Source organism: Mirounga angustirostris, unplaced genomic scaffold, assembly GCF_029215605.1.
Source record: "Mirounga angustirostris isolate CCGP_5_RB_7025 unplaced genomic scaffold, mMirAng1.0.hap1 SCAF_2, whole genome shotgun sequence".
NCBI classification, from domain to species: Eukaryota; Metazoa; Chordata; class Mammalia; order Carnivora; family Phocidae; genus Mirounga; species Mirounga angustirostris.
Window position 1 is genome coordinate 35,094,925 of NW_026991710.1, and position 1,153,433 is coordinate 36,248,357.

Consider the following 1,153,433-nt stretch of genomic DNA (forward strand, 5'->3'; position numbering starts at 1 on the left):
TGCTTCTACTTCTCTTCAGTCATCCACAGTTAAGTCACTTGCATTTATTTAATGTCTCATGCTCTCAAAATAGGCTTCCAAGATCTCTTTTTTTTTCCTGACACTGTCATATTATGAGGGAGACAGAAAAGTCATATTTTTGGCTACACATGAGAGCAGAACAAGGCTGAGAGTCTATTGGTGGATTCCAGGGGAATGGACACCTAGTGATACTGCAATTAGAATGCCCATTCAACGTCTGTCCGTCCAACTATCCATCCATCCATCCATCCATTATACGTTTACTGAGTGTCAGGCATGGTATTTTTGTCTGGAGATACGTAGATAAACAAAACACAAGCCCCTAGATCAGGAGCTCACAGTCTCGTAGGGAAGAAGGGAAGACAGCTGTGTAAGCAAATATAGCCATCTCCATCTCCCAAATTTAATTTTTTAAAAAAAGTGCTGGATTGCCTATTTTCAGTAGGAGAATCAAAGCTCTTTTGTTTTAAATTGGAAAAATAATAATGTGTCCCTACCCCACCCAAAAATCCCAATCAGTTTCTCCAAGAATCTTTCAAAAACACTTGAAAATACCTATACTACTATCCAGTAAAAATTTCTGGTTTAATAGAAAACATCTTAAACACCAGTCACTTAATTTATAGCACTTACTCTACTTCTCATGGTTTTGCGCAGTAGACAATGATACTGAAGAGCACTAGGTAGGTCATGTTTTAGTTTTATATATAGAACACATGCTTCGGTGAGAACTTACCCTCAGTGCATCCCATTCTGACTGTGGCCATTGGTCCCCTGAACATAGTATTTCTTCAGATTTAAAAGATATCATGCCATGACCAACAGACACATGAAAAGATGCTCAACATCACTTATCATCAGGGAAATGCAACTCATAACTACAATGAATTATCACCTCACACTTGAATGTGTGAATTTAGCCACAGAATGGCTAAAATCAGCAACACAAAAAACAACAGGTGTTGGCGAGGATATGGAGAAAGGGGAACGCTCTTACACTGTTGATGGGAATGCAAGCAGCCATTCTGGAAAACAGTATGGAGATTCCTCAAAAAGGTAAAAATAGAACTACCCTATGATCCAGCAATTGCACTACTAGGTATTTACCCAAAGAATACAAAAACATTAATTCAAAGGGATATATGCATCCTGATGTTTATAGCAGCATTATCTACAATAACCAAATTATGGAAACAGTTCAAGTGTCCATCAACTGATGAATGGATAAAGATGAAGTGGTATATATATCCAAGGGAATATTACTCAGCCATAAAAAAGAATGAAATCTTGCCATTTGTAACAATGTGGATGAAGCTAGGAAGTATTATGCTAAGTGAAATAAGTCAGCCAGAGAAAGACAAATACCCATATGATTTCATGCATATGTGGAATTAAGAAACAAAAGGAACAATCATAGGGGAAAAAAGAGAGAGGCAAATCAAGAAACAGACTCTTAATTATAGAGAAAGAACAGATGGTCACCAGATGGGAGGTGGGTAGGAGATGGGCAAAATAGGTGATGGGGATCCAGGAGGGCACTTGTGATGAGCACTGGGTGATGCATGGAAGTGTTAGATCACTGTACTGTACACCTAAAACTAATATTACCCTGTATGTTAACTAACTGGAATTTAAATAAAAACTTAAAAAAAATAAAAGATATCATGCCATGTCTAGTGAAGCTTTCCAGAACCAACAACACTGTTAACATTTCTTTTTGCATTTTCTCATGCATAGAAAAAATAGTATGCTCAGTAAGTAGATGGGGATGCATGCATGGCCAAACATGGGTCCCTTGTGTGTTTACCTCTTTGAGCACACGTTGTCACTTCTAATGTGTGGACTTTCCCAGGCATATTACATTTATCTGCTTTCTCTAATACATCTTTGGTGACATTTTTTTCTTAAGGTTGTGAGATATGTGAAAACAATAATAGACAATACAGAACAACGGAAGCTTGCAATAAGGTCATTTTGGGAGAACAGCTGACATGTGACCACAGGGCACTCTACTCCCTCTTGCCCACATTTGCATGCAACCTACATAGGCAGATTTATTGTGATGGGTTTCTGATTTGGATAGAGACTGTTGGGTGACAATTTTTGCAATTCACTACAGCAAATGTTCATGCGATGAGTCCTCAGATAATAAGGGACACCCATAATTTCAGGAGGGATGGGGATAAGGTAATGCAGTCACACAGAAGAGAATGGTGAACTCTGCCAGAGAAGGTCAGGGAATTCCGAGAAGGGAAGCAGGACCAAGGAAAAACTGCAGGATGATGGCTCAGCAGAGAGGCCAGGTAGAGAGACCAAGTGGAGGGCATTTTAGGCAAAGTTAGAGAGACCAAAAAGCCCAAACAAACAAAAAACAACCCCATGATATTGTGTTCAGGGAACTGAAAGTATTTTCATATTGCTCAAGTGTAAGGCGCAAGGGACAATGAGACTGGAGAAGGAGGCATCAGCCTGAATAGGGACGGCCTTGTTTGGAATTTATTCTGGAAGACATGGACCATGTCTGAACGCCTTTAAGCAAGAGGGCGTTAGCACCACGTTAGAAGTTTCGAAAAGTACTCCAGAAACAAAGCAGAAGCAGTTTCTGAGGACAGAGACCTGTAACCAGAGATGATGAGGACCAGAGCAAGGGCCATTGCAGGGGCGACAATAAGAGGAGGTCTGCGGAGAGGCCTGAGAAATGGAATTGATGGAAGTTAGTGATCTCTGTGATGGAGAGAGGTCAGCACTTTGTGTCTCCACGCCATACATTAGGAAATTAAGATTGGGGCTTGTGTCTTTTCCATTTAGTGTCTCTCAAACCTTATACAGTCGCTGGCAGCCACCCAACACATGGTAAATGGATAAATTCCATTGTTCGGTCAACACATCTTCGGCGAGGTGCTAAGTGAATGAATCAAGTAATGAAGCCCTGAATGAATTAATAAATGACTCTTTTCTTGGTAGGGTCTGATGGTCTCCCATAGCATTCTGGCTTCTCTTTTTAATTTCTACCCCCTCCCCATCATATGGACAGCAGAAATCTCACTTGGAATATCATAATATCCTCCTAACTGGTCCTGCAGCCTCTCCTCTCCTGCCAAAAGTCCCAAAGCGGAACCCATCTTGAAGTAGGAATCTCCTGATTTTCATTCTAGGATTTTCTTGACCTCAACTGAGCCCAGGCTCTCAACTTTTTTCATCGTTTCTCTCTCCCCAGTGGAAATAATGATCCTTATTCATCCACCTCACACAGAGTTGGACAGATTGATTATTTAATGTGCAAAAATTGCTTAGAGGATGAAAAGTGGTGATTATTATTATTATTATGTTGTCCAGGAGAAATTCTCTGCCTTTTAAAGGGAGTCCCAGAATGGTCACTGACGTTGCATTTGAATGCTCTGCATCTCACAGGTGGAATATTTATTTACCAATAAAGAAAATTATCTCCACATAGAATAGCGCCCTGAAGCTCATTCATCTATTTCCAGAAGACGTGACCAAATTACTCACATGGAATGTAACTGGGGCAGCTTGGTTAAGGTTGATGTCTAGGCCTTTGTCAGTGAGGGGTTTGTCAGGCACTGATGACTTGGCTTTGCCTTTTGTCAGCCACATGTCACCTCAAATGCTACTGACAGCCTAAATCATAGACAGGGCATCAGATCAAGCGATCTCTCTCTCTCTATTTTTCTTCCAGAACACTTTGAACTTAGAACCTTTCACCTTGGCCGGAAGTGAATAATGGTTTCCCAGGGGCATCCTTTTTCATTTGTTTGTGTCTCTCCTGAGGTGAATGCATTTATGCGTTCACCTCAGAAATTTTGGTATTGAATAACAAAAACAAAAACAAAAAATTTTGATTTTTTTTTTTTTTTTTAGTTTGGGGCCTGATGTAAAGTCAGGGAAAGTTGTAAGAAAAGTTTAAATTGCATTCTAAATAATGGGAGGGGGGAACCCTTAATTCAAAGTCTGTGAATGTAGAATTGATGCTGGTGGCTTGATATTCCAAGCTTGATTTGCTGCTAGTTTTCTTTAGCAACTTGGGCTTTTAGTGTGATTTATGCCTAAACTTTTAGAGTGAAATTTATGAACTGCATTAAGTGCTAAGGAAGAAGCATAAAAATCAGTAATTTGAGAGTCTGGAGCAGTAGAGGGCTGTGTACAAATAGGCTAAATGGAAATAATAGACTAATAGATGTGTCGGAGAAAAGCAAATGGCTTTCTGACATCAAGGAACCAGAGCTTTGGGAAATTCTTTAATTATCATCTAATTGGCTGGATGAGATAGTGTTGCTAAAGATACATGAAATCCAAGAAGTGCCATCTTAAAATGAAGCAAGTTTGGGTAGAGACGTGGTGAACGGAGGTCAGAGTTTCATGAATGTGGTCAGTTGGACAAGAGTTGAGAATCAGAGGTGTCCCATTTCAGGACTTTGCCCAGCAGGTGGCAGAAGTGGGACTTCAAGACCAGGCGTGTTGGGCGGCGGGGCCACCATCTGCCTTCTAAACGCTGCCCCTGTGACCGCTGCCGGTATTCTGGCTGGGTGGGTCTGGCTGAGCAGGCATCTGGAGCCACTTTCCTGAATGATGCGTGTTATGTGCATGGCTGGAACAGCCCTTGGTGGGGCTGGTCATTCTGTACCTTTGTTCTTGCCTTTTCCCTGTCGTGGGCCAGGCTCCTCTTTCTCCCAATGTCATTTCCCAAGTTTCCTCTGCCCGCCATGTTGTCCCTTTCGCGTGGCTATGTTCTTTTCCTCCGGCCTTTTCTCTTTATTGGAAAGCAGTTGCTGTGGACACTCTGACCTCTACACTCTGCTCTCCAGATGTGCTAATTGACTGAGCAGGGATGGGGGGGGTGAGGTTAGTGTGCTGAACTAGAAGTTTAATGTCTACCCTCTCATGACCTTATGTGAGAGAGACCATTTTCTCTTTTGATTGATGAAGAAACTGAGGCTCAGAGAGAATAAGGAGCTTGCCTACAGTCCACAATAAGTTGGGGAGCCCCAACGTACTCTTTTCCCCTCAGCATGTCTTATTACTCTTGACCCTTCCATCCATTCCTGGCATAATGGACATCCAGGATCTCAGGAAAGGATTGTTACAGAAACTGTATGGGCATCTCAGTGTAGAAAAACTTGATGACTCCGGGCAAGGTGAAGCCCTTTCCCCAGTCCTCCAGGCTAGATAGAGATTCTCTGTGTTGGTGAATTAGTCAGGAGTCTCCAGAGAAATAGAACCAATAGGATATATAGAGAGATCTACAGATAGAGAACTATTATAGGAGTTGGTTCATGTGATTATGGAGGCTGAGAAGTCCCATGATTTGCAGTCTGCAAGCTGGAGGCCCATCACAGTGAGTGATGCAGCTCCAGTCCACGCCCTGAAGCCTGAAAACCAGGGTAGCCGATGGTAGAAGTTCCGAGTCTGAGTCTGAAGGCCCAAGAACCAGTAGCTCTAATGTCCAAGGGCCGAAGAAGATGGATGTCTCAGCTCAAACAGAGAGAGCAAATTCATTCGTCCTTCACCTTTTTGTTCTATTTAGGCCTTTGATGGATTGGATAATGTCCACTTTCATTGCTGAGGGCAACCTTCTCTACTCAGTCCACTTATTTCAATGCTATCTCTTCAGGAGACAGTCTCACGGAACACATCCCGGAATAATGTTTTACCAGCTGGCTGGGCATCCCTTAGCCCAGGCAGGTGGACATATAAATTCACCATTGCGGTTGGGGTAGGGAGAGTTGGAGAAGAGGAAGTGAGGAGACCCGGGGCGGGGGGGGGGGTGGGGAGGCTCAGAAAAGAAGGATCTCATGCCTCATCCTCCAGCTGGGCTGGGGGTCAGGAGCAGGGGAAAATAAGAGTCCAGCTACTAGTTTTGGGGGTGCAGTCCAAGTGCAGAGCCATCTGTGAGCCCCTCTTTGGTGGGGATGAGACCCTGAGGAGCATGGCTGCGGTATGCTTGGCAGCCAGCTGGGCCCGGGGCAGCCTCACCGAATTCCCCCACACTCAGCAGCAGAGTGGGCCCCCACACTCAGGAGAGGCACAGGCCGCACAGGGGTGAGACCAGAGGAGGGAGACTTGGGGAATACGGAGGATGCTTGGCAGTGACTGTGAAGAGTGATGCAGCTGAAAACTGCTAGGAACGGGAGGTCTCAGGGGCTGTGCCAGAGAGTAGAGGTAACGATCAAGGCCACGGGCTGCCGGGCTTGCAGGTGCCACCTGGGAGAAACAAGAAAAGAACCATAATTGACTCAGATCATGTTTCTGCCTCCTGGTGGAAAGGGGGGCTCATTACAGAAATGAAGCTGAATGAGGGAAACTAAAGGTTACTGTTTGCTGTTTGTGGACTGGGATCTGGACCCACAAGCAGCATCGAACCCAGAGTTTTCTGGCTCCCCAAACTGCTCATTTCACCACACCAAGAGAAAGCAGCATCCCCAGATCTAGGATTGGACACAATCTGAAGCAGCTGCTATCTCTGAATTATCTAGATGTCTCATGTTATTATTTTTTATATATTGAACAGTTCAAACCAAGTCAACTCAAGGTTCATTTTCCCCACATCATTTCCCCTCAATTTAATGAGATTTTACTCAGCATTTTATTAAGGTGAATCACTAGGGATCTCTCTTCAAATATTTTCAGTGTGCTATACAGAATAGGGCACTCTCTGTAAGTAAAAAACAACATTTTTTCCCATGATGACATGAATGACTTCAAGATAACACATGGTATCTAGTCACACCATACATTAGGGCTTCTCACATGTGAGTTATTCATCTTTTTGAAGTGGACTTTTACACTTTGGTGTTACCCAATCGTTCTCAATCCTCAGCAGTATATTCAAGAAGGAGAAAGAGTTCCAAGGGCATTTATATCAAGATTTTATTGGTGTATGACCCCTCCCCCCATAGTTGTTCAAGGCAACATTTCCAGGATTTCCTCAGTGTTTGTTTTAAGAAGTGACAGGACTTGCCCAGAGTCATGCGGGGTGCTAGTGGCCTGGTTGGTGTTAATTGGTCCCCTGCCAAGGTTAGTTTGACCTCAGAATAAGGACAGTGAGGCTGCCGGTCGTGTAGGGGTTGTAGAGATTCACCATCTGGGTGATAATGGTTCTCGCTGGCAGGGGAATGAGGACAGTACACACCAAGGGTTTGTGAATTTCTGGTTGAATTCCTCCACCGGGGTTGAGCTGGCCTCAGCTCTGGGGTCACCCTAGCAGAGGGGAGAAGCATGTTTCCAATGGTTAATAATGCTCTCTAAACTTCAGCCTGTCCAGCTTTTACTCTGATCGTAGCACCGGCTTTGGCCCCGAGTTCTAAACCGCATGCATAAAAAGAGAAACTGAAAATGGACCTAAACTTTGCATGTATATCCCAAGAAATTGATGCTCTCTCCAAAACTTCCTTCGTACGAGAGCAGCTTTGATGTACATGCAATAGAGACAAAATCCCTCTAGAGGGCACTCACAGCTCCTCCATGAGCTGAACTCACACAACCGCAGTTTGTCAGAAATGGCCCGCTCTTGGCATGGGAACAAAATCTATTTATATAAACAGATGAATATGGATATGTAGATTTTTTTTTCATCAGCAAATAATACCTCTTTGTCTGTTTTGGATCGGCATCAGTGAAAATGATGCACATGTGGGAAAGTAAAATATGGAGGATTTCCTTTTTTTCTTCTGTGAATAATAGTGAACCCTCACCTCTAGGGGAGTTTGCTGTAGTTCACCGCTGTGTCATATTTATAATTATCAGGAGAGGAAGGGAAATTAAAGGATTCAACTGCCTGACTGCTGCAGTTGAGCTGTTGGCCCCGGGGACATGCCGGGAACTTCATGTTTTGGCAGAGCTCTGTGGAAATCTTCAGGAATGGCCATTTGACCTCTCGTTCGGCCACCTGAGGAAGTCAGCTGTGGTTAGATTAGATGGACCATAACTGGCTTTTGCGTTATTGAAGCACGTTCTGGGTACACATTTCTCCCTGTTTCGAAAAGCATGTGTTTAACTTGGATCAGATCAGCGTAGAGAGAAGTCAGTCACCGGCTGGGTGGGTGGATGGCCCAGAAGAAGGTTGCTTCCCAAGACCTGCTTGGTTTTTCAGCTGATCAGTGACAGTGTCCTTCTCGGCCCCTCTGTCCTGCCCCATCCTCCCCTTCCTGCCTGGGGGCAAGGAGAGGGTTGAGTCCTTGTTGGCCTGCAGTATAATTTGCAAAGGAAGTGCTAGTCTGGATGATTCCAGGGGGTCTTTTCTACCCTTAGGGTCTGTGAGCCAGGAATTTGGGAATTCTGAAGTGAGGAGCACGTAAAAATGAGTCCGTGTGACTCCACCATGGTGAATGGTGTAACTGTTTCCCTGCTTCTAGTCATGTCCCTCCAAGAAGCATTCTCTACTCTCTTTAAAAATGTGTATGGGAAGAAATCAGAGAGGTAGACAAACCATGGGAGACTCTGGACTCTGGGGAAACAAACTGAGGGTTACAGAAGGGAGGGGGGTAGAAGAATGGGGTAACAGGGTGACGGGTATTAAGGAGGGCACATGTTGTGGTGAGCACTGGGTGTTATACACACTAATGAATCATTGAACACTACACCAAAAACTAATGATGTTCGCCTCCCCCTCTGATTGCCCCCCCCAAAATAACAAAAAAACAAAACTAATGATGTACTGTATGCTGGCTAGCTGAAAATAATAAAAATAAATAAATAAATGTGTATCAGACCACAGTTTTCTTTTCTGCCTAAAATTCGTCAGAGGCTCCATGTTGCCTTCCTGTAAAAATCCAAACTCTTCAGCGCACACCATTTACAAGGCTCTTCATGATATGTCTGTCCTACAAGCTCGGCCCTTCCTCCCTCCCTCCTGAATGACATGTAGTCCTCCAGGGCATCCTCGCTCTCACTCCTGGGCCCATGCTATCACCTGGAACGTACCCTCCACAGACTTCTTTTTGTGGCTGGTGTTTTTCATGCTTTAGGTCTCACCTTAGGTGTTTCCTCCTCTAAGAAGCCTTACCTAACTCTCAAAGATGGGGTTGGATGCCCTTTCTTATGTTCCCTTGCATTCAGTTCTATCCTTAACCCTGTAGACATAGGGTTTGCCCTCAGAAGCTGAAAGGGTTTCCTTGAGGATGCCTGGGAATGCTATCTAAATATTCATGTCCAGGGGTGCCTGGCTGGCTCAGTCAATTGAATGTCCGACTCTTGATTTCGACTCAGGTCATGATCTCAGGGTCCTGGGATCGAGCCCCGCATTGGGCTCTGTGCTCAGTTGGGACTGTGCTTGAGATTCTCTCTCCCTCTCCCCTTCCTCCACACCACCCACTCTCTCTCTCTAAAATAATAAATAAATAAATCTTAAAAAAATATTCAAGTCCATCTAGACCAAAGTTCAGAAAGTCTTCTTATCTACCTGAGAACCCAAACTATATGCCCTCACAAATAGCCTGGGCACTAAGAACTGGAACCATATTTCCTGCTCACGTTAACATGACTTTGTATTATGCCCCTGTCTTCATTAGCCTGACTTTATTTTTCCAGAAGTCTCCTGTCCAGGCAAATGTTTAACACAGGATCTGCCCAAAAGGTCCTTCCCAACTCCTTAGTGGAAATCATCAACATTTTGTGCCCTAAGAGTCTTTGAATCTCTTGCCTCAAAATTCTCACCTTGCCATTTCCCTCAATTCTGGACTGCTGTATCATGATCCTTACCCAGTTCTAACAAGTTCTCTCCTTTGGAAGACCCATCTCAAATCAAATGTCTAATTCTCAATAAATTCTTACCTCATTTATTCCCTTGGAAACACTGCCAAACCTTTGCAAGGTGATCACCCTTGTTCACCTCTTGTGTGGTGATGAACTCAGCTTTGTCTTATCAACAGGTTTTGTGGGAAATGTTCGGGGAGCCAGCTTTTGACATACTTCTGCTAGTTGCTTGCCCCTTAAGAAAGCATAATGAGCTCTATGGAGCTTCCAAAAAGCAGTTTTCCTGGATTTGGGTGTGTGAGTCCTGAACCTAGAGCTCCCAAGGGGTGGCTCAGGAAATAATGTTTGGTAAAGCAAAGGGTTCCGTGGGTCTCTGTCACTTTCAGAAGCTTGTTCTCTACTCATTCACTCACTTACTGGACCCATATCTTTTTCCAATATCATAGTCAGGAATTTTAGTAAGAGACATGAATTCATCCAATTGCTTTATTGAAAATATGGGGTAGGGGTGCCTGGGTGGCCTAGTCGGTTAAGCGTCTGCCTTTGGCTCAGGTCATGATCCCAGGGTCCTTGGATCAGGCTCTCATCAGGCTCTCCCTGCATCGGGCTCTCCCCGCTCATTGGGGAGCCTGCTTCTCCCTCTCCTGCTCCCCCTTGTGCTCTCTCTCTCCCCCTCTCTCTGTCAAATACATAATAAAATCTTTTTTTATCTTTCTTATTTTTTTTATTTTTTTTAAAGATTTTATTTATTTATTTGACAGAGAGAGACACAGCGAGAGAGGGAACACAAGCAGGGGGAGTGGGAGAGGGGGAAACAGGCTTCCCGCTGAGCAGGGAGCCCGATGCGGGGCTCAATCCCAGGACCCTGGGATCATGACCTGAGCCGAAGGCAGACGCTCAACGACTGAGCCACCCAGGCGCCCCTACATAATAAAATCTTTAGAAAAAAAAGGAGAAAATATGGGGCAAAGGGATCTCTTGAAAACCAAAATCAAGAAATATAGCCTTAGGGACCTGAAAAATTACTGAAGAGGCATTCAGGCCACATCTCACTCCCTGTGACCACGTGGTCTTTGGATTTTTCTTCTCTTGGTGCATATGTTCCATCCTTCCTCCACCCCCTTTTAGTTCTGGGGCAATTGCTGGGAGCTTTATCTTGCCATGATGCTGACTTTGGCTCTGACCCTACATGACTTCAGGGGACCAGCATCTACTGCAGTCTGTCTCTCCTCTCCGTGTTTTTGGTTCATATTCATGAGAACCTCTGATTAGTCATTGACCATCTAGTAGAGGCTGGCTGGAAAGGGATTGGGTCCAAAAATATCTGAACAGGGGGGCGCCTGGGTGGCTCAGTCGTTAAGCGCCTGCCGTCGGCTCAGCTCATGATCCCAGGGTCCTGGGATCGAGCCCCGCATCGGGCTCCCTCCTCGGCGGGAAGCCTGCTTCTCCCTCTCCCACTCCCCCTGCTTGTGTTCCCTCTCTCGCTGTGCCTCTCTCTGTCAAATAAATAAAATCTTTAAAAAAAAAATATCTGAACAGGGGTTTAGGGTCACCTCACCTTTCACCCTTAAGGCAAGGGTTGCAGGAAGCAGTGAATTATGAAAGTTTTATGGTTTGGTAGTCAAATTTGCTTGTGTAACAGACATTCTACCTGTCGAAATATATGAATGTGGTTGTGTTCTCCTCACCCCTTGCATGGGACCTTCCCCAGAAGCACTGTAGCAGAAATCCAAAAATAAAGAATCAGTGTTCAGCTCTGACTTTAAAACAGGGTCTTAAATTTCAAAATGAAAGAATAGTCTTGAAAGGCAGCCTTCGGTGAGAGAAACAAAGGATTTGTCAATTCCAACAGCTCTTTTTACATGTCAAGAATAGAAAGGGGAATGCATTGGAATTGGTGCCCTGAACAGAGTTTTATGTTCAACCATAGACAGAAACTACTCAGGATATGCTGTAAGGAAAAAACCCTTACCAGCATTTGGGGGCAGGGAGAAAACGAGGGACTTGAGAAAAGTGAGGGAGAAGTTTGAGATCACAGGGAGGGTCCTGGCTCCCCTCCCCAGGAGAGGGACAAGGAAGAGGCAAGGGGTGTAAAGTCCAGAGAGGAATATGGGATCCCACCTTAGCAGGGCTTATCCCTTGTATCTCAGGGACAGCACAGAAGTTGCCAGATCCTTAGGGAAGTGCTGTGTTTAGCACGGAGCTGGAGCCTCATGGAACCACTTTGAAATAGTTCGGTAAAGCAAAGGATCTGAAAATGGCTGAGAAGCCAGGGGAAATGTCCAGGCTCTCTGTAAGGCCTTGGAAGCTGGGGCAGAGGGAAGAATGAAAAGAGGAGTCAGGGACGCCTGGGTGGCTCGGTCACCTAAGCATCTGCCTTCGGCTCAGGTCATGATCCCAGGGTCCTCGGATGGAGTCCCACATCGGGCTCCCTGCTGAGCAGGAAGCCTGCTTCTCCCTCTGCCGGCTGCTCCCCCTACTTGTGCTGTCTGTCTCTCTCAAATAAAAAAAAAGTCTTAAAAAAAACAAACAAGAATAGTGGATTCAGAATGCGACCGCAGCTGTGGGGGGTCACATGGTGCTCAAGATGCCAGCTGGGACTTGCTCTGCCTCTGTGAAAACCCGAGTGGGACCCACAGAGGCAGAGCCGGCTGGCCACATGACAGCGGGGGCCAGCAGGGGCCATGGGGACAGGATCTATATGAGCTTCCCCGGGCACTCACGAGGGACCTTTTGGAGAAGGGAAATGGCCCTGGAGGAAATTCGATCTTTGAATCAAGTGAACATTTATTCGGAGAAGACGGATTTAGACCAGAAGGTCTGTTTTAAATTAGAAGAGATTGAGTTATCTTTAATTTGCAAGTTTAACTTTCTCTTTACAGTTAACAGGAATGGGGCTAAAGATCGTGATGTGAACAGTTCTAGCGACAAAATAGCTTTTGTAAAAAATACCTGAATCACTGTATATAAACTTAGCTCTAATCACGGTGTTGGGTGTACTAAACCCAGATCCATTCACCCATCATTATTTCAGTTATATAATGCGATAGGCAAGGAGTGTGTGTTTAACTTATTTGTTCCATCAGTATTTGTTGAACAAGTATTATTTATGAGTTATAGGGGTGCAGCATGGAATGAGGCAGGTGTGATCCCTAACTCAAACAACTGGATAATCTTTGGAGTAGAAGGAGGGGCGGGCCATTTTTCTGTCTGACTGTTTTGTCCTTGTTGTTCACTGTGGTCTGTGGCCACTCGCAGGTTTTTTTCTGCCCACACTATCTCATAAGTTAGTACAATTTATGTATTGGGCAATGTGGGCCGGCACGGAGTTAAAACTCCCGATTTCAAATTCATTCCCTTTTCTCAAAGTTTCCCAACACTGACTGCTTTCTGAATCATTCCACCATGTATTACATGTATTTGTTGATTGGTCATTAATTATATACACAGCAGATATTTATTCTGTTCCACATTATAGGCATTCTCTTAGTTGCCCCAGATGCAAAGATAGATGAGGCTCTTCCTGCCTTCAGTTGTTGACTGTCTATTTGGGGATATGAATAAATCAGTAGCCACCGACATGGAATGCAGCGAACTCTGCCTGAGTTGTGTGGTGGGGAGAAGGCAGGTCTGCTATGTATGTTGTGCAGGGTGAGCACTGCACAAGGGTGCCAGGTCAGGGAGACAGAGATCCGGCCTATGGGTTCTGGTGCAGGGCTGCATACACCGGGAGAAGGGTTGCATTTTTATCCATACAAGCTGCCATTTGCTCGCCAAGTACTGTGGCCCTCCATCCACTGGACTGTGGTTATCAGAGGAAGGAAAACTCCTTCGAATTTGCCCGAGGGTGCTGTAAAATTGATCAAGCAGTCATGAGAGAAGAGGAGGGGGGATATTTAAACTGAGTTTAAAAGACTGGATAGAAATTGCCCCAAAGGCAGACGTAAAGGTGAGGTCTCTAGGCGGAGGGAGCAGCATGGCAGACATACTGGGGAGGGAGAGCCCATGGCGTGTTTGAAGAACAACAATCAGTTCGGGAGACTTCTGGGCTATTAGAACACAAGGACGGAAGGAGGCCAATCATGGGGGCAGGTGTGCAGCGAAGTTCACCATGTGTCCTGCAGCTCGGGGAGCCTTTGAAGGATCTTAAGTATCACCTCCAGATCAGGGATTCAGCGTGGATCCATCTTTCCTCACCAGGTGGCCCTTCTGTGCCCCACCAGCTTCCCTGTGTCCCCGACCTCTCCTCTTTTTTCCTGCCGGGGCCACACACTTTGGGATTTGATTATTGTCTGCCTTGTTTCCACCCGTCCACTTGTGGTGAAATCTTCTCCCTTGATCTCTCACCTCGCAGAATGCTTTGTGACAACACAACCAGTGCCTTCTACTCCTCAAGAAAATCTCTCTGTTAGCAGCCTTTCTCAGGGTGTGCTATCCGTGTCATCTGTGGTAAGTGAGGTGATTTTAAGTAGCATGCTAACAAATGTTTGTCTTGGGATATATTTATTTTATAGTATTCTAAGTTTTAGAAATACATTTATTTTCATGTGTAATAAGGAAAAACTACCACAGGCAAATCAACTTCATGGTTTCACTGATGTGTCTGTTTAGGATGAGGCTAAAACAAAGTCTAAGTTAAAGAATGAGTCGATTGATTGATTTTAAAGATTTTATTTATTTATTTGAGAGAGGGAGCACGAGGCGGGGAGGGGCAGGGGGAGAGGGAGAAGCAGACTCTCTGCTGGGCCACAGGGCTCAATCCCAGGACCCAGAGACCATGACCTGAGCCGAAGGCAGATGCTTCACCGACTGAGCCACCCAGGCACCCCTGGAATGAATCAATTTAAAGGAAACTTATTCTGGGGGCGCGCGGACATGGGAAACATCGTCGAGGTGGTGTGCACATGACGTATTTGAGACCTAGCTCGGGGTTATACCTGCCAGTGACGGCTTCACAAATAGCTCTTGGGAAATGGACTTATGTTAATTAGGTGAGCACTACGTATTCGGGATGGTTTGCCTAATAGGTCGCAGTCAGGATAGGAACTTGGAAGGAAGAAGGCAGGGTCGAGAAAGGGAAGGGAGGAGGGAGGAGGAGAAGGGTAGGGAAGAGCAAGGCCAGTGGTGGGCCTCACAGCCTGAAGACGTTTCAGGGGTCCCCTCTGCTGGGGTGAGGGATAGCAAGAAGGGCTCAGGATCGTGTGTTGTAAGGGGATCAACAGGTGGCCAGGAAAAGGTGGTGTTTCCTTCCTCACCAATGAGAAGGTCACCCAGGGCAAGGAAGTGGAGTTGTATGTTCATCTGGTGGTTTTGCCCACATCCAGCTCTGCTCTGATGGCGTGTTGTGTCCTCAGCGGGGACTGTTCCCTTGTCCCCTGCAACACACCCAGTAGTGTCGACCCATCCATCGCCCCGCTCTTCCCTGTGATGAGCGTATCTCTTCTTCCATTCACTTGTCCATTCGTTTCCATTTATGAAACACCTTTTACGTCCCAGATTCTGAATTCACTGTCACCGTCCGGCGTGCATCTGTTTTAGTGCAAACTCTTTCCTCATTCTCCTTACACTCCCCACTCCGCTGCCTTCACTTCCCTGACTGACCCATGCCGCCTTTCATCTCAGGGCCTTTACAAAACTCCTCTCATCCCCCGCTCTTCTGTCTGAGCGAATTCCTACTCACCCTTCAGCTGAAGAATCCTTCCCTGATCCTCAAAGACTGTCTTTGGCCCTTGAGGCAATTTAAACCTAAGGCTGCAGAGTTTTTGGCACTCGTCCCACAGAGAGGTGGGGACCGTGTCACCTCCCAGGGGAGTTTGGGTGCTCTTCTGACTGCTTCAACTGCTAGAATATGGTAGAAGTGAAATTGTGTGGCTTCTAAAACTAGGTCATAAAAGGTCATGCGACTCCCATCTTACCTGCTGGAACACTTGCTCTCGGAGCCCCGAGCTGCCGTGTGAGAAGCCAAGGACCCAAGGCCTCCATGCTGAGAAGCCACGGGTGGGTGCTTCCGTGGACAGGCTCGGCTGGGCCCAGCCTTCTAGCCAGCTCTGCAGAAGTGCCAGACATGTGACTGGGCTGTCATGTACCCTCCAGACCAGCCCACGCACCGAATGTGTCCCCGTGAGTCCTCCACTGATGCTGTGATTAACAGTTGTGCAACAGACCCCTGTCTGCATGGGTGACCCACAAAACCATAAGCTATAATAAATGGTTGTCATTTCAAGCCACTGTGTTCTGCAGGCCATAGATCTCTGCAACCACGCTTTCTATCGCTGCTTCCACAGCATTCTATTTTGTCCCCTCTGTAGAGGCAGATGGCACTGAGGTTTAATTTCCTAATATCTACCTGTCTGACCCAGTAGAAAATATCAGGGTAGGTAATGGTTTTGCTGACCATTATATTTCAAATATCTAGCATCAGTTCTGCAAAAAAATATGGGCAAATTATTTTTGAAAATTTGGGTTGAATTGAGTTAAATGGAAGGGAACAAAGCTGATTGCAGGTAAGGTGTCCATACAACTGTGTTTGCCTGGGACCTACTGCCCTAACGTTAATTAATTTTTTTTGCCCTAATGTTAATTATTGATAAAATCCTCTTTCACTCTAAAATTTAAAGGATAAATTATACAGACATCCTAATTAGAGGGGTCTATGTGGGACCAGGGAAGTTTCCTGACCATTATCCATAAGGTTCATTAAAGTTTGGATTTGGCTCTGGTTGGATAAGAATGTTGGGTTTTTATTTTTATTTTTTAAAGATTATTTATTTATTTATTTATTTATTTATTTAAAGCGTGTGTGGGGGGAGGGGCAGAGGGAGAGGGAGAGGGCGAGAGAGAATCTCAAGCACTGAGCGCAAGCCCGACACAGGGCTTGGCCCGACACGGGGCTTGATCTCATGACCCCGAGGGCATGATCTGAGCCAAAACCAAGAGCCGGCCACTCAACAGACTGAGCCACCCAGGTGCCCTAATAATGTTGGAATTTTAGATGGAACTTTGAAGAGGGACTGTTTTTACCCCCATTGCCACTATATTTTGACTATGTGCTCTATAATTAGATGTTGAAAATGCTAATGCATATTAATACTTGATTGATTTGATTACCCATCCTAATTACACTTTGATAGTTTTTGATAAATATATTGATTCATCTTATTTACTTCACAGAATTCTTTGTATAACTATGCTTTGATAATATCTGATTACATCTTAATATTTGATTGTTTTGAGTAGCTCTTATTTTAACCATTGGGAAGTTGGATCATATTAGCTAAGAGGTACCTGACCAGTAGTTATAAACAAATGTTGCAGTAAAACATGCCTGGGTGTGATATTCCCTGCTACTTACCACTGTGTGACATTTGGTTGGTCACTTAACCTCTCTGGCCTTTAGTTTCTTCATCTGTAAAATGGAAATAATAATCAAAGTTACTCAGAAGGGTGCCAGGTAGATAATATATATTAATAGGGTATCCTGGCTGGGTGCTAACTGACTAGGTAATTCTAATGTGTAGGGGATATTCCCTACTCCCACCCACCTATCTATCTGCATCTGCATGAGCTGATATGGATTAAGGCTTTCTGTTGTTGATGTTGTTTCAGGATGGGGTTCAGGGAGAGAGGATGAGGAGTTTGGGGTAGGGTGCTGGTGAGGGGAGAAGAGAGGAGAAGAATAAAGGGGATGGTGTGGCGTGGTCTCCATCCCCCTATTCAGTCCACAGGGCACAGGTGTTCACATAAAGAGGGCTGGGAAAGGGCGAGCGGGGTGGAGATCCATGCCTGGCCATGGGGCTGCAATGGTTCCAGGGAGGGCTAGCTGTCTTGTCTAATTCACAAGAAGGGTCCTAAGAGCTACTCAGAGGAGCCATATGAGCCAGGGCCTTGTGCCCACTGGTTTGAGATTCAGTAGAAAGAGAGCAAACAGGCGAAGGACCTGTGTGCATGGAAGACATTATGTAACTCTGGCACAAGAAGAGCTGTTTTAGGGTCCAGGAAAATATCTCTCAATCTACCTCCCAATGCTGAAGCATTCTGCCCTGCATCCCAGGGTTCCTGCTGGAAGAGGGCTGAGCCTGGCAGATCAGTGTTCTTCAAGCTCAGAGTCATTGGTGAGTATGTGTACGGGGGGGAGGGGAACGTGGAATGTGTGTGTGTGTGTCTGTGTGTGTGTGTGTGTAGGGAGGAGTGCCCTTTAATTACTGTAATAGCTAGAAATCATAGGCTCCAGGGACTCTGCCAACACCTTACATACGTCATTACTTTTAATGGTCACAACAACCATGTGACAATAACCAGTGGTGCTTTTTTTAAGATTCCAGTATAATTAGGGGCTCCTGGGTGGCTCAGTCGGTTAAGCGTCTGCTTTCAGCTCAGGTCATGATCCCAGGGTCCTGGGATCAAGCCTCGCATCGGGCTCCTTGCTCAGTGGGGAGCCTGCTTCTTTCTCTCCCTCTGTCTGCCACTCCCCTTGCTTGTTCGCTCACATGCTCTCTTTTTCTCTCTCTCTCTGTCAAATAAATAAATAAAATCTTTTTAAAAATTTATTTATTTGAGAACGAGAAAGCACGAATGGGGAGGAGAGGGAGAAGCAGGCTCTCCAGTGAGCAGGGAGCCCAACGCCGGACTCGATCTCAGGACCCTGAGATCACAACCCGAGCCGAAGGTTGACACCCAACCGACTGAGCCACCCAGTGCCCTAAATAAATAAAATCTTTAAAAAAAAAAAAGATTCCAGTATAATTAACATACAGTGTTATATTTGTTTCAGGTGTACGATATTGTGATTTCAACAATTCTACACATCTCAGTGCTCATCAAGATAAGTGTATTCTTAATCATCTACGTATTTCCCCCATCCCCCTACCTCCCCTCTGGTAACCATCAGTTTGTTCTGCAAAATTAAGAGTCTGTTTTTTTGTTTGTCTCTTTTTTTCTTTGTTCATTTGTTTTTTGCTTAAAGTCCACATGTGAGTGAAATCATCTGGTTATTTGTCTTTCTTTGACTGACTTATCAGCATTATACTCTCTAGGTCCATCTATGTGTTGCAAATGGCAAGATTTCATTCTTTTTTATGGCTGAGTAATATTCCATCTCTCTCACACACACACACACACACACACACGCATCTTCTTTATCCATTTATCTATTGATGGACACCTGGGTTGCTTTCATAATTTGGCTACTGTAAATAATGCTGCAATACACGTGGGGTACATGTATCTTTGCGAATGAACAACTGTTAGTACTTTCATCTTCCTCATTTTCCAGTGGGAAACCGAAGCAAAGAAGGATTAGGTAACTTCCCCCAGTGTGACAGAGTGGCTGGCAGATCCAGGATTTGAATCCAGGCCTTGAGGTGCCAGAGCCAATGCTCTTGGCCATCATCCCGTTACCTTCTCAACAGAGACACTGGCGCATTTCCTGAGGACAGGTGAGCCTCCTCCCCCTGCACTTGGGGTCCCTGGAATGGGGAGAAGCGTGAGCCTCCTCCCCTGCACTTGGGGTCCCTGGAATGGGGAGAAGCTGAATTCCAGCATAAGCCTGTGAACCGCAAACTCACTGAGATCTGGCCATCCCTCTTAATCTCTTCCCCCAGCCCAGGGACACTCTGCACTTGCCCAGGACCTGGCCCATGCTTAGAACTCAGTCCAGGGGTGTGTTTTTAGTGTTATGGATGATTGGCTTTGCAGCCCCTTTCTTCATTACTACTTTTAGTGATGAAAACAGGGAAACCCCCTTAAGCAAACCAGCCCCCCTTTCACCTCATGTTGAGCCTGTCCTTTCCTCTGATCAGGCTGAGGTCTACAGGGCACTGGAAAGAGACCCCGGAGTGGGTGATTGGCATTGGGCATCGGAGAAGGCCGTTGGCTGCCCATTGCATGAAGTCACTGGCTGCTTTCCAGAAGATCCGGAGGCCCTGGGAACGTGCAAAGCAATGACCAGACACAGTGCAGGTGCACGGGGCACCGGAAGGACCACCCCAGTGCTTCAAGGACACTTTTACAGAATCCCATATGCATAACCACAAAGAAGCCAGCACCTATTTTCTCTTCCTCCACGAAAAACCAATTTTCCCATGTCCCTCGCATTGAGATGTTACCTTTCTTTTCCATTATTCTATTTTATAACTTTTTGAGTATAGCATAGTGTTATTTTTAATGTTCAGTATTTTCAAAATTAAAATGTTACTTTTTTCTTATATAGGATGTTAAAAATTTTTTTGTCATGCATGGATTTAAAGGGGGGAAAAAAACCCTTGAAGGGAATATTGTAAAATGCGGGTGATGTGATTATGGGTTATTTTAATTTTCTTCTCTAGCCTTCTCGGTAAGCATGTTCTGCTTTTATAATATGAGAGGAAGTGGATTTTGTTTATATGTGTGGGTGGCTTTTTTTTGTTGTTTTTTTTGAGATTAGCTGTCTGTTCCAGTGCAGTTTTGTTCTATCTAGTGCAGGCAACTTTTATTTCGAGTAGTAATGAGGTTTTTTGTTTCTACTTCATTTTACTCCCTGAAATTCCTCCACGACAGACCTGTGCAGCTGAGAGGGAGGTAAGTTAATGACCAAGAGCACAGACCCAGCCAATGTCTCATCGGAGAGGGGAACGGAAGGAACTTTGGACCGGGAGTCTGGAGGGTGAGTTCTGGTCCAATGCCACCAAACATCGAGTGCCTCAGTCTCCTTGCGTGGTCTGCTGCCCCTTCCAGAGTAGCCTTCAGTGACTCTTTGATGCCTTCTGGAAATCATTGGGGAAACAGGGTGACAATTAGCCTGCAGCTCACTTTGTTGGGTTCTAACAATTTAATTACCTGAAGATCCTGGTAGTTCAAACTAAGCGTAAGAATGGCTCTTTCCACTTCTGAGTAAAGGCAGAAAGTTCCAGTAGTGGCAATCTGACAAGATTTCCTGGAATTGGTAGTGGAGCTATGATATATTTGAGGCAGTGAAGGGCACGGATGGGATATGGAGGAAGGAGGACAGTCTAGCACTTACGGGCAAAGGCGTAGAGGCGGAAGCAAGCCCATCATGGGCGGATGATGAATGGGAGACCAAAAGGCAAAACCACAAAAAGAAAGCTTGACGTGTCCCCAGCTGTGGAAAGCACAAAGTCTTGGGTGTCTCTCTTCTCATTCGTGGTGCCCTGCAGTAGCCATCCAATAGCACCCTCCATATATTCTGTGACAGTTAACCAATCACTTCTGTTTTTCTTTAATTTAGCTGTTAGTTTAAAGTAAATATTGATGTTTTCTAAGATATAAAACCAGTCACTCATCACAATGCCTTTCAACAAAACCAAATAGTTTGGTGCCCTCGATTTACAGAGGTTTCTCCTAATTGGATAAAACGATGAGGTCTGGGCTTTCTCATTTGCCTGATTAATTACTGCCCTAAAACCCTTGAAAACAGACATGGTCTGCAAGTGGTATCTGTTGTTTAATCGAGGACAGATGTTTTTGGGCCTGGAGAGTTACTCTTAAGTGAATCATTGAACTGTATGTTTTAAAAGCGACTGTCCCATGCCAGCAAAACAAAAACAAAAAAACCAATTTTTACCAATATTCAAATTATGGTCATTGTAAATGTGGTTTGTCCTAAATCCACCAGCACCAAGAAGCAACACCAAGGTAATGGTAGTAAATGGCATCGCCATCCCACCAGGGGTCTAGGCTAAAACCCAGCAGTTTCCCACAACTTTTTCTTACCTGGGCTTCCCTCCCGGTCCCTGCTGTGTCCCAAGTTCTGTGGTCAAGCTCACCGCCTAAGTATCTCTCCAGCTGTCTCCTTTTGTCTATTCCTACCATCATTGCCCAAGTTAGAGCAACTGTATCCGTTGATCCTGGGAGGAAACTAAATTCACCCCAGATGGTTTGAATAAACACTGTTCTGGGCGTGTGGTCAAGGCTAGGGGAACACACAAGGGCGATGAGGCCCCCAGAGAGCAGGGATACCGGTGTGCATGTACCACTCCTAGGCTGGGGACCATGGAAGCCACTGTGTTCCCAAAGCCCGAGAGAGAGTGGGGGGGGGAGGCTGCTTTGTCAGGGAGGGGATGTGGCAGAGAGCTGGGGCTGTGGAGTGCCATGATGGGGGGTGGGGAGGTAAATACCTTCAACTCCTCCTCCCGTCCTCCAGTCCAGTTACACCTCCTCTTGGCCAACCCCAACTGAAGCCCAGTGGCGAGGGAGCCCCAGAGAAGCAGTCGTCAGGGGCCAGGCTTCTCGAGCACAAAGCAGGGCAGAGACAGGTGCAGAGTGCGGAGCTGGAGGCTCGAATGAAGGGTCACCAGCACAGTAGCCAGCGCCCCACTCTTGAGCTCCTGTGACAGCCTCTTCAAGGGGCCCTCCTGCTTGCAGGCTTCTTCTCCTCTCCTAATGGCTCTCCAGAAAGTGACAAGAATAGCTTCTGAAGGCAGAAATCACTGAGTCGCTCCCGTGCTTGCGGCCCTCCAGTGACTCCCCCTGGCTCTCAGGATAACATTAAGAGTCCCCACCATGGTGCCACGGACGGAAGGGAATGTTTGTGCCTCCCCCCACCCATTCAAATGTTGAAACCTATCCCCGGGTGATGGTGGTTAGAAGTGGGCCTTTGGGAGGCGATCAGACCACGAGGGTGGAGCCCTCGTGCCTGGGCTAAGTGCCTCTGTCAGAAATCTCCCTCTTCCTCCTGTGTGTGTCCCCTTTACTCTCACACTGCCACCACACTCAAAACCCCTGACACCAGATGTGTGTTTCTCCCACACCCAACAATTCTGCGGCACCAGCTGGGTGTCCTGCAATTCAGCTCAATTCTGATGCCTAACCCTCACCCTAACCCTGACCCGGAGGTAGCATCCGTTCCCACAGGTTAAGGGTTCAGTCTTAAGGGACTGCCTCTCCCCGCATCCCCCCACCCCACCCCCCAGACACCAGTCGTCAGCCCAGGTTGTTAACTGTACTTCTGACTGCTTGTTGTAAATCAAGGTTCCCACCCCCTCCTTCCTTGGGTCTGATTAATTTGCTAGACTAGCTCACAGAGCTCAGAGAAACATTTTCCTTATTAGATCACTGGTTTAGTATGAACGGATGTTAACACCAGGACAGACAGATGTAAGAGTCGAGTAAGCTTTGTGGGAAAGGGCGCATAGCCCCCCTCTTGCCCGAGCTCATCACTCTCTGAAACTCCAGGTCTTCGGCCACACAGAAGCTCTCCAAACCCTGTCCTTTTTGGGTTGTTATGGAAGCTTCATTACCTAGGCACAATTGATTAAGTCATTGGCCATTGGTGATTGAATTCAACCTCCAGCCCCTCTCCCTTCCCCGAGGTTGGGGTGGGACTAAAAGTACCAACTCTCTAACCACATGGTTGGTTCCCTTGGTGACCAACCCCCACCTTTAGGTTACATACGGGTTTTCCAAAAGTCACCTCATAATGAAAGACACTCTGTGACTTTGTCACTTAGGAAATTCCAAGGGCTTTCCAAACTCTGTGCCAGGACCTGGGATGAAGACAAATATGTATTTCTTCTTATTAATCACCATATCAAAATGCCCTCATATGGGAGGCCCCTGAGAGTTCACTGTCTCCTTCTACCATGTGAGGACATAGTGAAAAGAGTCTTCTATGAACTAGGAAGCAGGCTTTCACCAGGCCCCGAATCTGCTGCTACCTTAATCTTGAACTTAACCTTCATAATTATAAGAAATAAATTCCTGTTTATAAGCCACCCAGTGTGAAATATTCTGTTAGAGTAGCTTGAATGGATTAATATACACAGCTTACAATGTCCTGTGAGGCACTTTTTTATTTACGTCCCTACCCCCTCTCACTGTATGCAGTTCTGAGACCATGAAATGTTCTCTCTCAACACCCAGCCTTTGTCTACACTGCCCTCTCCTATGATAGTCTTTGATTCCATTGTGCCTTACTCTCCATGGCTCAATTCTGTTCCAGTTGTTTTGTTTGTTTGTTTGTTTGTTTTTCCAGACTATCCAGGGTTCTTCCTACTTTTTTTGAGTTTTTAAAAATAGACCTTATTTTTTAGAAGAGGTTTAGGTTTGCAGAAAACTTGAACAGGAAGTTCAGAAAGTTCTCCATCGACTTCCTTTCTACTCCCTTCCAGTTTCACCCATTAGTAACATCTTATACTAGCATGGTACATTTGTTACCATTGATCAACCAATATTGGTATGTTATTATAAACTAAAGTCCATAGTTTACATTAGGGTTCACTTTTATGTTGTATATTCTAGGTTTTGACAAATGCATGATGTCATGTACCCACCATTACAGTATTGCACAGAATAGTTTCACTGCCCTAAAAATCCCCTATGCTCCACCTTTTCCTCCCTCCTTCTCTCCCCCTGAACCTCTGGCACTCCTGGTCTTTATACCGTCTCCGTAAGTTTTGCTTTTACCAGAACATCATCTAGCTGGAGTCATGCAGTATGCAGACTTTGCAGGTTGGCTGCTTTCATTTAATGATTTGCATGTAAGTTTCCTGCATGTTTCTTTGTGGCTTGATAGCTTATTTCATTATAGGGGCTGTACCACAGTCTGCTTAGCCATTCACATAAGGAAGGACATCTTGGTTGCTCCCAAGTTTGGACAATTATGGAAAAAGCTGCTGTAAACATCTGTATACAAATTTTTGTGTGGCTATCACTTATTTGGATAAACACCAAGGAGTGTGATAGCTAGATTATCCAGTAGGGCTATGTTCAGCTTTATAAGAAGTTGGCAAACTGTTTCCCAAAGTGGCTGTGCCATTTTGCATTCCCACCAACAATGAAAGAGAATTCCTATTGCTCCACATCCTCACCAGCATTTGGTGTTGTCAGCGTTTTGGTTTTTATTCATTATGATGGGTGTGTAGTGGTATCTTATTATGGTTTTAATTTGCATTTCCTTAATGACAAATGATCTTGAGCATTTTTGCATATGCTTATTTGCTATTTCTGCTCCTGTTTGAATTGTCAGCTTCTTTGGTGCCTCCTGCAGGAAGGCTTCTTTCCTCCATTGTGTGTTCGCCTTCACTGTATAACAAGCCACTCTACAACTCAGCAGCTTCAAACAGCAAACATGCACTTGCGGGTCATGTGGGGTTCAGCTGATTTAGGCTGGGTCGGGCTGGGTGGTTGTGCGTCAGGTCGCAGTGGCTAGAGCTGTTCTGCTTTCCCCTGTAGCCTTATGCATCTGCTGGAGCGGCTCTGCTCCACGTTTCACAACTGCTTTTGGACTAGTGGTAAAGCCAGCATATATTTTCATGGCAAAGGCAGAGGTATAAGAAGGTGAGTGGAAATGTGTGAAATTTCTTAGAGCCTAGGTTCACTGGTATATAGCCAAAGGAAATCACATGGCCAAGCCCAAAGTCAAAAGCCAGGATAAGGCCCTAGCAAGGGTAAGGATGCATGGGGGAGGAGTAAAGAATTGGGAAACCATTGGGACACACGTACCACAGTCTACCCTTTTGGTCAGAATTACTCACTTTCCTCCAACATGTAAAATATCCTTAGCCCTATTCCAGAGCTTCAGAGTGTCATTCAATCACGACATTGCTCAAGATCAAGATGTCAATCTAGATTTGGTCCAGACATACCAGAGACTTATAGACAAATATGACAAGTTATCTTCTATACCTCTCATGGACCCAACTCACAGAGGTGGGAAAACGGGATGAAAATAATGAAAATAAATACCTCTATTTGAAACACTTCTATTTCTGCCCACATCTTACTGGCCATATCAAGTCACATGATCAAGTCCAAAGTCAAAGGGCACCCATAATGAAGCCATGGCAAGGGAGAGAGAAAGAATTGGGGACAATACTTGAGCCCAATGCAAATGGCAGTGGAAGAACGGTTGTCCTTCATTTCTATCATCTCTCTTGTCACTCTGAAAAGGGCTTGAGAAAATATGTCCTTTATGGCATCTGAGCAAATTTCTCAGAATGCTTCCAACCTGGAGAAAGTTGGGGGCTCACAGGTCATTTTACATTTCACACAGTTGCAGTCCTTTTTTGGTCAAGGCTAGAAGTGCTTTTGCCAATAATACTCTCAAAAAACCTTTCTGAGTTTACAAATAAAAACAAGCAACAGGGGCACCCAGGTGGCCCAGTCAGCTAAGTGTCCTACTCTTGATCTCAGCTCAGGTCTTTATCTCAGGGTCATGAGTTCAAGGTTAGTCCTACCCCAAAAAACAAAACAGAACAAGCAACAAACAAAAAAGTGGAAAGGAAGCACGCTTTCTCTTAGAAAGGTGAGGTTTATCTTTGGTAATAAGTTTTCTCAAATGACTAAATAAAAGAAAAATGTTGAAGATATGGTCAAAAAGACCAACTAAGATTTTATTCCATGAATATTTCCTTATGCATCGTTTTAGGGGTTTCAGTAATTCAAGGTTTGGACCAAAAATATATTTAATAAACTAATTTATAACAAATATTATCTTAGTAGTAGTATGTTGAAGTTGATATTTTAATTTCCCCCAGATCTTCCTGAAAATGTCAGATTAAACAAGGTGAAAACATTTATGTAGTTAGTATAATTTGTATAATTAGTGGTTAACATATAAGTCCAAGAAAGTCTCTTTAGAAGATGTCACAAGCACTGAGAAAATGAAGGACTAATGTCTGGGTATAAGCTTTATGCAAGTCTGATGGTTCCTAATTGTTTTCATTTAAGAAAATTGCAATAGGATTTAATTGGGCTTTCAGTTGATAGAACTTTTACATTTAGCTTTGATAAATGCTTACTCTGTGATTTTAGCATTTATCGCAGAAGTTCAAAGCATTGAATGACATGGCTCCAACCAAATTCCTTCCAGTCCCATTAAATTTCATTTAGGGGCACAATTTCTCAGTACATAGATCTGTTATAAACAAGAAAATAAAAGAAATATAATGGGTAAAACATCCTTATGAGTTTTTTAAATGTATTTTGTTTTAGTCTGCCCATGTGTCAAAATTCATCTGGGACATGCTTCTCTATCCCCGTCACTGTTTTTCTCTCTGTCTGTCTGTCTCTCTCCATAGTTGCTGTCAATCCGGGCACATTGGGCTGTTGTGGGATGAGGCCTTTACATCTTCTAGGAACCAGGTGGTCTGGCTGAGAGGACCTCCTCATAGACCAGGGTGACTCAAACATGCAGCATCAGCATCACCTGGGAGCCTGTTCAAACTACAAGTTCTTGGGCCCCTCACAGATCTCTTTCCTCAGAATCTCAAGGGGTGGGGCCAAAGTATCTGTGCGAGCAAGCCCTCCAGGTGATTCTGAAACATGTGTTAACGTTTGAGAACACTGTACTGGCTGCCACCTTGTTTCTTTGAGGGTTTGGTTATGACCTCGAGGACTTGGCCTCACTGGCAGTGCCCAGGATAGGTCTTGGTTTCTAAGCCCTATCTTGCTGGCCATACCCTTGACTTGATCTTTGTCTCCAGGCTGTATCTTATTTGAGAATCTTTTACTGGCTGGAAAGTCTGGGAATAAAAAATAATCTTATCTCCCAAACCAGGTGGTTCTAGAGTCTCTGTGTGCCCTCTAAATTCTGCTGACAACCTGACCAGGTCTTCCCTGAGTAGATACAGCAGAAAGCAACCAGCTTCCAGTTGTGATCTCCTGGCAGTCTTGCCCAGGTCTCGGGCTCATTAGATACATGTTCTATCTTCCAAATTAACTCCAGTGTAACCAACCATTCCAAAAATTCGTGAGTGGCTTAACACAATAATTATTTATTATTGCTCACATGCCCATGGGTTGACTGAGGTTCAGCTGATAGGCTGGGTCCGCTGGGTGGCTCTCTCTCTTTCTGTAGGCAGATGGAAGTAGGTAGGTAATGCTTCTTAAGTCCTGGGTTTTCAACTGCCATACTATCATTTCTACCCACATGCCACTGGCCAAAGCAAGTCACATGGTCCAACCCAAAGCCAAGGGCAACTGTGACGAAATCATGACAAGAGAACAAATACAGGGAAGGGTAAGGAGCTGCGGACAGTACTCCAATCTGGCACCCCCCCCCCCAGGATAAAAGTGGGAATCTCTCCTATGTGCTGCCATAACTTAAAGAATTTATCCTTTCAGAGCCTTTGTGTGATTGTTTTTTGTTTCCTTCTACCACCAATTAGACTAAGTTCCAGAAGAGCAGGGGTCATGTCACCATTATGCTTTTAGAGCCCAGACAGTGCCTGGCACATAGTAAATGCTCAGTAAGTACTTGTGGACCAAGCAAATGACTAGATAAATGGATGAGTGTTTTCCTGCTGGGCAGCTGGCCAAGTGAGATCTGCAGGGACTGAGAACGAAGTGCTGATTTGGAACCTTGTCTGGCCATTTAATTTGAACCTTCAAGATTGTCATCAGTATGTCTTCTTAGGAAAATAAAAGCTTACCTTTGCGTTTGAACTTCAGAGGAGTAAAGTGATGCTTGGCATTTGGGAGACACCACGGACCAAAAAAGGGTAATAAAAAGAAAAAAAATGGAAGCAAAGGGAAATTGTTGAGTGGGAAGAGCTGATGAAATACCTGTGTGGGTTTTCATGCTGCTTTCTCTCTTTTTCTCGAACTTTTTCTTTCAGAAAGGATGAGTGGAGGAGTTCTAAATAGTTGTCCCTGGGGTGCGCAGCCTGTCACTGCCTGTGTTTGTAGTCAGAGCCAAGAATCAATGGGGGAGGAGGCTCTTGGTGTAGCCAAACCGCCCTGTGAAATCTTTTTGGGGGGCTGTGTGACCATCTTGGGGAGCCATGTGGGACGGACTGATGTCTCCTGAACCCGTTCACGCCATCCTTCTGTCTGGTGGGGGGCTGCAGATAACGGGGGCAACATGGCAAAATCTCTCCCCTTCCTGACCCACTCTTCTCCCCTCTACTCTGGCACACTTTTTTTTAGCCTTGCAAACATGTTGCAGTGCTTGTGGCTGAAAGGAGAGAGAAATATTTAAATTCCACCTGACTTTAAGGTTGTTGAAAGGAGGATGACTCCCTCTCTCTGGACAGCCTAAACCTTCTCTACTTTCCCAGACAGCCCTTTACTTTGGCTAAGTCTCATGATTTTACTCATGTTGTGTCACCCCTACACGCCGGCCCTTATTGCCCACGTTCAAGGGGCCTCACCCCGTCCAGCCTGCATGCAGGGAAGCATCCTAAGGAGCACAGGCAAGGGGAGGACACTCATGGGGATTCAGACGCCAGCTACTTACTAAAGGTGTCACCTGGGGGGATATTTAACCTCTCTGAGCTTTCATTTTCTCATTTATAAACTGGGGAGAAGCAGAGTGTTGTTGGGGATGGGGGGCGGTTTAGACACAGGGTATAGAGCACAGAAGATGCTCAGTGACATGTAAATATTGAGGTTATAGGGTGTGTTAATTAACTTCATGGTGGGAAGCCATTCACAATGTGTACCTATATCAAATCATCATCATATTGTACAGGTTAAGGATCTTACGATTTTATTTGTCAATTATACCTCAGTTAGTCAGGGGGAGGGAAGTGCTCAGTGTACAACTTATTAAAAAAGAGACCCATTTAAGGGCTTCACCTTCTTCAGACTTCTCAGGCAGAATTGTTCTCTCTCTCTCTCTTTTTTTTTTAAGATTTTATTTATTTATTTGAGAGAGTGAAAGAGAGAGAGAGCATAAGTAGGCAGAGGGAGAAGCAGGCTCCCCGTGGAGCAGGGAGCCTGACGCGGGTCTTGATCCCAGGACCCTGGGATCATGACCTGAGCTGAGGGCAGATGCTTAGCCAGCCAGGCACTCTAGAATTTGCTCTCGTGTATGATCTTCTGTTATTCTATGGATTTATTCTTGCTTGCCCCACCAAATTAAATTCCACAGTGAATAGAAATCATTTATTTTATTTCTTTTGTATCCCTTATAGTGTTTGGTGTATGGTAGGTGTTGATTAACTATATAATGCACCAAGATTAAATCTCTGTTTTAAAAATCCTACCTATTTTATCTTACTTATTTATTTTATTTTTTAAAAACTTACCTATTTTAAATGTTGTACAAAATGTTCTATTTTGTGTTCAGTTTCCAGGTATTTGAGGATACAGGATAGAGTTTCAAAGATCTCTTTTAAGATGCCTTACAGTGACATGTGACATCGGGATTAAGAAAAATATTTAAGGAGCCTGGGATTCTGACAGAGTTTGTTTACTCAACACATTTTTTAAAAAAGATTTTGTTTATTTATTTGACAGAGAGACACAGTGAGAGAGGGAACACAAGCAGGGGGAATGGGAGAGGGAGAAGCAGGCTTCCCGCCGAGCAGGGAGCCCGATTGGGATCACAACCTGAGCCGAAGGCAGACGCTTAATGACTGAGCCATCCAGGCACGCCTATTTGACACATTTTTATTGAATGCCTACTGTATGCCAGGCTGGCTGTGCCAGGTACTGAAACCTGATGAACAAGACAGAAAAATAAAAATCAAGCAAACAGGCAAAAACCACTCTGCCTACATGGAGCCCCATGTTCTAGTGGTTACTCGTATTGGAAGATAGCACAACATCTCTTGGACTTGAATTGAGAAAGAAGCACTGAGAGATCGAGTTTCTGAAAGTAAAAGATTTTTAAATCTAGACTTATTTGACTACCCCTCGGGTCTTTGCATGGTATCGTGTATGATAATGCAGGCACAGGAGGGATGGGGTTTAAGAAAGCCTTGAGTGCTCTGTTGGTGGGGATGTACAAAGGTGTAGCTACTGTGGAAAAACACTATGGTAGTCCATCAAAAAATTAAACAGAATTGCTGTATGAGTCAGCCATTCTGCTTCTGGATATATGACCAAGAGAATTGAAAGCAAGGACTTGAACAGACATTTGCACACTGCTGTTCATAGCAGTATTGTTCACCGTAACCGGAAGGTGGAAGCAATTCTAATGTCTATCGATGACGAATCAACCACGAATGAATGGATGAACGAAATGTGGCATACATGGTCAATGGAATATTATTTAACCTTTGTAAGGAAGGTAATTCTGACACTGGCTACCACATGGATGAACCTGGAGGATATTATTCTAAGTGAAATGAACCAGGCACAAGAAGACAAATACATATGATTATTCTCATATGAGGTACTTAGAGTCATCAAATTCATGGAAACAGAAAGCAGAATGGTGGTTTGCCAAGGGCTGAGAGGGAGAGAAGAATGGGGGGTTATCATTTACTGGGTACCAGGTTTTTGCTGGGAAGGAGGAAAAGAATTCTGGAGATGGATGGTGGTGATGGTTGCACAATAATGTGAATGTATTTAATGCCATAGAATTGTACACTTAGAAATGGTTAAAATAGTCAATTTTAGGCTCTGTGTTTTACCACAATTAAAAAAAAAAAAACAACCAAACATCTTGAGGAAGAGCTCTGGGAGATAGGTCCTTTAAACCGGGAATTCTGGGGGTAGTAATCTGCCCTTTTCTTTCCCCTGTGCATGAGCGGCTCAGGTCGTATGCAGATCTGGGGTCACGCCTGAGAAGATTCATTCTGGGCCCTGGTGATTGCTGTCAAACTTAATTTGAAGAAATTCTTTGCCTCGCAACCTATGCCCATTCACAAGCGGAAATGGGTTTTCTTTTCCCTCCTGAATTTCAGCACCGTTGGAACCAGTTCTCGGTTTGTAGACTCCCATCTCCACAGTGGAGCAGTGTTCAAGGTGGGAGGGTGATGAGAAGGAGTTAATCTAAGGCAGTGACCTTTTTCTGCAAAAGTGTAGAAAGGCTCATTTGCCACCTGCTTGGGATAAGGCTTCCCAGGGGCTCCACACAGGGGCCCCAGAACCTACCCCCCCATCCCAGGCAGTCCCTGAAACCATAGCTTCCAAGGCCACCGGGCTTTGAGTCTCTTGAGTTTTCCCTCAGGATAAGATGCACTTTGTGGGGCTTAGAATGAGGGGGTGCTTGGGAGGAGCCAAACCCTTGGAATATCGCAGCAGTGTTGAGAGATTTGAATTGACTGCTTGACCCACAGAAGAGGCAGGCTTCACCTGGGCTGCATTTCACGAGGCTGAGAAGGTTGGTGAAAGAGCTTCTGCTTTTGTGGATGCCAATTCCAGACTACGCCCTTGAGGACTCTCTAGGACTGAAGAGAGTTCTTGACAACAGATTGACATACTCCAAGAGTTAAAAGATACATTACTGTAGCCACTTGTCCCAGGTCGAGTGCTTTATAAATGTTACCCTGTATAATCCTCCTAACTTTTATGAGGTATCATTGCAGACATGAGGAAGCTGAGGCACAGAGAGGTTCAGTAACTTGCTGAAGGTGACCCAGCCTGTAAGAAATGGAGCCAGGCAACCGGGTGTCAAATCTATCTCTAGCTCTGTCTGTAGAAGACGTGCAACCTTTGGTGCCATCTGACATGTCTGCTAGGCTTTATAGAGCAGCCACAGCTTGAGCACTGGAGACTCGTTCTAAGTCTTCCTTCTGAGAAGAGGGGAGCCAGCACATTCTAAATTGGGTCAGCCTTTGGGGGAGCAAACACCTAAGCTTCTTGGAGTCAATCAATTGTATCTGCAGGGACGCGTGGTGTGGAGACAAGCACAAACCTGAAACACCATACCCCAGATGGCAAATCCATGATGAATGCCCATGAAAGAGACCATCTGCTCAAAGGGATTCCTCTTTTTTTTTTTTTTTTTTTGCAGGAGTGGAATGATCTGATGGAAAGAACAAAGTTTTAGAGACAGAGGTCCGGCTGTGTGACCTTGAGTAAGTCACTTTATCTTCATGAGCCTAGTTTCCTTACTGCAAACTGGAGCCAATACTACCTTCTCATAGGGTGTTTATATGGAATGAATGAGATAATATAGGGCTGGTGGGATGATCAGTCAGTGGGGAGAGGTGACATTCCTAGAGGATGTCCAGGATGGAGGTTGGGAATCTGGCGCTGTGCTCTGGGATGGGAACCCCGTAAGAGCAGGAGATGCGTTTCCTAGCTGGGTGGAGCACCTGAAAGATCAGGGACTTGGGAGTCAGCCCCTTCTGGGTTCAGCTCCTAGCTCTGTTGCCTGCCGGCTCTGTGACCTTGGAAAACCACCCAAGTTTTCTAAATTCAGTTTTCTCATTAATACAATCAGCATATTGATACACATCTTCAGGACTGTCAGTTTTTATAAAATAATAAATGTAGAGGGCGTTAAAAAATGCTGCTTGTCCCCCAATCCCCTAGTTTATAGCTTCATCTGTAAAACAGCAGTGATAATATCCATTTCTGAAGGTTTATAGCAGAAAAACATCATCCCAGTGTTTATTGCACCTGTAATGGTAATTTTTCGCCGTAAACCTTGTCAAATCACCATAACTGCAAAAGGAGGGACGGAATCATGGTGACTGGACCTCATTCGGGAGGCACTCTAGTAGCCAGACAAGGGGGAAATTCTTCAATTTCTCTTCTGTCAAAGTCATTCCTGTGTGTCACTGGTGCATGTCTAACCTTTGTGTTGGGATTTGGGGACCTGGATTTTGGGGAGGACAGAGCTGAGGAAGTCTTTCTTCTCTTCTTTCCCTTCTTTCTGTCTATAAAATCACGTCTTGACATCATCCTCCAGTTGTGACCCAACAGTGGGGCACTTTCGTTCCAATAATAGAGGGAATCTCTAGTGAGTCCATGAATGGGCTTTAAGTGGGGTGCTTGGACCCCTGAAACTATTTTACATTTCTTCCGTTAGAGGGGCCAGAGCATTCGTGAAGCTCCACGATACCCCCACCCCCCCTCAAATGTTAGGAAACTCTGATGGGAGAGGAGATGGATGCAGAAATGCTACCACATTTGGGAACTAAACACAATCTATTTGTGAAGGGATGGGAGGCAGATTTCATTCTAACTTTTCCCACTCTCTTTAACACAGAAGTTGTAGCAGTAAAAAAGATCTAAATCTTTTGTGCAGTTTCTTTCCCCCCAAGTATTTATTTTTGCCCACAGGGGAGGAAGTCCTGTGTCTTTGCCCAGTGGACCCCCATCTCTGGATCTGCCCGCAGGTAAACTCACGTTTCCTAGAAGGTGTTTGTCCTTGAAACCCTTACCTCAGTGATGAATGTTGTCATGAAGAGTCCACAGCCACAAAGAAGCACCCCGGGACTCTGAGTTCTTGAGGTCTCCCTGCCTCTGTGAGATGGGTACTGGTTAGTGACTCTGGGTGGCTGTTAACTTCCCTGTGAACTACTGCAAAAGCCTTGCCCAACACGTACAAACTCCAGATGCCAGAAATCTAGTTGCGTCACTTACAGAGATTTCTTCTAAGTCAGCTTCTCGGGGGTCCTAATTTGTGGCTTTTAAAGTCATTTGGCCCGAAACAAGCATCATAGACCTAATGGCCCTTTTTCGCATTTGTTTTCCATAAATCCAGTCCAGCTTAGGTGAACCTCGACTTGGACTGGAAAGAGAATTTGTTTAGTTATGCTGGGCTGTAGGCACTAAATTGGGCCATGTTGTCACTTCTCTTTGGTAATATAAACAAGCGTACAGACTGCTCAGCTCTTGTCAGGGACTGTAATCGGTCAAGTCTGCTTGCTGAGCTATAACTCAGAAGGAAAAAGTCCGATAACTTAGTCTGAGCTTCACCTTCCATGAGCCATCAGTTCATACATCACCCGTGACATAAAAAGGGCTTCATTCCCACTCGAGTGAGCCCCAGAAGGGTTTTCCTGGTGTTAAGTTCTTAAAAATAGCATCTGTGCTTAGGACATTATTCTCCAAAATTTTACACAAGTGCCAATGATTCTACTAAATCAGCCTCGCAGCCTAATTCCTCAGGGTTCCTTCTGTTTATTTAGGCCAGAGTGAATATTGAGGAAAGTCATATTTTGCAGGTCAATATTTTATTGCTCCATCCAGCCTACAAGGTGTTCTACATCTTGAACACTGGTCAACAGAGGCTCTGAGGATATAGGTTCACCTGCTGGTCATTTAGAACAGCAATCACTCAGCACATATTTACTGAACATCTACTCTGTGCCAGGCACAGGCTCTGACACATGGACTAAAGGGGAGAAGAGGATGAGGGAGCTCTGGGTCTTCTGCAACACATATTCATATGGAGACGATAAACCAAGTACCTGAAATAATTACCGATCGATCGCAGGACTGTGAAGGAACTAACTAGGATGATGTAATATAAAATAATGAAGATGGGGATAATCAGGGAAGGTGTCTCTGAGACAAGACATTCCAGCTGACCCTGCAGGAGGAGAAGAGATCCGCTGGGCTTGAGGGAGAAGGGAGCCAGCAAAGGACCCTTTCCTCAGCTCAGTATTGCAGGACCGCAACCGCTCAGGGCTTCTTGCTAGAAACCCGAACTTCTGTCTCACTGAAAATATTGCTTGAAACCAGCTAGTTGTGATGTTTGGAGATTCAAAACATTATCCTGAGTACTGGAGCTTTTTTCGAGAAGAATCCCCTTCCGCCGACCCCCTGCTGGAGACTGGGGGTTGTTCTGCCTGCAGGAAGAGTGAACCTAGATCACCCCCCTGCCTGGTTCACCACAGTCCTGGGAGAACACCAAGAACGAACTTTGTTGATCCACAGGCTCCCAGTGGAGAAATTACTTCCTGGTTGTAAATTAGTCACCGGGGGGAGTTGGTTTTCCTTCCAGAGGTCAGGCGTGCTATTTAGCACCATGATTCCCAACTTAGGGAGAACCAACCGGGATGCCCTAATGTCGTGTTAGAGTTCATGATTACCTCATTCTCTGAAAGTGCTATGAGGCTTGTGCTTGTTTTGAACATTTAACTGGATATAAAATTCATTTCACTTTGAGGAGTTTTGAGAAATTGATGAAACCCCAGATGTTGCAAAACCGTTGCTAGGGATTGAATAATGAATGTAATGATCTGTTCAGGACTCTGAACCAGAAAGAAGAATAGCTAGTTTCTTAAGATGCGTATGTAGCTCAGGAAGGGAGGTAATCTAATGATCTGAAATAATGTAAACTTGGAAGAAAAAAAAGTGTGAGGTTTATATATCCATTTGAGTACAATGGTGGGTGATGTGCCTTAGCTTTGGGAAGTACCCACAGTTCCTGGGATCACACCACCACCCACGGAGAAATCCCGGAGCTGCTCTCCTCTGATGGCCACGGTGACGCTGGACCCCATTCTTCCTTCCACGGCCCTGGAGACTCTCCCACTCCTTCGTGAAGCCCATCACAACATGCCCTGAGAGATGCTCGGTGAAATTTTTTACTTACTCACTGTTATGGGTTGAATTGCATTCCCTAAATGTTTGAAGTCTTAATTCCCAGTGCTTGTGAATATGACCTTATTTAGAAAATAGGATTTTTACAAATGATCGATCAAGTTAAGGTCATCGGTTAGGCCCTAATCCAATGTGACTGTGTCCTTATGAGAAGGGGAAATTTGGGCAGAGAGACATGCACAGAGTGATCACAATGTGAGGATACAGGGAGAATGCCATTCACAAGCCAAGAAATACCTGAGGCCACCAGAGGCTGGGTGATGGGCATTAAGGAGGGCACTTGATGTAATGAGCACTGGGTGTTATATGCAACTGATGAACCACTAAATTCTACCCCTGAAACTAACAATATAGTATATGTTAACTAAATTGAATTTAAATTAAAAAATAAAAATAAATAAATAAAAGTGATATTGCCATGGGGGAAAAAAAAAGAAGAAACTGGGTGAGAGGCTTGGGGCAGATTCTCTCCCACAGCCCTTAGAAGGAGCCAACATGGCCGATGCCTTAATTTCGGACTTCCAGCCTCCAGAACTCTAAAACAATACATTGCTGTTGGTTAAGCCATTCAGTATTGTGTTACTTTAGCCCTGGGAAACTAATACACTTACCATGGGTTTTCTCAATACAAAGTAAACACATACACGATACAAGAAACTTCTCAGGCCCTTTGGCTTCTGAGGGGCCCAGAACTCAAAAGTCTTTGTCATTCCTGCCATCATGGTCATTGTCACTATTTATTCTGAGCCAAGCCCTGTATTAAATGCTTTATTTCCAGTATTTAATTTATTCCTTAAAAGGGTATCAATATATCCACTTTACAGGAGGGTACTCTGAGATCACTCATCTGATCAGTGATGGGACTTGGGTCTTAACTACTATAGAGGGGGGCCCAGGACCTGGCTTACGGGCCTCTGAAGGACTGGGAGTAATTATTCATACTAAAATACACTTCCTTATGTGTAGAGGAGTCTTTGGTGGTGGCCTAGGAATCCATCCACCAAAGACACGATCATGTTTTTGAGAAAATATGTTCTGGATTTCATATAATTGACTTGCTAATGAATCTTTGAAACATGTTCCTTAGTTGTTTAGAAGTTACCCGGATCACTAAATTGAAGTATTGCTTTACTTACAACAGTTATCCAGAAGTTTTAAAAATATGCAGAGGTGTGCTATGTTTTTTGCTAAATAATGTCAGCAGATTTAAAATATATCTTTTCCTGCTGGATGAAGCGAAGTGCTAACGGGCTATTTGATTATGGCTTAGCAGGATGGGGGGCGGGAGGTGACAAATGCCTTATGTTTTGGCACAGGTGCTGACTTTTACAAATTAAAAATAGGGATGACAAGAGAGAAATCCTCAAAAAATCAAATAACCAGCCTTTTGAGACTGATGAAGATGGCCCTCTCCATTCCTTTTTCTCCCCATGAATATTTGATTCAAAATAAGGAGCATAATCATGATATATAAATATACAGAATTAGTTTTTTCTAACTTAAAAACCCCATATATGGAATTACTGCAGAAAATTATAATCACAAGGTTGGCATATACTTTGATTATTATAAAAGTTACATAATAGATAATCAAAAGAGACATAATCTAATTTTCTTGGTCAACATATTTTCTGTGGTACTGTATTAATCAGATCTTAGTCACATACAAGTGTGAGAAGCTTATGTCAAACTGGCTTAAAAAGGGGACAGTGAGGGATTAATCAAGTCACCTAATTGAAAAGTCTAGTGCAATTTCTATTGCTTAGTAAGGATAGATTTATGGACCTAGAACATAGCCAGTCTCACCCGTTGCTAATAAATATGTGGCGTGAATGTAAATCTAAATTTCATAGTTCTCTGTACATTACCTTTGGATTGTAACAGTTTGAAATTACCCAATGTCAGCAGAAGAATGGCAGCATGAAGATACACTGTCCACATTGTGTAATTTTTTTTATTACCACTAATGTGTTGGTTGATTTTGAATGCCAGAAGAGATATTTTTTAAATTTGAAAAAATTAAAATTTGCTCATAATGTTTATTTTATCTTTAGATGTTAAGAAGAATGGAAAATGGACACAAAGTTAACTGGATCACTCTAACCCTTCCAAATAAAATATATATGATATCCCCAGATAGTGCTTGACCTTCATCGTGTGCCTGAAAATGGCCAGCTTTGATGGAGTTGTGTTTGAACTGCACAGTTCTTTGCAGGCATTTATCAGGCCTCTTGGACTCTTGTGAGTAAGGGAATGTTTTTATCAGTCCTACCTTTTAGACTTCTGAATGTCCCATTAAGGTGATATGGGTATGTCCCTACAGTTTGAGATGAGGCATAGCTTCCATGCTCTGGATTAAAAGGTGGATAGGTATGAGTTAATAGGTACTTTTGCTGTTTGATGGCAGAGAAATGTCTTTGTCAGGTGAAGATATTTTTCTTGTTTCAGAATCATGGAACTTGAGAGAGCCAAATTCTACAGACTCCATGTGACAAATATTGTGGTCAGGGCTGAAGAAAACTTCACTGGTTGGTTAGGAGACAGTGGGTTGCCACGGAAAGAGCACAGGAATGACAATCTGGGTTTTAGTTCCTATTCTGACATCATCTTGGAGGCTTTTCTGGAAGGATGGTGATGCCGTTCACCAGGGCAGAAGGTATAGGAGGAGGAACAGGAGCGAGTTACACAGTCCCACACCCAAACTTCCATCTCATTTCTATTTGCGGTTGGAGTTGTGTTTCTGGATTGTCACAGCACTAAGATACTTTATCAATCCCTTCAGAAGTGGTAGGAACAAAACTCTCTCCCTCTCATATTGTGCTCAGTCAGGTGGTAACCAGAGGAGAGCTGCTTGGGTCCCAAAGTGTTACTACTCCCTCAATAATTACGGTCCCACAGACCAATAACACTGGTGTGAATGCCCATTTGTGGGTGGCTGTGGTGGGTTTCAGTATCAGCTTATTCAGAGGCCTCCAATCACTTAGGCTGTGGCATTCTGAGTGAGGTTTTCAGAATAGAAACCACATGGTATGTTCTAATAATCAGGTCTCTGTAGGACTGAGACCAGTTTATTGTTTTGCATTTTCCTGCTCATGAGGACAGGGATTTAGAATCTGAATTCATTTTCCACCAGGAAGCTCAACAATGCTTAGGAAATCTGTGTAGGCACATAAATATATGTTAAGAAAAAATGTTGTCCATCTTCATTCACCATCAAGCAACCGAGTCCCTAGTGAAAATGGTCAAATTGTAAGAGATAATTCCCCAATCCACTGTGGGGACCACCATTGGCCCAAAGTCCAGCAAAAATATCCTCTTACATTTGTTTTCAGCCTCAGAAAGCCCTCAAATTTGGCAAATAAAAATTCTGATGAGAAGGGTCAGTAGACTCCTACGGGAGAAGAGGCCCCTTCAACGCAGTGTGGTTTTCCAGGTTTTCTCATCCGACTGTCTACTCGCTTGCCCTGGTTGAACACATCCTACAGCATTTTGTGGAGTCAACAGTGATTATAATGCCATGAAAGTTCAAGCTGGATTGACAGAGTAAAGACAGAGACATCACAGTCTTCAACAGGACACAGGGAGTTAATGAGAGGCATATGCCAAGACCAGGAATGTCGCTTCTCACTGAAAAGATCGCACAAATCTCTCTTATTTCTTCTCTCTAGAACATTAAGTATGATGGTGACCAGGGCTGTAACCCGTGTGTGGGTTTTTTGTTGTTGTTGCTGCTGTTCTTTTTTCTATTCTTGTTTCATGACCCTATTACATTTCTAAAGGGTGCTCAGTAAACAAAGTCCCAGGGTGGCAGAAGAATACAGTTGCAATCCCATTTACAGACGGAAGCCAGGAGTTGGAGCCCTAACTACCACGTGGTAACTGTGTGACTTTGAGCAAGTCATCGAACTCTGTCCCCCAAAGGAGGGTGATGGTTTCAAACATCCCATGTGGCGGTTGTATCAAATGAGGTGATGGATGAGAAAGGGCTTTGTACAATGGAAAACACTGAACAAATACTATTTGCTACTACTGGTCAATTCAGCGGGGAAATGGTTCTATGCACTTGACTCCCATTGGCTTTCTCCGTCCCTCCTTTGGGATAACTAACTTCTAGGAGCCCCAGCAAGATGTGCCCCAGTGTAGAAATAATCTCACCATCGCCTACCATAGGAACACTAGGGAAGCACTCGGGCCCTCGAGGACACATTTGTAGTAACATTTCTGGGCTTTCTATCAAGTTGAGAACTCATGTCAAAAGGCCTATGCTTGACCAAACTATTTTTTTTCTCATTCTTCGCAGCACCTAAAAAGGATCATATAGTCCTAATTAGGCCTAGGGAGGCCCACAAAAGAAATGTGTTTCCAAGAGCTTTGGATTTATGAACTAAAAACTGTAGGCTACTGTGTATTTTAATATATGCAGAGAGACAATTAAGTTAACTTTAGGTATGGTTTTGGAAAACAGTGTGGGCAGCATTCAGCTGAGCATATAGCCGTTCTCTGTCAAAAACCAAACTGGAATGACATTTTTGGAATCCACTCACTCTGTTAAAAGCAACCAACCATCTGAAAACACTCAATGAATTGGAATAAAGTTGTATAAAGTTTTGTGATCCTCAGGAGAGGAACAAAAATTTGGAAGAAGGTTCAGCTGCTAAACTGCAGGAACAGACAATCCACAAAGAAGGGAGTTAAATGGACTACGATGTGTGAAAGAACGTTCACCCTCACTGAACAAAGACATGTCAGTTGAAAAAACAACAAAATGCCTTTAACAGAGATAAAAATAAGTTCCAGTACTCAGTGTCTGCCAGGTTCTGTAAAAACAGGCACTCTTGTATCCTGTGGGTGTGAATGTAAATTAGTACGATCTTTTTGGATTGCAATTTGGCAAGATCCGAAGTGAAACTTTAACTTCCTAACCCTGCTTCAAGAAATTTGTTCTCAGAAATTTATAGATTGAAAAAAATTATGAATGAAGGTGTTCACTGCAGTCTTATTCAGAATAAGGAAACTGGATAAACCACATTGGAAAAAGCCAAATGTCCAATAATAGGGGAATGGTTAAATTACATAGGGGTAGAACCATCTGCTTTGGACTGCATGCTTGTATTCCACTGGATTCTTAGGTTGAAACCCTAGCCCCAGTAGGATGGTATTAGGAGGTGGGGCTCTGGGGAGTTAATTAGGTCATGACGGTGGAGTCCCTTTGATGGGATTAGGGCCCTTGTTAGAGAGGAGGAGAGTTAGCTCTCTCTCTCTCTCTACCACATGAGGATACAAGGTGAAGACATGAGCCTAGAAACCGGGAAGAAGGCCTTCGTCAGAACCCAGCCATATGGGGATCTTGATCTTGGAATCCCAAACTCCAGAACTGTGAGAAATACATGTTTGTTGTTTAAGCCACTGCACCCCAGTCTATGGTATTCTGTTATAGCAGCCCAAATAGACTAAGACACCATCCATACATAAAATGTTAGGCAGTCTTTAAATTTTATTATTTTGACATTCACTTGATAACATGGGGAATATTGGTTGATAATATTCACTATAATACAGAAAGATTAAAAACCTGCATGCAGTGTGCAATGCCTATCTGGGAACTCTATGTATAAAAAGAAGAATAAAAGAGAATATAATAAAACATTAACAGGAGTTTCCACTGTTAGAGGAGGTCATGCATGGCTTCCATCTTTTATCTTTATATATTTTTCAAATTATATATAATTAGCATAGGTAAATTGTTATTTTTCATAGTCAATAAAAGTGCTATATTAAATAGAGTAAATATTTGGTGTCCTCTCAAAACTGTCAGATGAGCTAGCTTGAATTGAAAATGGAGGCCCCACCTGCCCAGCAAAGAAGGTCAGCCCGATCTCTGCCTGTTTCTCTGAGAAGGATTCCAGCTGGATCAGGAGATGTGTCATCGCAGTGAATACACAGGACTTTTAGTTCTGTTAGCCATCAAAATCCTATTGAGTAAGTAGAACAAGAATTAAAAAGGAAGAGAGTGAAAAAAAACCCTTATAATTTTCTATTCTTTTTCAGGATTTTCCCCCCTCCCCTTCACTGTAAATTCTGTTAAGTTTTATCTTTACATTCTGCCCAATTGATATTCTGAAGACAAAGATAAAGAGAGTTAGGCATTTAGAACTTTCTTGACAAAGTTAATTAAAATGGCCTGGGAAAGACATAACTGAGATTTCTTTTTATCTAAGATGGAGATGAAAAACCCATGTGTTTCTAGGGTTTAATTGCACATTTGTGAACCTATTGTTTCTGGTTTTGCTGACAAAAAAAAAAAAGAGCTTTCTCCTTTAGACCAAGTAGAAGATGATTCAAATCTTGTCCAGTTCCCCCGGAAAATAGGCTAGAAATCACAATGCAGAATCAAGAAGAAAAGAGCTGGTTGCCAGTGGTGCTGGATGTTTCCTGCTTGTCCCTTTATGTGTACTTTGCAGCCCTCACCCTGTTCTCTGTCCAGGAGGACTGGCCTTTCTGGACTGGATCGCCGGCCCATGCCCTGGGAATTCCAGTTGGGTTTGGCCAATGAGGCAGGAGAAGGGAAAAGACCTTGCAGTATTTACCCCCCTGGCTCACAGCCACTTCTGACAGCTATCGCTCTCTTTCGGGTTCCAATGGCTACTTTCTTGCTCTCCCCTCTAAGAAGTAGGTCATAGCAACTTCCAGTTGGTTCTAGCCCGTGGGTGTTTTACCATCACTTGTTGGTTTCCCTTAAACTTGCCTGAGCATTTGTAAATACTGCCTTTATCCAATTCTCTTTTATCTCCTTTTTTGAATTTGCCATCTCTTTCCTGCCAGAATGCTGAGCTTTAAATTATCTCCTGAGACACTGCAGCTTCATTCTGTGTCATGATTATCCATGAGGATATTCTTTTTTTCTTTTTAAGATTTTATTTATTTATTTATTTGAGAGAGAGAGTGGGAGTGGGAGGGAGAGGAAGAGAGAATCTGAAGCAGATTCTGTGCTGAGTGCAGAGCCTGATGTGGGGCTCGATCCCACAACCATGAAATCATGACCTGAGCCAAAACTAAGACTCAGATGCTTACCCGACTGAGCCACCCAAGTACCCCTCCATGAGAATATTCTGATAGCACATTTGACAAGCCTGCTTTTCATAATTATATGGTTAGTAGAAGAGTTTGTGAACATTTCACACTGTGACAATGGTCGGCCTCAAGCCCTCTGGATTTAAAATAATGGATCTTAGCAACTGGGTTTCACAAAACACTGGTGAGTCAAAACAGAGGTATGCTGGAGTAATTTATTAGTAATAATGGAGAACTAAGTTTTGTGTATTAAACAAATAATAAGAGTAGACATGTTATTTTAAAAATTGCGCCTTTTTTTTTTTTTTAAGATTTTATTTATTTTTTTGACAGAGACACAGCTAGAGAGGGAACACAGCAGGGGGAGTGGGAGAGGGAGAAGCAGGCTTTTCGCGGAGCAGGGAGCCTGATATGGGGCTCGATCCCAGGACTCCAGGATCATGACCTGAGCCGAAGGCAGACGCTTAACGACTGAGCCACCCAGGCGCCCCAAATTGCGCCATTTTTATTCACAGACATTCCAGTATGCTTTCTCAAGGCGCAGGGAAAGGAGACAGAAAGGGCCAGCAAATGTACATGACGTTGCCTGTATCCTTATCTACTACATGCCAGTCCATAGGAATGACCCTGGGAATATGCCCCTTATCTTACGTGTAGGGGTAAAAAAAAGATGGGAAACTATTGTTGGATCCCATAGCAACTCATTAAGGAATTCCTTCGACTCAGTAGCTCTACTGTTTGTCATCCAACTTTTTCATCAGTTTGTGTTGTATAAAGTCACCAGCATTTTAATTATTATTCACCAATAAGCACCTTAGATGCATTACCTTATTTAATCCTCATACCTGTTCACATCTTACCAGGTAAGAGCTCACCAATGGGCTGAAAGGGACATGGGCTTTGAAGCACATGGCTTACCTTGACCAAGGAGCTCTGGTCTGGGTCTCTTGGTACAAATGTGAGCGGGGTGAAACTCAGCACTGCTTCCTGCCAAGGCTGTGACTAACAGATCTCAAATGGTGAATAGAACAAAAAAATTCAAATCTCTTTGTCTGGTCAATTTCATTCAATTAAACTGCTAGATCTGGCGGATACTGAGATGAATGAAATATAGTTCTGCCCTCCAGGAATCTGAAGCCTTGTTAGTAGACAGAGATATAAACAAATAAGAGAGAGCTGTGATAAAATGTGATTCAAATGCTAATAGAAGTATGTGTAAAATTTAATAGGAAAACAAACGAGGGAGCGATTACATGTTTGGGATGTAGAGGAGTGTCATGAAAAATTATGTAACAAAGGTGACGGTTAAGCTTGACCTTGAAGGGTGTGTAGGAGTTCAGCAGTGAAACTGGTAGAGAAAGGGGTGAAAGTGCCCAGCAAGGGTCTTCCTTCTCATTCCTGCCAAAGGCTCAGAGTCTCCAATTGCCTTAGGTCTCCAGTTGTTTTTTCAACATTGGATTTCCTATGACTTGTCTAGATTTCTCACTCAGTCCTCTTTGGGTCTAAGGAATTAGAGTACCATTGAAAGAGAAACTTTGGGAGAATGGAGAGCTGGCTGGTCTGGAGTAAAATCTAGCCATTGATCTTGGTCTCAGTAGGACCGTGTACCAACCTGAGAAAACCATCTAGAGACCCCAAGTCTGAAATCTGACCAAAATGGACAGTGTGAGATGTGAACCAGAATTCACAGGGCCTGCCTTTCACTTTGTTTTACAGATAGTCTTGGAGACAACTATCTATCAGAGACTCCTGTGGCCACATGGAGTTTGGATCATGAAAGTATTAGGGAAATATTAAGAAAGGAGAATTTATAGAAGGGATTTATCAACTCAGTACTATTACTCATGAGTATACTGTATTATATCAGACCCAGAAGAGGAAAGAGGATTTAGAAGATTGTCCAAGACGTCATGAAAATTGATAGAGTTTACTTGACTGAGAAAAGCAGACGAGTTAAATCTAGTTTTAGATTTTTAAATATATGAGAGCCCTGCAACTCTTATCTTTGCCCCCAGGCAGATGTGAATTCTCTCTTGCTAAGACCTGAAGGCCTTATTCACCACTGTCTTATGTCATCTTGTCTTAAACCCTAGACCTACTATTGTTTCTTGTTCTCCCAACGTAGTCGATGGACGTACTCTCAAATCATGCCAGTGAGACTAATGGACTGGCAAAGGGAAATGAAGAGTGGAGGAGAAGAATATGTCACTCTTTATTTAGAACCCAAAATCAACTGCCTGGATCAGCTTGGCTTCAAAAAGTAACAGGATGTAACAACAAAAAAAGACATAACACTTAGACATAAATGTGCAGATTTTATAAGGGGGAAAAAAACAACTTTAAAACACTCTTGAAAGACATAAAAGTAAACTTGAACAAATGGGAAGAAATCCCTGTTCTTGGATAGGATGACTCGTATCCTAAGTGTCATAGATACCAGGTCTTCCTAAGTTAATATGATCCCAACAAAAATACCAGTAAAGCCTTTTTCTGGAACCATGCAAGTTAATAATAAAGTTCATACAGAAAAACAAAACAAGACATGCAAGAGTAGTTGAGAAAACACTGGGGGGAAGAGAGCCTACCAGATATTACAATGTACTTTATTATAAAGCCTCTGAAATTAAAACAGCGTGACACTGGCACATAGGTAGATAATCAGACTATTGGAATAGGATAGAAAGTCAAGGAATAGACCCAAATATATGTGGAAATATAACACATGATAAAGGTAGTATCTCCAATGACTAGGGCAAAAATGGACTTTTTAATAAATGTCGTAAGGACCACGGGTTAGCGGTATACAAGAATAAACTCCAGATGGATGAAGAATGAACCCCCCCACCTCCAGTTTTAGGAGAAAATATGGGTAACTGTCTCTATAATGTAGGTATGAGGAGATCCTTTCTAAATGTAACTCAAAACTCAGATGCAACAAAAGAAAAGACTGATAATTTAAACTGCCTATAAATAAATATACTTGCATGGTAAAATTTAAAAAAGGTCATGACAAAGTCATAAGATAATTGGGAGAAAACATTTGGGGCATATATCACAGTTAGAGGGCCAATCCTCCTAATATATGAAAAGTAACCAGATGTGGGAGGTGAGAATGCTTCTCCAGGTTTTTCCTGGCTTACTGGGGAGGCTTCAACCTGGGTTTTCTATAGAGGTCCCAGTAATGAGTTTGCTGTTGGGTTGATCTGATTTAACATTTCATGGTTACTTTGTTGTTATTTTTACTAACTTGTACTTTCACTCCCTGGGACCTGCTTGATTTATAAGTGCTTTCTCAGATCACATTCTGTGCTGGGCTCTGCACCTGGTGTTTTTCCTGGGCCAGCAGTGATGATTGGTTTGCTGGGCTCTCCATTCGCTGAGGGTTCCTAGTGAGATCCACCCCTGTGTGGGTGGTAGGAGGCTCAGGGAAAGGCGTTCGATTGAGAGGATCTTTTAGCAGAGATGAATACCCTCCAAAATATACTTAGTTTACAGTCTTGGGGATTTCCAGGTGTTATTAGACACAGAGGTCCCTTTCTTGTGTCCCAACAGTAATGGATATGTTTTCAAAGGAGGAGGGTAAAATAAATAAGTTTAGGTTATACATATCTAAATCAAATCTTCATTTCCATTGTTGTTACTTGAGTAATCATAGTTGAATGCACACAATCTAAATTTCACTGTCATTGAGGTAATTAAAGTGTCACGGATGGACAGCAGGAAGATAATGGTATTCTGGAATGAGAATGTTCTGGAAAATTAAAGGAATTGTGCCCAAACTGCCCCACCCCCACCCGCTCAAGATGCCGAGGAACAACTTGAACCAGAGATTCATGTTCACATCAGGACGGACAAATGCATTTCCTGGAAGTGTAATCTTGTAGATCTTTGGTCTAGATTCTGAGCTAGACCCACAACTGACCTGCTAATAAGACTACAATAGCAATTTGCATTAGTAGAAGCTTTCTTTTCTTCATTTGTTTGTTTTGTTTTGTTTTTTAGAGAGGGAGAAAGGGTGGAGGGTGGGGCTTGGGGAAGGGCAGAGGGAGAGGGAGAGAGAAAATCTTAGGTAGGCTCCTTGCCCAGCGGAGAGCCGGATGTGGGGCTTGATCTCTCAACCCTGAGATCATGACCTGAGCCGAAATCAAGAGCTGTACACTTAACCGACTGAGCCACCCAGGGACCCCAATGGCTTTCTGTTTTCGAGAGCATTTTCACATCATTGATCTCATTTGATCTTCATGTGGCAGGGGCAGATAAACTGTCTCCATTTTGCAGGTGGGATCACTGAGGCTGAGAAAGGCTAAGAGATGTGAAGAGACAGCCCAATGGATGACTCTGGATTAAGAATCAGGGCACCTAAGATGGATTCCAACTTGGCCATTCACCACCTGTGGTGTCCTGAGCAGCTCGGTTATATGGTTTCTGAGCCCCCACTCCAGCTTCAATTAAATGAGAGGTTTGTAAGAGATGGTCCTTGAGGGCCCTCCCAGGGTTACTGTTGCAGGATTTTATCACTTGCTGGACTTCACCAGGAGCTGGTTAGTGGATGTGAAACAGTACATGACACCTCTGAGCTGCAAAGTTCTCCCCTTTCCTTTTACCCCACAAGTGCAGAACCAAGAACCCACTTGGGATGGGGGTAAGCTTTTTCCTTCTCAGACTACAGATGGAAGGCATAAGGGCTCCTGCATGATTACAGGAAATTTTTAAAGTTTATTTTATTTTCTTGTAATTTTTCAATGCCACCTATGTATTTTTTATTAATATTTTCTGGCTTTATTGTGCTTACTTCGGCAGCACATATACTAAAATTGGAATGATAAGGAGAAGGTTAGCCTGGCTCCTGCACAAGGTTGGCATGCAAACATTTTCTGGCTTTATTGAAGTACAATTTGCATACCATAAAATCCATCCATTGCAAGCATATAATTCAATGCTTCTTAGTAAATTTATGGACTTGTGCAACCGTCACCATAATCCAGGTTTGGAACTTCTCTTTTATCTTAAAACATTCCTTTATGCTTACTTACATCAGTCTCTACTCCCTTCTCCAGGCCCAGGCAACCCCTGATATGCCTTCTGTATCTATAAATTTGCCTTTTCTGGACAGTTCACATAAATAGAATCATTCCCTATGTAGCCTTTTCCATCTGGCTTGTTTAACTTAGCATCATGTTTTTAAGGTTCATCTACGTTGTAGTACATGTCCGTATTTCATTCCTTTTTTATGGCTGAATAATATTCCATGGTATGGGTATACCATATTTTGTTTATCTGGCCATTGGTTGGATAGTTGGGTTGTTTTCACATTTTCACTATGATGGGTAATGTTGCCATGGACCTTTGTGGATGAGTCTTTGTTTTTTGTTTTGTTTTGTTTGTTTTTAAAGATTTTATTTATTTATTTGACAGAGAGACAGCGAGAGAGGGAACACAAGCAGGGGGAGTGGAAGAGGGAGAAGCAGGCTTCCCACGGAGCAGGGAGCCCAATGTGGGGCTCGATCCCAGGACCCTGGGATCATGACCTGAGCTGAAGGCAGATGCTTAACGACTGAGCCACCCAGGCACCCTGTGGATGAGTCTTTGTGTGGACATATGTTTTTTATTTCACTTGGGTAAATTCCTTGGAGTAGAAATGCAGGTTTGTTTTCTCAAGTTTTTATGCAGTACTTGAACCTCTACTTTTAATCTTTATACTTGAATAAAAGATTCATAGAAAATGTCTGGGAGAGTAAATGTGTAAGTAGTTTTAATAGGCTTTCTTAATGCCTGGTAGCTATTATGAAAGTGTAATCTGTCTTGAAGTAACATAATCATACAGACTAGCAGTTGTGGTGGTTTGTGCCCTTCTGAAATTTATTGAAGCCTGCACCCCCAGGACCTCAGAATGTGACTGTATTTGGAGATAGGGCCTTTAGAGAGGTGATTAAGTTTAAATAAGGTAATCAGGGTGGGACCCTAATCCAATATGATTGGTGTCCTTCTAAGAAGAGGAAGAGCCCCCAGGGGAGCCTGCGCATAGAGCAAAGACCAAGTGAGGACACAGCGAGAATGGGGCCATCTTTGAGACAAAGAGAGAGGCCTCCAGAGAAACCAACCCTGCCCTCACCTTGATCTTGGACTTCCAGCCTTCAGAACTGTGAGAAAATAAATTTCTGTTGCTTAAGCCCCCCAGTCTGTGGTACTTTGTTATGGCGGCCACAAACGAATACATGTGCCTATACTTAAAGAAATTTGCTTTCCAATGCCTTTGGGAGGCTGTTTCTGTCATACCAATTCCCTCACACACAGTATTCTCTAGTGAAACCAAACACTCTGTTGTCTTTTGTGTACTCCTTCCACAGCCAGCTTTTATTCTGTAAAATCATGTGGGGGGGCTCTTCCTTGCCTTCCTCTAGGTCATGGTCACATCTCCAGTTGCTCCCCAGGCAGCCCAAAGCCACCTCCTCTGTGAACACTTCCTCCCATTTGGAAGCAGTTCTCCTCAGAAGGCCCCTCTATTTCATGCTGTATTTCTATCGCATGCACTCTATCTACCCTGTCTGCCAACTGTTGTGTACATTCTATCCCTTGTGCTAGAGTAAAAGCTCCTTGTGGGCAGGGAACTGGTGTTTGCATTTACTGTCCTTCTGACCTTAGCTCTGGCTCAATGTCTGACACAGGCAGAATTGTTTTAATTAATTAAGCCTGATAACTCCAACTACCAAAATGTTTATGAAGTTTCAGAAATTTGTGAATACCTAAAATATTGGCTAGTGAAGTATGAGTAGAACAAGACAGGCTACAAATGTGGGAATAGCAAAGCGCATATGTTGGAATCTCTGCTAGTGACCTTCCGCCAAGTCACGCACCCGCACCAAACCTCAACTGCCTTATTGCCGAGAGAAAGGATTGATCTAGTGAAGGTCTGGTTTTTTTTTTTTCTTTTTAAAGATTTTATTTATTTGGGGGAGAGAGAGAGAGAGCATGAGCAGAGGGAGGGGCAGAGGGAGAGGGAGAGACAGGCTCCCAGCTGAGCAAGGAACCCAACGTGGGGCTTGATCCCAGGACCCTGAGATTATGACCTGAGCCAAAAGCAGATGCTTAGCCCACTGAGCCACCCAGGTGCTCCACAAAGGCCTGTTTTATGGTGAACATTTTATACCCCTCCAGCTCTTGGTGAATTCTTCAGGATTCCTCTCTTTGAAGTGCCTCCCTGGTTATGTGGCTGGCTGAAGAAGTTCAAGGTCTACATTACACTGCGACTCAATTAAAATGAACTTAAAGTGAGTTTTGAGTTTCTGTTTTCCGTGTAGAACTTTTCCAACTATATCGAATTTAGAACTGTTAGTTATTACCTTTTGGAGGCCCAAACCCTGAAGAGGGAAAGAAGGTAAAGGAACCTATATCACCCTCCTTTTGACAATGGACAATTGAAAGAAATACACACACACACACACACACACAACTAGCTTGGGACTTCAGAGCATCATGTTCAAATCAGACCCCACCAGGAAAATAGTTTGTGTGGGAATTACACCATAAAATAGAATAAAACACAAAAATTCCCCAAATGATAAGAGAAGAAGAGCTTGTGGGGTAAACAGCCCCAGAAGGGGCAAATCCTTCTGTGCAAATTGCCTCTGACTTCCTTGGCCTAACTTTTCACATCTCCCTTGTGTTTCTTTAACTTCTTCCTTCACTCTCCCTACTCCACGGTCTCCAAGGATTTGTAGATCTTTATTTCTTTAGGCTGAGTGCAGACAAAAATTCTTTCCTTTTCCTTCCTTCACTCAGCAAATTTTGGAGATAAATAAAAAACTAAGAGAAAGGGTGGGGAGGTGGAGGAAGGAAGTACCACAGGGGTGAGTATTCAGTGCAGGGTCTCTGATCCCAAGGCAATTACATTCCTACCCTCGGCTGGCCAGCCCCACTGCCAAGCCCATGGACCCATGACCTTTTTCTCCCTTCTCCTGTCTTCTGCTGGTCTGTAACCACGAGTCTACACCATCTCCCTGCTTAAGAATGAATCCTCCTAATTACCCTGTGCCATCAGTGGCAAAGGAAGACCAATTATGTGGCCTTTTGGAAGTTCCCGGATCCTCAGGAATCTTCCACCAATTTTTTTTTTCTTTTGCTTCTTGAGCACTGATAATTGATGCCACTAAAACTCAATCTCTTTCAGTTCTTTCTCAGCTCCACATCTAGTGTAGATGTTCTAGTCTGCAAATGGTGGGAGAGCGCAGATTTCCAGCCATGGTAGTCATGGCAAGACATGATTTCCTTTCTCCCTTGCCCTGTCTCTGATGGGAAGGGTCTCTCTGGTAGAGTAATGAGTGTGGGACTTCTTTTAGTAAAATAGTGGATTGAGGTTAAAATAAATAGATAGCCAGTATCAGGTGGAAAAAAAAAATTGACTTGCTTGGAAGAAAATGCTAGTGGTTTTCCCAGTTTTCCAAGTGTCTCCGGATCCCTCTCAGGCCTTCTAAATCAGAAACTCTGGGGATACAACAATCTGTGTTTTAATAAGCCCTCCAGATGATTCCGACACATGCTTTGAGCCACGGGGTTACACAATATCCAGTCTCCAATTCTTCTCTTTTTTCATAATAGTAAAACACTCAGAGCAGCAATGTGCCCAGATCAGGGGTAACATTTCTTATCATCCTTGCATATAGAATTGGCCATGAGATGCAAACAGTAGTCATTGGGTGAGGCTTCTGGGAGATCTCATTAAAGGGGGCTGCCTCCACTGGCAGGAATACCCTTGCTGCCTTTGGCGCCCCCCCTTCTTTGTACTTTTTGCCAACAGCCATCTTGGACCATGAGGTGACCGTGAAAATGGAAGTGACCAACTAGGGATAATGGAACAGAGAGATTGAAGGAGCAGTGGCCCCTGGTAGCGAGGTGTTGCCATATCAGCTTTGGACTGCTCTCATTCATCTTTAGAAGAGAAAGAGAAATTATCGTGTTTAAGCCATGTGGGTTATCTGTTATAAGCAGTTGAATCCAATCCTAATACATTTTGTGTTATTTTGAATTACATTTGTATTAGTCCTCTGAAAAAAATATTAAGAGCTAAAAGTCTTCTCCAGCAACACAGGGTAAAGAAGGGATATTATTCTCCAGGATGAGGCATGGACCTTGGAAGAAAGGATTCGGAGGAGAAAAGATGGAACAGACACTGGGGAAATAAAAGGAGGTGGGGTAGGAGTCATTCTCAGATGCTCACCCAAGATGGGCTCTTCACGGACTGATAATTGACTTCATAAATAGAAGGATTATTTCTCACCATCCTCTGGACTGTATATTTTGCATGCTTATAATGAGAAATTCCTCCCAGTAAAGGATGATACTTACAAATATAACTTAAGGGTCATACACTTTTAGAATATCTGAGTTTTCTTGTGCTCCTCTTATCATACGCTTCTACGCTGGAGATTGTGACAGGAATATAAAGATGAATGTTGTAAAGTCTTTGCCTTGGAGATACTCAAGATATAAAAAAAAAAATACAGAAGTTCAGTAAGAGGAAAGTCATTGTCTTTTGTAGCTGTTCAGAGACATCGCCTCAAGAATATTTAATGTTAATTTTATTTTTTATCCTGGGCTAAAGCAGTGCCCTATCTTGCCAAGGTTGGCACAATGCTTCCGGGGTTTTGCCTGCATAGGTTGGGGGTCATTATATAAGGGTGGTTACCAAACGTGGCTAGCTTTGAGCCCTCCATATTGGACACCTGATTCAATTTGAGATCCAAGTTAACTCCCTTCATTAAGAAAATAATTCAGGGATTGCTTCACTCTGTCCTTCTAAGTGTTCCTTGGGGTGACTTCCTCTGGACTTGGCCTTAGAAATAGCCCACCCAACCCACTTGGCTGGTGCACCCTCCTTAGAGGTCTCCCTGAACAGAATTCAGAATCAATGTAGCAAAGGGCTTCTCAGAACAGTTTGGCACACCAGGCCTCTCTGGAGAGGGTGGTCACTCATTCATTTGTTCATTCACTAAAGGCATGTTTATTGAGTGCCTATTATGCACCAGGTGTTCTCCCTAGAGCACTGAATTCAACTGGCAAGTCCCAGCCCTTCCCTTGGAGCTCAGTGTCAGAGCCAGCAAACAGACCAAAAGAAAACCAAGGACAAACAGTAAACTCAAGGAACTGAAAATAAATGAGACAATTACAAATTGTGACATGAGCCAAGAAGGAAACAAATAGGATCCTGATAGAGAAAACCCAGGTTGGGGGCACAGACCATTGATGGCTGTCAGGAAGGCTTCTCACAGGAGGCAAAATTTGAACTAAAGCCTAAAGATTGAGAAGAAGGCCTCCAAGCTGGACACCAGTGGTGAGGTTTCCAGGTGGCAGGAACAGCATGCTCAAAGGCAGGGAAAGTGTTGTCAAATCCCAGTAAGTGGAAGAAAGCCAGTGAGGTGGGACTTCGGGGAATGCTTTGCTCCCTTGTGCCTTGGGGGCCCGCAGGATTAAACAGTGCCTTCAATTGTCTGAGGGTCAGGAGTTGGGACCAGTGTCTCTTTCTCTCCCTACCTGTACTTTTTCCTTTGCATTTTGTTTCAGGTACACTTACTAAAAATCATGAAAGCATTTGCACGTGCACACAGAGGGACATAAAGGATGAAAAGAAAATGAGAGATGAGGAGAGAAGGAGGGAAAGAATAACTGGAAGTGGAGGGACATAGGGCTTCTCTGTCTTAGAGAAACCACAAAACACAGCCCTTTGAAGGTACACTCAAAGTTTCAAATCTTATTTTATTTTCTTAAAGCCCAGTTTGTAAAGTAGGCAATTAAAGTATTCAAATTAAAAAGCCAAGGTAAATCACAATTATGAGCCCTTAATAATCTACTTAGATCCCCCCCCCCCCGCAAAATGTGCAATTGCATTTCATGTCAACTTCCACTGAAATCAGAGCAACAAAATTATTTTCCATGGAATGAAGGCAGGGAGGGGTCTTGTCACAAAATGTCCCCTCAGCCAGAGTTCTGAGAAGATCACGAATGGGACAGTATGATTATTCATACGGGCATAAGTTCAGAGAGGAGTTTTCAAATGAATTACAACAGTGGAAGAAAAGACAAGCCACAGGAAAAGGGTATCTATTACTCTGAGCAGGGCAAGATGTCAGTCATGTGATTTGTCAAATCTGTAAGCAGACAGCACAGGTCTTCATTGGAGATTACACGGGGGGTGGGGGGGCAGCTCAGATTGGCAGGGACAGGGGGAAAGGCCATATAGGGCAGGGGAGGATTTCACCCAGGTCAGGAGGAAAGAGTGGAGGGGGATGGGGTGTGGGGGGGTAGGGCTTTCCAATCCTCTCCGGCTACTGACCAACCAGATGCACATATAGGGGAGAGAAATCGTGAGCTTTCCCTTTCCCTGACCAATCAATCTTGTGGTTGAAGGCATTAGATAGTTGGGCTCAGGAAGGATCAGCGTAGTCCGTTGAGCATCAAAGCTTCCCCAGCTTCTGTCTCTATGTGCCGTTTCACCAGCAATAAATTAGAATTTGGCCATCGGAATCCAGTCACCTAATACATTTCAAGACCACCTTGGCTTAATTTCCAAATTGCCCTTAAATCAAACCAAATTCTCAAAAAGCTGCCAACTTAGGCTGTGCTGTCTTCTGTTTTAATTAAACTCATCCAATTAAATTTCTCATCACTGTAGAGCATGTGTTCTGGGAATCAGATTTAATTTGATTTATTAAAATAATGAATCTGCTTTTGAGTGAAATTGTTATCTGTTTCATTTTAAATTATTATTACAAATTATATCTGCTTCATCTCTTTGTCAGTAGATGGTTCGCTTTGAGGTCTGACCAGGAGAAGGCTTTTCCCTTCATTTTTTCCTCAGAAGGAAAGGCTATGTAGCACCCTGCTCCAGCTTCCTCGGAGGAAGCCTGAATGCAGGCCAAGGTAAGAAGCGAAGCGGCGGATGCAAGGGCAGGGATGGTGGAGGAGAGCCAAATAGACCTAAGGGACTCTGGGGGGAGGAAGAGAGTGAGGGAAACCAGCGAGGAGGACCAAGGTTAAACTCAAGGGAAACAGGAGACAACTCTTCCACCGTCTTCTGAATTTTGTGTTTAGTGTGAGTGTCTCATAGTAAGATTTTTTGTCCACGAATGAACTAGACCCTCCCAGCCTTCCAGCCATTAGGCTGACACTGGTCATACGCCAACTCCTAGAGCTGGGGCGGGGGGGGGGGGGGGGGTGTCTATTGTCAGGTCAACCCATCGCTTCCCTCCATGTGTTGGCCTCCTCTCCTCCTTCATTTGGCCCTTTTTAGCTCAGCAGCTCCAGGGGGAAGAAGCTTCACTCTCTCAATATCCATGTTATAATCTCGGGGAAGGATTCTGATTGGCCTTCCTTGGGTAATCCAGAAACGATAGCTCCCAGAGTCCACTGACCCCAGTGAGGAAACTGGTCTGGCTAGTATGGAAGGTTGTGGGGAATAAAGTGGGCTGTACCACTCAGCACCAGCCCGTGGAGGCTAAGGAGTGTTAGCTGTCAATGGTGCGCCACCGGAAGCCATGGGGAGAGAAAGAGGGAGGCCCTGAGGAAACAATACCAAGGGAGCTCATTTTGTAGAAGTATTTAGGTTTTATTAGAGGGAGAGATAATTGGAGGTCCATATGCAACAAATGAACCTGGACCCATACTTCTCACTTAATACAAACATTAACTCAAAATGGATCATAGACCTAAATGTAAAACCTAAAACTGTAAAACTGCCAGAAGAAAACATAGACCTTGCATTGTACAAAGATTTCTTAGCTATAACACCAAAAACAAGATCCATAAAAGAAAAAATTGGGGGACAAGAAGAGCAGCATGTTTTTCTTTCGTTGTGTTTTGTTCCTTCTCATTATGAATAATTTGATACAGTCCTCACCTTCAAGTTTGATGGAGCTATCTGTTCTTGGAGAGCAGAAATGGCATTGATCATCACTGTATCTTCAGGGCCTGGTACCAAAAAGGGCACATCATAGACATGCACTAAATCGGGTTAAATACATGAATAAGTGAAATGTGGGATGATCACAGGATAGCCACGAGGAAATTCTCTAAACAGAAACATGAATCAGAATTCAGATGAGAGAACTGAACAGAGCGATAATGGGATCATTTAGGATAGAGGTGATGGGAAAGGCTGCAGGAGGCCATGCCTTCCCAAGGGAGGAGTTTGGGCACAGAGCAGAGAAGGCCCTTGGGGTGGTCTAGTATTAGAGGATGGGAGGATTAAGGGGGGTGGTCTGTGGAGGAGACAGATTGAAGAGGGAGGAGGGGAGTTTGGACCATGGAGGGTCATGCCAACCAAGGGAGGAAGAGTTTTCAAAGAGTGAAGGGTCAGTTGTATCAGCTGCAGAAGAGAGGTCAAAAAGAATGAGATTGGGGGAAGAAACGTAGAATTTCTTTCAAAAGGACGTCATTGGTGAACTTAGAGATGCTTTCTACCACGTGTAAAATTTTCATTAATATCCAATAGAAAACATATCAAAATAGCTGAGACAAGAGAGAAATTAATAAACTGTAGAGGCAGGTGTCTGTCGAGTTAAGGCACCAAACATAACTGAGAGCAAACTTTGGTCTTTAGTGTCATTGTCAAGAAAATGTCATATGAAACTCAATGTGCAACCATCATTTTAAAAATAGAAACCATCAGACACTGTCACCTCCCTCAAATACTTTGTATTTTTTTTTCTTTTTTCATTCTTTTCCCCTTGGGAACAAAGAAAGTAGCTACAGAGAACTCTAGCAGAGAAAATATATGCTTCCATCTAAGCTAAGTATTGGGAGGAAGAGGCCATCTAGACTAGGTTAACAGTGTATTAATTCACAGCAGTAACAGCCTTCACTAATAAGAAGTGGATATCAAGAAAAGTCTCTGACTTGAACTAGCGCTCAGATGACAAGTTGAGAGTGCAGTACACAACTTGTTAGTAAAAGTGAACTTGGGGTTCCACTTTAAAGGAGGATTATTTATTTTGGTAATTAACCAAAGAGTGCTTATGGAGTGCAAGGGATTAACTTATTTGATAGAGAGTAAAAAGCCAATTAATTTCGCCGAGCTTTGTGATAGATGCTAAAGGAAGGATAAGAAAGCCCTCTGTTTGCAGGCAAACTGCTCCCAAACTGTCTTAGTGAGTGGCTAACTTCAGATTTACAGCCAGAAGACTCTGAGAAAGGACTCTGTTGAAACAACAGTAAGAATTTGTACGGGCCTAATAAATACCGTAGGGAGAAAGGAGTTAGAAATAGTAATAGGTTAAAGTTCAATTGTAACAAAATTATTAGTAACTTAATAGTAATAGAGAGGGAAACAAAACAGTAACTCCTTAAAAAGGATTGACCAGAGTATCCCAAAAGAGCAATATAACATGCCCATTTGTTTTTTGGTTTCTTATCGTTATAAATGATGGACTATCAAAGCAATAGCAAACCCATTAATCAAGACTGTAAACAATTAAAATCTTTTTCCAGATCCGGGAAAGCATCAGAATGATCAAGACAGTGCCAAAAAAAGGAACATAAATTTCGGCCAGCTCTTTGGATCTGGTAAGTGTTTAGGCTACCCAGCCAAAAAGTCAGAGAGCAAAAAGTCTAAACTAAGCTGATAACAACTGATCATTAATTAGAACTGAAGCCAACTATCTCAGTCTAGAGAAATATCTTGGCTACTCAGCTAAGGGCCAGAAAGCCAAAGGTCCAAGTTGGGTTCATGATAATTAATCATAGGCAAAGCCACTGCCCAGAAAAACCCCTATTAACGAAGGGGCGCTTTTGAGAAGAAGCAGCCCTAAGGGAAACTGGCAGGGACAGTCCTGCATAGAGTGAGGCTAGGGGACCCCGTCCACTCTGCTCACAGGCTCCACTTAAGGCTGAACCCCTGGAATTAATAATCATGTCTAACAAATTCTAGCATTAAAAGACAAACTGAGCAGCTGATAACTCATCTTCACTGCAAAGATCTTTTTTTTTGAAGTGAGATTCAAATCTTTGAACTGCATTGAAATAGGAGGAAGGTACAGGTAGGAGAGCAAGGGAGCAATAACGGACATTATTTATATCAAAGGTGTCCAAAGGGAAATTAAATGTCGATAGCACCAAAAGTCAGTCACCAAATGGAAATATGCAAAAATGACAGTGTATGAGTGTGTGTAGGGGGGCCGCTGTGTAAGCTTAGCTTAGAGGGGATTTAAGAATTGGATGTCATTTATAAGTTCATGCATGCTGATGTTTAAATTCATTTCTGCACCTGTAAGAAAGCATTTTTCCTACAAGTACCTTTTCATGCACACATTCACTTTCCTTATAATATATTTCGTGGTTTCTCAACTGCACGTTATTTTCACATTTTAATATCTCTGGAGTCAGAATGTATCTTACAGTCAATGACATGTGACAACTTAATTGGAACTGTTTTCACTTATTGGTACCCGGACAATGACATTTCTTACAACTGATGCCATTTAGATGTGATGTAGTTCACAGCTTGCAATGCTTGGTCCCCATGCAGCGGATGGGTGATGTGGCCACACATACCCCACTTCCTGCTGCAGAGGAGGACCCCAACCCTTACTCTTGAGTCTGAGATACAGAAGTCTGCGGGCTGCCTGAGGGTCACTGATGCATGCACAGCTAAGCAGTTCCAAGAAAGGTGTGCATGTGTCTAATACAGAGGGAACAGGGACGTTCTGGGTGTGCTCTGGGATCTTTGCACACAATGCAATTTGTGGGCTCGCCCGCTTATTCTGTACGGAGCACAGGTTGTTCCTGGGAACATAGGAGGTGTTGGGCTGCACTTGGATCGTTCCCTCCCACTATACAATGATATTGTGCTAAGGACTCATTCAAGCCTCAATAACACCATAAAGTTGGCATTGTAGTATCCTCCCCATTTCACAGATGAGGAAATTGAAGCTCCAACAGGGTGGGTAACCTGCCAAAGATCATACTGCTCATAACTGTGGAGGTCAGTACTTGAACGCAGGTCCATGTGGCAGCCCATGCGCTTGACCATTATATCACGCTGACTCTACCAAGACAGTCTTTGGCCAAGAAATCGTGTTGGTGATTTATAAGGACTGTGTAAGAGAGGAGGAGGGACATGAGAATGGCGAAAATTGATTTTAAGCAGGAAGAGTAGGTACAAATAAGGAAAGCACTCGCCCTCAAGCTTTGATTCCATCTCTAATTGCGTGTTTTCATTCCACGAAGGTGGCTTTGTGAATGGTGCGGCTGGTGGTGCTGAACACAATGTTTCTAGATCCAGGTATTCAGACCCCAGGAAGCTAAATAAGTAAGCTGTTAGTCCCTGGGATTCAGACGGCGTGGAAAAGTACCACTTTTCTACCACTAAAAGATACAAGTTTTATTCCTGGAAAAGTTGATTAAAATTCTCAGTGTCTTAATTGTCCAAAGAAGGAATCACTCAAACACTATATTCAAATCTGGGCTCTACACGTGGATGTATGTGGAGCCTCTGTGTGTGTGTGTGTGCGCGTGCACGTGCGAGTGGGTTCAGAGATACATACCATTTCAAGAGCTATAAAATATAATTACTTGGGTAAGCTTTAAACATGTGTGATATTTCACAAATACCACTCTGATATATCTAGGTCATGTTTACATATTTTAAGACACATTAGGGTAATTTCCACTGGAAAAAAATGTGTATTTTTCCCCAATTCTATGCAAATGGTAATTTTGAATGTGTAAGTACATTTTTGGTTAAAGAGAACATCACTGTCACTTAATATATTACTGGAGATATACACAGATGTTGTTTATGTTTGTGCTTTATGTAAATTGCCTTTCAGTGGAGAAGAAATGTATACATAAGATTTAAACTTGCTATGTTTTACATATTCAGTTTGTGTACTTTGTTTATATTCCCAGAAAGCAAATATAGGAAAGCAATTGAAACCAGCATATTGCATCAAGCTTTCTGCAAGTTTTAAATGAAATGTCCTGAAATTGTTAACCTTTACAAATGCTGAGAAATGACAATTCAGGAAGAGTGTGTCTTCTGCTGCACTCCACGTAAACCAGTTTCAGTGGTTAACTGGTCTTTTCACTGTTCCCTGAATGCGGTCATTCCCACCATCAATTCTTTGTTCACGGTATCTCTTCAGATCCCATTTCTTTTTTTAAAAGTCTTTTTAAGTAATCTCTATGCCCAATGTGGGACATGAACTTAAAATCCCAAGATCAAGAGTTGCATGCTCTACCCACTAAGCCAGCCAGGGGCTCCCAGAGAGTGTCACTCTTAACATCAGTCAAGAACTGGTGAGAGGGAGAAGCAGGAATGCCCACTCCTCAACAGATGCTGGAGGCAGCCAAAGAAACATCCCCCCCAGCTTCTAGAAGGAGCTAGTCTAAGGGCTGGCTAGCTGCACAAGAGCTGAGGTGCTAATCTTTAAAGAGTACTAAAATGGCGCCTGGGAGGCTCAGTTGGTTAAGCATCCAACTCTGGATTTTGGCTCAGGTCATGATCTCAGGGATTGAGCCCTGCATCGGGCTCTGCACTCATCAGGGAGTTGGCTTGAAGATTTTCTCTCTCCCCTTCCCCCTGCCCCCACGCTCGCTTGCGCTCTCTCTCTCAAACAAATAAATAAATCTTTTTTTTTTAAATAAAAGGTACTAAAATATCAGAGGGAAAAAAAAATCAGAAATAAGTTGCCAAATAACTCAGGTTTCCAAATAGGACTTTATACCTAACTAGAAAAATCTAAATTTATTCTCTTCCTTCAGAAGCAGATACTTCTCTAGACTAGAAATAACGGAACACTCTGCTGATCCTGTCTAACCCAGCCAAATCAATATAAGAGAAGCACTTAAAGGGCACCAGATGCTTAGCCCATCACCCACATGACACAGATTGACTTGCCTCTTCCTCAGAGATAGAAGCAAGGTCCTCCGCCACCAGCGCTTCCCCATTTCTCGCTCTCTCTCTCTTTTTTTTTTGTTCTGTGAAGAGTCTATATGGTTATGCAATGGTTAAGAGTACAGACATCGGGGCGCCTGGGTGGCTCAGTTGTTAAGCGTCTGCCTTCGGCTCAGGTCATGATCCAGGGTCCTGGGATCGAGCCCCATATCGGGCTCCCTGCTCAGCCGGAAGCTTGCTTCTCCCTCCCCCCCTCCCCCCTGCTTGTGTTCCCTCTCTCGCTGTCTCTCTCTCTGTCAAATAAATAAATAAAATCTTAAAAAAAAAAAAAAGAGTACAGACATCACGGGCACCTGGGTGGCTCAGTTGGTTAAGCTCCAACTCTTGATTTCGGCTCATGTCATGATCACAGGGTTGTGAGACTGAGCCCTGCGTTGGGCTCTGCACTCAGCCAGAGTCGGCTTGGGATTCTCTCCGTTTCTCTCTGCTCTTTCTCTTTCTCAAATATATATATATAATGCTTTCAGATGTCAGAAGCCACACTGCCTGAGCTGAAATCCCAGCTCTGCCACTTACTAGCTTTGTGGCCTTGGGCAATTTACTTGGTCTCTCTGTGCCTCAGTTTTTTTCTAAGACTACTTGCTAATATGCTTACTGTGAGGGTTAACTGAATAAAAAGATGTCAAACACTTAGACTCTGCCTTGCACATAAAGATGCTATGTGTTAATTACTATTATTGTTGATATCTCTACCTCCAGGATAGAACTCGGGGGAAGGGGGGCAAGCATCCATTTAGATAGGAAGTGTTTAAAGATCTTTCATTTGCTTCCAACATTTAGTGGATTTTTATTCAAATTAGTATTTTTCACAGTACTTGCTTTCAAGGATTTTATGATCTTATAAACTCATCGTAAAAAATAATGGAAAATAAAAAGCACAATATAATCTGGTGCCAAAAACAGGACAAGAGAAAAGACGCACTGTGTTCTTAGGATCAGAGTAATGCGACTCCGTGTTATATCAATGACATATATGAAATAGTAAGTTTTATTAAAAATTGTCTCAGAAGAGTATTTCATGACATGGAAGAATATTCATAGTTTATGGTTTAGAGTAACAAGTTTTGAAACAGAATGTATGGCAAGATCCAATCTGAGTTTTAAAATGAATAGAAATAGATTTTTAAAAGACTGGATGGACAATGTCAAAAGGCTTATAGCAATTATCTTGGATGATATTCTTTCTTGTTGGTACTTAAGCTATTTTTCAACATTTTTTAAATTGGCATGATGTTACTTCTAAATCAGAGGGGAATATCATCAATAAATGTATTATTCTTTTGAAAAGGGATCTTAGAGCTGTCTTATTTTAATGCCTTTCACCTGTGGCAATATTGTTCTCCCACCCACCCCAGGATACTGGCAAGTACTGGTGGGGATGTCATATTGACTGGGATCCCTATTGGTATTTAGGGCCAGGGATGCTAAGTGTATTAGAGTCCTTCACATCAAAACATTATCCCACCCAAAATGCCAAGGCAGCCCTATTGACAAAATTGCATCTAGCCCATTTATTTTGCAGTCAAGGACACTGAGGTCCTGAGAAGTAAGGTGCCCAAAGTAACAAAGCATGTTAGTTCTAAGTCAAAACAAAGGTCTAGCTCCTCTGGTTTGCAGTTCAGAGCTTTTTCCATTTTCCTACTTCATGGAAAAGGTGGGATTTGAGATGGGTTAGAAGAATGGGTAAGGTAGTATAGTAGGCTGAATAATGGCCACCCAAAGATCTCAGGTCTGAAAACCTGGAACCTGCAAATATTCTCCTATACCCTTTAAAGATCAGCACTTCAGCTGTTGCGCAGCTAGCCAGCCCTTAGACTAGCTCCTTCTAGAAGCTGGGGAGGGGGGTGTTTCTTTGGCTGCCTCCAGCATCTGTTGAGGAGTGGGCATTCCTGCTTCTCCCTCTCACCAGTTGTTGACTGATGTTAAGAGTGACACACTCTGGGGGCACCTGGGTGGCTTAGTGGGTAAAGCATGCAACTCTTGATCTTGGGATTGTAAGTTCAAGTCCCATGTTGGGCATAGAGATTAGAAAGAAGAAGCAGAAAGAAGAAGAAGGAGACGAAGAAGAAGAAGAAGAAGAAGGAGGAGAAGGAGAAGGAGAAGGAGAAGGAGAAGGAGAAGGAGAAGGAGAAGGAGAAGGAGAAGGAGAAGGAGAAGGAGAAGGAGAAGGAGAAGAAGAAGAAGAAGAAGAAGAAGAAGAAGAAGAAGAAGAAGAAGAAGAAGAAGAAGAAGGGCGCATGGGTGGCTCAGATGTTTGAGTGTCTGCCTTTGGCTCGGGTCACGATCCTGGGGTCCTGGAATTGGGTCCCGCGTTGGGCTCCCTGTTCCTTGGGGAGCCTGCTTCTCCCTCTGCCTCTCTCTCTCTCTCTCTCTATCTCTGTCTGTCATGAATAAATAAATAAAATCTTAAAAAAAAAAAAAAGAGTGACACTCTCCAAACTAGGGAAATGGATGGTGGATTGTCAGGCCAAATATTACTTAAATGCCAATAAAATGCTTCAAAATGGGAATAATTTTAAAAATGTTATTTGTGTTGTTAAAATGTCATTCATGAATAATTATTCCTTCAGTGATGGCATGGTTCTTTGTTTTCAGAGGCCACATTAAATAAGCAGATGAACAAAAGATCTCTAGCATCTCTTTTGGCTTCTTTCTTAGAATTTCCGTCTCTGCTTACATTGCCCATCTGTTCTTGCATGAAGTCTACTTTATCCATTAGAGCCCTTAGCGTATTAATCAAAGTTGTTTTCAATTCCTAGTCATAATTCCAGTATTTCTGCTATGACTGGTTTTCATGCTTGCTCTGTCTTTTCACCTTGTATTTGTTGCCTTTTGGTACGCCTTGTAATTTTTTCTTGATGGATGGGCCAAAAGGAACTGCTGTAAATAGGCTTTCAGCAAGGTGTGGTGAGGTGTGGGGGAGGGGAAGTATTTTTCAATCCGCTGAGGAGATCTCAACTTTTCCTGACTGTGAACTTCATGAGTCTCCCTCAGTTGTTGTTTCTTTAGATGGGACAAGATGGCTGGAGTTGGCTGGCATCAAATATTTCCCTTTCTCAGGTCAGTTAGGCTCTGGTTACCTAGTTTCCACTGAGGGGGGCTTGTTAAGGAGGACAGAGTACTGTGGCCTTCTTCAAAATGGTTCCTTTTCTCCTCCCCCCCACCCCACCAGAAGTCCAAGGGAATTTTTCTCTGATATTCGTTGTGGGAGTCTGGTTGAGCTCCAGGAGGTCACAATATTGTGGAGGTCTCCCCATCACTGGGTGTCCCTGGAGTTTTTAACTCGCAGACGTGGCTCCCCTGAGCTTCCAGCAATTTGCCAATCACAGTTCCGGTGTTCCCACCCAGCCCTCAGCCCTTCCTCCTACAGTGGTTCCCCCTCAGGAGTCTGCTGTGTTAGCCTCAACTCCCTATATATGCCTTTGGTTTCTCCTGTCCCAGGGGCAACATTTTGCTGTGTTTCCCCCTCTCTATGGGCCCACAAAGGGTTGTTGATTTTTGAGTCTGTCCAATTTTTACTTGTTGTTACCAGAGAGTGGCTACTTCCAAGCTCCTTACAAATGGGACCAGAAAGTGTAAGTCTCTAGAGGAACAAGAGAAACATTTCAAGTTCTGTCCTCATGGAGCTTATTCCCTAGAGGGAAAGCTGGACAAATACCAAACAAACATAGGCTGGCCTCTCAGGGAGTGATGATGGCTATTAGGAAGAAAACTAAAGTGGTGGCAAGAAGACAGGGAGAATTAGGGGTGAGAGGAGGAGGGTGGCTATTTGGATAGGATGGCGGGTGATCTGTGAGCAGAGCCTGGAATGAAGCAAGCCACAGAGATATCTGAGGAGGACCTGCAGGCTGTGGGAAGCTCCTGAGCGTGAGGTGATTGGAAAAGGCAGTTGGACTAGAAAGGCACGGGCTCGGAACAGAACCATTAGACGAGACTGGAGGTAGAGACAGGAGCCCGATCCTCTAGGAGCTGAGCATGCAGTAAAGGGGAGGACAGGAAGACAGTGATGGATTTTGAGTAAGGAAGAGATAATGACTTGATTTTCATTTTTTATACACTTGTTGTAGTGCCCTGTGGAGGATAGACTGTGGGAGGGGTTGGCGGCGGGGCGGGGGGGTGGGGGGTGGGGGGTGGGGGGCTGGAGAGCACCACAGCACAGTGATGATGGAGGCTTGACTGGGGGACAGTGGAAGGGGCCAAACATGGTCAAATTCTGAAAATAATATTAAAAGTAGATTTGATGGAATGGTTGTGGAGTGTGAGAGAAAGAGGGAAATCAAAGAAGACTTCTAGTTTTTCACCCCTCAAGAGCAGGTACAGTGCGGAGGGATGCCAAAACAAAATCAAATACTGAATTTGGTTTGCCTGTTAGGTATCTAAGTAAAATGTTGAATTAGCTTCTGGATATATCAGTCAGGGGAGAGTTCCATGCTGCAAATCTAATTTGGGGCATATAGATGTGATTTACATCCATGAAATAAACATAATCATCCAGAGCTGTGCTTTCCAATATGGTAGCTACTAATGACCATATGTAGCTATTGAGCACTTGAAACATAGCTAGCAGGACTGAGGAATTGAATTTTATTTAACGTTAATCAATTTAAATGTAAATGTAAAGGCTGACACATGATTCAGTTATTGGAAAACTTTAAGTGTATTTGGAAAACATAGGTATAGTTTTCAACTGCAAATATTATAAAAATCAGGCATTTCCTATGAAATGGAAACCAGGCATTTCCTATGAAAATGTAGCATCTGAATTAAGATGTATGGTAAGTGTAAAATATATACCATATTTCAAAGACCTGGTACCCCAAATGTAAAATAACTCATTAATAGTTTTAATATTGGTTACATGTTGAAATGATAATACTTTAGATATATTGACATAAGTGTGCCATGAAAATTAATTTCACCTATTTCTTTTGCCTTTTTCAAAATGTGGCTCCTAGAAGACCAAACATTATATATGTGGCTTGCATAACATTTCTATTGGATAGTGTTTAGCTAGTAAAAAAGGAAGTATCTGAGGACTGAACCCTTGGGGTACCCTACTATTTAGAGATTTTGGAAAGAGAGATAATCCTATGAAGAAGCCTCAAAAAAAGCAGCCTCATAGGGAGACCAACCAGGAGAGTGCGGTGTTCTAGAAACCAGGTGAAAAAAAATGTGTTAAGAAAGTGGAAGCAAACAACTGTGTCAGAGGCTGCTGAGAGGTTAGGTATAAGGTAGACTGAGAAGTGGCCATTGTATTTAGCAACATAGAGATTGTCAGTGAACTTGATGGTTTCAGTGTGTGCGTGTGTGTGTGTGCGCGCGCGAAGGGGGCACAAAAGGCTGATTGAGGTAGATTATAAAAAAAGTCAATTATAGACTACTCCTTTCAGGGGAACAGAATAATAGAGGTGTTGGGGAATAGGGGTTTAAGGGAAGGGGTTTTTTAATCTAATGGGAAATACATTATTATACTAGATTTTTATTCTCTATTAAGCTTTTGACCTAATAAATCATCTTGCAAATATCCATTAGCTAGTAGGATGATTCTAAATTTATTTAATCAGAGTTAAGGAATGCTAAGAATTTCAAATTAATACCCGTGTCTTACTTGGCCCATGAAATCATTGTGTACAAAGAGGTCTAGGATTACCAAATATCTTTCTAGCATTACTAAAATGACTAACACAATGGATTGTACGCAGTTCCCTAAAATATAAAACTGTGACATCATTTGTGTTGCAGTAGAAGGGTGTGTGGAATTCTAGGACTTTAGAATAGAACACAGGTTCCAAACTTGTATTACATTTTGATTGATCATCATCTCTTATTTTAATTCCCATAGTAATTCGTGTAGATTTGGGCATAATCAGTGCTTAGTATAATTGAATGAATGAGTGAAGATAATCTCAGCATCCTGAAATACTAAAGAGACTAGCAATACCCAAGAATTCACCAACAGATGGCACCATTCAATTCTTAATTTCAAGTGCTAGATGGCAGGGGGGGAATGGAATCCCCGGGAATATATTTTGCTACTTCAAATTTCATAATTGAATTATTAAAGCATATTCCCACATATTTATTTACTGCAAATGTCTATGTTCCTACTCTAAATTGATCCTTTCTTTAGCTCAGATCTCGAAAGATAAGGAAATGAGATTGACTTGTAGATAAGAGAGAAAATCTCTATAGGTTATCACTATCAAAATGTTTGTGAACACTAAGAAGTCAAGTTCTGCTAATCCATTTCCCCTAAGAGATTAATATCCTCCGATGGCAGTAAAACCAAGGACGTTTTGCCTGCATCTAGGGCACTGGAAGAACACTCCAGAGAACAGATGTTGCATTTTGCAGTTCCACTGTGCTTGGCCCGAAAGTGACAAGGACTAAACACACCCTGTGCTTTAGAAATGCAAAACAAAACAAACAAAACCCGCTCCCATATGGTCTGCACATCCAAAGTGTAAAACAGTCAAGTGCCGTATGTAAACAGTGTTCCCACCGTGACCCCTGATTACTTTTATTTTCTGCAGAATCGGTTGTCATTTTCATAATTTCCTAGGCTCCTTATTTCACCTGCAGGCCTGAGAAGTGAAGGGTTATATTCTAAGACAACCGAGTTGTGAGGAGCCAGGCCTGGCAGCTCGGGTGAGTGTGGAGCCCTGGTCACACACAAGACAGATAGACAATAGCAGCTAGACACTCCTCGCAGCGTCATTTACCTAAAATCTGAGAAGAGTGGCTACGGCCACAATTCTATTTTTAGACTTTATCAAGAAGTCTCATTCTCAGATAAATGCGACTGGCCAAAGGTAGGAAAGCAGGTGCCTTCAAACTGAGCGGGTCTTGCTATTGTGGAGCAAGACAGCAGATGCCCATGGTGCCCAGCATGCCCAGCTCTCTAAGGAGGGAGCTCTGTGAGCCTGGTGGCTAAGGTTTCAGGAGGAGCCTCTCTGGGCTAACCTGGACCTCCCTGGAAGATCAGTAAGATCCACCCAGGTTCTGGTATATTTGATGGCCCATACCTTGCCAAGAGGGGTATCACTACGTTTCCTGAGAATAACACCACTATGAACTTACAAAATGTATATGCATAAATGACTAAATCTTTAAATGACACATCAGTTACTTTTCTCCATGTTTCCTTCCACCTGAGCACTCCTCGATTGCCTTCGTGGGTTTCTTTATCCTTAATCAACGCTGACCCCAGGGCTTGGCAACTCCTTCCCTGACTCGATTACCACCCGGAGGATGAAGGGTGAACATTGCAGACCTCTTTGAGCTCCTGACTCCTCCCTCTGCCTTCTGAACCTCTCTACCTGAATGTCCCATTAGTATCTCAAACACAATAGTGGGGGAAGAAAACACCTCATTATTCTCTTCCCAAACCTGCTAACCTTAGGCATTCATCGTGTGTGTGTGTGAAAGTTTTTCAGTATAATATTTGATACTTAAATAAAAACATGACTTAATGTAAGTTATGAAGCAGAATTATAAAACAGATATTTATGAAACCTTCATGTAACTGAGGAATTAGCATTCCACCACCATCATTGCATCTGTGTAGAACTTTATTGTCTCAACCTTCTGAGGCCTGCTCTTAGTCTATTCATTTCCCATTGCTGCTACAACAAACTGGCACAAATTTAGTAGCTTAAAACAACATAAATCTATTACCTACAGGTGGGGAGATCAGAAGTGTAAAATGGGTCAGCAGGGCTGTATGCCTTCTGGGGGCTCCAGGGAAAAAGCTGTTCCCTTGCCTTTTCCAGCTTTTCGAGGCTGCCTGCCTGCCTTGGTTCATTGCTCCTTCCTCCATCTTCAAGTTACCGCAGAGTAACGTCTTCAGATCTCTGTCTCTGTCTGACCTTGGCTTCCATCATCACATCTCTTCTCTGACAATCTTGCCTCTCTCTTTAAGGACCCCTGTGATTGCTGTGGATCCACCATATAATCCAGGATAATCTTCCCCTCTCGAGATCTTTAATTTACTTGCATCTTTTGCCATGCAAGGTATCATATTCACAGCTTCTGGGGATTAGGACATGGGCATCTTTGGGGGGGCATTATTTTGCGTATTACATGTAGGTAACCACTATTCTTGTGTTATTTCTTTAAGATGACATTACCAAATTTGTGCATATCCCTAGAATTTTTAAATTAAGTTTTGTTTGGTTTTGAAGATCATAAAAAGTATTCATAGTCTTCAATTTTTTAATTTAATGTTGTGATTCTAAGATCCACCTATGTTACGTGTAATTCATTTATTTATATAGCTTTATAATGAATTCTGTTAATATCCTTAAAATATTTATCCATTCTACAGTTGATGAAAATAGTGCTGCTATGAACAGCCTTGGTTACTGGAACAAGAATGTGCATGGGTTTCTTGAGTATCCTATCTCAGAGTGGAATTTCTGAATTATAGAGTACATTATAGGGTATGTTAAAAATAGCTGCAGTTTACTTTTGAACTTAATTTACATTTCCACCATGTATCAGTGCTACCATTTCTCCGTATCTTTGTTATGCAGGCAATGTGGCGGGTATGAAAGAACATTTCATTATTGTTTCAATTTGAATCTTTCTAATTACTTATAAGAGAGAATATCATGGGGTGCCTGGGTGGCTCAGTCGTTAAGCATCTACCTTCAGCTGGGGTCATGATCCCAGGATCCTGGGATTGAGCCCCACATCGGGCTCTCTCCTTGGTGGGAAGCCTGCTTCTCCCTCTCCCCTCCCCCTGTTTGTGTTCCCTCTCTCGCTGTGTCTCTGTCAATAAATAAATAAAATCTTTTTTTAAAAAAAGGGTGAATATCATTTCATATGCTTTTGGCCGATTGTCAACTCTCTTCTGAGAAAGGCTCCTTCGTGAAATGTGTTCATTTTTCCACTTGTAGGACTTCTTTATATATTGTGTAGATTAATCCCTCGTTCATTGATTGTATTTCCAATAAATTCTGCCAGGTTATAGCTTGTCTTTTTTTCCCCCTACCTTCTTTATGGTGTTGGTGATAACACAAAGGATGAGCTGCTCAAATCAGACTCTCAGAAATGAGAAGTCTCACACAGTGTTAGACTTTTTTTTTAAGCTTTATTAATAATTTAAAGGATGCAAGTAATTTTGTAATAGGTGAAGCAGGGGGAGGTCTGGGACCATTAATATCATTCTTTAGATCCTTTCTAGGCAATGTGTGAGATTCACATCACTTGAACGCAAGGAGGTCATTTTGAAAATGTCTCCATCTGTGCATCATCAATCCATAGATCTCAAGTTTGTTTACCATGATCAATTTTAGACAATCAGATATATCCTGCTAAAAGCATTCCATGAATAAAGATCTTTCCATTCACAAATTCCATTAATTTATTTGCCAAGGTGTCTACCATTAGTATGTTTACAAGGAGATTAGACTGTGTTCTTTCTTTCCTGGTGTCATTGCTCCTCATTCCCTAACTGGAGAGAGTGAATTACAGACCTGCTGTTTAACCATTTATTTCCAAGTGTCTTTATTAATGTGTATGGTGTGAGGTAAAGATCCAGTGCATTTTTTATATGGATAACCAGTAACAATCTCAGTAACATTTATTGAATTTCATGAAATTTTTTTCATAGACTGTAATTTATATGAGATTCAAGTCTTTGGAATATGTGGTAATTGGAGATTTAATTTATGAATTAGTATGTGGTCAAGTTTTGAAATATTCTGTATGTGTTGGGGAAGATTGTGTAATGTGTAACTGTTAGAGAAAGGGTTCTATAACTGCCTAATAATTCAAGCTGGTTAATAGTGTAGTTTTCAAATTTTTACTTTGTAAATTTTCACAAAGATTTATTGTGTTCTTGACTTATGGACAATTAAAGTAGATGTGTTAAAATCTCCCAATATTTTATCTGCCAATATTCTTCTGTAGTTCTTCTCTATGCATGTGAAGGTTTCATTATTGAGTGTATACAAAGTTTAGAATTATCCTGTATCACTGGTGAACTTATAATGTATTGACCCTCCCATTTCCTAATAATGCTTTTGTCTCTAAGTTTTTCTTGTCTGATAGTAATATAACTATGCCAACCTTTTCAAAGTTAATATTTGTCTGGCCTTTAAAAAAAAATCTTTTTGTTTTCAACATTTCTAAGTCCTTATGTTTTAAGTGTGTCTCTTGTAAAGAGCCTATAATTAGTTTTTTTTTTTTTTTGTCTCCCAGGGGGGAAGAAAAACAAACTTTCATTGTTTTAGTCAGTTTATATTTATTGTGATTACTGACATATGTGAACTTGTTTTTATCATTAATTTTTTCTCCCTTTCTTTTAGAAGTTGATGACATCTTGTGTTTATTTTTATTTACTTCATTTTTTCCCAACACTGGATTGAAAGTATGGATGCTTCTATTCTTTAGCCAGTACATTTGAAATATTACTCATATTTAACAAGTATGACTAACTAGGGATTAAGTTCATGTCTTAGCCTTTTTTCTGAACAATACAATTATTTTAGGACATTTTAATTTCAGTCACTCGATTTTTCTCTTTCTGGAAATGTCTTGTTTTTCCTTATTCTTGAAATATAGTTTTTTTGCTGGCTATACAACTCTAGATTAATTGGCATTTTTCTCAGTATCTTTGAGATTTTATTTTACTGTCTTTTGGCTTCCAATGTTGCTCTTGAGAAGTTGGTTGTAAGTCTAATTGTCTTTTCTTTTTTGTAGGTAATTTGCCTTTTCTCACTGCCTGCTTTTAAGCTTTTCTCTTTTTCTTTGGTGTTCTGCAGTACCATTACTATGTGTGTAGGTGTGGATTTCTTTTTATTTGTTCTGTTTGGTACATGTCATGCTTTCTGTATATGTGGACTTACATCTTCCATTGTCTTTCTGGAAAACTCTCAGCTTTTATATCTTTAAAAATTGTTTCTCCTTCATTATGGCTAGCATTTCATTCTGGGACTCAAAATAGGTGTATGTAAGACCTCTTGGTATATTTTAAAATCTCTTACTCCTTTGTTCATATTCATAGCTCTCTGTGTTTCACTCTAAAAATGTTTTGAAATACATCTTTCAGTTTACTAGTTCTCTCTCTCTTCACTTGTGTCTGATCTACTGTTTAACACATCCATTGTATTTTATGTATGATAATTTTTACCGTAAAAAAGTTGTATTTGATGATTTCTTAAGTCTAGCTGGCAATTTTAATAGATGCTACTCTCCTTAATTGCTTATTTTTTTAACTCCATCTTCTTTCTTTTGAACCCAACATACATATTTTTAAAATATTGTTTCTGATAATTCCAAATTCTGAAGGCTTAGGGCGTCTAAATGTATATTTGATTGTGTCTGATGACTCTCACTTATGGCATTTCCCCCCATAATGTTTAATTTTGATTGTGAGTTCATATTTGTTTGAAGGCAGTTTTCTGATAAGATATGCATTTGCTTCTTGTAGTTACTGGGGGATCTCAAGTACCTGGGACAACTTGATCCTTCCAGTTTTTTCCAGCCTAACATGAGAGGTTCCAGTTCAGCTCACGTGCCTTGCAACTAACCCAAAGCTTGGACTCAGCAAGACAGGGCTTGAGGGCAAATTTTGACTCTGCTCCAGAGGCCAATCATTTTCAACCCGTAGCATTTAGTGTGAGTTGAATATCACACAAGTGTGAATGAAAGAAATCTCCAAAGTCAATTTTGGAATAATTGTATATTCCAATTTTATCATTATAATTATATAATTGGAATATTATAGGATTCCAAAGGAGTATAAGGAGTATAATCAATATACTCCTGGAAAAAACTGTTTTTAATTGCAGAAAGAAATGTCCAAGGATGAAAGCTTAATTCACTTGTGATCTTTGGCATCTGAGCTTTTTAATTAAAAAAAAAAAAGAAACTGTGCAATGACATTCACTCCAATACTAAGAAGTTTAGACTGTCAGCTAGGCTAAGGTGTGCATAATGTTCAGGGTGTAGGGGCTGCTTGAGAAGCCTAATTCTCTAGCTTTCTGCAAATCTGCCAAGTGACTATGGGGGCCTGGGCTCCCCAGGAAGAAGTTAATCAATATATTAAATCTCAAACTATGTTGGGGGAATTGAGTGAAAATGAAAATCTACTGAGAAAATGAATCAACCCAAATTTTTGTATCACATAAAAAAAACAACCAAATGATTAATTAAATAGTTCTCTATTGTTTTCATTGTACAGCAGTCTTATAGTACATAGACCACCCAGCAGATGGATTTAGACTCTGGAGTCGGTGAGAACATTGGACAAGTTTCTTAAATTTGGAGTCTTCCCATAGGGTTGATGTTAACACGTGTCAGACACTCACCATAGCACCTGACACAAAGTAGCAACTTAAAAATTATTCACAAAGACCCTCCACAATAAATTCATAAAATGAATTGTCATTTTGTGACCTGTATTCAGGGATTTTCTTTTATTTTTTTTAGCCTAGAGGAACAAATTAACTCAAAGCAAATAAGTTCATGTTTTTGATACAAAAAAGTGATCACAAAGTTAACTTTAATGAATCCAATGTTCACTAATAATCACCATTGTATATGAAGTTCGCCTAAACAGTGTTTCTTGTGTGAATAAGTTATTTTTCCTTCTTATAATGAAACCTCTAAGGTTTAGCTATACCATCAAGATGTTAGGATATTTTCATTCAATTAACTTAAATGATGTAATGTGAAAATGAATGATAGCCAGAAGGCTGATGCCAGTGTAATTCTGGTGAGAAATTATATTTCACACATTGGTTTATTTAGTTAGAATCTTCTTTGGGTAATAAAAATCGTGTTACATAGAAATTAGTTGTATCTAACCTCACACATACTGTCATAAATGACTCTGGCAAATCCTATACTCTGAGTGACAGTGACAAATCTCCCAGAAGGCAATTTTACAGTAAAATAGGGCTATCCCAGACCCAGTCAGGATGAGGTGTTCTTTGTAGCTGAATGTTCCAAATACTTATTTAAAATAACAAAACATTGAACATTTCAACTATTTGGATTGGAACATTTTCTAATTATATCATACACTTCTTTTTTTTTTTAAATTCTTATTTATTTGAGAGAGAGAGAAGCAAGCATAAGTGGGGGAGGGGGCCGGCAGAGGGAGAAGGAGAAGCAGACTCCCCACTGAGCAGGGAGCTGGATGTAGTGCTTGATCCCAGGACCCTGGGATCATGACCTGAGCCAAAGGCAGACACTTAACTGACTGAGTCACCCAGGCGTTTCCCCTTATTTTTTTCTTGAACAGATTTTATATGGATTATGATGTAAACTTTTCTTAATGACCCATGATGCATCCTTGTGGCCTGGATGTTAAGGAATCAGACCTAGATCTTGGTATTTGAATTATTCCTTCACTCCTCGGTTCACTTTTTATCTTATGAATTTGCCAAAAGCCCTAGGCATAATAATTCTAATGACCTGTGACAAGACATTGTTCTGGCAGGAATAACATCTAGATCAGCAAAGATGGTGGTTTCAGCAGAATGATCTCAATCTTGCAAGATCTTTCTCCTCTTGCCATTTATGCGGTGTCCACCATGATCTGACCTCTGTCATCCAAAGTGGAGCCAGGAAAGGAATTCAGAGGACTGGTGAGGAGGCATCAAGAACTGTGACCCTGTCTTCAACCATTTCTGTGGCTCAGTTGACTGTATTTTGCAAATCTGGGAGGATGTCACTCGAAATGTGCAGATCATATACTCATTGTTTAGTGCAGGTTTGTGATAGCATTTCTCCTAAGTGCCAACAAGTAGGGAGGGAGCTGGTAAAGTCAGTAAGTTAAAACTGGGCCTTGGTTGCTGCCATTGCTACCTTAACTTGCCTCATAAATGGGAAGAAAGAGGAAATTAAAATACCTAAATTTAAAAAGGGTATCTAGGATAAAGGTTGTCAGAATATGGCTGGTGGGCCAAATCCAGCCCACTCCCTGTTGCATATGGCCCACAACTAAGAATGGCCTTTACCTTTTTAAATGGTTGAAAAAAATCAAAAGAAGGATATTTTGTGACAAGTGAAAATTGCATGAAATTCAAATTCCAGTGCCCTTAAATAAAATTTTTTTTGGAACACAGCCATGCCCATTCACTTATGTTCATCTATGGCTGTTTTTGTGCTACAACGTCAGAGTTGAATAGTTATGACAGAGACTATGCAAACTGCAAAGACTATAATATTTACTATCTGGCTTTTTTACAAAAAGGTTGCTGGCTGCTGGTCTAGAAAAATAAATTTTCTTTGTCTTCTGCCTAGAAAATTCTTTTTTTGAACTGAGAAGTAGAGCTATTTCCGTGCTTACAAAGCTTATAAGCCCACCCACTCTTACAAATAATGGTGAGGAATTCTCCCAAAATCTCATGGTGGGAATACCAAGGATGTATGTGTATGTGCATGTTTACGTGTACAGACACTGTAAGTACTTAAAAGACCCAAATGTACTTCAAGTTGACCACCACATGTAATGATAATTATGAACATAAATTATTCTTATAAAAGGAGAATAAATATTAAATTACGTCAATAATTTAAACGAGAGATCTTAATTTTTGTAACTTTCCCCCTAACCAGGCAAGGGCATCCATTTGTATCAAGGCGTTCAGAATTTATTAAAACAAGAAAAAAAGAGAAAGAAAAGGTAATGCCCAGGTTTAGACTACCAAAATGTGATTTTTTTTAAGTCCCTAAAAAGACAAGGGCTTTGAAAATCTTGAGGATATTTTAAATTCCTTAAGCTCTCCTTTACTTATTAAGACCTATGCCTGTGCAATGTCAGGCTTGTGACAAGTCGTTGGTAGAAAGAATTCAGTAAATGATTTAAGGGAAGACTCTGACCCATGGGGAAAAGGAAAGCATGCCCCCAGGGGAGTGTGGGTAACACAGGGATACCCATTTAAGAAAAGCAATTGGTTTCCTGTCTCACATTTAGGTCTTTGATCCATTTTGAGTCTATTTTCGTGTGTGGTGTAAGAAAGTGGTCCAGTTTCATTCTTCTACATGTGGCTGTACAGTTTTCCCAACACCATTTGTTGAAGAGCCTGTCTTTTTTCCATTGGATATTCTTTCTTGCTTTTTCGAAGATTAGTTGACTGTAGAGTTGAAGGTCCATTTCTGGGTTCTCTCTTCTGTTCCATTGATCTATGTGTCTGTATTTGTGCCAGTACCATACTGTCTTGATGATTGTAATACAGCTTGAAGAATTGTGATACCTCCAGCTTTGGTTTTCTTTTCCAACATTACTCTGGCTATTTGGGGTCTTTTCTGATTCCACACAAATTTTAGGATTATTTGTTCCAGCTCTGTGAAAAATGCTGATGGTATTTTGATAAGGATTGCATTGAATGTTTAGATTGCTTTGGGTAGCATAGACATTTTAACAACATTTGTTCTTCCAATGCATGAACATGGAATGTTTTTCCATTGTTTTGTGTCTTCCTCAATTTCTTTCATAAGTGTTCTATAATTTTCAGAGTACAAATCTTTTACCTCTTTGGTTAGGTTTATTCCTAGGTATCTTATGGTTTTGGGTGTGACTGTAAATGGGAATCATCAAAATCCTAGAGGAGAACACAGGCAGCAATCTCTTCAACCTCAGCCACAGCAATTTCTTGCTAGACACGTCTCCAAAGGCAAAGCAAACAAAAGCAAAAATGAACCATTGGGACTTCATCAGGATAAAAAGCTTTTGCACAGCAAAGAAAACAATAAACAAAACTAAAAGGCAACCTACAGAATGGGAGAAGATTATCACAAGATAAAGGGCTAGTATCCAAAATCCATAAAGAACTTGTCAAACTCGGGGGCGCCTGGGTGGCTCAGTCGTTAAGCGTCTGCCTTCGGCTCAGGTCATGATCCCGAGGTTCTGGAATCGAGCCCTGCGTCGGGTTCCCTGCTCGGTGGGAAGCCTGCTTCTCCCTCTCCCACTCCCCCTGCTTGTGTTCCCTCTCTCGCTGTGTCTCTCTCTGTCAAATAAATAAAATCTTAAAAAAAAAAAACTTATCAAACTCAATACTAAAAAACCAAAAAATCCAGTCAAGAAATGGGCAGAAGACATGAACAGACATTTCTCCAAAGATATACATATGGCCAAAAGACACATGAAAAACTGCTCAACATCACTCAGTATCGGGGAAATACAAATCAAAACCACAATGAGATATCACTTCACACCAGTCGGAATGGCTAAAATTAACAACTCAAAAAACAACAGATGGTGAGGGTGTGGAGAGAGGGAAACCCTCTTATACTCTTGGTGGGAATGCAAACTGGTGCAGCCACTCTGGAAAACAGTATGGAGGTTCCTCAAAAAGTTAAAGATAGAGCTACCCTATGGACCCAACAATTGCACTATTAGGTATTTATCCAAAGGATACAAACATAGTGATTCGTAGGGGCACATGCACCCCAATGTTTATAGCAGCAATGTCCACAATAGTCAAACTATGGAAAGAGCCCAGATGTCTATTGACAGAGGAATGGATAAAGAAGATGTGGTGTATATACAATGGAATATTACTCAGCCATCAAAAAGAATGAAATCTTGCCATTTATAATGATGTGGTTGGAACTAGAGGGTATTATGCTAAGTGAAATAAGTCAGTGAGAGAAAGACAAATATCATTTGATATCACTCATATGTGGAATTTAAGAAACAAAACAGATGAACATAGGGGAAGGGAAGGAAAAATACAACAAAAACAGAGAGGGAGACAAACCATAAGAGATTCTTAACTCTAGGTAACAAACTGAGGGTTGCTGGAGGGGAGGTGGGTGGTGGGATGGGATAATTGGGTGATGGGCATTAAGGAGGGCACTTGATGTAATGAGCATTGGGTGTTATATGCAACTGATGAATCACTAAATTCTACCCCTGAAACTAATAATACACTCTATGTTAACTAAGTTGAATTTAAATAAAAAAAATTTTAAAAAGAAGCAATTGGTGAGACAAGTGTGTTCTGGTTACTCCTTTTCAAGCCTATTTGGGACTCTTGGGGGAGAGAATCATGAAGTGTGGTCTTGCTCCAGGGTGAGGAAGCCAGTTAAAATGGCAGTGAGGGGTAGACAGAGAGATTGAGTTAGCATTCTGGAACCTCTCTTGGCTCCTGTGTACTGTGGAAGGATCTAAAAGGTTCCTCATGCTGCATGGGGTAACATGGAAAATAGCCAATGTGCTGTCTGGACGGTTGCCATGTTGAGGGGGATTTACCCCATAGTGAAAGACCAGGGATCAACTGCTCAAGACAAGCTAGACCTGAGCTGGGGTCCAGGGAAGGGTATTCACAGTAAAATATTCACTGGTGAGAGCCAAGATGGGGCCTGGGAGGGGAGGGTAATGGGCCTTTTCCAAGAGTAGAGAAAAATCCACATGCTTGCCAACCACAGACTTCTTCAATGGACTTATTCCAGAAATCAGGTCAGACCAGCAGCCCTGCGACAGGTAACAGTGAGGATCTGGAGACCAGTGTATGCATTCTAGACTCTCTCTCTCCCGCCGTCACAAGCTGAGGTAAGCTGTTTCTCTTCTTCACCCCTTAGGCCAAGAGAGGACCAGGGGGCAAAACAGCCCTGATGAAGAAATGAACTTCAACTAATTGAATAAATAACTCAAAGGAAGCAGCTTAAACTAGCCTAATACATCTTTGACTATTTTAATTCCATTCATGACTCACACCCATCCTTCCCCCATATGCACACCTAGGAAGGTCAGTTATGGAAAATGGGCAGCTACTTTTTCTAGAACACGTTCTTTTTTAAAACATAGGAATAGTAATGTGCTAAGTATTTTGACCCTTTTTGCTCCATTCAACGTATTCAACGTTGTGATTGCAGTTTTGTTCTAAGCTTGACTTTCAAATGTTTTGATCATGCCCTTCAGTAAAAAAAGTTATTTCATACCACTATCCAGAACATATATACTTACACATATATCTGAAATAAAATGTCATCAAATCAAACTTACATTATTTTTGTGATGTATTCTCTACTTTGTATCCTATTCTATCTTTAAATAAATACCATTCATGCATGTATCAGTAAATTAATTTCATGACCCACTCAATGTGTTCTGATTCACAACCTAAAATATACTGTCCTGAAGTCCTAATGAGGTGAATAAAACATTTGCTTTTTCATAGTATAGCTCCCGATGCTATGCTTTTGTATCATCCTATTTTGATAACCTTACCAACCAACCTCTCCTCTCCACTTTCAGGCAACATTTATTAAAGTTGCTTCCATAACATTTACTGTAGCAGTCAGATTTGCTTTCAGTTATATGTGATCAGAACCTAACCCAAATTGGCTTAAGCCAAAAGTGAATGATCATCTCATGTAACAGGGAAGACCAGGATAGTGTGAGCTTCAAGCACAGCGGGATCCAGGGACTCCAACATCTTGGGTCTCTCTTATTCTTCTCTTGCCTCTGTGAGATGACTTTCTTCTCAGTTAGGCTTACTCTGCAAGGCAGGGATTATGTCTTTGACTGCCTCAAGCAAACATCTCCAAAGTTCACAATTGAGAATGAAGGGATGCTCTCCTCAGATCTCATGGAAGGACTCTAATTGGCCACGCTTGAGTCATGTGCATCCCCCTGAACCAATCACAAAGTCCGGAGAGATAAGGAATTCTGATTGCATCACTAAGATCTGCTGTCCAACCCTTGGCCAGGAGTGGAGCTCCATGACTGACAGTCCGTCCAGGTCCACATGGAATGGGGGAAAGTGGGGTACTATTATTAGAATGAGGGGAGGAATTCTGCTCAGGCCAAGAGAAATATCCTGGGAGATAGGAAGATATAGAAAGACAGGCCCTTGCATTTATTCTGAATCTTTTGCATAAGATTTATCTTATTTGTATTCCTTATAAGATAGCAAACAGTTTCTTCAAAAGTGAATTTTTATTTAAGTTAGTTTAATATTTTTATAATGATAAATCATTTTTGTGGAAGTAGGTTTTCCCCACCATTTGTTTGTGCTACATATAATGTGACCAATTCATTTGAATATGACCATCTGATTTCTACATTTTTGTTAGATATAAAATTGAATTGAACTTTATTCAGAACTGTTCTTTTGGCATTTAAAAAAGTAAGACTTTTCCTTACCCACGATAAGACTTTTGTGATATCTGGGTATAATGAACATTCTCTGTTTTGTTTTTGTTTTAATCTAGTTGAAATGTTTTTTTCTAGCCTTTCCCCCACATTTTATGAAACCATTTTGTCAGAATTTCTAATGTAACAGAAATGCTACATGAGATGTAGTTATTGGTAGAGAAAATAGTAAAAGTGTTGCTATAATTGCTCTCACAATTTTGAATTTAAAACTTGACAAGTTTTTTTTTAATGATTTCTTGGTATTAAGTTTCCATACAATAATCTAGTACTTCTATTTTCAAGAAATTTAAAGAGATTGGATCTGCATATTTTCCCCTCAGAGTGTGAGTTTTTAAAACTACCTTTTTTTCTTCCTTAAAAAAAGTACTGAAGACCATATTTTATTAATTATATAGATATCAGCAACAGAAAATAATAACATATGCCACATAGAAATCTTCAAAATTCCTCAAATACTTACTAAGCAGGAATTTGTATACACAATCTACTCTGTAGGTGTGTTCTAAACCACCCTTGTGCATTTTTTTTTTAAATTTCCAGACACTTGTTTTTCAAATTTGCTTCTAATCTTCATAAGACTAAACTTGTACTCATGTGGTAATTTTCTGAAAGGGAATTTGTTATAGGTTAACTTGATTTAGTAAAAATAAAAAATAAATATAAACATTTTTATTTACACCAAAAATATCAGAGATAGGCTGATTAGTCATTATAAAACTTACCATGGGATTCTTCTAAGTAGCCAATCAACAGAAGGTATATTAATTTATATAGATAGGTAGATAAGTAGCTAGGTAGCTAGCTAGCTTTGGGTGATTGAAACATGCTCATATTATGAAAAAAATCATTGCTAACAAAGACAAATACTACACGTTTATAATAAAAGTTAATTTAAAAAAGGCCCTGTGTGGGGGCATAAAGCACTCTTATTTTATCTAAACATTTTTAATGTTTTATGGGACTTAGCATATTTTATCTATTTTTATTTCTTATTAGTTTCATGGGTAGAATTCAGTGATTCATCAGTTGCATATAACACCCAGTGCTCAGTCCATCAAGTGCCCTCCTTAATGCCCATCACCCCATTACCCCATCTCCCCCCACCCCCTCCCCTCTAGCAACCCCGTTTGTTTCCTACAGTCCAGCGTCTCATGGTTTGCCTCCCTCCCAATTTTCACCTTATTTTTCCTTCGCTTCCCCTATGTTCATCTGTTTTGTTTCTTAAATTCCACATGAGTGAAATCATATGGTATTCGTCTTTCTCTGACTGACTCATTTCACTTAGCGTAATGCCCTCTAGTTGCATCCACGTCATTCATGAAGCACTCTTACCAATAAACTACATTTAGTCCCATACTTTGTGATTTTTTTATGCCTTCTTAGGGAGAGGGTGTATGTGTGTTGGTGGGCAGGGCACATGTAGGTAAGGAGATTGTTTCCTGCATTGCCCATCTTCAAGAGAGCTAAGGTTGCCAAATAGATAAGTTCTAAATGGAAAATGCCACTAAATAATGGCACATAAACTAAAGAGTTACTGACTCCTAGTTTTTTTATATGCTACATTGGACGAGCCATGCAGACAGCTACAAACGGGGTCTGTATTTCAAGCCCAGTTCAAGGGGAGAAGCCAAAGAAAAATGCTAAGGGTGAATTTTCTTCTTATCCTTGATTACAGAAAGTGTTTTAAAGAAGTAGAAAATAAAGTGATTGTACAGAATGAACGGTTGGATAAAATCAGGTGGTGGAGTAGGCAAAGCAGAAAGAACTTACTTTCTTTACAGTTCCGAGGATAGGGTGAGGGACACATGAGCGCTAGATATTAGACACTGATATTTACAAAGATAACACCGTTGACCCATTTGCTGTAGGAGTGTTATGACGCTGAGCTCATTTTCCAAGCTGCATATTTGACTGTATCTGTTAGAACCAAGTGCTCTGGCTGATGCCCTCAAATAACTCATAGCAGGTGTTTGCAAGCCAAGGTCAAGTGTGTGTTCTGTATTCCTGAGACAGAGGAAACTTAGTTGACCCACAGGGTGGAAATTAGGACCTTTGCCTCATCAGGCCCTCGTGTCACCAGCAGATCTAACTAGATACAGGCTATTTGAAAAGGAGAAAATTTAAAATAAAAGGTAACTTTGACAGCAACCATATAGTAGCTTTCCAAAGAATTCCATATGATTTACAAACTTTAAGTGTAAATTAAAAAATTTTTAAACATTTTATGTGGTTGGTAAAGGTGAGAAGGGGAGTAAGAAGACAGAAACAAGACAGAAACATTCTGTGTTTCTTTGTCCTCTAAAACCCGTTCCCCCCACCAAAAGAGCACGTGGTGCAGTGTAGCAACTTCCCATGTTTCCAGGGCTGATTCCCTTTCTGAGCTGCTCTAAGCCCTGCTGAAAGCCAGCTCCTTGGGGAGCCCCAGGAATTGGGGCTGGCCTCCCTTCACTCTGCAAGCACTCAGAAGGAAATGCCCCTTACTGAGAAAGGGGTGGCGCTGGGGGGAACCCATCTACTGTCGAGGAAGTTTCAATTAAATACGGATGCCAATTAATTTAATTTATATTTCTGCATGAAAAATGTCATTCCATTATACCTACACTGGAAGGATGCCAGGAGCCCAAGTTAGTAAATTACATCTCTACTGACATAATATGGAATCACAGACTAATCGGATGCTTATTAAATGCCCACCTGTGCTTGGGGCTGCACCTTGTGGAAATCCAGCTGGAATAGAGTCTGTCCAGCAGGGCCTATCCCTCCACTGTGATCGTCTGACACCCACCCTCATCCCCCACTGCTCCTAGCTTTGGGGCACGTCTCAGGAGAGCAACTCTAAAAGTGAATAATCAATATTCAATTGCCAGTGGTTATGAATGGGCACATTGAAGAATAAGGGAATGAATGATGGAGCACTGTAAATAATCCACTTAAATTCATCAGGGCACAGGCCCATTCTGGTGAGCAGGAAACTTGCCATGATTATTTGACTATAGATTCAAACCAGCTGGTGGTGGGTAATACCTACTGTTTCTGAGGCCCCGAGCTTCAGACTGCGATGTGTTCTATTTTGAATTCTTACAGTAATCTTTCAAGAGAAGGGTTATTCTCTCCCATTCCCCTCATTTTAGAGACATGATAGCTGAGATTCAGTAAGCTGAAGAAAGGACCTTGCTCAAGGCCATGGGATCAGAAAGAAGGCACACTCAGAAACCCAGACTCGTCTGACTCAAAGCTAGAATATTCTTTCTACTGTGCTGGCTGATTTTCTCCACATCATAGCTTTCTTCTCTTGGACAAGTGTCCTCACTGCCTCCACGGAGGACGGAGTATGGCTGGTGACTGCTGTATGCTGTCCATACCGATACCCCAGACAGTTCTTGATGAGCTACATTTACAGTTAAATTACAGAGGTTGACTCTTACAAATCCCCCCTGCCCTGGAAGCTCGCCCTGCCCTCCGCTGGTCACTCCCAGATACTCACTTGCTGCAGTTCTTTATAGTAGTGAGATGGATGTCACTCACTTGTCACAAGTTCTCAACCAGTCATCTATTGTTTACAGTTATTTACTCAACATTTACTGAGCACTCACTATGTACCAGGTGCTCTGTTAGGTTCCAGGATATAATCATGAAAAAGGAGGCCAAACTAATGGGGAAGACACGTGCCCTATCACGGAATTACAGTGAGGTGTGGTAGGGGCTATGACATCCCTAAGGGAACACGTTCCTTTTGTCATTTATTCCATCACTCACTTATTCCCTCTGGACAATTTACTGAGCCCCCAGGACGAGCGGGGCAAGAGGCCCGCTCTAACAGGTGTGAGCTGGGTCAAGAATAGACGCGGAGGCTGCCAGCCAGGTCTGCCCCGCCCCTTCCTGCTCCTCCCCTTCCCATCTCGGCCTCCATCTTGCACTGCAGGGGCCCTCTTGTGTAAGGGTTAGCTTACCTTAGCCTGGTTTACAAGTTTTTAACCACCTGGTCCTAGGGCCACTTGATGACCAGGAAATGGCTTCTGCAAACCCTAGAAGCAAAAGCTTGAGTCTGTTTGAGGAGGGACTGCTGGTGTCTTAAGGCCCAGAGAGTGGTGTAGAAAGTGAGGAAATGGGCTTTGGTTGGGTCCCTTTGGCTCCATTTATTCCTTGCCCTGTGGGTGGGGACAAGGGTAGAGGAGGACCAGAGGGGCACAGAGGATGGCCCTCAGACCAGCAGCCTTGGCGTTACCTGGGAGCTTGTTGGAAATGCAGAATCTCTGGCCCCTCCATAGACCTTGGGACTCAAAACTTGCATTTTAACAAGGTCCCCAGGTGATTTCTATGCACCTTATGGTTCGAGAAACACTCTAAGGGCACTGTGTCTAATCCCCTCTTTATAAATGAAGACTCTAAGGCTGGCTAATGCATAGGGCAGTTGGAAGGGCCAGCTGGGGGCTGGGCTGCTGGGGGCTGGGAGTAGGCTTCTGGGCACCTTGCTATTCTCTAGCGGTGGACAAGTGCCAAAACAAATTTGAGGAAGAATACCTTTCCAGTAACTCAGATTGACAGGGTCCTGGAATAAGAGATTTATAGTGAGTGATTCAAGGAAGAAAATTCCATTAAGTCTTCTGCAAAGTTAGTGATAAGAAATCACTCCAGAAAGGAACTTGAGAGAGGGTTGAGAAAATTTTTGTTTTCTATTTTATTTCCGGATCCAATGCAAATGATCCGGAGGGGATTTCCAAAGCCAAAGTGAATTGTCCTTATTATTAATTAATGAATTTATTCATTTATTTTCACTTCTACATTTCTTTGGCTTTTTCTCCTCCTTTTCTTAGTACATTTTGATTCCAGTCCTTTCTGATGCATTCATTTTGCCTTCTTTTTCTTTACTTCTCTGCTTTTACTTTTCTCAAATCTTTCACTCTGCTCCAAAGACTTTAAGACAAGGAGAAGGAAACAAGACAAAGTTTAAAAGTGGTCCAGTGGTAGTTTCATGCTGCTATTGATTCTTATCAATTAAAAATTAAAAGAAAAACTTGTGTATGTAGTTTTTCTTCATACATAAAAAATAGAAAGAATTGCATTTTGATTGTACAAGTACCCTCAGTGCAGCCAAAATGATTAACATATTACCAGTTATGTTCCAGTTGCTTCTGTTCCATCTTCCATTTCCATTTCTCCCCTACCCTCTCTTTTTTCTCTTTCCTCCCTCCCTTCCTTCCTTTTCCTTCCTTCCTTCCTTCCTTCTTCCTCTCCCTCCCTTTCTCCCCCCTTCCTCACTCTCTTTCTCTCCCTCCCTCTTTCACTCTTTCTTTCTCTTTTGCTGGTGTTTATTAAAGCAAATCCCAGACATCATATCGTTTAACTCATTTCCTATAGAATTTCCTGGAGGCAGAGCCACATGAGAATGTAGGCTGAGGAAATGATCCCTTATGACTGTGTTATTCACCAAAATATGGAATTTGTGTTACTGAGATAAGGAAAAATATAGAATTTCCAAAACCTCCACATAATACCCCAGATGGTATAGATTTTATTTTCCATCTCCATGTCTTCCCCTAGAGTCTTCTCAGGGGGGTCTATAAGAACTTTTTAATCTTCCTTTACTATTAAAGTAATAACAGAATAATAGGGGTGCCTGGGTGGCTCAGTTGGTTAAGTGACTGCCTTCCGCTCAGGTCACGATCCCGGAGTCCCAGGATGGAGTCCCAGGATTGAGTCCCAGGATTGAGTCCTGCATCGGGCTCCCTGCTCGGCGGGGAGTCTGCTTCTCCCTCTGACCCTATCCCCTCTTGTGCTCTCTCTTTCACTCTCTCTCTCTCAAATAAATAAAATAAAATCTTTAAAGTAATAACAGAATAATAGAAAATTTGGATGTTTATAAACCTAAAAAGAAATGCATATTCTTTTCCTATTCACAAAGAGCATCCTGAGGACATCACTTCTGCAGTTAAAATTTGTCAGTGTAAATTCGAGGAGCTCTCCTATGACAAAGAACCACATTTCCCCGGCACCCCCCCCCCCCCGCCGTGGGCACACCCCCTGAGCTGATTGTTGTAATGGTTTAACGAACGGCACCTGGATCTAGATAAGAAAGCATGACACACAGTTCCTCTATGTTCACACACATCAGATCTATGGAGTATCAGGTAATTCGAAGGTTTGGTTATTTTCCCCTGGTAAACATCCAACTAAATTCGAGTAAAATGCCCTCTAAATAAGTCAAATAGACAGGGGCTTTGAATGAAGGAATTAATTATAGTTGGTGTCCTAAGGAAAAGAATCCCACTGTGGCATGGAGAATGTAATTAATGGGAGGTAAGTGCCAACAAATCACTCCTTAAAATATTAATGCTATCAAAGAACAGCTGGATAATGAGAGAAACTTGACCCTTGGGGGACTAGCAAATGTTGCTGTTGCAGAACTTTTTGCAGTTGTGATGTAATGGAATTCCTTTAAATTTAACAAAAATAATATAAGGAGGTGTGGTTCTGGGAAAGTTATTAGCAGTAAACATGTCTTTGTAGTTTTATCATCTTATGATCACTAGAGCTCACTTTTGCAATGGCTCGAAATGACCTTTTCCCTTAATTGCTCAGAATATATACAATCCAAACAACACTCCTAAAAAACAACTTTAAAAAAACTTTAAGTTTGGCAAGAACTTTTTTTTTTTTGCAAATAAAAACATAGTATCCAAGAAATTTTTTGCAATAACAATTTTTCCGTATGCTTAAGTCAAGAAAAACTGTACCATTGTTTGTGGATAAAAGCCAGAACTTAATTTGGTTTTACTTAATAGCTTATTATTGTCCCTAGAAATATCTATTTCTAAGAGAGCAAGAAAGCTAAATATTTATACAGTCCTACTTACCATCTGAAATGTTGAGCATTATTTTTACGTTTTCATAACTAAATGCTAATCCTAATATTTAAAAGCAGAAGTCAGAAGTGATTCTTTACTTGGAATATATTTTAACTTGGATTTAAGAAGAGAAACCGTTTTATTCGAAGTTAAAAAAAAAAAAAAAAAAGCTCTGAACCGACTGGGGACCACGGGGAAGCTGCGGGCGTGGTAAATGCTTTTGACCGCACCCTTTTTATTGCTGGTGCACAGCAAACTTTTGTCTCCTTGTTTCACTCAACTTGCCAACATCTAAATCAGTGACACGGGCATTCAGACCGTTTGACAAATAGGTTGAGAGACGTGGAACATATTCACACACACCAGCAAACGATGAGAGGAAGTTCAGGATGCAGTAAAAATAAATGCCTGAGTTTAGCCTAGGTTTCACATAACACCAGTTTCATAAGGCACTTACGCCGCTAAAGGAGCGGTGCCCCTGAAAATAGCACACAGGGGACACATCATTTAAATAAATGTGTTTCTTTGCCCGAACAGAAGTTCAGATCGGCTCAATTATCATTAATTTTGTTCCTTTATTTCCTTTGTGGGCGTGAACGAAGTCGTGCTCTTTGAGGGTTTTCGAGCTGCCCTCGGCTGGTGGAGGTGACCGGCGATTCTTCACCCGGCGGCACGCAGGTTGGGGGGGGGGGGGTGCATGTGTGTGTCTCTTGGCGAAAACGTGCCGTTCCTCCTAGAAGTGGAAACTTTCAGGTGGAGAACTAAGTGCAAATGTTGGCGGCCCCTTAAAATCATGTTCGGAACCCTTAGAGCAGGTGTCGCAGGGTCGAGTCCGGAACTGTGCACCAGGCGACACGAGATTCGACAAACCTCAGTGGTCGCGCGCGCCTTTTCTTACGGTCGTACAAAGCACTCGCGCGCCTCCACCCGCGGGCCAACGCGCGTGGATGGCCGAGGACATTCGGCAGCCGTCGCCCTCGCTCTGCGGAGATCTCTGGGCGGCGTGGGCGGGGGGCGGGAGCCTGCTCCCCGCAGGCCTAGAGTCCATTCCCGGGAGAGCGCGGTGGGGGGGGGGGGCGGGAATGGCGGAGAGGGGGGCGCGCGAACCCGAGAACCTCGGGGACGGCAGCTCGCGCCGTGCCCGCGGTGATTAGCTCCAGCGGCGCGACCCGGGAGGGCGGACTCATTCTGCACCCTCGCTGTCTCCCCCTCCCTCTTCCTTTTTAAAGGACGCCTTGCAGGCAGAGCTGTCAGCTACCCCGAGGCCGTTTGTACTCGGCCGCGGCCAGGCTGACTCCGGCTCCGGAGGCAGACAGGGGCGGGGGTGGAGGGGCCGCGCGTCCCCGCGCGCCCGCACGTGGGGATCTCAAATTCTTCCGCCTTCGGGCTCCGCTCGGGACCCGGCGACGGCCACGAGGAGGGGCGCTGTGCGGCGCGGGGGTCGCCTGCCCGGGACGCGATGGCTCCCTTGAGGAGCGGGGCGGGAGGCGGCCGAGGGCTCGGCGCGCCCTTCGCGCCCGCCGCAGTATGAGACCGGCGAAGGGCGGCAGCAGCCTCCCCAGCAGCAGCCTCCGCCGGCGCCTCCCGCGGGCCCTCGCCCCCTCGCCCCCGCGCACCATGCAGACCCCCGGCCTGCGGAGCCCGCGGCGCAGCCCCTGCCGCCTCCCCGGCCCCTGCTAGCCCGCGCGAGGGGGGGGGGGGGCTCGGCCGCCCGAGCCGCGCCCCGGGGAGGGAGGCGGCACCGCGCCGCTCCGCGCTTCGCTCTCCCGCGGCGTCCCCTCCCGGCCGGCCCGGGCGCCCAGCGGCGATGGGGGCGCTGCTGGCGCTCTGGCTCCTCCTGGGCTGGCTGCGCTGGAGCCCGGCGGGCGCCCAGCAGTCCGGAGAATACTGCCACGGCTGGGTGGACGTGCAGGGCAACTACCACGAGGGCTTCCAGTGCCCGGAGGACTTCGACACGCTGGACGCCACCATCTGCTGCGGCTCCTGCGCGCTGCGCTACTGCTGCGCGGCGGCCGACGCCAGGCTGGAGCAGGGAAGCTGCACCAACGACCGCGGCGAGCTGGAGCCCCCAGGCATCACCGCGCGTAAGTGCGGGCCCCGGCCCCCGCCCGGCGTCTGCGCTCGGTGGGGCGGCCAGGTGGGGGCATCGAGGCGGAGCGGCGGTCGCGCTTCGGGTCAGGCGCCCCAGTGCCCTTGCACTCCCGATTCCCGCCACACGCGGTCTCCGCGGGGCAGCCCCAGGAAAGTTTGCAGGGCTTGCACCCGGAGGCCCCGGGCGAGACAGCTGGAGCTCGCGGGAGCGCGGGAGGTGAGGGGAAGAGCTACGGGGACGGCGCCAGGTCGGGTTGCGGTTTTCCAGGGCGGTGGGGGCGCCCCATGGCGCGTCCTGGTCGCTCCAGGAGTTTCGGGGATTGCCGGCGGCCAGAGACCGCAACTCTTGGGGCGCGCTCATCTGCAGCCCCGCAGGGCCCAGGAACTTGAGCCACGTTCACCGCCCCCCCCCCCTTTTGGTGGATCTTTGGTAGCGTTCCTAAGCCTCTGCCTCGTTCTCCCGACTTCCTTTCATTTCTCTGCATCGAATTACCCTCTCCGGCCCACCCCCTATTGTCACGCCTTTCAGAAATGCCCAGGTCCTCGAGGTGGAGATTCAGAAACCAGGGTCGCAGGGGCTGTCCGCCCCCTATTCTCGTGTCGGAAAACACGGGTCAAATTTCCGCTCACTTCAGAGCGGAGTAAAGCATGACCCCAGCAGAGGAACTTTACACCTAAAAAAAAAAAAAAGAAAGAAAGAAGGAAAAGAAAAAGCTTTCCACCTGAACGGGAAGTCAGGGAAACCGGTTAGAGCTCGAGGCGATGGTTTTACCGCCGGGAAACCGGGGGAGCGGGCGGAGCTTAGAGCCGGTGACACCCCAGAACTCCACAGCGGAGGTCTGAAGCGGGCAAGAGAAGGTCCGCGGGAAAGAGAATTCATGGTGCCCAGAGTCCCCCCTCCGCCCCAGCGCCACTCGCCAAGAGAGTAATAACCCGGAGGAAAGGGGAGCCTGCTCTGCCTTAGAGCTCCATTACACTCTCGAGGAATTTAACTTTGAGCGTCAAAACTCCCAATCTGGGGGATTGGCGAAGTGGTTTCTGGAAAAGATGCTCAGGGGAAAGCAGGGAACTCTAGGCGGTCCTCGCTTGTTACAAAAAGATACAGACGCTTTCCCCTGGCTTACTCCACTCACCCTGGGGGACCCGGTTGCTCTGCAGAGTGTTAAGTGTCGACGCGCAGTCTGCAGCGGGGATTCCTTCCTGGGCCTCCCCGAATCCGGTTTGTTGCGGGGGCCGGGAAGGGCAGCAGGAGAGGGGTTCGGCCCCGCACTCACTGAGGCGGGATCGGCAGAGCTCTCAGGGACCTTGGCTTGTGGCTCTGCCCCTTGCCAGCTGTGTAACTTGGGCAAGTTACTTACCTGCTCTGGGCCCCGTCTCAACTCTAAAATGGGTATATTGTTCTCAGAGGAGTTGGATTGTGGATTGAGTGAGAGTGTATGAATGCTTAGCACAGTGCCCCCGAATAAGTGGTTAGTCAGTCGCTTTCCCCTCGCCTTGTGCTACTAAACATGGCAGAGTGGATGGGAGACTGAAGAGCTTACACCCAGGAACCTACAGAACCTCCGGGTTGATAGTTACCTGTCAATCACTGCTTGTGTGTCTTTGGGAGGGTCAAAAACAAGTATGTTTCCACATCTGGAAAACAGAGCTGACCATGTCCACCTTACAAGAGTCTCCACGGAACGTGAATCGGATAATAAGAAAGAGCCAGGCACACTGTAAGGCTTTGGTTAAAGCAAGTTTTCTTTCTTTGGCCTCTGAGCTGGAGGTTGTATCCGGAGGTGGCTCTATCAGACAGGGGAGACCCTTGGAGTGTCCCCGGGGGGGGGGGGGGATTTTATGTCTGCCTTGCACAGAGAGAAGGAAATGGGCTTGCTCTGTCTGAGGGATGCTCTCACAGAAAGCCACCAACACTAAGAACTGTCTCATGACCTGAGGTTTGGCCTGACCTTCCCAGAGTTTGGGTGGCAGTTGAGGGGCAGAGGTGTGGCAGCTGGAGTGGGCATCCCAAGTCGTTTCTGGGAAGAAGTATCCAGAGATGACAATTTCCGATGCAGTCAAGACACAGTTAATTGGGACCCACTATGGATTTCTTTATACCATTCTTTCCTTAGTCTTATAATGGGGGTCTCCCTTTTGGCCTGGTTCTCTTTGCTTAGATTGGAGATTCTTGGATGGGAGAAGAATTTTTAGCCTCAGGGATGGGCCAGAGCCCTAAGTGCCCCACCATGATAAAACTACCCAAAACCTGGATTTAAATCTGGAGTCGAAGTGACCAAACCACTCACCCTTCCCCTCCCTTCAGAGCTTGAACAGGAGGGTAGATTCTGTTCCTTCTGATTTCCAGATGTGCAATCCAATGGCTAATTGCTAACAGAGGCTCCGGTATCAGTTTGCTTCCTTCCCCCGCTAGGAGCAAGAGTATTCAGTCATCTCAGTTCGCACTTCAGAGATTCCCAGTAACAAGCTCCCAGAGCCTGGGCTGACAAGGGTGGTCCTACTGAGCCGCTTACCTCCCATCGTGAGCTGCCTGGAGTTTGGGAGACTCTTGTCCAAACACCTGTGTCTGTTTTTACCTTTTAGAGCCCGTCTATGTTCCCTTCCTCATCGTTGGCTCCATCTTCATTGCCTTCATCATCCTGGGCTCCTTAGTGGCTATTTATTGCTGCACCTGCTTGAGACCCAAGGAGCCCTCACAGCAGCCGATCCGCTTCTCACTCCGCAGCTACCAGACAGAGACCCTGCCCATGATCTTGACTTCCACGAGCCTCAGGGCACCTTCCAGGCAGTCCAGCACAGCCACCAGCTCCAGCTCCACCGGGGGCTCCATCCGCAGATTCTCCTTTGCCAGAGCAGAGCCAGGCTGCCTGGTGCCCTCATCGCCCCCACCTTACACCACAGGCCACCCAATCCACCTGACGCAGCCATCCGGTTTCCTGGTGTCACCCCAGTACTTCGCTTACCCACTCCAGCAGGAGCCCCCGCTGCCTGGCAAGAGCTGTCCGGACTTCAGTTCCAGTTGACAAGCCACAGCGATAGTACGCCTGGAAGACAGGTGGAGGGCTGTCGCCATTGCCCCAAGGACTTCCGGGGGAATTTGCCTTGAACCCCGCAATGTCCTGGAGGAATGTGCTAGGAAAACACGGCGCCATCTTAGTCCTGGGCTTCCCGGCTCCAATCACAGGATGGGTGTGTTACAGAATTGCTTTCTGGCTTTGAAAACATGGTGATTATTACATTTCAGTTTATGCTACTTTTATTCCAAATACGCAGCAGTTCAACTTTAAAGTTGCAAATTGGCTGAAGATGTGTAATTGGACAGCTCAGCTATACTGTTTAGAAAAGGACTACGCGTTCTTTTTTCATTCTAAGTTGTTCAGTGAGTCATAATACAAATCTGTACATCAACAAGCAAAGAAAAACACCTGGATGGTAATTATTGAAGGTTCTTTTTAAAAAAATTAACAACTCAGCAACCTGAGGGGACAGTTGAACAACCTATTTATGATTCGGGGAGCAACCTAACCATGAATAACATTAGCATTGTGAGAACAGTTACTTTTTAAATTAATAACTAAATTTTGTTTAAAATATAAGAGCTTTTTCGGAATACAAGATTTCAATAACCACATGAGGAGTTTAAGGTTTTAAATATTTACTCAGATATTCATTGTAACACAGATCTTATGTAAAAGCATTTCCCCCACCCACCTGAGGGAATATTTATTGCAGACTTTTTGTTCAACAACATTTAGTGTTTAAAGAAAGTTGGACAGTTGAGTCTTAAAACCTTTATTTGTAAAATGAGTTATGTACAAATGTAAAGATTTGTAACTTAATGTATTTACCCCATTGACAGTACTAATTATTTAGTAGTCACACTGAAATTTTTTATATTAATAACTATGGAGTTCAGAGTCCAGCTCTTGGTTACAGTCACCCAATATTACGTATATTAAGTGCCACTGAATTCCATGTCTGAGGATTATACATTTGGGCATATATCCTGCTGGGTTAGAATAAATAAAATATGTTTTTGTGAAACCGATTTGAAATTTTACATCAAAGCGCTTCATTTTATCTTCTTAATGATACTCTATTCAATAAAAGGAAATGTCTTTACTTAGCACTTCATAGTTTGAAATTAAAAAAAAAATCCTACATTGATTTTGAATTGCATCAAAAAGCGCTTTTCTGCAACCCGGCTTGTGAAAAGCAGCGAAGGAAGTGAATTTTTATAGATTGAAAAGTCGGGACATTTCTCCTAGGAATCTGGATTTCTGGCTTCTTGGGACACCGGGAAGATGCGGCATGGAGGGGCCTGTCCTGCCATGGGATCAGGCCGGCCCTTTTCAGACCAGGCGCTTGCCATTTACCAGCCTCCTGCCGGGTCTTCCCAGCTTGGCCCCATTCCCTCCATTTTGTAACATACCTCGCCCCTGTGGGTGTTGTTTGGGAACCCAGGTTTATATGAATTCATGCTACCATATGTCACCCTCAATAGCTCCTTTCATTTTGTAGTTTTTAGAAAATACAATCCACTTTTACAGATCTATTTTATTTTTTAAGTAAGCTCTAAGCCCAACTTGGGGCTTGAATTCAGGACCCTGAGATCAAGAGTCACATGCTCTACCGACTGAGCCGGCCAGGTGTCCCTCAGTAGTCCTTTTAAAATAGGGCTACTTAGAGGTAGAGTTCTGATCTAAGGGACTTGCCATGTGGCCTTGCCACTTTGCTTTCCAGCCGAGGAAGCAAGTTTGAAGATACTGTGCCTCGGCCCAGTCTGATGGCAGAGGAGCTGTGACTTCTAGTGCCCTGCTTTCTCCCATGACTAAAATGGTGACCTCAGCTATCCCATACTCACCAAGACAAGACATGAAAGCAAGAAAGGGAGGGAGGGAGGAAAGAAGGGAAAGAGGAAAGGCTTCGCAGTAAAAGGATACACGTTTGTGAGCATGCTCCAGAGCACATGCCTGTCATTAGCTTGGTTTTATTCATGTTTGTTACATACTGCTCCTTTGATATTTTTAAAGTTAACCTCTACTGGGCTCTTATGAGCCAAAAACTATTCTAAATACATATTTTTAAAGATTTATTTATTTATTTTAGAGAGTGAGAGAACATGGTGGGGAGGGACAGAGGAGAGGGAGAGTCTTAAGCAGACTCTGTGGGGGCTGAGCTCGGAGGCTGACGTGGGGCTCGATCTCAAGACCCTGAGACCATGACTGAGCTGAAAACAAGAGTTGGATGCTTAACTGACTGTGTCACCCAGGCGTCCAAAACTATTGTAAATATTTACATGCACTAACTCATTTTATCCTCCAAACAACTGCAAGCAGGGAAGCATTTCAATTCCTATCTTACAGACTTGGAGGAGTGAAGTAACTTGCCCAGGGTCCCAGAGCTAGTCAATACCAGAGCTATGTGCAAAGCCAGATTCAAACAGCGAGGGGACACCTGCGTTGAGGTTTTGACGTTTCTGTGCCACGAAGTCCAGTAGGGAGTAAAGCATGAAGCCCAGTTCCTCTCTCTAAAGCAGTGATTGTTGGAACGCCTGGGTGGCTCAGTCGGTTAAGTGTCTGTCTTCAGCTCAGGTCATGATCCCAGGGTCCTGGGATCGAGTCCCGCATCGGGCTCCTTGTTCTGCGGGAAGCCTGCATATCCCTCTGCCTCTGCCTCTCTCTCTCTCTCTCTCATGAATAAATAAATAAAATCTTAAAAATAAATAAATAAATAAAGCAGTGATTGTCAACTCTATTGGGCCCAGTGAGCTCTCCTTAGAATAAACATTTTGTGCCATCCCTTTATCCTAAAATGAAAATTATAAGGTACTATTACTCCATACAGATACGATTTTTAAAAAAAATCAATGCAATGTTGTTGTGGCAAATAGAAAGGAGAAAGAAAAGGAAAATAATTTATTTCAAAATGTAAAAGCTTCAGGGGCACCTGGGTGGCTCAGATGGTTACGTGTCTGCCTTCAGTTCGGGTCATGATCTCCAGGTCCTGGGATCTAGTCCCATGTGGGGCTCCCTGCTCAGTGGGGAGTCTGCTTCTCCCTCGCCCTCTGCCTCTCCCCTGTTTGTGCTCTCCCTGTCTCTGTCTCTCTCAAATGAATAAATAAAATCTTTAAAAAAATATGTAGACCTAATAAAGGTCTTCAGTAGACCTAACAAAGGTCTCAGATTCAGACCTCCATGCAGAATCACTGAGATGTGATGGTTCCAAACCCAGACTGATGCAGGTTTGCTAGGCTGCCAACTCATCCATCCTAACTGCATTGCGGCTGTTAATGTGATTTTTTTCCAAACAAAGCAAGGTCTGAGCTCCTTTTGGTATTCACAGTAGTTATATATCTGGAAAATTCAGTGTATTTTAAAGCAGTGCAAAAGATACTTTACAGGTAAAATAGGATTAGGGGTTTCCACCTAAAGGAAAGGTGGGACATTCCAAAGTCATGCTGATGGTCATCAAGTCTTTGTTGGGTGGACCATCCTATACCTTGTAGGATCTCTTTTAAAACTGAGTCCTATTCCAATGGATACCTACGGCACACCCGTCCCCGTACCCCAACACTGTGGGGACACAGGTGGCCCTACACAATTCCACAATGTCCTCTAGAGGGTGGAATGGCCTCCACTGAAAATCATCTGGTTTGTCAGACTTCTCTAGTGGCTGTACTTTCATTTGCTATCCCTTTGGGAAGCAGTTCCGTTAGGCAAAATAATGCTAAGGAATTCAGAAAGCTCACAAACTTTCTGCAAACCTCCCTTCCTTAGCAGCGTGCTCCAGTTAATCAAGTTAATGGGCAATAAGTTGTTTAAAATTAGGGAGACACTGTGTCCTCATTGTAACATGGCTTCAGTGACACTGAATCAAATCATAGCCCCACCTACTTGTTGACATACTGTGCATGTCTTTGGACTTCTCTCTGAAAGATATGTAGCTAATGTTGCTTACAAACGCAGGGTAATTGGGCCATCCTGCAGCAGATTTCCAGAAAGTGGCCATTCAGCAAGTGTTTATTGGACACCACCTAAGGGAGGCACTGTGCTAGGGGTTGGGAGTATCAAGATGAATAAAATGCAGGTCTGATTCAAAAAGCCTCTGTGTTCATGGACTCAGGCATCGCTGCAAGTCCTTGTGATAAGGTGTTATAGATGCTCTATGAGAGAAGCACATTATCTTTCCTGCTTTCCAGAGGAGTTCAGTCATGTAGGGGAAAATGAACCCAAAAACCAACACTTTGAATTCATTCTGGTAACTGCAATGATAGGGGACATATAGAGTGCCTTGGCAACACCTCACTCATCTGGAGGGGATGAGATTGGACCCGAGCCTCCGGATGAATGGGACGTGAGTGAGAAAGACTGGGTGGGGGAGGGAGAAACCAGTGCTGGGAATGAGGGGAAGAGCGTATTAAGCAAAGTAAAGAACTGGTAGAAAGGCAGAGACACACCCACGGCATAAATGAACAAGGAACATTCTGGAAACTAGACGAAGAATTCAAGAGTGAGGGTGGAGAGATGGGCAGGGTCAGTATCCGAGATCTTGAAAACCATGGTGGTAGGCTATACACCAAATGCAAGGGAGAACCTTGAAGGCTTCCATGAGGGAAAGCAGCTTGATCACATCTCCATTTTAGAAAGTTTAGAGAGCAAGGGTCACGTCAAATCACCTGAATTTTCCAAAGAGAGGCTTGCCACAACTTGCCACAACATCAAAATACAGCGGAAATTTGGCTGATTAATGCTTTATTACTTTCACAAAGAATTTGAGTCCTAACATCCTAAAATCACCATTATTTTGAAGAACGGAAGTTCTACACTTGGAAAGGTACTTATGCAAATAATGGGTGCCATTTACTAGGCACTGTGTGTCCCGAGTGCTTTATGAATTATAACATTTAATCTCCACAAGCCTGAAGTAGGGGTTTTCATCATGCCTGTTTTGCAGATGAAGAAGTCAAAGCAGAAAGGTTAAATGCTGTGCCCAAGTTCAGACACTAATAGCAGAGCCAAGATTCGAACTCCGGCGGGCTGTTTTGAAATTCTACATTCTTTAGGACATATAACTTACTACATGCTCCCTCCCCAGTAGAATGAACTTTCTAGAATTTCTAGAAGGCCTAATTGTCTCAGGAAAAAAACAGTCAACCTGCTTTTCAGAAAATCTTCTGGGGAAAACGTGTTAAATTGTACACATCCTATAGATATGATATCCTATAGAATAGAGGACATTGTAACAGTCAGATTTTGTGCTATATTATGAATCACAGCATATAAAGCATGAATAGAAATATTAGATGACAAACATTTCTCCCTTTGCACATGAGAAACTCAGGAGACCATGTGACCTAGCAGGGATTTTGAAGTCATAGTGTCTGGGTTAATTTTCTAGCTCTGTCACTTATTATAAGCTGAATGACTTTGGGCCACTTATCTTCACTGTGTCTCAGTTTTCTCATTTGTAAAATGGAGATATTAATGGCACCTTATTGCATAGGGTTGTCTTGAGAAGTTAAGAAGTTAGAGTCACCGTCTCCAAAAACTTGCATTCTAGTGGAGAGAGAGCTGTGTAGTAGGTTAACGATAAATAGAAAGCAGATGATCTACCCTAGAACAGAAACAAAAGGCTAAGTATTGTGGGAGGTTAGATGTAACTGTTGATTGGAGTGCGGGGAACAGAGAAAATGGCCCCATGGTTTGATGGAATGAGTCCAAGAAAATCCATGGCCCAATTTGATACCTGGCCAACTTCTCCTTGTTGCCAGGAGTAGAGCACTCTCCCACCCTTTGGGTATTCATGACCTGTACATTTATTATCTGCTTTAGAAAAATGTATTTAATACAGTTGCATTAGAATTATTCATTATAAAGCCAACACTTTTAATTGTCCAAATGAATAGATTATTCCCTCTTATTTTCCCCACCTATTTATTTTTTCTTGTGCTATTATTAGTTATGTCATATAATGGAGAATTGGCCAGATTGATTTAAATCCATAAGAAATTTTCTAAAATGAAGTTGGCTTCAAAGGAAAAAAAATTTTCTAAAACAAGATAACCAAAAAGTTCCTGAAAGCATATGCAATCACTATTAGAAATCTGATTCATTTCATTGGGTTGGGATCAATTTACCTTTGCATAACCTAAAAAACTTATTTAGTACACATTCAGGAAAAACAAGAATTTAAAGATGTATTAAACTATTAAGGGGACAAACTGTTGACATATTTTGACATGTAGATGGCTATTTTAAAATTGCAATTAAACAGTTATTAAAGCGATTATTCTGACAGAGGATTCTTATTTGAAATGCTAGATACATAGTTTGCATTTGAAATAAAAACAATGGGAAAACATAATATTATCCAATAATTTTTACTAGCCTATTAGTGAAATTATCCAGGTTAGGAAGATCTTTCTTCATTAAAATGCGTGGCTCTGTGTTGCCAAAATGGAAGCTGAGATTAGAGATGCCATAAGCATACAAAAAACATTCAATGGGGATGACATACTGAATTTATGAGAATGTATTTCAAGTTTGCTGCTTCCTTTAGCATTTAGGTAATATTAGAAGGCATCTGAAACCACGGGGTCAGTGTAAACACAGTGCTTACGCTTCAAGGGGGAGTGGAGATGAACGTGCAAATCATTTAATATAATCCACAGGAAACTTCTGTACGCCTTGTTTTGCTGTGGTTTTGCTTGGGAGACCCACACCCAATCAGTGTCCCCGGGAAGACTTTGGAAAAGGACCTGGGGCCCCAGACACCTAAGTACACACCGCCCCTCGCTAGGAAACCCAGGGGCTTCTCAAACTGCTCGCCCAGTGCCTCTCGGTGAACTAATCCGATCTAGCAGTTTATGAAACTGCAGCTTCAGTTGCTTCTCTTTTGCCAATTGATGCTTATTTTTTGATAAGGCCGTTGGCCTCATTTCCAGTGTTTCGTGTGCTTTTGTCTCACATGGCAATTTTAATATCTTTTTGGTTACTTCCTTCAAATGTTACTGGCTACATTTGGCCACTTTGTCATGAACTTAAAAAAATTTGGTGGGTTTAGAGAACTTAGGAAATCCATCCGACGGGAAAGGATGGAGCCAGGAATTAGTGGCTGCCTTGCCGGCTGATTTAAATATGTAATGGGGACAATCCTGGGAGGCTTTTCTGACTGAAGAATCAAAATACAGGAATTTTATTTAAAATTTTTTTTTTTTTTGTCAGGCGGGGGACTCAAATTAATTAACCACGCCTCTCACCGAGCTAGACTCCATGAAGGGCTATTTTCTGTATCACCTGGGTGGTCAACAAAATGTTAAAATGCTATGAAGTGGATACACCTTCTTAGACTATAATTACAGTGGCTTTGAAGGTTTTATAAAGCAACCTAGTTTCTAAAACTAGCAATTAAAACTGCAACAATTTATGTAATGGTACAGTTTATTTCATTTTTAATAACAATGAGAGGACAAAATGTTTAAAATTTGCAGTTTAAAACATGCACATTCACCAAAGGCCAATGACACATAACACTGCAGAGAATTGAATATTACTCAACTTTAATAACTATTTATAAAACACAGTGCATTGAACATTGAGAAAAACAAACCTGAGAAAACTATAATCACAGATTCAATACTCTCCACTCATGCAGCTTCACGATTTCGACAGCAGTTTCAGCAGAAATGGATTTTCATGGAGCTGGAAACACTATTTTATCTTTAATGCAAACTTCAATTTTCCATAGTAGCTGCCTTCCAAGGCTGCCTTTTTTTTTTCAAACTTAATAAACTTGAAAATGTGAAAAATGAAGCTTGAAGTAGCTAAACAAACAGCAAACAGTATTTACTGCATTTATGGCTTCTATTCTAGAACCATGAAACATAAAAATATTTATTATTTTTTAATATTCTGCTCACGTTTTTGCAAGAGCAGATTTACCTATGGAAAGTTGCTGTTAATTCAAAGTAAGCATGTATGAAATCTAGCTTTCTTCCTACTTACGGGAGATTTATTTGCTGAGAAGTTTTGTGAGCTTTATTAAGAAAAGTTCTTAAAAGCAAGCTAAACAAAAGTTGCAATTAAATTTGTTCAAATTTGTTTGTAAAATACTTATTAAAAAAAAGTGGTACAGAGAACCAATTAATTTGTCCACTGAATATTAAACTCCAGGTAGGCCATGGTAGAATTTTATAAGGCAGAAATAAACATCAAGATTTACAGCAATAGCCATGCATTGGCCTAAGCCTCTTTAAATATTAATTCATGCAAACCATAAACCTATCAAAAACACAGCTGCTTTCATACAGAAAATAAGTCAAGATGAAAAATGGAAAACATTTATTTCCTTTCCTTCAAAGTTTAACTTACATTCCATTTTAATAGCCACTGAAGGTTAATTAAAATGCAGCAAAGTATAACTAAGACTCACAAGTGACTTCAGTTATTTTAACGTGAGAAAAATCAGATTATATCTCTTAAAGAAGCATTATAGAAATGTTCATCATTAAAAAGCATTTATTAGGCACCAAACTGCATGGTATTACATGAATTTACAAAAAGAATTCCACAGATCTGGTCCACTTGATGTTAATGGGGTGGGCGTTTTCTTGGTAAGTTTTATAAATGGTTATTCATAAGATTATATATAGACTTATTTGGTAAGTTTTAGAACCAAGAACTGTCATAGGGCAACTGCACAAAAATATACACTGATGATCATTTAGCATGGTAATAAGTAGGACATTGTTACAAATAATTTAAAAACTACAAATATACAATCTATTACTTTCAGATTAGCATTCATTTCCTGAAAGAACATTTTAAACAAGTCGTAAGTGATGTACAGGGCACACAATGCAGAACAAATGATCATGTGAGGCTATTTGTTATTTAGAATGCTAAATTGCAAAATTAAAATATAAAACCTAATAATCAGAATAAATGTAGATTTCTGGAATTCACTTTTCCCCCTGAAAATTAAGAGGAATTACTGAATCCATTTAATGACCATGTAATTCACGTAAATGAATAACATTATTGAATAAGAATACATGTTCACCTGGCTTGATTAGAAAAAGGTTTTCCACTAACTTTGCAACACTGCTGAATCAGACTCACTGTCAGACTCTGAATGGGATGTGGGAGGGTGGGCAGCACATAGATCATTTTCAATTTCCTACATTCCTGAGAAACACCCTTCTCCTACTAACAATTTCTGCCAAATAGCATCTTTCTGGGTGTGAGCCACCAATATATTTTTATAGGTATATATAAAACATTTGGAAAGTTCATGCACAATATCACTGTGTACTATTCAACATTAAAGAAGCAACTCCCAGCTTTTCAATGTTAAATGAATGAGGATTTTTCTGCCGTAAGTAGTATTTTCTGAATTGTAAACATTGTAAAGCGACGCTGTTAGCATTTGTCCGAGTCCCTAACAAGGGACTTTTTAATTGAAGAGGATGTGTCCTTTATTTCAGAAAATAAATGTTAAAAGTCACTTCAGCTGTTTTAATCCTGGTAAAACTCTTACCCCCACCCCGCCCCCGCCATCCTTTGGAAGGTTAAAAAATTGGAGGGTTTTCTCTAACACTATAAAGTCACTGTGATTGCAATGCTGTGTTTTAAGTTTTACCAAGGAGGTCACTCCCTGCTGCCCAACCCCCCTCTCTCACCCAAGAAGCAAAGGAATTGACTTAATAATTCAAAAATAGGACTATGGGACAAAAAAGACCTAAATTAGCCATATTTCAGACCATGGTCTCATGCATTAACCATGGGTATTCTACCCATGTTGAAGAGCTCCATAGAAATAATCCATGTTCTAAGATAAAAATAAAACTTATAGTTTTTTTTTAAGCCAGAAGATTCAGTTCTATTATATTCATCATATTTTGATGTTAAAATTTGGGGGAAGGATGCCACTGATGAGGTGGAGGCCAAGGGAAGCAGCTCTTGTCTGTGACCATGATAAAGTGTTTCTCCGGAGGGATGTACCTCATTCTTGTGTTTTGATTTGTGTGGTCTGACCTCGATTCTCGCCACGGGGAGGCCCAGGAAAGCTGTTTCGAATATCCCTTCGGTAGACAAAATCTGTGACCTTCAGAGTTTTGAAGACGGTCTCAGACTCTTACACCTGTGGTCTTTCTAGGTGTTTCAGTTGGCAATTTTCTTCATCTGAACCCCCAAACAGGAATGGTCTAGGAAGTGAACTGTGTCAACTCCTTACCCCCTTTAGAATTATGTATGTGTGATAACCTCTCTTGTTTCTAGAAAATGGGGGAGGCATACTTGTAAATAAACAACTAAAAATATAGACAAGGAAATGACATATCACCTAATTTTAAACCTAGATGAAGGAAAAGGGTAAAAAGAATATGAAATTATTCAACTCAAGGAGTGACTTGGAAAATCACCTCTCCTCACAATTATAGTTGACTTTTTTTTTTTTTTTCTTTTTAAAGAGGAAGTTCTACCTATTTTGCTGGTAAGTCCACTTAAAGGCAAACAGGCTTCTGAATAAAAGGCAAAAAGTTAGTTTCAATCTCTGAAGTGTATCTGAAAACTCGAATTCCTTTTTATTTATTTTTTGAAACGAAAGCATTATTTTATAAAGAGTATAGAAAACTGGTTGCGGTTTTTAAACAGCCCCTTCACCATTTATTGTTGGTAGCAAAATAGGCATTTTTCAGGAGATGGCTTGGAAATGCTGAAAAAAATTAAACTGAACATACATTTAAAAACATAGTAACAAAATCTACTTGTGATGAAGAGTGTCTCTGACCATAAAGTTATAGGCTTGAGTAAAATAGGTGTTTTTAAAATGGGGAATATGTGCCACTTATTTGTCCCGATTAGCAGCATGTGACTAATTTGGGGAAGCTGCTTGACTAGCGAGCTGTGAAGTAATTCTCAGGGCTAAGTACAGGGGTGGTCACCAGAACACGGGGTGTGCTATGTGTGCAGCAGGCATCTCTAGCACGGACTAGTAGACAGATCCCAGACACAGGACAAAAGCCGAGCCTATGTACATTACAAAAGCCCATGCAGTTATCCAGCGCGGTATTCCAAACATCTCCACGCAAACACTGGGGAGCTCACATAAATATCTAAGCATATTTTTCTTGAGAGAGAAAACGTTAAAAGGGCAGCACTCAGTCTTCAGCAGAAGCCAGATTTTTAGAAAAATCTAAACGATGAGGACCGATCATCAGAGATGACGGAGACATACATACAGTTTAGAAATCAGTATCATAATGACAGAGTCACATTGCCACGTATGTCCTCCAACGTTAACAAGTAAACAAGACAAACAAGAAAGAAGCACGTGTAAGGCCAAAGGTGCAACATCACGGATTTTAGTAGCAAATGCCTTGAAATACTCGTTTTTGCAAATCACTCTTACATTTGAAAAGTCAAGCATGCAGATCTTACAGCAGAGCTGGAGGTAAACTTTCTCTTAACTTTCTGGGCAAATGACTACTGCATGAGAAATACACTTACTGAATGTCTTTGGCAAACATTTATCAAGACAATTTTTGACACAAACACTTGTTAATGTCTTGTTTAGAAATTTTGCTCAGAAGGTGAGTCAGTTCCTAGAGAAGAGTGCTGGTTTTTTTCAGCATATTCTGAAATTTAAGTCTGGATATCAAGAGTCCCTATAAATTACTACCACTTTGGAGTTTTTTCATGGTTGGTTGCCTTGTGGTATATATCCAATAAATTGATAGTCAGTTACAGCCCCAGAGTAATGGCTTAAGACCACTGACCTATTCTCAGTTTAAGAAAGCATTCTGGCAAGGTGACAAGGTCATTTTCAATTTCTGCTTACAAAGACTTAGCAAATACTTTAAAAAATCTGAAAGAGATGGTGTTACGGTAGAGTTGCACAGTGCTTCTGTCTGTAATATACACGAATCTGACGGTCAATCAATGAGATGAGCTCAGATCCACTCTCCCCTCCTGGGACCAGACTGGAATTGGTCAGCAGATCCGGTAAGACCTGGGAGCTCTCCTTAGAGCCCTAGCAGCCCTTGCCTCGCAGCCCCCGTCCCGTCACCACTCGTCGGGTCTCTGCTTTGTGGTATCGTATGCTCGAATCACCTCAGACTGTGACACGATTCCATTCTCGTCTTGTGAGAAAGCATACCCGTCTGTAAGTTAAAGATAAAACATATATGATCACTGTGAGGTCACTGGGAATCTCTGTTATTCTGAGTGTGAAGGACTCATTTTCTAACTTGGGGAACTCCTATGCCCCTCCTGCCTTCAAAAGCCTGCACAAAGACATGAATTTTTTACGTTCCGAAAAGATGTGGACTCAACTGCACCATGAAGAGTGGGCTGACTGCAGGCTGTCAGCTGAGATTCTATGAACTCTGCCCCTGGATGAATGAGCAGGTGCTCTCAACCCCCCCTCGGTTCTCCTCATGGCATCTCAAATCCAAGCCATCCAATTTTTGCTTCCTGGCTACTGGCGGGGGTGGGGGGCTAGGGGGGTGGGGGTGTCTAGTCTAGTGGGCACATACACTTCCATCCAGATCGGGTGGATGAGAGAGAAGGAAGAATAAAAATGAGAAGGAGGCAGAGATAAACACCCGGACTGCCAGTGCTGGAAAAGTGGTCTCCTTCCTTGGGACGGCATTGTCCTTGGCTCTCGGCATCTACAAATAAACTCACTCATGCCCCAGCATGGTTGGGGATAAGCAACGACCCCCAAGGGGGTCACATCTTTAGAAAAGGCCTCTTGAAGTATAAAAGGCAAAAGCATTAAACATGAGTATATATAAATGAAAATAAATTATATGTGGAACAACATGAAACAAAAGATATATTACTAACACAAATACATTTACTACAGGGCTTTATATATTATATTCTTTTTCAGATCCTTGAAATGTTAAGAGGGCCTGATACCTAATAATTTCTTACAACTCTAAATATTCATAAATATTTTTGAAGGGGGAAATATATGTTTCACTGTGCTGTTTGAAAGCTGAAAAAGCCCTTGCAAAGTTATTCAAGTAGAAAAGATAACAATACAGAGGAGCTTTTAAGAGTTAAGATTTATTTCCCTAGTTCTTTTTAAGATTTAAAGAAGCAAGGGGCATGTGGAAATATTATTTCTTCAAGTGAAAGCAGCAAGATTTTAAAATGCTTTGTCTTGTCTGCTCTAAGTGAGATAGTTGGGTCAAAGGTTTCTCTAATCAGTGGTTATTTATGTAACATGTTGCAAAGAAGCAAATTGGCTTTAGGTATTAATTTTAAATAGTTAAATATTCCTGAAGTCAAAATGCCACTCTCATACATGCTAGGACGTAACGGCAGGGAATTTATTTACGGATCGGAACTCAGGTACTTACGGAGCAGGTTTTGTTGCAATGATTCAGACCGGTACAAGTTCACGTGGTTCTTCTTAAAGACGTTCTTGAGCAGTTGCGCCCTCTCCGTGAGGCTGCCGAGCAGGTGCAAATGTGTGAAATGAATTATCAACTCGGCAGAGACCCCAGTGTGCCCACAGGACCACCAGAGAGAGTTAGACTTAAACAAAAGATTGCTTGAGAAGTCTGCAGCCCAGGGATTCTTTTTACCCCATTTTCTCAGATGGCAAATGAGATTTAAAGTATTTAGATACTCTCGAGGCCAGTTTTTCCCATAGCTGAGGGGAGTTTTGTTCCCAATAATCCAGCCAAAAGATTTCCCACCCCCCAGTTATATTTAAGTCAAATGGGGATACAGACCCTGTACAATATGGTTAACAAAAAATACAAAGTCTGCCAGTAGTGTTATTAACTTCTAAAATCTTGGTTGACTTACTGGGTGCATTCTAAGCATGGCATTTTTAGAATTACAAGAATTATTACTATATATCTTTTTCCACTTCGTACCTATTATGGTGTAAAATAATGTATTTTTTAGTTATGTAAAGAAATCCTCAAAATTACACAAAGAAGAAATTTCATAGATTTTTTAACTAGAAAAGTTCCATTACCACTCAAATATGGTATGAAATGTGTTTCTTAATTTCATTAAAAAGAAACCTATTTTCAGAAAATACTAGGTAAAATGACAAGGAGAAATATTTATTTTTCAATAAACGTTTAGAATAATCTCCACAGAAACAAATCCATGTAATTTGTAACTTCTAAAAGCACACTGCAAGAAATAATGCATCTGTTTTTTTCCACTGCACGTAGAATGGTGTCTCCCACAGTAGGAAGCCAATTATTTGTCAAATAAATGAATTCAAGCAATAATTGTGAAATGCACTTTAAACATCACCAGTCCTCCCAATCATGCCATGTCTCCAGTGGTTGACTTCTAAAATTTTGCTTTGATATCAAAGAACATAATAAGCATAGAGAGCTAATAAGAAATCCACATGTGTTATAGCAAATGTTTATGCAGTTTTGTTTTATCACTGGAATGGACTCAGTTGAAAAATTTCCATCTTGTGTTTTTCCCACTATAAAAGTTTTAGTTAAATTGTCCTAAGTTATGTCAGTTCTATATTTTGCCAATTTTTTTGAAAGCCTGAAATGGAACAATTTTTATCATATACAAAAAATAAAAATAAAAGGATCATCTGCAGAATGAACGCGGAATTACACAAACATTCAGGTTTTTGCCGAAGCAAAATATTTAGAAATGTTGACATTTGTACTTATCTTCTACACACATTTTTCCAAGTCTAAGGATGTTAACTGGTACTTATTAGACATACTTCATTGTCACTGAGAATTAGCTACATTAAGGCAACAAAGCTAATTAATCTAAACCTCCAGTGGTTTTGCAAATAGTTGTAAAACTTGTTTTTGCCAGTGAAATAAACAGATACGGGGAGTGAGAAGGGGCCATTTTTAGAGTCACTTTTCTTACTCTATTCTTAAAATGATCTAACATTACAGACCTGGGGACCCCGAGGAACACTAAAATCTGTAACTGCTTTGAGGAATTCGGCAGCTTTAGCAGCAGGTGGTCTGATTTTGTTAGCAGAGCATTGCGGATGGGGTGCTGGGAAGTCTCTGGTGTTTAAGATGGAAATGACTACAGACATCTAGGGGACAGCAATGTATCATTATGTAGCTTCTTCTTCTCCAGATACATTTTTCAGGTTTCAGGCTGGCCTTCCTAAACGCATAGTACTTTAATATTATAACATTCAATGTTAAGAAGGCAGATGTGAGAATTTTATCTTTCATGTTATGAAACTTCCATGTATAAGATAATGCAGTTTTGTTTTGTAATGGTTCATATGAGGCTACACTTTTACTCAGCTGTCACATCAAGTTCATGTCTAGTGTTCAAAAAACAAAGCGCAATAAGAAACTGTCTTGGGAAAGGAGTGCAGTGCTGGGGATAGAGCATGGACTTTGGAGTCTTAACTTTAATTCTGAGTCTGCTACTTATTAGCTGGGTTGCCTCAGGCAAAACCCTTCTTGGTCCTCTCATCTACAGGAAGAGGATAATCCCTAACCCTCAGGCCAACAGTGGGATTCAGGGGGAATTGCACGGCTTCTACCATAGTGACTGGCACTTAGGAAGCACTCAAAGAATGCTAGTCCTTCCCACCGTTACCACTCCCCCAGCTCGCAAGGAACTGATCATACAAAAAATCAACTAGGACAGAGATCATCACAAAACATGAGATAACTTTGTGAGGATCCGTTCTGATGCCTTGGCTTAGAGTCAACATCAGCTCCACGCAAAATGTCTCTTGCTACATATGAGTTTTAACTTACAATGCCCCCCACTCCACTTCCCTAGTAGGAAGACTACTAGGTTTCTGTTGTTTTTTTCCTGAGCTACGCTGAACCTCTTGCTTTAGTTCTTACAGGGCAGAGTCCCTCCTGGGAAATATAAATGCCACTCACAGGAAGGTGCTTAATAAATAGTAAGTGATGATGATTTGTATTTCTCTAGTCTTATCCTACCTTTTGGGAACTACTCATCATTTCAAAATTACGTGGTTCTATGTCCTTGATGTTTACAGGTAACTGCGGTTACTATCAAGTCACATTATACAGTATATTGGGAACATGTTCATATTAACAGACATGTTAAAAGTTCAGTTTTTCTTGAATAGCTTAGCACTGTGAGAGGAAGAAAAAGACTTCTCGTTAGAACCCCATCTTAATCACAACTCTTAGTCAGTAGTGTTAATTTTGTGTGGTCTTTCATTTACATACGAATCTACGCAAGTTCTAAATTCTCATTCAGTGCAATTATGCAAGTACCACTTAAATATTGTTACCTTATTTCCAAGCCCACTAAAATGTTTCAACTTAGATATTTGGTAGAGGTGAGGTGTTTTAATGTTTTAAAATAATAATTAATTGTATTAATTATTTATAGTTATTTAATAATTACATTATTAATAATTTAAAATAATTGATTTTAATGTTTTAAAGTAATAATTCATTTAGAAACACTAAGTATAGGTAGAAACCCATTTACTGTCCTGAAACATATTGTCTGAAGGTATTTTCAGTTATTTTTGAAGAGTGGTAAATTTGCAGTTGTCTTTATGGTGGGTTCGCAAGCTATTTTGGTGGATTAATTTAAATGGATCTCCAGAAAGTAAAGAACCATCCATACGTGGGATGTTTTAGTGTAGGGCATGGGACAGACGTCCTGGATGAGGTAGCCATGGTGGGGAGATAAACAGTGACTACAACAGGCCTGATCTCTGCTCTGGAGGAGACAGCACTTCATCGTTCCGTCACTTTTCTTCACAAATGCTGGACAGAACAGTTATCACAGTGTTGAGAGAAGGTCAGGGCAAAACACTGCCTACATGCTCCTATCTCAAACCTGTACCCGGAGTCATATGTAACACTGATATAAATCCAGTGTGAACACTGAGAAACAGAGTTTCTTTTCTGTTAGTTTTGGGGCAATGTTAAAATTGCTATTTTTAAAGATAAATAATACAGAGGACGGCTCAGAGAAGCCACTGTTCCTGTCCAGATGGTCAAATTATCTGATATCTATCCTTCCATGCTCTCTTCTTTAAAGCTAATGGTAGAGTGATGGACACATTCATGAGGAATGACCTGAAGATCCCAGGGCAAAGTTCTATTTAGCAATGGCTGCTGATATGCTTGCTTATGTCTACAGTGAGATATAAAAAATTATGAATCTCATCCTATTTGCCTGTCTATAAGATGCACTGGGAAGCACTCACGAAAGATACCCAAAGGTAACTGCCCTGCCTCCCAGGAGCCCAGTGTCTACAATTCCTTATTTTAAAGTACTGGGTTCTTGAATCCACATTTGTTTTTGTTATTTTGTTTTAGAAAAGGTAAGATGTTACACAAAATTTATAGATGTCATGCCCCCCCCAATGAGATCTGAGAGGCCCATATTCCAAAACATTTATATTTATGCTATAAAGTATATAAATATTTATCCTATAGAAAAAAATAAACACTATTAATGCCTTTATATATACAGAACAAATGGTTTAGGTTTTTTTCCAGCAAATGTTTGCCATAAACCTAGGGGAAAAAACTAAATTTCAAAGTTTTTTTGCATTTTGGAATTGTAGATGCTACGCTCCTTAGCGCTGGAGCCTATGCACAAAACAGTAACAGCAAAATCAGGGTTTCATACCATATAAGGTGCTTTCTTTTTTTTTAATTTAAATTCAATTAGCCAACATATAGTATATCATAGAGGAAGTGTTCAGTAATTTGTCAGTTGCGTATCACACCCAGTGCTGTGATGTGATGAGCATTGGGTGTTACATAAGTTGTTTTCTTAACCAAAAATAGTAAGCCATAGCTACACAGTGGTCAGAGGTAGGGCTCGCATTTATTGTCCCAATATCTTAGACTTAAATTGATTCCTACCATAACCCAAGGTTCAAGAGCAATATACTGTACTTAGATGATGAAATACCCCGACCCCCAAATTTCAATGTAAAATTGGGATATCTAATTCACTAGATAATATGGTAAGTGATATACTATTTCTTTTTTTTTTTTTTTTAAAGATTTTATTTATTTATTTGACAGAGAGAGATAGGGAGAGCAGGAACACAAGCAGGGGGAGTGAGAGAGGGAGAAACAGGCTTCCTGCTGATCAGGGAGCCGGATACGGGGCTCGATTCCAGGACCCCGGGATCATGACCTGAGCCGAAGGCAGTCGCTTAACCAACTGAGCCACCCAGGTGCCCAGATTTTATTTATTTATTTGACAGAGAGAGACACAGCTAGAGAGGGGACACGAGCAGGGGGAGGGGGAGAGGGAGAAGCAGGCTTCCTGCAGAGCAGGGAGCCCAATGTGGGGCTCGATCCCAGGACGCTGGGATCATGACCTGAGCCGAAGGCAGACGCTTAACGACTGAGCCACCCAGGCGCCCTGTGATATACTATTTCTACTAAAAAAAGACTGTTTTAACCAAAATGTTTTAGTTTTGAACATAAGTAAACATGAGAAATAAGTGATTATAAATGCTAATCTGGACACAGTGCTTAGAAGTTACAGTTTCTCTGAGGCAGTTTCCCTTTATGTAGAGCGCAACTTCATAGTAGTGCTCAGTGGACATTGAAAAAAATGGGGGATGATCAATTTACAAGACTGCATTGTTCTAACTATGGTGAGGAAGTAAACCACTGTGACTTTGGACATGACTCGTTTGGGAAGTGTAATGTATATAATTCTATGTTCTTATGTATCATATTTGTATTTAACTACCCAGGGGTCAGTCATCTCTTTACCACCCACTTCTCAGCCATCCTTTCGCCCATTCATTCACTCCCTCACTCATTCATTCATTCATTCATTCATTCCTCAGTTCATTCTCTGGACCTTTCAATCACCCATTGGACAAATCTTTATCTGGTGCTACTGTGTTCCTGGGTCTGTGCTAGGTGTTGGGTTTCAGTTAAGACTAAAAAGGAGGCCTCTCCTTCAAGGCACTCAATCTAGTAGGGGAAACAAACACACGGGATGAACAAATACATCACAATACAATGTAATAAATGTAACGATAGAAGCATAAAGTGCTCAGACAGTAGGGTAGGAATTAATTTTATCTCAGAAAAGGTAATTGCACCTGAGTTGAGTTTTGAAAACTAGGAATTGGACTGCCCCATCTATAGGAGGGTATCAGCTTCTTGGCAAGGGAACAGCACATGCAAAGATTGGGAGGTATAAAATAACATGGTATTTTGGAACTAAAATGAATCGGATATTGCTTGAATACACAGAAATCACAATTTCTTCCTCTTTGAAAATGTAGATAAGATTAGCTAACTTTTTTGAAATTTTACATCAATCTCATTCTCCAAGTTTCCTAAAATAACCCTGGCAGTGGGGTTCCTGGCTGGCTCAACTGGTAGAGCATGCAACCCTTGATCTTGGGGTTGTGAGTTCGAGCCCCACATTGGGTGTAGAGATTACTTAAAAATAAAGTCTTGAAAAAAAAATAATTCTGGCAGTAAAATCAATCTGACAATTCCTAATTGCTCTAGAATGTCATTTTTTAGCATGAAGACATTTCCAACCAGTTGCTATTTTTCTTCCTTCACAGATCCCTTCTTTTCCCTCCCCCTCTAGCCATCATCCAGCAGGAAGGCACTGTGGTCACCATCCTTCTGGTAACCACGGGCAGCAACAGCAACATGGGGTATGTGTTATACCATGGGTTTTCGTCTGTGGCCTTCAGCTAACAGCTAACTCATTTCTGAGTTCTTGCTATTTTAGGCAAATGAGGTGGCTGCAGGAAATTTATCTGATGCATTTTCTATGGAAAAGTTTGTCATTTATGGTGGAATCCACTTTATTCCTTTTAGGCTCTCTGACTCTCTCTTTTTTTTTTTTTTCTAAGTAATCTCTACACCCAACGTAGAGTTCAAACTCACAACCCGGATATCAAGAGCTGCATGCTCTACCTACTGAGCCAGCCAGGGGCTCCTCTGACTTATTATTATTTTAAGATTTATTTATTTATTTATTTTAGAGCGTGCGAGTGAGTGAGAGCAGGGGGAGGGAGAGAGGGAGAAGGCGAAGCAGACTCCCTCCTGAACAGGGAGCCCTGATGCTGGACTTGATTTCATGACCTTGAGATCATGACCTGAGCTGAAATCAAGAGTCGGATGCTTAACTGACTGAGCCACCCAGGCGCCCCTCTGACTTATTTTTTTTTTTAATCGCAGGGGCTACCTACATTACAGAATCTTTAGGACCAAGAGGTCACCACATCAAAACCTCACCTTGGCTTTATGAGTTGTTGAAGTCACCTATGTACTACAAACCAGGAAAGCTAAATATCACAGGCAGGGGCCTAACATAAGAATGATGAACATACTTAGAAATATAAGGAATTGACTCCTAAGGGTAGTAATAGTATGGTCTTTCCCTAATAGTAGTTAGTAAACAGTTTTATTCACAATTTTGTGAGCTAGGATCCAAGCACATCCTTTTTACTGCTAGAGTGAAAGAGAAAAGATTAAGAGAGGGACACTTGGGCCAAACAAGGGACCAGATGTAGATGTTTAGATGAAGGGACACAGATGAGGGGAAGGTGGAGGGAGAAGGATACTCATAACTCTGAAAGTTGTTATTTCCATCCTACACACAGGGACACGGACAGAGGGAGGTCAAGAACTTTGTCAGGATGGTATAGGCTGTTTTTGCTGTTATCTCCCATTCTTGAAAAGCAGGAAAAGGAGGGAGAACAGTGAATGGTAAGGAGCAGCGGCTCCAGAAGTCCCTGCTTTGTGACTTCTGACCGAGAACTTACTCTAAGTCCCAGTTTCCTCATCAGGAACGAATGGGGTGACTCATCTGCCCAGGACTGTTTCGGGGATCCCACATGACAGCATATATGGCGCGACTGGTGCAGTGCCTAGCATGTAGTGAGCGCTCGGGGAAATCAGAGGGGGAGACGAACCATGAGAGATGATGGACTCTGAGAAACAAACTGAGGGTTCTAGAGGGGAGGAGGGTGGGGGGGGATGGGTCAGCCTGGTGATGGGTATTAAAGAGGGCACGTTCTGCATGGAGAACTGCGTGTTATACGCAAACAATGAATCATGGAACACTGCATCAAAAACTAATGATGTATGGTGATTAACACAGCATAATAAAATAAAATTAAAAAAAAAAGGAGAAGGAAGGGAAAAATGAAGGGGGGGAATTGGAGGGAGAGATGAACCATGAGAGACTATGGACTCCGAGAAACAAACTGAGGGTTCTAGAGGGGAGGGGGTGGGAGGATGGGTTGGCCTGGTGATGGGTATTAAAGAGGGCACGTTCTGCATGGAGCACTGGCTGTTATACACAAACAATGAATCATGGAACACTACCTCAAAAACTAATGATGTAATGTATGGGGATTAACATAATAAAAAAATAAAAATTAAAAAAAAATAAATAAAATAGGCCATCGACACTGCTAGCTCCGTAACATGATAAATATAAGTTTTACCACTTATTTCTAACCCTAGTAAAACATAAAGTTCACTTGGGAGAGAACATGTTCCGTGTGTATCTTACCTTTTTCCAAGCACAACTGCACCTGGGTCTTGAGATTTTGCCTCCAGCTCCTGAACTTCATCTACTAATGTTTTAAAAGCGGTCCTCTTGATACTGGGGGGGAGGAAAAAAAAGGATTTGCATGTAAATCTTCATGTGAAGATGTAACCCTTTACAAAACTGGTTTATTATCGTGCTGCTAGGTACAATAGTAACCAGAGTATAAGCGATCTTTTTCAATAGAATCTATGAAATTACAGTAATTTTGAGCATTACGTATTTACAGAAACAAGTCTTAAAAGGAATAGTTTAGTTTTATAATAGTAAAACTCTCATAGTTATTAAATAAGCATCATATAATTAACTTTAATGATATCTTTTTTTGTGGGAAGAGGTAACATTTTAAAACTGACAATCCTTGAGAAAAATTAGTAAAGTTTTAGTTTCCTTCATTCTATATTGCATATAGGCTTTTTTTTTTTTTTAAAGATTTTATTTATTTATTTGACAGAGAGACACAGCGAGAGAGGGAACACAAGCAGGGGGAGTGAGAGAGGGAGAAGCAGGCTTCCCGCAGAGCAGGGAGCCCGATGCGGGGCTCGATCCCAGGACCCTGGGATCATGAACTGAGCTGAAGGCAGACACTTAATGACTGAGACACCCAGGCACCCCTTGCATATAGGCTTTAAAACAGGCAGGCAAAAACCTTTTTTCCCTCATAACTATTGTTCATTAATAAAATATATATGTGTTTTGAGATAACATTATTTTCTTCTACCTTGAATGGATTTTTCAAGCTGATTTCTAAAAATGTACTAATATTAATTGAAACTACTTGCTTTACTTCTCATTCTATCTTTAAACTAATTTCCTAATTCCTCAATCACTCATTTCTTTATCTACATATGCAGAATTAATATTGATAATTCCCACTTTGCAAACTGTACGTCTTGACCTGATGCTATAACTGGAGAAATCTGAGGATTAGTATAAATCTATATTTTTATGTAAATAACCGAGTACTATACTTACACCTTGTACACCACATCAAGAAGCAAAGATGCCACAGGGATAAATAACAGGCCCATCCAGAAGACGCCAGAACTAAACAACATGGCAGCCTGAGTAAATGATCAGAAACAACATTGCTTTAACAACCAAGACATACATCATTCATGTTTAGTTTTTATATGATTTTAAGTAAAATAATTTAAAAAAATTCTGCAAGAGGATATACAGTAACTTTAAATCCAAACTTGTGCACAATTTGGAATTAAAAGCCAAATGTGTTAAAACATCTCTTTACCACATCTATTCCCCCCCCTTAAGCAGCTAATATAGCAAGGTTTTTATCACGTACCAAATCTTTTCATACTTTTATGTGAGATTTTTATTACTGTGGTCAATACGTGGAGTAATAAAGTTTGACCTTCTTTTATAACTTAGAATATCAAAATCAATCTTTTGGAGCAAATTTCAAATATACTCTGGCTTACATTCTCTTATAACATGTAAAATAAATCCTAGTTAGAAACTAAATTTACTATTCTTGGCAAATAAAAATTAACTTTTGTAAAATATTACATTATATTAAAAATTATCCACATAAACCATGATACAGTATAATCAAATTAAGATATCTATGATATTAGGCAGCATAATCTTAATTTTTGTTCAAAGATTTTCATAACTCGTATCGGTATGTCCTGTTACTGTAAAAGTCAAACCAAATATCTAGTGTGTAAAACCCAAATAACAGTGTATTAAAAATAATTTTAATCATTCCTTTGTATTAACTCACTATATCAGAACCTTTTGGGTTGCAAAGAAAATGATTCTATGGTTAAAAAATTAATAAGTCTATTAGCTGTTTGCAATTAGAATAAAAATCCCTCTGTATGTAATTAGATACACAGAGTGTAAAAGGAATATGTCATACAATAAAACCAAAAGAAATATTTTGTTTCACTTTGAGGCTATTTGTTTATCACAGTAAATTTGCAGCACCTGTTTAAGTGCATGAATATATTGGTATAACTCCATTAAAAAGCATCCAACTAACGCAAGCACATTTACACTCCGCTCAAAATCACAAGGATTTTTTTTTTTTTAAACCAGGTGTGGTTCAGGAATTAAAAATGACCTAGAGTTTAATTCTTACGGGCCAATGCACAATTACACATTAACGGTCCTAACCAGTCAATCCTTACCTAATATAAAGATTACTAATTTTAAATTAAGTTTGAGATTACCTATTCATTTTAACTCTCAACTGAAGACCAGGAACTGCTGCTGTTTAGTTTTCTTTTTTTTTTTTGGCATTAACATGGGCTCATGATATAGACTGTCAGTTCAAGGATGCTATGGTCTTTTTTCCCCCCTATATAGGATTAAATAGCTCTGAGCATGTTTAAAATAAAAACATGCTATTATAAAAGAATTTCAGAAAATAAATGTGGCCACGTGGATTCAGTGAAATAGCACCTATATTCTAGACACCAACAGGACGAAAAATATTCACATAAAAGTCACTTTATTTTATAAGCAAAACATGATCTTCAACATGTTTGCTGACATCCTCAATAGTGAAAACCAACAATTACTATGTAATAGGACATGTCTATCAAATCCGTGGGTTTTGTTTAGATTGAAGGAAGCTTTTTAGTGAGGTAACAACTGCAAAAAACACACACAAAAAACCCCACAGCCACACAAAAAAACCTAACCACATTTCTTTTTCCTTCTGGGGGGAAAAGGTAGATAGGATTCTAGAGCCTGCAACTGAAAATGCCTCATTTGCTTGGCTTGATTTTAATCTATTTTAATTTAGGGGCAAAAGCAGCAAGATTTATGCTTGCCTTTACCACCTTGTATTAAAAGTCGCTGGTGGAAAAGGCAAACGTGGCGGTGGAGACTCCGGGCTGCTAATTCTGACCATTGTGATGTTAACTATGAATGGGGAACAAGGGGCGCCCACTATTCAGTCCACCAGCCTTTGGCTTTAGAAATGAACAACATGAATTGAGGGGAAAAAACTTTTTCTGCGTCATATCTGAAAGCCTGTCAGATTTTTTTTTTTTTTCTTTTGCAGAGTTAATCCAAACCTAAAAGATTTAAAGCCGACACTCGCCTTAGAGACAGAGTCTCTTTGTATTTTTTGGATGAAGAGGGGGGAGAAAAAATAAAATCCCACAGAGGTATTTCCTTCCTTTCTGTACGAGAAAGCTCCCCCTCCGTCTGGGGAGACCGCTTGTGTCTCTGACTTTTCACAGCTCGCCACTCGCAGGCAGGTCGGCTGCGCAGAGGCGCCCGATCCCCGCAGACAATGAGGGGGCGGGTCGCAGGCGCAGGCGGCTCGGGGCTGGGCGCGGGCTCCCTCCGCGAGCGGCTTGTAAATTGCTCCGAACGCGGGAGACCGGCGGGCCGTGCCAAGCGCGCCCCCGCCCCTCCTCGAGGCCCCGTGAAACCAAAAGGAATCTGCCACAAAGGGGCCCCCGGGGGGCCTGAGAAAGGCTCAGCCGAAGCTGCGCCAGAGCCGGGGAAGTGGGCGGCACAGGCCTGCGCGCGAAACAAGCCCCCGCTTGTCCCCCCCTCCGCACGGCCGCGCCGGCTCGCCGGCCCAGCCCGCCGGCTTCCGCAGTGACTCCGGCGGCCGCAAAACGCGGGCTGCGCGGGAATGACGGATGGTTCGCAAACTTCCGCGTGAACTTGCCGCGTGACCTTCGGAGAGAAGCGCCGGCGTCGGTGCCCCTTAGCCAGGCCGGGGGCTGGGCTGGCTAAGAGGGGCTTCCCTTCTGGCCCACGGGAGGGGTCCCTTAGCACCTAGTTGGCACACCAGGGAGAAACACTTCTTCCCCATCAGGGGCCCCCAGTTCAGTCTTGTAGGGGAGAGACTTTAAAAGTGCTACCTGTCTACACAACTTCAGCGATGTGGTTCTTCGCCCTCACCCCGCCTTCTAAACAATAAATGTCTGACTGGTGCGCTAGGACTCCTACTCTCGGGTACAGTGCAGAGGCCGTCTCAAAGGGAAGGGCCTGTGGGGCGTCCTCGGACGATCTCCTGGGCCCTGATTGGAGCAGGACCGACGATCAGCAGCCCTCGGTAGTCCCGGCACTGCCCTCCCGCCCTCGCTCTCAGACTCCTCGGGAAGGAACTCGGCGTCTCTGCTCCCTCAGCTGCAAAGCGGGCTCTAAGGATTTTTGAGCCCCACGGTGTTTGCAGAGTGGCTGCTTTTATTATTGGCACCGATTAACACCCGTTCCCTTCTTCATTTAATTTTCAAATTTCTTAAAATACCTAGGTCTTTCGTTCTTCCCAGGGATCCCTCCTATGAGCTTCAAGGAAGAAAATTTTTGTCGCCGTAAGTCAGTTTGTAAATGTCATGGTTTTCATCACATTAATGTCACAATATGTGCTCATCTTAAGACTGAAACCGACCAAGATAACCGGCCACTAATAAGCTGCCGTTCATCTCGATTTGTTAATTTAGGAACTGGAGACAAATTATCTTTTTCATAAAAGTTATTAAGACTGTCAGGGCATAATAATTTAGGAAGGGAAAATTATTCAGAAAACAGTGCTGTAAATCTTGTTTAGTTGTTTTGCAGAGGGGAGGGCGGACACCAAGATAAATTAATATAAATTCTAGGGAGGTGAAGAGTTCATGTCCATAATTAACAAAAAAACAAGGAGTGATTATTAAGTGTCTAGATAAAGCTTTATAAAAGGACTTTCCAAGCTTAAGAACAGTAAAAACAAAAAACAAAAAACAAAACAAAACAAAAACTGTAAGAAGAAATGCTTTAAAGTACAGATTGATAAAAATGTCTAAGTTCTACATGTTCTAAAAGAACATAACTAAAAAGCAAATGATAAACAAGAAACTGGGGGAATAAATGACTGTTGCAAATATATGAAATTCTGCATTAATACCTGATTATAAAGATAGACCATTTATCTTCATAAGAATAGCAAAGGTCCCAGTAAATAGGCAAAAGACCAGAGAGGGTATTCACAAAAGCAGCAGTAAGTAATCAATAACACGGAAAAGTGCTGCACCTCTGTGGCATCATAGAAACCCTACAAATTAGATCAGATTTAAACAATTCACTATCACAGTCGGTGTGGGAGAAACAGCTCTTTGTAATAATTTATATTCCCACTGGCAATGTACTTGCCTTTGGGAAAGGTATTTGGCAATGTGCAGCAAGGACATAAAAAAATTCCTGTTAATTTGATAATTCAGTTTCTGGAACTATGTGTTGAAATTTGGGACAGCTTTTGCATATAGGTTAGTATCCCATGAAACTGTTCTGTGGTTACTAGTCCTGAGAGTCCAACCCCCAGAAAGCATGTTATGGCCCAAGGCTTAGTGAAGGCAGAAATATACCACAGCAGCACCCTCTCAAAGAGTCACACTGCAAAGTAGCATATCTGAGGCTTGGAGAAATCACTGTAAAGTACCCTACTGAACAGGTACTTATTTATTTATGAATTGTTTTATATAAGTAATCTCTACACCCAACACGGGGCTGGAACTCATGACCCTGAGATCAAGAGTCACAAGCTCTTCGGACTGAGCCAGCCAAGCACCCCAAACAGTTTTTTAAATCAAGGTTTCTAAATGTATTTATCCACATGGAACACTTTTGCCACATTCCGCTTACTAACACATCCCCTGGAACTAATTCTGGGGAATGCAAATATTCAATGTGGGTTCTTTTAAATAGGAAAACATCAGTGAAAACGAACAGGACACCATGCGGCGGGATATGGAGACGTACAGCCATATGAGAGCATATTATCCAAGCTGTTCAAGACGCTGTTCACAGACTGTAATTATTAGAAAACGGACTGTCTAAAAGAGCCCTAAATAAAGGGAAAGGGAAAATATCCTAGTATTCTGTCAGGAGGCTTCTGTTATTGTGTAAACACACTCCCTGGGAAGACTGGTGGTTTCTATTGTCTATATGGGGATCAGTCACAATCTCTCCCTGTGGCTTACATCTCTTGCCTGTACGTCAAACAGACTGTCCAGCTCTGAACTCGAACGTCGCACAGGTACTTTGAACTTAATACATCTCAAATTGGACACACGCTGTTTTCCCCCCAAACCTGCTCTACCGTTGTGCCAACTATCTAGGGATTGGCTTCATCACCAACTGTGTAAGACACAAAAGTGGGCTCTATTTTGGTCTCTTTATACCCCCAGGTTCTGTTGTGCTTAGTATCTTCGGACCTATCTGCTTTTTGCCAACCCTGCGGTCATGATCCTAGTCCAGAAACGTACCCATCGTTCTAACAGCCTGCAAGCTAGACTTACGGACTCCTGTGTTGCTCTGTTTCTAGCCCTGTCTCCACACTGCAGCCAGGGGGATACATCCAAAGTGCAAATTAGATTTCAGCAGTTCTTGGATTAAACCCATTCCATGACTTCCTACCACCCTGAGGATAGAGTACAAAATCCTTAATAGGACTTCAAGTCCTCGCCTACCTGACTTCTGCTGGCTTCCCACGTGCCATCTCTTAAGCCAGCCCCCATCTCTAGCTACACATGTGTGTTTCAGTTCTTGGAAGGTGCCCATGCTCACTCTCATCCTTGGGCCGTTCCATCTCTGACCCTGTTTGTTTAATTTTCACATCAGATGGCACCTCCTTCCTTAGACTTGGGTGAGCTGATCCTACTTTGGGCTTCCATTTTGGTGGCACCTAGCACCCATTTCCTAGTTGCTCCTTTGTCTTCCATTTAGACCATAATCTCTATAAGAGGAAGAAATATATCGTGATGAGTTCTCACAACCCAAGTTCTTAACCACCAAGCACGTGCTCAGTAAATTACTGTTTACTAAGAAAGTTCTTACAACCCAGTGTTTGGAGAGATTGAAAGTCGAAAACACCAGAGCCTTGGGACTCTGCTCCTGAGATGTGGCGATGACACTTGGCTTGGTTTTCTTATGTTCTGGCATGGAGTTATCCTGGGAACAGGTATAACTAGGTGTTTATGTGATCTGGAGAGGTGGGAGAAAAGGTTGATGCAGCTCCTTAACCATCCTTTTTCAACACAGGTTGTCTTTTCTGTTAAAAAAGCGGAGCAACAGGGGCACTTGGCTGGCTCAGTAAGTAGAGCATATGACCCTTGATCTTGGGGTTGGGGGTTCGAGCCCCATGTTGGGTACAGAGATTACTTAAAATTAAATCTTAAAACAAACAAACAAACAAACAAAGCTGAGCAACATGGATTAAAAGCAAGGTATGTTAAACTACCCCTCCCCCATCTGAACCAACAGAAATATTTCAGTGAATCAGGAAAGTATTATAACTGGAAATGACATAATTTTGGGGGGAGTTGGGAAAGGATATAGAATGGGCAGGAAGAGAAGGAAGGTCTCCCACCAACATTAATGAAGACTTTTATTAGCTATATGAATACTTTGCAATGTCAAATAAAAAGAATATATTATCCATCTCAACAAGCACAAACTTTATCCTTCTAGCTGCTCTGGCCAGAAAGCTTACAAGTCATCCTTGCTTCCCCTTTTTCTCCCAAACTGCACATCCAGTCTTCGGCAAATCCAATCTGCTCTACTTAAAAACAAAATCCACATCAATGTTCAGAGCAGTATTATTCACAACAACTAAAAGGTGGAAATATCAATAGATAAATGGATAAGTGAAATGTGGATAAATAGATAAATGGATACATGAAATAGATAAATGGATAAACTACATACAATGGGATATCAGCCTAAAAAAAAAAAAAGAAATTTGGACACATGCTATAACAGATGAACCCTGCTAAATGAAATAAGCTAAATGAAATAAACCAGACACAAAAGGACAAATATTCTATGATTCCATGTATATGTGGTACCTAGAATAGGCAAATTCAGAGACAGAAAGTAGGACAGTGGTTGCGAGGGGCTGGGGGGAGAAGGGAATGGGGAGTAATTGTTTAATACATATGGAGTTTCAGTTTGGGATGATGGGAAAGTTCTGGAGATGGATGGTGGCGATGGTTGCACAACACTGTGAATGCACTTAATACCACTGAACTGTACACTTAAAAGTGTTTAAAATGGTAAATAGTAAATTACATACATCCTATCAAATAAAACATGTTTAAAAAATTAAAAGGATTCTAAGAACAAAATCCTCCTCCCCCCAAATCCAGACTCTACCCACTTCATAGCCCTTCCACCCTGGCCTAAGTTCCCACCATGTCTTCTGATCTCTGCTCAAGGTCACGTTTCCAGGGATGCCTTCCATGACCACCCCACTTCAAGTAGCGCCCCACTCCCATGTTAGTACTTTCTATGCTCTTTCCTACGCTACAGTTCTCCATGGCACCTACTACCATCTAGCATGCTACAGAACAGACTTAGATTTGTGTCCCTCTCTTTCGCCTGTTCCTTCCCTCCAGAATATAAGGGCAGGGGTTTTCTCTTTTGTTCACTGCTGTATCCCCAGCAACTAGCATAGTCGTTTGACATACAACTGCTGAGAGAATAAATTATTTAATCCAAGTTAAGTGTACAAAATAAGGGTAAAAAAAGACTGGACTAATATGTTAACAGTGATTACCTTTGGATAGTGGGGTAGTGCTGTTTCTCTCCTTTTTCCTCTATTTTCCAAAGTGTATTTAATGACTCTAAGCTACTCACATAAATCAAAATTATGAATTTTACCTTAAAAAGCAGAAATATCATCAATTTTCACTGATACGAGAAACATTCAAGATAGTTATAATAAAGCCACTATTTTCAGTCAGACCCTAACCTCTCTTTCCACATTTAGGATTATTTTCCTAGGCTCAGTTACAATCATGCAGAGGAGATGTATTTTCTTTTTCTTTTTCCCCAGATGGTTCTCTAATTGGGAAGAATGGACAACTCAATAGTGATCCTCTCGTTCAGGAACATGGTATGTTTATTTATTCAACTTGTTTTCTTATATTTCTCTCATTTGTCGAATTTTCTAGCTTTCTTCTTACTAACCCTATACGTAACTGGCTAAAGTCTCTCTTGTTGTTGCTGTGAATGGGGCCTTTCATTTTCTTTGTGTAGGAGGGCTTATTTTTGAAGATTTAGGGCTTTTCCAAGGGAGTTAACAAGTTTTGGGGAAAAAAAATCCAAACACTTATTATATACAGCTTATATATCCCATTATGTGCTTCTTAGGACTTGGTCAGTAGGGTGTCAGACCCAAGAGTGTAATTGTTCTTCCTGGCCATGGCGCCTTTGAAATATCTTGGTAGAGCAACCCTGCCTATGCGGGGATCCTCACATCTCATGACCTCCCACTTCTTTTTTTAAAGCCATTTGCCAAGTTATGAGCTCACTTAATGCCTCTTGCCTCCTCCTCTGTCTCAGTTAATCTTTCTGTGGTCCCCTGGAAGCATCGTCTTCATGAAATAATTTTCATAAAAAAAAAATCAGTGCTCAACTTCAGGTTTTCAGGTACAGTTTCTTTTCATACAGATTTTCTGGGTCTTTCCAACCACACTGTGGCTCTCTTGTCCCTCCCGTGCCTCAGTGCTTTGTCTCTGCCCTGTCAGCTGGACACTTCTTGGGAAAAGGCAGACTCTGTGTCACTCTGCTCCACTTGCACTCCCATGTCATCGAACCTGTTACTCATGTGAGTTCCCTTTGTCAGTCCCTACTCTCAGGGGGCTGGGAGAGCTGATGCCCTGCACCTGAGGTACAAGGATACCTTTTGGTACCTTGAAAGCTGAAACCCACAACTTTAACACCTATATTTTTATGGCAAAGTATAAATTTTATATAAACAGAATAGTATTTGGTATATCAAAACCGTGCCTTTTCCTGGCAACAACACAACCACCGAAGTACGAGAACTTCATATCGGCTCATCAAAATCAACGCTGCTTTCAGACAATACAGTGCTACTTGAATTTCAACTTGCAAACGTTTCTGAAAGTGTCTTGGTGTCCAAGGCCTGGGAATACCAGGGTGTGACATTACCAGGGTCTCTAAGTTGTGTGAGCCTTTCTCAGAGGCTCGAGTCTTTCTGTCTCAATTGTGGTACCTGGGTATGGGGCTGAATTTGGAGGTTCCTAAGTATCACTGGGCCAGCACTAAGTGGTGCTGTACTTCAACCAGAGACAAATCCCAAGCTCACAGAAACTTTGGCTTGAAGACATGAACTTCCACTGAAATCCTTCAGGGGCTACACATCTTGGGGGGTCAAGCTCAAAACTTCTCTCTGATAAAACCCAAAGACAGAGGAACACATATGCCAAGTTCTATGTTCTGGTGTTTATCACTGAGAAAGGTCTTCGATGTCTTATTTTAGCTGAAAAAAACTCTTGCAAATTTTCAACTATATCATATTATAGTCATGTCAAAACTTAAAATGTTTTTCATCCCTTACTAGTTTATTATTAGCACTGATTTATCATGTCCTCTGACCCAAATCTTTATTCTATGGTCTCAGGTACTTTCTAGAATACTATATATTTCATAATGAAAAGCCATCTGTGACCTAGTCTTGGCTTAACTTTTCAGTTCTAGCTCCAACCATTACCCACCACGGCCACCCCAAACTCCTTCTTTGCTTGGGCTGTTTTCTACTTGGAAAGTCCTTCTCCCACTTGCCTTCTGGGATAGCTTGGGGAACAACAGTACCAAGAAACTATCCAAACTATAGCCTGGGGGTTGAGGGCCCCCTCCTCTGCTAGCCCCTATGCATCCTGGTCACAATAATTAGCATCCTCCATTATAATTATCTGTTGACCTGTTGTTTTATCCATAAGACTCAACCTCCTCAGGAAGACTCTTTTTTCACCTTATGATCCACTGACACCCAGGATAGGTCTTAACATACAGGCACTCTGTAAATCTCAGTTGTACTGAGCTGCTTGGGCTCCTCTACAGGATGGTTTATTAGTTTCTCCATAAAAACAGACAGGGCAGAACACCCAGAAAATAACTCAGAAGAAGGGTGTTTCGAATAAACTCCAGTTACGTTCGCAATTATTCCCAGAAGCTCCTGATTACTCAGAGACAAAGAAAAACCTTGGCTTGGCCTATTCCAAATAAACAAACAAAAATCTTAGAAAATATGCAAATTGTTCCAAACCATAGAAAAAATATGCAAATTAGATACCAGCTCATAGCCTTTATGTGCTTTTTGCCCCCCATGGACATTTCTGGATGGTGGTGAGGGGCTGAAGCGGGCACAATCACTCTGAGGGACTCAGAACCGATAGTCAATCTAGCTGTATGATGCAAGGAACAGCCTCTGCATCTCCACCCTCTGGCAAAGTGAGGAATGAGAAAAGAAATGATTAAGAAAGATGTTCAGAGGAAAGGGACGATGAGTTAGTGAGTTGGGACCTGAAGTGATAAGTTAACTTTTTTTTTTTTTAAAAAAGAAAGTAAAATTTCTCTATATACCAATATATACCGAGAACTGAACATGAAAAATCATCTTTCTAAAAAGCAACTCAGAGCGCCAGGATATGTGTGGCTCTGAAATTTTATTTTCTAGGGATCTAGTTCCCAGAATAGTGAAAATAATTAAGAACAGAATTTGTTTTATTTTAATCTTCCTTATTGTGCTATTTAAAAAACTTAAAAGTGGAAAAATTAGGGCTGAATTAGTAACCAAATATTCTTTTTATTACAAGAAATATAATTTAAGAATGTTATGATGTTCCCGGATGAGTTGTGTAAGATAGGGTACATCAATTCAGTGCTCAACCTGTTCACTTCTTCTATCATTCCTGCAGTTTTTTAGAATTTTGTGATTGCTCTTTATTTTACAAACCATCTCAGAAAGCATCAGTTGTTTGATTACTAGTAATTCAATCAGTGAAGCGTACTGACCTATATCTCAGATTGTAGAAAGTTATTTTAAAAAATTTTAAATTTATTTTCCAGCTTTATTGAGATATAATTGACACATAACATTATGTAAGTTTAAGGTGTACAATGTGTTGATTTGATACATTTATAAATTGTAAAATGAGTACCACCAGAGAATTAGTTAACGCCTCTATCCTGTCACATAATTACCATCTCTTTTAGGAAATTATTTTTAAAAAACTCAAAAAATCACTTAGCTATAAGAAAGACCTATAAAGGCTGTTAAATGGCTTATGTTGAAAAATTACTTTCATGGCAAAAACTTCCAGTTGTTCCCCTATATATACCCCCCACCCCTTCTTAGATACAAACACTTGATTCTTGGCTGGACATTTTGTCTTCTAGCTCAGACTATATTGCCCTGGCTCTCTTGTTGCAGCTATGTGTGGCCATGTTACTAGTTCTTGGCCAATGAGATCTAAGTGGAAATGTGGTGGGCAATGTCTAGGAGAGAGCGTTAAAGAGAAAGGGTTAACCTTTCTTATTCCCTTTCTTGTTGGCTGGAATGTTGGTAAAATGGCTAGAGCAGAAGCAGCCACTTTGGATTATGAGGTTGGCAGTGCAGCAAATAGCAGAAACCTGGTTCTTAAGGACTGTGCAAGCTGCCACACCAGCCTTGGACCATCTGCCATCACCAACTTCTTTTACATGAGAGAGAAACAAATTACTATCATTTAATCCACAATCACTTTTTTTTTAAGCATCAAAAAATATGCCTAAAAATAACTTGGAAATGATATGTGCTAGGAAGCCTAAGTGATAACATGGAACAAAGTAGCTTTTGACCACTCACTGACGGTATCTTTATTTTACTCTAACACAGAATGCAAGAATTGTGTTCAATTATGAGCTTTGTGGAAGCAGATCACATAGTGACATCTGTGGTTTCTTTTACGGGCCTTTCTGATGGAATCCCTGGCATGTAACTCAGAAACAAGCTGTGCCGGTCTTGTGAGCGAGAATGCTAAGCTTGCGGGGGTGATCTGCCCTCTGCCCAACTCACGGAGTCCTCACAGCCCTCTTTTCCGCCCTCTCTGCTCCAGCATTCCTGCCTCGGAGCACAGGCACCTGCTGGTCTTTCAGTCCTGAAATGCTCTTCTGCACACACCCATCATTTGGAGTTTCATCTTAATCATTCCTTCTTCAAAAAGATCTTCCCGGGGCAGCCATTGTCGTTCTGCCACATATCATAGCACCCTGTTTTCTTCCTGTCACGTTGTGAAATTACCTTTAGTCATTCAACCTTTAGTCATCTGTTAACTGATTTAGTGATTGTTTCTCCCTCCCATTCCCTGGTCCCCTCAACCCACATGCTAATGGGGATCTGGCCTCATTAACCCATTATCTAGACATGGCGTCTGGCACCCAATAAGCACTCAGCACATATTTATGGAATGGATGAATGCAAGAATGCATTGACTCTAGAGAACAGGCAAAGCTCTGCCATACTGACAGCAGGCTCTGTTCAATTTCCTATGGTTTGCTCGTGGCCGTGGCACTTCGGGTCCGCCCTATCACCTCTTATGTTTATGACATCAGCATCCCATCTTTAGCAATGAGATCTTTAAGGGCAAGGACTGATTCCATTCATCTCTGCATCCTCTACTGCCCAACACTGAGCCTGGCATATGTTAGACACTCAGTATATATTTGCTCTGCGCTGTCATTAAAGCTGCTGTGTTTATAGAAAGCCAGCTCTCACACCGACTCTAAAGACAGCTACAACTTTAAAATGTCCTGATTTGCCATTACAGTTGTCATATCCACATCTCTCTCTGTTTCTTAGTGTTTTTTTTTTTTTTTTTAAGATTTTATTTATTTGAGAGAGAGAGAGAGCACAAGCAGGGGGAGCAGCAGGCAGAGGGAGAAGCAGGCTCCCCGCCGAGCAGGGAGCCTGACATGGGGCTCGATCCCAGGACCCTGGGATCATGACCTGAGCCAAAGGCAGACGCTTAACAGACTAAGCCACCCAGGTGCCCCTGTTTCTTAGTGTTTCTACAGGCTTCTCTTTACAGAATGGGCCTGGAAGTGGCTATGCAGCCACCGGTCTTCAGCACCGTGAAAGTCTGGCCTGTCTCATTTACGGTCAGGGGCATGAGGCCTGTCAACCAACAGCGTGTTTTGCTGGATGGACTCCCAACTGTTGGCTCGTTGAAGAACATCTGACAGACTTCAGGGTCGCTCTTCCTTCTAGGCTACTTGGCTAAGCACAGTCATCTTGGATGAAACTCCGTTGTATCATAACACTGCCCTACCCCGTCGGCCAGGGCTGGTCTTGTGACCAATCAATTACTACAAGCTATCTAGGTGATTAAAAGTTGATAGATGAATAAAGACTATTTTAACCAGGAAACTCCTCATACGTAATTTATTGTGTTGGTCAGGTGGGCAATGGCACAATTTAGGAAAATCGTATCACTAATGTAGTTTATTAATGCCTTTCCTATAGGGGTGACACCAAAGAGTTCAACAAAGATTTTTATTGTTTTTCAGAGAGACTTTACAAACCTCAGTCAAGAGATCTGAAATTCTGTAAAACATATGCTTGTTCCTTAACTTCAATTTCCTTCGGTAGTTTTATAGATCCCTTAGGCCAGGGAGAGCAGAACCAGATGGTGCTTCGGAGCACTTTGCAGGGCATGTCTGCAAAGCCATGATAAATTTAAAAGTTTTGCCGATACTAAGCTTCTGGTATTAATCGTGATATGGAATGATCCTTGATGTATGTAGCTTGCTTTTTAGTTTTTAATCTGGTGTACTAATCATACTGGTTAAAATATTTTCTTCTGGAAATTAAAAAAAAAACCCAAACCAAACCCAGTAACATCATCTAGACAAGTCAGAAAAGCAGGCTAGCAAATGTTTATATAACATAGCACTTCTCCCCAGGGTCTACCTTACCCCATAAATTGTTGTACTGGTGTGAAAAAACACAAGTCAGGTCTGAAAAAAAAAAAAAAGTCCTTCTCTTAAATCACAACCATATTTATGAGAGGAAGACAGCGACATATTTAAAGTCGCAGCCAAGCCTGTCGCACTGTTTTCTTTTTCTTTTTCCTCTCTTCAGTAATTTCTTATTGTTGCATGTTCTACACCTTTGTATAATCCACTGCCCACCCCTCCCCCCATGTCAGCATTCCCTCGTAACAGTTAAATATGTCAATAATTCCTGTTACTGGGATACTTGTTAATCATTATCATGGAATCATTATTCTGGACAGAGATGCAGAATTACTGTAATGGAAACAAAGTGCAAAGCTATAGGAAGGAATGTTCCCAAATGGCAACACCCTGCCCACCAACTGAGAGCCACCCAATCCGGCTGTAGCTGGAGTCACTGAAGACTGCATTCAACTCTGAGATATTTGGGGAACAGATTTTTGGAACTTCGTGCACGCAGAATGTGCTGAAGTAAGGGATAAAGAAACGATGGTGTGAGAAGAACCCTCGATCAGTGGGAAATGAGTATAGCTCCTGAGGATTGCTGACGATAGAAATAATTCGTAGAGACAACAGGCTGCTTAGTGTACCAACTGGATGCAAGTACTTTGATGGGTGCCACTGACACGAAAAATGCATCTCACATCTTTAAGGCCGACGAGGCTGGGAGGAAACGCCTCTGTGGAGAGGGATGAGAAAAGGAAGAGAAGAAATGTAGAAGGCACAGAGGACAGTGTATAAGGAGGTTGAGGGCACAGACTCTGGGATCCAGTCTCAGCTCACTCACAAGCTGTGTGACCTTGAGAACAGTGTGTAAGCACTCTGTGCCTGTGAAATGTACAATTCACCGTGTTGTAGTGAATGCTCGCAGTGAAGGCGAGGAACGTGCTATACCGGTGACTGGCCTTCAGAAAATGAGGCCCTATTATTATCCGAGTGGAAACTGGGCATTCTCCAATGATAATGGGGTGATTGGGTTTTCATTTTCATAAGTAGTTTTTTAATGAGCTGGGTATTATTTACCCTAATATTGCTGTTAAGAAGAGACAAGTGGCCAAGATATGGAGTGAGATGGAATTTCTATAAATATGTTAGGGAGTTAGGCAGGTATTGAAAAGGGGGAATTAAAAAGCTGGGTGCTTCTGAAAAGAGATGGGAACGTGTCTGTACCTGGCTCACTTAGGGAAACTGATCAGGGCTATGGGTATCCGGGGAATAGCAGCTAAATCAGGGACATTGATGGACTGCAGGAAGGAAAGAAAAAAAAAAAAACAATTTCCCACCTGGGGGTAAAGAATAGCAAGGGCCCCAAAGAGAAGATATTTAGATCCTTAGGATGTTAGAGGAAACCAATGGATTTGAAAAGAAGACCTGGGATGAATTCTCCGGGCCACTTGCTCTCACTTTGCCTACCACAAAGGTTTATCATATGGATTTAAATAAAACAAGAACGCTGGAAATCACACACAGTGCCTGGAGGACATGGTGTGTGCACAATAAATGTTGGTTCCCTTACCGTCCCCTCTCAATGTTGCAAGGATTTTCTTTGAACACGTTGAGAGAAATCGCTCTGTCTTCAGATGGGGCTACAAAGATGACCTAAGAATGTAAATTGGAAAGGACGAGAAAATCCTGACCTATGTGTGAATATGCGTCCAGCTGAATATAGAAGCATGAGGCCTGCACCTGTAAGTTGCCTAATTTGTGTACAGTTGGCACCCTGAGATCCCGTTAACTAGAGCAAAATAGTCTGTGCCCTTGCGACATTTCAGATGTTCCTCGGGAGGGAACAGAGTGAAGAGAAGCGCACAGAGATCTGCATCTTAGGAGCTGGAAGGCAGCCTTTGAGGTGCAGATGATAGATTCTGCCGAAGGGTTACCAGTGGCCACCTGGCACAGAAACGGGTGGTTAAATGAGCCCAGCATCCTGTTCTGCCACTAGACATCACGACCTGTTGGCTCTCTAGATGTTAGAAAGATGCTCTATTTGAGCCGAATTCGACCTCTGCGTCTTCTCTGTGTCTGTTTTCTCATCTGTAAACTGGTTATAATAACAAGTTAGCTGTGAGGATCCAGTGCATTGAGGACAAGCACATCCTGACGAAGTTCACGGACAACGCGATGGGGTCTGCCTTGTATTCTTTTCCTCTCCCTCCTCCCATTCAGGTTGCAGGCAAATCCTATCTGCTCAGCCTTTAAGGGGGATTCAGAATCTGCCCACTTCCACCAGTGCCGTCCGCCTGGCCCATGCCACCATGATCTCTTGTTTGGGTTACTGGGATAACCTCTTAAATGTATGTTTATACCACGACAGCCATGGTCCTGCCCCGAAAACCTAAGTCAGATCCTAACACCTCCCTCTCAAGTCCCTCCAATGGCTCTTGATCTGAGCAGAAGCAAAAGCCACAAGGCTGTGTGGGGAGCATGACTTGAAAGCTTGGCTCTCGGTCCCCTTGCCTGCTGTAATTTTCTTTATATACTTCTATCTGTCTATATATTTCACTTAATTATTTTGTCTTCTTCCACTAGAAAAGTAGGCTGAGAAGTACACGAGTTTTTGTCTATTTTATTCACTAACGAATCCACAGTGTCTAGAACAGTGCCTGACACATTGAAGAATGTCAACAAATAGTTGGTGAATTGAATGAACGACTGCATATAAAGTACTTAGAGAAGTTCCGGGATACGGTGTTTAATACACATTAGGTATTAAGGGTGGTATTATTTCTCCCAGATCTTGGTTGCCTTTTTGAAGAACTTCTCTGTCTTGTTGATGACACACAGTGTATCGCCCTCCAAAATACCACCTGAACCAGGATGGGGGAGCAGGGTTGCTGTTTTCAGTCTTACTCCATCTCTAATAATTCTGTTCTGTCCTGTAGGCCCTTATTAAGCTTTTAGGCAACTAAAACATACATCCGTATTTAATTGATTGTTTTGTTTTAGGAGGAGTTGCTGCCACATTAATACAGGAAGGAACCGGAGTCCTAGGGTACAGAGTTGGGATCAGACACTGAGACTCAGCAGTGGTTGTGAGAGAAAGTTACTACACACCACAGCACAAATCCTGTGGAGTAGCCTTAAATCCTGGGGGCTGCCCTGGGCCATGTTTCATTATGTGGATTACATAAAACATGTCAAGTTGAGGAAGGCTAATATTTCTACTGACACTGATATTATTTATAGTAATATATTACTATATGTAACACTCAGTAATATATGTAATATATAATAGCATTTTGTTATGAAAGTTAACAGATGAGTAAGTAAATTTTATTCAAGATGGCTGGCCCATTTTATACACACACACAGATATAAATATTGGTACATGAAATGAAATTTTCATATATTTGCATGTTTGTATATATGCATGTATGTATGTATCTGGCTATACTCTTTTTTTAAAAAAAGATTTACTTATTTGAGAGAGAGCGCACAGGCAGGGAGAGGGGCCGAGGGAGAGGGACAAGCAGACTTGTGCTGAGTGTGGAGCCTGGCATGGGGCTCGAGCCCAGGACCCTGAGATGATGACCTGAGCTGAAACCAAGAGTCAGCCGCTCAACCCACACTGAGCTGCCCAAGTGCCCCTGTATCTGGCTATACTCTTGATTGAAATACAGAATTTCAAGCTTAGAAAAATGTAAACCTAAGGGTAGCTACTTCTTTCTGCGATTAACTGGATTATAGAACTAGTGACACTCTACACATAATAAAAATGTTCAAAAATTGAGTATTGCTACAAATATTTCCTGGGATCTATTACCCTAGGCCCAGGAAACAGTAAATGTAGACCATCTATCTCTGAAAATCTGAGTGGCATACTTGTTAAACCCTTTCTTGGGAGTTGTTATGAGGCTCATTTGCACACATACACATATATCGAAATGCTTTGTAAGCACTAAGTACTATATAAATTTAAAGTATTTTCTTTGAACAAATTCAACAGACTTACACTTTGGACAAGCTAGTCAAGGCTACAGGTAAAATAATCCATTCTTCATATTTTCAGTGGAGCCCCAGCTACTTAAACATTATATTCAAAGAATCAGTAGTAATAAAATAACAAGAAAAAGAACCCGTTAGCACTTCCCACTGTATATGAAGTGAAGAGAAACGTGATGGAGTACTGACATTCATTTCACTTTGAATTAAACACAGCATCACCGCAAGTCCCAAGAGATGATATTAAGTTTTGCGTTTGGGTAATACCAGGAATTCTACAGGCAAGGGTAGAATTATATTTGGTTGGCAAGAAGCCAATCAAACTTCACACTTGTTCTAGAAGTAGGTGGTCAAAAACTCTGTTCTTGTCATCAAAGCTGTTGGCTATAGTTGCTTAAGCTATCTGAATCTCAACATCTTTTGTGTCCCGCGTTTTGAAGCTAAAACATTAAGAAATGAGATAGAATGAGGTCTAGTGAAAATGATATTAAATTGAAATTAACCTCAGGGAAAAGCAGGTCCAATCAGACAGAGCACATCAAATAGGCACAAAGAATAGAATTGATTTTCCAAGTGGCATCTTCAGACACATAGGGTCTTCGATTTTATTTCTTCAGGGAAAAAGGGCTCAAACCAAGGTAAGGAGGAGGTGCATTCATAGCTTTCTCTCTGTTTTCCTCAAAATACATGCTGTAAATCTTCTCGAGTTCACAGTACATGATTCAAAAGCGCCCTTCACTTTTGGTGGAAGGAAGTCCTTGCTCCTTGATATGTCTGGTTTCGCTGTAATAGTATATAATGCCTCTCTCTAATAAATTTAACCACAAAACTTTTTGAAAATGTGTCTGCATTCTGCTAATTTATAAAAAGCAGGATGCTGTCAGATAAAATTTCACGAAAATGATCTATAAGCCAGACTGTCCAAAGTGAAAGGTACTCAGGCAGTACTTAGGGTTGCAACAAATCCATGGAAACCACTGGAAGGCTTTCCTGGGGCTGCAGGACAACAGTGTGCTGTAATGCAGCTCACATTTCCTTGATTTGCAAGTTACTGTGAGGTCACAGGAAATCCTGAAATGCTTTCCACATTTTCTTTTATACATTTTATGTCAAGTTTCCTGCAATTGAAATCATAAACCCTCCTACTGCTGGAATCTCTTCTGAAGGAAAGGAGATCTTGTGACACTCCCCCATGAACACCTAATAACTCAATTCCTACCAGTGTAACGAGAAACTGAAAGACAGGATTGAAAATGGACTGTGATAAGGCCAAAACGTCAGATGCCCTAACTCGTTCAAAATGAAAACCAAACCGGTATCATTTAAGACGATGCTAAAAAAGTGCATTTGATCCAGTGACAGCAGACTTTTCTTTAGAATAAGAGATAACAGAAGAAATGATAGACTGTCCCAAAGACAGAAGCTCGCCATTTCCCCGAATCTCTTCTCCAAAATGTATTTGTTGATTTACAGTCTAATTTTAAAATGGCACCTTATATACGGAGATTCTTAACATGATTCAAGCCCCTGACGACCATATTTTATGGTTTTTGCTCTGCTTTTGAAAGGATAAGTCAGATTTAAGTAAAATGTCCAAGTGTAAAATAGTCTCTCTCAAGATTTATCACTTGCAACTGAGGAATTTAAAAAATAGCTTTTAAATGGTCAAATACGGTTTTAATATAAATCCAAGCCGAATGATTAAGGCTCATTAATGAATACCAATTTTTCAGATTTGTTGGGTCATGAGTTATTAGGACACATTACCTCTCCTGACATATCAGGGGCCATCGGAACGGCGGGCCACAGAGATGAGTAGATGCCAAAAAACACCACCCAGAGCACGATGCTGCCCCAAATCGCTATGTGGCTGAACTGTGAAGGAAGGGAATGTGAGTCACAGACTTTTAGGGAGACTGAGTACACACATACACACTAATGAAGCTTTGTAAGTGCCCATATTAATTTTTTACTTCATCCATAAAATATTCTCTATAGGAATTTCTAATTTTTTTTTTTTTTTAAAGATTTTATTTATTTGCGAGAGAGAGAATGAGAGACAGAGAGCATGAGAGGGAGGAGGGTCAGAGGGAGAAGCAGACTCCCCGCCGAGCAGGGAGCCCGATGCGGGACTCGATCCCGGGACTCCAGGATCATGACCTGAGCCAAAGGCAGTCGCTTAACCAACTGAGCCACCCAGGTGCCCGTATAGGAATTTCTAAATAATGACATATGTGTGTTTTAACTGGATCTTTCATCAGCGCTGATGCTAATGTCTTCCCCAACCGCTAGGATGTTTGTGGTACTGGCATTTATAACTGTTCCCTCTCTACCTCCTCTGGGGGCCTCTCTCCCCTGACTCTCCTCTTTCTTTCTCCGCTACCATCTTTAACATCCTTTATTTCTGCTCTGTACGCTCTCTCCGGGAGAGGCGAGACCCCTGTGAGAATACGTGTGTCGGTGACCGTCCAATCCAGGTTTCTTGGGCCCATCTTTCCCCTGCACATCAAACTTTCATTTCCTTTTGTTTCTTGGGTCTCTCTACTTCAAAACTAACATTCTAAAATGGAACTTGTTTTATCCAGACTGGATATTTACAAATGTCCGAGGACAAATCTTTTGCTCATATCTCCAGTTTTCATATCATTTTCCAATGGGTTTTTGGCAGAATGCGTCTTGTGACACACTCTACCAAGAAAAGATTCTTAGTCAGGTTTGGAAGCCTCTCTCCTTCCTGGGATATTCACAATAATATATTAAAGGATCTGAAAATCCTGTGGTCAATAAACTTAGGTGAGTTTTTTTTTTACTCACTGTTTCCAAACTAGACAAACTAGAATTCCCAGTTCTTCCCCCTCCACCCAAGACCCCTCATGATTAACAACCGGTGGAACGAGGGTACAGGGATACAAAAGTTAGAATGAAGAACAGCGATGTTCGTGATAACACATAAGTAAATGTGACATGCCTCAGTTGTGGTTAGAGATGCTCTTACCCATGTCCAATATGAGGTCTCCAATCCAGCTTTCAAACACACGGTTATCACCACAAACTAAAACAGAATGGAAAATGTTATTTTATCTCATAAATGTGTTAGTTCAAATGGTTAAAAGGAGGTTTATAAAGACCAGGTATTACACTGTGAATGAGACTGTGGGACTGGTCGATTATTCGCAGCTTGCCTTGTATGTCCACCAAGCAAAGACACAGGTTGAATGAGCCGGGTGCCTGCCCATGACGGCCGTGACCGGTCAGGAGGGCCCATGAGCAGCATTCCACTGCCGCTCTCCTCCCCTGCACACGTCCATCCACGAGGCTTGTGTGGATTCACTTGTGAACGATGAATATATGTCTGCAGTAACTTGGATTTTCAAGCTTGCTTTAATTGTACATCATCTGTAAAACTGAAAGTCCCTACTTTCCGAATTTTCAAGATAACTTCTAAAAGTAATATAACTGGATATTTAGAAATCTAAACACTTACTCTGTAACTTGACTTACTTACAACCCTCCAGATCAGGATATAAAAGCTTGTTAATACCCTCCAGGATGTACACACCCATTGTCATCGCTGACCCTGCTATTAATTCTGAAGTAAGGGAACTAGGTTTAATGAACGGCCCTGGGTTTTACAGAGGGTGGCACAAGGGTTAACTGGACTTGCCCTGGAGTCAGACTATTCGTGCTCAAGGCTCCACCATTTATTAGGTGTTTTGGTTAAGGAACAAGGCAAGTGACTTGACATCTGTGTCTCAGCTCCTTCATCTGTAAACTGGGCCTGATAAAGACCACCTGCCTCAGAGGGCAGGTAGTATAAAACACCAAGAAGAGGGCATAGCACTGTAATCTGTTATTAGCTATGTATAATTAAAAATAAAAAAATTTAAAAAAATTTTTAAAGATTTTTATTTATTTGAGAGAGAAAGAGAATGAGAGAGAGAGAGAGAGAGAGCACAAGGAGGGGGGGAGGGTCAGAGGGAGAAGCAGACTCCCCACCAAGCAGGGAGCCTGATGTGGGACTCAATTCTGGGACTCCAGGATCATGACCTGAGCCGAAGGCAGTCGCTTAACCAACTGAGCCACCCAGGCGCCCTAAAAATAAAATTTTAAATACTGTTAGTAGTCAGTGGAATTCTGGACACTTCCAGTAGTTTGCGGTGGTGGAAGTGAGAAGCTGGCCTATATGTTCAGGTTTGCAAAGAGCATTAGCGCCTTCCCCACGGGGTCAGAAAGTCAGGCTCAGGTGAGTGAGGCATTTGGGCCTTCTCAGCAAGATCTCTAACAGTGATTTAGGATTAATATCAGTAGAAGTAAAACTCTTATGAAAATGTAAGTACTTGTTAATGAGCTATATAAAAAGTTCAAAACTAAGAGACATAGTTTGACATAAAATTAAAGAAAAACACCCTCCTGAGACCTGAGTATCTCAATGCGTCCCTGAGAGACATCCCTGCTCTATCCTCGGATTAATTTCCAAACTGACTCTACTGAGTACTTATTTCTGTTTTGCACTCGTGTTGTAGGAGACCAAGTCACCAGCCCTCCAAACATATTTTTCCTTCCTGTTACTACTTCCGTGGGTTGATGTCAATGGAGAGGAGACTTCCAGAAAATAACTTCATCCCTCTGTTACTGGATGGCTTCAATGGCTTATCATCATTCAGTAACGTAAACACTTGATATTTAAACATCGTGCTATGTTTTTTCTCCCAACTGAGTCAGCCACGCTGACAGCTGCTTAGTATTTGGGGCAGCCCATGGCCCTCATTCGGGGGACACAGAATTAGAAGAAGGAACATCAGCCTGAGAATTCAGTGCCAAAGGGTGTAGTAAGCTTACCAGACACCAACTACGTGACTTCAGGCGTTAGCATCCAGGTAGTGCTTTTTTCTAAGGGAAAAGTGGTTTTAAAACATCTTTTGGCCCTTTATGGCAGGAACAGGCTTGTACTCATGTGTGTGTCCTCTGTAAGTGTTTGGATACTGACTTAACACAGCGGGTTCCATGCCTTGTGTGAATGGAATGTCCCCAAAGAGTGATTTTTCTCCCATTTTAGTTCTCATGAGACTCTAGAATCATTACTGGTTAAACACCCAAGAACAGTATGATAATATTTGCCATAAATTCAGGAAAGCAAAAAAAAAAAAAAAAAAAAATAACAACAAGGGCAGTAAAATAAAAATGAAGAAAAAGAGACAAGGAAGAAAAAAAGGGGAAATGGGGGGGAGCTAAGAGGAAAGAGGGAATACTGAAAATAATAGCAACCAAAGTCCTATCAAGTCAGTGAGCTTAAGTGACATATTTATTAATAACCCAACATAAAATAATCTCTTAATAGTCGAAACATCTTATTTCATTTTTAAAGGGAAGTGCAAACAACCCTATGTTCAGAAATGCACACAGTTAAATTTGACAATAAAATGAGCACGTATGAAAGGATTGGATTTTATATACAAACTAGGCAAATGCTCTGTACTCACCGTGTAAACAAAGTTTCCCAACAGCAGATAATCGGAGGTTTTCCCATTTCCAAATACATTACCTGCATGACAAGAAGAGAGGCTTATTAGAAATGGAAATCAAAGAGATCCTTTCAGAATTCTTTCAAAGATAAAGCAATTTATAATTGTTGAACAAAAGAAGGGGAACCAAGTGTCACACCACAGAATCAAACTAGGCTAATTAAAAAAAATTATAAGAAGTTTCACAAAGTTGTTACAAATGTGGGTCACAAATTAAAAACAATTTTTCAATAGCCAACATGAAGGAGGAAACTTGACTTGTTAACCAATCCTCAGGATCCATGAGGTGGAAAAAAAAAAAATCAAACTAATTGTTCAAGGAAAGCCTAATTCTACAGGCATTGAAGACAGGAGAAAACATCCTGAACCTTAACAAAGAACTTTGTTAACAATATAGATGAGAATCTTAGGGAGCCTTCTTGCTTTCTCTCAATGAAGTTGTTGGCATCAGACCAAAAGGGATTCATAAATGCAAACCACAGAAGACTGAATGAAGAGCACCAATATGGTTCCAGGCATATGGCTCTTGGAAGGTTTGGCTGAATTTAGGCAGATATTTTATTTATTTATTTATTTTTTAAAAGATTTTATTTATTTATTTGAGACAGAGAGAATGAGAGAGAGCACATGAGAGGGGGGAGGGTTAGGCAGATATTTTAAAGTATTTTGTTACCCAGCAATGACTAACAACTGTGGGTTTAGATGAAGGGCATGGTAGCTAAAAAAAATCATGACTACTGATTAAAAAAAAAATAAAAAATTAAAAATAACTGAATAATTAAATCATTGGCACCATGGAATAATAGTAAGAAACCCCATACATATTTTATAAATAATATTTCCCCAAACAAAAAAGGTTAGTGAGAAAATTGGCCTTGTTTTATATTTTTATAATCTCTTTAATGTCTTGTTCAAGAGAAGGCAGCTGGATTCTCATATTCTGGTTGAAATATATGAGGGAAATTCAGCTTCACGGAGAGGAGTGTTTTAATAATCTTTTCTCATGAGTGTGGATATTCTTTGATACTACATCAAAACTCGACAAGTGGTTTCTTAGGGGTTAGTTATAGTGTGGAACCTGAAATTGTATTGTAAACTTACAGTACTCGATTACATTAAAGCCAGTGGCTCCCCTTGATGCTTTGGGTGGATCTTCAACTCATGCAGGATTCTGTAACCTCATGAAAGCAGCTGGTGCACCTCACAACTCGAATGGTCCACAGGGCATCTTGCCTGGTATGACTCTCACTGGAGTGCAGAAGGGCTTTCTGCTCACTTCTCATTGTGTCACACAGAATATTAATGAGCTGTGCACCAGGTTTCAAGATGTAATAAATGTCTTAGTTTTACAGCTTCTTCGAGGGCATTCTTAAGTGAGACTGGCTTTGGTTGTTGTTTCCTTAATGTGGGTGCATGGCAGGGAAGAATATCATGCCCACTAGTATAGTGGAACCACTATTTGTGCTAAGGTACCAGCAGTTTTACCCACCCTTGCGTGAAAAAGAAAAATAATGTCTGGATAGTACTACAAAAATTTTGAAATTTTGACATCAGGTACCCCAAAAAGGTCATCATGGGTATTTATAAAGGTGTCTACAGGCCGTACTTTGGGAACCGCCGAAGCGAGTGAATTAACGCATATTTAGCTGCACTTTCATATACTCTTATATTTCTTGTGTACCCCGTCCTTTCAAAAGCCAAAAAGACCCCCAAACCTCTCCTTATTTAAAAGTTAAAAACAAGGCAAAACCCCAACAAACCCCTCAACATTAGAAGGTTAAAATGTAATTTATGCCATATGCCATTCATGTCTTAAGAAGAGAAAGCACGTGTGCCCTGGACTTGGCTAGATCTGGGTTCTCCAGGCGGCACCGTTCATGAACTGCCTCCGCTGAAGGTGGCAGGCTTGGGCAGTCTCCCAGACAAAGGCCAAGAGAGCCCTAGGATCGGCTCTCCAGGAGCTGGAGTTACTTGGGAATTCCTTTCAAACCCTGTCACTTGTGAAGGCATTTTACGTGTTATTTGGCTTGAGATACTTTTGATATTAAATTTCCTTTTTCTATTTTTCTCTTGCTGTTGAAATAGCAAGAGATGGACATGCCTAGTCTTTCATACCTATATTGATTTTGCAATTTGAAAATAAACTTTACCTAGAGAAATTGTCTAAGCCCCTATATTATACAATATCCCGTGGCTTCGAAGAGTGGAAACAATCTAACTGTCCATCAACAGATGTGGGGATAACCAAAATGTGGTAAATCCATACAAGGGAATATCATTCATCCATAAGAATGAGTGAAGTACTGATTCATGCTGCAACATGAATGGACCAAGGCCGCATATTCCATGATTCCATTCTCCAGAATAGGCAAATCCACAGACAACGATTAGTGGTTGTCGGGGACTCGGGGTGAGGAGCAATGGGGAGTAATTGCTAATGGGTGTGTGGTTTCTTTATGGGGTGATGGAAATGTTCTGGCCTTGGATCGTGGTGAATTTGTACAATTCTCTGAATATACTAAGAAAAACCCACTGAACTGTACAATTTAAAAGGGTGAATTTTATGGCATGTGAATTATACCTCAAAAAAAAAAAAAAAACAAACCATTGTGGTTCTCCTGGCCTACTAGAGTCAATAGGCTGTAGTTCAGTTGGATTTTCTTACCACTCATTTCCATGGCTTAGAACATGAGAAGTATGCCGTGTACCGGCAGAGAAATTAATAAAGAAATGAGATGAAAATCTTTGATTAGGACACGAAGGGCCCTGCCCTCCCTGTAACACTCATCCCCTGCAGGCCCTGACAGATTCCTGAGCGCTGGCGACTAGCTAGGCACTGTTCTAAGCCCTGCAAATACAACCGTGAGCTACACTGACCATTCTCTGCTCTTTGGGAGCTTTGATTCTAACAGGGGAGAGAGACAATAAAAAATGAGCAAATATATCACACCCTGATTGGTGAAGATACCCTAGAGAAGATGAAGGATAATGAGGGGAAGCAACGGGAGCAGAGGAGGGCGGTGTTGGTGGCTCTCTGGGAGCACAGGCCTGAGGGAGTGAGGGGGAGAGCCAGCTGGACTAGAGGGGGAGGAGGGAGGAAGTGTAGGCAAGTAGCAGGCTGGATGGAGCATGGTGATGGGGGGGAGGTGATACGGGGGTGGGGGGTAGGGTGGGGGGGACATGGTGGAGCTCCCTCAGGTGGAAGGATTAACTACAGTGAGTGCTGTGCATTTTGTTCTAAACTTGACAGAGAGGCGCCTGGTCTGGTTTACGTTTTGCAAGGACCACCTTGCCTGTGGAGAACAGACTGCAGGTGGGCAAGGAGGGACGGACAGGACGTTCTTCTGTGGGCAGTCTTTAATGCCCAGCTGGCCAGGTAAGGCCTGTGCTTCTAAAAGACAGACAGATCCTCCGATGGAGTATGTGTCATGTTTTTATTTCCTGTCGTTTGGGAGCAGAGGTCCGGAGCAGCCGGCTGCCTTCCTGGGGATCTCAGGGTAAGGTCTGCTCGGGGGACACAGCATCCCAGGAAATCTCTTTTGTCGAGTGGCTACTTCATCATTTTTATGGGCATAGGAAATTCACCATGCTCCCCTCTCTCCAAACTGACAGAATAAAATTACTCCCTCAAAACAAGCTGAGGAAAAGCTTCCATTCCAAGATGAACATAAAAACATGAAAAAATCTCATTCAAAACATCAGCTCACGTATACTTGAAAACAAACATTTCTGATCAGGTTCAGTATAAAGAGCTTGGTGCAAGCCTCAAAGGTATAATAAATGGACTACATAAAATATTAGCCTGTTGTGTTCAAACTATACATCAACAGAGGGGGAAAAAAGAGTTCTAAAATTTAACTCTCTGCAAGTTTGGAAAACATGAGAAGTAGAGAAGAAAGGCTTTGCATATATTAAATCACTTTGCTCCCAAAGGAATAATAAAAATCTTTAAAGTGTGTACAGCTTTTGGATGCATGTATTTTAGGTTAAGGAAAACAGCATAAAATGAAAATCTGCTATAATTTTTAACCTATATTGACAATGAGTTATTTTTCTAAAACCGTAAAAAGTCATCTCTTAGCATTCATATCCTTTCTACTTACCATATTGAAGGGCTTTTAGTGGAAACCAAAACAGAATAACTGAGTGGAAGAGGCCATTTAAACAATGAACCCAGAAAACCTGAGGGAAAACAAAAATCCATGAGAACCATTTGCGATAAACTAGCTCTGTGAACTCTGACCTTTCTTTTTATCTGTGAGCTAGATTCACAAAACGTGTTTCTGTCGGGCCACCACTGTGAATTAATAGAACTGACAGACACTTTCTGCCTCTTAGACCTTCATGGGTCATTTATTTATTTTTATGTTTCTCAAAATGTTTTTTCAGCTTCACTGAAAATTTTTTCTGCTTTTTAAAAACTGAGTATTAAAAGTTTAAATTTCTGCCTGAAAAAGAAAATAATATTTAAAAGAAATGTAGGTGCTGCAATTCTTTAGGTGGGACTATTTTCATAATTCTCGAAGAACAGACTTTTGAAAAGACTGTAATTTGGTGAAATCCCTACTTTCTCTTTCCCATGTGCAGTAAAAGGGTACACTTTTCAATGGTGAGAATATAACGCATTCTCTCTTTCTCTCCCCCCACCCCTCCACACACACACACACACACACACACACACACAACATACCAAAAATAACAGGTATACCATTTAAGTCGTGTAATTCCTTAAAGCACCGTCGCTATTACTGAATTTGCAAAAGGCTTCCACAATTTTTAACACCTGTCAACATCGAACTTCCTACAATTATAACATCACTGAATAGTTATTACTTTTCTATATCTATTGTATTTTAAGAGCAAGGGACCATGTATCCCTGGTACTTTCTTTGTAGCAAGGATGTGAAAGATTAAGTTATAGAAAACCTGTTTAGAATTTCTATGGCCCTTTGAAGAGTTGCAGTTTTGTCATTTAAAAGTGCTTCTTGCAAGCAAAACTTACACTAAATAAAATTGGCATGTATTAATAGTTTTAAGCTGTTCAAACAACAGAAATTAAGTTGCCTGCCTCCCCAAATTTTCCACCGTGATCTCAATCTCCTTTGTTAGTTCACCCAGCCACACTGGATTGTATGATCCAATTTATGCTCCAATACGTTACACATTTGAACTTGTGTTACTCATTAACCTTTGTCTCTTCTCCTCACTATGTCATTACCACAAGTTTTTATTTGACAGAAAGCACAGGTGGGTGCAAGAAAAATTAGTTCTACTTTTCCATTTTCCTGACCGATACTTATTGTCACATGCTAATCCTTTAACCCCTGTCAGGACCTCAGAACCTCCGACCCTTTTTACCATAACAAACGTAATCATCATCATTCAGGGCAACAATGCTCCTACACTGGGGACCCACAGCGACTGCTGTGTATACAACTCTGCATTTTGTCGCCATTTGTCCCTGAATTTTAAAACACTTAGAAGGGATTTAATCAAAGGTTTTTCATAGAAATCATTAGAAAATCCACATACGCTATAAAAAAATGGTTGGCAACTTATGTATAAATATTCAAAGGACAGAAGAGTTGCAAAATCCATTTGAGCTGATCTGATGACTTTTCAAAATGCATGGGCTCTGCAGATAATGAAATACTTTGTAAACAACAAAAGAACAGCAAAGGACCCAAGGAATGATGCTTCCACGTTAAAACTACAGACTGCGTTTTCCTTGGCCACAAGACTGTCCAAGTTGCCATGCGCACAGGGTGTAAAAAGATGTGACTTTCCAGGAATAGCTTTGGATAATTCTATGAGGATCGATTTATGTTTATAAGCAAGAGTACCATGGCGAAGTTTGTGGCTGGGAAGTTAATTCTTGAGAGAGCATCGTGGAGCCTGAGCTATGGTAGACTGGATACTTGTGGCTGAGGTTGATACAACTGTCCAGGTCAGTGAGAATTACTGTTACTATGCCAGTAGGCCTGGAACTTTCTCAGCTCTCAAATCTCCTTTTCCGAAAAACACGAGTTCACAGTCCGCTGTATCTGTCCTGACTGTGTCTTACCATTCCTTGGAAAGACCCACCACAGATAACAAAAAACATTACAGCAAGGTGGTGATATTTAATACAAACTGGACATCATAAATTTCAAAAAAAAAATCCCAAAATAAAACATTAAAAAATAAAAGCATAGATATTGCATCCTGTAACTACTAATTGTTTTAAGAGACCATTAAAAATACTTCTCAGAACCAACGGTCTAAGACACTTCTCAGCTTTTTTTTTTTTTTTTTAATTAACCAAGTTCAGTTATTTAAAACAATGCGAACAAGTTGTGTGTGCACACCTGGACACACATGCACAGTGAGTTCAGGAAGACCTCGTCTCAGAAGACGAATAACATCCCGGCTATCAACCTGGCACTGTCATTTACAGCTTCGAGGCGCTGAAGCACCTGTCTGCTTTATTCTCTTGGTATACTGAGAATAAACATCATTTGAGAGCTTTGCAAATTAATAAACATTAAAAGTATCCTAACATTACGGTCCTAAATTCGAAGCACTGATTACATCTGATTATTAGAGACACGCTAATAAACATGCACTATATTAGATGGGAATAGTTCTGTGAAGGTGTATTATATTTGTTGCTTTTATTATAGTTTCAAAATGGCATCTGCCTTGCCTGGTATAAAATTAAATATTTTTTCTCTCTGAACAGAAACCTGAATGACTAACAAATGCCATTGGAAAGACTTCAGAATCTAAACTTGGAGGAAAATGAGATTTTTTTTTTTTGTTGGGATGAATGAATACCACGGACCCCAAGGGATGACAAATAGTCCATGATGTGTTATGTAGGATATAAACTTAGGATGTGATTTTAGATAAAATGTTAGATATTTTATCTTGTATTTAAAATTTTATGGCTTGGAAATACTGAGTATTATGACTAAATGAGTTACTGACCAGAGATTATAATGCAATCTAATATTCTAATAGGGTCAAAGTGATTTTGCAAAACAGAAAATTAACAAAGAATGATATATGCCCCTTCCCACCCCCCCACCACTTTACACATGTAAAGACAGACCCTGTGGGTCCTGGATGACTGACCCCTGCAAGGAGTGAGCCTTTCCCCACAACACTGCAAAGATAGAAAGTCTGAGGGCCAAAAGGACACTCGTGTCTGTCTTTCAGACCCAATTTACTGCTGCCTGGCAAATCCTAGTGAACTGTGGTTATGCATTAATTTTATAAGAAAACAAACAAATAAAAACCCTTCTGAGTCCACATCAGAACCTTTGGGAAAGATGACTTGCCACACTCAGAACCCTGGAGTTTGTTTCCATGGCTTTGGAAGACCAGATGCCCCATGGAATTAAAACAGTGAAGCGAGTCCCACTGCCCACCCCAAATGTGCCGGGCCAGTGTGTCCTACCTTGGTGTTGAAGTCCAGGGCATTCTGAGATGTTTTGTATAATTCAGGATACTTCAACATATTCTCTTTTCTGCATGATCTCTCAAATATTCCGAGAGTTAAAGGAGGCATTGCTGTAAACATCTAAAGGGCACACACTGGTCATTATTCCAAGCAGCCTAATGCAGGGTGAACCTTTATCTCAAAGTATTTAATAAAACAGGAATAATCAAATGTCTTAAACTTACCACATTATAAAGACCTATACACCATCTCTCAAAGAGGATCTGTCCAGAAAAGCCATTAACAAAGGCAAACCAGATCTAGGAAGAAAACAACCCCAAACCCCCCAAATTAGAACACAAAAAAGCATAAATGCATTGCTTAGAATCCAAAAACTCAACTGCTGCATAACAGCAGTATTAACATGGGATTTTCACAACTTTCTTGAAAATGGCATTTCTTTGTTTTGCTTTCTAATTTGAAGGGATGCTTTCAGAAGGTATTTGTTATTTAAGTCAGAATTAGTTTCAGTCAAAAAGGAATATTAATAGGCAATCATACATTTAAAAAATTAAATATAACCTTATTTTCTAAAAGGCAGTTTAGGGAATATATTTTGTCCTTATATTTTTAGAGCTTTAATTCCTTTTTAAAATATTTATCTCTTGGTAATTAAAGAGAGAAATATATCTTGGTAATTAAAGAGATAAATATCTCTTGGTAAAGAGATAAGCTGTTGTTTTGATTATATAAAATAACACATTTGTTTAGAAAATGAAATGATTTCCTCTAATAATATAATCACAGTTTTCTTCTGTGTTGGCTACATTCATATTGGTCATTTATATACACTCACAAAGTTACCTTACTGGAAACTTAGTTTATATAGTGTCCTGTCGTGCTCCTTTCCTCCTGAACATTATATAAAATAAGTTTTCTTAAGTTGTTACATATCCCTTAAAATGAAACTAGTAGATGTACATCCTCTATAGAGTGACTATAACTATTTTGGGATATTTAGTTTGCTTTCAGTTTTTGCCATTATACATAATTCTGAACAAAATATTCTTGCACAGAAATCCTATACATCTCTATTTTCTAAGGATGGATTATTTTTTTTTGTAAATAAAAGCTTTATTAAGGTATAATTGGTATACAAAAGACTGCACACAGGTAATGTATACAATTTGCTAAGTTTGGACATACATGTACACTGGTGAAACTGTCACCATAATGAAGGTAATATACATTATCCATCACCTCCAAAAATTTTCTTGTGGCCCCTCCTTTTTAAGGATAAATTCTTAGAAGTAGAATGAATGGGTTAAAGTTTATAAACTTTTAAAATATTTCTTGATAATTATAGCCATCTGAAAGTGAAATTTGAATTTATATATTAAAAATACTTGGTCACTTGAATTTATGCCTTGATTAAGCATAAATCTTCATGTAATAAAGCATAATGTTCTTCTTAAAAACAGCAGCCTTAACTTTGGATACAAAATGAAAGGCAATATAAAAAAAACTTTCTCTAACATGTTTAAGACAAATGGAAAATTAAAGTGAATATTAGTAAATCAATAATACATAGATTGCTTTTAGAAAAGCAGACCTAAAATGTAATTAAAAATCAAGTTGATTTGGAAGAGTAAAAAGTCTAGCCCGACAAGGAGATTACGTAAACACACAAAACCAAAGCAAAACAACAACAACAAAACCTGTTGCAGGAAAGCAGTCTTGACATGCCAGTCAAGTGAATTTTTGAATCAGAGTTGCAGGGACTTTGCTACACTTCACGTTTCATTTAACCTCATTATGGAAGCATGAATTGCTACAAATTCACCATTTATCAATATGTACCCAGACTGGCCTCCCTATGAAGAGCTTCTGTACCCACATTGATCTTTTTCCTTTTTATAGTGGAAAGGAATGATTGAACATATATAAAAACGAGTGTCTGCTTCATGAGATGGAAAAGAAAACAAAGCAGCATAGCACATGAAAAATAAGTCCAAATTGTGTTAGGGTTGTAACACACATTACCAACAACAATAACAGAAGCATAGGAATCAGAGTCAAATCTGAAATTCTTGCTTGCTTTGCTCCATCTATTTACAGAAAAAAACTGAACATTTGCCCTAGACTAGGAGTCAGGTCATTCATTTGTGCATGCTTTAAAAGAACTTAGCATGTTTATATGAAGTTAGGTTTATTCCTTAGAGTGGTGCTGCTGACTTTTTTTTTTTTTTTTAAGCTTAAGTAGACACAAGGTGACAAGACGGGCTTTAATGCTCTCTATTGTGTTTTCACATTTGGCCTTTTTCAGATGTGGATTATGTAAATACATATTTGTGATACTCTGGGTGATAGTAATATTCTCCCTGAAGGGGACTGTGACTTATTGCAGCAATACACACCAAGAACCTCTTCGAGATATCTTAGAGTATGATGGAAATATGTGGAATTTTTAAACACAAAGTTTCAAATTATGGCCTCATTAGTCTATGAAGACATGGTCCAATCACTGTTGGTTGGAAAAAAAGATGCATACCAAATTATCTAATGGATAGGACTTGGTTCTAAAGTTTATAGTCATACATGTACCTGCAATCATCAATGCTATCCAATGAGAAAATTATGTTAAATTTGTGTGTGAGTAAACATTTGTAAATGTGAATGGTCTCTTAGCTTTGTGAACAGAATCCTTCAATATCGTACCCTACACCTTTATACAAATATTTTGGCATTCAAGTTTACATATTTTAAAGGAGAAAGAGAAGGTCTTTGATAGTGAAGAAGTCTATGGAAAGGCTGATTTCAAGCTAGTCTGATTTGTAGTTAAAAGATTTCTAATATTAGATTTCTAATATTCTAAAAATATTTCTAATATTAGAAACATAGCCTGTACTAAATGAAACAACACCTAAATGACTATAAGCACATAAAAGCCCCTCCTTTGACTCAACCAGAAGCATGGATGCAGAAAGAAAATACCAGTCTTTCTGGGGAGGTATGGAGATTATTTAAATTCACAAGAAATCCATATTCCAGCACAATGTGCTCGCAAAGTATCACCTCTTTGACTTTAATCAAAGCTTCTGGAACTTAGAAACACTACACTGTTTTGGGATCTTAGCAGAAAACCTGGATGAGACCAATCATTTGAAAAGAAAAGGTCCTATTTTGCTAGGAAGGAGTCAGATTATTTCAGAGGAAAAAAATCCCTTTAGAAAAGAGTCAGTGATTTCAATGAACACCTAGGGCTGCTGCTGGGCGGCCACCACAAGTAAGGATTTTATCCTGCACCTGCCAAATCTGTGTGTGCGTGTTTGGCTGTAATTTATGGCAATGGAGGAGCTAGACAGTGACGTTCCTGCCGGCTACAGCAACGGGAAAAGCACTTGTTGCCGATAATCTATGAAACCCGTAGCATTCCAGGCCATTCCTTTATTAGCAAAGAAACTTCAGACCTGCCTCTCCTGGTATTATTTTCTGAGTTCCACGTCCCGGCAGAGGCGTGGCAGTTAAAGCTTCACAGACATTTTCCTCATGGAGCATTTCTGCATGTTAAACAGCAGCTTACAAACAGTCAATGAGTCCTCTGCTCCCACGCCTGATCAGCACAAAAAACTGAAAGGAGAGATTCGAGACTGGCAGTTGTCCTCACTAGAGACACCCAGCGATGTGTTCTCTGTCTATTCACTCATGGGAGTGACATGAGCCATTAACATCTGCAGAACTTGTTTTAGCTGGCAAACGTTGGGTATCTGGGAATTGATTTAAAAGGTCAATTCCTGTCCAAGACAGTTGAATTATATTCAAAATATATTTTTATAAAGTGCTAAAAGAAAAATACCTTAAAAAGGAGATTTCCCATAGAGTTTAGGACCTACTTCCTTTTCCATGCGTAAAGAATTTGATCAGTGCTAAATATCTCACGAAGAGGCTTTAAATTCAAAGCCAAGTGAAATTTAGGGCTAATCTACCACAAATCACATAACTCTGGATCTGAAACAGAGCATGCAGTTTTAGTCTTTCATGTGAGTTTAATATATTTTATTTCCCCCATTAGTACATAAGTTTTCATTGTTGATTGTCAAATAATCTAGGTTTTTAAAAAGCAACAAGTTGCGCACTCATTTCATTTCATAAAATTAAATTTTTTTAAGCAGATTTATTGCTGTCAGTGGCTTTAAACTTCTGGTATCTTCAAACGTATTTGTAAATAACTGTACAAACTGATACTCTTTTGAATATCAATGTTTGGGATGAGAAGAAAATACAATTAAGAAAAACTAGAACTATAGAGGGGATTGGGAATCAAAAATTATTATTTTAGAAAAGAACCACAAATTTACACATACAACAAAGAATGTATCTGTTTTTGGACCTTATAAGCTATTTTAGAAGTGCATTTTGCTTCAAAACACAGACTATTCCAGACAAAATTCAGCAGTAATGAACAATAAACTCATGGATTATCCTGTTTATGTCTCCAAGTACTTGATTATTTTACCTAATGGGTTGTAACCTAATTATAGCATTTTCGTGGACCAATAAATGAAACTGCCTGCATACTTTGAAATTAAGTTTCAAATTTTCCTAGCTTGTCTCATAAGAACTATGCTCAGTCAACATTTTAATAAGGAGATAAGCATTCTGACAGAGGCATAAAGAACGGCTGAACGAAACAGACAGCAGCTCCCAACTAACCATCAGTAGCGTAAATGTGAGATCCACGGATTTTCTCTTTGTTTATAGTGTTACTTCTCTAGTCTAAAGTACGAGATAGTCTTTCCGTTTGGCAAATGGTTAGTTGTGTCTCTCCTGACAGATGTGTAGGAAAAGCAGATCAGAGGGCAGGGTGGCATAAGCAGACGTGTGTGAGGGAGCCCTGGGCAGATTTACGAGGGTGTGGGCACGTCCCCAGGCAGGAGTGGAAGACGGAGGGTTTTCGTAACAAGCTACGGGGCCCTTATCCCCATGCTGTGTGGAGCAGCAAGGAGAGCAAGAAGCTGATAACACCTACTAGAGTTTAAGTATTACAAATACAGCTTCTGATGATAAAATGGCTGTATGTTTAAAAAAAAAAGGTAAATAATTTCTCTATCATGTGCTGGTTAATCATCTAGTTCAATTTATCCACAAGTGTTGTGCTGTCCAGTATGGTAGCCATGGGCTACATAGGGCTCCTGAACACCTGAAATGTGATTAGTCCAAATTGAGATGTGCTGTTAGTGTAAGATACACACCAGATTTTAAAGACTTAGTACGAAGAATGCAAAATATTGCATTCATAATTTTGTTAAAGTGATTACAGGTCGAAATGATAATTCTGAATATACTAAGATAAAGAAAATGTCATTTTAAAATTAAACCGGGCTTTAATTTTTACTTGTTGTTAATGTGGTTCCTAGAAAATTTAAAATGACACATATGGCTTATGTTATATTCTATTGGCAAGCTCCTGGAGGACAGGAACCATGCTTGATTTACTTTGTCGTTGCTGAACTAAGCCTGGTGTCTGGCACCCAGCAGGTGCTGCAAAAATGTTTATAAAACAGAATGCCGGGGCACCTGGGTGGCTCAGTCGATTGAGCATCTGCCTTCGGCTCAGGTCATGATCCCAGGGTTGTGGGATCGAGCCCCACACTGGGCTCCCTGTTCAGCAGGGACCCTGCTTCTCCCTCTGCCCCTCCCCCTGCTTGTGCTTGTGCTCTTTCTTGCTGTCAAATAAATAAAAATAAAAATCTTAAAAAAACCCAGAATGCCTCCTTTTAGAGGTGACATTCTTGACCTGGGTTAAGTTTTAATTTTAGTAATAATGTTCTATATGGTACCAGAAAAGGAATATAGAAATTTGTTGCCATACAGACATAGGAACTGAATGTTCTGATAATTTTTAGACAAATTCCTCATTATCTGAACTCTCGCTACCTACCAACCAACTCAGAAGCCAAACTGGTCTGGAAAGCAAGGCATACTTGTATATAGGTAAGTTTGAAACACAATACGTACTATGAGATGACCAATACGGGCAAAACTATGTGTGTATCCTTCCTGATTCTACCCCTTAGAATTGCTACCCTCAATTTTATGTCTGTCATTCCCTTAGTTTCTTTTTAGTTTTCCATGTGTGTATCCTTAAACAGTGTACTGCTTTCTCTAGTATGATCTTGAGCTTTATAAAAAAGGCTATGAAGTTTGTGCTCTTTTTTTTTTTTTTTTTTTTAAGATTTTATTTATTGGGTGCCTGGGTGGCTCAGCCGGTTAGGCATCTATCTTTGGCTCAGGTCATGATCCTAGAGTCCCGGGATCGAGCCCCACCTTGGGGGGGCGGTCCCTGCTCAGTAGAGAGCCTGTTTCTCCCTCTCCCCCCATGCTCATGCTTTCTCTCTCTTTCAAATTAATAAAACCTTTTATTTACTTATTTGACAGAGAGAGAGAGAAAGAGAGAGAGAGAGAGAGCACAACTTCGGGGAGGGGCAGAAGGAGAAGCAGGGTCCCCGCTGAGCAGGGAGCCGGACTCTGGGCTTGATCCCAGGACCCCGGGATCATGACCTGAGCTGAAGGTAGACACTTAACCAACTGAGCCACTCAGGTGCCCCAGTCTGTAGTCTCTTAAAAACTGAAAACATTACTTCATTAATTCTAATTCAACATATCTTACCAAAACAATGTAACATTTTTAGCCAGAAAATTTAAACATCCATCATTCCCTATGGCCAACAGACTTCAACATGTTTGGAAGTTATAAAACGTAGGCAAATGAAGGATTCACTAGAACAATGAGAACTTTTCTTTAAATATATATGCACCTGACAAGGATTTTAAGCTTAACCTGCGATTACCTCAATAATATAGAGGACTATATTCTTGTAGAAGCAGTACAAAATGCACTTGGAGACTCTGTTATAGTTCCAGGCACCATGCACCATCAATAAATTCTTCAAGTACTTGAACTAAAATAAAAGTAGAAAAGAATTAGTGTTTTTCTCTTCCTACTGTCAGCTGAGGACTCATGCTGTGTTCTGCAGAAATGCTGCTTTACCTGGGCTATGGAGTAATCGGAAGAATTGGCTGCCTGAAGGCCTTCATTGCCACTTATACCAACACCAACGTGTGCTGTCTGTATCATGCTGACGTCGTTGGCTCCATCACCGATTGCAAGCGTTATGACTTTGACTTGTTTCTTAACCATCTCAACAACTTCAGATTTTTGAAGAGGAGAAACCCTTAAACAGAACAAATTATCAATTACCTCTGCTTTCTGGGAAAAAAAAAAAAAAAAGGAATTTTGAAATGTCATTGTCTTGAAGGAGAAAAGCAGCAGAAGATCCAAAAGAAGAGTTCTGTGGAATACCATTATGGAAAAGTCTTAGGTTCGCAAACGCTCAGGTCTCCATTAACCTGGCTGCCGCTTTAAGGAAAAAGTCAAGTCTAAGACGCAAACCTCTAGGTGATAGGTAGAAGCCACAATGCCGTGTTAAATGCTATTTTACCAGAATGGTTGCATTAATTTGTTAAAGAAATAACACTGGAGTTTAGAAATTCCATTACTTCCTAACAAATAACATCGAAATTTCAGATTCTTCACTTGTGAATGAAAAAGGTCAGAATGGTAGTTTAAATACTATACGAATTAAATCCTATACGAATTAAATCCTATACTGTACCTGGAAGATAAAAGTTTTGAACCTCTGGAAGCAGTTGTTAGATAATTTACTAGATATACATTTAAAACAGCTTAGAACTCAAATTAACAGTAGGGAATTGGCTAACCTCTTGACCTGTGCTCAAATACCATGATGAATCAACCAAAATAAACGCCAAATGCCTGATTACATAGTCCACGTGTCTCCATTTTCTTCCAAAGTTACTAACGGCCAAGTGGAATCAAGCAACCTTTTTTTTTTTAATTTTTTTTTTTTTTAAAATTTGCGAGAGAGAATGAGAGAGAGCACGAGAGGGAGGAGGGTCAGAGGGAGAAGCAGACTCCCTGCCGAGCAGGGAGCCCGATGCGGGACTCGATCCCGGGACTCCAGGATCATGACCTGAGCTGAAGGCAGTCGCTTAACCAACTGAGCCACCCAGGCACCCTCAAGCAACCTTTTATACAGACGTGGATCAGGAACAGAGAACACCAGCATCTGTACTAAAATCATATTTGGTATTAACTTCGGATCAGTGTACCACAGACTTTTAAAAGCCACTCAAGAAATAAACCCCATGACAATGAGGGAAGGGTTCAAAGACAATACGCATCAGCGTCATCACTATATCATCCACAATTACTGCCAATTAAAAGAGGAAAACTAAACAGTGAACTGAGTCAGTGAACTATGAAAACAGTAATTAAATACGAAGAAACAACTAACACACACCATATTAGTGGTCAAGAAAAATAACTCATTTAATTCTTTATCAAGATGAAGTGGAATAGGTGTCTAATACATATCTGCTGGAACGTCTAGTAAGTCATTTATTACTCTACATAAGAAAGGAGACCATTACTCTGAAAGACGACATCTTGCAATTTTCCTGATTATTTCCTTAGGAATAATTCCTAGCACAGATAGGTAGCTTTAGGAGGCCTTTCTGCCCTTCTGAAAGCCTTCCATCAGGGCAGCCCGGTTTTCATTTCAAGTTTGAGAATCATTACATGAGACTGTGAGTTACTTGCAGAGTGAACCAGTCTCCTCATCTTTGTATTGCTGGTGCTGATCCAGAATAGGTACTCAATAAATGGTTGCTATATGAAAGAATTATGTTTAGGGCGCCTGGGTGGCTCAGTTGGTTAAGCGACTGCCTTCGGCTCAGGTCATGATCCTGGAGTCCCGGGATCAAGTCCCACGTCGGGCTCCCTGCTCGGCAGGGAGTCTGCTTCTCTCTCTGACCCTCCCCCCTCTCATGCTCTCTCTCTATCTCATTCTCTCTCTCAAATAAATAAATAAAATCTTTTTTTTTTTAAAAAGAAAGAATTATGTTTAATTCTTTCTTTGGATTTCCTTTCAGAATCTGGCAACAGCACAAAATGACCCAACTGTGAACACAGCAAGCGAATGGGTGTGAGTAGCAGCCATTATGGGCTTTTTCACGGTTGGCCCCCATTTTTCTTTGAAGCAATTTTCCTTTCATTTTCACATTTTATTTAATTTTTCTTACCAGGCTAATATAAATTGGTAAGCCTGCTGGCTCTAGGCCAATGTTTTAGACATGGACTAGAGGTGACATTTAGTAAATGTCAAAAAAGAATGCTCACCAAGAAATGATCTAAACAGCAAATGGGAAATGGACATGAAAAGAGAGAAGCATTTGAAAACATTCATCAAATTCCCTTCACAATTTAACAGGCTCACAATGTACATAATTGTGAAGTCACACCATGGGATTGATGGAGCTAGAAAACAGTGGTATTTTTTTTTTCATCGGCTGAATGTGTAATAAAGGAGAAATCTCTGCATGGTGAGTTAGTTAATAGTAGTGATTTAAAGCAACATCAGGAAAGAGCTGGACTCAACTCTGTTTTCTTTCTTCATGGCTATTACAACCAACCACTATTTTCTCTGCCTGACACTACAATTTTCAATGCCCCCAAATTAAAATTGGCTGAGGACTTCCACCAACTTTGTGTGGTTAACTCAGGTGTTAAAAACGGACTATTAATCCCCTTGGCAAGAACAATGCGTGTGTATGTGTGTGTGTGTGTGTGTTTTAAAGGTGATGCTACAGTGGGAGGCCTCCCCAAGGTTACACTGCAACTGTTACTAGCAGGAGCATCAATAAGCTAACAGCAGACAATGGGCTTGGAAGAAGATTCAAGAGACTGCGGAAGCCTTCGTATCTGATGTGTTTGACATAGCAGTTGGTTGCTTAAAAAAGATGTCTGATTTAAGTGGGGATTCATAAAAAGTAAAATATACATACATAAAACATTTAACTCATAAACATACAAACTTGTGCTATAGAGCAAAGAACCTACTTTGCACAGGGGTCGGCTTTTTGAGATTCTGCATATTTTTTTGTGGCAGAAGTCTCACTCATGAGGCGCAATCCATGGTTGGTTCCATTCAAGTGGAAATCAGAATATAATGATGCCTCCACCTCAGTTTATTGTTTTCTTACACTCTAGATTAAAAGCAATTTTTTAAAACAACTCAAATAGTCTCCCTAGAGCGTTATACCTAGTTTTCCTAGCAACAATTTTGACTGATGCTTAGTAAGCAAGCACCAAGTCAACTCATGAAAAGTGTTCTTCCAGCTCTGGGGGTGATGTGTTGTGGGCCCCAACAGCATGTCTTAGGGAGGGGAATGTGGTTCAAGGGGACTCAGGTTAGTCAAGCTGAAATCAGTTGAAAAGATCTATTGTTTTTACAGCAACCATTTAAAAAAATTTTCCTTGCTATAAGGGGGTGCCTGGGTGGCTCAGTCCTTAAGCAGCTGCCTTCAGCTCGGGTCATGATCTCAGGGTCCTGGGATTGAGTCCCGCATCAGGCTCCTTGCTCAGTGGGGAGTCTGCTTCTCCCTCTCCCCCTGCTCATGCTCTCTCTCTCTTTCTCTCAAATAAATAAAATCTTTGAAAAATATATTAATTTGGATTGCCCACCAAAATGTATCTTTTTTTATAAAGGTAGATATCTATTCCTATCTCTATATATGTATCTGAATTGAAAAGAAAATGAAAAGAAAGGACACATGGGGTCAGTAAGGGGTTTTGAGTGAAAGTGGGATCAGAGATGACCCGGAGGTTTCAAATGTGAGTGACAGAGAAAATAATGGTCTAAACGTTAATAGAAAAGGCAGGAAGGTTTATAGAGGAAAATTCTCAGGGAAGTTCTAGACCCTTGGAAGTTGAGAGAGCAGTGGGATATCCTAGCAGCATCATTAAGTATACTGAATGAAGAGTCAGAACTAAGCTTAGAAAAAAATGCAGAGCTGGGGATGTGCATTCAGGCCATTTACTCACTCATCAAGTGATCCTTTAGTACGTGATGAAATTTCTATGGAAGAATATAAAGAGGAGAAAGGAGAAGAAAGTACAAGATCTTAGGATCTTCCTTCTGCCCCTAAAAGTTATTAATTTAAGAACTTTTATTGAACTACTGTACCAGGAGTTGATATTATGAGCCTATATATAGGACAGTGGTCTCTCTATGGACTCTTGCTCCAAGGAGACATAAGTGGCAGAGAGAGACAGAAATCTCTCCTGCATGGCACAAGGTCCAGCTACATTTCTCTGTCTAGGGAGCCTTGCCTACAGGAATGGTGCACTCCCACCTGGCAAGCATGTCTACTTAAGAAGGCCTAGAGTGCTTCCCCTTTCTAGCTCTGCTCTTTTGTGACCTTGCTCTTAGAGTGGTAAGAGCTATGGCCTCCATCTCTTTCCATTCTTGGTATCTGATTGGAGCCCACATGGGCACTGACTCTCTTCCCTTTTCTTGTGACTCTGGGTGAGGAAGGACTGGAACTTCCTTAGGCTGTAAGGAAACCAGCTTGCCTTTCCTTTCATCTCTCTCTCCCTCCTGGGAATTCTCTCCTATGTGGATGGGTTTCACCAAAGACTTCTCTCTCCTCTTACAAATACCTAGTGGAAGATGAAACGAATGGTAGTGCTGGCTACTGACAGAAATGGAAATAAAATCCTGAAGATGCCAGGAGCTAAAGAAGTGTGGTAAATTTGAGGGTCACGCTTAGTAAAAATCTATGAGAAACCTTTGGGGGAAACATGAAGTAGTGGATACCTGTCAGAAGGTAAATGGTGTAGAAGGAAAGAGTGGTGTGCCAGGGGCCATAGATAAACACACAGGCAGGGAAAGCTTTTCAGCTGTACTGTTCACTCCCAGTGGTGCCTTGTGTGAGCCCAGGCTGACCAGTGTCAGGGAGGTGAGAGTGGGCTAGGTGGAGCAAAGGGGCTCCTCTCTCACTGTAACTGAAAACTTTGATGTAGGCATGGAGCTTGTGGAAACTCAGACTCCCCCAAATAACATCCTTGAAAGACTTCCCCAATTTCAGGAGTATCCCCAGTGCCCTAAAAATAAGACCCCAGGAAAATTCCCACTTCATATCTAGAAACAGGAAAGTTAGAGCTTTCTAGTCAACCTCAGGCCATGGAGCCAGGCAGTGACAGGTAACAATGACATGGGTGTGTTAACAAAGCCTTCAATGTTACCTTACCTAGGTAATTCCACCAAAATTTGGCTGCCTCTAACAAGAGCAATACTGGGCAAAAGAACAAGGGGAAAACAGGGATTCGTGAAGCTCAGACTGAGCCCTGTCTCCAACTCTACCTCAAGTTCGGATGTAGCTGTCACCTTTCTCCCAAAGGACTTTACTGCCATTAGGGAAAATAAGGAAAAATATCTCCCAGGGAAAACAAGAGAAGATCATGAGTACAAAAGAAATTACAATGACTTATAAGAAAGTAGAGTTAGTAAAAACAGATACAACAAGAATTTTTAAAAGATACAAACAAACAAACCAAAAAACCTTGGCAAGATTTGGGAAGATACTGAAAACATGAAACCAGAACAAGCAGTTATAATGAAGAACTGAAAATAAGTAATATAAAAATATAACTGCTACAATAAAAAGGCCAATAGTAAACTGAATAGTAATAATAGGGCCTGGAAGTTCAAATTAAAAAAACTGTCTCAATTAAATGTTTCATTTAATTAGGAAATTAAATGAAAATGAAAGATTGTAAGAAAAATGAAAAGAAATGGAAAAATATAGGTGTCTATTCATAATGGGAGTTCTAATAAGAGAATAAAGAGGGACAGAATGAAACAGAATAATTTTCTAGAATTAAAGAAAAACACGTTCTTCTATTAAAAAGGATTGCACAGTCCCAAGAAGAAATATAAGAAAAAGGTACTTACTCCTAGACACATTATGGTTAAAATAAGATTAAGAAAAATTTCTAAAGGTTTCTAGAGAGAAAAAGCAGATTACTTACAAAAGAAATAAGATCTGACTGAACTGGATGCATACACAAAATTACTTTAAAATCTTCAGTTCTTGTCTCCTTATGGAGGGGGGCAGAGAAAGAAAGACATACTGATACATACAGACATTAAGCAAAAATATGGTTATCAAAACCTTAGAAATAACCAGACATAGAATATAGATTGTAAAGCTTGCAAACCAGTAGAATATAATCTGATTTAGACAGTGGAAGGTAGGAGAAGAAACAAAAAAGCATAAATAAATTAAAAACTCAAAATAAGATCAAAGAAATGAGGCCAACATAGTAATAATTATAATAAATATAAATGGGTTAAATTCACTGACTGAAAGAGATTCTCAGATTAGATTAAAACAAAAAGATCCACCAATATATGTTGTCTAAGAGATGTACTTTAAAATAAGAACTAATAGAACACTTATTTGCTCACTATGTTTTAAGCTCTCTACTTGTTTTAATTCATTCAATTCTTAGAAGAACCCTAGAAGAGATAGGTTACTATTATTGTCATTTTGCAAATGAAGACATTGAGGCACAGAAAAATTATATAACTTAAGGCAAAAGAGCAAGTAAGTGGTGAAGCCAGGATTCAACCCTAAGCAGTGTGGATTTAGAGACAGTATTGAACATAAGGGTTTAGGAAAAAGAAAAAGACAAGGCACATACAAAACAAAGGAAAGCCAGGTTAGCATTATTAATATAAGAAAATAGAATTCAGGCCATAGGAAAAGCCATGATGTCAGAGAGAATCTTTATGTATGATTTCTCACCAGAAATATTCAATTAGGCCATATAAAAGAAAATTTGATAGATTTCTAAGAGTCACATAATTTTTAATAATAGCTACCAATGCACTGAATACACATATTAACCCATTTATTCCTCACAACTCTATAAGAGCAATTATTTTTTTCTGTTTATCCAACCATTTATTTGTAAACTGTTGAAATCAGCAAAATGAATGATAAAATACAAATGTATAAGCTGAGAAGTGTAAGACAGAAATCCTTTAAAAGAAATTCTGAAGAGTCCAGTTAAGAGCAATTATTATTTTATTTTTATTTTTAAAGATTTTATTTATTTGACAGAGAGAGACACAGTGAGAGAGGGAACACAAGCAGGGGGAATGGGAGAGGGAGAAGCAGGCTTCCTGCTGAGCAGGGAGCCCGATGCGGGGTTCGATCCCAGGACTCCGGGATCATGACCTGAGCCAAAGGCAGACGAAGAGCAATTATTTTTAACTCTGTTTCAAGAATGAAGAAACTAAAGCTGGAGATGTTAGACAACACACGGCTCAGCTAACAAGAAGAGGCAGGGCTTGGACTTAGATTCTGGAAAGTCTGGCCCCAGAGCCTGAGTGCTAAAGTATACAGTATCACAAGCAGAGAGAAAAGGGTAGATTGCTTAGTAAAATGGTACTGGGAGAATTTGCTATGTAGAAATGAGTAACATCAGATCCCTTCTTCCTAAGATATACAAAAATAATTGTCACATGGATTAAAGACCTATATGGAAAACAGAAAGCTGTGAAGTTAACAAAAGAAATGTCTGAGAATATCTTTATGAGTGGGAAGTTCTTACTAATTCAAAAAGCACAAAACATAAAGGGAACAATTGATGGAATCTGACTGTCTTAAGGTCTATGATGGCTCACAGCCACCCCCATCATTTACATTTTGTCTAGAGCTGTTTTCATGCTATAATGGCAGAGTTGAGTAGCTATGACAGAGACCGGATAGCCCAGAAAGCCTAAAATATTTACTATCTGGCCCTTTACAAAGAAAGTTTACCCACCTTTGCTCCATGAAATATTCCCTTCCTCTTGGAAAATGCTATCTGGAACCACCTCCTCTTTCATGCCTTAACTTAAAACTTGTTTTATATGCATTTCTTGTCTCTGTGTCTGTTCCCTTGGTAATATGCCTTTTGTTTTCCAAGATCATTTTCCCCTAGGATGCAGTCTCTCCCTTCTCTTGACTCCATGCCCTACAGCTGTTAAACAGTCATGGCTTACATCCTACCTGGTCTTGACTCTTAGAATTCTAGCCTGGCTTAAAATGCCAAGCCTTTAACTTGCCCTAAATGGGATGGCTCAGATGGGTTTATTAGAAAGAAGGTAATCACTAGAAATCTTATGGGTTCAAGGAGACCCAGTTACACCAAAGTAATTCTTCTTTCCTTTCCACACAGGTCAGAAGACAGACAGATTGAAGAAATGTTGTAGGTTACATATATCATGTCCTTAACAAACTGGAAAATGAAGTCCTTTATTCTATCACCATAGAACTGAAGGAGAACTGCACGTAATCTATTAGGTAGATTTGTTGTTGTTGTTTTTTTTTAAGATTTTATTTATTTGAGAGCGAGAGAATGAGAGAGAGAGCACATGAGATGGGAGAGGGTCAGAGGGAGAAGTAGACTCCCTGCTGAGCAGGGAGGCCCATGCGGGACTCGATCCAGGGACTCCAGGATCGTGACCTGAGCCGAAGGCAGTCGCTTAACCAACTGAGCCACCCAGGCGCTCATAGGTGGATTTGTTTTTGACTGAAGAATACGTTAGAGTGCTGACTTATTGATTTATGTAAAGCTTTAGGGAGGCCTTGCTGGGAAGCTGCAGAGTCTGTACTTAAAATTGCTGAACAGAAAAGCATCATCAAGAATTTGGACGTAGTTATGGAAGATATATACACTTATTCCAAGTTAGCAAGATAGAAAACAGAAAAAGACTGAAATGAATAAGATACCATTTAAGAGGCATGATCATGGAAATCAAGATAACAGTTACTCTTGGGAGGATAATAACGCTAAAGGGAGCACGAGGGGGCTTCTGAGGTGCTGGTCATGCTCAGGTACTTGACACAGGAGTGTATTCGTTTTATGAAAATTCACTAAGTTGCGTGCTTATACTTCATGTACTTTCCAGTACAGGTTAACTCTATTTTATTAGAATGATCTGATCTGCAATTCTAACTGGGGTGTGTGTGTGTGTGTGTGTGTGTGTGTGTTGGGTGATGGCAGTTTATCTAAACTGATCACATCTAAAACTATATAATGTTGAATTGCAGTGGAATTCTCAAGTGTTTAGATTTACCAATCTAAATTTTACTGTCAAATATGGACTTCCCTGGTGGGGACGTGTACATCCTAAGTGGCTAACAGGCTGTAACATGGCCTCACCGCTCCTTTAACATTATTCAGTAGAGAGAGGGCAGCAAATGAGACAGAGACAGGGCTGAACAGCTTATTATATTATGTGAAAGCAAAATATGGCCATTTTATGACGTTATAAAATTTACTCAGGGTGTCCTCTTTTAGCCATACATGTATGAAAGAAATATTCTCTCAACATTTCCAACATTTACTCATGTTTTCTTGGAAGCAAATATGGGGTTGACATTCGTTAACAGTTTGTATGTCTTCTCAAAGCCAAACATCTGCTTGGCATCCGACAGTGTTCACAAGCATTTTTCTTTAAAGGAATGTCTGTGGAGAATTTATGAGCTTCATTAGTGCTTTATAACTACCCTTTAAGTAGAACATTTATTTAGAGAAATCCTTAAAGTTTAAGACAATCCCAAAAGATTCGAGAAGTAGATCTGTCTTGACCCTTTACTTAATGCACTCATGCTATGACAGAAAGTATTCGAAGTGTCCCTTTAGACCTCTTTGAGGAGGACCCGTTGATCAGACCGAGGTGAAAGGTTTTGCCTGGAATGCCACTCCTGAGTGACGACACTCCACGAAGTCAAGTGTTTTTTTATTCACTATGGGGAAAATGGCCTAAAAGGGGGTTAAACTTTGATTAGAGATGTTGCAAGTAGGGAAAAATGCTTACTTCAATTTAACTTCTGCTTTTCAGAAGACATGAGTACATAAATTATGTACGAGAACGGTGATTACTAGACAGTCTAAAAGCTGGAGGCTCTAGGCCAATTTTCAACCAACTGTCACAGAACATAAGTTTCAAAATATGTTTAAACGAAACTGACAACTACAGAAAAAATGTAAAATTCTTTGAAATGCTGGGTTATGTGAACTGATGAGGATCTCAGAAACCACATGCTATTTAACACACAGCAATATTCCACTGCAACACTCCCACCCTCTTCTGGAGGGAATTTTAAAAGAGGTAGAACAGATGCTTCCCCAAATTAACCTGATCCAAGCAGTAGACAGACCCTTCCCAGCGGAGAGTGGCCCACAGAAGTAGGGTTTGTCCAGAAAGTGAAAGACCTAGGAGGGGGTCCTCTGGCCCAGAAACTTTCAAGCTGGAAGGAAATTACCAAGGAAGGGTGCGTGTGTGCATGGATCTCCCACCTTTCCGTGGCAGAGAAGCCCTACTCTTAGCTGCTTAGACATCCAGGCTCTGTGGAGGATTTGAATAATTGCTGTATGCCAAGCTCTTCATTTTATAGGCCATGAAAACCAAAGCTAGAGAAATTCCATTCGGTATCCAAAGTGCCAGAGAGGTAAAAATTTGAACAAGAATTTCATGAATCCTCAGATAAAATGCCACTTGCTGGAACAGTTCTTGATTTAAGCTGTGCCCATAAATCTCCACAAGTCTTGGAGCAAGCTTTTCCCTCTCCTACCTGTCCAAGAGTTTCAGGGGGTCTGTGAAGCCCCTAAAATGGTGCATTCAGTTTTACCTATTGGTGTGTATGTGTATTTTTTTTTGGAGGGGGGAATGATCCACAACTTTCATGCTCTTCAAAAGTATCTGATCACACCAATGATAACAATTGGTATACCTGAGCAAGGTAAAAGAAGGGCCACAAGGAGGTTATGTTTATAACCAGGAAAACTTATCAGAAACTCCTCTGACATTAGATGTGTATTTCCTATGAAACTACTCAGGCTGTACAGTAAGCGGGCACAGAGGTAAAAAACAGAAGCTGCACGGTATCTATAAAAATATACTTGCGGGGCTGATAAAGATAGAGTTCATCTTACTTGTTGGGTTTTCCCTCCTTAAAAAAAAAATAAATTACTTGAGGTATAACATGAAACCTTCCTTTTGTAAACCAAAACCAGACTCCAAAGCCCTGAATAATTTTGGAACGAGGGGATTATTTCTGTGTCTGAAGAGTCCCTTCAGAAAGCGGTGGGAAGAGACGTAGTGACTACGGAGAGAACAACGGTTTCTTTCAATTCAGCTGTGGGCTCTGGAGGGAAGAGGCTCATCTCTCTGATGGTGTCAGTTAGGCAAACACTGAAAACTGCCTTCCGCCCTTTATGCTGATCATGTCTGGGACCAAAGTGGCTGCCGGGATCCTGAAGATGGAACTATTATGGAGAGCCTCGTTACCCGTGACGGGAAGGCTTGCCCCTCCGGCTCCCACTCTGCTGTGGCAAAGAGAAGGCTGCAGCAGAGAGCAGACTCGGAATTATGTTCGCGTGAGGACGGACAAAAGATCGGAAAGTGGTCTGAAGGGCATACCCAGAAAGCCAGGCTGAACACAAACAAAGGTGTGAAACAGCACCGTAGTTTGAAGTAGTATTCAGTATTTATCTGGAGTGTCTGATCTACTGGAGTATAAAATAGAGAATTTCCTGGGGCTGGGAAGATGGTAATCCTCTGAGGAGCCTGGAGCGACAATTGCATTTAATGGTAAAGAAAGATACACAGAATTGCCCACTTATTCCTCACCAGTGACAGCAGCATTACCATGGAAATTATACTTCAAGGTCAGTAAGCTAAATGACAAGAAAATGGTCTGTGCCAGGAGTTTAAATGCCAAGAGGCGCCGGGCCAAGGAGGTGCACAGACATAACCCCGGCAAGTGGTACTGATGTAATTATGGGCTTAGAGGAATTCTCAACACCAGCCCGGAAGCTGGACCACAGTCCTTATGAGAAAAGAGAGAGTATGAAGGTAATTAGAGGAAAAAAGCTGAGGAAAGATACTTTACTTAAAAAACACCACCACCACCACCAACAAACCCTAAAATCTCTAAATAAAGCCCGGTGTCGGCATAGGGACCTTCGGGTCCTCGAACACACATAAAACCGGACAGAGGGAGGAAGGGGCCACACACATCTTTATAAGCTCAGTTTCCGAGCTGGGCTGCACGTGCGTGGCAGAGTGTGACTCCCTCCCAGGGGCCCGGGCCTGGAGGAACCCCGAGGTCCATGTGACTTGTGAGCGTCCAGAACAAGGATCTCGGGAGGGAATTTCACAAGCGCACAACATATTTTTTCTCCCTTGACATCGCTTTCTACTTCTTCTCTCCCTCTGCTATTGTTTAATTTTGTGGTTCCACTTTTTGAAGAATGGTGGGAGGTACTGTGTTAGGCAATGCTGTGAGAATGAGGCTCAGCTGCAGTTACTGCATTATGAAAATCGGCCTCCCACATCTTTCAAAGTAACTGTGATTCTACTTAAACGGAAAAAAAGAAAAGGAGACATGAAGGACAGCAGGCAGGAAGCCGCGCTCACCCTTGTATGTGCAGCATCTCTGTCCAGCACGCAGTAGGTCCCACGCAGGTGCTGACTCAGGGAACAGATCACTGTATCTAAGTAGCTCTGGATTCCATTTGGTTTTGAAACAGGAGCCAACCCTCACAGCACTTACTGTGCTTTTGAGCAAGCTTTTGTTGATCTTTGTGATCCCATTAGTGAAAGTGACTAAACAACCAGATCTGGCACACAATTATCCTAATGGAAGTGTGTCAGAGTTGAACATTCCTAAGACTTGGTCAAGAGATTAGCAAGGAATCAAGAAAAGTCCCTGGAAAAGCAGATTTTAAAAAAGCATATTGATGATATCAAAATGCAAATGAGATCATCAAGATAATTTCCAATTCTTTTTTCATGATTAAGCAGAGAGCCTGATTATTACTGATATTAAATATGTTGTACAGGGGTGCCTGGGTGGCTCAGTCGGTTAAGCGTCTGCCTTTGGCTCAGGTCATGATCCCAGGGTCCTGGGATCAAGTCCCGCATTGGGCTCCCTGCTCAGCGGGGAGCCTGCTTCTCCCTCTCCCTCTGCAGCTCCCTCTGCTTGTGTTCTCTCTGTAAAATAAATAAAATCTTTAAAAAAAAAAGTGTGTACAATAGGCTCTCCAAGAGCTCTATAGTAACGTTTATTAATACATACTACAGTGAAGAAAAATAAATGACTAAAATAATACGGTTCCTGGAATAAGCAATTTTTAATTCTGAGTATACAATTTTATAGGTTGAAATGATGCTTTATAAAAGGTAATTATTAAATTTGGTTTAAATTATATTTCACAAAGTATGTTCCAATGGAAATTTAGGAAATACCTACAAGGAATGGCTTATAAACGTGGAGACAAATTATATACAGGATATTTAAGTGAATAAGCCCAGACAAAAAGGGTTCAAAAAGCATAATATTCTTTTAGTAGTAAATATATTTTTTAAGATAATAATAAAAGCAAATAAAAAAATTTTAACAATAATGTTAAAAGAATAAATTCTGGGAAATTCTTCAGAAGCCCTGCTAAGATTTCATCTCCCTGGGGAGGGAGAAAGCTGCTGGAGATGTTACCAGCCGGTAAGATTCTTAGTAAGTTGACAGCAAAGAGGAAAATCCTTAGGTTTCACAGTGAAGACAGTGGGCAGAGTCATGAACACACTTGAAATTTTAGGAAGACCTAGTGTGAACAATTTCGACAAAGATACAGGGAAGATTCTTTGACGAGAAGTTCAGGGAGGACTAGAGCTAAATAGTTTATAAAAATGTAGTTCTATGGAGTAAGCCTGGATAACTTAAAACAGATTCTAATTTAGGAAATGGGGCAATATTACAAATTACAGGAAACAGGAATGTATAGTCAAGAAACAGTCTTCAGGAAAATGACTCAGCACCTCCCGCCATGTCATTCCCTAAAGTTAAGTCCTCCAAGCAGGAGCCAAGACTGATGTGCAGAAAACAGAACTGTTACAGAAAAAACCCTAGATGGAAATGAGGGAAATAACCCAATTGGAACACAGGAGATGGCAACAAACCTGCTGATTTGAATTATGAACAATAATTACTCATGATCAGTAGGACTCACCTAAAAAAAACTCTGCTACTAAATTGTATTCCATGTTGTGAACCTTGAGTCTTGAGTGAGTGAAATAATAACCTGACAGTGACAAATTCTGGATAGAATAACTTCAAGGAAGTTTACAAATTAAGAACTTAGGATCGAGGTGCTGTTTAGTGAAATCTGACAATATTAAGGAGAGCTTACCTGCAGCAAATTACAGCTTTGCATGACAAAGCTAAGTCCAGGAAATACTGTCTTACTCCAAAAGTTAAGGCGTACTTGAGGGTCTTCCCATCAATTATAAGAGCAAAATCATTCTCTTTTCGAAGAGCATCACCAAGGGTAGTGCAGTGGCGACTAAGAGTTTCCCTCGTTGCCTGTAAAATCAAACAAAAACACCCGCAACGTTTACTTCCATTTGTTCTACTAAGATGCCTTAAGGATGTTCAGCAACTACATTTAGTTATTCTTAGTGCTTTTATATTTTAAATTGCTTTCACATAATTCTACTCATTTTATTCTCACAAAAGTCCCTCAAAGGAGATTGGACAAATGTTATCAGAAAAAATAAATTACTCTATTAAACTCACACACCTGTGCCTACCAGGGCTGGGATTACAAATCACTGATTCCTCTGCGAGCTTTGCTCTTTATTCTAACCACACAATCACAATCCTGCAAGAATATTTTCAGTAAATTATCTTATTACAAAACAATAACATTGTCCTAATTTATGAACTAGTCAAAACTGTTTAGCCATGAATCCAGGGGAAAAGTTGAAGAATGTCATTTAAATAACTTATAGGTGTTTTTTCAGAATTCCTCAATGCTATTGCAACTTAATGCCCAGTAACCAAGAGAGGGACATGCAGTATTTGTAATCTCTTGCCACTTCATGAATTGGTTTCTATAAACTTCAATCATAATTTCATGATGCTGTACTTCAGTTGGGGATGGGGACACCTGGCTTGGTAATCTTGATGGATCAAATAGAAGAACCCCTTCCATCAATGAAGAGTTCACTTTCAGGCAAAATAAAAACATTCAGTATCAAGGAGAGCTTTGTTCACCTCAACTATACAGAAGGGTTGTATTTATCTCCCTCTATCAAGAACTGCTTTCCCAGTTCTTCAAAGGCAAAAAGTTGCAAGATATTTAGGTTTTCTCCCCAGATCCTGTAGACTCTTCCTATAACCTAATGGGGCCAGCTTTCTGTTTTACAAAAGCCCAAACACTGTGGAGAAACAGAACACTGGCTCTGCACAGGGAAACATAAGGAATGATTCCTCTCCTACTGGAGTTTTGTTCTGAATGCTAATATCTGAGTCTGCAGTTATTTATGTAATAGATACAAATATATATATATGTATATATATATTTATATAATAAAATATACCTATAATAAAAATACTTAATAATTTTTATTATATTCATGGGAGATATAATTATTGTTCCAATTTAAGAGTGTTACTTCAGTTGCATTCACGAAGAGGGAAGCAAAGGCAGAGGTAATTAAAATTTTTATTGGAGATTTTTGAAGGTGTTTCTGCATTCGTATTCAAATGTGGTTCACACTGTGTTCTGGAATTTCAGAATCCATTTATCAGAATAATAGAACCATGTTGTACCATAAAGTCAGCCTGCCCAAATTTCCTAATACTGGACCGTCGCTTAATGCCTCCCCTGGCCCCCATTACCCACAGTGACACTAAGGACCACCATATAGCAGCGTTCTTTGCAAAATTTTCTGTTTACACTTTACACTGGGAGGAAGGAGCTGTTTGAATTTATAGGCTTCACCCTCCTATTTCCTGCTAAAACATTTTGGCCCAAGAGCACTTAAGAAAAGAAGGGGAAAATGTCAGAAAAATTCTGCAAATGAAATCTACTAATGACAATTTACAGTAGATTACTCTAGATTGTCTTAAAAGCAAATTTGCAAAGATGAGATGAACAAACAAGTAAATGAATGAACTGATAAAAAAAAGGTAACATAAAATAAAATATTTAGCACATACCACATACCAGGCATGGCTCTTAGGGCCACACATACAATGCGTTTCAGTTAACACGTGTTACGACCCTATGCGGGAGGCATCACTGTGAGCCCCATTCTGCCGATGAGAAACAGGAGACAGGACTGAGGTTCCTTGCCCACGAACACTTGGCCACGAAGTGGTGAAATCAAACTCAGAACTAAATTTCTGTGCTAGCTTGTCTTTCTCCGCATAATCCAGGAAAAGTACCAGGCAGAGCAAATTATAAATGGAATGCCCACACCAGTCCCTCTGCTGTTTCCCTAGAGCCCTCATCATCTGTCTCTCATCTCGTCTTTACCGCCAACAGAGATTTCTCTTTATAAAACAAATTTAGAACACAAACCACGGCTCTTCTTGCTCTAAAATTTGTCTATGGCTTCCTACCATTTATACAAGAAAGCCCCAACTCTTTAGAACGGCAATTAAAGCTCTCCACAATCGAGGCCCAACTAATTCTCATTCATATTTCCCTTCACAATCTTGACCTCTTTCTGCCCTCTCTGGAATCCCCTTCCCTGCAGAGTTAGTCTACCACCTTCTAAACCAAGCTTACCCGCCAAGCCCTCCCAGACTCACTACATGCGGCCAAGCATAACTCACTCTAGGCCAGAAAGGCCCTCGGTTCGTCCAAGGGAGAGACCACGTCTGCCCCATTTCTCAGCAACAAACACAGTGCCCAAGATGACAAATGCTTGGGAATTATCAATGTATCGAATGAGAGCACAGATCAATTCTGAGTTCACCCTCCTGGTGGCTCTCCAATTCCCTGTCTGTTCTTACTTCTGATATGAGTGAGTGAATGACGGTGTGTGTGTGTGTGCGTGAGAGAGAGAGAGAGAGAGAGAGAGAGAGAGAGAGAACAAGACTGAAAGTCAAGGGACCTGTGAGCTGGGCAAGCTCCAGCATTAAGCGCACCCTTGGGACGTGGTCCTGTGCGCCCCACTCTCTCTCCTTTTGAAGGTGTTCTCTGACACCTTGAAATTGGTTGAGAACTCTTATTTGTAGCATCAGTACCCCTGGGTTTCCTTGGTGATTATCACAGGTCTTCGGCAAATCAGAAGGTGTTAGGAAATGTAACAGAGGTAACATTTCAGAAGGGAGGTCAAAAATGTCCCCTCGCCCCGTGAATTCTCCAGCCCACCCACCTAGAGTGCAAGGTAACAACAACAACAAAGCTGCAAACATTTTCTTATTTTAGTTTATAGCTTTCTTTTGTAAGTAGCTCTGTTGTTGACTGTGTGTTGCCAGTTACAAGTTATATTTTTCTCTTATTTATACTGCCAGCAGTATTTTAAAATTATTTTATTTATGAAGGTTTATTGCTTCTCCCCTAAGCCTAGAAGCCATACTTTATGGCCATATTGCATTGAAGCTTATCTCCTGTAGCTAGAAATAAATTTATTACTATATTAGCTGTTGCTCTGTTTTCTTTTTGGCTACCGAAGGGGGAAATGTTTAAACGTTTAAACTTAGTGACATGTGAAAGTGAAAATATATAAAGGAGAAGCTAAATCAGAAAAAGGATAAAAGACCATAGAGTAGAACAAAATAAAACTCTGTATCTCCTTATTCTACACAGTCTTATTTGTGAGCTGAAAGAGAAGGCGCATGTGTTGCCCTAATCAGAGACGGTCTGAAGTAAAGGCAACCTGGGGACCCAGACAGGCGAGGGGCAAGGCAGGGGTCCAGGTCCCTTACCAGGCAGCCATCCAGGTAAGGGAGGGAAAGTGGGGTTTGTTTGTGCCGTCCCTAACCTGCATCCCATGTGGACATTCCAGTCAATCATTCAGCTCAACTCTGCCTACCCACAGCCCTGCACGTAGCCAGTGCTCATTAGACGCTCTTAGCCCCTGGACCTCCTGCCATGTTTCCTGCCTTGCCAATTCACAGTTCAGGCCACGACCAACATTCGCCTCGGTTCTTAGTCTCCACAACACAGAAGGAAAAAACCACCTCACCATGTGGACAGGCCCTGTTCCAGCCCTCTTCTCTTGTATGGGTGCCCGTGACCACTGATCTGTACTCTCATCCACGCCTAGTGGATTCCAGTTTCCTACAGGCTGCTCCAGACCTTTTCTTCTCTCCAAGATTCCAAATTCAGCCCTTGTCACTTCAGCAAACATATACCTGCTTTACTGAGAATGTTTATACCGGGAAGAATTCCCTCAACTTTCCTCCCTCAACCTCAAAACTTCCCTTTACTTCTTTCTCCCTAATTCTTGAGGGAGGGGAAGAATGGAGAATTTTTTTTGCCTCTGTCTCCCCCACTTTTCTCTTGCATCTTCATTCTCCCCATTGTCATGATTTGTTTTTCCCTTTTAAGACTACACACTAACAACAGTGAACAAATAGACTAACATGGCTCTCTTTCTCCTGAGTCCTCCAGGTACAGGACTACCGCTATCTTTTGGATTTTCCACATACTTGTTTATACTTCTGCAACGGAGCATGATGTACAGTCACTTATCTGTTTCTCTCTCTCTTTCCCTTTGGGACTGAGGCCTCTGATGAAGAAATGAAATAAAAGTGTTGTAATGAGATAGCAAGCAAATTATAAATGATTGCAGAATACCTTGTGGGAAGTTACAATGCTTCTTGTGTGGTCATTTTGAGGACTGTTTTTGCTGACTATAAAACTGCTGTACATCTTGGATAGTCTTTTTTTTTTTTAAGATTTTATTTTTAAGTAGTCTCTACACCCAACGAGGGGCTCGAATTTACAACCCCAAGATTAAGAGTTGTATGCTTTGGGGCACCAGGGTGGCTCAGTTGGTTAAGCATCTGCCTTTGGCTCAGGTCATGATCCCACAGTCTTGGGATCAAGCCAGGTTACATAACAGTGGGCCAAATAAACAATATTTATTTGGTTTATAAGAAATAGCTTTAGAAAAGAAAAAGAAGGGCGCCTGGGTGGCTCAGTTGGTTAAGCGACTGCCTTCGGCTCAGGTCATGATCCTGGAGTCCCGGGATCGAGTCCCGCATCGGGCTCCCTGCTCGGCAGGGAGTCTGCTTCTCCCTCTGACCCTCCTCCCTCTCATGCTCTCTGTCTCTCATTCTCTCTGTCTCAAATAAATAAATAAAATCTTTAAAAAAAAAAAAAAAAAAAAGAAAAGAAAAAGATGCTTGGCAGATAATTAGGTCAGTAGAATTCCTCATAAAGATACCTCTGACCAGAAGCCCTTAAGATGGAGTTCTATTTTAATCTTTAGGGGTAGCCTGGCAAAATAGGTAACATGTTCATATAATATCCTGCAATAAAATAAAATAAAACAATAATCTTTTAAGAAATCAGAGACTTATAGCTTTATGGCAATATTTTTCATTGCTTTTACAGGACTTTTTTGATAAAAACCACACAGGGCATCCTAGACAATGAAATCGGACACAATTATATAGTGAAATAAATTGAAAGCCCTGATTTGTTTGGAAAGTATAGCAGGCAACATGTCACTTTCATTTTGACAAAAACCCTGCTTGGAATAGTCTGAAGAACCCAGAGGCCAGATGTGCAAAGAATAGGTTAGGCCACTTAAGAACTATGTTTTTGATGGCCCCAAGTGTCATGTTGCAGAAAGCACCTGCATAAAAATGGCCCTTTGCAGCTCCTAGCCTTTGCTTTTTTTCCCCCCTGATTCCTCTCAGAGATTTATAGTACAAGTAGTCTTACTTGAGAACATATCCAAGGAACACCCTCATAGAGAACGTGGAAGAATCCCTAAGGACAGGAAAATAAGAGCCTTTAGCCTCTGACTAGAAGACTAGTTAGCCAAGTCTAACCAGCAGAGACGAGGTAAAGATTACAGATAAGTAATCCAACATGTAACACCTAACGGTGGTGGCTTCCCTGCCTTGCTCCAGGCTGCAGTGACTTACAGTGACCGGATCACCTATCTCTACCCCAAACGGTCTCGTCGGCAAGGCTAAGCACAGATGGCAAGAGTTAAAGGAAAGAAGGATACTTATTTATTCCAAATTATATGTTGGTGTTTGGGTCTGAATACAAACAAGCACTGGGCATTTATATTTCTTCCTGGGAATCTGTTATAATAGGTGCAGGTCAAATGATAAACATCTGTTTTAAGGAAAATTCTAGTCCCAGAAAGGAAAAACTAATATATCAAGATTCTGAATTACCCTTTGACTTTCAGTTATTTAACAATGTATTTCATTGTTCTTGGATTTATTCTTTTCCTTCATGAGTTCATCACCAGTTAAGTGCAATAAGCATACAATTGGGGCTAATGATGAATCACTTTGGGGAGACGCACAACTCTCATCCTTGTCAGATGGACTGAAGTTTATGAAACCTCTACTTCTGACTTTAGCGTAAGTCCCACAGGTGTCTGTTTTCACTTACGTTCCGTAAAAAGGGCAAAATGCAACACAATGCTCCAGGAAGCTACCTGCAGGAATTTTGTGGAACAAAGATGGGGACTCTGCTAAAACAAGCTAACTCACTGGAGGCTGAGCCACTGTAAAATCGCTCTTCAGAACTTGTCAGCTGATGTGCAAAGTCACCAACCGATGCAGAGAAAGCAGGCATCAATGTACAACGTGCAAATGCGTGGCTGTATAAAAGCGGGCTGTTGAAGTTAGAAGTCAAGGGTGGCCATGAAGGTTCACACGACGCTTCTTGGCAGTGGTAATATTTGAAGCCAGATGAAGAAGCCACATCACAAAGAACTAAAGTCCCAGAAGCTAGGAGGCAACACTATGGTATCAGAATGGCCCTGCTCTGCCATTTATGGACATCTTTATTCAGACGGGTTACTTAACTTCTTGGAGTCAAAATTTTCTCATTCATAAGACTGGGTTAATGTCTGTTTTGTAGGGTTACTGTGGGCTAAATAACTCCTTTACTTGTGAGGCAAGTGCCCTGCCCAGCGCTTGGCTCAGAACTGACATCCAAGAAAGACTAGTTCTTTCCCATCTTCTGACATTAGGTTTAACAGAGGTACCCACATCTGATAAAGAAGGATCTGTAAAGTGTCAAATACTGTAAACAGTGGTACAATTCAAGTGGTACCATGGAGAGAATTTTAAGTTTCCTTTTGAAATCTCCCATTGGCAATTTATTTCAACCCACCTTTTGATTGTTAACACTCAACTCTACCAGCTACTTCTACTACATAAGAAGTATCTGGAAACCTGCCTTCCCTTCAACTCTAGAAAAGTTAGCATCATCTCTTCTCATACAGCATATAGTTGTTGGTACATGGTGGGAAGACACATATTTATATAACTAGACTAGACTGCTTTTCTTTCTCTCTTAATTTCTGTCTCCAAACTGACACAAGTCTTGAGTGGAAAATAACTTGAAAGTTATAAACTGGTTTGGTGTTTTTCTCTATTTTTTTTTATATAGATGACCACATCAATGTATATGTTAGACTTTAAGCTTCCACAAAGAATGTAAAATTATATATATGTAAAGTTACATGTGATAGCCTTGCACACGCAAACGAGCGCTTCATAAATACTAGGTTTAAAATCAGTAATGATAAAGAAAACACAGAGGCCATGTTTTGTTGGCATGTTCTTCAGATACAACACCATAACTTAACTTCACAGATACTGATTGTTTTTAATAGCAGAAAAATAAATATTCACTGGGTGTGTGTGTGTGTGTGTGTGTGAATATCTAACTTGCTTAAGGTCTACCTTTTGAAACCCATTATAAGTTAATTCAAAATGTCAAAAAAGAGGACATACATAAGAATCTTTAACACATATTTTACTAGCTGTTTTTGAGGTTTGTGGCCCCACCTCATCCTCATTTAAGCCATGAGGTATTTACAAATTTATGGTCCAATAACATTTCATTCTTTCTCTACTTTTACACTCCCCAAATGTTCACACCCTAAAATTACAAATTAACAGAACATTCCAAGGACATTCTTAATAATACATTATGACCATATCAAGTATGGACAATGTTAGCAAGTTCTTAAAAGAGTGAGTTATGACTCCCATTATAGCAATGTGGATAAACCGCTGGGTATTACTTGTTTTTCGACAATGTGTCATTGATTCAGTGGAACACTGACATTCCATGTGTGCCTGTGTAACACACATACCCACTCTTCCATCGGCTAGTGCAGGCGGCAGAAAGTTGTAAAAAATGTATGCCTGAGCGTAGAGAGAAACTACATTTATACATAATTGGTCCATTTAGTATTCATTCCAGTAGGATCACCAGCTTTCTTGGACATAGTTTTTGACGAAAAAGCTTTGGTGTTTTTAAACTCCCAGACTATACAAGAACATAACCTTAAAAAACATATTCATGTAGAACCAAACTAATATAGAGTAATTTTTCTAAAGTGGATAGGGCAGACAGAAGGTGAAATCATTAAAAACATATGGTCCAAGGGGTCCTCCCAAACAGCTTAGTGGAAGGCAGCCAAGGGAATGCATTTAATCAATACATATTGCTAAATATAATGAAGAGGGGAAAAAGACTAAAAAAAAAAAAAATTCCCATGCTTTGCTGATACATAGATATGGGCTTTCCAGGGTGGGAGTTACGTATAAAACACTGTAACTGAGGAAACAGTCCAATATCCCAGTAGGGTCATGCCATCAGAAAGGTCAAGGGTTACAAAATGGAGGAAGGTTAAGAAGAGGAAGCTGTAGTGCTGGATAAATTGCTCTTGGCCCCTGGGCAGAGGTTTGGGATGTGGGATTATGATAGGTTCCATCAGGCAAATAACTCCTCATGAGGCATCTAGTCTCACTTGGGCTACACTAGAGAGAGGCAGAGAAGTGTGGACTCTGGGTCCGAGGCTCTCTTTCAGTGTTGGGGTAGGGGCACGTAGCAAAAGAGAAACAAATCCAGAGAAAGGAAGGAAGAGTGAAGTAGGGGATATAATTATATAATTTAAGTAGTTTTGTGGATAAAGGCTTTTACCCAAGCTCTCATGGTAATTATTTTAAACCACCACAGAAAGCCTCCTAAACACTTATTTTGAGCTTGGTATTAAATATTCTCTGGTGGCGGCAGGGACCCAAACGCTGAGAAGAAGGAATTCTAGAGGAACTAGGTCGGCAGACGTCCAGTCTCTCAGACTGCCTTCGATTCCGCCAGGAAGAGCCTGCTCAGAATATATAGCTGTTTTTTTTTTTTTTGAAAATAATCAAATTACCAAATCAATGGTTTGGAGAACGTAAAAACCCGGGGCCTGTGAGAAACTGTTACCTCACAAAGAAAGCTAATGTTGGGCCCTTTTTCCTAATGCTTTGAATTAATTAGCGTTAGGAATGCAGAAGGCTGTATTTTCTCAGGGCAAATCCCAAATGCACGCCCTTTCCATTATTTCACATGGACATTCAATAAAATCTTACGTACAATTGTTGTAGTAGTAAAATGAAACGAATCCAATAAATGCAAGATGCCCAAACACCACCGTTTTCCAGAAGGGCATCCCTCTCTCAGCTGCTTGTGTAGTTCGTGGTGGTGAGTGGGAAAGGAGGGAGAGACGACGTAGAAAACGTGGGGGGTGCCTCCCAGAAAGCCTCCTTTTGTGACGGAGTCTCTGCTGCTACTGGAAAAGGTATGGTTATTTAAAAACAAAAAAGAAAAATGGATCGTTTTGGACTCAGAGTGACCTACGTCGAAGTTTAGGATTCTGCACTCGCCGGCTGCATCAACTCGAAGTCTCTATCTGCAAGCGAGACAAACAGCCCCAGCCCCAGGGGAGCAGAGACTCATGTACACACAAACGCCTGGCACACAGTAGGTTTCCTCTCAACTGCCGATTTGATGGCACGATGACTCATCAGGAGAAATGGGTGGCAGAGGTGCAAAAAAGCCACAAGGCATGGCTTGCTCTGCTCAGAAACGTCAACAAGCTCTGGGGAGAGGGCAGATAGACTGGCGAGGAAGCATTTATCTGTAATTCTAGGACTCAGGGGGCTCTTGGAGGAGTTCAGATGTTCAGCCAAGAAAAGAAGAAAGAAAAGAGAGAAGAGAGAGATAAAGAATATTCAGGCTTGCGGGTAGGAAGAATTTCTCAAAACAGAATTACTATGAATTTGTGAACAACTTCACTTAGGGTTCTGCACACCAGCCAAGATGACTGAATTTTGTTTAAGGAAAGGGGGCACATTGAGTTTTTATGAGACCAAACAATTGTGTTTGATGGAACCCTTTCAACCACATCCTTTGGCTTTGTGGCAGGCGGCATCTTAAATCAGAGGAAAAGAGAACAGATTATTTGTTCATACGCTATTTTCATTTTTTGTAACGTTTACTTTTTTTTTTTTTTTTTACACTAACTCATTTCTTCCACGTGGAACAAAGTTGGCTTTCTTCGCTGAGAGCTACTTGGAGTAAGTAGTGTGCTGGACACTATTTGAACAATCGTCCTGCTGTGGGACATTAGAAAAAACTAACTTTGCTTCTGATAGGGATATATTAACACCTGAAAAGTTAAACTAAGATCTTAACATTTTCAGGCCAAAAAGCTGAAACAGCTTTGCTAACGGTAAAAGAAAATTCACAGTCCCACAGCTCCCATGTTGGCAGTGGAGGCAAATTCAGTGAGGTTTAAAACCTGCCTGAACTATTTTTCAAAGCAATACAAAATGTATTGTAATGGACTCATGGGACACATCAAGACAAAACCTGAAGTGGCCCCACGTCTCTTTTCTCCCCCTCCTTTTCTGGAGTCAAGTCAATAACTTGCTTATTCTGGATTTCTTTCAGAGGCCATTCTACGGTGGCTGGTTCCCCAAACAGTGAGGTTTGTCTGCATAATGCATGTAAGTCGAGCTTAAAAGGATACAGATGACAACCTCACCATTTATGTCATGAATGCCCTGTGAGGGATATTTGAAGCTTACATGGTGTTAGAAAATCAAATTCAGCAAGAAGAAAAAAAAAAAGAACAATCCCATAAAGGGCTTTATTTTACCATGGTGTTGAAAAATATATACTTTCATGCTTGTTAGTATCAAATGCGGTTAACAATTCATTTTCTATAAAATACATCAGTGAGGGAAAACGTTAGTATCCATAATCAAACTTGGGCTGGCTTGGGGTCATATTCTCGAATTCAGCAGAGAAGTTTAAGTAATGAGAAGGGTGGCTGTTTAAAATCACCTCTTTAGAAAAAAGATATCACCTCTTACATTAGCTAGCAATGAGGACCACCCTCCTTGGGAATAATAATGTTAAAAGAAATAATAATGATGATGATTATAATAATGGTCAGTTTTTTTTTAAAAAGCTTACTACATGCTGGCTATTGTCTCTGAGTATTTAGAAGGTACTGTTTAGTTTAATCCTCACAATGTACTCCAGAGATAGATATTATTACTACTTTCGTTTTACAAGAGGAGCGGGCAGCTGAGGCCCAGAACAATCTATTTGCTTACACCCCGGAATCCAAGGACTTCAATACGTCCTCCAATGCCAGTTAGCACCAGAGGTCAAGTTAAAGTTTTAGAATGGGCATAACAGTATCTGCCTACTAATGTTTTTAGGTGTAAGTGTGATCATTCCTATGAAGTCCTTAGTCTGGTACCTAGTACAAAAAATAAGCACTTCATAAACATAAGCTAGTGTTTTCTTATGACTGTACAGCAATGCACAGAACCCTGCAGGGATAGTAGGGCTCTCTTTTCACAGAAAGTCAGAAAGCTGCATTTTCCTCTGGGATCCACTCCCTCCTTCCCATATATCAGGTGCTGACTCCTACAAATTAGGCTGAATGTGAATGTCTGTTACAGGAGAGACTACCTAGAAAAACTGCCCAGATGATCTGAAGGAAAGGTAGGCAGGGCTTCTCAGGAGTTAAACTTGTAAACCCTGGAAGCCTTTTGAGTTTGAGCAAAGGAAATTTATTTCTCCAAGCTCTCTACATACACACGTATTTAACCATGATTCCTGTTGATTCAATAAATATACAGTAAATATTTTTCTTCTCTGCCCTTTTTCTGTGTCCTAGGGAAACCAGACAGTAGAAAGGAGAAGGAAAAACAGTAAGAATGGATTTAAGATCCAGCCCTGCCTCTCAGGACAGATCCAACAACTCTCCACATAAAAGAGACCAAGGTTAAGGGCATATTCCACTATAATATAGAGACTCAGGAGGATTGTTCTGGCAGCCACAGAGTTAATGGCTTAAGAAATTATCGTCTCTTCTATCCACCCTCGACTTGACAGATGAGGATAGTGGAATCAGGATGTAGAGAGCTTTTCGTACATTTTGAAAGGCCTTAATTAGACACTGGTTGCTAAAGACAGACTGAGATTCCCTAGTTCTTAGCTCACATTTTTAGACTTTTCCAGTTTTAGCAGACAGATTTTGAACAAATCATGACAAACTAAAGATATGATGTTAGAAGAATCCCTCGGATCCAGGTCACTAAGTGGAAGGGGTTTCTGAGAAGTCTGTGGGCTACTTCCTAGGCATTGCTGAGGAATTACGGGAGAAGTGCCATATACCCTTCGAGCCAGAAATTTGAAATGCCTGCCTTTGCAGACCCTTAAGGAAATGTCTCCTACCAAGAACATAATCAGAACTAATAAAGTGGTTCAAGGTAGCACAATAAAAAAATTATACAAATTACCTAAATGATCAATTTATTACAAATATCTAATAGATTCTCATCAACTTTAGATGATTCTTAATGGTGCTTATCTATGAAATTCTTATTTTCTAAACTTGGAGAAAAACATGATCAAGCTTTCTAAGAAACTCTTTTGTGGACACTGTCAATACTAGACAATAGTTGGTAGGTGATTGGGTGTCAACAGCCTCTGTGTTCTGGACAGTATGTTAGCAGCGGATGTTACTCTTGCTATGAAGGAAGCCAGGAATGGGCAGAGGCAGAAATGCCAGTCAGATTTCCATATCAGATCTGTGCAGCAAGACTTTCATTCTGTATTCTCAACTGTGGTTTGGTTTTTTACGTTTACTTAAAGGTTTTAAACAATGCTGAACAGCCACTAATTTTTCAAGAAGGATAATTTTCTCAAAATGAGAAAATTTAGAAAGCCAAATAACGTTTCTTTTTGACATGAGCACAAAAATTTCTATTACTGTGATTGCCAGGAGAAAGGTTTTCCTATTTGGAAATTGAAGAGCCTCAAATAAAATATTTTACTTGGACAAGTTCAACATAAAAAAGAGAGATTCCGCTTTAAAATGTCAACAGTATTAGGAATATCTTGGTAGAAAATTTGCACAGTTCACAGCAATATGCATCACTTATGCAAAAGAAGATCTACACTTATATCCTGCTTAGAAAAAAATTAGAAGATGGGGAAATAATATATCTTTTGTAATGAAAATGACCATTACACAGAACAACTTGCAAGCTGCTAAATACTATTTTTCTACAAAATTTTATACCATCTCTTTCTTCTATGTGCCAGGCCCTATAGTAACCATACCAGTCCTCTGCCAAGGGTAACATTCTCCTCCCTTTATGGGCAGCAAAACTGGCTCAGAGAAGTTACCTAATTTCAATTTGCCCAGAGTCCCACATTCAGAATAGGGCAGAACTGTACCATTTCATGGAATAATTTGAGTACGCTCATTAAAACTGTCACTTGGTGAAACACACACACACAATCTATTTTCTATTACATTATTTCCTAAGATACTATGTTTCTACTAAGTTTATTACCTAAATGTTAATTATTTGTTTGTGCTGATGGAATGGCAATCCCGTATTTTATCATAATCAGTACAATTTGAACACAGAGGGTGCTTTTCTTTCCCATGACAATGAAAAATAAATAATGGTTTATCTACAGGCATTCTAGCCCATCTAATGATTTGCTTGAAATCTTAGCTGTGGATTTTATGACATAGGATCTGAAGGAGCTATGCAAAGTGATGTTTCCTTTCCTGCTGAGAAGCAAATGAGTGCACCACAGTGGGTCTGACCCCAAACAGCCAGATTTGTAAAGTCACCACTTAACTCCCTGGGAGAAAAACCTTCCCCAGACGGCAGCGAGAGAATGCATGGCAGTGCAGAGCTGGATAAATTAGCATTAATCCATTCAGCCAGGGTTTGCCTATGATCTTCCACATCATGCGGTCACTTGAATTGCTAAGGATCTTTCTAACTGCTCTTAAAATACCAGATAAGATCAATTACTGCTGAATTTACAACTGATACACAACTTTTTTTTTTTTTAAAGGGAAACCCTTAATTTATCATTACTCAGTGACTTAATTCTCAAATATTTCTGGAGTACTTACCATGTGGCGGGCAATCTGCTGGGCACTGATAGAGAATGGTTAACCAAAACAGACAGACATGCACCGTGCTTTCACCGAAATGGACTATTCCCTTGGGAGTCCTACCTGTGTTTGGTCCAGTAGAAATAGGTAATGCAGGGACCCTTTGGGTGTTTATCACTTATGAGTTACTGCCCTGAAACCTTCAAAATGAAAATAAATGCCCTTGTCTTAACAATCATGATGTAGTACACTGAATATTTTTGGCATTTCACTTTTCTTTTTTTCCCTTGAGATTACTATTTCTCTCACTCAATACTCAGAACACATACAGAACGTGTTTATCCCAATTGGAGGAAAATTATGAAACAGATGAAAACAAAAGAAGCATAGCTATCACACCCTCCACGAGATGAAAGCTTACACGCAGACAGAAAGGATCACGTGTCAGATGAAGCATGGCTTGTCATGTGTTTGTGTCAACGTCACAGGTCTTACTCCTGACCTCTTTCAAGCGTCGGAAAAAAGCATCTATTACCTGTAACCCATGTTGCTGACACAGGCCTAAACGTCTCAGGGACTAAGGGAATGCTCCCACGGAGGTTTCTTCAATGTTGTGAACAACTGCAACCCACTCCAGGGGTCACTGGTGCTCCCATTCTCTGTTACCTCCCTGTGATCCTGGTCCGTTGACTGTACCCCACGCCTCCCTGTTCTTCCACACTTGTCTGTGGACAGTTCCTTCTACACATCTTACCTCTTTGAGGAGGCTGATGAAGTTGTTTCCCTTGCCTGGGGAAGCGAATTCTCAAACCTGGCCCAGCATTCCCCAGTTGATCTGAGACCACCTTTCCAGGTTTAACCCGTCTGTCATTTCTTTCCAGTTTCCTCATAAACACTGTGCCATGACTAAATAATTAGGTAGCTCATCTATCCTATCACAGAGCAATTGCTATGGTAATATTGAGAAAAAAAAAGTATAAAGCAGTGTGGATAGAATGCTGTAATTTATGTTCAATAACAAAGTATGTGTGCATAGACATAGCAGAATATCTCTGGACAAACACTTGGAAACTGGAACTGGTGGCCGTTCCTAGGGAGATAAACTGGGTTGCTTGGGTGTAAGGATGGGAGATTCACTTTTTAACACTTGTACTTACCCCTTTCTGTAACTTGAATTTTACCTTATGTGCCTACATTTATTCAAACAAAGAATACTTAAAAAAATTATAACCTTGTGTTCAAGTTCAATGTTGCTCTTTCATGCCCCAAATATACCTTGAACTTACTTGCATAAACTTTCTGCTTCAAGTATTCCTCCATTACTCAACTTCTCACCTCTACCTAACTAAATGCCACTTACTTTAAATACTTCCCTAAGCTTCACAATATTTTCCATAGCAAGATAGCTACCTTATTTACGTATCTGTTTTGTACTGTTACTTGTATGCATTTTACTTCCCTATCATCTGTAAGCTTTTGAAGGGCAGGGCTATCACAGTTATAATTTTTCACAACATCGTAACTTGAATAAACCAAAAATTAACAATATGGGTGTAGGGAACAGAGACACTGTGAGCCAAAAGAGGCAGAGTCCACTGAGTGCTTGCTTAGTGGTGTGTTCTCGGGGCTAGCAGAGGCCTACTAGATGAATAAATAAAAAGGAAAGTCTTCCAACCACAGGCTAGGATTTTTTGTTTGTTTGTTTTTTTGGTTTGTGTTTTTAGGATTAAAGCATGGTTCACAGGGCACCTGGGTGGCTCAGTTGGTTAAGTGTCTGCCTTTGACTCAGGTCATGATCCCAGGGTCCTAGAACTGAGCCCCACACCAGGCTCCCTGCGCTCAGTGGGGAGCCTGCTTCTCCCTCTCCTTCTGCTGCTCCCCCTGCTTGTGCTCTCTCTGCCAAATAAATAAATAAATAAAATCTTAAAAGAAAATAAAGCATGGTTCACAAACTGTACTTATTACTAAAGATGTGAACAACTTTCATGGTTTCAAAATCATGCATTATTCTTTAGACTACACATTTCTCGAAGGTTTCACCAGAAAGGGAAAAGGATCACAAGGATTGTTTTGAGGACAGATAAGGAAGAGCTCATCATTCCAATTCAAAGATCAGAAGTCAAACACTTCTCAGATGTAATTTCTGTTCTCCACCTGACTTCTAAACATTTGCCTCTTCACCATTCCTTCTATGCACTTGGCCCCTCCACTTCGCCCACATCCTTACTAATAGGTTCTTCTCGGCTCTGCTCTTTGCGTCACTGTGACTATTTTAAGCAGTTGTATAGTCACTCCCCTGTTCTGTCTTCCACCTTAAGTTACAAATAGTCACCTTTACTTTAAAATCCTTACAGGTCATTTGACCTGCATATTTTTTTTTTTTTTTTTTGCTTAACTTCTATTTGACACTGTACACATAACAAATCTTTCCCTCTTTCCCAAATTTAACTTCATGTGATCACAGCCATGAATAAAGGACGTCCTAGGAATCTGTATTTCAGCCCAGAAGTTAGGACATTAAAAAAACAACATGACTTTCCTATAAGAAATGGTGAATTCATGCTGTTTAATAGGTTCTGCAGATTTTTAAAAAAATTTTTTGTTATGTTAATCACCATACATTACATCATTAGTTTTTGATGTAGTGTTCCATGATTCATTGTTTGTGCATAACACCCAGTGCTCCATGCAGAACGTGCCCTCTTTAATACCCATCACCAGGCTAACCCATCCCCCCACACCCCTCCCCTCTAGAACCCTCAGTTTGTTTTTCAGAGTCCATTGTCTCTCATGGTTCGTCTCCCCCTCCGATTTCCCCCCTTCACTCTTCCCCTCCTGCTATCTTCTTCTTTTTTTTTTCCTTAACATATATTGCATTGTTTCAGAGGTACAGATCTGTGATTCAACAGTCTTGCACAATTCACAGCGCTCACCATAGCACATACCCTCCCCAATGTCTATCACCCAGCCACCCCATCCCTCCCGCCCCCTGCAGATTTTTTTTTTAAAAGAAACAAAATATATATTAACCCTGGAAGCTAAAGCAGATATTAAATGTTTTATTTATTTATTTAAAAGATTTTATTTATTTATTTGACCGAGAGAAAAACAGCAAGAGAGGGAACACAAGCAGGGGGAGTAGGAGAGGGAGAAGCAGGCTTCCCACTGAGCAGGGAGCCCGATGTGGGGCTCGATCCCAGGACCCTGGGATCATGACCTGAGCCGAAGGCAGACGCTTAACGACTGAGCCACCCAGACGCCCCAGATATTAAATGTTTAATATACAAAATTCCCAGGTAGGGAGTGCCTGTGTGGCTCAGCTGGTTAAGCATCTGCCTTTGGTTTGGGTCATGATCCCAGAGATGGAGCCCCACATCGGGTTCCCTGGTCAGTGGGGAGTCTGTTTCTCCCTCTCCCTCTGTTCCTCCCCACCCCCTGTTTATGCTTTCTCTCTCTCTCAAATGAATAAATACAATCTTTAAAAAAGATTCCCAGGTAGATATGAACAAACCACAGTCACTCAGTAACCCCTTGACATAATGCTTTTGTAAAGCAGTTTTGTCTCACACCATCAAGCAAATCATTTAGCAACTTGTTTTAGCTGTCGTGGACACAAAGCTGGAATCTATTTACCTCAACATGGTTCAGAACAGTATACATTATGTTATAGCAGAACAAGAGTGAGAAGTATCTTTTAACCTAAGGAAGATCAAATATTTCCACAGCTATTTGGATATAAAATAAAATACTACAAGATGATTAAGTTATTAAAGGATTTTTTTTTTAAAGGATAATTTTACTTACATCAAGAGAGCCTTCATTTATAACAATCATTCCCATATTCTTCCTCAAAAGTTTGCAGGAGTGTCCTATGTCCAAACATAGAGTAGATTAATTGATATCATTCATTTCTCTAAAGAAAAGTAGTGAAGATGTTAAAGTGATAATACTATAAAAACATCTAAATTTTATTTTTAATCTATTTTATTAGATAAAATTAAGGTTTTATCTATTTTATTAGGACTTGATGACAGTCACCTGTTTCCAGGTTTGTAGGAAGTTAAAGAAATGCTCTCATTATTGGAGGGACACAAGGATAACATTTGGTGTGTTAAGGCTGTCTTGATAAACAAGTAGGGAAAGAGAAAGTGGTAATGATTCTCAATGTCCTGAAAACTAACAAATTTATATTGAATATCCTTCATGATGACCAACATGAGGAATAGAAGATAGGCTGATGGTTGTTTCTGGAGAAGGTGCAGGAGGGCTGTCAGACTATCTTTTGGACCACTGATCGCACCACCATCTCCCTGCCCCTGGACTGTGGTCATGTCCTCTATGGTCGTGTCCTTTCTTGCTTTGCCGTACCTGCTGCAGGGCAAAGTCACCCACTGGTTTAACCAACTCTGCCTCCTTGGACCCATCTGTGTATAGCTGAACATGGCTGGAGAAAACAAGCAAGCCCCACTGACTGGTGTTTAAAATATGACCATCACACGTAAACTAGTATCATCGATACTCCTTTTGTGAGCTCATTTGATACAATGGTTTTATATACCATCTAAACACTGACATTCTGGAACTCAGATCTCCCACTTAGAGCTCTTTCCTAAACTCCAGCCTCTCACATTCCAGCACCTGTGTAACAGCAGATGCTGAGGTACAAAACAGGCAACTCAAACTCAACAGATCCAAAAACAAGACTCTCTATCTCCTCCCAGAAAACCTGCTTCTCCTCAGTCTTCCACATTTTGGTTAATGGCAACTCCATCCTTCAGTCACTATGGCTAAAACTCCTTGGAGTTATGCCTGAGTCCTTTCTTTCTCTCATGCCCTACATCTAATCTATTGGCCAATCCTGTGGGCTCCATCTTTAAAATACATACCTGTTCCAACCATTTCTCACCAGCTTCACTGTTACCACCCAGGTTCAAGTCACCACCATGCCTCACCTGGATTAATGCGAGAGCCTCTTCACTGGTCTCCCTGCTTCCACACCGGCTTCCCTTCCAGTCCATTCTCAGCCAGCCTAGTGGCCAGACTGATTGTTTTCACAGGAAAGTCAGTCCACGTCTTTCCTCTGCTCAGAACCAGCCTGTGGTTTCCCACCTCACTCCGACTAAATGCAAAGCCCTCACAAGGGCCTGGGAGGCCTTTCCAACCTAGGCTCTGTTACACTGCTGGCCTTTTCTCCTACGCTCCCTCTTTGCATTTCTGTCCTTTCCAGAACAGAAGACAGCTTTCTCTAATCATCCAAATGACAAGCTCCCTCCCTCTTCTCTCTTAGGTTGTTTCTCAAACGTCACCATCTCAGTGAGTTCTTCTTGACCTCCTGATTTAAAACTGAATCCTTCTGTGCAATGCACCGTAACCATTTGCTGTATGAATGAATCTCACTATTTTATTCTAGGAAAAGGCCCCAAAGATTATGACCCAAGACTCTAAAAGTTAAATGTTACCAGAAACCACCACCATACTCTTCACAGGAACGGTCATAATGGCTACATGCCCTGAACTATTTTCAGGATCACTTAATTTTCTTCAGATATCACTCTTTGTCACCATATAGTCTCCCTCTATCTGTAGTCATGTTTTCTGTTCAGCATATTTGTCTTTCAGGTCTCCCAACTCTAAAGCATTTTGTATTCTTGTACATCTTCTTTCCATTTGTCTCTAACAACAGTGATAATTTTTATAATCAAAATTAACCGTTTGTGTAGCTTACAGATTTATACTTCTACTAGCTAGTGTCTTTTAAAAAATAATTTTCCTCTAGTACCAGCAATTTACTATAAATCTGTAGTTTTATATTTACAGAATGCTGTGATCACTAAACATTCTAAAAGGAATATTAGGTAAATGTTTCTTAATGATATTTGACAATGACTTTCTAAAAATGTGGTTTCATGTTGTAAACACCTCTGAATGGTTTCTTCAGCTTTGGGAGAGTTTTGGATGTAATTCATATCATGAATATCCAGAGGTTTATCTATGTCAGGGCTGACAGTGTTCAGGCAACCTACTATTACTGAACGTGGACGAAAAAAAAAGAGTGACCTTTTCTTGCATATAACTAGTATATAGTTATATGCGGCCTCACACCAAATACTAACGTCCTTCTCAATGAGACCTCTGTTATGGACTGAATTGTGTTCCCCCTGTTTTACACGTTGAAGCCCTAACCCACATAATTTGCAGATTGGGCCTTCAAGAAGTTAGAGTTACGTGAGGTCAGAAGGCGGGTTCCTGAACCAACAGTACTGGGGCCCTTGTAAGAAAAGGAGGAGACACCAGGAGCATGCATCTACAGAGGAGAGGCCAGCTGAGGACGCAGCGGGAAGGTGGCCACTGCAAGCCAGGAAGAGAAGCTTCGGGAAAAGCCAAACCTGCTGACACCTGATTTTGGACTTCCAGCTTCCAGAACTATGAGAAAATAAATTTCTGCTGTTGAACCCACACCATCTCTAGTATGTTGCTATGGCAGCATGAGCTACCTAATAAAATCTCTTTGTGAAAAATGAATTAACTGCAGGATGAATGAAAACTGGCAACCTTCTTACTTCCCATCCCAGAAATAACCTGTGTTCACATAAACTAGTGCTAATACACAAGTGTGCCCTAATCCCAACCTCCAGACGTTCACAGGCAACTGCAGAGATCTTATCTACATGTGTCAATTAGGGCTGGGAGGTGGGCGTAGGCAGAGATACAAAGGTAAGAGAGGGTTATTTTGCGGTTACAAGAGCTAAGGTTTGGCTGTATGCACAACCACTGCAAATGTTAAGGGGCACTGGGGCCATAAGTAAATAGAGAAGCCCAATAATATTACAAATATGGAAATCTTACAAAACCCAATCTTTCAGATCTTGAAATCCCTCAAATTTATCTTCCAAAACATGTCAGCATGTTAAAAAGCATCACAATTTAAAGCTTGAATGAGGTGAATTACCAATGTTAATGGCGGTTTCTTGCTTGTCCCCTGTAAGGATCCAGATTTTGATGTCTGCCTTCATGAGAGTTTCTATAGTTTCAGGCACTTGATCTTGTAATTTATCCTCAATGGCTGTAGCTCCAAGTAGCTGAAGATTCTGGGGAAAAGGAGTGGAAAAACTGTTAAGAAAAAAACCAGTTCAGATTCTTTAAGAATTGAACTGTATATGTCTTTCAATCAGAGACTAAATGGTAATACATAGACTTTGATATAAATTCCAACTATTCCATTGAGTTTTCTCTTAAGGATCCCGGACTTTGATCCAGTACTTTGGCATGAACTATGCTATCTTACTCCTCTCTATCTAGGTAGGGGACGGATTCTTACAAAAACAAAAATACAACAAAAAGCCATATAGAAGGAGGAAATCAAAAGGGAGTTAAAGAGGAGCGGGCAGCTACTGAAAAATAGCAAAGACAAAAACTATGGAAGTTGATCAGAGCAAAGAAGCAATCTTGCTGCCCTGTTTGAAAAAGAAAGAATAAATGCTTATTAAAAAAAGAAAGAATGCTGAGATAATTAAATTGTAATTTGATGTGTGTCATAAAGCGTACACATATCATACAACTCGAAATGCCGAGGGAGAGAGAAATAAACCAAGAGATAGCATCAGTGTCTGTAAGAAAGAACAGGCTGGGCACTTTTAACATGGCTCCATATTTATGTAGTGGAAGCCCAGAGTCCGTTAAAGATGGCATCTTTCATACAAGACTGAACACAATCAATATGCTCTGCAGGAAGCTCTTCTAATTGCTCACCAGGAAGAAGAATGGTTTCTGCTCTCATCTTCCTAAATGGAGGAAAAAGAGAACAACTTTTTGGTTGTTAGGGAAACCTGGCTCACCACATAGATGGAGGCAATGGTTCTTGGTCCTAAATACATAGGAATGCCCAGTGACAAACTAAGTCACAATCAACTGATTCTTGGATTTTTCCCTGTAACCTAACCACCAAGATGATCCACCCCAACATTTATCCTTCTAATCAAGTTTTTTTCCCTTCTTGCCTTCGTTTTTTATTTAAAACATCAGGCAAAGACCGTATAGATACAAGGGAAATCAAGTGCTAAGGAGAGTGTCCAAGTTGGTAATAACAAAGAAAGCATTCCATTTCCTCTCTTCCTTCTAACATTAAGTTCCATTTACTATTTGCCAAAGTGTAAGTCTAAAATTAGTCCTAAGTCTTGGTACGCATGGAAAATATATGCAAATACACATGAGTAAGTGAGAGAGAGTTTATGAATGTATTAGTTAGGAATGCTTTTGGCTATAATAGAAAAAAATCTAACGATGGCTTAAATAAAGATTTTGTTTTCCTTCCGTAAGTAGTATTGGGACAGGCAGTTGTGGGCATTAGATTCACTCTGCATGTCTCTCTCAACATCTCAAGGTGGCGGCCACAGCTGTAATTAGCACTGCCACACCTGAAGACAAAAGTAAGGGGTTAATGCCAACTGTACCCATCTCTTATTTGAAAGCAAAAGTATTTCTAAAAGTCCTTCACAGATTTTCAAATATGGCCATATTTCGTTATTGATATTTACATGACCATCCTTAACTATTAGTACTTAGCTTTTCCAGCCTCAGTAATGGGCAAGACAGAAGAGGGATGGGAATGGGTGTTAAATAAGCCTGCCAAGAGTCTCTATCACAGTGCTTACAGATGGGCATGTGTATGCATTAGTGTTTATATACACATGTGTTTATGTATGCATGTATGTTTATAGATACATACAACACATCCTCCGCTACTTTGCCTGGAGAAACTTGGCTCATCCTGCAAGGCCAAACTCAAAAGTTACTGCTTCTTTGAAGTTTTACTTCTAAAACATGTTTTCCCCCTCTGCAGCGCCCTGATAGAACTTTGCTCATCTTTAGACATCTTAATTTATCATATTCAGATTAACTATTTAAACGTACAACTGATAGCTTTGTTCAGGAGTAGGGACCATGTCTTGTTCATCTTTATACTACATCTCCAGAACACTGACAGTCAGCATTTAGTGTTTGTTGAGTTAGTGAAAGTGAGGGAATGACAAAAACAAAAAACAAAAAGTCCAAAATCTAAATGTTATAAAGTATTGCAGCAATCTAGACCATATTCTTTTCAGTATACTCCAAATAAGTTTTATAGCTATTAGATTCACTTGATGCATGACTTCTTAGTTTATAATACATAAGACAGGAAGGCAAATTCCCTTCTTTAAGGAGATAGTATTATTTTATTATCTTTAATGGGAAGCAGATTTGAAATCTATCATAACCTGATGAATAATTATCATCAAGAAGTTCAAGAATGAAAAGGAAGAACAGTTCAGCAACAAGTATGCCAACATCACAATTGCTGTATTTCAGCATTTAGACAATGATTCTATCCCCATTCGTTCAGCTACTTTTGGGGCATCTGCAGCTAAATCATCCTGGCCCCCATCCCAGGGAAGATCAGAATATAGCTGGTTCAAATGTCAAATATTCCACAGAAGGCATAAGGTTTTTTAATGATCACAAGGATCGTTCAGTAATACAAGCTCTCAAAATTTTCCAACCTAAAAATTTATTTTTTTTGCGATGTCTCACAAAACTCTGAGGTAAGTAGATAACGGGAGAGCCAAGATGTGAACACATTCACTAGAAATACATAAACAAGTATATTTGTGTATCTTGTAGCTCTAAGGGGAGAAATGAGCTCAGGAAGTATAAAGATATACATTACCATGCACAAATCTAGTAAAAATAAACTGACTGCATTGAAGCCATATTTGAAGGAAGGAAAGCACCTGGTTTGCACAAGTAAAAAAGAAATATTTTTTAAACCAGGTAAAAATAATATAAAGGACTAAAGAGGTAGGGCCAGTGACGTATATGCTCAAAGTCGACAAGCAGGCTAACTTGGGGAGTTTGGGTGACTATGATAACAGGAATTTCTAAAAAGGGTGATGAAACAGTTCTGAATATTCAGCAAAATTGCAGTGGGTCTATTTTGAAGCCTACAGAGGAAAAACTGTGTTCTCAAGCCTGCTAATCTTCCTTTTATCCTAAAAACTCCTTGGGTAGAGCACTTACTAATTTTAGTGGAAGGCTCTGCAGCCTCCTTTCCTTTGGCCCTGGTGTCATTATTGTGAGATTAAGATCTTGAGTGATAAGGCTGTTCTGCCCCTGGAAATTAATATCTTTAGCTACATAATGACCACTAGAAAAAAAATTTGAACTTTGCGTGTTTTCCTGATCATAATACAGGAGTGTTTAAGCCGTAATCAATTTCATCCCAAACATGTATTACTTTACACAGATGGCCACTAATGGGCACTATGGGAATTACATATTCAGCAAGTGTTGAAACGTGATAAAATTCCCATGGCATTTATGGAATTAAAAAAAAAAAACCTCAAACACTAATTTTACTTTCAAAATGTCACTATGCCAAAAGTTATAAAGGTTTCAGGTTGATGACTCTTCGACATAATGTAGATTTAATTATCATTGAAAAATCATGAAATAATATTTATTCACCTAGTAAAGCCCTCAAGCATCTTATTTTCTCTTTCAGATGTTCATAATGTATGCAGAATTTTTAAAAAGTCATAGAAATGTAAAATTTCTACCCTAGTAAAGATAAAAGGCTTCATGCAGTGTATTTAAAAACTATATGATAAAATGTATTATGATGGATTTAGAAATTATGTTTTTCCCAGTACATGTATATTTTGCTAAATAACAGAACCTCAAAATGACTTATTTCCATATTAGCAAATATTTGGTTAGTACTTAGATTATTTTGTATTTTTACAAAGTCTGTGATAATATTTCTAAATAATAAAAAGTATAATAATTAAACTCATATCAATTTGGGTTTCAGATTACAACATGGACTATTTGGCAGAAGTTTCTTTAAAGCAAAGAAAGAATGTCGGTAAGCAAAGTTTTCCTACTGGAATAAGTATGAGCAACATTTGGTAACCTCTATTTCAATATGAAATAAGACTGTGAGCGGGAAGATGAAGAAATATTTCCTTACTAGAGAAAATGTATCAAACACTGCCAAGTGCTTTACATTTATTAATTCAGTTAACAGGTTTGGGGAGGTTGAGTAAACTATCCAAGGTCAAACAGAGGTTCAGCTGAGCTACCATGGTAAGAACAAAACCCCAGGAATCAACAAACACCCAAAGACAGCAAATGAGAAGTAAAACTGATTAAACGAAAGTTAGAATTTTATTCAAATCATTTTTAGTTTTTAAATATTTGTTTCTGTTCTTCAGTCTTTGGTAGTAACTTTGTTTCTCTGAATCGGTTTCAGACTTGGTCCTGAGCCACTCCTGCGGAGTGCACCTATTTCCCCGTTTCCACCTACAGGCTCCGGAGGCACATCTGGGGACCGGCTCCTCTCCACACACACTGGCCTGCACCCATTCTTTCACAGATACACTCTGAGCAGGTAGTTCTTGGCAAAATGGTGGGATCGAACAATGAGTTCCTTCCTCTGGGCAATCTACATTTTTGAATGTACCAGTAGAGATTCTTCTTGGGATTCCCCCGAGCTTTCTGATTGTACCTCCTTTCCTTTTACTGGTGTCTGTTTCTCCTAGACCCCAGCTGCCTGGCTAGCATCAAGGCCCAAGTAAGTAGCCATGGGACCAGGAGCCTCGAGTGGTGGTTGTCAGTCACCTGAAGGGCTTAGGACACACACATCACTAGGCCCCAAACCCAGAATTTCTCGCTGAGTAGGTCTGAGGTGAGACCCGGAAATATGCACCGGTAATGGTGCTAAGGGCCTGAGGACCGAGCTCTAACAACCGCGTAGGTAGAGCAAGGTTGACAAAATGCTCCTGTAAGAGCACAGAGGGCAAGTATTTTAGGGTTTGAGGGCTGTGCATTCTCTGCTGCAACGACTTAAACCCTGCAAAATGGCATGAAAACAGCCAAAGACTGTGTAAACAACTGGTTGTAATTGTGTTCCAGTAAAACTTTATTTACAGAACCAGGCAGTGGGTGCATCTGGCCGTTGCGCCGGAGTTTGCAGGCCCCCCTCTGCAGAATGCCTGCCTGACTGCTCTGGGTATTTCCCTGTCCAAATCTTACCCTTCTTCTTTAGCACGGCCTCAGAATCCTCTGGACCCAGTTCTCTCTCCTTGCAATCCCCAACCACAGACAAAATCTCTTAAACGTAAGACAGGGCTACCATCAGAGAAAAATAGTGTTCTTCCCAAGTAATATTCCCATATGCTATACACGATCGTAAATGTAAACAAAGCATTTTTTTGTGGGTACAAAAGAGACACACAGGGAAGGGATCTCCTCTTCGGTCTGGATGGCTCCGAGATCCAGTCCAACAGGAGGTGACACTTGACCTTGAATCTTAAATGAAGAATTAAGACTTGGCCAAGGTGGGGAAAGGATGGGCAAAGGAATTCCGAACGAAGAAAGCACAAGTGTGAAGACAGAAGTATGCAAAAGCATATTGTGTTTGAGAAGCTGCCATTTAGACAAGATGGGAACAATACATGAAACGAGGTGTGGCAGTGATTTAAATGATGCTAATCTGGTAGGATTGCTCTAAGGATGAAATTGGACTAGTCGTCTCAAACTTAGAGTAGTAATTAGGAAAAAGATGAGGCTGGAAAAGCCAGGAGGGAATGGAAAAGGAAGGGTGTGTTTTGTGCAGGATTCCAAAGACAAAGGTTATGTGAGGAAGAGTTTTAGAAGAGGGATAGGATAAGACTTACATTCCAGAGAGATTACTGGCGGCTGACTAGGGACGGATTAGGAAGAACAGAGGCCTTAAGACCAGTTAAGAGGCTATGGCAGTTACCATCCTGTTTAGCTTGAAAATATGGTAACCCTGGACTCAGGATACGCTGATGGGTATGTGATCCTTAGTAATTTTATAGTGCTGACTCGCAAAGTTTGCCGGGCTCCTCTCTGTGCCACATTTCACTGGTCAGAATTCACCCTTGTGGTTTTTCTTCTCAATGTCTTCGAGCACATAACAATGGAGTTTTATTTAAAAAAGGAGAACCTTGTACTTCTTGCCTTTCAATGTATGTAGGGCTACAGAACACTAGGACTAAGAGCATTAAACCACTGGGATGGCTCATCTGCCTGCCTCTGGAGAAATCAGGCAACCGGTTCATCTTTCCAAGGCCAAGAAGGAGATTTTAACTTGGTGCTTTTTGAACCACGGAAAATCATACTTGAACTCTCACGCAGCCGAGGGCTTGCCAAATAAGGTCAGAATTCACACACCCAGCTGAAAGGAATCAGGATTTGAGAGGCGACTGGGTGTAGCCTGCAAAAACAACATCCATCTTCTCTGAGAGAGAAGAGAGCAATATCCAGTGTGGAAAGTCTACCCTGAAATGCTCATAGTAAGAGATCTATCAGGCCAGAAAGGAGACGCATGTGAACAAAGGGAAACTTAAAAATTTTAAATACGATTCTAAAGATGAGTTGAGGGAAAATCATGAAAAACAAACTTCTGTCCCCATTTTTAAGGAAAATTGGGTGCACAGAGGCCCCTTCGTTGGCTCTGTGGACATGTCCCAACCACACCAGTACCTCTCAAGTGCTGAGCTGGTGATTATGCAACCAACATGCTTGGTTACATTTTATCTCTCAAGTTTACAACACTTTATGTACATTCTTGCTTTCTTCTAAACCAAACCCACAGAATAACATACGGATTATTAACATGGGATTTGGAATTAAGGCAGAACTGGGATTTGAATCCCTGTTCTGCTGACCACTCGATATGTGTCCTTCAGCAAGTGGCTTTCCTAAGAATTTCCTAACCTGCAAGATAAGGTTAAAAATACGGACTAAGTAGGGTCGTTCTCAGAATGAAATTAGATCAGTCATCTCAAAACTTAAAAAAAAATTTTTTTTGAGTAGTATCATAGGAAAAAATGTTGAGTACTCACCTAGGACATTGCTATGTTTTTGTAAAACATGTTTGTCCTGTTAATATTAATAAATTATCTACTTTGCAGAATTCAAAAACAGAAATTATAAAAAAGCTGAGATAAAATATAAATAGAAACAGAAGCTATAACATTTTCCTGCTCACCCCAAAGGATCATCTTGTGTACCCCATTTTATAGGCCCTTGAACTAAGTAATCAGGGTAAAGAGGAGAAGACTTGGAGTTTAGTCAATGCCCCAAAGTGGCAGGTCCTAGTAGGTGAGCTGATAGACTGCAAATATTCTTAAGGAAACAGTAAAACAGGAAACAGCTGGAATTTTAAACCATGAAATCACTGGTACATGATGTAAATTTTCATTTAGTATGCTTCATTTTTTAGTACAAACAAAAGTGATATTTGCAGCTACTAAGAACAGAAGTGGTAGTTTTATCTGAAAAAGCATTACATTCTAATACAGAAGTTACTATGAACTTGGCAGTCATAAATGTTCAAGAGAAGTCCTGTTTTCCATTAAGTTTTATATTTTTCTAGTAATCCTCCAAACCACTCGTTGCCACATGTTGTGAAGGGTGCTAAACTGTTGCGTTTAGTCACACTGAGTGTAATGGTTGATATGTATTATGCCACATCAAAGCAGTCTTTAAAAAAACCTAGAAATGTCAGCCACATTTGAGGGAAGAGTAAAGGAAATAATGTAAAAAAGATCACTACACTTCATTGTCCTAGCTTAGTGACTCATCTCGGTGCCCGGGGCACTAAGTCCTGTCTGGAATGAACATTTTTCAGTTTACAAGTGCCCTGCCTATCTCCACCCACTAAAATTGAAGACAGGGATGTCTCTGTCCCTGTCCCCTGCTGCGCCTGAGAGCCCAGAACAGAGCCTGTCATGTGTTCAGACATGTGCTATTGAATCATTCCAACCATGTGCTTCCCACAGTCATGTATTAAATAACTTAGAAAACAAGTCTTTAAAATGGCTGGGTCTACATTTCTACAGAATGCATTCTTGAAAATTATTAGCTCTTTTCCCCAACATATCCCTAAATTAATCCCTAGTGACAAAACATGTGATATGAACATCCTCACTGTGGAGAAAGCATGGGCTGTATTAGTAATAGGGGCTAGGCTTTCATTAAGCAAGCACCTACTATAGAAACTTAGCTTCTGGATAAATTTTTAATTGAATCATTTATTCATTCATCATATATTTATTCACTAGTTAACACAGGGAAGATAGGCAGGTGCTGGAAATACAGTGATGAATACCATAAAAACAGTCCTTGCTCTCATGAAGCTTCAATTTAGTGGAGGCTCTACATTAATCAAAAATTACAAAATGTGTATGAAACATTGTTATCTGATTCAAAGGAGAGCTAGATTGTCAAAGCTACAGTTTTCTGATTACTCTTAAGTGCAGAAATGATCTTCTCTGACTCATAATCTATTAAAAATAGTGTATCAGGTAAGTTATCATTTTTTAAAACAGATGTTGTAACCTATGCCTAACAAGAAAAAAAAGAAAAAAGAGGAAAAACCAACCTGATCACTAGTGAAATCCTGCTTCAATCATTGCCCAATCTAGAGAGGTGTTAGATCTCACTCTGTTTTCTGTTACTGCTCAAGATAAATAATTTGCTTTCATAAACACTAGATGCAATTAGTAGGTAATTTGTGCAATGCTAAAGATATAACTGCGTTTTTCTATTGAAGCAAATAAATATAAAACGTTTTCAAAAACCTGTATTTACCATGAAGGCACACCTTCCTATTTCAGCCAATAATTTAATTATAAAATCTTCCCTGAAAAGATCAGAGCCCTCTCCGCTATTAATTTTCAAAGGAACCCAGCAGCAGAGTATGAATATGAGGCAAAAAAAAATTTGTTTTAGAAACACGTCAGAATAAATCTAAAGTGACAGATCAAAGAACAAGGTGAGAAATTTCAGAGAAACCACTGCTAATGAAGCATAAAGCTTCATAATTATTCTGTTACTTATCTGTAATTTTTCCTGACCAAATACAAATAAATTAATTATAAATTTTATTTTAAGAATCAGATTTTTAAAAATGCAGACCAACACTATTAAGTGGTCTCATAATCTAAAATTATGAGTCCAAATATATTAATTGTCTTTCAAAAGAACAAGTTTAAAGTAGGTAAAGCAGGTCAAGTACATGCTCTGAAAGACTGAGACAACTAAGTTTTCTGAAGTGGTGAGGAAGAGATGAAGAGGTGTTACCTTCCATAAAACCAAAAGCGATCCACAATTCCCCTTCCTAAACTGGGTCAAGACACCTCAAGTACCTGATAGGATTCTAATTAATCCCTTTTGCATTTTAACTATGTGAACCTTCTTGTTCCTGTATGATTTTGTCTTCCTAGGAATAAATACTGCCTCTTGGCCTATATTTAGTAACAGAAAAAAAGATATTTCAGGAACATCTTGAAACAGCTTATAGCATTAGAATTTTTTTCTTTTTAAATCCTGTAAGTTTACCATCTGAATGCAAGTGTTAGAGCTCAGACTGTCCCACCTGATAGCAGAGATGATGCTGTTATTTTATAGATGGATGTAGAAGTCCTAAATCCTCTCCTCTAACAATGACTATCAATAGGGAAAACAATATCCAGAGGACTTTTTCAAACCTCTCACATTTCCTTCTTTCCTTTAGTGCCCTGGAGGGTGAAAGGAGTACTTTCTAGTGCTCAGATTGCTGGGAAAGAAAAGTGACAAAGCAGTGTGCCAAGGAACCAATGTCATTATCTTGTTGGATGTTCTTGGTATATTTGGATATTTTTGCAGCTTATGCTAGGAGTTTATAACACCCAAAGGAATAAGGCTTTAACCAAATTTCAAAAACTGAATTACTTGTTTGAACAAACACTGGAGGGATAAGATAGAGAGTAAGGTTTAAAAGTACAACCTTCGTCATTTATAACATTTTACCTCTTTTGTAACATATTAAAAATATTTTTGTTTTCAGGAAAAACTACAAATCTTTCAAATTTTGAATGTCTTTTTTTAAAAGATTTTATTTATTTATTTGACAGAGAGAGAGAGAGACAGCAAGATAGGGAACACAAGCAAGGGGAGTGTGAGAGGGGAAGCAGGCTTCCCGCTGAGCAGGGAGCCCGATGTGGGGCTCGATCCCAGGACCCTGGGATCATGACCTGAGCCAAAAGCAGATGCTTAACGACTGAGTCACCCAGGCGCCCCAAATTTTGAATGTCTTTAATGTAACACTATCACTAACGTGTCAATGGCATTTCACATAATTAATTCAAATATGTTCAGAAACAATTTGTATAGGACCACAATGATGATCTGATCTTTCATTGAAAAGTGAAAAATATTGAAAATATATAGTATTCTGAGGAGCACATTTCCAAAAATTTTACACACAGATGGAATATTATATGGTTTTCAAACGGTGCTCAGTGGAACCCCAGAATTGTGAAAAAGCTCCTGATAGACCATGATGAGGGCAAGGTGCTGAGGCTGAGGGGAGAGCCAATGTGGGGCTTCTCCCTACCCCTCCACTCTTTAAACAGAGCAGTTTTGCTTTTATCTACTATATATATGATGATTCAGGCAATATTTTGTTTGGAAAATGGGTTTTGCTCTTAAAAAAAAGATTTAAAAACGACTCGGTTTAAAATTCACTATCTCATATGCGAAGTCCATTCTTACGGTCTGCATAAAAAAGATTCCAATCACATAAAAAAAGATTACATAATCAACATGTCTCATTTAAAGTAGCCAAAGAAGAAGTCAAAACGGTTGACCCCTAACTGTACGCAGCTAAATTTAAAGCCGGGGCAATGCACCAGCAGGATACGTGCTCTGACATGTTGAAACCTGCCTCAGTGGGATGGTTTTAATGGCAGTCACCCCCAATTCCTATGGAACACTATCCCCTGTTGATTTTAACAAAGAACGGAAGCTAAGACCAAGGAAGGAGTGATATCGTCCCGGCTCTAGATACATTAAAAACCCAACAGTCTTCCAACGATCGGGGTGGGAAAACCATTTGTCAGAAAAATAGCTCTCAGTGGCAGACTCTTCAGTATCATGTGCCTGTTCTTTTTCCCTAAAAAGACCTCTGATCTTTTGTATAGTAAATCAAAACCAAAAACAACCTCCTCCAACCACCCATCTCCTTTAACTGGTAAAATAACCTTTTGGGTTTCATTTTAAAAGTTACCACCTCTCTGAAGGCTTCCGTTGGACCAAGTTTGTGGGTCACCACTCTGGGTTCCTTTAGATTTCCTTACTTAAGGAATTTGTTCAGACCGTGATGCTCAGGGTCTCAGCTGAGTGTTCCTTGTTTGCTTGTGCTTCCCCAATACCTAACATCTATTAGAAGCCTAATTAAAGTTAATGAAATTAATACTTGAATGAAATTATGGTTTCAGAGGTAGGGATGGACACAGAAAACCAGTCCTTATTTGGAAGCTGGCTGAGCAAGGGAACCAATCCCTTCACCTTTCTGGCTTTCAGAATTTTTTCAGTAAAACTTAGAGACCATGGCTTATCAGAAAGTAAAAAGGAAATAGGTATAAATTCCTCTTTTCATTCATTTTAGGAAAGAGGCACTCAGAGGGAGACATCTGTATTTGTAAGCTAAAAATATACATGTAATGCCATTTCCCCAGGCAACTTAAATTTCAGTGTGACTCATGATCGCCATCTGCTGGAGAGAAGCTGACCATCTATTTCATTTAAAAGATGGAAGTCACAAGGTTTTTAATATCAGATACTGTGCGCACACACACACCTCCCCCCCCACAACTGTTAAACCTATAAAATATAATCTATATAAAAAATAAAATAAAATAAAAAAATATATAATCTATAAACTCTAGAGCGCTCAGAGTAAAAATGTTATTAGGCACATTTAAACATTCAACTCCAGAATTTTTGACAGTATGCTTCCTATAGAAACAAAATTTAATGTTTCAAATCCATTTTCAAATATTTGACTGTAACTTATTGTATATTAATTCTACCACATTACCATGGAGGGCAAAGGCTCCATTATCTTCAGGCTGTGTCCATAAGGAGACAGGAGAAAAGTTATTTCCAAATGGTAGTTTTTTGTTTTGTTTTAGTTCTCAAAAGAATAAGAAAGGCAACAGATTAAAAATCAATACTGTTAGTAGTTTAGGACAACAAGTAACTTTGGTCAGAGAGATTGGAAGAGATTATGGTCATGGCCTTATAAATAATAAAGTATTTTATTTTGCCACATAATGTCCCAAAGACATACTCATATATAAATACATCTGGAAAGAGAGAGAGAGAGAGACACTCAACAAGTTAACTGAGAGCGAGCTGTGTGTGTAATTCTACAACTGGGGGACGAGTATCAAGCTGGAAGATGTCATATATGCTATCACATGTCTTTGGGAAATAAGCAGGATACAAAAATAAGTTCAAACATAAGGAAGGTCTGAGAAACAAACCAGCTTCTAAAGTGATCACAGTCTATTGAGGAGACAGGAGAGGCAATATCTAGAGTCACATATGGCCACTGTATTCAGCAGAGAAAACCGCCTGCAGCTAGGGTGGGACATTCCCCAGTATTATACATACAGAGGGGACGGCACACGGGGAAGGGAGGCGCAACCACCTTTCAAGAAAGGAAGCACCAGGGAGTAAATTGCTTGAAAGAGAGGAAGGAGTTAAAAAAAAAAAAAAAAAAAAGTCAGCTTTTACTTATCTGCAGGCAGGATTCAGTAAGCTGAAGCTAACAGACAAACCTGCTCCTGTGCAGTATAAACACGAATAAAGTTAAGGAATTCTGCAATTAGGAAGTTATTTGATGGAAAGTGAAAGGTTAGAATGAAGATAACTTAAGTAGCCGGGAGCACGAACTCTGGAGCCAGAATGAGGATTCTGGCTACCCTCTTTTGAACTGTGTAATCTCAACCAAATTTTTTTTTTTAAAGATTTATTTATTTATTTGAGAGAGCGAGAATGAGAGAGAGCACATGAGAGGGGGGAGGGTCAGAGGGAGAAGCAGATTCCCCGCCGAGCAGGGAGCCCGATGCGGGACTCGATCCCGGGACTCCAGGATCATGACCGAGCCGAAGGCAGTCGCTTAATCAACTGAGCCACCCAGGTGCCCCTCAACCAAATTTCTTAACCTCTCTGTTTCCTTGGTGTCTTCATCTGTAAAACTGGAATGAACAATACCTAGCTCAAAGGGACGTTGTGAGGATTAAGTAGTTAATAGACTCAAGGGCTCCAAAGAGCACCTGGCACACAGTGAGTACTACACAAAAACGTTTGCTATTTTTAATTAAGGAAGCGAGATTTCTTGCTATTTATAAAGCATCAATAAGAGTGTATCCATCACTTTTTGGATGAATAGCCTTGGTTTCCTTATCTGTAAAATGAGAGTATTTTTAGTTGTGACGCAAATGAGGGATGTGTGTCTACACACACACACATTTATGTACACACACACACACACACACACACACACACACACTGGCTAGCCAGGGATAAGCACTGGGTTGTTCACTTATACATTTTTACCATTAGCTACAGAGTCACACAAGCTGTATTTTTATTATATTATTTTGTATTACACATGATACACCATGATCAACTCTATGCACACATGCATGCATATGTAACTTGTGTGCAAGTGTGTGGGGGGAGGGCACGCTTATCTTCAGTGACACAGATGCAACGGTAGACATCGGCAAGAAGCGGTTAGACTAGCCTAACTTTGATCCAAAATTATAAAAAGTAGGAAGATCTATACAAAGCAATTCTAGAGACTTTTCAGCAAAAGCCTTAACCAGTATTAAGATTTGTTAATGCTCGGACCAGAGGAGACTCAACAGTAAGAGGTGTGTCAAGATATTCTGATCTTTATTTATTGGCTCCTTGAAAAGACTGAAGTTTTCTGGAAACCAAGTTTTCTGTATGAGCAAAATGGTCTTTCACATACCTTTTCAATCAACTCATAACTCTCTTCGAGCTTCAGCAGCCGGTTCTGCACAGACGTGGATGCGCGCTGATAGACCGCTCGCCATTCCTCAAAGTCGCTCTCCGAAATCTCAGCCACAGCGAAACATAAAGTTCTTAACCCTGAAAGAAGGTAGCAGACATCCCCCCAACACCAAATAATATTTCATTCAGAAGTCTGACCCTTCCATTTTTATATAACTAAGTCTTGTTTTGAAAAGACCAATTCAATCCAAATAATATGGTTGACGTCTGATTCAGTTAGGACACAACCTCAGTGTAAAATGGGTATCAAAGCTCCCCTTACCTTCAGCTGGCCCCCTGATTTTGATTCCCAGCTCTTTCAATACAGCCTTTGTGCTTTTTCCAAAGTGATTTTTTCCCGACACCCTGATCTTATCAGGTTATTCTTTTGCTTGAAATCTTCCAATCGTTCATCCTCAGGATGAAGTCCAACTGCCAAAGGCTAGCTCACTCACCATGTACCACGTGTCTTCGACCTCCTTCCCTGCCATTTACCTCCTATATACCCAGGTCTCTGCACATGCTGGTCACTTTTTCTCCATTTCGCCCCCTCCAACTCTCTCCACTGTCTGCCTTGTGTCTACTTTAAGACTCGGTTCATGCCATTATCTCTGAAGAATTCTCCTCTCACTCAGACCCGAGGCAGAAATCCCGAAATGCTCATATGGTGTGAACGACAATGTTCCATATTGTTTTTCTTGTGGAGCTCCTCTGTTAGTGTATAGCTCCTGGAGGGGAGGGCCCTGAGTTCTTCAGTTCCATAGCTCCCGTACTGAGCACAGTGGCTGGCTTACAACAGAGGCTTCATAGACGCGTATGAAGAAAGAGAGGGACCCCAGTGGAATTTACTTGGAAAGCCATCTGCCTCTTACAGGGATATATGGTTGTGCTTATTACTGCTCTTCGTCACTGCAAATTTGTAGTATATTTAAGAAACAAAACAGAGGATCATAGGAGAAGAGAGGAAAAAATAAAACAAGATGAAATCAGAGAAGGAGACAAACCATTAAGAGACTTAATCATAGGAAACAAACTGAGGGTTGCTGGAGGGGAGGGGGTGGGGGGATGGGGTAATGGGGTGATGGACATTAAGGAGGGCACATGATGTAATGAGCACTGGGTATTATATAAGACTGATGAATCACTGACCTCTACCTCTGAAATTAATAACATTATATGTTAATTAATTGAATTTAAATTAAAAAAAAAGGAAATAGTAAAAAAAAAAAAAGTCTAAAAAAACTGAGGTATAGTGACAAAACAAAGGACTCATCAGAAACACCCTGGGAAAACAATCGAAGCTGATGTTTGAGGTGACCTACTCCCAGTGCTTGGTGCCTATCAATTTCATAATTCACTTGGAAGCAACCCTCAGCCAGAAAAAAATAGTGGATTGGAACAAAGAAGAAACAAAAGCATTTAGCAGCCAGGACAAATGCAGTTAATTAGGTTCCTGAGAAGACAACACCCTCACTCAAGGTCATTAACTCTCAGAGTAACTAGGTGCTAATGATCTCAAGCCAAATAAAATATGGCCAGGGAACATGTCAGAAACAAGCAGCAGAGAACATAAGACATAAAGTGCCCAGAGGACTCTATCTTCCAAGAAAGGAGTAGGGTTGTCTGTTGCCAGCTCACTGAGCACAGAACTTAAATCTTTGGGGCCATATCAGGACATGTTTTTCTCTTTTGGAAACTTGGCTGGAGACTTACTTAGGGTTAGCCATGGAGTCTAAGTGTTGTTCAGCCTAGGGCCAGAAAGAATAGGGTGGAGGTGAAGGCCAAGCCAACTCAGCTCTGTCTAAGAGCTGGAGTATCTTCATATCACAACGAGAGAAGACAAGGATGCTCCCTGAACCCTCCCTTACCATTAAAAGAACCAGTGCTGGACGCCAGCTAGGCTCTACCTGCCAAGCCCCACTGAAGATGAACGTAAGCATCTCCATGCTCTTGCACTTTTGGAGAACTGAGAGAAGGGTCTCTATGTCCTTGCTTTTCGAAGCCTAGTGCTTTTAAAAACAATCCTATCTTTTCGTCGCTTGGATGAAGAGGAAAAAGGATTTGATCAGAGGTCAGGCTTGCTGCCATTGGCAACAGTTCAAGCTGAGGCAGACAAGAGTGAAAATTTCGATGGGAGATTGATTGATTTTGATTTTTTTTTAAAAAAGATTTTGTTCATTTATTTGTCGGAGAGAGAGAGACAGAGAGCACAAGCAGGGGGAGCAGCAGAGGGAGAGGGAGAAGCAGGCTCGCCGCTGAGCAAGGAGTCCGATGCGGGGCCCGATCCCAGGACCCTCGGATCATGACCTGAGCCGAAGGCAGATGCCCTAGAAGGGAGATTTAGATACAGTTCCGGCTGCTTCTGTTAAGTTCAGAGATAAGACTCTACAAATTCTTGGAGTAATTGGCCCTACTGTTTAAGTACTCTCATGTCCTCCCATCTAATCTAGATCATCCCCCTAGACTGTTGAGCTGTACAGATCATATATTTCAGTAGGACAGAGAGACAGGACTCAGCCTGTTTACCGTGATTCCCAGGACTCACACAGAGCCTGTCCTTTGGTAAGGGCTTAAGAAATCTTGAGTTGAAACTACACTGAGTAACTATTTTAATAGTTATATAGGCTTATTTATTTCTTTTCCTCTTTCTTACTCAGATTAGAATATCCAGTTTTTTGGGTCCCTTTCCTCCTACACTGCTAGAAATACAGTGTATTTAAAGTGTGAATAGTACCCATTCCAAAAACTGAACAGATTTATACACCCTACACCCCCAAAACATAAAGTTTCTCAAAATTTTAACATAGGAAATCAATACAGAACTAATGGGAACAGCACATAGTATAACCTAAATTATCAGATAATTGTTATCTTGCTTTAGGAATTTCTAAGTAAAATAACAACAATCCTGCAAGACATTAGTAGTAGATGATTTCTTTTTATTGTAATCATGCTTTATTGCCATATTACACTCACCTTCTGTAGCAAACTGCTCTAAATGTTTTAGGGTAATTTCTTTGTATTTTGACGTCTCTGCCAGTCTATCATATATTACAGTGTCCTGGAAAACAAACAGAGGTAAATACACTTAAGCATTTTGGGTTTAATAACACTGATGTTGGCAACATTATGAGCAGCAAATTAGTATAAAAACAACCACTTTGAGCATTAGCTTTAAAGCACAAAATATTTTTTCTCTAATGACACTTTCCCTAATGACGCTAAGAAACAAGGTTTGAGTCCCCTATGTTCATCTTTCTCCTTTGTGAATAAACCTGGACTTACTCCAGCGTTACGCATCTCATATTCTACCAGCACTTCGCTTATCTTGCAAGATCTCCCCCACCCCTGAAGGTTTTTTTTGCAGGACACTGCAGGGAATAGGCACCCTATGAAGACATAGGTGCCATAGGGGAGAATGGTCCGGCACTCAAAAAGTTTGGGAAATGCTGGCTGAACAAAGCCTGCCTTGCGGTAATACTGCTCGGAGCCTTTAAAATGCTAATGTGCCCAGCAGATCTCTAAGAGGGCCATATGGTATATGCTCCAAACTCATTCACTATGGAGCCCGAGCTACAGGGAGATTAGGGCATCTGTATGGGACTGGTGCTCCCACAGAACAAACTTTGAGAAACACAGGTCCAAATGCACAGAGAGGGCTGGTGGGTATTACAGGGAGAATTTCGAACAAACCTAGCATTGCCGGTAGCCGAATATTTCGGATTGTTCACTTTAGCCTCTAAAAGCTCAATTCACTTAGTTTGTGAAATTCAATTACTGGATTATCTTTAAAGTCCCTTTCAGCCTGAACGTAGGCACCACTGACTTTTCTCTGATTTTTGCCCCTTTAGAAACTGCTTATTGTTCCTTTAGTTTATTCCTCGGCTTGGGTTTAATGTTTTAAGAATTTTAGTGTTTGGCCTCCATGGTTTTATTAGACTAGGAAAAAATAAATCATTTACCTGCAATTACTTTCTCAGTGGTATTACCCATTTTGGGGTCTCCAGTCTCAGGGCTGAGATTTGGAAGCAGACTAATGGAGTATGATTTAGAACCCTTGAGAGAAACAAGAACTTAGTGACCTCAGAACAGATGGAATATTCCAGGCCCCAATTATGAATTTCTTTTCATTTTTCAGTGGTGGAATGGGAAGGGGGGCAAAGCAAAAGGAAATGATAATTTCCCCTCTTGGCTCCTTTCTAGGAATGAAAGGTATAACTCATGAACTCTGTTTTTTTCCAGAGGCTAATGACATTTTCAATGAAATTAAAATAGGCCATTTTAAAACTAAGAAAATCTCTAAAAAAAATTAACATCATGAAAATAAAAGTGATAAGGGAGATTAAATTCTGCCATGTAGCCAAGTTTTCTAGTGGAAGAAACTGATGCTTGAAATAGAATTTTCTACTTTCTTTATAGTATCAAGGAAAGCAGGGGACAGAATGTGGCCTTCTACATGAATTAGACAGTATGTTTTTAAGTGACAGTCAATTGGCCAGGCTTACATGTGAGAAATAAATACATACAAATAACCTCTTCACCCAAAGTAACGGCTTCACATGGTTACGACCAAAAAAGGTTTCTTCACAGGAACTAAAGCATGTGTATCCCCTAAGATCAGACTTAGAGCCTACTGAGTCTACATTTGCAGGAAATCCTAACTGAATTTACTCATGTGGTGTCCCAGCCCTCAGCAAGGTGAGAGGGGAAATTGGGCATGAGGGGATGCTCCCCAGGTGGCGCATAGTCAATAAAGAGCCTAGGGCTTCACGATGAATAATTCATCTTAGGTCAATTTTCACTTGAAAAGTCGTTTTCCTATTCATCTTTTAGACTCAGGTTCCAATGCTGCTCCGTCCTCACCTACTGTGTCTTGCACGTGGCAGTTGTTCAAAAAATATGTATTACATGAATAAAAACCTGATGTAGTCCTCAGTCAGCCTGAGGACAATATTGTCAAATAAAGAAGGACTATACAGTGAAATGCAAGAGTCAATAGTAAGAAGGTAACAAATAGAAAAAAAGAGGTCTGACATAATTACTTATTTAAGCACTGCAATTTATACTGAAGTTATCTAGGTAATCTTGCTACAAATTAGGCAGTTGCCAGGAGGACTCTGATTTTGCTGTCAGGTTACCCAACAGGGGGAGACTGACCTGCCGCATGAAGCTTTGGCCTCTGTGATCTGGAACATTTGCTAAAATCATCAGACACATCTATATGTAAATGTAGAAGAATATTTTCTGTGTTTGTGTGATCCATTCGGATTTATCTGTACTCTGCTTATGATGTGGTGGTGAACTGCTAAACATAACTGATTTCAGATGTGGTCTTCTCGATGTGTGGCACAGAATTTTATGTAGGGGGCACTTAATTAGAAATTTTCAGTCACTTTAAGGTCCCTAAAGCATTGAGTGTAATAGTCAAGTTTCTAATTTTTCCTCTAGTATATAAGTATTGGGGGAGGGTTTTTATTTTCTTGAATAAATTAAGATTTTATTTGTGTAAATGTAACTTCTTAAATCGGCTACTATTGCAGATATAAACTGTGTATTGTATACTTTTCCTTTTTTTCATTTAAAAATTAGTAAAGCAAGGCAACCTCGCGGCAGAAAACCTGGAAAAAGGAGAAAAACAAATCATCCATATACACTCACACCACAGAGCCACCATCTCTCTGTGTTATGTTCTAGATGAACTCTTCCATACCATCGTCTAATTCACTAACTGCACCCCTGACTCTTCCACTCTGTTTAATTTAGAGTTTATTCCATTTTCTGATGTTTTCTCTTAAATCTATGATTTCCAATTTAGCTTACACATATCCCCATCCTCTCCATTTCTTTTTGATTAAAAATAGTAATTTTTTTTTTTTTTAATCATGTTGAACTAAGCATCCTTGGTCAGGCTTGTCTACACAAATGATTTCACCTGGAGTGAATTCATGTCCGGTTGTTTATGTGCTTGTACTCTTTGGAACGAGATTTCCTCATGTGTCTATCTTAGTTTTGCTTTCTCTGCTTGTGCATACCCCAATCTAGTGGTTTTATATACTCCCCCCAGCAGAGTTGGCATGAGTTTTTCTTAGTCTCTTCTCAGGATTAGGAAGCTCACCACCATCTCAGGCATCAAAGAGGGGAGGCTGGCTCCTATCCACATTTTACAGAAAGCACTATTTGCCTCCACCGTCTTACAGAAACCAAATTCCAACCACTGCTCCCTGATCCTGACCCCGGGCCTGGGACTCCTACCCCATTCAACTCAAGACCTCAGTTCAGTGTACCACGCTGATTTTCTATTCCTGTTTGGGGCTTCAAAGATATTTATCTTGTTTTTAAGCCTGGCTCTACCTTTCTGCTCTCTCTTTATACTGTATCCATCACTGTCATAGATTTGGAATAGAGGAGAAACATTAAAGTTTGAGCAGACTGTGTTGACTTGACTGGAAAGTATTAGCTGACTCTTAACTACTTAAGTCTTCTGTTGCACATGTCACTGTTGATTATTCACTCTACCAGGGAATCAACACTCCTCAGACTCTCTTCCCAATTCTGATCTCTCTTTTTAGATCCTCTACTCCTCACCCTTAGCCCTCCTCTCTTTTCATGTAATATTTCCTTCTTACAAGATCTCATCAATCCCCTGCTTTTACCTTCCAGCTACACTTTGTACCAGCATCCCAGGTTCCTTCCCCTGTGAAATCCAAGCATCTCTGCCTCTTGGCCCAGATGTAGCTCCCAACCCTCTATCATGGGAAGTGGTACCACTTCATCTACTCAGCCAAGTCCAAATTGGATAATAATCCTAGACCATGGTTTCCCTTATCACCCACATGTAATCAATTACTAAATCCTAAATCTCTGTCTTCTCAATCCTCTCTGCAACTGTCCTAGTTCAGATCCTCTTATCAACTCTTGGACGATAGTCAATAGCATCAACGGGAACTCCGTATGCATCTCCTTTCTGCCTTAAGTCATCTTCCCAAATGGCATCAGAACAATTCAGAAAAAAGTACAAGTTCTTGAGCATGAAAAAAACCCCATGACCTAAAGCATGTCCACCTTTCCAGCCTTGAATCTACTATTCTCTGCCAAACTACATGCAGTTCTCAAATGTACCTGGTTTTACATGTTTCTGCCTTTTTAGTATTCAACCACATTTCATAGCCAACTTGGTAGCGAGGGGAAACAATACAATAAGCAAGTTAATGTATGCAAACTACCTCCATGATTATTCAAAAAGGAAGTCCAATGTTTTTATTTTTTATTCAATGCTTTAACTCCCCAAACAAAGGTTCTAGATGGGAGATTACTCAAAACTAAGAAAAGAAGGATGTGAGTTGGGTGCAAACTGGACACATAACCATTTAAAGTAGAAGGTCTTAAAAGCTCTCTTTATTCCATTATCAATGAATGCTACCACTGGAATGTGGAAGAGCTTTACAATATACCTCAATATTGTATCCTAAACTTCTCTTTATATATATTTCCCTGACTCAGCTTAGTTCCTGACAAGTGTTGGGTCTTATCTTCCTTTCTCCAAAATCCAGTTGAGAGTCTGGTAGATAAAGTGCACACAATGAATAAATACTAGTTGTTTCAATCAACAACCAGAGGAATTCTAAAACTAAATTTATGAGACATCATGAAATAATTCTACCAAAATGCTTTAAAACCAAGGCATTCAAAAACTGCATTTCAATGCTTTAAAACCAAGGCACTGAAAAACATTTTCAACAAAAATTTAAGTAACAAGTTTGGTTTCCTCATAAGTGCAGTTTCTAAGTTTCATTTAATAAATCAAGGTTGTTGATTGTATTTAAATTTGGAAAGTTCCAGGCTGGTAAGTTACCTGACTAGTCCAAGTAGACTAGGTACCTGGAAAGGCTAATTCAGAAGGAAAATAATAATTGTTGGAACAAAAGCCTCCTTTTTTTTTTTTTCTATGAGTAGACTGGTCAGTAGACTCCTTATTTTTCCATGAGTGTAAACATATTTTATCTAGGAAAAATCACTTTGAATGACATATTACTCTTTCTGTCAATATAACCTGCCAATATACCAAAGCCAACCAATAGTCAGAAATTCTTTTATAATGAAAACAATGCAAGACAAATAGTAATGACCATATCATGAAATTATAGCAGTAATTGTGATCCATCCCCGCACCTCCCCCCATTTCTATAGTCTTTAAAAAATTACATTCAAACTGGTGTGGATCACTACATTTCTAATTTCAAAGCATTTTCTGATTTAATTGTCTTCTAATGTATTTTATAATATAAGCCTCAAATATTAAGTATCAAAATTGAATTCTATAAATAAACTAGGCCAAATTTTTTCAAAGCACCAAATTTACCCAGAAGGAATTCCACATTTCACCAGAAGAGGCTGAACGCTATTACTATAAAACACCAAGGAAAGTGGATGTCAGCAACTTTATGCTAAACATCTGTGTTACATTTCCATAGCAGAATGCTGAATGTATACATTATAAATCATCATAAATCAAAACTGTAAAAGACAAAAATAAAAACTTACAGCTCCTTTGCAGTAAAGTCGTAACTTCCCGGACGGAGTCCGAACAATCACTGACATTCTTTTTCTCGCGCTGAAAGAGGTTTTCCATAATGTGTCATCATACTGAGCATATGCATATATATGTTTGTCATGCCTCACATATTTTAATACTCACAGTGAAAAATAAATTTTACCAAATTATGAGCCCTATCCTTCCACAGATACAAACCATCCCCTGGGTGTGTGGTCTGGGTACCTTCGAGAGTTACATTCTGTTTTGTAAGGCACCAGGGTACCATCCACTGCCCTAAAGGAATAATTTACAAAATGGATCTTGGGAAACCTGCAGGAGTTAGGAGCCACCTGGGCAGAGGAGAGTTCTGGTTCAATGTTTTCAGATTTCAAAAATCTTTAAGTCAGTATCTAATAAGATGAATTGTATGTTATAGCTTTTAACGCAAACAGAAATAATAATCCATCGTTAAATACATACCCAAATCACACAGAAAGGCAAACACTAGCCCTTTAAAACTGACTTCAGCTTTCACAAACTGTTACTTCTCAATGATTTCTAGCAAGCCACAGGCAGCATGTAAAAAATCTATTCGCATTACCAAGCTAAGCTAATGAGCACAAACATTTTAACCTTGTGTTGGTGATATAAAAATGTTAGTTAAATATACAGCATCTGCAGAGACAGCAAGTAACAGTGAGTAGAACAAACTGGCACAGCCCTGCATAGGACGTGCCTCATTCGGAACCAAGTATGTATCAGCATTCTCTCCAGAAATGAGGGGGGGAAGAGACTTCTCTCAAGCGTCTGTATTTATTTGTTTTACCTTGCAACATTCTGCTAAAAACGAAAATGAGTCCAATATAAAGTAGCCAAGATATGGTGTCCTAGCATACAGTTAGGAGTTTCTTTCCAAGGCGTCTAGAAATATTCAGTCCTCTGTGTCTCCATCTCTAATCTCCACTGTGTGGGTTCCTCCGACGGCCATCCCTGCACTTCGGGAAGACATTTACCTGGGCCCTCTTCACAAGGACATTGCACATTCTATATTTTGTCTCAGCCCTTCTTGGTGCCTCTCTTACTCCAACTTTAATGAGATGGTCCCAAGCTCACGAACTTTCCTGCTCTTTTCTTCTCCTGGCAGAATGCCCAAATCCTGGGTAAATGGGAACCCTTTCTTCAGCATCAGAGTAGATGGATGGACTGGAGGAAAGTCGCCCTGCCACAGAGCTTAGGAAATCCATGATATGCTGTCACTTGCATGCTCCCTGCCGTCCTCTTTCTAATAAGCTCGCTCTCTCACCATCTGCAGGACTTGGAACACCTTCTCCATTCTCCAAGTCTTTAATGCACCCTCATCCTCTGGACCCTTGGAATTTTTGCAATTCACCTTATGGAAGCCTCAGACAAGAATTCTTATCCTTTCTGCCATTAACACCTACACATTCACACAATTCTCTGCTGGTCACCATCCTCTCTGCCTCTTTTCCTGACAACGGAGGGGGTGTTTCTTTTCCTCTCAGAGACCTTCCTTTCCCATGTGCTGTGAACCCCCTCTCTTTCTCAGTAACCTCACTCCTAAAGTTATGCTGCTCTCCCCTGAGTCTTCATTGTCCCCTTCTCGACAGGGTCTCTCTCATAAGTACTTAAACACGTTGGAGTCTCTCGCCTACAAAACTCAGCCCAAACAATCCACTCCCACCGAGCCTCATCCCCCTCACGACTCAACTCCAAACAACTGCTGCACACACCGACGATCTCTACTTACATCCCCTGTGTGCGCCCCCCACCCCCAGTGCATCCCCATCATTCCCACCTGGCTTCTCTCCTGACCCACCCACTGAACGGCTAAATCCAGCAAATACGGTCCACCTTTAGTTCACCTAACCTTGCTGTGGGTCTCTGACACAGATGACCACTGTCACCTCAAAAAAAAAGCCTCTTCTCTTGGCTCTGTGGTCTTATCCTCTCTTTATCCTCCACATCTCTAGCTACAAAGCAGTCTCTTTTGCTTCTTGTCCTTCTAATCAACCCTTAGAAGTTGGAGTTAGTCATAGTGCAATCCTCAGCCTTTCTTGTTTCCCTCACTCTATATTTCCAGGAGATCCAATTCATCTTTGTAGCTTTGATGACCATTTACAGGCCAACGACTACCACATTTATATCTCAGCCATAGGCATCTCTTTTGTGTTCCAGGCCCTCACATCCAGTGCCTACCTCTGACACCTCCATGTGTGTATCTCACGGGCATCTCAAACATAACAAATTCAAACATCTCATCCTGCACATCTATTCCTATCCCTGTATGTGCCATCTGGGTAAATGGTACCCCTACCCACCCAGCTGTTCACACCAGAGACTCCAACCCCTCCCTCTTTTCTTCTTCTAACTCCAATCCATCCCAAAGGCCCCCTGACATTCTTCCAAAAGGTATCTGGATTCTATCAACTTCACTTTCTTTGTGCTATCATCATCCTAGTCTAAACCACTAATGTTTTTTCCAGAATCTCTTTTAAGACCTCCATAGTCACTCTTCTCACTTTCATCCTTACGCCCACCCCCAACACTGCATCCTGAAAGACCCTAAACCCCTAACCTTGCTTTATTTTTCTTTGTGGTGCTTCAAGGGTGTGTGTTAATAAACAAACATACCCAAATGCTAATTGATATATTACTTATAATATTTTGCAGGTATAAAGCAAGTAGACTTAGGAAAAACAGCCACTTCGACATAAAAAAAAAAGGTGGGGGATACATTTTGGAAATACTCTATTACAGTTACTCATCAACTTCTCATGCATTTTCCCTTGAGCCTTGCAGTGCATACAAGAAAGGAAAATAGTGTTTAAATAATACATTAGACAGACCCCACTATTTTTGATATTAACCAATGGCATGTGGTCACTCCCACTTAAAAGGAAATGCCTTTTCTTTTTTTTTTTTTTCCAGTAAGTTACGTGTTTTTATTATTTTTTTAGTTTTTATGTAAATTCTAGTTAGTTAACATACAGTGTAATATTAGTTTCAGGTGTACAATTTAGTGATTCAGCATTTCCATGCATCACCCAGTGCTCATCACAAGTGCCCTCCTTAATCCCCATCGCCTGCTTAACCCATGCCCCCATCCACCTCCCCTCTGGTAACCATCAGTTTGTTCTTTATAGTTAAGAGTCTTTTTCTTGGTTTGCCTCTCTCTTTTCCCTATGATTGTTTGCTTTGTTTCTTAAATTCCACACGTGAGTGAAATCCTGTGGTATTTGTCTTTCTCTGACAGACTTATTTCGCTTAGCATAATACTCTAGCACTATCTTTGTCATTGCAAATGGCAATATCTCATTCTTTTTGATGGCTGAGTAATATTCCATTGTGCATATATACCACATCTTTATCCATTCATCAGCTGAGGTACATTTGGGCTCTTTCCATAATCTGCCTATTGTTGATGATGCTATAAACATCAGGGTGCGTGTGTCCCTTTGAATCCATATTTTTGTATCTCCTGGGTAAATACCTAGTAGTGCAGTTGCTGGATCATAGAGTAGTTCTATTTTTAACTTTTTGAGGAACCTTCATACTGCAGGAAATGCCTTTTCTAGTCAGTGTACAAGATTGTCTTATGTAGGAGAAAGTTCAAGAAGATAAGTGAACACTTATTTCCTTGAACAGCAGTGTTACTTCCTGCCTGTGGCCTGGCCCTAAGTGTCCTATTGTTAATGGTGATGCAATCTTTTTTTTTTAAAGATTTTATTTGTTTATTTGACAGAGAGAGACACAGCGAGAGAGGGAACACAAGTAGGGGGAGTGGGAGAGGGAGAACAAGGCTTCCTGCTGAGCAGGGGGCCCAATGCGGGGCTCGATCCCAGGATCCTGGGATCATGACCTGAGCCGAAGGCAGACGCTTAACGACTGAGCCACCCAGGCGCCCGATGGTGATGCAATCTTTAAAGACTATCCTGTCTGTTAATGGAGGCCTATTTGCCTTAAGAGCGTATTAGTTCAGAAACAACGTAGTCATGCAAAAATAAAAAGCCAAACTCCTAGACATATGGCTGATTATTCCTAGAAGGTCTCCACTATTTGACCTTAATAAAGTTAAGTAGGATAACCTCCTTGATTTCTGCTTTTTCCTACTAAATCGTAACTGGTTTTATACTGAACAGAGAGTTGGGTATGGTTTCTGAAATCCCAAAGATAGTTAGATACAATGAACACAGAATTAGACTGCTGGGTTCCTAACTCTTTATTCGGCTTCAGTACACATAAATCCTGCTGCCTCTAAGTGTAACGATGTTTCCAGATCACCAGCCCTAAGACTCCTGGTCCTATACCTCACAGTTGTGACGCATACCAGCTTTGTTAAAAAATAATTTTACACTGCCTCCAGGAGTCATGTCTGGCAATACTCTGAAGATAGGTGTTTATGATTTCTCAGCACCTATGACAATTACAAGCTATACTACAGATTTTAAATTAATATTTTTTCTAAACAAATTTAGTTAAAAAATAAAGCCTACTTTCTAGTTATTTAAAAGGGAAAAAAACCAAACATATGTAGAAATTTATCTTACAGATACAAATCACAGAGCAGATGTCTTACCTGGTGAATTCCAGAACATTGAGTAATTCATATCTTTCTTCTTGCCCCAGCTATGAAGGAAAGGAATACATGATTATACCATGTTGGAAGTATCTTTGGCTTCTTGGAATAAACCCTATGCATGAAGTTTTAATGTAAAAAATAACAAAAACAAAGCATCCCTTCTGAATATATCCTCTTTAAGTGAATTTATTAACTTTCAGGTTAAGAGGGAAGATGGAACATACACATTTAATTTCTGTCTTTCCCAAAGTCTCACTAAAACGATAGTAAACACTTTAAAAAGAAAGAAGCTTACAATGGCAGGGAAATAAGAAAAGAGACAATAGCACCAGAAATTTGGAAGCTAGAACACAGATGAGTGAGTGGGATCTTAGCAGATCCAAGAAGGCTGAATGCTATAGTGGTCATGGGAAAAGCTGAGAACCCACCTGATTTGTACCATATGATCCTTAAGTGGTTTAAGGATGTGAAAAAGCAGTTGGCTCTAGAATTGTGAGGTAAAAAAAGGGGCCTAAAATGGGGAGAACTGGGTAAGAGCCACTTGAAAAGAGCTCTCAGCACTGGCCCTTCCTTTGGTCTAGAAGAATCTTTTGTCTAGAATTGACTGGCACAGTTGAAGACATGGTATTGTTATCATATTCATATTAAATATATTAAACGCTGGGCCCCAATATCCCAACCAACTTAGCCAGACCTTTCCAGGCAGAAATGGGGAGTTACTCTCTGGGGAATTCAACAAGCTCAAGAGAAGCCTTAGAGGTACAGACGCCATGACTTCCCAAACGAATCCCCCCAGACCACCCTACAGTAGAGCTCAGTGTAGACAAATATTCCCCTCAGGCTCTGAACCGCCACATCTGCTTTCAAGTTCCTTCTTCTTAACCATGAGAGTACCAATGATTGACAGACATCCAAGGACACTAACATGGAACAGAGATATCCAAAACTGACAGACATCCAAGGACACTAACATGGAACAGAGATATCCAAAACCAACAGACAGAAGCAATTTGGAGGAAAAAGAATTCAAAAACAAAATTTCCCATGGACCAATGAAGTTTCAGTTTGGGTTTCCTGATGGGCACGAGGGGCTGGTGGGCGGGTCCTGGATGCCTCCGCAATTAGTTTCAACACCAGACTGAAGTGGTCTGTCACATGCGTCATATGTCGTGTTTTCTTTTCTACATTGGAACTGATTACTGTGGCTTCCTGGTGGCATAAAGCTTTTCTGCAGTGTTTTACACCCTTGGAAATATTGCTGCATAAGCCAGGATATGCTTTTTAAGGGGACCTATGAAAAAAATGTGTGAAACAATAAGACTGTTTATAATAATTCTTATGTTTTTATGATTACTACTTATACCCTGGTTGCTGCTCTTTGGTAGTTTGGGAGGAGACTGGCCTTATTATTCTGCATATTGCAATTTGTGTCAAAAATCTAGTAGAGCCTATCACACACCCCATATGCAAGGGCTACACTAATTAAATGCTGCTCTTTTCTCCTAAGTGGAAAATGAGAAACTTTGGAGAAGAACATCTGAGAGCTGATATTTAACTTTTGGTGAAGCATGCTTTTCCCAAAACTATAATCACTGCAAAACAACTGCAGTGATAGTTTGAGACAATTTTATATTCTGGTAAAAACTATAGTTTAACTAAAGGCTTGTAAATGCTTTTTAATTAAGTGCTTTGTTAAATGCCTGTAAAATTTTTTAAATGAAAATTTCAAAAAACGATCATTATTTCTCTCAGAGAATATGACATTCATGAAACAAGAACAGGATACTATTAAAAAGAAATACTGAAAGAACAAAACAAACTTCTCAAAACCAAAAACATGGGAGCAGAAATTAGAAACAAAAAACATGAATAGAAAGTTAAGAAGATAAAGCTGATGTAAACTTCCAAAAAGCAGAGCAAAAAGTCAAAGGCATGAAAAGCATTAGTGAAAAGCTAACGGTTAGTTCAAGAATTCTGAAGAGAGAGAACAGGGCAAAAAGAGGGAAGGAAAATGGAATTATTTAAGAAAAAATTTCCAGAACTGAATTTTCCAAATGGAAAAGGGTCCACCAGTGCTCAGTACAGTGGGTTAAAAATATTCCCACTAAGGCACACTGCCATGAAATATCCAAACTCTTGGGAGAAAGATCCTAGAACCTTCCAGAGTGTGGGAGAGTGGGTAGGGGCAAGGCACAAAAGATGTGGAATCAAAATAGCTTCTGATTTCTCAATGAGGTGTCCTGGAAACCAGAAAATAGTGGAAAAATTAAAATTACTAAGGAAAATAATTTCTATCCCTTAATTCTATATTCATCTGGACTATCAATTAAGTATAACAGTAGCATGGAAAACGTTTAGACTTGAAAGGACTACAAAATAAGTTACTCCCCATGTATCTTTTCCCAAAAAGCCACTAAAAAATGTATTCCACAGAAGTAAAAGAGTAAACCAAGAACATTCTTGTCATGGGATTTAGGAATTGAAGATCTAACACAGGATAGAAGTAAAGAAAGTTCTCAGGAAGATGATAAAGCAATTCCAGGATGACAACCATGAACAAAATGGTGACCCATCAACCAGTGCATCTCAGAGCCCAAGAGTCAGGAGCTGGACTTAATGAGGGCTATCACTACTGTGTCTTCTTCTTCCGGAATGACTGTTTAACCTGAAGAAACAAACATGAAATGTGTTCTGTCAAAACAGGGAAGGTCACTAGGAAAGAAGATTTGAGACACAGCAAATAGTCTCAAACAGAAGAAAATCAAAAGGGATTCCCAGTGTTGTAGAAACAGGCCTTAGAACAAAGACGGCATAGACCGAAAAGAATGGTGAACTTCTAGAGCCATGGATGGGCATGTCTCAAGGTAAGAACTGCCAACTGACAGATTACCTGGTGTGACTTAGAGTGTACTAAGAAGATACGGGAACAATCACTAATAGGTAGAAAGAAAATGAAGCAATTGAAAAAACAAAACAAAACAAGGTAAGGGACTTATCTTTAGGAAATAAAGGAAAAATTATCTTCAGGAAATAATTTATATTAGGAAACATAAAATTAAAGAAAGGAAAAAAATCCTGAATACAACAATGTTCAACTGTATACTTGTGCAGGCAAAATAACAAACGCTAAATCATGAGGCGCCTGGGTGGCTCAGTTGGTTGGGTGACTGCCTTTGGCTCAGGTCATGATCCTGGAGTCCCGGGATCAAGCCCCGCATCGGGCTCCCTTCTCAGCAAGGAGTCTGCTTCTCCCTCTGACCCTCCTTTCTCTCATGCTCTCTGTCTCTCATTCTCTCTCTCTCAAATAAATAAAATCTTAAAAAAAAAAATAAAAACAAAACAAAACAAAAAACACTAAATCATGATTTTTTTAGTGAAATGCAACTTATATACAAAAAGGACACAGACACTAAATGCACAGTTTGGTGGAAACTGTGTCGTTTACAAAACTGTGTAACCACCACCTTCATCGAGATGTAGAACATTCCCATCACCCCATAAATTCCTTTTGCTCTCCTCTAATCCATCTGCTCCCTAACCCTGGGACAACCACTGTTCTGAATTCTACTCCCATTATCACTTTTGTCTGCTCTCCAGAGGATGCACTCCTTTGTGTCTAGCTTTTTCTGCTCAACATAATGTTTTTGAGATTTATCCATGTTGTTGATGAATCCATAATTCCTTCCTCTTTATTGTTTCGATAGTACACTGTAAGTGTGTATCACAATTTGCTTACCCCTTCTCTTGCTGATGGATGTTTGGTTTGTTGCCAGGGTTTGACTACTCTAAATAAAGCTGCTGTGAACATTCCATGAGGTATCTGTTTGTGGACACAAGCTTTCATTTCTCCTGGGTAACTGAGTACAATTGCTGGGTCAGGTGCATGTTTACCTGTGTTAGAAAACTCTAAAAGGCTTTCCAAAGGGCTCATGCCATTTTACACATCAACTAACAACACATGGGTCCTCCACTAGTTCTATATTCTCATTAACATTTGGTGCTGCAATGTTTTTAATTTTAGTCTTTTTGGTGGGTATATAGCATCTCATTGTGATTTTAATTTGCATTTCACTGATGACTAATGATTTTTTTTTTCATGTGCTCAGTGGCCATTCATATATCTTCTTTTTCGAAATATTTGTTCAAGTCTTTTGCATATTTTAAAAATTAGGTCTGAATACTTGTTTCACTAAAAGCTGTAATGTAATTACAATAATATACAGTCACATAGTAATATATATTCCAGGAAGGGATAGTGAATCAAGAGAGAGAAATCCTCATTTAACATAACAGAAGACAAAGTCAGTAGATATGTTCAAATGGAAGAATCAAAACAGATATCATTCATCACATATGTTTTTGAAAATAGGACATTTATAAATGCCTGAAGAAAGAGATAAAGTGGCTTCTTCTGGGGTGGGGAACCTCTATTTTATTATGATCCTTTGATATTATTTTATCTTTGAAGTTATGCACATGTTATTACTTTGATGAAAAAGAGACTTAAAACTAAATAACTTACTGAATCTATAATCACTGAGTCCGGTGTTCTTCCAGTAAAAACAAAATTCAGTTGCTTAGCTGCTCTGACCAACGCTCCCTCATCTGTTTTAGGAAAAAAGGTGAAAGCAAATACATGGTGAGATAAAATAATTATCCCTAGTACAAAAGAAATACATTACTATGTTTTTCTATTGAATTTTAAAAGAATTAAAATTCTGTTTATTCTGGTCCCTGTTGAAATCCATTTCTTTTGAAATCATATGACAATGCCAAAGGAACGAGTAGACTCATCTTAAGGTTTTGAGACTCGTAGGGAACCAGGAATCATATTTGACTGTTAGTCAACACACCTAAGAAAGGAATTTAAATGTACCCTTGGTCCAGAATGTTCTATAAAAAAGTTTCTCAAAATAAATGCACAAGATTGTCTTATGTTTTATGCTTTTCCTCCTAAACCACTGACTGTAGAAAAATACGAATTGAGGATTCAATTTAAATGGATATAAATGCATGAAACTGTACACTTGCAACTAATGTAACACGTGTGTGTCAACTCTACTCAAATTAAAAAAAGAGAAACTTGGACAAAGGAAAAAGAAAAAAAAAGAAATGGATATAACTGAACTGATGTTTATTTTATTATATATTACTTTCATCACCATATTATATCAAACTTTCTAGTTGCTGAGGGTAGGGTGTGGGATAAGAAACATTCACATAGGGGCGCCTGGGTGGCTCAGATGGTTAAGTGTCTGCCTTCAGCTCAGGTCATGATCCCAGGGTCCTGGGATCGAGTCCCGCATCGGGCTCCTGGCTCGGCGGGGAGTCTGCTTCTCCCTCTCCCTCTGCCTCTCCCACTGCTCATGCTCTCTCTCTCTCTCTATCTCTGTGTCTCAAATGAATAAATAAAATCTTAAAAAAAAAAAAAAAGAAACATTCACATAGTGTCCATCCTAACAATATGAGATGTAACATTTCTTCTGCTTTTTAGGAATTTGGTACATTCTACAAGATCACAGGTGCAAGATACAGTTAAAACACTTAAAAACAAGGTTTTTTAAAGTATGTTCCTGTCCCTCTTTCCTAAAATCTTGCAATCATCAAATTGCCCAATTTTACAGTGAAAATAGGTTTAAAATTAAGCCTAGGCATTAAATATTGATAACCATGCCAATACATATTTTACGGCATCCCTTTCAAATGGTGAACTTTCTTCATCCTAATAAATACACAACAAGCTCCTTGATTATCATTTCCAGAAGAGGAAAGTGAAATGGTTATTTTCAAAGAAGGGAGGAGACCCTATTATGTGTATTAAGAAGTACTTTTTGTGTGAATTTTTAAATTCAAATTTACATGCAATTTATGACATATGCTAAAAATTATGTAGATAAGGTTATATATTTTAACATATATACTTAATTCCATTTTTTTCTAATCAGTAAATACATTTCTTCTAATTAGTAAATACATTTTTATTATCTAAAAAAAACATAACTTGGTTATTTTACTTTTTCAAATTAAACTGATTTTTTTCTAGACAACCTCAAATTTCAGAACAATTTTCCACTGGAAAAATACATTATAATTCCTTCCTTTGTACCTGGAGATGCTGCTTGATAAATAATCTTATCGCCTTCTCGCTCTGGTACTGCTGTGTGACAAACGGCCATCATTGTAAGAAATTCACATATTATAGGTGCAGTTGGCTGTAAGAAATAAACACATAATTCAACCCTTTTCATGTAAACATTTTGACAGTAATGACAGCAACATTACTTCATGTCTATTAAGACTATAGCTGTTAAGCATTGAAGGTGTGAGGTTATAGACAACAAAGAAGCCAATATCTGTTATGAAGAAAATATATTTTTAACTAAAATCATTCTTACACTCTTTCATTCATTTTCCAAACATTTACACAGAACAACTTGGTGTGTCAAATGAAAAGAGCACAGTGTAAAAAAGTAGATAGATCAAATCCTGTTCTCAGAAGATAGGAGAGAAATTCTAAAATGATCATTTATCTGGATCTAATTCCTGATTAGATTTAAACTTCTGGCATCTGATCTTACTGGGGTTCCACCATCTTGTATTGGGGTGATGATGGCAGGGGATTCCTCTGTAATGCTTTGTCCTTCCTCTCTCCACAAAGGACAACCTTAACCTGATACATGTTTTACTAAATAGAAAGATTTGGTTGAGCTATTGCTGTGTACAATGCAATGGATTCTTACAGCCTGAGGAAGACCTAAAAGTGGATCCTTTCTGCAAGGAACTTTGAGTTTATATGAGAAAACAAGCCAGATCTTTTTTTTTTTTTTTTTTTTCTTTTTAAGAACTCATGACCCTGAGATCAAGACCTGAGTTGAGATCAAGAGTCAGATACCCAACAGACTGAGCCACCCAGGTGCCCCAGAAGCCAGACCTTTTAAATTAAACATCTTGCTGTTTGGTTCCTGATGGAGGTAAATATTAAATAAAAAATATTCTTCTATGCTCTTAGGCTAAAACAAACAAACCAACCAACCGAAAAACAAATGAAGTGATTGGAAAGATAAATCACAGCATTATCTGAAAAATCTCTTTTCAGGTTAGTACAGTAGACAAAACAGACATGGTCCCCGCTGTGTGAAGCGTAACTTGTGGGGAAGACAGAACACAGATAAAGACACAAATATTTACTTATGGTGTGAAAGGACTATAAAGGAGAGAATGTGCAAACATCATGTGATGTATTTGGGCCACTCTGTGGTTATTCTCAAGAGAATGTGAGATTTAAGCTGAGGTTTTAGCCTCATGAAGAACTGAGCCAAGAACTTTGCATCAAGCAGGAATCAGGTAAGACTGAAAAGATCCTATAGAAGGAAAGAATGAGGTGTGTTTGAGAAAATAAAAGCCAGTATGGCCTGAGGAGAAAGAAAGGAAGAGTGGCTCAAGTGAGGTTGGTGACTTGGGCAGGGGCCTAACCATGTAACTCTGTAAGGTAAGAGGGAAGCCTGAGAAAGGTCTCATTTTTTTTTATTTTTATTTTTTAAAGATTTTACTTATTTATTTGAGAGACAGCACGGAAGTGGGGAGGGGCAGAGGGAGGAGAAGCAGGCTCTCTGCTGAGCAGGGAGCCAGACTCGGGGCTCAATCCCACGACCCTGGGATCATGACCCAAGCCGAAGGCAGATGCTCAACCAACTGAGCCACCCAGGCGCCCCCAGAGAAAGGTTTTAAACAGGGAAGTGAGGGGATTTGATGTCCATGTCCATCATTCCTGTTACCATGTGCAACAAGAACTGGAGGGGAACAAAGATGGATACAGGGAAACTGGCAAGGGCCCGCTAGCAGTCTGGACTAGGGAGGGAAAGTGAGCATGAAGTAAAGAAGACATTTAGGATATATTCCAGAAGTCACTATTGACAAGGGCTTGGCCATTCTAGAGAGCTAGAGATGGACCCTAAAGGAGGTATCCAAAGCAGCTCTTAAGTTCCTAGAAAGAGAATTAAAATAGGTGATGGAGCAATTTGAACCTGAGAACGCAGAGGGAAGAGGTGGTCTAGGTCTTGTGGATCCTGAACCTCATATTCTATAGAAGGCTGTCTTAAGAAGAAAGGATACAAAAAATACCTGTAAGAACACCTTGCTAGAACTCCACCCAGGGACACAGGTTAGTAAGTTACCTGTGCTCAAGGAGCTTTTATTGAGGTAATGAGTTCGAATTTAAGTTTTGACATATTGAGCTTGAAGTGATGATGAGAAAAGGTTCTGGGGTTAAAACTCTAGGAAGCCATACCATTTGATCTGATGGAATTTTAGTAAGTGTCAGTAACTTCATAAGTACAACGGTCACATTGGATGGAAATTTCCGGAGTTTTTTTTGTACAGATTGGGCACTGGCGTACCATTTTGAGCACGTAATTCATTTCCACAGATAGTCTGAAATGGTGAATAGTGAGCTGTTCTATACAAACAGAATTCTATTAATTATTTAATATAAGATACTTTGAAAAGACAGAATATTGATTAACAAGAATTTCAAAACTAAATTCCTAACAGCCATGAATTTGTGTGGGCCAAGTAAAAAGGATTTAACAATAACAGATTTTGGTAAGTATCAAAAATGATCACGAAACTAAAAAAAAATATATAAACATGGAAGATAATTGAGAGTTACTCATTAGCTTTCACTCATTAACAAAAAGATAATAGTTTTATGTTGCTTACATGATTATTTTGGAGGTTTTCCAGCAATGACGAATCACTAAATGTTTTTTCGTCTCCGAACTGTGAGCTCTGCCTGAAGGGGAAAATGGAGCAAACCTGGTTCATTTATATAAGCCACTGATCTATTTGTAACTTACTTTTTAAGTAAATCATTATGCCTGCAAACCTTTAATAGATTAAATATAATTTAGTCTGCATTTCTAGATAAGATGCCATAGATTTCATAACTGAACCATACATTATTTTTAAGCATTCTAAAATGTGATAGACTTCCGCAGTGTAATAAAAAAATAGTACTTTACAGCTCATTTTTCTGGAGTGGTGGAATTACATTGTAGCCACATGAAGCTTAAAAAGATTTTTAAAAAAGTAACAACACTGTTACTAGTAAAATACCTAGAGGTGAATTTCTATTTCCATAATTTTTTTCAAGTTTTTAGAATTTGAGAATAAAGTAATTATAAAAAAAAATTCTTTTACTTTAGCCTATGAGAAACCTTTATTTGTAGTGACTAACATTACATGATTATATGGAATATAAAAATATGAGCAATAAGCCTTATATATATTTTGTCAACATCTATCAATAAGAAATATCTGATATATTTATGTATATATCACATTTGTTCTGCACATATAAGAACAAATCATAAAAATGTATGGGATTTTTTGTGTTGGGGCTATCTTCAGATGAGCAAACACAACGTACGTCATATGAAATAAATGGAGTCAGAATTGCTTCTATAATCTAGCTATGACGAATCTCATGGTCATGCAATTTAATACCAAAATGTTGAGATTAAAAGGAAGAACATGGAACACGTAAGTGGGAATGTCAAACCCAAAGGGTGTACTTTGCAATGTTCAGTGAAAATGTATACATCTAAGCTTTTGTGCATAGAAGAAAATTCTAGAATTAATTCACCAAGGAAAAATAATGTGTCCAATACTAAATAGCTGTAGCCCAGAAAGCTTTTGATCATAATTTTTACAGTTACAGAGTATTATCAATACCAAAGTGCCAAATATCAAGAGTTTCATATTTTTAAAGCCAGCAGTTTGAAAGGAAGGAGAAATCACTGAAGAAAAAAAGAATCTGAAATAATTAAACATACACAGTATCAATGAAATATAACCAAAGAAGGAAGTTAGACCATTTATAATAAGATACATCTTTATTTACATGTAGTAGTTTGATCTATTAATTGAGGACTGTAAAACAGTACATCTTCATTAGCATGCAGTAGTTTTGAATTCTCAAAACATCCCTAGGAGGCAGAATAAACACGTTATTACTCTTCCTCTAGTTTTAAAGATGGAGGGAAAAATCCAAGATCTTTTAAATGACTTATCAATGGGAACTCAAAAAATTCGCATACATTTCTCCTCCAAATACTATCATTTCTTAAAAACAGTTTATTACTGGGGCTCCATAAAGTCTCCCTATTATTAAAATGTATTTATTAATGGTTCTTAGTTATACATTCCCTCTTATTTGTTAGATAGATTGAAATGTCAAGGAATAATCACAGTAACATCTTGCATGTGGAGGTCTATTTTCTTTCCAAAGAATTCCAGACTAAAAGCCTTCACAAATCTGAAGATATGTCTAATTAATCTCACCAGAAACCCTTTTATCTCATAAATCACAGTTACCATAATAGATATAACTTTCAAATGTATTTATAACAAATAACACTAGATATGCAACTGAAATCTTTACATGGACACAATCCACCCTCCATTTACCAATGAAGCTTCTACCATGAATAATGTTAAATAAGGACTCTTCACTCAGAAAGTGACTTCTTTTCCAAGATCATAAAAACCATAAGCAACTCATCTGCTAATCCACATAGCCTGGGTTGAATAACTCAGGCATGGAGCTTTTACCACTCCTCTCTAAAATCTTACAAAATGTTCACTTTTAGTAAATGTAAACAGATAAAATTAGGATGCTTGTGTCATTTCAAAATAAGAACCAACTGGATTAAAAGTGATCATTTAAAATCCGTTGACAAAATTATGAATTTGCAAACTGCGCAATAAGCTTTATATATATTTTATACAAATGCAAGCCAACACCAACATTTTGTTAGATTTTTCCATAGAAATTTTCAAGAGGCACTATGCACACAAAGAGACAAAAGAAATGATGGTGTTTTGCAAGAAGGGATAAGATAGGGAGGGTAACATTAAGGGTAAGGAGAACAAGGAGCAGGTAGTCCACAATACCATATAAATGGTAGCTTCTTGCTGGGTGATTTAAAAACTATGATACAGTGTAAATAATTATTTCCTGACTATACAAAAAAATGAAGAATCCCTATGGCATTAAAAATTAACAGAAAATTCAGAATGTATATAGTTTAATCAGTATTACCTATTTTCATACATGACAGTATGGGGACCTTGAAATTTTTTTAAATTCAAAATTCATGTCAACCAAGGAATCATTAGAAAAAAAGAAAAAAGAGTTGGATCCATACTTTTCACCTTAAACCAAATAAACTCCAGATGGATGTACAATTTAATAAAAATTAAGATATGGGAAAATTTAAAAAATAAGAGTGGAAAAAGCCTATGTATCACACATAATCCAGAAAACAAAACAAACAGATAAATCTGACTGTATACAGCTAAAACATTTCTGCATAGCAAAAAACTACTGCAAGCAAAATCAAAAGCCAAACAAAAACTGGGAAAAACTTTCCAATTCATATAATGAAGGTTAGTTTCCCTAAGACAGAAAGAACTCATAGAAAGCAATATGAAAAAGATCAACAATGCAGCCCAACAACGAGATGAGGAAATATGAGTGCCTTTAAATACAAACTTCAGTTTACCCAATAATGAGAGAAATGACTGCATCAATTTAGCAGAAATAAATTTGACAATTCTGTGCTGTTGTGATTATAAAAAAGATAAATCATACCATTGCTGAGTATGAAAATTGGCAAAACTTCTAAGAAGAACAACTAGGCAATTTCTACCAAAATTTAAAATGCATGTATCCCTTTGATCCAGTAATTCCAGTTCTAGGAATTTATACTAGCTATCTACCTGGTGCAAAATGTTGTATGCACAAATTCATTCTTTGCAGCACATTTTTAAAAAGATTTATTTATTTGCGAGAGAGTGAGAACACGCATGCGTCCGTGAGTGGAGGGAGGGGGCGAGGGAAGAGAATCTTGAGGCAGACTCCCTGCCGAGCACGGAGCCCAATGCGGGGCTTGATCTCAGGAGCCATGAGATCATGATCGAAGCCAAAACCAAGAGTCAGATGCTCAACTAACCGAGCCACCCAGGTGCCCCTGCAGCACACTTTTTTTTTTAAATAGCAAAAGATTAGAAATAACTCAAGTACTATGAAGGATGTTGCTTTAAAACATTGTGGTACATCCACATAGCAAATGCTATACAAAAAACAGGAAGCTCTTCTGATCTTGGGCTGATCTCAAAGACGCAGAGTGAAAAGAAAAGCTGGTACAAAACAGGGAGTACAGTATGCTTCACTTTCTGTAAATATAGGAGAGAAAACAAACACATGCATGTATATGTGTAGAACAGATCTGGAAGGATACATCTGAAATTGTTTACACTGCCTGCCTCTGGGAGGGGAGAGGAGTTCTCCAAGACGGGGAAGGGAGAAAAAACTTCCCCTCTTTACACCCTTGGAATTTGCAACATGCTAATGCATTATGAACTTAAATCAAATTTAAATTAAAAATTAAAGACAAGAAACAAAATCCGTGTCAGCCACCTGTAATAGATGCACAGCCTACACATAAAATAGATGTATACATTATGCACACACACATACTACACCCATGTTCACACTGGAAGGTAAAACTTAGTGGGGCTGTAAAGCACCATATTTTGAAAGGATCTGCACCTCCTGCTTTCAAATGATGCTATTGGTTGCAAATCAAAATCCCTTAGACGAAGATTTGATTTTTAGGAATGACTTTGTTATTCAGAGTCATGTCAAGTCCAAGAATATAAACAAGTGATCGAATTCAATAATATTTTAGACATCGGTTTTAACCAAAGACATCGGTTTTAACCAAAGACCTAAGACCTGCTTTTCTGTGTGGCTCAAAGTATTTCTGAAGGCAATTACAAAAGAGGTGTTCCAAAAACATTCTGTGAAATGGCTGCATCATTGAAATAAATAAATTAGCTGTCAACGTGACTACTTTGAAGACTAACATTAATTTGGATGCGTTAGATCTCATTATTATACAGTCACACCTGGAAGGATGTTTTCATGAGTCTAGCTGTTATAGGAGAAAAAATAAATACCACTCATTCCATACATAATTATAGACCAGGATGAAATGAGAAAATAAATAAGACCAGAAAATAGTACTATCCACTGATACTATGATAATACTAAAAACCACAGTGAAATGACTAAGCACGGAACACATTAAGGAAATCCTTTTTGGAGAATCATCATCACTAGCATTAACTTCAAAAAATATATCAGAACAGTATGGACTCTATATTAAATAGTTAAGAAAAACAAATATGTTATCTGGGATTGGCTTCAAAATAATGGTGAGGGAGAGGTATAGATGACATTGGATTTGGGTGCGTATTATGGAAGTAAGTGAAAGGGTAATCTGTCTACTTTTGTTTATGCTTGAAATTTCCCACAGTAAGCATTAGGAAAAGAAAAAAATGGCTATGGAAATATATAGCTGAAAACAATCACATCTTTTTTATTTATTTATTTTTTTATTATTTTTTAAAGATTTTCTTTTATTTATTTGTCAGAGGGACAGAGGGAGAGGGAAATAGAGAGAGAGAGGGAGAGCAAGCGCACAAGCAGGAGGAGTGGCAGGGCAGAGGGAGAAGAAGCAGGCTCCCCGCTGAGCAGGGAGCCTGATGCGGGACTCGATCCCAGGACTCTGGGATCGTGACCTGAGCAGAAGGCAGACGCTTAACCGACTGAGCCACCCAGGCGCCCCTGAAAACAATCACATCTTAAGGGCTACACGGATGCTGAGAATAAGCAGATCTTTTTTCCAATGGTAGATTTTTAATAGGAAAGAATGAATCTGTAAGGTTATATGTTAGCTTATGGGTACTTGGCAATAACAAGAAAACCATACCAATTTTGGAGTAAGTAGCTACTGGTTGGGGAATGATCTTATCTCTGTAAACTATTTTATACTAATATATTTAAGCGAGTAAAGCTACAACCATCATCCAATTATCTTTAATGTCAAGAGGGTATGTTTGAAAATACTCTCAAGAGAGTGTCACAGGTTTGCCTTCAAATTCCACTAAATATAAAATAATCTGTACACATTTAAGTGTTAAATATTATATGTTTTTTAATCTTGACATTTTTGTGGTGAATATGGTTCGGTAGGGCAGTAAAATGTATATAGGCTACAGGTTTTATGTATGGAATTTAATGAACTTCACACTGAAATGTGAAGCTGCTGACAGACAGGCATGAACTTTGATTTTGGATTTATACAATCATCTATACTCTCTAATTTATCCCTGAAGACCAGCACCATGAAGATGTGGTCATATGCCTACAGCATAGGATTCAACCAGTATCTCACTTTTTTTTTTTCCTTCTTCTTCTTTTTTTCTTTTCAGGATCACACTTTTGATCTTGGTTTCCTTGGCAAAATGAAATCAACTGGATGAGGGGCTCGGGGAGATGCCAGATGTATGAATGTGCAAAATTTTGCTCCCTGTGCTAACTTTTCTCAAGTCAGTTAAACTGTACCTGCTCTTGCTACCTTAACAAGAAAAAAAAAATGACTGAAATGGTAAAGGTATTTTGTGCTCTAAGCATATAAAGTTCTTTAAGATCTGTAGGACATAAAGTGACCAGCACCTACTTTATAATCTGGCTTTCATGTTTCCTGGTTGTTTACTTTGGGACAAGTTACTTGTTAGCTTCTTTGCCTAAATTTCACCAATTTTAATATGGTCATGTCAATCACAACTCTTCAAATATATCACGAGGATTGAGTGAGAGACACCAAAGCTAACACTCTCTGTGAGTATACTATGTCTAGACACTATTCTAAGCACTTTAAAAATGGAACTCACTCGGGGCACCTGGGTGGCACAGTTGGTTGAGCATGGGACTCTTGGTTTCAGCTCAGGTCGTGATCTCGGGGTTGTCAGGATCGCCCTGAGTTGGGCTCTGTGCTCAGCATGGAGCCTGCTTGAGAGTCTCTCTCCCTCTCCCTCTGCCTGCCCCGCCCCCTTGCTCACATGCACACACACTCTCTCAAATAAATAAATCTTAAAAAAATAATAAAAATAAAAACAGAACTCAATCTTCACAACCTCCCTATGATGTCCACATTCTACCAGGGGAGGACAGGCAGGCAGAGATTAGGTAACTTTTTCAAGGTCACAAGTAGGATCAGGATGTGAACTTGGGTAGTCAGAATCCAAAGTCTGCATCTTTGACCATGGCAGATGGCCAGGACAGAACAGAACAGAAGCTCAAGTAGTATTTTCCAAAAGGGTGTTTTACAAAGAGATCTTAACTAGATAATATAATATCCTCTCTTTCCAAAGGTGGTAGAAGTCACAAAACAATCTCTATAGAAAGTCGGATATTTTAAATGACCCAAGTAAATAAACAACGATTTTTTACATTTTCATTCACTCTTAATGAAAATATGCTAAAGGTAATTTCCTTCTCTTAATAAGAGTTCTCTTAGAAAAATCGTGTATTAATTCTATACTAATGAACAGTATTTACAATTAATAGAATTATATTAATGTTACAGAAAAAAATAAATAGTCACAAAATTTTACTACATTCTTGAAGGATTAAATAAAAGGGAATAGCTACTGCATTAAACTTGAATTATCCACCAGCAGTAAGAAGCTTTGGAATATTTTAAAAAACGCTAAAAATTATTCAGTTGTGTGTAGGTGTCGAAACTGGATGATGCTCCAAGCAATGAGCTTAAATGTGATGACTCATCAGTTACCACACGAATCAAACAGCTGCCTCTGTCATTATTATAGGTATGAGTTTTGCTGCAAATTGTTATCAAATCTCCACTTTATTGAAATAAAATTCAAGTTGAAAAATATTAAATGATGTTATTGGACTTCCATGCATATTGGAAATGTGGCCGAATCATAAAACACATGTATAACCTGAAAATAAAAATATAACCACTTTTAAAGCCATAATGTGTTCTATAGTTACCAGCATTAAAAGAATCTGTTTTCTGAAGTTTCATTGGCCACCAAATCATGATGAGTTAGAGAATATCAAAATAAACTTACACAGTTCTAAATCAAAATGTAAATCCATGGAGGGGGGATTTTAAGGGAAAACAAACAAACCCCCTCAAAAATATGGAAATTAAAATGCCATCTTTAATAATTCTATAATTATTTATATTCCAGTTAACTTTAGTCCTTGGTAGCATAGTCTTCCAACATTTGTTCCAGACATTTATTTTTAAAAATGTTCATTTTCTAGCCCCCGAATAGATTTACTAAACTAATGAAAAGAGATGTAAAGGAAATTTCCACTTCTGGGTAGGTTTCAGTAGCATCTTTTTGTGGCTCTGTAGAGTATATAAATTGCAGCAGAAGGTGGCAGTGCTGAGCTATAAAACATAAAACTTCTTGAGCTCTAACAAATCTTAGCTAGTTCACAGCCCAGGGACCCCAAGTTGATCATTACAGACTTTATTATAGATACATAATGTAAAACTCTAGCAAGCCTAACCATTAAACCTAATGTTTGTAAAATGACTAAAGGTTATGCAATAGGAAATCAAGGATATTCACTGGATTTCAAGAAATAGATTCTTTATAGCCCTTATCCTACCTGATCAATAATGCTTCCCCCCTCCAAAAGTAGTGAAATGTGTTTATCAAAGCAATAAAATGCAAACCTTTTAAAGGAATCAATGAGACAGAAAGGTCCATGCAGCTTACCATTCATCAGGAGAACAGCCATAATCCTCAGGTTCAGGGACATGGCTTCAGAAAGCAAGAGGAGGGGCAGAAAGAGAGGACAAAATCATCACAGAAACGCTGGAAACAAAAGCATGAATAAAGGAAGTACTGAAAGATGGATATTGAAAAAGTTAAGAAAATGAACTTTTAGTTGATTCTGAAAGAATGGCAGTTAGTATAGTAAGTAGAACACAATTTATGGTAACTGAGCAGGTTTACAAAATTATTCTATAACAGGATAGCCAACTTGCCTCTTGACCATGGAATTTACTCATTTTATTCCTAGAATTCAATATTCACTAAGAAATATTTTAACCTAGAGGTTTAAATACATGCTAAAACCAATGGAAAATTAATTACATATTATATCATCAGAATAAAGTGTTTTAATGAAACAAACATACTAATACCTAGGAACAAACTATCACTGACAAAATTTGCCAAGTACATTTTAGAAATAAATTTGACTACCATAGAGTAATGGGTCTTTAAACAAGTATATTAAAGTAAAAGTTAATTACATTTCTATAATTAAAAGGAACCACATTTTAAAAGATTAACTGATCCTCAAAATCTTTCACTTAAACTATAATCACTCATTGAGCCATTTGTTATCTCAAACAGAACACATTCATCAATAATTTTAATTTCATCCTTTAGCTCATTTGAGCAACGGGAAAAGTCTGACTGATGTATATAGCTTTTGTTTCAACGAGCCACTCATGTATTCAGTCAGAAGATACATGGCAGAGCAGATTTTCTTTTCTTTATGTATTTATTCTATTTTTCTTTTTATTGTTGAAGTTTTTTCCAGCTTTGTTGAGATATAATTGATGTATAACACTGCACAAGTTTAAGGTATACAATATGATGACTTGAAACACTTATATACTGTGATATGATTACCCCCACAGTGTGAGCTAACACCTCCATCTGTCACATAATTACCATTTTGTGTGTGTGTGTGTGTGTGTGTGTCTGGTGGGAAAATTTAAGATCTACTCTCTTAGCAGCCAGAAAAGCTTTTCTTATCTCTCATTTCTTTCACTATATATGACCGTTCAATATTTTTTCTTTAAATTTATTAGCGGGGCGCCTGGGTGGCTCAGACGGTTAAGCGTCTGCCTTCGGCTCAGGTCGTGATCCCAGGGTCCTGGGATCGAGTCCCACATTGGGTTCCCTGCTCCTTGGGAGCCTTCTTCTCCCTCTGCTTCTCTCTCTCTCTCTGTCTCTCATGAATAAATAAATATATAAAAAATAAATAAATAAATTTATTAGCTATCAATAGAGTTTAAAAAATGCAGAGTTCCATAATGTAAACGTAGAGTCATTCATTGTTTCTGACGGAGTTTTCAGTGAAGTCCTTTCACTCCCTCAGTGTCCATCCCACTCCCTCTAGCCTTCCACCAAACTGGCTATGACACAAGCCTCATCATTTGAAGGCACCTCTTCCACCTCCAAAGCATGAAACCACCTCCAGGACAGTATCCACTGTCTTTAGTCCCAATGAAGGCAGTCCCCTCTACTCACTATTCTCTCTTGTACCAAATGACTTTTGTTGATGCTTGAGAGGAAGGGCTAACCAAGCCACCTGTGGGCTGGACTCCCAGAAAAAATGATGACCTATTGCAAAACTCTGTAGAAACTGACTGCAGCCCAGCGCTGAAGGCAATCACTTCTGATCAACCTCAAGGCTTGGACTCTAGCCGCATGCCCCTCCCTCCCACCCCAGACTGTACCAGGGGAGGGCCAGTGCTACCCAAGCAAAAACACTGTGCTAAGGATCTGCTAAGTTGGACGGCAGTACCCGATCTCACATCAGGGGAGGGGCAAGTGTATCTCAAGTCATATAGCTTAAAAGACGCAAAGCTCAAGGCTCAGGGTCCCTTCTCCTGGGTCGGGTCCAGCCCTGGCAAATGCTATTCAGAATGTGATGAGCAGCAGGAGACCCACACACCTGTTACTGCACCTGTCTGCATGAGTTTCCCCAGGACTGCTGCTGGGGCAGCTCTGGTGTATATGTGCTCTCTGGTCATTTGCCTTTGTGTGCATGTCCATACTGCTGTATCTGCCTGGGAAGTTCTTCACTTAATCAAACCCATTCTTACGTCTCAGCTCAAGCATCACTTTCTTACAGAGCAGTCCCTGACCTGCCTGATTTGATCAAATCCCCATCACAGACTCACGTGGACCTCTGTACTGTGTTTTATCTTTGATTACTTAATTAACATCCATTAACCCCCAATTAGACTATAAATTTTAGGAGGGCAGAAACCATGTGAACTTTGCTGATCATTACAATCCCATCATTTAACAAAGTGCCACATACACAGAAGGAGATAAAAATATTTGTTGAAGCATATAAATAAACAAAAGAATGGTGTTTACCCAGCTCTTACCATGGTGGGCAGTAAGATAAATTTGTTGGTTATAATCTAGACCTCGGGGCTAAGTTTTATGGTAATTGTGAGGTTTCTTGTGATGAATCTCTTTTCAGTTTGAAGTACTGATCCTTTCAGCAAACATATTACTAAACAAAATATGGTCATGTTAAGTGGTTCATATATCATATTCATATATACATAGAGATTGCTTTTAAGAAAATTCATCTTTTACTTACAGGGAAAATGTCAATGAAATGTTTGATTAAATGACCAACACAACAAAAATCACTCTTTAGTTGGCTTACTAGAAATTTTTTTTTTTTTTAACTTTAGAGACTGTACTGTGTAAAGCTTTGCCCAGCTCATCACCTCATTCTAAATAAGGTCCAAATTACCAACAAAGATTACACTTAGGATTATAGCCTATTATATTTATTCACTGTATTGAGAGTCCTAGCCAGTGAACATAAAAGCCTCCTTACCCATTCCTGGTATTCCATTTACTTTGATAAAACTGACTCATTTCCTACAGGAAGGAATTTGCTGAAATGATACTTTAACAAATGTTTAACAGTAGAGTTTCTAGTTTGTAATAAGTTAAATTTACAAATGACATCAATTTACATTTAATCAAAGAAAGATCTAATGAAACAAACTAGTAAGTTTAAACACAGTAGTATCTCTGACAAAGTTGAACTCTACAAAATAATCATCGCTGCTAATTATGTACAAATCTTTATTTTGTTGCCCATTATGAATCCAATTTGGGCAATGGTTATGTGAAATGAGGGAGAAATTACCAAGATTGAATTTTGAAGCATTGTTTTAAATGTTAAATATTATCTTCTTACAAACCTAAGGAATACTAGGCAAAAATGAAGACACTTCAAGTCTTGTTCTCAAACCCATAAAAGCCAACAGAACTCACCTCTGACTCTACCTAGGGTAAAATTAGGCTTTATCTTACTTCTTAAAAAATGTTGAACAAGGATCAGTTCTGAATTTTTAACCCCAAAAGCATGTGTTAGTTTATGAAAATGTGGGGTGTTCTCCTTTATCCTGGTTTATCCTGGGGGGATAAACACCATGCTTTCTTCTGTTAGAGTTGAAGGTTCGTGTGCATAATAGTTCCCCATATTAAACAAGTGTTAACACTGCTACAGTGCAAATGGGGATTGCAAAACCCATGTTATTACCCTGTCTGGCTTCTGATAACCCAAGAGTGGCCAGAGGAAATTCCCACAGAAAGATGGTTGACAGTAATTACTTGTCTTGCTGAGTTTGGTGGAATTAACGAATAGTGGTGTGTCTCTTACTGTAAACACCTAAGCATCTGAAGTCTCCTGTATCAACAACTTCCTGTATCAACCACTCTCTACAATACAATGCTGACATTCCAAATGTCCATCAGGATGTTTGGGGGAGGGGATGTTGATATAAAATCAGGGTTAAGGATCCTAAATGCACATACACAACACTACATGATTACTGGAAGCAGTTTAACAACTCACTTCACTCAGCAAGGCTTCTGGTATTTTCAAAAACATGATATATCACCCAAGAAAGAAATGTATTTCTGTCTATATAGTTAAGATTTGCAAACAAAGGAACACCTTTTATTTCTAATAAAAGATGCTTTTATTTTTATTAATTTTATTTTATTATGTCACCGTACATTACATCATTAGTTTCTGATGTAGTGTTCCATGATTCATTGTTTGCGTATAATACCCAGTGCTCCATGCAGAAGGTGCCCTCTTTAATACCCATCACCGGGCTACCCCACCCCTCCATGCCCCTCTCCTCTAGAACCCTCAGTTTGTTTCTCAGAGTCCATAGTCTCTCATGTATGTTTTTTTTTATATCTAGAATTTTATACTTGGAAAACAACTTTAGAGATCATCTTATCTCACTATCCACATTTTAAGGAGTTTGGAATATTTGAAAGGAATTATTGATAGTTACATGGTAGACGAGTGACAAAGCCGAGGCTAGAGGTCATGTCTCATGGCTGCACCTCAATATTAAGAGATGTTATTTGCCCAAGAGGAAATTTGTTTTCCTGGAAACTTAATATAAATGATGACAGTTTTTAACGTTTAATACTACTTTAATATTTACCAATCTCAAACCCACCCTATCATATAATGGTTGTTAATGATAATATCACCAATAGATACAGAAAGAACACTATTCTTTAGAACTACTGCCCGGAAGTGTTTAAGGGCTTGTTGCAAGAAGAAGAAAAAAACTTGGAAAAATGCAGGAGAGAGGCTAGATCTCATTCTAGCTTTCTGTTCTGATTTCACAATCAATATTTGATCATTTGAAGGAACTTGCTTGTTCAATTGGAAACTGGCAAAATAAAAAAAGAATGTCAAGTATCAAACAGACCGCTCTCAAATTCACTTGTCAATGCAGAATTTCTGTAAAAACAATCTTCATAAATCTGTCAGCAAGTATAATACAACAAATGTTGTATTATATACAACAAATATATAATAAAAAGAATCACAATAGGCCTTTCCTTCTCTTGTGGTTGTCAAATACGCATGACGTCAAAAAGTGTGTCTGCATCACCCCCTCCACAGCAGCTAACCAAATTACTAGGCTGGTAGCTATTGGCGGGGAGGAGTAAGGACAGCCTTTTCTAGGGGAGGTGGGGGAGTTTCAGATAAAGAGGAAAGATGCAAAATGGCATGCAGCCCTGGAAACAGTAAGTGTGCTTCTTAAATTAACATCCCGTCTTGGCAAGTGTGAAAAAGCCATTCAATCAAATGTCTTTTCGGCTTCATTTACACACACAGTTTGAAGTCCATTTTAGTCACACTCTCTGCTAACCCAAAGAATAAGGATATCTGCCTCCATCTACTCTTTTGTAGACCCTTGTTGGAGTAACCATTTGCTTTTAGAATTTTTTACCAAATGGTTATTTATTTATAATTTTAATTAAGGCATTTTCAAAATTCAATACATTATTATTATACTCGCTTATGGTTTGGAGTGGGGAAGAGTACACACCAGAAAACCCAAATGCAAGTGCCCTTGCTTCAAAGGCTAAGGGATCAGTATTTCCCAGTCTCACTTACAGATAAAGATAGTTGGAAAATTTGATAATAGTCATGGTCAAGGTCACTCCAACCAAGGAAAGTTTCATCTTTTGATCACGTCCTTTTAGGAAATGTACAGATTAATTTTCTCACATTATCCTAAAAAGGTATTTCAAAAAGAAGGCTTTTGAACAATTTAGGTAAACATAACTCCAAAAAAGAAATAAAAGGGTTCTTAACAAGCATATTCTAAAGGACATCAGGAGCGTGATAAAAGTTTCTGAGGGTACTCGTTACAACCTAGATTTAAGAGTTTCGTGTTCCTACCTCCTTCCCACCATCAGAAATTTAGATTGCTCTGTGACTGCAAAGAGGAGAGATGGTATAAGAAAAAACAAACTAAAGGGATAACTATCAGAGAAACAACAGTATTTTAACTTGAAAACTGGACACTCTGTATGTTATTACAACATTGTACTCTAACTCTATGGCAATGTAGAGGGAACTGTATTTTTACTTCATGACCAGAGCCAGATAGAGACCTTTAGCAACTCTAAACTTGGAAATACTACTGGATAGAACCTCCACCTCATAGGTAATTCCAAATGAAAAACAACTTCAAACTATAACACAAAACATACATGTATGCTGCAGTCAAAACAGGGGCTTTTTATGTTAAAAAAAATTTCCCCTAATAAGAATTCTCAAAACACACCGAACTATTAGCATTTATTAAATGTGTGTTTCACATTCTAATTAAAGGGAAAAAAAAACTCACCCATAAGCAACTCCAGCTATGGTGCACTTCTTAAACTGCATTACATTGCAGGTCAGAGTGCCAGTTTTGTCAGAAAATATGTATTTTACCTAAAAAAAAAGTTTAAAATTTCTTGTTAAAATTTCAGAAGTCTTTTTATGCCAGTCTCTCACAGAGGGGGAAAATACCCCTTAAATAATTTATCAATCTTGTTATATTAATAGGGGCACAATGAATGCCATTAACTGATGATTTTCTTCACATTAAGGAATATTTTCAACTTTTTTTTATTTTAGTACTTTAGCAATGAATCATTTCATGTATGAACAGTAAAGACTATCAAGATGGTTAGAAAAACTGCAGCCACCCAGAAATCTGCCTTGACATAGTTGGAATTTCCACTAGAAAGTGCAACTACTGTTACTTAACATTTATGGAGCACTAAAACATCTACCGGGATTTCTCAACGTTAACAATTGCAGAATTAGTAATGGCTTGTGCAATCAACTTCATATAACATCTGCATTGGTAAGAAAAAGGATAATTCTGGCGGAAATGCTATTTTGAAAAGTAAAAGTTACCAAATGGCAAAAATACAGAATAAGAATTTTTCCTGAGCTAGTATGTAAATATGGATTACAAAGATACACATATATGTGAATACAGTGTAAATTATGAATCTAAAATTCCTGTTTGATTACTTTCATACTTGACTTACACAGCATCAGTGATCAAGTTAATTTTTTCTTCCTTTCTGGTCAAAAGCTATGAGCAATTTTAATACTGAGGGTTTATCACTCAAAAATAGCCAATACTTGACTAGTAACCAGATTATATACTGAAGGAAATCCCTTAGCGCAATACCTTATCTGAGAGCAAAAAAGGTTTTACATAATAAGGTTTTTAAAACTTAATTTACTAAAAATGATAATTACGTACTAACATGTATTTATGCTGATTATTCAAATAATGGAAAATTAGGAGCTGTCAATTCATATGAAGTTGCCACATATGGCAGAAATTACAATGAATCTGACTTCCGATTTAACGTATCAACAAGAAATTCGGTTTACCTGGCCAAGTTCCTCGTTCAGATTAGATGTTCGAGCCATAGCAGCAGTGTCTGTGGGTTCATAGTGCATGTCGAGATCCTTTTTTTTAAATAAAAGAAATTACTAAATGCAACTGGTAACAAGAGATTACTGAAATTTTATTTAACTAGTGAGCTATAATATGAAACCACTCTCATGTCTTGCCATCTTACACCATTTCAGTTGATTTCCCTGAAAAGTACTCGGTATAGAATATTATATTTCACAGTAAGGGTAGGACAGCATGGCAGTTAGAGCATATCTCTGCAATCAGGCAATCTTGATTTTTCCATAATTCTACCATTTTCTACATATGTGACCTGTGGTTAAGGATTAAATAAAATAATGTACGTGAAGTGCTTCCTCAAGTGTCTGACACAATATAAAGTATTTAATGTAGCTAAAGTAAGAGCAAGTAAACATTGCTCAAATAATTAAGATTTTAAACCCCTAGAAAAAGTACCGAAGAGATTCTATCTGGTTCTACTTTCTTGGCTCAAGTTCCTTCCACTGTATATACTTGAAAGCAGAAAGAGTGCACTTCTCAAAACCCAAACAAATATGTACCAATTTGTACCAATTTGTACTTGTTTTGTACCCAAACATTATGAGGCTTGACTATTAAGCCTATAAGAATTAGTATTTTCTATAGTACACCATTTTATTGGCAAGTCAGGGTTTACTGATTTTCACATGTCAAAGGAAAAGGACAAATCTGATCTTTCCCACATTTGCATTTCAGACTGATCAGCATCAGTTCTGAAGAAGGTTGTGGACTTGTAGGTGCCATGTTTTAAGAAGGATATTAAACAACTGAGCAATGTTCAGAGAGGAATGAGTGGAATGGGGAGTAAGTTGGAAATCAAGTCTAATAAGGAACAGAAAGAGATGAAGGAAGATGTGATAGAAGAATAGGCATAGTAGCCGAGGTCTTTTTTTTTTTAAAAGATTTATTTAGAGAGAGAGTGTACACGTGCGAGTGGGTGGGGAGGGAGAGAGAGAATCTCAAGCAGACTCCTCAATGAGCACGGAGCCCGATGCAGGGCTTGATCTCATGACCCACATGTGATCATGTGAGATCACAACCTGAACTGAAACCAAGAGTGGGATGCTTAACCAACTGAGCCACCCAGGCACCCCCAGCTGAGTTCTAATACTTTACAAGGCTATCATTCAGAAACACGATTAGACATTTTCATAAAAGATCAGGTAGAACCAGTATCAAAGGGGGGCAGTTATTAATCTCATTTCCACACACAGAAGAGCTGTCTGGTGAGTGAAGAACTGTCAGCAATGTTATAGAATCTCTGTACAATAGAAAGGTGGTTGAGAAGGATAAGCCTGCTGGGTTGCTCCAACACTCAAATTATGTCATTATTTGAAGCAAATATTATTTCTGAAAACCTAAGTAAAAAATAATAAAGTGACTGACTAGTTATTTGATTTTCAAAATGAGTCACCTTATGATTTCTTATTGTAAAGTGGGAAACCTCAAAAGGTTTTAATTTTATTTACACAAATTTTATTACATAATTTTTCAGCAACACATTTCCTGCATGAAATAAGCCACAACTGCAGCTCATTTCAGGTTTCTAAATTATACTGGTCTTCTACCAATGAATTAGGCAATTTTACAGCTGAGTTGGATCATTTCATGGGAAGGTAATGAGCAGTGGCAAAAGTATTACCGGTTATATTTTTAAAAATCCTAATATTGTTCACTTGAAAGACTTTTAAATAATTTAAAAAGATAACATCAAAAGATAATACCAAAATTTCCCAAAATAAAAGAAAAATTAAACTTTCTGGCAGATTAAGTCTGAAGGCTTATTTAATTTACATAAATTCATTAATTTTAACTTTGGTAAAATAAAACTAACAACACATTTTATAAACAAAATATTTAGGAAACAGATATCCAGCACATTTTTCCAAGATTAAAAAAAAATTTGAGAAGAAAAAAATTAAGCACAGCTGAATTTGTTTACAGGGGGTAAGAATAAACTACATAGGTATATAAAACATGACAGCCTAGTTGTTACAAGCAGTGAATACAGTATTATTTCTACAGTACTCAATTGTTTAGGAGGCTGTTTGCTATGTTGTGAGATTCCTTTGCTCTGTATTACCACCGTGAGATGCTGGTAAAGCATGTTTTACCATTCCTATCTAAAGGCCCAAGAAAATAAGTCTCAAAGAAGTCAGGTGGCTTGGCAAAGTTCACACAGCTAGTAAATATAGAACTACAACAATAATCCAGATATTTTAACTCCAAACCTCATGGTTCTCCTTTTCCCCAAGACACACTATATAACCCAAAATAGGTTTCCTTAACTGGAGACCTAGTTTCCCAGAATGTCTGGTCTGTAAACTTGTATGATTCTGAGATAAAGAGTTTTTGCTATTGATTTTTACATGTCAAATGAATTTGTTATAATTATATTAGAGTCAAAAATATTTTGAAATGTCATCTTGCAGTCAATAAAAGTTAAGGTATAATTAAGATTTTGTTTCTGAGAGATCAAAGGACATTAGGAGGAGGGGTGCCCGGCTGGTTCAGTTGGTGGAGTATGTGACTCTTGATCATGGGGTCATGAGTTCTAACCCCACACTGGGTGTAGAGATTACTTAAAAAAAATTTAAGATCTTTAAAAGACCCTATCCAAAAAAAAAAAAAGACAAAACATATATTTAGAATGATGAAAAACAATAATTCATATTTACCCAATTTATGAAGTATGCCTGGGTAAATTTCACCACTTCTAATGTAACCAACAAGCTGATAGGAATGAGATTGTTGAAAAGGATGATGAAGGTCAAGAAATTCAGTCCAAAATTATTAGCACCACCATCTGTTGGGGGAGGTGGGAAGAAAGTCATTTGTAGTTTTATAGATTTCATTTGCATTGACCAGAACTTGAGCATAACAAAAATTTTCCATATTACACAACATCTCTAGATAGTTTGGGAGGAATACTGTGCTGATAGCATATCCTTATTCTCAAATACATTCAGGATGGAGCAGCACTTTCCGTGTTCCGTATATTGTTAGTACTATTAAGAACTTCATAATGGTACTAACGAATGAAAGCACTGCTAAGTATTTCAAATCCTGTTCAAAACAGGAAGTTTAGAGGTATCGGGGACAGGATTGTGGGTTTATAAATGTAAACTCTCCACTGGGCAAAATCACTGTTATGTAAATTCTTAAAAAGCACTCCTGATTTAAAGCATGCCTTAAGAGCAATCAAACAAAACAGCAGCTAAACTAATCCAAACAGCAAAAACAATGTAGGGCTGTACCCTAGGTAAATTATACCCTTCCTCTTCAATAATGAAAAGAGATCGGCTATGGCAGACACACTGTAAAGTATCTGAAGAAACAAACTAATGGGAGTCCTAACAGTTCTAATGTTGAAACAGTAAATCAATGTAAAAAAAGTTGGAGTAGCCACAAACTAAATCAATATGATAAAAACTGAAAAAAATTAATTTTGCTACAAGGTTTACTAGAATTTGCTTTCACGCTTTTGGAAATTTAGTATTTATTGGTTAAGTACTCGGCATGAATTGCATGGAGCACTGGGTGTTATATGCAAACAATGAATCGTGGAACACTACATCAAAAACTAATGATGTAATGTATGGTGATTAACATAACAAAAAAAGGCAATGCAAACTTATTTTCCAGAAATATTCAGGGATGGTACATCCCCACAATAGTAAAAGGACAGATGGTCCAAAAAGAACCTATTTAATAGGACTTTCCCTAAGACAAGATGACCATTAATATGGAATTTACTGCATGTATGAAAGTACAGTAAATTTAAACATTTTACAAGCATGTGCTTTAAATATAATCAATCTGCTTTATTCACCAGGTAGCTATCTAACCACCTGTGTTAAAATATTTTAAAAGAATGAATAACATTAACAAAAATAATATTAATAAACTAACATTTTATACTACTCTAGAGTAATCATTATATATTTAAGGATTCTGAAATTTTAAAGACTAACAACATTTTACTTTCTTTTACTGGAAATTGCATTGAAAAATAAAATTAAATGCCCAGTTATTGTGGCAATAAGGTTTTCTTTTTAGGAATTATAGGAAATCCCATCAGCTGTGAAACAAATACATGTTTTAATGAAAGAAAAAATAAATACCATAGGCACTTTAATGCTTACAGTTTAGGTTGAGATACCAGTCCTTCCCAGAATGCCTCCGATTCCAAATGGCTGAGCCCACAGAACAGATAAGAGACATGGCAATTAAGATACAAAATAAAATCAAAATTTGTACATTTGTAATCCGTTCCACATTTGAGAGTTTAAGTGGTGGACTTGTTGAATTCTGTAAAAAGAAACAAGATGAGCAATAAAAAATGTGTACAAATCGATTTAGTAATGTATATTTGGTATTTTGATGAAGATGACAAAGTCAGTCACAACTCAAAATCTAGACATGGGTAGGCACCTGAAAATCATACAGAAAAAAACCCACAGATGTAATAAGCTGTCAAATGTTAATGACCTTCTTTTTTTTTTTTTTTCCTAAAGGCCACTATACCACCAAGCCTTTTTCTAGGATGTAAAACAATAATAAGAAGAGAAGGAAATAATATTCCTTTTAGAGACGTAACTTTCGCATTGTGGCAGGAAGATGAACAAGGCATTACTTGACTACTTAAGCAAAGAGGGTAGATGAGAGGCATTTAGCAGCTCAGCTCAGGAAGAGAGGCAGAGGAGGTGGCCTACGCACCCATAATCAGAGACCTGGAAGTTCCAAAGTATGCTTAAAGGATCTCTGGTTTCCAGATTTCTGGTGGCATTCAGTAACAGCAACAATCTAAGTAGTCCTGGCTATAAAGAATAACTGAAGTAAATTTCCTTAGCTGCATTAATGATAAAAACGATCATGCTACATCACTGCTAACCAAGGCATCCATAGGACAGAAAATTCAATGTCATCATAGATATAAAATAATGGTTTACAGAATTTATAGAATGGTTAAGGGTGGAATCATTATGGTTAGGGTAGAATCATTAATAGCAGTCCCATTTGCCTGTTGATAACATCTCCGTGACTTTACAGTTTACAAAGTTATCAGACCTTAAAGCAGATTTTCATTTAGTATCTTAAAATAGTTTTGCCCACCCATCTAACCCCTGAACACTCATGATATTATGACAGAGAAGAAGCATCCTCAGGCACGTGTAAACATTACAAGTGCTAAGACTAAAGCTGATTAGAAATGGCTTACCATAAAAATGCTACCAAAAAAGGTCAACATTTGGCTCACAAATTCTTCTTTTAATTTTTTTAAATTTTATTTGTTTTAAAGATTTCATTTATTTATTTGACAGAGAGAAGCAGCGAGAAAGGGAACACAGGCAGGGGGAGTGGGAGAGGGAGAAGCAGGCTTCCTGCCAAGCAGGGAGCTCGAGGTGGGGCTCCATCCCAGGACCCTGGGATCATGACCTGAGCTGAAGGCAGACACTTAACGACTGAGCCACCCAGGTGCCCCTCTTCTTTTAATTTTACGAAAAAATGAAAACAGTTCTAAAATTTGATCACTGTATTAAAATAAAATGATAAGACAAATACTTTAATGTAGAGCACTCATCATTGCATAGACAACTAGTATCTACCACTGCAATGGTGAGTAAATGTTGCCAGAGGACCAATACATAAAATCATTAAGAGTTCACGCACTGTTGATCTCTGATTAAACTTTCCCGTATTCTTGCATGCATGAGCCATTTTATGGCCCCAAACACTGAAGAACGAGATTCTGAATGTACAGAGTGGGGCTCTGGAATCTGTGACAGATGGTCTGCTATGTTTGGGACTACTGCATAGAGAGCTACAAATAGCGCATTTTCAAGAGAATAGGTCCACAAGGTTTTCATAGATAAAAAATCCCACCTGCATCAGCTTGGTGTCATGTCCAGTGTAGACAACTATTCCATGAACCCACTGTGTATTTCTCAACTGGGCGCCTCGAAGAAGAATCTGATCTGCTCCCAGGGGGACAGTGCTATGATAGATGATGTTGACATTAGAAACAACATTTTCCAAAATGCTTAAGAATTCTATGGCTACTACATAGTTCCAACGAAGGTTCTGCTACTAAAATAGCCCTTCTCACATTTACTTTATTTTTAGAAAAGAAGTAATTTTCCTACCAGTAAGAATAATTTTTTTTTACACAAGGACAGCTGGAGGGAAGCAGTTCGGTTGCTTCTCCCTAGCACCCAACCAGCCATTTCCTACAACTTCACAATCCAAGATAGTAGGCAATGTTTTGAAATTCAGAGGCTAATTTTCAAACCTATTTAAGACTTTTCCTGATTTAGCAAGTCTGTTTAGGTTTCTGAGATGTTTGGAAGTGGTGAGGTTAGGGGATCTGCTCCCCCTCCCACACCTAATTAAAAATAGCTTTGTGCATAATAAAGGCTCAAAAAAAAGACAAGGCAAGGTAAATACACAGATCTCATCATACATTTGCATTGCCATCCCCACCGTACAGACATAAGTCCTGTATTTAAAATCTCTAGGGTAATTTTTTGTATTTGAATTTCAATTCTCCAAGAACTGTGAATAAGTTTCTAATCAATGATAAGCATCTAACAAGTCTTAAACTTTCTTCTGAAATGACAGCAAATTGAGGATATCCGTTCCATATCATTTAAACCACATTTTTCATGAATAAAGGCCAAATTGGGTCTTTTGTTGGTTCTTGGTAAAACTACCCACTATGGTAATTTGTTGGTTGACACAACCTCACACAGAGATATCAGAATGGTACAAGTTATCACAGATAAAGTGGGATTCTTGATGGAAATGTACTATACGAGATGTAATAGCTCAAGGATTCCTATCACTATGTCTTCATTTTAGTATAAAAAAAAGCAAGAAAGAAATGTCAAATATAAAGAAAAATACATTAAAAAAAAAAAAAAACTTCTGGAGAAAGGAGGAAACCTCCTAAGAAAAGTCTCCAAAGAACATAGAACTTCTTGGCCAGTAGAGGCAAAGTGAGATTGAATCTTTCATTTCTGGGGGGCTCTTTATGGTCTGGTGGGTGTCTAAAGCTAGTAGTGGCTTGGGCCTTGGACCTTCTTTCAGGAGGGTCACTGGCTCAGGTGAAATCAACCCAGATGGGTGGGTAATAACAGCACCTGAAGGCCTCTACTCAAAGAAACCCTTAGGAAACAGTGTATGTCAATTTAGAAAAAGAATACAGCGTCTATAATTCTCATTCCTTCTGTAGAACAGCATGCCTTTCAGACCCATCTGGAAGGGAACCCCTCTTGTGTATATCTCAAGATTTGGGGTGTACTTCAGAGTTGGGAGGGGACCTTAGATCTACATTTCCAAGAAGTTCTTGGGAAGCTGCTAGATGATGTTCTGGGGTACATATGTGCCAACTGTCCCTCACGTATACAATGGGGTCTAATAGGACAACTGTCGCCTCAGCATTTGTGGTGTGGATTGATTGGAATTAGGTACAAACTCTTCAAAAGCAAAAAAAAAAAATACTACTTTTCAATTATAAGGACTCAATAGGAATTAGTTATTAGATTTCATCAGAATTGGAATTCCAAAAATTCTGGCATTAGACAATGACTCTCATCCTTAAAAATGGAATCAAAGCACACTAATTCCAAACAAAGGGGCTCCAGGAGCTCTGGGTAATCACTGTAAACGTCAAATGTGCTACAAATACAAAGGTATGTTTCCACCTTTCATATATTTTAAAGCATATTATATAAATTCTATCTGTACCCTAAATCTTGGCACGATCATACAAAGTTTCTTTTCCACTGTGTGGATTTGCTTGGCATTGATTTTGATGGGGAACTGATAAGAAATGGAACCTGGCCAGTTAGGAATGTCAGACTCTAGAAACATTACTCATATAAAGGGCCAACTCTATTATTAGTCTATAACCATATGTTCACTTTGTGAGGTCACTCTGTGCAAATTTTAGAACAATATATAATTACTTCACAAATTACAGGAAAGTTTTTGGTGGATCAGAATGACGATGACAGTTTAGGGTATATTTCAAATGTCCTTTAGAATCCAAATACTGTAATAATGCAGTTACAAAATAATGAAAGCACTGACAATCTCTCAGGCTGGTGGAAGGAACTAGTGCATTTAGCTGTCCACTACATCTACCTGGTAGGTAAGGTATATCATAAAGTAGAGGAGTCAGGGGGGGAAGGGAAGGGAGGAAGAAGAGGGAGATCGGAAAGACCCCACCCTTCCTGCCAAGTGTTACTCCCTTTTGCAACAAAGCTCCTCAGAAAATCTGTCTCACCCTGGTATTTTCAACCCTATCCACTATCTCAGATTTACTTCCTCAGGCTCCACTAGTTCTAACCAAGCTCAAGGATTTCTACTTGCTAAATCCAACTGTTAATTGTCAGCCTCACTGCACTTGACCAGCAGCAACATCTGACCCACTTTAGTCACTCCCTCTGCCATGGTAGAGTTTCCTCACTCTGTCTTGGCTGCCTTCCTACCAACCTGATTTTGGTTTCTTTGGCTGGTCCCTCCTCTTTTCTCAGCCTTAATGTTCCAGAGTCTTAGGACAGTCCTTGGGACTCCTCACCTTTCTATCCATACCCCTTCACCCTCAGTGATTTCATCTACTTCCATGGCTTTAATTATCTATGCCAACTATTCCCAAATCTGTCTCAGGACCCAGGCCTCTATCCCAAACTTCAGGCTTACGTATTCATCTGCCTCCCTGACACAAACTTATTAAGTCCAAAACTGAATTGCTGATATCCCCCCTAAACCCTCTAATGGATCCCCATTTCACTCAGAGCAACACCCTTCAATAGCCTTCAAAGCTTTGCATGGTCTTTCTTTTATTACTCTTTCTTGGTGACTCCACTCCAACCATGCTGGCCTCCATGAAATTCCATAACTACTCCAGGTGCTTTCCCACTTTAAGGTGATATAATAATCTAATAATTTGCACTATTCCTTCGGTCTCCCTTCAGATATGTGAACGGCTAACTTCCTTACTTCCTACTCACCTGGCTCAAATGTTACCTGCTGAATGAGGCTTACTTAACAATCCTAACTCAAAGTGATTCCCTCCCAAGGACTCCCAATCTGCCTTGTCCTGTGCTATTTTTTCCCCAAAGCATTTATCACTCTCTAATACAGTATAAAATTTTCTTATTCATCATTTTATGGTTTGTCTGTTTGCCCTTCCCTTACTGCAAGAAAGTAAGCTCACAAAGGCAGGTATTTATCTCTTTTGTTTGTTGCAGTCTCCTTAACACCTGTAACTAGCCTAGTCCACTAGGTGCTTAATACTGGTTCAATCAATGAAGGAAGAGGAAGGAAAGAGAAGTGGGAAGGGAAGAAGAGCAGGAATCAGGTGATGGCAAAGATAAATACAATTGATTAACATGGCCTAGAAAGGAGCATATGAAATGATACAGAGAAGAAGACAAGAAATTATCCAGTACAATGAACTCCTTGGGGGTAGAGTCTAAACTCCTCAAGGCACCTGTAGATCACAGGTAAGGACTCAAGCCATGGAGACTGCGGATAGGCCTATAACATAAGTATTCTGGCCAAAGAATAAGCCACTAAACAATGTGCCAGAAGCCTGGAATGTCCCTGAAAACATTCAATTGTCAGTTTGGCAGGAATCCTGAGGAAGTCTTTAGCTGTACCAAATGCATAGCGTTAAGAGCTAACATTTCTGCAAAAAGACTCTTGGTGGAAAGTAATATAGAAATGCTTAAGAAAGAGGCTTTGAGCGTTCAGAGTTAGAGCATGAGAAAAGAATATGTACCCAGGCTTGGAAAACACTCAGCAATACACTTGAGACACAGTGAGTTCTGTGTTTTTATGAAAATTTACCAATTTTACGTACCTATGTCCATCAAGCCTTATGTTTCCAACAAAATCGTACAGATGTCTGTTTGGACTTTCACACTCGATTCTGCCAGAAATTCTCATCAAACTGTCAATGTCTTTTATATCTGATGTTGCTGGTAAGCCCTGTTTAGAAATTTTTAAATAAGCAAAAGATTAAATGAGTTGCATGTGGGAGTGAGGGAGGGGGGATTCTGAATTCATCTAGGCCTTAAGATCTAAGAGATCCCACTATTTTATAAGCAAGTCTCCCCCCTTATACAATCTCTTTGCCAAATCTTAGTTAAGAGGATACCTTCCTCTCTGCTTGAACACAAGAGCAGGGCAGCTTTTGTGAAAGTTCGAAGACATATTTGAGACTATAAACTTGTCTGCAAAGATATTTTGAGGTCCTCAAAGAACTGTTTGCTTCCAAAAATAAAATTAATATTTAGCACTATATAGTCTGTCTGCTGGATCTCAAAAAAGGGAATGCAAAATAAACAGAATCTATGTCCAAAGAAGAGTCAGTATGTTTCTGTTCTTTCAGTCCACAGAGAAGGAAAACTCAGAAATGGTTCTTCCTCCTGGCCAACTAGATTCTACTAGCTGGAAGCGGACAGGCCCCTGTTTCCCAGGGCCCTCTGAGTTCAGGTGCTATGATGACCTATTTCTACCACATCCCAACCTTCCCACTGTTATTTCCATCATTCATTCACCTAGAACCCAAGAGAGTACATTTTTAAAAGTCCCTTTAAATGACTGTTGCTTTCTGTCAGGGATGGTATGTGAAGCAAATACAGAAATCTAAAACTATTCCCTGAGATTAGTGAGACTTTTAGAACAAGCAATGGAAACTCTGTCTTTTCAATATAGCAAAGCCAAACCATGATTTGGTCCAGGGGAATAGGGAAAATAAATAAGTGAACCCCTGTCAAGGCACTTAGAACTACTAGTATTATTATCAGGGTTGGCTATTACATCAAATATTAAAAATATTCCAAATAGTATCTAGATGATGGACCATAGTTAATCAGTCAAGTAAATTTGAGTCTTCCATTATACTTGACGTATCCTCATAGCGGCTCAATGAGAAAGTACTTGCAATTAGAGAGAATTACTTCAAGACAATAACAGAAAGAAAGCTCTTGATTCCATGTAATAAATCAGCAAACATTATATAAACCTGAATTAGATCTTACCTGCCTAATTTTCAGGTTTGTTTCACCATCTAAGTTGGATGTTTCAATGTAGCACATAGCCTGGGGCTCGCTGTTGTTTAAAATTGAAAAGCAAAAAGATTTAGTGGGGGAAGGAAAACATATTACTTATTTAAATGCTTAGACTCACTGAAGCCTTTTGTTCTAAACAAAGCTCTAGCTCGTCTAGTTTCTTGATGATTTTCATTCTAACTACTAAATGCTGGGAGGCAGAACCCATGCATGACAATCCATGGATCAGCTTTTCAACTAGAAGGACCAAAAAGCAATTTCCTGACAATCAGTACTGATCTTCAAGATAATGTAAATGATTAGATCTGTCATAGGATACTTAAATTGCTCATCCATATAGACACAACACAGACTGTATCTGAAATGTAAAGTAGGTTGTGTCCAGATTTATCTTCAGCTCAAAAATACCAAGTGAGATTTCATGCTTGTAGCCCATGTATAAATTAGTTAAGGAAAGTGTTTGATTAGAGAACTCCAGATTGCTGCTTCTGCAAACTTGCCTTTACTACCTTTTAAGAAAAGATGAATAGAATCCTACGAATCATAATATTTACATTTTAAGGCTACTTTAAAAAACTGTATGAACAGATTTTAAAATGAAAGTAGATAAACACTCTTCTCCCTCTGTTTTCTTTTTTCTGCTCCTGTTCTATTTCTTAAGGTCATTTCAGAGATTCTCCTGGGAGAAAATACTGAAACTAAAGCCAGCCAACTTGGCCATGTTGCTCCTTGACCTGAACCTAGAAGATCCAATTCATGAGGCCCCACCAGAGTGTTTTTGGGAAGTGTGGTGAGCAGCGGCTGGCGGCAGGGGTCTGTGTACCCTGGACTGTTTATGTCCTTCCCCTTCACAAACTGACTTTACATGCCCAGCAATTACAGACAGGTGAATTTGCCATCTACTTGTATAATCGGATCCTCGAGTATCAGAAGTGTTCTGGACTGATATCAATCTCATGAACACATGGTTATACAGTAAACCTAATTAACATCATATAAGTAACTCCAAATGTAATCTCAGATTAGCATATGTCTTCAAAGTTAGGAAGTATCTGTCAGTTCCAAACACCTGCAATCTTCTAATCAACTTTCAATTTGTACATGTGTAAAACAGATTAATCCCAAGTTTCAGAAATGGGCATGTAGCTTAGTTGTGTGGCCTGCAGATTTGTGAAAATTGCTGAAACATATGGTCATTGATCAAACGTTTTACAGATTCATTTTAAAGTCACTTGGCAAGTTCTTCAATTTAGTCTATGGACTTCTTTTTTTTTCCCCTCCCATAAAGGCTGATACTTTCTTCCCAACTGAAGAAGTTTTTTGGTATTTATATTTTCATTCTATCACTTATTCAACATTTTGCTCTTTATTACTATGACAATAGTAATCTGGCTCTGGTAACTGCTGCTAATTTGCAACTTACTCATGTATACATTTGAAACATAAATGGTTTATGAAATTATAAAACATATCTTCTGATAATATAGAAGCACAATGACAAGCAAATGCTAAGTGAACAATGCAGATTCTATATTTTGGCAGTAAAATGCATTAAAATACTACTGATCAATATATCCAAAGCCATTCTCGCATTAAAATGAGAATAACATTCTATTTTTTTTTTCCCCACAAAGCAATTCTTCTGTGACTTTAAGTGGCTAGGAAGTTAAGAAGTCAAATGGCTGACTTCTATTTGAAGTGGGGCCAATAAAAGGCATCCAAATTCAGAACATTCTTAATCCTTTAGGACAGCTGTTACTGAAGCAGTTTTTAATAGTGCTATGAAAAAGCAGCAAGAGGTTTTACATAAGGAGTCATGCTAGGTAATAAATATTTCAGCAAATTATGGTGACATCCAAAACGCAAACTACAATCAGAGAGGCAAGGCAGGCTTTTCGATTAGTAAGTGGAAAAATGAAACAAGATGCATATCACAATACAGACACTGGTAGACAGCTGAACTTTATCACAGTAACATGCACTTTGCCACTAGTTACAAGTGGGATAAGAACGGATCCCAAAGCATGCGGTACAAAATGTACAACATCCAGCTTTGTGCAGGGGGTCCTCTGTAAACCCTAGATAAGCCCAAATTACAGTCGTAATTGCTGAAGGGATTCTATAAGACTTACAGAAAATTTCAAATATAAGAATAAGACAAAATTTCTCAATAACTTCATTTCATGAAAAGCTTCACACTGTTCAAAACAGTATCCTGGAGAGGTATTATAATCAGCCTTAGTATTTAGGCGTGTTGTTAAATACGAATATATGTTAATGATGTATAGGAAATTAAAATCTACCTTTACAGTCATGCCTCATAGACTCCTATTGAAAACAATAGGAGCTGAATCTGCCCCCTTGAGGGACAGACAGCATTCAACACTGTATTCATAAAAGGCCTTTAAAATGTCTATCTCCAAGAAGTATAAAAAATTTTGAGTTTTAAAGGAAGAGACATTGAACGCAACCATCTTTGGGTGTAATTGTTCTCTGTTGTAGGGTGAGGATCCACATACACACATCCTGTACGACTCAGTGGTTCTAACCTTGAGGAAAGGCTGATGAGATCTGCTGGGAGATGTTCCCCATTGGTCACTTTCACTATTTCCCCTACTGCCACCTACAGGTCCCAGTTTAAAATAATTAAAACAGAAAAAAAATGAAAAACAGAAAAAAGAAAAACCAAACAAATGGACAAAAGAGACAGAAAGTTTGAAATTATTATAGAAAATAATACATGTTAATAAAAATGTCTAATGCCAATTTTTTCAAAATTTATTTTGATCAGGTCTAAAGGCCCAAGAAAACATGATATAGTGAAGGATTACTTGCTTTTAAGCCCAATTTTCAAAAGTTTATTCACAAGACTCTCTTACCAAATAAAAACATGATTTTATACAGAGAGCTACTTATTTTATAGATTTTCCTTTCTCCAATTCCTCACTCTCACGCCATCTACTCCTACCCAAGAAGGAAAGAATTGTGGAAACCATGTTTTAGGCTTTTGAGAAACCAACTATACTAGTCCTCCCTGCCCCCACCCATACACTAAAAAAAAGAAAAGTATTAGAAATTTTCTGATTCCAAAACATTTTCAAAGTTAATTGTATACATATCATTAACTTTAACACAAAGCTATAAAGATATGGATCTTAGGATGTTGGAAGGCATAATTGCAGCCTTTTGAGTTGTTCAATAATAACAAAGTCTTGGTGATGCATTGTCTTAGAAGGGTAAGCCTTTGAATCCAGGGAAAGTGTTCCAGAGGCTTATGAAACAGACATGCCAGGAACCTGTGTGGACCTGAATTAACAGCTTGAGTTATTTTACTCGGTTTTTATACTTTCTAAACTCATATATGTATTTGTTTGTTATAAACTAAAACCTCAGTTTCTTCATGTCAAAGTGAAAACCAATGAAACACACTAACTTTCAACAATGTTCATGCGTTAATTTCAAACTACCTCGAAGAGGGTGCACTATTAGTAATTAATAATTGAAAAATATTTGGAAATTAAAATATTACAAACTGTTGTTTATGCTTACTGTTAAACGGTGCTCACCTGCAGGTGAAAATCACCATGTCCTTATTTTGATAGTGGACAGTGTGGCATAATGAAGGTATTGGATTAGGGATTAAGTATCTCAACCTTGACCTAGTCATCAGCTAAAGTTAAATGGCAAAAAATAAGACTTAAAGTCAAGATTCCACTTTCTGTTAAATGAGGACAAAAGCTTCTACCTATTTGTTTGTTTGTTTGTTTTTGTTAAGAAGGCTCCATGACCAGTGTGGAGCCCAAAGCAGAGCTCAAACTCTCAACCCTGAGATCAAGACCTAAGCTGAGATCCTGGACGATTAACCAACTGAGTTACCCAGGCATCCCAAAACTTCTACCTATTTCATAAGCCTAATGTAGGTTCACAAGAGTAATGCAAAACCTTTTGAGAAAAAAACAAACAAACCTGAAAGGTGGTATTTTGCCAATGGGATAGAAATATGTAACTGTAGAGGCTTTATACTTTAAATGCTACTAAGTAACTAAATGCAATGAATCAGATAATCTTTTAAAAAATAATCATCTTTGGAGCAAGTTAATCTCTGTGGATTCTATATTAAGCTATAGAAACTATTGTGGCAACTGGCCAGCTCAGTAGGTGGAGTGTGCAACTCTTGATCTTGAGGTTGTGAGTTTGAGCCCCACTTTGGATGTAGAGATTACTTAAAAGTAAAATCTCAAAAAACAAAAAAAGATATAGACACTATTTTGATCTACCATATCTATAGCTACACTACAATATCTATAAGCCACCAGTGAATGTTTTTAATGTTGAGAAAATAACGCCTATAAAAATGTTCTAAATTTTAAGAAATTTGAGCATCAAGCTTTCTGGGAGTTTTTGGGGTTGGATAGAGGGAGATGAAAAATATTTTTTAAAACTTTTAGTTCAGAATTAAGTATAAAGTCAGGGCAATGTTGTCAACTATGTCCATACTTTTAAGCATATAAAAAATAAATACTGTAATGGTTCACATACATGATACTCTCTATGGTAAGTTATGTCTCTATGACAGGTTTAATCAGGAAAACATCATTACTTTCTTAAAGTGCTGGAGTGCTTCACTATCATTTTGAACTTTGTCATAGGACATTTAGATGATCAGTCATCTACTACTTTATCAACCTTTTACTTAGTACCACCAAGTGCACATCGTTCTGTTGGCTAGGCATTCTTAAAACTTAAAAGATGACTGAATTTAAATAAAAAAGAGAATCAGGAAATATTAGAGCTTGATCATTTACTCCATCTTCCTCATTTTAAAAGATGTGAAATCAAGACCTGAGATTAAGTACTTTGTTCAAAATCATGAAGCCAGGATTTCTGTCTTCTCCTGAGCAAAGCTTTCCTCATTTTAAAAGATGTGAAATCAAGACCTGAGATTAAGTACTTTGTTCAAAATCATGAAGCCTGGTTTTCTGTCTTCTCCTGAGCAAAGCTTTCTCTAGTACCTGATGTGAGACAATGATAGTAAGTTCACTGTTAAGGTCATCCTCACACAGCCATGTGTGGACCAGCACCTCTAGATATCTCTTATTGCTCAGTTAAGTTTCACTAACTTGTTATAAATCCAATCACTTTAAATAATGACCTGATTAAACAGATTTTGAAAAAAGGACACTGTCCATATTTATATGTGGATTTTACAAATAAAACTGTCCAAGGAAATGATGATAAACAACCTCTAAGATATTAAAAAAAAAAGTTTTTCTTAATTTATATGAGGACTAGTTTTAGTTTTTAAACCCCAAACCATTTTGAAAATCACATTCTTTAAAGGGTAACAGTGCCATATGTTCTGAATACTAATTCATGACTCTCTTAAAGGTGAATAAAACAAAAATTATCTAAAATTCTGTCTTAGAACTTAAAAGAGCAAAATAATTTTTTTTTTTGGTTGGAAGTGAATGGCATTTCAAAAGGTATGATGACAAAAAAAAGAAATCATTAATCCATTTTCTTGTACTAATGCACCATAAAGATCAAGGAACTTTGGAGGGATATGTGAATGCATCATAAAGAAATTTATCATGAACAAGGATTGCAAGATAAAATGAACAGAACCCAATCCATGTATTATATAATAGAAATGACAGGAAATCTTAGGAGTTAGTGGTCCACAGAAAAGTATCTGGACATATCCAGAGAGAGTAGACTTCTAACTGTAATTATAACTTTTGAATTACACAGTATAGGACCTATCACTTATTCTACATGGCAAACATGAAAGAGTCCATTAAGTCCAATCGATCTTTTTTAATGTTTCATTCAAAATCATTAGAGAGGTTTTAAATTCTTCGTTTATTCCTTATTTCCTTGGAGAAATCACAAGGTCAATGCAGGGTAGAGAAACCATCCTCTACACTGTTTGAGCATCAGTAGGTATCTCTACCTTGATGAGAGAAGTACAGTGTCAGCAGGTATATACTCTTTGCCTTTTATTATAACTATATCTCCAACATTTACCTGAAAGAAAACTGGGAATCGGTTAATTATCTGCATTGAAAGATCGTTACAAATATACAACCCACTGTATTTAAGCATAGAATACAGTAAAAAATGGCTACTGGAAAACAAAAACCACTTATCTACACAAAATGGCATAAAATTATCTAGGAGTGAGGCCAAGGATGGGGCAGTCCTTTAAGTTATGAACACTGTATCTTTGTTTTTATCAACTACATGACTTCTCTTAATAAATTCATCCATTTTATCCACTTAATCGACATCTCAACTTCTCAGATTCTCTCTCTATGACATAAAAATAAAAAGGAGGAATTTACCCAGTGCGATTTTTACCCTATTTAAGGAAATCTCAATGCAACCAGAAAAACCAACTTTCATACATATGATCATTACTCCTCATGATGACCTTATGAAATAGGTGTTAGTTATAATTCACAATTTAGGGAGGAAGAAATGAATCTTAGCTTCTAATTTATTTGCCTAAGATCACAGTGACTGGAAGAGCTTATACTCAAACCTCTGACTGTCTGCAAAGCCTGGTTGTGCATAAGTAAATATAGTAAAATAATACTGTATCTTAAATAAAAAAAAACAAAAAACAAAAATGCTTAATCTTTTCCTAGTTTTGCTACTTGGTAGCATTCTTGTGAGCATGGCCTAAAGACAAAGATACAATAAGGCCAGAAACTTTTTAGAAGCGATTCAAGTGATAGGCTTGTCACAGAGCTTTTAGCAAACAATATGACTCCAACTAAGTAACGACTTGACCCAGTTACACTGTAACCACTCCCATTATATCATGAAAGTGCCCTCTCTCTCAGTAGCCAAATAAATCTACATAAGTTTCAATACTTAATCAAGAGAAGAAAAGCCTTTTTTTGTTGTTGTTAGAGCCTTTTTGTTCTTTCCTCCCCTTACTCTTCCCTGAACCCCCAAATAACACTTTATTGGGGGGAAGGAGAGAACTGTCCCCTCAGTGGGAATCACAATAAAAAAATTATGTCAAAGGCAGCCCACTGTGGTCTACTTTAATACCTTGAGGAGGAACGTTGGGGAAGGTTGGAGGAAGTCTTCTAATCTATGGTCTGTATGTTGGTTATGGAAGCTCTGATTCCAAAGAGGTTTTAGCTGAAATCTGGATGATTTGAAACCGACAAATTTCCAGGGACCTTGGAATCAATCAATTCTCAAGTATAAGTAAAGTATAAATATAGCCAATGAGACATTAATATTGTTTAAATTTACCACTTTCATTACTGGGTTGAATATTATACTGAGTCTGGTTGCTTATTATAGAGTTTCTTGCTTACCGCCAACTTTTATTTCCTATTTATATAACAGCAGTTTCAATCTTTTGTCATACTTGGTACAACTATTTTCCATATGGTGCCTACTTATTTGTGGTAAATTTTGTTGTGTATTTGTTTTAAATTTTATATGATCAAATTCCAGAGACCTTGAGATCTTGCTCTTCTCCAAATATTTATTAAAGTCTTTATTCTATTTGTAGGCTTTTCAAAAACAATGTTTTAACATTTAACTTTAAGCCAGTTAGAATTTATTTTAGCATGGGATGTGACTTAGATATAAACTGCATTATTTCCTGCAACTGTGAATCTGTGATCCCAACATCATTTATTAAATAATTCTTTTTATCAATGATTTTCTTTCTTTTATCACATATTAAATGGGCTTTATTTCAGGGCATCCCAGTCCCCTTTCTTCCATTCTATTTTTACTCTATTCATCCATGTCTATTTTTGCAACAGATCCACACAATTTTAATAACTTTTGCTCTCTATTTTACTCATCCCTGCACACAGTTCATTTTTCCAAAATATTCTATTTTTTCAACTGTTTATTTTTGAAATTAAGATGTATAATGTAGTCAACTCTTGAGGAAAAACAGTAATTTCCCTGGGATTATATCAATACTTTGGAACAATTGATATTTTTAGTTTTTCTAGGAATAAGACATATTTGCCCACTTATATGAATCTTGAACACCTAAAGTTTTGATGTTTTCTTTACAAAGGTCATATACATATTTTAAATTTATTTGTAAGCATCTCACATGCCATGAGGAATGAGATCTCTCTTTCACTGTATTTTTCTAACTTGATATTGCCTGCAAAGAATGCTGTTAATTTCTGAATATCTATCTTGAATTCATCACTGAACCAACTTTTATTATTCTAGTTAATTAAGTATCTAATCCAAACTGTTAAGTAACATCAGCTCATTTTGGTTGGGTGACTTTTGGTAACACTTTAAATTTTATCCCTTTGCCTCTTAAAGTGGGATGCCCAGGTAAGGTGTGGCATTGATCTTCAAGACCACTGAGAATACTAAGATTATGGGTAATCATGGGCTGGTAATATTATTTGTCTGTGAAAAATTGGAAGAGTTACAGTAATCCACTCAATCTTGAAATAATGAAAAAAAAAGACATCAGGAAAATAGGATGTTCTAACAAGTTAATTTTAGAGTGAAGTTTTGGATGCTTATCTCCTGACTTTGCTTATTTTCTGAACAAGCACTCTGGGTAAGATGGTAAGAAAATGATACATCAATTTATTAGGATATGTGTTTATGCTAATTACCCAAACAAACCTACTCAATGAAACACATTTGTAATACAATTTATCATACTCGATTACATCCTACCAGTCTTCTAAAATGTTTAAATCCACAAGTCCCAAAGAAGAGCATAAAGGAAACTTTTTTTGAAACAGTTTTTTGAGCTTTCTCATTTTTTACCTTGCTTCTCAGAGAAGTGACTATGACAGAAATAAGGAAAGCACAATCAAGGTATTTTCCTCTTTGTTACTTTTATGTCAAAGACCAAAGAGAGAGAATAGCGAGTTTCCAAACATCCAGAAAGGGAGATGTCAATCTCTATTTGGCCAGTGATTTAAAATCAACAAAAATGCAATTAACTGAGAGGGAATCCTATTCCCTGCAGGGATACAAGGTAACTATGTACATCACAGGGTAGAATTAAGGGCATAGCCTTTAACCTGCTAGGAAATACTGGAGGGCAAGTACACTGACTGTGTCACACCTTGGAGGTTCCCAGCAATCTCAGAAAACAAAATCCCTCGGGGAGAGTGGCCTTGCCTCCAAAAGTCTCACCAAGTCACAAATATTCGCCTGTGAATGACCAGAGTTCATGGTCTTCCAGAACTAAGGGAGAACTAGTAACAATTGCTTACCTTTTGAAACTGAGGTCTGAAAAACACCTAGATAACACTTGAAATTATGACTCAGCTCACTAACCACGTTACACGTCCTGTGAGCATATTAATTTCTTGATATTATGAAAATGATTTCCCCGCTCATTAGAAAATGATGTTTAGTTAGTAAGCTTTTTTTTTTTTAAAGGAATTAGCAGGGTGTAGTCATAACACATGAATTTGAAATCAAATTTGCAAATGAAATATTAGAACTCTGATTTTTATTTTTACTTGGACAGTAGATGATTAAAGCAAAAAGTTTCAACACAAAACAGTTCACGGTTAATGAAAACAATACTCAAAATTATACTATGAAAAACAAAGAGTTCCAAATATTACTTTTTAAGTCTTTCTAGTAAATTGCAGAATTATTAAATGGAAGTGACTAATTGGAAGAATCCATGTATGTTTACAACATTAATTACTAAATAGCTTTCATATTAGAATTGACATTTGTTTATATTATATACAAAAATTACATCTATTAGAGTACACATCTATGCAATTCTTCTGGGACAAAATAAAAATCAATGCATACCTTTTCCCAGTGCACAATTTCCCAAGCACCATTTCTCAAAACTGGAAAGAGAAAAGGTGACATTTTTAACATTTTTACTACTTCCCAAAAGCCTGCTTCTGAGGAAACGATCATTTTAAGTGGATAGCCTCAAAAAAATTAACTTGCAGCAATTTTTACAGGTTTAAAAATTAATTATGACTGCAAAGATGTATAAAATTATACCAAGAATTAGAAACAACCTATGCACATTTTAGATCCCACAGTGAAACACTGCTCACAGAGGGCAATCTCATTGGTGCTACAAGGGCTTTCTTCAGTACATAGAAGAATTACAGGCCACAGCTGGAGAAGGAAGCCACAAAAATGATGTGAAAAGGAAGTGACAAGCTTAAAAAACATCTCAGAAGCCATAACAGTAGCAATGTTTAAAATAAAAAAAAAAAAAAGGATTTACAAGCACAGGAGAAATAGATTTCAAATTGGTTAGTAGTAACAACACACAAACAGATAAGGAATCTGCACCTTTAGTTTTAGGATAATGCAAAATTGCAGAAGTTTCCGTATTTGGTTTACAGAGAAGAAGTGAAAGAAGAGGATTACTATTAAATTACGATACAGGGGTCTTTTATTAGGGTTTCATTACTGTGCCACAGCAGCAGAGTTGCTCAGTCCACCTTTTTTCCCTTCCCTACTAGGGGTCTGTGGCATAATACTGAATATAACAAAAGACGCTAAAAGGTAAAATAAACAGTAAAGACAATAACGTGAGGTAGAAAGCACAGCACTTAGTACTTAAGAAAAGGAATAAGTCAAGTTTGGTCCACAAATTATCCTGACAGTAAATTTCATCGGGGCAAAACTAGTATTTGCTCTGGAAACAGCATGGTCCCTGGCACAAAGTAGCCACTCAGTAAATATTTGCAGGATGAATAATTTATAGGTATAAAACATTAGGTTCAGTTTCTTTTGATATTAGAAAAGTTGAAGCCTGAGCCCTCCGAAGTAAATTACAATGATAATTATCTCCAAAACGTTAAATAGCAAATCTAACATTAATGACATACCAACTGGTCTTGTGGTCAGTATTATAAATTATTTTAATGTAAATGCAATCTTTTTGTTTCAAAATTCTTGAACACAGGGCTGTCTTATTCATTTTCCCACAGAACCTCCATAGCAAAACTCCTAGCACCGAATACACTCCAGTGCTTGTTAACCAAATGAATAAGTGCAACAATGACTATCCTACAGTGAGTTTTGGTGAATCAACTTCATTAAGTTAAAAAAAAGAATAATTCCAAGTTGGAGCACTAACACTAAAATAGTTCCAATAAAATATCTCTACCTATAACTTTTACTTTAAAGTTTAGAATTTTTACAGTATCATACAGTTATGGGTCAAGGATCGGAACCATAGGCATCCAAAAGTGACCAGTATATTCTAATACACAAAACTCTAATCCCTGCAGAGTTTACCAAATGATCCCAGGAATAAACCTGCTCTTTGATGCTGTTCCCTGAGCATGAGAGGGTCAGGGCATGAGAAAAGAGTAAAAAGCCCTGGGTTTATAGATGTTGTCTGTCATTGCTTAGCAGTGTCTTCCTCAAAAGTAGCTGTTATAAAGAATAAATGAGAGCACTCTGCCCTTTAATGGCTTACCCCAGTAGCTATAATATATAAGTACTCAACAAAGACAGCTAGCCAAGTGCTGCTCTGATTGACCATAACCAAGATGAACTGATGCTGTAAATAATGGTGCTAAATTTTGCAGTACTTTAAATTAGAAGAATACTGTTCAATAGTAGCTACAGCCCTTCACTGCCATTTATTTTCTTCTGATTCTATCTCATATTAGTTAACACTCCCCCCAATTGCAACACTTAAGTTTTTAAAAACTCAGTGTCCACTATTTCTACAACCGAGATTTGGCATGAAAACGAAGACGTCAGCTTATCCGGAAAGCTCAGAAGGTCAGTCAATTCCCGCCTGTGCTTGGAGCAGAGAGGGGTGGCCGCCTCTTTCCAGGGGGCTCACTGTTTTATCACCACATTCATGGTTTCCTGCTGCTTCACTCCCAGTCTGCCTCCCTTATTTAGGGCAACTGTCTGGCTCACGCTTCCCAGGTTTTCTTTTGTTAATTGAGGCATAACAAATGGTACAGATCTTAAGTGTTTTGTCCAGTGAGTTTTGAAAATTGTAAACACTTGTGACTCCACCACTCACAACAAGATATAGAATTCCAGAAAGATCCCTCATGCTCCTTTAAAATCCATCCCTCCATCCTCAGAGGCAAATATAAATTAGTCACCATAGATTAGTCTTGCATTTCATATACACTGACTCATACCGTATGTATCTGAGATTCTGTTTGTAAGTGATGAATCACTAAATTCTACACCTGAAGCTAATATTACACTGTATGTTAACTGGAATTTAAATAAAAATTTGAGGGAAAAAAATACACATATTTCTCCTTAAAGTAAAAAAAAAAAAAAGACTTGACTTTTCTCAATTAAATTAACATGGTGCTATAGTAAATACATTTCTAGACTCTATTTATTTTATTGATCACTTTGCATATTGTCACATCAATATACACCATCTTGATTATTCTAACTTTATGGTAAGTTTTGAAATTAGGTAAGTCCTCCACTTCATACTTTTTAAATACTGTTTTGGCTATTCTAAGTTCTTTGCATTTCCATATAAATTTTAGAGTCAAATCATTAATTTTTGTGATTTGGGATTTTGATTTGGGGTGAGTCAATTCATGGACAAGCTGTATCTCTGTATTTATTTACATCTTCATTAACTTCTCTCAGATATATGTTTAACTTTCTCTCAAAACTTTCAGATTCCCATTTACAGTGGATGGGTCTTTCATTAGATTTATTTATTGATATTTGATAACTTTTTCTTATATTTTAAATGGTATTTTTACTCCATTCCCCACTGGTTATTGGTAGTATATAGAAATGGATTACACTTTCATACAATGACCTTGTCATCTTACAATTTTTTTTAATTCATTTATTAGTTTGGGTAGGGTTTTCTTGTTTTTGTAGCAATATACTTCCTAAGAAACTTAAATTCCTCTCATTAACGATGCTGTATTGTGATTTGGATTGGCTTTATTATGCTCATCTGCCTCACTGTTAATCTCTTTACTTTTTACACTCTTCTGCAAAAAAAATTTTTTTGAAAATCAGGAACAATTTTTTAAAGATTTTATTTTTTGAGAGACAGAGAGAGAAAACATGAGCAGGGGGAAGAGCAAAGGGAGAGAGAAGCAGACTCCCCACTGAGCAGGGAGCCTGATGTGGGGCTCGATCCCAGGACCCTGGGATCATGACCTGAGCCAAAGGCAGATGCTTAACTGACTGAGCCACCCAGGTGCTCCAGAAAATCAGGAATAATTTTTACTACTAAAAATGTCCTGTTGATTTTATGCCCCAAGCATCTCAAATTCTGCCAAATTGTATCTCCTCCACCGTCACCAATACCAGCACTTCTACTTCAAGCAACCATCATGTCCTAGCTAGCCTGACGACTAGTTTCTCACATTCACTCTTGATCTCTTTCACATTAATTTCTACAGTATAGCTGTAGTGACTATATATAATGATTTTACATATATGTATCAATCCACATATCCTTACACACATACACACACATATGCAAATTAGGTCATCCCTTGCTCAAAACTCTTCAACTGTCTCCTCTTGGCTCATAAAATAAATCCAAGCATCTAGAAGGCCCTTGATTAGCAGCTCCTGCCTACTCTCTACTATCACCTCCTGCCTCTGCCTCTGCCTCCTCCCCATGCCTTCTGTGTGAAAGCAACATGCTCTTTCCTGCCTCAAAATCCTCTGCATGTTTCCATGACTGGAACACTCTTTCCCTCCACCCTCACCTAGATAACTCCTACATAAACTCTGGATCTTCAGCTTTCAGGGGACATTTAGTGAAGCCCACTCCTTTCCCACTACCCTCAAGTCTAAATAAGCTTCCTGCACTTTTTCCTTCAGAGCACTTAAGGCAGTTTTACTATATATTTAGTTGAGAGACGATATGTAAGGGCCATCTTCTGCCCCAGACTGTAAGATCTGTGACAATGGGAACATTCTCTATTCTGTTCACTGCTCAGTTCCCAGTATTACAACACAGTGATGCAAAGGTGCTCAGTGAATTCTTGCTGGATGAAAAGCTGGATCTAATGGTGTGTTTGGGACCATATGAAGCCACAAGAACAGTTACATAGATTTACTCAAGATACAACCCTGTCTCCCAGTAGGTCCCATGTTAAGAAAAACATACACACAATGTTTTAAAAAAATAGCTATATAGAAAAACATGTTGGCAATTCCTCAAAAAGTTAAGCACCGAGCTACCATGACCCAGAAATTCCACAACTAAGTATATATCCGAGAGAACCAAAAACATATGTTCACAGGAGAACTTGTACACAAATATTTATTGTAGCATTATTCACAATAGCCAAAAAGTAGAAACCACCCAAATTCCATCAATTAATGAATGGTTAAATAAAATGAGGTACATCCAAATGATGGAATATTATTCAGTCATAAAAAGGAATGAAATGCTGATACATGCTACAACATGAATGAATCCTGAAGTTTAACTGAAAAGAACCAGACAAAAAAGGCCACACATCATGTGATCCCATTTGTATAAAATATCTGGAGTAGACAAATTCATAGATACAGAATGTAGATTAATGGATGTCAGGGGCTCGTGGAAGAGGGGTGTGGGGATTGAATGCTTACATATATGGGTCTCTTTGGGTTGATGAAAATGTTCTGGAATCAGTGATGATGGGTCTATAACTTTGAATACACGAAAAAACATTGAAATGTATACTTGAAAATAATGACTTTATAGCAAGTGAATTATAACTCAATAAAAACAGCTACATAAAAAGATGCCAATGAACTACTTAAACATTTGCTTAAAAATAGACTTCTCAGTTTTGTAAGTTCCTAAAATGATTCCAGTGGGAGCAGTTAGAAATGTTTATATAACCATCGGACACACTAACATGAATGTCCTATGATGTCAGCTCCAGGCCACCTCTTCTAGATCTGTAATCTCACTAGCTCTCCTAGGGGCACCTGGGTGGCTCAGTCAGTCAAGCTCCGGCCTCCTGTTCTCAGCTCAGGTCATGATCTCAGGGTCCTGGGATTGAGCCCCGCACCCCATGGTCTCTGCACTCAGTGGGGAGTCTGCTCGAGGATTCTCTCTCTCTGCTCCTCTCTCCACTTATGCTACGATAAATAAATCAATCTTAAAAAAATAATAAACTAGCCCTCCTTGAAATGCTGCCACTTTGCAGCTGTTTGTTAGTTCACATCTAAAAATAGCCTGAACCACTCTACTGGGTTTCCCTGAACAAGATGGAAGTGTCATAACAGGCTTCCCAAACTCAGCAGAGCACACCAGGGAGTCCTCGCTCCACTAACAAGGGTGGAAACCTGTGGTACTTTTCGCAGAACCATGGAAAACAATCCTTCAAATCTGCTTCATGTCTCCATTCTCCCTCCCTGCTGCTCCTTTCCCCTCAACTTTGCTCCCATCTTTTTTTTTTTTTTTAAGATTTTATTTACTTATGGGGCGCCTGGGTGGCTCAGTTGGTTGAGCGACTGCCTTCGGCTCAGGTCATGATCCCGGAGTCCTGGGATCGAGTCCCGCATCGGGCTCCCTGCTCAGCGGGGAGTCTGCTTCTCCCTCTGACCCTCTTCCCTCTCGTGCTGTCTCTCATTCTCTCTCTCAAATAAATAAATAAAATCTTTAAAAAAAAAAGATTTTATTTACTTATTTGACAGAGAGCGTGCGTGCATGCGTGCACAAGTAGGCAGAGTGGCAGCAGAGGGAGAAGCAGGCAGGGGCACAGGGAGCCTGATGTGGGGCTTGATCCTAGGATGCTTAGCCAACTGAGCCACCCAGGTGCCCCCATCTCTTCTTTCTGCACATTTGAACCGATCTACCTCCTTCCCCTAACTGACCTTCCTGCACTTCCCTCTCTCTCAATTCACCCACCCTCCTATATTATCTCCTAGGGACTCTCTGCCTCCACCCAAACATTTCCTGAAAATTCACTGTTGAGGCGATCCATGAGAAATGTGGCTTGCTGCAAAAATTTACAGGGCGAAGAAACTTTTATTTTTTATTATTTTTTAGAGATTTTATTTTTTATTTAGAGTGCGCATGAGCAAGGGGAGGAGCGGAGGGAGAGGGACAGAGAGAATCTCAAGCAGACTATATGCTGAGCCCTGAACCAGAGGTGGGGCTTAATCTCAGGACCTTGAGATCACGACCTGAGCTAAATCATGAGTCTGACACATGATTGAACCACCAGGTGCCCCTAAGAAACTTTTAAATACATAACAGTGGACAATGTTTTCTATCAAAAACAAAGTCAATGCATGTTTGTAACAAGCCAAATAGAGCTATATAACAGGAAAGCTGACATCCTCTCATCTCATGTCACTTTTTTTTTTAAAAAAGATTTTATTTATTTATTTGAGAGAGAGAGAGAGAGAGCATGAGCAGGGGGAGGGGCAGAGGGAGAGGGAGAAGCAGACTCCCCACTCAGTGGTGAACCCAACACAGGGCTCGATCCCAGGACCCTGAGATTATGACCTGAGCTGAAGTCAGATGTTCAACTGACTGAGGCACCCAGGAGCCCCTCATGGCACCTTCTTAATGTAAGGAATACTAACTGATGTGTCCTCACATACCTTTCTCTAGACAAACATGAACATACAGACTTTTGTTTTCTTTCCTCTAAAAATTTACTTCTCGACAGCCTGGTTTTCCTCTTAACATGTCATAGATGCTTTCAGGACAAAGCAGAGATGACCCAGTTTTGAAAAACCACCCACTATATAGACCATCCATTACAATGAGTCAGATAACTGAACAGTTTCATAAGACTCTATAGGATACATCCACAAAAAGCTTCATCAAAGTAGAGGATATAATACAGCAGGAAAAGGAAAGCACAGGGGTCTGAGAAACTTCCAGGCACATTTCCCCAGGACTGTTCCCCAGGAATTTCATCCCATTCACCTAGGATGTGTATTTTGAATCTCCACGGTATGTACGATAAATCTTAATTTCAAGGAAGCCTGGGGAAAAGTTTCCAAGGGGTCTTTTATAGCCCCAATTAGTCAAGGCAGACTATATAACAGGTTACACCAAGTAAGCCATCAATCTATACACATCCTTAAACTAAGTAGAGAAGCTGGTCTCGGGTGCCACCAGCAGAGTTTCAAACCCTTTTCAGTACATTATAAATCACCAGCTAGTCCATCTTGTTCTGCTCTTGGCCAGGTCCCAGAGATAAGCACAGAGCTATTCCAGTCCAGCTGTGAAACAACTGTTTTACACAAAAGCTATATCATAATGTATTCAACTATCTTCCGATTAATGGGAATTCTGACTTCCATTTTTTTTCTCCCACCTCAAACAACACTGGAATATATTTATATGACTGTATTCTATAGGACAGGATCCTAAAAGGGGCATTGCTGGCTCTAGGGCATTTGTATTTGAACTTTTATCAGATATAACCAGATTACTTCCCTAAGAACCACCTGCAGTCCATACTCTCACTAGCAATGTATGAAGTTCCACGGACTATAAACCCAAAGCACAAATTGTTATCAGTCATTTGACTTTCATCCATCAATGGGTATTGATTCATTCCAAAGGTTACAGTGGCCTGGACTAATTAAAGTGTAAATTACCTCTATGTCTCTACACTGAGTTAGGATCCTAACCAAGTAACAGTAACCTTTCTTTGAATGTACCACAGACTCTCACTGCTCAACTGGTGGTCCAGGGACCACCATCAGCATCACCTGAGGCTCGTAAGAACTGAGAATAGGTTTTTATCCTCTTCTGCCTCCTTTCCTTTGTTCTTGAAATATAAAACAAGAACCCAGAAATAAAGACTGGAAGCGCATGGCTTCTTCAAACTGGAGGCTAGACCCATCTTAGGATATAGGAAATAACAGAATTCTGGTGAAGTTAAAAATAAGCTCACAACATATAAAGGTTTCTGTGTACAAAATCAAGGCTTGAATACTGGCCAAGGATAAAAGTCAATCACATAACTCACAGTTGTTTTTACTTCGGAAATGGTTCCTAAACATCCAGCCATACAACAATTAAAATAAGCCATATCACATGTATTATGCTGGTGACTAAAATATCAACACAGTTATTTTTAATAACTGACCTCCTCTGACCCAGCTCCAACCAGGTTGAGAGGAAGCGAGAAATTATGCTGGGTCGTTTTCTGAGCTTTTAGCTTTCTTGAGCCAAAAAGTACACCTATTTCACACCTGTAGACTATTAGAGTTCAAGAGGTGTTCCGTAAAGATGATTAGGGATGCCTGGTGGAGGGGACTGAGAGTGAGCTATGGCAGAATTATGAGAATGGCCTGTCCTTTGGTGCTTTAACAGCTCTTTCTTTTAAATGCAAAACTCCTCTGTCTGCTGTTCCAGCCAAACACACCTGCTACAGTTTTCACCCAGCTAATTAGTCTGACAGTACGCAGAGGAGAGCTCAGACTTTGAACAAATACTTCAAATGTCACCTGTTTTTACTTAGCAGTATATACTTAACAGCTTTGTTGTAATGGGTTTCTTTTTTGAAATGAAAACATTCTGTTAGAGTCCCTTGGGAGTTCCCTAATCAAAGGCCCCGGAGAAACTGGCAGTCTCTCAGGACTCAATCAAACGTTGCACAGGGCCAGGTGCTCACTTAGAATCTAATACCGGCTTCTCAGAGAGAAGCTGTCACCACTGCAAATCACAGAGTCCACCATGGGGCTATTACTGAAAGAATCACTGGGGTGCCATTCCTGGGCAAGCATACCACATCTTGAAGTGGGTAACAAGAGGCAAGTTATCCAGAAGGATGATGGGCACTCCCGATGTCACAGAGGACAGAGAAACCACAGCAAAGGTGGTACACTCCAGTTCTTACCTGGTTGTAAGCATTGAAGGGGAGCTTTAGTGCACTGAGAAGGATAGGGCAGAGCTGAGACCATGGCTTTGAAGTTGGCAAAGAAAGAAAACCATCATACCATATTAAAGCATCAATTCATTCACTATGTAGACCCTTGCATCCTATAGAGAATTGTAAGGCAGAAACCTTTTGTGGCAAACACTGAGGTTGCACAAAACTCTCCTCTGTGAATTTACATATTAAAGTCAAGTTATGCACTGGGTGTTATACGCAAACAATGAATCATGGAACACGACATCAAAAACTAATGATGTACTGTATGGTGACTAACAATAAAAAAATAAATAAAAGTCAACTTAAACGATGATCTGCTTAGAGTCTACCAACAAAAAAGAAGGATGGAAATTTCTGAATTCCGCTCTTGTCCATATTCTTTATTTTTTTTTTAAAGATTTTATTTATTTGAGAGAGAGAGAATGAGAGACAGAGAGCATGAGAGGGAGGAGGGTCAGAGGGAGAAGCAGACCCCCTGCTGAGCAGGGAGCCCGAAGCGGGACTCGATCCAGGGACTCCAGGATCATGACCTGAGCCGAAGGCAGTCGCTTAACCAACTGAGCCACCCAGGCGCCCCTCTTGTCCATATTCTATATATGGCTTTTCAGTTAGTTGATACTACTTCCATCACCTCATTTATGAAACTTTTAACAATGCGCCAGCCTCACTAGAAGCATCTGCATCGCTGAGAGTTTCCTAAGAATGAACTTCTGACAGGGCGCCTGGGTGGCTCAGTCAGTTAAGCATCTACCTTTGGCTCTGGTCATGATCCTGGGGTTCTGGGATCGAGCCCCATGTCTGGCTCCCCACTCAGTCGGGAGTCCGCTTCTCCCTCTCCCTCTGTCCCCCCCCCCTCCGGCCCCTCACTCTTGCATTCTCTCTCTTGCTCTCTCTCAAATAAAGAAAATCTTTTTTTTTTAAGGTTTTTTTTTTTTTAAGATTTATTTATTTATTTGAGAGAGAGAGAATGAGAGAGAGCAAGCACAAGAGAGGGGGGAGGGTCAGAGGGAGAAGCAGACTCCCTGCCGAGCAGGGAGCCCGATGCGGGACTCAATCCCGGGACTCCAGGACCATGACCTGAGCCGAAGGCAGTCGCTTAACCAACTGAGCCACCCAGGCGCCCTCAAATAAAGAAAATCTTAAAAAAAAAAAAATAAAAAGAATGAAATCCTGGGGCCCTGGGGAGGCCTGTAGAAACTCTATGGGTGTGTCCAGGAAGCTGTTTTTGAATGAGTGACTTATAAAAACAAAAATATGGGTGAGATGACATGATCAGAGTACAAGGGTCAGCAATCCCCTTTTCTCAAAATGTTTTTCCTCAGTCCTGCCCCCAGAGTCATGAATCATTCGCTTTTTTCTTCACTGAATCGAATAATTCCTTGAAGGAAAGATCTCCCTGCACTGCCTCAGCAATCAGTCATTCCGCAATTCCTGAAACCGGGCTTTGGTTCCCTCGGCTCTGCTGGGGCTCTGTCGCTTAGAGCTGGAGCTCCTGTGAAGAATCGTGACTTCTTAAATGCTGGACATAGTGGGTGTCCCAGTCTAACTTGGCAGCATTTGGTGCTTGACGAGATTCTCTCTCCTTTGCCGAGTCCAGTTGGATCTGTCTGCTGTGCATTTTCCTTTGCCTGCCCATCATCACTGCTCTAGCCCCCTCCCTGGTTAATCCAAAGTCACTCTCTCTGCTCCTCACAACTCCCCCTCTCCACACAGCTGTCAAATTCTTCTTTCAGAAGTACAACTAGGAACACAGCCACACTCTTCACTAATTCCTTCCAACTTCTCTACTCTGGTTGTCAAAAGCCTCCAAAAAAGGACCCTAACTTGCCTTCCTATCCCTGCTTCCATTGCTCCGTGACAGGTATTTTACATTCTGGCCAAAATAGACTATTTGCTATTCCCAGGATACATTTCATGCCTTCTCACCTCCTCCTGAATCACTCACTGCTACCATCCCAATAGCTCTATTTCCTGAAAAGCCCACTCATCCTTCACGGACCTCAAAAAGGACATTTTGGAATTCCTACCTCTCTTGTTTGGCCCCTTCTAGCTGTTCTATCCTGCAACATAGTATTAGTGAGCATCTTCTCTCTCTGCCAGATCCTAATTTCATGGAGGAAAAGAATGCAGCCTGGTTTCTTTCTGCGTTTTCTGTACTGGGTCTTCCACAAGGTAGATGTTCATTGAGGACTTAAGTGAAATAACTAATGCTCAGAGTCACACCTGTTTTTCCTTTCTTACTTTAACAATGGCCCTAAATTTCCTCAGTGGGTTTCTGCTCCTCACTTTGCAACTTTTATTCATGGGACAAATGAAAGACAATCTGGGCTTCGATTTCCCCTCAAATAAATGCAGGCTCCGTCCAGAGCTACTGTTGAAAATACCAAACCAGTTAAATATATACAACCCTAAGATCTTTGCAATAATTTGAAAACATTAACAATCTTGTAAGTGTCTAAAAACATGATTTAGGCCATACAGGTGCTCAATTCTTAAGCCTAATGTTTAAGATCATGGAAACAGTACTCCCTAAGAACTATTTGATGACGCCCATGTGGCAGAGCATCTGTTCAGGCCTACAGGATGGATCCGATGTGGGGATACCTCTAGGGAGACACACAGGCAGTGCCCTGACTTTTTCAATACACAGGAAACTGGTGCTATCCCAAGTCCCTTAGCATGGAATGAAGTCCTCCAGAAGGATTCAGCCTTTAATAGGTCGTTTCAGGCTTACCATCCTCAAACAGTCCACCCAGGCCAACTCTACACCTTTCTCACAAAGGGCTTTAAGGGCGAACTGGTTTCTCATGGGAGAGAGGTAACTATGTGCCCCGCAGGGAAGCAGCCTCCTTACTGGCTATCAGTGACCACCACTTCACTTCCACTTCCAAGAAGGCTGAGGTAGCTCCAGTGCAGGAAGACAGAGCTAAAGATGAGATCTGGTATTTTTAGGTACATGTTTCGTTGCTGCTGTCCTTTTCTCAATTAAAACAGAGAAAAACAGCTTTATTAAAAACTGACTCTGATGTCTGCTATGTAATAAAGCAAGGTATGAAACAATCTAACTAGTAATTAATGGTGGTCCTCGTTCAACTATGGCATGAAAGCAGGTGACTGATGGGCTGCCAGGAACCACAGGTTATCTCCCATCTATTCTCACTGGTGGAATGTATACACATGATCCTTCAGGGAAGATCCAAACCTGGGATTTTTTTTAAAAAAAGCAAAGCTATTCCATTAGGGGGCATTTTTAACTTTAATTTTTAAGATCCTCAATATCTTTTATAGTCTGCACCTGAGCCCCATCTTTTCCCAGGCCTCTGCATTGTGATTTTATGTGAAACTACCATTCCACTTGAAATATTGGCACACTAGCCATAATAGCACACTTCATGAAAAAAATATAAATATATATTTATAATTTAAAAAGAGAACTGCTCAACCACTATCATAGATTCGACAGAGATTATCTTCAATTTACATATTACAATGATAATAATGAATTTACAATTTACAAATTCCTGCAGAGATAAATTTGGCAAAACAACCCAGATGAGGGAGAACAGGGAGAGACTGCCCCTAGTGTGTGTGTAGAAACATGGAGAGCGATATATCAAATACTCTGAGTTCAAATATTGAGGAAGAAATCAGAGAACATGAAGGTAAGTTTAGATGCAAAGAAAACCAGGGCATTCTGAATTTGGCAGTGCTCTGGAGCTTTGGGTAATGGAAGTGATAAGTAGACACAGTACCGTGTTCATAGGAGGCAAAGTGATGATATGATGACTTCAACAGAGAAGGTAAAGAGACAGCAAAAGCTTCCATCACATTAGCATTTTATCAGTGCTTGCAAAACAGTCTCAGATACAGTATTGTGAAAACACTGCCTTTCGTCTTGTTTACACCGCAGATGATGAATTTTCAAAAAGTCTCCTTTCATTTCTAGTCTCTTCTTGCTTTTTTGTCTGTACTCAAGTATCTATATGGAGAGTGATTCATTCACCCATACAGGCGTCTGGGCTAAGAGATTTGGGGAATACCAAGATGAGTATGAGGAATCACCTACCTAGTACACGCAAACCATCATATGAGAAAAACATGGGAGCCCAGAGAAGCAATCACAATTCATTGGGAGGAGTGAACCACAATACTCAAGGACTCACTCATACTCCCTGGACTTCTGACCATCAATTTGCTCTGCTCTCCCTCAGCAGGTAGGTCCTCAGAGAGCAACCTACAGTTTTACATTTGCCAGCCCACTGACCCATCTACCTAAGCAACTTCTATATCTCTAGGACAAGAAATGGCTTATTCCCATAAGTATTGATGATAGGCTCAAAATGTAAAGTTTATGAAGTCGTGAGTTAAGTCCCAAATCTATCACTTCATCTGGATTGGATTCATTAGTTCATGAAAATGAGGCATCAGATAGTCTACAGTCAAATGGATGAAAACATTGTAAATGAAATTATGAATTTATATTTTTGAAGTCATTAGAGAATGACAGAAAAAAGTCACTCTAGTGCTTCGATGTAAAATAAGGAGACAAAACACTCATTTCTGTAAGGAGAGAGGATTAATATTTGAATCTGACAGAAAGGTATCCTCTCACATATTACATGGTCTTGGTAAACATTTATAAAATGAAAATTTAAGTTAAATACTTCAAATGCCTGCCAAAAAATTATCTGTCAAAAATACCCCCCTTCCCACTCCTACACCCATTCTTGCCTCAATTCAGGAAAGCAAATTGAATTTCATTTTGGTCTACTGACAACAGATGGCTTTCATATGAAGCAATTTCAGTTATCTGACAGCAAACAGTATCCTACTCAAACATTTCTGTTATCTCCTATTAACTGCAAAACAAAAAGACAATCAACACTCAACGAGGCAAAGAAAAAAATACTATTCCCTCAGAAAATAAACTTAAGTATCAAACTAAAAGTCAGAATTTCTTGGATATAGAATTCTCAAGCTTTCTGCTGATTTAAATGGCTTTTATAGCTATTAAGCCCTAACGTTTTATTTTTGACATGAGTTTTATATACTATAGAAGCTTTCCCTCTCACTTGCCTGTTCTTCATTTTTAGCCATAGAGCTAATCCTGTTAATCCAGGATTAACTGATGAACCAAGAATGATAACCAAGAAAGAATATTTTCTCTAAAAAGGAGAGAAAAGTGAGTATTTGGGGAAGTAGGTAAGTTCCTGGAAAATTGGAGAACCGATCAGTACAAGGTATAGTAGCCTAAAATCATCATAGCTTATGATGGTTGCTCTTCAATCATACAATATTGATTTCTTGGGCCAAGGCTTGAAGATAAATAACTGCTAGTCCCTGAAGATAGCCCTTGCAAGATAGCTACAAGATACATCATGTATTGGAAAAACAGTTACGTATTTTTAGTTCAAAAGCTGTTACTGAATATTCTAAGCCACACAGCAACAAATGCAAATGTATTTTTGCATATTGTCCAAAACAGCAGTACCAGTAACATCTGGATTTTTTCTCCTTTCAATTCCTATGGTTGTCTCTTCCCATCCAAATTCCTAGTTCCTTTGTCCCCAGGCTACATATAACCTCTTACTCCATTCCACTCTGTTCTCCAACTTTAATCTGGATGGTCAACCTGTCTCTTTTTGGCTTGTAAACCTTCAACAGTTATTCAGTATACTCAAGAAAAGTTGGAATCTCCTTGGGTTGGCATGCAAGCCCTGGAAATTTTGACCTTGGCATTCCTTTTTAATCATGTGTTTGCTTCCCTTTGACATGAATCTCTTTTCTTCATCTGACACTCTGGTAATGGTTCAACAAGGCAATCCAGCAGCCTTCTTCATCTCTGTTCAAGATAACCTCTCTTCCCTCTTTCTCACTCAACACACATGTAAGGTCTTCCCATTTGGACACCTCTGCTCATTCAAAGTGTTCCCTAAGATTATAGATCGACCTCAAACTACCCCACAGTTTTCTCTCCTTCTTTTAGATCCATGTAGGACTTAACATAGGAACCATTATTTGCCACAAAAATCTAGAGACATTGAGACCATGTAATCCAAACCTTTCATTTTGATCCATACAAGATCATATCTTGCAGTTGTGCTTTTATATAGTTCCCATCTTATGCTTTCTCACATGTCCCATAATAAATAATGTTATCTCAGTAAATATTTTGTTAATTTATTAAGTGATACTTTAATAAATGCACCTTCCTCAAATGTATCAAAAATCAGCAGATAATCCTTTCAGTGGAGGGCATAAGCAGATGATCCCTTTGGAAGAAAAGCAGGGTATCTGGCAGGGTCCCATAAAAATCACAGCAGTATAAAAATACTGTTTTTAATTACCAGCTAATTTTGGCAGATATGGCTGATCCTCATCACATCAGGGAACTTCAGAGAGAGATGAGATTCCCAGATGGGGCAAGCTCAGGGATGGGATAAGATGTCTATTTCACATGTTCCTGGGTATTTTTTTTTTTTTTAATCTAAGAAGCATTATGGTCTATTTATGGTCTTGTGCTAAAGGTCGTTTTGGTTTTTGCTGTGTCAAAAAAAGACCCACAACAAAAGAGCCATGTCAAAATGCCACATGCTTCCCAGAAGCTGGCCTGGTTTTTGTTTTATTTCTGGACATATATCATCTGTGTGTACAGTAGAACACAAAGTGCTTCCAACATGCCTTTTAACAAGTAACATCACATCTGATTGTTTTCTATAAATCTTACCTAGAGTAACATCTATTGTTCACCAACAAAAGATGACATCTTGCAGCATTTAACATGTCTAAACAACTGCTGATTTCATGAACAGTATTTCAGAATACATTGCTATGAGGTATTTAAATGTATTAAAAATGTTATTTTTCAAAAGTATTACCACTGTAAATCATTCTAATATGAATTTAAGTGTCCATGCTAATAAATGCTACAAAAAAAAAAGTTTACCCTGGAACAAGAACTTAAGAGATACACAGTATTTCAATTGAATTACATTTAATTGAAGTGATTTGTATATATTACTATGAGTATATTTGATAGATATGAGAAATAAAATGTAAAAATCCTACCTTGTGTCTGTTTCTTGTTCACTGCATTATCAGCTTTATGTCGTTTCTAAAGTTTAAAAGCAAAAACAAGAACTGTGAAAAAATGGATGAGATTAATAAAACAAAGTAGCATCTACAACAAGAAAGATTTCTTTCAACTTATGTTTCCCAAGGCTTTTATCCTTTTATACCCTATATCAATTTTATAAGCATGCCGGGGTGTGGTGATAAGAAGAATCAGAGGGTAGGTAGGAATTTTAAAATTGAAAGCACAATCTATAGCATCTTCAAACAATAGTCCTCTTCTGGGAGCACAGCTGTACACTCCTCAGAAGGATCATATATTATTACACAGGTAAGATTAAAATTTTAATGTAATGGAAAAGGCTGATTTAGCTTTTTGCTTAAATAACTCACTTAAAAAAGAAGATGCCCAAGAGAATTATCTGTAAAAACTACCATTTAATAGTGGTACTGAAATATTTTCAGCTTCTTATGAAATTCATTATCTAATTAGGCTGAGTACATCCTCCATAATTTTTTTCTTCTTTTTTTTGCATTTGTAAATATTTTATTTATGAACATTTTTTTGTAGTTTTTATTATGTTATGTTAGTCACCATACAATACATCATTAGTTTTTGATGTAGTGATCCACGATCCATTGTTTTCGTGTAACACCCAGTGCTCCATGCAGTATGTGCCCTCCTTAATACCCATCACCGGGCTAATCAATCCCCCCTCCCCCCTCCCCTCTAGAACTCTGTTTGTTTCTCAGGTCCATAGTCCCTCATGGTTCATCTCTCCCTCCAATTCCCCCCGCCCATTTTTCCCTTCCTTCTCCTAATGTCCTCCATGTTATTCCTTATGTTCCACAAATAAGTGAAACCATATGATAATTGACTTTCTCTGCTTGACTTATTTCGCTTAGCATAATCTCGTCCAGTCCCATCCATGTTGATGTAAAAGTTGGGTATTCATCCTTTCTGATGGCTGAGTAGTATTCCATTGTAGATATGGACCACATCTTCTTTATCCATTCATCTGTTGAAGGGCATCTCGGCTCTTTCCACAGTTTGGCTATTGCGGACATTGCTGCTATGAACATTGGGGTGCATATGGCCCTTCTTTTCACTACATCTGTGTCTTTGGGATAAATACCCAGTAGTGCAATTGCTGGGTCATAGGGTAGCTCTATTTTTAAATTTTTGAGGAACCTCCACACTGTTTTCCAAAGTGGCTGTACCAACTTGCATTCCCACCAACAGTGTAAGAGGATTTCCCTTTCTCCACAACCTCTCCAACATTTGTTGTTTCTTTCCCTGTCCATTTTGGCCATTCTAACTGGTGTAAGGTGGTATCTCAGTGTGGTTTTGATTTGGATTTCCCTGATGGCTAATGATGATGAACACTTTTTCATGTGTCTGTTAGCCATTTGTATGTCTTCTTCAGAGAAGTGTCCATCTCTTCTGCCCACTTTTTGACTTGATTATTTGTTTTTTGGGTGTTGAGTTTGAGAAGTTCTTTATAGATCTTGGATACCAGCCCTTTATCTGTAGTGTCATTTGCAAATATCTTCTCCCATTCTGTGGGTTGCCTCTTTGTTTCGTTGACTATTTCCTTTGCTGTGCAGAAGCTTTTTATCTTGATGAAGTCCCAAAAGTTCATTTTTGCTTTTGTTTCACTAGCTTTTGGAGATGTATCTTGAAAGAAGTTGCTGTGGCCGATGTCAAAGAGGTTACTGCCTATGTTCTCCTCTAGGATTTTGATGGATTCCTGTCTCACATTGAGGTCTTTCATCCACTTTGAGTTTATCTTTGTGAGTCATCCTCCATAATTTAATGACATATTGATGTCTGTCAATGACTAGAACCAAACACATATACCATGTGCGTAAAGCCTCTTGCATCCACTGCTTCTCAGTGGTCCCTTCTCCACATCATGAACCACTGAATCACATGATGCTATTCTCCTTCCTACCAAAAGCACCAAAAAAATTAGATGCTAAACAGGTGAGTTAGCCTGAGTCTAGGTGGGTGAATATGAAGAGTCACATAAGCCGAAGTTTTAGAGCAGAGAGTAGAAGAAACGAAAGGTCAGAGGAAAGGTGAGAACTTGAGTGGCCAGGGGAAGCTATCTTGTCTACGGTTCAACTAGAGGTTTTCCATGGCTTCCGTCTAAACTTACAGCATCAAGTGTAACACATCAGCCTGCTGACTTTTGTAGAAAAGTGATGAGTATAACTAACTCTGAGCTCAAAAATTCTATCATTAAAGCTCAAGGTCAGATTTAGCTGCAGAGACCTGACCATAAGGTGGGTTAGAATGAATGTGAAACAAAGGAGTTCCTAATTTTTCCATTTGAGAAGAAATACGGTTTTTAGAATCACAGTGCAAATATGACCATACTCTCCAAGAGAAAATGCCAGAGTTGTGGATTAGCACTCCTCCCAAAACAGCAACACTCAGGAGTGTCCTAATAGCTGGCAGCGGGAACGCAGTTCCCACAAACAATCAGCCACTGAACTGCACAAAATGCAAAGAGAGCATTCAAAACGCCTCTGTGGAAGGCTTGTAGAAAATAATTCTTGCCACATCTATAAACAGGAACACATTACAATTCTTTCTCAGAGCAAAACACTAATAAAACGGTAAAAATGTAGACTTTCATTAGGCAAACTATTGCTTCCAAAAGTAAGCTTATGATTTACCAGATGTTCTTAATACATTTTTAAAGTTTAAACTTGTAGCACCAGTAGAGAATATTTTATAATTGATGAAACTCTCAAATACTTACTGTTTTTTATTGTTCATAAAGATCTTAAGAAAATTAGAAAGTAGCCCAAAATAAATTTGGGTTCAAAGTAATGGTCCAAAACAAATTTAGATATATGAAGGAGGTGCAAATATTTCCAAAACAATGGATATCTATGACAGACAATAGTTAGACTTCCAACTGAAGGAGACAAATAAAAGCTAATTAATGAAACATTCTACTTAAACAGGAAATTTAATCTTAGTGAGACCTAAGGAGATCCTGAACATTATTTTCCATCTACAGAGAATTCCTGTATAGGAGAATTCTTGTACAGCTCTTTCCTCAGTCTTCCCACCACAGAATAAATTCGGTTGCTTGTCAAGAAATAATTGTGTGGAATATACATAAGGATCTATCCAGATAGGTAGATTCTAATCTTAAAACCATAAAAAAAAAAAAAAAAAAGAGAAAAGCATCTCTGGATCCCAAACAGATTTTTATTCCTTCTAAAACAAACACTTCAGAAAACATTACTACAGCTATTCCATGAGTTCAAATACCTCCACTGTCCTATAGTGAGAATTCATTTCATATCACTGAGGGCTAGTGAATTACTTAATATTATCAATATTTAACTGACAGTGTATCAATAAACTGTACCGTATAAATAGTACCATGAACTTTAGAATACTGAAGTATGTAATGTGGACCACTCCCTCCTGGGAACCCTTCCTAAGTGGTTTTTATCTTATCATTGCCCAGGTGTTCCACCTGTACCTTGGTCCCTTCTTCATCTCCTATCTTGTGCTACAGTGATGGAATTCCTCAAGGCTTACTCCCTGGCCCTCTTCGCTTCTTACTCTATACTCTCTTCCCAGCTCAGCTCATCCATACCTGCAGTTTCACTTGTAACTGATACATAAATATATACTAGCCAAGACTCTCATCTGAGCTCCAGACAGTTATATCCAGTAGCCTCCTTGACATCTCCCTCTGGCAGTCTCAGAGGCATCTCCTGCTGTGTCCACAAGGCAATCTAGGACGTTAACCCCCAAGCCTTGGTCCTTGTTCTCAGACATGGAACCATACACCATCCACTTGCACAAACCAGGAACTTGAGGTCATCCTTAGCATCTTCTTCTCCTTCTCACTTCCACCCAATCCTTCTTCATTCAATAATATTTACAAAACACCATGAGCCAGGCCCTGTTACTATTGGTGAGGATACAACAATGAACAAGAGACAAAACTCTTGTTCTTTATGGAGCTTACATTCTAGTGGTCGGAGAGAGAATGTGAACAAAATAAGTAGGGCATGTAGCATGTTGGATGGTGAAAAGTCTTATCAATTCTACTCCTAAAAAGATATTGAATTCATTTCTCTATATTACTTTATCTGCAGTGCCACCTGGTCTAAGATCTCTTCATTTTTTTTTTTTTTATACCAGCTACTAGAATATTCTTCTAACTAGTGTACGCAAATCCTGTTTCCTTCCAATCCATTTTCTATATTTTAGTCAAAAAGATATTTGGATGATGATAGTACAGTTAACATTTATTCATCACTTACTAGAACTAGGTTCTATTCTAAGGACTTCAGTGCATCATTTAATTCTTAGCCAAAAGGCAAAATAGCTGGTGTGGTTACTTGATTAATGTCTGTCTCTTCTACTGGACTGCAAGCTCTAAACTGGCTACTTTTACTCACTAACCTCTTCCTTGTATTTGGTCTCTGAACACTGTGGACTTTAAAAAATTATCCTTTTTTTTTTTTTTAACGAATTAAGTTTATCAGAGTTTAAGTTAACACATGTATAGCAAAGAAGGCATGTGTTTCATGGTGAATATTATCAATTTAACAACTGATCTTGACCCTTACCATAAGAGTTGGCATCTGACAAGATGCAGTTTTTTTTTTTTAAACTAAAAGTTCTCCACCAATTTTAGAGTATTTTCAAGTAAGTGTTTATGTCATTTGCTACTTGCACATTAAAAACAAGAAATCGTATTATGTTAAGCTATGCAAAGCATCAAGAGTTAGAATGCACTGGGTGGAGGTAAGTCTTAGGTGTCTCCCCTGGAGGGAATTCTTACTGTTTTACTGTAACTGTTCAACAGAACATGAAAGAAGGCTTACTGGAAGATAAGCTGTGTTTTATTCACTGACATAAGAGTGGGAGACATAACTAGTCTTCACCAATATCTCATTTTCTTCTCTTTTCGTGGACACCGAGATTAACTTCCTTCTTGTCTTGTCACTAGTTCTAATATTAGACTGTAAGCAGAGGTGATGTGCTCCATTTCTGGACCACAAATTTCTGGACCTCCATTCTCTCCTTCTTCTGCTCTGGTGACCACCACTATTCCACATAGCAGACTCTCAATTCAGCTGCATCCCTGAGTGACTACATGAGCAATGGGGCCTGCTGCCCACCCTTCCTCCCAGATAAAAACCTGCAGTGTCTTTGAAAATGTGAAAAATAAACTTAGGTTTAAGCCACTGACATTTGGGACATGATTATTACTGCAGCAAAAGTTGAACATATCCTAATACCTATCCTAGTGAATTCTTGGCACCTAAGTACTGCTTCATATATTTTGATGAATGAATGGGCCAATACATGTATTCATTATAATTACTGATAAAGATACTCTTTGGGCAATCATCTAAACTATTTGACTTTTTTCCTTTTCTAGGGAGTAATTTTTCAAACTTTCTATCACCTATAAGTTGATATAAATGTCTTGTTAAACAATTCTTAACCTATTTTGTCAATTTCTTAACAATGATTTTATTGGAAAAGTACTCCACATAATACTATCACCCCACCCAACTATTACTACATCCTCCAGGAAGTACCTGATAAGCTGTTTTCTAGGAGTACCCAATTATTACATTGTGCCAATAAGAGTTCTGTTACAAAAAACAAACCAACAAACAAAAAAAACCCTCTTGGATATTTTCATAGAGAGGGGTACTAAAAACCATAGCTAGAGAGCTTATAGTATTGTTAGGGAAAAAGAAAAAAGGACAGGCAGCTTAGAGCAGTGATAATAACATGGAGCTCTGGAACCAAACTGCCTTGTTTTGAATTCTCACAGCCCCAGTTATTAACTGTGTGACCCTGGGCAAGTTACCTTGATCCTCTGTGCCTCCTCTCCCTTATCTGTAAAATGGGGATAATACCAGTAATCCTTTAGAGAGTGGCTATAAGACTTAATAAATGTAAAGGATATAAAACAAGTACATGGATCCCAGAAACTCAATAGATGTGATGAATACTATTGTTGGTGACTTGCCACAAAAACAGAACAAGAGCTGGATGAGAAGGAATCTGATCCCAACCATTTCTTGGACAAGTTTCATGATCTCTCTAAGCCCCAGCTTCCTTACCTTTAAAATGGGATTAATATCCAACTCGTAAAGTTATTGAAGAAATTAAATGGGAAAAGCATTTGCAAAAACAATAGCACAATGTCTAGTAAATAATATATGCTTCATCAAAACTATGTCAAAGAAAGAAAAGGGAGTACATAAGGCAAACAAAGAGACCAATTACAGTAAAGACCGATCCTTATGGATTGCTCGATCCAAGTACAATTTAAAGGATGGTGAGTCTGTGTGGAACAATATAGGTAAAAAGAGAGTCCCTTAAATTTTCAGCTTGTGGTCCCCATCAAGCATGTCATTTCCAATCAAGAGGACTGTGATGTTTTACACACACGCACATAGACATAAAACCTCTGTCTGTATTCTTAGACACTTGGATGCTTTTGAGACTGATGATCTAAATGGACACTTGACCCGTTTCAATTTGATTCTCTACAGAAATAATATAAATGTTTGTGCAACTTTAAATTGGAGCTTCCTAAAGAATGTCTCAGGCCTTCCTCGCCTTACCATCTGACTTGCCTAAGGCTCGACAGAAGGTCATCTTATATAGGCCAAGTATTTAAAGAGCAAAGGAAAAAAAAAATTGGCTTCCTCAACTAAGGTAGTTAAAATAATGGTAGAAGAGGAAAAAGAAAAGTCTGAATTTATTTTGGGGAACTTATTTTATGAACAGGAAATTGACTTCCCCTTTTCTCAGCTACTACAGATTAATACTACTTTCTTCCAATAAAATAAAAGGAAGCTTAAAACTACTAAAGATGAAAAGGAATCAACGGTATTTAATAAAGTGAAAACCGTGCATATGACTTAAACATAAAACATACATTCAAAGACCCTTTACACTGAGATAATTTGGAGGCTACTGTGTTTAACTTGAAATAATGTTCAAATGGAACATTGGGCATAATGTTCAAATATAGTTTTCTCTCCAAGCCAATTATTGCATTTAATTTCTTTCGCTACTAAACTACAAATGCAGAGAACACTCTGCCAAGCATTCTGTAACAGTAATCCTGTAGAAACTAAGAACGGTGGACTCCAGAGCATATTCTACATGTTTTTAAGTTGAATGGGCATTTTAAACAGCCTGTGTCAAGAATTAAAGAGAAACCAATATTTTAAAATATGCATATAAAATAAGGCACATTTATTTATGAAAAAAATTAAGTACTTACAATATCTTCTATGATCTCTTTGACGGCTGCCACAGCTAAAATAAATAAGAGAGGAACCAGTGTTGTATAGCGACCTGTTGGTGATACATCAGGTATTTGCTATTTGGGGGAAAAAAAAAATCCAGTGAGAACTAGCAAGTTTATAATATGTTTAAAAACAACCAAGTCTTAGTGCCTCTTAAAATACCCTTCAGTGATTTTACTACTGTGGCAGACTAACACTGAGTGAGGCAGTTTGCTCCTGTCTAGGAAGTGGCTAGAAGAGCATGTGAGCTGGCTTCATGACAAGCTGTTGTGTGTGTGAGACTAACACCTACAAAGGGGAGTTAGTTAAATATCATATAATCATTAAAAATGATATTCTAAAGACACACCGAAACACATGGGAAAATATCCACACATTATCACATGGTTAAAGCAGAATATAAAACATACGTGTTCTACGATCTTCTTTTTGTAAGCTAAATCAATAAACAATACACGGGAGGGGAAAGATGAGGAAGATATACACCCCGATGTCAAGAGCAGTTGCCTCTTAGTGGCGGAAAAGTGAGAGTTTTACTATTTTTTTATTTCTTCAATTTTTTTCTCTAATTATTTTTACTCTGAATGTATGTTTTTTAATAAAATGAAACTTTTTTCCCCCCGATTACTACTAACTCAAATACAAAAAAGAAACAAGTTTTAAAATGGAAATTCTTAACAAAAAAAAAAATTAAAAAAAAATAAAATGGAAATTCTTATAAGGTTCAGAATTGACTGTTACTGTTACTAAAATAAATTAATATTTAATTAATATTTGAAGAAAAAGTTCCATCCCCCCCTTACCATTAAATTTCATCCCTGCCATATCAAATTGACAGAATGTTTAAAATAAGCTGATAAAAATGATTAAAAAATAAATAAAAAATAAAATAAGCTGATAAAAATGAATCAAATTCATTCTGGAATTCTGACATTGCTTGTGGCAGGAACTGGAAATGTCCACCCAAACCAACTTGTCTCTCTGTGTTTAGCTAAAGCTTTGGAAGATTGGTCATGGGTTTAACAAAAACATTTATTAGTATCTGAACATTTGACTTTGAACTGAAGTTTTATGATGTGACTTTACCTGAAGCAGTGCAATAAAGAGAAAAAATGAGTTAGCAGCTCTTCTGAACTGAGAGTAGAGAAATCTTGGAAGGAATGTGATTATGTTGTATTTTGCAGTGCTAGAAAACAAAATGAAAAGTAGCATAAAACTTAATTACTCCATAATTAGCACCCACACTTACAAAATTCTATTATCATCACATAAAAAATTAGATGAACATTTGCCCTCTGTTTCAAATTGGGAGAATATTGCAAATGGTCATTAACCTAAATGAATATGAGTGAAAGGAACTGTCGAATTAAATAGTAAGAGTCTAATTTTCTTCACAATATCTTTTGTTCTCTTTGGCCAACCATCCTTTTTTTTAACACACTAGGAGTAGCTTACAAATCAATGATGGTGCATCAATAAAAAAATCTTACAAAAAAAATCAAATTTGAGCAAGACCGGGAACTTTAAACAGAGATGCCTACATAGGATAATTTCAGAAAAATGGGAAGTTTTCTAGGGTTCTGTTCAAATTTTCTCCGTAGTCCCTCTAGGAACTTGGCTAGGACTCCACACTGAACATACCAACTATGTCTGCAATCAGTAAGATATCAACACTTAGGTCTTGAAAACATCCAATCTTCTTTTATTTAAATAGAAAGAAGATTACATGAGTTGATAATTGTGAAGCTGGATGATGGGTACAAGGGAGTTCGTTGTGCTATTTACTTTTATGTTTAATGCTTTCCACAATAAAATCTTTTAAAAATTAAAAAAATAGGAGATTACAGGAATGCATACCACATTCCCCAAACTGAGAAAGTTACTCTAGAATGTGAAGTTGTAAATATGAATTGTAAATGGGCATTTCTCAAGTCCAGGAATTTTGCCACAGGAGAAACACTGGGCTAGCATAAGGGGTAAGGGAGTGTTCATGTTCACTCCATTCCAGAGGCCACTTAGTGAACAGTGCTTACAACAGTGATACTTTTTATACTATTGTTGGAAGGAAAATGTAACGGTGGAGTAATTCTCACAGCCCTCCATTCCTCAACACCATACTAAATTTTACAACTATCAAACGCCAATATTTAAAGACTATGTAACAAAAAGGAGTTCTTGGTGAAGAACTGCAAAGACCTCTTCTAAAATGTAAAAACTTGTTGGCCAAAAACAATAATTCATCCCTCTATTAACAGGTTTGAGACAAAGGTATGTATCCATAAGCAGCTTTCACTATCCAGACACTATAAATATAATTGGGAGAATATGGCTGTTTATCCTTTCTGCTCCTTCCAACTTCCAGATTCTTATTCCCATCTCTTTATTGGCCAGAAGATGGAGAAAAGAGCTGATTCATAGTGCCTCCAGTGAGCTTTCAAATAGTAACTGATTTAACTGAAAGCTCTCTGTAAGCATTTTTGTTTTGGCCAGAGAGGGGAGATGGCCTATTAGGTTCCGCTGTGATAGCTGGTCCCACAGAGATCTTTGGTAGGTCCTACCTGACATGATTATTGCAGAATTTTGTCAGCTGGGGCTGGTTGATGAATATAGTCCGTATTTCCTCCTGGTCAGCCAGTGAAGTCTTCTCTGAGACATCATCGGTCTTCTCATAACCTTAAAGAGAGACAGTCTTCTTATTCAGTAAGAAATCTTTCACGTTAGTATCCAGACAAAAACATACTTCATAACTACTTGGGGTTCTAAATTATGTTAAAAGCTGCATGCTTCCACCTGATTGATGTTCTTGCTTCTTTTATAGTAAAAGAAGGAAAATCCCCACATCTCCTATTTCTACTAAATTTGAAAGGCAGCATTTAATAGTCATGTAAAAACTGACCGTTTCAAAAACAGTAACATCATTTTGCAATATTTCATCATTCCCCCATAAATGTTCAACTTCTTTCCATTATGTAAGAATACATCTGAAAGTAACAAAAATTTTAAACTAGTTTCCATTACAGTTTTAGACAAAACTAAGAGAGGGGTAATTTAAAATATATTTTTAAAATGTAAGTATACACATTTAATACCTTTCTGGTGTTTCTTTTCTTTTCTTTTTTTTTTCTTTTTGGTGAAGACAGAAAGAAAGATACCCATTAAGGTTTAAATAGGCAACCACCATGCTGTGGTATGACCACAACTCACTGTGATAATCTTAATCTTTCCACTAATGGCAATTTATGAGTTTTAAATAATGACAACTGAGTTTTAAATTTCTTGAGACCACTTCAAATCATCTCAGGATCATTCTAACAATGCAACAGATTCTGCCAATTTCAATGGGGTAACATCTTGTCACCATATTGACAACACTTTTTAAAAACACAAGTTCCAGAAGAATGGGAAAAAAATGTAAACTGCTTATTTTACTGTCTAGTGAGAATTAAATGAGACTAGATTAAATCAGTTCTTACCCCTTTCCTAGAAAGCTATCAACAGTACTCTATATTAGATAGCCATTTTTCTTTTCTTCTTTATCTAGCCAAGCCAACTCTTCCCATAAAATCTGCTGACCTATTGAACATTTCTTCTGAAGTATTCTACAATGCTAAGTCAGTGATCCTTCTCTGTATTCCCACAGGCCTCTGCACTCCCCTTTCTCCCCTGCAAAACACTTATCAGACGGTTTTGTTACTGCCTGCTTATGAGTCTGTCTCTCCCTACCAGAATGGGAACTCCCTGAGGCCATAGATGCTGGGTTACTCATCTTCCTAACACCAGTACCAACAAACAGCAAGTACTCAATAAATGTTTGCTGAATAAATATCAAATGACAAAGGAGTGGTTATTTGGCTGTCCGTCCTCCCCCCCCCCCCAACTGAGGGCAAGTACATTTTTCTCCACCCATTGATAAGGGCACTAATGACAGCCAAATGCTGGTATCAAACTGTACAAGGAAAGCTTGTCTGTGGGGTTTTGTTGCTATATGAAACCAGAAAATCATTTAGGCTTTCTACAAAGGTGGGCAACTTGAGTATGGGGACCAGTGTAGTGTGTGCAGGGGAATTCACAGGGGGCAACAAAGGGCAAGGTAGAGACAGGGGAGATGTGCTGAAAAGCACACAGGCCAAATCTTGGAAGACCTCTCACACTTGTGCAGAAGTCTGGAAGGCATCCTCTGGTTGGCAGCAAGCCACTGAAAACTTTCCAAGTAGAGAGGCGCAGAGTGAGAATGGTCACTCTGAAGGCCACATCGCTCCAAATTAAGTACCATCATATCCATTTTACGGTTTTAGATACATTAGCAGCTTTGCCTACGGTCACATGGTGAATAGTTATCTTTCACTACACCACGTTTTAGATACAAACCTCCCCCCTAGTTTTATATAATCAAAATTTTATCTATGGATTGCTATAGATTGGATGTTTGTGTCTTCCCAAAATTCATATGTAAACATGTAATCCCCAAATTGGTGGTATTAGGAGGTAGGGCATTTGGAAGGTGATCAGGTCATGAAGGTGGAGCCCTCATAAACGGGACTAGTGTCCTCACAAAAGAGACCTAGAGAGATCCCTTGTCCCTTTCCCCATGTGAGGACACATTGAGAAGATGATCAATAACCAGGAAGTGAGCCCTCACCAGACAGTGACGCTGCTGGTGTCTTGTTCTTGGACCTCCCAGGCTCCAGAACTGTGAGTAGTACAGTTCTGTTGTTCATAAGCCACCCAGTCCATGGTATTGTTACAGCAGCCTGAACGGACTAAGATATGGAATATTAAAATAGAGGGAAATAAATTTTTTTTTTAAAGATTTTATTTATTTATTTGCGAGAGAGAACGAGAGACAGAGAGCACGAGGGGGAGGAGGGTCAGAGGGAGAAGCAGACCCCCCACTGAGCAGGGAGCCCGATGTGGGACTCGATCCCGGGACTCCAGGATCATGACCTGAGCCGAAGGCAGTCACTTAACCGACTGAGCCACCCAGGCGCCCAGAGGGAAATAAATTTTTAAAAAATTTCTTAAAAATCTTTTATGAGATTTTCCTTAATGACAGCACAAAAATCATAATGTCCTATTTCTGGCACCTCAACTGGACAGAGATCCTCAGGAAAAACCAGTTCTCTGCTCTGAAGCCCTCAGATTGTATTTACTTTATGTAGCGGGACTTTTGAGGGCATGGTCCTTGGATGTTCTTAGCTGAAGAGTTAGGTGTCACTCCATAGCCATTTATATTGGGGTCTCAAATGCTGCCAGATGGCACTGGACATCACATCTCCCCCTCACATATTAATTTATAGTCAAGAATATCTACGAAGCAAAAGAATCTCCGGGACAAAGGGATTGGAATCAACCCCTTCCCTTAAATGGGAGAGTAATTAAAACAATTCTAATGGACCAGTAGGGCCCTAACCAAGGTCTGAACATAAGGGACCTCTAAAGAAAAAACTCACCAAAATCGGAGTGGAGGGATGTCTAGACTGGTGACCTGTTCTCATCCAGTAGGGGGGCTGGATGGTTCTAAGCACAGAATATTGCAGATGCCACAAGCCTGCTTCATTCAGGCACTACAGAAAAAAGCCTTAGAAAGACAGTGCAGGTGAAGCTGAGCACATGGAGCAGAATCTTCGGAGCTCAGGCAGTGGGATGCCCTGAGCAGGTCTGATACTGGAGGAGGGAGGGAGATCTGCACCAAAAGCTGGGAGCCAGGCACTCAGCCAGTGGGAGCTGGTAGTCAGCCCTGCCCTGTCTCCCTCAGGACTCCAGGGAGCTCAGCTCCTCCATTAGCAGTAACAAAGAGACCCTGCAGGCACCTGAGGCCCACTCCCAGGATGCTGAAGGCTATATGTTGCAGGTACCACCTGGTGTATGCCCCCAAATGGCTATTTATTCCTAGCAGTAGGCAGTGAGCTAGAAGTGAGCAGGCACAGCAACCTCAGGAATATCTGAGTGAATGCACCTAGCCTCACTGGTCCTCAGGAATAATCCATGAAAGTATCTGGGAAAAAGACTGGCATTCTTACTAATTTGGAATGTGGAAGTTTGTTAACTATTCTAATTAGACCCTTCGGTGAACTCTTACATTGTAGAAACAAGCAGGTTGGTTCTGGACATATGGGTAACACATTAATCTACACTCCTTCAACATCTAATGAATTAACCCACTGGGAGATGACAAGTCTAACAGCATCGGGCTTGCACAGCCTGATGGACCCAATTCCACAACAGGGGTAGATGCACCTATAGAACCAAAATCTTCAGAGTCTGTTGGGATACCTTGGCAATGGGGCCATGATACTGAAAATCTGTTTGATGCAGTTCTTTTTCCTTCCACAAAGCTGAGAAGAGTGCTACCAGTGTTTAACTCCCTGACTCACCCTTTTCCTGACCATATCCATCTCCAAACTGCAACTCACATTTAATCTGGCAATGGGATTTGACCATCAAACCCTGCACACATAGGAACAGATCTGCCTCTCTTGCAGGTGGCTCTGTTCCTCCCATGAGTTGAGCTTACAAAGAAATAACAAAGCAAACCCATTTCCCTTATTTTCAAGTTCTTGGGGGGCATCTCTGTATAGCCCCAAGTACTCAATATGGCCCCAAGTACAGACATATGAAGTAATGATAGTGACACCAGATCCAAACTCCTTCATTTTGAATTTTCCAGGAAAATAATTCAAGCATTCATCCCAGTGTCCTCACTGCTCACTCAGGCATCTGACATCCACTAATGGCATCATTACTCTTCTTAAACTAAAAGTTCTACACAGCGAAGAACCTGGTGGACATAGTCCCACACCCAGCACTGTAAGGAAAAAAAATGAAGCAGGTCTCAATAATTCCTTCTGAACCACCTTAGCTTCTTTCGGTATTGTACTCTCCAATGTCCGTAATGTCTTAAAACCAGCCAGAAGCAAACCAGTCTCCTAAAATAAACTATTCTGCACTAGCTTTTATTGAAATGAATAAGGAGAAGACTTTTCCTTATTTATGCAAAATAGAATAGACAATGATTCAGTAATTCAGAATTCCAGATACTGTGAAAATTCCATATTTAGTGTTTGTAATATCTTATTATTTCCCCAGCAGAAAAGCATTTTTGTTTTCAAAAGCACTGTTGTTAACTATTTCAATTAATGATAAAGTTACTCAGTACTTAAATGATAAAATTACTTAGAACACACAGCAAACCAGGGATTTTTACCAGGCCAAATTCTTCATTCTTAGTTATAAAATGACCAAATGCTATTTCCAGGCTTCTGAAGGACCAAGAGTTTCAATACAGGGAAACAAAGAGTGACAGCATTTTTAGCTACTGAATGTCCTACAAGCAGATACTGCTTTGTATTACTAAAGAGGGATAGAGAAGCAACATCCTCCTGGCAGCCATTTTGGCTTCCAGCAATAGCTTTCCTACTCAAGGAAAGAGAAGATGCTGATGCGTCAGCATTCTGATCCTGGCCCTGAAGTGAACAAGTGCTCTTCTTCCCCCAACAGTGTTTCGTATTAAACTCACTTGGTGGTTGTGAGGCAAGCTCTGGTTTTTCCACTGATTACTTCTGTGACCCTGTGAAAACCACTACATTCCAGGGGGTGGGGTGGGGGGGTGGGTGTGTGTGGGGTGGGGAGGTGGTTGTTTCTCTTCCCTTGTAAAATGAGGAAGGTAAGCTAATCCTCTGAAGTTCTTTCTCAGCTCCCAAATCCTGTGAAATCAGTATTTGCTCCGCACCAGGAAGACAAAGGTCAATACATCATTTGTTTAGAAGAACAATGAAATTTGCAAAACAAAATAAGAATCTCCCTACTCTAGCCAGATGTTTCACAGCCACAGCTGCCTTCCCTAATCTGCCCCAGTACCCAGTTACACAGTCAAAGGGTGCTCCGTGTTTGAGAAGATCAGCGTGACGATAATCTGTTGCTAGCCGCTCCCTGGCACCCACCTATTGACCAGCGACGACTGGGTTAATGAGTATGTGGACATACAGTCTTTCTTCCTCTGACCAGATTCATGGTCACGTGCTTATAGGCACGCATTATAATGCAACAGAGAAGAAAAATGCTCAACAATTATTTAAGTGAAGGGCTCTGAGTCCTTTTCGTACAATTATAGCTGAAGTATCATCTTTGAAATGTTCTATTTCTCATCACAAATATCACGACCTAATCTGTCAGATTGTTCATTCATTCATTCAACATATTTCGACATAAGTGCCTATGTCCCAGGCATTTTTTTTTTTTTAAAGATTTTATTTATTTATTTAACAGAGGGAGAGAGAGAGACACAGCGAGAGAGGGAACACAAGCAGGGGGAGTGGGAGAGGGAGAAGCAGGGGGAGTGGGAGAGGGAGAAGCAGGCTTCCCGCAGAGCAGGGAGCCCGATGCGGGGCTTGATCCCAGGACCCCGGGATCATGACCTGAGCCGAAGGCAGACGCTTAATGACTGAGCCACCCAGGCGCCCCTGTCCCAGGCATTTTTTAAAAAGCTTCAGAAACAGCAGAAAATAAGATTAGGTCCCTTCTCTCAGCAACTTAGTTTCTAGAGGAGAGCAAGATAATTACAGATCACAGTAGGTGTGAAGAAATATAACAAGCGGTTGACAGAATGATTGACAGAACTCTCTGGGCTTCGGTTTCATCATTTCTATGACAGAGATGATAACAGTGTCTACTTCAAAGGGGGGGTTCACGAGGCCCCTGTGAGTTAATAAATGTAGAAAACAGTGCCTGGTGTGGAGTGAGAGCTCACTAAATGTTGGCTGGCCTGGCTGGTGCTGTTTTATACTGACGGGGGAGGGAAGGCCTCTCCGAGGACAGGCCGAGTTGGGACCTCAGTAAGGAATTAAAGAAGCGACAGTGTAAACCCAGCTGGGGAAAAGCAGGAACAAAGCCCTCGAGGTAAGAATCAGGTTGGCACTTCATGTACATGAGGATCGGTGACAGTGAACAGGGCATCACATAGGGAGAGGCAGGGCCAGATTGGGTAAGCAATAAGAAGCTTGAACTTAGATTCTTTATGAGCAGGAATCCACTGAAAAGTTTTAGGTGGGAAGATCATTTTGAGGCTACTGTGATCATCCAGGAAAGATGACAGGGCCTGGGTGAGACAGTGGTGACAGAGATGAAATGGATGTATTCATGATATTTTTTTGGAGGTGGTGCTGCCCTGACCCTCACAGTCTCCCCAGGCCAAGCATTTACCATTCCACCCATGTATGATGCCATAGTTACCTGCTATCTGATGCTACTCCAAGCCAAAGCCCAAGAATTGAGAGAAATTTAGGATTTTAAATGCAACAAATGATTAACCACTTAATAGAATTCTCTTTAGAGTCAACCAATCCTATCCTTAAAAATCATGCATCTTTTCTTTTTATAACATACCAATCGATGATACCGCAAACACAGGTACACCCAAGGAAGGCATTACAGAATTGTAACTGGGAACACAGACCACGCACAATGTGAGAGATACAGTTCAGGTCCATCAGTTGTGAGCTATGGCTGCCTTAGGCAAATGACTTAACTTTAGCTGTCTACCTTGTTTCACAGGCTTTTGTGGGGATTAAATGAAATAATGCATGTGCGTAAAGTATGCGGGACAGTGCCTGGCTCCTCATGCACATATACAAATTATAGCTATTATTTTTATTACTATGAGCAGAAAGGCAGACTGTGGGGAAAAGGAATAGGTTTTATGGTCAGACCTGTATACCCATTTGTACATAACACTGTCCAAATTATTTTATGTTCTGAGCCTTAGCATCCTCATGCATAAAATAGTTCTAAATGACATTATGTGAGCAATGTAGCACAGTATTTGTCACTCATACAATTCCTATCAGCCTGTCCTCTAGCCAGATATTATAAAGTTAATCTCCTCTTCAAAATACTTGAGATGGGGAAAACAAGTCTTAAAGACACTAATGTAGGTATTAATATTTTTTAAATTTTGGGATATTTAATTAAGGTTGTGACCAGTTAATACATCTAGACAGTAAAATAATGGACTTTACCTTACAATTTTATTAATTAATACAAAATCAGTAAATGTTTTCCCCTAAATTGTCATCTATGTGGGGGGTTATGCAACAGAAAAGCAGGGGTGGGTAGGTAGGAGGAAGAAGAGAACAAAATACAAAGTCATTCTGTTGCCTGGTAATATGGTTATAGAACCATTGAGTTTTTGCAGACTCAACTTTATTGCAATTATAAAGTAAGGCTAAAGCTAGAATCAGAGTATCTATTATATTATCTCCTAACACATTCAGGAGAGTCCAGTTGTTGTATATCCTTTTGCTCGGTGGCCTCCAATATTAGACATTAAAGAGGTCACAGTAATTGCTTATGGTTGACATAGAATGAGGTCATCAGACAAACAGTCATACCTGCAACAGTCATGGATTCTAATAAAAGATTAACTGGAAAACTAGCCAGAGACTTCAGAGCACAAACTACAGAACTTAGGTGTTATTAAAGTTGGGGGCTACTTATTAGGAAATCATGAGCATTTCCAAAATTTAAATAGGTTTTTATTTTGTTTTCTGAAAAAAATAGCAATTAAAAGTCCTCATGTAATAGGTTTTTTTTTGGCTCAAGTTTTTGGAACAAAGCAATCTTCAGCTAAATATAATTTACAGGTTTGTATTTATTTTGTTTTTAATGGTATCTTACTACATAAATAGTTTGTTTAATTAGAAATATAAAAGCAGTTATTAGAGCTACAAAAGAGATTCGAAATCCCATATCCTGCATTGTTGGAGCAGAACAGTGACTTCAAATGTTCAATTGTGAGCTGCTCAGAAAGGGTACAAAAGGAAGAAACCACCACTCTGGAAAACAATGAAATGGGTGCTTTAAAGGTTAAGACACTACATTTTCAAAGATGGCACTGAAGAAATCAAACACCTTTAAAAGTATGGAAATTAAATAGAAACTATTTAGCAATCTATCTCGAATTTCTAGCCCATGACTTCAATAGCCAGAAGGGAAATGAAATTTTCTATTGCATCAGTATACCTTCCTATACTGTGTTGATTTAGGCTCAGTGCAGTGGATATCCACTGCTCATTTCAGCTCAACATCTGCTTCTCCTGAAAAATCCTTTGGTTTTCTTTGGAGAACTCCCCTTTCCCAACTGTAGGCAGTCTTTAGGGACTGGCACATCAAGATACCATTCCCTTTTTGACTTAGAGGTCGGCACACGGTCCATGTGTAAACGAATCACAGTTAGTTTGCAGTTTGGACATATGAAAATGTTGAGCACAGATAAGACACCTGAACTTACCATCTATTAGTCAAGCTGCCTTGGATCATCCTTGACCCACCTGTAAAGCTTCTCATTTGATTCTGGGAACTATTTTACCTACTTAAAGAATATGATCAGCTTCCATATTATGGAATTTTAGCAGAGGCATTTCAGTCTTGCTTGAAGTTCTCTCCCAATGCCCACCTAATGTAGGATATTGACACCATACCTGCTCCAGGCCACCAATCACTAGCTGACTTTCCTGCTCTGCATGGAATGATGACCTGGAACCATAATGCAACTACCCTGCCCACAAAATCACCAAGCTGCCTAGAACCTTCCCCAACCGGCCCTACTTGCTAGATCAGATCTCCTCTGATGTTAACAGCTGCCTAACCAAGCCCTGAGTCCAGCATGTTCTGGGATAACTTTGGGTTGCCGCCCTAAGGAATTTGCACAACAGCCAAAAGCTTTCTACATCCCTAGCTTCCTCTTCTTTACCTTCTTGTTCATGCAAATGTGATGGTAGCTCGTTACCCTCAAGCCCAACTGAGTTATAACAAAATGTTGTAACAAAGGACATCCACTTACCCCAGTGATGAAAAGCATGGTTATTTGCTTCAAAAAATTGGTTGTTTTCATCTTACAGAATGGTTCACTTCTTTTTTTAAATAATTCTTCTCAAAACGATGAAGATAAGGAAACTACTTCTCATGGAGCACTGCTCATGGTCAGAGAGCCAGTGAGTACCATAGCCAGGACAATACATGGAAACTGATTAAAGTCCAACCTAGCTCTAAAGCTCTAACACTGATGGATGCATTCATTCATGCAACAATTAAGCTTGACCTGACTTCTAACTATTTCTCCTCTACCTGCCCTATTCCACCTCAATAGTTTTTCCAACCATAAATCTCTCCTACCCTCATGGCCTTGTTAGATGCTACTTCGATGTTAAAGCACCCTCCCTGACCATTACTCCTTGAAGTGTCACCTACAGATTTTTTAATAGATAGTGGTCTTTGGACCATTCCAATATTCATCTTTTGACCTATATACTTATACATAGCAACAGAGAATAAGAATAGATGTTAGAAATATACCTAACTTTTACACTGAGACAGGACAGGCATAAGGGCACATGTAAGTAACTGTCAGGTATGTTATTCTAATATGGGGAAGTAAAAAAGAACACTTCAGGAAAGTCTCTTGCATGTAATAAATGTTCACTAAATTTTCTATTTTACTATCAGGCATCCAAAAATTCTGGAAGTTCTGTGCCTATCCTGATACCCACCAATAAATTCTATCAGGACCTGTCATACAATACATGGTAAATGATATATTCCTGTAAGTGTCTTTGTGGGAACTGATCTAAAAATAAACAAATGTGCAACGACATAGACAGTATTTCTTATCTAGAACAGGAAAAAAATGGCTTATTACTTCCTGAACTCACGCTGAATTGCAGCAAGCTCCAAAAGTAGTACTATGAACTCTAAGTGGTGGACACTAAAAAAAGTATTCCTGACAGTAGGAAGGCAGGCTATCCTTAAGCAAGTATCACATGAAAATCTATGGCATGCCTAGTGTTGAACCTCACACATAGTAAGCACTCAATTTCCTTGGCCACCAGCCTTAGATACTAACCTAGAAAAATAATCATCTTGGGCATGCTTAATTGCTAAAATTATAATGAAAAATTTTATTAATGCCAAATCATGCTTAACAGGAAAGGAAGAAGAACAATAAAAGATGGAAGGAATTTAATGATCTCTCCTTGGGAATAGCCCATAGGTCATTTGGTCAGATAAAAGAAATAAATGGTATGTTCCCGATATAGATTTAAAAATTGGCACAGAGGGCGCCTGGGTGGCTCAGATGGTTAAGCATCTGCCTTCGGCTCAGGTCATGATCCCAGGGTCCTGGGATCGAGTCCCGCATTGGGCTCTCTGCTCCTTGGGAGCCTGCTTCTCCCTCTGCCTCTCTCTCTCTGTCTCTCATGAATAAATAAATAAAATCTTAAAAAAAAAAATTGGCACAGAAACAGACTGCACTAGCAATGAGGGGTTTCAACTGCCAGACATCTACCAGGCATCTCCCACAAGTCTCAATTAGCTAAAAGCACCATTGACTTGTCTTGGCATCAAATTCATCTCTGAGAAGATGCAGGAAACAAGATGAGTAATTGCTACTATGGACTGGGCTCTAATCAATGCAAAAGGGATAAAGTAGAAATGGAACTTGTAGAAAACATAACTGTCCCAAAGAACTTTTGACAGGCAAAAAGGGGAGTATCAGACCAAGCCAGACATGTATTCTAGACTCTGGAAGGACACATTTCAAGTTATCATCAAGACCCAAAAAGGGCAGAAGTCCAGAAGGCTGTCTAAAGCAACCCGGGGTGCCTCGGTGGCTCAGTTGGTTAAGCTTGTGCCTTTGGCTCAGGTCATGATCCCGGGATCCTGGGATCGAGCCCCACATCAGGCTCCCTGCTCAGCGGAGAGTCTGCTTCTTCCCCTTCCCTCCCTCTGCCCTGCCCCCTCCCCCCTCTGCCCCTCCTCCTACTTGTGCGCACTGCGTGCTCTCTCTCAAATAAACAAACAAACAAATAAATATTTTTAAAAAGGCAACACGCTGACTGACTGTGAAAGGTCCTGATGAGGGGGAAAGGGAGGCGTCTTCAAAGAGACCAGTGCTGCCACACAAGTAAAAGAAGATAAACAAGATCATGGAAAAGGTTGGAAATCGCCTCACATGTTCAAGGGCGAATAATAACAGATGCACAGACATCTGAGAATGAAGGTAAGGTGTTTCAAAAAAATGTCAGCGATGACTGAAATGTTTTCTTCCTTCCATTTGGGAGTACAAGGAACTGCTGGGATAGGTCTGCTGCCTGCAACTGACGGTATAATGTTAAGAGATAATAAAATAAAAACAGAACTTCTCAGCTCCTACTTCACGTCATTCTCTATCAAGGGTAATCAAGACTTTCTTAGAAAAGTTCAAACAAACATTAGTTGGTGGCACCAAAACACAAATGAAAGGAGGAGCTTGCTAAAAAAAGAAAAGCCATCACCTAGCTGCTCTAAATGAACTCCTATTTTGTAGCTTATCTGTGTCTTCATCTATACACACATACATACTTATAGACATGTATATATATATATATATTTTAAAGATTTTTATTTATTTATTTGACAGAGAGAGAGATAGCAAGAGCAGGAACACAAGCAGGAGGAGTGGGAGAGAGAGAAGCAGGCTTCCTGCGGAGCAAGGAGCCCGATGCAGGGCTTGATCCCAGGACCCTGGGATCATGACCTGAGCCGAAGGCAGACGCTTAACGACTGAGCCACCCAGGCGCCCCGACATGTATATATTTTTAAACCTACAGAACTGTGAGAACCTGCAGAATCATTAAGTGGATTGTCACTAATCACAGAAGAACCACCGTGAATGAGAGAGGTTCCAAAAGTTGGAGGTAAGAAACTGCTGTCCCAGTGTTCTGAACAGGAAATTAAAGGAATCCTGTACATTAGAAACTGTTTATGAACATAGTCTACAGAGGTCTTTCAGAGCTCACAAATTTATATAATGGGAACTACAATTTCTAAAGGATTTATGGTAAAAATCTGAAAATAACTCAAAGTTAAAAACTCTTCCCTTCAGCATTGAGAATTCAGTTAACATTGAATAGGACTTCACGGTCTTAAAAGTGGTGTTTCTCATAACACAGGTTATATAGTCAGAGATTTAAAAAAAAAAATTTCCCCTTTAAAAAAGATTTTTTGTATTACCTAAGTCGAAACAATACTGTTACTGGCTAATGCGTTTGGAGTCAATGCCAGTCAAAAATCAAGTGTAGATGATTAAAAGAATGGTTTAAAGGAAGGAGGTGATCATCAGGGACCAGCAAACCTCTACAGACTTTCTTTCCTTTTTTAAAATAGAGCCTTTAGGGGTGCCTGGGTGGCTCAGTTGGTTAAGCATCTGCCTAGCTCAGGTCATTATCTCGGGGTCCCAAGATCAAGCCCTGCATTGGGCTCCCTCCTCAGTGGGGAGTCTGTTTTTCCCTCTTCCTCTCCCCCTGCTTGTGGGTGTGCTCTCTCTCTCAAATAAATAAATGAAATCTTTAAAAAAAAAAAAAGATAAAATAGAGCCTTTAGCCTTGGATTTCAACAAGGCTTTTAGCTAAGCCCTATTCTTTTAAACAGAGACACGATTCCATAATTATGTAATGATGTGAATTCTTAACTAGTTGACCAACATCTGCAGACAGGGCTCACACTGGAGTTCCCTTTGCACCACCTCTCTCCCCCGCCTGCAAGCCCATGTGAAGGAGCTTACCCTGAGACACCCTTGGCTTCTGCCCCTCTAATCCTCTCCTGACCTGCTACTTTGGCCTGGGGTGCCAGGGTTAACACAGGGTACCTGACCAGCTGGGCCAATCTGATTCCCTTCTAGGAATGTGGTTTTGTGGTCCAGAGACATAGGCAGGCAGACTCAGCACTGAGCAGGGACCTTCACAGAGAATGGGGCTGGAGGGGGTCATAGTACCTTGAAGCCATATGCATGCCAAAGGTATGAAGTAGGAAATGAAATAGATTACAGAAGAGAAAAAAAAAAAAACAGGACAATATTGTGCAGAGTGAGTGACCCCAAAGGCTGAGTCTCATGAGTTTCTGCTGTGATACAAGAGGATCCCCTGGACAGATAAAATAAATACATAACTTAAAGAGGGCTCCGGAGCCAGAATGCCTGGATTCCAATGACAGGATAAGGACATCCAGGGCACCACGAATAAATGTACAGATGACATTAAAGACTCAGAATTCGAGAAGGTTTGGGGAGCCTGAATGAGTTGAAGATTCTATACTAAAACCTAAAACAAACAAACAAACACCCCAACTATGCAAATACAACATGGGGGACATTTGGCCCAGCGAAACGTGGATCAAATAAAAGGTTTCATTGCTTTTATTGCTTTCTTAGCAAGAGAGCACTTGCTAAGAATTCGACCTGGCTGAGAATGAAATGAGCTGTTTTACAAGGGGGCACGGTTCCCATCACTGAGAGGTATTCAAGCAGGAACTGGGTAACCAAAGCCTAAGTAGGCAGTGTCAGGGGCTGTGTTGTACTGTATGAGCTCTAAGTTCCCTCCAACTCTACAGTTCCACAAGGCTATCTTTTTAAAAAGATTAAAAAAAGACAATTATGAGGTCATCAGAGAACCACAAATACAGTGCCATGTGCAACCAAGTTTTAATCACTTTAGACATGGAGAAAAGCATTATTGAACTGATAAAGATCCTTGCAGGCTAGTTAACCCTACGGACTTCAGTAGCAATGCATTCATAGGAAGATATAACTGAATTATAGTTCTGAAAGAGCCGGCCCTTAAAACACACTAGGGAAAAAATACAAATAAACCACCAGGAAAATTATCTGAATTATTACAACTTCCATTTTTAGAGCTATTTATGCATCTTACAATGTAAAAATAGGTGAACACATGACTGGTTCCAACAGACTAGTTCTCATTTTATTTAAGGAAGCAGAAGCAGTCAAATAACATCATTTTGATGCTGTATTATTCGCAGGATGAGTCGGTGGAGTTTGACAGGCACCTGCTTCTTACTTCCATTGTGACTTTGTAAGAGAGAAATTATAATTCTCCTTTGTTTCTTAACAAGGTCTCAAGCATCAAAAACACCTAGTGAGGAACCTAAAGCCTACTTGCTAATTATGACTTTGGCAGAGAAGTAAGCAAGCACACACAGCAACATAAGCTGCCCACAAGCAAGACCATTTTACTCTATAGAACACTGCCCAGGATAAGAAAAGGGGTGACGTGCTCATCTGCCTGTTGAAGACAAACAGTGGCACAATCTGGCATGTAACATATCGAACAAGTCCACTGAACAAGGGCTGGAAACATGGGAAATCCATAAAGGAGCACCAGAGAACCCCCACCACATCCCAACATGACCTTAAGAATGGGTGTGACCTGGGGTTGGCTTCTCTGCCATAAGCACCGTGGGCAGTATTAAAGAACCCACCAAGACCTGGTTAGACAAGACAGGCTCAAAGATCTAGGAGTCACCTGCACTAAAGCAAAGTAAGGCACGGCTGGCTTCCTTCAGTATGTCAGGATGTGGCTAAAGAAGACGACAGAAACCTCCACTGAGCACATTAAACCAGGAGGTATGAATGACAGCTAGTGGGCTGCAAAGACGTAGATGACCCAGCACTGTGCTCAGTGACATTAAAGCAATGACACTTACACATGTGTGAGATTGCCATCAGCCCTACCCAACTCGCAGGTGGAAAAAGAATGATGCAAGGATGGGTTGCACAGATGCTTCAAGAACCTTCTAATACCCCAAATAAAAATCACCCACCGTAGAGGGAGCCTCTTAATTCAACGCTTGAGCCTCTACATGCTACCACCACTGATTAGAATCACAAACCCAGCCCTTCAGATCTGCTGGGACACGCTGGCCATTAGTGAGCAAAGTGAAGAAAACTCCATGATTTTAAAACCACTCCGACATGTTAAAATCTCAGCTTCCAAAAACTGAACAGCTTGATCTTAATTCCAGTCACTCACCAGACACAGATTCAAGTAACATTTGCTTAGCACCTACTCTATAGCAAGTGATTTCATTTAAGTTCACCATTCTGAAGGATGTTCCGGCAGCTTGGAACACCTCAAGAGCCAAGAGAACATGATGATGACAAGAAAGTTCTCCTCACCTCTGATTATGGAGTGAAAAGTCCTGCCAATAGAAATATCAATCCCAAACAGATTAAATCCAGATGTCTAATAGATTCCCAGATGTCTAAAATCCACTGCAATAGATAAGACATGAATAGTTATGTTTACTGAAGTTCTAAAGAATATTCAAAGAAGAGGAGGGAAATAGGAGATGGAAATCCTGATTTTAGAATAAATGTGATACTCTAAGAAACCAAAAAAAAAAAAATACACACGAACATACCTATTATGCACATGTGGACGTTCCCACTCTTTTCTAAGATGCAAGGATGTTTTCAGTCCTTCATGCCAGTGTTTTCTATCTCAGTAAATGGCACCGTCATTTTGGGCTCAGGGCCCAAAATTTTATTCATTCTCCACTCCTCTCTTTCTTTAATGCTCCACCATCCTATCCATGAATAAATCTGTTAGATCTACCTTCAGACTGTATCCTCTTCTTGTCGCCTCCCTGCTGCCTGGTAGTCCACACCACTATCACTACTCCTTGTTTCATCTCCTATCCTCGAGGTGAAATCAGAATCTCTGAGGGTGGGACTCAGGCATCAGTGTGGTTAAAGTTCCTTGGGAGAGTCCAGCATGCAGCTAGTCCACTCTTTACACAACAGGCGGATGATTTACTGGTGCGTATTAGTACCATTCTGCCAAAGGAAAATTGCGTCTCAGGTTATGTGTCTCGTCCAAGGCCACACAGCTTGGAAGAGCCAGAGGTCAGTTATCACTCCAGGCTAACTGGGAGCCCAAATGCCTCATTTCTTTTTCTCTTACATCAACTATTATAAGGTGATATTTTAAGATGCTGAGGAGAGTAGGGACAGCACTAAGGAAGTTATCGTCTCAAATTCTGTTGTTGTGCCACTGAAAACAAATGCACTCTACTTTTTAAGTGGCTACCATGTCAAATAATCTGGTACCAAATAGACTAAAAACACATGAAATATAAACAGTAAAGATGGTGACTCTAGTTTGAGTCAATAGGATTTTTAAGAAAGGACAATTCCAGCTGAACATATGGAAAAATGTCTGATATAAAGAAAACTATTATACAGACCTAAATCTTGGTATTCAGACTTAGTTAAAATTAAAACATGTAAGGGAGTAGTTCACCAACCATAAGGATAAATTCCACAGGAAAAGTCACTTAATAAGATCAAGGAAGATTCCACTTGGCATTTGGGAAAATTAAGAGAGCTTTTTTTTTTTTCCTTCTTTCTTAATTATATTCACTAAGAAGTCAACAAAAAGGCCAAGTCATGTAATGATTCTTCCATTGAACTTTAAACAAAAAGACAAGAATAAGTAGCCATCTGGGGTTAAATTGAGCCAACAATTCAGAACTTTCCCTCCCCTCCTAGGTTAAATTCTAGTTTTTAAAAAAGATTTCCATCTGTGGAGTACAAGTCACATTATCACCTAAAAAAAAAAAAAAAAAAAAAGTCAAGTCTAAATGAAGAAACAGTAAGGATAGAAGAGAATTATAAAATAAAAAACAATCACACAATGGTTGGACACAATGCATGGGCTCCAACGCACGTGGAGCTTGTTTTCTAATCCTCAGAGTTTGAAATAATCACATCCTGAAGCCAGACAATCAGTACCCGTGCATGTGGCCACAGAGAAACCTCACAGGCTAACTTAAGAGACTCAAAAATGAGTTTCATCTCAGCAACCAGAGAAAGCAGGTAAATTAGGACTTGTAGTAAGTTTTCATTTTCTGTACATTAACCTATAAAAAACTTCACATCATGGTGGGATAAATCAAAGAATACAAAAATACTAATCCAAAAGGATACATGTACCTCGATGTTTATAGCAGCATTTTCTACAATAGCCAAATTGTGGAAATAGCCCAAGTGTCCACCAACTGAAGATGCATAAAGAAGATGTGGTATATATACACAATGGAATATTACTCAGCCATAAAAAATGACATCTTGCCATTTGCAACGACACGAATGGAGCTAGAGAGTGTTATGCTAAGCAAAATAAGTCAGTCAGAGAAAGACAAATACCATATGATTTCACTCATATGTGGAATTTAAGAAACAAAACAAACAAGCCAAGGGAAAAAGAAAGAGAGGGGCAAACCAAGAAACAGACTCTTAACTATAGAGAACACACTGAGGGTTACCAGACGGCAGGTGCATGGGGGATGGGTTAAACAGGTGATGGGGATTAAGGAGTGCACTTGTGATGAACACCAGGAGCTGTATGGAAGTACTGAATCACTATATTGTACACCTGACACTGATATCACACTGTATGTTTACTGACAGGAATTTAAATAGAAATACAAAAAAAGGAAAAAATAATTATAAACTGGAGAAAATAAACCCCTTACCATAAAGTTATCACAGAGGTTTCAGAGATTTACCAAATCATTAAGGTATTTCTTCTAGGTGCAAATGATTACATATATAGGCTACAAATATAGGATGAATAAAGAGATTAATCACTATCATATACCAAAAGTAAGTAGGTTAGCAAAAAAACTAGTAAGGACACTGCAGAAAGGCTCAAATTCATCACACTCCCAGAGTAGATATAACACCGGCTAAAAATAAACTAAATGTGTTTACTCGTCATTTGGTTATATTAAGTGTTTAGGATTTTTTTTTTTTTAAGTGTTTAGGATTTCAAAGAAAGTCTTCAAAATCTAATAATCGAGTATCATCCTAGAAACTTTACCATTTCTGAGAAGGGTAAGCAAGAGGAGTATAATTAGACCCATGAGGTAACTGAGCAATAGACAAAGATTTACCAAAATATCCACATGCACTTGGTTTCTGGCTGACAACCTACATGGCTTTATATACCCTATTCCTCATCCTCTCTGCAAAGTAAAAAATTCAAAGATCCACACCAGTGTTTTCCAGCATTGCTGTACTTCAGAATTACCTGGGAGATATTAAGGATCAGTGCTTGGTCCAAACGCCCAATGGACCAGACTGATTCCATTGGTCTCGGATAGGTCCAGGTATCGGTATTATTTAGAAGTTCCCAATTTGATTCACTGTGCAACCCGGGTTGAGCACCACTGAGGTACACAACATGGCTATGAAACACTCGACATTACACAAGTCTCCCGTGCCTGACCACACTGGACACAATTAGCCCAAAAGATGGCAGACAGAATCATTCTTCTTTAGTGACAGGGTGATTCATACCACATCCTTAGAGTGCTAAGTCAGAGCTCCTTAAATATCTCCTATCTTTAAGGTTTGCAGGGCTAAGCCTACACTGACGTGAGGGAGAGATGTGGGGGAAAGATGGGCTGTAGATGCTGGAAGGGGACTTCTCCTATACCAAGTTGGATTTCTTTTAGGACCAGAGTTAAGCCCAGGGATCCAAGCCAATTACAGAAGCTAGTCTCGATTGGTGTCAGAATAAACCAACTCTCAGATTCACCCTCACATTCACTGTTTGCTTGCTTACCTCATGAAAGTCAATCTTGTATTCTAAATAGGTCTGGCCCACTAAAGTGGTTTCCTGGTCCAGAACAGAGGCTAGCTTTGGCCTTCTTAGTAATAGTCTCTGCCTAAACTGTCACCTGACTGGTGTGATCCCATTAAGTACAACCCCAGATAGATCAAGATCAGTCATCTTTAACGATGGCTCACACAAAATAATGAACAGAGGCTCAATTTAAAACAGACATTTCCTTTTGCCCAGTAGTTCTAAAGTCCACTTCGATCAACGGAAGTGATGGCAACATTGTATATAAAAGCACACTACTCGAAGTTGCCATCTATGTATACACGTTACATGTTAACATTTAAGTGGAAACTAATAGGTAAGGCAGGATGGTTTTTGCTTATTAACATATTAAAAAGAGAACTTTTTAAAAAATAAAAACAAAACAATAGCTCCAAAAGATGCCATGATGTACTTACATAAAACCTCTGAATTGTCACAAGGGCCATGTCAAAAGCAGTATCATTTAAGCACTAACAAGGTTTTATGAAGATATCCGTGACAGCCTGTTATTGTAAGGAAGGAAGCTGAAGGCTTAAATCTCTATTTAATAGAAAGGCATATCCACACATATATTTTTCATATGCTTCCTTTGAGCCATGATTTCCATTATGAAGTTGTACTCTGAAGAATGCTAGTAAATCCTAACATGTAAACACATGGTGGAGGGATAATTTACACCTATGCTGTCCGAAATGGCAGCCACTGGCCACATGCAGCAACTGAGAACGTAAAATGAAACTAGTCCAAATTGAGATGTGCTGTGAATATAAAATATGCGGCAGTTAGAAACATACTACAAAAAATGAATGCAAAGTATCTCATTATTAAATTTTATATCAACAATATGGTAAAATAGTATTTTGGATATATTGAAAGAATATATTATTAAAATTAATTTCACCAGTTTCTTTTCACTTTTTTAATGTGGCTACCAGAATATTTAAAACTACATATGTGTCTAGCATTTGCAGCCCACATTCTATTTCTCTTCGTGTTTATCTCAGATAGGAATGCCAATTGCATGTAAACAGTTTCACGGAATCATTAGTTAAATCCCGGATGGTCTAAATTCTGATCTATACTCCTAGCAGATGAGTAATAGCTCAGCTATTTTGTAAGGGATCCGATATGAAATCTTAAAAGTTGTATGTTGGATCCAAAGTTCAAAAATAAAAAATCCAAAATTCCAAAATTAAAGTCCACAATACTTCAGCAGATAAAAATGAACCAATCTTGCTGAAAAAATAGCATAATTGAAATATACCTGGTCAAGGCTAGTTAATTGAAAACCTCATTTAAAAATACTTTGTTTCACGACACACATTATAATTTTAAAACTTACAAAGATGAAAATTAACTGAAAAACTTTTTAAAAGGAAAGAATTCAGACTGATGGACAGTGTCAAAATCCAACACCTCAAATGCGCTAACAGTCAAAAAAGAACATATAATGTAGAAAGGATTCTATTCATAATATCTTCATAAAATTTAAATCATCTATGAAAAAATAATTAAAGTAGACAGGATTTAAGAAAACTCTACCCAGCACAGGAGAGAAATGCCAATAAATTGAGAAAGAAACTAAGTTTCAAAGCCTCAATATATGAAAGATGTCAATTCTTTCAATAAGTTCATAAACTTAATGTAATCCCAATAAATATCCCAACACATTTTTAAATTTGATTGAGTGATTCATTCACTGGTTCAAGTGGAAAAATAAACATGAAAAATAAACAAAAGAATCAGATAAAAGAGCAGTGAGAGTAGGAGAGCTAAGAGGATAACTCTTAATTGCAGTAATGGAATTTGATTCTAGGGGACAAAAAAGACCAAAATAGAGAGGGGAGGGCAGAGAAAGGGGGGAGAGACTGCTTCCAGAAATGACTCAACTGTATAGGTCAAATTAGTAAAAAGAAATACCTCAAAGCCATACAAGAAGAATATAGTATTATTAAATATATGATTATTATTTCAGGTGGATTACTGTTTGAGAAAAAATAAAATTAGATCCCTACCTACCTCACATCTCACAACAAAATATACCCCACAGAAATTGCCCACGTAACTAGATTTAAATTGAACCCTAAAAATACTGGAAGAAAAATGTAAGTGAAAAATTTCATTACCTTGAAATGAGAAATATGACATTAAAGCAGAAATTTTAATGAAAAAACCGAAAGATTACACATCATAAAAATTAACTTGGCTATAGAAAAGGGTCCAAAATGGCAATGTGGGAAGACCCTGAACTCACCTCCTCCATGGACACACTCAATCTACACCTACATATGGAACGATTCCTCCTGAAGACCTGAGAGACTGACTGAACAGCTTCCGCACAACAAATGATAGAGAAACTATATAGAAGGTGGCAGGAGAGATAGAGATGTGGTAACAACTGGGAGCCCCCACCTCCAATGCTGTGAATTGCAGTACTGAGGGACCGTAAGCAGATTCATCTGTCCCTGGGCATTGAAAAGAGCTGCCGTTTAGGAGAACAACTGGATCCACCAAGCACTCATGAAAGGACCTCCTTGAACTCTCTCTAGGTCGGTGGAGCTGGCAATCACCAGCCCTATTTATATTTCCCCCTCCATCTTGATAGTGCAGACAAGACGGGAGTCTGGGCACCCTGGCTGGCCGGCTGCCTCAGTGAGCATGGGCCACTAACCTCCTCCAGCCACAGTTTAAAAGAGCAATTAGAACATAAAGGAATAAGCCCCAGAAATGTGCTAACCCACAAGGGAGCTGTGCAATACTCTCCAGAGTCAGAGGGGCTGGGAAGTGCCACTGTTTATGTCCCCCCTCCACCTTATGAGGGCAGATAGAAGCAGGGTCTGGGAACCTTGGCTGGCCTGTTGCCTCAGCGAACCTGGGCCCCTGGCTGACACCAGCCCCAGCCATCCCACTGAAGTGGGCTCCAATGTGATACACACTGGGACACCCCTGGACAGCACCCACTACAACTCCAGCCATCTTGCCAAGGACACACAAAGGGGCAAAGCATCCCAGAACACTCCAGGTCCACACAACTCCAGCTCCTCACTAGGGCACCAGCTACGTGGAGCACTGCAGGACCCTTCAACCCACACCCACTTCAGCTCCAGCTGTCCCACCAGGGCCCTCCCTGTGCAGAGCACCCCGAGACCTCCCAGCCCACATCTGCCTTGGGCTCCAGCCATCCTGACAGGGGTCCCTCTGCACAGAGAACCCTTAGACCACTCTGACCCACACCCACATCAGCTCCAGTTACTCCACCAGAGCAGCCCCTGCATGGGATGCCCAGGATCCCTAGCCCACACCTTCTATAGCTCCAGTCAGCCAACCAAAGCCAGCAGGCACACCAAGTCTACACTGGGGACATCCCTGCAGAAGGCCATTCCCTCAACTTTATGAGAAGTAGTTGTTCTGCCTAATTCATAGAAACAAATACACAAAGTCAAACAAAATGAAGAGACAGAAATATGTTCCAAATGAAAGAACAAGACAAAACCTTAGGAAAAAAAAATTAAATGAAAAGGAGATAAGTGGGGCACCTGGGTGGCTCAGTGGGTTGAGCATCTGCCTTTGGCTCAGGTCATGATCCCAGGGTCCTGGGATTGAGCCCTGCATTGGGCTCCCTGCTCTGGAGGAGGCTGCTTATCTTTCTCCCTCTGCCTGTTACTCTCCCTGCTTGTGCTCTCTCGCTCTCAAATGAATAAAATCTTGACCAAAAAAAAAAAAAAGAGAGAGATAAGCAATCTGCCTGATAAAGAGTTCAAAAATGGTCATAAAGATACCACCAGAATGGAGAGATGAGTGGATGAACTCAGTAAGAACTTCAACAGAGAAAAAGAACCAATCAGAGTTGAAGAATACAATAACTGAAATGAAAAATACACCAGAGGGAATCATGAGTAGATTAGAGGATGCAGAAGAATAGATCGGTGATCTGGAAGACAGGGTAATGGGAAGCATATAAGCTGAACGGCAAAAAGAAAAAAAAAAGATTTAAAAAAATGAGGATAGGTTAAGGGATCTCTGAGACAACATCAAGTGTACTAATATTAACATTATAAGGGTCTCAGAAGGAGGAGAGAAAAGGGCAGAAAACTTACTTGAAGAGATAATAATTGAAAACTTCTCTAAACTGGGAAGGGAAACAGACATCTAGGCCCAAGGAAGTTCAGAAGGCCCCAAATAACATGAACCCAAGAAGGTCCACACCAAGACACATAACAATTAAAATGTCAAAGATTAAAGATAAAGAGAGAATCTTAAAAGCAGCAAGAGAGAGCCAACTAGTTAGGTAAAAGGGAAACCCCATAAGGTTATCAGCTGATTTTTTAGCAGAAACTTTGAAGGTCAGAAGAGGGTAGCAAGATATATTCAAAACGTTAAAAGGAAAAAAACCCTACAACCAAGAATACTCTACACAGCAAGGTTATCTATCATTCAGAACTGAAGGAGAGATGAAGAGTTTCCCAGACAAACAAAAGTTGAAGATCATCACCACTAAACTGGCCTTATAAGAAATATTAAAGGGACTCCTTTAAGTGGAAAAGTAAAGGCCATAATTTGAAGAAAATTATGAAAGGGAAAAATTTTGCAAATAAAAGCAAATACACAGTAAAAGTAGTAGAGCAATCACTTTTAAGGCCAGAATGAAGGTTAGAAGACAAAAGTAGTAAAATCAATTATATCTAAAAGATTAGTTAAGGGGATTCACAAAATAAAAAAGATGTAAAATATGACAACATATATATAAAACGTGGAGAGAGTAGTAAAAATGAAGTTCAGAATATGTTAAAACTTAAGTAACCATTAACTTAATATACTCTGCTATATACTTAGAATGTTACATATGAACCTTATGGTAACCAGAAACCAAAAACCTATGACAGATACACACACACAAAAAGAGAAAAGAAGCCAAACATAACACTAAAGAAAGTCATCCATCACAAGAAAAGAAAGCAAGAGAAGAAAGGAACAGAGAAAAACTACAAAGATGACTAGAAAACAATTAATAAAATGGCAATACGTACACATCTATCAATAATTTCTTTAAATGTAAATGGTCTATATGCTCTGATCAAAAGAAAAAGAGTGATGGAATGGACAAAAAAATTAGACCTCTATATAAGCTGCATACAAGAGACTCACTTCAGACCTAAAACACAAACAGACCAAAAATGAAGCGATGGGAAAGACAGTCCATGAAACTGGAAGAAAAAAAAAAGCCAGGGTAGCAATACTTATATCAGACAAAATAGACATTAAAATGAGAGTAACAAGAGACAAAGAAGAGCATACATAATAATAAAGGAAACAATCAAACAAGAGGATATAATAATTGTAAGTATCTATGTACCCAAAACAGGAACACCTAAATACATAAAGCAAATACTGACAGGTATAAAGGGAGAAATGGACAGTCATACAATAATAGTAGGGGACTTTAATAGCCCATTTACATCAATGGATAGATCATCCAGGCAGAAAATCAATAAGGAAACAATGGCTTTGAATGACACATTAGGACAGATAGACTTAACAGATATATATAGAACATTCCATTCATAAACAGAATATACATTCTTTGAAGTGCACATGGAACATTCTCTAAGACAGATAACATCTTAGGCCAAAAACAAGTCTCAGTAAACTTAAGAACACTGAAATCATATCAAGCATCTTTTCTGACTGCAACAGTATGAAACTAGAAATCAATTACGAGAAAAAAATTGGAAAAGAATGCAAACGCAGAGGATAAATAACATGCTACTAAATAACAAATATGTCAATGAAGAAATTGAAGAGAAAATTAAAAAAAATACATGGAGACAAATGAAAACACAAGAGTCCCAAATCTTTGGAATTCAGCAAAAGCGGTTGTAAGAGGGAAGTTTATAATGTTACAAGCTTACTTCAAGAAACAAGAAAAATTTCAAATAAACAATCTAACTTTATATCTAAAGAAATTAGAAAAAGAAGTAAAGCCCAAAGTTAGAAGAAAGGAAATAATAAAAATCAGAGTGGAAATAAATGAGTTTTTTCTATATTTTTACTATCTATTTCAAGGAAACAAAGAGATAGTTCTTTCAAAAGATAAACAAAATTGATAAACCTTTAGCCAGACTCAACAAGAGAGAGCTCAAATAAAATCAGAAATGAAAGAAAATAACCAACATCACTGAAATACAAAGAATAAGAGACTATTACAAAAAGATACATGCCAACAAACTGGACAACCTAGAAGAAATGGGTAAATTCCTAAAAACATAATCATCCAAAACTGAATCAGGAAGAAATAAAAATCTGAACAGACTTATTACGAATAACGAAATTGAATTGGTAATCAAAAAATCTCTTGACAAACAAAAATCTAGGACCTAAAGGATTCACAGGTGAATTCTACCAAATATTTAAAGAAGACTTAACACCTATTCTCAAACTATTCCAAAAAAATAGGAGAGAAAGGAAAGCTTCCAAATTCATTCTACAAGGCCTGCATTACCTTTACACCCAAACCAAAGACACTACAAAAAATGAAAACTGCAGGCCAATATCCCTGATGAACATATATGCAAAAATCTCAACAAAATATTCACAAACGACATTCAACAATACATTAAAAGAATCATTTGCTATGATTCAATGATATTTATCCCAGGCATGCCAGAATGCCTCAATACCCTTAAATCAATCAACATGATGCATATTAACAAAATGAAGGATAAAACCCATATCATCATCTCAAAAGATGCAGAAAAAGCATCTGAAAAAATTCAACATCCATTGATGATAAAAACTCTTAACAAAGTGGCTTTAGAAGGAACATACCTTAACATAATAAAAGCCATATATGACAAACCCACAGCTAACATCACACTCAATGGGGAAAAGTTGAAGGCTTTTCCTCTAAGATCAGGAACATCTTGCCATTTGAGACAATATGGATGAACCTACAGGGTATTATGCTAAGTGAAAAAAGCCAGAAAAAGACAACATATGATTTCACTTATATGTGGAATCTAATAAACAAATGAACAAAGAAACAAAAAACAGAAACAGACTCACAGGTACAGAGAACAAACCGATGGTTGTTGGAGGGGACGGGTGTGGGGGGGGTGCAGTGGGAGAATGGGCAAAATGGCTGAAGGGGAGTGGGAAATTCAGGCTTCCAGTTACGGAATAAATAAATCATAGGGATGAAAGGTACAGCATAGGGAATATAGTCAATTGTGTTGTAATGGAATTGTATGGTGACAGATGGTAGCTACAATTGTGGTGAGCAGAGCATAATAGAGAAGTTCGACCCACTATGATGTATACCTGAGATTAATTTAACATTCATTGTGTGTCAACTATTCTTCAAAAAATTTTAATTTTAAAAATGTTTATGAAAATTAGCATACACACTAGAAAATATAGAAGTTAAAAGGTAAATTATAAACAGAAAATAGTGTCTTTAACATGAGAAAATTAACATTCAATACAAAACAAATTTCATAAAGGAACATGAATAAACAATTCAGAAAAAAATTGAAAATCATTAAGCTTACCAAAATATATTCAACCTAATAACTAAAAGCAATGTAAACTTAGAGATTCATTTTTTGCATTGTACGTTTAAAAGGATGAAAAAAGTGGCAATCCAATGATGGAGAAGAGAGAAATAGGCACTCCTGTTCACTTTCAGTGGGTGTATAAACTGGTATAATCTTTCCAACAAGTTTGAAACATGTATCAACAGTCATTTAAAATGTACATACTTTTGATCCAGGAATCCCTTTTCTAGGGGCTTTTTACAAAGAAATAATCAGAAAAGTATACAGATATGTCTAAAACTGCTTATCCAAGAATTGTTTTTAAAAACCTTAAAATGATCTAAATGTCCTAAATGTCACAGAGGATTCCTTAGTAATTAATTATACACTAACATAAAAATGCTGAGCTTTCATAAAATTAATGATCTATGTATTCAACAAATAGTATTGAGCCCCTACTAAGTTCCAGGCTCAGCTCTAGGCAGAGGATATAAACAGTGAGAGTAGGCAAAAATTCTATCCTTCAGGCAGTTTACAAAAATCTGTATTTGATAGCCAAGGATGCCCATGAAATACTAAGTGGGGGGGAAAAAAAAGATTTAAAATTATGTAGAGTATGATCTCACTTCTCTTAATAAACTTATTTCTCCTCTCCTAGAAAATAGTTGGAAAGGATATATGCTAAAATGTTAACAGTAGTTATATTTGGATGGCATAGTTTGGGGTGATTTTTACTGTCTTTTTGACACCTTTTGCAGTATGTGTTTTTTCCAATGAGCAAGTGTTACACTTCTACAATCAAGAGAACAACATTAAGCTCTTCCATTCAAAGCAAAGTTCAGAGTTATCCACTCATCTGACAAACAAACACGAAGGGCCACTATGTCAGGCAAAGCTGTGAGGGCCGTGTACAGCAGTAAACAGATCACACTGTTCACATGCTTTGTTTTTTGTTTTTGTAAATTGCTCCCAATGTGGTGCTCAGGTTCCAGGAGGAGGGTGTCTTATAGGTCTGACTGTAAGGCATCTCTAGATCATCTTACCTCTAGATCACAAGATTCACTTATTCATTCAACAGCATCTGAGCTTCTACTACATTCCTGGCAATGTTCTCAGTGGGAGCCATGTATCAGTAAACAAAACAGACAAAAATCCCTACCTTTAGTTTAGAGGGTTTACAATCCACAGAATAATAGCTTTGAAAGATGTGGGCTCCAGCTAGTAATGAAGAATGAAACTGTTGCCTTTACAACATTTACCTTCTGAAATTCTGTGAATAGAAACCCAGGCAGCAAACATTTCACCAACTTCAAAAGTATACTCTGATCATGCAAACTTTCCTATGGTTGTAAAGTCGGCTCATGATTCAATTCTCACTGTTCTTGAAGTAATACGATGAAAACGTGAATAGGCTATAGACTAGAAAACCCTAACAATTTGGTTCTGCCACACTTAATATCTCCAGAATTATACTAAGCAAGATGACATGTATTGGGGATTCTCAAATATTAATTACGCAAAGGATCACTACACTCATATACCTTCTCTCTCACAATGCTATGTCAGTTATAAATCTTTAACCCATCTCCAGATTTCCTTTGGGATCTCCTTCATTCACACCTTTTTGTCCCATCACCCAAATTAGATGGCACACAGCAGATGAATAATACATGCTTGTTAAAGGAACAAATAATCTTAGTCATCTTTTACCTGGACAAATGAAACCTCCTCCCCCAAATTTCCCTTTAACAATTCTTACTAAAACTACTTGAATGCTCCTTTTGTTATCTTTTAATAAGACATAACATTCTGTAAAAATACAAACATTTTAAAGTTGTCATTTTTACAGATTAGTTTAAAAAAACAATACCTAAACTAAATTTATTACTTAGCACATGTTTTACACAATCAAATGGATGTCTTTCATTTTAGCATTATAATATTCAGCAGAAGAAAATGTAAACTTTTGGACACGTATGTGTACATTTCCTTAGTTTTGAACAACCTAATGCTTATTATTTTGTATATGAGCTCTAGAACATTCCTTTATTGCAAGCAAGAGCCTTATAACAATCTGAATACCTGATGGTGATTGTGTCTGTTAGCTGCCCACCCACCAGCCATTCTTCCTTTTTCCTTTAGTAATAAAACACTGAGTAATGTGCCCAGCTAGAAAACTCCATTTCCCAGCTTCCCTTGCAGAGGGAAGCCAAAGTAAAATTAGGATGAGTCTTTGTGTGGTACTTCCAGGTAAACCCTTTGGTCTCTCATCTTTCTGGGGTTTTTTTGTGGTTTTTTTTTTTTTCCTACCTGGAACTTTTCCATGATGGCTGGAATCCCAGCAACCACGTTATGACTTCATGGAAGATGTTGAAGCAGAAAGGCATAGAGACAATGTTCCTTCTGACTTTATGAATTGCGCAGAGCTGACCTGGACTGCCTACCTCCATACTAGTTTTACCAGAGTGACAAAATTTTGTGTAAGCCACCATAATTTTAGTCCCTGTTTTTAGCACTCCTAATGTTGTATTGAGAGACAATTTGATTTAGCTGGGGTAAAAACGAAGAAATTCAGAATTCTTAGCTTTCAGCTTTATCCTGTTTTGCTTTCTGGAAAATATGTCTACTATCAGGGTTTCAACTATGACCTCTGAACTCAAGATTCCCCTTTGATTTTGCCCACATCTAACCTCCAATTCTAAGTATCTTCAAAACACATCCCTTTGGATATCCCACAATTCCTACTTCTTATTGTATGGACCCTCCTTCTCAATTTCCTTATCTTAATAGATTTTCCCAAGCAGTTTTAAGACTAAAGCAGAGTTCCTCAAAATGTGTTTCACCTATACCAGAACATCCGAGCAAGTTCATTAAGAATGTAGATTCCCAGTCCTACTGCAGACCTACTGAAGAAAATCTTCATGAGTCTCCTAGGAAATTATAGTTTCAATGAGATACGTGAGATTTTGTAAACATTAAAATTCAAAATTACTGCTTGAAAACTTCCTTTCATTTTAATCCATTTATCTCCTGCCCTGTATTGCTATGTCCTATGGTGTGACCTTTGTGACCTCCTTTCCTACTATTCTCCCCTACACTGTTCCTTTAACCCTCCTGACTCTCTTGCCTTGGGGGCGTCTGCTGTGACTGTTCCCTCTGCCTGGAATACTCTTTCCCTAGATCCCAACAGGGCTAACTCCTTCACTTGGTCCATGGAAGGCCAACCTAACCAACCTACTTAAAGTTGCAATCCATCCACCAATTTTATGCATCTTATCTTCTTGTTCTATTTGCCATAGTACTTACTACATAACAAATTCTACAATTTGTCAATGTATTGTGTTTGTCTGGTCTCTTGCCCCTCTAAAATGTAAGCACCTCCAGAGCAGGGCTTTTTCTATTCTGTTCACCGATGTATCCCAAGTGTCAGGAATAGTACTTGTAGGAGCTCAACAGATATCTGCTGAATGAGCTTCTGTTTTACTTAGAAATAATCTCTGATTCCTCCCTTCCCATTCTCACTTTTCCACTCCAAAAATACTCCTGGCCTTTGTCATTACTAGACTTTTTTCTTTTCCTTTTTTTTTTTAATGACAGAGTCTGTCTACAGTGCCATTCTGTCCAAACCATCCAACATGCTTCCAGACGTATCTTCGAAAGACACTTCTTTGGGGATGTCGTTCCCCTATGATGATTTGGCTCCTAACTGGCCCTGTTAGATATCATGCACTGGCATCATGCTTGAATGAGAAATGGATTAGATCTTCAAATACTTGATTCTATATCCAAATGACTCATCTTGGCATTTGAAATGCCCTGTAATCTAGCAGGAATTTACCTATCCAAATTTATACCCTCTCTTTCCAAACTTCCCTCTGCTCCCGGCCAATTTCCTTAAGATCTCTCAAATAAGCCATGTTGACGTTCACTAGTTTTTCAATTGGTTACTCTCTACCTTCAATACCATCCCAACTATTGGAAAAAAAAAAAAAACACAGAAAAAGGCAGTATCCTTTGGATTCCTGCTACTCAGACCTGAAGTCCAGAGCCATCCAGGATTACCTGTGAGTTTGTCAGAAATGCAACAGCTGCAGCCCCACCCCAGACCTACTGATTTAGAATCTATACCTAACAAGATCCCCAGATGATCTGTGTGCACCTTAAAGTTTGGGAAGCACTCATCCCAAATTATTTCTCAATGAAGTGTTCGCTGAGCAGGCCTCATGCTCTATGTCCTGACTGCCAATGGGACCTATGTCTCCCATAGCAAGCACCATGTTCTATTAATAACATCCACTCTTAGACTATTTATTCATTATTTCACGGAAGTTCTTTAGCCGCAATTTGGATGTAAATAACTTGCACACAGGACAGCCACACATCTGGCCAATTTGGTTGCAGGGAAGAGAAACCCATTCAAGTCACTTCAAGGGAAAAAAAGAGCTTATTCTAACAGTACTTGGGAACAGGGACTAGCAAGCTCAGGGAGGATTTCCAAGGTCGAGCTACCCCTTCTCAGCATCTGTGTCTCTGCCCCATTCTCTCCACCATTCTCTCTCCTATTTTTCTCTGTTCACCATAGTTCCTGCTTCCTCACGTCAGCAGCATTCACAGGACCCATTAGAGCCAGCCATTCTCTCCTCTACTAGCCTATTCACCTCTGCCCCTTTCTGCTTCAATTTTCACCCTACGTCTCTAAGCTTAACTCTTCCCACAATAGAGATGATCACCATAGAGAACCTTTTTGAGCCAAACCACAAGGTTACAAGTGTCTGCACCACCTATGGATTGTCTACCCCTGAGTCATGAGCCGAGCCATGACTAGTCCTAGTCCATGACCGAGCCATGACTAGTCCTAGTCCAATCAGCCGAGCCAAAGGGGCTGCAGTTCAGAACAAGGCCCTTTAGGCAGCAGGAACTGTCAAAGGAGAATATTCCTTAGGAAAGAAAAGTGTGGGCAGGGTGGGCAGTGAGCCACATATCCAGCCCACAGTCATTATTTATGTTGCCCTCACCATAGTCCTGAGCAAAATACCAAGCACATAATAAACTGAAACCAACCAATATGGGAGGGAAGGGTCATTGCCTGACACTGTGCTGCATGCACAGGGAATACAAAGATTAAATAAAAAACAGTCCTTATTTCCCCAGAGCTCTACATCCAAATGTGTCACTGAACTAACTACGTGACCTTGGGCAAGCACCTCAACCACCTGGGCCACAATTCCTTCAATCATCAGATGAGACCACCTTCACTTACCTCCAGGAATGTTGTGAGAGTCCATAAGGCAATCTTTGAGAAAATGCTTTGAAAAATACACAGGACAACCAAAAACAATACTGTAGCCTTTTAATACTAATAAAATCCTCTCATATGCCACAGGTTTTGCATTGTTTTCTGGTCTTTTCTCTTTTCCTCATTTCCCACAATATATGATTCATCAACAGCTGCTATTTGAAAAAACAATCCCAATTATTACCACTATATTTTCATCACCTATATGGCTTACTCAGGTAGTGACTAGGAATAGTCATCCATTTCACTCAGAGGTATTAAAAAAAAAAAAAAAAGAATTTTTTACTGTGTACATTTCAAAAATAACACGACCCTTTATTCATCTTGTATCTAAAACTGTAATGTCTTATATACTTTTTTCATTACAGTACAAATAACAAGAAATATGTACTAAATTCCTGTGTAGGCACAGGTCAGTTGTGACTCTTGCCCAGACACCTACTCCGAGCAGTTTCCTTTAGTATTGCCTAAACGCTGTAATCAGTAAACCATAGATATTAGAACTCAATGCCCCCATATTTTTACATGAAGACTCTAAGGAGGAAAAACAATAAAATCGCTTGTCGCAAGCCCTGGAGTCCTATTCTCCTAACTGCTGTATCTTTTTTCTAAAACCACTTTCCCACCTGCCTCACATTAAAAGATGGGGTGGGGGAGCAGGGATGATGGGAAGATAGACTAGTTCTCAAAAACATGTTCCACTCTTTGCAGGATTCAAGTACTGGTTTATGGGACAGAAAAACAAGAAAAAGAAATCTCTAGATATGTACAATCTTGGCTTTGCCATAAGCAAAATCAAGAAATATTTACCGAGTGACCATCACTTGCCAGGAAGAATGCTGAGAACTCCTCAGATAAGCTGAAGAGGATGCTTCGGCCTCCAAAAGCTGACTTGCTATACCCTCGGACATCTGTTGCTCAGTGCTGCCAGGTGTAGCCATTCAACAGCTGGCCCTGGGTGGAGCAAAGAAAACAGCTTCCCCCTTGCTAAAAAGTCAGCTCAGGTGGCCAAAGTGAGGATCTCAGGTAAAAGGAAAAAAACCGAAATCTCGGATGGAAGCTGGGTAGAGATTCCACGGCAGGAAAGAGAATTGCAGAGACTGTACCGCCCAGAACCCGCTGAGCACCCAGCCCCAATTAAGGCTCCTCACGCTCTAAGAGACAAGGAGCTGTAGATCAAAGGATCCTGCATCTGGGAAAGGCACTCCCCTCCTCTGGGAGCCGTGGTGTGGGGGCTGCAAAAAGGTGGGTGCCGGAGGCGGGGGCGGCGGGCTGGGGATCTGTTCACAAGGGTGAAGAAGCCAAGCGGAGACGGGAAGGCTTGTGCGCTAGTGGGGAGGGCGGTGGGCAGGACGAGAGCGCTCGGTGACAGGAACCGAATGGTCACGCTGCGGTGTAAAGCAAGACTTGGGGCTCCGGCCGAGGACACCAATTCCGGGGTTCTAGAGCCGGGAAGGGGTCTGCAAGTGCACTGGAGGCGGCGCAGCGAGAAGGGTCCGCCAGGGACCAGGCGCGACCGCCAGACTTACCTAGGGGAAGAGGTGGGACGGGGCATCTTTTCCCTAATACACACACGGCCGACCCCAAGCTGGCCCCGAGCCACCCCCGTGCACGCTGGGCGCACAGCCCAGCGCTGCGGCGGCCACTCACCCTCCGCGCGGGAGCGGATTTCCGACACTGTCCTCCGCATGGTGGGCATCGCGGCGACCGCCGCAGGTGGAGCCTTAATCGGGACTCTGCACCTGTCACGGCGCCGCACAGGCTGGAGACCTGGCTGCGCCGCGCCGAGTGTTCAGCCGCCGCGCGGGCCCAGTCGCCCACCCAGGGCAGCGCCGCCGCCGGACTGCCCCCGCACGCCGGAGCGGGAGGAAGAGGGGCCGAAGGTGGCGGCGTCCGCAGAGCCAGGCGAGCTCTCCCTGCAGCCGCGGAGGGGGCGGCTCGGCGAGGGGAGGAGCTCGGGTGCCCGCGCCGGGGGAGGGGTCGCCGGGGCGCGCGCTCACTCGCTCCCGCGGCAGCGCGGCGGCGAAGTCGGGAGAGGGGCGGGGAGAGACCCGGGAGGACCTCCTCCTCCCCGCCTTGCTCCGGACCGTACCATTCCTGAGGGGGCAGGGTGGTCAGCTCCCAGCCTCCTCGTCCCCGCTGGGCGCCCTTGCTCCGCCTTGCAGCTTCGGCTCGTCCTGTCCTTTCTCAACACTGTTCTGACTCTCCTAAGTCTTGCCCAGAAAGGAAGGGGTGCTTTGGCGCCTGCATCTCCGCGTATCCCTTCCTGCTACCCTGTGGCTTGTAATAACAATGGAGTTGGCCGTGGTCTGGGAAGTGGTGTTGGGGCGGAGTGGGCAGGCGAGGGGCGAGAGAGGTTGGGACGCTAAGGGTTAAGTCCCAGCCCGGGCAATGGAAAGAACCCGCGAGTTCGCCGCCTGGGTGGAATTCTAGCCTCCCAGGGCGGCCACCAACCCCCGCCGCCTGAGCTGCACTTGCTCCATTGCCTGGCCCACGAGCAACAGGCTCTGAGGCCGGGCTTTCCCCGGAGCTGGTGCTCCTCCTGCCACTGGTGCCTGGGTGCGTCTGGACAGCCTGCGAGTGGGCCGGTGCGTCCCGCCAGTGCGTGCTCTGCAGCCCGACAAAGCTCGGGAATTGCAATAAATTCAACTATTGGGCCAGGTGGTTCGAAAATCACTTTTGTTTTGTTTTGGGTTTTTGCTTTTACTCAAACCTGCAGGAAGTTGGGTGCAGTAGTTGTACCTGAAAAGGGGGGGGGGGGAGTGTCCTAATATAAAATCCATAAATAAATACTAGATTTTAATTTCCTTCGTATCCTAGAGATCATCGTAACCTCATTACCTTTTATATACCGAGTTCTATGCTAACAAGTTATGGAAACAAGTAAGGTTTGTTTTTTTTTTTTATTGCTGATTTTATCATCGAGTTAGGATGTAAGGTTTTACGTAGATTCTGGTGAGCTGCTGAAATGGCAAGAAAGGAATAAATTAAGTTAGAAGCAGTTTCCTTCTTCCTTCATCTTGTGCTCTTCCTCCAGCACCCAGTGGAAGAGAGGCCTTACATGGAGGCCTTTTATATGAGCTGCTTTCAGATTCTGCAGGGAGAGATCTGGGGAGGTTTGACCACAGAGATAGTGACTATTCCCAAGCCTCAAGAAAAAATGAAATCTACTAATAGCATCTTATCTTCATTTGTGGTATTTCCTTTGCCTCCTGCAGGTAACATTTGCTAATCAGGGCCCTGCCCTACATTAATACTCCTGTCAGGTGGTCAATGCATATTTATGAAGAACCCACTCTATTTGGCTCTGATTCAGAGGCTGGATTTAGAACAAAGAAAATGTATTTCCAGTATTCATGGAACATCAGCAAGGGTAGAGCGGGGCTTAAGATAACTGTGTTCTAGTGATGGGCATGATTTGCAAGTATGTTCTTCTAAAAGTAAGAAATGAGCGTGCAGTCTTCTTAGGACAGTTATCACTGGCCATTTTTATTTCTTCCAGGTCCAGGACCTCCTGTATAAAGCAGGCGTCCTCTGACTTGCTGAATATGAGTCTGGAACAAAATTAAAAGGGTAAGTACAACATGGAGACAGTAAAAAACAACAAAAACAGTAACAACAGAAAAACAGCTTTAAAAGTTAGTGAACAGAAACTAGAGATAATGCTGTGCTTTTGTGATTAACGTTTTATGTGTAATTTTATATAAAGCCAGAGCCAGTTTTTATTCAAAATCAGTGCACAGCAGCATGCCAGTATTCGATTTAGGAACAATCACCTTTGTAATTCCTAACAAGCCCTCAAATGAAGCTCGGTTCTGCCTATTTACAAATAATAATTAACTGAAGGGAGTTCCAGAGATTACCTCTGTTTTTCATAATGGAGAGCAATCCATTTTATATGTTTCTCTCTGTGTGTGTGTGTGTGTGTGTGTGTCCCATTAACAAGCCATCAGCAAAATTGACAAGGTATGCCATTCATACAGGAAATGACAACTGCTTTTCGTAGACAGATCATTGCATGGTTATAGTCTGTAGCTCACTGTGTGTCCTCTCCCAGATTATTCTGTCACTTTATCCGTAATGGTAAGAGTATCCCAACTAACTCATTTCTGAAAAACCACTCATTCCTGATTGCTAGAAATCACACACATTTTTTTTAGGTCAGAAACCTGATTGACATAGAATATTGCACTAATCTGCATCTGCTTGATTTCAAAGCCGTCTCAGATAATTTCCTCGTCCATTGTTGAGCAAAGTGCAACGTGCCAGCCCCTGGCAGGGAACTCTGGTTCCAGCAACATGACCTTGTCACAGAATCTGTAGTACAATTCAGATGTCAGCAAGATCATTTCAAAGCTTTCAGGTCCTATGACTACACTATTGGTGGATTTAGAAGGAAGAGGGTTATTCAAAGACAGCTTTTCCAAGGACCAGGTTTTATCATCCTCCACAAGATATACATTAAATGCATAAAATGTGTGAGGTGCCAAGCCAGAGTGCTAGGTGACAATGACAATGCACATGTGAAAGTTAACCAGCAATGTAACAAAATGGCTGATACTTAATGTCCAATAACCTACAGACATTGAGAGAAGGAGAGAGTCCAAGAGCTGAGATGATCAACATGATTAAACTGGGTCTTCAAGTCAGAGTTAAGGCTGTAGAAATGGAAAGGAGACATTATTTCAGATAGGAGTGCTTGGCATATAGTAAATACTCAACAATGATTGTTTAGTGAATGTTTAAGGGAAATGGAATGATGGAGAAGCATATATCCTTGGGAGGAACAGAGCGATCAGTTTGGCTATAACAAATCTTCTCGCTGGAAATCTGTACACTTTAAATGAGTGAATTGCATGTTATGTGAATTAGAGCTTAATAAAGATGTTAAAAAATGTCTTTGGAGTTGTCAGCCAAAAAATTACCAAGTCCAGAAATTCAAAAAGAGATGTCAGAGGATATTCCTACCTTGGTGGGTTTTCACTTACCTGATATTGCCTGAGTTGGTTATTGTTTGGGGCCACCAAGGATTAAGAATTTGGTCTCCTTTGGGAGGAACTCATAGTCAAAAAATGAGAGAGGAATGCTTACTAATTTGCTGATTTATAATACAGCCAGAAATGCTTTGCGAACTTGTGGCCTGAAGGTAGAGACATGCCTGAGAACCCTGCATCCAATTAGGACTGAGGTGTGGAAAGTTGATTTCCACACTCCCATAAAATACAGACACTGAATGGTGCTGGCCAGTATACTCTAAATTCTTTTGCAGATGCTCAAATAATTAGGTAAATTAATCTTAAATTGTAGATAATTATATTTTTTAGTTTAAAATTGAGGTTAAAATATGACATAACATTCTATCACATTGCAAAACTACCTGGTTATTGTAAGAAAAGATGCTTATTACCTTTAATGCATAGTTGGTGTTATGTTGATTCAACAGATAGTGTAGAGTTAACATATTATATTATTAGATTTGTAAGGCGTGTTTCCCAAGTCTTCCCATCTTAATTGCTCTCTTTCTGTCACCATCCTTTACATGCACCGCCCTCCAATAAACCAGCAAATTCTTCAGGCTCTGTTTCCAAAATATATCTTAATTCTATCTACTTCCCTTCATCTTTGCCACTCTTGTACAAGTCACCATGATCTCTCACCTATAATAACCTCCTAACGGATCTGTCTGCTTTTATTTTTGTCACCCATTCATTTTCTAGAAGCTGTGGTTATTATTTTAAAACACAAATCAGTTTGTTATTTCTCAAGACTCTTCATTGGCTTCCCGTAGCACTTGGAATGAAACTCAAGCCCTTTATGATTTTCTCCTTGCCTGCCTCTCAGATTCATTTCCGTCTGCACCCTCATTTGATCATTGGGCTCAGATTATTCCACAACTCCCCCCAGCTTAGATTACCCCCCTTCCCCCAGTGCCAGCCACCACCACATTGTCTTATTCTGTCTTTCTCCTAGCACTTAACCTCTATCTGAAGTTTTCTTACTTGCTTGTTTACCTGTTTATGAGAAATAGGTCTTACTACGTTAGTCTTATTCTAGTTAGTGTCTGTCGTATGGCACAGTACCAATAAATATTTGTAGAATGAATGAATGAACTGAAAACTGTGTATACTGTGAATGATCTGGTGCCCTCAGATTGGACAGTGGACATCAGTAGAAGAATAGGTAGCGTTCTATTTGAAGAGATGATAAGTTATGCCCTTCATAAACATATATACTGGAATATATTACTTTGTCAGAATTATTTATGTGAAATAATTTAGAGCATATTTGCCATGAAGTACTTGAGATCAGAAAAATCTTATGAATACCATATTGGCTTTTGTCAAAATTAAGTGATGAAATTTTAAAAACAAACTGATTTCAACTAAAAGCTCTAAATCCCTTGTCATTGAATAATTCAGGCACTTATTCTTACTCATAATGATAAAATCAATACTTTCTCTCATGGCTGTGATTCATTTCTCATGACTGTATCATCATTCTCTGTTCAAACACCTTAGTATTAATTCAAAATTATAATGTCTTTAAACATTATTATCAACTTCATATACTTGGAATTTCCAACTAAAAGTACAATGATTTTTTTCTTCACTGTAATTGAAAATACTTTTGTTTAAATGAAACTAGAGTTTTAAAATGTGGATTTGTATTATATGATAGGACTTTTAATAGAAATTTTAAATTCTATCATCCATTATATTTAAAATAGCATTCAGTTCACATACAATCTTTTAGGAAAAACGTTACTGAATATTTTACTCTGAAAGTAAATGAACATTCAAGGGAAAACAGTCCTGGTGTTGAGATCTTAAATTCATACCTCTTATTTCAAACTGATAAGAGACTAATTAAATGGTAAGATTTTTACTTAAAAGATTCTTTCTTGTCATAGCCAGGAATTGAAAACTAGTACCTAATCAGAAGTGCTGTTTTTTTTTCCCCAAAAGTTAACGAACAACATTCTAGTAATGCTGATCCTCTGTAAAATATTATTGTAATATACTCCGTGAACTTTATGGATAATACATTTAGCATGGTATTGTCATGGATTTTGGCATTTTAAATAGCAGCTTTATTGGGGTATAATCGATAGGCAATAAACTTCATCTGCTTAAAGTATAGAATTTGACAAGGTCGGGGGCACCTGGGTGGCTCAGTTGGTTAAGCGGCTGCCTTCGGCTCAGGTCATGATCCCAGGGTCCTGGGATCGAGCCCCATGTCGGGCTCCCTGCTCGATGGAGAGTCTGCTTCTCCCTCTCCCTCTGCCTGCCTCTCTGCCTACTTGTGCTCTCTCTCTCTCTCTGTCAAATAAATAAATAAAATCTTAAAAAAAAAAAAAAAAGAATTTGACAAGGTCGGACATAGGTATGCACCTATGAGACCATCACCACATTGAAGATAATGAACATGTATCTATCACTTCCAAAAGTTTCCTCTTGCCCCTTGGTATGGTTGTTATGTATAACTTGAGATACTTTTTCTCCATGCATGCAATACACTTTGTTGATACCCACCGTGTTCTAGAAAACTGAGCTGAGTATTGGAGATTGAGGTAAAACAGCTAGGTTCCAGCCCCGTCCAGAACTTGTGACATTGCTCAAATAATGATGTAAATAAATATAAAATCAGAACTATATATTATACTCTAAGGAAAGATAGTCTACACCTGTATATATTGATTGTCCTATGAAGTATTTCTGGGCTTTCACATTATATCTAGAACTCTTCAAATTTGCTTATATGTGTGTTTGTCATAGATCTAAAACTGTACAAAAATTTTGTTTCTACTGGATGCTATGGCTTTTATATTGAAAAAAGTATGATGTTTGTTATATGGAAAAGATAACCAGTGAAGGCAAGAAATTTTATTATAATTCATTTCTTTGGTGTTGCCCAGAAAGCCAATATTGGAAACAAAAACAAACACCCAAGGAAATCTCACTTTTTTTCTTGCCATGTCAATTAGGTGCTATTTCAGGGAGGAAAGATGACAATACTGAGGAAAAATTTATTGAAAGGAAAATCTCAGAATTTTCATTAAAAATTGAGTAGAATAGTAAATGAGATGAATAATTAAAATTACCAAATATAATTTTGTAATTCCATGACTTTTAATTGAGAGAGAATGCCAAACCTAAAAAAATAGTTTCCTGATTAATTGAAATAAGCCATAACTTTCAAATATGAAATATTTGCCAAATGCATTTTGGCCTCTTGGATGATATATCCTCTGCTCAAGTTCATAATTCATTGCAGTGTTTAGCAAATTTATTGGAAAATCACAATTTTTTTTTCCCTCGGATCCCAAAAAATCAGAAACAACATCTGCTGGAAAGAGGAATTATTTATCACTGTAGTTTCTTGCCAACTTTGAACTCTGAGGAGATCCACTTAATGGAGAATGTGAATCAATCCAGGATTACATTTTAGTAATCCCAAAGAAAAGAAGGTAAGTAAGAAGATACAAAGAAAGTAAGCTCACTACAGATTCAAGGTTTGTGGGGCTGGAGATATTGGAAGGAGGAGCATAGTGAACTAGGGCTGAGTAGGAGAGCTGATGCTTGGACCTTTTGTATAGGTGGGCTTGCTTCTGCCAGACTTCAAATGGGGGCTCCTCTTCCTTGCCTGTATTGTGTATTTTTTTTTTTTCGTTTGGTTTTACTCTAAAAACTGACCTCAGCCTACTAAATTGGAACCTCTTTCCTCCCGTTTCTGCATCCATGCTGTTCTGACGCCACTCATGCTTTCAGAAGCCATGTGTCTTCTGAGATTGCTTCAATCTGTTGCCTGCATAGCCTCTCGGTTTTCCATTGACAAGGCTACTGACTCCTACTTAACTTTTTTCCCCTTCAACTTTACAGAAAGTTAATGTATATAAAATGCAGCCATTTAAACGTACAAGGTGATGGGTTTGACAAATGTATACACCCATGTATCTACCACCACAGTCAAGATGCGGCGTGGTCCCAGTGCCCGTTGGCTTAATCTTATACTCACTTCTGGCTCCTGTTGGCTTCTGACTTGTTCTTGATGTACAAGGAGAGTGCAGGAGGCAAAGGGAAACCTACAGGTTGGGAATTATGAATTAAATTTGAATAAGTACAGGAACCAAATGAAGGAGCACCATGCAAACCAGCAAAGGTGATGGAACACATGCACAAAGTGAAGGGGAGGCAGTGTAGACTTGGGGATACGATAGAATTGTGTTTTAAAAAAGATTCTTGTGATAATAGAATGTGGAGCATGAATTAGAAGCAGAGACACCAAGTTGGAGATGCCAAAGATCTGTTCACTTAACAGAGGAAAAGGTGATTTAAAAAAAAAAACTTGAATACAGCATAAGGCATTTTTAGTAATACTTATGGGACTATAGAGAATAAAGGACATGTTTATCTGAAAAAAATAGATAATCTTCTCTGTATAGTTATAGATAATGGCTATATAAGAACTTTTTAGATGTTGAGTCAATTTCTTATTGAATCAATTTCTGACATTTGAAGAGGGGAGATTGCCTTAGCTACTTTCTTTGAAAGATGCTATGTGAATGTTATATTTGAACATCTGATTAATTAATGGAAGTGTTTTATTTATCTTTTAATGCTATTTATTGATATTTAAGAGACTAGTTGCAAGAATGCTCATTAGTAGTGTTTATTAACATGTTAAAAAATGTGCCTCTATATGTCATTTAGAAAAAGGTTCAATTGCACATAATAAAAAACCCCAAAATAACAGTGGCTTATACGAGATTGAAGCTTATTTCTTGTCACATAAAAGAAGTCTGAAGATAGGCTGTCTACTGACATCAGAGATGTAGGGTCTTCCCTTTCTGCTCTGTGATGCTAACAAGTGGTTTCCAACCTCAAGGTCATCTCAGGGTCCTGGGTAGCTTCTGTTGTGCCAGCCATAACATCCACATTGAAGATGGGGAATGGAATAAGGATAAAAAGGGACCCCACTGTGCTTTAAAGCATCCATTAATGAAATCTTACATGAAAGTTATGTTCATATGTTATTAGCTAGGACTTAGTCACATGGCCATGGCTGAACAGAAGGCTGGGAAATTTAGTTTTTTATTCAATTGGCAATGCACCTGGATGAAACTTGGCATTCTGTTACCAGTGAGGAAGGAGAGAATGGCGTTGAGGGTAGGCAGTCAACAATCTCTGCCACACTTTCGATTAAATCTCAGAAATCATTCTCAAGGTTGCATTATTAAAATCCTGGAGTTCTTCATGGACATCATAATGAAACTATGTTTTGTTCAAATTGTGTTTTTTTTTTAAAGATTTTATTTGACAGAGAGAGATAGTGAGAGCAGGAACACAAGCAGGGGGAGTGGGAGAGGGAGAAGCAGGCTTCCCGCTGAGCAGGGAGCCCAATATGGGGCTCGATCCCAGGACCCTGGGACCATGACCTGAGCCGAAGGCAGACACTCAACGACTGAACCACCCAGGCGCCCCATCAAATTGTGTTTTTAAATATTTATAAGAAAGAAGAAAAAGAGTTTGCTTCATTTTGGAAACAGGCTTGATGAAACAGGTTTTTAATGGCTGGGGCTTAACGGAAAATTTATTAAATGATAGTTGAAAATAATATTGAGTACAGAAGATAGGGAAATTAATTTAATGAAGCAGTAACTTAGTTATTAAGGTGACCTCCTGGTTAAAAACAAATAGAATCTTAGAGGTGAAAAAGAGACAAAGCAATGGGTGGAATAGAAACATAGATCTATTTCAGTTTTTTTTCTGTGTTTAAACCAGAAAAGGGAAAGACAAAGAATTAGAGGTTTCTGAAGAGAGATGTTACATAATGGCATTTTGGGAACATCCGTCTGTCAGCTGTGCCTAGACTATATTTTGAGGGAAAAGGCCCACACCATGTTAGGAAGCTACTGTGGCCTTCTTATCAATAGGAGTTTTCTGTGTTCTTGATGATGGCTTTTGGACCCCGAAAAGATTATCTAGAGCAAACTTTATTTTTTAAAATTAATATTTAATATACTAAATACATATGTTAAAATACAGTTCTTCCTTGAGCTTTAAAATTTAACTTGATCATTTTATTCTATTTAAAAATCTAGCACATTTTAAGAATTACTTTTAAGGACGTGGTTGATTAGTGTTTGATTCCATTCGTAAGCTAAAACTCCCTTAAACATTTTAAATTACACTTATGAAGTTGAATTTTATTTTCTTTCTAAGTCACTTAGTCATTTGTAAGAATGTTTCCAGTATTTAAGTAACCATTTTAATAGGATAAATTTAGCCTATAAAATAACCCTTAATTTTCTTAAATTTTCTTTCTCTAAACTTTCTTAAATTTTCTAAAGCTGATGGATTTCAGCATAAAATCTTGGATATAAATCAGTTTTCCAGTCCCATCAATTTAATTTGGAATCACAAGCATGACATGTTTTGTAATGGGTCAGATTTTCTTGATTATTTCTAAACTTTACTAAAAGATAGGTTTGACTTACTTGACTTACAGGTTTGACTTACTTAATCATATATACACATATATGATAAGCATATATATATATAAAGTATATATATATATAAAGTATATATATATATATATATATATATATATATATATATATATACTTAATTCTCCAAGTTTAAAGCTACTAATTCTCTTGGAAACCATTATGTCATCCAAACAATTTTAGCGTTAGCACTAGAAGTGCTTCTGGAGGTTACATTTTAAATTAGCTGAAGCTGAATATTAACCAGAGATATCATCTGGGATATCTGAGCTCTGGAACTACTGATACCCTTGAAATTTGTCTTACGTCTTTGGCTGTCAATGGGCCTTAGCTCTCTAGATTCAAGTCCTCTGTTACCTCATACTTCTCTTCATATACGGAAATTTGCACTTAGTCCATTTGATTGGTTTCAGCTAATTTATTACTGTATTATTCTACTTCAAATTATTTTCATACTTTTTCCTGATAGTACTAGTGTGTATAGTTCTTAATGGTGTTGGATTGGGTTTTATTTATCATCCAAGGCTTTTTCTAATCGGTTCCTTTTAATTTTAAGGTCTAAGCTTATAGTTGAGGGACCCTGAATGAGCATGGTAGCAATTGGAATGGAAGCAAAGGGAGAAATGGAGAGGTGTCCTAAAAGGAGAATTGAGAGCACATGTTAAGATTAGGGATGGATTCTTAGAAGAGGAAACATTGAACAAAGACCCCAGAGGTAAGGTGGAGCCTGGCAGTTCCAAATCCTCACTCCATAAGCCATTCCTCCTACAACTCCCCTGCAGTTCTTGTGGTGAGATGGTGATATGCTCTCCTACTGACTGCTATGAGAACTCACAACCTAGAATATTAATCTAGGCTAAGGTATAGAAAAGCTTTAATTCCAGAGTTTCTCCTGGGTCTTTTGGTAGCCATAACTTGGCAAGCAAGGACAGATAACTTTTGTTTGAAGCAATGGATTTTTGTTCCTCACCAACAGACCCCTCTCTGTGTTTAGGAAACTGGAGGATGAATATGAAAGCAGTAGTTGGAATGCACATTAATAATGACAAGTGGGGTCTTCTTGCTGAAAGAGGGACTGTGTGAAGATTATTCAAGTTTTAGGGAACTCTCTCTTCTTCAGTATGAACCTATTCTGTGTTGTCTCAGAAAATCACTCCTTGTTCTTAGGGTGTGTGTGTGTGAGAAAAAGAGAGATGCACCAATTTGATATAGTTTTTATTTTTTAATTGAGCAGGAAGAATGAGGAGGCATGTTGTTGCCTTGCACCAATGGAAGGATGTCCTACTGGGCAGGTCCTTAAAGTACCACTATTCATCCATTTACAACCCTCACTATTTCATTCTGGACTGAATTATTCAATATTTGGGAAATAGGCTACTAAATCCAATGTATTGCACTGGTTTCAAGAGAACGGGGGTTTTCTTAAGTAGAAATGGAAGTTGGGACTGAAGGTTTAAGCATTTGGGAGAGAAAAGAAAGGACAGTGGGACAGGGAGCAAGTCTAGAAACTACAGTATTCCCTCAGAGAGATACCCTGTGAATGGATTAAGCTATTTTTTTTTCCTTTCCCCTTGGACTATGGAAACTATAGTTATCTTCATGTTTTATATTACAAATTTTATACATAATTTTGATGTTTGAGATTTATAGAAAGCTGTTAAAATATAACAAAGAACATTTTACCATATTTGCTTTATCCTCTGTATTGTTTTTCTGAATAGTTTGAGAGTAATTTGCTGACATGATACCCCTTTCTCCTAAGTAGTTCAGTGTGTAGTTCTTAAAATAAGTGTATTCTTTTACATAACCACAACACAATGATTAAAATCAGGAGTTTAATATTAAAATGGTACTGGTCTGTAATCTCTAGACCTTATTCAGATTTGAACATTTGTCCCAATAATGTTCACTCTCCAGAATGTTGCCTTCAGTTGTCGTGTTCCTTCTGTCTTCTGTAATCTGGACCAGTTCTTCAGTCTTTGTATTTCATGTATCTTCATGACCTTGACATTTTTGAAGATTAGAGGCCAGTTGCTTTGTGCAATATCCTTCCATCTGGGTGTGTCTGAAGCCTCCTTGTGGTTTTGGCAAGATTATTGCAGAAGTGAGGTTGTGTTATTCTCAGCACATCTATCAGGAGGCACATGATGCGGACACCTCAATACTGTCAATGTTAACTTTGATCCCCTGGTTAAGGTGGAGACTGTCGGGTTGCTCCGCCGTAAGCTTACGCTTTATCCTTTTGCAATTTGTAGTATCTGTTAGGGAGACTAGTTTTACATTTTTTAAAACATTTTTTATACATTGTACAGTGTAATTCTACTCTGCATATTTGGAAAGGGTGTTTTGTTTCTTTTCTTTTCTTTTTTTTTTTTTCCAGATCGACTCCTTAGTTGTCCTCAGGTGTGCCATTGGGACCCAGGCTTACATCTCTGGTCTGAGCCTGTCCACACTGCCTTGGCAGAGGGCCGAGGGGTGGGAGAGAGAGTCCACAATGCCCTTCACCCTCCCATGTCTTTAATTCCCAGAACACAGCTGTAAAAACGACATGAAATGTACTTTGTTAAGAGCTTTGGGAGTCTCTGAAAAGGATTATATCAAATGGAAAATAAGAGGATATTTCTTTTTAGCTCTATGACATATAAGAAAGCTTTTTCTGCTGAGTAATTTTCTGAATACCTTTCTTACAAAAGACACTGAGGCAATTTGTTCTGTAGACCTTATATATTCCTCCTCTTCTGTTATGTAGGAAGCTTCGTTCCTGCATGAGATCAAAGTCACTGACCTTAAAAAGTACTACTCTCATACCTAAAAATTAATAATAATAGGTTAATATTATTACACATCCAGTAAAGGCTCAGAATTCTTTCACTTTCAGCAATTCTTTGCAGATAAATTGAATATAAAGCTAGGGAAAATGTGCTCATTATGCTCAATGTTAGCATAATGAACAGTCACGGTGAAAGGAAACATTTTACTCTGACCTACAAGATATCTTGTTGCTTCTGGTTTTCCTTTACAGATTAGATAGTGTGAAAATTTATAGGATAAAACATGGGTATTTCCTTTTCAATGTCTGTTTCCATAACATATGAGATAAGATGTTGAGGGAATGTGTGTGTTTGAGAAATGAGATGCCACTTTCAGTGAGAGATAATAAAAGGAGTAGCATGCTTATTGAAATTTCCATGCAGCCAAAAACCTGCTCCAGTGAATATTTCATTCTAAATAATAGGAGGATCTCACATTCTCTCAATTTCACTTCGGATTGTTTTCTGGCATTGGGAAATAAATAGGGAGACTTTTGTTTTTGTTTTTGTTTTCTCTTATCACAACACAGTATGTCTTGGAACTACTGGCAATTGAGAGCGTTGAAACAGTGAGTGAATTACTTGGATTGGTTACCTTGAAGAAGCCTAAAGAACTTGGCAGGCATTCAAAAGCCAGAGAGATTGCACCAGTTAAGGGTAAAATTGATCCGCCTTGCAGCTTTCTGTTCAAACAACTGCCTCCTTGTGTTGCAGCTTTGGCGTCTGATCTCTCTTGTTTGGAACACTGAGAAATTTTGAAAGCCCTGACAAATACCCAGTGAAATCTACCAGCCAAGGTCAAGGAAGCCACTTCCTTCCATCCAGACACAGGCACCTAGGCAGCTTGCTTAGGCATATAGAGTGCGTCTTGGAGCAATGCAGCCTGTTCCCTTGAGCTCTGTTCTCTTATTTTCTCTTAGTACATTCAACTGCCTGAGCTTCTGACTCAGACTGCAGAGATACTGTTGCTGCTGGAGGGTAATAGTTTGTTCTGTTATCCTGGAATGCCCTCCTTGCACTGAGAAAATTAGAAGCTGGGGAACTTGATGAATTTTCCCACTTTGTGCATTTCTCACTAGCTCTTCCTGCCTCTGATTCTTCCTGCTATTTTAGAGAGAACAGCCATCCCACTTTGCAGGCTACCAGTTTACCTGTGGGATCAGTTGGGTGCATTGAATGCATACAGAAGAGATGCTTCTAGAGCAGGTAGCAGAAAGAAGGATAGAATGTTCTATTTTTCTGATCCCTCAGAGAAGGAGATATTCCACGTAAGTGTATTTTCTAGATAACTGAAACTTCTGCCTTAAGCATTAAAATTTGTTTTTAACTTTGAGAAGCAGTATAGCATAGTGGTTACGCACATAGACTCTGAGGCAGATTAGCTGTGTTTAAATCCTGACTCTACCATTTTCTAGCTTTGTAACTTTCAGCACTGTACTTAACCTCTCTTACCTCAGTTTCCTCATCTGTAAAGTGGGGGTAATAATAGAGTCTGTAGAGTTATTGTTGTTGTTGTTGTTTTTAATTTTAGAGAGAGAGAGGGAAAGAGTGAGAGAGCGCATGCCTGCGCCAGAGGGGGTGGGAGAGGGAAAGGGAAGGAATCTCAAGCAGACTCCACACTGAGCCCAGAGCCCTGACATGGGTCGCGATTCCACAACCTTGAGATCATGACCTGAGCTGATGCTCAACCAATTGAGCCACCCAGGCACCCCCAGACTCTGTAAAGTTATTGTAAGAATTAAAGAGGATTAGATGAATTAATAGATGTAAAGCATTTAAAACAGTGCTAAATATGTTGAGTCCTAAAAGAGTTATTATTAATTCAACCATTCATATGCAGATCTTGCTAGTAATTGTACCTACCTTCTTGTTTTGTTTTATAAAATACATTGAACGTTGAGTACCTGGTGCCTTCCTACCCAGAGAAATTAACATAGTCATGTCTTCAGGCTGTGCTATAATGATGTCCTTGGTGAAATGATAGTTAATATTGTTTAATGAGTGGGTTTCGTGACTGTTATTGGTAATCCCTATAAGAAACCTCTAAGATAAGTACACTTATAAATAGGTTGAGGGGATTTCAGTACTTGCCCAGTTTCACACCACCAGATGTAAAGATCTGAGATGCAAATCTAGGGGCTGTATGACTTCAGAGCTGGTGCTCTTGGTCACCTCACCACACTTCCTGGTGGCTAGGGCTTCTTGTCCCCGTGCCGGTGGTTCTCTAACGTGAGCATGCATTAGAATCTCCTGAAGGCCTTGTGTTAGAACACTCACTAGATTGCTGGCCTCCCCACCCCAGAGCTTCAGATTCAGTAGTTCTAGCGTGGAGGCTGGGTGCTTGGTGCTAGGTTGCTAGGTGCTGCTGATGCTGCTGGCCCAGAGATTACACTTTGAAAGCTGCTATCCTGCACGGAGTGACTCCAGATGATTACTATTTTTTTTATGGTCCCATTACTGTTAGCTGCCACTTGAAGCTAGCCCTGTGTTCTTTTGCTCTCAAGCCCTATTATACACACATTAAGCTGTTTTAAAACTCTCAGCAGCTCACCTCCAATGGTGTTGAATGAGTGGATTTTATGGCAGCACCTGCCATTTGGAGATTCCTTTTCTCTTGCCACTCAGTACCCTGGAACATCTAGTTCATGAACTCTGCAAGGAGCTTGACTTACTTCTTTGCATATTGCTTCTTTTTATTTTAATGTAAGGAAAATGTTGAGGAACAAAGCTTAATAGATGTAAAATTTCCGTCACGTGCCAGCTTTCTCTCCTCCATGTTGAGGGCTTCACCCCCATCAAAGGATATTCTCTGATGCAGTGTGAACAATCAAGCACACGGCAGACTTGGGTTTTTAGCCTCCTCAACTTAGGAGTCTTCTCGCTCCAAGGACCTGGTATTTTTGTATCTACCTTTTTGTTTTCTCTGTTTCTGAGTCTAGTTTTAGCTTTTATCCATATAGTTCTAATCCTGTGGAAGCCATGGAATGGTCGCAAAATTAGGTGGAGCAAGATTTTGTTCTTGCTAGAACTTTTTTCTTTTATGATGACAGAGTAGATCCTTGATCCCTGGGCTGCTTCTCCTTAGCTTAATGGCATGAGAGGCAGGAAGCTCACAAGTCTAGCCTCCTCCGAAGTGATGGGTTCCTCACGCTGTTAAAGTATATATAGTTTTGGGTGCACTTCTGTGAGAAATTGAGTCATAATAGGGAGCAATGTTGACTCACTTGTTTCCTGATCTCATGTTTACCTTTTGCATTGCTTTTTTGGCTGTTTAGTAGTAAACTGAAGTAAACACAACCTTAGCCATAGCCCAAGTCATCATTTTAGACCATGCTTTGTGCTCTGGATAAGTTATGTTCCCTCACATTTACTTTTACCTTATAAACCCTTATTTTAATTTCTATATTGCTAAATACTTTTAATATAGGCCCCTTCTACATTGCTGTATGGCAGTCATCTTCAAGCCCCATCTGTACCCACCTCTGGACTTCATGCTGAAAGAGAAAAGTCATATTTATTTGCTTAAACCGCTATAAATTGAGATTTCTATTACTTTTAACTGAATCCATTCCTTAGTTGATTTTCTCATGTCATCAGAATTCTGTAAGGTAGGACTCTTCTAGAGTTGGTTAATTCAGTGGCTCAGAAAAGTCATCAGAAGCCAAGGGCCTTTCCATCTTTTCTATTCTTCCATTCCCCTCATGACAGCAGATTACGTCATGGTTGCTTTATGAGGGCAGCAGCACCAGGCATCACATACTTTCATATCAATATCAAGAGGAAGGGAAAAAAGAAATCTTTCTACCTTGGGTCTCTTTTTAAGAAAGGGGAAACATTGCCCCCAAAGTCCCTCAGCAGACTTCTCCCCATGTCTCATTGGGTCACATGCTATGCCAAACCAAACGTTTGCCAAGAGGCATAAAACCACTATAAATGGCTGCAATCAATCGGGAGTCACCTGCTAGGGAGGGAGATGGGTCTTGTTTTCCCTGAAGGAAATAGCTACATAGAGAGCAACTAATAAAATGAAGGTTCTGTTAGAAAGAAGAAGATGAGTTGCTGGTATGGCAACTCACAGTGTCTACCACTGAAATATGATTGGTCTCTTTGGCCTGACCCACTTTCATGGAGTTTTGGACCCCTTAGGAGAGAGTGGTCCTTAGGGAGATTTTGAATATTCTGATAATCTGATATACAGGAACCAAAACTAGTTTTTATTTGGACAAGTTAATTTAATTGGGAAATGAATATTATATAATGACAAGAATAATACAGGGTGATGAACTCCAGCCTAAGAGAGGTAAAGGTATAGTTGAAAAAGGAATTTTGTTTTTAAAATAATATTAAAGATATGCTATGAAACAGCCCATACAGAGGACTTACTTTCACTTTCACTTTGAATAACTTGAGCTCTTTGGAGAATAATTCCATTCTAAGGCAGGTGCATTGATACAAATATCTGAAAATGAGAAGCTGTAAAGAATGGAAGTGGGCTAGTGTGACTTCCTAGTTGTTTATTTTTTTTTTTAAGGTAATACTCTTTACAATTTATTTATTTACTTTTTTTACTTAATTTTTCTTTTATTATGTTATGTTACTCACCATACATTACATCAGTAGTTTTTGATGTAGTGTTCCATGATTCATTGTTTGCATATAACACCCAGTGCTCCATGCAGAATGTGCCCTCTTTAATACCCATCACCAGGCTAACCCATCCTCCCACCCCCCTCCCCTCTAGAACCCTCAGTTTGTTTTTCAGAGTCCATAGTCTGTCATATTGTTGTTTATTTTTGAGGTGAAGGTTTGAGATGATTCTTCATTTTTGCAGAATGTTGCTGAGAAATTTGGTCTCAGTCCTCAGATTTGTTCCTAGCAGGAACTCACGAGCTTTAGGGGTTGGTTATGATGGATGGAACCTGGCAACCTCAGAACCATAAGGGCTGGCTGGCTTCAAAAAGACACAGAGAAGGACGCTGCAGTTTTGTGATTAGAAGATAACTTTTACAAAATATTTATAAATGAGTAGGACTAGGCAAATAGAACATGAATAAATCAGGTAGATCAATCTGAGCAAAATTACAAACCAGACAATAATAAATGATGTATGTTTATTTTGGAGACATCAACTTGAAAAAAATAGGCATGTTGCATCCAGCTATCAAGACAGAATTAACAATAATTAATTTTTGCCTCATTAAGAGATGATTTTTTTTTCCATCATTAGTGGTTTGTGGTAGCAGTCTGTATAACTTCCTTAAAGATCTGCATTGGCATATTCAGTATAGGAAGTGTCCTTGCCCATTAGTATGTACCTATAGAACTTAGGAATGCTTTGTCCTTTCCAAAACTCATTTTCTTATTTTTCAGTTCTTGTCAGATGGCCAGGCAGCTACAAAATGATTTAATATTCTAGAACAGCACAACTCTTAAAGGGATATTTACCTATTTTTTGCTTCACATTTTATAATTTTATTTTACAAATTTTAATATGAGCTTGTAATTTTAATTGAAAGAGCAAATCAGATTTGATTTTGTCACAAAGCATTTGGGCAGGAAAAGGCCCTCTTGTTTGCCCCATTTATAGATAGCCACAGTTACTTTAAGTATCTGAGACCTTCCATGAGGCACCCTACTCCCTGGCAACCTGATGGCAGGACATCATAATTCTTTTCTAATCATATATATATATATATATATATATATACATATATATATATATATAATCCTAAATATGTGTATATATATATGTGTGTGTGTGTGTGTGACTTGAGGCAAGATACTTAGTCTCTCTGTGTCTCAGTTTCCTTACCTATAAAATGGGAGCTAAGAATATTATTTATCCCTAACAGTAGTTATGAAGATTAGATTAGTTAATATAGGTAAAGTCCTTAGAACAGTGCCTAGCCTAATAAGCACTCAATAAACACTAGCTAATATTATCCCAATAATTATTTAGAAAACATGTTAAAAACAAAATTCTCAATATTGACAAAAGCTATTAGATGGCTGGTGTATGTCAAAGATCTTTATGTAGAAAATTATAGAACATTAAAAAATGTTTTGTATTAGATATTTTATATATGTTAAATGTTAAGACCTGAAAATGGAGAAATGTTATGTTCATAGATTCCAAGAATCCCATATCATAATGAAGTAAAATCCCCTAAATTAAATTATAAATTAATTCGTTTGCAGGCAAAATACCAATTAGGTTTGTTTTTCTTTTCTTATTTTTTTGTCATGAAATTTGGTGAACTGATCCAAAAACTTACATGGAAGAGTAAAGATGCAAGAATAGCCAAGATGAAGAACAAAACTGGGGGAATTGCCTTACTAGGTATCAATATTCCTTATAAAGCTATAGTAATTAAACAGTGTGTTATTGGCCAGGGGTATAGAAAAGGGAAACTAGGAGACACTAACATAAATGGAAAATTATATCTAAAAAATGTAGGGGCGCCTGGCTGGCTCAGTCAGAAGAGCATGTGACTCTTGATCTCAAGGTCATGAGTTCAAGCTCCATATTGAGTATAGAGGTTACTTAAATAAATAAATATTAAAAAAAAATTACAAATCAGTGCATGACGGATAAATAAACAATTGGCTATCCATATTTAAAAATTAAAATATTTCTCTATTCAAACTCTATAAGAAAGAGTAAAGGTAAATAGAAGACCTAAATATAAATGTGTTTTTAGAAAGAACTGAAAGTATACAGCTCAAGGTCATGATAATGAGATGGGGTGTGGGCAGGAGAGTAAAATGGAACTAGAAAAGTTAAAGTGGACTTTGGTTATGTCTGGATGGATTTCTTTTTCTAGAAGCCTGGGTCACACCATGGATAGCTGGAGCATGCATGTTTGCTGTCTCAGTCATTGTATTTTTTGTTTTCAAAATTTCACAGAATCAAAATGTAAAAAAAGAAAAAGAAAATGACAACTCTGCAATTGATGAAGATGTTTTATTTTTAGGACACTCAACACAAAAAGATTTGGAGTACCCTGCTCATATCATGTCAGCATTTATATCAGAAACAGCTGGGCTACCATGGATCTGAGTGGGATCTTCAAGTAGACAATTAGATAGAGCAGAGGATCTGGACTCGGGTCAAAATAGAAGCATTGGTCTTGTTAAAGGAATTCATGCAAATGCTGTCATCAGATTGTATGCTTTCATTTATGCAATCTGTTGAACACATATTTGTTGAGTCCCTAACATATGTTAGACACTAGGCTAAGCCCTAAGGATTCAACAGTACAGGACAGGAGTCCTCATTTGAAGATTAATCTCTAGTGGGAAAGGCATACTTTAAAATAAGAATTACTTAGGTACATATATCATGACAAAATTTGATTTTGCTATAAAAGAAAACTAGTTATACTTGTGTGTGATTTAGAATTTTCTATATTTATCATCAAATTAATTGAAGAAAATGCTTTATAGTTGAAATTAGTTCTTTGGCTGTTATCGATTTATTGCGTCTAATTTCCAATTCCAGCCATCATAATCCTATATACAATTGTGAGTAAAAGGTGCTGCATGTTTTCTGAGATAGTTTGTGACTTGTCGAAAAGGAGGACAATCCTTTTCCCAATACTTTGTTCTATAGTTAAAACAAAGTCCCTGTAGTAGGTTGACTAATGGACCCCAAAGATACCCAGATCCTAATCCCTGGAACCTGTGAATGTAATCTTATTTGGAAATAGGCTCTTTGCAGATGTAATCAAGTTAAAATGAGATTATCCTGGATTGGAGTGGGCCCTGTATACAGTTTGACTGGTATCCCTATAAGAAAAGGGACATTTGCACAGGAATTTCTCAAAACACTTGGAAACTAAACAGTATGTGCTAATTAAACAACACACTCCTAAATAATCATAAAGGAAGTCTCAAAGGAAATGACAAAAGTAAATTGAACTGAATGAAATTGAAGTGAAGATGCAATACATAAAAACGTCTGGGGCATGGCTACTTAGAGATTTATAGCACTGATCGCACTTGTTGGAAGCAAGGAAAAGTCTCAATAATCTAAGCTCTCACCTAAAGAACCCAGAAAAAGAAGAGCAAAATAAACCCAAATCAAATAGAAAGAAGGAAACAACATGGGATGTAATTGAAAATAGACAAAGATGGGGCACCTAGGTGGCTCAGTGGGTCATGATCTCAAGGTTGTGAGATTGAGCCCCAAGTAGGGGTCTGCGCTGGACATGGAGTCTGTTTAAGATTCTCTCTCTTCCTCTCCCTCTGCACACCCCCCCACGACACCCCTTTGCACTCTCTCTCTCTCTAAAAAAAAGAAAGACAATTAAAATCAATGAAACAAAGAGCTTGAGCTTTGAAAAGATCAATAAAATTGATAACCCTCCAGCAAGACTTTAACCAAAGTTAAAAGGAGAGGACAGAAATAACCAATATCAGGAAGGAAGAGGATATCACCACAGATCAAGCAGATATCAAAATGATAATAGAATACTATAAACAATTGTACACACATAAATTTGACAACTTAGATGAAATGGACCAATTTCTCAAAAAACACAAATCACCACACTCATAATATGAAATAATTTGAATAGTCCTATTACTATTAAATAAATTGAATTTGTAATGAAAAACATTCCCCCCAAAGAAATCTTGAAACCCAGATGGTTGCACTGGAGAATTCTACTAACCATTTAAAGAAAAATTAATACTAAATTTACATCATCTCTCCTAGAAAATAGGAGAGAGGGACCACTTCTCAATTCATTATGAAGCTGATACCAAAATCAGGCAAAGACCATACAAAGAAAGGAAACCATATACAGTGTTCCTCATGAATATAGATGTAGAAATCCGTAACAAATATTAGCCAACAGAATTCATCAATATATAAAAAGAATTACATTCTGTGATCAAGTGGGGTTTATTCCAGGATGCAACCAATGAATTTTTTTTAAGGATTTGAAAATAGAATAATTTCATAACTAAATATAAGACTGTGGAAAATTTTTGTATTTATTTCCTTTCTTTAAACACAAAGTATTCAATAGTGCCATAAAATACACCATGCTGTTTAGTTATTGTGTGAGCTGCATGCACCCAGGAATACGATCTATGGTATTGATTCTATTTTCTTTTCCTCATTATACAGTTTCACCTAAGACAAACTTAATAGCAATTTTGTGTGTGATTTTTTTTCATAAATAGCATTTATAAAAGAAATATAACTACAACATTATTTTCAAAATGAAAACCTAAAATCACTGCATTGCTTTATTAATGATATGAACATTTTGGCTTTTTAAAAGATCATTTCTTAGTAAATGATTACACTTAAAAATATAACTTTAGTTAAATCATTGACTCTATTGAACACCAAGTAATGAAGCATTGTCAGTTTTAAAAGGCCATTAAATCAAAGCAGTCTTTTTCCTATTCCTTCCTTGAAACAAGTAATGAAAACGGAAGGACAGGGACTCCTGGGTGGCTCAGTTGTTAAGCATCTGCCTTTGGCTCAGGTCATGATCCCAGGGTGCTGGGATAGAGCCCTGCATCGGGCTCCCTGTTCTGCGGGAAGCCTGCTTCTCCCTCTCCCACTCCCCTTGCTTGTGTTCCCTCTCTTGCTGTGCCTCTCTCTGTCAAATAAATAAAATCTTAAAAAAAAAAAAAAAAAGAAAATGGAAGGACATGCAGTGTACTTTTGTCTAATGTGAAATTAATAAATCACTAGAAAATTATTTTTAATGTTCTACAGAGAGTCTTATTGTGATCAAGATCAAAGCATCTTCATGGCTTCTTAGCATGTAATGTGCCAGTACCATGCATCAGCTTTATTTTTCCATGTATCTGTAAAGACTTTATTTCTAGAAGTTTCTATGTTCCTTGTGACGAGGTTACCTAGAATACATCCCAATGACTTGAACGGATAAAGACACAGTTTACACAGCTGAATATTATCAATTTTTCAATGGTAGAAAGTATAAATGAAAATAGAATAACCAAATCAATAATGACAGAAGCAACAACAAAAAACAAAAATTACATTTATCAAGGCCAGGGTTACTCATAATTTTTTTTCTGGAGATGAGTACAATATTGGTAGGCAAGAACACATAATAGTTTAATGTTGTGTTTAATATTCCTTTGTGTAAAACTATTGGCATTAATATTCATAGGACCACTGTGGTTTTTATTTTTATGAAGGCCGAGTAGCAAGCACCTTTGTAACATGAAAGATTTGTATTCAATTCCTTTTATGTAAAAGCAACCTAGTGCACCAAACTTATTAATTTATCTTCAACTGATGTATAAATGATTGAACTAATCTTGATTTACCAACTAAATGGAATATGAGCTCTCAACAAGCAAAATTTATTAATTTTTACAGTGGGCTTTATATACTTCTACCCTGCTTCTGAAAGATACAAAGAGGAAATTACAGCTTTTGTGGTTTCTTAAGGAATTAGTATAATCTAGTTGGTCCTAAACTGCAGAACAGGAATTAAACTTTAAGATTTCTTTTTTTATTTTAAAGATTTTATTTATTTATTTGACAGAGAGAGACAAAGCGAGAGAAGGAACACAAGCAGGGGGAGTGGGAGAGGGAGAAGCAGGCTTCCCGCCGAGCAGGGAGCCTGACGCGGGGCTTGATCCCAGGACCCTGGGACAATGACCTGAGCCGAAGGCAGACACTTAACAACTGAGCCACCCAGGCGCCCCTAAACTTTAAGATTTCTTTTGTGCTGGTTTACCTGTGGCTACCTTATAAGAAGAACATGCTTTTTTGATTCATATTTATACTTTCAGATGTTGATCCATTCCCTTCCTTCCTTGATTTGGTCTTTTCATTTAAAAAGATATCTTTCATGAATGATTGAATTGTTAGAATCATGTGTTCATTTGCTCTTTTTCTCGTATTACAGACTTTTTCCAGAAAATGGTATTATGAGATTCATGGCAAATGATTGGATTGGAAAATAATTCAGGCAGATGTGAAAAGATATATCAATAGCAAGTTGGAAAAATTCAATGTATATAATGATACCAAATAGTAGTAAGGGTGTGGGGGAAGATGAAATCATGCCCATGTTGGTTGAAGTGTAAATTGGTTTGATGACTTTGGAGAGCAATTTGGGAATACTTTGTAAAGTTGAAGATGCATCAGTCTTGCCAAGATACTTCTCTACCCTAGAAAAACCCAGGCACTTGTACACAGGGAGATTTCTGAGCAAGTTTGTAATACAGGAAATAACCCACTTAACGGTGAATAAACACATAAACCATGGTTTATTCAAACAATTAGTATGCAGGATTTATAATGAATGGTCCAGGCCTACATGAATAGTTAATTTAAAAAATGTAATGCCGAGTAAACAAAAATCAGTTGTAAAGGATAAAGTATAATTTATGTAAAATTTAGAAATAGTCCTATTTATGGATTCTACATACATAATAAAAGTAGAAAAACATCATGAAAATAATACACACCAACATTAGGATAGTGGTTACTGCTGGGGAAGAAAATGACAGGTTGAGGATATACATGTATCTATAACATTTCAGTTTTTAGAAAGCAAAGTGAGAGAATTGAAGTAAAGAAAGCAATGTTTTGGGCGCCTGGGTGGCTCAGTTGGTTAAGCGACTGCCTTCGGCTCAGGTCATGATCCTGGAGTCCCGGGATCGAGTCCCGCATCGGACTCCCTGCTCAGTGGGAAGCCTGCTTCTCCCTCTGACCCTCCTCCCTCTCATGCTCTCTGTCTCTCATTCTCTCTCTCGCAAATAAATAAAATCTTTAAAAAAAAAAAAAAAAGAAAGCAATGTTTTAACACATGTTAAACTTGGTAATTTAGCATTGTTTCATTTACAGGTGTCTTTCCCTTGCCTTTTGTACTCTTACATGTTTAAATGGTTTCATGGTTAAAAAGAAAAATAATTTCTAATTACCCACTGTAAAGGGCTGAATTCAGCCAGGTGAATGTACTCCCATAGGGGTAACTTCAAAGTAAGGGAATTAAAGAGGTTTTCTCTTAAGCTGGCCAAGGAAGTAGCAAGAAGAATAATTTGTCAAGGAATGAACTTTGATAATAGACCAGGATACACTGTGAATTTCATGGGAAATTATTCTGATACAGTCTTCTTTTAAAAAATCTTGAGGAATTAACTTAAGTGCTTATATTTTCTCAGTAATAAAAAGTAATGATAATATTCATAACATTTAATAAGCACTTACTGTATTCAGATTCTGCTAAATTATTTTCTCATCAAATTCTCACAGTGTCTCTGTGAAGTAGGTATTTTTTTTTTTAAAGATTTTATTTATTTATATGACAGACAGAGACACAGCGAGATAGGGAACATAAGCAGGGGGAGTGGGAGAGGGAGAAGCAGGCTTCCCGCGGAGCAGGGAGCCCGATGCGGGGCTCGATCCCAGGACCCTGGGATCATGACCTGAGCTGAAGGCAGACGCTTAACGACTGAGCCACCCAGGCGCCCCGAAGTAGGTATTATTATAAACCACTTTGGAAAATGGGCTAAGTACTTTCCCCATTTATGTAGCAGCACTAGTGTGTCTGGGTCATCCCCTTTGAATATTCTATTTAACAGTCTGTTTATTTCAGTGTTAGGACCTCAAAAACTAATTTTTTGAATATGTAAACGGGAGTTTATATTAACAGGCATCTGTCTGAATGGAAAAGATGTGCCTACGTCTTAATTTTCCTCCAGCTCAAAAAGTTTGTGTTTGTATAGTTAGATTGATTAGATACTAATTCTGCTTCTGAGAAATAATAATATTTTTATTAAGAAATAGAAATTGCTCATTTGCACATTTAAAAGATCTTCAAATTGAGAAAGAGTAGGTAGAGTTTTTATATATTAAAATCAAAGCAGAAAAATTGCCCAAAGTATATTCAAGTGTATTTATTTCTCTCAGAAACAGGGAAAAGCTGAGGATGGAATCAGATTTAGGATTGGACTGTACAAGCTTAGTGTTTGAAGTTATTTGAGAAGGAGCATAATTTTTATTTTAGAATTAATTAGAGTTGAATTTATTGGGCCATCAAATGCTCTAATAAGTACCTGTTGTTTTTCAGGTACTGAACTATCCTTTTTACAAGTAGGATTTCATTTAGTCCTAGCAACATCGTATGCTCGTTTTGCAGATGAGAAAACAAGACATGGGAGGGTGAGTAAAAGGCTCAAGGTTGCACAGCTTGAGAATGGCAGAGTCATGATTCAATCTAGAGTAGAATTTGAATCCATGTTGTCAATTCTCTCCTTTTCCGTCTCCTTCAAGCTGTAAAGGGACCCAATGTAAAAACCTCCATAACTAATTTTAGTACAAGCAGGTGAATCTGAGTTCTGAAACCTGCAACACCTTTTGATGGAAGGCTGAGCACGTACTTATTTTTTTTGTGAGAAACAGTCACAATTAAGGATATTAACCTAAAGGACCTCAATAAAGATTGAGGTAGAGTTTAATGGAAAAAAAAATTGTTCTCTTTGGAAGACATGCTAGGGAGCTATGAATCGCTTTTCTTTTTATCCATGAAGATTAGAAGTATAGTATTCTGAATTATTTTCTAGGCAGAGAAACTGTAAAAGAATGCAAGACAGAGAGAGAAGCAGGAGTCAGAATATTATGTATTGCTTATTATTACAAAAGCAATACATGCACATGGTAGAAAACAAGAAAATATTGACAATTAAAGACAAAAATTTAAAAATCTGTAACTCTCACTGAGTGATAAATACCATTATTACCTTGGTGTGTACAACTCTCTCTCTATTCTTTAAAAATCAAATCATGCTGTTCAGCCTATTTTGTTACCTGATTATAGCTTTTTTTTAAAGGTTAAAAAGCATTTCTTTTCATTCTTTAGGGCATACATGGAGCTATAGAAATGTCAATATGGTAAGTATATACCCGTGAGGTTTTTGACTACCTTTCCATAAAACTTATTTTAACAAAGTATTATTTTCTTCTGTTCTCTATTCAAGGTGGTTCCTTACAATTGTGATCTGGTTCTTGAGGCCAGCTACTGGGTGAATGTCAGGACTTTTTTTTTTAAAGATTTTATTTATTTATTTGACAGAGAGAGACACAGCGAGAGAGGGAACACAAGCAGGGGGAGTGGGAGAGGGAGAAGCAGGCTTCCCATGGAGCAGGGAGCCCAATGCAGGGCTTGATCCCAGGACTCTGGGATCATGACCTGAGCCAAAGGCAGATGCTTAACGACTGAGCCACCCAGGCGCCCCAAATGTCAGGACTTTCATGAGCTGAACAACCCTCTATGTCAATCATATAATTCTTCTTCCAGGTTAGAAGGCTTATCCAGAGCCAAAGTTGAGACAGAGATAACCATCATTTGTGAAAGGTAGAAGAGATCCTACAGAATGAGTATTTATTTTACACATGGGATAAGTGAGGACTCCAAAATAATGTCCAAGGCCCTACAGCTAGTTGTTGGTGAGAGCCCCTGACTGAAATCCAGCTGTGCTAACTCAGTCCATTGCTCTGTCGTCTACTGCTTATTGTCTCTCGCTCAGGATTCCATCTCATGAGATTGCAGAATAGAGCACTGTGTTCTAGCTTTATTTGGGGCCATGTTTCCAGCATCCACCCTCAGGGCCCTGCATAAAGAGGGCCTTGGAAACATCTCCACCATTAAGAAATTCCATGAAGCTTAGTAATTGTTCCCATTACCCTTTAAAAGTCCTTTCTACCATTGGAAGAACAGAATGCCCATTCATTGGTCTTAGGATTTAAGACAGCTATTGGAAAGATTTTTAATTTGGTTTTCAGAGTCCTGTTACTGGGCTATGAGGCATGGTGGGAGTCTAAGATGGAGGGAGAAATGTAGAACAGAAGCTGGCCAGGGAATAGCCAAAGGTTTAAAATTTCACCAATAGGAAGGTTTTTCTTGTCCTTCCTTTATCAATTGTCATTGTCCTCTTCATCATCAGTCCAATTTTTTTTTTAATCTAACATATCTTATGCTTACTATAGTCAGATACTGAGTTCAGTGCTTTTATATACATTATCTCCTTTCATCTTATGAATCAAGTTATGTTTTTCCCATTGTACAGATTAGCACACTAAGGCTCAAGGGACTGTAAGAGCCTTGTAGCTAGTAATCACGCAAGGATTCTTTGGGTCTCTGGAGCCATACTCTTTACAGTCTATTATTCTATTCCTCTGACAACTATCCATGAGGGTCGAGGCCCCCAATCCCAAATCAGAGTGCAGAGTAAGCTTGGAATTGATCCAGACAGTGGTATGAAAAAAGAGGACCTAAGCTGGGGCCCATGAGGCCTATGGCAATGAGTTTTCTGAGTCTGGTACTGAAGATTTGGATCTGTCTGACCATCCTGGAGGTTATGTCCCAGGGGTGGGTTAAGGAGAATCCAGTATAATCAGGCTGTCTTGTTTTGTTTTACATATGACATCCACTTTCAGGGAAGAAACAGAACTAAGTCAGTGCAGTTTACATGCTGTATGTATTCAGTTCTTGGCAAGTGAGAGGTTTATGTGTGTTTAGGATCAGGGCAAGGATGGGAAGGATGAGGATCTTCCAACTGAAGGGAAAAAAAATGTGCAAGTCACAATAGGGTGGTGAAGGAGCACATTCAAAGTAATAAAGGCCACCTTGAGGGGTGGTGGACCAGATTTCTCCCTGTATTGTTGCTGGTGGAGTATGCGCAATTTTCTATTTGAATATCTATATAGTCTCAATTCTCAAAGTATGGTCTCCAGACCAGCAGCACCAGAATCACCTGGGAACTTGTTGGAAATGCACATTCTTGAGCTCCATCCCAGACCTACTGAATTGGAAAACTTGGAGTGGGGCCAGGTCTTACAGATCCAGGTGCCTGGTGCAACTGATGTTTGAGACCCACTGACCGGCAGCATCACAACATTTAATTGTCAGGCAACCATACGGGTTAAGTATTATTATCTGTTTTACAGAAAAGAAATCCAGAAAATGTCCAGTTAATGTTGGGGATCATGCCCATCTAGTAAATAGCAAAAGTGAAATTAAAATTCACTATTATCTGGTTGTAGAGTTTAGGTGCCATGCTGCTTCTGGGTAATTTTAACTGTTAACTGAATTTCATCTTTGAGTTAATCTGTTTGGACATTTTCTTCAGAGGTGATTATACTTTCATATTATTATATAATATCATAATATATATTTATGTTGCCTCTAACATAGCATTTCAATGATATAATGGGAACTATCTACTCCAAGGAATTATCTGGAAGCACTTCCAGATCAATTAACTTTCCTTCCTTTTCCCTTTAGCTCGTTTCTTCCACAATTTGTTTTGAAAATCTCAATGCTATGAAAGTTAAAAGAATAATCCAATAAGTAATAATACATTCTTTGCTAGTTACCAGTTAACCCTTTTCCTTTTTCCCTTTTTCCACATGTACTTTATCTCTCTCTTCCTGTGTGTATGTATCCATGTCTATGTATGTTTATGTATCATGCATACACATTTTTCTGAGCTATTTGAAAATAAATTGCAGATATTATAACAATTCACCTCTAAATTATTTAGTATGTTTCTCCAAGAACTTTTCTTACACATCCACAATACTACTAGTACATCGAATAGATTAAACAGTTGTTCAGTAATATAATTAAACATACAGTCCATATTCTAATTTCTTCAATTATTAAAGAAAAAGTCCCTTATAGTTTTTTTTTTTTAAGATTATTTATTTGAGAGAGAGAGAGAGAGAATGCATGAGCGTGGTGGGAAAGGGCCGGAAGAGAGGGAGAGAGAGTCTTAAGCCGACTCTGCTGAGCACAAACCGTATGGGACACGGGGCTGGATCCCATGACCCTGAGATCGTGACCTGAGCTGAAACCAAGAGTCAGATGCTTAACCTACTGTGCCACCTAGGTGCTGCCCCTTATAGTTCTTTTTTAAATTCAAGATTCAACAGAAATCATGGAATGCATTTTGCTGTCATGTCTTTTTAATCTCCTTCATCTACAATAGTTCCTCTGTTTTTTTTTTTGTTTGCTTTCATGCTCTTGACATTTTTGGAGTGTGGGCTCATTGTCTAGAAGAATGTCCCACTTCCATTTGTGTACTTCCTGTTGCATCACGTTAGGAAGCACATGATGTCTGTTTGTGCCATTCTTGATAATGAACAATTTGGTTATTTAGTTACTTGATGTCTGCTTAGATCTCTGCAACATAAAGGAAGATCTTCCTCTTACAAATGAAAAGCGGTATGTGAGATGATGCTCTGAAACCTGTTCTTCAACTTTTCACTCAGTGGTGTTAGCATCAGTATCACGTAGGGGGTTGCAAAAGGGTGATTTTTCTAAGTTTATTATTTCTGCATTTATTAACTGGCATTCTTCTGCTCCATCATTTCCCCCTTTTTCTCTCCCCTTTATTTTGTATGTATTATGTATTAGGTATACATCTATCAATATATGCATGAATGCGTATATGTATGCATGTATGTGTTATCATCATTTACTTTGATTACATTATTCTTAATATTATCTTTTTCTTTAAGTCTAAGGTTAATCATTATCATTTCTATCATTTTTTGAAGCATAAATACATGATAATTTTTAATGAATGATACTAACTGTATGGTCACTGGGTTTGTACCTAAATAGAAGAAATAGAAGAGATTTGATGATTTGTGTAGCCAGTGGGATGGTTCAGCCCCTTACTCTTGTAGTCTCTGTTACTCTTTAGGACTTGGTTGACATATTTGGGGCAGAGTGGAGGGAGGAAGGATGGCCAGAGAGAATCTTTTAGATCTGATTTTTCACCCAAATTTCTGTATTTGTAGCCTATTTTTAAGAGAAATCTGCTTTGAATTGGAGTCAAAGGTATCTTCTGTGGCGCATTTTTATATCTTTGTGAGTTCAGTGGTCTTCAAGTATTTTATATACATGAGACTATGGCGTATGTTATATTATTATGCTATATATATATGTATATACACACACACATATATATTCAGTTGTTGTGAGAAGAGGATCTCTATATTTTCTCTGATAATATGAGTCATCTTCAAGTTTTAATATTGCTAAGGGGAAAGAAATGACTAAGATTGAGAGAATAAAAGTTATAAAATAGGTCACAATGTTTGGAAACAACTTGTAGAATACATGAAAAATATAAACATGATGAATTGTGAGAAAATAAAATTTGATTTGTGCTAGAGTGAGTGAATTGGGTTAAAGGTAGTAAGTTACATTGGTTATTCTAAAGAGATTACAAACATTATTTAAAAAGTAGTCTTGTTTTAGATAAAAATGCCATGTTAAAATTAAATTATTAATCTATGATCATTTAGACTTGTGAATTAATATTATATATACTTTAAAAAGCATGATAGGAAAAGAAAAAAACTGGGAAAAATAGGATTATCTTTAAAATGGAGATTAAGAAAAATTAGAGTAGCTGAATATAATGATTTCTAGCTGTGTTCCTTCTGGTTTTCTTGAAAATTGTGCCCTCTAAGTGCTGGGAAAGCTCAGAGAAAGCCTAAGTCAGTGGTTGAGTAAGTGGGTTGGGTATTAGAAGTACATTTGCAAAACTTCAGAACAAATCTTCTGTTGCTTTATTTTTTTTTTATTTTCATTTTTTAAAAGATTTTATTTATTTGAGAGAGAGAGCACAAGCAGGGGGAGCTGCAGAGAGAGAGGGAGAAGCAGACTCCCTGCTGAGCAGGGAGCCTGACGTGGGGCTCGATCCCAAGACCTGAGATCATGACCTGAGCCTAAGGCAGACGCTTAACCGACTGAGCCACCCAGGTGCCCCTCTTCTGTTGCTTTAAATAAAGCTCCTAGGAATTTATTTCTTTAACTTTTCTCCTGATTCTTCCATTAAAGGTTGTATAAGCGCAGTATAACCATGGAGGGGGAGGAAATTTCTCAGAGTTTTTTGAGAAAAGAATTTGAGGCAAACAACCTCAATCTTTCAGGTGCAAGCAGGGCTGCCATGGATGTTGGACAGACTGTGCCTTGTCTGCCCTAGGGCTCCTGTCCAGGAAGAGAGGGGGGCCATGCTCTGACTGACAAGCTATGCATTGTGACAAGATCAAGAGACGTCAGTCTGGAAGAAAGAGTACCTTTCTGTAATATGCACAAAGGACACATATGGGCTAGGTTAAACCTGGCCACAATATTGGTGAAATTTAGAAGTAATTCTCTCTCCCTCTCTCTTTTTTTTTTGAAATAATTCTCTTTTAAATGCTGTTCCAGATGACTGTGTCAGAAGGAGACGTGGGAAGGGGAAAGTAAAGGTCTAAAGGCTATACTCCTTGATTAAAATGACAGGTATTGATTATCATTTTTTATCTTTTCTGATCTCTCTGGAAGAAGAAAGTGATCTTTCAAATTCCTTTGTGATGAAAAGCAGTGCTTATGTTTAAAGAAATATTTCTGGTGTTCAGAGTAAGCAACACATTATTTATGGAATCTTAGTTTGGGGTATGTCTGCTTTCATTTTTAGTTCCCAAATACTAGAATTTCAGAAGAAAATCATTTAAAAATACTATTTATGGTCGTTTTTAAACTACTTTCAATTTTTTTATTCTTTATATTCACTCTCTGTAATCATGTTAAGGTATCTTCTAAAAATCAGTGGCTTTTGAGGGACCATAAAAGCTTAACCACAAAAGGTTATGGGATTAAAAAAAAGACCTTAAAAGCGACACTTATTACTATTTTTTTCTCATTCAATTTGTCAACCTTAAAAGTAAAAGATACAGTTTGTTTGTTTTTTTTTTTTTTTAATCAGCAAAATGGGCTTATTCAGGAATAGCAGAGGAATTACAATTTGGGACAAGCATACTATAGCAAAAGCTATAGGCAAGTCTGGTTTCTTATTGGCTGGGCTGTTGCCAGACAAGGGGAAAAATCTTCCTTCTTCCAGCTGGGGTAAAGCTTTTTCCTTTTGGGAATGTAAGATATGCCTCTTCAACTGAGCCTGCAATTGATGACAAGTGGTGATATATGAGAGCGCTCCCTTTTGGCCTCCTGACTCCACTTTAAATGAGGTTTCTTTTCTTCAGTTACACACATTGCTATTTGTTATTCATGTGGCTGATTCTTACTGTAACTTCTTAATTTTTTTTGAGAGCTTTTGAAAACTATTCCCTTTAGGGGCGCCTGGGTGGCTCAGTCCGTTAAGCAGCTGCCTTCGGCTCGGGTCATGATCCCAGGGTCCTGGGATTGAGCCCCGCATCGGGCTCCCTGCTTGGCAGGGAGCCCGCTTCTCCCTCTCCCTCTGTCTGCCGCTCTGCCTACTTATGCTCTCTATCTCTGTTAAATAAATAAATTAAAAATCTTAAAAAAAGAAAACTATATTCCCTTTAGAAGGAAGCAAGGCAAAGACAACAACTAGTCTATATCTTTGTCAGACTTTAATATTTTAACAAGCCATTTTTATACAAATTGATATTGCCATTATTGTTATTCTTGAGTGATTAGTAATCTTTGAATTGCACTGAGGTCAGTTGTCTTTGTATCCCTTAAGGAGAAATCTGGGATATTGGGAAACGGTGGTGGTTTACTGAAAATTGTCATTCCATGGTGTGTTTATTTGTTTGTTTTTGAGACATACCTGTTGAACTTTTTTTTTTTTGCTTATGTGTATGCGAGCGGCAATATTTGTAGGTATAGGTCATTTATAGCTAATCAAGTTCCCTCAATCTTCTGAATTCTTTGTACTCTCCAGCAGCTGTGCCTGATCCATTTTGACCGTCACCCCCACCAAATGCCTCACTACCACACCAGATGAGCCAGATGGCTTGTTTCTCTTTACTCCTAACATGCTGCTCTGGAGACATGCCTAACTTCTATCATTCTTTCTATTTTCCTGTGGTTCATATACCTGAAGTAAGTGTTAGAGTAACAGTCACCTTTTTGAAATTAGTTTTTCAGCAAGCAGTTTCTCTCAAGAACTCAAGCATGGAGAGACTAGGAAGTATATACAACTGTTCCTTCTCTTCTCACACTGTCCAGCTGGGGCAGGTTTTTTCTGGTTTCAACAAAATATTCAATACATTTCAATCTGGGCCAATTGCCAGATTTGTGATGGCACCGTAGAGCTCTACAATTGATTTTTGAAAGTGGCTATATTTTTAATTTTTCTCGTATAACATAGGAAGATAATTCTCTCGAGTACACTATAAAATAACAAAGCAGTGATTTCACTGGTTTTTTTTAATGAGCCAGCAGAGAGGCTATGACTGGGGAACTTTTATGGATCACAGGATTTACAATTTGGAGAACTAAAAGAGATAAAGAAACAACTAACTGATGTTCTTGAGGTATTGGTAAGTGTTGCAGACCTGTGATAATGACTCCCATGTTAAAATCCTTTAATTATGCATTGATTTGTCCATAGTAGTAGATTTTGTATTGTCTGCATCCCCTTCTGATACTTTTGGGAGCACAGCATAATGATATATTTCTGATCTTTGTGATATTTAGGATTAACAGGAAGCCCAAAGTGAGAGTGACTTAAAGAAGGCAGAGATTTATTTCTCTTTCTCACAAACAGGAAGTGGAAGTAGACAATCCACAACTAATAAGGAAACTCCACAAACATGAGGGACTCAAGTTCCTTCCACCAGGTCTCCCTGCCATCTTAACATATAGCTTGTAACTCGTGGTCCTAGATGTCTGCTCCAGATACAAATCTCGTGTCTGCTCTTAGCCAGCATGAATGAGGAAGGATAAGGATACACCCTTCCCTTTAAGGAAGAACACTTACTCGAGTTTTCATAGACCATTTCTACTTACATCCTGTTGGCCAGGGTCTAGTTACATTGCCATGTCTAGCTATAAGGAAGACTGTGAAATGTAAATTTCATTCTGGGCAACCTGTTCCCAGTTAGAAATTAATGGTTCTATTACCAAAGGAGTAGAGGAAGATGAATATTGGGGCACAATTAGCAATCTCTGATGTAATTTTTAATAGTTTGCTTTAGAGACTTATTTATGAATATTTTCCAGGGGCAGTTTTTAAATTCTCCTTGAGAACTTGATCTATTTTCTGGAATAGTTCAATGCATTTTGTTAATGACATTGTTTTAAAGTGTAAGAAAGGGAGATTCTGATCTTTCTTAAATGGTGTAAGAATGGGGCACAGATCTGTATCCTGTTTCTCACCCATCAGCTCTGGCACACACATATACCCAAACCTTTACAGGTGTGTTGCTAAATTTTGATCAATGAGAAAAACTTATTAATTTTTGTAGCTGATTATGTATATAGTTATGCCATGTTGTCATTTAGAACACTGAATTGAGTAGGTGCCCAGAGGCTGTATACAGCAGGTACAGAAATCAAGGGCAGTATGGAGAGGTTTCTGTGTTGGAGATGCAGGCTCTACCTTGTGGATTTGCTATCATGAACATGGGGCTTCCATTTTCCACCTTCACTCCCACATTCCAACCAATGGGAAAGGAATTAGAGGAGGAGAAGAGCACATGCCTTCCCTTTACTGGCAGAATCTGGAATTTGCACACATACACAGGTAGATCTATCTTTCTTTCTTTCTTTCTTTCTTTCTTTCTTTCTTTCTTTCTTTCTTTCTTTCTTTCATTTTCTTTCTTTCATATAACTATCTCTTACACTCAGACTTTTATATTGATTAAATCTGATTACATCTAAGTCTTTTAGCCTTTAACACTGTTTGCTATTTTTCATTATAAAGGAGCATATATATTTTGAAATATATAAATCTCTAAATGTATTTAAAGATAAGTGGGGCGCCTGGGTGGCTCAGTCGTTAAGCGTCTGCCTTCGGCTCAGGTCATGATCCCAGGGTCCTGGGATCGGGCTCCCTGCTCAGCGGGAAGCCTGCTTCTCCCTCTCCCACTCCCCCTGCTTGTGTTCCTGCTCTCGCTGTCAATCTCTCTGTCAAAAAAAAAAAAAAAAAAAATCTTAAAGATAAGTATTTCACAGTATAAATTATTGTTTGCATTTTGAATGGTATCTTTAGATTGTGTTATCAGAATTGGGACAAACAGATTTGATAAATATTGCCAATTTACTTTTTTAAAAAAATTAAAATTTATGTTCTTAGCAGCTATATTTGAGAGTGTTTATTGCAAACTTACTAGCATTAAGTTTTCTCATGCAGTTTTAAGAAATATGTAAGATGTCTTCATTCTAAGTGAAGATAAATATTTATTGTCTAGTCTTAGCTTTTTCCATTTTGTTTTTTTCTTAAGGGATCATATTAGGTATTTATATTTAAGTAATGCTAATTTTTCTTCTGTCGTATTTACTTAAAAATTTCAGTATGTTCTAAGTCTTTTGAATTCTTTTTTTTTTTTCAAAGATATTATTTATTTGACAGAGACACAGTGAGAGAGGGAACACAAGCAGGGGGAGTGGGAGAGGGAGAAGCAGGCCTCCCACTGAGCAGGGAGCCCAATGCGGGGCTCGATCCCAGGACCCTGGGATCATGACCTGAGCCGAAGGCAGACGCTTAACCGACTGAGCCACCCAGGCGCCCCAGTCTTTTGAATTCTTATTGAAGAATTTAATAAGAACTTAATTTTTATTCTTCTTATTGAAAGATATAAAATGCATACATAGTTCAGTTTATTAATCATAAACATTGTGATTTTCTTTTTACTGTTTCTAAGTGTACAAGATATTTACCATCCTGACGTTCAGAATTGCATAGGTATCTTCATTTTCTTCCATTTTATTTTTTTCTTTAATTTAATTTAGTGTATGGAATGAGGTAAGGCTCTAAGTCCATACATTTTTCCCAAATAGCCAGTAGTGAATCCCTGCTGTTTATTAAATAATCTTTTTCATTTGCATCAATTTGTAGTATCTTATATGTTACGTAAATACACAAACTATAATATGTATTTTCAACCTATCTTTTCTATCTTATTGGTGCCAGAAATATTTTTGTAGCAGAATATTTTTATGTGATGAGAAGTTTTGTTGTAGTGTTTGGGATGTCCTTACAGCAGTTATTACCATTTTGTGCCGAGAGACCAATAAAAGCATTTAAAAAAAAAAATGATTTCAGAAAGTGCTTTTCCACATGACTGTCCTGCAGGCACTTCAAACTCAATACATCCAGAAGAAACCCATTATTGGTAGCCCTATTACAGCTCTCTTCTAATGGTTCCTAGTGCAGTTAATGGCTTCTCTCTCATCCAGTCTCCCTCGCTACAAAGCCCAGCGCCATTTCTGACTTTTCTCTCTGCATTTCACCCTACATACAACTATTCCCTAGTGTTTTCTAACTCTGTCCAGAAAACTAGAATCATTTTTTCCCTTTGGTTGCCACTGCCTCTCCTCTCAGGGCTCTGCCACCTCTCCCCTGAACGTTGAGAACAGCTTCAGGTTCTTGCCTGCAGCCTCCCGTATGTCCACCTTCTGCATAGGTACCAGTTATCTCTCTAGATTACAGATACAAACATATTACTCGTTCTGCTCTTAATCCTTGGGTGGCTTCCCGTTGTCTTCAGAATAGCATTCAAACTCATTACTGGGCTATTCAAAGCTGAGCAAAAGATGGGTCTCCTTCTGACTTTACCTTTTCAGCTCCCTTCATTCCTGGCCACCCACAAACCCTGTGTTTCTGTCACCCTGGTAAATGGCTCACCTTTACTTTGAAATATTTAAACGTGCTTTTCCGTTGGGCTGTTTTGTCCATAAACACCTCACTCTATTTTCATAATCCACACTTTAATTCCCAGATCAAATATCACTGGCTCTGGAAAGCTCTCTTTATCTATGAAGTCAAACTTAATTGCCCTGTACTCTGCGCTCCTATTGAATTTGTGTACACATTTATCACAGCCCAGGTTACTTTCTAAATTATTTAAGATGCAGTATATCTGGTGAGACTGTACATTTTAAGGGGGCCAACATAGCCCATCTGTCTTTGTAGACACAGAATATGACTGACCTCACAGCAGATTTTCTTAGTTCTGGGAGAATAACTTAAGCATTCCCTCTTAGTTGTATAACTGAGATGTGAGTTTGTACCTATAGCATGGACAGTATCTAACCCCCAGCCTTCTAGGACTCTTTAACATGCAGAACTAATCCCTGGGGGAAGATTTAGGTATGTTTGCAGAGGGCCAAAGAATACCCTAGAAGACATGTTCAGGTACCATCTTCTTTCCTTCCAAGGTTTACTGGGGTAACTTTTCTGATAGATTGAGAAGGTTCTGATGGATTTAATGGCCCTCTGTCACTAAAGCTTATGAAGGACCTGAATGGGGAGCTTACTGTGAGGAAGATGGTCCTGATTCACCACCATTTTCCCTATTTGTGGGGTTTGATTGTTTCTGACAGAACTTGGGTTTGTGCTGGAAATCTCTATGACCTACATCCTGGGTTGGCCCCTGACCCCCATCCATGGTGGGCTTCTGAGTACAAACTAAAGGAGATAAAACCTTGGGAGCCCAAGCAGAAGGTAGCATTGCAGCCTCTGGTAAGGATCTGGCCCAGGAGGATGACTTAGGATCTAGAGACCAGAGGCTAGGACGCATTTTCAATTTCAATAGCAACAGAAGTAACGAAAATTATAAATTGAGGCTCATGGTGTCCTGATCAAACTCTCCAATTTTGTCTTGTAAACATCAAGTGGTCTTCCTTAAACTGACTAACACCCCCCATTTCTGTTGGAGAAAGAGCTCAGGTAATTTAGGCATGGAGTAATTGGATTATTAAAGGAGTAACTATATTTTTACTCCAAACTGGTTAGGCAGGTTATCCAGCTTACACTTAGTTGTGCCTCTCCCATGACAGGGTAAATATCTGCAAAGTGGATCTCCCTGGTGATTAGAACAGTTAGTTGAACATTGTAAATAGTTGTATTTAATTGCTTCTACCCTATGTTTATTTTAATGTTTGTAACTACAGTCCTAACAGGTAACATTTTAAAGTTCTGTATAAAAAGTTATTTTTTATTTGCAAATATTCTTGTGGAAGATACAGACTGCCTGGAATAAAGCATGAAGGAGGGCTGCCTCTGTTCCTTGGAGTCTCAAGCTGTAGTTACTGCTGTATGTTGTCATTAAAACCAAGAGATATGCAGTGTCGTTACATTTTTTAAAAATGATTTTGTCTATTTCGGTTGGCACTGGAGAGGATTGCCCCACAAAATCAGCCCCCAGTTTTCAGTTGATGAGTTTTGCAAATTTGCTTGCTTTTGCTCTCTTACACAGAAATTGGTTACCCTTTGTTGCAATTTAAAATATCATTTTTCTTATTTAGAGAGGAGGTTTCTAAGTGCACCCTCCTATTGGAGAATGTTTATGCTGACCACCTATAATTGAGAATATATAAATGTGCTCCCTGGGACTTGTGCTGGCTCAGCATTTTCCCCCAAACTCTTCAAAGAGATTTTTGTGCCAGATCTCCATGGTTCATACTGTTAGTTCCCTTCGCTATTGTCTGTTTATATGAAAGGGGGACTGCTTGAGTTTTACTTTTCGTGTCCTGTATGAAACCATGTGCTCTATATTCCAATGGGAAACATATAAAATGTAGTAGTTTAGCTGAAATTCATAAGAATTTTTCTTAAAGAAAATGTAGAGGTGTTTTGTAAGAAAAATAGAGTTGATCTATCTATATATCTACGTATGTATGTATGTATAAATGTATGCATCTATGTACCGAGTTTTATCTATCAGCCAACTACCTAGTGGTGTGCTAAATGTTTAGCAGTAGGCTCTCCAGGAGAGAATAATGTCTAGTTTCTAAATTTTGCCAATTCCTGAGGCATCAGTACTCCACCATGGCTCATTTCAAGCTACCAATATGATGTCATTGAACCCAGAATTGGGAAGTAATGCACAGTAGAACACGTTTCTGTAATATTTTCACCATAAAGATACAATAAATGTAAATAACTTCAAGATCATACATAATGGTAAAATATGGCAAAATAAGTAGGAAGGGTCAGTTTTGATGATTTCCTTTGTTTTAGTGTAATTTATTTAATTGTAAGTTTATGTAACTTGGTTTTTAATAATGATTGAATTTAAGAACCCTTGCAAAATTCCTGAGAATTTAGCAATTGGCCTTGCAAGCTGGTGTAAACTGGATCCAATACAACACTGTATTTATCTGTTTACTTCTATCCACATCTTTCCCTTTTCTAAGTAGAGTGGGCCCTGGGGAGATCTTTGTTTGTTGAACCTCATACGGTGGGAGTTTAGGTAAGCAAGTCTGGAGGCAGAAGCAAGAGTAAATTGCAGAGTATAATAAAGGATGCAAGCTTGTGTGTGTTGAGTGGGTGGATGCTAAGATTATAGGGGACTGGAGGCAAGAGTTAGCTGGCTCTGTGGTAGAAGGATGGAGAAAACTCTCTATTCTTATTGAGAAAGCCTCAATATATACCTTTTATTTATTTTATGTAATTTTGAACTACTCAAATTTGAAAGAACTAAAAATAGCCTCTCCTGTCAAAAAATTTTTTTAAAGATATATAATCTGATTTTACATTTATTTCTATGGAATAATTCTCTTCCAAGTTGCCAGAGTAGAATGGTCGGAGTCTTTAGGAATGCATCCATTGCATAAAACACTGTAGTTTGTCATCAGGTATTTGATGCAAAGCCCTTCTTCCATTTCTTATATGAAATTTTTGGTAAAATCTACATTGCTTAGTAATGTCTTTAGGGGAAATGGATTCCTTTTGGAGAGAAAAATAATGAGTTTTATGTCAAAGTTAAGGCAGGCAAAAACTGAGACTGTATGCTGGCTTACATGAGGGATTTGAAAATAATATATCTAGGACTGAAAATGAAATCACATTAAATGAAGTGCAGAATCATTTGTTCAAGTGTGAATGTAGGCAGCCTAGCATGGTACTTCAGGGTGCAGATTCTACTGCCCAACTTTTGGAGTGTGATTATAGATTCTACCACTCATTATTTGTGTGACCTTGGGCAGGTTATAGAACATCTCTGTGTTTCAGTTTCCTTGGCTGTAAAATAGGAACTTTCATAATACGTATTATATTGGCTTGAGGATTAAATGAGTTATATGTAAAACACTTAGAATAATTCTTGGCACAATGCAAGCTGAAGGGTCTGCTTACATTTGTAATTGACTTAGTGACTTAGGGATACAATTAATTAGAATATTATACATATATGGGTTTCTGGGTTTCTGAGGAGTCCTCATGAGAACCCTCTTCCCTGTTTGGGTTTTGAACTAATTGAGATAGAAGAAGTGAGAGTAGTAGAGATGAGAGAATGAAAATATTTCCTCTAACACTGATAATGTTGATGTAGCACAATGTGCTTGCATCTGTATGCACTCGGGCTCCCTAATCCAGAAATTTAAGATTAGGCAGATTTCCCCAGCCGCAGGCAGCTCTGGAAACCTGCAAGAATCCTCTTTCGGGCCAGACCCCTCTCACCATAGGGCTGAGAACAGAGCAGAACACAGGCTGAGTGAGGGTGGGCTGAGAGCCAGAGGAAAGGGGGTCCAGAGGAAAGGGGAAGGGGAGGGGCTGGGATCTCCTTGCACACTCATCGTTAAATTCATTTCCTCCTCTGTCAGTGGGTGAGTGGGTACAGGACAGAGAGAAGCCAGGATTCTCTCATGACTGGAGCTCCTCCCATGTGGTAGGGAATAATAGGAAAAAGAAAAGCCTTCCCCTCCATATCACTGTTCAGTAACACAGAAACTACTTCTGATGTTTTTAACAGAGAACATTGCATTTACTCAGGTCAGGAAGGAGTTGAGAGGCCCAACGGGGGAATGGTGAGCTAACTCAGAGATTCTTAGCAGCAGGAAGATATTACCTTCTTTCAACAAAGGGAGGTGGTGCTCTTACCTGACCTAGGGGCTGGAATACCCAGCAGAAGCCGGGACCCTGGTAGGTCTGCGTAGGAGGAACAGAAGCTACAGAGATACTGAGGTGGAGAGGCAGGGAGAGAAATACCCTGGCTTCCCCTGCCCCAGCCCTCCCATCTCTCTCCTGTCTCTCCTTCGCTGCCCTCCGCAGGCAGCCAGTTGACAGGGGAGCCTGGGAAATGGAGCCTGCAGGAGTTAGCCCCATTGCTATATACAACAGAGAGGGAATTGATCTGTGGGCAGAGGGCCAGGACCTGCGCGCATGCACACACACACACACACACAAACACATTTCGTACACACGTACTTAAACACCTTCTATTTCGTACTACTCTGCTTGTGAACTCTTTGGGCTATGTAGATCAAAATATTCTTTCAGATGGTGTGATTTTAACGTTGCTTAGAAACACTGTCTATGGAAGTAAATTGAAGGAAGTTGAAAAATCAATATACAATTTGGCCCATCTTTAAGGTTCTGGCAAACATCCCCTGTAACATTCCTAGATAATAAATCTCCAGACTACTCCCTGACAGTGTCAGATTATTGCCTCAATTCTTTATTTTTTGTTGTCCTTCTAAAGACAGACTCAGGTAAAATTCTGCCCTCGAAGTACAACTTGATACAAGTTAAGCAACTTTGGCTCTCCACTTATTCACCTTCTTATATTAGATAATAACTTATATCAGTTAGGGGCACCTGGGTGGCTCAGTCAGTTGAGTGTCTGACTCTTGGTTTTGGCTCAGGTCATGATCTCAGGGTCACGGAATTGAGCCCTGAGTTGGGCTCCGTGCTTAGCGGGGAGTCTGCTGGAGACTCTCTCCCTCTCTCTCTGCCCCTCCCCCTGCTCTCTCTCTCTCTTTTCCAAAAATAAATGAATGAGTGAATGAATAAATAAAATAACAAAATCTTTAATAATTTATATCGGTTAATGGGCAACTTCCAGCCTTGGATCTTCCGTGAAGTGTTCATGCGTGCAGCCCTTAGGGATGTGTCCATCATTGACTCTACTGCACTTTCTGTTTTTGCCATGTGCAATTACTTGTTTTATTTGTCTCATCTTGTGTCAGTCTCCTTACGAACTGGCACTGTGTCATAAAAGTCTGTCATAAATATCCCAAGAACCTAGCTGGTTAAAGCCAAATTGTGTGGGTCTAATTTAAAAGTCCATTCTTACGCTGTTGCCAAACAAAGTTCTCTTGAAAGCATTTCATTTTCCGACTTGTTTTGTATTCACAGGCCATGCCTGAAAGTGTTGAACCAAAACAATTACAGAAACAGAAGCCTTGGATTGCATTTGCTTTCCAGAGAATTGTGAGGACACTAGGTCAGCGCTACTCACTGTCAAGGTCTGGTGTGAGAATCCGTCTATAGTAGAAAGATTAAAAGTCAGATGGCTTGGGATTAGCTCCTGATGTAAAGTAAAATGAGCAAGTCACACAACCTCTGTATGCCTCAGCTTCCTTACCCAAAAAGTGAGGATGAAGACAGTATCTTCCTCATTATTGTGTTGTATAAGATAGCCTGCGCTTATTGCTTGCATACAAGCCTAGTGCTCAGTGTTCGTTATTATAATCCAATGTGTTGTTTGTAGAAGGTCCTTTTTAGGTAAAATCCTCAGAAATATTAAAAGGTGATTTTCTACTTTGTGCAGAACAGTTTCTCTCATATGCCTTGTCTGCAGGGCTACATCAAGGGAGCAGAGAAACTGAGTAAATTCCTGGGGCACCAAACACGGGGATGGTAAAACACTGGAATTGGAGCCAGAGGGAGAGAATTGTGATGAATGGATGAATGGAAAGCACTTGGTTTGGGAGGAGTGAGAATCCCCAAGGGGCATGTTTATGTAAGGATAGGTGGTTGCTAAATCACCTTTTTCAGGAAAGGCCCCAGGTGACTGTAGGGATTTTGCTTTGCTGATGCAAATTTGGGCCAATGAGTAATAGTGAAAAGGCCTAGGGTCCCCGTATGTGGTCCTTTCCACCCCTCTCCCCAGGACCACTAAGCTCCTGAGTTCCTCAAAAATAATATAAAGCAGTATTTTCCCAGAATGAGGCACCAGTGTATTAGCTCTGTGGTGTATATGTTTAATACCATGGATTAGTAAAATGGGGGAACTTCCAATCGTATCAGTCAGGGACCAAGGAATTGGAACACCAAAATTCAATATAAAAAATTGTTAACTAGGTGTAAGTTTGTGAACTAGGTAACCGAAAGGGCCAAAAGAGGATTTTAAGGTGTTCTGGAGGGAGCAATTGCCAAAAGCAGCTAGGGTTGAAGGTACAAAGGAGTGAGGCTGGAATTTCTAACATGTAGAAGACACTGGAGCTCAGCCCTCTGAGGAGCGGTTCTGCTCAGCTGGTGTCTCAGAGCTTGAGGAAGAGGTGCTGGCCTGCCCGGTGCTGGGGACAGGATGGGACTTGAAACTGGTTCTTCACGTGTTGGGAAAACTGCCTGTAGGGTTCAGCTGCTGCCATAAGAAAGAACTGCTCAGAGGAATAGAAAGCAGATCGGAAAGAGCAGGTCTGTTCTTCCTCCTCCCCCAACCTTGCAGCCTCCTCGCCTACTGTCCCACTCTGCAGAGCCAAGGCCAGGTGGCAAAACAGGAAGATTAAAAGGTTGGGTTTGGAGCTGAGAAATACTCAATCACTGAGACAGAAAGGCAGAACGAGTTACTTAGTAGACATTGGTGACTCAGTCCTGGGCAAATATTTTACAGAGTATCTACTACATGCTACTGGGAATACAGAGCTGAACATGACCTGTCTCTGTCCTCAAGGAAGAGGGAAGGAGGATGATGTATAGTATCAATTGTGGTATAAGGTGATAAATGGCCCCGCACATTATGATGGGAGCATCGAGAGGGGAGCCAACTGAATAGGTAATGAACCTAATCATCTTTTTTTTTTTTTTTCCCATTAATTAGGTGCTATTTGGGTAGCTTCATATATGAAAATAGAAAAGCAGCATCAATGTTCATGCCAGTTTAAAGGTAATTGGTAGAAGTTGTGTGGCACAATTTCGAATATTTTCCTTATGTTTCCTCCAACCTAATCTCCCCAAATTTGTCAAACCAGTACAGTCTGTTGGGTGTGTGTGTGTTTGTGTGTGTGTGTGTGTGTGTGTGTTTAAATCTCAAAGATTTCTGATGCCATCTGTAGGAGTGCTGCCAACACTGACTCCATCTTTGGCCCTCCATCTTGCTCATGTCCATGCAATCACTTCCCTAGGGCTCCGTGTTCCAGGCCCCACAGAGGTTAATGTATGCCCTGACTGGAGTTCAAGAAGGCTTGTTCTGATCTTCCCTAAAGTTGCACCCAGAAGGCTCTACTTTAGATAACGAGTAGGAATGACTGGTGCATACCAGGCCCCACTTTAGGTAACTAGTAGAAATGACTGATGCAAAGATCCACTTTATTTTTTTTTAAGATTTTATTTATTTATTTGAGAGAGGGAGAGAGAGAGCACAAGCAGGGGGGTGGGGCACAGAGGGAGAAACAGACTCCCCACTGAGCAGGGAACCTGACCTGGGGCTCCATCCCAGGACCCTGGGATCATGACCTGAGCTGAAGGCAGAAGCTTAACCGACTCAGCCCCCCAGGGGCCCCAAAGATCCACTTTAGATAACTACCCTGTGACCTCACCACCATGCCCCTCGTTCCATAAAAGCTTGGGATTGAGGTCTGGACTGGGTAGAGAATAGCTGTGAAGAATGGGGGCAGAGGATGGGTGTGTAGTGCCTGGATCCAGTGTCTGCCTGATCCTCCCTACCAGTAAGTTACCCTAAAATAAAACCAGTGTAAATGGTATGGAATGGCTTGCTTTGTTTTGGGGTCTTAAAGTGCCTTCTCTGTCTGGAAGATACTTTACTGACCCTCCTCCTCCTCCTAACACTATCAAATTCAAGGTGTTTCTTCATTCAAAGAAATAATTACAAATTTATTTTGTTGAGTGTTGCCTTTTAGTAGTCTACAAAATAGGATAATATTTCATAGTTCTTGAGTCATCTTAGTACATGTAATGTGCCAGTGATATTTTACAAAGGTATTCCAATATTTGTTCTAATTTATTAGTCTACAATATTTGCTTTGTACTTCACTAGATTCTGGGGAAATATAAATTGAATAAGACATGAGGGGGTAGACGCTGCTATTTCCTTGCCAACAGAACCTGGATTTTGTCAAGGTGTTTGGGGAGCAGTAAGTCCAGCCCAGGAGCAAATTATGACTGGCTTAAGACAATTAGAATAATCCTGCTCCCCTTTACTAATAGTTTAGGGTGGGATTTGTGACCAGTTCTGACCAATCAGTCCATTGTAGGTGATTTCTGCTGTGGGCTTCTGGGAAATACTTTCCCAATAAAATGTCATATTGGCCATTGTTGTGTGAGGACATAATATTTGGAGTTATGATAGCTATCTGAAAACCTTAAGAGGATAGCTCTAAAAGTCAGAAATGCCACCTAGAGTCCCATCATTGTTGACCCACTAAATTAATCACCCTGGACCAGTGTAATTTGCTACTTATTTTTGAGATAACAATACCTTATTGTTTAAGCATTTTTAGTGGGTCTAGCTGCTGCCACAAGAAAGAACTTCCTTCGGTTAGAAACAACCTAATTATTCAACACTAGAGAAAGTACATATATTTTGGTATAGCCACATAATGGATGCAAATGTAAAAGTTATACAATATAAAAATTATGGCTATATAATTTTACATTCTGAGTTAAAGGCTACTGTTTTAATGTTAACAGAAGGAAGCTAGAAATTGTATATATTATATACAATTACACCTTTAGTATGAAAAAAGCCTATAAAATGGGAGAAAATATAGCAAAAATTTTAGCAGTGGTTTCCTCTGAATATGAATGATTAATATTTTTACTAGGTATGTTTCTGTATTCTCTGAATTTTCTATAGTGAGCATATATTACTTTCATAATCAAGAAGGAAATACAGAATTTAAGAAAAAGCTTGAGTTACACTTTTCTTATAAGAATGACTTAGCTTCTGTTCTTTAAAGAAGATTTTCCAACTGCTTTTATTTCCTATCTTTAGAAAACATCAAGCTACTACAATGTACAGGTTTTTTAGGACTCTAGGTTTCAAAGGTACAATGAACTACAAAGGAATTTGGTCCAGTTTCATTCTTTTTCCAATTGTCATCATGACAATGCATTTATAACAGGCAATTTTCTGTTCTCTGGAAAACTTGGTGCATCACATTAGAAAGAGATTTCTCTCGGGTCTCTCAGAACATTTCCTGTGTTCAAACAATGATGTTGTATTGGTGCATATCTTTTTGATATGTCTTTTCTTTTTATAGTTTGATTTTATTATTTCTTGTAAAATCTGCACTTCTGCTGAAGGCTAGGTATATATGGGATGCTTGCTGCCTGTGGCACAGTAGGTGAACAGCTAGGGAATGAGGAGACTGAAAAATAACAAGGCCAGAAGTGTGCAAACACACACTTTGCCTCTTTGTGCCTTTTGGAGACCGCCCGTGAGCCCTGGGGCTGAGTCTCTGAATAATGACAAGTTAATGGTGCCTGTCATCTCAGGGATGCATCTCCAATACACAAGCAAATGTCATCTAGTGCTCTGGTCACATTTCAGGTTTGTATGTATATATACATTTTTTATGTTATTTTTTCCTGATTGTTAAAATAATATGTACATTGTTATTATTTAATACATGAGGAATGTATTAAGTATCCTATTGTTACAAATTACCATAAATTTAGCAGCTTAAAACAGCACCAACTTACTATTTATTTTATTTTATTTTTTTAAAGATTTTTTTATTTATTTGTTTGAGAGGGAGCGAGAGAGCGCGCACCTGAGATGGGGCAGGGTCAGAGGTAGAAGCAGACTCCCCGCTGAGCAGAGAGTGCTACACGGGAATGGATCCTGGGACTCCATCCTGGGACTCGATCCTGGGACTCGATCCCGGGACTCCAGGATCATGACCTGAACTGAAGGCAGTCACTTAACCAACTGAGCCACCCAGGTGCCCCACAAACTTAACAATTTTAAGCTCTGGCCATCAGAGCTCTGATATGGGGCTAATTGGGTAAAAATCAAAGAGCTGGCAGGGCTATATTCCTTTCTGAAGCTTCCAGGGCAGAATCCATTTCCTTGCCGTTTACAGCTTCTATCAGCTGCAGGCAGCCTTGGTGCATGGTCCCTTTCCACCTCGCCCCATCAGCAGTGGCCACTCGAGTGTTTCTCATATGGCATCACTCTGGCTCTGTCTCTTCTGCTTCTCTCTTCCACATTTAAGGACTCATGACTATATTGGGTCCACCCAGATTATCTGGGATAATCTCTCTAAGGACCAACTATTAGCCACCTGCATTCCATCTGCAACCTTAATTCCTCTTTGCTCTGTAACCTATTTATGGATTCTGGAGATTAGGACACAGATATCTTTCTTTTGGGGGGGGGATTATCCTGTTTACCACAAAAGAGTTCCAGAAAAGTAAAAATACATAAAGTCCTTTACTCAATCACCCAAAGACAGCCATTGTTAACATTTTGGAAAATATTTTCCTTATAATTATTTGTGAAATAATAAATATAATTGACTTAAATACATAAGGGGGACTTTAAACATTTTTTTGACTGGATAATATTTATTACATAATTCAAATATATAAAACATATTCACTAAAAAGTTCGTTTCCCTACAGTAGGTAATCGCTTTTAGTTGTTTCTTAAGTGTTCTTCCTGGTTTTTAATGTAAACTCATGTGCCATAACGTTGTTCCTTGTCCCATCTTTGGCCCTTACCTTATTCCTGAGTGGAAGTGGACATAGGGAATTTATCATGCACCAGACATTGCAAACAGTGCAATACATTTAATCTTAACAACCCTATGCGTGGGTATAATTACTATCTTTATTTTTAAGATAGAAGACCTGAGACAAGAGAAGTTAAGTAATTTATCGTGGTCATATACCTGGTAAATGATAAGGTGGGATTTGAAACCAGAAGGTTTGCTTTCAGAGCCCCCATGCTTAATTACTATTCTCTATTCCCTATCCTATATGGTGAACACATTGCTTGCTAATTGTCATCTCTAGAAATCCTGCATGTGGTAGTGACCACATCAGTATGTTTGCCTCAAAATATCATGTGTTTCTTGGGAGGTATGCTAGACACTCTTGGTTGGCTGCTCAAGAACTATCCCCCAAAGCCATTCCCAACCCTTTTCTCTCTTGCTGGTACCCACAACAGAGCTGACAAAGCAGGAACATGCTTCCAAAGCATCCCTTGAATTTCTGCTTGGCCATGTGATTTCGTTTCCTGGGGTTGCATAACAAACAACCACAAACTGGGTAGCTTAAAACAATAGAAATGTATTTTCTTATAGTTTGGATGTTAGAAGTCTGAAGTCAAAGTTTTGGCAAGGCTATGCTCTTTCTGAAGGCTCTAGGGGAGATTCTCTTCCAAGCCTTTCCTTTAGCTTCTGATGTTGCTGGCAATCCTTGGCTCTTTGAATCATCACATGGCGTTCTTCCTTTGTGTTTCTGTGTCTCTTCTTTTCTTCGTATAAGGATATATGTTGTATTGGATTAAAGGCCCACCCTACTCCAGGATGACCTCCCTTTAACTTGACTAATAACATTGACAATAACATTATTTCCAAAAAAATCACATTGTGTGATTCTGGGTAGGACCTGAATCTTAGTGCAGACACTGTCAAACCCAGTACACTTGTGTGATTTGCTTTGGCCAAAAAGATATTAGCAACCATGGTACATCAGAGGCTGGGAAAGCATTGATCTTAATTACCTTGAAACTATCCTATGAAGAAGCCCAGGGTGGCAGCTGTCCCAGCTGAGGCCACCTCTAGAACCACCAGCCTAATAACTGCCAGATATGTGAATTAGGCCATTCTAGACCATTCTGCCACAGGCGAGCCAGCCAGACTGGAGGAGTTACCCAGCTGACCCTCAAGATCATGAGAAATAATAAGTGTGTGTTTGGGATGATCTGTTACTCAGCAAAAGCTAACTCATATGGGCTCTTATATGAAGGGAAATTTAATTTGTTTGTGGAAATTCTAGAGAACAGAATACTCTTAAGATTCTTGCCAATTTTGAAAAACCTTGCTTTTAGGATTGATTTTCTGATCAGCACCTCAAAGTTACAGAATGGCAGATTTCAGCTGAATGCAACTATAGACTTTCTAGTAACTGGATCTGAAACAATGTAGCTGACTGGCCCCTGAAGGGAGTGTTCTAAAAGTTGATGTTGTTTGGGAGACTGAATTAGAATCTCTAATGTCTGTTTCTAATCTAAGACTAAGGAAAAAAAGGTTTGGATGTTGGAGTTTTAGAAATTTGAGAAAAAGAATCATTGATGGTTTAATAGCCGTTGAATGCACTGTTCATGCCAGAAATTATGGAAAGGCCAAAAATTACTCAGCACGCTCTGTAAAATTCCCAATGTCTGCTGGCATTATTGAGCATATTCTTCTTAAATCGAGTCTGGTACCAAGAGTTGGAAGTGAGCTTTTGCCTTTGGGTTTCTACGTTGCCATTTCCATTTTATCACTTGTAGTTCCCAGGGCTAGACACACATTGATTTTTTGCTAACTTGTGAATCATTAGGGAACTAACCTGGGATTGGGCTAGGACTGAGAGTAGTAGTGGTAGGATAAAGCCAGATATAGGGCCACCAGGCAACCCTCTAGAATGATGTCATTCATCTCTTGACATAAAGACAAAAGGAGGATAATGGAAAGAGCAGAGGGAAATGAATAAGCTGACAGTCAGAAGCTTGGGATGGCTTCTAAGAAACACAGGTATCTGGGATGGAACATTCTTGGGATGTGGTACACTGAGTAGAGTTATACTAACTAAAACAGAAAGAGGATTTAATTCATAAATGTGCTAGTTCTGTTTTATTGGCCAATATTAGACCTTTGTCAGACTTTAGCTATAATAAGATTTTCTGTCCTATCTCAAGCAAATCAAAACCTTCTTTTAAACTTCAGTTTCTTGGAGGAATTATTCTTAAATTAGCTCTAAACATTTATCTAAGGGTGAAATTCGATTACTGCTGATAGGCAATGCTCTCAGATAGTAAAATGAGGGCTTAAAAAGTCTTTAATTCACTTATATTTCATTTGGAATGTTGCAATTATAATTGATTGAATTTTTCCTGAATGCCTGACACAGAGAAAAGAACTTTATATTCATTACCATATGTATTTAACACAATGACCATATTATATAAATAAAACATCTGAGGCTTAAAATGATCACAAAACTAGTAGATTTCTGTTTTTCAGTTCTCATCTTTAAAATAGATGTTTATCCTAGTTAAATGTAACAATTTTGCATATATTAACAATTATTGGAAAAGAATGCATAGAACACAATACCCTAATATTTTATAGTCTATAATTTACTTTGAAATTATCTCAGGATAAACAGGGTTATCTGGTCCATATACAAGTAAACTCTATATATTAGGGACCACATCTGAAAGACCCTGAGAAGAATCAACAAGCATCTAGAGGTAGTTACTTACTGTCTCAGTTTGGGCTGTTACAACAAAATACCATAGATTGGATGGCTTAAATAACATTTATTTCTCACAATTCTGGAAGCTGAGAAGTCAAAAATCAAGTGCTAGCAGAATCTGTGTCTGGTTAGGACCCTCTTCTTGGTTTGCAATGGCCCGCCTTCTTGCTGTGTCCTCACATGGCAGAGACAGAGAGAACTCTGATTTCTTCCTCTTTTTGTAAAGGCATTAATCCCATCCTGGGGCTCTACTCTAATGGCCTCATCTTAACCTTTAGGCTCCACTTCCAAACACCATCACATTGAGGATTAAGGCTTCCATTTATAACTTTTTTGGGGGGGACACAATCATTTAGTCCATAGCACTTAGCATTTTAAATATCATTATCAAAATTTGTGCCTGAATGGTACCACCACTATGGAAAACAGTATAGAGGTTCCTCAAAAATTAAAAACAGAACTACCATATGATTCAGCAATCTCACTGCTTGGTATATATACAAAGGAAACAAAATCAGTATCCGGAGGAGATGTCTGCATTCCCATGTTTATTGCAGCATTATTCACAATAGCCAAGATATGGATACAACCTAGGTGTCCATCGATAGATGAATGGATAAAGAAAATGTGATATATGTTACATATATATAAATATGTTATATATGTGTTATATATATGTGTATATGTATATGCATATACACACATATATAATGTGATATAAATGATATTTTAAGCCATAAAAAAAGAAGGAAATCCTGCTATTTGTGACAATATGGATGAACCTAGAGAGCATTATACTAAGTGAAATAAGCCAGACAGAGAAAGACAAATACTGTATGGTATCATTTATATGTGGAATCTAAAAAAAGAGAATGAACTTGAAAGTATAAAATAAATAAGTTCTAAGGCTCTAATATACAGCATGGTAACTGTAGTCAATAATACTCTATTATATACTTGAATCTGCGGAGAAGAGCTCTCACACATTCTTACCACACTCAACAGAAAAGGGTCTAATTACGAGGTGATGGATGTATTAATTAACTCAATCATCACATGTACACTTCAAATACAGATGATTTTATTTGTCAATTATACCTCAGTAAAGCTGGAAAAAAGTTTATACTAGAGTATAAATTGGCATAAGGATGGTGGAAATAATTTTTCCTTGATGAATTTAATGGCATTCAACATACATGGCTGGTTACACATTTGCCTGGGTGTCATTACCCTTGCACAAACTCAGCTGCCTAATAATACCTTCAGTAGTGGGGAGGGGCACGAGGTTCTGGCCTCTCACTCACCGTGCATCCTTCAATTCATGGAAAATTCTGTCCCCTCACCCAACTTCAAGGCTGATCAATTCTGCTTTTAGGAAGATTATATTTGGTGCAGACTAAAATTTTCATTCAAGGAATGAGTCCGTGTGCTACTTTAAGAGAATAAGAGAGAAATAGAACAAGGTTATAAATTTGCTCTGTTGCTCTCAATTGTGACAAATGTCATATTCTTTTATTTTTCTAAATCAGCTTTGATTGATATGGTCCCCACCAACAGAGTTTATGGGGAAAACCACCTTCAATGATTTTAAGAAATCCTCCCTATTTTAAGAAGCCCATTTGAAGACTACCTCTGGTCTTAGTTCTATGGTCACTGGCTGAGCTGCTTTTTTGTCTCCTTAAGTGTTAGGGGATCCATTACCCACAGTCCCAAAGTCTTCTGCTGTTCCAGTCTTGACCATCAGGGCCTTTTACTCAGTGTCCAAGGTATCTATGCATGCTGAACTTGAGGAGGTCCTGCCACACCTAGGAATACTGGTGAAACGTGAGAAGCCCTGCCCTATGTTGCCCACAAAGTGCCTCACCAATCACTCTTTGGTGAACAAATTCTCCCTACATTGTACCCTCTCTTTCTACAGAACCATCAGACCCCCTCCTTCTCAGATAATCAGATAGAACTTTGTACATAGGCTTTTGAAACAAAGCCTAGCTAATTTTTCTCTGGTGCAAGAGATGTCTAGTGCTATAGAATTCCTGAGCTAGGTGGATCTTTCAGAAAAGGTAGGGGGATGAATTGGGAGGAAAACTTTTTTTTCTTTTTATTTTCAAGGTTCTTACAGCAGAATTTATAGGAATTACTCTCTCAAGAAAGTATCGAACCATACATGTAAAGCCAGCCAAAGGCAAATTTACATGGTTTTTGGCTTATTTGATATTTGGTGTTATTCATGTTCCCATTCATTAGAACAAGCAAGACTACAGAAAACAAACCAAGTCAAACCAAACCAAACTAGATTCTCTATATTCTGCTTTGCCTTGGAAGGTGTCAGTGATTCTTTCTTGACTATAGGAAAAGTCCCAAATTCCCGAGTTTGGCTTTCCAACCCACCTAATAATTTAATCAGACCCTTATCTTTGGCTTCTCCATTACTCTCTTTACGTCCTCACCTGTAGAGATAACTTGCTTGCGTTGGCCTTTCTCAATTGTATTCTCTCTGACTGCAGAGAGATTTAATAGGACTGCATATTAAATCTTTTTTTTTTTTTTAAAGTAGGCTCCACGCCCATCATGGAACCCAACACAGGGCCTCAAACTCACAACCCTGAGATCAAGACCTTCTCTAAGATCAAGAGTCAAATTTTACCTGACTGAGCTACCCAGGCACCCCATGAATTCTTTTATTTTTTATGTAAATAATACCTATTCTTCAAGCTCTAGCCCATGCCCCTCCTCTTGTGACAAGGTCTGCTATTGCTTCCGCTCAGAGTGGTTTCCCTCAGTAATACTATGGCTTCTAGCATTCATTTTGACATTTAATTTTGTACCATCTTGCACAGTGACTTACTTATTCTTTCATAGATACATGTTTTACCTTCCCAAATAGATTTTAGTCTTCCAGGCAAGGGGGCATAGAATTAGGCACTGTATATCATCTCTCTCTTATATCTTTAGAAGTATCCCATTGCTGCACACATAACTAAATGAATGTATAATTGAGAATTCTACTCATTCCTATCCACATGTACACCACACATGGGAATAGGCAATAACTCCACACTTAGGTATTTGCCAATCCTGAATGTCAGGGGCAACTGTTTCTTTCTTGGTAGCTCTGTTACTATTAACTCTAAGCACTACAGATCGTGTTAACTGACAAATTTTTAAAAAGGGATTTAATTACAGTGGGACATGCAAGGTCACAACTGATGTGAGTGGCAAATAAAAATCATTCAGTGTAAAGTTGTGAAAGACAGGCTATTGTACGCTTGAGTATTTTTATAATCTAAATTCTCATCTTTTAGTTCTAACCATGCAGACTCTAGTTCTGTGCTCATGTCCATTTATCATGATATAAATAAACATGCATCTGTACTCTTTCCATAGGCTCTTACCCTTGCTTTCATGACCTGTAGAAGGTAGGTGTGCAGGGCTCAGTGAGCAAGTAAGTGGATTAATCTGTTTCCAAGCTCTCAGTGCCACTCTCTTCCTATGATACTGTTGATTCTAGTATAGTCACTGCTAGAGTGAGCTATTTTTAAGGTTGGAAATGTCTCTATTCCTTACTTCTTTCAGGGCAGATACAACATTGTAAATTGTCACATATTCTTCAAGACACAGTTCATATGCTTCCACTGTCGTATCTTCCTAAACCTTAGTCCCTTTCCTCTTGCTTACCTACCTCCTCCAGTACATGGTAATTTCCCTGCTCCTCCCCACCCTCATGAACTTTTGTTCATCTTGTGGGATTTATAATTTGTGGCTTTTAATTAGGATTTTCTAAAATTATTTTTCTATTTTGCAGTTACTGATAAAAGCATCTGTTGAGTGGCTGGACCAGAAGAATAGTTTAAGGTGTATGTGAGGGTGGCTGAGGGCTCTTAGTTTTCGGATGTTTCAGGTTCTCGTAACTTTGGTTATATCTAACAGCAAGAAACCCATCCACATGTGCTTTCAGGTTGAACAACTACAACACAACAACGAGATTGGTTCTCATCCTCCCTTAATGTAGAAGGGGTGAGACGGAAGGTTTCTAGTAGATGTTGGGATCTATAGTCTCAACTGTCTGGCAAAAAGAAGTCTGTGCCTGCTAACCGAGGGAAAGGAGGAGGCTGGCTTGGTAAGCTGAGTATGCGCTAGACTGCTCTTCTGTTTAGCAGAGTGCTTCCCAAAACATTTATGACAGGATCAGTGTGGTCAGAGAACCTCTTCCTAGTGGGCAGAGCTACCCTGGAGAGAGAGATCAGTGATTGCCTTTTGGGAATTTTATCAGATAGAATGTACGCCCACCTGCTTTGCTGCCTACTGCATGCCAACAAAGAAATACACTTGTTTAAAGTTCACATCAACACTTAACATCACAACAAAATAGTTTACTGTTCAATTACAAATTTCTAATAATGGCTAGCATTTGTGTTTAGAATGTGCCAGACATTGTTCCCAACAGTCTACAGGTATTAACATATTTAATCTGCATAAAAGTCCATGAAGCAAGTACTGCTGTCATTACCATTTTGCTCAAGAAGCAAGTGAGATACAGAAAGGTCAAATGGTTTGCCCAAGGTTACATAGATAATAAGTGTCAGAAGTGAGATTTGTACCCAGATATCTAGTCCAGAGTTCGTGCACCACACTGTTGAACAGTTGATTTCCCTGGTGCATTAACGCTGGGAAAAGACAGACCACAGGCTTGTTCTGGGTATTTCCTCTAACTACTAGGTATTTTCAATCTTTTTGTGGTCATTTTCCCTACTAATTGGCAAAACTAATTAAGAGGCATATCAGAGAGCTTCCTGGGGCTCCAATTCATAAGGCGATACTAAAATCTCACTGGAATGATTGGGAAATATGGTGTTCATTAAGTCGCAGTTCCATAAATAATGCCTTAAACAACCAGAAAAAGGCATACTGTTCTTGCTCTCTACCTCCGAAATATACAGGGCCAATAAATGGAAAATTTTAAGAGGTTCCTCTTCGGTGTCCTTTTGGCTCCGTGCAATATGTTTGGGATACCTGGGTACATCGGGTTGTGCTACCCACTCTGAAACCAGCAGTCACAGTCAGCTGGAAGTCTAGTAGTACTCTGTGATGAGAATGAGCGATTGAGTTTTTAATCTAGATTTTGAGCCTTTAAGTATACCTCCTAAGACTTTATCTAATTTGAAAATTGCAAAAGAAAACTGAAAAGGGATCAAGAACTACAGAAATATAGGAATTATTTTGTCAAAAAAACTTTCAAATATTTGTTGAACAATTATCTGTAACTATAGTCTTGTAACCTACCTTGATCCCTAGTGAGTCTGAATTATTAACGTTATTCAGGTATGAATGACAGAAAACTGTGAACAGGAAAAAAATCCCCAAATAGAAGTAAATGTTGGGGCACCTGAGTGGCTCAGTTGGTTAAGCGGCTGCCTTCGGCTCAGGTCATGATTTCAGAGTCCTAAGATCAAGGCCCGCATCGGGCTCCCTGCTCAGTGCTTCTCCCTCTTCGCTCTGCCTACTTGTGCTCTCTCTCTCTCTCTGTGTCAAATAAATAAATAAAATCTTTTTAAAAAAAGAAAATAAGTAAATGTTATTTTAGGTTTAATTCATGATTTTGAAATGAAAAAAGTATATGATTTTATTAATAGGATATCAGTTTCTTTCCACTGATACTAAAATAAGTGTTGAATGAGAATTTTAAACATTGTTAGTCTGTGCAGTGCATAAAACGTGAGTCAGGTTGTCCCTAATGATGTGTGTACTCTTTTATCCTCTATTGTGCCTATATGTCATTGCTGTTTACTCATTATTTTCTTGAATGCATGCATGAATGAGTTATTGAAATGAAACAGATCTATACAACTTTGATATGTAGAGTTCCTCCTTCTAACTTGATTAGTTTTTTTTCTGCCTTGTGTATGTCCTGGGTGATTGAGTATGTGTACCACATGAGCAAATTACCTTAATTCCTGTTATGTATTGAGTTGTTTACCCCCAAAATTCAATGTTAAAGTCCTAACCTCTCAAACCACAGAATGTGACCATATTTGGAAATAGGATCATTGCAGATGTAATTAGTTAAGTTAGATGAGTTCTACTGTGCTGGAGTGGCAATCCAGTCTGACTGGTGTCCTTCTAGAAAGGGGAGACTTGGACACAGATAGGTACACAGAAGGAATGCCACATGAAGATGAAGGCAGAGATCAGGGGGAAGCTTCTACAAGCCAATGAATGCCACAGATTGCTAGTAAACCTTCAGAAGCTGGGGGTGGGGGTAGGGTACATGGTACAGATTCTTCTTCATAGCCATCAGAAAGTACCAATCTTGCTGATACCTTGATGTTGGGCTTTTAGCCTCTGGAATTGCAAGACAACTCATTTTTGTTGTTTATGCCACCAAGTTTGTGGCACTTTATTACTGCAGCCCTAGCAAACTAATATGATTCTCATCGTTTAATGGAAGGAGGATAGATTCATGTGGTTGAGGCAGAATGACTAGGATTTTCTCTTCATTTTGTCTGGGGCATCACATGATGATAGAACTACATTCAAACTGTTGTGGATTTTAAGAATTGAAGCAAAGGTGGTGTATATAGTTGGGCAGACTGGGTGCTACTGAGGATTTTTGAGGTTGAGCTTTTAAAGATTCATTTTTAGGGGTGCCTGGGTGGCTCAGTTGGTTACAGGTGTCTGACTCTTGATCTCAGCCCAGGTCTTGATCTCAGGGTCATGAGTTCAAGCCCATGTTGGGCTCCACACTGAGCATGGAGCCTACTTAAAAAACTAAATAAATGAAAATAAAGATACATTTTTTATTTTCAATGTACCAGCTGTTCCAAAATTGTTTAGTATCATGTATTTTTTTAGAAAGTGTGTATAAAACCTAGATACTTTGAAGTCTCTAGTAATTTATATTATGATTATTTAATCTGCTAAAAAACGAAATATTGGCTGGTAATTAGCTTTCATCTTCTTAGAAGTCTAGCATTTCAAAATTTTTAATCAGGTGAATGATTTTATGGACTATAAAGTTGGACAGTGCAAATAATTGGCACTTGAAATGTATTTGTAGCTTGTGTAGCCAAGGGTCTGGGAGCCTGAAGAACACACTACACCACTTTTTTTAAGCCAGTTTTTAAAAGTATCATAAGAACATTTTGTTTTTTGAGAGTTACGGCTAGTGACCATAGATCTCTCACAAGAGTTCCTAAGATTTCCTTAATGATTAAAATGATAAAGCCCACCCTTTCCATTATACTTTGAAAAAAGTAGAAGGATGTGTAAATTAAAAGGCTGTGGTCTGAAAATGTCTAGCCTGCAATGGAAATAAACAGATACTCCTCTCACTGATGCATGTTTAAGACCTCAAAGTTTGGGGCGCCTGGGTGGCTCAGTTGGTTAAGCAGCTGCCTTAAGCTCAGGTCATGATCCCAGGGTCCTGGGATCAAGCCCCACATCGGGCTCCCTGCTCGGCGGGGAGCCTGCTTCTCCCTCTCCCTCTGCCTGCCTCTCTGCCTACTTGTTCTCTCTCTCTCTATCTCTCTGTCAAATAAATAAATAAAATCTTAAAAAAAAAAAAGACCTCAAAGTTTAGTATTAAAAAAATAATAAATTACTAAGGTTTGTGATTTCTGACTCCTGAGCTCTCCTTAGAGCTTGTGATAGCATAAATTATGCTTGTGATGGGTGAATATTAAGTCACTCCACAGGGAGCATAGCATATTCAAGATTCTTCTAAATAACAATTTTTATTGTACTTTATATACTACACTTATATTTTCCCATTTCTACCTGCACTCTCCCCCGCCCCAACCCCTATACCTTCTGGTCTTTTTGAGGAGATTCTCAGACATTATGTCATTTTGTCCATGAATATTTCAGTTTGTATCTCTAAAAGATAATGAATTGCTTTAAAACATAACCATAAGACCATTGTCACACTTAAAAAATTGGCAATAATTCCTTAATATCAACAAATATCCTGTCAGTGTTCAGATTTCCTGATTGTCTCCAAAATGGTTTTTAAAAATTTTGGTTTGTTTGAATAAATTTCCGGTGTTCTCACACACATTTGGTTCTCACATATCTCTTATGTCTCTTCTAATCCATAGATTCCCCCTGTCTCTTTTTTTCCCCTTAGCAATATGTTAAAGAAATGAAGCAATTTATCTTGTAGAATTTCCTTAATTCTGGACTTTGCTCTTTGCTTCCTTGTGGTGTCCTTTAGTGTGTACTTTTGCCTCCTGTATCCCCTGAAAACTAGAAATTAGATCTAGAGGTTTGGCTTAATGCTTTGATGTAATTTAGGTTCTTTTTTAACCCTCCTTTAGGAATACATCATAGATAATGTCTGTTCGTCTCTCTTTGTTGTGTGATTAGTAGCCCTTGTTGAGTATTGCCTACATTCATTATTTTATTAGGGTTTGAACAAATGATGCTCTAACATTTCTTCACGATTTAATAGCTGGAATATTACACTTTCCACTTTGTACTATATATTATCTTTATAGAACTACACAAAATTCCTTGATAGATCTTGGGCTCTTTGCACATTTATATGACCTAAATTGATCCTTAAAACAATCCTGAGATATGTTTATGGTGAAGAATTACTATCCCCATTTTACAGAGAAGTTAAATCACTTGTTTAAAATTCCACAGCAGGGCTGGAATTTTGGGAACCAGGTTTCCAGCTCCCAGCTCTTTCCCTGCTGCTTCACTAATGAGACACAGAGATCACGACCTTCCATTTGAAAAGGAATGAACAGTTCCATGCTTATGCTGTGCTCCGTGCATGCTCAAAATTACTTATTAATCAACACATGGAAGGACATAATGTGTATCTTGAGAAAGCGTAAAGAAAATAGGGCAGGCCGACTCTAGAGTCCCCGACTGCTTTCCCTTCTGCTGCCCTTTTGTTGGGGATGGCACTTTTTGCTTTTATGGGGTTGGCTTTCTAATATCTCGGGTTGAATTCATAGGTGTTCAGAATGATTTGATAGTTATCTAGCTAAATTCAAGGGACCAGATGAAACGAGGTCCCCTACTCTTCCACCATCTTGACTCCCCCTGGGGTTGGCTTTCAAGGGACAATGGAATCTGGTTATTGTAAGGACAGGTGGTAACACTATAGCCCTCCTTTACAATGTGTTAAGAATACTGAGCTGATATCTCATTGTAGTTTTTTTTTTTTTAAAGATTTTATTTATTTATTTGACAGAGAGAGACACAGCGAGAGCAGGAACACATGCAGGGGGAGTGGGAGAGGGAGAAGCAGGGGGAGTGGGAGAGGGAGAAGCAGGCTTCCCGCTGAGCAGGGAGCCCGACGTGGGGCTCAATACCAGGACCCTGGGATCATGACCTGAGCCGAAGGCGGACGTTTAACGACTGAGCCACCCAGGCACCCCTCTCATTGTAGTTTTGATTCATACTTGCCTGATGAGAATGATTTTGTGCACCTCTTCATATACTTGTCGGCCATTCGTATTCTTCTTTGGAGAAATTTCTATTCAGATCCTTTGCCCATTTTTTAATTGAATTATTTGTTTTTTGTTACTGAGTTGTAGGAGGCCTTACATATTTTGGATATTAACCCTTTATCAGATATATGGTTTGCAAATATTTTTTCCCATTCCATAGGTTGTCTTGTGACTTGATTATTTCCTTTGCTGTGCAACAGCTTTTCAGTTTTATGTAATTCCATTTGTCTATTTTTGCTTTCGCTGCCTATGCTTTTGGTGTTACATCCAAGAAATCATTGCCAGGGCTGATGTCAGGAAGCCTTTTCTCTATGTTTTCTTCTAGGAGTTTTATATTTTCAGGTCTCATGTTTAAGTCTTTACCACATTTGGAGTTGATTTTTATGTGTGGTATAAGATAATGGTCCAATTAAATTCCTTTGCATGTGGATTACCAGTTTTCCCAACACCCTTTCTTGAAAAGACTGTTCATTCCTCATTGTGTATTCTTGGCACCTTTGCTGAAGATCTGTTGACCATATACGAGAGAGTTTATTTCTGGGCTCTCTATAATGTTCCATTGGTCTTTATGTCTGTTTTTATGTCAGTACCATACTGTTTCAATTATTGTAGCTTTATAGCAATACTGTGGTGAACTTAAAAATTTTCTAAGAATGGTAGATCTTATGTTAAGGTGTTTTATACACACAAAAATAAAGAAGGTGGGAGGAAACTTTTGGTGGTGGTGGATATATTTATGGAATTGATTGTGATAATGGCTCCATACCTATTTCCAAACTCATCAAATTGTTTACATCAAAGATGTACAGCTTTTTGTATGTCAATCATCCCTCAAAAAAGTATTAAAAGAAAGAATACTGGGCCAGCATGTGTACAGTAAATGCTAGTACAAGTTATGTTTGGTAGAGATAAAGGAGGACATGAAGGAAATCTTAGATGATTTATATATATAATATGTTTTTCTCCTTTATCTCTTTGAGAATATTATGCCTCTTTTTAAATTTTGGATCCATTGGTTCCAATAGTTCTAATTCATGTATATGTATTGTTTGGTTCCTTGTCTTTGTTCTTTTAATTCTTGGGAGTCTCATTATTTTGCCCTCTGAGCAAATGTATTAATTTTGTAGCAATGGAGTAATAAATACTCTACCAAACTATAATTTAAAGGGAAAAAAAAAGATTTCTAACAATTCCTCTTTAATAGTATAAGAATCATTCCCTAGGCTTAATTGTCTGAAGAAAAGCTTGGTATACATCAATTCAAATTGCTTTTCCTTTCCAAACCATTCTTGTATGAGGAATTTTTCATTTTTACAGCTCCTTATCGGTAGGTTGAATCCCTAAAAGTGATTTGAATATAGTGGTACTCACAGAATACAAACAAGAGAATCAGAAGGAAAAGGCATTTTCAAGTAACATGTGCAAGTGTAGGAGCTGAGTGGGCAGGATTCTGGCTCTGTGACTCTGGAAGAAATTGGTTCACGAGATATCTCCTTATAAAGACATAATGCAAGAGAACCAACAGCGTGAGCACATGAAAACAACATTCTTTATCACACAGAAAACTTATTTCAAAGGAAACTGGTTCCAAAATGAGGACGTCCACCCATTTGTGCCTCCTAAATGACCTGGGACAAGTTGATTTCTGAGTGAAGAAACACATCCATATAAAACCCCGATTCTTCCAATATTGTCTTATACCTCCAGTTTAACCATTGCCCTCATATTTACAGAGAGATGGGTAGCATTATTTTTTCAGTCTAGTTTTGCCGGATATAGAAAAGAAAGCTGACAAGATAAAAAACTCACATGGAGTACTGGTTTTTTTATTTCAGGGTCCACTTTTAAGAATGTATAGAAGAACGAAGCTTGTATTTAAGGAATTGCCAGAAAAAAAAATTGGAGAAAAACCAATATGTATGCCAAAGACTTAGGCTAAGAGTGACCAAGCAGCAATAGGAAGATAGACTGGGGAAGGACACTTCAGTCCTGCTTTGCCTCTTCCCCACATGACCTCTGGGCTTTCATTACCTGCCCCACAGCCACCCAAAATCTGCAACAATAGCCCAGGCCTTGGGGAGTGGCTCTCAGGCAGTGTCCGTTATCAGTTCCTATCAGACGCTGCTGGGCCAAAGAGATGATGCACGCAGGTGTGGAATGACCATGGCTTTCTGTTTTTATTCCCCCATCTTCCCCTTTCAAACCTCAGGACTGGGGGGCCACCATAAGACTTCCTCCCCGGTGTCACTTCATTGTAAGAGTTTCAAGGCCAGTCCCTGAACAGAGGAATTTCCTTGTAGAGTAGTCCACAGTGAGTCTGTGGTGCCCAGGCTATCCCTGTGGGTTAACTCCCCTGCTCTTTTTTTTAAAGTCACTTAGAGTGACACAGACTGGGGACTAGATTCCTATTCTCCAGTACGTGTTAGCAGCCATATTAGCTGATAGACACAGGAATATATGAGCTTGCTCACACACATACACACACACACACACATACACACACACACTAAAATAACTAGGTTCCCAGAGAGTTCATGAAAGATAGATAATGAAACGTTATACACCACACAAATAAGAAGTATTGACAGCGAACTTTGTAACTGAAAACGTGTATTTATTCTCTTAAAATACCAGAGGTCAGAATCAAAATGAGTCTTATGAGGTTAAAAATCAAGGTGTTGGGGCCAGTGGGTGGCTCAGTTGGTTAAGCATCTGCCTTCGGCTCAGGTCATGATCCAGGGTCCTGGGATCGAGCCCCACATCAAACTCCCTGCTCAGCGGGAAGCCTGCTTCTCCCTCTCCCATTCCCCCTGCTTGTGTTCCCTCTCTCGCTGTCTCTCTGTCTCTGTCAAATAAATAAAATCTTAAAAAAAAAAAAAAATCATGGTGTTAGCAGGGCTAGTTCCTTCTGTAGGCTCCAAGGGAGAAGCTACTGCTTTCCAGTTTCTGGAGGCCACTTACATTCCACAGCATATGGTTCCTTCTTGTCTCCATTTTCAAAGCCAGTGGTAGAGCATCTTCTCTCTTCTCTAACTTCCTACTTCCCTCGTATAAGAAATCTTGTGATTACAGTGGGCCCACCTGGATAATCCAAGATAATATAATATTCCCATGTCAAGATATTTAAGTTAACCACACCTGCAAAGTTCCTTTTGCCGTGTGCTCTGGGTTGAATAGTGTCCTCCAACAAGGTATGTTCTGATCCTAAACCCAGTACCTGTGAGTGTGACTTTATTTGAAAATAGGATCTTTTCGGATATGATCAAGTTGAGATGAAGTCATACTGGAATTGAGTCAGCCCTAATCCAGTGACCAGTGTCCTTGTAAGATGAAGGAAATTTTAATACAGACACAGACACACAGGGAGAATGCCAGTTGATCACATAAGTATATTAGAATGATGTGTCTTGAAGCCAAAGAATTTCAAGGATGACAGGCAACACCAGAAACTAAAAGAAAGGTGTGGGACAGATTCTCTCCTAGAGCCTGCAGAGGGAGCATGGCCCTGCCAGCACCTTGATTTTAGATATCTAGCCTCCAGAACTGTGAGAAAATACTTTTCTGTTGTTTTAAGCCACCCAGGTTGTGGTACTTTGTTATGGAGGCCTTAGGAAATTAATACACCATGTAAGGGAACATATTTACAGGTTCCAGGGACTGGGATATGGGCATTTTTTAGGAGAGCCAACATTCAGCCTACCACAGGAGTTTGTTAGTAACACAAATTAACAATAACAAAACCAGAAAGAACTAAGTAGGAATATCAGAAATGAAGAGTTGATATAAAGAACTCATTAGATGGCATAAACAGTGGGATAATAAGAGCCGAAGACTGAGTTTGTGAGCATGAATGCTGGACTCAGGAAATCTGTCAGAAGCAGAGTAAATAATGAAGAAAAAGAATATAGAGAATAGAAGTCAAGTCCCCAAATCTGGATAACAGGATATCCCAGAAGGGGCAGAAGGAACAGTGAGGGCAAAATAATTACGATAAATATCTCAGAATCAAGAAGGATGTGAGATTTCAGATTAAAAGGGCCCAGAGATTACCATACAGAATAGATACAGAAAAACCTATGCTCAGACACATGGTATCAAAAGTTAACTCTATTAATACAGGAGATAATTCTAAAAGGTCACAGAAAGAGCAGATCAACTAGAATAGAAATCTGACTGACAGAATTCTCAGCATCAATGCTGTGTATATATGTATATATATATCAGAGAAGAAAACTTGAACTAATTAAGGAAAGTAGGAAAGGAGAAAAAAGATACATGGGGAAAATACACAAATGTAAATTGCTCATCTCACCAATTAAAAGATGGAAACTTAGATGATATTTTTAAAAATAAAACACAAAAATCAACAGTGCACTATTTAGACTCAGTTCAGGCAAAAAGACAGGAAATTTGAAAATAAAAGGATAAAAACTCATATTGGCCACTACAAACCAAAAGAGAGTGGCCATCTTAATATCTGACTCTTAATATTAACATGTTAATATTTGATACATAAAAGCAAAAAATGTTATATGGGGAAAAGGGTGATGGTGACATATACTGGTAAAATAACAGAGCAAGGAGGTGTAAGCAGCATGAATAACTTAACAATATAGCCTCAAAGTATACAAAGCTGCAATGGCATAATGGTAGAGAGAAATAGACTTACAAAATATATGTTGCAAGAGATTTTAACATACTTTCCTCAGAAGTTGATAAATAAATCAGACAAACATTAAGACATAAAAGAAGTAATGTAATAAAGAAGCTTGAACTATTATATATATATTATATATATATAATATACACACACATATATATGTAAACTATTTTTTATATATATGAGTTTGTATGTGTGTGTGTGTATTCCTTACCTGGAAAACTTACTAGACCATAAAGGCAGTCTTAAATTCCAAAGAATCATTATCATGTAGGCTATGTTCTCTGACCATAACCAATTAACACTAGAAATTTTAAAAAAGAAAAGAAGCATAGCTTATGTAATCCTAAATGTCAGGTTTTATATTTAAATAATCCCTGAGTGAAAAGGGGACCATGAAGGGAATTATGAAGTTCTAGGACTTAACAATAAAACCTCACAAGTCACTGTTTGTAAGACATGGCTAACATAGTCCTTTACAGAATTGTATAGTTTCAAATAAATTTACCAAGACACAAAGTTTGAAAACGTTGAAAATGTAGCAGAGCAAATACAAAGAAACCAACCAAAAGAAACAAGGAAGAAGAATTGATAACAATAAAGAAGAAATTTTTAAAATGAATAATTACAAATAATAAAAATGTCAAAAAAACTAAAGGTCTGTGGCAAAACCAAGCAAGAAAAAGAAAAAACATATGAAAACAGAAACATGCAATGAAAAAGAAAAATGCCTACAGATATAACAGATTTTAAATAAAGAATATTATAACTGAATCAGAATATACTTGATAACTTACAAGATCTTAGTCATAAACTATTTGGAAAAATATAAAATGCCCAAATTAGGAAAACTGAATAGGTCAAAAGGAGTAGAGAAATTAAATGGTCAAAAAAGACCTCCCTGCCACCCAAACTTTATAGCCCTTGGTCTGTTTCACACAGAAATTCTACTAAATTTTCAAGGAAACACTGATCTTACAATTTTTTTTTCCCAGATAAGAAGCACTATCTGCTTATTTAATGATATTAGTACAATCTTGATTCCAATATCAGATAAAGGCAATAAAAAACTGACAAGCCAGTTTCACTTATGGATACATGTTTCAGTATTCTAAATTAAATATTAGTTGAAATGAAACATTTGATTCTTAAACAATAATTTATTGTTCAGATCAATTTCATCCCAGGAATGCATTGAAGTCTCAACACAAGAAAATATGTCAAGAGAATTCACCATTATTAATAGACAAAAAAAGTGACTATTTAAATTGATGTAGAAAAAGCATTTGATAAATGTAAACACCTATTTGTTAAATAATATGCATCAGAATATGTTAAAAGCTCGAGGAGCTATGCTAATGTAATATGTTCTAAGAATCGAGGACAGGCTTAGAGTTTTGTTAATGGCCTGGTCCCATCGTTTAATTCACTGTACTTTTATTGAAGTTGTTCTTTCATTCCCAGAGGTCCATTAAGGAAGACAGTAAGAATTTTGCTGAAGCATAAAATGACTGGGCAGAAAATGGTCAAAACAGAGGATGGGTTTTAGCTGCAGCTTTTCAAATAGCCTAAGGCAGAGTGGAATGAGAACCAGGGAAATCAATAAAAAGATGGCTGTAAGCCAAGTGATAGACCATGAGTTGCCGGGCCAAGTTTACTCATTCACTTCCTAAACAATAACTTACAGTTTTTGCTCTTATAAGAATAGTAGAGTTTTTGGAAGAAAGATCCTACTATTTCAGTAGGAAAAAGATCTGATTTCCCAGCCACAATCACTGTTAACACTTTGGTGGATAGCCACATATATATACTATGAAGGAGAAAAAAAAAATCCCTAACCATAATCGACTACCAATTATTTTGTTACCCAGAGAACATTTTTTAAAAATTATTGCCACCAACATTTAAAGTAACAGTTTTTCTTCTCTATGGTCTATGCTCTTTCTTGTTTGGGGGTCACAGATTCAAAAGACTTCAGTGGCCAGACAGGTTTCAAGAGTCAAGTAAGTTAATAGGGGTCACTTGATGTGTGTTCTAGAGAAAGTGTGACAGTCAAGGGCATTTAAGACAAATTACATCTGTGGGTCACCAGTTTGCAATCCCTACTTAGATTACAATTATTCTCCTCATAGCATGTACTATATGGCTGAGGAAACAGACAAGACATTTACATATGAGAGGAATATTTGGCAAGAGAATCCCATGGTTTACTATGTGGTACTATTTATATGACCCATAAATAAGTATACAGAGGAAGAGAAATCTCTTTTGATGTTGGGGTGTTACATCATCATCACCATAATCCTTCTTTTTTATTTATCTTGCTTTTTAGTTTACTAAGTGTTATTAGAATCTTCATTCTGTTGTTTCTCACAGAAACCCTGGATGGAAAATAGGAACAATGTTGTCCATATTTTACATATGTGGAATTTCAGTATCAGAGTGCTTAAGCAATTTACCCTTAGTCTCATAGGTATTAAGTCCTTGTGCTAGGATATTGCAGTGGGTATCTATGGGACTAGTTGTATCTTTTAATTGTCACAATGTTCCTTCTGCCATTATACATGGTACCTCTGAAGGAGCCGTGTTACAAATTGACTTAAACCCTTGGCCAAGTTGGCCAGTGAGTTCTATCCCTATAACTTGGTGATTTGGGACAAAATGATGGCATAATCTCTCCAGGGGGGAAGAAGCTGTGATAGGTAAACCTTTATAACTCTTGGCACCCTATCAAATAAGGCAGTCTATGGATTGGGGAACAGAAGAAGCAGTCCCAAGAGAAATAGGAGACAAAGAAACACACATTGAATAGTAAGAAGAGGCAAGAGATGGAGTGATAAATTTTTTTTTTTTAAAGATTTTATTTATTTGACAGAGAGAGACACAGCGAGAGAGGGAACACAAGCAGGGGGAGTGGGAGAGGGAGAAGCAGGCTTCCCATGGAGCAGGAAGCCTGATGTGGGGCTCGATCCCAGGACCCTGGGATCATGACCTGAGCCGAAGGCAGGCGCTTAACGACTGAGCCACCCAGGCGCCCCAAGAGATGGAGTGAGAAATTTTATGGCATTCTAGCCCCTGTGTCCAATCACACCTACGGACCAGCTGCATTTCTATCCTGCGCATAGTGGTTTTTTTTTTTTTTTTAAAGGTTTTATTTATTTATTTGACAGAGAGAGAGACAGTGAGAGAGGGAACACAAGCAGGGGGAGTGGGAGAGGGAGAAGCAGGCTTCCCGCGGAGCAGGGAGCCCGATGCCGGGCTCGATCCCAGGACCCTGGGACCATGACCTGAGCTGAAAGCAGACGCTTAACAACTGAGCCACTCAGGCACCCCTCTATTCTGCCCATAGTTTAAATGCTCAACTTTTACTCAGATTATACTTTTTTTTAAATTAAGTTTTTCATTTTATTTTATTTATTTATTTATTTATTTATTTATAAAGATTTTATTTATTTATTTGAGAGAGAGAATGAGATAGAGAGAGCATGAGAGGGGGGAGGGTCAGAGGGAGAAGCAGACTCCCTGCTGAGCAGGGAGCCCGATGCAGGACTTGATCCCAGGACTCCAGGATCATGACCTGAGCCGAAGGCAGTCGCTTAACCATAAGTTTTTCATTTTAATTGCAGTATAGTTAACATTCAGTGTTGTATTAGTTTTAGGGGTACAATATAGTGATTCAACAATTCTATACATTACTCAGTGCTTCTCATGATAAGTATACTATTTAATCCCCATCACCTATTTCACCCATCCTCCTACCCACCTCCCCTCTCATAATCATTAGTTTGTTCTCTATAATTAAGAATCTGTTTCTTGGTTTCTGTCTCTCCTTCTTTTTCCTTTGTTCATTTGTTTTGTTTCTTAAATTCCACATGTAAGTGAAATCATGTGGTATTTGTCTTTCTCTTACTGACTTGTTTCACTTAGCATAATGCCCTCTAGCTCCATCCATGTTGCAAATGGCAAGATTTCATTCTTTTTTTATGGCTGAGTAATACTGCTTTGTATATATATACCACATCTTCTTTATCCATTCATCCACTGATGGACATTGCCTGCTTCCATAATTTTGACACTGTAAATAATACTGCAATAAACATAGGGGTACATGTATCTCTTTGAATTAGTGTTTTTATATTTTTTGGGTAAATACCCAGTAGTGCAATTACTAGATTGTAGGGTAGTTCTATTTTTAACGTTCTGAGGAACCTCCATACTGTTTTCCACACTGGCTGCACCAGTTTGCGTTCCCACCAATAATGCACAAGGGTTCCTTTTTCTCCACATTCTTCCCAACATTTGTTGTAGTTTGTGGCTTTTTTTTTTTTAAAGATTTATTTATTTGAGAGAGTGTGTGCATGATCATGGGGAGGGGCAGAGAGAGAGGAAGAGAGAAAATCCTCAAGCAGACTCCCAACTGAGTGTGGAGCCTCATGTAGGGCTCCATCCCAGGACCCTGAGATCATGACCTGCACCAAAATTAAGAGTCAGCTGCTTAACTGACTAACCCACCCAGGTGCTCCTCTTTCTTATGTTTTTGATTTTAGCCATTTTGACTGGTGTGAGGTAGTATCTCATTGTAGCTTTGATTTGCATTTCCCTGATGATGACTGTTGTTCAGCATCTTTTCATGTGTCTGTTGGCCATCTGTATGTCTTCTTTGGAGAAATATCTGTTCATGTCTTCTGCCCATTTTTTAATTGGATTATTTTTTGGGTGTTGAGATTTATAAGTTCTTTATATATTTTGGATACTAACCCTTTATCAGATATGTCACTTGCAGATATCTTCTCCCATTCTGTAGGTTGCTTTTAGTTTTGTTGATCATTTACTTTGCTGTGCAGAAGCTTTTATTTTGATGTAGTTCCAATTTATTTTTTATTTCCTAGTTTATTTTTGCTTTTATTTCCCTTGCCTCAGGAGACATATCTAGAAAAATGTTGCTATGGCCCATGTCAGAGAAAGTATTGCCTTTGCTCTTTTCTAAGATTTTCAGGTTTCAGGTCTCACATTTAGGTCTTTAATCCATTATGAGTTTATTTTTGTGTATGCTGTAAATTTTATTCCTTTGCATGTTGCTGTCCAGTTTTCTAACACCATTTGTTGAAGAGACTGTCTTTTTCCCATTGTATATTCTTTCCTCCTTTGTTGAAGATTAATTAACTATATAATTATGGGTTTTTTCCTGGGTTTTCTATTCTGTTCTATTGATCTATGTGTCTATTTTTATGCCAGTACCATACCGTTTTGATTACTAGAACTTTATAATATACCTTGAAGTCAGGAACTGTATTATATCTAGCTTTGTTTTTCTTTTTCAAGATTGCTTTGGCTATTTTGGGTCTTTTTTGGTTCCATATAAATTTTAGGGTTGTTTGTTCTAGTTCTGTGAAAAATGCTATTGGTATTTTTGTAGGGATTGCATTAAATGTGTAGATTACTTTGGGTAGTGTAGACATTTTAACAGTATTTATTCTTCCAATCCATGGAAAATTCTTGAGAGATATAAGAAACACACGGTCAAGTGTAATGTGTGATTCTTATTTGAATCCTGATTCAAACTAAACACTTCAAAATGTGTAAGAGAATCAGGGACATTTGAACACTGCTTCTTTGATGATATTAAGGAATTATTGTTAATATTTTAGATGTGATGATAAATGACATCATGGCTGTTTTTGAAAAAAAAAATGGCTCTTAGACTTAAAGATATACAATGAAGTATTTATGGATCAATTGATACTGATCTCTGGGGTTTGCTTCAAAATAATGCTGAGGAACTTGAACTCAAGCAGTTTCTTCCAGAGCCTAGTGATGAAATTATTCTGTTGCAGTAAAGAAATAAATGCAGAGAAATAAGGGATTTATTGGAGAAGAGCGAATTGCCCAGTTTTGTTAATCTATGGGGCCCATGTAGGGATTGTCAGAGATAAGCTTATAAAGGTTGATTAGGGCCAAAGCTTAGAAGGGCCTTGGAAAATAGGCTAAAGAACTTGAAAAGAAATCATTATTTCAATATGTAGGGTACCATCATATTCTGTACCAAAACTCTGTGGTAAGATTTCATGCTAATTTAAATGCTAATCACCATAGTTTATCAAAATATTGGAAGCTCCCTCTAATGGAAAATGAAATTTGATAAATACTAGATTTATGAAAGATGAATAATGAATTTTGATAACATTTCTGTAATAGTGATAGGAGCATTTTTTTCCATAATTTTATTTTGGTCACCTAGATTATAAATTCCTAGTCTTAAAGTCTAGGAGAACCAGAGTGAAAAAATAATACACTTGCTCTGTGTTTTGTCTAGAGAAGAGCTGAACCCACCAGGTTTCCTACTATTATGTTTAGCAATTAAGATTTTAAATTCTCTGTGATGTTTTTGTTTTTTCCTCAATTTAATGTTTTTTGAATCCGTTGTATTATATATCATTTCTAGAAATATTTCCCTCTACAGTAAAATGTTGATTTGTGACTTTGTTTTGCAAAATGTTTTTTTTTAATTGGACTTTTGAGAAAATCACCTGAATAATGATTAAAAATAAGCAGAATAAATTTTATGTCAAAATGATTTCAAAAGTCATTTCTTTCAGTTGTAGGCGACTGCTGTTGCAATTTTCTTGGCATACAAACCAATTAATTTTAAAGTTAAGCTCTTTGTGTGATTGCATGTTTCCTGCCGTTAGAGTAATGAAGATTTTGGAAAGACATCATCAAAGCAGAAATAGGAAGCTTACTTACTTTCTTGAATTATTGGTGTTTTATTACATTTACCATAAATTTCGGTTTCCTAACTTAAGTAATATGAAATGTATCCAATTATAACAGAGTTTGTGTTACCTACAGATTTAAATTTAACATTTTGCTTTCAAGTGTCAGATTTTATGGAAATCTATCAAGTTTCCCAAAGCATATGTAGCAGAGCAAGGTTTTAAGACTCACAAGTGTCTTAGCTTGAGTTTTTTGAGCAGGACATGGGATAGGAATTCTTGTTCAAGTGGTTTATAAAAAAACAGGTGAAGAGAATTGAGAAAAATAGGCTAAAAAAAAAAAAGACAGATGCTGATCCAGAAAGTGGGCTCAGGTGGAGACTAGCTTGTTTGATCCCACAGAAAGCTGTGCAGAACAAATTGTACAAGAAAGTCTCTCCTACCCCATGGGACTCAGTCACTGGCAGTGGTCTTCCCTTGGGAGGGGTGGGGGGTAACTTTAGGCAAGGCTGTGCTGTTTGTGTGAGGACAAGTCTCCAGAGACAGGAGTAGCTGTGTTATCAACTAATATAGTTGCTGGGGGGAAAAGTTGACCCCCCTGTTTACATAATGATGGCGGTTTACCAATAGCATTCTTTACAGTTCATCCTTTGAGCTCACATACCCATATGTCATGGTGCAGCCTTTCCAGAATTCTGATTGGAAAACCTTATAAGGGTATTCCTGGGAGGAGCTCAAGCTGCTGCTGCTGCAGTTTGTTCTGAGGTTATAACTAATAGGAATCACCTCCTGCCTCTACTACCAATTCTAAATTCCTCTCTCCAGTGATTAGGACTTCTGCCAATCTGTGCAGTTTGCCTGGTGGGATGCCGAGGCCTCATCCTTATTCTGAAGGGTGTGAGCCTTCTGGTGACTCTGCCTTTACCAGGTCATGGTTGCTGTGCTTTCCCGTATACAATTATAACTGGGAATGAAAGTCACATGGCTTACCCGAGTGCTCCGCATATTCCTCCTTGCCTTAATCTATCACAGAAGTTATGGGTCCTCCTGATTATCATGGTCGATTATCACTGTCAGTATAGTAATTCTTTTCTTTGCTTGCTTATCTCTGCTGTAAGGATCCCAAAGTGAACAGGAAGCAGTGTTAACTCTAAGATGAGTGGGCTTCTTGCTGTGTCCGTGGTGGAAGGATTATACAAAGCCTAAAATTGTGGGGACAGTATGCATGTTTCCCCAAGTGGGTTCCTGGGGGTTGATAATGAGTGGGACTGCTTCTAACTCCATCTCTTCTTGGCCAGACCATTCGTTCTACTTTTACAGGCATAGTACTGTCGAGTGGCTGTCGAATTAAGGTGTATGCTGAACTGTAAAAGAGAGGGTCCTATCCTTTCAAGGTGTTCTCTTCAAGCTGCTACTTCAGCAGCACACTTAAGAGTCCATTTCCGCCTTTTATTGGGTTGGCAGCGTGGTTGGCACAATAAATGGTTCGAACAATGGATGCTGTTGTCACAAGACTACTGTTGCTCCTCCTTTGCTGTACAGGGGGTATGTAACTTCATGGTAATGTTATACCTTATGCAGGACACTAAATAGACATTCTTTAAGCCCCTGGTAGTGGTGCTGGCTGGGAAGTGTGACCAGAAAAGGCAAAGCCAGACCTGGAATAGTGAGTGGGTCAAGCACAGACAGGATGGAATATTACTCTTTCCAGGGTATCATTCTCTTGTTGGTCTTACTGAAGGATAGTACCATCCGAGGACTCACTGTTGTTCTCTACTGCTGGCAAGTTAGACATTCAGCGGGGCAATAGCAAGATCATTTTGGCAAGAGCGAGCTCAGCTGATGGTCCATGGACCCATGGACCATGCACAGGTCCGTCTCTTCCACCATGGCTAGTCTAGTTCTTGGCTACTTTATTCAAGCACAAGAGAAGCTGAAGACAGAGGGTCAGTGGACTGAGTCATCCTGTCCATCTGGCTGTCAAATGCTTTTTCTGAAGTAGATTCTCTCTAGTGGACATTAACTTCTGATAGAAGGGTCCTCATCTCGCTTGAACCTTTTCTAGATGTATTGTTTTCTTAGGGGTTGCTTTAGTTTTATAATGAACATATGTAACTGTGATAACAATCTGCTGGGAACATTTTGCCACTTTAAGTGAGGTGTAGAAATCTTACTTCCATTTAGATTCCTTTGCCCTCCCCACTTGAAAAATTTGTTTTCTCTACACACATCGAGCACCCCATCAATTGGTATTATAGTTTTTGCCTCAGTCATCAAACATAATTAAAAAACTCAGGAGAAGTATAATCTGTTATATCCCCCGCCCCACTTTTTAACCGATTGCATTGTTATTTCTTCCTTTCTGAAGTCATTTACTTTCTGTTTGGATAATTCCCTGTAGGCATTCTCTAAGGGTAGATTTGCTACCCTTAGAGCTCCAGTCCCTTAATTTTGCGTCATCTGAGAATGTCTTAATTTGCCTTCATATTTGAAGGATTTTTTTTTTTTTGCCAGGTATGTAATTTTTAGGGTTGTCAGGTTTTTTTTTTTTCTCTCAGCACTTGAAAAATATGCTATTTTAGTATAATATAAACCAGTACTTCTAGGGCTTAAGTTTAATTATATGATTGCAGTCTAAATAACCTATTTTGATTGGAAAAAGAAAAGGCAGGGTACAATTTTGCTCCTTTTCTCATATGGCAGAAAATCTTTCTTTTTGAGGGGAAATACACATGAAAACATTTTTTTTTTGGTTGGTCCCAGTGGTGGTTGAATACCAGGTAGTTGTTTCTTGCTTTCTTTTTCTTCTGAGACATATAGAGAGAAGCAACAGCTGTTCTAAGGGCAAAGAGGATGAAAACACAAATGAACAGTTCAGTCCAAATGAGCAGCCTCCTGTGTCTGCAACAGAGAAAAGGGAGCCAATTCCACAAAAGCAAAAATCCATCTTGGGAAGCTCTCTGAGGTGAAATGTAGGGAGTTTGGAATAAGGCATACCTGGCTTTGGATCCCATATCCACTGTTTACTAGGTGCATGATCTTTGGTGAGTGATTTAACCTCTCTAGATCTCAATTCCCCCATAGAGAAAATCGAAATAATAATACTTCTTTGAGTCATTGTGAGAATTTAAACAAATGAGATACACAGGCTTCTAGCAACGGGATTCATTCTCAACTCTCCTTCCAGGGTTTTTCAGTTGTATTTCTTCTTTCCCCTTTCACATAAAGGCTATGTAAAGGTTAAGGAAAACCCATCAGGGAGGGTGTCTAGCTCCATCTTGGGAAATATGGTGAACTAGCCAAGTTAAGATTTATTGCAAAAGGTATAATGTGAATCTTTTATTTCTTTAAAAGTTGTGATGTTATCACCTTCAAAGTTTATAGTGAGTTACTGTTGTTTAGTTTATTAGTTTAATTATTTAATAAAGGTAGATGTAAAAAAAACGTTTAGTAGTCTGGGTCAAATCAAGAGAGAGATGTCTTACAGCACCTTGAACAGAGAAAGTTTTATCTAAAGAATTATTAACTACAACAGGACATTGGAGCAATGAGGGTTTTGCTAGTAAGAAGAGAACATGAATGAATACAATATAACAGATATAAAGGCAGTTACTACCCAGGGCTGAGATAGAGAGTCTGAGGAATAGACCCCCCTCTGCCCTCCTCCTCTACAGCTGAGATCTGAACCCTATGGGAAAAGGCACAGCCCTAACTGGATGTCAGAGTCCCAGTGACCTAATTGTGATGGTACTGTGGGGGAATTTACTGGAAATCTGCCCTCAGGAACTGGCTAGAGTTCTGCCCTCCAGGGCTCTGGGAAAAGTTGTTGAGGAGGTGTCTCTCGTGAAGCAGTGCTACAAATCTGCCTGAAGGTGATGATGGCATCTGTATTGCTGCCATCTTTGTACTTCCGGAGGCTGGCTCTGGAGAAGCTATACACGCTGCAGGAGCCGGCCAAGCGAGTACCTCAGAACCGGGAGGCAAAGCCCTTTCCGCCTACAGCGTCTCTCCAGCAGCCTCTACTGACAAAGTTTGACACCGTGTAGCTGACAGTGGAAAATATTTAAGGGGCCCAGATCTATTCTCACAGAGCAAGCAAAAAGGACGAATTTGGAGCTAAGAGGTAATAATTTATGACGGGTACATAGGGATGGAGAATTCATGATTTGAAAATCTGTGTTAGGACTTAGTAAGAGTGATTGTCTTAATCTTACACAAAGCATTGGCTCAGTTATTCAAACCATGGTGGTATCAATGCACCAATGCCTCCTGGTGAGAGTAAATTGAAATTGTATTTCAACTCTTTGTGCCAGTTAGATTTTTTATAATTGAAATTGTAAAACAGAGGCTATAGGATTGTGGCAAACATAATTATAAATTACATTGAAAAATTTCTAGTTAGAGGTACTTAGATTGCAACATAGATATTATTGTATAAATTTGAATATGATTTGATTTGATCCTGAAAAATTTATTTTCGTATTAGGGTGAGGAGTTCAAATGATAGCTCATCTAACAGCTCAGATGATTCAGGTTTAAGCCTCTCAGGTTGGCTTTAGGTTTACAAAAGGTGTTAGATACATGGGTTCTAAAATAAGCTCATGATCCTACTAACTGAGTGACTGCTGAGCAAGTGCAAAGGTCTGTAGGACTGAGGAGTATTATTAATGGACTTTCATTAAAAGTTGATGCCATGTAAATACCCAGTAGTGCAATTGCTAGATCATAGGGTAGCTCTATTTTTAATTTTTTGAGGAACCTCCACACTGTTTTCCAAAGTGGCTGTACCAACTTGCATTCCCACCAACAGTGTAAGAGGGTTCCCCTTTCTGTACAACCTCCTCAAACATTTGTTGTTTCTTGCCTTGTGAATTTTTGCCATTCTAACTGGTGTAAGGTGGTATCTCAATGTGGTTTTGATTTGGATTTCCCTGATGGCTAATGATGATGAACATTTTTTCATGTGTCTGTTAGCCATTTATTTGTATGTCTTCTTCAGAGAAGTGTCTGTTCATGTCTTCTGCCCATTTTTAAACCTGATTATTTGTTTTTTGGGTGTTGAGTATGAGAGGTTCTTGATAGATCTTGGAAATCAGCCCTTTGTCTATAATGTAATTTGCAAATATCTTCTCCCATTCTGTGGGTTGCCTCTTTGTTTTGTTGACTGTTTCCTTTGCTGTGCAGAAGCCTTTTGTCTTGATGAAGTCCCAAAAGTTCATTTCCCCTTTTGTTTCACTAGCCTTTGGAGATGTATCTTGAAAGAAGTTGCTGTGGCCGATGTCGAAGAGGTTAGTGCCTATGTTCTCCTCTAGGATTTTGATGGATTCCTGTCTCACATTGAGGTCTTTCATCCATTTTGAGTTTATCTTTGTGTATGGTGTTAGAGAATGGTTGAGTTTCATTCTTCTGTATATAGCTGTCCAATTTTCCCAGCACCATTTATTGAAGAGAGTCTCTTTTTTCCATTGCATATTTTTTCCTGTGCTGTCAAAGATTATTTGACCATAGAGTTGAGGGTCCATATCTGGGCTCTCTGTTCTGTTCCATTGGTCTATATCTGTTTTTGTGCCAGTACCATGCTGTCTTGGTGATCACTGCTTTGTAATGTGGCTTGAAATCGGGCAACATGATGCCCCCAGCTTTGTTTTTCTTTTTCAACATTTCCTTGGCGATTCGGGGTCTTTTCTGATTCCATACAAATTTTAGGATCGTTTGTTCCAGCACTTTGAAAAGTGTCATTGGAATTTTGATCGGGATGGCATTGAAGGTATAGATTGCTCTGGGTAGCATAGACATTTTAACAATGTTTATTCTTCCGGTCCATGAGCATGGAATGTTTTTCCAACTTTTTGTGTCTTCTTCGATTTCTTTCATGAGTGTTCTGTAGTTCCCAGAGTTTAGATCCGTTACCTCTTTGGTTAGGTTTATTCCAAGGTATCTTATGGTTTTTGGTGCTATTGTAAATGGAATCATTTCTCTAATTCTCTTTCTACAGTTGCATTGTTAGTATATAAGAAAGCAACTGAAATTTCTGTGCATTGATTTTGTACCCTGCCACATTACTGAACTGCTGTATGAGTTCTAGTAATTTGGGGGTGGAGTCTTTTGGATTTTCCACATAAAGTATCATGTCATCTGCGAAGAGAGAGAGTTTGACTTCTTCTTTGCCAATTTGAATACCTTTTATTTCTTTTTGTTGTCTGATTGCTGTTGCTAGGACTTGAAGGGCCATATGCACCCCAATGTTCATAGCAGCAATGTCCACAATAGCCAAACTGTGGAAAGAGCTGAGATGCCCTTCAACAGATGAATGGATAAAGAAGATGTGGTCCATATATACAATGGAATATTACTCAGCCATCAGAAAGGATGAATCCCCCAACTTTTACATCAACATGGATAGGACTGGAGGAGATTATGCTAAGTGAAATAAGTCAAGCAGAGAAAGTCAATTATCATATGGTTTCACTTATTTGTGGAACATAAGGAATAGCATGGAAGACATTAGGAGAAGGAAGGGAAAAATGAAGGGGGGGAAATCAGATGGGGAGATGAACCATGAGAGATGATGGACTCTGAGAAACAAACTGAGGGTTTTAGAGGGGAGGTGGGTGGGGGGATGGGTTAGCCTGGTGATGGGTATTAAGGAGGGCACGTACTGCATGGAGCACTGGGTGTTATACGAAAACAATGAATTGTGGATCACTACATCAAAAACTAATGATGTATTTTATGGTGACTAACATAACATAATAAAATAAAATAAAAAAAGAAATTTAAATATGGTTGACATACAATATCATATTAGTTTCAGGTGTACAACATAGTGACTCAACAACTGCATTCATAACAAAATGCTCACCATAGTAAGTGTAGTTACCATCTGTCACCAGAAAAAGTCATGACAGTATTATTGACTATGTTCCCAATGCTGTACTTTTCATCTTTGTGACTTATTTTATAACTGGAAATTTGTACCTCTTAATACCATTCACTTTTGACAGTACATTTCTTTTGGAAATTCTTCTCTCCTTTGTTTTACATGGCCCTATTTATTTTCCTTCTCTAGGCTTTGTTCTTGTTGTTCTTGTTGTTGTTCTGAAGCATTTAGAGTGTCAGTATTCCTAAGTTTCGTCTTTGATGCTCTTTCTTATTCTGTATGTTTTTTCCAGGGTGGCAGTATAACATCACACTTGAAAGCACAGAGCTTCGAGTTAGAGAAATCTTGAATATTAGCTCTGCCAGTTCCTGCTTTGTGATCTTGGGTAACTTAATATCTCCAGTCTCAATGTCCTCAACTGTAAAAATGAGCTACCCTCTCTTACCTCCTAGAGTTGTTGAGCTTTTGAAGTGTGATATACGTAAAGCCTTTATCATACAGAAAGTGCCAGATAAACAGTACTTTAGATGATCTGTTTGTCTGGTTCAAATAATATGCTTATGATTGCAGATCTTTAGCTAAAGCTTCTCTACTGGGGCTCTCAAGTCGTCTGTATCAGTGGTTTCCAGTGCCGTTTGTGGTCTGTTGTAAATCAGTGATGAGAATTACATTGGTATAAGAAGAACTGGAAAAAAAAAAAAAAGCACTTCAGTTGAGTTTTAAATTGAAGGCAAGTTACCGTAGTTCAATAAATTGACTTTTATATCAAGATTCGCACCTTAATTTTTGGTGTTGAAATACCCTTTTATAAGAATGGAACGTCAATATAAATAGATGATAGTTTTTTAAGGAAACATATCCTGACCTAGCAAAAGAAAGAATTGGCAGACTGAAAGTGGTTCCTCATATTTATTTGAAAATTTTGTAGGTGTGTGAAACCTGAAAGGCCTGGGAGCCTCTGATTTGTTGGACAGCTTTACTTGAATAAACTGTGAGTGCCTCAAACTTGACACTCTAAAAAGTATATTTATTATCTCCTTCTTTCCCTTCACACACAACCCAACTCCTTTTTCTTCTGTACTATAAAAGATGTCATAACTCTCCATCCCAGTTGATTGTAGGAAGTGAGTTATCCTCAAACCTCCCCGGGTGCCATTACCCTTACATTTAAGTGGTTGCTAAGTCCTCCAGTCTGTCTCTTGATATTTCTTGATTCATACTCATTGCCACTGTCATCTTTTTTTTTGTTGTGATTGTTTTCTTCTTACCTCCAGACTCCTTTCATTCCACTTCATCCTGTCCTAAGCTGCCAGAATGATCTTTTACTTCCCTGCCTAAAATCCCCCAACATCTAGCTGTCTCCTTTGGGGCTAAATTTTTCAGTACAGACAGAAAGCCCCTCCCTTCCCATCGGCTACCCCTGCCTCCTGTGGCTCCCTCATGTCTGCCATAATAACTGCTTGCATCTCTATTGTCTTGGAATCTTTGTAAATCCAGCTCTGCCTGCTAGTAAATATCCTCTCTCATCTAGACAATTCCAATTAGCCCTTTAAGGTTCCATTAAAGTTTCTACCAACAAGACAGATATATGAAAACAGTATTTGGTGTGTTGGCACATTTTCATACCATTTACTTTCATTATTGAAAGTAATAAAGGGGTATGGCTAAGGGTACCACTGGGGGATGGGCAGAGGGCATAGGAGGCGTGCTATTAACATAGCTATGCATTCCCAGGCTCCAGTGCTGATCTGCAGCCAGGACTGTTTGTAAATATGAAACGTGCCCTCTCCTTTTAGGTACGCAGGTATGTCTTCTGTGCTGTGTGTAGCAATACCCAGAAATATAAATTAAACAAAAGATTATCGGATGACATCAGCTAATGCAACAGCTTGTCTTCTTGAGGAAAAGTTCTAAAAGCTTAATAATCATCCACTGTTTTCTTATAGGATGGTTCTTGTTGTGAATTGTACCTCAAGACTCAGAGGGGACCCAGAGAAGTACCATTGCTTATCCTTAACTCTGCCTTTCACCTCTGCTCTCCAGAGGGGGAATCTCAGAGAGAAGAAACTCCCTTTCCTACTTAGGTAGGACAGTTGAGCTTCAGGAAAGGCTTATATTATCTAAGTCTGATCAAAGGCTTAGATATTTTTGTAATGCTTCACATCATATATGTTCTTGATGGTGTGAAAGTACTTTGCTACTGTTTCAGTTAGGATGCTAGGTCTGCAGTTAAATACCCAACTGAGCATTTGAGACATTTTATTCTCTTACATTGCAAAGCGTATTGGAAGAGGCAGTACATCTAGTTCATAAGCTCTGTGATGTCATCAAGGACCCACTTTCTTTGTACCTTTCTGTTCCTCGGCACATTTTTTTTTTTTTGGCAGGTGAAACAATTTTATTCCACAGTTGTCTTTAAAACCACAAAGACACTATGTTCTTCATATAAAAACATCAGTATAGATACCTATACTTTCTAGAAAATGATTATATAGACCCTCTCAAAGAAAAATGCACACCATTATATGGTTTCAGACAAGTTGCTAGGGAAAAACACATCTGTACTGATTTCTAAGTATAGATTATTGTCATCAGTACATGTTCCTGCATTCTTACAGATTTGATAATAAACATACAGACTGGCTTATAACTTAATGTTCCATCGGTTCATCAGCCTTTTCTGCAGGTTCCTCAGCAGGTTGAGCAGGCTGTGCCTTTCTCTGTGGTCTTTCTTCAAGACCTTCCAGGAGTGGGGATACATCATCATCATCATAAATCGTAAACTCCAAATCTTTACCAACAATTCCAATGGAAACATTCTTTGTAGTTAGGTCCTGTTCTGCAGGAGGTGTCTCTCGTAAGGCACGCAGACCATGTTTAACCAGTGCATTCAAATTGCACTCCATAAACCCAGACATATGTCTCTTTAAGTAAGAACGAGCTGATTGAGAACGGCCTCCGATGGACATGGCTCTACAGTCAAAATAGTTGGCAGATGGACAGGTTTGGAAAATGTGAGGGCCCATATCATCATAACCAGCAATAAGCAGCCCAACACCATATGGTCTCCGGCCATATCGTTGTGTTGGTGTCTGGGTCTTGCTTCCAATTAGAGATACAAGACGAGACACAGGAAGAGGTCTGTCAAATACAAATCTGGAATCCAAACACTCTTGGCGCATAAAATTACATAACAGTCTAGCATCAGCAGTAAGTCCCGCAATTGAGGTACCAATATGGTTGTCAACATGGAGAATTTTTTTCTGATGAGCTGCAAGCTCTGACTGTGCTCTCTTCAATGCAACCAACACTGCGTGGGTTTTCAGACCAACTGTGGCTGAACCTTGCTTGACAGCTTCCATTGCATACTCAATTTGATGAATCCTGTCCTGAGGGCTCCAAACAGTGACATCATTGTCATCCTGGTTGTGAAACATGGTTCCGGCGCAGGTCTGGCTGTGGCCTCCTGCAGAGGTGTGGGTTCAGGAAGGTTCAATGGCACATTTAATTTTTGTCCTTCTTTTTTTTGCATCATGTGGCAAGATGGTTGCTGAAGTTCTAAGCATCACTATGACATGGCATCATCCCAAATAGGGAGGAATCAAGAGGAAACATTAAAGTCATGATCGATAAGACTAGCCATAATCCAGTCCTTGGAACTGGGCACAATGCCAGCCCCAAAACAAGTGGGTTTTGTTAGCAAGGAAAAAGGGAGAGAATGGCTATGGGGTAAGCAACTAACATTGTCTGCTACATGTAATCCTTCCTTTTTAACCATGTGAAATATAACAGTGTTGCATAAAGGCTCTAGCTTGGGTTTTACTTCTCCTATGTCTGTATCCAGACCAATTTTATTTCTACTCCCTTGTTCCCCCTTGACTTTCCACAGTTTAACCTTTCCTTCTCCTGGCACCTCCCCATCACCACCCAGTGGATTTAAGCAAGTCCTACTATTATTTACTACTATGTGTTAAGTTGAACAGTGTGAACTTGCCAATATTAACATATTTTTCCCACAAAAATTTCACAATTTACCCAAATAATTTGGGACAAATGGAAAGTAAATGATAACTATGGAAAGTAAGTATATAAAAGTTGCTTAAAGCCACCAGAGAATATTTCAAATGATGAAAACAAATCTAGTTTGCAACTTAAAAACCAGTGATAATTTACATTAGACATCTTCATTTGGAAAAGAGAAAAAAAAGTCACCTGCTAATAACATTGAATCACATTCCTAGTGATTGACAATGGTGGACAAGATGTCCATTTTTATTTCTTAAATTTGATTAAGGTAATCCAGTCATATCCTGCAGAGAGAAAAAAAAAAAAGGCATTATCTTATGACTTTCTTGTATAGTATGAACTACTATTTACCTTACACCTTCCTCTATCCCAGTTGGGTATATTACAATGTCTGCACAAATATTGAAAAAAGAATGGAACTCAATAGAGAAGAATTAATCTTCCTACAGTAGGACACTTAAAATTAAAAAAAGATGAGTGGAAAAAGCCAGCACAGACGGGGAAAGATAAGATAAGTGTCTCAAACACTCGAACATGGAGAAGATCCAGCACTTTGCAGGAAGCCATAGCTAGACTTTGTAACAGGAGAGGAAGTTATCTGGAAAATGGCATTTCTCACACACCAGCTGTAAGTCAATCTCCTGGGTAAGAGTATCGAGTTAAACAACCCTCGTAGGTCTCTCATGTCTGTGAATGTAATAAGATTCCAGCAACAGAATCATTCTTTTGTTAAGTGGTTTCCCACTTGCCACTCACATACTTCTTCTCCAAAGTCTCATCCACCCAGTTTCATGTGCTTAGTCCCATATGTCCTTTTGGTGGACAAAATAGATCAATAGTATCAGACGTCACCTGGAGGTATAGCCAAATAAAAAATAAAGCTGCACTGTGATCATTAAAATGTAGGCCAGTTAACAATGGGACAGGGACAGCGTGAGAGTTTTTGAGGAATTAAGAAATGAGAACAAAGAAGGAGAACTTAATATAAATACGCGAATGACAAAAAAAAAAAAGGAAATGAAGATTGTCAGAAAATGAGGGTGCAGAAACACACAAGACAACAGCAGAGTGAGAGAAAAGATTTGTTCTAGTTGGGAAAATGTGGGTTACAGTTCTGGCTTCACCAACTAGTCATGTAATTTTGAACAAGTCACTTAATCTTTACTTTTTAAAAACAGCTTCATTGAAATGTAATGTACATTCCATGCCATTCACCCATTGCAAGTATACAATTCAATGCTTTATAGTATATTCACAGAATTGTACAACAATTACCACAATCTAATTGTAGAGCAATTTATTACCTCCAAAAGAAATCTCATACTCATTAGTGGTATTTTCTCCTCCCTCAACTTTGGCAACCACTAAGCTACTTCTGTCTCTGTAGATTTGCCTCTTCTGGATATTTCATATAAATTTCACTTAGGCAATGATTTCAAGGTGCATCTGTGTTGTAGCATATATCAGTTCTTCATTTTTATTGCTGGTTTTCTTGTCACACTTTATAATTAAAAAAAAAAACAAATAGCAATTTCCCTATTAGGTTACTTCTGTGAACTTTTTTTTTGAGTTAATTATCCTTGAAAGAAAAATAGTCATCCCTTATCTGGGAATGACTAAGATCATTGCAATTTACTTTCATGAAGCAGAAGTAAAAACTGAGAAACAGATAAATATCTGTATTTTCTGAAATGTAGAGAAACTTACCTTAGACCTTGTGATTCCAAGGACTCACTGCCAACTTTCACTTGTTTGTCATTAGTTCATTCATTCAACGGGTGTTGAGACTTCCATGTGTAAAGAACTATGTGTTCCTTTATTGCCCCCAAAGAAGGGATATGTAGGTAACTAAGATATAACTAGTTCTTATCATCCTATTCAGTCCTAGGAACAAAATCACTTCATCTGACACCTGCTGAGGTGTGCCATCACAGAACTGAAGGGAGAAAGAAGAGAGAGCCAAAGCGTTGGTAGGCATAATTTTCTTCTCAGGTCTTATGGACATTGGAGTCCGTTTGCTCAGACTCTTACTGGAAATATAAAATCCTTCTAATTAGTTAAAGTTATCTCAGGTAGTGTCCTTATAGTTTTTATAACACAAACCAATAGGAAATCTTCATGGACTGGGCTAAAGCTGTGAGTTTTGGGGGTTGTGGAAAACTGGAAGACGTATGTGCTGGCAGATAAGAAAACAGCCAGAGGGCACAGTGTCGGAGGTCTTAATAAGAAAATTGGCAATGGGAAGCTTATCTGGAGCAAAGATTTCCTCTGGGTAGGAGACCTTTGCCTCCACTCACCCACTTTGTATAATGTTCTTATTCTAGACCAGTATTAAATAAAATAACATATTGGGCATTTGGGTTCTTAAGATCATTCTTTTATTTTATATACCCTCAACTTTGGCAACCACTAAACTACTTCTGTCTTTAGAGTAGTTGTTCTAGCAGGTAGATCTAGAATCTAATATTAGTTCTAGAATCTAATATTAAGTTCAGTTCTAGGACTTAATAGGGCTTGTAAGTAAAAATTTAAAAAGAAAGACTCTAAAAAGAAAACATCATGCTGTTATTGGCCATGAGGAAGAGTTGGATATTTATTTCATAAAAATGAAAGAATGGTTGCTCTTTATGGGTCTCAACACAGAATAATTACAAATATACCTTAATAACTGAGAAGTTTAATATTAGTAGTTTACCAACAAAAGGCCTATCATTTTTTTGGCAATTTTATGCCTTTTTGTATAAAGCCAAAAAAGTTGACCAGATTGATTCAAGTTGTGAGGAAAAAAGCTAATTGGGTGAAGGTATATATTCTGTACCTACTCTGGTGAAATTTACCCAAGAAAAGGGAGAGAAAGGGACAAATCTATGGATACAGAATAAAATTACAATACTGTGAAGAATGAACACACTTTTATTAAAAAACTTACTTCTAATGGACAATTTCACACACAAAAAATTACTTAGCAAAACCAAATGAAGTATAAATAAAACCCAGAAAATCTTAATAGACCAATAATATCTAAAGAAATTAGATCAGTATTTAAAAATCTAGCCCCTTTCCTGTTAAAAAAGCCAAAATGAAAACCAAAACAGAAAAGACAAATAAAACAGATTTAGATAAGTTCAAAAGCAAGTTATAACACATCATCAAGAAACAAATAATTCCAAAGCCATAGAAATCCCTCCAGAGAAAAGAACAAGTAACACTTCCCAAATAATTTGATGAGGCTAATATTGTTATGAGGCTAAAACCAAACAAGGATTTTTTTTTTTTTTGGTAACAGATGATTAAAAGTCATTCTCCCTTGTGAAATAGAGATGCAAAATTCCTGAACAAAATTATTAGCAAACCAAATCTCACAATGTATTGAACAAATACATCATGGAAAAATTGGGCTTTTCCAAGGAATTCAAAGAAGGTTTAATGTTTAAAAGTACATTTGCAAAGCATGATACAACTGTTTATTTAGACTATTATTATCAAAATTATTACCTGCCTGATAATTCAAGAGCCCAATGAGGGCAAAATTGCATCTATATTTTTTTCACTGTTTGATTCCCAGTTCCAAACATATGTGTTCTTGGCAGGCACTCAAATATTCTTTTGCTATTAAATTGAATGGCAAGTGAGTGGATATCATAAAAATTTAGTTTCAGAGTTATTTATAGAAACCAAAATGTATCAGATGTTCTGAGTCAATTTAAAAGTGGCAAAAAAATATTTAATCTTTTAAAAAGTAGAGATCATGTCCTAAGGAATCCTCTCTAGTTGTTTTGCAGTCCAGATGGCCAAAAAAATGTTTCTAGAACTCCATTCTTGGCTAATATTGAACTGACCCTTCCTCACTGAGCCCCAGATCTTCCTCAGAGACCTTCTCAATACAGTCTTAGAGTTACTTTGTATCAGACAATTGGAATTGGCACATACAACACAACCTAGTTGGGATTTCTATATTGTCTCGGGGGAAAAATACCACATTTTTTACTCTAACAAAATATTTAATTATATATTGACTGATGATACTAGAATAAAAGCAGCCTCAGGAAAGCCTACCTTTTAATGTAGATTCAATTTCTCCACTTGGCTTTCCCTTTGGAATGAATATAGGACCTAATGGCAACAGTTTGGGACAAATTATCATTTCAGATTCAGCCAAAATCACTTTTTGTTTTTATTCTGTTAAAAAACCCTAATGGTTTGGTGAAGAATTTGGATTCTAATTGCAGCTTGGTTTTGGCAAAGCTAAACAAAGATTATAAATATTCATGTATCTAGATGCTATATCTCAAGTTATTGTTATTAAACCTCTTAACTAAATTCCAGCCAGAAAAAGAAACACATTTCTCAATTCCTTTTTTTTTTTTTAAAGATTTTTATTTTTTTATTTGACAGAGAGAGACACAGTGAGAGAGGGAACACAAGCAGGGGGGAGTAGGGGAGGGAGAAGCAGGCTTCCCGCAGAGCAGGGAGCCAGATAGGTGATTACACCTAAGGCAGATGCTTAAGGACTGAGCCACCCAGGCGCCCCTCTCAGTTACTTTTTGAAAAGTCATATGTTAAGTGGCCAAGAGGTTCAAGATAGTTCTCATAAATCACATAATAGAGGCAGTCTTACTTAAATTGTAGACAGTTATCTTTCAAAATTAATTTGAGGTTCAGAGGCAAGATAATCAGTATCATTTTCTATAATATTCAGGCACTTTTAATTGAGCATTGCTACTCTATCCTTAGGAGTCCTTTCTCCAGTTGGAGCAATCATACTGTTAAAAGTGTCAGTTTCAATCAGTCTTGCACCAGAAGGTACCATTTGGCCATGTAAATATTATCGAAGAGATCTAAAGATGCTTTTTCTGTGAGGGCTTAGATGAATAGTTTGTCTTTCTGCATACAAATCTCACGTTCTCTACAAGCAAAGACTGAAAGGTGTTTTCCAATTTTAATTTACCTTATTATTTACAGATATAATACTTTTATTATTTGAGTTAAAAAAATTAACTATCAAAGCTCTTCGTTTTTTGTCTCTGTGTATGGAGGGATAAAGCATATTTCTTAGCATTTTTCAAGTAGTTGACTTTAAAATTTTTCTCTCATAGTTGAACAAAAAGTAATTATAAGTAATTATAAAACTTACTAAAGACGATGGCAGCTCTTAGAAATATAGCCCTATAAAAATTAGAAAAATTATGAAACTTCCTGAAAATAATTAGAAGCATTGGGCTGAAATAGCTTTGAGTGATTCAATAAATGTGCATAAAATCATACACAGAATACAGATATTGCAAATGACTCAAATTATTAGCACTGTCTCCTAGACTTTAATTTTTATGGGCAGATTTTTAAAAATTAAGTCATTATATGAATTTGAATAAAAAAGCAAGAAATTATTTGGTCTATCAAATCATAAAATAAAGAGGTTCATTGATAGTGTTGTGAGGAGTTAAACTTTCAAGTAGGGCTATCATAGAGAAATGGTAAAACTTAACTAAAAATATCAGTGCTTCTAGGAGGAGCTAATTCTATGCCTTGGGAAGAGATATTTCAAGATTAAGCTGGAAACTTTTGTTGCCAGAAAGCAAGTATGCTTTGAAATGTTCTGATGTGGTGTTGACAGGACTCAGAAGCCAACTTAAAAAGAGCTTTCATTGGCCAAGCTGTGACAATTTGAGCATAGAAAAAGATAAAAATCAAACTGATTAAAACAGCAGAACCTAGAAGAAGCCATTATTCATAATTATTCTTAAAAGAAGATAGGACTTTATTTTCTCTTCATACAAATGGTACTATATTCAGGTTAATTTCTTTAAAGGAAAATAATATTTTTCAAGTTTAAATATGTAAATATGTGTATATATATAATTTTTAGGATGGGTAAGATGACATCCATACACAAAGGATAATGATCACCACCATCACTGCGGTATTTTTTGGAATCTACTTTGCTCACCATTGTGTGCTTTTTGATCTCCTTTCAGGGATCATTTGTTTTCTTCTAGAAATATATTTTAGGTGCTTTTATTTAGGATGTCTTAATGGGGGAAATCTGTTTTCATCTAATAACTTCCTTGTTTTGCCCTCATTCTCGAATGATAATCTAGTTGGATATACAAATCCAGATTGACTTTTGAATATATTTTTGAATACATTTTCTTTTCTCTTCTTTTTTTTAAGATTTTATTTATTTGACAGAGAGAGACACAGCAAGAGAGGGAACACAAGCAGAGGGAGTGGGAGAGGGAGAATTAGGCTTCCTGCCAAGCAGGGAGCCCAATGTGGGGCTCGATCCCAGGACCCTGGGACCATGATCTGAGCCAAAGGCAGATGCTTAAGGACTGAGCCACCGGGGCCCCCATTGAATACATTTTCTCAACATTTTTCTGGCTCCCATTGTAACTATAGATTTGTTTTTAGTTGAATTGTTATACTTAAAGATTTTCTTTTACCTGTGAATGCTTTTAAGTTCTTTGTTCTTTATATGTGAACAGTGACTTTGTGTTTTTTTGTTTACTCTTTTGTCTTCAGAGCTCAGAATAGTGGCTGATAGTACTTTCTCAATAAATAATTTTTCAATGAATAACTTCAAAGTTTTCTATAGTTTGAATCTAACCTTAGTCATGGCGTTCTTGGATGAGTAAAATGAGACAAAGGGCCTGAAGAATATAGTATGGTACCTGGCACATAACTACTCAATAAATGCTAGCTTCCATTTTTACTGAGAGAAAAAGATTATTGATCTCTGTAATAGGAAGAAGAGGAGCTATTACTCTGTGAGCCTACGTTCTAGAGAGTAGGCAACACACACGTGCACACATCATATCTTCTCATCATATTTCCAAGTTTAAAATACAAATATTGATTTTATTTCTTATTTTCCCCCACTTTGGCTCCACAAAAAGTGTGTGAGTAGTAAGATTTAGAACAAAAATATTTACAAAACAAAAAGAGTTACCTCTCCAGTTCTGTTGGATGGTGCTGCAAGTATGAAACAAGGATTGCTTGTTTAAGAGTGGGATGTAGTCTTTACAAGCTGAAGAGAAGTTTATCCTGTTAAAAGGACATTTTGCTGAAATGCTTTCATGGAGTGAAAGCATTAGACCAATTTTTGAAATAAATTGTGAATGAAAGCGTTAAAAATAGTAACTTTGAGGGTAAAGGTGATATTCTTGGACCATGTCATTATAGGTATTTTTTCCTGCAGTGTCTTTATAGAAGGGTTCTGTTCTATGTATACCAAGACTTCTAAACTTCTCTCTGAATATGTTCAAAGAAGTGAATAGAAATTTCTTTAATTATGTTCCAAATCCATCAAATAATTCCATTTGAGATTTCTGAGGAGATTCTATACCCGTATTTTCATTCATCTAATTTTTTTTTAGGATATGGTTATTCAAAACTTCTAATTGGACAGAATTCATTATTTTAGATCAAGTATTTTTAATACTTACATGATTCTAAAATCACACATTCAATAAAAGTCAGCATCAAATTAAATATTTGACCAAATTGTCTTTATTTACTTTGCTAAAATTATACTTTGCTTAAATGTATAAAGCCTACTTTCTGATAACATCTTATATATGATGAAATTCAGCGTTCTGTGGTTTCCACTTGGGCATATTCAACCAGATTGGGTTACCAGCATTACTAGAAAGACTCTGTAATGTTTTATAAGATGGTCCCTTGGCTTGGAACTTCCGAGTGAGTGAGGTATTGATTTGAGATCAAAGCATGCTTAACATAGTCCCTCAAAGTGCTCAAAAAATACCTGCCAAATGAAAATCTTTCAACCCTGGAGTGGGGAAAATGATATTTAACAAATGTGAGTGCTTTTTTGCATGTGGCAGAGAATTTTGAAAATTTCATTCGGTCCTATGTACATATTCCAGTGTGATGCATGTGTATTACATTTTGTTTCTTTCATGAAGAACTGAAGAACTGACCCTACCTCGGGGTGAGTGGTAACAGCTCCAGACAAATGTAGCAGCCCATTGCTGTGCTTCCCTTTCCCTCTCCCACATGTAACATGCCTGGCTTTACAGTCCCTTCTTTATAAAGCTGCAAATCTAAGTGCCCAGATCAGTTTATGGCTTCTTTTTTTCATCTAGCAGAAACAAAAAAGTGTCAAGAGAATGGAAGAAAGTTCTTTTCCCAAGCATCCCGGTGAATATATGTTCTTTTGAAAGTAGAGAGGAAATTAAACTGGGGCTGAACCATTTTTCTTTTTTTCTTTTTGAAAGCTCTCTGTTGTTTGATGTCCATGATGATCATTTAGACTACTCCAGAAGCTGCTGGAATAATATACTTACTTAACAGTGCCTGGAGATTTCTTAAATTTGAAAAAACACAAAGCTCAGAAAGATAAATTTTGTTTCTGTAGTCTTTGTTTACAGTTTGTATTTGGTGAGACTTACCTATAATGCATTGCATCTAGGCTGTGTAGCCGTTGCATCCTATACCAAATTAAAGAAGAATGTTTAAGCCTGCCAGATGTTGTTTTCATTAAATTATTGATATTTATATTTATACAAAGGTAGCTGAAAATGATCTCATAGGTTCCTATCAGCTCAATTTCCCAAATGACTCAGTGATTTCACCTTAAATCTATAGCACATAAGAGAATTTCTAAATTATCCTTGAGAAATAATTTTTACATTTATTTTTAGAAGGTAAGTTATATGAATTAATATGGGGGTCATGGATTAATACAGCTGTTGGAAATGAGAAACACTGTATGTTTTAATACTTGAAGTGACCTACTAAGAGATAGTATCATTAATTGGTTTCATGCATGGACTTTACTTACAGATATGGAGAAATTATGCTACTGTGGGTTGAGATCCTGGCTTGGTATATCAGCTAGCTTGTTTTGATTGCAAAAACCCAAATATTGGCTAACTTAAACAAAAAGTAAATATATTGACAAACTGTCAAGGTATAACAAATCTGAAGATTGGAGAATCATATCCTGACATAGGCAGAAACTGTAGTTTGGGGAGAGTTAAAGAAGCAAGAACTACAGGAAATTTCTCAAAATAGAAATAGATCAAGATGCTGCTTCTGATTGAATGGGACTCACCATTTTTTAAAGCCTCACACTACTTCCTCAAGGATCAAAGTCCCAGAAAAGAGTGGCTACATTTTGTCCCTCTTCCAGTACCAGTCTAGCGGAAAGAAGAATCCAGCCCTTGACCTTTTGTAATGGAGTCAACTATTTCTTACCTATGAAGACTGTTCTTTTTTTTTTTTTTTTTAAGATTTTTTAATTTATTTGACAGAGAGAGACACAGTGAGAGAGGGAAGCCCGATGCAGAGCGGGAAGCCCGATGCAGGGCTTGATCCCAGGACCCTGGGATCATGACCTGAGCCAAAGGCAGACGCTTAATGACTGAGCCACCCAGGTGCCCCTCTGAAGACTATTCTTAACGAATGAGATACAATTCCCTATAAGGAAGTTGGAATGCTGTGGGAAAGAGACGATGCTGGGAACCAAGAAATAACAAATGTGCATTATGCTTGGCTACTTACTAATGATGTAAACTCTCTTAGCCTCAGTTTCCTTATCTGTAAAATAATGACTATAATTCCTACTTACTGGATTACTCTGAGTATAAGATCAGGTAATACATAGAAAATTCTGGGTACGTAGTATTCACTCAATAAATATTGGTTATCACTATCATTATTTTGTACTTTCTGTGGTTCTTTCACATACATTGGCTTTTTTAAATCTTCACAATATCTTGTCAGGTCACTGTAATAGATTTTATTACTTTTGTTTTATGGATAAGAAACTTGGACTTAGGAGGCATTGCCCAAAGCCTAAAGCCTGGTGTTATTCCACATACCCTGTGTTTCCTTCTACAGAGTCCAGCACATTACTGCAGTATCATCAGTTTGGAAAAAAAGATGAGGGAACACTGCCGAGCCAGAGTTTTCTTTCTGAGAAAGAGAGCTTGATGAAATTCAGAGCCAATTCTTTCAGCAAGAGGATTGTTTGCTCACTGCTTGGCTGCAGGTTAGTTTGGCTATTGTGCTGTTTCCTGGAAGCAGTGTTCTGAGAGTGAAATCCTGATGCACATTCACAGGATGGTATCAATGTGGCTTTCAATCCTGTGATTTTATGGTTTCATTACAAAGATATCCAGGTTTGTAAAACTGTGCTTTGAAAGTACGGCTGTTAGCCTGTTAACAAAATGTGAGAGTACAGAAAAGTAACCTGTCACACACCGTGGAATTTTCCAAAGCAGTTCACGGCTGTGCATGTGGGCAGATCTGCATCTGTCTTTCCTTTCAGTTTGACACCTGGACACCTATGCATAAGAGCGGGCCAGGCTGTTTGATGACAAGCATAGTTTTGGGGCTTGATAGTTTTACTATCTCTGCAAGGTGACATCTCTGTCAGGTGACTTACCCAGTCTAGGAAGCTGTTTCCAGAAACCATGAGGAAGCTAGCATTTTCCAGCTTCCTATCTCTAGGATCCATCTTCCTTTCCTGCTGTCTCTGGGATGAGAAAGCAGAAGTATGCTCGTAATAGTAAACAAAATCCCAATTCCCTAATGCTAAGACAATGAGCAGAAAGGGACCAGAAATCTGGAGAAAGTATTTAGTTTTTCGGGGACCTATGGACTGATTTCTTGAAGGTTTTTCTTATTTCTTTTTCACTTAAAGCACTTAAAGTGAGATTTTGAAAACCACCCATGTTGCAAATTTCCCACTATGGCCTGCTTGGTGTTCGTCATTCTCTTTATTACTTGTGCTTTGCTGCCTTGTATTTGAGTTCTTATAGTTAGGCCTGTGCCTCCTGTGAGACTGAACTTGGTGAGAGTTGGAGACTGTAGCTCACCCATTGTTTTGCATCCTTTATTGCTTCTCAAAGCACCTTCTGTGGCCCAGCGGCATTGGCATCACCTGGGAGCTTGTTAGAACTGTAGACTATCCAACTTTGCTCCTGACTTACTGAGTCAGAACCTTCGTTTTAACAAGATCCCACATGCTTCATATGCATGTTATAAATTGAGCAACGTTGCTCTTTAACACTTTTTATACAATGTATGTTAAGTAATAGGAAAGATAATAAACGTGTGAAGCAGGTAATTATGTATCACTTATAGAACCCCCTCCTTAGATTCTGTAGTAACTTCAGAATCCTGGAAGCCATGAACACTTGATACTTCTGAATAGAGATGAAGTTGGCAGTTTCAGAATCTATTTGCCCAACTCAAAAAAAAAAATTGAAATAAGTGATCATGCAGTGAGCAGAGATGGAGGAACAGAGTCACTGCACATCAAATTTGGTTCGGTGCTCCAGCCAAGGACAGTCCTTACTGCGTCCAGATGATTGCCACAGTGAGCTTCAAGGAGCAGTAGGAGTTCTAAGGCACTATGTCTGTTTTCCTCATCATTTCCTCTGATCTCAACTAGCTCGCTCACTTTTAGCTCTTTCATTTGTTGATGTTTCTGCTCATACTTTATTTAGAAAAAAAGGGTCACCTCAAAATATGTACACAAAAAATAAACACTAAACAGTCGCTAGCTTAAATCCAAAAAGCAAAGTTTGAAAACCACTTTGCTAGATTGCCAGTGGTCCTTTCTCTGCTCCTCAAATTCCCTGTGTCAAAAGCTAACTATTGTGTTTAGCCACAGAGTTCATATTGAGGTGACTATGATTGTATAAACTCAAAGTTCTGTTCCAAGAAGTTATTTTAGTTGAGTTTTCTCTTCAATATTTAATGATTACAATGATTACGTGCTCTGTGGCAAGGACTGTGGTTGGAGCTGGATATATAAAGATGAGTATGATACAGTATCTGCTCTCGAGGAAATTTTAGGCTGGTAGGCTGGACGGACACATAAATAGATCTCTTCAAGAGACTGTTTGATCAAGGATGCTCAGGGTGCTTTGGGTCTCAGGAGAGAGGCATTGTGTGATTGGAGAAGAGTCAGGATCAAAATTGTATTTTGAATGCAGAGTGAGAGGTAGGTGAAGAAAGGAATGTTGGAAATGCATTCCAGGTAGAAGTTGCAGTGAGACTAAAAATGCTGATATATGAAACCACTATGATGCATTTCATTGTCTACAAATTTACAGCAATGGTTATCAGGAGGAGGCATGTTATTATTTACATCATAAGAGGCAGGAATAAAGTACTTATGTATTCCCCATATACTCTCAAGTTTCTTCTTGGTAAGGGGAACGCTTTACAGTAAAAATTAAACTCTTTGAGGGTTAACTTGTTTTTTTATTTCCCTCCTGTTGAACTCATAACATTTAAACACGTAGTAGGGACTCAAGAACTATTTGTTGAATAAACAAATGCATGAACTAATTTATTAATTTGAAAGGGGGTAGACTGAGTTTTTCTTAGCAATGTCTTAGTTACCTAGACTCTGTCATTGATAAAGATAATGAAAACTAGAGGGAATAATGCCTCTAAGAACATGGAGGTGAATGACAACCAAAGGTGGGAAATCCTGCTGGTCAGAGGACTCATCTTCTATTAGGCAAGGTGAGGAGGGGGGGCGGTTTGCATAAAATTTGAATTGAAAACAAAATATAAATTATCATTGGAGATTTTAAGAAATCCTCAGTGATGTTTGAAAAATATATACAATAATTTAATATATGTTTATTGATAAAATCTAAGCAACTACAAAGACATGGTAATAAACCAAATAGCAGGCTTATGTTGGACCCATATATACGTGGGACCCCAAATAGATTTACTGTGAAGCAAACAAAGCTTTGCTTCAGGGCTCCTTACTTGGTTTAGGAGGGATCCTCCTATGACGTTTACATTGTTATATGTTTTAGGGACATTTGCAAGAGTAAGTTATTTTTACCACAATTAGTGAGGACTGCTAGCTCTTGCTAGGTAAACTTAAAACACTGTAAAGGGATTAATAAATAGGACTATACTTGGTTCTTTTCTCCCTGCCTGAGTTAGTTCTGACCTTAGCCAGACCCTTTTGCTATCAAATTAATGGAATTTACTAATTAGAAGGCATTTGAAGATCTTCCAGATGGTGCTATATCCCAATTTCTTATCTAAGGAATCTTTATAGCAGGATATACCTGGTGTGTCTTGATTATTTATTATAAATTAGTCTTCACTTCATGGCTTTATGAGCCATAGCTGGATTGAAAAATGGAAGTTAATTGTATAGTGTTTCTTGCTACATGACTACAGAGTATAAAGATTGAGAGACCCACAAAACTGAGAGGCTTCCTTGGGCCATTTTGTATTGGCCATAGTGCTTGTCACACTAAATCCAAATGCATGCCAATGTGGAAAAGGGATTTAGAAAGATGTGTTCCGATGTGATATGACTCCTTTCTTATAAAGTTGAATAATCATTAATAAAGCCTGGTGCTGGGTAGGACTTGGTTTTTGTGAATCTGATTGATGATTCAATGCACTATGTTAGTAGAAACACATTATAATAGTTGCCTGTGGAGTATGGGGAAAGAACTAAGAAGAAGATAAAAATAAATAGGTAAATATTAGTAAATAATATAAATAAGAGAAAACCTTAGTAGGACAAATAATGATAATATGTTATGAACTGAGGAGGTGATTTAGTGAACTCTCATCAGTGAAGGTCCAAGAAAAAAGTATAAACAGTATAAAGGTATAGAAGTGAAAGTCCCTTCTATGTCCCTTGCAATAGGTGAGAATTTAGTTTTTATCCTTTTATATACATGTATATCATATGATATTTTTAACGTTTTTACATATGTACCATATACGTTATATATATATACAAATATATATATTATATATACATAAAAATACATATCTTTTTATAGCATTTCTTGGGGATTTATATAGATGCATTCTCATTGTTAAACTATGTAAAAATAGAAAGTCTATATATATGGAATATTTGGATTGTTGCACTTAAGCACCTACTTTCATCTCCCCCCAAAGGAATGTTCTAAATCCTCAGGACTTGTGGAAATGATCCACTTTTCCTCATTGGAGTAGAAAGGCCTTCCTCTTCCTTGAAGACTATGCAGAGACTTCAAATAAGGCAAATGCCCTTAAGAACAATGCTTGCACTCCTTAAGACCTGTCCTGATCTGTCACCAGACTCATCTAAGATAAGATCTCAGTAAACCTGTGGGAAAATGCAGATCCTAGGAAAAGGAAGAGATTGCACACAAAGCAGCAGTAGGATGGCCTAACACATGCCAGCAGGAACTGTGGGAGTTGATCTAGCTGTAGCTCCTGAATGTGCTTGGGGACTCTGTCTAGGAGTGGACCAAACAATTGTAGGATACAACTTTGGATAAGGAAAAGTTTGGCAATGGCCCTAGGATGAGAATTGCAATAGTGCAGGAAGCACCAACATCTCCGAGAAGCTCAGTAACAGCTCTCCTCTGTAGTCCAGGGCTGATGGTAGGAGATGCTCCAAGACTGGGTTCCCCAATGACAGTAGAGAGGATAGAATCCCAGAATAACAGAGGCCAGATGACAGCATTTAACTATCAGAAACAAAGTGGGAATAGTAACTGTAATTGGCAGTAAATTAGGAATGAGGGTCAGCTAAACCTGACCCAGGAAGGCAGGGCTACCTCATGGATGTGTGAGTTGTGCTTAAATGGGCTCCCAGCTTTGTTTAATGCTATGCTGTCATCATCTTGAATTTCATTGTAATTCTTTAATTACTTAACAAAGAGCCCCACATTTCATTTTTCATTGGGTCCTATAAATTATGAAGTCACAGGGATTTTATAGGAATCTGTGGAAATGGTCCATAGAACATGGTATTCCTAGGGGCAAGATATAGGGGTAGCCAAAAAGGGGTATTGCATAAAATATGTGATTAGAAGAGATCAAGAAAGGATGGACAGAAGACTTTAATGGAAAGTCATGATCTCTTACCCATATTTTAGACCGTAGTGATTTATCATCCCTAGAACCTATCGGTTGGAGAGACCAAATTCCCATCATGAAAGGCTTTTTAATGCCATAGCAAATATATACAGTAGTGAGTCCCTTAGTCCTTTCTCAAAGGAATTTATCATCATTTACTTGGGTAACTAAACATTGGGATAAAGGGAATACCCAGATCTTTTAAAGATCCCTTTGGAGTTAAATGTAGAAACTATTGAATAGTTTGAAATATATTGAAACCACTGGTTAGCTTTCAATAAAAGACCATCCCTAAAAGCCCTCAGTGGCAACCCTGTCGGGACCCCTCTAACCCCTGAGAGCTTTTTCTATATCCTCACTTAATAAAACTCTATCACTTTACTCATTCTCCTTTGTCCTCGAGATTCATTCTTCGACTCTGTGAGACAAGAACCTTGCTCTCCCACTTCACCGTGATCTAGCTAAGAAGATTTCCATGCAGAACATTGAAAGTGTTACCTTGCTCCATCTTACTGCCTATCATACAAAAAGAGAGGGATGAGTTAAAAAAGAAACATTTCAGCTTTCAGGCATAACTTAAAGGACACATAAGAGATTAAGGACTTGAGGGATTTGAAACAGACTTTTCATTCCTGGCCTCTCCACATGTAGAAGATTCTCAAAGTAAGAAAGTTTATCAGGCCAGACATTAAATTAGGAGAACTGTCAGAAAATCCAAACATAAAGCAAATTGTGTGTGCTTTAAGATCCTTTCTTAAGATAAGTAAGATGTGTTTCCTAGCTTCAAAAAGTTCGGCTTCTGTTACAGATTCTAAACGGGGAAGTAAGCAAATACATAAAATGTAGTGTGATCACAGCCCTGATAAAAGTAAGCAGGGGGTGCTAGGAGAGCATTCCAGGGACACTTCCCACAAACAGACAGGAGGATGGCATTAAGATAAGGCTTTCCAAGAAGGGGCATCTCTACAGTAAGTAGTGAAGAATAAATAGGAGTTATGGAAGGTGGGGGTGGGAGAGATTTTTTCAAATAGAGGGAGCTGAATGATATTATAGGAAACCCTCAGAAAAATCTCCTAGAGGAGATCTGAAACCCTTGACATGTCTTGTAGAGGTTTTCCCCTTTTATAGAAACAAATGGGATCAACCAGCTGTAAAGATTCTCTCTTTTTAAAAAAGGTTTTGTTATAGAACTTAAAAAACATCCAAAAGAAGAGAGAATTGTATCATGAACCCTCATGCACTAATCTCTCAGTTTAAAAATAATCAAACTCATGGCCAGTTTTGTTTCATTTGTGATTACCCCTTCCCGCATTGTGTTATTTTAAAGCAAATCCCAGGCATATATGATTTCACCTGTAAACATTTTACCTCTAATGCATAAAGATTCTTTTTGATTAATAATCACAACACCTTTATCACACACCCAGATTAACACTAATTCCATAATATTGATGCTTCCTTTTGAATAAGGTAGGCCACTGTTGCTGGGTTCTTCTGGGAAATAGATCACTTAAATCACTCTAATGCCAAAAGAGAATTATACAGTATCTGAGGTCCTTTTAAGAATTCTTTTTTTTTTTTTTTGAAGGAGGCAAGATGAGGAATTATGCTAGCTTCCTCTTTTGTAGGTATTTAGGAGTCGTAGGTTAGGAACAAGTCTATCCTCAATGCCCCAAGAAGTTATGAAAATGTAAGAAATGGAAGTTGCTATAGGCTCTTAATTTTGTTCCTTTGTAAGTTTTTTCAGAATACTTGTTCAGGTTATACTTAGAGAGATCTAGCTGCTGGTTTCAGGCAGTCCCTCTGTGGTCTACCCTTTGTGCCAAGTGATTTCTTCCTAGACTGGCTTAGGTGCTGGGCTGGGTGGATGAAGCTCTCTTACCTTTACATAAAGGAACAAAATTCAGTGCTGCTAATAGACTGCAAATAACAGGAAATAAGGAGAAAGGATAAACAGAATCACACCCAGTACCATGGTACCCTAGGACTTGTGCTTAAGTACGAATTTATAATCAAATGCCATCTGGCCTTAGAGTAGTAGCTATGCTGGGTGGACACTCCAGTTTGGCTGATCTCAGCATCCATGTGCAAAGACTTAGAGACTTGAGAGCATGACCTGTTCTGAGATCTGTAAGGGTTATTGCCAAGTACAGGGTTGATAAGGCAGGTGCTGGAGAAGTTAGTGGACACCAAATTGTAAGTAAAGAAATTAGGAATTATTGGAGTATTTTAAGTGATAGATTTCTGCAATCAGATTTGTGTCAGAGTGGGGCATAGAGGAGGGCACAAAAGCCAATAGGAGACCATTTTATCAAAACAAGAGAGGATCAGTGCATGAATGAACATAGTACCGTTGAGAACCATGACTGTGGACAGTATGGAAAGATGCTTGCAGATAAGTCCACAGTACTGGGAGGCCAATTAGATGGGAAGTTGAGAGGAAGGAGTTAGGGGTGACTCCCAGGTTTGTAGCCTGTCTTGGAGAATTGCAGTGCAGAGATTTCCAATTGCAATGTTTCTTGGCTGATGTGCAAATTCTACTGGATTACTAGTCAGTGACCATCGCTACTCTAAACCCCAACAGTAGCATTTCTGAGGTCAGAGTTATGGCCAGAGAGTCAATTGGAGGATCAGGCAGTTCATGTTAGAGCTAAATGTTTATTCATCCAATGTGTCTTCTGGTCAGCATGGAAAACAATTCCTAGGTTCCCATGTTCACTTGAACTTCTTCCCTAATGCTTTATTTTTAGTTACTCTCACACTAAAATAAGGTTCTATTTGGTCTTTCCATATTGGAGTCTACTTGATCATGTACTATAATCTTATAGGTTATAAGAAAAAAACAAATATACTTTGATTTAAAGGCTATTACATCCCAAATTTCAAATTAATACTTCCATAAATTAGATAGGACTTCATGTACCAGGTTTCTCCTATATCCTATTATTGATTATTTAATAAAATCTTCAAATTGATCTTTATCTCTCTTCCAGAAAATAAGTATAGTTCTTAGGCTGTTTTCCTTCTGGCAAAACCAGAAGAAACAGCAGAATATTTAATAATTGTATGAGGTCCAGGATCTCAACAGGATTTATAAGCTGTCTCTGTCCTTTTCCTGTGAGGGTTGGCATTCATTTTATATAGTGACAAACGAATGTGGGAATAGAATCTTTTGTTCTTTTGAAGAATCATTTACACCAGCATTATGGACTGGAGGAGTTTTGTAGCCACCTGTTTTCTCCATAAGCTGTTTCAAACCCATGTGATACCTACTCCTACACCTGATTTCAAAAGTTAGTCACCTAGTACAGCTGGAGAGAAGTAACACAATGTGACATTTATTATCTAGAAGAGAGGCACATTTTCCTCTCATATCTTGAACGTTTAATCACTTTATCACCACATACCTGGGGCAGATCTACTCACTGTCAAACATGCAAAGTCCAAGAAAGAATTTTGGGTGCTTTTTTCCAGTAATAGAACAAATATTTAATATATTTTAATTTATTATCTTATACCCAGAAATTAGTTTTACTGGTGATTTCCTACTGTCCATAACTTACTGGGCTCTGGCACTGATGGTTGATTTACTGTTCTATCAGTTCCTTAATTGGAATGAATTATTCATAGTTCTTCCTGATGAACAACCCAATTATTATGCTAATCATAATAATCTAAGTCTTCAATGTTTTCTAAAGCATGCTGCCTAATGGGGTTATTAATGTGTGTATAATTATAGTCTTATAAAAATTCAGAAACATGCTTTGACAGACATTTTTATTTATATTTAGGCTTTCAAAAACATCAAATGTAAGATATCTTTCACACTGCACTCAATTAATTTCTTAAATGTCATTTTCTTTCCTTGATATAAACCTGTGAATGAGTGTGATAAATAAAATTACAATCAACCTCATTACTAACACAAAGAAATAGAACAGAATTTTATATCCAGTCAAGTCCTGCTTTCGAGGACTTTGGCTTTAACAAGATTTTCCTTCATGTATGGGTATTCTATTGGAGGCAAAAGGAGTGAACTGACCTTATATTTATTGTTATATTGTCAACTCTTAATTGTTCATAGAAGCAACTGCATTGTGGGCTAATTAACTATTAACTCTTCATACCTGGGATATTTTCCCCATACTTCTGTATTTGTTAAACACCTCAGGCCCAAATTATTATATTTGCATGTGCTTGTCTTATTTCAGGGCAAAAGTTAATATTTGAAGATACTAGGATATTCTGTTGCTTTCAGTAATAATAGCTACTTTAATAACCAACTGCCAAGGGCATTTAAGCTTGGACGTCTGACACACAAACAAGGCAATAAGAAGTGATATTTGGCTCATAGATCTCAAACCGAGCATTTGATGGCTCATGGCTAGGTCTAAGTAACCAAGAACAAATTAGGGTTAAAACACACATTCTGCTCAATTTTGTTGCAGTGGAGTTGTTAGAAGGATGTTTTTGAGACTTGGCAACAGTAACTCATGGCTTCTGTGAAATGTTAAGATTATTCTAAGAAATAAGACTGCCTCCTTTTTGGACACAACTCATTTTGTCTTTAAGTACACAGGTATGGATGATGAAAAGGAACATTTCCCATTATTTAATAGTTTGTACTCCTTGTAAGGTTTTTCCCTTATTTTTTAACTCCCTTGTTTTCTCTATCATTTTTAAACCATTAATTTCCATTTTGGGATCTGGAGATCAACAATTGTGTCCTCCAGGACTTGGAAATGGATGACATTTGAGGAGCTTTGGGGCTTGCTCGTAATTCTCCTCTTTCATCCTGGTTGTTTTAGAGCTCTCTGGGACAGCTGTGATGCAGGGCTCACTTGTGTACTGTGGTCTCTGAGCAAAGTCTTTATTCCCGTCTCTCTGGATCTTCTGTGATTGGACACAATTTTGGACAGGCCAGCCCTGCTCATTCCCTTTACACAAGGATGCTGATTCTCAGGTTGTATGGTGGGGGGTGTCCTTTGAAAGGAAGGGAAGGAAGGAAAACCAACATTATATAGTTTCTATTCTGTTTGACGTAAATAATTTTTGAAGTTACATGACATATAAATAAAGGAAAATTAAACTAATTCCTATTTTTGGCTTCCGAGCCAGCTTGAGCTTAACCTCTGGCTCTGACCTCCTTTTTCCTTTAGGATCTGTCTTTGTTCAGGCTGCTGTAGCAAAATACCACAGACTGAGTGGCTTATAAACAACAGATTTTATTTCTTATAGTTCTGGGGGTTGGAAGTTTGATATCAGGGTGCCAACATGGCTGGGTAAGGGCAGATTTCTCATGGCATCCTTCCATGACTCAAGGAACAAGCAAGTTCCCTGGGCCCTTTTTTTATAAGACACTAATCCTACTCATGAGGGCTCTGACCTGGTGACTTAATCACCTCCCAAAGATCTCATCTCTTAATACCATCACCTATGAGGTTAGGATTTCAACATATGCATTTTGGAGGGACACAACATTCAGACTGTAGCAGGGTCCACACAGAGAAGACACTATAGAGCTGAAAAGCATTATAAAGACTCTCTTTTTCAACTACCTTGTTTTCCTTCCCTTGCTAGAGGGGACTTGATGTTGGCTCTGGTTGCTTGGGCAGTGGTGGGTATGATATTGCTCTGTGATACCTCCTCTCCAAATTCTCTTTAAGGTTCAGTTCCTCCACTTTGCTGGTGTAGGAGGAGGGAGGGGCAAGGAGATAGTTATCTCTTGCCTTAATTGGTCAGTGGTGATGCCCCTTTTTTGCTGCTCTTCTGACCACTAGTAACTTACAATCATTGCCCTGTCTGTGGCAGGTAATACATACTGACTCCTCCTAGGACACATGTATGAATCTTCGGATGAGTTTTAGGGGATGACAACACTGCACTTTTCATTATGAGGTCCAGCTCTGGCTCTTTTCTTCTCCCTCCTCCCAGCTCTGGCCAAAACAAGACATCTTTCAAGCTTCCTATTTGGGAGAGTCTGTCATGAGTGAACTGAGCTTTGGGTGGGGTTCTGCCTAGATGGCCCAAGTCCACCTGCCTTCTCGGTTGGTCACAGAACCTATGGGAAACTCTGGCGTCATTGTTAGGGCTGTGATGAATACTCTGAGCATCTATCTCTTCAGGGACCTTGCGAGACCTTCTTTTGGAAATACACTGAAGAACAGGACTGCTGAGTCATGTGGTTCATATATTTATTTTGACTAGAGCCAAGTTGCTCTCCAGAAAGGCTGCCCTAGTCTTTATTTTCACCAGCATGGACAAAAGTTCCTGTCTACCAGTATTGCTACGAATGCTTAGCATTTTTCAGCTTTCTAATTTTTACTAATCTATAACTTATTTTAATTTCCATTGCTATAATTACCAGTCACTTTGATTTGTCATCTGTTTGTAATTGTCTTGGATTTCTTCTATATATTGGATATTCATATTTCTTGCTCATTTTTCTGTTTGGGTTGTTGTTTTTCATTATACATTCCTAAGAGTTTCTTGTATATTCTAAACAGTAATCCCTTGTTGGTTTTGTTATTTGTGAATATCTTCTTCCATTCTGTCAGCTATATATTAACTGTATCCATAGTATCTTTTATTGACCAGAAGTTCTTCATTCTGATGTAGACAATGTAATCATTTTTTTCTTTGTGCTTTTGAAGTTTTGTTTAAACAATCTTTCTCCTTCCCCAATTCTGTAGCTATTACATATTTTATTCTACCAACTTTCTAGTTTATTACCTTTAGATATTTATTCCTGCTGTTGTCTACTTTGATATGTAAGGTTAAATAGAGATTCACTTTTCCCAAACCATTTTACTAAATAATTCATAGTTTTCCTATGAATTTGTGATGCTAGTTTTATCTTATATAAAAGTTTCCCATATACATGTTTTGCCCTGAGCTCTCTATTGTGTTCCATTGGTCAACATGATTGTTCTTGTGACAGTATCTTAATTTTTAAATTGTGATTTAAAAGTATTAATATCTGACAGCTTGCCCCTCTTTTTTCCCCATCTTTTATAAGGTTGGCTTCCTTCTATCAAATAATAGAATAAATTTATTTAATTCTTAAAAAATCCAATTGGAAATGTGATTGGTCTTACATCATCAGATTAGTAGAATAATTAGGAAGAATGAATATCTTTGTAATGTTAAGTCATCTTAGGTAAGAGAATAAAATGTCCATTTAATTTTATGAATCATCTTGTATGACCCTTATTAGAGTTTTTGTTTTCTCCATAGTTATTGTGTTCTTGGTTAATTTCTAGATATTTTATAGGTTTTTCTTTCCTTTTCTTTCTTTTTTGCTATTGTTATGTTTTCTAGTTGGTTATGGCTGGTGTAAGTACTATCGGTTTTTTAAGTTATTATATCCAGCTAAGTTTCTGAAATTTCTTGTTTTTTAATTGCTTTATGTGGTGATAATTCTGTGGTTTATTAGATGATAGTATTATGTACAGTATCCTTGTTTCCCTTTATCTTTTTTTCTTTTCTTTTAGTATTGGTAGGACTTGTAGAGTTCAACTGTATCAATCAGTTGTGGTGATACTGGGTATTGTTTCATATTCTATTTTATTTTTTATTTTTTAATTTTTTTAAAGATTTTTTAATTTTTTTATTTGACAGAGAGAGACACAGCGAGAGAGGGAACACAAGCAGGGGGAGTGGGAAAAGGAGAAGCAGGCTTCCTGCCAAGCAAGGAGCCCAATGCGGGGCTTGATCCCAGGACCCTGGGATCATGACCTGAGCCGAAGGCAGATGCTTAACGACTGAGCCACCCAGGAGCCCTATAAGGTTTTGATATATAATGCTTACCAATGTGAGGAAGTTCCCTTCCAGTGGTAGTCTGTTAAGATTTTTTGAAAAAAAAAAAAAAATAGGTCCTGAACTTTATTAAAGTTTCTTTGCACCATTTAAGTAATTGATACTTTTTTTTTCTACTTTGCTAATGAGATAATGGCATTGGTGAGTTTCATGCAACATAACTATTTTTGCATTTCTGGGATTAACCTCATTTGAGGTTAATGTGAACTTTTTGTTTTAGTTAGCTAGCTGTATGACCTTGAGTAAGCCACATAACCTTTCTCTGCCTAAATTACTTACTAGTAAAATGGAGATAATAGTCAAAGAATTGTCTGAATTACATATGTTCAGCATTTAGATAAGTGCCTGACACCTAATAAAACCTATGTAAGTGCTTATAAGTATAATATAATTTTTTTTGCCATCAGTTAAATGATCTTTTAATTTTCTTTTATTGTATACAATCTGATTTTGTAAGCAAAGTTATACTAATCCAAGGGACCTGGGTACCTTTGGGCTTTTTCAAAGCAAACACATTAAAATCAACAGAGTGCTTACCATCTTGGTCCTAGAGTATTCCTCCCCCCACTTTTTTTAAGATAATAATAAATATTACAATATCAGTTTCCAGGGCTGCCATAACAAATTTCGACAATCTGGGTCTCTTAAATAACAGAAATATATCCTTTCCCAGTTTCAGAGGCTAGAAAGTCTGAAATCAAGGTGTCAGAGAGCCAGGCTCTCTCCCTGCCTCTCTCCTAGCTTCTTGTGGCCTCTGGCAATCCTTGACGTTCTTTGGCTTTTAACAGTATCACTCCATTTTCTACCTTTGTCTTCCCTGGCCATCTTCCCTGTGTGTGGGTGCTCTGTGTATCCCCTGCTCTTCTTTTAAGGGTATCAGTCCTATTGGCTTTAGGGACCATCCTGATCTGGTATGACCTCATCTCAACTAATTACATCTGCAAAGACACTACTTCCAAATACGATTACGTTGTGAGGTTCTGGGTAAGCGTGAATTGTTTTGGGGCACTATTCAACCTAGTACAATTACCAGAAGATCTCACCCCCTTTCTGTATCTCCTGCAACACACACCCTGTGACTGTCCTCCCACTGCTGTTATTGTTTCTGTGAACAGTGTTTTTACTGTAGATCTTAGTGTGGTAAACCATCTGAGGCCTTCAGTGCCCAAGAACACTTTTTATCGTGCTCTCATGTTTGATTTATAATTTGGTTGCACAGAAAATTCTAAAAGGAAAGTTCTTTTCCTTCTTTACCTTCACAAGACAATTGTGTTGAATTTTTGCATTGGGGTGTTGTTTGAGAAGTCAGATGCCAGTCTGATTCTCTTTTGTAGGGGAGTCACTCTTGCCCTTTGTAGGCTTTTCTTATTTTCCCTTACTATGTCCTTTGATAGCCTTCGTTTTAATAAAAATGCACTTAGGTATGGATTAGTCCTTATCTCTCCTGTTTAAAAACCTATGAATTTATGCCCCTTTTCATTCTGAAGTCTTTTCTTTCTTGAATTCTGGCAATTTTACCCTTTTTGTTTCTTCAAATTTTACTTTTATGCATTTTTTTTTCTCTATAGGAACTCTACTATCTACGTTATCATCATATATATATGATATACGCATCATATATATATACACCCATATATATGTAACTTGTAAATCTTTTTTTGCTGTCTTCTGAGAGTTCATTTTTTTGTATAGCTCACTAATTCATTCTTCAACTTATTTATCTTAGTAACTAACTTATTTATTGTGTTCTTTATTTTAGCTATATATTTCAAATCTAATATTTTTATTTGTTTCTTCATCATAATTTCACATTACTGCTCCATGTTAGTAATATCTTCTCTATTTTCTTAGGCTTATTTTGAATTTTTGGCCCATATTTCCAGTAATTCTGCTTCAGATAACGTATGTGGTTCAGCTTAATGTTCTTTTTTTTTTTTTTTTTTTAAAGATTTTATTTATTTATTTGACAGAGAGAGGCACAGCGAGAGAGGGAACACAAGCAGGGGGAGTGGGAGAGGGAGGAGCAGGCTTCCCGCCGAGCAGTGAGCTGGATGCAGGGCTCGATCCCAGGACCCTGGGATTATGACCTGAGACGAAGGCAGATGCTTAACGACTGAGCCACCCAGTGGTTGCAGGGCTCAAGTATCTGTTTTTGCTTATTTGTGTTTGTGTTTTAACTCATGGAATCATATTTTCTTGGATCTAGGAATGTGTATGGGAAAGCGTCGGAGAATAGACCCTCACCTAGGATCATGTAGATGAGTTTAAGGAGAGGGGAGTATATGATCTCCAGGTACAAAACACTACTGTTGATATCTCTTCCATTTGCTACCACTCCACCAAGCAACTCAAGAGTTGTACTTTGGGACACTTGGGCAGCTCAGTTGGTTAAACGTCTGCCTTTGGCTCAGGTCATGATCCCAGGGTCCTGGGATCGAGTCCCGCATCGGGCTCCCTGTTCAGCAGGGAGTCTGCTTCTCCCTCTCCCTCTGCCCCTGGCTTGTGCTCTCTCTCTCACTCACTGTCTCTTTCTCAAAGAAGTAAATAAAATCTTAGAAAAAAGAGTTGTACCTTTAAATTAGTTGTACCTTTAAATTAGTAAAGAAAATAAATTAATTAATAAAGAGACATTATGCTAAGTGAGGTAAGTCAGGTGGAGAAAGACAAATATCATATGATATCATTATATGTGCAATCTAAAAAAGCCAAAGTCATAAAAACAGAGTTATATGGTGGTTGCCAGGGGATTGGCGGGGGGGGGGGGGTGAGGGGGGTGGAGACAGGGCATAGGACAGATGTTTAAGAGTACAGACTTGCACCAAGTAGTAAGTCCTAGAAATCTAATGCACAGTAAAGTGAACATAGACAACAATATTGTATTATAACCATCACACTTGCTAAAAGATTAAATCCTAATTATTTCAACCACTAAAAAGAGATGATTATTATGTGATGTGATAGAGGTGCTAATTATAGCTAAAATGGCAATCATATTACAATAGGTATCAAATTAACATGTACACCTTAAATTGACACAATGTTATATATTTCAATAAAAGTATATGCTAGATCAAAATTTTTAAAAATTTTTTAATTTTTAAAAAGATTTTATTTATTTACTTTAGGGAGAGAGAGTACGCAAGCAAGCAGGCAGTGGCAGGGCGAGGGGAGGCAGAAGGGGAAGTAGAGGGCTAAGCAGACTCCCCACTGAGCATGAAGCTAGAGGTGGGGCTCGATCTCATGACCCTGAGATCATGACAGCCAAAACCAAGAGCTGGATGCTTCACCAACTGAGCCACCCAGGCAGCATCCCCACAACCATTTTTTAAAAACTAATAAAGAGAAGCAGCTTTGGAAGAACACAGTATCTTTAGGTTGGAAGTTACCAGTTTAGGGGCTTGAGGGAAAAGGGTTGGAGAAGTTGGTTTCCCAGTTTGGCCAGATAGGCCATATATTTTCATCTAGTGTTTACCCTAGCAGAAATTCTGCAATGCCTTCACCGGGGTGACTTAAACTCATGTTGTTAATTTCTATAGTGAAAGGCCAGGCTATGACCATTCCAGACTATTGTAGGGAGAGGAGGCTAGAGCTCAGGTTTTTCTCCTCCTGCTGCTGGTTTTGGTTCTCATTGGCTACAGGCTGTCGTCAGTCATCAACCTCCCACACCTACTCCAGTTAGAAAAAGCTTCGGTTCCCCAGGATTTTCATGAATGTATGTGTTTTCTGTGTGTATTAATTCCTGTAACCCCATACTGCCCTCTTGCTTCTGTATTCCTCTAGGATTGGGTCGAGGAGCCCAGGAATCCCTACTATTTTGCCGTCCATTCTAGAACTAGGGGACCATGATTGGACTTTCATTTTGGTAATGTGCTGATTTGACTTAGTAGTCCTGACATGCCCTGGGAGCATTTAGACTCAGAGAGGAACTTTCTGTATTTGGCACATTTTCAATGCTGTGACAAAGGACACAGTCACAGCTGATTGCTCTGCTGGGCTTTGACTGGGGGCCTTGTTATTAACTAGCCTCGAATGAAATTTTAAAAGAAAAGGGTATTTTTCACATTGGCATTTGAGAAATTGTGCTATGGGAAGTGGTATATACTTGTCCTTTCACTTGATAGAGAACGCAAAGTACTGTGGATTGTTCAGGGTTCCCTCAACACCTTTCAGCAAAAGAAAAGCTGACATTTTTAAATTTATCGCCAACCCTAGAGAAGAGCTAACTAAATTTTTCACTCAACTCAAATGTATCCACAAGCTGCCATTAATTATATTAGTTATATAAGTAGACTCTAAAGTAATCAGTCACTAAACTAAGTCAAAACATCCCTCTGAATTTCTTTCATTTTATTATAATTGGTCCAGGCCTGATGGATATGTATAAAATACTGCTCATCATGGCCACTAGCAATTATCAATGGAACCAATACATTATTTCACAGATGGTATTAGACCTTGAGTTGTGGTGTGTGTGGAAGTGTAAAGCAAGAGGTATGATGTGGTTGTATTTCACCCTGGCCTAATCTCTCCCAAGCACAGATATTAGTTTTTTCTTTCATTCATCACCATTTTTTTTTAATGACAAGGACCCCATTTCCTATTTTGGGTGCTTTGTGATTCTCTTGGGTCATTTCAAAGGAGAATGTGTCCACCTGAGACGGTCGGTTAGGTTTAGCAAAGTCTCAGCTGTAGATGGACATCACTTCTGCCTGGGATTCCACAGATGTTATGCTTGCAGTGGTTAAATGGCTACTCTCACCTGTGAACACCCTCACCAGATGATAAGAACAGCCAACGTGGCTCCATTACAAAGATGACATTAGAATCTTCTCTTAAACTTATTAATTTAATAGTACAGCAAAGTTTATTGAGCATCCACTCTGCGCCTGGAGCTTTTCTAAACTTAAGGAGATACTTTAGGGAGCAAGTTAAATCAAGTTCTCCTCTTCTTAGTGACAAGGAGACAAAAAATGAACAAAGTATGACATAGCAATACATTGTGTAAGCAGACTAACTGAGTGAGATGATAGAGTCTTGGGTTCTTCCCCAGAGAGTACCCTGGTCTGGCCCTTTCCAGCGATGACTCTTCATGAAATAGAGTGCAGGCTTGAGGGAACATGGCCACCAGGAGCCGGCATCCTCCCCTCACCTGTGTGGATTCAGTTCTGTGCACTTGGGATGCAGAGATCTAAAAGGCTCTAATCCTGTTTACAGGGACTGACAGAGGACTCTTTTCTGGATTCTTCGTCCTTAGGGTGTGCCGTGCTACACGTATGTCTGCACCCTTAGGCTTCGGCTTCCACGGGTGCAATGATTCGAATGTCCAGGGATGTCCGTGTGTATATAAGGCTCTTCTCGGTGTCACATGCAGCTGTGAGGGACATAAGGAGTCGGGGCTGAGGGCCAGGGGCTGGCGCTCTCTGTGCCGTCACATTTCAGTCAATGTGGAACTCAGAGGAGTCTGAGACTCTTAACTTGGCACTTAGAATTCCAGGTAGTGATGAGTATTTGTCAAAGTAGGAGGGAAAAACAGAAGTTTTTTCAACAATTTGTTACTTTGATCTATATGTTCTATTTTTTTTTTAAGATTTACTTACTTATTTTAGAGAGAGCATGTGTGCGAGTGGAGGTAAGGGAGGGGCAGGGACAGAGGGAGAGAGAGAATCCAAGCCGACTCCCCACTGAGCACGGAGCCCTTCGCAGGCCCAATCCCAGGATCCCAAGATCATGACCCGAGCTGAAATAAGAGCTGGACACCCAACTGACTGAGCGACCCAGGTGCCTCTGACCTATACATTTTAAATATTTAGACAGCAGTATGTGCCTTCTTTCGCCCCGGGCTCTACAACATTAGGGGAGCACCTGAGCATGACCACAGATGTGTAACAGTGTTGTCCAATAGAAGTTTATACGATCATAGATATATTTCTATGCTGTCCAGTACAGGAGCCCCTAGCTACATGTGGCTGTTGAGCACTTGAAATTTGAGGACATGAACTCTTAATTTTATTTAGTTTTAATTGATTTAAATTTCAATAGCCAAACATGCCTAAAGGCCACCATTTTAGATGGCTTGTTTCTGTTCCCAAGCATCTTTCTGATGCTGGCGACCAATTGGGTTCACGTCTCTTTCAATAGTGACTCCATTTCTCTGTCCATGGTCCCTCAGTTCTGGTCAGGTTTAAGGACCTACTGGCCTCGGCTGGAATTACACCTTGTTTGATTCCATCTTGCAATCCTTTCTTTGTCCGAGGGAACTCCTTCAGTTTCCCCGCATGTTGGTTGATTTGCAGTCCTGTTCTAGTTTTGGTGTATTGTTGTGGTATCAACTATGTACTACTTGCCCCCACGACCTTCCATTTTGAAACTCAAGAGCCTTCTTCCCCCCAGTTATTTGTCTCAACAAAATAAAACTCTCGCCTATCAGTGGCTTTGGCTTTCAAAATAAAATTGCAAATCAGTAGCTTTGGCTTTCAAAACTGTTGCTTCTGATGAGGATTTAAAAAGTCTATATTTTGAACATGAAAAACCTTTCCCAAGCCTGGAAATTGATTGCTTCTTTCTCTTTGCTTTCCTGTGATATAATTCTAACGCTTCTCAAGGTTATATGAATTCCTTTCACTGTCTCCGCAAAGATTCCCAAACAATGTGCATTCTAAGAAGGAAAGTATAAAATTTAATATTTCATGACAAGTTATTACAAAGGAAAAGCAATAGAATTGCTCTTGGGTGTTCATACAAGCCATAATGCTACCACTCCAAAGATGTCCACCACTGTGGTAGGAGAGTGAAGCTGAGGCTACTTAAAATAGAGCTGGAAAGATGTGGATGAGGTCAGATAATATCCACTGTCAGGACTCGTGCTCCTCCCCCATTCTGAAGCTCAGGAACTCCCTAAAAATAGCGGGACCCCTAAACTAAAGTATGAAGAAAGTAAGTGAAGATTTCTTTAATCCCTCCATCCTCCGGTCTGAACTGCTCAGACCACATGTCCTGCCTGGATCCCGGAATTTTTACAATTCCTCTCATTCTCCTGCTCCTCGACCTCACAGCACTAATATTCTACTTGGGGAGACAGACACTAAACAATAAGTATACAAAAGTAAAAATTGTCCCAAGCACAATGAATACTAAGAAAGAGTGCTATCAGAGAAAATCATGGCACTTTAGAGGAGAGGCTTAATGTGAAGTGGTATTTACATGGGCTTATAAATGCTGGGTAGGGCTTGGATAGGCAAAAAATGGGAGGAAGAAAATTCTAGGCAAAGTCCCAGAGGAGGCAGAGGGCTAGGTGTATTAGGGAAAGGAAGAAGCATAGTTTGCTGAGTGATGGGAGAGTGATGGGAAAGGTGAAATTGGAAACGTGGGGGAAGGCCCAGGACTTGTTTAGAAGTTGGGCTGTTCTTCTAGGCGCAGTGGGGAAGCTATTGAAAGGTGTTAGGGTGGTGGTAGAGTTTTAGTAGGATCATATTCACATCTTAAAGAGGTGGCTCTGGCTGCTGTATGGAGAAAAGGAGGAGGGAGTGGGGGACAAAAGGAGGTGAGAGACCACCTGAGAGGCCACTGAAAGAGTAGAGCCAGGAGGGGTCATGAGTTAGACCAGATGCTGCCAATGGAGACGGAGAGAACTGGACATATTAAGTGGACGTATTTAAGACGTATTTAAGAGCAGAGTTGTAAACCTTAAGCCTATTGACCCATTTGGGGCCAGATAATTCTTTGTTGTGGGACTTTCCAGTTGATTGTAGGATATTTAGCAGCCTCCCTGGCCTCTTCCTCTGCGAGTGGCACTCCCTGCTCCCCCTGTTGTAAAAACCAAAACTGTTTTCAGACAGGCAGGTATTCCTTATCAAATCTCCCCTGGGGACAAAATCTCCCCTAATAGACGACCACTATTTTAGAGAGACAATTCGTAGGAATGGACAATGGATTAGATGTGGGGGATAAAAGGGTGGGAAATATCATGAATGACATTGGTTTCAACAAGCAAATACATGGGTGCTGATTTATGAAAATGCAGTGATTTGAGAAAGAGAATATTTAGGACCATGTGTATACATATCAGGAGTTCATTTTAGCTATGGTAAACCTAGATGTCTGGAAGACTCCAAGGGGAGAAGTCAGGATATATAGTTGCTTATATGCATGAAGAGATTTTAGCTGAAAATATGAAGAGCCATGGGATTGGACATGATCACTGATGGAGAGGTGGAAAAAGAACCAGAAAGGCCTGGGGACTGAACAAAGAGGAACTCTAATAGTCACAAAAATGTTGAAGAAAAAATAAAACCCAGCATGTTTCAGTAAGTGGGTAGTAAGCGATATTGAATGTGACTAAGAGTTCTAGTTATACGGGGATTGAAAAGTGTCTGCTGGAGTTGGCAAACATGGAGGTAACTGTAGGGGCCAAAGTCATTGTGGGGCGGGTTGACGTCAGAACAGAAGTTAGACACCATGTGCAGACAACTATTTCAAGCTTTTTTTTTCAAGCAAGGCAGGGAAAAGCAGCTAACTAGAAGAGGGTGTGAAATCAGGGGGAGCTTTGTGAAAGAAGGCAAATAGTAACACATGACTAAATGCTGCTGGAAAATCCAGTGAAGAAGGAGAGAGGTCGAAGGGAAGGAGAGAAAGGTAATAACGGATTTGCCAAAGTCCTCTGGTATGTAGGACACTGTTGGCTTTTACCAGGGAGAAAGTTACTTTTATAGTAACAGAATGAGAATAATAATGATGATGATACTAATTATGGTAGCTGACTTTTACTGAAGGCTTACTGGGTGCCAGGCCAGTCCTAGGGTCTGTCTTATTTAATCCTCCCAACAAACATGTGAAGTAAATCCTATTCCTGTTTCCACCGGAGAGATGAGAAAACAGCATTAAACAGGTTAAGTGACATGATCAAGTGGCAGAGCTTAGAATTAGTTGAACTCACTCTAGAACTCATGTTGAACCATCTTAGGCCAGAGCCTAAGCTCTTAACAGAAGTTGAAAAAAGAATCATGCCAGTTCACTTCGCAAAGAATTGTTAAAATCCATGAGGTCCTGGCTATTACCATGGAGTTTTAGGACCAGCTTGACGTGAATCACGGTTACCTCTCACAATGAAATACTCCATACTTCCTTATACTTGACCCTATTCTGAAGTGGTGACTGGTTTTGTCTCATCTTTTATATTTATTTATTTACTAAATATATATATATATATATATATATAAACAATTGATATATAAAAGGAAATCTCATTAGCTAACAGGGGAGCTGATCTGGGCTCAGACAGGACAGACTTGTCTTGGAGTGGAAAATGCTACCAGGTTCTTGAACTGGCTCCACTCCTCAGGTATCCTTTCCTGGACTGACCAGAAGAAAATGTATTTCCTGCTCTGGGCGAGATCCTACTTGCCAGACCAGCTATGAACTCTTGTTACAGCCTTTCAGAGGCTAGTCACAGTGCCCCTGAAATTGGTTGGTGATTGACCTAGAAGGAAATGCCTTTGGCTTGCCTGACCCTGGGCCTTTTGTTTATGCTAGCCTTACTCCTAAATTCTGGTGACCATTTTGTTCTTACAAGCACATGATCCCTGATATGTGACCATGGTATCAACCAGGGCCTGATCCATCTTGACTTTTGGTTTGCTCTTTAAACTTTCCACATATGGGGTGTGTGTGTGTGTGTGTGTGTGTGTGTGTGTGTGTGTTTGTATCTGTAGATGTATATGGTCGTGTTTATGGTTTAAGGATATCTTCTGACATCCAAGGCTGTTATGACAAAATATAACCTTTGGCCATTTTCTGGAGACAAGTGAAAAAACCAGTTCTAAGTTTTATCTGGACAGGTATATTTATGATAGTGCCTTTTTGATTTTACAGTGTTCCTTGGGTAATTTGGTTCCTTTGTTAGTTTTCAGAGTGATGACACAAAAATAAGTTAGCATTTCCACCTCAACTGCCTCTTTGGCAAGAAGAAAGGTTCTCATGTCAAGGTAAATAAAGAGGGAGGCAGGGACCCATGGAGGGTAGACAAGATGGGAGCTGTACTGAGCAATTTAGGTGCCGACACTTCCCTTTTATGTTAACAACAACAAAAAAGAAAGAGAAAAAGAAAAAACTTTGTCACATGGTGAATGTGAAAAAAACCACTTGTGTGGCTCAGATGTTTAGTGTGTAGAAGTACTTGAGTCACTAATATCTTTCCAACATGATCTTCTGAAAGATTCTGGCTTTTGACATATCCCTGACCCCACACGTGTGTAAAATGTAGTCATGGTCTTCCAGAGGTGAGGCCCTGCCTTTGTTTTGAGCTGCCTGGAATCCACTGTAGTTGCTAGATCTGAAGAAAGAATAAGCACAATGAGAGAAGTATTTGAAGCCTATGGGGGTAGGTGGAAATTGAGGTGTTTATCAAGTCTTGTTAGCTGAAAAACTTCTATGTATAAATGTACGTTTATTTTTTTTAAGTTTTATTTATTTATTTATTAGGGAGAGAGCATGAGCGGGGGAGGGGCAGAGGGAGAAAGAATCTTAAGCAGACTCCCCACTGAGCCTGGAGCCCATGCAGGGCACGATCTCAGGGCCCTGAGATCTTCACATGAGCTGAAATCAAGAGTCAGACACTTAACCGACTGAGTCACCCAGGTGCCCCAGAGGTACATTTATATGTATAGATACACCCAGCCCTTAGACTTTGCCGTTAGGTTTCTGGTTTGTTCTTTCTTTTATTTTTTATTTATTTTTTTATTCTTATGTTAATCCCCATACATTACATCATTAGTTTTAGATGTAGTGTTCCATGATTCATTGTTTGTGCATAACACCCAGTGCTCCATGCGGAATGTGCCCTCCTCAATACCCACCACCAGGCTAACCCATCCTCCCACCCCCCTCCCCTCTAGAACCCTCAGTTTGTTTTTCAGAGTCCATCGTCTCTCATGGTTCGTCTTCTAGATTGTTCTTTCAATATTGAAGGGAGATGATCTGATCAGAGGGTTTTGTTTTCAGAAGCGGTCACAGGGCCCGGGGAGCAGAGCGGCTTGTCCCCCCGTGGCGGGTGATGGGTACTGCAGCTACAACAGTGGAATGCACATTGCCCTTCAGGGTGAGCAGGCTTCCTGTCCCGGGAGAAAGCATTTTCCCTTGGGTATTAATTGAAACCTCGTGACACATGAAAGCAGATGTAGGAGTTTGGAAAATTCAGCTCTGCCACGGCCAATGTTTGGAGATACCCAGGGGTCAATGAGTGAAGCAATGTAGAAAATAAAATGCCCACCTTCCTTTCATTTTGAACTGGATCCTGATACCGCCCTGAGCATTTTGCTGTCCATGAAACTACATTTGAATCAATAACTGGGAGCAGAGCCTGTTCAATCGTGTGCCTCTCTAAGGCCCAGCTGAGTGACTGACAGTAATATGTTTTTGAATGATTTAAGGAAACCCAGAGGACTGTTGACCAGCAGAACATCCCAACATTATTAGCTTCCTTCTGATATGTCAGGGTTGCTAGTGAATTTTAGTTTTCCCAAAGGTTCTTTCTGATCTTGAAGGCAGTACTGGATGAGCTTCTAGACTCTCAGATTTGCACTGAGTTCAACTGATATTTCTAAGACTTTAACGGTTCATAAATCACCACAGGCTTTTGGTCCCAGAACAGGCACAGCCCTCAGCCAAGATAAATGTGCTTGGTAAATGTGTGTTTTGATGGACTGGATTTTTTGTAACTCGCCCTCCAGTTTTAGAAGAAATTAAAGGAAGCCTAATAGACATAAGGAGATAAAAATAGGCTTCATAAATTCAAAATGTTATTTATAAGAAAGAAAAACACTCTCATAATTTGGGTTTAAGCGGGGGCTTCTGGTTTAAGAAAAATGTAAATTTTACGGTGATTTACAGTGTTTTTGTAACGTCTGACATATCCTCTCTGATCCTCAGTGTATAACAACATTGCATTTCATCTCTGTTTACTTAGGGATAACATTTGATTGAAGTCACAAGTCCTGGATTTCTTGTGTCAGCAGGTTCACTAACCTCAACGTTCTAGGTCCTAACTCTTACCTGTTTGTATAATAAACTGTTGCTACCGATGCAGCAATATTCCAACGTTGATTGCATTAAGAAATTGCTAGAGTAGTTAGAAGAGATTGTTCATGTTGGATCTAAACAAGTTATCTAAATTCTCAGTGGCATTCTTACAGGATTTCTTTTCCTTCGGTGTCCGAGGTTCTTGGTCACATGGCTTAGAAGAGTGAAGATGTAGACCAGAAGAAGACTGGGGGGCAGCAAAGCAAAGTTTATTGAGCGATAGTAAAGTTTATTGAGCGATAGTACAAAGCTCCTGAAGAGGGAGGGGACCCGAGAGGGTTGAGATTTGGCGTTTAGATCTAGGGGTTTTTATGAGCTTGTGGGCATGGGCTGTTTTAATCTGATTAACCCTCCCTGTGCCTGTCACTCAATCAGGTTTTTATCATCTATCTGTCACATGGGAAAGGGTAGAGGGCTCCTTCCAGGGTGGTGTAAAATCCTTTTAAAGGTGGTTTCCTCTTATTGCTGGGGCCCCTTGTCCCTGCCTGCCTTTCTTCCAACCATCCTTCAGTAGTGTTGTGGAAAGAACACCAATTACGTTTTGACACTCATAGTGTTAAAATGCAACTTGCCTGCAACAAGCTGAGTGACCTTGGACAAAAATTTTAAACCCCTTTGAGTCTCAATTTCAATATCTGTACATTGGGGGAAAATACTTACCTTCTAGAGTATCATTTATTCACTTCACAAGTTTTCCTGAGTAGCTACTGTGTGCTAGGCACTATTCTAAATGTTGGGATACAGTGTTGAATAAGATACACAAAGTCCCTGTCCTCATGAAGCTTGCCTTCTAGTCAGGGAAGGCAGACAATAAATAATTAAATAAGCCAGTTCTGATAGTCCTAAGTGTTATTTAGGATACAACAGTAAGAATGCCTTGGCAGATAGAGGTAGCCCTCCGTCAGACAGGGTGATCAGGGCAGGCTTTCCTGAGGATGAGGCTGACCTGAATGATAAAATGGCACTAGCCTTGTGGGGGATGAGGGCAAGAGTGTTCTATGCTGGGGAGTAGAAATGCAAAGGCACTGAAGTAGGACAGAGTGTTTTAAAAACAAAAGACTGGCGTTACAGCATGGCAAGGTCCCAATCAGGTAATGTGTTTGAACCATTGTAAGGATTTGGCTATTCTCTAAGTGCTGTGGAAAACTTGTAAGAAGTGTAATTACATGGTTCGATCTGTATTTTTTTTTTTTTTAAGATTTTATTTGTTTATTTGACAGAGAGAGACAGCGAGAGCAGGAACACAAGCAGGGGGAGTGGGAGAGGGAGAAGCAGGCTTCCGGCTGAGCCAGGAGCCTGATGTGGGGCTTGATCCCAGGACCCTGGGATCATGACCTGAGCCGAAGGCAGACGCTTAACAACTGAGCCACCCAGGCGCCCTTGATCTGTATTTTTAACAGCTAACTACTCCGTAGAAAATGGACTATGTCACAGATGTTAAGAATGATAGCAGGAAGAACAAGTAGGAAGCTTTAGCTGTATTCTAGGTAAGATGTGGTGGCTGGGACTAGTGAAGAAATAGCAATGGAAATGGAGATAAAAAGATGGATTTGGGATAAATTTTGAAGGTAGAAATGATAAAACTTGCTGATTGGTTGAATGTGAGGGGCTCAAGGGAGAAATCTGGGATAGTTCCTGGGTTTTTGGTTTGACAAGAAGAATCAATCAAATGAGGCAAGACTCTAGAAGAAACGGGTTTGGGTAAAGAAACTAAGAGTTCCAATTTGGATATGTTAAGTTCAAGTTGTATGTTAGGATCCAAGTAGAGATATCAAATATGTATATAGGAACAAGAAGTAGAATATGCAACCTGGAGCTCCGGGCAGAGCTCTGGGCTAGAGACATGAATTTGGTACTCATTAGCTTTGCTGGAAGAGATGACTCAAGGAGAAAGAATGAACAGAGAACAGAAATGGTCCAGTATGAGCCATGGGGCACTCCAGCATTTAGATGCCATATTGACCAGAAGGGGTCAGCTGAAGAGTTGGAAAAGGAGGAGATAGCAGAGAGAAAACACAAGAACATTTTGATATGTCCAGGGAGGGGTTAACTGTATTTGTGGCTACTGAGTGGTAAGTATAAGGATAGAGAAGTGACTCAAGACAAGAGCTCTTCACAAGAGCAATGGGGACAGAGGCCATACTGGTGTGGATTGTTAAGAGAATTACAATCCACACAAAGCAAGTGTCTGGTATACAGTATGTGCTTAAAATATGGTAAAAATTACGGAGAAAGGATTTGGTGTTAGATTTCATGGATCGCCTATAAAAGCCATTCTCCTTGCCTCCTTCCCCCATTCCCCTAATTCCTTTTCTTGGAAGATCCTTCCCCCCCCAATTTTAAGTGTTCCGTTCTACCATATTCTGGAGGATGAGCCATTATTAGTCCAGATCATTCTTGGTGATGTCAGTCCTCTTGCAGTGACTAGTTTAGGCCTAGGCGTGCAGTCCAGCCTTGGCCAGTGGGGTCTGAGGGGCTGCCTGGTGAGGGCTTCTGGCAAAGGTTTTCTTTGCTAATAAACAGATATTCATGGGAAGAAATGCCCCTCTCCTTCACAGAATATTTGTGCATCTGTTTGGACTATGGCATGGCTGCAGCCAGATGCCTAGGGACTGGGAGAGGAGCCCTCATGGATAAGCTATGGATGGCAGAGGGGAAGTCTGAAAACCATCTTTGTAGGCCTAGCTCTCAGTCTCACGGTGGTACTAAGACAATCTTCAAACAATAAGTGCTTCTCAGGATACGAATCCCACAAAGCACTCTGTATGATAGCTGATATTACTTACAAATTACCTAATGCTGCTAGACACTGTTCTAAGCTTATTTATAATTGGGCAGCTGAATCAACTGAGAGCAAGCGAAGTGAAGTGATTGGTCTAGGGGCATATGGCTAGTAGGATGTAGAGTGCGGATCCCACCCCCTCTACCCACCCTGCTACCGTAGTCACCATGTGAATGCTGTATCTCCACAGGTCATACTAAACAGGGCATCTGCAAATAAAGATGCATTTGTTAGCTATCTGTACTTAAAATGATGGGTTGTGGGGTGCCTGGGTGGCTCCGTCCTTAAGCGTCTGCCTCTGGCTCAGGTCATGATCCCGGGGTCCTGGGATCGAGCCCCGCATCGGGCTCCCTGCTCCGCAGGAAGCCTGCTTCTCCCTCTCCCACTCCCCCTGCTTGTGTTACCTCTCTTGCTGTGTCTCTCTCTGTCAAATTTTAAAATCTTTAAAAATAAAATAAAATAAAATAATGGGTTGTTTTTAGGTTATTTCCAAATAATGGCAACTGATTTGAGGCTGAGTCAACGAGTGGGCCTGGGAATGCTGAGGAAGTGTGCGTCAGCAATCTTTGGTCAGGATACACGCTGGAAATGCCAGAATCCAGTTTCCAAGGATTAGCACAAAGGAACGCCTGAGTTGTTTACATTGCTAATTTTAAAACACATACAAAGTAAAAATAACTGTTGTTACTTTACAGATAAGTATCTATCCTGTATGCAGGGCTTTAAGTATCTTGTTTCATCAAATCTTCACGGAATCTTGATCCGTAAGAAGATATTTTACACATTTTATCATGGCGGAAAGTAAACTGTGGAGAGTTTAAGTACTTTGTTCCAAACTACTGGATTTTAATCCAGGTTTGTCTCATTCCAAAGGCCACACCTTTGACTATCAAATGAATGCATTAAATTTTAACTAAAATTATGCATAACCCTGGAGGCTACCTAGCACATGGAAGTAGCATATCGTCTGTAAAAGGGCTTGTGCATCGAGAAAGGCCTTGGAGGAAGGATATAATATCAACAGTAATGTTGAAAATTATAGTTAATTTTAGTTCTCTTTAATATATCACTGTTACTACAAGAGAAATTGATAAGTAGTTTTTTTTTTTTTTAAATCAGGTTTTTTAGTCTACACATCTGGTGACCAGACGCTGGACAGAGATGGGTTTCTTGGGGTCACGTAGGATCCTTTTGCCATCAACCCCCTGGCCAATTGGGCAGTTGCTCCTTTCTTTTCCATTCTAGCTTCAACTGCAGCTCTAGGTGAGGAGATACTCACTTCTCCTTCTCTTTTTGCTCATGAAACCTGTTCAGGGCTGCTTTTTTTGTTTTGTTTTTTGTTTTGTAAATCACAAATGTCTTCTCTCCACCTGTATGGGCAAGACTGAGTAATCAGATTTTTCATGTCTGCTCCTAAAAAAGTTCTAAAGACAAACAGAAATCAATTGCCTTGCTATTTATTTTGTGTTGGGTTGATTGGTACATTAAATAAGTGAAAGCGGTGTTTTCTTCTTTCATCATCTGTAGATAAAAGAGGCATGTGTGTTGAGTTGTTGGCGTTCCTTTTGTATTAACTCTAACTAATGCCACCTACTTAACCACCCGGACATTGGATGATTACTTAGTAAATAACCTCAATCACCTCTCAGATTTCTACTTCATCAGTATTTGTAAAGCAAACAGAACCTTGATAAGACCCAGGTTGATTGCAAAATGGATTTCCTGTATATGTTGCCAACAATTTTTTTTTCTTGATGGCCCAGTTATATTTTGCAGGTTTGTATTGCCTTTCAGAATTTGTATTCTGCCACCTTCATATAAAACTTTGACAGATATTTACAGAATGCTGTTAGTAACAGTGTAAAACACAGGTGGCCAGCTTGGAGTTGAAATACTCTGCAAAAGGTTGAAGAGAATGTTTTATAACTTAATAAGTATTTCAATAATACAGGAAATGACAGCCCTTCTTGTGGTAAGAGCTGAGATGCTATCAAATTCAAGTGATTGTGTTCACTAAAACTCCATGAAATGTCCTGAAATCTGAATTAGAAAGTAGCTATTTAATGAACAACACTGCCCTTCATGGCCATCTGCTTTCAAATTTACTGTTTTATTAAATCTTTAAATGCATACATTTTTTTAAAAGTTAAATTCAAGTTCTACTAACATATTGCCTGTTTTTCCTTATTAATGCTTTGGCAGTTTTGGTCATTACACTGCTTTTTTTTTTGTTTCCTCTTTTCAGTTTGTAATGCAAACCAACATCGCTTCCAGAAGCCCCTAAGAAAGAGTGTTCTTTCTTTTTCTCAGATTTTATGCCGAAATCATTCTCAAAGTGAAGTGATTAACAGAAGAATCTAAAAATTGGCTCCGTCTAAAGTGTCTGATTGTCCTGCCTCACTCAGAGGTAATGACCCCATTCTTTGTCCCTTCAGGAAGAAAGGAAATGCCTGCACACAGTCCTGCAGGGATGTTTGTGGTGGACAGTCTCAGAGTTTAGCTCGAAGGTTTATGTAAATTCACTTTATAACTTGTAGGTAGAGAAATGAGCTTTTGATCATAAGCATTAGTTTTGCAATATCAAGACTAGTACTGGGGCACCTGGGTGGCTCTTGATTTCAACTCAGGTCACGATCTCAGGGTCGTGAGATCGAGCCCTGCATCAGACTCTGTGCTTAGTGCAGAGCCTGCTTTAAGATTCTCTCCCTCTGCCCTGCCCCCGGCATGCACTGTCTCTCTCTCTCTCTTTCTCTCTCTCTCTCAAAAAAAAAGTGATTAAAAATATTTATACAAAGAAGAAGAATACTGTTGAACCTCTAGAAGAAAAAGGCACATATGCATGTTACACCACAAAAAATTCCAGGGTTTAAAAATTTTGATGCATATTTATCAAAACTTTTTGTGCATATAAACACACAAACATATTTATGTAAGTAATTGAAATTTTGCCCTGTTTAAAATGTTTCCTTTTTTTGCATATAGTACTATTTCATAAGCATTTTATCAATAAATATTTAGAAATGTTTTAAATAGCTATGTACTATTCCATTGTATAGAATGTAACATTTAAGAATGAGCCAGTGTATGTAGCTATTTATAAATTTTAGGGCATTTAGGAGTTCACAGTTTTTCCTGTTATAAATTGTAATGCAGTGTATAGAATAGCTAGTATTTATATGGCGCCAACTATGTGGCAGGTACATTTCTTACCACTTTACATGTATTAAGGACGTGAATCCTTGCAGCAGACCTTAGAGATGAGTAATATGATGATGTTCATTTTATAGTAGGGGAAACTGAGCCACAGAGAACCTGGCTAACTTCCCAAGTCTACACCCCTGGCAATCGGTGGAGCTAGAACCCAATCTGAGCAGCTGGACTCAAAGGCCCCAGAATCACCAAAGAATTTTCAGTTCATCCCAGAATTTTCTTAAGGACAGATTTCTAAAAGCATAATTCATGGATTAAAGGGTGTAAACTTACAGAGGCACTTACTTAGCTTAGAGAAAGGATGTACCAATCTGTATTTTCACATCACATTACAAGGAAGTTTGTTTCACTACATTTTTATGATCCTTGAGTCATCGCCTAAGCAGAAATCTTTGGTCAGTCTGGTAGGTGCAATTTAGTATTTTATGTTGCTTTACATACATTTCTTCTGAGCATAGTGTTTTAGACTATAGCATGGTCTCTGGTTGACCTGTGTTGAATCTGGGTGTCATCTATGTATAGGGTGGTTATGAGAATTGAATAAATCAATATGTGCAAGTCTCCTAGAACAGAACTTGTATGCAGGAAGCGCTAGCTAGCTGCAGGTTATATTCTTATTTATTGGTAGTGTTGGGGTTCAGAACACACTACCTCACTATATGGCATGCTGAATATTCCAAGCTGAAGGAATTTGAGAAAACAGCAAATGCCGGAAGGACTCTCTGGTCTCCCCCTTTCTCCTAAGACCCTGTTGTGAGAGATGCCCTCCCTGTACCTGAGGAAAGAAAGGAACATGCTGATCTCTGAAGCCTGAGGGAGGGACGCCTAGAGGAATCCGAATGGGTGGGCCTTTTTAAGTTTTGCCAGGTTTATTACCTTTAGCTCATACCCCTTTGTTCTATCACATTTTGCCATGACTTTTTGCATCAAACATAGTATAAAAGCACTCAGGATTAACCATTTCTTTGGGTCTTCATTTTATGAGGGGCCCTATGTGAAGTAACATATATATTCAGTAGCATTTGTATGATTTTCTTCTCTTCTTCAGTGTACCATCAGTCCAATTAGAGAGCCCTAGCTGGAGGACCTGGCGGGGGGGCAGGGGGGGATGGGAAAAAAGGTATTTTTCCTCCTTTATGTAGTAAGGTGAACATTATTTCCTGTGTTGGTTGGCTGCTTATATTTTTCTTTCATAAATTTCCTATTCATGGACTTATTTTCAGAAAATTCATAGACAAAAGATTCTCTACAATATTCCTTTAAGATAGTACTGCAGTATTTTCATTAAGGAGGGAAACTCTTTTCTGGGTATTGATTGAATCAGACTTCCCATTTGAATGGAACTGTTAAAATCTATAGAGTGAATTTAGGGAATACAGCACTATGAGAGAACACCTTCCTTTGGTTCAGTAATCCATGTATAGACCAGAGCATGTATTGCTTTTGCAATTTAAAAAGAAAGATAATGGAAAGAGTCAAGTTTTGGTAGAATACGAAATACAACAAACACATTTCATTACAGCTCATTACTATGCAGCCATGTCTTTGAATTACAGAATCAGTCATGAGCTGGACATTTGGTGATGAAAACACTGAAATGCTACAGCTGGTTACTAGTTTGGGGAGAAATGTGCTTAGTGTATAATTAATAGAGACAGGCCATTACAGAGAACAAAAAATAAAATTAAATCAAATAAGCATACATATCAATTTCTGGGAGGAGGTGAAAAAAAGTGTGAATCATTTTATTTTGGGTAAAAATCACAGGCTTTGATAATTATAGTGAGTCTTTATATCCATTCTGCTGTGGCGCTAAGCATCTTCATTAAGTTAAAGAAACATTAGATGTGACATTAAAGCAATCAATAGAACTAGCATGAACCTAGAGCCAAAACATTTAAAGCAGAAAAGGAAAAAAGCCAGATTTGTAGATCTCCAGAATGTACATGAAAACTAACAGGCTTACAAATTCTTGTTCTCATTGGGTGGATGCAGAAATGCACTGAACTCACAGTGAGGAAGAAACCCAAGGAATGGGGAAGGCTCCATTACTAGATTATTAACAGTAGTACCAAGGGCGGCAATCGATGTTGGAGTGTGTTCTCTGTGCATACATTGCGCAGGGCACTTTATATATAGTACTTCCTTTAACCACCACCACAACTCGTGAGGAAAGTATTATGGTCTTCACAGCGGCCCACAGCCAGTGATGGACATAGCGGATCTTCCGAGGCAGGTCTCTCTTCAAAGCCTGTGTTCTTACCACTTGGAGATGTTGCCACAGCCTTCCCTAACCCCATGATTTTTGGCTCTTCTCCATCTCTGCCCCAGTTATGCATTCATGCGTGCATACATTATATATCACAACAGTTACAGAGTTCTTAATATAGGCTATGCCCTGTGCTAACGTGGCCTTAACATAACAACGGGAATTTGATGGCAGTGTTTCTGCCATTCATGGAACTTGATCAGAGGAGACGAAGAATTACAGTCTCCTGATAATCACCATCATCAGACAGCATTTATTAAATACCCCAAAAGTGCCAGACCCATTTCTAGACACTCTCTGTGCGGTCTCTATAATTTCTGCCGCAATGCATTACTCTTGTGTTATCACCTCCGCTTTGCATGTAAGGAAACTGGGGCTCACAGGCATTGGACATTTGGCTCAAATTTCAGTCGGTGTGACGTGTCTGATCTGGGATTCTGGGCTCAGCCTGCAGGAGCTCTGCTGCCTCATTACTGCATTACACTGCCTTATTACCATGCCCCTCAATGCTTTAGTCGATTTCACATCAGAAATAGAATTCTCAGTGCCACCATCTTCTGTATTTTTGCCACTTCCATGTTGCTACTCTACATCTAAGTCACTCATGTTGCCAGAATTCCCCACAGATAGGGTCATTTTTGTACAAAGTAATGTGTTCAGAATAATGTGTTACTATTGTCTCTACCAGCCCCTACCCTCACCTCCTGCCAGAAACACACATGTACATTTGCACACACACTTGAATGTGCACACAGGCACACACACACACACGCACACACACACCTTGGCCATGAGGGCATGCATTAAATGAACTAATAATCAACATACTAATTAAACAGTTTCCAGAAAAGTCATACTATAGCAGCTTTTTGCTTTTCAAGGCACGTCTATGCAAATTCAGAGCAATTTTCAACTGCAACCACATTAGCCATAATGCCTCTAAATCAATCTTCCTTTTAGGTTACCTCATAATCTTAGGTGATGTGACGCAACTTAGACACATCTTTCCAAATCATTTCAATCACTCCTATAAATGTGTCATAACCATATGCTAGCTCTGGCAAAGTGATGAATCTTCCCTCTACTGTAAACTATATGCTCAGGGTTGTGGGAGTATCTGTTTAAGGAATATATGGGCTATAAGAGGCAGCTCTCTCTTTATATATTGTGAGTTCTTTGAAGAGCATTAAAATATTTCAACATAAAGTATCTTAATTAAACAAGTAATGCAGATACCACAGGGTCACTGTCTGGGGGTATAATTGATGGACATCCTCCTCAGATGTTCACACCATTGCCTTGCTGCATGACATAAGGCAAGTTACTCAATCTCTCTGTAAGTCCAAATTTACTTTTTTTAGAGCGGGGATAATATCTTTTTTTTTTTAAGATTCTATTTATTTGACAGAGAGAGAGACACAGCAAGAGAGGGAACACAAGCAGGGGGAGTGGGAGAGGGAGAAGCAGGCTTCCCGCGGAGCAGGGAGCCCGATGCGGGGCTCGATCCCAGGACCCCGGGATCACGACCTGAGCTGAAGGCAGACGCTTAAGGACTGAGCCACCCAGGTGCCCGAGAGCGGGGATAATATCTTTAGTGACTTTAATACCTGGCCAAAAATTCTATGGCATACTTCCATCAGTTGATTGAGTCTATGTCCCCTGCCTTTGAAATGGGTGGGCTTGTGACTGCTTGTCCAATAGAATACAGTGAGTTGACACAGTGGGACTTCCAAGGGCTAGGTCATGAAGGTCATGGGGCTACCATCTTGCTTGTAGGAACACTTGCTCTTGGAGCTCTGTACATCCATGTAAGAAGTCTTAATATCCTCAGTGCACCAAGTACTACGGTTGACAGTCTAAGATGAGCCCAGCCTTCTATCCGTCTCCACCAAGGTGCTTGACATGAAAGTGTGATCATCTTGAGCCCTTCAGACCTGTCCATCTGTCAGCCAGATACCACTGAGCGACTTTCATTGGCATCATGGAGAAGTTTCACCCAGCTAAGTTCTGCCTCGATTTCTGACCCACAAAATCATAAAGTATAATAATAATTGTTGCTTTAAGTCACCATGTTTGGATAAGTAAAACACTCTTTCATCCATTGTGAAGGTTACTGTAAGACTCTTAGCTCAGGGCCTGACTTCTAGTAAATACTCAATAAATGTTGGCTCTTATTTTTGTTTATTGAGCATCTACTGTGATCACAAAATTGCATAAAGTGTTTTGAGGCATAGAAAAGCAAAGGCACACTCTTTGCTCTTATAGTTTTGGAAGTGGCAGTGAAAATGGGTACATATGAGAAGATAATGTATGTACCATTAGCATAGTAAATATTATAACTGTCAGAAGAGTTCAAAGAAGGGTGACAGAATCACTGGGAAGAAGGTGGCTCCTGCACTGAAACTGAGGCATCATCTTCAGAGAGAGGAAAGGAATATTTGTTGACACAGAGACTGTGTAAGATAGTTTATCTGATTTGGGACAAGGGGTTGTATTTGAACTCCCATTTTATAGATCAAAAAATGAGAGAGGTGAAGCATGTGGTTTTTTTTTTTTATTTCTAAGGTATCTTTTTATTTTTATAGGAGAAAAGGGATTTTTAATTGATTAAAAATATAACACATGTTAAAACCATTGGGAATACAAATAAAATCCTATAGACACATGTATACTAGTCTATGCAACCACACACAGAATATATAGACTTCTATTTCCAACAAATAGAGCATATTATCTTTGTTTCCAAGCTACTAGGTACCATTTATAATATTTTGCTATGTATTATCATATAACAAGAACAACTCAATAAATTCCAAACTCCCAAAATGATACAAGCCACAGTATTTAACATGAAGCAAAAGAGTAGACATTAATAACTAAAATATAAACACAAGAAACTTTGCCATTAAAAGACTCTTGGGTGAAACAAATCAAAATTGCAGAGCACCTGGGTGACTCGGTTGGTTAAGCATCTGACTTTGGACTGCTTAGAAAGATGGCGGAGGGGGCGCCTGGGTGGCTCAGTCATTAGGCATCTGCCTTCGGCTCAGGTCATGATCCCAGGGTCCTGGGATCAAGTCCCACATCAGGCTCCCTCCTCGAGGGGAAGCCTGCTTCTTCCTCTCCCACTCCCGCTGCTTGTGTTCCTGCTCTCGCTATCTCTGTCTCTGTCAAATAAATAAATAAAATCTTAAAAAAAAAAAAAAAAGAAAGATGGCGGAGGAGTAGGGGACCCTTTCAACTGGTCCCCGGAATTGAGCTGGATATCTACCAGACCACTCTGAGCACCCAGGAAACCAGCCTGAGATGTAAGAAGATCTGGATCTCTACAAGCAGAATATCGCAGGCGGTTGTTTCGTGCGAAGCGGAGAGCCGTGATTCTGCGGGCAGATATCGGAGGATAAATGACAGCAGGAGGGTTCCTGGCCGTGGGGATCCTACACTGCCGGTGAGTGACAGCCTCGCACGTTGTGGACGGGCACAGACTCGCAGACCGGTAGCACGGTGGGGAAAGGACTTTAGGGCAGCCCCCGGGTTGGAAACCCAGAGTGGCGGGGTCGTGCACGTGAACTGCAGCCCCTGGGGCAGAAACCCAGAGCGGCGGAGTTGCGTGCGCATGAACTGGGAGCGGCCGGCGGTTTTAAAAGGACAAAGGGCAGAGACGTGCCCTGACCTGGAGGCAGGACTGGGAGTGCTGTGGAGGGGCGGACAACCCAGGCCGCTGCAGTTTATAGCAGCACAGACAGAAACAGAGACGGTGTGGCCTGGAGAGCTCACTGAAGAACAGACTGCGGTCTCTCTGCTCTGAGGCAGAGGGTTGGAAACGATCTCTTCTGCTCTGACTCGTGGAAGAGACGCGGAAAGCCGCCAGGGAAAGCCGCCAGAGAACAAAAGCCCCAAAGACTGATTCCCACTGAGCCCATCCCCCACCACAGGGGTGCAGGGCAACTCCGCCCTAACAGGGTTGCCTGAGTAACAGCACGGCAGGCCCCTCCCACAGAAGACAGGCTGGGAAAACAAGAGGCCAGCAACCCTAAGGTCCCAGGAAAACAGGAGCATCTTGCTTGGGTTCTGGTCAATAATTTGGACTCTATACATTCCCTCAAACACCCATCAACAGAATGACTAGCAGGAGGAGCCCCCAAAACAGAAAAGACTCAGAGATTATGACTTATGCTGCAGATTTACAAATGGATGCAGATATAACCAAGATGTCGGAGATGGAATTCAGGCTAGCAATTGTGAAGATAATGGCTAGAATGGAGAATTCAATTAATGGCAACATAGAGTCTCTAAGGCAGAAATGAAAGGTGAATTGGCAGAACTTAAAAATGCTATCAATGAGATCCAATCCAATCTAGATAATCTAACAGCTAGGGTAAGTGAGGCAGAAGAACGAATAAGCGACCTGGAAGACAATATAATAGATAAAAAGGGAAAAGAGGAGGCCAGGGAAAAACAACTCAGAATCCATAAAATAGAATCAGAGATGATATGATACTTTATGTGGAAAACCCCAAAGACTCCACCCCAAAACTGCTAGAACTCATACAGGAATTCAGTCAAGTGGCAGGATATAAAATCAATGCACAGAAGTCAGTGGCATTCCTATACACCAACAACAAGACAGAAGAAAGAGAAATTAAGGAGTCGATCCCATTTACAATTGCACCCAAAACCATAAGATACCTAGGAATAAATCTAACCAAAGAGACAAAGGATCTGTACTCAGAAAACTATAAAATACTCATGAAAGAAATTGAGGAAGACACAAAGAAATGGAAAAACGTTCCATGCTCATGGATTGGAAGAACAAATATTGTGAAGATGTCAATGCTACCTAGAGCAATCTACACATTCAATGCAATCCCCATCAAAATACCATCCACTTTTTTCAAAGAAATGGAACAAATCATCCTAAAATTTGTATGGAACCAGAAAAGACCCCGCATAGCCAGAGGAATATTGAAAAAGAAAAGCAAAGCCGGTGGCATCACAATTCCGGACTTCAAGCTCTATTACAAAGCTGTCATCATCAAGACAGCATGGTACTGGCACAAAAACAGACACATAGATCAATGGAACAGAATAGAGAGCCCAGAAATGGACCCTCAACTCTATGGTCAACTAATCTTCGACAAAGCAGGAAAGAATGTCCAATGGAACAAAGACAGTCTCTTCAACAAATGGTGTTGGGAAAATTGGATAGACACATGCAGAAGAATGAAACTGGACCACTTCCTTACACCACACACAAAAATAGACTCCAAATGGTTGAAAGACCTCAATGTGAGACAGGAGTCCATCAAAATCCTAAAGGAGAACACAGGCAACAACCTCTTTGACCTCAGCCGAAGCAACTTCTTCCTAGAAACATCGCCAAAGGCAAGGGAAGCAAGGGCAAAAATGAACTATTGGGACTTCATCAAGATAAAAAGCTTTTGCAAAGCAAAGGAAACAGTTAACAAAACCAAAAGACAACCGACAGAATGGGAGAAGATATTTGCAAATGACATATCAGATAAAGGGCTAGTATCCAAAATCTATAAAGAACTCATCAAACTCAACACCCAAAGAACAAAGAATCCAATTAAGAAATGGGCAGAAGACATGAACAGACATTTTTCCAAAGAAGACATCCAAATGGCCAACAGACACATGAAAAAGTGCTCAATATCGCTCGGCATCAGGGAAATCCAAATCAAAACCTCAATGAGATATCACCTCACACCAGTCAGAATGGCTAAAATTAACAAGTCAGGAAACGACAGATGTTGGCGGGGATGCGGAGAAAGGGGAACCCTCCTACACTGTTGGTGGGAATGCAAACTGGTGCAGCCACTCTGGAAAACTGTATGGAGGTTCCTCAAAAAGTTGAAAATAGAGCTACCATATGATCCAGCAATTGCACTACTGGGTATTTACCCCAAAGATACAAAAGTAGGGATCCGAAGGGGTACGTGCACCCCGATGTTTATAGCAGCAATGTCCACAATAGCCAAACTGTGGAAAGAGCCAAGATGTCCATCGACAGATGACTGGATAAAGAAGATGTGGTATATATATACAATGGAATATTATGCAGCCATCAAAAGGAATGAGATCTTGCCATTTGCAACGACGTGGATGGAACGGGAGGGTATTATGTTGAGTGAAATAAGTCAAACAGAGAAAGACATGTATCATATGATCTCACTGATATGAGGAATTCTTAATCTCAGGAAACAAACTGAGTGTTGTTGGAGTGGGGAGTGGGGTGGGAGGGATGGGGGGACTGGGTGATAGACACTGGGGAGGGTATGTGCTCTGGTAAGCGCTGTGAATTGTGCAAGACTGTTGAATCTCAGATCTGTACCTCTGAAACAAATAATGCAATATATGTTAAGGAAAAAAAAAAGAAGAAGAAGAAGAAGAAGGTAGCGGGAGGGGAAGAATGAAGTGGGGGAAATCGGAGGGGTAGACGAACCATGAGAGACGATGGACTCTGAAAAACAAACAGGGTTCTAGAGGGGAGGGGGGTGGGAGGATGGGTTAGCCTGGTGGTGGGTATTTAGGAGGGCACATTCTGCATGGAGCACTGGGTGTTGTGCACAAACAATGAATCATGGAACACTTCATCTAAAACTAATGCTGTAATGTAAGGGGATTAACATAAGAATAAAAAAATTAAAAAAAAAAAATAGAATCAGAGAAATAAGTGACACCATGAAGCGTTCCAATGTCAGAATAATTGGAATCCCAGAGGGAGTGGAGAGAGAGAGGGGACTAGAAGATGTATTTGAGCAAATCATAGCTGAGAACTTCCCTAATCTGGGGAATGAAACAAACATTCGCATCCTAGAGGCAGAGAGGACCCCTCCTAAGATCAAGGAAAACAGGCCAACACCCTGGCATGTAATAGTAAAACTTGCGTATCTTAGAACCAAGGAAACCATCTTAAGAGTAGGTAGGGGGAAGAGATTCCTTACGTACAGAGGGAGGAACATCAGAATAACGTCAGACCTATCCACAGAGACCTGGCAAGCCAGAAAGGCCTGGCAAGACATATTCAGGGTACTAAATGGGAAGAACATGCAGCCAAGAATACTTTATCCGGTAAGGCTGTCATTTAGAATGGATGGAGAGATGCAGAGCTTCCACGACCGGCAGAAACTGAAAGAATATGTGACCACTAAGCTGGCCCTGCAAGAAATATTAAGGGAGGTTCTATAAAAGGAGAAAGACCCCAAGAGTGATATACAACAGAAATTTACAGGGACAATCTATAAAAACAACATCTTCACAGGCAACATGATGACAATTAATTCATATCTTTCAATAATCACTCTCAACGTGAATGGCCTAAATGCTCCCATAAAACGGCACAGGGTTGCAGATTGGATAAAAAGACAGGACCCATCCATATGCTGTCTACAAGAGACTCATTTTGAACCCAAAGATACATCCAGACTGAAAGTGAAGGGATGGAGATCCATCTTCCTTGCCAGCGGACCTCAAAAGAAAGCTGGGGTAGCAATTCTTATATCAGACAAATTAGATTTTAAACTAAAGTCTGTAATTAGAGACAGAGAAGGACACTATATCATTCTTTTTTTTTTTTAAGATTTTATTTATTCATAAGAGACAGAGAGAGAGAGAGAGAGGCAGAGGGAGAAGCAGGCTCCCCACTGAGCAGGGAGCCCAATGTGGGACTCGATCCTAGGACCCTGGGATCATGACCTGAGCCGAAGGTAGATGCTTAACCATCTGAGCCACCCAGGCACCCCGACACTATATCATTCTTAAAGGGTCTATCCAACAAGAAAATCTAACAATTGTAAATATCTATGCCCCCAACATGGGAGCAGCCATCTACATAAGCCAACTGTTAACCAAAACAAAGAGTCATGTTGATAACAATACGTTAATTGTAGGAGACCTCAATACTCCACTCTCAGCAATGGACAGATCATCTAAGCAGAAAATCAACAAGGAAACAAGAGCTTTGAATGACACACTGGACCAGATGGACCTCAGAGATATTTACAGAACATTCCACCCTAAAACAACAGAACACTCATTCTTCTCGAGCATACACGGATCTTTCTCCAGAATATACCACATACTGGGTCACAAATCAAGTCTCAACCGATACCAAAAGATTGAGATTATTCCCTGCCTATTCTCAGACCACAATGCTTTAAAACTGCAACTCAATCACAAGAAAAAAATTGGCAGAAATTCAAACACTTGGAAGCTAAAGACCACGCTGCTCAAGAATGTTTGGGTCAACCAGGAAATCAAAGAAGAACTTAAACAATTCATGGAAATCAATGAGAATGAAAACACATCGGTCCAAAACCTATGGGATACTGCAAAGGCGGTCCTAATGGGGAAATACATAGCCATCCAAGCCTCACTCAAAAAAATAGAAAAATCCTGAATTCACCAACTAACTCTACACCGTAAAGAACTAGAGAAAAAGCAACAAACGATGCCTAAGCCACGCATTAGAAGAGAAATAATTAAGATTAGAGCAGAGATCAATGAATTAGAAACCAGAAACATAGTAGATCAGATCAACGAAACTAGAAGTTGGTTCTTTGAAAGAATTAATAAGATCGATAAACCACTGGCCAGACTTATCCAAAAGAAAAGAGAAAGGACCCAGATTAATAAAATTATGAATGAAAGGGGAGAGGTCTCGACTAACACCAAGGAAATAGAAACAATTATTAGAAATTATTATCAACAACTCTATGCCAATAAACTGGGCAATCTGGATGAAACGGAGGCCTTCCTGGAAACCTATAAGCTGCCAAGACTGAAGCAGGAAGAAATTGACAACCTGAATAGGCCAATAACCAGTAACGAGATTGAAGCAGTGATCAAAAACCTCCCCCAAAACAAGAGTCCAGGGCCTGTTGGATTCCCTGGGGAATTCTACCAAACATTCAAAGAAGAAATAATACCTATTCTCCTGAAGCTGTTTCAAAAAATAGAAGGAAAACTTCCAAACTTATTCTATGAGGCCAGCATTACCTTAATCCCCAAACCAGGCAAAGACCCCATCAAAAAGGAGAATTTCAGATCGATATCCATGATGAATATGGATTCCAAAATCCTCAACAAAATCCTAGGTAATAGGGTCCAACAATACATTAAAAGGATCATCCACCATGACCAAATGGAATTTATCCCCGGGATGCAGGGGTGGTTCAACATTTGCAAATCAATCAATGTGATAGAACACATTAATAAGAGGAGGGAGAAGAACCATATGGTCCTCTCAACTGATGCAGAAAAAGCATATGACAAAATACAACATCCTTTCCTGATTAAAACTCTCCAGAGTATAGGGATAGAGGGAACATTCCTCAAGTTCATAAAATCCATCTATGAAAAACCCACAGCGAATATCATCCTCAATGGGGAATAGCTGAGAGCCTTTCCCTTAAGATCAGGAACACGTCAAGGATGCCCACTCTCGCCACTGTTGTTCAACATAGTACTAGAAGTCCTAGCAACAGCAATCAGACAACAAAAAGAAATAAAAGGTATTCAAATTGGCAAAGAAGAAGTCAAACTCTCTCTTTTCACAGACGACATGATACTTTATGTGGAAAACCCAAAAGACTCCACCGCCAAACTACTAGAACTCATCCAGCAATTCAGTAATGTGGCAGGATACAAAATCAATGCACAGAAATCAGTTGCTTTCTTATACACTAACAATACAACTGTAGAAAGAGAAATTAGAGAAACGATTCCATTTACAAGAGCACCAAAAACCATAAGATACCTCAGAATAAATCTAACCAAAGAGGTAAAGGATCTACACTCTAGGAACTACAAAACACTCATGAAAGAAATTGAAGAAGACACAAAAAGATGGAAAAATATTCCATGCTCATGGATCGGAAGAATAAACATTGTTAAAATGTCTATGCTACCCAGAGCAATCTATACCTTCAATGCCATCCCAATAAAAATTCCAATGACATTTTTCAAAGTGCTGGAACAAACAATCCTAAAATTTGTATGGAATCAGAAAAGACCCTGAATCGCTAAGGAAATGTTGAAAAAGAAAAACAAAGCTGGGGGCATCACATTGCCTGATTTCAAGCTATATTACAAAGCTGTGATCACCAAGACAGCATGGTACTGGCACAAAAGGACATATAGACCAATGGAACAGAATAGAGAGCCCAGACGTGGACCCTCAACTCTATGGTCAAATAATCTTTGACAAAGCAGGAAAAAACATGCAATGGAAAAAAGACAGTCTCTTCAATAAATGGTGCTGGGAAAATTGGACAGCCACATGCAGAAGAATGAAACTCAACCATTCTCTAACACCATTCACAAAGATAAACTCAAAGTGGATGAAAGACCTCAATGTGAGACAAGAATCCATCAAAATCCTAGAGGAGAACATAGGCAGTAACCTCTTTGACATCACCCATAGCAACTTCTTTCAAGTACATCTCCAAAAGCTAGTGAAACAAAAGGGGAAATGAACTTTTGGGACTTCATCAAGATAAAAAGCTTCTGCACAGCAAAAGAAACAGTCAACAAAACAAAGAGGCAACCCACAGAATGGGAGAAGATATTTGTAAATGACACTACAGATAAAGGGCTAGTATCCAAGATCTATAAAGAATCTCAAACTCAACACCCAAAAAGCAAATAATCAAGTCAAAAAGTGGGCAGAAGATACGAAAAGACACTTCTCTGAAGAAGACATACAAATGGCTAAGAGACACATGAAAAAATGTTCATCATCATTAGCCATCAGGGAATAGCACAGGTTCCCCTCCCCATCTAGTCCTGTACTAAGGTTGCCTAGTACTAATGATGTATTGTATGGTGACTAACATAATAAAATTAAAAAAAATTAAATTAAAATAAATTAAAATTAAATAATAATTTAAATTAAAATAAAATTAAAAAAAAAAGCATTTGACTTTGACTCAGGTCATGATCCTGGAGTCCTGGGATTGAGTCCCACATGGGGCTCCATGCTTAGCAGGGAGTCTGCTTCTCCCTCTCCTTCTGCCCCTCCCCCTGTTCTCTCTCTCTCTCTCTCTCAAATAAATAAATAAAATCTAAAAAAATAATACAAAATTGCAACTACATGCTGGATATGTCCTATGTCTTGATCAACATGGTGATTTTATGTATACATATGGGTGTGTATATAGTTGGGTTCTTCCCATAGGAAGTTCCATGGACTTCTTATGTTTCCAATTTGTGTTCTCCCCTTACAACTATGATTGTTTCATTATTTCTTAGAAATTTTTGTTAGAAAGTTGGATTATAACCTTCAGTGCACCTTGTTGGAGAGGGAGGGATTCTTGCCCTAGAGCTATTGGGATGGCAGGACACAAAGCAAAGGACAACTGAGGTCAATGGCAGTTCATGAAGGGGAGGGGCACACTGACACTCTGCAGGACCACACAGATTTGTGCTCAGGAGCAGAGTAAACAATGGGGGTGGGGTGGGGGCTGTGGGACTTAGGCTTTACAGAATCAGCAATGACCCCTGGTTCCCATGGGAGGATATAACTCAGCTGATTGAATAATTCTGAGGGCTTACAGGGAACTGAAAGCCATACTCAGGGATAACCAAGAACTGTACTGGTCTTTTTGGTAAGGAGGGTCTTTAGGCTAGGCAACCTTAGTACAGGACTAGATGGGGAGGGGAACCTGTGCTTAGGCTGTTTGAGCCCTCCTGATTTTACCAGATACATAAATTTTAAAAAGGAGCACATTGATACTGAGGTTTAATTTTCAGCCTTATATCACAATATAACCTGCTTAGGATGACAAAGTCATTGAAAAGTGGAGCTTGGATTTGAACCCAAGTGTGTCTGGACCCAAGTCTGTTCATCTGGCTCATAGGGTATGCACTGGATGTAAATGAAGGAGAGAGCAAGTGTATGAATACCACTGAGTGAGTGCTGCTTCTTTTTATGTCATCCTCTCTTTCATTGAATTTAATCTAATTACAAGGCACCCAATACCCTAAGAATGCTCATGGGTATTATATGACAGTTATAAACTGTCACCATTGGTGGTGACATTTGTATGTGGATGGGAATAATCTACTTTTGCAACTTTCTGTGAGTCAATAATTATTTCAAAATTAAAAATTAAAAAAAAAAATGCTCATGGGGCCTAAGATTCTAAACTATGGTCGTAAATTTGGAGATAGTCACTGTAATCCCTACAGGGCAGCAGAGTTGTGGTTGATCTTGCAATGATTGATCTAACACTTTTCACTCTTTCATATTTCATGTCCTTGTGTCCTTCCATATTAGCCTAATTCCATGGTAATTATTAAAGTCACTCTCTTGCACCACTCTTTATGGTCTTTGTAGTCACTGGCTAAACCCTAGCCCTGGTTAAATCCAACTCTGCCTCTGCTGTGTCCTTACCTGGAGACCTGGGTCTTGCTGAAGAAAAGCACACATCCAGGTTGATTGCTGTCATTTTAAACTCATGACCCTGACCCTCTAGTGGTTCCTTAGAGCTACCTGGTACCATAGAATGTATGTTTATGTCCCTCCCAAAATTCATATGTTTAAATGTGACTCTCATTGTAATGGTATTTAGGAGGCGGGACCTTTAGGAGGTGATTAGGTCATAAGGGTGAAGCCCTTATGAATGAGATTAGTGCCATTATAAAAGAGACCCCACAGAGTGCTCTCACCTCTTTGGCCATCTGAAGGCATGGTGAAAAGACAGCTGTCTCCGAACCAGGAAGCAGACCTTCACCAGGCACTGAATCTGCTGGCATCTTGCCTTGGATTTTCTAGCCTCCAGGGTTGGGAGAAATAAATTTCCGTTGTTTATAAGCCACCATATTCTGTTATAGCAATCCAAGTAGACTAAAACATCTGGCAATTACTCTTCACTTCCCCACTTTCCTTGATGTCAAATACATATACCTTCTCTTCTTTCCTGAAAGCTCCAACATCTCCTTTCCTGACACCACGCTTGGCTTTTTACTTCACTGTTCAAATTGATGGAACAAGGAAAGACCTTCAACGAGCTCCTAGGACCAGCCTTTTACCCACAGATTTTACCTTTCATCCCACTGGTGTAATTGAGCTTTGCAAGCCAAGTGAGACCCACACTTCTGCCAGTGTGTTAGACTCAATCCACTCTCACCTACTCAAGTCCCACCACTTCCCTCTCAACTAGATTATTCCCATCCACATACAAATGTCATTATTTCTTCCATCTAAAGAAGAACTTTCTTTGCCCCACCTTATCCTCTGACTTCCAGCTCCCCTTGCAGCAAAACATGTTGAAAGGATTTTCCAGACACACAAACTCTAAATTTTCCTCTCTGTCTTTTGAATTCAAACCAATCAGGCTTTTGCCCCAGGTACCTCATGTCATGGTCATCAGTGACATTTCACTGCTAAATTCAGGAGTCCATTGGCCTGTCAGCAGCATTTGATAGGCTTAATTACTCATTCTTTCTTGAAACACTTTCTCAACTTGGCTTCTAGCACAGTGTCTCCTGGGTTTCCTCCTGTACCATGATTGCTCCCTTCTCAATCTCTTTGGCTGGTTTCTTTCCCTCTACTTCTTGTCTTAATGATAGAGTGCTCCACATCTCAGTTTTTGAACCTCTTCTCTCTCTCTGTCTACATTCACTTCTCTGGTGATCTTAAGCAATTTTAGGGCTGCAAATACTGTGCATGTGCTGGGACCCTCAAAATTTATAGCTCCAGCTTGGATCTCTCCTGTGTGCTTTAAGTCCAGAATCATATGTCAAGATTTCTACTTTGTCTGATAGGAAGATCAAATGTAACATATCCAAAACCAAAGATCCTCATCTTTCTCCCAAACCTCAATGTTTTGCAGTTACCTCCTACTCAGTTAACAGAAACCCCACAACACTCTTTTCCTCACACTTCTCGCTAAGTTGGTCAGCAAATATTTTTGGTCCTACATCGAAAAATGTACTCTAACCTGACAGTTTCTCACCCCTCCACTGCCACCACTCTTGTCCAAACCACCACTGTGGATTATTGCAAAAGTTCCCTGCATGGGAGAAATCTTGTGCCCTACCTCACATCCTCCCAACCTACCTTTTTTACTCTAGCCATTGCTTCCGCACCTGGCTGCTTGGAAGTGTGACCTGGTGGTAGCTCCCCTCAAATTATCTCTAGCTTTCTCATCTCTTGCTTTCCTCTAGAGCTTCTTTGCCTCCCCTAAGTGGGATATCTATGGGAACTTGCTCATTCTTTTGCTTTCCATTTTCAAAACTGGAAGCTAAAGAGAATTACATCTCCATGGGATAACACTTGGCCATTGGGGAATGAAAGCTGGTGGGAAAAAACTCCCTCTTCCATCTTTTGGGTAGAAAGTTCTGAGTATCAGCTTTGTACGTCTTCAGAGGCTTCTCTGCATGGAACCCCACTTGCTCACAGCAGCTATCTTCATAAAACTCTTCACTGGCTCTAGTTCCCTGTTTTATTTTTCTCAGCTGCCCAGTCCTCTCCTTTGGGGTCACTTTACAAAATCAGCTATCTGTGGGCAGCCATCATCTATCTCGAGCACTGCTTTTGGGGAAACCCAGGCTAAGCTCCCTTCTAGGTGGTCTCCTTCTTCCATTCTTGCTCCAGGCAGTCTAGTCTCAGCTAAACAACTAAAGTGATTCCTTTTAAAACATTGATCTAATTATGCCACTTCTCTGTTAAAAATTTCTCATGGCTTCCCATCTTAATGCAGAATCAAAGTGGAAAAGCATTACAATGCCTTCATAGGCCCTACTAAACCTATCCTCTCTGACCTAATCTACCTCTATGTTATCTACTGGTCACTTCCATCTTGTATCACTGGTCTCTTTGCTATTCCTTGAACACACCAGGCATACTTCTACTTCAGAGGCCTTGCACTTGCTGTTTCCCTTTCCTCCAGTTCTCTGCATGGCTCTTGTCCGTCACCTCCTTCAGATCCTTACTCAGATGTCACCTTCTCAAGAAGGTCTACCCTAGCCATTCTGTTTAAAATTGGAAACTCTATTTGCCAACATAATATTCTCTTTGCTCGTTTTGTCTTTCTTCATAGCACTCATTTCTCATTTAACATTTAATATTTAATTATTTTAGTATGTTGTTATTTATCTTTTAGTCTAATTCCATAAGGATGTAAGCTCTAAGAAGGGATTTTTGCTCATTTTCTTCATCCTGTATCTTCAGTGCCAAAAATAGTGCCTGGCGCATAGTAAACATTTAATGTATATTTGTTAAATGAATGAATGAATGAATAGGCATCTTTTTGGTGTTTCAGGCATCTAGGCAGCTATAAAGATGGTCACATTAAAGGCCATAGACATATTCTCCCCTTATCTTCTTTATCTTTTATTCTGTTTATAGTGTCTCCCAAATTCAGAAGTCTGAGTAGAGCCAACATACAACAGGATACTCTATGGAAGCCTCTGATATTTATTAGCTACTGAATAAAGTTTTCTGTATGTTACTCTGAGAGGTAGAACTAAGTAGAAGGAAGAGTATTCATTATAGACATTGTTTGATTTGGGGATATCTTCTACTTAGGTAGAAGATCCAATTGTGTAAATGAAATGACAGAAAGCAATGAAGATGCTACTGTCCAAATGTCTTGATTACTTTCTTATGACTGAAATCCACTAGTAAAGATCTAAAGACATTGCAATTTCTGCTAAAATTGAATACCTGGGAGATATAATAAGCAATTAACAGTTATTTTCATGCGATTACAAATTATTTCTAATAATATTTCTACTCTAGTTTTTGCCACATTCATTTCATTAATACATTTCATTTTATTCATTTCATTAATCTTCCATGGCTAATTCAAATGCCATCAAAAAAGAAAATTCACAGCACGCTTCCCCTCAAAAGCATACTCTTTCTTACTTAATTACTATTATTGTGTTTTAGCAAGCTATGGCTGCAAACAAAGCTAAGATTTTTATGGTGAAATTTTTTGAACCTAGGGCAACCGTAAATCTCTAATTAGATAGTCATAAAATCATTTGTATTTATAATTAAATTTGAAAATTAGAACCAGTAATTTGGGTCTGATTCGAGATATATTTATTTATGTCTTCCTAATATCTAGAACATATTGGCCATTCATTAGAACCTCTCTCAATGTTATTTGCCATTGACTGGGAACTTCTGAATTCAGCTTGTTTTACCAATCTCGACCTACTTTGCAATGTAGTCAAAGTAACTTTATTTTATATGGGTTATGGGTAGTGAATGAAAAGCAAGTATGAGTTAATGCTTTTGGCTTGGGGTACAGAATATTTCAGAACTTAAATAAGTCTTCTTAATGTGTGGTTATAATGATATCAATATATAAAGGCAGTTGGTCTAACAAATGCTAATTTTTCTCAAAGGAGGTAACCTGCAAAAACAACATCATAAAAGTACATTATAATGCAATTCTACAGATCATGTTAACTTCAGAATTTCTACATAAAAACGAATAGGGGACTCGGGTCTTGCCCACTAACTAGCAGGAAGCTCATACCCAGATCTTTCCCATCAAGACTGGCAGTTTTGTGAGTTTTTCACATGTGCTCTGAACACTCTCTTTCTAGACAGAGTGCTACAAGAATTGAGGGAAAGGGGGAGAGGGAGGAGTACACTCCTAGAAATGGGAACATTTACTGCTCACTGCTGACATTACTATTTATTAGTAAACATGCAGAGTCTGCGAAATACAGTTCCTGTGGCAACACCTATCTTCTCCTCTGCTTCCCAGTGACCCATGGTTTACTTTTCAACTTGCTTTTATTTTTATTTATTTATTTATTTTTTAAGATTTTTTATTTATTTGACACAGAGAGAGAGGGGGAGAGAGGGCGAGAGCAAGCACAAGCAGGGGGAGGGGCAGAGGGAGAAGCAGGCTCCCCGCCGAGCAGGGATCCCGATGCGGGGCTCGATCCCAGGACACTGAGATCACGACCCGAGCCGAAGGCAGCTGCTCAACCAACTGAGCCACCCAGGCGCCCCTCAACTTGCTTTTAAAAGGACGTCATCTTGGGTGCCTGGGTGGCTCAGTCAGTTAAGCATCTGCCTTCGGCTCAGGTCATGATCCCGGGGTCCTGAGATCAAGCCCCATGTTGGGCTCTCTGCTCAGTGGGGAAACTGCTTCTCCCTCTGACTGCCCCTCCCCCTGCTTGTGCTCTCTCTCTCTCTGACAAATAAATAAAATCTTTAAAAGGACGTCATCCTAATCTATATTTAGGGTGAGGCAGTGGTGGGGGCATCTGGTGAAAGGTGGAATTAGGTATAAACTAGGAGCAGGCAGCAGTGGGAGCCGGATTGTATGAAGCCAGGTAGAAACTGGTGGAGAAAAGTCAAGTAAAGTGAAGGCCATAGAGGCAGCAAGATTCAAACAGTGACAGGTTGTCCTGAATACACAGAGGCTCAGCCTGCCCAAGGTGACACTTGGGAAGTAGGTGGAGATTGTGGGGTCCACATACTGCTGATCTCTGTTTCCTATCCTCTCTGGGACCATGCTCTTGAAGCTCTTCTCTTTTCTTTGGAGAGTCTGTGTCCTTTCCAGGCCTGCAGTGTTCACACTGTCTCACAGAGGCTTGGACTGTCCTGGTCCCTTTCTCCCCCCTACAGAACTTTCCAGCTCAGGGTTCTAAACCTTGAGGGATTTGTTCTAGGCGATTTGGTGTTGAATATATGCCAAGGATCAGTATTCTACAGTACAGGTCACCTCTTTCTAGCTAATTCTGTGAAACTTACATTGACTCAACGAGAAGAAGTAGGAATTTGAGGCAGGTCAGAAGGGAGACAATTTGGGTAAATAATTTGGTCCTTGATGCCTCCAGAATTCCATCTCCTAAGAGGTCTTTCTAAAGTGTTCAGCAATCAGAGAAGAGATTTACTTCCGAATTGTAGGATTTTATAGCTAAAGAGGGATTATTTCTGTCAATATTTCCTAATCTCCTAATCGCTTCCTGTACATGTCTCCACGGCAAGTGCTCACGTAACTTTTTTTTTTTTTAAGATTTTTTATTTATTTATTTGACAGAGAGAGAGAGCACAAGCAGGGGGAGCAGCAGAGGGAGAGGGAGAAGCAGACCCCCCGCTGAGCAGAGAGCCCGATTCGGGACTCGATCCCGGGACTCCAAGATCATGACCTGAGCCAAAGGCAGTCGCTTAACCGACTGAGCCACCCAGGCGCCCCTCACGTAATGTTTGTTAATAAACAACATTAGCAGAGAAAGAAACATTTCTGTTTTAGAATGACATCTGCTGTCAGTATTTGTGACATGCACAGCAGAGTTGGTAAAACCCATAACTGAAGTATGAAAGCAACTTTTTACAGATGTTGTGGGACTGGATTGTTACCAGATATTGGCACTTCAGTGGGCTGTTTAATTCTAATTTGGTTGCTACAGGTGCGGCACTTTTATAGCTGGCTCTATCTAGGAACAACGGGAGAAGTAAATCGACTACTGAAGGGATTTTAAGGCTGCTGGAAAAGCCCTCTGCAATCTGCTCCCTAAAATACTTTCCTTGCTTTCTGATGCCTGAAATTCCACAAATGGAGTTCCAGATGTGCCCTTATGTTTACTTTCCCTGTGAAAATAAAATAACAATAGAGACTCACCTGGGGAGATACTAGAAACATCGCCATGCTTGGGCCAGACCCCAGAGTGTCTGCTTTCATCAGTCTGGTTAAGGCCTAAGTGTTGGTGTTTGTTAAAGTCCCTGGGTAATTTTAATGTGCATCAGGGTCGATTGACACTTTCAGTGGGCCACTAAGATGGGCTCATTTGCACCTGAGATATCTGAGTGTGGGCATTTTGTTTTTGTTTTAGATCAGATATCTTCCTGAAAACCAGGTTACTAGAAGGGAGAAAGGCAGTAAAGAAAGAGAATTCTGGACACTAAGGGAAACCGAGTGGTCAAACCAAAGAGAGACTTGGAGTGGAAGACATGGGGATTCCAAAACCAAGCGCTGTCCATTTTGCTGTGCTCGAAGGCCAGGCTTGTTAGTATTGATGACAAACAGTGAAGAAATGCCATGCAGAAGCACCCGTTGCCTCCCTCCCCTTCCCTCCGGCATGCCAGCCGCCGTCCATGTGTAGGTCAGGGGCTTAGGGAAGCGGCGCGCACACCGATCTGGAGGCAGCCCAGGGAGTTTGAAGATGCCATTGCCCCAGTGGCTGCCACTCTGCAAACCTATCCGGGAGATGCATCATCTCTCCTTTGATTTGAAGTTCTAGATTAATGGGCCTGAAAATCGAATTAGCTCAGTGACTGTTCAGAGATCCATGGTGAAATGAAAACAAGCCAGCCTAGAAGCAACCTGTGGTGAGTTGTCGCAGAAGCTTTTTGGCTTGGAGTTTTCAGGGTTTAAGTGAATCTGAAATGGTGAATCTGAAATACAACATGGGCAGATCAAGGTTGCTGTTATAGCTAAAATGGTACAAAATAGTCTCAAGTGTGGAATGTCATAGAGTGAGCAACCGGTACCTAGACATTCTTTCTTCCCATCTATCAATCCTTTGCTTTCCTTTGCTTAGATACTCCTCAAGTTTTCAAAGCAGCAAGAGCAGTCAAAGAAAATAAATTAATTGAAAGTGGGGTAGAGGTAGTCTTTGTGAGGAGTTAACCTATCCTTTTAAATTGCTTGAGGTCCTAGAAATGTTTTCCCCTTATAATCAAAAACTGAGGTGTCTGATTAAGTTGGCTCCCTGACCTTGCTTTGGAATGGGTCCCTCCTGGGGTGGATTTCCTTTCAGTAAAGCTAAAGTGCCCTCTCACCTACACTAGCTCTATCTGGGGCCCTAGCAATGAGTTCTTCTTCTTCTTCTCCTTTTTTGTTTTTGTTTTTTAAAGATTTATTTATTTCAGAGAGAGGAAGAGCAAGCGAGAGAGCATGAGTGGGAGGGGCAGAGGGGGAGAGAGAATCTCAAGCTGAGCTGAGCATGGAGCTCATCTTACGACCGCAAGATCATGACCTGAGCCAAAACCAAGAGTTGAACACTTAACCCACTGCGCTGCTCCCCCAGGTGCCCCTAGCAATGAGTGCTAATGGTCATATGTTTTGTAAAATTTGAAGAACATAAGGTGTTTTAACAGCAATCAGTTATGACTACTTGTTCCCCTCCAGAGTTCTCTCCTGGTGTGTGGTGTCAGAGCATGCATTTTTGGGGGTATCCAAGTAGGGGATTTATGAGCTACTTTGCGTAGTTTGCTGTCACCTCAGAATATACCTGCATGATTGCTCATCATCCTGGCGTACACATAAGCTAACCAAACTATGCCCACTCTATGATGCATCTGACAACTTAAAAGCACAGTAGCATGATATGAACCAGCTCCAGAAATATGGAGGAAAAGGGGTGAAAGGAAGCTTGAAATATATGGAGGCAGAAACTACGCTATGGAAAATTTTTCCAGCTGTCAGTCAGATGTAGAAAATTGTAAATGGAGGACTCAAGTCACACTGACACCTAATTAAAGCAGTTCTTTCTAGTCAATAACACTCCATCTTTTTTGGGGGGGATGAGAATTACATGAAATAGAATTTATGGAAATTCCTGTGTTTATAGGACATAAATCTAAAGCAGTAGGACAAACTGGTGAAGTTACGTATTTTGCTCATTCTAGCACATCAGATGGCTCCTTCACGTATCTCATATGTCTTCCCTCAATGAAGTTTGGCAGTTCCAGACCGAATGGCAGATAAAATTGCCTTCCATAAAGTAAAGCAATCAACTACGCTCAAAGAAAGACTGATTATTCTGCCAGTCTCTGTATTTGGGTAATGTTTCAAAATTGTGGCATGAAGAAGTGATCAAAGAGAATGCAGCCAGAAAAGTGTAGGAGAAGATAGTATAGAGGTATTTCTGGAAGCTGATAATAAATATATTATTTTTCAGGATTTTGTAATGCTTTAATTTTCTTTAGATTTATTTATTTATTTATTTATTTATTTATTTATTTATTTATTTATATTTAGAGCATGGGTGGGGGAGGGGCAGAGGAAGAGGGGATTTCCAGCAGACTCTGAGCTGAGCACGGAGCCTGACGTAGGGCTCAATCTCACAACTCTTGAGATCATGACCTGAGCCAAAATCAAAAGTTGGATGCTCACTGCCTGAGCCACCCAGGCACCCCTGTAATGTTTGCATTTTTAGTCAGCTTTGAAAATTTTATAATTTGCTGTGGCTTCATTCATTCTAACTAAATAGCCCTTTTACACTTAATCTTATATTCTCAATTTTGTGTTCTTTTCTTAAAGAAGGAGCTTCCAAATTGTGTGTCAGGCTGGACAGAACCTGGATCTGCCCCGCTCTCTGTGGCAGCAGTATGGACGAGCCATAAAGTATGAGTATAGAAGGGAATTGTGGCCCCTGAGCTGATACTTTTCCACTTGGTCAAGAGTCAGAAGCTGGGTTCTCTTCTGAACTCTGCCATTTATTGGCTGGGTGGTCAGACCCACATCTCTGAGGGAGAGGAGAGGGGAGAGAAATGCTATTTATTGAGCATCCAGTAGTAAAATACCAGGATCCTACCAGTACTTTTTCTTTATACAGTATCTCACTTCATCTTCACAATTGAGAGTTATGAGAGCAGAGGAAGCTACGATGAATAGAAAGATGAAGAACCTACATAAGTGAGCATGCTGAAATTAGAACATAGATCTATCTGGCTTTATGGACGGTGATTTTTGCCCTGACTTACAGATTTAAGAGTCTAAGCTTCCTCAGCTATAAAATGAGGATAATTAAGTGTTATTTACCTGCTTCCCAGGGTTGTGTCAGCCATCAATTGAGGGAGCCTGTGAGAAAGGACTTTAGGTATTATTCTATAGATATGAAATAACATTACTGTTTGAGGATCGGAATGCAGCCCGTATGATTTGGAGTATTCAGTTATTTAACAGCTCTGAGACACTGCAGCAAGTGAGGCTTCTTAAATATGTTTCACAGCTAGTAGAATGGCACATGTTCTGTGCCCACTGGGGTTAGCTGTTTCCTGCTCGGACCCCAGCAGGATGTGTCTCTTCCTACTATACAAGTTCTTGATTCCACATCTGGGCAGAGAACAGAAGTGTGGAATGATGATCACAATGGTAAAAAGAGATACAGAGCTTAGAGCTGAGTTTGGAGAGAAAAAATGGCACTGAATACACAGCATATGGGAGGAAGTCATCATCCAACAAAAGCAGTAATTAAAGATTTGGTTATTTCCATGAACCTCGAACATTTGCAGAGTCTCAGAATAATGTGGTAAAAGTATTACAGGCTCCAATCCCAAGGTTACCACCAGAATTTTCAAGAAGACAAATCCAAATTGGACCAAAACAGAGTCTATTCTCTTGGCGGGTTGGGTAAGGAGAGTAATTCCTAATAATTCCAGACTGAGAAGGAAGTTTGGTTAGCCTCAGGATGACACTGTTGAGTTATTTAGAGAAAGTTGTGTATGTTCATGTTCAAGTTAAGTGTATCTGAATATGTATGGTTTCTTCTGTTTGGTAGTGCTCAATGAAACTACTGTTTTTCTTCAAGTGATATGAATTTAAAAATCATTCTAGGTATTTCCATAGATAGGTGCTTGAACTAGGTAGCTCATACCTAATTATTTAGTCAAGATTCTGGCTTCTGGAACAGGGTCAGAAGAAGTACTCAACAAGGCTTATTATTGCATGTGCTACACGACAGGGCAGACTGAGAGGCGGGTTCAATCCCTTGATGCCTTTCCAGATGGAAATTTTAAAAATATGTTTTGAAACTTTTATGTAGTGGAGGTGGTGAGAAAATTTTTTTTCTAAGAAGTTATGTGGACAGAATCATGTATTCATTCATTAATACCAACCAAAATATTTGTTACACTATTTCCTATTTTACCTGCTTCTTATCCTATTTCCCTTCTATAATTTTCAAACTTATAGACATTATAGAAGTGTAGAGGTCCAAGACAATTTCTTAGAAAACACAGTACAGGTTTCCAATTTAGTTAGGTAAATTATTCACTCCCCAGAAGCAAACCTATGTCTGACTTTATTTGGTTTTAGAAACAGCTCACTTTGCTGACATTGAACTCACTAAAATTATATATGGGTAGGGAACAATTACTCAAAAGATAGAGTAATGTGGTAAAGAGTGTTTTTAATTTTGACTTGATTCTATTTAATGGGAGTGAGACCAATTTACATTGTGTGAATTTATCCCAGTGATGCTCTAGCATGCATTAGAAATCAACATCCCAGGCAACCTCCAACCACCAGCTATGTTTTCATAGAGAAATAGGTGCTGGGACAGGAGGGTATGCATGAAATCCTTGACGCTGACATGGGCAGGAAGTTTAGGATGATTCTCAGTCTTGGCCTGGAAGTTGATCTGGGCTGAGAAACTGAACTCTTTTTCCTGACGAGAGATTGTGCCTCGAGATCTGTGCATCCCCAAGAGGAAAAGCCTTGCTGACCTATGCATGTCATTGCAGGTGGACGTGGGATTGTGAAGACTTCAGAGGGACACTGTGATCCTCCCTCTGCCTAAGAGAGCCCCAGTCCAGCTTCTGCCTGATGTTTGCAGAGGCGACTGTAGAGTTTCCAGTTCTCACATCTCTGTCTGCAAACAGCAGTACTTCCTGCCACTTGTGGGTTTCCATCACTCCTCAGTACCCTATTAGCTTGGTGTATAAATAGACTCATGGGTGTGCAAAGGAAATAATCACAATCTAAGGGGACCCAGAAGCCTCTGAGTTAAAACAAGCAGAGGGTGGAGGGAGAGAGAGAAGAAGTGAGAGGGGAGAGAGAGAGAGTGGAGGGGGAGAGAGAGAGAAGAGAAGAGGAGAGGAGAAGAAAGAGGAGAGGAGAGAGGAGAGGGGAGGGGAAGAGAAGGGGGGGGGAAGGGAAGGGAAGGGAAAAGAAAATAAAGAGGAAGAGGGAGGGAAGAGAAAATTAGGGAGAAAGAGGAGAATCAGAATAGGAAAGCTTCTAGAATGATGATAAAACTGTTATAAGAATGACTATAAGAATGACCACGACAAAGTGTTTTTTAATAGCTTTATAGAGACTTCCTGAAACTTAAAAATCTGGTAAGTTAAAAATTTAGAAACTGAGTGGATGAATTAAGGAGAGATTAGTCAGCATTGAGATCAGCCTGGAGGGCCAAGTGAAAGACACATTCCAAAACACAGCAAAAATACAAAGAGAATCAAATCATGAGGAGAGGGCTAAGAGATTTGGGACACAGCACCAGGAATTGTAAAATGTGGAGAACAAGGATCCTACAAAGGAGAAAAAGGAACAGGTGGAAGGAAACATAATAATCAAAATAACAATAGGGAAAAATCACACTGGCTGGAAAAAAAAAGACTTGCATATTCAGACTGAAAGTGCCCAGGCAGGATTGATTTCTGTAGCTGAGGGCTGGAGGTGAGAGGGAGAGAAAAGAAACAGGCAGGTGGCACTGGCTTTTTATTCTGCTCCTTGTCATACCCCTTCAGGAAGTACGTAGTGCTCTTGATGTGTCATAGAGGAACCTTGATATTTCCTGATAACGCCATGACAGTCTCTCCTTAAATTTCTCATGTGACATATAAGCCCTTGTTACTTTGGCTTCCGTATCAACTATCATTACCTCATGGATGAAAAGGTTGTGGATAAGCACGGCTGCCATGTAAGAGAGTGGGTCCTGGTATGTGAGTTATTTTGAGCTGTGCATTTGGAGATACAAAATTGGCTTGAAAACTGCGTTTGGTGTAGGGAAATGAAGAGGGTGAATTTCTCCACAATTAGGACAAATTTGGCAAATCGGAAAGAGTCTGGAAAGGAGGCGTGAGATTGTACGTAGCCGGGATTTGGTTTAGTGTGAAAACTTCCACAAGGAAATGATCCAGAGCGGATAATAAAGAAAGGCATCTAATGTCTAATGCTCTTGGAATTGTGTTTCTGTGCCATAAACTCTTCAGGGCATAAACTCTTCCCTCATAGTCAGTTAAATCTACTATTATTAGGAATACCACTCTATGTATTTGAAGCAGAAAGAGGTTTCCTACACAAACGTAGGTGCTTAGATAATAATTGGAGAGGCTAAAGGAAGAAATCTAGGTTGCATTTCCAGAAATGTCTTTAGGAAGATTGGATCGCGGTCCTACTAGGTGACACTTGTCTCTAAAGCCTCCATTGCAGCCTTGCTGGAAGCAGGAAGCCTCCACTGCCGCAAAACCTGCCTCTCAACCCAGGGAGCTGGACAGTGGGCCCTGGATGCTGATGTTGGAGGATCTTACATTTCCGTGACCTTTCCTAACAGCAGCCACAGCCAACAATCACAGGAATATGGTGTTCACTGTATTTCTGCCTTTGGAACTTTGTCAAAAGGCATCTGTTTAGCAGAGCCTAATTTACTAACTATAGCACCCAGCAGGCATTTGGTGTAAACGTTAGGAGACACAATACAGAAAATGCAGCCAAGGGCTGATTTCGCAGGGTCAGTGAAGTAGAGACAGTGGGATAATTAGTATTAGTACATTAGATGGTGTGGGGGGGCAGGAAGATAATTCATAAACAGGAAATTGGGGTGGGAGGAAGCAGGATCTGGGGAATGGAATAATCATGATGCCTCAATCTAGATTACAATTGTCTTTGGGTAATTTTGATTATCTTAGGGTGACTTAGGATGAGTTAGGGTCATGGAATGACTATACCACCTCCTATCCCCAACTCATGGCAAACATTAAGAATCTACAATGAGGGGCGCCTGGGTGGTGCAGTTGGTTAGGTGTCCGACTCTTGGTTTTGGCTCAGGGTGGTGAGATTGAGCTCTGTGTTGGACTCCCCGCTCAGCACGGAGTCTGCTTGAGATTCCCTCTCCCTCTCCTTCTGCCCCTCCCACTCATGCACACGTGCTCTCTCTCTCTTTCAAATCAATAAATCTTAAAAAAAAAAAAAAAGAATCTACAATGACCTGCTGCTCCACGGGCTTTAGAAACTTCAATTAAATTTTTTAGAAATTCAATTTACTAATTTACTGGAGTTGGCACTAAGAGAGAAATGAAACCTATTTGCTATCCTGCTTGTCAGTACTTATGAAACAAACTTAAATAGTCTAACTTGCTGCAGTATCACAGGGCTGTTATTGTTTAAAACTTGATGACCAAAGTCAAGTGGGCTGCACACAGAGCTATGGGCCATAAATATTCTTTCATATTTATAGAATTTATTAGAAGGCAGTGGCTATATATGGCTATAGTTAGAAAACAACAAGCAAACAACAAAGGATGCTAAGAAGTGAGGCTGGGCATACACTCCTGTGCTTCAGAGTGGCTGGTGGTCAAGTCCGTCGGGCAGAATGGTCTCTAAGAATTAACAGAACCATTAGCTCCATTGAAGCGACTTACCTTAGCACTTCTAGCAATCTATTATATTGTTCCACATTGTTGATGGTCTTAAGAAACTTGTTTTCATCTTAATATCAGAATACTGATGACGTGCTAAAAAGTTTCCTATGTAGCATATGTATGTGTGTATGTATGCTCTGAGTTGAATTGTGTTTCCCTGAAAGTCGTGTCTCCTATCCCCCAGTACTTGAGAACATGACCTGATTTGGAAATAGGGTCACTGGCGATGTATTTACGTAAGTCAAGATGAGGTCATTAAGGTGGGCCCTAATCTAGTGTGACTATTGTCCTTATTAAAAGGGGAACTATGTACACAGATATACAGGGAGGACATCATACGATGATGAAGGCAGAAGTTGGGATAGTACTTACAGAAGTCAATAAATGCCAAAGATTACTAGCAAGCCACCAGAAGCTAGAGGAGAGGCATAGAAGAGATTCTTTTTCACAGCCCCCAGAAAGAAGCAACTCTGCTGACACCTTGATCTTGGACTTCCAGCCTCCAGAGCTGTGAGACAATACATTTCAGTTGTTTATGCCACTCAATTTGTGATACTTTGTTACGGTAGTCTTAGCAGATGAATACAAAGTCTAAAAATTCTAAAAAGCATATAAAATAATTAGCTGATAAAGTAAAAATTAAGAAAAATGGACATAATGACATTATGTATACTGTGCATACACTTTGGGGCCAATTATGTATCACCTTTCCAGATGGTGGGACTTGGGCCACAAATTTCAATATAGCTGAACCAGCTGTAAGGAAATTCTATGCTGATATCAATCAGTGAAGAATTTTAAAAAGATATCTAACCTCTTAGGAGTGATATGAAAAATTCTGATTAGAAACAGAACATTTGAAAGTGATCTTTACTCAAAGAACATGAAGCAGGAAAGGAAGATGAGTCAGAAGTAGAAGGTTAGTGTCATTTCAAAAACTGTATGTAGACATATGGCTTCATTTCTGACCTAAAATTTCCTTTGTGGTATCATAATAAAAAAAAGACAATCCCCAACTTTAGAGGACTGTCTAGAATGAAAATCACCTGGACTTTGGACATTTAGATTTTCATGTGAAATTGACTCTGCTTTAATTATTTATCAAAAACAGGCTGGTAAATAGATCAACTGGTGCATACAGCCCAGAGGTGTCTGTCCCAAAGAAGGTATAGAGGCCAAACCCCTAAATCCTCCTTGAGGAGAACTCATGTCCAGTCTTTTCCTTTCCATTCATAATCAAATCTTATATACCACACCTATTGTATTTTGTAGCAAATCTAGGGTGTTTGATTCTCCACATAGGGGAAAGCATTTTTATTAATTTATAAACCTCTAGCAGTTATACTGAAAAGTTTTTTAAACTTTTTTTCTTCTAGAGCCCCCACATTTCTGAATATTTTCTGAGAGTGTTTTTTTCTACTAGAGTACATACTTTGTAAGAAACAGGAAATTTCAGAAACGGGAAACTATTTTAACTTTCCATATCACATGGGAAAGTTATTATATTTCCCTCCCCTTGGGTGAGTTTACATCCTGTCAAAAATTATCATCTGAAGCAGTCAATAAAGATTTAAATCTAAGTGGGAAATTCTATTCTACAAAACAAATTAGGATTATTTTGCTTTCAGTCCAAGAAAGAAACCAAGAACTTCTTGGCATTAATTTGAACTAGGACTCAAAAAATCTTTTGAAAGTTATTTAAGTATTTATGAAATTCGCTAGTAGTAGCTATCATTTACGGAATATTTACCATGTGCCAAGCACTGTATTTAGGCCTTATTCACTTATACATACAGGATATTTATGAGACCAAAATCCTGTATGTACAAAACTAGGGAAACTTGAAAGTTGCTGAGTGGATAGAGCTCAAACCCAGGGTTAGAGTCCCCTGTCCACTAAAAAACAAACCATATGCTGTGTTCACATATTTGAATGTCCTAACTCGCTTAAAAATATTAAGAAGCCCCAAAAGGCTTTGTCTATTAAGAATGAATTAATGATGGCAAACAATGAGAATTGGAATGTTCTACTTTGGAACGTAAAAGAGTTTAGTATAGTTATTACTGATATTGCAGTGGGTGGGGTCCTCTGTTCAATTATACCATAAGAGTTAATCACCCTGCTGGCATATTTATTTAGACGTGTTGGTTCGAAATCTCAGGAGTTCCCAGGGTGAAATCTGAAACTGGGCCCTGTACATGGAGGGCAAATAGAGACCAAAGAAAGAGGTCATTCTAGATTGGTAGGTGGCGGGTTTAATAAACAAGGGAACTCCCATACAAGGTTTTTTGCAGGCAGCGCCGACCTGCCAGAATCTTTAAAGTTTATCTGGAGGCCTTAACTAGGTTCAGTCACATGTGCTGTCCAGATGGTCTCAACAACAACTTACCCTGTCACGCCTGAGTCCCTGAAACAGCTCCTACTGTGGGAATGGTAGGCAGAGCATTCATTCCAAGAATAGGGGAGGGCGTGAGGAGCCTCAGATTGCCTGGGTCCAGCTTGAGGGTCAACTGGCGGTCCCATCCTCTCAATGGCCATCTCTAACACCCTGTATAATGTGTGCAGATTGTAATAATATTAAATATTTATTCTGTTAGGTTTGCATGTGTGTTTACTAAAAAATAAAGGAGGTACTCAGCATAATTATTTTGAGATCCATCCAAGTTATTGCTTGTATCATGGTCCAGTCATTTCCTATTGCTGAGTAGTATGCCTTAGTGTGGATGAGCCACAATTTTTATATCCATGGACTTGTCGATGGACATTTGGGTTGTTTCCAGTTTGGGGCTGTTATAAACAAAGCTGCTGTAAATATGTATGTACAAATATTTTTATGTACATATGCTTTTATTTCTTTTGGATAAATATCTAGGACAGGGATCGCTGGGTTATATGGTAGCAGTATGTTTAACTCAAGAAACTGTCATACAGTTTTGTAAAGTAGTTGTGCTAGTTTAGTTTACATTCCCATCAGCAGTGGGTAAGAGTTCCAGCTTTTCCATATTGCCCAAATACTTGGTATGGACATTCTCTTAAATTTTAGACATTCTTTTTTTTTTTTTTTTAAAGATTTCATTTATTCATTGGAGACACAGAGATACAGAGAGAGAGAGAGAGCATGAACAGGGAGAGAGGCAGAGGGAGGAGGAGAAGCAGGCTCCCCACTGAGCAGGGAGCCTGATATGGGGCTCGATCCCAGGACCCTGGGATCATGACCTGAGCCGAAGGCAGATGCTTAACCATCTGAGCCACCCAGGTGCCCCAAATATTAGACATTCTAATAGATGTGTAGTAGTATCACATTATGTTTTTAGTAGTTTGCATTCCCTAATGATGGATGATGTTGGATGCCATTCATATGCTTATCTGTCTTCAGCAAATCTTTTTTGAAAAGTGTTCAAAGCATTTACCTTTTTCATTTTTTTCTCTTGTGCTGATAGTTATATATTTGAATAGAAGTCCTTTTTCAGATACAAGATTTTCAAATATTTTCTCAGCTTGTGACTTGGTCTTTTTTGTTCTTTTAAGTGTCTTTTGGAGAGAAGTTCTTTATTTTGATGAAGTCCAACTTACTAATTTTTTATTTTATGGATTGTGCTTTTGATACCCAATCTAAAAAAATTTGACCTAAAGAAAGGCACAGAGATTTCCTCTTATGTTTTGTTTTAGAAATTTTATAGTTTTAGATTTTATAGTATATCTATGACCCATTTCTGAGTTAATATTTGTGTATGGTGCAATATATAGAATGAAGTTTATTTTATATGTACATGAATTTTTATTTGTTGAAAGACTATTCACTGAATTGTATTTGAAACTTTATAGAAAATCAATTGATTATATATCTATTGGTCTATTTCTGAACTCTATTCTAGCCCAGATAGATAAATTTACCTATCTTGAAGATAGTTGATTCACTTGATTACTATAGTTTTATGATAAATTTTAAAGGTGGAAGAACTCTGTTCTTTTTTTTATCAAGGTTATTTTGGCTATTCTTGTTCCTTTGTATTTCTAAATGAGTTTTAGAATTGCTTGTCAACTTCTGCAAAAAGGCTCCTGGGATTTTTACTGCCATTGTGTTGAATCTATACATTCATTGTGGAAGATGCCACCTTAAGTAAATTGAGGTTTCTGATCCACAGACATGAAATATTTCTCCATTTAGTGAAATCTTCTTTAATTTCTCTTTTCAATATTTTATAGTTTTCAGTGTTAGATCTTGCACATATTTTAACAGATTTATCCCTTATAAATTATATTTTTAACTGCAGTCTTCAACATTTGGTAGTATATACAAATTACAGTTGATTTTTGAACATTGATCTTTTATCCTGAAACCCTGAAAACTGACTTATCAGTCTTAGTAGCTACATAGATTTTCTGCAAGGATAGATTAGCAGGGCATCTGCAAATGACTAGCTATGTGTATGGGTGGTGGGATTAGGAGGGAAATTTGGGATGACCATCACATTCTGGACTTGATTTGCTAGGTTGATATTGATATCATTAGTAAGGATTAGAAATATAGAATCAGTATGTTTTACAAGAAAACATATGATTAAATTTACTGCTGTATACATTTAATTCTAGTTTCCCATGGGAGTTCAATTGGAAATGTTTAGTAGGCAATCATATCCATGCTTAGGGGAATAATCAGGAATGAAATTATACATTTGGGAGTCATCACAATAGATGGTGGTCTGCTTTGTACAAATATATAATACAAAAAGAAAAAGAAGAGTGTCAAGGAAAGAACTATGGGGAGCATGAACTTTAATTTAGGATGAAGACACTTGGATATTTTCATGGGCTGAGACAAGAGAGAAGAAATTAGAGGAAGACTTTTCAATTTCCTTTTCTTTAATGCTTTGTTCTGAGTCACTAATATCTCTTTGAATCCAAAACAAAATACGTTGATTTCCACAGGCAGTCAATTTCTGCCTCTGGCTTCTGTCTGAATTCAGGATTCATGAACATAAATTTGTTTCTCAGCCTGACATTGCATTTCTGAAATCACAAATCTGAGACAGGTTCTGTATGATAGTAAGTCTATCTATCTGTCATAATTATTTTTAAAGGGCTTTTATTAAAACAACTTTTTTATAGTTATAGAAATAATGCATGTGCTTGTAGCAAATCAGAAACAAAACAAGCAAAATTAAAAAGAAAACAAACAGCACATTCCCACTCCCTCAGGGATCACCACAGTTAATACCTTAGTACATATTAGTATTGTACACTCTGCTTTGTAAGCTTCTTTTCTTAGTCACTGATCTTCATCTTTCCTGTTCAGTAAACTTCTATCTCACCTAAAACCCAGCTTATATTCAAATTTCTACGTTGGCTAAAAATGACCTTTACAGTTGATTTGTCTAAGTCAAGACCACACATTGCATTTGGTTATTATGTCTCTTGGGTTATTTTAATTTGGCACCGTTGTTTTTTCTTATGATCTTGACTTTTGTATCCCAAAATATATATGTATATATTTTTTAGATTTTATTTATTTGACAGAGAGAGACACAGCGAGAGAGGAGACACAAGCAGGGGGAGTGGGAGAGGGAGAAGCAGGCTTCCCGCGGAGCAGGGAGCCTGATGCGGGGCTTGATCCCAGGACCCTGAGATCATGACCTGAGCCGAAGCAGACGTTTAATGACTGAGCCACCCAGGCGCCCCTCATATCCCAAAATATTAAAGACTTAGTTTTTAAAAAGCAGCCAGCTTATTTTGATAGAGATGTTCCCTGAAAAATACTGTTGTAACAAAAATCAGTAATTAGTCTACTCATCAGTTTACTAACATACCAGTCAGTACTTTGTCAAGTCAGGCTCACTTATGGAAGATGCAGACAACAAGAGCAATATGTATGATGGAATAATTAGTATTGCTTCTGTGGGCTTGGAATAGTAAGACCTGGTTTCCCTTCTGTTTCTCTTAGCAATTCCTGTGTGGCCTTTGTGGATCTAATTCCATAGTCCTTGTTTCTTATAACATTGACCCTTTCTGTTGTCTATAGGACTGGTAGCTGCTTCCTCTCTCTTGTGGTTTTTAAGTGTGTCCACAAATTCTCTGACATTACCACTAGGAGATGGGGCTGGTGTCCCCTCCCCTTGTATCTAGGTCAAACGTATTGCCTAATAACCCACAGAATATGGCCGAAGGGACAGTGATGTTTGAGGGTAGGTCACAAAAGGGGATGGATCTTCGACCTTTTCCTCCTGGATTACTTGCCTTTGAAGGCTGAGTCATCAAGTAAGAAGTCTGAGATGGTCATGTTGTAAGGAAGGCCAGGCCACACGAAGGAGCTCTGTGTGAGTGTTCTGGCCCACAGCTCCTGCAGAGGTCCCAGCCAACAGCCATCATTGGCCATCATACCTGTGAGCAAGTAAGCTTTCAAGATGACTACAGTCTCCACCACCATATGATATAACTGCATGAGGGAACCTAAGTGAGGGCCATCTAACTGTGCCCATTCAAATCCCAGACCTGTGAAAGATAATGATTAAAAAAAAGATTGTTGTGTTGAGCCCCTGAAGTTTGAGGTACCTTGTTATGCAAAACTGGAGAAACGGATTGATCAGTTTCTCATTTCTGATTTACCTCATCAACCCTGGCATTCTCTCTTATCTAGCACCTGTTTAACAAATTCTAGTAAATATCCTCTCTATGAAGTACCTAGGGTCATTGCTGTTTTCCTGACTAGAACCATACTGATAACCCTCCCAGGCAGGGCCTACACAAAATAGCCAGGAAAGATTGAAAAGAAAAAAAAAAAAAAAATCAGATCATATGTTGGTCTTTTTTAGTTACATGTCTTTTGATATTTATTATCAATTGGTTTTCTAAAGCCAACATGGTAAAATGTTTCTGTTCTGTCAGAAACCATCATGTAACCTTTTCCTAAAGTACAGAAAACTGCTACATTTGAGTAAGTACATTTTTGAAATAAGAATTTCAACATCTGTTTTTTAAAGTTCTTCTAAAATAAACATGATTCCTTAGTGATATCCTTTGTTCTTTACTACAGCGAACTAACTGCCTTTTGCTTCTGTGCCTACTGCCTTAAAAGGTGGAAAAGTTTAAAAACACACCTTTAATTTTATGTTTACTTTAATGTGCTTTCCTTAGGAAAGTTACAGTCTGTTTGTGTAAGATAAGGAAATGTAGTGAGGATGATTCTGGCACACCATCGTTCTCACTACTTAACAGTTGGCTTTGCTTGTGATCCGCAGCCTATGTGGTAAGACACCTGCTGCTTCTAGAAGCAGTCATGCACTGTGGGGTACTTCAGACTCGGGGCTTGGGTGTGTGTAGATGGAGGCAGGATTCCAAAGTGGACTGCATGGGAACATTCCTCTTGGGGTGTCAGGTTCTGTTGGGTACTACACGGGCTTACATTTTATAACCTTGGAGTGCCTGGGTCCTGAGCTGCTCAGATTCCAGGAAGCTAGATTTTGGTGCTGGTTCCATGGAAAAGAGAAACTCCCCAGAACAGATACTGCCTCACTTTCAAAGCCCTGTTTTGCATGGACAGCAAGTCTGCTAACATCGTTAGTACCATGATATCAATTCAGCTCCCCTGTTTGCCCTTACCACCAATTCCTTTGTCTTTGATTTCGTTCTGCATGCTACCCATGACCTGGGACAGCCTCAGCTTTCTCTAGTTCAGCTTTGGGCCTGGGGTCTCCTTCATTTCCTGACACAGGAGAGACTAAAGTAGAAGACTCTAGTGGGCAGGTGGTAGAAGACCAGTTTTGCTGCCCAAACCCACAGACCAGGGCAAGCCCCCACAAAGCACTGAACTGTAGCCTTACCTTTAATTTCTTCGTTCTTGACCTCCTCCATTCAGTTCGGTTTCTATCTGTCTCAAGTTTATTGCATCAGGTCCCTCTAGTACTAGAGCTTAGTCCTGAACCCTTATATACTCTAGTGGGTCTCTGACAACCTGACTAGTTCTGGCCTAGCTCTTTTGCTAGCTCCCTTTTTACTATCCCGTTTACTTGGGCACATGATGGAGTGTGTTCCCAGAGAATGAGTCAGAACCCTGACCCTGTCCCCTCCCCCACCTCACCTTAGCCTTGCACTGATGACCCCTACCTGGACTCTTTCGCTGCCATGCCCCACCCCTCATTGGATACAGGCGTGTATCTGAATGGGAGATGAGTTGGTCACACTCTTCTGGATACCTCTTTGGGCTGTTTTCTCTAACTTGAGTGCTGTCCATTCCTGGCTTCTTCTCTTTTCACTTCCCCCCTGCTCCCCTTTTCAGTAGGTCCTTTGTCTGAGTTTGCCTGAATAATAGCACTCTTCTTTGGCCTGAACCTTTTTTGGCCTCTATCAAGCTTCACTTTCCTTCTTGTTGTTCCAGATAAAATAACATATAAAGCTTTGCATTGAAATCTGAGAGGGAAGGAAGATAAATGCCGAGGTAAAGTTGTAAAACCAGATGCTGGCGGAGCCCGACAGGTGTGGAGTAGAAGGGAAAATAATGGAGAAACAGGTGACCAGCATCTATCAAGAGGAACTAATAGGAAAGAAGATCCATAACAATACTTATCACCTCAGGTCCCTGTATATTCAGCAATGTACAGAGCACAGCAATAAGCAAAGTGAACTTAAAACTTAACCCAAGAGTGTAGATATGATCTCATAGGCATTATATAGACTTGGTAGCAACGGAACAATGTCTCCATTGGAAGCCAGTCTTAGTTTGGATAATGTCCCTAACTATCCATGAGACCACCCCAGTTCTCTCCTTTGAAAATTGATGAAATGTGTTTTTATATCTAAGTTTCTTTCTGGTTCTGACTTTCTGTAAGCATTACCCATGGCCTCCATTCTCATGGTTGGGCCGGGACATTATGGATTTAGCTGACTGCTGTTTTCAGGTTCTTTCAAGAGGTACACATGTCTTAGAAATGGAAGACGAATTATAGTTATTGGAAGGTGATGATCTATGAAACCAACTAGATCAGTTTTAAAACATTACTGTGGCGCAGTATCAGTTTCTGGTTTCCTAAAATTCACAACATTTTGGCATCAGGCTCATGAGCAATCTACCACTATTAAGTGGGTTTGTACTGTCATCTCTCGGAGACTTTTCCTTATTTTTGTCCACATGATGCTTCCAAAAGAGTTATTTGAGTGAAACCTTCTGCTGCACAGAAGTTGTGGGGAGCACAGATCATGGAATAAAGAAGCGTCAAGGGTAAGAAGCCAGTTGCATTTTCTGAACGTGGAAGTAGGAACCTTACTCCAGCCAGAAGTGGGAGAGGAAGGAACATCAATGAGTTGGTCTTTCCATTCTGATACCATGATGTCTATAATCTAGAATGCCAGAATCAGCCAGTTTTGTGTTTGAATCTCAGCTCTGCCTTAATGATTTTGAGTAAAGTATTTAGTGTCTCAGTTTTCTCATCTGTAAAGTTGGAACAATATTACATATTTCACAGATTTACTTTAAGGACTAAAAGAAGTAACATATGGAGCATTTTGGGGCACAGAGGAAATCTTTAATAAATGTGATTTTTCTCATTTTGATTTATTATTTATGAAGCATCTGAAATGGAGACTATCCAGTAGGATACACATCAATATAAGCTAAAGTGAGTTTCTCACTTCAGATTACACTTTTTAGGATCCATGTTCTTATCTCTAATTAGACTTCACAATTTAAAACTACACAATGTAATTGCTGAGAAATTAGGAAAAATGTAGTTCACAAATGAAAAACCAAGAATATTTTGGCATTCGAAGCAGCAAACAGTCTAAACTTATCTAAATAGGCCATGAAAATGGAATATGTTTTTATATCTTCCAAGTTTGAGAAGCAACTTCTCAGTCGCATGTTCCAGTTATGATATTACTTCCAAAATAGCAAAAACAGTTTTCTCAGGAACATTCCTATTCTAAGAGCTAATCTTACTTATTGAATGGTAAGTTACCACCACCGAGCCTTTTATTTATCCTCTCACTTTATTTGTAAACTAACTAGATAGTCAATAAAAGTGGTAAAAACACGTCTTTGTACACATAGTGCTTTTGGATATTTGTGCCCTCAACTGTGGTGATAAAAATATATATCCTTTTTATAGAGAAAGTGAGGCAAAACCAAACAGCATCTGTGGAATATTAAGAACTCTTGAGAAGGAAGTGTTTGGGTAGATTTTCTTAATCTAAAGCATAGCTTGGGAAAAAAATAATGAAAATAAGGACTTAGAGTTATATGATATTTTATAGGTGTTCAGTAAACCTGTATTTATAGGTGTTCTAAAAACCATGTTTTTGAATGAATGGACTACTATCCGTTTTCTTTCCATTGAGGATGAAACTCAGAAAAGGGGTAAATATTTATCTTTAAATGTGTAATCAATATTTGTCTTTCTATTTGCCTTAATTGCAAAAGGCTTTTTTTTAGCGTTCTTGGGAATTGTATCAGCAGTAACTACTAGTTTTTTCTCAGAAGCTGTCTGTGACCTTCTGTGTCTGAGCCTAAGCATCCCTTCTACCTACTTCCATATTCCTTGGCACTTTATCTCTATCATACTGCTTCTCAGACTATACTGGAAGTTCTTGGAGGGCAGGAGTTTAACAAGTTTTTAAATCCCTGCTGTTTAACTTAAATATGTGCTCAATCAAATGGGTTGAATGGACAGCTGAAGAATGAATGGAACAAGGATCTTGGGGAAGAAGTGGGGTGATATGCATGCCCACAGATAGAATGCTGCTAACAGCCATGAAATCAGGGTTCCTATTTGGATGGGATATACTGGGGAGGGAGGTAGCTGAGATTCCAGAATATCAGCAAGGCTTGGGTTAAGATTCAGTCCCAACTTAATCTCTTTTCCAAATCGTCCTAAGGCTACTGTGGTCTGAGAGAAACTGAAGATAAATCAGTTCAGTGGTTTTTAGTAAGAGAATTACTCCCCTCTTGGGGGGGGGGGCATTCTGGAAATTATGGGGCAGTGTTTTTTTGTTGTTTAATATTTAGGGAGGGGTCCCCTCTGTCATTTAATAAAGTTGGATCCAGGGATTCTAGATGTCTTGCCATGTGTGGGAGAGACCTGCACAACAAATGTATATCTATCCTGTACAAATTTCATATTATCTTAGCTTTGAAATGAACTCCATCTGATGTATGAACACAAGGTGCTTTTTTTTTTTTAAAAAGATTTTATTTATTTATTCATGAGAGACAGAGAGAGAGAAGCAGAGGGAGAAGCAGGCTCCCAAGGAGCAGGGAGCCCGATGTGGGACTCGATCCCAGGACCCTGGGATCATGACCTGAGCCGAAGGCAGACGCTTAACCATCTGAGCCACCCAGGTGCCCACAAGGTGCTTTTTAATAAAGTTCTTTTTAAAGATTTTATTTATTTATTTGACAGAGAGGGAGAGCACAAGCAGGGGGTGCGGGAGAGGGAGAAGCAGACTCCCCATTGAGCAGGGAGCCCGATGCGGGGCTCAATCCCAGGACCCTTGGAACATGACCTGAGCCGAAGGTAGACGCTTAACCGACTGAACCACCCAGGCGCCCCAATAAAGTTTATTATATACAGTTATTATTATATATATACATATACATATATATATACAGTTATTATTATATACAGTTTATTTTACAGGAAATGCACCTGATGTGTAAATTGAAGGGAGTATAGTATTTTGCTTTGTTGGGAAATTTGTCAAAAGTTATTCATCATTTCAGAAAATTACATCATTGCGTTGGTCATGCAGTTGAGTAGTTGACATGACACACCCCTGCCGGTTTGCATGTGTGTCTATGATACCCAGTGATGCGTTGCTTCTAGGACTTGGCACAGGCATCAGACCACTTCAGTACATCTGCTACTACGTTATGCCCAAGGGCTTACATAATGACATATGTATGGCTTTTTATAAATTAGTATCCTTTATTTCTTCTTTATGCTAGAGTTAGAGTGTATACTGACTTTTTGTGTGAAGGTAGTTTACATAGTTCCAAAAAACCATTTTCTGAATATTTTAGCCAGAAGCATTTTCAGTCGTCTTCCCATTTTAGAAAACCAATGAAATACATACACCTAATTTAATGTAATACCTTCTGTGGAATATGGGACCTGTCAGCAAATACATTGATTTTGTTGTAGCAAATATTCATAGTAGATGGGATAAATAAAATAAATTATTCTCATCAATTCAGGGCAGGGGATGCAGCCAGGTAAATTTAGGAGCCAAACGTGGATAAAAGTTTTCAGATTTCAGAGCTTGGTGGGCTTTAGAATTGTAAAGAAGAAACAATGGAATGAATGTATTATCTCTGTGTAGATGGATTATAGAGTCTATGTGTTTCATTTCAGAATAGTAAAGGGGATATTAAAATATTTGGCATAAAAGGAGATTTGGGGAATGATACAGTTAGGGACCATTGATACAGTCGAAGAAACCCAGACTTTTTAACTAACCATATGCAATGAATCATTGACTGAGTTATGACTTAAGGGTCTGAAATAGTTCCCTGAGGCTATGTCCATTCATAAAATATTGAAATGTACAAGCCAGGTTATTTATCTCTGTCTGTTTTTACAACAAGGGATTGCACTAAGGGCCACTGGTGCTTTGTTGATATGAAAATGTTATTTGGTCCTCTAAAAAATGAAACATAAAGCAATAGTTAGAAAAGCCAGATGAGCTCTCCAGGTTGTTAAAAAGGGGTTTTGTCATTTTCCATTTTCCATAAAAGCCCAGCTGTATCTTCTAAAATTGGAACTTATTCATGTGCTCTCCAGGTGCCAGGGCATGAAAATCAAATGTGGAGAAAGCTGAAACAAGATATTTCAAAAATAGAAACAGGATATGGGCATAGGGAAAGAAGTGAATGAAAAGTAAGTAAATGGAAAGGTAGGAAGTGAAGAGAGAAAATTGCCATATGGAAACACTTTGATGGTGCAAAGTGCACATAGGATTTTATTGAACAGTGAATTTATCAGATAAGAAATGATTGTTAATCTTAATTGTTTTAGATAGGTTGGATGCTCAGGTTCATCCATTCAAATTATTTGGCCTCTATTTTTACATTTAAAAACTCAAAATGTGTGAGTTTTTATGTGGCTGGACTTGAAGCTAGGTAGTAGGGAAGTTTGGAATACACCCAGATCTACCAGTTCTGAGTGCAGTTTTCTTTTCACACTAAGGACTTAGGCGTAAGCAAAGGGATGCACCTGAGATATGTTTAGAAGGGCGCACAATAGTACTTGTGGGCTTGGTAACCATGTGGAGAGAGACAAAGGAAGAGGATGGGATTGGAGAGCAGAAATTCTAAATCTGCTAAAAATGAGTGCTATTGGCAGAAGTGGAGCTGATTAGAAAGAAGAGAAGGAGGAATAATGATGTTCTATTTTAGATATTTTTTATAAGATTTTATTTATTTATTTGACAGAGAGAGACACAGCAAGAGAGGGAACACAAGCAGGGGGAGTGGTAGAAGGAGAAGCAGGCTTCCCACGGAGCAGGGAGCCCAATGCGGGGCTCGATCCCAGGGCCCTGGGATCATGACCTGAGCCGAAGGCAGACACTTAATGACTGAACCACCCAGGCGCCCCTATTTTAGATATTTTATGCTTAGGTAACAGAAGCACACCTTGTTGGTAATGTCTGGTGAGCATGGGGACATAAAGGAAAGTCATGAAATAGCTTTGAACCATTAATATGTTTTCATTCCGATGTTTCATTTCCCTAAAGCCAATCTATGTATAATCAGCTCCAGAGAGTTAAAGTTTTCCCATTTGGAGTTTTGGGTCCCAGAGAAGTGAGCACCAGGAAGTTTATGCCTGGATGGTGCTTTGCAGAAATAAGAAGGAGCAGTTCCTTTGGTGAATTTTCCCCAGTGACTCAGAGTTATTGGTTGTCATGCCGAATAAAGCTATTCAAACTATAGTAAACAGGTGGATTAACTAGAGGTATACATGGCAGGACATTATCCCAGGCCTCATGAAGAGCCAAGAGTTGGAAATCCCTAGGAGTGAAGACAGCTATTTTCTTTATCTTGTTCACTGTTGGAAGCTCTCAGAACTGCTATGTTCTAATTCCAAGTAATCTTGCTGGGCCAGTCAAAGGGTAGGGTTATATGACCCACTGCAAACTTATTAGTAGAGCTGCTGGAATGGACACTCTGGAGAGGCTTGCCCAAGGCAAGCAATTTGAAAATATGCCTGCTAAATGCCATTGGCAGAATACTCTAATGGGAATGTGGAGGGCAGTGGGTCCTGAGTATGTTGGAGGAAATACTGCAAGGCAACAAATTTGCAAAAACAATACTGCTATATTAGAATGTTGAAGCATTTTAAGAAAAGACTGGGTAGGGGCTTAGTTGATTAACTTTATTATTATTTTACCAGATAATTAAAATAAATATTACTAGTTAGAAGGGAAACTTGTCTCATTCCTTAATTTTTAAATTCATTCAACAAGATTTTTGGAATACCTTCCAAGTGCCTTCTAGTGATTGTTCTAGATGCTGGAATATGGAATATAGCATTTATCACAATTGTGGGTTTTTTTTTTTTTTTTTTTGCATTTATCACAATTGTTTAAGTCTTTGCTCTAGAGCAGCTTACAATGGGAAGACAGACTATAAGAGACAAATCGTTATGATGTGAAGAATAATAAAGCAGGTTAAGGGAAATAGTGGCAGATTTTATCTAAGTTGTCAGGGAAGGCAGAGTGATTATATAATCTCTTTTTTTTAAGATTTATTTATTTGAGGGAGAGAGAGAGAGCACACACATGTGCAAGCGGGGGGAGGAATAGGGGAGAGGGAGAATCTCAAGCAGATTCCTCGCTGAGCATGGAGCCCAAGGCGGGGCTCGAACTCATGACCCTGAGATCATGACCTGAGCTAAAATCAAGAGTCAGACGCTTAACCGACTGAGCCACCCAAGCGCCCCTCATTTATTTTCTAATGGAGATATTCTGAGTATGAAAGCAAGCACTATTTAGTAATTCTGGAATAACAGACATCAACTGGCACTGTCCCAGGCACCCTTGACAGCAATCTGGTCACCCCACTGATAGTGTGACATTATAAACAGACTGGGAGAAATTGGCGAATGGGTGGTGTATTTATTTAAGGGAAAGTGGTCCAGGAAGAGGGAATGCTCAAACCATTCTGCACAGACTTTGGGCATTGCGAATTTATAATTTTAGAATTTCTAAAACAAGAAGAGGACTCCACCATGGCATTGCCTCTCTAGGAATGGCACCTTAAGGACTAGCCATATGGGGACTGGCTAACCTGCCCTGTCAGAGCCTGGCCACTGATATAGCTGATTGTCAGTGTAGGAGTATAGAGACATTGCCAGTCAGAAGACCTGTTCCACACTAGGGTCACAGAAAGATGGTATTAATGTGAGGTTGCTTTTTGGGGCACCTGGGTGGCTCATTCGATTAAGCGTCTGCCTTCTACTCAGGTCATGATCTCAGGGTCCTGGGATAGAGCCCCACATTGGGATTCCTTGCTCAGTGGGGAGTCTGCTTCTCCCTCTCCCTCAACCCCTCCCCACTGCTTGTGCTCTCTCTCTCTCTCTCTGCCTCAAATAAATAAATAAAATCTTAAAATTTTTTTTTTTTTTTAAATGTGAGGTTGCTTTGTAAAAGGCTGAGCTCAATTTGTGGCTGTATTTTGAGAAGCCCTTTCTGTCTAGAGACTTGGCTCAACCATAGTCTGAGAGCTCCTGTAGAATAAGCTGCTGCTTCTCTTTTCTGGGTATGACCTTCGCCTCACACATGAGCCTCTGCTCCTAGCAGTCCTCGAAGAGCTTGGGCTGCTCACCCCAGGGCTGTCGGCTGTCACAGTTCAGTTCATGGAGCACCATGCAGCTGCCTTCCTGTTGCCCTCTGTTCTCCACAGGTCTTCCTCAGCTCAGCGGGATCATGTTCTGTCAGGAAACCACATTCTGGCTAAGGAAGCTGAGGAGCCCAGCAACATGGGGAGGTTGGACCTTACGCCATATTAGCTCTTCCTCCTCCTCCCCTTCATCACCATAAAGTACTTATGGGCACAAAGGTATTGTTCTGGATAACAATACACAACAACACATTAAGATTGATAGCTCTTACTCATTGGGGGTGTACTTTTACCAGACACTTAAAAACATTAGGCATTCAAAACTCAAATTCTCACTCACCTGTGAGACAGGTATAATGCCATTAGATTCATACCTGTGAAGTTACTTATATCTATCATTTTGACGTACAGAAATGACATTTTCATACAGTGAGACCTAATATTTTACAGGCAAAGAAAGGAAAGTTCAGTGATGTTAAGAAAAATAAACTTACCAAAGTCACATAACTTGACTCATAATTAGAATTTTCACACCAGTTGGTTGGCTTCTGGGTCTGTGGTCATGCACTTTGCCTCACCGACAGCTCTATCTTATATAAAATAGATTAATTGCTTCTTTGTTTGGAGAGCTTCCAGATAGAACACACTGATCCAGAGGGATTTGTAGAGCCTACGAATTCCCCTAATTCTGCAGAGAGCTGACCCATTGCTGGAACATTTAGACCTGAGGGAAAGACCCTAGTACACAAGCCCGTAAACAGTAAGAGGGCACTGTGAAGTCAGAAGCAAAAAGGGAAATGGGCAAACGAGTCAGCTCAGAGGAAATCCTTTTAAGAGGATATGCAAGGACATTGCTATGATCTGGATGTGAAACAGTTGGCTGCCAGAAGCTGGCACCATTTCCCAATGGGGGTTCCTCACATCCCAAGTTCCTCAAGAGATGTCTGAACCAAATCGGCTGGGAAACTAACTGTATTCTCCAGCAATCAGACCAGAGTCAGTAATGGCAATGAGACTGGGAGCTAAGGGGCATTTCTCTGTTTCTCTGTCCTGCTAGCACCCCCCACCCCAAACTCTGCTTCTGTTTTCCTCTGGATATCTGCATTTCCTCTTTCCCTCTCTTTACAAATGGCTTTCTCAGTTTCTTCATGCATATGGTAGAAAATTATCCAAGAATGACCCTAAATTTTAGTGCCTACAGACATGGATGAGAATCACTGCATAAAGTTAGAAATTCTCCAGAGAGACAAAGCCAAATGATTAGGATTAGGTCTGAGGTCTCCTGAGGCCAGGGATAGGTTCTGTGCACACTCTCTAACAAGGAGACATGGTACAATAGGCAAATTGACTTGTTTGCTATAACCGGTGTCAAGCCACACTGAGAAACTAGAGAAGTCTCTTTTCATGCTTTTTTTTTTTTCTCCTCTTCTGGTGTGTCTGTGCTCAATCAAGAGTCTTCACAGCCTACCCCAACACTGGGCTCTATCTTCCCTCTTCCCGAGCTGTCCCCTGCCACAGGAGGCTTTAGTCCTGGCTGTGCTTCAGGTAATAGATGTTTGAGTTTGCAAATAATTACATATTTGGCTGCTAACATCATCATCTGATTGAAAATTAAAATTATCTCTCACTAAGCAGCTATTTGGGTGATCATTTTGCAAAGTCAACTTCTTCAGATCCCTTTCTGTTGACCTGATGTGTAAGGCATGTGAGAGCCATTGGAAGCTAAAGCACTAAATGAATGCAAAATGTTACCATCATAACTTTATGATGCATTGAGGGCCACCTGGAAACTTGGTAGGGAATGCTTCTCAAGATTTTAGTCTCAACTGGCCTTGGTTATCTTTTAGATTACAGAAGAGTATTTGATGATCACTGCATTCCTAATAGGAATAAGAAACCTGACAAAATAATAAAGTCAATGATGCTAGTCCATTTTTTGTGCTTCTTTGGAGTGTGTGTGTCCTGTGCTGGCTGAGCCCAGGCAGAATTCAATCTTTTGAACAGATGCCTGTAACAAAAATTTAGCTGGGCTCTAGGGACGGCTAATGTCTCCATGGGCTGCAGAATGTTATTAAAGCTTGATGGCAATCTCCTGACATGTCAGAACTGAATTAAAGAACAGGAGCTGCCTGCTTGGCAGCGCTGAGGGCAGTTGGGAAGCTCAGCAAAGGAACAGGCATTAAGGAAGAAAGAATGCTGACAGAAGCTGGGCAGGCAGACAGAGCTATTTAATTCAGAGGGGTGGGTGTTAATTAATTGATTTTGGGTGAGGGAGATCTGATTTCTGAGCTAGACTACAAGCTGTTGCCAGTCTAGTTGGGAACAATGTCCTAACAGCTGTAGGAATATCATCCATCGTCTGGGTGGCTGACCTCATATCGTATCCATCTTCTTGTGTCCAGACTCAGCGTGCTGTGTCAATTGGATGCCGGCAGCTCATTTTTCTTCCCCTTCAACATTACTCTTGTCTCTCACTTGTCTCTGCTTCTAATATCTCCAAAAACTCCCCTACAGCCCCCAAAAGATCCATGGCAGGTAGAAAGAAGGAAACCAGGAGTGAGTGGAAGTTATCACTCCTTCTAGAATGGCATAATTTTAAAGGTATGAAGTCTTGGCTTCCTATCCTTTTAAGATGGGTCAACTCCTCCCCAGAAGAAAGGTTAGTCATTAAAATTCACCAAAGCAAATGTCAGGCTCACGATGTCCTGATTTCCTATCTGGTCTCTGCTTTCTCACTGTGAAAAATTACTTTCTCTCAATTCCATTGTTTCACATAACAAAGGGCAGATCCAATGATGTCCTCCCACATGCAGTTGTATGGAGACATTTATTATAGTAATTAATTTTTCAAGGTAAAAATTGGTATGATGTATTATGAAATACAAACAGAAATGAATGGAAGTTTTTGGGTAGTTTTTTAAAAGTTATTTTGAGGTAGTGGGTAAAGCCCAAATCTGGGTACAGAAGCTCTGGTTCAAGCAAGTCACTTAAAAATCTAAGGAGTCCTGTATGTATTTGTTAAAACTCACCAATCTGCAGTACTAAAAGGGTGCATTTTATTGTGTGTAAATTAACCTATATTTATACAAATATAACTCAAAGTCTGAAGAATAACTCTATTTAGTAAGTATGAAGGTAAAATATGCTCATCTGGAAATACAAAAAAGTACAAAAAAGTAAAAACTAGCTATCACATCTCAACCACGAGATAATCACATGTCTATTTTGGGTTATAGTGAGGTGAATTAATTACATCCATTCAGGATGCTCTGTCATCACTGGTGAATGCAAAGCCCCACAGTCCTCCTTCATCTATTCCCACTTTTATTTCTCTCTTATGTACCCTTACAAAATATGCTTTGATTTATATCACCCTTGTAAACTATGTAGTGTTGCTTTGTGCATGTGTTTGTTTTTATTCCACTTAAATGATATATTAGTGTCTGTAGAACCCATTCTGTTTCTAAATTATTTTAGTCCATACTAATACTGTGTGTTAAAGATATGTCAGAGTTATATGGGAACTTAGCTCATTGATCCTGATTTCTACATAGCATTTACAAGGCTATTGTTTCCAGTTTCCTACAACCCCACATAATATTGAAATAAACCTCCTCTTACATGTCCCCTCGTGGACCTTGAGGTAACATCTCTACATTATAGAACTGTGAGTGGCTTTCCTGGGTCATGGGATCCATAATGTGTACATCAGTGTATACACCCATCAGTAATTGTAGGAAGCTTTCAATTTTCCACATCCTCCAACATTTATGTATTTAGTTTTCTGTCTATATTTTTTAAAAAAATAAATATTTTCTTGTTATATAATTTACTTTTAAAACTCTTTTACCATGACTTTTTTATGTTTTAAAATAATATTCTAGTGTTATATTCAAAGCTAGACCTTAATTATTGGACTATCATCCTTTGTTTAGCTGATAGCCTATTTTGTAATATTCAGGTAAAATATGCTTCTAAGATAGGACATAAACAGGTCTACAGCAAAGGCAACATAGTTACCAAATTAATAAGTTGAATCACTGATATTTGGACATGGGTAGGGATCAACTTCTTACCAGTCATGGGGTATTCCTAAGTATAACTCTTTGGTTAGAGGAAACTAATGAAACTTGGACTATATTAAGAGAAATAATTCAGTAGGTTAAATGATAAACTGAAAAGAAATGGAAACCTAACTTCTGGAGCAATTCTATACATGATATTCTCTGACAATCATGTTGCTGGGCATGTGCTTGGTCAATGAAGTAAAAAACAACCATCAGTTAATCATGCCTCTTACGTAGAGGAAGAGTCATTGACCAGAATTACCTTATGATAGAAGGTATTTTTTAAAAATTTCTCCATTTAGCCATATATTTACTTTTTTTATATGCTAAACTTCTTGTAAGGTTTTTTTATGATGTTGAGTAAAATTAAGCCAACAGTTCTGTTAAATTCTACAGTGATTCAATATGACCAGATGTTTGATGTAGATATTGATTATTCTCCACTACTCACACCATCTCTGATACAAATCCTCCAGTTTATATTGAATGTTAGACTGATACTCTGAGAACATCAATGATTTGCTATATGTCAGTTTTGGAGAATTCAATACTGACATGTTGAGCAGGAGAGTTGATATTAAGAAGGATTTATTTCAGCATACAAAAATTAAGTAGATCCATAGACTTTGATTAAGAATTCTTCTTTGAAAGAGTCTTCAGCCTTTTATATCAAAGATTTCTTATGCATATAGTGTACATTATGATCGACATAAAAGGAATACCAGAAATCCGAGTGTGAGAAGAAGAAAGATAAGAGTGCTGATCATAATTCTTTTCTAAAATGTAACATTCTGGGGTGCCTGGGTGGCTCAGTCGTTAAGCGTCTGCCTTCGGCTCAGGTCATGATCCCACGGTCCTGGGATCAAGCCCTGCATCGGGCTCCCTGCTCAGTGGGAAGCCTGCTTCTCCCTCTCCCACTACCCCCTGCTTGTATTCCCTTTCTCACTGTGTCTCTCTGTCAAATAAATGAAGAAAATATTTTAAAAAAAGTAAAATGTAACATTCTGCATTTGTGTGAGATTTCATTAGACTTTTATGTAAGGAGTGATGAGGAAAACTGGAAAAAATGACATGACCTTCCATGAAAATGTTCTTTTTTGATGACAGGATGTTATTCACTATACACTGTGCTAATCAGGACAGCATAATTCAAGTCATTTATTTATGAAGGACAAATATATTTCTTAATAAGGGAGCTCAAAGCAGACTATAGACTAGGACATGTGGACATGTCTCACTTTTTTCTTGTGTATTTACTTGGAACAAAGGGAATTACTTTCTGTGAAGAACACTATATTTTGAGTACTACCACTTAAGCACAAACAATTGCAGATACCTTGGGAACTTTTGGAGGTTAAAATATTTATGTTCAAATTGCTGTGTTGGTATTTGAACTGGATGTCAACTTAGAGAGGAAGAAGTAGAACAGGCCACTTTCTATATTGATGGAGATCAGTCTTGTTCATATTTGTATAGGCAGGGCCAAGGACAATGCCAGGTACAAGAAACCTACTAAAAAGTATTTGCTGAATGAATGAATGGGTTGGGAAATTAAGCAGTTGAGTTTGTGAGGGACAAAGTGAACATATAAAGATGGGGATTGCTTTTCTGACTTTTGAAAGGTTAGTGACATTCAGCTTAAACTCAGATGTTTCATTTATGTAGGACATAGAACAGTGAGATAAATAATGAATTAGGAATAATTTTATCTCATTATGCCTCATTTCTGGAAGTTGGATATATTAATATTTACCTCCTATCTTTATTTTTCCTCCTTTTTCTGGATTATTTTAAATTTATTGTATGTTGCTATCTTGTATATATTTTTGTAGCCTTCTTTTAGTCTCTATAAGAATTGGGTAAATATAGGGACACCTGGGTGGCTCAGTCGGTTGAGCGTCTGCCTGAATTCAGCTCAGGCCATGATCCCAGGTCCTGGGATGGAGTCCCACATTGGGCTCCTTGCTTAGCAGGGAGCCTGCTTCTCCCTCTGCCTCTCTCTCTCTGACAAATAAATAAATAGAATCTTAAAAAAAAAAATTGGGTAAATATAAATTGAAATAATAAATAGCTGGGTTTTTTGAAATCAAATTAGATCCCTTGTAAGTAAGACCTCATAAATTCATCATAAACAAGCGTTTGTAAACATATGAGAGGTCGTTATTAACACACCATCTGCTTATTACTATTTTAAGTGAAATAAAAGACTGTTTCCCCCCAGTGTAAATCACAGCTAATGCACTGTCCCAGCTCCTCACTTTACATGTCCGTGTTAGAGGTAGTGCATGACTCACCATTTAGGCCCAATTTGCCATGTGTAAAGTGAATGTTTCGTAATCCCTATTGTCAGGAATGTTAGGAGATTAAAGGTAACAGGCAGTGTTCTCTGTTTTACCCAGTTCATTCCTTCCATCCTCCCACTTCCCCCCACCTACAATGCATATTGCATTTATGCTGTGAAATGTGATCAATATTGGCAAGAGAACATTTGGGGGTTTCAGAGAAGCTCCATTCTGAAATATCTGGAAGACCTGAGCTTGTCTCCATGGAGGGTTGAGAGGAGCCAGATTCAGTGACTTTGACCACATAGTGACAACCAAATGAAGCCAGAGTCTTGGGAAGAGAACAGAGAGGCAGGAAAGAAGGAGGGTAGTAGGAAGATGGGGGTGGAGAGGAACACATGTTGGAGTCCTCTTTGAGGCTGACTTTATTGGATAGAAGGTGACCCCATGCAGGTAGCAAATAATAGCTCATCCTCTGGACCCCAGTGTGTTCCAGACCTCTGGTAAGAATGCATCCCTTCGGGAAAAGATGGTGGAGGAGTAGGGAACCCTATTCCAACTGGTCCCCAGAATTGAGCTGGATATCTACCAGCTGAACACCCACAAAATCAGCCTGAGATGTAAGAAGATCCAGAACTCTACAAACAGAATATCGCCGGTGGTTGGTTCTGAGGTATGAAGCAGGGAGCTGTGATTCTGCAGGCAGATATCAGAGGATAAACGACAGCAAGAGGGAGCCTGGCCATGGGGATCCTACACCGACGGTGAGCGACAGCCTCGTGCGCTGGGGACTGCGCACAGACTCGCAGACCAGTAGTGGCAGGGAAAGGACTCTAGATGGAAACCAGAGCGGTGGGGCTGTGTGTGGGAACTGGGGGCGGCTGGCAGTTTTAGAAGCACAAAGGACAGGGACGTGCCCCGACCTGGAGGCAGGACTGGGGGTGCTGCAGAGAGGCGCAAAACCCAGGACTCTGCAGTTTATAGCAGCACAGACAGAAATGGAGATAGTGTGGCCTGGAGAGCTCACTGAAGAACAGACTGCGATCTCTCTGCTCTGAGGCAGAGGGTTGGAAACGGTCTCTTCTGCTCTGACTCTTGGAAGAGATGTGGAAAGCTGCCAGGGAAAGCCACCAGAAACAAAAGAACAAAAGAACAAAAACCGGTTTCCACTCAGCCCATCCCCCGCCACAGGGGGCAGGGAAACTCCACCCAAACAGGGCTGCCTGAGTAACAGCACGGTAGGCCCCTCCCCCAGAAGACAGGCTGAGAGAACAAGAGGCCAGCAACCCTAAGGTCCCTAGAAAACAGGTGCAACTTGCTTGGGTTGTGGTCAATAATTTGGACTCTGTACATTCCCTCAACCATCCCTCAACAGAATGACTAGGAGGAGGAACCACCAAAATAGGAAAGACTCAGATTATGATTTATGCCACAGATTTACAAATGGATACAGATATAACCAAGATGTCGGGGATGGAATTCAGGCTAGCAACTGTGAAGACAATAGCTAGAGTGGAGAAAACAATTAATGGCAACATAGAGTCTCTAAGGGCAGAAATGAAAGGTGAATTGGCAGAACTTAAAAATGCTATCAATGAGATCCAATCTAATCTAGATAATCTAACAGCTAGGGTAAGTGAGGCAGAAGAATGAATTAGTGACCTGGAAGACAATTTAATACATAAAAAGGGAAAAGAGGAGGCCAAGGAAAAACAACTCAGAATCCATAAAATAGAATCAGAAAAATAAGTGACACCATGAAGCGTTCCAATGTCAGAATTATTGGAATCCCAGAGGGAGTGGAGAGAGAGAGAGGACTAGAAGATATATTTGATCAAATTGTAGCTGAGAACTTCCCTAATCTGGGGAATGAAACAAACATTCGTGTCCTAGAGGCAGAGAGGACCCCTCCTAAGATCAAGGAAAACAGGCCAACACCCCAGCATGTAATAGTAAAACTTGCAAATCTTAGAACCAAGGAAACCATCTTAAGAGTGGGTAGGGGGAAGAGATTCCTTATGTACAGAGGGAGGAACATCAGAATAACGTTAGACCTATCCACAGAGACCTGGCAAGCCAGAAAGGCCTGGCAAGACATATTCAGGGTACTAAATGGGAAGAACATGCAGCCAAGAATACTTTATCTGGCAAGGCTGTCATTTAGAATGGATGGAGAGATGCAGAGCTTCCACGACCGGCAGAAGCTGAAAGAATATGTGACCACTAAGCTGGCCCTGCAAGAAATATTAAGGGGGGTTCTATAAAAGGAGAAAGACCCCAAGAGTGATATACAACAGAAATTTACAGGGACAGGCTATAAAAACAAGGTCTTCATAGGCAACATGACAATAAATTCATAGCTTTCAATATTCACTCTCAACGTGAACAGCCTAAATGCTCCCATAAAACGGCACAGGGTTGCAGATTGGATAAAAAGACAGGACCCATCCATATGCTGTCTACAAGAGACTCATTTTGAACCTAAATAGATCCAGACTGAAAGTGAAGGGATGGAGATCCATCTTCCATGCCAGCGGACCTCAAAAGAAAGCTGGGGTAGCAATTCTTGTATCAGACAAATTAGATTTTAAACTGAAATCTGTAGTTAGAGACACAGAAGGACACTATATCATTCTTAAAGGGTCTATCCAACAAGAAGATCTAACAATTGTAAATATCTATGCCCCCAGCATGGGAGCAGTCATCTATGTAAGCCATCTGTTAACCAAAATAAAGAGTCATATTGATAACAATACGTTAATTGTAGGAGACCTCAATACTCCACTCTCAGCAATGGACAGATCATCTAAGCAGAAAATCAACAAGGAAACAAGAGCTTTGAATGACACACTGGACCAGATGGACCTCATAGTTATATACAGAACATTCCACCCTAAAACAACAGAATATTTATTCTTCTCGAGCACACATGGAACTTTCTCCAGAATAGACCACATACTGGGTCACAAATCAAGTCTCAACTGATACCAAAAGACTGAGATTATTCCCTGCCTATTCTCAGACCATAATGCTTTAAAACTGGAACTCAATCACAAGAAAAAAATTGGCAGAAATTCAAACACTTGGAAGCTAAAGACCACTCTGCTCAAGAATGTTTGGGTCAACCAGGAAATCAAAGAAGAACTTAAACAATTCATGGAAATCAATGAGAATGAAAACACATCGGTCCAAAACCTATGGGATACTGCAAAGGCGGTCCTAACGGGGAAATACATAGCCATCCAAGCCTCACTCAAAAAAATAGAAAAATCCTGAATTCACCAACTAACTCTACACCTTAAAGAACTAGAGAAAAAGCAACAACGATGCCTAAGCCATGCATTAGAAGAGAAATAATTAAGATTAGAGCAGAGATCAATGAATTAGAAACCAGAAACACAGTAGATCAGATCAACAAAACTAGAAGTTGGTTCTTTGAAAGAATTAATAGGATCGATAAACCACTGGCCAGACTTATCCAAAAGAAAAGAGAAAGGACCCAAATTAATAAAATTATGAATGAAAGCGGAGAGGCACGACTAACACCAAGGAAATAGAAACAATTATTAGAAATTATTATCAACAGGGGCGCCTGGGTGGCTCAGTCGTTAAGCGTCTGCCTTCAGCTCAGGTCATGATCTCAGGGTCCTGGGATCGAGCCCCGCATTGGGCTCTCTGCTCAGCGGGGAGCCTGCTTCTCTCTCTACCACTCTGCCTGCTTGTGTTCCCTCTCTCACTGTCTCTCTCTGTCAAATAAATAAATAAAATTTTTTAAAAAAAAGAGAAATTATTATCAACAACTCTATGCCAATAAACTGAGCAATCTGGATAAAATGGATGCCTTCCTGGAAACTTATAAACTGCCAAGACTGAAACAGGAAGCTATTGACAACCTGAAGAGGCCAATAACCAGTAACAAGATTGAAGCAGTGATCAAAAACCTCCCAAAAAACAAGATTCCAGGGCCTGCTGGATTCCCTGGGGAATTCTACCAAACATTCAAAGAAGAAATAATACCTATTCTCCTGAAGCTGTTTCAAAAAATAGAAACAGAAGGAAAGCTTCCAGAATCATCCTATGAGGCCAGCATTACGTTAATCCCCAAACCAGGCAAAGACCCCATCAAAAAGGAGAATTTCAGACTGATATCCCTGATGAATATGGATTCCAAAATCCTCCACAAAATCCTAGGTAATAGGATCCAACAATACATTAAAAGGATCATCCACCATAACCGAGTGGGATTTATCCTCAGGATGAGAGGGTGGTTCAACATTCGCAAATCAACCAATGTGATAGAACACATTAATAAGAGAGAAGAGAGAAGAACCATATGGTCCTCTTAATTGATGCAGAAAAAGCATTTGACAAAATACAACATCCTTTCCTGATTAAAACTCTTCAGAGTATAGGGATAAAGGGAACATTCCTCAAGTTCATAAAATCCATCTATGAAAAACCCACAGCGAATTCATCCTCAATGGGGAATAGCTGAGAGCCTTTCCCTTAAGATCAGGAACATGTCAAGGATGCCCACTCTCGCCACTATTATTCAACATAGTACTAGAAGTCCTAGCAACAGCAATCAGACAACAAAAAGAAATAAAAATTATTCAGATCGGCAAAGAAGAAGTCAAACTCTCTCTTTTTGCAGATGACATGATACTTTATGTGGAAAATCCGAAGGCTCTACCCCCAAATTACTAGAACTCATACAGCAATTCAGTAATGTGGCAGGATACAAAATCAATGCACAGAAATCAGTTGCTTTCTTATACACTAACAATGCAGCTGTAGAAAGAGAAATTAGAGAAACGATTCCATTTACAAGAGCACCAAAAACCATAAGATACCTCGGAATAAACCTAACCAAAGAGGTAAAGGATCTAAACTCTAGGAACTACAAAACACTCATGAAAGAAATTGAAGAAGGCATAAAAAGATGGAAAAACATTCCATGCTCATGGATCGGAAGAGTAAACATTGTTAAAATGTCTATGCTGCCCAGAGCAATCTATACCTTCAATGCCATCCCGATCAAAATTCCAATGACATTTTTCAAAGTGCTGGAACAAACAATCCTAAAATTTGTGTGGAATCAGAAAAGACCCCAAATCACCAAGGAAATATTGAAAAAGATAAACAAATTTGGGGGCATCACATTGCCTGATTTCAAGCTATATTATAAAGCAGTGGTCACCAACAGCATGGTACTGGCACAAAAACAGACATGTAGACCAATGGAACAGAATAGAGAGCCCGGATATGGACCCTCAACTCTATGGTCAACTAATCTTCGACAAAGCAGGAAAAACTATGCAATGGAAAAAAGAGACTCTCTTCAATAAATGGTGCTGGGAAAATTGGACAGCTGTATACAGAAGAATGAAACTCGACCATTCTCTAACACCATACACAAAGATAAACTCAAAATGGATGAAAGACCTCAATGTGAGACAGGAGTCCATCAAAATCCTAGAGGAGAACATAGGCACTAACCTCTTCGACATCGGCCACAGCAGCTTCTTTCAAGATACATCTCCAGTGGCTAGTGAAACAAAAGCAAAAATGAACTTTTGGGACTTCATCAAGATAAACTTCTGCACAGCAAAGGAAACAGTCAACAAAACAAAGAGGCAACCCACAGAATGGGAGAAGATATCTGCAAATGACACTACAGATAAAGGGCTGGTATCCAAGATCTATAAAGAACTTCTCAAACTCAACACCCAAAAAACGAATAATCAAGTCAAAAAATGGGCAGAAGATATGAAAAGACACTTCTCTGAAGAAGACATACAAATGGCTAACAGACTCATGAAAAAGTGTTCATCATCATTAGCCATCAGGGAAATTCAAATCAAAACCACATTGAGATACCACCTTACACCAGATAGAATGGCAAAAATGGACAGGGCAAGAAACAATAAATGTTTGAGGAAGTTGTGGAGAAAGGGGAACCCTCTTACACTGTTGGTGGGAATGTAAGTTGGTACAGCCACTTTGGAAAACAGTGTGGAGGTTCCTCAAAAATTTAAAAATAGAGCTACCTATGACCCAGCAATTGCACTCCTGGGTATTTACCCCAAAGACACAGATGTAGTGAAAAGAAGGGCCATATGCACCCCAATGTTCATAGCAGCAATGTGCACAATAGCCGAACTGTGGAAAGAGCCTAGATGCCCTTCGATAGACGAATGGATAAAGAAGATGTGGTCCATATACAATGGAATATTACTCAGCCATCAGAAAGGATGAATACCCAATTTTTACATCAACATGGATGGGACTGCAGGAGATTATCCTAAGTGAAATAAGTCAAGCAGAGAAAGTCAATTATCATATGGTTTCACTTATTTGTGGAACTTAAGGAATAGCATGGAGGACATTAGGAGAAGGAAGGGAAAATTGAAGGGGGGCAAATCGGAGAGAGAGACAGACCATGAGAGACTAAGGACTCTGAGAAACAAACTGAGGGTTTTAGAGGGGAGAAGCGTGGGGGGGATGGGTTAGCCTGGTGATGGGTATTAAGGAGGGCACGTACTGCATGGAGGACTGGGTGTTATACGAAAACAATGGATCGTGGATCACCACATCAAAAACTAATGATGATGGTGTCTAACATAACATAAAAAAAAAAAAAAAAAAAGAATGCATCCCTTTCGGTAATGAAGTTGTTTCTTGCCTGTCCCTTTGGATGTTGCACGGCATTAAATAAAAGTTACCTGTATATGAAAATTGTAGATAAGCCCATATTTCATCGAATCTAAGATGCTATCAGCTAGAAGATGCATCCTTATTTTATGAACCACTGAGAAAAAATTAAAAAAGCCCTGCTAATTTAATCATGGCACAATATTTTATTATGGCTTGAAATTTGGAAAAAGCTCTGGAAAAAGCTTGGAAAAGCTCTTTGAGATGTATTTATATAGAGATTATTCTTGTATGTTGCTCTTGAGCATACATATAAAGGCAAATAAATGTAAAATAAATTAATTAGGATATTCCCAAACACTCAGAGTTTGAGTCTTGTTAGTCACTTTTCCACTCAGAGTCATTGATGTGTGTGATTTTTCACACAAGGCAGTCAGTCCTTCTTGTGATCCAAAACGGTGATGCGGTGTTTATCAAAAGTGTGCTTTGCTGTTGTCTTGGATTTTCTTCCAAGTCAGGGAAACTGGTCTATAAGTTTTAATGTGCAGGCAGTTATGTCATGACCATTCCGGATCTATCTGAGGATCAGATGCCCACTAATTTCAGAGACGCTAATACGTGAGAAAATGCACATCTTAGAACTGATGAAGCCCCTAGTAAATCCTCAACAGTGTGAGGGTGCCCAGATCCCTTCTTGAACTACCAGAGCTGCACTCTGGGTTGAGTCTTTCACAGTTATGCACTGGTGAACATATCATGCAGGCTTCCACAGCCTGAGAAAATAGATGATTCCTAAATTACAGAGCTTCCAACAGATGGATGGCTGGACCTCAGGGTTCCTCACTCCAGAGCGTCCAGAATTATTTCAGGAAAGGGGGCTCAGTGGATGTCACATGGAAAACTGCCCAGCCCCATGTGGCAGGCTCTCCCCCTTTGGCTCATGCTTATCAATAGCTCTGAAGCTGCCTAGCTGGGTCTCACAGTTGTCACCTTCTGCCCCTGCCCCTTGTGAAGCCCCAGTGTCCATGCCAGGGGTGTTACCTTCTAACGGTCCCAGCGATTGTTAATCTTCAGGGTGTCAGAAATGTAGCAGTTTTCATATAGAAGTGGGATCATGGTTTTCTCAACTCCTCATCCTATTTTATTTCCTGGGTCTTAAAGCATCAAAGTTTATCCCTAGAGTCCATTGAATCTGCCAAGAGACTCCCAGCTTCTGGAGCTAATAATGGGCAGTCAATATGAATGATTCATGAATTTTTATTTAGTTTCTAATATGACTTATATATTCATACTCGAAAAAGCTTCTATTTGCCAACAGAGCAGATCAAAGCCAACTCAGTCAGATTATTTTAGAGTTCCAAGTTTATATATGCAAAAGCTTTGGAAACTGCATTGACTCATTTGCAAAAGACGATGCAAGAAGACATATCTGCAAAAGGTCCCCTTTTCAATGTGTAATTGATACTTTGAGAAATTTGCCTGAACTCTGTGCTGTCCGGGGTGGCTGTGCCTTTCCAGCCCAGAGTCATCATCCACATTGCATCATGCCTTCTCTTTAGGGGAACGTTCCTGGTCATTTGGGGACCACCTGTGTGCTCTTAAAAAACTTTCTAGTTTATCTGTGGACTTGAAACTACAATCCCGCAAGGAAAACAAAAACATCTCTGGATCTCTGAATGAACACAGTCGGTTGTTTTTTGTTTTTTGTTTTTTTTTTGTCTGGGCTCCCTGTTTTTCTTCTTCTTGCCAGTTTTAACTTTCATCTCAGACAGTAGAATCAACAGTCCCCTGTTACCCTGGCAACAGTGGTAGGATAATAGAATTAGGTTGTCCCAGGGCTCCATTTTGTCATCATGCTTTTGGAAGAAAAAAGGCAACATGATTATGAAATATAATTTGTGATAAATTTATGGCAGTTATTGGTAAAAGATGACGCATGTCAAATTTTCAGTGATTTAAAAAAATTCAGCCGCAAGAATCAGACAGGAAGTGTGTCTCAGGATAAGGATTTCTTTAGTATATATTTTCCAGTCAGCTTTGCATGTTTCTTTGGACATTTTATTTATTTCATCAATTTAAAAAATAATGACTAAGAAAAATCTATCAGCAGGGTGGTTTCTGAGAGCATTGCTATTTTACCTCAATACATTTGAAAATTTGTAAGACTCTTTTACACATTCTGCAAGCACATTCTCATGGAAAAATAAATTGCTACTCTAGGGATTTACATTCCTTTGCTACCACATGCAGCACTGACATTCTGTTGAAATCCACTGCTGATCTGGAGAGCTGCTTTTAGTTTTCCAGGTTGATGTTTCTAAGACTGTGACTCTATTTCCCTGTTCTCTTGTTTCTATCCTGATTCTGAAAAAATCTCAAGGATAAACTCTGGTCTTTATGATACTTAGTAGGATGCCTTGAGCATCTCTGGATCTGATTCAGTATTTTTAATGCTTTATTGATACTTTGAGAAATTTGCCTGAACTCTGTGCTGTCCGGGGTGGCTGTGCCTTTCCAGCCCAGAGTCATCATCCACATTGCATCATGCCTTCTCTTTAGGGGAACGTTACTCTTTATTCTTGAGTGCCATGTTCATTCATTCTGTCCAACCTTTTCTCCATCCCAAAGCGGTTGGATTTCCTTTGGATGGTTCCAAGCAGAACTGTGAGAAGTAAACTTCCCGTGTGTAGGATAAACATGTGCATAATTTAATTCATTGATTATCTCTTTATTAAGAATTAAGGATGTTGGATCCATACACCAATATCTTGGAGTAATAATATAATACAGTTAGTTTAAAAAATCTTTCTACCATAAGACATATTTATAGGTATTCTCCATATTGACAGTCTGATTGAGGAAGGATGTAAAAGTGATTTTTTTCTCCCAGTTTGAAGAATCTTAGTCACACAATACACAGAAACCCCCTATACAAGAGGAAAGAGCAAAGTCCTTGTTTCATGCTTGAGAGTGAACGTTGAGCTTATATAAAGCTCCTTGGGGCTAAGTGGACTGGATGTTTGAATCGCTTGGCTTTTATAAGTTGAAGGCAGCCAAGTCAAGTTTTCAACACCTAAATAGGTAAACTCGATTTATCACTCTTTGATTTTTTTCTGGGACTTGGGTTCTACGGACAGAAGACACTATTTACTCTCTAGTGTCCAACAATTTGTAATGTAGTATAGATGGTGCCTTTAATGACACCAATAGCATTAGTCGGATATTTTGCCTGAAAAGTAAACCACTGTTATTTCCTACCTCACATATGGACCAGAAGCAAGACAGAAGTAGATGGAAGTAATCATGTCAGTTGTTCCTTGCCTGTCTCCTAAAATGTGAGGTCAGCATGTTCTGACATGAAAGTCTAACTTAACCAATTTCTTTTTTTTTTTTTTTAAAGATTTTATTTATTTATTTGACAGAGAGAGACACACAGTGAGAGAGGGAACACAAGCAGGGGGAGTAGGAGAGGGAGAAGCAGGCTTCCCGCTGAGCAGGGGGCCCGATGCGGGGCTCGATCCCAGGACCCTGGGACCATGACTTGAGCTGAAGGCAGACGCTTAATGACTGAGCCACCCAGGCATCCCTTAACTAATTTCAACTCAGGAAATATTTCTCTGAGCACTGTTTATCTGCAGAACACTCTACAAGATATAGAGGTGAATCAAAGATGAAAATTGAACTATGAAAGTCCATTGTGGGAAGTTGTTTCTCTGGGGACTCCTTATTGATCTTCCTTCATCTGTGGTTTGTGTTAATTTTAGAGTTTATATAATTATCCAGTGGAAATGCTGGGGTGCATGTTGAATCCAGAGCTGAGCAGCCCAGGATTCTAAGACAGCCATGCCTACTCAGTCCATAGTGACAGGATATAAGCCAGTACCTAAGCCTCCTGCCCCCAGTACAGCACTTAATATATGGTAAACTCTCAGTCCAGAGATGTAAAGAGTGAACAAGGTCTTGGAAACTTCTCCAGGACCTTAGTGAAGACAGACTCATTGAGCCTTAAAGCCCTAGAATCAGAGCAGAAACAGAATGGGATTACCTTGACTCCCTGTCAGATAATTATGCTCATCTGGTTCCATTCTTCTCACTGTCCTCCAAACAGTATGTACTGTCTATTTAGCTAGTTAAGTAACTTATTGATAAGAATTTATGGCTATCATTTGTTGAGCAGCATGCTAAGCACTTCATATACATCATTCTATTTAATTTTTCCAAACATTCTATGCAGTAGGAACTACTATTTGACAGATAAGGAAACTGAGGCTCAAGGTCATTCAGAGGATGGCTGATCTGAGATTCAAACCCAGCATTGTGTGGACCCACAGCCCCCATTCATAACTAATGTATAAACTAAGAAATCCTCCATCTTTCTTGTTATATAATAAGAAAATAGTCCTGTTTTCAAAGAATACTTTCTTTAATGCACTTACTTTCTTTTCTGACTAGAAGTTCTCTGCACTTCAAATTAATAATTGAACTGTGAATTTTGATTTGCAAAGTCATGTTGATTAAGAAGGGTTCAATATTCTATATGCTGAAAGGTTTCAGGGACACTTTATTTTCCCTATTTCACTGATGGTTAGTGAATCTCTTTTCCCTTCCAGTCACCAGCATAGTTAGAAAATAAAAATCAATAGGTTCTCTCCATCCAAACAGGAGTTCTGAAAACAGCACTTGGGGAGTGAGTCATGGCTCATTGCTTCTCTGTTGACAAGTGTTGCTGGAGAAAAGACAATCACTTTGTTAATGACAGGCAGAGTTTCTGCTTCACTTCCAATGACCAAGTTTTACTGTTTTCAATACCAGAAAACAAAACAGTGAATGTAATAGTTATAAAATAACAGCAAATGGAGACATGTTGTATATATTTACTATGATTCAAGGGATTTTTAAAAATTATGCTTCAAAATCCAGGAATATGGTTAAAATTACTTCTCACCATGCAGTGGTAATCAGACACAGAATAGTATGTGGGGCAATATTTGGAGATAGGATGAGTAAAAGAATAATTAGATTTTGATGTTCTGCTTTCTCTACAAATAAGGAAATAATTAGATATTCTGATTAAAAAACTGACACCAACAAGAAATACCCAGGCCTAGGTCTAGCTGCTGGGTTATCATTTCTACTGGGAATTGAGCAAGGAATTTTTTTTTTCTTTGCATTGATCATTAATAGTATTTCCCAAAGTAGTTCTAGTTTGGTTAATGCAACATTCTGCCCTCTATTTAGCTTCTAGAATATATAATTTACTATTTTAAATGAACAGATGCCCATTTGCATTAAATTTATGAGTATTTGAAATATTTCTATATTGGTAATATGGTTTACAAGTTTTTGTTTTGTGTTTTGAGGGGGTTGCATAAATTAAGGAATTGGGTTAAGAAGGAAAGGTCTTGTTAGTTAGGTTAGTTAGTTAGTTGGCCCTTTTTAGAAGGGTTTCATAGAATAGGAGTTGTAGTTGTCTTCAGTCATTCTGCCTTTATTTAGTTCTTTGAACAAACCTGCTGATTTTTGGCCTCAGGGCCTTTACACGTGTCTCCACAGCTGAGGAACTATCTCCGACTGCTCCTGCCTACCTCAAACCTTTACATGATCAATCTCTTCTAGTTTTGGTAGACTCTCGTTTAATGTCTCCTTTTCAGAGAGGCTGGTTGAGACTATTTAGTGTAAAGTAGGCTCCCTTCTTTTATCATTTCTTGTTACAACCGCCTCTTTTTCTTAGTAATGCTTGTTATAATTTCTATTATACCTTTATTTGTTTATTGTATGTTATCTAATTCTACAGGCAGGGAACATGCCTGTTGTATTCACCTGTATAGATCAAGCAACTCTCTGGTATTTTTTAGGTGCTTGATAAATATTGTTAAATGAATAAATGATTGAAAGAGTACATCTGAAGGAAGAGAAGAAGGACCTTCTTTCTGAAGGGAGGTTGCTAACCTGGCAGAGTGAGTAAAATGTAGGGAATAATAAACTGATAGTAGGAAAAGGTGGCAAACGGAGTAGTTAGAATTTGCTGTATTAACATCAAGCAGCTGGGAACAAATTGTAAGCAGAATGAGAGTGGAAAGTGTTGAGAATAGTGTTGATGTCTTCTATTGGAGAGGACTGTTAATCTGGTTATTTCACGGAAATGGGATTATATATTAGCTTAAAATACACTGCATTGAACTCTAGCTATTTTGTTTAAGCAGTGTTACCAATGGAAGGCATGGGCATAATTTTACATATCTTTATATTTACCATAGTGTCTAGCTGTGTCTTATCCTTGGGTGGCATTCAGTAGATACTTGTGGAATCCTCATTGCCCGAATGAAAGAATAATTGCAAAATTACCTGCTGAAAAGAGCAGCTTAATTCTGATATCAGCTTAAGATAAGTATGTGAATTACAATTATCAAAATGTATTCTCACACTTGCAGATACTCCCTTATACTTGTGGCAGGCTGGTTTCCAGTTTACCGGACTTTCAGTTCATCCTTGAAAGAGAGATGACTCTTAACTAGTATCATTATTTTAAAATAGTATATAAGTATATAAATATTAGATACGTATACATATGCATGTGTATAGCCACATATACACGTAAGTATATAAATAGGCATGTGTATAGTACCTATGCACAGAAGTATATAAATATTAGATATGCATACATATGCATGTGTAGGTACATATACACACACTATATATTTTTAATGTATATATTTAAAATATCACAAACTTTTTAATCGTTCTATTGAATTTTTTCTATCCTTCAAGTATATTTATTGACTGTAATCTTGTGTAGCTCTTGTCTTGCCTTATTGAGGCTAAAATTAGTTGTTTCCATCCAGAGGACACATAGTATATATACACATCATCACAAACACATTGAGCAATATGTTCCAGCTACTTTGCAAGCACAACTCACTAGGGCAGATATTATTACCTCCATTCTACCGATGGGAAAATTGAAGATTTGGTTGGTGAAAAGAGCATTCTCACTGAGGTATGCTGGAATTTGAACCTAGGCTTTTTGACTTCAAAATTCTGCTCATGCTATAGCACTCTGTCCAATCCAAACATCTAGAAAAAGGGAACTAGGGCAGATTACATGAGGAGTTCAGGGCAAAAAATAATTGGGACGATCACAGAATTTTGATTTTTTTTTTTTGATTAGGCTAATATTCATGCCCCCCCCCCACTTTGGTGTATTTTAAAGATCTGGACATTTGGGTATAAAACTGAATTATTTTTCTCTTCTTTCCCAATAAGTATTTCCTCACTTAGGTTCTCTTGTTATGTACTTTGACTACATACTCTTTTACTTTGCCAAGTTAAAGCCTCTTAATATTGTCACTTAGAGATAGTTGATAGAGTGCTAGCTCTTTCTCTCTCCCTTCCTTCCTCTCTTTATCTCTCCCTGCTTCTTTTTTGGCATTATATAGAATTCTCTAATATTTGATTCCTAATTCAATTAACCATGAGGCAGAGATTTCTATTTTTCTCCCATCTTTTTCTTCAGTGAGAGTTCTATATGAAGAAAACATTCAGAATGAAAGTCATCAACAGGGTTCAAAGCTGGGAAATTATAACATCACTGAAATACTGCTTTTTGACTTGACAAAATAAACAATAAATTGGTAATATGCATTGTTAGCACTGGTGAGAGTGCAGTAAATAGGAACTCATATGCTAGGAGAAGTGTAAATTTTACAGCTTTTCTTATCTGTAATTGGCAATTTATGTCAAAAGCTTGACATTAAAAAAAAATTCTTCCCTCATCAACTTTACCCAAAGGAATGGACACTAAAGAACTACTTAGATATATCTGCTCTGATTTTGAACAAGAACATTCAGTGCAGCGTTATTTTACTAAATATTTTAAATAATTTAAACATCTAGCAATCCAGAAAGAGAAAGAAAATATGGTACAACTATTGGAAGGACTTCAGGCTTCAAGACTGCTGGGGTCATCCAGCTAGCAGATGGGGAGAGGGGAAGAGAAAGGGCATGGACAGGGGACTCTCTCTCTTAACTGCCTCGGCCCACAAATGATGCATTACTTTTGCTCACATCCCATCAGCAAAAGCTAGGCACTTGTTCCTTTTCCCCTTAAATGGCAAGAGGCTGGGCAATGTAGTTTTGTGACCATCAGAGCATCTCATCTTCATAGAGACTGGAAGATATTTCACAAAATTATTAACATCTCTAGTGAGGTCATTCGTGACTTTTCTTTTTTGGTGTGACTTTTATTTTCAACGCTGTGCAATTATTGTCTGAATTTTCTAAAATAAATGTAAATTCAATTTATATCAGATAAAACTATAAACATTAAGAAACCTTGAAGTGCAATATGAGGGCCAGCTGTGTGTCCTCCCTTTGGAGGTGCAGACAGGTTGGGGCACTCACCATTGTGTATGTTTTAATATGGCCTTTTATCTTAAGAGATTGTTCAGTCACTCATCAAAGCGTCAGCAAATCCGCTGAGCACCATTAAGAGGTCCCTTCTTTATGCCTGGGTGATTTGGATATAATATTTATTAATACAGGTCACGTGGACTGCTTTGCCTGATCTGGCTGGCTTGGAGGATTTTCCATTCTTCTCTCATTGTTCCATTAAGTTTCATTCCAAAACCTTTCCCTTTGTCCAAGAGAATGTTTGCTGCTAGCAGAAGTGGGAAAGTAACAAGGCAAATGTTCTCTCTTTTCATAGTTTTTTAAAAAGTTATTCTTTAGCAAAATCACTTGTGCATGAAGATGCAGATTGAAAATGCATCTTATACAATGCTGATGAAGTCTAATAGATGATTAAAGAGCTAGTTTTAAAAGCTCTAGATTGGCATGTAGTCCGCTGCCCTTTTTATTTTTTATTTATTTATTTATTTTTAAATTTTATTATGTTATGTTAGTCACCATATGTTTTGATGTGGTGATCCACGATCCATTGTTTTTGTATAACACCCAGTGCTCCATGCGGTACGTGCCCTCCTTAATACCCATCACTACGCTAACCTATCCCCCCACCCCCTCCCCTCTAAAACCCCGTTTGTTTCTCAGAGTCCATAGCCTTTCATGGTTCATGGTCCAGGTCCACTGCCCTTTTTAAAGATCACCTGCTGACAGTGTGGGACTGTCATAAGCACTGTGGGAAGACCAAGACTCATCCCATCCTACACATTAGATTCCACATTTTATCTCTGGCCTCCACCCTGGACAGTGAATTGTAGAGATACTTTTCTGCTAAGATCCTTTTCAACACTCATGGTTGGCTTCAAAGTTGAAGTCTTTCATTTCCTTGCCCCCTACTTACTTTTTGTTTCATTGCACGCCACTTTCTTGCACTTGTCCTGTTAAAAGAGTCCACCATGGCTGTTTAATATTTAAAGGCTGGGATCATTTGCAGGTTTTAGTTTAAAGGTAACCATAGCACACACAGACACATTCATTATTAATAGCAGAGATGCACTGTAAGTTCTTAGGAATCTTCTTTCCTTTCGATGTTAGTTTCATATGGGTGTTGCTGTCAGGAGAATGAAGCTCTCATATTGCTATGTGGCAAGTGGACTCTTGCAATAACAAGGGATCCAGAATTATGTGAAGTGTTTATGTGGGTGGAAGTGATCATGCTGAAAAGGGACATAAAGGCAGAAAATGACAGGCCACGGAAAGTCCGGTTTCGGATCGCATCATCTCATAGCGGGCGGGTTCTGAAGGAAGTGTACGAAGATGGGCAACCATCAGGCTCTCTCGACTCCGAGTGTGCCAGCATCTGGGGGATAGATGGACTGAGTGAGTCTGATGGACAGCAAAATGGCCACATAGGATCGGAAGGTGATGAGTGTGAGAACGACCAGGATAACTTGCTGGTGTTAGCAAGGGCTGCCAGTGAGAAGGGTTTTGGTACAAGAAGAGTCAACATTTTAAGCAAAAATGGGACAGTCAGAGGCGTCAAATACAAAGTGAGTGCCGGCCAAGCTCTATTTAACAATTTGACCAAAGTACTGCAGGTAAGTCAATGCACTTTGCTCCCCCTGGGCTTTGTTCCTAACTCACCTTCTCAATACCTCTCTGCCCTCTAGTTGAAAGCAAGCCTTTCTTATTCATGACTCCTACATACTTCATGAGTCACTCCCCCATCAAAGATATTGTCTCAACAGCCAACGATTAAAAATAGGGTCATTATGCTTAGCAAATTAGATGGATTCCCAAAGCCAAATTTCTAACATTTGAGGGGTCTTTTCTTCCAGTGTGCAATGACTAAAACAATGCATCTGTTTCTTAGCCAAGAAAAAAAAAAAGACAGACTATAGTTCAAAGCATCTGAGCACAATTTAGAAGTTAATTTCTGGTTTATCATCCTTGAGATACCAGATTAGCATTTATCATCTCTTGTATAGATTTTAAACCAGAGAAGATAGAGTGCTGCATTCAGTGTAACTAGATTCAGTTGGAATGGTATGAAGCTGTAAAGATGAACTTGGACTCTCTCCCACTGCTCTGGAGGTTGCAGGTTTTATCTGAGGTGCATTTCTTCACTCATTTGCCCATGAGAACTCTAGAATGGCACTTGAAGAAGTTATTCCTCTATAAATATATAGACTGAGATCCAGATTTTAGAGTAAACATTAGCCTTGAAAATGTGATAGATTCTCCACAGTAATGTAGAAATGTATTATTCAGATCCTGGGGCCTTTGGTAATGATCTAATGTTTAGACAAATTTTTGAAATTGCCCGGAAGCATTGGTAAAATGATTTTCTGTTAAAAACAGGCATCATTATTTCAGGAACAGAATTCATAATCACTATCATTAAGGTAGCAAGCCAATATTTTTCATTGTAATAAGGTTTTATATGATTCTCAATATTTAAATAAAATCTCCTTGATGAATTATTCAGTGCCTCTGCATTATATAAGGATGCAGTAGTGGTAGGGAGAAAGTGGGTTTTTTGGGGGTTTTTTTTGTTTTGTTTTTTTGTTTTTAGGGAGAAAGTGTTTTAACCAAAGGTATTTGATTATTTTTCATTTCGAAGGAAGTATTTGGAAAGATCACATCACCAGGATTTAAAAAAAAGAAATTAAAGGGTAAAAACAGTTAAGATCAAGGGTTCTTTTCATATATAGAATTTATCCATGAAAGATTTCACTGATTAAGGGTGGGGGTGGGGAATCAAAAATTAGAAACTGATGACTATGTTTGATTAGGCTGGAAAAAATCTTGTATAGATTTCCAGAGATGTGACTATTAGGTTGAGATCATCTTGGTAGCCTCTGTGTTTCACCCACTGCAGAAATTATTATTGCCAAGGTGTAGACCAAGACTCCATAATAATTAAGTTTAAAAAATGTTTGCATTTATTGTGATTAATTTAGCTTTAACTTGAACCATGATGGCAAAGTAATCAGCATATTGTAGGTATTCAAGGATTTTGACTATCATCATTGGTTTCATCGTAATCATCACCACTGTTGTCATGGAATGTTCTCTGATTTCTCCAGGACATAACATAAGTTAAAGGAGCTCTTACCTTGGATGGTGGCTGCCAGATGCACTATTTTAGGGGGCTCCCTTCACATCATTGTGTAAACAGCACCCCTTGGAGGGTGCAATACACCTACACAGAATTATATAGAGAGCTAACTTGGATGCTTGCTTCTTGCTAAAGGATAGGTATGTCGTAAAGAGTGACAAATGTCTTCGGCATGTGCCTTAGGGTGACTGAGTAGGTTTCCCACAATGCAGTAGCAGGGAAGCCCCAGGGACTGAAAATAGAAGTTACCATTCAGTTACTCCTATGGTTATGGGATCAGATGTGACTCTTCCCTGGATCTCTGTATATTTTCTATATCCCTTAGAAAGTAAGCAGCAAACTTAACTGGATGTAACCATAATGTAGCAATTTTTCTCAGGGAGGAAAAAATGAGGAGTGGTATCTTAGATATTTGATTAAGGTTTCAATGCACAATCTTATCGAAGCAAGGAACTATAATTGAAGAAACAGATCTTTCTTCCTGTTTTAAGTTATAAAATCTTAAAGCACTCAACTTGAAACTTGAGAGGAAACACTAAATATAAATAAAAGCTTCCAAAGAATCTGTAAATCACTTGGCTTCCTCTCTGTTAGTTTCCCATTCTGTTATTCCTGTCTCGTAGAATATTGGCACGTACCTTGCAAAAATTTCAACTGTGCAGAGAGTAGTTTTTGAAATTATTTGCCTCAAACATTTATACTTCTTTAGCAGTACTTTTTTTTTTTTTTTAAAGATTTTATTTATGTATTTGTCAGAAAGAGAAAGAGAGAGCACAAGCAGGGGGAGCAGCAGACAGAGGGAGAAGCAGGCTCCCTGCCGAGCAAGGAACCCAATGTGGGACTCCATCCCGGGACTCTGGAATCATGATCTGAGCCAAAGGCAGATGCTTAACCAACTGAGCCACCCAGGCTCTTATAAATACTCTCAGCAGTATTTATTTAGAAAATTATCTATAAAAGAGATGTTAGAGCAAATTCCCATTTCACTTGTTAATTAGTTTACCCTACAGAATTCGGGATGATTGAGGATGTGCAGTATTAATTAAGGTTTTTGTGGGTAGGAACGGACCAGGAGGTAAAAAGAGAAAAGTCACTTGGATGCTTAGGTGGGCCTTATAGAGGGTGGTTCATTGTTTCATTTGTGAATCACTCAAGGCCTCCAATCACTCAAGGTCTAGATTATGGCTCTTCAGATACAGGTGCTTGGCTTTTCCATCTCTCCCAGAAACGACAAGAGTATAATGCTCAAGAAAGGCCGGTTTGGAAATCTGAAAACCTGAAATCTAGTTGTGGCATGGAAATATGCATTTATTAGCTGCTGTTTAGGTTGTTTGTACGTACACTAAAGTTTGAGAATCACTGATCTAGCGTGTAAAAGGGAAATTCATCCAGTTCACTAGAGTTAATAAAAATATTCCTTAATGTCCTTTATGTCCTCACTATTTAAGGGGGGAAACAAAGAAGTTATGTATCGATCTGTTATTTGTTCTTCTGATCATGTTAGATCACCAGGAAAGTCTTTCCTGAGCCAAAGATAACTAAAGATATCCTGACAGACTTGTTTCCTACTGGTATCCTAATTTATCAATTTGTTGATTTAGAAATGGTTCCTGAAATTACCATCATTCTGATGTAGGTGTTCTGTTTTAGTTCTTTTTAAGATATTCTGCTGAAAGGATTAGCCTATCTAGATAAATGATTTTACTCCTCATAACTGGAAAATTTTAGAAAAAAATATTTTTTATTTATTTTTTAAAATTAGTTACTTCATGGAAGACAAATTACAAAGCCACTATGTAGCTCATGGCTCTCATCCACTCAGTGCATGATTAGATTTGAGATACACCTGGATCTTAGTGGCAACATATTTCCAAAGTTTCTTGGGGTAGGTCAGTGATGCAGATAATCAAGGTCATTTTTTTTTTCTAATATTTTCTTCCGAGATTAAATTTCAGATGGTAATTAAGAATCAGTAATCTTATCTTGACCCTCTCTTCAAACATGTATAATCTGTTGTATACTCAGAATCTTTTTCTGTAATTCCTATAATTTTAATTCCCTCTTTTTACAAAAATTTTTTTTTAAAGATTTTATTTATTTATTTGAGAGAGAGAGAATGAGAGAGAGCACATGAGAGGGGGTAGGGTCAGAGGGAGAAGCAGACTCCCTGCCGAACAGGGAGCCCGACACGGGACTCGATCCCGGGACTCCAGGATCATGACCTGAGCCGAAGGCAGTCGCTTAACCAACTGAGCCACCCAGGCGCCCTCTTTTTACAAATTTAAAACTACTATATTAGAGAAAAATAGATGCAAAAAAGGAAAATAGTTATACCATATATTATGCTGGCTCCTTTCTAAGAACTCAAACGTATAACTTTCATCTTTGTATTTACATGAACATCTGTGATTGATGTGCTTATAATTATGACATTTTTAACATTTTAAGATAAGGAAAATAAAAATAATCATACATTTGCAGAACAGTTTGCATTTTGCAAAGGTTTTCACATACATTATTTTACTTGATTGTACCGAAGATTTTTGTGAAATAAGCAGGAAAATGACTATTATAATGCCTGTTTGTAGATAAGTAAGTGTAAGAGAAATCAAGCGTCTGGCCCAAAGCTAGTAACATGAGAACCCTGCCTTTGACTGTTTAGGCTTTGTTAGTTTTTAAAAGTACAATGCTATCTATAAGAACACTCAGCCTTACCTTTTGAAACGTTATAATTACAAATAAGAAGATTGGTAAGACTAAATCATATCATAATATACTTATCATAGTTAACAATGTTATGATATGATTTAGTCTTTTGAAACTTCAATATTTGTGTAGCAGATTTAAAAATCTATTGTTTATTGAACATTCAAATCTTCACCTAGGGAAGGTTTTTCTGCAGAATTAAATAGCTTCCACTCAGTTTTAAATTGTATTTTCAAAATTTAGCAAAACTTATCATCTCTATAACATCATTTGATTAAATTGTTTTGAGATTGAAAGGAAGGGGGTGATGGGTTAGCTCAAGGAAGACCCCTGCTCAGCGTTGTTCACTAACTTTAGGATGGATGATTAACAGAAATTCCTGGCTCTACCTATTATTATTCATCTCTGGTTCACTTCATCTAGCTTTGGCAATAGAATAATATTCCAGTGAAAACAAGGTGATACTCTTGATGACTCCTTGGTCCCGGTGGCAACAGTAATACTAAATGTTGATTAAGTACAGAATGCACTGTTCTTATTATTTATGTGTATTGACATATTTATTTCTCATAGCAACTTTATGAGGTAATATCATTATTAATAATAATTTGAGCATCTTCTCTGTGTATGAAACATTGTTAGAGGATTCAATATCACATTTACTCAGAAAAAATTTTTATGTAATGTTCTATCAAAATAAGCATTTACTGGGGCGCCTGGGTGGCTCAGATGGTTAAACGTCTGCCTTCAGTTCAGGTCATGATCCCAGGGTCCTGGGATCGAGCCCCGCATCAGGCTCCCTGCTTGGTGGGGAACCTGCTTCTCCCTCTCCCTCAACTGTTCCCCCTGCTTGTGCTCTCTCTCTCTCTGTCAAATAAATAAATAAAATCTTAAAAAAAAAAATAAACATTTACTAATGAAAATATTGCCTCTTTTAGCTATCAGGAAGTAGCAAGAAACTGTAGGATTTTTGATACAATTCCAAATGATGCAAGAAACTACATTAAGAAATTAGGTGACTTGTTATCCAAAAAGCAGGGAAAGAAGCACCAAAAATGGGCTGGTACTACTGATCTATTTTTTATGTACAATTAAAGGCTTGCCAACCGATGGGCCTGAAGGTCCTATTGTTCCCCAGCAGCGAACTGGTCTTAAACTCAGTTTGGCTGCTCACCTATTGAATATCAATACTCGAGAGATGAGTGATAGGTTGTTTTATTCAGGAAGGCTCAACTTGGGAAGATGGTGGACTAATGTCTCAAAGACCATGTTCCCAGTCTAGGCGAAGGCGGGGCAGTGGAGGGATGTTTAAAGCAGAAGGCTTGGGAAATGATGGGGGCTATGTGCAGGAGACGCTGATGCTCAGGCCGTTAATCATATGTCAACGTGACCCTGAACAGGCTGGTTGGTATCAGAGGCAGCTGTTTCTAATGGGGTCAGGCCTTAGCTTCCAGGAAAGTCTGGTCCTTTATTCCTCAAGGCCCGTGAAACCTCAAGCAAAGGAGGCTAGTTCTGCTTCCAACCAATGAACTGCAGTTAGCAGGCAAGGAGCGTGTAAGCTTGAAGCAATTGTTCAAACTAGCTGGCGTGCTGTGACCGTGACCACCTTCCACCTACCAACACTTTGCTACTCGAGGCCACAGCTTTTGACACTGACACTGGTGAGGACCTCAATAAATGTTCTTTCTTTGAGTTAATGAATTAAGTGAAATTCTCTTCCACCGTGATTATTTTCTTCTTTTCCACCCCCTCTGGGTTTGGAGATTTCCCATACTGGATAGTGTCGGGAGCACGTCAGGAAGGCGCACACATGAGGAATGTCTTTCCACAATGTCAGCTTTATTCAGTCAGAAAGCAAAGTTAAATCACAATTATGAAGCAGGTTCAGGATTCCAAACTCAATGACAATTCACCATGGGATTCAATATGGCTTCTTATACGGCACACAGAGCAGGACAGAAGACAAGCCACAAACAGACACGATAACAGAGGGCGCAGGAAGTTAAGGAACCCAACTTGAAGTCAGTCTCTGGGCGCACAGTTGAGATAAGGCCTTGGTCTGGTCCTGGTCAGCTCTCAGCACTCACTGCTCCTGATGTTCAAGCAGTGAAGGATCTGGGTTCTGTTCGGAGATCCATCAGACAGGACCTTCAGCGGCAGTTGCCTTTTTTAAGTGGTCAGACACAGAGGGGTCAGGTCTGAAGAATCTGATAGTTTGTTGCCAAAATCCTTCCCCTCTTAAAGGGATTTCATCAGTTTCGGGTCTTTGCAGACCTCCTCTGGTTCTGCTCATTATCAGTTCTGGGGGGTCAGCTGACGTGGGTCCCCACGATGTCTCCTAGCAGTGGTACCTTACCTGCTTGCGTCATGGCTTGACACAGGCCCCTGCTTGACATGAGAGACTCCATTTTGCTCTCTACAGATAGGAAGTGATTTTGCATGGTGAAGTGTCAGTAGCTTGCTCCATTAAATTCTTTCTGTTGTAGGTTATCTTCTATATTCATTCAATCATTCTTTTAATTACCACTTACTACATATCTATTATGGAGCCGTCACTAAGCTAGATAATGTGAGGACTAAAACCCAACTCCTGCCTTCATGAACTATTCAGTGGTGTATTGTGAATGGTTGTATAAAGTGATTTCTGTAAGAATTCAGATACAAAACTTGACTTTCTCTTCCTTTTCCAGAGGATTCTCCCTCTCTGTTTTCTTATTGGCCTAACATAGCCTCTGCACCCATTCTTCATTTCTCCAATGCTTATCTTTTCCTCCATTTAGTCTTTGTCTTATTAGACCATCATTTTGTTGTAGTCCTTTCTTCAACTTCTCTTGCTTTCTTTCTAATTTAGTTCCATCTCAAGGTCCAAGAACTGAAGGGTGATCTGCATAATTAATGACTCTTACCTTGATCCTACGAGGCTCCAGAAGTCAGTTAACAGTGACTCTGACCATGAACATTTATCCAAGTTCCATGAATCTTAGTACAACTTTCTCTCATTAGTTCAGTGAATATCTCCTTGGAATAATTCTCATTCTTCCCTATTCATCAAAGCACTTTTATCATCAGGACATGGGATCATCACGACATTTTAATTCGTGGAAGCTTGAAGCTTAATCCATTAATTTACCTGAATTCTGACTTTAGAACAACATGCTGAGCAAACCCACAGATTCCACAAGATGACTGGAAACTGCTTAATGAACTCTTACTGGCAACTAATGGTTACCACATAATTAGGAAATTAGCATCTGATGTTTCTAAACATTAAAAGCAATATAATAGCAGGACTAGACAAGCATCCTTTGGGTGGCCCTACTCATGCTTACAGAGTTTCTGATATTTTCTCTCAAACCCAGTACTTTGAATTTTGTATAAAAGCAATATAAACAGGGGTGCCTGGGTGGCTCAGTCATTAAGCGTCTGCCTTCGGCTCAGGTCATGATCCCAGGGTCTTGGGATCAAACCCCGCATCGGGCTCCCTGCTCTGCGGGGAGCCTGCTTCTCCCTCTCCCACTCCCCCTGCTTGTGTTCCCTCTCTCGCTGTGTCTCTCTCTGTCAAAAAAAAAAAAATCTTTAAAAAAAAAGCAATATAAACATTTAATAGTCTATAAGTTGACACACTATATAAATGTGTCAATTCCTCAATCGCTATTGCCTGGAAGGAATTTTAGAAATTATAGACAGATTAAAATGTCATACAGAAATTTTTGTTAAGGGATGTCGGTTCATGCGCACAAGTCTATTCAAGTAATAATTAGGATGTTGTTGCTCAGTTTTATTTTTGCAACAATTCATTATCTCACCTAATTTCTGACAATTTATGCCTTAGAACATCTTGTTAGGAAGAAAGAGATAGATGCACATTTTGTTCATGTAACTCTCCCTCATAGTTAAAAAACTAATTGTAGAAGTATTCCTTATTTTATTGATTCCCAAACAACAAAATTAACATTAATTCCCAACCTCTAGAGCTTTCCCCGATGAAATCTGAAACGAGTTCCCATACATGGAGGGCAGGAATTGACCAGGGAAAGAGGCAGGCCACTTCAGATCAGTAGAAGGCAGGTTTAATAAGCAAGGGAACCTACATATGAAGCTTGTCTTGAGCAGCCACAAGATGAGTGGATCTCCATACCTGCCAGAATTTCAAAAGTTTACGTAGAGGCCTTCACTGGCTTCAGTCACAAATGCTATCCAGATGACCTCAACACCTTGCTCTCTCAAGGCTGCCTCCTTGAAACAGCTCCCATTGTGGGAAAGGTGGGCAGAGCATTCATTCCAAGAATAGGGGAGGGCGTGAGGAGCCTCTGACTGCCTGTCAGCCGATAGTCATGTCTTCTTGATTAACTCCTCCAGCTGTTAGGCCATGAAAGAATTAAGTTGCCCCTTTTTTGCACCTTTTATGTAACTGAGGGTATGGAATTGAAGATCTTTATTATATGAAAAGTCTGAAAGCTTGGCTCGTCCACAAAATGGGTAGAGTAGTGAAAGCCAGGTTACTGATTGGCAAGAGAGAGGTTTTGTCAGAAGAGTAGGCGCAGGGGAATTATGTTCTAACAAGTCAGTGGAGCTCAAACAGGGGGAGAGAGTGCCAATCTGGAGGAGACTGAATGAGGGTCATTTTAGGAAGGGAGAAGAGTTGGGTGGGCTGTGACCTCAGGGGAAATTGGCAGGTCTCACGATTGGGGGGCTGTGGACTTCATGGGTTAGAGCAGGGGCCGCATGGACAAGCTGTGGGATTGCCCTGCTCATGAGTGCCCCAGAAGCAGCCCATGCTGGCAGAACAGCCTTGCTTACCTACACGTGACCTTGGATGTAGAGCCAGCTTTGTGTGTCCTCTCGTGGCAGACTCGTGAGGCCTTCCTTTAACAGCTGTCAGCACGCTGCTTGGGAATCATCTGGCAGAGGTGATGCCCTCTCATGTTTCAAGATTCTGCTGAGCTCCTTCCAAACTATTCCATGTGAACACTTCCTTTTCAATGACACGGGACTCCTGACTTTCCCCAGAAATAAAGAGCAAGGCCTTTGGCATCCACATTAATTACGTGGTTATACGAAAGATAAAGCCTGCGGTATCCATATGTAGGGGAGACTGAACAATGATAATTACTCACCTGGTATATTACTGTCCTATTTCTATTGAAACAGATTACCACAAACTGGGTGGCTTACAATGACACAAATTTATTACTTTTTAGTTCTGGAGGTCAGAAGTCTGGAATGGGCCTTATGGGACTTTCTGTAGGGCTGTGTTCCCTCTGGAGGCTTTAGGGAAGAATCCATTCCTTGCCTTTTCCAGCTCCTGGTGGCTGGCCACATTCTTTGGCTCCTGGTCCTGCCTCTGCTTCCAGTGTTATGTCCCCTTTTCTAACTCCCCATCTTCTTCTTTCCCTTCTAAAGACCTTTGTGATTTGTTCTGGGCCTACCTGGAGAATCCAGGATAATCTTCCTGTCTCAAGATCCTTAGGGCAACGGTGTCTGCAAAGTCTCTTTGGCCATATAAGGTACTGTATTCACAGGTTGTGGGGATTAGGACAGGGGCATTTTTGGCCAATCATTGGTCTGCCTGCCATACCTGGTAGGTGCAGTAAACTTATTTTGTCTGTGAGAATACTATGGCTTTGTGGTCAGTTAAATGTTTTTCCAATGTGTGTCATGCATCAACACACTTCTGCCACGGCCATGTGAGGATGCAGCCCTTGACTTAAGTTTTGGCCACATGACTCCCCTTGGACAGTGGGATGGTAATAGATGTGGCTGAGTTTTCCCTCTTGCACCCCTTCCATCACCAAGAGAAGGGCATGCTGCAGGAGGCTGACAGGTCCTAAGACAGCGAGACACATGAAGAACAGACCTGGACCCAAAAACAGTTTGAAGCCAAATCGTGCATAGCTTAGGCCAGATCTGCCTATTGCCAGCTAAACAGCAGACTCATGAGTGAGCAATACATGCTTAGTGTTGTACTGTACTCTGTTTGGGGTGGTTGGTTAAGCAGCAGAAGCAAGCTGGTACAAGTTCACGGATACTGAGTACCTTGCTCAAGGTCACACGATGGTAAGTGATGTAACTATCAGAAAGTTTGACTCCAGAACCTGGGCTCTTATCCACTAAGCAGCTAGTGCCCAACCACTCATTGGATGCCTGAATTTTCTCTATATTATCTCTGCCAAGATCTTACGAAGTCTAGGGGCAAGAGATTCAGAGTCTTTGGCAAGATATGGATTCAAGTCTCACCATCGTATGGGCATTGAACCTACCCAAACTGATCATACCAGGATAGGGAGAAGCCCATCTCATCCACTTCCATGAGTGTAGCTTAAGACTAAATTAATATTTTTGGTGGCCACGTCACAATGGTGTGATGTTGGCTTGTTGACTCGTTCAAACATCTTTTCTCAGTGAAAAGATTCATGAGGTTAAATCTTTCAATCCCATAAAACATCTGTTTTTATTTAATATAATACTCATGCTTTTTTCTGTGTTTATATACAGGACTCTATGTTCAACAAAATTTAATTTTATTGTGTTAGTCCAAGATGTTAATCCTTTTGGACTCTAGTCTTGTAACTAGCTGTGCCTTAGCCCTTTTTCGGGAGTCGATGGAACACAGTTTTGATAATGGCAAATTATCAGCATGGAATGATATTAAGTGAGTAAAAAGAAATAAAAGAAAAAAAATAAAGCATCCCTAATGAAGTAGCGAATGTACTTTAGTAAGTGTTAGAAAGCAATACATTTAAACTAGTGGTCTTTTTTTTTTTTTTAAGATTTATTTATTTATTTATTTTTTCCATTTTTTTTATTATGTTATGTTAATCCCCATACATTACATCATTAGTTTTTGATGTAGTATTCCATGATTCATTGTTTGTGCATAACACCCAGTGCTCCATACAGAATGTGCCCTCCTCAATACCCATCACTGGGCTAACCCATCCCCCCACCCCCCTCCCCTCTAGAACCCTCAGTTTGTTTCTCAGAGTCCATCGTCTCTCATGGTTCGTCTCCCCCTCCAATTTCCCCCCCTTCATTCTTCCCTTCCTGCTATCTTCTTCTTTTTTTTTTTTTTTAACATATAATGTATTATTCGTTTCAGAGGTACAGGTCTGTGAACTAGTGGTCTTTCTCTAACACAGAAGAAGGAGAGAAATGAATGATGTGTAAGTGGTTGTACCACGGACTGTGTCAGCCTCAGAGGGTTCCAGGGGTTTCCCTTTATGAGGTTCTTTAACAATGATCTTTACACATGACCCATAGAGTGCCAGAAACTTGGTTCAAGAAGGGAGTCATTTGTCTCCTAGGGGTCATGGATCCTATTTCCTACAATCTCAGGAAAATAACTGAAATTTCTGGGAAGCACATAGCTTGTAGTCATGCACAAATTTTGTATGTTGGGCCAATTGAATCAATACTCAGTAGTATTGGGCTTCTAGAGTCATGGAACTTCATTCACAATTAAAACTCAGTAGCAGGAGCCTGAAGTCTGAAAATTTGCCTCTTGTGCTTTTAACTATAGTTCTAGGACAGCATAAAGTTATGCACATTTGTCAGGTAAATGAAAGTATTAGGAAATCTCTTAAAGGGTAATACAAATAAACCAACCATCCTTTCCTGAGGTGACCACCTCTCTTTTTAATCATACGAAAAACTAAATCATGGAACCTTGAGACACAACATCATAGAGTCTCTTAATTAGTCACAGCTGTCAGGGCTCCTCCTCTAATTGTGGGATTTTTCTTTTCATGTAGATTTTTTTTTTCTTTTATTATTCCTCTTAGTTTGTGCCTACTTCAGCATCCTCCATGGCCAGTGCTTTCTGCCTCAGTTATTAAGTTGGCTTTCTCAAGAAGTGTTTTTCGTATTTCTGAGATTTCTGGAGATGAATCTGTACCCCTGAAGTGGAGACTTGGTGGTGAGAGCTTATCAGGATTGAAGCAGACCCAAAGCCTGTGCTGGAACTTAGGTAGCTGCCCACTCAGTGTGCACCACAGTCCCTTCCTCTCTCTTTTCCTTCCCTTGTTTCTGTTGGAGGTGTAATGGTGAGGCAGAACCCACCACTCCTGGAAACATCATTTGACTTGATTTTTCCATACCAGATTAAAGGTGACTAATAATTTGCCTCCTATTTCTCAGGGTGGACAGGAAGATCCTATATTAGTCATCATTGGGGCTTCTTTCCCTACCCATTGTGATCTGCAGGATATGCAGGGTTGTGAGAGGCCAGAAAACCTAGAGATGGTGTTGGTCATGGATTCTGGTGCATCTCTCTTCATCTCTGCTCCTTCAGCCCCGTGATGCTTTACTGAGGCTGTAGGAGCTCATGCGGCCCCTCACGTAAGTTCTTTCTCAGGATGCCCAACTTTTACTTTCTCTAATTCTTGTAACTACCCAACTTCATCTTGTTTATGTCCAGGCCCTTGAAAACATAGCTCTATCAATTATTCACAGGGGCAAAAAACCCCCCAAGTTTCTAAGAATCCCCAGTTTCCTTTATGAGAGAAAAAAGAGACAAATACCATAATTCTTTAGTAGTGTCTTAAATGATTTTTGTGTTCTCTTTCCCTCCATGAGGGAGTAAGAACACTATTCTCTGGAGGGAGGTGACCTGGATTCAGATGCAGAGTTTGCTATCTCCTGGGTGGGTTTTCTGGGGAAATTTATTTAACTTTTATAAGCCCTAGTTTTCTCATTGCTGAAGTCAGGATAATGATTGTGATGATTTCCTATGAACTATTGTGTATAAACCATTTTGCACAATGTCTGGCACATTGTAAGTGCTCAATAAATACTGTTATTATTTTTATTGCCCATATTCTTTTTTTTTAAAGTAGAGCCCAACACAGGACTTGAGCTGAGATCAAGAGTTGGATGCTTAACCAACTGAGCCACCCAGGTGCCCCTATTATCCATCTTCTAAACAAACTGTGAATTGTTGGGGAGGAAGACCTTTCTCTGCTCTACAAGGTCCTTCTAGCTGGACTTAGAGAATCAAATTGATGTGAGACAGGTTAACAGGAGAAAATAAAATTTAATAGTGTATATAAGGGAATCCCCACAGACATGGAAATTCCAAGAACAATGAGGCAACATGAAGTTTGCATGAGCTAAGGAGAGGGGTGGGGTCTGAGGTTACAAAGGGGAGAAAGGCCATTAGCAGGAAGGTGAAAGGAGATGTTTCAAAAAACAAAGGTTGCCCTATTTCACAGATAAGAGTCTTAGGTAAAGGGGAGTCTCTGTTAATAACTCTGTTCCTGATACAGGCTCTCCTTGCCAATGTAAATTTAGGCAGTTGAAGACCAGGAAGAGAGCTTTTCCTTATCTAATGGGTTTTGATTACTTTTAACTCAAAATGATGTTCATGCCAAAGTGGCCCATCTTAGAGCAGCCTGTCATTGGCCCCTGTAGAATCAGAGTCATTGCTAAGTACTCTGATAGGTAATGAGACACAAAGACAAATAAAGCATTTCTGTCCTCAGAGGAACTAAATTCTTTCTTATGAGAAGACAAACTCATAGTTACTGTAAAATATTGTAAGTACTCAGAGCTTACTGGGGGACAGAGGCAGGACATCTAAATTCAGTAAATCTTAGGAAGATCTTGTTCCCCTAACATAAGGTCTTTTAAAACCAGGGCTGCATGGGAAGCCCTGGACCACTCCTTAAAAGGCATTATGGTACTGCAAGTTTTGTTGGCTGGACTCATTTCCTTTGGGAAATCTTAGCTGCTGCCTTTAAACTTGGCTTAGCCTCTGCCACACAAACCTGTTTTCCTGAGGTCAGTTCCTCTGTTTGAGATTCTCTCTTGGCTTCGGCCCCTAGCTGGGTCCTTGTTTTGGATTCCGTAGTCTTAACCTCCTGTGAGTACTTGGCCTTGTGTTTGCCAGCCTGGCTCTTGGCTCCATACCTGGGAGCTCAGCCAGCGACCCATGCACCTTGTGTCTGAGCATTCCTGTACAGCACCTGTCATCCTAAAAGCCTGGCCTGCCTCTCCTGGGCAGAGGTGGTCTCTATCTCTTCTTTAATAACAGCCTGGATTGACTTGTTATGCCTTTCAACACTAATCAGGGAGTTATCTGTAAATATATGGATGTGCTCTGTTATAAGCCACAGAGCAGATTACTAGACATGGCTTAAAATACTCAGACATTTATTCGTTTATTGTATCAATTAAGAAGTCCAGAAAAGGCTGGGGTGGTGCTCAGGTTGTTTGGTGGCTTGATAATGTGGTAAACAACCCAGTTCCTCCTGTTCGGCTTTCTCATCCTTAGCTTGTTTGTGAACTTCCCTCATGGATTCAAGATGACTGCCAGTGCTTTAAAGCCAAGCCAGAGTCAAAAACAGAAAAAGAAGCATAGCAAAAAAGAACATTCTATGTAGGTGTGCCTCTTCTCTCAGAAAAAGAAAATTCTGGAAACTTCCTAGAAGTACTGTCTTACATTTCATTAGCTGGAAGAGGGTCTCATGGCCACTGCTTGTTATACCAGGAGGCTGGGAATGTGAATATATGGTGTTGTGTCTCTGGTGGAGGGAGCATGGGGCATGGGTTTGGAAATAACTGTTGGACAAACAAGCAACAGTGCCTGCCACACCATTACTCAAGAACTTTGATAAGATTTAATTTTTATTTTATGCAATTTAAGTCACATTAGATCATGCTACTTGATTTACAAAAGCACTTTAATAGTGATCCTATTTCATAACACTTATTCTGCCTGTCCTTGTTTTTTCCTGTCTTCCCAGGTTCATTTCCTCTTATTTTATCTTGTTTTGTTTTCAGTATTCATTTCTTATGATTTCTGGCTACCATCCATCTTTTCTAAAGCCTAGAGCTTTTTACCTGATGCTATTATTCTAACACTAGAACTTCACAAACCTCAAATGACAATAGGGATGGTAAACAATTTATTACTAAATAACCACAACAGAAGTCTAAGTCTATTAGTTATCTGCCATCATCATAGCAGGGCGCTAATTGTGTCATTTTAAAAAGGTGCCTGCCACATCTGATTTAAGCTGAGCCATCTAACGCACCAAGGAGCATCCCCCAAACACTGCACATTGCTTTATTTTTCCCTTCTGCTTGCCTACATTGAATCAAAAACAAAATGAAATACAGAACACAATGAGTTACAGAGTCGCAGGGATCATTCCCACAGCTTCTTCCTTCGCCGTCCCCCTCCGGCTCCCCCCCCAAGCCAATCACCTCAGGGGCTCTGCAGTCAGTGAGGCGGAACTCATTTCACATTTGAGGAGAACAATGATAGAAAAGCTCTCTGCATGCAGAGCAGGGCAGACTCTCTCAGCAAGCCGTTCAGCAAGGCTGCTCTGCTTGTCCAGATTTTGCTAGTCATAACAAGCTTTTTAAAACAATCATTTCAAAGAATATTATTAGTATTGGTAGTAAGAGCCACCCTTTATTAAATGTCTACCTGCGACAGAAATCCTCTTTGGTACCTTTCTAACAATACTGTTTCTTTAATCCTCCGCACATGTGCAAGCTGAATGTTAACTTATTTTGCATGATAGAAGCTGACAACATCCCAGTAGGATTTAAAGGACAATGAAAAAACATTTGTCCCCACATATTTTGGTCTTTATTTTGATCTGCCGCCTGAAATTCTTTCCATTATTTCCCCCATTTTCCTGCTCCAGCGATCTCTTAGGCTTAGGTTGAAGTCCCTAGGAGCAGAACCTGAGATTAGGTTCTTGTGAAAAGTGATTTATTGAGGGAGAACTCTCAGAAGAAAGGGGTGAAGGAAACAGGCTAGGGCAGGAGAAGAAAGCTCAGCAAGGGAGAGATCTTGGCTGGAGACCAGCTTCAGTCTGGATACTCAGAATACAAATTGCACCATGGATTTATTCCCACCTTGCAGGAAGGGGCTGGCATTTAATATGCCTGTGTCAGTCTGTCCTTGGCCATTGGCTGTCCATGTATGTGTGTCAAGGCGTCATCCATTCTGCTAAGACATTTACCCAGAGAAAGGGGAAGCTGTGAGTTTTTAGCAGCCGATACTCACTATGCTGGGGATGCAAGGGTAATGGGTCAGCTGGCCTTGTGAAAGGAGACTGGGAGCATCCACTACAGTCACCTCTTGCCCAGTTCAGATTTACTTGCTTCTTCCACTAAGTGTATTCCATCCAGGCACAAACTTGCCATAGTGAGTGGGAGAGTTAATGGGATAAGCTATAGCCCCACACTGTGGTTAGTCTGGAAGTGATAGCTGGTATTTATTTTCTCCCTCTTTTTCATCCATTTTAGACCCCCTCTTCCTACCTAGCTAGTACTTCTGCTGGTCTAGGTGCTTTGCTTGGTTGGATGGCCCATATTTTAAGTCCTTGTGGAGTCTGAGCCTCTGATTACTATACCCTTGTCAAGCAATGGTTGCTCTCCTCGACCATTTACATTTAAAACCAATTAAGTACCAAGAGAGGCACTTGGGTACCAGATATATTTTTATCTGCCCCTAACATGTAGCAGCAGTTCTATCTCTTTGAGACGATCAGGGTCAAATCCTTCTGCCAGTACAATAACTCCTTTTTATACTAACTAGATTACTGTCATGGTGAGCCTAGGGTGACTAGATGTCAGCTGTAGCTTTAAGTTTAGTGAGCCTCTCATTGTGTTACTTGGTGGAAGTATTCCCTTCTGGGACCAAGAACTTAAAACTAATAATACCTAAAGTTGTAGGAATTCCCCAGCTGGGTGCCTAGGAGTGATGGTGAGTGGGATCATCCCTACATCTTCCCATTGGTTCCTGGACCCATGAGTTCTAGCTGTTGGCAATATAGCACCATATAATAACCCCTGGCTTAAGGTATAAGGGGCATCCTCGGGCGCCTGGGTGGCTCAGATGGTTAAGCATCTGCCTTTGGCTCAGGTCATGATTCCAGGGTCCTGGGATCGAGTCCCACATCGGGCTCCCCGCTGAGCGGGGAGCCTGCTTCTCCCTCTGACCCTCTCCCCTCTCATGCTGTTTCTCTCTCGCTCACTCTAAAAAATAAATAAAATCTTTAAAAAAAAAAAAAAGGTATAAGGGGCATCCTGAAGAAGGATGCCCCTTTCCCACAGGGTGTCATCTCTAAGCTGATGACAGATGCATCATCTGTACCTTCAAGATGCTACTCTAAAGGTCTATCAGGTGGCAGGTTCTGGACAGTATGGGACAGGGTATGGCATGGTCTTGGTCTTGACCCAGAACCCTAGGGATTGGTGCTGTGTCTTTGCTGTTGAGGCTGGCTAGAGATTCTGACAGAATGCCCGTCTTCACTACAGATACTCTAGGAACATGGAATCTGCTGGGTTGTAGGAACCACACTTCAGTGTTGCTCATATTTCAGCCTGCAGCTGTTCTTTGTGTGAGCCCTGGCCCAAACGAGCAAGCTTCTGTGCCATGTGAAAAATGGATGTGTCCTCTAACACCTGAAGAGGTCCACAAAGCGCTTTGCTTCTTTCTTAGACGTAGAAGGGGCAAAATAATTTGTCTCTTCCTTTTGAGAGGGGTTTCCAACATGCCTCAATCCATCAGACTCCTAAATAATTCACCAGGAGTTGCAAGTTCTTGGATCTTTGTGGGGTTTATCACCCACACTCTGGAGCAGTGTGTCTTATTATATTCAGATCTTCTTGCTCATCAGGTCTTATTAAGATGAGTTGTTAATACTGGTAGATCAGTGTGAGGTTCTGTGTCATGTCAGTAGTCAGCTGCCCTTCCCCCCTGCAGTCTCCTGGATAAAGTGGCTCCCATTCATCTGAGGGACTTATCCTCTATTCAGAGGAAGAAGCAGCTGAGAAGAGTTAGCAGCCACCACTCAGTAGCTGAGGACAGTGTACCAGCCCGGAAAAGGGGAGGGGTGTGGACACACCCTAGCACCCACCATACCTTATAAACATAAAATGTTCTCTGGAGACAAGGGAGGAAAAGCATTGGGTGGGGAAGGAATCAAAATCCAGGATACTAGAATCTCTCCTGAAAAGATTGCATTGAAGAGCAATGAAAGGCAGTTTGCATTTCGAGAAAGAGAGGAAACTAGAGTACTGATTGCCTGAGTTCAGAGTAGCTGGGGCTTTCCTGTGGCAGTGGCAGTTGTTGGGGAGGGAGGGGGGAAAGGGTTGTTAAATGTTCAGGATGTTAGTTAGTCGGTTGTGAAATGCTTAGCAGTTTGAAATTGGCTGTGGTGGGAGTATTCCCAAAACAGAAATTGGCTAACACTAGAAATCGGGGCTTTGTTCCTCTCCCTGAAAGTAGTTTACCAGCACATCATTGTTGCTAAAAAGTTTCTGAAAAGAATGTCAAAACAGGAAAAGGTGAAGAGTAGGAGAGCCCCAAACCCCCAAACTCTGCCTACTTAATAATTTCTCCTAGAGCCAAAGCTAGTCCCTGCACATTTTTCTTTTCCACAAAATGCAGTCAGAAAGTGCCATCTGGTTAGCCATTTTTAAAGGCCATTATCATCATTTTCTCATTAAAAAAAATCCATTTACTTCCAGGGTTTTCTCACTAACTTTATGTTACCATAGATATGAAGAAACTCTCCCCCATTCTGTTTCTCAGCCTCCTGTGGATTTCTTCCTCATTCAGCTGAAAAGCTAATCATGTTACTCCCCTGCTGAAAACAAACCCATGGTTCTTTGTAGCATTTACATATAAAATCAAACTTCCTAGTCTGCTGTATGAGCCTGAGTTCTTCTCAAAAGCAGAATATGAAGTAAGGACTTGCATGCAGGTAGTTTATAGGAGAAGTGATCTCAGGGCAGGAGGGAGAGATGGAGGAATGTGGAAGAGGAAAGGAGAGAAAGCCAATACAAAGGTGCATTGATTACTGCCATGAGCACCTAGGGTTCCTTTGATTCTACATCCTTCTGGGGCCTTCTGAGGAGTGTCTAGAATGCCTTTCAGAATCCACCCCAACAAGGGGAAGCATTTTTTATGGGCTCTTTCCCTTTGGTGAGGATTGCCTCAAGAGATCTCTATCCCCCCCACTCACCACACACACATTTCTAGGCTACAGATGCCTAAGAGCTGAGTGGTCTTCTTTCAGTGCCTACCCTGAGGAGCTGGGGAAAATCCAGAGCTCGAAGCAAAAGATGTATGGCATAAATTCACGGGGGGTATCTCTCAGCACAAAATGAAACAAAGCTCATGTGGAACTGTTTCTTGAAGACGTGGTTAGGAGGTGGAACCGAAGAGGCGGCTGATACACATGACGTATAAAGCTTTCCCTGATTTTCCATTTTACTCTCCCAGTCTCATCTCTGGACAAGGTATCCCTTAGAGTCTATATATACCAATACAGGTACCCTAACCATACTTTGCAATTTTATATAATCTGATTTTTTTCCCTTTCTTTTTGGTACATGCTGATTTCTCTTCTTGAAATTCTGCCACTTTTCTCTCTTAGTTAACTCAATCTTTTAAACTAACCTCAGATGTGCCTCTTTCCTGGAAGCTTCTGTGCTTCCCCCCAGTTAGCGTTAAATGCCTCTATAGCTCTGGAAACACCCGTATCAAGCCCCGTTACAACATACTATAACTCTAACACAGAAATCTGTTTACTACTCAGCCTGCCACAGAGATCTGTGAGGGACTGTATTTTAAATTTCCGTATCCTGGGTGCCTAGCATAGTACTTGTCTACATAATACATGTTCCATAAATACTTGTGGACTAAATGAATTGAGTACATTTTGATTTTGCAATGGACTGCTCTTCCCAAACCAAGAAAATCTAATCTAATTTAAGGCCATTCCAAAGCAATTGAACATGGATATATTTTGAAAGAAGCACACTAGATATCCAAATATGTCTTTGATATATATAAAATCAACAAAGCAATAACAATGAAATTGTAAAAAAAAAAAAAAAAAAATCAAGCGATAAATCAGTAATAATAAACCCAGGACTCCTACTCTCAAGAATTAGATAGTTAAGACACAGACACATAACATTATGAATAATAATAAAGGAGGAGAAGATAACACACTGAGAGATGAAATACTATAAGGTTGTATGGGTAAACAGGGAAACAACTAGCATAAAATATATTTACTAGGAGATCAGAGGATTCTGGGATCTTCTGGGGGTAGAAGGAGAAGGAAGTTTCTAGGCAATGGATAAGATTTGAACTAGGCAGTATATGAGTGGTGGACAGCAGTGACTCTGGAAAATACCCCGTAGGTTCGAACTCCTCAGTCACATCTCACCTTCATCTGTGTCCTCTTGGGCAAATTTTAGTTGCCCCACCTATACATTTGATTTAGTAATGATACTTAATTTATGTGGGTATTGTGAGGATTAAAATAAGCAACATGTTTATAGAGATTAGAACTGTGCCTGGCATATAACACTTTATTACATATGATATACTTACCTTAGAAAATGGGGGGGGCGTTGAGTCTCAGCAGAGACATAAGATATGTTTGGGAGCCAATAAAGGGAGTTTGTGTGGGGAAATTGTGGGAGGTAAGACTGGAAAGCTGTTTTGGATTCTTAGTGAGGACCCAAAAAGTCAGCCGTAGCCAGCATTGAGGGCAAACAGAGATTAGGTGACTGTATGTCTTAGTTTCCCCTGTGGTTTAACTAGTGCCTTGGTCTAATTCTTAGGACACCTCTTACTTTCCCAAGTGTCTTATTTGGATAAAAGATATCTAAAAAACTGATATGTAAACAGGGGTCATAGGGATTTGTGGAGATTGTCTGGCATAAATATGTAACATGCACTCAGAAAAACATTTCATGGGTTGGTAACAAGCTGTTGCATGTTTGTTTAAAATCATATATGTCTCCACGGAATCATAAAAACCCAGTACTGAAAGGGGCCTGGAGATACATGGTAGAGTTCCTTCTTCATTTTTTTATTGGCACATTGTAATTCACTTTCAGTGTACTTGGAAATGTTCGAAGAAATATGTGAAGCTGAGTTTTTTTTGTATAAACAACAACAACAAACAAACAAAACACAAAAAATAGGAGGAAGTCAAAGCTCATGGCAAATAAACTACAAATAGCTCAAGCACATGGGAAGTCCTTTACTTCATATTCAAATGACAGCCCTGAACTATTTTCATATGCCAGATTTGGAATACATTGTCATATACATTTGTCAATAGTTGGTTTGGACAGTGACAACACCATTACGTGGCAGTGTTTGTGAAGTGATGTCAACATTCTACACTTTGCTCTTATTATCTAATGAATATAATTGAGAAATTGGGAAACTAAAGTCCTGATACCAGTGATATGAAACATGGTTCTTATGAGTTTAATAAGGCAAAATTTGAAATCAGAGTTGGGCTTAAAAGAACAAATCAATCTAGTGTTGAGTCAACCTATGTCCACTCACTGGGCAGGAGTAAGTGATGTGGGACAGGCCTTCCATGAGCCCTGTTGGCTTGTACCGGCTTGAAGCTGGTCAGAACCCATGCTGAGCTGGTCACCACAGTGGGGAATGGGATATGTGAGATGTGACACCATGAAGATCTGAAGTGGTATGTGAGAGGTGTCTGGTACAGAATCTTTAGATTGCATTGGTATTTTCTTTCTTTTTTTTTTTTTTAAAGATTTTTATTTATTTATTTGAGAGAGAGAGAATGAGAGAGAGAGAGAGCACATGAGAGGGGGGCGGGTCAGAGGGAGAAGCAGACTCCCCGCCGAGCAGGGAGCCCGATGCGGGACTCAATCCAGGGACTCCAGGATCATGACCTGAGCCGAAGGCAGTCGCTTAACCGACAGAGCCACCCAGGCGCCCCCCAGTGTACTCTTTAAAAAAAAAAAAAATTATTTATTTGAGAGGGAGAGAGAGAGCATGAGCAGGGGGAGAGGTAGACGGAGAGGGAAAGGCAGACTTCCCCGCCGAGCAGGGAGCCCGATGCAGGACTCGATCCTGGGACTCCAGGATCATGACCTGAGCCGAAGGCAGTCACTTAACCGACTGAGCCACCCAGGCGCCCCTGCATTGGTATTTTCATTTCACCTATACTAACTTCTTTGAGTTTGGTTCATTTTCTTGAAATGAAGGTGCAGGGTCACCTTGAATGGAAGAATATTTCTTTCTCTCTCTACACTGACCAGTCTGGTAGTTTTTGGCACCACATCTTAAATGGTTACTTAAGACTTTTGTTCTCTGGTGATACTGGGTATGTTTTATATCCAATTACAAAAGCAGGAGGTAGCTTGGCTCAGGTTCTGTTTGCAGGGCTCTGTCTTGCTACATTTTGTATAAGCTATATTTCTAGGAAGCTAATGAGGTTATTTTTTTTCCCCCAGGTACCTGTCAGGAGATGATAAGTCCTAGCCTAGCCCCATTTCAAGTAATGAGTCTGGCTTTAGTCTATTGCTGTGGGAACTATGTGACTTCATCCCCACCTACCACTTTGTTTCTGTTTCTGGTCCTTGATATGAATATCATGTTTTGATTTTTTTTCTCAAAAAATCTACTCTTTTTCATTTTAATCTCCCATACTACTTGGAGCATTGAGTTGGGGCGTATCTATACCTAAAGTTACAATGCTATCTTGACTGGGCATCTCTTGGAAAAATGATTTTAAACAGATAATTTTCCTTCCAGGCAAACTACTAATCAAGTATAAGTGTAGAACAAAAATGTTTCCATACGTGCCAAGATTCAGGAGCATTTGCCTTGCTCATATCTTTAAAAAAAAAATTAAACATGCACTTTTACAAAAAAGGAAGGTACAAACCAAGATATGAGAAGATTTGGAATTTAGGAAACATCGTGGGTTACCTGAGATACATAGACACATTAATCAAGAGAAAAGAAAATAAATTATAAACATCAGGTAAAACCACAAGCTAAAAAATAGTCATGACCCAGTATGTAGCACATGAAAATTCATCATTTTGAGATGGTAGTCAATGTTTTTTGGTCTTTCACGGCAGCAACATTTTGAAGAATACAGTTATTTAGTAGAACATCCCTCAATCTGGGTTTCTCTGATGTTTCCTCATGATTAGATTCAGGTTACACCTTTTTGGCTAGGATATTAGGTAAGTGATGTATCTTTCTGGGGGTATCATATCTGAAGGCACATGTCCATTTATTCCTTATGAATAATATTACTTGTGATTACTTTATTACAGTGTTGTCTAGTATTCCACTGTATTTTTGTTATTTTATTTTATTTTATTTTTTCAGGTTCCTTGTTTTTTATTTTGTTTTATTTTTGTTTTCATTGTTGTTTTTTATTATGTTCAATTAGCCAACATATAGTACATCATAGGTTTTGATGTAGTGTTCAACAATTCATTAGTTGAATATAATACCCAGTGCCCATCACAATACATGCCCTCCTTAATACCCATCACCCAGTAACCCCATCCCCCCACAGTCCTCCCCTCTGTTACCCTCAGTTTTTTTTCCCGGAGTCCAGAGCCTCTCATGGTTTGTCTCCCTCTTTGATTTCTTCCCATTCAGTTTTCCCTCCATTCCCCTATGGTCCTCTGTGCTATTCCTTATATTCCACATATGAGTGAAACCATATGATAATTGTCTTTCTCTGCTTGACTTATTTCACTTAGCATAATCTGCTCCAGTTCCATCCATGTCAATGCAAATGGTAGGTATTCATCATTTCTGATGGCTGAGTGATATTACATTGTATATATGAACCACATCTTCTTTATCCATTCATCTGTTGAAGGACATTTGGGCTCCTTCCATGGTTTAGCTATTGTGGACATTGCTGCTATGAACACTGGGGTGCATGTGCCCCTTCTTTTCATTACATCTGTATCTTTGGGGTAAATACCTAGGAGTGCAATTCCTAGAGCAGGTCGTAGCTCTATTTTTTACATCTCGAGGAACCTCCATACTGTTTTCCAGAGTGGCTGTACCAGCTTGCATTCCCACAAACAGTGTAAGAAGGTTCCCCTTTCTCCACATCCTCCCCAACATTTGTTGTTTCCTATCTTGTTAATTTTTGCCATTCTAACTGGTGTGAGGTAGTATCTCATTGTGGTTTTGATTTATATTTCCCTGATGGATAATGATGTTGAACATTTTTTCATGTGTCTGTTAACCATTTCTGTGTCTTCTTTGGACGAGTGTCTGTTCATGTCTTCTGCCCATTTCTTGACTGGATTGTTTGGGGTTTTTTGGGTGTTGAGTTTGAGAAGTTCTTTATAGATCTTGCATACCAGACCTTTACCCATAATGTCATTTGCAAATATCTTCTCCCATTCCGTGGGTTGCCTCTTAGTTTTGTTGACTGTTTCCTTTGCTGTGCAGAAGCTTTTTATCTTGATGAAGTCCCAAAAGTTCATTTTTGCTTTTATTTCCCTTGCCTTTAGAGACATGTCTTGAAAGAAGTTGCTGTGGCTGCTGTTGAAGAGGTTACTGCCTATGTTCTCCTCTAGGATTTTAATGGATTCCTGTCTCACATTGAGGTTTTTCATCTCTTTTGAGTTTATCTTTGTGTATGGTGTAAAAGAACGGTCCACTTTCATTCTTCTGCATGTGGCAGTCCAATTTTCCCAACACCACTTGTTGAAGAGACTGTCTTTTTTCCATTGGATATTCTTTCCTGCTTTGTCGAAGATTAGTTGACCGTAGAGTTGAGGGTCCATTTCTGGGCTCTGTATTCTGTTAATAAATAATTTATTGGGAGATACCTTGAAGCTCTGTGATTATCTTGTTACTCATCAAGCTTTTACACACAAGATTAAGTACACATTGGTGATTTTTGCCTAAATAAATTTTTAGGATTATGTTTGCACAATGATGATTTTCCTACAGTGATTAGTATTCTTCTGTAAGGAAGATTTTGTTTCTCCTTTGTTTATAGGTTTATTTATCCATCTATTTATTATTAGTATGTAAACTGTGGATTCTTATTCACTGGGCTATAATCCATCACTGTCCTTATTTATTTTAATGCTTTAAATCTTCCAGTTTTGCCAGTAGGAGCCCCTTAAACTGGCACTGGTGTGTTTCTGACATGCCCCAATCAATTTTTTAAGCATTTCCTGACTTTTTGGCATAAGGTATTCCAAGATCACTTTATACCTTCTCTGCTCATCCCAGGAATCAACCATTTCTTCAAAGAGCCTTGGTACCTTTTGGTGCAGAATGGCATTAGGAAACCAAAATCTGGGTAGTAGGTTTGCTCACTGCTGCTCGTCTGTCATTACTTGCCTGTCGTTTCAGTGAACAAAGCTAATGATCATGGTGGAGGGAGCTCTGTTGTAATTTGGATTTTTTTCTAGTTAATTTGAAGCTTATGCTATTCTTTCCCTCCTAGGAATGCTGATGCATGGAATGTGTCATTTTATTTTTGCTCCTTGTTGATCTTACTTTTGGCGGGGAGGGTGTGTCCAGTGATTTGGACTCAGAAAGCCACCAGTAGGGGCGCCTGGGTGACTCAGTTGGTTAAGCAGCTGCCTTCAGCTCAGGTCATGATCCAAGGGTCCTGGGATCAAGCCCCACATTGGGCTCTCTGCTCAGTGGGAGCCTGCTTCTCCCTCTCCTCCCTGCTCATGCTCTCTCTTGCTATCTCTGTCACTATCTGTCTCTCTCTCTCTCAAATAAATAAATAAAATCTTTAAAAAATTAAATAAATAAAGCCACCATTATGAGTGCTGACCAGAACCTCTGAGATCCAGTCTTTTGGTGTCTTCTTTATTCAGGGCACTTTCAGTCTCCAGGGTAATTAAAATTTAAATGGAGGTTTTCAACGAATTAATGTACATGCTGATAAAAACTTCAAGACAGGAAATTTATGCTCTATCTCCATACGATCTTTTACCTTAATGGTGTGTGGTTGCTTTAGGGTCAGAGAAGAAAGCTTAGGGGGAAATAAAGCTAAGGATTACTTCCTTAAAAAGAACACTGTAATTTGCTTTTATACATTGTCTTCAGAGGATGCTAATGTTTTCCCAATACATTTGGTATTTTCTCTTTCTCTTTCTTTCTTTCTGTGTGTGTGTGTGTGTGTGTATCCAAAACTATAATCCTTGGCATTTATGAAAGTCTCATCTGATTTTATTGTAGAAAGCAGAAAAAGAGAGAGGAGGGAAAAAAGTATCCCACTTCCTCCAGTATTGATAGCACAAATGAGAACTTAGCGTTACATTCCAATGAGATTGCGGCTTTCATTAATTTCACACTCATAGCTGATGAATGAGAATTGTTTTGCTGTACGAGGCAGACTGCTCCTGCAGAGTAATTAATCCCAAATGAAGGGTTGGAAAAACAGCCACTGAAAATGCTCGATGTCTGCAGCTCAGCTGAGACTCGCGAGCGAGCGAGGGCTTTACTGGCAGCCATTCGTGACTTTATGATTCCTCTCACTTACACAGGGAGAGTGACACATGGAGCCACTGACCCTCATTTTAATTAAATAGACTCCGAAACAGGTGGCCAGTCAGGTTGAAGGAGGGACAGAGGGCTTCTTAGATAAGAGCTTTTTAGAGCAAATACGTTACACTGTAAATGAAGCTGTCCTGAGGAGAAAGGCTACCTCAATATTTCTGGCTAGAATGAGAACAACTGGGATTATGAAGCACAAACCATAGTCCTCTGACAGGGAAACAAGATGGGAATTAGACAAAGTGATGGGAAGGAAGGAAGTCCAGGAAAGAGGCACCTTAATGTTTGTTTTTTTAACGTTATGAGATCTGATATGGAACCCCACTGGTGAGTATGTGTTTTACGATCCCAACACTGCCAGTGCTGACTTATATCTGAGTATGGATCCAGTGGTTTGAAATCAGTTTTATATGCACATAATATTTCTCCGGAAGTCACCCTGGTGAGTATCTCCCCTGCCACATCAGCCTCACCTTCAAGAAGGCGTAAACCTGGGGTCACAGTCATGTATTTCTTGAGCAACTCCAGCCCTAAAAAGGTTTATTTTTTCCTTGGAAAGTTCCCGAAAAGAGTTGAGCCTCCTTGCTTCTCAACATCTCATGTAAGGACCAGCAGCTGCACCTGGAACTTTACTGTAAGAAACAGAATTTTTGGTTCCACCGGACCTAGGGAACCAGAGTTGCATTTTTAACAAGATGCCTAGGGGACTCCTTTGCAAACCACAGTTGGAGAAGCATGGTATGAGAGGACTGGATCTCACCATTGACTTTATGGTAACCCTCCATTTTCTTCCCCTCATTCCAGCTCCATTTTCTGCCTCCCACTGTTGCTGGTCACAGGCATGGTTCCTTAATGTTTCGGGTTTGTCTGTCTTGTTCCCTTCTAGATTGTATGTTCCCCAAGAGCATGTCTTATATCTGCCAGAGCTCCATTTTACTTGGCTTTCAGTAACTATTGGCTATAATCAGTTAACTGGTAGATTTGATTGATTAAAGAGTGAGAACTGGAAAAAACAAACAAACAAACAAACAAACCATGGAAACACCCCCTGCTTCTGCCCCTGATGAAGCTCTTTGTGCTTTGTGTTGAAGGAGCAGATGACAGCACAAAGGATACTTGTCCCCATCTCCTCCACCCACCATGCTACCTCCCATCAATTTTATAACAAATTCCTGTGCTTTGACCATCTCTCTTCTGATACCGGAGTTCTTTCCCAGTAGGTGCCTGAGTTTACTCGCATGAATAAAGCGCTAAAACATTCTCCCCCTCACATCTTTTATACATGCTAAACCTTGGGGTGAATCTGTCTCAGGTTCAAGCTGGGAGCTCCACTAGCTGACATTTTAATAATAACTATCATATGACTTAATAATACTCTGGGTTAAAAAAAAAACCCTCTATTAGTTGCTAATATTTCTAAATCAGGAGATTTTACACAAATACAGATTAGTAGCATCTCTTGACACATCTGGGCCTGCATTTCCTCAGGTGACATTAGGTAGAGGTGTAGCGGCTGCCTGGTCAGACAGGGTTGCACTTTCCAAGATGCCACTTTTTCTATTCCTCTTTATTAAGTCTCTAACCCCAAGTTCAAGAGTCCTTGGTATTTATCCTCATATCTACTCTGTTGGTTTTTTATACCTGTCCAAATCCCTCCTGTTTCCATTGCCTGCTTATCTCTCATGGGCATTTGAATTCAAGGCCATAGGCCAGCTTCTGAGTCTCCTTTCTTGGACATGGTATTTTTAAAGTGTGCCATTTTCTTTTGCTTTCCATTTTATAAAGGTGCACTATAAAATGTCATTCCTTTCCAGGGTATACCTGGGGTACTGTGATTCCAAACACAGAAAGATTCACACCTTTCACATCAGTGCTTTCAGAATTGGGAGTTTGACAGGATGTAAGAATACATTTGAATGATATAGAAACCCTTGATTGCTCTCACTGGACCCTTTAGAATACACTAAACCGGGGCGTCTGGGTAGCTCAGTTGTTAGGCGTCCGCCTTTAGCTCAGGTCATGATCTCGGGGTCCTGGGATCGAGCCCCGCATCGGGCTCCCTGCTCCACGGGAAGCCTGCTTCTCCCTCTCCCACTCCCCCTGCTTGTGTTCCTGCTCTCGCTATCTCTCTCTCTGTCAAATAAATAAATAAAATCTTAAAAAAAATTATTAGAATACACTAAACCAGTGGGCACTGGCCATTTCCAAGAACATATTATGTACTGAGTTAAAAAAAAAAAATCAATTCCCCAAACCCACTCTTTATTTTCTTCCTGGAGCTTAAAATTTTAATTTCTAGGGGTGTACATTTCTATAATAGTTCTTCTCCACTTCCATTATGGATTTGGAAATCTATCCTTGACTTCTGTAACTCTCAAGGAGACTGATGCGTATTACTACTGGTTTGCTTTGGAAGATATGGAGTGTGTAGAATTATCACATATATCTCCAGCACGCCTGTGGAGGGTCTCCACAAAGCAAGGCATTATGGCTTTTGTGGCACCAGGGAAAGGACCCTAGATCTCGGAGAGAGCAGCAAAAAGTCTGGCCTGTGTGAGAAGAGAAGGCAGGGAGTTAGGCACTGCTGACTGTCTGAGGGAGGGCTTTTCCACAGTGTGCTTCTTCTGCACTTCTGGCAGGAAGAGTTGATTATAGGACAAGGTGACTGACAAGACAGATGACTTCTAGGACTGGCTGCCTTACTTGGAGTCAGCAATTGGAAAGGTGAAGGGGGAGGTGTGTGGGGGGGAAGATGAGCCCTGAGCACAAACAGTGAATACATTCCTTGGCAGTCACCCCAACTAAAGAGAAAAATTTAATATTTCTAATCATATGCTTACCCATTCAGCCAAAAAGACTTTTATTTTACAGCTTATAATGAACTAGTGTGAGAACTAATTTGCTTCCCCTGCCATCTGCCCTTAGTGCACGCATCAGACAGAACAGCATTCAAAACCAATTACTAAATTATGATATATGTGTTGGGATAAGGTGTCACGTAGAAATAGCAAATAGCAGTGTAACGTGTGGCAATCATACCTAGAGGAGCTGGAAGCTTAGAGAATGTGTTCCCATGGTATGTGCAGAGCACCCATCAGAAGGGTACAGAGGTTCTGCTTCAGATCCCACCTTGGTGCAGTGCATGGAAGTGAGTCCTCCTCTCTATCAAATTGGGTTAATCCTGAAGAATCTGCTTCCTTTCCTTCCTCCACCCCTTCTTTATTCCTCCCTCCCGTCCCTTCTTTCCTCTTCTTATTTCTTGCAAAAATTTCTTTTTTTTTTTTAAAGATTTTATTTATTTATTTGAGAGAGAGAGAATGAGAAAGAGAGCACATGAGAGGGGGGAGGGTCAGAGGGAGAAGCAGACCCCCTGCTGAGCAAGGAGCCCGATACGGGACTCGATCCCGGGACTCCAGGATCATGACCTGAGCCGAAGGCAGTCGCTTAACCAACTGAGCCACCCAGGCGCCCTCTTGCAAAAATTTCTTAAAAGTAATTTTCAGAAAATCAAATGTTTCATTCGTTTCTCATTTCCTACACCAAGCCATTACATTAGTCCTGATTAAATCCTCATTATAGTGATCCTAATAGTTCTTCTCTTTGGTTTTTCTCCTTCAATAGTTAGTAAGCAAAGGCCAATAAATTATCACCAGTAGCCTTTGCTCTGGGGTTATTATTCAGGCCTACAATAATTTCCTTTTAAATCTCTGTTCCAGAAAATAAATAGCAATGAGCTGTCCACACAGGTTCCATTTCTACGTACATTCCCAGTTTTATCCATTTCTAGATTTTCCTTTTTTTCTCTAAGGATCATCTAAATTTGGGACTTCAGAACTGTATCATGGTTCTGGTTACAGAAGACCCCATTGCAAGAAATACTATGATGGAGGATGGTGGGTATTTTCTAGTTAGAATGTTGGGGTGGGACTTCTTGTACATAGGAAATACTGCAAATGCACAAACATACACCCACAGTCCATCACTAAATAGTTTTTTGAATAGTTTGAATTTGGTGAGATTTACTTAATAAATGGTTTTATTCCTTTTAAATCACTCTCTTTAAACATGTTTCATCCAATCTCTCTCTTTTTTTTATTTCATAAACATCTCAGACAAATCCCATAATTAGGCCAAATTTTCTACTCCTAAAACATTACTTCTCTTATCCCATTCAAGGTTTTTCTTTCCCTTCCTGTTGATTTGACTTAGGACTGGAAGGACTTGGAGAGATGAGAGGGTGTGTTCTGCTCCTAGAATATACCATCTACCTTCCTTTCCCTCACCCTCCTCCCTTTCCTAAGTCCCCATGCTTATGCTTCAGGAAGGAGAAAAGTGATTGAAAATGACAAGTATTTCTCATTTATCTCTTGGCTAACACTAGTTGGTTGTCCTAGATGCCTCTAGGGCATTGTTGCCTGGCCCTAACATCTGTGGGGCCTGGGGCGTGAGTGCAGATGGAGGTCTACACACCCTATGTCTAAATATGAAAAAGTTATATATCAAGCCAACAAAGTGTTCAACAAATATATTTGTATGCTTATCTTGATATATATATATACACATATATATGTGTGTGTATATATATATATATTCATAATGATCTTCAAGGCCAGGTTAGAATTTAAAATTCTTGAATTCCTTGCAATTTCGTGTGTTAACATGGGATGAACTGTCCCTGCCATTCTCCCCACCCATGGCCCCAGGCCTACCATCCTTATCTTTCCAGTCCTGGATCTGTTTTACACGAATCATGGCCTTGCACACTCGTGTGTAGTTGCTGGAGACAACATGTTCAAGCTCTGACTTCCTGCCACCTGCTGCAAACGTGGCCATACCTTGGCCACTCTTTGGGTGGAGCAGTTGTGCTCCTTGGGAAGAAGTCTTTGTGGGCTCTGAAAGCAGGTGTAGGACCACTGGGAGAGAGAATTCTGGATACTCAGCATGATCTGAAGAAGGTGCAGGTTTCAGATAGGCACATCCTTTTGTCCCTCACCTTATAGGGATGGGCATGACCGTAGGAGGGCAAGAATAGAGTCCGCTGTAGAGCAAGCTAACAACTAGCTATGCTAATGATCCTCTCTGCTCCCCTTTGTCTTCTGTTGATATAAGGTGGGGTGGGGTTGTGGTTGAACTGAGTGGGGAGGTGGCTGGAGGATAGCAGAGCTCCTTTATTTCTTAATAAACCCAGGAGGGTCTGTTGGTCCCCAATTATTAGGTAACTTACACTCCTGTGTTCTCAGTTTATAGTCTCAGTAACCATTCCAGGGCCAATAAGAAAACCTCTCAATAACCTAATACACATGCAAACCAAATATCTCTCCTATTAGAGTGGGTAACTTTGCCAATTAAAAAGAAAAAGGACTGTTTAGCCAAATATTTACCTTGATCTTTGCTTTTTGTGTATAGAAATTTTCTGTTACTTCACAGTATACAAATAGCATAATTGTAATTTGGCTTAAAAATGTTTTCTGAGCAACATGCAAATTACCAATTTAATCCCTTCTCTTCTTCGTTTCGCCCCATGCTTCTGCACCACCATCTGCCACCAGGGTAGGCGATGCACATACACAGCATTCCTACAAACACCGATTCCTAAACAATCTCCAAAGATGTGTCACCATGTTTGGTATTTTTTTTCTTCAGAGAGATACGTAATAGATCTATTGCTTACTTACTAAGCATCATTCCGTAGGCAAGGTGATCTGATATGGGACCTTCTCTCTAATCTTTCTCACTCAAGGATCATTTCAGAATGCTAGTGACTGAGCATGAAGTTGTTATGGGGATAACCTTGAATTCACTCTACCTTATTTTAAAAGGTAAATCATTTACAAACACCATTGTTACTACTGGTGAAAATTACCACAAATCACACAACTGACTGTGATACTAAAATGACAAGCAATTCCCTCAATGATCTAAAGTAGAAAAGGCAATAGACAGCAGGATATTATAACAAAGACAGAGAATCTGATTCCTGGGAGGGGCTCTAATTTATGGAAGGTCCTAGATAAATGGAATACATCCTGTATTTCACTTTCAGATTCAACAGCAGTCAGTAGCTGTTACTGCCTTGCTTTCACATAGATATCAAACTTTTAGAAATATTTATGTGAAACAATGTGCGAATTGTATAATAAACGTGTGCATGTAATATGCCAGGAATAATGATTGACGAATCGATGATTTAACCTGTATTTCACATTTAATCCTTAAAACAACTCTGCAGAAGAAGTAAAGATAATTTCACTTTATATATAAGGAAACAGAGGCTCAGAGAACTTACATAATCTGCCCAAGTTCATACATTTAAAAAGCAATGAACTAGTATTCTCTACTATGGAAAATAGTATGGAGGTTCCTCAAGAAATTAAAAAAAGAACCACCATACGGTCAGCAATCCTACTTCTGAGTATATATACAAAGGAAACAAAATCATTGTCTTGAAGAGGTACCTGGATTCCCATGATTCTAGCAACAATATTTAACAATAGCCAAGTATGGAAATAACCTAAGTGTCAGTCAATGGATAAATGGATAAAGCAAGTGTGATATGTATACAATTGAATATTATTCTTCCTTCAGAAAAGAAGGAAATTCTGTCATGTGAGACAACATGGGTGAACTTGGAAGGCATCATGCTAAGTGAAATAAACCAGACAGAGAAAGACAAATACCGCATAGTATCACTTATATGTGGAATCTAAAAAATATATAAAAACATAAAATATTTTAAAATATGTATACACACGCGCACACACACACACACACAGAACTCATAGAAACAGAAAGTAGTAAAATGGTTGCCAGAGGTTGACAGTGGGGGGAATAGGGAGAGGTTGGTAAAAGGGTATAAACTTTCAGTTATAAGATGAATAAGTTCTGAGGATCCAATGTATAACATAGTGACTACAGTTGATAACACTGTACTGTATAATTAAAATTTGCCCACAGAGTAGAAATTAAGTGTTCTCACCTACACAAAAAGCTAAGTATGTGGAGTGGTGGAATGTGTTAATTAACTCCATGAGCAGGAATCCTTTTGCATGTATACATATATCAAATCATCACGTTGTATAAACATCTTACAATTTTATTTGCCAGTTACACCTTGCTAAAGCTGGAAACAGCAACAACAATAGAAGCAATGAAGCTGTATTCCAAGTTCAGGACGTTCCAACTCCAAAATCAGTCTTCCTTTCCACCATTTACTTCCCTCCCATTTTCTTTTACTGCTTTCCTTTACTTAACAGAAATGTGGAAAGTACTTGTTATGTGCCAGATATGTTTCCAGGTGCTGTGTATACACCAGGGACAATCCAAAGTTCCTGCCTTTGGCTTGGAAAGGCAGATGGTAATCAAATTAAAAAAAAAACAAAACAAAACTAAAATAAGTACATAATGTACCTTCAGATGGTGGTAAATTTTATGAAGGAAATCTCCAAAATGTAAGACAATTGAGAATGAGGGATGAGATAACAGGTAGGGGGTAGGGGTAGAATTGTCTTTCAGATATGGAGCTCAGGGAGGTCTAGAAACTGATGTGCTTCACAAGGCATTGACCGCTTTATTGAAGTGTCTAAGTTTCACCATGGCCCTGTAAACAAGATGCATTTGTCAATGGAGACCCTTGGTTGCTTTCTGCAGTTTGTTTGTAGCTCATGGTCTTATGTAGCAATGTCTGCATTTGCATCCGTTATGAAAAAGAAGTGTGTGAGATGTCTTTAAATGCATAGGAAAGCATCTCAGTATACGTAAAATGACTGTAAGTTCTTACATGGCAAGTAGATACAGATGTTGTGTGTGGGTTGAATGCCCATTTAATGAGGACCAATATTACATGCTTTGGAAAGAGGAAGAAAATTAGATGGAAAGGAGAGAGTAAGTGAGAAATTAGGTATGGCATTAGGGCAAATTACTAACGAAAGCAGAATGTGAAACCTATAGATACAAAAACAAAAGCCTCAACTTTGTGTTACTCAGGAATGTATAAACCTTAGGATAATTCAATTCTAGAAGCAAATAAAAAGTGAGTCATTTTATGAAATGCCTCAGCATCCTAATCAGAGGTTCATTTTAAGAATAAATCACAGCATTCCACCAATAGATAAATGGATAAAGAAGATATATATATAGATAGATAGATAGATAGATAGATAGATAGATAGATAGATAGAGATATAGATATATATGCAATGGAATATTACTCAGCCATAAAAATGAATGCAATCTTGCTATTCAAAACAACATGGATGGAGCTAGAGAGTGTAATGCTAAGCAAAATAAGTAAATCAGAGAAAGACAAATCCCATATGATTTCAATCATATGTGGAATTTAAAAAACAAAACAAATAAGCAAAGGGAAAAAGGAAAGCAAACCAAGAAACAGACTCTTAACTATAGAGAACAAAGTGATGTTAACCAGAGTGGAGGTGAGTGGGGGGATGGGTAAAATAGGTGATGGGGACTAAGGAGGGCACTTGCTGTGATGAGCACCAGGTGTTGTATGAAAGTGTTAAATCACTATATTGTACACCTGAAACTAAGATTACACTGTATGTTAACTAACTGTAATTAAAATAAAAACTTTTAAAAAAAGAATAAATTGCAGCAGACCAATTAACTGAATTTTGCTGATTTTAATTGCCTATTATTTTTTTCCAGCAATTTGATCATTGTTGTAACTTATTTCAACAATTTCCTTACTCTTCTCAGAGTGACATTCTCAGATGTAACTGCCTTTAAAAAAATGCTGATTCTGTACATGTAAAAACTTTACAGTCAGTTTCCTTCCTTTACAGTTATAAACGAAAAGGAATCACTTGGGTTTGTACCCTTCCACCATCTTTGCAGGGGATTTAATGAGGTGGAGAGGGAGGGCAAGATGGAGAGAAAGTACTTTCTTTGATGGAGGCAGAAAGTGGAGGAATGGGTTATACCCAAAGACAGCTGATTCATTTAATCTCATCAACCATTTTCACCACCTCCAAGAATCAGACCCTGAAGCAGAGTTGGACACTTCTGGAAGTAAGTGAGCAAAAATTTCAGTATAGGATTCCTCTAGGTGGGAAAAATTCAGATAACCCTGCCTCAGTAGTTACTTCGTTAAATACTGCCATGAGATAAACTGCTTTGATTGAACATTTCCAATCTCCTCGAGAGACAGGGTTTCTTTCAAACGGGTTCTAACCTCCTAACACTTTCCATCTGAAGATGCATGATTGTTATTTGTTCTTAAAATTTTTTGAGTATAGTTGACACACAATGTTACATTAGTTTCAGATGTACACATAGTGATTCCAGTCTTTTATATAATACTCTGCTCATCACGAGTGTAGCTAGCTCGCACCTGTCACCATGCAGGCTATTACAATACCACTGACTATATGCCCTGTCCTGTAGCTTTCATCCCTGTGACTTATTCATCCCGTAACTGGAAGCCTGTATCCCCCTCTGCCCTTCACCCATTTTGCCAAACCCCTCATCCCCCTTCCCTCTGGCAACAATCGGTTTGTTCTCTGTATTTGTGAGTTTGTTTCTGCTTTTTGTTTGTTTTTTAGGTTTCACATAGGAGTGAAATCATTGGTATTTGTTTTTCTCCATCTGACTTATTTCACTTAGCATAATACTTTCTAGGTCCATTCATGTTGTCACAAATGGCAAGATCTCAACCTTTTTTATAGCTCAGTAATATTCCATTACATATGTAGATTACATCTTCTTTATCCATTAATCTATCAATGGACATTTTCTTCCGTATCTTGGCCATTGTCAGTAATGTTGCAATAAGCATAGGGGTGCATATCTCTTTTCCAATTAGTGTTTTCCTTTTCTTTGGGTAAATACCCAGTAGTAAAATTACTGGACCATTAGGTATTTATATTTTTTTAATTTTTTGAGGAACCTCCATACTGTTTTCCACAGCGGCTGCACAATTTTGCACAAGGTGCACAAAGGTCCCTTCTTCCCCACATCCTTGCCAACACTTATTATTTTTTTTTTAAGATTTTATTTATTTATTCATGAGAGACAGAGAGAGAGAGAGGCAGAGGGAGAAGCAGACTCCCAAGGAGCAGGGAGCCTGATGCGGGACTCGATCCCAGGACGCTGCGATCATGACCTGAGCCGAAGGCAGACGCTTAACCATCTGAGCCACCCAGGCGCCCCCAACACTTATTATTTATTGATTTTTTTGATCTAGCCATTCTGACAGGTGTGAGGTGATACCTCATTGTGGTTTTGATGTGCATTTCCCTGATGTTGACATCGTTTTATGTATCTGTTGGCCATCTGTATGTCTTCTTTAGAAAAATGTCTGTTCAAGTCCTCTGCCCATTTTTAATTAGATTATTTGTCTTTTTTGGTGTTAAGTTGTGTAAGTCCCTTATATATTGAATATTAACCCCTTATCAGATATATTGTTTGTGAATATCTTCTCCTATTCATTAAGTTGCCTTTTCATGTTGTTGATGGTTTCCTTTGCTGTGCAGAAGATTTTTATTTTGGTGTAGTCCCAATAGTTTATTTTTGCTTTGCTTTCCCTTGCCTCAGGAGACATATCTAGAAAAATGTTCTGATAGCCAATGTCAAAGAAATTACTGCCTATGTTTTCTTCTAGGAATTTTATGTTTTTTTTTGTCTGGTGTTTCGGTCTTTAACCCTTTTTGAGGTTTTTTTTGGGGTGTATGGTGTAAGAAAGTGGTCCAGTTTCATTCTTTTGTAGGTAGCTGTCCAGTTTCCCCAGCACCCTTTATTGAAGATACTATCTTTTCCCCATTGTATATTCTTGTCTCCTTTGTTATAGATTAATGGACCATATAAATGTGGGTTTACTTCTGGGGTCTCTATGCTGTTTTATTGATCTATGCATCTGTTTTTATGCCAGTATCATATTGTTTTGATTACTATAGCTTTGCAGTATATCTTGAAACCTGGGATTGTGATGCCTCCAGTTTTGTTTTTCTTTCTCCAGATTGCTTTGGCTATTTGGGGTCTTTTGTGATTCCATACACATCTTAGTATTATTGTTTTCTAATTCTGTGAAAAATGCTATTGGTATTTTGATAGGGATTGCATGAAATCTGTAGATTGCTTTGGGTAGTATGGACATTTGAACAGCATTAATTCTTCTAATCTATGAATATATCTTTCCAGGTAACAATATATAATATTTCTATATATAATATCAGTCACTGTAAAGAGTGACAGTTTTAGTTCTTCCTTTCTGATTTGCATGCATTTTATTTCTTTTTATTGCCTGATTGCTCTGGCTGGGACTTCTAATACTGTGTTGAATAAAAGTGGTGAGAGTGGGCATACTTCTTCCTGACCTAAGAGGAAAAGGTTTCAGCTTTTCACCATTGAGTATGTTAGTTGTGGGCTTGTCATAATAGGACCTTTACTATGCTGAGGTACATTTTTAATAAATCCCTAAATAACATATTTGTTTTTAGTGATTTTCTTCTTTCCATTTCTGCTGGAGTTACTTATTTCTCCATTCATTTAATAATTCAACTCATGCTTATTGAGCATCTACTATGTTTTGTAGTATAGCCCTCATTGCTGCCAATGCGAAACCGATCACTGTACACTGTAAGCTCTGGAGTTTGTGGGAGAAAGAAAATAAAAACAAACCATTACCCAAATCACTGTTATTATTCTGAACTGTTTGATTTGTCTTTACCTTTGTACCACTATTGACATAACCTAATGTGGAAGGAAGGGGACCCTTTTAGAGAGCATCCGTTAGTTTGAACCATTCCCAAAGATCCACAGATGACCTAGTTTAGTTTGTAGGGTAGGGATGGATCCGCTGATAGTTTTACACTAAGACTTGGAAGAGTTGCCTGGCTTTTACAGGTTAGTATGAAATACATTGTGTACTGCTTCAGTAAAGTGAGGTGTGGTTGGCTTGCTCTGAGCTGAGTACCACGACCAAAGAATCTACAGCAGAACCAGATATGGGGACACAGATACTAGAAATGAGGGTACCAAAATTTATGAGGTCAGATTGGAGGGGAAGTACTCTAAATCCCTTCCTATGGCTATACTTCCAAAGATCTCAAAGGAATCCCTCTGAGGCTGGCACCTGACAGTATTCAACCTATACTCGATAAATTTGCTATGACCTTATGCACAGATACTTACTGAATGTTTGTGTGCTAGATACTATGCTATGCATTTTGAGGAAGTAGGAAGGTGTTTAAGAGTCAGTTCCTTTTTTCAAGCGCCTTACCTGTTACTTGGAAGAGACAGATGAACGTGTGAAACAATAGTAATAGTGAAAGATGGTTTGAATGCCTGGATTCAAGGTAGAAAGGGATATAAATAAGTGGAAAAAGGACCATTTTACTAAGATCTTTCGAAAGCTTGGAGACCTAAGATAACCTTGCTTTGAAATCTGGGAAATAAAAATAGAATAGAAATGTGCTTTGTTGGGGGGGGGAGGGGAATTTTCCCATCAAGGGTAAGTGTTTGTTTTAGATTGGGTTCACCAGATAAGGATTTGAGTGAAGTGATCACAGGAAGCCCCAGTGGAGTGGAAATTGAGACAGAGAAGGGAAGGAAGCACATAAACATTGTTATTGAGCAAGTTACTACTCTTGACAACCAGAGCTCAATCCTACAATATAGAATGCACTTCAGAGGGGCAAGGAACCTGGGATATTTATTCTCCAGCCCTCATAAATCACTGGTGGAGGGCTATTCCACACAGGTGTTAACTCCTTGGAACTTCCAGCTGAGAGAAAGCCAACAGGTAGAGAGTCACAGGTTTGTGTCCTAGGATCAGTGGCATACCCTGAACCCACACACCATGGTGAGATGGAGGCGGGGGGGTCCTACTTTTGGAAATAGTCCTGCAGAGGCTCTCAGACTTGGCATTAATAGCATTCTGATACTTAAATCTGTTTGAAGTTGACTTTGCTGCAATAAATGTAAAAGATACACACTCAGCAAATGGCACCAGCAGGTATTAGTCCTGAGGATGTTCAGGAAGCTTGGTTTCTTATGTCTCTCCATTTTCTCTTAAGAGATGTGTTTTTATTAGCAGCAGTGGTCTTCTGTCTCCCTAAGGTGAGGTCCTGCTGGGCAGAGGCTTACCACAGTTTCTACACCAGTAACGCTTTACTTGGTGTTCTAGATTCTTTTATGAGACAGTCAGTCAGGTGTGGCCACAAGAGAAGACAGAGGAGAGGCCCAGGAAAACAATGTTTTTTGTACTCCTGGCTTCTAGAGACAGGAGGCATGGTGTGACACACAGAGCCACATGGAAAAGCCATCAGGGTGAATATGAGGCAGGGTACAGGAATGAAGGGAAGAGTTTGGGTCACAATTTTATTGGGCTTTCAGGGGGGAATGTAAGGTGGGGCAGGGTAAACAGTTTAGAATTGGCTAGTTTGAATAATTTGGGCAGACTCTAAACTATGGGAGTGGTCCCTAGTTGTCCTAGTGGCCGTGGGGTGATTAAGGCAGAAGAATATTATCTCTTGGGGTACACGGACCAGAGAGAGGAAGCAGGGTTCTAGATTGGTTAATTTGCATATCGAAGCCATGCTCCTGGCAGAATCCTTTACTATCTCTAAAAATTGGCCAGCCCCAGAAAGGGCAGTCTTTCCCCAGACAGAATTTTTCTTTTTTTTTAAGATGTCAAAACATTATAATATACAGAAAACTAAAAAATGTATATGATATACTCTGGATCTCCAGATACTACCTTATTTGGTTGCAGAAATTGCTCACCTGGACTTAATGTCTGGGTTCTGGGTATAATTTCTTACTCTGCTACCAGCACTCTTTTATTATATTTCCCATAGTTTATATAATAACAACCAGCTATTACATATAGGCAGTCACTTTGCAACCATGAAAATAATGACCAGCCTATGAGCAAGAGCCACCATTTATGTTTTGGATGGCAAGGCCTGGGAAGGATCCATCCCAGCAGGCAAACCTATCACACAGGGGGTTTGCACAGTGGTGTATACCAGTGTGCGTGGGGAGCAGAGAACTATAAAGGAGAGTACTTTCAATAGGCATTCATGAGTCTCAGCATGAGGACCTTCGGCAATAATGATTTCACGAGCCTTCTCAGCAGAAACCTTGTCAGTAGACAAGAAAGAGAGACGATAGAGGAGAGGAGAAATGTGACAGGCTCAGAATGGCTGCTGAGGCCGTTGTACTCATTAGCATATGTGAGTTCCCTTATGAACACCTAGGTTTGTTTGCAGAAGGATTTGGAGGTTGCTCTCTGTGGGGTGGTGGACATGGTGGGTGGGGGTGTGAGGAGGTGGAGGGCAGAGAAATGCTATTCCTTATAGTAACATAAGGGTAGGCTGCCTGGGCATCTCAAACATTTTTTGTATTATGTAGGTCACATTTTCATGCAGTATCCAGTAGAATGATTTAGCTGCCATCCAGTGAATGGGGGGAAACCCAGTATTCCTTAAAATCATCATGAGTAACCACCACCACAACATCACCAACCAAAGAGTTCCGGGTGTTTGTATATTCTCTCTACATACATTATCTCCTATATGCTCATGATAACTCCTCGGAGTAAATTCTATTATAATTTTCATTTTAGAGGTAAGGAAACAAGTATAAAGAGGTCAAATACTCATCTAAGACCACTGTTTTAGTCAGCTTGGGCTGCTATAACAGAACAATAGACTGAGTGGCTTAAACAACAAACATTTATTTCTCATAGTTCTTGAGGTTGGGAAGTCCAAGATCAAAGTACCAGCAGATTTGGTGTTTAAAGAGAACATAGTCCCTGGTTCATGTGTCCTCACATGGCAGAATGGGAGCAAAAGGAGTTCTGTGGGATCTCTTCTATAAGGGCACTAATCTCATTCATGAGGGTGGAAACCTCATGACCTAATTACCTCCCAAAGGCCCCAGTTCTAATACCATCACACTGAGGGTTAGGATTTCAACATGAATTTGGGGGATATCATTCCATTGCATTCTGCCCCTGCCTTCAAAGTTCATGTCCTTCTCACATGCAAAATGCATTCATTCCATTTCAACAAGCCCCCCAATCTTAACTCTTTCTAGCATCAACTTAAAGTATAAAGTCCAAAGTTTCATCTAAATATCATCTAAATGAGATATGAGTAAGACTTATCTTGAAGCAAAACTCTTCTCTAGTCGTGAACCTGTGGAATCAAATAAATTATGTACTTTCAAAATACAGTGGTGGGAGAGGCATGGGCCAGACATTCTTATTCTAAAAGGAAGTAGGAAAGAAGGAAGGCTGAAGGGTCCCAGCAAGTACAAAACCTAGTAAGGCAGCTCCTTGATATTTTAAGGCTTGAGAATAATTCTCTTTGGTTTGATGCTCTGCCTTCTGGCCCCACTGGAGCAGTGGTCTCTCCTTCTGAACCCACTGGGGCAGATGTCCTACCTTCTGGACCTATTAGGGTAGTAATATCACCTCCAGAGCTCTGCAGAGCCCTGCCCAGTCCCTGGCTTTCTGCAGTGGCACCGCTCATGTTGCAGGTCTATCAGGGCTAGAGATGTGACCCAGAGCTCTATGGAGCAAGACCAACCCCACTGCTCTGTTAGGCATCCTTCCTTTGAAATCATGGTGGAGGCAGGCTTGCCTTTCTGGACCTGTGATGGGAGTGGCAGCCCTGATATCTGAATTGCCTTTGGGGTTCCTCTTCTCTTCTTCCTTCTCCTCTTCTCTTGTACTTGCAGCCAAAAAGTGCTCTGGCCTGGTCCTGTTGGATCTAAGAAGTCCAACAGTCTTCCTTCATTTTGTCCTGCTTGCTCTGTTTCCTTTAGTTCACCTGGCAGTGTTTCTGCTGGTCTAAACCCATCTCTATTGCTGCATTTTGTTGAGATAGTTGATTAAGTCTTTGATGATTCCCATCTCTACTAATCTTATAAACAATTGCTCAACCACACCATTGGTGTTCCCTTCCAAACATGCTTTTTCATTTTTTGCAATATGGACAGGCTGAGAATTTTTTAAATCTTTAAGTTCTGGTTCCCTTTTGTTTAACAATTCCATCTTTAGTTCATTTCTCTCTTCTTTTATTATAAGCAGTCAGAAGGAATTATGCTACTTCTTTAACATTTTGCTTAGAAAGGTCCTCAGCTAAATATTCAATTTTATTGTTGCAAGTTCTGCCTTCCATAAAACACTACAACTTGAATACAATTCAGCCATGTTCTTTGGCACTTTATGACAGGGATGGTCTTTTCTTCACCGTCTAATAACAAATTCCTCATTTTCATCTGAGCCTCTGTCAGAATGGTCTTTATCATCTGTATTCCTACCAACTCTGTGTTCATGACCTTTTAGGTATTTTCTAAGAGAATGGTTCTCCTCTTTCATTCTCTGTCATTCTCCTCTTTTCTTTCTGAGCTACAATTAGAAACACCTTTACAATTTTGTTCATGGCAATTGTGGCTTTTTCTAGCATGTATCTCAAACTCATCTAGTCTCTAGCATTACCCAGTTCCAAAGCCACTTTCACATTTTCAGTAGCACCCCACTTCTCAGTGCCCATTTTTGTCTTACTCAGCCACACTGTTAGACAGCAGGACTGAGCTATGAGCCCAAGCAGCTCTCTATGCTCTGATTTTTGCTTTTTAGTGGATTCTCTGTCTATTCTATATCCATTCTCTATCTCACTTCTGGTTATGTGCCCTTCTTGACCAACCTGTCATCACCCTTACACATTTTTTTCATTCCCTCAAAATTCCATTAATGTAAGAAGTCAGTTGTGTGTAGGAGATTGTTAGTAAAGTTTTGGAGACTGAGGGAAGGGGATTCCAGACTAGCCCAGTGCAGGTGAAACACCAACTTAAGACTTATTATTAGACACCACGGTGCTAAAAATCCATCAGCCGTTCTCCATTATGGAGGATTTCGCTAGACCATTTCTCTATCTGAGTCAGCCTTTATCTCCTCTTTCTCTAGGTTATTCCTTGTAGCAGATTAGCTTCAAACTTCTGTTCTAAACCAAGCAGTGGGCCTAGGTTTGCATATCCAGAAGTTTGTTTTGGACATGTTAATTTTGAGATACTCATTAAGTTCCCTGTGTTTCCTGTCCTTTCTTTCCTTTTATTTACCTTTTTGGCTCTTTAGCCTCTGGCATCCAGATCATAGTGCTAGTATTCACTCTTATTGAAATTGAGACTGGTGGTCCAAATAGAAATTTGTGTTTTTTATAGTACTGGTTTGCTCAGATTGAAGTATAATGGTGTCAGTGAAGTCTAGGTTAAAAGCTAAGGCTTGCAGCTAGTAGCTCAGCAAAAGGTAAAGTAAAATATTGTCTGACTTCTTCTCTCCGTATCTTTTCTTGTTTGTGCAACATGTACATTGAATGAGCTGCCTTTGTTATAATATGAGCCCAAAACATCTATGCTCCATTTCCTTGATGTCTTTCAAACTTATGGGATAATTCTTCCTGAAACTTTGGGAAATTTTTGGCAGGTTACATAGCTGTATTCCTTCTTAGAAAGTGAAAGGTCTTCTGGCCTGGTCACAGGCCATTTCCATAAATAAACTGCCCAATCTAATGCAATAATAAAAGCTTTGAACTACATTCAAATTTATTTTTTTTCCATCCTCCAATTGGGATCTCTTGGGTCTGGTCAGCCTGCTGCAGGGATTTGGGTATGAAGACTTCAACTCTGTTTCCCTGCCTTCTTCTTCCCACCCGACTTCTTCCGCCTTCTTTAGGGTTTTTGTTGATGGGTGAAGATGAGGTCTCAGGTGGCTGATAAAATGTCATCTGTGATGGTATCTTCTGGGAGTTCCACCTTTCCAAGGCTGATTCTGCCTCTCATGGGCTACCTTTGTGTTTGTCTGTGATATCCACTCTGGGTCCTTTCAACTGCTATCCTCTAGATGCATTCAGCATTCCACCAGGCCTGCAGAGATTCCTTCTTCAGCTTCTGGCATCCAGCTCTTTATGCCGCATCCCTGGAATGTGTCTCTCCACAGCGGTATTCTTGGGCATGATTCATAGCAGCTCCTGGCAGCTCCCTGATTCATGGCCCACATTTGGTCCACAGAGAGGAAACACATTAACCCCCCAGAGTGGGTTTCAGTGCAGTTTGTTCTCAATGCCCCTTCTTTATCAAGCAGCCAAAGCCTCTTAGCTGGTCTCTTGCCTATAGACATTTTCATAAACTCTGAGAGAAAAGAGTTAGGCCAAGATTCAGGCATAGGATCTGATTTAGTAGGTTGGCACTGTGGCCTGAGATTCTGCATTTCCAGCAGGGCCCCAAGTGATGCTCTTGTTGCTGGTTCATGCAGCACACTGGTTACCCATTCTAGAGAATCTCCTTTTAGGATACAGGAGTCATTTTGGCACCTATTGACTTATTTCCACTTTAGGTCATGGTCAAAATTGTAACAGAAAGAGCCCCACCTCATCATTCTGTCAAATGTACAATGGTGAGTTAATGGCCAGGAAACCTTTTAAGTATGTTATCATACTGGATAGTTTCTTATCTATTAGATAGGCACTCTTTGGGCCTATCAGCTAAAAATTGACCAAGCGCCTCCTCTGAGTCAGGAAATCTTCTAGAAGCTAAAGGAACTACCATGTTGCAATATGCAGACAGGATTCTAGCTTATTCATGTAACTTGCCCCTCCTTTTTGGAAAGTCAACACCAAAGATTGGTAAGCTGGTGACCAGTGTCTTTCCCTATTCAGTATCGCCCACTGAAGTTTCAAATGTGGTTGAGGGCATCTCAAAATTCATAAAGGTAAATATTTAAACATGGATCAAAGTCTCTCTCTCTCTGGCCTATAAAGCATACAGAGAAAGTTTACTTATCATCACGATCAGGTGAGTATCCTCAGAATGCAAAGACCAGGCCACATTGTTTAGGATCAACCACGGGTGGCTCTCGAATGAATGAATGAGTATTTTTTTTGAGCATCAGCACAGGGCAATCTGCCACATGTGGGCCCTTAAAGGAGTGTGAAGCATCTCTGTCCACATAGTTATTTGCAGTTTATTTGTTGAGAGAGAACTTATTTCCTTTTGCCCTGGAAAGACCAAGGCTAAATATAAAAGGAGTTAAGTGGTCCTGAGTTTTAGAGAGCTAGCCGCAGTTGGAGATGCCTACCTCCCAGAAGGGTTTCCTGGGAGAACTTACCCCTTCATTGACTACCATCCTACCCCTTGAGGTGGAGAGAGAAGTGTGCTGGTGTCTCCTCTTTTTTAAGCTAAGGAAGGTCGGTGGAGAGAGTGATGAGAGAATCATCTTTGATTTCCAGGAGACTCAAAGAAGGAGAGACTGCCACTTCGCTCAACTTAGACATGTGCTTCGTGAGAGAACCTTCTAAACTGCCAATGTATATTAAAGCACAGGAAGAGAGAATCAGAGAAAGATGGCCCAATGAGATATTACTAGGCAGAGAGGAAGCCAGGACACACCTCACATCTAGTTCCTAGTTCAAATAGATATGGAAGCGAGGACACCCTTCCATATGCCTGGCTATTGAGGGCAGTGATACTGGAGTCTTTCTGCAACCAGTGCTTTATGGAGGAAAAGGGGACTATGTGTCAGGGGGATGTTGCCTGAATCCACAAGCTGGAGATCATCCAGAAGTGGTCCCATTTTTAAAGGGCCTGCCAGAGTGGAGGAGTGCTGCATAGGCCTGTTAGGGCTGCACCCATGCCCCCCTATCTACTGTCCTATAGCTAGAACTGCCTTGGTGCATCAAGGGGAAACCAGCATGTCCAATTAGTGAATTGAGATGTTTCCCCTTTCCCCCTTCCACTTCCTCCCCTACAAGGAGGAGGAGCTGGTGCTCTGAGAAAGGAAAAAGGGGAGCAAAGACCAGACTCCATGACTCCCCTTCCTTCTCCTGAGTTAGACGCAAAGAGATATTGTAGCTGAACAGGGAGGAGAAAGAGGAGAATCTGCTTTAGGTTTGAGACTGCAATTGTAAAATCAATAGCACTACTTAAAATATCTAAATGGCACCGTTTTAAGTCAGAAAGGAGCAGAGAAGTTATGGCATCCTTAAGGAGACCTCTTCTTCTTAGTGGGATTCGATAAAGCACAGTTAGGGGCAGTTAACTGAAAAAAATAAGAGTGTTATGTTCAATGGAGAATATACTGTAATATACCCATTACATATGTATGATATGACATCATAGATATTCAAAAGTACCCACACGGTTTAGCATATCCTAAGTGCAATTTTGGTAATAGAGAAAATAAGCAATAAAAAGGGCAGAAGAGATGCACTGAACAATTTTGTAATGAGACAAATGGTAATTCAGTTTAACACCCTGCCTCTGCACCACACACACACACACACACACACGGAGTCTCTCTTTTTTATGTCTGAACACAGGGATCAGCACTTCTTTTCATAGAATTCATACAATTTTCTTGAGAATGCTCATCTACAGAGAGTATTTTGAGGCTGCACCAAGAGAAACAAGTTCTCTCTCCATCTTAGCTAACAGTAAACTACACATTTTCCTAGCCCAGCACTTGCTCCATCACATGACACAGTTAATTTCTTTCGACTTGACTTCTATTTTGTTTTTTAGAAAATATGTTCACTTACCTTTTCTCCATGTTTGTATTAGACCCACTGTGTGAATAAACTCTGAAAAAAATAAGAGCCCCATATATAATAGCTCAAACTAGTGCCTTGGACAGATTCATGTGCAGATAGGAGCTTAGATATGAGATGAATGGGGATGACAAGACCCCATCAGTGAGCTCAGAGAAAGCTCAGGATCCTGGACAAAGATTATTCTTATGGTTAATGACATTTTTCTTTGAGATCTAATACATTTAGTTAAGAACACTTCCTTCCCAGGATCTGAGTCTGGGATTGAGATTTTGGTTGGAGATTGTGGTGGGGACTCCATACTCTTGGCTTCTGATGATAGGAGGAAGATCCTTAAACAAGTTCCTTGAATATACAGATGTTTTTGGAATACCTGAAACCATGACTGCTCAGCAACATGTTAATGCAACACGTATTTTTCATGCACCGAGTGTTAAACATTACATTTGGTAGGTTACCATCAAGTGAAGGACTTATTTTTTGCTTCAAACAATTATGTAAAGGAAATGGCAAATATATGCATTCAGAGACACACAAACAATAGCCAAATTAGCATTTTCTCTACTGAAGTATATGGATTTCTAGTACTAAGATTTGGCTGGGAAAAACAAAACCAAATAAAAACTGGATCGTTTATGGAAACACATTTTGAGAAATACTGAGTGAAGTCATTGGACATTGTCTAGTCAATGGCAAAGTAAGCATCATAGACCGTAGGAGGAAGAATGAAGAAAGAAATGGTTAGGGTCAGGAGAGAACAGGGAGGTCTTTGTGCAATAGTGTGACTTAAGCTGGTCTTTGAAAGAGGGGAGACTTTGGAGAGGAGGGAAGGAAGAAGGCATTTCAGATAGGTAGACATAAGCAAGTCTCAGAAATGAAATTAATCTCCAGATGAAGAGAGAGGAACTTTGTACGAGCAGAGTTTTGTGGTGAAGGAGTCCAAGATAGGGGCTGGACATGTAACGAAGGATAAATAGACTGTAGAGTAGAGTGGTATGAATGCCAGGCAGATGCATCTGGAGTGATTAAGAAGGGCATTTTTAAATTATTTTGATTAATGTTCTCCCTGAATGATCTGAATGCACTTTGTTATTTGGAAATCTGGTGTTCTTTCAATGTTAATATGTGCTTTGTGAAAAACTGTACGACGGCCACACAAGGTGTCTTTACTCTAGGACTTCTCAGTCTTTTCTGCTGAAGTACACCATGGCTCTTCAAGAGAGGAATGTAATATTTCATTAAAAAACTCCCATTCTGCTTTTCTGTTTTTCCTGTGGAAAAAATTTGTGATTTTGTGAAATTAATTTTGGAAAATGCTCTACCAGGTATTTTCCCACTCTTCTCTTGGACGAGGGGAAGAAGAATGAGCTGTATCCTTCTTTGGAGCAACTGTGTTTCTTTATCAAATAATAGAAATATTGAAACAAGAATAGAAATAGAAACAAGACTGTCATTTTGCTTTCTACTATAATTTCAATAAAAATTATAGTAAGCACAATATATTTGAGACCACATACCAAGCTGAAAATTGGTCTTTAATGAGGGAACAACATCCAATTCTTTAATTTTAATTAATAATTACCTGAGTTACAGCAAACTATTAATATTTACATTATTTTGTAAGCTTTTCATTACTAGTGTTAGATTTTTTCATGTTTATTAGGCTTTGCTTTTTAAAAATTAAATGTTTTATTTAGAATAGTTTTTATAGAAAGATTGTGAGGATAATATAGAGACTTCCCATATATCCCACATCCAATTTCCTCTATTATTAACATCTTAAAATTAGTATAGTACATTTGTCACAATTAGTGAACCAATATTAATACGTTATTATTAGCTAAAGTCCATAGTTTATTCAGATTTCCTTGGTGTTTACCTAATGTCCTGTTCCTGTTCCAGGATCCCATGTAAGATAACACAGTACATTTAGTTTCTCAGACTTTAATTGGTTTTGATAACTTTGATAATTTGGGGGAATATTGCACAGATAAGGAATTTCTCTCAGTTGGGGTTTGTTCAATGTTTTTCTTATGATCATACTGGGGTTATGTGTTTGGGGGAGGAAGACACAGAGGTAAAGCTCCATTTTCATCATATCGTGTAAAGGTACCCGCCATGGACCTGACTTTTCACAGTTGAAGCTGAACTTGACTGCCTAGCTGAGGCAGTGCTTGTTAGGTTTCTGCATTGTATACTCACCCTCTTTCCCTACTTCTCCTGCTATGCTCTTTGGAAGGAAAGCACTCTGTGTAGCCCACACTTAATGATGGGGTATTAGCTCCAACTGCACTTCACAAGGGTTACTCTTCCCCCCCCCCCCCCCCCAATGCCTGGCAGAGCCTGGAGGGATCTTTTTTGGTCCTTCACTGTGAGAACCTGTTGTGGTTCCTGGAAGTAAAACTCATGAAAGTGTGGAGATCCCCCTAAAACAGCAGCTCTTGGACTTGCACACTGTCATGCTAGTCTACATTTAGCTTCCAGCATTTTATCAAAATTACCATTTAAATGTCCTATCCACTTATGGCTCCCAAAGACTTGGGTTCTAGGTAAGCAGAGCTCAGCTGTCTCCCTGAATCCATCTGTCTCCCTAGGTTTCAGGGTGGCAGTTTGCCCTGAAACCTCAGTTCTTTGATGGACCCCCCAAAAGTCAGTGATTTTAATTTTGTCCAGCTTTTACTTGTTGCAAGGATGGAAGTGACAACTTCCAAGCTTTTACATGTTGGAGCAGAAACCAGAAATACAAATGATCAAATTTTAATGATTATCTCATTTGGTATTTTGGATTAAAATAAATTGTTAATTCCTGTGATCTGATTGCAGCTATGATACAGTCCAATTAATGGGTCAAGGAACAGTGTCCGTTGGTTTCTAGAAATCTCTTCTAGTTCTATTATTCTGATTCTATGACTTTATTAACTTACAGATGACATCGATCGAACACTTCTTAATTTTAAAAATTATTAACATTTTAGATAATTCATTTTTTGTGAAAATTTACCACCGTTCTTATTCTCTAGTTTGTTAATAACAGCTAGTCCTCTAAGTACACAATGCTAGTTCAGTAATTTAGAGACATCAAAAATAACTTTGATTATTTATTACTTATGGAGAGAACATTAAATAATGTTAATATATAAAATATTACCTAAATTTGAAATATTACTTTTAGCTTTCATTAAGTCTCTTGATTAAAGTTTATAACTTGAATATTTAATCCATTTTAAAATTGATTAAGCCTGGTTTGCTCTATTGCATAGTGCTATTGTAATTCTTTTTTTTAATGGTATTTTAGGCATTTATTAGAAATGAGACTTAAAAGGATTTTTTGTGACATGGAGAAATGCTTCCGACAATATGTAGCATAAAACATATCAATTAAAAACCTAAAGTAAAAATAATCTAAAGTATACAGTATGATCTTGGGATTCAAAATGCATAGAAAACTGACCATAGAAAATCTGCCGAATGTCACGAGTGCTGTGTTGCTTCCAGGGAGCAAGCTCATGCAAGTAATAACTGTTTCTCTGGTTTCTTTATACTTAAAAAAAATTAATCCAAAGCAAAATTAACATATTGTAATCACAAGACTTGAGGATAACATAAGGCAATTGCAAAACGGAAACATACGGGATAGCTTGGATAAGTTATTTAAACTCTGTGCTTCGATTTTCTTCTCTGGAAAAGAGGGATTATAACCACATACCCACTTCACTGAGAAATTAGGAAGATTAAAATGAGTTACTATAAGTAAAGTCTTTAGCTAAGAGCCTGGCATAGAGTAAGAACTAGATAGATGCTAACTTTTATCTTTGCTTTAAGGTGATTTCAATGACCATTAATTGTTATTTTTTTTTAAGATTTTATTTATTTATTTGACAGAGAGAGACAAAGCGAGAGAAGGAACACAAGCAGGGGGAGTGGGAGAGGGAGAAGCAGGCTCCCCGCTGAGCAGGGAGCCCGATGCAGGGCTCGATCCCAGGACCCTGGGATCATGACCTGAGCTGAAGGCAGACGCTTAACAACTGAGCCACCCAGGCACCCCATTACTTATTATTTTAGAATCACATGGTTAAAGCTCAAAGGTACTTGAAAAACTATCTAGTTCAGAGATCATAAGTAGCTTGTGGGCTAAATTTGACTTTCAGAGGTTTAAAACATAGTGCTTTAAAATTATTTCCAATTCAAATGCTTTTTTTTTTTTTTAAGGGTGGGGAGGGGCAGGCAGAGGGAGAGAGAGAATCTTAAGCAGGCTCCACACTAGGTGTGGAGCCTGGGATCCCAGGATCCCAAGATCCTTACCTGATCCGAAATCAAGAGTTGGACACCTAACTGACTGAGCCACCCAGGAGCCCCAATTCAGATGCCTTTTGAGAGGGCATAAAATCCAGTCCTGATAATCACCACTACAGCCTGTCATCTTCTGTTACCATTTTGCTTCCTATGCTTGCTTTAACTGCGCAGCTCCTGAGAAACCTTTGAATTTGTGGCCCTTAATCTAGTCCACTCCTCTCATTTATTAGAGAGGCTAGTGAGTTCTGGAGGGATTATATAAAGACCCCAAAGTTGTGACCAAACTGGAAATAAGATCTGGGACTTCTGATTCCTAGGCCGGCCTTATCCCCCACAGCTTCTGCTTCAGTTGGGATTACTTAGATCAAATCCCTCTTTAATGACAATTGACCAAAGGGCCTCAGGTGAACCCGTCATCTTATAATACATGTCAGTGGAGGGAGTGTAAATTCTTAAGGATAAAATTATCTTTATAATTAAAAACAAAACAAAAAGCTAAACAAAGCAAAACGAACAAACTTAAAGTATATGGTAATGTCCTCCTCCCCTTTTTAAAATGATATAGATGGTTCAACATAGGAAACCATCATGAAGCTTTTTTTTTTTTTTCTTATTAACTTGGTGTATCCTCCAAACTAAAACAGCAGTTTGAGCACATCATTTGAAAATCTGCTCACAAAGTTTTCAATTCACAGCCTGTTCTTGTGCTGTCTTTAAAAGAGGGAGTGAAACAGACTCATAAATACAGAGAACAAACTGGTGGTTGCCAGAGGGGAGGGGGTGGATTGTGGGTGAAATTGGTGAAGGGGGTTAAGAGGTACAAACTTCCATTTATAAAACAAATAAGATGAAAATTCAGCATAGGGAATACAGTCAATAATATTGTAGTAAGCTTATAGGGTGACAGATGGTAACTACACTTAACCGCGGTAAGCATTTGGTAAGATATATAATTGTTGAATCACTGTATTGAACACCTGAAACCAATATAAAATTGTATGTCAACGGTACTTCAATTAAAAAATATAAAGTTCTGGGACACCTGCGTGGTTCAGTCATTAATCATCTGCGTTCAGCTCAGGTCATGATCTCAGGGTCCTGGGATCAAGCCCTGCGTTGGGCTCTCTGTTCAGCGGGGAGTCTGCTTCTCCCTCTCCCTCCACTGCTCCCCCTGCGTGTGCTCTTTCTCTCTGTCAAATAAATAAATAAAATCTTTAAAAAAAAAGATTTCACTGTCTTCTGTCACATTTCCTTCACAAAATCGGGAAAGAAAATAAGACAGTGTAGGTGCCTGAACCTGTCAGGTTCACTGTCAGCTCTGTGGGAGGTTTTAATTAGGAGCTCTTCTTTCCATAAGAAAGAGAAAATGAGAAAAAGGTGTCAGTCTCATCCATTGATAGTCATAGGAATTAGGCACATTTCCTATTAAATGTTTGTTTACTCTCAAGGGGCACAAATAGAATATGCTGTTTAAAAATTCTGTCTTGTGGCAAAAACAAGGAGAGATTTCAGGTTTCAGTGATTTGTAGTCTGTAGTGTGCATAAGAATTGTCCGGGGCTCTTAGTGCAGAGTCAGAGCTCCTGCTCCCGAATCAGAATCAGTGGGGGTGGGACCCTGGGACCCCCCCTCCTGGGGATGTGATGCAGGGGATCTATGGGCCTTATTCTGAGAAGTGATGATAATGCATCTTGTTTCCTATCAGAATTTTAGAAAATTTGATTTTCTTCTCTCCTTTTTCCTTCCCTCTCTTCCTCCTTTTCTCCTTCCCTCTTTCTTTTTCTGTCTCTCTTTTTTGCTATGTTCAACTTTATTTTAGGAGCAGACAATAATACAGAGATGGAAAACTTGAAGATCTGAACATTGCCATCAAGGTATTCACAATCTCTTTGTCAGACATAATGCCATTATGCCTTAATGCCATGTAGGAAAGCATAGATTGAAGGTAAGGGGAGAATCAGAAGATGCTTAAGAGTGAAAGGAAGCCACACAGCCCTTGATGGAAGGGCTGAGATGTGACAAGTTAGCAGAAGACCTTGCATTATCAGTTTGGGAGGCAGAGGTACTAGGTTCACTTCTGTTTTTCCACATCATAACTACATGATTTAGGGCAAGTAATTTTATATCTCTAAGTCTCAGCTTCCTCATCTTTCAAATAAATAAAGACATTTACATTGCAGAATTGCAATGTGTGCATGTGTATATATAATATATATATATGTGATCAGTAACTTCCCAGGAAGAAGATTTGTAGAAGATTTTTCTGACACTGGTAGAGAGGAGATAGTGCATGGGGTAGAAAAATAGAGTAGACAAGTCAGTTAGGGTATAGTAATCTAGGCAAAAGGTGATGACAGTTTAGTGTTGCATGGGGGCAGTAAGAAGAGCAGCAATACAGATGTGAGAGAAATTTATAAGGACATGACCACAGTAGAAACTGGTTTATGATTGGGTCTGATCAATAGAGAGGAATGGATGGAAGGTGACTTCAGGACCCCGTAGAAGATGAACAGCCCAAAGCCAGAAATGGAAGATCAGAAGAACATGGATTTGGGGAAAAGTCTGATTTTAGACTTGCTCAGTTTGAGGTTATGTCAGGATTTTATCTTATTTTTTTTAAAGATTTTTATTTATTTATGAGAGAGAGAGAAAGTGAGAGAACAAGCAAGGGGGAGGGGCAGAGGGAGAGAGAGATAGCCCCCGACACGGGGCTCTATCCCAGGACCCTGAGATCATGACCTGAGCTGAAGGCAGACGCTTAACTGACTGAGCCACCCAGGCACCCCTATGTCAGGATTTTAAAAAGGAAATGTTTGTTAAACTAGCTGAGGTGAGAAGACAGGAAAAAACGTATTGACGGGGGATCCAGGGCCAAGAAGGTGGTAGTTGACGGCAATCGAATCGGTTAGTCCTTCAAGGGAGAGAATTTTAGAAAAGATATCAAAAATTCAAAGATTTAGTCTTGAGAAATGCCAGTGATTAATAGCAGTTACTTATGCATGGCTGTACAAAGTATGGTAATGCCATCCATTTTGTTTGATCCTCATAAGAGCTGGGTGATGTGGATGCAGGAGGGTTTTACCTATTCTATGAATGTGAGAATCAATCTGTTATAGGTACTTTTACTACAGATTAGCAGAGATGGGATTCACGACTTAGGTTTCATACCTCCAGATTCAGAATTCTTGATACCATGAAGTCAAGAGGGAAGAGATCAGCCAGGTATTCCTGAAGTCTTCAGTCAATTATTCTTTTTTTTTTTTTAAAGATTTTATTTATTTATTTGAGACAGAGAGAATGAGAGACAGAGAGCATGAGAGGGAGGAGGGTCAGAGGGAGAAGCAGACTCCCTGCCGAGCAGGGAGCCCGATGCGGGACTCGATCCCGGGACTCCAGGATCATGACCTGAGCCAAAGGCAGTCGCTTAACCAACTGAGCCACCCAGGCACCCTTCAGTTAATTATTCTATTTGAGCCTAGGTGATATATGAGTGTAGAAATAGGCTACATCCCAAGCATGTGAAAACTGTTAAAAAGTCTGATTTCCCCTAAAAAGGTTATTTTGGAAAAATGTTTATTTCTGGAGAGAAAAATGTAATCACTAAAGTTCATTGAATCTGCTGAAATCCTGGGTATTGTAACAACGTCTCTGGTTGGTTATGACAAACATGACCAAAGCAAAAAAACACAGGAAGAGGAATTTATTTATTGACTCATGTAAATAAACCATGGCCATGGCCATGACCGGGGTGGAGAAGGAAATGAAAATGGATATATTGTGAGCCTTTCTTTCCTCTTTTCTTCTTTCTCCACATTTGGGGGTGACGAGAACACCATGTCTGGCACCTTCTATGCGTATATTATCATAGCTTGGGTAACATAGAGAAAGATGGTTTCTCTCTCCCAGAGCTGGCTGAGGGTATGACTGTGGCATGCAGGTTTGGGATCTCTTCAGAGGGTGGTTGTTTTCTTACAGACATTTAAATACCATTTTAGTAGAAGCTGCCAGGTAGATGGTGGATGACAATAAAGGCAACAGGCTAACCTTTCCTCAGGCATGGCTAACTTCTGCATAAGCATTTAGCCACATCTTGATGGAGACTAATGTAGAATAATGATGCTCTCTATTCTGTTTTAAAGGTGGTTAGCTAGTTTTTATCCGACCTCATGCTTCCCACGTGTGTGTGTGTGGGACCACTTCATAGTCAGTTCCATACACCTACTGCAATGACCAAGCAACAACAACCTGCGTTTTCACCTTGAGTATTGTGCTGAGAGCAAATTTGTTATTATGTCATAAGCTTGTTAACGACATAGGAAAATATCCACTGTAAATATTTCCTTAAGTAAAAATCAATTTGATAATAAAATAGTGTGGTTTTGCTTATTTTGGTTTTGCTTATTTTGGATTAAAAACATCACTTTGGAGAGTTTTCTTTTTTCTTGATTTTCTCCTATCATGCTATATTGTGTTGCTATATTATAGTGCAAAGTGCATAAACTTTAGGATCTGATGGTCATAGGTTTAAATCTTGGTTTGTTCTTCATTCAATAAATATGTGCTCAGTGCCTCCGATCATGCTCCAGACATTCTACTAAGTGTAGAGGATGCAAAATTAAATAACACAAACCCTTCAATCTCAGGAAGCTCCTGGTCTCATGGTAGGGTAAGAGAGGGTGGTGCAGAGTGAATGCTGGGGGTGCAAAAGAGGAACAGCACATATCCCATTGGAGGGAGGAAGGGGGGCTCCCTTGAGAGGTGCTGCTGGATGTGAATTGTGTCTGTTGAGAAGGGAGAGTGAACAATGGAGGAAAGTGTGTTCTAGGCATAAGGACGACAGAAGAGAAAGTCAGAGGCACTAAAGGACATGGCATGTTTTGGTAAAAATGTTTTGCTGTGTCTGGAAAATTTGGCACATAGTCGGAATTTATAAATTTTAGTGAATAAATAATCAGTGCATGGCAATGAGTGCTATGGGAAACAAAGCCAGGGGACAAAATAAAAGACACATCACAAAGGGCTTTATGTATTTGACCTTCATCCTGAAAGCTGTGAGAAGCAATTGTTTATTATTATTTTATATAAAGAAATGACATGATCAGATTCTCACATGGGCTCTGGAGAATGGATAGAAAGGGTCTACTCTAGGGCCACGGAGGCCAGTGGAGAGGCTATTGTAATCCAGGTGAGAAACTGTGGGAACCTGAGTTAAAGCTATAGGAGTGGGGACAGAGAGGAGACAGGCTATAATCTGCTTGATTTATAGAGTGTAGGGGGCAGCGATAAGGGAAAGCTCTGGAGGAATCAGGACTGTTCCCAGATTTCAAGCACTGGTTCAGGAGGTATAGTGGCAATGGTGAGGTTAGCTTCAGGCATTCTGAATTCAAGTATAGAGGGTGGAAGGATTCAAGTATCCCGAGTGGAAGTGTTACATACATAATTGGATATCCAATCTGGAGTGCTGGAGTGAAATCTGAGCTGAGGCTATATCCTTGAGAGTTCATTAGTCTTCAATTAGCTATTGAAGCTTTGGATGAGATCATCCACAGAGAAGGAGGTGGACCAAGCTGAGAGCCCATGGGAACCAGAGTTCTTAGGGGAAGAGGGGCTTGAGCTGAACATGGAGAGGGACATATAAGACATATAAGAGAAAATCTAGGACATGTAAGACATATAAACCTAGGACATATAAGACATATAAGAGAAAATCTATACCAACAGGAAAAGATTTTTATGATTATGTACCTTGAGCAAGTTTGCAATCTCTCTGTGACTTTTTTACTTTATCAGTGAAAATGGAATAATATCTGTTGCATTGTATATTATGAGGTTTGTAGTGACAATAAATGCATTCATTTGACATGGTCCCTATGACATAAAATTCATCAGTTTTTTTTTTGTTTGTTTCTGGTATTGATTAGGTCACTAATAAAATTGTTCACAATAAGATCTTCCACTTAATGGGACTTATTATTTTGTTCAATAATTTGGTCATATTTCTTTCCTAATAACTGAATCTCCAAAATTCAATAATCAACTCCAGTTAGGAGCTCTGGTATCAAAGCAAGCAGTGTCCATTGAAGAACATTTCCAGAAATTTATTTTCTTCCTTCCAATAATACTGTGATTAATCTTATTTAAAAACACCTGCATTGGGGTGCTTGGGTGGCTCAGTTGGTTAAGCCTCTGCCTTTGGCTCAGGTCATGATCTCAGGGTCCTTGGATTGAGACCAGCGTTGGGCTTCCTGCTGAGAAGGGAGCCTGCTTCTCCCTCTGCCCCTCACGCAGTTTGTGCTCTCTCTCTTTCTCTCTCACTCTCTCTCCCTCAAATAAATAAGTAAAATCTTAAAAACACACACACACACCTGCATTTCTTATTTGAATATGCAATCAATATCAAGTAAACTTCCTTTACAAAATTACATCGGTCATCCCAAATAGTATGGTATATACTTGAAAAAAATAGGACTTGTAAGGTTTCAAGCATTATTCTTCACATCTGCTTCTGTGGGCTTTGTGTGCCTTACAATTTAGTTGCTTTTATTAAAGCAACCTAATTTGGGGAAATTTGAGAAGAAATGGAAAGGCAACATTTTCTTGCCTTTGAAATTTTGTTTGTTCTCTTTGAAGCTGAACTGAAAAATTAGCTAGATGCTTTTGTGGAGAACACAGACAAATTCAACCTCTGGCTTTATGTAGAAATTTCAAACATTTTCATTTGTGTTTTCTTTTTCATGTAACACAAAGTACCTCCTCATTTGGTCATGCTTAGTGTCTGGTTTCAGAGCAATTTCTAAGGCTTGTTTGGAGGAAACAAAGCATATTTCTAGGTAAGAGGTAGAAAAGAGAGAAAACACACTGGGTAGATAAAGATCAGGCAATTTTTTTTTTTTTAATGCACTTGCTTCTTTTTTAATACCCTTTCCATTTCTTCAGTAGCAACTTGGAGAAAGTTCTACTAACAAGTAATTGTGTCAAAGGTCTTAGAAGAACAATGTGTTTCATGCCTGCCTTACTAGAATTACCTCATTTCCTGTTTATAAAGCAAGCTGATAAACACAATGAGGAAGATGTAGCTCAATAACCAGAGGCTTGAGTGTATTCTTGACATTGCCATACCTTTGCTCAAGTTGGATTAGAGGATCTGCAAGTTTCCTTTCTGTTTTAAGATTGTATAATTTGAAGTCCTTTTATTCCTATACCTATGGTCCAGTATCTTAAAATCTATCTGTCTATCTATAGTAGGCTAAATAACGGAGTCCCCCCCACCCCCAGCCCTGTCAAAGTGTCTATGTCCCAATTTGTTATGGGACTGTGAATATGTTACCTTACCGCAAAAAGGACTTTGAGGATGTAATTAAGTTAGAGATCTGGAGATGAGAAGATCATCCTGGATTATTTGATGGGCCCAATGCCATCACAAGGGTCCTTATAAGAGGGAGGCACAAAGATCAGAGTCAGGGAGAAGATGGGGCAATGGAAACAGAGACTCTTACAGTACACTTTGAAGATGGTGGAAGGGACCAAGATCCAAGGAATGCAGGTAACCTCCAAAAGCTGGGAAAGGGAAGCTAAGGGATTTTTCCCTAGAGCCTTAGTGGGAAGCATAGCCCTGCTGATCCTGTGATTTATTCCCAGTCCCATTTGGGACTTCTGATTTTCAAAATAGCAAGGCTATTTTTGTTGTTTTAAGCCACTCAGCGTGTTTGTAGGAATTTGGCGCAGCAGCCCCAGGAAACTACTACCCTAAGTATCTAAAATCCGTGTATATATATGAAACTTCAGGATTCATAAGTCCTGTATCTGTCCCTCTAATTTCTTGTTCTCTACCAGATGAGATGGGGTATAGATACACTCCGACAGAGTCAGTACATGACCAATAGGACCATATAAAGATTTGAGTTCCATGATTTACTCAGCTCAGATACTAGGGCCATCATTTGTTAGTTGTCTGCCTTTAGATTTGTCACATACTTTTTTGTGTCTCAGTTTCCTTCGCTGAAAAGTTAGGATAATGAGAGTGCCTATGTTCCTTATGGAATTGAAGGACTCAGTCCTCATAAAATACATATATCAGCTTTGTGTGGCAACTTCCAAGCTTCCCATAAGGGCTCTCCACCAGTTTCTTCTCCTGAATGCAGTATTTGAAATCTGGAGAAGAGCATATTTAGGTGAGGTTGGAATCATGACAATCAGAATAGTCAGGGGGACATGAGTTAAACCTGGAAACCCAAGGAGGAGGCAGGAATGAGGATTTGCCTGAGGCTGGGTCCAATTTTCTCGACTCAGTTTTCACTGCCTTTGTTGCACTTGGTTCTCAGTCTATTCTGGGAATTCCACAGAGACTAAGATCACTTCCCTTCATCACAGATACTTATGAAACTATCAAGCTGAGAGGAGATGCAGGTATTTCAACCTCTAAAGTAGATTCTTATCACATCCAAACCCACTAAAAGGGATTGACATCATTTAGCTGATTATTCAGGCATTTTCCTTGATGGAGAGAATTGAGAAAGAGTTTAAACTTTTATTGTTTGGTTTTTATACATGATATGTATATATTTGGGAGAATGGAAGGAAAAAGGCACCTGTACCTTTAAGAAGGAGCACAGGGTTTTTTGTAAAGTAAAAAGATGAAAGGCATGAGGGAAATGGTCAAGGCCACTTATTATTCTGGAACATACTTTAGTTCCTTGTCTTCTGATTTTGCAGCTTGAATTTTTCATAGGATGTGAGGGAAAGTATATTTTTTCAATGTTTCCATTGGTGGGATGTTCCTAATTCATTTGCTCCCTGGCTTTTCACTGTTGTAAGCATATAACTTTGGGATTGGATGCTCCTGAATATGATGATTTGGGCACTCACCTTGATGTCAGTGTTATCTGAAGAGATGAGCAGAATAACAAATGCCAATAAATCATATTTCTGATGATGTCTATAGAAACCCAACTATTCCTATTGGAGGAGATGCTTTTGTTTGTTGGTAGGAAGGTGGTTTCCAGTAGAGACCAGTTTCTTTTCTCCCAACTGTGTGACTGGGTAATGAAAGCTGCTATGTTTGTAAAGTATTATAATTTACACTGTGCCTTCAGTGCATTTTACATATGATCCTACAACTCCTTTTTGGGCTAGATTACAGCTATTCCTATATTAGAGAAGAGAAAACCTAGTTCCAGAAAAGTAAACTGATTTCCCCAAGTTCATACAGTTAACCAAAGCACTGGCTCGAGATGGGTTTTCTTTCCACTACACGTTGCTTCCCAAAAAAAGTTGATTCAAGTGAATAAACTTGGGAGTCTCAATTTCCCCCCATATAAGACCTGTGTACAGACTCATTAGAGTAGATGCCACATCACAAACTCAGATCGAAAGGAGCACTGCAGGCAATGTTAATGCAAGAAATTGTCTAGATGTAAGGGAATGGTTATTACATATGGCTTTAAGAGACATGTGCCCCTAAAGGGGGTAGCTTCCACCAAGCTTCAGGTACTGTTTTTGTACAGGAATGCAACAGAACTAGTGTTGTCAGATTCTGTTTCTTCAAGAACAGACAAAAATCCAGATTTTCAAGTGAAATCTCCCTGTGTTTGATTAGTGCTAAATTGGCAGAGCTATGACTTTTCTTGAAGGTCTCTATGGTAGGGGAGTGGGACACCTTCATTTTCATGAACTCAGATGTGCTGTAAAATCAACATTGTTTCTGTTTAACTTTTTGGAAGTCTTTTTCGTTTGTTTGGTATGGAGAATTCATTAGGTTCATTGACTTTTCAATTAATATCTAGGCCAACTCAATAATTGATTTGGACAAATAGATAATTCCTAAGGTAATAATGGAAATTCTTTTTTTTTTTTAAGATTTTCTTTATTTATTTGACAGAGAGAGAGAGACAGCCAGAGAGAGAACACAAGCAGGGAGAGTGGGAGAGGGAGAAGCAGGCTTTCCACCGAGCAGGGAGCCTGATGTGGGGCTCGATCCCAGGACCCTGGGATCATGACCTGAGCTGAAGGCAGATGCTTAACGACTGAGCCACCCAGGCACCCCAGGAAATTCATTTATTTATATGATCTTAGAGCATTACAAAAACAGAAAACACATTCTCCAGAAATCTTTGCCTGCAAAGATTGTGCTCATGCATTTCTTTCATGCCACCGAGGGGGCACCCGAAGTTATAAAAGGAGAGATTTTTATGGCATCTGATATATATGCTCCACTTTGTTGTTTTCATTCTTAGAATTGATGGTGCATCCAGTCAAATGTAAATGGTAATTTTACTCATTAAAGAGATTGATTGATTGATTATTATTTTTAAAGATTTTATTTATTTATTTGAGAGAGAGAGAGAGAGAGAGAGCAGGAGCAAGGGGAGGGGCATAGGGAGAAGCAGACTCCTTGCTGAGCAGGGAGCCTGGATGCCAGATGCAGCACTCAATCCCAGGACCCTGAGATCATGACCTGAGCCAAAGGCAGATGCTTAACCAACTGAGCCACACCCAGGTGCCCCAAAGAGGTTTATATCTTGATCACTATGTAATTATGAGATTTAACTTTGCCATTCTAGCTTATGAGGTTGATGACATATGTGAATTTGGACTTCATGTTCTGTGAAAAGGAGGTGTGTGCAAAATGACCTCCAACAGCCAAAGGAGCTGTGAGACTGAAGAAAAAGGTCCCTAAGTCCAACTTGATAAGAAATGGTTTATTAAGGGGACTTATGGACAGAAGTCTTCGGCTGTTACAAGAGGAGTGGATCTCCACAACCCCACTTCCCCGTAAGACCTGCTTTTGTAGACTACAGGCTGGGAGTACTGCTGGGGAACCACTGGGGGAACTGTTTGAGAATAGTTGTGTGTCATAGTCATAGGGCAGATCAAGGACAGTATGCCTCCAGGGTGTACTTAAGGGCCATTATGTGGTTAAATAAAAAGAAAGAATGTGGGGGGAGGGTGTTGTGTTCAAGAAGGCTTCAGGTTACTGGGCGGTCATCATGGCAGATTTGTCCAAGATGACGTCAGTCTGGTTCACACGGTTGTAATAAAAGGGGTAATAGTGTTGCTGCTGGTGTGTGTCAGTAACATTTTATAATAATAATGATGATAGTAATAATCAAAAGGTACCATTTACTGAGTGTTTATTATGCTTCATGCCAAGGGTTTTTCTATTCATTAAGTCATTGAGTCCCCACAAATCCTCATGAAGGAGGCATTAATGTCCCTGTATTACAGATCAGAAAACTGAAATTTAAAGAGATTAAATAACTAGTCCAAGATTATCCAGTTATTAGGAGGCAGATTCAAATCAAGTTCTTATTAAATGTATGGGAAAGAGGCCAGAAGATATTTATTAAGCATCTACCGTATACTGGGTCATATTTGGGGTTCTTAGTTCTAGTGAGCAAAATTAAGTTCCTGCTTTGTTGGGGTTATATTTTATTTGGGGTTATATATTTATTTGGAATAGACAGTAAATCAATAAACAAACACAATGTAATGTCTCACAGTACTAGGTACTGCTAGGAAAGAATTGGGTAAGAAGATAGAGGGCCCATGTTCCCTAAGATGATGAGTGTGTGAGGGGGTGGCAGCTAGCCAGAGATAGTAGAATGATGTCGAGGGACGAGCAATGGGAATTTCCAGGGCTGTCCCTGTGACAGTCTCTCCCTGGTATAATCCACCGCTCAGTTCTAGAACAGTATGGCCCATTGGTTTGTTGTATTTAAGAGGGTTATGTAAAGTATCTTCCTATGGCAAGAGCAAGGACTTAGGAAGCAGACCCAGATTAAAATTTTGGTTCTGTTCCTTTTCCCCTGAGGTATTTGGGCACCTTAGGTTTATTCCAAGCTTTAGTTTCCTTATCTGTAAAATTTGAATTATAATTCTTATGTCATGGAAGTTGCACATGTGAAGTCCTAAGCACCACATACAGATACACAGGAGTCATGTCATAACTAATGTTATTATAATTATTTTTATAATCTGTGTCTAATGAAGGGAAACAGAGAAGTTCCCTGGGGTGCATCCCAGAACATGCATACAGCTACAGGGGTTTACAGAATAGCACAAAGAGGGAGAGTCAGAGAGGGAGAGAGATGTAAAATTCCCTGCCCTTTACAAAGGCCCACAGCCCTGCTTCCATGGGCATGCACTTGCTCTTTAAGATGGCAGTTCTGGAGCCAGGTTGGCCTATTGCCTGATAATCAAGAAGTCTGGGTCTGGTCCCAGTTTGCCTTCTGACATGATGTATGGCTCTGAGCTCATCACTCCACCTCTTTGTTTTCAGGTAGAGGAGAAAAGATCTCTCCACCTTCGCCATCTCAAAAGAATCTCTTTAGACTAAAAAAAAGTTTAAAATGCACCTCTTGTGATGTTACTTCTTATTATATATGGGAGCATAATTTAGCAAAGAGTCAAACCTCTTTAAATCACAAACATTATTTCACGGGCGATGACTTAGGTCTATAGCCATCTGTGTTTGGGCAACAGCTTTATCCTGGGGAGGGAGTAGTAAAACAAAAGGGCAATTCTGCGGCTCATCTTGGCTCAGGGGAAGCACGTGGATTATGGAAGGGTGTGGATCTGGGTTCCAGTTTCCTAAATTGCTTAATTTTAACTCTGTCACCTTGTTTAGGACACTTATCCCCTGTGAGCCTAGGTTTCTCCATCTATGAATAAAGCAGCAACATGTCAGGTATTGTGGGGATTAAATGAATGTAAAGTGACCAGCATTATGTCTTCCATGGACATCTTAAAATATGACTTTTCATTTTATTTTTGTTTAAGACCTGAATTCCTGGAGGTATCTGGAGGCCCCTATTTCGGGAGGCCTTTTCAAACCAGCCAAGCTGGACAGGCAAAAGGTCAAGTGGAAATAACCCACTGGATTAGCTCCTGCCTCAGGAGCTGGGTCTGCTCCAAGCTGATCCTCTGTCAGAGAGCGGTGGGGACTGATTCTTGGCCTGAATTCCAGTGGCAGTTCCCATGAGCGTGGGGGCTTCAGCGGGTGTGGGGGCTCCAGAACTATCCCAAGATGACGAGGTACTACCATTTCACAGTGCCTCTTGTAGGGCAGGTGCAGGCTGAGGACATACACTGGCTATTTGGAAACCTCTTTGTACACAGCAATTTCCATCCCTCGCCAACACATCTACTTTTGCTTCAGGCTCTTGTGAGGCTTCAGGCCACTCCTAAGATTCATCTTTTTAATCAATGGAAAGGAAGAAATGGCCTGCCTTTATTATTATCTAGGTTGGCTCTCTCAAAACAAGCAGGCTGCAAATCCCAATGGCTTCTCAGCACTGTCTCTGATGCATCCATCCTTCATTACGCTATTCCCATGGTAACCCTAGGCAGGGAGAAGAAGGACAGCTAACCATTGAGCGGCTATTTTTAGATTTCTGGCCAGATGCTTTGATAAATCTGTTGAGGGAAAGAAAATGAAACAAATGTAGGAGAGGATTTTTTTTTTTCCAAAGACAATATCATTGAAATCCATATTATAAAACTGGAAAAGACCTTGAGAAATCACTCAACCTACTACCTCTAGGAAGGTCTACTTCCAAATCATACCCAAAAATTGTTCAATAAGATCTTTTTTAGAACATTTTATATAATAGCTTATTCTAATAGATAACCAAATTTTCTACCCTGATTTTATCCTGTGTTCATTCTCAGTTCTCAGACCAACGGAGTTGGGAATAAGACTATGATTATTCAAGTTGTCAGCTACACAACCCTGAGGGAATCATTTATTAGACTACACTAATAATGACATTCCTGAGGCTTGTGCAGTGCACATTCTGTGTAACTATCTGCACCGGTCCTACTTCACTTACTTTTTTTTAAAATGTAAATTCCTCCCTTCCTCCTTAAAAACCTTCAGGAATTTCCCCTTGCTCTGAGGTTAAAGCCGATAGATCTTTAAAGGGAGCATCATGTTGCCTGATTTCAAGCTATATTACTAAGCTGTGATCACCAAGACAGCATGGTACTGGCACAAAAACAGACACATAGATCAATGGAACAGAATAGAGAGCCCAGATATGGACCCTCAACTCTATGGTCAACTAATCTTCGACAAAGCAGGAAAAAATATCCAGTCTCTTTAATAAATGGTGCTGGGAAAATTGGCCTGCCACATGCAGAAGAATGAAACTGGACCATTCTCTTACACCATACACAAAGATAAACTCAAAGTGGATGAAAGACCTCACTGTGAGACAGGAATCCATCAAAATCCTAGAGGAGAACATAGGCAGTAACCTCTTTGACATCGGCCACAGCAACTTCTTTGAAGACCCGTCTCCAAAGGCAAGGGAAACAAAAGCGAAAATGAACTTTTGGGACTTCATTAAGATAAAGAGCTTTTACATAGCAAAGGAAACAGTCAACAAAACAAAGAGGCAACCCACAGAATGGGAGAAGATATTTGCAAATGACATTACAGATAAAGGGCTGGTATCCAAGATCTATAAAGAACTTCTCAAACTCAACACCCAAAAAACAAATAATCTAGCCAAAAATGAGCAGAAGACATGAACAGACACTTGTCCAAAGAAGAATGGCTAACAGACACATGCAAAAATGTTCATCATCATTAACCATCAGGGAAATTCAAATCAAAACCACATAGAGATACCACCTTACACCAGTTAGAGTGGCAAAAATTGACAAGGCAAGAAACAACAAATGTTGGAGAGGTTGTGGAGAAAGGGGAACCCTCTTACACTGTTGGTAGGAATGCAAGTTGGTGCAGCCACTTTGGAAAACAGTGTGGAAGTTCCTCAAAAAGTTCAAAATAGAGCTACCTTATGACCCAGCAGTTGCACTACTGGATATTTACCACAAAGATACAGATGTAGTGAAAAGAAGGGACACATGCACCCCAGTGTTCATAGAAGCAATGTCCACAATAGCCAAACTGTGGAAGGAGCTGAGACGCTCTTCAATAGATGAATGGATAAAAAAGATGGGGTCCATATATACAATGGAATATTACTCAGCCATCAGAAAGGATGAATACCCAACTTTTACATCAACATGGATGGGACTGGAGGAGATTATGCTAAGTGAAATAAGTCAAGCAGAGAAAGACAATTATCATATGGTTTCACTTATATGTGGAATTTAAGGAATAGCATGGAGGACATTAGGAGAAGGAAGGGAAAAATGAAGGGGAGGAAATCAGAGGGGGAGATGAACCATGAGAAACTTTGGACTCCGGGAAACAAACTGAGGGTTTCAGGGGGGGGGGGGCGGTGGGGGGATGGGTGAGCCCGGTGATGGGTATTAAGGAGGGCACGTAGTGCATGGAGCACTGGGTGTTATATGTAAACAATGAATCATGGAACACTACATCAAAAACAAATGATGTAAGAGAAAGACATGTATCATATGACCTCACTGATATGAGGAATTCTTAATCGCAGGAAACAAACTGAGGGTTGCTGGAGTGGGGGGTGGGGTGGGAGGGATGGAGTGACTGGGTGATAGACACTGGGGAGGGTATGTGCTCTGGTAAGCACTGTGAATTGTGCAAGACTGTTGAATCTCAGATCTGTACCTCTGAAACAAATAATGCAATATATGTTAAAAAAAAAAAAGAAGAAGAAGGTAGCAGGAGGGGAAGAATGAAGCAGGGGAAATCGGAGGGGTAGACGAACCATGAGAGACGATGGACTCTGAAAAACAAACTGAGGGTTCTAGAGGGGAGGGGGGTGGGAGGATGGGTTAGCCTGGTGGTGGGTATTGAGGAGGGCACATTCTGCATGGAGCACTGGGTGTTATGCACAAACAATGAATCATGGAACACTACATCTAAAACTAATGATGTAATGTATGGGGATTAACATAAGAATAAAAAAAATGATGTAATGTATGGTGACTAACATAACATAAGAAAATAAAAAAATAAAATAAAGTGGTTATAAAAGTACAACATGATATCTATCCTGCATACCTATCCAGATTCATTTAGTACTACTGTAGTTCTCTTTCTCGGTGTTTTCGCAAAAGACTTCCAGTCAGAGTCTCAAACATGCCATCTTCCTCCCATCTCAAGATCTTTGCACTTACCTATAATACTCCTCCCTATGCTTTCTTACCTAGCTCATTTCTCTAACTCCTTCCTGTCCTTAAAAGCAGAGCTCATTTATCAGAAAACACTTTCTCGACCTCTGAAACAAGAAAAGCACACACCTTCAATAGCCTCTCCTCACAATTCATGCATTTCCTTTCCAGCGCTTAACAGTTTGTGAATGTATATTTATTTACGTAACTTTTTAAAAAAAAACTATGAACTTCAGATTGTGAGGGAATGATATTGTTTGCTCACCATTATATATCTAGTACCCAGCACTGTGTTTAGCAAATAAATTATTCTAGTAACTGAATGAATGACTAGCAATTATTTTAAAGGGACATAATCCCAGTTTCTCTGTCAAGTCAAGCTGTCAACATGATTGACTGGGGCTCCTTAAAATGTAATGTGCATCCAAATTCCTCAGAGGACTTGTTAAAAATGCGGATTCTGATTCAGTAGATCTAGGGTGAAGCCTGTCATTCTGCATTTCCAACTCATATCTAACTAGCTGTAGAATTTGGTTGTAGATTGGAATCACCTTAGGAGCTTAAAAAAAAGAATCACAATTCTGAGATTTTATCGCTGGTGATTCTGGCTTAATTGTTATGTACTTGGCCAGGGCTTGGGGGATCTTTAAAAACTCCCCAGTTTAAAACAAACAAACAAAAAACACCCCACAAAAAAACCCCAAACAAACAAAAAAAACCTTCCCAGTTTATTCTAATATCAAACATTCTTGGAGATCCACTGATTCCAGGCAAAGCTCATCCTTAACAGGAGGTAAAGGGATATTTTCGTTGCCCTTTGCATTAAACAGCATCCAACATGGCCACCTGATAGAGGTCCATCTTATTACTATTTTTTAAATGCATATCTTTAGAGACACACAGCAAAGTGGTACCTACCATTTGTTGTGTGAGCTGAGAGAAGCCCATAGGAGTTGGTTAATGTGGCAGCAGAATGGTCCAATCTTAAACTTTCCCACCTCTATCATGGGGGAAACTTACGTCTTATCAAATATTCAAAATTAAGTGTAGCTATTGAAAAAAGTGGAACATTTTGGTAGAACCAAATGCAGTTATAGTAGCCTTTGCAGCCAGAGGAACAATGCATACTTACTCACATAATAGCATCAGAGAAAAGAGAACTGATGCACTTCCAAAAGGTGCAGTATTTGTAGTGAGTTTCTTGATTCCCTGCTTGCCCATAACCATGAACCTGAAGACGAGCCATAGGCTCTTGGGCATTTGGTTTACTTTCTTTGAAGATCAGTGCTTTTTAATCTAAAGCATAGTAACAATCCCCCTTTCTTGTCATTAATTCCGCTGACCGCTGATTATTTCCACTGATTTATTTTTGTTTGTGTTTTTTTTATTATGTTATGTTAATCACCATACATTACATCATTAGTTTTTGTTGTAGTGTTCCATGATTCATTGTTTGCGTATAACACCCAGTGCTCTATGCAGAACGTGCCCTCTTTAATACCCATCACCAGGCTAACCCATCCTCCAACCCCCCTCCCCTCTAGAACCCTCAGTTTGTTTCTCAGAGTCCATAGTCTCTCATGGTTCATCTCCTCCTCCGATTTTCCCCCCTTCATTTTTCCCTTCCTACTATTTTTTTTTTTAATCTTAAAAATTCCCCAACGTGGAGTATAATCTTTTGCACTGGGTAGCTTAGCACAGTAGTACATGTCAAGCCCTACACTAGCTGTTTTCATAGTCTCGGTTACTTAGTCTCCTCAGCAAACCTGTTAGGCAGATCACATTTTACAGATGACAAAATTGAAGCTTACTAGTTGACTAGCTTCCGCAAAACACACAGATGGCCAGTGGCAGAGTCCGGATATATCTGATGCTCTCTCCACCCCAGTGTTAATTAACAGTGTGTAGGCCAAATTTGGCCTTCAAATATATTGGTCCACATGGTCTGTGTATATTTGCATCTGATGGGCTGATTTCTTTGAATATAGAGTGGTGGATTCTACCTTCTGATTCTACTATTTTAGCTATTTGGAGGGGTTTCCAGTCAAAGTTTTGACTTCAGAGGGGTTTGTAAGTTGCATGGTTGCATGATTGTGTTGCAACAACCATAGCCCCATGAAAACTCACGTATCCCTTGGACTCATGGTGTAGTGTATTCCGTTTAGTCTCCTTCAAGGAAGACTGTGGTAAGGAAGAAGAGGATTTTCCCTAATGTTGTCAGGGCCTATGTGGTCTGGCCCTAGTAGCGCTGGGCAGGTCGTCCCAGGAATGTCACTGATTCCTGATGTAGCAGGACATGCAGAAAGCAAGATTCACACATAGGAGTCTTCTCCTTGGTTTTGAGAGTTGGTTGCCTCTGTTCCAATGTATCTGTTTCCTTTCTATGCCTGACTCTGACCCACAGCCCACTCTGGTGCTGGTTTCTCTGCACTCCCCGCGTCATTCAGTCTTCGCAGAGCCTTCTCATTGCATGTCGGAGCCCGGTCACTCAGTGGAGTGCAGGCACATAGGCTGTGCTACTGAAGCCTCGGAACAATCCTCTGATACACTTCTTATTCCCAGGAGACTGTGGCCCAAAGAGAAGGAGAAGGATTTTCAAATGGTTAAATACTAACCTTGACTAGTCTGTCACATATTTCACTTGGGCTTAAGAGGCCGATCTTGCAACTGAACCCTGGCTACGGAACATGAGAAAGATTATTCAACCATTCCTTATTTTACCACGTGGCCTACCATGTGAGACATCATCGATTTTAAGATATGCCGTTATTTGATATGCCACTGAGAACAGAAAAATCACTGTCAAGTAAATTATGTCATTTAAATTATGTTGATTATTATCCCCTTCTCAAGTACAGGTTTTCTAACATAAAAATATGTCTGAGGATTGACGAATATGGCACTTTAACTTTTATTGCATGCCTTTAAGGTAGAAGACACTAAAGTGTGAATTGTCTTACTAAGATGTAAGAAAGTAGATGAAAATATTTACACTACCATGTTCTTCCTTCAGCAACCATCAACTGACCTAGAATTTGACCGTGTAGTGATTTATACCACTTGCCTTCGTGTGGTACGGACAACCTTTGAAAGATGTGAACTGGTTAGAAAGATCTTCCAAAACCATCGAGTAAAATTTGAAGAGAAAAACATAGCTCTGAATGGTGACTATGGAAAAGAGTTAGATGAGCGATGCCGACGTGTTTCAGAAGCCCCTTCCCTCCCTGTCGTGTTCATCGATGGCCATTATCTTGGGGTAAGTACTCTGCTAAGGAAAATCTTCTTTTTTTATTGAACCCAACCAGTGTTGTTAGAAATCTGTAAGCCTATGACAAGGCGACTTGCAACATAACTCCCAGGACATTTGCTATTTTTTTGGAGTTCAGACCAAAGGGATTGAGGCACTTATTTCTATCCCAAATGATGTGTTGCTAACAGTGTTCATCCCTACAGAAGCATGGTGAGATAAAATCCACATGAAATTGTCTTTTTTAATAGGAATACATTTTTCACTTGTCCAGTTGACTTGAGTTTTGCATTATGAAGCTTGACATGTGAGATAAAAACTATTTTTTAGTTCACACAAGAAAAAGGGAATATTTATAAGATACACATTTATGAATTCTCTTATGCCCCATTATCGAACACTACCTACATTAGGTAGGTAGTTTCCTACCTAATGAAACAAAGATGGCAGTCCCAAAACAAAATCAATAAGAAATGGGGCCTGGAGCCAGAATTTTATCTGCTTGTTTTTTAAAATTATTCTGGATTTTGGTAATTTGGCAGCGTGAGACACAAATTTAGGCTTCCAGTAGCAGAGAAGGGAAAATTCCCGAGCAGCAATGAAACATGACTGCCTCCTTTCTCTTTGAGTAATACTGTTAGCGTAATTAACCCCCACTGATCTATGAACACACTCAATCGCTAAGAAGCCCAAGAAGAGGGCTCTGGAGAGTGCACTCTAGAAAGAGTAAGAACAAAGAGCCAAAGGAGGCCAGCGGTTGAGGGGGTGGGACTGACTCCCCCAGATCACTTATCAGAGAACAAAGAGCTGCCTTCAAATGGCAGACGGATATTTGGATCTTGGCTTTGTTTCACCTTTGGTCTTAACCTTCAGTTTTCAGAGATGGTTAGAAAAAATCCAGAGCAGGAAATGCTCATGTTTTGTTACAGGGAAGCTGTTCTGATATCCTGTCTAGAGCCATCTCTGTTAGAGACAGCCTGTCATCTTATGGAAAGACAAATGCAGAGAAGCCATGAGTCACTAGCTATGTCTTCTGCAATCTTACTTCAAACTTGAGTTGGATGCAGACTCCATTCTGAAGCAGAGGAATTTTGATTTGAAGGATTGAGCCTCTTTCATTATATTTCCACATGTACCCTTAGGTCCCAGAAAGCTACAACAATGACAGTGATAATAATGATAAATTAATAATAATAGTAGTAATACTGTTACTATACTGTGCTCTCAGCTTTACACATTCATCTCATCTAATCCCCAGGACAGCCTTAGAGAATACCTCTCTGCTCTCCTCGCTGAGAGGCAAGACAGCCTTGTTTCAAATTCCTGCTCTGATACTTCTGTGTGATTCTGGGTAATTTATAAATCACTCTGTGCCTTGGTTTTCTCATGTGTAAAAGGAGCATGGTAATAGAACTTTTCTCACAGACTAAATTGTGAGGATTTTACCGTATATGTAATATATAGAAGTGCTCAATTCCTGTGCCTGGAACAAAGTATGTTTTTAATAAATAGTAACAACTATTATCCTTGTTTTGCCAAAGAGAACATTAATTACTTTGCTCCAAATCACATAGCTGGTCAAGTGACAGGGCCAGGACTCAAAGTTAGGTCTGTCCGATTCCCCAAATCCCTGCTTTTTGGCACATCACCTCAAAGAAAGGGATCTTTGATACTTTGTCTGCTGATATGGTCTTATGCCTAGGACATGGTTTGGCACAAAGTGCTCAGAAACGTATGTTGAATGGGTGTATGAATGATGCTATACTGTTCTCTCACATTCTTTCCTTCTCTCCCTATGACATTCTTCCACAAGGAAAAGATCTGATAAACTCACTCACACCAGGGAGAAAATCACTGATAAGGTTGTGGTCATTTGCCTTTTAACCCTGGCAAAATTCTTCTGATGATGTAAGATATTTCACATTGTAGAATTTTAATTTCTGTGAAATTGCCCAATTAAATTTAGTGGGTGACTGCCTCCTTACACAGGTGTAATATGGTTGGCCTCACCTGATATGCTGCTTTTGACCATACTTATCTTCTTCCTCCTTCTAAGGCAATCTAACAGGCCGTGGTGCTATTTTTCTTTCCATTTGATGGGTAGAGGCAGAGGGCAACAGGTAAAGGAGGTGGTGTGCAGATTCTTTCTCAACTGCTTTTTCTGCGTGATTAGTTTATTAGCACACAGTGGCCTAGAGAAGGAAAGATCACACAGGTGCTACCTTGTTGCTTCTGCAATTTGAAGCTAATGCCCCAAATCTGGAAAGAGGCCGGAGACAGATTTTCTTTTCCTCTTTCTTTTTTCTTATAAAAGGAGAATTACTTCAAAATCTATAACTCAAAATGGAGGTAAGCACTCCAGAAAACAACTTCTACAACAGTTTCTCCTTCTACTACAAAAATGCCTTGATTTTAAATTCCAGTGCACAGTTGTAAATGGAATACATTGCTGGACTCATAGAGCCTTTTTCCTGCAGTATTCATTTATCTGAAATGGAAGGATGCCCTCTGCTGGGTTTTGGCACACGGTGAAGCATAATTTTTAGGGAGGAAAAGAAGCTGATGTTGGTAATTTCCTTAACATCTGTGATGTTTTAAACAGTCACATGAAACCATTTGATTTAGTTTAAATGTAGATGAGTGAAAAATCAAGCTGTATGTATCATCTGTGCAATACAACCTTTTTAAGGAGGGAGAGGGAGAACTAGAGAGGGACAGAGAAAGAGGTATATAGGGACAGAAATAGGCCTATGGAGGCAGTGAGATAGGATGGGGAGAGCATGAGACCATTTTGCAGCTCCCTTATTTTCCTGCCATCATGGTCACCAGAGCCAGGGATGGGTGGTACCAAAGAAATTCAGTTATCTTCAATGAGGGGAAGATCATAGAGTTCAACGGGCAAGAGCAGAGAATTGAAGAATGCTGAGCTCTTTTTTCCTGACAACTCTGGTTCCCAGCCAAACCTCTATGTAAAGATGGAAGCGGTGAAATAGTCAAGGGAAAGAAATTACTTTAGAAAACAAATCTCCACTGCCCTGGGATGCTCCATCGGGGGAGGAAGGGTCAGTCAAGGAGTGGGGGGCTCAGAGGGGTGGGCGGTGGGGAAGCAAGTTCAACTCGAAGCTTGTTTAAAGCCATTGTCCTGTTGCTTTGCATCAGGAGATCTTTACACAAAAACATTGCATTCTGATAGTTCGGACATAAATTATCTTAGAAATTCTAGTAGGAAATAAGTTAGAAGTACTGTCTTGATTCTCGACCAACCATAAAACTCTATAATAGAAATCCATAAAACCCACATTGGAACTTAGCTATAAAACATGGAATGAATCAGAGTGGGGACTCTGGTAACAGAGAGGAATAGAAGGGCTATGGATCTAGACAGGTGTTTTAAACTAGCTGTTATTGAGTTGTGACTGCTTGATAATTCTGTATTCATCGAAAGTGCAGTTTTTTTTTTCTTCAGTTTAAGAATGAAGGAATTATTATTGAGCACAGCTAGTTTATACACTAGAAATATAGACTCTAGGCATGTTTTTACAGACAACTTGCAAAATTTCTCTGCAAAAATGGCCCACCAAGGAAGCCTCTGCCATGATCAGGAAGTGGTTCACTCTAGAAATGCTGTCTTTGGTCCTCTCCAGAAAAACAGATGATTTGTTCTCTGCCTCTTTTTCTACAAAATTCTGTTCCTAAGTAAAGTCTTGGGTGAGTGTATCTGTAGTTACTGAATCTGTCACATATGAAAACAATGAGGGAAAATGGGAAATGTGGTTTTTAGCTTTCTAGCCTCTACAGTATGGGAAGACATTCTAGAAGGTGATCGGATTGGTTACTGAGTGAATCAAACCATAGTATCTGCCAGATATGCTGTTTTTCATTTGTTTTGTTTTGTTTTAATCAGATTATTGAGGTACAATTTACATATAATAAACTGTATCCATTTAACTTATAATTTGGATGGGTTTTGGCAGACACTTATGAATCTATCAACACATTTGAGATCAGAGCATTTCCATAACACCCCAAATATTCCTCATGCCATTTGGCAATCTCTTCCTCCAACCCCAGTCCCCTGGTGGTCATTGATCTTTCTGTCAATATAGTTTTCTGTTCTTCTAATGTCTTTGTCTGGTTTTGGTGTCAGGGTAATGATGACCTCATCAAGTGAGTTTGGAAGTGCTCTACCTTCTGCAATTTCAATTTCTCATTCTCTTTATTGCTTGGTGTAGAGCATTAAATCATTTGACATCATTTTCCTTTTATGTGAAGGACTTCTTATATGCTACTATTGTAGTGTGGGTCTGCTGTAGATAAATTCTTTCAGCATTTTTATGTCTGAAAAGTTTTATCTCACCTTTGTCTTTTACAGGATATTTTTGCTGGGTATAAAATGCTAGGTTAAAAAGGTTTGTTTTGTTTTGTTTTTTCCCTTTCAGTACTTAAGAGACATTGCTCCTATGTCTTCCCATTTACATTACTTCTGATAAACTATATGCTGTTATTCTTATCTTTGTTACCTGTGTGTCTTTTCCCTCCAATTGCTGCTTTTAAGAATTTTCTTTTCAGGATGCCTGGGTAGCTCAGTAGGTTAAGCATCTGCCTTCTGCTCAGGTCATGATTTCAGGGTCCTGGGATCCAGTCCCACATCAGGCTCCTTGCTCAGTAGGGAGCCTGCTTCTCCCTCTGCCTGCCGCTCCCCTTGCTTGTGCTCTCTCTCTCTGGCAAATAAATAAATAAAATCTTAAAAAAAAAAAAAAGATATTTCTTTTCATCACTGGATTTAAGAAACTTGATTATGATATATTTTGGTGTAGATTTTTCATGTTTCTTTTGCTCAGAGTTCATTGAAATTCTTGGATCTATAGTTTTTTGGCTTTTTAAAAAATAAAATTTGGAAAACTTTTAGCCATTGTTTTTTCAAATATGATTTAGGCACCCCCCTCCCCATTTTCTCTTCTTTTCAGAGACTTTACTTACATGCATATTAGGCTGCTTGAAGTTGTTCCATAGTTCACTTATTTTCATCTTGGATTGTTTTTCTTGTATGTCTCCTAGATCCCTAATCTTTTCTTGTAAAATGTCTAATCTTTTGTTAATCCTATCCAGTTTATTTTTTTATCTCAGGCATTATAATTTTATCTTTAGATATTGATTTTTTTATAATATATTTTCCATGTCTCTAGTTAACATGTTCAGTATTTCTTCTAGCTTTTTAAACATATGGGATATAGGTATAATAACTTGTTTTAATCTCCTTGTCTGACAATTGTAGTATCTGTGTCAGTTCTGAGTTGGTTTCAATGGATTGATATTTCTCTTCATTGTGAGTCATATTTTCTACTTTTTTGCCTGCCTGGTAATTTTTTTATTGGATTTTGCATATTATGAATGTGACCTAGGTGGGTTAAAGTATTCCTTGTTGGAATATTTTTGTATTCCTATAAATATTCTTTAAATTTTTGCTGGGATGCAGTTAAATTACTTGGAAAAAGTTTGCTATTTAGGGTTTTGTTTTTAAGATTTTCTAGACAGAGCCAGAATACTGTTTAGTCCAAAGCTAATTATTTCCCAATATGGAGGCATAATATTGTGGGATCTTTATCTAATGTCCCATTATAAGGTTTTCCAGTCTGGCTGATGGAACAGGCATTCTTAGCCCTATCCCTAGGTACTGTCCCTTTTAATCTTTCCAGGTTCTTTTGCTGGACTTCAGTAGTTTCCTTACATGCATGTGCTGATCAGTACTCCTTACATGCATGTGCTGATCAGTACTCCACTGAACACAGGCTGGGCTCTCTGCATATCTCTAGAGGTCTCCATGAAGCTCTTTACTCTCTAGTGCTTTGTCCTATAAACTCTAGCCATCCTAGTCTCCTGGGTTTTTAGGTTTATTTCCTCAACTCAGGGTGTCCACCAGGTCCTTTTTTCCTGAATATATGAGGGTAGTTTTTATTAGCAACAACAATGACAATAACAGTAAAGGCTAACTTGAATGGTATACTCTGCCAAGCTTTTTGCCTGCTTTTTCTCTTTTACATTGTAAAACAGTACTGTGACTAGTACTATCATCTCTTCCACCCCAAATTTTGTGCCTGAAGAAAAGTAAGGCTTAGAGAAGTTAAGAAACTGTTTAAATACCTCCAGATCACAAGTAGCATAGCCAGGATTCCAATTTGGCTGTGTCTGACTCTAGAGATTGGACCCTTTAAAATCAAGACTGCAAAGTTCTTAACCCTCATCTCCATGGCCTTCAACTCCACTCTTTAGCAGCATATTCACACCCTGAATTGCTTTATCATTTGAAACCGCTCCACATTCAAGATCTTGAACTTAGAAACATCCTGCTGTGGCCATGATTTTCTGCCCTTCAGACTATCCCCTCGTCTCCCTATTAAACTTGCTCTACCATCAATGATATTGTTTGTCCTTTCCCTTTTTTCACTTCTCTCAGCTTATAGTCAAAATTTTGGTTTCACTTGTTTCCCTACCTTACTGTATTCAGAAATATGATAATACCTAGTCTGTTATCACCAGCTGGAAAAGCTCTGTTAAGCTCCCACGTTTGTCCATTCCCAGGCCTATGCAACCCCCTTCATCTGTTTTTCCTCTTTTACTCCAGTACAACCCAGGGCATTATTGGAGAAAATCTCAAAGTCATAGCAAAGAAGTCTCCAACAAAGTTGTATTATCAGCATTATCAGAATTATCTAGCCCATTATCTAATAATAATATCTTGTTGGTTTTCTATTGCAATCCACATAAGCAACTGCTCCAATGCTTTCTAATTTCACCAAACAGAAGTCCCATTGCCATCTCCTGCTCCCTCTTTATCACATCCATTATTTTTTTTTTATTTTTTTTTTAAAGATTTTATTTATTTATTTGACAGAGAGAGACACAGCGAGAGAGCGAACACAAGCGGGGGGAGGGGGAGAGGGAGAAGCGGGCTCCTGATGTGGGACTCGATCCCGGGACTCCAGGATCATGACCTGAGCCAAAGGCAGTCACTTAACCAACTGAGCCACCCAGGCGCCCTCACATCCATTATTATCTTTCTCTTTTTCCAGTCTTCAAGTCTATTTGTAGTTCCAATCTTGTAGGATGTTTTAATTTTTTGCAGATATTTTACTTCAACATCACACACACACACACACACACACACACACACACCTTAGAATGATTCCTCATTATTAGTTACTTAATTCAGTTCTCTGGTTTGATTAGTGACCCCACGATTTTCCCAGTCGCTGAGACTCAAAATCTTAGTTTTCTTTTACTCCACCATCTTTCTCTTATTTATATCTGGTCTCTTGCCAAGATTTGCATTGTAGCCTATGGGTTCTTAACTTTCACATTTTGGGAGCTCCTCCTGGAAAATAGGAGTAGCAAAGTAAAGTGGAAGCAGATAGCTGGAATAAGTTCTTTTTCTTGCTGGTATGAGTGTTGGTCAAGTTATTTACTCTCTTTAAGGTGAAGATAGTAGGGGTGCCTGGGTGGCTCAGATGGTTAAGCGTCTGCCTTTGGCTCAGGTCATGATCTCTGGGTCCTGGGATCAAGCCCCACACTGGGCTCCCTGCTCAGCGGGGAGTCTGCTTCTCCCTCTCCCACTGCCTCTCCCCTCCACTCGTGCTCTTTCTCTCTCTCTCAAATGAATAAATAAAATCTTTCTAAAAATTTGTAAGATGAAAATAATAAAATAACTACAACATTAGGTATTTTGAGAATTAAATGAGATGAAGCATAAAAACTCACTGTACCTGGAACATGGTGTGCTCTAAGTCGCCCTTTGATAATATTAGTCAAGCAGAAACTTTAGGGAAAGCTTATATTTAGGATGTATAGGTGGAAAGAGATGGAATGAGTGAAAAAAATTAAGATAGGGCTGGATCAATAAATCATGAGAGGAGAAAAGGTGGAGTATCATTCTGAGTCTGTCCTCAAACATCAGTGTCCAAATGGTCTGATTCATGGGGGCAGGGCATCTGAGCTTCTGCAGTCAAATGCTCTACCACTGAGCTATACCCCCACATCTGAGCTTCTGGATAGTGGTAATGTTTTTCATATGAAGCAGGGATTAAGGCCAAATGCTATTCAGTTTCATGTGAGCTGATATGTGGGCTATTAGAGATATTCCATCTCTGTTCATGACACTTTTCCATGAATATTAAACATAATTATTTAAATAACGTTATATTTATTCACTTTAATACCACATAAGTTATTAATATTTTTACTAATAATGCTATCTACAACGTATTAGTGAGAGTTTTTTAATATATGAGGTTTGAAAATTATTAGCAACATACATATTTTCTCAGGATGAAACATAGGAGTTATATATAAGAAACTCTACACCTTAATTATTATTTCCTTACAATATGACACTGAGTTTTTCTCTTTTTAATAGTAAATCCAATTTTACCTTTATTCAACTCAGAAAGCATTTTGTTATGTGAAAATGCCAAAAGGTGACATCCAATTTATTCTTTATTATTAGAGCAAAGCTAATCCATTTAAACACGTGTGCCCAAGTAAGAGGGAGAAGGGTGAAGGAATTAATTTCTTACATTCTCCTGTTAGCACGTCTCCTCTCTCATATCCTCTCAGATCAAGACCAAGTTGGGATAATAGTGGGGCAACGGTCAAGATGAGGTTGCAGAAGACTTACTTTATTAGATTTTGTAAAGACAAATGTAGATAGATGCATACAGAAGTGTCATACAGAAGTATAGAACCTTGGATTTAGAAGGAACCTTAGATGTCAGCTTGTTTAGTGTTTCTCTCAGTGCAAGAATTCTTTCTACAACATCTTTGGGCAAAGATGAACAACCTTTGAACACATCCAGTGACAGCAACCGCACTATGGTTCAAGGCAACCAATTTTATTCTAGTATCCCTTTAAGTATTAGAAAGTTCTGCCTCTAACTTCCTTCACTTGTTGGTCTGAGTTCTTCTACCTAGAACAATGCAAATTCAAACTGTTCCCTCATCCATAACTGTAAATTCATATATAAAAGTGTTGGCAAGTTTTCTCCATGGTTCCCTTCACTCTTACTCTTATCTCCTGATTCTCTGAACTTCCACATCCTATTATTCTCCTTAGGACACAGTCTAGTCTTTAAGTGCAGCACCCAAAACTAGAGCCAATCTTCTAGATGATTATCTCTGTGAACATTATCTCTATTGCTCTATTAATGGAACTTACATTTACTTTAAGCCTCTATGTCATACAATTGATCATATTGAGTCTGAGGCTAGTTAAAATCCTTGTGTAACTTGGTCCATTGACCAAATCTTCATCTTCATCTTTGCTGATTTGTTTGGCTCTCATCTTATTCTTGCAGAGGAAATGCAGAAATACTATGATTACAGTGTTTTCATCTCATATTTTGGGTGCTGCACTTAAATCAATGACATGAAGAGTCACATAGCCGTAAGTACCTTGAAACCTGTTTATGCGCTATTCAACTTTCACTCCAAAAACTTAAGAGTCAGTTAAAGAGAGAGCTTTTGAAAAATGCAGGCATTAAGTATTTTGAAATTATAGGCCCAAGGAACAACTTCACCCATATACAGTCTTTCCTTAATATATATATCCTGGCTTTGTCATTTCACAAATTTCAGTGCACTGTCCCACTTGACCAAGACTTTGCCACCTTTCATTTTGCCTGCTATAATTCTCTGTATGGCTGGATACTTATAAAGTGTCTGGTAGGCTCATTGTTTAGTGACTTGCATAATCCATCAAAACCCGAGTCTTGAATTTGGTGCTATGGACCTAGGCACTGTGGAAGTATAAAATAGTTGTGTCTATTTGTGACTTGGCCACAAGTTAAAAGAGGACACAGAGCATGCCACCTAATAAAGGGTTCTAAGAGCCAATTTGCCTGTATCTCAATTTAGATGTAAATTGCTAACTATTCCCAATCTGATTGAAAAGAAAATATATTTGTGCATAATCAGTGCTTTCTTATTTGGATTTAAAGACATAATGTAAGCATTTAAGATCTTTTTTTTTTTAATCTTAGAAAATGCAAGAAAATAATGTACCATTCTATGAGTAGGTGAAAGTTAATAGAAATTTTAATGAGCATCCATTTCTAATAGAACTTGAAATCAGTATCTCACTAAAGAAAAGCTTTGGTTGGTAATGAACTATATTTCTGTTCTTGTGAGCATAGAGATTTAGTGTCCTCTCAACCACCAGAGGGCTCTCACAATATAAGAAAATACGTTGCATATATAGTAGAATAAATGAGCTCAATTAAAGTTAAGTGTCTAAAATATGTGGATAATAGACAAAGTTTCAAATCCAGATTTCCTTTTAGGAAAAGAAAAAAAAATTAGCAGGAACAATTTTAAACTGACTATTCAAAAACTTAAAACAAATGTAATAAATACTTTATACTTTGGGGGCCTAACCCTAAATCAAACATTTATACCATTCATTTATATTTTGAATGGAAAAAAAATAAGAGTAAAGTGCACGTATTTTCTCTGAGAGTTTCTGGCCCTTAGGATCTATTTTTCTATAAACATCGTTTGTTACCATGGTATTTATAAGATATATGATTACAACCGAACAAACATCTCACACCGGGATTTGACAAAGTAAATAGGTCTTGAAGTGGCAGGCTTCCTTCTGAAAGGTAGGATTATGATACATTGTGTTGTGTGTGTGTGTTTTTTTTTTTTTAAAGATTTTATTTATTTATTTGGGAGAGAGAATGAGATAGAGAGCATGAGAGGGGGGAGGGTCAGAGGGAGAAGCAGACTCCCCGCCGAGCAGGGAGCCCGATGCGGGACTCGATCCAGGGACTCCAGGATCATGACCTGAGCCAAAGGCAGTCGCTTAACCAACTGAGCCACCCAGGCGCCCTGTGTTGTTTTGTTTTTAATCACTCCTTGCACACCCAGCTTGGTTGAACTCAGCCCAAGATGCTTCTCTCTCTAAAAACAAAAATTAAGCTAAAGACTTGACCATATGTTTGGTCCTGGTGGTGTTTATTTTCTGGATTAGATTCAAAGAATCAATAGAATGAGTAAAATGAAGCAAAGCACCTGTCTAAAAACAAGCCCTGAAATGCTGAGGCAAAAGCTGCACCCTGCACTTCCTCTTTGGGTGTAGTGAAGTCCCTCTTGCGGGAAGTCAGTACGGTTTGGTGGCTCCATGGGCCAGTGCTCGTCCATTTACTGTGGATTTCAGTAACTCTCTGTGACTCCTAGGTGGGGAGGAGGAGGGAGAAGCCGACTCCCTGCTGAGCACGGAGCCCAAAGGGAGCCAAAGCCAGATGCTTAACCACCTCAGCCACCCAGGCGCCCCACTTGTGAACATCTTTGATTCCTTCTAATGAAGTGTGATTCAGTTTAGTTCTGGGAAAGACCTAGGTGATGAAATGCAGGGTAAAAGAATTCTAGGGACTTACTGGGTTTTCCTGAAGGAATAGCAGATCAACTTAGACCTCTATAAAATGGTATTACCTAGGGAAACCGTTTTTATGAGCTTTTTCTGACATACAGCTTAGCTCTGTGCTGATTGTATTCAGCTTCCCTGCTACCCCTGTGGCTGACAGTCAATAGCCCCAAAGGCATTAAGAGTCCACTGAGGGCAGGAGGGTCCCTCCTTGTTCTTCTCATTGGGGTCCTCCCGTGTCACACATTTTTTGGACTGTGCTGTGCTCTGGAGCTTGAAATGACCTTAGTCTGAACTTTAGTCTTTTGATTTAACCTTGAATGAGTCAGGAGAATTTAAACATGTAGTAAAGGGGGTGAGAAGGACCTGGGTGCTGTCTTGGCTGGGGAATGCTTGCTGAGAATCCTGGCTCCTCTCTGGCTATCGTGTTTTGTCCCTGAGGAAAAAAGGGTAAGATCTAAATTTTCAGATTTTTGTAAGTCAAAATGAGAAATAAATCAATTCCATTCTGTCACTGACTGAGAATACTGACACAGAATGACCAAATCTCAGTCCCTTATCAAGCAAAGGATACAATTAAAAATAACAATATGGGGGTGCCTGGATGGCTCAGTTGGTTAAGCGACTGCCTTCGGCTCAGGTCATGATCCTGGAGTCCCGGGATCGAGTCCCACATCGGGCTACCTGCTCAGCAGGGAGTCTGCTTCTCCCTCTCCCGCTCCTCACCTCTTGTGCTCTTTCTCTCTCTCACTCTCTCTCTCAAATAAATAAATAAAATCTTTAAAAAAAAATAACAATATGATTTTTCCTGAAGATTGCTAAATTGTCTACTCTTTCACTTTGGGTAGTGCAGAACTCAAGTGAAAGGGAGGCTATTCCCAAGGAATATTCATTCAAGATCATTCTTTTCCCTGGGTTCAAAAACATTTATTTTACTTTAAAACATATATTTTAAAAATGCATTGCAATTTAATAAATTGAGGTTGAAAATATAATCGAATATTTAATTATATTTTTATTTTGTAGAAAAATGCTTGATACACTTTCCTGAACTTCTCTTTATTATTGGCTAGTTTGATACTTTGGAAATGACTGATTAATAAATGATTGAGAACCTATTATGTGCTATGCCAGGCCTTTTGGAAGATTTAGTAGCAATATAAACTGTGATGTTTGCATGCCAGAAACTTGCGGTAAGACTGTGAAGACAAGCGTATATGGAGTATTCTTTGTTCCATATGGATATTTTTTCAGGGATGAGTGCTATTGGACATAAGAGGAGAAACAGATCAATGAAAGATGGAGTCACCTGCAAACACTTCTTGAGCTAATAGAATTTCATTCTTTCATACTCTCTATACATTTAACTCAACTTTCTGAGTGACTTGAGCACATTAACTTAGCACTCTATATGTCAGTTTCCACATATATAAAACAGAAATAATCCTTTCTGCTTCATAGGCTTACTTTTTAGGTATTGTTTTAAGCAATGGAAATATGGAAATGATAACATCACCGTCTCTGACCACAAGGAACTCAGAGTGTGAAGGTAGACATGGCACCAAATATGTCTCTCAGTGTGAAAGGGCAGTGAAAGAAGTATTCTGTGTCAGTATATTAGGACATCTAGAGTCATGAAGAGTAACTGCCTGAGATATTCTGGGAAGACTTCACAGAAGAGGAAATGCTTAGTTGGGTCTTTCAAGTGGACTAGAAGTTTATACAGTGTGCAAAGGCAGGAGCAAAAACGTAGAATGTGCAAACTCACAGACATAGTAGTTTCTGAATAGTTTGGTATGACTAAAGTATCAAATGTGTTTCCGTTATCAAATTCCTTGTAACAAGTCATCCCAAAGTTTAATGATTTAAAACAACAATTTATTGTGTTTCACAATTTCATGGGTTGACTGCACTCAGCAGGGTGATTCTTCTGCTCCAAATGGCATCTGCTAGGGCCTCTCACTAGATGCTAGGGCATCTGCTAGGGCCACTCAACTAACTCGTTGTGTTTAGCTGCCAGTTGGGCTGGGCTGGGAAGTACAAGAACCCTTCACTTAAAGGTTGTCGTTGCTTTTTTCTTCCTCTTCCTCTTTCTCTCTTCCTCCCTCTTCTTTTTTGTTGACACAAAGAGCACCTTGGTGCTCCTCCACGTGGCCTCTCCAGGTAGCTGTCTTGGGGTTCTTCACAGCATAATGATCTCAGGGTAGTCAACTTTTTATATGGCATCTGTCTTCCAAAAGAGAAGAAGCAGAAGATGCTGGACTTCTTAAAGTCTGGGCTCAGAGGTTCCAGAACATCATATCCCCCCACTTCCTAAAGGTCAAACAAATCACAAGTCCAGCCTGGATTCAAGTGAGAGGACCGACTCCACCTCTTGATGGTTGGAGTGACATGTCTATAGGGAGGGAAGAAAGTGATGGTGGCCATCACTGCATATTATCTATCACAAATGTATATAGGGAGCTGTGGGATGTAAGACTGGAGAGGTTGCTGGAGCCAGGCAATGGAGTCATTCACAGGTTGTGCTCTGTTGTATGGCGCCGGTTGGCTTTGCTTATATTCTTCTAAAGCCAGACTGTGGTGGTAGAGGGTATCAGGAAACATGCCCAATATTTTCCACCCACATTGTGAACTCCCCTAAAAGGTATTTAGAGTCTCCATAATTATAAAGTCTTTTTTTAGTGGTTTTGTATATTTTTATCATATATACCACATTATATTCATCTTTCCCCTGCTATTGAGAATTTGGGCTCAGCATTGTAGAAAATACTGCAATAAATATCTGTGTGAATGTAATTTTTATCTAGTTAGACTAACTTTTTTAGAGAACTTTCAAAAAATGAGAAAATTAAAGCCAAGGGCATTAACATTTTAATGTAACTCAAATTTAGAGCAAAGAATGTAGCCATTTTAGTATAATCAGGACTTGAGCTATTGCTATTCTCTGCCTACCCTCTTGACTGTCTGGTTAACTTGATTCTAAATTTACAACTTTATTTTTTTCTTCTTTTTGCTTGGATAGGACACTTTTGATGTTCATTGTGTAATTTCTTGAATTTACTTTTTTTAAGGAATAAAACCTCATTGATCTGAATTTACCTCTTAAAACTGTCTTCATTGTGTATGTAAGTTTGATCTGTAACATTTTAATTTTTATGTAGTTAAAGTAGTTGGTAATTTCAGGTTTTTTTTTTTTTTCTTTGACCTAATTGTTCTTTGGGAAATTTATTCATTTCGAAGAAATTCCCCACCCTCCTAGTTTTACATTTAACAATTTGTTTCTACTTGTACTGCATTGTGGTCAGATAATATGACCTATGAGATAGTTAGTGTTTGGAATTTATTGATGTTTTCTTTGTAGTCTAATATATAATAAATTTTTGTAAGATTTTCATGGCTTCTTGGGAAGAATATGTAACCTCCATTTTTATGGATATATATATATATATAAATAAAACATTTTAATTATATCATTATATCATTCAAATACTCTGATTTTTATTTTAATCTCCTTTTTTCATCAAATACTGAGGGAGAGCTATTGTATTTTAGTCTTTACCAGTGTGGCTTCATATATTTAAATATGTAGAGATAGATATATTCATGGCTTTTCTAAAAATCATCTTTGATAAATCAGTGCTTTTTGGCTTGAATTTTTCTTGTCTTATATCACTGGTCCCACAGCCCACTCTGTATCTCCCATAGCATATTTATGTACTTTGTTTTCATTTGCCTGTATTCTTTTGCTTAGTAATGTTGGTTTAGTTACCTCTTTTGTAAACAAAAATATAATTAGAATTTATTTGACATAACCTGTGAATCTGTTTCAGTAAGAGAATTAAGCTATCACTAGATTTTCTACTTTAGTGTTGACATTCTATTTTATGGTTTGTGTATTTTTTCTGTTTTCTGTTTTCTTTAAAAACAAAACCAAACTCTTTCTTTTGTTAAAAGCACTGTGCTTTCTTTGCAGTCTAAGGAGATCAGGATGGGGGTTGCATGTGAGGTATTTGCAACAATAAACTGCCTCTTCCAGTGAGACCTCTGGCAGGTGCTTAGGGAGCCCTGTGAGGGAGTGTGAACATTGTTACCACTGCTCAGTGGTTCCTGTGTCCAAAAAGCCCTTCTCTGTAGCTGATGCTATATAACAATGTTTCTCAATCTTTTTATTTTTCATTATTGCCTCCTTGCTGCTTAAATATGTATATACTTATAGAGTATATATCCTTTTATCCCACCCTTAAGAATCAACTTTCACCCCCTTGGAGACAGCTTGTCCCTTTTGAGGACCCTTACTGGACAGAGGTCTCCTGACTGCCACTCAACTCTGAATGAGCAGGTGTTGGTCAAGTGTTTGGAGGTATTTCTCACTTTTCCCCCCAGGCCCATAGCCCCTTTAATGGCAGAATTCATGGAACTTTCAGTCCTGTTTGCACTTTCTTTTACAGCATTTCCTTTAAGAACCTGGCATGTGGATGTTACCCGATCCTAGTTCTTATCACTAAATCACATTTCCCTTGACTCTTACATTTCTTTTTCTCTTCATGGGAAATTTGGTAGTGGAGGAGTTAGACCCATAGGGTTATGTCACCATCTTACCTAGAAACCCATATGGCTGTTTCCTAAGAAATTTCTGGAATACAACCATAGGCATGGTGTTAAAATGAAACTCAGCAAGTGTCCTTCTTCAGAGAGCTAAATAATTTAATATGATTGATAATTAGGAGTCAAGAGAAAGAGGAGTGCTGCAAGTCAAACCTGGGATCATCATTTTATTGGAATGTCAATTTCTCTGCACACCAAAAGCCGTTCTTTAAATTAATTACAACACAGATGACTAATTTATTGTGATTTTGTGCTTTATATATTTTTACATAAGATGTATTATACTGCCTGCTATTTTTTTCCTACCTCTGAAGATTGCCAACACTTTATTACTTGGATACATAATTGTCATAATTTCCCTGCTTTAGAACTCCAATATTAGTGTGGAGAGGAGTTGAAAATAAGATTTGTTTACATTACATTAAATACATTCATAGTGGATCATGCTATTTCCTCAGTGACCTGGAAACCCTTGCCCTGGTTTTCATCCTGGGACCCAGAAGCCCATAATGTTTAATAGCTTGATTCAGGCACATAACGTGCTAAGTAAATGACTTCGCATTGTTCACAGCTGTCAGTACCTTCAGAATATTAAAGTGAGGTGATTGTGGGTGGGGGTAAAGCTCACATGTTTTAGTATAATTACTTAAATATAAAATATAATTAAATGGATTTCTTAAAAAGATTTTCACTTTTTTTTTAAAAGATTTTATTTATTTATTTGACAGAGAGAGACACAGTGAGAGAGGGAACATAAGCAGGGGGAGTGGGAGAGGTAGAAGCAGGCCTCCCGCTGAGCAGGGAGCCCGATGCGGGGCTCGATCCCCGGACCCTGGGATCATGACCTAGCCGAAAGCAGATGCTTAACAACTGAGCCACCCAGGCACCCCCACATATTTTTATAAAGATGAATATTTTTGTAGTTCTTTTGGTTTATTGATTTTTTAAATTTCTTACATTTCTTTCTTACATTTCCGGTCTGGGGAGAAAAATAAGAAAAGTGTAGTTTTTCTTAAGACTCTCTCTCTCTCTTTTCTCCCCTCCTTTCCTTTCTTATTCCCCATTTCACATATTACACTTCATTTCAGCTTTGAAAATGGCAAATGCTGCTTTAATTAGTGATGGGATTTTCTTCTTTCCTCCCTTCTTTTCTTCCTTCCTTCCAACACCAGTGTGTTTTACCTCTCACAGGTGAAACATACCTGACATTAGAGGAACCCCTGAAAATTGCTCCTGGCCAGATGGAAGCCATTCACTTCTGTAACATCTCAGGAACACTCCCTTCATCTTCATTATCTGTCTCCTTCCTGCTTTTCCTGGACTCTGGGTTATTCATTCCTTCGTGCATCTCTACCTTGAGCTGAAAAAGTGGGAAAACGTAGTGAGGATGTAGATTTTGGCTTTTAGCCTATCATGACAGTTTCTGAACAACACGCTCTAGTTTTCAATCACTTAATTTCAACTGAAAAATACTCTTAGGCTCCAAGTAGGCTGTGCTGGATGCTGTGTACATTCTGAAGAGTGGGACAAACATGTCATCTCTTCTCTTTCACTTGCTGATTAGCTAGTGTGGAAGAAAATGGACCAGGGCTCTGTGAGCACAGCCTTTATTAGATAATGGCCGCTATAAGAAGACGTGGCAGCAGCTTAATTACTTGGGGAAGGAGGAGGAAATGTTTTACAGGATTGCAACAAGCATAGAGCAGTGGAAATTCACTAGGTCTAAGGAATATTGGCTGAAACTGGTTCTTGAAAGAGGGACTGTTGTTTCTGTAGATTCACAACAACTTTTGGTCAGTTTGGATGGTATCAGGAAGGATGGAGAGGACGGGTTTGGGGCTGAAGTCGTTATGCAGGAGGGTATGGGAGAGAAACAGCTTCAGGAGACGAAATAGGGGGCCCAAATGAAAAATTTTCAGTCTTTCAATGTGTTTCATTCTAGATTATATAAGGAGTTGATAGGAGGAAATAAAGAGACAGAGATTATAATTAACTCTACCCCAGGGTATTAGGTAATTCTAAGATCATCAGAATTCTTTTTTTTTTTAAGATTTTATTTCTTTATTTGAGAGAGAGAGAGAGAAAGAGCCAAGAGCATGGGGAGAGTAGCCGAGGGAAAGGGAGAAGCATACTCCTCACTGAGCAGGGAGCCTGATGTGGGCCTCGATCCCAGGACCCTGAGATCATGACTTGAGCTGAAGGGAGACGCTTAACCATCTGAGCCACCCAGGCACCCAGATCATCAGAATTCTTATGTGGACTGGTGAAAATTGAAAATTGAATGAAGGATCACACCTGTGCCTTGTTCTGATCCAGTTGCCACAGCAGTGGGGGCAGGAAGTTGTGCAAGTTAAATACCTCATTGAGTACGTGCTGCCCTTCAGTTTATTCCACAAATTGTATTGAGTGCTTCCTGTATACACAGTGTTTCTCTCACAATCTAGTGGAAGACACAAACCGTAGCAGTCACTCTAATAATCACAAAGTGAGATATGTTCTGAAGGAAAAAATAGGGTCTCAAAGATGAGAACGTTTAATAAAGTACTTCTACCCAGACTAAGGTGTTAGGGAAGACTTCCCTGAGGAAGTAAGAGGGCGTGGGGCTATAAGGGTAGATAAGGTGTTGGAGAGAAATAGTGGATTAGATTTGGAATTTTGAGAAGTTCATTGTTAGCTTATCCTTACATGTTACTCTGAAAGAAATTCACAATTTAGATATTTTCTTTTCTTTAACATTTTTTAATTGGGAAAACAAAAGATGTTTGAAACATTAAAAATATAGAATACACAGGATTTTTAGGGAAAATACTCTGTATGATACCATAACGATGGATATGTGTCATTTTACATTTGTCCAAACCCCTCGAGCGTACAGCACCTGGTGTGAACCCTCATATAAACTATGGACTTTGGTGATAATGATGTGTCCTTGTAGGTTCATCAGTTGTAATAATGTGCCACTCTGGTGGGGAATGTTGATAATGAGGGAGGAGGGTCTATATGTGGGGGAGCAGGGAGTATATGGGAAATCTCTGTACTTTCATCTCAATTTTGCTGTGAACCTAAAACCACTCTCGAAAAAAATATCTTTAATAAGAAAAATACATAATATTACTGCCTTGATACGATCATGTCCATCTTTCTCTAGTACCTTCCAGTATGTATATACATATGTATATATATTTTATGGTGACATTTCACAATAAATGAACCACTTTTACTCTGCTTTTTAAACCTGTTTTATCAAAAACAGTGTTCATTTTTTTCCCTAGTACTTATAATTAAACTTGAGAATGATTTCATTACATATCATCATGGTGACATATTTGAATTTGTTAACACATTGCCTTCTTGTTGGAAATTAATCTTTCTAGTTTTGTGGTTTGCTTTTTCGATAATGTTGGACATTAGGGAATGAAGCAGTATATATTATTTTTCCCCTTCTTTTTGACTTTGCTGGAAAGAGGTACTTGCACAACTATGTACCAGCCACTAGGAGTCACTAGTTTACCACATCCACGCGAGAAAAAGCCTGTACCTACGACTTTACACACGCAGCTGAATTGGGTTGCCTGGGAAAGCACCTGTGGTGCAAATCTTACTAAAATGCCAGTGCATTTGCTGCCTTAAAAAGGATGTGAAGTAGGGGCACGTGGGTGGCTCAGTCGGTTAAGTGTCTGCCTTCGGCTCAGGTCACCATCCCAGGGTCCCCCTGCTTGTGCTCTCTCCCTCTCTGACAAATAAATAAATAAAATCCTAAAACAAAAAGCATGTGAAGTATATGTATGCCACACTTTAAGTCAATACAATGAACTGGTAAATTTGGGAATGACATTTTAAATTTTTAATGCTTCTTCCCTTCTAAGGTAATGTGCAAGTAAACAGAATTTTACTTTTGAAGAATTGGGGGACCCACTCAGCCAGCTCAGCCAGCTCAAGACAAGGTCTCACTGAGTCTGAAGGCTTAGAAGTTGTTTAAAGCAAAACTATGGTATACTTACTTAGGCAAAACCAGGCCTTACCTACCGCTGTTTAGTCTTACCAGAGAACACTTCAGATATAAACATCGTGAAGCTTTGAGATTTCTTCCTTACCCTACTTTATCATGGGCAGCATTTAATCAATAAAGCGTAGATGTTATTTTTTCAGGTTACTGTGGTTACTCTAGAAACCTGAAGAAAAATTTATATATTTTCTCCAAGTATGTTTTTAAAGATGAAATTTAGGGTCAAAATGATTTCATTAGAAGCAAAATTATTATGGAAGTGAAGTGGAAATTTAATTTGATTTATAAATCCTGCTTATATGCAATGTCACAGAAATCTATCTCTAACATAAATAGAGTTATGGTCATCTGTCCTTGTGGTTTGCTCTGCTGTGCCTAATACTGTCTGATTAAAAATACACATTATGGCAGGGTAGAAATAGCTTTGGTTATAATATGACAGGGAACAAAGCAAAGACATAAATTTACTACATCCACTGCTATTTTATGACCCTAATAAGTCATCTTTAACTTTGACCTAAAGTTACTTGGAGAATAAATCATCTTAGTTTTTTCAACTTCTGCTTTTTGATATGTGGACCCTTTGGTTTGCACAATGAAGAAATCTTTAATAATCTATGTATTTGAAAGATTTATTTTTGTAATTCTAGTGTAATAACAGATTTGCCTGTGACCAGTTTTTACTTTTGCTTTAAAAATTGTCAAGTACTCATTTCATTGCAAATTTACATAGCAAAACCATAAGTTCTCCAAGTTTAGATTTATTGTGGAGAGCTGTCATCCTTAATTATAGCGTTTTGAAGATGACTCTGTTATGCATCCTCAAAATTGCAATTATAGAAGCGGCAAAATAACATCCTGGTGATGTAAAAATATAAACTTCAGTAGGTGCTATAAATTTTGTGAGTTAATATTTCAGACTAATAAGATAGGCATTAATCAAATTGAATGTCTTACAATATGCATGTGTATTCCTCTTTTTATCTCATCACTCACAATGGGATGGTCACCCTTGGTTACAATCCCTTGGCTACCAAGAACTCTGGGTTCTACCTCCTGAATATTGTTTATTTCTGCTCCTTTTCCTTATATTCTCATTCAGGCTCTTAACATGTTTGGTCTGTAGCCATTTTGACTATTGAGCAAATGAATGACATACAAACTTATTTGTATGCCATTTATGGATATCTTAACTGATAGAGGTATAAAAATATTCTATATTAATAGGAAATTATTACTCAGAGGTATGATACATTTTGGGAAGATGATGTCTTAAAACAGATCACTGAAAGTTGAAATCTGGATTACCTCTATGCTATTTTTCCTCTTTTTTTTGCCATCTGTGAGAAACTTCGAATATTTGGTGAAGTTAATGGTAAGTTCTAAAATTGTAAATGATTGAATAAAAAGTCATCAAAGTGGCCAAGTTTTATAAGTTTGTGTCTTCTCATTAAAAAAAATAAAACAAAATACAGCAGGGTCTGCATTTGGGCAGTGTACTTGAATTTCACAATCGTTTCATTGCCCAGCAGAGAATCACCTAATCTAAAAATGTCTTGTGTCTCCTGACTACTCCATAATGCAGAGGGTTTTGTTTCAAGGAACAATCCCCTCTGAAAATGGAAATTTAAACAGAAGACATTTTTGTACCTTTCTGATCATTCTTCTTGACTCTAGTCATTGTTCACTTTTGTCTGTCACAGGTAAATTTTGAGAATGTACTTCAAAAAACTGATTAACAAATTAGATTTGGCTTTCTTGACCACGAAATGCAACTCGTGTTGTTGATTTGACATTTGGTCCTTCTGGGACATCAAAAAGTATTTTCAAATGAACACAGACAATTTAGGAACAAATGGCTTCACAGAAGCAAAACACAGATGACGCCTGGGACTCCTGACCCCCGAGGATATGGGTGACATTCAGTTTAGCTGCAGAACTGCATTCCCAATGCATGTCCAAAATCCTCACCAAGACCTTCATGAATTCTTGAGGCTGAAGGGGAAATGAGGGTAGGGTGATCAGCATTCTTAAGATCCCTTCTGCCACAGACCTATTTCTTCTTTGTGCAATTTCTCTCCCGGGCCATGGTGAAATTGACGTGAAATTTAGCCCTCTTCTGGTTTCTCTGCACATGATACCTCCAAAGCAAGCAGGAGCAGAATTTACTCAGGACTCAGAGCAGAATTTACTCAAGACTTGCTTTGCACTAAAGAAACAGGCTTCGACAGAGACAGCTTCCAATTAAACATGAGCTTCTTTAAAGTTGTTTTGGCTGGGGGGCCCTTCAGGTTCTTCACCACAAAGCCTTCAATGGCTCCATTTATCACTGTCCTGCCTGCCGGCTCCCCATCCTGCCGGTCTCTCTGTCCTCCTTCTCTGAAAGCAAAAACAATCTTTCTTGTCTCCTACAGAGCGGCGAGGCCATCCTCCTTTGCTGCCTCTTGGCTTCTCTATATTCCTTCCATCCTCAGACTCACCTTTTCCCCCAAGCTACCCCCCAACAAGGCATATCCTTGAAACAACTTTTCCCTTAAAGGTATCTTGCTTGGGTGACAATGAGAATTTTTTAAAACTCATATAAAGTTTGCCATTCACTGAATTAAAAAAAAAAACCAAACCAGTTTTAATTCACTAAGAGCTCAGGAAAGCATTTGGTGGACTCTCTAGTTTGTAAGCATCAGTAAGCAGACATACCCACTACATTCCATATCAGATGTTTGCTGGAGTTTAATTTCACCTTAATATCCCCTTTGTTACCTGTGGTGATATATAAGCCTGCAGTGGTTGTGTTATTATCAAAACACAGGGTGGGAGGAGGCTAACTATGTTACCAATTCATAATTTTTTCGGCTATACACTAGGGATACTATGTGTAGCTACAGGCACTTTCTTCCTTCTTCAATTCAACTCTTACCTCTTTGTCAGAGATTATTGGATGCCTTAGTACAACTGCCAAATTTGCTTCCCTTGATCTTCAGTGAGCTGTGTTTTCGTAAAATGTGTTTTCAGTGAGTCGCTGCTTCATTTCTTTGCCTGCCTTAAAAATGGTTGTCTGCTGTGAAGCCAGTTTTGACAGCTTCTGTCTTCTTTAGATTCTAATGTGGGGGTCGGCAAACTAAGGCCCATGGGCTGAATCTGGCGCCCTGTTTTTGCAAATAAAGTTTTATTGGCACATAAAAAAAATGGTTGTCTAATTTGTTTAGTTAGTTTTTGAATCGCCTGGGTTTTGAATTCACTAAGGCCCATCCCACCTCCGTGGGTGCTGGCTTGGCATGGGTTTTTTTTTTTTTTTTTAAAGATTTTATTTATTTATTTGAGAGAGAGAGAATGAGAGACAGAGAGCACGAGAGGGAAGAGGGTCAGAGGGAGAAGCAGGCTCCCCGCCCAGCAGGGAGCCCGATGCGGGACTCGATCCCGGGACTCCAGGATCATGACCTGAGCTGAAGGCAGTCGCTTAACCAACTGAGCCACCCAGGTGCCCCATTGGCATGGGGTTTGATGCTAGACTTTGCAAAGGGTCCTGCTTGCTCTCGCAATTCTTAGACTCTTGGAAAATTTCTGATGTAAAGCACTGAATTCAAGAGTCAGTGACATTTATTCTGCACTATGAGGAGTGGTATCTGGAAGTATATGGAGTTCTTCTGGAGGAGAAATCTATGTATTCATACTCTTCAAAATATAAGTCCTTAGCAGTGTATGTACCTTACTGGGGGCTTCCAAACGCCTTGCTGGTCACTGTTGGGCATGTGTGGGATATCTGTCTTATATTTTAGCTGATTTGTTCCTGAATGCTGGGCTGGATGAACCAGTGCTATGATTTTTTCCTGCTTTTTTATCCTGACCAGAAATGTCAGGGGTAAAGAGATGATAGTTTATTTCAGTCTCATAGAAAAAGGTACTGATACTCACGGTCTGATATAGACAAAACCGGTATTGAACCAGAATTTAGTTTCTGAGTGTTTGCCGGCATCTTTTATTTAAAAATATGCCCATATATATGCAACTGATGAATTACTGAATTCTATGTCTGAAACTAATGATGTACTATATGTTGGCTAATTGAATTTAAATAAAAAAATACATATATACACATAAAAAATATGCCCATATGTCACAGTAGCCTTTGAGAGACTGGTTGGATACATTTTATTATTTGTAGCACGTTCTTTAGCATTAATTCTATGCTCCCTTTTTTGTGGACTGGTGTGTATGTATTAAGTTGAACAATAAGAAATTGCTGATGTTTGATCATTTTTGGCAATGAAGGCAATGCCATGTCATTCAACCTTATTTTGTTCAAGAACAAAGAGCCACTGCAGGAAGGGAGACTGTGACCAGATTGCAAACTATACCAATCAAGGAGACGGGCCACAGAATTCAATCTTGTTGTGCCCAGTTGTCCTAACACTAATATCTAAGGTAGGCAGTACTCATGGGCAAGTGGGAGGCCAGATGTGGGTGAAGGGCATGGAGACCAAGCATCCTGCTTTCTGTCCTTTGGTTCTGAATCTTGAGGATTCTTACCCACTAGGGAGTCCAAAGCTTTGGAAAGGAAGCCCACCCACAGTATGGTGTTTCATTCAGCAAATATTTATGAGAAACTAATAGGAGTCCAGTCCTACACCAGGTGCCAGCTACACACAGTGTTGACTTACATAGCTGTTGTCTCTGCTCCAATGGAGCTTACATTCTACTGGGGGAGATGAGCAGGTAAATAAGTATGTACTAAATTACCGATTGTAAACTTCTAGGAAGTTAATAGGATCTGGGATCGGTAATAATTAGAAAAAGAGTTTAATTAATTTGGGTGATCGGAGAAGGTCTGTCTAAGGATCTGGGACTTGAGGCTAAGACTTGGAGCATTACAATGAGGCCATCATAAAGAGATCCTGGGAGTTATGCATTCTGATGGTAGAGACTGTGTGCCCTGGAGCATAGGCCAATACTCTAAGACGAGAAAAAGTTGGCCTGTTCTAGGAGCTAAAAGAACATAGGAAGAAAGCCCAGTGGGAAGTCTGTGAGCTTGAGACCGAGGTGAAACTGAGGTAGGTCAGAGAGCTGGGGCCATCTACACAGGATCCTATAGGTCACGGTATGAGATCTGGCTTCTGATATAAACGGAAGGCAGAGGTGTTCAATGCTTTTAATCAGGAGAATGGCAAGTGAAGTGACCCTTCTGACTTTATAGAATATTATTCTGGCCTCCATGGAGCGGAGAAGTGGGTGCATGCAAGAATAAAAGCAAGGAAAGGGCCAACCCTTGGAGTAGGATATCAGCCGTAGAGGTGATGAAAAATGGGTGGATTCCAACTGAACATTGCAGGTGAATCAACAGGATTTCCTGATTGGGGTGGACGTGAGGTGATGAAAAGTGGAGTCAAGATTGATGGCTAGGATGCTGAGGGGAGGAACTGGCTGCTTGGTGGTACCTTTTATAGTTTAGTGACTTGGTGCTTTGGCTTTGAAAGCCTGGGTAGTTTCCATGTGAGGGTTTATGCTCCAGGCCTTGGAGGCCACCTCTTCTATGCATGCTAATAAAACTCTTTGGCTTTTATTCTCATACCTCATAATACCGTAACTGGTTAATTTTCTACTTTCTAATGTTTTTTTTTCCCCCCATTTTGTTTTATTTTTAAAATGTTTCTGGGGCTCTCTTTATCTTAATTTTCTTAGTCTGCAGTGGCTTTGGTTATAATATTTTATTTCACTAATATCTATTTCCTAGTTTTTATTTGCTTCATTTTATCTAGTTTTCATTGATTATATTATTTCTTTTTATTCTTGGAATCTACTTTTTTATTTTACTTTTTACTGCTTCAGGTATGCTTTCCTTTCTCTTAGATTATTTCATCTTTTTAGTATTAGCATATTATTTTGTACCTATGACTGTGCTTTGCCTTATTAAACGGTTGGTAAGGTAAATGGTCATTTCATGGATGACTTTTGCATTAGCCCATCTTCTAAAGAAGAACACTACATATTTACCCTCTGGATGCTCCAAAACAGACCTTTCCTTTGACAGATGGCCTCTATTTCCACCCATTTACTTCTTTGCTTCAGGAAGGCAAATAGGAGATACACAGGTCAGAACCTTATAGCAGAAGTTTGCCTTCCCTGAAGGCATAAATGAAATGCTGAAATGGTCTAGGGGACCTAAGAAATGACAAGATCTAAAAACTATGTTCTATATCATCTACCATCACTGAACATTAGGCAAAATTTGTAATTTATTAATATTATGGTGTGTGAGGATAATAATAAAGGTTATAGGAATAGTAGTAGGAATGGGCATTATTTATTGAGCGCTTGCTATGTTCTATATTAAACTGTGGCTTAACATGTTAGTATCATGCTTTATTCTCATAGCATCCCTTAGAGGTATGTGTATATATATGGGAAAAGGTGAAGTTCAGTGAAGAAAAACATAGACTTCGGAGCCCGGTAGATCTAGATGTGAACCTTGACCCTGACAACTGTTAGCTGTGTGACAATCTTGAACAAGTACTCCTGTGACACTTAATACTTTCCTAATCTCTTTGAGTCTCAGTTTCCCTATTTTAAAACTTAGGATTTTAAAAAATGTTTTGCAGGGATACAGTAAAGATTAAATTGGGTAATGCTTGTAGAGCACATGGTCAATGGGAGGTGCTCAATAGACTACTAGAGGCTTCACTTAGGGCCATTGCTCAAACCCCTCCCTCCCCCACTCCTTAAGAACTGTGCTCCTGGCATTGTCCTACCCCTGCAATAACCAAGTTTCTCAAGAGATGAATCACGGGAGCCTTATAACTTTGAGAAAATCCCAAGCTTGCTTTCTTTGGAGGCCACAAAGGCCAAGACAAGGGGAAATGACAAAGGAGTACCGGGCTTTGTTCTTAGTCCAGATTTAGAGACCTGAGTTTTATTCATCCTTCCTGACCTGCCTACACAATTAGTTCCTCGGTGTTCTTCTCCAAAGAGAAGAAATTTCTGGCAGGGAGAGTTCCTAAAAGAAAGGGTAAAGAGTCTAAAAATATATATAAGATATCTCTCTGGACAAGGCTATTATTGCTATCCTGTTTTACTTCTTTTCCTAAATCTTATGGCTGAAAAAAATTCTTAAATTTTGGACAGTACCCAGGAGTTTATGCTGGCCTCCAACTCACTTCTATAACATCATCCTCATCCTATCTCTATCTGTCTCTGTCTCTGTCTCTATATCCCTACGTAAATCTGTCTGTCTGTCCATCCGTCTGCCTAGCCATCCATCCATATGTATGTATATCTATATCTATGTATCTATGTGTTTATCCGCCATTTGTACAACTCATAGGTTATTGGTTCAAACAAGGTAGATATTTATTTGCCTCTCAAGTAAGTCTGAGCTGGCAGGGTCCAAAGGTATAGATTGTCTCTGCTCCATGAGAGATTTTTATCTCACTGCACCTCCCTCCAGGGTGAGTCCTCACTTCCTGTTTAAAAATGGCTCACCTCCATTACATTTTTTCAGGCTTGTCAAAAGGTAAAAAGAATAAGTATAGGATGATCTGTTTGCTTTTTTTTTTTTTAAAGATTTTATTTATTTGACAGAGAGACACAGCGAGAGAGGGAACACAAGCAGGGGGAGGGGCAGAGGGAGAAGCAGGCTTCCCGCAGAGCAGGGAGCCCGATACGGGGCTCGATCCCAGGACCCTGGGATCATGACCTGAGCCAAAGGCAGACGCTTAATGACTGAGCCACTCAGGCGCCCCTGATCTGTTTGCTTTTAAGAGTCTGGCCTGGAAGCTGTACGCATCACTTCTGCTCACATCTCACTGGAAAGGTCTCAGTCCCATGGCTACATCTAACTACCCAGGAGGCTGGGGAAAACAGTCTTTCTCTATAAGCTGTGCATAAATAAATTTCAAAGGATTCTCTGACTAAAAAGGAGAATGGATAGTGACAGTGGAGTGGGGGTAATTAATATTCTCTCCTCACCAATAAGAGGAGGAGGATAGTTCCACAATAAGGAGGTCACTGCAGTTGATTTAAAAAAGAAAACAGTTGACAGTGAGGCTTTCAAAATAGATCTTTGGAATTAGGCTCAGTGGAAAATCCATTACTTCTACTAGTCTGCTGAAAACAACAAAAATAAACAAATATGATTCTCATTACTAAGGCTCTATGTGTGCCTGCCGAGTACTATGTTAAGCACGTCACATGCCTTATCTCATTTATTTCTTACAACTCTACCCGATAGTGATATTTTTCTCTTCATTTTATAGCTGAGAAAACTGAGGTTTTGAGGGCTTAAGTCCTTGCCCAAGCTGCACACCCAAATAAGTAGCAGGGACAGGATTTAATATGTGGCCGAACGCACAGTTTTAACTCCAGCCGTTCAGCCTTTCCAACATACCTTGTTACCCACTCGATTCACTTCCTTTCACCCTAGGCTTACAGAAAGATTCTCATATTCTGATCCTCTTGTTCTGAAGACACATAATAAATGGACTCAAACAGTGACTGACTCCATTAGAATGAAAGGAATCATGTGATTCATGGCTGGTGGGCTGGTTACTTTCTGTTTTCCCTTCCAGATCCATTCTTTCCCCTTCACTGGCCTGTTCTGAGCCAAAGAAAGGTAAACTCGACAGACGCAGAATCGTTTGCCTTCTGACTTCAGAGGGAGGCTAAGGGGGATATCTGAGTGAGGCTGGATAGAGAGGCTATTTATGTTCTCTGTTCCCTTCAAGCTTAGGTGCAATTCGGGCAGTTGCTGAGTTCCTCTCAGCCCCCTTCCCATGGCTACCTCTTTTGTTAGGCTCTGTCATATAATACCTTCCTCAAGATTGCTAGACTTAGGAGTAGTTACAACTTCATTGTTGCCCACCCCCGGTGTTTCACCAAGTGAAGTGTTTGCTTAATGTTGTCCACACTTCTGTAGATTCTCCTTTCATTAGATGCTCCTCAATTAAACTCTGGGCATCCAAGTTTAAAGATGCATTGGGTTATTCTCATGAGTTTAAAAAGAACGATTATGAGACAACTCATGACTCTTTAGCATTATAGTACCTTATAAAAATGGGACATCTGTTTCATTTCATGACCCTGAACTTCAGAACACTGCAGAAAAGTCTTTCTAGGTAGCAACTAGGTAGGGATGATAATTTCACTAAGCTCATAGTAAGAAAGATAGAGTAATTTTTATTGAATGCATAAGCTTCAATGATGATTCTTCAGTCACCTGTCCATGTCTAAACATCCTTGGATCCCATCTGGGATTTAGGCCTATTTAAGTAGGAGCTCCCTCCTATTAATGAAATTATAACTGACATTTTGATCAACTAATTATATCTCTCAATTCCCCTCACCATGTGAATCTTCCTCATATATTTTTCCTGCTGAGCAATTAAATATCCATATTATCCAAGAAAAATAATCAACTTGGTTTTTTTCAGTAATATTTTTCACTAACTGTCCTTAGTTTCTGACTTTCCAGAGAGCCCTAGCTGAAAGCTAGTTAAATCTCTCATAATGAAGAACACATTAACAATTCTACAACTTAGCTAGAGAGTCTTCAAATTTCATATCACATTTTCTTTTCTTTTTTTCAATTTAAATTCAATTAGCCAACATATAGTACATCATTAGTTGCAGAGGTAATGTTCAACAATTCATCAGTTATGTATAACACCCAGTGCTCATCACATCACATGCACCTTTTTTAATAAGCCACTTTCATCCCAGTTTGTCTGACACTCCACCTCCTTTTTTTTTTTTATTGTGTTCTCTTTACTTTTGGTGGCATCATCCAAAAGCAATGTCATACTCCTGTTATCTCCACTTTTCTTTTATTATTTATTGACTCTAGATAGGAAATGTTTGCAGATCAAATTTTGTGCACTCAGAATTAATCCTAAATTACAAATTTTCTCAAAGAGTTCAATAATAATAATAATAATAAACCACCATTTATTGAATTCCTATTATGTGTCATACAGTGTCCTAGACTTACATATTATCTTGTGTATTCTTTACAACAACACTATAAACATAATTATAGCCAATTTACAAATGAAACTGAATCTTAAAGAGTTTACCTTATTTGTCTAAGTTTAATTAATTTGTAAGTGGGGGCACCAGGATTGAATCTGGAATCTTAGTCAGAAAACCTTTGGTTGTAAAAATGTACAAGTGGGACTACATCAAAACAAAAAGCTTCTGCACAGCAAAGGAAACCATCACCAAATGAAAAGGCAACCTACCAAATGAGAGAAAATATTTGCAAATCATATATCTGATAAAGGATTAGTACCCAAAAATATAAAGAACACATACAACTAGATAGCAAAAAGATAAGCAATCCAATTAAAAAATGGGCAGATGATCTTTTTTCCAAAGAAGACATATAGATGTTTAACAGGCCCATGAAAAGATGCTCAACATTACTAATTATCAGGAAAATGCAAATATAAACCACAGTGAGATATCACTTCACACCTGTTAGAATGGCTATAATCAAAAAGACGAGAAAAAACAAGTGTTAGCGAGGATGTAGATACAAGGGAACCCTTGTGCACTGTTGGAGGGAAAGTCAATTGGCTCAGCTACAGTAGAAGATACAATGGAGGTTTCTCACAAAATTACAACTAGAACTACCATATGATCCAGCAATTTCACTTCTGGGTATTTATCTAAAGAAAACAAAAGCACTAACTCAAAAAGGTATATGCATGGGTTCACTGCAGCGATGTTTTCAATAGCCAAGACATGGAAACAACCTCACTGTTCATCAGTGGATGAATGCATAAAGAAATTGTGATATGCATATATATTATATATATATAATTCAGCCATAAGAAAGATTGAAATCCTGTCATTTTTGACAACATGGATGGAGTTGAGGGCATCATGCTAGTAAGTGAAGTAAGTCAGACAGACAAAGGCAAATACTGTATGACCTTACTTATTTGTGGAATCTAAAGAAAAAAAAAAAAACCCAACGAATTCGTAGGTACAAAGAACAGATTGGTGGTTGCCCAAAGGTGGGTGTGGGACAGGGAGACAAAATAGGGGAAAGGGGCCAACAGGTACAAACTTCCAGTTATAAAATAAATAAATACTGGGGATGTCATGTGCAGCATGGTAACTATAGCCTACAATACTGCATTGTGTATGTGAAAGCTTCTAAGAGTAGATCTTAAAAGTTCTCACTGCTAGAAAAAAATGCATAACTATGTGCTGTTATGGACGTTAATCAGACTTATTGTGGTGTTCATGTTGCAACATATACAAATATTGAATCATTATGTTGTATACCTTAAACTAGTAAAATGTTATATATCAATTATATCTGAATTAAAAAAAACTTTGGTGAACTTAATCACTGCATTCTAAAAATCAGTTTATGCAGAGAATTTTGTGACACAGTAGGTAATAGTCTTAAGTCTATTAAATAAAACAATCTTCTGGCTTCTAGCTCAGCCCCTAATACTATCTTTTTTTTTTTTTTTTAACCTAGTGACTTGATGTCACTTTTATATGATTTTATATTAATTTTAAAGGAATAAGAACAAATAAATAAAGGAACAAGAGAGATGGCCTTCTGCATAGAAAAGAGAATAATATATCCCCATGATCATCTACTTAGGTGATATGGCTTTATTATAAAAAGATCAAGATTGGCCTCCATGAGAAATTGTTCTTTATAGCTACACTGAAAATAAGTGGCTGGGCATTAATTACCCAAAACCTAAATCACTGTCTTTGGCAGGCATTTTTTAAAACCCCAAAGTCAGTATCATATAATTACACAAAACAAGTCAACTAGTTTATAGTCAATTTTGCATTTTATTCTTCCTGCCAGGGACACAGGAAAACCATGCTCTTTAGAATGAGATTCTCTATGGAGGTTTTACTGTGTTTTTTAAGACACTGGAGGGATATCGCTACACCTGCTTTGAACATTTTCCAGGCCTAAGTGTTTGGTGTAGAACTCCAGGGTCTCAATGGAGTTTGTTCATGTACTGGAGATGATCCAGAGTTGATTCCTAAAGTAAATTCTGCCTTTGTCAGCAGGGCTCAGGTGGCCTGTCTCCAGGGTTGATGTAACCTCCTGTTCTGGTGGGCATGGCAGCCCCAGAAACAAACATTTATTGAGCCCATCCTTTGGCAGTCACCGTGCTAGGTACTGGTTGAGCTCCTTGAATGCCAACCCTGCCATCTGCTCTCCTGATTACACAGCAGAAAAATCCTTTAGCAACTGACACTAGAGAGTCCTAGCCTCCTCGTCTTCATCAGAGTGTGGCCTGCAGTGGTTTTCTCTTCACTTCCCATCAAGTGTCCTGCTGAAAGAAGCGATGGTTAGGAGAAAGCATTTACACCGTGTTCGTTCCTCTCACTCCTCTAGGTCTCTGGCATTCTATCATCAAATCGAATCAGCTTGCAGATTTACCTCCACCAAGGTGCATTTTGATCTATGCCTTTGCTTATCTGTCCTTTTAAAATCAGCCTTCATCATAAGAAACAGCCATTTGGAAATTAATGCTGTATTTACTACTATTTACTACAAAACGGCTGAAGACATTAATATGGCAAATACTTATTGAGTGTCTCTGGTGCACCACACAAAGCACTGGGTCTGTGAAGAAGTCGTAACCCCTGTAATCACTGTTGGGCTTGCTGTGCAGTGGGGCATAATGTGGTCTGAGAGCCCAGAGGAAGGAATACTGATTTTTGTCTGGGAAAATCAAAGAAGCTTCATCAGTAAGGTAACATTTTGTTTGGGTTTGGAAGGACGTCGAGAAGTTTTCCAGGAGAGGGTGGGAAGAATAGAAGAAACTTTGGGCAAAGGTACAGATCATGGGCAATGGCACATTATCTCACAGAAGGACCTGGTAGGTCCAGGAGAAGGAGAGAGATTCAGAGTGTCGGGAGTACGTGGTATTAAAGGACAGGGCTGGAAGGGCTGGTCCCACCAGATTGTGGAGGTTTTTGTCGACCATGCTGAGGAGTTTGGGTTTCATCCCAGTCACTAGAAGATACTCAGCAAGCAGTTTACTGATAAAATAGAAAAAAAATATATGGCAGGGAGGTAGTTAAGCGAGAGGCAAAAGGAGCCTGTTTGAAGCCAGGAAGGATGAAAACTTGAGTCAAGAGCTACTTCTGTGCTGGTATTTATTTGGAGACTATATTTTTATGGTTGATGAAAAAGCAGGGGTATTATTTATTATAGTAGCCAGATCGTCTAAAGTATTATGGTAAGGCATTGCGTTGTTTGACGACCATGCTAAGAAAAACGTTGTCTCAACTGAGGAGCTGGCTTAGAGTTAAATTTAAGGCTCAATCCTAGCTATCATTTTGAAATGTATTTAGGACATTTCTTATGTCCTGAATTTTTATTCAAATTTTATTTTATTATATCATTGTATGGATCTTGTATTGTGAGCAACTTTCTTAGTAAGATGAAGTGGTATGTGAATGAATGTCAATAAAAATTAAAACAAAATAATATGTAATATATATGTATAACACACAATATGCTTATATGTATATATACATTAAAAGTTGTGTTTGGTTTTGGTTAATGAGAACATTTTTTTTAGTTCTTCTGGACCTCTCAGAAATTTCAGGTCAGTGGTTTCCAAATGTGGGTGTTCAATGTGGACTCGCAGAGCCTGGATATCAGCATGGAGATCCATCAGCCTGGAGACAGCTAAAATCTATATGAGTGACTTTAAGTAATTCTTTAGAAAAAAGTACTTACGTGTTTGTATTTGTTTATTTTGGTTTTCAATGATGATGTTTGGAAACCCTTGACCTGCAACTCTTCACAGAGATCTGGAAGAGTATGATGAATCTAAGCTGGCTTATACCAACTTTATGTTCTCCTCAGCTTATTGGTAAAATAGACTGCTCACACTGTGGCCTGGTATCTTCCCTATGTTTCTTCCAGGGCACCAATCCAAAATACTATGCAGAATCTGATAGGAAGTTTCATTGAACATAATTTTTCTCATTTTGGATCAAAGGAAATGGTGACCATAAAAAGTTGTGTACATATGATATTTGGTAGTCTTATTTCCCTAATTAATTTCCTTCCTTTCATTCTATCTATGTGCTCAGTTACCTACTCGTTTTCATAAAGATAACAGCTTAGTCATTACTTTACAGAGTTTTCCCTAATCTTGTTGATTAGGTTAATTACACCATACTATATATACTTTTACAACATCTTGTACAAACATCTCTTTTGTGGTATTTATGACAGTGATAAATTTACATTTATTTGTGTGATCTTTTGTTTAACATCTGTCTCCTCCAAAAGATTTTACCTCCCTCAGTACAGGGAGCCTTTTTGTTTGTTTGTTTATTGTTTATATCTCTAACACTTAGCACAGTGCCTAACCCATCATGGGGGTCCAAACTGTGTTGAATGTGGAAATAGGTGAATGAACATAAGGATGAATGAGTATGGTGGCACGTTTTTGCACATTCATGGATCAAAAATGATGGGTAAGCGTCTGGCAGTCCTAATCAGCAAGGGGCTGATAACTTTTCTCAACTTGTTCTTGTTCCTTGAAGGTGTGAGTCTCTTTTTGGTGATTTATATGAGGAACGATTATGTAGAGTGTCTTATCTTCATCTGAGAAGCTTGCTCAGAATTTTAAGGTGGGAAGAATTTGAGAGTAGAGCTAATTTCATGTATTGAAGTTGATAATGAAGTAAGTCTTTTCCTGGAATATGCAGTGTATTTGAAATAACCAAATAAGGCATGACACTGACCTAAGAAAGAAACTGGGATGTTCCTTAGCTTCTCTGGCACATTCAAATGAATTGTTTAGAGTCCTTGCAGTGAAAGCTTGCACTCACTTGACTTTCTTGGGCACCTTGTCAACAGGGAATCCTAATCATACACGGTCATGTTCCGCAGACTAGGATTTATCTGTAGCATTTTTTTTACTAATAAATTGTATCAATGAGCAGACAGCATGCATGGCATCATGGAAAGAGTGCAGGTTTTAGAGGCAGTGTGACCTGAATTCAAGATCTGGCTAGGCTTTGTGTTGATGAACTAAAAGGTGCGGGGCATGTTCCTTATTTTCTTCAAACTTTATTTTCTTTATTTAAAAAAATGAGATAATAACGCTTACTTTGCCCTGATGATTAAAAGAGCCAGTGTCTATAAAGCAGCCCGCCCATTCCTATTATCATTAATTTCAGGATTGTATTAATTTTCAGAAAAAAATCCTGAATCACTGAAAAATACATTAGAAATATTTCCATAGGTATCCTGGAAGTCTTGGAAAACTATGCCAAGGAAGAGAAAGATTAATTTCTACTTGCGTGGAACTGAATGGTAGACTTACATGCTTGCACTTAGGTTCGGCAAGGACAGGGTCAGGTGGAGGCTGGGGACGCGGGACCCAGTGGGGAGGGGGGGGACTTTGACTACTGTTTCTGCTCAGTAGTTGGCAAAAGAGCAGAGGGCTCATTCTGAGGAAATGATCTGAGGGCCGGCCAGGTGGACTTGTGGGTGGAGGCTATACTGAGTAGTAGCCGTTGAGAGAGCACCGAGTACTCAGCTCCCAGGACTCCGGTACAGAGCAGAATTTTTCCCACCACCTATGCACCAGACCCCAGGTGTGTCTTGAAGAGCAGGTGACTACCATGCATTTAGGTATATTGCTTAATGTGAGCAAAGCCTGTGTTTCTATTGAAACACAAAACCTGCTCTTGCACTATTGATGGTGCTGGAATTACTTGGCTGAGGCAGGGCAAATTGCATGTATTGGTAGGTAATGAGAAGTCCTTTCCTGGCCTATTCATTGTATTTTAAACAACTGACTAAGGCTCATTGACAGCTGAGATAAGAAAAGTGCTGGGAAGCAGATGTGTGATAGCTTCTCTGGGATATTCATTTTGTTTGGGGTCATTATGGTGCATGTGCTTTCATTGAGGAAAAATGAGTCATATATTCTCCTCGCTGCTTTCGCTCATGGACGAGATTCCCCAGGAGCTTTTCCCATTTTAGCACATAGCTGACTCTTAAAAGAAATAGAATGCAGCAAAAGTAGAATATTACCAGTTATGGCTACGATTTAGAATTTCATGTTTTCTCTGCTGCTTTTGTTACCTTGGTTCCCACTGTAGGTGTGTCTCTTTGTACTCCTGGCCAAGCCACCCCCAAGTAAAAGAATATAACCTGCCCTGTAGAGCTACATATATCCTTTGGAACCCTGCATCTTCATTCATAGTGCTTTTTAATATATCAAGTTGACATTTCTGATGGTGATTAAGATGACATGAGTTTTATAAGATAAACTGAAATAAAATCCAGAACTAAAGGCTCCTCTATACCTGTTTGAAAATTGCCTACGCTGTCTTAGAAACCTCCCTTAAGCTTCAGAGTCCAGATCAAATGCCACTAACCTCAGAAAGCCTTCTCTGCCCTCAATAAGCAGATCCTTCCCACCCATATTAGGATTTCCTCGCTGTCCTTCTCTGCACCACCCACTTGACACTTTCCCTTTCCATTCTACATTGTGGCTTACTTTGTTGGGTGTTTGCATAAAAATCTATTGTAACCTTCTTAAGTACAAAGACCTTTTAAATTTTTTTAAGTGAGTCTTTGAGTTTTCCACCCTGCCCAGTGCGCAGAGGAATCCAAGAAGCATTTACTGTGTGATGCTATTTCTCCCCGTCTTGTTGATTAATCAAAAGTTGATTCAACACCTCTTCTGTGCCAGCAACTGTTATGGTCTCTGCCTTTGATCAGAAATAATTTCCTTCCTTCTGTATGCCTCTACTTTGGGAAATCGAGTAGGAGAATGTAAGAGGCTGGGCAGGAAAGGAGAACGCGGTAGTTGGAAGAAACACTGAGTTTGCTGGAAAGTGTGAACATTGCCCCTGTTCTCGGTTTCATGGTCAAGTTTGGGATTGGCTCAGGGTTGCATTCAGATTTCTCCTGCTCTGAATCCTTTCTGGAGTTCCAGATGGCACGATTCCTTCCATGTGGGGTGAGTTCCCTTCTTGTGTTCAAATTCCCATTCTGCTTGCTTTCTGCGTGGCCTTGGAATTGTTGCTTAATCTCACTGAGGCTCACTTTGTGCTATTAATAGAGTCTACCACTTCTAATCAGATGATGTTGGCTGCCTGGTTCATAATGCATGCTTAATTTGTGTCAGTGGTTATTAATTTCATTATTGCTATTAGCTGCTGCTATCTTTACATCCATGACTGTAAGAAGGGTCATGTCAGCACTGCTGGGAATAGGGTGGAGACAGCCCCGGCTGGGAATTTGCTCAATGGTCTCCTTTTCCAGATGGCAGAACTGAACAACTCCGAGGCGGGGTGCTGGAACCTTCCATATCTGGATGTAATCTGACAGTTGTGGGCTTCCCAGCTCTCACCTCCTGCTGGCAGTCTTCTTCTGCTCCCAATAAGCCTTACTAAATGGGAGAATATGTGAAGGGAAAAAGAAATTTCCTCCCCTCTTTGGCCTCCTGGTTGCAAGTTTACTTAGATCTTAAGGGAAGAATGGTGTTCATATCTTGTGGGTTAAGCTCTCTCCTGGCTAGAACTTTGTTTCCTCCAATACTAACAAAATGGATTTTCTCCCCCCCAACCCTTTCTTGTTAATAGGGTGCTGAGAAAATTTTGTCAATGAATGAATCAGGAGAACTGCAAGACCTCTTAACCAAAATTGAGGTAATTGTGCTTTTAGCAACTTATTTTTAGTAATCAAAATGTTAAACACATTCTGATTGTAATTGAGTTTTCCTAATTGCATTTTTCTCCTCATGTTCTTACAAATATGGAACAGGATACGTGTGGTAGTTTTAATTTGATATCACCTGCCATTAGGTTTGCTCCAGCTGGAGTGACTTTGGTGTTAGCTTCTCCCAACCTCATACTATTAGGTGAGAATTCCAGTCAGCATTATTAGAGCCTAATTCTTCGTAATAGAGATGTTGATGAGGTGTTTCAGAATCAGGCAATTGTCTTGAGGCACATTTACAATTTTTCATTTAAATTATTTTTCCCATGGACCAGCTTATCATTTCTAAAGATTACAGAAAAATGGTATATCCAAAAGTGCACACTTTAATTTTGTTCCAATCCTTATAATTATAGCATCAGAGCAGTGCTTGGTTCAAATATATAATGTATCCAATCAATATGGAACCAGGAAGCCCTCCGCTAAACTATTTTATCAGCCTGTTTCTCTCTATCAGTAGGAAAGTCATATGTTTTCTTGCCCAAACTGGGACACTTTGAGAGTGAAAAGGGTCTATTAATAATTGTTCTGGGCCTGCACACATGAACCAGGACATTCCCAGGTGAATTGGGCAATATGGTCACCCAGTATCTATCTATATGCCACTACCAGCTCTTCTTGCTTTAGTTTCCTTTTCCATTTTTTGTACCTCACCTGAAAGAGAGAACTATTTGTGGCTTTTTCCTACCATTCCTTTGTGCAAGCTGTCTTGTCTGACTAGAATGCTCTTGGTCCAATTCCTCATTTCCTTCCACCATCTTCAAGACCAACATAGAGTATCCCTTCTTCCCCAAATCATTCCTGGTCTCTCTCACCTTGGAATTCCTATAACTCTCTTTTTGTTGGATGCTTATCAAATTTTTTTTGACTTTTGTATTATTTTTCTTTGGTTATTTGACTCATGTCCCAAATGAACTATGTATGCCTTGGTTTTAGGAGTCATGTCTTATTCATATTGCGATCTTTTCCAAAGGACAAATACAATGAGGGCAGGTACTCCATAGTTTGAAACTCCTCTCAGCTTGAAAATCTGTATGTATGGATTTATTTTTTTCCTTTTGTCTCTATACTCGACTCCAACCTCTTGAAACCATTAATTTGGCATATCTTATTTAAATGATTTAACTGGGTTAAAGTGTATTATTATTTTCTGTGTACATTTTTAATTCATGTAATGCTGTTATGTACTTTACCTAATTTTGTTGCAAATTATTTTCACTAGATGCTATGTTTTTAAGGACCATCTATGTTACTGTATGAACATTTAATCCATTTCTTCTAACTACTCCATGATGGAGATATTTTATATCTGTATTATCCAAAGTAGGAGCCACAGGCTACATATGGCTACTGAGCACTTTATAACCACTACTATCATGAGTAATATGGCTAGTGTGACTAAAAAACTGAAATTTTAATTTTATTTAATTTTACTTGATTTAAAATTAAATTTAAATAGCCACATGTGGCCAGTGGTTCCTGTTTTGGACAGTGCAGCTCCATGGTGACCACCCACTATTTTTTACCTACCTACTTTTCCACCAATGGATACCCCAATGTCCTTCAACACCCTTCTCAAACAGTGCTGCCAGGAACAGCCTTGAACATGTTCCCTTATGGATATCTCTGGGAGTAGAAATTGCTTAAGCATACACTTAATTTTCCAGGTAGATGGGTCTCTGAAATGGTTGCACCTTGCAGATATTCCCTCTTGTAGAGAAAGAAGTTTAGTGTATTCCCACATTCTTTTATTTGTTTGTTTCTGCATTCTTTATTCTTTTATATTGTTCTCTAATGTATTGTTCTCTAATTTTTGCTAGGGTATAGGTGTAAATATATATTGCCCTTTTGTTCTAATTTACATTTTCCTGATTACCACTGAGTTTAGGTATCTCATTTATGCTTGTTAGATTTTAAATTTCTTGTGTGAATTGTGTATTCTTACACCTTACATCTTAAAAGTCTTGGAATTGTCTTTTTTTTCTTGGTTGGTTTTCAGAAGCCCCTTCCGTATTCTAAATAATTTTTTGTTTGTTTTAGTCATTGTCAATATTCCTTTCCTTTTTTCAGTTTCTTTCATGATGTCCTTCATCCAATAGAAATCCTCTGATATAATCAAATTGATCATTCTTCCTCATAATGAAGTAAACTTTCATCTTAAGTTCACATAATTATCATCCTGTATTACTTTCTATTAACTTTATAACATTTCACATCTAGGTCTTAATTCATATGGAATGCACTTTCATTTTCTTTTCTTTTCTTTCTTTCTTTCTTTTTTTTTTTGTTAGTAAAGCGATAGAAATTTATTAAGTGAAGATACAGAAAAAGTTCTCAGGAGTGAGAAGGGTCCCAACAGGGTTGCCCTTCATTTTCTTACTTATGATGAGATAGTTTCCCCAAATCACCTATTAAATAATCTACTATTTTTTCATTGCTTTGTTGTGCCAATTTTATATCATAGTAAATCCCCATTTATACTTGGGTCTTGGTTTGAGTTCTCTAGTCAGTTCCATAGTCTGTTCTTATTGTACCAATGTCATACTGTTTTCATTTCTGTGGTTTAACAGCATCTTTTAGAGTCATATAGGGTAAATCTCTCTCATTATTCTTTTTAAAGATTGATGATTAGCTTAGCTGTTCGTGGACTTTTATTCTTTGAGTCTATAATCCCTTAATTCAACTTGATTAACACCATCATGCTATATAAATATAACCTTTCTCTCTCAGCTCAAAGAATTTTGGAAAGAAGGTTTTTTCCTCTTCATTAAATCTGTCTCCATTCTACAGATGACAAAAGTAAGGTGCAAATATTTAAGACTATTCGTGATGTTGAAAAGAATTGTATGGTATTGGCTTCTGCTGTTGTAGTTGCTGTAAGGTGCTATAACTCTATTAGGCTGCTTTTCCCATATAACAAAACTGGTAGAGAAATTGCAGCTGTCCAAGAAAGCCCTAAACTCTGCTGAGAAGGAGGCTTAAGGCTCACTAACCTAGGTAATGATACTGACCTTCAGGAGAGGCAATTGGAAGAGCCAAGAAAAGTGGATAAGGGATGCAAGATTCAGGTCTAAACCCATCCCATTCTTCAAGTTGACTTTTGGCAGCAGAGTAGGAGTTAAATATTCATGAGGTTGGAAACATTGAGGACTTAACTAGGTAGCAAGTAATATTCTTGATGTTTTACATGTATTGACTCATTGAAACCTCACAACAATTCAGCAGGTTGGGTTCTGTTATTATCCTCATTTTACTGACAAGGAAATGGAGGCACAGAGGATTAGATCACTTGCTGAAGATCTTACACATAGTGTTTGATTCATGCTTCTAATCACCTTGACTCCAAAGCCCATGGTCTTAAGCATGAATCTATGCTGCCATGACTCTCAAATTAAGTGGCATGTAGTTGTCTGGGAAATCTGACCATATGTGGCAAGACCCAAGGCTCAAGTAGACAGAGCATTAGGTCCAGGGAACATGCTAGATTTTAACACTAGGCTCTTGGAAACTAGGGGTGGGGCATCCTGGAAATAGGTAAATTGGTGATAACTTTCAAGAGAACCCAGACAGATCTTGCCAGGTTCTAGTTTGCTGTTACTTGGTGCTACATGGTAGCAATGACTGTCCTGGTCCTCATAATTCGGGTCCTAGTTTTCAGTATTTTATGTAGGATAATGCTTGGGTGAGAAGGATGAAATGAAAACACCATTTGAGTAAAATTTATTTATTTATATATTTATGAATTCCTTTATATGAATAAACAAGCTGGAGATTAGAAGCAGAGAAGTGTTTAAGGCTCCCCCTAAACAATAACCATGATGGATAGCTGATCCTGCTGGAGTCCACACAGAGAAAGCCAGGGGAGCCTTGAGATGTATTAACAAACACCTGATTATGGCAGATACTGAATTAAAGATTGCAGATGGTAGAGACGCTCCACGTAAGCTTTAGCCTCGCTATTTTTTTTAAAGATATGAACAAACATTCTTGTCATTCTAATGAGATTGCCAACATAGTGTCCATTTCCTATACTTTTTTCTTGTAAAATCTGACTCTCCCGGGCGCCTGGGTGGCTCAGTTGGTTAAGCGACTGCCTTCAGCTCAGGTCATGATCCTGGAGTCCCTGGATCGAGTCCCGCATCAGGCTCCCTGCTCAGCAGGGAGTCTGCTTCTCCCTCTGACCCTCCCCCCTCTCATGTGCTCTCTCTCATTCTCTCTCTCTCAAATAAATAAATAAAAAATCTTTAAAAAGAAAAAATCTGACTCTCCCCTGAGGGCTGGTGACTACTTATTTATTGTTCATGAAGAACAGAAGTAAGATTTTCAGCTACACATGGAGGATGCTATGGGTATTTTTACAGGGCATTGGAGCTGTCAGAAACTGTCCTAACCCTCCCTGGAGAAGCAGAGTTCTGGATGATCGCCCCTTGCCCCTCCTGCTAGGGGTGGCCATGGCGTATTCATAGACCACAGCAGGAGAGCACCACCCACTCACCTGGGAAATCAGGCCATGTACCCTGTCTGCCTCTCTCTGAAATCTGAACATCTTTTTAAGTAGGTCTGTGGCAATCCATCACCCTGGGTTCAAGAATCGGACTCATATATTTAGACTTACACATTTAGGATAGTAAGCTACAAATTTCCTCTGTGTCTGCATTTTGTTCAGTGGCTTCTTTCTCAAGTCTGCAAATGGAGGGTGCTGGAAGCTCTGATTATCAGGAAAGATTGTGTCTATTAGCAGCTTGATCAGACAGAGGTGTTTAGCAGGCACTTAACAAGCATTTGCTGAATTAAATTGTTGACTATAGTTTAAAACAAAATACAGAGACAGAGGTAAATTGTCCAGAGATGATTATATGCCACGTGTGCACTCTTTGACAGTTTGTTATGTGGATAAATTTGCTCCATAGACAATTTGGATGGTGAGGTTTATGGTTACAGAAACTCAGATAAATTAATTCCTCTTTGCTGGAATACGTAAGAGTCTTTCAAGCTCTACTAGAATAGGAGTGGGCAATCTGAGGTTAAAAATAATAAATATATTCATTTTCTAGTCTCGAGGAAGACACTGAAAGCCTTTGATATTTCTATATTAGATAAGGGGAAAATCTCTTTATATTTCTGAATTTGAGTTTGTGCTACAAAGGAAATCTATTTGATAGCCATTCATGAGTTCTCCCCTTTTATCCTTGTCCCCTTGGTCCTTTGTTAGAGACTCTGGAGTTCTGTGTTTCAATTCAGATGATTGCAGTATGGAGTAGACTTATGCAAAGACCTAAGGGTAGGGCTGAGAGCTACTATGAAGTGAACAGGAAAGTGTCTGGCTCACTGCTTTATCCCCAGTGCCTTGTACAGTGTCTGGCAAGTAGACACTCAATATCTGTGGAATGGATGAATACATGAAAGTGTCTCACCTGCTGAGTATCTATTTGTTTAAAGTCTCTCACCAAGTATATGTGAACAGAAATAGGTAAAAGGAGAGGATGACTTCTCCTTCCTTTTTTCTTGAATTCCACCCCAAAGAGACATGCCTCTACCCAAACCCCCATTCCAAAGAATGGCCATTCTGTAGACTCAGTCCTCTGTGTGTTAGTCTCACCCGGGTCTGCATAATTTCTTGCTTTGCTGGGCTACAGGGCATGGAAGAACTAATTGCTTCACATTCAATGTTTCTGCAGTAAATCTCTTCATTGAAAGAGAAAGTCTGTTTTGTTGCTATGAATAATAACTATTGTTAACTTCGGTTATTCCTTCTTCCTCCTTCCTAGAACATTGTTTAGGGGACTTTTCTAGCTGTTTCAACATCTGTCCTGAGGGCGGAACCATCTATTTAGCTGCATCTAATACATCGAATCCAAGCCAGTTTTTTCTCTTTGTTGAAACTCTTTTAAGTTGGAACCACAGTCTGACATTATAACAAAAGTGCTCTCTGAAGGAGACAGCTAGAAATGACTGAATTATTTATTTTTATTAGAAGAACAAATGGAGTAGATTGTGCTGGATGACTTAATAGGAATGAGATTCCTGGAGGCTAATAGAGCAGTGGGAGCTCCAGACCTGCTCACCAGCCCCCCCTTCTGTTTCAGTCACAGCACTTATCATGTTAACTCTTTTAGGTTTGGGGATCCCATGTAATATGTTATTGGAGACGAGCATGGATGTAAATAAAGTTAAAAACTACTATTAAAGAGGAATGACCATGGGATTTGCTCTTTTTTTTGTTGTTTTTATTTAAATTCCAGTTAGTTAGCATACAGTGTAATATTAGTTTCAGGCATACAATATAGTGATTCAACACGTCCATGCAACACCTGATGCTCATCACAACAAGTGCACTCCTTCATCCCCATCACGTATTTAAATTTGTTCCATCACCCCCCGCCTCCCCTCTGATAACTGTGTTTGTTCTGTATAGTTACGAGTCTCTTTCTTGGTTTGCCTCTCTCTCTCTTTTTTTCCCCCAATGATCATTTGTTTTGTTTCTTAAATTCCATATATGAGTGAAATCATACTGTTTTTGTCTTTCTCTGACTTATTTCACTTAGCATAATATTCTCTAGCTCCATCCACGTCCTTGCAAATGGCAAGATTTCATTCTTTTAGATGGCTGAGTAATATTCCATTACATATATCTGCCACATCTTCTTTATCCATTCAAGTATCAAGGGACACTTGGGCTGTTTCTGTAGTTTGACAATATTTGGGACATACCTATACAAAAATTTATTTGTAGTCTATCTGAAATTCAAATTAACCGGGCATGTCATATTTTTAATTGCAAAATTTGATAACCCTATTCGACTTGGAACCCAGACCTACTTATAATCTAGCACTAATGGGTGAAGTCCTGGACTCAGGGGTCCTGCAGGTCCTTTCTCTAGGGCCTAGGCCAGCCCAACATCTGTTCTGACAAGTCAGGGCTCTTGCTGTACAAGTCATTATATATTTTTGATATAAACCTCTAGCATAGCTCTAGTGAATGTCAAGGGCCTATCTTTATCATATTTTTCTAAAATTTGACAAGAACACCATTATTTACTAATTCTCCTATAATTTGCTTTAAACTCCCTTCATTTCCTATCCTGAGAGCTACTAAAAGTAGCTCCTTTTCCTATGAAGGAATTTCTTCATTTCCTAAAGAAGGGGCTTTTCTAAAGACTTTTTAATATTATGTAAGATTATAAATTCACTATACCATGTTTTGGTCAATTCTTGCACAAAGGAATGACAAAAACCCACCTACACAGTAACTAGATTGCTGTACATGCTCAATCTAACTTTTTGTGACAGTTTTGAATCTATAATCTCGATAAAGTTCCTTGTTTGTTTCATTCAGCTTGCCAGTCACTACTTTCCATCAAAGTGCTGCTAAAAATGAGATATTACATGTATTTTGCCATCTTGCTATAAGAGCTAAGTCAAACTGTAATTTCAAGTGAACTTTGCTATATAGAGAAAATGTGTATCTGAAAAGGAGTCTGGGAACATACAAATTTTCAGGCAATCATGCCCTTAATGTTTGTTCCCCAAAGTGCATTCCTTAAGGTACTAATTGTGAGAGAATTATAGTTGTTTCCTGGGGAAAGGGTTATCATAGCTGTATGTCCTGGGAAAATGGTGGGTTAAAACTAATTAATCAGGTTTCTTTTCATTTGGGTGCTTTGGAGACTTTAGTATGTGCAGTTGTGAGTCTCTAGAGAACAGCCATACATATGTGTATATAAAATATGTTTGTCTGAGTGTGTTTCTGTGGGTGTGTATAGATTCATATTTCCCAATCTTATTTTAACAATTATTCTCTTCACAAAGCCAAGCTTTCAAACATTGCTGCAGACTCCTATTTTGCAAGTCAGAAGCTTGGTCTTAATTCACTTTTCTTTCTGTATTCATTCTGTAATGACTCCGTCCTAATCTCTCCACAGCTGATGGATACCACTGGTGGACTCCAGCAAAGGATATGTGCTCAAAGAAGCAAATAGAAATGTGTGTGAATAATTTTCAAAATATTATCCTCAACATACCGCATAGTTATTTTTATTCTAGTAGGAGGGTATTCTATCTTTACTTGAGGTAGAACGGCAGATAGCCATTGTGGGAAGTTTTATGGACTTAGATAAATGTCTTAAGATTTCAATGCCTATTTCCTTAAGTATAAAATGAGGGTAAAGATGCCTGAATTATCTGTTTTGCAATAGAAGGTGTCTGTATGTGTAAAGGATGGGGTAAGGAAAGATTCTACACAATAAGGCATTTGAGAGTGCTTTTCAAAAAACAAAGCATTATTCAAATGTGCAATACAACAACAAATCTTCAGCTGGTAGTGGCTTCTCCATTCTTCAGCTTTTAGTTTTCTGATTTTCCAGACTCACTATTAGTGATACTCTTCTATAAACAAAGATATAAAACTGTTAAGAGATACTAAAGGGAAAGCTACAGTACTTTCCCCTAATGCGAAGAACCATTTCCTGCATTGCTTGGTTTGTAAATATGTGTTTTCATATGATAGATTCCCTGGGATATGGACCCTTTGACCTAAAATGTACCAGCCTTCACAAACCAAGGTTGTGCTATTGACGGCCGTCAATGGGATAATAAGGGAAACTTCAGCGAGCTTTCCCCTTGGGTCTAATGTGCATAAATGGTCGGTGATTTCAAGTCCACGGCCATATTATGCCAGTATTATTTTACAACCATCCACAATACAGAATGACAGGAAGGCTGATTGAGTTGTTCATGCTAACGCATTTTCTGTCCTCTCCTGTCCCTCTACAGAGAGTGCAGCATCCACATGAGTGTCCCTCCTGTGGAGGCTTTGGCTTTCTTCCGTGCTCCGTCTGCCACGGGAGCAAGATGTCAGTGTTTCGAAACTGCTTTACAGACTCTTTCAAAGCTTTGAAGTGTACGGCCTGCAATGAGAATGGTCTTCAGCGCTGTAAGAGCTGTGCTGGTTAGGTGGACCTCCCACCCGGGGAGCACCTTGTTTTATTTACCAAAGTCAGTTGTATGGTTTATACTTTTTTTTTTTTTTAAAGGTCATGTTTATGGACTAATCAATAAACCTTGTTTATTGTAATTGCCTTTGTTTTGAATTTTTGCTGTGGCCGTTTTCATTGATTTATTAAATAAATGTGTGTTTCACAACGATGTGCCATGCCCTGTGCTAGACCCTGGTTCCTACTTGAAATTAATGGAGTGCCCAGGAGCATTCCAGGATATCCAAACTCTGATTTGTTAAATGTGTTTGGTTTCCTGAAGAGAAGACAAAATATGTCTAATGATGCCTATTGCAGTGTCACCCTCTTGTCTAGAATGAGTTAATCCAACTCCCGAGATGCATAACGCATTTCTGTGTATCTCTGCTACAGAGAGAAAGAGAGCTCTGGATAGTGGAAAAGAATATGATCATATTTATACTTAGTAGAATTTTTTAAAGCTGTAAAACAGTCTCGGAGCTCATGACATGAATGATAAATCATTCATGTTATCAGGTGGATTTCTTGGTGATGACATATATAAAAGCCACCAGAAGACTTATCTGGACTTAGTTTTTTAAATATTTGCTTTGTGCTATTGATGTTGAACACCCTCCAAAAAGGTGCTATTGTGCTTCTGAGCCGGACATAGTTTGAACACACAGTCAATGTTAGCAAAGTGGACAAAAAGAAATTTTGTTATAATTATTGGTTGATGCCTACTTGTACATGCATCTGTATCCTGATGGATTCCGTTATGAATGACTTTAATAAATCACTTGCGCAATCTTTGTGAAAAGGTAATCAAAACATTTTACACTGTGGCGTTGTAGAAAGCTATAATCTTTACCGAGTACTTTCTTATCGGTGAGGCTTAGTATAAAGTACGGTTTCTATTCTCAAGCGGCTCACACTCTAAGAAGGAAGAAAGTGTTCAATAAATATAGGCAAGGTGAGTCTTATACCACAAATGGTACACTGTGCTACGGGAATTATAGCAGCAGAACCAACCTGTATGCATTAGAAAGGGTAAGAAAAGGGGCGCCTGGGTGGCTCAGTCGGTTAGGCGACTGCCTTCGGCTCAGGTCACGATCCTGGAGTCCCGGGATCGAGTCCCGCATCGGGCTCCCTGCTCAGCAGGGGGTCTGCTTCTCCCTCTGACCCTCCTCCCTCTCATGCTCTCTGTCTCTCATTCTCTCTCTCGCAAATAAATAAAATCTTAAAAAAAAAAAAAGAAAACAAGTTGGGGCGCCTGGGTGGCTCAGTCGGTTAAGCGACTGCCTTAGGCTCAGGTCATGATCCTGGAGTCCCGGGATCGAGTCCCGCATCGGGCTCCCTGCTCAGCAGGGAGCCTGCTTCTCCCTCTCCCTCTGCCTGTTGCTCTGCCCACTTGTGCTGTCTCTCTGTCAAATAAATAAATAAAATCTTAAAAAAACAACAAAAAACCAAAAAAAAAAAATGGTAAGAAAAAACTTTGTGGAGCAACCGATGTTTCAACTCTTGCATGAAGGATTATTGGAAACAAGGTAGCCACGGAGCAAGGGTGACTGTGCTCCAGGTAAAGGAATAGCGGCTGTGGAGACCCAGAGGTCAGAGAAAAGTTGTGTGTTTGAGGAACTGTAAGAAATCCAATATGGGGAGTGACAATCAGTGAGAGTGGAATGGTTTATAGCAGGCTAAGCCTCCTACTCATAGCACATTTATTTTGAACAAAATAATGAAAAATAAAAACTGTCAAAGGCATTGGAAAACGACTACAACCAGAAAGGAACTGGAAGGGATTCAGTCACTGGAAGAAGGGAAACAAACAAATGAATCTACATTTATCCTGCTTATCCTCTGAAAACACTTCCCAGTTTGCACAGAATTTAGCCAAAACAGCTGCTCATCTTGCAAAGTCAGAGTTTGGAGTTCAAGTGGTAAACACAATGTTTCCTTGAAATCCCAGAAAATCCCCATATTTAGAGTTAAGACCAAGGATTAAGGGCTATATTGTAAAGAAAAGGGAAAAAAACAAAACACCTAGCCTTTAGAAGACCAAAAACAAAGCTTCCATGGTATCGTGGTATCTTTGGCTGCTTGCTAGAGCAAACCTCAGCACCTGAACTAGAAATAGAAGGAATTTGGGTGCCTGGGTGGCTCAGATGGTTAAGCGTCTGCCTTCGGCTCAGGTCATGATCCCAGGGTCCTGGGATCGAGTCCCGCATCGGGCTTCCTGCTCAGCGGGGAGCCTGCTTCTCCCTCTGCCTCTCTCTCTCTCTGTCTCTTATGAATAAATAAATAAAATCTTAAAAAAAAAAAAAAGAAATAGAAGGAATTCATTGAGTATGAAAATCTATAGCTCACATTACACTTAATGGTAAAAATATTAAATACTTTTCCCCTAAGATTAAGAAGAGTACATAAATGTCTACTTTTATCACTACTATTCAATATTATGATGAAGGTCCTATCCAGTGAAACAGACAAGAAAACAAAAAGTCATAAAGATTGGGAAAAAATAAGGCTCATTCTTTGTAAACAATATGATTGGCATGTAAAAAATCCAAAGAAATCTACAAATTACTGAACTTCAAAGTGAAGTTAAAAATTGTTAGAGTTGAAGTCATTTTATAAAAATTAGAAATACAATACACAAGTAACAAATAATTAGAATATAAAATTAAAATAATACAATTTATAATGCTATCAGCCATCTTTAAGTATATGGAATACATTTTACAAAATATGTGTAAGATTTCTACATTTAAAACTACAATAAATTTTATTTTTTTAAATTTTATTATGTTATGTTAGTCACCATACAATACATCATTGGTTTTTGATGTGGTGATCCATGATCCATTGTTTTCGTATAACACCCAGTGCTCCATGCATACGTGCCCTCCTTCATACCCATCACCAGTCTAACCAATCCTCCCTCCCCCTCCCCTCTAAAACCCTGTTTGTTTCTCAGAGTCCATAGTCTCTCATGGTCCATCTCTCCCTCCAATTCCCCTCCCCCATTTTTCCCTTCCTTCTCCTAATGTCCTCCATGCTATTCCCTCTGTTCCACAAATAAGTGAAACCATGTGATAATTGACTTTCTCTGCTTGATTTATTTCACTTAGCATAATCTCCTCCAGTCCCATCCATGTTGATGTAAAAGTTGGTTCAACATTCGCAAATCAATCAATGTGATAAAACACATTAATAAGAGGAGAGAGAAGAACTATATGGTCCTATCAATTGATGCATAAAAAGCATTTGACAAAATACAACATCCTTTCCTGATTAAAACTCTCCAGAGTATAGGGATAGAGGGAACATTCCTCAAGTTCATAAAATCCATCTATGAAAAACCCACAACGAATATCATCCTCAATGGGGAAAAGCTGAGAGCCTTTCCCTTAAGATCAGGAACACGTCAAGGATGCCCACTCTCGCCACTATTGTTCAACATAGTACTAGAAGTCCTAGCAACAGCAATCAGACAACAAAAAGAAATAAAAGGTATTCAAATTGGCAAAGAAGAAGTCAAAATCTCTCTTTTCGCAGACGACATGATACTTTATGTGGAAAACCCAAAAGGCTCCACCCCCAAATTACTAGAACTCATCCAGCAATTCAGTAATGTGGCAGGATACAAAATCAATGCACAGAAATCAGTTGCTTTCTTATACACTAACAATGCAACTGTAGAAAGAGAAATTAGAGAAACGATTCCATTTACAATAGCACCAAAAACCATAAGATACCTCAGAATAAATCTAACCAAAGAGGTAAAGGATCTATACTCTAGGAACTACAGAACACTCATGAAAGAAATTGAAGAAGACACAAAAAGATGGAAAAATATTCCATGCTCATGGATTGGAAGAATAAACATTGTTAAAATGTCTATGCTGCCCAGAGCAATCTATACCTTCAATGCCATCCTGATCAAAATTCCAATGACATTTTTCAAAGTGCTGGAACAAACAATCCTAAAATTTGTGTGGAATCAGAAAAGACCCCGAAAAGCCAAGGAAATGTTGAAAAAGAAAAACAAAGCTGGGGGGCATCACGTTGCCCGATTTCAAGCTATATTACAAAGCTGTGATCACCAAGACAGCATGGTACTGGCACAAAAACAGACATATAGACCAATGGAACAGAATAGAGAGCCCAGATATGGACCCTCAACTCTATGGTCAAATAATCTTCGACAAAGCAGGAAAAAACATGCAATGGAAAAAAGACAGTCTCTTCAATAAATGGTGCTGGGAAAATTGGACAGCCACATGAAGAAGAATGAAACTCGACCATTCTCTAACACCATTCACAAAGATATACTCAAAGTGGATGAAAGGCCTCAATGTGAGACAGGAATCCATCAAAATCCTAGAGGAGAACATAGGCAGTAACCTCTTTGACATCGGCCACAGCAACTTCTTTCAAGATACATCTCCAGTGGCTAGTGAAACAAAACCAAAAATGAACTTTTGGGACTTCATCAAGATAAAAAGCTTCTGCACAGCAAAGAAAACAGTCAACAAAACAAAGAGGCAACCCACAGATTGGGAGAAGATATTTGCAAATGACACTACAGATAAAGGGCTGGTATCCAAGATCTATAAAGAACTTCTCAAACTCAACACCCAAAAAACAAATAAGTCAAAAAGTGGGCAGAAGATATGAACAGACACTTCTCTGAAGAAGACATACAAATGGCTAACAGACACATGAAAAAGTGTTCATCATCATTAGCCATCATGGAAATCCAAATCAAAAGCACATTGAGATACCACCTTACACCAGTTAGAATGGCAAAAATGGATAGGGAAAGAAACAACAAATGTTGGAGAGGTTGTGGAGAAATGGGAACCCTCTTACACTGTTGGTGGAAATGCAAGTTGGTACAGCCACTTTGAAAAACAGTGTGGAGGTTCCTCAAAAATTTAAAAATAGAGCTACCCTATGACCCAGCAATTGCACTACTGGGTATTTACCCCAAAGACACAGATGTAGTGAAAAGAAGGGCCATATGCACCCCAATGTTCATAGCAGCAATGTCCACAATAGCCAAACTGTGGAAAGAGCAGAGATGCCCTTCAACAGATGAATGGATAAAGAAGATGTGGTCCATATCTACAATGGAATATTACTCAGCCATCAGAAAAGATGAATATCCAACTTTTAAAACTACAATAAATTTTGCTGAGAAATTATAGAATACATGAGGAAATATACCACGTTTTGGATTGGAAGGTGACATTTTAAAGGTATCTATAGTTTCAGTGCAATCTCAACTAAAATCCTCAACTAAAATTTTTTGTAGAATTTGACCAATAATTTTAAATATATATAAAAATGCAAACAATCTAGGGTATTCAAGAAAATTTTTAATAAGTAGAGTAAAATAAACAAATAGACCAGTGAAATAGAATAGAGAATGGACAAATAGACGCACACAGTAAGGTCAATTGATTTTCAAGAAAGATGCCAAGTCAAGGCAATGCGGAATGGAATGTCTTTTTGACAAATAATGCTGCAACTATTAGATTCCCATATGCAAAAAAGCGACCTTGAAAGCTACTACTACTACCATTGCCACCACTCCTGCTACTGGCATCTAGTAGCTAGAAGCCGTGGATGCTGCTAAATATCCTACAAAACACAAGATAACCCCACTCCTCAATAAAGGACTCTCCAGTCTGAAATGTCAATAGTGTCAAGACGGACAAACTCTGATCAAAATGTTAACGCTAAAGCGGGAGACTATCTTTACAGTCTCGGGGTCGGCAAAGATGTTTTGAATAAGTCACAAGACACCTAACTATAGAAAATGGTAAGTCGGACTTAATTAAAATCTCCTCATAAAAAGAAATGAAGAGGGGGGGCCACAATGGGAGAAAATATTTACAGTACAAATATCTGTCCAAGGACTTATATTTAGGATATCAAAAGAACTCTGAAAAATCACTATTAAAGACAATCTAATAAAGAAGTGGGCACTTCACAAAAGAAGACGAATGGGTGGCTGAAAACAAGGGGAAATATACATATTAGTCATTGGGGGAATGCAAATTAAAACTACAATGCAGCATTACTATATCATATTTAGAATAGCTAAACTTTTAGGGGTGCCTGGGTGGCTCAGTAGGTTAAGTGTCTGCCTTCTGCTCAGGTCGTGATCTTGGTCTTCTGCTTGGTCCTGGGATCAAGCTCCATGTTGGGCTCCCTGCTCAGCGGGGAGCCTGCTTCTCCCTCTCCCTCTGCCCCTCCCCCTGCTTGTGCTTGTGCTCTCTTTCTCTCTCTCTCAAATAAACAAAATCAATATTAAAAAAAAAAAAAAGAATAGCTAACCTTTTAAAAGCCTGAAGATCTAAAGTGTTGGCGTAGATATGGAACAACTGGATCTCTTACACATCACTAATGAGAATGTTAATTGGTGCGACCAGTTAGAAAAACCATTTGACGGTTTCTAATAAAGGTAATTGCATGCTCAATAATTTTACTCCTAGTTATTTATTCAAGAGAAATAAAAAAACCTATGTCCACATTGTGTATGAGTTTCATGGACTCTATATTCATAATAGGCAAAAAGCAAGATGCCGACTGACAGGAGAATTAATAAGAAAATCATGGGTATATTAATACCGGGGCATACTACCTAGTAATAAAAATGACCGAACTATTGATTCTAGCAATAACATGGATGAATCTCAAAAACATTATGTGAATAAACTAAGCCAGACATGAAGAATATATACTATGTGATTCCACTTATATGAAGCTATAGATTAGGACAAAATCAATCTATAGAACAGTTACCTCATGGGAAGGAAGGGGCAAAAAAGAGGAAATTAAATATGGCCAGACCAGAATAAGACAGTGGTGCAAATTATTGCTAGTTGAGAGTAGATTTCTCTTCTGTCAGGAAAGGGGGAAGAGTTTCTCCAATCATTGAACAAATTCTCATCACAGCTCCAACATGTCTCTGAGAACCTTTGAAGCAGTAGGGCTTATCCAGAAATTTCCTGACTACTCTGGCACTGGCTATGTGTCTGCAAATCCAACCATAGTCCCCACATCCTCCTTGTCTGGGGCATAACCAGGAGGGAGAATTAGAATAGTACAGGGGATTCTGATTTTCAGGCCCTATCTCAGACAAAAGCTCTCTTTCAATTGTATTCAGGAGGAATTTGTTTTTGTTTCTATCTCTTATTCTTTTTTTCATGCATTGGCATGGAATTAAAGTGTTATGTTTTCTGCTGATTATTTGTGAGCCTCTAAAGAAGAACATTATGGAAGAGTAATGAAATTAAAAATAAAAAACCAGCTCAGACATCTCATAGGGTTGTGGAAGTTAATGAGAGTAATAGGCTCATAAATAGGCTTATTTAAACATAAACTTATGTTAACTTTCTGAAAGAACTTGATTTAGAAGTTTCACGTCTATCCATTTCAGTTTTATAAAATGTAAGTAGGAGATCATTATACCTGCTATATTTATCCCACATTGTTTTTCTGGGCAATTAATTAGAATATATAGGAAAGTATACCTATTTTAAAAACACAAAGCACTACACAGAAGCATAGAACAGCCTCATAATTACCATAAATTTATGTATCAACGTATATCTTTTTATTAACCAGGTAAGGAAATGAGCTAACATTTATTGGGCACCTTCAGTGTGCTTGGGTTTTTAGAAGGTGTCTTACTTATTCTTTACCATACTGTGAAGAAACTGATTCAGAATGTTAATTAATTTTCCTAAAGTCTTGAAATTTATATTAATTTGTGGTGTTATCTTAAGTGTCCTTGTGAGCTGGCTTTATTTCTGGTATAAAGTGGGAAATCAATGAAGCAAATAACAAACCTGCTCAAAGATAAACACCTACACAAGCAATAGAATAGGAATGAAAAGTCTGCCCCATGCTCTTACGCTGTTAGAATTTCATACATTCTTACCTGCAATTCTCCATGTATTTCAAAAGCCAGGCAATGCTGGTTGTTGGCTAAGGATACATAGTGATACCATCAGGGCTAGGATGGTCCATGAAAATATTTTTAACCAAGATTAAAGGGTGGTGGGGAGGTCTTAAAAATAAAATAATACCTACCTAATAAATATAAATGCATATTTGTTTTTTAATCTTCTTGTCATCCCAAGGTCTTTTTTAAAAAGGCTAAATTATTGGTATATTGATTAGGGTTTTGACTGGTCTTTCATGCACAAACCTCACACCCAATAAAGAAGTCAGTCTGGCTTTCTTTAAAGTGGAGTGAAAATGTGAAGACTATTTGGGCAAGTAGTCTGAATGTAATATCCTTTTAGATTTGGGGGATTTTTTCTCCTGATCTTTTGTAGTTTCCTCACCCACAAGAATTTGATAATACATATTTTTTTAGTACTTGAGTTTATAAAGTTATTTCTAAAGGCATTAAACTTCGTTTTCGTAAACATCTTTCTCTTTGCTCTCATAGTTAACCGGTCCACGTGACATTGAGGAATAACAAACTATTTCACTTAATTAAAATTCATGTGATTTAGTTATACAATTATATATATAATTACTAATGCAACTAGAAATCTAACAGATTTGGGAAGAAACAACTGATTCCTGGGAGATCTATTTGTCCGCTGGTAGGAGTGTTTCTCCTGGTTGCAAGCATCAGCAGGGAGAAGGCATCAGAAGGAATGTATTACAGAGGGAATGGGGAGCATCTGCCAACCTGGAGCGTAGGTGAAGTGGAACTTGCCTAAAAAAAGCTTTAGCTAACTGATGTGACCTCCACAGTAACCCAGGCGCTGTTGATAATATGCTCAAGGTTATTTACCATTACCTTCCTCACCACCCTTCAGGCTTAACAGCAGCTGCTATCGCTTAGCTACCAGCATTTCTAAGGCAGGCTGTGTTTGACCTGCGGCGTTTGACCAGAGACCCAATTCCTCTGGAAGACATGTTGCTCTCTGCAAGCCTGGAAGACTCCCACACCTGCCTCCCTGAGAGACAGTCTCTTTCCGTGTCTGGCTTATTTCACTTAGCGTAATGTCCCCTGCATGATCTCTCTTAGGTGTGGAATCTAAAAAAAAAAGGAACGCATAGAAGCAGAGAGTAAAATGGTGGTTAGCAAGGTAGGGGTGGTGGGGAAAAGAGGTGTTAGAAGATACAAAGTTTCATTCTGTAGGACCAGTAAGTCTTAGGGATCTCATGCACATCCTGACGACTATAGTTAATACTAATGCACTGAATACTAGAAATTTGTTAAGAGAGTAGATTTCAGGTGCTTTCTTGGACACACACAGGCAGAGGTAACTATGTGAGGAGATGATATGTTAATTAGCCTGGCTGTATTAATCCTTTCACTATGTATATGTATAGCAAATCATCATGTTGTACATCTTATGTATAATTTATATTAAAATTTTTAAAAATAACACTTTTAAAACAGAGGGAGAGTCTCATAGAACATGCAGCTGCAAGGGACCTGAGCTTTACTGGAAGCAATCTTCAAAGAACCACTGGCCTCTTGGAAGTTCCTTGATGAGACTAAGCTTTTGTTTTACTCTGGGGAGGTATCCATGCCTCAAAGCGCAGTTCTTCCAAGAAAAGAGGGATCACTCATTCTGATGGAAACGTCTTGTTCTGGTCCCATTCTGAACTTTCTGAACTCTTCCGTTAAACTTAGCACAGAACACACTGAAAAACTCAAAATGCACGATTTGGTGGCAAGGTGACTTTGAATGGGAATATAGCTCTCATAAAAGAATATAAGATGTCCTGAAAGCATCACCTATATGCAGCAAAACTGAAGACTACTCTTAATATTAATCAATATCTGGAAAATCCATATTGATTCTCCGCACCGCACCTGCCCCAGTTGGCATTCTGCACTCTTCTCACTTTTTCTCTCTATTTTCTGTGATCTTAACCCTTTTCTCTCTGCAACCTTGCTTGAGGAATATCAAAATTGATGTTATCTGAGGACCCAAAATCGAGGTGATAGAAAGCAAAACATGGGCAAAATCTGGAAAGTGGTGGTGTGAAAATCTGGAAAGAGTGCTTATTTATTACAATAAAAGAAAAATGTAAAGACTTCTGGAAATAGTGATCTTTTAATTTTTTTTACACATTGCTGACTGGTCCACATGTTGCATATATTGTGTATTGCTTCACGTTTGCTGAATAAAGCCACCGGGAAGCCCGAAAAGGCCCCCGGAGAAGCAGATGCCACTTCATTGCTCTGAAGTTTACATATTGGCTTTGACCTTTAGAGGTCTATTTTGAGGAGTTTGCTGTCTGCTGTAGAGTTTACCTGGAGACAGAATTGTCAATATATTTTCTGTCACATTTTTGGGTGCTGGCTCGGAAATATTACAGCAGGTTTCATTCTTAAGAAAGAGAAATATATCTGTTTTTCAGAACATTCTTCCCTAAGGTAAAATTGTCTGTACTCTTCATGTTTTTTTGTTTTTTTTTCCCAGTAGTTCCTCTGAAGCCTGTGTTGTTATAAATACGTGAACGGCTAGCAGTAGCTGCGTTTCCTCCACCAAACTTGTCCTCTTCCCACTTCAGTCTCCTTCCACGTTTGCAGAAATAGGAATTGGGAAGTAATTGGAGAAAACTCCCTGAGTTTCTGGATCCCAAACTAAGCATGTGACTCTCAGTCAAGAAATGTACCAGGCATTGTGAGGGATACAAAGATGAGTATAATGTGGCTTTGCCCTTACCATGACTGGGGAGATAAGACGTGTCATAGATAAATAGGACACAAATTCTATCGCGAAATTATTGGTTTTCAGATGTCTGGTAAGGACACTATTCTAAGTAGCTCAAATGAGCAGAATATGTGAACGTGGAAGCCTTCTTGGGGGACTTAGCTTGAAGCAGTGGCTTTGACATTAGCTAGGATTTCTATTAGCCAAGTTACAGACGGAAGTCGTGGCCCATGCTCACACTATGCCTGGCAGATGGCAAACATTCATTACATGTTCCAAGTCACCCCAAAGATGATGATGCTAGGCAATGTGTCACTGTGGTTAGGAGCACAGGCTCTGGATTCTGACTATCTGGTTTTGAACCCCAGTTCTGATATTTACCAGCTGTGTGAACTTAGGCAATTTTCTTAACACTTTGTGTGCCTTAATTTTATTTGCAAAATGGGAGTATCACTAATACCTAACTTATAGGGTTGTTGGGAGAATTAAAGTATTTATTTCAGTACCTGCCACGTAAGATTAGAGATAGTTTAGAAATTGGTTGTGAAAAGCTTTGAAAAGCACAAAACTTTGTATTCATCCTGGAGGCAATGAATACTTTTTCAGTCAAGTTATTTATTCCATGAAAGATTGGTTTGGAAAAGTAAAGTGATTATATATTAAGAGAAGTGATGGGGTGGGAAATAATAACTCAAGAATTTAGGGTGTGGTATATACTTTTAACCAATGACAGTGTACGGTGCTGGGTTGTTTTGTTTCTAATAATCAGAATACATAAAAAAGGAATATATGAATCTGGGAACTAAGAGGTAGAAGTAGGAATGGATCCTGTAAATATTACTCTTAAAGCTTTAGCTCAAAATATTTTCACCTCTAGCCCCATGATGTTACACTATTAAAAGCTTAGCATTCAGAGAAGGTGTGCTGGCATCTGGACCCAAACAATGGTCTTTTGAACTGAAAGTTGAGATTTCCATGAGGCCATTTTTAGCTTCTGATGACACCAAACCTACAGAAAAATAAGTTACTCTTTGGCTGACTTATTGATCTTGTTTATCAATGGAGAATAGTATGAGGGCTAAACCATGTATTCAAGAAGGAGGATATCTGGAACTCAGGACATTTCTTCTAGTAACTAGAAGTAACCCACTGATAAAGGTTAATGGAGGATTACAGTCCTGTAATAAAAGTAGAACAACTAGAAGGTAAGATAACCTGCAAAGAAAGTTTTGGGTCACCCTATAGGAAAAGAACCTAGTCCACTGAGGTGTTGACAAAGGGCAGATTTAACACGGAATAACATGAGCAAGAAATTTGGAAATACACACCAAGTGTGATGACCCGTTGTAGAAATAGGTATCATGGTAACTATCGATATCTTATAACTTTCTCCATTATCTCTATATGTATCCATTAACCTCTGTCTTTTCTCTCCCCTCACCTTCCCCTATTATTGTGCAGAGTGTGGAGTTGGTAATTAATTTTATAACTGAGTCCATATTTAAATTCATATTAAAAACTCATCAATCATTGTCAGTCATTGTCTCTGTTTCTGGGTCAGTTTCATTCCTTCCCTAATGCAGCTATAATTTCATTTTGGGGTCTAGCAGTAACCTGAGCTAGAATCAAAGATGTGTGGGTCCTTGTGGGGGGCGATAGTTTCAGAATAGCATGTAGCTAATGAGAAAAGCTTTTTAAACAGTAGGCTAGTTTATCGTTGTGCTTTGGAGAACAGGGCCTGGAAATGAGAGTGTGAACTAAAAAGAATAGAGCTGGTTCCTTTACTGTATCCTGGACAGGAATCTGGATTAAGAAGTGTCCCCCGCTAAGAAGTGACAAGCACCAGTCCTGAGACTGTGCGGGATGTATCTTCAGCACTGACCTGTGGCTGTGAGAATCATGCCCCCAGTGGAATGATCAGATATTAGCTCAGGAAACCAGGGTCTCCCCAGAATTTTGGAAAATCCAAGGGCTTAAAAAAATTCTCAAGTGAGAGATATTTACTCCCTGCTGATATGGAAGATGCTTATTTGAGCAATTGCTTGGTAAAATCAAAGTAATGTTACAGTAGGCTTTTATGCCAGCACATTTTCTTTGCATATCTGAGTTGCAGGAGTGATTTTCAGTGCATATAATTACTAACTTCTGAATATTAAATTTATACATGACCATTGTTTTTTTAATAAAATAAAGATAAAACTAAAGGAAAAAAACCAGCACAAATGCACACGTTGATGTTATTTCCTTCAGAACTTTTCACCTATATTTGTATGAACTGTGAACATTTGGATCATTCTTTTTTATTTCCATCTTTATGCAAGTATAATTTACAAATAAAAATTGTATATATTTACATTGTACAATGTTATGTTATGATATGTGTATGCATTGTAAAATGATTACCATAATCAAACTAATTAACTGGTTTTAAATACCTCATTTAGCTATCTTTGTACTCATGTGTGTGCATGTACGTGTGATAAAAACATTTAAAGATCTAGTCTCTTGGCAAATTTCAAGTATACAGTGTAGTATTATTAACTAGAGTCACTATGTTGTATATTAGATCTCCAGAATTTATTCATCCTGCATAACTGAAACTCTATGCCCTTTCCCCAACATCTCCCCATTTCCCCAAACCCCCAGGTTCTGGCAGCCATCATTCTACTCTCCGTGTCTAGGAGTTCAACTTTTTTAGGTCTCAAATGTGAGTGATAGGAAACAGTATTTGTCTTTCTGTGACTGACTTATTTAACTTAGCATGATGTCTTCCAGGTCCATCCATATCATTGTGAATGACAGGATTTCCTTTTTAAAGGCTAAATAACACTTCGTTGTATATGCATGTACCATTTCTTTAACCATTCACACATTGATGGACACATAGGTTGTTTCCATATTTGGTACTGTGAATAATGCTGCAGTAAACATGAGAGCATGGATATCTCTTCTAGACACTGATTTCATTTCCTTTGGATATATATCCAGAAGTGATTGATGGGTCAAATAGTAATTCCATTTTTAATTTTTTGAGGAGCCTCCATACTGTTTTCCATAAAATGACTACACCAACTTACATTCTCACCAACAGTGCACAAGGGTTCACTTTTTTCCACATCCTTGTCAACACTTGTTGTCTCTTGTCTTTTTAATAATAGCCATTCTAACAAAAATGAGGTGATATATTGTGATTTTTGACTTGTCTTTTCCCGATTTTAGTGATATTGAGTACCTTTTAATGCACCTGGTGGACATTTGTATGTCTTCTTTTGGAAAAAAAAAATGTCTACTCAGGTCCTTTGTCCATTTTTTAATCAGGTTATTTGTTTTCTTGCATTGAGTTACTTGAGTTGCTTATATGTTTTGGATATTAACCTATCAGATGTATGGTTTGCAAATATTTTCTCCCATTCCAGAGGTTGTCTCTTTGCTCTGTTTATTGTTTCTTTTGTCGTGCAGAAGCTTTTTGGTTGATCATGTCCCATTTGTCTATTTTTTCTTTTGTTGCCTGGATTTTGGGGTCATATCCAAAAAAAAATCATTGCCCAGACCAATGTCAAGAAGCTTTTTCCCTAATAGTTTTACAGTTGTAAGTCTTACATTTAAGTCTTTGATTCATTCTGAGTTGATTTTTTGTATATAGAGTGACAGAAAGGTCCAATTTCATTCTTCTGCATGTGGCTATCTAATTTTCCCAACAGCATTTGTTGAAGACACTATCCTCTCTCCATTGTGTGCTTGGGGCATCTTTGTTGAAGATTAATTGACCATACATGTGTGGATTTATTTCTGGGCTCTCTATTCTGTTCCACTGCTCTGTAAGTCTGCTCTTACGCCAGTTTCATGCTGTTTTGTTTGCTATAGCTTTGTAGTATATTTTGAAATCAGGTACTATGATACTTTCAGTTTTGTTCTTCCTTCTTAAAGATTGCTTTGGCTACTTGGTTCCTTTCGTGAATTTCAGGATTGTTGTTTTCTATTTCTGTAAAAACACGCATTGGAATTTTGATAAAATTACATTGCTTGGGTCAGCAGGTAGGCAGGCCTAGTGCCTGGGTTCACAGAGTCCAGCCTGGAGCTTTGCTTCATGGGGGTAGGCCTGGAGACTGTGTCCATGAGTGAAGCCTTAAGCCTGGGTCCATGAGGGCCAACCTGATCCCGGGCATGTGTAGTGCCTGGGTCCCTGGGGATGAGCTTGTCCTGAGTCTGGGACTGGCCTGGCACCTAAGTCCATGGAAGCAGGCCTGAGACCTGGGTCTTTAGGAGGCTGGCTTATTGCCAGGGCAGGTTTGTTTCCTGATTCCTTGGCCACAGACCTGGCCCTGACGCTGTGAAGACTGATCTGGAGCTGGGTGCACAGGGGTAGTCCTAGACTCTGGGTCCACAGGAGAGGACCTGGACTCTTGGTTTGCTGGTACTTTGGGCCACAGAGGTTGTTCTGGCACTGGGGTGGACTGGGAGCCTAGGGCTGTGGAGCTGGCCTGGCATTGAAGGAGGGTCTGGAGGTTGAGGTCCATGGAGAAGCCAGGTGTTCGCTTCACTCTTTTTCTCTCAACTCACAGGGAGGGTATCTCCCTTGGTGCTTCACTGCCTGGGCTTGGGGGAAAGGTGACGCAGGTAATGTGAAGCTGTCCTTCCTACACTCTTCAATGTGTCTTTCTTATTTCTGTGCTCCATCCAGGTGCTGTAATCCCTCACCTGGAATCCTTAGTTCTTGTGAAGGTATTTTTTGCATGGATAGTTGTTCAAATTGATGTTTCTGTGAGGGGACAAGTGATGGAAATTCCTGTTCTGCCATCTTGCTAACATCACTCTGTATCTTTCTGTATGTATATTTCTTCTAGCTAATTTTTAATTTTCAGATCAAGAAACATAGAACTATCTCTTCAACATTTTATTTGAGTTTGGCTTAAATGTCACCTCAACCAGAGAGAGCTTTCCTGACTATCCTATTTAAACTATCACCTTCCCAACTCCTGTATTGTTTCCCACTTTGCTTTTCTTCATAACACTTATTGGTAACTGGCATTGTAGTATATATTTAGTTGTTATTAGGGCATGGATTTTGTTCACTTCATTATCCCAAGATGCTAGAATAATGACAGTTATGTATAAAAATTCAGTAAATATTTATTGAATAAATTTATTAAAATATGTAATTCAGTAAAATTTTATTTATTCATGTAGGTAATTTAAATATTTTGTTAGAATTATTGTTATTTATTCTACACTTTTTGCTTTTTTAATTATGCTAGAATTACTTTTTTTTTTTTTTTAGAGAGGGAAAGAGAAAGTGGTGGGAAAGGGGCAGAGGGCGAGGGAGAGAATCTTAAGCAGGCTTAATGTCCAGTGTGGAGCCCCACACAGGGCTTGGTCTCACAACCCTGACATCATGACCTGAGCCAAAATCAAGAGTCGACACTTAACCAACTGAGCCACCCAGGCGCCCCAATTATGGAAGAATTAGTTTTATGTATCCTCCTCCTTTCTTTTGTTAGAGTTATTATGATGAATGATTACGTTTTCCAATTGTATTTCTGAGTGATTTATATGCAATTTTCTTTGGTATTTTGTATTGGCCATTTTTTGAACTCCATTACTGATTCTTAAAATACTAAAATTGATTCACTTGATTTTTCTAGATATATATTTATATAATTCGGCACTGAAAATGGTTGATTGATTGGTAAGCTCATGGAATATTCTGAATAGACAGCAACCTTCTTGTTGGTATTAGTAATATATTTTAACCTTTGTATTGTCAATGCTAAGCATGAGGCTTAACTTACACTATATTCCTAACTAATAATTGCTGAGTGGCTATCTGATTGCTGATGCATTTTTACATCTCTTGCCACCCAACTCTGTTAAGTAGAGAAACATATCAAGTCAGAAGAGCCAAGGAATTGATTCTGACTGCAACTGGTCAAAATCTGTAAATGAATCATTTGCTTCTTTTTAGTCCCATTCAAATCTTCTTATAAGGAGGTAGAGGAATGTGGACCTCAGAGAGCCGGGGACCTGGGGCGGCGAAGGAACTGAGGAAAAGAGACGACAGGATAGTGAGGAACAGGGGACCCCGAGCTAACAGCCCGAGGTGCCAAGGTTTATTTTCCACCCTCTTATATACCTTCTACAGCGATATAGATCTATAATGGTTTACAGCAGGGGTGTAGTAAGGCACATTCTTCCATGTATACAGGATTAGTCAAGCGCGTAAGAATCTTTAAAACAGAATAAAGGAACAAAGAGGGGAGTGCCCAGTGTGCTATTTACAGGACAAGGGAACAAAGAGGGGAGTGCACAGTGTGAGGTTTACAGCTGGCTTCTTATCTACAAAACATCTTCTGCTGCTACTTTAGAACTGACCACACACGTCCCAAGGGCATTTCACTCTGATCCTTTCGGGTTATTTTTAACCCTGCAATCTCGAGTTTTCTCAGAGATCTCGGAGTCTGAGCGAACATGAACCAGTGGTTGTTGTGGTGTTCTGTTTCCCACAGAGGAAGAAGAGTAAATGAAGTTCAGTGACCTGACATGTGTCCCAGCTATGCAAATAACTACATTTGTTGTCAGATTGAGGAATTTCAGGTTTCTCCCCGTATTCTTCCCCATTCTATTCTGAGCAGTGCTCAAGGACTCAGAAAGAGGAGGGTAAACCACACTCAAGGAGTTAACACATTTATCCATTTTCTCATTCCAAATGTAATTACCCCTCAGTAGATCTAGTGGCCAGAAAGGCTCTATGAAATATACAGAGATTAAATTCTTTTCAAAATTATCCCTGGATGGTAGTGATGAGGCTTCTGAAGACCCATCACCAAGTGAATGCAAAGTATTAGAGGAATCTTTTAACCACCTAAAGCTCTACCCATGGAATCATTGGATTTAAGGAAAAGCCTGGACCAACTGGTAATATTCTCATCTTCATAAAGCCCTTGGCTAAATTCCATGTTTTTTTTTTTTCTTCATAATAGGGCAGATGAAATTCTTGCCAATAATATTTGGTATATACTACCTTCCTGAAAACAATATAAATATTTTATAGACAGGAGTGCATCTATAACAACATGAATTGAAAAGTGTATATGTAGAAGTAGTGATTCACTCCGAAATTTTATTTCATGGTTTGAAAAAATTATTACTTTTCTAAATAGAGGTAAGGTGGAATGCCTGGGTGGCTCAGTCAGTTAAGCGTCTGCCTTTGGCTCAGGTCATGATCTCAGGGTCCTGGGATCGAGTCCTGCATTGGGCTCCCTGCTCAGTGGGGAGCCTGCTTCTCCCTCCGCCTATGCCACTCCCCCTGCTTGTGCTCACTCTCTCTCTCCCAAATAAATAAATAAAATCTTAAAAAAAAATAATTAGAGGTAAGGCAATCACAGTTCAGATTATAAATGAAAAGTTGTTTAGGCATTACTTAGAATTTCCCACACATGGCATCAGTCTACATCTAAACTTTTTTTGTTCTTCAGAGAGAATGAATTCTCCCTCTTATTTGCCAACTGGTCCCTGATGTTGTGTATGGAAAAAATGCGATGTGCATTCCAAATTCCACAGAGATACTAAAAGGGAACAAATACATGAAGCTCATTAGAATATTCATGAAAGATTATTGAAAAATATTAGGATGAAATTAGAGACCTTTTGTTTACAAAACAAAAGAAACAAACTACTTCTATGACCTTTCCATATATGTTTTAAGTAGCATCAGAAATACAATTATAACCTATGTATTTTGCGGTTTCTGATGCTCTGGATTACTTTCTTCATACTAGAGCATATTCACCAATATTCTATCCCTTCCATTTTTCTATTCAGGTACTGGAAACTTCAGCGCTACTCAGTAGAGCTCATACCTTCTGGAATGTTCGAAATTGACATCCCATCATCATATAATGAATGTTAAGTTGAATTATAGAATATCTGACTTATCTTTGGAGTTTATTGTTGTATAAGTGTGTTAATATTTTTCTCACTGGTTCATAGTGCATTGGTTCAAAGTGTGAAGTGTTTGCTTCTTAATCTTAATTGAATCTTGATTCTTAATCTGAAATCCATGAGATGCTGTGAAAGATATTCATCATTATTCAAAGAAAATAGACCTTAAAATAAAAAGAAAACTGGAATGCCATTACTCTGTGCTTCTTCTAATTATCTAGCTGTGCTTATTAAAGAAAAGTGACATAAAACTTAGATATTACTTGGTAGATTCTATTAGTGCTGACATTCCATCTGACAGCTTTGAAAGAGGTTTTAAACTAAATTATTCAGTGATTTTCAAAAATAATGATCCAATGAAAGAAATATGAACAAAAATTCACAACATGTGTAAATACATCCCCTACCCCTGTCATATACTTTCTCAGACTGCATTTGTACTATGTTATTCCAAATAATTCTATCAATTCTTCCTTGCTTAGGAAGTCCTAACACAAAGCCTGCTAGTATTTCTAGATTTTTTTTTTCTGGGTGACACTATAGGTTATGAGCTCAAACACACTATGGAGGATTTGACATTCTGAGATCTGAACAAAACCCACATGAGTAGATAATTTTGACAAGGAAATTGATGGTAAGTTTTTAGTAAAACATCTTCTGAGATCTAATGTAGACATAGGCTTTCTTTTGAAATTCTTGTTGCCTCTTATATTCAGAGCTTAAATATAGTTTGAGGGGGATGAATCTCTAATTCTTCTCTAATGGACTCTCAGTTTTGTTTCACTTCTTCTGAGATGACAGCCACCTGCCATCATTTTTCATTGCTCATAGTTCAGAGCATGGGAATAGAAAACTTTGATTTATTTTTTCATGTTTTCTTCCTCCTCAAACTGTTGTCTTAAGAAGAGCCAAGTGATGAACTAGAGTATTTGCTAAAAATGTGCCGCTTGATGATATCCTGAACACTTCCCTAGTAGTTTGAAAAATAAAGTATCTAAAAAGTCAGTGTCTGAATTTTTGATAAGTGAGGATGACTTAGAATTTGTGGTGTAATATCTGCCTAAGTTACAGGAAACATTGATTGAGAATCAAAACATGTAGTTATATTCATAACTTTTTTCCAAAATAGTGAACGGTGAAGTTGATGAACACATTTAAAATTAAATGTGATTGAAATAAAATGGCCAGTGTTTTTCAGTCTTTTTTTTTTTTTTAATTCAGTTAGCCAACCTAAAGTACATCATTAGTTTCAGATGTAGTGTTCAATAATTTATAATTTGCGTAATACACCCAGTGCTCATCACATCACCTGCCCTCCCCAGTGCCCATCACCCAATTACCCCATCCTGTTTTTCAGTCTTACAGATATTTTTCTTTTTTTTTTTTTAAAGATTTATTTATTTATTTGAGAGAGCGAGAAAGTACATGAGAGGGGGGAGGGTTAGAGGGAGAAGCAGGCTCCTCGCCGAGCAGGGAGCCCGATGTGGGACTCGATCCAGGGACTCCAGGATCATGACCTGAGCCGAAGGCAGTCGCTCAACCAACTGAGCCACCCAGGCGCCCCTTACAGATATTTTTCAAACCCTTGCCAACATAGCAGATCTAGGTGAAATGCAGTGACATTTTTCTTTTAAGATTTTATTTCTTTATTTGTCAGAGAGCGAGAGAGCACATAAGCAGGGGGCGTGGTAGGCAGAGGGAGAAGCAGGCTCGCCACTGAGCAAGGAGTCTGATTTGGGACTCGATCCCAGGACTCTGGGATCATGACCCGAGCCGAAGGCAGACGCTTAACGACTGAGCCACCCAGGTGTCCACAGTGACTTTTTTTTTTATGGTCTGAAAGGAGGTTGTGGATGCTGGTGAGATACGTATGTGCTGGTACTCTTCACTTCTTGGCATACCTATCATGGACGTCTGTTTCATTTTAATACAGACATAGTTCTATAACAAGAAAACAAGTTAAGGAAATCACTGTGGTTTGAAAACCAAATTTTCACGTGAAACTATAGTAGGGCTATAACAATATCACTTAACCAACTGGTGGGTGTCAAATTCTGCTGAAAGACTTTCATCAAGACAGGCCTTGATAATCATGAATCTATCCTCACCAGTATCTTCCAATTAACTACAAGCTTTAGCTCATCACTTCAAAAAAGCCTAGCCAAGAGAATAATAAACTACCAATAGACGTGTTTATTTTATTTTATTTTTTATTTATTTATTTTTTAGATTTTATTTATTTTTTTGACAGAGAGAGATATAGCGAGAGCAGGAACACAAGCAGGGGGAGCGGGACAGGGAGAAGCAGGCTTCCCGCTGAGCAGGGAGCCCGATGTGGGGCTCGATCCCAGGACGCTGGGATCATGACCTGAGCCGAAGGCAGACGCTTAACGACTGAGCCACCCAGGCGCCCCTAGACGTGTTTATTTTAATGTGTGACAGTCATAGTAGAATCCAGCGTCTTCGGTTTCAAAGTGAAAAAGAGGGTTTCAACAGCTGGGTTTTGAAGACCCTGCAAATTTGAGCAGGACGGGCCACTGAAGTGAAGTATTGCCTTTGGCCTGCTCATTTAGAGCCCTTTCCTAGCTGTGCATGTGTTTTCCACAACCATTCATCTCGTATGAAATTTCCTGCAAACATACAGACACTTCTGCCCCATCGCACAACCCACCTAATGCTTTATTCATTTGATTTGATTTATTTATACTACGCCTATTTCTCCCAGTGCTCTAATGTGAACTTAACACAAATTCAACATCCAAGGCAAACCCAGCAGCCAAAACTAGTTTTAATGAAAGCAAATACTTACTAGCGAAGGGTGGAAAGACGAGTCACGTGTTATATGCTAAGGATCCTATCAGTAGTGGGCAATGAAGTTTCCAAAAGGGTTCTAAAGGTGTTCCAAAAATATAGATACTTTTGCCTCTGAAAGCTTTTAGAACACATAATCAGGTTGGCAGTCACATCCAAAGCAGTGCAGAAAGAGAGAAAGATAGAAGTTATTTTTAAATTTTTAAAATTTTTAATTTTTTTTTAAAGATTTTATTTATTTATTTGAGAGAGAAAGAATGAGACAGAGAGCATGAGAGGGAGGAGGGTCAGAGGGAGAAGCAGACGCCCTGCCGAGCAGGGAGCCCGATGCGGGACTCGATCCCGGGACTCCAGGATCGTGACCTGAGCAGAAGGCAGTCGCCTAACCGACTGAGCCACCCAGGCGCCCCGAAAGATAGAAGTTTTGAAGGGAGCTTTTTCACGATGACCAGACTGTCAGTTTTTAAGACGAACTTACAACCATTGCCAAACTTCATTCCACAGGCCTCTGGATATATTAGGGGGGAATAATACATTTAAAAAGTAGTGATATTATACCCTTTTAAAAAGAAATAACAATGTTTTATGGGACTTCTGGGTTTGAAAACTTTTGAAAAGTTTGGTTATACTGAGTGAAAGTGACCAGACTCCAGATCACATAAGCAGAAGTATTATTTAAGATGAAAATGATGTAACTGAATGTCTGGAATTTAATTTGAGAATTACTAAGAGCATAGACTCTGGATGACTGTGCATTCCATAGCATACAAAAAATAGCTGATAGCAGAATTCAATAATCTTTTTATCAGACATGGCACAATCACGAACACAGAGGCCACTCACGTATCGTTGGTATAAAGGTTTGATCAATGAATTAAAGAGATACACATGTGTTGGAGGAGCTGTGGCCAAGGGAGCCAATGTAGAGGGTCTCAGCCTGATACATCAAATAGATGGTTCTCAAGTCCTCACCTGGTAGCCGCTATACTCCTTAAGCATCCCCAGGAAGCTCCTATCAACAGGCTCAGTCTTCAGTCTTTACGTCCCTAGGATGACTGGGTCTCCTGATTGTCCACACATCTGACTGCAACCGTTTCTGAAAACAACGACTTCTTACTAATCTCATGCAAATGCCTTTCATTGGCAAGCTCTAACCCAGAACCACACGAAGAAGAGGATGGTCGAAAATACAGAATATAGTTCTTATTTTTACAGTCCTTACCTGTAATCCTGGGTTAGATGTCAGAAGAGATAGTGGTCATGATAAATTGACAGCGAGCTCTCCAACCCAGTTTTTGAAGGTAACTTTGCACAAGGACAGGAAATTCTGCTTCAGATACAAAAACCTGAAAAATCCCGGCACTGGAGGGAGAAAATTGGACACACAGCTTACAAAGTATCTTACATTTGCAGAGGCAAAATATGGAATTCTGGAAGTCTAACTTCTTAGTGTTTGGTAAATTACTTTAGGGATGACAGTTATTAAAGGATATGACCTAAAAGGAAAATTTGCTTTAAAATTGTTGGGCTACAAGTTTTTGTGGTAAGCATATATTGAGTATCTGCCCAACTCAGGAACCAATAAACTCTCCTTTGCTCTGGAAATTTATGACAACCCTAGTCCCCAAAGCCACATAATGAAATCTTGGTTCATAGTTGATTTGACCGTGGGAAGGCAGAGGGCTCAAGGGAGGCTGCAAAGATTCTTCCCCCGGGGAATTTTTGGTGAGCCTGCGCATACCAGATTGAATTTGCTAACTCGGGGTTAGCCAAATTTTGCTGCCATGTGGGCAGGGAAGTCAATCTCCGAAGAGAGAGAAATAAAGTCCAGAGAGAAGCAGGCTGAAGGGGTATAATGAGAGCCCTACATCTTTACAATTCCTACAATTCCATCTCTGCTGGAGACAGAATTATTGCCCTTGGATTCTGTGAAATATTCCTGTGTCCCTATAGTAAATTCCATCTCCTCAGCCTGTCTGAGCTAATTTTTTTTCTTTTTTCCTTACTGTATGGTGAGTTGGTTCCTGTTACTTGCAACATAAAGCAACAAGGGATGTTCATTTCATTTAAAGTACTATTCAATTTAGAGAATATCTCAATTCAATTCAGGAGAGTATCTATTGAAAAAAATAATGCCATTATTGCTTTCTGATTCATTTGGTCATTTCTAAATTTTTATTTTTCCTGCTGTCCTGTGGTTTTTGAACTTTTAATTGACTTTCCTCCTCCCGAATCCCATCTTCTCAACTGATAAGAAGATGAAAAGAGAAATAAAATCTGAAACTCAAACCGTGTGGTTTGGACTTGCTAAAAGCAGCAATATGTGAGAGACGATTAAATTTAATGACAAAAATGAGGTTCTAGTAAGACTTCAGGTAGTCTCTTCCTAAGCCTGTGAGGCAAATAAAGCACAATATTATCTCTTAGCAATATAATCAAAGCTATGCCCCAGAGAGAATGCACTGGATTTCACATCAAATGACAGATTGCCAATTTCTCTTCAACAAGGTAATTGGCCACATGGTAAGTGTATTATTGCTAATATAAAATATTGTAATAGGTAATAGGAAACCCAAACTAGCAATGGCAGATTTAGAAGTGAGTTAAAAATTTGGCAGAGGAACATTTATTTGCAATTGACTTTCATATAAGTTTAAGAGAGAGAGAAAGATGGAGACAGAAGGGAGCAATTTCTTGTTGGCACAAGGCTTGACTAAAAACTAACTAAATAAGAAATGTATATTATTGTTGAGATCGACTTCATCATTTTCTTAGGAAAAAACCATGACAATCACTTCATGTATTATTTCTAACCATTGTTTTTGTATTAGAGCATTAAAGCTAATTTTATTCACTTAGGCCAAGACACAAAATGTGACCACAAAAGCATTCAACAGGAAACATTATGCCTTAAATAATTCAGCCAGCAGAAGAATTTAGGTTACTTAGTTTCCTTTAAATAATTTAGGGGTAGCACTTAGGGCACTGGAAAATCCACCTATGAATTGAGGAGCAAAATTATGGTGCATAATTTTTGATACTTAAATCTTAGATGTCTTTCCTCTTTTATTCCAGCATATTGAATCTGAAAAGAATGGATTTAAAAGGAATGGATGATGAGTAGACTCTGAAACTACCAGTTCTTAACAGCTTATCAGTACTCCTTTGAGTGAGTGCTCTGCAAGGAGCTGAAAGATTATAGAATATAAGGCCCATCTGTTGTATACCTTGCTATATATACTTTTCCTGCAAGACTTACATCACATAATCATTTTCTCTTTTCTGACGCTATGTATTTCCTTTTTTTTTCTTTTCAAGTTTTCATTTAAGTTCTAGTTAGTTAACATACAGTGCAATGTTGTTTTCAGGAGTAGAATTCAAGCCATTAATCACTTAGGTAACAGCACCCAGTGCTCCTCACAAGTGCCCTTCTTAATCCCCATCACCCAGCTAGCCCATCCCCCACCCACCTCCCTCCATCAACCCTCAGTTTGTTCTCTGTCCTTAAGAATCTCCTATGGTTTGCTTCCCTCTCTCTCTTTTTTCTTTTCTTTTTTCTCCTTCCCATATGTTCATCTGTTTTGTTTTAGAAGGAAGAACCACTGCCTCCTTGAATGTTTGATATATTGCTCTTAAAAGATGTTAGTCCTGTAGCAATTAAAAATGCTTTTAGTTTTAAAGACTAGGGGAATTGTGTTCAGGTACATTAGAGTCATGATAAAGCTTTTGGTACAAAACATTTCAAATAATATATAGGAGATCTGGATAATGAAGTCAGAGTTCTGCTCCTTGATCAAGCCAGTCAAGGCATTTGCTAACTGAATTGTTTGGTGTTAAAGCACAACATGCTTTTAACAAAGCCTAATTAAAATAAAGTTCAACTATTAAGCTAAGGAACACCATGAATAAACAAATTTACATAATGAAGTGGTTTGGTTTAGAAATTTTGTTTTTATACAGAATTTTGTTAAAAACATAGCATTAAAATTAAGAGACATAAGTAACTTAAATACTTTTAAGCTTATTATACTTATTAGCTGATTTTCAGTAAACAGGAAATTTACCATTTCGTGGCTGTTTATTAAAAATAATTCCAAAAAGAACAGTCTCAACTGGCTTTTCAAAATTTGTTTTTATTGATATTTTACTTAGTATTTTGTTTCCTCTGTTGCTATTGCTTTATTATTACCAGCAATATTTTATTTTAAAATCAACTTTAATGAGATATAATTGCATATAATAAAATTCAGGGGCACCTGGGTGGCTCAATTAGTTGATGGTGTGACTCTTGGTTTCAGCTCAGGTCTTGATCTCAGGGTTGTGAGATTGAGCCCTGCATTGGGCTCTGCACTCAGCGAGGAGTCTGCCTGAGCTTCTCTCCCTCTCCCACTTCCTCCCCCTCTGCCCCTCCCTCTGCTTGCACATGCTTGTGGGCATGCTCTCTCTCTCCTCTCAAATAAATAAATTAATTAATAAAATCTTTAAAATCAGAGGGGGAGAAAAACCATGAGAGACTATGGACTCCGGGAAAAAACTGAGGGTTTTAGAGGGGAGGGGATGGGGGGATAGGTTAGCCTGGTGATGGGTATTAAGGAGGGCACGTACTGCATGGAGCACTGGGTGTTATACGAAAACAATGAATCATGGAACACTACATCAAAAACTAATGATGTACTGTATGGTGACTAACAACATAATAATAAAAATAAATAAAATAAAATAAAATCCAGATTTGTGACTTTTGACAACAGTGTACATCTGAAAGCTATGATTCCAATGAGCACAGCACATTTCTGTCCTTCCAGAGAGTTCTCTTGTTCCCCTTTGCTGCCAGTCTCTCCTGATCTTCCACCCTCCATAGCTAGGAACTACAGATTTGATTGCTATTATTATAGTTTAGTTTTTCTTGCTCTAGTATTTCTTATCACACAGTAATATGTAATAACACAGTAATTATTTTTTTGTGTCTGCCTTATTTCATTTGGCATAATGCTTGTGAGATTCATCCATGTTATTGCATGTATCAGTAGTTCATTCCATTTATTTACAGTAGTATTATGTTGTATCAATATGCTACAATTTCTTTATCCATTCATTTTTTTGATGGACATTTAAGTTGTCTCCAGCTTTTAGCTTTTGTGATATTTAATTCTAATTTTTATTTATTAAAAGAATTCAGAAATAATTTCAAACAGATAAAAGTTACAAGAACAGCACAAAGAATTTAGTTTTCTTTTAGTCATTTAAGAATTAGTTGACAATATGTTTCCTTACCCCAAATACTTTGGTGTATAATTCCTGTAAACAAGGACATTCTCCTACATAATCAAAACATAATCTTCAAAATTAACATTGATACATGATCACCATGGAATCTACAGGAGCGGTTTAAATTTCACCAGTTTTTCCAAGAGTTTAAACCAAGGTTGCATGTTGCAGTTCTTTTTCTTTTTTTAATTGACACACAATGTTACATTAGTTTCAGGTATATAATATAACATGTTGCAATTTTTAAATGCCCTTTAATCAAAAAACAGTTGGCTTAGTTTTTCTTGCCTTTCTCGATCTTAATTATTTTTTGAAGAATACAGCCAGTTACCTTCAGTGTTCCTCAGTTGGGATTTTGTCTGATGTTTTCTCATGATTAGATGTAAGTTATACATTTTTTGGCAATAATATCAAAGAAATGATGTGTTCTTTTCACTGTATCCTATTAGGAAGTACACAATTTTAATTTGGTTACTCGTGGTGTTAACTTTGATCATTTGATTAAGGTGGCATCTGCTATGTTTCTCCATGTAAAATTACTCATGTGCCCTTTTGTGATTAATACGTATTTTGTAGAGAGGTACTTTGAGACTGCAAATTCCCTTTGCTCATAAACTTTAATCATTTTAGCATCCACTGACATGTCTTGGGTAAATTAATATTACTATGCCAAATTGTGATTTTCTAATTCTATCATTCACTCTACATTTATTAGTTGAAATTGTGCCAGAAGAAAATGTTTTCTCTTATCAGCATACGTTTATTCATTTATTTATAGTGGTATGGCTTCATGGATTCCTATTTTTTAAATGGCATTTAATTTGTTACAGTCAATATTCATTTTGATATTCGAATTGTCTCAAATATGGTCAGATAATCTTTATAAGCTAGGCTTTTTTTGTTTTTTTTTAGCGTGTCTCCATCATTTGAGCACTTTCTTCTTTCTGATTCAAGACTTTTCCAGGCTCATATTTTATTCTCTGCTCCAGCTTTAAAATTAGCCATTCCACCAAGAAGCCCTAGTTCCTTTCAGTAGAAACCAAGATCTAGACACTAGCTGTGCTTTCGCTCTAGGGGTGTCAGTACTCCAGACCTGCTCAGTGGACAGTTAGGGGAAGTATGTATGTAAATACATATACACATTTATTTTTTTTATTTTTTATTTTTTTTTTAAGATTTTATTTATTTATTCATGAGAGACAGAGAGGGGGAGAGAGAGAGAGAGAGAAGCAGGCTCCCAAGGAGCAGGGAGCCCGATGTGGGACTCGATCCCAGGACCCTGGGATCATGACCCGAGCCGAAGGCAGACGCTTAACCATCTGAGCCACCCAGGCGCCCCAATATACACATTTAAATATATAAATATTTGTATATTATTTATCTCTCTATATCTACGTATATCCATGAGTTCAATTGATAGCTTCAATTCTAGTTCTGTAACAAAGTGTTTATTCTAATTTACTCCCTTTTCATATTTGAAACTCTCTTCTCTGGAAAAACAGAGATCCCATTGAAGTGGGAAACAAAGGCAAAAGAAAAAAGTAAATTTCCTTACTGCCTACGGCCCATTGTCAAATCCTTGAAACAGGTAGAGTGACCTTCCTCTAGGAACTCCGCTGCCTCGATGTTGACACTTTGCTAAGAGGGAAAGACAATCTTAGCTTAACATTATCCCAATCTCCCATGATCCTGTAAGTCTACTTTAACATAAAAATTCCCTTAGAAACTTCTTTTATCTCTATGCATCCCCCCAAGTTATATGTTAGCAATCATCCCCCAAGCATATGGCCCACCGATAGACATCTGAAGGGTCTCATGACTCAGGTTTTACTAGACAATAATAAATGACTTTTCCCAACAAGAGCTAGCTCCTTCAAGGTCCTGCAAGCCTTGCTTCCAGAATTCCTTAGAGACTTACGTTCTCCCCAAGCCCTCCCAACTTGAAAGTATAGAATAAGTCACCCCTCACAACCCCAGTGCAGCTCTTTCTGCCCACGGGTCCTGTTGTTGTGCTTTAAAAAACCCCAACTTTTGCACCAGAGATGTCTCAAGAATTCTTTCTTGACCATTTGCTTCAAACCCCAGCGTTTCCATTTCTCCACAACCTTCAATCTGTAACTTAGTGAATTCAGTCTCCCAGCATGTTTCCAACCCCCCATGGCCACTGTCACCACCCCCTCACTCCTTATGTGGATGCTGTCCTCACCCTGCTGGGGTTCTCTTAACAACCTACCAGGGCCAGTCACCAGTGAGTAGACACACTCTTCATCTTATTCTGGCTCCAACATCTTATGCCAAATGACTGCCACTGTCCCCTGACTGACACCTACCTTGCTTGCCCCCTCTTAGTGGCTAAATTATTCAGGAAGAAAAACAAGAAGGAAAGAAAGAAAGCAGGCAGAAATTATATTTGAAGAGTTTATAATCTCAAATGGGATTTTTAAAAAAAGTTATCTGTTCAATCACTACTTCAGGGTAACTAACCAGATAAGGAGAATGAATGATGGCTTTTCTATTTTTATATAAGAAACATGTTGATTAACATAGTATTCATTTGCAATATTACGTTTAAGAACTATCAGATCAAAGGTTTAGAACTGAGAGAGGAATTGGAATTCATCATCCAGTCACTTTAGAGCGAAAGTGGGATGACAAAGGTGGGATGATGTTCTCAAAGTCATATAATTGGTAGACATTAGAACATCTGAGTTTAGTTAATAAAATCAGAAAAAAAAAATTTATATCTTTGATTTTCCCCCCACAATTTATATTTAGTTTTTCATAAATGCCAATAAGGACCTTTCAGAATGATTCATTATTTCTGTGGTATAAGCAAAAAAACCAAAAAACAATAACCATCATCTACTGAGTGCCAACTATATGGCATACACTATGGAAGCTTTCCGTAGGCTTTTTATTGATCATTCGGATTTTATTATTTGTATATTATAAGAACACTGAACTGCCGAAAGTTTAATTCATTTACCAAGAGTTATACTTTTGGAAGTGGTAGAATTAGGATTTAAACCCCAAATCTCTTCTACTATGTTGAAGAACCTTGCTATATTTTAAGCAGAGGTCCATGCGTTAGTATTAAAGAAGTTGACTTAATAAAAACAATGAGTTTTTTTGTTTTTATACTTGAAAAGCCCTGGGCTAAGTCTGATCTCAGCTGCAGCTTGATCAAGCTACAACCTCAAACTAGGGCCTTGTTTCATGTTGTTTTTCTGTGTCTCTCAGCTCAGCAATGCTCCCTTCCATATGTTTTCTTTATTCTCAATTTCTACGAAGGGCAAGTTGGTTGTAGGAGTTACTGTCTACATTCAACCAGGTTTCAGGGCAGGGGAAAGAGAGGGAGTCTTTTTCCTCAGGATTCCTGGCAGAAGCTCCATGATGTTTCACTGTCTCTGGCTTTGTCATGTGTCCATCCCTTGACTAATTACTATGGCTAATTAAAGCTGTCTGCTAAGCAAATCTCCCAAATCCTCTAGCATGGCATTAACATAGGTGTAAAGGAAATTTGGAGTGTGTTTTAAAAGAAGAAAACTAAAGGGGTGGTAGGTGGCATAAACAAAGGATATTTACTAAATGTCATAAAGAATTATTATCAAGCAGAGCTTCTGATTCTATTGTAGTTAACTGCCATTTACACTGCCCCGATGGGCCAATATACCTCACACAGCACTTCTTGAATGTGCCTGAGGCTTTATGGTGACATCGCGGCCAAGAACATGGGTGTCCTGGGGCTCAGAGGGGGGCAGGAGCAGCAGGCTATACTTCTACGAGCGTCTCACAAGCCTCCACATTCTGCCAGTGTCTCAGCTGCAGATTTTAGTCACTTTTTCCTGATCTTTCTTAATTCCCATAATTTACCATTAGCGCCCTTTTCCCCTGTGATATCTACCTTCATTTAGTTCCAGATACTGAGCATCTCTCTGATCTTCTCTCTCTGAAGCAGATGATGAAATTTCAAAAGTGAAAAAAAGTCAAGTCCTAAATTTCTCATTTTATTTCAGTATGCCCATTCAGAAGGACAAGCATAACATGAAACTTCATACATCACATTTCTTTTTTGGAGCTTTTAGTGGATATAAGGCTTACTCTCCAGGGATAATCAAGTGTATTTATCTTCTCATTAAGTAAAAATTTAACGTATTTTCCAATTTTCCATATTGTCCTGTGAACTCTTGAAAAGTAGTTCTCAAGCTGGGTGATTTTGTCCTAACCAAAAGTACAAAAGATAGAAAATGCTTAAGTGAAAAATCTGATTTTTTAAAAATGCCATAATTAACATCAGAGATAAGAATTAGATCATGAATCAGTTAAGGAAGACTAAATGGAATAGTTCATTCATGTCATGCCAGATGTTGGAACCAGAGTTTTCAGGCCATTCAGTATCTTCTTACCTGGGTGTACTTCAATCTTAGACTTCTCTCCTTTAGTTAAAACATTGTTTTTTTCTTAAATGGTTGTATCTCTCATTGTTAAAATTTGACCATGCATAAGAATCAAACACTGGCTAATTTTTGGATCTCAGAAGCGTAGTGGATGTTTGAGGAATTGGGAATCACTCACAGTCACGGCAGCTCATCTGATTCTTAATGACTTGGGTCCTCGGGCTCTCCAAGCAATAGAAATTGACAGAGGACAAACGGGAGTGCCAGGCAAGGCTTTTACTGGGACTCATGCTGGAGGACAAGGGAGACTACACAGAGGAAAGGGTCCTTCAGGCTGGCTCCCTGAACAAAGGCTGGGAAAATTTTTAAAAGGACTAAAGCAGGAAAGGAATGACATTTAAGAGGATTTCTTGGGCGCCTGCGCACTTACAGGTCAGGCTTTAGCATGTATTGTTTATCTAATTAGCATGCTAAACCTCCACCCCTGAGGGTGATTTTTAGTATTATAATTGGAAAGAAAGTCCGTGAAAGGTCAGCTCTGGGGTCCACCTTGACAGAGACTGATTCTGTTGGGTCTTCTCTAGTCTTCGTTGTGGAGTCCCTCCTTTAGGTACTAAACACCCTGCTTTCACTTGCCTGCAGGATACGCTAGTCAAGGGGCAGAGAGTTTCAGCCATCCAGGAACGCTGGATTTTGCAGTCAAGGTTGAGGGGACTAGAGTCCAATCACTGCTCTGTCTCATGACCACCAGTATGTAGGCTGTCTGAATTTTAGCCACATTTTTTTTTTTTTTACCTGTTTTGCATATACAAACGACTAGTGTTAAGAGTTCCTAACCACGGACTCATGAGTATCTTTTTGTCATCCTAACAGCAGATCAATAAGTTATTCTAACTGAAGATGAATATATAATTACACGTTTATATTGTTCTCTTGATTTTCTCAAAACTTATACCATGATCTTAGAGCATTAGGAGAGATGATTATGTCTACAACCTCCATTAACACTTGATTCATAATTTGTTTGAAATTGATACCAAAATACTGAGGGTGAATCCTTTCAACGTGCCATTAATACTGACCAAAAAAAAAAATCCCTACACAAAGACACTTGAGGGTTCATGATTGTGTGTTCTGCTAGTTAATTAAGAAGAAAAGTAACTTTTTTTTTTTTTTTTAGGGGGAGTTGCTTAAGCCCCACACTCCAAAATAGATGCCACAATGTAAAAAGGGATAAGAATATGACAAACTAAATGATCTAAAGAATTCTTTGGAGAATGCACTGAAAAAGAAGTTTATTTCTCCCTCAAAAGGGGCCTGCTATGTGGGGCCAAACTCTATCTGCCATTTCCCATTCTGAAATACCGTAATGTGGAAATTCTTTTTAAAAAGCAAACAAGCAAACAAACAAAAAAGGACAAACTTTATGCATCCTCCAAAGTAGTAAAAAGTGATAAACTATGAACAGCAACAGTTCTTTCCAGTTACAACCATGTTAGGAAACTAAATCGAGTGTGTGATTCATCATGATCTAAAAAACTTCTAAAATCCTTAAAAAGACATTGATAATAATTATTGCAGAGAAATCCTTCATGATATGCACACTACCCAAAGATAATGGCCTTAGTTTCATTGTGTTTGAAGAGCAGCTGGTGTTACCTGTAAATCTCCAGGTGTCCGTCCACACTGTAGCACATACTTTGAATTATGAATGAACAGCGGTACATATTGGCACTAGAAGATCTCCTGCTTACAGCAATGCTGGTTTATTTTGTCTCCTCATCAGCATCTAACAGATTGCTTGGCACAAAGAGGCGCTTAATAAATGTTTGCCGAGTTGGATCAGTAATCACTCCATAGTGAAGTTCTTACCGCATTGTACTGTGCTGGCTTATTTACTTTTAATTATTTGTTTGATTATTTAGCTTACTGAGAGTAAGTCCCTGTCTTTTCTTGAGTCCTGAGAGTCAAGTGTCAGGCTTGGCACTTATCAAGAATCCAGTAAACATTTGTACCACAAACAAATGAAAGTTGAATTAATTTGATGCCCTTGAAAAGTGCTAGGTGAGAAATGCCTCAAATGTGAAAGATGAAGTCACTGAAACCAGAAGTCTATGATGGATTTTTCCCAAAGACAGAGAACAAATCATTGACTATAATTTAGCTATTTGGTTTTCTATTAGCATGGTTTATGAATCATATACTAGACCCATTTTGCCTGTTACTTTAAAATCAGAAATGCTTAATCCTTCTGCAATAGCTATTGCTGAACAATAAATCATTCACTTCCAATGCCGATTGCCCCAGAAAATTGTCTCCAGGGACAGTACACAAACCATTTGTTTCCCCTGGTAATATCACCCAATAAAATAGGAAAGATTCGAAAGAGATTTCAAGTGCTGAGAAAATTTGTCTTACTATTTATATCCTTATTGTTTTTCCTCACTTGATCTAACTGTCCTTTTGAGATTTTGTTCTTTGGTCGACACAAAACATCTCTAGTCTATAAAATGGCCTTCGTAGTTTTCTTGGTGTGATGAAAGTCACAGCTTTTCATCTTTCCCTTATAGATGCTCTGTTTAGGTCTCGGACAGCCCAGGGCATGGGTTGCCCAAACAGCTTTGTTTGTCAGTACGTTGCTCTTCACCTGAGACCACTGAGGATTTTCTATCTGAGGATTCCCAGTGTCTCAAAGGTAGGCTTGTTATGTCCCATGGCCTGTGGTGATGCACGCTCACAGCACAGATGTGGAATTAGGTAGCAGTCAGTTTATACATTACATGCCGTCAAGTCTTTCCATGTCCAGGATTATATGTAGGGAGACAGAGGAGACAATAAAAATCCAAGTATTTGAAATTTGCGTTCAAAAACATTATGTAATAGGGAAATACAATGACAAGTTTTCTAAAGTAAATGCTCTAAGAAGGGAAGGGGAATCTTTTCCCTTATTTTCAACAGGGAGAATTTGTAACATTCATTCGTCCTTATAATATTGGAGCATTTGTCACATTCTAATTTATATGATTCTCGTGTTTATGTGTCTATCATTGCAGATACTGCCAGGGCCCCTTCCATTGGCCCTTGACCCAGTCTGGCGTCCACACACAGAATGTTGTTAACTCTGAACAAATCTGACTTTTGGTCTGAGGGCTGTTTGGCTGCCCATGTGCTTTTGGCTGAAGAACAAGGTGGGCTGTGTGCTAGAGAATTAATGCCCCCAGAACAGCCGACAGCCCATGATGGGCAGGAAGCTGAGGGATGGATACCCCAGCTTCTCTGCCCCTTGGTAGGAATAACTCTGAAGATCTTGTCTCTCTGCCTATGGAGTAAAGTTCTATTGCCCAGAGGCTAGAGAATGCACCATTTGGGCTCTCTTTACTTCCTTGTTTTGCCTCTCACTCCCTGTGCTGTTTCCTGGGATTGCCTCCTAAATAAACTATTTATGTTTGAATTCTCGCCTCAGAGTCTGTCTCTGATGGAACCCAGAGCCTAGGTTATATTGCAGTGGACTGAGCAGAGATCCCAGCTGCTCCATCCATGCATCTCACATCATAGGCCAGAACAGACTTGTACGGAGCTGGAATTCTATGCCAGTTGAATGACTTTCAGAGTTTGCATAGTAATGAATTTTGCTATTAACAGAGATCGGTGTGTAATATTACACATGCTTCTAAGAATCTTCAAGACAAGCTATTAAGAAGTAGGCATCATACTCAAATGATAAAGTTATCATGAATTGAATATCTCTAGTGGTTGCTAGATTCTGAGGTAGACCTTTAGAATGGGCATCTTATTTTATCTTCATAAAAACGTAAAGAACTTGTTAAGAAGGACAGTGTCTCTGGGGTCAGACTCTCTGACTTCATGGTCCATTGAAACTTTGGAAACTTCAGGAAAAGAATTTTCCTATTTATGCCTGTTTGTTTTCTTATAAAATGAGATGAAATTACCTACCGTACAGGGTTGTTAATAAGATGATATATGCCTTTAGCCAATACCTCACATGTTCAATAAATATTAGCTATAAAAATAGCTAATATGATATATCATGATGAAGAGACATGATTCATCCTATTAGAGTTGTAGTAAATGTGGCTCAGGGAGCTCAAGGAACTTGTCCAAGATTGTACAGTTAGAGAGTATTAGAGTCTGATAGGACATTTTGTCCTTCTGAACTTGCACACCCAAATCCATCCTCTTTTTCCTGTATGTACTACTTGCTATCTTCATCTTGACTGCTATCGCTGAAATGGATATGTTGAAATAAGAACTGTTTGACCTTTTATAAGTGCATCAGTATTTTTCTAGTCAGTTTTATCATCACCACCATGCTGTCCCTTCCTTCCTACCCCCAGCTCTACCTTTCTCTGGCCAAACTGTGAGTATTCTTGCACTAAGACTCTTCATATACTGACTTCTGCTTGAAATGCCTCCCCTGCTCTACCCTCCACTTATTCATCTTAACTCACAGTTGTTGTAGGTGTCAACAGAGATTATGCCCTCCACACACTCTTGCCCCCCCCCGGCCAAGCCTGAGTTAAGTACTGCAGTGGATTGTAGATATTTGACATTGCTCCCTTTCAGGATATGTGGTAGGAATTTGACATGGGCATCTCATTCAGGCCCACTTTGACCAAAGGCCCTGATTGTAAGAGACTGGTAATGTTTACTCCTTGTGTCTTGAAACATCACCTCTTATAGCCCTGAACCTCCATATAAGATGTCCTACTACAGTTGCCATATTACGAGGAATCCCAAGCTAGCAACATGTAGAGGGTGGAGAAAGAGATAGAGATAGAGACAGACACAGAGAGAAGTATGCAGCCAACCTCCAGATGTTCCAGTTCTCAGCAATTCTAATTATGATAGCTGAGGTCTCAAGCATCGTGGAATAAGGATAAGTCATCCTGTCTATGTTCTGCTCAAATTGCTGACCCACGAAATTATGAGATATAAAAATAACAAATTGTTTTAGCCACTCTCTTTTGGGATAATTTGTAACATAGCAATAGATATTGGAATTGATACCTCTCTGATTGGCTTCCATGGTGCTCTGTCCTTACCCTACTGTAATGCTCGTCACAGTAGTTCATAATTGTTTCTTGTATGTTTCTCCCACTGACTTACAAATACCCTAAGTGCAGAGATGGTGTCTGGTTCACCATGATTTCATGGCATAGATCTGTTGCTCCATAAATATTTGTTGAATGAAGAAATTTGATATTATTTATTGATACAGAATTATGGGGAATAAAAATAAGTTTTGCATTATTGATTTTATTAATGATAATCTCTTTAATTTTTTTCTTTCAAAATTCCCATTATCTTTCTCATTTTTTTAATTAAATATCTATGGCACATATGCTATATTGCAGACAACATGGTGAGGGTTGGGAATTACAGCGGGGAACAAGGGCAATATAATGCTTGCTTCCCTGCGATGGATCGTATAATTTTGTAAGGGTGACAAACAGAAATTTGCACAACTAAGAATATAATTAAAAGCTGTGGAAGTGGATGCTTATACCAGAGCATCTCCTGGGGAGGCATAAGATAGCTTGAGAGGTCTGGAAGGCCTGCCTGAAGAAGTGACTAGAAGAAAAGCAGAAATTAGGCAAAGAATTGAGGGGAGTTTGGGGCAAAGTAAGCATTCTAGGGAGAGGAAGTGGCTTATGGGAACTTTCTGAAGTAGCCAAAATCTTTGCAATAGCTTAAAGAACTGGAAGAAGGCCCGTGGAGCTGGATCTTAGTTTCCTTTAATTCTCAACATTCCAGAAAACCTTACTTTCATTGTTTTAGTTACAGATTTTCTCTGTACCATCCCATAAGTTTTTTCAGTATCACAGACCTCTTATTCACCTTGAAGAATCAAAGATTTTTTTTTAATTAAAATCTTAATAAAGTTAGTTCTAGCTGACTCACTTAGAGGTAATTTTTCAAAAATTCTTAGATTTAAATATTCTTTTGTCAGCTCAACTTTAATATCAGAGGTTTTAGAGAAAGAATAATTATATGCTGATTCTGATCTCAAAATGTCACTGAGAATAATTAACCAGAAAAGAAAGGGGTATTGTATTTAAATATTTTGTACCAGAGTAAAGTGAAAAAAAAAAATGAGTCTTATTCTTTTGGATTTTGAACATTATCTATGAATGCCTCTGTTCATATTATTCAGTGTTTCTAAATATTTAAATAAAAATCTAAGGACATTCAGGTTTTAACAGCTATATGTACAATAAAACTTATAGCAATTTCATTAATGTGGGGTATTTTTGAAATATTTACTAATTTATAATGTAGCTGCTTACAAAATAGTAAGGTTGACATAATAGCAATAGTTTAATGTTATCCATAAATAAAAATGATGAGCTTAAAGTCTCCATGTTTTTAATTTGTAATTTCTTGCTATTGTTTTGATTGGTCAAATTAAATAAGATAATACATGTAAAATACTCAGAAGAGTACTTCGCACATAGTAGTAAGCACGAATTTCTTATCATTGCTGCTTTGCCATACATCTTCTCTATTTCACTCCAAATACTTCACTAACCATTCATCTATAAAAATGTTAAAAGCCTCTGATATATAAATAACAAGCTTTTATTGATTATCAGTCAAAACTAGGATTGACCCCACAATACAATGACCCGGAAATCTCTCTTCTTAGTAAGCAGAACTCAGCATTTCCTATGACAAAATAAAAACCATTGGTTGGCTTATTTGTAAGTAATTCAATTCAAAAAATACTCCAGAAATTTCTTTCTTTTTCTTGCTATTATTTCTAAAAATCGGCCAATCCTATTGTTATGACACTTTTGTGAGAGGAGCAAAAGGTACTCCTCATCTCCATGGCTCTAGAGAGAAGTGTGGTTTTTTAGAAGTGGTTTTCTCAGTTATTCATTTTACCTTTCCTTGCTGCAATCTGGGCTCTCAGTGACTAAGATGGACATGAATCCTTCACTGGGGTGATATTATATATAATATTATATTATATATTTTAAAATATCTATAAATATATAAATAAATATATAAATTATATATAATATCACCCAGTGAATTTTATATATAAATTTATATATATATACTTACATATTTATATATAAATGAATATTATATATATAAATGTATAGACTATATATAATATCCCCCCAGTGAAGTTATATATTTATATATATAAATTGTTATATATGTTTATATATATGTTATATATATATAAATATATATAAATAAATATATATGTAAATATATATGTTATATATTTATATATATAAATTGTTATTATGTATTATATATTATATATAACTAAATATATTATATATAGCTAATATATTATAGTGGGGTGGGTACAGAGTTAGGGCCTGTACTATAATTATAATAATTCAGAGGTTGTGTTTGTAGACAACCAGTCACTTACAATAAAATCATGGAGAAAAAGGTAGAAGGGAAGTAAAGCAAGGTAAGAATCTTTGCTCATAAACAAACATGAAATAGCACATCGCTTGCTTTTTAAAATTAGCCCACTTTTGAGCATTCTCTTTCCTTTTGCTGGAAAGAGGTGGTTGGGAAGGGACCAGGCAATCCATCCCCATCATTGTTGCTGCCCCCTTTCTCCAGGGAAGTGCAAGGCCCTGTGGACTGCACTGGAATGTGTCCAGGTCCTGAAGATACCTTCTTGTTATGTTACCAGTGATACAAATCACTGTAGACATCCAGGAATCCCAGTTGGTTCTGCTGCTTCTGGGTCATACCTAAAGCATGAGCGTCTATTGAGGCTGAGGCCCCATGGCTAAAATTCCTAAGGATGATGTGCAGTAACTCCTCCCTAAGATCTGGCCCCCTCTTGAGATATTTATCTGAAGCAGTGTACAGACCTTAGCTCCTAATGAGACCCACAGACATCTGTCTCTTATCCTGGTCTTCAGAAGGGTCTTTTTCCAGATCTTCTTTTTATGTGTTTCTCAAATGGACTCCTCTAAAGTCAAATTTCTTCTCTCTTTTTCTTAAGGAAATACACCTCAATTTCATCAGTGGGCTTGGTTTTGGGAAACAACAACTAGGAAGGGAGACATCTTTCCAATAACTTTTGCTTTCAGTACCACTACAACATTTCCACTAAACGAGGATGTACGGAGCAAGCTACTGAAGCTCAAATGAATGAAGGGATAGCAGAATGTACAAGAACAACAAAAAAATACTTCAAAATTCTATCTTGAAACACAGAAACAAAAGCAGTAGTAGTCAAATGAATGTTTTTTTTTGGTTGCTCTGATCATGTTTAATGATAGGAGGAAATCTAAATTTATAAAGGATTTAAAACAGTGAGATAGATGTATCGATATAGATATATAGATATATATATATACTTTAAAGTCTCTGAGGAGATTTGGAAGTGGAATTAACTTTTTCAGACCAAGTTTCAGCTGTGGCTCCCGTCATCTGAACAATGGGCTTGAGATACTCAAGGTCCATGAGAAGAGTGACCTCAATTATTTCTCAGATCCCCAGAGAAGAGCATCAATTATACTCACAAAGTAATGTCTGTTTCAGTCATCTTTTTTTCCCCCTTGATTGCACTCACCTGGCCAAAGTCTACTGCCCTTGAATTTTCCTGAAAGATCCTTACTGATGCCCTGTGAGATTGGCCAAGCCCAAACAAGAGACTTGTTTTGCAAATTTCCAAACTTGTGCCAGATCAACACTCCTTGTGCTTGGAGACTTACAGAGGCTTTCAGAAGAGCAATTATTTCCAGTTCTCCCCTCTGGCCCTTCTCTTTTATAGGTACTAACATTTTACTGCCATCTTCATGCCTGCATCTCACTTTTACAAGTATACACAGTAATTTGGGCCAGTGCCTTACAAGTCTCCATTCATATAGAGTTGAAATTCACCTTTCCATTTCAGTACCTCTCCCAACACAATAACTGGTAGGCAGAATAATGGTCCCCAAGATGTCCATGTTCTAATCTCTAAACTGCAAGTAAGTGTATGACCTGACATGGCAAAGGAGAATTAAAGTTGCTTATCAGCTGACCTGAAAATAGAGCTATTATCCTGGATTGTCCACTGGGCTCAATATAATAATGAAGATCCTTGTAAGTGGAAGAGGGAAACAGATGAGGGTCAGAGGGAGGTGTGACTACAGAAGAATGGCCAGAGAGGTGTGATGTGTTGAGTTTGTAGATGGAGGAAAGGGGCTGCAACTGCGGATATGGGAAGGAGATGGAGAAGGAAAACAAACAAACAAACAAAAAAACAGATACATCCCTAGAACCCAAGAAAGGAAGGTGGTCTTACCAGCACCTTGATTTTAGCCCACTGAGACCTGTGTTCGATTTCTAAACTACAGAATGTCATTGTGTTGGGTTTTGTTGTGATTAAGTTTGTGATAATTTGTCCAATAGAAAAGAAATAGAAAACTACTATGATAAGCAAATTTACACATAGAAAACCAAGAAAGTCTGAAATACAGTTCTTACTTCAGTAACATATAAAGTCATATGGTCCATGTAAAACATAGGTATTTAAGTTAATGTTTGCACCACAGTTTAACTTCCGACTTAATATGTGAACAATTGAAGAGCCTACTTGAAGTGATTTTCCTTGGGGGTAGAATTAGCTGCATCAAAGAGGAATTAAAATCTTTAATCTTGAGAACCAGAAAACTGCAACTTTCATACTGTAGCTTTATTTCAGTCAGTGTTTCAAATACCTTGGGGTCTACTCTCAGCTGGGGCACATGAGTAGAGAGAAAAATTGGATCAATATGGCAATGAAGTCCCATAGGGAGTAGGAAGAGATGGAAGGTTGTGGTGAACTTTATATCAGAGGGCACTTTTAAGAGGCAAAAATGGTAACATAAGAAGGAGAGATGAAGAAGCTTACATGGAATGGCTCGGATAATTTCAGAGATGGAGGAGGGTTATGTTGAACATGGTGATTGAATAGAAGGGGTGAAAGTATTGGACTGTAAAGCAATTGACATGAGTCTCTGTTCAGGCTCTTCTATTACCATATGACTTGATTTCTTTATTACAAATTTCTAAGTGGCCTTTTTTAAAGTAAAATATTTAAGGCAACCTATAAACCAGGTAATGTCTGCAATTAAAAAAAAAAAAGCTTCATTATATTTCTCAGCCTGCCTTGCTGTTAGATGTGCCCATGTAACTGAGCTCTGGTCAATGAAATGTGAGCTGGCAGGATATACTCCCAGTCCAGGCCCATTAAAACCTCCTGTGGAAATTTTCATGTACTTTTCTTTCTCCAACCACTAGTTTAAAAAAAAAGGAGTCCAAGGGCTCAGATAAAAGACCCTGGGCCCCTAACATATTCATCTGCCATCCTAAATTGGTCTATGATTTGAGTGAGAGATAGAGTAGCATTGTGCTAAGCCACTACAATTTTTGGTGTTGTGGGTTATAATAATTAGCCTGCCCTGACTGGTAGAGGTCCTCCTTATCTTTCTGGAGCTCAGTTTCCTCATCTATCAGATTCCTCTTAACTCTATGATATTGTAAACTTTAAGGTTGTAGAATACCTTGTGAGTATACTTTCTTGGGGAGTGAAAAATGTTTAATGCTGAATCTGGAACCAGGGTAGATGTTGGTTTGCAACCCTCCTTGGGAGCTTCCCAACCTCTTTGGGAACCTCCCAGGTGTAATCTGAAGCGGCCCTCTGTCCATGGCAGGCAGGGAAAGACCGAAGAAAAAGGCAGGCCGTTCCATTTGAGTAGGTGGCAGGTTTAATAAGCAAGGGAACTTACACATGACACTTGCTTTGGGCAGCTGCAGGACAAGTAGATCTTTGCATCTGCCTGGCAAATCGTAAACATTTCTATGGAGGCCTTAACTGAGTTCAAAAACGATACCATTCAGATGGTTCCAACACCATGTTATTATCTCAAGATTGTGTCCTTGAGATAGTTTCTGGAAGTAAGGAAGGCAAGCAGAATCTACATTCCAAGGTCAGGGGAGGGGTGAGGAGCTTTTAATTGTGGGGATCTAGCTCACAGGTCAACCAGTGGTCATGTCATCTTGATGACCTTTCTCATCAGTAGAATTTGACGAGACCTTGATGTATAGGTCTCTCCTTATTCTGTGCATGAAGCAAATAGGTGACGCATATGTATGTTCTGATTTTTTTAAATGGTAGATTGAAAAGAATGCCATCAGTTATTAAAAACGGTGAGCTAGGAGTCCTTACCATCTGTCACCAGGTTACTACTCTGCAGGTTCAAGGTGAGAGGGTGAGAGGTTTAGGGAAGATGGGAGTGAGTGACCGAAGGTTTTGGGGAAGGTGGAGAGCAGTTTGAATGACTGAGTATCAGGAAGAAGACTGGTGGTGGTCATACCTAATTAAAGATTGCCAAAGTGGATCATGGCTTGAGATGCTGAAGTCCATCCACAGGGAAGTATATAGAAAGTAGAGGTGGAGGTCAATGGCAACAAAGAAGGCCGCTAAACTTGAGTAGAAATATCTGAAGGGCAAATAAAGATGTCAGTGATATCAGAGAAATGGTTAGAGATGAAGATTGGGAGCTTGGGGTTGGACATATCTGAGGAGATAAGAATGGGTCATATTTTATAAATGAAATTTAAAAGGAAAATATAACTCACCCAAGAAAACAATAAAAAGTGGGATGGTGTTGGGATGCCTGGGTGGTTCAGTTGGTTAAGCATCTGCCTTAGGCTCAGGCCGTGTTCCTGGGGTCCTGGGATTCAGCCCCATGTCAGGCTCCCTGCTCAGGTGGGACCCTGCTTCTCCTTCTCCCTTCTGCCCCTCCCCCTGTTTGTGCTCTCTGTCTCTCTCTGTCAAATAAATAAATAAAATAGTTTTTTTAAAAAGTGGGATGGTGTTGTGGAAGGGAAGCTGGTTCATCTCCTTACCCAACAGTGGGGTGACGCTGAACAAGACATATCCTGAGTCTCAGATTTCTCATCTTCACAGATAAGGATTTTATTGCCTGGCCTGCCTCAAAGATCTGTTGGGGGATCAAACTGGTGGGAACACATTGAGTAATATGTAAAATTTTATTTCAAAGTAATAAATTGAGGTCATAATCCTCTGACTCCAGATTAACTAAGTAAATCTAGGCATGACAGTGAAAAGGAACCAAGGGATAGAACAGAGAAAAAAAATCTTAAGATGTGCATATGTGTTGTAAAGAACAGTTCTATTGTTTTAAAATGGGTTTTTTGGTGAAACTCTACAGCAAGGCATATGAGAGTGGAATAAATTTATCATACTCACGGGTCCTAGAAGAGGGAGGCATGGAACACCAGGCAAGGGTCCACACAGAAAGACCTCCAAGGGAGTGGGCTCAACCAAGCAAGGGAGGCGGGGAACTGAGAGCAAGTGAGGGCCTGTGGGCAAGTGTTTTCACTGGCGGGTCATGGCAGAATGCTCAAGCAAAAGGTATGAAGGATTTCACTTGTGCATTTGAATGTCACTGGATCACAGTCAGGGGAGGGCCCAACGGGGAACTTGTAACAGAGACCAGCCTTAAACCCACTGGTGTATTTGGTTGCCTGCACAGGGTATTCATAGCCTATTTGTGGGGAAGTTGAGGCCTCAGGAAAATGTGGAGTCTTAAAAAATGTAGAATACGGTGTTGTTCTTGTTCTGACTGGAGTGCCAGTTTTATCGAGGCTCCCATGGCTCATTTCTCAGTGGTAACTCGGAATATGCAGTGAAAAAGCAAATCAGGTGAGGAGGTACTTTTCATCCCAATTGGATTTTGCCCTCATTTAGGTAGACCCAGAGTGATCGTGGGCTAAGGCTGCCCCTCCTTCTTCCATGTGTCCTATTCAATGTTTACTAGAAACTAGCATTTATTCAACTACTGGTCTCAGAATAATACTGATGAGAGAATAATTCAGGTTTTAAAAAAATAGTAAGTATAGCCTCACAATAAAAGGCATTGGCTCTGTGGCCAGACTGAGTGGGTTCAAATCCCGGCTCCTCCATTTATTTGGTACGTATATATAGTTATTTAATTGTTCTGCATGTTGGTTATTCATCAGGTAAGTCTACATTTTAACTCATAGAGCTGTTGTAAGGATTAAAAGAGTTCATATATGTAGTTAGAAGAGTGGTTGGCATATACAAAGCACTTAATAAATATGAACTATCATAATTTTATAGTTATTTATTTTTTTCCAAGAGAGGAATTCTAGTGTAATGAGGAACACTAAAATATGGGTCTGAAGATCTGAATTTTTGTCCATTATTAGTCAGGTAAAAGTGACAGAAACAAAAAGCAGGCTGGGTTAAACAAAATAAGAAGGAATTTATTGGTTTATATAACTTAAATTTCAAGAGTAGGTCTGGTTTTGGGCACAGCTGGATGCTACAATCAAGAGATTCAAACAATGACCCCAAATGATCTCCTTTCTCTCCCCCTTCCCCTATTTCCTCCTCTACCCTCTCTTTTTGTTGGCATTACTTTCCTTTAATTTGGAGTTGCTAGGCAGACATTTTCCATATGACATACCTTTGATAAACCTGTTTCCACTAAGCAACTTATATAGCCCCAGAAAAAAGAAAGAGATTCCCCTTTCCTTGACAAATCTAGTAGGAGTTCTAAAACACACTCTGAACCTATGGGTGGTGTTAGTCACATTAAAGCTACACGATTGAAGGGAGGGGGAGTGGTGGTTCTTGTTGGGATGCCTGGGTGGCTCAGTTGGTTAAGCATCTGCCTTAGGCTCAGGTTGTGTTCCTGGGGTCCTGGGATTTAGCCCCATGTCAGGCTCCCTGCTCAGGGGGGACCCTGCTTCTCCTTCTCCTTCTGCCCCTCCCCCTGCTTGTGCTCTGTCTCTCTCTCTGTCAAATAAATAAATAAAATAGTTTTTTTAAAAAGTGGGATTTAAAAAATGATGATATTATTTTTAGAATAGGTAATAGATGCCAAGCAGACAAAAATACAGCAGAGGCTCTAAACATAGACCCACCTCTGAAATGTACTAACTATTTGACTATGACCAAGTGACCCAAGCTTTCTGAATTTTGGGTTTTCGACTATATAATGGGGGTTAATACCAGCTTTGCCTAAGTCATTATGTCAATAAGAAGGAAAAACAAAAGAATGTGAAAGCCCTTTGTAAACAAGTTAGTTCCGTAAGAGCCAAAGGAAGCAATATTATCTTCTGCTTGACTTCTCAAGGGTTTAAAACATCTGTCAGCACCACTATTTCCTATTCATTTAAATTGATGTGCTTTTAAAATATCTGCTTCTTTAATCCATTCAGGAAAATAATAAGCCAAGTAAGAAGCAGCCTGGACCTCTATAGATTCTATTAATCACATCACCCCAACTCACCACACCGTCATTTATCATTACTCTGTGTTGATTAACGTGTCAGCCAGTCTTCAATCCCATTTCATGGGAGCCCTACTACTGCTAATTCATTCTAATTAGTGAGACTCTGCCTCTCTGTAACGGAGCAATAGACATATTGTTCAGGAACATTTTCTTCCACATAGTGTAGCAACTGTGTTTCTTCCTTGTGTCTATTCTGCTGGTTGTACTTAAAATGGCTCTGAAGTTTACACATCACAATGTGCTTTACTACTCACAGAACTCTCTCAGGTAAAAATGACCGAATTTTTTTTTAAGGTATTTAATTATTTTGTTAGAAATGGAAACAAGGTGAGTACCTGCAGGTTTTAGGACCATCCTCTGACACGTGAAGGATGTTGTACAGCACAAGCCCCAGCAGCCTCTTTGGACCATTGCATCTTGTTACTGTTTTAACCATAATGATAGATGAATGATGCTTTTTGTGAAAAGTTGATTCTGGGTATGTCGCTCACTACATCCCTATCTAACAACCCTCATGAGGTGGGTATGATATTCTCCACTCTACAGGTAAGCAAAATGAAGTTCTGAGAACCAAGGTGTTTAGCTCAGTGTTACACAGTTTGGAAGTGGTGACTCAGTGACAGGACTCCGTCACAGATCCAATGGCAGAGAGCCCCTGGCCACATGCACCCTGCCTCCCAGAAGAGAAGGGCGAGGGAGATGAGCTGTGCTGTGCTGCGTAGGGGGGCAGCTACCTCTGACTGGCATTTTTGCTCCCGGCAGGTGGTTTTGCTCAACAACTTGACTGTATTGAGCTCTCAGTGGCGAGTGCAGGAAAGGGCATTCACTGTGTTCCCGGAGGTATGAATCAAGTCACGGTCAGCCCAGGTGGGCTGATCTGACACCTGAAGGGCTGCTTCTGACATACAGGCTGCAGGTTGCCAAGCCCAGGAATGAGTGGCTTTTAATCATTTCTGTAATATGCCCTAAAAATATTTTGAGCAGTTTTCCTGATGTACAAATGACATGCAACAAGCTGCAATACTGTAATTGTATATAAGTAGAGGGAGCAGTATATGAGGGAAGAATGGAAGGAATCATCAAAGGACAGAAGGACACTTTGGGAATGAGGAATATTTTCATTATGTTGACTTTGGTTTCAAGAAACTTACACCACTTCCCCTACCTGCAGGCACCCACTGATCTACTTTCTGTCACTATAGTTTTCAGTTTTTAGAATCTTATGTAAATGAAATCATATAATATATACTCTATCTTTCCCTCCGTGCTAGCATAATGATTTTGAGATAATATCCATGTTGTTGCATGTATTTATACTTCATTTCTTTTTGTTAATGAGTAGAATTTTGATGCATGGATAAAACACAATCTGTGTATGCACTCACTTGTTGACGGGCATTTGGCTTGTTTCCAGTTTTGCCTATTGCAAATTAAACTGCTGTGGATATTCATATACAAGTTTCTGTGTGGACTGAAGCTTTGAGTTCTTTTGAGCAAACATCTGGAAGTCGAATGGCTGGATCATAAAGTAGGCGCATATTTAATTTTTTAAGAAACTCCCAAGGAATTTTCAAAAGAGATTCTACCATTTATATTTCCACCCATGATGTATGAGAGTTTCAGTTTCAGTTTTTCACAGTCATTATGTTCTATAAAGTTTCTATGAACACTGAATTATCAATTATTGAACTGTTTGCTCCTAGGAGAAATACAGGGTTAAGTTCCTAAGAGCCTCTGGTTACATTTTTGTCAACTGATCAGTACATAACCTTGTTTTATATGTGTTTCTGTTTAAATACACTTTACTTAATGTATATTTTTGATTTATGAACATCAAACTCATGGTTAACAACACTATAACTGATACCTGAAAGCAACTTGTCTAGAACACTTTTTTTTTTTTTGGTAAAACTCATCACAGTCTTCTTGCACTGAGGAACACTAGATAGCACTTCAGGCTATGCTTGGAGACTATTTTAAGCAATGAAATCATCAACAAAGAGTGCAGAAATGTGAAAAACGTGGCACTCAATAGATGGTGAAAAGGACCCTTGTTTATAGTATAAGAGGCACACAAAAAAGCAGAGTGTTGCCTTGTTCCATCTCAGATGGGAATATGCACATCAACCAGCTCACTTGTTTGCTGCTTTGAGCAAGTCCGTAAATGATTAAGAAAGTGCTCTGAGTATTGATTTGAGGGTTACAAATACAATTGTTTTCCACTCTAATATGTTTTATTTTATTTTTTGGATACTTTGGGTTTCAATCACTCTTCTTTCTTAAGTTTCTTAAGGAAGAAGCTGAGGTCATTGATCTGAGACTTTCCTTTTTCTGATATGTATTTAGTGATAAAAATTTTCCTCAAATACTGCTTTAATTAGATTCCATAAATTTTTATACATTGTGTGTTCATTTTCATCCATTTCAAAATTCTTTTTAATTTCTCTCTTTCTATCTTTGATTCATGAGATGTTTAGAAGTGTGTTACTGAGTTTCAAAATATTTGAGGACTATCCAGAGTTCTTTCTTTAAAAAAATAAAAAAGATTTTATTTATTTGAGAGAGAGAGAGAGAGCACACAAGTGGGGGGGAAGGGGCAGAGGGAGAGGGAGAAGCAGACTCCCCACTGAGCAGGGAGACTGACTTGAACCCCAAGATCATGACCTAAGCCAAAGGCAGACATTTGCCAACTAAGCCACCCAGGTGCCCAAGTTCTTTCTGTTTCTGATTTTAGTATTCCATTTTTATGGGAGAATGTATTTTGTGTTATTGAATTATTTGTAAATTTATTGATTCTTGTTTTATGGGCCAGAATATGGTCTCTTTTGTCAAATTTTCTGCATTTATTTGAAAAGAATTTCATTCTGCTATGATTGGATGGAAGTTCTGTAAATGTCAGTTGGGTTAGATTTGTTGATAATGTTATTCATGTTTTCTCTTTGATTCCTGAATTTTGCATTTTTAAAACTCATTTATTGTATGGATGCTTAAATTTCCAACTACAGTTGTGGATTTTTTTTTTCTTTGCAGATCTATACATTTTTGTTTAATGTATTTTGAAACACTATTATTAGGTACAGAAACATGTAGGATTTTTATCTCCATTTGATGAATTGATCACTTTGTTAAAATGAAATGGTACCCTTTATTCCTGGTAATGTTCTTTGCTCTGAAATCTATCTTGATACTAATACGGCAATTCCAGGTTTTTGATTTTGATATTTTTTACATTCTTTTACTTTTCATCCATGTTTGTCTCATCCATTGTTTTTAATTACTCCTTATTTTTTCTTATATGGGTATCAAATATTCTCATTCTGTTCTATTCATCTTTTATCTATTTTTTTCAATTTTCCTATCTATCCTTCTAGTCTATAATCTGGGAAAATCACTCTTATTATTTTTTAACTCACTAATTTGTTCTTTATTTGTATCCAAACTATTATTTTTTAACATATTTAATTAAATGTTTTAATAACTGCATTTTCCTTTTTTTTTGATTCCTCTTTAATAAATGCACATTCTTGTTATTTGTCTCTGGTTTCTCTGAAGGTATCAGATTATTTATTTAAAAGTTCTTCTCAAATTATTTGAGATTCTGTTTCTTGTTTGTACATTATGTTATTGAGTTTTTCATATATGGTCTAGGGTGTTAGATTTTCTTAAATATTTTGAGATTATTAATTATTCTCTTTTTTCGTTTTCTTTTTAAAGAAAATTCCCCCACTGCTTTAGAACAAGGTCAGCTCCAGATCTGTGGAAGTAACTGTTGTTTAGTACTGTACCTCTAGTTTTCTTTTAGGATAGAATCTCCGTTTCTTCTCTATAAGAAAGAGAGAATTTCTCTTTTATAAGGGAAAAGAAAAAAAAAAAAAGGTTAACACTACTGTATTCCAAGCAAGATGTGAGCCAAATGAAGTAGAGCTGAAAAGACATGTCCAATAATTAGTTTTGTGATGCATCGCTCCTCTTGTACTTTTAAGGTTTAAAAGTTGAAGTTGCTGAGACTATAACTGTTTGGAAAGTAGGAAAAAGTATTTCTTCATATTCCAGTATCAGTAAATTTGAGAAGGCCATGGAGGGTCCTGGCCTCAATCCCCATGGAGGAAAGATTGGTTGTACATTATTTTCATCTCAAGCCCTTGGAGAGAACTTGAACTTTTTCCTGGAGTTCAAGGGCTACAGATAACTTATGTTTGATCCATCCCTTTGAGAGACTGAGGTTAGTTCTGAGGAAAGGTAGCCATTTGGCCATAACCTGGACTTCCAGTGTCACATAAGCCAAACCATGTATAAGCATTCTTTGTGGATGAGACATGAGCCATGCACAGAGTGTTGGTCTGCAGCCAGCTAATATCCTGCCCAAGAAACCTGCTTACAGTGGCATCTTACCTAGGTTCCCCAAACTGTTGGGAATCCCAAGTCTCCTGCCAAAGAGTGCAGCACCCATGTCAGGGATCTGCAGTGAGACATTTCAGCAACTGGAAGCAATATGAAAAGTATGTCCTGAGAAAACCTACAGAGACCCTTAAAAGGGAAAAAAGTCAGTTTTGAACATTTAACACATCCAGAGAAACCAAATATCCTGAAATATCCTGATATTATCACATAAAATCCTAATCTGTTCTCCTTCTCTGGGGCCGGACACTAGAGCAGACAGAATTCTCAGCTTAGTGGTGCAAAGATGAAGGATGATTCAATGGTAGGAGAGGGAATAAGAGGAAGCCAGTCACACAACCCTTTGCTTCTTCAGGTGACAACCTTAAGGAAGCCTGAGCGTGGGGAGAGAAGTTTGAACTTTGTAGTTTACAGTTTTGATTACTACCTGAAAATGAAAATTTCACTCAATAAAAAGACAATTTTTGGTTGACTAAAATATGACTAGAGGAATTTTAATTATCTGAGAGTGATAAAAAATATTATGGATATACTTTCTCTTTTTTAAAAAAGATTTTATTTATTCATTTGAGAGAGAGAGAGCATGAGTGGGGGAGAGGCAGAGGGAGAGGGAGAAGTAGGCTTCCTGCTGAGCAGAGAGCCCAATGCAGGGCTTGATCCCAGGACCCTAGAATCATGACCTGGGCTGAAGGCAGATGCTTGACCGACTGAGCCACCCAGGCGCCCCTGGATATACTTTCATTGCTTATGAGTAAATATCAGGAGTAGGATTGTGGTACCATTTGGGAGGTTTATGTTTAGTATTTTAAGAAACTGCCAAACTGTTTTCCAAAATCATTAAAACGATGTTAAATTTCCTCCAGCAGTGTATTAAAGTCTCTGTTGTTCTGTGATCTCTGCAATACTTGGTAAGGACAGTCTTTTTAATTTTAGCCATTCTAATAAATGTGTTGTGGTATCTCTTTGTGTTTTTAATTTGAAATTCCCTAGTAATGGAATTTTGGTGAGCATCTTTTCATGTACTTATTTGCCATCTATATATCATCTTTGGTGGTATCTGTTTAAATCACTCCCAATTTTCAATATGATTGTTTTCTTGCTATTGAATTTTGATATTTAAAAGTATATATTTTGTATATAAGTTTTTCAACATATATATGATTTGCAAATATTTTCTTTTCACCATTAGCTTTATGTTCTCTAAACTGTTTTTCCAAAGAGCAGTTTTTAATTCATTTTTTTACAGATTGTGCTTTTAATTTTATATATAAGAAATCTTTGCCTAACCCAAGGTTATAAAAGATATGTGCATTCAAAGTCTTGTACATGAATGTTAACAGTAGCTTTACTCATAATAACAAAAAACTGGAAACAATAGAAATCTCCATCAGTGAGTGCTTAGATTTGCAAATTGTGGTATATCCATATAATGGAATATTAATCAGCAATAAAAAAAGGATGAACTATCAATACACACCATAACATCGGTAATCTCAAAATAATTATGCTGAATTAAAGTAATAAAAGATTACATGCTATATGATTTCATTTATACAAAATTCTAGAAAATTCAAAGTAATGTATGGTAACAGAAGTAGATCAGTACTTGCTTGGAGATGGAAGTAGAGGGTAGAAAGAGAAGATGGGAGAGACTAAAATGGAGCATAATGAAACTTCGGAAGTGATTCACTATCTTGATTGTGATAATGGGTCTGAAAGTACATATTTATACTTTCAGGTATCACAACTAATAAATTGTATACTTTGAATACGTGCAATTTACTGTATTTCAGTTATTCCTTAATAAAGTTGTTAAACAATTGTGTGGGATCTGACTGAGATTTCCCCCAGACTCACAGAAAAAATCTGCCAAGTTTGTCTTTTAAATTAATTAATTAATTAATTTATTTTAAAGATTTTATTTGTGTGTGAGAGAGAGAGCACAGGCAGGGGGAGTGGCAGGCAGAGGGAGAGGGAGAAGCAGGCTCCCTGCTGAGCAAGGAGCCTGATGCAGGACTCGATCCCAGGACCCTGAGATCATGACCTGAGCTGAAGGCAGACACTTCACCGACTGAGCCACCCAGGCATCCCATCAATCTGCCAAGTTTGAATGGACAATTAAGGATAAAGAATAGAATTGTTTTCTGAATGGATTCCAAGTATTTTCTTTATTCACTATATTGGTTACATAATTTTAAAATGGGAAATCTAGGTGAGACTCAACAGAAAAGTAAAACAAAAAACAAACAACAACAACAACAACAACAAGAATTTAATGGTTTATACACTCTTTTGCCTTTTACCTCTGCTGGTTCTGCCAAGAACTACCAAGCCAGTTGGACAACATGGTAACACATCCATCAGCTCGGAAAGAATCAAGTCAAATTAAGCATAACTGTGAATTGTATAGCCACGGTGAAAACAATGATATTTCTGTGATACGATGTGACAGTTCAGTCAGAAACTGGAAACAGTTATGCATTTTGTAAATGGCGTGGTAAAAGAGCTGAGGTACTTAATACAGAGAAGAAAATGAGGTAACTTGGAAAGAGCCTCTTGGGTGGGAATTCAAATTCACCATACCTCCCTAGTAACTATGCGATTTGAAAACACAAGTGATATTATAGATAACAGAGGTTTTAATCTACTGTTCTGGTGAAAGCGGGACAAAACTTACCAATGACTATTGAGACTGACTAACATTAACAGGTATAAATATTCTGCAGTAGCCAGGGTACTAGTTATGGTCCAATTTATTTTCACACTCAGCGAGAAAGAACTCTATATCCTTATCTGTTTGCTTGACAAGAAGCTGGTATCACATTCTCGGGTGTTCCTATTTATGAATGATTAAGGACTCAAAGGGTCTACGTAATCCCAAAAGAAGTTCCATATGATTTCTCTTTCCAGCAAGAAAAAGCCCTCACATTCTTCAGTCCATCACTGCCATTGGTATCCTCAGTTCTAGCTCCCCCACAACTAGCTAATCAGATACTCCCAGTCTGTCCAAAATGGGGCGGGGGGGGATCCAGGATATAGCAAAATCTCCTTCCTGGATTCCATGTCCAAGGAGGGAGACATCACAAATGACAATGTTCTTTCTGGATTTTCTGGCTTTAGTTTTCACAGTTATAGCTCTAAGAGTGTGTCCTGGCAGGCACACTTCAGTGTTCAGCCATGAACAATCAGTCTAAAGTAGGATTTTTCTATCACAACTGAAAAAAGTCAGTAAAATAAAAATATGTGTTTTAAATATTGGCTTTCACTCCAAAGGAATCAATATACCTTCTCTTCACTCCTGAACACTCACAAGTTATCTTTTATTTGTAGGCTTCAGTAGCTCCAGGAGTTAGCTGTCTATAATTGACAACACACACCTTATTCTAATAGAATCCCTGGAGTATCACCTATGACAACCTGGTATTTGCTCTGGGTACATGGCCTTCCCAGCCAGTGGCCCATCCTACAGGTCCTCAAGAGCAGAAGCCACCAGAATGCTCTGGAGCCATGTTTGAAACTTGTTCCCTTACCTACATGTGTCTCTTTCTCTCCCCAGGTCTGGCCATGTATTTCTGTTGTGCAGTAGTGATAGTGGGGATAAGAGAGATTAGCATGGATTGGAGGAGTAAAGGAGGGGAGAGCTTCGTAGCCCATCCAAATATGTGTTTAAAGTAAAATAAGCTATGGGTAGACCCACAGTTCTTCCAGTAATAAATTCAAATCAGAAAGAAACGCAAATTTAAATATTGCTTTGTATTTTCCTCCAATTCTTCACATGGATATATTAAGAATGAGACAATTCAAGAGAAAAAGAAGACAAGTTAACACAGAAAATGGTATACATGGCATTTGTTGGTTTTGATGTAAAGTAGTGAAGTTAGCAGGGAGGAGAGGGTAGGAGGAAAGTGAAGGGAGCTAAGATATAGTAAACGCTTACAAATTTATTGAGCTTAACATACTTTTTATTTTATTTTATTTTATTTTATTTTTTTTTTAGAGAATGTGTTCTTTTTTTTTTTTTTTTTTAAGATTTTATTTATTTATTCATGAGAGACAGAGAGAGAGAGGCAGAGGGAGAAGCAGGCTCCCAAGGAGCAGAGAGCCCGATGGGGGACTTGATCCCAGGACCCTGGGATCATGACCTGAGCTGAAGGCAGTTGCTTAACCAACTGAGCCACCCAGGCGCCCGAGCTTAACATACTTTTTAAGTGATTTTGTCCTAACAAAATCCTGTGGAAGATATAGTATTACACACATTTTGCATGTGAGGAAAGGGAAGCTCAGATAAGGAAGTAGTGTTCCCAGGTCAGAAGTGGGGAACCTGGGATTTGTACCTGGATGTCTCTGACTCCAGAACTCATACTCTTGTCATATCATTGCAGAACATACTTGGACTGAGAATAAAGAGAAGTTGGAAAAATGAGAGTAAGAGAAGGAAAGAAGAAGAAATTCAGTCAATCTTCAGCCAACCAAACACATCCTTAATGCCATTCTGCTTTCAGCATGAAGAGAAATTAAGAAGTATTTTCAACCTTAGTTGCTATTTCTAATATTAGAAAGGTGTCATATATTCATGTAGGGGGAGGCTTCCATGTCCTGTAACGTATTTTTTTTTTAAGTAGGCTCCATGGCCAGCATGGAGCCCAAAGCAGAGCTTGAACTCACGACCCTGAGATCAAGACCTGAGCTGCGACCAAGAGTCAGATGCTTAACTGACTGAACCACCTAGATGCCCCTGTCCTGAAATGTATTTTATCTCAAATTTTTTGAAATTAAAATAAATACAAAAACATCACATTTTATACAAAATGAATAAAATATATTATAAATATTAAAACTTTTTTAGACCAAACAATGTATTCTGGGCCCTAAACCTGGAAATGTCTATTGACCGTCATTTGTTTTCACTTCGGTGTCATATTACAAGCCATGCTTGGTTTCTATCCTGGGGAAAGGCAGGAATCTTAAGGCATTCATATTGTCTTCATGCCGAATTCTTATTGAGCATTTAACTCAAGCCTGAGGAAATGGCAAAGAGAGACCTAAAAATAATTCCCATACACTGTATTTCATTTGAAACTTTCCAGTGATCATTTACATCTTAGGACTAAAATTTCGAAATATTTTCTGTTAAATTGAAAGGCATCATGCCTACAATGTGAGGTTAGGTTTCTGTTTTTCTTTGGCATTTGGCAACCTGTTGTACACGAACAGAATTCAAAGTAAAGAGAGAGTCATCTTTTTGTTGTTATTTCTTGAAAGCTCATTTTGCCGGATTGCTCCAGCGATAGTATATTTTTTTAAATATATGTCACATGTGAAGGACTTGAATAATGAACTGCTGCAGGCCTTTTTTGGTAAAATCATGTGTGATAGTTAACAAAGTGTTAAGAATGCAGTCTCTTTCTAAAGATCATACTAAATAGAATTGTATAATGTCAAAAAAAAAAAAGAAGAAATCACATCAAGAACTTATATGCAGAGGACTTAAATACAGGGAAATGGTCACACAAGAAATGGGATGGTGACAAAGACAAATGGAGTGGAGAAACAGTCCAGAAATTAGCCATGAAAGGAAGCCTGGACCATCTAATTAGGGAAGAGAAGGTGTTATTGGAACCCACGTGCGGTAGTCCCATTCTCTTCATCCTCCTTACCAACCAGGAAGCTGGAACCATGATAGACTATGGAGGAGTTGCAGGGAGGGAGTGAAGTACCCTGGCTTCTCCCTACCTCCCCATCTCCCAATAACTTTCCATTGGCTGAACCTGCTGTTGGAGGAATCTGTAAAATACAACCTGTAGGGATCAGAGGCCCTGTAATAGGAGCAAAGGAGGAATTGGGGGATTGGATTTGGGAGCAAATTGATCCAGGATCAGCACAAGAAGATATGAGAAAATCACTTATCTATTGATATATGTTAATAAAGGTAAGATACAAAACATTTTAATAAACATAAAAGTCAAAATTGAGACTGTAATATTAATTGTAGATATGAAAGTAAAGCTAAGTAAATAATTTTTTTTTTTAAAAATAAGAAAAAAAGAAATAATAAAATGGTTTGGATAGTAAAAATAAGACAACAAAAGGGCAAACTTGTATGTATGTTTTGAATTCTAGGATGGATAGAATGAATCTGGGTACACATTATTTGACATCTTCTGATTATGGAATTACTAGAAGAAGATTGATTATTCAAAAAGAGGAACCTTGAGTAGGATTCCTCTAGACCAGGGATCTGCAAACCTTTTCTGCAAAGGATCAGATAGTAAGTATATCAGGCTTTGAAGGATCATACAATCTCTGGTGGCAACTACTCAGGTCTGCCATTGTAATGCAAAGTCAGCTTATTGAGAAGACATAAATGAGTATGGCTGTACTCCAGTAAAGTTATTTCAAAAAATAGTGGATGGCTGAAATTGGCTCATGGACTATAATTTGCCAACTCTGCTCTAGAAAGATTTTTATTATAGAAAATATCATTTCTACTAATTTTCAATGGTTAACTTAAACAGAAATACTTCTCATATTCAGGCTCACACAGTGAGCTCTAGTTTCAGCCTGCTTTGGTTTGAATTCCAACTCTGCCACTTACCGCCTATGTGGACTTTGCTGAATCTCTCTAAGAAATTAGGTTCAACAAGGCACTGACCTCACAGGGTTATGGTAGAAATCATGAGATCATATGTGTAAAATACTTACACATCTAACAATAACGCCTGGCACATAGAAAGAGCTGTATTTGTATTTGCTGATCTTATCAATTCCAGCTTTCACTGTTTCATAGATATTTAGCTTTAGGGGAGTGTATTTACTTGAACTAGCACATATGATTAAACACATTTATCAATAAAAATGAGGCAATGCTTAACATTTATTCAGCAAACTTTATTTCAATACCTGTTATCCACAAAATTATGAATAAGTATAGCCAAATTACAATCCAGGACACTAAAGAGTTTATCCAGGCAGGGAAAATTATAGGATCCATCGGAACAAAATAGGACAATTCAATGTAATTGTTAAATGCTGTGTAATTGATGCATATATTAAGTATGGCAGGTACTCAGAAGAAGGAATAAGGCAATTCAGAAATGGCCAAGAATGCCCATGTATTAACTATGCTAATAAGTTAAATTGACTCCAGGTGTCTTTGTTACCTCCCCAGTGATCTCTATAATGGAATCACTTGCTTCATGATCAGCTTTAGTTGAAGAACTGGGTCAAATAAATAAACAGCAGAAATGTACACATATCCAAAAGTTCAATTTAGTACATTTTTTGAGCATCAAAAAAGATTGAAAGTTAGAGAAAAAAGGGTAACTGAAGCTTTAAAAAATGTCTAGTTCAGCAATTTCATTTTAGAGGTAAATCTGAGACCCAGAAAGTGCCCAGTGACACAAAGCCAGGGAGGGAGAGAACCAGGATCGGGGATCTAGTCCCCTAACAACCAGATCCCCTAATTTACATTTTAATTAATTTTCCACATCAATAGTGAATCTTTCTAAATTCTCCAAAATGTTCAATTTTAATATTCCAGAGATCGATTTTATTTTTTTCTATATTTCAAATAGGGGTCTCATCCATGTCAATTCAGCCAAACTGTTTTAATATCTCCTATCCAGGACTCCATGCTTACTCCTTGATAACTTATAGCTATAGAAAGACAATGATGCTCTATACAATTTAACCTGTGTATTTTACATGATACTGGGCACCTAAGGCATCATGATAAGCGTGGAGCTCATGGCAGAATAATCACAGCTGACCTATCACACCTAAAGGTTTTATGTATGCTCAATCAATGCCACTACTTAAATACCATTTTCTCCTCTTTGTTTGATAAATTCAGCCAGGATCACAAAGATTTTCTGAACTACCTTACTGGAAAGAAAGGTATTGGAATAAACTCGGTTATGCATTTCTCAATAAAACTAGAACAGTATAATAAATACCCACCACATTCACTCTAGGACACAAAATAACAGCTTGTTTCATCTTCTCATAATTTTTTTAAAAGATAGTTTGCTTCTGGTGCCAAAAAAGAAAGAATATAAGCTGCCACTTATGGTCTTGAAAGGAGTAACTGTGAAATAGAATCTTTAATACAGAATATAGCCAAAACAAGATATACAGTAAATGTTACTGTTTCCTTTTATTATTTTGCCTTTTGAAATTCTCATCCTTTTGAAACCAGTGGTATTATTTAGATTCTATAGATAAGTGTCTTGGAGATAAAGCAAACAACAATTTGTCCCAATGATGACAAAAAATTGAGGCAAGTCAATATTAGGTTCAGAAAATCCCTAAAACTCTGTTTAGAGATTTAACATAGTCTATTGTAAAACCATAAAAAACTCAGAAAATTTAGAATGAGAGGACATCACTGCACCATCCAATCTGTCATGCATTTAGGGAAGAATTTCTCCCTAAATAATTGCTTGCAACAAGTGGGACTGTTGGATTTTAAGTGGAATTTCATTCCCCTTTCTAGGCAAGCCTCCATGGTCTTTATTCCCGCCTCTCTCTAGAACTTACTCCGACGGGGAGCCGTATTTCAACACATTAAATAAAGAATAGTCTAATGCAAACTCTGCCACTATAATTCCCATTGAAACCCCATTAAGGAAAGAAAAGCTGTCATGTATAAAATCTGCTGATCCTTAGTGATGACTTGGAGGACATTTTTCCTTTAATGGCTTCATGCTTTGCCAAGCCATAATTCACTTATATTTCTGTCAACAGCTTCATCAGTGTATGTGTTTGACTTTCCTGAAAATGACATTATGGCAACTTTCCTTACTATGCAAAGCTTTTGCCTTGACACCTCCATGTGGGAAAACAGAAGCTTTTAGTCAACTCTGCTGTGAAAGGAGACATTATAGAACTTGGCTCTTGTGTCATAAGAAACATTTTAGCTTCTTGAGCAACCCCAGGATGAAGTAGACAGAGAAACTGAGTGATTTTAACCACCAGAAACTGTAGTAATGCCCCTAAGCAGCTTTTCTTGTGTTGCTTTTGCAGCTTTAAGAAACTGAAGTCTAGCGGATCTTCAGAGTTAACTAAGTCATGAGATTATTGATATAGGAAGAGAATAAAAGGGACTAGATTTGTTCTTATTTATTTTTAGCCTTCTAAAATAATGTAGAAAATATTGAAGTTATATTTTATAGGTTGTTTGCCAACAAAACTGAAAGAAATAGATCCTTCCCTAGAGAGTGGATTTAAGTAAATTAACAGTGGAATAGAATTTTGCTATTGCTATATAAAAAACCTTTATAGACTAAACATATATGTTTGCATGTATATATATCCATACATATATATACACACAACCTATAGTATATGTATATGTTTATATATACATGCATATGTATATAAGAGAATACACATACATACAAACACACACTCACATTTGTGTGTTCATCTGAGAAGAAAAACCAGTTGCCAGAACTGCTGCTGGGACATGGTAAGAAGAGTCTAGGACTTATGCCAACATTTAGTTCCATGTATCACGATTGGGTGGGAGGGAACTGGTCAAGCTGGACTTCGGAAATTTGTGCCATGACTCTTCTATTCAGATATGGATACCCAGAAGTAAGACTATCCTTCTTGCTGCCTGTTTCAGAATCTTCAACTTTTTCCTCTAATGAGTTGCTCCCAGAAAGAGCTCAATGTGTGCATTAGAGAGCTAGAAGGGTAGTTGAGGCACTATTTGGACTAAAAGAGAACACAGAGTACTTGAGGAACATCTTGGAATGAGAGCATTCTTGCTTGTCAATGACTTATAAGAATAGCAACAAAGCTATGAGACCCAAGGGAGGAACAACATATCTAGACCATCAGAAGTTGCTATTACCAAATTGTGCTAGAGTCAAGACGCTATGAGTAAATCCTAGTAGGATGTCCGTCTATGGAAGAAGGCCTCCATGGTCCTCACTATGCCTACAGGAATATAATATTCCCACAGGTGAAAAGGGGTGTTTCACCTTTGGTCTTTGTGGGGTTTCCAGCCCACAGAGCTTGAGTCAAGGATTCAGGTGCATGTGTTTTATTGAGGAAGGAATGAGAGCTCCACAACAGGCCAAGGAAAGCAGTTTAGGAAGGATGTGGTCTCATCAGGAATCTAGCTTCTGCCTGATTCCAAGGAGAGTGCTGGAGCCTGAATTACCAAGGTGGACCAGCTTTTTAGCAAGGAGGAGTCTTTTGTATCTTTGCGTCATTGGCTGCAGGCTGCTCTGGCTGGGGGTACAGGAGGAAGCACAGAGAAAGAGGCACCATCTCCCCAGCACGGTGGCTCCCGCTGGCTGAACAAAACTCTTCAGAGAAGGATGCAGCTGTGGACTATAAGTAGCTAACATGTAGAAGAGGACCAGGGCAGGGTACTAAAAGCATACGCTACAGTTTTCCATTTATGTACCCTCATATTTCTGGTGGAATAAAAGATTAAGTTCCTTTTTGTTTTACTTTTTCCTACAAAATTATGGAATAGTGTCCTCTGGGTCAGGAAATATTCTAATTATCTTATGTCTCGCAATTTCAAAAGGCCATGATAATTTTTATTTTAATACCACAGATTTATCAGTCTTACCCTTTGAACTTTTTTTTTTTTTTTCTACCTGTTTTCCCACTGTGAAATACCCTTCATTGCATGGAGAAAAGTCAAAACTTTCTCCACTATGGAGGCATTCTGGAGGCCTGCTGGTCTTCTTTCTGAGTCATTGTTTCTTCTCAGTATCGCTAAGTTTGAGTGTTCCCTGTGTCATTATGAGTTTTGGAAAATGAAGACCAGAGGTTTGTCCAAACAAACATAAAATAGATACAAGTTGATTAGCCTTTGGACGAATTAGGGGAATCTGATCATAATCTCACTTGGGGTTTAATATTATTATAGTATTAGGTATAGAAGGCCTTGAATAAAAACTAAAATTATATTCGTGATTATAGTTTCTTTAGAATTTATAGAGGAATGAATAGAATATTTCCTCCTCTTATAGATTGGAAGTTCTGACTAATCAAATTAGTGACTGGAGTAACAGTCAGTTGCCCACCAATATCTCCTACTAGTTCTTTGCTGAAAGTACTCCAACTTTGTTTGAGGTAACAACACAGCAGGCCCTAGGTGATAGGTCTTAGTGGATGTAAACCAACCGTGACAGTTAGTTTCCCAGTTTTCTGTTTCCTTTGTAGTTTGGGGTGGCCATGTCACTCCCTCATGAGATTGAGATCTATGCATAATTCTTCTGGGCAGTTTTGAAAAATACATGCCTTGGTTCCTTCCTTTTTGTTCCTGAGTTGCCCATGTTACATCTGAAACTTATAGAAGCAATTTGTGACTATGGGGGAAAGACTGAGTGAATTACAAGGGCACTGAGTTGTATAGATTAGTTAAATAAATGGATATATGAATAGATAGATAAATAAATAAATTAATTAAAACTGTGATTTGAGAGAAGTAAACTCCTAATTAAGTCCACTGTGTGTTAGGTTTTTCTTTTACATGCAACTGAACACATTCTTGATAGGTATTTAACAGTTTAAGTGCTGGGTATCTTGTTGCTCTTCTGTGGAGCATGGTATAAGATGCACAAAGGAAAGATTAGTTACAGTTTATACAGACATTCTATGGTTTCACCCAATTTTAATTCACTGCATGTCATCATCACATTTGGCATTTTTCTTGCTTCTGTATTTACCATTTTGTTATGGGCCTACTCCACTAGAATGCAAGCCCTCAGAGCATGGACTTTGTTGGTCCTATCTACTATTACATCCCCACTTCACAGAAGAGTGCTTAGTGCATAGTAAACATTATCCTATGATATCTTGTTGGTTCAACAAATGCATTCCCAGCCCATGTCAAAGCAGAAACTAGGACTCAGAGTGCAATGCAGAAATATTTGGCCCCAGGCTTGAACAGTCAGAAATTCCACTTTCAGAGAGTAAATAAAATAGAGTCAAAGAGGGGAAGGTGGGGTTTGGGTTGGAGGAGGAATGTAGCAGAAGGACAGCTGGGACTGGAGAAAAAGTTGTGTAGGTAGCAGAATCCTCCAAGTGAGAAAGGGAAATAATTTCCATTCCAAAACCAAATGGGATGGACTCACAGAGGAGCTGCCCTCGATTTTAGTCACCAGTCTTTTGACAATTTCTCATCTTAGGAAAGTCTTCTGTTTATCAGACCTGGGTAACTGTATAAACTTTGAACAGAAAGTGGCTGTGAGTAAAGAGTTTAGAAAACCTTTCATTCCTTCAATATGAGAATTTGATCTTCAGTCAAATTAACTTTTAGTTCTTTAACTTCTGTTAACTTTCTAGTTCTTTCTCTGAAAACCTGATAAAGATGAAAAGTCAACTATGTTACTAGACAATATTGCTTATGGTTTAGACACCCTTTTATTGGCAAATTTCCTTAGGAATAGGATAAATTATAAATGAACTACAAATACCTGATGGCAAGGCCATATTTTGGGCTTTTCTGAATGCGATGATTCTTAATGGTGCACATCCCCTGTAGGAATCCTGAAAAAGATGCCTGTGGAATTGGTACAAAGGATAAAAGCCTCCTGCACCTGCCAAGTATCATTCCCGTGCACTTGGACAAAACAAAGAGGAGGGCGTCTAGATGGCCATGTGGACCATTACACACAGCTGTAAGGATTTCTACACACACACACACACACACACACACACACACACAAACCCGATGCTGCCCTTCCCCACACAACAGCAGTATATTATTTTAGTTATTGTGCCTTGAGAATATTTTCTAATATTTAGAAAGGCAAGTTGTTCTGAAGGAAAATTTAAATAAAATATTATGACCTAGATTATGGTGAAACATCTCTCCAAAGCATATTTTTCTTCCATAAGCCCTTTCTTCCTCTACATCTAGGACTCACGCTGAAGATCATCTTTTCCCCAGACCGAATGAGTCTCTTATGTCTTCAGTATGTGTTTGCCAAGTTAAACTGGTGATCTCTATCTGTCAGCAGAGATGGGGCTTAAAAATTCCCCAAATGCAATCACCTACTTCTCCGTGAGTCAGCTGGTAATTCAGAGCTCCAGGTTTTATTCTTACCAATATCTTAGTCTACTTTGACATAATGTTTAACATACTGCTAGCATTTTTTTTTTGTAATTGACAGACCCTCGAGTGGTTACTGCCCCATGTAGATGACCTAGATTATGTGCCTACAGTTTCTCTTATTCCAAGAATTTGGTGGACCATATGGCCAGATATGCTTGGCCAATGGTTTTCAAACTGTAGTTTGTGGGTCATGAAATCAATTTAGTGGCTCACAAGCAAGGTTTGTTTGTTTGAAGAATATAAAGTAATAGAACAGAGAAGAAAATCCGACATCACCTAGCATGTAGTGATAATAGATACTGTCTTGTGAAACTTTATTTTAGTCATGTAAACCACACAGACACATTCTTATGGACTGAATTGTGTCCCCTTCAAATTCATTATGTTGAGGTCCTAACCACCAGTATCTTAGAATGTGACTGTATTTGCACAGTCTTTAAGGAGGCTTTAAGGAGATAATCAAGGTTAAATTAGGTCTTAAGGGTAAGAATGTAATACAATAAGACTGATATCTTTATAAGAAGAGGAAGAGATACCAGGGATGTGTGTGCATTGGGGAAGGCTCATTAAGGACACAATGAGATGGTAGCCACCTGCAAGCCGAGGAAAAAGAGGCCTCCGGAGAAACCGAACCTGCTGACACACTGATCTTAGACTTCCAGCCTTCAGAACCATGAGAAAATAAATCTCTGACATTTAATCTACACACTGTATTGTATTTTATTACAGCAGCTCTAGCAAACTAATGGACACATTCATATTTGGTGTACTGGGTCACATGTAAGGTGTGTTTGTAGAAATAGGTTGTGGTCAAAGATGTTTAAAACCCCTGAACTAGGGCACGTGGGTGGCTCAGTCAGTTAAGTGTCTGCCTTCGGCTGAGGTCATGATCCCAGGGTCCTGGGATCGGGTCCTGCATTAGGCTCCCTGCTCAGTGGGGAGCCTGCTTCTCCCTCTGTCTGCAGCTCCCCCTGCTTGTGCTTGCTCTCTCTCTTTCTGACAAATAAATAAATAAAATCTTTAAAAAAGTGGGCTCCACTTCCCACCAGCTGTTTCCTTTAATGGACTCCACGTGTAGGATTCCCTGCTGGATGTGCTCTCTTTTCCAGAGGAGCAAACTTTCTTTCTCCTCAGGGTTGTGGTCAGTCAGTGTTGTAGTCCGTTGGGGTGGAATACCGTAGAATGGGTGGTTTATGAATAACAGATTTCTTGCTCACAGTTCTGGACCCTGGGAAGTCCAAGATCAAGGAACTGGCAGATTCAGTATCAGGTGAGAATCAGCTTTCTGACTCAGAGATGGACATCTTCTCCCTGTGTCCTCACATGGTGGAAGGGGAGAGAGAACCCTCTGGGGTCTCCACTAATCCCATTCCTGAGGGCTGCATTCCCTCCCAAAGGCCTCACCTCCAAAAGCCATCACACTGGGATTAGGTTTCAAGCTAAGGGTTTTGAAGAGAATGGGAGCATTCAGTCAGTCTATAGCAGCCAATTGGTGAAACAGCCTCACTGATCCTCATGCCTGTCTCCTCTGCCACCATCTCCAGGTCTGAGTTTTCAGGCAAATGCTTTAAATTAGGAAACAGTGGTTCTTTTTTTTTTTTTTTTTTTTTTTAGGTTTGGCTGTTCTATTGATTGGCCACTCTATCGATGTATTGAGATATTAAGAATAATATGATCATTTGTACCTTTTGTTGAATTTTTCTGTCTTTAAACTATGGACTGGAATCATGTGAGTTAATCTGCATGAGCTAAAAATTGGCTCTTGGTTCTTAGTGCATACATTTCGACACCCCTGTGAGGAGAAAGCTGGGCAAGGGTGTTCTTCTGACAGATTATATCATAATATTGAAGGACATTAAGTTGTAGTCTTCTGAAGTCCCAGCTCTTTTCCTTTGGAAATGCTTACATCTTTGGATGATTTGGATGTTTGGATGCATTTCTTCTGAAACAGAGAGAATGCAGAAAAATGCTTAAGGTATAGGTTAGTTTTAACAAATTATTGATTTGGCAAATTATTGATACTGATATCCAACTAACATCAGAAAGAATGACATTATAAATACTAACAAATTAAGTTTATTAATTTGATATGTGTCCTGGTAGCTGCACAGAACAGATCATTAGATGTGGTAATGTAGAGTTACATTTTTCAATCTATTCAGTCTTGCAAGCAACAATATCTAAAACTGGAAACTGAGTTACATTTAAAATGTATGACCTTAGCTTTAACTGAGGATCTCTGAAAGAATCCCACATTCTAGAGGATTGTTGACTATATTGTTTATCATCTCTCAGGGTTCTATCATGAAAAATTTTTTTAGGAAAGACTTTTGGGAAGAGCTTTGTTTTCCCTAAAAAACAGGATATTTTCCCATGAAACATAAAAGCCATGTGCCATATGTCTAGAATTATTTCTCTTGTTGTCCTTTAGTGATCAGGAAGCTTAGAATTCAATTGCTAGCCCTAATTTTTACTGTGTAGATCCTTATGCTATAGATATATACACATAATATATATTTTATATATGTGATATAAAAACTACATTTTAATATATTAAATATATACCATTATTTATATTTATTATTTTCCTTTCCTGTTTTTCTTGTCTAATTTGTATTTTTCTTTGCTCTGATTTAAAAGTATATACATTTATTTACATTTTACTGTTTTATTTATAAATTTGTGGAGGTATTTAAGATATGTTAATTAAGGTGGGGTAGAAGTAATAATAATAATTTATTTGGTGAGTATCTATTGAACCAATCTAAATGCATAGCACAATTCTAGGTGCAAAATATCTGCAACAGATAATTTTTACTTCTTTTTTTTTTTTTAATTTTTTTTATTCTTATGTTAATCCCCATACATTACATCATTAGTTTTAGATGAAGTGTTCCATGATTCATTGTTTGTGCATAACACCCAGTGCTCCATGCAGAATGTGCCCTCCTCAATACCCACCACCAGGCTAACCCATCCTCCCACCCCCTCCCCTCTAGAACCCTCAGTTTGTTTTTCAGAGTCCATCGTCTCTCATGGTTCATCTACCCCTCTGATTTCCCCTGCTTCATTCTTCCCCTCCCACTACCTTCTTCTTCTTCTTTTTTTTTCCTTAACATATATTGCATTATTTGTTTCAGAGGTACAGATCTGAGATTCAACAGTCTTGCACAATTCACAGCGCTTACCAGAGCACATACCCTCCCCAGTGTCTATCACCCAGTCACCCCATCCCTCCCACCCCACCCCCCACTCCAGCAACCCTCAGTTTGTTTCCTGCAATTAAGAATTCCTCATATCAGTGAGATCATATGATACATGTCTTTCTCTGTTTGACTTATTTCACTCAACATAATACCTTCCAGTTCCATCCATGTCGTTGCAAATGGCAAGATCTCATTTCTTTTGATGGCTGCATAATATTCCATTGTATATATATACCACATCTTCTTTATCCAGTCATCTGTCGATGGACATCTTGGCTCTTTCCACAGTTTGGCTATTGTGGACATTGCTGCTATAAACATCGGGGTGCACGTACCCCTTCGGATCCCTACTTTTGTATCTTTGGGGTAAATACCCAGTAGTGCAATTGCTGGATCATATGGTAGCTCTATTTTCAACTTTTTGAGGAACCTCCATACTGTTTTCCAGAATGGCTGCACCAGCTTGCATTCCCACCAACAGTGTAGGAGGGTTCCCCTTTCTCCGCATCCCCACCAACATTTGTCGTTTCCTGACTTGTTAATTTTAGCCATTCTGACTGGTGTGAGGTGGTATCTCATTGAGGTTTTGATTTGGATTTCCGTGATGCTGAGCGATATTGAGCACTTTTTCATGTGTCTGTTGGCCATTTGGATGTCTTCTTTGGAAAAATGTCTGTTCATGTCTTCTGCCCATTTCTTGATTGGATTCTTTGTTCTTTGGGTGTTGAGTTTGATGAGTTCTTTATAGATTTTGGATACTAGCCCTTTATCTGATATGTCATTTGCAAATATCTTCTCCCATTCTGTCAGTTGTCTTTTGGTTTTGTTGACTGTTTCCTTTGCTTTGCAAAAGCTTTTTATCTGGATGAAGTCCCAATAGTTCATTTTTGCCCTTGCTTCCCTTGCCTTTGGCGATGTTTCTAGGAAGAAGTTGCTTCGGCTGAGGTCAAAGAGGTTGCTGCCTGTGTTCTCCTTTAGGATTTTGATGGACTCCTGTCTCACATTGAGGTCTTTCAACCATTTGCAGTCTATTTTTGTGTGTGGTGTAAGGAAATGGTCCAGTTTCATTCTTCTGCATGTGGCTCTCCAATTTTCCCAACACCATTTGTTGAAGAGACAGTCTTTGTTCCATTGGACATTCTTTCCTGCTTTGTCAAAGATGAGTTGACCATAGAGTTGAGGGTCCATTTCTGGGTTCTCTATTCTGTTCCATTGATCTATGTGTCTGTTTTTGTGCCAGTACCATGCTGTCTTGATGATGACAGCTTTGTAATAGAGCTGGAAGTCCGGAATTGTGATGCCACCAGCTTTGCTTTTCTTTTTCAACATTCCTCTGGCTATGCGGGGTCTTTTCTGGTTCCATACAAATTTTAGGATGATTTGTTCCATTTCTTTGAAAAAAGTGGTTGGTATTTTGATGGGGATTGCATTGAATGTGTAGATTGCTCTAGGTAGCATTGACATCTTCACAATATTTGTTCTTCCAATCCATGAGCATGGAACGTTTCTCCATTTCTTTGTGTCTTCCTCAATTTCTTTCATGAGTATTTTATAGTTTTCTGAGTACAGATCCTTTGTCTCTTTGGTTAGATTTATTCCTAGGTATCTTATGGTTTTGGGTGCAATTGTAAATGGGATCGACTCCTTAATTTCTCTTTCTTCTGTCTTGTTGTTGGTGTATAGGAATGCCACTGACTTCTGTGCATTGATTTTATATCCTGCCACTTTACTGAATTCCTGTATGAGTTCTAGCAGTTTGGGGATGGAGTCTTTTGGGTTTTCCACATAAAGTATCATATCATCTGCAAAGAGTGAGAGTCTGACTTCTTCTTTGCCAATTCGGATGCATTTTATTTCTTTTTGTTTTCTGATTGCAGTGGCTAGGACTTCTAATACTATGTTGAATAGCAGTGGTGATAGTGGACATCCCTGTTGTGTTCCTGACCTTAGGGAGAAAGCTCTCAGTTTTCCTCCATTGAGAATGATATTCACTGTGGGTTTTTCATAGATGGATTTTATGATATTGAGGTCTGTACCCTTTATCCCTATACTCTGCAGAGTTTTGATCAAGAAGGGATGCTGTACTTTGTCAAATGCATTTTCTGCATCTATTGAGAGGATCATATGATTCTTGTTCTTTCTTTTGTTAATGTATTGTATCACATTGATTGATTTGTGGATGTTGAACCAAACTTGCAGCCCAGGGATAAATCCCACTTAGCCGTAGTGAATAATCCTTTTAATGTACTGTTGGATCCTATTGGCTAGTATTTTGGTGAGAATTTTTGCATCCATGTTCATCAGGGATATTGGTCTGTAATTCTCCTTTTTGATGGGGTCTTTGTCTGGTTTTGGGATCAAGGTAATGCTGGCCTCATAAAATGAGTTTGGAAGTTTTCCTTCCATTTCTATTTTTTGGAACAGTTTCAGAAGAATAGGTATTAATTCTTCTTGAAAGGTTTGGTAGAATTCCCCTGGGAAGCCATCTGGCCCTGGGCTTTTGTTTTTTGGGAGATTTTTGATGACTGCTTCAATTTCCTTAGTGGTTATAGGTCTGTTCAGGTTTTCTATTTCATCCTGGTTCAGTTTTGGTAGTTGATACATCTCTACGAATGCATCCATTTCTTCCAGGTTATCTAATTTGCTGGCATAGAGTTGCTCATAATATGTTCTTAAAATTGTTTGTATTTCTTTGGTGTTGGTTGTGATCTCTCCTCTTTCATTCATGATTTTGTTGATTTGGGTCATTTCTCTTTTCTTTTTGATAAGTCTGGCCAGGGGTTTATCAATCTTGTTAATTCTTTCAAAGAACCAGCTCCTAGTTTCGTTGATCTGTTCTACTGTTCTTTTAGTTTCTATTTCATTGATTTCTGCTCTGATCTTTATTATTTCTCTTCTCCTGCTGGGTTTAGGCTTTATTTGCTGTTCTTTCTCCAGCTCCTTTAGGTGGAGCGTTAGGTTGTGTACTTGAGACCTTTCTTGTTTCTTGAGAAAGGCTTGTATTGCTATATACTTTCCTCTTAGGACTGCCTTTGCTGCATCCCAAAGATTTTGAACAGTTGTGTTTTCATTTTCATTGGTTTCCATGTATTTTTTTAATTCTTCTTTAATTTCCTGGTTGACCCATTCATTCTTCAGTAGGATGCTCTTTAGCCTCCATGTATTTGAGTTCTTTCTGACTTTCCTCTTGTGATTGAGTTCTAGTTTCAAAGCATTGTGGTCTGAAAATAGGCAGGGAATGATCCCAATCTTTTGGTACCGGTTGAGACCTGATTTATGACCTAGGATGTGATCTATTCTGGAGAATGTTCCATGGGCACTAGAGAAGAATGTGTATTCCATTGCTTTGGGGTGGAATGTTCTGAATATGTCTGTGAAGTCCATTTGGTCCAGTGTGTCATTTAAAGTCTTTATTTCCTTGTTGATCTTTTGCTTAGACGATCTGTCCATTTCAGTGAGGGGGGTGTTAAAGTCCCCCACTATTATTGTATTGTTGTTGATGTGTTTCTTTGCTTTTGTTATTAATTGCCTTATATAATTGGCTGCTCCCATGTTAGGGGCATAGATATTTACAATTGTTAGATCTTCTTGTTGGATAGATCCTTTAAGTAGGATATAATGTCCTTCCTCATCTCTTATTACAGTCTTTGGTTTAAAATCTAATTTGTCTGATATAAGGATTGCCACCCCAGCTTTCTTTTGGTGTCCATTAGCATGGTAAATAGTTTTCCACCCCCTCACTTTCAATCTGGGGGTGTCTTTGGTTCTAAAATGAGTCTCTTGCAGACAGCATATCGATGGGTCTTATTTTTTAATCCAGTCTGATAGCCTGTGTCTTTTGATTGGGGCATTTAGCCCATTTACATTCAGGGTAACTATTGAAAGATAGGAATTTAGTGCCATTGTATTGCCTGTAAGGTGACTGTTACCATATATTGTCTGTGTTCCTTTCTGGTCTATGTTGCTTTTAGGCTCTCTCTTTGCTTAGAGGACCCCTTTCAAGATTTCCTGTAGGGCTGGTTTTGTGTTTGCAAATTCCTTTAGTTTTTGTTTGTCCTGGAAGCTTTTTATCTCTCCTTCAATTTTCAATGACAGCCTAGCTGGATAGAGTATTCTTGGCTGCATATTTTTCTCATTTAGTGCTCTGAATATATCCTGCCAGTCCTTTCTGGCCTGCCAGGTCTCTGGGGATAGGTCTGTTGCCAATCTAATGTTTCTACCGTTGTAGGTTACATATCTCTTCTCCCAAGCTGCTTTCAGGATTTTCTCTTTGTCTATGAGACTCCTAAGTTTTACTATTAGATGTCGGGGTGTTGACCTATTTTTATTGATTTTGAGAGGGGTTCTCTGTGCTTCCTGGATTTTCATGCCTGTTTCCTTTCCCAAATCAGGGAAGTTCTCTGCTATAATTTGCTCCATTATACCTTCTGCCCCTCTCTCTTTTCTTCTTCTTCTGGGATTCCAATTATTCTAATGTTGTTTCGTCTTATGGTATCGCTTATCTCTCGAATTCTGCCTTCATGATCCAGTAGTTGTTTATCTCTCTTTTTCTCAGCTTCTTTATTCTCCATCATTTCATCTTCTATATTACTGATTCTCTCTTCTGCCTCATTTATTCTAGCAGTTAGCGCCCCCATTTTTGATTGCACCTCATTAATAGCCTTTTTGATTTCTACTTGGTTGGATTTTAGTTCTTTTACTTCTCCAGAAAGGGTTTCTCTAATAACTTCCATATTTTTTTCAAGCCTAGTATCTTTAAAGTGATGATTCTGAACTCTAGATCTGACATCGTACTAATGTCCATATTCAGTAGGTCCCTGGCAGTCGGTACTACCTCTTGTTCTTTTTGTTGAGGTGATTTTTTCCGTCTTGTCATTTTGTGCAGAGGAAAATAGATTAATGAGAGAACAAAATGCTAGCAGAGTAACAACGTCCCCAGAAAATATACTCTAAACAAATCAGAAAAGACCTGAAGCAGTGGGAAAAGAAAGGGAAAGAGAGAAAAAAGAAAAAGAAAAAAAAGAAAAAGATAAAGATAAAAACAAAAACAAACAAAACAAAACAACAACAACAACAAAAAACCAGAATGTGATCAAATATGATCAGGCTGGTATATAGATCAGTGCCACACACTAGATTTGGGGTGTATTTTGGTCTTTTAGAAGAAAGTGCCTCCCAAAATTTTAAGGAAAGAAAAACTTATATATGTACAAAAATAAGGGTTGATATGATGAAGGGATGGAATTGACTGTAAAGATGGAAATTATAAAAAATTTTATAAAAGGAATTGATAAGAAGTTGTTTGAAAAAAGAAGAGGATTTAAAAAAAGAAAAAAGAAAAAAAAAGGGAGAGAATGTGATCAGGCAGGGGAATAGAAAACACCATATACTACAGATTTAGGGTATATATTAATCTGTTAGAAGAAACTATCTCAAAATTTTAAAGAGAGAACAACTTATATATATAAGCCAAAAATATGGGTAACTACTATGAAGGGATAGAATATGACTCTAAAAATGAAAAATAAAAAATTTTTTTTAAAAAAAGGGATTGATAAGATGTTGGTTGAAAAAGGGAAAAAGAAAAATTCAAAAAAAAGAAAAAAAAAGCAGTTAAAAAAAAATAACTTTGAAAGACTAAAGAATCATGGAAAAAAAGCCATGAATTCTATGTGCAGTATTCCCCTAGCGCTGGAGTTCTGCGGTTCTCATTGATCGGTAAACTTGGTCTTGGCCGGCTGTTCTTGCTGATCTTCTGGGGAGGGGCCTGTTGCCGTGGTTTCCAAATGTCTCTGCCGGAGGCGGAATTGCCCCGCCCTTGCCCCCTCCCGGCTAAGTAATCTGCTCGGGTTTGCTCTCCCGGCTTTTGTTCCCTGCGAGCTTTCCGTGCAGCTTTGGAGGCGGAGAGTGAAAATGGCGGCCTCCCAATCTCCGCCCCGGAGGAGCCGAGAACTCGGGCCCCGCTCCTCAGTGAGCCCCCAGAGAAAAGCCGTCAGTCACTCCCGTCTCCGCGGTCTCCGGCCGCACTCCGTGCTCGCAAGGCCTGTGACCGCGCGTTTCTATCTCTGGCACCCGAGCCCGGGTGGAGTCTCCAAACCCAGCAGATCCCTGCGGTGCACTCCCGCGCGGCTCCTCCCGGGGGAGGAAGGTGAGTCTCCCCGGATCTGCCGCTTGTTGGGTCCCTGCTGGAGGAGCAGGGGCCCGACTGGGCCGCGGATCCCGGTTTATGGCCACCCCGAGCTGAGAGCCCGCGCCTGGGCTCCGCCTCTGCAGCCGGCTTCCCTGCTCCGATACCTGGGAGCTCTGCCGCCCTCAGGCACCCCCGGTCTTTCTGTGACCCCGAGGGTCCTGAGACCACACTGTCCCGGAGGGTTCCACCCCCCGCTTAGCCACCAGAGTGACGTCCCTCGGCGAAGCAGACTTTTAAAAGTTCCGATTCTGTGCTCCGCGGCTCTATCACTTGCCAGAAGCGGCCGACGGAGGCCCCTCCCCGCCGTCTATCCTCCCGAATATCGCCTCGGATTCACTTCTCCGCATGTCCTACCTTCCAGAAAGTGGTCGCTTTTCTGTTCAGAGATTTGTTGCTCTTCTTTTCTTCGATCTCCTGTTGGGTTTGTAGGTGTTCAGAATGGTTTGATCCCTATCCAGCTGAATTCCTGAGAGGAGAGGAAATCCAGGTCTCCTACTCCTCCGCCATCTTGCTCCGCCCCCCCTAATTTTTACTTCTAATACCCTACAGTCTAGTAGAGGGAAATCGATATGAAGCAGATAATTCAATATACAATGTGAACCAATATCGAAAATAATTTACAGGTGATCAGAAGGAGGGTAGGTAAGCGAAATCTCTAAGATTATCTAAATGGTATGACAATGAATTTGGATCTCCTTTCCTGCTGATAGCAATAAGTGGTAAACATGTATGTTCTTTTGACTCTTAATCTTTTAACCTTGTCTGTATACTTTCCAGGTTTATTGCATGTGGTTTTCATTTTTAAAAGCTGCAAATAACTTTTTGATGTGGTTGAGTAATAAAGATGGTATTAGACTTCTAGAGCATATACTAGAGTATTGTTTCATAATTCTCAGTCATTCACAAACTAATGCCATGGTTCCTGTTGAGTGCGTGCAATCCTGTTATTATTTATTTTTTTTTAGAGAGGGAGAGTGGGAGAGTTGGGGGAGGGGCAGAGGAAGAGGGAAAGAGAGAATCCTAAGCAGGCTCCACACCCAGCGTGGAACCCAGTCTCACAACCCTCACAACCCTCTCAACCCTCATGACCCGAGCTGAAATCAAGAGTTGGACACTTAACTCACTGAGCCACCCAGGCACCCTGCCCTCCTGTTATTATTAAATACTAATTTTAAAAATCAATTGATTTTTTATGTAAATAAATTTGTTTTAAAAAGAAACGTTACTACTGTTGAGGGAAACAACATAAAACAATATAAAAGGTAGACTATAGCTGTAAAAATATAAAATAAAAACCAATGTTTTTAAAATTAAAATAACTGAACTATAAGTAATACTGATTCTAATAAATTTTACAGAAAATTTCCCCTGAAAATATCGCTCAGTTAGAGCTCTTTATGTTTAGTTTATAATAAAGAAATATTCAGGTTGATTAGGTTGAGATGAAGATAAGCTTTTAAGGCAAAAAATAATTTTTTAGTGTTAGGTTTTTTTTTTTTAAAGTTTTTATTTATTTATTTGACAGAGAGAGAGAACACAAGTAGGCAGAGTGGCAGGCAGAAAGAGAGGGAGAAGCAAGCTCCCCGCCGAGCAGGGAGCCTGATGCGGGGCTCGATTGCAGGACCCTGGGATCATGACCCAAGCCGAAGGCAGATGCTTAACTGACTGAGCCACCCAGGCACCCCTAGTGTTAGTTTTAATAGAATCCCAACACAATGGTACAGATCATTGGAAAGAACTAAAGCCATTTAACCACCCTCTCTGTTAAGATTTAACACCCATAGTTATTTTTCCAAAGAAAATGATGCAAGTGACTTCAAAATAGATTTTTGTTTGATGAAGTCATCTGATGTACTCTTTCACCGGCTTAATTTCTGAATAGGTCAAGGTTTGGAAAATAAAGGAGAGTAATGGCAAATTTCTCCTTATTCATGAATTATTGTGATCTGGTTTGGAAAATATTAATATAGACCACTTATATTATCTTTCAAATGCCTCTGTGTAATGTTCATAATACATTTAGTGAATTATTCAGATGAGTTCATTAACAAGCCTTTTAGACACCAAAGATCCAAGCCAGCTCAATAAAATGATGTACTCCATAGCTCAGTTTCTCAATTCTTTCATTTACTTGTTCTTACACACAGAATGCTGATGTAAGCCTCTCTTGTGAGAATACCTGTAAGTTGTTCAAACGGACAAATACCTCACTCCATGTACATTAGCAAAACCAGTGTCGGCTCCACAAAGCACTGGTACAACTGATGGTTTTCCCCAGAAGACTTAATGTTCTTCTTACAATTCAAACAGATGAATAAAAATGCCTCTGCATAAAAGCCAATGAGCCTCAGTGTGAAACAGTAGTTTGCATTGATAGTCTTCTTCGTAAAGCTGAGAAAGAAGTTGGGAATTCAGTGCTCCATCCTTAACCTGATGATTTTAGTGGATTTTTTTTTTTTTAAAGATTTTATTTATTTATTTGAGACAGAGAGAATGAGAGAGACAGAGAGCACATGAGAGGGAGGAGGGTCAGAGGGAGGAACAGACTCCCTGCAGAGCAGGGAGCCCGATGCGGGACTCGATCCCGGGACTCCAGGATCATGACCTGAGCTGAAGGCAGTCGCTTAACCAACTGAGCCACCCAGGCGCCCGATTTTAGTGGATTTTATTCAATTTTGTCTCTGGAGCCTGTATACGTTTGAATCTTGGCTCTATTAGCAGGACTCTGTCTTATGAGCAGGATAAACTTGGGCAAGTTAACATTTTTGTAACTAAGTTATCTCATCTGTAGAATCGTGGTAATAATAGTGTCTAACCCAAAGAGTTGTCAGGAGGATTACGTATACTGGTAAACATTAAGCTCTTAGAATAGTATTTGGCATATTGTAAATGTTGTGTAATTGTTTGTGGTTGTTTTTACTCATTCTTAATATTCAGTGTGTTAAAGACTGAATTGTGTCCCCACAGATTCACTGAAGCCTTAACCCGCAACGTGACCGTATTTGGAGATTAAGGTTAAATGAGGTTGTAAGGGTGTGACCCTAATCCAGTAGTCCTGGTATCTTCATAAGAGGAAGAGATGCCAGAAATCTCTCTTTCTCTCTTAATCCTTCCAAGCACAGAGAAGAGACCATGTGAGGACACAGTGAAGAGACTATCCACAAACCAGGAAGAGAGCTCTTACCAGCAACTCTATTTGCTGGATTTTTAGGATCCAGGACTTTGAGGAAATAAATTTCTGTAATTTCAGCCACCTGGTTTGTGGTATTTTGTTATGGCCACTCTAGTGGACTAATGCCCCATGCTTACTTTCAAAGTTAATATTTCCTTGTGTATACTACAGGAAGTAGATTTTCTTTCAGAAGTGACAATGCAACATATCAAAGCAAATAAAACACATGTGCTTATAGAAATACACAATTACGCATCCATACACATGGTCTATATAATTTGAAAGCTCTATTTTTTGAAATAGCGATGGCCAAAATTCAATAATCAAAGGTTTGAATCATTCACAGGTGGAAATGACCAGGATACTATAGCTACTGAAGTAGTTTGCGTAGGTAAATTCCACAGGCTTTTAGGAACATCTGATGTATCATTTAAGACATAGTCTGTTGTTCTGATTTAGCTATACTTTATTGTATATTTCAGTTTTTGTAATGGGTTATATGTTGCTTTTTTTTTTTTTCTCTTTAACTATATCTTAAACATTTTAGGGTTGGAACCATATTTATTTTTTCATCAAATGTTGTATTAGAGTTCTAGAAAGAGTTAGAAATTGTGATGTCAGTTTACTTTGTACTCGAGGCACCTTGGGTCCCTGAAGTATATCTGACTCATGTGAGATGGCGGGACTGGTAAAGTTAGATCTTCCGTCTTTACCTCATAACACTTTTGTGTTTCTCACAGAATTGGCACAATGACATGCACAGTTAGTATTTAATACATTTTGGTCATTCATAAGGAACTACTCTTTGAGGACCCAGTTTGTTTCGTATACTGAGTCAAAAACTGAACGTACGAGATAAATTAGCAGCACTCCTGTCTTTTGGAGCAATATTCACAGTTTAACTCAATCATAGTTTTAGTGACATTAGTATCAGGATATCCATAAATATATCTGACTTTAATTCTTCAGTTTATGCATTTTTACTCTGACTTTGTTCACCCTGCAACATTTTATGGATGATGAATTGGTGGAAAGTGATTGCACTTATATACAGTTTCTACAAGTTATTGATTTATTTGACCAAGGGTACAGAAAATTAACATGAGTGAATTGGAGGTACCGAGCAATAGATGAGTATTTCTTGAATCAGCTTTTTCCTGACATGTCAGCTCACTAATCTTGTATACACATTCTGCTGAGCCCCTCTACAAATGTAGGGTCTCTTTAGAGTTGAAATAACAGCTAAATTCTTCCTATGTCAAAAGCCATTGCTGTTTGAGGCTTTCCAAGTGGCGTACTGCAGCTGGCTCATGCCCGCTTGTGAGAGAGGAGGAACGTTTGCGAGCTAGTAAACACCACCATTATTAATAAATAAATTATATACAAAATTACAAAAATAAATTATAACAAAACTTTGTTAGGTTTACTCTAATAGTCACATCGAACACTTACAAACTTAGTTGCATTAAATAAATTGTACTCAACAGTCATCACTTCCTTTTTACTACTACATATTTGCATTATCTATACTCTTAAGTGAGATTATATCTATTGTATCTCTATGGTGGGAATACTGTGTAATGGTGTGCCACTGGGTTTATAACCTGAAAGCATCTATGGTGTGGGACAATTTACACCACAGAAATTGGGAAACTCCACAGTTGAGGATTTGGTCTACTGTTTTGTTGGTTGTCTTGTCGTCAGAAAGTAATGAAGAAAATGTCGATAAAATAAATTAACCTTAAAATTGTGGCATTCTGTTATGTGTTATATTATGAAAGGCACACAAAAATTTTTGAGGAAGCATCCTTTCAGTATTCAAAACTATTGTCTGATTCAGGAAAGGTGTCACATTACTTACAGATTAGTAATTCCAATATTCATTTTCATGTATCCTCCTTGTTACAAAGCCCAAAATATCAGCCAACATTCATGTTAGAACTGTACTTGTTCATCAGTTGCAACCATAAATTGGCTACAGATATGAGTTTGGCAAAGATCACTGAAAAAAATCTATGATAGTTCTTGGTTATACAGAACCAAGAGTAATATATATTTTACTATCATTTGTAATATACTAATAAAGAGTAATGTGTATTTTACTATCATTTGTAAATTGCGTGCTAAACACCCTTAATATCAGTAAAATTTATAATAAGCAAATATGTATATGTATATTTATACACAGACAAATACACACATACACACATACACACACACATCTCCTCTGCTGGAAAGATGGTTGTCGAACATTTACCAGCACACCACCAACGGCCATACCTACACATTCCAGATAACTGACTTTTACATATGTAGTATGTTATATACACCATTTATGTATGCTGTATTATTTATACTATTACATATGCTATTAATATAAAATATAATCAATATTTAGTGCTTTAAAAAATAAAATATTTGCCAATTTGTCTCTTCATTTTTTTAAAAGATTTATTTATTTATTTATTTGAGGGAGAGAGAGCACGAGCAGGGGGAGGGGCGGAGGGAGACAATCCCAAGCCGACTCCCTGCTGAACATGGAGCCTGAGCGGGGCTCAGTCTTACAACCCTGAGATCATGACTTGAGCCGAAACCAAGAGTTGGATGCTCAACCAACTGAGCCATCTGGGAGTCCCTAAGTCTCTTCATTCTTGAATCAAAGTTTGCACCGGCAAGAGCACTTCTTTTCCAGGAGGAGAAAGCAGCAAAGCTTATGCCAGGTGTCCCTGGATCATATTTCTGTCAGCCATTTGTTGGAATCTCCCAAATCCTCTTTTTCCATAGTCTTACTCTTGATTTTTATTTCATCTCAATGTATCTCAGTACTTCTTTTACTTGATTTGGGCCAAGAACCATGACCACAAATCCATTTGCCTTCACTTTCCTCCAAACCTCAGACAACCATAGAATTAGTACTTCTTGAAGCAATTGTCAATAATTTAGAATTTCTTAATTATTGATGCCTCATCAATTTTTCCTGGAAATGGTTTATTGGCAAGTAAACAGAGACATTCATAAATCATAAGACCATGACTCATGGAAGAGAATCTCCGTAAATTTTTTCAAGTGAGGAGGGAAGCCATTAATAATTATGTTTCTTGGGTTGCATATTTTAGCATGTTTTTAGTGTTGAGTGGTCGCAAGTCATCCTTCCTTGCCAGGATGCAGAAGGCAGTTGGATGGATGCAGAAAACTGTGACTATTATAAGTAGGGTTAGAAGTAAATTATTTTAAACAGGATTTGTGGAGCAATACTGCAACACTGAGACGAATTAAAAGGTTAATGCCAGTTGCACAGCTATAGATAGCTGAGTTTTAAATTATAGATAAACAAATGTGCTGTGTTAGAATTTTCATATAAAAAGGGTTATTCAATTTAATACTGGATTTAATAAAACATTTCACTTATTAAAAATCTTATTGTATACATTAGAAACTATTTAATGAATTACAGTAGTATTTCATGCAGTATTAAAAATGTCCCGACTGAATAAGCTAACAACTTTTGATTTGGAAAAGTATTGTCTTCACAAGGTACTAGAGAAACAAGGCAGTATCACATGAAAGGTACCTATTGGTTCATGCCAAGTTAGAGCTACAGATAATGATACTATTGACTGATAATTGTTAATGCATAAATGGTATTTAAAATATACTAGGTGGTGTTTTAGTGTTTTACATATAGATTCTAATTTAAGCTTCAAAACAAGCCCAACAGGAGTTAAGGTCTTTCTGACAAACATAGTCACAGATAGTACCTATAATTTACATAAATTTACCATATCTACTAAGGTCTAAACCCGGATGGTCTGGCCCCAGAGTCTGTGTTCTTAATTCTCATTCTATATGCCCAAGGCAGAAATTCCAATTGTTCCTCCTCAAGAGCACTGGTCTTTGTGAACAGTTCAGGTATGGATTAGACTTGGGGTTGGATAAGATTGAAACCCTGTGTGTTGAACTGTATATTTGACATTTTACCCTGCAGAGTAATGTACCTTAACAAGATTTGGGATGAATGATGGTCGTTCCTTTCTTGGAAAATTGGAAAATGGGTATTTTAAATGCAGGCATGTTCCTAGTCAGATCAGTTTTTATAAAAGAATATTACAAAAGTTAGGAATCTGGGTACTTAAAACCATCTTTGTATAACCTCTGGAAGGTTGCACAGGTCTAGTTTGAAGAGCACTGATGTATTAGACCCACCTCTGCAATATGTGGTTCTGGCATTTGGGCCCAAGTTTAAGGTCCTTACTGAGGCAAACTTTGTTCTAAACAAGGATGCTCCTGGTTCAAGAGTCATCTTAATTATCAGAGGTCTCCCATCAGGCACTCCAGGCTAGGTTAGCTACCAGGCTGGACTCACTTATCTACCTGCCTCTTGTTGTCACTTCCATAATTCACCGTCATGCCATATTGGAATACAGTGCTGAGTCCTGGTTAAGGTTCTTCTAACAGCCTGTACATTTCTCCTGTTACTATGCCCAGGAAAACAGGGCTCAAGCTCTGACTTTCTTGGTGTCCCCATACATATCTGGGTATTTAAAACAGTCTATTCAAGGTGTAGTCTGAAATGTGGAATAAAGGGTTGGGAAGAAAAAGACACTGGGGTCTGATCAATTCTATCACTTTTCTTTCACAATTTCTGGGATGGAAAAAGTGGACTTAGTGTTTCTGCATTTCTCTGCATGACCTCCCTTCTAGCTTTGGGCAGCAAGACTCATAGCCTAGTTTTTATAGAACTAAACAGAGGCTGGGGCATAGGAGAGACTTAAAGCATACTTGTTGAATGATTGCTTGAATCAGTGAAAAGATGATTATATGCAGAAGTAATTGGTAAAATCTGATATTCTTCATGCTTGGTTGTAGGTAGCTATTATAATAGCTCTCAAGACTATTTCTTCAATTCCAAAACCCTACACTGTTAGTGAAAATGTGAAGCACATTTCATTAATAACAGGCCAAACCAGTGATTCCCATACTACCTCTCATCCATTCCACCATCCTATCTCATCATCCAGAAGGAAAGCTTTTGGTGATTAGCCAGAGGTTATCCTCATGGAAATGCAAAAGAGGTAAGCACATTCATATATTTTTAAAGCTCCCATTAAAATTTATCTACTATTTAATTTATTTAAACTATATGGAATTTTCATAGTTAATTTATCAATTAATTTAATTTCTGTACTATGGAGCAGTTATTTTTGGCCTCTCAAACTCAAATGGCAGAACTAGAAATCTTGCTCTTCCATTCTCAACTGCTCTTTCCTTGGCTTTTCCCATCTTGGTCAATGGCACCACCATTTACCCAGTTGTTCTGTCCAAACACACAGAAACCATTCTTGATTTTTCTTTCCTTCATCTCTCACACCCAACCCATAATTCGGACCTGTCCGTTTCACCTCGAAACTTCAAAAATGTACCTTGGATCTCAATCTATCTTTAATCATATCTTGACTGCTTCCAGGCTAGATCTCAGTCACCATCTTTTCTTCACAGTATTGTTTTCCTAACTGGACTCTAACATAAGCACTTCACACCTGGTTACTCTGTCCATTATCCAATACCCTTCATTGCAGTCCTTATGGTACTTGTCATTCTCTTAAAATATGTCATGCTATGTATTTTTTTCTCTGTGTCTTTATTATTCTTGTCCTACTATCATGTCAGCTCCATGAGAGCAGAGACCTTGCCTGTGTTGTTCGCTGCTGTGTCTCTATTGCCTAGAACAGGTCCTGATGCCTGAGACTCAGGGTATAGTTGCAGAATGAATAAATGACCAAATAAGAGAATCCTGACAAGAAGGGAATACCTTAAATTTTTTTTGAACAGAGGAATCGTAGGATCAAATAATCCAATTTTGTTAGGTCATTCTAGCATTGGGAAGATTTGGAGATGGGAGGTGAATATGGAGAATATTGTAATATCACAGATAAGACATGCTGGTGGTCTTAACTAAGGTAATGGTGTAGAAATAGAAAGAAGGAGGTACACTTGTGGAATGCTTATGAGACAGAACTGATGGGACTTAAATGGTTAGATGGGGTCAAATTAGGGAGAGGGATGAGGTTGGGGAGTGGTCTAGGTTTTCCTCTAGGGGACCTGGTAGTGCTGAGACAGGGAAACTGAAGGATTCCCTAAAAATCTGCTTTTTGCTCCTTTTCTTGCTTCTATTGTTGCTAGGACCTGCACCCCTTCCCGCCCCCCCCCCCCCCGAGTTTACATGCCCTATAATGCAAATAGCATATGCCCTCCTTATAAGGGACAAGGAGTTAATGATTTCTCTAGAATAGAAGACATCTAAGGAAGGACCAGGTGAGAAGGACCGGCCAAAGTCATCATATGTGTAGCATATTCCAGACCATTGGCGTTAGACATCTCCACGCCAAGGCCCCCTGGCTCCAAGAAGAACACCTGTGCCCACTTCTTTGTTCTAACCAGTTTCTAGATGCCTGAGAGGACACACACACCAGACCACCATCCTCAATAAAAACCCCCAGACCCCGAACAAAGACAAGACTCATGCTCTTTTCCTTTCCGAGTCTCCCAGATGCCCTGTCTGTATCTCTCTCTAAATCTCCTACAAACTCTGCTCTCATCTCCTGCTGTCTCGTGTTTGATTTCCATCCTACAAGAAGCCGAGGACCCTCTTGGCTGGTCTGGCAGGACCCCCTCGGGTCTCTGGAACTGGCCTGCTAACATCAGTGCTGATTACTGAGATAAGGAATACAAAAGACAAGACATGTGGGAGTGGGGAAGATTCCATTATAAACGACATCTTTGAAATATTTCTAGAACATTCAGTTAAAGATATTTAGAAACCGGTTGAAAATAGAGGCTCTGAATATAAAGAGAATGGCTATAACTGGAGGTTCAACTTCATGAGTCATTTGCTTAAATTCGGATGCTGACATTAGGCCAACCAAGGGGAGTATAGAGGAGGGAGGAAGAAAACGTGGTAAGTCTTGGGGCTGTTAATATTTGAGGGGTGGGATGAGGGCGATGATGTAGTAAAGGACACTGAATCAATGTTTTCTCTCAACAACATTTCAAATTATTCCTTTTCATGTACTCATTATTTCATTCAAATTGAACCTTTCTGAATATGCTCTGTATTTTCTCTCACTGGAGTTTTCCTGTTTATCATAGAGTTTCCTTTTCCAGGGATGCTTTTCCTCCATTTCCACTCAATTAAATGGTGTCTGTTCCTTAATGCCCATTGTAAATATTTGCTTTAGCCTTTGAACTTGCTCAGATTTCTCTTAGATTGTGCATTCTTTGAGAGAAAAGGCAAGTCTTCTTCCACATTATTCTATGAACATGGCAAGTTTTCAATGAATATTTAATGAATAAGTCTGTGGTAGATTGCATTCATATCCTTAATTCTTCCCTCCTCCCTGTATCCGTGCCTTTGCCATGTAATTCTGCAGTGTTTTTCCACTCTGACACTGGCCTCATCTATGTGACTTTCTTTGGCCAACGTTAGGCAGAAGTAATGGTATGCCTAGACCTCAAGAGACCTCAAATGTTTCTACCTGCTCTGGTGTTTCCACCATCCTCCTGAGAAGGATATGCTTGGGCTTGTTTGCTAACATCCCAGAAAAAGGATGTGGAAAATCTTTGTGTCACTCTAGCCATGCCCAGCATAGATCATTGGAACCTGCAAAAGCATGAGAAATAAACAATTACTGTTGTATGACATTGAAGTGTCATGATTATTCGCAATGATTTTATGGCAGTGATTTTAGAGCAATGAGTTTATGGTAATAGCTAACTAATGTAATTTCAGAGTGGATTTTTTAATAGAGAAAGACAATCGAGTTTCTGCAATTTTAGAAAAGAAAAAGTACCCAATGACAAAGGATAGAATCGCCTATAACACTATGTAAAGAGACTTTTTAAACCAGCTTGCAATAACTAACATATTCAAATGAGTGTTGTCCTTCAGAGACCTCCTCTATGAGACTATTCACTTATTTTAATCATGTTGCTATAGGTTAAGAATTTCTCTTCGTAAATTACTTACACAGTTAGTGTTAGAATCCGTAAGGAAAATCTGGGTTATTTACTTCATACTCACATCCTGTGAATACAGAAAACAATGCTACATTTTAGAGCTCATTAACACACTTGTGGTACAATAATTGGATGCTGACCCAGACAGCTTGTAACTCCCTTAGCTTGATTAAACCACTGACAAACGTCTTCCTCACGCTAGGCCTTGACCTCCCTTTTCCTAGAGCATTTACTTTAGAAAACTTGTAATTGTAATTTCTTTCTTTGCGCCTTTGAGATATAAATTCTCAGCCTCTTGCCATTTTTACAACCCAGGGAATGTCTTTGTCAAGGACCTGAAAAAGGTGCCCGGGTGGCTCAGTTGGTTAAGTGTCCGACTCTTGATCTCAGCTCAGGTCTTGATCTCATCATCTTGATCTCAGGGTTGTGAGTTCAGGCCCAGCACTGAGCTCCACACTGGGCATGGAGCCTACTGGAAAAAAAAAAAGGACCTGAGAGCCATCCCTTTGACTTGGAATCATCAAGAGAGATAGCACCTCTATCTTTCAGTTTCCATGGAAGGAAAGGAGCCTAATTTAGATAAGCACCAATTAGCAAGCACAGATGACTTAATCTCATTGACCAACCTCCCTTTTCAGTTCTCAGGTACATTTTCACTAGCTCACCTCAGCACTTCAAAACCCTCCCATCTTTTTTTGTTCAATGTCTCCCTCCTACTGTAGTAGTCTTGAGTAAAGTGTTCCTTGCTTGTTTAATTCTAACTGGTGTAATTTTTTTCTTCCTTCCTTCCTTCCTTCCTTCCTTCCTTCCTTCCTTCCTTCCTTCCTTCCTTCCTTCCTTCCTTCCTTCCTTCCTCCCTACCTCCCTACCTCCCTACCTCCCTCCCTCTCTCTCTTACTTTCTTTCTCTTTCTTTCTTTCTTTCTTTCTTTCTTTCTTTCTTTCTTTCTTTCTTTCTTTCTTTCTTTCTTTCTTTCTTTCTTTCTTTCTTTCTGTCCTTCTTTCTTTCTTTCCCTACTCCTCCTCCTCCTTCTTCTTCAATGCATTAACGTCTAAACTAGTTTTCTCAAAATAAACCCAGCATGCATATCTTTTAAAAATTGTTATTATTGTAACCACATCCAACAGGAAGAGTAAAGTTGAAGTGATTTCATGCAAATTCTTATCTGAGCTGCTCTTAAAATTCAACTTCCCTTTGCTCTATTTCTTTTGAGGTTTTTATATCTCATCATTTCTTAACACATTGAATTGGTACTTTAAGATTTGAAGACACATACTTCTTTAGGGAATTAACTTTCTTCTCCTTTCAATTTGTCCCCTAAAATTTTACTAATGTTGAAGTAACATTCTCTCTCCATAGAGGCTTAAGATGTTTAAAAATGAAATGCAGAAAAATTTTTTTTCAGTGTAACTCTGACATAAAGGATATTTTGTATTCCTTTTGAGGAGGATATCACACAACATTCAGTAATGAAATATTTGGAGTAGGCAATTATATTCCCCTAGAGGGATCTCTCTTAAAGATACAACAATCAATCATCATTATCAATAACAACAAAAACAACAGTAATCAAAATTATCTTTGCTAACCATTGGAACTTTTGAGGCTTTTTGAGGAAATTTTGAGATTCTCAAGGTTTGTTTCTATTGGTTATATTAATTTTAATTAATTCTTTGGAGCCAGCATTAAAATGTTTCTAGAACTGTCTGAACAGTCGCCTTTTTTGAGGTCAGTTTTTTTAGTAATATGAGGGACACAAGAGAGATTTTTCTGGATCTAAATTAATCAGAGCTGAGGAGAGAAATAAAAATAAGGGTTAAAGAAAATTTGCCTTTACAAAATAGAAAGATATTCACGTATGGCAATATTAATTTTTTTTAGATTAAGGATAAAAGAAAGAGAGCATTCTTTTCATGGAAACAAACATAGAGAAGGAAAACTGGAGAAGAAGAGAGAAGTTTTTTTTTTTTTTTTTTTACAAATCTGAGTCTCAAATACCTGTTCATTGAGCGCAGGTATGAAGCCTTCTGCATTGGTCACTAGGCTGCAACTGGTAAGTTGATTTTACTTTTTGAATCATAAATTGGGAACTTTTCCTGGTAATCTATGCAAGGAGGATAGTAAGGTAAATTGCTTTTTGTATACTGAAGCTGGTTTTAAAAGCTTTTTTGTAGGATTGTAGTGGGCTGAAGTTTAGCTACTCTGTAAGAGCATCATAGAGAAAAAGTGTCACATGGAGTGGTCATAGAGTTGGAGAGAAATCAGAGATTGGGGGAAAATGTGAATGCCAAACAGTAGAATTCTATATAATGAAATGATCTTGGTAGAAGAAAACAGGACAAACACCTTGCTGGCCTTTCTATGGCAGTGCCAGCAGGTGGCGATAGTGTGCTTCTGATAGGTGACAAGCCATAAAAGTTGAGGTTTGATGGGTAATGCAAATATTTTGCCCTCTGTAGGGGTGTCTAGGGATGAAAAAAAATGCAGTCTAGTAAAAAGCTGAAATTTATACCCCTTTCAGTATATATGTATTAAACACATGCGTAACAGATAAGTATTTGCATCTGTTATTACAAACGTAGTCATGAGTTATTTCTAAAGTAAAATGCCTAACAGTAAAAGGACGTATTTAAAATTACTCAGTGTAAGTTTAAAAAGAATTTCCAGACCTCAGTTTTCTTTTAAGTTCTAGACTAATCCATCTGTCAAGGGCCACAATATTTTGCAGGTAGATAATGAAGAAAATCAGCAGCATGCTATGAAGCAGTGCTGCTCAAAATTGAACGTGGTGCACATCACCTGAGGATCTTGTAAAATGTAGATTTTGATTCAGTGTGTCTGGGTGGGGCCTGAGATTCTGCATCCCTAACAAGGTCTCTGGTGATGCTGATGCTGCCGGTCCTCATCTACACTGTCTATAGCAAGGCTGTTGAGAAATTCATATCAGACCTACATCTTGCCCTGGTAATCTTTAATTAGCTCTGTGACCTTGGTGAGGTCATTTCATCACTTTGGTTCTCTAATAACGAAACAGAAAAATAAAATAATAGCTCTTTTTTTTTATAGCAACTATCTTAGAATCCTGTAAAATCCTGAATCATCTACCAAAGAAAACATTCAGTAACTATTTTACATTTATTCAGACAATAAGTTGAATACAATGACTTGAAAATTTTAGACAATGCTTGTTGCGTGAAAATGAAAATAAAATTATTGGCTCAACGTATAAAGTTTATTTAATTCAGGGTGTGGTTTTCTGGATTGACTTTTAACCCAAAGAGGACATTAAAATATGAAGTATGTGCAATGAAAGGTATCTAAAATGAAAGCATTGACAGCAAATCTGAAAACTGAGTAAAATACTTCACTAGAAGAAAGAATGAAAAAACAACAGTTCTAAATAATATAATTATGATTTTAAATAGCGCCCCAAGATGGAATGAGAAAACAATCGTTAGTCATTTAATGATGTGATTGTAATAATAAATTAAGATCCCAATGGGAGTATAGAGATTAGTAAAGACAGCTTTCTTGGTGCCGATGATGTCAGGGAGATGGAGCTGGCAAAGTTCTGCCCCTTAAGTCAAGTCTCGCTGTGAGAGTCTGACACCTGATCTCTTGTTTGACCAGAATAAAAGTTCCCTGATACATACTGCTTGTCCATATGTGTCTCAACAGCCTGGACATATTTATCATGGACACCAACTAACCACAGTTTTATTTGATATGGCATTTGTTTTATTTGATATGGCATTTGTTACTTTTGTAATTAATGCTTCAATGTTGAGCAACTGAGTAGCTTCAGTAAATGGCTTCTCGGACTGGCAGGCAAAACGAAGCAGGATCCTTTCATAGGCTTAATCCAGAAGTTCTGCATTCAGTCATTCAGTCATTCCGTCATTCAAATATTGTTTGCTCTTTTCTTAGTGGTAACTTTGGAATCGTATTTCCTAAGGTCTTATTCTAGCTCCAAAATTTAGTACCTGCGGTTTGGACAAGTTATTCCACATCTCCAAACCTCAGTTCCCTTCTTCCTTCCTCCCTCCCTCCCTCCCTCCTTCCCTCCCTCTCTCTCTCTCTCTATTTATTTTTATTTTCTTTTAAAGATCTTGTTTATTTATTTGAGAGAGAGCAAGAGAGCACCAGCAGAGGGAGCAGCAGAGGGAGAGGGAGAAGCAGGGAGCCTGAAGCAGGGCTGGATCCCAGGACCCTGGGATCATGACCTGAGCCGAAGGCAGACGCTTAACCGACTGAGCCACCCAGGCGTCCCTCAGTTACCTTATCTTTAAGATGCAAATATTAGCGGAGCCTAACTTGATAGGGTTGCTGAGGAAATTAAATGAGACAATACGTGGAAACACAGTTCTGTGTTGTGAGCCATCAGTGTGTGTTGGAGGCTATCACCGTATCTGCCATGTTTGTTACCAGCCACTACTATTGCTAGATTGGAGGAACGGATACGAGCTCATTTCTGAATTCCCAGGTTGTGGCCACTTTGGGGCCGCACTGACAGCCAGAAATCAACTGTCAACTATGGACTATTAATTCAGTTTCATGGTTTCAGCCCAGTTTTAAACTCATATTTTTCCTGTAGTTATTATTTTAATCTTTGGCCATAGTTTCATCCGCTCTTAACATGGAGTCATGTTAACTGGTTAATTACTCTAGCTCTTCTGGTAATTCTGTAAATATTTTTAATATTTTGGATCATTGTCATGGCTAATAACTTCTGCAGTTTTCTTAAGAAAGCAGTAAGTATCTCTTGCATTTTTCACATTGACCTTTAAAAAATATAAGAACTGCATTTTTCTATAGATGAATTCTCCCAAAGGTCAATCTAAATATTAAAGTTTAAGTGCATCCAGTGAGGTTCACAAATTCTGTGTGCTTCACTAGAGCATCTTTTAAAAGACATACAGCAATTCCATCAGGTAGGTAGTTGGATGTTGTCATCTGAATTCCACGAATGAGGAATTAGGTTTAAAATGCTGTGTCAGTTGTTTGTCCACTGTCATGCAACTTATAAGCAGCAGAGAGGAATTCCAAGCCCAGCCCTCATTACTCTGCATCAAATACTCTTTTCAAAACCACAGAGACTCTTTGAACTCAACTGTAAGGTCCGGATGTATACTGCAAGGAGATGTGGTGTTCAACTCTGTGAGCAGGTCTATTAATCTCCTCTACAATGTAATTGCAAGTTGTGAAAATGATAAATATGAGAAGTGTTGTCAATGGGAGGAGCAGACTCTTGGTGCAGATGGAGAACTGGAGGTGGGATGAGTGGTCAAAGAAGGGCTTCCAGTCTCCTTGCTTTATAGATTAGAAACTGAGGTTCTGGGGCACTTGGGTGGCTCAGTGGGTTAAGTGTCTGCCTTCGGCTCAGGTCATGATCTTAGGGTCCTGGGATTGAGCCCCACATTGAGTCCCTGCTCAGTGGGGAGCCTGCTTCTCCCTCTCCCTCTGCCTGCCACTCTGCCTACTTGTGCTCTCTCTCTCTGTCAAATAAGTAAATAAAATCTTAAAAAAAGAGAGAGAAGAAAGAGAAACTGAGGTCCTGACAGATAAAGCCACTGGCTAAGACCACCTAGGGAGACGGTGGATGGGCCATCTCTGGGACCTATGTCTCCCCACCCCAAGATCCAGGCTTTTTCACTTGATGTCTTCTTGTAAATTAGTATTTTCAGATAGCCTACTAGGTTTTAAAATCTGATAACTGTTTTTCTCAGATACACATAATACTACAAATATGTGTATTTTTAAAAACGGAAAAGTCTTTTTCCCCAAGGAAAAGGCATTAAGAATAAGTAAAATATTTAAGAATGCTATCCTAAAGTGAATTATTGTTGTGTATTAGTGTATATATTTATACGGCTATATATATACATACACATATATAGATAGAAAAAGAAATCGATGTTAACCATATAAAGTTGAAGCCTCTTACCCCAGGACTATTTTAAAGTTCTGCCTGGCACTGGCATTTTCTCAAGGTAGAAATCACTAACTGTGTCTAAGACACCTAAGGTATGACCTTCAGGGAAAATGGCCTTGGAAAAAGATGATCAAAATAATATGGGATTTTTCGGAGACTATATCTTTTATCGATACAAGCAACAGCATTTATTGGCCCGCCTATGGGACTGTGAGTCAAATCTATCTCTAACGCTCTGGAACTACTCACCAAAGCACAGTACTCATCCATTAAAGGCTAGTTCCATAAAAGTAGAATTATTAAGGGGGTGAGCTCAGTTCTTCAACTACGGTGTGAAATGGAGCACCTATCCAGAAGATTTGGTCACATTCATTTCTATGTGCTGAGATGGGGGAAGCAGAACAGAGAATTAGATGCATCGGGTCACCTGGCAGTCAAGCTTAGGGCTGGTCTATGAGCTTCACTCTCAAATTTAGGGTTGATAAACATGAACTTCTGGTCCAACTCTGTCATCCCATGGACATCTCTAATTCATGGGACCAAAGCAAGCAATGGGCACATTCAAAATGAAAGGCTAATTCTTGGGGGCTTCTGAGGACTGAATGTCGGTGGGTATGTGGCTCTCTGCATTGCAACATGTCCTTGAAGGTGTGACAGTCTTCAGGGAGGGGTCCCAGACTTAAGGAGAGCCTCCTGTACTGATATTATAGAATTAAGCCAGTTATTGCCAGACTTTTACCCCAGGAGCTCCTTTTTATTGATTTTCCTCTAATGGGTTGCAAATTTTTATTTTTTCCTTCATTGTATTTATTAAGTGTAAATAATTAGCTGTCACATGGTTATTATTCAGATGCATAGACTCATTAATTAGAATTTCTAATTACCCTCTGATAACCAGTGGTACCATACTGAGTTATGATCATTTTAGCCAAATCGAAACAAAACTAAAACAAAATTTGCTGTTTTCATAAATCTGTGGAGTTTAATCTAAGACTAACTTCAGTATTTTTTTAAATGTTGAATTGAGCACCTCGTTGTTAATTGGGACATCTTTTGCAGGAAATAACTAGGCTAAGTTTGTCTCCTTCCTTCTCTCTTTCCTTCCCCCTCCCTCCTTCCCCTGCCCTCCCTCCTTTCCTTCCTTCCTTCCTTCCTTCCTTCCTTCCTTCCTTCCTTCCTTCCTTCCTTCCTTCCTTCCTTCCTTCCTTCTTCAAGCTTTAAAAGTAGGCATGGAAACATTTAATGAATATACATTTGCTTAACATATATTATATATGACTTCACTGTGGCAGTCAGATTTCTAGCAGAAAACAGAATTTCACTCAGATTCATCAGGCAAAGACATTTTCACAAAGGGACACCTTCCAGAGATGTGGGCATGGTTAATGGGATCAGTACAGGATACTGAGGCCCCTAGAGACCAGCAATAGAAGGAAGCCATTATCAGGAATAAATAGTGACATGGAGCTCTGTAAACTTTGGAAATATAAAGGAGGGCCTCTTGTCAGGAGCTTTAATTCTGGAGGGATACTGAGACTTCGAGAAATATGGTGCCAAAGCAGGGAAGGATTAAAGAAAAGATTCCTGGACTCTCTACTCCAGCCCTTCAATCCTACTCACTCCGGTGGGCTTTACCTACCCTAAGAAAGGTTGTAGCATTCTGCAAAAGTCTTTCTGGTATTTGCACAATTTAATTTAACGTATAGGGATGGCATGGTCAAATATTACTAAACACATACAAAAATTTAGGCCCTGACTTGGTCATGGGAAATCAATCAATTCAGTTCTGAGGACTGCACAATGATGATGAATGCACTTTTGGTGCTGTGATTAAAATGAGTGGAGAAACATTTTCCTGCATTAGCAATTTCACTGAAGTCATATCAAGTATTCTGTTTCCTAGAATAGCAAGTTTTACTTATATTCCATTGGTTCTTAGAGGAAAGCAGCAGAACGCTCCCAAAATATTTCCACAAAGGATATTAGCTTCAAACTTGTATTCTTCTTCCCTGGAAATATGAAAGATGCAATTATATGTAAGCAATCATAGGTCATTACCTTCTAACCTTTACCCAGTGTGCTCTGTAAGAAATGAGAGACAATTTTCATAATCCCCAGCTCAATGACCAGCTTCATTTCTGTCTAATCAATGGTCTTTAGTGTCTGACATGTGTCACACATACTAGGTAATAATCCAAGAGCTAAAGGGATCTTTCATCATTACTATAGAGTATAATATTATTCTGATCAACTCTTGTCATTCCACATAAAATATATGTATTATTTGCAGTCTCTTATTAAATTACCCTGACTCCATTCCACTTTAGAAGCACTTAGACAATGTAAAATAACATAGCTCTCTAATTATTCTGCTAAGGAGCCAACTCTGAACTTGACAGTCACTGGGCTTATAAGCAAAGATTTCTTCTTTACATTTAGTGTAGAATGAATCAATTCTTTTAGCATCACTGTTGAAGTGTGGGCTGAGGGGAGCAGGGACCACTGAGGGGCTGAGGAGGAGAAGGATTTAGCAAAACAAACAAACCCCAAGGACGTAAATGATTTTTTGGTCAAATAATACATTTTTTTATTTTCATGTGTTCTCCAAGTGTTTTAATAAAGTGTATATATATATATATATATATATATATATATATATATATAAAGTATATACGTGTGCATATATATATATGTGTATATATATATATATATATATACATATATCTCAATACTGAACATAGCTCTGTTGGATTCTCTACTGGGCTCTCCACTGAAACAGGGAAATATTTTTACTCTTGTTTGTATTTAGCGATTAGATCAACTTCACCAATCGCCTAGCTTCTTATCTGGCTCCACTCTAACCCAAAGGCTGTATATTGTAATCATGCTTAATTCCTTAACACTTTCTTGAACACGTGGTTTGTTGTTAAGGTTAAAAAAAGCAAAAATGACTTCATTTTTAGAGACAAAATGATCAGCTTTATTAGTTAATTTATTCACCTTGTTAATTACAGCTTCTGTGACAAGCTACTTAATCTCTATAGGTCTCAGTGTCCTCATAGGTAAATGGGGGATAAAATAATTATCTGTGTTGTAAAAACCAAACAAAACAGCATGTGTAAATTGCCCAGCACAGTGCCTGGCACATAATGGGTGCCTAATAATGTTGGTTCTTATTTTTTTTTTTTGTTCACCTAATGTAATAACCAATAGCTAAAAAGAAATTCTTTAATGCAAGTGTAGAGTCTAAAAAGTAGCCTAAAAAGCAATTCTTTAATGCAAGTGTATATAAGAAACCACTAAGAATAATAATCTGTAAGAGCTTGAAACTAGAATATATTCAGCAGTAGCTCATTTAGACTGGCAAACCAGAAGACCATAGTATCCAGATCACCACAAAAGAGAAGAGTCCTAGTTAATGTGTCTATTATTATAAGCACTATAATTAGAAATGGAAGATCATATAATTTATCTTAGAGACATCCTGCTATACGCATATGGAGAGAGGTGATCTGAAGTGAGAAGATACAGGAGGTACAAAAATGGAAACTTCCTTACCTTTGTATATTTGATCACAGACTTATAAATATTCTGTCTACATCAATGCCACTCTCTGACCTTCACAAAGTTATTTTGTGGTATCCAAGAATATTGACTTACAAATGTGCTGTTATTGCAACTGGAGATCAGCCAAAGGCAGATCATAAAGGATTCTCTTGTTATGAGGGAGCAGCTGAGTTCTTTTTAGTTCCCACACACTAATATCTCTATCACAGTAGTGAATATTCATCATTTTATACATTTATTCGACATGTAGTTATTGAAAAACTACTAAATGAAGGCACAGTATTGGATTTTGGAGATAGAGAAATTTAGAATAGCACGGAGTTTCTTTCCTCAAAGATCTCATATTCCATTGGTGAAGACAGACCAGTACAACAAAATGATAACTCACTGCCTACTAACACCTACATCATTCTGCATATGTACTTAATGACTAAAGTTTGTTAAGCATTTACTTTGTCAGGTATTCATAATTGCTGAGACTTATAACAACTGTCCCTATTTTGCAGGTGGGGAAAATGAAGTAAAGAGATGCTAAGTGACTTACACAAGAGCGTATAGTTACAAAAAGGCCCAACCCAGATTTTACCCTTCCATGTTGTTTGACTCTAACAGTGATGAATACTTCTGGGATGATGGAAATTAGACACTGTAAAAGGGAGAACTAATGATTTGGGATTTAAAAAATAGGTGGACAGTTTTCAGTTGGACAAGAGTAAGCACAATCCAGTGGAAGGGGAAGGGTATTCATAGGAACATGAGATGTCATAGCATGTTTCTGAAATGTTAGGAGATTAGAGTCACTGGATTTAAGTTTAGAAGGGAGACTGACAAAAGAGGAATCTTTTTTTTTTTTAAAGATTTATTTATTTATTTATTTGAGACAGCGAGAAAGTACATGAGAGGGGGGAGGGTTAGAGGGAGAAGCAGGCTCCTCGCCGAGCAGGGAGCCGATGTGGGACTCAGTCCAGGGACTCCAGGATCATGACCTGAGCCGAAGGCAGTCGCTCAATCAACTGAGCCACCCAGGCGCCCAAGAGGAATCTTTAGAGGTAGGCAGGGGACAAGAAATTAAAAAGCCCTATATGTTATGCTCATCATCTTACTCTGAGGTTATTCAGATGCTGATAAAGGGTTTATTTCCTGTAGTGACAGATATTCTGTACTTTGCCTAAATATTTCTTAAAATTTTTTTTTATTATTGGTAGTGTAGACTCTGGCCTAGAGAGGTAAAAACTAAAAGACTGTCTTGGATCCTTCCTTCTTCCTTCCTAAAAAATAGAAGGCTGTCCCTGCAGTTCAGGAATGAGGTGACAGGGACTTGAACTAGATAGGGTCCCTTGGAGAGGAGAAGGTGGATCCTGTATGCTTGGTAGGTAGAACTCACTACATGTGGTGAGTGGTTGGGTGTGGGGAAAGAAGGGTCAATGCAGAGTGGGTGAGACCTAGAAGATGAAGAAATTTTGAATAATTCATGTTTCAGATTTGGGAGACAAGTTGCCTTCAACCAACATTAAGAATATACAAGGAAGAACAGAAGACTATTTTTGGGAGGAGTGGGGGAGGAGGTAAGGAGGTGAAAAAAGGAAAAAGACTTTCTTTTGTCTCCTTCCTTCCCTCCCTCCCTCCATCCGTTCCTTCTCTTCCCTTTCCTTCCTTCCTCAATTCCTTCCTTCCTTCCTTCTTTTCTTCCTTTCTTCCTTCCTTCCTTCCCCGTTATAACTTATTTATTTTATTTCTTTCCAACTTAGTATATTAATGAATATTTTTGAGGTGCTCGACATCATTAAAAACCTCCTTCTATTGCTCTGTTTGAACGATATGTTGAATCATATGTTTTCTACTGAAAATATTTTGAATATATTTTCTCCAGGGTAAAGGAAAACATGCCCTCAAATCCTATGTTGCTTTGATTTTTTTTTTTTTTTTTTGCTTTTATTCTTTTTTAACAGTGAACTTGACTCAGGCCATGTCTTTGAGTGGAGATTGAAAAAAAGAGATTGCACATATCTGAGTTTGGACTGACAACATCTCACAGCTACCTTTTTATTGAGTGTTGGAAAATACCTACTTTAACTGAAAGAATACTAAAAGGAATATGTGACAATCACGTCCAAGACATCTTGGTAAGTTAGTCTCAGGTATAGCATGTACCATGATTTCATATACCATCCCTTCCATCATAAATACTTTTTAATCAATGTATAATCAATTTATTACATTTTCATTCTGATTCCTCCTCTTTACCTTACCCTTACCCTATCCCCACTCCACAAAGAGCTTTGCGGCCTTTGAGTGATTACACCAGCCAGTGAAATAATAAAATATATGAAATCAAGATATCTTATTTTTTGTTTGCAAAATCAGCAGTACCCCGGTTGATAAAATCCAGCTATCTTATTCTCCATGGACTTTTCAAGAAAAAAACATCAATCTATTTTCTGACTGAATTGACTGACAATTTCTTCCTTTATTTTGTTCCTTGAATTGATTAGTTTTATCGAATTGACTGGCTCACCCATGAGCCAAGATTCTGTTCATAAAGCAAGAATTGGTTGTACATGTATTAAACTAATTTATTTAGGGTACAAAGTAACTTCTTTTAGAGAAGAGATATTCTTGTTAAATAGCAGTTTCAAAAACCTCCTCCAAAACAGAGAGACCCCCTTAGGGATAAAATAGCTAGCATAGAATTTTCATCTCTGTGTTGGGTTATAAAAATGAAGAGAAGTTCATATAGCCTGTGTTGCATAACAAATGAGGTTTATGTAACCCAAATGTTCTCTGGCCTGACCAGCTTATGACTACCACACATCATAATAAATAACTCTAAATATCCCAATTTCTAAGGCATCATGCTCATGTGCTTGAATGACAGAAATTAGAATCTCTCAACATGTCCTCTAGCTATTTCTAAGAGCTCCACAGATAGCTGTCACATGAGTGCTCAGAAATAAGTCTCCCACATTATCCTGCCTCAGCCCCCAGACATGCTGCCACAATGCTGCCTCTGTTGATGATGGTTGTGGTGGTATCACCTCTCTCCAAGTACAGCTGTCCTTCACCAATGACTGCTCATATCATTACCACTCTAACCTTATGAAAGGGATCCAGCTTTCTTTTTTTTCTGCTTCTAATTGGAAGCCTAGATGAGATGGATTTGTCATTCTACATGTGAATAGAAAGTCCAAGCTCTAACTTTCAACTTGACTTCACTGAATGTCCAGAGTAATAGAAATGATGTACAGTTTACAATGTGTGTTACTGTAAGTTGATATGCTGGTAGACTCTCAACCTGTTCCTTTTTCTAGGCAAACCTTACTCAATCTGTTGATATCTGGTTTTTGTTCTTTGGCGTTCTCATAAACTTTAGATTAAACATATTATTATTCTTAAAGTCTAGGTTATGCATTCTCTCTCAATACAGCATGTGAGGGCCATGGGAAGTCCAGATTAAGTCATGCTGTGCAAAGCTCAGGCCCCTTGACACAATCTCTCTTACAGTGCGTAGTGAAGACAAGACCTATCACTTCCCTCCGGCATTTTCCCCATCTTTATGTTCCATCTACCCTGAGCAACTCTTTAAACAGACTATGTCTAATTTTGCAAGAACGTGCTCTAGGAGACAGGGATGGAGAATTTAAACCGTATGCAATAAAGAAGCATTTATTACATAAGGGAAATGATCAACAGATAATCAGATCTGGCTACCCATTACAAAGCATTATGCAATGTTAGAATGAAATTGTCTCAAGGATTTTCATTTCTGAAAAGAGCCTTTGATAAGTGTTTAGCTGAAATGACAATCAAAAGATTATTTCCAGGAAAAACAATCTGAGGATGAAGTAAACAACTCAGTTTTGAAATTTCAGGTCCATTCCCAGGCTGCTATACCTATTTTTGAAATTATATAAAATTTTACTAATGTTTTTGTGTGTTCTGTAAAGTCTGACAGTATACGGGATAAGTCATAATTTCTCTCTGAGATGCCATTACAATTAGAATAGTGGGATTTTCTTAAAATATAAAATTACACACTGTGTTATTATGATTTATAGCCCCTAGGCATGTTGCCATAATGCTAATTTTGCTGATAACACTTTCAAGAAATTTGTGTTTGGTCTTTAACCATAGTTCCTGGCTCACAGCTCCCTAAACATTTGAAATTTCCTGAGCAATAAGAGCAATGGGAACATCTTTTGTTATAATATGTAGTCTCTTGTCTTCAGTTGGGGGGATGGGGGTGTGGAGGGCAGGAACTTCAGAACCATAAAAGTGAAATGGGTGTCTTGTTATTCATAACAAGCCCTTCTCCACCACAGTTGGGTTTGTGTTAATGAGGTGACTTTTGGAAAGACGCTAAGGATGGGGGCTGGTTACCAGAGGAACCAAACTTGAATAGTGGGTTGGAACTTTCAGCCTCACCCCACAACCTCTGTGGAGGGGAGAGAGGCTGGAGGTTGAATCACTTGCCCAAAGCCAATGATTTAAGCAATCATGCTTATATAATGAAGCCTCCATTAAAAACCCAAAGAGGAGAGCTCAGAGAGCTTCTGGACTGGTGAATATGTGGAGATTTGGGGAGAGTGGCAAGCTCAGAGAGGACAAGGCAACTCTGCACCTCTTGCCATATACCTTGCCCTATGTATCTCTTCCATCTGGATGTTCATCTGTATTCCTTACCATATCTTTTTATAACAAACTGTTAATCCAGTAAGTAAAATGTTTCTCCGAGTTCTGTGAGGCACTCTAGCAAACTAATTGAACCCAAGGTGGAAGGCACTGGAACCTCCTATCTATAGACCATCAGTCAGAAGCATAAGTGATAACCTGGGCTTGCAACTGGCATCTGCAGTGGGAGGGGGAGAGTCTTATAGGGTGACTTTGTGGAATCTGACCCTGTCTTCAGGTAGATAGTGTCAGAATTGAACTGAATTGTAGAAAACCCTGCTGGTGTGTCTGGAACATTGCTTAGTTGGTAGCATAGAAGGAAAATTCCCCGTGCATACATTGGAATTGAGTCCAGGACCCCAAAATACACACATAACACATTTTCAATATAAATTGAATAAAAAAAGGATAAGCAAATACTAATTTTAAAATATAATGTCAGCATTACAACTATTCAGTGTTTAAAAAATTATACTATGTCCTTCTAAATATTTAATATGATCTAACATAACAAAACAAAATATTACTCTATTATTATCTAGATGAGTATATCATTAAAAGGCAATGTACGTTTTTTCTGTTCTTGATTCAATGAGGAGGGATTCTTTCTATGTGCCTCTTCTTTACTTACTACATCTCCATAATACTGTATATAGGGTCTAAAATTTTCAGTCACGTTAAATGTAAGTTGTGTTGTTGACAAGTTAATGAGTGGCCAGGGTGGGCTAGCTGGAGTTCTGAAGATCTGACTTTGAAGGAAGACTACCTCCATTTTGACCTCAGTCTGTACTTTCTAATTAAGTTCTTCTTTTCAGCTTATCTTTAACTCAGGCAAAAGACCCAGAGGGCAAAGCATCCCATGATGGGAACTGAAACTACCCACTCAGGTGACAGGGACTGCCCTGAGCCAGCCAGACTCAGTGTAACTGACCCCACAGCAATGATCCACAGCTATGACCAATCTGACCTTTACTGCTCAGCAGCACTCACCCACTGACTTTTGTCCCACATTTTCCTTATATAAACCCAGAAGTATTTTCAGCACTTTGGAGACTGTCTTTGGGACATTAGTCTGCTTGCTGTCTTCCCTATGCTGGCCTCACTGAAATAAATGTCTTTCTTGTATCACCACCACTTGCCTCTCTGCCTTTGGATTTTGTCAGCAGCGAGGGGCTAAACCTCATCTCTTTGGGACCCCCAGAACCACGTCCTCTTACAATCCTGTGTCCCGGTTACAACTTCACAATTCAGATCAATCCAAATCCTGATTATGTTTGACATCATCTGTTGATTTTCATCGATCCAAGTTAAATATTGATAGGGATCATTCTGGATCCTAAGGTTGGCAAGGACTTGTAGAATAGAGGCATCAATTCCCAAACTCTTCCGGTTTGTTGCTGCCCATTTCAGCAATCTGATAGAAGCAGATTTGGTCAGCAGAATCAATACTGATGACAAAGGATACACCTTTCACCTTCCAGCTTCCTGAGGTGGGATTGGCTACCATTTCACTGCCATGCCTCATCTTTTCCTCTACAACTTCCTTTCTTCTTCTGAAGCTCAGGAGTTTTTTCTCTTCTCATTTGATGGCTAGGAGTCTGGAATCAGGAGAAAAAACAATCATGGTACATATTACACATGAATTTGCATAATTATAGGGTATGCATCTCAGCATTTACTACATCTGATTTCTAAATTTGAGAAGAATAACTAGATATTCTTGCTTAATGCTGTCCTTCTTTCTCTTGGAACCAGTTTGCCTGAGAAGAGAATGGAATCTGCTGTACCACAGGTGTACCATATAAGACTGCCCCCGTTTAGATCATCATGAATAAATGAGTAAGTCTTTCAGCTTTAAGACTCAGTATTTGCAAACCTATTTGGAAAATAAACTTAAAGTCACATTCCTCAATCTGGCCTCTTCTAACAAGAAAAATGATAGTTTGATTTCCCAATTTTCTTACTAAAAGGTAAGTTTTATTTCCCAATTTGTTCAGAACCTGGGCAGAGAGGAAAGATAACATTTCTTGGGTTATCCCTCAAAGTGACATTATGTGTGACATATATTATATGATATCAAATAATTATATGATCATATATATAATCATATATAATCATATGATTATCATGTAATATGTTATACATAATGTCATCTTGAAACATATAATATATGTTACACATGGATGTCTCCATTTGCCCCTCTAGAACTACTCCCCATCCTTCTCCATGTTGATCATCACTGGAGCACTAATAAATGTGGGTTACATCAAGAGTCTCTGAGGCCTCTCAGCTTCTAGTTGAGGTCTGCCAATAAGGACTACCAACAAAAGACTAGAGAGAATCGATAGAATAGAGTCAGGGTATTTATTCCATAGTTAACTTCCTTGGTGTGGTCTCCAACACTCTGTGTCCCTTGATTGAAAGTCACTGCTCCCCTCAAGACATTTAACTCCACATCACTCTCTGTCCTTCTTGTTTCCAGGCACTATTCTCTCTCTCTTTGTCCTGCCGAGCTTAGGGTTGTGAGAGCTTGACTGCTATCTAGATTATTTCATTATGCCTCATGACAAACCTTGGTAAATGTTTCCTTTGTTAATAAACCCCTGTTGGAACATTGTGTTCTGCATGAGACATATTTCCATATTTCCTCCTAGGACACACATGCGGAGTATAAATCATCCATTCATTCATTTATTTATTCATGTATTTATTCAATAAACACTTTCTGAGTATCTTTCACATGTTTGACACAAGAGGTACAAGAAGAAGTATGAGGAACTCACAGCCCAAGGATAAAAGAGAACAGAAAAGCAATTATAATACAAGAAGATAAATGCCCTAATGGTTGACAAAAGTGGTGTGGGCAGATCAGAAAGTAGTACTGATCTGCCTGGAAATATTGCCAAAGGCTTTACAAGGGAGCTAACATTTGAGAAAGGTGGTTGAGAAAGATGAATAGTTTCCCTTTGGAAAAAGAGATAAAGATGAATAAATAACCTTTATAAGAATAGACCATAATTGATAGCCATCAGTTTGTTCTCTGTATTTGTAGATCTGGTTCTGATTTTTGTTTGTTGATTCATTTGGTTTTTAGATTCCACATATGAGTGACATCATATGGTATTTGTCTTTCTCAGTCTGACTTATTTCATTTAGCATAATGCCTTCTAGGTCCATCCATGTTGTTGCAAATGACATAATCTCATCCTTCTTTATAGTTGCATAATATACCATTGTACATATATACATCTTCTTTATCCATTCGTTTATCAATCGGGAACTTCTGTTGTTTCTGTATCTTGGCTACTGTAAATAATGCTGCAATAAACATAGGTTTGCATATATCTGTTTGAATTACTGTTTTCATTTTCTTTGCAGAATATCCAGTAGTGGAATTATTGGATCATATGGTATTTCTAATTTTTTGAGGAACCTTCATACTTGTTATGCACCTGAAACTAATGTAACATTGTATGTCAGCTGTACTAAAAAAGAAGAAGAAGAAGAAGAAGAAGAAGAAGAAGAAGAAGAAGAAGAAGAAGAAGAAGAAGAAGAAGAAGAAGAAGAAGAAAGAAGAAGAAGAAGAAGAAGGAAGAAGAAGAAGAAGAAGAAGAAGAAGAAGAAGAAGAAGAAGAAGAAGAAGAAGAGGAAGAAGAAGAAAGAAGAAGAAGAAGAAAGAAGAAGAAGAAGAAGAAAAATATATTATGGTTGAAAATGGCCAAGAAAATTCAACATTTGGGAGCCATAGCATTCTTATTAGGGAGAAACAGAGGATAGGGATTAGTTTGGAAAGGTGAACTGTAGATGTATTTGAAGGTCCTTATGTCTACGATAAGGGATTTCAGTTTTGTTCTATAAGCAATAGAGAGACATCAAACATTTTTAAACAGGAAAGATGTACTAAGGTTTGCTTATTAAATCTCTACTATAGTAATATCCAATTCTGAGCTGGCTTTGGGAGTCTAGTATTAGGAAATTAGAGAAGCTTATTATAATGCCCATGGGTGAGATGAGTGAAGTCTTAACAAAAGCAAAGTGGACTGGCTGTAAGTAGTTTAAAATTGCACTTAACACACTCTTAGGTAATACTCTACATAATCTCTTCACATATTGTTTTGTTTGGGATCAGCCTCATTAATTTTATTTAAAAATTTTTTTTAAAATTTGAGTATAGAGGACACAAAATGTTACATTAGTTTCAAGATGTACAACATCTATTTCTGTACATTATGCTATGTTCACCACAATGTAACTACCATCTGTCACCATACAATGCTATTACAATACCATTGACTATATTCTCTCACTGCACCTTTTATTCTTGTGACTTATTCATTCCATAACTGGAAACCTTTATCTCCCACTCCCATTCACCCATTCTGCCTATCCCCTACCTCCAATTCCTTCTGGCAACCACCAGTTTGTTGTCTGTATTTATAGATCTGATTCTTCAGCTGCATTTCTGTTTCATTTTTTATACTGGCTAAAAATCTGTGCAGACAGTTATAACTGCATTTTTTAAAAAAATAAATGTTGAAAGTATAGTATTAGTTTATCAAGAAGCAAAATAATAAAATAACCAATAGGTAACTATTAAAAAACAAGACTGGTTCATTTTGGTCATTCAAGTAAAGGTAACCATCATTTTATTTACATGTGAAATATTTATTCCATGTAAAGACTAATGGCAACTTTTATGTAATATCCTTAGATATATCATTTTCTTATTTTAATCCTAATAGAATTCTCCATTTTTGTACTTTTAATCTAGTTCATTATATTGCTCACCTTCTACACCTAATTTGAGCGTCGCCAAAGACAACTGTTACCGAAAGTATTATGTCTTGAAAATTGTTAATGTAAAGCTGAGTATCATTGATAAATGAGAGTTACTTATCAGGATTTACCATATAGTGAAAAATGAAATTGACTAGTGTAATTTTTCAAAAGCGATTAGTTGTCTAAATTGAAGATAAGGGATTAAGTATAAAATATTTCTAAAGCAAACTAAGGTAAATTAAACATTACATATTTAAAAGTTTAAACATGACATTTGCAAGCTAACATTACCTTGCAGCATGGTGATGAATGTCAGTGTGCTTCTTCTGGGTAAACAGAGGAAGTTCAGTATTACAATGACAGCTATAGGTCTTAAATAATTGGCTTGAAACATCGGATGATAGGGTATTCCAGTTGTTCCGTGTTTCTTTGCTGCAAAAAAGGAAAGTAGGATAAACCACGCCATTCAAGTTCTACTTAAACGGCAGCAGAGTTACCAGAAAATGCCAAATGATCAAGACAATATGAGTTTTCTCCTCTGAAATCATAGATTTTTTTTTCAACTAAAATGAAGTTACGTTTTTATCATGACAAACCAATTGAACAGTTAAACATACTTGGTAGGAACTGATTGCTTCAATTCATCATGGCCTTTAATTAGCTTGAATTATAACTTTCATTGATTTGACTGACAACCAGCTATTATAGCACCATGAAGAAACATCTTCTTCCCTTCATATTTGCAGAAATTGATGAAATTTCAGTGTGGTTCAAAAAATATTTGTTGAACATCACTATGTGCTATACATCGTGCTGTATACTGCTGCTTTATGAAGTAAGTGAAAGGAACAGAAATATAAACTAATAACTACAATTGCTGGACCAGGTAATGTGCTAATATCATACCGTCAAACATAGAAGTAGTAGAATGAAGTGCAAAACTCTCAGAGAAAGGGGTAATATCTATTTTCGTATTAGTAAATATTTCACATATAGATGCATCCTGAGCAGAATTGGCGGAAAGTGTAAAGGCACGTGTAATTGCAAGTAAACTGGTATCTAGAGGTCATGAATCTAGAGAGGCGGTCAAACGCTACCTCTTAAAGGTTCTTGTTTGTTAAGTTTGTTTTAAGTCTTACAGGTAATAGGAAGCCAATGACTATTTTCAATGAAAGAGTAGTTTGACCTGCTTTGTTTTAGAAATATTTGTTTTGAAGGCAGTTTAAAGAATGGATTTTAATGGTGACAAATATTCCATGAGACCAGTTAGAAGGTTACTGTAGCATTCTATCATGTAGACTGTTTTGGTTCATTGGCTGTGGACATGAGAACAAAGGAGATCTTGAGAATAACAAATAGATTCCAACCTTGATTTATTAAGTAGATGGTCATGTTAGACTCTGGGATAAAGAATACAGGAGGTTTTCTTGAGATCAAATAATGAGTTCTTTTGAGACACAATTGAGTGTAAAATTCCTTTGGGATGTCCTGTAGGTAGTAGGTAGTAGGTAGTTTACTAAATGAACTCAAAGGAGAGGTAGAGCTTTCTATGCATATTTTTCAGACATTAGTATACACATTAATGCTGCAACCTTTAGTTAGGTCAGATTTATTTGGAGATAATATTTGGAGTGTGAGGAAGAGTGCAATTGTTGAGAACTCTTATATTGAAGGGGTGGGAAGAGAAAGAATACATCATCAAGGAAATTAAGGAAAAATAATCAGAAAGCAGGAATGCAAACCAAGAAAAAAAGAACATCATGAAAAGAGAGGTAATTTTTTTAAAGGAGTGGGAATTATCAAAATGCCATAAAGTATGATGAGAACTAAAAAGTATGGAAGGATTTAGTGACTAGCAATTCATGCCCATGATGAGAGTAACATCAACAAAGATGTAGAGACAAAAAACACATTCTAATCATGGCAAATTCAATGTGGTACTGAAAATGACAGAAGAGAGGTAGGGCTCTCCCTGTAGGGATACAGGATCTAGGTAAGATGCTTAAGACTTAAAGAAAAAAAAAATTATACAAACAGCAATAAATGATGTCCAGTATTACCCAGGTAAGATATTTCTTAATTTTCTGCTTTTCAATATTTTATCTTTTAAAGTAAAAGTAAAGACAAGGAAAAAAAAGTGTTATCAGAAATGTTCTTATAGAATGTTATTTTGGAGGTGGTACAGTAAGAAAGCTAAGATATAAAACCTTGGATTCATATCACCTCAGTTCAAATTATGCTCTGCCTCTTGCTAATTGTTTGACCCCGCCAGTAAATAAATCTCTTCTGCCTCAGTTTTCTCACCTGTAATAAGGATATGAATGGGCTTATGTCAAGGATAAATTAGCTAATATATATATATATATATATATATATATATACACACACACACATATGTATATGTATATATATATATACACACACACTATATTTATAAAAGATCTGGACACACAAGTGCTTAATAAAAGTTACCTTTATTATTTTTCTAATAAAGAGAGATTTTTTATTCTTTATTCAACATTCCTTATTCTGGTAAAATATATGTCATAATATGAATAGGCCAGTGAAGATTTTAAGTAGCTCCCTATGAAGCATACCACAAATTCTGGTTTTCTTTTCCCTTTTTAAAATTTTCCCTTCATCACAGGGCTATGGATTGTTAGAAGATGTTAAATAGTTAAATAGTACTCTTAGGTTACTCTTAATATAGTAAAAATGTTCCACATTTTCATCAAGTCTTATAGTTTTTATTGTACAAATCTTTCATTTCCTTGGTTAAATTTATTCTTAAGTATTTTATTGTTTTTAATGCGATTGAAAGAAAGGTTAGATTTTCTTTCTAATTACACTTTGGTACCTGGAATTGGCTTCTATTAAATGTGATTTCACATAGGTCTGAGACAAGTGTGGTTTCTGACTTTATGATACACAACAATATTTTTAACTGACAAAATTCTCAATTGTCTGTGAAAGAAGAAGAAATTGGAAAAGAGAGACAAAGAAGTGGAGAAAGGGAAGAGAAAGAAGAAAGGAAGGCAAAAGCGAAAGAACAAAGGAAGGGGAAGAAGGGAAAAATGTACATAGAAAATAACTATATTTTAATAATTATATAAGAAAAGACTGGTTAAAAAAATCTACCGAATTCATAAAAGCTACAGTCTTAATAGTGATTGTGTTTGCCTGATGGGACATTTTTTTTTTCCTTCTTAAAATATTTAGTACTTTTTTGTATTTTCCATAATTAGAGCATGTTTATTTTTAACTTGGAAAAACTTTAATTAAAAATACCATATGTGGCCACGTGTGTCCCAGCATCTGTGGAGGGGACCTGGCGGCTGGTAAAAATCAAAGTGACCCCAAGAAAATGGTTCCTCCCCAAAGGAGGTAGAAGAAGACAGTGAAGATGAGGAAATGTCAGAAGATGAAGATGATGATAGCAGTGGAGAAGAGGTTATCATTCCTCAGAAAAAAGGCAAGAAGGCTACCACAACTCCAGTAAAGAAGGTGATCATTTCCCCAACAAAAAAGTCACAGTTTCCACACTGGCCAAGAAAGCATTGTTGTCATCCCTGGCAAAAAGGCAGTGGCTACACCAGCCAAAAAGACAGTTGTGCCAGCCAAAGCAGTAGCAACACCTGGCAAGAAGGGGGTCACACCAGGCAAGGCATTGGTAGCAACCCCTGGTAAGAAAGGAGCAGCCACCCTAGCCAAGGGAGCAAAGAATGGTAAGAACGCCAAGAAGGAAAACAGTGACGAGGAAGATGATGATGACGTGAAGAGGAGGGCTAGGAGGATGAGGATGAAGATAAGGATGAATTCGAGCCAGCAGTGATGAAAGCAGCAGCTGCTGCTGCCCTGATGATGAGGATGATGATGAAGAGGAGGAAGATGAAGACGATGAGGAGGATGATGAAGATGAGGATGAAGATGACTCTGAAGAAGAATCTATGGAGACTACACCAGCCAAAGGGAAGAAAGCCCTTGCAAAAGCTCTTCCTGTGAAGGCCAAGAGCACAGCTGAGGACGAAGATGAAGAGGATGATGATGAGGATAAAGATGATGATGAGAAGGATGAGGATGAGGAAGATGAGGATGATGATGAGGAGGAAGATGAGGAGGAGGAGGAGGAAGAAGAGGAAGAGCCTGTTAAAGAAGCACCTGGAAAATGAAAGAAGGAAATGGCCAAACAGAAAGCAGCTCCAGAAGCCAAGAAGCAGAAAGTAGAAGCTACAGAACCAACTACATCATTCAATCTTTTTGTTGGAAACCTGAACTTCAGCAAATCTGCTCGTGAATTAAAAACGGGCATCAGTGACCTTTTTGCTAAAAATGATCTTGTCGTTGTGGGTGTCAGAATTGGTGTGTCTAGGAAGTTTGGCTATGTGGATTTTGAATCTGCTGAAGACCTGGAAAAAGCCTTGGAACTCACTGGTTTACAAGTCTCTGGCAACGAAATTAAACTAGAAAAACCAAAGGGAAAAGACAGTAAGAAAGATCGAGAAACAAGAACACTTTTGGCTAAAAACTGCCTTACAAAGTTACTCAGGATGAATTAAAAGAAGTATTTGAAGATGCTGCGAAGATCAGATTAGTCAGCAAGGATGGAAAGAGTAAAGGGATTGCTTATATTGAATTTAAGACCGAAGCTGATGGGCGCCTGGGTGGCTCAGTTGGTTAAGCGACTGCCTTCGGCTCAGGTCATGATCCTGGAGTCCCAGGATCGAGTCCCACATCGGGCTCCCTGCTTGGCAGGGAGTCTGCTTCTCCCTCTGACCCTCCCCCTGCTTGTGTTCCCTCTCTCGCTGTGTCTCTCTCTGTCAAATAAATAAATAAAATCTTAAAAAAAAAAAAAAAAAAAAGACTGAAGCTGATGCAGAAAAAGCCTTGGAAGAAAAGCAGGGCACAGAGATCGATGGGCGGGCTATCTCCCTGTTCTACACTGGAGAGAAGGGTCAAAGTCATGACTCTAGAGGTGGCAAGAATAGCAGTTGGAGTGGTGAATCAAAAACACTGGTTTTAAGCAGCCTCTCTTACAATGCAACAGAAGAAACCCTTCAGGAAGTATTTGAGAAGGCAACTTTTATTAAAGTGCCCCAGAACCAAAATGGCAAATTTAAAGGGTATGCATTTATAGAATTTGCTTCATTTGAAATGCTAAAGAAGCTTTAAATTCCTGTAATAAAAGGGAAATTGAGGGCAGAGCAATCAGACTGGAGTTGCAAGGACCCAGCGGATCATCTAATGCCAGAAGCCAGCCGTCCAAAACTTTGTTTGTCAAAGGTCTGTCTGAGGATACCACAGAAGAGACATTAAAGGAGTCGTTTGATGGCTCTGTTCGGGCAAGGACAGTCACTGACTGGGAGACCGGGTCTTCTAAAGGGTTTGGTTTGTAGACTTCAACAGTGAGGAAGATGCCAAAGCTTCCAAGGAGGCCATGGAAGATGGTGAAATTGAAGGAAACAGTTACTTTGGACTGGGCAAGCCTAAGGGTGAAGGTGGTCTTGGAGGTCGTGGTGGAGGCCATGGTGGCTTTGGAGGCCAAGGTGGTGGCAGAGGAGGCCGAGATGGATTTGGTGGCAGAGGCTGGGGAGGCTTTGGAGGGTGAGGAGGCTTCCGAGGAGGCAGAGGAGGAGGGGGAGACCCAAGCCACAAGGAAAGAAGACGAAGTTTGAATAGTTTCTTCCATCCCTCTGTCTTTCCCTCTTCTGTTTGAAAGAAGAGGACTCTGGGGTTTTTACTCTGTTACCTGATCAATGACAGAGCCTTCTGAGGACATTCCAAGACAGTAGAGTCCTGTGGTCTACTTGGAAATTTGTATAGATAACATTTCAAGGGAGATATCCTGTTGGTTTTGACGCGATATTCATATAAATTTTTTTAAAGATTTTTTTTTTTAATTTATTTGAGAGAGAGACTGAGAGAGAGAGAGAGCATGAGAGGGGAGAGGGTCGGGAGGGTCAGAGGGAGAAGCAGACTCCCTGCCGAGCAGGGAGCCCAATGCGGGACTCGATCCAGGGACTCCAGGATCATGACCTGAGCCGAAGGCAGTCGCTTAACCAACTGAGCCACCCAGGTGCCCCTCATATAAATTTTTTTAAAGAGATGAGTGATAGAGCTAATCCTTATCTGTAAGTTTTGAATTTATATTGTTTCTTCCCATGCACAAAACCATTTTTTTCCTACAAATAGTTTTGTTTTTGTTTTTTGCTTTGGGGGGTGTAAAGGAAAGCAGAATATGTTATCATGATTTTTGCTTCAGCAACTTTGGGACAAATTAAAAGTCCTAAACTCTGAAAAAAAAAAATCATATGGGATGTATTTTCTCTGCTTCCTATGTTGAATGCATGTTTTAAACAGAAATAACTGTTGTAGTGGTTTTGAACAAGGTAATTTATGGCCGCTCAAAGAGGGCACCTAATTGAAGTCAATTTCATAGTTCCCTTTGTAAGAAACATATTGGCTTTATGCAGGAGGTATAATTTTCCCAAAACCTTTACTTTCTTTATTTGACACAGCAGAAGTATACTTAGTGTTTTGCTTAGTCTGACTTAAAATGATTTCATGCTATTGATACTCTTTCAACTTTTCACTATGTAAGATCTTATTATACTTTTGTGCTCAATTTTATCATGAATCACTTCCTATTTCACCAACTCTGCCATAAAATTCATTGAAATCACTGGCTAAATGCTCAGAAAATCAAATTCCATACCTTATTTTGGAGGCCAAGACTTGAGTAATTTCTTATATCAAAAACAGTAATGCAGAAGAAACTTGTCTCTTGAAAAATATGGCAAAAAAAGTCAGGATTTATTTAACAATTGTCTGAAGCAATTAATGTATGTTACATGTAATCCTCTCAAAAGTAGGTTATGGATAAGGAGACAGACCTTCAAGGAGGCTGAAGAACAATCAGTGATGGGGTTGGCACAGCTCAGTAAGAATTCCTGCTTTTTAATTTCTATCACATTGCAGTACTTTCTGCATTAATTAAATCATACAAATGAAAAGAAATGTTACTTATAAAAACCTAACAGAGAAGATTAAAAAAGAAAACAATTTTTTAAGTCAAATGAGCAAGTCCTAGCTTAATCTGTGATACATATGCATGAATATGTACACACACACACACACACGCACACAGGCACACACACTTGCCCCATGGGATTTCAACTCTAATCCATGATTCAATCCATTCTACTACTCCCACTTCATCCTGTCTTAATTATTTTCCCCCAAAGACTCACAAAATGGAATTGTGCTATACTCTTTTTATGCTTTTCCCAGACATGTCCAATTCTGTCTGAATCACATATGGAACACAGTGTCAGCTCTCATGCCTGAAACACTGATATACTTCATATGTCTTTGAATCTAGAAACTAATTATTATGTTCTCTGAGACTCTTCTGAAATAAGTTATAAAAGACACCATTATTGTCATTCATTCTAGTTCATTCAGGTTAAAATAACTGGTTTATATTCAACTGTATTTGGGTAAAATTTCGGTGGAAAGAACCCAGGTTGTTAGTAAATTAAATTATTCTTCCTTTACTTTTAGGGAATGATGAAGAAGACAAAAAAGTAATATTTTTTCAATAATTTGTTTTATTTTATTTTTTAAAGATTTATTTATTTATTTTGAGAGAGAGAGCTGGGGGGCATTGAGGGGCAGAGGGAGAGAGAGTCTTAAGCAGACTCTCTACTGATTGTGGAGTCTGACCCTGAGCTGAAACCAAGAGTTGGATGCTTAACCTACTGTGCCACTCAGGTACCCCTCAATAATTTACTTTAAAAGTAAGCATTTCTAAAGATGTCTTGATATCAATATTCTTTCACAATAATTTTATTTATCATTTCATTCTACTATGCCGCAATAATAAACGTACAAAGGGGAACCCTAATTAACTAAACCAAAGAATAATTATTTTGCGCTTATTTTATAGAACTCAGACAAATACAATTTTCCACCATTTTCAACAAGAATTAAACAAGTTTTCTTCTGAAACACAATTAACAAGAAAATAGTCTTCATAAAACACCCCATTTCCAAGCCCTCTTATTAGATAACTGTGCTAGAATTTCTCACCTATCCTTTTCTCTTGTTTCTGTGTGGTGACAGCTCTTTAGCAATCAGCTCTTTAAGTTTTCACTAAACTGTCATAAAGACACAATTTAAGATTCTTTTTAAGGATGTTAATTATTTTTAACATACACAAACATGTTTCATTTATGGTTAAGTAGGCAACTAATTTTAAAATATGCCTCAGATTTATGCTAAAAGCTGCTTGTTGATAGATCTGTCATAAAGTTTTCCTTCACACTCAAGTAGATGTGACAAAATGTGATGGAGAATACATAAACAAATGGTTCAATAAGACTCCTAAGAACACTAGTTAAAAGAGAAAATACTTACGACTTTAAGCTTGAAAATTCTAGCTTAAAGGATATATAACCCCAAGAGAAAAAGGAACAGAAAGAGATTTTAACTTTGTTATTAGGGTAAATACAGACCTGTTCATATATTTTATTATTCTAATTTAAGTTTTCAAGAGTTCCAAAGAAATTGATCTCTACATGATATATGATGTTGCTGTTTAATAATATTTTAGAGAAAGAGAAGAAACAATATCACTAAGGGGATGAGATTCATTTGAGCATTCTACATTCAAAGAATATGTGATTTCAAGTTCCTAAGAAATACATTTATTTTTTATTAGAACTAGCTTTATGAAAGAGACTCGTTTGGGTGGCAGAATGACAAAGACGCTACTGTAGTGTGTGAGGATGGATTAATGAATTCTGAACTCTTCACGTCTGTTCCATAACCCCTTACTATACTCTAATCATGAGACAAATGAGCATACACAATACCACTATGACTTTGTGAATACTGAACTGATATCTTCAGGTCATGCTATTTTCATTTTGAAACGTTTTCATTCTGATATTATCTTTCTACCATGAGGAATAGGGAGTGCAAGGAATACACAGACATAAACAAGCATGGTGGCCATGACATGTTCACCCCTCCTCAGGCCCCTTTACTAGGGACTATTGCAGTGGCTTCACGCTGGGGGCAGTGTTTATTTCTCTGCTTCCTGATTGTATGTTTGGGTAGATGATTTCTTCTGGCCAATAGAATGACATGGAAATGATTGCGTGCCAGTTCTAAGCCTAGGCATGAGGGGATCTTCTATGCTTCTGTTTGCTTTCGTTCACCCTTGTTATCACCCCTGGAACAAACTACTGCAAACTCACTGGTTCCAAGAGGGAGATGATATACAAGTGGAATAGAGCTGCCACCAGCTGAGCCAAGCTAAGGTCAACATCCCCAAGCTGGCTGTAAACCCATGAATGAACCCATCTCCAACCAGTTTAGGGTGGCCAAATCCTCAGGTGGTCTGCAGACTTGTGAGCTAAATACATGCTTACAGTTTAAATTTGCTGATATATTATTTGTTATGCAGCATTACTGTGGCCAAAGATAGCTGTTAGAAGTATGGCTTCTTTGTTTTTTAAAATTTTAATTCCAGTATAATTAACATCCTGTGTTAAAGCAGATTCAGGTATATCATATAGTGACTCAACAATTCTATACATTACTCAGTGCTCATTACAGTAAGTGTACTCTTAGTCCCCTTCACCTATTTCACCCATCCGCTCTGGTAACTACCAGTTTTTTCCCCTATGTTTAAGAGTCTGGGTTTTTTTTTTTTAATCTTTTTTTCTCTGTTCATTTGTTTTGTTTCCTATATTCCACATGTGAGTGAAATCATATGGTATACGTCTTTCTCTGACTTATTTCACTTTATATAATACCTTGTAGATCCATCTCTGTTGTTGCAAATGGAAAGATTTCATTCTTTTTTATGGCTGAATAATATTCCATTCTATATATATACATACCACATCTTCTTTATCCATTTATCTATGGATAGATACTTGGGTTGCTTCCATAATTTGGCTATTGTGAATAATACTGCTATAAACACAGGGGTGCAAGTATCTTTTCAAATTAGTGTTTGTTTGGGTAAATACCCAGTAGGGGAATTACTTGATCATATGGTCATTCTACCTTTAATTTTTTCAGGAACCTTCATACTGTTTTCCACAGTGGCTGCACCAGTTTGCATTCTCACAAACAGTGCACAAGGGTTCCTTTTCCTCCACATCCTTGCCAACACTTGTTATTTCTTGTCTTTTTGATAGCCATTCTGACCAGTGTGAGATGATATCTCATTGTGGTTTTGATTTGCATTTCCCTGATGATGAGTGATGTTGAGCATCTTTTCATGTGTCTGTTGGCAGTCTGTATGCCTGGAGAAATATCTGTTCATGTCTTCTGAGTATGGCTTCTTTTTTGAAGACTTTCACAGTAAGCTGGGAAGGGACATGAGTAATGGAGATCACCTTGCAGGCTGTTACAGTGTTCATGTGTCCAGTGATCTGAATCAGTTATTAGAAATTAGAATGGTAAGTAAAGAGAGATATGAAAGACATTTCAAGCAGAGTATGGGCCAGATTAGAAGACTTAATGCAAAGTGAAAAGAAAAAAAAGATAGATTAGTAAGAAATGAATATGTAATTTCTAGATCTTCATTGTCTAATAGAGAAGCCATTAGCCACATATGACAATTTAAATATAAATTAATTAAAATTAAGCAAAATAAAAATTAGTTTCTCATTATCACTAGCCACATTTCAAGTGCCCAATAGCCACATATCCTTAGTGGCTACCATATGGATAGTTCATAAAAAATTTTGATTATTGCAAAAAGTTTCATTAGACAGTGCTAAGACAGCACTATTTAGATGACCAAAGGCTCTCTGAGCTCAAGTCTCTTTATCTGCCTTATGAACATAATAATTATTGCCATAAATATCCCCTGATATAGTAGTGAGGATTCAACTTAATGCATGAAAGCACTTTGCAAACTGAAAAAATGCTTTATAAGTATAAGGCACTATTGTTGTTCTTGTTTAGTGGAATGATCATTATGCCTTTGACTACAAAAGGAAATCCTTATATCACAATGTCTGTAGGAGTTGGCTTCACTGAGATATCCAATGACCTTGGTAATTGCTCTAATTCTTAGGAAGCAAGCATAAAAATATTAAAAAGTAAATTTCTTATAAATGATAACTAAAATTATTCTGTTTCAGTGCCTTCTAGTGTATCTGAGGGATGAGAAATTTTATATAATAATGCTTGGAACCCAGCAATGTTTATTGAAGTTATACATGATTTTTAAATAATTTTCCAGGGCAAAAATTAATTCTAATAAAATGAGAAATTGTGGTTCCAACAATCTCCATATTTTTATGAAGTTAATTCATTATTTTATTTAAGTAGTTACAGGCAAGTAAACTCCTTAGTTCAAATTATTAGATACCTTAATTCTTGATATTTTCATAAATTCAGATACTTCACACCATGTTGACAAATATAGCAAAAACTAGGAGTAACATTCCTTCAAATTTCAAATAGGCCCTGTAAACATATTTCAATCATTGGATGGGGAGCTGGATGATGTGAACTTTAATTTCTCTTCCTCATCTTGCTGAGATGCTAGAAATGTTGAAGTTGAAAGGAAGCTGAGACACAACTGTCCAATCTACCAAGTGTTTAGATGGAGGCCCTACGTTTCATGGTCATACCTCTAGGACCTAACAGGTAATTCACTAATCAGGGGCAATGCTACAGTCCCAGTTGACTATTCTTTCTAGTATATCAGGCAGCCTTTACAAAGGAAGATTAAAAAAAAAAATTGCTCAATTTCAGTCCTTTGAGCAGAGATCACCAATTTGGGGGGAGGGGGCTGTGGGGAGGAGAGAAGGCACACTAGCTGAATAACGTGGGTAGAAGTGATTTTTAAACCTAAACATAGTTTTACAGTCATTACAATAAACATGTAAAGTCAGAATATTTTATATTAAAAATGTGGATTTTTTTTAAAGATTTTATTTATTTATTTGAGAGAGAGAGTGAACATGAGAGGTGAGAGGGTCAGAGGGAGAAGTAGACTCCCTGCCGAGCAGGGAGCCCGATGTGGGACTCGATCCCGGGACTCCAGGATCATGACCTGAGCTGAAGGCAGTCCCTTAACCAACTGAGCCACCCAGGAGCCCCTAAAAATGTGGATTTCTATTATCTTTTGAAAAATCAGGATACATCGGGCATATATTCCCACATGTGTGGTGGTGACAGCCTGACCCTGGAGAGTTCTCCAGACGCCCCCACCCATCACTAACCAGAAGATCGATGATCCCCAGTGTATCACAGTCTCCATTCTCCCCAATTTTTTGTATCAAGTCTGTTTTCTCCTTTATGTTATCTGCCTGCTCCTTGTATCAGATCTTTTGATCTCTGCCTTAAGGCAGATTACATCTGCAGTGGTCCCTTACCTGAGATTGCATCTCCTCTTTAGAAATGGGAAGTGAAAGGTTAACACAGGCACACAGGACTGGAGAATGAAGGGCTGCTCCTGATGAAATAGCTAGATGCAGTTAGATGCAGGCATGTCAAGGTAATTTTGCAATGTTTTGATTCTTATACTTTTATGTCAGGATGCTATCTCTCCCTACCATTTAAATCAGACTTTGCATGGTGGCCACACTATCTCTATGTCTAAAATAACTCACCTGATTTTTCTTTTCCTGGGGATTTCCTGAATAGCTATTCTCTGAGTAATGACTGTGACTGGAACCTTAGGACTCAATAATTTAAAAATTCTTGACGGTCCCCTTGGCCTGTCTCTCTCTGCACCCATTCCCTGTTGAGAATAAAAATGTGGAGGTACCTAATTGAATGTTTGAGCATATTCTTGTTTATACTGATGCACAAGTCCCCAAGGTCTGTCTCTAGCATTGTCCTGCAAGCAACACATACTTAGCCGCAGCATATCCCAACTCCCTGCTGTAATCAACCCTCCAGAGAAATTTGATTTTTAATTAAGTGGAGCAGAGGGTTTACTTTTATTCTAGAGCTGATTAATCAGAACTTTGTTATTTGCATTGCAAAAGGGAATAAATTAACTATACCTTTAATTAGACAAGGAGGAATTTACTTTCACTGTCTTACATCTAGCCAAAACAAGAGCTCATGCCCCAAAACCAAGATACAGGGTGGTTGAAATATTCCATATAGCAAGTGGTGCAGGGGTTAGACCTTTTGATAATAAACATGCTAACTGGTGAGTTCTGCACTGTGTATTCACTGAATTCCTTATCTTATTAGGATAAATTATTTTATTATTTATTTTAACTCTCATAATAACTTTTTCTCAAATTTCTCCCTCTGAACTTCAAGTTGCTCTCATTGAATTTTGGGGATGAAAATCAAGTCAAATGCTTTCCTCACTGTATTGGTCAGAGAGGGTTGACATAATAAATATCTCAGACTGGTGGCCTCAATAACAAAAATTTATTTTCTTACAGTTCTGGAGGCTAGAACCCAAGACCAAAGTCTGGCAGGATTTGTTTCTGGTGAGAGCTCTTCTTGGCTTACAGATGGCCACCTTCTGGTTGTGTCCTCACATGGCAATGAAGGAGCAAGAGTGAGCTCCCTGGTGTCTCTTCTTCTTCTTTTAAAATCTATTTACCCATTCTCCTACCCACCTTTCCCCTGGCAACCACCAGTTTGTTCTCTCTCTGTATTTGAGTCTGTTTGTTTGTTTCTTGGTTGGTGTCTTTTCTTGTAAGAACACTAATCCCATAGGATCAGGGACCCATCCTAAAGACCTAATTGAAACTTAATTACCTTCTAAAGGTCCTATCTCTAAATATAGTTACCTTGGGGGTTAGAACTTCAACATACAAACTTTAGGGGGACACAATTCAGTCTACAGCACTCATATAAGGCCTCCTATTCCCTCTTGTCCATTATCTATATCTTCTTTTGAGTAGAAACTTTGAGGCCAGTGTGGTCCACTTAGGTTGAATATCTCTTGCTCTTGTCAACATAAAAGGTTAAATTATAAGCGTGGAGACCCAGGGCTTCTCTCACGGCCCCGATATCACAGCTTTCTGTCATCTACTCCTCCTTACATATGTCTTCCTTCAGCTTTTCCTATCCAGGAAGCAGAACTGTCAGAATCCCAATAAATGTCTTATCTGACAATAGAAGGGAGCCCCGACTGCTGAGTAATAAACTGAACAGTAGCCGCTTGGCCCTTTTGAATTTGAATCCTGAATGTGAAGCTTGAAACAAAAAATAATCTTAAATATAAATGCCATTTTTTTTCACAATAACTTTCAAAAGCCCCTTTCCTCCACCATAATGTGTATTTCTTCAAGCAGTTTTTTTTTTTTTTTTTTTTTTTTTAGAAATGGAAAGCTTTTAAAGGAAAAAGACAGACACAGAGAGGAGTATGCTTAGACCCACATCAACTGCATGTACTAAGGGTATGTGCATAATCTCTTTGAATCCTTACAAAACCCTCTATAGTAAGTTCTTTCCAACCATTCTATTTTAGCTGAGAAAACTGAGGTTCACACAGAAGTGATTTTCTCAAGTTTACAAACTTTGTAAGTTAACAAAAATAGGATTCTAATCCAGCTTTGCTGGACACCAGACTGGAGGAAGACTCCCAAGTGGACCCAGAGCCATTGCTTTATCATTTTTTCACATAAAAGCTAACTCCATAGTGCCAAGAATAAGTAAATATAGATATATCTAAATAAATAATATGAGTCCTTCTTTGTGTGAATGGATTTTTCCCTTTGCCTCTGTGGCCTTGAAGCTCTAAGCCAAATGGGTATCCTAGTACATCAAGCTGATCATTCTACTGATACACTTATATTTTCATTTCTGACATTCTGTTTCTACTTATATTTTCTATGTAAGACAATCTATTTTAAAGTAATCCACTGAAACTTTCTTGGAAGGGAGTGAAGTTATTAAGTTCAAACTGCCAATATTCTGCCTTACTTATTTCAGGAAAAATCTTGTGTTATGCAACTCCAAAAGTCTATGTTAGACACAGAAAATGTGTTTATAGCAAGAAGAGCCAAAGAAGTTAATATCTTTAAATTATACTTTTATTTGGTGAAGTTAAAAATTTTTAAAAGTTATACTTTTTTAAAGTATCAATTTAGAAAAAGCCTATTTCAAATTTTTGGAAGAAACATGTAGACATACTTTCATATATGGCTTGTTTATTTCTTTTACCCAACAAATATTTACTGAATGCTATACTCTGGCCTAAATGCTGGAGATAAATATTGATTAAGTTCTCATAAAGTTTACAATCAGTGAGAATGGCAAACATTAATCAAATAACCACACAAACATGTAAAATTAATCCTGACAGATGCTAAAAAGGACAGACTTTATGTTACGGTGTCTATCATAGAGGTATTGGATCAAGTCAGGAAGGTCAGGGAAGGCTTTAGCTGGTGTCTAAAAAATTAGAATTAATAAGGTAAAGAAGAGAAAGAGGCACACCATGGGAAGGGGAAATATCCTTGTAAAGACTCTTACTGGAGGGCAGATGGTATCTTGATCCTTAGGGAAACTCAGTGTCATGGGTGGGAGGCAGGTGACATAATTATATTTAAGTTTTGAAAAGCTCATTAGTATAGTATAGTATAGAGAATGGACTGGCCGTTGTTAGGAGTCCATTGTTAATAGTCTAGGTGAGAGTTAAAGGTAGATAATGGTAGCTAGAGATTCTTGCATATGCCACAGTCCTAAGTTATGGTTTTCATGAACTGGCTCCTGAAAAAAAGTCAGGAAGGTACAAACATTTTGGAGGTCAGAAATTTGTTTTATGATTTTTTAACATTTTTCCCATTTTTTAATTTTTGAAATAGTTTTAGATTTATAAAAACCAGAGAATTCTTGTATATTCTTCTATACTCTTCACATAGATTTCCACATGTCCTCATCTTATATAACCACAATATAATTCTCAAACCCAAGAAATTAATATTGATTCAATGCTATTAGATAATTTGCGTATCATATTCAAATCTGGCCTATTGTCTTACTTATGTCTTATATCTGATCCAGACATTGATCTGGAGTCATATATTGCATTTAATTGTCATGTCACCTTAGTTTCCTTTAATCTGGAACGGTTTCTCAACTTTGCCTTTCGTAATCTTGACCCTTGTGAAGAGTACTGGATAGTTATTTTGTAGGATGATCTTCAATTTGAGATTGTCTGATGTTTCCTCCTGATTAAGTTTAAGTTTGGCAAAAATAGACAGAAGTGCTTTTCTGCCCCCTGTGCAACATCATTTCAGGAGGCACATAGTGTTAATTTTCTCACTGATGGTGATATTAATTTTGATCACTTGGGTAAGGTGGTGGCTGCCATGTCTCCACTGGAGAATTACTGTCATTCTGTTTCTCCTTGTAATTAATAATTATCTTGAGGGGATATAATTGGAGACTATGTAAATACTGTGTCTCATCATTTTTGCCCATTAATTTTATCATCTATTGATGAGTCTTGCCTAAAAATTATTAGTATGGTATTTGCTAAATAGGGAATTTTCTCTTTTCATCATGTCTTCTAAATATACTGATTGGAATTTCATGGTAAGGAAGAGTTTTCCTTTTTTCCTTATTTAATTTTATTCAGTTATTTATTTATGCCAGTTATTTATATTTATATTGTTTATATTTATATTTATTGATACCATTTCCATTTAAATATATACCAAATGTATTTATTACTTTATAATTCAATTATTTGTCATTTATTTTTCCTTATTTAGTCAATTATTTATTACATAAATATACTTATATTTATTTTATTAAATATTTTATATCTTTCAATTATTCATTTATATAATTTTTATTTATTTATATCCCTATATTATATTTTTTACTTATTTATAAACTCATGGATACTTGGTTTATTCTATAGATTATAATCTATTGCTACCATTATTTTATTTTGTTCTTCAAATTGTCCTAGATTTGGCATTTGGAAGTCCCTCTGAGTTGACTCTTGTGTCCTTTGGACATGTCTCTATCATTAAAAAATAAGAAATTTATTTACTTCCTGGCATCGTAAGTTTGTCCAAGATTATCTTGTACTTTCCCTGTCCTACTCCTATAATGCCATTTATTCAAGAAGGACAGCCAAAGAATCTCTAATATGTTGATCCTCAAAAAGGGCTCTCAATATAGGATAAAATTAAACTCTTACAATAGTCATACTGATCTAAATGTAGAAGTCATTCTTAATGGAGCAGAGTATCCCAAATTTGTTACAGAAAAGCTAAACTCTTAAGAAAGCCAAACAAATTTTATAACCAATATAGAAATGTCTATGTCTATGATAGGAACTAGTTAAAATTTAATTCATTTTAACTCAGGCAGTAGGAATGAGATGGGGAGCTAGACAGAATGCATGTGAGGGTAGCTTATTTTTAAAGCCCAATGTCCAAACAAATGTCTATGTGTCTAGAGAGATTCCTTAACACTATTTCCCTATAGATTAACCCCATCCAAGAAAACTGCCCAGACTGCAAGGTTTGTCTTCTTCTGGGAATGTCAGATCTAAGAATTATTTACAAAGCATTACGTAGCAGGAGAACTAAAGGGTCAGTCCATAAAAACCCAACTCTTTGAGCCTGAGGTTGAGGGTTGTGGAGTTCAGAAAATGATTATTGGCCATACCATTTCACCGGCCTTTGCAGCATTTGGACAAATTAAATATTTGATTTAGCACATATTAGAAGAACCCTGTGATAATGCAACTCCTCTCCGGGACTTGGCATGCAGCTAAATACTTAGGCAAGCATGGTCTAGGAGAAAGTCACTGAAATGTATAGCAGCAAGAGCAAGAAGAAAACAGGGCCACAGAGCTTCGGAATATAACATATAAGATAGATATAGACACATGCTAACATATACATTAATATCAATTATTTTTCTTTTTTTAGGATTTTATTTATTTATTTGAGACAGACAGAGAGAGATAGAAAAAGCACAAGCGGAGAAGGGTCAGAGAGAGAGGGAGAGGCAGACTCCCCGCTGAGCAGAGAGCCCGACATGGGGCTTGATTTCAGGACCCTGAGATCAAGACCCGAGCTGAAGGCAGATGCTTACCTGACTGAGCCACGCAGGGGTCCCACATTAATATCAATTATTTTTCAACAAACCCAAGTCGGGAGAAAATGAAAAAGGAAAGAAACGTTTAAACTGAACTAGCTATCTTCTTAAAAAAAAAGATATCATTAAGGATTATTTTTATGATCATTTTTTTCTATAGAAAGTGGCTTTCTTCATCTGTTTTAAGACATGATGCATTTGTAGAGAATATATAAAAAAATCAGGAAGAGTTGTGATAGAGCAGATAGCTAGCTCAGGCTTTCTTTAGACGTCTTCAGCTCACCTTTTATTCTTTTTTTTTTTTAAAGATTTTTTATTTATTTATTTGACAGAGAGAATGAGAGACACAGCAAGAGAGGGAACACAAGCAGGGGGAGTAGGAGGGGGAGAAGCAAGCTTCCCGCTGGGCAGGGAGCCCAACGTGGGGCTCGATCCAAGAACCCCGGGATCATGACCTGAGCCGAAGGCAGACGCTTAACGACTGAGCCACCCAGGTGCCCCTCACCTTTTATTCTTGAACATTAGTGTGTAGACTTAAGACCAAACAATTGCTAGTGTGAAGTCTCCAGTCTCCTACATAAAAGAGCTGATCCTGTAGTTTTCAGGGGCAATTTATGAAAGAATTTGTTCACTTAATGACATATCCATCTTACTTTAAGACATAGCTATAATTCTCTGTGTGCTCAGCATGCTGCTTCAGATCTTAGAGATATTCAACTAAATCAAAAATAGCAGGTATATTTCTTAAACTAGAAAGAGAAATAATTATGACTGTTTGAAACCATTTTTAGCAGAGTAGTGGTGAGGCAAAAGAGGACACAATTTGCCATTGAAAGCAATATTAAATGGTAAAAGAACTATTTATATAAACAGTTATGAGATAATTGTACAAGTCATTCAATTTTATCTTAGAAAGTATTTATTTTTTTTAAGATTTTATTTATTTATTTGAGAGAGAATGAGATAGAGAGAGCATGAGAGGGGGGAGGGTCAGAGGGAGAAGCCGACTCCCTGCCGAGCAGGGAGCCCGATGCGGGACTCGATCCAGGGACTCCAGGATCATGACCTGAGCCGAAGGCAGTCGCTTAACCAACTGAGCCACCCAGGCACCCCAGAAAGTATTTATTTGAATATTTAGTTTATTTTTACATTAGGTATACCCAAGTCTCTCTTATATTCAAGTCTCTGATATCCATGTGCAAGTTAGAAATCCTGATCTGTCTTTTATCTGTCACTTTCTCTTAATGTCTACCTTAGTTTTCAGCTACTGAATGACTGCAGAATAAAAAGTGCCTTAAAAAAAATCCCAAGTAAAAAATATTAAGGAATAAAACTCTAGAAATTATATATAAAACTGATTTTAAAAGATTATAGTAGAGCTTTTTTCTATTTTGAATGATTCTCATCTTTGCTTTTGATTTTAATGCTTTGGTGGAGACCATAAGCCAAAATATTGTGAGGTGAGTATAAGACATGATATGCTGTACTTTCATACTATTTCCCCTCTCAAAGACGTTAATATTGGCATCAAATCTGTGAGGAGACAACAGTCATAATTGCATGATATAATAAATGATGAAATACCTTATTTATTGGAAGTAGAGAATGTGCTGGGATACAAAGGTAGGTTGAAACTTAAAAATCACAAAAAATCCACCCTGTCTCTTCTTTTCTTATTTGTCTTCCTCTTTCCCCCCTTTCTTCAAAGTGTGACCTGAGTGTATAATTCATTTTAAATGCTAGTCAAGAAGTTACATCAGCTTCTCATTTGACGACTTTTGAATGACAGATGTAGTTCAATTGCCTGAGCATCTAAATTGATTCTGTAATATAATTGCTGGAAGACCACAGATGAGGAAAATGATTTATGTCTCTCTACACAATTTTTTCTAGTCCATGTCCATCATTTCATTGAGATGGAAACATCTGAAAAGTTGTTACCTGTAGACTAAGCATCAAATAGAGTTTGGCACTTTCCTATTGCATATGACTTAAATGCCTTTGGTCGGCATATTTTGTATCCTACCTCTTCTTCTTAATAATGTAGGGAGAGCCAACTTTCCTGAACACTCATATTATGGAGAAAATAGAGATATTGATAAATGCATAATCATAAATAAAAATGACTGAAAATTTCCAGTCATTGTACAGTACAAACATGAATATTTATGCCCCTAGGTGATAAATACTCTCCCTATAAATTAATAGGTTGGCATCTGATTTAGAAATCAGTATTTCTTAATTTTGTTGGCCTGAGTCTGTCCTCTGGGCAAACTAAAGATTTGCAGATCTGCAAAATTAAGAATCAGCTTAGAAGAGCTTCTCCTGGTGGCCTCTGAAAATAATATGTGGATAATACCTTTATACATCACTCAAAAAAAGCTAATACAAATATAAAATACTAGGAAGCCAGGAGTAGAAGACAAGAAAGTATGTAAATCCTCCAAATTCAGAAATGAATCCACCTGCTTCCTTCTTAATAGTTACAATGTAACCTCAAGAATTTCTTAAGCGGTCACTACCTGATGACAAACATGTTGTTTCCAGTATTGTTTATTGACACAGAACACCTTTGTGGTTTCAGCACATTAAAAGCAACAAAAAAACTCATTGCCATTTTATAGAAGCAGGAAAATATTTTTGTGAATGCACATGGCATACCTTCTGGGGCTTCCAGGACTCAGTCATGGCATAGATAGTTTAGGGTTAGTTTCCAGAGAAACGTAGAGACCTATGGGAAGAAGGCTGTTGTTAGGTAATAATTTTAAGCTGGACATACTACATCCATTCAACAAATAGAACTATTCTATCTAGGTACAGCCTCTATGGATTTTTCTCCCCCTGTACCTTCCAGGGAAGAAGGGCCTTTGCTACATAATCCAACATGAAGAATAAACGTGATGCCCCGTGTGAGCCTGCTGGCGTATGTTATTGCTCAGTAAATACTAGGCTTTCCTCTTAATATTGTCCTTGCTTCTATTTGAAGAATCAGTACACAGTGAGGATTATGCTTTTGGGGTTGCGCCTTTCTCATCACTTTGGAATGGAAACACCATAAAATATATTAGAATCAATGACACAGTGAAAGATATCAAGTGACAGTGTGTGATGTCTGACAATGTGTGACAATGTGTGGTGTCTCTGTATCTGGGATTTTCGACATGTGCTCTGCCTTCTGGCAATTTCCCAAGGAGACTTATGAAATAACTCTGCCTTAGAGATATCTTTATATCTTGACTGCTCTTTCTATCCAGGAAAGCACATGAGTAAGAATCAGCTTTTTCCTCTGTGTAGCTCCTTTCCCATCAGATGTGAAGAAAAATGGGAAAAAAATGCCTCTATCTAGATTTGATGAAAATATGAATCCGAGTTACCTTTTTGCTCTGACTAGTTATAAAGTGGCTACTTGTGGAGTTATTTATATATATATTTCTAAACTAGTAGAGATGTTTATGGAAGAGTGTTCATAATCTGGTGGTAGTGTGGAAAAGTAAGGAACACCAGACTCACTGATCAAGGACCTCGGTGGAATCTTTGATCTCATCTCATGTATTTCATGTAGCTGTGTGACACGCTTTGTGATTTTAGCTTGGCAATATTTGGAAAGTCCACAAATCACAGTGAACCATCATTCTTTTTTTTTTTTTTAAGATTTTATTTATTTATTTGACAGAGACAGAGATAGCGAGAGCAGGAACACCAGCAGCGGGAGTGGGAGAGGGAGAAGCAGGCTTCCCCTCGAGGAGGGAGCCCGATGTGGGACTCGATCTCAGGACTCTGGGATCATGACCTGAGCCGAAGGCAGACGCTCAACGACTGAGCCACCCAGGCGCCCGAACCATCATTCTTTTATGTGTAAAATGGGAATAAGAACCACTTTACTGATGTGAGGAGTAAATGTGGTATCTTGTGTGACCATGATGGTGTATGATATTGCTCGGTAAATAGTAGCCATTAGCTATTACAGTAAGTAATCTCTGGCTACAAACTCAGAAAATGCATAGCAGGTAGCCAGTTATCTCAAACTGAGTTTATTCTTTGTTATGAAAAAGAACCCACAGATTTCTTCTCAGTGTAAAAGATTTGCACGCTTCTCTACCATGTGCTATTTCAGAAAGAATAAAAGATTGGAGGTATTAATACTTATTGTGTGATATGGCTTTATGATATTACATTTTTCACACAATATGTGTTAATACCTTCGAAGCTTTAAGAGGACATACTATTTGTCCTTAAATATTGCCTAAGTTTGGATTTCTGATAGGAGTGTTTAAAATCTAATTCTTAGTGATAGAAAAATGAATGCATGCCAAAATTCTGTAACAAATTTATCTGGTCCATAAATAATTAGCTGTGGATTTATACTGTGATTTAGGAAAATATGCATATGGTTATGATTTACCTAGAAGGAGAATGCAGCAAAATATTTTGTAGTTCTATTTTTCAAAATATCATAAATAGTTGGAGAACATGATTATTAGTCATATATTAACAATTTTCAGAATATTAGCATCCAAATGAAAATGTTCAGGTCTTATTAAAATATTCCAACTTTAAGACCAAAACCTTTATATGAAAATTCATCTTTTTGTGCCATCCATTCATTCCACATGAATATTTATTGGGTCCTTGGATTTACAATGCACAGAAAATGAGTTTCCAAGTTCATAGTTGTGGTTTATGTGGACTCCAAATTATTTCGCCTCTGGAAACAGTCAGAATAGAGGGTAGCTGGACAGGGATGATATTTAAGGGACAACATGTGTTGACGTCCATGGTATGGCCCTACCCAGCTTTCCAACCCCAGGCTGTGCCACTTTTGTCCTATATGATCCAGATACAGCTCTCTTCAATGTAGCCTTATTGTACCGTGATCTAGTTCTGAATATAAACCCTCTCTTAGTTCTTTATACAGCAACTTGGGGCAGTAACTTCCTCAAGGTCTTTGTATACTCTCCTAATGCAACTTTCCTATTATGCCTGCCTTTCTGCATTTATGGGACTCCCCACATCATGAATTTCACCTGCCCAACAAAAACATCGTTAACTCCAAATCCCTGGCTTCCTTGCGTGAGGAAGCAGATCCATGACGAGGACTCACCAATCAGACCTACTCTCAGTAAACCCTCAAAAGCTCTGGACGGTCCTGCACTTTTTGCTGTCACTGCAGGAATAGAGGTATCTGGGTTTTGGTGACACAGTAGCAATTTTCCAGTGGTAACGAAGTCAAGTTTTTCACACCAAAGTGACATTGGTGGGCACGAGATATGGTTTACTCTGGTCCTGGTGGGTCAGCAGAAACATCCCCAGCTGTTACTTTGTTGTGTGGGTTTGGGTTTTGTCCTGGAATGCTTTGTCTCAGAGCCTCGCTCCCCAATCTTCCTGACAATGTTGTAAGCTACCTGATAGGCTTTCAATATCTTCCAGTAACCAGCTAGAGTTAGCTTCTGTTGCTTACAACTATGAATTCCATCTGTTAAACATCCCCAATGCAGCCCTATTTAAGAGAGCCTCCTTCAGCTATTTTCTTTCTCAGAGTGTTGATTTGTTTCCTTCTTAGCACTTAACACAACTTCTAATTATCTTGACTTGATTTTCATGTCTCCAAAGGGACTGTGAGCTTCTTCAGGGCTGAGGTAGCCTTCTTATGCACCACTGTATCCACTGCATTAAGTACGGTACTTGACATTTAATAGTCATTCAATAAATGTTTTTAAAGCAATATATATAGAATGTGAAAGCTTTCATTTTTCTCAGCTGGTATTGTTTGCCTGGTGAAGGAATCAATGAATTAAGAATCTTATCTCTTCCTGACTTAATCTGATTTCCCCATGAAATGGAGCCTAAGGCAAAGGTGTATGGTTTTTACTGGATCAGGGAGTGCAATCCCAGCGAGCAGAGGTGAGGGACAAAGAGAACGAAGTAGGTCTCATAAGAGAGTCAACGTGAGGATGTGCTACTGAGCTGCCAGTAGGTGAGTCTGACTCTTTGATATTGTTTGATCATTTAAGGAGAGGTTATATCCTTGTGTCTCAGGACAGTCCACTGGGAGGGTGAAAGGGGCAAGGATTTATCAACAAAGGTATACTTCATGGAGTGTTAAGTTTCCCTCCCTTTCGGGTTCACCTACAGGTATTCAGAAGTATCCTAAGCCCTCAACAGGGGAGACGGGAGCGTGCAACGCTGGCAAGATGAAAGGTATTTGGCAAGGTCATGCCTGCAGGAAGGGCACTGTAGCCTTCACAGAGCTTCTGGCTGTCGTTGACAGCTGAAATGAAAGAAAGGTAAAATCTAAGAAGAGCTCTGTAAGAGATGTCTAACACTTTTTCCTTCTCAAACTGTCCTTTGAAGAAGTAGTTGGATTGAAACCTTGCTCTGAGCACGAGGGGAGGACATTCATGATGTTTTTTTAGATTTTTTTTTTTTTTTGATAAGAATTGAGTCTCCAGCCAAATGGCCATGGAAATGACTCCTGATCATTTGTACAATAACTCTAGACCCCCGACCCCTTTCCATTAGTTCAAAGTTGAGCACCTGACCCCTTTCCATTAGTTCAAAGGTGAGCACCTTGAACTTGCAATCTGTGGCAACTAGAGTCTCATTTTGGTGATGTGAAATTGGGAGTGGAAGAGAGAGGATTCGGTCTATTCCCGGGTGCTACATTTGTAACATTTAAAGGCAAAAGCTTACAAGTAAAGTATGCTTATTAAATAAAATTTGAGGCAGCTGCATTCTGTTCTGCAAAGTTAAAATCAGCTTAGTGGGGGCACCTGTAACTATGTAAATAGAAAGCAAAGACAATGAGAGCAATGTTAAACATACGAGCATTCCATTAAGTTAATATTCTTGTACCTTTCTTCCCTGGAGACTTAAGTCTTCAGAACTTAAATGGTTTTCATATCCTCCTAGCAATTATGTCTTTAGAGTTGCTCTCATTCTAAATGCTCCTACTTCTCAGCATCACTCATATGCTCTGTGGCACATCTTTGTTGACCCAGGATCAGGCTGACCCAATACATTACCCTCCCTTGGTGGTACATATTATTTTTGGTATTTGCCTGCTTTTTTTTTTTTTTTTTTTTGGTGGACAAGAAAGCCATACCCATGAAAAAGGTATGCAAGGGTGGCATTTCTCCTAACCCAGGAGTTTTCTTATTGTTACATAATTTATCTTAAACTCTGCTTGTGAAATATAATTTGTGGATGCAGATATTTTTGTCTTGCAAGTTTAAAATAATAGGCAGCTTGGTGGCAGTGCTTGTGATTCTATAAACTGAGAAATAAAGTGTAAGTAGCAATCAACACACGAGGATTCCATCAAGTTAATATTTTTCCAGTTTCTCTTTTAAAGAATTTTGATTGCATTCCCACTGTTAACAGCTAAATCCATAAAAAACGCAGGCTGTTCAAGATGATAGTATTTTCCTGCATCACTTTCTCACTTGGTCTAGCAATGTGATAAAGTATCCACACTGGGGTCAGAAATATGTAATCTTATTTCCTCCACTTTAAATTTTCCTATTATATTTTTTAACTGCATTTATTAAGCCTAAGTTCAAATATTCAAATCTGTTTCAGAAAATATAGTTCAACACCCTTGACTAAAACAAAACAAAACAAAACAACTCTCTAAGTGCTTGCAAGATTCCTTCTCAGGTGAGATGGAAAAGTACATAATAATGATAGTAATAATTACCTACTACTTCCAAAATATATTACCAGTTATCAGGGCAATGCTGGTCTGAATGAGAATACATATAGAATAAAACGATACTTTTTTTTTTTCTAGGCAGGCATGACAATTGGACAGTATGATTTACAGATTACAAGAATGGCTCTGGATTTAGACAAACCTACATTTAGATTCTGGTTTCACAATTAACATGCTTAACTTACTAACATGTGACCTTGGACTCTGTTTTCTCATCTTTGGTAGATTCCTACCCCTGAATAGTAGTTGTATAAAGTGAATGAGATAATGGAGGGCTTAGGATATACTGAGCACTCAACATATGACTGCCTAGGAGAGGTATTATAGCTTAGTGATTAAGAGCAGAGGCTTTGGATTTCTATAGACCTACCACTTCCTATTGCTCATGTTATCTTGGGCAAGTCTATTACTTCACTGAGATTTAGTACCTCAACTGTGAAATGGTGGCTATGATATATATTTCACAGGATTTTTTCTCAGGTAAAAATTATATATGATATATGTAAAGTACTTAGCACAGTACCTGAAACATGGTAAGTACTTAATAAACACTAGCTATAAGAGACTCAGCTTCATCAGAAAGGGTGCCACTTGAGGCTTCTTGAAAATTTTTTTAGGGTACTATTTAGATCTTACAATTCAAATTTTTTACTTAAATGTAAGTAAAGGGAATTTCAATGTATATCACCAGACATAATTGATAAAAACATACTTTTTATTTTAATAATGGATATATTAATAAGGTAATAGTAGCTACAAGACTTGCATTTTTTCCACTGGACAATTTATATATATCATACCTTCCTTTTTGAGAAGTACTTCTTAAAGAAAAAGCCAAAAAAGTTCACAGCATTCCTTTTATAAATTGTTTATTTTAAACCATATCATACTCATAATTAGGAGTATTCTTCCTTTTTGAGTCTTCATCTCATTTTTCACATATCTGCCTAGTGTTTGTTATTTCTACTAAACCAGTACTCATTATACTTTGAAAAACAAAAGAGAAATCTTTAAAAAGCCAATATAAATATAGAACTAGTAATATATTTTGGAAAGTGCAATATCTGGTATTGCTCCTTTTTAGGATTTAATGTATTTCAATATTTTATCTGGATGATTTATTTTGGTAACTTTTCCCCCTATGCTGTGGAAGCAACTTTCTGGAAGAAAAAACACTGGTTGAGTGATTATAGCCCCTATTTGTAGACAAGTCTACTTTTTCACTGTTCCTAGGACCTAGAGAAGCATATATTCATTCTTAATCACAAAGACCTATTCTCATAGTAGAGCAGAAAATGTGAAATTTGTCAAAAATATGTCTACTTTGTGAATGACCCCAGGCAAGCCATGATATTACTTTTCTTTAGAATCTGCAATTTCAAATGTTTAAACAGCAGTGGAAACCTATGTAGAAATACTAAGCTTACAAATGCCTGTTCTTGTGTAAAATGACTGCCTAATATCAAAGATGTGTGCTTTTATGTTTGTATTCCTAGAATCTAGCAGAGATTTGGAATTTGGGAAAGGGATAGGTGAGAAAATATCTGTGTTTGTAAGTTGAGGGAAATTTGTGACTATTAATGGATATTTGTCCTATAGGATGAGTTATTTTTATTGTTTTTATGAATATTTTCATGAAAAGTTATGAAACTCTATTAAACAGATTGTTTTATGTGAGAAAAGTGTGTGTGTGTGTGTGTGTGATCTTTATGTGTGTGTATTTCTCTTGTGTGCATATTACTGAGGACTCATGCCCCAGGAGCTCTGGTAAATTCCTTATGTACATTTTGTCTTTGGACCTTCATGGTACCCCTATGAGACAAATGCTCTTCTTTGCTCCATTTTATAGATAAAGCAACAGAGAGGTTAAGTAACTCAATCAGTCATACAACTTATAAGTGAAAGACAGTGTTTTAATTTAGTTAGTCCAACTTCGGAACTCCTGTCCTTAGCAACAATGCTAGAATCTTCAGAAATATGTTTTCTGTAATAGTGCTAGTTCAGTTCTGTGAGTAGTAGGCCTACTTCAGTGTCAGGTAAATCATCCCTGTTCTTTAGTTTTCCCTTAGACTTTCAAACTGTGCTTAAATCACCTTCATAAAAATAAAATAAAATAGTAGAATAAAAATTTATTGGGGCGCCTGGGTGGCTCAGTCGTTAAGCGTCTGCCTTCGGCTCAGGTCATGATCCCAGGGTCCTGGGATCGAGCCCCGCATCGGGCTCCCTGCTCCGCAGGAAGTCTGCTTCTCCCTCTCCCACTCCCCCTGCTTGTGTTCCTGCTCTTGCTATCTCTCTCTCTGTCAAATAAATAAATAAAATCTTTAAAAAAAATGTATTAAGCAGTTAAATGTGAAAGCCTTAAACTACTACAGCAAAGGTGATATTTGGTAGATTTGTACAGAGAACATCATGCAATCATAATTATGGCCTTCTGTTAGAGAAGCTTTCATGAGTAGTTTCCGAATCCTGGGAATTTTCAAATTGGAAAGCACTTTTTTCCTAACAAAAATTGGGGGGTAAAAATCCCCCCCCCCTTTTTCCCCACCATGAAGTTCTGCTGGATGTTGCACTGAACAGAGAGAGAAAGAGAGGGAAATGAGTGGGTAGGTAGGGTTGAGTAGCAAGTATGGCTGGCTTGTCTTAGATAAAATGTTGGATATTTCTGCATTGCAAAAAGCTGTGCAAAGAGGGAACAAGCTTTAGAGATTTAGAAATATAGTAGATGAGGATACTTGGTGTCACATTTGAACTTTAGCACAACTTGGAGACTAACACTTTTTATTACTAGAATTACATTATTTGACAGAAAAATGCCCACTTTTGTTCTGATGGGACCAAACAAGGTAAACGTCAGCTATGGAGAAGATCAGCTTCAAAAACAGAGTCTGGAGGACAACACAAGATGAACCAGGGTGACCTGGGGCAGATATAGTGTCACTAATCCCTTAATGAGGAAGGATTGATGATTAGGTCAGATCACATTTTTCTTACAATGAGAAAGAGAAAAGCAGCACTGACATCATCAGCTGGGTCTTGGTGTTCTCCAGTTGAACATAAAACAATTCATAGAATATCGGTATCAGACAAGGCTACTGTACGATCATGATGGATCAAAATTAAAACAAGATCACTCAGTAATCATGTCTAAATGTGTAAAACACCTGCACCTTGTCTGCACCACAAGAATGTCCAGAACCGGCTAAGATGCGTGACTTCTTCTCTACCAGTTATATCTTTAGCCTCAATCTAGTCTTTTCTTCTGCTAAATAAGATGTATTAAGATACCCAATCACAGAATTCCTCACTCTTCCTGACAGCAGTCAATCCAGAGCAACACCAAACTTCCTTAAGCCACTCTCCAAATCATAAGTCCGAATTCTATGAAGTGTCTGTTCTAACACACTCTTCTGGTCCAAAGCTCCCTGGTGAGTGTTCTCCCTGGCTGCAGTGTGGAATCAAATCCAACTTATCCGACCATGGGTGTATTTCTGGTGGTCTTTGTCTGGACTGCCCTGGCAATAGCTTGTGGTAATGACATTTCTGCTGAAATTAATTCCATGAATGCATTATTTAAAATTTTGCCATGGCAAAATAACGTAAACTCACTTTAAACTAGAGATTTAAGAGAAAGAGATGGAATACATGAGTGGCTCAAAACACACAAAAACTGAAATGTAAGTGGGCCTGAAGAAACAACATCTGAAAAGAGAAATCTGACGTCATCAGAACCATAGGAAGTATTCTCTTTCTCTCCATCTTTTCTCTCTCTCTTTCTCCTAGTTCTCATTGAGAATTTATTTTGCCTCACCTCGCTCTTCCATTTTTCCTGCAGAATAGCTTTCCCTAGAATAATATGGCCTCCCTCAGTTGCTAAAATAGATGTTATACTTCAGTCACACACACAGGCTAAATCCAAGGCTTCCATGATACTTAGTCACACATGGATACTTAATGGTATCTTTCAGTTTCTTGTCCTTGCACCAAGTAAAAAAAAGTAGGCCTGGCTCTCAGCTTGGATCACATAGATTATGGTTGAATCAGCTTAAAAACCTGACTCATCTCTGAATCCTACTAATGACGGCTCATGGGCTAGAAAGATCCACCAAAAAGTGTGAAGTGTTCATTACATATCATTTTTATTCCATAAACTGATTGTAATCTCAATTAATTATTTTGCTGTCTTTATGATGCTTAAGCAACAAACCAAATAAATGTATAATTTTAGAGATTAATTTGCAAATTGAGATAATAGTAAACAATAACCATGGCTAATGTTCTAGTGCCTCCAAATGAGCAGAATTTTTGGGGTATTCTAGACTACTATAACTTTCTCCCAGTGTGCACTATCTATTACTTATTCATGACAGTAACCTCAAGTTTATAGTAAAGCAATAGTAAGACAATGCTCGATGTTTAGATCATTATTATGATCAAAGCAAACAATTTTAGTCTTTTTCTCATTAGAAGTTGGATAATGATGATTAGCTGTCTCTTTAATCTCAGATCTTTGCCCAAGAATCTCCTGCTTACCATGTGACTGACTTTAGGATAGAGCTGATTCACGAAAATGAAAACGTTATGAAAATCCTACCCACACAAATATTTATAAATAGAGTTGATGTCTGTGTAAAGCAAGGGATTTTTATTGGGTAAAAATTAAATGCTTAAAAATTAAGTGGTTCAGTTTGTTTATCAACTTTCTCAGCCCCTAAATGCTGGGTTCCATGAAATTAAAAGTCATGCACAAAACTCATACATTTGTGAAAATTGTTTAGTTGCTGTTTTGTACTGAAAAAGTGTAGCGTGCTATTTTACTCAAGGATGTAATGACTTTGGCCCATATAGATATAGCCTCGTTGATAGGATAAGGAATTTTTAGCATGGCTTATAGTGGTAAATACTGCTTTGATTGGATCCTTAAGTTTTCAGAGAGATAGTTTGATATGCTTATACATTTAAGTATGTTAGTAATTAAGTGTTCTATCTCTTACAAAAATGATGTAGTCTCTACAATAGATTGAAAGTCATGTTGAAGTAGATTAACACTAATGAAGATTGGTTTCCCAAATAGTCCATCCATATGCAATATGCTCTGGGAGAAAAGGTTTCTGTGTAACAATATGCTTAGGGAATTCTATACACTGTTTCTCTCTGTTTGATATTCACAATTCATTAACAAATATATTGAAATTCTGTGCCAAAAAGATTGGTTCAACTTTAACTTGGTATTGTAAAAACTCCTAAATCCAGGGAACTCCTTATTTGTGAAATATCTTGTCTTAGAAAATATTTGAAAATGGTGTTACAAGAAAAAAATCTGTTTATCATTTATTGCTTTTTCTTCTAATAACCACAAAATTTCTTATATGAGGGTAGATAATGTCTACACTCAAATTTGAAGGGGAATATTAAGATAATTAATGGAATAATGCATATAACCTGTGTTGGCTTTCTGTTCCATTTTAGGTGAACACATCAAATTGGAATATTTTATTTCTGACACTAAGGCCCTAGAGGCTTTCCTCTTTCAGTTCAGGAAAAATTGAATTCAATAGCTGTCAGTGTCTTCCCACTTTGGTCAAAGCATGGTTCTAAGCACTATTAGAGATGGAGGGATAATCAGACATTGATTTTTGTCAAACGGAATTTCACCATCCAGCAGAAAATCACACACACACATGCACACACACACGAACACGTATTAGTCTATGATAATTGTGAAAAATGTCGGAACGAGGAGTGGACAAAATGTATAGGATTTAGAAAGCATAGATAATAGGAGATACAGATCTCCTGGAAGGGGATACAAGAAAGCTTAACAGATTTGAGATTTGAAATGGATTTAGGATGATGGGGATATAATTTATGAGACCTGTTCACAGACAGACATTTTGAATAGAAAGAAAGAGCTTGAATGAGGTCAGAGAAACAGGGAATATTGTTTGCTTTTCAAAGAGTTGTGAATCCAGTTTGCACAATGTTCAAAGGATGTGATATTATACATGATAAAACTGGAAAAACAGTTGCTGAAATATTGCAGGAGATCTACAATTCTAGGCAAAAGTATTTGGTCATGGATTTTATACTGTAAATAAGCAGATATTGAATAACCAGTTGAAAATTTAGATAGAGTGATTATCTTTTTTTTTTTTTTAATATTTTATTTATTTACTTGACAGAAAGAGAGAGTAGCAGAGGGAGCGGGAGCGGCAGACTCCCTGCCGAGCAGGGAGCCTGATGCGGGGGCTCGATCCCAGGACCCTGAGATCATGACCTGAGCCGAAGGCAGACGCTTAACGGCTGAGCCACCCAGGCACCCCACAGAGATTATCTTTTTGAGTAAAAAAGTAATTCCTTTCTGAAGACAATTCAGGTCGTAAGAGATAAGATACATTGAAGGAGATGTAAGCTGGTGACAGAGACACCCATTTCGAGGCTATTTCAATAACTCAGAGGGGAGGGGCGCCTGGGTGGCTCAGTCGTTAAGCGTCTGCCTTCAGCTCAGGTCATGATCCCAGAGTCCTGGGATCAAGCCCCGCATTGGGCTCCCTGCTCGGCGGGAAGCCTGCTTCTCCCTCTCCCACTCCCCCTGCTTGTGTTCCCTCTCTCGCTGTGTCTCTCTCTGTCAAATAAATAAATAAAATCTTAAAAAAAAAAAAATAACTCAGAGGGGAATTGATGGAGGCCTGACTTCCAGTAGTGAGAACGTGGACCTGGAGCATGTATGGGAGACTTTTCAAAGAACAGTGTCAGTGATGGAGGAACAATGTGGGAAAATGAAAGGGTCTGAAGAAACACTGAGGTGGGTATGAAAGCCTGGATCATATGGGAGGATATGGTGGATGGACCTAGACCATTGGGTGGTCTTCCTCCTCCACTTTTAATTCTTGGTCCCTGACAACACTGCCCTCAGACAGATAGGGATCACACTCATTCCAGGATACCCGGGACTCTGTATTTATCTGTAGAAACTCTGAAATTTTGTCTAATTGACTGGAGGAATGAGAATGCTATCAACTAAAATGAGCGGGAGAAGCAAGAATGAGGAGGAAAAGACTGGTATTTATCTTTGACTAAGTTCCTACTGTGAGCAGGAAATAAAACTAGGCCTAAGAAAACAAAAAGGATCTTGTCCCTTAATATTTACAATTCTACAGTTTAGGGAGATGGGAAATAATCTAAAGAATTAATAACCAAGGTGTTGTAGTTTTGGTTAAAATGAGTGCCTTAGAGAATAAATTCTCCAGAAGTTCAGAGAAGATATCAAAGGGAACTAGTTTGTTAAAAAAATCATTTACTGAGATGGAAGTTGGTTTTCTTTTTTTTGTTTTAATTTTTTTTATTAACATGTAATGTATTATTTGTTTCAGGGATACAGGTCTGTGATTCATCAGTCTAACACAATTCACAGAGCTCACCATAGCACATACCCTCCCCATTGTCCATCACCCAGCCACCCCATTCCTCCCACCCCCTCCATTCCAGCAACCCCAGTTTGTTTCCTGAGATTAAGAGTCTCTTATGGTTTCTCTCCCTCTCTGGTTTCATCTTGTTTCCTTTTTCTATAGAAGGGCAGAACTTAGCTAAGCACAGAAGAGTGGAGAGATCATTCTAGGTAGGGAAAATGTGAGTAAAGACAAGGACTCCTTGTATATATGTGAGTTCATGGATTTATCTACCCATCCAATCATTAAATAAAATTTCGGTGCCTGCTAATGCCAGTTGTTCACGGTGCTCTGAGTGCAGCCCCTATGGGGGTCTGTATGGTGCAATGTGCTCCTCTCCTAGGCTGGGAGTCTATGTGACCAATGACCTTTCTGTCTCATCTACCCAGGGTCAAATGTCACGTTTTTGGCCATTGCCAAAATCCTAGGTCAGGAATCACTCCCTTAGCAATGAGATAAATAAGAGGTGATCAAAATAACATGTCAGTGGGCGCCTGGGTGGCTCAGATGGTTAAGCGTCTGCCTTCGGCTCAGGTCATGATCTCAGGGTCCTGGGATCGAGTCCCGCATCGGGCTCCCTGCTCCTTGGGAGCCTGCTTCTCCCTCTGCCTCTCTCTCTCTGTCTCTCATGAATAAATAAATAAAATCTTTAAAAAAAAATAACATGTTAGTATTATATATTAAACCATTTTCTTTGACCTAGTTCATTTTTTAAATTCTGATTTTAAAAAGTATAAAACATTTTCATGCACCTTGAAAAAGTCTTGTGAGCCTACTGTGTACCTAATTTGGCCCTGGTCCAATATCAAAGTCTTTTATAATAGAATTTTCTCTTGTACTTTTAATCAATATAAACTTTTTTCATCTCACATGTTTTCTAAAATGATGGAAATAAAAATGCCCCCCCCCCATAATTTTTGTAAGGAAAGAAAGCCATTCTACATGAGACTATTTTTTTCTTTCCTCATTATAGCTAATATAACTAGACTTATGATCACCTTTAAAAAGTTATTACCAGATGCTTTTAAATGATTTGCTGGAATAGAACCTGAATGCTGAGGCAGGAAGGACACAGATAATATACTTTAAATTAATATACTTTAAATCATTTTATGAGCTATAAAACACCACGAGAGTGTTAATATGTCATTCTTATCTGGGTCAGTGATTTTTAAACTATGCTCAAAAAGCCGTATGGGTTCCTCCAGAGTGTCTTGGGGGTTGTTGGAAGGGCAGGTAGTGAGGGCAGGTACGGGGGATGAAATCAACAGGATTCTGCCCCATCCTCTGCCCCTTTGTTTTGTCTCACTCCCAGGTAACCAGAGGAGCTCTGCTCACCTATGTGACTGATCACAAAAGATTTTATTGCCAGCAAGGATCCTGCTGCACAAAAATGTTTTAAAATCTCTAACCTTATTCATCTCCTACTTCCTATATCTACCAGGGACATTGAGAAAGTAGAAAGTGAAGCCAAAGATAAATTCAATAAAACAAATTAATGTGAAAAAGAATCAGTTTATTTATTTATTTTTATTTATTTATTGTTTTATTTTTTATTTATTTTTTAAATAAAAATAAAAAGCATTGAAATCTCAAAAAAAAAAAAAAAAGAACCAGTTAATAACAACTTGGTAATAATGACATATGATTAAGACAAAGAGATGATGAGGTAGAAATACTGATTTTTGTTTTCCCTGTTTGAAGACGAACATAAGGATCTTGAGAAACCTCTGGACAACTCTTTGAATTTTAAATTTTGCAGCTTATTATTTTGCACCAAATACACACAGGAATGCGTTCCACAATGTCTGCAATGTTGCAGGGTTATCATCCCTTATGAACAGGAAATCTTTTCTAACAGCTAGCCTAACTCCCTTAGGCTCTCCCTCCAACCCCTTTCTCTTATCTTGCTCTAAATGCAGATGAAAAACCACTGGTTATCATCCTGTTCATAATAGCCCTTCTTATTTTAAAAGAATAATTCCCCTTACGGTTGTCTCTTTTCCCAAAATGAAATCCCAGTTTTCTCAGCCTTTCTACATAGCTATTATTTTGCAACTCTTTAAACATCCCTTTGATTCTTTTGAACCCTCTCCATGGCCTTTGTATGCTTTTAAAGAAGTAGATTGATAGGGGGCCTGGGTGGCTCAGTTGGTTAAACGACTGACTCCTGATTTCGGCTCAGGTCATGATCTCAGGGTCCTGGGATCAAACCTTGCTCTAGATTCTCTGCCTCTCCCTCCCACCCCTCAGTGCTTGCTCACTCTCAAATAAATAAATAAATCCTAAAAAAAAAAGAAGAAGGCTGATAAGCCTTTACTGAAGACGTTGGTAATTTTTAAGGACAACTCCCCCACACAAAACAATGTTTTCCTTGTAAGAGCCATCAGTAATGTTTTTTTTTTTTTAATTTTATTTTCTAAAGACTAATATTTTAAATATTCTACTTAAAAAAAACTTTTTGAATGTTGGAATGATATCCTAAATAAAGGTATTCATAAAAACTCCTTCCACAATTAGATGTTATAATCAAAATGGTATGAAGTTAATAAAAGGCACAATGACAAAATGCTCAGAGTCAATGTGGAACAAAGGAGCAGAACAGAGCCAATAAAAGGAAGCTCACCTGTTTCTAGATGTATGGTCCACAGGACAGTTAATATTCTCAGGACTGCAAAGATTCTGGTGTGGTTGTGGCTTAACTTGGCCCATGGCAGGATGTATAGCTCCCATTACCTGATACAAGTGCTTCAGAAAGGTTATGGGTTGATTGTATGTTTTTAAAAAATTCGAATTCAGTTTCCAGTGCACTCACGGGAGTGTGGCTTGCCAGTGATTCCTGACTCTGATCTTGCTGTACTTCAAAACGTCTGCAGATGCCAGAAAGGCTCTTGTAAATTCTAAATGCAAACGGTTTGTCCAGGCCACACCAACTGAAGGTCACAGTACAGATGCAGAACAAATTCCTTGGTTTTCCCTCTCCTCAAATTGCATAAAAAGTGCCCCCTATCCTTGTTAAATACGTACCTCTGAATCGTTTTATAATTTCATAAGGCTTGCCTTGAGTACAATCCATAGTAAGACTCTGTTCTATCTAGTGACATCTGATATTCTCTTCCTGAACGCCTTTTCATTTCTGGAGGCAATTTTGTGTGTGAGGCAGCAAAGGCTATGTGTGTTCATCCAGCTATGAACACACTGCGAACTCCCATGCGGACTCCTGTCATTGCCAAAGCTGCCATGCTCTGGCCACTTGTACCAGTGGCATTAAACTGGACATTTCCATCCTTTTCTGTCCCTATGCAGCCAATGTCCATTTGGGAGCTTAGAGGATTCGTTCTGTTCAGTTCTACTCTCTCCTTTATTGTAGACTCCTTTTCCAGTGCTCAGCAGGGCACCTGTGGAAGCTGGGCCAGCAGATAATCTGGTGGCCGGATATGTGACTGTATTAAAGACAAAACATTATTATACATCTTGACATCTTTTTCCTGGGTGAGTTCCGCCCCAGAAGAATAGTGAATTATTTATACAAATACAGCCCGGGTAGCCCAATTTCTCCACTCCTTCCTAGACATTTCTAAATCTTAGCATGAATACACCTTAAGCTCATTTGGAATCCCCGCTCTGGTCTTCCAGTTACGTGACCATTAATACTATTAAGCCACTGAAAATGTCTACTTTAATTTCAAAGGATCCTTTCTTTTTTTATTCTCATTTTTTTATTTTATTATGTTAATCACCATACATGACATCATTAGTTTTTGATGTAGTGTTCCATGATTCACTGTTTGCGTATAACACCCAGTGCTCCATGCAGAATGTACCCTCTTTTATACCCATCACCAGGCTGACCCATCCCCCCACCCCCTCCCTTCTAGAACCCTCAGTTTGTTTCTCAGAGTCCATCGTCTCTCATGGTTCGTCTCCCCCTCCAATTTCCCCCCCTTCATTTTTCCCTTCCTGCTATCTTCTACGTGACATTCCAATACTTTTAGGCTTGGCTTCCAGGGGACATAGTTGCCCCAAATTCCTGGCATCAGTGAGCAAGGCTTGGCATTCAGTTATATTATCCTTCCTTTTCCAGGGGAACTGCTACTACTAACCTGCCATTTCCTACAAACACAGGTCTCTCCTGGCACTGTGTCTGGTCCCACTAAGCACTCTGCAGCAGGTGTAGCTGGCCTCATGTCTTATTCCCTCAGACCACCTGAGTTCACCTGCATCTATGGTTCACAATTCCAGGCCTCTGTTTTGCTTAAAAATAATTTTAGATTTTTCTAGTGCAACATTTAAATGACCTAATTGAACCATGGTGCAGAAACCGTTTCAATTACATTCATTTTAATTACTTTCAGCACATTTAAATTGCACAGTATGAAACTGAGTTCCTCCTCAGTCTAATATTTTTTATGCAGCAGTTCCATGATGGGTTTCTATTTCTCTGTGCAAATGTTACAATTTCTGTTTATTTCAAGTGTTACTCCATTTTTACTTGTTTTTAAGGCAAATAAATTGAGTTAAAATTATTTTCCCCTTCTTGCAATTTCATTTGCTCATTAAAGTTAAGCCATTACATAAAATTTTCAAAGTGATACTATGCCATGTATGAATTAGATGGGTCCAAGGAGGGCCAATTTCCAAGAAGAAACAAAGAATTTTTAAAAAGAGCTGAAACATTTGTGGAGAGCATACTTTAATGCCTAAAGAAGTTGAATCACTATTTCATACACCTGAAACTAATGTAACATTGTGTCAACCACACTCAGATAAAAATAAATAAAAATGTCAAAAAAGAGCTGAAAAGTTGTTAAAAGTTACCTATGTTTGTTATATGTCTGAAGAACATTTTTCTCTAGAAAAATATATGAATAGCACCAATTTGCTAGTGAAAGAATTTAAATAAAGATTATTTTGAGTCCTAAGTACTCCCCATTTACCTTTAAGAAATTTCTAAATTTAGTAGAAAACAATAAAAATCCAAATACTGTCTTTTCAGTGAGGACATGGTGTATATTTGGTGAAATAACTCTTGATTGTTGGATGAACTTTCAGGTGTTCCACTGAACTTTCATTAATAACGTTTTCCCTGACCCAAAGGCCAGGCCATAAATCCCCCATTATATTACATTTCTCTGTCTATCACTCCTAAAAGAGTTTCTTCCTGTTTACTTTTACTATTTCATACCTGGAGCCTTTTGCTTACCTTCTTTGGACCGGATAATCCATACTCTGCCTTTGCTTTCCTTTATTTTTTTTTTCCTTAAAGATTTTATTTATTTGAGAGAGAGAGAGAGCACAATCTGGGGTGGGGGGAGGGAGAAGCAGACTCCCCACTGAGCAGGGAGCCTGACATGGCTAGATCCCAGGACCCTGAGATTATGACCTGAGCTGAAGACAGACATTTACCCAACTGAGCCACCCAGGTGCCCCTGCTTTCCTTTCTTTCTTTGGGCTTTTCAATTGTCGCCCTTTCCTCATCCCCCCCACCCCCCCATTGCACCACCTTTTCTATTTTCAAAAATCTACCTCATGTCAGAGCCCCAGCTCCCTGCTTACTTAAAATGAAATTTTAGATGGTTATTGCCTTAGAATAAAAATCTACCCAGAGTACTGGGTATATACATCTTTATCCATTTATCTGTGGATGGACACTTGGGTTGCTTCCATATTTTAGCTATTGTAAATAATGCTGCAATAAATGTGGGAGTGCAGCTATCTATTTAAATTAGTATTTTTGTTTTCTTTGTATAAATATCCAGAAGTGGGATTGCTATCCAGAAGTGGGTAGTTCTATTTTTAATTTTTTGAAGAAACTTCATACTATTTTCCATACTGGCTGCACCAATTTACATTCCCATCAACAGTGCACTGTTCAGCAATGTGGAAATCGATTCTAATTCTTTTAAGATAGTTTTTAAGTGCCAACACACACAGTTTTTGTTTTTGAGTCAAGTGAAAAAAATGGCTGTGGAACAACCCTACTTTCCTCTTTTTACTCTTTGATTTTATTGGATTTTGAATATTTTTCCCCAGGTAGCTATTGGCTTTGCAGGTGTTAAAAATTATAAGTTAAAATTCAGGCCAGAAATAACAGCCCATTTTATAGCTTGGAGACTTTTAAGAATAATTTTAATATTTGCTTAAAAAAAAGTCTGACTGATTACCCAGATAGCTATCATTATTTTTTTTTAAACATGATGGGTTCTTTAATCAAACAATAAGAATTATGCTCAATACTTTGACAATGTAAGGAAATACTACAGTCTTTATTTAATATCTGATAATAGAAAACAATCTTAAATTTTGAAATGATTACATAGCTGAGCATATTGATCAGCAGTTAGAAACATAGATCTTCTGAAAGAAGTGAGGATCAAGAGAATGAGAAGACAAGCTGCAGATTAAGAGAAAATATTTGCAAAAGATGTATCTAATAAAAGACTCTTAATCAAAATTAACAATAAAACTCAACAATAAAAGAACAAAACTCAATTTAAATATGGGCAAAATGTCTGAACAGACACTTACCAAAGAAGAAACATGGGTGACAAATAGCATAAGAAAAGATGCTCAGCATCATCTGTCATTCAGGAAATGCAAATTAAAAGAAGGAGATAGCACAAAAGTCCTATTTGAATGGCCAAGTCTATCAAGAAAAAAAAGAAAGGAATTTTGTAAAAATAAAGGTACAAATAAAGATTAATTTCTTTTTCTCTAGAAGATAATTAACTGTCTAAAGCAAACGTAGTAGTGTTATCTTGTAATGTTTATAATATATATGTGTGTGTATATATTTGTATTAATGTATACATTAAATGTATAGCCGATAAATAGCCCAAAAGATGGGACAAGGGAATTAGAAGTGCAAAGTTTGACAGTTTTCTCCCATTAACATGCACAGACAAAGCAATTCACAAGTCACTGAACCACAAGCTGCAATCCACAGATGACCAATAACAGAATTGTTCCTACAATTGTGTCTAATTGATCTGTCTGGTATTGCTACACACAGTATTTTAAAAATTATTATCAGTTGCCAATATCAATTTAAATATTGGGCTTTTTTGCATAAATTCCCGACTCTTGATTTTTCTTGAAAAAGATCTGGCTCCAACAATCAGCTCGAGCTGAGTAATCACTGCTTTCTTGGGCTGGGTCTGGGCATTTGCAGTTTTTCTTTACCTTCATCATTTTGTATTTTATTCCTGACACTGAAAATCAGTTCCTATTTATCATCATATTCCAGTAGCGCTTTATGTGTTTCCTTGAGTTGTCTGATGCTGGCAATCACTTGACTTGTTATCACTGGTCTAAATGCTTAAGGAGAAAGGGAAAAAACTTAATAACAATTCTAGAAATGTATATTCCCCTTGAGTCAAATATCATATAAAAATTGCTGCTATACCTGGACAAAAATCCTGCAGAAAGAGTCAAATTACCTTTGGTATTCTTTTTTTTTCCAGTTTAGGATTTCTTTGTCCTTCCTTTATCATGGCACCTTGATTTTCCTTTGGGAAGCCTTGCCCGTCCCTTCTGCTTTGCCCAGTTGCTAATTTTCTTAGTGCACCCACTCATCAAATTATCCAACCCCTGGGCCCGTCAGGCTGGTAATTTGAAGCCCAAGAGAACAAGGATGGAGAATCTTCCTTGTGGCTGTTTGGCTCTAAAGGAAATGGCCATTTGTTCTCACCCTGGTTTCTGTCTTTCCTGATAGCAGAGATTTTCACTCTCACATTATTTATCTGTAAGCAATCCAATGTTACTCTAATAAAATGTGATTTTCTTTACATTATTGAGAGTCAGCAAATATTGCCACAATCAAGCAACTCTAAGGCAGGACTCCGTTAAATGTTAGGTAAGGTTCCACATTGTACCCCAAACTCTGCCTGGGAAACGTATATGGGGTTAGGGCTGGGTGGTTGGGCATGGTTCTCTGTTTTCATTTATATCTTCAAACAGTTTCTGTCTCCAGAATTAAGGATTATTTTCCTATCACATTGAGTATTTTCTAATTTTTCTTTTTTGTTTGCATCTTTTTTCTCCTCTCTTTCTCTTCTGCTTTTTGGATGCTTCAAGTTTTCTTTATTCTGATTTTCCCCCATTACTAATTTCACTATTATGCATTCCCCTTCTATTGTTTAACTGATTTATCTTAACATTTTAATAGGAAATATTTGAAACAGTTTAAAGTTTAAGCAGTTTAAAGATCAGTATCTTTACTCTTCTATAGAATAATACAAACATCTAGAATCCTCAGCGCTGGTTGTGATCTTCCATTCTCTGTGCTAAAGTCTAGTAATTTAGTTAAACCTGGTATTTATTGTCTCCTATTTAGACATCATTTTTATTTTATACAATTGTTATTATTTACATATTGTCTTCCTTACTATGCTTCCTGCAATTTAATTCTTTCTTCTAAGTTTCTTTTTCCAAAAATTTACAGCCTTTATTACTTTATAGTAAAGTAAAGGAAGTAAAATGGGAAGCTGCTAGGGGAAACTCAGAATTTGATTATCTGAGTTTATTTTGTCCTCAATCCGGAATGATATTTTACCTGAGTACAAAATAATAGGCTGCGGCTCTATTAACTTTCTACAGATACTGTTCCATTGAAAAAAGTCTGCTGTTTTAGTATTTCTTTTTTGGTAATAATATGACTTCTTCCTTTTAAAATCTTTTCTGTAATTTTAAATTCTGTGGTTACATTATGGAATGGTGTGGGTTTATTTTTATTTACATCCTCTTTTGAGACTCTAGAGTAAGGAAAATATGTCTTTCATCAATTCTAGAAATTTCTCAGGCATTATTTCTAAGAACATTGTCTTTTCCCCATTCTCTCTATTCTCATCCTCTGTAATACTAGATTTGTGACTTCTAACCCCTCTTTCATACTTTTTCTCATTTTATTTTTTGGGTCTACATTCTGAAAAATCTCTTCTAGGCCACTAATTCTCTCCTTGTCTGTAGCTAATCTATTATTAAATTCATCCAGTGAAATTTTTATATTTAAATAATTACATTTTTCATTTCTAGATACTCTTTTTCTTACCTACTTATTCTTTTTTCATTGTAATCTGTTTTCCTTGTTTTTTAAAATTTACATCTCTCATCATTTTGAACATGCTTATTTTATTATCTATATATAATAATGGTATTATCTGATGCTTCTGCTTCTCTGATTGTTGACTCTTATGTCATCTGAGGGCTTTATTCATGGGAATCTAGTGTAGTATGTATTGAGAAATATTTCATGAAGAGAGGATTTCAATTTGCTCTGGCCAAACACTTTAGGGGTATCATTAGCCCCCAGACACTTTATTCTAATTTCTAGTCTCAGAAAATATAGGTGGTTGAAATTAAACTCCAATAACATGTGACTTTGGGCCCATGATTATAAATTCTTAGGGGAGATTAATTTTTCCATGCGTTGCCCAGGTATCCAGATATAAAGTTCATAATTTCCTCCTTGCTCAGGTGCGTGCGTTTTTTTAAGTTGATCCTTTCACTGAGGATGTAGTCTTTGGAATGTCCTGACTTTGTGTGAGATCTCAGTTCCAAGCCTTCATTTTGCGCAGGTTGTCACACCTTCTGCTGAACATCAAACCCCACACGACTTTAGGTTATTGATAGCAATAATTTCCCCAAGGCTACTTGGTGTCAGTTCTTGTGCTGACCGCCCTGGTTTTTAATGACCTCTTTGCTTTAGCATCCTGGGGATTTCACTGATATTTTGCTAGTACAGCTTGGAATTTAAAAGTACATACATTATATTTTTGCCAAGCATTTCTCTTGTCTTTGTGGAGAAGTTTTTTAAGGCTATCTAATCTGCAGTATGATGGGAAACGGAAGTTTCCAAACCCAGAAGAGGCTTGCATTTATTCATTCACTTATTCCAAAAGATTTACTGACTACAGTTTGACAGGCAACGTTATTTTACATTTTTTAACTATACTGGGACATAAATTAATAGCAAAAGAGTAAGTGAATGAGGTGACAGTGCCAGTCCCTATTGCTAGGAGTCCTTGTTTTTCTTTATTTTCTTCCAAATATTTCATACACTCAAAACACAGCACTTCTGGTAGGTGCATTTTTCCCATTTCATAGCCCCATATTACTTCTTTCATTCTGACCACATTTCATTCATCTTGACTTTTACTTTCTGACCTTTCATTTAAATAGGAACAAATAAATGTCTATACAAACAACATCTTTTATTTATGGCATGTGTTTTATAGCCAGTTTCCATTCAACAGTCAAAAACCATCTATGATCATGCCATTTTCTATCAGACTAGGGATCAAGTTATATACTCAGATTTGTGATCTTCTGTGTTCTTATCTGTTCTGAAGTGATTTCAAGTAAAGGAAAAGATTGGAGCCATGAACCCTAGAAAGGCAATATGGAGACAAATCAAAGGCTTTAGCCCTTTTAATCTCTATAGATCTTCTCTGCCCCCACCTTTTCAGGTTCTCCATAAACGTATGATCTGAATAAAAATAAGGTACTTGCTATAAAGTCATAGACTAAAGATTAGTCCTCTGGAACAGTGCTTCTTAATCTTTAATGCAAATGTAAGTCCCCTGGGAATCCTGTTAAAGTGAAGGTTCTGATTCAATAGATCTGAGATGAAGCATATTTTGCATTTCTACCAAACTAACATATGTTGCCGTTGCTACTCATCAGCAATACTTTTGTGTTACAAGACCTAGGTACTTTTCAACCAGATTATTTACTATTAAATCCTTCTAAGTATAAAGTTTGATGTTGCAACAAAAACAAAAGCAAAAGTGGAAGGAATTACACATTGTATATCTGAACACCTCTAAACGACAATAACAGAGAGGAGAATTATACTTTAGTCAGTAATTATAACAGAATAAATAAATATTTACTATTTTTATATGGAAATCACCAATGTGTAAAAATAGGAGATTTTTCTTGTCTTTCATAAATTCTTTTATTCAAAGTTTGTTTTGTTTAATTATAAATCTAACGAACTACTTAGGGAAACATTCAAATGGTGTAGATATCTATATAATAAATATATAAGTCTATATAATACAGTATCTACATGATAAGTGAAAGTTTTTGACTCCCTTTAATTATATTCCCAAAAGTAACTACTGTTAAGTTTGTTTGTTATGCACTTTCCAAAATATTTTTGCATTTTGTTCCTTGTTTAAGCACATATACATACACTCAACTTCTGTTGGTTTAAAAAATAAGATTATACTCTGTGTCCTGTTCTGCAACTTGTTTTTTTTTTTGTTGTTGTTTGTTTGTTCATTTTTACTTAATACTTTGTGATCATTTCCATTGAAGTACATATAAACTTTCCACATTTTTAGTGATTGCATGGATATCCTGTTCTATAATATTTAACCATTTTTAAATTAAATTAAATTTTTAAAGATTTATTTATTTGAGAGAGAGAAAGAGCAAGTGGGGGAGAGGCAGAGGGAGAGAGAAAGAGAAGTAGACTCTGCGCTGAGCTCAGAGCCCGAAGTGGGGCTTTATCCCATGACCCTGAGGTCATGACCTGAGCCAAAATCAGGAGTCAGAGGCTTAACCGACTGAGCCACCCAGGTGCCCCAATTTAACCATTTTTTAAATTGACCAACATTTAGGCTAATTCTAATTTTTGCCCTTAATTGAATATTGTATAAACTAAAAAAATTATCTACCCAAGCAATAATCATAATGCAATCAAAATGGTCTAAATAGAACACACATACTTCTCCCATTCATTACAACTTCATTTTGTGTTCTGTAGATAAAATCCTAGATCAAATCCAAGATTAATCTGAGTCCTGGTCCCTCACCAACAGCACTTCCTTTCAGGCCAGAGATAACGTCCCAATTCTCCACTTTTATTCTGTAGTGGAAAATTGTATTTCCATAGACTTTGAATCTGATTGCTAATAAGAATACTCCTCAAAAACAGGTATGAAAAAAGCAAGTGAACTAGAAGGGTTAAAATGGAGTATGGTATCAAAAGCATGCCCCATGTGCATAGCCCAGCCACTAATTTTTAAACCACACTAAAATTAACATGTTCAAATATCTTTGTTTGGTTTGGATAAATAGCCTGTAGTTTGCAGAAAAGAGATTATATGTTTATTCTGGTTTGTAAAAAAGTATTTTAGAGATACAAATTGGATAGGGCCTTGAGAGTTATGAGACTTTCTAACTCATAAAATAAACATAGCTAGTTTCCATATATTTAAAGGAATCAGTCTGCAGTGCTTTAAGTCTAGACTCTGAGGGAGAAAAATCATTTCCTCTAATGTATATTTAATAAATAAAACTGTCTACACAGAATTAGTAATAGAAATTCCTTGGCCTACCAAATATTCTCTGACCTAAAAGAAGATCGTTAGAGAATGTTCTTGCAATATTTTGAAAGAAAAGTCAGCTGTCTTTATTTTTTATTTATTGATAGACTACTGTTGATGATAGGTGTAATAAAAAATCTATTTTTTATTGTGCTCTCCCCAGTGGGTATTGAAAACTTTTTCTACTGACCCTGAAACAATAAATCCACTTCCCAAGCAGCAGATAAAAATTATTTACTATGTTAATAAGAAGATAAAAGTCTCCTAAAAAGCATTATCTTCAGTCTCTTCTCTCACCCTTAAAATCTGTCTGTAGCTTTACCAATCATTTTCCCTCGAGTTTACAGGAAGACAGATCTTTGCCCCTTCCCAGAAACAAGACTTTACCTCTGCCCTCAATTTTTTGGGTATAATTTTACTGTTTCTTTACATGGTTTTTTCCTCATTGGTTTAAGCTCTTGGAAGACAAGAACAATATTTTTCTTATGTTTGTATACCCTCAGTATCTGTCTCTTTATTTCACAAGATAGCCAGAGTCAAATATTTTGCACAACAATAATGATCTCGGGGTGCCTGGGTGGCTCAGTCGGTTAAGCGACTGCCTTCGGCTCAGGTCATGATCCTGGAGTCCCGGAATCGAATCCCGCATTGGGCTCCCTGCTCGGCAGGGAGCCTGCTTCTGCCTCTGACCCTCCCCCCTCTCATGTGCTCTCTCTCTCTCATTCTCTCTGTCTCAAATAAATAAATTTAAAAAAATCTAAAAAAAAAAAAAAACAATAATGGTCTCAGAGGATTCTGGCACATCTCTCCTAAGTCTTTTTTGGTTTCATAATGGCTTTAAAATTTTGTTGACTAGCTCTTTAAATCTTTTTGGATGTAGGTTTGATATAAACACTAATAAATGGGTGATTAATAAATACTGAAGACATTAGAAATCATATTGGTTTGCATTTTGTGAAGTAAAAATATATCTATAGACTGCTACTGTTTAAGCGCAGCACAAGTTTATATGCAAATTCAATTCTACTTTCCTTTTTATTACCTTTTATTATCTTTAATGTTTAAAATTTACAAAATATGTTTATTTACATCATATTTAGTCCTTACCACAATTGTGCGGCCTTCCAGGCTTCTGATGTACTACTTTAAAAAAAAAATCATTTTTACTGTATTGTCTTAGATGATTCTTAAGAAACTGAAAAATGAATCTTCTAAAATGTCAAGACTATACCATATCCCACTTTCTCCTCAGGTCCTACAACACAAATACCACCACACAAAGCTCTGTGGGTATAATTGATATAATCATCTCACCTATAAAATTAATTGGGAAAGAAATCTGGACCAATGGCAGAGTCATAGCGTTCTTTGGAATTACTTTTTCAAAACCTCCAAAACCTGTAGATAAGCCTCTGGTGCCCAAGCATCTGGTGGCTGAAAGCTCTGAAAAGGAGTAAAATTTCCTGACATAGGTGGAGTCGGGGTGAGAGGTAAGATCATTGGTCTCTTTATGGTGAGATCTTCCTAATGAAGAGAAAATATAGTAATTAATTAGGTCATAAGTAAAGGGACTACCATAATTACCTATGAATCTCATTTAAATAAATGCAAAGTTTTGTTTTGTTCAGTATCTGCTTTAGATGAAGAAATTTGCCAGAGAGAGTCTTTATGGAGAAAGGAGAATACATGTTGAAGTACTACGTTCTCTAAAATTCAAAAGCCTATCAGAACTATATGCACTTATCCAAAACACAAGTCATAGAACATGAATCTGAGCCTGCTATTCTCCCTCATTCATTTTGATGTATCTGTACCAATTAAATCAACCAATGACAATCAGTACCAGTATCAATTAAATGCATATTATTGCTGCGAAAGTTTGAGATTAATGGTTTACAGTAAGTTTTGCCATTCGGTAGAATTTTCAAGTAACAGTGCAGGAGTAGCCTGGGTGACTGATCCCAAGTCTGATATTGCCTGCAAAACATAAAAAACAAAACAAAATGAAACAAGAATCAATTACCTATTGACCTCACCATTTTTGAAAGAAAGAATATTTTAACAAAGCCAAAAAATTTTTAAAAAGAGAAAGGAATTCACTTCAAAAACAAAAAAGAAGAAAAATTAACTCTGAAAAACTCACTACTTTCCATGTTTCTCATTTTTCCACAAGTTGGTGAAAATTTTTATAATAGACAGACCTGAGACCACAGAAGTCATTGGGAACTACTGGTTCAGCTTACAGTATGATGGTTCAGCTTTCCAGGATGTACTGGAAAGTACAGTGAGATCTGCAGCCAGTCTCCTAACTTGACAGTTGAAGGAGCCAGTCCTCCAGGCATTCAGTGATTTGTGAGACACCAAAAACTAAGGTAGCAATAAAGACCCATCTTAATTTCCATTTCCAATCCAGTGTACCATTGCCACACTTTTACAATATCATCTCTGATATACTAGATTTGACGAACTCTTGCTTTTCTCTCTTATGCATTAAGGGAGATGTCACAGCTTGGGTTTTCTGGAAGCAGATGCTGAGATAGCGTTTGGGGTACAAGAGCTTTTGTAGGGATCAATGCCTGTGAAAGCAGGGCAAGAAGCAGGATTGGTCAAAGGAAGAAGTGGAACCATGATACAGGTCTGAAGCCTCTGCTAATTCATAGGGGCCACCTGGAGCATGTAATATCCATCGAAGTTGTCCTTTACTCTTTCTAAATGGTTTAAACTTTGGGCCCCTTTTCGTGAAGTTACTGGATGTAGGCCATCCCAGGAGGACAAGATTTAGAGCCAGGTGGACTCCAAAGATTGTATTTATTTGACAGAGAGAGACACAGCGAGAGAAGGGATATAAGCAGGGGGAGTGCAAGAGGGAGAAGCAGGCTTCCCACCGAGCAGGGAGCCCGATGCGGGGCTCGATCTCAGGACCCTGGGGCCATGACCCAAGCCGAAGCGCTTAACAGACGCTTAACAGCTGAGCCACCCAGGCGCCCCAAGATTTGCTTTTATATATATTTCTTTTTTTTTTTAAAGGTTTTTTATTTATTTATTTGAGAGAGAGAGAATGAGAGACAGAGAGCACGAGAGGGAAGGGGATCAGAGGGAGAAGCAGACCCCCTGCTGAGCAGGGAGCCCGATGTGGGACTCGATCCCGGGACTCCAGGCAGTCGCTTAACCAACTGAGCCACCCAGGCGCCCCTATATATATTTCTTTACATAGAAACTGAAAGACAGAGTATTATTGCAAACTTTCCTGAATTGCAGAGTGATGTAGGGATCATTGTATTTGTTAAAATTTTTGAGGAATTATCTTGTGGTTAGCTTAAAAACATGGAGTCATTTTGTCAGAAAGTGTATGTCTTTTTTTTTTTTAAAGATTTTATTTATTTATTTGACAGAGAGAGAGAGAGAGCACAGGCAGGGGAAGCAGCAGACAGAGGGAGAGGTAGAAGCAGGCTCCCCGCCCAGCAGGGAGCCCAATGTGGGGCTCCATCCCAGGACCCTGGGGATCATGACCTGAGCCGAAGGCAGATGCTTAACCGACTGAGCCACCCAGGCATCCCAGAAAGTGTATGTCTTCAAACACTGCAAACACTGCATTGGAAATGAATTATTTCAAGATGATTCTTTCTTCTATTTAATTTAATTAGTATACAAACTATAAAAAACATATTTGGAATATAAACCTATATGCCTACTTGGTTTATTGGATAAAGATCATTTTAAGAATGACTTAATGAAGTAAATCAAGTAGACAGATAAGATGATTCTATAAAGAAGAGAAAATATCAATAGATCATTAAAAATCTATGAGAATGCCATGATAATAAACTCTATTCAGTAGCTCCTTGATGCCAAATATAATAGAAAGTGAGTTTATATTTAATCAATTATTTTTGATTTGCTGCCATTTTATGTGGTAAATTTACATGATAAATTCTAGTATGCAAAAAGATATGACCCATTAAGTATTTGACAACTTTGTAAAAGGAAGTTTAGAGTAAATTTATAACTTATTATGATTCAAGTGACTCCCATTTTATCAAGTATAAAATAAAGACTGAAAATTTGAAGTATCTTTCAAAACATTATGAAGTTATAGATTTGGGTCTGACAGTCTCCTAAAATTAATCATAAATACTTACACTTTTAATTTTATCTATATAGGATAGAGTTATGTCTACCTTATCTCAGAGCACAAGTTTATTGCAGTATTAATTTTGCCAAAGAAAAACCAACAGTAGGATGGTTTTTAGGATCATTTTTGGTCTTTTAGTCAAACAAGTGGAAAACAAAAACAAACACTAACTACAAGGCGTCACTGCAGTAGAAGAGCTGACTGTACCTAAAAGGTATTTCAGGTTGAAATATTCACAGAGTATATTCCAAACAACAACAGAAAACCTTTTATCAATAATGCCACTCCTCTTGGATGACTTTGCTGATTCAACTCCCATAGCTGGGGCAGAATTGATTCCCCTCTTTGTAGATGACAAAGTGCACATTGTGTAATAGAAGGTTGTTGAAAATTGCTGACATTAGGATCTATTGTGTTGTTTTATGATGGAGTTCTAGGCTTTGAAACCAAATCATAGAATAGACAAGATTAACAGTATACTGTAATTGCAGATTACATCGTCTTTTTTTGGATAAGATACTGTTGCTCAAGAATGGGGTGGTCTAGGAAAATATAAGGAACTGGTAGCAGTTGTTTAAGAGATATTCATTTAAAATATTTAAACATAGTTGTATTAAGACGTCTGGATCTACTTCTAATCATGTACCTGCTTTGCAAGATTAGTTTACTTGGTAAAACTCAAACTTTGATTGCCTAACTTGATCCTGAATATTTAGGAGGAAGGTGAATTTTTTTTTTTTGGAAGGTGAAATTTTAAAAGCTAGTAGTCTGGGATATGACAGACTTGAATTTTTAGAACCTTCACTCAGACAGTAATCAAGAGGATTGGCAAAGTCAGATAAGTTTTAGAGAAACCAGTTAGAAATTTCTGCGGTATTCTGATAAGAAAGCTGAAAAAACAAGTCATTGGTTCATACTTATGTTTTTTAAAAAAAGCTGTGATGTTTGACCAATTAAAATTTAAGCTGGGACTATTGAAATTTACATATTTTAAAAAATATATACAGGGTTAAAGTCCCTGAACAACCCTGTGGGATCAGGCTGAGTCTTGGACTCCATCTGAAATTGTACCCTTCTTTAAGTTTTTCCCCTTGTCTTTCCTGCCTCCCCTACTCCATGATTGTTTATTTTTTTAAATTTATTTTGGAATGAACTTTCTGATAAAGCACTTCCATCAAAATCCCGAGCTCAGGTATGGCTCAGGGAGAAGACAGCCTAAGAGATTTGGGAGTGAACTTGAACCCTGAGTGCAACAGGGCCTTGGCATGGAATTCTCAGAGTTCTCAGTTTTGAGCTTTTGGGGCTTTCTCCCTTCTGTTTTACAAGACTACTCTAAAGACCAGAAGTTGATTTGGGGGACCTGCCTTATAAATTTAAGGAGAAGACTGCTATTTAGATAGAAGGCAACTTTTTTTCTTCCTCGAGAGGGTAGCTGCTCTTCTGTTAGATGGAAGGCCCGATGGCAATTCAGGAACAAACAAAAAAACTAGGGAATGCTAGTGGGGCAAGCAATTACTGTCATACCTAGTGTTTCCTTCCATGTGGGAAAGGTCTCCATCAGGATAACATTTGGTTACGTGGAAACCATCATTCACTCCTCCCCAGGAGAGAAGGCAACTCTTAACACCAATAGTGAGTTTTTGAAGGAAGTATTAGGGATACCTTCTTCTTTCATTCTTGGGGAGGAGCTGTTTGCAGAGCACATGAATTCTTTTCCAATTCTCTCATCAATATATTTTAAAGGGGCTCCTGCCAAAATGCAGCCACCTTCTTCTCAAGCCCTCATTTTCTTTTTGGTTCACTGCTGTTAAGACCATCATCACTCAGCCATTCATTTCGAAGACCGTATCGACCTTCCTTCTTTTAATCATCTCCCCATCTGCTTTGTCTGTCCTCAGTATCGCTAGCACATTACTCTCATCTTCTCTAATTCCCATTCTATCCTCCCAGAGAATGCCTTCTCTGTCCTGGTCTTCCAGTGTAATAACTGCTCTTGCTTTTTATTTATTCACTCAACAACCATTGAGTCCGGTCTCAATGGGCCCTCTTCTAATAGTCGGTATGTCACAGAAGCTATGTATTCTGTCCCATAACTTTGGGAAGGGATGGATTGATTATTAGAGAATAACACATTTCTTTCTTTCTTTCTTTCTTTCTTTCTTTCTTTCTTTCTTTCTTTCTTTCTTTCTTTCTTTCTTTCTTTCTTTCTTTCTTCTTTCTTTTTTAAAGATTTTATTTATTTATTTATTTGAGAGAGAGAGAGAGAGAAACAGCATGAGAGAGGATAGGGTCAGAGGGAGAAGCAGGCTCCCTGCTGAGCCGGGAGCCCGATGTGGGACTTGATCCCAAGACTCCGGGATCATGACCTGAGCCGAAGGCAGTCGCTTAACCAACTGAGCCACCCAGGCGCCCACACATTTCTTTATTTTATCTCACCCTTGATTATATCCCTTTTTAAAAAGTCCCAAATTCCCCCCCTCCTGAGACGATGGACTCTGAGAAATAAACTGAGGGTTCTAGAGGGGAGGGGGATGGCGGGATGGGTTAGCCTGGTGATGGGTATTAAGGAGGGCACGTTCTGCATGGAGCACTGGGTGTTATACTCAAACAATGAATCATGGAACACTACATCAAAAACTAATGATGTAATGTATGGTGATTAACATAACATAAAAAAAAAGTCCCAAACTTCTAGCTATCAAACAAATGATAAAACTAAAAAATAGCAGATAAAATTCAAATGTCCATAGTCCCAGCAACAAATGCTTTATTCTAGTAGTTTGAAATCACTTAACTCTTTTCCTCTCACTTTGCAAGTAAGTATATTTGTACATTTATATTAATATTGATTAGGGGAAAATATAAAAGTAAAAATATAACCATACCAAATGAAAGCAGATCCTGTCCTTATAGGGGCACCATATTATCTAATGATCTAGTAATAACATGAAATACAAAGGTCCTTGATGTAAATGTGACTGGAGCTTTTGCTTCAGATTTTAACATTTTTTCAGTAATAAGCTCTTGAAGGTCAAATGTGATATCTCCATGAATCCTTCTAGAGAGAATCTAACATAGTATATTCAGTAGGGCAGCATATAGAGAATTACTGTAATATACATTCTGTTAGCATATACCTCTTTTAATGAAGGGAATTCTCTGCTGAGGGAAAAGGCACTGATTTGGCAAAAGATTTTACACAGTTGAGAGCTGGAGCTTCATATGTTCAAGAGGAGGCATTCTTAGCTCACTTCCTATTCATGGTCTTAATTACTTTAAATTTTATGTTTATGCTAAAGACTTTCAAAGTCATTCATTCACTCATTCATTCATTCTTCATTTATGAATAAGGGACTGACCTAAATGTGCTTGAGATATAGAGGAAAGTTCTTAATTTTTTTTTCTAGTGAACTCCTACTTTCCACTCAGAATTTTGTACAGTTATTATTGTTTTTTAAAGATTTTATTTATTTGAGAGAGAGAGAGGCAGAGGGAGAGGGAGAAGCAGGCTCCCCGCTGAGCAGGGAACCCGATGCAGGGCTCGATCCCAGGACCCCAGAATCAGGACCTGAGCTGAAGACAAACGCTTAGCCAACTGAGCCACCCAGGCACCCCCAGTTATTATTTCTTTTGGAAGTCTTCCTGATCCCATTCATCTGGGCTAGGATGTCCACTAGTATTTCATTTGTGCCGTGCTAACAACTCTTATCATGGCACTTACCTTACTGCAGTTTAATCGTCAGTTCATCGGTCTTTCTCTTACCCTGGAGTTTGGGTGCTCTGAGGATCAGTATCCTGGCACTATCTGTCGGTTGTACCCACAAATATTCATTAAATGCTTTCCATTTACGAGGTATTTGGGTTATCTGTTTGCTTTGTAAAAACTATCCGAAAGTTACTGGCTTGAAACAATAATCATTCCATCTGCTTACTACTCTGCAACCTGGGCTGGGGGTGGCTGTTCATCTTGCCTGGGTTGAATTTGGTTGGGGGTCAGCTGAAGACTGGGGCCCCAGATGAAATGCTGAGCAGACTGTTCCCCGCCTCCCCCCCCACGGCCTCTTCCTCTCACCTCTCACTTCTCCACTTATCTTTCCAATAGGGCAGCTGGACTTCCTACAGGATAACTCAGGGATCCTACAGGTACAAAACTAAATCTGCCCAACCTTAAAACCAAGGGATGAAACTGGCATCGTGTGGCTTCCAGCACATGTGAATGAATAAGAGAAGGCCTGCCAGGATTCAGAAAGGATGAAGAAAGAACATGAATACTGGAGGCACTAACAGAGTAGACCAACACAAGCGATTTCTTTCAACTTTTATAAATTCACATTTCTCCCTCATGAAAGAGGCATTCAGTCCTTCTGCCGACCACCCAAGGGTCTCATTCCTTTATGGCATCCAATTCAGGCTCACGTCCTATACTTGGGTCTTTAAGCCAGGCCGTAACATGGAGGAGACTCAGCTCCCCAAGTCCAGGTCTTCTGGATTTGACGACAAGGGAATCAATGGGAAATGATCTGTCTCACACGCTCCCAACCTACAATTTGACATCTTGTTTGTAGAGAGGGCAGGATAAGCACTGTCTGGGCCCCTGGGTGGCTCAGTCGTTAAGCGTCAGCCTTCGGCTCAGGTGCTGATCCCAGAGTCCCAGGATGGAGTCCCATGTGTCGGGCTCCTTGCTCAGCAGGGAGTCTGCTTCTCCCTCTGCCCCTCACCCTGCTCTCTCTGTCTCTCAAATAAATAAAAAATAAAATAAAAAATAAAACCGTTAAAAATAAATAACAAATAAAAAATGAAAATAAAAAGTGGTAAGTTTAAAAAAAAAAGTGGCAGGGGCGTCTGGGTGGCTCAGTCTTAAGCGTCTGCCTTCAGCTCAGGTCAATCCCAGGGTCCTGGGATCGAGTCCCACATCGGGCTCCCTGCTCGGCGGGAAGCCTGCTTCTCTCTCTCCCACTCCCCCTGCTTGTGTTCCCTCTCTCGCTGTGTCTCTCTCTGTCAAATAAATAAATAAAATCTTAAAAAAAAAAAAGATAAGCACTGTCAACTCCACCTTTCCAAGGAGGGGGGAGGGGAGCAAGAGGGACAAAGCGACACTGTAGCAAGCGCAGGGCGGGTGATAGGACCTTCTGCCTGTGTGGACAGTGAGAGGGTGCATGTCTGGAAGAATTTAAAAGCAATTATGTAATTGCCTAAATCTTAGAAGGCAAGTGTGGACGGTGCCAGTGATAAACAGTCCTCCCCCCCGGGGCAGATTGCCCCGCTCTTCTGCCCCCTCGTACACAGGCATAGGGCTCTCGCAGCCAGAGCAGTTCCGAAATACAGCCAGCAGCACGTGGCACCAGTCCCCAGATTAGGTGCCGTCTGTCCCTGGGGGACGGTTCTTCATGGCCCTCAGGTTTTGGTGTCTTTCTCCCTTTGCAAGCAGTACATGTCTTTTTTTTTTTTTTCTTTTTTAAAGATTTTATTTATTTATTTGACAGAGAGACACAGCGAGAGAGGGAACACAAGCAGGGGGAGTGGGAGAGGGAGAAGCAGGCTTCCCGCTGAGCAGGGAGCCCGATGTGGGGCTCGATCCCAGGACCCTGGTGTCATGACCTGAGCCGAAGGCAGACGCTTAACGACTGAGCCACCCAGGCGCCCCCAGGCAGTACATGTCACTGGTTATGGTTAAAAGCTCCACGATTTGCTAACTGTGCGAACTTGAGCAGGTGGCTTTATCTCTCTGAGCCTTCATGACTTTATCTGTAAAATGGGGATTTCTTTTAAGAGCACTTACTGTGAGGGGCGCCTGGGTGGCTCAGTCGGTTAAGCGGCTGCCTTCGGCTCAGGTCACGATCCCAGGGTCTTGGGATCGAGCCCCGCATCAGGCTCCCTGCTCGGCGGGAAGCCTGCTTCTCCCTCTCCCACTCCCCCTGCTTGTGTTCCCTCTCTCACTTTGTCTCTCTCTGTCAAATAAATAAATAAAATCTTTAAAAAAAAAGAAAAGAGCACTTACTGTGGGACTTAAGTGTTAGGAGGGCACTGTGGACTTAAATGAGATATTACATATGAAGTCAGCATTATTTTATGCATCTATATGAAATATTATACATAAGTATGAAATATTTAGATGTATTACATATTAAAAATGTTGAACAGTGCCCGGCGTGTAGTAAATCCTCCACGGATGTGCATTGTCTTCATCATTTCACTCATGTCTCTGCTTCATAAAATGTAGTTTGAAAACTAGAAAGATGCTGGGCCCCAGAAAAGCACCGTATGCTGCTCAAATAGCATATGATATATATGCGTATATATGTCTGTCTATATCTATGTACAAATCTGTATATGTATGTGTATATGTATATATGTGTGTGTGTGTGTGTATATCTTTATGTATTGTTATTTTTCTATGTACTCATTTATACAAGGTAACATTTGGAAATTATCATCACTTTTCTGAAGTTGGGAAGAAATGCCTAGAGAGAGGGGGATAAAATGATACTCAAGATCAGAGATAAGTGTAAATCTTAAAATTGAAACATGGATTGATTTGGATTCTATAAGACACAAAATCAGTGTAAAAAGCTGTAATTAAGTTTTCCAGCAGATTTAAATCATGCTCAGGGCAGCATGAGGGATTTTGTAATGGTCTCCTTTGTTATGAAAAGGGCACAAAATGTAAAATCAGATGTCAAGGTACTCTGCTGGGAGGATAATATCCAATCATCCTCATCCATTACTAGGAGGCTGTGGTAAAACATTATGTGGCAGTTGTTTGTAAAGTCCAAAGTGACAGTCCTGTCACAGAGTAACATCCTACCTACCTTTCCAACAGGCACTGCAATATTGAAAAAAGTCAAGAAGAATCGAATCTTTTCAGAAGACTTGATGAAAATGATGCTATATTAGAAGGCAAACAACAGGTGCATCAGATGTCAGGACACTTCTTAGAGTTAAAATGTCTTTTAAAATATATAGTCTGCCCCTGCCTCATTTTCTTGGATTCTATCTTTTCTTGGCTTCTCTTGAACCTTTCTTCAACTTACACAGATTTGGATCTTTCCACATTCTTAAGCCAATCTGCAAAGAAACAAAGTAAAATTGTAAAAATAACCTTTTCTAAATAATGGACAAGAACATGAAATTAAGTCATATGCATGTCTGGAAGCCTATGGACCAATGCTTGCATTTGGGTTACTGTGTTTTTTTTTTTTTTTTTTTTTTAAGATTTTACTTATTTATTTGAGAGAGAGAAAGAGAGAGAGAGAGAGAGAACATGAGCAGGTGGAGGGGCAGAAGGAGAAGTGGACTCCCCACTGAGCAGGGAGTCCAATGTGGGGCTGGATCCCAAGACCCCAGGATCACGACTCCAGCTGAAGGCAGACACCTAACTGACTGAGCCACCTAGGCACCCCTAGGTTACTGGGTTTATACCTAAATCTCCTCCTCTGTGTGTTCAAACCAGGATTTGATAAATTCACTGTCTGACCTCAACCACCTATTTCCTCAGTTAGCAGAATCTGACTTATTCCTAGGTGCTTGCTAGCTGCTTCTGTTAATACAAAGCTATCACCTTTACTAAGTAATAGAATGCAGCCGTTATTTTATTTATTTATTTATTTATTTATTATTTTATTATTTTATTTTATTATGTTATGTTAGTCACCATACAGTACATCATTAGTTTTAGATGTAGTGTTCCATGATTCATTGTTTGTGCATAACACCCAGTGCTCCATGCAGAATGTGCCCTCTTTAATACCCATCACCAGGCTAACCCATCCCTGCCACCTCCCTCCCCTCTAGAACCCTCAGTTTGTTTCTCAGAGTCCATCGTCTCTCATGGTTCATCTCCCCATCTGATTCCCCCCCTTCATTTTTCCCTTCCTTCTCCTAATGTCTTCCATGCTATTCCTTATGTTCCACAAATAAGTGAAACCATATGATAATTGACTTTCTCTGCTTGACTTATTTCACTTAGCATACTCTCCCCCAGTCCCATCCATGTTGATGTAAAAGTTGAGTATTCATCCTTTCTTTTTTTTTTTTTAAAGATTTTATTTATTTGACAGATAGAGAGCACAAGTAGGCAGAGAGGCAGGCAGAGGGAGAGGGAGCCCGACGCGGGACTCGATCCCAGGACTCCAGGATCATGACCTGAGCCGAAGGCAGCCGCTTAACCGACTGAGCCACCCATGCGCCCCAGTATTCATCCTTTCTGATGGCTGAGTAATATTCCATTGTATATATGGACCACATCTTCTTTATCCATTCATCTGTTGAAGGGCATCTCGGCTCTTTCCACAGTTTGGCTATTGTGGACATTGCTGCTATATTTATTTATTTATTTTTTACTGATATCTGTGTTTACCTGGCTAATAGTTGCTGGTCACCCTTTGGGACATGAGGTCTTACCTTTCTGATTCAGCCTTTTGCTGCCTGTTGCATTGTAGACATTGTCTCAAATGATTGTCACAATTCTGTTTTGAAATCCCTGCTACTTTATCTTATCAACTGACTACCTCTGTCAGTTTCTAAAACAACTCCATATACTGGTGTGTCTTGGGTGGGTGCTGTTTTTGTATCGTTTAGATGCCCCTTTATGGAATCAAGACAATTGCTCTTGGTAGTTCTTTGTCCCACCCTGAATAATTGTCTCCACTTCCTATCCTGATCTTGTATAAGGATCAGATAGACCTTATACCTTAGCTACTCAGTTTGTGACATGTGTGTTTTCTGTTTTGTATTTAATGTGCTAGCTAACACTGTTGAGTGAAAAGCCATAGTGATAATTAATGGTTTTATTTTCTTTTGTTTTTCTATTTAAAATATCTCTGTAAATTTTAGTCAAAGAAAAACCTGCATTTATTGACTAGTTTAACTGAGTAGGATATGTTCCATATGAAATAATTGAGACTTTATAGGAAATTCTTTTAAAAAAGTGGGATTAGCTAATGATGCTAATCAGAGCAAAAGAAAACAAATATGGGTAATTGAAACCCAGCGATAATCTGCATACTTTGCCTTTCGTAAATAGCATGTTTTTCTTCCTTCCTTCTTTTCTTTCTTTTTTCTTAACACTGACTATGCCAGAGTGACTAATGCATCCTCAAATGGGCTGATAGGACTTTTTCATCTTGTTTTTCCCATTATTTGATAAAAAGAATAGCGAACATGAATCACCAGCAGAAGGCAGAGGTGGGGTGCGGTGGGTGGGTAGCAATATTCCTAGGTAAGCAAGAATTGACTCTTTTTTTGTTTCTACCGGCATTACCCCGAGATGGTTGACGGAGGAGACAGCAACCCAGTAACCAGACTCGGACACTGGAAGGGGAGCAGAACCTGCCTTACAGCTTACAGCAGGGTTAATTTTTCACCTGTTGCAACAGGAAAGTCAGACATAATCCTGTAATCCAAAGAATGCCACAGGTGAGTCCTGCCTGTTAGACTGAGACTGATGTCTTCTTCAGACTGAAGATGTCCAGGACAGATCCTTGACCAGTGATGACAGACTGGGTTTTTCAAAAAGGTTAAAGCAGTATCACCAGGGAACCTTGCCACTGTGAGAATAGTGGCAAGAGGTAGAGTCTGTTTCTCTCCCTTTGAACTTGAGCAGGTTGACTGCTCTGACAATGGAGTACAGCGGAAGGGATGCTGTGTATCTTATGATGTAGTTTTAGTCTGACTCTGTCTTTCCGTAATGCGTCCTTGGGACCCAGCCCTCATATTGTGAGGAAGCCCAGGCCACATGAGGGTGCCATAGAAAAGTGTTCAGGACGACAGCCCCAGCTAATCTCCACCTCCTGCCAGCATCCTGTGTTAGACTGAGCCTTTGTAATATGACTCCAGCCCCAAGCTTCAAGACTGCAGCAGGTCTGAGACATCCTAGGGCAGAGACAATCCATTCCTACTGTGTCCTGTCCGAATTTTTGACTCAGAGAATTCATGAGCATAACAAGTGGTGGTTTCATGCATTGAGTTTTGGGATACTTTGTTTTTCAGCGTTAATAACTGGAACAACAAGTATTAGCTGGCTGCTTTTTAAGTAGCATAATTAGTCTTAGCGTATGTCCCTGTATTATATGTAATTGGAATATAGAAATGAAACAAAAAGAAACCATACTTTCTCTTCTTCCCTCTAACTAGAAAGCCAAACAGACTTTCAAAAGTTCAGTTAAGGCTTTTGTGATTAATATTACAACTTGAAAGTTCTTAGCCATTCTGAAATTGATGCATTTAGCTTTATAAATTTCTGCAAGGCAAATTCAAAAGACAAATTATTAACTGAGGGTAAAACATATGCAACTCACATCACATAAGGTTAATTTCTTTGATTTATAGTGCTCCTACAAATCAATAAGAAACAACAACTTGATAGAAAAAGTGGGAACAAATATGTCCATAAAACTCACAGAAAAGGAACTTGAACTTGAAAAGAGATCTAATTGCACTTATAATAAAAGAAATGCAAACTAAATGGAGATATTGGCATTTTTTCCCCATATCAGATTGGCCGAGATAAAAGCTTGGTAAAATGTTGTTAAGGGTGTGGAGAAATAAGCATTCTTACATTGTGCAGGGCTGTTCATGCCAAAATAGTTTCACAAACACTCACATACATACATACACACATGATGCATGTATAAGGCTATTCACTGTAACATTGGTTGTAATGGCAAAAGATTGAGAACAACCAAAATATTCCTCAGTCAGGATTTGGTTTTATAAATTATGTTACATCCCTCTGATGGAACAGTATATATCCAAATTTAAAAACTAATGAGAAAGTTCTTTATGTACTGATCAAGTGATACACAAAATGTCAGAATTAAGTAAAAAAGGTAAAAAAGGCAAGCTGCTAAACCTTGTTTGGGTGTTTACAGTACCTGTGTAAAAAATTTTTAAAACATACTATATATATGCATATTTGCCTATACTATATATGTATACATATTTTAAAAACATTGTGTATATGTGTGTGTGTGTGTGTGTATATATATATATATACATAAGTGTTTGTTAATATACTCATGGAATATCCCTGGAAGGATATACAGGATCTGTTAATATTGGTTGCTTCTGAAGAGGGGAAATGAATAACTGGGAGAAAATGTAAAAGAGAATTTTCGGGCGCGTGGGTGGCTCAGTTGGTTGAGCGACTGCCTTTGGCTCGGGTCATGATCCTGGAGTCCCGGGATCGAGCCCCACATCGAGCCCCACATCGGGCTCCCTGCTCAGCGGGGGGTCTGCTTCCCCTTCTGCCATCTTCCCTCTCGTGCTCTCTGTCTCTCATTCTCTCTCTCTCAAATAAATAAATAAAATCTTTTAAAAAAAAAAGAGAGAATTTTCATTCTTTTTTTTAAATTCTTATGTTAATCCCATACATTACATCATTAGTTTTAGATGTAGTGTTCCATGATTCATTGTTAAAAGAGAGAATTTTCATAATTTTACCTTTTTGTAACTTTTGTAACATACGAATATATTATTTATTTTAAAATAAATAAAATAAAATATTAAAACATAATTCTGGTCTCCTATGTTCTAATAATTTTCCTTATGTATTTGTTATCCCCTCCCTGATCAGGAGCATCTAGAATTTTATTTTTTTATTTCCCTAGTGCTGGCTGATATCAGTGCTTAGCACAGAGCAGGCCATCATGTATTTATGGAAGGAAGGCGAGGAGACCCCTGGTAAGAAGGGTGACATAGCCCAGTCTGCTGTGCCAAAGTAATGTTGAGACTTGAAGGTGAAATTGTACATGGCGGGCTTTGGGAAGGTCCTCTGGGAGGACCTGCTGTTTAAGCTGGTTCTCCAAGCAAGGAAGGGAACAATGCACGTAAGACTTGGGATGGGGCAGGAGGGTGATCCAGACATAAGAGTAAAGAATGTCTTTTGGGAAATTAAGAGTAGACTGAAGTGACTGAAGCCAGCTTGCTAGAAGGGGAGAGAGCATGTAATTAAGAGGAAAGATCGAGGACGATCTTCATTTTGTGAGTATGAACAAGGAACATCAGTTGTATATCTGGTTAGTGCAAAGGCTGTGGCAGTCAAAACAAAGCTGGATGTGTTTTAAATGATTGATGACTAATTGAATCAGGCGGTTGCTCCCCACTATAATTCTTCATCACTTCACTAACCAAGCTACCATATGTGGCCGCATGACAGATGCTAGCTGCTTAGAATAGGGAAATGTAATTCGAGGAAACAATTTTTAATGCTATAGTGCAGATTTAAAAGCCACTCTTGTCAGCCTCTAAAGATAAAAAATGGATATAGTCATCTGAGATTTCTAAGTAGATGAATTCAGTTTATATTTACATTTTGAAAACACATCTCTTTCTATACACACAAATTAGCATTTATAATATTAACATCTGGTGTTTATACAGTGTAGACAATCCCCCACCTTGCCACTGTCACCCAAAAGTTCATTTATGAGTTTGTTATTTTCCCATAGAAATAATGTCGTAAGTGGTACCCAGATTATCAGGCCAATTTGCAAAAAGTTAATTTAAACATCGTATACCTGAAGTTTTATTTGGGGGGTATTCTTTTAACTCGATACCACTATTATTTACCACCTTCTGTGTTTGAGGAAATACATTGCAACAGGAACTTATTTCTTCTTGTATCGCAATAGAAAGAGGTAAAAGTATTGGCCTCTGAGCATGAGTACGTTTTTAATCCTCTGTGATTTCTACCTCTTTACTGTGCACAGTGAAGATTCTAATCCAGGAACATTGCTCCAAGAGTTCACATACGAATAACAAAGGGCAACTGCCCATGAGCTTTGACGTCAGAAAGTCTAGTATGTGAATCCAACCTCTGCCACTGATTTGCCACGTCTCTTGAGAAGTTAGTCAATTTCTACCTCAGGTGTTCATCTGTAAAATGGGGATAAACCTATCGGCTTCACTGGTCTATGATACTGTTTTACTTTTCTTCTATGAAATGACTGTGACTGTGAATTGTCCAACACATCTGTGCTTTTTTAGAAAGCGGAGTGCTGGTGTACTGTTCCCATTCCCTCCTGCACTTTGTTTGTATTCTCCGTGCCCTAGATCATCTGTCACAGCTTGCCTGTAAAATAAAATTGTGATGTGTGGGAAAAGGATGAATACCTGGGTTCCCAAACTTGATCTCCCTGAAAATGGCCTTGTGATATTAGGCAAGGCTTTAAATCTGTCTGTGCCAGTTTGCTCTACATTTCCCATAGATCCTAGCTCACTAAATACTTGCACTACTAGCCTCTGGGAGCCAGGACGAATAAATACTCCTGTGCCCTTCCTGGACTTTCCTGGTAATGACCACTGTTGTTCTCCGGATGGTGGATGAGAAGACAGGAACATGTATTTTTGTGACAGCAGCCCAAACTGACTAAGACAGAAATTGGTACTGACAAGACGGGGTCCTGCTATTGCAAATACCTCAGAACTGGGACGCAGCTTTGGAGCTGGGGAACAGGTAGTGGCCAAAAGAGTTGGGAGGTGCCTGCTAGAAGCCAAGATTATTGGGAAGGGACTTTTATAATTTTTTTTTTTTTTAAGATTTTATTTATTTGCGAGAGAGACAATGAGAGACACAGAGCATGAGAGGGAGGAGGGTCAGAGGGAGAAGCAGACTCCCTGCTGAGCAGGGAGCCTGATGTGGGACTTGATCCCGGGACTCCAGGATCATGACCTGAGCCGAAGGCAGTCGCTTAACCAACTGAGCCACCCAGGCGCCCGGGAAGGGACTTTTAAAGGCCATTCTGGTGAGAGCTCAGAGAGGAGAGAGGAGAGCTGCAGAGAAAGTTCCTGTCTTCTTAGAGAAAGCCTGATAGAAATATGGATGGTAAAGGCCATTCTGATGAGGCTTCAGCCAGAAATGAGGAACATGCTACTTGAAATTGGGGGCAAGGAGATCCTCGTTATAAAGCAGCAAAGATCTTGGCAGAATGGTGTTCATGTCCTAGTATTCCTTGGAAGGTAGAAACTTGCAAGTGACACAATTAGATCTTTATCTGAGGAGATTTCTAAGCAAAGCCTTGAAAGAGTGGCTTGGTTCTTCCTGACTGCTTATAGTAAATGTGAGAAGAGAGAAATAAAATGTAGAAAGGATGGTTATGCTAAAAGGAACCAGAGGGCGCCTGGGTGGCTCAGTTGGTTGAGCAACTGCCTTCGGCTCAGGTCATGATCCCGGAGTCCCAGGATCGAGTCCCACATCGGGCTCCCTGCTCGGCGGGAAGCCTGCTTCTCCCTCTCCCACTCCCCCTGCTTGTGTTCCCTCTCTCGCTGTGTCTCTCTCTGTCAAATAAATAAATAAAATCTTTAAAAAAAAAAAAATAAAAATAAAAGGAACCAGAATTTAAATATTTGGAAAATTCTCAACCCATCCATATTGCAAACACGAAGATATTGTGTTTGGAAGGTGTGGCCATGCAATCATTTGATAAAGAGATTAGTATAGATATGAGCCATGGACCTAACCAAACATATCAGCAGAAGTCGGGAGCTATTCTTCAAGACAAATCAAGAATGACCCTAAAGGTGATTCAGAAATCACTGGGGCTGCCTCCTCAGTATCAAAAGGCTTGGAGCTGGGGGGGAAAGACCATGGCTTTGCTTTTAAGTTCAGATGATTTCTGCCCAAAGATGTGGGAATGAGGCTTCCCAGAGCCCTGGGGGTGTGATCCCTACCCAGTAGAGCTCTGGGGGCAGGACGACTGCCCTAGTGAGGTAGAAGGTGGGACCACTGAGCCATTGAGACTGGAGAGCAGAGCCTGGAGCCAAAAAGGATTACTCTTGAGCCTTAAGATCACTTGAAGTTTACCTTACTAGTTTTTGGATTTGCTTGGGACCCACCACCTCTTCTTCCCTATTTCTTCCTTTTGGAATGGGAATGTTTATCCTATGCTTGTCTTACTATTGTATCTTGGAGAAATACAATCATTTGGTCTCAGAGGTTCCCAGCTGGAAAGGAATTTTCCCTCAGGATGAACTGTCCCTTGAGTCTTACCCACATCTGATTTAGATAATATTTTGATGAGACTTCAGACTTTAGACTTTAGAGTTGATATTGGAATGAATTAAGTCTTTTGGGGCTGTTAGGATAAAATGAATGTATTTTGCATGTGAGAAGGACATACATTTTGGGAGGAATGTTATGGACTGAATGTTTGTGTCCCCCCCAAAATTTATTTGCTGAAATCCTAACCCCCAATGTGATGGTATTAGGATGTGGGGCCTTTGGGAGGTAATTAGGTCATAAGAATGCAGCTCTCATGAATGGTATTACTGCCTTTATAGGAAGAAACAGAGAAACTTTCTCACTCTTCCCCTACTGTGTGAACACATGGGGAAGAAAAGGGCATTTATGAAGCAAGAAGAAAGCTTTCACCAGACAATGAATCTGTTGGGGACTTGATCTTTGATTTCCCTACCTCCAGAACAATGAGAAATAAATTTCTATTGTTTATAAGCCCCCAGTCTTACAGTATTTTGTAATAGCAACCCAAGATGACAAGACAATCTTTAACCTCTTTCTTAATTATCTTTAATCAGACACTCCCCTTTTTTAGTATTTACTCTACTATGAAATATCTCTAGTAAAGAGAATTCACTGAGATGGCCTTCCTAAGCGCCTTATCCCTTAGGGCAAGCTTGATAATAAAACTTTGACATGTGTTCATAACCCATTTGTCTGAGGATTTGCTTTAACATATTCCTTATCACTGTTTAACCAGGTGATTCCACCAGCAGCCAACTTTTTCCATTCCACAAGATCGACAGCAAAGTCAAAGATTCAGCATGGGTATTGGTCCAGCCTCTCATCAGCATTTAATCTGGGAGACATTTAATGGGGTTTTCCAAGTCATGTGCTTTCCAGTTAATTAACTTTGTTGAAGCCTGATTTATTAGACAGACATTCCTGAGAATTACGTGTTTTCTTCTCAGGCTTCAGCTGTAGGAGAGACACTGAGACTTCTGTCACCAAAGCCTTCAGTTATTAATAATTATAAAAATCACAATCATCCCTTTGTGACTATTTCCCCTGACACTTTCATTTAGAATCTCAGTATAGGCAAAAGGTGAGGAAATCAAATGTGCAGACTAGTCGGGAACAGAAAGCTAAAATTCAAGGATATTGGCTGGTTGATAGACACTCTGGAAAACAGGAAGTGTTTTGACTCCCCACCCCATTATTGCTTCATTCTCTCCTTCATTCAACAAACATTTGTTTAATACCAACCACATGCTTGGCAATGGCCTAGGCACTGAAATGTATCAAGGACTAAGGTGGATCTGCTCTCTTGTCTCAATGTAGCATGCTGTCTGGTGGGAAGACAGACACTTAATAAGTAATCACAATTACAAAAGGAGCAAATAACAGAAGCAGCCCATCCAAGACTGGGAATTCAGGTCAAATTGGCCTGAGAAAGTGATTTTTAAGTGGAGATGTAGCGACTGATCAGGAGATAAGTGGGAAGCATGTAAAGAAGTGAAGTATTCTGGCCATACAATAGGCTCAGAAAGGCAGCTCTTAAATGTTACAGTCCAGAGAAGGGAGAGCAAATTATAGAGCCATAGAACAGTGAAGAAGCACCTGTGCTTCTTATTCCTGTTCTCATAAAGATGTGGCCCCCCCAGATATGAGCTAGAGGGCATGTGTAAAATTCTACCCCTAAACTTTATTCCTTTTGATCAAGGCATTGTTCCATGAAACACTATTAAAATACATTGGCTTCAGAAAGAAATATCCCAGGCTATAACTCATTACCCTGAAGAGAAAATTATATCTAAAATTGGAAATGCATGGGTTGAAGAAGAAGGGATCGCTCAGGAGGAACCCAATTAATGACTGCAATCAAGCAGTCATTAAGCTCAGATATTTGGTGAAGTAAGAATTAGTAAAATTTTTGTTTTTATTTTGGGAAATGTTTTAAGATACATAAAATACATAGAATATTGATATAAATGTCACCTACCACCATTCAGAATTGATAATCATCAATATATTGTCATTTTTTCCTTTTTTAAAATTAAAGAAATCCTATATTACAAAGCTGAAGTTGAATATGAACTTTGTATCTAAGTAAGTAAAGCAGCTAAGGATCAAAGATTTAAGTCTGAGCAAATTAAGTGGGAAAGCGGGGAGACCAAATGTCAATGTGAGGTAAAGAAAAGGAAGAAAAATGATTACAGAAGGTAAAGTGGGTACTTACGAGGTAGATTGGGAGTCACAAACTCTAACTTTCAGAAGCCAGAAATATCATGTAGATAAGTAAACCTGGCTTAATGTAAATTGATATGGAGGGTGAGGGTGATGGCAAACCTCAGATTACATGGCCCTCTTAGAGGAGGAGGAGGAGGAGTAAAAGAAGAAGAAGGAGAAGGAGAAGGAGAAAAAGAAGGAAGAGGAGCAGAAGGAGGAGGAGGAGGAAGGAAGTGGAAAGAAGGGGGAAGGAGGGGGAGAAAGAGGAACAAGGAGGAAACAAAATAAACTAGGTCAATGCAGAGCTTAGTCTTTGATGTCCTGTTTAGAATCCCTGGTCAAGACAGAGAATAGAGCAGAGAGGGAAAAGGGAACAAGAGAAGCCACCGGGCAGGGCATTACTGACATTTATGGTCCATTTATGGCCAAGGTTGAGTCTCTTTGTAGCCTTATCTAAACTTAAAGTCTAGAAATCATGAAAAAAAATCTGGTGGGTATGAATCTTTCTCACTGACAAATGCTACTTCAGTTAGCTGAGAACTGGGCCTTCCAGGAATGGGTCGAGACAGCACCATTAAACTTTGAAAGTCAAGAAGGAGCTTCAGAGGACAGAGTGTTACCAAAGAAAGGGAAACCTGAACAGTTTCTCATTGATAGCATCCAAGATAACTTGCAGCGTTGGCCAACTAAGTACATAGGAAGGTGTGCAAGGAGGGAGTGAGAGGAGAACGGGAAAGAAGAGGAGAGAGAGAAATAGTTAACAAAGGTGAAAGGGATCCCAAGGCAAAGTTCCTGTCTTTAATATAACCCAAAATATGGGACTTCATGAAGAGAGATCATTGGACATTTTGTCAAAATGCATCGGCTAGTATTCAGGGCCCTGTAACTCCCTAGATGTGTGTTCTTGGGCTAAACTCTCTGAGTCTCATTTTTTTTATGCCTACGATGGCATCATAAACATCTCATGGACTTACTGTGAAAATTCATTAAGATCATGTGTATGAAACAGCTCTATAAACTCTAAAGTTCTATAAAAGAAAGTAGTAGAATTATACTCTATGTAAACATCATCTCAGCATATGTACTCTTGGCGACTGGACAAATAAGCTGCCCAGAGAAAATAAATGGATTTTTGTTAGCATCTCCTGATGTACCACTTTCTGGGTACACAAACAGCAAATACTTTCAGTGTTGTCTTTCCAAGGGCATCTTTTATATCCATAGCAAAAAATATGTGCATGAGCAGCAGAAGACCATATACCTAGACCCTCTGTGGTTTACAGTTTGAAAACTGAATGTTGGGGATTAATGAGGACTCAGCTAGGGGCCTGTGTTGATCGTAACTTTTCCTTCAACATTTGCAATTATATTAATACCCAGAAGAATTCAAATATTTAGTATAAAAAATTATCCACGCTGTTAGAGTAGCATTCAAACTGAAGTATGGCAGTTGCAATTTCTTCCCCCTAGTATTAAATTGTCTGCCTGCTCTGTCATCTGGGAGCTTCTGCATTATGCTTCACTTTCATCATAATCATTTGTGCCAGCCTAAAATATCTTTTTCTCCACCTGTCAGGAAGCTTAAATTTTTACATTTACAGATTTATTCTTCAGGAATCTTCAGTTAGAATATATATATATTTTTGTAGATGAAGGAGAGTAATATATCAAGGCATTATAAATTGTTAAAACCTTGGCATGAATTCATTCATCATGAGCATTAAATTATTTGGCAATTGACTATGTATAGTAGGGTCAATAGCTGGATCATATTGCCCTTTTCTTGATCCTAACTCCCTAAATATCTTTCAAGTCTCTCTGAATCTTTCCATCCTCAGTGCTCCCATGTTCTTTCTCTTGCACAATATCCTTCTAACTAGGCTCCCAAGGTAGGGCTCAGTGTTTTCAAACATCAGCATGGTTAAGAATTATCTTGGGGTGCTTGCTAAAATATGCAGAGTCTCATTGATCCTCTCAATAGATGCAGAAAAAGTATTTGACAAAGTACAGTATCCATTCTTGATAAAAAAGTAGGGATGGGAGAACATATCTCAACATGATAAAAGCCATATAGGAGAGACCCACACCTAATATTATCCTCAATGGGGAAAAACTGAGAGCTTTTTCTCTATGGTCAGGAATAAGACAGGGATGTCGACTCTCACCACTGTTCTTTAATAGTACTGGAAGTCTTAGTCTCAGCAATCAGATAAAAAAGAGAAATAAAAAGCATCCAAATCGGCAAGAAGGAAGTCTAAGTTTAACTATCTGTAGATGACATGATACTCTATATAGAAAACCTGAAAGACTCCACCAAAAAATTGATAGAACCGATACATGAATTCAGCAAAGTCACAGGATACAAAATCAACGTCCAGAATCTGTAGCATTTCTATACACCAATAATGAAGCAACAGAAAGAAAAATCAAGGAATTGATCCCATTTACAATTGTACCCAAAACTATAAGATACCTAGGAATATATGTAACCAAGGAGGTGAAAGACCTGTACTCTGAAAACTATAGAACACTTATGAAAGAAATTGAAGAGGACACGAAGAAATGGAAAAACATCCATGCTCATGGATTGGAAGAACAAATACTGTTAAAATGTCTATACTACTCAAAGCAATCTACACATTTAATACAATCTCTATCAAAATACCACAGCATTTTTCACAGAGCTAGAATAAACAATCCTAAAATTTGTGGGGAACCACAAAAGACCCCAAATAGCCACAGCACCCTTGAAAAAGAAAAGCAAAGCTGGAGGTATCACGATCCCACAGTTCAAACTATACTACAAAGCTGTAGTTATCAAGACAGTATAGTATTGGAACAAAAACAGACACTTAGATCAGTGGAATAGAACAGAAAACCCAGAAATGGACCCACAACTATATGGTCAACTAATCTTCAACAAAGCAGGAAAGAATATCCAGTGGAAAAAAGACAGTCTCTTCTACAAATGATATTGGGAAAACTGGACAACAACATGCAGAAGAATGAAACTGGACCACTTTCTCATACCATACACAAAAATAAACTCAAAATGGATGGAAGACCTGAATGTAAGATAGGAAACCATCAAAATCCTAGAGGAGAACACAGGCAGTAACTGCTTTGACATTGGCCGTAGCAACTTCTTACTAGACACATCCTCAGAGGCAAGGGAAACAAAAGCAAAAATGAACTATTGGGACTTCATCAAGATAAAAGCTTCTGCATGGCAAAGAAAATAGTCAACAAAACTACAAGGCAACCTATGGAATGGGAGAAAATATTTGCAAATGACATATATGATAAAGGGTTAGTATCTAAAATCTATAAAGAATTTATCAAACTCAACACCCAAAAATCAAATAATCCAGTTAAGAAATGGGCAGAAGACACGAATAGACATTTTTCCAAAGAAGACATCGAGATGGCTAGCAGACCCATGAAAAGATGCCCAATATCATTCATCATCAGGGAAATACAAATCAAAACCATATTGAGATATCACCTCACACTTGTCAGAATGGTTAAAATTAACAACACAAGAAACAAGAGATGTTGGCAAGAGTGTGGAGTAAGGGGAACACTCTTACACTATTGGTGGGAATGCAAACTGGTGCAGCTGCTCTGGAAAACAGTAAGGTAGTTTCTCAAAAGGTTGAAAAAAGAACTACCCTACAACCCTTCAATTGCACTACTAGGTATTTATCCAAAGGATACAAAAATACTGATTGAAGGGATACCTGAACATTGACATTTATAGCAGGATTATCAACAATAGCCAAATTGTGGGAAAAGCCCAAATGCCTATGACTGATGAATGGATAAAGAAGAGGTAGTATATATATGTACAATAGAATATTACTCAGCCATTAAGAAGAATGAAATCTTGCCATTTGCAATGATATGGATGGAGCTAGAGAGTATGATGCTAATCAAAACAAGTCAGAGAAAGACAAATACTATATGATTTCACTCGTATGTGGAATTTAAGAAACAAAATGGATGAACATAGGGGAAAGAAAAAAAAAGAGAGAAAGGGGCAAACCATAAGAGAGACTCTTAACTATAGATAACAAACTAATGGTTGCTGGAGGGAAAGTGGGTGGGGGATGGGCTAAATGGATAATGGGTATTAAGGAGGGCACTTGTGATGAGCACTGGGTGTTGAATGTAAGAGATGAATCACTAAGTTCTATTCCTGAAACCAATATTACACTATATGCTAACTAACTGGAATTTAAATAAAAACTTGAAATATAAAAAAAATAAAGTTCATTTGGAGACATTTGTTGGGGAAAAAAAATAAAGTCAGTCAGTTAATATCCAAAAAAAAAAAAAAATGCAGAATCTCAGATTCCACCTCCCAAAATTCTGAATTATTGAGTATGGGTCTGGGATCTGGGAATTGCTTCGTAACAAGATTTCCAGGTAATTCAGGTGCAAGTAGTCATGGATCATATTTTGAAAACCACTTCCCTTAATTACCTAATCAAAAGTATCAGTTCCTCCTATCAACCCTTTGTTAGAGAAGTTCATCAAGGAGACATGATTGCCGATTGACCTCAAGTGGGGTGCAGGCAACTGGAGAGGCTCCCCACCCCCTCACCTGTTCTTGAATGTGTGTTCAGCTTGCCTTCCCTGCTCCCACAAGCTGCTCCAAGGACACAGCCCTGAGATAGAAATGTGGTGTTAAGGCTATCTGGATTATGTACATGACTACACCCAGTTAAGACCTTTATATAAATGTTTAAGATTCTGGTGGGCTGATGGGGACATTTACTCATCTTGTGGCATCCAAGACAAGCCTCCTATGTAAGTTCCCCTGCTGATTAAAACTGCCACCTACCCATCTGGAGTAGCCTGCCTCTTTCTTCTGTTTTTCCCTGTCCTGCATGTACAGAGGAAATTTCATGAGCCAACACCCTTGCTAAAGTTATTATTATTATTATTTTTTTTACAACATCTAGTTTATCTTTCAGGAAGCACTGAGCAGGTGGACTTTCTACCTTTAGAATCTATGTTCCCTGAGGTCAAGGCCTTGTTCTTATTCATCCTTGTATCTCTTAACTTCTAGTCTAGGGCCTGGCTCATACTGATAACACAATAAGTATTTTATGAATGAATCTTATGAATTAATTTTTGAATAAGCAAGGCACTGGTTATACCTGGTCTTCGGTACCGACTTTCCCACTGTTTTCAGAGTTAATATTCAGAATGACATCTCTGATCTTATTGTTCTCTCCCTTAAAACTTCTGTTGTCTCTGGAGCATTTGCAGGAAAAATGGGAACTCCTTAACACAACATAAAAGGACTTTCCCAATCTTACCCTTTATAGCTTCATTTAGGACAACTGTCCCCAATATATTCTCTTCTTTAACTTTATCATTCTTCAAAAGTTCCCAGCTTTTATTTCACAAGTCTATGCTTTGCCCCTGCTATTTTCTTGCCCAGAATGCCCTTTGTCCGTTTTCCCTTTCCCCAAACCCTTGATTGAATTCTTATTGTTTTACATTTCGCCTCCTCTGTGAAGTCTGTTCTATTTCTTTGAGAGAGAGAGTTATTTATCTACTTGTTTGTTTTTGGTGCTCTCCCCTTTACGTTTCCCATGACATTATTAAGGTCTTTCTTATATTATTTTGTGTCTCCCATCTTTTTATCCCAAGGGTTTAGGATAGTATCTCTCACATGATAAATATTTAATAAATTATCCTTTAAAGATGATTTATAAATTGGATTTTTTTTTTTTTTTTTTTTACAGAACTGGGAATGATGCTAGGGTAAGTTAGATGGCTTGATCAAAACTCATCACTAGTCTGGGCTTTAGTGGAATCACAGAGAAAGAGAAAGGGGAGGGGCCCAAAAATACTAGAGCTTTTGTTTTGCTATTTGGCTAGCTGAGGGCTGAAGTTGAGGGCTGAATAGGTAAACTTTGAGCAGAGAAGGAAAGATTGGATTTATTGGGGCACTGAAAGGGCTCAATCCATACACTATGGTGAGGGGACCTTCAAGAGTACTAGTAAACTTTCTGGAATGACTTTAATCATATAATATCCATCATAATCTGTTCAACTACCAATTCATCCAGCCCCTTGTGAAAATTTTCCATTCCTTGTCTAATTGTCAACCAGGCTAGGAAAGCACCAGCAAAAGAAGATGATAAACATATGAGAACACAGATATGCTCAAGAAATAGAGGCACCAAGTACTTCTGATGGTGGGATAAGAAAAGTTTGTGTAACAGAGTTTTACAGCTAAGTTTCTACTGAGACATAATGATATGGGAAATGTGACACTTCACAGTGAGATCCCAGGTCACCAAGGGAATTATTTACAAAAGAGATGGGGAAGAACTTGCTCTATGTGTTTTGATTTCATCACTTGTTTGTGGAATACAAAATTGTTCAGAGAGTGAGGAATAAAGGTTTTATCAACAGGTTTCTTTGGAAAAAGTTTTTGCCTGATGTGTTTCTTCTTTTTTCCTTCAAGCCTAGTGAAGAGGACCTGGACCTGGACCACTCAGAAATAGTGAAGAATGTTGCATATATCGGGGGAACAAAAATGGCTGATGCCTAGTTCATCTTGGATCTAAGGCAGCAGAATAGAGATTACTGTACACTCCATGAATTTGTTGGGGCAAAGTGAGAGAGCTCTCTGGGGGCCGTTTAATTCCAACCCAAGAGATCTTCTGCTATGGGTTAGTGGATTTCAAGAGTAATGTCCCTGGGGGGTAGAACCTCTCGGAAACCAGAGTTTGAGAGCAGATGCTTATGCATCTAAAGGAAAACATGCATTTCCCATGTCAAGGAGCTGTGATGGAAGTTCCCCAAACATGGGAATTTCCCAGGATCACACAAAGGTGCCCAGGAGAAGGTAAGTCTTAAACATCCGTTATCTAGAGCACCCCAACTCACACAATAATGGCATCCTTTATGAAAATGTGCCTTTTCCCCAATCATTAACAGGAGAGCAGAAAAATTTACATAAGTAAACTGGAGAGAGAATGAATGGATAAGAACAGAGAAAGGAAAAATTGATTACATACTCATTGATGGACTAGAAGTTTTATTTGCTGAAGATCCCAAGTCAGGGGAGGGGGAGAAGATTTACTGCTAAATTAAATGTAACGGCTTGTTTAGGATTGAGCTACTAATTACAAATTGAGTTGTCTGTGTTTGTGAGTTAAAAGGGATTGTGAGCCTCAAAGTAGTCCCAGTGTGTAGGTCAACTGGCCCTTTTTATCTTAGGGCAGGGAAGTATCAATGAATAACATTTAAAGTGGCAGTAAGGGATAAAACAAATAAGTAAGTAAGTAAATAGGTATATAAATAAAGAAACGAGTGAATACATTGTGCTTCGATTCTTGTATAGCATCAATTGTATAAGAACAGTTAGAGACCGGATGTCTGTCCACAGGGAGTCTTTGTCCTCACCAGGATGGAGATGGGAATTTTGCTCTCTGAAAAGTAAAACCTGATTGTCTCTGTGTTCCAGATCCCAAGCAGAGTTGCAAAAGGGTGAGCTGCCATAGTGAAGGCAGCAGGATTATGTGAAAGTGTGAATCCTGAATGACAAGGACCCATCTCCTTTCCCTCTTGATTTAGAGAATTCTGGCATCAGTAAGGATAAGAGTATATTTTGCTCTAGAGAAAACAGGCAGGCCAAGGTAAAAGACCAACATAAAGATAATAGTGCCATATTATAGCGTTTAATGAAGCCCAGCACTTAGCTCTCTGATTTCTCTCCCCATGCACACAAAATTTCTGGTGAGCTTTTTCCTGCTTTACTGTTAAATAGGAAGAGAAAACCTAGGATCATCCAAAAAAGTCTCTATTGTGAAAGACAGAGACTAAAGTGAATGAGGAGGAAACAAAGATAATGCAGGAGGAAAGCAGCGAAAACTGAAAGAGAAAAGAAAAATCATTAACATCCTCAGAAAAATAAAAGAAGATATTACCAAAAAATGAAACCAGAAAAGGAGATTAAAATAAAGAAATGAGGAAAAAAAAAATGGGTTTAGCATTGAGCTCAATGGCAGGAAAAAGATGCCCCCAAGAATGGACAGCTAATGGCCTAATTAGAAATTTGGATCCCCATAATAAATCATCTATTTGGAATTTTATTTCATAAAAAAATAAAATAAAAATAAAATAAAGAAATGAGGAACAAGAAAAAGATCTTGGGAGTTTAACGGCCCATGATGATTCCAGAAGTGAGAATTTAAGAGAGGACTTAGAAAATAAAGTTGAGAAAAATCACCCAGCAAGAGAAACAGAAAAGATGAGAAAAGGAAAAGAGAGAAAGTAGTTCCAAGAGCCAAGTCAGAGAAGTTCCAGAAAAAACGAAGAGATCAAAGGAAAGAAAACTATCAAAGAAATAGTTCACAGAAATTTCTCAGGATCGAAGATATGAAAATTCAAACTGAAAAGGGCCACTGATTGCTGACCATGATGGGAAACCAAACACACAAAGTCGTGTTCCTGTGAAGTTTCAGAGCATGTGGGATAAAGAGAAAATATTAAAACCTCTCCAAAAGAAAAAAAATACATAAACATGTTTTCTTTTCTCAGAAAGCAGTGGGGATGTTTCCTCCCATGAAACGGAGGAGAAAACGAAAGGCCGAAATAGGTAAGGTGAGAGGAATTTCCAGGATGATGAGCAGCATCACCGGCCAGCAATCATGCTCAACACATGGCCCATCTTTTTCCTATTCTGACAACAGAATCTAGATAGCAAGAGTCAAAAGTGTCTCCTCAGTCTTGTGATATATCTAAAAATACCTAGAGCACAATTTTTTGCTGGAATTTTATGAAGATTCTCAAAAACCCACCAATTTTATTCTATTAAATGAGAACTCTACAGTTTACTATATAGTTTAACATAATTGTACACAATTGTGAACACGTAATTTATCCTTACTCAAGGATAACTTTTCTCTCTTTTGCTACTCTTAAAATTTTTCTTTCTGTTCTGAGAACTGTATGGACTACATCTTAGGTAATTAATTCTGCCATGATACTCTCTGCTTCATTGGGGCAGTGAGTTATTTCATTCTGCTCTCTTAGATGTCAAGTTCAATTTCCTTATATGGGACCTCAGTTTACAATGGATCTCCTATTAGATAAAAAAAAAAAAATGAGATGGCTGGCAGATTTCTATATTTATCACCCCCTTCCACAGCCTATGGGAGCATTGACAACATTTTGCATCCACCTTTCCTGGGACATCGAACTTTAACTAGTGTCATGACTGACTACCACTACCTTCTTAGGCTTCCCCAAAAAACACCTTGAGGAAGGTATGGTTGTCTAACCTCTAAATATTCATATTCTAGAATGGGTCTGCCTGTTAAATTGTAGTAACAGTATAAAACAGGCTTAGTGGTTAGTATCTACATAAAGTTTTCAACTCAAGAGTTAATAGCACCCACCAAAGTATTTCTAGCACTGTAAAACAGTAACAGATGCAAAATTGTATAAAGCTTAGTTCCTGACCTCCGTGAATTCCTTGGGCAGACCAAATATATAAGTGCGAAACGGGCTACACGATATTGCTTGATTAAGTATCTAAATGTGTGGTACAGACCACGGATGACTTCAGAAGCAAGAGACAAATATCTGTTTCTACAAAAGAATAATGGCTATGCCCCTCTTACAAAACGATATTGATTCCAGCTGGCAGGAAAGCTCACAAAATGGGAGTCAGCCAGCAGTTGAACTCATGCAGGGAACCATATGTCCAAACTAGACCTTTTGTGAATAATGCAGAGTCTGTCCTCAGGAAAGCCTTTGCCACAGAAAAATATTTTAAGGATAATCCTAGGGTTCAAAAGTCATTTTAACTGCTAGTGGAGATGGACAAAAAGTAGACAAAAACGAATTTCAAGTGCCTGACAATATTGCCTTACCAATCTGCCATATGAAATACGACTGGACACTCCCAAGTTTCCCCAAAATAAACTAAGATAACAAATCATCCTACATATGGGAGTGTTTCACTTTTTTTTTTTGAGGAGTTTGTGTTCTGACGTGAAGACTGATCTTTAGGATAATAAGGAGATCTTGTTTTTCTTCAGGGGCCCTTGCTAAATGCAGCTTATGTCTAAGGTTATAAAAATTAGAAGGGGAGGAGGAAATTTTTCCATGTGGTGGAAAAATTCATCATAAGAGACTTGAGGTTTTAAAAATGTATCCAAAAGAGATGTTTGAATAGCTTTAACAGCCATTAAGATTTTTGTCTGCCTTCAGGAGAAATACTAGATTTTCGTTCATAGTAAAGATAAATGTAGACGTTCAACTGATATTGTCTAAAGTTAACTTTGGTTTCAGTCCGTCACCTGAACAAGGTAAGTTGCGCCACTGTTGAGTTTCTAAATTCCTCAAAGCGGGCTTCAGAGTATACGTATTAAGAGTTCATGCATCTCACCAAAGCCAGATAAGTTTCATCAGATTCTGCTGGCTCTGGTTGGGTTGCTTGATGATTACTACCTACTATCTTTAGACTGTTTCTCCCTGAACTAGGAATATGCATAAGAGAAAAATGTCCACTATTGGGAAATACTTAACAAATGCCAAGTTGCATCGATGTAGCAATTCCTAATGTTCCTTCTGTTTCTTTCTGTGAAGACTTCTTGAAACATTTCTTGAAGTGGAAGTAAAATCTCATTTTTTTTCTTATATTATTTTTGTGAAACCCAAATATGAACCATAAAAATCTTGCATTTTTTAAAGTCATATTTTAACCCAGCTTACAAATTGCCTTAATTATGGTTTAAATACCATTCGCCCTAGGCCTGTGGACTAGTTGGTATAAATTCAGGTGACCTCAGAAACCTTCTTGGAGGCAGGAATATAATCCAAGCAGAAGTGACATCAGCTGTCATGACAGCAACACTAGACCTTCATTTTACACTTCATATCTTTGATGTCCATGTGTTTAACATCCATCTCATCTCAAAAATCACCAGTGATATAATTTATTATTTAAAAACATGAAGTTGTAGGGCGTAACACAGAAAGTAGACATAAAAAAATGACTAAAATGTGAAAAAGTTAATTCTCTTTTGAATTTCTTTGGATTGTAGTTAAGACCACATTTCAATGCCTTTATGGGAAATAGGATCTGGAGCAATTGCAAAGGGGGTGGGTAACTGAAATAAAAATTAACTGTTTGTGGGCCCTGGATGATTTTTCTTGATCTGCACCATCAATGCAATAGCATCATCCAACTCAAGAGTGTTTCCTGCTGTGCAAAACTTGTGTGAGGCCCTCGCAAAGCATATGGTCAAGAGGTACAATGTCCAGAGTAGAGCAGTGACCCAGATAGCTACAGCTTCGGAGAGCTCAAAACAAATCTATCACCAGATACTGGGCTCATGGAAATGGTTTGAAAAACACTTGGAAAAAAGTCACAAGCTGTTCGCTGAAAGGGCCCTGAGCACAGTTTGACTTCTGCCAGCATTTAAGGAAAGTGACAAATGAGAGTCTTAAATAGAGAAGTGTCTGAATACATGCTGCTCAGTTAGGAAAAAAAAAAAAAATCTCTTCTTTATATAAAATAGTTAAATAGAACTTTTTTACTCATCCCATTACATGACTTTGTAAATTTTGCTTCCCACATAAAGAAGCTGTCTTTGATAATAGTAATGGGGAAAAGTGATGTTTTCTACCTTTCTTTCTATGCTGATGAGCCTATTTAAGAGGAAAGAGAAAGAGCTTGATTTTCAGTATACAACTAAGAATTACTAATATGTAAATTCAATGTTTAGGGTATGATGGATTAAAGTAATGTTAGGACGTTTGCAGCTAAGTCTTATCATGCTCTCCTCTGAGCCCATAAAATATCAGTTCTCATAATCTCTCATTTGGTCAAACCTGTCACTTATTACTTATTGCTGAAAAAATATCCCTCCTGGAACCCACCCACTTCCTGTTTACTCTGAAATGTTTTACTCTACAGAGCTCTTGGCTAGGGGCTTCCCTCTAACTCTCTGCCTTGAAGAATCTTCCCTATTTTGGTTTACTTACTCCATTTTTGCTGGAAAATACCCTCTAGCAACTCAAGAAAATAGATATTGGCACGACTTTTTTAGAGACATTGAAAATTTGAAAATATCATAATCCTACCCACGAAGTTGATTAACAACATAGGTTTGTATAACACACTTCATGGAAAATTATCTTCCTTGAAATATTGAAAGAATTTCTTTTTGTTTTCTTGCTTCGGGAGTTGCTTTTGAGAAGTCTCAGGCAGTTCTGGTCTACCATTCTTGTATGTGACCTGTTTATAGTCTCTGGACATTTTTCATATGTTTTCCTTATCTCTGGTGTTCTAAAATTTCATGATGATGTGCTTTAGTATGAAACTTTTTCATTCATTGAGTTGCATTCTGACGTGTCATTCATGTCCATTGAGATGGATGGAAATGGTCTTTATTTCTCCCCCACAAATATTTTCTGCTCTTTTTGAAACCAGGTTGTTGAAACTACTGGATTGCTCCTCAAATTATCTTATGTTTTCTCTTCTATTTTGTATATAAATATATAAAGATTTTAAAAATTGTTAGCTTTTCCCAATCTGTTTTGGCCCTTCTATCAAAATTGCTATTTTTGGTGTGTGTGTGTGTGTGTATATATATATATATATATATATATATATATATATATATATATATAATATATAAATTTATATATGTATATATTTAGGAGATTTTTTTTGTTGAATATTCTTTCTTTTTTTAAAAATTTTAAAGATTATTTATTTATTTATTTGAGAGAAAGAGCAGAGCAAGCAATAACATGAGTTGGGGGTGGGGGAACGACAGGCAGAGGCAGAGGCAGAGGGAGAAGCAGGCTTCGTCCGAGCAGGGACCCCGTCGTGGGACTTGATCCCAGGACCCTGAGATCATGACCTGACCCAAGGCAGACGCTTAACCGACTGAGCCACCCAGGTGCCCCGAATATTCTTTCTTTTAATGTGATTTTGCTCTTTTTTAAAAGACGCAATATCCTTTTTTATAATATCTTTCAGATATTATATATATGTTATATGTGCAAATTGCATTTATTGTCAATGTTCTTATTGTAACCTACATTGTCTCTGTTTTGAGTTAAATGTTTTAGTTTTAACCTGTCATATCTTACCTTTCATACCCAAACGTTTGGAGATCCAGTACATGAGTGAGGCACTAAAAAGTTGATTGTGTGGAAGCAGCTTGTAGATTAGTGATTTCACTGTGGTATTGTGAAGTGGACTTTTTTCCCCCCAGTCAGTATCTGTAGAACTCTTTTCTAGAGGGGTTCAGTTTTGCAGAAAAGGGGTCCTACGTTCTCCTGCCTAACAAACAAATTCCTGGCCACTGCAGTTCTGAGCCAATTCAGGCAAGAAAGATGTCTTAGAGCCCTGGACTTACCAAGGCACTTTTACCTCCCCTCTGCCGACAACCATACCCTATTTCCCAAGGTAAGGGCCTCTCTCTTTCAGTTTCTCCAGACTAGACTTTTTACTCCTTCAAGGTCGAGGAAGAAAGTCACCTGACTACGGAAGGCAGGGAGATCAGGACAATGTAAGGATTTCCTTGCGGTGAAAAGGATTTTCAAACCATTCCCATTTCAGCCCCTTGCCTCCTCTCTGCCTTATAATGTAACTTGTGCCTGCAATTCCTAAGCCTTTCTGGAGTTTGGCCAGGAAAACTGATTTGTCTTTTTTTTCTTTTTGCTTAGGTTTGACCTTATCTCAGCTAAGTCATTTACTTTTCCTTTTTTTTTTTTTTAATTTTTATTTATTTGACAGAGAGAGAGACAGCGAGAGAGGGAATACAAGCAAGGGGAGTGGGGGAGGGAGAAGCAGGCTTCCTGCTGAGCAGGGAGCCCGATGCGGGGCTGGATCCCAGGACCCTGGGATCATGACCTGAGCTGAAGGCAGACGCTTAACGACTGAGCCGCCCAGGTGCCCCTACTTTTCCTTTGTTACCTTCTTCTGTCGTTTTATATTGTGTTTCAGGGTTAGAAATATCTCCTTGTTGAGACGAAGGTGGATTTTACATTTTTTTTTTTAATCCTTCTTTGGTAGATGATTTTTGAGAGGGGAAGGGAGCAGCCCAGTTTTACTCTGCCCTCTCTTTGGTTAAGTATCAGGAAAAAATGAGTATTTTTTATTATCTGTTTTGTTTTTATCCTACATACACAATGACCTCTATAATATTGCTCATATTTCTTTGTGATAAATATAAGGAAGCTCAGAGACCAATTTGTAATCCTCCTCTGTCTGAATATGTGTCATGCATTGGTCCATGAACCTAAATCTTAGTTTCAACATGTTTCAGTATCATTTTCACTTCATTAAGATTATATGTATATACACACATACGTATGTGTATATTCATGTACATTTGTGTATATGTACACACACAGACGTATGCATTTTATTGTATTTTAAATTATATCTATTTCCATAATGAAACTAAACCAACTATTCTCTCACTCCCTGGGAGAAAAAAGATAATAAATTAATAAGCAGAGTAAGGAAAGAAGGAGGGAAGGAACGAACAAAAGTAAGGGAGAGAGTATGGATTAAAAAAAAGAATTTAAGAGGAAAGGGAAAATTTCAGCATTCTCTTCTATAAATTGGGGATAATAAATTTATTCCCCAGAGTTATTTTAAGTTGATATGTACTAAGACATGTAAAAATCTAGCACACTGTAGGCACTTAATAAATGTGAGTACCACCCTCTTCCCCTCCAAACACACACCTTTCCTTTTCCCTTAACACCATTATCCCCCAATGAAAAGTTAATCGCAACAGGCACGATTAATAATAATAATAATAATAATAATAATATTAATAGTAATGGCCACCACCACCTCTGAGAGCCCTACCGTGTGCCAGAAATTGTACTGAGCTCTTCACATAAATTATTTCTAGGACTAAAGGGCATGACAAGTGAATACACTTAGCACAATAACTGGCGTATAAAAACTGCTCAAAAATATTTTTCTTTTAAAGTATTTATTGATTTTCTTTTATAACTTCATTTATCTTTCTCTGGACCTTTTCTTCCTTTTATTCGTGGTTTGAAAGCATTCCAAGCAGGCACTTGACTTGAGATATTTCTGAGCAGCCTTGTTTCTCTGTATATTTACATTCAACAGGGCCATTTGCTTGACTGTTTTGCTTCTCACTAGATCTCTTGGGCCCTGGGCAAACGGACCAGAGTTCTAACCTCACGCTGACCACAGCTCCCAGGGAAAACAAATCATGTTTTCCGGTCACACTGCAAGTTAGCTTGGAAACCTGTGCATTGTAATTAGGGATTTTAGCTTAGTATTGACAGCAGGGCATGTTTCTCTCCTTATTTGCTTTCAAAGACTGTATATGTTCGCTTTCCCCTCAGCCGGTGTACTGTTGACTACCTAATTTAAAAAGATTGCTTGTTACATGATTTTCTTATGTGTATTTCAGTTATTCTTATGTAGGAATTTATTTTGGGCCCTTTGTTAAGAATTTTCAGTGCCACGAGTTCTCTGGCCCTCTCATGGTTCTTCGGTGTCCTCCAATGGGACATTCCCAATCATGTTAGGATACATATTAATCTTATTTTGTCTTTTAAAACACAACCAATCAAGAGCCCAAAGTGGACAGGAATTGCCCATTTTTCCACTTCTAAAATTAAACCTTACCACCATTTTAAAAATACTCCCCGGTAATTATCATGATTTTCCAAATGATGATATACTCTGAAAAGCTGACATTTTTCTTGGTAATAATCATACCTAATTTTCGCAAATTCTGAATACCAAAAGTCTGGCAAAGAATGAAGTAATAATTATGTTGAATGGAACTGAAAACAATGAGAGGCCTCCCGGGCTCATTTTTCTTTGATAGGTCTGTGTTATTTCGTACTGACTTGCTCACAGGAAGATGAATGAAACTGACAATCTAAATGACAAGAAAGCTGATAACTGAATTCTAAATGTTCATCTCTGCACATTGATGTCAACTGAAGGAACTATTAACACCCGAGAAAACTATATAAATAGCTTCTTAACTGCTGGCTATAACGGAAGAGTCTAATGAGGTCAGAACCAATGCAATGGTTAAGGGAATATTTATGGCAGAATATTCATCTGAAGTAGCAAAAACTTTTATGGATGGTTTTTAAAAAGTGAAGAAACAACACTGAAATTTGTTTGTGAGATTGTTTAACTGTTCTTGCTGTAACATGGAGTTAATCTTCCATGATTTATCTCCAGACTTGAATTTTAGGTAACCCTGGCTCTTATGATTTTGAAATAAAAATAGACATAAAGTATCTCTTATACCCATATATTATATATATAAAGTTTATATAAACTTAATTCAAAAGCAATTGCCCATCTATAACATTTTTAGTATTACTAAAGTCTGACTATGTTTTCATTTTACTAATTTATATTTCTGTTTTCCTTCTTTATTCTTGGGATACACTCTCACTACAAATTACATTTCTGGTCTTGATGTCAAATAGATGTCCCTCAGAGTATTTTCTTTTTTGTATTTATATTGTTGCTAATGTGATTATTGCAAGTTAGTAAGACTGAGTTTGGGTATATCCTAAAAACTTATAGCAAATTAGAAATTTGCCAGTTTTCCTCACAAAATTAAACTAATGATAATTTTTAAAATGAATCTATTATCCTTTAGCTTTTAGTTATGCATCGACCGTTTTCTGGTGAATTCACATATTTGTTAAAAATAGAAATACAAAAAAAATAGAAATAAAGGGTTTATAGCCAAGGATTCTCTAATCGTGTGTTTAAACTGTTGAACAGAGCTTGGGACATCTATTACCCTGTTGTGGATACTGATAAATCAACTTGTCTGTCACTTGACTTCTGGAGAGCGAAGGTACCTTTAGAGAGCTCTGAGCTTGGTCTTACCATGTGGGGACCTTGCTGGTTGGAAGGAGATTTTTTTTTTTTTTTAACTGCTTTGCTTTGAATTGCTTGTATTTAGGCCACATTTCTATCTAGTATCTAAGTTGATACTTTTGGGCCAGACGTCGTTCTTAACTAATAAGTACTTCTTCTTATGTCTCTTCTGAGTTTTTGATGCCTCTGAATCAATTAAACAAGAGTTTGTTTAATTGTGGACAACAGCACTGGTGGGGGATGAAGGGTGTGTGTGTGCGTGCGTGTCTGCAAAACCAATATCCACCAATGCATAGTTCCAAGACTAAAATTCATTAGGTTCAGTCTATAATGAACTATCCTATAGATAAGACCAAAGTTGATCCAGATGGAAAATCTCCCTAATGAACTAGTAGCAAAAGCAGAACTATATTTGTGTAGGCAGTCAAATGCATACATGCCCACGTACGCCATTGTCTTATACACCAAAACCCAAGTATCATAAAAATTTTCCATTTGTATATATTTTTTTAACAGGGTATTAAATCACATCTCTAATATTCTGACAGGACTGTTAACGCTTGGTAAAATGAACCTCACAGATTAACATTCTGATTTATAACTCCCTGGATGCGTGCAGCTTTTAAGAGTATCTTCATCTAAATGAGATGAAATAAGTAAATGGAACACTGGTTAAAAGAAAATCTCTTCCCATTCACAAGTAAGGATGCAATGCATAACAATGAAAAGACACTCTAAGTCAGAAAACTAAAAAAAAAAATTAAAATATCACAAGAACATCAAAGTGAATCATTCCAAAGGCAATAAGGTCTTACAGATAAAATCTTATCGTAGTAAACAAGAATTCTGGATTACATTCCTGGTCCTGCTGCTGAAGTTGTATCTATCGTGCTACTAGTCATTTAATCATTTAGTACACTCTAATTGAACACCACCTACAGGAACAGTAATATAACATAGTGAATAAGTTGATGAACTCTGGAGTCAAGCTCTATTTGATTTCTGGCTTTGCCCCCTATTGCTACTGTGACTTTATGAAAGTCACTTAACCTCAAGTAGCTTAGATATCCTTATCTGGGGACAATGAAGGTAAATTATACATTTGTTGTACTTATTAAGTAAGTCAATACATATAAAGAACAGTGTCTGGCACACATTATATATTATATGCATCTTCGCTTTTTTTAATAGAGAACAAATTGAAAAAACAATTATTCAGGAGTCAAAGTAGGAGAGATAAGACATGCACACATGTGAAGTAGAAAAAATTCTGTATTAATTAGGACGCATACAACTACTGTTTCTGTCTGTGCATCATCCATTACACTTTACCTGAACACTACCACAAGTTTAATGCAACCCCGTCGGTCCAAGTAGGGTTCAGTCTTTTGTCTAATTCTTGCCTCAGTTCCTAAGGTGGGCACTGCTCCGGGTCTGACCAATAAGTATATTCTATTCCATTAGCTCTAACATTTCTCTAGGATAAATATGTGAAAAAAATGCATATCTATGAGTTAAAACACTGACATTTCCACTGATTTTATTTGATTGGAGAAGCTCTTGATCTGTAGGTATCCTTAGTTTTAATTATGTTGTAAACCTAGAGGTACCAGGAAGCACAATGGAGAAATAGTTTGCGTGAGAGTGAAGTAAGCCAGAAGAAAATAGTGTCTAGGCAATGAGAGACAGAGAAAAACGGTCCTTCATGACATCAGTTGAGTTCCCAGAGACAGCAGGACCTGTAGTGAACATGCGTCTGGGATTTTAACCTACATGAGTCAACGCTTCTAAACAAGTGTGAGTCATGGGTCTTACATTTGCTGACAAGAGTTCTGCTTAATGCCTGGGAGTTAATAATTGTCATAAGAGATGTCCAAATCACATGTTATCGATATTCTAAACACTAAAGTATTGCTTTACCAAGGTGCATTGAGCCTGAGTAACACGAAAAGTTTGAAATCCTGAGGTTTTAAAAATTTTGTTGCCTGTAAAATCTTTACATACGGCAACAGAAAAATTGTGTTTTGGTCTTTGCTTTCCAATCTACCTTTTGAGGGCACTTTATCTCAAAGATTTCTCCATGGGGCCATGTCCCGAGGTCTTCCCCAACTAGACAGCCTGGGCAGTCATTCCTTCCTTGCTCCTCTTACACACTCTGTTCATAAAGCCCTGACCAGGGTTGCACTTAAGTGTTTTCACACACATGTGTGTCCCCAGTGAGAATGTAGGCCTCTTGAGAGCACAAGAAACATCATGTTCATCCTTGTAAACTTCCACACCCATCACCGGAAACATAGCAGTGCTAAGTTTGTTAAATTCCAGGATCCGGCAATAAAAACTGAACAATGGTGTGGTAATGTCCACCCTTAAGTGATATTACTGTTACTTAGACAAAAACACATCAGAGACCAGGTATATTAGTTTTCTACGGCTGCTGTAACAAAGTACCACAGTCTGAGTACACCTGATCTTAGCCAAAAGACCAAGAAGCGATACAGTCTGAGTAGTTTAAACAGAAATTTATTTCCTTAGATTTCTGGAGGCGAGAAGTCTAAGAACAAGGTGTCAGCAGGATTGGTTTCTTCTGAAGACTCTCCTTGGCTTGCAAACGGCTCTTTTCCTTCTGTCTTCATATGTTCTTTCCTCTGTGTACACATATATCTGTTCAAATTTCTAGTCCTACTGGATTAGGGCCCATCCTAAAGACCTCATTTGAACTCAATTATCTCTTCAAAGATCTTTTTTTTTTAAAGATTTTATTTATTTATTTGAGAGAGAGAGACAGATAGTGACAGAGCTAGCGAGAGAGAGCACAAGCCGGGAGGAGAGGGAGAAGCAGGCTCCTGCCGAGGTGGGGCTCGATCCCAGGCTCCTGGGATCAGGACCTGAGCCGAAGGCAGACGCTTAACAACTGAGCCACCCAGGCGCCCTGTCTCTTCAAAGATCTTATCTCCAATACAGTTACATTCTGAGGTACTGGGGATTAGGCCTTCAACATAGGATTTTGGGGAACACATTCAGCCCATAACATCAAAACAAACAGGGGCGTCTAGGTGGCTCAGTCGGTTAAGCGTCTGCCTTCGGCTCAGGTCATGATCCCAGGGTCCTGGGATCCAGCCCCGCATCGGGCTCCCTGCTCTGCGGGAAGCCTGCTTCTCCCTCTCCCACTCCCCCTGCTTGTGTTCCTGCTCTCTCTCTCTCTCTGTCAAATAAATAAATAAAGTCTTTAAAAAAAAACCAAAAAAAAAAAAAAAACCCCACCAGAACAAACAAAAACACCAAAATAATCTTTTTTTTAAGATTTTATTTATTTATTCATGAGAGATAGAGAGAGAGAGAGAGGCAGAGGCAGAGGGAGAAGCAAGCTCCCCGCGGAGCAGGGAGCCCGATGCGGGACTCGATCCCAGGACCCTGGGACCATGACCTGGGCCGAAGGCAGACGCTTAACCGACTGAGCCACCCAGGCGTCCCCCAAAATAATCTTTTACTTTAGATTGAGTTCTAATTCTAAATTGAACAGAACGAAAGTGATGCCATTTGAGTGGATTATCTTCTTTTTATTCATTCCCAGCTTGAAAGTGTTTGTATCACCTCAGACTACTTCATATTGACTTTCTTCAGGTCTCTCCCACATCCTAGCCTTTCATCTTTCCATTCTGTTTGGACAATTTCTTAATCCTTTGGTGATTTCTTCCCCTTTCCCTCATCACCTTTTCCTTCCGTCTCCCTTCAAGGAGCTGCCTTTCCTTCTCTGCCTCAAGTAGAATGATCTACCATTCATTTCCATCTAGCCTTACTATTTAGAGAGCCCTATTTTGAGATGGGGTAGGAGAGGAGATGGTAAGCTTTGAATCTGTAAATGCAAGAGGGGAAGGGGAAATCTGTTCAAGGTCTGGTCCTAGAATGTGCTGTTTACAAGGCAATCAGTGGATCCACTCTCTTCAATATATTCTCGGCCAAAAAAAAAAAAAAAAGAAAGTTTATGTCTCTTTGTCTGTTTTCCTCTGCATTTCCCAAAGCCCCCTTGCCTTTTTCTAGCAAGGTCAGAGGAAGGAGTGTGGCAAATGAAGAGAATTCATCTCACCACAAGCAATGAAATAAATTTTTGGATTTTCAATTAGTGACTGGCATTGAGGAGAACAACTATTATGTCCTAGATAAGAAATATCATTGGCCCATTTATGGCCCAATGTCCATTCTCTGTAGTGACGTATCATCTCATCTGGTATTTTAGCCTGCTCGCTCGAGCCCCCTGGGTAGGAGCAGGACTTTCTAGCATTGAAGGACATTATGCAAACATGCAGATCTAGTTATTCAATAAGACTGTATTTACTGGCCATAGATAATGCAAAATCTCAGACCACAAAAGGTTAAAAACTCTTGCTTTGAAAATGCTTTGCTAATAATAGTTAACATCTTATATTAAGGTGCCCTGACTCCATTCTAGTAAAAATACATAAAAACATGTATTATAAGGAAGGTAAAATTGAGGATATCACTTTTTTTACGGAGCAGTTTGCTATTATGTTTACCAGTCAACTCTTATGACCCACCATGCACACCCACTATTTGGAGAAATGCATGCCATTAGCTACTGCAATAAAGGTTGTACACAGCTCAGTGAAGAACCATAACCATGACAGAAACCTTATTCACACTGGAGGACAGTTGAATCAGCAATGTAAAATTGATAGACAAGGCAGCACGTTTTCTTAAGAATCCTAGAGATTAATGAGGGTATTGATACATGTCAGTACTGAAACAATTCATAAATGGAATTTTGTGCATAGGTCACTATTTGGAAAAGTCTAAGATTTTTTTTTCTGTTTGGGTTTCGGGTTCTTTTTAAATTATTATCTCTTATTTTCATGTAGCAACAATAATGATGACATTGACAGTAATAAGAATTGCACATCCGTTGATTGTTTGCTAGGTGGTAGGCACTATGCTAAGCCCTCTGCAGGGATTTCTTTATTTCATGCTCACAACAACCGTACAGATTAAGTACTTCAATTACACTCATTTTATGGATAAAGAAACTGAACGGAGACAATATCAAGGTGAAATAATTGACCCAAGATCATAACAGGTAAAAATTTGCAAAGTTTGTTTCTTGTTCACGCATTCTGACTCCAGAGCTAGCACTTCTCATACTTAACTAGAAAGTATCAGGTCAATTGCAAAAAAAAAAAAAAAGAAAAAAGAAAAAAAGAAAGAAAACACCAAAAAAACCCCTCCACTTTATACAATGTTAAGTTTGACGTCTGCAGCTAGCAGTAAACAGGACCTAGAAGAGACCCTTTGACTTTTCCGTAGTCTTTTATACCCAGATTTGCTCAGAGTGGAAATTATTATGTACTCCTTAGTATGTAGGGCATGGCCCCAGTTAATAACTGGTTTCTTTCAATATGCTTGAGAGTTTGAAGTACCTGGACTCCATTCAAACCATTAAGAGCCTCTAACTATAATAAACCCTGGTGAGCTATGATTAACCTTTTCATGACAGTTTCCTATATGGGATAAAACAGCAACTGCAGGAAAGCCATCAAGTGCGGTAGTAAGTTATGCCAACAGGAAAGATGCAGCAACTTCCAGAACAAATTATTTCTCAAGTAGTCTTTTTTTTTTTTTTTTTTTTACCTAAAGATCACTTGAAGCTATCTGCACCCTCCGTGGTTCTGCACTTATTTATCTCACCTGTAAAAAGGTGAGTGGAAGAAGCTGCGGCCTCCCTTTCTTTCCACCAGCCCATCTATTTTCAGTAAGGGTTCTTTTCGGAACTAATGTGCCAATACTTTAATAGATGGATAGATTTATGCCTTGGTATCTATCTGTCCTGGACCAGGAAACTACAAGACTGGTTCTCTGCAGGAAAATGAGCAATATATGTGCAGGTGCTCTTTGCATTTATCTATTTACCTATGTTTCTGGGAAAACACATGTTTGTATAAAAACTTATTTTGAAGGATTACTTTCAATCTCTTTAAAACACCTTAAAATTCAACATAAAGGGAGAGAGGAAGAGTACGTGAGCATGCAAATGAATGAACAGTATTTGGTCCCTGGTAGAATATTTAGCCCTGACCTAATAAAATTGTGAAAAAGAGTCATGGACTAAAAGTCAAGACATTATCATTTCACTGACAATTTTGCTTTTTCTCTCTAGATGGTTTTAAATGTTTTTCTTTCTTCGTTTCTGATTGCTTTCTGCTTTTCAGTTTTGCAGTGGACTGACCCTAACCCCCAATTCATATGTTGAAACTCTGTGATGGTATTGGGAGGCGGGGCTTCTAGGAGGTAATTAGGTCATGAGGGTAGAGTCCTCATGAAGGGCATTAGTGCCCTTCTAAAGAGAGCCCTTAGAGTTCTCTTGCCCCTTCTGCCACGTGAAGACACAGCAAAAAGACGGCCATCTACGAACCAGGAAGGGTGGCACTCACCAAACACCAAATCTGCTGGCGCCTTGCTGTGACAAACTGTGACAAATACATAGTTGTTATTTATAAGCCACCCAGTCCATGGTATTCTGTTATAGCAGCCCAAACTAAGACAAATGGAAACAAGGGAAAATGCCAGAAAACGTGATTTTGTTTACATGTGAGCCCAACCTCATTCCCTTGGTTTTGTCTTGTGAGGTGTGTGGCATTTCCACGTGAGCCTTGGTGCTTTGCGGTTCCACGTTCAGCCGACCATAAATAGCTTATTTCTTACTTTCCCAAATGTGCCTTTTGGTGTAAGTATTTCAACACTGGGGGCAAGGCTGAAGAAGTTACCCAAAGACATCAAACTATTCTGTCTTATGGCTCAAATTTGGACTGACACTTTTGGAGAAAGCCAGACAACAGAAATCCAATTTTGTGTTCCTTTGAATCGTGCATTATTCAGTTTTACAGCAAGCTATTCAGAAGCATAAATTCTGAATGACTTTTTGTTTAAGCAGCCCATTGTTGAAATTCTTTTCTAAAAATTCTGCTCCCTTTAATCAACCAGTTCTGCTGATCCTGGGGATTGTCAGACCTGGGGATATTGCTGGCTCTTTTTTTTTTTTTTTTTTTTTTTGAGCTGTTCAAGGCAAATGCCATCTCTTGGAGTTCGTCCGGTCTTCATCTCAGCAACTTGGGAGTAACAACAGGGAGTAACAGTGCAATGTGCCTTATCAGTAGAAAGAAGTTTGTGGAAGTCTGAGCTAAGTGTCTATGATTTATTGTGAAGACTGGGAACTCCCAAGGAGCTGAAGCCTCTATATTTCTTTTTATAGAATAAGGAAGCTTTGCTTGCACAGTTTTTCCCCCTGCTCATGGATTGACAGATAATACATTTTTTTATGTATTTCTGCAGACAACACGAACTTGAAGGCTGAGCAAACAGCAAGGGCACGTGTCAAGTAGCACAGAGACTACAGGAAAGTCAGTGGGAACTGGGTGAGGAAAACTTTCTCATAGTCAAGTAATGTCCACGGTAAAATACCACGCCGTGGATCTTAGTGTTAACCCTCAAAGCTGGCTTTCTGATTTCTCCTTTCCTACAAGAGATCTGATTTGCTTTTGTGAAGCATAAAAGATCTGGCCTTAGGCTTATGTCTCAAGGCCATTTCCATGGTGCTTGAATGCATTTGTACTGCTCTCTAGGCACTCAAGTGTTCATAAAAAAATTATGTGCACCAAAGTGAAGAGGTGAAAAGAAATCAGACAACATTTTAAGAAACAATTCATCATTCGCAGTGGCATTTAACCAGATATTAACTGTCCTGCAAGAAAGAACAAAGCTGTTCCCTATGTCAAAATATTGAATCTCATGCTGGGTTATAACGTTATGCATTATTTATCTAAGTGGTGTCTAGAAATGAAATAAGTGTTTGCAGGATTCCACCACCACGTACAGCCGAGCGGTTCTGACTCATTCCTCTGACTCATCAGCCCCATACTCTTCCCTTTGGATAAATTAGGCAGAGTGGCAGGATATTGACCATTAAAACAATTTTATGGGGTTAACTTTCCAATTAGTGTTAGATGAAATTTCTGATTTTTGAAATGGGTCTCTTGTGATCTAACCAATGAACCGTTCTGCCTTAATGAATTCACCACGAATACATTTGAAAAGAATTCTACAAAATAATTTGCAATGTTGAATAATAAGGCTTTATGGAAACTTTTGGTTTAATATTTATGATTTCAAGTTTCAAGGAATAATTAAATGCTATGGTTTCTTCGGTCTCACATATAAGCTAAGTAGGTTTTAGTACCATTTTTGATACCTGAATAAAAGGTGCATGATGGAATGGTTGTCAATATTTTTCTGGAAGTAGAAAGTGTGTCCCTTAGGGGAAGATGCTTATTCTTTTCTTTTATTTTTTTCAATCCTTTTTAGTTAGTGCTATGCTTGCAATTGCTTAATTTTACCAGTGTGGCTTCCACATTAATAGACTAGTATTGTACCTGCTTACAAGGATGTAATTGTCTTTATTTAAAAAATATAAGATTTTACATATAATGTCGTAAGTATATATGATATGCAGAAGAACTCATATGGAATGGCAGCCTTGATTTTAAAACAAAATTCAGAGTATATTGAAGAGAAAAATGAAGAAGAATGTCAATGATCCATCCATCTTCAAGCTGCTGTTACTTAAAAGGATCCTGATGATATTGAATATGATTCTATTTCATCCTTAAGAAAGATGCACTCTGCTGTCATCCTACCTCATAATCTCTCCAGTTGAAATAAAATAAGTAGGCTAAACCTTTATTGAGAAGGAGGAAAGCTCACAAATTTAGCTTCCTTTTCATTTTAAAGCAAGATGTGTTGTTAGCACCTTAACATATCTTCTTCCTGTTCACAGTGGGCATATATGGAAAAATAATAAAATTTTAGGCCATTTGTTTATTATATTTATTCAGCATGTATTTACTGTGTCCCAGGCAGTACTCAAACACTTGTGATCTATCAGTAAAAGAGACAAAAATCTCTGTCTGATAGAGCTTGCATTCTTTTGCTTTATCTTAAATTGGACCAGGATGGAGAATCAAAACAAGGCAAAATTTAATCCATTTCTAAACTTCCATTAGATGAGCAAAAGGCCACTTCAACATCATACCAGCCAATATTTGGGGGGAATCAGGGGAGTTTAACATCACACACACATACACACACACATGTGCACACAGCATACAACTGGGCATACACAAAATATATGTATGTGTACATTTATAATTTTATAGATGTTTATATGCTTGTTTATTTATTTTAGGCTACAGTTGTCTTTTAATATACATATTTTACATTAATAAAAACACTATGCAAAGTAAAAAGAATTATCCTATTAGACAAATCTGATATCCTATTAGGCAAATTTCTCTTGCTGGTTAATATTTATTTAAGACATATAATACAGTTAGTAAAAGATTATCTGAAAAACTCAATACCATCTCTGCTCCTGGGATCTGATCAAATTTGATGCAATCTTGATGATTGATTTACATATTCAAATCCTGTTTTCTCATCAATTGTTTTAAGCTCGTTGCCTACCAGAGCAAATGTTGCACGATGCTATCCATTTTTCCTACAGAATTATCAATCTGTAAATAGAAAATATAGGATATTACAATTGAATCATTTTTTTTTTAGAATTATGGATACAATCACTATATGCTGAGGGTAATTAAGCCCTGGGCATGTGTTAGCATATAGAAGAACCTGGATTTGAGGTTGGACCTATCCCAATTTTTTAAAATAACAGCATCTTTTAAGTCCATTTAACCTAGAAAATGGCAGAATCAGCCTCAGATTCAAATGGCTGCAGAAGCCATTTGCAATTTTTCTCTGTAAAGCCCATATAATTTCTCTTTATATCCAGGAAGTAACAGCTTCATGGAATTAGGTGAAACTGAAATACTTAGCAGAAACTTATTTTCAGGTAGAGAAATTTGCCACTGTATTGCCTTCCCCATGCTTATTATATCCTGTGGAGGATACACAGGCTACTTGTGGAAAATCTACTTCACAGGTAAGCTGGATTCATTGGTAACCTGGAATACAGGATTCATGTTAGTGTTGGGTCCAGTTCTAAATCCTGAAGGGTGGGTGGATGAATCATGAATGGAGGCTTGAGATGGAGAGGACTATGTTTTAATGAGAAGGCTTGTTTCACAATAGTGAGAACATAGATTTTGATGAGAAACCATAGGATTTTCTAATTTGAATTCCACGATTTCCTACATGGGTGGTCTTCAGCAAGTAATTTAATCCCTCTGAACCCTGTTTCCTTAAATGTGGCTAATAATTCCAGCCTTGAGGAGTTGTTGTGAGGACTTTTCAAGAACTTAGCACAGTGCCATGCAATCCCTGAGATGACTATTATTTCATGTGTTGTCAAGTTTGTTGACAATTATAATCTTCCTTCTCTAAGGGAAACAGGGAAGGAGGAATTGCTGGTGTCAATTGTAGAAATGCTGATGATCCTGTTGTCAGGGCAGCTAAAGAGTAAAAGAATAAAAGATATTTGCCTTATTCTACATTATCTTTAGGATTTGTGGCATGAGCCTTAGAATATAGAAGAACCTGGATTTGAGGTTGGACCTATCCCAATTTTTTAAAATAACAGCATCCTTTAAGTCCATTTAACCTAGAAAATGGCAGAATCAGCCTCAGATTCAAAACAGAGTAATTAATTTCTAAATTCACTAAGAAGTCTGAGATTATACTCTGTATTAGTTTTCTGTTATTGTATAACAATTCATTACATGCTTTGTGGCTTCATACAATATACATTTACTACCTCACAGTGGGTTAGGAGTCTTGGCACTGCTTAGCTGATTCCTGTGCTCTGTGTCTCAGGAGGCTGATTTCTATATCAGTCAAGGCTGAGGTCTTATTTGAACTTTGAGTCTTCTTCCAAGTTCATGTGGTTGTTGGCAGAAATTCATTCCTTGCGGTTGTATGACTGAGCTCCTCAGATCCTAGAGGCTCCCTTTCCATGGAGGTCGATGATATGGTTGTTTGCTTCAACCTGGAGACCAGCAGAACTCAGATACTTCACCTTCTTTAAAGGTCTCATCTCATTAAGTGAGGTCCACCCAGGATAATCTCCCTTTGGTTAACTCAAAGGCTACAGATTAGAAACCTTAATTATATTTTCAAAATCCCTTTAGCTTTTTCATATAACTAGAATTATATGAAACTCAGTTACATTTGAATTTCAGATAAACAACATAGCATGTTTTTCTGAATATGTCTTGTCCTCTTAATAAATATCCAGTCCATGTCCATGTCCTCTTAATGAACATACTACTTACTTTCTAGATAACCTCCAATCCCTTAACTTCTTCCTATTTTTCTACTTCATGCATCAAAAAAAATCTAAGTCTGGACCAAATCTAGGTGTTTTGTTTAGTAGACTAGTTCTTCCTTCCTTCCTTCCCTCCCTCCTTCCTTCCTTCCTCCCTCCCTTCCTCCCTCCCTCTCACCCTCCCTTCCTTCCCTCTTTCCTTCCTCCCTCCCTCCCTCCCTCCCTCCCTCCCTCCCTCCCTTCCTTCTGTCTCCACTTCCTCCTTTTCACCTTTCCTCTCTCCTTTCTGTATTTCTTCCTGCCTTTCTTTCTTTTCTCATTTAGCAAGGGCTACTCTCTCTAGTTGCCATTGGCCCTGCTTACTATTGTTTTATATTCATTCCAAATTGCTTATTTCTTCCATGCCTCTGATCCAGAAGGCATTTGCGTTATGACCCTTGTTCTAGTTCATTGGCAGTGTCTTGATTTCACTTGCCTCTTTATACAGATAGGACAACCTGGTTAGCCATGGTGACATCAACAGTCCCTCAAACCTCAAGCCCCTTCTTTCTTTGACTTTCCTTGGGGCCTTTCTCTGCTTTCCAGTGCCCCAGTCTCTATCATCTGCTAAGGATAAAGTTACCTAACTCTCCACCGTGTAGTTTCAGCCACTTTGTAACACTCTAGCCTAAGCACGGCTGCCAGGGATGAGAACTGTCTTTTTGGGCTAGCGCCTGCACCACAGAAGCCTAAACGAACCATGTTCATTTCACCTATTACTCTCTCTCCTGAAAAAGTCCAACCCCAATAATCTTGATTTTCCAATTTGCAACCTTAAAATCAATTTTCCTTCTTTACGTATATTCCCTCTTTCCTTCCTGTGATTGAGGGAGACTGTCTATCCTCATCTCCAAGGCTTATGTTCTGCCTGAACTCTCTTATTGCTCTAATATGTTTTGAGGATTAGAGTAAATGCTTTTCAAATCCTGCCTTTCAAGTACCTGGCTCAAATAAAACTTCTACTGATGGAGCTTAATTGGTCTTACCTTCAGGTTTTGGTCTGACAATTTCTATATTTGTCTGGGAGGAGACGTTCTCTGTGGCTTATGCTTCCACAATTTCCTTTCAAACCTCCTGTTGGGCAATTGCCATATTATCACACCCAGTTATCCTGTGTCTTTTATATTTGTGTCTCCACTCCTGTTTTATAATCAATTTCAAGATAAGGATACCATCTTACTTATGTTTTTATTCTCATTATACAATATTTAATGAATACTTGGATTTAATGAGTGATTGTGAAAGAAATAAATGCCAAGTTGTCTTAAATACTTACACTAAAATGCATTATTTTTTACATGTTTGTGTGTTTGATTTGGAATATTGGAGGCAGTATCCAAATGATTATCTGTGTTGTTTGCCATGACTTGACAGATCAAAAGAGATCCTGGCTGGGGAACCTCCATGTGTAATACAAGTATTTTATTTTTTTAAGTGACTTTATTGAGATATAATTCACAAGCCATATCATGTAGCCATTTAATGTGTACAACTCAATGGTTAGTACGTTCACAGCATTGTGAACCAACACGAAATCAGTTTTATAATTTTTTCATTGCTCCACAATGGAATCCCATACCTATTAGCAGTCAATACACATTCTCTCCTAAACCTGCACACTTCCCTGTCATAGGCAACCACAAATCTACTTTCTGTCTCTATAGATGCCTTTTCTAGCAAATCATATGCATCACTTACAATATGTGAGCTTTCATGATGGGCTTCTTTTACTTAGCATGGTTTTCATATATCAGAACTTCATTCCTTTTTATGAATAATATTGTAATTAATTAGTAATTAAATTGAAATAATTAATTATTTAATAATAATAATAATTAGTAACATTTGTTGGTAACGTCATGCTCTAGGAGAGAAGTCGGCAAACTGTAACACAGGTGTTAAGTCCAGACCACCAGATGTGCACCCCAGGAGATAAGAATGGTTTTTACATTTTTAAATTGCTGAAAAGAATCAAAAGAAGAATATTTTTGTATCAAATAGTTCAAATTTAGGTGTCCACTAGTAGTCTGAATTTCATCAGTAAATATTTGTGATTTTTTCCCTCTCTTTTTCTGTAAGTATTTATATAATATCCTCAAGTTTGCCTTTTGACCCACAAACCTTAAAATACTTACTCTCTAGCTCTTTAGAGAAAAACATTGCTGACCCCCACTCTCCCTGCTTGACATTCTAAAGGAGACCAAGTCAGTGTCCCACACTGGTATAGTTAGTGTGCGGCTGGGCTGGCATTTAACTCAGGGTGAGGGATTCAAAATTCTTTCTTTGGACTTTACTTCTCACTCTAAGTGATGGGTTTTTACTGCCCTCCTGTATGAAAGCGCATAATCTATTCAGAAAGCACTATCTCTAGCTTCCTCACATATCTGCAGAGACTTTCTCCAAATGAGCGGGTGGCTTTTATCTTTTGAATGAATCCTAGATCCCCTGCGCCACATTTGCCATCTCCTCCCCTCTGCTCCCATTCCTGCCTTGGAGGTGGGCTGGAAAGGAAGTGCTGAACTGGAGGATTGGCCCAGCTGGTTTTGCAGCTTCACATCCTTCATGCTGTGGTTTCACACCAGTGCGTCCCAGCACTTCTTAATTGTCAGCTATAAAGTTCTGCAGCTGTCTTGGTCCAATTTGTCTACATTCTCACAAACTCCTGGGGCTGTTGATTGGTGTGACACCAAGACACAGTTTTTACTTACCCCCATCACTGTTTCTTTCCAGCTAGAGGCAGGAGAAGTGTTCTCACTTGTTCTGGGTTCCAGGAGCTTCTGCTCCTCTTTAAGGACAGCGTCTCAAAGTTTGGGATTGATCAGGATCCTTCTGTCTTTGTGTTTAACTATAGAAATGGCAATTTATTGAGAAATGGATTTAAAGATCCCAAGTCTGTCCCCAAGAGCTTAGACTATTTCCAAATAAGTCACATTTGCTAATGACATGGTTAAGAGTTACTCAAAATAGTTGGGTAGACTGAACATACATGTTGGCCCTGGTTTTTAACAAGGGCTTGTGAGGGTAATGGTTTGATAACTAATCCATTCAAAAGATGATCTTTAATGAATGAGCAAACACATGAATTAGAGAAAAATGTTCAACTACAAGAAAGTCAATTTTATTTCCAAAGATTTATAATTTTCAGTCACTTAAATGACTATATTCTTTATAAATATCGATTAACCTTTGGGGATCCCGAAAGAAAGTAGATTTAAAGCTTTATGTGTAAACAACACATCATTTCAAATAGTTATTGATTGACATAAAAAATGGGTTCATAGGTAATGACAATACCATGATTCATATCATGTTCCCACAAATGTTACTAAAGTGTGATATTATTTGTCAAGACTGAACATTCAGGTTTTAATCTTAAGTATTTTCCATTAAAAATCAACTGGGTTTTTGTTTGTTTGTTCGTTTTGTTTGTTTTCTTCTAAGAAGGGGCATATGTCATATTCCTTCTTTGCAGGGAGAGGTGATTCTGGTGGGATGTTGTTTAAGGTGTGCTCTTCTTCAACACAACTGACCTGCTCGGTCAAAAGTATCCTCCTCCAAATGGGAGACGTAGGCTTCTGGTTATGGGATGAACAAGCCATGGGGTTAATAGGCACAGCCTAGGGAATACAGTCAATGACGTCATAATAGTGTTGTATGGTGATAGATGGTACCTACCCTTGCGGTGAGCACAGGTTAATGCATAGGGAAGTTGAATCATTACTTTGTACACTTGAAATTAATGAAACATTATGTGTCAATTATACACAAATAAAAAAATTAAAAATATTAAAAAGTCAAGCTCATAGAAACGGAGAGTAGATTGGTGGTTGTCAGGGGCTAGAGGGTGGGGTAAGTGGGGAGGTGTTCATCGAAGGGTACAAACTTCCAGTTTTAAGATATATAAGTTTCGAGGATCTAATGTACAGCATGGCAACTATAGTTAGCAATATTGTATTGTGTACTTGGAAGTTGCTACATAGATCTTAAATGTTCTTACCGTACATACACACACCAAAGGAAATTATGTGAAGTGGTGAATCTGTTAAGTAACCTTGTGGTAACCATTTTGTGATATATATGTGTATCAAACCACATTGTACATCTTAAACTTACACAGTATCCTATGTCAATTATATTTCAATAAAGCTGGAAAAGAAAAGAAAAGAGTGAAAAAAATCCCCCGCTTCATAGCTATTTCCTCAAAGGGTTCAGGATGATGGCAGACTGTCTTTTTGAAGAGTGCCTCACAAAACTGTCATGATGCATAGATAGTCTATAGTGAGGACATATTTCTCCAGTGGAACCCCTTTCCTGAAGATTTCAATTTAGTTACAGATCTATAGAATAAAATCTCAATTTGATATAGGGAATGTTGTTAGGACACTTAATATTTTTTTTAAAGAAATGCACCTCTTCTGTCTTTCATTTATTTGACAACTTGATCTCCTTAGACTGTCTTGGGATGATGCTGTTTTCTACAGTTTGCTTCTCTTGTGTGTATGTTCCCTTGTCCTGTTCTTTCTGCCGTCACTAGATGCCACTTCTACTCCCCCTCCCCCCCTTCCTCAGGCCTGACGTAAACACCCCTCAAAAACTATATCATGGCTCACTTTTTGGCTATTGTAACTTTCAGAAATAAGATCACATTCCTATTTTAATTTTTATTTCTAAATCATGGTTAGGTTAAACATTTTTTTTTACTAGTTTTAGCCGGTGTATTTTGGAATTATTAATATTTGTGTACTTCACATGCATCTCTCACTATATGATGCATATGTCACATGTTAACTTGTTTAATCCTTTAAACTTTTGTTTTGAATGAGGCACTATTATTGACCCTGTTTTACATATAACAGAAATGTGTTAAAACAATTTTTATCTGACCCTAAAGTCAACTGTCTCAACTGTCACACTGCTTACATAACCCTCTGGTGATGTAATACAAAGACTTTTCAAATCCCCTCAATTCTTTATTTTTATTAGGAGAGGTTAGGTACTCTTTCATGACCCCCACATAGGTTAGATTTCAAATTCTTTTTATTGATTTTTTTTTTTTATTGTTCTGAGAGAGGATGGAGAAGTAGAATAAGAGTGGAAGAGGTTTTGGTTTTTCTCTTCTTTTTATATCTCCAGGTGATTCCTGTGGTTACCTATAGTTTCAAGAAGAGATTCTATCACGTATTTGTGTCTGCTTATATTAGATGAAGAATTTTGAGACTCTTTTTCTTAATATTAACATTGATCCCTCCTTCCTCTCTTGTTTCTGGCTTTGTTATTGCTTTCATATAGTTTTCCTTTACCAACACTTCTACTAATAAAATGCCATTGTGCTGTGGAAATACTGAAGTTTTAGCATATGTGAATTGACTCTCGTGCACTGAGGTAGTATGGCCAATGAACAGAATTCTTTTTTTTTTTTAAAAGATTTTATTTATTTATTCGACAGAGAGAGACACAACGAGAGAGGGAACACAAGCAGGAGGAGTGAGAGAGGGAGAAGCAGGCTTTTCGCTGAGCAGGGAGCCTGATGTGGGGCTCGATCCAGGACCCTGGGATCATGACCTGAGCCGACGGCAGATGCTTAACGACTGAGCCACCCAGGCACCCCTGAACAGAATTCTTTAAAAAAAAAAAACTACTTTATTGAGGTATAATTGACAAAATGCTGTACATATTTAATGTACAACTTGGTGAGTTTGGTGATAAGTATACCATCACTATAATCTATGCCATAAACACATCCATTACCCCCAAAAGTTTTCTCCTGTCCTCTTTATTGTTATTATTATCATTTTGTAATAAGAACACTTACCATAAATCTACCCTCTTAGCAAATTGTAAAGTATACAATACAGTATTGAATAGAACTCTTCACCGAGAATCATGAAAACCGGGTGCTGGCTATCTTGCCAACAGCATTCATTTAAGAACATACTTTTGGATGCTTACTCTTTGCCAGACACTATTTTAAACCATGTGTTTATATTTCATTTTTCACTACTCAAGCCAGTCCAGCAAGGAAGACAGTATAATGATCGCCAAACCATAGACTAAGAACCTGAGACCCAGAGAGGAAAAGTGACTCACTTAAATTTACACAAGTAATAAGTGATGAACAAATCTCTACAAGTTTTGCCAATTCATCTTGTATCTATGCACCTAGTTCTTAATACATCAAATTGATGAGTTTCAGTAGTGATTTCTAAGGTTTCTCCTATTTCTCAAATTCATTGATGTCTTCCCCTAGCAACTTTATTTTAATATTAAGAAAATGACCTTTTTCATCTCTGTTCATTTATAAATCCATTTTCTTCCTCTGATTTTTTTCTTTTCTGAGGCTATTTAGAAATAAACTGTACAAGTTTATTCTTTGTAGTTGCCTAATTTTATAAACAGAACCCTGAAGTCAGTGAGTTCTTCAGTAAAATTAACATCTTAATTTTCTTTCTGCAGCACCCAGCACCAAGTCTAGCAGCTGGTCCATAGTAGGTTCACATGAAATATTGAATTTTGAATGTATATATATGTGTATTATTTGGATCTTGCTTTGCTCACTGGATTACAAACCCACTGAAGACTTTAAGCTGACATTTGAGTGGGGAATAGGGCAACAATTAGATCTAATTTGCCAAAAGTTAATTTTGAACTACCAGACTGCAGCCCATTTTTCATCTTGAGTCTAAGCTCCAGAAAGAAACAGCATGCAGTGTTTTCTCTGTATTTCAGCATTTTGTATACGCAGAGCATTTGGGAGTCTTGCGGCCTTTATTCACTTCTGCAGATGGAGACATTAATCTCTTCTTTTTTTTTTTTTTAAAGATTTTATTTATTTATTTTTTAGAGAGCGAGTGAGAGAAAAACAGCATGAGAGGGGAGAGGGTCAGAGGGAGAAGCAGGCTCCCCGCCGAGCCGGGAGCCCGATGTGGGACTCGATCCCAGGACCCTGGGATCATGACCTGAGCCGAAGGCAGACGCTTAACCATATGAGCCACCCAGGCGCCCAACATTAATCTCTTCTGAGCACATGACCAGTTAACTTTTCACGTTGTGAATATTTTACAATTTGTCACAAGGTTTATGCGGGAGCAGGGAATGGGCATGAGATGAAAGTAAAGATTTTAGGGTGCTACTCACCATATTCTTTATATTCCAGTAATTATTAAAAATGAGCAAACTATTTAGAATTCCAATTTTAGAGATAGCACCTAGGAGAACTAACATGACTTAAAAGAATTCATCTTCCTTAGAAGAAGAGTTAAGCTTTCACATAAATTAATATTCTATGGCATTTTCATGTATAATTTCATCTTTCTGTTTTCTCCTCCCCCTCTGGGGTGTCACTCACTGAGGATAAGAATTGATAATTTTAAAGTTGTGCTTCTTCAGCATTTTTTCTCCCTGCTGTTTAGTTTTATGAACTGAAAAGCTTTAAAATAAAATTCATATTTGACTTTGTTAAGCCCCTATTTCTCATAAAGCCTGTTGGTCTGTTTCATGTTTTCACAGAAATTAAATTTAGTTTTTTATTATTTTTTTTTTTTTTTGTTGTTTATTTTATATTTTTTTTTATGTTTTTTAGGTGATTTTATTATCAAGTGAATAGACAGCTACACAGAGTGTGTGTTCCTTTTTTAAATTTTTAAATTTTTTTTAGAGAGGGAGAGAGAAGAAGGGGTGGGAAGGGGCAGAGGGAGAGAGAATTTCAAGTAGACTCCCCACTGAGCACGGAGCCCGATGCAGGGCTTGATCTCACAACCCTGAGATCATGACCTGAGCTGAAATCAAGAGTTGGACTCAATCAACTGAGCCACCCATGTGCCTCTGTGCTCCTCATAGTTTAGGTGATGAGTTTATAATGCCTATTCTTAACTCTTCACTGGTTCTGGCCTAAACAATCCATTAAGATAAGAGGATATTAACTATTTTTCTTTCTGTTATTAGATTTCAGTATTAATTTCACTAGGGACTGGTAGCAATTCTGCCACTTCATCTTGGGGTCATTTTTCAAATTCAGAAGTTTTCAGAAAGATTACTAATGAGAGATAGTCTCAGTATTTTTCAGCTATTGATTCCAAAGTAATGAAATATGATGGCATTGAAAATCAGTCATGCTGATTCTTAATGAGGAATGAGAAAGAAAAAGAAGGGAGGACGGAAGAAAGAAAGGAAAGGAGTAAAAGGGAAGTTGGGGCTGGAAGAAAGGAGAGGGAGAAAGGGAAGGAAAGAAGGCAGGTAGGCAGAAGATATGTTACAAGGAAAGAAGGAAGAAAAAAAGTAACAGTGGGAGATAAAACATTCTAGAAAGGAGTCTCTGGCTCCTGGAAGAGTGATTGCTTTGACTTCTTGTCCAGTTTTGTTGCAATAGGAACATTGGCTATAAAGAATTGCATAGCATTCTATAGCACAATGCTTATAATATGATGGTTTGGGTTTTTCATCTTTTAAATATAGATATGTTTAAAAGAAAATGAATGAATAGATATCATCATTATGGTTATTTAACCATCTCTGGCCTAGCATTACTCTTTTAGCGATAATATGACATTTTTTCTTTTTATACTTCTACTTATATCCATATTATGACTCTTTATGAATCAATGTGCAAATGTTAGTCCCAGAAATATAGAGGAGAGGATGACTTGCACTCCCATATAAAACCAAAACATACACACATTCCCACACCTTGGCTCTGTAATTAAATTAAAAAAACTATTAAGGGGCCTTAGAGATTATCTAGTGTAGATCTTTCACTCCATAAATTAAAAAATATATCAAAGAATTTAGATGATTTGCTCAAGATTATGGATTAATCATGATCATTTATGTATGGAAGCACACAGATAGTATACCAGATTATGGTGTATAGATTTTTTGAATTCACACAAAAGATTAACAAACAAGTATTTGCAATTGTAGGAATTCTTATGGAGAAAAGGAAGTTTGAGGATTGAAAGAGAAGAAGAGTGAAGGCTATTGAGAAAGGCACTTAACATTTATTTCAGCAACTTCTGAGCCAATAATTTTATATATGCATTTAATTCAGTACTCATGGTAACTCTATATGGTAGATATTATTCCCATTTAATAAATGACATGATGATTCTGAGAGTTTAAAACTCTTGACAAACTTATAAAGCAAGGGTTTAAATCCAGGTCTGTCTTGGTTGGTTGCCCATTTTATTTCTCCAATAAAATATTTAGAATTTAAAGCAGAGATAATAATAGTTTACATTGGTATACAGTTTTTGTATTTTCTCACAACTCTTTATTAGCCACCAGTCATTTATTTGAAACATATTTATTGAGAATTTACTACTGGTAACCTCTATACCATGTGCAGAGGGTAGACAAAGACCTTCTGTTCCTGGGAGCCTAGCATATGGTACTGTTGTTCCAGGAAGTATGGCAATGTGTCATAAGACAGGTGTAAGTGACACAATAATTCAAAGATGGGAATGATCACTCTTTGTTCTTCAACCATAAGAAGTTTTCCTGGAAGAAATAGCCTTTTTTCCCCCCTGACTGTTGATTAATTGGAGGAATGGTATTCCATCAAAGAGGATGGCAGAAATCAAAGAACAGGTGTTTGAAAGCAGAGAGCATATTTAAGGATCTTGGAGAAGTACAGTCTGACCAAAGTGCTCGTACTGTGAAAAAGTGTCCTACACAACAATTCTGGGTAGATAAAGTGAGATCATGTTCCAGAAACCTTTGACCATGTTTAAGAATTTTCAGGCTTCTTCAGGAGGTGATGCAAAGTCACAGAAAGTTGTTGAGAAGTTGTCACAGGATAAGGTGTCACATGATAAAAATTGGTTTGAAATCTTTCTCTAACGCTTGCCAGTTGTGTAATACTCACCAATTAGTAAATGCTTTTGAGCCCTGTTTTCCTCATTTGCAAAATGTGGAATAAAATGTCTTGTCATTTGTAAGATGTGGAATAAAATGTTCATCATCTCTTGCCACAATAATGCTATGTAACAAATGTCTCCAAACTGGCCGGCTTAACATTTGTAAGTGTTTGTTTTCAATATGTAGGTGGACTGTGTATCTTCTGATCCAGCATGGGTTCAGTGGAACAGCTCTGCTTCAGATTGCTGGTTGAATTCAGATCCATTCCATGGATATTTATTTCAGAGCCCAGTTTGAAAAATGACAGTTGTTACCAATGAATCCAGATCTCTGGGAAGTAGATTCTGAGATGGAGATATCTATCTATATCTATATCTATCTCTATATAGATATAGAGATAGATATAGATATAGATATAGATATAGATATAGATATAGATAGATATAGATATATATGCAGGAAATATACTTGGAAGGCTCTTAGAATCAATATCTGTGGGATTCAGAGGGAAAGAATATTGGGCAGTAGGAAGAGTAGAACTGAATGCTGTCACAACAAAGATCTCAGCTAATTTCATAAGATGCTCAGAAGCTAAGATCATGCACAAAGCAGTACCACATGCATGGATATTGATATTAATTCAATCCTGTGTCCAATAAGTACTTGAAATTACTCTGGATATTACTCTGCTTTTCTGGGTATTATGCTGCAAGCCTCAGGAATAAAGCGTGACCTTGGATAAGATAATTTTCTTTATCTCAGATAGTCCTTAAAGAGGGCCGACAGATGAGGCACTTCTCCTGGCAGTAATCCCAGCGCCTGGGGGATGATACTTCTGATGATATCTCTAATGGGATATCTGGTAACATAGCATGGCATCTTTCACAATTATTGTCTCCACTTTTTTAATTCTAGCTCAGAAACTCCCCACAGCCCTCTGACTTTCTTAATCCTCATTCCACTAAGACAGTTGGAGCAAAAATCATCAATACCCTCCTCATGGCTTTTCTGGCCTAAAACACTGTGGCTGAATAGTGCCCTTGGTCTGACCCATTCTAGTGCTCTTCTGTCTCCCAGGGAGCAGAGAGCATGAGTGGGAGGACAAAGCTTGGCTCCATGAAGAGAAAGGAATGTGACTTCAAGGTAGGCAATTCCCTCATAACACATTATGCATAATGTGGTCTTAGACTTGCCATATTTTATTGCATTCTTTTGTATCCATGTCTGTTTCCTATAAAGAGTAAATGTCTCAAACATAGAGACATTCATATTTGTATTCCCATCAACTACTACAATTGCAATACATATTATCCTTATCTCCTTCCTTCCCTCTGATGGCCCAGAAAGAGAACATCAAGATGTAACACCAATGAAGATGTTACCACAGTAGGTCAAGCAACAAAAATTAAGGCTGACCTAATATGTGACAGTGGGGATAGGAAAAGCAATAGACAAGAATGATTAAACAGAATTGATTCGGCAAGATTTTATGATGGATTTTCCATGAAGGTTTAGGGAAAGGTAGTGAGAATAATAATGATGTTAAGAACACAGAGGACACAGGAAGACTATTTGGGGAGCAAGGGAAAATGGTGAGCTCACATTTGGCCATCTGACTTGAAGGCATTAAAGACCCAAAATTGGAAATGTGAGATTGGACATTGGAAGGTGGAGGGAACAGCACCAGAAAAATAAATCCAGAAGTTATATGGATAATACTTACAATGGAAACCAGTGGAATGAGTTGCCTAAAAGAGCCTGTAGAGAATACAGAGATGAAAGCTATGAACCGAACCTTGGGTAACAACTGTATTTGAGGACATAGGAAAAAGAGGCCACCAAGAAGGAAAAGATGAAGAGAAGAAAGTAAAACAAATGCAGTGTAGTATCACAGATACTATCAATAAGGAGTACTTCAAGAAGGATGAAGCAGTAAGAAGCTATGTTACAGGGATATCAAAGAGAATGAGGAAGATGGATAAGGGAACAATGAACTCTGCAATTATTTATCATCAGTCCATTAACATATATTTTTTGAGTGTCTATTTTGTTTCACGCCTTGTGATAGGTATCTGGATATACAGCAAAAAACAAGGTTGATACAGTATTAGTTTCTGTGAAAATGGAAACATCATTGAAAAGGGAGCTTCATTAAAGTGCTGGGAGCTAAAAGGACATAATAAAAACAAAGACAACTCTGTAAACTAGATAGGTCAGAGATCTTTCCCAGCTTCTGCCATCTGCATTCTACTACTTCCTTTCACTTTATGGATGAAGCCAGGCAGTATTTACTTATTTTATTCTGCAAACAAAGAAATAAGCACAAAGAAATTAAAGGTCTTGCCAAAATCATATAGTGATTTAGTGACAAAGCTAGGAAAAGATTCTGACTCTGTCTTCACAGTATGTATTTACTACACAATTAAGAATATTTTTGGATTTTGAAACAATTGCTTAGAACTTAAAATTAGAGGTTTAATGCCTCTTATCAGGATATCTTCATTATTTTCTCATTTTGGTTACAAATAAACATAAGAAAATACCATCTACTCACTGTGCTAGGCAGTGAGGTTCAAAGCTGAGCAAAGTAAAACAGTCCATCATTCATGGACCACTCAGTGAAGTAGGGGAGAAACGGGAAAACACAAATAAAAAAAAAGTCTGCTAAGACCTATGAAGAAAAAATACAAATTAACCTTTGCACTTGTAAGAAATGATTAAATAAGGTACTTTCTGTATGTACTCTTTACCACATTTTTTGTTTTTTGTTTTTTACTGTGTTAAATCCTATTCCTTTTCTTTTTCCTCTTTCAAGTTTCTATTTAAATTCTAGTTAGTTAACATACAGTGTAATATTAATTTCAGGTGTAGAATTTAATGATTCATCACTTACATACAACACCCAGTGCTCATCACAGCAAGTGCCCTCCTTAATCCCCATCACCCATTTAACCCATCCCCCCGCCCACTTCCCCTCCAGCAAACCTCAATTTGTTCTCTATTGTTAAGAGTCTCTCTTATGGTTTGCCTCTCATTTTCCTTCCCTTCCTCTATGTTCATCTGTTTTGTTTCTTAAATTCCACATATGAGTGAAATCATATGGTATTTGTCTTTCTCAGACTGACTTATTTCGCTTGGCATAATACTCTCTTGCTCCATCCACATTGTTGCAAGTGGTAAGATTTCATTCTTTCTTATGGCTGAGTAATATTCTATTATATAAAGATATATATGTATACACATACATACTACCTCTTCTTTATCCATTCATTGGTCATTGGACATTTGGGCTCTTTCCATAATTTGGCTCTTGTTGATAATGTTGCTATAAACATCGGGGTACATGTATCCCTTTGAATCAGTATTTTTGCATCCTTTGGGTAAATACCTACTAGTGCAATTTCTGGATCATAGGGTAGTTCTATTTTTAACTTCCTGAGGAACTTCCATACTGTTTTCCAGAGTGGCTGCACCAGTTTGCATTCCCACCAACAGTGTAAGAGGGTTCCCCTTTCTCCACATTCTCCCCAACACCTATTATTACCTTGTGAATGATAAATAATTCATATGATGTCCCACATTAGTCAGGGTTTTTCTATGAGACAGATACCTCTTCATCCACTGAAATCCTAATAATTGTTACTTTTAATACTCTTATCATCATAATCAGGCTGAACCTTTCTGGTAAAGATTACTTTTCCCCCAAATTTAGATAGATCACCACAGTAAGTCTTTCAAGGATTTTATTGATGAATTTCTTGTGTAATACATCATATCATGGAGATTTGTAAAAGCAGCACAAGTATCTGGAAACTCATAGTAAGAACTGACCCATTATTGCAGTTAGTCCCAGGTTTTCTATGATAAAGTAGCTGTAGGAGAGCAGAAAAGGAAATGATTCTATCACTAGTATGAGGGCTGAGGCTTATAAGGTGACTTGATCCATTTTGTGGGTAGTACTTGTAGAAACAGAACAGGAGTCAAAAGAATTTAGTGACATAAAGGAGTCAAAGGAGTCAAAAGAATTTAGTGACATAAAGCACTGTATTGCTTTGAGTATCTGATAATCACATTAAATATAATAGACCACATTAAGATGACACTTAAGAAAGCTTACTTTTGAGCTCCTGAATTAAGATGCAGGGATGTTCCTCAAAGCTTTCCACACACATATGTATACACACCCATCCACCACACACACACACACTCAAAACACTGCTTGTTTTTTTTCCTTAATTAATTGCAACCCATTTTTCAACATTATAGAGGGAAATTTTCATTTTGACTTTATAGATGCAGTCATACAATCACACATTGATTCATCTGACAAATCTCTTCCAGAGTTTAAATTAAGAAACTTCAAATTTCTCAAGTTTTAGGGTTTAGTTTAGAGATGGGGAGCTGGATAGACGATATTGCATTTTTAAATTGTTTACTTACTTCTGTCGTATATACAGTTAATACCACAAATATCTGATTGAGATATTCCACAAATATTTATTGGGTGCCAGCTCTGTGTCTGGTACTGTTCTAGAAGCAAGGGATTTAGCTATGAACAAGATAGACAAAAATTCTTGCCTTTGTGGGGCTTACATTTCAGTAGAGTATCTTGTTTGCATTGTCCTTTTGAGATTTAAAGAGACTTCCTTCTGTTCCTTTCTATTATAATTTCCATAAAAATGTTTGGGGCAGGCATTATTAGTAATGCTTTTTACAATGAAGACAATAAAGCCTAGTTAAGTGATTTCCCCCGAGTCATACAGGTGTCAGAAAACACAGTATTTCTCACTATCCTAAATAATTCTAAATAATAACCTAATTGTGAATAATATGAACTTTTTCTTTCTGCCTTAAAGTCTTAGTATGCAACACTTTCATTTGCATGTTAAAAAATATAGAATGTGATACTTGGAAGTAAGTATCTAGTGAACAATTCTTCTACTCATATAATCTAAGTGTGAGCTGTAGCTCAGAGATGACCATATCTAAAATAAATAAATGATGAGCTACAATCCTTAGATATAAGGTAATGATACTTGTTCAGTAATGATCAGGATTTATTCTACTAATAAACCTAATTAAGTGGCTCTATTTATCCATGTGTGTCCATCTGGATATAGCAGATTGTGGGGGACTAAGTATCAACTGACTTTGAAACATGCAAGTTCAGAGATAAATTATGGTTTTCCCTGCCCTCAGGGACTTAACTAATAGAAAAGATTCTATAACTAATAATTGCAACTTGTTATTGTTTACTAATGGGAACTTTATGAACACAGAGACTCCTTCCTTACATCTATAATTACATTCCTAGTGTCTAAAAGAGTGCTTGGAACAAAGTAATAGCTTAGTAATTATTTATTAAATAAACAGTGGGTACAACAATGGCTAAAATAGAGGTATGTACAAAATTTATTCCACTGGGCTCAGGATTGTTTGGAAACTCAGTCAATAGGGGAAAAGCCTTGATCTGAGGCTGTAATAATTTTTAGGAGTTTGCCAGGTAGATGAGAACAGGAAGAAAAGATAGAATTTACAAAATTTCTTATTTCTCTGATCAATTAATTTTTGTTCTTCTAGTACAGATTATTAAGTTCCTTTTTAGGAACTCAACTCTTTAAATAGCTATTACTTTCGCTGTAAGGGTCATTTTCCTATGAGGATATTAGCTAAATTTCAGTCTTGCTCTTCCTTTGAGTATTTAGAATATTCTCTCTCCTTTATTCTGATGTCCATGTGAGGTAATCCAGTCACACTTGGATTTTGTCAGTCACCTCTCATTAGCTATGAGACAGTAGATAAGGTAGTTAACTTCTTTGAGACTCAATTTTCTGACGTTATAAAGTGTTTTTATTATTATAAAGCAAAAGTGCTCAGAACAGTGACTTACTCCATGTAAATGCTTAATTAATGTAAGTTTTTAGTGGTATGGCCACATATAAGGCTTTTAATTGTATGTTTTTCTTCTGTTAATTGATGAGCACCTAAAATAACTTTTAGATGATTTAGAAATTATAGAATCACAGAATTTAAAGGAATATATATTTCATGAAGTCTAAAAAAACCTGAAACACAGTTAAGTATTTTACCCAACATTACATGGTCAATACCAGATTTTATCCTAAAACCTCTGTCTTTTCACTAGTTTTCCCTTCATTTCACTACTAAGCTGCTGGTAACCATAAGCATTTGATAGGGGGATATGAAAATATTTGAAAGAATTGGATGTGGATATTTTCTAAATGTAGGTGAGCAGGGATCAACATATTAATTTGAGATATGAACCAGGATGATGGTTCATTTCTCCATTTGATCCTCTAGTCAGGCTTTTGCTGAAAAATAACATAGTTAAGTTTTCCACATTCACTAGAATGGGGCGTCAATGTGCATACAATAGAACTAGTTAAAAAATTCAATTTCAATTTTTTTTTGTATGCCTATGAAAATTCAAGAAACAATGTTTATAAAGAACAGAGTCTGGTAAAGGGAACAGATTTATTCAGCAAGAAAAAGAATTACATAAACAAGATGAGATTTCAAAATGCCTAAGGCTTAGAAATGCTACGTTTAAATGTTTGAAATAAGTGGATTATAAAAATAGAAGAATGGATCAATTAGTGGATTAATTTTTAGGACTTCATGTAAGATACTTTAATAAATAGGGAGGTTAATGTATTTAAGTCTTGAAGTGGGACCTCTCTAGATCCTCTGAGAATGTGATGGCCCCTATTCATGTTTCACTCTGGAAGTTTCCACCAGTTTCCCTAGTTTCAGAGTTCTGCATTATTCATGATGGTGCTCTTTCTGCTATGCAGGAAAATAGGACATTTTTGATGTCAGGTTTATCAGTCTAGCACTTTCCCCACCTATAACATGATGGAACTCACTAAAGTGGAAAAATATTAAAAAAATAAACCCTTTGGGACGCCTGGGTGGCTCAGTTGTTAAGCTCCTGCCTTCGGCTCAGGTCAGATCCCAGGGTCCTGGGATCGAGCCCAGCATCGGGCTCCCTGCTTCTCCCTCTCCCACTCCCCCTGCTTGTGTTTCCTCTCTCACTGTGTCTCTCTGTCAAATAAATAAATAAAATCTTAAAAAAAAATCCTTTTATATTGGATGGTATTTAGGTAGTTGGCCCAGGAAAGAGGATGCATGTGTTTTCCAAATGCTACTGTTTTCTCAAGGATGAAAATGAAACGGATGTTTTCCCACCACCACCTACTGCTGCTTTGATAACATTCTCTGATGCACCAGATGGTGGAAAACAAAGTTACTCTGCCACAGCTCTTTTGGTTAACAGTTATTTATGGGCCAATGGGATCCATTTATCCACCTTTATTACAGTTTTTTATCCTTACGGACAATAAATCCAAATAACATGATCCTGGTAAGTCGATAAAATTTACAAAACTGATGAGCTGAAGTGTATGGGAGTATTTATTGGACTTTCTGTTCACCTAGCAGTTTATTACTTTCTCCAAAGAGCAGAAGAACACATGAACTTTATTACAAGGAAAATCATGTTTTGTGCCTTAATAATTACACTTGCATAAGCAGCAAGGAGTACCTGCTGAAGGAAATCAGACTTATATGTTAAACCATCCATATGAGGCACAATTTTCTGGTTGCCTTTTTTTTTTTTTTTTTTTGGTATGTTATTCCAATGACATTACCTATAATGTGTTGACTTAAACTTGCATGTCTATTTATGACCGTTCATACTACTACTACTACTACTAATCAGTATGCGTTTATTGACAAGTATTTTCCAGCAGACTTTAGCTATTTCTGGTTGTTTATCAGCTCACCCTTGTATCATTCAACTCTTTTTCAGCCCTTGGACACTAGCTATGAAGAGAAATGTTCTTCAAACTTGAGTTGCTTTTAAATTCTTGAGGGGACCTGTACTCATTTATATGTTTGCTGTACAGACTTAGAGTCTTTTCATTTTCAGTTTCAAAGAGGAAACTCACAGTGAAAATGTGAAGCTGAAATGCTTATTCTAAATTTCTTCCCCCTTTTACTCCACACTCATTTAAAGCCAAGCATAATTTGAGTGATGAGAAATAGTGCATTTTCTCTTTTATATGTTATGAAGATCACTTATCTTGGCCTCATGCTTTAGAACAGTACTTCTCAAACATGAATGTGTGTATGAATGACAGATCACTTGAAAGTATAGATTCTGTTTCATCATCTCTAGTGAGGCTGGATGTTCTTTAGTTCTAACCAAGATCAGTTGCTGCCTGTTTTGGGCCATTTACGAATAGCAAGATTTTAGAATTTACAATGCATTATCACATAATTCAACTCATTGGCCACTTGCAGAATTTTGTGATAGAAAAACGTGCAATTTTTATGATTTGCCAAAAGTTATATCATGAATAAAAATTTGGATCAGGACTCTCATCCCTATTTGCTGACCCTATACTCAAAATTCTTCCTAGAACAAACTATGCTGCCGTACATTAGTAGTTCTCAAGTCCAGCCGGTTTATCAGATCTACCTCCGAGATGCTGATTCAGTTTGTCTGGGGTGAGTCTGGCCACCAATATTTTAAGAAGTACAGGCAGATTATTCTAATGTTCAGCCAGATTAAGAATCCCTGTTGAAGATGAAGACTGGGGATAAGATGTACATTTGTCCAAGTCATTAACCATGGATTAGGCCAGTGTTCCTCAAAACTTAATAATACCAGCATCTGCTGGAGGGCTTCTTAAAACACAGATTGCTGGGCTTTATCCCCAAGAGTTTCTGATTCAGCAGGTTTGGGTTAGGGGCTCTAGAACTTACATTTCTAATAAATTCCCTATTCCTGATATTGCTAGTGCAGGGACCACACTTTGAGAACCACTGGATTATGCCGAAGTGTTGATGATTCACATGAACTTTTAGAAGTTAATGAATTTACCTCTATATTTGATTATTATAGCTCCTTAATATCCAGCCAACACGATTTATTCAAGCTCCATACTATAAAGGCTTTCTAATAAATCATTTTCCAACAAAAATAACATGACAAGAAGGATGCTTTGTAAAGAAAATGTTGCCGCAGGGTAAATGTCTTTGTCTTTGCAATAGTACTGGATTTCATAAGGGACATTTTGAGGTACTATACTTTTTTTTTTTCTCCATTTATTTAAGGAATGAAATCCATGCACCAGAGGAGAGAAAAAAGAAATTATATGTCTCACAATGACTTCTTCTCTCAAATACTTCATTCAATCACTTAAATGATTTCAACAGTGCCTTCATTATTATCTGCAAGTAGTTAATCTCATTCTAGAGACAATGGTGATGAAATTTCAAGTCATTCAAATTCACAGGGAGCAGTAGAATTTCCAATACCTTTTTTTCACTCAGGTTATAAAAGAAAATTATTATTGTACCTTGTACAGTTATAAAAACAATTTTTCCCCTAAGGAAAGGGCTAAAAAATACAAATGACACAGAATTAATCTTATTTTTGTAGGAAATTTGGGGTCTTGGTATTTTATTCTAGATGCTATATAGGATGCCTAACCATAAAAACAAGAATGGTCTTCTAGAGTAACATGAAAGTGGTCAAAGGAATAACATTAGTCATATTGATGTTAATGGCTAAAATGGAGGGGTGGGTGGATGAGTTAGCCTGGTGATGGGTATTAAAGATGGCATGTTCTGCATGGAGCACTGGGTGTTATATGCAAACAATGAATCATGGAACACTACATCAAAAACTAATGATGTAATGTATGGTGATTAACATAACATAATAATAATAAAAAAATAAACATAAAATGGACATTTAGCCCAAACTTCGTCTCTCTGAAATGAGAACACATGTTTTGGTGCCATCCATACTGGAGTTGAATCCAGGCTCAGCCCCTTACTAGAGACTGAACAATTTATATACCTTTCATAGTAGTGGAATTAATTAGATCTACTCATTAATTGCAGTGCACATCAATAAAATGGCATCAACAAAGCATCCAATATATTACCCAGTAGATATTAGGCATTCAATAAGTGGTAATAATTCTCCTCATAAAAGGTCTTCAAACCTCAGCTTGGACATATTTATCATTGAGCTATTCATGCTCTTGTAATCCCATTCCATTTGTAGGGTAGTTTACAAATTGAAAAACTTCCTTCTTGTGTCTCCACATACTTCATGTCAGCCATAATAAATTGCAGCAACTACAATATGTTAAGGAGATAAAGAGATAAAACATTTCAGCAATAACTTAAGGTATTTTATAACCTGATCTGGGCCTAGACAACCTTAAAAAAGTAAAATAATGCAATGAAGAATATAAATATCAAAGAAAGGTAAGACATATCAGGTGATATTGATAGGGATGTTTGCTCTAATTCTGATAAATAATAAGAAGCCATTAAATATTGATTTCAAATTCCAGAACTTCTAATTTTTTTTAATTTTAAATATTTTTTAGCTCCCATCCTCCCTGACCTCTTGCTTGCTTTTTTTTTTTTTTTTTAATTACAATTAGGATAGGCTAGCTTATGTTGCATAACAAACAACACAAAATACCATTAGCTTAAAAGCAAACAAGGACATGATTGTCATACTTCATGTCCAGTGAAGATCAGTTATAAGATCTGATCAGTGTTATTCTCATTCCTGGAACTTCAAAGAGCAGAACATTCTGGAATACTGTCAGTGACTGTGGCATGCTCTGGCATTTAAAGCTTCCACTTAGAAGTGACATTAAGTTACTTCTGTTCACATTTTATTGGCCAAAGTTAAGTCCCTTGGCCATCCCTGAATATGTGGGGATGGGTGGGGGATGTGCAGTAAGTGCAGTCTTACGATATGACCAGGAGAAAACCAAATACTTGTGAACAACCTAAATAACTTCCACGGTATTCGTTGGTATTTGTTGGGTTTGTTAACTCTACCTCTGAGAAAATACCTCCCTGTGCTCTTCTTTTGTAATGTTAGAATATGTTGGTTCCTTTCTCATCTCGATCTATAAACTCTTCTCTGCTAGTTCTTTTATTCCCCCTTTCCCTGTAGGTGGACATTATCTAAGAATGCGTCCTTGGTAATTTTTGTAAGTGATGTAAGATAAGGGTTTAGTTTCATTCTTTTGTATATGGATATCCAGTTTTCCCATCACCACTTACTGAAGAGACTATCCTTTCCTCATTGTGTACTTTTGGTACCCTTGTCAAGAATTAGTTGAATGTATATGCATGAGTTTATTTCTGGACTTTTGATTCTATTCCATTGATCTGTTTCTGTTTTCATGCCAGTACCATACTTTTTTGATGACTACAGATTTGTAATATAGGTTAAATCAGAAAGTGATGTTTTCAGCTTTCTTCTTTCTCAAGATTGTTTTGGCTATTTGGGATCTTTTGTGATCCTATACAATTTTGGTTCTTTCTTCTATTTTTATAAAAAAAAAAAAGCCATTGGAATTTTGATAGGGATTGCACTGAATCTGTAGATCACTTTGGATAGTATGGACATTTGAACACTTAATTCTTCTAATCCACGAACATGATATATCTTTCCAGTTATTTGTATCTTCTTTAATTTCTCTCATCAGTGTATTATACTTTTTAATGTGCAGATTTTTCACCTTCTTGGTTAAATTTATTCTTAATTATTTTATTGTTTTTGATCTTACTGTAAGTGGGATAGTTTTCTTATTTTCTCTTTCCAATAATTTGCTGTTAGTGTATAGAAACACAGTTGACTTTGTATATTGACTTTATGTTCTGCATCTTTATTAATTCATTTATTAGTACAAGCAGGTTTTGGTGGAATCTTAAGGTTTTCTATATACAATAACAGGTCATCTGAAAGCAAATACAATTTTACTTCTTCTTTTTGATTTGGATGCCTTTTATTTTTTTCTTGCCTAATTGCTCTGGCTAGGACTTCCAGTACTATGTTGAATAGAAATGGCTAGAGTGAGCATCTTGTATTATTCCTAATCTTAGGAGAAAAGCCTTCAGCTTTTTACCATTGAATATGATGTTACTTGTGGGTTCGTCATATGTAGTCTGAATTATGTTGAGGTACATTATATCTATGCCTAATTTGTTGAGAATTTTATCATAAAAGGATGTTGAATTTTGCCAAATTCTTTTTCTGCATCTAATGCAATAATCATGATTTTTATTCTTCATTCCATTAATGTAGTGTATCAATGTTCATGTGTTTTTTTAGTTTACCGTTTCTTTGCATTTTACTAATTCTTCATTTTGGCTTTCAAATATATACATGTGTAAATAATATTCCACATTCCTTTTCTCTAATCTTTCCTCCACATCTCTTTGCTTGCTACCCTCCATAAAATTACTGTGTAGTAAAGCTCAGTGGCTTTGTTACTAAATCCTACTTTTGTGATACTGGTCTCACTGATTACTTGAAAATATTATCCATAACAACATTCTTAAAATTTTCTCTTTCCTTGGCTTTCCATCCATTAGCCTTTTGGAGTACATTCCCAAATACTTTTGCCAGATTTTCTTCCTCTATTTTTCCTTAAGCATTTATTTCTCTATGTTTTGTTCCTTGGCCTCCTCTACTCATTATAAAAACTCTATATCGTGATGATTTCCTTTTTTAAAAAAGATTTTATTTATTTATTTGAGAGAGAGAGAGAGAGCACAGATGGTGGGGGGGGGCAAAGGGAGAGGGAGAAGCAGACTCTCTGTTGAGCAGGGACCCTGAGATCATGACCTGATCCGAAGGCAGACGTTTAACCAACTGAGCCACCCAGGCGCCCCTTGATGATTTCTAAATGTACAAATCCAACACAAACATGTAGATACATCCACCTATTGGTCATCTGTACTTGATTTTTCCTCAGGCACTTCAAATTTAACCTAACCAAAAATGAATTTATCATATTTTCCCTTATCACTCCAGCAGGACATGCTTCTCCTTAAAAATATTACCTATTTATATACATGGTACTTTTATCCATACAGTTACTCAAGCTAGAACCCTAGGAATTACTCTTTAATTACTCTTAATTATCTTTTCTCCTCATGCTATTGCTCCACCATTCCATATTTTATTATCCTAATCTCTTCAACCTTTTTTTTTTTTTATATCTCCTGTTGTCTCCTTTAAATCCTCAGTGACACTATAAAAATAAGGTTTTTGGAATTTCCTCCAAACAGCCTCCCTGACAATAGACTTGCTCCTTCCCATTACTTCCAGTATGATCCTTCTAAAGTACAAATCTTCTTTTTTCACTTTTTTGCCTCTTATCTTTCTTTGAGTAACCAGAATAAAATAAAAATCTTAGCATAACAATCTAAGAGTTTTTATTTATCTCTGTCTCTCTAGCTCCATTTGTAGCCAACACATTGCTATACTTTACTTTTTGTTTCCAATAAATATGCATTTTCCCTACATCAGTGGTTCTCAACCGTGGGTTATTTTGTTCCCTTCCCACCTCCTAGAGACAGGCATTGTCAGAGTCATTTTTTGTTGTCACAACTTGAGAGGAGAAGCTACTGGGATCTATTGGATAGAGGCAGAAATGATTTCATGTATATGTACAATGTAAAATCAAAACAAAACAAACAAACAAAAACAGAAACAGAGTCATAAATACAGAGAACAAACTGCTGGTTACCAGAGGCGAGGGGTGTGGGGTATGGGTGAAATAGGTGAAGGCGATTAGTAGTACAAACTTCCAGTTATAAAATAAATAAGTCACAGGCATAAAAAGTGCAGCATAGGGAACACAGTCAATAATATTGTAATAACATTGTATGAAGACAGTTGATAACTACATTTACCAAGATAAGTATTGCATAATATATAGAATATCAATTCACTACATTCACTGGGAACTAATATAACACTGTACATCAACTATACTTCAATAAAAATATACTAAAATGAAAAACACATCCCCCAATAACAAAGAATTATCTGAATAGTACCAGTATTGAAAAATCTACCCTTATTCGACATCATAGTTATTAATTCTGTGCCTTTGTATGTGCTGTTCTCTCAGCATGGAATGTTCTTCCCATAATGTCTATCTACTTTTGACTAGTTAGTCAAGGTGCATTCTTTGCACCCCTTCCTGTAAAATATTGACTAATCTTATTCAGTACAAATTATATTTAAGTAACTTATTTTACTCCAATCATATTTATTCCCTTTCTCAAAATCCTTGTCTGGCTCTCCACTATTTCATTGCCAATAACCCTGATATTAAAAACCCTGCAAAATATGGCAGGAACCTACATTAAAGTTCCCCTATTCCAGTGTTTCTTATTCAGATTCTATGATTCATCCAAAATGAATTATTCCACATTTCCACAATTTACACACTACTGAAGTTTTGATCATTTGTTCCTCTTAATTTATATGTTTCTCTGTCTGTTCTTCTCTAACAACCAAACTCTTACGAGGTTCTCAAGCCTCAGTTTATGCAAATCTTTGGTTCTTTAAAGCAAATCCATTTAGCTCTACATTTAACTTATCCTCGTTCTGGTCACCTACTTTTTTTTTTTTTTTTTTGGTTACTTCTCTTTATTCATTGGAAACTTTTAGCATGAAGATCAGTCTTTATATTTATATAAATTTCTAAGATGACCCCAAACAAAATCCACCTGGATGGCTCTTTGAGTGCTTAAAAGTCTCATTTCCAGCAATGATGATAATGTTTTAAAATACTACTACTACTGATGATGATGATGATGATGATAATGGTAATAATAATAATAACAATAATAATAATAAAAATAACAAGTGACATTGAGTACCTACTGTATTCCAGGCACTTAAGCCCCTTAACATCAGTTGTTTCTCTCTTTATCCAATTCCCATATTTCTTAATATATTGCTTTCCATACTGTAAATCATTTTTTTCTTTCTGTAAGTGGTGAGCTTATGGTACCTCCAAATACATTCTTTGTTGTTCACCTTTCTGTGTGCCCTATAGGTGAATATATATGAATTGCCTCCATGGGTTCCTTGGCTTTCCAACCTCCATTTAAGTTTGGCCAACAGCGGGCATCAGGAGATCAGAGAAACGAGCATCAGGAGATCAGAGAAGGCAGAGAGTTGGGGTATTTATTCCTTTGCCTTACACACTATGACATCCCTTTAGGTTGGCTTCCTTCCTCTATTGACTGCAGATCCTTTTACTCATCCTTCCAGGTTACTTATCCCCAGTACCACCATCCTAAGCAATTTTTCATTAAGACTCTCTGGAAAAATACTACCACTTGATCACCATCATCATCCCACTACTGAGTGAAGCCTGTTGTTATCCCAGAACAGTGAAATCTTCCTGCCCCTTTCCCAATAATAATGTACAATTATAAGTATTTGTTTAATATTGCTCTTCCCCATTAAAATAGGTTTCTGTCATGTTAATTTCTATTTGATCACATAGCACCTAGCAGATAGGAAACACTCAAATAATATGTTGAATGACTATTTGTTTACAAAGGCAATTTGAGGGATGTATAGTATGGTGAAACCAGATTAGAAGATGAGATAATTTATTTTGGGATAAAAGAAGCCTTTTAGAAAGTGAGTTCTAAGCAGAGGCTTCTTGTATATCATATTTCCTGATATCCTCCAAGTTGACTTGTCCTTGTACTCTTTTGGATTCACATGGCATTTTGTTTTTTCTTATAACATGTATCCAAATTCTACTTTGTATTCTTTCGTTTGTTTGCACAATTTTTTTAAAAAATTTTAATTCCAGTATAGTTAGCATATAGTGCTATATTAGATTCAGGTGTATAATATAGTGATTCAACAATTTTATACATTACTCTGTGCTCATCATGGTAAGTGTACTTTTTTTTTTTAAGATTTTATTTATTTATTTGAGAAAGAGAGAATGAAAGAGAGAGAGGGCACAAGAGGAGGGAGGGTCAGAGGGGGAAGCAGACTTCCCACTGAGCTGGGACCCCGATGCCGGGCTCAATCCTGGGACTCCAGGATCATGACGGAGCCCAAGGCAGTCGCTTAACCAACTGAGCCACCCAGGCGCCTGGGTAAGTGTACTCTTAATCCCTTTCATCTATTTTATTCATTCCTCAACCCACCTCCCCTCTGGTAACCATCAGTTTGTTCTCTATAGTTAAGAGTCTGTTTTCTGGTTTGTCTCTTTTTTGTTTTTTGTTGTTGTTGTTTGTTTCTTAAATAACACATATGATTGAAACAACATGGTATTTGTCCTCTGACTTATTTCATTTAGCATTATACTCTTTAGATGCATCTAGTTGTTGCAAATGGCAAAATTTCATTCCTTTTTATGGCTAAGTAATATTCCATTATATGTTTTTATATATATAAAGAAGTGATATATAAATATATATTGATTAGTGATTTATAAATATATAAAGTGATATATATATGTATATATATATATAGTTAGGAGTCCATCTATGGATGGACGCTTGGGTTGCTTACATAATTTGACTATGGTAAAATAACACTGCAATAAACATATGGGTGCATATATCCTTTCAAATTAGTGTTTTCATATTCTTTGGGCATATATTCAGAAGCAGAATTACAAGATCATAAGATTGTTCTATTTTTAATTTTGTTGAAGAACCTCCATACGATTTTCCATAGTGGCTGCACCAATTTGCATTCCCACCAACAGTGCAAGAAGGTTCCTTTTTCTCCACATCCTCACCAACACTTATTTCTTGTGTTTTTGATTTTCTCCAGTCTGACAGGTGTGAGGTAATATCTCATTGTAGTTTTGATTTGCATTTCCCTGATGATGAGTGATGTTGAGCATCTTTTCATGTGTCTGTTGGCCATCTGAAGGTCTTTGAAGAAATGTCTGTTCATGTCTTCTGCCCATTTTTAATTGGATTATGCATTTGGGGGTTGTGTCATTTTTTTATATATTTTGGATACTGATGCTTTATTGCATATGTCATTTGCAAGTATATTTTCCCAATCTGTAGGTTGTTTTTTCATTGTGTTGATTGTTTCCTTTGCTGTGTAGAAGTTTTCATTTCAATGTAGTGCAAATAGCTTATTTTTGCTTTTGTTTCCTTTGCCTCAGGAGACATATCTAGAAAAATGTTGCTGCGGCCAATGTCAGAGAAATTATTGCCTGTGCTCTCTTCTAGGATTTTTATTGTTTCAGGTCTCATGTTTAGGTCTTTAATCCACTTTGAATTTATTTATGGGTGGTGGGAGAAAGCTGTCCAGTTTCATTCTTTTCCATGTAGCTATTCAGTTTTCCCAACATTTGTTAAAGAAATTGCCTCTTTTGCTGAAGATTACTTGACCATATAATCATGGGCTTATTTCTCGGCTCTCTATTCTGTCCTATTGATCTTTGTGTCAGTACCATACAGTTTTGATTACTATGGCTTTGTAGTATACATTGAAATCTGGGATTATGAAACCTCCAGTTTTGTTGTTTTTAAAATTGCTTTGGCTATTCAGGGTCTTTTGTGGTTCCATATATTTCTGAAGATTAATATTGCAGGTCAGAGAAAAATTATGTTGGTATTTTGATAGGAATTGTATTACATCTGTAGATTGCTTTAGGTAGTATGGACATTTTAACAAGATTTGCTCTCTCAATCCATAAGCATGGGATATCTTTCCATTTGTTTGTGTTGTCTTCAATTTCTTTCATCAGTGTTTAATAGTTTTCAGAGTACAGGTCTTTCATCCCTTGGCTAAGTTTATTCCTATGTATTTCATTATTTTGGAGCTCTTATAAGTGGGATTGTTTTCTTAATTTCTCTTTCTGCTTCATTATTTGTGTATAGAAAAGCATCAGATTTCTGTATACTGATTTTGTATCCTGTGACCTTACTGAATTCATTTATCAGTTCTAGTAGTTTTTTGGTGGCGTCTCTAGGGTTTTCTATATATAACATGATGTTATTTGCAAATAGTGAAACTTTTCCTTCTTCCTTACCAATTTAGATGCTTTTTATTCTTTTTCTTGTCTGATTGCTGTGGCCAAGACATCCAGTACCATGCTGAATAAAACTGGTGAGAGTGGACATCCTTGTCTTGTTCCTGATTTTAGGGAAAAGCTCTCAGTTTTTCACCATTGAGTATGTTCTTAGCTGTGGGTTTTTCATATATGGCCTTTATTATATTGAAGTATGTTCCCACTAAACCTACTTTGTTGAGGGCTTTTATCATGAATGGATGTTGTACTTTGTCAAACGCTTTTTGTGTATCTATGGAAATGATCATATGGTTTTTATCATTTCCCTTGTTGGTGTGATATATTGACTTGATTTGTGAATATTGAACCACCCTTTCATCCTAGAAATCCCACTTGATTGTAGTGAATGATTTTTTACAATGTATTGTTGGATTCAATTTCCTAATATTTTGTTGAGGATTTTTTGTGTCTATGTTCATCAGAGATATTGGCCTGTATTTCTCTTTTTTTGTGGTGCTTTATCTGATTTTGACATCAGGGTAATGCTAGCCTCATAGAAAGAATTCAGAAGCTTTTCTTCTTCTATTTTTTTTTAAACAGTTCGAGAAGAATAGTTATTAACTCTTCTTTAACTTTTTGGTAGAATTCACTGCGGAGCTATCTGATCCTGGACTTTTGTTTGTTGGGAATTTTTTGACTACTGATTCAATTTCATTTTGGTAATTGGTCTGTTCAAATTTTCTATTTTTTCCTGATTCACTTTTGAGAGGTTATATGTTTCTATAAATTGATCCAATTCTTCTAGGTTGTCCAGTTTGTTGGCATACACTTTTTCATAATATTCTCTTACCATCTTTTGTATTTCTCTAGTGTCAGTTGTTATTTCTCCTCTTTCATTTTTGATTTTGTTTAAGTCCTCTCTTTCATTCTCTCTCTCTTTTTTGATGAGACTGACTAGAAGTTTATAGATTTTGTTGCTCTTTTCAAAGAAACAGCTCCTGGTTTCAGTGATGTGTTCATTTGTTTTTAGTTTCTATTTCATTTATTTCTGCTCTAATCTTTATTATTTCCTTCCTTCTACTGGATTTGAGTTTCATTCGTTCTTCTTTTTCAAGATCCTTTAGGTGTAAGGTTAGGTAGTTTGATATTTTTCTTGCTTCTTAAGGTACATCTGTATTGCTATAAAATTCCTTCTTAGAACAGCTTTTGCTGCATCCCAAATCTTAGACTGTGTGTTTTCACTTTCATTTGTCTCCATGTATTTTTTGATTGCCTCTTTGACTCTTTTGGCTGACCCATTCATTGTTTAGTAGCATGTTATTTAACCTCCATGTATTTGTGTTCTTTTCAGACTTTTTGTTGTTGATTTCTAGTATCATAGTCCTGTGGTTGGAAATGATGAATGGCATGACTTCAATCTCTTTGAAGTCAATTGAAGGCAATCTTATTGAGACTTATTTTATGGCCTAATATTTGATCTATTTTGGAGAATATTCCATGTGCACTTGAAAAGAATGTGTATTCTGCTGTTTTAAGATGGAATTTTCTGAATATATCTGTTAGATTCATCTGGTCCAATGCGTCATTCAAAGCCACTATTTCTTTATTAATTTTCTGTTCTTATGATCTATCCATTGATGTAAGTGGGGTGTTCAAGTCCCCAACTGTTATTGTATTATAATATTGATTACATCCTTCATGTTTGTTATTAGCTGCTTTATGTATTTGGGTGCTCCTATGTTGGGTAAATATTTACAATTATTATAACTTCTTGTTTTATTGTTCTCTTTATGATTATATAGTCTCCTTTGTCTCTTTTTTACAGTCTTTGTTTTAAAGTCTATTTTGTTCAATAGAGGTACTGCTACCTCAAATTCTTTTCACTTCCATTTGCCTGATAAATACTTTTCCATCCCTTCACTTTCAATCTGCAAGTGTCTTTAGGTCTGAAATGAGTTTCTTATAGGCAGCATTAGATGGGTCTTTCGTTTTTATCCATTCCATCATCCTATGTCTTTTGATTGGAGCATTTAGTCCATTTACAAAGTAATTACTGATAAGTATGTACTTACCATTTTTTTTTTTTTACTTGTTTTATGGTTGTTTGTGTAGTTCTTCTCTTTTCCTTTATTATTCTCTTGCTCTCTTTTCTCATGATTTGTTGGTGGTCTTTAGTGATACACTTGGATTCCTTTCTCTTTATTTATCTTGCACATCTATTACTGGTGTTTGATTTGTGGTTACCATTAGGTTTGTATATAACATCTATATATAGCAGTCTATATTTTCTGGGTTATTTACACTGATATGGGTGTTATCTAATTATATCCATGAGACAAGGTGAGCTTAGGATTCTCTTATTCTACCATCTTCCCTGGAAGTCTCTACTTTGTATTCTTACTATCGGTAGACTTGACAACCCACTTAGCATCCCTGTACCCCACTACACATTGATTATTATCTCTTTTAGGAATATAAGTCTTTCTTCACTTTGCATACTCTGTAATATCTAGCAGAGACCTTGACATAGAGGTGTTATTTATTTTTTGATATAATATATAGATCTGAAGACTTAAGACCAGCATCGTACTCCAAAGTTAATTAATTAGTTTAATACTAATTTGTTAAACACATTATATTTACCAGACTCTGTTGTTTTACCTTTAACTTGTTGTTGCTAAAATTTTCTGTTTCTTTCAAATAAACTACAACTGAGTCATGTCACTCAGTTTGTACCTTTCTGTAGTTAATTTTTGTTTTATGAACGCATAACTTTCACTCAATTCTGTTAAATTCACTTTGTTGCTTTTGACCCATTTTATGAGATTTGAACTGATAATTTCAGAATAATGTCACAGAGGTGAGGTAAACCCTCTATCCACTGACATTGAAGACATATCTATTAATTCACTGAAAGAATGAAACATTTCCATTTGGCACATTCAAATAAAATGCAGGGTCTTGATGATGAAAACCCATTTGGGTATTTATCTTCCTTATATTATCTTTCCTTTTCAAATAAAAAGAAATATGCTGTTTGTGTCCCAACTATTTGATGTGTTGAGTTGTGTCCTTCCAAAAATATATATATTGAAGTCCTAACTCCCAGCACCTCAGGATGTTATCTTATTTGGAAATAGGATTTTAACAGAGATAATCTGATTAAAATGAGGCCTTAATCCAATGTGACTGCTGTCTTTATACAAAGGGAGTTTAAACAGAGACAGACATGCATGAAGGGGAAATATGTGAAGACACAGGAGGAAGACAGCCATGTAACTGAAGTTATGCATCTGTAAGCCAACACATGCCAAGGGTTTCTAGCAAACATCAGAAACTAGAAGAGTTAAGAAAAGATTCTCCCCTAGAGCCATTAGAGAGTACAGCTCTGATGACACCTTGATTTCTCATTTTTAGCTTCCAAGACTGTGAGACAATTTATATTGTTTTAAGCCACTCAGGTTTTGATACTTTCTTAAGGCAGCTCTAGTAAATTAATGCAGTCTGTATGCAAGTATTTGGATGGTGTTCTTTCCCTCTTCTGCATTTCATGGTAGCCTAATTAATTTTCCTCAGTTTGTGACCCCTAAAACTTCAAAAGGAAAGTTTCCAAAAATCAGCACCAATCCTTATAGTGACAAAATAGTAGAATAATCAGAGTTCCAGACCAATGGAATTTTCTAATGTCATCCATAAGTGTTTAACATCCATAAGTGTTAAAACTCGGATACTCAGATATTCGTTTATATACTTACAACAGGCATTTCACTTTTAAAAAAATTCTCTAGAATTTAGAATTCTTAGGCAAGACTTTTATTGTAGGTGGTATTGGCACTATAAATTCTAAATAATCTACCTTAAAAAATCAATAGTAATTCCTGAAAGTTGTACAAAATAAATTATCTTTTATTATTATAGTTACTTTATGTAGGACAAACAATTAGCAGAGCTTTTGTATCACTTTATGAATCATTTGAATTTATACAAATAATATCAGTATTTACCTCTGTGTTTAATTCCATTCACTTTTCTTATCCTTTTTCACAGTGAGATTGTGATTCTGAATATTTTTCCTGATATAAAGTCTTTAGAAATATTGTAACTGAATTTTTTCACTCACAAAGTGTAGCACCCTGCCTTAAGTCAATACTGATGCATTCACTTTTGTTAATAATACATGGGTGCCTACTCTCATGCAAGAGATGACCTGAGCATTGAGCTTTTCTAACTGCATGCAATGCATTCTTAACCTACAGCTGATAGATTAACCTTAAAGTTGTAGATTTTATAATAGATTTGTATCATGGTTGTTTAGTACCAAAGTTGGTTGGCTGTATCATATTATGTCTACTTGGAGAGTGATATTACAAAGAGCCTCCAATAAAAGCAGCTCTCCCTGCCCCAGTTCTTAGTGAAGATGCATTTTCCTATGAGAATTTGTTCAAAAGAGATAATGTTCCATATACATAAGTGGAGGTCAACAGGTACAGATTTTATTCTCTAGTACTGTGATTTGGTTTCAATGTCTATGTCAATACTCTGATTCAAAAATGTGTGTGCAGCAAGACTAGATTACTGGCATTTTGTTTGGAAGGAACAGAACAATTGTTGACAAGACCACTGAACCAAGCCATCTCTATTCCCTTCTCTGATCATCTCATTCATAGTCATTATGTTTATTATGTTGATATCCAAGTAGTCTGTCTTAAGGAAACAGACTGAGTACAACAGGAGAAAATCTAAGGTCATAGAAAGAGACTACAAAATTCTTATATTCACTCTTATTTCTTATTGGATAAGATGCTTTATGATCAAAGTCATATATCTTTGAGTCTGTTTTAAGACTATGCTTTCTAATGATATGTTTGTTGGTATCACCTTGTTTGAATTATTATTGATTCCTATTTTATGTCAGTTAGGTTAAAGTAGGATATGACCCTCTTATTATATTTCCTTAAATTTCATTCAGCTATCTCATTTTACTACTTTTTCAGATTAATTTTTCAAGTTAAAATATTTTCTATTTTTATTGGGAGTTTATTTCATATATAAATTATCTGGAGGACTAATGGAAAATTTTGCAGTTAATTTTACATTAAGAAAAATACTATATTTTTTCATTTATTTAATTCTCTATCTTTCTGAGACAAGTTTTAAACTAGTTTCATTTTTGTGGTGAATATTTTGAGATAAAGGGAGCTAATATGGATTAGTAATTGTATTTGTCTGATATGAACAAAGAGCAATGTATCATTAGTTTAAAGAAGATAGAGGTTTGTTTCCTCTCACATAATTAAGTCTGGACTTTGGTTGTCCAGGTCTATTATTATGGCTTTATGGTATAATCAGTGTTCCAGACTTCAGCTTTCCATTCACAGTACCATTCTTAGGAAGTAGCTTTCCTCTTAAGATTGCCTCGTGGTTGAAAAATTGTGGCGCCAAAGCTAGCCATCATATCTACAAACCAGCTAATACCTCTACAATCCAGGAATAAATGGGAAAGAGGGGGAAAGCAAAAAGAATCTGCTTCATGAGTAAGCCCCCTGTAAGAGATTTACTGGAAGTCCCACCCAATGATTTCTGCTTACATATTATTAGGCATGCATGTCTTCAAATGTATCTTGGGAATGTTGGGTTTTTTGATAGGCATATTTCTACTTTAAAATACAGTGAATCTTAAAAAAAAAAAGTAAAATATGGTGAATCTTTCCAGGAATAAATAGATATTGAATAGGATCAATCCATGTGTATATTTCTAACTCCAACTCCAGTTTCTCCCCATTTTATATATGGAGAATTATTCGGTATTGAATTTGCTTTTAAAAATACCAGTATGAGTAACTGAATGACAGCAAAGTTACATTATTAACCTAATAATTAGTCATCAGTTATCTTTCTGTCTAGTGTTTTCCATCATTGATTATTTACCATTAGCTTTCCTCCTAACAAACAATGGAGATCTTGCATGACTAAAGCAAGCTTTGAACAACATATCTGTTCAAAATGTGCAAAAGTGCAAAGAATCTATGATTTTTTTTATCCCTCCACAGACAATTATGCCATGGAGTGACTCAGTTTACCCACTACTTTTATCAATTCAAACAACTGTTAGTTTTCTTCATACAGTATGCTATGACTTCATTTGGGTATGACATACATATTTGATTAATTTATTAAATTCTGCTTTTATTATCTCATTAGCCTGAGAAAAAATAGTATGATACTGTTATTTACCATATCCTTTTTGTGATGGCAAATCACTCTCTCAATTTATTAAAAAACTTAGGATGTAAAAGTCTAAGTCTATGAAAATGTCTTTTGATCACAAATTAGCCCAGCATTTTATCAGAGTTCTGTCAGAAACAGAAATGACTCCTGGTATTGCAAAGAGGCAAAATTTAATAGTGGTAATTAGATATGCAGGTGATGGAAGACCTGAGAATTTATGCAGAGAAACATGAGAAAAGCCAGACAGTAGAAACAGCATGAACCTACTAACATGCCCAGGCTGGAGGGACACAGGAGATAATATTGTTTCAGTCCAAAATTTAAATTTACAATTGAAATGGAAACAGTATTTTTGCCCTGTTCTGCTCTGCTCAACCCTGTGGGAGTTGGGACCATGGCTGTTCAATGGTAGCTGGACCATTGAGGATATGCAAACACTCTAGAGATAATGTTGGAAGTGGAGAGAAATTGGGAAAGACAGCACAACTTTTGATTTCCTTAAGTCCTCCAGTCTCTGCCCACTAGCTCCCAATGATCAGATATCATTAAAAAACAAGTTGGTAAGAAAGTCTGGGAAATGCAAGTCCCTGTGTTAATATCATATCAAGGAAAGGGCAAGTAGATGGGTCTGAAAGAAAACAGACAAATGATAAGCACTTCCCTCTGTTTTCCCTATAGATTAATTATCTATGCTTTTCTGCCCAAATCTGGGGCTTTGAAGAATGACTTTCATGGACTACATCACCCCTCCTCACCTTCTGACTTCCATTTGTGTTTACCACTGGTTGAAGATTGAGAAGCTGAGAGAAAGGCAGTTGTGGATATTTATTCTCCTAATTCCTTATATGCCAGCCATAATTAGTCATATGGTTGGTCTTTTTTTTTTTTTTTTTTTCCCCATGGCTCTGACTCTTCTTGGGTTCTAGTAACTCTGTTCTCTCATTTACCTCTTTGGGTTTAGATGTGGTAAATGTTCTTTATTCTTACTAGTCCCAAAATACTTCATCATCCCTTATTGGTTCTTTTCATCCTGCAAATACATTTGTAAATACTCCATTAAACTGTCTTCATGTAAACCTTTTGAAAGTACCATCTATTTTTCATATTTATTACATGGGGCAAATGAGTTTTATCTTTGTAACCACTAGCATAATTCAGTATGGGTGTAGAATAATTGTCATTTTGACATTTGGACTTGCCTATTTATTGGCAGCTGGACTTATTTAACAATATATTAGAAATAAAACTCTTTCATTTTAGGTAATTACTTGATGCAACTTTATCTTAAATACACATGCAAATAGGAACATTGGAATCAAATGGCATTGCTCAGTTATAAAATAATACGGGAATGAACCTCAGAGAGGTCTCACGTTGCCAAGGATGTCTATCTAGAAAAATTGCCTAATTCAGTCTTGTAGAAAATCACTAGAACTTTTCTGTGGTCATTTTGTACTAGCTATGTATAATTTGTGGCTGACCAAGGTACATACCAGTTTCCAGAATAGGCAAACAGTATTGCTAATTTAGACAGCTTTTTTGTGTCAATTAAAAAAAAAAAAGAAGAAGAATGCAGCTTCTCTGGACAGTCACATCCATGTGGGCACAAGATTTGTGAGCAAGGAACACATTATATGAAGAAAAAATTTCCTTTGGTTTGGGTAGACCCAGTTTCACCAGAGATTCCTGGGCTTCACAGCTGACTCAGTAGATCACTCATGGGATAGAAGGTATTTACCAATCAAATCTAAGTATTTCAATTCTATAACAACCAATGTGGCTATTTGTATGAAGATCTCAGTTTGAGAAACATTGTTTTATGTGGCTATGATCAATCTTCTCTCTTATCTATGTTGCCACACGTTATTAGCTGTAGCAAATCTGTGAAGAAATTAAACATTTTCAATGTGATTTTTTCTTTCTGTGATTTTTTTTTCTTTATCACCATGTTTATTGCAGCAGAAACTGTTTTCTAAAAATAATTTCTAGAATCTTTACCAAAATCATTATACACTTGGATTGTTTTGTAGGTGAGACGAAAACACATAGAAACAGAGAATAGAAAAAATGTTGCGAGGGGGGCGCCTGGGTGGCTCAGTCGGTTAAGCGACTGCCTTCGGCTCAGGTCATGATCCTGGAGTCCCAGGATCGAGTCCCGCATCGGGCTCCCTGCTCAGCGAGGAGCCTGCTTCTGCCTCTGACCCTCCCCCCTCTCATGCTCGCTCTCTCTCTCTCATTCTCTCTGTCTCAAATAAATAAATAAATAAAATCTTTAAAAAAAAACAAACAAAAAACAAAATGTTGCGAGGGGCTGGCAGTGGAGTGGGAGAAATAGGGACAGGTTGGTAAAAAGGTATAAACTTTCAGCTATTAGGTGAATAAGGCCTGAGAATCTAATGTAAAACATGGTGACTACAGTTAATAACACTACTGTGTAATTGTAATTTGCTAACAGAGTAGAATTTGAATATTTTCACCAAAAAAGAGATAAATATGTGAGGCGATGGATGAGTTAATTAACTAGATTGAGAGAAGCCTTTCACAGTGTATATCAGATTACCACAATGTACACTTTAAATATCTTACCATATTATATGTCAGTTACAGCTGAATAAAACTGAAATTAAAAAAGAACATTAACAAAGTAGTTTCTTGAAAAAAACATGTTTCCTATAACATATCTCTTAGTAAAATTATAAGTAGAGAAATCTTGGCTTTACATCTATTCTTAATCAACCCTTGGTCCTGTAGCCCAAACATTCAGTTTCGATTGCCTTTTGGCACTGGTAGCTGATGGTGGTGGAGGCCTCTCTTGCTCCTTTTGGAATTCTTTGTTAATTCACATATAAATCTTGAGCTTTGTGGGACACCTGGATATACTTACACTCCCTGGATTCTTTTTATTAAGAATTCTAGGGCGCCTGGGTGGCTCAGTTGGTTAAGTGACTGCCTTCGGCTCAGGTCATGATCCTGGAGTCCCGGGATCGAGTCCCGCATCGGGCTCCCTGCTCAGCGGGGGGTCTGCTTCCCCCTCTGCCCTCTTCCCTCTCGTGCTCTCTGTCTCTCATTCTCTCTCTCAAATAAATAAATAAAATCTTTAAAAAAAAAAAAAAGAATTCTAGTAACCTCAGGAATCATTTAGACCCTGCAGCTTCTTGAACTTTATGATTTTCCGAAAGATCTTTTACATGTAGTAGATGAAATTAAGTTTGACAAGCTGAAGCGAATGAGATTTAGTATCTTTGTCTTTTTGACATTTTTCAGCTTCATGTTCACTTTGCATTTTGCAGTTCACTCTTTTCTGGTATCTTAAAATGTCACCTCCCCCCACACGGAGTTCACACCCCTCCTCTACCACTGCCAGTTAGGAACCATAGAGGACAAAATCGGATAAAGAAATATTCTTAACTGCTGAGTTTTTGTGTCTCATGTGAAGTTTTATAACAAACATAAAGAATTTTAAGTGTAACTATTATGTCTGTAATAGGAAGCTACTACTCACTATTTTAATAAAATGGAATTTTGCCAAAATCTTGTAAATAGCATACTATGTATGTAGTAAACATCTGATCTTGTAATTTCACAGCAGCTCTTCTATTTTACACGGTCTAAACATTTCATGTGTGAAGTCAAAAAATAATTGACGTCATTTCATGGCCACCTAAAATATATGGGCTTTCTCTCTGAAGCTATCTCTATGGGAACAAAGACAAAATTTCCCAAATGAAATAACATTGATGCTAGCACTTTTTCATTTTTTGTTTTCTTCTAAAACTTTATTTTCTTACTGATTATGTTCTTTTAGAAACAATTTTTATTAGTTGTTTTTGAATCTCTCACATTTTGATTGACACTTTTGTTTTTATTTATAAACTTTTCTCAGTATTGTTTTTATTCTTCTCTGCTTCTTTTTCTCCCCAGCTTTATTGAGATATAGTTGAGATGTAACATTGTGTAAGTGTACAACATATTTATTTGATATATTTATACACTGCAAAATGATTACCATGACAGTGTTAGCTAACACCTCTATCATATCACATAATTACCATATTTTTTTTTGTGATCAGAACACTTAAGATCTACTCTCTTAACTACATTCAAGTATATAACATGGTATTTATTAACTATAATCATCAGGCTGTGCATATAACTCTAAGTTTGTACACTTTGACCAACCTGTCCCCATTTCACCCACCCCTCACCATTCGACTCTATTTCTATGCCATTGCCTTTCTTTGGTTCCACATATAAATGAGACCATATGGTATTTGTCTTTCTCTGTTTGGCTTATTTCACTTAGCATAATGCCCTCAAGTTTCATCCATGTTATTGCAAATGGCAGAAATTCCTTATTTTTCATGGCCAATTAATAATCCATGGTATATATACCACATCTTCTGTGTCCATTCATCCCTTAATGGACACTTAGGTTGTTTCCATATCTTGGCTATTGTAAATAACGCTGTAATGAACACGGGAGTGCAGATCTCTTTTCAAGATCCTGTTTTCATTTCCTTTGGATATATATCCAGCAGTGGGGTTGCTGGATCATATGATTGTTCTATTTTTAATGTTTTGAGGAAACTCCATACTGTCTTCTATAGTGACTGTACCAATATGTATTTCTACTAACGGTGCATAAGGATTCCCTTTTCTCCACATTTTCATCAACGTTTGTTATCTCTGGTCTTTTTTTATGATAGCCATTCTAACAAGAATGAGACTTCCTGTGTCTGGTGATAAGAGAGTTTCTGGTATAGGGCATCTTCCATATGGAGATTTTATCTTCTGCTTTCAGGAAGAAAAAGGAGAGGTCAGATAGCCTTTCTGGCACCTGCTGTTTTTCAGGTGACTTTAACTCAAAATAACTCTTACAGTTTATCAGCATATTTTACGGTGGCATATTATGCTACCTTTCAAGTATTAAATGAACTCTTTTTGCCCTTCAGAGCTTTCTTCCATGCAGTAATAACATCAGAAATGATAATTGAAAAAGTATAGACCTGGGATATATTTAGTTTATTTACATGGTCTATGAAAAGGATCATTAGCAGACAAAATAAGTCTCTGGAATGGAAGAAGTTCCCTCTTACACAGACTCAGTTTAATTTCTTTGTACATAATTCAAATTCTTTCCTTCCATATATTGCTCTTTGTTAAGTGTACAAAATTCTCTAAAAAATCCTTTCCAGATTCTCTCCCGAGTCAGAACTATTTAAACAGCATCTTTTTGCAAAATACTCTTTTGCTAGTTACTATTGACTTAATTAACAAATGACCTTTTCCATCATAGTGTCATTTGTATAAGGAGAAAGCCCTGTTGCTAAGGACTACTAACCAAGTACGGTTTATTCTTAGTTCAATCTTTGCTGAGCCCTCAGCTCTACTTGGTCAAATGCCAATTATGCCTTTAACTTGCTACCTGCAAACCTTCTGTCTCCTCTTCTTGCTCTCTCTGCCTCTCCCCAGCGTGCCACTGATCTTTGTGTCTTCACTTCTAAATTCAATGGATTTAACTCATATTTTCTCTAGTAACTACTCCAGAGAATTTTCTTTTCTTCAATTCAAGAGATCCTCTTTATGAGCGACACTACTCAAAACCTTGACCAGCATGAAGTGATGATAACTTCAGTGGCTGGCATGCAGTAAGCAGGCAATAAACGATAACTGCTATGTCAGGGTAATGCTTAGGTGATGATAATCTTTCTCTCCCTATGGTTTTATTGACCCCTCCTCGTGTAACAAAATGCTATTGACTTAAGTGCTGAAAGAAGTCATCAATTCTCTTGGTTTTTTGTTTCCTTTCTTCCCAGAGAGAAGAGAGGATTCTGGGTAGAGGCAATGTATCTTGACCCATAATTTGAGGGGAGATGGATTCTCTCTGAACTTAGAAATAAATTACTGTAAGCTCTAGGAAGGAAAGATGAGACCAGAGAGCTGTACAGCTAAGAGCAGAGGGTTCCTGAGAGCTGCCAGACTGGGAACTAACGTGTGTGCAGTGGGGTGGTTCCTCAGAGGCCAATCGTGGGAACTGATTACTGAGGTCTACATCCTTCTCTTTCTTCTCTCTTTACTCCTTGATACTTTCATTAATTTATAATCCTGGGGAGTTGGGTTGGAAAAGACAGCAAAGAAGGACTAAGATTGTTTTCTCCCAACTGAGTGCTATGGGACTCAAAACAGGAATTACTTTATGTCTGAGAAAAAAAAAACTATTTCTAACACAATTGAATTTGTATACTATAAGGTGTAAATGCTGTATTATTATTGTGATTATTATTCTATTTTCATTATTCTTATTCTTTTCATTATCACTCTGTGAGTGAAAGAGCTTGTAGAAAACAAACATCCTGGGGTCCACAATTCCAGTGGTCTGAGGATGAGGACACATTACACAAATCAACTAGGATAAAAATTTAGCAATTTATAACTTATAACCAGTAGTAAAAAGTTCATCTTTTACTTACATATTCCCATCACACACACACATAATAATGCATTCAGCTTATCTCCCTGCCCACCTGAAACCCACTGTCCCCTTATCAGCAAATATAATTATATTTTCATGGGCTTGCTTCACATTTAAATTTTTTTGCCTCTCTCCTGCCCCAGTTTGTTCCCTCATGGTTTGTATAAATTCTCTTTCCCCTCCCATACCACTCAACCCTGCGATATTGTATGAATTTCTTTGCCCCTGGTTTTTACTCTTGGGAGCTTACACAGACAAGTGGGATTTTTTTTTTTTTTTTTTTTTTTTTTGGCTCATACATTTCTTTTTCTCTAAGCTTCTTTTTTATTTTACTTCCTTTTTTGCTGTTTGCTGTTCTGTTGTTGGGTTTTTTTCTTTCTTTTTTTTTTTTTCTCTTTTGGCCATTCTTATAATACTTTTTTAAAATGAATGTGCCTTGTAATTTTAACTATATTTAAATCACTTTTCATATGAGGTAAATTAAGAATTTCAACCATATTATTACTAGAAATGTTTCTTTAATAGCCTCTAAGGGAAAGGGCAGTAACAGTCATTATCATAAACGGCACTTCAGAAATATTTCTTCATTCACTCAACAAAAGTGTATTGAATTCCACTCTATAGCAGGCTTCGTGCCAACTCATGTAGTTGGAGGGACCCTGTACCTGTCCATGAAAACTTTGGGGAAGGTAGATATGAAAAAATTTACAAAACAAAATAATCCTTGCTATAACGTAGATCTGTTTAATGTTCAGCGATAACGTAGGGAAATGCTTCAAAGAGGGGCTAAAATCCTTAATTTGAAGAATTAAGTATACCAAGCCCCAGAAGAAAAGTTTTGCCTAGTGAGGGTGGCGGCAGGCAGTGCGGACAGAAGGAAGATCACGTGAAGCCACAGAGGAGTGAAACGTGGGGGTCACTGTTGCTGCAAGAGCGTGGAGGGCTTGTTGTGTATAGTTCGCAGAGGCAGACCATGACGACAGGGACTGAGGGTGGATGTGGATTATGATAGCGAAGGATCTCCTATACTAAATAGCAGCCTTTAGGGGCGCCTGGGTGACTCAGTCGTTAAGCGTCTGCCTTCGGCTCGGGTCATGATCCCAGGGTCCTGGGATCAAGCCCTGCATCAGGCTCCCTGCTCGGCGGGAAGCCTGCTTCTCCCTCTCCCACTCCCCCTGCTTGTGTTGCCTTTCTCACTGTGTCTCTCTCTGTCAAATAAATAAATAAAATCTTAAAATAAATAAATAAATAAATAAATAGCAGCCTTTATATTCTATTGTGTAAAAGTTACACTTCTCTAACTAAAGTATTCACGCCCTAAGGGTATGCTTGGTTAAGCACTAAAGGCTATAGGATCAATATGGTAACTTCCCCAGGAAGATATAAGAGCACTCTACATGTTTAGTCTATATTAAATTGGTATGTTGGAGACTATTTTTATACTAAAACTTACATGACTATCTGTAGGAAAAGACAGAATCTCAGGAGAGAAATTTAAGATACAACAATAGGCTTCAAAAATATTTGTCTTGCAGAGAACTGCTTTGAATTTTCTTCTGTCTCCAGGATTCAGTCCCCTAAATCTCAATGAGAACATTTGAGAATTACTGCTTAGGGATGCAGAACACTGAAGAATTTTGAACAGGGTCATGGCATCATCACATTTGCAAATGTGCAAACCTGGCCTGATGGTGAAAGATGGGTTGGCAGATCACAGACATTAGAGGGAGATTAATTGAGAGTCTAGGACACGAGTACAAACGAGAGATGAGGATGGTGTTTCATAGTGTAATAACGAGTTTGACTTCAGTTTTTGTTGTTTGACTGATGACAGCTTTTGAGCCTTGACCCCTGTTTGGGGAAAGTAAGAAAGTCTAGTGTTTTCTCTTTTGGGTCTGGAGGGTAATTCAAACCACACCAGTCCCTACCCACATGCTGGAACCCTCATCCTGGCCCCAGATCCTAACCAAAATAAAAACCTCAAGCCAGTCTCCTTTCCTTCCTCTCTCAAACCATTTTCAGACCAGCTTGGGAAGTCTGTCCTTAAATCCCCAGAAAGCCTTATTTTCTAAGTAATGAAACTTACCATACCCTCTTGGTATGTGTCTGGGGTTGTCAATTTGGATATCTGAACCAAATTTTGGGTCAGGGTCCATCCTGCTTCTTCAGGGTGATCACAACACATAAGACAAACATTTAGGATATAAGAAGGCAAAGGTGGGTGCCTGGGTGGCTCAGTGGGTTAAGCAACAGACTCTTGATTTCGGCTCAGGTCATGATCTCAGGGTCATGGGATCGAGCCCTTTGTCAGGCTCCCCACTCAATGGGGAGTCTGCTTCTCTCCCTTCCCTCTGCCCTTCCCTCTGCTTGTGTGTGCATGCATGCATGCCCACACACTCCCTCTCTCTCTTTCTCTAAAATAAATTAATAAATCCTTAAAAAAATTTAAAAAAAAGAAGGCAAAGATGTTGATTCATTGGATGATGGAATAAAGGAGATGATGGAATCTCTTAATGTGATGGAGAACAAGGCTAAGTCACACATATGGAATCAGAGTTGCTAGACATTTTCCAGTAAATGAGTTTTCAAAGACTTTTTAAGAAATAGAATGAGAAGAAAGGGAAAAGGAGAAGTAGTTAAAGAAGGGCCTCTGTATCCGAATCTCTTTGGTCTTTCACTATTAAATATTTTCAGGAGTTAATTTTAAGAGCTGAACATAAATATATCAACTAAAACAAGCTTACATGATATAAGAGAAATATTTTTTATGTAAATTTTTAAAAATGAAAATAATTTTCCTGCAGCATATGCACAGACACACACACACAACACAAATTTAATCTAATTACAATGGTAGGTCTGGATGTCAAAGACAGGGAAAAATTAGATGAGGAAAGGAAAGGGATCTATTTGTTCATTTCTGTCTCTCTATCCCAGGTTTGATATTCTTATGATTCATTTGATAGTTTGCTACCAGCTTATTTTTTCCCCTAAATTACTATTTTTATATTACAGCTTTGCTTAAAAACCTTCAATAGCTCCTTTCTGTCTCTACAATAATATAAAACAAAGCAACAACCTCTTCAAAGCCAGTAATTTCTTCAAGAGCCTAGTTCTAAACTTCCATTCCGTCATATTACATTTTCATCACAATTTGACTTTTTTCCTCCAGCCCAGAAGGTCTACCCATTTTCTCAAAATATACTGTTTATTATTAATATGCCCCTGTGGTTTTACTCATACCTATTTTCCCTGCCTGAAAAGTCTTTTTCTCTTCTTTTTTTTCACTCTTCACATACCATTCTTTTTTCAAACTCTGACTAACCCTTCCCTCCTCTGTGACACTGGCCCTGATTATCTACTAAGCAGTGAACTCTGACTCCCTTAACCATTTTTTTTGTCCTTACCTTTCCATTTTATTTTATTCACTATTTAAAAAAAATATTCTTAGAATTTGAGAATGTAGATGTCAATCTCTGCTATCAGGCAATTTTCAGTATGGGGAGGAAACAAGCATTTTAGTCAACTTATGGACTATTATTTTATCTTCCTCACTTGAATCATTAACTAGATCTCATGAGACAGTTAAATCTTACAGGTGTTTGATCACATATAAGGGCCCAGGATAATAGGTTTGGAAGGCACCATTTTTGCTTTCTGTATGTTTTCCTGCGACTCAATCTTTCATTTGAGCGACACATGGTTTTTCTCTGTCCTCTCACTCATTTCTCGAATAATGGGGGGCGGGGCAGGAGGGGGAAAAAGCCTAGCTTGCTTCATTGGCACCTACTGTAGCTCATATTTTCCAATATTGGTATTATCAGTAATGAAGTGGTGTCTCGATTGCCGTATGCTTAACTCCTATACTAATCTATCTCTCAGTTCTGAAATTGATTTGGAGGACAAGAATGAGATTATTTGGTCCACTCCTACCCCCAGCACACCTCTTTGTACGTGAAGTTACCCAAGAGATACTTAACCCATTTTCTCCTGAAAATTATGGTTTCTAAAGTAAATTTATGGTAATAGAAACAGGTTTGATTGAGCCCATTACATACATAGCTGCTGTTCTTATCCTGAGTGGCTAAAATGAGGAAAATTACCTCATTAAAGTTCAAGCGTCTGACTACAGGTCTAGTTTAAATTCCTAAAGTAATCCAGTTGTGGTACATGGCATATTCTTAAAAAAAACCTTTTTCATAAGATCCATTTATAATTTTGAAAGGAATGATATGACAGGGGCAGTTGTACTGGCTTATAATTCAGTATATTCTCTAAGTTCATCAAGCTCTTGCATTTTTTTCATCTCCTCAGTGGACATGATAAGTTACTTTTATGAACAAGGCCGCCTATCCAGAGACTGCAAAAACCACCCATTTTACTTTCCTTTCTATGTCTCGAGTATACTTAGCATGCATTGTATAAAAAAGACCCAAAAGTTACCAATGGAACCAATAGATGTGACATTTTTTATTATGACAATATTTTCCTGTTATACTTGAAAAGACCGCTTCCTTCTACTAGAGAAAACTCTATTTGTTACCTAAAAACTATAATACTACTTAAATAAGAATCTCTTCAGCCATCTCCAAAATGTAGATAGCTAAGTTGTTGAACACAATGATTCGGAGTTAGTAGATTAAGGAGTGAAAATGACATACTTGCTCAATATGGACAATTTAGGCTGAGAACACAATTTCCTGGCATGAAATTAAACCAAGTCTCTTAAAATAGAACCAGAGGATCTTGAGTGACAATTGTTCTGTGTTGCTGTTTCACTTGAAAATTCAATGAATATGTATTGAACATCTAGTAAGCCTATTTTTTTCTTATTTTACAACTTATTTTCACTATAAAATAAGCATAACCATATTTCAGAAAGTTTGAAAAATAGAGGTAGAAAATAAATCACTTATATTCACTCTAACAGAACTATTTTTCTAGTTTGAAGTATGGCTTAGCCTCTTGGGTGACTTTGAACAAGTTATTTAACCTCTCAGAGACACTGATTATATTCTGAAACAAGCAAAAATAAAATTAATTCCTACCTTGCTGAAATGGAGTAAAAATTGGAAATAGTATATAAAAGTTTTACAGCAAGCTGAATTGACCAAATCCGCTTAAGAACAAGTCAAGACATAAATTTACAAAGTAATTAGAAAAAAATTATGTAGAGAATTATTTGTTTTGATCTATTTCTTGTTCAGATTTTTGTAATGGATGTGGTTCCATCCATTTTTATAGTGCATGTAGCACACACACTCACACACTAGCCTGATTTTTCCCATAATATTTTAGTAAGAAATCTCTTCTGGAAGATCCTGGAATGCTATCTCTTTAAAATAGCATCACAATGGCCCTTTTGGATTTTTCCTAATCCTCATTCTGGGGATTCCCATCCTATATCTCTTTTGTTGGAACCTGGGATAGCTGAATCCAATGAGTTTCTTTCTTGGTTTAATTTTTCATTTTGTGGAACACATGTAACAGTCATTTCAGGAGTGTCCTGGTTCAGGTTCCCTAAAGACTAGTTGATGTTATGCAAGAAGAGAAAGCAAATGCATACATAGAATGTGTTAATTCCTACATACCTAGAATGTATTAAAATAAGCTGCTCCTTTCAGAATGAAGAGTCCTGTGAAATCAACTGCCACCAGGGGGGTTGCTGAAGAGATGTTGCCATATAGGGACTCAGAATTGGTCTTTGTTTCAGCAGAAGCTAGATCAGCTTTGTAGGTGGGACATCATGAATAGTCTTCATCCCCACTATCATGACGACTTTGGTCAAGAATTGATTGTTACAAGATAAATTCCAAAGACAGGGTTTGGTTTATGTCAACTGGCTAAGCCATTCTGTCTACTTGGTTTTTTTAGTGCCTTTCCCCTGGTGAGTACTCACTGATGGTCAATAGCATGTAATACAAAGATCTTTACACTTCATGATCACTCAAGTCCATTCACATGCTTCTTCCATAACTCTTAGTTCCTTATCTGCCAATCTTTGTCTTTCCAAGAACTTGAATAAGAAATCAAGTCACTTTGCACCAGAATTTATGTGTGTTTTGGTTTGGGCAACTTTTCTTTTTCTTTCTTTCTTTTTTTTTTTTTTTAATTCTTATGTTGCAACTTTTCTTTTTAAACAATGTGAAATATCATGTGTGGTGCAAAAAGTTTCTACCACTGGAATGATTTCACACATCCTTATTTTCAGGGCCACCTTGAGTAGGACTGTTCTGCATCAGCAATATATTTTCAGCTTTTACTCATGTACTGAACTGACCCACTTATAAGCCAAGTATATAGCCTTTCTCCTCCTCTATCAGTTTTTCATAAGGGGGAGAGTATCCTTATGTCAATAAATCCTCCTTATCCACCTTTTTACCTAACTCACCTTGATCCAGCCCTTTCAGATTCCACAACCACACACATTATTGTGGCTCTTACTGATATGAATTGGCTATATCCTATAGCTCTTTTGGTCCAGTACTTCTCTTTTAACCATCTCCTGGATTATATTGTGATTTGGCCTTAATTTTTTGTCTGGTAACTAGGAGGATCAGTGGAGGTAGATCCTGAGAGGGGTGTACATTGTCTTAAAAGGCAGAGGCCTCTGCATCATATTTTTAAAAATGGGAGCATGCTAGACTTTAATGGGAAGGAGTGGGCCACCTTTGAAGGCCTACAGGTTTCAAGAGAAGCTCAGGTGTCTCCAATAAAAGTTTTAGGGTCCCACTCCTTCCTAATCTGAACCCTGAATTTTGCATAGCACAAATGACAAATAGACCTCTGGAACTCTATTTCACTTATAATTAAGTCCTAAATCAGATTCTTAGCTTTATCATTAAACCTCATTTTCTTTCTCCAATGCATCAATAACATGAGAAACTGCCATCTTATTCTGTTGCTGTTGTAATAACTGCCTCTTCAGAACCTATCAAATGCCTGAGATAATACACCTGCTGATGCATTTTCTTTAACTGATTTCCCATCCCACTTTACAATCAATGCACAATTAAAAAATTTCCCTGTTATAATATGCCAGTTGCTATCATCACTCCAATTACCACCCATGATGCTGTACTTGTTGCCAGCCATCTGGTGATGATCTAGCTCCAAACTCTCATTTTTAGACTCTGCTTCCTCATCCACTTCTGGTAAGAATTGTTTTTAGTTGGGTTACTTAGGAAATAGCTTCAAGAAGGAAATTTGTATGCAAGAAGTGTATTCAGGAATGCTCTCAGGAATACTTGTGAAGAAGTGAGAGAGTTGGGTAGAATGAAAAGTTGAACTGCAATACAGAACATAGATCTCAGCTGTTCCAGAGGGAGTTCTGGAGCTAGGATAGCCCTTCAGAGCTGTTGCAAATTGAGGATAGATATCTTAATATTTGTACCCTTCCCCATTGACCAGTCATTGGATGCAAGCTGTCCTGAGGGAGGAAACATAGCTTTAGGTTAAAATGCTCCCTTCAGTTAAGGGCAATTTCCAAAGTACTTAGCTGTGAGCAGTCAGCAGTCAGTATTCCCAGCATCTGGGGAGTCAGTGCCTCCATCTGTGTGGAGGATGCCCGGGATACAACATAGCATCCTCTACACAGGGAAAAGGTGCATGCAGGGTAAAATTTGAGAACTTCAAGTCTGGAAATGCTGTTTGTCTTTGTTCATTCATGATTATTAGTTTGGCATAGAATGCTAGTTTAGAGAAATTAATCCCTCTGAATTTTAAAGCATTGCTCAATTGCATTCTAACTCTCAGTATATGGCACGCAACCACTAAAGTGGCCCCAAGTGATCCCTACCTCCTGGTACTCACATCTTTTTATAGTCCTCTCCCCTTGCACATGGGTTAGACCTGTTATTCAATTTAATGAATAGAATTATGAAGAAATGGTGGGATGCCATTTTTGACATTGGACAAAAAGACTGTGGCTTCTATTTGGGACTCTCATCATTTCATTCTCTCAGTGTCTTTACTCTCTTGAGGAGAATAGCCAACTTCCATGTTCGGAGTGGCTCTATGGTGAGGTCCATGGGGCAAAGAAGAGATGTTTGCAAGAGTCAGCAAGGACCTGAGGCCAGCCAATGGCCATGAGTGAGCTTGGAAGCAGATTCTCCTTCAGCTGACACTCGAAATGACTACAGCCTCAGCCACACCTTGACTGAGCCAGAAGCACCCAGTTAGATCACTCCTAGTTTCTTGGCCCAGAAAAATTGTGAGATAATAAATATCTGTTGTTTTAAGCTGCTAACTGTGAGTATGATTTTTTTATGCTGCAATAGCTAGCCAGTACATGGTGTTTCCATTGAGAAGTTCACTGCTATTTTGATCTGAATATTTTATAAAAACCCATTCTTTCTTTATCTTGCTCTGTCTTTCTCTCTCTGGTCTCTGAAATTTTTTAGAATCTTTTCCTTTGTTTCTGGCATTCTTAATTTTCACAAAGATGGGCCTTAGATTGCATGTAACAATTGGGCTGAACATTCTTTGAAACATTTTATAACATGTATTTAGTTTGGGTAGTTTTCTTGGATTGATTCTGTTTTAATTTTCTCACATTTCTTTTGGAAACATAATTTTTTTTATTGTGGACCACAATACTATTTTTTAAAAAAATTTTCTCCAACTTTCTACTTTTATTCTTTTTTAATTTAAATTCAATTTATTACTATATAGTGTATTATTAGTTTCAGAGGTAGAGTTCAGTGATTCATCAGTCTTATAAAATACCCAGTTCTCATTACATCCCATGCACTCCTTAATGCCCAGCACCCAGTTACCCCATCCCCCACCCCCTTTCCCTCCCTTATGCTCCTCTGTTTTGTTTCTTAAATTCCACATATGAGATGTCCATCAACAGATGAATGAATAAAGAAGATGTGGTATATATATATATACAATGGAATATTACTCAGCCATTAAAAAAAATGAAATCTTGCCATTTGCAACAATGTGGATGGAACTAGAGGGTATTAAGCTAAGCAAAATAAGTGAATCTGAGAAAGACAAGTATCCACTTTTATTCTTTTTTTTTTTTTTTTTTTTAAAGATTTTTTATTTATTTATTCATGAGAGACAGAGAGAGAGAGGCAGAGGGAGAAGCAGGCTCCCAAGGAGCAGGGAGCCCGATGCGGGACTCGATCCCAGGACGCTGGGATCATGACCTGAGCCGAAGGCAGACGCTTAACCATCTGAGCCACCCAGGCGCCCTCCACTTTTATTCTTGTGGGATATTTCCTAAAACTTATTTTTAAACATTTTACTGAATTTTTAAATTTCTGCAATAATATTTCTGAGAGCTAAAAATTTTCCTTCATAATGTTATTTTGATAGCATTCTGTCTTATTTCATGAATACGTTATCTTCTCTTATCCTTGGATATTAATGATAATGAGGTTTTAATTTATTTTCTAAGTTTTTGTCTCCCTAGATAGTTACATGGAAGACAGAACAGCTGTGCCTGGACAATCCAAGTCCAAGATACTTCCATCAGTCAAGATCCTAATGAAGATGCCTGAAACAGCCAATGAGAATGCCTCCCTGTAGTCTTTTCACCACAGTAGTCTCACAGGTATTGACCCTCTTACATGGCTCCCAAAGCACGTATTCTGATGAACAAGGCAGAAGCTGTATGGCCTTTTATAACCTACCACCAGAGATGCAAATTTGAATGTTTCTTGGATTTATCCCTGACAGCTAAAGATTTGACTTTCTTTGACCTGCTAAGCCAGTTATCATACATCCATTTGTTTTCCATCTTCTAAAATATAGAGATATCTTCTATTCCATTCTCTTTGCCTTTGGGAATTTGTGCTTCCCCCATTTTTTTTTTTTTCAAAAAGCACCTTCCATTTATTTTCATTTAAGTGATGTTTAGGGAAAAAGAACTGCTAAATATGGATTCTAAATCTGCCACTTTAATTAGAGTCTTTGTTCTTTCTTTTACAAAATCCTTAATATTTACCTAATGAACATTTATTGAAAAACTATGTGTCAAGGTTGTGCCATCTATTTTGTATTCATTATCTATAATAATCTTATTTAATATCCATAGCCTGTTTAATATTTATAGTCCTTTGATTTTATACTATTAGCTCTATTTTATAGATGGAGAAACTAAAGCTAAGGAAATTATGTAAGTTTACAAAGTCACTCATCTATAAAATAACAAAGTTTGGGACCACAACTCAAATTCACCAACTCCAAAGCCAATGTAGTGTGCCCTTAAATATCATCAGAGTCTACCATTCTGTCTCCAGGATGCCTTGCAGCACAAATTTTGCTTAACATGGCAGTTAACTATGATAATGACAATTTTATCAAATGTAGGTAATATGGGCCACCATCTAAGTTGGTCATGATGAGGTGTCTCAATAACCTTTTGGGATGACTTAATTTACACAGTATCTGTGTTCAAGAAAAGATCTATTAATCTGTTTTTTTCTTTTTTTTTTTTGTAAAGCAAAACTTTTTAAAAGCCTGAGGCACTTATTACTTAAAGGGCTTTTTTTGATGAATTATTTCAGAAAGCAAATGATTATTTGCTATAACTCTAATGACACCCAAATCTACCAATAGTCTACATTATTGGGATTTTTGGTATTTATATTGAACATATTAGTATTGATGTTATATCACTAATTGTCTTCTAAAAGGAGGAAGAAGACAGCATTAAAATCCCTCAATTTCTCATTGTGTTTTTGCCTTGAAGGTGGGGGATAGGAAGTTTCTGTGGAGAAATTCAAAGGCAAAATGTTAAATCATCAATAACACAAACAGATAACAATAGAAATAAATGATAATGATAATTGTTTTAGCATTTTATTATAAGTTTATTCTAAGTGATGGGCCAAGCACCTTCCCTAAATTACCTAAATGAAGACAAGCAGACAAGTACCCTAGTTATTTCAATCTTTAACTCAGGAAATTGAGGTACAAACCAAAATCAGTAATTTTTCCCCAGATAATAAAACCTAGTATTAAAAGTGCCTCTGGGGGTGGGGTGCCTGAGTTGCTCAGTTGGTTAGGCATCTGACTCTTGGTTTCAGCTCAGGTCATAATCTCATGGGTCCTGGGATTGAGCCCCCAGTTGGGCTCCATGCTCAGTGGGAAGTCTGCTTGAGAGTCTCTCTCTCTCTCTGCCCCCTCATTCTCTCTCTCTCTCTCAAATAAATAAATAAATCATAAAAATAAAATAGTGCCATAGCTGTCTGACTCTCGAACCTATGCTCTCCTGTTGTGTTTATCAGACATGCCAAATCGTAAGATTTACTCTGTTGAAAATACTGGATCCCTGACTGAATCTTACCTGATTATAATGTCCAAAGAATTAGAGTAGCCTGAGATCTTACAGTTTGTAAAGCCAACAAGGCAATTTTTCTTTTAACCACTCTAGTTTGGAGAAATACTGTATTCCTCTCCATAGTCTCACTTGATTTGAGAAGAAACAATGATCAAATAAAGAGACGGAGAAATTGCTGGGTCTTTGGTGACTTCTTCTGGCATGGTTAGTAGTCATCAAAGCTTATCAGTTCTCTAACAGCTGCACACTGTAGTATGCACAGCATCTGCTAGTACCAGATTCTGTCCAAACAGGCCAATCAGAGGAAACTGGTGTCCAGTGTCCAGACGTTTTAACTACAGGACTGCATGCATCCTATTGATCACTGCTGCATTTCTTCCTCTCTTTGAAACATTGCATTTGAGAAGCCCTGATTCCTTTGGTTAATTAGTTAGAATGCCCTGGGCAGCAATCGTGTCCTTTTTGTTTATTTGAAGAGTTTGCTTCTTTGGAGTTGGGACACACATCCTGCTTCACACTCTCAACAAGTGTCCCCACCACATCTGGTTCTGCAGTATCCCTGCGGATACATGCTGGGGCTGTCATTTTCCTATGTTCCCCACACCTCCTTGCCTTTCTCCTACCTCTGTATTTTCTTTATAGCCAAGCCTTTATGATACAAGATGTTTAGACTTCTCATCTCTGTGTTCCACAGACATGATTTCGTTTCTCCCCCTCTTCTCCTGCTATTTGCTTATGGGTCTATAATGGGGCAAAAATACACTGGGAAACATTCCCTTAGAGGAATAACTTCAGACCTGCTTTTGTGATGCTTCAGCGAGTTTCCAGTTACTTTTTGGGGAGATGTTATAAAATTTTCAAATATATCCTCTATAAAATAATATCTTATTATAAGACACTTGGCAGTAGAGATGTTAGTGTGAAATCAAATAAATAACAGATTTTGGAAATTTTAGTTTTAGTGATCTTTTCAATGGAAATGACTAATATACTTTCCAAAATACCTACCTGAATTTCAGGGAGAGACTTAAGCTCCTCACAGAATTTAGCCTGTAGGCTATTATTTATAATCTCTGGAGGAAAAAAAAAATCCCAAATCTAATATATACCTTTTATGAAAACACTATATGTAATTTCAGTTACATATAATTATTCATATTCATAAATTCAATTACATATAATTACTATATGTAATTCAATTTCAAAATATTTAAAATAATTTTATTTTTTCAGCAAAGGATATAAAAGTTGAAGTAAAGTCTCTCAAACTCTTCTTTTTAGAAAAGTTGAAGCAAGGGGCTAAAATTGCCTTTACGTGTTCATTCAGAAGTGGTTGTGAATGTTTTTAAAATATGATCTTCCTCTTTGCTGAAACTATAAAAAATAATCTTAAAGAGGCACTCACAAAACACAAGCTCCTTTTCTGGGAAAAAGAATCATCACCCTTGTGATCCTGTGAAAATTCATCTTCTCCTTTTCAGCTGAGACGAAGACTTGATCCGTCCTTCCCTTTAGGTGCCATCTGTGTCCAAATGAGGCTGTTACTCTAACTCACAGCAGACTTGCAAGAATAAAATAATCAATCTTCATCATATTGCTGTACTTTCGACAGTTAATTTTCTGGAGTAATTTGTCATTGTGAGGAGCACAAGATTTGTCTGAACTTGTGTCAAAGGTTATTGACTGAATTGCCACCTCGTCTTTTCAGTCAATCTATAAATATGGGCAGAGGCTAATGGCCTTGCTGAGGGGTTGAGATTGTCCAAGTTAGGCGCTGATAAGAGGTAGAAGTATCTATTGTTTCACTCATTTCTTGTGGTAGTGTTGACTCAGTGTTAATCTTAGAAACTTCACTTAACCTTCTTAGTGCTTTATTTACTTGTCCATTTTTTCTGTAGACTGAGGTTAAAAATAGTCACAACCATATTCTAATTCCTATAGAAACTAATCTTTGTATTAAAATTTATGTCATGAATTTACATCATGACTTTGTGAGACTGATCTTATGTTTTCCACAAAACTGAGAGTAAAATATACTTATTTAACTTCTATTGCATTTTTATAGATAGCTTTTATTTTGTAGAAAAGTCATGTCATCTTTACACTAAGAGTAATTATCAAAATTTAGGTCTTGTTTCTTGTTTGTATCCAGTCCCCTGTTGGGAATATGCCTAGTGGTTATGTGAGGGTCTGGTCTGTTTTTTTTATTGTTCACTTTAGTAATCCAATAATAAAAGTTAGGTTACAAGTTTTTATCAGGAAATATCCATTCTCAGTTCCTGCCAATGGTACTGTTTCCTCAAATCTGGGGGGAAAAGCAGAGATAAAAACAGTTCACATATTACAGTTAAACAGTAATAAAACATTTGGCTGGCTATCTTCCTACATGGGTTATTTTAAAATAGGTTAGCTTAAAACACATCTAGTTCTGAAATACATAGTTGGATTATTTTTCATACATACCAATTATTTTTGCTATTTTATTACAGTTTTTTTCTTGCTAGCATGTGAACTCCTTAAGGGCATATCATAGTAATGTTAACAACAGCAAGAACTGCAGTAGATAGCTAACAGTCCTTGAGCTCTCCCTGTCTGCCATACAGTGCTTTGGGTGCTTTATATGAATAATCACACTTGTTATTCATAACATACCTAGGATTGTGTCCCCTAATCCCTATAACCAGTGAATTACTACCTTAAATGGAAGAAGCACTTTGCAGATGGGACTAAGGTTAAGGATCTTAAACAGGCAGATTATCCTGGATTATCAGTGCAGACCTTTAGAAGTAGAAGAGGAAGGCAGAAGAGAAGGTCAAAGAGATACGACTACAGAAGAAGAGGAAGCAGGAGAGACTCAACCTGCATATTACTGACTTTGGAGACAGAGGAAGAAAGCCATAAACCATGGAATGCAGCTATTTCTAGAAGCTGGGAATAGCCCTCAGAAGGCACCCAACTAGGAAATGGAGATCTCAGTTCTATTTGCAGGGAATTGAATTCTTCTAAGAACCCAAAGAACAAGGAAATGGATTCTCCCTAGAGCCTCCAGGAAGGAATACAGCCCAGCTAACACATTGGTTTTGACCTGGTGAGATCCATGTTGAACTTCTGACCAATGGGACTATAAGATAAGGTTGTGTCATTTAAGCCATTAAGTTTGTGGTAATTTTTTAAGTTCACAGTAGAAAACTAAGAGAGAGGTAAATAGCATCTCCATTTTACAATGAAACTGCTGAGTTAGGAGACAGTTAAAAAAAAAAATCTCAGTTCTTAGTGGAGTGCCTGGCATATGATAATGTGTACTTAATGTGTTTGTAGAATGAGTGAATAAATAAATGAATAAATGGATTTTTCATGGGCTCCTCCCAAACCAACATATATTTATATTCTTTCTTGAAGAAGATATTTTCCTAGTGGAAATATTTTAACTAGTCAGTGTGATTCTACACACCTGTTCTGCTCATATCACTGCTCACTGAGGATTTATATATAAGCCCTTAAAAATGTGCAATATTGTTGAAAAGCAAAATAGAAAGCCATCAGAAGCTAAATAGAAGTATACATTAATTATTCAAGATAAAAATAGAAACTATTTTTTAAAGATTTATTTATTTATTTTAGAGAGAGCGAGTGCATGGGGGGGTGGCGAGGGGAAGGGCAGAGGGAGAAGGAGAGAGAGAATCTTAAGCAGACTCCCTGCTGCGCCTGGAGCTGGATGCAGGACTTGATCCCATGACCCCGAGATCATGACCTGGGCTGAAATCAAGAGCTGGATGGTTAAGTGACTGAGCTGCCTAGACACCCTTAGAAACATTATTTTAAAATAGTACTTGCGTAATTGGAAAAAATACAAATTGCTATTGACCTCAATTTCAACCAAGATCGAGTAAGTAAGTCCCTTTTACTTCTCATCTGGGAGAATGCTATGTAGTGTTTTCCATGTAAAAAACAATTACTGTTCTCTTCCTGAAGTTCAAAATATCTACATTTGTGATTTTTTTTATTTGAAAATTTGAAACCATTTTGGAACCATTGTATATCTTCTCTGCCCATGGTGTATTTAACTCTAATCGCACACCTGTAGACATAAACTTCATTATACTTCTGTTCCAGGTGTCCAGGAGAATGACGCCTATCTTTTTAAAGTGCTCTGCCTTCTTTTTCCCATAATTAATTTCCATATGCCACATAGCCTGTCCTACTGGTACTATTGGTACAATACTGGTGAAGATTAATAGCCTAGTTTTAGCTGCTCTGGAAATAGCACATCCCTAGAGGAAGGTTTTGATGAAGTCCTAAGGTTTGTGTAACACAGGTAGCATATACCAGCCCATTACACATATAGCATCTAAATTTGATGAAAACCTTCTCTGGTTATTTTGAATAATATAGCAACAAATATAATTTTTTATGGATGTAACAATTAGATGATTTCATAAATAAAATTGAGATCACTTCACCTGATAATTCTTTTTAAAAAGAGATGATTTTAAAAAATGCAACCCAAAGAGCTGGAAATAGATAGACTTAAGTCTGGAAGTATGTGTAAAAGTTAATTAAGCAAAAAGGAAGAGCGTAGATTACTCAAAGGGGCGAAGAGCATGGATAAAAGCAGGTGGTGGGAAATGCTAAGGTGTTTTGAGGGGATCGCTAGCAGACCAGTTTAAATAAAATTAAGTGTAAATTCATGGGAATTATAGGAAATTAGCTTGCACAAGTTTTGTTGGAGCCAGATTGTAAAAAAATGTTAAATGTAAAAGGCAACTGTGGAATAAGAGAAGAAATTTGCAAATGACACATCTGATAAAGGGTTAGTATCCAAAATATATAAAGAACTTATAAAACTTGACACACCAAAAACAAATAATCCAATTTAAAAAATGGGCAGAAGACATGAACAGACATTTCTCCAGAGAAGACATACAGACACATGAAAAGATGTTCATCATCACTTACCATCAAGGAAATGCAAATCAAAACTACAATGAGATATCACCTCACACCTGTCAGAGTGGCTAAAATCAAAACACAAGATGGATGAAGAAAAAAAGCAATACTCATGCACTGTTGGTAGGAATGCAAATTGGTACAGCCACTGTGGAAAACAGTATGGAGGTTCTTCAAAAAGTTAAAAATAGAACTACCCTACCATCTAGCAATCACACTACTGGGTATTTAACCAAAGAATACAATAACACTAATTCAAAGGGATACATGCACCCCTATCTCTATAACAGCATTATTTACAATAGCCAAGATATGGAAGCAGCCCAAGTGTCCATCAACTGATGAATGGATAAAGATGTGGTATATATGTATACAATGAAATATTATTCAACCATAAAAAAAGAATCAAATCTTGCCATTTGCAAGGATATGAATGGAGCTAGAGACTAGAATGCTAAGCAAAATAAGTCGGTCAAAAAAAGACAAATACCATATGATACCACTCATATGTGGAATTTAGGAAACAAAACAAATGAGCAAGGGAAAAGAGAGAGAGAAAGAGAGAGGCCAAGAAACAGACTCTCAGCTACAGAGAACAAACTGATGGTTACCAGAGGGGAGGTGGGTGAGGAGATGACTAAACTAGATGACAGGGATTAAGGAGTGCACTGGTCATGATGAACACGAGGTAATGTATGGAATTGTTGAATCACTATTTCATACACCTGAAACTAATAGAACATTCCAGTATGTTAACTGGACTTAAAATAAAAACTTTAAAAATATGTTAAATGTTACAAAAGAAATTTGAACCTGATCTCAAGTCATTCAATTTAGCCCAAAGTCTTTTAACATGAACAGTGTTACCGTGAAAGCATATTTCACATGTTCAAAAAGTGTTACTGGTATGTACTTTAAAATATAAGTGGTAGTTTAATTCACAATAAATGATTTCTGAAGATATTATAATTCCATTCAAATGACTTGATAACATTAGCATACATATATATAAGTTTATAGGTAGGAAAGTGATAAGCACACTTCTTTATTTTAAGACATGACTTCAGAGATTGCACATGAATGACAGTATATGTTGAAAGGGAAATAGTTGGTGGGAGGCTATGTATTCAACAACAAATTGTATTTTAAATGGACATTTATGGATGTGGCGAGGTTCAGTATCTTTCTATTGAAACCTCTTGCCACTTACTGTTTTGGTTGAATATACTATTGAGATGGAAGCCGATGTTCAGGCTGGCACTTCGGGTCTCTGAGGATTAACCTGGTGATAAAAAACCAAAATCTCACTCTAGGAGAACTGATGACACGTTGTGTCCAATTGACCGAGGTGAAATAAATTGGCTTTTTCTCCAATGCGTGCATCGAAAATTCAAGCATATAATGATCGCCAAAAAGGGGAAATCAAGGTGAAACTTTTTTTCATCAAAACAGGCCTAGCAATTAAAAAAAAAATCTTGGAGATAAATGTAAATTTCATGCTTCAAGGAAAAATCTAATAAATGTTTAACATTCTATTTCATGAGACAGATTTGTGTATGCTGTTGACATAGGGCTAAGAGGGAATAGACAGTGCAAGTTAAGACTACATTTTAACTTATTTGAAGATAGAAAATGCTGTTTCACGGTATTTATTTTTCTGTTAGTTTTGAAAAGAATTCTCACAAAGAAAGGTGAAATAAAATGTCACCTTCAAGTTTATTTAATAAAGACACCTAGATTAGTTCAAATGTATGGTGATCAGAAGTTACAATCTGTTACTTCACTGAAATATTGGACATACTATAAAAACTTTTAATTTTGTTAATCAAAGGCTACACATCACTGTAATTTCATATGTAGCTCTTCTCAATTAAGGTGCTGCTTTAACCAGCTAGAGTGGCTTTTGTAACATGCCACGTGAGTTAGAAGTGTAGAAGACATCAATCCCCATAACAGGTTTAGCCCAGCCACATACATTTAGGGTATTTCTATCTCTAGGACTGTGCAGAAGTCAGGTTGCTGTAAGAGAAAGGTAAGACACGTTAGGCTTCTGGAGCGAATAGAAACGATAACTGCCAAGGCCTCAGGTCTCCATATGGATACACCCATTATGTGCCTGCTGTATCTTTATTTTTTGTAACAATCTTGTTCTCACAATTTTTTCTTGCCTTGCTTCCTCTCCTCTTGTTTCTTTCTCTAGGCTTATTCAGTTTTTCTATACTTGTACAATAAAACCCAAACCAACAAATCAGCATTTCACGATATTGAATCTCTCCTTTGTTTTTGTTTGTTTTAGTTTAATTTCCAGTTGCTCATCTCCTTCTAGTCCTGATGTCCTTAATGCTTTACAATGTACTTCATTTTTTAAGTTAACTGATCTTTGGCTTCTGGACTCACTAGCAGTGGGAAATGAAGTATTTTTTGACATGGATTATTCCTCTTAGTGAGGGACCCGTCTTGGGCCATGCCAAGAGGAAGGGTGAGCCATGGGAACATGAGGCCATCAGGTCATGGATTCATCAGGGGCCAAGGCAATGAGACAAGTTGTCAAGCTCTTTTCTCAGGAATGAATGGAAATCTGAAGGAAATTTAGGGGTGCTAATAGGGATGAGGAAGGACAAAATAGAGAAGAGGGTAGAAAGGAGAGAGGATGACCTATCGTCAGACAAGGCAGAAGGCAGGAAACTGAATTGAGAAAATATCCTAGGGGCTTATAATACCTGGATTCATTACCACAAGATCTTTTTTTAAGATTTTATTTATTTATTTATTTATTTATTTATTTATTTATTTATTTATTTATTTAGAGCTGTCCAGTGGGTGGAGGGGCAGAGGGAGAGGGAGAAAGAATCTCAAGCAGACTCCATGCTGAGTGCTGAACCCTATGCAGGGCTTGATGTCACAACCCTGAGATCATGACCTTCACCAAAATCAAGTCTGACACGTAACCTACTCAAGGCACCCCATTGCCACAAGACTAAATTACTTGAGCTATTGCAATGTAAACTCTTACACTTGCTTCCATCACTTTTAATAATAAAATCTTCCACATGCATACATACTTTATTTGAGTGACTGTATAATACAAATTAAGAAAAAACAAATGAAATGAGTTCAATATCTGGGTGAATCAAAAGACATTACAAAGATAAATCAGAGGCCATAACCAGAGGTCATAGTGAAAAATCTAGCTCCCTGTGAATTTACAGAAGTTTTGATAACTGAAATTTTTTTATTCTACATAGCAGATAATGGGGGTGGGAACAATTTAAAGTAGATCTGAAAAGTAACTGAGTTACACATGTTTTTATTGAAGTTTTTTCTTAAAATTTGTGAACATCTCTGTATGATTTTGGGATCTTTGAATGTGTGATCATTAATCTTATGTGTCAATTTAAACCACAGTGTGCCCAGGTTAAACATTATTTCTGGATGTTGTCTGTGAGGCTGTTTCTGGATGAGATTAGCTTTGAAATGGTGAACTCAGTAGAGTGCCCTCCCCAATGTGGGTAGAAATCATCCGATCCTCTGAAGGACTGAATGGAAAAAAAGGCAGGAGAAGGAGGAATTTGCTCCTTTTCTTCTCGCTGCACTGTTGAAGTGAGACATCTCATTTTATCTTCTGTGGACCTTGGGTTAGGACTTAAACCATTGACTCCCTAGGTTCTCAAGCCTTCAGTCTTGGACTGAATTACACCATTGGCTCTCCTGGGTGTCCAGCTTGCAGATGGCAGATCGTGGGACATCTCATCCCTCATAAGTGTATGGGCTAGGCCCTCATAGTAAATCTCTTTATATACACACACACATACATATATATGTGTGTGTATGTGTATATATATATATACATACACATATATAATATAATAAATATATATACACATAAGTACCACCCCTTTCCATACTACATTAATTTGAAGCAATAGCAACCTCCTCCAAAATGGAAACAACCCCAAATATCCATCAATTGTTGAATGGTTAAGCTATTCCATATGAGGGACTAGTTTTTAAGAATAAAAAGAACAGACTACCAGTAATAATACATGGAATGTTAAGTGCAAGAAACCAGACTCATAGGACTATATATTATATGATTCCATTTATATTACATTCTGGAAAAGGCAAAATTATAGAGACAGAAATTAAAACAATTTGATTTTAGCCCAATTGGAAATGCCCCATATTTTGTATAAGCAGGGTTTGTTATTTCTTCTCTTTTATTATTTCAACTCAAGAGTATCCATGCTTTCATGAAAAATGAAAGGATACTTTGAGTGAGGAGGCAAATGGTCTGGCGACTAGAGATATTTAGAGTGTTTGAGACCTCTAAATACACCTATGGTATCAAGGGTTTCTTTTGGAAGAAAGGCATTGCTGCATTTAAACGTGAAGAACCGTTACTATACCTGGAGACCTTTTATTTGAATTAGTTCCCTATATATAATTTTGGCTTGGGTATATTTGTGAAAAGGGAAACAAATTGAAAAACCATTAATAAGAATTCCACAAAATTAAAAGAATACATACAATAAATGTTAATGGAATTGTCACCCTTGCTGGTAAGTGTTCCGAAAGGAGTTAAAAAGGAAAACTACCTTAATGAAAGAAATTCAATCATTAACACCTCAATCAACATTCACAAGTTTCTAATTTGTGTTAATTCTTTTCCATGCCACCATATAAAACCATTATGTTAGTAATAAAAGAAAATTAGTTACTTTCTGCATTTCCTAAGTATTTTTAGATCATACATATTTAAGTATGTATGTATATATACACATATATATGTGTGTGTGTGTGTGTTTATATATACACACGTATACATACATGTAAAGATGATACTAAACATTAACCGCTGGTCAGAGATTAAAGTAACTTTGACATGAGTCGGCATAAAAACAAGGGAGCAGAAAGATGAATAATTTCCTATATATGGAAGGTTATAGGTGGTCAAGATAGTAAGAGTAAGAAAGAAATTGTTAATAAGCTGAACAAAAAATGTTTTTCCAGAATTGTTTTCGTTGGGTGAAAAATGTAAGAATGTAACATGCAGGATTATTTCTCTAAACAATTTTATTCTTAAGAACTGTGACTAGTTATTACTCATAATAGATTTTTAGTTACTAAAATGAAATTTGCTTTTTCTGTTTTTGAAATCCTAAATAACACAAGAATATCTTCATGTGCCTCTCATTTATAGATTATAGATTTTTAAAATATAATTCCGCATGTTTTTTACTCATATTGGTGGATCTAATAATTCTGTAAATCGGACCTAGGAATGCTTGATACAGTAGGCAAGTAAATGCAGCATCTGACTATGTGGTCTGACTCCCAAACCAGCAGCATATGCAAGAACAGAGAAGTAGATGAACATTCTTGCACCAGGGTTTTCGGTCTTTTATGATTCATGAAAGCTTGTGACAGGCTTTTAAAATGGTGACAGATGAGGCAAGACATAAGAATTCCTGCTAGGAGACGTTAAGGAGCTCTAGAACATGCAAAACAAAACACTGTAGCGATAGTTTGTCTCCATGTGGTCTTCTAAGAGGAGAAAATCAGCCATCTTTGGGAGCATTGCACAATGCGGGTAAAATATGGTCATATTCTCCAGGGACACGTAAGATGCTCACTCTCACTAAATGAACAGTAGAACGGTGTTCCCAGATAATGCACAAAGAGAAGAGCCCTCAGTAGGCACCATGTGACAGAAAGAGCCCCGGCTTAGGGGTTGGGACTCAGTTCATAATCTCATCTCTGAAACATATTATTAGAGTTTTGACCTTAAAAACTAGTTTTAATAAATGTTAGTCTTCTCACTAGTAAAACAAGAATAATAATACCTCCGACTATGCAAGAATCATTATGAAGATCACATGTAATGATATATGTAAAAGGTACTGTAGACTTTATTTTTTATTTATTTAGTTTTTTAAAGATTTTATTTATTTATTTGACACAGAGAGAGAGATAGTGAGAGCACAACCAGGGTGAACAGCAGGCAGAGGGAGAGGGAGAAGAATGGAGCCCAATGCAGGACTCGATCCCAGGACCCTGGGATCATGACCTGAGCCGAAGGCAGACGCTTAACCGACTGAGCCACCCAGGCGCCCAGTGCTGTAGACTTTAAACCTCAGTACCCAATATATACTCCTAGGTATAGGAGACACCACCAAGACAGCAGTGTTATCAACAAAAGGGGCTGCACTTTGTGTTCAAACATACGTGAACTCGATCCCAATTGTACTCTTTCCTCCCCTATTCTTTATGTCCTTTGATCATCAACTTTTTTATCTTTAGAATAATGATGCTATCTACCTCAGCATATTTTTTCTGGAAATTATATGAGATAACTTATGTAAAGCACTTAGTGCAGTGTTTGGCACATATCAGAGCTTCATATAGAAGCTGTTCCTTTGCTTAGTAATTTCTAACACTTATAAAACATTTACTTCATGCTAGGCATATGTACGTGGTAACTCATTTAATTATCACATCAACTCTCAGAGGGATGTTTGAGTATCAAATCCATTTTATAGATGGGGAAACCCAGGTGCGTGACAATGAAGTCATTAGTCCAACATCACACAATGAGTAAACGGTGGTATCAGGTTTCAAAGTTAGGCAATCAGATTTCAGAATTCTGCTGTTAATCGTCATATAATACTGTCTCCAAGCGGAATTGTTGAAAACATATTGTTCATAATCATCTACTGTGTGTAGAACTCTATTCTGAGTACTGTGCATATAAAGAGGAATAAGACAGAATTTGATATATATTTAGGGATACAGGGACTGTAAAGAGCATGAATAATTTAAGGGACAATAAGTGTCCCTAAGTGTTTAGAAAGAGAAATATTTCTCAAAAAGGTTATGTTTTCATTGCAAAGAGTAAACCATTCTTGTGTTTTGAGTTCCAGGTAGACCTTAGACAGGCAGAAATGGTGGAAAGAAGGGATTCTGGGGGAGGAAAGGCAGAAAAGTGTGTCTTCAATGTGTCCTTGGGGAAGGGGCAAATCGAACCCCATTACAACTTCTTAAGCGATTTGATTGTGATAAAATTGCTACTCTCAACAAGCTCATCATAAATTTCTTATCAGTGATTCTCTCAGGTTGAATTTCTGGAGTCCTAACTGTTTAAAGAGTCTGATTATAAGTTCAAAACTATTTTTGGTAAGAATTTCCACTACCATAGTGGGGATAGTTCGTTTACCTTATTAATTGCACGTGGGTCTTTGGGAAGCAGTTGTTTTTACGGTAAGAATGTGATTAAATTTATTTCTTGGCTAGCCTCAAGTCTGAATATATTCTGGGATCTCTTATCAAAAGGAAAAGTTGCCACTTTACACTTGATAAAATCTATTATTTTCAGATAATTCCAGATGGGAAGGCAGAACCATTGGTAACCTGTAAAGATGGATCTCTCCTGCTTATCAGAAGACCTTGAAATAGGGCCTCAGAGAAGCAGCTGGTTTGCTGCCTGTTACCCAAGGAGAAAGTCCAAGTTACTCCTTTTTTTTTTTTTTTTTGCCAGGTTCAGTATAAAATATTACCCACATTTGAAATGAATAGTTTGAGGAAAGGCTGATCAAAACCTGCCATGCAAAAATATTTCACCATAAGCAGTTAAAAAGATAAATAATTTAAGTCTCTTACTCCCATATGTGTATATTCATTGAAATTGGAGGGACAATGTCCTGAGACCTGAGAACTGAAATAATTCTTCTTTCCTTTATCTAGGTTGTCTACTCAAAATGGTGTGCCATATGTCTCTAAGCCATATGTCCACTATTTTTTTAAATTCTGATTTCAGCTAGAAAATTAGCTCTGACTGTTAATTTCATCATGTTAGGAATCCTGTCTGCTTGTCTACTATTTCCTTTAAGTTTTTTCAGTTCCCTGGAATGAAGGGATTATAATCTGGATTAGGTTCCAATGACATCCAGGCAAGAAAAACACCATCTCTGCAACATGTCTGGTTATTTAAACATGCACTTAATTGCGACGTGCTCCCTGGAGCAGAAAATCCTGTAATTCCGTCAGAATCCTTCAGGAACCTTGATTAAATAATTCTATCTTAAAGCTGGAATTAGCAAGTATTTATTCTTGTGTATGGTAACCTTGAAAGCTATTAGATACTTAGTGAACACTATAATTTATTAATTTGTTTCTCTGAAGTTACAGAAAATAAATCTAAGCAATGAAACTGGGGATAGTTGGGTAAAACGTAGTCCATAGGAAAAAGTACAGTCTGGATTTTAGGCTACTGTTATAGTAGACTACTAAATATGCAAAAAGGTAACTATTTGAAAAAATGGTGAGAGTCAAACTGGCTTGTCTGGAATGCCCAGACAGTAGCTCTCTGAAGCTTTGTGTTTATGGAACAATGCAATGGAACCGGGACAGAAGTCACCACCAAGACAGCTGCTCCTGTCTCAGATGAGTTTAGAAGGAACTGCAGTGTGCATCGCATAAATGAATGAAGGAAGGACGCCATTTTAATTCAAACCAAACTTTCCAACTGAAGTGAATGAAAGTTTGGATTCATGCCTTTTGAGTTAAATGGAAGTTTAAATTGAGGCTGAATTGGCCTCATGCACAGTACTGGCTGGTATAGGAAAGTCACCCAGAAACCAAGAGATAGCATTTTAGGATTAACCAAGTCAGCATGATGTAGTGGAGGGAGCTTTCCAGGTTTATCTTATGAACACATGGATTTTACTCCTTATTTCATTTATTTATTGGCTCTACAAGCATTAATGAAGGTCTAATGTGTGTCAAGAAGTAGGCTGGACACCAAAATTCTCTGGTAAATGAAAAATAAACAAGCGGACAGTTTATCCCAATTCAGTGTGATTCATGCTATAATAGGGATTTGTTCCAGGCTTTCTGGAAGCAGAATAGCAAGCAAGCACTGCAGCTTTCAGGGTTGGAATAAGTGTTACAGAGGAGGCGGGATGTAGAAACACCCAGATTCAGCATTTTAAGGAGAGGAGCAGACTCTGTAAAAATACATAAATGAGAGAAGAGTTGTGTTTCAAAAGTATAAAAGTGTTCTCCATGGTTGCAGAGAATATGTTTGGGTGGTAGCCAATGATGAGAGATGAGACTGTGTAAAATCATTTGAGGAAGCAATTTTTTATGACATTTAAGGGGGACTGAATTTTTCCTACAGGTGACATGTATGAGCTAGGTCAATTGACAGGTAAAAGTCAAAATGAGGTTTTGTTCTATGTCACTCAATACCTGTAGACAGGTTAACTTGTATAATTTAAGAAAAAAAATGCACTAAATCATACTGAATTTTAGCTTTCTTATCTTTAAATTAAGGAAGAGTAGACAAAAATGTTACTGAGGCCCTTCTTGCTCTATAGCCCTATGAGTAATAAATGTCATAGAATCTGTTCCTAAGTAATTCACTTATCAGATTGCCTTGACGCTTGTAATTTTCACCATTCAACTCATTCATCTGGACATTCTCTGAGAAGGTACCATCAAAGTGCTTTCCCATGAAAGAGACAGTATCACATTACGGTGAGGAATGGTTGCTGAGGCCTTGTTAGAGAGCCCTGGAGAGACATCAGGAGAATAAAGGTGAACTAACTTAGCTCTTTGTGGGGCTAGTGTTACAGTAGACTACTAAATATGCAAAAATTTAGACTACTGCATATTTAGACTACTAAATATGCACAAATATTAAAATATTTGTGACACGTGTGTGTGTGTGTGTGCACCTCTGTGTGCATATGAATTTATTTCTTGAGTTCATAAGAAGTGTGTTGTCCAGAAAATAACATAATAATGGAACCATAGCTTTGGTAGAATTCCAGACTACTTGGGTTTCTTTTCAGGGCTACTTTAAACTTGGTAATTTTATGTAGACATAGACCAAATAACATTCTTCACTCAGTGCTGCTTTCCTTTGGGTTTTTAAGATGTAGCTAATTAGATTCTGTCTGAAGATTTTATTAGACAATTAGTTAGAACTGGTATTTGTGCTTCCATATTGAATTAGTCAACGTTGACAGAGCAACAAGGCCTCATCCTGACATTTCCCTATGTGAGTATTTTAAGGTGAAGAGGAGTGGAGGAGTTTTTTTTTTTCATGTTTCTCTTCTATTGATGAAAGCAGACATTGATTAGACATAAATTGTTGTATAATAGTGCAAAAATATTTAGGGTGATTTATAAACTTTTTGGAAAATTTCCTTATTTTGAGAAAAGCATTTCATATATACATATATTCAACACAGTCACTCACTCAGACATCAGGAAAATACCTGTAGATCTCAACTGTTAACTCTTTGATGTTAAAAAAAAAATCATTATCTAAGTTTTAAAATCCAAATCAAATGGATTAAAACAACTCTATATTGGATTTTCAAGCCTAAAGAACCAGAGCTCCATCTGTCTCTGAAGCTCCATGAAGTTGTTTTAAACCCAGAAATTCAGATCTCTTTTCAAAACCAGTGAGAGTTTCATTTTAACAGTTTCATGGTAATGGAGGTCAAGATGAGAAGCTCATTTTATATTGTAAATCATGTTTTCCATACCCTGGTAATTATATATGTAAGAGAAGAAGCATATACAAATTCTTATTTAATAATAAAATGCTAATTGAAATATACTTTAAATTCATATAATGACTTCCTTATAAGAGATTAAAGAGATTTCTTTGTAAAGAAGATTTTGTACTTTCTTACAATTCATACCATTAGACGCATAGCAGATGCAGCTGTACATGAGGATTTGTCTGCAGTCTTGAAAGGACACCCAGCATGATATGGTAATTCAGGTTTCAACAGGACAGGAGTGATCTTAAGTGACTTGCTAATTTCATTGACATTTTTCTTCTTAACAGAATGTGGCAAAAATGTCCTATTATGTTTCTCATATAATTGCTGTGTGGTTGATATGAGGCAAGATATGTTAAAGCATTTTGTAAATTATAAAAAAAAAACATAAAATACATAAAATTTTTAGAATGTGATTTCAAAAGTCTTATTTAAAATGTGGCAATTAGCCTTACTATACTAAATTTGTTTAAATTCTAAGTTTGAGGGCGCCTGGGTGGCTCAATCGGTTAAGCGTCTGCCTTTGGCTCAGGTCATGATTCCAGGATCCCGGGATGGAGTCCTGCATCGGGCTCCTTGCTCAGCAGGAAGTCTGCTTCTTCCTCTGCCTCTGCTCCTCCCCTCCGCTCTGTCTCTCTCACTCTAGCTCATAAATAAATAAAGTCTTTAAAAAATAAAAAAATTAATAAATTCTAAGTTTGAAATCTTTCCTCACTGTATACTATCTCATTCCCATTAAATACAAAGACCTAATTAAGACACTGATCTTTTCCTCAAATCCCAGGTTTAAAATATAGTTCTACACACATCAAAGGTCAGGACTATTAAATTTATTGCAGATGAAAAGCATATATAGGTATTCCTAGGTATACCTATTCCATGTAATTATATAATGCACTGTTTTCATAAATACCTTTAATGAAGTAAAAAATAAGAATTGTAATATCTAACAAGATCTTCAAACAAAATCTTCAATTCAATGTTTGATAATATTTATAAACGTAATTTAATTTTCTTTTTGTACCCTTTACCAAAATTCCAACTGACAGCCCTAAGTAAGACTCAGATAGACTACTGAATATAATTTCTTGACCTGAGTGTTTGGTCAAAATCAATCTGTTTATCATTTCACAGTATAAACAAATCAGGGTGAAAAAGAGTAGTCAAACCTTATTGAAAACAACAGAAATGAAAATTGATCAAACTGAATGTTGTCAAAAAAGGTGTATTTTAATAGGTGAGTTTTGCCAGGATATGACCTGAAACTGCTTTCATGCTGAATAAGATTTGATAGAAAATGACAGCATGTGGACTGCGGGTAACCATGTCTGATAGTTACAGTGCATTTAATGAACTTCGATAAATATACTCGTTACTGTTACTACAGGTTAGTCTGATGGTTACTCTTACTACAGGTTAGTCTGAAATTAAATATCTGTATACCAGTGATTACATGCATTTTAATCCAAATATCATCTGTAATTAACATTACTTTTCCAAATGCTGCTACCTTAGCATAGCTTCAAATGTTGAAGTATTTCATTACTAAAAGTAATGTGAATTTATACTAAAAGCCAAATATTTTGCCTCAATGATTATTTAAGAAGTGATATAATACAGGGCAAATATATTGGCCTGACTTTGAGACACCCTGGAATCTCCTACCTTCAGACCAAAAACTGACTTGTAATATTGGATATACTAAACATACTAAGAGGCTTGACATTTTTCCCTGAAAAATTGCAGTATCTATATTCTCTATCTTATGAAGATGTTCACATGGGTTGGTAATATCCAACAACCCAAGTTCAATGAAGTACATTAGAATTTATCTTGGACTCTAATCTTTATTTACCTTTTAAGTTCTTATATTTTACGGAGAGACCTCGAGGACCTTCTCCAGGTGACAAATGCATTTTTTCTTTTTTTTTTTTACAATAACTTATTTTGTCCAAATCATACGCTCAGCTTTCTGAGTAAACTTTTGCTTTCCTTTATTGTCAATAAACAATTTCAAATCCCATTTTGCATCTTTCTTCTGCCTCATAAAATATTTCTTCTATCTTGATTGTGATATTTTTAAAATGCCTAAATTATCATATTGATGATAGTAAAGTTAATGGCAATATTGGTGAGTGCTTACTATGTGCCAGGAAGTCTTATTATTGTTCCCATTTTACAGATTAAAAAAATGGTGCTACAAAATGGCTAAGTGATTTCATATAGCTATCAACTGTGGAGTTAGAGCTAGAACTCAGAGGCTCTGGCTATGTTCTTAGAAGTTCTACCATACTGTCTTTTGTGACCTGTGTCTCCATATAACAGCCCTGAAAAGGCTTAAGCCTATGTTTGCCCAGGCACTTGAATTCTTAAAGAATTCACATGATGCTTCTTTATCTCCTTGGAATGAGATAGATTAGAATATTACGACAGGATAGGTTGATCATGTATTGCCAATTCAAAAAATAAATTATCTTTAGCTTCAAGCTCTGTTCTTCGGCAAAATTAAGGAAGGGTATATGATCTGCATATTAGAATAAGGATAGTAAACAATGTATTCTTATGCAAGTCTCTTTAATAGAAATTTTTTAGGAAGGTGAGCTATTACTGTGAAATGAGAAGTTTTCTTTAAGAAAAGAATTATTCCTTATCGGAATCTGTGTGCAAGCTAAATAAAATAAAAATGGAGAATTTCTCCACAAATTCATTAAAGAGCTTTGACTTAATTCAAATTTGAGTAAATATCAAACTTATTATCTATTTGCTTCCAAAATTGCATTCTGTTGTGTCCTAGGAAGTATGTATTTAATATTGGATAGACAAGCAAAATCATAAAAGTTGATGCATATCTGAACCTTTAAAATTTTTTTACTAGGTTTGATATAAATTGAAAACTTGGCCCTAGAACACTCTGCCCAGAATTGACCTAGAAGAATTTTGTCCAAGAAAAGCAAGTATATTTCTAAAAACATCACTTTAATGTAGCAGAAAATAAGTATCTAGTTGGCCCCTATTCTGGTGAAGGGGAAGTTAAACATGTTCTTCTTTGTTACAGTAGAAATAGAACTTAATACTCTTATGGAAGTCCAAGGATAAATCTAGGTTTAAACCTCAACATACATTATCTTGTTCATTTTCAAGCAGAATTACATAATGAAAATTGTTTTGATATTCTGAAATGAAAACTGGCAACACTTTAAAGGATAAAACTTCCCTAAGGGAAATAAAAGTGTTGGTTCACGTTGAACATTTGCTCAGGTATTAAAACATAGAAGCCAAATGTCCTACAAACAGCAAGGTGCCCTAATAACAATCCTGGAGGCTCAGAAAGATGTGTGTCTGGTAAATGAGGCAGAGGGAAAATCTGGACCAGTGTCAGAAAAAAATCCTTCAAGAATGGTTCACCACCCGTTGTTCCTGTTGTTTAATGTCATTTCTAAGACTTCAGGGAAACTAGTCCAGTAAGTTCAGGCTACATTTCAATGTCGCAACGGCCACGTATATAAGAGGAACGAACTTACTTGTCAAGTTCAGAACCTGCTCATGTTACTTAGACAACACTGCCGTAACATTGCATTATATGTGAGTTGGAGCATCAAAGAAGGAATTCACAGAAGAAACAAGACAAGCATTTTCTGGTAGAATCAGCACCGCAGGAGGCTCTGCATGGAGCTGTAGAAGAGCAATACTTCCCTGGATGGCAGAAACACCTCCACAAACACCTGGCCCGCTGTTTGGTAACTGACGTCAAAAGAGCACCCTGGGACTGATCCAGCTTGCTGTCATCTTTCCTGTAAGGAGAGTAGTTCTTAGATGCAATTTGTACAATAATTTTTGAATTTCCCTTCATAATAACTCCCAAATCATTTGAAATGCATTCAGAATATGCTGATGTTCTCACACAGAAGTCAGAATTTGGAGTTATAGGGGCACCTGGGTGGCTCAGTCGGTGAAGTGTCTGCCTTCAGCTCAGGTCATGATCTCAGGGTCCTGGGATCGAGCCCCACGTCGGGCTCCCTGCTCAGCAGGGAGTCTGCCTCTCCCTCACCTCCCTGCTTGTGCTCTCTCTCACTTTCTCTGTCACTGTCTCTCTCTCTCTCAAATAAATAAATAAAAATAAAATCTTAAAAAAACAGAATTTGGAGTTATAGGTACATGGAATTCGTATCTGTGATCCTCTGATAAAACACACTACATTTTTAATTTAATTTTGTCTCAAATGTTAGTCCTCCATTAAGGCTCTATCCAAATAACTAAGGAGAATATAACCTTGTTCACCACAAAAATTTTGAAAGATAAATATTTTATGCAAAATCAGAGGTGACTTCTAGATCAGGAGTTCATAGTTACAGTTGGAGATAAGTAGCTTCTGGTTAACAAGGTGAGGGGACAAAGTGAGTTGAAAACTATCCCCTTTTGATTTGTGCCATAAAAGGAAAATGGAGAGAGAAGAGAAGATGTTCAAAACTTCCTTCACAAAATTTTTTTTATTTGAATATAGTTGACACACCATGTTACATTAAATTCAGGTGTACAACATACTGTTTCAACTTCTGTGTACGTGATGCTCCACTCACCCCAAGTGTAGCTCCCATCTGTCACCATACACTGCTATTACGATGTCACTGACTGCATTCCCTATGCTGCGCCTTTTATTCCTGTGACTTATTCATTCCGTAACTGGAAGCCTGTATCTCCCACTCCTCTTCACCCATTTTGCTCATTTCCCATCCTCTTTCCTCTGACAACCATCAGTTTGTTCTCTCTATTTGTAGGTCTGAATCTGCTTTTTGTTTGTTTATTCATTTGTTTTGTTTCTTAGATTTCACATATGAGTGAAGTTATATCATATTTGTCTTTCTCAGTCTGACTTATTTCACTTAGTATAATACCCTCTGGATCCATCCATGTTGTCACAAAAGGCAAGATTGCATCCCTTTTTTTCTTTCTTTTTTTTTTTGACTATGTAATGCTCTGTTGTGTATAGACACCACATCTTCCTTCTGCATTTGCCTATTGATGAACATTTAGGTTGCTTCCATATATTGGTTATTGTAAATAATACTGCAACAAACATAAGGGTATATATATCTTTTCAAATTAGTGTTTTCATTTTCTTTGGGTAAATACCCAGTAGTGACGTTATTGAGTCATATGGTATTTCTATTTTTAATTTGTTCAAAATTTCCTTTGGTAAGTATGGTGTAATGGTATAGTTTGCTTATTATTTTCATCTTGTTTTGTTCATACAGAAGAAATCTTAGAGAACTGGCTGGTTCTGATGAATAGAGAGATTAGGAATTGGATAAGGGTATTACTCATTACAGGATACTGTCAAAAGAAGGTACCCCATGTAACCAAGGCAGACTTAGGCAATGTACAATAAACTCAACTATGATAGAAGGCTAAAAGTGAGTAAATATTAAAATATCAAGGAGGGAAATGGCGTTGAAGATAGTGCACTAGAGACATAGATACATACATAGATATATAGACAGTTCAAAAAGAAAAATAAGTCCCCAAATTGGAGAGCACACAATGAAATTGGAACCCCAGGATATCAAGAATTAGTGAAGTATGAGGTTTTAGATCAAAGGTGGCAAAAATTGAGTAAGGAATTTCTGCAGGAAAGGGATGCTTCATACGGGATTGATTCATAAGAAAACAAGCAAACAAAATGAAGACACTAAAAGGAAAATTCAAGATTAAATAAGAACCTGATCATGAATAAAGGGAAAAAAATGATCTCTCCTCCCTCAACTTCTGTATTTTCTTTGATAGTTAAGACAGAGGAAAAGTTAGTCTTTATGACACTTAAACATAAGGGAAGATAAATCTTTACCTTTAGTTATGTAGAACTCTGGAGAGACACGTACAGAAACTAGGATTTTGAAACTTAAAAAGCAGTAGACAAAATAAGGGTCCAAGCACTTTTCTCTTTGAAGTTCTAAAGAAGCAAAAGACAGAACAATAAGAGCTAGTATTGATAAGAATATAAAAATCACAAGTTATGCTTTATTAACTATCAAATTTGACCTGAAGCACTGTTAAAAAATGTAGAAACAACTTACATGTAGAAACTCACACATGAAGTGATTGAAGTTTATGGAAGAGGCAAATCAATCATTTCAAAAGTATCAAACTCCTTACTTATAATAATTATTATAATAAGTATTTATAATTTCTTGGGGTGCCAGGTAGCTCAGTCGGTTAACCATCCAACTCTTGGTTTTGGCTCAGGTCATGATCTCAGGGTCCTGAGATCGAGCCTTGTATCAGGCTCCTCGCTGAGCACGGAATCTGCTTGTCCTTCTCCTTCTGCTCCTCCCCCTGCTCTCTCTCTCTCTCTGGAATAAATAAATAAAATCTTGAAAAAGATAAGTATTTATAATTTCTTACTTATAACAAATTATGTAGAAATACAGAGATGGATAAATGCTTAGTAAGTGTTACGGTAATGACAGGAACAAAATACTAGAAAAACACAGGGAAAGGAAGAAGTAATTCTATCGGGATATTTAGCCATAGGTTAGGGGCAAATGATCCAATTAGGAGGCAAAATTTGTGCCATGTTATATAGTTTGAATAGGATTTTGCCTGATGGAGAACAGCAGGGCTATGTGTGTGTGTCTGTCAGGAGGTGAGATGTCAGATTTCTTCTTTTCTTCTGTCAGTAGAAATAGCTTGAACAAGGAAAAGCGAAAGAGCCCAGCTTGCTCAGGACTCATCAGACACACTTGTATCTGATGGGGTTCTTGGGTAAACAGGGGCAGGCGAACATACTGCGATAAGGTGTAATATCGTGAAAGAGTACGGAGGCTTTCCTGGGACTGGAGCTTGGCTGCAGAGCAAGCAGAGCCTGGAGCACAGAGCCAAAAAACTTGGAGGTCACATGAGTTGGAGCCAGGGAAAAGGTGGAGGGCGTGTGGGAATGTGCCGTGTGCGTGTGCGTGCGCACATGTGGGTACACTCTGGCTAAACTTGCAAAACTTCTGGGTGTGACTTGATCTCTTGTGGGAGAAAGAGAACGGGTGTTATATTGAGACTCATTTGGGGGCAGAATCAAGTCTGTGTGCATGGTATAAAGTGGCATAAAGGCATTGATCCCACAAAAACAGGTAGATGAGATCATGAAACCCAACATCCAGTTTACCTGTAGAAATTAAAGTGCGCTAACATCCAAAGAGGGCGGCCAAAGGAACCATGGTTGATCAAGATTGGAACTGGATAGGGCCAATGAGGTAAGTGTTGGCTGAGTCTTGAGAAATTTTAGCTTTTTCAGGAGGCCCAAGTCAGAATCAGGCAAGCACGCCAGGCTCTGTCTTCATTCTTGCTGTTTTCTCCCTCCCACAGGAAAGCATCTAGCCAACAAAATCACTCAAATAACTCTGTTTCTTTTCATCCTTTTCTTTTCATAGTTAGGAATTTTTTCTAGTTCACCACACCCACGTACACACCCCCACACACATGCACACACAGTCACACACTCATTTTGTGTTCTGCTCTAATTAATCCATTTCTTTACGTACCCTCTCTTGGATAGCAAACTGATATATGTGCATGCAGAACCATCACTTTGGGTCCTGTCAACTCTTTGGTGGCATTGTCTTTTTATACACGGCAAGTCAAAAGTAGTGGTGAATGTTATATACCATATTAGGATAGGAAGTTAAAATTAAAACCAAGACAGAGATGGTAAATGCCCATACAAAATCTTTATATAAGGAAGCAATGGGCCATTTTTATCCTTGTTTTTATTAAGCATCAGCTGTATCTTACTGACGTTACTTACAGAAAAGGTGAAAGCAATGCTGCTTCCTAAACTATATAATCCTTAAAAGTAACGAAAAGGATGTATCCCAAATTTCAGACCTCCTAACTTTTCTGTACCAACTGCTTTATTATAATCATTGCCAAAGTAGTGAGGAGATGAGGCATGATGCCCCTCCTGGAATACATCTTCAGGTTAGTCTGCCCTGTAAGGGGAACTATTTGAATGTTTCTGCCATATAAAAAAAATAAATATTGTAATTGTTGCTGTACAAATGTGATTCTATAAATTCTATATAAAGACAGTATTCTGTTATTGAATCTACCCCAGTGCTCTGATTCTGACAAATAACTGCAGGCAATCTCCTAAAATTGGGGTTTTAAGAATTAAAAAATCGATTTCCATTAACCAGCATTGATATAAGATTAAATAGATTTGGGGCACCTGGGTGGCTCAGTCGGTGAAGCGTCTGCCTTCGGCTCAGGTCATGATCCCAGGGTCCTGGGATCGAGCCCCACATTGGGCTCCTTGGTTGGGGGGAAGCCTACTTCTCCCTCTCCTACTCCCGCTGCTTGTGTTCCTGCTCTCACTATCTCTCTGTCAAATAAATTGATAAAATCTTAAAAAAAAATTAAATAGATTTTATTCTGAGGTATCTTTGAGTTAAGCTACTATCATGTATGCAATATTCCATTTCTAAATTGTCACTCTTAGGAAGTGAACACGTTTAGTAGTATGGATGGTCTAAAAGAAGGACTTAAATGAACATCAGGAGAATTAGGAAGTACCTGTAATTTTAAAATATTAAGTTATAAATGGATGTTTCATGATTACAAATCCCTTGGGGCAAACGCATGCTCAAGCTGGACTGATATTTATGAGAAATGACTTCAAGAATATTTGCCAAACAGATGTACTAGGTAGTGCCCAAATCTATGTTTTTACATTTATTTAAATAAAGATAAAGAAGAATTTACAAAACAAAACAAAACAAAACCACAAAACAAAACAAAACCAAAAACAAACCCACCAAACTTGAATTCCTTGTATTTCTACCGACAGGCAAAATTTTCCAGTTTGTCTCCACAGTTAAGCAAAATATGAGAAGTTGGGCAATGTATTGTCACACATACCCCTCCTCCGCCCAGGTCTGAGACACCACACTGAGGAAGGAGGATCAGCTTGAGAAGAGATGTTGACAACATATATGTACTGCCCACATAGACTGGTAGAAAGAACACACTAAATTCTGCCTAAATCCTGATCCTAATGCTGATGCTTATCTTCTGGGTGATTTTAAAACAATACCCTATTATTTTCTGGTATAAATTTCTCCATCTGTAAAATGATACATTTAAGTTGGATAAAGTCTCTCCCAATTTGAAAATATAAAGGCTATTTACAAGGTAGGCAGAAATAATACCAAAATCTAGTGAGCATAAACTTTACCATTCCATTGAAAATACCGTTAAATAAAGAAAAACATAAACTTTGGAAAAGGAGGAGAAATTGATATATTTTGAGCATTTATTCTGTACATAGCACTATATTAAATTCTTACTTACATAATCTTGCTTAATCCTGCCAATATTTCAGAGATGTAAAGAGGTTGTAGTTGTAATTTGCTCATACTATACAGGCGAGTAAACTGATATGCATTCTCAAAATAACGTAATTAAGAAAAAACACCTTGCACACATAGAAATGGTTATGGAGAATATTGCAATAAAAGAAAAATCGATTGGGGACCACTTTATATGGCAAATGATTACTTAGCCTGAAGATCAAACTTGGAAGCTTTAAACCTAATGTTCCAATCTTGGTTGTTTTAAGAATTGACCAATCCATTTATTTTTCTTTTAAATTTTTTTCTCAGATACATTCAGCCAAACAGATTTAGATTTTTGAAGGGGTTAGGGAACATTAGAACTCAATGCCTACATTGTGATCTTGCTTTCAAAAAACTCCAGTCAGGCACGTCACATAAGTTAGGTCAAAAGTACCAAAAGTTTTTTTTTTTTTAAAGATTTTATTTATTTATTTGAGAGAGAGAATGAGAGAGAGAGAGAGCATGAGAAGGGGGTGGGTCAGGGGGAGAAGCAGACTCCGTGCCGAGCAGGGAGCCCGATGCGGGACTCGATCCCGGGACTCCAGGATCATGACCTGAGCCGAAGGCAGATGCTTAACCAACTGAGCCACCCAGGCGCCCAAAAGTACCAAAAGTTTTACGCTAATTATTCCCACAGATATTGGATCCCTTCCTCCATGTATTGGAATTATGCATCTACACTCTTTGTCATGTAACTTTACAGTGCCTTTTCTTACGGGAGAGGTATACTTTCCTGCTCTGTTGATTTTGGGATGGGTGAAATGGCATGCTTTGGTCAGTGGAATGTGGAAAGAAGTAATGGTGTGCAAATTGTCGGCAGAAACCCAAAGAAGTATCCTGTGTTTCCACATTAATTCCCATGCTCTTGCAACCCACTCATAAAAAAGCATTCAACAATAGCTCTTTCAGGTTATTCAGTCCCAGAATGAAGACAGATGGAGGAGACCCGAACCCAAGAGGAAGTCTGGAGCCTCGCCTGTCCCAGCCCAACCTAGCTTCGATCAATGGAACTGTTGCCAACCTGCACTCCAGGGACATGAAAATATATGTTTATTATAAGCCACTGAGATTTTGACATTATTTGTTATTTAGCAAAACATGACTAATGCAGTTCTCAAACTATTTCTAGCTAGAGTAATTTTTTATCTTTTCAAAATTGCAGAATCTTGTAGAGTTGAGTCAGGAGAATTAATGCATTGCTTTAACAAACTTGTTTGACTACAGTTGTACAAATTAGATATTGTGCAAATTAAAGATTGTGTAATATCCTAGACTAGCTCCTCATTCATCAAATGTTTCACATATTAGCTCATTCTATTTCTCAACATTTAAAAAATCTATTTTCTAATATTTAATTACAGGAAGATTCGATTTGTAAAGAAAGATTTGAACACACCCAATGATGATAATTTCAAATTTTATTTCAAAATGAAGTGTCCACAAAGGGGCCATGTTTTTGAATTTGTACTCAATATGCTATTAAAATGGAGTAATGCAATTTCTTATATCAAAACTTATAAAATCATAACTGAATTATTACATTAAATTAAATAACTTCACATTAATGTTACAACTTTAGATACCATAAATCTTACTAAATCTATGTGAAGAAGACTACAGAAGTCTCAGCTGGCTTTCTATTTTTGTCATATAGACAAAATGTACTATACTGCCCTAAATAATGAGTTGTTTTATTTTTGAACAGAGCTTTTCAGTTTCAAGAGGCAAATGGTTTTATAAACCACCTAGAGATCTTATTAAAATGCAGATTCTGAACCAGTAGGTTTACTGTAGAGGCTAAGATTCCTGCTTTTCTAACAAGTTTCCAGAATATAGTGATGCTTCAGTTCCACAGAACACATACGGAGTAGCAAGGCCTTCCTTAGAATATTTCTTGGACAAAAAAAAAAAAAAAGACCAAAAACATATGAAAGACAGATGGCTTAAGTGGCACTGTACATACTGTGTTTTGCACAAAATTAAAAAATAAAGATCTTAGAACATAGCTTTTATGACAGATATATTTTAACTAATATTAAACAACTACCATTACTTTGTTGAATAAATCTGGGATTTTCAATTAATACTATTGTCCTTTGCTGTTATTTCAGAGTAGCCAAAATTATTTACATATACATGTATATTTACATAAGTAAATATATATTTACATATATATGTATTTATGTATATTTATGTTTATATATAGTAAATGAATATATCTAATGTAGATGAATATATATGAATGAATATAAATAAAACTGTCTTAAATGTTTATGGCATATTCTAACAGGGTTGGAGATAATAACTTTGCTATGTGAATTCCTGAGCTGGCTTTTTTTGTTTGCTCTGCTGGTAAGGAGGAAAGAAAAGGAAATAGAGTAGAAATAATAATCTTCTTAGAGAAGAAGACTCAATTCATGACTCCCTCTTAACAGGAATTATAATTTTAGCTAGCAGAGGCAACAGAGTTAAAGCCTGCAGACCATGAGCAAATTAACTTCATTTTATTCCAGATTTTATCGGCATTGCATTATTTCTGAAAACTGCAACCAATTATAGAACCTGTCTTTTCTGCCTCTACCTGGGTTTCTAACCATCTCTCATAACTCCACCAGGATGGGCCTGCTCCCTGCCCCCGGAAACTTCAGCGTGTACACGTGCTGTCTTCACTCTGTGTTCACACAGAAATATACGATTCAGAATGTCACGTTCTACATAAACAACGACAAGCTCTCTCTTCGTTGGACTTTGGTCGCCCCTAAGCTGTCATTCTAGTCTTCATTTCCTTCTGTGATCAAATGTTATGTAGCTGTGCTCTGTCTCGTGTATTGTTCTCTTTTCCTGCCATCATTTTCTCCTCAGTGTGCTACCGTCTGGTTTCCATACGTAAGCGTGACTAAAATATGTAAGTAGAGACCACCTTAATGTTTTATTGGTAATTCAATAGCATTCAAAGTCCTATTTCTCATACTCATTGTATTTTAGGTCATCACGGATATCTTCCTTCTGGGGATTTATAGAAACTATTCAATTCCATCTTGTTTCATCCTTTCTTGACAGGGGCTTCTCTCTTCCTTCCTTATTATCCATCCAATTTGTGACAAAGTCTTCCACATCCAGGAAAAAAAATCTTTTACTCTATGCCATAAGTTGTTATTCGACTTTTAGAGAGATATTCACTTTCTGAAGATTTTTTATGTCACCCAGAGGCCATACTTGAAGGTATTATTATCCAACTCCTATTTTAGAAATCAATGGGAAGGTATTACATGTAGTCACTATGGGGGATGGGGGGAGGACAGACTCTGAAAGGGCTTTGGCAGAGTTCCAGAGGCAACCATCAATCATCTACTTTCCAATATCATCCAAGGAAATACTAGTTTGGAAGATAAAGGCTAGCAGAGATAAATTAAGCAATACACATATTGCTTTAAAATTAATAGTTGCTGTTAAAATCAAGGTAAAAAGTGATGTAGTATGTTGTATGTAGAAAAGTATGTGTGGATTGAAGTGGTGAAGAGTAAATTTGTGAGTTAGAGTCTCAAAAGCCCTCCTGCTGAGACTGTGAAGATGAGACACAGGGAAGGATAAAATTTGGACTCTCAGTTCTTTGGAATTTAACTTGAAAAGTGATTCAATTTCAGCACTTTTGTTTTTTCCTAAGAATTTGATAATAGGAAAGAGTTCATTGAAATTTGGATCATGACTTCTATACATTTTATTAATGGACTATATTACATTTCACTTTCAATCAAATTGTAAAAGCTGTAATGAACTATATTGAAAAATGTGCCTGCACGTAATTTGTGAAGTGAAATATAATATGAGTTTTTAATCTTTTGTATCTTAGAATTTTCCAAGACGTTCTCCAGAACATGCTTGCTCTCTCTCTTAAATATTCTCATTGATAATCCTTTGTTTTCAGTGCTCTTCTTGGTCCCATTAATATAATGCTGCACACCTTCTTCCTGTTATTCCATACCATACAACTCTGAGAAGTTATGCCCATAATTTCTTAACCCCTGTAGCCAAACATTAGTCCAAAATGCATATTAATTCCACTTTAGGTGGAATTAAATTGTGTCATGTGTGTCTGCATGTTTTTATAGATTAGAGAGAGAGTGGGAAAGGGAGAGAAAGCATGTTCGTGTGAATTTTCTTCTCCCTATATGATTTCTGTATGTTCTAATCTTGTTTTCATAAATTCATAGAAATTCATCAGAGAAAAAGAAACTATAACATTATGAATGTAAAGAACATCATATAGAGTTTCCATGTAAAGGGGCCATTTGCACTTGCAACATGCCAAAGTATACTTGGCTATGGATTGAAAAGCTCCAAAAGCTCCTGTTTTGTGTAAAAACTACACCCCTTAGGACATATTTTGTGGTCTAGCAAAGAGAAATACTCCTAGTTGTAAATGTTAAGCTATCTCCGACTAATACAACCTTAGTATGAATTATATCATTAAATCTCTGTCAAAAGAAAAGACAGCTATGGGAAAACCAATTTATATTGACAGTGGGAAAGGAGAGAGGAGAAAGGTAGAGATAAAACAAGATAGGACAAAAAAGCAAATAGGAAATGAAGGGAGATTTTAAATATAATATTTTCAAGCACTTGATCTGGGAAAAGTATCATGGTATCCAACCTCACAGGTCCATCATATTTCAGGTCAGTACATGCCTGGAAATTGTGACTGTGTCTTCTCTAAATGGGAACTGAACAATTTCAGTCCTCCTGAAGGAGCTGATAAAATGCTTTATAATGAGTCTTGGTAAGAATTAATGTCTATTTGTTCTTGACCATAAAATTTATAATTCAGTCTTAGAGAATTTTTTTAACCAAAGGAACTAGCCATTACCGGAGTATAAGTTTCTGAGTTTGAGCTAGTTTCTAGGGCACCTTAGAAGATAACAAAAATTTAGAAATTAGATTCTTTCCCACTATGCTTTATTCAGTAAAATATAATTTTTTCAATTTTTTAATTTATTTGAGAGAGAAAAAGAAAGAAAATACAAGCAGGGAGGGGGGCAAGGGAGAGGGAGAAGCAGACTCTCTGCTGAGTGGGGAGCCCGATGCGGGACTCAATCGTAGGACCCTGAGATCATGACCTGAGCCAAAGGTGGACGCTTAACAGACTGAGCCACCCAGGCACCCTAAAGCATAATATTTAATTAATTGCCTCATTGAGTTTTGAGCACCTTTTCACTTTCCTTGAAAATTTTGGGAATCATATAGCCACATTTTTAAAAACTGTTGAATAAAACAACTGTTTGATAATCAACACTGTCTTCTATTCAGGTATTCATACAGTTTGATGTACAATTATTGTTGGACATTTTTAGGCTCTTTCAGCTCTTAGAATAGTTACCTCCTTGTTTTAAGTCAGCTACAGATTTTTGTTCTAAAGTAAAAAAAATAAAATATGGCCACTGGACACATAGAAGAGAGAATAAATTGTTGGACATTTTGAAAGCTTATGTTTTGAAAACAAAAGTATTTAACTGGGTTAAAATTAGGGCAAAAGTCCTTTTCACGTTGTACCTTGGGAAGAGATCCTTTGATTTATAGTGTCATTTGAATTCAACTGTTTGCTATCTTTTGCTGCAATGCTATTATGTTTTAAGCCCTTTAGTAGGTACTGAGGATTTAAAACTGTACAGAGTTTTGTTATATATACCTGCTGACCCTTTTAGAACATAAACAGATAAATTCAAATTCAATTCAACCATCATCCATTCACTTGCTCAACAAGTACTAATTGAGTACCTACTGCATACCAAACACTGTTCTAAATTCCAGGGCACAGCTGTGAACAAGAGAGAAATGTGCTTCCTTTTGGAGCCTGTATTTTAGTGAGAGAGACACCAAGTCAGTACACAAACAAGTACACAAATAATTATGTTATGTGTTCCTAAGGCCACCAGGAATGGAGAGCCAGAACTTCAGGCAGATCTTTCTGAGAGGGTGACATTTCAGAGGTCGTGGTGACAAGGTAGGTGCCAGGTGCTGGGGAAATATTGTGGAGGACCACCTGCTCCATCCTGGGCAAGTCAACAAGCCTTCCGACCTTGGAGGTCATGACTGGGGACCAAATAAGAATTAACACAGATCAGGGGGAGAAAAGGCAATTCAGGAAGGAGAAGGGTATGAATAAAGGCAGGGAGGGACTACTGAGTGTGCCTGGAGCTCCAAGCTGTATGCCATGAGCTATAAACTGTTCATTTGGGAGGCCAGTGAGTGGCACAAGATAAGATTGCAGAGCGGTTTGGAAACCTTGTCTTGGAGAATTTCATGATAACTATAAGCAGGGTCTGCTGTCATTGTTAGCTGTGACTCCTCATGTAAACAGGTGACATTTTTAATGTAACAAACTTCCCATTTGGGGTGCAAAACTGTCTTGTTAGCTTCCTGTCTTTGAAGAATGAAGGACATTGTCTAAAAAAGACTTGTATGATTACATGCATTTACAAGAAAGTGTATATTGAGGAAAGGCCATGTGGGACATGGGGACAGTCAGGATTGAAAACATATTTGATTTTTTTAAAACATACAGGAAGAGTGTTTTATAAGCCCTTATCAGATTGGAGGATCTACTTCAGGCATCCGAGGACAGAATGATGAGGTAGAGACATCAAGGGAATGCAACTCATTTCCTTTTCTGAGGGAAGGAGTCACCACAGTAACTTTATCTCTGTCACAAAAATTAAGTGTGCAAGTCAAACTGATAGGTATTATTCTTTGTGCATTCACGGGTAGTGACTTTATAAAGTTAGTGACCTCTAAACTGAAGGCTGTGCATGATCTCTTCCTGGCTAAACTTACACATTTTCACCATCAAGCTGCAAAGGTAACCTAATGAGTTGTGGATCTGACAGGATGATTCCTCTTATTGGCATTATTTTCCTTACATGCTTTGAGGCATTCTGCCCTGAACTACAGTAGACATTATTGAAACAGAAGTAGAAAAGAAGAAGCAAAAGAAAAAAAAAAGGATAATTGATCAGAAAGAATTTGCTTTTGGTACCCTTGTGCTCAGTAATGGCTTCAGTAGAGTTCTTATTAGTGAAACTGTGCCTAACTGAAGTCTTCATTAAACTAAACAAATAACCACTTGCTATAGTTGAACAACTACATGTTACCAAACAGTCAAAAACCAGAGTCTACTGACCTTAGTCCGTTCACGAATGAATGGGTGCTGTGGGCTGGATATTGAGCATGTGAGCTATGATTTTACCTTTTTTTTATATTATGTTATGTTAATCACCATACATTACATCATTAGTTTTTGATGTAGTGTTCCGTGATTCATTGTTTGCGTATAACACCCAGTGCTCCGTGCAGAATGTGCCCTCCTTAATACCCATCACTGGGCTGGCCCATCCCCCCACCCCCCTCCCATTGGGGAGGGTATGATTTTACCTTTGTAAGAAAAGAGTACCACACTATCTTTTGGCTAAACAAGAAAGAATATAGAAAAATCAAGACCAAGTTAGATGTTTGATGAGTTAGATAATTTAACTGACACCAAATACTAAATTATAACACTTGAATTTTTTTTTGTTATTTCAATATATTTTTAAATCTTAATTTTGAAGCCAGAGAAAACCTGAACAATTATCTCTCAATAGCTCATTTTAAAATTAACGCAGATAAAGAAACAGAGGCTTTTGGGGTACCTGGGTGGCTCAGTCGGTTAAGTGTCTGCCTTTGGACCAGGTCATGATCTCTGGGTCCTGGGATGGAGTCCTGCATCAGGCTCCCTGTGCAGCGGGGAGTCTGCTTCTCCCTCTCCCTCTACCCCTCCCCTCCACTCATGCTCTCTCTCTCTTTCTCTCTCTACTCTCTCAAATAAATACAATCTAAAAGTTATATTCAAGTTCTAACTTCTAGTACCTGTGAATGTGACCTTATTTGGAAATAGGATCTTTATAGATACAATTAAGTAAAGACGAGATAATACAGGATTAGGATGAGCCCTAATTCTGATGACTGATGTCCTTATAAGAAGAGGAGAAAACACAGACACACACAGGAGGAAGTGTATGTGAAGATGGGAGCAAAGTTGAAGCGATACAGATACAATCCAAGGAATGCCAGGAATTGCCAACAACCACCAGAAGCTAGGAGAAAGATATGAAGCAGATTCTGCCTCAGTGCCTCCAGAAGAAACCAACCCTGATGGCTAGGTTATGGTCAGATCATAAATAATCCCAGGCATAACACCTCTATACATGTCCATTCAAAGTTGACTGGGGGTTCCATACTGCTTTGTTTTCAATCCAAGATCTGGGATGGGGGAATAGCTAATTATTTAAAATTGCTCATCACTGGGGCGCCTGGGTGGCTCAGGTGGTGAAGCGTCTGCCTTTGGCTCAGGTCATGATCCCAGGGTCCTGGAATTGAGCCCCATGTTGGGCTCCCTGGTAAGGGGAGCCTACTTCTGCCCTTCCCCCTGCTTGTGCTGTCTTTCTCTCTCTCTCTGTCAAATAAATAAAATCTTTATTTATTTTATTTATTTTTATTTTTAAAGATTTTATTTATTTATTCGACAGAGAGAGTGAGATAGTACAAGCAGGGGGAGCAGTAGAGGGAGAGGGAGAAGCAGGCTTCCTGCTGAGCAGGGAGTCTGACACTGGGCTTGATCCCAGGACCCCGAGATCATGACCTGAGCCGAAGGCAGATGCTTAACCATCTGAGCCATCCAGGTGCCCCAAAATACTTAAAAAAAATGAAAATAAAATTGCTCATTATCACAGTAGATAGAAAAAAATTGGTGAAGCATGTACTATCTCTTAAAACTTCTGCCCAAAAGAGATGTATGTTGCTTCTGCTCACATTTCTTTGGCTAGAGCATGTCGCATGGGCCATCCTAGCTTCAAGTGGGAGGTGGTGTACAATTCTGCAGTATGCCAGAAAGAAGAGAGAATGGAGTATTTGTGAATGGCATTAATGATACTATAGAGACGTTCTGTTTTTTGTCCATTTTATTCAGATAAACAAATGAAGGCACAGAGATCCTATGTAAATTGTTAAAGGCCATGAAGGTATTAAAATTTGAAGTTAGGATACAAATGCAGATAGCTTATGTCCAAAATTTTTGAAGATGATGGACATATAATTTCATGCCAAATTTTTACATATAATTCTAAGAGATTCTTAGATGTCCATTCATCAACTTTGCATGAGTCAAGATTGGTCAAATTATACTATAGGAGTAATCCACTCTCCAGTTGGATTGACCTAAAACAACAACCTTATTTCTGTACATTAATTTGTCCATATATTGGAAAGGGGTTCCTCTTATTATTGACCTTTAGGATCCCAGACTGAAGGAGCAGCCTCCCTCTCAATCATTTCTGAATTGATGCATAAGAATATGCAAGTAGGAGCTCTGGGATGTTTCACACTGCCAATTTAGGATCAGCCTAGAAGACACACCTGCCACTTCCTTTTACAGGTCATTGGCTGGAGCTTGTCACATGCCTGACTCAGTCAGATGGCATCCTAATGTAATTCTACTATATGTTCAGAAGAGGTGAGAACGAAAAATAATGGACAGAGTATTAATGATAGCTAAATATCCCATCCAAGTTATTAGCTACAATGAATTACAGAAGTATTGTTATGAGGTGGCTTTTCCACAGGTGCAACATATATTTCTGCAGAAATATCACATATTAATGTTTACTAAATATAGAATGTAGTGTTCCATGATTCATTGTTTGTGTATAACACCCAGTGCTCCATGCAGTACGTGCCCTCTTTAATACCCATCACCAGGCTAACCCATCCCCCATCCCCTCCCCTCTAGAACCCTCAGTTTGTTTCTCAGAGTCCGTAATCTTTCATGGTTCGTCTCCCCCTCCGATTTTCCCTCCTTCGTTCTTCCCTGCAGAGACACAAATTTTAAAAGAAAGCTTTTATGCTTTTAATTATAAAGTTGTTTTAAAATAAATCATCACCGGGCGCCTGGGTGGCTCAGTTGGTTAAGCAACTGCCTTCGGCTCAGGTCATGATCCTGGAGTCCTGGGATAGAGTCCCGCATCGGGCTCCCTGCTCAGCAGGGAGTCTGCTTCTCCCTCTGACCCTCCCCCCTCTCATGTGCTCTCTCTCTCCTCTCATCCTCTCTCTCAAATAAATAAATAAAATCTTTAAAAAAAATTAAAAAATAAAAATAAAATAAAATAAAATAAATCATCACCTTGAAATAGCATTTGTAATATCAAACCCTCCCTTTGCCTCCAAATACCAGTTATCCATCCCACTATAACTTTTTGTTTCAATCGATAATCCTATTATTTTCCAAAAGTTACATGACATTTTTGATGTATTTTGATTACTTATCCATCACCTTTTTACTCTTCAGCTTGATGCCCACTGCAAATGTTGAATGCTAATCAAAATGGAAAAGAGTAGGTTGTGGTTGTGTTTAAGCAGAAAATTACATCTGGTCTGCAGGATGCCTTCAGGATATATGCAGCAGACAGGTGTAGCAGATGGTATGCTGTGGCTGTCCATCACTGAAATGGGATGGATTCACCATTAGGGTGGCAGGTGTGTGGGAAGTCAGTGTCCATTAGCTTTCATTAAGTGTCACGTAACATAACACTAGCTGGTCTCTTCCATCAACTATGTTCACTCCGTTACTTTACGGCACAATGTTTAAAGGTGAGAAACCCAACAATAAATGAAAAAAAATGCCTAAAAATATAGTTTTCCTTCAAATTGGCAGCCATCAAAAAAAAAAAAAAGTAATGGTGATTTGCTCCTTCAAAAAAACAAAAAGAAAAAAAAAGTAAGAAATAAGACTTCTTTGACTCCCTCTCTCATTCTTCACATCCAATCAACCATCAATTGCTATTGATTCTCCCTTTATGATTCTTTTACTTTTGTATTCTCTTTCATATTTCCACTGCGATTTTCATATTTTAAATCTATACTCCATTCCAAGAGAAGTTTTGCAATAAATGTATAATTTCTCTTACTACCACCAGGGATATCTACTCTTCATTCAGCACCACCAGATTTCATACATTTTTTCCTTTTTCTAAACATTTCCACAATTCTTTGTTATTCATGCCAGTGTTTCTCAGGGAGGGTGACACTGAACCCTAAGACACTGAATCTTAAATTGTGGAATTTTGGGGGCAAGGTTTTATTTTTCGCTGGAATTGAGGACCTGTTGGAGCCAGACTGCAACATGTAGGGCGGCCTTGTACAACGGAGAATTTCGTGACATCTTGCATGATTTCCATCATTTGGTAAAAAATCTACTTAAAATTATATAAATCTAGAAACTATCCCTATTTTTCAAAAGAACATAAAATATTTTATACATTTTAATATACAATACATTCTCCAAGATGCCTCTAATAACCCCCTTGAAAGATGAGTTTTTTTAGAACTTGATGAAGAGTTATTTAACATTTCTGGAAATTGTATCACTGAAATCACATCGCTAACCCTCATCACACACCTGGTTTTTTAGACACAATACTCAACACTTTGTTACACATTTATAACATTCATTCGTGGTGATTCTGCATATAGATGCCATTGAACTTACTTGTGTGTTCTATTGTAGACATGCATTTGTGAAACAAAATACATATTGTTTCCTTATAAATTACTTCCCATGTATGTTTTCCTTCCTATTATAGGTGACATTACATTTATATTTTTGACCGGTTTATAATTTATTTCAGGATATTAATAAAGGTTTTATCACAAAATATTTGCTGTAAAAAGCATTTGTATCTAATACAGATGAGGAGGTGCTCAAACACATGACAAATTATTTTACTTGTCTTTTCAGGCCCCACAAAAGTTCCTTTTATATCTTATATTCTACTTCTCAATGTGCACACTCTGTTTCTGCCAAATTGGTCGAACGCCTCGTCACTGAGTCATCTTCAGCCCTGCCAGGAACACCTTCTCTTCCTTTTTCTTCTCCATCAAAAGACTCTCCATTTTTCAAACCAATCTTTCCTGATTGCCCTGACTTTCAGCGAGAAATCTATATCTTTAATCTTCAGTACCATGCATTAGTCACTTAAATCACGCTGTGTATCTGGTTTTTGTTTGTGTCTTCCAAATCAATTTTCAGCTTCTTGAGGAATAAGATGTAGAAACCTTTCAAATGTCTTTATCTTCCTCCTCATGCCTAGCACACTATTTATATATAATAAGTACTTAAGTATATTTGTTGATTGATGGGTTTTATGGTTAATATACATCTCAGTGCTTCTCAAAACAGGATCATATGGGGGATTATTCACCATGCAGTAGTGAGGCTGTGTGGCTCAAAGCTCTTAGGTCTAGTCTATTGATCTATAAACTCAGAGTCTGTTGTGAGCTCTGGATTCATTTGACTGGTAACTCTTATGTCTTCCTGGAATGTGACTCTATCTGCCCTTCTCTTGATGTCACACAGCATTTGTGATGAAGGCTACTTAAGTGTTACTACCATTTATCAGAGAAAGCTGGTGCTGTAAGGTACAATATGACCCTTTGGCCTCTGCTGGAGTTGGGCTCCACTGAGTTTCTATAAAGTAGCAGCTTTTTGTGCCTGCATAGAAACAGCCAGAAAGAAAAATCTCCTATGATCACTTCTATTCCACTATCCAATTTTAGTTGCCAAAAGATTGAAGACTCCTGATAAATCACAGGAAAAATAAATTGTGGGCAGCATTTCTTTTGTAGTATTCATAAAATTTCCATATCCATCAAAACTTTGTACTTTCCTTGTTTACTTCCATGCATACATCATTGTTTAACAATTTAATATTTGGACTATGCAATAAAACACAACATAAGCAAGCAAGCAAACAAAAAACTATCTATTTTTCTTTACGTTGATTTTATCATTCCAACTTCAGGCGAAAGATATAGTAATTTCTCTCTTTGTTTTAACAAGCACCCTTAATGTTGCCATACAAATATAAAAGCCACGGTTTTCATGACACTGAGATGTTATCTAGAAATAAGCATACATCTTCTAATATTTTGCTTTTTTTTAAGGAAAATACATAATATAGACTATTCTATCCAAGATCAAATTTAGTTGAGTAGTCTGCCAAAGTCAGTCATTATAAACCGGTCATTCTTTTTTTCTCCAGTGAAAGAAGCTGTCAAATACATGCTTGTACAGACTCGAGATCACCTTGAAGTGATTTCTAGGAGCATATCTCAATTACATGAATATGTTAGAGGTTAGCTCCCTGATCAGTTGAAAAAAACGTATGTCATTCAATCATTCATTTAGTAAATAATATTTGAGTCCCTCCATGTTCCAGACACTGTTTTAGGTATTGAAAATACAATAAGGACCACAATAGACAAAGTCCCTACAATTGTGTCATTTATCAGTGAGAAAGAGAAACAAAAAAATCCAGGTATCTGATAAAATAGTAAGTTGTGTAAAGATCCAGGAAGAATAATGAACTGGATTGAGGTTGTAAAGAATGATAACGATTACTTTTTTCAATAGAATTGTTAGGGAAAGCCTGAGAAGGTGACCTTTGAGCAGGGCAAAGCGAATCTCAGGCAGAGAGAGGCAAATGTAATGTCAAGGCAGGGGTGTGCATGGCATGTTGGATAAACAGCACAGCAGTCTGCTGTGATGGGGGTCTTTGTGAAGGTCTTTGAAATACCTTTGTATAAGTGTAGCATGAAACATGGCCATTGGGCTGGCTTGCTGTGGTACTGTGTTTGGAAGCGAATGAATATGGGGCTATTCTCAAGACACATCAACTGCTGGTTTAGACCCAGCCTTAAGCAGTGCCGTGTTGGTGTAACTAAGAGCTGCATCTACAGGTTTCTGGCCTGCTAGGGCACTTTCAGTTGAACAGAACCCATAGTGTTACCCATCCTTCAATACAAATGCAGTTGGAAGAGGTTCTAGTGGCCAGTTGGGGAACTGTATAGAAAGGCAACTTGGCCTTCAGAGACAGCTCAATCTCCCTGATGGCACCTTCTGAGCAGAATGGCCTCAGGCTGTTGACTCCTTGTAGGCTCAACTTCTCAGCAGGTGTGGCCCAGTGGGGTCCTGGTCCCTGAGCTGTGCTGTATACACTCAGCACGTCCTTCTTTTGCCCTGAGGCGGGCACCTTCCCATGCCTGTGAAGGTGATGGCAGGAGAGCCTGCACTGACCTGGCCTCCTGGGATGCCTTCTGCCCCCTGGGAGAGGGTGAGGAAAAGAATTCAAAAGACACTGATTTTTAGAGACTTGTCCAGCCTGAAGAGGTGTGTCCAGGTTAGGGAGACCTAAAGCTTGTTTAATTTTGAGGGTCTTCTGTAAAAAAAAATTACAAATGTGAAATGAAGTTTGAAAGTAAATGTTTATCTTAAATGAAAAAATAAAACACAATGAATTATGAAATTTGTATGCAGACACATACACAAACACTGTAACACTTAAAACTAACATTAAAAAACAATTTTTTACACATATTTGTAATACTGTCCCTCTACATTCTCTGCTTACGTACTCTTTAATCATCTCCTCATAAAACAATGATTTCATACAATCATTTTCTATAGAGACAATAGAGAGTTCTATCTTTTGTCTAATATGACTACTCAAAATTTGGTTTTCATTATTGACAGTTTCTCTTAAGGGGCCAGACAGTAAAGATTTTAGTCTTTGTGGACCAACAGGCAAAATCAATAATATTACATAGATGCTTGTATAACCATTTAAAATGTAACCATGTAAAATGTACAAATCTTTCTTAGCTCCTGGGCAATAATACAGGATGAGGCAGGGAGCCAGATTTGATCCATGGGTATAGCTTGCCAACTCCTGGCTAGAACATTTTCTTTTAACTTCACAACTTGTAATTTGTAGTGTCCAGGTAAATTTGGAAGTTGTTGTTAAATGTGGAAACTCTCCATCAAATTTCTTTAGGGCAGTGATTTAACTTATTAACCAAAACTTTGAGAGTAAAAAGAGTGCTATTATTAATTGCATTGGAACTGCAGGTGGAATCCTGGATATCCCAAACAACGAGAACACAGGGCCACTCTACATTACTTTGATATCTGACCTTTAATATTTAAGGACTTGTTGAATTTTCTAGTGCAATAACTCATCAAATATTCTTCTAATTGACCATACTCATTAATATGATTGTAGGGGCACTGTATGAGTTTTTATTGTTGCTATCATATAGTGCCATAAACTTGATGGCTAAAAACAAGACAAGTGGATTATCTTGCAGTTCTGTGTGTCATAAGTCTGACACAGGTCTCACTGGGCTAAAATAAAGATGTTCACATTACTGCATTATTATGGAAGCTCTAGAGAGAATCTAATTCCTCACCCTCTACAGCTTCTAGAGACTACCCATATACCTTGGTTCATGGCTCCTTTTCTTCATCTGTAAAGCTGACAATGTTGTATCTCTCTGACCCTTCTTCCTTCATCACATCTCCCTCTGACCATAACTGGGAAAAAAAATGATCTGCTTTTATGGAAATATATGATTAAATTGGGTCCATAGGAATAATCCAGGATACTCTAGGATAATCTCCTCATCTCCAGGTCTTTAACTTAATCACATCTGCAAAGTTCTTTTTGCCATATAAAGTAACATATTCACAGGTTTTGGGGATTAAGATGTAGACATCTTTTTTTTTTTTTTTTAAGATTTATTTATTTATTTTAGAGAGAGAGAGTGCGTGCATGAGTGAGGGGAGGGGCAGAAACAATCCCAAGCCAATTGTGTGCTGAGCATGGAAGCCAATGCGGTGCTCAATCTCATAGCCCTGAGATCATGACCTGAGCTGAAACCAAGAGTCTGACACTGAACAGACTGAGCTACCCAGGTGCCCCAAGATGTAGCCCATCTTGAGGACCATTATTCTACCTATCACCACCCCACGGGCACATTATTAATTTTGTTTGTCATATTAGTTTCAGTATTTCTTGTCAAATCAGAAATAAATTTGATATTTTCCACAAGTGTTCTTTTTTTTTTTAATTTTTATTTATTTATTTGACAGAGAGAGACACAGCGAGAGAGGGAACACAAGCAGGGGGAGAGGGAGAAGCAGGCTTCCCGTGGAGCAGGGGGCCCAATGCAGGGCTCGATCCCAAGATCCTGGGATCATGACCTGAGCCGAAGGCAGACGCTTAATGACTGAGCCACCCAGGCACCCCATTTTCCACAAGTATTCTTAAGATATAGTCATTTTTATTAGCTGGATTATCAAATAAAACAAGAGCCTATTTATTACTTGGATTTAAAAGTTCTCTCTTCACTTTAGTCAATTATCACTTTTACTGTGAATAGCATGCAATTTCCTCTGGGTCTGCCACACTTTATTAGGACAAGATGCATTAGATGTGCTAAAATGACCCTATATGCTAGGATGAATAATACATGTGACTTAGAAGTGATCAGTATACGTAGCCCTGTTCCAAATTTGTTCTCAATAAATTCTATTTAGGATGATTCCAACAAAAAGGAAGAAAAAAATGTGTGGCACATTTATAATTATATATGCTGCATTATCAGGTATATTTCTTTTTTTTTTTTAAGATTTTATTTATTTATTTGACAGAGAGAGAGACAGCGAGAGCAGGAACACAAGCAGGGGGAGTGGGAGAGGGAGAAGCAGGCTTCCCGCTGAGCAGGGAGCCCGATGTGGGACTCGATCCCAGGACCCTGGGATCATGACCTGAGCTGAAGGCAGATGCTTAACGACTGAGCCACCCAGGCGCCCTATCAGGTATATTTCTGATTGGAAGGAATTTCCATTTCGACTAGGCATTAAGAATCAAATCTCCTGCTTAAAATTGTATATATGATGATTGAACAAACTTCCTGAAAACCAGTTTCTGTTTCCAGAACTTGTTTCTTTTCTCCATCTACTTTCCCTGCTAGACTCTGGAGGGCATATTCGTATGTGAGAGAAATTTTGGCCCTGTACCTGAATGTCGAGATAATGTGTGGCTAGTAAGAATACTCCTGGAAACTAGCACCCAACTTAGGTCTACACAAAACTAACAGCCAATCAAGTAACTACGCCACAAAAGAGGAAACGCAGCCAAGGGGACATCAGAGAGAAGAGACTCTTTACAAGGTTTGTGGCTAAATGTCTTACTTTGCACTTGATAAAGCACATGCTTATGTGAACACATGTCTGGGAGCTCTCCCATGGTCTTGGAATAGATCTATTTCAAGCAAAGGTCTCAAAAGTTTAAGCTTCAATAGCTTTCTGATATATCCACCTCTGGCCAGTTTGAAAAAGAGCTCTCTTCATTGAATGTGACACTGGGGAGTAGATCTGCTCATCTTTAAAGTTTCTCTACAGCAGGAAAACATACAGTTTTGGTGTCTGGAATGGTATCCTCCACTGAATGGAAGACTACTTAGCTCTGTGCGTCAGGTAGTACCTGATTTTCCCAGGCAGTCATAGAATATTCCTTCATAGTACTTGATTCACCAACTCAGGTAAACAAAACAAAACAAAAACAAAAACTATGTTGAATTCTTCCTGGTTATTAGACATAAGTGAGCCATGAGATCTTTGGGGTGGGTGAAAGGACTTACCTGTATTTTCTCCCTACTGTCGGGAGTGAGGACTCAATCCCTACACTTGGGTCTTGGACTTCTGTTTACCCCAAAATACAGAAAAACATAAATTAAAAACAATAACCACCATTGCAAAGAGATTGAATTTTGGAGTGTTCTTTAAAAATGCTATATGAGAATGATGTATATTCTGAGCCCTGGAATTCAAGCAGGAGATCAGAGAGATGGGTTAAAAAAAGGGAAGTGAGAGCCTGCTTTTACCTATAGAAATCTCTTTAAAAATCTGGGTGTTTTAAGGAGATATTATATTCTGAATCAGTGTCCAATTGAAGCAGCTCATATTTATAAAACAAATTGTAAGCATGTATATTCCTTTTCGGGCACCACTTTGTGGTAGATTCTCACAGCAACACTGCAAAGTAGGTGTCCATATTGACAGAGAGAGGGAGAGGATAGCATACCATAGCAACCCAGCCCAATCCACCTCAGACCATATAGGAGCAAAACCTAGATTCCAAACGAGGACTGCTCTTATCACTATACTTCTCCTCTTTCCTATCTACTGTATTACAAACAAACAAGAGTAAAAACAGAAAAATTATGCTGGATCTGTCAAAATATTTAAAACTTAAAATATAAGACAATTTTCAGTGCTCTAAAAACTTAAAGCCGACATAGCAAATATGTTGCAAAACACATAAAATTACAAGAGCTACTACAACTCAGGTGCTATGAATACTACATGATTAATCACAGAAAGGTTTGTCCCAAGCAATCTGAATGTATTTATCTCAAAACTTGCAAGAAACCCTTAATAGCTAACTTCCATAATTCTTTGTGCATTTAACTGTAATTTCTAGAATACTAGAGATAATGTGGATTGTATATAAACAACTCGGTCAGCTTGGCATCTTCTGATATGGCTTTTAGTATCATCTTTTACTTCTTTATTTTTTCATAAGGAGAATAACCACAGAAAAATGACTGATAACATTATGGTTCCTGGTGATGAGTGGAGATATGCTTAGCTTTCTCCATATTAATGAAAAAGTGACATATAAAAAATGACTTGCATTCGAAGAATTGATGCACACTCCATCATGCATCAAGTGGGGTTATAGGACATTGCCTTGGGTTTTTCAAACTGGTCTGGGTTAAATTAAAGACATGGTCTTTTGCAAAACAGCCTTACCTTTTTCAATTTCATCTTGACAATTTGATGATTTAAATGTTTTTAATAGCTTCAAGGTATAATACTTTCTGAGTGTTGAGTGGGTTTGATGAAACATTAAAAGATAGATACTGGACAATCCCTTCCAGCATTTTAGCTTATGCTACTGTGTGGATGGTTCTGACAGCTGGTGAAAGACACAATCCTCAGCTCTTGAAAGATGCCTATTTCTCTGTCAGTTAGTTGAAGACATCACTGAAGGCCACTTCCATAACTGATAGCAGACTCCAAGTAGAATATCAGATCCAACAAATATCTTATGCTACCCACAGGCTTCCTTCTCCTAACATGCTATTTTATTAAGTGCCCAGATATTTATTTTATAAGTGCCAAGTCACAAGCCACCATGAATCTCCTGAAATATAAGAACTTAATTACTTTTTTAAAGTTTCCTTGCCATAAAAGGCGAAAGAAAGAGTTGTCATAACAACCACATGAATTTTATTTTGGCCGTTCATGATATTTTGAAAAGATAACTTTATTTATCCAACAAACTCAGAGGACTTGTAGAATCTGTAGTCATCTGAGTACATATCAGTATCCCATTTATCTTTCTTTTTTTTTTTCAGGGACATTTTAGAAGACTGATTAAATATTAGTTTTACTAACTTTTCATAGCTATGATTAGTTTTTTATAATGGCTCAATATTTCTTCACCTTTATTGTTCTCAGGTCCTTAACCTTTTGGTCTCTAACAGGTTACACAACCTTTATAGGACATTGAAAATGGAACCTTTTCCAGATCTATTTTCCTTCAGCCCTGGCTATTCTATTTTCATTTGATGTCATTTAACTTAAGGACAAATCTTGTACCAAATCATGTCATGAACATTTTATCAAAATTTAATTCCATAGACAGTGAGCCTACTAGATTTTATATGCAATGCTAGGTACTTTCCTATATAGTTGGCATTTTAATTCCCACAGGCTTTTACGTTATGCTGTCTCATGTTGCAGGGAAGATAAATGAAATTTATATGAGTTAAGTGACATCTTAAAGTTTATGTAATTGGTAAGTGGAAGGGGCAGGACTCACTTTTTCTTTCAATATTGAAGTTCAATTTTTATGACAATTCATATATATATGTCATACTATAAAGTTGCAATTAAAACTGTAAACTCTGGAGTCAGGCACCTTTGTTAAAATCTCAGCTCTGTCACTTTATGACCTTAGAAATGTGTCTCAAGCTCTCTACGCCTCAGTTTCCTTCATAGAATTACTCCCTCTGACTAATAGCATCTAGTTCAGAGAAAATTTCTGCTTCTTTTCACCTTCCTCAAATCACCTAACATGAGACCAAATTTTATATATTCTTTCTCCCATGTTCTTACTGAGATGGAACACAGTTCTCCATGGTATGCATTCTTTCTCACTGCAATGAGTCAATGAACCCAGATTTATTCAACTGCAGGTGCACCTCTGGTGCTCCATGGTTACAAGGTACAGTCAACCTCCAAAAAATGCCCTCAGCACGATCTACCCCAGTCCTAGTCTATCTCCTTTTATCTAGCTTGAGCAGATTAGAAGCCTATAATTGATCTTCAGCCCCACTTCTTTTATTTCTAACCTATGACTGAATCATTTTTCCCATTGCAATAATCTCTGTCTAACTTACTAGCATCTCTTACTAAGACAAGTCCTATAACTTTCCAACAGGACTCTCATCCTCCATTTTCATTCCAACTTGGAGAGATTTTTCTTTTTTTTCTTTCTTTTTTGAAGATTTTATTTATTTATTTATTTTAGAGAGGATGAGAGAGAGAGAGAGCACAAGTGGAGGGAGAAGAGGAGGGAAAGGGACAAGCAGACTCCGTGCTAAGTGTAGAGCCCGAGCCCGGGCTCAATCCCATGACCCTGAGATCACGACCTGAACTGAAATCAGGAGTCGGATGTTTAACCAACTGAGCCCCACAGGGAGCCCCAGAGAGATTTTTCTAAAGAACCAATATAATCATGTCTTTCCTTTGCTTATTACTTTTTAATTAATTCCCATTGTTCTTATGATAAAAACCCAAATCCTTAACATGGCCTATACATAGAAATATTATATATTCTTATTTGCCCTGGAGAGTCCTGATTTATGCCTGGTATCCTGGAAAAATTAGTAGCCCTACCTTTCAGTCTCAAAATATATTAGTTTGGAGGGTAAGTTGTGTAGTCACCACATTCATAGTATTAAAAAACAAAATTCAACTGAGTAAATTTGAAGATCTAATTTAAAGATCTAATTAGCTTATTAAATGATTCATGAACCTGGCAGCCTCCCATCTCAGCAGGTAGAAAGGAGCTTGGAGGAACTGTGCAAAATGGAAAGCTTTTATGGGCAGAAGGGGGTAGGCACAAGGAAGTCACAGACAAAAGAAAGGATTTTTTCAGGCAAGGTCAACCACCTTTGGGGGAGTGGGGTCTACCTTGCAGATGACCTCAGTGGTGTTAATTAGGAAATGTTAGGTTGGTTGGTTTAAAATTCCACTCCTGGGAGAGGCAGAAAAGCAATTAGATTAGGTATTAAGTCTTGGTTTGCTGGTGTGGGGTTTAGCATAAATGACTCCATTTTGGACTGTTCTGTTTGTTTGTTTGTTTGTTTGTTTGTTTGTTTGTTTTTAACACTAGGGACTTGCATTATCTGGTTCATACCCACATCTCTGTTCTCATCTTATGCTATCCTCTCCCTCTCTCTGTACTTCACCTATACTTGCCTTTTTTCCCCTTTCATTTTTTGACTCTGACATGACCCCTTTTATCATCAGCCTTCTTTCTCCATATTCCTTCTTCATCATCTCTCCTTTATCTTTCTTGTGAAGCCTTTTACATCCTTCAAATCTTAGCTCAAAAGTCAGTTTCTAAGAAAAACTTCTGACCCTCTGGGAAGAGCAGAATCTGCTATGTGCTTACATAGTGCTCTGTACTTATCACAAGACTGATCACAATTATTCCGTGTTTATTTTGTTGATGCCTTTTTCTTTAGCTGGATTTTAAGTTACCTGATAGACAGCCATATATTTTCATTTATTCATTTGTTTTTTCACTCTCTATTTTATCCCAGAGCCTAATCTGGAATAAGAAGCACTGAATAATTTTAAACGTATTTTTCTTATGCAGACACAGATTTGAACCATAAATAACCCAATTAAGTGTGACACTCAGGTAACCAATAAAGAGGCATCTTTAATCCCAATCAAAACATTTGTTTATCTCTTTCACCTCTGGAAATACGACTCAAAGATCACCCTTGCATGATAGTAGAAAGCATCAGCTCTGTCTAGACAGGGATTGTTCCACATGTCTGCTCACAGAATAAGAGGAATTAAAGACATGTTAGAATGATTTATTCCAATCTTCCCTAACTTAACCAGGTAGACGGATAAAATTGAGAATTTTTTTTATATCAGGTGTTTAAAAAATATATTATGAACAAAGAAGGGATGAGTAACAACTACTGAGTCACCAAATCACTCTTCTATGGTCCCAAGGAGGGACAGTTTTCCTGTCCTAGTGATTTTTTAAGGACAGATACAGCTGTTGGTAGATACCACGTGAGTGATTTCCCCTGGGAACATGCACTTGACAGTGTAGCTCCCTGCCAATACTGCGAACTCAGGATTCTTCATTTGCTTAAGGTTGTGGTATCAATAAATCAAAAGCATTCATGATACATTAACTGACAGGAATACTCCCAGTTGTCCAATATCTTTACAGACACATACCACACACATACACACATGGGTAAACAAATACACACACCTTTCATCATTGGAAGAATTTGATTCTTTGTTCCAAATGTTCTAAGGTGCAAGAACATATTTCTCATTGACATACTAACTGCTACAACTCATTCACTATATGTTTAGTAACATTAAAAATTACCATATAACAGAATATCAGGTGAGGAAACCACTAAATACAACTTAGATGAATCTCTATATCAGAGTAAAGCAGGAAACAATATATTCAATATTTTTATGACATGTGCAAACATGTGGGGAACAAATCTTTTCAGGAAATCTGGATTCAGGTATTTTAACTGTATTTGAAACACTCATTCTCATTTCCAAAATTCACTTTTTATAGAAAACTAGTATCATGACACACATCTTCTCAAATACATTTATTTTCACAACTAACTGACTCATTTGGCAGGCATAAGAAAGTAGTTTTCTATTAAAAAAAGGTGAGAGGTCATAGAAAAAAAAGAGCATTTTCTAATACAGTGAGATATAAGTATCAAAACTTACTTTTTAAACTCATATTCAAATAGAATTATTGTTTTAGATTCTCCATTACTCAAGGTCATATCACAACTTTTCTAGAACAATGTGGATACTAAGAGTTGAATGTCAGATGCTTTTCTTTCTCTCCAGAGAACCATCTGAATGTGAATTAATGTTATGAATGAAGTCAAGGGCAGCAGGCCCACACAGGTGAAACAACAGACACCTGGTCTATAGTCCAGACTCCGATTTCCCGAAGTAAGAGATGTTTCACTGGATACCTGCTCATTTATTGCAGAGGTTTTTTTTTGGGGGGGGGGAATGATAGAATCCACTGAAGAATGAACCCTGAGAAAAGATTATTGCTTTTATTATTATTGTATATGACAATACTGTGTTAATTAATTGTCCCTATATGAAGTTGGTGGAGGTTTTTAATAGTAGCTTTGTGCTTAAGAAGTTCAGCTCCATGTCATATTTTGTGATAAGTAATCAGTGATGGTTTGTGGGAAGTGGGAAAGAAGTTGAGCTCTACATGACAGCTGGGAGAATGCAATGAATCAGGGCTTACTCAGCTGAACTTCAGAAAATCAGCTAAGGAAAACAAGACCCAGGAGTTCAAAGAAGAAAGGATTGAATCCAGGAAATTAGCTCAGTCAAGGATAAGAACCCCAGATTAAGAGACTAGAGAGCAAAATGTCCAGAATTTAATATTCAGACAGTCGGAGATTGACTCTTGACAAGGTCTGGCACCAGAAACAAGAAGAAAGGTTGGTATTGAATTGTGGCTCACACTTCTCTTCTTAGGCTGTGATTCTTTATGGATGTAGTAGCCAGCCTCAAAGATGATTTTCAGTGATCCCTAACTCCTGATTTCTCATTTTAGTGAGTTGCTCTTGCGTTATACCAGGATTTGTTTGACCATTTTCACATTGCAGAAACAATGATATATCAATTCTGAGATTAGGTTATAAAAGACTGTAGCTTCCATCTTGGGTGCTGCTATATAAATGGGCCAAAGGTGGTCCCTGCATATTGGCCCCTATGTTATTTATTTCCTTACAGTAGAGTAGTACCATTAGCTCAAAACCCACCAGTACCAAACTCAAATTCTTACAAAACCTATTGTTTAAATAGAGTCCAAATAAGCATGTGTTTAACTATTTTGAGCTGGCCTGCTTTGTATACTCCTTGAAATGGCACTTAACACCTGCTAGTCATAGGTAAGACAAACCCTGTAGCTATAAAATACCCCAGACTGCTGATGCATTGGAACTCACTGAGCCAGAGACTCCTACCTTGGCTGAAGGACATCACTCAGATGGGCAAGCCTCCTCTCCTCTCCCCTAGAAATGCCCTTGCTCGCTTCTCCTTCTGGGTGGTGTCCTCATGCTACCTTTAGAAGCTCTCCTGCTGTGAAGTACTTCCCCTTTATGCAACCCTGTCCAAGTGCTACCCTATGAAGCTCCTTGTGAAATACTGTCATGGTTGGAACTTAAGGGCATTATGCTAAGTAGGATAAATCAGACAGAGAAAGACAAATACTGTATGATATTACTGGGATCTAAAAAATTGAACTTGTAAAAACAGAATAGAATGACAGTTAACAGAGGCTGGGGAAATGGGGGAATTGGGAGAAAAGTTTAAGGGTATAAACTTGCAACTAGAGATAAAGTACTGAATATCTAATACACAGCACAGTGATTATAATAAACATTACTGTATCATAAACTTTAAAATTGCGAAGAGACTAGATCTTAACTGTTCTCATCACAAAAAAAGAAATAACAGTTATGTGATGTGATAGAGGAGTTAGCCGATGATATGATGGTAACCACATTGCAATACATAAATGTATCAAATCAACATGTTGCACACCTTAAACCAAAATTTTTGGTTAAGCAGGTGGTGTGTCTTCCTGTACTAGTATTCATTAACTGTAAACTGTGTTGGAAGAGTAAGAGAGGCCACCCACCCAATTGCTCTAATTAGGGTAACAAGGCAGAAAACAAAGCTGACTCTTGAAAGGAGATGAAAAAGGAAATAATCCCCTCGCTCTTCTTTCTATATCCATTTTTTACATTATTATTGAAAAACTATATTTAAATCAAGAGCAAGGAAGGACTAACATTATTAAATACTCCCCCTGCCAAGCACTTTACACAGATTATCTCCTTGTTAATTTCCACCTGTCATCTGAGATTGATAAAATTATTATCCTTATTTTACAGATGAGAACATTAAAACTTAGCGTGGTTAGTAATCTATACAAGATCACATAGCTGGATGTCATCAAATTCCACAGTATGCCAGTATATCTCATCAGTTTTTAAAACTATCCTTTGGCTTACAGACCCAATCACTGTTATTTAGAGAATTTTATATTTACTATATTCACTAAAGATTTTCTCTATACCAAACTGTCATTACTTAAGCCCTGAAATAAGTTCATGTCTGTTCTTTATCAAGTCCTATCTGTATCCAATAGAATATACCTGCAAAAGGATAAAAATTACAGATACAATCAGCTGCTATCAGAGGTATCTACTTCAGTTGTCTTCAATCATATTTTTTTTTAAATATTTTATTTATTTATTTGTCAGAGGGAGAGAGAGAGTGTGAGCACAAGCAGGGTGAGCTGCAGGCAGAGGAAGATGCAGGCTCCCCACTGAGCAGGGAGCCCGATGTGGGGCTCGATCCCAGGATCCTGGGATCATGACTCGAGCCGAAAGCAGACGCTTAACCGACTGAGCCACCCAGGCGCCCCGTCTTCAATCATATTTTAATCAGCATTTGAGAAGCCCTAACTACAGAATGGGTAGAGAGAGCTGGACCCTAAATCCAGTTACTTTGGTAGCAGAAATGGCACAGAAATGGGATAGATAAAGGAATAAAAACCTATTAGAAAAAGGTCACATTTTCTTTAGCAGTTAATCTGTCACCAGGGTGGCAATATGGCAATATGTGACTCAGGTTGAATTTAAGGTTATCAGCATCTGGTTGTGTTAGTCCATTATCTAGATATGAACTCACTTTTGATTGGCTTTTGGATGAGGTTGCTTCTATCAGCTGCATACACTAGTCACCATTAAATTGGAGAACATATTTTTATTCAAGAATTTATTTTTATAAATATCTTATTTGCAAGAAAAATATTGAAGCATACTCCTAGAAACAAGTTATATCAATTACTTATCAATTTCTTTATAGTATGTTGCTATATGTGCTCAAAAATCTAAAGTTTTGTATTTTAAAAATTACCATATCTCCTGTTATTTTTACAATGTCTTAATTGAAAGTGCGTATTTTGCAGCACAAGCTATGCCTAAAAGCCTCTATTAATCAGAATGCTTGCTTAATTACCATAGTTTTGTTTCCACCTGGGTGTGTCAATTAGGAGAATTCTATCATATCATCATCTTGTTGATAGTCTATATCATATTTCCATCATCAAATCATCAGCATTCTTATTTCCTTAACTTTCAGAAGAATCTTGTCTGGATAAGGATAATGGCTCACTGAAACGAGTTTCTTCGTGGGATTTTTTTTCTGCATTATGGGTCTTCCAATGAGAGTTCCTTTCTTTGTTAAATAAACTGAAGTGATGGAACAGAGCTGTCAATAAAATTGGAGGCTCTATTAACTTCTTAGGTTTCCACACACATTGTAATATTAAAATTTAAGAAAATCTCTATAATAAGCAGGAAAAATATTTTATTAGGGTTTAAGTATTTCTTACTTGTAACCTCTGGTTTATAATTGACTTACTCTGGGATTGAATTTCTCTTTACTTGTCCTATTAGGCAATTATCCAATCATCTATTGCCTTTTTTGGAGAGAATTTTTGGTTTTCTCTATCCTGTATATGATGATGCTCTTGGGCCCTTGGCAGGAATGCCTATTTCCTTTAATAAAGTTGTAATTTTATAATGTTAACATTAACAATTCAAGTGGGACCTTCACTAAGAAGAAAAGCAACATCTATTGAAAATCTACAATGTGTCAAGTACTGGATCAGTCAAATTTATGTTTATTAACTCATTATGAACTGGAAAAAAAGACTTTATTTTGTTATCTAATTTGTAAGCAATTTTTCCTTGACTCAAAGTGATCTTTTCTGTGATTAGTCATTTGTATTGCTAACACAATCTACTTGCTGATTTTAGCCAACTTTGGTGAAGCAAAGACCAAAAGACAATGTCAAATGACCATTGGTTCAAAATGGCAGGGGAACACTGAAGTCTTAAAAATATCTACTGTAGCTGAATTTAGTAGCTATTCTATTGGGTTGGTGGAGGTATGTGTGTCTGAGTTGGGTGGAGTGTTCAACTCACACAGAAACGGGGAGGAGGGACATGACACACCCCTAGGAGAGAACTTCTTGGGCAAGTGGAATTTTTCATCTTCTAAATACCTTTGATTTCAGACTCAATGCTTGGTTTTGTGGCTCCAGGCTAGGAGAAGAGATTTTTTTTCATTCTTGGCTAAGGGATAATCACCATAGATGCAATGAGGCTTGCCCTAAAACAAAAGAGAGAAACCAAGTGCAAATCTTGTATTTCATAGTGTGAAGGAGGAAAAATCATTTTCCTTCTACCCTTATAGATTCTTGGCTGAACACCCTCCTGTAATAATTGACGGATTAACAGGAGAAAAATAAACAGAAGTTTAACAATTGAGTAACTCTCTGAAATGGCCTAAGTCATTGTCTTAAAGACCAAGATGTTGGGGGTGGAGGTGTTATGGAAAGTTACCAAGAAAAGCTTTAAATACATTATTGAATCTGAATTATTATTGAATAAGCATCATGCCTTCTCCACTGTTATAGTTTCTAGAAATTTAAGTCGTTCCCTTTTGGGTACAAAGAAGGAGACATCCTTACAAATGGAGATTTCCCTTATAAATGTAAATGGTTCTTAACAAAAGAGTAACATTCACTTGGTTTTCTGAGTTTTTCCTGTGTCTGCTCTTTCTCAAAAATAATCAGCTCACGATAAACCTTATGCCAAAGGGGCATATTTACTCCCCTTTGATAGAAAAAATAATCAAACTAATGTATCTATAGGCACTATACTACTAAAGTAAAACCTCTTCAGAAACATAAACAATGATTTTTTTTGTTGTTGTTAGTTTATAGTGAATCTTTGTATCTTCCTTAGGTTAGGATAAATAATAGAATTGTTTGTGAATAAAAGAATGCATATTTAGATGATTAATTCCTTTCTTAGTACAGGTATCTTAGTCCAAATTTTAATCCAGTACTTAAAGCTGCTTTGTAACTCTTTGTTGAAATACTAATAGTGAGGGAGTTTAGAAGAGGCCTCTGATATGAGGAATTCTTAATCGCAGGAAACAAACTGAGTGTTGTTGGAGTGGGGGGTGGGGTGGGAGGGATGGGGTGACTGGGTGATAGACACTGGGGAGGGTATGTGCTCTGGTAAGCGCTGTGAATTGTGCAAGACTGTTGAATCTCAGATCTGTACCTCTGAAACAAATAATGCAATCTATGTTAAGAAAAAAAAAAAGAAGAAGAAGAAGGTAGCGGGAGGGGAAGAATGAAGCGGGGGAAATCGGAGGGGTAGACGAACCATGAGAGACGATGGACTCTGAAAAACAAACTGAGGGTTCTAGAGGGGAGGGGGCTGGGAGGATGGGTTAGCCTGGTGGTGGGTATTGAGGAGGGCACATTCTGCATGGAGCACTGGGTGTTATGCACAAACAATGAATCATGGAACACTTCATCTAAAACTAATGATGTAATGTATGGGGATTAACATGAGAATAAAAAAAAGAAAAAAAAAGAAAAAAAAAAGATTTGCCTCTGGCATGTGGACTATTTTTAGCTGAAGACAATTGAGATCCTGTGGGTTCAATAAAAATTTTGTTTTCCTCTTAACTACCTAGAAGAATCTAAATTGCAGTCTTTCCCAAAATAAGGGTTAATACTAAAATAAATTTTTTTTAAAGATTGTATTTATTTATTTGACAGAGAGAGACACAGCGAGAGAGGGAACACAAGCAGGGGGAGCGAGAGAGGGAGAAACAGGCTTCCCGTGGAGCAGGGAGCCCGACGTGGGGCTCGATCCCAGGACCCTGGGATCATGACCTGAGCCAAAGGCAGATGCTTAACGACTGAGCCACCCAGGCGCCCCAAAATAAGGGTTAATACTAAAATAAATTTTATCTGAGTAACCCATCTGTATGGCAGGGCAAACATCCAATTACCATGCATCTGCTCTTCATTGCCCTGTGAATTGCCCTCCTCCCCTTTGAAGCCCCAGGCCCCTACTCCATTGCTTAACCCAGGATGGCATACATACCTCATTTTACCTTTCTATCTTTGAATCTCTCATTTATGTGGGGTTCCCCTATGCACAAAATTAAATTAATTTTCTCTTGTTAATCTGTCTCATGTTATTTTAATTCTTAGACAAGCTAGAAGAAAATTCTGAAGGGTGAAGGAAAAATTTTGCACCCCTACATTAGTGTGGGATGGTGGAAAGTCCTAGAAATTGAGCATCAGTAGTGCTGAGTTTGAATCTCAGCTGGGTTCCCCTACTTTGGAAAAGTTTCCCAAGCTTTCTGAGTCCCCAAATCCTTATCAGCATATAAAGCATAATTCTACTTATCTTGCCTACTCACAGTACTGTTTTAGGAAGTAGGTAGTATCTATGTAAACACTGAATAAGCTGTAATATTCTATCAAAAACAAGTTATTTTGCATTCTATATAGCAGATTTAAGAATTATTTTTAAAAATGTATGGTTTGTAGCTATAGACTTGCTATAAGAATCCAATATTAAAATCTTTTTAAAATAAAGAATATTGGGCACCTGGGTGGCTCAGTTGGTTAAGTGACTGCCTTCGGCTCAGGTCATGATCCTGGAGTCCCAGGATCGAGTCCCGCATCGGGCTCCCTGCTTGACGGGGAGTCTGCTTCTCCCTCTGCCCCTCCCCCCTCTCATGTGCTCTCTCTCATTCTCTCTCTCAAATACATAAATAAAATCTTTAAAAAAAATAAATAAATAAAATAAAGAATATTAAATATAAATCATGAAAGAAAAACTATCTGAAAAGAACTATGAGAAGTATTTTACTTTTCAGCTAAGATACTGACAAAAGGCACAGTTTTGTGGGGGATAGATAGCGAGTGTTGCTCCCATAAATTGTGGAAGAAAATAGATTTGCTTCACACATTTAAGTCTTCCAGTATGTTGTGCTGGGCCTCTGGTAAGATTAGGTCAGCAGTAGGGCAAATGAAAGAAGCTATTATATAAGTCCAGTATCATTTTGTCTCAGTTGTTTATTTATTTACTTTTTTAGAGAGAGAGCTGAGAGAGAGAGTGGGGGATGCAAAGGGAGAAGGAGAGAGAGAATCCTAAGCAGGCTCCAAGGCCAGTGTGGAGCCTGACACAGGGCTCAATCTCATGACCCTGAGATCTTGACAGGAGCCCAAATCAAGAGTCTGATGCTAAACTGACTGAGCTGCTCAGGCGCCCCTTGTCTCAGTTATTCTTAATGCAAAAAGATTTGTGTAATTGTTTTTTCCAAGATCAGTGAATAATAAGTGAATGTCACAAAACTTCACATTTTGAACCAAATAATGTTGCCACTGTAAGGGCAAAAACATACAAAAAAAAAAAAAAAAAAGAGAAAAGAAAAAGAAAAAAAATGGATTTTCCCTTATATAAATAGGGAAAGAGACCTTCCTCTCTCTCTCTTTTCTTAGAGCATTTCCCTTAGGAAACTTTAAGTTATTTTTCTGACTCTTTGAAATGTATGTAAATCATTTTAAAAGCTAAATAAGACTTTTTGTCAATTTAAGAATCATGAATGCCTTTCTCAAGGAAGGACCTGGGAGCCGTCTCTTTGAAATATAATCATCAAGGAAGAGAGCCCTCCCATTTCCCAGTTCCTGTGGGGAGAGAGGAACCTAACTTTAGCTAGTGTCTGGTTCAAGTTGCAAACCTCCTTTCATAAAAATATGAAAAAATTTTTTTCCTTTGGATATAGTCAATTAGTTAACCTAGATGATCACCCAGTTACCAGGTAAATTTAGAATGAACCTATGGTCAATGTGATAAGGGAAATCTGTGTCCTAAGATGGCCAACCAAGCCACGACTTAGCTAGTGAAAATTATAAAAATAAATCATTTAAAGCCTCTGGAAATTGTCCTAAGGGCAGGAGTGGATATATGATATGGAATTACATGATCTAGGAAACAAAAAATAGACAAATATTCATTCAAGAAAATTTACTAAATCTTGGTAAGAATGTGAGAGTCGATGGCAATACCGCCACAGATTAGTCTCTTATACCTTCTCCTCCAGCAACCTGCTATGGAAGCTCTAACCCACATTCTCCATTCTCGGCAAGTGCCACCAAGAATATGGGCTGCCTCCCCCTCCGATTTCCCCCCCTTCATTCTTCCCCTCCTGCTATCTTCTTCTTTTTTTTTTTTTTTTGAGACGATGGACTCTGAAAAGCAAACTGAGGGTTCTAGAGGGGAGGGGGCTGGGAGGATGGGTTAGCCTGGTGATGGGTATTAAAGAGGGCACGTTCTGCATGGAGCACTGGGTGTTATGCACAAACAATGAATCATGGAACACTACATCAAAAACTAATGATGTAATGTATGGTGATTAACATAACAATAAATTTTTTTAAAAAAATTTTAAAAAAAGATAGGGACCATCAAAAAAAAAAAAAAAAAAGAATATGGGCTGCCTCTCCCACGAGATACCAGTCTAGGGCTGGGAAACTTTGCTTAAAGAATCCAAGGAAGATATGATGCAAACATGTCACCAAAGAAAGAAATCAATAAAGAGGCAGAAAGGGGCAACTGGGTGGCTCAGGTGGTTAAATGTCTGCCTTCGATTCAGATCATGATCCCAGGGTCCTGGGATCGAGCCCCGCATTGGGGTCCTTGCTCTGCAGGGAGCTTGCTTCTCCCTCTCCCACTCCCCCTGCTTGTGTTCCTTCTCTCGCTTTCTCTCTCTCTGTCAAGTAAAGAAATAACATCTTTAAAAAAATAAAGAGGCAGAAATTCTTAAAAATAAACATTCTGGAGTTAGAACAACAGCTGAAATTTAAAAATTCACTAGAAGCAAATCAACAGATTTTAGCTGCCATCAGAAGGAAAAGATCAACAAAAGTGAAGAGTGATGAATAAAGATTATTCGATCTGAAGAACAGAAAAAAGAATGAAGAAAGACGAACAGTGTCTATGGGACACATGTGTAACTTCGGAACAGCCAGAGAACAACTTAATCATCCAATGGACCTAGAAATGGAGAAAAAATGAATAGAAAGTGTAATAATATAAAAATGAAATACAATGAAACATGTTGAGTTCTAACTTGATAGTACTTTCAAGAAAGTGTCTGTTGGCTTGATTTTTCAGTTACAAAGATATTTCACATTGAATTTAAAAAGTAAGGCCGGGGGCGCCTGGGTGGCTCAGTCGTTAAGTGTCTGCCTTCAGCTCAGGTCATGATTCCGGGGTCCTGGGATCGAGCCCCACATCGGGCTCCCTGCTCCGCGGGGAGCCTGCTTCTCCCTCTCCCTCACTCCCCCTGCTTGTGTTCCTGCTCTCGTTATCTCTCTCTCTGTCAAATAAGTAAATAAAAAAATAAAAAAAAAGTAAGACCCAACAATTTTCTCAAGATTCACTCTTAAAAATATACTGAAGGTTAGAAATAAAAGGGTTGAAAAAGAATACCAGCAAAATGTGCATCACTATAAAGATGGATATAACAATCTTAATAATTATCAAAATAACATTTCAGGTGAAGGAAAAAAATAGGGTCAGAGAAAAGAAATCTTGTAAAAGGAATAAGGGATGAAAAAGTTATAATCATCATAAACCTGTATAAACCACTTCAAAACATATTAAGTAGTTTTTGGCAGAACCACAGGGTAAAGGTAAATCAGAAATTGTAATCGGAAATTTTAATATAATCCTCTCGCAAACACTGAGATTTCAAGTAGTCAAAAAAAAAAAAAAGACTTAATTGTATATCAAAATTTTTCAACTAATATAGGAAACCTTGATCCAATTATTTTGAAGAAGCTTTCCTGTTCATTCAAAAAATGGTCAAACATATGCCTGAAATTCATTCAAATACTTTGGGAATTATTTATTGAGAAACAAAAAAAAAATTCTCTGCCACGAGGAAGCAGCTTCACCCTGTGCTGTCAATTCTTATCTGAAGCATTTTAAAAAGTGGGATCAGCAGCTTCATTGAAATTAATGTCTCACAGAAAAAATTCAAACTTTCTTCCAGAATCTTCAGATGCTATTTGACAACTGTTCTATGAATCACGACTCGTTTACATATTTTTATTTGCCCAAACACCAAAAGCTGTGTTATTAAGCTTTGTAGACATTCTATTTCTGAACAGGAGATCAAGAATATACTTTCAATAAAGAGAAAATTCAGGGGATTTTGAGGGTTCTAAAAGAAACTCTCCAAATAGAGGGCGCCTGGGTGGCTCAGATGGTTAAGCGTCTGCCTTCGGCTCAGGTCATGATCTCAGGGTCCTGGAATCGAGTCCCGCATCGGGCTCCCTGCTCCTTGGGAGCCTGCTTCTCCCTCTGCCTCTCTCTCTCTCTCTGTCTCTCATGAATAAATAAATAAAATAATAAAAAAAAAACTCTCCAAATAGAAATTATTTTTGATGTCATCTGAGTGCATAGAAACTGAAATGTAGGAGTTGGCTGCACAAGGTTGTTTCATTAGTTTTATGCACCTGCATGCCGATGAGAAAAGACAACATCACTAATTCTTCACGACCTTCTCTAATATATTAGAAAACAAGTGCATGTTTCTAGAGTGGGTGGTGTCATTTGTCACAGGAACTGCTTCATTTTTCTTATAGAACAATAAGCTACAAACCAGTTTACTCACTGCTAGGAAACATGGTTGTATCAAGGTCTCCAATTGTGGGCAGCCCTATTTCATAATTAGCAATGGAATATGCAGTCTTGTAGAATGCTTTGCAGGAGGGGTCTGATTCAGTACAGCTTTAATGTCCAGGCTCTTTAAACCAAGCCATCTTCTCATGAGAAAGACCAATGCTGTGTGACACATTCTCAGGTTGGATACATCTGAGCAGCTTTTTCAGTCTTAATGGCCTTAGGTTACCACTGGTGGGGAGGGGGAAGCCATTCTATAAATCCTGTGACTTTATGGCCAATTGGGTTCTTCAATGAAATTAAAATTAAAACTAATTTTCTTTCTTTCTTTCTTTCTTTCTTTCTTTCTTTCTTTCTTTCTTTCTTTCTTTCTTTCTTTCTTTCTTTCTTTCTTTCTTTCTCTCTCTCTCTCTCTCTCTCTCTCTCTTTCTTTCTTTCTTTCTTTCTTTCTTTCTTTCTTTCTTTCTTTCTTTCTTTCTTTCTTTCCTCCCTCCCTCCCTCCCTCCCTTCCTTCCTTCTTTTTTAAAGATAGAATGTTCAGAGCTAAAACAAAAACAAAAGGAATTTCAACCTCATTTAACTTTCTTTTCTTTGATAGCTTCCAACTTAATTATGCTCAATATAAAAAATGGAAAAAGATATGTTTTTATTAATTTTTATCAACCAGAAACTATACTAAATGATAGTCTAAATAAAATACGTACTGAGAATGTAATGACTATATTCCCATACGTATGCACAGCAGTGTATTAAGCCATTTACAGCAAAGACATAAAAGCGTTAATGTAACATTTTCTTCATAGACAAATAGACTTTCTTTTCTTTTCTTTTTTTGGAGAGACTGAGCATGAGCAGGGAGGGGCAGAGGGAGAGAGAGAGAATCTTAAGCAGGCTCCACACACAGCATGGAGCCGGGCTTGGGGCTTGATCTCATAACACTAAGATCATGACCTGAACTGAAGGCAAGAATCAGACGCTTAACCAACTGAGCCACTCAGGCACCCCCAAATAGACATTTTTAACCATGACAGAAAGATAATTTAAAAAACCTGTGTGTGTGTGTGTGTGTGTGTGTGAGAGAGAGAGAAAGAGAGAGAGAGAATGAGAGAGGTATAATCTTTGGGCTACATCTAATTTATGGACCCCCATAAATTCTGTCCATAGGTAAAAGATTAAAGCTCTTGACCTAGATGAATTTTAAAGGTATTTTACCAAAATCAAGTGCAAGATCAGAGATATGTTGATTTGTAACTCAAATGTGAGGCTAGTCCTTCCTCTTAATAGAGTGGACTAGGGAAAAGGGTTACTTAAAGAAATGTCAAAGCTGTGATTGAGTAAAGCCCTCTTGCTCAAAAATCTATAATTGATCTTTATTACATCCAGAATAAATCAAAACTCTTTAATTTGACATTAAAGACACACGTAATTTCTAAGCTTATTTTCAGCTATTTTCAATCAGGAAAAGTCCATTATGGCCAAATGGAACTACTGAGTTCTTGTATATGTGCCCACTGCTTTCTCATCCCCATTAAAAATATTCTTTGCTTTTCCTACATTTGTTTGTGCTTTAACTAACATAATACATATATTTGGCATGTAGTAAATGTTCACACTTGATCTTAGCCAAAAGGCTGAGAAGCGATGGCCTGTAGTAAATGTTCAATAAATAATAGATCTTTGGGGAACAATTTAATTAACTTGAACTAAAACTGGCTATAGTAGTTCACTAGGACTCCCATAAAAAGTACCACAGACTAGGTAGTTTAAGGAACAGAAATTTATTTTCTCACACTCTGGAGGCTAAAATTCCAACATCAAGGTGTTGGCAGATTTGGTTTTTTCGGGAGCTTCTCTCCTTGGCTTGCAGATGGTCAACTTCTCACTGTGTCCTCATATGCTTTTCCTTCTGTGTTGTTTGGGATATAATTTCCTCCTTTTTAAAGAAGGCCAGTCACACTGGATTAAAATGCACCCTAATGACTACATTTGAACTTAATCACCTCTTTAAAGGCTCTAGCTCCAAATGCAGTCACGTTCTTAGGTACTAGGGGTTAACCCTTCAACATATGAATTTGGGGGCACATATCTGAGCCAATAACACTTGGAGACCAATAATATAATCCCAGGAGATATTATTTTAAGAACTAAATTAGGGATATATGATAGAAATAATGGAACACCATGCTACAGAATATGACTTTATACTGTAAATACCACTGAGGTATTAAACATTTTGAGCAGGAAAATGATGAAAGCAAAGTTTTTTCCCCAGGCACTTTTGGTTGCAGTCCAGCATTTGATAAGTACTTCAAAATTTGAATAGAGAATTTAGACAACTGACAAACAAAATGTAGAGTAATGTGGATTAGTTTTAGTCCATGAGAAAATCACAAACATATTGATATGCCCTAATAAACATGCTCTAAAATCAATTCAACACCAAAAGCTGTGATATTTGGTTCATACTGACCGGAATTCATCTCTTTTAACTTCCATTTTTCTTTATCCTCTCAAGAAACCCTCTAATCTTCAGAAAACCCTGAGACAACTAAGAATAAGCTGCTTTCATTTTCAAGGTGAGCCAGCAAATTCCTCCTAGCCACTTCCCTTCCATAGCATCACCTAAGCTGTTCCAATTTAAATATTTGTCAAGAACCCAGACGTAGTAGAACAGGAATTCTTTTAGCTTTTGTGATGGCATGTAGATGGTTTATTTCTTCGCCAAGAGTACATGGCTTCCTGCCTTGTTTTCTTCTAGTGATTCAACAGAAGGACCATCCCCACTCCCCAAAGGGGGGGGAATATTTTATTACCATGAAAAGGAGGCCACAGAGCCCTGTTTTATATCTCCCCTTATTTTCATCAGCCCCTGAACTCTTTCTTCCTGGAGGAATTTCTGAAAGGGATTTGAACTTTCTCTCCTGTTGAAATGTTTAAAATATATTTTAAACCTAACACTTTTTCTTCTATCCTCGACTCAACTATATTATTTGTCAGCGCACAGCAGGTATCGATTACTTGATTAATCATATCTAACAGAGAACACTTTTATTAAGAAGATTTTTTTTAAAGCTTATACATTAGAGGCTTGAATTAGTTTCCTTTAAGAAAATCATTTGGAAATCCACAGTTCTTATTCTCCTTTTCATTTTGAAGACGAACTGTTCATTCTTTTCTAATTCACATAGCTCAGGCATGTCCCTGATGTTTTACTGACCCAGCAAACTCCTTTTTCATGGTGAAACTTCATTCACTTTGTTTTCCCTCCAACAGATCATTTTAATTGTTCATTGGTAATAGTCTGGTACATACACTCATAAAAACGACAAGATGAATGAGGAGAGGGAGGAGGAGGAGAGAAGGTAATAATTAATTTAGTAAGCTGGAAGAGATTTTTGGCTGCTCTGAAACAATGAATGATTGAAAGAATTAATTTATATTAAAGAGGCTCATTTATTCCTCCCCAGATCGTTTATTCGCTCACAAAATCTGAAACCAATATAGGTCAACCATGGAAAAAAAAAATCTGCTTGTTTTCTTATCCCTGATCATCCACAGTAAACTTGGAATGATTCCTTTCTTCTGTGTGTACTTAACATTACTCTGTTAGGTTTTGCAGACAAAGTTATATTGTGTATGAAGTCTGAAATACTATGAGGGGCTGGGTAACCTGGGAAGAGCAGGTTATAAAGCTAAGCCTTTATGATTCATCTGCTGTGCCCTATTATTCCTGAAGATCTGAAGACGTAGGCCTCACTACACCAAAGCCAGCCATAAATAATTTTTAAAAATGCATTTTAAATTGAGATCCTGGGCTTTTTTGTTGGATAGGCCAATATCAATTAGCTTAAGGTTTTTTTTTTTTTTTTTTTAAAAGATTTTATTTATTTATTTGACAGAGAGAGACACAGCGAGAGAGGGAACACAAGCAGGGGAAGTGGGAGAGGGAGAAGCAGGCTTCCCGCGGGGCAGGGAGCCCGATGTGGGGCTCCATCCCAGGACCCTGGGATCATGACCTGAGCCGAAGGCAGACGCTTAACGACTGAGCCACCCAGGCACCCCAATTAGCTTAAGTTTTAACGTGGGTCTCTGTTCCTTATATAGAGAGTGACTCTTAGAAAGGGTCGTTTGAGGAGAAACAGGAAGTACTTATGAGCTTATAGATATGTAATATTGCCTTTATTTTTTATTTTTGGTTTCTGGTTTTTGGTATCCATTAACCCAAGGGACTTAGTAGAGCCATTGTATAATGCATACCCTGGTAAGTATATGATGCCTCTTTTCTTTGGTAGTCTTGCTCTAATAAAGTATTTAATTGTAAAGAAAAAAAAAGATAAGCTGTTCCAGAAGAAAAATAGCAAGTACTTCCTTTTTTTCTACACTAATTTCTGGTGTATATAAAATGAAGAAAATATACTCTAAGGGGACTTAACAGAAATAAGTTGTTTGGGTACAGAGTGATATACCTTGAGAGCATGAGACCATCTCACTCAACATTGTTGGCAATGTTGGGGCCCCTGGGTGGCGCAGTGGTTTAAGTGTCTGACTTTGCCTCAGGATGATCTCAGGGTCCTGGGATCAGCCCGATGTCAGGCTCCCTGCTCAGTGGGGAGTCTGCTTGTACCTCTGCCCCTCCCCCCAGTCATGCTCACTCTCTCTCTCTTTCTCTAATAAATAAGTAAAATCTTAAAAAAAAAAAAAAATTGGGCGCCTGGGTGGCTCAGTCGGTTAAGCGACTGCCTTCGGCTCAGGTCATGATCCTGGAGTCCCGGGATCAAGTCCCGCATCGGGCTCCCTGCTCGGCAGGGAGTCTGCTTCTCCCTCTGACCCTCCTCCCTCTCATGCTCTCTCTATCTCATTCTCTCTGTCTCAAATAAATAAATAAATAAAATCTTAAAAAAAAAATTGTTGCTGATGCCAAAACTTTTTCATAGCTGTGGGTTTGGGGAAACTTCTTTAAAAAAAGAAGATAAAGCCTAGTATGATGGACTAAATTGTATCCCCCCTCAGATTAATATGTCGTAACCCTAACCACCAAGGTGACTACACTTGAATATAAGGCCTTTAAGGATGGAATTAAGGTTAAGTGAGCTCATAAGGATGGAGACCTAAGCCAATAGGACTGATGTGCTTTTAAGAGAAAAAAGAGGCCCCAGGTATGAGTGCCTTCAAAGAAAAAGCCATATGAGGATCGAGTGAGAAGGTGGCCATCTGTAAGACAAAGAGAGTGGCCTGAAGAGAACCCAAAAGGCCAGAACCTTGGTCTTAAGACTTCTAGCCTCCAGAACGTTGAGAAGATAAATGTCTCTTGTTTAAGCCACCTAACCTGTGGTATTTTATGGCAGCCCTTCCTGACTAATATTCCCAGTCAGACTTTTGGTAATGGGGAAATGCATCTTTTTAAGCCAAAGTATCACAGGGAAGGTGTTCAAAGTGACATGTAGGCTGCTCTTAAGAAGGATTGCAAAGTCCTGGTCCTCTAATAAACTTTTTCTGGGTCATCGTCACAGTTGCCATTTTCCTTCTCACATAATACAATCATCACTTAGGAGGGTGGAGCTAATGTTGTAGCCGGAGAAGTGGACGAAGTCTGTGTGCTACCATCAGCATGAAACTATTAAGAAAACCAAGAAATAAATTGTTTAAGTCATGACCATGAGACAGCAGAAGGCTTCAAATTGTGAAAGTGAAAACTAATACTTCTGAAAAAATAACCCAAAATATACTTAGGTATTGATGGACTCTGGATAATTAATAATCAAAGAAACACACATAGAAGAATTTTTGGACCCCTCCTTGAAGCTGTTGATGTTTTGTGCTTCTGTGTAGAAAAGACGATTTGGGCCACCAAAAGTGCATTTTCAGGGGACAAAAAGTAATCATCATATGATTCTTGTGCATGATCATTGCATATTTGCAAATGAAATGCTTTGCAAAATTCAGAGAATGTTTTAAGATTTGGAAAATTATGGATAACAGTAACTAAAGTAATCAAAGTAATTTGGGATCAGGAAAACTGTGTTATGAGGATAATATAATATATGTAATATCCTTTCGGTAAAGGCAAAGATTGTGATTCTTTTTTTTATTGTTATGTTAATCCCCATACATTACATCATTAGTTTTAGATGTAGTGTTCCATGATTCATTGTTTGTGCATAACACCCAGTGCTCCATGCAGAATGTGCCCTCCTCAATACCCACCACCAGACTAACCCATCCTCCCACCCCCCGCCCCTCTAGAACCCTCAGTTTGTTTTTCATAGTCCATCATCTCTCATGGTTCATCTACCCCTCCGATTTCCCCCCCTTCATTCTTCCCCTCCTGCTATCTTCTTCTTCTTTTTTTTTTTTTCTTAACATATATTGCACTATTTGTTTCAGATGAGATACCACCTCACACCAGTCAGAATGGCTAAAATTAACAAGTCAGGAAATGACAGATGTTGGCGGGGTTGCAGAGAAAGGGGAACCCTCCTACACTGTTGGTGGGAATGCAAGCTGGTGCAGCCACTCTGGAAAACAGTATGGAGGTTCCTCAAAAAGTTGAAAATAGAGCTACCATATGATCCAGCAATTGCATACTGGGTATTTACCCCAAAGATACAAAAGTAGGGATCCAAAAGGGTACGTGCACCCCGATGTTTATAGCAGCAATGTCCACAATAGCCAAACTGTGGAAAGATTGTGATTCTTAATTAATACACATAAAAAAGTGAGATATTCTAATTAATACTCATGATAGAGAAATAAGGCAGCATTTTCAAACCTGAAGGACCAGAAAACTTTATTTAAGGAGAGCCCAGAAATACATCCAAGAGGCATGTAAAGAAATACACCTACATCTGTGTGATGTTTAATCACATGGCTTTTGTTGTCTATCCCATCTTGAGAGATAATAATAATAAGATAATCTGTTATCTGATGGAAAGATTTGTTGGTTAGACCATCCTAAAATTATTTTTATTGTTTAAAATATCAAAATTACTTTATCTTTGATGATTCTTCTCTTTATCCGAGGGACATTTCAAAGAGTACTAATAAAATCTTTCAAGCTAGTATATATTTAAAATGTATGTAAGTGTCTTTCCATTATGGCTTGCACTGTAGCTTTCTTTTAAAACTTATTTCAACATATTGTGATTTAATTTAAAATTTCAGTTAATGACAAAGCATATTCTTTTAAGGAAATCAATGTTTTCCATATTTTGTTTTGTTTTGTTTTTTGTTTTCCATATTTTAAAGTAAGTGGCAGGAACATTGTGAACAAGTGTTTTATTTGTCAATACAATAGGTTTATAACTATATATTACTGTGATTTTACTTCTTCCTTTTTTTTTTTCTTTTTTTAAAGATACTCTCCACACCCAACGTGGTGCCCAACTCAGGGCTTGAACCCACAACACTGAGATCAAGTGTTGGATGCTCAACTGACTGTGCCACCCAAGGGCCCCTTTTTTCTTTCTTAATGTAGAATGCCTTCAGTCACCTTTACTATCCCAGATTAAGGAAAATTCATATATTTTTTTAAGATTTTATTTATTTATTTATTTGACAGAGAGAGAGAGAGAGAGAGAGAGAGAGACTGCACACAATCAGGCAGAGTGGCAGGCAGAGGAAGAGGAAGAAGCCGGCTCCCAGCTGATCAGACAGCCCGACATGGGGCTTGATCCCAGGACCCCAGGATCATGACCTGAGCCGAAGGAAGACGCTTAACTGACTGAGCCACCCAGGCGCCCCAAGATTCATATTTTTTAATGTCAAATATAGTTCACATGCTTCATGGTATAACAGTTGTTTTTGTTCTTTAAGAATCTTCAGCTAACTTTTTCAGTTTATTTTAAAATAAAGTGTTTTTAAAGTACTTTAAAAAAAAAGATTTTATTTATTTATTTGAGAGAGAGCGAGTGTGCAGGAGGGCACCAGCGGGGGAAGGAGCAAAAGGAGAGGGAGAAGCAGACTCCCCGCTGAGCAGGGAGCCTGATGCAGGGTTGGATTCCAGGACCCAGAGATCATGACCTGAGCAGAAGACAGACATTTAACTGACTGAGCCACCCAGGCGCCCCTAAAGTATTTTTAAAGTAACTTTTTAAAGTAACTTTAAAAATGTTACAAAGGAGAAAACATTAAAATGTGTCTGGCCTTCTACTCAGATAGCAGTTGAGGAGGGGCAAACTTCCTGGATGATAGCCTTCAGGAGACATGAATCTTTTGGACACAAAATTCTTCTTCAAAGCAGGAATATGTGACAGTTCCACAAGTATGGGTCAACCTTCTTATTTGTTGAACTTTGTTTCCAGAGACGATTAATCATAGGATACATTTTTACAATCATAGGCAAAGAGGTCGGTAAACCAAACATCTAGATCCTAGGCTATGTACCAATGACTCTATGACTGGTTACATGCTAATATAGTTCTTTCAATTTCAAAAATTGTAAGAGCATCCAAACAAAGGAAGGCTCCCGTCACATGAATAAGTTAGAGTAATCAGAAATAGGCTCTAGAATATTGAATATTTGTTTAGGCCACATTTTATACATGTACATGGGTCAAAACTAATTTGAAATGAAGAGGACATTATTTTTACATTTATACTCTGAAGTGAATATTATCTCACTTAGTAGATAGCTTTTACAGAAAGACAAGTAGAAAGATAAAAAATATCGTTTTATGTATTTTTCTTGCACAACTCTCAGTCTTTTTAAGAGTTTCCAATCTTCTAGAGCTATTTCAGAGTTAAGGAATATTTAAAAAAAAAAAAGGATACAGTTACATAATCTTATGCAGAGGCAACAACAGATCTTTTGCAAATAAATCTTTTCTTATTAGTGTGTCAGCAGCTTCTACTTTTGCCAAGTTAATCATTTAGACAGCTGAAATCCAGCATGTTTGTTTTGCTAGTTTGGGCCCTGTCAGCAGTAATACAAGTAAAAGTGGTTTTCTTAATACAACCATTTTTTCCTCCCCTTAGTTAAGAGAAATAAATCCCTGTACAGACTTTTTTCCCTTGGGAAAATTACTTTTTATTTTTATGTGTATGTGATCTAGAGGATGGTTAATTTATTAAGATTTCTTATCCTATAAATTGGGTCAGCTTTCAGCAAATCTCCCAAATAGGTATGGTTTATTTTTTGCAGTTAATTTTGTGATCCTATCGTCTCACATTCCTTTATAAATCTTCTATGAGGTGCTCCAGGACCATCTCCAGGTAATAGGACAAAGGGCACCCTTGAAGAGCTTTACTCACATAGAACAGGGAAACCATCTAAATTCCCTCTGCCATACTCACCACTCTAATTAACTAACCATATGTACTAAAGCTCACATACCAAAGGAAAATTATTTGGATAAACAATCACACTAAAATTAAACACATGAACTAACACACACTGCTGGTTGAGAGTACAGATTGGTAGATACTTTCTGGAATACAATCTGACAATATATTTTCTTTTTTTTTTAATTATTCATTTATTTGACAGAGACAGAGTACAAACGGGGAGAGCAGCAGAGGGAGAGGGAGAAGCAGGCTCCCCGCTGAGCAGAGAGCCCGATCTGAGCCGGAAGGCAGACGCTCAACCGACTGAGCCACCCAGGCGCCCCCTGACAATATATTTTCAAACCTTTAAATATCGTGTATGTTTCAATCCAGTAATTAAATTTGTAAAGCTCTATCCTAAGGATATAATCAGAGATAGAATTGATGCACAAAAATCTATATCACAGTGTTACCATAAAAGTGAAAAAGAAAAGAACTTGAGTGCCCAGCTGTGAGTGTTGTTATATAAACGAAACAAGCAAAATCATGTGATTGAATAATATGAAGTAACTAAGAACCCAAAAAATGTCTGCTTTCAGCAATTTGATGGACTATATACTGTGAAGTGCTTCTTACTCTAAGACTAGACCTTCAGTATACAACTCCTTTTCATATATTTATTCACTTCCAAGAAGTAAGGGAAATCTGTAAGGACTGCCTCTCTTCACATACACCTAAACATAAACTGAGTAGTGGTATCTCCAGGGACAAAGGAAACATTAGCACTACAGCAGGCCCATCTGCCAAGGGAAAGAATTAAATCTGAGATTCTTGCATTAGGTCTATGATTTTCAAAGGACATTAATGTGGTCCCAGATTGGCACTACCCTTGATTTCCATCACAAGCAAATAAGAATTTTTCTGGAGTAAAAGATTACCAGCTCAGGCCTTTAGGATTCCTAAGATTATGGTCAAGAGAATATGAGACAGTGAAGATCCCCAACACAAGGAAATAAATCAACATAGTTGAGAGACAACAGAAATAACTACTAGATATAGCCCACTTACTTCATGTATTGTAAAAGCAAATACAGGATGCTATTAATTAAATATCTATGCCACAAATATAGTGGCCTAAAGCAACACAAATTTATTGCTGTACAGTTCTGGAGGTCAAAAGCACTAAAATCAGGTGTCGGCTGGGCTGTGCTCCTTCTGGAGGCTAGAGTATAGCCCATTACCTTGCTTTTTCCAGCCTCAAGAGGCCACCTTCTTTCCTTCCTCGTGACCCCTTCTCATCACTCCAACCTCTGCTTTGCTCATCACTTCTTCCTTTCTGACTCTTACCTCCTTGCCCTCCTCTTAAGGATATTTGTGGTTGATCACAGTGAGCTCATCTGCATAATCCAGGATAATCGCCCATCTCAAGATCCTTAATCACAATTTTAAAGTCCTTTTTTGCCATGTGAAGCAATATATTTACAGGTGTTAAAATGTGAACATCTTCAGGGGACATTACTATACCTCCCACAGCCCCCATCTGCAAAAAGGGGGAGTAATAATGCCTACTTTCTAGGGTTGTTATGAGGATTAAATCAGGTTAGCATTTTTTTAAGTACATAGACCATGGCTAGCACATATTAAGTGCTATAATAATGCTTGATGAATAAAATAAAGAACTGCATGATCTGACTCTTTTATTGCTTAATTGTTTTGGCTTTGTGGTCATTTTCTACTAGCATGCTTGGTTCTTTTTAATTGAGTACCACACCGTGCACATAAAGTCTATAGAGAGCTAGATATTCCTCCACAGATGTGTATTTGCTACCTGCTGGTGGTGGTCTAAAATCACTAGCCATCCTGGATTCATTTAATCTAATCAGGAATTGAGACACTTGTAATCTGGGCCTCAGATCTCATGAAGATACTCAGGCTATTTTCCAAGGGGCTTTACCTGTGAGTCTAAATGCCCATCTTTGTCTTTCCCTTCTGTCTGTGGAAAGCACCGCTCAGTTAACCAGCCTTTGTCTTCTCCAAAATTTTCAAGGTGAAAAGACCATGGACACAGCCTCACACTTTCTAATTTTCTTCTAAATCTCTGTTTTATAATTCTTTACTACTTCGAGAATATTCTGATGCTTTCTGATGAATATGCATTGTATTCTCTCTAGCTATTCTCCTTGTTTTAGTCAGCCATTACTAACAGTCAAATTGAACAACTTGATTTTTAAAAAGATTATATTTATTTATTTGACAGAGAGAGAGAGAGGCAGGCAAAGGCAGAGGGAGAAGCAGGCTCCCCGCTGAGCAGAGATTCCCACATGGGACTCGATCCCAGGACCCTGGGATCATGACCTGAGCATTATGACCTGAGCCGAAGGCAGATGATTAACTGACTGAGCCACCCAGGTGCCCCAGGATTTTGTTTTAAGATCATGTGCTTTTTTAGAAAATAACAGCTCTTCTCCTAAGAAATAGTTCTCACACAGCCGGCACCTTGATAGAAACTGAATGCTGGGTTGTGGGAAACTTAGTGATTGTATGACATGAGCCACTGAGTCATAGATCAAGGAGGCCTACCAGCACATTTACATCAAGCAAAATAGTATCTACCTGACCATGCTGAGCAGATCCTGAGGGCACAAAGAAAGAATCATAATTATGTCCATTATAACATTATTTCCAATTGTTAAAAATTGACAACCTTTTATATACTTTACAACATGAAAATTCATAAGGAAATTTCATATCAAATATAATGGAATATGATAAAGCTAAATACAATTTATTTGAAGACTGAGACATACTAAACAATATTGTACATATTTATTATATATGTATATATTTTATATTACCATATATGTGTGTGTACATATATATGAAGTAAAATTCTAAATACACTTCTGAAATTATCAGTTATAAAATTCCCTAGAAATGAAAGGGGAAAGGGTTCAGAATTATATGGAAGGCTTCAGCTATGTATATGATATATATGTATATATATATATATATGTATATGTATATATACATATATATATATACACAATATCTTTAAATACATGAAGCAAACATGGGCAATTTTTAAGATTAGAAAAATCTGTATACTTTTCTGTGCACTTGAATTATTTTATGATCCAAAATAAAATTTTCATCTTAAAACCTTTCTTAGAAAAACTGATGTTCACACAGTGCTATTTATATCTCTTTATATTACGAATTGTGCTAAATTTTGTATTTGCCTCATCCTAATCCACTCTCGGCTCTTCTCTACCAAGCACTGTTCTAGGAGGCTGGGCCTTATGGACTGACTGCACCTTCAGATTTCTCTAGCTGCCAGTCTTCTGGTTGGGTCAAGCCAATGGGGGGCCACTGTCAGATTGCAGGGGAATAGTGCAAAAGACTATAATATTTCCTCCTGTTCCTTTCTTTCTTCTTTGTAAGGTCTCTGGCAGTATCTGTATGTCAGCTGACTGCTCCTCCAAAATTCCAGTTCTCTGTGAGCTCTGGCCATGCTCTTCTTGTCTTTTCAGCCCTAGGAGTGGTAATGGTTTTGCATTGCTGTTATGGGTATCTCACCATTGCTAATTTATCTCCTTATCCCTGCCCACTTCTTTGTAAGTGGGGTTCCTTTGTAAGTCTGCTCATTGAAATATTTGTGTTTCCTGGTTAATGCACTGGTGAAATGAGAAAAGCAAAAATAATACAGTATAGTAAGTATAATACAGTATAGTAAGTGGCAAAATCTATTGAAATTTGCCTTTTAATTCATGCGATGTGAAAAAATTAAAAAGTGTATAAAACTATTTTAATTTAGTTGATTAATTGACAAGTCAGAATTTTTCACACCAAACCCCAAAATATATGGTCTATTTGGAATGTCCCAAGCCATGAAACGAGCTGGTTTAATGATAGTTGTTAGTTTATTTAGGACAATTAAAATAGTACTATATGCAAATGTAACTTTCAATATATTTAATTATTACTTTGAAAGGGACAATTGTAATAGCTGTTATAGTCATTAATCCAGTGGTCAGGTTTTAATATGGTTATGATGATGTGAAATTTTAAACTGTAGCAGTCATGTTGTAATTCATTTTCCAAAGATAATTCACTAGAAATAATATATCTCATTATAAGCCCAAGTGTTTTTAAAATGGAAGGTAAACATGCTCCTTTAGCAAAACTGATTAGTCTGTCCTCTTACTTCAATGTGTTTATCTATTAAAGTCAGACTAATTAGCAAATTCGTTAATGAGGTTCCTATATCTGTTGTAAAGAAAAACCTTTCCTTAGCAGCCTTGTTATTAAAACAGTAAGCCAGACTGGAGCTCCCCTTGGCAAAACTCTGCAATTCACATTCAAGAAATGTAAGCATATTTTCCTCTACTGCCTGCAATGTTGATTGGTAATAACAGGATCTCAGTTCAAACAAATAATTAGAGTTGATGATAAAAGGGTAAACATAACCCTAATTAATGACTTTGTCAATGGCTATTGCTTGCTTAGGGTATTAATCCAAGTTCATTGTTTAGCCTCTTCATATCTACTAACCTATATGAAATAATTAATTCACTGACTCAGTCTTAAGGCACTATGTGGTGATGTGGGACTGTATCCTTGAGATGCTACTAATTATGATTCTGCTTATCCACTCTGCATTTTGGCTGGATCTTTTGCTGCAACTTTCCGTCTTTATCTAGACTTTCCACTTTCATAAACTCCGGTGACCTCAGGTAATTTTGTAACCGCAGATCACCTGGGGTTAAGGTGGAAAAGTTTGGCATCTGGATTAATGACCACTATCAGCCTGCTTTCCTATTGCCTACGAATAGAGCTTTTGCATAGTACTGGGTGATGATTGCTAGACCAAGTCTTGGTACCCCCCATTTTGTCTTTGAATTCAAAACATGCAACATGTTTTGAAGGCTTAGAGACAAGAGAATATGGCCCCTTTAAAGAATTGAAATATACTTAGTCAGGCAGCAGAAATGCCTAGAAATGAGACTGGAGATGGAGGCATGGCTCATATGTCAGAAAATTTACAAACCATCATAAGGATTCTGATCTTTCCCATACAGGTTATTGGAACTCTTGACAGAGATAAAACCAGAAAGTCATGTGATCAGATTTACATTTTTCCTCTTTGGTTTATTCTTACATTCAACCCGGTTTGAGGTCATCTTTTAGCCTCAACTTCTGCTTCTATTAGGAAACTTGCTTTTTTGTTTTTTTTTTAAACTATCTTTCCCCAGCTTCTTCCAGTCCAGATAATTTCTGATAGACCATGTTTTACCACTGTTTAAAGCCTATATTACCAGACTCTTACTTCTCAGATGACATTCAGGGTCAGAAGTTTGTGTCTTGGCTCCGCCCCTTGCTAGCTTGTTGACTTGGCTCCTCTAATCGCCATAGACCGAATTTTTTTTTTTTTTTGGTAAAGTGATATTTTATTTATCATGCTTTAGAGATTTTTTTTAAAGATTTAATTCATTTATTTGAGAGAAAGTGAGAGAGACAGAGAGCGCAGGAGAGAGAGATGGTCAGAGGGAGAAGCAGTCTCCCCGCTGAGCGGGGACCCCCCACTGTGGGACTCTATCCCGGGACTCCAGAATCATGACCTGAGCCGAAGGCAGACGCTTAACCGACTGAGCCACGCAGGCAGCCCTATACTTTAGAGATTTTTTTGTGGGGGGAAATTAGAAAGTCTAGATGAGGGTGTTACAAATACAACATGATTCATGACTATGTTATTATGGTAAAGTGAATTTGATTCGTGCGTATTATTGAGACTGAGCAAGAAAAGGTGGAGTCCTCTTATGATGGCAAATGTGGGATTTAGAGTCAGACGGGTTTCAGTCAAACCTTTGCTATGGAGCATTTGTGTAGCCCTGGGCAGATTAACTCCCCTAAACTTCAGCATCTTTATTTATAAAAGGGAGACAACAATATCTACTTCACAATGTGTGGATTTAATGAAATAAAGTACATGAAGAATTTAGAAAAAAAAAAGCAACTGGGACACAGTAAGTGTTCAATAAGGTTGTAATTACTTTATTAAGTACTAAAAACATTTGCATTTTAAAATTTATATTTAAATGTAGGAACCTCTTATAATTGATTTAGAAAAAATAGCACACGGGAAACTAATTTGGATAGAGTAATCATTCTGTGTAAAAAATAGTCTTTGGGAAGTAAAGTTAAAGCATAAAGAGGGAGTTGATGGGAAGTTAGTAGCTATTTAAGAAAGTGGGGGTTTGTCTTCTTTCTGCCTTCCAAAATCAACTTTAAACTTAGTGTTGAACACAAAACATGCTGTTTATAGGTGTTGTTGAATGGACAAATGAAAGAAAGAATGAATAAATAAAGACTGCAAACGCAAGACCACAAAGGGTGGTAACATATTCAGGTCACTCTGTGCATTGGGGGAGACAGTTAGAGTCTGCAAGGATACAAGGTGAAATTATTGCTCTAAAAGCAGCTCTAAAGAGTAGACACAGGGGCACCTGTGTGGTGCAGTCAGTTAGGTGTCAGACTTGGTTTAGGCTCAGGTCATGATCTCAGGGTCTTGGGATCGAGCCCTGCATGAGGCTCCGCGATCACTAGGGAGTCTGCTTGAAATTCTCTCTCCCCTCTCCTTTTGCCCCTCCCCCTGCTCTGTCTCCCTCTCTAAAATAAATAAATAAATCTTAAAAAAATTTTTTTCTTTAAAAAAAAAGAATAGACACACAAGTCTGTGGGGGAAAAAAGCCTGTGGGGCAATAAACAGCATGGGGATGATGATGATGATGATGATACTTAACACTTACCTATGCTTACCAGTGCCAGGCACAGCTTCAAATACTTTACGTGTATTATCTATTTACTTCTCTAAAACCCTCTGTGATCAGATGCTAACCCTATTTTTATAGGGACAAACTCACACAAAGAGAGAGTCAGAAACTTGCCCAAATGTACATGCTATTAAGTATGAGAGAAATACTATTAAAAAAAAATGACCTGACTCTAATCCCCCAGGTTCCACCTAGGTGATAGAAGAACCCAACAAACCTCTATTTTGCAGGTGCCTTGGGAAGAGAAAACACAATCCAGGTGTCTAAAATCCCCAGAAGAGGGTAGCCAAGGAAGCTGCATGCCTGTTCCACAGGGAAGAGTTTGTCTCTTGTCGACTGCAGAAGTGCCTGTCGTCACCTTCTCAAATATGAGGCATGGATGTTTGCTATGCCCTCATATTCCTAAGGACTGAGGTTGCTGGATACTCTCTGAATGAAATACGTTTAAGAAGAAGAGTGGAGATTGGCTTAGGACGTATTTAAGTACTGAGAGACAGGAATCATGAAGTTTTTAGGTGTTGAGGATTTAAAATTTTCCTTTCCATACTTTTCCAGTTTCTGTTTCTCAACGAGTAGTCTCTTTTTGTGTGTTCCTCTTTGTTATCATTTGCTGTGAATGTGCAGAAGCTCAAGCCATTACCAGAAAACATCGCACCTGTGGGATAGTCAATGAGAATCCAGCAGAAAGGGCAAACGTAGGCACAAGCTCACGTGCACATTTAAATATTCTACCTTTTCAGTTTGCGCTAAATCTCCTTTCATAATTACTTGGGAGTTTCATTTCTTTCTTGACTTCTCTGCTTATCCTTTCTTATCCTTTCCCCGAGGTCTGGTTTGCTATGCTTCCACTTCTTCTCTTTTCTCTTCTCTCAATCCTATTTGTCTTGTATTTCACATTTTTTTTCCCTCCCATGATAGATTATATAAACCAACCAGTGTCTCTCTTGTTAACACTGATCCCGTTTCACAGCATAACTTTAAGGTGTTATTGCCCAGCAGATAACACAGCAGCTCACACATAAAAAGTGTTCAATAAATAGTTCATGCACACAGATTGAATGATGGCTGGCTATCTTATCTGCTCCTGTGGACTGCAGAGAGGGACAAAGGGATGGAAGGGCATAGACTACCTCATCCTGCCCCATAAATTACTGCTGTACAAAAGAATAGATGTTTTATTATTAAATAAAAATCTGGCGGGACGCCTGGGTGGCTCAATCAGTTAAGCGACTGACTCTTGGTTTCGGCTCAGGTCATGATCTTAGGGTTGTGAGATCGAGCCCTGCGTCGGGCTCTGTGCTCTTTATGGAGTCTACTTGTCTCTCTCCTTCCCCCTCTGTACCCCCCCCCGTCTCTCTCTCAAATAAATAAATAAAATCTGTAAATATATATATAGATATATACACATATATATCTTGCAATAGGAAATTTAACTTATTTTCATAGAGATTTAAAATAATTTCCTTAGGACAGTTTGGAACAAAGCTCCAAACAAATTATATTGTTAAATATCAAGACTCACCATCCTCTAATAGTCCATATGAAGAGAGTTTGTCCTAGAATCTCTTCTAAGGTTTTTATAATCAATAGTTACATGTAGATCAGGTAAAACTGACTTGGCTACTGCACGCTTTAGTAACATGGTTCTACAAGGACACAAAAATGGTCAAGATCCTATAATTATAATGCAATTTCAATAATAGTATTTTCTATTCCAAATACTAGATAACAAGTACAAAGTATATTTGCATTTGGAAGCTTATAAATGGAATTTGGAATTTTGGTCTAGTATCCCCATATGTCCAGGGTTTCTTGTATACTTAAAACAGTTTTATTTTTATTATCAGTGCTACGTCTGTAATGTTGTCATCTTGAGTGGTCTGTTTAACTGGGGTGCGGTTCTGAATTTTGTGCAGAAATACCTTTTACTATACCATGCTTTTTCTTGCTGCTGATTTTATCCTGTTTTCCCATTTCATATGTGAGGCCCTCAAATCCTTAATCTGGCTCTCCTTTCTTACAGGGATTTTTTTGTTCACTTCCAAAGATGTCCATTTTGTCTGAAAGGTTAAACTATTTTTTTTTTGATAGTCATTATTTCTAATAGAACTTAATGATTTTGGTCATTCACTTGTGTCTAATCTCAGGACAGTGTTTTCCTTTTCAGAAGTAGGGACTTTGAGTCCAACTCTGAGAGAAAAAGAAATCCATTTTGCTGGAAGCCTCTGAAAGTGAACCGTAAACACCCAGAGTGAGCAGGCGTTATTAACCTGGTAGTTTCACTCAATTTAAAGTCTAAATTGCTCACCGCTGATTGTGTCATGACCTCATCATCTCCCTCAATGTTTCTATCTAGTCCTTTTCTTCAAACAACAATTTCTTATTTACTGCTTTCCCTCGGCCACAGTCTTTTCATTCTCCAAAGTTTCCATGCCCGTTCCCTGACCGCTTTACTCAGCAGATGGGAATCATCCTTACCAACTGGCATGTTCTGCTGCCTTTGGACTCCTCCGGAGACCCTGTAGCCATCCTTGGGAGTAAAGCTGGCTCTGGGGCTTAGCAAAGTGGTCAAGTGGTTATGAAGCTAAGAGCTCTGTCATGACTTTTGCAGAGGAAAATCAGAATTTTATTACAGTATATCAAGTTGATGTAAAGGGCAGTATAATTCTGATTCATCCTCAAAGCCGAAGAAAGAAAGAGTTGCACCCTGGAGAAACTATCTGATACTATAACTGCTCTCACTTTTTGTTCAGTAGCCCGTCCCTCCTGAATCTGACCGGATCCCATTCCCTGTTACCAAGCACACTTACTTCACACTACCAAGTGCTATCCTTTGTCTCAACAAATCCCGTTTCTTTTTTTCCCATTCCTCAACAACCTCACATCATACACACAGATGTACCCCCACCCACGCACACACATACACATACACCATGCTACTTTTCCGCTGGCCAAAAACTGACCCCTCTTCCAACTCAGTCCATATTGCATCTCCTTTGTGAAACACGGCTGACAGTCCCAAATCCAACAAAGTCACCATCTCCAGCACACCACCTCTGGTGGGAAAAGTCAGTCCTCCCACATGCTTGCACACTAAGTACATGTTACAGGCTTAGTAAGCTTAAGCAAATAGATTAATCTTATTCAAGCAATGCTGTTGTGGTTTTTTTTTCTCCCCAGACATCAACTAGCAGGAAAATTTGGGGTAGTCCATGTGGATATTTGTCAGGATTAGTGGCCAGCTTTAGAATAAACTCCCAATGCCTGTGGAATTTCCCATAATAGGAACTTTGACACCTCAAGCTAGAAGCCAGAAGCTCACCTTCTCAGTCCTTCTGTGCTTTTCCTTTCAAACTGAAAGTGCAAGACCAGCCTGGCCGTACCTTTTTCACAGAAGTTCTGCCTTTCCAGGAGGGAGAAGCAGAGGTTTTGGCATCCTGTGCCCTGCCTCAGTATTGCGAGCTGCAGTATCTTTGCCCAGTGGTGGAGAAGTGAGGTCTTATGGGAGCAACCTGGAGGTGTGGGCCAGGGATCTGTTTTGGGCTATTTTTTTTTTTTTTTTAAGATTTTATTTATGTATTTGGGAGAGAGTGAAAGAAAGAGAGATCACAGAGGGAGAAGGAGAAGCAGACTCCCCGCCGAGCAGGGAGCCTGATGTGGAGCTCGATCCCAACACCCTGGGATCATAATCTGAGCCGAAGGCAGACTCTTAACCAACTGAACCACGCAGGCACCTCTGTTTTTGATTGTTTTATGTACAAGCTCAACTATTTGATTCACCAGGAGGTTCTGTGATGCTGAAATTGACTAGAGGCGATTTTATTGTTTATGAGCTAAAACTTTAACTGATATCTAGCCTCAGAGCCACAAAACTCAGAATAACAAAGTAATCAAAATAATTAGTCTATGCTGGCAGGCTAATTATTACTAGTTCTTTCTTTTCCTTATCAAACTTCTTATCCTATCATTTGTTTCAACATCGTATGATTCCTCTTCCTTTCACATTTCTCTTTAGCTGAAGGGATTTTTAAAAGTCACTCAACTCGGGCGCCTGGGTGGCTCAGTTGGTTAAGCGACTGCCTTCGGCTCAGGTCATGATCCTGGAGTCCCGGGATCGAGTCCCGCATGGGGCTCCCTGTTCGGCAGGAAGTCTGCTTCTCCCTCTGACCCTCCCCCCGCCATCTGCTTTCTCTCTCTCATTCTCTCTGTCTCAAATAAATAAATAAAATCTTAAAAAAAAAGTCACTCAACTCTTCTTGAAAGCATGTGTGTGAGGGTGTGTGTGTGAGAAAGAGTGTATGTGTGTGTGTGTGTGTGTGTTTTCTAGGTATGGGATGGTGATGCGAGGGATGAAGAATCTCCTGCCTTGTGTCTTGTAGCAGGAACTGAAAAGACAGATGTATTAGGATCAGTTGGAAGTTTTATAAAGTGATTGCAAATTAACCACAAAAAGTGAAAACATGTTTATAAACTCACTGCTGTTTTGTTAAATGAGAAACTGATACATAAATATACTGCTTCTCATTTTTATTTATCTAAAATGTGTAAGTATTCGTTACAGGCTACTCTGCTCCTAGAAATGGATTTTCATGAGGATTTACTATTAGTGATGTTATAGAGAATGTTCAATTTTTAAAAAAAATTCTGATTTCATTCAGGCATCATTATATGAGAAATAGTCAGAAGACCTAATTTGATGTCTGGCTTGACCATGAATTCACATTGTAACACTGGCAAATTTATTCAATCCCTATAAATCCTAGTCTCTTTTACTGCCTGTTGTGGGTGACACTCTTTCATAAGTGGATTCGGATACTGTGTTTACTGTGCAGATTTGCATCAGGAAAAGTCCTTGAGATCAACATCTGTGGAAAGCAGAGGAAGGAAGCAGGAGTGGGTTGAGCTGCCAGGGAGGCCTGACAAGACTCAGCCAACCCTACAGGGAGCTCTGGAGCTAACATGGCCTGCAGAGTTGTCTGGAACTGGGCCAGAACTGGATGTGGGCTGCATCAGAAAGGGCCTTGCCCTCGGTCAGGGCATTCTCTGCAGTTGAGGCAAAATTTCAAGGGACTGAGATCTAAAAGGCATCTGCCAACAGTGGGCCTAGCCGCTGAAGACACAAGTCCTTCCTTAAAGAGATACCATGGCAAGTTCAGAGTGTCTACAACAATACATGACTAAGTAGTGACAATGATTTTCCCACCTCAATCAATTACCATGAGAATAAGACAACATTTTGAAAATAGTTTGAAAAATAAGAAGTGCTACTGCTAACTAAGTCTTAGAGCTCCATATTGATATCTGTACATTTGGTTTAATTCTTAATGTAATAAAATCCTAAACTGTAACTGTAACAATTTTCACTTTTAAACAAATGTATGCAAAATGAGTAACTAATCAATGAAATTGAAGGATCGGGGTATTTTCTAATATTTTTAACAAAAAAAACTAATTTTTTTTTATTTTTTTATTTTTATTTTTATTTTTTTATTTTTTTTAAAGATTTTATATATTTATTTGACAGAGTGAGAGACAGCAAGAGAGGGAACACAAGCAGGGGGAGGTGGGAGAGGGAGAAGCAGGCTTCCCGCGGAGCAGGGAGCCCGATGCAGGGCTCGATCCCAGGACCCTGGGATCATGACCTGAGCCGAAGGCAGCAGCTAACGACTGAGCCACCCAGGCGCCCCTACTTTTTTTTTTTTTTTTTTTAATTTATGATTCCTTCTCAGTGTTTGAAGGTCATCTTCCAACAATGCAGGATAAGACAGAAAGGAAGCAAAGCTCAGTTACTGAGGCACACCCGGGGCTGCAGCAGGAATTGGAGGTTGGACCACTTACTTGTTGCTTTCCCCACCCACTGAAATCAGTTTAATTTTCTCATACGTGTGCTGCCACAGCGGAGGGGCCTGAGAATGGATCTGGGTCTTCTCTATGGAGCTCTGCAAAACTCACAGTGAGAATGTCCGATGATGTATTTCAATTGAAAGTTTTGTATTTCATTAGTCTTTTGATATATGGTAAAGAACTGTACTTTATAACATCTTAACCATCTTTACTCACTCTTACAGTTACATTGAATTTTTTATTCTAGTTCTTACTGTGGCTTCCTTGCATCTTTTCTTGATTAATTTATCCTTTATTTTCTTGGGGTTTTCAAAGAACAACCTCTTTGATATGTTTTATCTTTTCTACATTTTTCTTCTTTTCTTATTTCTGTCTTTATATTTAGAAATTCCTTCTTCCTGATTTCTTCTCTGAATTCTTTCTTCTAGATTCATTATTACTATTTAAAAATCATTATGACTGCTTTGTAATAATGACAACAACGTTATTTATTAAGATGGTCTCTGCAATGCCAAACACTTTGTAAACAACACATTTATTTCATTCTCTTTTGTTTAATGGTAAGTAGACAATTATTTAATTTTCTTGTAAACTGGTCATGTCACCTGAGCCCTGAAAATGTGAAGTTCTCGTTACTTACCCTTATTCTTTAAATAGTCTATGAATAAGATTTTTATTTTCTTTTCAATTAAAATTGATTTGGAAGAGAATATATTTTAGTTTCAAAATTGCCTTACAAAACTTGATCCAAGGCAATCTGGGTCTGTTGGAACCCTGACATTCAGTGAGTCACACTAAGTTTAAAGAGGCCACACGGGGTCAGGGTCTTTTATCTTAATGTTAAGATGCCATGTCCTGGGCCCTCTTTTGTGCTACCTAAAGTTGTGTAGTAAGAAGATCTAGGACATATCTGTTACTTTTTCTTCCTCTTTTTGGATTCTTGCAGCTGGATGGTAAGAGAGTCAGTGCCTTTCTGCCCCGATGTGACATTTCTGTTTCCTCTTAGGAAGGGGTATTTCACATGAATTGGGGGCATAAGCAACTACTCTGGCTGTGAACTAGGCAGCCTGACCTAACTACCTAAGTGCGGGCATACTGCAGAGGGCCAAACATCAATTCCTCCAATCTCTCTGAGGCTCACGGGTATGTTTTATTTTTTTTATTTTTGTTTATTTATTTTTTTAAAGATTTTATTTATTTATTCACGAGAGACAAAGAGAGAGAGAGAGAAGCAGAGGGAGAAACAGGCTCCCAAGGAGCAGGGAGCCCGATGCGGGGCTCGATCCCAGGACCCTGAGATCATGACCTGAGCCGAAGGCAGACGCTTAACCATCTGAGCCACCCAGGCACCCTCACGGGTATGTTTTAGATTATTCTTTCCCTTCACCCCATGGGTAAAGTTTTACCTTTATATCTGGGGTCTTCAATGTTTCCTGTCATGTTCATGCCAGGCCATTTGAGGATAAAAACAATATGGGGTAAGTCAGGGTTGGGGAGAGCAGTATTACTAAGAATACTGCTGAGTTTGAGACCAGTCAAGACCTCAAACTAAAACATTAGGGAATCACTCTTGCTTTGGAATGTTTTGAGGTAGGTCTGGGGTATGGAAAGGTGAGGACTTTCCTTAGTAATCTGAGAGTTTAAAGGTTGCTTCTCTTCCCATGGGTAGAGTTTCATATGAGAGGACCATTAAATTGTTTGCTGGGGCCAAAGAAGTCGCAAGAAAAGCAGGCAGAGCTTCAGTATTAGGTAGTATAGACACTATGAGGTTAAATAGCTTTCTATCACAGTATATGTGTATTTATTTATTTATTTTAAAGCTTTTATTTATTTATATGAGAGAGAGAGTTAGAGAGAGGGAGAGTGTGCATGCATGTGAGCAAGCAGGAGGAGGGGGCGGAGGGACAACAGACTCTCCCCTGAGCAGGAAGCAGGACATGGGGCTCAATCCCAGGACCCTGGGATCATGACTTGAGTCAAAGGCAGACGCTTAACCAACTGAGCCACCCAGGCACCCCGCAGTGTATGTGTATGTAATCTGGGGTATTTCTCCAGGGAGAACAGGTTCTACCATGAAAGGAAAATCCTGAGGAAATAAAAGCTGTTTTGTTTTTGTTTTTTTCATTTTCCTTTTATTAGAATAGTGAAACTAGTAATAACTAGTAAAACTAGTAATCTTGTCGGTATTCTGTAATAATTCTCTGTATATCTTATTTCCTGGAATTGTATATTTTTTTGAGTTATTGGATATCAGAGAATTTGTTTTTAATTTTTTTCTAATTCATAGGACATCTATATTTCAACTTTGGCAGTTGAGAAGGCGTCTTTAAGAATTAGGATGGATTTTCATTAAAATATTTCATTTAAAAAAAGTTATCTGAGATTGTTCTATTTTCCCAGATTGAAGAGGAGAATCACCCAGAGCAGGCCCAGGCTGGCAGGCCCCAGAAGATGGACAGTTACTAGCAACACTAAGAGATAACCAGAAGCCCCACTTAAGCAAGAGATAACCAGACATTTCTGTTTCTGTAGACAGGCTTCCCGCCAGGAACTTCCCACACTGCCCTAACTGCTGCCCTAACCACTGTTCCCACCTAAAGCAACCCCCCCTCCCACAATTAAACCTACCTACCAGCAGTCAGCACAGCCCTTGGAACCTGACCCCCTGCACTCTCCTATAAAAGCTCTGTAACTCCGCTACCCGGGGCCCAGAATTTTGAGTGCAAGCTTCTCTGGGCCCACCTGCATAAAATAAACCCGAGTTCTCCTCCTTCTCTGAGTGTCGCTTGGTTTCTCACAGGTCTGATTTTTTTTCCGTAACAAGATGAGAAGTTTTACTATGAGAAATCAGAGGTTTAATTTTTAAAAGATCTTGCCTATTAGATAAACAAACTGATAACCATTTTTACCTAAAGATTTTTTTAACCAAAAAGTCTTCTCCAGTTTGCTTTTGAAATGTATTAACAGGGGCGCCTGGGTGTCTCAGTCAAGCGTCTGCCTTCTGCTCAGGTCATGATCCCAGGGTTCTGGGATCGAGCCCCACATCGGGCTCCCTGCTCCGCGGGAAGCCTGCTTCTCTCTCTCCCACTCCCCCTTCTTGTGTTCCCTCTCTCGCTGTGTCTCTCTCTGTCAAAGAAATAAAATCTTAAAAAAAAAAATAGAATTGAAGTGTATTAACATGAAGAGAAAAAAAAATGCAAATCTGCTCTTTAAAAACAAGTAATTTTAGAGTACAGTATAGCCAAATACAGTATCCATTATTTAAAATTGACTTGTGTTATTATGTTTGTTCATTTGGTGTATTGGGGAAATCATAATAACTAGAAGTGAAAGCTTAATTTTTACAAATGTGCTTGATAAAGCTTATTAAGGAACATACAGAATATTGTCTCTTCTAAACATGTTAACTCTTGTATCTAACACGATGATGAACTAAATTACAAATCTACAGACCTGAATGTTTGTGTTATTTTAAATATCCACTACAGAGCATTTGTCCAATGAAGAATGTGTCTTTAATACACGAAAAAAAAAAATATATATATATATAAAAAAGAATACATATATATACATATATATGTATATATATACATACACATACATATGTAGTAGAAGCATAGATTTTGAAATTAGGGATATGATTATTTCTGAGTCTCTGCTTTAAAATCCCTAATGGAAGCTCCATCATCACTTCTCTTTGCTTTTGGGCATCTGTGTGCTTAACATTAATCAGACTGAATTTTACAACTGACTGGCTTTAGGAGCCTAAATAAATGAAGCTAAAATAAACTTTGTTTAATCTAAATGCCTCAGTTTGATGGCATATCCCCAAATCATGTGGTACATTTCAAAATGGCATTGTAGTATTACTTTTGTAAGATGAGTTTTTCTTCCTTAACACAATCCTGTGGAGACCTATCTTTGGAGACAAGAGATTGGTAGTCTTCTAAAAATATTTGTCTAGTAATGAAGTAGGTCTAAGTACTAGGAAATGAACTCAGCAATAATTCCTGCTCTGATATTGAAAAATGTATCATTTAGGATTAATATTTTTCTACTAATTAGGAGAAATGAGAAATAGAGTTAACAGACTTTTAGTGACGTTCACATATCAGGAACCTAGCAAAGATTTCCTGAGTAAATAAAGGTGACAATTTAGTTGGTTGATTCTCAAACTTCTTTTTCCCTTAAGGAAAACTCACGCATAAGGGATAGCATTTATATGCATGACAGTACTCTGGAAGCATTCATATTTTGATGAAACCAAAATTTCTTGAAGGAAATAAAGCTCTTCAATAATTTATATGCAGCACAATCATTAAGTCCTGAAAAGAGTTCCTCTCTGTGGACTGAGGCTGAAAAAAAAAAAAAAAGGCAAACAGATTACAGTGTGCTTAATTCCAAGGACACTGTTCATTACTTCATGTTCTTTTTACCCACACAGGAAAAAAGACACTGCAAAGCAAATGATAGATAGTTATTATAGGGATAATAGTGAATTTCCTCTAATTCATGCAAAATAAATTAATTATCATGAAAATGCCTGTATTTTGACATGTAACAAACTAGTTTTAACTAATCCTAATATACCAGTAGGTTGCAACAATACTGTGAAGAAAGCCTAATTGCTTTAATCTTGAAAAGTAAGAAGAGAGAGATACTTGGGCTGTGGTGAATCGTTTGACAAATTTTAAAGGCACCAACTATCCATATATACGATTAAGAGCATTATCTTTATTTTATGAACAAGCAAAAATGAAGATCATGTGGGCGCCTGGGTGGCTCAGTTGGTTAAGCGACTGCCTTCGGCTCAGGTCATGATCCTGGAGTCCCGGGATCGAGTCCCACATCGGGCTCCCTGCTCAGCAGGGAGTCTGCTTCTCCCTCTGACCCTCCCGACCCTCCCCCCTCTCATGCTCTCTCTCTGTCTCTCTCTCTCAAATAAATAAATAAATAAAATCTTTAAAAAAAAATGAAGATCATGTATGAAAACAAAAATAATTTCTAAAATCCAGTTTACTTAAAAGATAATAGTGGATCATTCTCTTAAAATACCATCTGTAAAAATGCTTTCTTTCTCTTCTCTTTTTTACAACAAACTTTTTTGTCATTATTTATGTCTCTCTTTTTCAGTTAATTAAAAGTTAGGGGGATAATTTTTGACATTTTCTTTTAGAAAAGAAACAAAAGTGTTTGTTTATTTATACAAGCTCATGGAAGTTTGTTTAACAAAAATGATTCAAATTGTTGACAAGTTTTGGGTAGGAAGAAAAAGAAATAAACCCAGAGAGTCTCATTCCATCTATCAATGACTGAAGCCTAGCACTGGCACATATCCAAAAATTTACCTTGCAGGCTTTTTTAAAAAAGAATATAAGAAAGAATTGTGGCTTTTTTTTAACCACACAGAATTCTATTAATATGCTTTTATAGATCTCTTGCACCTCTCCATTTTAATGTTAATTGGATAAAGGAATTTATCATTGAAGGGGAGACGTAGGTGAATGGTTACAAATCATCACTGAAAGAGATCTCATCTAGAATCAACAAGGATTTGAAGTTGTCATTCTGTCCACTAGGAGGAAGAGGCTGAGATGAGGGGCCAGGAACTGGGGAGCAGTTTTAGGAATGGGCTAGGGAATTAGAACAGGACTTCACCCTTGTGTTTGCCAGAAAAGCTTTAGTACTTTATCCTGGTATAATCGAATGGGATAGTTATTGCTTATATTTACAAACCTTGATCAGTGCAGATGTGTAGTTGGTTTCTGGAAAGACAAGATCAAAGAAATTAAATATTATTGGGATTGCCTGTTTCTGCCTCTCTCTGTTGGCTTTATTTTCTATTAATACAAATGGGCAGTCTCATGGCAGTGGGTAAGACAACACACAGCTCTTTGCTCAAATACTTCTAGCTTATCAATCAGAGATGAAAAGAGAACCTGATCAGCCCTTCAGGGCTTTGAGCACTTACTTGGATCAGTCACTAAGTCATACTACACATTACACTGGGCATGGTTTGGGGCATTTACCATTTGTATGACCAGGGGAGTAGGACTTTTTATCAGAAGAAGGAAGGTTAGCACAGACCTGTGGACCCTGTAAAACAGATACCAAGGTATCAACCTAACAGGAGGTTTTCTTTCTGGTGGAGCCAACTTAGAGATAATATTATGTTTCCCTGTCAAAAACACTGAACATCCTGGAACACCTGAGTCATGTGAAGTAAATCATTGATATTTGTTATCATTATTTAAAATTATTTGCTTAATATATTTTTTAAAATTTTATGAAAACTAGTTTGATTTTGACATGGGCAAGCACTGAGACAATTATTTTTGAATAATAATGGAACGAGCATTAGAAAGTAAATGAATTAGGGGCGCCTGGGTGCCTCACTCAGTGAAGTGTCTGACTCTTGATTTTGGCTCAGGTCATGATCTCAGGGTTCTGAGATCGAAACCCTCGTCAAGCTCCATGCTCAGGGGGTAGTCTGCTTGAGATTCTCTTTCTCCCTCTCCCTCTGTCCCTCCCTCCTTAAAAAAAAGAAAGTGAATGAAATATATTTGTCAAATATACACATAAATGTACAGGCATTTAAGAGGTTACTCATGAGGCTTTAAAAATCTAGTCAGAAAACCTGACCTGTACTAAGACTAAAATTTAGGAAAACTTCAAAATATAGATTTTGTTCAAGTTAAATTATTTTCATCTTTATTATACCATCAACAAAATTTCTAATTTTTATTTATTTAGCTAATATATTTCTTTGAGGTTTTCCAGAAGCAGTTATTCCTCAGTATGTCTTCTCAAGCATACTAAGGTGCACACTAACCTTTCTGGCTAAGACACAGAAGTACAGATCTTCCCCAGCTTATAATGGGGTTGTGTCCCAGTAAACACATCACAGGTTGAAAAGTATCATAAATCAAAATGCATTTAAATACACAGAATCTACCAAACATCACAGCTTACCTTCACCTACCTTAAATGGGCTCAGAACACTCACACTAGCCTACAGTTGGGCAAAATCATCTAACCAAAATCTATTTTATAATACAGTGTTGGATATCTCATGTAATTGTTGAATACTGTACTGAAAGTGAAAAACAAAATGGTTGTCTGGGTATCTGTTATCTACCCTCGTGATCGTAGCCTGACTGGGATCTTCTAGTCACTGCCACTGCCCAGCTTCCCCATCAATAGCCTGGGAAAAGACCAAAATTCAAACTTTGAAGTATGGTTTTTACTGAGATGTATCACTTTTGCACCATCATAAAGTCAAAAGATCTTAAATCGAACCACAGTAAGTTGGGACCTTGGCATGTGTAAGGCCTTTGTTAAGTGTGTTGATGACAACAACAAAAAGCATAGACAAGAAAAGTCTTCTTTCTTTAGGCTTTAGTGAAGGATAATAGATGCAAATCAAAAAATATAAATAAATCATTGGAAATTCTAGAAATGAAAATATACTACTTGAAATTTTTAAAAACCACCATATAAAGATTTTTTTAAAAATTAGAAGTCATGCCAGAAATTTTCTCCGGTAAACTAAGCTGAGGAAAATAATGTTGCATCATGTATTTGTCAAACAACTGAATGCAGTATTACAGAATGGATGCAATACTTGGGGGGAATATTTATTTGGCATATATGATGGTATACTTTACTGATAAAATTTTAAAAGGACTTGATAGAAAGTAAATAGGCAGATTGCCAAAGATTGATGAAAAGCTATTTACGGAATAGTTTGGAAAAACAAGTATTATAATGGAGGACCTAGTAGAACTTTCTTTCCTGTGGAATTTACATTTTAATATATCAGGGACTTTCAACCTGATTTCAGGACATGTACAAAGTGTTATGTCAGAAATTTTAGATTTGAAAAACCCTTTCAATATAGATGTTATTGAAAAAGCACTGGTTTTTCATGCTCTGTTAAAATATTAACCCATCACTTAACAGTTGTATAACCTTCCACAAGCCGTGCTAACTATTGATTCGCTTTTAAAATGAAGGGTTTGGACCAGGGGATCTTAAAGATTCTTTATAACATTAAATATTCTAAGTCTATGGCTGGAGGTCTTAATCTTTCATCCATGTTCACTGAACTTGAATGCATCATATTTTTTTTTGTTTATTTTATTTTATTATTTTTTTAATTTTATTATGTTATGTTAGTCACCATACATCATTAGTTTTTGATGTGGTGATCCATGATCCATTGTTTTCGTATAACACCCAGTGCTCCATGCAGTACATGCCCTCCTTAATACCCATCACCAGGTCACCCATCCCCCTTGCCCCCTCCTCTCTAAAACCCTGTTTTTTTCTCAGAGTCCATAGTCTCTCATGGTTCATCTCTCCCTCCAATTCTGCCCCCCCCATTTTTCCCTTCCTTCTCCTAGTGTCCTCCATGCTATTCCTTATGTTCCACAAATAAGTGAAACCATATAATAATTGACTTTCTCTGCTTGACTTATTTCACTTAGCATAATCTCCTCCAGTCCCATCCATGTTGATGTAAAAGTTGGGTATTCATCCTTTCTAATGGCTGAGTAATATTCCATTGTATATATGAACCTCATCTTCTTTATCCACTCATTTGTTGAAGGGCATCTCGGCTCTTTCCACAGTTTGGCTATTGTGGACATTGCTGCTATAAACATTGGGGTGCATATGGCCCTTCTTTTCACTACATCTGTGTCTTTGGGGTAAACACCCAGTAGTGCAATTGCTGGGTCATAGGGTAGCTCTATTTTTAAATTTTTGAGGAACCTCCACACTGTTTTTCAAAGTGGCTGTACCAACTTGCATTCCCACCAACAGTGTAAGAGGGTTCCCCTTTCTCCACAACCTCTCCAACATTTGTTGTTTCTTTCCCTATCCATTTTTGCCGTTCTAACTGGTGTAAGGTGGTATCTCAATGTGGTTTTGATTTGGATTTCCATGATGACTAATGATGATGAACACTTTTTCATGTGTCTGTTAGCCATTTGTATGTCTTCTTCAGAGAAGTGTCTGTTCATATCTTCTGTCCACTTTTTGACTTGATTATTTGTTTTTTGGGTGTTGAGTTTGAGAAGTTCTTTATAGATCTTGGATACCAGCCCTTTATCTGTAGTGTCATTTGCAAATATCTTCTCCCATTCTGTGGGTTGCCTCTTTGTTTTGTTTCCTGTTTACTTTGCTGTACAGAAGCTTTTTATCTTGAGGAAGTCCCAAAAGTTCATTTTTGCTTTTGTTTCACTAGCTTTTGGAGATGTATCTTGAAAGAAGTTGCTGTGGCCGATGTCAAAGAGGTTACTGCCTATGTTCTCCTCTAGGATTTTGATGGATTCCTGTCTCACATTGAGGCCTTTCATCCACTTTGAGTTTATCTTTGTGAATGGTCTTAGAGAATGGTCGAGTTTCATTCTTCTGCATGTGGCTGTCCAATTTTCCCAGCACCATTTATTGAAGAGACTGTCTTTTTTCCATTGCATGTTTTTTCCTACTTTGTCAAAGATTATTTGACCATAGAGTTGAGGGTCCATATCTGGGTTCTCTATTCTGTTCCATTGGTCTATATGTCTGTTTTTGTGCCACTACCATGCTGTCTTGGTGATCACAGCTTTGTAATACACCTTGAAATCGGGCAACGTGATGACCCCAGCTTTGTTTTTCTTTTTCAACATTTCCTTGGCTTTTCGGGGTCTTTTCTGATTCCATACAAATTTTAGGATTGTTTGTTCCAGCACTTTGAAAAATGTCATTGGAATTTTGATCGGGATGGCATTGAAGGTATAGATTGCTCTGGGTAGCATAGACATTTTAACAATGTTTATTCTTCCGATCCATGAGCATGGAATATTTTTCCATCTTTTTGTGTCTTCTTCAATTTCTATCATGAGTGTTTTGTAGTTCCTAGAGTATAGATCTTTACCTCTTTGGTTAGGTTATTCTGAGGTATCTTACGGTTTTTGGTGCTATTGTAAATGGAATCGTTTCTCTAATGTCTCCTTCTACAGTTGCGTTGTTAGTGTATAAGAAAGCAACTGATTTCTGTGCATTGATTTTGTATCCTGCCACATTACTGAATTACTGTATGAGTTCTAGTAATTTGGGTGTGGAGTCTTTTGGGTTTTCCACATAAAGTATCATGTCATCTGCAAAAAGAGTTTGACGTCTTCTTTGCCAATTTGAATACCTTTTATTTCTTTTTGTTGTCTGATTGCTGTTGCTAGGATTTCTAGAACTATGTTGAACAATAGTGGCGAGAGTGGGCATCCTTGAAGTGTTCCTGATCTTAAGGGAAAGGCTCTCAGCTTTTCCCCATTGAGGATGATATTCACTGTGGGTTTTTCATAGATGGATTTTATGAACTTGAGGAATGTTCCCTCTATCCCTATACTCTGGAGAGTTTTAATCAGGAAAGGATGTTGTATTTTGTCAAATGCTTTTTCTGCATCAATTGAGAGGACCATATGGTTCTTCGCCTTCCTCTTATTAATGTGTTCTATCACATTGATTGATTTGCGAATGTGGAACCACCCTTGCATCCCGGGGATAAATCCCACTTGGTGGTGATGGATGATCCTTTTAATGTATTGTTGGATTCTATTAGCTAGGATTTTGTTGAGGATTTTGGAATCCATATTCATCAGGGATATCGGTCTGAAATTCTCCTTTTTGATGGGGTCTTTGCCTGGTTTGGGGATTAAGGTAGTGCTGGCCTCAGAGTGAGTTTGGAAATTTTCCTTCTGTTTCTATTTTTTGAAACAGCTTCAGTAGAATAGGTATTATTTCTTCTTTGAATGTTTGGCAGAAATCCTCAGGGAATCCAGCAGGCCCTGGACTCTTGTTTTTTGGGAGGTTTTTGATCACTGCTTCAATCTCATTACCGGTTATTGGCCTATTCAGTTTGTCAATTTCTTCCTGTTTCAGTCTTGGCAGCTTATAGGTTTCCAGGAAGGCCTCCATTTCATCCAGATTGCTTAGTTTATTGGCATATAGTTGTTGATAATAATTTCTAATAATTGTTTCTATTTCCTTGGTGTTCGTCGTGATCTCTCCCCTTTCATTCATAATTTTATTAATTTAGGTCCTTTCTCTTTTCTTTTGGATAAGTCTGGCCAGTGGTTTATCAATCTTATTAATTCTTTCAAAGAACCAACTTCTAGTTTCATTGATCTGACCTACTCTGTTTCTGGTTTCTAATTCATTGATCTCTGCTCTAATTTTAATTATTTCTCTTCTAATGCGTGGCTTAGAAGAGAAATTTGTTTGTTGCTTTTTCTCTAGTTCTTTAAGGTGTAGAGTTAGTTGGTGAATTTGGGATTTTTCTATTTTTTGACTGAGGCTTGGATGGCTATGTATTTCCCCCTTAGGGCCGCCTTTGCAGTATCCCATAGATTTTGGACCCATGTGTTTTTGTTCTTATTGGTTTCCATGAATTGTTTAAATTTTTCTTTGATTTCCTGGTTGACCCAAACATTCTTTTTTTTTTTTTTTTAAGATTTTATTTATTTGCGAGAGAGAGAATGAGAGACAGAGAGCATGAGAGGGAGGAGGGTCAGAGGGAGAAGCAGACTCCCTGCCGAGCAGGGAGCCCGATGCAGGACTCGATCCCGGGACTCCAGGATCATGACCTGAGCCGAAGGCAGTCGCCTAACCAACTGAGCCACCCAGGCGCCCGACCCAAACATTCTTGAGCAGAGTGGTCTTTAGCTTCCAAGTGTTTGAATTTCTGCCAAATTTTTTCTTGTGATTGAGTTCCAGTTTTAAAGCATTGTGGTCTGAGAATATGCAGGGAATAATCTCAGTCTTTTGGTATTGGTTGAGACCTGATTTGTGACCCAGTATGTGATCTATTCTGGAGAAAGTTCCATGTGTCCTAGAGAAGAATGAGTATTCTGTTGTTTTAGGGTGGAATGTTCTGTAAATATCTATGAGGCCCAGCTGGTCCAAGGTATCATTCAAAGCTCTTGTTTCCTTGTTGATTTTCTGCTTAGATGATCTGTCCATTGCTGAGAGTGGAGCACTGAGGTCTCCTACAACTAACATATTGTTATCAATATGACTCTTTATTTTGGTTAACAGTTGGCTTATGTAGATGACTGCTCCCATGTTGGGGGCATAGATATTTACAGTTGTTAGATCTTCTTGTTGGATAGATCCTTTAAGAATGATATAGTGTCCTTCTGTGTCTCTAATTACAGATTTTAGTTTAAAATCTAATTTGTTTGATATAAGAATTGCTACCCCAGCTTTCTTTTGAGGTCCGCTGGCATGGAAGATGGATCTCCATCCCTTCACTTTCAGTCTGGATGTATCTTTAGGTTCATAATGAGTCTCTTGTAGGCAGCATATGGATGGGTCCTGTCTTTTTATCCAATCTGCAACCCTGTGCCGTTTTATGGGAGCACTTAGGCCATTCACGTTGAGAGTGATTATTGAAAGATATGAATTAATAGTCATCATGTTGCCTGTGAAGATGTTGTTTTTATAGATTGTCCCTGTAAATTTCTGTTGTATATCACTCTTGGGGTCTTTCTCCTTTTATAGAAACCCGCTTAATATTTCTTGCAGGGCCGGCTTAGTGGTCACATATTCTTTCAGCTTCTGCCGGTCGTGGAAGCTCTGCATCTCTCCATCCATTCTAAATGACAGCTTTACCGGATAAAGTATTCTTGGCTGCGTGTTCTTCTCATTTAGTACCCTGAATATGTCTTGCCAGGCCTTTCTGGCTTGCCAGGTCTCTGTGGATAGGTCTGACGTTATTCTGATGTTCCTCCCTCTGTACGTAAGGAATCTCTTCCCCCTAACTGCCCTTAAGATGGTTTCCTTGGTTCTAAGATTTGCAAGTTTTACTATTATATGCCGGGGTTTGGGCCTGTTTTCCTTGATCTTGGGAGGGGTCCTCTCTGCCTCTAGGACTCCAATGTTTGTTTCATTCCCCAGATTAGGGAAGTTCTCAGCTACGATTTGCTCAAATACATCTTTTAGTCCTCTCTCTCTCTCCACTCCCTCCAGGATTCCAATTATTCTGACATTGGAATGCTTCATGGTGTCACTTATTTCTCTGATTCTATTTTCAGGGATTCTGAGTTGTTTTTCCCTGGCCTCCTCTTTTCCCTTTTTATCTATTATATTGTCTTCCAGGTCGCTTATTCGTTCTTCTGCCTCAGTTACCCTAGCTGTTAGATTATCTAGATTGGATTGGATCTCATTGATAGCATTTTTAAGTTCTGCCAATTCAACTTTCATTTCTGCCCTTCGAGACTCTATGTTGCCGTTAATTGATTTCTCCATTCTAGCCATTGTCTTCACAATTGCTAGCCTGAATTCCATCTCTGACATCTTGGTTATATCTGCATCCATTTGTAAATCTGCAGCATAAGTCATAATCTCTGAGTCTTTTCTGTTTTGGGGGCTCCTCCTCCTAGTCATTCTGTTGATGGGTGTTTGAGGGAATGTATAGAGTCCAAATTATTGACCAGAACCCAAGCAAGATGCCCCTGTTTTCCTGGGACCTAAGGGTTGCTGGCCTCTTGTTTTCCCAGCCTGTCTTCTGCGGGAGGGGCCTGCCACACTGTTACTCAGGCAACCCTGTTAGGGCGGAGTTGCCCTGCACCCCTGTGGCGGGGGATGGGCTCAGTGGGAATCAGTCTTTGGGGCTTTTGTTCTCTGGCGCCTTTCCCTGGCGGCTTTCTGCGTCTCTTCCGCGAGTCAGAGCAGAAGAGACCATTTCCAACCCTCTGCCTCAGAGCAGAGAGACCTCAGTCTGTTCTTCACTGAGCTCTCCAGGCCACACCATCTCCGTTTCTGTCCGTGCTGCTATAAACTGCAGCGTCCTGGGTTGTGCGCCCCTCCGCAGCGCTCCCAGTCCTGCCTCCAGGTCGGGGCGCGTCTCTGCCCTTTGTGCTTCTAAAACCTCCAGCTGCTCCCAGTTCCCAGGCGTGACCCCGCCAATCCGGGTTTCTGACACGGGGGCTGCAGTTCACGTGCGCGCGACCCGGACGCTCCGGGTTTCCACCCCGGGGGCTGCCCTAAAGTCCTTTCCCCGCCGCTACCGGTCTGCGAGTCTGTGCCCGTCCTCACTGCGCAAGGCTCTCGCTCACCGGGGGTGTAGGATCCCCATGGCCAGGCACCCTCCTGCTGCCGTTTATCCTCCGATATCTGCCCGCGGAATCACGGCTCCCCGCTTCGTACCTCAAAACCAACCGCCTGTGATATTCTGCCTGTAGAGATCCAGATCTTCTTACATCTCACGCTGGTTTCGTGGGTGCTCAGAGTGGTCTGGTAGATATCCAGCTCAATTCCGGGGACCAGTTGAAATAGGGTCCCCCACTCTTCCGCCATCTTTCCCCCCTCCTCCCAATGCATCATATTTTAAAGTATTAGCTGAAACACATTTTGGGAAAAAGAATTTCCATGTTTTTAATTAGCACTTTAAAGTATTTTATTACTCCCTCCCCCAAATTCAGTTCCACTGGTGTAGGGGAATATTATTGAGACAGAATCAACTTTTTCTTTCAGGGTTGAATTCTGAAGAGTAATACCATTTTCAGTGAAAATGTAAAATATCTTAGAGTGCACAATTTTTCATTCATTCATATTACTATTTACTTAAAACGTATTCTGTTTCATTCTAAATATTCTATATTGATAAGCCAGCTTATCTGAACAAAAGAACAGTAATGTCTAAGTAGTAATACCTCCATTATTGATTAGGTGAAATACTTCCAAGGGAGACAATGACAGAGTTTGTTTAGATGTGCTCATTCATTCATTCATTCATTCATCAAATATGCATTGAGCCCCTGCTATAGACAGAGCAATGTTCCAATCCGAGCAGTACATAAAATTACCTGCCTTTACAGCACTTGAATTTCGGTGAGAGAGACCACTGTTAAATAAATACAGCCAAAATATAAACAGTGTTTTGGCAGAGAACGCTGAATGATATAAAGGAAAAGAAAAGGAAGCATGGGTCTTAGAGGCTGGTTTTGTAGGGGAGAGGTGGATTCTTGTTTGATTAGGGTGTTCAGGAAAGGATTTGTGAGGACGTGGTTTCTGAGCAGAGATCTGAATGAAGTGAGGGTAAGGACGAGCTCTGTAAATTCCAAGGAAAGAGAGATCCAGGCAGAGGGAAAAGTAAGTCCAGAAGTCCTGCATCAGATATATGATGAGCATGTTTGAGAAAAGTAAGGAGATGAATATGATACGATCACAAAGAAAGAGAGGTCTGGTTCTTAACTTCACCATATTTATAATATCTTAGTGCCTATGACAAATTCCAAATAGACATCCTGTAGCTTTCATTTTGAAAGGATGACTGGCTATTGGATGGAGACTATGGAAGTAAGAACAGATATCAGCAGACCAGGAAAGAGGGAATGAAACTTTAGGAAAATAAGACTAACGTCTTAGACTAGAGATTAGTGACAAAGGGGCCATTGTCAAACCTCTGTCAAATCCCCAGTGGCTTTTACTTCTGGCTTGTGTTCTAGTTAAAAGCAGTGTTGTCTTAATCAAGAAATTCATGGTTTTCCTGCAACAATTTGTAATCTTTTCTAGGTTAGATTTAGATTGTAAGAGTTCCTGTTTTAAAATAAGTAATTTTAGGAGCGCCTGGGTGGCTCAGTCAGCTAAGCGTCTGCCTTTGGCTCAGATCATGGTCCCAGGGTACTGGGATCGAGCTCCACATTGGGCTCCCTGCTCAGCCAGGAGTCTGCTTCACCCTCTCCCTCTGCCTGCTTCTCCCCCTGCTTGTGCTCTCTCTCTGTCAAATAAATAAAATCTTAAAATAAAATAAAACAAAATAAGTAATTTTAAACATTGTCTTGATAACAATACCCACAGCCCAGATTCAGCTTTTAAGCAAGTTTATAAAGTTTTTGTCTGATTTAAGCTATTCTATTTCAGGATGTATAGGGAGAACTGGTAATTCATAATATTCTGTAGGCAGTAAATTCAGTTGCTTTCCTAACAGGGTAGAAGTTAAGGTTAAATGAGATAATGCACTAGAGAGCACTTTGATCTCTTTAGAGGAAAGTTATTATGTAAACTGTTGTATTTCTCTTGTTCTACATTTTATGTGGTTTATGCATATAACCACGCCATTTAACATGCTTTTATAAGTATTTTCTTTTATACCAGCAGAGTTATTTCCTCATTACCAGACAATGTGAGATTGGCTCTTACCCAATATTTTACTTTTGGTATATATTGTTTCTCTCTAAATACGTGAAAAATTTGCCCACAGAAGACATTTGAATATGCATGATATTCTTGTCTTGAGAAAACACAATACATACGTAGTATATTAAGAATTGATTATTCACTTCCCAAGAGAATTCACAAAAGGAATTTATTCATCTTGTAAATCCTTAGTGCATCTATGAAATGATCCAGTTATGAAAATATTCCATTGAAAAAGTTATTTATGAATATTTCAGCTATATATATATGTATATATGTATATATATATATATAGTATAAAGAATTGTATTCATGAGTTACTCTAGCACCTTCAATACAGTCTTCTTTATAGAACTTCTTTAATCTCTGCTTCTGGTCCTTCCTGGTAAAAAAACATCATACTACATACCTCAGGGATAGAAATATGGCAAGACAAAGAAACATTTTACACTGTGTCCTGTGAGGGAGCTAACATGATATGCTCTGTCACCTGCCATTTTGCATATCTGTCAGAAATTCCCCCAGGTTTATCTGCAAAGCTTGATTTCTCCCTGATTACCTCTGAAAATTTAGCTTCCTCTAATCCAACTTAAATATCTCAAAATGTAATTTAGTGATACTATTTTAAGACTGTACTTTAAAATCCAACTGCATTACTATGCCAAATAATTTTTGGCCATGAATCCATTCATTTCTGTATTAATTCATCTATCAAAATAGTATGAGAGACACCGACACGAGACCTATGAAGTCATGAACATGAAGTCCCTTCTAATGAGAATCTCATATTTCAGTGATGGATAAAATAGTTTGTATATATACAAATTACGTATACACATATACACACATGTGTGTATGTTTATGGGTACATAAATGTGTATACATACACATAACAAAAAAGGCTAAGGTAACGATATGAATAAAGTACTACATTATTTGTATATATACTGAGGAGACTGAGACAGTAGCAGTAGGCCTCCTTAACTTAGCATTTTCTATCGGGGGTACTTACCAGACTTTACAAAGTTGAGTAAGTCTTGGATTGAAAAGGAAATTGTAGGATGACATGAACAATACTAGCTTGTATTCTCTGACTAGAAATTTGTGAGGAAAGAGAAAAAGAAAAGAACACTTGCTCCGAATGCACTTGTACGAGATGGAAACTCCGTAATTAGAAAAAATATATGCATATAATTATTTTACAATTTGTCATGGAACAAACAGTAAATAATATACTGTGAAATCACCAGTTGTTTGCTTCCAGAAGCAGCTGAGAATCCTTAACAAGTGTGGACACAAAAATGCCTCATACAAAATAGATTTTCTTCTGTAGTACCAGCATGCTTTTGTTGGCGGATATCAAAATGCATGCACTGATACTGGCTTTTAGTTTCTGTTTCTTTCATTTGATAAATCACAAAATACATTTGCCCTCGTTTATGCAAATAATAATCTTCACGTAATAACCTTTGGGGAAGGATAGATGTTGTTCCAGTAAGTGCTGCTTGATATAGCTAGGTGTTTCGCGTGGTTCATACAAATGGCAACTAGCTGCTGGTACAGCTTCTGCCTCTCCCACTGGAGTATTTTGTGCCTGGTTCTGAAGGACCGGTGGCCTTTCACTCATAATCATCATGGTTTTAAATCCCCTCTGATGAAAGAATCACTTTCTGCTTAGAGCCTGAGATGACAGTGGGTCTACCCACTGTGTCCACTCTGCTGTTTCCTTTATGCCAATGTTAAAGACTCTGCTCTAGCAAGAGTTCATGGATATAACTCTTCAGTCCCTTCCTACTGAAATCATGTTATCCTTCCAAATACAGCGGAAGAAATGATTAAACTTGTGCTGGATGTCAGGAAAGCCTTCATAGAGGAGACATGAGTCAGGGCTTCAAGGCAGAGGAAGCACTTTCCAGCACAGGAGGTGCAGAAGACTGACTACATGATCATTCTACAGACACAATGCACAATAAAGGCTAATTCAATGAAGGACTAGACTCTTTCTTAGCTAACTGTGCATGATATTTCTCTCCCTTTGTCCCACAGGACTTTCAGAGAAATCGCCAATGCAGGAAAAGAGGGCAGAAGAACAAGTTCTCCCTGGCTTATGGTTCTTTGCACGTGATACTACCTCTGCTTGCAACAGTTTACTCCTCTCCCTACACAAAGCACCAGCCCCACCTCTTATGTTCACACTCTTCAGTTCTCAATCTGATCATCTTTTCATGAAATCGACCATCAATGGCTTGAATTCGCCCCCACCGGCATTCGGGCATGCCATATGTGCCCCCGTGGCATTCTGTAGTTTCCGGTTGTAGCGCTGATCTCACCCCATGTCCTTATCCTTCCACTTGCTTGTCATCGCCACCATGCCAGGAAGGAAGGGACAGTGCTTATTTTGTTGTTGTACAAGCTAATACCTGACTCCAACTTGACCTATAGCAGTATTTCTAAACCCTTCTGGAATGGTTCAGGGTCAACATTAACTGCTCCATATTGGCATATTATAATATCCAAAAGTACTCCATAAATAAATAAATACATGCATCTATGTAGGAAAGACAAGACCTACTTTCAGTTTACTCGTATCCACTTCATTTTCGATGAAATCCACTTCTTTGTCAGGACTGATGGCACCAGTGCTGATATTACTGAACCAAACCAAGTTTGGAGTGTTCAGTCTTACTATAACTTCAATGGTAGCTAGAGGTTCCCTCTATCTCTAAGGATATGGAATGAATGAAATTCATGCCCTCTTGACTACATCCTGGTCCTGGAAACTTTCTGTCTTTGTCTTTGTGACTGTTACAAAGATTTGTGTTCCAACTACTCCAGATGCAAACATCAAGATTTTCCTATTATCTCTTGCAAAGGGAGGGAAGTAGCTACCTTTAGAATAAGGATGCGCTCTCTACTGGGAGTATCAAAGCTACCAGCTAAAAAGAGTTGACTCTCTTTCCCCAAACGAACACCCTATTGAAGTAACTGAAGAAACCTCCTACCAATCTTTGTGTTTTCTGTTTCTTCAGTAAAACACAAAGATTGGTAGGAGGAGTGATGAACTACTGAGGGATGAGCAGTGATTTTTACTGCACTGAAATGTTAATGTGAAAATTTGACACATCATTCCGATTGTTCAGGTTGGACAAGATGTGTGTTCTGGAGGCTCCTGCATTACTGCCTTCAAGCTTGTAAATAATGCAAGATCACTAATGAGAAATGGCTGGTCAGCAATAACATGTGATGATATAAACTAAGCATGCAAATGACTAAAGCTGGTATAGTGCTTTGAGTGTTGGGGGAAAAAACTGAAATTATACTCAAGTGGTTTTTAGGTTAAGTGCTATGGTAAGCATATTGTTTTAGGAAAATACTATTTCACTCCTCAAAGGCGATAATGTAGTTGGCAAAACATTTGAGTTCAATTCCTGAGCTGATTGGATTCTCTAGGAGGCAGAAGCTGAGAAAAAGTTAGCAGTGCAGATTTATGGGATAGTGCCATCCGTGAAGGCAAAGGAGATCAAGTATGAATGGGCAGAGGAGCCATCAGGCCAAGATGCAGAACTACCAAGGGTATTACGGCGTGCGAAAGCTCTAGAGTGAAGACTGCCCGCATGTATGAACACCGTTAGACTTTTAAGCCACCACTTTGATCAATCCGTGTCTGGGGATTGCCCAAGAATAGCATGACCTTGAAGGCTGAGGTAGACTCCAAAGAACCGACAGCGGGAGGCTTCCAGATGACCCACATGTTTGCAGTTGGACAACAATTCTGTTTTGGGGGGGAATCTGAGCATTTCGTATTTCTATATGCCACAATTCCTAATGTGAATTTTTTTTTTATTTGTGTTTCCCTGGCTACTTTATTTTAGAATGCATCGAATACATAAGAAAGTTTGATAAATATTAATCTTGAAGCTTTAAAACAAAGACACCAAAAAATTTTCTAATACAATCCACTTCTAAAATACTGGCTAGAAAATTTTGCTGATTTGACAAACATAGAAGACAATAAATTATTTAACGACATGGATTTCAGATGTTAATATTTTAGAATTTAATATAGTCAATTTATCTAGATAATTAATTTTTATGAGATTCACCAATTACAAATTCTATTTATTTAATTTTTATACACCATATAACATTCTGGCAGCATCTGATCAATCACATTTGTATGTTTCAAATGCAATAGCAATTTATATCTGAATAATTTATTAAAATGTATCTCTTAATTTTATAGTTAGATGACATGAAATATGTATAGAAAGAATGCACAAATGAATGAATAACTGTGGCAAAGAGATTTTTTTGAGACAAATATTTAAAACTAAATGAAATTTGGATTATATATGCATTTAATAGCACTGAGCCATTAAACCTTAAAAAAAAGAATGACTTGTTTATTCCATTTGCTAGAGAGTTTTGTGGTTTGGAATATTTCTAAGCAATACTAAATGCATTAGACATCTAGGCAGTAAAAAATAAAAAATAAAACCCCTTCATATTCTCTTGATGAAAAATCTCCATAAGTCCCAGAATTTGCCATTGCTTTACTCCACAACTCTCATTTTGGAAAACTCTTGATTTTTAAGTTCTCTTTCTTCTTATGTATTATAATTTTGCCATCATTTTATGTTGAAATGGTAAAAAACAGTCATAGCAAAATACTATTTTCCTTAAGATTTTTTCAGTTTTTAAACAGAAACATATTTCAGAGAAGAAATCTAGGACACCAGTGAATATTTCTATTCACTTTTTGACTAGATGCATTGCAAGCATTATTAACAATAGTTCATACTGATATATACTGTACCTGATATTGTAACTCAGCACTTATCACAGGTTCTCTTATTTAATCATTCCCATGCTGCTATCATATAAATGTTATTATTCCTATTTACTCTGGCACAGAGAAGTGGGTGATGTGCACCAATTTACTAAGTAAGTAAACTATAGTGTTAATATTTGAAACAAAATTTGTCTCACCTACAGACTAAGCTCTCTCCGCAATATTATCTAAATATACTTGCAAACAAATAAATTAGTTTTTCATGCATTTAGTTACATATACATGAAATCACATTTGCTAACTGATAAGGAACGGAAAAGCAAAAAGGTAGCAGCTCTGATGTTTAAAAGGGAAGAATTAAATCACCACGGAATATAAAAATAATTGTCTGATGTCTAGATATATGAAAGATAATACCAACCTCATAAGTTTCTTGTGAGCATTAAACGAGAGTAACTGAGATAAAATAAGAGAAAATGCTTATCAATATTCTTGATGCAATGTGATCACTCAAATATTAATTTCTTCCTATCCATGCCTGCCTTCTCAGTGTAGGCAAAGCCAAAATTGACCTTTAGTGGTAGCCTAAAAGATACCAAAATAGATTTTAGAAAAAAAAAGGTGGGGCAGTTTAGAGGATAGGTAAGTCTTTCTCTACTACCTTAATGATACAAATTAGATAACAAACACTAAACCACAAAATTATTCTAAAGAGGTACTACCTTTGTGGAGTAGGTCAAAGTCTGTGGAGTCAGCCAAAAAAATATGATTTCAGTGGAGGTTGTTAATTTGTTCTTTGAGATAAAATTTTAGCTCAAAATTAAATTGCAAACTTTGAAATCTGATGTTAATAAGGTTAATTTTTCCTCCCAACACTTGAAATTTTGAAATGATTCTTTCTTATTTGTAATGAACTCAGAGTGTGTTCACAAACAAATCTGCCCTTTCTGAAATATTGGAATATTGGAAAAAGTTGATTAAAACTTCTGGTAAAAAAAAATAGACCCATAAATTCTAGCCCTTGCAGTAAGAAAAAAAAAAAAGTCTTACAAAGAGAAACAAAAATCACAAATATTTGCAAAATAAATAGTTGCTTACAAATTGTGAACTTCAAATGAAAAAGCACTAGAACTTAGACAACAGCCCAGTGTTAAGAATTCCGACTGTGGAGACAGAAGCACTTGGATTTGACTTGTATCTTCCTGCACTACTAGTTGTCACACAATAATCACATTAGCCTCAGTTTGCCATTCTTTCAAATGGGGGTAATAATATTACCCCCCTTTTTTTTGAGTAAGAATTAAATGAAAGAATGCAGGAAGCAAATCATATGACACGGTATATGGCAGGTAAAAGAAGCTCAGTCAATGTACATTCATGTATTCACAAGGTAGATGTGTGATCAATAGTCCAAATGAGAAAATATAGTTGAAAGTTGTAAAATGCTTACACATCAAGAAAAGTTTGAAACCCATATGAACAAAACTATGCAACTTTTCCACAGGCTGTAGAGCAAAATCTGAATAAACAGGAATAAAAAGAGTGATATACCATGTTAGTCACATAATACTTTTCACCAAGATAGTCTAAAAATTCTTTGCAATTACAACCACAATTCCACTTTACAAATTTACAAATTGATTGAAAACATATGTGAATGAATGTTTGCATGAATATGACTAAGTCATTTTTTAAAAAGAATAACAATAATAGTAGACATGTCTTATCAAATGGCAACATAATCTAAGATCTTTTAGAGAAGTGTGGTCATGACAGAAATATAGACAAATAGATACATGAACAAAATACAATTAAGAATGTATATTTTAAATCAGGAGGGAAGAAATGGATTTAGGATAAGCAATGGTCATTTGGATAAAAATGAAGATAGATCCCTATTTTCCATCTTATAGAGAAATTAATTTCTAGATAAATTAAGGAACTAGTTTGAACAACTGAAACCAAAAATGTATTAGAAGACATATGGAAGACCATTTTTATAATCTTAGAGTGTGGAAAGCTTTCCCAAACTTAACAGAATCCAGAACACATGAGGGAAAAATATTGACAGATATGAATACACAAAAAACTAAATTTTACAAAAGAAATGAAGCTAAGAAATGTGTGAATAACTGAGAAAAATGTTAACATATTGAAAAGGGTAACTATTTATTTGTGCCTTTGTATGAACACTGAAAATAAGGACGTGGAAATCTAATAAAAAAGTCAGAGTATGCAGTCAATTACCAAAAATAGATTTTAAATAGCCAATGCATAGGTGTTTAACCTCACAAGAAATAGAATGAATACAATCAAAACAACAAAAAGATATCACTTTTTACCAACTAGATTATTGAAAATTAAGAAGTCCAAAATTATTCAGCGTAGAGGCAATGCAGAAAAGGAATGAGTGTTGGTGGAATGAGACTGATACAATGTATTTTTTAGAGAGTAATGTGACCAAATCTATAAATACGTTTAAATAGTGCTTGTACCCTGACTCAGAAAATCCACTTGTGATAACCAATTAAACACAAAAATGTATGCATATTTCACCAAATATATTTACAAGTATAGTCATTACAGCATTGTCATAAAAATAAAAACTAAACATCAATAAGGAAATTATTACAAAAACCTTCAAATATGCATAATACTGAATTATATGCACAGCATGGAAACATTTAAAGATATATTGTTAGATATAAATTCATACATCGTCATAACTGAATATTAGAAACTTCTTAAATATCAATCAGTAATAATAATAATAAATTATTACATTCATTTTTATATACGTGTTACCAAATTATTTACACCATCACATGGTGAAATTTAAGGTATGCTATTTTGTGAAATAAGAAAGTTCCATAATAATAAACATGAGATTACTCCATTTTTGTTACATGTGCAACCAGACACACGCATCCACACCCACACATGTGTGTACATGCACTCCTTTAATTGTGGCTCCACCATCAAAAAGGAAATGGGAGGTGGCAGGAAACAGAAAGGGGTTTTGGGCGCCTGGGTGGCTCAGTCGTTAAGCGTCTGCCTTCGGCTCAGGTCATGATCCCAGGGTCCTGGGATCAAGTCCCACATCAGGCTCCCTGCTCAGTGGGGAGCCTGCTTCTCCCTCTCCCACTCCCCCTGCTTGTGTTCCTGCTCTCGCTATGTCTCTCTCTGTCAAAAAAATAAATAAAATCTTAAAAAAAAAAAAAAGAAAGGGGTTTTATGTTTTCATTTTATATTTTTTGGTATTGCTTGAATTTTTTTTTAAGCAACATTCTGTTTCTATGTAGGAGTGATGAAGACAATACCAACTATGAAATTTTCTCACACAAATCAGGGCTTTAAGTCATTTGACTCTCTTGATCAACTTTCAGATTGTTGTTTCTTAAACTACATTCCCAAAGATATTAGTGTCTAATGAATTGCACCAAATGGTCCTTCCAATAAAATGGAATATTGGAATTTTCCCCAAAATTCATTGAAAAATAAAAGTTAGTAAAATACACTTTTCTCAATTTTGTGTTGACTTTTAATTATGTTAGCAAATCTGTGGGAAGAAGAAACTATGGAACTAGCAAGCAGGTAGATCTGGGTTGAAATATTAATTGTCCTATAAAATGTGTTAAGAAGTTCCATAACGTAGCTAGTATATGGCTTTAGTCAAAGAGGATGCTCAAAACACAGTAGATATTAGCATCATTTTTACTCTGAAATGCTACACAAAACAATGAAATAGAGGCAGTGAGCTTTGCACCCAAATTCCTTCCCCCTTTTTCAGTGTGTAAGGATACCACTGGACAAGGGGCTACCAGGCCAGTGACTCCATTTTCTCTAGCACTTATATGTGGCCTGGTGCCAAGTTACTGCCAACATAAATGTGTATAAGTTTTGTGTTTCACTTGTAGTCTGAGCCTTAAAGGAAGTGGATGGACCTCCTCTCCTATTTATTTTTATTTTTAAAATTTCAATATAATTGACATACAGTGTTATATTCATTTCAGGTGTACAGTGTAGTAATTCAACAATTCTATACATCACCCAGTGCTCATCACAAGTGCACTCCTGAATCCCCATCACCTGTTTCCCCCATGCCCCCACCCACCTCCTCTCTAGCAACCTCTCAAAACCACCCACCTTTCTCTCTACCGTTAAGAGTCTGATTTTCTATTTGTCTCTTTGTTGTTGGTGGTTGGTTTTGTTTCTTAAATTCCACATATGAATGAAATCTCATGGTATTTGCTCTGTTGCAGACTAGATGCAGAGGATTCTGAACTTTCTCAACCAGGGCTCTTATCTACACCACCAAATACAGAAAATGATTTGATTGACTAATCTCAGTTCTCCCAAGGATCCACGTAAGTATTAGTATGTTAGATGCCTAGGAAGAAAGTTAATTCTTTATATAAAATGGATGCTTTAGGGCATTAAGGCTTAATTGTCTGAAGAATCATCTCCCCCACTGAGAAAGGCTGACCTGTGTGGAGCCACAGGATGGAAATGATGTAGGTTCCTGAATCACCACATAGATTAAAGAAACTCACAACCAACAGGACATCTGTGTTAGGTATTTACATAAAAGAAAAATAAGTATCTAGTTTGTTAAAGCACTGGAAAACTGATGTGTATTTTTTATCACAACTCACATTAACTAAATTAGAACAAATAATAGATCCTTTAGCCACAGTACTGTGTAATTGTTTGCAAAATCAACAAGTCCATGTAATATGCCAGCTATTGAAATAGGAACTGGGACCAAAATATTCATAAGACACATTTATATCTTAAATTAAATTTGGTTTAAGAGAGGAAGAGTAGAAATATACATATTAAAATGATTTTTAAATATATTACTATTTATCAAGAAAAGATGTAATACATATTGTTAACTGTTTAATAAATTTCATTAAATGAAAGTATACTAATAATCACAAGTAGCAATTATATAGTACAATAAAACTGTAATAAAAATAAATATATACATGTCTTACAAAATTAAACAGTTTAAAGGAATTTTCAATAAGGGGAAGCTACATATGTGCCATTAAACTTCAAGGTGAACTAATGGAATATAGATTATGTCTTGCAAACTTTCGTGGTCAAATTACTGAAAAACAATCATTACATGTGCTTGAGGATAATTCTGCCTTCATATTAGGGACAATAATGCTTTTTTACTCATTCATTTAAAATATTTTAAAACCTTATTTCCTTCATTGTTTTAACCCCAGAGTAATTGTTTTTTACTGAATTATTCCATTAGTTTTTATTGAAGGATATCACAAGATTGTTGTATAAAATCAATGTAGTAATGATTAAGAACAATTCTATTACATTGCACAGGCATCCTTTTTTATGAGAATGTGTAGAGAATATTATTTCCTGTCTCTATTAGAGAGAGGTCACATACTTTCCTCAGCTAAAAAAAAATCTTTAATTTTAATATGCTGACTTTATTTTGATTTCCTGGATTTTGCAGATAAATGCTTTTTAAGGCAGAGACTGCCAATTGCCTCCCCTAGCACCCCCAAAATTCATTCTTCCTTTCTTTTTATAGTAATAAGAATTCCAAACTTTAGAATGCATATTTTAACTAGTACATTGATTATAACATAAGAAATTTGCTAAACTTATCATCAAATGGGTTTTGTTTAGGGATGAAACTGAACCATGAGACATGGTGGGAAAATGTGTATATACTAATACAATATCTAGAACAGTTAGGTATCTCCAAACTACTCAGTAAACTTCACTTTTCTCCTTCCCAAGAAACCCCTCTACTGTGCTCTCTGACATTTTTAAGCTGGGATAGAAAAGTATACCAGTGCACAACTATGAGATTGGCCAAAATCTGGAACACTGACATAACTAAATGCTGGCAAGGATGTGGTGAAACTCTTACATTGTTGGTGGGAATGCAAAGAACTTCAGACACTTTGGAATACAGTTTAGCAGATTCTTACAAAAGTAAAAGTCCTTTTATCATAAGATTCAGGAACTCCTTGGTGTTAACCCAAAGAAACTGAAAACTTATATAAACAAACACAAAAACCTGCACATGGATGTTTACAGCAGCTTTATTCAGAATTGCTAAAACTGTTCTTCTTTTTACTGAGACACCTTTGACATATAAAAATTTTTTACATTTAAGGTGTACAACTTAATGTCTAAATTTGCTGAATTATTGCTCCAGCCTCGTAGCTGGTAACCATATCCAAATTCATTCCTTTTTTTTTCCACAGAGGATTCCAAATTATCTGTTGATAATGTAAATAGAATCATGTGACTTCCTTGTCTAAAACTCCTTAATGGGTTCTTATTCCTATTAAAATAAAATCCAAACACCTGACTTAAAAGGACCTGTATGATCTAGTTCTCCTCTATTCAAGGTCACCTCTGCCACTTTATCTTTATTTATGATCCATACACATGGGTCTTCTTATGGGATCATTCTGAACCTCTAACATCTCAAATATATTATTTCTTAACGTGTTTGTAAAAATAATTTTATTTTTGAACATTCTTTCTTGTGCCTTTATATAGCTGAATCCTTAATCTGTTTTAGATTTTGGCTCAAATTTTTCTTTACAAAAATTCTTTCCATCATTAGCCTTTCAAACCTAGACCCTTCTTCTTCCATCATTACAATCATCTATCTCAGATTCTTGTTTTTTCCTTCCTAACTTTAATTATTTTATATTTTGTGTTGCTATAGTCTTTTTTACTATTTCCTCCACTACAATGGTACCCACATGAGGTCAAGGGCTAGATCCGTCGGCTCACAAGTACACCTCCTGAGTTAGCTCAGTGGGTGCAAGAGACAATTACTTTGTATTTCCTGAATGAAAATAAAATTCTTGCTAAAACACAATTCCTGAGAATTTGTGCTGGCCGGGTATTAAACTGCTAATAACAAAATAGAGGCCACTCTACTCACATAACTATTTATAATAATAAACTTGGAGAAGTTACTTACCATGGGACTTTAAAAAGATCACAAAATAATGTGCTAAGAGTCACTCACATTTTCTGATAACAAAAAGTTAACTAGATTTGATTCCACACATAATATATAAGAAATTAAAGGCTGTGCCAAGTTTCCTGCTATAAAATTGTAAGGGTATGTTTTTCAAAGGCACTGGCAAAGACCCCTAAGCACCAGAGTTGGATGTCTTCAGGTAGAGCCAGGATTCTCTTCTATAATCATCTGCCGTTGTTCCATTCTAAGTTATCTCTGCTGGGGTACCCCCTTCTTGCTTCAGAGGACTCATTACTAAATACAAGTCTTTTATCATTGTCTGAGTCCTGTAAGACCTGAATTTTTATAAATTGATTGTTATGGAAGACTTCTTTTCTTTTTAATATCTTCTGCTTAAAAGGAGCTACGTGTTTTACATTTGAAAGAAAGTAGCTGCCTGATGCCCAAGTTCTTGTTTTCTCTAACCTGAGAAGTGTGTGTATGTGGGGGCGGTGGAGGAAGGTGTGTTTCCCACTGTAATCAGCAGCCTCTGCTACTGGGTGATAGGAGAGGCTTTTTAAATCTCTTTGATGAAATGAGCCATTTTCTGCTTGGCCTCGGCTTAAAATGGATCCCCCATGGTGGAGCAGCAAAAGCATCATTATACATCTTCCATAACACTGTTAAATTTCCCTCTAAGAAATGCAAGGAAAATGTTAGAGCAGTGTGTTTAATCACTACATGGCAGATATTGTGCTGGGATCCCAGTATTTACTCACTTTAAGAAATACATTTTAAGTGAAAAACATTCATATTACAAGAGCAATTTAAGAACTTAATAGCACCAGACTACAAATTTTTATTTGTACTACCTTTAATACCAGTGGACTTGGACATAAACAATAAATAACTTTATATACAAATGACTGATTATCATATTATGCTTACCAACATATAATTGAAGAAAGGTACGAATCAAGAGAATGCAAAACTCTCCATAAGCATCCAAAAAAAGTTTCTGAGAGGAGAAACAATTAGGTACTTATTCAAGTAATAAAGAACAAGATACTAAAGACCACAGGGAATAATGTGAAAAACAAAGTGGACAGCTTTTGTCATAGCAACAATATAATTAAGGGTTTAAACAAGAACTAATCTCAGAATTTATTCTAGGTATTAAATAGGCTGTAGAGAATGCCCTAATTTATTTCCTAATAGAACTAATATTAATTAAGCAACTAGATTAATACTTACATACAGTGACTGCTTTCTGGGCACACAGCAGGAACACAGGCTAAGAAGAACACAGGAAGTTAGGAACCAGGTAGAAGGACTGGTTAATGAACATAGAAAGAGAGGTTTCTTTCTACTCTACTTCAGTGGTTCTACAGTTTGATTGTATGGGAGTCACCTGAAGGGATTGTTGCAGTTTAGATGGCTGGGCTCCATTCCCAGAGCTTCTGACTTAGCAGGTCTGGGATGGGACACACGCATTTCCCTCTCTAACAAATTCCCAGGTGCTGCTGTTGGTGCCGATCTGGGACCACACTGAGAACTGTAAGCCGGTTAAAGAGAGAAGTTCAACACAGCATGTTCTAATATTAGCACAGCCCCAGGATCATAGCACTATATTCAGTGTGCGACGAGGAACAGTGAACAAGGTCAGAAGTCAGGAGATAAGGAAGAACTGAAGAAACAGAATTAAATTTGAGATAAGGCAACATTTTCCAGGATTTGAGTTGTTGAACAAACCAGAGGTTCAAAACTCTCAGAGAGCGTTGGCCCAGCTTAGAACTTGAGCTAGACATTCCATTGGCTAGAATTATAGGCTTTTCATGAAAAATCTTAATGAGAGATTAGACTATTTGAACAGTAGAATTTAAAGAGCATCTGCTGTTTCATACATTTAGTAGAATAGTTTGTGGTTCATGAAATTCGTAGGTTTATATAGGTATTTACTATACAATTTTAATTTGAATGGTGTGTAAGCAATTGGCGGGATCCACAGCCAAGTATATGGTCACTGCCTAGGGTCACTGTCGACCAGCAGGCTGGCATCCATGAGGAAGGGTGGGCATGGAGGAGAGCATAATGGTGGTAAATAGGAAGTCAGCACACATCTCTGAATCTGTTAGTCACCACATCTGAACTTGACAAATATCTTTTAGGGATTATAGTCACTGTTGCTATTATGCATTCCAAACCACTCATGAGTTTCTCTTTTGGTTAATTTTAATTCAGACACATAGAGGAAGGGGAGTTTCAAAAATTCGATTTCCAGCATAACCAAGCCACAGAGAACAGTCCACCACAGTCTATACCTTGTCCACTTGGTATTCATACACATCATTTTAGCCATATGTAACTTCCAAACACAATAATTTTTTAACTAACACAATGCAACTGACACACATTAAACCCAAAACATGCTAACCTACTCCCCCAAAAGTGGATACACAAAATCTTACTTTATTCACCTTGAGGTGATGTTTGTTCTTCTAAGTCATACTCCCCTTTGATATTTTCTCTTTTTTTTTGCATTTTTAAAAATTTTATTATGTTATGTTAATCACTATACATTACATCATTAATTTTTGATGTAGTGATCCATGATTGATATCTTCGCACCTAAATACCGAAATACAAGTTTAATCACTATTAACACATCAACATACATTTGCTTTAACAATAAAAGAACAGGAGTGAAAAAATAAAAAGAATAATAATTGACACACACACATATACAAATGTTTTTTCATATACACACACACATGAGTATACACACACACACACGCACAGAGCAAGGAAGAAACAGCCACAACCACTAGACCTCCTTGTTGCAAGTGATCACGTGGTCATAGCTGGTGTTGATAATTTCCATTTTACATTACCAGTTTATTTCCTTTAGCCTCCGAAAGCACCTCAGATGATTATGGTTTCTTGACTGGCACAGTGACCCCAAATTTTATTCCTTGAGGGTCTATACCATTAAGAATCCAGACTATTTGATTTGTAGTTTGCCATTAATTGTCATCACAATATACAGGAGTAAGACTTTTGCGTTTCATTCATTTTCCCTACTTGCATTATATAGCTGCATCCACTTCCCCTTAATAGCTGGGGAAGAGGTTGAGAAAGGAGATGATCGATAAAGAAAAAAATTATGAAATAAACTAATAAGGACACTTGTAGTGACCAGTGATGATGAGATGTCATGAAGTGAGGCAGATGATTAACTCAATTCATAATATTTGAAGCTAAAAAAGTTTATAGGACAAACCTAGGATTTTTTTTAAAGATTTTATTTATTTATTTGAGAGAGAGAGAGAGAACACAAGCAGGGGGAGGGGCAGAGGGAGCGGGAGAAGCAGACTCCCCACTGAGCAGGGAGCCGATGCAGGACTCCATCCCAGGACCCTGCGATCATGACCTGAGCCGAAGACAGCTGCTTAACCAACCGAGTCACCCAGGTGCCCTCAAACACAGGTTTTAACATGGAATAAATGATCAATAGAGATGAATTTGCTAAAACGGAATCTCCATCAAGAGAGGGATTGTCCGTGTAAGATATTAAACAAAGCAAGAACATACACTGAAAAGGGAGAATCTGACTTGATTTTATAGGCCCCCAGATTGTAGCACTGATGTATTTCTTGCGTTAATCAGAATTGGCTCAGGAACTGGGTCAGTACAAGGCATGGTAGAGATTGTATTGATGAAGCAAATGTAAAATGCTGAAAATAAAAGGAACAGAGGTAGTAAAACATATTGGGACTGACAATTACCTTTTTTTCCTCTTCATTTGCGTATCTGGCTTGCACAGATCCTGGTGAAAAATTAAAATGAATAATTCTTTAGCATAAATTATAGATTAATTCTTCTGATAGTCTAGCATAAACTAAATAACTAATTTGCAATCTATTTTATAATGCCATAGGGTTCTTAGCTTGAGGCCCTGGCTATTTAATTTTTGCATATTTTAATAACGAATAAAGTCCTCCAATGTTTACTGCGTCCTTCTCTGGCTTGCAGAACTTAGATCTTTGTCTTTTTCATGAATTATAGCAGCTCTGGAGTCATTAGCCTTTTTCAGTTGTGAACACCTGGAACATTTGAGCTGTCCTTTGCAGCATGGTATCTTAGCACGTATGATTATGCATTAGCCCCCAATTTTATATATTTCAAATGCTTTACAGCCTATGTTTTATTAGTTGCTGTTAAAAAACAAACCTGTAAATCATCTCCAGAATATTACCTCTTTTTTTTTTCTCTTGTTTGTAAAGGGAATAAAGCAACATATAAACTAAGCAGCTTGCAATCATAGCAGGAACATCAGGGGCAGAAATCTCTATTTCTTTGAAGGGAATGCCCTCAATGTACCACCCACAATCTACCTCAAAATTTGAGCTATTTTTAGAGAAATGAGAAGTTGAACAAGAACCTACTGAAAATAACCAAATCGATATTATAGATAAAGTTATTATTCTAGGTACTTCAGTCATTCCCTGTACTCATCATTTCCAAGAAATCTGCGGTTTTATTCTATATCTATTAAGCATTTTTGAACTCTTCAGTTTTCTTTATCTTTGTAAACATAGTTCCTGGTTGGAGAAAAATTTAGCAGTCTGAAGTGTTTACATTTTTTTTTCCCCCAGAATATATACATGGCCAAACCTATGACTATTTTTAAGTTAGCGTTTCTTTCAAATTCCGGCTGTCTGACTTATTTTACTCTCAACCTAATCTCAACTACTCTACATTCCTCTGCACTCTTCTACCAAATACAAATCTAATATTTCACTGTAATATATTTTTCTATTCTGTAGCTCTTGGCTGTGTAGTAAGGCATCATATGTCTTAGCAAGGTCTTTAACTGAACTGTGAACTACACACCAGATGGAAAAGCACAGATTTACAAAACTCCAACACCAAGTATAGCTCAAATATTAATTTCTTGCTGAACCGTAAACCGAACCGTTATTATTTTCTTATAAAACAGCCATTTAGAAATGTCAGTTTTCAGTAGAACTAAGCCAATATTATTATTTTTTATTCTGTTGAACTAGAGGATCAATTATTTTTTTCTGGTCTTTGAAATATTCCTCCAGCAAGTCTTTTCATTCCTGTTCCTGCACTCAATACCCTAACACAGACCCTGATCTCCATGCTTAATTACTATTAGGGTTTTCTAGTTTCTTTTCCTGGAGTTCTTTAAGCAAAATAGTGTTCAAATAAATGTACTAAACCCCTCTCATCATATCGTCCCTTTGAGCGAACACTTTTAAGGCCATTTTAACACACTTTTATCAAAATTGAATTGCTCAGGAACATATTAATTCTTATCCCATCTAATCCCATTCTGTCAATTCTGTCTATACTAAATGCTTTGTAATTAGGTTATTTCTATTTTGTAACGAGTCAGCTGAGACTCAGGGAGAAGTTAAAGATCTTGAAAATGTCACTCATCTAGAAAGTGCGGGAGTCATAATTTGATGCAAAATGTTTTTGTTTTTAATTTATGCTTTTCCCATTACCTTCTTCATATGTCATTATCTGTATGCTTTCTTTGTAATGAAAAACCCTAATCAAACTCTATTTAAAAACAAAGGAATGTATTCTCTGCAACTAAAATATAGTTTCTAAACTGGATTGGCACAAAGACTCAGCATGTCCAGGACCTCATATTTTTTTAAACAAAAATTTTTTTAAAAATGTTATTTATTTATTTGACAGAGAGAGAGAGCAAGAGAGTGAGACAGCACAAGCAGGGGAAGGGGAGACGGAGAGGGAGAAGCAGGCTCAGGACCAAGATGACCCAGTCCCCACACAAGAAAATCTTGGAGATGTGGTCCTTGATGACTGGCTTGGACTTCTTCTTGCCCTTGTCAGTCTTGGGGACTTTGGTCCACATCTCCTTCACATTTTCCAGCACCATGCTGTAGCGCCTATCGGCCGCCTTCATATGACCCAGGAACTTCTTCTTGTTGTGGCAGCTGATGAGCCCTTGGGTGTTGTTCTTGACTGATGGTGTGAGCACAGAGAGTGGACCGGGTTAAACTCGTCCTTCTTCCGCTTCTGCAGCTCCTCTGGGGTCATCTCACCCTTGGGCTTGTTGAAGAGGCACATGGTGGTAGTGGCTGCCCTCCAGATCAGTGCCATCTTTCCATGTTGTTCTAAACACTGTATTTTTAGAGCAGTTTTAAATTCACAGCAAAGCCAAGGGGAAAGGTACAGGGATCTCCCATATGTTGTATGGCCCTGCACATACATAGCCTCCCTGTTATCAATATCCCCCACCAGACTGGTACATTTGTTACAATTGATGAACCTACATTGACACACCATGATCACCTAAAGTCCACAGTTTATATTAGGATTCACTGTTGGTATTATACATTCTATGGGTTTAGACAAGTGTATAATGACACGTATCCATCATTATGGTATCATACAGAATATTTTCATTGCCCTAAAAATCCTCTGTGCTTTGCTTATTCATCCCTCCTCCTCTCTCCAGTGTCTGACAACCACTGATCTTTTTACCATCTGCATAGTTTTACCTTTTTCAGAATGTCATGCAGTTGGAATCGTACAGTATACAGCTTTTCCAGATTGGCTTCTTTCCCTTAGTAATATACAGTTAAGATTCCTTCATGTCTTGTCATGGACTGGTAGTTCATTTCTTTTTAGCACTGAATAACATTCCATTGTCTGAATGTACCACAGTATGTTTATCCATTTATTTACTGAAGTGCATATTGGCTACTTCCACGTTTTGACAATTACGAATAAAGTTGCCATAAACATCCATATGCAGGTTTTTGTGTGAACATAAGATTTCAACTCTTTTGAGTAAATACCGAGAAGTGTGATTGCAGGAGTATGCTTAGTTTTTTTTTTTTTTTTTTTTATTTAAAAGATTTTATTTATTTATTCATGAGAGATAGAGAGAGAGAGAGGCAGAGGGAGAGGCAGGCTCCCCGCGGAGCAGGGAGCCCGATGCGGGACTCGATCCCAGGACCCCGGGATCATGATCTGAGCTGAAGGCAGACGCTTAACCGACTGAGCCACCCAGGCGTCCCGTATGCTTAGTTTTTTAAGAGACTGCCAAACTCTCTTCCAAAGTGGCTGGACTATTTTGCATTTCCACCAGCAATGAAGGGAAGTTCCTACTGCTCCACATCTTCACCACCACTTGATGTTGTTAGTAATCCACACTTTGGCCACTCTAATAGATGTGTTGTGGTTTCTCATTGTTTTGATTTGCATTTCTCTGATGATACCTGCCTTGAAGCATCTTTTCATATGCTTATTCACTATCTGCATATCTTCTTTGGCGAGGTATCTGTTAAGCTCTTATTCCATTTTTAAATCAAGTTATCTGTTCTCTTATTGTTAAGTTTTCAAAGTTCTTTATATATTTTAGATAATAGTCCATTATCAGATGTGTGTTTTGCAAATGTTTTCTCACAGTATGTGTTTTTTTTTTTTTTAATTCTTTTGGCATTGTCTTTTGCAGAGCAGATTTTAATTTTAATCAAGTCCACATTACCAATTATTTCTCTCATGGTTCTTGCCTTTGGTGCTATATCTAAAAAGTCAGCCCCATACCCAAGGTCATCTAAATTTTTTCCTATATTATCTTCTGGGGACTTTATAATTTTTCCTTTTACATATAGGTCTGTGACCATTTTTAAATTAATTTTTGTAAAGGGTGTAAGATCTGCATCTAGATTCATATTTTTGTGTATGGATATCTGGTTATTTCAGCAGCATTTGTTAAAAAAGACTATCTTTGCTCCATTGTATTGCCTTTGTTCTTTTGTCAGAAATCAGTTGACCATATTTGTGTGAATTTATTTCTGGGTTCTCTATTCTGTTATATTTATCTATCTCTCTTCTTCGGCACTACAATGTCTTGATTATGGTAGCTGTATAGTAAATCTTGAAGTCAAGTAATTCAGTCCTCCAACTCTTGTTTTTCTCTTTCAATATTGTGTTGGCTCTTCTGAACTTTTTCTCTCTCTCTTGTGATTCTTGGAATCTATCCGTACAGTTGAGAAGAATCGACATTTTAATATTACTGAATTTTCCTATCCACAAACATGGAATATCTCTCCATTTATTTACTTCTTTGACTTTATTCATCAAAGTTTTATTGTTTTCCTCATATAGCTCTTGTACAGAGTTTGTTAGATTAATACTTATGTATGCCATTTTGGAGGTGCTATTGTAAATGGTATTGTGTTTTAATTTCAAATTCCACTCAGTCATTGTTAGTATATAGGAAAGTGACTGACTTTTATATATTAATCTTGTATCCTGCAAACTTGCTATATTGCTTATTAGTTTTAGGAGATTTTTTGGTTAATTCTTCCAGATAGCTACATAGATGATAATGTCATCTACAAGCAAAGATAGTTTTATTTTTTTCTTTCCCAATCTTATACCTTTTATTAACTTTTCTTATCAAATTGCATTTGCTAATACTTCCATGATGTTTAAAAGGAGTGGTAAGAGGGCATTATTACATTTTAAAATTATGTTACAGCTAATCTAAAAGTTACATTCCACCAAGAAGGTAAAAATGCTTGATACTTAGGCAACATAAGAAAATATCTTCAATATTTGGAAAACAAAAATTAGAATTGCAATGAATGATTATAGAAATTTCTATTTAAAGATGACAATGAGAAGACATTATTACTTATTTTCCATTCTTTGAAATTTATCAATAAGTATCACACCAAAATTAGCTTCTGAAAAAATATGTTTAAAGCAAATAAATTAATAGAAGTCATAGACAAATGATATGCTATGATAATGCCAGAAAAAGTCATAGAGAAATTCAATAAGTGAGTAGAAGAATGTTCAAACTATTTAATAATTTAAAACACACAACTTGAAGTAATAAAATACTTTATTTAAAAAAAAAGATTTTATTTATTTATTTATTTATTTATTTATTTATTTATTTATTTATTTATGAGAAAGAGTGTAAGTGGGGAGAGGAGTAGAGGGAGAGGGACAAGCAGACTCTGTGCTGTGTACGGAGTCTGACTCGGGGCTCCATCTCACGACCCTGAGATCAAGACCTGAGCTGAAATCAAGAGTTGGACACTTAACCGACTGAGCCACCCAGGCACCCCAATAACAAAATATATTTCATAGGAACTAATAGATAAATTGCTAATATATTGTGTAAGAAAGTAAAAAAATATGCATTCACATCAATTTTTAGTGAAAGCATAAATTCGTGTAGATTTTCAGAGAACAAAAGCAGTGACTATCAGGATTCTTTTAAAAGATGCATAGCCTTTGCCCCCTAAAATTCCCCTTCTAGACTTCTCTCTTATAGAAATCTCAATGTGAAAAATATTTAAGTTGACTTGTTTATTTTGTTTTTTAGATTCCATATGTAAGTGAAATCAGATAGTATTTGTCTTTATCTGACTTATATTTTAGCATAATATACTCTATGTCCATCCATGTTGTTGGAAATGATAAGATCTCATTCTTTTTTATGGCTGAGTAATATTCAGGGGAGGTGAGTAGGAGGGTGGGTGAAAAAGATAAAGAGGATTAAGAGGTACAAACTTCCAGTTATAAGATAAATAAGTCACATAGATGAAAAGTATAGCATAGGGACTATAGTCAATAATCTTATAATGATGTTTGGTGACAGATGATGACTACACTTGTGTTGGTGAACATTTAGAAATGTATAGAATTGTTGAATCAGTATGTTGCATACCTGAAACTAATATAACATTGTATGTTAATTATACTTCAACAAAAATATTTAACTTGAGGGTGCCTGGGTGGCTCAACTGGTTGGGCGTCTGCCTTCGGCTCAGGTCATGATCCCAAATCCCAGGACTGAGGCTTGCATCGGGCTCCCTGCTTGGCGGGAAGTCTGCTTCTCCCTCTGACCCTTATCCTGCTCCTGCTCTTTCTCTCTCTTTCTGTCTCTCTCACTCTCTCTCAAATAAATAAATGAAATCTTTAAAAAAATATTTAAGTTGAAAATATAATTGGTAGCATTGTGTGTGATAGCAAAAAAAATAGTCTATCAAAAAGCGACTAGTCAACAAAGTTAAATATGAGATAGAATCTTAGGTAGACATGAAAAGAACACCAAATATGTAATGGCTACTTTATGTCATGATACCAGAGGATAATCATTTATATTATTTAAATAGAGAAAAACATGGTAGCCCAACTTTTTATATAAAAAAAAATTCAACACATGTAAATATTTTTGTATACATTGAGCTACAAAATGGCAACTCTTACTATTTAGACTAGCAAAGTCTTGCACAGCCCCTCAGCTATTACTATGACTTTTGGGGGTCAGAAGTTCACTCTAGTGCTAATTTGATGTTTTTATACTTTCAGAGGCAGGCATGGTAATTGCCAACCAGAGGCAATTTCAGCCAACTGTAGATGTAGGCATGTCAACACTAGATACTAAAAACAGGAATGAGATCAGGGCCTTTCTATTTTCCCTGTAAGTAGATTTCACTGTATGTCTTAACACATTTTAGAGCTCTAATGTATCTTGGCTTATAAGTACAGTGCATTAAAAATGTTGCCAACTTTTTTTCTCAATAAGTAAACAGTTTCTCACTGTCACTTAAAATAATCTCTTAGAAACTTGTAAAGCAGTAAGAGCAGAGAGATTCTTGTTTAGAAAAAAACAGTTTAGACAAATACACATTCTCCAAGCTATCTAAAATATTTTAAGCTAGAAAGCAGGAACAGATAGAAGTTAACAATGGCCATAAAAAAAGATAAACACAATAGTTTAGAAATCACTGTAGGTAAGAATATTTTAAATATATTTTATTATATATTTCTGATGCAAACCTTGAAAAAATCAGAATATGTTTTTGGTTTTGGATTTAAGCTTCAGTTAGGGTGAGACAGAATGTCCTCCCATATGTGGTTTACAGGTGCTATGAACTAACTTAAAAGCTTGTATATGGGGGCGCCTGGGTGGCTCAGTTGGTTAAGCGACTGCCTTCGGCTCAGGTCGTGATCCTGAAGTCCCTGGATCGAGTCCCACATCGGACTTCCTGCTCGGCAGGGAGTCTGCTTCTTCCTCTGACCCTCTTCCCTCTCGTGCTCTCTGTCTCTCATTCTCTCTCAAATAAATAAATAAAAATCTTAACAAAAAAAAAATAAAATAAAAGCTTGTATATGAACAGAGACTAAAACTTTGATTATGGGAGACAGTATTGTTCTTTGTTTATTTTTTCCAGGTTTATTGAGATATAATTGGCATATAAGATCGTATAAGTTTAATGATAACAAGACAATGATTTCATATAGTACATACTGTGAAATCATACCACAATAAATTTATTTAACAGTCATCATCTTACATAGTCAGAATTTTTTTCTTATGATGAGAACTTTAAAGATTTTTTCTCTTAGCAACTTTCAAATATACAAGACAGTATTGTTAATTATATTTGCCATGTTGTACATTACATCCTCAGAACTTTTTTATCTTATAACTGGAAATTTATGCTTTTTGAACATCTTCACTCCTTTTCCACACCCCCACCTTCTGCATCTGGTAACCACTAATCTGTTCCCTGTTTCTATGAGCTTGTTTTTCTTTTCTTCTTCTTTTCTTTTGGATTTCACATATAAGCAAGATCATATAGTATTTGTCTTTCTCTATGTGACTTATTTCACTTAGCATAATGCCCTCAAGCTTCACCCATGTTGCAGGATTTCCTTCTTTAATGTGGCTGAGTAATATTCCATTGTGTATGTACACTACATTTTCTTTATCCACTCATCCATCAATGGACACTTAAGTTGTTTCCATGTTTGGGTTATTGTAAATAATGTTGCAATAAACATGGGGGTGCAGATATCTCCTTGAGATTGCAATTTCATTTCCTTTGGATATATACCCAGAAGAGGAATTACTGGTCTTGTGCCAAAATTGACTTAAATATTTTATTTTAATATTTTAAAAATAATACTTAATCACTAGCAGATAGATATTGTATATAAATTATTTTACTAAACGTTATTTTAATATTTTTAAAATATTTATTTAAAATTAGTTTGCTTTAAAGGATAATATTTTTAACTTCTCCAACAGATTTTTTTAATGTTGACATGAAAATCATCAAATCATCAAATTTATAAAAATCAAATCTAATTGTGTATTAATTATTATTATATATAATTTGTTGAATGAAGTAAGCTATAGCGAAATCATCTATTAATTGTCAAGATGGTTAATCACTAGTCATGAAGTTAAGATTGCTATTGACCAAACTTTTTTTTTTAAAGACTTTATTTATTTATTTGACAGAGATAGCAAGAGAGTACAAGCAGGGGGAACAGTAGAGGGAGAGGGGGGAGAGGGAGAAGCAGACTTCCCGTGGAGCAAGGAGCCCAATGTGGGGCTTGATCCCAGGACCCTGGGATCATGATCTGATCCGAAGGCAGATGCTTGGGGCGCCTGGGTGGCTCAGTTGGTTAAGCGACTGCCTTCGGCTCAGGTCATGATCCTGGAGTCCCTGGATCGAGTCCCGCATCGGGCTCCCTGCTCGGCAGGGAGTCTGCTTCTCCCTCTGACCCTCCTCCCTCTCATGCTCTCTGTCTCTCATTCTCTCTGTCTCAAATAAATAAATAAAATCTTTAAAAAAACAAAAACAAAAACAAAACGAAGATAGATGCTTAACCATCTGAGCCACACAGGTGCCCCTGACCAAACTTTTCTTAATGACCCTTATATTTCCCCATGCTGAATACTGTCCCAATCTATGCCTGTGCACCTAGTGACCTTATCTCTTTTCAGTTTCATTGCTCATGTGCTACCCTGTGACTTTTCCCTTATGTTCTTAGATACCAACTATGGTCTTTTTCTAATTATAGATCTAAACACATGTGTTTTCTGCTCAGGAATGAGAAGTTAAATGCTACAGAGGAAAAAAAAACATAGTTGGTATCTAAGAACAATTTTGTACTTCTATGTACATTTTGTATACCTCTCTCTGTACATCTCCTTGATTCGAACACCTTTAAAAGCTAGTTCAAATTATTACCTGTCCCACATATTATTACAATATTTTGTGTAAAATTACTTCATTTGGGCCTTTGAAAATAATTTTAGTAGTCATTTTTTTTTCAGAATTCATGACTTTTTGGTAATTTCATAAACAATATTTGTTATTTGATCTTTTGAAGAGTTTATAGATGTCGGCATATCTTAGTTTTAAAATAAAAAACAGCATACATAGCACTGTAATGTGATAAAAAATGCTCACTGCGTCAGTGTGTAGTGGAGTTTTGGTAAGAGTTGTTGTTATGCACAATATATACAGATGTGGATATAGGTATAAAATCACCTTTAAAGATTAGTAGTATTGTTTTCTTTCTTCCAGTTTTCTTTTTGCTTATTAATTTTTGTATTTTTACAGACATGACTGACATGTCATAAAGTGCCCTGGAAATGGTTTAGCAACTCTCACTTCCAGAGTGGGAAAGTTAGAATAGATATAATTAATAATGCTTAAGGAAACATTGTCTACAGTGGGAACAGCAACATAGCATAGACAATATGCCTTCTTTAAGTGTTCTCCATATTTATTTATTTATTTTTTATTTTTTTTAAAGATTTTTATTTATTTGAGAGAGAGAGAGAATGAGAGACAGAGAGCATGAGAGGGAGGAGGGTCAGAGGGAGAAGCAGACTCCCTGCCGAGCAGGGAGCCCGATGCGGGACTCGATCCCGGGACTCCAGGATCATGACCTGAGCCGAAGGCAGTTGCTTAACCAACTGAGCCACCCAGGCACCCCAAGTGTTCTCCATATTTAAAGAATAATGTCTACAGAGCAATACAAGGCCTTCCATGAACTAATCTTTGACTTTTTATTTTCACTAGTCATTGAAGAAAGGACTGGGGCTTGGAAACTTGAGGAAAAGAGATGAGGTAGAAAGATATTGTAATAGTTAATATGAAAGTTGATAAAGCTTGAACTAAGGCAATAAGGATGGGAAAAATATAGTGGGATTCAAGAGACCCTTTTGATAGAATTGAGATACTTTGCTTATTAGTTGGAAGTAAAGAGAATGACTGCAACAAAAAAAAAAAAATTGCGGGGCGAAGGGAAAATGTACGTCTTTTCCTTGAAATGATGATCTGTTTAATAATGCGATCCCAAAGCAGCATAGAAAAATGGCAGATCTGAAGGTGTTGCATTTGGAATCAAGTTAATGATGTGACTTCTGTTTATACATTCTTGAGGTTTTCTGCTCAGGAATGAGAAGTTAAATGCTACAGAGGAAAAAAAATAGCATGTCAGGCTGTATTCTTAGTATTTAGCAAATATATTGTCCATTAAATGGAATGCAATTTGAAAACTAGACTCTAGATATGTAGACATGTTTCAGAAATTGGAAAATATTTCAATGTAGGACTTTGTGACAAATCAAGGTGTTATATAATAATACCATTAGATGTTAAATTATGCATCCATGGAACATTGGGTAGCAAGCACACTTACACAAAAGTCAAATATTTTCAAGTTTTCCCACTCAAAAGGACATAAAAAATGAAAACAAATGTCAATAAAATCTCTCAATTTTAAGTTTCCCTGCTCAGTATTTTTCAACCTTTGATACCTAGCAAGAAACAAAAGAAAGAACAACAACAAAAAAGTTAAATGAAAGTAATGGAAATGTCAGAAATATGATTATAAGAAAATCTTATATGTATTACTTTTTAGTTGCAGGAACTTGCTTACATATACCCAGGTATTTTGTTAGTAAAGTCATTACTATTTCACAGAAATGATTAAATATATCAGTTCTCCTGAAATTCTTTAAATAGCACCATGACTTCCAGACTCACTGCCTGCCCCCTAACAAGTGTGAATTACAGCTAGGAAGCTACACTGAAAATAGGTGGGGATGGAAATGAATAAAGAACCAAAAACAAGAGAGAAAGGCAGGAGAAGAGTGATACAAAGGGGAAATAACTTTATTTCTTAACTTTCTCCTCTGTTTCAGTCTCTGTGTTAGGATTAATTCTTTCATTATTTTTTCTATTATCTTCAATTCCACTATGAGATGGCATAATTTTAATAAACAGGTGAGAACCTGAAACCCAGAGAAGTTCAATTACTTTCCCTAAGCCTCACAGCAAGTAAGTATCTGAGATAGTTTAGACTGATTTCAAAGTCTGTTTTACTCTCCCAAAGCTAGGCTATTTTGAAGGCATAAAATTAAGAGCAGTTAATCAGCTAAACTCAATAGCTTATTAGATAGATTCTAGTTATTTATAATTTAATGGAAGAAAATGGCTAATATTTTTATTTGGGGGCTGGTGCTACTATTTATACCTCCTTAAATAGTTCAAACTCATCTGGTTGTGCTTGTTTTGCTCAAAAATGAAAAAAAACCAGTTTTTAAAATGCACCTTTTAAACTAGAACAAAATAAAAACATGATAAAATTCCAGAAAATCAAGTAGAATTCAAATAAGATAAACACAGATTTAGTGGCCTCATTTCAATATACTAGAATTAGGACACACTCCTTGAATTAAGATTAAGTTTAGTACATGGCCACTTAATTTAGGTCTACCTTAACCACCATTGGGGGAATGGACCTGCCATTCATTAGAATAAGAACTTTCCCAGAAGGTCTAGGATATTTCAATGTAGCAGCAATTCAAGAATTGGGACTAAAGATATGAGTCTGATCACAAAACATAAAAATTTGACTATAGCCTTTGATTAAGTGACAAAATGGCCAGGAATTAATTCCAAGAATTATGTCAGGTATTTGTTTCATAGCATATCATTTTTTTCTCCCCAGTTCTGATCTCAACTTAATAATAGAATCTAAAACTACTCTCTGTCTGTGATCAGATTCTTAGCTCAGAGCCTCAAAGTTTACTAAGCCTGTTTCCTTTCTTTGCTGCCCATCCAACCATAAACACTTGCATTAGGTTTACTTACATTCTCTACCTTCCTCACACACACACACACTCCAGGAGATGAAAGCAATGTTTCTATCTTGAGCTCAGATTGCCATGGTGCACAGGTGTTGTACCTAAAACATCTCAAGTATAACTTTCCAACATAGGAGATGAAACTTGAAACAAACCTAAGATATTTAAATAAATCCATAAGTGATGACTATATGGTTGGTTTTAAGGGAATTTATGACACTTTGACCAGGGCCATGTCTCATTTATTTGTATGGTATTTGGCACAGCACATAGCACCCATAGAATAAATATTCAATAATCAGATGATTAGTTGAAAAGAAACATTGATATCAGTAAGGTTCTTAGATTTAAGCAAATGAAGCTGACTCTGCCTGATTCAAGTAGCAAAGGAATAGACTGAAAGATTGGGGGAAAATGTTGGGACATGAATCTTGTACAATGGGTAGGGACAAAGGCAGTTAGGGGAAAGTGAGAATGACAGAATTACTCTAGAGAATGAGTTTGGTGCAGACACCACAACCACTGTTTTGAAACAGATACCATAGCTTGCTCCATCATCATCACCAGATGACCCACACTGGACACCTGACTCAGCCTCTTGCATTGCTGTCTCTATTGTCCCTTGAAGCTTGATCATGTTACTACCATCATTTGTCCACCTCCGGTATTAGGTGGTTCTCTGACCATGTCTCAACTGTTCTGTTTAATTTGAATATTGTATTCTATTTAAAATAAAATAGCACCAAAGTAGAGATCAGGGTGGTTAAAGGAAAACTGGTTGAAATATTTAGCTTGAGAAGATGAATAAAAGCTGTTTTAAATATTTAAAAGACAAACATATGAACTAATTTCAACTTTTTCAGGAGGATAGAGCAAAGATTAATGAGTAAAAATTATGACAAGATTTCTTTTTAATATAAAAAAGCCCAGAATTGGAATCGGCAAGATCCCTGCTGCAAAGAGTAATTATGCAGGAACAAGACAGTCACTTCCTAGGTTGTCATGGAACAAATTACTGTTTGAGTATGAGACTGGACTACATAATTGGTAAGATTAGAGTAACTCCAAGTCTCCACAGTCCTTTGATCTCTGCCTTTGAATTTCATGTAAAATATTTTAAATAGTTTACATGCTAATTGGTCTTCAAGTTGAAAGAAATTTTACATTTGTACAAAAGAACAAAATTTGCCTCCAGCCTCTTGAGCATGATTATTTATTTGTGATGCCACACCATTATTATTTCTCAGTGCTTTTCTTAGCAATTTATGGTGTTAACAGTTACATCTCAACTTGGTGTGGCTATGGAATTATTTGAACTATGACTATTGGAAACATATATCCTGTGTGCTTTTGGAATTTAGTATTTGGATTTTCATTCAAATAGTTTGCTAGACATTATAGAACATTTCATGCACATTTTTGCATGATTATTTAACTTTTTATTTTGAAAAATATTCCAAAGTATAAAGAAGTTGCAAAACAGTACAAAGAGTTCCTGTTAGCCCTTCACTCAGGTTCCCCAAAAGTTAATGTTACTATATTCGTTTAATCATTTTTTTTCACTGTGTGTGTGTGTGTGTGATCAAAGAAAAATTGCACTGATGGAGTTAAATAGGTAAAAAAGACTATTTGAGACTATCACAGTAGAGGAGCGAGACTGAACTCAATCCCCCTGAAACAAAATGTGAGAAGAATTTTAAACCGTGGGGTGACCTAATGGGTAGGTACTGGAGGACATTATAGAGGAGGTTGGTCAATGTGATCAGGCCATCTATGTTTGCTAATTGGTGTTTATCTAAATTCAGCTCCTACTCTCCCTCAGAGATGGGAAAATAGGGACACTATCTTTCTTGATGATTACATTTCAAAGGGATGACTCCTAGGTCATTGAGAAAGATATTGCTGGGTTATAAAACTGACAAAAGCTATGGAAATATTTACATCTCTAAGGGGCAAGAAAGAATTTACAATTGCAAGTTTTCCAAAGTAAATACTCTAAGAAAAAGTGAAGTGAGGGGCCTAGGGTTGTGAAGGAAGTTGTCAAAAGGTGAGAAGAATGGTAAGGCCATGTTGGCCAGTGTGTGTCTATATGGGTCATGATGGGTACAAATTATGGCATCCAGAGTTCAAAACAGCAGATGAATACACACACACACAAATACCTATATACATGTACATGTGTACGTGAATGTGTGCATATTTATATTTTTTCTAAAATGTATGAGAGTATGTTGCAGACATGTTACCTCTTAACCTCTAAACATTACAGTATGTACTCATACAAACGATATCATTCTTTTCTATACATTTTCATGTATAGATTTTCTTTTATTTTCTTCCATTACATAACCATAGTATAATTATTAAAATCAGAAAGTTAATCTCACATGTTTTTCACAACAACCCCAGGCTGGACAGTTACTGTTAGGCTAGTTTCTACAAATGAAAGGACCATGCATATTAACATTTGGCCCCAGTACTGGGGGCCAGAGATCTTCCCCAGATTCTATCGATTTAGGAAAGAAAAATTATTTAAGATTTACTACATGCTGTTTTCTCAGGATGCTGAACAGTAATTGATAGTGGTTAGGCATGTTTGTAATGAATATGAGGATTTATGTTTCAGTAATCTCAAGACGATATGTTTTCCATCAAGGTCTCTAGAATTTTGGAATTCCCTACTACTTCTGGCTGTGTCAGAAAACTGAGTAGTTTGAACTTAAATGCCTGTGGTGAGACCCATATGTTGTATTATGCTTTTGCCAGATTGACGTAGGAAGCTCAGCAAAAGCAAGGGAGTCCCTTCCATTATTAATGATTCTCTAGGCCCTTAGCCACACTCTGTGAGCCATAAAAATAAATAAATGAAATATTCATTAAAACATTTAAACTATCAATATTGTATAAATGAAGATGAAAGAAATGACATGGTATGAATAGACGCTCATTAGACCAAGTTATCATGTTAAAATTTTCCAAGAAAAATGAGTAGCTTTTGAAATCCCTCAATAATTCAAAGGATAAATTATTTTTTGTAAGTATCTGTAAGTCTTCAGTTTGGCTAGATACAAAAATCCACAGATACCAGAATGAGTATTATGTATTAAAAATATCAGTAAGGAAAACAAGGGAATTATCCTCCATTTTACCATTTCTAGTAAATTTGCATTTGTAAGCTTCTAGATATAAACTAACGTTTTTAATTTAGATCTTAACAGCATCCTGTTAGCATGTGGATATACAAGATACCTGATTGTTGAACAAGAATTTTGATTCAAAGTCCCCATCAGGAGCTGACATGTTTTTTCTGTAAAGTGAGATAGTAAATACTTTAGGTTTTGCAGGCCATGTATGGTCCCAATAACATATCTTTTTAAAATTTCTTTTGCAGCTTTATAAAAATATAAAAATTATTTTTAGCTCAAGGGCCATGACAAAACATACCAAGGATAGTATTTGGTTCATGGGTTTAAACTGTTTGCTGATCCTTGGTCTAAATCATATATATATTCAGCTGCAGAAGATTATAATAAACATAATTTATTTATATGGACTCATAGAAATTCTTAATTTTTTTGTTTAAGGAATTCATTGCTTTAATTTAACTGAAAACATTCAGTGGCAACAGTTCTAAAATGTATGTATTGCTGATCTTATTGCCAAATGACTAACAAACTGATGATTCAATTAATATTTTAGGGCTGAGTAAAATGAAAGGCTGAATTCAGGTTTAGAAAATATGCAGTTTATATTTGTCAACCTATTGGTATACTTGTATAGACAAACCTAACATGTTCAAGGTTATTATAAATCAATACCTAACTGAATATGGAAACAGTAATGCAGGGGTTACTTAGTTATTGTGTGATTTTGTGTGTGTATGTGCATGCATTTGTGCATGTGACTGTGTGTGTGTGATTATATCATGCAACTATTACAATTACTAATTAACCTACAATAATAATGATTGTTGTAAGCAATTTTAGTTGCAAAATGAAGAAGCCTGACATGAGATGGGCAAATACATTATGGTTTATTTTACTCACCACTATATAATTAGTATTTAGTAGAGTGTATCCATTGAGGATACTAAATAAATACTAAATGAATGGATAAAAAGAAGTTCCGATGAGCAAACTATTGATATCAGTGGGGCTCTAGTGATAGAGAGAAAATCAGGCCTGAAGTAATAAAGGAAACCAAACAGAAAATCAGGACAAGATTCAGACTCAAGGGAAGAGACAGGGACGACTTCTGGAACAGGAATACATGATAGGAGTTGAGAGTTAGGGTAGAAAAAGTCCCAGTACTACAACTCAAACATAAGAACAGAGGGGAACCATGCTGAATCCCTGAACTGATGGCCTGTAAACTCTTGTTTCTCTTGACTAGCAAATTTGGCCTCAGAGTATGTGTTGAGTTGACCCTACAAGTGGTGATCTGAGGGTTTCTCTGAAAAAAAGGCATCTTTGATTCGCCTTTCCCTGAAGATGAGCGATGTTGAGCATCTTTTCATATGTCTGCTGGCCATCTGTATATATTCTTTGGAAAAATGTCTATTCAGGTCCTCTGCCCATTTTTAATCAGATTTTTTTGGTGTTGAGTTGTATACGTTTTTAATATATTTTAGATATTGACCCCTTGTCAGATACGTCATTTGCAAATACCTTCTCCCTTTCAGTAGGTTGCCTTTTTGTTTTGTTGAGAGTTTCCCTCACTATGCAAAATCTTTTTATTTTGATGCAGTTCCAATAGTTTAATACACTAACAACAATAAAAAGATGTGTTCTAACCTAAAAATGACATCTTTGATTCTCAAAGGCAGCCAGAGTCTGACATCTGACAGTTGTTTCCTACTTAACTAATTAAATAAATAAATATAGTGGAAAATAAGTCAAGTAGATCATTAAATTTCCATTTTAAAAAATTTATTTGTATGTATAAAGTGTTCACACAGTCTTTATGAAATGATTACTAAATATGTTGGGACTCATAATGACTAACAATTTAGTAACTAAATGCTATTTTCTTTACATTATGATTCGTAGTTACTAATTACTCATCATGATTTTGATATTAATTCCTTGGGCTGTAGGACTAATATCAGTTCAAACCATGAACTTTTTTTGCCTCTTTCTTATAAAATCAGAGTAAATATGTCATAAAAATATCATTTAAAAATAATATTACATATTACAGGCACTAGTAAGATGCATAATTTCTGCAATAATAAAATCAGTATGAAAACAGAAGGATTTAATAATTTTATTTCACAGACAGTGCTGAGTTTAGATGATTTTTTTATTCTTTCAAAACTAAGAATTGGGAAAAATGATCACAAAGAAAACAGAGTAGTAATGTAAGTAGAAAATGCCTACATAACTTCATAGTGCTGTTAGCAATGAACTGTGAGTAACAGAAACAGGTGAATTGCTCTTCTATAACTCCGGATTTTCCTGAATTCCCATCCAGCCTAATAGTTGCAATACTTCACACAGTTCTTAGCATAACATAGTAATCCATAAATAATTGCTGTGCTGCAAAACCACAATTTTTTTTAACCAAAATCTTGAATGAAGTTTCAGACTATAAGGCGGAGGAGCACTACGGCTGGCCCCTATCAGTTTGCACAAGCAAAGTGTTCACTTTTCAGGAAAGATGCAAAACCTTATTGAACAATTAAATTGTATGAACTTAAAATTAAATTATACTAAAAACACAAGTAAAACATACGGAACTCACCATTTCCTAGCCATTTGATTACAGTGTACTACCTTTGATCCTGATTATTTAGATCTATTGTTTCCAGGTGGTGAAAATACTGTATATGGGTATATTTACTGCGCATCACTTCCCATTTTCACATTCAGCGAGGTCACTTTATAGCATGAAGTATGCCATGGTGGAAGTATTTATAGCAAAGAAATTAGCAAATGCTATAAACCAGAGCTATTTTCCAGTTAGAACACCCATCATTAAACATTTACCAGCACATAAATGTTCATCAAAATCAACATTTCTTTTTTCTATTTGTAGGATGATCGTATAAATGAAACAAGGGCTGCGAAGAGAGAACTTGATTCAAAATATTACACAAGGTGAAAACAAGTGACATGTTCATGCAGGTTTACTCATTAAAGAAGTCCTTCTGAATTAGGTAATAACACAGAAACAAACATTTTACTGGAAAGGACAGTCTGAATTATCCTTTAAGAAGACTTGCTAAGGTAGATCAATCGATATGTAATTGTCTCTAAATGGCAAGAAGACAAGGACAAGTTATTACAGTCTGCATGTGTTGATGAGTGATATTCATAAAGGTTCAACTTTTTCTCAGCCTTGAAAATGTCAAACATGTTTTTCATTTTGACCTCTACATTGACCACTGTATTAGTAACTATGCAACATGTTATTAGTGACATGAGCAAGCTTCTGGAAGTTGGATTCAAACATTTGGTACATTCATTAGAAGCCAAGCCTGGAGATTATTATCCTCTCTGAGCAGCCTCTTTATTAGTTTTACTTCCTATGGAAGGAAACAAATTTGGAAGAGAGATTGGCACTCATCAAGGGGAAAATAAAAACTCCCGGGAAAATAGATTCAAGATTAGTGTCTAAATTTCTCCCTGTTAACCATTGGGTTTGTATGGATATGGCAAATGAGAGAGGAATTAAATAAACAAATAAAATTTCATTTACAAACTCCAGAAATACAGATATGTATATGAATGTGTCTATAGAAATATATTTGCGGGCGCCTGGGTGGCTCAGTTGGTTAAGCAACTGTCTTCGGCTCAGGTCATGATCCCGGAGTCCCGGGATCGAGTCCCACATCGGGCTCCCTGCTCGGCGGGGAGTCTGGTTCTCCCTCTAACCCTACCCCCTCTTGTGCTCTCTCTCTCACTCTCTCTCTCTCTCAAATAAATAAATAAAAAAAATCTTAAAAAAAAAAAGAAATATATTTGCATACATACACAATAAAGAATTTCCCACCAAATATTGACAGTAATTGTCTCTGGGTGGTGGTGTGTATGGTGATTTTATTTTCTCTCTTTTTCTTAATTTAAAAATTTACCATTTAAAGCTCTTACAACTAGCATGCATTCCTTTATTATAAACAAAATAAATTAAAATAAAAATTCTAGAAAATTTAAAATATTGAGTTTTTAATATCTTCAAATTTGATATGGAGGTAGGTTGTTCCTAATTTCCTAAAAAATAAAAAAAAATAGAATTTAAAGCAAGAAGCCAAGTTTGCTCTCTTAAATGCAGTAATATTTCTTTTTGTCCTAAAAAAACCCACCAAAACTAAGTAGGGAAACAATTCTGTACAATTATATATAGATATGTTATTGTTTTTGCAATTTAAGTATAAAGTATAATTTAAGTATAAAATACCGGTTAAAAGTATAAGCTGCAAATGCCAGCAGATGCAGCTTAAAATCTTCACCACACCATTTACTATGGGATTTTGAAACAACTTATTTAATCTTTCTCCTTGTTTTCTCAACCATAAAATAGAGATAATAAAATCTACCTTGTAGGAATTTTATGAAGATTAAATATGAAAATACGTCTAGCATGTAATTAGCCATCAATAAATAGTAGCTTGAAATATCACTAAAAGTGGGAAAGGAATTTCAGAAATACATTTTAGCAGACTTCAATGGAATCCAGATATTCAGTCTTGAGATTTTGTTCTAACATTAGAACGTATTACTTTCACGTTGGAAAATGAAATGCTCAGACCTCTGACATTTAGAATGATAAGCCATGATACAAGCGTTCATTACAAACTAAAGTAACTTATACTGCTAGGAGAGTTGTGTAATCTTTGCTGCTCTCATTGGTGTGGTTGCAGTGTCTGCATCCTTCTGAACAGGCAGGAAGCAGAGCTGCGAATGTTTCCAGTTGCTGTTGCTTCAGGCTTTACACTCTAGCGTTAACTTGTGAAGCTCTAATGTGCAGAGCCAAGGATCTTCTTGAATATTTTCACAGTGCCTTTACATGGCAAACTGTTATTTTGTAATCTATGAGTCTAGGTGTTGCGTAGATTTGTGTTAATGTAATGCCTTCTTCAAATGTGGCAGAAGTCCAATTCAATGTGATACATACAGTCACCCAATAGTTACTGAGAGGCCGCTATGTGCTGGATCTTATTCCTGGAACTAGGAATCAATGAACACAGTAAATAAGTATATTTTATGAAGCTTATCCTTTAGTTGTAGGGAGATAATTATTTTTTTTATTTTTTAAAAGATTTTATTTATTTTTCAACAGAGAGAGAGAGACAGCGAAAGAGGGAACACAAGCGGGGGAGTGGGAGAGAGGGAAAAGCAGGCTTCCTGCTGAGCAGGGAGCCCAATGCGGCCCTCAATCCCAGGACCCTGGGATCATGACCTGAGCCAAAGGCAGATGCTTAACGACTGAGCCACCCAGGCGCCCCACTAAGCCTGCTTCTCCCTCTCCCACTCTCCCTGCTTGTGTTCCTGCTCTCTCTCTCTCTCTCTCTGTCAAATAAATAAATAAAATCTTTAAAAAATGATAATAATAAATAAATAAAAAGGATATAAGACACTGGTGAGGAACTAATATAATAAGCACTCTCATAGCTTTCAAAGATTTTTTTTTAACTACAACCCATGTTAAGAAATACACAAGCAGGGGGAGTGGGAGAAGGAGAAGCAGGCTTCCCCCTGAGCAGGGAGCCCGATGCAGGGCTCGATCCCAGGACCCTGGGATCATGACCTGAGGTGAAGGCAGACGCTTAACGACTGAGCCACCCAGGCGCCTTAGTTGTAGGGAGATAATTATAATAAGTAATTTATAGATATGTTAGAAGCTGAGACGTACTGTGCGAAAATAGTGCAAGGTAAGAGAATTTGGTAAGATATATTTACGTGTACTTCTAGTCCCTGCATAAATATCACCTCAATGACACCTCCCCTGGCCACACTATATAAAATTGTAATCTCTCCCCAAACCCAAACTCCAATTCCGCTAAACTTGCTCTATGTTCTCCATAGCAATTATTGCTATTATTATTTATTATCTTTCTTCTTCCTCCCACGTGAATGTAAACTTCATGAGTGCAAGGATTGTTGTTTGTGCTTTGTGTTATTCTCACTTTAGGCAAAACCACCACTGGGAAATGGGTCCATAATGTGGCAGAAAATCTTGAAAACTGAGCAAAGAGCAAATGACTACGGGCCATATTAAGGAAATTCACACTTAGTGAACTGGACATTGTGAGCCACCGGGCACACGGCATAAGCTCTTTTGCACTTTGGGACAATTATTTCACTCTTGCCATAAGATGAGGGATGGATGGAGGCTCCAGGAAGTGCTGATGGCCTCCTCCAGGCAGTGGCAAGGAAGCTAAGAAGATGTGATGCCAACAAGAGGGGGGTGGGACTTGGTATCAACTGGAAATTGAAAATTAGAATTTAGAAGGACTTTCAAGGTTCCAGTTTGAATTACTAGGTGGAGAACAATGCATTTTAATGAACAGTGAGATTTTCAAAAACAGGAGGAAGGACACATTTGAGGATATATGTTCAGTTGAGACATTCTGAGTTTGAAAAAATAAGTGGGATATTCAGGCAGAGTAAGTAAACACTCGAACCCAGGATAGGAGTCCCAGATGTAATAGGATGGGGATTATAGCTTTGGGAATCATGAGCATATTGGTCAAGTTGAATAGTGTGGCTAAAAAAATAACAATGTTTTATGTGCTAGGGGAAAAACAAATAAAAAGGGGATTTTTTTTTTTTTATGGCAGCATAAAATCCCATTGGCACAACAATCCAGAGCACAGATGAAATAACTCTCTCCCTTGAAATAGGCCAGGAGGATACAATCATGTTTACTCCTATTCCTACTGATGTAACTACAGGAAATTTCCTTTTCCTCCTCTCCACTTGGGCTAGGCACACATCTTAGTAATCGTTCTAAACAATCAAACCTTCCTCGTTCATTACCCTTTCCCTATCTGTAGTACTTAGGGATTTGGGTGGTGATGCAATCTGCTACAAATCAACTAAAGATCTGAGCTAAAGGCACACTTGGTCAGCACCAGGTGATTCCACCTTTCACAGTTACCCAACATCTAAATCCCTGTCTCATACGAGCCTAGATCACTGCTATTTTTTCCAAACGTTCTTCATCTGATGCTAAGGTTATAAATCAATCATTTGGATTCCCTCTCCTTAAGTGTAAATCCCTCAGGAGTAAAATCATGTATAACAAGAAAGAGTTTTCTATTGCTTTTTGGTTCTTCTTTTGTACTCATCTGGAAAATTCACCTGTATGGTTCAGTTTCTACCTGAGCTATTGCGATCTTGAGGAAATCACATAAATATGCTCACAAGGATCATCATATATGTATTGTTAGAAATTTTTACTGGAGCCTTATCACTGATGGACAAGGATTAACTTGTTTTCCATCTCTTTTTCACCCCACAGTTAGAACAATTGCTAGTTTACTTCTTTAGTGATTTCTAGAAGCCTAAATTCCAACACCACTGACTCCTTAATTTAACACAACTCAATTCTCTTATTTCACAGAGGAAATAGAAGCCAAAAATTCTTTCAACTTCTTACACACCACTGACATATATCTTTCATCCTGACCCTTGTTATAGTGGAAAAAATATATTCTATTCCTGTGTTAAGATTTTTTTTTCAGTAAATGCCATCCCAAATTGTAATACTCTAATATCAAAATCTTTCAAAATTTCTACTTTATACTTTTTGCTAAATATTTCCAATTTATCATTATACTTGTATTTCCAATTCTATAATCCATGGCATGCAACAATTTTTTTGACTCTTCTTTCCCTTCTTTATTTTCTTTCTTATTGTATTTTTTTTTTCAATTTACAACAACCTTCTTATAAAGACTGTCTGCTTTCTTTGACCTGAAAGTGAGGAAGAATCACAATAAACCTAAGAGAAGAACATCTCATTATTTCTGCCATAGTTATATTAGCTTCACTTACAATGGGATAGACCCTGTGCTAAAAACTTTAAATAAAACATTTCACTTAATCCTCATTATAAACCTATAAAATAGGTAACTCTTTTTTTTTTTTTTAAATAAAGAAACTGAGACTTAGGACATGTTGAATTATTGTCCCAAGGTTCCACAAAAATGGTGGTCTTGTTGGGGCGCCTGGGTGGCTCAGTCGTTAAGCGTCTGCCTTTGGTGCAGGTCATGGTCTCAGGGTCCTGGGATCGAGCCCCGCATTGGGCTCCCTGCTCCGCGGGAAGCCTGCTTCTCCCTCTCCCACTCCCCCTGCTTCTCCCTCTCTCACTCCCCCTGCTTGTGTTCCCTCTCTCACTGTGTGTCTCTGTCAAATAAATAAATAAAATCTTTTAAAGAAATGGTGGTCTTGCTTCTGACTTAGGCAGTTTGACGTCAGAACTTGCGTTTTCATCATACATGAGAAAGGAGGTCACACACACACAATTAAAAAGAGAAAAAAAAGAAAAGAACAGATGTTATAGTCATGGTCTAGACATTCAGACCAAGTGTGAAAATGTGAAAAAGCAACAGAAGATGTGGTTGTTTCCATTCTCATGGATGTCCACTGCTACTTCAAGAGCAGTGGAGCATCATAACAGATCTAGCAGCCCTTACAAAAATTGCAAATTATTGCTGTTTTCACGTGAAACTAAAAATCAGTTGCTTAGATTTAAATTTAACCTCAGACACACAGTGAATATATTTTATTTTCAAACATGTACATATTAGCTTTTTATGTTGATAATATAAGCATTGTCTTGTTTTCCATTCTACCTATAAACAATTTCTGACTGATTATCAAGTTGTGAAGACCTCCAACCTCAAGTAGTTTCAAAAGCAAAACTAGCTTCAAAATACAAAATCTGCTTCTCCTAAGTGAAAGGATTTAAAATACATTGTGGATAAGGTGTTGTAAGCAAACCAGCTAAAACAGTGTGTCATTTAGGAGGTAAATGGACCGAAACAGATGGAAGGGGGAAGAGGAGAGCCTTCCTAGAGGCACAGTGTCTGTGTGTCACCAGCTGTTGCTGGGAGATAATTTGCAATGGCAAGTGATGTATAGGAGGAAATCCAATTGCCTGTAGTCTTCTGCTTTGGACTGTTAGGAGAAAGAGCCTCTACTTGAGTTCTTTTAATTGAAGGTGGAAGCTGGGATTTGCAATGCCCACTTAAAATGACACTTTTTGATTTGATTGAAATGTAAAACAATACTCAAAAATTGCCTATTTTATTCCACAGTGGGATTCAGCTAAAGCTGAATTCAGGGAGGGAGCCAGGGGAGTTTTGTGGGGGAGAGGGTAAAGGGTAAAAGGTAAGGGAGAATATGTTAGTAATCATGCCATATAGTCTGTAAACATTTTTATTATTTTAAATTTAAATTAGAATTTATTTTAAATGTTGTTATTTAAATATACAGAGGGGAAAATTGCCATTTAAGCCACAGTGGCCTGAATTTGCTTTTTAGTAGGGAAGTCTAATTTCTACATTAATTGATTCCTTTATTATGAAAGACAAAATGCCAAGGCATGAGGTGGCTAGCCTAGAATATAATAAAGAGGGCTGAACTTATCTAGGAGTTATAGTTTTTCACAGAGGCTGTATAAAAGGGGGTCTGTAGATGAGGGAAAGTCAGAGAAGGTATGATTAGGACATGAAGAAATGGTCTCAGATGATAAAGAAGCCAAAATAAATGGAAGAAGCCTGGGAACAAAGTCAAAGACAGCAGTTGAATACTTGAGTACTTATGTGATATCGTAGACAGGCAGTGCCTGGAAATTACACATGCTGGAAGCAGACTGTGGAATAGTATCCAGTAATTACAAGCAAGGTATTTTATTTGCACAGACAAATGGGTCTTAACAATGGTGTGCCAAGTGAAAAAAAATGATACTATTTATAATAAGATATAAAAATGAGGCTATTTCTGTAAATTATATGCATGCAAAAAGTGCATTTTATGAATTTTCAGTGAAATAAAAGATATGTTTAACACATGAAAATGAATACAGAGTGAGGGGAAAGGGTTTGTGGAGACAAAGTATATGAGGAATGAATAATCAATCAGACTTGAGATAACCCAAGACATATGAGGGAAGCTGGATGAGTCTGCTCTGGCTGCCATAACAAAGTTATCACAGACTGAGTGGCTTAAACAATGGACATTCATTTTCTCACAGTTTGGGAGTCCAGACATTCATGATCAAGGTGCCAGAAAATTTAATTTCTGGTGAAGACTATCTTCTTAGGTTGTAGACAACCCCTTCTCACTGTGTCCTCACCTGGCCTTTCTTCTGTGCTCTTTCAGATAGAGAGGTTGAGGGAGATCTTGGTGTTTCTTCCCGTTCTTTTATGACACCAATTTTATCAAATTAGGGCTCTACTAATATGACCACATTTGACCGTAATTACTTCCTCAAAGGGATTACTATATAGTTAACAATAAAGAAAAAAAAATCTGCACTGGAAGAAGACTTGTTGCTTTCTTCAATGTTACTATATGGTTTATTTAAACCAAACTATGATAATATAGAGAAGGGACTGAGGTGGCGGCTGCTAGAATCTGTGGATTTACAAAAGCAAACTGGCGGGACAGGAGTCCTTGAACCCACACTTCAGTAACAGACAGACAAGTCAGTTGCGTGCATACAGAGAACATAAGACAGGAGACATTTCAGTTTTTTGCTTTGTGTTACCATCTTATACATATGTATGTTACACTTTACATTTTAAATGACTACATATTTTGTGACAATGGCTAAAGATGTAACAGTTCCTTAGCCACTGGAATGAGATTTGCAAGAAGAGGATGGGGGGATTCTATTATCTCCTCTGGCTGTGGTAGGTAGATATTTGGGAAAACAGCAGGTCTAGGATTTTCAGCAGCTTCAGATCACCTTCTTTAGTGCTAGAAGCATTTGATTTCATCAGTGGTAAATTCCTGTTATTTTGGCATTTCCTAATTCCTTTTCAATCAACAGTCACCTTTCATAAATTTTATAAGCATGTATATTTCCTGTATTAAATCCCTTTTTGTTAAATATCTTGAATCATTTGTTTCCTGGAAGATTACTGAGTAATCATAGTAATTATTCACTAGGAATATTCTAAATCCTCTGTTAATAAACTAAAAATAAAATCTGATTGCTCAGCATTTAGTTAAGTCAAGTTTCTATTTACATTTAAGATTTTATGACCTATAACACTTTCAGTGAAATCTCATCTTGATAATTTTAACTTACGGTAATAGAGTCTATTGAAATTTTGTCCAAATTGTAGAAGAGTTAAGTATTTGAAAACTATGATTAATACAAGTTGAACTTGAATGTAATTTTATAATAAATTTATTCAAATATCAGAGAATTTATTTTATATATTAAAGAACAAGCAGAAGAATTTGGAAAATATTGAGCAATGGGGCTTAAAAGGGTATTTTTAACTCCTAAAGACTATTTTTAAAAAATATATATTAATTTATTTTTTTCCTTTTTAGTGTTTTTTTTTTTTTATCATAATGTCCTTTCAGGGGAAAAGAGTAAATTATATGAGAAGTAAAGTAAAAATAAAATTAAATAAAAATAAGGAAAAATATGGGACTATTTTTTAGTGGTAAGGGGAAACTGAGGTGCCTTGCTTTAGATCATTTATTTATTCAAAAAACATCTTTAAGAACATTTTTCATATATATATATAAATCTTAGATCATTTATTTATTCAAAAAACATCTTTAAGAACATTTTTCATATATATATAAATCTTAAATCCCTTTTTAGAATTCTTTTTCCTCCTTCTAGACAACTTTTGATTAGGGTTATGATTTTTCTGAATTATTTAATTTTCAACTTTTTGATCCAGGTATAACTTTAATTCTTTAAGTCTTTGGAGGAATAAGACCTGATTTTGTTAAGGTCTTAGGATCCCATTATCTAGGTTTTTAACTTCTTGCCTTATCAGTTCTTCAATGGTCCATCATGCTGTGCATTACTATCTCGTTTTCTTTTTTCTTTGTTTTTTTCTTTGTCTTTTTTTAAAGGATTACATTGTATACTTTTATTTCAGATGAATCCTGTACTAAATATATATATATATATATATATATTTAGCAACAGAAACATGATAGTGGTTGCTATTTAAAAAAAAGAAATCTTTTTGTTGGGTTTATAAAATTCTGATTTAAGAAATTTCCCATGTTACATTGAGAGATCAAGCCCAGGAGAGACTCTGATTAATTTAACCCAGATTCCTTTCTTTTCACTTTTATTGAGATATTATTGACATACTTTACTGCATAAGTTTAAGCTGTACAGTATAATGGTTTAACTTACATATATTGTGAAATAATTATGGCAATAAGACTATTTAATACTAGCTTGTTTTAATGGATGATTAGCCCAACAGATTTTCACAGACTAATTCCCATAAATACATTTAAATACAGAGACTTTTCCTTTTCCCATTCGTCTTATTATTTTTTAAAAAAATTTAAAGATTTTCTTTATTTGAGAGAGAGTGAGAGTGAGAGCAAGAAAGAGAGAGGGAGAACATGAGCAGGGGGAAGGGGCAGAGGCAGAGGGAGAAACAGACTCCCTGATGAGCAAGAAGCCCAGTGCAGGACCTGATCCCAAGACCCTGGGATCATGACCTGAGCAGAAGGCAGATGCTTAACCGACTGAGCCACCCAGGCACCCCGACCATTTGTTTTAGTTGGCTAGGGTTGCCATAGCAAAGTAACACAATTGTGGCTTTCTAACAACAGTAATTTATTTTTTTTACAGTTTTAAAATTTAGAAGTCCAAGATCAAGGTGTTGACACAGTTATTTCTTCTGAGGCTTCCCTTTGGCTTGTAAATGGCCATCTTCTTCTGGTCTCTGTATGTTCCTGCCTATGTCCTAATCTCCTCTCTTTATAAGCATACCAGTCATATTGCATAAAACCCACCCTAACTATCCCATTTTAATTTAGTTACTGCTGAAAGGCTTTATTTCCAAATAGTCACATTTTAAGGTGCTAGGGATTAGGACTTCAAAATATGAATTTTGGGAGAACATAATTCAGCCCATAACACATATCTACTTACTGACCACAAAATCGGAGAGAGCAAGATTAGTGAGCACCATCCTAATCCCTCTAAGTTTGGATATAATAAATGCAGTGGACTAATACCCTCTATTAAACTATTACCAAAGGTGAAAGACCATTCTCATGTCAGTTAGTGACCATTTATGTATATAATTCCTAACAGGTAGAGATAAAAAAGGTTTTGACTTACCTAACATGTATAAACCTTCTCATGCAAGACAAAAATAATAAAAAAAAAATTCTAGAAAATGTGAAAAGTGTTTAAGCACAATAATTCAAACACATTTGAAGAGGAAGAGAAAAAAAAACCTTTCAATGCATAAATGTACTTAAAGATGTACCATGAATAATCATTTATATTTTCCCATAATGTAGAAAGGAAAAAATACATTTAAAATGATTAATACTTCACTTTATTATAAGATGAAGAACAGCTTATTTTAAAATTTAAGAAGTATTGTTTCTGGTTTTCAAAATGTACTTTAGAATGAGGATATGTAGCTACTAAATATAGCAGCCTGATTTTTTTTTTTCTGAAAAGATACTTCTCAGTTTCAATGGGACATACAATTCTGAGAATGACTCAAATATGACAAAGTTCTTGCAGAGTTTTACAGTTGTTATAGGTCTTTGACATTGCTAGGAACAGCAAGTGAGGATTTAGATAATTTTCTATGGCAGCAAGTGGGTGTAAAAATTAAAGAAGAAAAGGTATGGATGAAGCTGACAAAATTAATGACTTGCTTCACTTTTAATTAATACTCAATGGCAAACTTTGTGAAATTATTGAAACCTTATCAATGTTAAATTTTATTTTTTAGATGTTTCAAAAATTCTTAATTATTTTGTTGTTATTGCCCATGTATATTTCACTTTTTCCTTTATTCTTTCTTGTATGTCTTAACTCCCATCTTGGAAGAATGGGAGAAAATGAATTGGTACTGTTTGTCTAATATTATTTTAGACATGTTGATATAAAGTCATTATCAAAAAGAAAGAAACAAACAAGAAAAATAAAGTCATTATCAATTGTCCTTGATGCTTTCAACCATGAAAAAGTATTTTAAAATTTATCAGTGCTTACTGTATCTAAGAAAGGGAAAACCTTTTTCCTTTAAAAAAGATTGTACTCATAAATATTAATAATTTCATAACATAATTTTGTATCATTTCTCTGCTGAATGTGTATGTTTGATAAATTTTAAGATTCACACAGCTAAATAAATGAACATGATATCTAAAGGTATTTTGTAAATTTCTGTTAGCCCAATATCTAGGTTTTACATTTTGAGGAAATTATTTTTCCTTAGAATGTACCCTACCTACTGGCTTGTAGAAGATTTCAGACATATTTAATTGTACTGAATAATGTATGTAAATCAAGAGTGTAGATATTATGTAAATATAAGTAGTTTATATCTGTTGTGGACAGAAATCTAGGAAATAAAAGAATCATGAGAGGACTAATGAGGAAAACCAAAGAAAATATGTATAACTGAGACATTTTAAAATAAGAAAATGTAAAAGAACGCAGTAAATTTTCTAAACTTCACAATGTCTTAAACTCCAGCTACATCTAATACTTTTAATATTGAAATTCTTGTTGACTCTTTTGGGTTCATCAGATTGCACATGTTTAACTATCAATGGAGTTTCCTTACACTATTGGTTATCCTTCTGTCAAAGTGGAAAGATGACATAGGCAGAACAGGTAAGATCTTCTTTGTTCTAGACCTCCCCATCATGACCACCATCTAGTAAACCTCCCCTATATTCTCACCACATATGCTCTGCCATGATCACATTGTGTTATAGTGTGTTGTATGTACATCTATTTCCAATAGTGGAATCAATAGGCATTGATTCTCAGTTTAAATGACAATGTCTGAAAATTTTAGCTCTCTGTAACAGTCTTGAAATAACATCTGAACCACTGCTGGGAAAAATATGTATATATAATATCAAAATTATGGTAATAAACAAGTGATCAGTTTAACAAGCAAAAGATCAAGTACTATGGAAAACTGAGAGGAGAAAAGAGTGGTTTTGATACTGGAACAGAGAATACACCTTGAAAGAGGCAGCATTTGAGTTGGACCTTATACATGAAAATTCATTAATTTTCAGGGTGGAATTTTAGATATGTATTACTCGTTTTAGCTACCATTTGTCATTGTCATATCCTAGCCTCAAAGAAAAAAAATCAACATGTGAGCTAGCCTTTATAAAATATGGTTATACATGAATAAGAAGATGGAACTTTCCTTTTATATTGTTTCCTCTTAAGTTATTTTAATGATGTGATTTCAGAAACAATTTCTGATAAAATTACTCAGTGTTATTTTATAAATTTATGATAATGAGGTATAATTTCCATTAAATTAAATTACTAGGTCAATAATATTGCTTGATATGCTGAAATACAGGTTCAGACACAGGGAGCATGTTGATTCCCTGAAAATTCATACCTGCTTTTGAGCTAAAAAGTAAAAATGGTGATACAAAATTAATGTACAAAAATCGGTTGTGTTTCTCTACACTAATAATGAAGTAGCAGAAAGGGAAATTAAGAAAACAGTCCCATTTACATTTGCACCAAAAAGAATAAAATACCTAGAAATAAACTTAACCAAGACGTGAAAGATCTGTGCTCCAAAAACTATAAAACATTGATGAAAGAAATTGAAGATGACACAAACAAATGGAAAGATATACCATGCTCATGGATTGGAAGAACCAACATTATTAAAAATGTTCATTAAAAAAGTAAAAATGGAATAGAGTTGAAATTTGTATTATTGTTGCTATTGTTTTCTAATTCTTAGTAAGAGCTGTTCATTTTGAAACACATCGTGTGACTAGCTCATGTCCTGTGATGAGGACATTTGACATTTCTACCCTATTTTCTAAATTACAACTAATACATGAAAATTATACCTTCCTTAGAAAAGAGTTATATATTTTATTGTCACATTTACATGATGTTACTCAGAGTTTCACTTCTTCAGAAGTAAATGTGATCACTTTTTGCCTGCTTATATTGTCATTTTAATAAGGAAAAGACTGCTGTACTGAAGATTGTTAAGAATTATGCGACAAAACTCACTCCATCCTGTGAACTTGAAAGAATTACTTTCACATGCAATCTTTTTTTCTTTCACTTAAAGTGATACTTTTCTTAAAAAAAATTAAAGTATTGTTGACAATGTTACATTCATTTCAGGTGTACAATATAGTAATTGGAGAAGTCTATGCAATTTTTATACAGTGGGTTTCAACTGATGGTAAAAATTACTGATGTTCCTTGATAACTCTATAGGTATCTATAGATATACTGAATCCATAGATATGCCAATCCTTTTTAATGTTTGAAAAATTTTTGTAACTATTCTAGATACATAATATTATAATGTCCATTAGCAGCTGGAATATTGAATTAAGTGTGGGATTATTAAATGGTACATCAAATTATTAAAAAAGGAAGTATTACACAAAATAAGGACTGTTTTTAAATTGCTGTAAATAAAAATTCTGAAACACAGGGTAAATTTAAACAATATGCTCCATTGCATCTCTTAGATGTTTTTTAGACCATGCAAAACCTTTCTTAGCGAATAGATAAATGAGCAAAGTCTAGGAAATAAACTATTCTACTCAGTGCCAGAGTGGTCCAGAACAACCATGTGGAGAATGCAAGGAAACAGAATCCAATTTAATTTCTTCAGCTGAGTTGTAAATAAAATGTTTTCCAAGTGTAAGCCTCAAAACAGAAAACCCAACAGCCTCTTCTTTAGTTGACTATGTTTACTGCATATTATCTGTAGCTTTCCTCACTTTATATCTAGCATCACAAACTGGATTTACAATCTCTTAAGCAGGTTGTACTTCTTTTGTTTATCCGGTGTACTTACCATAAAATAATCCATTGAGTAGGCGTTCTATATATATCTATTGATTTTGTGTGGAGTAAAAATAATGCATTTCTACATTATCTGAACTGAATATTGTCCTATGATAAAAAAACAACACAAGTATACCACATTTGAAAAATGAATGGTATTATATATAAACAAACATTGAGTTGTTTTTTCAAGATTAGAATATATTCTCTATGACCTATTTCATTCTCTAAGTCTATGATTTGGCTAAGAAATAACTACCCAGTGTTGTCTATATATTATTCCTATAGTACTATTTGATTCAAAAGTCTATTTTCTTGAATTAGGTATTCAATGCATACACCAACTCCTGCAAATGATGAGCAGTTTTTTGTTTTTTGGGTTTTTTTTTTTGGCAAGCTTGCCTAGGTAGTTTTAAAAATGAACCCAGCCATTGACTGGTGTGTTTTAATTGCTATAATTTGAATAATTAATTCTATGTTTAGAAAATGAGTTCAAGGTGGTGTGTGATTAACCATGTTTAATGAAGTCATTACCTGATTAAAACGCATTTCATGCCCATGACTGATTATATCCAAATGCTAATCAATTTGATTTAAATTGTCTCTATATATTTGAATTTGTTACAGGTTTGTGTTATACCTAATGTGATGAAAACTACATTGATATTCTATTATGGGTTATTGTTTATACTTTTGAACTCACTATTTCTAGAAGTATAGGAAATAGTGTATCAATTTCACTAAAAAATGACATCTGCAGAAAATATTCTTGGCTTAGGAAATGATTTCATTTTGGAAAGTGAGCTTTTAATAAAAGGGACTAGTTTGATTAAGAAGAGAGCTCTTTAGTGATAAATTAGGTGACTGAATTTCTGAGGGGCTTTCTTATATATTAACTTTAGCTCTGAGTCTTCACAAACAGAACATGTCAAACTTGTTATGTGGTCTTGAGAAAGTGAATGGTTTTAAAGAAAAGACATCTGAAATATCTTTAATAATAGAACTCAAGAGTGTGAAGAGAGATTTTTTAGAGGACAGGCACCAGCTGTTTTTCTTCTACACTGAGCACAGAACAAGAGAAAATATAATTAAACTAAGAAATGAGGTATTTTGGGTCTTAGGATTGCTTTGAAAGTATAAACTAAGTCTGTTATATGTTGAAATGCATTACTGAGGTTAGACTATGATACTCTTTTGTAGAATTTTAAAAGATGCATAATTTCTCATGTGATTTAGTTATATTACATGACTTCCTGCCCGAAGTGGTCAATAGCCTTTCAAAGTTGCTTCCTTCAACAAATAATCTTTTAGCGCCGTGGGACAAAATTTTCATATTTTCAGTACAAATCAGGTTTCAAAGAACAAGCCGTTGTTTACACTGTGAACTCAGCTGTGTTGACTATGATCTTTGACATTTACAATAAATAAATGCATACCTACTTACATACATACACACACATACATACATGCATGAATCAGTGCTCTTCCACTAGACTTTAAAAAATGTGTTTCATTGTGCAAATTTTCACATCTGAAGGTAATAGATTCTTCAATAATTATTAATAGCTTGTTGCTATTGGCTGATGGACAAAAAACATAAATATATTTTCCAGAGAAACATGATTTAGATTTGTTGCATAATGCATGGGGCGATTTTGAAAATGTATAAGCAGGTCAGGGGTTCTCAGCCTTGGCACTATTGACATTTGGGGCTGGACAATTCTTTGTTGTGAGGAGCTTCCCTGTGCCTGCTATGATGTTTAGCAATATCCCTGGCCTCCAGCCAATTTATACGAGTAGCATCCCAACCCTCAAGTAATGACAATGAAAAATGAACCCCAGACGTTGTCAAACGTTCTCTGCAGGGTGGGGAATGTGGTGGTGGTGACAAAAGTGCCCTCAGCTGAAAACCACTGAGGTAGATAATGACCAGTCTGTATCAGCACTGGTTTTGTTAATATTTATAAACATATGATCTGTGGTTGTTTTATGATAATTAATATAAAGGAGTAAAACTAATATAGTCTCTAACATATAAGTTCACCCAAGAAATACTTTTATCGAAGTGAACAAATGGATAAATGAATTAACATTAAAATGAATAAGTGAAATACAAGAAAAGTAAAAATTACAATGAATACTACAATCTGGAAGATGTTTCTTAAAAGATACTGATAAGTTTTGTATGTATCACTGTTCAACTCAAAAATAGATTGTCTTACGTGCAATTTAAACATAATATCATGTAAACATAACCAAACTAAATTTATTTTTCAAATTTTTCTAAGCTTTATAAACTTTTTGGATATTGGAAATAGCCAAAAGTAATTTGAATTTTTTACCATGCTTTACATTTTCAACTATTAAACAATTTTTAATACATTTTTACAACAATAGAATTAATTTTCTTTTCCTTGATTATTCTCTGCTTGGCAGTGGCTACCAGTAATGTGAGGTACACAAATGTGACTGATAACAGGAAGGAACATTGATTAATGATCACATGTCTGCCAACTCATTTTTTAAAACCACACTTTTTTTTCCAACCAGGAGTCTAGGCTTCTACATTTCTAAGAATATCTTTCCTAATACCTTAGGGAAGATTATATTAGTGATTCTTAAAATGACCAAAGCTGATATTCTCACAGGTTGAACTTCATTACATTAAGAGGATTTCTAGGGACCCCTCGGTGGCTCAGGCAATTAGGCAGCCAACTCTTGATTTCTGCTCAGGTCATGATCTCCAGGTCCTGGGATTGAGCCCCATGTGGGGCTCCATACTCAGTGTGGAGCCTGCTTGAAGATTCTCTCTCTCTCAAATAAATAAATAAATCTTTTTTTTTTTTAAAGAGGATTTCTTACTCCATGAAAATGTGCATTACCTAGAAAGCGGTCTAAGTTTTTTAAAATGAAAGACAGTTAAAAGTCATTAAAGTCATCTTAAAGTCATCTTGGCTGTCACCACCTTCACATATGAGACCACCATATACCAGTCATCCTCAGTGGACTCACCCTAATGGTGAGATTAGTCAAGCCATGTAAACCTTACACAATCACCAGTATAAAATCATGAGTTAAATAAATATTGTTTTAAAATACTACATTTTGGGATGATTTATTACACTGTGAAAGCTATCTATATAATGTCCTAAATAGCAAAGCATAGCAAAATTAAATGTATACATTATTCTTTTGACCAAGAATTATTATTATACAGGGCACCTGGGTGACTCAGTTGGTTAAGCCTCTGACTCTTGATTTTGGCTCAGGTCATGATCTCAGGGTTGTGAGATTGAGCCTTGCATTGGGCTCCATGCTGGGTGTGGAGCCTGCTTAAGATTGTCTTTCTTCCCCTCCCTCTTCCTCACTTCTCTTTTTTTCTCTCTCTCTGTCTCAAATATATATAAATATCTTATTTAGGTTCCACACCCAGCAAAGCCCAATGTGGGGCTTGAACTCATGACCCTGAGATCAAAACCTGAGCTGAAATCAAGAGTTGGACACTTAACTGACTGAGCCACCCAGGTGCCCCAAGAATTATTATATTTTTAATCAACAGAGACTGATAAAAATAATTGAACCTCCCAAGAATGTGTCATTTATTTATAGCTAAACAATCTTAAAAGAGTACTACACCAATTGTTACTTTCATAGAATTACAATTCCCAGAAAACCACATAATTCTATGAGACCTAAAAAATAATTGTTTATCCAAACAGAAGCACGTTAATTTCTATAGATTTAATTACTACAATATAAGTAGATATGTATACACATTACTATGAAATATAATCAATATTTAATAAATATTAACATGTTCATCTATAGCAGGGATCTATGACACTAAAAATTTTTATTTTTATCAGTGTTGTTTTGTAAAACTTTACAATCTTATTTTCTAGATAGAATAACTGTGTGATATGGTTCTGTAGCTCAAGTATTTTTGGCTCCATTTAAAATAATCAAACTAGTTTTTTGTTTATTTGTTCACAAGTATTTAAAAAGCTAGAAACATTTAACCAAATAGAACAGGCTGAAGATCATTTGGGAATTCTATCACTACATATAAGTGAAAGAAATATTATTCTCTATACATGTAAGTTCATTCTTGAGACTATAGGAATATATAATCAAAACATTTTAAAAGCCACTAATGTTATTTCTCTATAAAATTTGATTTTTTTTAAGATTTTATTTATTTATTCATGAGAGACAGAGAGAGAGAGAGAGAGAGAGGCAGAGGGAGAAGCAGGCTCCCAAGGAGCAGGGAGCCCGATGTGGGACTCGATCCCAGGACCCTGGGATCATGACCTGAGCTGAAGGCAGACGCTTAACCATCTGAGCCACCCAGGCACCCTATCTCTATAAAATTTGAAATAGACTTATTATTAATAACTAGACATTACTAATACATTGGCAGAGTACACATTCTTTATCACTGATTCCCTTATGTTTTTAGTCTCAGGCTTTGGTAAAGGTACAACAGAAACGAACTTCGTAAGATATTTAAAAGGCATGGCATAAAAAAGCAAGATTTCGATTCATTCAGCTTTAAAAAAATACATGAATTAAGGTGATGCAAAGCAATATAGTTTTAAAGTATATACTTGCTAAATAAAATGAAGGAAAAGTCTTGCTAATGGTGTCCACATAGTAGTGAAAGAAAGAATAATGTCCTAAGAATTAAGTTGAAAAAATATATCCTCTTTGGAGTAGAAAATATTCTTTTATTTTAATTTAATAAACCTGATATTTTGGATCAGTTGTAGATACACAACAAAATTGAGCAGTCCATAACCCTATGTTTTTAGTATGGCCATCCCCCATCAGAGTGGTGCACTTGTTACAAGTGATGAACTTACTTTGACACATCATTATGCCACAAAATTCATAGTTTACATTAAGGTTGCTCTTGGTGTTTTATAGGCATACCTTATTATTTTATTGTGCTTCACTTCGTTACATTTCAGAGACATTGAATTTTTTACAAATTGTAGGTTTGTGACAATTCTGTGTCAAACAAGTCTATCCGTACCATTTCTCCAATAGCACTCACTCACTTCATGTCTCTGTGTCACATTTTGGTAATTTTCACAATATTTTAAACTCTTTCATGATTATCGTATTTACTATGGTGATCTGTGATCAGCAGTGTTACTAGTGTTATTGTTTTGGGGTGCCATGACCTGTGCCCACACAGGACAGCAAAGTTAATCAATAAATGTTGTGTGTGTTCTGACTGCTTCACCACTGGCTGTTCCCCTCTCTTTCCCTCTTTTCCCTTGGGCCTCCCTATTCCCTGAGACACACCAAAGTTGAAATCAGTCCAATTAATAACCCAGCAATGGTTTCTAAGGTTCAAGTGAAAGGAAGAATCACATGTCTCTCACTTTAAACCAAAAGCTAGAAATAATTTAGTATGGAAGGCATGTTGAAAGCCAAGATAGGCTGAAAGCTAGACCTCTTGCACCAAACTGTCAGTGAAGTTGTGAATACAAAGGAAAAGTTCCTAAAGGAAATTAAAAGTATTACTCGAGTGAACACATGAATGATAAGAAAATAGAGCAGCCTTATTGCTGATATGGAGAAGGTTTTGGTGGTCCGGACAAAAGATCAAACCAACCAAAATGTTACCTTAAACAAAAGCCTAGTCCAGAGCAAAGTCCTAACTCTCTTCAGGTCTACGAAGGCTGAGAGAGGTGAGGAAGCCGCAGGAGACAAGTTGGAAGCCAGCAGAGGTTGGTTCATGAGGCTTGAGGAAAGCAGCTCCCTCCATAACATAAAAGTACAGGTGAAGCAGCAAGTGCTGATGTGAAAAGTGCAGCAAGTTACCCAGAAGATCTAGCTAAGATAGTTAATGAAGGTGGCTACACTAAACAACAGATTTCCAATCTAGATGATGTAGCCTTCTATTGGAAGAAGATGCCAGCTAGGACTTTCACAGCTAGAGCAGAGAAGTCAATGCCTGGCTTCAAAGTTTCAAACACCAAGTTGGCTCTCTTGTGAAGGGTTAATTCTTCTGAGGGATCTGGGCAAAGTGAATTGAAAAACTTCTGGAAAGAATTTATTATCTTTAGATGCCATCCATGATTCTTTGGTAAGAGGCCAAAATATCAACATTGGCTAGAGTGTGGAAGAAGTGGAGTCCAAGCCTCATGGATGACTTGGAGGGGCTCAAGACCAGCAGAGGAAGTACCTACAGATGTGGTGAGAATAGCAAGAGAACTAGAATTAGAAGTAGAGCCTGAAGATGGCACTGAATTGTGGCAATCTCATCATAAAACTTGAACAGATGAGGAGTTGCTTCTTATGAGCAAGCAAAAAGAAAGTGGTTTCTTGAGATGAAATCTACTCCTAGTGAAGGTTATTGAAATGGAAACAAAAAATTTACAATATTACATAAACACTGCTGATAAAGCAGTGGCAAGCTTTGAGAAGATTGACTCCCTTTCTGAAAGGCTTACTGTGAGTAAAATGTTATCAAAGAGCATCACAGGCTACAGAGAAATCATTCATGAAAAGAAGAGTCCGTCAATGTGACAAACTTCACTGATGTCTTAAGAAATTGCCACAGCCACCCCAACTACCAGCAACCACCACCTTGATCAGTCAGCAGCCACCAACATTGAGACAAGATTTTGTACCAGCAGAAGATTATGACTCACTGAAAGCTCAGATGATGGTTAGTACTTTTTAGCAATAAAATATTTTATTTTATTTTATTTTTTAGTCATAATTCCATTGAACACTTAATAGACTACAGTATAGTGTAAAGATAACTTTTATATCCATTGGGGAACCAAAAAATTCATTTCACTCACTTTATTGCAATATTCACTTTATTGTGGTGGTCTGGAGCCAAACCTACAATATCTTTGAGGTATGCTTATAATATAGAGTTCTAAACATGGCAAATAGCACAATCCGTTAAGATGAAATTACAACAGCAATATGTGAAATGTGTCTCTCAAGAACTTTAGTGAATTTATCTAAAGTTGCAGAAGTATATTTGGCATATTTTCTAAAATGTATTAAATTACATTTGCATATGGATACAATTTAAAAGTTTACTTCACTCAATCTGTCTTAATCCCTAGTGGATTACAAAATAACAGGAAATGCTGAAAGATGTTTTACTTTTCTTCAAGAATTTGATTATTGAAACATACTTCATTGGGTTGATTTGTTTATGGTACATAATTCTCTAGAATGTGTGCATGTTTTAAATTTAGATACATGTTCAAGTGACACCAATACATACAAGTTTTAAAGGCATTATAAAAATAGAAATATTTAATTTACAAACTTCTGATCTAAAAATCATGATATCATAGACTCAGATTTGGAAGGGACTTTGAAATCTATATCAGTACCTAAGTCATTTATTCATTGGAAAGCTCAAAACTCAGATTTTAACTCATGCTTTGACAAGTATTTGATGACAATAGTATAATATCTAATTCGCTTGTTTTGCTTTTCAGGCTATTCATTTTTAGTTAGCTCAATTATTATTCAGTATTTTATGACTAATTAATAGTATAGGTATAATTGTCACAATTATAGTGACATCTTTTTCAGCTTCTAGAAGCTGTCTGCATTCCTTGGCTAGTGGCCTTTTCCTTGCACTATCCTAACATGTTGATTTATCATCACATTTCCTATTCACTCTGATCCTCCTGCCTCCCTCTAAAAATGACCCATGATTACATTGTATTCATCCAGGTAATCCAAGGTAAATTCCCATCTTAAAACCTTTAATATATTCACATTTGTAAAATCTCTTTTTACAATATAGGATAACATAGTCACAGGTTCAGGGGATTAAGGTATAGACATCTTTGCAAGGGTAGGGGACATTATTTGGCCTACCACAAGTGCCTAATATGGACCTGCAATAGTCAGGAATCTGGAGATATGGCAGTAAACAAACATTTGAATTTATGTTAATAGGTCTTACATTCTGGAGGATAAAAAGCATCAGTCACAACATAGTGACTGAATTTAGAACCCTGAAATAATATGTGTGGTATAAGAAACCTTTAAGATAATCTCCCAAAGATCCCCATCTCCTAATATTCATGCTCTTGTGTAATCCCCTTCAACTGAGTATAAGCTAGACCTAGAGACTCATTTCCTAAGAACAGGATATATCAACAGTGATAGAACATCATTTTCTCGATTACACTACAAAATGCCTGTGGCTTCTATTTTGCTTCCCATTTTTACTCACTCCCTAGCTTGCTCTAAGGGAAGCCAGCTGACATATTGTGAGCTTCCCCACTGAGAGGACTAACTGCCCTTCCCAGTGTGGATGGGTCTTTACAATTCACTGAAGGCCTGAAGAGAATAAAAAAGGCTGAGGCAGGGAGAATTTGCTTTCTCTCTCTATCTTGGAGCTGAGACATTGGTCTTCTCCTGCCTACAGACTTGGACTTAGACTGGAACTTATACCACCAGCTCTCCTGAATCCCAGATCTTCAGACTTGGACTGGACCTGATCTTGGGATTTCTCACCCTCTGCAATCACATGAGTCAATTCCTTATAATCTCTTCATATACATCCTATTGATTCTGTTTCTTTGGAGAACACTAACACAGTGCATGTTGTCCCATTGGTTAAAAATTATGAGGGAAGAAATGAATTCTAGAGCAGGGGGAAATGAAAAGCCCAGCTTTGGGGCGCCTGGGTGGCTCAGTCGGTTAAGCGTCTGCCTTTGGCTCAGGTCATGATCCCAGGATCCTGGGATGGATTCCGCATCGGGCTCCCTGCTCAGTGGGGAGCCTGCTTCTCCTTCTCCCTCTGCCCCTCCCCCCAGCTCATGTTCTCTCTCTTGCTCTGCTGTCTCTCTCTCTCATAAATAAATAAAATCTTAAAAAAAAGAAAAGAAAAATCCAGCTTTGACCATAATATATTTGATTTGGAACATCCAATTGCAGATGTCAAGAAAGAATTTTGTTAACAGAGATCGAGTTCTCTTATTCATTAATTATTTAACACATTGCGCCTTATGCCAAAGATGTGACAGTTCACAGAGGTCTGGGAAGTGTAGATTAAAAAGACAACAGCACACAGATGGTGTACCAGCTAGTTATGCTATCTCTGAAAGCAACAAAATGTCTGACAAATAGTGACTTAAATAGTAGGAGTTAATTTTCTCATCTAGCAAAAACTCTGAAGGTAAAGGCTTGCTATGATCAAGGTAAAAGTAAAAACAGTGGTTCAGGGGCTCAACAATATTAGGAATCTGTGTGTTTGTGTGTGTTTAATCTTCCTCTCACTGTTGCAAGTTCACTATAGCAGCTCCAAACACCATGTCATGTTCAAACATAGAAAAACGGAGCAGCATGGAGTAAAGTCCTTCTTAGCACACGCAGCCCTCTCTTGAGAGATTCAAAATCATTCCCAAAAGCCCTTCAGAAAATTTTCTCTTTCCTCTAATTGGTGGAAAAAAAAAATCAACCATAATATCACTCCAAGACTGAGGGCTGGGTTTACTTTTCTATAGACTTAGGGCTCTTGATTTGATACATGAAAAGAAAAATAAAATTCTACTTGGTAAAGAAAGAGAGAGAGAGAGGAGAGAGAATGATTTAGAGTGGGCATCTTAATAGAACTCCAAATTTATATAGGAACTGATTCAAGGCCAGGGGATGAATTAGTTTTATTTTAATTAAATTACGGCAAACTTTTCCACATTACAGCAAAATTTTCCACACTGAGTTTTCTTCATTGGTCTATGAGTGAGCATGTGACCCAATTCTGGCCAATAAAACATGAAAAGTATTTCTGAAAGCTGTGTCAACGTTACCTTCCTGTTACCTGAAGACATCAGGAAAACATTTTTTTTTTTCAGGCTTTCCTCTTGCTTTCAACTCTATTGTATAAAAATAGAATGATTTAAGGTATGGCAGCCATTTTGTAACTATGAGATAAAGACCAAAAACCAAAGCCACTTACAACACAACTTCCTGACTTCATTGATTCACTCAACTAATCCCTTATTATTTAAACTCATACAACATGGACATTCTGTTATTTGTAACTAAAAAGAGCATATATAATATAGATACCATTTAAATCCATAGAAATGAAGGTATTTGTTGTAAAGGGAAAAACTGCAGAGAACGGAGAGAAAAAGTCTCATTACTGAGGTTTGGCAACATTGAGGGAGGAATAGATGAGGAACCTGCTAAGGAGATAGAGAACTGGTAAAAGGACAACCAAAAGAGTAGTGTGTTCTGGAAACTTGAGAGGGTGTTTCATGAAAAGAAATCATTGTGAGCTATATAGAATGCTCCTGAAAGTCTGAGCATATTGAAAACAGCAATTTAAAAATAACTTTGGCAATATAAAGGTCTTTGGAAACTTTGAAAGGACTTCTCTTTGAGTTACTGAGAGAAAGAAGCTATATTAGAACACATAGGTTCAAGGAAGTGTGACTGTAATGTTTAGAAAAATATCTGTCAGTGTTTGGCCATGAAGTAAAATTGATAAAAGGCAGTAAATGAAGCCTGCTTTGTTGTTGCGATTGCTATCTAGTGGAAGGTACTAAAGGAAATTTGCATGGTGATGATGTTATAAGCAATGGAGAAAGAGATATTTATGATGCTGGAGAAAAAAGAAGCCACAGGAGTACTCTTGAGAGGAGATTATCTCTGGAGCACAGGAGAAGAGATTAGCTTCTGAGGAAGGGTTGTTTTCTTTATTGTAACAAGAAGATGTGATGATGAGGTAAAGACAATTCCTCGTGGTTTTTTGAGAGGCTGAGACACTTTTGCTGGCCCATTTTTCTCAGAGGAGGATCCCTTTACTCTGTCTACCAATTCAAATGTTAATCTCATTCAGAAACACCCTCACAAGCACAACCAGAAATAAGGTTTAGCCAAATATCTCATTACGTCATGGCCCAGTCAGGATGACACATAAAATTAATGATCACAATCATCATTGAAGAGGGAGGGATTGGTCTTTATCTCATAGTTACAAGATGCGTACAAGAATGTATGAGGTAACAGACTTTACTTAAGTTGAGCTAAAATGCCAGAACATTTTCTTGTGAACAAACTTTATGTCAAGGATCCCTCATCTTTTACTATACAATCAAAGCTTTGACGTTAAAGGCAACATTTTCAATATATTCTCATTAAATTATATTAACTCAGTTTTACACAAGAATACCTTTCTTCAAACTATTTTAATCATGGTTTTTAATTGCTGGTGTTATTTCTCCTTTCTAGCTTGTTGGATCTGCAATTCTGGTAAACATGTGTTTTCCGTGGGCTTGTCATTCAACATTAGCACTGGGCCCAGGGCAGAGATCAGTGGCACTTTATGAAACATAAGGATCATTAGTGGTAGTAATATTGGCAGATATTCCTAAAATATTTTTAAAAATAATTCTCACTGTGGACCTCAAAATTGAATCAGATTCATAATTCTGGAAAAATCTAAATCTTAATAAAATTTTACCAAATCTGATTTTAAAGATGGAATTCCCTAAAATTTTATCTAAATATCATTCAGATGTAGAAATTATTTATAGGCAACGTGAATCTGGTTTCTGTTTTGCAAATGGTTAATTTGCCCACATTCAGTGCTTTTTATTTATTTTGTTCTGTTTTCCTATACTATGTATATTTCACAGCAATCAATTATTCCTTAGACTATTTTCAGGGAAAAATACACATATTTCAAAATCAATTCATATTTCCTGCTGCCTCTCTAGAGGTGTCATGGAAACCAAGAATGTGGACTCTGGAGAGAATCTACCTAGGTTATAATTCTGGCTCTGACATTTATTAACTGTGTGATCTTTAAAAAACTTACTGTGTCCTCTCTATGTGAAAGAATAATGTTTTAGTTGGTTTAGACTGTAAAGTAAAATAGATGGGGTAGTTTACAAACAATGGAAATTCATTTCTCACAGTCTGGAGGCTGGAAGTCCAAGATCAGGGTACCATATGGTTGGGTTCTGGTGAGGGTCCTCCTCTTCGAGGGTGTAGACTATGGACTTCTTGTTGTATCCTCAGATGGTGAAAAGAGAGCAAGGTAGCTCTCTGGCCTCTTCTGGTAAGGCCACTAATCCTATTTCCAAGGGCTCCAATCTCATGGTCTAATTACCTCCCCATGGCCCTACAACATATGAATTTTGAGGGAACATAAACATTCACTCCACAACAGACAGAGACACATTTCTCCATATTTACATAATCCAAACACCTGCCACACAGTGTTGTTAATGATCTAAAAATTTATTTAAGAACTACTTTTTGCAAAGCATTGTTCCAAGCACTTTAAATGTATTAATTCATGTTATCATATAACAACCCATGGAATAAGTATGTTAATATTCCCATCTAATGGATGAGAAAAATCTAAGTAACTTGCCCCTGGTCACACAATTTATAAGTGGTATAACTGGGATTAAACTCGAAGCAAAATTTTGCATAAAATTTACACATTTAATTATACTTAGAAATCCAGTAGGGAACCAATCAATTTATCTGTGATCTTTGTGAATTGAAGCAGGTTTTGAAAAGCTGTTAATAAAAACAACAATCAAACAAATAAAGAGCAGGTATATCTCAAGGTTCACTGTATATTCACATCAGATTATATTCAGTATATGATATTACAATATTAAGAAACAAATATAAATATATTAAATTGCCAGCTTATGGATTTTGAGGCTCATTTTGATCCTCGTATATTTTTATTAAACATAAAAAGGTTATTGAACAGTCTGAACCCAGTATATCCGTGACATAGTTTTGTGTGCCTTCAGTGACCTCTTTCTAACTTTGCTCCCACATCATTTAATCAGATTTTAAGCAAACCCCATAGTTGTCTGGTCATTTTCAGTTATTCAAAATAATCCAATCCAGTTTAAAATAGCAGTAATCACAGATATGGTGAGTAAGCTATCCCAGTGTTATAGCCTCTCTCCATACTACAATGTCTCTGCAATATGTGCTCAAATCGACCAGAAAAGAAAATCAGCAAACAGATTTCCAAACAATTCTTTCATTCATTTATTCACCCATTTAGCAAATATTGAGTAACTACCATTTGCGCCTACTAGGGAATCGAACAGTCAACAAAACTAATAGAACTCCTGCTTTAATGGACCTTATATTCTAATGGGGGGTGGGGGTGGAGAGTGTCCATTGGAGATAGGTGCTTTGAAGAGAAACTGCAGCTAGGTAAGAGGAAGGGAGTTAATGGAAAGTTATTTTTTAAAGCTTGCCAGGAAAAGTCTCCATGAATAGATGACAACTGAGTGAAAGTCAATGAAGTAAGGGAGGACTGTTCTAGGCAGAGAGACTGTATCTGGAAGGGCACTGTCTTAAAAGCATGTTTGGTGCCCTAGAAGGTGCAATGGTGAGTCATGGAGGAGAAGGAAGGTAGGAGTTGATGTCCAAGAGATAGCCAAGATCAGTTCCTACTGGACCTTTCCAGGTTATGCTAAGAGCTTTATATTCTTTTTTTTTTTTTTTTTACTTTTTTCATGTTATGGGAATCCATTAGAGGGTTTCAAGAAAGGAGGAATGTGATATAACATAGGTTTTAAAAAGAATTACCAGCCGAAAGGTGAATCATCAACTGGGGTCAAGATTGGGAGGATGAGGTAAGTAAGGAAGCTATTGTAGTCTAGGCAAAAGTCAATGGTGGCTTGGCCTTTACTCATAGTATTGAAGTTGGTGGGAAGCTGTTGGATGCAGGATTTCCTGATGGATTTATATAAATGTGGGAAAAACAAAGGAGTTAAGAATTATTACAAGATCTGTTTGTTTGGGGGCTTACACAACAAGGTCAATGGTAGTGCTATTTTCTGAGATAAAAAGAAGATGAGAGAATACCAATAATTTTGTTTATGGCATATGAATTTGAGATGCTTTTTAGTTAACCTGGTGGAGTTATAAAGATTCCTACTGTCCTGATGAATATAAATTGCGTTTAAAAAAAGACCCTATTTAAAATATAGCAGGAGAGCTGTCTTACTGGTAAAACTTGTTTGATTTTTTTTTAACTAGCATAAAGTAATTTAGTAGAAAGGATGTTGGCAATAATTTATTAAGAGCAGATTTGCAATTATGCTAGTGTATTAAATGCAGTCACCCTTACAGTCATGTGCAATTGACCGATATAATGCGCTGCTTGCTAGGTCATTCAATTTAAGAGGGTTATAACAGCTAATCTTTTTAGCAATCAAAAAGATCCCACGACAAATAAACATTTAGAAAGAGGGTGAATTTTAACTAGTGAAAGCAAGTGGGGATATTATTTTTGCAACCTGGAAACAAGTCTACCTTCTTCTTATATAACTAATTTAAAATGTGGAATTTTGATTTGGGGTGTTAAAGATAACTTTCTCTCTCTCCTATCGATCATCTATCTATCTATCTATCATCTATCATCATCTATCTGTATCTATCATCATCTATTCTCACTCCATTTCCTCCTGGTGGAAAAAGTGGTCCCTTTTCTCATGTTCGAAGCAAATCCCTCAATTTGTGCTTTTGAAAAAAGCTTTCCTGCTTTGACTTCTTTAGTCATAAAATTGTTCACCATTCATCAGTCCTTACGTTTTTGTATCTTTAACTCTTCTCTCTCTGTCCATTGTCACTGCTTCTACACATGGAACAAAGTGTTTGTCTTTGCAAATTTAAAAATAAAACTCAGTTGTCTCTGCAATACTTTTTTCATTCTTCCACTGTTAAAATTCTTGCTAAAAAGAGAATGCTCGCTGCCTTTATTTCAAAGTGGGAGCTCTCACATTTCACTCATTTCTTTCCCTACTGCTGTCAAGCTTCTGCCTCTATTATTTCGTTGAAATTCCTCTCTAAAAGGTTACTTGTGGGCCTGCTAAATTCTAAAAGATTATTTTTATCTTCATATTACTTGGATTTGTTTAACATTTAACATTTTTTGATCATCCTTCTTGGTTTTTCTCCTTTATTGGCTTCTAGGATCCCAATTTCTAGTTTAAAATCCTAGTTTTTTTGGGCGCCTGGGTGGCTCAGTTGGTTAAGCGACTGCCTTCGGCTCAGGTCATGATCCTGGAGTCCCGGGATCGAGTCCCACATCGGGCTCCCTGCTCAGCAGGGAGTCTGCTTCTCCCTCTGACCCTCCCCCATCTCATGCTCTCTCTCTCTCATTCTCTCTGTCTCAAATAAATAAATAAAATTTAAAAAAAAAATAAATAAAATCCTAGTTTTTTTTTTTAATTTATCTAAATATTCCCATTCAGTTTTGCATTTTTCTTCTTGTAATGCCAATTAAGGTTAAAATCCACCAAGATTCCATTTGCACTTTTTCTCTGCTCATCACTTCTCTTTCTCTTTCTCTCTCTGTTCCTCTACCTTTCCTTTTTTCACTTTTCATAAAAATGATCATCCATCCCTATTAGGATAACTTCTGCTGTTGACCACAATATCTAGTCTAATGCAATAGAGCAAATGTTCCTTGAGGGAGGCTTGCTCACTGTTGCATCCCCAGAACACTACCTGTTACATAATAGGTTCTCAATAAATGTTTACTAAGCCAATCTATATTTACTGTGCAAATTGTCATCTAAACTCTGGACTTGTATACATAAGAGTATAGGAGATACCTGTAAATAGCCTCAAAGCACCTCATACACAACAAGAACAAAAGGATAACATTAATTTCCCCCAAATATTTACCATTATTCACTCAGTCATCTAAATTCTATTTAAGGGATATAATTTAAAAAGCCACCTCTCCCTTAAACCTACAGGCAATCAATCACCATGTCCTGTAAATTCTATTTCCTTAAACTCTAACTTGCCCTCGCTACATTCATGACTTCTGCTATAGATTATATACTCATCAGCTCTCACTGGAACTATGAGTAAAACTGGTCTCCCTGCCAATAACACCCCCTTTTCCAATTCATGTTCTACATTGCAGACAAAAGCTCTACCTGAAACACAAACTCAACAATTTCTTCTCCTGAATAAAAATATTTGCTGATATTCACTGCTCAGGACAAAGTCTACATTCTTTGCTGCTGTACACAAGACCCTTTAGGAGCTGCCACCTGCTTAAAGCTTATTTCTTCAGATTTTACAATATTTTGCTTTCCTCCCACTCCTTTACAACCTATGCTTCAGGCAAACCAAACCCATTTACATTTCATAAATAAAAATCAGACTCTTATAAACCAAGTTTTTTTTTTAAACTCAAGAGATACACTTTCATTGTCATGTTCTTCCCCTGCTGCTAATCTTGGCAATTTAGATAACTCCTTCTTATTTTTAAGACACATCTCAAGTGCCCTCTTCTCTGGGAAGAATTTCTGAGGCTCTGCTCCACAAATAGAACAAGATGCTTCTACTTTCTCTATATCAATCTTATTTTATTCTATTATTAATGCAGCTGCTTATTTCCCGATCGACTGTAAACTCCCTAGGAATATTCTTACTTCATTAGCAAATTTCACAGTGTCCAGCACAAAAATAGAGCCTTAATATAGATCATGAGTTATACAGATTTCCAAATGGAGCTTGGTTTTTAATATCCATCTTAGCTTTCTTAGTCTAGACAAACAATTCAGAGGGGAAAATCTCTGTAGACCACACAATACATTATAGACACAACTTTTTCTTATTAGCATAGACTCACATCGCAGTTTATGAAGATGGCACTTTTCCTAAAGTTCATTTGTCTTCAATCTTTTAGGATATTTCAGAGAGTACTCTTGCCTTTGTCAGAATCTATGTCCCACAAATGGCTTTGTGACTTGGGATGGAAAAGAGAGGTTTATTTTGTGAAGGAGGAAGAAATATGTATATCTTGAGAGTAAAGGTTCATTTCACAGATGGGATAAAGGCAAGGTAGCCTGATTTTGAGAGTAAGTGTTACTGTAAGGACAGCATCCAGGGTGATTTCTGAAGAGAGAATAAAAGTTTGCACACGTGCGCACGTGCACAGGACCAAGTTCATAAGTCCTTTAAACACGTGAACAAACAGAAACTAAGAATCTAGATTAAAATTATATTTCTGGAGAAACTCCAGGGAATGCTCATGAGAACACAGGTTAATTATCCTTCTAGTGAGCCAAAAAGAAATATGATTATTTTTGAAGACTACTCTTGCAAGATAATGAAAGCTTACCAATAAATGTTATTTTAACTTAATTTCTGATAGTTATACATTCGACGATATTAAAGAATTATTTATTAGAACAACTTACACAATTATTATCAAAGAGTTGCCTAGAGAGTCCGAAGGCGAGAGGGTCACGACTACTGTTGCAGATTACTTCACAACTGATCATCTGCCTGTCATAAATATGGTTGTATTTATAAATTGACAAGGTCAGGAGAGGGAGCAAAAGTAATTATTTCCTTTTTCATTCTGCAATATAGCTCAATGCCTGCAGTAGGGTATATTTTCAAGGTTTTTTTAGATGGATAAATAATTATTATCAAAAGATCACTTATTCATATTGAAAAGCATATTCACCTAGTTAAATAAGGGAATGTGTAAAAGGATTATAGGTTACTAAAATTTAAATATTATTGAAATTATCAAAAACATAAAGTAAACAGTAATTAACCATTGGTAGTTGGGAAAAACATCTTATCTTGTGGAAAAATTAAATGAATTTAATTTCCATTCTGAGTAAAAAAATAATGGGCTTCACTTTACGTCTGACGTACGCTCTTCTATCCTTCAAAGCACAGTCATGCATTCAAAGAGCCTATGTACTTTTTTAAATAATCAGAATCCTTATGGGCTCACTGGAGACATAAAAGTGGTTTTTTAAATTTTTCAGATCACATGATCTTTCAAGTAAAAATCTTTGTTGCAGAGGGATTTTCTTATTAGCACTTCTGTTAGGTTCCTGACTCTTCAGATTGTTAAATTATTTTGTTTTTCATTTCAGGAGGCAGTACTGATACCTCCAGCCTGTTCTAGCGTCGTTAGTGCAATAGGAGCAAAGAAAAGAACTGGAAGCACACGTTTTCTTTGTCAAAACTTCAATGCAGTCCTGTCTCTCCCTCGCTCGCTCCCTCCATCTCCGCTCGCTCTCTCACTCCTTCACTCTCTCAGATCTTGTTCGAGATTTTCTTCTTTTCTTCCCAGAATTCAAGCGCGCCTTGTCCTCGCTGCCGATTCAGTCTCAGGACGGCCACACGAGAGATGGTTCCTCAGAGCTGCAAATGTGTCCAGGCGTTTCTCCACTGTCATTTTCTGAATCTCAGTTAGAGATCAATTCTTTTTTCCTGCTCGTTTTTCCCACATGGCCCATAGAGTTTCTTTTCTTTTTTTTTTAAGAATTTTATTTTTTATTATTTTTTTAAGACTTTATTTATTTATTTGAGAGAGAGAGAATGAGAGAGAGAGCACATGAGAGGGGGGAGGGTCAGAGGGAGAAGCAGACCCCCCGCCGAGCAGGGAGCCCGATGCGGGACTCGATCCCGGGACTCCAGGATCATGACCTGAGCCGAAGGCAGTCGCCCAACCGACTGAGCCACCCAGGTGCCCCGAGTTTCTTTTCTTACTAAGTAAATCCAATTTAGCATCAGCGCGGTCTCACACCTAATGCAGTTGCTTTCCCGAGAAGGGCGAGCAGTCGGTGTCACCACTGAGAACATCAGCATCTCTGGGCAGCATTTAGCCTGGCAACTGGGTTCTCTCTCGGCCCTCCGTGTGACCCTCTTACACTCCTTGACAAGTTCTTGCTACTCACCGAAGTTTTTAGACTATTATCATTCTCTTCCCTACTTTTCATCAGGGGCAGGCATGCAGCATCCACATTCATGATATTATTTTTTGTGATACTTCTTTTAGTTTCCTAGTAGATTAAAATAATAAAACAAAAGTATTGCAAATATAGGCCTCTAAAAGCATCTATTTAGGTCTCAATTATCCAAGGTAATAGCTAATGTAAAAAAAAAAAAAAAAGAAACATGAATAGATATAATCCACAAACAAGCCCTTGGCTCCTTGATTTAAAACTGCAATTGATTATCATTAGTAGATTTTAGTTTCATCAAGAGATGCACAACAAGAATTATCTGAATAATTAAGTTCATCTGTATAATATTTATTTGATGTCAGGCTCTGTATATGGCGTATTTCTTTATCAGTTTGGGTAAGCCTCAAAACAGCATTGTGTTAGTATCTATAATTTGAAGTGGAAATGGTATCATAAACACAGGCTCTGAGCCACTGATACAGAAATGTGAAAAAATAAACTAACGGGCAGGAAACTAACGTTGGCACACGGGGGGGAGGGGGTACGTGCTGCCTGGTTGTGCCTGAAGCATCCAGAATGGGAGAAGAGAACAATGGTGATTCTACTGTACACTTTGTCATGAGCATGGGAAGCAAGAGTTTCCAGATTTTACACCACACACACCCTAGCCTGTCTTCTCTCCTTTAAGTCAAGTTGCAAAGTACATGTATTTGTTAAAGGTATTTCTTTCACTTTAGAATAATTCGCCTTTCCATGGAAGGGGAGAAAAATTAAGCTGAATACTGAACAGTTGTTTGAGGTTCCACAAAACAAGATATAGTATAATGATCTCTTAGAGATAAAAAAAAGGCATTTATGTGTGGAGCTCCTGAACCATAACAATGGCTATAGTGGATTATGGATTTTAAATTTTGGTGTACGTTGAAACAATTTATTGGTTCCTTTGGCTTTGATTTCCAACTTTGTGGTGTAAGCAATTGAGTAAAGTTTGAGGTATTCTTTTTTTTTTTTTTAACTATTTTTCTTACACTACTAGAAAAAAATATATTCAAGATGCCAGAACGTAGACAAAGATTTTTCTAAATATTTCAATACCATCAGATGTATCATCACTCAAGATATTCTATTGGAAACAAAATTACCTGAGTCAAATTCCTTTAATCTAGTTTTGAAAGATGTTTTCTCCTATTTATATTGGAAAATCAATATGTTATACTATGGAAAATTCTAAAATATAGAGAAGGGAAAATAATAAATGATTATCACCGTTGTTCTCTGTTAAAAAATGTTTTGATTGTTTCCAAATATACATGCAAAAATATGTAACATGGAAGGAAAAAATGAAATTTTAAAAACTGGTGACAGAACTGCCCCTGAGGGTGGGAAAATGTCTTTCTTTTAAAAAACAACTTGATGATGGGCTTTTGAATCATACCATGTGAGTGCAAATCCCAGGCCATTGATCTTACTGCCTTTGTACGTTTGGACACTAACAAGTATTTGGCCTCATCTGTAAACTGCACAAACTATTATTTTCTGTTCTGTGGAGTTGATTTTATTTTTTTATTTTTTTATTAAAGATTTTTTATTTATTCATTTGTCAGAGAGAGAGAAAGAGAGAGAGAGAACACAAGCAGAGGGAGAAGCAGGCTCCCTGCTGAGCAAGGAGCCCGATGCGGGACTCGATACCGGGACCCTGGCATCATGACCTGAGCTGAGGGCAGATGCTTAACCGACTAAGCCACCCAGGTGTCCCTGTGGAGTTGATTTTAAATTAAGTGATGAAACAATCTCTTTTAGCCAGTACCTGGCCCATAATAAGATTTCAATACACATTACTCGTCACCAGCAGCAGCAACATTCACTGAAGATCCTTTGGGCTGTGAAAGAAGCTCCCAAGGCATGAATAAGATAGGAGAAGACAAAGATTCTCAGGTAAGACAGGCTTTGAGATCTGTCTCAGAAAGAGGGGATTTGGAACTCAGTGATAAGAGAATAAGGAGGAAGAGAAAAAGAGTAACAAAATGGTGGGAATTGCCCAGGCTGCGGAGAAAATATGGCAGGCTAGAGATTTCTTTTGATGGCAATGACCAAGATATTTCACAGACAGGCATGATTTATATTCAGTTTTCATTTCTGTGCCATGCAGCAATGCGGCCACCTTCCGCTACTCCTAAAACAGGAACAAAACTTGCTACATAGAAATTGAATGTGTAAGGGTATTTTGAGAAGTTCAGGAAAACATTCTGTGCTTCATGAGGGCCTAAAAGAAGGGAGCTGCCCTATAAGGAATTAGTGTGATGGAGAATTCATCAGGAGTAGAAAATCACAAGATGTGAGCCTTTAGAGATAAACAGAAGTTCGAATGCACTGTGGCTTGCAAATGCATATAAAATACAACATTATTTATTATTTGCATATATATGTAAATGATCACAAACCAACAAAATGAAGAAATGCACTTATGTTTATTTTGCAGGTAATACTTAAAATTGGTATCCTAATATAAATGCTATTTTGTAACCCACTTTTTAAAAAAAAAGATTTTTATTTATTTATTTGACAGAGAGAGAGACAGAGCGAGAGAGGGAACACAAGCAGAGGGAGTGGGAGGGAGAAGCAGGCTTCCTGCTGAGCAGGGAGCCCGATGTGGGGCTCGATCCCAGGACCCTGAGATCATGACCTGAGCCGAAGGCAGACACTTAACGACTGAGCCACCCAGGTGCCCCATCCCCGCTTTTTAACTTATTATGTCATACATATCCTTCCACATCTCTAAATACTTCTTACAGTATTATTTTCAAGGACTATTAAAGGATAATTTTTTAAAAGGTAAAATTAAAAAATTAAGACTTGAACAAATGTACAAAACTCAGAAGGTAAAGAATAGCCTTTCATATTGTAGGTGAAGGCATTAACTGATAAAGGAAGAAATGAAGAACCTAGAAATTGATCAAGCTATGTGAAAAATTTAACACATCTCTTGGCTTTTTTCAGTCTCCAGTATTATGGATGGGGACAAATCAAATTCCATGGGTAAGTTTTGTCCTTAATTATGCCTCTTTATATTCTAGAACAAATTGACACTGTGAAACAATGATATACTTGCTCAGTTGGTTAATAAGGTTAAAACTATTTTGATAATAATAATGTTTTATGTTCATATATACATATAATGAATGTTACCATTTTCTGATGAATCAAATCAATTTTATTAAAGTTCTCTTGGTTTTAATTTATACTATAATAAATATTGATGATTATAATCCTCATTATAAAAAACAACAACTTTTGGAGACCTTTACTAAATTTTAAGAGTGTAAGGAGCTCCAAAGACCATAAAGGATCTCTGTCTTAAGACAAAATGCATACAGTTGTGTTTCTTTGTTACTTATTACTCCTGGAATAGTCTAAACCACTTATATTTATTATAAATGCAAAATGAACTCTTTTTTATCTAATGTAAATAGAGTATAGAGATTTTTAAAAATTTTTTCCTCAAGAGAAGAAAAAACATTCACAAGATGATATAAAAAGATTATTACTTAGAAAGTGACTTGAAGCATGACTGAATTAGAAATATAGTGAGTTGAGAAATAGGAAAACTTCTATTTACATCATTAGGTCAGTACAGATAAATTAACCATTAACAAATGAACTTCCATTTAAGCTAAACTTACTCCCGAACTCTACCTTGGATTCCTATAAAGGACAGAAGAACTTGCTGAAGAGCAAAGGACAAATACAGAAGCCACAGCTCATGCATCACATAGTCATTAGAGACCAAAAGTCTTCAGCCGGAAGACTGAAAATTTAGAATTTGAAAGGAAAATGTAATTACTCCATTCTCTAATATAACAAATGAACCACCTGTTATGCGCCAAAGGCTATACTCATGGCTGAGAATAAAGAGGTGAATAAGACAGGCAAATTCCTTTTCTTCTGAAATTTATATTCCACCAGAAAAGAAGACACAAGTAATTGCCAACGTGCTAAATATTAGAGAGAAGAAAGGCACAGAGCTCCAAGAAGAACTAGAGACAGATATAATAAAAATGTTGGTTGGGTAAGCCAAAAACTAAAGGATAGATAAGAAAAGTCCGGAAGTGGGGCGCCTGGGTGGCTCAGTCGTTAAGCGTCTGCCTTCGGCTCAGGTCATGATCCCAGGGTCCTGGGATCGAGTCCCACATCGGGCTCCCTGCTCAGCGGGAAGCCTGCTTCTCCCTCTTCCACTCCCCCTGCTTGTGTTCCTGCTCTCGCTATATCTCTGTCAAATAAATAAATAAAATCTTTAAAAAAAAAAAAAAAGAAAAGAAAAATCCGGAAGTGGAAAGGGGGAGAAAGTTCTCAGAGCAAAAGCATAAAAAGATTAGGTGTATGATTTACAAGAAATCTAGAACTTGACTTTCACTAGTACTACAATGACCAAATAAATAGTCACTGCCTGATGTATATGAGTGACCATACTGATTTTTTTCCCCATCAGAATGTAAGCTCCAAGGAGATACAGTATTTGTGTGTATTGCTCAGTGCCGAATCCCCAGCTCTAGAAGGGTGTTTGGCATATCATGGGTGCTTAATATACATATACTGGGTGAGTAAACAGGTGGATGGTTGTTGGAGCAAATGAATTTTATATCTTTCTAACGCTGAATTATAAGTGAAATCATCGCTCTACCAAACAGTTCTAAGAAAACAGTGGCAAAAAGTGGTATCAAACGGTAATAAAATAGCAGTACACCTAATGCTGTTCCTCTTCTTAATTCGGTTAACTTTTATAGGAAATTTTTTTTTCACACCAGCCCTTCATAGTTCTTCCCAGTCTACTCATCACCTCGCTGGTCTCCTCAAGTCCACAGTCCTAGGACCCCAGTGTCATCCGGTGCTTCCCTCCGCTGTAACGTTTTAAGTGTGTCTCTAAATTCACTGATGGCCTTTTCTGTCTTCTCCCTTAACTGGAACTATTTGAGGGTAGAAAGACACTTATTTGTCTTTAAGCCACAGAGCTTTGAATTATGCCAGGGAAATACTCGGTGTTGCATAAATGTTTGATGAGTGAATTAGTGATTGACAGCCGGTTCTGAAACAGACTTTTTGTCTTTGTCTTTGTTTAAATTGAACTTAACTCGAGTGTTATTTAAAGGTTAAAGACAAATCCCTTTTTTTCTTATTGATTTTGAAATCTTTCTGCCATCTCAGATTCCCGTCCACTCTGCTTGCTTTTGCTAACCTCTTTGATTTTTAAAAAGAGATTTCTATTTTGAAATTATTTGTTTTTGTTTTTGTCTTAAATAATCAGTTTTATCCCAACTAAATCAAAGGTAAAAAGTCCCGACCTTGTGAAATATTTCTACTTCTGGGTGAAGACCTTTGCAGCATCAGTAACAAATACTCCGGCTGACCTAACGGGGCATTATTTCATTGCTTTTTTATTTGCTCAATCACTCAATAATTTTCACAGCGAAAGGGCTTACTCTGCCTACATTACGTCTTCTTTCTTTCTTCACTGACCTTTTGCTACAGCACTGTATTTCTTCTTTTTTTTTTTTAATTTTTTTTTTAAGATTTTATTTATTTATTTGAGACAGAGAGAATGAGAGAGAGAGAGCACATGAGAGGGGGGAGGGTCAGAGGGAGAAGCAGGCTCCCTGCCGAGCAGGGAGCCCGATGCGGGACTCGATCCCGGGACTCCAGGATCATGATCTGAGCCGAAGGCAGTCGCTTAACCAACTGAGCCACCCAGGCGCCCCTGTATTTCTTCTTTATAGGTTCGGATTCTTCTTGCTTATGAAAGTTATTCTGTGTGTTGAAGTGGCACAATGCTCCTTCTTGGAGTAATTCCTATCAGAGCTGACAATAAAATTGAAAGAAAATTCTCTTATGCCTGTAATTTTTTTCTATTCCAGAATGAAAACTGATTATAAAGAAGACAGTAATAAGTTATTGTAAATGGCCATTTGTTGTTACTTGGTTCATCTCCTGGCCTTCCTTTTTTGTGTTGAAAAGTTGAAACAGCTTGTGCTTTTTATTTTAATATTTTTAAAATGTATGTTATTGCTCAATGTTTCAATAGATATTCTTAGTTGCAAACTATAGAATAAGGCCCTGATTTATGAGGAAAATAGGATTGTAGTAAAGGATATCAGGTCGATTGCAGAATCTCTGGAAGGTCAAAAGAGTCAGGCTCCTAAATTATGCAGCCAGAATCCCCAAATGCATTTTGAGAATGTTCTAGCAAGAACGCCGTGGCTGCTACTGATGATCACCCACATGGTAGCTTGCACAGAATGTCCATCTTACGCACTTGACCCTGGGGCCGCAGCTCCAGGTCAAGCTTGACACCTCATCTACACGTGTCTGTATGAAGCTGGCACCTTCACTAAAACAGGGATTCTTCACATACCCACTTCTTCCCGTCACATCACAGTTTGTGCAGGTTCTCATTTGTGCTGGTGCTGCCAGGAAGCCTGAGAAAAAGTTTTCTGGTTTCCACTAGAGAAAGATGAGCACGTAGCGTAAGAAATGGTCAAAAAATAGGAAGGCTGTTCAAAGATGTTAGTGGTCACACATGTCCATGGCAGCCCCTCCTTATTTCCCTAATATCTTCAGTCTCTTCCACCGCTCTTCAACTTCCAAATGTCAGTAAAAATTGCATCATGGTCCCACCCAGATGCCCACATGGATAGGCAGCTATCCTTTTATTAAAAAATGAACGTACCTACTCTTTCCCCCCCAAATAGCACATATCATTTCTAAAGGCCGACCGTAATCAGTTCTAGTTCTGGTTTTGCTAGTGATCGCAATCCTATCTTTTTTTTTTTTTTTTAAGATTTTATTTATTTATTTGACAGAGAGAGAGCACAAGTAGGCAGAGTGGTAGACAGAGGGAGAAGGAGAAGCAGGCTTCCTGCTGAGCAGGGAGCCCGATGTGGGGCTCGATCCCAGGACCCTGGGATCATGACCTGAGCCGAAGGCAGACACTGAATGACTGAGCCACCCAGGCGCCCCATCGCAATCCTATCTTGGTATCTATAATCTGTGGGCTATTCGCCACCACCACTGTACAAGATATAAAATGGTAGAACACACTAGGGGCCAAAAGAAAGGGAAAATTAGGTCAAATGTATAAATATATAAATGGCACAACCAGAAAAGGAGTTGAGAAGATACTATACTTCCTCTTTCTGCTGCCTACCATTAGGCCATACAGAGATTTCATAACTTCATTAACCATGCGATATCTCTTTCCTGCTCATCTGGTGCCTCATTTGGTCATTCTGCTTGACCTGAAGGGAAGATGGAGTTTTCATTCCTAAGTGAAGTCACTAAAGTAATCTAGGTGCTTTACCCATTGGACGTGGCAGCATTATCAGGTGCCTAAGAGGAGCCCCTACCTTCCTGACATGTTCTTTCCTATGCCTAGTGTGTAATATCAAAGTCCATAGTAACAAGTAAGTGAAGTTAGTTTGCCAGTAGGTTAAGAGAAATAATAGTGAGAGGGGCCACTCTCCTTCTACCCCTTGGATTCTAGAATCATGAATTTCGAGTATAGGAGAAGAGCTATATCATACATTGGCTGCTGGCTTAGAACACATCACACATGCTATTCACAGCATCTCAACTTCACAAGATATTCACCATCTTGTGACTCTTCCCATTCTTCTACAGCTATTGCCCCCATGGAACAAGAGAAAAACTCACTAAAGGGTATATTAGAGGCGCCTGGCTGGCCAGTAGGTTAGGCATCTGCCTTCAGCTCAGGTTATGATCTCAGGATCCTGTGATCAAGCCCGGCATTGGGCTCTCTGCTCAGTGGGGAGTCTGCTTTTCCCTCTGTCCCTCCTCCTGCTCGTGCTCTCTCTCTCTCTCTCAGATAAATAAATAAAATCTTGGGGCGCATGGGTGGCTCAGTCATTAAGTGTCTGCCTTCGGCTCAGGTCATGATCCCAGGGTCCTGGGATCGAGCCCTGCATCAGGCTCCCTACGTGGCAGGAAGCCTGCTTCTCCCTCTCCCACTCCCCCTGCTTGTGTTCCCTCTCTTGCTGTGTCTCTCTCTCTGTCAAATAAATAAATAAAATCTTTAAAAATAAATAAATAAAACTTTTAAAAAATAAAGGATGCATTAGCTGGTGGACATCTTGTGGAGAGTTGCTCCTTGATGACGGGGTATGTGAGAAGAAAAAGTGAATCCCATAAAAAGCAGCTCATTCTCTTAATTCCTGGTGTGCAAACGAGTTCCTGGGTCAGAGTGTGTTGCAAGGACTATGAACACAGCAGCCTGGATTACTTGAACTGCAGAAAATAATATTCCGCTTCCTGTGGATGCTATGAGGATGAAATAAAATATAACAAATGAAGAAACAAACATGGCTACTCATGTATGGCAAGAGCTAAATACATGTTACTTATTATTGTTGATGTTGTAGGAGGGAGGGAGATCAGATGAAAGAGAGTGAGAGAAAGACGAAGAGGTGGAAGAGGAGGGAGAAGAAGTCCTAAGTGTGCAACAGGAAAGGAAAGGGAAGGAAAGGAGAGGAGAGGAGAGGAGAGGAGAGGAGAGGAGAGGAGAGGAGAGGAAAGGAGAAAGAAGTTTAGGACCTTCAGCAATTAGGTTAAGGGTTAGGAAGGTTAGGGAAGAAGTCCAATTGAGTCTTCAGATTCTTTAAACATCAAAGGGCCATTTATTACATTTCATGAAATAAAGATTGCATAAAAAAACAAGGCTATACTATTCTACAACTTGAGGCTGTAAAAGTAATAGGAGGCATAGCCAACAACTGAAGTTTAAACATTCTTTTCTAATTGGAGAGAGTCTAAGTGCTAGAAAATATTAGCAGGTCTAAGTGCTGGATAAGTATGTTGGAAGTACCGACAAGATACAGCAAAAACCCTTGGAGTATAGCATCATTGGTACGACTGTTGTAGCAGACCTCTGTGATTCAGGAGTCAATTAGTAGAGTGAGATAAATCTAACCAACTTAAACAACAGATATACTCATGCGAATGCTTAGAGTAGATGTGAAAATCCTTGCCCTCTGTGGTTTAGCATTGTAGAACTTCCCAAATCCAGATCTAAATCTCACATACAGACCTAGAAGACTGAATTCATGAATCCTTCAAATAATATGTCATTTAATTAAAGAGAAGTATCATTTAACAATTAGCTTAGTAGGTAGTGTTTTTATTTGTTATTAATTCCTCAATTTCTTAAATCTATCTTGAGTAAAATATATATATATTAAAGTTATTAGCAAATTACCACTCTAAATAAGTGTAATTCCAGATTTTCTTTCTAGTTGTGCATATATAAGTCTTAAGAATAAAATTAATTTAAATGGTATTCGAAATGAATTTGAAAAATTCAGTCACACAGTACTTAAATTTAACTTAAAATAGTAAGTTAATAGGTCAGTGTTTTCTTTTTTAAATTTCCTTTTTTTTCCCCCTTGAGGAGCCCTGAAGCCCTGAGATATTCTAAAGCCTTATGTAAAATTATACATTGTTGATTGTGAATGGGTGGGCCATCCCATCCCTTACTGACAAGAGCCTTGCTAACTTCTGGTATGAATGATTGAGTCCTTTCCTGTGAATAATGAAACCGGTGGCTTCAGTTTGCTAAAGTTAATAATAGCAGCTGACGGTTATTAAGTACTTAGTTCATGCTACATATTTTTTACATGTATTAGCATATTTTATTCTAAACAATGACCCACGAGTGGGATAAAACTAGGTTTACCAATTTACAGAACAGGGAACTGAGCCTGAGACAACTGAAGTCACTTGCTCAGGAACATCCACCTGAGTTCATACTATTAGCTATGATAGACTACTTGAGATTTCATAGTAGTTTATCATACAAAAGCACGCTCACTCAGCTTCAGTGGCATATTTTCAAAAGAATTTCTTATTCGCCATGGAAATTTTTATGAAATTTATTCTTTAGTTATAACAAGTGTAGAGCTCTGGAAGGCAATGGCATGCCATGACTTTGCATTGGTTTATATCCTGGGAGATTTACAAAGACCAGTCTTCCTGAGGCATTTGAGCTTCTTATTCTTGTCAGATCTGTATAATGCATGTCATATGTGGTTGGGTCATAATATGGTCCAATTAAGCTATATGTTTAAAAAAAAAAACATGTTAAAATATCAAAGCATTTCATTAAGGTCCCTTCATAGCTGCAGAGGGTCTGAGTAAAACTAACATTAAGCTCTAGAAGAGAACTTATTAAACTAAAAGTTTAGAAGGAAAGATTCTGGGATAGACTTGAGTTCAGATCCTGGCTTAAGTAGCTGGTGAAGCTGTTTGAGCATTAGCCAGCTACTTAAATTCTTGATGTTCAACTTTCCTCATCTGTTCAATGCAGATGACAATGCTGCTCTCTCCTGTAAGGTTTCTGGAGGATTAAATGAATTGATATATTTAAAGCACTTTCTTTTACATGCATGACATATTTTCTCTTAATATTAACACAAACATAGAAGATTTAAGAAGATTCCAAGATTATAAGTGCACTGCAAAGCAAAGCCATTTAAATATTATTAAGTGATATGAAGACAGGGCTTGGGGAAATTTGGGAAAGGAGAAACCAAACTGAAGAAATGTGGTAGATGAACAGAAAGGTAAGGTTTGGCTAAAAAAAAAAAAGAAAAAAAGAAGCAGCAGCAGAATCTGATGGAAAAGAACGCTGTGAGATACTTAGACATGAACCTGAGTGAAAATCCTCTTTATGACTTCATGTCATGCTGATATTCATGTTATGAGCTTCAGGCACTTTGCCAGTGGGACCCAACCTCTAAATCATTCTATTACTATGGCTATAGTCACACAGCTTCTCCTGCTGAATCTACAAGTTTATGATAGCTTATCTCTGCCCTTTACAGCACACCATTAATGGGGTCAATTCTTCATGCCAGGCAATACTTTTAGCTCCTTTTAAAAGGATGTCAATCTATCCAAGTTTTATACTCATGGAAGTCTACAAAAATTTATAACTCTCTTTTCATCTCTCACTCTACAATTTCATAGCAACCCTACGAAGAAATTAAATGAAGGAAAGAGACAATCTGAATTATGGAAAAACAGAAAGTTAAGGTCCCATCTTTGTAAAAAACCTGCCAATATTTAGTTATATTACATTACGTTCTGCTACAACAAAATGTTTAGAACACTATTTTATCAAAGAAATAATATTAGTCTTAAAAATCTATTAACTGCTGAATTTAATCCCATTGACTTAAATGACAAGTAACATTGCTGCAACAAACATTCAGGAAAGATAAAATGACATAGCCAAGATACTCATCTTTTTTTGTCTTTTATTTTTCTATGATTGCAGCCATTATACTTTTGTTAAATGGGGCAGAGTTAACTGAATAAACTATCTACTATCCACCTGTCTTTTGTGGATTCTGATTTTAACATATTTCCCTAGGAGGTTTTCTAGGGAAAGTAAGAGATTAAAAAGAAAAAAAAAAACTAATCTGAAAAATCTTACAGTTATAGTCTTTTGGAGGCAGGGTATAAAAACAAACAACAATACCACTAAAAATATTACTATTACTACTGCTACTACTAGCTAACTTTGACAGAGTACTTTTGATGTACCAATAGAGTCCTCAACACTGTAGCTATAGTAACTTCTTTGATCATCACAGCAGTCTAATGAGGTTAGTATCAGTATTAACCCATTTTTCAGATAAGGGAACAGAAGCACTAGGAGGTTAAATAGCTTACCTTAGGAGATCTAGCTATTTGGTAGCAGAGCCAGAATTCAAACTCTGTCTCTTGAGCCCTAAAACCCTTCCTTGTAGCCACCACATTTTACTGCCTCCAGAAAATCTGCCTTCATCCAGTTAGCCTGTCCTGTGCACCTTGCAGATCCTTTATCGTGACAATTACTCAAGTGGCATTATTAAATGGCTTCCTGGTGAGCTTATTGAGGACTGGATCCAGATCTTCCACCTTTGCTTCCAGTATCTTTCATAGCATCTGGTAGAACGGCATCAATTCAAGCTTATAGGATGTGTACATTGATGTTCCTTCTGTGTAAGAGAGCCTTCCCTTAAATTGTGTGGGACTTATTTTATTCAGGTATCTGCTCACATGTCACCTCCTCAGAGGAGCCTTCAAAAACTCTGGATCAAATTGAAAAGTAGCCCACAATCCTTTCCTCTTAACTTGTTATATTGTTACAGTTTTTTCTTCATGGCATTTTTCACTGCAACTCATTTTTACTGGTTTGTTAACTCTCTGCCTCATTGTCGGTATTGTAAAACTCATGACATATTTTGTTTTGTTCAGTCCTGCGTCTCCTGTGGCTAGAAAAGCATTTATTGTATAGTAAGTGTTCAATACATATTCATTTAATAATGAATGAATGAATGTGTGAATGGATGAAATGAATATCTGAAAGAATCATGGGGAACTCATAACGGGTTAATTCCAGGAAGGCAGCCTGCATAGATTAAAAGTAAAGAGAAAATAAAACTTCTTACAAAATATACGGGATGCCCGGGTGGCTCAGTCAGTTAAGTGTCTGCCTTCAGCTCAGGTCATGATCCCATGGTCCCGGGATCCAATCCTGCATCAGGCTCCTTGCTCAGCGGGGAGTCTGCTTCTCCCTCTGCCTGTCTATTCCCCTGCTTGTGCTCGCGCTCTTTCTCTCTCTGACAAATAAATAAATAAAATCTAAAAAAAAAAAAAAATCCTTGCAAAATTTAATATTACTAGAATTTTGTAAGAGTACCTATGGACATTTTTATTTTTGAGCAGTATTATTTATAACTACTTTCTGTTTCAAACGAAGATTTTGTGGGGTCTATGCAAATAAAAAAATATATTTCTACTGATATATATTAAATACTGTCAATATTAAACTAAGATATTTACCCATAAGCTCATTTACAAATTACGTATTTTTTAAATAGTCTTGCCTGTCATAGATTGAAGTTAAAATACATAAACTTCAAGATTTTGAGATTATTAAATACATGGGTATTAACCCATCAGCAATGTTGCTTCTATGTTGTTACTTTTCAAATAGGCTCAGAAAACATATATTAAAAAGCTGGATCCATTTTCTTTAGGAAATCTTTTTAATTGAAATATATTTGGCACACGGTATTGTGGAAATTTAAGGTGTGCAGCACGTTTATTTGTTCATTTGTAAATTACAATACAATTGCCATTGCTGAGACAGCATCTCTAGCAACTCACAGAATTATCACTTCTTTTTTGTGGTGGGAATAATTAATTAACTTTGATTATTTAAGATATATTAAAAAAATCCCTATATAAGCAGATGTCATGAAAATAATCTGCAATTGTAGAGGAGTGGTACTTAAATATTCCTTATATTTGGTAGAAATCGTGTTGACTTAATTCTAATTTGGTAATGTTAAGGAATAGTTTAAAAATGAAATACAGCATGTGGGAATTAACATCATTAAAGATACAAAACTTTGTTCTATTTATATTTTAAAAGTTTTAAAAATGTGGTTTATTGTATAATGTACATTAGGATAATAACTTAAAATATAATTTCTGACAAAATTTTATGTGTATATATGTACATAATTATGTGTTGTATAACACTGCACTTAGAACTAATATGAGCTGAGAGCTATTATTTTAATCACAACTTGCAATTAAAGTCCCCCATACTCCCTACAAAATCCAAGTTTTATTCCTATGCTTTAATTTTCTTCACTAATTGTTTTCTCACTTCAGTGATAAATCTGTCTTCCAGTTGCCTCGGGATGTAATAGTCACTCAATTTTCCTTTCACATAAAAAAAGCAAGAATTATACTCATACACATGTTTAATAATGTCAAAGTATTCATTCTAAAGAGCTTCATCTACATAAGAGAACTATCATTACCGGGCCTGGAATGCATTCATTCATTAATTCATTCATTCACCCAATATTCTTTTTCTTCTTCATTTACACACTCATCCATTAATCCATTCATTCAACACATATTTAATGAGCTTTTTCGGAGAAGACATATTGATAGAAATTAAAATTATATTTAAAAAAGGAGGATCATAAAGTTGTGTTTGAGGCAGAGTATGAAATTCAGGTTGTTAGAGTGAAGCCTGAGGGTGGGGAAATGATACGGGATGAGGATTGACAAGGAATGGGAGCCATATTACCAAGGATCCTTCAGGCCTTAGTGAAAGATACAAGTACAGTACTGAGTTAGATGAGATGCTATTAAACAATTTTCCTCAGAAGAGAATAGCCTGGCCTTTATTTTCAAAGAATAACTTTAAATGTTATGTGGAGAACATACTGTAGGATGCAAAGATAATGGTGGAGTAGAGACTGGAATGTCACATCAAAAACACCTAAATTATGAGGCCAAGACGTCACAGAAAATTGGGAAGAAGAGCAGTGGTTTTAACACATGAGCAAATTCAAGTGTAAATAATTTTTTTTTTTTTGGCATCAGGAAACATAGGACATGATTCTGAAAATAATAATAGAAGCAACACCAAAAATAATGGTAATAGCTAATGGTTAAGCAGTACTACTATAGAGTAAGAAAATCTGTGTATATTAACTTGTTTATCTCCACAGAGTTAGCTAAATTCAAGTTTATGAGCATAGCCCTCCACACTACTAAGTCTACCCAAACTTCAGATATCAGCCACAAATCAGGAGGTCCCCAGGGTCACCCTCACTTATGATCAACTGACTACAAAGTTGGGGGATCCTATAACCACCTCCAGTTTCCATAATTCTTTAGAACAAGTCACAGAACTCAGGAAAGTACTGTCCTACTACCTAGAATTTCATTTTTTATAGCCAAAGGATACAAATCAAAATCAGACAAAGGAAGAAAGGCAGAGGGTGGAATCTGGGACTGAAAGATTCCAAAAACAAAGCCTTTATTTATTTTTTTTAAGGATTTTATTTATTTATTTGACAGAGACACAGCGAGAGAGAGAACACAAGCAGGGGGAGTGGGAGAGGGAGAAGCAAGCTCCCCACTGAGCAGGGAGCCCGATGCGGGGCTGGATCTCAGGACCCTGGGATCATGACCTGAGCCAAAGGCAGACGCTTAACGACTGAGCCACCTAGGTGCCCCAACACAAAGCCTTTATATCTTTGGGGAGGTGGTACCCTCCCAGCATTCATGTATGGTAACACACAAACGGAGTATCACCAACTTAAGAAGCTCACCACAAGTTCAGTGTCCAGAGATTTTATTGATGCTTTATTACATAAGCATGATTGATTGAATCATGGTGTGGTCAAATCCCCTGCCCTCCCCAGAGGTCCGGCTGGTGTCATGTGCCTCAACATTCCAGTGCTATAGTCACAGGCTTGATCTCTGCATGGATAGTCTCCACACTGAGATTATCAGAGGTAGTTGGCCCTATCTTTAGTTATGCCATTAGCATAAATGATCAGACATGGTTTTATGGACCCACTACAGATAACAAAATCCCTCCTATAACTGGGGAAATTCCAAGGGTTACGTACTAGGAGCTGGGACAAAGGCCAGATCCCTCTTTGGGTGGGATTAATTCTTGATGATGATGATGATGATGATATTAGTAACAACAAAAGCAAATACTAATAGCAAATGATTAAAAAGCACTTACTACACACTGAGGAAATTTGCATGTAGTAACTTGTTAATTCTCATAATAATCCTATGAAACTATTGCAGTCACATTACAGATGAAGAAACTGAGGCCCGAATAAATTAACCTGCCCAAGGCCAAAGATTAAGAGGGATGTAGACATAGGATTGGAACTCTAGGAAATTGTCCTTAAATCTGTGTTTTTAACAACAATATTATGCAGCCTGACGGTAGGGATATCTGAAATTAAATCTGGAAACAGGATATCAGCATTAGGAGATAGGGCTAGATAGGAAATGAGGGCCAAAGTGCTGACTTTTTAAGATCCTACATTTCTGAGCTACAGAGAATGATCAAACCATGGAAGAGTCTCTAAATTGAGTGATGCCAAATGCATGATGATTAAATTCATTTGAATTCTTAACAGTATCTTAATAGCATCTTGAATAGTGTCTTGTGGTCCAGTCAGCTTTCTCTCACACTCCTCAAAACCATTATGTTAAGTGTTCTCCATACTCCTTTTAATGTGCTCAGAAATAGCAATCAGAAGCCTCTTTTCCTAATATAAATGTTGAGAGAAGTGGGTTCTGTGATCTTTAGATTTTTAAAACAATGTAACTGCTTTTAAAGAAAAGAGTTTGAGATGTCACATTGCTGTCTCATTTGGAAACAGCTGGTTTTATGTCAAGCATATTCTTCAATTTACTAAAGGCAAAACTTGATTTGTCTTTTCTAGATTACTCCAAGACCTAAAGGTGATCTTAGGGGTTGGGGATGAGAGTGGTTGAGAAGGGAAGGGAGATAGAGATTTCAAAGCACTGATTATATAACTCAAGAGTTCTACACTCTATCCTTTATTTCTTGCAATCTGTACACTGTCCGTAGGAAATTTCTGGGGTGCTCATGGCTTAAGTAGAAGCTTTAGTTAGTTTTTAAGATTTATTTTTTTTTAATTTTTAATTTATTTATTTTTTAAAGATTTTATTTATTTATTTGAGAGAGAGAGAATGAGAGAGAGAGAGAGCATGAGGGAGGGAGGGTCAGAGGGAGAAGCAGACCCCCCGCCGAGCAGGGAGCCCGATGCGGGACTCGATCCTGGGACTCCAGGATCATGACCTGAACCGAAGGCAGTTGCTTAACCAACTGAGCCACCCAGGTGCCCAAGATTTATTTATTTTAGAGAGAAAGTGTGTGAGCATGGGGGGAGGGGCAGAGGGAGAAGAGAATCTTTTTTTTTTTTAATTTTTAAAAAAGATTTTATTTATTTATTTGAGAGAGAGAAGGAGCACAAGTAGGAGGAGGGGCAGGGGGAGGGGGACCAGCAAACTGCCCGCTGAGTGGGGAGCCCAACGTAAGGCTCTGATCCCAGGACCCTGAGATTCTGGCCTGAGCCAAAGGCAGACGCTTAACTGATGGAGCCACCCAGGCGCCCTGGGAGAAGAGAATCTTAAGCCGATTCTGCAATGAGCATGAAGCCCAAGGCAGAGCTCAATCTCACGACTCTGAGATCACAACCCTGAGATCACGGCCTGAACCGAAATAAAGTTGAACCCCTTACCAACTGACTGTGCCACCCAGGCACTCCTAAATAGAAGCCTCGGTTTTGAGAAAATAAATAAATAAATAAATAAATAAATAAATAAATAAATAAATAAATAAATAAGAGCAACAACTCCCGACACCTATCAGCTGATATTTGTCCCGACCAAAAAAACTAGACCACAGTGTTCCCTACTTAACATAAACAATTTCATAGAATCCCAACATCAAACAAGAGCACAGGGTGACTGGTGAAATAAGAGCATTTTGTAATCATGCTTGAGTGTAGACAAAAGCTAGAACACTGCAATCTCAAAAAGGACCAAACACAGCCCTTCTGAGCTAATGGGAGTGACCGTTGCTTTACCAATTGAGCTATTCCATTTCTTCTACCTCGTAGATAAAAATTACTAGGGTACTCAATCATAGAATTGCCTTGTTTTCGGGCGCCTGGGTGGCTCAGTTGGTTAAGCGACTGCCTTCGGCTCAGGTCATGATCCTGGAGTCCCGGGATCGAGTCCCGCATCGGGCTCACTGCTCGGCAGGGAGTCTGCTTCTCCCTCTGACCCTCGCCCCTCTCATGTGCTCTCTCTCTCATTCTCTCTCTCAAATAAATAAATAAAATCTTTAAAAAAAAAAAAAGAATTGCCTTGTTTTCTAAAAGTGCCCAACCCAGAACATATTCTTTGTGCTATGTCCAAAATTATTTCACACAAAATCTTTTAAAATATAAAACAGAATAAAGCTTTAATGACATTAATCTCCAACTTCAATCTTTAAATGACATTAAATCTTTAATGACATTAATTTCCAACTCCTAAATCAAGCCCTTCCTAACACTATCTCACTGACGGACTCCATATTTCCCTGTGGTGCATTGTTTTCTTTACTGCAAAAGTCAGTGACTCAACTATATTTGATGACAGATATGTTTCATGTGGTATTTGTCACATTAGCATTGAGAGTCTGCTAACTCCCAGCATTTATCTCTAGTTTGGTATTCTTTTGTGAAATCCAGAACCATCTGTCAACTGTCTACTGTTCAGTCCCAAGACTTATTTTCCAGGTAGTGGATAATTCGTGAATTCCAAACTGAAACATTACACGTCTCCCTCATTTGCATTTTTACCTTTATTATTTATTTTCATTAAAGACATTACTTTCCATCAAGCATTTTTTGACTGAATTTATTTTATTAGAGCAGTTTTAGGTTCACAGCAAAATTGAGGGGAAGGTATAGTGACTTAATATATATCCTCTGCCCCTACACAGGCACAGTCTCTCCCGTTATCAACAGCACCCAACAGAGTGGTACATTTGTTACCATTTATTGAACCTACATTGACACATCAAAATCACCCAAAGTTCACAGCTTACATTAGGGTTCACTCTTGGTGTTACACATCGTATGGGTTTGGACAAAAGTACAGTGACATATATCTATTATTATGGCCCACCAAGTTTTTTTAAAACAGAATTATTGGAGACATTTGTTGCTCTCCGTATTGGCACTGAAAGTCTAGTGTCCTGAGAAAACCCTCAGTCCCAGGAAAACCAGGACATTTGATCACCTGATATCAATTTACACTTGCAAAACATCTCTTGAATATAGATAGTTCTTTTATAGCAAATGCTATCACCTGAGTCCATATCTCTCATAATATCCCCTCTGTCTCCTAGAAACTTTCTTTTTTTCATTTCATTATTCAGTCTGAGCAAAGTAAGGTGAAATCAAATTTTGTTATTTGCATTTTAGTATCCTTCATTCTTCCCGTATTGCCTTTAGGATGGCATCCAAAAGCTTCTTCATTCTCTATAACAATATCAAGGGTTGTCAAACTATAGCCAAATCCAGCCAGGCTGATTTTGTAAATAAAGTTGTTTTTTTTTAAATTTTATTTGCAAGAGAGAGAATGAGAGACAGAGAGCATGAGAGGGGAAGGGTCAGAGGGAGAAGCAGACCCCCCGCTGAGCAGGGAGCCTGATGCGGGACTCGATCCAGGGACTCCAGGATCATGACCTGAGCTGAAGGCAGTCGCTTAACCAACTGAGCCACCCAGGCACCCGTAAATAAAATTTTGTTGGAATACAACCTCATCTATTAATTTAGTTATCTAAGACTGTTTTCAATCTACAATGGTAGAGTTAGATATTGTAAAAAGAGTTTATGGCACCCTGGCTTTTTATAGAAAATGTTTGCTGATCATTGCCACTTAAAGTGTGGTCCACAACCATGCCAGTCCATAAAGTGTGATAAGATAAATACAAAAATTGAGAGGAAAGATCTAGAAACTTTCATAGCAATTTAACAGAATAATTTCATGTTTGTTGAATCTAATAATTTAGAAAATAATAATAATGTAAGCTTTTATTTTAGATGTCTTTTTTTGTATTTACTCATTGTTATTACACTGAAAAATAATTGGTTCCCGAAAGACTGGGGTGTGTGTGTATGTTTGCATGGGTGTGTAGAGGCTCCTTCATATCAGGTGGTTTGAGAAGAATTGCTCCACCAATTCTGTTATGTCAGCCTTATCTTGTATCATTTTTCCCTTAGCTTTTGCATTTCAGCAGTTCTGGAATTTCTTTTCTTCAATGGATTATTCTCTCCTTTACTTCAGGACTTCTAATATCTCATTTTCTCTACTTGAATCTCCTACTCTCCCTCCCACCAAACTTGTCATCTGGCCAAGTACTTCTCAAGAGCAACTAAAATATACCTTCATCATCAATGTTTTTCTTTACCTCTCCAACCAACTAATACAAACTAAGGGAAGATTTCCTTCAATTCATTAGTACTTTATACACAGTTTTTAGTAACTCATTAGTCCTTTAGTAATTCATGCATAATTTATACATATTTTTTAGTCTGACCATATTTTCATTTTGTTTGTTGGACTACTTTATTTGGAATATGGAAAAGATACAGAAAAGTAATGTTATTCAAGAAAAAGAAGTCCTGTGATGACAACTGATTCCTTAATAGTGGATTGTAAGTTTGTGAGGGTGGGGCCAAAATTATCTTGTTCACCACTGTCTATCCTGAGTCTGACCTATTTAACACATACTCAAATATTTAATGAGTGAGTGAGTAGCTGAATAAATGGAATACAAGTGGTGGAGGTTCAGTGTCTGGCCAATTGGTAAAAGGGAAAGGGACACAGACTCTGAGGCTGCTAGGGAAACAATCTTGGGCAGGGAGGATGGGGGTGGGAAGGGAAATATAAAAACAAAGCCTGTGAATGAATGGATGGATTTAATGGCATAGAAGGAAATGGAAATAGTTATGTGAGTAAAGAAGGGAGCAATTACAATAATTTCATGGCAGAAATAATTTTTTGCATCTCAAAAGCACAAAAGCCATGTCATTTTATTAATACTAACACAGTTGTAAACCCTTACTATGTGGTGGCCACTGTTTTAAGCACTTTTCACATATTAATTTACTTAATTATCAAGCAATGTTATGACTAAATATTATTACTTTCCCTGTTTTATAGATGAGAAAATGTAGGCAGACAGAGGGCAAGTCCAAACAGTTACAACCAGGCAGCTTTTTCTGCCCACAGGTCCTGTCCCTGTGCTTTAATAAAACTACTTTTTTGCACCAAAAACCCCACAAAACAAACAAACAAAACAAAACAAAAAACCAAAAACAAAAACAGTAAGAGCCATAATTGTTTGAATCAACTATCTGGTCAGATATCTAGTGGATTCAGACAATGTAAATAATCAATTGTATTTTTAAATCTTCCCTAAATAGACTTCTATTTCGATTTACTTTTTCTAAAAAACATCAAACTTGTTATTCACTACTCTTCAATTCATTAAGTGCTTTCACTTCTTTGTTAGACATAATGTGTACACATTTGCTCTCTGACACCTTCAACCTGTTCATCCAGGTTACAGTGATCCGTATTACTGCTCTCTTTGAATTCCTTTGAAAGTCATTTGTGCCTGCCCCCTGGATGTCCTGGTGGCCAAAGTAGGAGCAGGCTGTGTTTTGTATGATTCCTTCACAAGTTCACAATTCTAAATAATCTGAATAGCTTTTAGAACTGCACTTATTCTTTTTCAAAGGCTTAATTTATTCATCTAACTTTATGTGCTCACAAATCAATGACACTTCATAATCTTATTAAGATATGCAGGCTATGATATTAATGACAAAATCTTAACTAGTTTGTTATATACGTCAGACCTAAATGAGTAAATTTTTATAGCATTAAAGAGAAGCATTTGATATTCCTCTGCAAATCTATTAATAGCGATTATTTTTATTAAATTAATTGAATTGTTAGAGTGTGCAAATGCATATGTATATATTATAAACCAGTCAATTTTTGTGCTAATATTTCTTTGTCAAATTATTGTGATTTTATTGTCATTTTGCTTGTTGAATTATTTTATTTGGAATATGGAAAAGATATCAAAAAATTATGTTATTCAAGAAAAAGAAGGCGCCTGGGTGGCTCAGTCAGTTGTGTCTGTCTTCAGCTCAGGTCATGATCCTAGGGTCCTGGGATCAAGCCCCCCGTGGGTTCCCTGCTGAGTGGAGAGCCTGCTTCTCCCTCTCCCTCTGCCCCTCTCCCCAGCTCATGCTCTCCGGCCCCTCTCTCAAATAAATAAATGAAATCTTAAAAAAAAAAAAAAAAGGAAAAAGAAAAAGAAGTGTACTCGAGCTTAGAAATTTAGATATTTACAATACTTCCATATCTCCCGAGTGGCAATTAATTCTGATACATTAAAGGAAAGATCTATCTTCACATTTTAGGAAATATCCTTGACAACAAGTTCAAATTCAGACATCGCTTCCTCCAGAAATCCTTCCTGTGGGCCACAACCGTTGGTTAGCAGTCCATCCTTTGTGCTTTTTCCTAATTTCCCTTTAAGGACATTTATCATACTTGTGCAAAATATTGGTGAGATGTGAGTATTGAAAGGGAATATTATCAATACTCCTGTGAACAGATGCATTTTGATTCAGATAACAGCTATCTCTCCTCAACAGGGCCTATGGGGAAATGGCAAACAGAAAACACAATAATGGCTTTTACTTAGCTGGCCTTGAGCCACAGTCCTGATGCAGAGTACCATACTGAGGGGAACTGGAACCCAGGAACTAATTCAGAGGCCTGACAGGCTTCTGAATTCCCATAATCTGCTGGAAAAATGCAAGTAAAGAGAAGATTTCTGGCATGGCCCAAGTGAGCTTCAGATGAAGAAGAATATTGAAAATAAAGAAGAGAGGAGAGGTTTCTTAAAAATGTCCTAAATTCCTAAATTGATTCATTCACCTCATGTAAAGGGAACAAAATGTGTTACAAGATTTCACTTAGCTAGATTTTAAAGATTTATTGGTGGGAGAGAGACATGGTCCCTGGCTCATGGAGCTTAGTCTCCTAGTATTGCTATAGCATGTTTGTCTCCACTTAACCTAAAGCTCTCTGAGGACACAGATCGCATTTCTTCCATTCACTGGGCTGCCTCAGCATATGGTGTAGTGCTTTCAACACAGCAAGACTCATGCACATTTGCCAATTTATTGTGCAGAATATACTGGGTGCTAAGACCTGTGTGCTCACTGTTAATAAAATATTTATGAATATTGGGCTAGACTGAATTTGAGAAAGTCTGCTTGCAGATGTAGATAGATACAGATGCAAATATCTATGTAGGAATTTACAGATATAGAAAGAAACTCACTTGCCCAGTTTCTCCTCTGTAGTGCTCCCTGTTGAAAGGTCTATTCTAAGGTTTGTGAGCTATGGCTGGGTAGACAAACCTAGAGCACACACAATACAATTTTCATGCGGCTGCTTTGCTGCAAATTAATATACATTCAAACTATTAACAAGTAAGGGTCTTTCGATTCCTGAGAAATTTAAAAATTAATTAAGTAATGCTAACCAAATAGGATTTGAACTCTCATAAATAGAATCTTGATCTGCAACAACAACAAAAGCTGAAAAAGTGGAAAAAAAATTTTAAAAATATTGAAGTCACTTCTGTGACTTTATTTTTTTTTAAAGATTTTATTTATTTATTTTGAGAGAGAGAAAATGAGAGACAGAGAGCATGAGAGGGAGGAGGGTCAGAAGGAGAAGCAGACTCCCTGCCGGGCAGGGAGCCCGATGCGGGACTCGATCCGGGGACTCCAGGATCATGACCTGAGCCGAAGGCAGTCGCTTAACCAACTGAGCCACCCAGGCGCCCACTTCTGTGACTTTAAAGAGCAGATTACCACAACAAAAGTAATAGTTTCTGATAGGGCATTGTTAAAATAGTTGAAATACCATCACCGAGAACATTTATTTAAAGGCATTTTGCTGAAACTTCCACTAAGGTGAAATGGAATGCCACACATCTATTGTATCCTTCCCAACCTTGTTTTCTCTTATGTTGGAAGAATACTGTACTACTCTTGTGTAGTAAGTTGAAGAAGGAGAAGAAGGAAAGAAGGATGATAATAAGGAGGACAGGGACTAGGACGAGGAGGATGAGGAGAAGAGGAGAGGGAGAGGCAAAAAGAGGAGGAGGAGGAGGAGGTGGTGGAGAAGAAGGAGAAGAAAGAAGTGGAAGAGGAAGAGGGAAAAGAAAGCGAAGGAGGAGAAAGCATCAGGACACTATTATGGTGAACAGAAGTTGTACAAGTGTCACTTGAAAACCTTAGTCTCACCTTCTTTTTCTATAGATCTGGTAAAACCTTTTAAATAACTGAAATATAAGCTGGGAAAATAGAAACTCTGGGGAAAGAAATTAATAAAGAAAATATTTTATCTTATAGAATCCAAGTACCTATTATCTAGGACACATGAGTAACATGGAACTATTGCCAATCTGTTTCTCGTATAACATACAAATGCGGAAAAACTAAATGACCCTCTATCTGCTAATGTCACTTACTGAAAACAAACCAAAACAAAAGAGGTAAATAGTTTAAAAGCAACTTGCTGAAATTCAATAAAAAGTAAAATATGAACGCTTGTCAAAAGGACAGTAAAATTGAATACGGATTTTAGGAAAATGACGAATATTTTACTTGTACTCATATCAAATATTTTAAATAATAATAAACATGATCATGCAGATATCGATCACACAAACATTAAAAGTACTTAGGAGACTAAATTTACTGAGAATACTTCATTTTAAGAACCATCTATCTCTGTGTTTTTAATTTGTCACTCTTGAGTATGCATGGTTTACTTTAGGAAATATTTTTAAAGGAAAAAAAGATTAGCATGTAATGAGTAAAATAAAATAGATTACTTTCGTAGTCTTGCTGCCACAAGAAGGGAATGATACTGTTTCATATTATTAGCACTGTTTAATTGGTGAAACACTTCATATTCACAGACACAACAATTTTGTGCAGACGGTCATGACTCAATCTTGAAGATAAGGCTGTAGGGGCCCAGAGAAGGTAGTGGCCTTTAAGCAGAGCACTAAGAGCCAAAAGAAAGACAAGGTGGTTTCTCATTGTTAGCTCACTGCCTCTTTTGTGAAAGATTCCACTAACTATAATTAGCAGTGCACCAAATACTACTTAGTTCCCATAATGTAAAAATACAGCAAACTAATGAAAAACGTCAGTATTCCAATCCACAATCTTCCGCTCTAAGGAAATGAATAGACTTGAATTCCAATCCACGATCTTCCGCTCTAAGGAAATGAATAGACTTGAAGTGTTTGACCTTTCCTCTTTTCACAAGGAACTACAAAATAAACCTCAGAGACACTGAGTCCAGAGAAGTTTCTTATTCTTAAGATCCTAAAGATGCATTGGAACAAGTCTTACCGAGCCGGTCAGTGTTTCCCAAACTTTGCTATATAACAGAGTAATATGCAGAACTTTAAAAAGTCCCAGTGCCTTGGTGGCAGACTATCCCAATTAAATCAGAATGTCTGGGGGTAAGAAGAACAGGTATTTTTAAAAGATCCCAATGAAGCCAAGTTGGGGAACTACTGAAATGTCTCAAGGAAGTGGTTAGTCTTACGTGGACCCTGGGTCACCCTCTCTGTCCCTCAGTGTCTTTCAAGTTTCTCTGACAATAAAAGGTATCTTGGACTCTCCTGAACAACTGATCACCCCCAGCTCCTCTTTTGGAGATTCTGATTTAGAGGGTCTGGGTAGGATACCTAGGAATATGTATTTTTAACAAGTACCTCCCAGTGATTCTTAGCTCAGTGAAGTTTAGGAAACATTAAGAGGTGGTTGATAATAGAGAACTTATTGGAAACCAATATCCCTTCTGAGCAAAAATCCCAGGTGATTTTTTAAAATTCTTTTATCAGGGGAGGGAATCCTGCTGTGGAGAGAAATTCTTTATGTATTCCTATTTTCAAAATAGGAGTATATTAGTTCTACAACAGTATGAAAATTAATAGTATTTAATTCCTTTACTCATTAGCAGATAGAGATCCCCCTTCATCATGAAAGTACAGGGAAGTTCTTTAGAATTATGAAAACACAACAGAGAAGTCAAAACACCAGACTGGTTAATTTGCACATTCGGTATTTCTTACATTAAAAATAAGCAATTATTCTTATTATATAACAAAGATATGAAGTTCTTGGGAGGATTTTACTCTAATTTACTATGTGGTAAAGTGATTGGAAAATTGTGTAACTGACAAGATTATATAACATTTCTTCTATAAAGTCGAAACTTCCCAAATCTTATGCAAAGAGTATTGTAATAGATGATGTTTAGCAGTTTAAAGAGAATATTAAAGAGCTGGACAGTAAATGACAAATTCAGAAGAATAATTCTCAATATCTGGTCCCATCATCATCACTTGGGAATTTATTCAATATGTAAATTCTTGGACCTCACCCTAATTTATTGAATCAGAATTCTGGGGCCCAGCAATCTGTGTTTTAATAAGCCCTCAGGGTGATTCTCATAGAATGATAAAATTGAGAAGCAGTTATTTAGAATAATCTTTGTGAATCTGGCTCATAATGGATGTTAAAGTGTAATTTTCCAAGACGTAAAAGCATGGCTTCCATATAAATATAAAATGAACATGTGTCAAAGATTTTATTCAACACCTCAATTCATGAAGGAAACAATAAGAAGTAAAAATTCAAGTTCACCCCAAAACATTTAAAAGTGATAGAATTGAGACCAAATGCTCATCAAGCAGCAAAGAGGGCTCTATAATTAGTAGTGTGCCCATAATATTTAATAACTCTCCAAATTTGAGGGACCTCGCTGGCTCAGTCGGAAGAACATGCAACTCGATCTCAGGGTCATGAGTTTGAGCTCCAGGTTGGGTATAGAGATTACTTAAAAATAGAATCTTTAAAAAAATAAATCTCCAGATTAAAAAATATACATGTATGTGTGTATATAAATACACATACACATATATACATAGTTTGCTATACATTTTACTGTCATAAAGGATGTTTGGCACAAAACTCAAAAATAGTAATATAATATGTAATCATAATGTTGATTTCTTTCACTGTAAATTCCATATAGCCAGTTGCTTCTCACAAAATACTATGTTGATCTTAGCCAAATTTGTGTATCTGTAGGCAACATATGGCTACAGATCAACCAGGATTTGACAAAATGGAATTGCATTTCAATCGACTCTTTTGTCAGTAATTTTATTGTCTTTAAATATGATATGTGATCTAATACTAAACTAAAAATACGATATGTGATCTACTACTAAACTATTCCTAATCTTCATACAAATTATATTCATTGAAATGAAGCTACTTTTATCCTTAACACTATGGAAGTGTAACACAATTTCACTTACTTCTCAGTGATATGAACAAATGCTGAATCAGATAATAGTTTTCAAATATTGGGAAAACATCTTCTGAAATTTTTTTGCTATTCATAGTGCAATAGTTAGAGACACAGCACACTCAAATAAAATTTGCATTATTAACATTTTCCCCATCTTTTGAGTAAGTAAACAATCAACAAAACAACCAGTCAAGCCCAAATTGGTAGTTTGGACTGATTTCCACTGTGTAAATATTCTCCCACCATGGCCAATTTCAAATTCCTAATGTGCTATTACTGAACACAGTTGGGAAGAGATGGGCAATAGTATACCATTACAGAATAATCTACCATATAGATATGATAGGTGTAAATAATCTTGAAAGTACAAATGATAGTAAAATAATTAGGAAATGATAAGCTGTGGGTTTTATTGCTTTTTAAAATATAATTAATTTAATTTAATTCCATTTCTCTCCACCCCTAGTCTATTGCCTGGATCATTATAATGGATTCCTAATGATGTCTCTATTTATAAACAAATTTCTATATGGTTGACAAAAATAAAATCTTGAAGACACAAATCATGTTCTATTGTTCCCCTAATAAAAATTCATCAATGGCTTTCTGTTGGCCAGGGTATAAAGTATAAATCCTTAACATGGCTACAAAGTCTTGCATGACGTGACTATTGTTTACTCTCAAGAGCTCAGACTCCTCACATTATTGGTCTCCAAATTCCAGCTGCCCCAGTTATATTACACTTACACCCCTTCTTTATCTGCTACTCATCTTTTAAGCCTTATCTTTAACACAATCTCCTCAGGAAGCCCTCTTTGACCTCACACCATCTGAAAGTAAATTATTTAGGAATTTTCCACATGCTTTTATAGAATAGAATATTTCTTTTTTGTGACATTTCTAGTATTTATAATGGCTGGGTTAGAATCTGCCTTCCCTCCTAGTTGTAAGTTCTCTGATGGTGTGTGCAGTGTCTAAGTTCATTGTATCTCTAGAACTCTTCCCTATCACATTTGTCAGGGAAAGTGCTTCTCGGGTTTTCCCAACTGACTGGACACTTTGTGTTCTTTCAGACAAGCAATACCTTCTTGCTTGTTGTTAGTTACCTGATTACAGTTGCATTTAAAATTTATTTGCCTATTTTTCTTTTTCTGATTATAGAATCTTTTAATCATACACAAAGATAATAATGAATTCCCATGTATCCTAGTATATATCTTCTGCCAATAAACCATAGCATAATCGATACTGTGATTGGATGTAAACAAAGTCTGCTCCAATCTTCACATAGACTGCCTTTCTGAACTTCAGGATGGAAATATAAGAATGCATATCCCAGATCCCTAATACTCTTTCAATTATAATTGTAGATTTGATTTAAGATCTGCCAATCAGACATACCCCTATGAATTCCATAGAAAAGTAGGCTGCAAAGCATCCATATCCAGATATGGACAACAGCAGAGGAGGCATGGACCTGAAGGTCATGACTATAGCCCAAACTCCCTGACTCTATAGCAGCTGCTTGATGTGACAGCAAGAACACATTCCTTGGAGTTGCAGTCTGTGGTCTCACATGGAGAATCATTCCCATCAGCCAAACCCAGAATCCACTTCAACTCCCCTAAACATTCTATATGTCCTATATCATCCTGTTATAAGACTTTTCTTTCGCAAATTAGCTATAGTAGATTCTCTGTTTGCAACTGAACACTGATCAATAGAAGAATCATCACCACCTCTCAGGGTTCCTGTGAAATCTCCTATTCCACTCATTTTGGGGTACTCAGGGTTGCATAACACCCTGTAGAAAAATGGAGGCTTTTGACACATGGCTGTACTCAGCTATATGATTCAGCAAAGTGTAATTCAAAGGAAGGAGCCCCAGTAACAAGAAAAAGAAATTTGTTTTCAGGATTACAATCAAAGATAAACAGTATATACGGAAATGAGCAGCATGGTCAAGAGAAAGAAAAACATTCAGGAAGTCATGAAGGCTCAGTAAGTGGTCAAACTGAAAGAAGAGATTAGATATGATGCATATGCATCAATGGCTGACTCAGGATACATCTTTTCTGAAATTGTACTAATTGTATTTGTTATGTTCTACTGTTAGAGTAGACATTTAATTAGGCTCTAACAGATTGCCTGGAGTCCAGCAAAGAGGAAGTCATAGGCAACTATGAGGAAGTCAGAGGCCTGTCTTGGCAGCACTCCAAAACAAAACCATAGAAACTGGATCAAACCAGACAGGGCCAAGATGGCTTGTCAAGCAGACCAAAGTTCACATTTTTCCTTCATTATACTACATTAACATATTAAAATGTCCTCCCTAAAGGTGCAATAACAGGAAACTCCTGACTAAATAAGGAAGAAGTGCAGAACCCATATTTCTAAAGAGACCACCCTGCTTCCAAGAAATCCCAGCTTCAAGAAATGAATATTCTACCCCTTGTTAACAACTGTCAATAAAAGACAGAAACCCAAACTGGGCACAGCTCTCCTTTGAGCTTGCCCGCTTTTACATCCTGAGAGTGTGCTTTTGCTTTAATAAACTTTCCTCTTGTACTTCTCATCTACTGTGCTGTGTCTGTTCTTGAATTCTTTCTCGTGATGACACCAAAAGCCTGTGGTGACACCTTTTGGATGGTTGGGTTGAGGCCTCAAAGCATGGCCCAAGGTCAACTCAGTCGGCCTGGGAACATCTATGGTCTAGAAGCAGATCTTTAAACCCAGGGAGTACAATAGATTTCCTCATGAAAATAACCCTCTAAAGATATTCCCACAATGCATTTTTCTCATTCCATTTCTCTTCCAACCACAATTGTTTCCCTAGTCAGTTGTTACAGGTGCCTATTGATCTCAGCAGTTTTCCCCTTTTCTAATCTATCGCATTGTATCCATACTGCCCCACACATGGTAGGACTTAAGAAAGTATTTGATTAATGAATGAATAACACTTTTGCCAATAACAACATTATTTTTCTTCCTATTCATATTGTGTTGTCCAAAAATTACAGCATACTGTTCAAATCTACTCTATACTCTCAGACAAAAATATTAATAGCACCCTTTACAGTCTTATTTTCAAGAGGAAAAAATGAGAAAACAACTAAAATCTCATGAATGGGAAGTTCTTTTTTCCAGGGAAGAAAATTAAAGCACTTTTTAAGTATAAAAATACTTTATTACTGGGGAGCCTGGATGGCTCAGTCGTTGGGCATCTGCCTTTTGCTCAGGTCATGATCCCAGAGTCCTGGGATCCAGCCCCGCATGGGGCTCCCTGTTCTACGGGAGGCCTGCTTCTCCCTCTCCCACTCCCCCTGCTTGTGTTCCCTCTCTCGCTGTGTCTCTCTCTGTCAAATAAATAAATAAAATCTTAAAAAAAACACTTTATTACTTGCTTTTTAATCAACGAAAAATTTTGCTACAACTCCCAGGTGTTGTCTTTCAACAGGGTGGCTTCACATTTGTAAAGATGAAGTTGTGCTTTTATCGAAGTTGTAACTCATAGCAACCTACTGTGCCCAGTGTTTCTGCAATAAGTAAATTTGCATATAATGATTTCTCTGAGTACAAAAACCTTAACTCTCTGTTATTTTCCAGTTCAATTTCATTAAATTCAAAATTGATTTTTAATACACTCTATGAATGTGCTGAAGTTTTCAAGCACTTTAAAAACTCAAGATAGAAGATGTTAAATAAGTTACAGAATTGAAAAGGACCTGAGCAGACATTTTTTCAAAGAAGACACACAAATGGCCAACAAACACATGAGAAAATGCTCAACATCACTAGTCTTCAGGGAAACGCAAATCAAAACCACAATGAGATACCATCTCACACCTGTCAGAGTGGCTAGAATAAAAAAGATGAGAAATAACAAGTGTTGGCAAGAATGCAGGGAAAACAAACCCTCGTGCACTGATAGTGGGAATGCAAATTGGTGCAACCACTGTGGAAAACAGTATAGAGTTTCCTCAAAAAATTAAAAATAGAATTATCGTAGGATCCAGTAATTCCACTATTGGGTATTTACCCAAGAGAACAAAAACACTAATTTGAAAAGATACATGCATCCCTATGTTTATTTCAGCATTATTTACAATAGTCAAGATATGGAAGCACCCAAATGTCCATTAATAGATGAATGGATAAAGAAGAGGTGGTATGTATATATACAATGGAATATTACTCAGCCATAAAAAAGAATGAAGTCTTGCTATTTGCAACAACATGGATGGACCTAGAGGATTTAATGTTAGGTGAAGTAGAGAAAGACAAATACCTATAATTTCAATCATATGAGTAATTTAAGAAACAAAACAAATAAACAAAGAAAAAAGAGACAAACCAAACCACTCTTAAATATAGAGAATGAACTGATGATTGCCTGAGGTGAGGGGGTTGGGGAAATGGGTGAAATACATAAATGAGATTAAGAGTACACTTATTGTGATGAAAACTGAGTAATGTATGGAATTGTTGAATCATTATATCATATACCTGAAACTAATACAACACTATATGTTAATTATACTTCAATAACAATAAAAACCAAAAAGGTATTCATTATGAATTATTTTTATTTTCTAGTTATATCATGTAATGTATTTCCTTACTATAACTAAAAATCAAAATTGTTAGTAAAATATTTCTAGAGACTTTTGTTCAGATGGCTTTTGATGAAGAAGGCAGATAATCTACACCCTGTATTTCCAATGTTTCATGAAAACAGGAAAATTATCACCAAACTCCAGCTGATGCTCCTGCTTTACTCAGAAGGTGTAAGCCCCTAAGGAGATGTAAGCAATTTCAAGAAGGGTGATTGAGAGTCGGTGTGTGTGATTTTTTTTTTTTTTTCAAATAATTGCAGCTATTCTAGGAGTCTCACACACGTAAGCAAGGAATATTAGTGGTGGGTAATTCTCACCTTAAATCTACTGAGAACATCTTCAATGAGGCTACTCGGAATTTGGGGAGAAAGGATAAATATATTTTTTCTGTGTCCCAGGCATGAATCATGAGGGGAGATTGCCACCTGGTGCAGTTTGATTCCTTCCTGTAAAAATGCCTGGTTGGGCAATGGGCTAAAAGTAAATCTGAATGAAGCTGACTACTGGCAAACAGAGTGGAGTGGTAGTCAAGGGAAAGGAAACACCCTTTCCTCCTAGGAATTAGAATCAAGAGGCCAGCAAGGGGCCCGTGGAGAAATCGTGCAAGCTTCTCTTGAAAGAAAGAGGCAGATTTCATCCTCCATCAGGTTTGGAGAACATGAAGTCAGCTTATCATTCCAGTCAAGTGAGAGTGTTCTACAGCTCTGTCGTTTGTCACTTTCCACACTGCATCCTGGGAGTGGTCAGTAACTACCACGGGTGAGTGGGAAAGGAGAAAAGCCAGGAAGAGAGAAGAAACCAACCATAGTCTTTTTCCTAAAAGCACCACCTCTCTTCTCTAGGCTGTAGCTGGGCCCAAAAAGGGCAGGAGAAAGAATCCTTATTTTTGAATTAAGATTGAAATATCAACTAGTATTGTAGACTGGGTATTCTAATGTCTTCATTTAGACTATATTTTAAAATTGGGAGTGACCATTGGATTTTCTTTTCCCTAAGTGTCACCAACAAATTCATGGAGCCTACTGGGATCCATCTGATAGCAGGGGAAAAACATTCCCCTATAAAAATTTTCAAAAGAGCATTGGAAAAAAAATACAGTTACATTCTTCTCATCCCACAAATTATGTACTTTTTGAAAGACAAAAAGCTAGAAAAATATTCAAAAAGTTGGTAGAATTTATGCGAAGAGTATTAGGGAGAATTTTAGCTTTCTATATTATTATTATGTTTCTACTCATTTTTATAACACTTGATTTTATTATGCCTTTCTAATTTAAAAAAGTATGAAGATATTTTTAAAAGGTAGACTAGGTGAGTAGAAAGAAGAATAGAGAGAAGTGGTTGTATTTAAGGAATGACTTACTCTATAGCTTTCATGTTTTTCTACCTCAGTTGATAGGAAAATCTGTTGACCAGCCTAATAAACTCTGTCACCTCTGCTTTACCCTCTCACTCTATACAATCCATCACCAATTCCTATTAATTTTACCACCTAATATTTCTCCAAAGAGATTTCTTCCTCCATATTTTTGGTACCTCAGTTCCAGCTCAGACTCAGACCCTCACATCTCATATTCAGGCTTTAAAATATGTTTCTAACTGTTCTCCACCATGACCCTTTCTTGTTCCTTTCTCCTGCAATCCATCCAAATGTAAAATAAATTTCATAAAAAGAAAATGTGACCATGCCATTTTCTAGCTTGGACCATTTCAGTGACTCAGTCTGAAGAATAATGTCCATGCTTGTTAAAACAGCTTACAATACTCCATTGCTTTATAATTGTTTGCCAAATAAATGAGCAAATCAATCAATAAATACATGAAGATGTTAATCTCTGGGTTATATGATATATACAAAGAAAACATTCCTCTTCAAACATGATGTGGATTCTTGGCAGAGCAAACCTTCTGTGCCCTAATATAATGATCTAATAATCTGTCTATATATGATTCTTTCATAAAGAAAGAAAACAATTTGACAACCTTCTGAATTTTACATACAGAAAATATCATTATGTGGTTTATGATTAAGTGACATAAATATCAAATTTATCAATTTGATAATTCTGCTGAGGTTTAATGCATAGAAAATATGTACACTGAATATTGTTTTCCAATGGGCCAGTTCTCCAGAGCTATTTCTAAAAATTAAAGAGGACTCTTTCTAGTTAAAGTCATTTATTATCACAATTTAATAATTTTAAGCAGCGATCTCTAGGATAACTCTAGGGTGAGTTTCACTTACATCTTTAAATAAGAGGCGGCATTAGTGATTATGTCTTAATTTTTCCTATCAAAATTCTTGCAATGTAGGCTGAATAACCATTCATCAGAACTCTATAAAACTAAAATATATCTTAAGAATTATGGTCCCTGAATCAAATTGGCTACACAAATAATCTACACAAGGAGATTTCTGGGAAAAAAAAAAGTTAAGATGGTATAAGGTGCTATTTAATATTGAATAAACTTCTGAGAGATAATAAAATTGTATTTTTCCTTTCATACTGATCTGTGGGAGATAAATATATAACATGCATGATATATAACACGTACAGTTTTACCTTTTTTTTTTTTTTTTTTTTTCACCTGGATAAGGACTGTTTGCAAAACGCGATCAGGCCATTCTGTAAAGACAAAAGACATCACATTCTCCTATTCTCTCTATGGTTATCTGGTGATGATCATAGGAACCAACTAATCCTGTTCTTATCCCAACCTGCCTAGGACTCCCTCAAGCAATAACCAATGAAATCTGTTACTGCTATCTCAAGAAAGAGGGTATCCACTGAGGCAGGGCAGGAGCACATTTATTTTAGAAAACCACAAGGCATCTCACCAACTTTGCAAATCCTGAGAGTTATTTCCTCAGCACTTTCTTTTCCTGTTCTTTGACCTCCACCCTGAACTTCACTGACTGAATCTCTTACTAACACTTTCCCTCTGGTATTGTTCCACTAAACATACTGGTATATCATTCTGTGATAAATTATTTAAGTGTCTCCTTTGACCTAGGAGCACCGTGAAAAAAATTACTAGACACTAAGGGCACTGTGACCAAATAAAGTTTAGAAATCTCTAAAAAAACTATGATTTCCCAATTTGGATGTTGAAAAGAAGGAGCAGAGTTTTCTTGAGGGTTGTGAGTTAAGACAAGAAGAGAATGGTCAGTGAAGATATATATATATGCAAGAAAATTGTTTATAGTGTTTGCTAAGGCTTAGGATGAGTCCACTCTTCTCCAGGGGGGCTATGTTTTTTCTTTACCCAGCCACCTGTTTCCTCCCGACTCCCTACTCTTTTCTTGAATTTTTTAAAGGAATCTTCTATTTATTTTATTTTTTGCCTCTATGGGTTTTCAAATTTTCCATTATTTGTCATTTATACTTGACATTTTAGTGTGTAGTTTTAAATTAAACTCTGATGACTATCTTTACCCTCTTGGAAAACAATAAAGATTTTTAAAACACTTTTCCTTAATAACATCTTCATTAATGTTAGGTATTCATGATTTAATTCTATCTTTGTGTTTATGAATGCCACAAATCAGACATTGTGGTTATTTTTATATAGTCAGTGTTTATTTAGACTTACTTGTATACCAACACCTGAAGAAAATTTTATGATTATTTTTCTTTTGTGATTATGATTTTTCTTCACATATATACTTGTAGATGTTTCTTTAATCAATTGGTAGTAAAATTTAAAAATTTTTTTTCATCTGTACCTGTTTGATTTGACTCTTGTAATAGAATAAAATTTATCATATTATAGAATTTTAGGCTGTTGGCAGATATTTTTGTGTCACACTTTTAAAATAAATCCTACTATATTCTGGCTTCCAAACCTGTTGTTAAGACAACTGTTAGCCCAATTTCAATTCTTTTACAGGTAATCTGCCTTATTTCTTGCTCTTAAAACTCAGTATCTTTGGTGACCTCAAGTTCATTAATATTTGCCTAGGTGTGGATATGTTTACATCTATCTTGCTTGGGAGTCATGATTTCCTCATTCAGACAATCGGTGTCTTTAGTTAATTATAGGAAAATTGTCAGCCATCATATATGTATTTTTTAATGTTGTCCCATCTCCTCAGGAATCCTGTGTGGCTTCAGGTCAGAACTTCTAAAGTTGTCCTCTGTGTTTTTTAACCACTTTCTCAAATTTTCCTTCTCTTTGTGTCTCTGGGCCACCTCCTGTGTAATTTTTTAAAAATCTATTACCCAGTTTGTTGGGATCGCTTATTCTATTTTATCAGCTGTGCCTTACCTATTTGTCATTTTTAGAAATAATATTTGATTCACTTTAATTCTGTTTTTGTTCCTTCTTTTTATTTCCCTAAAGCATATGAAACAAACTTATTTTTAAGTGTTTTGTTCATCATATTATCTTCAGTTTTTGCTGACATAATTCTGCAGTCAGTTGATTCTGTTGATAGCTGCTTATAAGGGCTTTAAAACTTTTTTTTTTGTTATTTAAAAACATTATGAACTCTTTACTTGTAGTTTTTTAAATGGGAATTCTTAAAGGACTGAGTTTAAAAGAGTTTCCTCCAGAAAGGATATTTTGGTTGCTGTTTCCCAGACTACTGAGAGTAACAACAACTTTTAATTCTCAAATGTCCTTTTGGCCACATATATTGTATGAATTCTGACCCCAAATCTCTGCTAAGTATAGACTTGTCATTGGGAAATCTGAGAAATTATTTTTGTCTTTCCACTTCACCAGAGCCAAGGGTGCTATAAGCATGTATTCCAAATTTCCTTCTCCAGTGAGGAATTGCTTTTTACTCCAAAAGGTCAATTTATGACAATCCAGGCTTTATACAAAGCTTTCCAATCCAATCTCTCATTGAGCGGAGGCCACACAGATTCTGTATTTCTTTTCTTTTTTCCAACATAGTGTCAAACCTACGTACTCTAGATGTTCTAGTCAATTCTAACTTGTTTCTTTGTATTAACATTATGTTATTTTTGCTGTTCAAGGAATATTAAATTCTCTACAAGAACTAGAATGTGCTTTGGAATTTACTATTTGACAGAACACAGATAATACAAAGGAACATACTAATTTATAGATTTCTGACTAATATGGAAGAAAACAACAAAGATGATGGTTTTTCCTGCCCTGTAAAAAAACATTAACCAGTTTTGTTTCTAACCTGGCAATCTTATTCTGACTTAAAAAACAAACAAACAAACAAACAAACAAAAACAAAACATGTTCGGGGTGCTTGGGTGGCACAGTCCGTTAGGTATTTGACTCGGTTTCACCTGAGGTCGTGATCTCAGGGTCGTAGCATGGAGGTGCAAATGGGGCTCAGCACTCACCATGGGGGCCTGCTTAAGATTCTCTCTCTCCCTCTCCTCCCACTTGCGCACTCTCTCTCTAAAAAAGAAAAAAAATGTTCATAAATACTGAATTTCACTGGTTCCCTCATTAATAATGTAAATACATTTTTATATGTGGTCATTTGAATTTGTATGGGAATCATATTTTCACCCGTTTGAAAATAATATTTTGACAAAAGCATACTTTCCATTTCATAATTTAGGAGTTTTTGTTTTTGTTTTTTGAGGCATGTACAATAACATTCTGTTCTATTTCTTCAAGGAGAGAAGAATTCTATAACATGACACAAAACAAAATAATAATATGACACGTCATTTAGCTTTTTTTTAGAGCAGCATTCTCTGATAAAGTTTGTTAATCCTACAATAGTTTATTGACAAACATTTAAAATTTTCCTATCAGGAAAAAAAAAATTAGCAATGAGAAGGACGACACTAAAGAATAACCCAGCTCAGTGATTTTACTAAGTAAGCTTTAAAGCGCAGTGTTTAAGATCACCCAGGTAAACAGATTAAAGTTATGAACAGAGCCCTGGTTTTCTGATTTACATTCAACCATAAATTCATTATAAGAGTTTTTAAATAGTGATTCTGGATTTATCTGAAAGCATAAGACTGTTAAATTTTGAGTTACCTTTCAATATGATTATTCTCTAAAGTGATGTTTTATAACACTACTAAATACAATATTGGCTTCCTATCTGAAGAGTGAAGCATCTAATTTTATTTGTGCAATGCTTATGTCTTTAGTAGGAAATATTTTATGTCCACAGTAACTACTGTATATTGAAAGATGCTTATTGGTCTCTGCTTTTACTACATTAAAAAAAAATATTCCTATGGGTCAGTTTTCTGGTCTACTAAATGCCAATGCTTTGGATATTGAAATATTTATGATGCTAAATGGGGTATTTTGCTGCAACCGATTAGATCAATGCATCTGTTGCAGGTTTTAGATCATCTTCTTTATGACAGATTTATTGAACATCTCAAAAAACTTGGCATGAGGACACTTGAATGCACTGATTCAACTGGAAAGTAAAATATGGAGTTGCGAGCCTTAATTTTGATGGTATTTAAATAGAAGGAAATGAAACTCTTAAAAATACATAGGTAGAACAAAATTTTAAAATTTCTATAAGCTACCAGAGAGTTTGTTATATTTATTTAGGCAAATGTAGGAGCAATTTAGTGGTTCAGAGATTTTATTTTATTACTTAGAGGATTACACTTAAACTTCATTTAAATTTCTTTCTCCGTACTTTGTAAATTTTTATCACATAAACTTTGTATTAATGTCTATGCTTTTCTATGTCTATGCTAATTCTATGCTTTCCACATAAATATTTGGTCATATTTTATTATCCTAATTTGTTTTACCCTTCAGGTTCAGTTTCCATATTCTATAAATATTTTTGTTTAGCATAATAAGTATCCTTTACTGATGCAAGTCATTCTGGTTCTTTAAATATCTGACTCAAAGACAAAATAGAAAGGAAATCAAATAAAGATTAGTGCCTATGGGGATGCCTGGGTGGCTCAGTCGGTTAAGCAGCTGCCTTCGGCTCAGGTCATGATCCCAAGTCCTGGGATCGAGTCCCACATCAAGGAGCCCGCTTCTCCCTCTGCCTGCCTCTCCCCCTGCTTGTGTTCTGTCTCTCTGACAAATAAATAAATAAAATCTTAAAAAAAAAAAAAAAAAGATTAGTGCCTATGAAGCACTTTTATTTTAGCTAAAGACATCAACTTCATAGTAATAAAAGCTCTTCTTCATGATTAGATTTAAGAGTACAAATGTGGTTACTTGCAAGAGTGTGAGACCCAAGCAAGCAGCACTTGACACTCAATTTTGGCTCATTATTTAAAATCAGAAAGAGCAAGACATAAGCTAAACATTTTGGAAAGGCTTGGTAGGGTTAAGGTCAAAAAGGTTTCTACAGATTACTTCTTGGAATACTTATGAAAAGAGATTAGAGAAGTAATGAATAAAAAGCAGCCTATCTGCAATAGTAGCATGATTGCTACTTTGTTTTTAATCTCATGGAATTTTAGGCAACTTCTCTTCCTCTTGTCAGGTACCATAGAGTAAATGCTTAAGGAAGCTGTGATGACACTGGCTGGCTTTGGGTCACTGTGCCATTACTTACTGCCTGTGAGACACTGAGCACGTTACCTCTGTGCTCTTTCTCAGATTAGTTTCTTCATTTTAAAATAGTAAAACTAATACCCACCTTGTGGAGTTGCATGAGAATTAAATGAGGTAATATGTGTTTGCTAGTTATCGGTAGCTCTTTGCTAAATATTTCTGGTTCTCTAGTTTTCTGAGAACAAAATAGGATTGACATTCATGGTCTCCTCGTGATTGTCACGGGCTAGATAACTTTTGCAGAGGCACTCTTACCTCTAGGCCAGAGCATGTAATTGATAGTACAAGCCCCAACATCCTTTCCTCTGTCGTGGCAACTGACAATATTTAAAATGATTACTCTTCTGTTATTCGGTGTCCCTGAGTGACCATAACAATTGGGGGCCCCTTAAAAACTCATGATGAACATGCAGAATAGATGAATAATAAAGTTTTGCTGAGGTAAGCATCCAAAATTTCTTTCTTCTTTTTATCGCCATGTAAACTTCTCCTATCATGACTAATAGAAATATTGATAGCTAAAAGTGGGTTGATTCCATTGGAAAACCCTAAATGTGGCATCAGCATAGAGACTTGGTAGTGAGTAGTGAAGAAACTATTACCAGATGCTAGAAGGATGAGAGCCTTCTTCTGCAGTGCAAAATCTCTTAAAATTGGCTCCCTCAATAACATGGAAAGGATAAAATGTCCCTAATGAGAACACAGATTTAGGGAAAGAAGTTGAAAAATAGAAAGCATATTTTAGAGGCTGTGGGCTAAACTTGACAAGGTATTACAAGCACAGGAAGAAAGAAAAAGCACAATTTGAAACAGAGACTAAAGAGAAGAGAGATCACAGAGATATGGAGACTTGCAGTAGTCACAGAGGCAAGACAGGAAACTCCTTATCATCCATTTGTAATAGTAAACAGAATTCTTTTGAAAACCTGAAACCAATTAGATTCTGTTCCTTTTGCAGGAATCAAATCAAAGTGTGAGTAGCTCTCTCGTTGTTAAAACTTCTAGTTACATTAGAGCCTTCCCCCCGAATTTTTTCAGTTAAACAAAATGGCTGGGGGAAGGGATGAGTGGAGATGCAAAGTGTCTGCAGTTAAGTCGAAAATAACTACAACTGCAGCTTTCGGCACAAGGAGGAATGAAATATGTGATCCTTGTTAAGTCTTGTAAAATTTCAACAGCTTGAGAGAAGACAAGACCCTCAGGTCAATTACCTAAAAGGAATGGATATTTCCAACAATCACTGAGTGAATGTGGAAGTCGATCCTGCCACTAATGAAAAAGTGAAGGCTGTGGTCTTGGTTGAGACATTGGAGCTTTGTAAGACCTTGAACTAGAGAACCCAGTTAACTCATTCCCAGATTCCTGACTCACAGAAACTCACAGTGAGATAATAATGTTGTTTTAAGTTTTCAGTAGCACTCAGCAATAGATAACTAATAGATTTTGTATATCAGACGTGTAAAAGGCAGATGAATAGTCTTTTAAATCACTGTGTTTTCAAATCATGACAGGCTGCATCCAGACTTCTTCTGGAAGCAAGTGTTCATTCCTCAGAGGTGCTAAACTTTCAATATAGTTTCATTTTTGAATGAAACTTACACTGTTAGTAAGAAAGGGAGTGAAATCAATATGCAATAACAAGAAGAGAGGACTCTGATAATCAATAGATCCATTAACCAAGTATTTTTGCTTCTGTCCCCTTCTAGGCACAAGGCTGGACTACTACTTGGCCCTTTTATGATTACGTGGGTCATTTGACAGTTTTAACAGTTAAGCTCTGAACATTAAACCTCTTTTCCTGCACAGAAACTTGACAATATTTGAAATGGTGGCTGCTCTTTTATCTTCAGTTCCTGATGAAGTGAATAGAGTTTGTTGATCTGCAGAGGATATGTAACATGAATGATAAATAAATCATTCTTGTGGTAAACCACTAAGATTTTGGAACTTTCTTAATATGCTGTAATTTGGCTTGTCTTGACATATATAATACATGAAATACTAAAACTTTGCTTTACATGAAGAATGGAAACCCTAAATGAATACTATTGTCTCCACGATTACTCTGGTATAAGTCGAGAACTTCTAAGATCATTTCAATGGCCAGCTCTACATTAGAGTAGAATCTAGACATCTACAGGAAGATAGAGAAGTTATAAGACACAGAATTTATTTTCCTTTATGGTTCTTATTTAACAAAATACCAATCCATACCTGAAATTTAATAATTTTTGAAGAAATTTCATACAAAATTATTCTAAATGGAATTATAAAATTGTACAATTACTTTGGAGAGGATTGAGCAATTTAGTAAAGTAAAACATGATCCCAAAAGACCCAAACAATCCATCTTCTAGATATCTATAGTTTGTTCTTGTTTTGAAGATAATTGGTCCCTGACAAATCTTCCATAGAAGAAATCTAGATCAAAAACCCAATGATCATTTTATTAAATACTTAACGAAGTATTCATATGGTACACAATTTTGCACATTTAACAACAAAAACCACAAACACAAAATCCACTGAGCAATGCAATTTTGCAGATAATCACTAATAGAAACTAACAAAGAATAATTTGATAAGATGATATAGTGCAACAAGTGCTAACTAAACAATTGCATAGACAATTGGTGATTAGTCTTAGTTGCTCTATTCAGTTGTAATACAAGTGAGTGGAATCAAAATAGTTTCTTAAAAATTTAAAGAAGGGCGCCTGGGTGGCTCAGTTGGTTAAGCGACTGCCTTCGGCTCAGGTCATGATCCTGGAGTCCCGGGATCGAGTCCCGCATTAGGCTCCCTGCTCAGCGGGGAGCCTGCTTCTCCCTCTGACCCTCCCCCCTCTCATGTGTGCTCTCTGTCTCTCTCATTATCCCTGTCTCAAATAAATAAATAAAATCTTGAAAAAAAAAAAAAAAGAAGATGTGCTTAAAAATTTAAAGAAATGACCCATACCTCCAAGTTACATAATTTTTTAAAACTTTTTATGAAGTAAAAAATCTTATGAGACAAAAAACCCCTGTTTTGTGGATCCCTCATAAATGTTTCTTTTGTTTCCTATTTCATTAATTTCCACCCATTTTTACATAGATCCTTCAATTTTTCTTAGGTGTAATTTACTTCTCTTTTTCTATATTTTTCATTTTAATGAAAAATGCTTTTTAAATGTGTTTTAGGTCATGAATTTAACTATTTACTGATTAAGCTGCATTCAGCAAGTTTTGATAGGTAGTGCTTTCATTAAAATTCATCTAAAAATTTTGCATTTCTTGTGCTTGTCTCCTCAAATTCCAGTTATTTTAAAGTGTGTTTTTTCCATTAAAACAAAATGTTTAAGAATATTTCATGTTTACCTTAAATATAATTAAAAAAATATTTTTATGGCTGTTGTTTAATTTCATTGTAGTCAAAGAACTCAACTGTATGATGAAATTATTTGAAAGTTATTGAATTTTAACCTAGACCTTAAAGAATCCATTTATACTTGAACATCATATGTAGTCTATATGTGTTGGTAACATGCATATATTTATACATGTATACATACACGCATACACATATACCCCCACACACATACTTCACAGTTCCGCTAGTATTTGCTGCATGATATATTCATTTCAGATAGAAATGTGTTAAAATCTGTCATTATATGGTATTCTTAATTTCATTTGTTCTTCCATAACTTCATGCTTTATATATTTGAGGCTTTTTTTGCAAAATACATATAAAATATTCACTTATAAATACCATTTCTGAATTTCTCCTTTTATTGCCAGGTATACTTTTTACACATATTTGTGCTCATTAGATGATATATGGTATTTTTATTAATAATTTACTTTATTTAATAAATGTTTGCCTGGCATATTTTAGGCCACTTTATGTAAATAATTTAGAGTCATTTATTTTATTTTATTTGGGTGCAAAAAGGTGGTTTTATTAAAGCACGGGGACAGGACCCATGGGCAGAAAGAGCTGCTGCCCTGGGGTTGTGAGGAATGGCTGATTATATACTTGGGAGTTGGGGGAGGTAAGAAAAAGGGAGGTTTTCAAAAGGATTTTCATGTGTTAAAGAAGACTCCCAGGATACCAGAGGCCTGGCCATTGTCAAGTTAAGGTTGTTTTTCTTCCTAGCAAGACATTAACATGAAGATAGTTGGGAGCTTCCTGGAGGAACGTTACACTCTGCCCACTTCAAGTATCTGTCAATGGGCTGCAGGTTATAAGGGCATTTAGTTGTATCTACATTTCCTTCTGGAAGCTAGGTTATTGTAGAAATGTTTTGTTCTTGTAGACTGCTAGGACATTTGTAAACTGAGGGAGACTTATGTCTTGCAGGATTGTGATCTCTGTAAGTTAACTATTTGTTTTTCCTTTCCTTAGCCTGAGGAATGTCACATCTATCCCATGGCGGGGAGGTTGTGGGGTTTCAGCTTCTGCTTTGTCCTCAGCTTGCCTTCTGTTCCTCATCACATACGAGGCGGCAATGGAATGAAGTCCAGCTACTGGTGTTCAAAGGTCCAGAGGGAGGTCCCGAGGCCTCTGGAGACGAAACTAGTTTTTCCAGGATTATGGAGCTGACAGGTCAGACGTTGCTGATAGACTGTTTTTGCAATTTTATAGCTGGCTTCCACCGATGACTATTCATAATTCGAGTCCTCTGAAATGCATTACAGTTGGTGAAGGAATGCAAAAACTAAAAAATAAGGCTTGTCAGGGAGCTGGGAGGAACCAAGCAGCCATCTTGGGATTCCCATTGCCCCAGCTGTTTGTTTCATTTATAAGCATTTTTTACCCATCTTAATTTCTCAGATTTAAGAGCAGGCTCTTATCATGTTACCAGGACAACAGGATGGCAAAAGTCTGGCAATGAGGGGACATTTTTTGCAGAAGCAGAATGGACTTCATCCACATGTACCACCATCTTTAAGGATTTCGTTGTTGCTGCCTTTGTGTAAAAGTCAACTGGGACATTTTCTGGATTCTCAGGTTCAATCCATTTAGTGTGAGCCTCAATTTTGATGACAGCAATTTCAGAAGCTAAGCGAGGAGTAATTGCAAGCGATGACTCTGTACCAGGACGTAGCAGATTTCTAGGAATTTCACATAATTTATGGAACACTTCTACACCTTCCAGAAAGTGGTCACTTTTCTGTTCAGAGAGTTGTTGCTATTCTTTTGTTCGCTCTCCTGTTGAGTTCGTAGGTGTTCAGAATGGTTTGATCCCTATGTAGCTGAATTCCTGGGACCAGACGAAATCCAAGTCTCTCCTCTGCCATCTTGCTCTCAATTTAGAGTCATTTATTAAGTCTATCTATTTTAATAATACAAATAAATATATAAGTAGATTTATTTAGCACTATGTCTTTTATTGGATTATCATGTTCGGTTTATGTTGTTTGTGTGTGTGGTAGTTGCTGGAAGAGAAGTTGCTTTGGGCAACATAGTTGCCTGGTGACTCCAAAAGTGCTGCATGTCAGGATCTACCTTGGGATTCACTTCATTACACTTCCTCTGGACTGGTCCCTGCCAATGACTGCATGTGGTACTATTGTGGGGCCATCCTTGTCCAACAGAGGACCACTCCAATGGACAACTCTTGCTTGAGGGTTCACCAAGGACCTGGCCAAGACTTTCTCAGAAGTATGCTATAGTCTGTCTCTTTCCCAATCCAATCCTCCTTTCATGTGGGTTGGTCTTCAAACTAAAAACTTCCTTCTCATTCTTCACAGACATTTCATAAGTAAATCTCTTATATGTCTAATCTTATTTAGGCATCAGCTCTTTAGATGATGTAAACTGACATGCGATACAGATGCATGGGGACTTATTTTTACCTCCTATCTTGTGCTTTTTAAACCTCTTATTTATTTGGCTACTTATGTCCCCCTTTCCCACTTCTAGATGGATTGATAAAGTTTTCTGTATTTTTTCTACCTGTATTTTGAAGCTATAACAAAGAGTGCTAGCTTTCTCCTAATATCTGTTCTTCTATTCTTCAATAGTATTATAAACTCTAATTTTTATCTGGCTGCATATGTACCCACCAAAAAAAAAAAAAAGAGAGAGAGAAACAGAAAGAAAGAAAAGAAAAAAGAAAAATACATTTCTCAGCTCTCTTTAAATTGGAAGTGACCTTGTGACTGTATGTTGACTAAAAGGATATTACCAGAAATGCTTATGAAAATTATCCTCTACGTGGCCCAAAAGACAATAGAATGGACAAACTGAAAGGAAAAGGCAATAATCTTAAATTATAAAGATGCTGTTCAAGATAAAGATGAATTAAAAGGACAATAAAATCACAATATCTGAAATAAAATGCTCAAAAGAAAGGAATAGCAGAAAAAGCAACGCACACTTTGTCAAATGTGAGAAAGACAACAAACCTGAGAATGGAGACCCTTAAAATTCAGAGGAGTGGTAGATAGAAATTATAAGGATAAGATAATGGTTGTAAAAAAAAGAATAAAAAGTGGCAACTTCACCTACAAAGTATAGGTATGCACCTACAGATAAAGCCATAAGTTAGAAAAGAAAAAAAAAAATGATGCTAAGTTTTCTAGAAAAATATTTTGAACTAAAATTTGAGTATTTGGATAGGAAGGGTTTTCTCACTCCAACATCATTTAATAATACAATATATCTATAGATTGCCTAAAACATTTTGAATTAAAAAAAGGAGAAATAAAACTATCTTCAACTAAAATTTCTCTGTATGAGTAGATATTAGAAGATGATGAAGCACCTACTGCATAATTGTAAAGGGGAAAAAAGAAAGGTTTGGCTCAAGGGTTTTATATCTAGCCAAATGTATTTCATGTGCAAAAACCATTTCAAGAACAATCAGGTATGACACAGCCAACACCTATATAATCTTCTTGGAAAAAAATATATAATGATGCAATACAGAATGTCAAGGAAAGAAAACTAAACTATAAGGTCATATTAAATGAACACAAGCTAGAAATTGCAGGCACTTAATTTTGAATATTCATTTACATCTAAGAAATCTTTATAGCTACAAAGTTGATAATATCAAAGCCCAGAAATCAGAAGTGGGAGAAAATGCAAGTTGCTTGATATACTAAAGAGATAGGAAAGGACTCGATAATTTTCAGGAAAACATAGTCTGAAATATACCTTGGAAATCTTACAGTCCATTAATCTATTCAATCAAACAATACTAATGTACATTTATTATGTTTTTATTAAATGCCAAATAATCTTCAGTTGCTAGAAAGACCAACATAAATAATATCAGTTTTATGCATTCAAGAATTTCACAGTTCAGTGAAGAAAATCGACATAAGCAGTTAATTATAAAGCAGGGTATAAATAAGCACAGAGAACTAGGGAACACTGTTGAAGAACACAGAACTCTTTTTGAAGATGGTCTGGGGAACTCAGATTGTAGTAAACAAAATTGAAAAAACATTTACAAAATAAACATTAGTCAAGCCAATCTCAGTAGTGAGCAAAGTAAAATTCTAGGTAAAATGTATAATAAAAAATAGAGAAGCAGGAAAGAGCATGGTAGAGAAAACAAAATCAGATTGTTGATTCTAAATTGTCAAGGGCAGAGTAACTAGAAATTAAAATGGAGAGGATAATCAGTGGAAGGTCTTGCATTTTTGATCTTTGTAATGTCCATTATCACAATAGTGCATAGATATAATGGAATAAGACAGTTCCCAAATTAAAACATGTTCGCAAGAAAACAATAAGCATAATAGAAGATGACAGAAATAAGCCTGAATAGATCAACTTGGAAAAAAACATTCAAATACATTAAAACGCCAAAATGGGTGAGCAAATAAAATCTAACTTCATACTGTATATAAAGTATACCTAAAACAAAAGTATTGTGAAAGCATAAGTAATGAATGAGTGAACAGGAAAATATCAAGGAAATGGTTACACAAGCAAGAATGGTAGCATTATTTTTAGATGTAATAGATAATATATGTAAATAGACTAAAGAGTCAAAATAAGCCAAGTGAAATATATAGAGGATACTTGAGAAAGAAAATTATGAATGAAAATTAAAAGTAGAAATTAGTAAATTATCAACAGGAAGCAATAGATAACTCTAAAAACAATTCGGTATTATCACAGACCCATACACTATGATTAAGTATTTTCCTTGAATTTTAATCATGAAAAAAGAAAAGAAAAACACAAATTACTTGGAGGTGAGGAATAAATACACATATATACCCATTTATGAGTTTTGCTTGTAATTCCACACTAAAGAATTTGAAAATCAAAATGACTTTCCGGAATGAATGAAAAATTTTTGTGTCATGAATCCTTAACTTCCAAATTTATATCTCAAGCTCTGACCTCCCTCCATGAATAAGACCCAATTGCCCACTAAGTAATTCCTTTTGCATTCCCAGAGGCAATTCAGATCCCATTTGTTCAAGATGAATTTGTCACCTTCTTCTCCCTACATATCACTCCCACCCAAGCTCGCTTCCCCTCCCCCACTAAACACACTCTTAGCACAAAACTGTCCTCCTTATTTTACTTACTGGAGAGATTATCACTGACAGTTGTTCAGTGCACCTGGTTTTAAGGGCAGGAGTTGTGTCTAGTTCACTCTTTTACCAACAGTGGCTGGCATAACTGGCCAATGTTTTAGAAAATAAATCATTAAGTATTTGCTCAAAGATTGGGTTAACTATTAAAAGGAATTTAAATTGGTAAAAACATTTTTCTGAAAGGCAAATTGGAAGTGAGCAATATAAATTATAAAATTCTGTGTATCCTTTTATCTGCATATTTAAAGATGGAGATAATAAAAACATATATATGGAAAGATACAATTTTGACATTTGACTAACAAAAAATACGTATACACCCTAAATATACCATAATATGATATTAGATGTGGAGAATCAAATACGGTATATCTATGTGTGAAACCTTATGTTGCTATCAATAATCACGTATTAAAGCTCTCACCACGTATTGCCATGTTTAAAGAAAAAGGATATATACAGTAGCATCCTAATTTTCTTTTTAAAGATTTTATTTATTTGACAGAGAGAGACACAGCAAGAGAGGGAACACAAGCAGGGGGAGTGGGAGAGGGAGAAGCAGGCTTCCCGCTGAGCAGGGAGCGGATGTGGGGCTCCATCCCAGGACCCTGGGATCATGACCTGAGCCGAAGGCAGACGCTTAACGACTGAGCCACCCAGGTGCCCCAGTAGCATCCTAATTTTTAAATATACTTATTTGTATGTATATAAAAATTATTTTTATGAATGTACACGTTTCTCCTGCTATCTGAATATAAAGTGTCCCTATGAAATCTTTTGTAAGCCCAAATAGCATAAAACAAAGAAGCAATTACCATTAATTTGTATGGAAAATTTTTTGAGCATTCCCAGACCCCAAAAATAATCTTTCATAGGCTTTTCTGATATCTTAGGATACATCTTGATAATGGATGTACAAAATAAATTAAGATAAAGCACAGATGCTCACAGACACAGCTCAGAATTCTGGCGGCTGAGGCTGAGATGCTGGGTGTAGGTCCCAGGGAAGGAGCCTGGAGAGGCAATTTTGCTCAGGGTGCCCGCTGCCTCTATAACAGTCCTCTGCAAAACAGATGCCGAACACTATTTTTGCTTTTCACCTTTTTTCATAAAAGCAAAAATCTTCTTGGGATTTTTGGTTAGGGAAAATAGGTACTAATGTAGGTCTTTCTTAATGCAAAGTGGCTTAATGTAAACTTTCCCAAAGTGGGGGCTACCTCTATTCAACAAAATCTGAGTTCTGACCACGTGCCAGACATTCTGCTAGGTGCTAGACCCTCTTGGATGTGTGAGACCCAGGCCCCACCCTTGCAAATTAGATATCACTGCTTAGCTTTGCGATGATTTTTAAGGAAATGAAAGGTATTTACGTTTAAGCTTATTTTTATGCCTGCATGATTGACACCTGAGTCCTCTTGAAATAGTTCATACCACTTTAGCATCTGGGGAGACAGGATGAGTCTGATATACTAATATCATCTGAGATCATTATTCATTTGAATCAAATTGGCTGAGGTTGAATTCTTTTGCGCCTTTTGCCACAACCTTCTAGATCTGTGACTTGTACAAGTTCTTTCCTCTCAGCTTCTTTCCTCTTCAGAAAACAAAGGACTAAATAAATTAATATTAACTGAATCATAGATTTTTAAAAAAATAATGTGAGTAGTCACTAGATCGCCTATTATAGCATAAGTTCTCAGATTGTATTATTCTCAAGAGTTATTAATTCTTAGAAGTGAGGAGAAAAAAATGGAATATGAGGAGAGACAGGCAAGAGGTATGGAGGAACTCTGACAGAACATAGAGTATTAGATTCTGCTATTTGGAGACAGAGGATGACATTATCGAAAATTCCTTAGAACAGATGTATTTGACTTTGGCCCTGAAGACAGGATTTTACTATGTGAAAAAGTGGAGAAAGGCCATTTTCGTGCACAGGTAACATTTTTGTAGATATGGCTATGGCTAGATCATATGCCCATTTGGGGGAAAGAAAAAAGATGGTTTTATGAATCCTTTTGGTTTAAAAAAGACAATGTTTGTGGTATTGTTAGTGGAGGTATTGGCTTTCCTTTTCCTTTCTTTTTAAAGTTTCTCTTCTTGTCTCCCCTTTTCCTTTTCTTTCTTTATTCCCCCTCCTTTGCCCTAAAGAGGACATGACTGTCCTCTAAATTAGTCAAGGCCTGGATGCCTCAGGTTAAAACCAAATTGATTCACCTGGTTTATAGTGCAGCAGTTTAAATTTATGCTCAAAACTCTTTTGGAAATGGAATGTGTGACCAGGTTTTAGCAATATAATTTAAAAGATGTGGTAAATAATTCTTGTTTGGGTCTCATAGCCCTTGAATGCCTGGTCATTCCAGATTAAGAGTCATGACAAAAGCTTGGACAACTTCTTAAAGAAAGGGCCGCAGGGCTCTCCCTCTTTCCGGTACAGTTTGAGGGAGGTAGCCTTGTTTAGAAACAAAAGCATTAGCAGAATTGTCATTTCTCCCATTGTCAGATGAGGCAGGCCCTTTTTATTAGGAAATTTTAACCTTCCACACAATGCCACTCCCCCAACCTCGACCTCTTCTCAATCTGGAGCTGTGCCTTCCTGAAATGGATGCAATGACCCTGGCATCATCTGCATGCTTGGGATGGGGGCAGCCTCTACCATGGTACCCAATGACCCTTGCCCCCAGGTATTCACCCTTGTATAATACCCTCCCGTTGAGTGTGGGCTGGATTTATTGACTGCCTTCTACCAAATAGAATATGGAAGTAATGGGATGTCATTTCTATGATTAGGATAGAAGAAGATCATGGTTCCCCTCCTTTGGACATCTAGCAGAACCCAAAGGGAATAGGGCACAGAAGAGGTCAGGTCCCATCGCGGTAGGTAGGAGAAATAAAATCTCTGAAGAATGGAGAGCAGATAACAGATGCAGGCAGCACTGGTACTTCAGGGGTAGGTTTAATTCTAGCAACTAAATGTGCAAGATGATAGAAAATGTATCTTAATTTACATTTTGTATACTTGCATGTCCTATAAGTGAGACAGCTTCTTGCCGTTAAAAAGCCAGTATATTAATTTTGTAAACCTTAGTTCTCTCATCTGTAGAATGGGGATCATGCTGGCTGAACCCATCTTAAGATTTTTGTGAGGATCAGGTTAAGTAGTGTGTGAAGAAGTATATGGCACATTCAAGATGGATATGGAAATTCATCTGAAAGTCAATAATGGACAATGTGTTGTGCTGGGTAATACTTATTGGACTATTTCCAGTCTGCTTACCTCAATTTCCATACAAGGCAATTTCAAATACCCCGTTCCAACTTTGCCTTCATCGTGTCTTGGTTAGTAAAGTTGAATTTAATTCCATTTGCCTCTGTGTTAGAAGGGCAATCTTATCTTTATCCCTGTGTGGAAGTTCATATTAATATGTAATGTCTGATAGCTCAAAACTCACAGCTATATGAAAGGCTGGAAATCTTTAATTTTGTTCTAGACCTTGATGCTATATTGATGCCAGGGCTGTATGCCAGCCAACTGTGACAATTATTTCTGTTTAATTTTCTAATTTCAGTCAGGACTACTTAGCTTGCCAATGAAGTCCATCAGTGTCAGAAGCCAAGGCAGTTACTTATGAGCGGCAATAGCTTGTTATAGTTGCTTTAATACTCTGGGGAAAATAAAAGCCTCTATGGGCTCTTCAATAATTAATAGATTTATTTATAAATTTATCAAAGCAAAAAACCACACCTGGGGCCTAGAAGAGGGCTTGGCACATGGTAGGTACTAAAATGCTTGTTGACAGCAGGTAGGAATAACTAAGTAACTGAAAGCTAGTGCATCTACATACATTATTTTCTAAACAGGGATGCTCTTTTATTTTTAAGATTTATTTATTTATTTATTTGAGAGAGAGAGAGCTTGTGAGGAGGAGGAAGGGCAGAGGGAGAGGGAGAGGGAGTCTCAAGCAGACTCCCCACTGAATGTGGGGCCTGACAGAGGGCTCCATCACATGACCCTGAGATCATGGCCTGAGCCAAAACCAAGGGTCAGATGGTCAACCGAGTGAGCCACCCAAGCCCCCCTAAACTGGGATTCTCAGAGTTCTGAGACTCTGAGAACTCAAAAATTGACATATAAGAGAAACATGTAGGAAATGGTAAGGAGGTTCCCAAAAAATTAAAAATAGAACTACCATATGATCCAGTAATTCCACCACTGGGCATTTTCCCAAAGAAAACAAAACCATTAATTCAGAAAGATATATGTACTCCTATGTTTATTGCAGCATTATTTACAATAGCCAAGATATGGAGACAGTTCAGGTGTCCACTGACAGATGAGTGGATAAGGCAGATGTGATATATACATACAATGGAATATTACTCCATAAAAAAATAATTAAATCTTAACATTTGCCACAACAAAGATAAACCTAGAGGATATAATGCTAAATGAAATAAGTCAGACAAGGAAAGACAAATACCATATGATTTCACTTACATGTAGAATCTAAAAAACATAACAAAACAAACAAAAAAACCACACAGACTCTTAAACACAGAGAAAAACTGGTGCTTATCAGATGGGAGATGGGTGGGGGGATGGGTGAAATAAAGGGGATTAAGAGGTACAAGCTTCCGGTTATAAAACAAATAAGTCACAGAGATGAAAGGTACAGCATAGGAAATTGACATTTAAGATTTTCAGGTTTTCAAAGGCAGCTCTAAACTTATCATCTAGAACAACATGGTGATCATTGTGTTAAATAACAAAAATTAATCTGAGTAAATTTAATGATCAAATTGGCTTTATTCAATGATTTGTGAATCAGGTAGCATTCTATCTAACAAAACAAATAGAATGGAGCTTCAACAGGCTGCAGAAAAGGAAAGGTTTTTTAAAGGTGGAAAGGGAGCACAAAAAGGGAAATAATTAGCAAAGAAAGCATTGTTTTAGGCAAGGTTGCCCTCCTAAAGGGAAGGAAAGAGGTGTATCAATAGATGACCTCGTATGCTGACTAGGAAATTCAGGATTGGCTGAATCAAGGTCACATTTCTGGAAGAAGTTCAAGCTGCAATTATGTTAAATATTAAGTCTTGGTGGGGTTTAGCATAAGTGACTCCATTTTGGACCTGCTGTCTCCTTTTTAACAATGGTAACTGAACATCTTTGAAAATTTATAAAATTCAACTTAAAAAACAATTTATAGAGAGCTCAACTTCAAATCTTTGGACAGTGCGTGTTCATTGGATGAGTTAAGTGTAAATCTTCAAAGCCATCTACAGTTTTTGTGCATTTTCATGATTAGTTAAATCAATTTGTATATAGGTTTCCAGGGGCTTTGTAATCAAATTATTCAAAGAAACAACTGTTCCAGATGAAAAGAAAATTTAATCTTCCACTACAGATGTTTCTTTTGGGGTCTTTATTGGTCAATAAATTTTGTTCCAGGAGAAATAATACACGCTACCTAGTGCTAATCCTTATTTTCTTTTTAAAATATTGCTCTTGTTACACAATTTACACATATGATGGATAAATCTGCAAGTGAAACTTAGAGGACTGTGTTGATTTGGGATTGAATGATTTGAGAAATGCAGTTATTTCATGACTATTTTGGTAAACTGCAGTCAGAATATTACCTAATTAAGGAGCAGTCCAAAACTCTACTTCCTGGAGGGAAAATATGGCACCATGGTCCTTTAAATCTTGAGGCTTTACAACTAAAATATCACTAGTGCTATTGAAATAGGCATTTGAAATTTCACCACCTGCCACTTCATGGTTACAATTTCAAGTGGTTTCCATATTTAATTATGAAAGGCAAGCACAAGTAGAATTATCAGTGACATTAAAATCTTATTTTGTATAATCAACAGTGATCACAGTTTAATGATACTTTTCTCTCACAGCAAATACTACTTTTTTCAAAGTCTTAATTCCATCTCAGTTCAGCTGATGTTTCTATTGTTGCCCACCTTACTCTGCTTATACCTTTAACACAAAGGTACATTAAAAATCTTTACAGAGCAACTTATTCTACTCATCACATTTTAATTATTCTTTTCTTCTGTTTTATAACAGGCAGATTGTACCGTTCACTTCTATTGCAGTAAAGGTATCTCCACAGTAACATTTCTTTGGAGTGTTATCTTCTATTTTGTACAGAGGAGTTAAAAACTCTGAGTCATTTGCAGGCTTTGAAAATTTCTTCCTGAATTAAATATGACTCAGTTGAATTACTAATACTGAAGATGTGTTGATAATTCCCAAGTACTGTGTTCATTTTAAACTAAAATCAACAACAAAAATCCACAGTGCAACTCTTCTAGTTAAACTTACTTGACACTTAATTCTGAATCAGGCACTATTTTAAACGTTTTTTATGTACCAAATCATTGGTTGACAAACTACATCTCATGAGCCAAATCCAGCCCCACTGCTTGTTTTTGTAAATAAAGTTTTATGGGAACACCGCCACACCCATTAATTTTCGTTCTGTCTATTGCTGCTTCCACACTACAGTAACAGAGTTGACTAGTTGCCATAGAGACCATATGGCCAGTGAAGCCTAAAATATTTACTATTTGGTACTTTGCAGAAGAAGCTTGCCAATCCTTTCATTAAAATTTTTGATTTCCTGGACAACACTGTGGAGTATCACTCTCATCTTCATCTCTATTTTAAAGATGAAGAAAATGGGCCCATGAGAGGTTAAGTAACTTGCCCAAGGTCACAAACTGCTACTAACTGGGAAAGCAGGATTGGACCCAGATGACTGGTTCTGCAGTCCCCATTCTCAACTCTGCTAACCTGCATCTCAAACGGAGAATTATGATTGCTGCCTGTGAAGGGGCAATTATTCAAACATATTTCTATCAACAAAAATTGACTGGGCATTAATAGTTTTTCCCCAGAGCATAAAATACCTTGCAACTGTGAGCTAATACAGATTTTAAGACTAAACCTCTGGTCAGTTTCTGTCGGTATAGAATTCAGATAGTAAAATCCACTACCTTTGTAGTATAATGCAGAACTTCTCTATTGTTCTCAGGAAATGCTACTAGAGAGTCTGAAGAATTTGATATGAATGATATATATGGAATTTAGTTGGCCTAAGACAAATAACAACAAATAAAAAGATTATAAAGCAATTCTGTGTCCTCAAACATTTTCCTTCTTGTCCTCTGCAGCAGTTACAGGAGGCATTTAGAAAATGACACTAATTAGAGGAGATAAGAGAGAATTCTGTCATCAGGACCAGAGTTTAGATAATGACTATAGCTTTTGGGGGTTGGCCTTATCACTATTAAAACCATTCATCCATACCCAATCCCTTTGGAAAATTAAAATTTTGCACTAATCAGAGCAGGTTTTCTGCAGCTGCCAGAGCATGATGGACTTCCCAATAACAGGGGAACGAATGTTCCTTTTCACACTTGGAGCAATGTTCCCATGGCAACACTCCCTGTACGCACTCCAATGAAACTTCTCTTTTTCCCTCCAAGATTTTTCCCCTTTTCTTCTCCTTAACTACCCTTTTTTATTAAAAATAAGTACCTTGATCTCTAAGAGGCTAAAACCTACCAGCGGGCCCCGGTCCTCTATTTGCCCTATTTGACGTTTAGAAGGAAAACACACACGCACACACACATGCACACACAAGATTTTGCTGAACATTGATATTCTTCTTTATTATATCACATGAAGAATAGTCAGAACTAGCTTTGGACAGGGAAAATGTGAGGGCTCAAACTCAATTCTGAATTAGAAACCTGCAACAGAAGCTAGGGCATGTGATTTTTGCAAACATGCAACAATACACTAGAATTCTTGTTGGACTGCTTGAAGATGGGAATTGTGCTGAGAGCAGACTGTGTTTTGCATATCGGCAGCCTTCCTGATTTATCATCAGGTGATTTGTATATTGATAAAGCAGAAATTCTGGTGTTAGTATCTGGTATTGAATAAAGGCATAAGAGATTTCTGGTAAATAACTCTCTAGAAGAAATCTGGGTTATGGTGAATTTGCCAGGAGAGTTTTGTTTTAAAGATTTTATTTATTTATTTGACAGAAAAAGAGATAGCGAGAGCAGGAACACAAGCAGGGGGAGTGGAAGAGGGAGAAGCAGGCTTCCCGCTGAGCAGGGAGCCCGATGTGGGGCTCGATCCCAGGACCCTGAGATCATGACCTGAGCGGAAGGAGGCCGCTTAAGGACTGAGCCACCCAGGCTCCCCGCCAGGAGAGTTTTACTACAAAGTAACCAAGAGCAAAAAGAGAATAAATAAAGCAAAGCGGGGGGAGGGAGTTAGCTGATGTGTAAAGAAACTGACCCTTACAGATATCAACCAAAATAAATAAACCACAATAAAATGCTGCAGTCCCATACTATTTGATGTGTGGGCTATGGAGTGGTGCTGGTCTGCCAGGGTTTGTTACTGGTCTTCATATGGGTAAGTTCGTTCTGTATTAGTTGCCAGTGCTTACTTACATTTTCCAATGTGTGTGTGTGTGTGTGTGTGTGTGTGTTTTAATTCTTTTCTTCTCTATTATGTTTATAGTGATTGTATTTATTGAAAATGCAATTGTATATATATATATTGACTAATAACAAAAATGGAGCTTCTGTTTGTATGGTTTTGATTTTTTTAATTTTTTCTAAGATTTCATGTCTGTTATATATTACAAAAGTATTGTTGCAATAATATCACAATAATATAACGTTTTTTTTTAATGTGTGAGAAGAGCTGTATAGTTGCTGTAGAGGCCAACTTCAGACAATCAGCTTGAACAATGGAAGCCTGAGGAAGGTAGCAGGACCCAGGGTAACCCCCTGCCTGAACACAAACAGGCCCATTAGAGGACCCACCTCAAAATAGCCAGAAGCCCTAGCTGACCAGTGGGTTACTTACACCAGGGCACAGGTATCCAAAAAGGAAAATTCCATATGTTCCCATCCCCCCCTTCCCATCCCTCATTAACTAGAGCCCCACCCCTGGCTCGTGGCAGACAATCTCTGCTTTGCTGTCCTGACCGACACTCCCTTGTTGTGTATTCAATAAACTTCTATCTCCTTTGTTCTGCCTTAGGTGAATTCTTTCACCACCGAGGCCGCCAACCCCCATCTATGGGTAGACCCCACAGTTGACACTAGATTATACTGGGAGCCTGGGGTTCTCTGTTTCTGTGTGCTTGAATGAATGAGTGGTACAAATTAAATGGGGCATATATTCTGCATGCACTGTCTCACTTCATCTTCACAACCCACTTATTAGATAGATATTTTGTCCATTTTACAGATAAAGAAACTGACGCTTAAGAAGATCAAAGTACCGCGTCTGTATCGGTCAGGATGCTGCTGGAAATAGAATCCAGCTCAGATGATTTAAGATACCTTAATGAAGGGACTCCTTACAGAGGTACAAGAAGAATAAAAAAAAACAAGAAGGGGTATTGAAGTACCCAGAAATTGGCAAAAGCAGGAAGCCATTAGAGAACTTGGAACTGTGTGGACAAGGGAATAAAGTTGATACTGGAGAGAAAGCCATCCCGTTAGGAGAAAGACTGCCCTATTAGTACTGGGCCTTGAGGGGGAGGAGCACAGCCCTGCCCACTTGCAGCCTGTCAAGAAGAAAACCAAAGTAATAAATACCAACTTCTCTCTCCCAGGAGAACTGGAGATGTGTCAGAGGGGCACCCACCTGGGAGAGACACAGCCACGGCCAAAGGTGACAGCCCAGAGCAGGGAGGAAGCAGGGAAGAAATATGCCAAACTTTCTTCTCTCTCACTTGCATATCTCTTGGCCAGAGATGTATATGCCTTGAATTATGAATAAAGCTATGCCTCAGGTGTCTGTCGGACATGAACCCCTTCCAAGGTGTCAGGAAGGAACCTATCAGTATATTTAGAAGTCAGGTTTTCTGTAAAATTTGAAAGAGTATTATTTTTTCAATCACTAACAATGAACCAAAAGCAAAAGAAAAATTAAATTTCCTTACTATCTACAGCCCACTGATGAGTCCTTGAAACAGGCAGAGGGACATTCCTTTAGGAGCTCAGTTGCCTCGATGTAAATACTTTGCTCAGGGCAAAAGGCAATCTTAGCCCAACCCCCAGGATCCTGTGAATCTACTTTAACATATAAAAATTCCTTTGGAAATTTCCTTTATCTCTACCTACCAAGATACATATTGGCAGTCATCCTCCAAGCATATGACCCAACGATATATATCCAAAGGGTCTCATGACTCATGTTTTATTAGACAGTAATAAATGACCTTTTCCCAACAATAGCTAGCCCCCTCAAGGTCCTGGAAAGCTTGCTTCCAAATTCCTTAGACACTTACGCTATCCCTAACCTCCTCCCAACTTGAAAGTATATAATGCGCCACTCCTAACGACCCCAGTACAGCTCTTTCTGCCCACAGGTCCTTTCCCCATGCTTTAATAAACCACCTTTTTGGACCAAAAATGTCTTAAAAATTCTTTCTTGGCCATCGGCTTAAAACCCAACATCTTTCCTACATCAACTACTCATTATGAATTCTTTTTCCTCTCTAATTTCCCTTTCCTTCCTGATCGACATATTGGAGAAGTCGCTGGCAGTTTTGGGACCCAGGTATGGAGAAAGTGAGTTAGGGATAAAATCAGGGTTTTTTCATGGAACATATTTTTACGTTTTACAGTCTCTTTTTTGTTTAGTTAAGTCATTGTCAGTCATGCAACTGTAAAAAAATGGGTTCCAGAAATCCTATTACCTCTGTGTCAGTTCTCTTGTCTTCATAACAAGAAGAGGAAGAGACAGAGCTCTGTTCTATAGGAATGTGTCTAGGACACCTGGGACAGGAAGTATGTAGGTAGAAAAGGGGCAGCAAGGTTTAAAAGGAGCAACGAGGTGGGGCACTTGGCTGGCTCAGTTGGTAGAGCCTGTGACTCTTGGGGTGGTAAGTTTGAGCCCCACATTAGGTGTGGAGATTACTTAAAAATAAAATCCTTAAAAAAAAAAAAAAAAGGGAGCAACAAGGTTAAAATGTTGAAATCTACCTTTGGAAAAATATTCCAAATCGTACACTTAATACATAAAACCCTGATATTTTCCCATATTTGACAATGTTAAACAAAACTTCAACTGCATAAATTTAAAGATCTAATTGGCTTTATTTAATAATCCCTAAGTGGGGCAACATCCCCTCTAAAGAAGGTGCTCAGAAGAGTTGTACACACAGAAGGCTTCTATAGGAAGAAACAGGGTGGGAAAAGGAAGTTACTACAAAAGAAAAGAAAGGATTGTTTCAGGAAAGGTTACCTTCCCTTAGGGGGAAGGGTAGGGAGGTCCTATCATGCAGATGGAATCCCTAGTGCTAATCAGGAAATTTCAGACTGACTGGTTTTATTTATTTATTTATTTATTTTAAATTTTTTTTTTTTAAAGATTTTATTTATTTATTTGAGAGAGAGAAAATGAGAGGGGGGAGGGTCAGAGGGAGAAGCAGACTCCCTGCCGAGCAGGGAGCCCGATGCGGGACTCGATCCCGAGACTCCAGGATCATGACCTGAGCCAAAGGCAGTCGCTTAACCGACTGAGCCACCCAGGCGCCCTTATTTATTTATTTAGACAGCGAGAGAGAGACAGCGAGAGAGGTAACACAAGCAGGGAATTGGGAGAGGAGAAGCAGGCCTCCCGCTGAGCAGAGGGTCCGACACGGGGCTCGATCCCAGGACCCCGGGATCATGGCCCGAGCCAAAGGCAGACACCTAACAACTGAGCCACCCAGGCGCCCCAAAACTTACATACTTCTACATGTTCATTTTTGCTACTAAACTAGCACAAGAGACAACATGCAGTGTGCTTTGGCTAGTATGAGTCCTTACCATAAGGAACACTACGTTATTGTAACTCAACCCATTTACATTAAGACACTTAATTCTGCTACTTACCACTCAAATAGTTTCCTTTTTTTTTTTTTTAAAGATTTTATTTATTTGCGAGAGAGAGAATGAGAGACAGAGAGCATGAGAGGGGGGAGGGTCAGAGGGAGAAGCAGACCCCCTGCCGAGCAGGGAGCCTGATGCGGGACTCGATCCCGGGACTCCAGGATCATGACCTGAGCCGAAGGCAGTCGCTTAACCAACTGAGCCACCCAGGCGCCCAGACTGACTGGTTTTAAATTCCACTCCTAGGAGAGGCTGAAACTACAATTAGGTTAGGTTTTGTCTCTTGGTGGAGCTTAACACAAGTGGCTCCAGTTTGGGCCAATTGTTTCTTTTCACCAACAATCTTAAATATTTACATATTACCCCAGTTCCCAAATTTGAGAGGTTGAAAGAAACTTTTCTAAACTCTTTATATAGTAAGAAACAAAATTATGTATTGTTCAACCATGCAAGAATAAATACAGAATTATCTCTCTATTCTCTCTAAAGAGAATGCTATTATTAAAATCAGCATCATATGAAAGTGCTCAGGGAAGATAACGTAAGGGAAAAATAAGAAGAGATAGTTAATACAAAAATATGCTTTTTTCCTTATATTTTGTGACATTTGTGGCATTTGTCTCGAATATTTCTTTAAGAATTTGTCCTCTGTACAATTTAGTAATGCAACGTTTACATAAAACACCCAGCGCTCATCACAAGTGCACGCCTTGGGGCGCCTGGGTGGCTCAGTTGGTTAAGCGTCTCCCTTCGGCTCAGGTCATGATCCTGGAGTCCCTGGATCGAGTCCCACATCGGGCTCCCTGCTCCGCGGGGAGCCTGCTTCTCCCTCTCCCACTCCCCCCTGCTTGTGTTCCCTCTCTCGCTGTGTCTCTCTCTGTCAAATAAATAAATAAAATCTTTAAAAAAAAAAAAAAAAAAAACAAGTGCACGCCTTAATCTCCATCACCCATTTAACCCATCCCCCCCCCCCCCCGCCTCCCCTCTGGTAACCATCAGTTTGTTTATGTAAGTGTTGAATCACTAAATTGTACACTTGAAGCTCATATTACACTGTATGTTAACTGGAACTTAAATAAATACTAAAACAAACAAAGACATTGACATCAGAAATATACTAACGTATAGAATTTTTGTAGAGAAAGGTTTTTCAGAGCAAACCAATAAAACATTTTAATTTTCTGATTAAAAAAAACCCAAGAATTTGTCCTATGAATCTTAAAATTTATAATTTATTGTGGTTTCTTCCCTCAATGTAAATAAATACTTACTTTCCTACCTAATTTTGTGTGTATAATTTTGTATTCTTCTATAAGGGGGTCCTCAAAGTTTCAGGCCCCTGAGAACATGATATGCCCCTGCTTCTGAAGGTGCCTACTCTTGACTGAGCTCAAACAGAAACTAGAGACCCAGGTGAGTCTATCTGAAAAATGTCACAGAAGACATGTATGGTGATGAAAAGTGAGAAAAGACACAGAAGGACAAGCCTATCATCCAGGTTCACAAAGCTACGGAAGAGTGAGATCAGGAGTCAAACTCCAAATATCTAATTCTAAAGCATACTCTCTTTCCTTCTATCTCTCTAAGCCTCAGTCATGACATGCAAAAGCACTGGGAGTGGGGAGTGGGGTATGAATTAGACCATCCTCCTTTCAATTTAGCTACAGTTTCAACATGGGAAACATACTGATGTGGTTTTGGAATATAGATGAGGTTTGGTGGGGTGGGGTCCGGATCCGACGGCCAAGAAAGAATTCTTGAGATGCCTTTGGTGCAAAAAGGTGGTTTTATTAAAGCACAGGGACAGGACCCAAGGGCAGAAAGAGCAGCATGGTTGTGAGGAGCAAATGATTATGTACTATGGGGTTAGGGGAGGTAGGGAAAACGGGAGGTTTTCAAAGAACTTTCATATGCTAGAAAGGACCTACAAGATAACAGAGGCCTTGCTATTGTTAAGGTTATTCTTTCCTCTAGTAAAGCAATAACATTAAGACAGTTGGGAGCTTCCTGGAAGAATATCACACATATCCTACCCAGGAGAGGGGCAGTGGGGGTTGGAGGAGGTTGGAGGATGTCAGCTTATGCTTTGTCTTCAGCTAGCCTTCTGCTCCCTCATCAGTACTATCATTATTTTTAGAGCACATGAAAGGTAGTAAGATTTGTAGAATCATGAATAAAAAATAAGTTATCAGAGTTTCTTTTTTAATCTCAGAACAATTATTTTTTATTCATTATATAATCCACACGGCTAATGACTTGTTCTGAAATAATTGGTTAATTGTAAACAAGTTCCACATTTAATGATATTACTTATTAATAAGGGGGGTAATTATTTTCAAAGACATTCTTTCACATAGCTTGGGTTAAAAAACAAGTTTAAGAAACATTCAGAACAAAACAAAATAAAAATAAATTACCAATCAAGATTCATTTTTCTCCTTCCTTTCTCTTAAAGCAGCACCACATTATGACACTAATTCTCAAGAAAGCTACTTGTTGCTTTAAAGACCTTAAATTCAGGTAATATGAAACGTTGCCTGCAGCCATATATTCTGAAACATGCACAATATTCCTCTCATATCATGACTGAAAAAATATATATGCTTTATTGATGAATTTCTGTGAATTTGTTTCCTTATTTGTGGTGTCTCCTTGGAGATGGTGATCTTTGGCACCATAAAAAAAAAACAAAAACAGGATAAGGAGAATCAAGGAGAACCTTCAATCAAGGAGAGCCAAGAGACATCTGCTAATAGCTAATGTCCCTGAACCAGCTGGATTATGCCTATGATAAGGTTCATTACTCTCTGAGATGTGAGAACTCCCACTTCACCTGAATGGATTTAGCTATGTTATCAACCCAGGATGTATAAATTGCATTTAAAGTTAGAATAGCAACCAAGGCAAAATAATTATATTATCTAAAATAGTACAATCAGGGATTACCATAGTTCTGAAGGACTTTCTTTTCTATGGAAAGAAAATAACAGGAATTAGGCTATTAGTGTGTATCTGGATTGTCTTCTAGAGGATCACATACTCTTTCACATTTCTGGGACCCCCACATGACCCATGAGGAGAAGGAAGGCATCTCAGATGACTAACACAGCTTTTACCCTCATATCCATTCTCCTTTTCTTTCCTTAGTAATAGCAACTTTGCATTTTAGCTAAATACATGACTGCCCCAGAATAAAGCCAGCATGTCTCAGACTACCTTGCAGCCACAGAGATGCCCTTGTAAACAGTTCTCACCAATGAGCTGTGAGTGAAGCTAATTTATGCACCTTGCGGACAGCAAGATGGAGTCTCTCATGTCAAGCAGGAGCCTGTGTCAAGCAATGACACAAGCAGGTAAGGTACCGCCACTAGGAGACATCGTGGGGACCCACGTCAGCTGACACCCCAGAATTGATAAGGAGCAGACCCAGAGACCCAAGACTGATTAAATCGCTTTAAAAAGGGAAGGATTTTAACAACAAACTGTCAGACTCTTCAGACCTGACCCCTCTGTGTCTGACCACTTAAAAAAGGCAACTGCTGCTGAAGGCCCTGTCTGATTGATCTCCATGATCTCCGAACAGAACCGAGATCCTTCACTGCTCGAACATCAGAACCAGTAAGTGACAAGAGCTGACCCGGACCAGACCAAAGCCTTATCTCAACTGAGCACCCACAGACTGACTTCGAGTTTGGATCGTTGACTTCCTGCAACTTTCTGTTAACTTTGTTGTGTGGTTTGTCTTCTGTCCTGCTCTGTGTGCTGTGTAAGAAGTCAAGTTTAATCACCTGGTGAAACGTCATTGAGTTTTGAATCCTGAACTTTATAACTGTGATTTAACTTTGCTTTATGATTGAATAAAGCTGACACTGTGGAAAGACACACCTCATGTGTGCGCCTTCATAGTGTGCTCATGACACACCTTCTCCACCCTGCCCTATATTTGCTCTTTACTTGACTTCTTGGAGCTTCTCTCTTCTGAATTTGGTAATGAACCACCTTAGACAATGTAGACAAAGGCTATATTTGAAGAATGGCAGAAAATGAAATGCACTTGGGACCCCATCATGTCAAGCCTGGATTACATAAACTCAGGGTATTAGATAAAAAAGAAATGAGCTTTTCTCTTGTAAATTAGTCCATTATTTATTATCTTTGATGTAGCAGCAGAATCTACATTCTACAGGATTCTGATTAAACACTGTTCTAAAATATGTTATTTCCACTCCTCTCAGAAAGGGACTTCCTTTGAAATCCCCATTCCTGCTTAACCAATGATTCTAAACTTCCTGTAATCAAAACAGGGGATCTCTACTGTGCATGACTCCTAGATGTCTCTCCAATTATAATAGTAAAGTAAAATAAGTTAGTTAAAAATTTGACTTGCTTGCTATGTGTCAGGTGATGTGGTTTTGGAATATAGGTGAGGTTCAGTGGAGTGAGGTCCAGAGCCAACAACTAAGAAAGAATTCTTGAGATGTCTAGGTACAAAATGGTGGTTTTATTAAAGCACAGGGACAGGACCCAAGGGCAGAAAGAGCTGCTACACTGGGGTTGTGAGGGGTGGCTGATTATACACTATGGGGTTGGGGGGGGGGGTAAGGAAAAAGGGAGGTTTCAAAAGAATTTTCATATGCTAAAGAGGACCTACAAGATAATGGAAGCCTTGCCATTGTCAAGTTAAGGTTGTTTACCCCTCTAGTAAGGTATTAACATTAAGATAGTTGGGAGATTCCTGGAAGAATGTCACATATGTCCCACCCAGGAGTGGGGAGTGGGGGGAGGTTGCAGGGTGTCAGCTTATGCTTTGTCACCAGCCAGCCTTCTGTTCCCCCATCATTAGGTACTATGCTAGTTACTTCGAAAATACAAACACATTCAGTCCACACAGCAATCCTGTGATAGAAAAGCTATAATTATCTTCATTACAAATCTTTTGACCAAGATCACATAGCTTGTAAATATTTGAACCAACATTCAAATCCAGAGAGTTGAAGTCTGAAGAAGCCAAATCTTACGGGCTCTTTTGGAACCAATTGTGTACATTGCTCCCCATATGTACATTCAGTTTGGTGAAGTCAGGTTTGTCGCTCAAAATGTGTCATGGTGGGAATATTTCTAACTCAGAAATTAGAAAATGCCACAAATCAGAGATTTTTTGTTTGTTTCCTTTTCTTTTGTTGTTTCCTTATTTAAGTGGCTTTTACCACTTATTAAAAAAGCAGAAAAAATTGTATAAAATTTTTATACTCAGAAACAATCATGTTCTGGCTGGGTATACTAACATCTAAGTATACTTGTAGCACAGGATAATAAAAGAATATTATAAAAAATTATGGGTACAGAATTGAGGGAACAATTTAGTTTAAGTATGGCAGAAGTCAGAGAACCAACTGAGACATGGCATCTGAGCTAGACTTTAGTTCAAATGTGATGAGCCAGTATTAAATTTTCAGTGTGTTTGTGACAAAATGACTGACTATAAGGGAAAACTTCAGTTCTGTCTGTTCTTATTCATATATTAAGATATGTGACTAATTTTACACTTAAGAGAATGGTTATCTGTACTACATACATATTGAGTATCTTGATAAGATTTCTTGCTCATAAATATCTTCATCACTTCCTGATAGTTCCAACTTTAAAGATTAATTTCTAGAGTACTGAAGATTTCTCTTATTAAAATGCAAATATAACTGGAAGTCATTTTCTTATAACAGCTTATCAGTTATTGGTTCTGAAGCTCTGACTAATTGGTAATCCACAGAACTAGCCTCCTTGACCCTGGACTGTAAATTCAAGATAATCAGCACTTTAGGAATAATCATGCCCTTGGTTTAGTATGGAAAGGGAAACTTCAATCAATACTTCAATGTCTCACCATATAGTTAACCTTCTACATTATTTCTCCTTTGTTTCATTTCTAATCAGTAATACAAAGTACTTAAGCAAGTCCAGTGACATTTGTCCCTGTCGAGCTTATATGGCACAATTTATACATTCAATAATGAAGTAAATTCCATAGCAACAGTATGTATTCTAGACTTCATATAGTTTGTGTTTACCTGATTAAAAAGTTGGTTTTCAGGGCGCCTGAGTGGCTCAGATGGTTAAGCGTCTGCCTTCGGCTCAGGTCATGATCTCGGGGTCCCGGGATCGAGTCCCGCATTGGGCTCCCTGCTCCTTGGGAGCCTGCTTCTCCCTCTGCCTCTCTCTCTCTCTCTGTCTCTAATGAATAAATAAATTTAAAAAATCTTAAAAAAAAAAAAAGTTGGTTTTCAGGGATGACACTCAGTCCTGATATTTCTTAATACCTACCTGAAATACATGCCCAGTAATTGTTATCCTGTCTTGCTTTGGCCAGTCTTACTCTAATTGCCTTGTTTCCTTCCACTGATCTCTAGCCCTATGACTTGGACCTTGTTTCTGTTAGTTGGCTGAAAGTTGAAAAGTTGATTACTAGCTTGCTGACCTAAGCCGCTGTACATTGCTTACTTTTGAACTTGCCATTACTATGGTCCTTCAACTCTTGGGACATACTTATTCCTTGCTAGACTTTCCAGAGGGTAATTATCCACCTGTCATCAGTCATCAAACCAATGAGACCCACCCTCCATCATGTCTTGATTCCTCCCATAATTTAAAGCTAGTTTTGTGCCTTGGGCCCTGAAGTTGAGGGACAATATCAATTTCTTAGCTGCAAGCTCTCCTAATTTAGTTTTCCCCATGGCCTACTCAAACCTAAAGTTAAAAAAAAAAAAAAGTGAGATGGGTCAAAGACGCCAGGTAAAGGGAATAAACAGGGCAAGTGAATGGGATGGTGATATAGGCAGCAGAAGGATGGGAAGAGGAAACAAATCTTGAAAGAAAAGACCATTTCCTACTTCACAATTTTGCCTGGTCCTATACTATACTGGAGCTACTTTGGAATAATCTATGGCATGCTGTTTTCTATATGTTAAATAACTTCCACTAACTAGTATGACAGAGGGATGAACAAATGTGGACAAATGCCTCTTTTCAATGGAGCTGTGCAAGTATGAAATTGGACATCTTATACACATAAATTTCATAGCTATATTCAGCCTCTCGGTTATTGTGTCTACATGCTCCAAGAGATACTTGACTTGGGGTTTTTGATCCAGTGGGTAAAAGCCACTTAAATATTTTGTATTTCAGATAAATTATTACAATACCCACATTTACCTTTTTTTTAAAAAAAAATAGTACTAAAATGAATGAATATGTGCTGTTTTTAAGTTTGACTTTTGGTATAGTCAGAATGGGTTGACTGCTTATGAAATAATTTTTAGATCCAATCAAAAAGTGAATTGCAGATATGATCAGGGGGCGGAGCAAGATGGCAGAGGAGTAGGAGACCTGGATTTCGTCTGGTCCCAGGAATTCAGCTGGATAGGGATCAAACCATTCTGAACACCTACAAACTCAACAGGAGATCAAAGAAAAGAATAGCAACAACTCTCTGAACAGAAAAGCGACGACTTTCTGGAAGGTAGGATGTGCGGAGAAGTGAATCCGAGGCGATATTCGGGAGGATAGACGGCGGGGAGGGGCCTCCGTCGGCCGCTTCTGGCAAGTGATAGAGCCGCGGAGCACAAAATCGGAACTTTTAAAAGTCTGCTCCACTGAGGGATGTCACTCCGGTGGCTAAGCGGGGGGTGAAACCCTTGTGGGACAGTGTGGTCTCAGGACCCTCGGGGTCACAGAAAGACCGGGGGTGCCTGAGTGTGGCAGAGCTCCCAGGTATCGGAGCAGGGAAGCCGGCTGCAGAGGCGGAGCCCAGGCGCGGGCTCTCAGCTCGGGGTCGCCATTGACCGTGATCCGCGGCACAGTCGGGCCCCTGCTCCTCCAGCAGGGACCCAACAAGCGGCAGATCCGGGGAGACTCACCTTCCTCCCCCGGGAGGAGCCGCGCGGGAGTGCACCGCAGGGATCTGCTGGGTTTGGAGACTCCACCCGGGCTCGGGTGCCAGAGATAGAAACGCGCGGTCACAGGCCGGGCGAGCACGGAGTGCGGCCGGAGACTGGGGAGCCGGGAGTGACTGATGGCTTTTCTCTGGGGGCTCACTGAGGAGCGGGGCCCTGAGTTCTTGGCTCCTCTGGGGCAGAGATTGGGAGGCTGCCATTTTCACTCTCGTCCTCCAAAGCTGTACGGAAAGCTTGCAGGGAACAAAAGCTCCTGAGAGCAAACCCTAGCAGATTACTTAGCCTGGACCGGGCAAGGGCAGGAAAATTCTGCCTCTGGCAAAGACATTTGGGAACCATGGCAACAGGCCCCTCCCCCAGAAGATCAGCAAGAACAGCCAGCCAAGACCAAGTTTACTGATCAATGAGAACAGCAGAATTCCAGCACTAGGGGAATACTGCACATAGAATCCATGGCTTTTTTACCATGATTCTGTAGTCTTTCAAAGTTAATTTTTTTAACTGTCTTTTCTTTTTTTTTAATTTTTCTTTTTCCCATTTTCAACCAACATCTTCTCAATCCCTTTTTTAAGAAACATTTTTATTTTTCATTTTTAGAGTCGTATTCTATCCCTTCACGGTAGTTACCCATATTTTGGCATATATATATAAGTTGTTCTCTCTTTAAAATTTTGAGATAGTTTCTTTAACAGATCAAAATATACCCTAAATCTCTAGTGTATGGTTTTTTTCTACTCCCCTGCCTGATCACATTCTCTCCCTTTTTTTTTTTAAATCCTCTTCTTTCTTTTTTCAAACAACTTCTTATCAATTCCTTTTATAAATTTTTTTTTTAAGATTTTATTTATTTATTTGAGAGAGAGAGAATGAGAGAGACCACATGAGAGGGGGAGGGTCAGAGGGAGAAGCAGACTCCCCGCTGAGCAGGGAGCCCGACGCGGGACTCGATCCAGGGACTCCAGGATCATGACCCGAGCCGAAGGCAGTCACTTAACCAACTGAGCCACCCAGGCGCCCTATAAAATTTTTTATAATTTTCATCTTTACAGTCATATTCCATCCCTTCATCATATCAACCCTTATTTTTGTACATATATGTTTTTCTTTCTTTAAAATTTTAGGAGGCACTTTCTTCTAACAGACCAAAATACACCCAAAATCTAGTGTGTGGCACTGATCTATGTACCAGCCTGATCATATTTGATCACAATCTTTTTTAGTTTTGTTTTGTTCTGTTTTTGTTTGTTTTTATCTTTTTTCTTCTTCTTCTTTTTTCTTTTTCTTTTTTCTCTTTTTCCCTTTCTTTCCCCCCTGCTTCAGATCTTTTCTGATTTGTTTAGAGTATATTTTCTGGGGACATTGTTACCCTGGCAAAGAAGTCAAACTCTCACTCTTTGCAGATGATATGATACTTTATGTGGAAAACCCAAAAGACTCCACCCCAAAACTGCTAGAACTCATATAGGATTTCAGTAAAGTGGCAGGATATAAAATCAATGCACAGAAGTCAGTGGCATTTCTAGACACCAACAACAAGACAGAAGAAAGAGAAATGAAGGAGTCGATCCCATTTACAATTGCACCCAAAACCATAAGATACCTAGGAATAAATCTAACCAAAGAGGCAAAGAATCTGTACTCAGGAAACTATAAAATACTCATGAAAGAAATTGAGGAAGACACAAAGAAATGGAGAAACGTTCCATGCTCATGGGTTGGAAGAACAAATATTGTGAAGGTGTCAATGCTACCTAGAGCAATCTACACATTCAGTGCAATCCCTATCAAAATACCATCCACTTTTTTCAAAGAAATGGAACAAATAATCCTAAAATTTGTCTGGAACCAGAAAAGACCCCGCATAGCCAGAGGAATGTTGAAAAAGAAAAGCAAAGCTGGCGGCATCACAATTCCAGATTTCAAGCTCTATTACAAAGCTGTCATCATCAAGACAGCATGGTACTGGCACAAAAACAGACACATAGATCAATGGAACAGAATAGAGAGCCCAGAAATGGACCCTCAACTCTATGATCAACTAATCTTTGACAAAGCAGGAAAGATTGTCCAATGGAAAAAAGACAGTCTCTTCAACAAATCGTGTTGGGAAAATTGGACAGCCACATGCAGAAGAATGAAACTGGACCATTTCCTTACACCACACACAAAAATAGACTCAAAATGTATGAAAGACCTAAATGTGAGACAGGATTCCATCAAAATCCTAAAGGAGAACACAGGCAATAACCTCTTCAACCTCAGCCACAGCAACTTCTTCCTAGAAACATCGCCAAAGGCAAGGGAAGCAAGGGTAAAAATGAACTATTGGGACTTCATCAAGATAAAAAGCTTTGCACAGCCAAAGAAACAGTCAACAAAACCAAAAGACAACTGACAGAATGGGAGAAGATATTTGCAAATGACATATCAGATAAAGGGCTAGTATCCAAAATCTATAAAGAACTTATCAAACTCAACACCCAAAGAACAAATGATCCAATCAAGAAATGGGCAGACGACATGAACAGACATTTTTCCAAAGAAGACATCCAAATGGCCAACAGACACAGGAAAAAGTGCTCAACATCGCTCGGCATCAGGGAAATCCAAATCAAAACCTCAATGAGATACCATCTCACACCAGTCAGAATGGCTAAAATTAACAAGTCAGGAAATGAGAGATGTTGGCGGGGATGCGGAGAAAGGGGAACCCTCCTACACTGTTGGTGGGAATGCAAGCTGGTGCAGCCACTCTGGAAAACTGTATGGAGGTTCCTCACAAAGTTGAAAATACAGCTACCATATGATCCAGCAATTGCATACTGGCTATTTACCCCAAAGATACAAAAGTAGGGATCCGAAAGGGTACGTGCACCCTGATGTTTATAGCAGCAATGTCCACAATAGCCAAACTGTGGAAAGAGCCAAGATGTCCATCGACAGGTTAATGGATAAAGAAGATGTGGTATATATATACAATGGAATATTATGCAGCCATCAAAACGAATGAGATCTTGCCATTTGCAACAATGTGGATGGAACTGGAGGGTATTATGCTGAGCGAAATAAGTCAATCAGAGAAAGACGTGTATCATATGACCTCACTGATATGAGGAATTCTTAATCTCAGGAAACAAACTGCAGGTTGCTGGAGTGGGAGGTGGGGTGGGAGGAATGGGGTGACTGGGTATAGACACTGGGGAGGGTATGTGCTCTGGTAAGCACTGTGAATTGTGCAAGACTGTTGAATCTCAGATCTGTATCTCTGAAACAAGTAATGCAATATATGTTAAGAAAAAAAAGAAAAGAAGATAACAGGAGGGGAAGAATGAAGGGGGGGAAATCGGAGGGGGAGACGAACCATGAGAGACGATGGACGCTGAAAAACAAACTGAGGGTTCTGGAGGGGAGGGGTGTGGGAGGATGGGTAACCTGGTGATGGGTATTGGGGAGGGCACGTTCTGCATGGAGCACTGGGTGTTATGCACAATGAATCATGGAACACTACATCTAAAACTAATGATGTAATGTATGGTGATTAACATAACAATAAAAAAATACCCTCAAAAAAAAAAAAGTGAATTGCAAAGCAATGGCATATGTTACATCTTTGGAAATTTTTATGTTGATGGATCAGGATACTGAACTTCAGAATATTGGAGGGCATTTGCCCCACTGAAAGGGAATAAAAGTTTTTTATAATTTTTCTTTTCTATCTACTTGTCCTTTATGACAATAAGCAATATTTTAAGGGTCAAGAATTATTTTCAGCTTCAACTTTTTAGGAATCAATAGCAAAGAGAAATTGTTTAATTCATCTTCTTTCATGTTTGAATGTTTCAAATAGTTTTCCCTGCATTTACTCAATGTTATGCATCTACCAAATTTTATTCATCCACTTGCCTATTTATAGATATCTAGCTGGCTTTAAATCTTAACCACTGAAATTTCATGACAATGGATAGCCTTTTATGCGAAATCTCAGAGACCCAGCTAAAATTTCCTTAGTACTCATACCCAGGAGTAGGCTTGGTGAATGACAAAATTTACATACACTTGATTTCCCTAAATGCTGATAGGTTCCATTATATAATGACTTTACTCTATTACACACTGGCCAGCAGTGCATGAGGTTTCCATTATCCCACATTTTTGGTATTATCAACTTTTTAAAATATATATATATATATTTATCTTTTGTCAATATGATGGGTAAGGAGTCCTTTCTGGTTATTTTAGTTTTCCTTTCTCTAATTACTAGTAAGGCTAGTCATGTGCATTTCTCCATCTAAAATTCCTGGGGTTTTGGTTTTTTTTTTACATTTTATTTCTCCATTTGTACTCCATTTTTTTTTCTGTCATTTTGTTTTTATTTTTGATTTACAAGAGCTCTTTGTATTTTTAAATATTATTCCATCTTTTTTTTATTTATCAAAAATATTTCTCTCCCAATCTGTCAGTCACCTGCTATGAGTTTTAATGTACTAGACATAATTGCTGCTATGGTTTGAATATTTATGTCCCCTCAATATTTATATTTTGAGATCCTAACTCCCAAAGATGATGGTATTAGAAGGTGGGGCATTTGGAAGGTGCTTAGGTCATGAAGGTGGATCCCTCATGAATAGGATGAGTGCTCTTGTAAAAGAGAACCCAGAGAGTGCATAAGCCCCTTTCCATCATGTGAGGACAAAGCAAGAAGGCCAGCTATGAACCATTGAGAAGGCCCTGACCAGAAAGCACCTATGTGAGTGACTTGACCTTGGACTACTCAGCCTCCAGAACTGTGAGAAATTAGTTTATCTTTATAAGCCACTCAGTCTGTGGTATTTTGTTCGCAGCCCAAATAGACTTAAACACCTGTCTTTGCCGATGTATTCTGTGAAACTGTGTTGACCTGACCTCCTAGGTCACAGACAGGTAACTTTTGGTAGCAGAGAAACAGACTCTACAGAAATAGCAGGAGGAGAGGTTGAGAAAGAGTCAGAGACAAGCTAGTTCACAAGCAGAAGAGTGGATTCACTAGAGGAAGGATGGTACCTGAATGGGTGCATGAGGCTGACTGCCTGATCACAGGTTCATAGGTGTTGCCACTGGATCACTGGAACTCCTCTTTAATATGAATACCCGTGAGAGAGCTTACACTTCTTCCTGAATCTGCTGAGAGAATGAATCTCTTGTTTTCCAGCTTCTCTATGATTTACAATAAAATATCAACAGAGGTAACCAAAATCCTTATCTCTTCTTTACAATCTGAAGGCATTAAGTACAAAATTCTACACCCCAGAGCAGTGCCTCTACCACCACCCACCAGGAGTGTTTCATGTGACAAGATATACTAATTTGTAATTAACAGAACTTTCAATAGATTCAAGACCAAAAGAAATTGACTTTGATTGGCTTAGAAAAATGAATTAGCCGAACAGAATGCATTAGTATGTTTTTCAGAATTTAATTTTCAATTAACTATATAATATCAGACCCATTTAATACAGCAGATTTTTTTTTTCTTTTTAGAAATTTGCATAGGATTTCTGGCAATCAACACTAAGGTTCTATTCTTATATTCAAGGACTATGACATTCATAACAATGGTAAATATAAAATTGCTGCTAGCAGTGGAGTCTATTAGGTGTCACAGACTCTCTTAGAACAATTGTTTATTAATACATGTGATAGACTGGAAGGAATGCAATAGCATTGCAGTGTGAATTTTTAATCTAGAATCTTCCACTTGCATTCACACTTAATGAACTCTTTGGAAAGAATTGATTTGTACCACTAACCATCACTTTATAATGACAGCCTCATTGGAATAGACTATCTACAGAAAGTTGTTTCAGACATCCCAAGGTATCTTTGGAGATATCAGTAGTCACAAATTCAATTTAAATGGAATTTAGTTATTGAACAGCAACAACAAAAAATTATAGGTAAAAAATAAACCTTGTCATGTAGGTCACATTTGAAGAAGAGTTTATGAATCAAAGTAAATATGGTTCTTCAAAATTAATCTTGAAAAGTCAATTGGCTACATCCATGCTTTTGGCATAAGAATCTAATATTTATGAAAACTATTAGAGCACTGTGAATATAAAGTAGCACCAAGATCCAGAGCCTGCAGTTACTTATGTCCCTAATATCTTGGTGAAGGGCAAGGCCTTGGTACAACTGCCTTAGTCAGTTTGGGCTGATATAATAGAATATCACAAATTGGGCAGGGTGGGGGGGCTTAAACAGAAATTTGTTTCTCAGTTCTGGAGGCTGGCAAATCCAAGATCAAGGTGCCAGAAGATCCAGTGTCTGGTGAGAACACTCTGAGTTGAGAGGGCTGTCTTTTTATTGTAATCTCACATGGTGGAAAAAGAAATCATTCTTTCTTTCTTTATTTTTTTTTAAACAGCCACATTTTATTTTTTATGTTTTTTTAGGTTTTTATTTTAATTCTCATCTCTTTCACTTATTATCAGAACATCAATCCCATTCATAGGGGCTCCACCCAATTACCTCCCAAAAGCCTCACCTCCTAATATCATTACACTGGGGGTTAGGACCCAAGCTATTAATTTTAGGATTGGGGGCAACATAAACATTCAGTCCATAACAATGAAGCATTACTCAAACTAATTATCAGATCACCATTAATGATGCTATTGCAGATGCCCAAATTACATTAGTTCATTGAAAAATAATTAGAGTTAATCATGTATAATTTCATATGTTGTTTCCCTGAAGATTCTGGTTGATTCAAGATATTTAATATGCTCTATTAGTAAGACTAGTAAAATAATTGAGTGGTAAAAGAAAAATAAATACTATATAAACTACGAATTTCTTGCACCATTTTATCCATGCCTCTCTTATCTTCCCCAGTGAATTAAAACACTACCCCACTTATGTAAAATTAAGAAACAAACATTTTGTAGAAACACTTCAATATTAAAAGTATTTTTAAGAAATATCAGTTTCCTTAAAAACATATTTAAAGCTAAGGTCCTTCATTACCAGAGAAAGGACATATTTTAGGTTTGAACTTTTCAGCATAAGAAGGCTGTTCAAAATGTCAGATAATTATTAGAGTCCAGGTGCAGCTTGCACTGTTCCTTACCAAAGGTATTTCTCACAGTTGGTGTTCATCACCTTACTGGTTTGCAAGATACTTATTCAGGAAATGGCAGATGTTATTGAGAGACTGACTGCTTAGTCTAATTAAGAACAGCCTTATGTACAAAGCAAAATATAAATCATCAGACCAGCTCTTGTGTTATTATTTGAGTCAAGATCAAAGATTAGGCAAAGATTAAATATGTCCTCGGGTCATCAGAAAAACATGAGAACCAACATTTTTTTTTTTTAATTATGTTATTTGCATTCCCATCAGCACTGAACAAATGTTCCTTTTTCTTCACATCCTCACCAACACTTGTTATTTCTTATCTTTTTTATTCTAGCCATACTGAAAGGTGTAAGGTGATATCTCAGTGTGGTTTTGATTTGCATTTCCCTGATTAGTGATGTTGAACATCTTTTCATGTGTCTTTTGGCAAATTGTATGTCTTCGTTGGAAAACAGTATGGAGGTTCCCCAAAAAATTAAAAATAGAATTACCATATGACCTGGTAATTTCACTACTGGTATCTACCCCCAAGCCCCCAAAAGAAAACACTAATTCAAAAAGATATATGCACCCCTATGCTTATTGCATCAATATTTACATTAGCTAAGTTATGGAAGCAACGTAAGTGTCCATGTCATCCATGGATGAATGGATAAAGAAAATGCAGTACAAACATTATATTATTATATATATTATTCAGCTATGAGGAAGAATGAGATCTTGATTTTGCAATAACATGGATGGACCTAGAGAGTATAATGCTAAGTGAAATAAGTCAGTCAGAGAAAGATAAATACCATATGATTTCATTCATAGGGGGAATTTAAGAAATAAAACAAATGAACAAATTTTAAAAAAGAGCCAAGCAAAAAGATTCTTAAATACAGAGAACAAACTGATGGTTACCAGAGGGGAGGTGTGTGGGATGGGTGGGGGGATGGGTGAAATAGATGAAGGAGGTTAAGAGGACACTTATTGGGGTGAGCACTGAGTAATGTATAGAATTGTTGAATCACTATATTGTACATTTGAAACTAAGATAACACTGTATGTTATTTATAATTCAATAAAAATATTAAAATATTAAAGATTATCTTATTAGGTATAATTTACATATAATAAAATTTGCTAGTTTTAAGTATAAAATTAGACATATTTTTAAAAATGTGTTTAGTCATGTAACCAGCCCACAATCATGATCCAGAATGTTTCTATCACTCCAGAAAGTCTCCTTGTGCCTCTGCATGTAAATCACCCCCCTCCAAAAAAGAATTGATAATTTATTTTTTATTTCAGTTACATTACAGGAATATCCAGGAATTATTTATATTAATACCTTAGCTAAAAGATTTTACTTTGTGATCTGTTATTAAAAAGTCCATAAAGCAGAATGACGATTATAAAGACACTGGGTGGGCTTGAAAAAAGCATGGAAGATATTAGAGAATCCCTTTCTGGAGAAATAAAAGAACTAAAATTAACCAAGTCGAAATCAAAAAGGCTATTAATGAGGTGCAATCAAAAATGGAGGCTCTAACTGCTAGGATAAATGAGGCAGAAGAAAGAATTAGTGATATAGAAGATCAAATGATGGAGAATAAAGAAGGTGAGAAAAAGAGAGATAAACCACTGGATCACGAGGGCAGAATTCGAGAGATAAGTGATACCATGAGACGAAACAGTATTAGAATAATTGGGATCCTAGAAGAAGAAGAAAGAGAGAGGGGGGCAGAAGGTATATTGGAGCAAATTATAGCAGAGAACTTCCCTAATTTGGGGAAGGAAACAGGCATCAAAATCTAGGAGGCACAGAGAACCCCCCTCACAATCAATAAAAATAGGTCAACACCCCAACATCTAATAGTAAAACTTACAAGTCTCAGAGACAAAGAGAAAATCCTGAAAGCAGCTCAGGATGAGGTCTGTAACCTACAATGGTAAAAACATTAGATTGGCAACAGACCTAGTCACAGAGACCTAGCAGGTTAGAAAGGACTAGCATGATGTATTCAGAGCACTAAATGAGAAAAGTATGCGGCCAAGAATACTATATCCAGCTAGGCTGTCATTGAAAATAGAAGGAGAGATAAAAACCTTCCAGGACAAACGAAAACTAAAAGAATTTGCAAACACCAAACCAGCCATACAAGGAATATTGAAAGGGGTCCTCTAAGCAAACAGAGAGCCTAAAAGTAATATAGACCAGAAAGGAACACAGACAATATACAGGAACAGTCACCTTATAGGCAATACAATGGCACTAAATTCCTATCTTTCAATAGTTACCCTGAATGTAAATGGGCTAAATGCCCCAATCAAAAGACACAGGGTATCATATTGGATAAAAAAATAAGACCCATTGATATACTGTCTGCAAGAGACTCATTTTAGACCCAAAGACACCTCCAGATTGAAAGTGAGGGGGTGGAAAACCATTTATGATGCTAATGGACATCAAAAGAAAGCTGGGGTGGCAATCCTTATATCTGACAAATTAGATATTAAACCAAAGACTGTAATAAGAGATGAGGAAAGACACTATATCCTACTTAAAGGGTCTATCCAACAAGAAGATCTAAAAATTTTAAATATCTATGCCCCTAAAATGGGAGAAACCAATTATATAAGCCAATTAATAACAAAAGCAAAGAAACGCATCAACAACAATACAATAATAGTAGGGAATTTTAACACTCCCCTCACTGAAATGGACAGATCATCTAAGCAAAAGATCAACAAGGAAATAAAGACTTTAAATGACAACTGGACCAGATGGACTTCACAGATATTTTCAGAACATTCCATCCCAAAGTGACAGAATACACATTCTTCTCTAGTGCCCATGGAACATTCTCCAGGATAGATCACATCCTAGGTCACAAATCAGGTCTCAACCGGTACCAAAAGATTGGGATCATTCCCTGCATATTTTCAGACCACAGTGCTTGGAAACTAGAACTCAATCACAAGAGGAAAGTTGGAAAGAACTCAAATATATGGAGGCTAAAGAGCATCCTACTAAAGAATGAATTGATCAACCAGGAAATTAAGGAAGAATTTAAAAAATTCATGGAAACAAATGCAAATGAAAACACAACTATTCAAAATCTTTGGGAATGCAGCAAAGCCAGTCCTAAGAGGAAAGTATATAGCAATACAAACCTTTCTCAAGAAACAAGAAAGATCTCAAATATACAACCTAACCCTACACCTAAAGGAGCTGGAGAAAGAACAGCAAAGAAAGCCTAAACCCAGCAGGAGAAGAGAAATAATAAAGATCAGAGCAGAAATCAATGAAATAGAAACCAAAAAACAGTAGAATAGATCAACGAAACTAGAAGCTGGTTCTTTGAAAGAATTAATAAGATTGATAAGCCCCTGGCCAGACTTATCGAAAAGAAAAGAGACAGGACCCAAGGAAATAAAATCATGAATGAAAGAGGAGAGATCACAACCAATACCAAAGAAATACAAACAATTATAAGAACATATTATGGGCAACTCTATGCCAGCAAATTAGATAATCTGGAAGAAATGGATGCATTCCTAGAGATGTATCAACTACCAAAACTGAAGCAGGAAGAAATAGAAAACCTGAACAGACCTATAACGACTAAGGAAATTGAAGCAGTCATCAAAAATCTCCCCACAAACAAAAGCCCAGAGCCAGATGGCTTCCCAGGGGAATTCTACCAAACATTTCAAGAAGAATTAATACCTATTCTTCTGAAATTGTTCCAAAAAATAGAAATGGAAGGAAAACTTCCAAACTCGTTTTATAAGGCCACCATTACCTTGATCCCAAAACCAGACAAAGACCCCATCAAAAAGGAGAATTACAGAACAATATCCCTGATGAACATGGATGCAAAAATTCTCACCAAAATACTAGCCAATAAGATCCAACAGTATATTAAAAGGATTATTCACCATGACCAAGTGGGATTTTTCCCTGGGCTGCAAGGTTGGTTCAACATCCGCAAATCAGTGTGATACAATATGTTAATAAAAGAAAGAACAAGAACCATATGATCCTCTCAATAGATGCAGAAAATGCATTTGACAAAGTACAGCATCCCCTCTTGATCAAAACTCTGCAGAGTATAGGGATAGATGGTACAGACCTCAATATCATAAAAGCCATCTATGAAAAAACCACAGTGAATATCATTCTCAATGGAGAAAAACTGAGAGCTTTCTCCCTAAGGTCAGGAACACAACAAGGATGTCCACTATCACCACTGCTATTCAACATAGTATTAGAAGTCCTAGCCACTGCAATCAGAAAACAAAAAGAAATAAAATGCATCCGAATTGGCAAAGAAGAAGTCAAACTCTCACTCTTTGCAGATGATATGATACTTTATGTGGAAAACCCAAAAGACTCCATCCCCAAACTGCTAGAACTCATACAGGAATTCAGTAAAGTGGCAGGATATAAAATCAATGCACAGAAGTCAGTGGCATTTCTAGACACCAACAAGACAGAAGAAAGAGAAATGTCAATCCCATTTACAATTGCACCAAAAACCATAAGATACCTAGGAATAAATCTAACCAAAGAGGCAAAGAATCTGTACTCAGAAAACTATAAAATACTCGTGAAAGAAATTGAGGAAGACACAAAGAAATGGAGAAATGTTCCATGCTCATGGGTTGGAAGAACAAATATTGTGAAGGTGTCAATGCTACCTAGAGCAATCTACACATTCAGTGCAATCCCTATCAAAATACCATCCACTTTTTTCAAAGAAATGGAGCAAGTAATACTAAAACTTGTATGGAACCAGAAAAGACCCCGCATAGCCAGAGGAATGTTGAAAAAGAAAAGCAAAGCTGGCGGCATCACAATTCCAGACTTCAAGATCTATTACAAAGCTGTCATCATCAAGACAGTATGGTACTGGCACAAAAACAGACACATAGATCAATGGAACAGGATAGAGAGCCCAGAAATGGACCCTCAACTCTATGATTAAGTAATCTTTGACAAAGCAGGAAAGAATGTCCAATGGAAAAAAGACAGTCTCTTCAACAAATCGTGTTGGGAAAATTGGACAGCCACATGCAGAAGAATGAAACTGGACCATTTCCTTACACCACACACAAAAATAGACTCAAAATGTATGAAAGACCTAAATGTGAGACAGGATTCCATCAAAATCCTAAAGGAGAACACAGGCAGCAACCTCTTCGACCTCAGCCGCAACAACTTCTTCCTAGAAACATCGCCAAAGGCAAGGGAAGCAAGGGCAAAAATGAACTATTGGGACTTCATCAAGATAAAAAGCTTTTGCACAGCAAAAGAAATAGTCAACAAATCCAAAAGACAACCAACAGAATGGGAGAAGATATTTGCAAATGACATATCAGATAAAGGGCTAGTATCCAAAATCTATAAAGAACTTATCAAACTCAACACCCAAAGAACAAATGATCTAGTCAAGAAATGGGCAGACGACACGAAGAGACATTTTTCCAAAGAAGACATCCAAATGGCCAACAGACACAGGAAAAAGTGCTCAACATTGCTCAGCATCAGGGAAATCCAAATCAAAACCTCAATGAGATGTCTCCTCACACCAGTCACAATGGCTAAAATTAACAAGTCAGGAAACGACAGATATTGGCGAGGATGGGGAGAAAGGAGAATGCTCCTACACTGTCGGTGGGAATATAAACTGGTGCAGCCACTCTGCAAAACAGTATGGAGGTTCCTCAAAAAGTTTAAAATAGAGCTACCATATGATCCAGCAATTGCACTACTGGGTATTTACCTCAAGATACAAATATAGTGATCCGAAGGGGTACGTGCACCCTGATGTTTATAGCAGCATTGTCCACAATAGCCAAACTGTGGAAAGAGCCAAGATGTCCATCAACAGATGAATGGATAAAGAAGATGTGGTGTATATATATATATATATATATATATATATATATATATATATACACACACACACACACAATGGAATATTATGCAGCCATCAAAAGGAATGAAATCTTGCCATTTGCAACTACGTGGATAGAACTGGAGAGTATTATGCTGAGCGTAATAAGTCAATCAGAGAAAGACATGTATCATATGACCTCACTGATATGATGAATTCTTAATCTTAGGAAAGAAACTGAGTGTGGCTGGAGGGTGGGGGTTGGGAGGGATGGGATGGCTGGGTGATAGACATTGGGGAGGATATGTGCTATGGTGAGCGCTGTGAATTGTGTAAGACTGTTGAATCACAGACCTGTACCTCTGAAACAAATAATACATTATATGTTAAAAAAAAAAGAAGAAGAAGAAGAAGATAGCAGCAGGGGAAGAATGAAGGGGGGGAAATTGGAGGGGGAGATGAACCATGAGAGACAATGGACTCAGAAAGAAACTGAGGGTTCTAGAGGGGAGGGGGGTGGGGGGTGTGTTAGCCTGGTGATGGGTATTAAAGAGGGCACATTCTGCATGGAGCACTGGGTGTTATACGCAAACAATGAATCGTGGAACACTACATCAAAAACTAATGATGTAATGTATGGTGATTAACATAACATAATAAAAAAAAAGAAAGAAAACTCAGACTTATCCTTTAGACTCCATTTTGAATGTTTAGAAACAAAACAAAACAATAACAGCAACAAAAATTCCCATTCTTCCCCTTACCTAATAATTTATTAGATTCCTCTTTTACATAGTTGTAGAACTTTGAAATTATTATAAAGGTACCTAAATAATTAATTTTCTAATTATTCACCTAAAGTCCATGTCTTCAATTGGAATGTAAAGTCCCTGAGGACAGAGACCCCTCTGTTTTTGTTTTTGTTTTTTTATCAACTCATTACTGATGTCTATGGTAGTGGTTTGTAAATATGCATTCAATAAGTTTTATTTGAATAAATAAATAAATAAATAAATAAATAAATAAATAAGAAGTAGTGGTTCCTAATTTCTGTTGATAACCAAATATGTCTAACTTTCTCAATTTCTGATATTTTGCATGAAATAACTTTAGGAAAAATTGGAATTCTATGTATGTCAGGAAACAGCACATACGACTGGACAGTTTGAGTAGATTGTATTCAAGGACTGTTTATCAAGGTGTGGACCAGGTTTTTGGAAACCAATTTGGAATAATTCAGTACCCTGGGACTAAGCCTAGGGGGAGACATTTCCAACCCATGTCAGAAGGGACATAGGAAGGGAATGGTTTCTAAAGCTCAGAGAGAGAAACTGGAGAAATCTGCTCTACAGAAGTTGTAGACTTGGTGGAGTGAAGCTAATTCAGCAAGCAGAAAGTCTGTGAAAAATATACCGTATCTCAGGCGCCTGGGTGGCTCAGTCGTTAAGCATCTGCCTTCGGCTCGGGTCATGATCTCGGAGTCCTGGGATGGAGCCCCACATCGGGCTCCCTGCTCCGTGGGAGGCCTGCTTCTCCGTCTCCCACTCCCCCTGCTTGTGTTCCCTCTCTCGCTGTCTCTCTCTCTGTCAAATAAATAATAATAATATATATATATATTAATATATATATACCGTATCTCACTTTCTTTCCATCTTCAACTCTCCTGCACATGCCACCATTGATCAAACCCAATTGGAAGCCAGAAAACAAGGGGGACTTATTTATTCAATGTACACTCATACCATAACACTCATCTATTCAATGCACAGAGCAGGAGAAGAAGGTGGAAAAGTGTACCTGGAAGGGCAGGTAGAAGATATTCAGCACAAACACCACCTGCTATTAAAGTCATTATCTGTCATTATTAATAGATTCACATGTATTTACAACTGAAGATAATATGTACTGACCTTGATTACTCTAGGGATATTTAACTGAGGAGTTCATAATTAAAATTTAAATTCTTTTTAACTTTAGTTCAGTATATATTATATTACAATCCTTGGTAAATATACTGAAGTAACCATTAGCTATATTGAAAATGGCCGCTTTTCAAGTGAGCAAAGGTAAGGAAACAGACAAAAATTTTCATGAAAATATAGATAAATAATTCTGATTTTATTGATTCCTCAAACCAAGTATCTAGAAGCAAAACTACGATAAAAATTTGGAAAACTTCAGGAATATGTACTTGGCTTGAAAACAAGCACATTACCCTTCTTATTTTTAAAGGCTATTATTATTTTTTAATATAAGAAAAAATGGCATAGTTAACAAATGTCCAAATGTAGAAGCAGCAATTTAAACAATTCTTGAGAATAGAAAACTAACAGTAGCTGTCCTTTGTTTTCATTTAGATATAAAGGTAACTATTTATTTCACTGTAGTTCTTTTCTCTATTTTTTCCTTGATATTTTGTTAAGATCCACATTCTCAAATTCCCACAATGAAAATTTGGGCCCACTTCATGAGGAGATCTCCATATTTGGGTCCCCATAAACTAGAGGATTTCAAATGTTCTTGACCAACCATTAGAAACATTTTTATTTAGTATATATTCACATACCCATCTACACACAGCAAGTTTTATAATCAATACTTACCTTCACTTTGTAATGCACTCTGAAATTTTCAGTTGTATACTTCTTTATTATTTCACAGACTCTTAAAGCACTATGATTTATAGATGGTTTGAAAGACAGAGCTAAGGACCTAGGTTTGGAAAAACTTTGTTAGTGCAAAGGCTAATGACAGGAAGGAGAACAAATATTTAAAGCATTTATTAAGATTCATTTGTAGTTAGCATAATACCCTCTAGTTCCATCCACATCATTGCAAATGGCAAGATTTCATTCTTTTTTATGCTAAGCAAAATAAGTCAGTTGGAGAAAGATAAATACCATATGATTTCACTCATATGTGGAATTTAAGAAACAAAATGTATGAACATAGGGAAAGGGAATGGAAAATATATTAAGTTAAAAACAGAGAACAAGGCAAACTGTAAGAGACTCTTAACTATAGGAAATGAACTGAGGGTTGCTGGAGGGGTGGTGGGTGAGGGGATGGGGTAACTGGGCAATGGGCATTAAGGCGGCACTTGATGTAATGAGCACTGGGTGGTTATATGCAACTGATGAATCACTAAATTCTACCCCTGAAGCTAATAATATACTATATGTTAACTTAAAAAAAAAATTTACTTACTTCTGATCCTTCTCTTTCCTTCCACCCCTACTACCTGTATACAGGTTTTTAGCATTATCCTCTTAGATATATAATCATTTAATGTACTAGTTTTTTTTTTATCTTAGATCTAGACACTGAAATCCATTTTCACAAGCAGCAAATGAGATTTTCAGAAAATGGAAACCTAGCCACGCATCCTACTCTAAAGTAGATCTGAATGGGATCCCTTTCTGGTTTCATTTTCTGCTACTCCCCACATTCATGCTTTCTTTCAGCCACCTCATCTATGTATGGTTGCTAGATGAAGCTATTAAAAAAAAAAAAATCTTTACTGTAAGCATTAGTTAGGTTTCCACTGGGGAACAAGAACAACTGTGAATGATATGAAATAAAGCACTTATTTATAAGGATCAGGATTTACACAATTGTGGGGAAAGTTGGTGAAGTAAAGCTCTAGAAGGAGATGGGTGGAGCATCAGAGAAAAGTCACTAACCAGAGACCAGGAAGGAAAACTAGTGAAGAAGTCAATGGACTGAATTGTTTCTGCACATTATGGTGGGTCTGAAGTTACTTTGGTCAGTAGTTAGAAAAGTATCTCTAAGTGAAACAGAATTAAAAAAACAAAATCAAAGACAAACTAGAAGCCTTGAGAATAAACTGGTGTCCTCCAGGACAGATCAGAACTTGCCTCTAACTCCAATTATGCAGGTAATCTGCAGAAGCAGCAGGTGTTCTTTACCCCAGAGTTCCACCTATGTCTTGCCCAGGACATGGAGAAGCTGAAGGAAGAAATCAATGTCGGGTAAAGGAACTATGGATCTATGAGTACACCAGTGAGAGAAGCCAGTGGATTGGCAAGGATGTGCCAAGCTCTGGCAGTGTGTGGAGGTGGAGGCTTGCACTCATCTTCTATAGGTAATCGCTACTGCTTCCCTTGTACCTTGCAAAGCTCCTTTGAATCTCTTTTTGTCGATCCCTAACCATACAGGGAAGGTGGTTCTGCAACATTTGGTTTCTGCTTAACTAAATTGGCAGAGTACAAAACCACCACACTCTCATTTTGCTCTCTTCTCTGCCTGGAGAGTCCCATCACCTCAGTTGTCACCTCTTTGAAGTAGCACCTGCTTCCCTACAGAGTATCCCTTTGTAAACCCACAGTTTGTTTGAAATGTCTTTCCTCATCAAACTTTGCAAATTACTATCATATTTATTATGCCTCCTATTTATAAATTACCTAATTTTACTAGCTTAAATTTCATTTCCTTAAACCTAGTACATACAATTGTTCATAAAAAGATTCGTTGAGGAAATAAATGCATAGAATTTATCACATCCTATCCTTTGTGTTGGTTTATTTATCTGCTGCTCCACTATATTATAATCCCCTTGAGGGAAGGGTTGAGTGGTTTATTTGTGTCTCTGTAATCTTAGTCCCCACCAAATGCCAAAGACATTTTATATGTTCAGTCAATTTTGTTCAGCAAGTGATTTTATATGCATCACTATCTTTCCTTCCAATAGTGGAAGAAGTCTTTCCTGACAGATGTGTACATTTTCCACATGTTCACACTGCTAATTGGTCACATAGAGGGCACCTAATAAGAATTGGTTGACAGTATTTCAGAGAGTTATATTAAAATCAATATGTGAATTATACTTGACAATTCCAAATGCCTGACGTGTTCATGGGTAGGTATTTCACAAATGGCACAAGGAATTTTAATGCATTTGTGATTTGACTTGTCAGAAAGCCAAGTCATTGATCATCTTTATAATCCCCACAATGACTGACTCTAACTCATGCATAGAGATAGTTACAGTTGCTGTCACAAAATGTGATCGATCATTTAAGAATTAATTTCAGTTAAATGTTCACAGATAAATTAGATCACGTTTGCCATTTGGATATCTGTTTTGCCTCATCACTTTTATGGTTTCTCTTATCTTTTTGTGAGGCATGTAAGCTCTCTGCCTACAAATTTAACTGAGTAAAACAGACCATTTGAGACACACTAACATGTTCACTTCTTAGGGATAAAAAATCATTAAACTATTCACTAGTTGAATGCAATTTAGCACCAAGCAAGTTTACTAGGCAACACATTTATTCAGTCTAATGCACTGTGTTCTGATTTCTAACAACAGAAGCTAGCTGATTTTCACAGTCAATAACAATTTACAGATAAAAATCAATCCGTTTTACTTGACTGGATTGCAAAACACCTTACAAGTACTTATGATTTTAACTGTTTGGTTTTTTTTCCAAAGCAAACACACTTAAAATCTCAGTTTGATTTGTTTGTAAACCCTTTTAAAGCCATTCTTCCTTTTTTATCTCTTTTTCCCCCCAGGAATTGTCTGCCCATTTTTCTCATGCCCCCTCTATTTTGAATTTTTCTGTTTATACTTTTTCTCAATCAAAAGTCTTATTTAGGACCTTGTAAAGAGAGGCTTACACAACTTCCATTCCTGACTATGACAGACTGTATTTTACAAGACCAATCTCCCTTGGAAAGCAGCAACCATAAAGGAAGCATGAAATACAAACACAAAAACAAAAAAAAATTGTTGCTTGATGCCATCAGAGAATAACCTGGACAGTCAAGACTTGAGGGGTCAGATTCCAAAAGAACAGAAATGTCATAAAATTAGCTGGAAAAGGCATTTGCTGATTCTTTAGTGAGGCAGTACCCAGAAGTTGAACAGAAAACCATGGCTCAAAATATTTATCAACCTCCCAGGACTAGGAGACAAAAATTGGAGTTTTGGTCTACCAATGCAGCTAGGAATTAGGAAGCCCATGTGTTCTGCTCTACTATTCTCTTCATAGCATTTAGAAAGTTGAAGAAGACCTCTCTATGAAAGGAGAGATCAAGCAGACAAGTATAAGGGAATATAGAGAATCAAAAGCTAAGAAGAGTTTTTGGCAATCTTGCCATGCTGAGGAGGTAAAATTGTGAGTTCAGAGCCCACCCAGGATAAAGGACTGTAGTAAATACCCCAGGTTTTCAATGGCAATCTCCAAAAGCCACTCTAGGAGTAAAACCAAATTAGAAATAAATTAGACCTCAATAATGTAAAACCCCACCTCAAATCATTTATTTTTAAATTGGTACAAAATACCTTGGCTGTACTTGATTGACTTTCCAAAAGAAAATCCTCTGGGTAAAGATTACATCATCTAGAATTTCTACCTAGTGATCTTTCTTATATAGTGACCTAAAATTACCGAGGCATTGCCTGGAGACAGGATCAAAAAGAAAGCAGGAAAAGTAGACAATCAAAAAAAAAAAAAAATCCCTGTAATCCAGATGTGGGAATTTTCAGACATGAGCATTAAAATAATACCAATTTATATGTTCCAGAAAATAAGGACACTATTGTGAATTTCACCAGAGTAAGAATCTATATATAAACTCAAATTTTAGAACTAAAACATACAATGGCTAACATGAAGAAATTAACAGATAAAAGTAATTAAGCAGAGGAGAAGACGTTTTTGAACTTGAAAAATAGGACTACAGAATATATCCAGACTGAAGCATGGGCATTAAAAAAGGAGGGGAAAAAAGACAGCATAATAGCTATATGCAACTTAATGAAAGATCTAGTATATTTTGTTCTAAAGTCTAAGAAGAGGCAGAAAACAAGAATAAGTCAGAAGCAATATTTAAAAAGATACTGCTTTGGAATTTTCCAACACAGACATTCAACATTGAGTCACAGAGTCAAGCTCTAAATAGAGGCTCATTTGCGAACTCTTCTAGCTATGAGCCCTGTGCTCTGCGGTGCCCTCTTGTGATATTTGAGATCTTCATTTATGCAATTCCTTTTTTATCTCCCAGGACTTTCTTTCCAATCACATTTACTGCATCAAGGCACAGATATTGTGCAGAGTTGTGAATAAAAGAATCAACACAACACAAATGACCAACAATAATGTGGCTGCTTCTCACTGTGGACAAGAATTAATGCTTTGAGATAAAGCATGACATCTCTTTTATGCAGCTAATTGTATAATAACCCACTGTGGCACAGAGCGAAGAGGAAAATTCATTCCTAACCTATGATAGTAATTAGCTTTTATGCCTGAGAATAGGATTTATAGCAGCTCTTAACAGCTATCTGCAGCCAGTGGGAAAGAATCATTAGAAAATCTACTATAGTAGAGATTTACCTGAGCCAATCAGAAACTTGATTCTGTATGTATGTGTGTGAATGTGTGACGAGTGTTATTTTTGCCTGTCTCTTTGTTCTTTGTAAGTCGACCTATTTATTAAGAACACGTGCACTTAATAATAAAGAGAAAAAAGTAGATGTCCCAAATGGGAGATTTTGAAGATTTTCCTTTGTATAGGAGTATCTTCAAATGTATCTTGTATATAAAAATATTTTGTAATAATTTAGTATCCTTATGGAATGCTTTGTTTCATAATGATTCTCCAATTATTGGATATGTGATTTCTCTAACACTATTACTGTAAGTTACTTGAAGACTCCATCACACTTTTCTCAAGTGTCAGTACTTTACTGCCATTTCTAGGAACTCAGTATATTCCTCTTTTTCAGAAATACCTTTACAAATAGTTCTTCTCATCTTATTTGGAAGCCTAATCATGAAGGATAATTTAAATACTCTGATTTTTTCTGAGTTTTGGCCTTGTTCCGTGGGACTTCTCAAGATCAGTATGTGCAGGGTGCCTGGGTGGTTCAGTTGGTTAAGCGTCTGCCTTCGGCTCAGGTCATGATCCCAGGGTCCTGGGATCGAGCCCCGCATCGGGCTCCCTGCTCGGCAGGAAGCCTGCTTCTCCCTCTCCCACTCCCCCTGCTTGTGTTCCCTCTTTCTCTGTCAAATAAATAAAGAAAATCTTTAAAAAAAAATCAGTAAGTGCTAGTAATCAAATGTATTTGCTTGACTGTCTTGAAGAAAACGAGCACCCTTGCTCTGATGCACCCTTGTAATTCACAGATATGCATCTTTAGCTAAGTACTCTGAATTGTGTTTTCCAGTCCAGGTAATCTTTTGCTGAGTCATGGATTTGAAATGTGTTCTCTGTAGGACTTCCTTGGCAGCAGCTGTATTCAGGTAGACGTCTCCATCTGTGACTAATGCCAGCCAATGAGAGGTATGAGCTTAAGTGTAAGAGAAAGCTTTGTCAGACTCCACATAAAACATCCACCCCAAATTGTACTGCTTTTGTAAACTAAGTCAGTCATTTTGCATGTTGTGAATTGTGTTTGGCTTTTAATGTTTACTCCTTGGTAGGAGGACGAATTGTATAACACCAATAAGTACATCAAAAATAAACAAAGCCCCTTCAATGTGGTATCATAGTTCTGGAGTTTCTGCCCAAACTCGCAATTGAACACAACATTGTGTGTGCTTCCTCTCAGTACGACATTTAAAAAGAAAAAAAAAGATAACTACATCTCCCCTTCAAGGAACTTCGAATCTGATAGAGACACAATGCAAACAAGTAATTGCAATAAAGTTAGATACAGTGCTACCGCAGGGCGGATTGCATGGTGCTGTACGGTCTCATGATTCTCAGTCCAGAGTTTTAGGTTTGGTTTTTTGTTTTTCGTTTTTGTTTTTGCACTAAATCTCATTATAGGAAAGAATATATTCCCCATATCTGTAGAAATACCATGCATCATCTGACCCTGAGAGAAAATCACCTAGTCTTTTCCCTTTAATATAACTTATTCCTTCAAGAATATTATTTCCCAGTAATTATTAACCAACTCAAATCTTTCTAATCACATATATATTTTCTCTCTCCTTCCCCCCCGCCTTGTATAGGCGTGTGTGTATTTTAACATCTATTTAAAAATCAATTACACAATGATGCTCAAAATAAACTACGAATGTTTCTTGTAACTATAGCTATTTCAGGTTTTTGTTTCATAAAATAAATCAAAATAGAAGTATATTGGCAAGTATCAGAGTATCCTGAGGAGCTTATTAAGTTGGTGTTTCTAAGCATCTAGTAAAATTTTAGGAAAAAAGTTTTTTTCTGTCAAGATCTCCTTCCCTGAAAGTTCAAAATTTCTTCTCAATGCTCATTATGCTAGAGCCATTTCTTTAAATACTGTCCTCTGACTTTCATCAATCAAGCAAAGTTATGCTCTATCTGGTAATAACATGACAATTTAAAAACTTCATTTCCATCAGAAGAAAACGTTAAAAATAATTTACATGCATATTTTTCACAGGGTGTTTTCATTTTCCTGGATTATGGATCTATCTCATGGCTATCAAGCAGAATTATGATGTAATCTGCCTGAGTGGAATTATGAGTTTAATATTTCTCATTTGTACACTATAAACACTTTGGAAGCTCTTTTCCTTCTAAAATTTATTCTTTGAAAGTATAGTTTCCACACAGTTTCCAAGTCGCAGTAAACTTATCATTAACTAGCAACAGAATGACAAATTGCCATTTAGAGCTCTAATTGTGCTTTTTGCCAAAAAGTACTATTCACAGCAGACAGCACAGTATTAAAAGTGGACAATATGAACCAAAAACTGGAATATGTGGTAGCATGTCTTGGAAAGAAACTCATGTGTCTGTGATGATGAGGTCTCTCGGGGCACAATTTCATCCCAGGAAGAATGTCAGAATGCCAACTTCCTAGTCCCTATGAAATATTCATTGCACTTTATAAAACAGTGAAGTAATATGGAAATACACAATTAATAATTAAGAAATGAAAAATGTACTAGAAATCACAACAGCCCTAGTGTGTAAAACATTATCTCCTTAGCTCACATAAAAACACATAGATATGTATGCACAGAGAATTGTCATTTACAACCCCAAAATGAGAACTATCATTGGATTATTATTTGAATAACCACTCTTTCCTCTTAGATATTGATGGCGAGAAGAAAGAGAACTCTACTCTTTCCAAAATTTGATCTCAATAATAAAAAGTGATTTTCTCTGCATGTACCCGTTTAAAATGTCACCTGAGGCAGCTTCTCAGAGTGGCCCATAGCAGGTAATGAGCCGTGAGACAACTGCCAGATGGTTTACGGGGATATTCATTACAAGACACAATCACAGTTTATTAACAAAGAAGGGGAAAAATGAAACCAAGTTGGCTTTAAAGCAAAAGATGAGGTATATTAATGAAATAGAACATCAGAAAATATTCAGGTAGGCTAACCATCACTTCTCTATACATTGATTTTGGACTCAAATTAGGGACTTCTGTGACAGTGCCAATATTTTTTCTGATTAGATATTTTAATTGGTGGACTTTAATGGTTTAAGATATGCTTATTTTCAGCCAGTAATGATCAATCTTCCACATGAATGAACATATGCATTTATCCTTAAAGGTACTATGCACTGCAAGAAAATTAGAACTGTATGAGGACACTCAGAGAGAATACAAGCAAATATATATATATATATATATATATATATATATATATATATATATATATTTTAATCAAAAGTCTGCTGCATCAGAGATTCATTCCTACTTAATTCCAGGAGTTTGCAGTCCTTGGCACTTTTTCAGTCTCTCCAGACTTTTTCAGTCTCTCCAGTAGAAAGCTGGCCTCAGGAGCTGGATTCTCCTCTAGTAAATGGAGAGGGCGGTTGGAGGGGTCAGTCTCCATCTTCTCAGGATACAGAAACCTTTTATTTCTTGTATTTTTTTCCACTTTGCCTTTCACACGTCCCTGCAGTGGCCTAGAGGTATCATTTTTTTAGGGAAATTTATTTGTCCAGGAATGGAAGACCATAAAATAGCATATGTTGTTAGTGAGTTAGCACTAAATTTAATGCTCAGATTGTGCCAGACAAGATGAAATTTTCATTAAACCTTAAAGGTAGTAGTAATTAGAACTTCTAAGACAGATTTCTTTAAACTTTTACATACCTTGAAAATTAAGATATTTTGATTTGCAAGAACCCTATCAATATGTTTATAAGAAAAAGCTGTTTTGATAGTTATAGTTTCAGAAAAATGGTTTTGAAAATTAAGAGGTAAGACATTCAAGGAGCATTTCATTCACTCAACAAATATTTGCTAAGAACCGAGATGTGTCTGTTGTACTGTGGGGAGATGTAGCAGTCAGCAACAGACACAAATCCTTCTCTACGGGAATTTTCATAGTGGAGGGAATACAACAATAAACAAGAAAGCATACAATAAATCATGTCTTGAGGCAATAAGCACTATGAAGAAATATAAAGCCAAATAAGTGGATGAAGAATATGATGAGAAGGTTTTATTTTATAAAGAAATTGAAGAAAATCTTTTCTAATAAGGTGGCATTTAACAAGACCTAAAGGAAGTGAAGGGTGAAACTTGCAGATATTTGGGCAAAGAAATTTCCAGCAACAAGTGCAGAAGCTAGCAGTTGGCATGTTTAAGAAGCAGCAGAAAGATCAGTGTGACTTAAGTAAGAAAAGAGGAGAGTGTCCAGAACGGCCAGAGTGAGAGCATTGGTAAAGTAGGGATTTTCAAATATTATTCTTCATAAAATATGAAGCCACTCAAGGAATGAGCCAGGAGATCACTTGGCCTAACTATGATTGAAAAGAGATGACTAGGACTGCAGGGGAGGATACTGGCTATATATGTGGCTGGAGTGGAAGCTGGGTAACAGTTCAGGGAATATTGTAGTGGTCAAGAAAGAAGATAGATTAGAGTATAATGATGGAAAGGTGAGAATCAGTCAGATTCTGCATATATTCAGAAGAAAATGAAAAAAGATTTAGTGATGGATTGGATAAAAGAGGTGGAAAATGAAAAGAAGTATAAAATGAATCTAAGAGTTTTGGCTTGAACAACATGAGAACTGAAGGTACTGACACAGGAAGTCTGGAGGCACATACATCTTTTTCATCACAAGATTTTTCATAAAAATTAAAATAGAATTGGAAAAAGAATGTCTGTCAGATTCTCTTTTTTACTGACCACAATGAGAAGAGAAAGCAAAAGTGATTTTTCCCTGAAAAGAGGGACTTTCTCCTCAGAGACAGAGAAATGTTTAATAGGATTAGGCATAAATGGATGTCTCCAAGAAGGGTCTCCATATTTGTTTCACACGAATTCAGTTTGGGTAAATTCTAGAACAGTGGGGGACTTTTATCTCCATTCCTGTGTTACAACCTGGAAGGATTCCAAGATTCTTAGAGAAACCATGGGTCCATTATGGTACTAAAGTGGGAGAAGAGTGATGGTTATTTGAGGTTTTAAAGCCCCGATCAACCTGGTGTTATGACAAAAAGTGCTGACGGACTGATAGAGACCAGTGATCATGAAGGGGTCTTGAGTTTTTGGTGAAGAGTTTACACAGCTGGTTAACAGCTATTAGAATGGGATTGAGTGGAGAAAATTAAATCCATCTCATTAGAGAAGCCATGGAAAGTGTTTTGTTTTGTTTTTAAGAGAGGGAGATACAGAGTGACTCATTTCACCAGCATAAGACACAAGACAATTTTTGAATATTAAAGAATCATTCTCTACTGAAATTACAGAGTTTATAAGCAGTGGTCAAGATTAATCTAAGTCTGCTCTTAAGCAAAGCAGAAGTTCAAGAGTAAATAAAATTATAGAAGATAAAGGAAGTAACATCTCCATGAGTTTGATCTGAACATGAGAATATGCTCCAATGGTTAATATTTGTTGAATGCTTCCTTGGGCTCGATTTTCAACTAAATCCATTACAAGGATTTTAAAATTTGATCCTGACAAGCCTATGGAACAGACAGATTTATTATTTTCTTTTTATAAATGAGGAAATTGAGGCAAAGACAGGTCAGGAAGCTTTCTCAATGTCACACATTTGGTAAGGGGTGAACTTAGTTTTTGAACCCAGGAAGTCAAATGACATTTGTCATCGCATTATACAGCTTCCAGTCATAGCACTATGACTGCACAACAACATTCGCTGTGACTTAGGAGACTATTTCCTGGAAACATACTCAATATATTTTTCCTTCCAACTAGAACAACTCATCATTTTTCAATGACATGTAACGGCTTACTGTGTCTTAGTAAAGTTGGCCTTCTCTTTGATATTCTGCTTTTCTTTCCTCTTGTATCCAGCTGGTCATCAACTGCTGCCATGATCATAACTCATACTCCACAGTTCTTCACTTCCACAAACATTTGCCCTGATAATCACTAACTTATCCCATCACTTTAGAACATCCTGCAGCAAAAATAATTGGGAGAATATTCTTTCTCAAGCACCACAGTTATCATAACTTCTCTCTTGCTCGAATGTAAGTATCAACTATGTATGAACAGTGTGGAGTCTTGAAGATACAGAGATGAGAACAGTTTGTTCCAGCCCATAGAAAAGTTTTCAATCACTTGTTTGTTTTTGAAAGTATTTAATCAACTAATCTTTACTATAAATGGTCATGTACAGAACAGTCCACATTCAGTCAAAATGAAAGCCTTTAAAGCTGGATGTAGATTTTATCTCTAAATATAATCTTTTTTCCCCCTAAATTCTCCCATTAATGCAAAAACAATCTTAGTTAATAAATCATGGGTACGTAGTAAACTTCCACATAGAATCCATTGCTGTCTTAGTTACACCATTTAAAAGTAAGGCCCACGCAAGTGTCCTAGACTTAATGCTGATGGGAGTTATCTCCATTCATTTTCTATCCCACCATATATGGGGAGGAGCAGATGATGACTCTGCTGCCTCATTTCCAATATTTTTTCATCAATCTAGGAGTCTGTCATCTTGTTGTTATTTCTAAGTTCTTGCTAAATCTATCTCTACCAAGAGATCTCTCTCTCTCTCCTTGTTAAATGTAATGCCAATTTAATACAATTGGAGCCAGCTCTTCCTTAAAACTACCTTGTCAACATGAAGAGACTTCAGGGTTTTTTTCTAGACTTCCAGAATCAGTACTGCATTACATTAATTTGTGTTTTTGTGCATTTTTCAAGCATCTGTAGGTAGTTTTTTCATCATCTTTTTCAAACCTTTTTCAATTGTGGGGCACCTGGGGGGCACAGTCAGTTGAGTGTCCAGCTCTTGGTTTTGGCTCAAGTCGTGATCTCAGGGTCATAAAATTGAACCCCAAGTCAGGCTCAGTGTGGAATCTACTTGAGATTCTCTCTCCCTCTCCCTTTGTCCCTCCAACTCTTGCTCTCTCTCTCTCTCTCAAATAAATAAATAAAATCTTTTAAAAAAAACCTTTTTGTTACAGAACACCATTTCTTGAGAGAGCAAGGCAGCAATGCCAATATCTAAGTCAGTGGAATCTCTTGATTTATTATGTAGCATAGGGAAAATGAAATGTAGATTAGGAGTAATAAATAATTTGTCAAAAATATCATTTTGCATTTTTGAGTGCTACCAACACCATATTCTTTTTTTAAAAAGATTTATTTATTTATTTATTTATTTATTTATTTATTTATTTATTTATTTGACAGAGAGAGAGAGAGAGAGAGAAGCAGCAGAGGCAGAGGGAGAAGCAGACTCCCCGCTGAGCAAGGAGCCCTATGCGGGGCTCAATCCCAGGACCCTGGGATCATGACCTGAGCCCAAGGCAGCTTCTTAACCAACAGAGCCACCCAGCTGCCCCAAACACCATATTCTTTTTACAGTCTGTGTATCATGGCACTTTTATACATCTAAATAAAACAACAGAATCTCAACATCTTTTTTCATTTTTTTCCACCATTTTGGTGAACATTTATCTGGAATAAACACTGGAAATAATTATAAGATATATAATAAATAACTGATGAGGTCATTAGGCATTTATTGATCTCTGATGAGTTTCAATGGCTGCTGAGGTTAATAAAAATAGAACTTGTACTCAAAAGTCCATAGCCTAGTTGGGAAAATATACATAGAAACAAACAAAAAACATAGGGCTTATACAAAGTGCTTCAGAAATGTAATAGAGTTCTATTCATGTGTGCAAAGAGAGGATAAAAGTGATGGTTATAATACATGGGTGAAGATGAACATAATTATGTATGTGGGGGAGAGATATAAGAAAATAAAGATGATTTCCTTAATTCCTAAAAACATCTTTCCATCACCATGCTACCTTACTGGCTTACCATTCTTTATTTTTTGACAGTAAAAATTCTTGATAGAATTGTCTACTTTCATTGACTTTTGTTACTTGTTAGTAACTGAATTCTTAAGAATATTCAATCAGGCTCCCACCTCCAGTACTTTTCTAATACTATAATAACCTCAAAATGTTGCCAGTAATCATCTTGTCAACAAACCAAGTAATATCCTATTATCACTCATCCTTGTCGTGTGTTATAGCATAACACTGTCAAGTTCATCTTGTATATGGACATTTATGACCTCTCTATGTGGTCATACTGTGCTCTTCTTCAATGGTAGATTTCTTCTCTCCTCATTAGACTTCCCACTCTCAAGTTGCTTAAGTTTCTCAGTTCATTCATTGACACCTAATTCCACCTGTTAACACATTTCCTCCATAAAAATGACTTCAATCACTGTAGTCAGTTTTGCCATTTCTCCCTACTCTAAGGCAGAATGTTGGCCTACTGGAAATCTCCAATCTCTGCAACTAATGCTATGGTCTAGTTGTTTGTGTCCACCGAAAATTCACATTTTGGAATTCTCATGCCCAGTGTGATAATGTTAGAAGATGGAGCCTTTCGGAGGTGATTAGGTTATACAGCTGCAGCCCTCATGAATGGGATTAGTGCTTTCATAAAATAGGTCTAATAGAACTCCTTAGGCCCTTTGATCACATGAGGATATAAGAAGTCTATGATCCTGAAGAGAGCACTTAGGTGACCATGCTATTGAACTTCCAGCCTTTAGAACTGTGAGAAATAAATTTCTATTGTTTAGAAGCTGCCCGTCTGTGGCATTTTATTACAGCAGCCTGAACAGATCTAACTCCCAAGACTCTCCAGATTTGTCTTGATCTTTATAAATAATCCACATTTAGTTTAATTTTTCTTAACCATACAGAATTACTCAAAATGTCAATAAATATGTGAAAATATCTCCCTTCTTTGTTTTTACCTTTGTTGCTCTCTTTTTTTACTATATCACCAAAAATAAAAAATTTACTATACCATGAGCCTTCTGTGGAATAGTCAAATCAATAGCACAAACACAGCTATTCAACATTTCTTCTCTTACTATGTTTATTGCTTCTTACCTTATACTATAGGTATCTCTGTCCCTTATTTCTCTTTTTCACTATGAGTGGCAGAAAGGTATAATGTTTCTAAAGCTACACAGGCTTGAATTGAAACCCATGGTCTATGTTTCCACTTAGATATTGAACAGAAGAAGGTGGTAGTTTTTATCTTTCTTTCCTTACCTCCAGGTTCTCAAATTTAACTGAACGTTAGAATCATTTGGGTACTTTAAAAATGCTCATCATAGAATAACACCTCCTAATACTTCAATTTAATTGATCTGGAATATGGACTGGACACAGAGGATTTTAAAATTTCCAAGGTTTTCAAAATGAACTCCAAGGTTGAGGACACTGCTGGAAAATTAGGTGCCAATCTTTCTTTCCCAATTTTTGTACAGTAGTTAAGTATAAAAATCTTCACATGCTAGGAATATCTTAATTATTTGTCAAATGAAGGACTGTGCTGTTGCATGTTGGTAGTTCACAGATATTCCTGAAAGAAGGAAAAAAGCCTAGAAGAGGACAACTATTAGAAAAGCATAAGAAAGAGGTACACACAGAATTGTTAGTCACTTTAGAATAATTAATTTAGCATCTGCAAGCAAAATTGTGGGGAAAAAAACAACCTTGGGGGTCATTCAGATCTAATTTCACTGATATTTAAAGCAAAGAGTAAAAAGATGAATGTTTATCTGGTAAGAACTTTTTGTTTAGCCTATAGGGGCCTTAGAGGTGAAGGCAATGTGTGTTTTCTGTGAGACCTTCACACAGTATCTGGCTTCTGAGATCCTATTCAAGTGCTTAACATGCATTTTTCAGGTTCTTCCTATGGCAGGTAAAACCCAAACAGAACCCAAGAAAGTTTCAGGAAGTAAAAGCCACAAAAATATGCAAAAAAACCCACGTTGGCTTTGACATTGGATGATCCAGTTCAGTTTGGTTTCATCATTTGTTTATGGAATATGTTGATACTTATTGAATTCTGCCTACATCTCAGACTCTGTACTAGAAGGTGGAGTTAAATGAGGAAGAAGATATAATCTATGCTCCGAATAAGTATAGTCTGATGGAGAAGGCAAATGAATAAAGAAAGAAACTAAAGTAGAAAAATACAATGTGATGAATTTTATGTATTAAGTAGGCATAAAAAACCATGAGACCAGCCATAGAAAAGCCAGGAAAGCAGTTTTACAATAGAAAAGGCTAAAATGATCATCTCTATTCTCTCTTATCTTTTTGTGATTCTCAAGTTTACAATATTAATTGTCTACAAATTGAGGTCTACAAAATTACAAAAATTTTCATAGGAAGCTGGAAATGTGCTGTTAATAGTGGGGCTAACGATGTTAGTATGCAGCCATGTTGTGGATGAGGAGGGACATGGGTTGCATTATTACGGAAAATTAAGGAAGAGAAGAAGAGGAAGAAAAACAACAGTAGTTAGGCTACTGTTTTCTTTTCCAGAAATGGTAAAGTTGATGTTTTAGGAAAGCTTTGGCCAAGGGCATTGAGATATTTAAATGCTAGTAATAAATCTAAATGTCTAACTAACTGTCTAAAGTATGTGCAAGTTGGGAAAGACTTTGAATTAATAATTGCAACATATACATGCATAAATACACACAGAAACAAAAAGCAGTACTGATCACATTTTAGAAATATAGATGGTAGACCTGAGTCACTAGAAAAGATTTGGACAACTCCTTGTGAATAAAGGGAGAATAAAATAAATTCAATTAAGATAATGAGCAAATACAGGAATAGTCTATTCATTTTTTTCCCCAAGAGTCTGGTTAAACTTTGCAATTCTTTGTGGTGGAACAAAATGTGTGCATGCTCTGTTTGTTAGATTTAGCACAAAGTCAAATTTTTTCTAAGCCAGAGATTCTTTAAATATTGATCACAGTAACCCTTTATACTGTTAAAAAGTAATGAGTATCTCAAAAACTTTTATTTTAGGGATTATACCTCACAATATTTTTTTTGTATTAGAAATTAAAACTGAGAAATTTGAAAATATATTTGTTAATTTATTTAAATATAACAATAATAAACCCATTACCTGTTGGTATAATGTTTTTATAAAAAATGCATTTTCCAAACCAAAAAAACATTAAGAGTAGTACTGTATGCTATTTCTGTGTATGTCTTTAACGTCTGAATTAATTGAAGACAGCTAATACTCACATTTGCTTCTGGTTCAACGTATTTCAGTATGTTTTGGTTGATGTCTATGAATAAAATCTGGCCCCCACTGATATATAGTTGGAATGTTATGGATGTTCTTCCTTGATACTACACCAAAATTCAACCTGTACTAGTTCTTACAGGTTGGTTTTACCTATACTAACTTTGAATGAATCTGATTTTGTGACATCACTTATTGATTGGAAAATATTGGTTCATTAAGTTATGCATGTCTTTCAACTGTTGACCCACTTCATTACACAATATAAAAATATCACATTCATTAATAAAATCACCGAACTCATCAGAAAATCTTGAAGGCTTATGGTGATGCAAACAAGTTTTCCAAAATTCTAACTTTTGCTTGAAAACTTGAACTTTATCATTGGCTGTAAATCTCATCAGGTATTTTCCTTGAAGTGACAGGCTTAATTGATTTCTTTTTGGCAAAATATATGCTCAGTACCCAAATGGGATCAGTCAGTTTATGTCAGGTGTTCTTTAAAGACAAATGGTACCCTTTGAAAAAATGGTTCCTCAGGTCACACCTCAAACAATTGCATAAGTGCATTTCCTCATACAAAGACTACAGTCTTGATTCATGCTAAGCCATCAGCATTTTTACAGGTCATGCTTTTGAGCCATTAGTGCAAATATTGATAAAGTGAAAAAGCCAAGTATTGTCTTATTATTGTTATAAAAATAGTCTTAACCCAGCAGACCCCTTGAATATGTATCAGAGACTCCAAACAGATCACGCTTTGCTCTAGACATATAAGTAATACAAATATAATGTACAAATGTAGGGAAAAAGTACATGTATATGTATGTATGTTCACATGCATGTGATTTATATAAATATGTGCCATGGGCTGACTAGTGTCCCTCTAAAAGTCATATGTTGAAGTTCCAGCTCCCAATGTGATGGTATTTGGAGATGGAGACTTTGTGAGGCAATTAGATCATGATGGTGGAGCCCTCATGATGGGATAGGTGTCAATTAGAAGAAAACAAAAACCAAAAAAACAATGATCCCCCTCTTGCTATGTGAGGCTACAATAAGAAGGCAGAGTCTACAAGCCAGGAAGAGGGCTTTCACTGGAACCCAACCATACTAGCACTCTGATTTCAGACTCCCTAGCCTCCAGAACTATGAGAGATAAATGTGTTGTTTAAACCATCCAGTTTACGGTATTTTGTTACAGAAGCCTGAGATGACTAATACAACATGCAGACACTACAAGTTGTGTTGTTCTCATTTACTTATGACCATTTATTGAAACCTAGGGATGTCTATGTGTTTCGAATTTATAAGATTATTCTAAAATATTTCATAGAATATTATTAGAAAACAAAATCTTACTTGGCTCTTATTCAAATCCTTCCCACTGGTGTGATAGAGGGAAATTGGTTAATGTGCATCAGGATATGAAACAAACAGTAATTTAGAAAGACTCCCATAGCATTGAGTGTGAACCTCAATTAAGACATAATTTAAGCTTTGAGACATGAGAATTTGGTGGGCTAATTGTCCAGACTAGGATGGGAACAGAAGAAACTAATAATAGAGGAGAGAAAAATAGATATTTTTATCAAAGGAAGGGATATGAAGTTGAATCTATCGGAAAGATAAACATAGACAAGTGTTTATTTTAAAACTAAAGTTTTGAGTGCTTGCTATGTGCTAGACATCATTCAAGACACCAGGATTGCAGTTGTATACAAAACTGATCAGCTCTTTGCCCTCCTAGAGTCTATAGCATAGTGGTTGCTGTGGGTGAGTGACAAGCATTATTATAAAATGAGATGGGTGGGATGTTGCTAATAGAGAACCATCTCTGAATGGTTACTGAAGAGTGGTAAACAGTTGATTTTGATTACTGTAATGTTTGGCCAAGATAATGACTTGGTTAAAAAGATATAAATCAGGAAAGAATAGAGGCAGCAGGCTAGGAGACAAGGAAGAAAGAAAGAATCACATTCAATAAGAGATGACTAGGGCTCTAGACATACAGGAAGGACTGACAAAATAGGGACATCAATATAACAGAGCCACAAGTTGGATTCCTTAATTGAATGGCAGCCCTGGGAGACATACAAGGCTCATTTCTCTGTCATTGTTCTACTTGATCACCTCCGCTTTAAATTAACTTTCTTTCCCAGAAAATCATGTTCTTTTGCATGCCTGCTAGATTGCATTCTTCAGGGTCCACACTAAAAAGTAACTTCCTACTTCACCCCTTGGACCAAAACCTAATACTGTCCTCTACTGTGCACCAGGGCTCTTTATATCTGCTTTAATTTTGACAGTTCTCATGGTGCATGATATTTATTTGTTTATGTGTCTATCTTAATAGAATTTTGAAGTGTGCTTTGATTATAGCAATATTCTTACCAACAGCTGAACTGTTAGGACTGACATCTTGGCCCTTTGAAACGTGTTTGGGGAGCTCTCTATTACTTTTCCACCAGAAAAGCAACATAATGTGGGCACATAGCATACTCCTGAATGCATTTACTCTACATACACTATAGGTTTATAGAAATGGATTTTAAATGACTGTTGCAAATCACAAAAATTTTTCAGTAAACGTAAACATTCTTTTTTTTTTTTCTGAGTTGAAAACATTTCAAAGAATTCAGAGTTTATATATATAACCCCAGACGGTTCAATTTGGTCTACAAAGTTCAGTGTATCTAGGGATAATTGGTTGTGAATAGCACGGTAATGTGACAGAACGGCGACTGAGTATAACACGTAAATAAAACATACCTGTAAAACTGTTCAAAGCAGTTGTTGATTGGTCCACCTGGACTAGAACATAACAGTTGAAAGTATTCTAAAGGTACCATTTGTCTGCTAATTCATTCAACATTGGCTTTTTGCAACTTCAGATCATATTTCTGCAAATCAAACTAAGTTTCTGAACTAACAGTTCTTCCACATATTTCTAGTAAACAAATGAAATAAGCCAACCCACATGTAGACAAATTATAGATGCAGAAAGCAAAATAGTTAAGGGCCATCTTACTATCTTACTACTATCTTCATTATAAGAAATAGCAATGAGCGATTACTTTACACTTATATATTTCCTTTAAGCGTTTAGATACTCTGCTGCAACACATTTATAAAAACCCATGTTTTCAGATGGTGGGTTTTTGACAAAGATTAAAACAGATTAATATCAAAAATAATCACATAGCAAAGATAACCCATGGCAGGATAACGGGACCAAGATGAACAGCTCTAAAACTTTATTAGTATTTTAGATGCTTTTTGTGTGCTCTGTCGAATTTGAAATTTATAACAGACCTGTGAGATAGGCTAGTTTTATATGTAATTTATAGATGGACAGTTATGTCTGAGAAGTCACCTAATGTCATGTAGCACTTGATGACAGATTGAACCTTATGATCCATGGATTTTCCTTTCAAATCCAATGTTCTAATCTCCAGACCTCACTGACTTCTCAAAATAATAATAAACATAATTTCAGAGAATGAGATAAAATCACTTTCCCTTTTTCAAGAATTTTAACTGAGAGAATTCATTAGGTTAAACAGTCTAGGAAGTGAAATAGAGCATTGTGGATGGGCAGAAAGGACGTGGTGGTAGGAGTGTCATGTGCAGTGAAGCAGATGAGAACAAGGAATTCAACTCCTCCAGGGTTCCAGTCCCGGCTCCTCCACTTGAGAGCTGGTTAACACGCCCAGTTATGTAAATACTATTGCCTCTCTGTTTTCTCAGCTGTAGATGAAAAATATTAATAACACCCACCTAATACAATTGCTGTGAATATTAAGATGATACACGTAAAGGTTAAGAACCATATCTGGCACAGAGCAAACAACCAGCTAGCATATTCGGGCTGTAAGAATGTAGAAATTTGTTTATGCAAAAAAAAATGAAGGTAAGAGATGTAGATGTGGATAGTGCAGATTCTAGATAATAGTAGGAATGAAGGAATGATGTGACATTTGAATATTGGAAGCTCTAGAAGTAGAAAAAAATTTTAGAAAAGCAGAATTCTTGCCAGGGAGGCATGTAGGAAGTTGAACTGAAGTTAAGGGATATGTTGTCCCTTGCTCTTTTAGAGAACATTCTATGAAAAAAATTATTTATTCATTTTTTAGAGAGGGGGCAGCACAGAGGGAGAGGGAGAGAGAGAATCTCAAACAGACTCCCCGCTATGTGCAGAGTCCGATGCGGGGCTGGAGCTCCTAACCCTGAGATTGTGACCTGAGCTGAAATCAAGATTCAGACACTTAACCACCTGATCCAGGCAGGCACCCCACTATGGAAAGAATTCTTAATTTTTTTTTTTTAAGATTTTATTTATTTATTTGACAGAGAGAGACACAGCGAGAGAGGGAACACAAGCAGGGGGAGTGGGAGAGGGAGAAGCAGGCTTCCCGCGGAGCGGGGAGCCCGATGTGGGGCTCGATCCCAGGACCCCGGGATCATGACCTGAGCCGAAGGCAGGCGCTTAACCGACTGAGCCACCCAGGGCGCCCCAAGAATTCTTAATTGATAAAGTTTTTATGTTTCACATACAATCATACACGTGCACATACATAGAGGTAACCAAATTGAATTTAGTGAAAATAGAGGCAAATCCATTTAAGACTCTATGCACAGCTTCTTCAAGTATCTGCCCCTCCCTACAACTTTCAATTCCCAGATATTTTGTTTTTTTTTAAGTTATAATTTATCATTGGAACTATTCACATAGTAAAAATAATGAAGTCAGTTTGATTTAGAGAAATCTAAGAATCAAATTGTGAAGTATTAACGTTATTTTTTAATGTGAAATTATAAATTGATGTGTCTATTACAGATCCATCTCCCAAAATTGAAGTTTCGTTCTTCCTTTAGTATCAGCCTATGATACAAATGATGGTTAAAGAAGACTCTCAAAATATTGTACTTTCTGAAAAAATGCACTTGGTAATTAATGTGAAGGATTTGAATCAAAATTAGTGGTACTTCTTCTTGTAAGGATGACAGTTTTAATTAATTATCACTGCTATTCAGAAGATAATTTTTATAATTGGAAATGGCTACTCTTAGGTCACAATAAGGAAATAAAATCTTCATTCAGATGAAATGAAACTTTGTTCTGTTATAACGACCCATAGAAAGGAGGCTTTTCAACTAGAGTGTATTCTCATCACATACACAGTAAAATATAATTAGGTTTAGCCCTCATCTACAGCATCAGCATTTAAAAGCTTAACTCTGAATGAAGCTCCTCCTTTTCATTCTCCTCCACTTCACTCCTCCTCCTTCTGGATTTTGACCTCTGGGTCTTGGAACCATGCAAGATATATTGAGATCTTTGATCTCATTAACATGTTTTGCAATTCATTTTTTCTGTTCCTATCTAGTTAAAATAGATTAGTACTCAAAGATATTAAGTTACAAAGCCCAGGTCAGTGCACTGAGATATTGCAAGTCAAAGCAGGCATTTAATTCTTGATTTCATTTAAATAATTATGTAAAGATTAGAACAAAGGGACCTTGAGAGGTTATTTAGTCTATCTCTTGCATCTTAGGCAAAATTATTCCTAAAACAGGTACATGATAATCTTTTTCACTCCTAAGGAATCCCCAGAAAGGGACTTAAAATTCTATCTTGGCATCTTAGTCTACTCTATAAAAACACTCAATATTGTTTTAATTTCAGACTTAAATCTCAAATGTCATTTTATTTCTTCTTTGTCCTTGGAAGAAGGATTTTTCCTTGCAATAATCTCATATTTTTAAGTTCTTCTTCCAACTATTTTTTATCCTTCTACTTTCTCTTTTGCACTCTCAATTCTACTGCAAAAGAGTAACTTGTACAGATATTGTGATAAATTCCAATAATATCCCATTACCAAAGATGAGGAAAATAATCTGACAAATATTTATTTAATCTTCAGTTGTACCCTGTTTTTCCAGTGGTAAAAATATTCATGATTTTTCCTACAAATTCAAGACAACTGGTTTGGATGAGATGGTGATAATTTAAATGAATACTTCATAAAATATATTTGTCAAATTCTTTGGCTTTTTGAGTTTTATGTCCCTTATGGAAAGAAAGAGAGAAAGAAGAAAGAAAGAAGAAAGAAAGAAAGAAGAAAGAAAGAAAGAAAGAAAGAAAGAAAGAAAGAAAGAAAGAAAGAAAGAAAGAAAGAAAAGAAAGAAAGAAGAAAGAAAAGAAAGAAGAAAGAGAAAGAAGAGAGAGAGAGAAAGAAAAGAAAGAAAGAAAGAAGAAAGAGAGGAAAAGAAAGAAGGAAAGAAAGAAAGAAAGAAGGAAAGAAAGAAAGAAAGAAAGAAAGAAGAAAGAAAAGAAAGAAAGAAAGAAAGAGAGGGAGGGAGGAAGGAAGGAAGGAAGGAAAGAAGGAGGGAAGGAAGGAAATAAAGAAGGAAGAAAAAAGAAAAGAAAACTTGTGTGACTTAATTTAAAGCAAATATTAAAGAAATACTTTTGGGGCACCTGGGTTGGTTAAGCATATGACTCTTGGTTTTCCGCTCAGGTCATGATCTTGAGGTAGTGAGATTGAGCCCCACGTTAGGCTCTGTTCAGTGCCTGCTTCGGATTCTCTCTCCCTCTCCCTCCTGCTCTTTCTCTCTCACTCACTCAAATAAATAAAGAAAATCTTTTAAAAAAAATACTTTTATGGTAACTTAAAATTACTGATACTTTTGTGTTAGCCTAAAGTTGAAAAGGTCAGAGTGGAAGAAAGAAGATATTTGAGAACAGCTTTTGTATATAAGTATGAGAGAGATAGAGAGATTTTCTCATACACTCTTTCTCTATACTTTATTTTTTTTTCATACTCACTTCTAGAGTCATATTTACTGCTTTTTGAACAATACTCTATCTAGCCTGGTAGCTAGGCTAGAGTTAATTGTGATACCACTGTAAATTGTGAACTTTGTCATATGGTCTAAAGCTTTGCCAATTCCATTTTTGCATAAAAATAATTTATTTTGGGGCTCTGCACTGGCAGTGATGGGAATGATCCTTAGAACTCATGGAAGCCTGTCTACATGAAATCTTCATGTACAAATACAGACTAAAGGCGACCCAGAGAAACCTCCAAAATGTGATAATGAACTCCAAATATACTAACTTTCATATTTCATCAACCCCTTTCATACTTCAGTATAATTTCACAATTAAAAAAACAAGAAAGAAAAAACTTGGGTCATAAGCAGAGGAAACTTTACTTAGAGGGTCAGATTGTTGAGTTTATCTCTGTCCTTTGTCCAGACTTACCTCAGATTCTATTTTAACTTCATCGCTTTTAGCATTTTGTGCTTTATAAGGATCCAACCACAGAGAAGGAAGATACTGAGTTTTATTAAGCTTCTGGATACTCCATGCTAAGCTTTGAAAAATATTCTAAATGTCTACAATTTTCATAGATGTATCAGATAATCCAAGGTTGGGAAATGTGTTATTTTCACAAAGATGTTCTACTTGTTTGTCTGGAAAGGAAAGTAAACATAGCAGGTACCTGGAAGTCAGCTAACCTTATATATCTTCAAGTAGGGAAGGGAGAAAGTTTGCTTGTTTTCAGACATCTCTGTCACTGAGACCAATAAAACTCAACACCTGAAGACTCCCAGGAGATTGTTTTCTCAATCTTAAACTGGGTCTGGCAGCTGACTTAGCAAAGGGAAAAAAAGGAAAGATATTAAAGGACAAAAACATCCATGGGCAAATTTTTCAACTACTTGGCCTGCTGAAACATTTACTGGAAATGGGTCCAAATAGGATGTATTTGTATTCATATTACCCTAATATTTTTCTAAGACATGTTTATCTATGTACTTATAAAATATTTTGAACCAAGTATGCTATAAATATTTTATTCAGTTTTAAAGGATGAGTGTCTAATCAATGGCTTATATGAATATTACAAAATAAATTTCAGTTTTCATATTTCAGGACATTGTATTTTAAAATAAATAAAACACAAAAACACTCCAGTTTTTTACTAGTTGTCAGAAAAACTTACACTTGTAAGAATTGTTTTATGATTTGCATAGTAGGGATTCAATAAACATGTTTAAATGATCTTTAAAAGTAGTAGTTAAGCAGATATTCAAGTTTTACATAGAATTCAATAAAATCTTCCCAGCTGTACACGCAGCTTTAAAATAATTTGTGGATATATTTTTTTTATCCTTAATATATGCTATCTCCAAATATTATTTCCTTAGAACTTTCTTTTACAAAAGAAATGACAGTACGAAACATGTTTTTTTGTTTTGTTTTTTAATTTAATTGGATACCAGGAATTTTGGTGAACTTGTTTCCTTAACATGGATAATCATAACATCTTTGCATGCATAACATTTTTTGAAGAGCAGTCAAACAGCCTCACTAACACCTTTAAGATTAAAATAAAATTTAGTTGTCAAATAAAATAAAATCTAAATTGCTTAGAAAACTCTGGATTTACAGCAGACTAACAAACAGGTCATATATGAATTTCATATACAGGTTCTTGAAGTTGTAAATTGAAGAAAACTAATTCAAATTGCTGGACGAAAATATGTTACTCTGTTTATGCTAAAAGCTGTGAGCAAGACAACTTAATGGAAATTGGGTACAGCTATATTGCTTCAAGCTCCTTTAGCTACAAAGCTGAAGAGATATTTAATTATAAGTTCTAATAGGAATATCCATGTGACACAAGGAAAATATAACTTTTTCTGAAAGTTTGGACATATTCAGGGAATAAAGGGAAATAGAAAACAAAAGCAAGGAAGATGCACTTTTCTGGATTCTTCAAAAATACGACCATTTACCTTGTAATTTAGAAAACTGTGGATCTAGTCAAATGTTTTATATGAAGGCACTGAAATGTCTGTTAAGTTACCAAACAGTTTTTTCATTGCCAAGCTAGTATTAATTAACATGTCTAGGTTCTCTCCTTAAGGGATGCAAAACTTCATGGTGTGAGCTGGCCTACTGACTCTGGTTAGAGATGAGGAGTGCAGGGGCACTGGCCAGGGTAATGGTCTCAAGAAAGAGCGCTGTTAGAAGAAGAGATGCCTCAGGAAGAAAGTTGCTTCTTTAGAACCTAAAACTAGAGCTTCCTCAGGCCCTCTTAACTGCCCCCACATAGCTGTTAATTCTCCAGAACCCACAATCTCCTTACTACTCAATGGAAGCAAATTAGGAGAAACAAAAATTGTGTTCATTCTGATGTTTCTTAAAAAAAAAAAAAAAATATATATATATATATATATATATATGTAGCAATATATATATATTGCTCCTCCTGATAATTAATGTCAATGGGGATAACATTAAAATTTCGAGTCTTGCATATTTAATACTCTAACACTTGGTCATAGCTGTTGCAAGTCTGGTCCAGGAGGAAGATCCCTCATAAATGAGAACTTAAACGCTGCAGCCAAAATGAGTAATGCCAGGAAGCAGTGTTAACACTAGGGCCTGGTAGACAACAATGGGCCAGCCCGTGAAAGCAACAAAACAAACACAAACAAAGGTTAAAAAAACAGAACTCCGCAAAAGCCAAAAATCTCCAGATAACAAAGCAATTTGTGCAACTAACCATGATATCCCCAAGACTTCTCTAGAAGAATGTCATGTTGCAAGAGAAAGATGGTTTCCTAAAGAGAAGGGACTGCACAGGTCGCTACACAGCCAAAAACTAGAGTCCTTTTAACCATGGCCACTTAACTGAGACTGAGTGGTTGCTTTTCATTAATCCGTAACTTATCTTAGAGCAGTTGTTTCCTTAGAATATCTTAATGTGTCAAATATTACTTATGTTACTATCCAAGTAACTTTAAATTCAAATCCATTCCTCCTCATCCCTTCTATTAAAAGAAATTCTGAGTGCACTCCTTCTCAAGAAGATCATGTTCAGGATTTTGTATGTTTCTCTCTACCGCACTTAACTCCGTGTTTACCCGGAGGTATGACTTTAAGATTTTGTGCAAAGATGTTTCTTCTCAATCTTGACATTTGTCTGCTTTTCTGCTTCATCGATTCCCATGTTGGTTGTTACTACATTAACACACAAATTTCAAATTTTTAATGTGTGTATTATTTTCAACTTAAAGACACATCAAAATTAGTGTGCATTTGAAATAGATCTTTTACAATACTCTGCTTTTTAAATATAAACAACTTTAAAAGGAGGAAGGGTTTTATCTAAGTAAGACTTTTCATAACCTTAGAGGTAATTTACTAGGTTCTTTTAGCCCCGAGCTTAGAGAAAGTGCTGAGAAGTCTGTATTAGGTTCTGGCTGGGATGACCTCCTTTTCTCTTTCTGTTCTTTTTCCTACTGCATCACCCACGTGTTAGCCGCCTGTACACTAAAAGAGAGTTTCTAGAATCTTAAAACTTTACTAGTTTCGTAATAGGCTGAAATGTATATTCTTTGACACTGGAGGTTCTGTATGAATGGCAACATTTTTCCCCATTACTAGAGGATCCTGTTTTGATACTGAAAAACTGATGACAGAAAAGAAACTGTATACTTTGTAAGCCATGGAAGAATTGCCAGATGGTAAATGACACTGAGTGTTTTATCAGCAGACTGCCGTTCTCTGACCAGAGGCCAATAAAACATACTTTGAGGATTCTAGGTATTAAGTGAGGAAGAAGGGCTGGAAAGGCAGACTGCCAGTGAGTAAGCCTCAGAGGACTTTTCACACAGAACTGCTCATCAATTAAGGACTTGCTGATGGTCCTTCCATTACCATCAAACATTGCTTCAAATATTAGAAATATATGGAATATAATTTAAGATCAATAGATGAAAAATTAAACTGCATTAAATAAATTTGGAGGGGCACCTGGGTGGCTCAGTCATTAAGCGTCTGCCTTCGGTTCAGGTCATGATCCCAGGGTCCTGGGATCAAGCCCCACGTCAGGCTCCCTGCCCGGCAGGAAGCCTGCTTCTCCCTCTCCCACTCCCATTGCTTGTGTCCCCTCTCTCACTGTGTCTCTGTCAAATAAATAAATAAAATCTTTAAAATAAATAAATAAATAAATAAATAAATAAATAATAAATAAATTTGGAAAACATTTAAAAAAAGTCATACTATTGCAGATCTACATTAGGTTTTCCTTGCCTGCAGAAATTTCCCAAGGTTGTTTCAGTTTTATGTTTTTATCATCAGGCACTTTAACTTCCAGTCTGCGCACAAAAATTAATAGAGGATCATGTTTTTTCATGATTCTACAGAAACAGTTTCCTGTCACTTATTAGTGGTGTAAACTTTTCAACCTATAGAAACTTACTAGAGTCTGTAAATTCCTTTGAATCTTCTCTTTGTACGTCAAGGTAAGGGCGAGAATGGCTCGTAGGACAAAGCCGATCCTTCAGAAATGTGATTTCCCTTCCCTCTTGATTTCCTCCCCAGAGAGTTCAGTATATTAAGATCTTTTGAGAAAAATTCATTTTGTTAATGTTTGCAACATTTTTTTTACTTTATTTTTTTTATTTTATTCTTATGTTAATCCCCATACATTACATCATTAGTTTTAGACGAACTGTTCCATGATTCTTTGTTTGTGCACAACACCCAGTGCTCCATGCAGAACGTGCCCTCCTCAATACCCACCACCAGGCTAACCCATCCTCCCACCCCCCTCCCCTCTAGAACCCTCAGTTTGTTTTTCAGAGTCTGTTGTCTCTCATGGTTTGTCTACCCCTCCGATTTCCCCCGCTTCATTCTTCCCCTCCCGCTACCTTCTTCTTCTTCTTCTTTTTTTTTTCTTAACATATATTGCATTATTTGTTTCAGAGGTACAGATCTGAGATTCAACAGTCTTGCACAATTCACAGTGCTTACCAGAGCACACACCCTCCCCAGTGTCCATCACCCAGTCACCCCATCCCTCCCACCCCACCCCCCACTCCAACAACACTCAGTTTGTTTCCTGTGATTAAGAATTCCTCATATCAGTGAGATCATATGATACATGTCTTTCTCTGTTTGACTTATTTCACTCAACATAATACCCTCCAGTTCCATCCACGTCGTTGCAAATGGCAAGATCTCATTCCTTTTGATGGCTGCATAATATTCCATTGTATATATATACCACATCTTCTTTATCCATTCATCTGTCGATGGACATCTTGGCTCTTTCCACAGTTTGGCTATTGTGGACATTGCTGCTATAAACATCGGGGTGCACGTACCCCTTCGGATCCCTACTTTTGTATCTTTGGGGTAAATACCCAGTAGTGCAATTGCTGGATCATATGGTAGCTCTATTTTCAACTTTTTGAGGAACCTCCATACAGTTTTCCAGAGTGGCTGCACCAGCTTGTTTGCAACATTTTATTTGAAAAGTTTCAGACCTTCAGAAAAGTTGAAAGAATAAGATAGGTGAAACATAAAAGACTATTGACAAATGGGACTTTTTAATTTACAAATATATCAGTGAACTAGGTGAAAAGTATAGGAGCATTCTTTGTACCTAGGTTGAACCACATGGAACTGCTATTTTTATAGGTTTAAAGTGTTCAGTGTCTGTAGTTTCATGTGATTCAAAGTAAATACAACTAACATACCTATACCTTTTGCCTAGATTCTCCAATTGTTCATGTTTGCCTATTTGGTCACTCTTCTAGATACAAAAATAACCATAGATATAAATGTATAGATCTATTCATTCAGATGTCTACACATTTATCCACTTGCCTGCCTGTGTATCTATCTTCTATCTATTATTATCTATTTAATCTATCATCTATTGTCTGTCTAATTATGCTAAACCCATTATTCTAAAGCACTAAACTCTCTCTACACACACAGATAACACAACAATATTCATATTTCTTGTTCCTTTTTAAAGATACATAGTACGCCATTGTGGGGGAGGGGATGTACTATAGATGAGTCAACCACTCTCTGTATGAGAATTAAGATATTCTCAGTATTTTGCTATTGTAACTAATTTTAAAATGATTAAGATTATGCACAACTTTTGTTATTTTAGTTTTTTTGTGGCTTCAAACTAATGGAATTCAATTCCTAGAAGCAGAATTGTTGAGTAAATGGGTAAATACGTATATACTTAGTGTTATATACTGCTGAATGTCCCTCCAAAGAAGGACACTATTTTAAAATCTGATCAGTGTAAGAGAATGCCTGTTTTCTCACAAGGTATTGTCAATCTGTGGTCAATCTAATAGCTGGGAAAGACAATCACAGTGTAATTTTGTGTTTCTCTTATTTTAAGAAAAACTGAGTGTATTTTTGTATGTTTGGTTGGTTAAATAAGGGCCATTTGTACATATGATTTAAGAGTTTTTTAAAAGCATATTAAAAAGTTTAAATTTTATCTTTTCTATATTATAAACATATATTCTCAATTTGTTATTTATTTCTTTTACTTCGCATATGCATGTTTCCAGGCAGGTTCTTTGCTGTTGTTTTTTTAGGGGTTTTTTTGGTAGTCAGATTTATCACTTTTTCTGTATTGTATACCCAGGTTATAAGGAAAGTCATTCATATTTTCTTCAAGGATTTGTATGTTTTCAGAGTTTGATTTCATACCCATTTTGAGTCTATTCTCAATTTTTAATTTTTTTGTGAGGTACTGCTACAATTTTATCTTTTTTCAAATGGTTATCTAGATTATTGATACTATTTATTTAAATGTCCATCCTTTCCTGGGACATCTGGCTGGCTTAGTCAGTGGAGCATGAGACTCTTGATCTCGGGGTTGTGAGTTCAAGCCCCACATTGAGTGTAGAGATTACTTAAATAAATCTTTAAAAAATTTTTTTTAAATAAAAAATAAAATAAATGTTCATCCTTTATCGTTTTGAATGCCACCCTTCACATATACTAACTTTTCTGTTTGAACTAGGTCTATGTCCAGACTTTCTTTTCTGTTCTATATATTCATGTGTCCATCCTACACTTTGGTTGTTTTTTTAATGAAGGTTTTGTAATATGTTCAAAATCTAGTAGTTCTCTGGACAGAACTCCTTCAAAGCTTCTTTTTCCCTAGTTTCTGCTGTGTTGTGTTAACATGCTATTTTTTTTTTTTTAATTTAAACTTTAGAATAAACTTTTCTAGTTCTGGGGCAAAACCCCATCCAAACAAGCAAACATGTATTAATTTGGCATTTTGTGATGTGAAATTAACATACTTAAATTAAAATTAGATCTTTATTTGTTCAAGTCTACTTCTTTGTCTTTTTGGAGTGTCTGATAATTTCTTGTTTGCATAAAGCTTCTCCCCTAACAGGAATTCCTCCTCTCAGGAATGTCCCTTGAGACAGTCTTCCTTGCGCTCTTGTATATTTAAAGCTATTTTCCTATACACTTGATACTTTAAGAACAACTTAGCTCCCTATAAAATCCTTGGCCCACAGTTTGTTTGCTTTTAATGTGTGATTGAGAAGTTGAAGAAAACCCAGTGTCCTTTCTTTTGCAACTTGGTCTATCTTTTTTTCTTAATGTTTGAAGTCTAATAATTTTATTAATCTGTTTCTCATAATTTTCTGTTCTAGTACATTTTTCCCAGGTACATGGTAATTTTTTAAATTGAGTCATTT

General features: G+C 38.3%; 4 protein-coding genes, 1 long non-coding RNA gene and 2 pseudogenes across 49 annotated transcripts; 5 read left to right on the forward strand and 2 right to left on the reverse strand.

The window, feature by feature from the left end:
• The first annotated feature begins 32,336 nt into the window (after positions 1-32,336).
• On the forward strand, positions 32,337-35,861 carry LOC123847644 (uncharacterized). Its single transcript, XR_006791582.3, has 3 exons — positions 32,337-32,414; positions 33,628-33,683; positions 35,701-35,861. It is a non-coding gene; the product is annotated as an uncharacterized LOC123847644 (long non-coding RNA).
• An 11,892-nt stretch (positions 35,862-47,753) lies between these two features.
• Positions 47,754-47,853, forward strand: LOC123849132 (U6 spliceosomal RNA; annotated as a pseudogene).
• Positions 47,854-88,068: 40,215 nt separating this feature from the next.
• On the forward strand, positions 88,069-93,017 carry SHISA3 (shisa family member 3). The gene is made up of 2 exons (XM_045879468.3): positions 88,069-88,962; positions 91,553-93,017. Exons 1-2 carry the CDS (start codon positions 88,686-88,688, stop codon positions 91,990-91,992), a joined length of 717 nt encoding a protein of 238 aa, XP_045735424.1. The 5' UTR covers positions 88,069-88,685; the 3' UTR covers positions 91,993-93,017.
• A 6,890-nt stretch (positions 93,018-99,907) lies between these two features.
• ATP8A1 (ATPase phospholipid transporting 8A1) lies at positions 99,908-319,088 on the reverse strand. Of its 8 annotated transcripts, XM_064584430.1 has the most exons (37): positions 318,745-319,088; positions 285,328-285,442; positions 283,856-283,955; positions 282,745-282,843; positions 275,441-275,486; positions 259,338-259,378; positions 252,086-252,159; positions 249,507-249,576; positions 248,324-248,451; positions 244,339-244,450; positions 242,598-242,763; positions 241,131-241,258; positions 238,389-238,466; positions 237,337-237,425; positions 231,104-231,148; positions 223,151-223,223; positions 220,539-220,644; positions 218,955-219,037; positions 214,430-214,479; positions 209,841-209,910; positions 204,276-204,360; positions 201,259-201,398; positions 187,333-187,471; positions 184,188-184,252; positions 166,349-166,521; positions 152,228-152,411; positions 152,028-152,138; positions 145,422-145,496; positions 145,195-145,317; positions 141,857-141,935; positions 137,712-137,773; positions 135,227-135,283; positions 133,999-134,106; positions 114,496-114,584; positions 113,485-113,577; positions 105,342-105,433; positions 99,908-104,132 (listed from the first exon to the last, which is right to left on the reverse strand). In XM_064584430.1, the coding sequence occupies exons 1-37, from the start codon at positions 318,791-318,793 to the stop codon at positions 104,035-104,037; spliced, it is 3,495 nt and encodes a 1,164-aa protein (XP_064440500.1). In that variant the 5' UTR covers positions 318,794-319,088; the 3' UTR covers positions 99,908-104,034. The 8 variants fall into 8 exon arrangements, with proteins under 8 accessions (XP_064440500.1, XP_064440495.1, XP_045737175.1 ...); XM_064584425.1 differs by lacking the exon at positions 231,104-231,148; XM_045881219.3 differs by lacking the exons at positions 231,104-231,148; positions 252,086-252,159 and adding an exon at positions 255,490-255,563.
• On the forward strand, positions 318,222-627,303 carry GRXCR1 (glutaredoxin and cysteine rich domain containing 1). Of its 38 annotated transcripts, XR_010409353.1 has the most exons (9): positions 319,400-319,755; positions 319,915-319,982; positions 320,597-320,667; positions 345,276-345,307; positions 363,170-363,235; positions 403,403-403,490; positions 411,385-411,535; positions 580,230-580,472; positions 627,003-627,140. XR_010409353.1 is itself a non-coding variant. In XM_045881227.3 (4 exons), exons 1-4 carry the CDS (start codon positions 509,234-509,236, stop codon positions 627,180-627,182), a joined length of 999 nt encoding a protein of 332 aa, XP_045737183.1. In that variant the 5' UTR covers positions 508,863-509,233; the 3' UTR covers positions 627,183-627,303. The 38 variants fall into 38 exon arrangements, 1 of the variants encoding a protein (XP_045737183.1); XR_010409349.1 differs by lacking the exon at positions 319,915-319,982; XR_010409365.1 differs by lacking the exon at positions 319,915-319,982 and having other exon boundaries at positions 319,400-319,682.
• Positions 399,878-400,931, reverse strand: LOC123848608 (proteasome subunit alpha type-1-like). Its single transcript, XM_045881226.3, has one exon. The coding sequence runs from the start codon at positions 400,929-400,931 to the stop codon at positions 400,146-400,148; it is 786 nt and encodes a 261-aa protein (XP_045737182.1). The 3' UTR covers positions 399,878-400,145.
• Positions 627,304-716,733: 89,430 nt separating the features above from the next.
• On the forward strand, positions 716,734-735,503 carry LOC123848968 (nucleolin-like; annotated as a pseudogene).
• The last annotated feature ends 417,930 nt before the right edge of the window (positions 735,504-1,153,433 follow it).

Coding starts and splice junctions, on each gene's coding strand:
- SHISA3 (XM_045879468.3), top strand. CDS start 88,686: ATGGGGGCGCTGCTGGCGCTCTGGCTCCTCCTGGGCTGGCTGCGCTGG. Junction 88,963..91,552: donor GCCCCCAGGCATCACCGCGC/GTAAGTGCGGGC, acceptor TTTACCTTTTAG/AGCCCGTCTATGTTCCCTTC.
- ATP8A1 (XM_064584430.1), bottom strand. CDS start 318,793: ATGCCCACCATGCGGAGGACAGTGTCGGAAATCCGCTCCCGCGCGGAG. Junction 244,451..248,323: donor ATAAGGCTTGATGGACATAG/GTACGTAAAATT, acceptor CATCTATCATAG/CACTGTCCCCCTGGGAGCAG. Junction 231,149..237,336: donor ATAGCTGGAGTTGCTTATGG/GTGAGTTTTTTT, acceptor TGCTTTCTGAAG/CCATGTCCCTGAACCTGAGG.
- LOC123848608 (XM_045881226.3), bottom strand. CDS start 400,931: ATGTTTCACAACCAGGATGACAATGATGTCACTGTTTGGAGCCCTCAG.
- GRXCR1 (XM_045881227.3), top strand. CDS start 509,234: ATGTTAGTTTCATATGGGTGTTGCTGTCAGGAGAATGAAGCTCTCATA. Junction 509,744..580,229: donor ATTTGACCAAAGTACTGCAG/GTAAGTCAATGC, acceptor TTCTTCCTTCAG/CAACCATCAACTGACCTAGA. Junction 580,473..618,094: donor TCGATGGCCATTATCTTGGG/GTAAGTACTCTG, acceptor TCTTGTTAATAG/GGTGCTGAGAAAATTTTGTC.